This window comes from Plecotus auritus, assembly GCF_963455305.1.
Source record: "Plecotus auritus genome assembly, chromosome: 9".
Taxonomy (NCBI): domain Eukaryota; kingdom Metazoa; phylum Chordata; class Mammalia; order Chiroptera; family Vespertilionidae; genus Plecotus; species Plecotus auritus.
Genome location: NC_137783.1, coordinates 93,483,784 through 94,637,216, shown reverse-complemented (window position 1 = coordinate 94,637,216; position 1,153,433 = coordinate 93,483,784). Strand labels below are relative to the sequence as shown.

Sequence of the window (1,153,433 nt, the reverse complement as noted above, 5' to 3'; positions counted from 1 at the left end):
AGCTTCACAGATAACAAAAACTAAAGGAGTTCATCACCACCAAACCAATATTATATGAAATGCTGAAAGGTATTCTTTAAGAAGAGAAAGAAGAAAAAGGTAAAGATAAAAATTATGAACAACAAATACATATCTATCAACAAGTGAATCTAAAAATCAAATGAATAAAAAAATCTGAGGAACAGAATAAACTGGTGAATATAATAGAATCAGGGGCATAGAAAGGGAGTAGACTGACAATTCTCAAGGGGAAAGGGGTGTGGGGGGTGCGGGAAGAGACTGGACAAAAATTGTACACCTATGGATGAGGACAGTGGGGGCGTAAGGGCAGAGGGTGGGGTGGGAACTGGGTGGAGGGGAGCTATGGGGGGAAAAAGAGAAACAATTGTAATAATCTGAACAATAAAGATTTATTTTTTTTAAAAAAGTAAAATACATAGAAATAAATTTAACCAAGAAGATAAAAGGGCTGTACAGGAAAAATTGTAAGACCTTGAAGAAACTGAGTAAGATACAAATAAATGGAAGCATATACCATGTTCATGGAAAGGAAGAACTAACGTCATTAAAATGCCTATACTACCCAAAGCAGTCTATAGATTCAATGCAATCCCTATCAAAATGCCAATGGGATTTTTTTCATAAAACTGGAACCAATAATCCTAAAATTTATATGGAACCAGAAAATACACTAAATAGACTCAGCAATCTTTAGAAGAAGAACAAAGTTGGAGGTATCAAATTACCTGATATCAAAATATACTACAAGGCTGCCCTGGCCAGGTATTTCAGTTGATTGGAGCATATACCAAAAGGTTGTGGGTTTGATTCCCAGTCAGGGCACTTACCTAGGTTGCGGGTTCAATTCACAGTTGCGGTTCATACAGAAGGCAACCAACTGATGCTTCTCATATCAATGTTTCTCCTTCCCTCCCTCTTTCTTCCTTTCTCTCTCTAAAATCAATAAACATATCCTTCGATGATGAATAGAAAAATACTACAAAGCTATAGTAATCAAAACAGCATGGTACTGGCATAAAAACAGACATATTTATCAATGAAACAAAAATAGAGATCCCAGAAATAAACCCACATCTATATGGTCAATGAATGTATCACAAAAGAAACAAGAACATACATTGGGATACAGACAGTTTATTCAATAAATGGTATTGAGAAAAACTGGACAGATAAATGTAAAAAAATGAAACTAGACCACTTTCTTACACATACACAAGAATAAACTAAAAATGAGTTAAAGACTGAAATGAAGACCTGAAACCATAAAATTCCTAGCAGAAAATATATGCAGTAAACTCTCTGAGATTGCTCTTAGTAATATTGTTTTTGGATATATCACTTTGGGCAAGGAAAACAAAAGAAAAAAATTAACAAATGAGATTACATCAAATGAAAAAGTTTTTTGCACACCAAAGAAAGCCATCAACAAAACAAACAAACAACAACAAAAAAACCTGATTGGGAGAAGACATTCTCCAATGATAAATATGAAAAGCGGTTAATATCCAAAATTTATAAAGAACTTGTATATAATAACACCCTCCCCCCAAAAAAATCCAATTAAAAAATGAGCAGAGGACCTGAAGAGTGATTTCTCCAAAGAGGGCATACAGGTATAATCAGTAGACATATGAAAAGATACTCAATGTACCTTCAGAGAAATGCAATTTAAAACCACAATAAGATATAACCTCACACCTGTCAAAATGCGTACCATCGATAAATCAACACAACGGTGAGGATGTGGAAAAAAGGGAACCATTGTGAACTACTGGTAGGATTGCGGATTGGTGCAGCCACTGTGGGAAACAGTGAAGGTTTCTCAAAACATTAAAAATAAAACTACATTATGACCTAGCAATTCCACTTCTGGGTATTTATCCAAAGAAATCCAAAACACTAATTCAAAAAGATAGATGCATCCCTATTTTCATTGCAGTATTACTTATAATAGTCAAGATATGGAAGCAACCTAAGTATCCATCAGTAGATGATAGATAAAAAAGTGGTGGTACATATATACAATGGAATATTTTATATATATATATATATATATATATATATATATATATATATATATATATATATATATAATGAAATTTTACCATGATGAACCTGGAGGGTATTATGGTCAGTGAAATAAGTCAAACAGAGAAAGACAAATACCATATGATTTCATTTATATGTGAAATATAAACAACAAAATAAATGAACAAACAAAACAGAGACAGACTCATACATACAAAGAATCTATGGTTGCCAGATGGGAGAGGGATTGGAGAGCTGGAGGGTAAAGGTCAAGAGATTAAGAAATACAAATTGGTAGTTACAAAATAGTCACAGGGATGTAAAGTACAGCACAGGAAATCCTATCTAATAAAGAGGGAATATGCAGTTGACCATCACACCATAACAAGATGGCTGCGCCCACAGCGGAGGCAGGGAATCTGTAAAACAAGATGGTTGTGCCCACAGTGGAGGCCAAGTTCCCGTAACGAGCCTTAATGAGCAATCAGCAGGGACTTGAGGTTGCGTGGTGCCGGGCCGGGGCAGGGGACCTGAGGCTGCGACCCCTGCCTGGTGGGGCATGACAGAGGACCTCAGGCTGCACCCCCAGCTCCGGCGCTAGGCCAGGGGACCTCAGGACGCACCCCATCCCCGGCACCAGGTAAGGGGACCTGAGGACGCACCCCCCTGACTGGTGTGGCTTGATAAGGGACCTCAGGCCATGCCCCCCACTCAGTGGGACTTGATGGGGGACCTCAGGGCACACCCCCTGCCCCACAGGGCTTGACAGGGGACCTCAGGCAGTGCCCCCCACCCTGGTGTTGGGCTGGGGGATCTCAGGCCGCGCCCCCCACCCTGGTGCCAGGCTGGAGGACCTGAGGCTGTGCCCCCGACCCCGGCGCCAGGCAGGGGGACCTGAGGCTGCACCCCCTGCCTGGCAGGGCTTGATGGGGGTGGGGCTGGCTGGGTCTGGATCTAGCCCAACGGGGTTGTGGCCAGCCAGGTCTGGATCTCGCGTGATTTCGAGGCGCACATGGGTGGGAGGGGACTTGACTCTGGTTCCCGTGGCGTGCCCCAGACTCTGACAGGAGGAAGATTTTCATATACATTTTACTAATTTTCTTTCATCTCTGACACTTCTATTATAAAGGGCAAATAGCAATATTAAAATATTTCCTCTAATTAATTCCCTTTTAATGTGCATGAATTTCGTACACCAGGTCACTAGTATAGTTAATAATATTGTAATAATTATTTATAGTGCCAGGTGGGTACTAGATTTATCCAGAGGATCATTTTATAAATTATATAAATGTCTATCCACCAAGTTTTACACCTGAAGCCAATATAAAATAATATTGAATATTAACTTTAATTGAAAATAAAACATAAAATAAAAGGAATATAGAAAATCCAGAATTTCCAGAATTTGCAGAGTGAGAAGATAGAATTGATTCTTCTTTCCAATCAATGAATGATAAAATTGAGAAGACCTAACCAGCCAGCGTCATTCAGTGATTGAGCGTCAACCTATGAACCAGGAGGTCATGGATTCATCAGGGGTCCTCAAACTTTTTAAACAGGGGGCCAGTTCACTGTCCCTCAGACCCGTTGGAGGGCCAGACTATAGTTTAAAAACAAAACTATGAACAAATTCCTATGCGCACTGCGGGCCCGGGACGAGTCGACTGCTAAGCAGGACAGGCAGCGGCACCCGGCAGGCCGGATAAATGTCCTCGGCGGGCCGCATGTGGCCTGCGGGCCGTAGTTTGAGGACCCCTGATTCAATTCCTGGTCAGAGCACATGCCCGGGTTGTGAGCTCCATCTCCAGTGTGGGTGTGTGCAGAAGGCAGCAGATCAATGATTCTCTTTCATCACTGATGTTTATATCTCTCTCTCCCTCTCCCTTCCTCTATGAAATCAATAAAAATATTGTTTTAAAAAAATTGAGAAGACTTTCAGCAATAAAGGGTGATTAAGATTGAGCCTCTACCAGGGGTCCTCAAACTACGGCCCGCAGGCCACATGCGGCTCGCCGAGGCCATTTATCCGGCCCGCCGGGTGCCACTGCCTGTCCTGCTTAGCAGCCGACTCGTCCCAGGCCCACATTGCGCATAGGAATTTGTTCATAGTTTTTTTTTTTTTAAACTATAGTCCAGCCCTCAACGGTCTGAGGGACAGTGAACTGGCCCCTGTTTAAAAAGTTTGAGGACCCCTGGGAGTCTACACCAGGACCAAACCAATCTTTTGGCTGTAAATTGGCTTTATCTGTGATTGTCATATTGTTATATCAGAGCTCTTCTCATTATTAAAATGTCTTACTTTTAAAAGAAAAATCTCAAAATGACTTATGTTAGACCACAGCCATATTCACTGTGCCTAACATATTGTTAGGTGTGTAATACACATTAAGTGGAGAATTGTTAACTGGCTGGCTCCTTCATGAGCTAGTAGGATGTTTTCAAATGAAAGATCTCTTCCACAATATTGCCCTGGCTTTCTTATACCAAGGGTTTCTACTAACAGTGTAATCACCATGCTGTAAAGTGTGTTCCTGGGAATACTTATTTTGTGAAATGTTAACATGTCAGGTAAAAATAGATTCTGTGGTGAAATTAGTTTAGAAAGCACTTAGTTAAAGTTAAACAGTTTTCTTTAGTGTAGGACTTCTTAGAGGCTTAAAAATGCCAAAGCACATGGTAAACCTCCAAGGGGAGACATGCTCTGCAGTATTTGCTCAACTTATTTGACTACAGAACATTTTGTTCCCTAAAGCATCTCACAGATTCATATTCTATGGAAAACAAATAGAACTTAATATTTTATGGAAAAACTATTCCAACACTGTTGGAAACATTAAACATATATTAACATCTTTGCTTTAGGCCAACTTTACTTCCTTTTCTCTGTGCTTGTGTGGTTCCTCTCATGATACTAAGAAGTGGTAAGGAAAAACAATAACAAATCTTAAGTTTTGCTTCCAGTCTTTTCCTATGCATACGTATATGCCATAAGGACTCCAATAATCAATAGATCCTTTGTTCCTCCACTGTGCCATGTTAACAGCTCAATTACAGCACTTCTCTCCAGCCGAGAAACTGCCTTTTGTTGTCCTTAGTTCAGCAACATGTGGCCCAGGTTCAATGGGAAAGAAGCCAATCATGTCTAGTTACTGGCCTGATGCCTGGCACACCCATTGAAAGCTATACTGGTATATGAGCAGGTAGCTCTAAAAAAAGAGACCTGAAAAATATGTTGAAATATTGCTCATCTTTTTGCCTTTCTGTCTCCTTTCTGTGCCTTTCCCTTCTTTTCTGTTTCTGTCCCTGATCCAATACCTTCAATTTATATTATTGTCTATTATTCAATCAATCATTACTCTCCTTTGCTCCCTGTTACCTAATCTCCTCAATCTTCTCAGGATATGCTCCCTGGCTTGCAAGGCTTCCTGCTTCTGCTCTTGTTGCTCCTTCCTCCCAAATGTCCCTTATCCCTCCATAATCTCCTTATTCTTCAAGTTCCGGTTCAGATGCTATCTCCTTTGTTGCACTAACTTTATTATTTATTTTTTTTTTTTTGCATTTGGTTGTTATTTATTGAAATCTTTTTTTAATTTTTTAAATTTCTTTATTGATTAAGGTATTACATATGTGTCCTTATTCCCCCATTACCCCCCACCTCCCATTCATGCCCCCACCCCCCTGTTGTCTGTGTCCATTGATTAGGCTTATATGCATGCATAGAAGTCCTTTGGTTGATCTCTCCCTCTTACCACCACCTTCCCATACCTTCCCTGAGGTTTGATGTTCTGATTGATGTTTCTCTGTCTCTGGGTCTATTTTTGTTCATCAGTTTATGTTATTCATTATATTCCACAAATGAGTGAGATCATGTGATATTTATCTTTCTCTGCCTGGCTTATTTCACTTAACATAATGCTCTCCATCTCCATCCATGTTGTTGCAAATGGTAAGAACTCCTTCTTTTTTTACTGCAGCGTAGTATTCCATTGTGTAGATGTACCACAGTTTTTTAATCCACTCATCTGCTGATGGGCACTTAGGCTGTTTCCAAATCTTAGCTATAGTGAATTGTGCTGATATGAACATAGGGGTGCATATATCCTTTCTGATTCGTGATTCTAGTTTCTTGGGATATATTCCTAGAAGTGGGATCACTGGGTCAAATGGGAATTCCATTTTTTAGTTTTTTGAGGAAACTCCATACTGTTCTCCACAGTGTCTGCACCAGTCTGCATTCCCACCAGCAGTGCACAAGGGTTCCTTTTTCTCCGCATCCTCACCAGCACTTGTCACTTTTGGATTTGTTGATAATAGCCATTCGGACAGGTGTGAGATGGTACTAAATTGTTGTTTTGATTTGTATCTCTCTGATGACTAGAGAGTTTGAGCAGGTTTTCATATGTCTCTTGGCCTTCCTTCTGTCTTCTTTCGAAATGTGTCTATTTGGATCAGTTGCCCATTTTTTGATTGGGTTGTTTATCTTCTTTTTGTTAAGCTGCATGAGTTCCCTGTAAATGTTGGAGATTAAAACCTTATCGTTGATATCATTGGCAAATATGTTCTCCCATGCAGTGGGCTTTCTTGTTGTTTTATTGATGGTCTCCTTTGCTGTGCAAAAGCTTTTTATTTTGATGTAGTCCCATTTGTTTATTTTCTCTTTAGTTTCCATTGCCCTAGGAGCAGTATCAGTGAAGAAATTGCTTTGGCATATGTCAGAGATTTTTCTGGCTGTGGATTCCTCTAGTATTTTTATGGTTTCCCGTCATATGTTTAAGTCCTTGATCCATTTTGAGTTTATTTTTGTGTGTGGTGTAAGTTGGTGGTCTAGTTTCATTTTTTTGCATGTATCTGTCCAATTTTCCCAACACCATTTATTGAAGAGACTGTCTTGACTCCATTGTATGTTCATGCTTCCTTTGTCAAATATTAATTGAGCAGAGTGGTTTGGGTCAATTTCTGGGTTCTCTATTCTGTTCCATTGATCTATATGTCTGTTCTTGTGACAGTACCAGGCAGTTTTGAGAACAGTGGCTTTGTAATACAGCTTGAAATCTGGTATTGAGATCCCACCTACTTTGTTCTTCTTTCTTAGGATTGCTGTGGCTATTCAGGGTCTTTTTTATTCCAGATGAATTTTTGGAGAGTTCTTTCTAGGTCTGTGAAATATGCCATTGGTGTTTTAATAGGGAGTGCATTGAATCTATAGATTGTTTTGGGTAGTATAGACATTTTAATGATGTTGATTCTCCAAATCCATGAACATGGTATGTTCTTTCATCTGTTTACATCTTCCTCTATCTCTTTTCTCAGTGTCATGTAGTTTTCTACATATAGGTCTTTTACCTCCTTGGTTAGGTTTATTCCTAAGTATCTTAATTTTTTTGGTGCAATGGTAAATGGGATTGCTTTTTTAGTCTCTCTTTCTGTAAGTTCACTATTGGTGTATAGAAATGCCATAGATTTCTTGGCATTAATTTTGTATCCTGCTACATTGCCGAATTCATTTATTAAGTCTATTAGTTTTTTGATGGAGTCTTTCGGGTTTTTTATGTACAATATCATGTCATCTACAAATAAGGACAGCTTTACTTCTTCTTTTCCAATTTGGATGCCTTTTATTTCTTCTTCTTGTCTAATTGCAATGGTTAATACTTCCAGTACTATGTCAAACAGGAGTGGTGAGAGTGGGCATCCCTGTCTTGTTCCTGTTCTTAGGGGAAATGGTTTTAGTTTTTGCCCATTGAGTATGATGATAGCTTTTATTATGTTGAGGTATGATCCTTCTATTCCCACCTTGTTGAGAGTTTTTATCAAGAAAGGGTGTTGAATTTTGTCAAATGCATTTTCTGCATCAATTGATTTGACTACGTAATTTTTATCTCTCAATTTGTTTATGTGATGTATCACATTTATTGATTCTTTGGATATTGTACCATCCTTGAATTCCTGGGATAAATGCTATTTGGTCATGGTGTATGATCTTTTTGATGTACTGCTGGATCCGATTTGCTAGAATTTTGTTGAGGATTTTGGCATCTATGTTCATGAGGGATATTGGCCTGTAATTCTCCTTCATTGTGTTGTCTTTATCTGGTTTTGGTATTAGGGTGATGCTGGCTTCATAGAATGAGCTTGAAAGTGTTTCTCCCTCTTGAATTTTTTGGAATAGTCTGAGGAGGATAGGTTTTAGTTCTTTCTTGAATGTTTGGTAAAACTCTCCTGTGAAGCCGTCTGGCCCCGGGCTTTTGTTTGCCGGAAGCTTTTTGATGACTGCTTCAATTTCTTCCATAGTTATTGGCCTATTGAGCTGTTTAGATTCTTCCTGATTGTGTTTTGGAAGGTTATATTTTTCTAGGAATCTGTCCATTTTGTTGGAATAGAGTTGTTCATAGTATTTTTTAACAATCCTTTGTATTTCTGTGGGGTCTATTGTTATTTCACCTCTTTCATTTCTGATTTTGTTTATTTGGGTTCTCTCTCTTTGCTTCTTGGTGAGCCTGGCTAGAGTTTCATCAATCTTGGTTATCCTATCAAAGAACCAGCTCTTGGTTTTGTTGATCTTTTGTATTGTTTTTTTTTTTTTTGGTCGCAATGTCGTTTATCTCCGCTCTGATCTTTATTATTTCCTTCCTTCTGCTTTCACTGGGCTTTTCCTGTTGCACTCTTTCTAACTCTTTGAGTTTTAGGGTTAGGTAATTTATTACCATTGTTTCTTGTTTTTTTGCAATAGGCTTGTAGAGCTATGAACTTCCCTCTCAAGACTGCTTTTACTGTGTCCCATAGATTTTGGATTGTTGTGTTTTCATTGTCATTTGTTGCCATGATGTTTTTTATTTCTTCCTTGATCTCTCTAGTAACCCAGTCATTGTTTAATAGCATGCTGTTTAGTCTCCATGTGTTTGATTTCTTTGGATTGTTCTTATTGTAGTTGATTTCCAGTTTTATGCCACTGTGGTCTGAGAAGATGCTTGATATGATTTCTATCTTCTTGAATTAGAAGAGACTTTGCCTATGACACAACATATGGTCTATCTTTGGAAATGACCCATGTGCACTTGAGAATAATGTATATTCTGTGGCTTTGGGGTGAAATATTCTGAAGATGTCAATTAATTCCATCTGGTCTAATGAGTCATTTAGTATTGATGTTTCTTTGCTGATTTTTTTTTTTTAGAAGATTTGTCCTATGGTGATAGTGGGGTATTAAAGTCTCCTACTATGATTGTATTGCTGTCAATCTCTCCTTTGATATCCACCAAAAGTTTTTTTATGTATCTGTGTGCTCCTGTATTGGGTGCGTATATGTTTACCAGAGTTATTTCTTCTTGTTGGATTGCTCCCTTTAGTATTATGAAGTGGCCTTCCTTATCTCTTGTTATATCCTTCAGTTTGAGATCTAATTTGTCCGATATAAGTATTGCTATCCCAGCTTTTTTTTTCATTTCCATTCTCCTGGAAAACCTTTTCAAATCCCTTCACCCTCAGTCTGTGTGTGTCTTTTTTTCTGAGATGGGTTTCTTGTAGACAGCAGATATATGGGTTGTGTTTTCTTATCCAATCCATTACTTTATGTCTTTTGATTGGGGCATTTAATCCATTTACATTTAAAGTTATTATTGATAGGTACTTATTTGTCACCATTTTTATTCTTTACCCCTGTGTTCCTTCTTCACTTCCTATTTCTTTTTTTTTTTTTTTTACAGCAGACCCTTTAGCATTTCTTGCATTGCTGGTTTGGTGGCAATAAATTCCCTTAGTCCTTTTTTGTCTGTGAAGCTCCTGATTTCACCTTCAATTTTGATTGATAGCCTTGCTGGGTACAGTATTCTTGGATTCAGACCCTTCCTTTGCATGACTTTGTATATTTCATTCCATTCCCTTCTGGCCTGATGAGTTTCTGTTGAGAAATCAGTTGCTAGTCTGATGGGGGTTCCTTTGTAGGTAACTTTCTGTCTCTCTCTTGCTGCTTTTAAGATTCTTACTTTGTCGTTGGTGTTTGCCAATTTAATTATAATGTGCCTTGGCGTCGGTCTTTTGGGGTTCATTTTGCTTGGGACTCTGTGAGCTTCTTGGATATGTGTGGGTTTTTTCTTCCCTATATCAGGGAAATTTTCTGTCATTATTTCTTCAAACAGGTTTTCTATTCCTTGCTCAGTTTCCTCTCCTTCTGGAACCCCTATTATGCGGATGTTGTTTTGTTTTGTGTTGTCCCAAAGTTCCCTTAGGCTCTCCTCCTGCTTTTTAATTTTTTTTTCTAGAAGCTGCTCTACTTGGTATTTTTTCCTACCTTGTCTTCTAGCTCACTGATACGGTCCTCTGCTTCTTCTAGTCTACTCTTGATGCTTTCTATTGTGTTCTTTACAGCAGCAATGTCATTTTTCATTGCTTCTTGGTTCTTCTTCATTTCCTCTTGGTTCTTACTCATATTGTCGAATTTGTCTTCCATTCTTTTCAGCTACCTTATGACCATTTCTCTGAATTCTTTTTCTGGAAGGTTGCTTGCCTCCATTTCGTTTACTTCCTTTTCTGGTGATGCCTGCTTTTTCTTTCATATGTGGGCTGTTTCTTTGTCTCCCCATGTTCTCTTCTCCGGGTGTCTGGTTATGTAGTTTTCTCTCTCCTTATCCCAGACGAAATCTGACCTTTCCCTGGTGGAGTGCAGAGTTCCTCTGAATCCGCGTGTTTGTGCCAATTGTGGACCGGTGCTCTGGGGTTCGCAGCTGTTCAGTGGATGCTGAAGTTGTAGATTTTTAGGCTTCCGATAACATTCACTTTCCCCTTCAAGATCGCGCGGTCTCCACATCCGAGCCGGTGGCTCCGGGAGGTAACCCAGCAGCAGTGGGGGCTGCCTGGCCAGGGGAACCCCATCCAGCAGTCCCCCACCTTCTCCTGGAGTATAGTTGTCCCTTAACTCACCAACAGACACTCCCCGTGAGACCCTCAGCTGTTCTTTCTATCTGCTGCGGGACAAGGCTCGCGTCACGTCTGTCTATTCTGCTGCCAATTTTTTTTGTTACCCTAACTTTAAGCAAGCTCTCTCTCTTTTGAATACCCACAACACTTTATACTCTAGTTTTTGACACAAAGCATTTTCTTTCATGTAGTACAGTTATCTATGTGCACATGTCTCTCTTCCATCTGACTGTAAGTTCCATGAAAATAAAAATATATTCTGTAGTGAAATTAGTTGAGAAAGCACTTAGTTAAAGCTTGGTCATCTTTGCCTCACCCAATCTACACATTTTCCTTGCTTAGCATATGTTTCAGAAAATACTGATATATATAAGAGATTTCCAATAATAGTATAACCATAATCCACCTTGACTGGCTCTGTCTTGGTTGAGCAATCATTAGTACATAAACTCAGTATTTCTTTAACTTCCCCAGAAGGATTCTATTTGCAACAAATATGTGAGTAATCAATATAGATTTTTGAAGGTTTCGCAAAAAAGATTTATATGACAAGCTCCATAACAAATTTTATATGTGATACACATCACTTCCATGTTCTTCTTGTAGCCATGAGAGCTCTTCCTCATTCCCACCCTCAAAACTAAACAAAATAACCCTTGTCCTTTTTATTCCAAGCCTTTCCTCCCAAGCCTTGAAATATGTTGCTCACTTTTTATACAGAGCAAGTTATCTTTATATCTTCTAAATCATAAATCTTTGAAAAAGTTGTGTATAATCCCTGTTTTCAAGGCTTCACCTTCCATCCTCTCTTATAGACTCCAAATAGACTTTTGCTACCACTATTTTACCAAAATCTACTTTCAAGGGGGATTCAAATGACTTTCAAATAGCTAAACCCTTTGGCCAACTTTGAGAGAAGTACAGTATTTGTCTGGTAATCAGCCCCTCCTCCTTAATATACTTTCACCCAGCTTCCCAAACAGTAAATTTTTGTGGTTTTCCTCCTACTTAACTCTCGGTATTGCTTCCTCTCAGTCTCACTTGGTGGTTTTACTACTTCTCCTTGGCTTCTAATGTTGCAGCCCCTAAGAATATCATTGGATATTTTCTCTTCACTGTCTACATTTTTTCCATAGTGACCTCATCCAGGGCCAGAGCTTAAATATCATATGTATGCTAACTACTCCTGAATTTATAGCCCAACCCAAATTTTTCTCTTTGGTTAACAGACATCTATAACCTAACAAGTTGTTGTTTTTTAACAAGTTTTTAAATAAAGTTTTTAAAAAGTAACATGTTTTTAAATAGTTTACAGATAATATTAATTAGTAATTTAAAGAATAAATTACTTCCAAAATCATTGTTTTTATTGAGTTATAATTTATAGACAATAAAATGCAACAAAAAGTGTTCTCTTTTATAATATTTAATTATTATAAACATCAAAGCAATCCACCATCCAAAAGAAGAGGAGGACTTAGCTCTATCACAAAAGAAAGTTCCTGCATGCCACCATTCTGTCAACTGTCCTCCATCAGCCCATAGGAGGCAATCATTTTCCTGATTTCTATTGATTTATTTTGCCTGTTTACAAACTTCATTTAATGGAATTATATAACACAGAGGCCCCGTGCACAGGTGGGGCCCCTCAGCCTGGCCTGCACCCTTTCACAATTGAGGACCCCCTCGGGGGATGTCGGGCTTCTGATTTCGGCCCAATCCCTGCAGGCCAGACAGTCTGACATCCCCCAGAGGGATTAGCAGTGCTGAAGTGGCAGGCGGCTGGGGAGGAGCCCCAGCTGGGGTCGGGTGTAGCTCCGCTCTTGCTCATCCCGGCCCTGCTGTGCCCGCTGCCACCGCCACCCAATAGTGCTGTCGTAGAGGCAGGAGAGGCTCCTCCACTGCAGCCACACTCGCCAGCCTTGAGCCCGGCTTCTGGCTGAGCGGCGCTCCCACTGTGGGAGCACACTGACCACCAGAGTTCAGCTCCTACGTTGAGCATCTGCCTCCTGGTGGTCAGTGCACATCATAGCGACTGGTCAACCAGTCGTTCTGGTTGTTCGGTCCTAATGGTCGCTTAGGCTTTTATATATATAGATAATTTTCTTAATCTTGGTATTTTTACTCAATGTAATAAAGGTTTTAGATTCATCCTTTTTGTTAGATGTATCAGTAGTTTGCTCTTTTTTTTATTTGCTAAGTACAGTCTGTTGTGCAATATGCCACAATATGTTTATCTACTCTCCTTTTGATGGAGAACTATAGCTTGTTTGGGATTAAAAATAACAATGTTATACACATTCCTATACAATTGCTTTCATAGACAAATCTTTTCATTTCTCTGAGTAAAAAATAAAAAGTGGAATTTTTGTGCTGTATAATAGTTGTTAATTCTTATAAGATATTGTTAAAGAGTTTTCCAAAGTGGTTGTACCAGTTCCATTCTTGTGAAAAATACAAGAATTTAATTTGCTGCATATCCTAACCCATAATTGGTATTGTCAGTCTTTTTTTTATTTTAGCCATCCTAGTAAGTGTGAAACGGTATTTTATTGTGATTTCAATTCACATTTCTCTGATGACTTATGATGTCAACTTTTCATACATACACTTTTGAGTCATTCAGATGTTATCTGATATGGAGAGCCCAAGACTTGTCCATTTTCATTGGGTTGCTTACCCTTTGATATTTGATTTATGGAAATTCTTTATATAGTCTCACTGTGAGTCATGCATATATGTAATATTTTTCCAGGCTAATTTGCCCACTTATTTCCTTAATGGCATATTTTTGATGAGAAAATATTTATCACTTTGATGTTACCTAATTTATATTTTTTGCTTTTATAATTAGCACTTTTTGTGAAGAGCTAAATATATTGGGAGATATACCATCTTTATGAGTTGAAAGACTGAATACTGTTAAGATGTCAGTTGATTATAGTATTTGTTCTATAGATTCAATGTAATTCCAGTACACAATACAGCAGTGGTTTGTGAAAAATTTGACATGCTAATTCAAAATTTTATAAGAAAATGTTACATACCTATAAGTGTAGCTTGATATTTTAAAAAAGAGAACTAGTTTAAATTATACTACCTTATTTTTCTACAAAATCACAGTAATAAAATCAATATTATATTTATATGAGAATAGAAAATAGATCATGAGACATCATAAAAATGCCATATTTAGTCCCACATAAATATGGTCAATTATTTTCATTAAGATTTCCAGTCAAGTAAATGGGGAAAGAAAAAGGATTTTGAATAAACAGTGCTAGAAATATGAGATGTACCTAAGGGAAGAAAAAGAAAGAAAAGAAACAACTGTGATCATACTCCATTCCCAAGAAGTGATTTAGGATAGATATTAAGCTACATGGAACAATAAAGTTTCTCTAAGAAAACATGGGAGAAAATCTTCATGGCCTTGAAGTAGACAAAGATTTCTTAGACAAACACCTCACTCTACTTTTTAAAATTCTTCCCAGTTTATTTATCAAATACAATTTCATTAATTCATCTGAGCTCATTTGTTAATGGTGAACAAAAGGTGTAGTAGAATGTGTCCTCTCAGAAAACACCAGACTAGTTGAATAAATTCAACCTTAGGAGGAATTTAGTACATAAGGTTGGGAGGAAAATATTTTTGAGAAGATACCACCTCAGGTGCCTCTGTAATAAAAAGACAATCCTCTTATTTGTCATTTGTATCTTGTATAAATATTTATCCTGTGGTGACTACTGAACTGTGGAGATCTGCAAGGACTGGTCTACATCCTTATGGTCAGATTACTGGGAAGGAGAGGTAATTTCCTGGTGTCAATCAACTGATAAGAGGTGGGCCATTGGATAGGAAACAGAAACCATGAGGAATGGTAAATTTTCTGCTTCTCTTGGTCTGGATATAGACCAATACTTTTTTTAAATATCAAGCACCAGGCACATGGTCCCTTGTTTAAATTTTTGCAGCCTTTGGAAGACAAAATTCACCTATCATGCACTCTTTTCCCCTGTGTTCACAAATGGATTTAAAAAATTTTATTCCCTACAATGACTCAAACAACTACCACCTAATTAATTTAGATGTGGCGTATAAGGAAACAAGGGGCATTCCTGGTCTAAGTGTTTAGAAGAGGTATCCTAAATGCTATTTTAGGATGGTATTTGTTAAGTGAAGCAAAGCTGGGACTAGGAAGAGAGAGACATAGAGATTTCATTTCCTTCTAGGGTTCCACACATTGGTGCAGAGAATTCAAGCTCATGATGACAAGTCATAATATGAAATGCTATGTTTCCCAGATTTCTGACACTCTGTATTTACTGCCTTTTGGTTATCGCATAGATTTTTTTAAAATGTGTTATGATCATGCCTATGCAATATCCATTTCCCAGAACCCTTCTGACTTGCTTAAAAACAAACAAACAAAAAACCTGATTATGATCCATAACCTAACTTATTATGACCCTGCCTTGTGCCTCAGGGGTCTCAGGAGTGAGTCTAGATTGGTTCAAGAAATTAGGCAGAGCCCCATTTTTGTTACCAGTAATTAGTGCATATACAGGCATGTGATTTGATGTGGTGCTGGCCAATGAGACACAAGGTGAAGAAAGTCTGAAGGCTTTTAGGAAAGACTCCCTTTATCTTTAAAAGGAACACATGAAAACGTAGCCTTTCCTTCCTCTGAACGTCTTCATGCCTGAAGATGACTCCTGAAATTGCTACAGTGATCTGTGACTCTAAGTAGCACTAACCTTAAGAAGATGGTAGGCTTAGCCAGTTTGGCTCAGTGGATAGAGCATCAGCCTGCAGACTGAAGGGTCCCAGGTTCGATTCTGGCCAAGGGCACATGCCTGGGTTTTGGGCTCAGTCCCCAGTGGGGGGCATGCAGGAGGCAGCCAATCAATGGTTCTCTCTCATCCTTGCTGTTTCTGTCTCTCTCTCTCTCTTCCTTCCTCTCTGAAATAAAGAAATATTAAAAAAAAAAAGATGGTAAAACAAAGACATCCAAACCTGATAGCATCATTGAATCTCTGATCTTATGATACTGGGGCTCTGCCTGCCTCTGGACTTCTGATATAGTCCCATAAATTTGTCAATTTGTATAGACAGTTTCCATTCCTTGCTACTAAAGGCATCTGTAGACAGTGCCTGGGAAGGCACATGGGCATTCCTTAATTATTGTCAGCTGAACCCAGTGGCATCGGCAAAAGGCAAAGCCACGCCCTAGGAACACACCTTGCCAAAAGGGCAAAGGTGTTGTCAGCTTGACCTACATTTCAGCCCATGGTGTGGGGAAGTGGTTTTGATATCTAAATCCAGCCTAGCACCAGGAATGCTCAGGGCCTACTCAAGAATGCAAATAATCTCCTTTTGTCTTGACCTTTTGGTGAAACTTCCTGGTATTTAGGATATAAAATAAACTCACTGGATTGGTTCTGGGTCCCTGTCACTGTCTCTCCATCAGAAGAGGGCAGTGGTCCACCCGGCCCCAGCTTTTCTTTCTATCTCTGTGTCTTGTCTCTTTCTTTTATTTCTCAATCCCCAGCTGCCTCTACTCAGGAATTGGACCCACTCTCTAGCCGCGCTGGACACAGAAAAGAGAGAAAATAGTTACAGGCATCCTAATATGCTTCTTTTCATTAAAACAAAGTTCTCAGCCCTTCTCCCACCTTAATAGTTAGGCTATGGAAAAATATGAAAAAAGGTTTGGTTCATGTTTGATCTGAATTAAAACTGGAGTAGAACTGTCTATGCCCCGCTATCCCCATTCTCATGTTGCCAGGAGAGAGTGCCATCTTTGGAGAGTTTGAGTTTTATTTAAATTAAGAAAGATGTTATATCTACCCAGACCTTCATATCACACTAATGAGAACATTCTGTGGCAGCCCAGCACAATCAATCCACATGGAGCCATTCTGCTCAGTGACACTTCGGGGAGGGCTATTTAGATGCCTGCTGGCTCAGTGGGACCTCATCCAGGGAAAGGAGGCAGCTTCTCTGAACAATGATTACCAGATTCCAAGATGCCACTCCTGTATTTGCTTTCCTTTCCGTTTTAGAAGTTAGAACATGTTCAGGAGGCAAGATGGTTTCGATTTTAAATGTTCTTTTTTGATGCTAATCACTTAATGACATTTTTCTCCTTCTGGGTTGAGGTTTTCCACATTTGGCCTCTGTATTCTTTTTGGCTTAATTAATTGGAGCCAAACCTTTTTTCATATTCCCATCTGCCCTGTATTAACCACTGATTTTCAGAGCAATCTCACAGAAGTGGAACAAAAACAAGAATGTGGTTCTTAGATGATGGTGATGTAGCAGCCAAGGCACTGGAAATGAGGTGGCAGGCGATACAGCTGGGTAGGAACCACATCATGAACATGTGTAGGGCTCCAATGGACTCCCCACACTACTGTTACCTTATGAAACTCTGGTTTGTCACAGTAAATGAAATGGATACAATCAACATGTTTACACACCCTAAGGTTAATCCTCTCACAAACTATATCCATTGTTCATATTGGCCCTTTAGTACCTTTAAATCAGCATTTCACTTACAATAATGGCTCTCATCTTTGAACACTGTTACCTGCTTTGCAGATGACAAATCTTATTCAATCCTCACAGCTATCTTGTGTAACAGAGATTATGTTTGTTTTATACATGAAGAAATTAAGCAATGGAGAATAATCTGCCCAGAGCCCCATAGTATGTAAATGACACAGCATAGATTTCATACTAGTCCTAAAGCAATTCTCTTAAGCACTAAACTCATGTATCTTTTTGTTTGGCATCCCTCTCCCAAATATACATTCTTTGAGGCTACATACCCAACAATAAGCTCAGACCAGGTATAAATACAAGTGTTCAATAAGCAGCTGATGTTATTAGTGTGGAATAATGTGAATAACATAGACAAAAGCAATTGTATTGATCCAGAAATAAATCCAAGCTGAGTGATTCACCAATGAAGACATTATCCTAAGTATGGCATTTAGCTCAGTTATTTAAAAATCATTCTTACAATGGGAATGCAAACTGGTGGAGCCATTATGGAAAGCAGCATGGGGTTTCCTCAGAAAAGTAAATGTGGAACTACCATTTTACCCAGTGATCTCACTTGGAGAAATATATCCTCAAAATACCAATCAAAAAGAATATATGCACCCCCTATGCTCATAACAGTGCAATTTATAATAGCTAAGATTTGAAAAAGCCCAGTGCTCATCAGTAAATGATTAGACAAAAGAGCTGTGGCATGCTTACATCATTGAATACTATGCAGCAGTTTAAAAGGATCTCTTTCCCTTTGAGACAGCATGGAGGGACCTGGAAAGTATTACACTAAGCAAAATAAGCCAGTCAGGGGAAGACAAGTATTTCATGATCTCACTCATATGTGGAATCAAATGAACAAAATAAACTGATGAACAAAATAGATCCAGAGACATAAAAGCATGGAACAGTCTACTGAATCTCAGAGTGAAGGTGGAGGTGAGTGGATGGGTGGGAAGAGATCAACCAAGAAATTGTAGGGATATATGCATAACCCATGGACACAGACAATAGGGTGGTGAGGTTTGGGGTGGGAGCGGCAGGGGAGCTAGAAGCAGTTAATGGGGTAAAAATGGGACATATGTAATACTTTCAAAAATAAAGATTTTTAAAAATAAAAGTGAAAAATAAATAACATGCAATCAGTCAAGCTACATCTAAGATTTGGTGGCTATAACAGATATTTAGCCAAACTGCCCTGGTACCAGGCTAATTCTCTGATCTGGACTTCGGGCTGTAGGAAAGAACGTGAACTGACCAGTTGAAATCCACCACCCTATTATAGTGTTTTTTGTTTTTTTTTAAAGGAAAACCTTTTAGACTCTACTGTTGGCAATTCAGTCACACAGTTATTAGTGTATATCAACAACTGGATTCTAAGGTTCTTATCTTTATCTTAAACTATGAGATTACCAACATAATGAGCCTTTTGGTGGCAAGAACTGTGTCTGATTTATCTCCATTCCTCCAAGAATTGACACACTAGCTGGCACATAGAAAATATTCAATACATATGTGCTAAATTGAATTAAAATACAGTATATAAATGGAAAGAAGATACATTTAGTTCTATAGGAAAATAAATTTAAATTATTAAGGGGACTTTAACCAGATCTCTATTTCAAATATATTTTGTGAGCCTGACATTAAAACAGAGGCTGGAAAATCAAATGGACATTGCTCAAATCCCACATCTTTATTAAGAATTATATTTCTCTGGATAAAATACCTAACTTTCTAATCCTCAATTTCTATGAAATAAAAAGTAATACTGCCCTAACCGGTTTGGCTCAGTGGATACAGCATCGGCTTGCAGACTGAAAGGTCCCAGGTTCAATTCCAGTCAAGGGCATGTACCTGGGTTGCGGGCACATCCCCAGTAGGAGGTGTGCAGGAGGCAGCTGATCGATGTTTCTCTCTCATCGATGTTTCTAACTCTCTGTCCCTCTCCCTTCCTCTCTGTAAAAAAGCAATAAAATATATTTTTAAAAAAGTAATACTCATTATAGGTGATGATTAGGACTATATATATATATATATATCTGTATATATATATATATATATATATATATATACACTATAGTATGGATGTATATAACAATATATACCTACATATATATGCATAAACCATGTGTATATAATATGTACAGCATATAACATAGCACAGTTTGATCTAGCTATTGCTTTTGCTGCAGTAACAATTCTAAAATTTGAATGGCTTATAAAAACAAACATTTATTTCTTGCTCACCTTACATGAGGGCTGCAAGAAGTGGGCTGCAGTTCTGCTCTGAATGCAGACAGACACAGACCTGTTCCCTATGTCTTCCCATGTAAAACCCAGGGTGAAGGACCTGCAGGAGCATGGAATAGGGCAGAGACACAAGAGTGAAATCTACATGTCTCTAAAAGCCTCTGGCATTCAACTGTTCAAAGCTAGTTGAAGTGGGGCAGGAAGCATACTCACCCACAGGGAAAGAGGGAGTGAATAATTGTGAATAAGAAATACTGCCATGAAGACATATTTTAAAACATACTTTCCTTTTCTATTAAAAAACTAACAAAAAACAAACCAAGCATCTAACAAATGTTAGCTATATTCCAGATATTGGGCTAGCAGCTTTAAAAATAAAAGGTTTAGATTCTGCTCTAAGGGGCACAAAATATCATGAAATGTTTCCTAATTTTCAGATTCTTATCAGTACGGTCTTGCTGTGTCCCAAGTATGTAAAGTGTCAAACAAAAACAGAATTTTCTATAGCTAATGCCTACTAGAAAGCATATTTTTACTTACTTTTCTAAGTTTAAAATATTTGCTTAAGTTACCTAAAATGAAAACATATTGTTAAAAACTACCCAATATTAAAGACAGGCAGCACCAAAGTTAAGAACTAAATAATCTGCCCTGACTGGTTTGGCTCAGTGGATAGAGTGTCAGCCTGCGGACTGAAAGGTCCCAGGTTCGATTCCGGTCAAGGGCATGTACCTTGGTTGCAGGCATATCACCAGTAGGAGGTATACAGGAGGCAGCTGATTGATGTTTCTCTCTCATCGATGTTTCTGATTCTCTGTCCCTCAACCTTCCTCTCTGTAAAAAAGCAATAAAATATGTTTTTTAAAAAAAGACCTGAGTAATCCCATCAGCTAGTGTAATTTTTATATACTCCGTATTTTCAATTACTATCTTATTAAAAGCTTTTGGGGTGTATATATTAAATATGGTCATACTAAAATTGACATGAAAGACATTATATTCCCTTATTTACTGTTTATAACTTTTAGTCTCAGTATTACTCATATTATAGGTTTTCTTATTTAATTTCCTAATGAAAATATATTGTTTAAAAAGCCAGAGAGCTGACAGACCCCTGCTGTTAACCCTGGAAATGTGGTCAGGGTTTTAGTGAAGCTACTGTCTAAAAGTGCACATGTATTTACACACACATGCAAAACTTTTAGAAAAAAAACACAAAAAAAGTTTTTGCATCAAATTACCCTATTTTACAGGTTGCTGTGGAAACAGATTAGCCCTCTGGAAGTGCAAAACCATGTTTGAGTCTAATGCAAAGAACAATCCATAGCATGAAAGAGAAGAACAGCTGGGGGGCTGAGGTAGTGAAAGCTAACATGTCAGACAGTAGCCAGACAAAGCAAGCTAGGCACTGTCTGGAAAAAAAAAAAATGGGAGGTTGGGGGCTCAGAAAAGCAATTGAGCACTGGCACCAGAGTCAACAAAATGAACCAGCTGTTCATTCTCATCATAACAAGAAAATATGCAGAATTTCAGGGATAAGGATTAAAATTTCAGGGATAAGGAGCATAGATGTATGCTCTCATGTAGATGTTTCCCTCTTCTCCCTCTCCCACTTCCTTCTTCTCTTCCTGAAAATCAATAAACTATCCTTTTAAAAAAATGAATGAACAGAATTCACCAAAGCAGCCACTCAGAAGTTCTGGACTAGAAAGTGCAAAGCAGGTATTTAGGTTCTGGACACAATGCATTCGCTGTTGACTCGTTGGGGATGTAAAAGCTGACAGGAATTTCTCTCTCTTTCTGGGGTATCACACCTCTTGCTTTGTGTCTATTTGGGAAATTGGCTTGCAAAAGAGTCACAATGCAGCACTTCTGTCTTGCACTGTCCTGAACAGGAGGGGCAATGCCCAGACTGCAATGGACGAAGGGGTCATCTCATGAGCATGAGTAGCATAACTTAGAATTTTGGGGAGAAGGGAGGTCTGGAGTTATCTAAGTCCCTCTCTCTGAGCTGCAGTTTCTTTGTTAAGCAAAGATAGGGCTGGCAGCATTTGTCAAATGTGCTAGTGTCAAAAAAATAATATAAAATTGGGGGATCAAATGCATTGAAACTCTCTTGTGTTAAATCTTAAAGATTCACAATCACCTCCTGTGTACTAAATATTCCAAGAAATCTCCAAGAAGGGAAAGAGCTGTCCAATCATGTTTAATTCAATGTTTTCCTCATTATTTGGCCACAAAAGCCTTTTATCATTTAACACCTATTATGATCCTGCAGTAATGTTGTGCCTCAGAGTCCCTGCTGGGAAACACTGAAGCAAATGTTCCCAAGGAAATTTTCAACTATAAAACTCTGCATTTTATTCTATAGTTTTCAACCTTTCTGTAGGCATGGGTCAATGCTAGCGCCTGGGCGGAAAAGGTTCGGTGTTGTTGAAATGGTCGCTAAAACCCAGAAGATGGCTTTGATTTCATGTGTAGAGTGTGGCCAAGGAAGTAAGTACAGGCAGGTTAAGAGAGGTATTCAGTGTTGTTCCAGCCTCCAGAGTGTGAATAAAATGCAAGTCAAGCTCTTATTCCCAGGCAATAACAGGATAATGTAGTTTAAAAACAGCACATGGAGCAAATGCTCTACAGCCCCACCACTTAAAACTCAGATTTATTACGAATGAACTGTGTGACTTTAGGCAAGTTACTTAACCTCCCCAAATCTCAATCCCTTTTTCTGTAAAATACAAAATTACTACAGTGTTCACCAGCACAACACCTGACACCAAATAAGTGCTCCATAGAAGTTAAAAACCAAATTTCAATTAAAAAAATTAGGATGGACCTCAGAAAAACCAGGCAACTGACCTTAAAAAAAAAAAAAAAAAAAAAAAAAAAAAGCCTGAGTCAGGCATTTTGATGACATTCCTATCAGTCTGAATTAAAGAGAAATGACATCTGAAGTTAACAACCAATATTACAGCCACAAAATTGCTTTCTTTCGCTTTTAAAAATATATATTTTTATTGATTTCAGAGAGGAAGGGAGAGGGAGAGAGATAGAAACATCAGTGATGAGAGAGAATCATTGATTGGCTGTCTTCTGCATGCCCCCTACTGGGGATCAAGCCCACAACCCAGATGACCTGCCCTTTACCAGAATCAAACCTGGGACCCTTCAGTCTGCTGCCAATGCTCTGTCCACTGAGCCAAACTGGCTAGGGCTTGCTTTCTTTCTTTAGTTTTACCAGCCCTTACCCCAAATTTATTCTCTCAGCCATAACTCTTTCCAAAATATAAATATAATCCTGTTATTTGCATATTTGAAAGTCATGCAATGTCTCATTATTGTCTGAAAGGTGAAAAGTGAATGCCGGACACACAAGCCCTTGCTTTCCCAGTGACTGACCATCTGTGCATGTCCCATCCCCACTCCTCCATGTGCAGGTCATACCTGACTACTTGGGATACCATAACTGTACCTGCTGTGTGCTGTGTTGATGGTTTTTAACGCTTGCTGCTCCCTTTGCTGGAAACATCCTTGTCCTTACTTGCCTATTTGTTTTTTCATTCCAGACTCAGCTCCTTTCCTCTCCTCTATCACTGTTGTGAGTGTCCTCCCACCCCAGTCCACCAAAGAGGAGACTCTGTCCTTCAGGTGTCTTCACTGAACTCTACTCTCTCCCAGCAGCACTGCCCCAGGTTGTGTTGACATGATCTCCTTGCACATCAACTCCTGGGTTCCATGTGCTTCCTCCGGTGACTCCGCTCGAGTCTGTGTCCCCAGAATCTCACAGACAAGGCCCTGGACAAACACCGCCAAATAAAGGCAGAGGGAAACGGGGAAATGTTTCCAGAAATTGGTTTACCCAACAAATGCCTTTGTGGCCTGGAAGAATGTTTCCCTCCTTTTTTTTAATCAAGTAAATTACTTACCTCCTTTTCCATGGGGTTTTCTTTTCTGGGGACTTTTCTCGTACCTTCCTTTGAGAGATATTCTCCTGTCTTTTCATTTTGTTTGGCTTTCTCAGTCTGTTTATGTGACAGACAGAAGAGCTGTCTCCCCAGTCTTAAAAATTGACCTGATGGGGAAGCAAGCTCTGTAGGCTGTGTGCTGAGTGGTGTTGGCAGGCTGCTAGGAGCTAAGCGGGGCTTGCAGCATCCTGGCATTGGCCTACCCTGCCAAAGGGCCCCAGGTGGGGAGGCCAGGTGTGCACAGTAATGCTCTGTTGATCCCGCTTGCTCCCTTTGTGTGGGGCGGAAATGGGCTCACTCAGGCCTGTGTCTGAGAACACACTGAAAGATCTGCTGGGCCAGAGCACCCAGGATAGGGCCCCCAACCAATCCACAGAGGCTGTGGGGGACATACACAAGGATGCTCTCCAGCCCTTCTGACCCTGCAGAACTCCTGCAGCCTCCCAGCCTTCTCCATACATCCCCTCCTGTCTGTTGTACTGCAAGTAGTCCCTGTGGGAGAGACCTCTGCTTGGGCTCTAGGTGCTGGTAGTCTGGGGAAGCCTGTTGGAGCCCAGCAGGAGCTTAGGGTGCCTGGGGCACTTGGTGGCACCCCATTGTTACTGCTTGCTCCCTTTGTTATGAGGCAAAAGGCTCAGGGCAATGCAGCTGGAACCCAAACAGACCTCCCACCCGCCCTCTCCCAGTGGAGGGGAACTTATACAATGGCGCGCACCTCTCCTCCAGCCTGGTTCCTGCAGCTCCTGGAGCGGCTCCTGTGGCCTCGCAGCCTTCTCTACCCCATCTCTTTCTCTTGTTTGTTGTTCAAAAGCTATTCATTCAGCCCTCAGTTGTCTTGCAGGTGTAATTCCTGGCTATATGCCCAGGTATTGGAGATTTCTCCTGGAAGAGGACAAGCTCAGCGTCCTCCTTCACGCCCTTGGACCTTGGCCCTCCACCCAAGGCTTCTATTGTAATAATGTTCCAGGCAGAGCTTGAGGCTCTGGGGGTGCTGAGGTTTAAATCCAGGTTCCCCTTCTTTCCCGCTTTGAAATTTTGAGCACATTTATCCCCCTCTCTGAGCCTGTTTTGGTGGTAGGCAGTGAGAGAGACGTGAGCAGAGCAAGGATGATGGGCCCGAGTGCCCCGCTAAGGACAACTGTAGGGAGGGACCTTGTGCTCAGGGTGACCTTTCCACCCCTAGCTGGTCATGCAGTTTGGACCCCCTAACCTTTCCTCCCTAGAGATAGCATCTAGGCCTCAGCTGTATTTTAGCTCCTGGTCCAGAAAAACAACAAAACTGGATAAGCAACCCCAACCCCAAGGCTGACGCCAGGACCAGCTGCACTGGATAATGACCCCCCTGGCACAGACCAATCAATCAGTGGAGACCCAGGCACTGAAAGGACACACCTGGAAAGCTGCTGAATATTCTATTGTGATTTTTCCCTGGGGACCTCCCTTAAAATCTCCACCCTTAAGCCCCTTAGGACAGAGGACCCAGTGCGCTCTCCCTCCAGGAGCACACCAGAACCTTTCCCTTCTCCCTTCCCCTCCCCATCCTCATCCCCCCAGGCTTGTTCCTTACCATTACCTCATTCCCTAGGTCCAAGGGCCTTTCCTTTACCTCTGTAATTTATTTCCTAAGTCCATTTCTTATGTGAATTACTGCTTCTAACTCTGATTTTCCAAGTGTGTTAGGATTTAAGTCTTGACACTGAATTCTTTCTTAGCCAGAACTCAAGTACAGTGTTGCTGAACCAGGGTCCAGTCTGACCCCACTGGTCTAGTGCCTGGTGTGGTTCTCGAGCTGCTAATATTTCCATTATTTCCATTTCTCTAAAATAATCATGCCCATTCAAGTCCTTAGTATGGGTCCAAGCTTATAGTAACTGCTTAATTGTAGTTGTGCTGTTTTTACTATTACTTGTAGCATTACAATTTTTGTTGCTATAAGATCAAAAGATTAAACATGACCATCTCAATGGGAAAGTTTTGTAAACTGTAAAGAGCCATTGCTGAACTGTTAGTTATTAGTATTGTTTATCTCACTTAAACTTAATAAAAAAACTCAGTCATGCCTGAACCAACCTCTAAGTGTGGTAGTTTGTTTTGGGGGTGTTAGTAATATAAATGGTATGGACTACTTAGAAATTAAGAAAGTAAAAGAATTTCTAAAGTATTTCACCAACCCAAATATTCAGTGTTGGGAGCCCTCACTAGTTCTGTGGCCTCAAAAACTGCCATGTCTTTCCCCAAGTGGCATCCCAGACCTATCCAAAGCATTGTAAACTCCATCCTCCTGAGAGGATGGGTAACTGAGTGAAGATCCTGCCTGTCTGCTGGATGCATGTTCACTCATCATTCTCAGTAATTCCGGAATTTGACAGGAAGCTGAAGCCCACTGAAGAAGCAAGTACTAAAACTTCATTCCCTTAGCAAACAGCTGTGACCTTGGGAGAATAGCAAGTGGAAGCCCTTATGTTAACAGGCTCTTTTGGGTTTGTTTGTTTTTATTGTCTCTTTTAGTTAATGGCACGGCTCTGGAGAGATTCTCTTAGGGGAGAATCTGCCTAAGTGGCTAGCAGCATGATTGATTAACAAGATGTTTTGTTTCCATTGTCTCACAGACAAGCATAACTATTCTGTCCTCTAAAAAACTGCTAACTCCTACAACAATACAGTATCTTATAAATCATGAATGAACATAAAACCCACAGAGATGAAAAATGAAAATTTCTTTCAGAGAACACAATTAAGGGATTGATTTTATTATTTACAATGAATGATAAGTACAAGTATTTCCTCTCTTCAACTGTATCCACAGAGAACATTTTATTTTAAATTTATCTTTATTGTTGAGAGTATTACAGATGCCCCCCCTTTTTTCCCCATTGATGTCCTTTACCCTGCACCCACCCCTCCCAAGCCTTCACCACATATTGTCTGTGTACATGAGCTATGCTTATCCTATATAATAAAAGGCTAATATGCAAATCAACCGAACAGCAGAATGACCAGTTGCTATGACATGCACTGACCACCAGGGGGCAGATGCTCAATGCAGGAGCTGCCCCCTGGTGGTCAGTGTGCTCCCACAGGGGGAGCACTGCTCAGCCAAAAGCCCTGAGTTGGGCTCATTGGCTGCCGAGTGCAGTGCTAAGGATGTCTAACTGACAGTCCAGGAGCGGCCTAAGCCGTCAATCAGACATCCCTAGAGGGCTCCTGGACTGCAAGAGGGCACAGGTGGGCTAAGGAAACCCCACCCCACCCTCCAGTGCACAATTTTTGATTTTCATGCACCAGGCCTCTAGTATGCATATAAATTCCCAGGTTAATCTCTCCCCACCCTCCCACCCCATACCTTCCCTCTGAGATTTGTCAGTTTGTTCCATGCTTCTATGTCTCTGGATCTATTTTATTCATCAGTTTATTTTGTTCATTGGATTTCACATATGAGTGAGATAATGGGATTCCTGTCTTTCTGACTGGTTTATTTTGCTTAGCATAATACTCTTCAGGTCTCTTCATGTTGTCTCAAAGGGTAAGAGATCCGTCTTTCTTATTGCTGCACAGTATTCCATGGTATAAATGTACCACAGTTTTTTTATCCACTCCTCTACTGCTGGGCCCTTGGCCTGTATCCCTATCTGAGCTACTGTAAATTCTTCTTCTATGAACATAGGGGTGCATATATTCTTTCTGATTGGTATTTCCGGTTTCTTAGGATATAGTCCTAGAAGTGAGATCACTGGGTCGAATGGCCGTTCCATTTATAATTTTTTTAGGAAACCCTATACTGTTTTCCATAGTGGCTGCACCAGTCTGCATTCCCACCAGCAGTGTACTAGGGTTCCCTTTTCTCCATATCCTTGCCAGCAATTGTCATCAACAAAATTAAAAGGGAACCCACTGCATGGGAGAACATATTTGCCAATGACAGATCTGATAAGGGGTTAATTTCCAAAACTTATAAGGAATTCATACAATGTAACAAAAGGAAGACAAATAATCCAATTTAAAAAATTAGCAAAGAACCTAAACAGACACTTCTCCAAAGTAGACATACAGAAGGCCAAGAGACATAAAAAAATATGCTCAGTCACAATGATCAGAAAGATATAAATTAAAAGGACAATGAGGTATCACCTCACACCTGTCAGAATGACTACCATCACAGAGAACATTTTGAATTAGGATTCTTTTTGGTCTTCTGAACAGCCCAGATGACCAACTAGCAAGAAAGTGAGATGAGCCTACGGCTGGAGTTCTAGGCTGTGCTCCAGGTTCAAGCTCCCTGCAGAAGTCAGCAGAGAAGCCTGGGCAGCATTTATATTTTGAGATCCCTGACCCTTAGATATTTCCTCTGATCTTAGATTTAGGTCGTCAAGGTGAGTGGCTATCAGTTACAATTAGGAATGCCAGGCTAAATACAGGATGTCTAGTCAAATATGAATTTCAGATAAACAATGGATAATCTTTTAGAATAATTTGAGATATACTTATACTAAAACTTTGGGATATAGTAAAAAACATATTCATTTTTTGCCCTAACCGGTTTGGCTCAGTGGATAGAGCATTGGCCTGCGGACTGAAGGGTCCCAGGTTCGATTCCGGTCAAGGGCATGTACCTTGGTTGTGGGCACAGCTGATCAATGTTTCTCTCTCATTGATGTTTCTAACTCTCTCCCTTCCTCTCTGTAAAAATCAATAAAATGTATTTTTTTAAAAAGTATTCATTTTTAATCTAAAATTCAAATTTAACTGGGTCTTTTGTATTTTTATTTGCTACATTTGACAGCCCTTATTATAACCAACTTATAAGGCTTTACCCATTACCTTATATAAATTTTCCACTAAAGAGAAAATGAAAAGTGAGTCCTAGTCACTGGCCCCAATTACCACACCCTCTACTATATCCTACTTCCATGTCCAGAAATAAGTAGTTCCTTTAATGTTAATAGATACCAGTTACTTCGGTGGTCGGCAAATTGCGGCTTGCGAGCCACATGCGGCTCTTTGTCCCCTTGAGTGTGGCTCTTCCACAAAATACCATGTGCGGGTGCGCACGTACAGTGCGATTGAAATTCGTGGCCCATGCGCAGAAGTTGGTTTTCGGCTCTCAAAAGAAATTTCAATCGTTGTACTGTTGATATTTGGCTCTGTTGACTAATGAGTTTGCCGACCACTGAGTTACTTCATTGGCCTAACTGAACTTTTCTTTTGTCTTTTCCTTAGAAGGAGAAAAGGAGAAGGTTAGTGAGTGTTTTCAGCCAATGCCAACATGTACAAAGTGCAAAGCAAATACTTGTAAACAGAGTTCATAAATTTCCTTCTTTTTATGATTAATTTATTTTGGCAGATAGTGGAAGACACTTCCATCTATTATAGGCTATTTCTGAATCAAGTTGCTGCAAAGGAAAGAACAAGAGTATGAGAATCATACAAAGTATTTTTAAATCCCACCTCCGGGATGTACAAGTTGGATGACCTGTTTCTCAGCATTTTGATTTATAATGGGCCAATAATTCAGTACCAGCTTTACAGGATTATTGTGTGGGTTAGGTGGCATGATGGAGGAAAAGACTAAAAATGTTGGTCTTTGGGTTCTCCTCCGTTACACCTCTGAATTCCTAAGATGCTTCATCTTTCAAAATATAAGCATAGTCAAGGCACTGTTTCTCCCCCTCCTACAGGGCTTCCACCTTGTGGACCTGTTTGTGGCCCAGGATTATCTGCTCAGACATCCTCTCTACTCCCTAGCTCTAATCACCCTCATCTTCATATAGGTCTGCCCTATAATCCCAATATTTAGGATAGGAATCTTTATAATTCCAAATCTGTAGATATTAAAATAGTCTGCTTTATCTATTCCTAAATACTTTTTGGAAGAGAATACCTAAAATTGTTAGCAGTTGCTCTCTGATTTCAGAAGTAATGGTAATGTTCACTCAATGTTACCAAGTTGTGAAGTTTTGCAAATTTTGAACTGTAAGTATGCATTAAATGTAATATAAAGTTATTTTTAACAGAGTACCAGAAAGATTTATGAATTACTAAAATCTCATAGCCAATAGGAGGCAGAAATGGACCTTGAATCTCCTAACTCAAAATGTTGGGCTTATTCCCCTCCAACTTACTTTCTGGTTTGTTCCGTACTTACCAAGTAGCTAGCAAATGTGTGTTGACTGAATGATTTCCTACTAATGATAATTTTCCATTGTACTATCTTAACTTAGAAATAAACCTATTTCATCAAAAAATGTGAAACCATTCATTTCCTCTGCTTTTCTATCAGCATGTTTCCATACAGAAGATTTTGGTCTTTGTTACTGACACTGCCTCAGTACTAACATCCCCTTCCACCAAAGCTAAATGCCACTTACACATGCATAATATCCTCATGTGGACACTCATAAAGGAGTGTTGCCTTGGAGATCATTTATCCTGCACCCTGCCTAAAGCAGGTATGCCTTTAGAATAGATGATCACCCAACTTCCACCTAAAAAGATTAGTGCCAAGGAGTTGCTTTTTGGCAGTTATTTGGAATACAGCAAATGATTAAAATGTGTTCATTATATTAGGCTGAGCCCAGCCTCTCTAACTTCCACCTATTGTTCATAGGGAAGCCCTCTGGACTCAAATTCTCATCCCTTCTACTTTAAGGCTGCTTTTCAAATGTTTTTAGACATATCAGTATCTCCTAAAAGTTTCTCTTCCCTTCTTTTAGCTCAACATTGTAAAAAATTAAGCCTCCTTCTCAACTTCCTTATTCACCTAACTTTTAATTTCATATCTTGTAATTGGTAATCTGAAAGTAACGTGAATGTGTTAGTCAGAGTAACACCAACTGCTATAACAAATAGATCTAAAATTATACAATGTTTCAAATACAACAGGAATTTATTTCTTACGCCTGCAAGAGTCCAAGGTGGGTGTTCGTGGCTGGCAGGTAGCTTTTCTTGACTTAATGTTATGGAAGCCCAGCATCTTCACATTACTTGGCTCTCTAATCAAATAGGACTTCATATCATTGTTTTCATCCAACCGATAAAAGGAACAAGAGGATCTGAAAAAGATATACCCATGTCTTCAAAACTCTTTCCTAGATGAGATAGTCATCATTTCTGCTCATATTCTAAAGGGAAAAAGAATCACATGATCTCCCCTGAATGCAAGGAGGAGATGGAGGTGGCAGTGGGAGGTATGATCTCCTCCTGGGTTGTTACTTCCCCACAACCTATATTATTGAAATTTAGAGAACATTTTAGTTGGTAGTAACCATCTCTGCTGTAGTGTGAGAGTAAATCAGATTTGTCAACAGAATAACAAAGTGCTATCACCATCAGTGACAAGAATTTCTCCTTTATTGGCTTTCTCTTGGTTCTTGCATCCATCTGTTTTCCTACTACCTTCTTCCAGGGTTTTCTACTCTGTTCCATTGAAAAACTCACCCATTGTCATATGTTCTCCTTGAAAAGGAAAAATGCTACTTATTCTGACATAGTGCTTTAATGGCACAATGACCATTCCATATCCCAATTTTTGAGATTTTAAAATTTGGAAAAATGCCCTGTCCAGGCAGCTCAGTTGGATTGAGTGTTATCCTGATCCGCCAAGGTTGCAGGTTCAATACCTGATCAGGGCATATACAAGAATCAACCAATGAATTCTCTCTCATTCTCTCTCTCTTTCTTTCTCTCTCTCATTCTCTCTCTCTCTCTTTCTCTCTCTCTCTCTCTCTCTCTCTTCCTTCTTCTTTCTAAATTTAATAAAATAAATAAATAAAATTTGGAAAAATGTATTTTAGAATCACATGTAGTATGGTATCTGCTATCACACACACACACACACACACACACACACACACATGCAGAAACATGTCTGGCTTTGTTGTTGTTTTTATTTGTTTTTACTAATTTAGAAATTCTATATATTGTTCCTTTTATTCAACAATCCTATAGCCCATAGGGAATTGTTTTCATCAATTTGGGAATTTTCCAATGACAGGACATTTATCTTATCGATCCACTCTGCCAGCCCTGTGTTATAAGGAGTATGACTTGAGACTGGAATTTAGAGTGTTTAAGTTTCATCACCTTGTCACAGGAGAGTTAGCCATATTGAGCTAAGCAATGGTAGTGAGTATGGCCAATGAAAGTAGCCTGACAGTTTGAAAGATGGGCTCACATTTATAAATAATGAGAGTCTAGTCACCATCTGTATGAATAATATTTCATTTTATGTTTAGTTCATTAAAGTCAAATATCCCAAGCAGCCATGTCATTGGTTTTAACTGATGATAAAGTTTGGGGTGAATTCCACAAAATAGGACAATACTTTGGCAGAAAATGAGTTAGAAAATTTCTTTCTGCTAAGTTTTGAAGACTATGGAAAGGCCTCTTCAGGCCTCAAATGTATTCTTCTGGTGGTCCCTCATGAGCCAGAAAGGTCTCATAATAAATCACTCCATGATACTGAGGCATGGAAGAATCCAATAAAGTAAAAATGTATTATCTTTGAGTAGTAAGTTCCTAAAAACAAATTTTGTTACCAGCCAAGTCATTAAATACTTACTGAGGAAGGCCTAGTAAAAAGGCATTCTTTGTCTGTGTTGTTTTGAATAATGGAAGGTGAGAGTTTTAGAGCTAAGAATGCTATAAGGGTAAGGCCAGGCTGAAGAAGGGCTCTCTGGACAGTCAATCAGATATGGTAGCTCCTGTGCACCCAGACAAACAGTGGAATTTAATCCATGTTGTGGTAATATATAGAAATGTTTAAAAATGCTTTAAAAATGTCTAAAATGCTAAAAAGGTTTTGAAATGTTTGAGTTAACTTTCTTGAAACTTAAAGTGTGATATTAAGGACACATTCCCAACTGCCCTGAAGTGTGTGTACCCCATAGATAAGAATTTGAACTTCAGTTACTAACTCAGAGTGACTTGCTAAGATAACCATATGTGTGAGTGATGTATTCTCCCTAGATAATCACATGTAGCCCCTCGCCTTGTTTGAGATTAACATGTGTGCACTGTCATAATTCATTGATAGCCACCTGAACTGCTGTGGGTATGAAACAGGCTTTAAAAATAGGTTCTGGCCAGCTAAAAGTGCTCGCCTGTCGAGACAGCCACAATCTGGCAAGCGACACTGCTCAACGCTCCTCTCCCTGCCAGACCACAGAAGAACAACTAGTACCTCCCGATCGAGATGTGACCGAGCTCTCGGGTGAGGAACACTGGCCCCCTGCATCCGGACCGAACCAGCCCAGCTGCCGGACCCCAGAGGACAGCACCACCGGGATCCCGTTTAAGTCTGTACCCACAGCATCAGGAACTTGTGTAATAAAGTGCTATGTGATTTGCAACTGCATATGTTTCATGTGGTGTAATTCCTCCAGCAGTTAATTGAATTATTTTGCGTACACTTAAAATTGAAATTAAAGCTCCTGGTCTTTTCGGTCCTAAGTCTGCCCTTGGTCCTGCTTGCGTAGAATAGCCTCTTCGCTAGCAACTACTTGAATGTCCCAACTCCTGCATGGTTAGTTTATCAAAAGGGATGCCTTAGATAAAACACCCCAGATCCTTTCCTGGGATCTACTTGGGACAACCCAGCATGAACTACACTATTACCACAGGGCCAAGAACTTAAAATAGCCAGGTTTCCAAATTTCCTTTTAATTAGGTTAAACAATTTGTAGATACCAAAGCAACCGGAGATTCATTAGCAAAAGCCTATGGTGCAAGGTAGGTCATACATTCAAGCAAAGGTAGAAAGCTGCAGGGCAACATGAACAATGTAAAAGCTGTGTCTGAATCAGCAGAGAAACATGAAGAAGAGAGGAGAAAATTCATAGACACTTACTATACTCAGTATACACTGATGGTAACAAAACTGAAAATAAAAACTGTTTGTTTTAATTATCCACATTTCCCAACTTCATGGATATGGGCTGACCCTGAAAACTGGAAAATCCTCTTCCATTTCTCTTACCAAGCCACCATTTACTAGTATTTGTTCAGACACCTATATATTAGCAAAGCTTACTCTTTGCAGTGAAGGCCAAAGGCTTCCAAATGGTTTTTGCAAACAGCTGTACAGCCATGACAAGTTACCAGAACCCATTGCTTCTGTGGACCCCAGGAAGAGAGATTCATTTGTTGTGATGCCTAAGAAAGAATTTACCTGCTGAGATGGACTCCCCAGGGTCAAACGAGAGCATACATTTCTTGAAGAATCTAGTGGTTATCTGCTGTCAGGGGCTTCTAGCATATTCTGTACACCTGGGAGAATTTTTTACTAAACTACTGGTTTCCTGCACTGTCTCCTGCTCCTTCAAACCCACTGAGTCAAGTACTACAAAGGAGTTCCTGGTTTCATCTTACCACAAATGCACTGAGACCTGCCCCATTCAATCAGAACTGCTCCATAACAACCAATCAGGATGCATAATACCGACCAATCAGAACTGTGTGAACGATTCAGACCAATCAGAACCATAGTAATTTGGGTCCAATGGACCTAATTAGAAACCTGAGTGTCAACTTTCTGTATATAAAAAGAATGGCCTTGCCCTGGCCTGTGGCTTGGTTGCTTGGAGCTGTGTTGGGTACACCAAAGAGTTGCTGGTTTGAGTCCCGGTCAGGGCACATACCTAGGCTGCAGGTTCCATTCCAGGTTGGGGCAACAGATGGATCTTTTTCACTCACATTGTTCTCTCTCTCTCTCTCTCTCTCTCCTCTCCACCCTGTCCTCCTTCCACAACTCTCTAAAATCAATAAAAACATATCCTCAGAGGAGAATCTTTCCCTTTTTGCCAGAGGTGGTGCCACCCCAGTTTGAAAACTATTTACCTGAGTAAAGTCTCTCCTTTTTCCTTCCATACCTTTGGGATTTGTTTGCATTTCTAACAGAAAAACAACTCAGAAAATCTCTGCCCCTGGGCCTTTTGGAAAGTCATACTTCCAATGGCCCTAGGGGTGCATTGCTGAGGGAGCAGATGAGAGCTCAAGAAATTTGTGGAACTTGAGCCCTCGCTTTTGAAGTTACTTTTTCCTGTGGACTGATTTTTTCAGTTTGATTTTACATTTAAGAGAGGAAATATGGAGCCAGGCTCCACTCACACTTTAACTCATTTACCAGAAGAAAGTCAAATCACAGAGCAACAGAGTTGCCCCAAAGGCCCTGGTGTGGGAATGGGGTGAGGGATTTAGGAGAAAGAGGTCGGGGAGGGGAGGAGGAGAAGGAAAGAGAAGACTGAAATTCCATTCTGCAAGAAGAGCCTCAAGTTTAATCCCTAAAGTACTGCAAAGTGATTAAACTCACCTAGTTCACACCTGCCTTAAAAAGAATACAGATATATGGAAGAAGAGAAAATTTGGAAATTCATAAAATGGTTCTTTGGACATCATAAAACATTCATTTGGGATTCAGAGGGCTGATCCCACTTAGCATGTTAAACTTATATGGATTCTGGCTGCAAAATTGGAGGAGAAAGGTCTGAGCAGTTATAAAGCAGAACCCTGTCTCCTGTTTTTCCGGAGGGAGTGAACTAAGAACCATCCAGTATAGTGGATGGTTTCTGAAAGGACAGTCTACAAAAGGAGCATAAAGGGTATTCCTTGGGGTGGCCGAGGATTTTCTTGGATCCTATGCTGCTAAAACATCCTCAAGGCAGACATAACAGATGTGTGGGGAGGTTCTTGAAGCATTTCCTACAAATGTTGGTTTCAGAGAGGGTTTTTCCACCCATTTCAATGTCATTTATGAGGGCTGGATTAAAAAGGTTAACATAAGGGCCTGTGTGACTTTTATCAGACCACTTATACAGCATCAAGAGAGGGAAGTTATTTGCATTTGCTTGTTTTTTATAAAGGTTTCAGTTTGTCCTCTAACAATTTCAATATGCACTTCCAAAAATTTGAAAATGCCACTCAATACAATCTTATCACTCTTTTTTACTTTGAAAACTTTTCTCTTTATTTTTCAAGTGCTAGCATAGTTAATGCAATTGTTTCCGTAGATAATTAAACACAGAGTACAATAAGCATCTGGAAACTCAGTACATCAGTGACAAAAGAATATGATGAAGAAAAACAAACAATTGTCTAGCCAATAGAAATATGCAGTAAAATTAGGATTATTAAATGGTCTTCTGCAAGAATAAGAATATGAAGACTTTGCATTTCTATAGCATCATTATCATCATTAAGATTTTTATTATTGGCTCTCATCCTATGAGAGCAAAAGAAAATAAACTACTATCTGGGAGTAATTTGTTCCCCCATATGATGTGAATTAAGTTTTCTTGAAAAACAGGGTTCTATTCTGAGCACTGGGGACAGATTCTCACTAGGGAGTCCATCCTGATGTGAGTGCAGCAGCATAGGAGGCAGCCAGGAAAGCAGGAAATTGTGAGGCCAACCCTTAACCAAAAGGAGTCCTCCCAGGCTCCCACAGCTAGCTGATAGTCCTTCTGACTCCCAGCACTTTCCCAAGCTATTGCAATTTCTTCAGGCCTCCCAAACTGAGCACACCGCAGGGAAGGGGAAGCACGTTTCTTTCCTTTATTCCAGCCAGACTTTTTTCTTCTCTTCTCCTAGGAAGGTCTCAGAACCTTCTCTGCCCAATAAAAGTCTTATACTGGCTCACTAAGTCAACTTGGTCACATCATCACCCTATCACTGACATAAACACCTTCAACTCATGACTGAGGTAGTTCAAAGGTCAAGAGCAGAGGATATCTCATGAAACCCACTCTACTACCCATCAGCTCTATCACCTTGGGCAGTCTCAATGCTTCCATTTTCACTTCTATTAATGGAGTGATGCTGCATTTTTATTAAGTAGCACCAAAAAGAGCATATGACCCAATGCAGAACCCCAATAAATGGTAGCTTTTAGTATTATTTAATATTGTATTAAGGAATGACATGTAAAGGCTTTAGCTCAGGTAAATTACCTCATTGGACAAAATCTTTTCAATGCCTGAGATATGTACTTTAAATTTGACATATTTAAAAGGCTCATTGCTTTATCAAAGGATCTTTTGTTCCCATGCACTAACTAAAACTAACTTGGTCTAGCTTCAGCAAAAAAAAAAAAAAATAATAATAATAAAAAAAATGAGGTTATGGGGGGATTTAGAGGTAGCATTATTTCTCAGAATCAAAGAAGCTGAATCTCTAAAGCAACTCTGTCCAATAGAAAATTAATTTTACACTTAAAATGTTCTAACAGAGTAAAAGGAAATAGGTGAAATTAACTTTTATTTTTTTATTTTTATTTATTTATTTTTTAAAATTTAATAAATCTTTATTGTTCAGATTATTACAATTGTTTCTCCTTTTTCCCCCATAGCTCCCCTCCACCCGGTTCCCACCCCACCCTTTGCCCTTACCTCCCCCCACACTGTCTTCATCCATAGGTGTACGATTTTTGTCCATTCTCTTCCTGCACCCCCACACCCCTTCCCCCCTGAGAATTATCAGTTCACTCCCTTTCTATGCCCCTGATTCTATTATATTCACCAGTTTATTCTGTTCCTCAGATTTTTAATTCACTTGATTTTTAGAATCACTTGTTGATAGATATGTATTTGTTGTTCATAATTTTTCTCTTTACATTTTTCTTCTTCCTCTTCTTAAAGAATACCTTTCAGCATTTCATATAATACTGATTTGGTGGTGATGAACTCCTTTAGCTTTTTCTTATCTGTGAAGCTCTTTATCTGACCTTCCATTCTGAATAATAGCTTTGCTGGGTAGAGTAGTCTTGGTTGTAGGTTCTTGCTATTCATCACTTTGAATATTTCTTGTCACTCCCGTCTGGCCTGCATAGTTTCTGTTGAGAAATCAGGTGACAATGGTATGGGTGCTCCCTTGTAGGTAATTAACTGTTTTTTCTCTTGCTGCTTTTAATATTCTCTCTTCGTCTTTTGTTCTTGGCATTTTAATTATGATGTGTCTTGGTGTGGTCCTCTTTGGATTTCTTTTGTTTGGGGTTCTGTGTGCTTCCTGGACTTGTAAGTCTATTTCTTTCACCAGGTTGGGGAAGTTTTCAGTCATTATTTCTTCAAATAGGTTTTCAGTATCTTGCTCTCTCTCTTCTTCTGGCACCCCCATAATTCTGATGTTGGTACGCTTGAAGTTGTCCCAGAGGCTTCTTACACTATCTTAAACTTTTTGGATTCTTTTTTCTTTTTTTTGCTTTTCCAGTTGGGTGTTTTTTGCTTCTTTGTATTTCAAATCTTTAACTTGATTCTTGCGTTCCTCTAATCTGCTGTTGGGTCTCTGTATAATATTTTTTATTTCAGTCAGTGTATGTTTAATTTCTAGTTGGTCCTTTTTCATATCTTCGAGGGTCTCGTTATATTTATCGGCCTTTTCTAGGATATTCTTGAAAAGCCTTATAACCGTGGTTTTGAATTCTATATCCAGTCATTTGTTTTCCTCCATTTCTTTCGTTTGTGATCTGTTTCTTCGTCTCCCCATTTTTCACTGCTTCCCTGAGTTGTAGGGTAGCTTTGTGTGCTAGGTTTCCTATATGGCCCAGTGGGTCAGCCTCCCCAGTTAACCTGAGGTGGACACTCTTGGTGCACCCCTTTGTGGACTGTGTGTACAGCCTTGTTGTAGTTAAGTCTTGATTGTTGTTGGTATCACTAGGAGGAATAGACCTCCAGGCCAGTTGTCTATGAGGATCAGCTGTGTCTACACTCCGTACCTCAGCTCTTTGCCGCTCCTTCTCCCTGAGCTTTCCTCTTTCCTTTTAGTTGTAGAATTTCCACTCAGCCAGCTTTCCTGTGGTTCTGGATGGTGTCCGTTCTTTTAGCTGTAGTTTTGAAATTGTTGTGCGGGGCATCAGTTTAGGTGCTTACCTATGCCGCCATCTTGGTTTCTCCCCGGTGAAATTAACTTTAATCCAATATACCCAAAATACTATGATTTCAGTATTGAATAAGTATAAAATATTGAGATATTTTACATTATTTTTTCATACTAAGTTTTTGGAATCTTGTGTATTTTACTTGTACAGTACAACTCAATTTGGACTAGCCACATTTTCAAGGGCTCAAGAGCTACAGGTTGTGAGTGGCTACCCTACTGGAGAGCAGCAGCATCGCCTCCTGAAAGTAAGACTAGAGATCTGTGGATAACCACATACAGTCTCTCTGCTGGACTGTTTTCTGCCCTCTGCTTATATTCTTCTCCCTTTGGGACTAACTTTTTCTGACCTCTCTGTGCATGTTTACAATGGCTGGTCCATAGAGCAAGAGTATCAAACTGTGCCTAAAATCTACCCACACTCAGATGCTACCTATAATTCAAATATTTAGTCCATTAAAAAGATTAATCTGATTGACATAACTTGGCACATGTCCACTCCAGTTCCTAGCAAGTATGGGGAAGTGAGGGCAGAAAGAAGTATTACCATCATGGTTACCTGAGTTTGGAATAAAGCCCTGATGGATCATTCTCTGGGGTTCCTTCCAGAGTTAACATTTTCTGTAGACAATGGCACCTCTTCTTCAACAATAATGCTTAAATTAAGTTCACACTTGATTTGTTTTTTAATTGAGGATATTAGGTAAAAGTCTGTGCAATTAATATCTTTTTTTTTAATATATTTTATTGATATTTTACAGAGAGAAAGGGAGAGGGACAGAGAGCTAGAAACATCGATGAGAGAGAAACATCGATCAGCTGCCTCCTGCACACCCCCCACTGGGGATGTGCCCGCAACCAAGGTACATGCCCTTGACCGGAATCGAACCCGGGACCCTTCAGTCCGCAGGCCGACGCTCTATCCACTGAGCCAAACCGGTTTCGGCTGCAATTAATATCTTAAATCAGGTATCTTAAATCAATGTCAAGCACCAACTTAATTTTGTAAGCTATTTGTTTTTTGTTTGTGCAAGCCAGATACTAAATATTTTTAATAGATTTTTATTGATTCTAGAGAGCAGGGGAGGAGAGAGAGAGAGAGAGAGAGAGAGAGAGAGAGAGAGAGAGAGAGAGAGAGAAACATCAATGATGAGAGAGAATCATTGACCGCTCCTTCCTGCATGCCCCCTACTGGAGATAGAGCCCGAAACTTGGGCATGTGCTCTGACCAGGAATGGAACCATGACCTCCTGGTTCATGGGTTGGTGCTCAACCACTGAGCAACACCAGCTGGGACAGATAGTAAATATTTTAGGCTTTATGTGTCGAGAAACAAAAATTGAGGATATTATATAGTTACTTATGTAAGCATGTAAAAATGTTAAAACCATTCTTAGCTCAAAGGTAATGCAATAATAGGTGACAGAGCAGATTTGCTGCATGAGGTATAATGTGTAGACCCTGTCCTACATAATTCTGTCCCTCTCATATTGTGTATTAAATAATGATCCCTGGGCTTAAGTCTGGTTCTTTCATTTCCCCATGAAAAACTATAACAGCCCCTAATGTTAGGAGCATGCTGGAGTTCAGCTTTATTATTCAGAAATTAAAAAGAAAGAGACTGTGCTCAGAAGAAGCCAAGGGATCACCATCATTAAGTGAGCCAGGTTCCCTCCTGCTGCTTTCAGGTTCCTGAAGCCTGGGCCTTAGAGGGAGCATTTGTCTTATGTACACACAGAAGGTACAGTTATTGAAGAAACTCATCTCCTAAGAGGGCACACCTGGTCACACAGATCCTGGCTCACCCCCAGGTGAGCTATTGCTATAATTTTCTCACTGGCAATTATTCTCAGTAGCAATGAATCAAGCTACTATCCTGGACAGTTGGAGCACAAAAGCATATTCCATCTTTAGTCCCTTTGGGAAGGGAGGGCATATAACCTGATTTTAAAAAATTGGAGTTGTGATGTCTATCTCACAGGGTGGCTGTAATGACTAAAAAAAAATTATCACTTAGCAGCATGCTTGACATAAATTAAATCGCTGAATATAAGGTGATAGTGATGATGCAATGATGATGATGATGGTGGTGATATGGTGATGGTGCTGATGGTGGAAATGATTATATTTCAGAGGATCAAACCGAAGAGTTCCTCCTAGTAACATATGAATTCACCTTCAGAGGATCTAAGTTCCAAGTGCCTCTGCCCTGTCAGTAGGCATGCTAATATTTGATCCTTACTAATATTATTCAGATTTGGAATTTCCACATTAGTCTCCACATATTTCCTATCACTCCCATTTCAGTAATTTTAATGAGGGGCAGCAGTTACTTGTAACATGTTCCTTAAAAATTTAGATTATAAGGTAGATGTTACACACACACACACACACACACACACACACTCACACCATACCTACACAACTTTTATGGACAAACAAGTTTGGCAATTATTGAGCTAAATAAGGTTAAACATGTTTACTAAAGCAGAATTTTAAAATGCTTTTCCTATGACAACATACATTGTGATTCTCTATGAAGGAACTAAAGAAAGTATTATTTTATTTCCCAAACTGACTTGACAGAAATACTCTTGTTTTTACTGAGGTACTTTAGTGCCAGCTTTCCATGAAATGCATTTTCAAAATGGTGATAATGGCCTGGCCGGTGTGGCTCAGTGGTTGATCACTGACCTATGAACGAGGAGGTCACAATTCAATTCCTAGTCAGGGCACATGCCCAGGTTGCAAGCTCAATCCCCAGTAGGGGGTGTGCAGGAGGCAGCCAATCTACGGGTATGTCTCTCTCACATCGATGTTTCTATCTCTCTGTCCCTCTCCCTTCCGCTCTGAAATAAATAAAAAACATATTAGAATTTTTTTAAATGGTGATAATGATAACAAGCATTGACATCAACTAATACATGCCATACAATCTGCTAAGAACTATTTTATTTTACTCTCCAAATAATCATATAAGGCATTATTATTACTATATTCTATTACTATTTACTATTTTTGGAATAATTCACTAAAGAGGAAATCTTTGAGGCAATTTATGTTCCCCAAACTCAGATTATAGAACCTTGATTTGAACTAGTAACCCAAGTCCAGAGACTAGGCTAGGGATCTACATTAAATATCAAAACATTGAAAACCTGGCATATCATGTTCTGTTGGCCAGATTAGGAGCTACATGAAGCCAAATCAGAGAGTGAAAGTAGATGCTTTGCATTCATAACAATAACTTCCAAACCTTCCTTCTCTTCCTTTTAAATGACAAGATTCCTCAAAGTTTTTTTTGTTTTGTTTTGTTTTGTTTTGCCAGTTTGAGGCTCATCCCACTTTTGTCCTGAGTCACTAGGTTAAACAAATATTGGACTCATATTCTCAAAGTAAATGGCTTCTATTGTTATTGCTGGCTGTCTGGTGGAATGCTTATGCTATAAGATCATATAATTAAAGGCATACACCCGCCGTGCCTTCAGGTAGGTACTGGCTCTACCACTTGAGAGCTGAGAGAACTTGAGCAAATTACAGAACTTCACAGACTATAAACTGAATTAATAATAATTTTGAGGATTGAATGAGTATATGCATGTAAATATCCATGGCATTTAATAAATTAATATTTGTATATAAGCATTAGCTAAACAAAAATAAAATAAATACATAAAGTTTATAAAAGCATGTAGTACCCATTATTGTTAGATAATATTATATTACAAAAAATTCATAAGATTATCTTGTTTATAGATAATCAGGGAATTTATAATTGCCTTTATTCACAGAGAGTACCTGTACCCTCAATCTTTTGTAACTTGGTTCTTTATATACCAGGAAATCATTTTTCCCCTGGAAATGTCAATAATTATTAGAGCAGTTGAGATTCAGGAAACAAAGAAAAGAAACCCCTAAATCCTGATATAACTGCTCAAGTCCCTAGTGCTGAAAGTTTAGTGTTTTGTAATACAGAATATTCTCTTCATTTATACCCAAGATTAAATGTCTTGGTCACTTGACTTCTCATAGCTCAGCAGATTAGAAGCAGCAAATAAGAGGGCAGACAGCTGTATGAAGCAAGCACAGCAACTCTGGAAGTGGCAGTTGACAACTATACAATGAAGAAGAGAAAAACAAAATACCCAATTAGAACTTAATGCAATTACTAATTGCCATAATGTTCATTTTGCATCATTGGAAAATTTCACATTATAATCTATACTTTTAAGAAAGCAGGAAGTTAAATGATATATACAAAGTTTTCTTCCAAAGCAGTTGAAAAAGTTTGGTTAAATGGTAAAATTTTAGTTACTTAGAAACTGTGCCTTTATTACTCCCAACTGCCATAGAATAAGGTGTAACTGTATTTGAGTTAAGTGATTAACTCTTATGACTTTGAGGACATAGGTGTACAGTATAAATTGAAATTTATTTGCTTATTAAATAAAGTATTGGGTGTTGCATATGTATAAAATTTTATTTGGGCATGATCTGAAAAATGTAAGACTTTTGTAAGCATAAACCAAATGTTTGGAAAAGGTACACTTATAGAAACTAGTTTCATAAAAAGGGTGAGTCAAACATACTCCTAGCAATGCCCATTCATTGCCAATTTCAATTTTACCTTTTTAACAGGTTTCTAACAGGCTCAAATGACACTGGATTACATTGTTCTATCAATATCAAACTGTTGTGCAATAATGCAATAGAACTTTAAAGTTGTTCAATAATTATTAAAGAAAATGATGTAGGTAATACAAACATATTTTATGTGATACTTCATGAAGCAGGCTCTCCTTTCAGAGAACTACAAATTGGGGCTGAAGCGGGGCGGGGGGGGGGGGTGGCTTTTATAGAATAAAGAATAAAGAACAAGGAAGAGAAAATATAAAATACCTGACTAACTGAGGCGACTTAGTCAAGCTTGTTTAGAGTGAGAGGGCCTGGGCTTTGGGGCTTAGGGATTGGCTGACTGGATATATGCTATTCCTGATTAAGCCGAGCATTTACAGGGACAAGGAAGTTACCTATGTTTTAGTTTGCTGACATGACACTCTGGGCAGCGGTGTCTCCATCTTGAGTCTAGAAAGTTATTTCAACAGAGTTTACATGACACTTTTTAGCCATTATTGCATTTCGTGTTTAGGTAATAAAAATTATAAAATTAAGATTAACAGCAACAAAAAATGGCTATGTTTGGAATGCTATCCTAAATTTTTTGTGGATTATCTCATTCAATAATTCCAAAAATCCTAAAGGTAAGTATTGTTTTACCTAAGAAGAAACTAAGGTTGAGAGAGGATAGGAAACTAGCACACAACTAATTATTTACAAAGAATAAATGATTCCAACATAAGCACCATGTTCTATTGATTCCAAAAACTCTAAGCACTGGAATTTTTTATGTTGACCAATTATAAGAAAATTAATCTCAGAGAAGTTAAGTAATTTCTAAGATTATTAGTCAGCAAGCAAGTCCAGGATCAAATTCAGGCTTTTTTACTACCATAATGCACCATCCTTTTTACCTTCCTAATTCCAGGAACCATATTTTGGTTCAAAATTCTTAACTTAAAATCCCCGACACAAATGAATCCCCACAGTATACCTTCAAAGTGCCAAGCAAAGTGACCTCTAGGGTTTATGGATGAGAACCTCCTGAAAAAAAAAAAAAATGGGGAAGTGACTTGGTCAATGCATCAGGGGTTCTCTAGCTAGAAAGACTGACTAGTCCTAGCTGGTTTCTTTCAGTGGTTAGCGCACTGGCCCGTGGATTGAAGAGCCTCGTGTTTGATTCTGGTCAAGGGTGCATACCTTGGTAGCAGGCTTAATCCTCAGCATTGGTTTTTTTTGGGGGGGAGATGGGAGGCAATCAATTGATGTGTCTCCCACATCAATTCTTCTCTCTCTCTCTCTCTCTCTCTCTCTCTCTCTCTCTCTCTCTCTCTCCCCCCCCACCCCCATTCCACTCTCTCTAAAAATCTATGGAAAAAAGAATATATATATATATATATTAGTGACAATTAACAACAACAAAAGAGAGCTTGACCAAATACTTCGAGACTGCTCTCACTCTAGAAACACACTCTTTTCTATCCCTGATGCCAATCTTCTTTCCTGAGCAGACAGTTACCATCAAAGTATCCTTTGCAAATGAAGGAGGGAGTATTAGTGCTTATTAGTTTTGGCCTGTTTCTCCAGCTGCAAACATGTAAAAAGGAATGCTACTCTCTGGAAGGAACGTTACAGTCTGAGGATCTTGTTTGAAAGTCATAATAAAAAACTCCTAACATAATAGAAAACATATTCTCCTCTTTCCATTTGTAGAGACAGATGCTCCGAACCACCGGTTGACTTCCCGGGTGAATGAGATGGATGCAGCCCCTGGTGGTCATTACAGCTTTGCAAAGATTCATAGCCCATACTCCACTCGCTCAAAGACCCTCATTAGACAGCCAAAACAACAGGGTCACAAAGTCAAGGTGGATGGGAAACATGTTTCCATTTCTGAAGAAGTATTTCCGCTCCATTCTATGAAATTAAAACACAAAACTAGATTGTTCATTGAAAAGCCCATTGTGATACTTTTCAATGTTTAATTATGACATTCATCGCCATTTGCCTTGGGCTAACAGAAATCCTCTCATATTTCTGGAGGCAATTGAATCCCAGGGCTACCTTAAGCAATGCTTCCGAACTCGCGAAAAACAGCATGCACTCTGGCTGGGTCAGTTTCCTTACAAGAGCTCTTCCTGCAGCTCAGCAGCAGGAGTGTGTGGCTGTGGCATTAGCAGCGTGATGTGCAGCCATCACCTGCTCGCAGCTGAGTGTGTGCAGGATGGAGAAATAAATAGGGATCTTTTTCTGCTAAAGCCGGGAAGGAAATGAAAGAGGCTTTCAAATGTACAGTTCTCTCGCACTTTCCTCTATTCAGCTCCTTACAGGGGCAGGTGGGGAGAGGAAGACACACAATTACATTTTCCAAATATAATAATTGTCCTGAAAATTAACTTGTTTTTAAGAGAAGTTTTTGATCATTCACGGAAAGAGTAAAGTAAATCCAATATTTGTAGTATCATTTTTATCTTACTAGAACTACATACTGTAAATTCACCCAAGTTGCCTTATTTAACTCTTCTTAATTCATTATTATATCGCTTGTTTTGATTTTTTAATAAAGAATTCTCACGTGAAAGTTATCCTTTAAATTGTAATTATCCCTCTTAAAATAAGTTTTGAAGCTAATAACATTTTTTTTTAATCTTCCAAAGCACTTAAGGCGATCCTGTGTTCTGTGCACTCAGATTTGCAAACTTGGAGTTACACTCTGGTTACATTGAGAGTGTAATTCCCTAAGTATTGGGGCATTCCTTCAGTTCACTTAATAATGTTTCCAAAAAGCATTAGGTATAGACAGCTTTTTAAAGGAAAATGAAGTCGTTACGCAACATCTCAACCTTAGATTATAAACTCAGTGGTGGTTAGGGATCAGTTTATTTAGTTATTTTTGTGTAGTATTTAGCCAAACACAAATATGTTGTGTGTTTAGTATGTATTTTTTAAATACCTAGGATAAGTTGGTGGTCTGTTTCCTCCTAAAAACGAAACATATATATCTGTATCAAATACTTGTTTTACTAATCAAAAGGTAGACAATCTTAAATTTAAGATAAGTTTAAGATAAGTAATGTTTTGCAAAAAGAAAAAAAAAAGGTTATCACCCTATAATCAACATTGCTTGAGACGGATGGATTTATAAAAACACTGAATGAGGGCAGAAGATCTTGTCTAATTTCCATACTGATGTATCACAAGTCCCTAGAACAGTGGTTGGCAAACTCATTAGTCAACAGAGCCAAATATCAATGGTACCATTGAAATTTCTTTTGAGAGCCAAATTTTTTAAACTTAAACTTCTTCTAATGCCACTTCTTCAAAATAGACTCGCCCAGGCCGTGGTATTTTGTGGAAGAGCCACACTCAAGGGGCCAAAGAGCCGCATGTGGCTCGCGAGCCACAGTTTGCTGACCACGGCCCTAGAACAATCCCTGGCATAAAGTTGGCACTCAATTAAATGTAAATTGAATTGAAATTTTTATCATTTGTTCTCAATCCAGATACAAATGCGTTGATTTTTGAGGTCGCATCCAAACAGTTGTAATTTTTCAACCAAAGGGACCCCTTGAACAGCCCTAGACCCTGCCCTTTCTGACACATATAGTTTTTTAGCCTTTTCTTTATTTGTCAACTACTTTCATATCCCTCCAATGACAACATTGTTGCTTAAATCAGCCAGAATTGGTATCTGTAGCTTGCCGTAAGGCATCCAATGGAAATATTAGCTTTATTTTAAACTATCAGTCTCATAACTTCATCGAATAAATGAAATGAAACACGACATTGTTGAAGGGCGGTGTGTGTGTGTGTGTGTGTGTGTGTGTGTGTGTGTGTGTGTGTGGTGTACGAATGCGCTCCCATGCTTTAGGAAATGTGGTTGCTTATGTTTTGTTGTTTCTAAAGCTATCCAAATGGGATTCTATTACTTACACCACCTGGATGTGAAGTGAGCAGCCTTACAAAATAATATCCAGTTATTGGTTACACTTAGACATGTGCCATCTGGCTGCTCATTAATTGCTCATAATGATGCTTTAAGTACAAATAATTAAAGTAACTGGGCCTTGGAGCTCCATTAATTTACCTTCCAATCACTCCAGCCATTCTCCCTGGTTTCTCTCCACACATATCCCACACTCCCTCCCTCAGCCCATTCCTTCTAGCCAGAATTTTAGCCAGGCAAGGGAGGAAGGAAGCAGTGGCCCAAACAACTTCCATTTTCCTGCTTATTCCTTTGTAAGGTGGCTAGCCATCCCACTCCTGAGAGGTCAGTCTACAGAAGGTCTCTGAAGTGAGAATACTTAAAAGGCCAGTAGCTTTCTATGAGCACAAAGCCCAGGAACAATAGCCACATGGGCTAAACTCTGTGCTCTGGCACCGTGTTCCGCCCAGAAATCATCAAAGGTGTTTTATACTAGGAAAGTAACTACAGAACCTGCTGTTTGTACAGAGGCTGGATTTTCCTTGAGTAATTGGATATCAGTACAAGGACTTTTCAACAGAGGGTCATGACCCGTGGGGACTTACAATCAATTTAGTGGACTAAAGCCAGCATTTTGTTAAATGTTACTTAAATTTTTAGAATTAGATTCAATTACTCTGGGGGGCAAATGCTCATGTCATTGAAACTTCAAAAAAGTAGGCAAACCTAAAACCAGTTACATAGGTGTTTTAAGCAAACAACACACACAAAATGTGCCATGAAGTCAAGTTTGTAACTGATGATATGGTTCTCAGATATGTGCTAATAATACTGTGTGTTTTCCAGTAGCACCTTATTCTTGGAATAATCCTGGATGACTAGGTGATGAACTCAGTTGACCTTATGTGCTGTGGAAAGAGTGAACTTTATGTGCTGTGAACATGTAAATCTGACATTCAATTGTTAATCTTTGTATATCATTATTTACATTTTTGTGCCCTGTGATAAATACTGAATTGCCCTTTCTAGGTATGGGTCTGGAGGTGAGTACTGTACTAGGGTTACCTTTATCTTACAAAGGAGGAAATGGAGGATCAAGTGGTTGGATAACTTGGCCAAGGTCACACAACTAATAAGTGGAGAGACTTTGCATGGCATGGCTGCACTGCTGCCTCGAGAACCTGTGAGGTGGCCAAGTCTGGGAGCTCGAGGCAGAGCATGCTGCTCTCCCCAACTGTGCAAAACTGCTCCATTAGTGCACCCCGAGCCAATGCTCTCAGCGCAAGAGCAAAGTGGACGAGGGAGTGTGATTCCCAGACATTACTTTGCTCAGAGTCTCTTCATCCTAAGCTGATTATTTTGTCAACTTCAAAAGTTGTGTAGGTAAGCATAATTTAATTGAGAAAGTTTTGCTGAAACTCTATCACCTTTCCTTATTCCTTTGAGTAGTCTTCATGAGTTCTAGCTCGATTGAATGTCCCAGCATCTTTTGTGTTTTAACTTCTCCAGTGAATGCAAACTACTTCATTCCTGCTTTCAGGCACAGTTGTCACTTATTAAATCTTCTATTCTTAATTTGCCTACTTAAGGCATTTGTCTATAACAGCTTGAAAAAATGCCATGACTTAATGATACCTAATAGACTGAGAAAAGAATTAAATCTAAACTATTGAAAACAGCTTTTAAAAAATATATATCATAAAATTACTCTCTGAGAAAGCCCTGGAGAGCAAATTAGATACATGGCTGGAGTTCAATAAAAACAACTTGGAAACGTATTGGGACTGGGTTATTATATGCTTCTGCTGCTTACAGCCAGCATATTTCCTCTTTATTGTAAATCGTAAGTTCAAGCTACAAATACTTCCTATTGACCTGAACTTAGTTGCACTTCAGGGTCCTTCTGTCTTGAATGCCAGCCGCCTATAATATTTGTTATAGGGAATTTGGTGAGGTTTTATGATGACAGATTTTTTCCCACCTAAGCCATGTTTTACATTGGACAAGTGTATTTTATTTTATTATGCTATTAAGATCCCAGAGTAGTAAGAAAACAAAAAACACAAGCAGAAAGGTGACATGGCACAAAGATATTCAATTGGGTCAGAAAAGTAAAGACATCAGGTTTAGACTTTTGTTTCTTGCTACAACCATGTTACTTCCCACCTGGCCCCAGATTCCCCCACCCCTTTGACTTGTGTGGCCTATTCTCTTTTTCCTTCACTACAGTCTTCTATATATTTCCTTTCCTTTCTTCCCCATTTTCAACATTAAGGTTGAAATTAAATTTCAGAGGTGAATAGTCCAATTGGGCAGAATCGCACAAATGAGCCAGAAGCTCGTTGGAGTCCCCATTTCAAGATAAAGGTCCATTTGTCATTTAGACCTTCCCAGCTATGAGACTGGACAGATTGCCAGCCACCTGTGTTATGCTTCACAATGTGGGGCCATCTGTATGAGAGGCAACATAGCACTGTAGGTAAGAGCTCCAAGGTTGGAATCAGATGACTGGGTTCAGATCATAATTTCATTAATTACTAACTGTGAGTTCAGACAGGTTACTTAACTTCTCTAAACCTCATTTACAAAATAAGGAAAACAATCGTATTTACTTCATATGGTTGTATGAAAATTAAATAAGGTGATAGATGTAAAACGTTTAATGAATGGCACACTGTGAGCACTCAATATATTGTAGGTTACTGGAGCATTATATTACCACTACGTCAAGTCCAAGTTGAAAGGCAGGAAGAGGGTTAAGCTGGGTAGAGTTGACCAGCAGACTGTTTGCTGCTGAGAGGCAAGATAGAGGCAATTATGGAAAACTCAGAGAATGGTGGTGCTCAGAGAGTACACATGTATGTGGGCTGTGGGTCAGATGTAGGTGGCATGAGAGAACATTTGTATGAATGGGACTTAGAGAAATAGCCCTGGACTCTCGTTCCAGGTCACACATCAGCTGGTAATATGGCCATGGCAGGTCACAGGCTCTCTGCCTCTCGTTCAGCTCAGCAGATACAAAATTAAAGGATTGTCTTAATACATCCAGAATCCCTTCTAGTTTTCAGATATTGTGCACACACTTGAGAGTTAAACTTGGTGAAGGATTGGAGAGTCCAGAATCAGAGGAAGAATGACCAGTGCAAGATGGAGAGATTAGGGAGAAGAGGCAAAGTTCAGTGCAGGATGGGAGAGATGAGTCTTAGAGACCCAGAGGAAAAGTAAATAACAATGAGTGCAATTTCCCCCACTGTCTTATATCCCAGATCACTTGTAGAAGGAATCATCCCACGTGGGAAGACAGAGGGTATTTTCTCAAACACCTGACAATGCATAGGAAGCTTCCCTCATACTACTAACCATCTCAATAAAACATAAGTTCTGTGGCTTTATATATGGTATCACCCAGTGGTCTTAGGCTAAGCCACAGACATACACACACACACATATGCACACAGACACAAACACACACAGACATACCCGCAAATACACACATGCAGACACGCACTGACACATACACGCAGACACACACACATTTCTGGGAAATATATTATCTCTACCCCCAATCAGCCATCCACATCTAATAATATTATACTTAACTAGAGGCCTGGTGCATGAAATTCGTGCACAGGGGGTGTGTCCTTCAACCTAGCCTGCACCCTCTCCAATCTGGGACCCCTCGAGGGATGTCTGACTGCCCTACCAGGATCGGGCCTAAACGGGCAGTTGGACATCCCTCTCACAATCCAGGACTGCCGGCTCCCAACTGCTCACCTGCCTGCCTTCCTGACTGCCCCTAACCACTTCTGCCTGCCAGCCTGATCACACCCTAACCACTCCCCTGCCAGCCTGATTGATGCCTAACTGCTCCCCTGCCAGCCTGATTGCCCCTAACTGCCCTCCCCTGCAGGCCTGGTCACCCCTAACTGCCCTCCCCTGCAGGCCTGGTCTCCCCAACTACCCTCCCCTGCAGGCCTGGGTCCCCCCCAACTGCTCTCCCTTGCAGGCCTGGGTCCCCCCAACTGCCCTTCCCTGCAGGCCTGGTCACCCCCAATTTCCCTCCTCTGCCGACCTGGTCACCCCTAACTGCTCTCCTCTGCAGGCTTGATCACCTCCAACTGCCCTCTCTTGCAGGCCTGGTCCCTGACAGCTGCCCTCCCCTGCTGGCCTGATCGCCCACAACTTCCCTCCCTTGCAGGCCTGGTCCCTCCCAACTGCCCTCACCTGCTGACCATCGTGTGGCGGCCATCTTGTGTCCACATGGGGGCAGCCATCTTGTGTGTTGGAGTGACAGTCAGTTTGCATATTACTCTTTTATTAGATAAGCTAGAGGCCTGGTGCATGGGTGGGGGCCGGCTGGTTTGCCCTGAAGGGTGTCCCGGATCAGGGTGGGGGTTCCTTGATGGTGTGAGATGGCCTGGGCAAGGGGCCTGTGGTGTTTTGCAGGCCAGCCATGCCCCCTGGCAACCCAAGCGGAGGCCCTGGTATCTGGGATTTACTTATCTTCTATAATTGAACTTTGTAGCCTTGAGCGAAGGCCAGGGCAGGCCAGGAAGCTTGGCTTCCTCCATCACCGGGGAAACCCAAGCCTCCTGCTCACTCCGTGGCTGCTGCCATTTTTGTTGAGATTTATTTATCTTCTATAATTGAAACTTTGTAGCCTTGAGCAGAGGCCAGGGCCAGCCAGAGTGGGCTGGAAGCTTGGCTTCCTCCATTGCCAGGGAAACCCAAACCTCCTACTCACTCTGTGGCTGCAGCCATCTTGGTTGGGTTAATTTGTATACTCTCTCCTGTTTGGCTGGTGGGCGTGGCTTGTGGGCATAGCACAGGTACGGTCAATTTGCATGTTTCTCTTTTATTAGTGTAGATTACTTAAATTGAAATTGTTAAAACTAGTTATTTAAATATTCTATATAAATAGAAATAGGATTTAATACTTCCCAGCTAGCTGGTTCTAAGTAAGAGTTTCTAGAACAGTATTTTAAATATTATTCCACAAAAATAATCCTGAATAGCTTTTTATTCCTGTAGCATCCTGTAGAAAACTGTCTTCCTGGAGCAGTCTAGTTGAAGTATTAAAACATCAATGCACCCAACAATTTCTCTTTTCCCCCTTTTACTTGTTCTTCTCACACAAGTAAAAAAGCACTAGGAACATCTTAAAGTTTTCTTTTCTTAGCTTGTATTATATTTTCTTATAATTGTATATATGTATATATGGAAACACTTACTATATGTGTATGTGTATGTGTGAGGGTGTGTACTAGTATTTTTAAGCCACTCAACATTCATGCACTCTTCATCTGGTATCAGATATTTGCAGAAAAAACCCTTCTTAAATTTACAATGTGGAACACAAACTAAATCAAAGTGGGACACGAAGCAGGCTTAGGAAAATCAGCACAACATAGTACCTCTGGCCACTTAGATGGGTTCATTAACATGTACCTAATCCAAACAGAACCACTGAAATCCAATGAGACTTTTGCTTGGATATTTGAACTTGAATGAAAGGCTGGGGCCACCTGTAATCATCTTACATCCAAGAAAAATAGGCTAACCCAGAGGCAGTAGGCCGCAGAGGTGGATCAAGACATTAACTGAATCCTGTTTCCACCATGTGAGCCCTTACATTAAGCTTGCATAAAGCCAGTCTTACCTCTTGGACTTTCAACACACTTGCCTTTTGCTGAAAAAAACACATTATTTTAAGTGATTAATTCTATATAGACATATTCAGTACAAGTTAGATAAAATGGAGACATTAACCTTTGCTATAAAGTAAAATTATTATTTTCTAATAGGAAGATATACTGAAATCTGACATTAAGTCTGTGCACACACACAAAGTGGGCTGACTTTGAAGTTGAAAAGTTCTGTGATATTTTTTACTTCAAGTGTCAGTGACATTTTATTCTTCCTTCCTAAAGCCTTGAAGTTGTCTATTCTTTTCAAATTAGTTTTTTAATAGCTATTCCATTTTCTCAGCTTACCAGTGAAAATTACAGTATTCTGAGAAAAAGAATGTCACTTCCAGCACAGAAAGGCCTTAGATCTGGGAACCCAAATGTTCAGTTCATCTTTTTTATGCAATAAGAAGTTTATCTTGCCAGTTATGAAAGTTCATCCTCTAAAAGAAAAAAAACCCAGCTCAGACTTTATGTCTATCTAATTTTCTAAGCTAAATATTTTCCAGGTGATTAACAGGAATACAAAGCCGCAGGTGGCAAAATTATTCATTTTCAGAATGATCATGGGGACAATTTTCATTTACAGATGATTTTCTATCCACAATTTAGTATCTACCTAAATGACGTTTCTCTGGTGAATAACCCCACTTGATATGTCCAAGTATATCTGTGAGCAAACGTGCACATTTATTGAGATCTGTGGGGTCCCCAGGCTCTCATCCTTGGCCTTCTTTCTCTTACTTGATGCCTCTCCTTGCAGAATTTCCTTTATTCTGTTGGCTTCAACTACCACCCAAATGCTGATGACTTGCAAATACATTATATGCAGCTCACTGCTATCTTCCAAATTCAGTTCTGAAATTTCTGGGCTGTCCCAGAGGACACAGGATAAGTCAATTCAAAGCTGAATTTATATTTATCACCTTTCCAATTAAACCTCTCCCTGTGGGTCCAGGAATGCATTAGTTTGCGAGGGTTGTCAAAATAGTACCACAGACTTGGTGGTTTAAACAACAGAAATCTGTTTCCTCATAGTTCTGAAGACTAAAAGTTCAATATTAGGATATCGGCAAGTTTAGTTTCTTCTGAGCTTCTCTCCTTGGATGCAGATGGCTGTCTTCTGGCATCCTCACATTGTCGTGTGTGTGTGTGTGTGTGTGTGTGTGTGTGTGTGTGTGTGTCCCTAATCTCTTTTTATAGGGATACAACTCATATCGGGTCGTGGTCTACACCAATGACCTCCTTTTAACTTAATTACCTCTTTAAAGATCTAGCTCCCAGTCCTAGCCGGTTTGGCTCAGTGGATAGATCCTCAGCCTGTGGACTGAAGGGTCCCATGTTTGATTACAGTCAGGGGCACATGCCCAGGTTTCAGGCTTGATCCCCAGTAGGGGGCATGCAGGAGGCAGCCGATCAATGATTCTCTCTCATCATTGATATTTCTATCGCTCTCATGCTCTCCCTGCCTCTCTGAAATCAATAAAATTATATTTAAAAAGATTTTAGTTCTAAATACAGCCATGTTCTGAAGTAGTTAGTGTTAGGACTTCAGTATATGAAGTATATTAAGGGAATGCAATTAGTCCCTAACAGGTAACATAAACAGAATCCTTCTTTTTTTGTTGTTAAATACCTGACAATAGTGGTGGACCAAGGGCAAGTAGTCTAGTCAGAACAACCCATCCCAGATAGTCACTTAAGGGTGCATTATTTACAGAGAATTTAAGTATAATTTCTGACAAAAACAGATCTATTATTATTATTGCTGTTATTGTTGTTACCATGTTCTGGCAAGTCTAAACAACGTCAGTGATAAAATCTCCCTCCCAGCAAAATTAATGTAAGTTCTAAATAATTTCTATGGTTACTCTAAAATTTTAATAATATAGATGAAAGTTTCAAATTAGCCCACAGTATGACATGTTATAATAAACATTATATTCTTAATGGAAGTTAATTCAAAGAACCTCTAGTTAAACAGTTGACCCCCAACATATGTAGACTCAGATATATCTGTTTCTTTCAAAAGTAACTTTGAAATAGTTCAGAGGTGTTCAAGCTCACGTCAGGCACAGTGTGTATCTTCAGTTCCTATGAGAATACATATCCCTGCATGAAACAGTAGGATAGAAATAAACAATCCCAACACAGCCATTGTTAAGACCAAGAAAGAACCAGTGCTTCTGTTTTTTCATTCTATGTAACACTTGGAGATTTCATTTGTGTTGAAAGTTAAAAACATTGAAACAAATGTGAACTATGAGGTATAGTTTTGTTTGGAAAGCACAAACAAAAAACCTTTAGTAAAATATAAAATATACTTTACTGAATTTCAGTAGTGACTTTTAAAATTTAAATGCAGTTTTCTATGTGTTAATTATTTTTAAATTACAAATCAGGAAAATAATGACATCACATTTACATGATTATTACTGAATATGATTTCATCACATAGGAAACAAAGAGTTTAAAAATTGTCACCTCCTTATGTCAAGAACATATTTATATCTAAATATGTCACAGCCTAAGAGACCTTCATTATCCATTCCTCATTATCCTCTCTCCCACCATTTAGAGGGTTATACATTCCTTTAGAGTCTGCCTTAAAACCCATCTGATACATATGCCTTCCTCACTGTCCTCACTCCATGGCCTTATTTCAAACCCCTATGATTCTTTGCTCAGATAAATGCAATGTTCTGTTTGGTCTTCTGATCTCAAGTTTTGCCATATATGCCACTGAAGAGAAGTGGCATAATGATTTTTTTGCATTTTAAGGTTACTTGAGCAATTGCTTGGAGGGCTGTGAAAATAGATATTGGCAACTATTTAAGAAACAATAGTAATAGTTTGAGAAAAAGATGATGTTTCTATGGACCAAGGGGAGCTGGAGATAGGGATAGTTGAAGAACTTTGTAGAAGATTAGTTTCCTAAGGCTTCCATAACAAAGTGCCACAGACTTGGGGGTTTACACAACACAAACATATTTTCTCATGGTTCTGGAGACTAGAAGTCTAAAACCAAGATATCAGCAGGGTTGGTTTCTTTTGAGGGTCTCTCTCCTTGGTTTGTGGATGGCCTGTGTCTTCGTGTGATCTTTCCTCTATGCATATCTAGGTCCAAATTTCCTCATTTACTTATCTAAAACAGATATTTTTGAGGTGAGATGTGCTACATAATCTTATAGACTATGGGAAGTTAAATTGTCACAGACATTAGCCTTTCTCAAACTCAGAATTTAAAGCCTTAAGGTATGGGAATAAAACACCCCCAAATTATTGACATTTTCACATAACCTCATGTTTGTATTTTTGCTAAGACTTTGATCCTCAACTCTTGTTTCTAAGCACCAAGAGTTAATAGGAGCCCTGCATGGCCATTAGCGAATGGGCTCACTTATATGAATAATGCAACAGAAGAGGCACTGCGGCCTTCATCTCCCTCTCCCACTAAGCCAGCTGCTGGCTTTACCTGTCATTTCCGAGGACCACAAGATCAGCGAGGATTATGTACTCGGGACTTCCTGACTAATAGCACTAAGAATCAATAAAAAATGATTGGCCATTTAGCATAATATACCTTGGAATAATAGAGAATTTCCCACCTGGTAACAGCTCGATTTTGAAGCTCTGCATTCTCACGCAGCTTGTTGAGATGTATCTCAGGAGTCCTCTCCTGGATGAGTGACTATGTCAGGGGTCAGAGCAGAGGATTTATTTTCATATCACAGACACTTGCTGCTTTGGAGATACGGCTCATAATGAACAGCTGTTCGCAGCAGCGCTACTTGCAGGCCTCACGGGCCCTTCTTCGGATTTCAGAGTCCTTGCTAAGTGGGTGTTGATGAATATAGATTTTGAAATACAAGACTTTCTTCTTGCCTTTAAAACTTTTCAAAAAATAATTTATTCCTCATCCTCACAAGACAGTGGGCTCACAAATGAAGGGTGCTGATTTGTTTTTGAACAAGTACGACAGAGATGGGTAGACATTTTCCCAACATTCCTGAACTAGGAGAAACTCACTATTCCCTAAATCGACTGCACCAGATTTTCCCAGTCGCTACTCCATTCCCAGCCTGCATGTATAGGGAAGTCCTTAGAGAGACCAAGTGGTGAAATCCAAAGAGCAAAGGCTCTGGAATAAGAAGCAGCTCAGATTGGATTCTGGCTCTGTGACTTACTACCTGCTGAGCTCAGCTCCCTCATATAAAGGAATACACAGTACTACTGCCTCGCTAAAGAGTTCTAAGACGGTGCATATTAAGAGTGGTTGTCACATCACAGTCTCTCTAGTACAGATTATTGTTGTTTTATTAAAGGGTTGTAACTTGAAGATCCCACCCTTTGTAAGGCAGTTCAGGTCCCAGGAATCAAGGCAGCATTCCTTTGGGCCCGTGGTCGGCAAACTGCGGCTCACGAGCCACATGCGGCTCTTTGGCCCCTTGAGTGTGGTTCTTCCACAAAATACCACGGCCTGGGCGAGTCTATTTTGAAGAATTGGCATTAGAAGAAGTTTAAGTTTAAAAAATTTGGCTCTCAAAAGAAATTTCAATCGTTGTACAGTTGATATTTGGCTCTGCGGACTAATGAGTTTGCCGACCACTGCTTTGGGCAGAGCATCCCTCTTTGTCTTAGTCAATTAGGTGAAGACACAACAAACAGACTCCAGAAGCATCATTCCATTTTCTCTAAGTAACCAGTTTAGTGATATTAAATGAGAAAGTGCCGTTCTTATTCACAAATTTTAACAGAATATGTTATTTAACAGAATGTTATTTTCCTTAAAGAGATTCTACTAAATTCAATTCAACAACTATTCCTGCAGTGCTATCTTGTTTGACACCCTTGTGTTAATTGGTGAACAAGACAGACATAATCCTTGCCATTATGAATCCTCAGTTTCATAGGGTTTAACTAAAAATAAGCAGGCAATTAAAAATAATGTGAAACATGCTAGCTTAGAGAATATGCAAAATGCTATAGAAACAAAACCTCTCATCTAGGCAGGAGTAAAGGCTAGTAAAGAGTTAAGCAGGGGAATGTGATGCATGGTGCTGGGATGGGGGTGGAGGAGCATTATTCCAGAAAGAAAGAACAGCAAAGGTGGGCTGAGTGGCAAAAAAAAAAAAAAAAAAAATGATGAACAGAAGAGCCTGCAGGGTCCAGCTGTGAGGAGGTCCTGTGGGGTGCACTGCTTCAAGTGTTTGAAGTTTATCCTAAGCACAAAGGGAAGCCATCAGAGCGCTTCAATTAGGGCAGGCAGGTCAGATCTGTATTTTAGAGAGATAGCCATGACCTGGGATGGAGAATGGATTCAAGGCAGCAAGACTGAAGGCAGCAAGACTGCCAGGAGGCTGCTGCAGTAGCCAGGGGAGAGAGGGTGTTTTACTGGCGAAGTAGCCATGGGATCTTGGAATAGAAAGGGCTTTCTGGGTCACAACCATCCCACATTGTGCACAAATCTTGGCAAATTTTACCAAACACTTGGACATTTCAATTAATTGCAAGCATACTTTGTGAGTTTCATTTTTAACTGGCAAAGCATTCTCACATAAATAGGCTCTAGCCAGGGAATTATTTATTCCAAAAAGCTCTGAGAACTGGCAGACACAAAGCACTCCAGACTTACAAGGCTGAAACTGCCAGTCGGTCAGGTAGGGCCACTGTGACAAATAGAAAAACAGCTGGAACAGACAGTAAATGTTTGCTCTGCTATAAGAAAAAGTTCTCAACAGATATTGGTCAAATAAATGAAAGGACACATGAGTCAAAGATGTTGGCTTATCTTAGACCTTCAAGGATGGAGATGGGAGGGAAGATCTGTATTGAAGAGACTCTGTGAATGAAGGTAGGAAAGTGGAGAATGAGAGAGAGAGTTCTGCTTAGGAAAATGTAAGCTGTGAGCACATACACGGGTGATATAGTAAAGAATAACACAAAATGTAGATGACAGTTGGAATGCAGGAAGCTTGGAGGATGAAGATTTCGAAATTCTTTTTTAAAAGAGGGATACATTGGAGATTTCTGGGTTTGAAAGTAGGTAAATCAGAGTTAGACCCATCACCTTAATGGGTCAATTTCTTCTTTTTTCTCTCTTCTTTCCATTTATGTTCTGCTCTGCTGGTTTGCACTCATGTGTGTGCATGTTGCAGAGGGTTATCAGGTTCATAATACAAACGTTCCTTTTAGGGATTTGCTGCCCTCCACGCAAATCTTTATTATAACTTTCTTTCAACTTTGCCCTCTTTCCTGTCTTTTCCTTTTTCACGAATGCTTCACTTCCATACTTTTCCTCATGTTGTGTAGTTGTGACTCTCTGCGAGGGGGCACAGGCTGGCATGGTCTCTGCAGGGCGTGTTCTCCATCAGTGCTGCTTCTGACCACAGCCCTCTCCACGGACCAGCACTTCCCAGTGCAGGCTGCAAACTCTGACATCCAGAGTGAAAGCTGATTCCTCAGTAGGAGTGGCGTCTATGGTTCTGTCCTAACCGGGAGTGGTAAGGACCGGAAATCTACTCCTTGGGAAACCCCAGCTTTGAAGCAAACAAGACAGGCTTTTTAACATTTCCATGAGGAGAGCATCCTCCCAAGAGGCAAAACAACTATGACACCTATGGTGGTTTTTAGTTTCCTTCCAAGCTCAAAGGATCTTTGAGCAGGATTGCCGTGGATCCTTCTTCCATGGGATCAACACAGTGGCAGAGGGAATTCAGACCACTGAGCCAATAGTGCTGAGTGGACACACAGGATTGGGTGTAGAGTAACTCTTCCATGTGGAGACTATCAGACTGCACCGACACCCCACTCCCACTCATATCAAATATTTCCTCCATATCCTCTTGTGACATGGAGATGAGCTACAAGCAGGTCCTAATGTTACCCGACCCCATTCAAATTAAGAGATACACAGTGAAGCTTTCTGGTCCATGTACTATATCCTATTATAGAGCTTCGCAAGTGTCATGGTTTAGCAAAAACGTATTTGTAATTCACTATGTGCCAGGCCTGGAGAATTACTGGCAATCCAAAAAGATATTGTCTCTTCTCTCACAGACCTTATAGTCTAGTAGGAGAAACAGGCACATAAAACCAAATGGCAAAGCATTGTGATCGTAAGCGCTCTGATAGATGCGTGTGGGGTGCAGCAGGAGCAGAGGAAGAAGTTCCCTTCATGATAAGGAGCGCAGATAGTATAGAGGTTTAGAGCAGGAGCAGACAGATGGGGTCAGCATTCCAGCTCAAAGCTTCATAATTTTGTGACCTTGGGCATAATATTTAACCCCTCTATGCCTCAATTTCTTTTCTGTATATGGAGATGAGGAAACGCCTGTCTCATGGGGTGTCTGTGCAAATTAAATGAGATGCTACATGGAGAATGCTTTAGCACACATGGCACATAGACAGTGCTCAATAAATGTTGGCAGGGTTATGTTTATTTGAGTTCCCGGCACATTTATTATTTATCCAACCATGCCAACCTGCTTCCTGGATCCCCACACCATGCTCTCTCCATGCATCTGTTCACACTGTTCCCTCCACTTTAGTTTCCCCTTTTCTCCAACTGCATATATTAAAATCCTCCCCATTTCTATTGGTTTCCTATAGCTGCTATAGCAAATTAATATAAGCTAGTTGGTTTGAAACAATAGAAATTTATCCTATCATAGTCCTGAAGGCCAGAAACCTAAAAGCAAGTGTCAGCAGGGCTGCACTCCCTCTGGAGGCTGCAGGGAGCGGCTTCCAGCCTCTGTGGCTGTCCCAATCCTTGGTTTGTGTCCACATCACTTCAATCTCTGCCTCCACGGTCACATTGCCTCTTCCTCTTCTGTCTGTCAGATCTCTCTCTGCCTCTTAATTGTGTACTTGCCCTTGGATTGAGTAGGACCCATCCAGATAATCCAGGGTAAGCTCCTTCTCTCAGAATTTTTTACTTACTCACATATTTTGCCATGTAAGGTAATGTTTACTCTTGTAACATTTAAGGTCATAGTCAAAGGTTCTAGGGACTAGCACATGGGCACATCGTTTGGGGGCCCCATTCAGCCCACTAGATGATCTCTTAAGAACCAAATAAAAGCTACTTCCAGCATGAAGCCTTCCCTGATAGCCTCCAGCTCACGTAGTATTTCCACAACCTGAGAATTTATAGTTCTCCATTTTTACATTTCTTAATACCTTATTATTCTTTAGCTTTTAAAAGTAGTTATTTTCTGCAAATAAATTTTTTCCTACCAGACATTTTTAAAGAAAGCTACACCAAAGGAATTTAAATTTCCTTATAAATGGAAGAGTATATTTCTTTTTTAAAAAAATTACACTTTATATTCAGTATTATTTTGTATTAGAAAGACATATATAACTTAAAGTTCCTTGACTTTAGAGACCATAGCATTTCAACTTGATGTTGACTACTAAATTTTTTAGCATAAAATAGACTGAAGTTGATCTTTGTTACAGGGATGGATCACTGGATAGACAGGTATATAGATTGTTGATTTTTTTTCAGCTTTTGTAAATAGTTTTGTTTCAGAAGCAAGTATGTTTAACCAAATTTTGGAAAGGGTAGCCCTGTGAAGATGCTGTCAAGTAGAACAGCTTTCTGACATTAGGCTGTGATCTTTGGATTCTAAGTGATTTCTCCACATATCCTCCAGAACAGGAGATAATTCCCTGATAACACATGTTCTCTTCAAGTCATGGAAAATGGAAAATGCATGTCTCTTTCATAGTGGCTGGAGACTTCTTAACTTCTTGGGCAATGCCAGTTAACATGCTAGGTGTTGGCTTAGAGTTAGAGAGGTCAACTTAGCAGTTAGCAGGACACATAGCCAAATCACAGGATCTCAAACACTGCCCCGCTAGCTTCTAATTATCTATGGTCACGTTGAAGTCTGTAAGGTAGTCACAAAGTATGGTAATAAAGATGTCTTTTGTTGGACAGTCAGTCTGTAAAGTGTAAGCAATGATTGATCTGACAGGCTAATCCACAGGCCATCTGCAGTCTGTCTAAAGGATGTGTCCAGCTCAACCATCAGACTCAGGCTCTTTCCAACTTGACCTTTTGCCTGAGCTGTGGGGAGGAACATTGGCTTATGGTGCTGTGGTCCAGCTGCATTTTCACTCATAAGCTCCTCTGTATGCTGGTCTACATTCCTCTCTGCTAACAAGTTCCCAGCAGTTGAAGGACTATCTGATAGCTGGCCAGTCTTCAGTTTCATCATTTAGGTGTGTTAACATCTCAATATGGAATGTGGAAACACCAGTGAGGGAGGTGTCACTCGAATTTTAGGAGGAGCTCCATATTGACCTATAAGGGCTCAGAGCTGAGGATCAGACCATCACTCTCAGGAAGGGAGCAGTAACAGACAACTCTCCCCCCCATAAAAGTCAAATAGTTTGGATCTCTTCTGGGCACATGTGCGCATGTGCCTGACTGCTGGGAAGGGCAGAGTTCAAGCACAGTTCCTGGACTCAGTCCATCACTTTGGATATAATTCTCCACCCCCTCTCACTTTGTTTTGTGATTACAGATATTGTTTTTCAGTATCTGTTAAGTGGTGGTCAATACTTCATTTTATGGTTTTTTTAATGAAACAATTCTTTTGGAAGTAGGGGTTGTTTAGGAAATGAATAAATAGGAATAGTAATAAATTAAAATAACACAAACCTTTTCCCAAAAGTTAAAATGTGAACAAATGGCAGAAGGAAGGAAGGAAGGAAGGAAGAAAGGAAGGAAGGAAAGAAGGAAGGAAGGAAGGAAGGAAGGAAGATTAGCCTGCTAGAAAAAGAAATACTCTTGGTTTGAAAGAGGTGAAATACAGTTCAGCCTTGTCCCTGACTGAGTCCTTAAATAAGTCATTTATTTTCCCTGTGATTCTGTTTTCTTCTGCCAAATAACAAACATATTCAAGCATCTGCTAAGTACTAAGACCTGTGCTAGAAAACAAAAAAGCTAACATTTTATGGAGATATCCCCATGTACAAGGCATGATACCCAGCCTTCTATGAGCATTACATCATCTGATGGCACATCCACTCAATAAAGTCAGTGCTATCTTGAGCCCATTTTACAGAGGGGAAAACTATAGTATTTTTATGATGGCAAGCTGTGAAGCTATTATTAAAAACCAGCCTTTGGACTCCAAAACCCTGACCTAACACAATAGATTTCCTTCAAGAAACCTGGGACAGGCAATTGGCAGCTCATTTGGGCAATAAATAGATGGAGAAAACATGGGGGGGGGGGGGGGCACAGACAAAATAAACAGACTTTGAAAGCATGTTTTGGTAACTTGGAAAAAGAAAAGATTAGTAAAAAAAAAAAAGTGTGAAAATGAAGAGGAAATAAAACTTGTAGAGATGGTACTGTCTGAAGAGTTCATTATAATTCCACCCTAGGATGCTAAATGTTCCTCTCATCTATACTAATAAAAGAATAATAATATGCTAATTAGACCAGGAGACCTTCCGGACGTCCTTTTGGACAAAGCCATGGTGGTGGGGCCGAGGCAGAGGCAGTTAGGGGTGATCAGGCTGGCAGGGGAGGGCAGTTGGTGGTGATCAGGCCTGCGGGGGAGGGGGGGGGAACGTTGGGGGTGAGCAGGCTGGCAGGGGGGCAGTTGGGGGCAATCAGGCAGGCAGGCAAGTGAGCAGTTAGGAGCCAGTGGTCCCAGGTTGCAAGAGGGATGTCCGCCTACAGGTTTAGGCCAGATGCCACAGGGGTCCCAGGTTGGAGAGGGTGCAGGCAGGCTGAGGGACACCCTCACCCCCCCATCCCCCGTGCACGAATTTCATGCATCAGGCCACTAGTATATGTAATAATTTCCCATTAATTAGTTTGGTCTACGCACAAACTTCTCTAGTGCCAGCGGGAAATCTTCTAAAATATTCCTGATTATACCATGGCCCTGAATGAGTAACATAGTTACACGAACACATTGCTAAAAATGTACTCTGGCCTCCAGAAGAGAAGACGTTTGACAGCTCTGCTTTAACTATGTGACAGTTCTCTATTCAAGGTTTGCATCAGAATATTTGTACTCTTCATTGGTAACAGATGGACTCTCAGTTTAGCCATGAAAATGAACCCAGGCATAGCAGCCAACAGTACAGAGAAGAAAGCAGGAGGTGATGGGCATTAGAGCTAAGAGAACCTGCATACATTCAACATTTTTCTCCATCCCCCCCATTTGTTTGTTTGTTTGTTTGTTTGTTGAGAACTTAAAGCTAATATACAAGGCAGAAGAGCTCATATCCACACTGCTGCCTTCTCTGCCTAAGGAACTGATTAGCTCCCTGGTGCTTTGTAAATTCTATTAAAAAGTTCTATCAATTTTTATGCTTAATTATACATTTACAATCTGCCTTCTTGAATGGATTATGAGCCTCTGATGCATGCATGCTATAATGAAAAGAATATGGATGTTAAAGTCAGAAAGAATCATCCAAGGTCAAAGTTTGAAAGAGGTAGAGGCAAGCTAGTTAACCTTTTGAGCTTCCTTTTCCTCATCTGCCAATTGGAGTGAGGATAATATCTGCTTATTAGAGTTCATGTGAGGAGGAATTAAGAGAATATATGGGAAATGTTAGCACAGTTCTAGTCACTCAACAAAGCATAATTACTTTTTTATTATTCTTGGGTCGCTAATACCAAGTGCCACAAAATATGCATGCCTCCAAAAATGCTGGTTATTAACTAAATGAATACATGTTTCCTATGGCTAATAATTAATCAATGTAATAAAACTACAAAGGAACCATTGGAAATAACCAATTATTGGTGAAGAACAATTTGAGGATTGATGAAATATATCCTGAGAGGTTTCCCAGGTCTTGGTGGTCCTGTTGTGTGTGTCAAGGTTACTGAAGTGACATATGAGTCCAGGCCCCCTCTCCCCAGGCATCCAATGCATTAATAATATTCTTCTTTATTCCCAAATTAAGGTAATCACTCACTGCCCTGGGGTAGCCCTAGGACCTTAAGCAAATTGTTGTTTCCACATCTTTAAAGGAGCAATAATAAATCTGTTTCATAAGAACCTAATAGGGTTTACATTTGAAAATATGAATAGTGTAACTGCACACAAGACTATTAATGTAAACTTTTTTCCCTCCTTCCCACCTTTCTCACCCTTTGATAGGCTTATGGTGCTAAAAAGAAAAGATTGAAATGACAGACTCAGCCACATCAAGGTGTCGCTGACTAATGACCAGTTGCTCAAAGTTTTCCTCTCCTGGTCCCAGCCTCTTTGGTTCATCTTTCCTGACAGCTGGGATCACTTAATCCCCACATGCACATCAGACCTGCTCCTGCTCCTACAGCAAGTGCCCTGTTTTCCTGCCAGAGGGATTTAAACACCTCTTTCAAATGTGGGGTGGGGGAGAGGAGGGAAATAAATCATTCACAGACCCACCCATCCATCCACGCCTGCCATCATTCAGTAAACATGTAAGCAATAGATATCATGTGCCAGGCCCTGAGCTAAGTACTAGAGACATGAAGACAAAAAGTAATAATAGTAATAATACATGGACCATGCCCTCCAGTTGCTCACCATTTAGCGAGGGAGACAGAAATATAAACAGATTGCTGCAATACAGCATGATGAGTGCAATGTAAGAGGCAGGAGCAAGGTACAGTGGGGGATGCTTCAACTGTGTCATAAAGAAAAAGCCTCAGCCTGGCCAGTGTGAGTGCTGGCCCATGAACCAAAAGGTCACCAGTTCGATTCCCAGTCAGGGTACATGCTGGGGGTTGTGGGCTCCATCCCCAGTAGGGGGCAAGCAAGAGGCAGGCAATTGATGCTTCTCTCTCATCCATGTTTCGGTCTCTTTCTCCCATCCCCTTCCTCTCTCTAAAGTCAATGAAAACATATTTAAAAAGAAAAAGAAAAAGCCTCAGCTCATCCATTCCCTACCTTAAGTACTAGTTCTCATTTCTGAAATGTCTTAGTAGCCTTCCTGGCAGCCCCGTGCCTCTAGGACAAAAGTTCTACTTTGCTCTAGTCAATGCATATCCCAGAGGCCCAAGCCTTTCCCTCATTTCCAATCCCACGAATAGGGCCCACAGCATGTTACTAGGCCACCCTGATGTTTCACTCCTGCCTGGATTATGAGACTGCCTCTGCAGAATGGCCCATGATCCCATCCGCCTTCTGGCTGGCTCTGCAACTTTGTTCAAGCTACTCTAGAGTGAATGGGAGCCCTTGTGCCAGACCAGGATTTACTCGGTGCCTACAGTTGTCTCCTCCATCCTCACCATCACCTCCAGTAGAATCCCAACAGTTTTCCCAGAGGATCTTTCTGTGCTCTGAGTCTGAGAACCACCCACCCAGAAGGCAAGTACCACACCCCCCTATAGCTGGGAAACAAAGGCTCTTTGATATTCTTCCCCATAACTCTTCTTTCACCCTGTCTGGGGATAGAAAGCATTCAAGATCAATACTTTCTGAGTGTTTGCTATGTACCTGAAACATAGGGTAGGGGGATATTGAGGAGGTAGTGGTGAGTGACTGCACAGCCCCTGGGTCTCCCTGAAGTCCCATCTGTGATCCACACACTGGCACAGCTCTTCCCAGAATGTAAGCAGTGGTAGGCAAGGAAGTGGTAGCTGTCTCCAGTGTTCCATGACTCAAAAAAAAAAAAAAAAAAAAAGCTATTTTTGTAGAGATCCTATAATTGAAAGTAACAAAATTAAACAAAGACCAATAGTTGGGCAGATTTCTTTCCCATCTAACTCACTCTGATTCTCACAACCTCTTAGGAGAGATATATGTATATTAATCATAATTATACTTTTAAAAACTTTCAAGAACAGCTATGACAAGTGCTAAAATTAAAATTATCTGCTATATGCCAGGCATTGTGCTACTTACAAAGCCAAGGCAAGGTGAATTAGAGACCATTTCTACCCTATGCCACTCACAGTATAGAAAAAAAATACAAAATAAAATTACTATAAATTATAAAATGCACTATATTTAAGTGATCAACTCTGCTTCAGGATGGCATGTGGCAGAAGACTTTTCATAGGCCCAGAATCCAACCTGAAAATATGACTTCCACATTTTATACAATGTTGTTGTGAAATCCTAGACACCTAGTTACCTCGACCTATATATCAGAGCCGTGACATTTGGGGCATATCTCAATGGGGAAGCATTTTTAAAGAAAAATGTATTTCAAGACCTTCACATGCCTGTTGGAAAAGAGAGGACTATGCAGCTATGTAAAAATAGCTTCAATTTATTGGTGCTAACATTATGCTGAGCTTCATGCAAAGACTCATACATAGTACTGTAAGCAATTCTCACAACTGCCCTCTAATGTTGGTATTGTTATTATTCCTAGTTTTCAAATGAAGGAACTAAGCTTCAGCTACAATTCTGAACTTGCTGGGATTTGAGGTCTCTCTCACTCCAGCATCCCCCATAATTCCCGCTATAATTTGCCACCTTGAATAACCTTCTTCATTCCTTCTGAGCTTTGTCTTTTCTTTAGTTTAGTATTTTATTGGTAGGATTTTTCTGGGTCCTTTAGATTCACGTTAATGCATATTGACTGATGCCAGGTGCTCTGCCGGGCATACCGAAGAAAAGAAATCCTTTACCTCAAGAAGAATTTAATCTTTTAAACCATTCTCACCCTCTTGTGATTAGAAAGCATGGTCCTATTACTTCTCAGGTGCTCCAGAGCCTGTCTGTCATTTAATAAATAAAATAATAAGGGACATATACTTGCATTAGGCACAGGGCACACAGATTCAATAAGAAGTGGTCTCCAGGGGCTCCCAGTCTAGCAGTGGGAAAAAAGACTTTAAACAAACAGAATTATTGATGCAGTGGCAGAAACAGGAAGGAAGTGCTGTGCAAACTCGGAGAAGGGGAGAGGGAGCAAATAGGACTTCTTGGAAAAGGGTGCACCTGCACAGAGTCCAAAAGGTTGAGTAGAAACAGGGCCAACTTGGGGATGGGTTGTAAGAACATTCACGGCAGAAAGACAGCAACGTGTGAAGGCCCTGAGAAGAAAGTTTCTGCCTAAAACAGAAGAAGCACACCTAGATAGACATTGATTATTCTAAAGCAATATACAAGCTCTGAGCACAAGGTTAACAACACAAGGTTAAGGCTTTAGCATTAGGCAGATGTGATCTCAAAACTGGCACTCTCTGAACCTTGAGTGCCTCATCTCTAAAATGGGCTAATACCTATTGTGAGGAATGAATGAAATCATGCCTAGCCATAGTTTAACAATGGTGAGCATTACTCATGTTCTTATTGGCACTTCTCTAGTATAGGATGACAGAGTAGACCATTACCGTCAGATTAGGGGCTTATATTATGCACTGTTTCAAGCCATAAAATACTACTGCAGAATCCCCTTCATAGTCTCAGAGGGAGGATATGGATCAGTGCTGTTTATGGTAGGAGAGCCATAATTCTCCTGTGATCAGGCCAGGCACATCTATGAACAACACATACAGGAGAAAGCTATAATTGACATCCAGGTTTGCTTTCTTTTCTAAGAATGGTAATAGCCTCAGCTTCGTTCCTTCCTCTCAGTGAGCTTGAGCAGAACAAAAGCAGAATGTATTTCATTGCACTGCCAACACCTCATTTCATTTCTCTGGAATAATTCTCTGGGTGTATCCTTGGCTGTTTCTTATTTATCAGTCCTTTCCCAGTGCAGTTTAGGAGATCTTAAAGGACAGATGCTGAATCAATATCTGAGCTTTATGTGGGCCCTGGAAGGGACCCGAGTACATAGTGAGGGCCCAAGGCTGCCCTGAATGCAACCCTGTCCCACTGAGTTAGCTCCTGACCTGGAAGAGGTAGGCTGCAAAGACTTCTTTCTTATGGTTTCCCCAGACCCCAGAAGGGCCCAAGATGCCTGACTTTCAGAGATTATAAAATTGTTGTCTCATGTGTGGAGCGCGGCTACAGTGCTTGGACAGGTTCAAGCCTTGGACTGATGAGAGGGCGCAGTCCTCTCGTGGCCACGTGCAAGTCCCAACTTGGATGGCAGAGCCTCCCAGCACAATTATAGCCAACAGCTATAGCTGTAAGCTTGAACCTTTGGTCCCAACACGTGGCCCCATATGCCTAATGCCTAAGTGATATAGGCTGCAAGTAAACAAAGTTTGATCAGGTGCATGTAATTGAGTGGGACTGAAACCCACGAGAATGTTGTAAACATCTTGATCATGCCCTTACTTTGTCTCGTGGCATCTGGCTATAAAATAAAGACACAGCTTGTAGTCTGTGGCGCTGCTGGGACCCCATCAGGGAAGCAGCGTGTCCCACCGAGTCCCAGTTTTCATTCTCTTCTCTTTTCTAATCTTTCACCGCCCCAACTCAGGGTCACTGAACCTGGCTGAGCTGGCAAGGCACATAAGCGCCCTGGGGCTATGCCTTGGCCATGCCAGCTCCCCACACTCATGTCCACCACCGCCACCACACCCCACTGAGACCTGGAGTTGCCCTTTCACTGGCTCTGAAATAGGAGTCAGCTGTCCTGAGTTCTAGTCTTAGCTCTGTTGTGTGACCTTCAGGAAATCACTGACTCCTCTGGTCTGTTTTCTTTCTTGAAAATTGGCTGATTGGGATAGTGAGTTTCCAAAGTTACTTCTAGTTCTGTTCTATTTAGAAAAATGAGCATGCTCTTGTTCGGCATTTTAACAGCCGTGTACTCACTCATTCCATTAGTCATTCTTTCATTCATTCCAGAAACATTTATTGCATACTTACTCATGCCAGGCACTCTGCTGGGGACACTGCTGAAAACAAAAGTTTTGTGGTTTTGCCACTTTTGCTGTCTTGCAGGTGATAGGGACACCAACACAAGAAACTAATTACAAATGCTATGAGTTAATAAAAGGGGGAGGAGGGTAAGGGATAACTCCTTTCTACCCTTCTCAGTACAAAACAGGCTGAGACTTGCAAAGAGAGTTGAGCACTGCATGTAAAGTCTCATGAAGACAATGTGAGCCCTAGCTGGTTTGGCTCAGTGGATAGAGTATCAGCCTGCTGACTAAAGTTCAATTCTGGGTCAAGAGTCAAGGGCACCTTCCTTGGTTGCAGGCTCCTCCCCAGCCCCAGCCCTGGTTGGGCTCCTGCAGGAGGCAACCAATCAATGTGTTTCTCTCGCATTGATGTTTCTCTCTGTCTTTCCCTCTTTCTTCCACTCTCTCTAAAAATCAATGGAAAAATATCCTCGGGTAAGGATTAACAACAACAAAAAGACGAAGTGAGATATGTTTAGACATGAGCAACCTGAGAAGAGTAATTGAAATACTAAGGAGATTTGAAACTGGGCCACATAAAGAACCAAGTTCGATGGGTAGCTCAGTTGGTTGGAGTGTTGTCCCATACACCAAAAGGTTGGGGATTTGATTCCTAATCAGGTTTCATTCCTATGTTGTGGGTTCTATCCCCAGTTGGGGCGGGTATGGGAGGCAACCCATTGATGTTTCTCTTTTTCCTCCCCCCTTCTCTCTCTATCTAAAATCAATAAATATATATCTTCAGGTGAGGATTTTTTTAAAAAAAAGGAACCAAGAAAGGGAAGAGTTGGTAGAGGTAAATGGAAATTTACAACAACAAAAAAGTTTCTAAATTCATTGAAATACTGTCATGTGGTAGAAAGATTAAACTTTGATCATTATTCTAGATGGTCTCATGAGATAAAATTATGACCAATGACTAGAAATTGGAGGGCAATAGGTTTTGTCTCAACATACAAAATCTCACAAACTAAATATACAGCAGAATAGGCTGCTTCAGGAGGCAATGAATCCCTGTCACTGAAAGTGTTGAACTGAGGCTGGAAGGAAGACAGTACAGGCAGAGCACATAAACTGTGGTGAATATCAAGATAAAGAACAGGCAATCGATCCACAATAAGTGAATGAAGGAATGACTAAAGGAATCAATATAATCAGGGACCCAACACATACTGAAGCTTTAGGGGCTGAAAAATATTACCTGTAAAATTCCTCTCATTCTGAGAAGCTAGAACTCTATAGATATATGATTTTAATAGAACTTTGTTGGCTAAAGAGTTATTTGAGGAATATAAAGGACATCCCCATCATAAAAATATTTTCTCATCTTGAAATTTCAAACGACCTTGATTTTTTAATCTATAAAATGGGAACATTAATATTTATATCATGAGGTATGTTCTTTAAAGATTAAAAGAGAAGTACTATTACCTTGGGCTTAAATAAATAAACTCATGCAAAGCATGTAGAGTAGTAGCCGGTAGATAGTCATTGTACCTTTGGGAAATAGGATTTGTTCCTTTTACACTCTAAAGACCTCTTCACTGGAGTGGCACATTAACATGATCATTACACAAACCATAGGGGACAGGGTTGTTTGGAGAAGGAGCAAAAGCTTGAATTCTTGAACTGATTGGACTTGAGCCATCTGAACACTCCCAGATAAGAGACACATCCATAACATAGGAACAAATGAAAATGCCAGGGGCTCGGGCATGGATGAGGAAAAATAGGAAAGAAAAAAAAAAAAAAAAGGTAGATCACCAAAGCAACATCTAGTGAGTGGACTGAGCTAATAAATACATTTTTGACTGTGCCTCAAAAATGTCTCTCAAATCTTGCTCCTCTCTCTATTTGCAGAGCCATTGCCCTCAGGACAGAGAGAAATAACATGGGTCAAACCAATGAAGCAGGAACCAGTGAGAGCAGGCAGGATCAAGACTAAAGATGGGAACCTGAATCAGTGTCCTGAGGGGTAGAGTGTGTGTGGCTGCAGAGGTGTTGCTCATGAGGAAGGAAAAGAGAAGGGTGTTAAGCTGGTTCAAACTATTGTAAAATCTTCCATGCGGTGCCACCTGCCTGCTTCAGCCCATCCTCCATGCTGCTTAGCAGAATGGTATTGCAAGAAAACAAAGCTGATTCTGAATGCTTAAAAACGACAATGAGATTACCATGACCATAAGATATAGTACACATTCCTTAGCCTGGGCCAGCCCAGTCCCACCTTCTTGGCATCATCTCCTCCCTCATTATCACATATCACAGCATGTTATGTGGGCTCATCACCATCCCCAGCACTGCTGAACCCTCTCTGATCACACTGCCTTACACATACCATTCTCTCCACCCTGACCCATGTTTCTGCCCCACAGCTCTCCCTCCCTGTCTGGGCCCTGCACAAATCCATCCTCTTCTTTACATTCTTCTCTCCTTAAGATCTCACTGTGCTACTCGGAAAACTTTCTCCAAATACCTCCAGCGCCTGAGCCCAATCCCCAGCCTCAACGGGCTTCGTTTTTACCCAGAATGCTTTTCTTCACATCTCCACAGTTTATAGAGTGAAGTCAGAGTCTCACTGCCCAATAGGTAGTGATCTTTTCAAAGACAGGGATTATATCATTATATACCAAGTGCCAAGTTAGTGACTAGGACTTGGTAGTTATACTATAAATATTTGTTAAATAAATGACTGATCAAACATTCAGCTTGAACTCCTTGGAAGTAAGACTCTTACCCAACAAAATGCGATTGCCTGCATATCTGCTATAACTCCTAATCTTTCTTGTCCTTGTCCCTTCACCATTCTCCCTTGTTATGTCCTTTATACATCTGTACAGCTATTTCAGCCTCACCAGACACTTAGTCATATCTTTTTATTTAATTTCTCTCTCCATAGATCGGCTGTGTGTAGATGTCTCGGCTGCAGGGCCTCACATTCGTAAACATCTGCTGGATGGTTTTACTGTTCAGATGCCTTCAACATTTTAATGGGAAATGTTTAGGAAGCCCACTCAATAAGCTGCATCATTTGCTCACACTCAAATGGGACTGAGATGTGTCCATCAATAACAATCCACACTGCATTAAAATATAAATTAAAACACATAAAAGTAAAATAAACTTCATTTAGACTTAATAAAATTTAATGCATCTTTCAAGAGTGCAAAATATGTTCAAAGGTAGACACTTTCAGAAAGAGCTTCCCTGACAGGAAAATGTCCCTCTGGAGGTTTGCTATGGGGATTCTGGATTGTTAGTAGCTTTGTTCCCATCATTTCACGATTTAATGTGCTTTCACTGACAGCTTTATTTCTGGAGTTTTGAAAAGGGCAGCAGCGTTTCCTCAAAGGGAGGAAAAGGCACCAACATCCTAGGCCTGAAGAAACACTTGAGAGCACTGTGTCTTAATTGTGAGCTTATGTTAATGATAGAAGCAGGGCAAGCTGGTGGAAAACAGGGGTGATTGCATACCTCCCAGACCTAGCTCACTCTCCTCTAATGAAAAGCAGAGCTGGATCTGGCTTCCCTTAGCATACAGCCTGGATGAGCTGACATGCGGATTCCCTGTTGCTGTCCATGACTTCTGTGATTTAAGAGAGGAGCTGACTATGTTTTTCACCACATTAAGCGCAGTGAAACCTGTGATGAAGTGCCATGCTCTTTTCCAGGGCCCAGGATGGAGAGCCCTGATGACTGAGGTGTTACTCACACAGCATCTCTCTCCCCACTAGACAGTAAGTATCACGTGCCCAGCAGCTCTCTGCCTGCTTGGGACCCAATCACCATCATGACCACAGTGGTGACTGGGCAGAGAGGTAAGTGCAGGCTTCACAAGCCGCTGGGTGGATTTTCCCGGAAGACATGAGACTTTTGGAATTCCCAGCCTCACTGACCTTTCTTTCTTAGTGTTAGGCTGCACAGGAAGCTTCTTCAAATCATTCCGAAGGCATTAGAAGAATGATGGCAGTTCTGAGAGGAACCCGAGGCCTCTAGTAGCATCTGTCAGTAGTATGCTCAGGCATAACCGCATCAGTCCAGTGGAAAAAGAAAGGGAAAGAGACAGAGAGATTGATTACATGTATTCTCTGTTGTTTTCTCACACTTTCTCTTGTTTCTAGTGTATAATAAATAACTCCTTGTGACTATGGGAGGTTGCATTGAGTAAGCCCTGTATGAGGTCTTTATGGTGTCCTTTTTTTCCTTAAAGACGTGGACATCTATGTATATTTGTGTGTGTGTGTGTGTGTGTGTGTGTGTGAATGCACATGCATGTACTCGAACATGTGCAAATCTTTATCAGTGGCAGAAAGTCAAGGATCTTTTTAAACAGCTGTATCACTTCCCTCAGCCTATTTCTGTGGGTTGGGATCACACTGTAGCATTATCTTTTTCAGTGACCACAGCCTGGGTCCAATCACGAGAAACAACTCAGACATTTACCCTGTATCACCCACAGACAACTCCACTGCTCTGCCATGCTTGTTGCTGTAAAACCTGAATAAAGAGAGGTGGAGTTCCACATGATGGGAAAGATCAGGAGGAAGTTTCCAGGAAAGGCAGGTGTGTTAGTTTCCTAGGGCTACTATAACAGAATAGTACAGAAGGGGTGACATAAAGGACAGAAATTTATTTTCTCACAGTCTGGAGGCTGCACGTCCAAGATCAAGGTATTTGTAGGTTTGGTTTCTCCTGAGGCCTCCTCTCCCCACCTGGAACATGGCCACCTTCTCGCTGTGTTCCTGCATGGCTTTTTCTCAGTGGTGAGCAGCCCTGGTCTCTCCACCTCTCCATTAGGACCCCAGTCTTATGGGGATTATAAGGCCTCACACTAAAGACCTCATTGTAACTTAATCACCTTCTTAAAGACCTGCTCTCCAAATACGGTTACTTTCTGAGGTATGGAAGGTTGGGAATGCCACATATGAATTTTGAGAGAACACAATTCAGGCCATAACAGTAGGCCTCTTCAATGGACATCACCACAAATATCATCATCAAAGTTGTATTCAACATGGACTATTGGCTTTCGGAGCTCTGCATTTTGGCCATGATACGCATTCTGTCGATACCCAGTTTAGAGCAATAGCCACTGTCTCTTGTTCCTAAACAAAGCAAAACAAAAGACCTGATTTTAAGCTTAACTCACTTTATGTTTTGTAAGGAGACTATGGCAAGTGGCATCTTTGTTAATGAGGCCATTTGCAAAGCACTGCTTGTGACTAAAATAATAATTTGAGATGAAATGCAGACCATTCCTACTATAAAACTGGAGAAGCTCTTCAGAGCTGCACTTTTCTGACTCATTGAAATTTTTCTGACTCGTTTATTATCCTGTCTGCTTCTTTACTCCCAACTCACCTGTGGTACTGTAAAAAGTAAAAAAAAAGTTTTAAATCATTTTGTCATTTTCCAAAGTCTCCCTGAGACATTCAAGGTTAGATATATGCAAGATTTTTAAATAAATTACAAAAAATACTTCTTGGAATATGCCATAACAGTAAGATGTTTTCCTCCTCTGTGCTGCCTCAATCATAGTATTAATTATCATTATTATGATAAAAACAAAAGCAACTCTGCTATTGTTGAGTTACAGGCACTTTCTAAGAGCTTTATATTTATTATCCCAATTAATTTTCACAACAGCCCTATGAAATATGTACTATTAAAAGTATGAGAAAACTCAAGCTCTATTCACAGCCAAATTCTTGACTCCCTGTTTTCTCCTTGGTCCTGAATCTGTCCAACTCCTGATGGTCCAGCTAATCAGTCCTCCATCCCACCTGACTGGGTAGTTCTGGTGCTGATCCTCAACATGGCCCAGGTCATGTATGCTCAAAATCTCTGACTCTATTAGCCCAGTCAAGCGCAAAGTCCTGGGTGGTCCGCTGAGTTGGCATCTTGTTAACCTTTGCCATCTTCACACTCAGAGATGTCTGAAGGTTTGAGACTTATTAGGGTCCTTTTTCAAAAACCTTGCACGAGCTAAATTCAGAAGGAATATTGACAAATCAAGATATTTTCCACCATTTAGATGTTGACAATGTTTGCTATTTTAAAAATCTTGAGCAAGAGCTTATCAAGTGATTAAATTTTACATATTTCTCCTTTTTCAAAAGCTTCCAATTGGACTTACCCAAATAGAGCAGATTCTCACATTAATGCCCCAGTTAAAAAAAAAATAGACCAGAATTTCTTTTAGGGGCACATTATCAAAGGTAAAATAAAGTCATCATCTACAATATTAAGAGGCCACCAGGGACTTAGTCTAAAACTTTCCCAGAAGGAATTGTAGCTGGTGTCCAAACCCCCAACAACTGAGATATTGTCTTTCTTTGAGACATTACCACTCTGCTGTTTAATCAGGCTAAGGCAGCCCCTACTGAGCAGTAATATTCCTCTCTTTTAGGACAATCTGTTTGACACTGAACTTCTGGTGGTTTTCTCTCTTTTTTTTTTTTCTTTATTCATTTTTTTCCATCATTCATTCTGGATCGGTCCCTCCAATGAGGATGAAGAGTCAGGTTATGTTAATTACATGGAGGTACACAGAGAGGCTCATTGTCAATCAGCATTTCCTGTTTCCTGTTTGCACTGTCCACTCCAAACGAACCTGCTGAAAAATGTGTGGGAATTCATAGAATAACTGAGTAAATTCCAAAGCTGAAAGACTTTGTGTTTGCTGGTTGGCTTTATTCAGTGCCATCATCTCAATGTTGACCAAAGGTGAAGGGAGAGAAGAAATAAGTATTATAAATAAATATGTACTTATTAAAACACTGGGAGGAGGAAAATGGCATTTCTGTCAGGTAGAAACACTTCAGATGTTACATATAGCACTATGTAAATTTGCATAAATTTATAAAAATGACTTAACAGAATGTAATACAACATGAGGTTTAGGCAAACTCAGTCAACACCAGGTGCATGGCATATGGGAGAATATTCCATAGTGCAAATAAATTCAAGTGCATGCTCCTATTGGAAAAAGTAAAATGCAGACCTCATTATTATTAATAGAATAACTTTGTGGCTCACATCAAAATATATATTCTTTTTGCATTATCTCAGAGCTGATAACCATAGCATGCACATTTGGTTTCATTGCAATAGATTCTGTTGTCATCTCCCACATCTATGAAATGTCCACTCAGAGTATAATTATTAAAATGCATTTGTCAGTACTCCAGTGGTAAAAATCAATGCTGGGCACCTCAAACAGATATATTTTTGGTTCAGGGCATGCTGCTTGCATCTTTCCCTGCACACAGCAGGGAGAGAAAAAATACTAGAAAAAAGTAGGCTATAATTCCAGCTGGTTAGAAATATTCCCCACACTAGAAAACCATTACACTGTCATTGTCCCAGACACCTTTCTAGGTGCTTATGTTATTTCACTTAGTCTTTCCAACAAGAGAGGAGATGTTATTATACCATGTTACAGATGAAGAAACCAAAGCACAGAGAGAATCCATAACTTACCAAGGTCACCTCTAATGATTGGTGGAGCTGGGGCTGAGCCAGGACAATCTGTCTTCAGAGCTGGTGCATTTGCCACCCCCATCCTATAGAAATGGCTCACGGCCCACTCACTACTTATCTACCTGGGGAGCTGCACACTCAGCACAGCATGAGAGAACTGTTCTCACATCATAGCACTTAAGTCCTGTTCCCAAATCTATCACCAATTCAATGCAGGACCCTGCAAAAAGCCTTTCAAACTCTCTGCCCAATAGTGTTGTTATAAGAGCACACAGTAGATGTGAAACATTTTTGAGCAGCTTTAAATACTATAAAGGCACAAAGGATCATGCTTGGTATGGATGTTGATAAAAACCTGGAGGTATGGAAAACATTTACTCTACCTTTTCCTAAACTTCATTTATTTATATAGCATTATTTTACTTTTAATAATATATACCTAAAGACCCACTCAGGACCCCTCATGAAAAATAAAGTTATCTAATAATCATTAAAATAAAGATGTAAGTAAATAAAAAGTAAGCATCCATATGCCACCTAAAATCATCTCATTCACCACCATAGGGGAAAATCAGATCTTCCTGGGAGTCTACATATATAGACATATTTTATTTTCTTTATTTTTATTTTCTTTCTATTTCTTACCCTCCTTTCTTTTTCCATTCCTGCCTTTTTCCCTTTGCTTCAAAAATGCCTAATGAGTGCATAATATGTGCCAAGCAGCATTCTAGGAAACTAGAGCGAATCCAAAGTAAAGTCCCTATTTCCATAAAGCTTCCTTCCTACCACAAAAATAATCAACAAACAAAGGTTCCCATCAAGCATAAAGTCAGAGGCTCTAAAAATAAAATAAGGTAAAGAGATAGAAAATAACATGGGAGAGGGGAAATTTCCTCCAAGTCCAATTAAACCCTTTTCACATGCTTCTACTCTGGTTCTGCCAACAGGAGATCCTGGCAGGAGATGGAAGAGTGGAAGAAGAGGGAATTTGGGGGATCTATCTTCCCCACTCCCTCCCTGCAAGTCTTTGGGTAGGGTAGCGGGCCCATGCACTCAACTCCCTTTACATTTTGGTAACTAGGACCATAATTATAAATGGGATACAATTGTAGACAGTGTGGCCAGAGAAGTCCTCTCTGAGGCACTGACATTCTTTTTTTATTTTTCAAGCTAAAAAAAAAAAAAAAAACAACAACATAAAAAGTTAGAAATTAAAATAAACACAGATTTCTGATAACCCACAATCCAAAACAGATTTTTTTTTTTCCCATTCTAAATCCCTTGGATACAAAAAACAAAACAAAACAAAACAACAACAACAAAAAAAAAAACCACACACACAAAAAAAACAATGAAAAAAAAAAGAGAGAGAGAAGCCATCAGGGACAGTGAGCCCTGCATATGTGGATGAAAAGCAAAAGCAAGAGAAGGGACATTGGAGATGGGAGAGATGGTCAGAGAGAAAAACAGCTCAAGATAGAGGAAGAGCCCCATCCGGTTTGGCTCATGTGGATAAAATGTTGGTCACAATCTGAAAGTTTCCTGATTCAATTCCGGTCAAGGGCACATACCTTGGTTGCAGGCTTGATCCCAGGCCCTGGTCAGGGGGCACGCAGAAGGCAACCAATCCATGTGTCTCTCTCACATCTATGTTTTTCTCTTTCTTTCCGTCTCTCCCCCTTTCTTCCAAGCTCTCTGAAAATCAATGAGAAAAATATCTTTGGGTGAGGAACAACAACAACAACAACAAAGAGATAGGGGAAGAATGCAGAAAAGGAAGGAGCTGTTTGGCCGGGGGGATTGGGGGTGGGGGGGTGGCGGGGTGCCATAAGCCATCCTTTCTGTGGACCAGGTCTAAATGCTCAACCAAATTCATGAAGACCAAAGATTCCCAATATTTGATGATCTGGTTTATCTGCAATATAACTACAATTTTTTTTAAATCTTCACATTAAGCTATAGTTTAATTTTCACATTTCCAGATATGCTACTTAAAACTAAAAAAATATATATTTTTTAAATATTTTTAGCTGAATGTATTCTACTTTCCATTCCCTTTGCTTTAGTTTCTCTTTTTTCTTTAAAATTTTATGGCTGGATTAATATAATTAGTTCAACACTGTCACTTAGAGAGACATTTTCCAGGCCTGCTAGGCATATTGTAGACATTTATTCAAATTGGGCCTCGGGAATAGAATCTCAAGTAAATAATTTATTATATTTGATATTAATTCATCTAGATTGGTTTACTTTTCTAAAAAACACATACTAATGTTCTTAAACAGTGTGAAATATTTGTAGCATCTGATATATTTGGAATGTTTTTATCATCCCTCAACTCTGTTCAGACAAACTCAAATTGGAGTTCATCATCTCAGTGTATTACTCTGAAAATTTGCTCATTTGGCAAGATTTTTAAAGCCTTCTAAACTTTACCCAGAGAACAGTAAATTGAACCATCTAGAATGAGAGAAAAATATATTTTTCATATTGCTGTTATCAGAAACCTGCCTTTTGGGGAGCCCTTCACTCTAAAATTGGTCCTCATTCATTTGACCAATCTTCTATGGTTAGTCTGAAATTTTTAAACATATGTTTTGCTGAATTTTGATATGGCAAGGGATCTTTATTTCTCTTAAATAACCACTTTAAGAATAAGCATGCAATTTAAAAACTAGTACTTATTATTTCAGAGCTTTCTAGTAGATGACTCATAGGTTGAGGGCTTACCACTCACGCACTTTTGGCTAGTGTGAACATTACCTCCTGAAATTCTACAAAAATGTTTAGACATGCTCTGTTAACTGTGGGCTCTTCTGAGGACTAACTGAAAATTAAATAATTTATGCCTTTTTCTTTTGAGACTGAATTCCTATAAATTAAAGCCAAAATAGAAATTGTATTTTCAGAGCAAATTAGAGTTTACTTTAAGAATTGTACAACAACAAAAAACTCTTTGCCACATTTCACAATAAATAAAATATTGTTAACAAATGTGCCAGTGTTTCTCTGGGCAGTTTATATTTTATGTGGGAGTTTTCATATAAGTAAATAATCATAAAAAATGTGGCTTTGTTTAGTTCAGACTTTGGAGCTGGAATGGGCCTTAAAAAATATTTCTGTATTTCATTTCATTTAAAAGAATACCCAGAGCTTAAAAAGATAAATGAGTTGGCCAAGAATGGCTTAATTCTTATGAATTTATAGAAAGGCACCCAGGAGGTTCTCTTCGCCCTCCCTGAACCTTTGATGAGGATAACTGAAGTGGGTCCAGCCAGGGAGAACCACTGGCAGAAAACAATGAAGACCCTCAGTGACCAGCAAAGGAAAATAAATTATCCAGGATAATATTCTAGGAATCAAGACCCAGTAGTTACAGCTGTCCATGGTCCCACCTAATCTTAACAGGGCCCCATACCGGCAGTCATGTCCTACAGTGAATCAGATTCTCTGCCTAGTACTTGGATTCATATACCAGGGTGTGGTTAGCCCTTTACAAGGCTTTCTGTACAACTGTGTTAAATGGTCACTACACAAGAGTGTCCACCACAGGGGCAGAACTTGACATCCCCATCCCCCACTCACCAAGCCAGACTCTTTGGCACAGGGACATGTGGAACCAATCAATGAAAACACCAAGTTACATAACTCCCCAAAGGGGGACCCTAATTCACCTACAGAAATCATATGAGCTGACGAAGTCCTGGATCATTTACCATTTTGAATACCTTTTGGGAAATCTACTTTTCAAATGGTTAACTTGACTAAATAACCTTCATTATCAAAAACTGACTTTTTTACTTATAGGAGTGAAAGGACAGACACATATCCCTTCTCCTTTAATTCTTCATAAATTCTTCATAAAATTTCTAAAGGAAGACTTGGCTGGTTGGTAGTATGTACAGGACCCCCCAGTGACATTATACACACTCACCCTTGCATTTGTAACCAGGGATCATTTTTCATATTCCAACTATAATTAGTTCTATGAGATACATATACTGTGGCACTTTCTTAAAGAAGGCACTTTTACAAACCCATGCCCTTGGATATGTTTTAATGTTTCCGTTATGTTTTGACATTTTCATATCTTCATTAGTGAATTCCTACAAATCTATTCTCCTTGAAGCCATTGCCTGCCCCACTCCCAACCCCCACTCCACCTCTCTCAGAGAGCCATTTGCTCACTGAAAGATTAGGACAATTTTTATTACTCCCAACAATAAAATAATGAGATGTCTTTCTTTGTCTGCACTATGAAGGCATCCATTATTCTTATGTATCCTCCCATCATGTAGAAGATTCAAGTTGGTTCAATTTAATTCAATCCACTGAATCACAGAGTGTTAACCACCTGGAGCAGTAAGTATTTGTAAAGTGCCAAGGACACAGATAGGCCATTGTGCCCTCCTCCATGGCCACCATGTACTTTCCCAATGTTTCTTCCTCTCCCCTCTGCTGAGGACTGTGTCTGACAGTCAGCAGATACTTCAAAAATATCTATGGAATGACAGAATGAATGCATAAAATAATTACTTTTTTGAAAAGTAAAATAATTTTAAAAATCAATGGCACCTTTAAGAGTACCAACGTAAAACTGCTCCATGAGCACTTGGCCCGATAAAACACAGCAGGGCAATGGGAAAGACCAAAACGAATTCTTAAGAGACACATTCAGGTTGCTCTCAAGCTTCTGAACCTCACATCAGACTGCATACTGTTTCCCACAAATGGACTAGGGAGCCTGTGGAGTGGTTGTTGTGAATGTCTGCCACTAATTCTAGGTATCCCAAACTCTCCTTTTCCTCTACCATTTTCCCCTTCCCCACAATCTAACAAGCCTCATGAGTCGTCATTAATACCTGACCTCAATCTTGCTTGCTTCTATTTTTACCTCTACCAAGGCCTCCAAAATCCTTATAATCCAGGCTCTATTTACTACACTATATTGGAAGATAATACACTAATGAGCTAATACACAGATCTCAAGTAGGTGAGTAAGGATGCTGGGAAATAATGAGGCTGGGAAATAGAAAATAATAAGATAAAGTTAATTACAGATTACTATCTAGGGTCCTTTGAAATGAATGTGAAATTATGTAACACTAGAGGTCTGACTCATTTTTTTACCAGAGCTACAAAAAGTACTCTCTGTTGGCCTAACAGAGTTGGTGCAGCTGCCACACCCACCATCAGGAGCAGTTTAGACTTTCTGAGTGACTAGCCAGCTCAACCAATCTTATTAGTGATTACGACGGCTACCTACACTTAATTCCCCACATGCCTATATATGATTTTTAAGGGCGTCTGTGGGGAAACAATTCTACAATGTTCTTTGATAATCCCTTCTTCTGGCCATGTAACCAATGGAGTCAGGGAGCTTTTTCCAATGTCTGAGATAAATCTGCCTGTTGCAGGCTCAGCCCCTTCCCAGAGAGTGTACCCTGAGTGGAAATAAAGACCACATGTGGCCCTACATCCTCCATTCTTTCTCTTCCACATTCACGTAATAATCTAATTTATTACACTTTCATTTTCATAAGGGTATCTGGGCCTCTGAGCAGGCCAGTATAATTAATGATCCTTTTCCCCAACCTGAGCTCTGAACAAATGGAGAAATGAAGTGAAAGATGGGGGTCAATATATCCCCTTATAACAAATAACAGCTAAGGTAGTAGATGCAATCTATGTAACCTTATATGAGAACTAAACAGGCCTTTTAATACTAACCCTAAGAATAAATCAGATTTATTGCTCTTTATACGCCAGGCCAAGTCCCAGACCCACGGAATTTTTACAGAATGGAGGGACAATGGAGAACCCCTTCTCCCCGTGGGCACTTGTTCCCAAGAGGAGTTGAAGAGCTGAGCTTTATTCTTCACAAATTTACTAATCAGATTAGCCATGGGCCTTTCTCAGGGTGCTGATTGAATAAAAGGGTGGAGATTAACCAGAAGTATTTAGGGAAAATCCTTTCTAATGTAAACTACAGGTTGGGAAGAGGCAAACTTTGCTTTAAAAACTGACCAGTGGCCAACCCTACAGAAAGAAATTGAATCTCTTTCTAACTTTAAATTCTCATCTAGAATGACTGGCTACCATTTTTGGTCTCCTCATCCATTCCAGGAGCAATTTCTACAGTTTGGGGGGTAGGATCAACCATGGGTAACGCTTTTATTTCTCCTTCAATAAAGTTAACCTCTGAACATTCTAGCTAATTACACCACTTGGTCAACCAAATCTGGCAGGCCAAATCCCCACAGGAGCCACAGCAGGAACTGCCCAGAGACTACTCACTTCAGTAGCCTGAAAGTTGATCCCCAGTCATGGCTCAGTCCAGCCCCTCTGGCTTAGGGCACTGAACCCTGCTCTGGCTGAAGCAGTTAATGCACTCAGACCCAAGTCATTGCCGGAAGTGCCACATTGGCACCAGTTCCATTCCTCAACTGAGAAAGCCAGTGCTTGGTACCTAAGTCGGCACACCTCACACTCCATTGTCTTTCAAAAAGACAACTTGATAGATGGCAGGGACAGAGTGTTAATTTCTAAGAATGAAAGTAGGATGAATAAAAGTTAGGCTGACATCCTGATGAACATGACCAGTCTGTGTCAGGCGAACACACAGTGACACCTATAGATGTGTTGTTAGTAATCATAGCTATTTGTGTATTAGATAATGTTACTCATTTCCTGAGGGCAGGGAGGGGCATCACTTCTCCACAGTTTCCTTTCTGCGACTTGAATGTTCTTATAAGAAAGAATAGTGTGCCCTGGAAGGAACATGGGCTGTAAAGCTTGATGAGCTTAGTGATGGGATTCAGCATGCTCAGTGGTTTTGGAGCACATCGCTCCACCTCTCTGAGCTTCACTTTCTCATCTATAAAATGAACACATAAAAACTACCCCATGTGTTCATGGTGAGGATGGAATGATATTACTTATGTAAAGTACTTAGCACTCTACCTGGGGACACAGTGGCATAAACGTTGAGTGAAAAAAATAAATTATTATTACGAAAATTTCCCACACAATGGAAAATGTAGCCCCTGGATACACACTTTTTGTGTTTTATGAGGAAAAAATTTTGATCAAGGAACTTACCCATCAAAGAACAGACTTGACTTTAAATGCCAGAGTTATAATTCATTATTTTCCTTTGTTCCTTAGTCTTGACCCTCTTTTGAGGGCACTAGTCTAGAACGGTGCCATTTTACAATGGAAGCAGAAATGGAACCCATGTCAAGATGAGATTTCTAGGACAGAATAAAAGAGGACAGAATTGCATATCTTAAGATCCAGACAGGTGTTCACATCCACCCAATTAAGAAGTAGCAGAGCTGTAATTTGAACCGTGATCTAACCCTTCCAAAGCATTTACTCTTTCCAATGAACCATTTGCCAGGCTAGTCAGTAGGTGTCTGTCAGGTAAACAAACGTGGTGGAGAACTCCTAAGCTAATGGTAAGGCTAAGTATACTGAACAATACGTTTTTACTTCATTGATTTTTCTGTAGGTGGTAAATAGGGGGTATATTGGGAAATTTAACTGACTATAAATAAATCTGACTTCTTTTATTACTACCTCCTCAATATTTATTCTAACATCCTTCTTGACTTATCTGTCTGCCTCTAAATAATACCCTTTTAAAGCCTCTAACTATTGAATACTACTGTGCTTTGATACATAGTAAGTGCTAAGTAAGTACTTACAGGATGAAAAAAAATCTACCTATTGCTTGTAGCCAGCATATTCTAAATGAAATTCTTGCCTTTTCTCTCTCCTTACAACACTTTTTGTTTGTTTGTTTTTGTTAATCCTCACCTAAGGATATTTTCTATTGATTTTTAGAGATAGTGGAAGGGAGAGAGAGAGAGAGAGAGAGAAATGTGAGAGAGACACATAGATTGGTTGCCTCCTGCATGCCCTGACCAGGGCCGGGGATCAACCTTGTAACTGAGTTACATGCACTTGACTGGAATCAAACCCAGGACCCTTCAGTCTGCAGGCTGACCCTCTATCCACTGAACCAAACTGGCTAGGGCAACAGTTTAATATCTGCTCATTGCCTTTAGTTTGGCGCAACGCAAAGATATAATATACAAGAGCTTTCATGATCTGGCCTTCATTTCTCTCTACATCCTCACCTACAATTACACTTTGTTCAAATCATATTGAACTATTTGCCCATCCCCAAATGTGCTCTTCCTCAAGATCTTTGCACATGCTTGTTCCCGGGATACTCTGCCTATGTTCCCTTTGCTGCCTATTCACTTATTTTTCAGGTCTTAATAAAGAAAGAAGCCCCTTAATTCTTATAAAACAAAGATAAGTATTTTCGTTGTGCTTCTTTGTTAACCTCTCTGGTGGTATTTATCAACCCCTATCCTATCATTATCCACCTACCTCCACTAAACTATAAGCACTTTGAGAGCATTCTTTCTGTTATACTCACTTTGTATCTTAGGGCCTACAACTGTATTGAAGCTCCATAAGGATTTATTGAACAAATAAATCAACCAATCAATGAGCAGGATCACAGACATAAATTTTCAAGTGGTTGGGGGAATTCAGAAGGAGAGTATATGAGCAACAGAATCCATAATCCTGAGAGGGTTTACCTTCATAGTGCTCTGAAAGGTCTTCACCAATTCACACATGCATCTCCCAGGGAACTTTTAGACCATTTCTGTCAACAAGAAGCAAATGCAACCAGTATGAAAAGAAAAGGTATCAAATTAAATTAGAATTGAACATGTATGAGACAACATTTCTAAGTTATGGAGTTTATATTCAACTGAAGAAGAGACAAATCTGAGGCGTAAAGAATTAGTAAGACTTTGCACACAGTTGAAAATCTTGTCTTAAGGTTCTCAATCCTGTTTTTAATTCCTCCAATAATAAGTATTTTTTCCATAAATGAGAATCTTAACAGCTAGTCAATCTCATCAGAAGAAAGTGAAATATAAAGATACAAAAAGTAAGTCTCCTACCTCTATTAAGGATTATTTGTGTATTCGAATGTTCCAAGAACAGAATTTTAAAGCATTTCAATAAAATATGTAATTACCTGGAAGTCTGGATATATTTTAAAATTTAATTTTTTAATGGCTCACGTATCAAAGGGAGATTATCCATCTAATTAATTTCATGGCACTCATCACAGGTATCTTTCTGCTTTGACAAATATATTCACTTTTAGGCAAAACATGTGTGCCAAGAAAATTACATGTCTGTCAAGCATGGAGGAAGCTAGAATACACACTTTGCTATGGAAATCATGGAATGTGGAGTTCTAAGAATGTGGCCACTGTCCCAAGCTGGAATTGTAGTTCCTCATGGGAATTCTTTTAAAAGGACTCTTTTTAACCTGGCATTTGCTGGTATTAAAAAGCAAATAGGTACCAAGCCAAAGAAGGTTCCTCATGCCATGTTGCTCCCTGTCTTACTCTTAATGTAAGGATTACTATAACAGTATTTGTATCCCAGGAACAAGCCTTTCTGCTGCTACAGCACAAACTTCTTTCATTTTCAACAAGAATGGAAACAGTTATGATACAAACAGGTCTCCTTTTTCCAGTAAAACTGCCCAAGAGCTAGACTTATGAAGCTCTGTAGGTCTTAATTAGCCTTCAGTATCTTCACCCTTTCCCTGGGATCTCCACCTCCTCACATTCTAAAGTTTGTTCTATTGCTTTTTTATTCTTATGATGTAAACTTATTATAAATTCACAGCAAATAAACTATCGAGAGATTAATATCAATGGCAACAATGTAACAACAGCAGACATAAAACATACAGCTAGAATCCACCATAAACTGGCAAAACTGAGCTCTAAAGAATGCTTCACTCTTCAGTTCCTAAAAAGCTGAGTGCTGTCAGCCCAGCCACAGGAGGACAATGAAACTGGCTTTCCTGGACAGGCTCGGCAACTCATTGATCAGCTCTGTCACTTCGGACAGAGTTAGCAAAGCAAAATAGATCTCTCTCCTTCCACTCTGCTGGTGGGAAACCAGGGAGGCAGGCAAAGAGCAGGGAGGAGGGCATGATGCGTAAATGTTAAGGCAAGCAGCCAGGCTTGGGAAATGGATGGGGGGATCTCAGGGAGAGTACTCTGGGATACTCAGCATAATCCATCACTCATTACGGGGAGCTATGCAGCACCTCTGAAGCCTGTTTAAGAGGCGGCCAAGTGATGCAGCTTAGAGACCACGATAGTGAGGACCATATGTTAAAGTCGAGAACCAAACATAAAATATACTTATGGAAAAATTGGGAAACTTACTGAAATAGGACTGTCTCAGAAAATCTAGATACTATGACCAGCAATCCCATGAGATACCAGTTGTTTTTCAGTCAAACCAATTCCATCATGTTTAAACTTTGCTGATTGTCAATATTCATTTATTTCACTCATGGATTTATTTCATTCCTTTACTTAGTAACATACATGCATATGTTATGTGCTATGCCTTTTGCTAGATACTAAGATTTAGGCTTCACACAAAGTAGAATGAAAATGGAGCAAAACAGAGATGCCTAATGTGTTCTGGAATTAGTTCAGGGGAGAAGCCTGGGGGACTGTAGGAAGAGAAGGCATTTAGGCTGGATCTTAAAGACTAAGTAAGATGTCGATAGGCAAAGTAGAGGCCAGCAGGATGCTTCAGAAGAAGCAGCACAAAGAATGGCACAATGGTGTGAATGTGTATGTGAGTAAGAGTAGACCAAGAAGGTTGGAGCTGGGGATGTGGAAGGAGGCAGTGGAAGGTAAAACAGAAAAGCAGGGTGCCAAGTTAGACCTTTGCAATTTACCCTCTAGGCAGTGGAAGAAGTTGAAAGTTTGCACAAGATGAATGATATGTTCTAGGATAATAAGTACACATCAGTATGAAGGACAGAGACTGAGGCAGTAAGGTCACTTAGGAGGTTATTGTGATATTCCTAATAGAGGGATTAAAAAGATAAAATAGATTAAATTAGTTATCCATTGAGTATGGAGTTTGAGAAAGAAGAACATTTTAGATCTGTGCTTCTCAATCTTTGATGTGCTTATGAATCACTAGTAGCCCTGCGCACGAATCTGTGTGCCAGCTCACCAGTAGTTCACCAGTAGCTCGCTGCCGCCCTCCAGTAGCTCTCTGCCTGCTACCCCGCCTTCCTGTAGCTCCCCCCATCCCTCCTCCCCCCACTCCCCCCTCATAGCTTGCTGCCCTGTCCCCTCCTGTAGCTCTCTGCTGCCAGCTTGTAGCCAGTAGCTCGCTGCCACCCTCCTGTAGCTCTCCGCCTGCTGCCCCACCCTCCTGTAGCTCCCTCCACCCCCCGCCCCCCCCCCCCCCCATAGCTTGCTGCCCTGCTCCCTCCTGTAGCTCTCCGCCGCCCACTTGTAGCTCGCTGCCCCACCCTCCTGCTGATCTGTGATCTGGTCCTTACATGGTTGGTTGGTCTTTACGCTTCACAGCGTAACGACCATTTGCATATTACATCTTTATCATATAGGATTGGTCTTGTTAAAATGCAGACTTGGATTCAGTAGGTCTGATTGGGACTAAGATTCTATGTTTCTAACACACTGCTGGCCCATGAATCATACAGTGAGTAGCAAGAGTTGGGACAACTCCAAGTGTACCATCTTTGTGAGGCTGTTTCATTAAGTGAGGTATGTTTGGATCGGGGCAGATACTGACTCCATCACGGGACATATTCAGTGTGAGCGACCTCTGCCAAGAATAAGAAATTGGATTTTTCTTTTATAAGTGAGACTAAAGCTTGACTTAAAGAATTGAAAATCATTGGAGGAAAAAGAAGAAAAAAAAAGTAAGTAGCTAAGATTTCCCAGGGAGAAAGAATGGTTTTAAAACAATGTCAAAAACAGTATATTACAGGAAATCTGGAACACCTAATACTTAATTGTTGATGGAACTAATGAATGTGCCTATATTTAAAAAGCAAATGGGGAGGGAAGAGGAGAAAGAATCACAGCAGAGGCTGAGATGGGCCAGTCAAGAAGATCAAAACAAGGCTGGGTCACAGAAGACAAAAGAGAGAAGCTGAATAAGGAATGGTCAGCAGTGCCAATGGAGTTTGTAAGTTCCCATAAGATGTTGCAGTGGATGATGAGGTGTGCTGCCAAGTCCTCTTCAGGACTGATGCACGCATTCTCCCAGCTGCTGGAAAGGTTGGCTGTGATGACCCTCAGCTAAGTCCTTTCCCACGAATGACCTTCTTCTGAAAAGAGCACCTCACCCAAGTTTATCCTCCCTCTCCAGATACTGCTCAAGTACAATAACTGACCCACATGGGGATAGAAAGGCTCAGACCCTTGCCTCACAGCACTCCTCTGCAGGGGCACCGGCTCAGGAGGACCCCAGGGGAAACCCCTGAGATCCTTGTTGAAACTGCAGGACAGTTGCACTCCCCCTTCTGCCCGATCCGCTGCCTTCACTCCCTCACAGGTGTTGTTTCTGAGAGCGCTCCCAGGAAAATTCCATCTCATAGTCTATTTCCCAGAAACCTGACCCAAGACAGATGTGGAGCTTATTCCTAGAGATTAAATTGCAAAAAGCATTCATCTTGGAGGCTACATCTCCCTAGACCCTTTTCTGAACTGACATCTCACTTCTCCACCTCAGTCACCCTTTGCATTTCTGCCGCTGAAATGGTACTGGTAGGTGCTGCCACACCATATGTGCAGAACAGCCTGGCGAGTTGGGTACAAGCAAGGTCACAGTCCCAGCTGTTTCGTCACGTCTTCCACATCTTCTTTGACCCCCCCGCTCCTTATTTTGCAGAGAGCTGTTTACAACCTCCCTCTTTCCTGGTTTCTATGATGCACCTGCTGTTACAGAGAACTGCCATTACCTTGTGCACACTTTAAAGGAGAAGGACATGTCTCTCACTAATTAAATCTGCAGATCAAGCTGAAATGAAAGGCATAACAAAACCACTGAGGACAGGAAGGAACATAAAGGCCTCACAGCTTCGAAACACGAGCAGGAAATTACCAAATGAGCCTCAGTGTGGAGACCTGAAAGCTAATGCAGGTGGAGAAAAGGAACCTGAAACAGCTATTTAAATTTCCAGGGAGAAACCCGGAAAGCAACAGGACAAGCAAGAAAAAGAAAAGGGGGGGAAAAGGACAAGCAGGTGAGGTTAGACACTCCAACACAAGCATATGGTGTGGTAAAGCAGAATAAAAAATGGTGCATTTCTGGGCTGCATTTTTTATGTTGTTGTTTTTTTGTTTTGTTACTTCTCACAAGACATTATATTTTTCCATTGACTTTTAGAGAAAGTGGAAGGAAGGGGGAGAGACAGAGAAAGAGAAACAGATGTGAGAGAGATACATCCAATTGTTGCCTCCGACCAGGGATGGGGATGGGATTGAGCCTGCAACCAAGGCATGTGACCTTGACCGGAATCAACCCCAGGACACTTCAGTCTGCTGACGGATGCTCTATCCACTGAGCCAAACCTGCCAGGGCTGGGCAGTGTTTTAAGTCCCATTTACACACATGGCTGCAAGGTGATCCTCATCTGCTACTTCCACATGGTAGAACTAGTTTGGTTTTCAGGTGTGTGGGTGACAGAGTGAAATAGATAAACGGAGCAATGGAAAGACAGCAGCGGAGAAAATCAATGGAGGGAGTGACTGAGTTACAAGGAGATGGGATTGATGTAGGTAATCTCACCTACTGTCAGGGGAGAGTGAAGCTGAGCAAGGAACCGACATGCTCCAAGGAGGAAAAGCCTGTGCTGGGACTGAGGCTGGAAAAAGAAAAGGCAGTTTTGAAACGTTGGCAGTACTTCCAAATGAGCAGCAACCGCGTCGCTGTCAACCAGCCGGAGCTGTGCAAGAGGCAGCGGCGCAGACTGAGGCTGGACTGTGAGAACAGCCCTTCGGCAGGTGAGTCTGAACCTGCCACCAGCTTCGACGTCCTGACAAGATTGCATCATCCATCCAGGCACAGAGTTGTCAGTGTCAGTTTACACAACATCTGGTCTGTTTTCTCATTTATAACTGATTCAAGACAAATGGTTGAACAAGTAGAATGTGTGTCCAGGAGTTTCACTTGCCTAAAAGCTCATCTGTATCCCAAGTGTCGAATGCAACAGAGAGGCTTAGTGAATGTTTTCCGAATTAATTAATGATAGAAAATTAGGGGGAAAATATTCCTGCAGTGCAGTTCCCCACCACGTGTCTGGCAGTCAGCAGGCACAGCACTTGTAGGCTCTGTGGGAACAACGTTCAGAGGGTTTGTATTCAGGAGAGACCTGCACTTCTCTGCCTGTCCTGGGTTCCGTGTAGCCTTCCTCAGGGATAGAAATCCCCTCGGTATAGAATTGGACAGGCTTCCACAGTTAAAAATTAGATAGCTTCCTTCTTTCTAAAGCCCAAGTGTGAAACGGAAGAAGCTAACAGGAAGTATTGGCTAATTTATTGAACAAATGTTAGATGCTATGTAGTTTAGCAGTTAAGAGCATAGGCTTAAGAGCCAGATGGCCAGATTTCAAAATCTGACTCTGGTACTTCCTAACTGGATATGTCTTTTGGCAAGTTATCTAACTTCCCTGTGTTTCAGTTTCTTTATTTGTAACACAGGGATAACAATAGTTCCTGACAAATGAATATGTTTTGAGGATTAAATTAAACAATACATGTAAAACATTAGAAGAGTGCTGGTAAGTAAATATTGTGTGTGTGTGTGTTGAGCACTTACCATGGGTGAGGCCCTCCTATACACTGGTGAGATAGTGGTAAACAAGACAGGTAAGCTTTTAGATCTCAACTTTTCATTGGAGAGAGCCAGAATCTAAGCAAGAAAGGAAGTAAATAAAGATTATAATACCAGCTGGAGGTGAGTTCTATATAAATATAGGCCTTGCCAGGTTTGCTCAGAGGTTGAGCTTCAACCTGTGAACCAAGAGGTCACTGGTTCGATTCCCAGGCAGGGTATATGCCCTGATTGAGGGCTCGATCCCCAGTATAGGGCATGCAGGAGGCAGAGGATGAATGATGTTTCTCTCTCATTGATGTTTCTATCTCTCTGTCCCTCTCCCTTCCCCTCTGTCTCTAAAAATCAATAAAAACGTATTTTTTAAAAATAAAATGACACGAAGTGCTAGAGAATGACTTGAGGAGGACCAAGGTGTTATAGTGGAGTGGCCACAGAAAAACTCTATGAGAAAGTCTGAGCTGAGCTCTGAAGGACCAGAAGGAGCCAACCATGGGAAGGTCTGGGGCAGAAGGGACACCACGTGCAGATACTGCCTTAGGTGGAGCACATTTTTCATGTTCAAGGAAGACAGAGTAACAAAGGCCTGGTGATAAGAGAGAGCAGAGGTAGATGAACTCTGGGAGGTTGGCAAGTGCCAAATCATGTAGAGATTTGTTGTTCAAGATAACTTTGGATTTTGTTTTAATGAAAACTTTGAGCAGAGTAACATGATCTGACTTTGAATTTTTAAAGGTTCTCTCTGACTTCTGTGCAAAGAGTAAACTATATGGTCCTAAAAAAGAAGCAAAGGGGCCAGTTGGAGGCTATTGGCTATTGCTGAATCCCACTGAGATTTAACCCACTTGGACTGGGTATAGCATTGGAGACAGAAAGAATGTGATGGGTTATATTATGCTTCAAAGTAGAACTAACTGGGCTTTTTGATGGATCGAATGTGACAGGAAGTTGAAAATAGAGCTCCCACAGAATGCCACACAGAGATGAATGGAGGGATAATCTATACAGACATGAACAAAGTTAAAGGAACCAGCAAGAAGGATGGAGAACCTAGAAATTAACAGGAGTGAGAAGCCACTGCTACCCCATGCATTTGAAAAGGCAAGGGTAAGAAATAAGGTCCATTGACACCTGGAGACAGGAACAGGCTAGCCCCAGAGGGACAGTCATTCCTACAAGATGTGGCCTAGAACACAAAGGATGTGGAAGCATAGAAGTAGGGAGTAAACGCTTTGGTTTCTCTCTCTTCTCATCCTCTGGCCTCTAGCTACTGCCTCCCATAACCCAAACCCACCTGGAATCCAGACAGCAAGAGGGCTCTGCGTGGTAATCTGAAGTGTCAGCCTCCCTGGGGTACAGAGTAGGACACAGAAAACTAGAGGCTAGATCTGGGTGTGCTGAGACCGTGGGGCAAAGGGAAAATTAAAGCATACACACATATAATACAATCTTTAAAGGAAAAAGAAAATATCACCTGGAACCAAGTATAGTACCAGCTTCAGGGTTTCACACAGGCTCAGCCCAGAGCCAGTGTCCAGCGCAAACCCTTTCATGCAAAATAAAATCTGATTTCCCTTCTTCTCAAAGTAGCCACTAGCCACCATTCTACCCCTTTTCCCCTCAAGGTGGGGAAAGCCACCTCTACAGAGGGTGATTTAATGTATTTGTTGCCTCTGAGGCAAAATGTACACATCTTCTTCATTTTAAGGGATTTAATGTCAATGACTATGGGGAAACATACAAGATTTTACACAAAATAATGAGCATAGGGAAGTTATGAAACTCATAATCTTCACTGCCATGGCCCTGGGCCCAAGATGCCGAAGTCCTTCTGACACTTGTAAGTCCACTGACATGTCTTTTGTTATTGTTCTCTATCCCCATCTCTCTGATTCGATCTCATATCAGCTAAGTAACCCCCTCCCTTTCATCCTAGAAAACATACACTTTTGTGCTTTAATAGAACAATTTGACGAAGAGACACCCCCTTCACCTGACCAAAGAGCTGCAGAAATCACTAGGTCAGGCTTCCATATCACTGCTGGCGGGAGGGTTGTCATGACTCCCCTTTCTCACCACCCTTCTCTGAATCCACATTTCACCCAACCTCCCACCGCTCAGCAGCTGTGCAAGATGGGATCACCGTCTCTGAGGAGCTCCTGGTTCCCCAGGGAATGTGATTTGCTTCGTCATCTTGCAGCCTGCCTCCACTTTGCTTTCCTAACACAGCGGAGGCTCAGGATGCCTGTGTGCACAAGAAATCAATGTCATTTTAAGCTGTCCCTGTGGCTTCAGTCACTGTGCATCTTGGTGCAGCTTGTTGTATTGATCATATTTATGACGTAACCTAAATTCTTAATGCTCGTCTCAGTACAAAGGAATGGATTGATTTTTTTCATGAAAATGTAACTTTTAGTTTAGTGCACCAGACAAGTGCCCACATGCCTTGAAATCCTATTAGAGTCTAGGGCCTGGACTATAAACTCACTGAAGTCACAGATCATGTCTGCCCTGAACATTACTGTATTCCCTAGAGCTGAACCTATCATCATCCCTGGCATATAGTTAGTGCTTAATAAATAAATATCTGTTAAATACTTACTAGCAAGTTGTTTTGCAAGTGGCATTTTCTAAGCACCTCTTCTGCCTTTGCTGCCCTACGCATACGTAAGCACTCTTTCTCTATATTTGTATCTCTAAGATATTCTTGATACTACTTCAGGCCATGCTAACTCAAGGCGCCAAGAGATTTATTACTGTGAGAAAGCAGAGAACATCTCTTTAGGACATGACAGCAAAGCTTTTTGTTGGTGATGGTCCCAAGAACGGTCCAGCCCTCACCCCTCTCCAGCTCTGTCTCTGCCAGTCCAGAGAATCTGTGTTCTGAGAGCTCTTGACTATGTGCTTCTGCTCCATAATTAAAGAAGACATTCATTTCAGTCTCTTCTTTCACAACTACCTTTGCTTCAACACATTTGCAATGGAAAGGGCTTCTCCTCCCAAGGGGGTTTACTGAATATTCCACAGTAAATGTCTGCATATCACTGTTCCAACTGCATGTCCCTCTAAAGCCTTTCCTGTACCTCATTCCCAACCCCACACCAACGCCCACTTTGTATTTCTTCAACCTACCTCCACCCCTGGCCCCACACTCTCCCTGTGCACAGTACATATGACTTCTATGTAGTCATTATTCTTTTGCCATGTTTCATTGCATGTGTGTTTCATAACAACTCTACACTTATTGAGGAAATGTCCCAGTCTTTCCATCTTTATATTCCTTCACACATATGGTCTTTGCTTTGGTCCCAGAGCTGCTGTTTCTCTCCAGCTTTGATCTGACAAAATAATTGTTATTTGGAAGAAGAATCTAAAACAAAATAGTGAGGTTGAGCCCATGGAAGTAAAATGCTCCCTGAGAAATGAACATTCGGAACTCTAGGTTAAATGCTACTAGAATCCTATGAGCTGGAATTACTCCAGGGGCCCTTCCCCAGCTTCCTCGGGCATTGGCCAGTCTTGGCTCAACACCTCTGGTTTGCAAAAGCAGCATAGTGCCTGTCTGCAAGCAGCACAGGCATGCCAGGTGAGTGGATGGGCAGAGATGGCAAAAATATATTAACAGAGCCCTCATGTTGTAGCCCATGAATATACAATTGTATTACTGAGTGGTGAAGATGTTTGATAATATTTGGAAAATAAAGAAAGAATAGAAAAGACAAATCTTGTGTGATTAAATTGCTTTATATCTAAGAGTGTTAGAGACCCACTCTTAAAGCTGATCTTCGCAATAGCTCTGTGACGCAGGCTGGTTAGTCATTATCCCCCATTTTACAGATGGGGACACTGAGGATCGATATTTTAATTACCTGCCTAAGGTCACATAGCTATAAATGATAGAGTCAAGTTTCAAAACTAGGCCTCCTGATTCCTGGATTGAAAACTACCCACACAAATTTCAAAACGTTAGGGAAGATTTGAGGGACGAAATAAGATTTTTGTAAAAAATTCTACCTCACAAGTAATGCAGTGGGCAAGGAGAGTGGATATCACAGAAGTGCCTTCCAGGGGAGAGAAGACTGAGACACTTCTTACCATGAATTTCAAGGCCAGGCCTCTAAGATCCATGGTTGGCTTGCAGTGCTGCTTAAAACCAGAAGCATTTCCACCTGATTACTTCCAAATCTCACCTGAACAGGAACTACTCTTGATAAACAAAAGCTGACCTTGAACAATGGAAGGCTGCTCGCAGCATTAACTAAAGTGCAGGTGCCCACAGGAGAGAAGCCCTATTTTATCCCAGACCTCAGCCACCACCCTTATCTTTAATGCTCTAGTGCCATCATTCTCCTGCTTCTACAAAGCAACTGATAATTTATGCAGTTTCCTTAAGAAAGACCTTAAAGAATGCCCAAAGTAAACCTGCACATTTTCAGGCTCTGCTACTTAGAAATATAAATAACTTACTTGCTTGACTTTGATATGTTATTATTATACCTTGTTAGCAACACTTGGTATTTCCTATAAGAGAAAACTGTACATCTTTCCTATGAAGATAAATTTTAATAAAGCATAAACATTTTCAACAATCCATTATTTAGAGTTGTATAGAGAATACTTAAGATTCTGCTCACGAGAAAGGATCTATGCAGCAATGTTTGCATGTATTTTGTTGCCCAGTGTAATAGCACATACAGGCTCAGATCTGCATAGCCTGAGTGGTTTCTAGGTCTGAGATGTTAACCCTCTTCTTCAAATCATCTAAAACTTCCAGAATTTAGACATAGTTGTTATGTGCATGGATCTAATATGAAGATGACAAAAGTCCTCATGTCAGAAGGATGATATTTATTCATCTGTAGGGCAAAACAACTTGAGGTTGCTTGGATAGAATTCACATTCATTTGGGTGATAAATTATGAAAGGGAAGGAAAGAAGAGACTTTGAATTCAAAAAATTATAGAGAAAAATGGTAGAGGTTTGGGTGCTTGACTAGGACACCTTAAATTAATATTTAAACTGATTTCTGAATACCAGCAGGCCCATAAGAGAACCTACCAAAATTCTATAGTCTAAGGATGTACAGCAGCCTAGGACTTGACATAGACCATCTTGTGATTTGTCTCCCTTCACTCACTGACTGATAAGCATTAGGTGAGCTCTATGGAGAAGAGACAGAATAAACAACTCCCTGGGTGTAGGAAAACCCGGAACAAGCATGCCCCCAAATACACTGTTACATTTGAGTATCGGGTTGAGTATCTGGAGGGAGTTGTGAGAGGCAAGGCTGGAAAGACTGGTGGGGACTGTGCCAGGGATCCCAGAGGCACCTTTCAGTTCAGTGGTTTGCCAGAAGGACTAGCAAAACTCAGAAGAGTTGTTATACTCATGGTTTTAGTCTATTACCACAAACAAAGGTTACAGATTAAAATCAGCAAAGGTATCAAGTGCATGGAGCGGAGTCCAGGAGAGACAGGTGCAATCTTCCAGTTGCCCTCTCCCAGTGGAGGCGTAGGGACAGCACTTTATTCTCCCAGAAACAGTGTGTGTCATGATGTATGGCGTATTGCCAAGCAGGGAAGCTCACGCAAGCCTTGCTGTCCATGATTTTTATGGGGGTCAGTCACATAGGCCTGGAGAACCTGTATGACTGAACTTACTCTGTTGGCAGCCCCTCTAGAGGTCAGACTGATATAGCATGGCCCAAGGCACCCACCATAAATCACATGGTTAGCATAGACCAGTGGTCGGCAAACTCATTAGTCAACAGAGCGGCAAACCACGGCTCGCGAGCTGCATGTGGCTCGCAAGCCACATGTGGCTCGCAAGCCGCAGTTTGCCGACCACTGGCTTGTGGCCCAAGGCCCCCAGGCAGGGTATTCCAAGGGCTTAGAGGCTATCTCCAAGACACTGGCAAGGACCAATCCTGTCTTTAGAATGTACAGGGTTTGAGCACCTCAGACCTGCTTAGTTAACCCTTTACTGCACATGAACTAAACCATCAAGTGCTTCATGGGAAGGCTGAAATGCCAGACAGGAAACAGACAGCTTTCCCTGACAGCAGAGTTTACAGGAGAAAAGGGTGGAGACAGGGACCAATTCCAATTTGTTGTACTCATCCAAATAAGATCTCCTGAAAAGGCAGGAGGACAAAGAGGCATTTTTAAGCAGAGGAATGTAGTTGAGGTCTAAGGAAAGTGGCACCCCAGCCAACACAGCGCAGCAAACTCCTGTCCTAGCCCATTACCCAAGTGGAGAGGTGATCCTGATTCCTGGTGAGAGGCTGTAATAGTTGATTTCTTGTAATGATTTACAAGTCTACTTGTCTAAAATGATCTCCGATTAAAAATAAATGTTGTGGTCATATGAAATTTTTGAACTAACACTATTTTTCCTGATTTTTTTTCTTTTTTTTTGTATCCCCATTAGGTCCTTATCCCCACTCCAGTAGTCAAGCTTTCTATCCTCAAGAACTGAAGGAATTGATATGGGTGTCCAAAGAAAAGACAGAAAGAGAAGGAGGGAGCGAGGGAGAGAGAGAGAAAAAAAAAAAGAGAGAGAGAGAGAAAGCGACTGTTGATTTTTATGCATCAAGAGCTTAGGCATTTGGGACCATACAAAGGGCATACAGCTAAGACAACAAATTAGACGAAAAGATAAGTAAGTAAGAACAAGTCAGCCCGGCTTAGTCTTCACTCTCAAGGATATTTTACTGAAGGGAAAGAGAAGGCAAAACTGAAAAGGCGGTCACAGCGGTGACTGTGAGTGTCCCAAGGGGAGGAGCCCAGGATGAGCTGGGAGGTGGCATGTGCTGCGGAAGAGCACTGAGCCCCCCTCCGGGGCTGATCTGCAGGAAGGAAGCATGATGCATGGTGCTTACATAGGTCCCGACGGGACTGAGAGAACCTCACAGCCCTACCTACCCCCATACATGGTGCAGAAGAATGACATGCATGTCCTCAAGAGTGGCCGGAGCCCTGACCGGTTTGGCTCAGTGGATAGAGCAGCGGCCTGAGGACTGGAGGGTCCTAGGTTCGATTCGGGTCAAGGGTATGTACCTTGGTTGTGGGCACATCTCCAGTGGGGGGCGTGCAGGAGCAGCTGATCGATGTTTCTCTCTCATTGATGTTTCAAACTCTCTGTCCCTCTCCCTTCCTCTCTGTAAAAAATCAATAAAATATATTTTAAAAAAAGAAGAGTGGCTGGAATGTGGCAAAGCTAGTGACCAGACCTCCTTCAGGTTGGTGTAAACAAGTGATGTCTCCAGGACTCTTCTATGTACCTCTGACCAAACACTGGATGGAACCAAAGGGGTTTTGGAGATGCCTGCTTAATTAATTGATAAAGAGGAACCAATAGGCCCCATCTTCTAATGATGCTTTGATACAATATAAACTACCTGGAATGTAATGAAATTCAGAGAAAAGTTAGGGTATGATCCCCAGATGGACTGAAATTTATTTTCCATTGCCCTCCAATAAGTGTCACATAAAGAAAGCTGTCAAGTTATAGAAAAACATATGCTATGCTTCTCACAAATATTGTGGTTCCATACCTATACCAATTATGTTATTTATTTCCAACATATAAGGTGTATTTCAGCGAGTTTGAAGTATGCTCCCCTAGCATCCTGTGCCTAGGGACCTTCATTGTATACAATAATTGTGCATCTGTTTGTCCCACTGAGATGAACTTCCCAAGACAGAATTAGGTCTTATGTTCTTCCACTGTGCCTAGCACAGTGACTGGAATACCCAAATGCCTTAGTAAATTTGAAAGATGAATACATGCTATCTCAGAAACATGTCGAGTATGGGAAACTGAAGTTGGTGGAAATAAAACTACAATGCTGCAAAGTTATCCAATCAGGTTTCTGCCAAATTACCAGCCAGAATTCTTTTAATGCAACTTGACAGATTTGGCCAGCGAATATATGAATCAATGAGTTGTTGTAGATTTGTGTGGACACAGGCAGAGAGTCATTGATACAGTAAACCTGACAGAGGAGGACTTTTTATTTTTATGAGGTGGGAAATACATGCTAGGAAGAAAAGACCCCTTTGCCAGTAGAGTGTATGGAAAATATCCTCTAGGTTGCCAGGAGTTACACTTCTGCAGTGAAATATTTCCATCTTTCTCTCCCACATATGTTAGCCTCCCATAGGTTTCTAGTCTGAAAGACTTCAAACACACACATACACACATTTCGTCACAGCCAGGTATTCAGATAGCGGCCTGACAGTATTCATATGAATCAAAGGAGAAGCATGGCAGAGCCCAAAGGAAGGAAGTAAATGACCCAAATCTATCAAAACAAAGCAGTGTTCAACCTACAACCCCCATCTGAGGAGTAACACTCCCTGAAAAGGAAATGATGCAATCAAGGCTCCTTGGCCATTTTGCAGATTGCTGAAGGGCAAATGTATCCTTCTGGAGTTAAATATTACTCTTTTCTCCCCTTTGAGTCTACGTTTAACTTTAATTTCTGATCACACTGTCTGTGGAATGACGAAAATTCATTATTATGTGAAAAGCATTTCTTTTGGTGACATGTACCTGGGAGAGGGAAAGAAAGTCACATGAAAACCACAGGCTCAGGTTCATGGTTGTTCGCTGTGCACTTCACAGAGGGCTGTGATTTATTAATATATGCAACATGCCTACATAATTGGTTAGATGGATATTTCGTTGAAAATATTAAATACTGCCACAGAGTGCCTTTTAGGGAATGATCGAACCAGTTCTGATCGAGTAAGAATTGATGTGTGCACTTCCCAGAATTTTAAACAAAGCTTAAATTAGGCATTCTCAACCTTCCTCCTGTGACACAGTTTAACCCCATCTGAGAGCAGCCCTTTCATGCCTGCATCCGGAGCTCCCTGGGGGGGACAGGACTTCTCCCATCATTGCCAAAGCTCTTGGGCTCTGGACCCCTGATACGGAGACAGTTTCTCCAGACCAAGGGAAGAAGGTGTAGTTGAAAAGCCCATCATCATGATATTATAGTGTTGGAAGTGGCATGAAAAATAAGTTAATCCAACCTCCTATATGATACAAATCTTTTCTATATTATTTTTAATTAAATGTATTAGGGTGACAATTATTAATAAAATTATATAAGTCTGAAGTGTACAATTTTAAAATACATCATCTGTATATTGCATTGTGTGTTCACCACCCCAAGTCTAATCTTCTGTCACCATATACTTGACCTCCTTTACGTGCCACTACCCTCCACCCCACTTCCCTCTGGTAACAACCATACTATTGTCTGTGTCTGTGAGTTTTTGTTTGTTTTGCTTGTTACTGCCAAATAATCAGGCAGCTTCTTTACTGCTAAATCAACTCTCAGCTGATCAACTAGCCCACTCCACCTTTAAACAGGACCACTTTTACTAATACTTAATTTATGACATAAACATCCACTTCACAGATTGTTGTATTTAGGAGAAATCAACTTCTAAGTACATTACAACAGCAATAACCCTAATATTAATGTTAATGCTTTTGATATGCCAGGCTCAATGCTTTTACAAATCCATAATTAGGTACAAAGTAACTATTTATCTCATTTATAATGTTAATATTTATTCAAAATGCAATAAGAAATCACAATAAATTACAAATTTTTCAAAATTTGTAAGTACCAAAGATTTGACAAAACCCTGAAAACATAATATTTTTCTTAAATACCTTCATCACACATCTCCATAATAATTTTCTCCTTCATTTTTTGGCTCCATACTCTTAAATCACCTATTCAAGTGACAACAATTTTGTGATATTACTTTTTTTTTAAATATATTTTATTGATTTTTTACAGAGAGGAAGGAAGAGGGATAGAGAGTGAGAAACATCGATGAGAGAGTAACATCGATCAGCTGCCTCTTGCACACCCCCTACTGGGGATGTGCCCGCAACCAAGTTACGTGCCCTTGACCGGAATCGAACCTGGGACCTTTCAGTCCACAGGCCGATGCTCTATCCACTGAGCCAAACCTGTTTTGGCTGTGATATTACTTTTTGATGGTGAAGATAAGGTGATAATTTAGTCATTCCTCTAGCACGGTTGATTAGAATTTGTTTATTATTGTTCATTTAGAAAACCTTTCTTTTCAGCTCCACAACCTGTTAATGGTAATGTCCCAGTTAAGATTTGGGAAAACCTGGATCAATTTCCTTTCATGATAAGCTGTAAGGTTCCAGTCAGACTTTGGCTCCATACATATCAAACACTGCTTAGCCCGCACCCCCCCCCCCGCCCTTCCCCCACCCCGCTTCCCACAAAGACATAGAACCTTGTATATACTTACACTGTGAAAGTTCTTCCTAAGCCTTGGGAGGAACCCTTATAAATGAACTTAATTAGCTTCTCTGTAAACCTCACAGCCTATGAGGTTTCAGATGAGAAAAGCAAGGTTTAGCAAAGTTAAATGTTGTATAAAGCCAAATGTTAATGCTTATTTGGGGAACCCAGAGACTGAATTCTTAACCTCTGTGGTATAAGCTACTTACACATAATTTCCCAAAAACTCAAGCTCTCACATGACTTTGCTGCCAGCCCTCCTGTATCCTGAACTCTTCCTTCCCATCCACTTCCTTCCCCCAAATTTCTCCAACACACACACACACACACACACACACACACACACACACACACACATGCACGCACACACACAGATGCAAAAACATGCTCGTGAGCGCGCGTGCACACATTTCTTTACCTAGAAAACTCTCCTAGTTATTTTTCAGTTCTTAGCTTAAATATTTCCTGTACTCTGAAGATTTTCCTATTTCATCTATTGGGAATGGATATGGGATTTTATCAAATGCTTTTCCTGACTTTATTGAGATTTTTATGACATTTCTCTTTTGTTCTCTTAAAATGAGAATCAATTTGTTACTAATCGATATCAACATTGCTTTCTGGAATAAATTCAAATTAGTCTGAGGCATCCTCTTTGCATACGGCCGGATTCAGTTTGCGTATTGCTATGGTCTGAATGTTTGTGTTCCCCAAAAATTCATGTTGAAACTCTAATGCCCAATGTGATGGTAGTAGGTGGGGCTTTTGGGAAACGACTAGGGAGAGTAAAACCCTTATAGGAGACTTCGGAGAGCTCCCTCAGCCATGTGAAGCCACAGTGAGAAGCCTGCACCCAGAAGAGGACCCTCACCTACCCATTCTGGTACCTTGATCCTGGAATTTCAGTCTCCAGAAATGTGAAAAATAAATTTCTCTTGTTTATTTACTATCCAGTTTGTGTTATTTTGTTATAGCAGCTCAAATGGACAAAGGCAGGTATCAAAATTATGCTAAGCTTTGTAAAACCAGTTGGAATGTTTCATTTCTGTTCTGTGGAAAAGTTTGGTACGTGTGTGTGTGTGTGTGTGTGTGTGTGTGTGTGTGTGTGTGTTTGTGTTTCCTATTTGCTAGAATTCACCAGTAAAACTGCGGACATGGAATTCTTTGTAAAAAAGATTTAAATTATGAATTCAACTTATTTGATAATCATTCAATTATTCAAGTTATCTGTTTCTTCTTTTGTAAGTTGATAAAGATATGTTTTCCTAATAATTTATCAATTTTATCCATAGCTTCAAAATTTTTGACATAACTTGTTCATAATAACCTCTTATGATATAAGTCTATAATGTCTTTAATTAATGATATTTGATTATTTGGGCCTTTTCTTTATTCCTTGATAAGTCTTGCCAATAGTTTACCAATTTCACTAGCTTTTTCAAAGAATCAAAGTCTGGCTTGTTGATCCTGTTTATCATATCATTATTTTCTATTTTACTAGGTATAATTTTTGTTCATATTTTCATTTCTGCCTTTCTTCCACTTAATGATTAAATCTTGCCATCTTTTCCTTAAAACGTTTTCCTGAGATGGTATGCCCATCTTTTTTTAAATTATCCCATATTAGTTGCTATTGTTGTTATTTCAATTTGGGCTTTTTTAGTTTTAATAGCACATTTATGAAAATTTTTTGGCTTATAGTATTCAAGCTTTTTCCTGATTTTTATATTTTCCTGATGTATACCCTTCATTATGTTCTTTGAATATAGTGTTCACTGAGTGGTATATTTATATCTGAAAATATCATTATTTCTCCCTTTATTCCTTTGCTTGTGCATAGAATCCAGATTGAGAGTTGTTCTTCCATCAGGACCATAATGATCTTATTCCAGGATCTTAAAAAAATACATTTTGCTGCTGGATGTCTGGTCTAAGCATAATTGTCATTACTTTGTTACTTAACAGTCTTTTCTCCTTGAATGCTTAACCGATATTCTTTTCATTTTGCTGCTCTACAGTTTTACTGCCTTGTTTTATTTATTTGCATAAAGCCTTTGTATGCTTCTTTAGTCTGAGGATTAATATTTCTGCTTACACTGGAAAATTCTTAGACAAAATCTTTCCTCATTCTGTCTATCCCTCCTTCTAGAACCACAGTTAGATTTATATTAGACACATGTTCATCCCACCCTCTCTTTGTCCAACATCTATATCAACTCTGTAGGCAAATTTTGGTTTTACCTTAAAAATATATCCAAAATCTGGTTATTTACCTATACTTTTGCTGCTCGCCCAGTTCAAAGCATCACCATCTCTCTCCTTACTTTTTGCAATAGCTCCCTCATTGATCTCTCTATTTCCCCATTTTCTCCCTACAGTTTATTCTACAAAAACATTTTTTCAGATAATGTAACACCTACTCAAATCCCTCCGAAGTCTTGCCATTTTAGTCTAAGTAAAACTGGAAGTCCTCATGGCCCTATGAGATCCTAAAACGCCCTCCCCACTCCACCCCTAGCTACTTCCATTGTTTCTTGCCTCACTGCTCTGACCCACAGTCCACTGGAACTCACTAACTTCCTTCTTGTTCTGACAACGATCCCCTTCGAGCCTTTCCCTTTACCTAAAAACCTCTCTAGCTAGGTCTCTTCATTGCTCACTTCTCTCCTCAGGTGTTTGCTGCAATGTCAGTTCTCAGTGAAGACCTTCTCGACCACACTACTAAAATACACCATCACGCTGGTGCCCCATTCAAACTTGCTACCATATCTTCCCCCGTTCCTGCCTACCCAGGATGGTTACCGCTGTCTGAAATACCATGTTTTAGTTACCAACATTCTTTATCATCTCTTTCATTTCCCCCATAAAATGTGTACTCCAAGGAGGGCAAGTATGTTTTTGTTTCCCCCTCGGGTTATATTTCCCAGTGTACAGAAAAATGCTGTATATATAGTAGGTGCTCAGTCATGCTTTTTGCACAATAACAAATACATTCTCCATGTTTTGAACCTCCCATATTTTTTCTTTTCTCGGCTACATTCTTAATTTCTTCTTATAAATCTCATATTTTATTGACCATCTTCAGTTGTGTCTAATATGCTGTTTAAACCATTCAGTGTTATTTTTCAATTTTGTTCCTCTACATTTTTAATAAGTGCTTTATTGATAAATAATTCACATAGCATAATATTTATCTATGCATTTTTATTTGATCAAGTTTTATCATTTTTCCATTCCATCTGAAGTTTTTCATAGCAACCTGTTTTTTATTATGATTTGTATTCTTTTAAAAATTATTTTAAACATTATAAGCTTTTATAGATTTCATAATTTCCTATTATCTGAAGTTCTTGGGTTACTAATCCTCCAGGCCATTGTGTGGCCTGTGGTCAGCGATTTTTATTGTGAGCTTATCTACACTGCTGGGTCCTGCATTGTGTACAGTCCATTTGGTCTGTGTCCTGGGAGAATCCCTACAAAGGGCTTTGTGTGTGCATCTGCCAGGAGCGGCAAGGCCTTCTCTGGTTCAGTTCCGGACTTACATTAATTTCACAACACCAGCACTGCAAACATTGGATTCTGCATGCACAGATGAGGGAGCCTTGAATTTAGGATTGCTCATGACTAACCATTGCTTATTTTTCATGTTCAGAGCAAAAAAGTCACACTCTCAACTTTGGCTGGAAGGAAGTGTTTTTCTTGTCATCTTTCTAACCAGGGCAGCCTTTCCAGGGCCTCAATTTTATCCTGTGCAAGGCTCCCCCAGAATCTCCACACCAGCTTTAGTATTTGTCTGGTTTTAAATTCCCTCTTTGTTTCTAACATGTGAGAATTTCTACTTCTTTCTTTTGAGCTCAGATACTTTTTTGCCATGTTGTATTCAGCTTTTCTATATATTTTTAGTAGGGTAGTTTCTGTTAGCTCATTCCAACATATTGGAATTAAAAGGTACTCATTTACAGTTTTTTTTAATTAATGCAAATTATTAAAAATAAACTAACAGATTTTTAAAACAAAACTTATCATATTGAAATATGGTATCAATTTAAAATATAGGTTCTGGAGCTAGACTACCTGGTATTGAATCCCAGCTATTCTCCTACTTGTCTACTCAATGTGAGTAAATTACTTAACTATCCATACCTCCGTTTCATTAAATATAAAATAAGGGTATTAATAGCAATGACACTTTCAGAAATTTTTGAGCATTAATTATTCTGATACACTTGGAGGACTTAGAATAGCATAAGTCAAGTAATACATATTAAGTGCTTGATGAGATTTATTTGATATCATCCTCTTTATCTTATGGCGTGCATCCCATAAATTTTCGTTAACCACTTATAGTCGTGATGTCATATTCTTTTTGCATTTTCAGAATCTACAATAACATCTTGCAAATAAAGTATTTCTAAAACATTTGTTGATTAGTTTATTTTTGGAAAGCATTTTAATATATAAAAATGATAGCATGTTTTTGAAATGCAAAAACTATCTTGTAGTAAAAACCAAGATATTGGGGACTTTTTAAAAGTCATACTATACTAGTTCCTAGGCTTAATCATTCTAAGATGATACCTTCCTCAATAAATTACTCAGAGAAGTTCTATAGCAAACCAGAAGAAGAATCTAATTTAAAAAATAAATAACAGAGTTATTATGGGAACAAAGAATTAGTGGCAAGAATTTAAATTAATTAAATATAACAAGAATATACATTTGATATAAATATGTTTACAAATAGAATATAGATGAAAAATTGAAAAATGTATCACATACAAATAATATATTAGTAATAATTGCCATATCTAAAATCCCATGTTATTCTATCTAATAAAAGAGTAATATGCAAATTGACCATACCTCTGCTGTGTCCATAAGCCACACCCACCAGCCAATCAGGAGCAAGTATGCAAATTAACTCAACCAAGATGGCTGCAGCCACTGAGAGAGCAGGAGGCTTGGGTTTCCCCAGCAATGGAGGAAGCCACACTTTCCGCCTGCCCTGGCCTGCCTGGCCTGTGCTCAAGGCTACAAAGTTTCAATTATAGAAGAAAAATAAATCCCAACAAAAATGTCTGCGGCCACAGAGAGAACAGGAGGCTTGTGTTTCCCCGGTGACGGAGGAAGCCTAACTTCCTGACCTGTCCTGGCCTGCGCTCAAGGCTACGAAGTTTGAATTACAGAAGATAGGTAAATCCCAGATACCAGGGCCTCCGCTTGGGTCGCCAGGGGGCGTGGCCGGCCTGCAAACCATCACAGGCCCCTCACCCAGGCCACCCCATGCCCCAAGGGAACCCCAACCCTGATCCGGGACACCTTTTACGGCAAACCAGCCAGTCCCCACCCATGCACCAGGCCTCTATCCTATCTAATAAAAGAGTAATATGCAAATAGACTCTCACTCCAACACACAAAGATGGCTGCCCCCATGTGGACACAAGATGGCCGCCACAAGATGGCCAGCAGGTGAGGGCAGTTGGGAGGGACCAGGCCTGCAAGGGAGGGCAGTTAGGGGCAATCAAGCCTACAGGGGAGGGCAGTTAGGGGTGACCAGGCTGGCCTAGGAGGGAAGTTGGGGGCAACCAGGCCTGCAGGGAAGGGCAGTAGGGGGGACCCAGGCTTGCAGAGGAGTGTAGTTGGGGGTGACCAGGCCTGCAGGGGAGGGCAGTTAGGGGCAATCAGGCTGGCAGAGGAGCAGTTAGGCATCAATCATGCTGGCAGGGGAGTGGTTAGGGGGTGATCAGGCTGGCAGGCCGAAGCGGTTTGGGGCAATCAGGAAGGCAGGCAGGTGAGCAGTTGGGAGCCAGCAGTCCTGGATTGTGAGAGGGATGTCCGACTATCCGTTTAGGCCCGATCCCAGTAGGTTTCCCCGGTGATGGAGGATCGGGCCTAAACGGGCAGTCAGACATCCCTCTAGGGGTCCCAGATTGGAGAGGGTGCAGGCTGGGCTGAGGGACACACACCCCCATGCACGAATTTCGTGCACCGGGCCTCTAGTTATTAATAAAAATTAGGAAGTGGGTAGGAAGATGGTGACAAGAATAAGATAACGTCCTCATTTCATATACAGAAAACTTAAATAGATCAGACCAATGTTTTTCAAATTGTTATTTCTGTAACACACAGTGTCATAAACATTCTCATTATGATCCAGTACAAACATATGCATCTTTCTTATCCAACATCTTAATATATGTATAAGTATGAGATAAAATGAGTTTTTATGTGGACCATGGCTAAAAAGTCTTAAGACACACTTCACTAAATTGGTTTCATGACCCACTTTAACTTCAGTAGATAATTCTGAATGTCACTAAGGTCCAGCAATCTTAAAACTTCTTGTTCTACTCTAGAGAACTTCTTACAACAGAGGACACGTCCAAGAATGTTTTTAGCCACATAATTTGTAAAAAAATAAAAGAAAGAAAGGAGACAAATAAAAATAAGATAATAGGCATTTGTTTAGTTATCTCTGTGTATTGAACTCATTGACTTGGTAATTTTCTTTTTATAGTTATTTCTAAATTTATTATTACGAGTTATATCAGAGACAAATAAAAGTACAATGGCTCATACAATATGAGCTAAGAAATAAGTTGAATAAAATGGAGAAAGAGCTAGAAATAAGTGTTTCATATGAACACTTTTAGATACAATGTAGAGAATATTATTATTCTCCAGCTTTCTGATCATATGTTGAAATGTAACAAAAAAAAGAACAAGTTTAAATCCAACTTAATACTGTTTGGATGGCTACAGTGACCTGGTTAAATGTCAGTTCTAGGTATTAAAAGGGAAAAATAAAAATGAAGTTTTGTGATGACCCTGGACCTTATGATGAGGTTGATACTAAATAATGAAATCTTTCCCAGAAGATATAACATTTCCATATCCTACAGTTCAAACAGGCTACTTTGACTCAGACTTCCTGGAATCTAGAATACATACAGCCATTATTCCCAAAATAATTGTCATGGCTGCCATGAGGAACTAGAATAGATGGGAAACAGTGAGCTGGGTGAAATAATTTCTGTATTCTTCTTCCCTTCTAAGCAACCTCAATTCCCAGGCTTTCTTTCACACTCTCTGCCCAAGCCCACCTTTCCCTGGTAAAGAACCCATGGAGATTCACCCAACACAGTCTTTCTGATTTGACTGGCTGTGTCTTGGTCACATCTGATGCTCTTGGCATATACCCAGCAACTCTAGGGCTAAAATCAGGCCTTGGGTATGGTTTGGTGGTAGAGCAAGTCTAGCTCCATACTTCTTTTGGTCACTGCAGTTCACCTCCAAGACAGGAAGTATTTACCCCTTTTGTAGGATGATGGGCCTTCTCTACTACTGGATGTAGGGAACCTTCAAGTTCCATTTTCTTACAACATCTCTAGGATATAATACTTGTTTTTGATACACTCTTCAAAATAAGTAAGTTTGGAGTCTAACAATGGATATAAATGATACAGCCCACAGTTACAGTACATTGTGATGAACATTTAAAATAGCTAACACTTCTAGAGCATGTGTTCCAGTCATTGTTACAAGGGCTTTAGATATATTAATTCAGGTAAGCTATACAAAAATGCATCATTTTATAGATGAGAAAACTGAGGTGTAGAAAGGCCTAATCTCGGAGTCTCTGCTCTTATATACCACCTCATATTGCTATGAGTGCTGTGGAAGAACAAAGGAGGTGCATTAACTCATTGCTGAACTTCCTTCAGGAAGAAAAAATATATAAGCAACAGAATTTGAACAGCATCTTTCACTCCATAAAACACCAGGGTATATTCAGCTCTTCTGATTGGAGACCCCTCTCTTCTCAATCATTATAAATTAGTACTCTATAAATGGTGCCCTCTCAAAAAAAGAATATTCCCTTGGATAAAAAAGGTTGTTCTTATATCACAAAGGTGGAATAACCTGGCAGACCCTCCATATTAGCCCTCATTGTCCATTTATAGAAAAATGGGAATAGGAAGCTCTTAATAGAGATATATCATACATGGTAACAGCTCAAATACCTCAGTCTCAACCAATCCTTCCATTGTACCTGGACATATCTCACTCTCCATCTTGAACATTACCTAGTTACCTATAAGAGTATCAAGAAAAACACATCAACAACATCAATAATTACATTCCTCACATACTGAGCACTTATAGAGTGTGCCAAGTACCAAGCACTTCACATGAATGATGTTTATAAATGCTCAGAACAATACAATAAAGAGAGTTTGGCTATTAGCATTTTACAGATGAAGAATCTTAAATAACAAAATAAGGGATTTGCTTTAAATCACATATACAGTAAATGGCAGAGCTACTATGTAACACGAGGCACATCTCCAAAGCCTGTGCTCATAACCATTTAATGTACTCCCTCCCTTTTCCCTTTCTACCAACTCCAGCATTCCTTGTTTGAGAACTTCACGCCTGGGGCCCAGGCTCCCACTGCAAGGAAACCCTTCATTCTTGCACACCTGAGTCCTGAGAGCTTCGTGACAGCCAATTCTTATGAACTCAAATCTCAAGAGAAGGCACAAATTTACTTTGCACAAAACTGGTTCCCAAGTAGATGGTCCTACTTGGGAATGCATGTGGCTTTTTCACATGGAGTTTTTCCAGTTTTCTAGAACTAACACAAATTACTCAACTAAATAAATAGTTCAAAGAAAAAAAGAGCTAAATACTCTTCAAAAAATACATTGCAAACACTTGTAATAGAAAGGTTTATATTATAGCTCTGCACGTCTATAAACCAATACCTAAAGTCCTCAGCATCCAGGCTCTCATCTCCAACTCCACTTTCCCATTCATGCTCATGTTCTGGGAACACTGACATGGTCCCTGCTCACCTCAAATATAGTGGGCACTTTCCTTCTTCCACACATTTTCTCGCTGTGCTCTCTATTTGGAGTATCTTTCTCCCTTTTCAGAAATTTTCTGTCTGCCTGAACCAACTCATTTCTAAGGCCCAGTTTAAGTGCATCCTTCTCTACATGCCTATCCCAACAGTCCCATTTCAGAACTGATTACTTTCTACTTCACAAAACCATTGCACTTGGGGTAAGTTTATTTTCCCCCTTGTAATACTGTGGTACTATTTTAGATATATTTATAAATATGCCTATCTCTCTTACTAGATTTTAATCTCCTGATATAAATTTCCATCTGTGTGTGGGGGGGGGGGGGGCGGGAGGGGGTATGTGTGTTTATGGATGCTTTTACACCAGGGACTTTCCCATACACAGTTTCTAGCCCATAGTAGAGAACTGAAATAGATTTTCTGAATGAAAAAAAAAAGAATGAACAAAATTTTATGCATCTCAAATACATATTTTTAAATAATAATAAAAATATACAGAGATAAAAATACATGTATATGTTTTTTAAGTCAGATAATAACTAATACATAATATTAACACATACCAGGCACTCTTCTTATAATGTATGAATATATATAAATAATTTTCATATATTAACTCATTTTAATCTTTATAAAACCCTAAGAGATAGATACTATTATAACAGGTTCAAAGAAGTAATTTGTTCAAGAGCTCAGAGCTAGAAAATGGAGTGAGCTGAGGATACGAAAAAGGGGAGCACTGCATGCACGTGCTCCCCAGGCTTACAGCCAGTGTGGAGCCACAGAACACTCAGTGGATAAGCATTAGGTGAGTGTACTAATGAACAGGAGAGAAACACCATTTACAGTACCTTGGATTTTCCATACTTGTCCCAGGAGACCCCCTTGCATTCCCTGGATCTTCTGCCAATCTCTGTCATTCCCCACCACCCCAAATAAAATACTTTCAGGGAATCATTATAATACTCTAACAGGAAAATAAAAGCAGAGTTGATAGGCTACTTCAAGACACCTGCAGGCAAAACAGATTTTTGGACTGGCCTTAGACCCCACCATGTACGATTCATCTTCAACAGAGTATGGTTATAGTTACTCTAGTCAGAGGTCCTCAAACTATGGCCCGTGGGCCACATGCGGCCCGCCAAGGACATTTATCCGGCCGGCCGGGTGCCGCTGCCTGTCCTGCTTAGCAGCCGACTCGTCCCGGGCCCGCAGTGCGCATAGGAATTTGTTCATAGTTTTTTATTTAAACTATAGTCCGGCCCTCCAACGGTCTGAAGGACAGTGAACTGGCCCCCTGTTTAAAAAGTTTGAGGACCCCTGCTAGATATTTGTTTGAATGTAATCATTCTACTTTTTCAGGTTGAAGGGAGTTCTTAAGAAACTATTAGGGAAGGAACCCTTGTGCACTGCTGGTGGGCATGCAGACTGGTGCAGCCACTGTGGAGAACAGTATGGAGTTTCCCCAAAAAACTAAAAATGGAACTCCCATTTGACCCAGTGATCCCACTTCTAGGAATATATCCCAAGAAACTACAAACACCAATCAGAAAGGATATAATGCACCCCTATGTTCATAGCAGCACAATTTACAATAGCTAAGATGTGGAAATAGCCTAAGTGCCCATCAGCAGATGAGTGGATTAAAAAACTGTGGTTCATCTACACAATGGAATACTACGCTGCTATAAAAAAGAAGGAATTCTTACCATTTGCAACAGCATGGATGGAACTGGAGAGCATTATGCTAAGTGAAATAAGCCAGTCAGAGAAAGATAAATATCACATGATCTCACTCATTTGTGTAATATAATGAACAACATAAACTGATGAACAAAAACAGGTCCAAAGACAGAGAAGCATTGATCAGACCTTCAAACCTCAGAGGGAAGGTAGGAGAGGGTGGGGGTAAGGGGGAGAGATCAACCAAAGGACTTGTATGCATGAATATAAGCCTAACTAATGGACAAAGACAACAGGGGGGTGAGGGCATGATTGGGGGGGTTGGGGTGGTAATGGGGGGATAAGGACACATATGTAATACCGTAATCAATCAAGAAATTTTTTAAAAAAACAGAAAAAAAGCAACCAGCCAAAAAAAAAAAAAACTATTAGGCTTTCCTCTTGGATATTTTTTCTTTTCTTTTTTAAAATTAAGTTTATTGGGGTGACAGTGGTTGATAAGAATAGGTAGGTTTCAAGTGTAATAGTAGTTGGATGAGATACCTCTTGGATATTATTTTAAAACTTTCTTTTCAGGTCAAAAAAAAAACTAATGATTTAGGTCATGACCTTAGCTACCCGAAGAGAACCAGGAATTTTTAATTAAATGTTAAACCTAGAACAAAAGATTATGAAGGTTCCACTGCATCAGTATTTATGAGGAGTGTCTCTTTTTTTTATTTCTCAGCATTCTTTGAGTCCCTCTTTATCAGTATCATGCACAATAGCCCTCTGGCTTCTTTTCAGTGATTTGAGCTTTGGGGTATTTTGCTTTAAGAGCATTCTGAATATACTATACAAAATAGGTTCTCACTTTTACCAGATGTGGTAGCCTATCTTGAAGATAGTATGCTTCCTGCCTCCTACTATTCATGCTCTTATGTAGCCATTCTCCTCCACATTGAACAGGGCTGACTTTTGTAAACAATAGGATACCACAGAAATGGTGGCATATGGCTTCCAAGGCTAGGTCATAAAAGGCATTGTAGTTAACATCTTTCTCCCTTTTATCTTTTTAAAAATAAATCTTTATTGTTCAGATTATTACAGTTGTTCCTCTTTTTTCCCCCCATAGCTCCCCTCCACCCAGTTCCCACCCCACCCTCTACCCTTACCCCTCCTCACTGTCCTCATCCATAGGTGTATGATTTTTGTCCAGTCTCTTCCCGCACCCTCTACACCCTCTTCCCTCCGAGAATTGTCAGTCCACTCCCTTTCTATGCCCCTGATTCTATTATATTCACAAGTTTATTCTGTTCATCAGATTTTTTATTCACTTGATTTTTAGATTCACTTATTGATAGATATGTATTTGTTGTTCATAATTTTTATCTTTACCTTTTTCTTCTTTTTCCTCTTCTTAAAGAATATCCTTCAGCATTTCATATAATACTGGTTTGGCGATGATGAACTCCTTTAGCTTTTTCTTATCTGTGAAGCTCTTTATCTGACCTTCAATTCTGAATGATAGCTTTGCTAATCTTGGTTGTAGGTTCTTGCTATTCATCACTTTGAATATTTCTTGCCACGCCCGTCTGGCCTGCATAGTTTCTATTGAGAAATCAACTGACATTCATATGGTTACTCCCTTGTGGGTAACTAACTGTTTTTCTCTTGCTGCTTTTAATATTCTCTCTTTGTCTTTTGCTCTTGGCATTTTAATTATGATGTGTCTTGGTGTGGTCCTCTTTGGATTCCTTTTGTTTGGGGTTCTCTGAACTTCCTGGACTTGTGAGTCTATTTCTTTTACCAGGTAGGGGAAGTTTTCTGTCATTATTTCTTCAAATAGGTTTTCAATATCTTGTTCTCTCTCTTCTTCTGGCACCCCCATAATTCGAATGTTGTTATGCTTGAAGTGGTCCCAGAGGCTTCTTACACTATCTTCATATTTTTGGATTCTTTTTTCTTTTCTGGTTGGGTGTTTTTTGCTTCTTCGTATTTCAAATCTTTGACTTGATTCTTGCGATCCTCTAGTCTGCTGTTGGATCTCTGTATATTATTCTTTATTTCAGTCAGTGTATGCTTGATTTCTGATTGGTCCTTTTTCATATCCTCGAGGGACTCACTAAATTTATTGGCGGTTTCTAGGAAATTCTTGAAAAACCTTATAACCGTGGTTTTGAATTCTATATCCAGTAGTTTGCTTTCCTCCATTTCTGTCATTTGTGATCTGTTTCTTTGTCTCTGCATTTTTGCTGCTTCCTTGTGTTGATAGAGTGGCTTTGTGTGCTTGGTGTCCTATAGGGCCTAGTGGCTCAGCCTACCCAATTACCTGAGGTGGACACTCATGGTGCACCCCTATGTGAGCTGTGTGCACAGTCTTGTTGTAGTTAAGCCTTGATTGTTGTTGGTATCCTTGGGAGGAATTGACCTCCAGGCCAATTAGATGTGAGGATCAGTTGTGTCTACGATGGGAGAACTTCTGTGCTGGAGACACTCTTATGGGGCAGGACTTGCTTCAGTGGGGCTTTGGTGCTCATTGAATCTTCCCCCTGAGTGTGTCCCTTATGGATCTGAGGAGTTGTAATCTGGATGGTCCCACTCTGACCACTGGGTACACTGGCTCTTGGATCTCTAAGGAGGTGTAAATTTAGCTCTGCCTGAGGCCACCCAGCAGGAGATATGGAGAGACCTGCAGATTCCTCTTCTTTGTTTAGGGTTTGGAGGTGCCAGATGAGGCCCAGCTGTGAAGCAATGCAAGCTGCTGTGGGGCCTTGGGCCTTCTTTTGGAAGTTCTTGTGCTCTCTGACCCAGCTGCAGTTTGTTAGGTAATTTTAGATTTCAAACAGCCAGGCCATTCATATGCAAAAGCCTCTGTGCACAGCTGGGGTGGGGTTGTAAATTGGGTGGGGCACGATCTCAGGGAATCACCAGGGCGGAGCAAACAGCAATGGCTGACCTTCAGCCCTGCCCTAAGAGGCCCTGGGGTCTCAGTGTCCCTTGGTAATCACTGCAAGCCCCTCTGAGAAAAAGCTGCCCACGTGTTCCAGCCTGATGCCAGACAGTTGCGTTTCCCCCCTCATCCCCCACGTATGAGTCTGGGTCCCCAGAGTCTCACCCAGAACTGGAGTTCAGAGCAGTTGGGAGCTTGTGTCTCCCTCCCGATTGAAAAAGACAGCTGCGTACTCAGTTGCCAGCCCTTTCCGCGTGCCTCCGTACCTCCGCACTTTACTTCCATACCTCCTCTGAGTCTCAGTGTGCTTTTCTCTTCCCTTCTAGTTGTAGAATTTCCACTCAGCCAGCCTTCCTGTGGCTCTGGATGATGTCCGTTTTGTCTTTTAGTTGTAGTTTTGAAGTGGTTATGCAAGGCAGCAAGTTCAGGTGTTTACCTATGCCGCCATCTTGGTTTCTCCCTCTTTCTCCATTTGGATCACTTGCTCTGGCAGAAGCCAGGTGAGATGAGAACACTCAAGAGATCTCATAGAGAGGTCCATGTGGCAAGAAACTGAGAACTCCTGCCAATTGCCAGCAAGGCCTCATGTCAACAGCCATGTGAGTAAGCCATCTTGGAACTGGATATTCCAGTCCCAGGCAATAATTCAGATGCCCACAGCCCTAGCCAACATCTAAGCAGAACCACCCAGATAAGCTGTTCCCAAATTCCTTATCTACAGATATAATGCAATAGTAAATGTTCATTGTTTTAAGCTACTCAATTTTGAGATAGTATGTTACACAGCAGTAGATAACTAATATACAATTTTAGTACTGGTGGTTAATTTTGCCAATGCCTTTTTACCCAGTATCACATGTTGTCCCCTCAAAAAGTCTTGATGAAGGTACTATAATAGTATGCTAAGGCTAAAGAGTAATCACATAGTTATGAAGTACCTGAATTGGCCTTGAACCCAGAGCTGTCTGCTTCCAAGTCCAGTTTCTTAACCATTATACTGAACCATCTCATGCCCTATTTTGTTAAATTACCAAAGTAACTCTGCCAGAACAGATGTTTTTCAATCCAGCTTTAGTTTACAAGGGTTTCCCATACCAGAACATAGAACTTCTCAGGCAACGTGTTCAGTGTTTCAATGATTGCCTATGTTTTTCACTAGCTTATTTACTACTGGGGGGGGTGGGGGTGGGGGAGCGGGTATTTAATACAGCCAACATAAAATTCATATGGTCTGTATTATGTGGTAGGTTACCCAATAACTTTTTCTCTCTATAGTCACTATAGGGCTGTTATTTGAGGAAGTCATTATTCCAATACTATGCATTAAATTAGACTAGACTTATGAGTTGAAATTCAGCTGCCAATAGAAAGGTTCTTTTTATCACCACAGTTTCTCTTATTATGGCAAAAGCAGCACCAACAGGTAGTCTTCATAATCAGGATAATATCATCCCAGGTGAGAAAGCTGATTACCCAGCAGGATAGCAAGACTTCCAAAAAGGACAGTTTTTTAGATTTTGCATTTCTAGTTCACTGCCATCTGTCTATAGAATTGTGAAGTCCCAGAAAGGCCGATCGATAGAGGAGAAACATGTAAAATATCACATGAGATGAAATAAAGAGGGTTTTTAAATAATAATATTAATAATAAGTAACCCTATAAAGCCCTTTTAAGTTTATAAAATATCTTTATATATATTCACTTTCATGATATGTAGAATTCTATAAGAAACAATAACGATGACAATATCAATAATTACTATACTTATTTTACTGATGAGGAAACTGAAGTTCAGAAAAATTAAGTAATTCACTCAAAGTCATGAAGCTTACAAAAGGACCGGAAACTCAAATCCTCGGCTTGATTTCATACCTAAAGCTCTTCCCAGAACCTAACTTATGTGTCAATCACCATTGGACATGTCACTCAGGAGACACACTGCCTTGCCTATAGTAGACTTTCCATGTATTTTAGTTCCAATGAAAATAACATGGACCTTGTACTGTAAGTGGAGGAGGAAGGGGAAAATGGACTTTTCAGGGAGCTTTTTTGATGTTTACTTTCAATTCTTCCTTTCGTGAATACTGAGCAAGCAAAAAAAAAAAAAAGAAGAAGCAAATGAACCATCATGGAACTAGATTCCAGAATGATACCCCAAATAGAGACACATTTTCTTATCTTCCTTTTCATTCTTCCTCCTTTGCGGAGAATATTATGCATTCACTGAATAATTTATTATAGGCACAGGGGTCATCGCGATACCCCTCCCCATCTTGCCTCCCTGCGAATTATCATTTAAATAATCAGAGTGAAAGGTGCGCTATGGCAGCATGGATTCCTCAAGAAATCCCTGGCTGGACCTTTCCTTTCTGATCATTGTTGTTTCAGTGCAGCACAGATTAGGTAATAAACAGCTCACAAATGTGGTTGCTTTCATTCAATTCAGCTACATCCAGTCCCATTAATTAAAGCCAGATTCACAGATAATCTCATGATACTTATGTAAGGAGGAGGTCAGTATTCATTCTATTTTAAGAGACAAATTGCAATTTAAATGAAGGTGTTAGTTCCTTCTTATTCTGCCCTCCCTTATCCTTCTACCTCCCTTTCCCTTTCTCTCCCAATAGCACAGACATTGTTAATAAAACCATCTCATCCAGGATGCTTGCTCTGTGCTTTTCTTGTCAATCTGTTTACCATGAGTAAAGGCTTTAAGAAGAGTTAATAAACACTTTAAAGAAAAGAGAACTAAAAGCACAGACAGTCTCAAGAGTTGTGTGTGTGTGTGTATGTGCACATGTGTGTGTGCATGCCTGTGTGTGTTCCTTTGGGACTGCACCAAATTTTGCATCTATGTAGTTAAAAAGGTTACTTACAGAGTGTTGTATCGTTTTATTCTTTTTTACTTAGAAGGTACTATTTAAATACATGCTTTTTCTAAAAAACACACATTGTGAAAGAGACCTTTGATTTACATTATGTTGTGTGGATGAAAACATATGCTGATAAAGAAAAACAAAACACTAAACTACATTTCTATGAATATATAAGCCTAGAAGCTGGGCTCAGTTGCCCAGCATTATATTTTTTCTAATCTTATTGATCAGTGTGCCTACATTTCCTTTTTGTTTCATTTCTTTTTTCTTCATAGAGTTACCTTATTTACACTAAAAAAATAACAAAACAAAACACAAATTATGCCTTTTCTCCATGGTATTTAGAATTTTAGAACTATGCGTTCAAACTATTAATATCCAAAGGACTCCTGGTGAATTCTCAACAGGCAGCTCTGATATAAATTATACTCTCCATGTAAAAATACAGTCTTCAGCTAGTAAGTACAATGGATGTGGTTTCTGAGTGCATGTCTAAAATGATTTAAATGCCTCATAACATATGACTGAACCTAAATGAGTACATTTAAAATACTGAAAGAACAATCATTAATTAGAATAACCTTTAAACTTCTATTGTTAACTGGAACCCCATTTTGAAATTTGGACTGAATTTTCTGTGGTTTATTATAGTCATTATAGTGTATCCCTGGGTTTTGTGATATGTTGGAGTCCAGGAGCACATACAAATCGTACAGCCCTAATTTTCTCAAGGAGGACCAGCTTCCCTTAGTATTTTCATATATTTATATATAGCTATTAGGAAAGCATAGAATTATACTAAATTTGACAAGTGGTTACTTTTTAACTATAGACTCTAAGAAATGAGCTCCATTTGCAGACACTAGCCCAGATTTGCCCTGGTGGTAAAGGGTGTTAGACAATTACTACCAAAGTTAACTGGCATTTGTCATTGCAACCAAATGATATCATAACTTGAGAATTCTCCCATTAAAAATGCTATCTTCCTGAATTTGCATAGTGTATCAACAAATGGGTATTTGAAGAGATTCTTACAGAATTAGAATTGATCTGAGGGATCAGTAGAAAATGGGACTAGAATCTATGGCAGTCTCAACTGGCTTTGTGACCTCAAACTAAACTGTAAAAGCAAAATTCACAAAGATAAATTATTTAGGGCTTTGAAACAATATATCAAAAGATTAGAAATCATTTATTTGTAATACTTCACTTGAATTGACTGACTCAAAATCAATATGATTGTTTTATAAAAATTGTCTTTTTAAATCCTTGTATTATGTGTTTAGAAAGAGTAAGACAACTCTATAACTTTAATAAATTGAGTATCATTAAAACATTCAATGGGGATATTGATTGCTTAGTTACTAGCCATCTAGGCTTTGGAGTTAGCCAGACCTGGCTCATACTAGATCTCTTCTGAGTAGTAAATTTGGAGCAATCTGTTTATTTTTCTGAAGCCTTCATTTCTTCAGTGAAATAAGGATACAGGAAACTTCATAGAGTTGTTGTGAGGCTTAAATGAAGTATGGCATAGAAAGTCTCTAAATAGATTTTTTAGCACGTAGTAATATAAAAAATAATAAAAATTGTTAGAATGGCAGGGAGTGTACCTACTGATTTATCAGTGACACAATCATTAACACATTTAAATATGGACATTTGAATTTTATTTCATAAATATCATTACTTCAAATATCACATGATCTATCAGAACTGCGTGCCTCTATGACAAATGATGTCTGACTCCTTGAGTAGTTATCCAAAATATAAAACTAAGAAATCTCATTCTTAGTGCACTATATCACACACACACACATACACACACGCATATGCATGACCTTCTGCAAGTAATAATTCCTAACTTCCTGTAAATGTACAATGAGTCCCAGAAAAAAATCTTAAGGGTCTACAATCATGTCTTGGTAATAGGGCTAAAAATTGTAGATTCTCTCTCCTCTGCTAATTCATGTTTCTTACCCATTAAAAATGCAGTTCAGCTGACATAGCCCAATGAAAACAGATTCCCACTATTCTAAAGTACCCCAGAACTTAAGAGGGCTGTTTGAGGTTATTTCTTATTGTTAAATATGATGGTCTTCTGAGTCTGCTCTGAATTCTAATTTCAGTTCCCACACTAGCTTGATTTGTGAATTGGACTACTAATTTAAATAATCAGAACCTCTATTTTTTCATTTATAAAATTATAATAATATTCCAAGGATTAATATGAGGGTTGTGTAAAAAACAGCTTATTTAAATATGTGCCCCAGTTCTAGTCACAGTAAATTATAGCGTTATTTTTTTTAATACCTGCAATGGCTTTGTGCTGTATCAACTTGACTAAGCTTAACTATATTCCCCAGATCACCCTTCTAGTATGTTCCCAGATAGACTGAGCTATAAGAGATCTTTTTTTTTTTTCCAGAAGAGTTGGAGTATGGAAGGGAAGTAAAAGCTCTTATGTAACAAAAACATACCTCTCCAGGAATTGAATCAAACTCTAGGTATTGCTGTGAAGGTATTTTATTGATATAATTAAAGTTCCTAATCAGTTGACTTTAAATCAGAGAGATTATCATGGTGAGCCTGACTTAGTTGGAAGCCCTTTAAAAGATAACTTAACTGGAGACAGAGAGAGAGAGAGAGAGGCCCCCTATGAAAAAACAAACTTTAGTTTGTGCCCATGGAGTTCCAGTCTACTCATGATCTTCCCTTCTCAACTGCCCTGTGGACTTTGGGCTTCACAGTCAGTACCCAAAATTACTTGCCTAAGTCAATGGCCAATGTATTGGCAGATGATAGATAGATGACAGATAGATAGATAAATGATAGATAGACTGACCATTGGTTCTGTTTCTATGGTTGAACTTTGCCTGATATAATATCTGATTTTATGACTATGCTTTTCATTTTATTTAGATATCATTACTATTCCAAGGATAGAGGGGCAGTGCTCAATAGAAGAAAAAAACACAATAAAATTAATTTCAAGATAAGAGAATGTCCCAAGTGCATCACCTTTAGCAGTGTGGAAACACAGCCAATAATTTAATCTCACATGTGCAAATGTGAATGAAATTGTCACCACATTATTTACTGCATCATAAAGACTGGGTAAATGTTACGCCTCGTTCCTTCTCTCCCTCCAAATCACAAGATTTAAGAGGAATAAAATGAACTATGGTGTGCCTTTCATTTTATTAATTTAAGAACTACTTCTTTAGAGCTTACTATGTGCCAGTACTATTAAAAATGATTTACAAACATTAACTCATTTAATCCAGATAACAATCCTATGAAGTAGATGATTTCATAATCATCTCCATTTTACAGATGAAGAAACTGCCTTAGGTCACACAGGCAGTAGGTTAGAACCCAGGAGGTCTGGCTTTGGAGTCAATACTTTTGGCCACTATACTATATTATGTATGTGAAAACAACATCAAATTCATAAAAGGCTAAGTGCAATAAAATTGAAAATATTACTATATCAGTTGCTAGGGCTTTCATAACAAAATAGTATACACTGGGTGGCTTAAACAACAGAAAGTTATTTTCTCACAGTTTTAGAGGCTACAAGACCAAGATCAAGGTGTCAGCAGGTACAGATTCTCCTGAGGCCTCTCTCCTTGGATTACAGATGGCCACCTTTTCACTATGCCCTCATATGATCATTCTTCTGTGTGTATGCACTACTTATACCTCTTTGTGTGCCCATTTTTTCTCTTCTTTTGAGGATAATGGTCAGATTGGTTTAGGGCCCACACTGACATCCTTGTTTTAATTTAATTACCTCTTTAAAGGTGATAGCATCTCTAAATAATCACTTTTTGAAGGACTGAGGGTTAGGCCTTTAACATGTGAATTTTGGAGAAACAATCCTTCCCGCAACAGTTATTATTGCTAGCATTCGTATTACTGTTAGAATAATAACCTGCTTACATTATGTACTGAGTGCACAGTGAGCAATTTAGAAAATAAATAAATGTGGAATAGCTCATCTTGAGCTTTGCTGGGGCATCCAATCATTTTTTGGTTCTGAATTGTTGAGAACTGTAGATCATTCTGTTATTTCTTACCTAATCAATATCATATCTTATGTGGTAAAGATTTAGGAAAGTGCAAAACTGGTTATTTACTGATTTGACTTTAAATTCTGCTGCGTTAATAGCCAAAGTGTTTTTTTTAGCCCCAAGAAAATGTGCTCTACATGAACTATAAGTTTCAAAGTTGTCATAAGAGAAATCAGTGCCTTGAGGATCCTTAGAAATTTTCTCATAAGCAAGTGAGAAGTAAGGCAATGATTAACAAGAAGAAAGCACCCAGAAGGATTTTTCAAAATGTGTTTGAAGCTGGGACAATAGCTTGTGGGTAGTCAGGGTAGCTTACAACTTCAATAACTAGGAGACCATATGGATTTATAACTGCTCTACGGAAAGGAGACTCTCCTTCAGCCTTGGAGTTCCTGAGCCTAATATTCAAAGGAAAGTGCCAGCTACAGTCAGCAAATGACCCTCTGTATTGCAGGTGAAAGCACAGGTGTAAGGACTATTTACTCCCATATTATAAGAGTTTTTTTGCTTAACATGTGTGTGCTGAGCAGAGGATCTTTTGCTGAATTGTAGTTGGGCAACTTGTTCTAACTTTGAAGGGAGATGGAAAGGAGTCTTCTCATTCTGCCATGCTGCTGATGTCCCTGTTTTACTTAACATTCAGAAGAGAACCATGTAGAGTTACTTTAATACCCAATGAAAGAGGGGGGAAAAAGAATCTTCTATTTACCTAGTCACTGTGTTTTTCACAGATTTTCTCTCATCACTATAAGAAGCTTATAAAGCGGGTGCTATTATAATACTCAATTTATGGATGAGAAAAGGATTTTAGGGGAATAAAGTATATTGACCAGAGTATAACCAGGATTTGGGCCCATGGAATATAAATCTAGAACCCCTGTGCTTAATTACCTAAAGACAGATATCACCATTACCTCACAGGATCTCTCAACAGGATGGATAGCTATTACCCCAACAAAACAATGAAGAAACTAAAATCAAGAAAGACTGGATAATATTGCCTTATGTCACACAGCTACCAAATCACAGAGCCAGATGGAATTCCAGATCTTTGTAACTCCAAAATATTTTCCAGAGATGACCATGTTGCCTTTCTCTCTGGTTCTCTCAGGATGGTAGAGGAAGATAACAACCATATTAAAGCATTACCTCATTCTGTGGCTATGTATCCTAAATAAATGGGTATTCTGACTAGAATATTTATAAAGGTTAACAAGAAACAAAATAAACTGAAAACCAGCTGGGAAATATTCCTCACTGTAAATGCTAAATTTATACATTTCTAATTATGTAAGAAAATACCCCAAGCCAAAAGTCAAAAAATTTGTCAGATTCAGCTGAACAACAATTTCACCATTTTCTATCTCTTTATTTTGAGATTACAATTGATGGAACATTGTAAATATCATTCTACTCAATAGAATGTGGCTGGATTATGATAGAGGGGCTCAAAAGGGGAATTGAAGGCTCAAATCCTAGATAAGAAACTTCTTACAAAATCAAAGAAGATATATTGTGATTTCCCCCATCTTTCTCCATTGAAATTATAAGAGTGTATTTTTTATCAGAAGGTGGACAAGTGGTAAAAGAGAAGGAGCAGATTGTGCCTTTTTTTAAAAAACAGAAATAGGTTTTGGAAAGCTGACAACATACATCTGATAGAGGTCCTTTTCAGCTCCAGTATTAATGATTCATGAGGCGCAGGCCCCAGTGGCTTCTATGAGCATCAACTTGGGCAGCCTTGATGATCACAGTAACAGCAAATTTCTAATTTGGGTGAAAGACCACAATCAAATAACAAGATTAATCCAAAATGAGTAGAGAATCCAGGGCAAATTCCCTTGGCCCACAAGAAACCTCTCAACAAGTTCCAAATCACTTTATACCTGCCACGGATTGCATCAATCTATTAAGCTAGCTTCTACTAAAACCAGTTCTCTCTTATACTGACAAGGAAAATGAAAACCAGAGGGGGTCAGATAATAACTTGCCCTGGGTCACAGAGCTAGCAACTAACTGAATTCCTTGTCTGTCAGGCTAATGGCAACTCTTTGTTGTCCATATCTGCCCTTATTACAACTACCTGCTTACTAGACCCAAGAGACTCCACAGTGTGCAAAATACCTAAAAACACTGACATCCATTGTCACCTTCTTTCTCCCCTTGCCTCCCTATGGCATTCATCACCTGCCTTCCCTATTTCTGTCAATGTCATCAACTTTTTTCCCAAATCATGCAGGCACAGAATCCTAGAGTCATGTTCAATTCCCCTCCTCGTCAAGTCCTGCTAATTCTGCTTTCACAACATCTCTAAAAGTTGTTCCATTCTAAGCATCCCAGATGCCAACATTAAGTAGAGCACTCCATCACTACCTCTCATAGACACTATAACAATGGCTTCCTAATCTCTCTTTTTCCAGTCACATTGCATTCTAACCCATCCTTCCTAAATCTATCTTTATGCCACATCCAAATTAAGCATCCTAACCTGTCATCATGTGACTCCCCTGATCAAAAACATTGTATCCCAAATTATCTTAAGTGATTTCTAGCATATCTCACCTCCTTTTAGAAGCCGTTTATCAAGTCTTCCATAAATGTAGTCCATGTCATATAAGTTGAGTGTGATCCTTTAAATTCATTAGTGTTTGTAAATTTTAGGTGGTACATGTTATTTCTTTTAATTTTCTTATCCCTACCCTACTTCTATACTTATTTCAGCTGGGTCCAACCTAACCAAATAGGCTGTAATTAAATTCTCAAGGCCTGCCTAGTGCTAACCTCTCAAGTTTAAGTGAAAGAAAACAAATCTGTAAGAAGACTAACACACTACATATTATTGCACATCTATTAACTGCTAGGCACTGAGTTAGTGCTTAGGAAGAAGAGAGAGAGACCACACATATGAATCCTGCTCTCAGCAGTATCCACTCGGTGGGGAAATGTGTGAGGAGATGACTATTTGACAAGGTAGAAATGGTAAGTCATACTCTAGAGAGAAATCCAAGATGGACCAGAAAAGAGAGATAAATCAATGCACTGAGAAGAGCAATCTGACTTTCTTTGAGCCAGATCTCTGATAACATCCCTCCTATTATTTTTTAAGGACCTGGGAATAAATAGTTTTCTATCTAATATTTACTATTTAATATCCTATAATATTTAGATCTAATACACAGCCTATATCTTCCCCCATTAGTTTTCTTCATAGGAACAATATTTAAAAAATGGTATTCCCACTATCATTCTAAGCAAGATGTCTTCATCACACAGGCCTTTACTAGCAAAAATCCCCGGGTGGGAGTGACAATTTTCTATTGTAGGGAATCTTACCTTTCACATTTTAATACAGTGAGAGCTTGTGCATAAAGGATAAGAAAGGGAGCACATTACAAAGGCTACAATACTGCAAGTAATCCAAATAGTTGTGTTAAAATGGGAATCACATAAATATTAAACATGTGCTTTTCCGGTTCAGGCTCCTCGGCAGACCAAATTGCCAAAAGGAATGAATTTTAATGACTAGTTTATAACCTCTGAGATGCTTGAAAACCTAACACAGTTGTGGTTAAAATGTAATAGTATTAAAGCATCAGTGCAATTAACGATTCTGCAGGGAACATTCCCTGCTGGAACATTCACATTGGGAAACTAAGCTATTTCTGACCATTTAAGATGGACTGTGTCTAATTTATTGATCGGTAAATGTTACCAAAATATTTCATCCAAATATTGAATCGCATTACTAAACAATTCCATCTCTCCATGGAATAAATGTAAATATCAACATAAAAACTGACATTTATGCTGGTTTACAGTTTTCCGTTTTTATGAACGCAGTCATTTCTTTTTAAATCACTTGGGTCTTGAAGGCACAGTTAGGAAAACATTACAGACCCAAAATGCAGGTGCCAATGGAAGCGTTAGGTCACGGAACGGCTGCTTTGCAGCTAAGTATAGCTTCATTTTCCACGTTCTAATGTGTTGCAGTGAGCTCCCTCGGCAGCAGCTCCATTAAAAAGTATGGTTTGGGTAATGGTTTTCTTATTATGAGGTGAGCAACTCCTGATATTATGAAGACTTATAAAGAGTTAGTCACGGCCGCTCTTAACTTTCACTGAGATAAAATACTATAGCTCATAAACCCTTCGACAATAGGGAATGAAAAGAAAATGACATTTAAATCCATACCTCAAAATATTCTTTCTATTTTTTAGAGAACACAAAATCAATGCTTTGTATAAAATCAAATCAAAATTTATCCCTCAGACCCAGGGCCAACCACACAAAGGAAGCACACTGAGATATATGTGTATATATATAATTGAAGTCCCAAATTCCCACCATTCAGGTTATTCCTTGGTTAAAGCAGTATGTCTTCAAAAGGTCTCTTTTTTAAAAAAAAAAAAATTGTATTTTCACTGGCAAGTCACCTTTCTGTACATTAACATATACATTTTGATTTGTTTCTAGTGACTGTCGTAGGAGACAGAGAAGGGTTCTGAGAGATAGTCACAGAATAGGTAAATCTTATTTCAGGGTAAAGAGGGAAAAAAATGAGCTGGAACATGGCATAGGAGTAGGCCAAGAGCTTAAAATTTAAAGATTGGATTAGAACCATTAACAATGTAAGTCTTGAACTTGGGGAGTTGCTTAAGGAATAAAATGATTTCCACAGGAAGATGGGGTACCCAAAATGTACCTATTTGTAATACTGCCTGGAAACAACCCTGCTAAAGTCTCCATGAAACCTTAAGAAGCCGTGAGGAGTACAATATACATAAAAGATTAGTTATAAAGCGATCTACCAGTAAAAAAAAAAAAAAAAAAAAAAAAAGCCCAATTAATGTGTTTGACATTGTTCCTAGAACCCAGTGTTGGGAGAGGAAATCTGCCATGAGCCTGGAGCTCGGAGCCCTGAGGCCTGAGCTCTGAACCCTGAGCCTGGAGCCCTGCGCCCTGCACTTATTGCTGGGTATACCACGAATGCAAAACCCGAATGCTCTTCACACAAGCATCTCTCAGAGTTCTATTGGCAGAGGGCAACCATGAAGGATGAAGGAATGTCCCCTCTAGTTCTAAGAGCATACTTGTTCACGTTTAGCCACAAAATGGTGAGTCCCCCAAATGTGATGTTCCTTAGCTGCAATGAAATCTAAGTGCTCAGCATCGATGGTGGCCCTTATCACGTTGCCCCCACATTAAGCATTTGTGTGTGGCAGGAGGACAAGAACTGCCACATGCTGATGCTCATGACGCTTGCTGTCCTTTTCCTCTGAGCCAGCAATCTTGTTTGTGTCTTCTCAGCATCCATAAACAAAGTTATCAGCTACAAGTAGTGTTAAATCCAAGAAATGACACCTAGGAATTAATTGCTCAACAAAAGTAGCCATTAGTATGAATAAAAAGTATGCAGTTCAACAGCTATATCAGGAGAAGACAATATGGAAGAACTAGTGATGCATTCCAAGATTTGAAATCATGGGTGAAGGTTTTCAAACACAATGATGACACTACAGTATAGTACAATGCAATCAAGCAATCAATGACTAAACATAATTCCTTCCTCTGATCAGTCTAAAAAGACAAAAGGAAGTTTACCTTCAGAATAAGTTTCATGGATAACCCTTAAACAATTCAGGACTCTAAAATTTTACTTCTTTTATTAGCATCGATAGGATTTCTTGCCATTCTTAGAAATAATAACAAAAACAAACACTAGTATGGTGCTCAATACTTCTAAGCACCGTGTAAATATTAAGAATTTAATCCGTACAATAATTCTATTTTACTGACAAAAAAACTGAGGTACAAAGAGGTTAAATAACTCGCTCCAATGTAGCTAGTTGGGAAACAGCAGAGCAAGGATTTGAACTCAGGTAGTTTAGCTCCCAAGACTGTGCTCTTAACTAGTAAATTAGAAGTCTTTCTAGAAACCAATAGTTAATAATGGGATGAAAAAAGGAAAGTTAACATTTTTTAGCATCTCTGTTGATACGACATTCTTGTAAAATTCTCCCATATAATTTTCTCCTTAAAGGGAAAATATTGCCACCATTTTTTACAGAATAGGAAACTGGGGCTCAAAGAAGATATATAATTCTGAACAAGATCTCACAAATAGGAAGATGGAGAAACCAGAATTTGAATTCAGGTTTGATTTATTCCAAATGCTAATTTTCTATTACATGATTGTTCCTTCAAGACAGTTAAAGAAAAGGTTATGGGAAAAAGACAAACTTTTCCAAATGAATAATTTTGTCTATAAGTCCATTTTGACTTTAATGGATAGAAATAAATAGAACATGTTCAAGTGACAAGGTAATCCTGTCACTAGATGCTTCTGGTATTATTTGAAGGTGTTTATTTATTTGTGTGTTTACTATGCCTAATTTTCTATAGAAGAACTCCTTTCCCTGAGTATTTGACAATCAACTTAGCACTGGAGTGGATTTTATGACTACTAAATATCTAAATTGCATTCGTACTTTAACCTGTCTGGGATTCACTTAAAATGCCAGAATGGTGGAACTTGAAGAGTTCCTGATGCAACTTAATCTCCCTTCTTGGAAGAAGGAAGTCAAGTCCCAGAGAGGCAGCTGATCTGTCCAAGATCAAGGGTAAGACTGAGGCTAGGTCACTAAAACAGCTATCTCTAAGGTCTCATGAGCCCTACATTTCTGTACTTTTGTGAACCTGTGATTTACTTTTACACTGTTTATCAAAGGTGATCGATTCCAAGTACTGTAGTTCTGAAGCAAAAGTAAAAATCAGTATTACAAAAACATTTTGGAAATTTTTATAGCCTCAGGACCCACAATCCTCACATTTTGGGGAATCATATCTATCCTTTCAGGTCTCCCTGACCTACCTAGCCTTACCACATCATTCTCCTGTTAATGACCTTCCTAAAGGGTAGGGCCAAAAGTAGAACACTCTCTCAGATATTCCTGAAATCACCAACTAAACAATTAGGTATTTCAATTATCTCCAGGTGCCCATAGCAGAGTTATCCATATATTTATTTGCCAATGACCTTTTATGTCAATTATGGATTTTACCCTTTGATATATATGTAGTATTTCCTGAGCTAATCCCCAGTGACCACTAAACTGGCATTTTTCACAATCACTATAAAGCATGTCCAGACATCTCTTGCAGTTTCCCCATCACACCCTCTGATGGAGACACACTGCAATTCCTTTCACTGCAGAGGTCCTGGCATCCCTGAGCCCTTGCACACGCTGTTCTCTGCACCTGAAAGTCCTTCCTCTCCTTTCTTTAACTGGTTGCCTCCTCTTCCTCTTTCCAGTCCTAGTTTCTCTACCACTTTCTCGTGAAAGACCCCCTAGACCAGAGGTTGGCAAATTGTGGCTCGCGAGCCACATGCGGCTCGTGAACTGCGGTTTGCCGCTCTGTTGACTAATGAGTTTGCCGACCACTGACCTAGACTCTCGATTCCAATAATTACAGGCTGTTGTTGTTCCTTGTGATTAAGCCCCGATCCCAGTGGTCGGCAAACTCATTAGTCAAGAGAGCGGCAAACCGCGGCTCACGAGCCGCAGTTTGCCGACCACTGCGCCTAGACTAACCCAAGAATGCCTTAACTTCCTCTCCCTGTTCTCCAGTGTTCCATGCCCCTGTGTTCCCTTCTGTCATAACATCCTTTATCCTGTGTTGTAACCATCTATCTACAATTCTGGCTCTAGCACTAGACTGTGAGCCTTCGAGGCCTGGTAAAGACTGTGCCTACTTTAATCATGTACTTCTCTATGGCCAGCACAGTACATAGCACAGAATAAAGCTCAGGGAATTTGTGTTACATGAAAGAATGAATAAATTTGAATTATTTTTTGCTCTAATTAGAAGTACTATTAGTCCCTTTGGAATGCCTGACCTCTTATTTTATAAATTTAGAATTCCTATAATTAATTCATAAATTTGGTTTTCTTTAAATGCTTCCATATTTTCCCTGCCTTCTTAGTTTTCCTTAATTCTCTTATTCAGGAAGGAGGCTAGATATTAATTTAAGCCAATTTATTTTTAATCATCTGCAAACTACAAATTTTCCACAGTGCCATAATGCCACTCTAGGGAAGAGAGGCTCCTAACAAGCACAGCCTCTGAGGCGCCCAGAAAGAGGCAAGGAAATGGCTGCTAATCATTTCACACAACCTCGCTGTTCCTCAGCTAACTTGGCGAAGAATGCCCCACGCTGACTACTCCTCCTGGGAGGTCACACATGCCCTCTCTATTCTCTGAGCATCTGAGTGCTTGCGTGTCTTTGGGGGAAGCCGACACAGGTCCTAATGAATCAATTTGAGTGAGCGAGGTCTGGCTCCCATCATTTGACTTCAGCCACACTTCATCTTTCATGTATCACAAGTGAGCTGCGCCAGGCTTCTTTTCTTTCTTTTCCAAAGGAATAAAATGCCTTTAACCATTCTGAACAAATCGTTCTCACCAGGCTCCAAAGTGCTCAACATTCAACTCATTTCTCATAATCCATAATTAAACCCAAGATTTACTTGGAATGATAAGGAATGGTATTTGTACATGCTCAGCCACATTAGTGTGGAAAGAGTACACAGGGAAAATGGATAAGGCAAACTCAGCTTCTCAAGGTGAATAAACATATGGAACAATTTTTTTCTGGCCAAGCTATTAGAGCCAAGAGCAGTTAAAAAAACACTCTGGTGACATTTGTCTGGTTTCAAGAAACACTAAAGTGTGAATTAGATGGTCTAAATAAAAATCACATTTAAGAATAAGTAAATTAGACCCAGCTAATGGCTTCTCCACCATGTGTTACTCCAGGTATATTTTCTCAGGATGGGTTTCATTAAATAACTGGTGATAGTCATCATCCATTTCAACTAACATTTTTTTGGTGACTTCCAAGTGCCAGGCACTATGCCAGTAGTTGTTATTAGCATTTTATCCATTTACCAATGAAGGAACAAGTTCAGAAAGATAATTGACTTGCCCCTGATTAAAACCATGTATTATAAGATGATGTCTAACCAAAGCTGATCCAATAACTTGCAGGTAGTTTATCAATTTTGGTTAGCAATAATCTTATAATTTCTAAGGAAAACAGAGAATCTTTCAGGATGGGCAGACACCAAAACAAGAGAGAGAATCCCTGCTGGATATCAACACCTGAATGCATTAATCCATAGAAAGCTGGATGGTTCCCAAGCATCTACCAACACCTATAAACTGATCTTTACCTGCCCCCAGCCAAATCTCTAGCTGAGTTCTAACTGCTCATAAAACATCTCTGCTTGCTTGTTTGTTTATTGCCTGGAGTTTGACCTCCTCCACCAGTTGAACTTCTTGATCTCCTCACCCTGGAGAAATAGGTAATCTGTGTGTAAAGGATTAATCCATGAACTAGGGTCAGATGAAGAAAAAAAGCGGATGGGAGACAGGTATTTAAGATGTAAGACCTACTTTTCTGGGCTGGAGAAGTGCCTCTTCAAACCTGCCCTGTTTCTACCATGTATCTGGAAAAAATGACAAGTTTCTTATATTTCCCCACTCTGACCTCAAGTGCTTCTGACCTCAGAACTGACTGTTCTTTTGTGTGTTCTAACTATTTCAATCTGCAGTGTCTACATCTACCCTAACACAATGACCTGGGCATGGGTCCTGATGGTTTGCTACCCAGAGAGTTTGTTTTGAAGTTCTTCACTTGGACTTCGCCTAACTCCAATTAAACCCATTAGGGTATAAATAAATTATTGCTCTTAAGAGTGTCTTATCTGCCAGTCATGCTAAAATATTCATATGTATTATATACTATACACATTTTATAGGTAATGAAATCAAGATACCAATATGGCCCTGCTGGCATGATTCAGTGATTGAGCATGGACCTATGAACCAGGAGGTCATGGTTCGATTCATAGTCAGGGCCCATGCCCGGGTTATGGGCTCGATTCCCAGTGCGGGTATGCAGGAGGCAGCTGGTCAAAGACTCTCTCATCATTGATGCTTCTATCTCTCTCACTCTCCCTTCCTCTCTGAAGTCAATAAAAGTATATTTTTTAAAAATGATACCAATATGTCAAGTAATTTGCCCAATGTAAACATAAGTGATAAATCCAAAATTTGAACCTCCTCACACATTCTGCTGCTACAGCTCATGGTCTTAACCACTACACCATAATATCTCCATTGAGATTAAGTGAAAGGCACCAAATCTCCCCCCCCCCCCGCCTCCCTGAAAATTGAAGGCTAGTATAAAATCATTCTTCTACTTTCCCAGGCTAGAACTCTGAGAGATATATCTTTGAATCACTTCTCTTCTGTATCCTTTATAGACATTTGTCACCCAGTACTATCAATTCTTCCATCCAAAACTTCATTTTCTTCCTATTTCTCTCTTACCATCATTATTGCAATAGCATTCCAACCAGTCTCCCCAATTTTAGTTTTTTCTTCCTGCTCTAATCCATCCTACATATGTTTGCCAAATAAATCTTCTTAATATATTGTATTCATCAGAAAATATTGAAGCGTTAAGATATGTAGCCTTTAAGGAGAAGTTTTAAGGGGGATGTGATAGATACTTTCAAGCACTTGAAGGACTTCCACCTGAAAAAAAGGATTAAGTTTACTTTGTGTTTCTAAGAACAAAATCATATGGTCCACATAGGATGGGAAGGTAGAATTTTAAATATAATTTTAATATTAAGAAGTAATTTTATCAATTTGACCATTCAGTAATGGAACCCTTTTATGCATGTTACATTGTGATTCCCCACTAATGCATTCAAACGTAGATTAAATGACCGCTTGCCAAGATATTGGGATGCCAAGATGTTGGACTCGGCTCAAATATTTCTTAAAACTTTTGTGTGTGTTTCTTTTAATTCTGTAATGAGTTCCCAATCAAAGGCCAATAATGACTCTCAAATTCCTATCTTACTAACCATCTAACTGCATCTCATAATTCCCAGCATTGATCTCCATTCCAGGTTAGTAAATTAGTAGCCACACACCAAGCTTATTCCCCAAGCCAGAATCCCTGTTTCCAAACCCAATCAAATCTTTTTTTTGCTTTATCAGTGTAATACTTCTCTAGGATTTCACCAAAAATACATAGAGTGGAGCAAAAGTAGGTTTACAGTTGTAAGTACATGAAACCAAGTTTATTCTTATATTATTATTTATTAATCATTGTATTATTTTTCCATACGAACAACTGTAGACATACTTTTGCCCCACCCTGTATATTATCTCATTTTGTGTTCTCTCACTTTCTCTTCATTTGGGTACTAATTCATCTACACAGCCTACCTTGGAGAAAGTATGTTATATTGAAATATATTTTATCTAATCATCTATTGCATGAAGTCATAACCTTTAAGAGTTTCCCTGAAATCATATTCAAATTTTTATGTGTAAATGTTCACGTGCTATTATAGTGGATATAATTATCCATATATTTGATTAGTGCCTCAAGATAGCTTTGTACCTAAAATGGTTACAAAAAGTTTTGTTTCCATTTTTAGTTATTACTTCACTATTCACTTTGATATTTTTTTCACTCGTATTCTCTCCCAGATTGTAAATCTCTTGAAGATAGAGACCATTTATTTTGCTTATTTACCATAGGCTGTGATTTCATTTATAAAGGGATAACATTATGTCTTTATCCCAAGTATCTGATACCTAGTAGATACTTTAGAAATGTTTGTGAATAAAATAATCAATATCACATCCCATTCTACAGCAACTTTCAATTTTGTCTGGTATTTCTCAGAATATTTTAAATTAGACCTGGAGATCAATAAATATAATGTTGTGTCAAATTTTACAATATACCTGAGACATATAAATAGCTTATAATGTTTTGTCAAATATGTCTGTCCTTTTTTGAGACTTTTTTGCCATGCTAGAGGTAACTGCAACCACTTAATTTCCTGTTTCAAGAAAACATCATTGATCTACTGCTGATCATTACGTCTGTCCCTCTCCCATTCTGCTATGAGAGGTCAGCTATGAAAGTGTACAAAGACACTACAAAATTATTTGCCATGATCACCCATCAAGACCACAGAAAGAATGTCCTATAATGACAGTCCTAGAAGAATATCATCTTACCACACAATGTCTGATAGGACTAGGATGGCCTTACTTTTACCCTGGATCTGTTCCACCACACTCTAGTTTCCTGGTTTAAACAATAATAATGAAAAGTAATGTTGCTCTCTATTCTTCCATATGTGCTCAATGGCAGATCAATTACTAGGCTTGCCCTCACAGCACCTGCGAGATTTCCTTAGCACCTATTAATTTCATTTGTAATGGGGACAATAAACTGAATGGAAATGGGCTCCTTAATATTATCAACGTAGCTCTGGGCTAAGTACACCATCCAATGTTTTAACATGTGCTTCCTCTTTAGAGAACATTTGAGGCAGTTGAACTCATTTTGAGTAGCAATTCTTTAATAATGGTATCTGTTTCTTAACAAGGAGAGAGAATGGCTGACATTCATTAAATGACTTTTTTCCTTGCCATAGGAGTTCCTCTGTTTTAAGTATCTAATACTGACATTTACTGAGCAACAACAGAGAGCTAGAAATTGAATTGCATATAAACACATTCTCCTTCTAGGATTCTGCACTACATTGGTCAACAATGGAATAATTAAGCAAGTGGCTGACTTGCAAACTAAATTAAATAAAAGACACAGACCTGGTTAAGCTTGGAAATACATAAGAAAAAGCAAATTGTCTAGCATCAAAATGCACATATCTGAGCATTGAACCAATGCCTGGAAAAATCCTGGGATTGTCCTTCCTTTCTTCCTCCCTCCCTCCCTCCCTCCCTCCCTCCCTTCCTCCCTTCCTTCCTTCCTTCCTCTCTCTCCTCTCTCTCTCTCTCCTCTCTCTCTCTCTCTCTCTCTCTCTCTCTCTCTCTCTCTCTCTCTCTCTCTTTTCCATCTGATTTTCAGTAATTGGTACTGACTTTGTAGGGATTAGATATTTCAATGCAATATATGCTTGTTGACGAATTCAAGTCTTGCCTGTTATTTCAGAATGGCAACAAAAACAACTATTATTACCATGAATAAACAACATTATGGTTTTCTATGTATTGTGTTATTTAAACCTCCCAATTCTCATTTGAACTAGGAATTGTTACAGATGAGGAATCTTAGGTTCATTAGAAGTGACTTACTGGGACCACAGAAAGGCAGAGATGAAAATTCAATGTGGGTCTTATGAGTTCAATTCCTACCCACCTTCTACAACTTTGAGGAGCCTCATGAAGCATATATATGTTGTGAGTCTTGTATGAGCTAGTCACCGATCTTGTTGTTGGGAACAGAAAAGCTTAAAATTGGATAACAATAAATAATGGCTCCTCTCAAGAACCTTAGAATTTAGTAGGCGTGGTAAGAGAAATAAGGCATGGCCATAAATATCTATGACAGTAGTCAGTATAGAATAAATGACACATGAGCTATTAGAACCAGGTGTCATGTGGATTCAGGAGAAGGTAATGCTTGGCAAAGCCTTCCTGGAGAAGATGCTGGATAAACTAAACAATGTTCAATAAATGAATAAACAAACAGGATGGAAGTATAAAACCAATAAAGTAGTAGAAATCTCAGAAGAATTAAAACATTTTGCCAGCTACTATGGAACGATGAAAGAAACACATAAAAGTATAATCCCTGTGCTCAGGGACCTTACAATTACATTGAGTAGAAAAGAACTACACATTCAAAATAATGCAAGAACAATCTGGAGCATTGCATATAGAAACTGAATGGTGAATTGTGTGACAGGGACAACAGAGTACAGATGTTCCTCAGAGAACAGGTTTTTCAGGTCTTACATCAAGTTTGTCCACCAAGAGAAAAGGCATGAAACAAATATTACCAAAGGCAAAGAGAAGAGAGCATGAGAATAAGGACTAAAATGCCTTGGGGTTATTTGTTTGAATATTTATTGAGTTTCAGGGTACTCAAAGAATACAGGGCTAGGTATACATTTAGATGTCTCAGAGATGGTCACAAAACTGTAACTAAAGAAAAAACAGTTAGGAAACCATGATGACTGCTATGCCTAGAAAAAGGAGCCCACACATTTAAGCTGAGTGGGAAAGCCCTGAAATGGAGGTAGAACTCTACCACTAGTTGATGGCCTTGAGTAACTCATGTAATCTCTGGTTCTCAGTCTTATTGTCTATCAAATGCAGCTAATAATGCCTTCAATATCAAGTTTGTAGTGAGAATTTCATAAAACCTATTAATGCCATCAACCCAGTGTCGAAAAAGCACTGCCTACATTGCAAATGCAATGCCAAATGCTGGGTGGAAATGAAGTGATAAATGCACAGACATCCCAATACATCAGTCATGAATTCAACTAATATTTTGTGAGAATCCACTAGATTCTAGACATACTTCTTAACAGAGAATTTAAGTCAAAAGAGACAAAGTTAGAATAAAACATAGGTTTAAGTCTTCATGACCTTGGATTGGCAATGGTTTCTTAGATATAACACCTAAAGTACAAGCATAAGGTATCTATAATAATAAAAGGGTAATATGCTAAGGGGCAAAGCCGGAGCCGGAGGGAAGCCAGTGCAGCCGGGGGAAGGAAGGCCTACTCTTGCACGAATTTTGTGCATCAGGCCTCTAAAATATATATATATATATAACAAAATAAATGTGGACTGCATTGAAAAAATGTTTGTTTCTCAAAATAACTCATCATAAAAATGAAAAGACAACACAAAGTATAAAAGAAAATATTTGCAAATCATATACCTGATAAGACCTAATATTTAAGTATATAATAAACTAATACAACTCAAGAATAAAATGACATTTTATCCAATTAAAATGAGCAAATTATTTGAATAGACATTTCTCTGTAGCAGATATAAAAATGGCAATAGCACATGATAAAATTCTCAACGTTATTAGTCATCACACAGATGCAGGTCAAAACCTCAATGAGATAACACTTCATTCCCACTAAGATGACTATGGTAAAAGAGATGGACAGTAAAAATTGTTGGCAAGGATGTAGAGAAGTTAGAACCTTTATACATTGATGGTGGGAATGTAAAGTGGCAGAGCCATTTTGGAAAACTGTTTAGTAGTTCCTCAAAAAGTTAAACAGAGTTATTATAAGGCCCAGCAATTCTATTCCTGGGTATACACCCAATTGAATGGAAAACATATATTCACATATAAACATGTACTTGAATGCTCTTAGTAGCATTATTTATAATAGCCAAAAAGTGAGGAAAAAGTAAATGTCCACTAATTGTTGAATAAACAAAATGTAGATTATATAGCCATTAAAGGGAATAAAATACTGATACATGTTGCAATGAGTGAACTTTGAAATATTTTTCAAAGTGACAGAAGACTGTCTATCACAACTGGTCACATATTGTATACTTCAAATTATATGAAAAATCCAAAATAGTCAAATTCATAGACACAGAATGTAGATTTGTGGTTTCCAGGGGCTGGAAGGAGGGGCAGATGCAAAATGACTATTAATAGATATGAGTTCCTTTTTGGGTTGGTGAAAATGTTCTGGAATTATATATATTAGTGGTAGTTGCATAACATTATAAAAATGTTAAAAGCCACCAAAGTGTACACATTAAAAAGATAAATTATAGTTCATGCCTAAAGTCCCCATCCAACACCCTGCCCAAATGATCTTTGTGCCCAGCCTATGTTGCATACTTCCCAAAAGAGGAAACTCAGTATTGACCCAAACAATTTATTCCATCTTCGAATGGCAATGGCTATTTTGAAAGGTCTTCCTTGCATTATGATTGCATGCTTCTTAAAGGAAAAAGCTTTCTATTGGTCAGGTTGCCTGCAAGCAGAGCCCGAGATGGGGGTTTAGGTAGATGTGATTTATTGACAGAGTGCCTTAAGAATGAACCTGTAAGAGAGGAAAGAGAATGGAATACGGATGTAGAAATATCCCAGCAGGGATGTGGTCACTGTCAAGTATAATCTTGGCCCTATATACAGGGTGAGGCTCTTTAGATCATAAACCACAGCACAGAGTTGCCCACCTTGAAGCATGAGCCTCAGTGGTGAGGAGGGAAGAGTAACCATGGGTAAGACAGCCAAGGAAGGGGACTGGGCAAATGCAAGCCATTAGCAGCTAACACATCAGTTAGGAGTTAGGGTGTACAGGTCTGTTAAAGGGGCTCTGTGTGGGCACCAGAGTATCTACTCCCTCCCAGATTACCTAGCAAAGGGGTCAAACACAGTAGTAGAGGGCAGGGGGCACAGAGGTAAGCCAGTTTTAAAACCTAAAGGAACTCTTAACCCTCTGTTGCCTACCACCTACTAGCTGTGTGACCTAAGCCCAGTCCCTTTTCACCTCTAAGCCTGGTTCTTTAGCTGTAAAATGGGCATAGGGATGTAATGATAACCAAGAGAAATGATAAACAACGTGCATTTAGCACTATACTAAGCACGTAATTAGTGCTCAAGCAGATATTACCATAGCAAGTATACATTAATTATTTGTTGATATAAAAATTTTGACCATTTCCTTCCAGAGTGAGGTGAAGGAAGTTGAACTACTTATTTAACTCCCATTAATTTCAAGACTTACAATTTCTAGCCCCTATGATATAATGCCTTAGCATTTTCTCATCATAGTTAGAATTCACAAAGAGAAAATTTGAATTTTGCCCCCAAATCCTCCTGCTATTCACTGAAGCCATGACCTCCAGAGGAACACTCACTCTCCCAGTTTTGCCTTGTTGTCCTATCTGAATTATGTTTTCATCCAGGACTGTCATAAATCGATCAGGGTCTGACTTTTTCCTTTGTGGTGGTGCATACCAAAGTCTGACTAGGAATTCATGTCCTGCTGTAATATTTCAAAGACATTCCAGCTTCGAGGGTTATCCCCGTTAAAGGCGTTTTTAGAAGAATCTGGTATTTTGCCAGGAAAAGGCCTGTGGTCCAGCTGCCAAAACACATGACAACAAGCATCTGACAGAAGTCCAGTGATGGATCTGCTGGCTGACAGACTGGCAGCTCCGTCAGTGACGGCGGGACTGGACAGACTGGAACTTGACCCTGGGCTGGGTAGAAAGAACTGTTGATATATCATGATTAGTACAGAACACACTAAAGAAAGCCTTCTCATTGACTAAGTGTAGAAAGGTTCTTACCAAAGAGGAGGTAGCTGAGTGTGCACAGTATTGGGGATACATACGTACCACCCTCAAAAGCTGCACTCAGTAACTCTACAGAGATGATGTGTAGGTCTTTAACTCAAAACATGTCCCGCACTCCAAGACACATTTGACTCTCCTCTCATTTCCAGCATCACTCCACTACATACATATGCCAAGGAGTATATTCTTCACCCTTGCTCTCCCTATGGAGGCCGGTCATGTTCTTTTGTTCATGCATTCATTCATTCATGTATTCATTCAGTGAATATTCATTGAGTGCTTAGTGAGCACTAGGTATATATACCAGGTAGAAGATGAACACAGGATAAAAGAGACCAAAGGTAGGTGACTGAGTTTAATTCCTGCACACCATAAACTGCCCCAACTCTGTAACATGACGATTTAAAAGAAAAATTCTGTCAAAACACACGTCAATTGTTTCCATGTCTAGGCCACTGTGAATAATGCTGCAATGAACATAGGGGTAGATATATCTTTACAAATAAAAGTTTTCAAACTTTTTTAGATAGACACCCAGAAGGGGGGTTGCTGGGTCATATGGTAACTCTATTCTTAATTTTTTGAGGAATCTCCATACTGCTTTCCATAGCAGCTGTACCAGTTCACATTCCCACCAGCAGAGTATGAAGTGTCTGTCCTTCCATAGATGACTGGATAAAGAAAGTGTGGCACATAGTGTATACAATGGAATACTACTCAGCTACAAGAAAAGATGAAATACTGCCATTTGTGACAACATGGGTGGATCTTGAGAATATCATGCTAAGCAAAATAAGTTAGACAGAGAGTCAAGAATCATATGATTTTACTCATATGTTGGATATAAAACTGTAAGCAACAAATGAACAAAACCTCATAGACACAGCCAACAGTATGGTGGTTACCAGAAGGAAAGGGAGGGTGAAGGAGGTAGTAAAGGGTCAAGAGGGTCAAATATATGGTGACTGAAGGAGAGCTGACTTTGGGTGGCAAACACACAGTGCAATATACAGATGATGTGTTATAGAATTGTATATTTGAAACCTATATAATTGTATTAGCCAATGTAATCCCAATAAATCTAATATTTTTTTTAAAAAATAAAAATAAATAAAATAAAGAAGAAATTCTGGGAAAAAGCTCCCACTTCAAATACTAATTTAATAATGGTGGAAAATAAACACTTGTATAACTAGACATTCAGGGCCGTCCTGACCCTTCTCAAATTATGCCAGGAAAGCAGCTTGCTATTGCACAACATAGAAAGCAGCTTGAAATCTCAGTGCATTGAATGAACCTTTAGTACCTCTCATCTACATCCAATTTACCCCAGGGAGCCAGTGTCCTGTGAGTCCATCCCCACTCTGTGAAATGGGGATGCTGTCACATCAAGGCTGGCAGACACCTGGACAGCGGGAAACACTGCTATTTGCATACCTAATGGCTTTGCTTCACACTGTTAATTTTTCTTGTACATTTGCAGTACCCAGGCAATAATAATGAGATGGGATGTGACAACTAAAACTCTCCAGTTTAGCAAGATTCATTTTGCAAAATCATCACAGAGCATCTGAATCACTGCCTAGCAGAGTAGAACAACATCTGGCAAACAAGAAGTGATGTATTATAATGTTTTAGCACCATATGGCAATGTCTTCAAAGTCACCTGCAGGTTGAAGTGAAAACCCATTTTGTAACTACCTCAGAAAATGGGGAAGGGGGGAGGAATCAAGGGGGTACATAGGAAAAAATAATGTATGTGCACCAAAAGAACATGCTACTACATATTAAAATAAATATTGAAATAGCAACACATTTTTAAGAAGTTAAAATAACCAGTTGTTCTAAGATTATAATTGTCATAAAGTGTAACAAAACAGACTCATGTATTGAGCCACATTAGTATTACCCAAACTCCATTAAAAGTAATCAACAGTTATTGTGGTCAACCTTAATTAGGATTCTTGCCCTTTGATATGAGAAATGAAATGGAGAAGCCAGTGTCAAATAGAACCTTAAAAGTTAGATGATTATTTTTTAAATTTTTGTTAGGGAAATAGAGTAATTTAACATGTTCTTCCTTTTGATAAAGAACTGTCTCCACCTCCTCTGGGATGGACAGCACAGCCTCAAGTATCTGGGATCCATCTGCTAGCACATTCCCCTGCATCTTACTATCTTCCTACTCATTGTTCTAATTCTCTTTGTCCCAATGTGACCAATGTTACCCTACATCACACCAGTTTGGGTGTGAGCGGGGAGGTGCAGAGGAAAAGGGGGCACAAAACAATAAATAGTATCTCAATGCCTCCTGCCCAAAATTCCTCAAATTCCTCCCTAAAGTTCCCAAAAGTCCCCAGAAAAATGACTTGCCTATGTTCTCAAGTTCTCTCCTAAGCAACCCACCGCCATCCACCACTTTCCTCCCCTTCTCCTCTGGATCACTGAAGTGATGCTGCTGTAGGAGCCACCTATGTCCATGAAAAAGGAGCCATATCATCATGTCACTAGAGGCCCAGTGCACGAAATTCGTGCACAGGTAGGGTCCCTAGGCCTGGCTGGCAATCAGGGCCAATCTGGGCCTCTGGCTGCTGGTCAGGGCCTTCCTTCGAGCTGCTGGGTGGGGCCTCCCTTCCCTGGCTACTGGCTGGGGTCTCCCTTCCCCAGCTGCCAGCTGCTGGCCAGGGCCTTCCTTTGTTCTGTGCAGCCCCCTGGTGGTCAGCGCACGTCATAGCAAGCTATAGAACTCCTGGTCAAACTCATGCAGGGACACTTTGCATATGAGCCTTTTATAGATAGATAGATGATAGATAGATAGATAGATAGATAGATAGATAGATAGATAGATGATAGATAGATGATAGATAGATAGATAGATAGATAGATAGATAGATAGATAGATAGATATCCCTGTTCCAATGTGGCACAGGTGATGAGTGGCTCTGACAATTGGGCTCCATACTTAAAGGGCCGCAATGGCCTTCATCTCCAAATGTCCCATCTGTCTGTCCCTGGACCACAATGTTGTGCTCCCCACATATCATGAATTCACTCTTCTAATTTTTATCCATTGTACTCTTGTTACATCTCTCCCAGGTCTCAGGCATGACTCTGTATTGTTGTAATACATACCAGAAAAACACATCTAACCAATAGCTCTGCACCCTGACCCTGGTCCACTGCTTTTAAACCAAGAATACAAATTGTGATAATAATAAAATAATTAATAAAAATGATAAAATAATAATAATACAGTTGCAATTTTTTTATCTTGTTTGTGTCTTTTGCTAGGCACTCTATAAAGCACTTTACATACATTATGTCAATTATTGTCTCAATCACTTAGAGAAGGTGCATAGCTTATGAGGGCTAAAAAGTCAAGATTCAATTCCAGGATTCCAGGTCTGACCTTGAAGTTTGTTTTCTTATCTATTACACATACTGACTTTTATTCCTCAGAGCTTTCTTTTCCACATAAATGTTTACATATTCATGGAAATATATTCTAGAATTCTAATGTGGCAAGAAATGCATGACTGCCCTAGCTAGTTTAGCTTAGTGGATAGAGCGTCAGCCTGTCGACTGAAGGGTCCCAGGTTCGATTCCGGTCAATGGCACATGCCCAGGTTATGGGCTCAATCCCCAGTAGAGGGTATATAGGAGTTAGCCAATCAATGATTCTCATTATTGATGTTTCTATCTCTCTCTCCCTCTCCCTTCCTCTCTAAAATCAATAAAAATATAAAAAAATAAAAAAGAAATGAATGAGTGAATTGTAGGTGAGCTGCATGGCTTAGTTTTTCAAGTTAGGACCCTCACTACCATGGAATAATGGTTTTTATGTATGTGTTTCTTCATACTTTACACAGCCTTACATCACTGGATCCTCACACCAGCTCTCAGTTCTGTGAGGAACAAAATAATTATCCCGAACATGCTGAGGGGCGAACCAAACTGCTGAAGCAGAACCTGAGCCCAGGTCTTCTGGGTCCCAGCACTTCACTCTTTTCAAGTTCTACATTTTATCCCCATGCCTGTTGGTCAGCAAGTTCATCCAGTGTAGGTCCCAGACCTCAGTTCTCAGGATTTATTCCTGCCAGTTCCCTACACATATCCTCTGTTACAACCAAAGTAGACACCACCTTCCCTTGTCTCCATACCTTCCCACCTCTGAGCCCATGCTCCTGCTATTCCTTCTTCCCAGAATTCTCCCTGCTCCACTGCAGATCCCAAATCTCACTTGTCATGAATGAAGTCTCTCCCTGACCCTGTACTATGTAAGGTTCCTACTTCTATATACATTGTGTGTATCCCTCAGATGATAATCCCAATGTTCTGGTTATTGTGGTGGTTTGAATATTTCTCTTATCCTACCCCCTGCTTTAGATTGTAAGTCCCTTGAGGGAAGGACTTGACCTTACACCAATACCTCTTGTTGTACCTAAGACAGGGTTCCATTCCCAGACTGGGCACTTAATGGGCATTTGTTGAATTAAAATAACTTTAATTTGATTAACAAATTATATTTATGATCAATGACTACACATTCCATTTCCACTTGGGAGTCTCCATATTTTGCTCAGAAACAAGGGCACTTTGAAGTCATTCTGAACTTTTAATTTAATTTTCCCTTAATGGAGTTTGCCTCCCAGGTGGTTCAATATAGTCTCTAGATGTCCATTTCCTTATGGACTTATAGCCTTAAAAACTTTTTTTTCTACCTTAACAATCTCCTGGATTATTTATTGGAGCTGATTCCTATCTAGTATATTTTATATTGTTTTCTTATCAAAAGGGAATATCCTATTACATTTCAAACACAATATCTTCATTTTCTTCGAACACCAAGTGATTTATGGTGTATAATGTATATTTGGGAAAAATTAAAGTTTTTCTAGATCAAATATATTGGGCATGACTATTTCATAAGCCCTGCATGTCAGGTTTTTTCTGCCTAGTTTCCGTTTTCTATGCTGTGTCCAGCAACAGCAGACTGTGGTTCACAGCTAGGATGGCCGTGTGAGCCAAACGGCAAACACCTGCTTCTGCACGGATACCTACCTAAGCCTTACATGGATCCATTGCTTACTCTGTTGAGAGCTCTAGGTTTGCCACAGAAAGAGTTTAGAGAAAGACTGTATTGGGGAAAAGTACAGCCTTTCAAAATCGCATTGGCAGAGTTATGTCTTAATGTGTTTTGCTTTTCTTTACAAGTTAATGCATACACAAGGTAATTACTTGCACCAGAGGTGTAGGAGTACATGTGCTCCCCTCCCACCTAGCTCCCAGTCCTAGACCCCAGGAACAACCACTCTTAGTGTTCTTGGCACATTCTAAGCCAGAGGCTTAAATAGAAAGCAGGGAAATTACATCGGACCCAAGGACAGTCGATCGATAGCTATGCACTGAGCACCTGCCAGGCTGCAGGCACTGTTCTGGGTGCTGCCCACAGTCCCTTCCTGCTTCACAAGGTTTGTATCTATGAGCAGTACATTATGTAGGGACTTAGCACACCGTGTCATCAGGGCTACAATTACAGAAGTGTCAGGTGCTAAGGGAATGGTAAAAACACATACACACACACACAGATAAAACAAACAAACAAACAAACAACCCAAAAGTGGTAAACACACACACACACACACACACACACACACACACACACACACACACACACTATGGAACAGCTCCAGCAGGGAGAATTTTGTCAGGCACAGAGAATAACCTGTGCAAAACCAGGAGGTCTGAGAAAATGCATGTGAAGTTTGTCCATCTGAAGGAAGATGAACACAAAAAGAGCCTAGAAAGAAAAAAGTAACCCAGGGGCCACTGACCACCTTTCCACTGGTCTTGCTATCATATTGCAGAAAGAATGCTGCCTGCCAATGAAATAATAATAATACCTAGCTTCAAATACTTGCTGATGACCTGAGCACCCCAGTTCCCTCATGAGTAATGAAGAGAAACCAAAGCCACAGGGTGACTGAGAGAATTAAATCAATTATATAATTCATGCACAGGTACCTAGCGTAGTGCCAGACAGATACAAACAGTGCAACCCAACAAATGTTAAAGGCACAGAAAGGAATTATCCTAGGGCATGACATTTCTTCTGGTACAGGTTCATCTGGCAAAGCCTCAAATACAATGTTTTGAACTGACAGGATACTAATCCAGAGGGAGACTGGCATCCTACATCATGGGAAGTCCTAGACACATTTATCTCCTACCTCCATCTCGGTTCCACCTTGAAGTCTGGGCCACTTTCCAAAGTGTATTTTAAGACAACACATTACCTGGCTCCTAAAGCCTGATATTACTGACTGAACAAATGCATACACTAATACACTTAGGGGGTAGAAAACAACTCTCTATTGCTTGGGAGACCAATTAACATCTTATTTATGTGAATCTCCTACTTTTCAGGCTAAAATGATAAAAATGGCAAAGGAGTTACCTTTTAAAAGATTGCTTGCAGTCTTGCTTACTGGCTTGCTTTTGTGGCCATGGGTAAACAGATGTCCTGGCAAAAAGGTTATTTTAAGTGCATTATTATCAGAGGGACAAAACTTAAGTTCTTTCAATAGTGATGCTTGGTTTGGCATCTTCACTGAGAATGTCTATGCAGCAATGGTTTGTGCAGAAGACTGAAGAATCACGTAGTTGTGTATTTTAACCCCTAATTACTATTCAATTTGCATTTCGGTGCTTGCAAAATGAATGTAAAAATGAATATAAAGTAATAATTGAAGAATAAGAGACACAACTCTATGATTTCTGACATCCAGCACAGAGTCTCAATAGTAAGGGCAAAATAACTATGACAGCTCAGACATCTGCCCACTTTGGGCCTGGAGCTAGAGCACTGGAAATGCCAGGAGCCATATTTTGAAAGAGTTGAAGAGATCCGGCTTGACAATGGGGTATATGCACCTATGGTCTAGTCCATGGGCTTCCACTGGTAGAACCCTATAGAACTCCTTTAGACAATTTTATAGACATTGAAGGAAAATGTAGACCTCTCTCTAATGTCGTGTATGACCTCTAGCATGCTAACAGTCACTTAGTAATCAATCTTGACCATGCTAAAGATGACAATCCATTCATTATTCAGTGAATTTGTAAATATTTCTTGAGCTCCTACTAAAAATCAGGCAAAATACTAGACAATGGAGATTCAAAGATATATTAAAACATGGTTTCTGACTTCAAGGAACTCATAGTGTAGTATACCAAGTACCATAAAAAATAATAATCATTACAGAATGTAATTTTTTTTGCATAGAAGAGGAGATGGTTAAAAATTGATCTGCTATTAGACAAGAAGAAGAAATAAAAGGAGGAAGTAAAACTCCAGTTATTTGCAAATGCCCATGGTATTGTAAATAGAAAACCCTAAAGACTCCACCAAAAAACTACTAGATTTAATAAATGAATATGGCAAAGTAGCAGGATACAAAATCAATATCCAAAAATTGATGTCTTTTTTATACACTAATAATGAATTTTCAGAGTGAGAAACTAAACAAGCAATCCCATTTACCATTGCAACAAAAAAATAAAATACTTGGGAATAAACTTAACAAAGGAGGCAAAAGACCTGTCATCAGAAAACTACAGGACATTGAAAAAAGAGATAGAAGAAGATATAAACAAGTGGAAGACTGTACCATGTTCATGGATTAGTAGAATCAACATAATTAAACTGTCCATACTACCCAAGGCAATCTACAGATTCAATGCAACCCCTATTAAAATACCAACAGTATATTTCACAGATCTAGGACAAATACTCCAAAAATTTATGTGGAGCCAAAGAAGACCCCAAAAACCTGCAGCAATCTTGAGGAAGAAGAACAAAGTCGGAGTAATCACAATACCATTTCAAACTATACTACAAAGCCACCGCAATCAAAACAGCCTGGTGCTGGCACAAGAACAGTCATATAGATCCATGGAACAGAACAGAGACCTCAGAAATTGATAGAAGCCATTACGCTCAATTAATATTTGACAAAGGAGGCAAGAGCATACAATGGAGTCAAGACAGTCTATTTAATAAATGGTGCTGAGAAAATTGGACAGGTACATGCAAAAAAAATGAAACTAAACCACCAAATTACACCATACACAAGAATAACCTCAAAATGGATAAAGGACTTAAACATAAGACAGGAAACCATAAAAATCTAAGAAGAATCCATAGGCAGCAAAATCTCATAGCAATATGTTTATGGAAATATCTCCTAGGCAAAGGAAACTGAGGAGAAAATAAACAAATGGGACTACATCAAAATAAAAAGCTTCAGCACAGCAAAAGAAACCATCAACAAAACAACAAGAGAGCCCACTGCATGGGAGAACGTATTTGCCAATGTTATCATGGATAAGGATTTAATCTCCAACATTTACAGGGAACTCATACAACTTAACAAAAGAAAGATGAACAACACAATCAAAAAATTGGCAAAGGACCTAAATAGACACTTCTCCAAAGTGGACATACAGATGGACAAGAGACATGGAAAAATTCTCAAAGTCACTGACCATCAGAGAGATGCAAATTAAAACAACAATGAGGTATCACCTCAAACCTGTCAAAAAGGCTATCATCAACAAATTAACAAATGACAAGTGCTGGTGAGGATGTGGAGAAAAAGGAACCCTAGTACACTGCTGGTGGGAATGCAGACTGGTGCAGGCACTATGGAAAACAGTATGGAGTTTCCTCAAAAACTTAAATATGGGTTTGCCATTTGACCCAGTGATCCCACTTCTAGGAATATATCCTAAGAAACCCAAAGTACCAATCAGAAAGAATGCATGCAGCCCTATGTTCATAGCAGCACAATTTACAATAGCTAAGATCTGGAAACAGCCCAAGTGCCCATCAGTAGATGAGTGGATGAAAAAGCTGTGGTACATTTATACCATGGAATACTATGCTGCAGTAAAAAAGAAGGATCTCTTACCCTCTGAGACAGCATAGAGGGACCTGGAGAGTATCATGCTAAGTGAAATAAGTCAGTCAGAGAAATATAAATATCACATGATCGCACTCATGTGTGAAATCTAACAAAATAAACTGATGAACAAAGTGGATCCAGCGACATGGAAGCATAGAACAGAGTGCAGAATCTCGGAGGGAATGTGGGGGAGGGTGGGTGGTTGGGAGGTAATCAACCAAGGACCTTGTATGCATATATGCATGGCCCATGGACACAGACAATGGGACGGTGAGAGCCTATCGTGGGGGATGGGGATGGGGACGGGCTGATAGGGGTCAATGTGGGAAAAAGGGGGACATATGTAATGCTTTCAACAATAAAGAATTATTTTAAAAATTCAGTGTCAAATACTTTAGATACACTGCTGGTAGCATTATAAAAGTAAATAAGTAATTGCAACTGCAACCCCTAAAATAAATACGTAGTTACTATAATTTTTACCCATTTAATTTAAAAAAATCAAGGCTGTTTCCCATCTAAGTTGACCAATAGCAAAGAAACAGTTGATTTAGGTGTATTAGTGACTGTTGCAAGTTCAATAACAGCCAACCTTAACTGATCAAGGCAAAACTGTATTTATCCTTTAGGAGACAGTGTTTGGTGTTTAGGATCCAGTATTCAGCTCTACAAAATTGCTTCAACTGCAACCCTTTGATCTCTATAACCCAAGGCTGAGTCTTCTATACATATGGCCTTTGCTGAGGGAGGAGGCTGCTGATATTCAAAAGCTGAGATGAAAGGAGATGGAGAACACCTGTGCTGAATAAACAGTCATTTGTTTTTGTTTTTGTTTTGTTTTGTTTTGTCTTAATGTCAATATGATTGCAAATGCATGTTATCATTTTTTACCCAGGCTACTTACCTGTGATCTTTCTTTGGAATCAGAAAAATGTCTCAGGTCCCCAGTAAAAATTTCATAATCTGGCAAAACACTAAATTATACTCTGCAAAGCAGTACATCTTCTCTTAGGTTAATACACACACACACACACACACACACACACAATCAAAAATTTTCTGACTTATTTTTGTTTAATTTTCTTAGCATAGTTTAAATTCCAAAAATACCTTTAAGTACTTTAAGAGTCTCTGAAAGCTCTTTTTCCCACTTTGAATCAGAATACATCTTTTCCCAAGTTGGGAGAAAAATTCCTATTTCAAATAGATTTGAAGGTCCAGACCTCACCCTCCTTCTAGAGCACAGGCCTGATTATAGGGATGTATACATGGTATGCATTAACCACACATACTCATGAAGTAATCTAGAGACTTGAAGTTGCAACAAATTATTTTATTAACCCTTTGTTACATCCTTCCTTTGTAAAATCTCCTAAGGTGAGGCTTGGAGTTTAATAAATGTTCATTTATTATGTATCTATAGATGTATAGTGATATGAAGACAAAAAAAGGAACTGGGGCACAAAATATAATTTTCATAAAGAAACTACAATGTAATTGGAAAAGTGAAATATATACATATGATACATGAAAGAGTCAAAAACATTAGTGGCATATAGATAGCCTTTCAATAGGAAGGCATCTTGATATTGTACATATGACTCGTTTTAAAAATAAGAAAATTTAAACCAAGGCGGGGGAAAAATCAGTAATTTGCCCAGGGCCACACATTTAGTTCATAGAAAAGCTAAAATTAGAACTGGGTCTTCTGGCTCCTTTCCAAAACACTTTCCCCTATATTTCACATACTTAAAGAACAATGATGGTTAGGAATGATCTATTTCAAAGCAACCTCTAAATGACCATGCAGTGTTAAAAACCACACACTAGAAAGAAATTTAAGGATAAGATCATTAAGGATCAGCATAATGAAACAAGATTATATAGGAAGATTGTCTGTGATTAACTTTAAGAGAACTATAAGGTATGTACTAGTAAAGGGGTGGGGGGGGGGAGAGTGTCCTATCTAATAAGAGTAATATGCAAATTAACCATCACTTTGCTACACCCACAAGCCAAGCACACCAGCCACGCCCACCAGCCAATCAGGAGCAAATATGCAAATAAACCCAACCAAGATGGCTATGTTCACAGAGGCTTGGGTTTCCCTGGTGATGGAGGAAGCCAAGTTTTCTGCCTGCCCTTGCTGGCCTAGGCCTCCACTCAAGGCTACAAAGTTTCAATGATAGAAGATACATAAACCCAAACAGAAATGGCGGCAGCCACGGAGCTGGAAAGAGCAGGAGGCTAGGGTTGCCCCGGTGATGGAGGAAGCCAAGCTTTCTGCACACCCTGGCCGGCACAGGCCTCGCTTAAGGCTACAAAGTTTCAATTATAGAAGATACATAAATCCTAACAGAAATGGCTGCTGCCATGGAGCAAGCAGAAGGCTTGGCTCCACTCCAGGCTACAAAGTTTCAATTGTAGAAGATAAATAAACCCCAGATACCAGGGCCTCCGCTTGGGTCGCCTGGGGCGTGGCTGGCCTGCAAACCACCACAGGCCCCTCGCCCAGGCCGCCCCATGCCCCAAGGGAACCCCCACCCTGATCCGGGACACCCTTCAGGGCAAACCAGCTGGCCCCCACCTGTGCACCAGGCCTCTATCCTATCTAATAAAATAGTAATATGCAGATTGACCATCACTCCAACACACAAGATGGCTGCCCCCATGTGGTCAAAGATCCTGCCCCCATGTGGACACAAGATGGCCACCACAAGATGGCCAGCAGGGGAGGGCAGTTGGGAGGGACCAGGCCTGCAAGGGAAGGCAGTTGTGGGTGACCAGGCCAGCAGGGAAAGGCAATTGGGAGGGACCCAGGCCTGCAGGGGAGGGCAGTTAGGGGTGACCCAGGCCTGCAGGGGAGAGCAGTTGGGGGGGACAAGGCCTGAAGGGGAGGGCAGTTGGGGGGGACAAGGCCTGCAGGGGAGGACAGTTGGGGGGGACCCAGGCCTGCAGGGGAGAGCAGTTGGGGGGGACAAGGCCTGCAGGGGAGGGCAGTTAGGGGCAATCAGGCTGGCAGGGGAGCAGTTAGGCATCAATCAGGCTGGCAGGGGAGTGATTAAGGGGTGATCAGGCTGGCAGGCAGAAGGGGTTAGGGGCAATCAGGAAGGCAGGCAGGCGAGCAGTTGGGAGCCAGCAGTCCTGGATTGTGAGAGGGATGTCCGACTGCCCACTGGGATCGGGCCTAAATGGGCAGTCGGACATCACTTGAGGGGTCCCAGATTGGAGAGGGTGCAGGCTGGGCTGAGGGACACACCCCTGTGCACAAATTTCATGCACCGGGCCTCTAGTTCTAAATAAGAACAATTCAATTCCATTCAGCAAACATTTTTTTTAGTGCTCTTTTTAAAATATTTATTGACTTGAGAGAGAGATTTGTTGCTCTACTTATTTATGAATCATTGGTTGCTTCTTATATGTGTTCTGACCAAAGATCAAACCGACAACCTTGGTGTACCAGGGTGATGCTCTAATCAACTGAACTACCGGGCCAGGGCCCTGAGTGTTCTTATATGCCAGGTAATATGCTACAAACTGGAAATGCATAGTCAATTAAGATAAGATCTCTACCTTCAAATTATCTAGCAAGAGATCAAAATTTTATTGGGAAACAATGGGATGGGAGACAATTCAGGCTATTCTGGAACCACAGAACAGGAATAGGTAAACCAGTTACAGAATGAGAAAAGATTTCCTAGAGGTGGTGACGTTTGAACTAATATTTGAAAAACAAATGGTATTTACCTGGACTAAGGTGGCAAGAAGGGAATTCCAGCAGAAGGACACCAAGCATGAAGACACAAAGGTGTGAGAAAGCTACACTTTACTGGGGAACCCCAAGAACCTTTGTGAGACTAGAACTGAATGCACTGGGAGATGGGGGAGTGGGGTTGGAGAGAGACTACAAACGTGGCAATTCATCAGGGAGGCAGACAGGAGCTCCAGGAGCAAATGGCTATTTGTTTGCAAATCTCTACCTACAATTTTTCTATTTCCTCAGATTCTTAGATGAGTTCAAGACCTAAACATAGTTAAGACCCAGTGGAAGCAGGATTTGTGGGGTCAGATCATCCTGAGACTTCTGTGCTAAGTTTAAACAAATCTGAAAAGCAGGAGTGGTACTGAAGCATTTGAAGCAGAGAAATGGCATAATGAGATGTGTGTGTTAAAAACAGCAGTTTGACAAAAGAGTGGAAGATGTAATGTCAGGAAAGCAGACTGGAAATGGAATCTAATCAGTAAACTGTGACAATAATCCAAGATATCAGCGATTTAGACAGAAAGGAAAGCAGCAGCAATGATAATGCTGCCGAGATTCGAGAGATAGATGCTGTAGGACTGGATGGCTAAGGAAGCATGGAATGTGCAGGGAAGGACGAGGCAGGAGGGGAGAATACACCTTGTCTAACTTCCACTGGGAGGAAAGTGTGCTATCACTGGGGAGTGAGAAGCAAGATTGTATATACATACAATCTATATCATCGCATGGATGGAGTTAATGGCACAGGAGTGGATGGGATCTTCCAAGGACTATTTTGAGTGAGAAGATTGCTGAGTGAGGTGCCCTTAGGAACCAGCTTTAAGAGACAGGATGAGGCTGTGAAGGGAGCTGAAGAAAAGAGTTGGGAGGAAAACTAAAAACAAACTACAGAAAACATAAAGGTAGGTGTAAGCAAAATGTGATGCAAGAATAGCTTAGTTGGAGCAGAGTCCAGGTAAGGCATCTATAATGATACAAGTGTAATATGAAAATCGACTGAACGGCCAAACAGTGGAACGACTGTCCAGATAACCATGCTATGACACCCACTTGCACTAGGCCAGCCAAGGTGGGTGCGATTTGATTGGTTGGGGCGCCCCCGCCATCACCCCATGATCGCCCTGCAGAGGGAGGCCCAAGCCCCTGGCCAGCGGGGCAATCAATCAGGGGCTCCGTGATTGCCCCAAAGAAGGAGGCCCAGGCCACCGATTGGCAGGCTATGGCAGGTGGGCGGGGCCTCCCTCTGCAGGGGTGATCCATCATGGAGCCCAGGCCTGGTGGGCAGGGCCTATCTCTTTGGGGCGATAGATCACGGTGCTGGCCAGGGCTCTGTGATGGATTGCCCCTGCAAAGGGAGGCCCCGCCCATCCGCCACAGGGCTGCTGCCGGGTAGTCTGGGCCTCCCTCTTGGGGGCAACCGATCGTGGGGCTCCAGGACGATGAGAGGGCGCAGGCTGGGCTGAGCCCCCCGCCCCCTCGAGTGCACTAATTTCATGCACTGGGCCTCTAGTTTGTAATAGTGTCTCATAGAGTCTGGTCAAGAGAATGACTTGGAAGCCTGGGTGAGCAGTTGGTGTTTGCTATAGAGAGCATTGTGGGGCTAGCTAGTTGGTCAGTGGATTTCATTTGCAGCAGTGATAATAATGTCTTTCTCTTGTGCTTTACACTATGTTCAAAGTTCTTTCACATTCATTAATGTTCTCATTTACTACTCATCTCTTTGAGGGAGATAGGGCAGGACTAATTATCCTATTTTACAGATAAGGAAACCAACTCCCAGAAAAGGCTGAGTGATTAGACCTCACTTACATAGCAATTAAAGGCAGAGCTAGAACTGGAATCCTGATTTCTGGTTCCTACATCAAAGACTCTCTCTAATTTGCAAACTTGCCCAGCCTCAGGCCTTTTCAAGCTCCGCATACGACTGTCTTGGGACCCAAGGACAGGCACTTCCCCCCTGAGAGTCCCCTGACTCCTCCTTGGGATTATGTGAAGCCATAACCCCCAGTCGGCATCTTGAGAGAAATCCAAGGAAACCACCACCCTCACTCTGTGCTCCCTCCAGCTGCTCTGGAGCCCCTCCTCAGAAGGGTTGAGCTAGCAGCCACTGCTGCTGGTTTTCACACCCTGCCTTAGGAATAGCAAAAGCCACTAGACCAGACCTGTGGTGAGCAGGTCTGTTTTAAAGATCACTTCAGGCCAACCCACCATTCTGCCTAGTCCAATTAACAAGGTGAGAACAAAGCTTGGTTCTGGGTTCTTTGACACAATCCTGCTTGTGCCAGTTATCACAGCTCTGCCCTGAGGCCACAGTCTCAAGCCAACTCCTAGTCACTCAAATGCACACCCTTGGTAAGAAAGGTTGATGTACCCATGGAAATCCATTCCCACTCATGTAAAAGAAAAGTGGGTAACTCTTTGAAAGTGTCAGAACTTTTGGAAGGAATCCAGAGCTCACTGCAGTCCACTGTTTGACTTAGGAGCTAAAAGCCCTGAACTCTGACTTCCCTGTGTTAAACCACAATGAGGTAACTCAGAATCTGGCCGAGAGCATTCCAACGTTCCGAATTCTGCTGCCTGTGATTCAGGGGCTAATAAATCTGGAGAAACAAATGGATTCCATTCCTGACTCTCCAATTAAACCTTTTAATGGCATAAAACTACATGCACTGAGTCCAAGTCAATTTTAAAAAATAACCCATAAAATACAACTGAAGCTTTGGCTGCAAAGTAAGTGAAATATATACAAAAATATTAGCTGGAAATACAGATGATCTTCATCTATGTCCTGCTTAACCAGAATTGGCCAGATAAGAAAAAGGTAGACTTTGGAAAGTAGGCCCACTGGGCAGGACTCCCGCAGGTCTGTTTTGAGATCCAGGAACAATCAGGGGAATAAAACTCAGAGTAACAGCTGAGGCCTGAAAGCAAAAAAGTATGGGGCAGGGTCTGGTTAAGGGAGTGAGTCCCGTGCAGGTGCCTTAGGAGCCCAATGGAACAGGGCAGCTGACTTCTTCATCTTTCTCAAAAACCAAGGCTGTCTACTACCTGTAGCCCTGTAGTGTTGGTCCCACTGGGTTCCTGGACCAAAGTTAACTAGAAAAACAGCATTTTAGCAGCATTAACCTTCCAGACAGGGGGTCAGAAATTGATCTTACAATCATAGACTCACTATCATAATTCAGTTTGCCTGAGGGTAAAACCTGAGTACAAAATCACTAACCAATTCACAGCATTCACCAGTTATTACTGAATTGGTCCAGTCTATATAATGGCTTCTAATTCAATTTCCTGCTTAATTTCCAGCTTCCTGTAAGAGTAGGAGTTTGCAAACTATGACTCTTGGGACAAATCCCGTCCTCAACCTATAGTTGTAAATAAGGTTTATAGAAACCCAGTCATAATTATTTGATTTTGTATTGTCTGTGGCTGCTTTTGAGCTATGATGGGAGTTGAGTAGTTGTGATGAAGACATATGGCCTGTAAAATCTAAATTTACTATCTGGCCCTTTGCAGAAAAAGTTTGCCAGGCCTTGCCATAGTGACTAAAACTCTGTCCTAAATCCCAGAACACAGAACAAATGTCCTAACCCACCATGGATTCTCTTCTACACACTCTCTGCCATAATCTGCCTCCCTTTCCTATTACATATCTAAGTCACTCCATGCACCTTGGTCCATTCAATGAAGGGAAAGCTGGACAGTTTATAGAAGAGGTAATACCAATTACAGGTAGGTGTGTTTTTGAATGTGAAATTCTTAGTGAATAAATACACAAAGCCTTTGGAATTCAATATGCAACAATCTATACTAATAAAAGGGTAGTATGCTAATTAGACCAGATAGACGGATGTCTTCCGGACGTCCTTTCTGACAAAGCCAAGACCCGGGCGAAGCTGGCCCAGGGTCCCATGTGCCTGCAGCCAGCCAGAGGAGGGAAACCTGGGTCCCGGGTGCAGGGGCTGAGGCAGAAGTGGTTAGGGGTGATCAGGCAGGCAGGCAGAGAGTGGTCAGGGGCGATCAGACAGGCAGGTAGACAAGCAGTTAGGAGCCAGCGGTCCAGGATTGTGAGAGAGTGCAGGCCGGGCTGAGGGACACCCTCCACCCCGCCCCCCTCCTAGTGAATGAATCTCGTGCACCAGACCTCTAGTTAACTTAATAATGCATTTTTCTTCATCCTCATCAGATTTAAAAAACAATCAGAAACAATTTTCCTTCTTATGGCAAAGATAACAGTATCTGCTTACTATCTTACCTCAGGGCTATGTCAGCTTTCCAGTTCTCCATTATGTAGGTTGAAAGGAACTTTATTATCTTATTAAGTCACAGAACATCAAGCAGGTCAATCACATCAATAATATTTTGTGGAAATTACTATGCTTCCTGAGAGCCTCTCAGAGATTTCTACCAAAAGCCGAAATACCGTAGACTCTGATCCAGTAGTCCTAATTCTAGGACTTTATCTTAGAATCTGTGCTAATGTAATAATCAACCACATACAATGAGATAGGTAACCAAAAATGTTTACTGTATCATGGCTCATAAGTGTGAAGCATTGAAAAAATCTTAATATTATAAAAGAGAAAATTGTTTAAATAAACTGTGGTAGAATCATATTCTGGAATTCTATACAGACTTGATAGATAGTATAAATATATATTTATTGACCTGGAAATGACTTCTCAATATATCAAATGAAAAAATATGTTATAAAATAGTGTCTATATTATAATAATAATTTGTCATAAACTGTTTATTTTTTAAAAGTCTATCTCTATATGGAAAGATATATATACTAAAATGTTAAAGGCCATTTTAAGGTGGATTATGGGCGATTTTACTTTATACTTTACATCTTCTGTTTTATCTGAATATTTTATGTTAACTGTATTTGACATTTACAATAATTTAAAAAATACCAATTACAATTTAGAAAAACAAAACAGCCACTTTCCAGAACTGAAGTCAACATCTGAGAAAGATGTGCATCAAAACTGAGCATGCTGAAGCTCTGGGGAATTTTACTGAGCTTTATATAACCTTCCTAACAAAAGATGTAGGCCAACAACTAGGGCTGGACGGAACCTGCAGGTGATGACAAAGTGGATCCATCCAGGATCATTGGAGGCATGTAGGGGCAGGGAGGGAGGGAGGCCACTGTAAGTCCTCTCTTTAGAACACTTAAGGTGTTTACATAAGCCAGTGCACCAGTAAGGTAAACAGAACCACGAGGAACTGGAAACTCTAAAAGAAATTAAGGAACAAAGATGTGCATCCCCGATTTAATGGCTCATAGTCTCCAAAGAAAAAAATATATAAAGCAATTTTAACCTATGTACGTACCTCATTAAGAATAATTTCATTCTATTATGTGCCAGGCACTATACTAGATACCAAATATAAAAAGATAAACATGATGGAAAGAAAGAACCAGTCCTTTTCTCCATAAAGTTTGTAACCTGGAGGAGGACAATCAGGCAAAAAGGAAATTACAATGCACTTTGACATAAAGGGGAAATGAGATGGTTATGAGAGGCATACACACGCAACATTGTGTTGGACTGAGTAATAGGAAAAGGGTTCCAGAGAGAGATAGCATTTAGAATGAGATCAGAGGAATAAGTAGGAGTAATTAGCTGAGAGGAGAAAAGGTATACAAAGTGATGTTGGGAAGGAAGAAGCAGTGAGTCTTCAAAGCAGAGGAAATTTAGAGTAATCTAGTTAAGGTCTTTTTCTGTTATATTAAGCTTCCTGTAAGTGCTTATGCTTGAACATTTTCAGTCCCAGGGAATCACTTCTTCCCAAGTTGGTTCCATTTTGGACAACTCTGCTTTAAATAGCGCCCCCACACTGCCTTTCTATAAATTCCATTCATTGATGTATTTCTGCACTTAGAAATTGTACAGAATAAGTCAAATCATTCTTCCACAAAATATTTCTTCCAGTATTTGAAGACCATTATCAAATCCTTTGCTGGCTTCTCCTCTAATAGTTCTTTTCTCTTATTTTTCATGATCTAATTTAAAATTCCTTAACATCCTAGTCATTCTCCTTTAGACATCCTATAAGATGCCAAGGTACCTTGTAAATGTTAAGATATAATAATCCATTCAACAAACACCTACTGATTATGTTCTACACGACAGGCAATTTTCTAGATTCAGGCAAAAGCCAGAGAATTAAATGGAGAGGACTCTTGACTTTGTGGGACTTATATTCTAGTGGGGGGAAAGGAGAGAGAGAGAGAGAGGAGGAGGGAGATATAGACATCCTATATAATAAAACCCTAATAAGCAAATCAACCAAACGGTGGAACGACCAGTCACTATGACATGCACTGACCACCACGGGGCAGACACTCAATGCAGGAGCTGCCCCCTGGTGGTCAGTGTGCTCCCACAGGGGGAGCACTGCTCAGCCAGAAGCCAGGTCTGTGGCTCCTTAGCACTGCTGCGGAGGCGGGAGAGGCTCCTGCCACCACCGCACAGCCAGAAGCTGGGCTCAGCTCACAACTGGCGAGCGCAGCGGTGGTGGCAGGAGCCTCTCCCGCCTCTGCTACAGGCAGGCAGTAAGGAGCCAGGGGTCCTGGACTGCAAGAGTCCCGGACTGGGAGAGGGATGTCTGACTGCAGGCTTAGGCCCGATCCCTGGGGAGGGTCGGGCTTAAGCTGGCAGAGGGACATCCCTCAAGAGGTCCCAGACTGCAAGAGGGTACAGGCGGCTAGGCAGCTGAGGAACACCCACCCCCCAGTGCACACTTTCGTGCACCAGGCCTCTAGTATATTATAGATGAGATAGAGAGAGATAGAGATAGAGATAGAGATAGAGATAGAGATAGAGATAATCTTAGGATAGATTCCTAAAAACAAATTAGTGGGTCAAACAATAAGCAGGTTTTTAAATACATACATTGAAAGCTTTCAATACATGTTGCCAAATTGCCTTCCAGAATATTTTTTCCCCAATTTCATTTCATTCTGCACCAGTAATGTGTGAAATTTCTAATTCCCAGTACCTCAGCCTCCTATTATTTTAAAATATTTCCAATTTGGTTAGTGAATAATTATACCTCATTTTAATTTGCAGTTTTTATTACTAGTGAGCCTAAACATTTTTGCGAACTGCTTATTTATATTCTTTGACCATTTTTCTGAAAGTGGTTTTCTTTAGGTCATATACTTGTAAATACTTCATCATGTAATAAGGATATTAGTCTTTAATGTTTCCTACATGGTAAGAAAAGTCTGCCATCATTTTATAATTTCCTTAATGATATAGTTTTGTCAAAGAGGTGTTTTTAAGCTTTAGGCTTTTTTAATAGTCAAATCTATTCAACATTTTCTTCCTGTTTTCTGGTTCTGGCTTTGATGTAGTTCTTTAGAAACTGGAAAATTCTTTCATACTGTGTCATATAAATCTTCATATATAATGACTTCTGGTCTTTATATGAATTTTAAAACCTAATAATATTTAGATATCTATAATTAAATTTTGGTGAGTGGAGTAAGCTAGGGATCTTTACTGGTTTCTTTTATAAAAATCCAGTCATCTCAATAACAATATAGCCTTATTCATTTTCAAATGGCACTGATCCTTTACCTGCCATTTTATCTGAACAGATCACATATTAGTTCATATTTTTTAAAGCATGGGGGACTGGACTCTTATTCCTCCATGGCTCTGAGTAGTGGCTGCTCTATCAGAGGAAGCATACGCTCTCTAATATGCTAAGTCCATACCTCCAGTTACCATTCTGGGTCCTTGTAGAAATAGGAGTTTTGAATTTTGCCCTAGGATATTCTCCTATTTGTCAAGGCTCATAACTCTATTACCTGTTCCATTAGTGCTCCCCACTTCCCTGATACCTCTGTTTTCTAATAATCTTACTGATGTTAGTAAGAATGACTAAACCTCTAGCAACAGCAGCAACAACATCTGTAAATTCAGGGAAGAATACTTCAGGTCTCAGGTCCCACAGCTTGCTTTCATACAGAAGTGGATGCCCAATGTTTAAGAGACTTCTGAACCAAAGACAAAGTGTCTTGTTTGGGTCAACATAACAAAATGTAGAGAATTGCAATAAGAATTGCAAGTTGGCAATGCTTTCCTTGATTTGTTCATATATTCCCTCTAAGTGTGCATCTTGAGGCTGCTGCTGTGATGGATTTTTTAACAACCCAGTCACAGAAGAGGCATGCTTGATGCAGGCAAACATTTCCAAGTCCTAGGGAAACTCAGAGAGAAATCAAATAAAGTTAGATTGTGGCCTACACAGTAATAATAAGCTACCAGTTATGGGTGTTGAGGAAATAAATGAGGAAGCAAATGGAAAACCACCCTCTATCTTCAGAATCAATGACCTAGGTACTTCATGTATTTGCTGAGCTAATAGAGTTATGTGAACTAGGCACTGGCCTATACACATCCTCTTTAAGAATAAAATTAACTGCACCCTTAGACTATAGGGAGGGGTTTTTAGAAAAAAAATTTACTCAAAAATCCCATTTCTTGATTTGTCAAAAGGTCAACTATCAAAGCATTAGAAATACATTATCCAGGAAAATTTAGTAAGAAGATATGATAATTAATTTTGAATCAACTTTGCACGGTAGCATTTGAATTAGTAAATTTTGAGTAAGCAGATTGTTCTCCATAATGTAAAGAACAATCAGTTGAAGGCCTGAGTAGAAGAAAAAGGTTCCCTGAGTAAGATGGAATTCTCCAGCAGACAGCCTTTAGCCATCATCTCCACCGTCAGCTCTCCTGAGTCTACCTGGCATCCTGAAGACAGGAACTGCACCGTTGGCTTTTCTGAGTCTCCAGGCTACCAGGCCACCTTGCAGATTTGGACTTACCAAGCTCCAAACCACATGAGCCAATGCCATATACATATATTTGTTTCTGTTTCTCTAAAGAACCATTATCAATATAAAGGGAAAATTATACTAGGAAAATAAGAAAAGTAATCAGGTCTGTAGGTTCTGAAAGAAAGTAATGGTAAACAAAATAAATAAGTTTTATGGAGAAGACAAAAAAAAAGCAATAAAATAAAACTGTTATGCACCTAGTACAGATATCTGAACATCTAAAGGGCATCAGGGAACTGATGGGCATGGTCAATGAAAGGGAAGAGGTGAATGAAAACAAAGACAATGAAGGTATACAATTTTGTGTTGTTTGTCCAAAAGCAAGTACTAAAGGTGGTAAATAAGAATCTGAAATGCCTCAGAGGCAAGTGCTGCTGGACTGTGCCAGGGTCCAATGATAAGTGTTATGTGAATCACAGACCAGAAACTTCATAGATGTTTGGTCTGTGTTAGAGGGAGACCACTGGACAAGAACAGGATTGCTAAAGAAACTGGGAGAGTGCTCAGTTGTTATGAAATCTTATTTTTTAAGAAATAGAAAAGGAAAAGTAAGAAAAAGAAATACTGGGCTCTTTGGTGGAAAGAAATGCACTGCAATTAGGGTAAAAACATGGTTTTGTCATTTGCTATCAGTGTGACCGTGAGCAAATTTCTTCTCTCATCTATATATGACAACAGGAAAATAATTCCTCCTCAGATAAATAAATACTATGAATATATCTAACATTATAGACTTTAAATAAGCATCAAATTCCTCCTTTTGGGTCCTGATATTAAATAGATATCATGGTATTTTCTCCTTGACTAATTTTGAACTCATTTTCTCTTAGCCTAGGAACAAGTTCATTTTGAGTCCTTCAGTAATGGAAGGATTGGCCACATTATGCCCTTCCTGGAATGAGCAGTTTGGCATATCTCCAACTCCCACCAACTCAAGGGCACCAACACGACTAGCTAGTAGAAATCAGTTTATAAATATAAATCACTGTTATCTTTCCAGTCCCCTAGGTATAAAAGCCCAAGAAGGTTAAGGGCAACTACTCCTACTTGTCACCCATATTTTGTTAGTTAAGTCCTCCATTACCTCCACTATGTATCCCACATGGGACCCTCTCCCCTTTACATCATTTCCAAATTAATTTAGGACTTTATTATCATTTTTTATTGATCTCAGAGAGGAAGGGAGAGGGAGAGATATCATCATTGATTGGCTGCCTCCTGCACACCCACCGACCCCCATTGGGGATCAAACCCGCAACCTGGGCATGTACCCTGACTGGGAATCAAACCGTGACCTGCTGGTTCATAGGTCAATGCTCAACTGCTGAGCCATGCCGGTTGGGCCAGGCCTTCATTATCTTTTGTCTTGACTATGACTTGACACTTGGGCTCCCAAATAAATCTCTGTAAAGCACAGGTGAGAGAATGTCACTTTACTGCTCAGTCTCCTACTCTGTAAAGTGGAGATAATATTGATGCCAAACTCATGGGCTTTGGGGGAGGATTAGTTAAGATAATACATATAAAAGTTCTTAAATTACCACCTTAATTAGGACTCATGAACAACTAGCTCTAATTATTATGGGTATCATCATCATCACCATTGTGACTGTTATTATGAAGCAGAGAGTAAAATAATGTAGCCTGTTACTTGAGGCCTGAAAAGGCTAGTCTCAGCCTATCTTCTCACCCATGAAACTGGAGCAAAGGACCTTCCCCACACCCACCCCTCGGACCAAGTACCCTAGAGAATCATGCCAAACAGTGTCAGGTGTCAGGTAGACCAGAAAGGAGGATGCATAAGTGTCAAAATTTCAGCGCTCAGACATGAAATATCTGCTTATTTCTGAATTCAAATTATTAGTCCAGTAAAATGGGGGTGCTGGTGCTATTCTGATGATGTTCTATAATTCAATCAGAAGAGGAGGTAGGGCAGCCTTCAGAGAACCTGAACTCCCTTTTTTATTTTTATCTTGAATTATTTAATACCATCACCTTCTGCTTATCTGCACACGAAGGTAGTAAAGACAGGTACACATAAGCAGCTTTACAGCCAAACTGCCTAGTTTTGAATCTGACTTTTGGAGCTCAATAATATGGGCTTGGACAATCAACCTCACTATGACTTAATTTCATCGTTTCTACAGTAACAATACAAACTGCCTCATAGAGTTTGTGAAAAATAAATTGCTCAGTACCAGTATAGAGCATAAAGTAGTACCTGGCACATAGCTAAAAAAAAAAAAAATAGTAGGTATATTACTAGAAAGATGGTAAATATCTAGAAGTGATACTGTGGGATCCAATAACATGTGTATTCAACTTTTGATATGTGCTACTAAATTGATGCCCCAGAATAATTGTCCCAATTTACATAAACAATGGGCATATGTGTATCATTCCTCGGACTCTTGTTAGTATTAAATTATATCAATTTTAAAAATTTTTATAAACCTGTTAAAAATGTAACATTGTTTTAGTCATTCACTTAAGTCTAGGCATTTTTGTGTTTATAAATGTTTCTTTGTGTGTGTGTGAATTGACTGCTGGAGTTATTTTTTTATTTACCAAATTTTTTGTTGGTTGTGCTTGCCTTCACTCTGTAAAGGTGGACTCGGTTCCTGCCCCTCTTCTCCTGCCCTTTCCCATCACTGCAGGCTGAGGAAAGTGATGAATGGACACTCAGAGCATGGGTTCAGATTACTTGTGTGCTGATGGGACGAGAGAACTCCCCTGGCCAGGCTACCTAGGCTTGAGGCTGAACTCCAGCTACCAAGAGAGCATTTGCCAGACCTGAGCACAAGAACCAAACAAGGCAGCAAGACAGTGACTGGAACCAGCCAAGAAGGCTAGATCCTCGCCATAATCCGCTCTTCAAAAACACCTAAAAAATGTAGGGTACATGTACTTAAGCAATGAATACTGAAGAAATAAATTGAGTTTACATGCTTATTCAACCAGTTACCTACTGATTGGTTTATTGAGCAAGCTTTTTCCAGCTATATACTGAAATAACATAGTACAGTGTTTGGGATCATTCAAGAAATGAAGGATGTAAATACAGTACCTACTCTCAGAGGAGATTATAATAGCAACACAGAATGAAACAGCCAGAATATGGGTCTCACTATTACATCCCAGGACAGTGACCACTGTAGATCCAAGCCCTTGAATATAACTAAACTTCAGGTCATGTGTGACAATGTTGTTTCATGATGTTCTGCCGAAGCCTTTGTAAAGGACATGAACTCTATGGAAAGAGTTATTCTGAAGGAAATGAAGAAAAAAATAGCACCAATAGTTGGCTCATGGTCAGGAGACAATAAAAAGCCAGACTTGTGAAAGTTCTCTTTTCTCTTAATCCCCTGCTAGGATTATCACCTATCATTTGACATTTCCTCTTGGATGTCTCAAATATGTTTCAGACTAACATGTTCAAAATCAGATCATTAGCAGGTCCCACCCTGCTCCCAACCTTGGCTGCTGGTCACAGTTTATTGCCTCAAAGGATAGTACCATCACCCTGTCAGTCATTATACAAACCAAACAGTACTCATCTTTGATTCTTCTCTCCTTCAGCCCACATCCACTCCATCATCCAAATCAATTCTTGTATTACAGTCATCTAGGATTTTCTTTGCCAATCTCCACCTCCATCACCCTGTGTTTTAAGCTAACCTCCTCTCCCACACTTCTGCTTCTCTTATTGTTAGAACATTCCAATTTGTATCTCTGCATACATTCAGAACTTTTTTTAATGTGTCTTCCACAAGAGAGTGAGAATTACCTTTTTAAAAGCCAAATCGTTCATTGATATTCCTGGAAGCATGGAAAGCTTCCCACTGCTCTTAAGAGAGATTAAGGCCAAACTTAGAATGCACTTCAAGACCCTGCATCATCCATCACCCACACCTACCTCTGGAACCATACTCTGTATAACAGCTCTCTCACTTGCTGCACTCTATCCACAGAAGCCCTCCCTGGACCCTTCATGCCCCCTGGGTTCCTCCTTCCAAGGGCCCTCTACAGTGCTGCTCCCCGCCTTGCTCCTCCTAATTCTCTCTGTGGCTCTCTTGTATACACTTGCCACAGCTGCAATTTTTAATTTCTATGTGCAATTATAGGGTTGTCCATCTCCCCAAGTAGACTGAACTTCATTAAGGCAGGAACCTACTTTCCCCCTAACTTTATTGAGATATAATCGACCTATAACATTGTGTAAGTTTAAGGTGTACAATGTGTTATACTTAGATATTGCAGAATTACTACCACCACAGGGTTAGCTAACGCCTCCTAATTATCTCTCATAATTATTATTTCTTTTTTTGTGTGATGAGAATATTTAAGATCTACTCTCTTAGCAACTTCCAAGAATATAATATGGCATTATTAAGGATAATCTAAGCTGTACATTAGAGCCCCAGAAGGGAACATACTTCTTTTGTTCACTATTGTATACTCAGTGCCTGACCCATAGTAGGTGCTCAGAAAATATTGCTAGAAAAACAGATAAACAAATAAATGAGCAAATCATAAAAGTGAGATAATTCTAAAATGTGCTGGACCCTTTCTATTATTTTTAAAATTATAATATGCTTATATAATTTTTCCTCAATGCTTTTCTTAGAAAATACATATAATTTCTTGAAAATTTTTTATTTTTGAAATTTTATTCCACATTAACAGATAAATTATGTCTTTGTTATAAAAGAATGAAGATGAATATAAAAATGTAAAAGCCAACTCCAACCCAGTACTCCAAGATTATTAGTAATATTTTGATATACTATATTATTGTGTGTTTTAAGGAAAAACTAAGACATACTGGTAATTTTTTTAATCTGTTTTTTCAACTTATCAGGAATATTTTTCCATATCAATAAACACTTTCTACATTATATTAAATTACTACCTTGTATTATTGTACTTGGCTAGGTCATAATTTGCTTTTAGAATATTAGAATTTTTTTTGCAACTAAAAATTCTCTGGTGACAATCACTGACGCTATATCCTTATGCTATGAATTTGTCAAATCAACATTTGTTAAATGGAGAAAGTGGCGGATGGTAAGCCATGGTTCAACAAAAAACACAAGAGACATTGAAATAGAAAAGTGCATTACTCACAGGGCTTGGTGGAGGAACATAACATGCCTCCGGGGCCACATGGGGAAGTCAAGGCAGGGTGCAGGCACAGAAAGACAGTCAGGGCCTGGGTACAGACCTTTGTTAGGGTCTAGGGATGGAGTACTTTGAGGTTCCCAAGCTAAGGACAGATTGGTTCATTCAAACCAAAAAAGCAGGGCTTTGATAAGCTCCACAGTGGTCCTAAGAGGTACACAAGGGGATGTCCCTGGGAAATGGGGGAGACTATCGCAAGAGCTGGTGGGGAAGGCATATCAGGAACAACATTTGCTTCTGACCCCAGAGCTGTCATCTAGGGCATGTGTTTGCATGAGGAGGCTGGTGTCAGTTTGAGGCCCCTGAAGGCCACTTGACCAAACAAAATGGATTCCCAGGCAGCAGTACTATGAAGCAGCTTTGCTAAACTCTTGACAACTTATGAACACACAATAAACACACAGCATTGTCCTTGGAATAAAGTTTTATATTTAGAAATGCTCGGTCAAAAGGCATACAAAAATTGTAAGCTTTTTTCTTAAAGTGCCCACTAGAAAGGTAGCAATTTATGTCTCTGTCAATATAGCTGAGAACTGCTGTGCCTTATTCGTTCTACAGTGGTAGATGTCATCTGTTTTTTTTTTTTTTTTTTTTAAAAAAACTTTGGCAATTTGACAGATAAATATTGCTTTGTGTTTGATTTGCATTTCTTTGATTATTTGTGGCTAAACATTTTTAAATTTGTTTCTTGACCATTGGCAATTCTTCTTTTGGGAATTAAATTGACTCTGTTCTTGATGATACAAGGTTGGGTTAAGAATGTGGACTATTTCCTGGTGAGGTCTTTGGAGGTGAAAGGGACATGGAGGTTTCTTTCTCTGAATTCTCAATAGTTTATCATTGGCTTTCAGCCTTTCTGTGTTTGCTCATTTTGACCTCTCCTAATTTTGTACCAGCTATCACTTCTTGCTACTCTTATATAACTCTAGCTGTTGCACTGTACTTATTTTTTTCATATATTCTAATCTTCCATGAATACAAACAAACAAATTGGGGGGGGAGGGGAGAAAGACAATCAAACTTGTTAGAACTTTGCTAAACAAAATGTAAAATTAACTCTGAAAGTTGCCCCGGGCACCCACTGGGCTGCTCAGAGAACTGTGTTCTGCAGATAATGGCTATTCCCAGGTAAATTCATCTAAGAAACTTCTGCATTTGTACTTTATTGTTTTTCCTTTCCAATGGGAACTATCTGAGCTCTTATGCACAAGACTCTGGGAAGTTTTGAGTCAGCAGTGGTAGGGAAACAGGCCTGCTAGAGCCACGAAGTCCTGGGAATCCCCTGATAGCCTGTCCATGAGAGCCATCTGGTCAAACCAGGAAAAATCAAAATAAGTCCTCCCCGCTTCATTCTGGGCCCAACTTAGCAAAGAAGAACAATCTCTTCCCCAGGAGGATTTACCTCTAAATTTAGTCACTGACTTTCAGACACCTCGCTGCATAAATAGGCTAAGACAGATTGTTCCGAGAGCTTCCGAAAACGTCAGATAAACTGGAACAAGTTTGGAAAGGAGCCAAAATAATTAATAGAAATGGTTCCATTGCTGTCTTGTTTCTCTCCCTAATTAATATTTATGCACACACATTCCAGAGACATCGCTGCTTGCTTAAGAATACACTACTGCAATATTGTCGGCTACAGCTGTTTTTGCAGTAAGAGTTCATCGCAGGAGCCTAAAATTGACAGAGTAATACCTCGGTAATTAGATTTCCTAAATGGGAGGAGCTATTTATCTCTTCCTAAAAAACGACACAACATGGATAGTATCAACTACAGGTGGAGAAGATCCTAAAATGGCAAAAGGAGTCTTGGAAATCAGAAAGTGTGTTAAGGTTCCCTCTTCAAAGAGCTGTTGCAGATGAAGAATTACCGGACTGTGAGGTCTTTTCCTAGGAGAAGGTGGGGCAGGTGTCTATGGAAAAGCAGAGACTTTTGCAGGAGGCAGTGCTTCTATTGGTAGTAAATGCTGGATGTCTTTACAGTGACTTTGCTATGACAGCTCTACCCTGATAAATCACAACCTGAGCAGCCCCTAATCAGGAAGTTTCATTCATGCCAATGAGTCATGTGACCTTGTCCCTGCAGCAGGCCTATTCTAATGCAGTGGCAAGGAGTCCAGAGGAGTCAAGAGCATGCCCTGGAGTCCAACACCCTAATTACAGCACAGTTAAACAGCACCAGTGCGTCCTCAACATCACCCCCAGCTACACGCATGGGGAATCCACTGTGGTTTACAGTGAGGGTCTTGTCACTCCAGACTCCTCTTCTTTAAAACAAACAAAAAAAAAAAATAGCGTTCCCAGCTTTCCACTGGCAGGCTCAATTTGGCTGCAATCCTGAACGAAATTCTAGTACTTTTGTTATTTAGCACATATATAAAACTTACGACCTTCCAAGTGCTTTGCAATCATTGATTAGTTATTAGCCAACTCATGATGGATGAGTGTGCAGTTCCTAAATTATACTCTGCCCCAAAGCAAGCAGTATCTGTCTCTTTCCCTCCCTCCCTAGCTCCCTTCCTCCCAGGTCCACCCTCATCAATCTGGCCAGTGTCCAAGGGGAAGCTCTCCCTCCTGCCAGGCTGGAGCTCCTAAAACCTCTGACCACCTCCCTTCAGCGGCTCCCTGATGCTACACAATAAACTCCCTTTTCATCACCAGGTCTGTCAGTCACACTAAACTGGTAAATCATTTCTCTTGTTGGAGGTTTCAGTTTGCCGCCCCCCCTGCCCTCCCATACCCTTCGAGTTGGGAACAAATAGTACTCTAACCTGTTTATTAATAAAACATTTGCCTCCCCTAACTCAAGCAGTAAGTAATTTGAAGTGACATTGCTGTTATGTTCACAGTTATTTTTCAGTACCTCTGAGAAATGCATATATTTATCCCTGTTTTGGGAAGCCCAAATTTGCACCTTCAGTTTTTTGTTAAAGGCACATCTTACTTTGTAGCTTGCCTGCTTTTTTCAGCTGCCTTATTTTATTTTATTTTAGTTTTAGTTTTTGTAACGTCTATAGGTTCCTATTGCTGGGGAGACTCTAGGGAAGTGAAAGAGAAACACTGGGCATTTTTGAAATCCTGCCAAAAGCACTGTGCCATCTTTCACACTCTATTCGAATGGATTGCTTAATTGCATAAAGATGCCAAATCCTAGTCAAGGTGTTATTTTGTTTATACCCCGAATGATACTTGACCTAATTTTGCTCTTTGTCTAAAATTGTTTTAGTACAGACTGCAGTGCTTGTAGCAATACCAAGAAAGCCTATTGGCTCCAACCTGGTCCTCCAGTATCAGCATCCAGACTGGTCTCAGCACTGTGTCAGGAAGCTGACCTTGTTCAGTCCTTTCCTCATCCATGTTCCCTGCCCACTCCCAGCCCAACTAGGCCTAATACCAGAAACAATTACTGTTTACCAAAGAGCCAGACTTTAATCTCCCCCCCCCACCACCACCACACACACACACACACACACAGCCTTTGCTAGATAACACCAGGAGTTTAATTCAGAGTAGCATTCCTACAGTATTCCCACTGCCTCTAATTAATGTGCATCCAGAAAGGTCTTACTTTTTGGCATCCTGATTAATTGCTTATACCCAGTCTCCACTTGGAGCCAGGCCAAAAATATAAAAGGAAAAAAAAAAGAAAGAAAGAAAAAGGAAGTCCTCTTCATAAGGGAAACTTCATCAATGCTTTGTGTTTGAATCTTTGAGCATACTTGAGGCTTCTAAATGCTCTTTTCCCAGAAGGATTCTAGACCAAAGCAGAGACTAGTTGCATCCATAAGATTCCCAATAACACATGCATTAACAATGCTGAAAACTAATTAGCCAGGGCTGTACAGCAAGACCCATATCTTGTTGCTTCAACTGCACACAGAATAAGCATCTCTGCTCCTGGGAGAAAACTGATTAACCTTTATCTGCCAATTTAAGAGTCTAGAATGATGTTACAAACAATTACCCCTAGAATCAATCATTATTAGTGCATTTATGTGCAGCAAAGCAATCACTTCCAAATTCTGGTATTTCTGTATATTTACTAATTTGCTAAAAAATATTTGAGTCAGAGATGGTTTAAAGGCTAGAACTATCACCAATACATCAAGCAAGGCTACTATGTGCTCTAGAGCTATAGGTTTATGGCCATTGAATCAAATAGAAAATGTTGACAGGATAATAACTCCCCATAATTATATGCTCTAATTCCAAGAACCTGTGAATACGTTTTCCTACATGGCAAAAAGAATTTTACTGATGTGATTAAGTTATGATTCTTGAGATGTAGAGATTCTCCTGGGTCCAATCTACTTACATGGGTCCTTAAACTGAGAACCGTTCTCAGTTATGGAGAGAGACGTGATCATGGAAGCAGGGTCAGAGAGATGCTGTGTTGCTGGCTTTGAAGATGGAGAAGGGAAGCCACAAGTCAAGGAATGCAGATGGTCTCTGGAAGCTGGGAAAGGCAAGAAAAACCACTGAGCCTCCATGGAGCCTCCACAAACGAGGGAAGCTCTGTGGGTACATTGATTTTAGACCGGTGGGACCCAAGTTGCATTTCTGAACTATCTATATATATAAAAGCCCAGCGACCTGAACCGTGGAACAACCAGAATGACCAGTGGCTATGATGCACGCCAACCAGCCAGATCTGGGCCCCAAATAGCCCCCATGCCTGGCTGGCCCATCCCCCAATCAGCCCCCAACACCTTGATCAGGGGTGGGACCAGCTGGCCAACCGCCTGCGACCCCTCACCCCCGCCAGCCCAGCCTAATGGGCCCCAATCAGGGCAGGCTGGCCAGACCCCACCCCTGCACGAATTCATGTACCGGGCCTCTAGTAATATTATAAGATAATAAACTTCATAGTTTTAAGCCACTAAGTTTGTGTAATTTGTTATGGTAGTGCTAGAAACCAACATAGGAGTTTGTGTTAAAGTAAAATTGTGACACTTATTAGCTGTGTGATTTAACCTTGTTGCATAACCTTCTCAGTGCCTCAGTCTCTTTATCTGCAAATTAACTATAAAAATACCACTTTACAGGGTAGTGATGAGAAAAACACGCAGGTGAAGCCTCTGGCACCATGGGTGTTGAGTGAATAGCTGTTGAATATACTGTTGACACACAACTCTGAGAGTCATCTCTACCAAGTCATCAAGGGGTTGAATATAACATCCTGCTGGTAGTTTGAGCACCCCACCAGGTCCAAGTAGGCAGTGGAGAAGTGGAGATAATACAGGATGGGAGAAGAGGACCCTATCATGAGCTCATTGGAGATTATACTTCAACATCCCGCCTGATTAAAACTTGTAGTTTTCCTCATTTTATGAAGGTCCTGGAGTGTTCTCTTTAGCAAGGAGCACCATTCTTCATCAGAGCTTTCTGTTCACATTTAGCTGCATCCCTGAGCACTAAATATAGGTAAAGCACATATCTAGCTACATTGTGGTTGCCAGTTTCTCTCCATTCACATTAATTCTGACCAACCGTGAAGATGCAATTGAGGTAACATTCCAAATAGAGAATCCCACGGTATAGAAAGAGCTCTGGGTCTCTTGATAGCCCATAAAGATCTCCCAGCATTGGTTGATCAGATTACATAGCAAAAGCAGAGAACTATTGACATAAAAAATTGAGCCCTACCTGGTTATGCTCAGTGGTTAGAGTGTCAGCCCATGAACTGAAGGGTTTCAGGTTCAATTCTGGTCAAGGGCACATGCCTCGTTTGAAGGCTTAATCTCTAGCCCCAGTCAGGGCACATGCGTGGGGCAACTAGTCAGTGTGTTTCTCTCACATCCATGTTTCTCCCCCTCCCTTCCACTCTCTCTAAAAGTCAATGGAAAAAAATATCCTCGGGTAAGGATTAACAAAGAAAATAATAAAAGAAATTTATAAAAAAAAAATGAGCATGCTCACAAACTACAGGCTTCCAACTAACCAGAGAGTGTTTGAACTGGCAAAGACCTTAGAGGTCACTGGGCTTAACCTCCCATGAAAAATCAGGGAGGTTCATAGTTGTTTGCAGGACACTGGAGATTCTCTAAAGGCACAGATAATGGTAAGGTTTATTAGGGCCTTTTCTGTAGGTAATTTAAAGATTAATAGCAAAACAGAAAGTTCATTAATTTTGGGTGCCTAGGAAAGTCAAATTTTACTAGAGTTTTTTTTCAAATGGAATATATTACTTACAAGGAATAAGAAGTGGTACACTAAAGTGGAAGAAACATTAGAAATAATGCAGAATGCCCTGGTCAGTTTTGCTCAGTGGCTAGAGTGTCCCAAGGACCCAAGGGTCAAGGGTTCCATTCCCAATCAAGGGCACCTATCAATATTGCAGGTTCAATCCCCTGCCCAGTTGGGGCATGTGCAGGAGGCAAACAATTGGTGTGTCGCTCCCAGGTTGATGTTTCTTTCTCTCTCCCACCTACTTCCTCCCTTCTACTCTCTCTAAAAATCAATGGAAAAAATATCCTTGGGTAAGGATTAACAAAATATTAATAATAATAATAATAAAAAGAAATAATGCAGAAAAGATTCCTGAATGGTTAAGAGGATCAAAGAAGATGATATCTATGGTAACTTCCAAACCTAGTGCTATGTTGCCTTTAATATATCTTCAGCCATTTACAGTTCTTTACCTAGAAGAAAGCTAATATAAATAAAATATTTAACATAGTGAGATATTTTCTTAAGACACAATATAAAACTTCAAGTAGTCTTTGTAATTCTCTGCTGGTTTAATGTTAAACCCTAAAAGTAAAAGGTGAGTAAAATCCTAATGCTTTGGTGCATTCAAGAGCCCCATCAAAAAAATGTTTATTTCAAGCTCTGTTGCAAATAGAGGAAAATAATCAATATTGGCCAAATAAAACAGTACCTCCTTGCTGGAGAAATATCATCACAGAGGCTGGAAAATGTTTAAGGGAGAATAAATAAGTTTTGCTTGCTGTAATGACATTAATTAGGCAGGTCCAATGCTTCAAGTATATACCTTCTCTTTAGATCAAACATATTTACAAACTGTTTCAGTGACCTTTACAAAAGAGCGGCTCTGAAATCTTTCCTCCCAACAGTGCCCTTGCTCCCTGCCTAGACATAAAAGTCTTGTCATGCATTTTTTCAGTTCCTTCTCCTCACTCCAACCTTTTATTTAATTTCACAACCTACAAAATCATTTATTTTTTTCTGGTGACAAGGTATTACAAATCTTATGACATTGCTTAAAATACTTCATATCTAAGATTAAAATAAAAATAGCTATAACTGGATTGAGTTTTTCTTAATTCTCTCTTTAAATGTTAAAATGTTAATTCAAAACAGCCTATGAGTATATTAGATTTAGTCCATGTGTAATTCAAGTTCCAAAAACTAACAGCTCCCATTGCCTTCCTTGCTGGTAATTAGACCCATCTTAAGAATAATTTCCCTGTGTTCTTTTGACTCAACTTCTCTTCCCTTCTTAATGGACCACCATTGATTGGCTTTGCAGCCAACAACCACTGAGGGCTCTCTGCTTTGATGTACATAGCTATCCTTGCTGGTTACCATACCTGTGACTATCATTATAGGTTCAGAAGAGATGATAGAGCTATTTTATTTATTTTTTAAAAATTTGTTTTTATTGATATTTAGGGAGGAAGGGGAAAAGGATGGAAAGACAGAAATATCAATGAGAAACATCTTCCACGTGCTGCCTCTTGCAGTCCCCTCCTCCCCACCCTCCCACCCCCACCCCACGGGGGATGGAGCCTATAACATGGGCATGTGCCCTGACTAGGGAATTGAACCTGTGACCTCTTGGTTCCTGGGCCAACTCTCAACTGCTGAGCCACACCAGCCAGGCTATTTATATTTTATATTGTTCCAAGTATAGAACATGCACTTCCACTTAATCTTTCTCAAAATAGAAAAGTTTATTCTATTACTCTGGATGAGGGTTAACAGATGGCCCAGGGATAATGGAAGGGCAACAAGGAAGACACCGAATGATTTACAACGAATTGTGTGAACCCAGACAACTCCCAGTGTCCCTTAAAGAGCCATCTCCCTTCCCCACCATGGCTGCCTCCCTGTAGCCAAGGGCAGATGCCCATCCTCCTTGTCAGAAATGCTTGGGTCATCTCTATGACTCAGTATCTAGACAAAACTGTCTCAGCCTCAGGGGAAGGGAACGCTTTTATTTCATCACAAAACGTGTATCCTAAGTCCTCATTTCTCATGTTGAAATTTACTTTCTTGTAGAATTATTAACAATGTAGTTTTTTCCTTTGGGACACCAAAGATAGCCAAATAATCATCTCAAATCTGTACATTTACCAAGGTATTAATCATCATGTTTTAAATAATGAAGTTGTTTTCATTCTCTCCTTATTACTGGTTTATAGACTTGGGATCCCTGACTCATACACGGTATACAGGGTTATCTTAATTATTATTTTTATTATTATTATTTTTAATCCTCACCCAAGGATATTTTTTCCATTGATTTCTAGAAAGAGTGGAAGGGAGGCAGGAGGGGAGATAGAGAGGGAAACATCAATGTGAGAGAGACACATCCATTGGTTGCCTCCTGCATGAGCCCCTACTGGGCTGGGGAACCTGCAACTAAAGTACTTGCCCTTAACCAGAAATTAAACCCATGGCCCTTTGGTCCGCAGGCTGGTGCTCTAACCACTGAGAAAACTAGCCAGGGCACACAGGGTTATTTTGACACATGAGTAAAGATGTAAGTATGACATGGGTTATCCTGGTTTGTGAGTGGAGAAATCATACTGGGCTTCACAAGTCTGCCAAAGAAAGTATTCCTTTTAATAATATGGAGAGAAGTGCCAAATGGTTTAAAATTATTCTATCTGTACAATGCCAATCACAGATTTGTTTTCATTCTAAAACTTTTAAATTGAGGCTTAGAAATAATACGACTTGTCAGACCAACACCAGTGGGCAAAATATAAGGCAAACTTTTTTGGTCATAAAACTGAATAAGTTGGCTTCTAATATCCAGCAGGTTTTTAGTCATTACTCAGCAGCATGTACCGGAGGTAGAATGGAGAAGTAGAAAGGGAGTTAATATTTGATGACAGTGAAGGGTGAACATTTTTACATGGGCTATCTCATTTAATCATGACAAACACCCTGAAAGGCAGGGGTTGTTATTTGCATTTAATGAATAAATAAGATAAGATTCATACTTGAGCAATGTCATGCAGCTGGTAAGTAGAAACATTGGAATTTTTATTCAGTTCTCTTTGGCTGCATGTCTGTGATCTATCTTTTAAAATGACTTAAATAAAGCCTAGTAAGACACATGAACTTTAAATGATATCTACAGTAGAGGATAACAAATTTAAACTTTTGCAAAACAAACATTTCTTTCTTTAAGACGTATCATTGTCAGGCTATGCACAGATAACTTATGACTTGGTCAATATGAGATAGCCGATTGGCTTCGGCTGCCTGAAGGTTGGGCTCTCTCCTCTAGACAAACTGAGTTAATTGCAAGAAACATTTTTTTTTTGTTTGTTAATCATTTCATGAATCAACTCTGGTGAGAAAAAAAAAAGAACCCATTACATCCAGGTTTCCCGAACTGGAAGTAAAGAATTACAAATTCTGTATGCTTGCTAAGAGATCCTACCTTAGCTTATACAGCCTGCAAGCTAGCCACCTGTGAGAAACATATGAATGATATCTATGATTTGACTTTTACAGGTGAGAAATCTGTGTCTTAGAGAGGTTACACAGCTTGCAAGCAACGAAGCCAAAAATCAAATCCAGGTTTATCTGATTCCGAGTTCGGTACACTTTCCACTGTATCTTACAGAATCAGAAATTTCAGACAGCGTGTAAAATGTGTTCTGCTGCACACAGTCTGTATAAATGTGTGTCTGAGAGTTCAGTGGTGAAGCTGAGTGACCAGCGGTGCTGTGCTGAGTCAGTGTAGAGGAACAGATTTCTCAGGAGCATGTCTGACGGAAAGGTTTGCTGGTGGGTCAGTTGATGGACTCTAGGGTCATTTATCTTCTTGGAAAGCGGTGGGAAATGTTTGATGGATAAGAAAGAGATTAAAAGATTTCCATTAAAAATGAAAAATAAAATCAGAAATTCATAACTTTTGTTTCTAAATTCCTCTTTGCCAAGAAACTTATGGGCAAATATATAAAGCATTATAATATGAAACAATAAGTACAAAATTCAAAAAGAGCAATATTCTCTATAAATTTCCTAAAGGAACAGCAAATAAGTGCACTGTTCTATGCCTTGAAAGTGAACTGTATAGTTAAGAAGTGTTTGACTTAATATTTTAAAATAAACAGGCATTCTCCTTTTTTCAGACATGCCTAACTTGGAGACTTAAATAGACCCTTCAAATAACTTGTCAGTAGGAAGAACATTTGACAGTTGATTTAGAAACGAATTTAGATTTTTTCAAATTTCTTTAGTTACATCCCTGATCTAGTGGTAAAAGTAGAATAAAGTATATAAAGAAAAAATAAATAAAGCAAATTTTATACCAGTGTACATTCAATAATTCCATATTAAAGACAGATAAAAATTACACACACAAAGAAGAAAAGACTTAAAGGAAAGAGCCAGAGGTGGGTAAGAAAAGGATTAGTTCATACAGGTTGGCAGTTTTTAAAAGTTTAAAACATTTCTCTTTTCGCTTTTATTTCTGTCCTTAACCAATCACAGTGAACAAAATAAAATATTTTTTCCTGTAGCAGGTGACAACACATCCTTTTCTGCCTTGTCCTTGAATTGCTCATGTGCAGATCTCTGTCAGAGAGTGTGGAAATAAAAGAGAAATGATCTGAATTAGAAAACAAAATTCATATAAACTATCAAAAAACTCAGTCAGTCACAGTTATTTTGGGGTACTGACTATGTGCCATAGACCTACGTCTTTGAACTAACATTGAATTTGCTACCTTGAAACTCAAGGCTCACATATAACAAAGTGACACATTAAGTGATTTTAATAATGTTTATTGCTATCATAAAAAAATACTACTTACTTGAAGGATTTCCCCTTCCTTCTATGTAGGAATAACTAGTATCAGACTTGACTCACTGCCATAAATAAACAAAAATTAGACTGAATATATAAGGCTACTATTCTCAGACATTGGATAATGGACAATAGTACTGCAGTTCTTGAGAGAATTGAAACAGAAGAGGTAAGCCCTGTGATCTACCCTGTTCTCTGCCAGGGTAGATACCATTTCCCAAAGACAGCAAGAGAAGTACAACCCAAACATAGCCCAGTGGTCCCTTGGAGCTGAGGAGGCAAAAATCAGAGAGCAGGGCTCCTGGAAGGAACCCTGGAAGTTGTAGCCCAGATGAGCTGTTCAGTAGGAGGCAACAGAATCCCATGGATGCATGAATGGGGGACAGAAAATTCCTACAGAGCCCTGGACAAGGCCTGGGCTGCACATGCTCAGTAAAGACCTACAAGGTTAATAATTGCATGGAGATATTTTAGGAGAGTTTGAAATACTGGCCCAGTCAGAGTGAAAAGACACTGTTCACACCCTGAGCATGGAGTTGAAACATTAGAATGGCCACATTCCCACAGTAAGAATGTCTTAGTGCAAAACTACTCTAGACCTGCCCTTACAAATACTAAACAAAGCTTCAACAGGATGGAAACCTTCCAATAATCAATTGCTTGCCAGAAAAAAGCTCAATGATCTTTTAAGGAAGACAACATAGTCCAAATTTTGCATAATATATTATCCACAATGCCCTGCATAAAATTTTTAAAAATTCTATATATGCAAAGATGCAAGCAGATATGATTCATAATTGAAAAAAATATCAATCAAAGGAAAAACACTGTTAAATTCCCTCAGATATTATAATTATCAGACAATTATTTGAAAGCAGCTATTAAATAGGTATGAAGGATTTAAACAAAACAAAAAAATGAACTCAAGTCCTGATTAAGAATCTCAGCCAAGAAATGAAAATAATTTTTAAAACCCAATAGAAAAGCTAACTCTGAAAATTATAATACCTAAAATTTTAAAATATTCACAGCTTGGCATTAAAATAAGATTAGAAACAGCAATAGGAAGAGTCAATAAGCTTAAAGATATATCCATAGAAATTAACCACTCTTACTGAAAAACAGAGAAACAGAATTGAAAAATAGTCTTATGGAAGATATATATGTAATTAATCTCATAATAAGAGAAGAGAGAAAATGGGGCCAAAAAATATTTAGAAAATGTTCCCCAAATTTGGTAAAAAATACAAATGTACAGATCCAAAAGGTTTACCTAGGATAAACAACAATGAAATCAAACTTGTCACATCACAGTAATACTGCTGAAAATCAAAAATAAAGAAAAAGCCCTGGCCGATTTGGCTCATTGGATAGAGGGTCAGTCTGCAGACTAAAGGGTCCCAGGTTTGATTCTGAGAATAGTAGCCTTATATATTCAGTCTAATTTTTGTTTATTTCTGGCAGGGAGTCAAACATGCCTGGGTTGCAGGCTCAATCCCTAATGGGGGAAGTGGGGGACGTGCAGGAAGCAGTTGATCAATGATTCTCATTATTGATGTTTCTATCTTTCTCTCTTTCTCTTCCTGTCTCAAATCAATAAACATATATTTAAAAATAAATATGTAAATAAATAAAATAAAAACAATCTTTAAAGGCCCCACAGGAAAATGTTACATTATATTCAAGAAAACACAATAGTGACAACTGACTCCTCATTAGAAATAATGGAGACCAGAAGACAAAGAAATAATATATTTAAAGAACGGGAATTTGGAGATGGGGAGTGGACACAGGAAGTGATTGTCTACACAGAAGTCAATGTCTAGTGAACACATACACAAAAGTGAGAATAAAATACATTTTCAGAGGAATGAAAGCTGAGAGAATGTGTTGTCAACATATCTGTACCATAGAAATGCTAAAGGAATTTTCCCAAGCTGATAGAAAATGATACAGAATAGAAACCAATCTACAGAAAGCAAAAAAAGAGCTCAGAAAAGAGTAATTCATGCCTAAATAAATTTTTAAAAGAGTAGCACTGGCCAGTGTTGTCCCATGAACCAAAAGGTTGCAGGTTCAATTCTAGGTCAGGGGACATGCCCAGATTGTAGGCTCGTTCCTCAGTGGGGGGAGTGCAGGAGGCAGCTGATCAATGCTTCTCTCTCTTCCTCTCTCTTCCTCTCTCTGTAAAATCAATAAAAACATATTTTCAAAGAGTCGCATTTTTATTTTAATATCTTTAAAAGGCAAATGACTATTTGAAACAATAATAATAGCATTGTAATATGTGTCTATAATGTATAAAGAATTAAAATATATGAAAAATATCATAAAGGATGAGGTAAATAGAATTAAACTATTAGATCTATATATTCATGAAATATAATTCTTGAACAGTGAAGTATAAAGTATTTCAATATAATTTTCTAAGAATACTGTGATAATTTTATATTTTATATTGGGATCTCTAAAGAAACTAACTAAAGATGAATTTTAAAAGCTCAAACAATCCAAATAGCTTTTGATAGGTGGACAGATTTAAAAAAAACAACTATGTTATATTCAAATAATTGAATTCTAGTTAAAAATAAATAAATTTCTGGTACACAAAACAACATGGATAAATTTTCTAGACATTATTTTGGCCCAAAGAAGCCAAACATAAAATCTGTAATGTCTATGATGATAGAAATCAGATCAGTCTTAGCTTGGGGCAGACGGAATGTTTTGACTCCAAAGGGACACAAATGAATATTACCAGTTATTTATAGGAGTGATGTTTGCATGGGTTTAAACCTTTGTCAAAATCGACTGAACTATGTACCTAAAATCTCTGCATTTCATTGTATGTAAAATGTATCTCAATAAAGTTCATTTTGAAAATAACATTTTTTAAATGTAGAAGAAACTAAGAAAATCACAAAGAAAAAAAAATTACTCATAAACCCATTACCCATATATATTGATTTAAGTTTTGATGTATCTGTACATATATTTTTTACTTTTCTTTCTACAAATTTTTCACACTATAAATAACGTTCTGTGGCCTTCTTTTCATTTTAAACTTTAGCAGTGGTAAAAACATTTCATATCAATAAACATAGTTTCGGTATTTTTTAAATTATTACATAGTGTAAATGTAGCTAGATTAAAGGTTTATAGAGATGTACAAAAATATTAAATATAGCAGTAAATATATTTTTAAAAAACTTATTTTTCATTGCAAATTTATTTGTATTATTGAGCTCTCATTTCCACTGAGGATTAAATTTGCCAAGTGAATGAATTGGTATCTTCTTACTTAAAACACTCAATTGAAGGTAATTCCTTTGTCTCTCAGGGTTTCTCCCCACATTTCTTGGATTCCCTTTCCCAAGAAGCTATCTCAGGGCAATGATGGCATCTTGGTAGCATTACATGAGGGGAATCTGGGCTCCAGAATGTTTGTTTTGTTTGTTTGTTTGTGTGTGTGTGTGTGTTTTTTTTTTTTTGGGGGGGGGGGGGGTGGTCCCTGTAGTATTCACTAGAGTGCAGCTGAGCTGAACTGGTCACTAGTTGTCCTCCACTAGTATCTGTTTGGCTGTGGCTGCTGTTGTCTTGCCTTTGGGAATCCTGCTGGTGACTGTGGACCTTGGCCTTAGCTCCACTCTCAGCAACATCGTGTGCCTTCTAGTCATGAATCCCAAATTCTTCAATTCCATTGGTCCTGTTAGAATATCTGTATCTTGCTTAGGGAGCCTGATAATTCTCAGCCGTACATTCTACTTTATGCTGGCGTGTTCAAGACACTGAAATTTCCTCAGCCCCACCTGTCAAGGTTCCTCCATAGCCACTATGTTTTATCATTGTAAGCACTAGTTGAAAAAGGACTATATTGAATTGAAAATGCTTCTGAGAAGCTTACATCCTCCCCAGACTATGCCTGTATATTCTTTGAATTCTACAAATCTACTAGTGTTTCTTCTTCCACTACCAAGACTCAACTAAGAAAAAAGGAGCCATGACATTTTCTTCTCTATTTTTGACCTTCCCTTCTTCTCTCTCTTGCTTTTATCCTGCCCATCCCCAATTCCAGATGGAATTTTACTTTAACAATCGGCAAAATTTTCATTTGTAGCCCATTGTCCTCTTGGTTATTCTTTAATTTTCTCTGTAGCCAACCCTCTATGCATTGGTTCTCAACTTATAAAATCCTACCTATATAAGTTGAAAGTCTACCTACTAATTTTAAAATAGAATTGTTTGAAACTCAAAGCAATGACATCTTATGTCTCTACTAGAGGCCCGGTGCATGAAATTCGTGCACGGGGAGGGTGTGTCCCTCAGCTCAGCCTGTATCCTCTCCAATCTGGGACCCCTCGAGGGATGTCTGACTGCCCGTTTAGGTCCAATCCAGGTAGAATTGGGCCTAAACAGGCAGTCAGACATCCCGCTCACAATCCAGGACTTCTGGCTCCCAACTGCTCGCCTGCCTGCCTTCCTGATTGCCCCTAACTGCTTCTGCCTGCCAGCCTGATCACCCCTTAACCACACCCCTGCCAGCCTAATTGATGCCTAACTGCTCCCTTTCCAGCCTGTTTGCCCCTAACTGCCCTCCCCTGTAGGCCTGTTCACCCCTAACTGCCCTCCCCTGCAAGCCTGGTCACCCCTAATTGCCCTCCTCTACAGGCCTGGTCACCCCTAACTGCCCTTCCCTGTAGGCCCAGTCGCCCCCAACTCCCCTCCTCTGCTGGCCTGGTAACCCCTAACTGCCCTCCCCTGCAGGCTTGATCGCCCCCAACTGCCCTCCCTTGCAGGCCTGGTCCCTCCCAACTGCCCTCCCCTGCTGGCCATCTTGTGGCAGCCATCTTGTATCCACCTGGGGGCAATCATCTTTGACCACATGGGGGCAGCCATCTTGTGTGTTGGAGTGATGGTCAATTTGCATATTACTCTTTTATTAGATAGGATAGAGGCCTGGTGCATGGGTGGGGGCCAGCTGGTTTGCCCTGAAGGGTGTCCTGGATCAGGGTGGAGGTTTCCTTGGGGCATGGGGTGGCCTGGGCGAGGGGCCTGTGGTGGTTTTCAGGCCGGCCATGCCCCCCGGTGACCCAAGCAGAGGCCCTGGTATCTGGGGTATATTTATTTTCTATAATTGAAACTTTGTAGCCTTGAGCAGAGGCCTGGGCCTGTCAGGGTGTGTGGAAAGCTTGGCTTCCTACATCGCTGGGGGCAACTCAAGCCTCCTGCTCTCTCCAGCTCCGTGGCTGCCACCATTTTTGTTGGGATTTATTTATTGGGATTTATTTATCTTCTATAATTGAAACTTTGTCACCTTAAGCGGAGGCCAAGGTAGGCCAGGACAGGCAGAAAGCTTGGCTTCCACCATTGCCGGGGAAACCCAAGCCTCCTGCTCTCTCTGTGGCTGCAGCCATCTTGGTTGGGTTAATTGGCATACTCGCTCCTTATTGGCTTGTGGGTGTAGGGGAGGTATGGTCAATTTGCATATTACTCTTTGATTAGATAGAATTTTCTTTCCAGGGATCATAAGCTCAGCCTGAAGGCCTAGTAGTAAAGGAAAAAGGGAGGAGCAGAAACCACCAAGAAGAGAAAATGCATTCTGTCATATGTCAAACAGCATCTGTTTTCAATAGTATCCCATTGTATGCATGCACCAAAATGTTGAAAATGTAGGTTTCTATTCATTTTTCATTGTTGTTTTTTAAGTTGAAAAAGAGAATTTTAAGAGGGCTAGAAACCAGGCCTTACAGGGAAATGATACAAAGATATGGGAAGAAAAGCTGGTGCCACTGCTCAGCCCCTTTTCTCCTCCCGATCACTCGCTGTTCTTACTGCTGGAGCCTTGATCTGCTGCACAATGAAGAATTCAGAATAGAAGTGTGTTCATCTGGATCCCATTAGAACCTCCTCTAATGAGCTCATCAGTGCTCCTTGTGTATGTGCTTGCTTCCTCAGATACAATGCCTGAAATATCTTGGCGGCTTAAGCCAGCAGTTTCCTATCTAGGAGAAACAAATAGATTTTTCCATCCATGTTGACTTACTATTTATAATAAACTAAATGTCAAGCATGAAACCAATAGGCATTTTTGAAGGAATTTCAATCATTTACACTTCTTTTATTGAAAACCCAATTTCTATTGAACAAGCTCTTCCCCTAATCACCACATCTAATCAATCACCAAGTCCTGTAAGTTCTACTTTCAAAATCCTTCTCAAATCTTGTCCACTGCTCCTTATATCCAGTTCCATAATGCGAATGCACATCTGCTTCTTTTCTGAACTTTTTAGAAGCCTAATGACAGCTTTTATTCTTACCCCCTACAACCTTTCACATAGCAGCCAATTATCTTTTAACACCTAAAGTAGATGACATCCCTCTTCTCTCAAATCCATTGTACTCTGAATAAAATCTAAACAACTTGAGTCATAAGACAGTAGGTGATCTGGCTCCTACCTATCTCATTTCATATATTTTTTGCACATACTATCCTCGAGCCAAAGAGTTTTTCCTATTCCTTGAACAAGCCAGACTCTTCCCATCCTTGGAGACTTTTACTTGCTTTTCCCTCTGCCTTTTTTCAATGTTCTCAACATAGTAGACTCCTTGAATCCTCAGGTCTCAAATCAAATACCATCTACTTAAGAGATGCTTTACCTCAGTCTAATTAAAGACTCCTCAAGAAATTCTCTATCTTATCCCCTCATATTTCTTATCACCTGAAGTTATTTTTGTTGGTTTTATTTACTTATTGTTTTACATCTGTTGCCAACAGAGATTTTTAAGGTCTCTGAGGAAATAAACTTTGACTTATTCACTTCTGTATATCTAATGCTTATTGAGAACTTGATATATAAAGATACTTTATAAATATATTAAATGAATATATGAATCATTTTGTTGTGAATCTCAAACTGCCATGATTCTTACAGGGGGTCCCTTGACCAGTATCATCACCATTGCCTGAGAACATATTAGAACCTTACTGAGACCTACTAAATCCAAAATTCTGGTGTGACCTAGACATTTGTGTTTTAACAAAACTTCCACTCACAGTTAACCTTTTTATCTCCAATTTTACAGATGAAGAAACTAGACATGTTGAGAAATTTCTCCAAGTTAATAAGGGATAGATCTAGGTGCTAACTCTAAAGTCCTAAATGTAACCAATGAACCATGCTTCCCTAGAATCCAGAAATTTAACTATCAATTGAATGTAGTTTTTGCCTTCAGCGTCAATACAATGAGCCAAATAATTATAGAATCAACAATTGTAAAATTTTGTAAAAATGGCTCTTATTTGAATTATGTAACAAGGTTCTAAAGGAACACATAAGCAAGACACTATAACGATGCTTGGAGTGATAAGGGAAAGCTTGTAAAGCAAGTGTCATTTCAGGTGTGCTTTTGCTTATAGGTGGGAGAATGAGCCACACATAAAAGAAATAACATGGTTGAATTCAGTTCCCTAGAAGTGAGTTTTGGGGTCAATGGTGACAAGATAAGTTTTAAAGACTACAGAGTTAGCCAGATCCCAATGGTCCTAATCTACATTAATCAACTCAGGCTGCCCTACAAAGTATCATAGGCTTGTGGCTTAAACAACAAACATTTATTTTCTCACAGTTGTGGAGGCTAGAAGTCTAAGATTAGGGTGTCACTATGATTAGGTTCTGATGAGGGCTCTCTCTGGCTTACAGATGGCCACCTTCTCATTGTGTACTCATATGACCTTTCCATATGTGCAAGCATGGACATAAGGAGAGAGAGAGAGAACAAATCCTGGTCTCTCTTCCTCTTCTTATAAGAACAATATTTCTATCAGGTCAGAGATCCACGCATTGGGGCTTATGGCTTTAACATGAATTTGTGTTGAATATAATTCAGCCCATAGCATTTCCACCCAGCACCCAAAATTCATGTCCTATTGCATGTAAAATACATTCATCTTATCTCAGCAGCCCCCAAAGTCTTAAATCATTCCACTAGTCTAAAGTCCAAAGTCTTATCTAAATATCCTTCTAAATCAGGTATGGGTGAGACTGGATGTACAAAGCAAAATTCTCCATATGTGAACCCATGAAACCAGACAAATTATGTGCTTCCAAAATACAATGATGGAACAGGCATAGGATAAACATTCCCATTCCAACAGAGAGAAATGGGAAAGATAAAGTGGTAATGAGTCCCAAGAAAGTCCAAAGCCTAGCAAGCAAATTCCATTAAATCTTAAGGTTCAAGAATAATCCTCACCCTAACCGGTTTGGCTCAGGGGATAGAGCATCAGCCTGTAGACTGAAGGGTCCCAGGTTTGATTCCGGTCAAGGGCATGTACGTTGGTTGCGGGCGCATCCCCAGTGGGGAGTGTGCAGGAGGCAGCTGAATTGATGTTTCTCTCATCGATGTTTCTAACTCTCTATCCCTCTCCCTTCCTCTCTGGAAAAAAAAAAAAAAATCAATAAAAAGAATAATCCTCTTTGGCTCAATGTCCCTCATTCCATGCCCACTGGGGTGGCAGCATCACTACCTGCAGCTCTCTGAGGTGGCCCCGTCCTCTGAAACCAAGAAGGAAATGGCCTTGTTGCATGGGCCTGTGGTGGGAGTGGCAGCCCTGGTGATATTTGAATCAAATTCTTTGCTTTCCTTGAAGAATACTGCAGGTTACAGCAGAATAGGTCTATGATCTGGTCCTGTGCAACCCAGGAAGTCTGACAGCTCTCCATTCTCTTCCACTTTTGCTCTCCCCTTTAGTCTAAACTGACCGTGTCTCTCCTGGGATAATGCCATTTTTTTAAATATACTTTATTGATTTTTTACAGAGAGGAAGGGAGAGGAATAGAGAGGTAGAAACATTGATGAGAGAGAAACATCGATCAGCTGCTTCCTGCACACCTCCCACTGGGGATGTGCCCGCAACCAAGGTACATGCCCTTGACTGGAATTGAACCTGGGACCTTTCAGTCTGCAGGCCGACACTCTATCCACTGAGCCAAACTGGTTAGGGCATTTTTATCCCTGGCTTCTGCTGAGATGTTTGATTAACATCATGGAAACTTCTTTAAGGAAGGATTATCCAGTCACATCCTTAGTGTTCTCTACAAAACAAGCTTTTTTTGTTTTGTTTTGTTTTATATTAGGATATGTGGATAATTTTTCAAATTTTTGAATTCTTTCTTTCGTTTTCTTTGTGCTTAACAATTACCTCTTTGATTCATCTCTCTCCTCTTACATTTTACTCTAAGCTATCAGAAGCTAACAAGCCACTCTTTCAACACTTGGTTCATCTAAATATTTGATTTCATTGCTTGCAAGTTCTACCTTCCACAAAACATTAGAACACAATTCAGCCAAATTCTTTGGCACTTTATAACAAGAATTTCTTTTCCTCCAGTTTCCAATAACTTGTTCCTCATTTCCATATGTGATCTCACCAGAATGGCCTTTAAGATCCACATTTAATAAAAAGCTTTTGCACAGCAAAAGAAGCCATCAACAAAACAACAAGAAACCCCACTGTATGGGAGAACATATTTGCAAATGTTATCACTGATAAAGGTTTAATCTCCAACATTTACAGGGTACTCATACAACTTAATAAAAGGAAGATAAATGATCCAACAAAAAAATGGGCAACGGACCTAAATAGAAACTTTTTGAAAGAAGGCAGAGGAAGGCCAAGAGACATATGAATACATGTTCAAAGTCACTAATTATTCGAGAGATGCAAATCAAAACGACAATGCAGTACCATCTCACACCTGTCAGAATGGCTATCATCAACAAATCAACAAACGACAAGTGCTGGCGAGGATGCAGAGAAAAAGGAACCCTCATGCACTGCTGGTGGGAATGCAGACTGGCTGCAGCCACTGTGGAGAACAGTATGGAGTTTCCTCAAAAAACTAAAAATGGAACTCCCATTTGACCCAGTAATCCCACTTCTAGGAATATATCCCAAGAAACTAGAAACACCAATCAGAAAGGATACATGCACCCCTATGTTTATAGCAGCACAATTTACTATAGCTAAGATTTGGAAACAGCCTAAGTGCCCATCAGCAGATGAGTAGATTAGAAAACTATGGTACATCTACACAATGGAATACTACGCTGCTATAAAAAAGAAGGAATTCCTACCATTTGCAGCAGCATGGATGGACCTGGAGAGCATTATGCTAAGTGAAATAAGCCAGGCAATGAAAGAAAAATACCACATGATCTCACTCATTTATGGAAAATAAAGAACATTATAACCTGATGAACAAAAAGATAGATACAGAGGAAGTAAAGCACCGAACAGACTGTCAAATTACAGTGGGAAGGCTGGGGAGTGTTGGGGAGGAAAGAGATCAACCGAAGGACTTGTATGCATGAATATAAGCACAACCAATGGACACAAGACACTGGGGGGGGGGGTTTGAGGGCATGCGACAGGGGGGTAGGGGAGGCTGGGGGAAGGTCAATGGGGAAAAAGGAGATATATGTACTAATATATGTAATACTTTAAACAATAAAATTGAATTAAGAAAAAAAAATCCACATTTATACAAATATTCTGTTCATAGCAATATATGTCAAAAACTTCTCCAAGCTCTACCAATCATGCAGTTCCAAAACCCTTTCTACATTTTTAGTTATTTGTTACAGCAGCACCCCACTTCTTGATACCAAAATCTGTCTTATATGGCTAAGATTGTCACAACAAAATACCACAGACTGGGTGGCTTAAACAAATATAATTTATGTCTCACAGTCCTGGAGGCTGGAAAATGTAAGATCAAAGTGTTGGCCAAATAGGATTCATTTTGAGCAAGCTCGTGTCTCTTCTTATAAAGACAGCAATCTTACTATATTAGGGTCCCACCTATGACTTCATTTAATTTTAATTACACTCTGAAAATCCTGTCTCCAAATGCATTCACACTTAGAATTCAAGATATGCTGAGTGGGAATATAATTTGTTCCATAGCAACTTGCTACAGAGTGTTAATGTAAAAAAAAAAAAAAAAAAAAAAAAAAAAATCAAACCTGTAAAGAATTTTTGTGAGTTTATTTGAGCCAAACTGTGGACAATTGCAGGGAAACAGAATCTCAGTGTATTGGGACAATGCTCTGGAGAATGGCATTTTTTTTTACCTTGTTTTTATAAATTACCGTCGAAAGAGGAGACTTAAGTGGGTTACATGAAATCCATTGGTGATAGATTAGGGAGGTGGGAGAAAGCAAAGCCAGGAAACCTCCTGGCATGTTTCTTTTACATAGGTGGGTGCAGGAGAGCTAACAGTCCACAATTAACACAATAATGATAACAATGAGGGAATTGTGATTTCCACCCTGGTGCCATTTGTTGAGTCCTGAGGGGTCCTGAAAAAGGGAAGTTACAAGTTACTCAGACATTTCACAGGTATGTTATCTTAGATGCAGAAAGATAATAGGCTCAGTAAACACTGAAGTTGATCTTTGTCAGGAAAAATTCTGGCCTAGGAAATGACTATCTACTATAAACTGCTTTTAGTTAAATTTTTAATTTCAGATGATCCTTTTTAGGTCTTTTAAGCTTGCAAAACTGCCATGCAGGCCTTCCCTGAGCTAGTCAGATTAGCATGTGGCCTTTTTTTTTTTCGTCCCCAAGAGTTTGCCTTTTATTCTAAGGAAAATAAGAAATTGTTGAAAGATTTTAATATAAGGGCAATGACTGACAATTCTCTTCTTATTCCTTCCCACCAAGGATATAACATTACATATTTTAAAGAGGGTTTCAGTTTAATACCAGAGAAAAGATAGGATTCATTTTGAGCAAGAAAAGATAAGTCAGCAATGCAATTGAGGTCCCTGTTACCCAACTGGAGTGTGAAGTGAAGTTCCCTCCATGGCACCTGTCAGCAGCGCCTTCAGTCACTTGGATTCGGCTTTGGCTCCTCTATAAATATTTTATTGTACCCTCCTCCTAATTGGAATCTGTGTGGTACTTGAGCATTCATCTTGAATTAAATATCATTTCACAAAAAAACTGACAACTGATAATAAAGGGAAAGCTACCATTATAAATCACCTGACAATTGTATAGTAAGGCAGATACTGGGAGTTGATTTTTCCAAATGGGTTGAGTACAAGATTCAGAATTCTTGCCTTGCAGCCACGGAATGATAGTGTGAAATGTGTATACATAAAAAATGATATGTCTTCTGTAAATAATTTGACATATAATTGAGCTTGTACATATAGAAAAACCTTTAAGTGTCTATTCTTAGTTCTTAATATTCAGTCTATGTAAGAAGTATACAATTAGCATATGTTTTATGCTCTACAAATTAAAGAAATATCACATTATCAAGAGAATAGCATGAAAAGAATCTTGAAAAAATCTATATACACAAAGGTTATTAATATCAGGCATTCCCATAGTCAACATAGCCTTCATAGATCACAGTTCTCTTTGATGCACCATGATTATAGGTTGGTGCTAGTTGAGAAAAGAAATCACATCATTGGACAGGATTATGAACATCTAATTTATGGAAATTCAATTCAGTTGTAAAGAGGAAGCAATGAAAGACATTAATGAGCTCTAGTTCTCAGGACTACATTGCAAACTAGAACACAACCACGGAACTACAGAAAAAAAATCAAACACGTTTAACCTCAAAATGTTGCAAAATATGTGCTTCATCAAAGCCCATTCTCTTCCAAGAAGAAGTTCTTGAGGAGCAAAGTGAGTTTCAATAAGACATGCTCCCAAACTGAACCAATCTGCCTGTGGGTGATCTTGGAGATTTCTGTGAAAAAATTATTAGTCTCTTGCACTGTTTTTCATGCCAACTACACAACTTAGTACATCGAACAAATATATATTTGTTGAAAGAGATTGTATATGCAAAGAGTTGATTTTCAAATGTGCACACATAATTAAACAGGGATGTATATACTGCCTTGTCCACCCTAAAGTTAAAATGAATGCAGCATTGGTTTAAAGAAAAAGAAAATCTGCTGAGACAGGCCTGAAGGGCTCTAACTATACCCAATGAAGGAGATAAGAACAGTACAAGTTCAAGAACAAGCAGACCTGCCTTTGTTTTCCTGTCATGGTCTTTACATCAGCTAAATCATCTTCTTCTCCTCCTCCTCCTCCTTCTCCTCCTCCTTCTTCTCCTTCTCCTTCTCCTTCTCCTTCTCCTTCTCCTTCTCCTTCTCCTTCTCCTTCTCCTTCTTCTTTCAATCACCTTGCCTTAACCTTTTCTATTTTTGTCTCTGTAAGTTTCTAAGAATAAGAGTCACAATATAAGTACTGCCATTAAAATTGAATGAAAACTTGCTATGTGACAACTCTGTGTTAAGGTCATTTAATCCTTAAGACAACACTAACAAGTTGGTGCTAATATTATGGCATTTAACTGAATCTAAGATACCATCTTAAATTAATCTATGCGACTCCATATGAACCCAGTTGTATTCATCAGGTTGACTGAGTCTCATCTGCTTCCCAAGCCTGGGCTGCTTGTCTTGCTTCCAGTTCCAGTGACATCACAGCAGTTCCCTGGTTATAAAGACATGGCAACCGGAGCCTGGTGCAGCAGGCAGACCAGAAAGTGGATTGGCTTCTGATGTGCAAACATCTAGCTTCAGTGTGAGCTCCATGGTGTCCACTGAGGTGTGGGCCTCCAGGGTTCCAGCACGCAAGTCCAATACAACCAGATCTTCACAGGCTCCCTCATCCCCAGGGGCAAGGTCAGATAACATACACTAGAAGTGGGGAGAATTAAATCAAACTCTGACCAATGAGTGACAATAAAAGGGAAGGATACTGTCCACCATTCCCCCACACACATCAAAATGTTCTGATGCACAGTGATTTCATATGGCTTTTCCAGACACATACATCCTTTCTGACCTAGAACTGGCTAGGTTTTGGGGGGAAGCTATGGCCAGCTTGGTAACACATTTCCTATTTTTGCTTTTGCTTCTCTCCTTTCCCTGACTCACTTCCCCTTTTCTATCACTCTCTAAGACTACAATCTCCACCTCACACCCCTCCCCACTCAAAAAGATCACGAGTATATAATCTTGTCCTCTTCCTCTGTTTTCTAAGATATTCCAGCTAATAGAGGTGGATCTGCAATTGATTGTGAGGTGCACGCTGAGCTCAGAAACATTAACATGTGCTAATGCTTATGTAGCTAATGCCAGGCACTGTTCTGAGCACTCTGCATAACATTAATTGTTTTATTCCTCACAGTTTCTTTTTGAGGTAGGTACCATCATCCCACTTTATAGGACAGGCAACTGATGCTCAGAATTTATGTAAGTTTCCTAAGATCAGTCAGTAATTGATCGAGCAAGACAGAAATCCAGTGTTTTCCTGAGTCCAGAGCAAAAGTCTTTAGTCTCCACATGGCCCTCTCAAAGCTGCATGGGTTCAGCTATGGGAGACAGTGTCAGTGTCTAGACTTTTGTTTTAAGGATCTTTTCAAAAAACGTATTGATGGTGAGTTCATCCTTCTCTTTTTATTTATTTTATTTTATTTATTTATTTATTTTTTAATTTTTTTTTATTAAGGTATTATATGTGTACATATCTTACCATTGCTCCCAACACCCCACTCCCATACATGCCTCACACCCCAATGTTTTGCATCCGTTGGTTACTCTTATATACATGCATATAAGTCCTTCAGTTGATCTCTTATTTCCCCCACCTCTCCCTAACCTTACCACTGTAATTTGACAGTCTGTTTGATGCTTTACTGCTTCTGTATCTATCTTTTTGTTCATCAGTTTATAATGTTTTTCATTATCCCCAAATGAGTGAGATCATGTGGTATTTTTCTTTCATTGACTGGCTTATTTCACTTAGCATGATGTTCTCTAATTCCATCCAGGTGCCTACAAATGGTAGTAATTCCTTCTTTTTTATGGCAGCATAGTATTCCATTGTGTAGATGTACCATTGTTTTCTGATCCAGTCATCTGCTGATGGACACTTAGGCTGTTTCCAAATCTTAGCTATGGTAAATTGTGCTGCTATGAACATAGGGGTGCATATATCCTTTCTGATTGGTGTTTCTAGTTTCTTAGGATATATTCCCAGGAGTGGGATTACTGGGTCAAATGGGAGTTCCATTTTCAGTTTTTTGAGGAAACTCCATACTGTTCTCCACAGTGGCTGCACCAGTCTGCATTCCCACCAGCAGTGCACGAGGGTTCCTTTTTCTCCGCATCCTCGCCAACACTTGTTGTTTGTTGATTTGTTGATGATAGCCATTCTGACAGGTGTGAGATGGTACCGCATTGTCGTTTTGATTTGCATCTCTCGGATAATTAGTGACTTTGAGCATGTTTTCATGTGTCTCTTGGCCCTCCTTCTATCTTCTTTCGAAAGGTATCTATTTAGGTCTGTTGCCCATTTTTTTATTGGATCATTTATCTTCCTTTTATTAAGTTGTATAAGCTGCCTGTAGATGTTGGAGATTAAACCTTTATCAGTGATAACATTTGCAAATATGTTCTCCCATACAGTGGGGTTTCTTGTTGTTTTGTTGATGGTTTCTTTTGCTGTGAAAAAGCTTTTTATTTTGATGTAGTCCCATTTGTTTATTTTCTCTTTGGCTTCCATTGCCCTAGGGGCAGTATCAGTGAAAAAGTTCTTTTCGCATATGTCTGAGATTTTGCTGCCTGTGGATTCCTCCAGTATTTTTATGGTTTCCCGTCTTATATTTAAGTCCTGTACCCATTTTGAGTTTATTTTTGTGTATGGTGTAAGTTGGTGATCTAGTTTCATTTTTTTGCATGTATCTGTCCAATTTTCCCAACACCATTTATTAAAGAGACTGTCTTGACTCCATTGTATGCTCATGCCTCCTTTGTCAAATATTAAATGCGCATATTGGTTTGGGTCAATATCTGGATTCTCTATTCTGTTCCATTGATCTATATGTCTGTTCTTGTGCCAGTACCAGGCTGCTTTGAGGACAGTGGCTTTGTAATACAGCTTGAAATCTGGTATTGAGATCCCTCCTACTTTATTCTTCTTTCTCAGGATTGCTATGGCTATTCGGGGTCTTTTTTTATTTCAGATGAATTTTTGGAGAGTTCTTTCTAGGTCTGTGAAATACGCCGTTGGTATTTTAATGGGGAGTGCATTGAATCTATAGATTGCTTTGGGTAGTATGGACATTTTAATGATGTTGATTCTACCAATCCATGAACATGGTATGTTCTTCCATCTGTTTACATCTTCCTCTATCTCTTTTTTCAGTGTCCTGTAGTTTTCCGCATATAGGTCTTTTACCTCCTTGGTTAGGTTTATTCCTAAGTATCTTAATTTTTTTGGTGCGATGGAAAATGGGATTGCTTTTTTAGTCTCTTTCTGTAAGTTCACTGTTGGTGTATAGAAATGCCATAGATTTCTTGGTGTTAATTTTGTATCCTGCTACATTGCCGAATTCATTTATTAAGTCTGTTAGTTTTTTGATGGAGTCTTTCGGGTTTTTTATGTACAATATCATGTCATCTGCAAATAAGGACAGCTTTACTTCTTCTTTTCCAATTTGGATGCCTTTTATTTCTTCTTCTTGTCTAATTGCAATGGCTAATACTTCCAGTACTATGTCAAACAGGAGTGGTGAGAGTGGGCATCCTTGTCTTGTTCCTGTTCTTAGGGGAAATGGTTTTAGTTTTTGCCCATTGAGTATGATGTTAGCTGTGGGTTTATCATATATAGCTTTTATTATATTGAGGTATGATCCTTCTATTCCCACCTTGTTGAGAGTTTTTATCAAGAAAGGGTGTTGGATTTTGTCCAATGCTTTTTCTGCATCAATTGATATGACTACGTGATTTTATCTCTCAATTTGTTTATGTGATGTATCATGTTTATTGATTTGTGGATATTGAACCATCCTTGCATTCCTGGGATAAACCCTACTTGGTCATGGTGTATGATCTTTCTGATGTACTGCTGGATCCGATTTGCTAGAATTTTGTTGAGGATTTTGGCATCTACATTCATGAGGGATATTGGCCTGTAATTCTCCTTCATTGTGTTGTCTTTATCTGGTTTTGGTATTAGGGTGATGCTGGCTTCATAGAAGGAGCTTGGAAGTGTTCCTTGCTCTTGAATTTTTTGGAATAGTCTGAGGAGGATAGGTTTTAGTTCTTCCTTGAATGTTTGGTAGAACTCTCCTGTGAAGCCGTCTGGCCCCGGGCTTTTGTTTGCCGGAAGCTCTTTGATGACTGCTTCAATTTCTTCCATAGTTACTGGCATGTTGAGCTGTTTAGATTCTTCCTGATTGAGTTTTGGAAGGTTATATTTTTCTAGGAATATGTCCATTTCCTCCAGGTTGTCCAGTTTGTTGGAATAGAGTTGTTCGTAGTATTTTTTAACAATCCTTTGTATTTCGGTGGGATCTGTTGTTATTTCACCTCTTTCATTTCTGATCTTGTTTATTTGGGTCCTCTCTCTTTGCTTCTTGGTGAGCCTGGCTAGAGGTTCATCAATCTTGTTTATCCTTTCAAAGAACCAGCTCTTGGTTTTTTTGATCTTTTGTATTGTTTCTTTGGTCTCTATGTCATTTATCTGTGCTCTGATCTTTATTATTTCCTTCCTTCTGCTTACACTGGGCTTTTCTTGTTGCTCTTTTTCTAACTCTTTGAGTTGTTGGGTTAGGTAATTTATTACCCCTGTTTCTTGTTTTTTGCAGTAGGCTTGTAGAGCTATGAACTTCCCTCTCAAGACTGCTTTCGCTGTGTCCCATAGATTTTGGATTGTAGTGTTTTCATTGTCATTTGTTTTCATGATGTTTTTTATTTCTTCTTTGATCTCTCTGGTAACCCAGTCATGGTTTAATAGCATGCAGTTTAGTCTCCATGTGTTTGATTTCTTTGGGTTGTTTTTATTGTAGTTGATTTCCAGTTTTATGCCACTGTGGTCTGAGAAGATGCTTGATATGATTTCTATCTTCTTGAATTTGAAGAGACTTTGCCTATGTCCCAACATATGGTCTATCTTTGAAAATGACCCATGTGCACTTGAGAAGAATGTATATTCTGTGGCTTTGGGGTGAAATGTTCTGAAGATGTCAATTAATTCCATCTGGTCTAGTGAGTCATTTAGGATTGATGTTTCTTTGCTGATGTTTTGTTTAGAGGATTTGTCCAATGGTGATAGTGGCGTATTAAAGTCTCCTACTATGATTGTATTGCTGTCAATCTCTCCCTTGATATCCTCCAGGAGTTTTTTTATGTATTTGGGTGCTCCTGTATTGGGTGCATATATGTTTACCAGAGTTATTTCTTCTTGTTGAATTGCTCCCTTTAGTATTATGAAATGGCCTTCCTTATCTCTTGTTATGTCCTTCAGTTTGAGATCTAATTTGTCAGAAATAAGTATTGCTACCCCAGCTTTTTTTTCAGTTCCATTTGCCTGGAAAACCTTTTTCCATCCCTTCACCCTCAGTCTGTGTGCGTCTTTTTTTCTCAGGTGGGTTTCTTGTAGACAGCAGATATATGGGTCGTGATTTCTTATCCAATCCGTTACCCTATGTCTTTTGATTGGGGCATTTAATCCATTTACATTTAAAGTTATTATTGATAGGTACTTATTTGTCGCCATTCCTATTCTTTATCCCTGTGTTACTTCTTCGCTTCCTGTTTCTTTCTTTCTTTCTTTTTTTTTTTTTTTTACAGCAGACCCTTTAGCATTTCTTGCATTGCTGGTTTGGTGGTAATAAATTCCCTTAGTCCTTTTTTGTCTGTGAAGCTCCTGATTTCACCTTCAATTTTGATTGACAGCCTTGCTGGGTACAGTATTCTTGGATTCAGCCCCTTCCTTTGCATGACTTTGTATATTTCATTCCATTCCCTTCTGGCCTGATGAGTTTCTGTTGAGAAATCAGTTGCTAGTCTGCTGGGGGTTCCTTTGTATGTAACTTTCTGTCTCTCTCTTGCTGCTTTTAAGATTCTTACTTTGTCGTTGGTGTTTGCCAATTTAATTATAATGTGCCTTGGCGTCGGTCTTTTGGGGTTCATTTTGCTTGGGACTCTGTGAGCTTCTTGGATTTGTGTGGGGTTTTTCTTCCCTATATCAGGGAAATTTTCTGTCATTATTTCTTCAAAGAGGTTTTCTATTCCTTGCTCAGCTTCCTTTCCTTCTGGAACCCCTATTATGCGGATGTTGTTTTGTTTCGTGTTGTCCCAAAGTTCCCTTAGACTCTCCTCCTGCCTTTTAATTTTTTTTTCTAGAAGTTGCTCTACTTGGGTATTTTTTTCCATCTTGTCTTCTAGCTCACTGATGCGGTCCTCTGCTTCTTCTAGTCTACTCTTGATGCTTTCTATTGAGTTCTTTACAGCAGCGATGTCATTTTTCATTTCTTCTTGGTTCTTCTTCATTTCCTCTTGGTTCTTGCTCATATTGTCGAATTTGTCTTCCATTCTTTTCAGCCACCTTATGACCATTTCTCTGAATTCTTTTTCTGGAAGGTTGCTTGCCTCCATTTCGTTTACTTCCTTTTCTGGTGATGCCTGCTTTTCTTTCATATGCGGGCTGCTTCTTTGTCTCCCCATGGTCTCTCTTCTCTGGGTGTCTGGTTATGTAGTTCTCTCTCTCCTGGGTTGATTTAAAGGCACAAACTACAGCACTACCAGGTACAACTCATAAGGCACTGAACAGGAATGTATTCACGATATTAATAACCTCCAATATAGGTGACCACCAGAGAAAGGCAAATTAGGTGATAGGAGAGAAAGAAGAAGAGGAAGAAAGAAAGAAAGAAAGAAAGAAAGAAAGAAAGAAAGAAAGAAAGAAAGAAAGAAAGAAAGAAAAAAGGAGTGTGAAAATGACATTGGGAAAAGGGAAAGTAAAGAAAAAAAAATAAGAGAGACAAGAAAGTGACTAAGAGAGAAAGGGGAACAGACTATATATATTGGGGATAAAACTCCAATAGAACAATCACTAATCCCAGCAAATGCCAGCAACAAGTGCCTGGGGAATAGTACAAACTACAACACCAACTAATATGGAGTGAGGCAACGGAAAGCTGAAGCACAAAACAAACAAAAAAATAAATAAAAAAAGAATAAGCAGAACAATCTCACAAAAAAGCATAAAAATTCGATATAATCTACATTCAAGCAAACAACAACAAAAGGACAGAGAGAAGGACAAGTTTATGGATAGCTCAGACAGCGAAGGGAGAGGTGTATGTGGACTTGGAGCAGGGGATTGGAGATTACATATTTAAGTAGGGTGAAATTTTAACAAGGGGTAAACAGAAAGAATAGGGAAAATCTAAAGCAGTAAAAGGGTAAGATAAACAGGACACTGAAAAGGGGGAGGTTAGGAAGAGAGTGATGGCCTAAAGGTAGAGTTGAGATAGAGTAAAACGATGCTAAAGGAAAGATAAAAATAGAATGTAGAACCCTAATCCCAAAATAAAATGAAGAGAAAATAAAATGACACTTTAAAAAAAAAAAAAAAGATAAAATAGCAGTAGTAATAATACGGATTGAAAATAAAAATGTAATAATTAAAAAGGTAAAATCAAGTGATGAAAAAAGAAAAAAAGTTTCTTGATTAAAAGATGCAAAAAATGAAAATAAAATAAATAAAAAAAATAAAAAAATAAAAGGTAAAAATAAGATGTGAAGTAGTGAAGGTCATTCACTTCCTCTGTTTTTCTGTTTGGCACGCCTGTTTCTCAGTCCAGACAGTATTGCAGTTCCCTGTGATCCACTGCTCTTCAGTGTTGTAAGCCAGTCCTGATTTTAAGCAGGCGGTGTGTCTTAATTTCTCGTATTCCTTTATTTTTGATTACACAAGAGTCAATTTGTGATTCAGCCCCTGGGTGGCAGTGTTTCTGGATTGACTTCCGGGTCTATCTATGGCCTCTCTAGGCAGTGTTAGAGCCTTCTTTCCCTGTGGCACTCACTACCGGTTTGTGGGAGTGGGCTGCCTCAGAGCTGACTCTCCGATGGTCACTCCCTGCTCCGATCCCCAGGTTCCAGAAAAACAACTTTCCCCTGCAGTCTCCCAGGGTGTCCCCAACTGGGTGATCCTATGTATTGGGCTTAGTAATCAGAAGCAAGAATTTCAAGAGGAAAAAGCCCAGTTGTGCGAACTCCGGGACTGCGCGTAAGCCCAGGCACCCAGGGAACGCAGGGGCTGCGCGTAAGTCTGGACTGCCTGAAATTCTTAGGGTGTCCCTGCACGTCAGATCAAAATGGGTTGCTTTTTAGAGTGCCCTTCTCTTAGCAGCTCTGAGGACCCCTTTCCACAATCACAGATCACGCCAGCCCCTACAGCCACGGATTTTTCTAGGCACAGACTTCCCTGGTCCTCCAGCTCCCTCAAAACGCGCGTTCCTCTCTCCCGCCGGGACCAGAGAGCTCACCTTATCCCAGGCGAAATCTGACCTTTCCTTGGTGGAGTGTAGAGCTCCTCTGAACCTGTGTGTTTGCGCCAATTGGGGAGCGTTGTTCTGGGGCTCGCAGTCGTTCCTTGGGTGCCGCAGTTGTGGATTCTCAGGCTTCCGATAAGCTCCACTTTCCGGTTCCAGATGGTGCAGACTCCGCGTCCAAGCCCGCAGCTCCGGGAGGGGACCCAGCCGCAGTTGGTGCTGCCAGGTCAGGGGAACCCTGTTTAGCAGTCCCCCACCTCCTTCTGGAATTCAGCTGTCTCCCAACCAGCCAACAAACACTCCTTGTGCGACCCTCAGCTGTTCTTTCTTTCTGCTCCGGGACAAGGCTCGGAACACGTCTGTCTATTCCGCCGCCATTATTCCCTCCTCCCATCCTTCTCTTTTTAAAGTCCCATATCTATAGCAAAGCTATTCTACTTCACTACACACAAACCTTCCCCTTTTGCACACTTTAAACAATTACCACATAATGTCATACACTGTCATTTAAAAAGAACATATTTTAAATTTATGGAGTGCTTATTAGGTATTAGGGACTGTCTGAGCATATAGACACATCATTAAATTAATTCTAACAAAAATCCCATTTGGCAGACACTACTATTCCATTTACGGATGAAATAACTGAATCTTGGAGAGGTTAAATAACTTGCTAGGGTCAGAGTGTTAATAAACACCAGCAGTTTCCACTGGCCAGAACATCAATTTATCACTCTTTCTGTCTTCTTGTAGAGTATAAAAATGGGTTTTATATTTGTCTGTATCCGCAATAGTGTCCAGTGCAACATTGCGTATGTGAAAGACCCTCAACAGATGGAGTGATAGATGACCGTGATGTAGTGTGCCATAAACCACAGTAGTGAAGGAGAAGAAAAGTTATTTTACTACAGTGGTGATCCTTCTACTCACATGTTTTTCTGGGGCTTTATTTCTTTTAAATCATCTAAAACTTGATCCCTGTGGTCACTTTTCTTGAATAGATAGAAATCCTTGGACAGATTCAGTAGATAGCTGTTTTCATTATCTTTTAGCCTCTTCTGGAAACTGCTCAAAATTCTCACGCTTAAATGTATGTCAGTCCTTCAGACTCTGGAAAATGATTTCTACATTTATTATTGTACACATGTATACCAGAAAAGGCGCACAAAAGAAGTGTTTATAAGTAACCAATTATCAAAAGCAGTCTATGGATGTCAGGGTACAGCTGACAAATGAATTACCCAGATTTTTTTAGTCAAATCAAAATTGGGGCTCTCAACTTTTTAAATCCTTAAATCCAGTCATCAATTCTTTAAGACAGGCAAGAGCACTAGATCAACCATTTTCAGACCCTTGGGTCTTGGCCACATACACAAAATCCTAAATATACTTTAACCACCAACTGGCATTCAGATGTATATGCGACGCTGGTGGGCTCACATTTTTTCTCCTACAGAAAATGATCTTTTCTTACCCAGAATAAGGTTATGTTCACATTTATTCAGTAGGGGAATAAAAATTACTTACTCCAGAAAAGATGAATCTGCTTTCTTTTCTGTCATTTTTGCTAACCGTTAAGTCATTTCTGTCTTATTAAAAGATTTATGTAGCTGTGAAATGAGATGTCCCAAAACAAAACCCCACAGAGTCTGCAAACCTGTCTCCCACCAACTTAACCATTTTAACACTACAGAAAAATCTAGGAAAGGTGGGCTGTTAAATTGGAGAAAGAGGAATAGTAAGATTAGAATGATAGTTGTTTTTTTAAAGAAAAATACTAGCTTTATATATCAAATAATGTGGTACTTGACTTAGTCTTCATAGCCAAAAAAATAGCATTAGCTTATTTTGCTTGCCCATTACAAATCCAAATCTGTTTTATTATCTGGTAGCAAGACTCCAAGGTCTTTTCCACCATCAGTGCTTTCCAGGTTTTTCTAATCCATTTAATATCTGCATTTCACACTATTGTGCCCCGTATGTAGCAAGTTGCATTTGCCAAAACTGAATCCCAGTCTATTAGTTCCTACTTCTGTTATTGCCTTTTTCCGGTTCCTTCTTATGACTTTCCCTGATAAAGCGCTCCCTGCACTTCAGCATGCAGCCCCTATATTTTGTCCTTTTGGATACACTGCAATGTGTTTGTTGAACAGTAACCCTATATAACAGTAAGTATAATGGTCATTCAGCTTCCATACACACTGGAAATAATTCAGGTCCCTGGGCACACATCACATTCAGAAATTCATGCCAGGCAATTTCCTTCTGAAGGCATTCATGGCTTTGCACCCTGGAGTGAATTCTCTGCCAAACGAGAGGGATTGTCAGACATTGCAATGCTCAGCAACAATTACTGACATTGCAGACACATTCAGCTGAAAAAATATAAATAACTTTATTATAAGTTTCCAAATCCTAAAATTAAATATTCTATAAACAATCCAATTCAGTTCTAAAGTATCAGTCAAAGTTTGGGTGTAAATAAGCATTGACTTAAATATTTTCTTCCTAACCAAATATTAACTATCTAACCCCCACATAAACCAAATGATATAATGACTATGATCATTTGTAAGCATAATAGAATGATGCAGGCGATCTGATAGACTGGTACTCTGAGTATCCTGAACACAGCAATTGATGCTGAATTTTTATTGACATTACATAGAGGATATTTCATGATTAGGAGGCCCCTTGCTGGAGAGAGACTAGAGACCATCATTTAGAGGAAAAAGAACACTAGTAGGATTTAGGAAGTGCAGTCCACATTCCCTCCTCTACTATCTTGAACCTACTATCTTGCAGAGCATGTGAACACTTATTTTACAGAGTGGGGCTAGATCATCCTTAAAATAGACAATAGTGTGGCATTCTGCAATGTATTCTCAATCTACTGATTTCTATAATAACTCGGGAATACTGAATAATTAATTGTTAGTATAAGTGACCAATGAGAAGCAAAAGCAACTTCGGAAATAGTCTATTATCCTTTAAAAAAAAAAAAAAGAAGAAGAAGAAGAAGAAATGTAGGTCCACTTTCCTCTTTTAAAAGCTTTTTGGCTTTTTTGGTAATCAAATTTTATAATGGTAAATAATATCAATCTTATAACTAGAAGGTAATAAGCTCTTGTGATATAGAAATAAATTTTCTTTTAAAACTCTTACTACAGTTGACCTTATGGGCAGCATGGTAAACAAGAACCAATAACTGTGTGTCTTATTTGTTTTAGTTAATGACAAAAATACTCTACTATCTGTGAATTGAATAAAGTAAGTCAATTAGCCTGTAAGATTCATAGTGTGTTCTGCAGCTTTAAAGTATTATACTAAAAATTGTTACATATCATATTTTGAATTGAGCCATTGCATAGTCCTTAATAGAACAATACTAAAAAGGATAAAAAGATATTTTGTACACAAATGCGGCCTTTGGCAGGGGAATGTCCCCAAAATGGAGAGAGTCAGGGGCATAAATACCCTGGCTTCTATATCCTTCCATTCTCTGCTCTTTTTCAGGGCTCCCATTGAATACAATCAGAAGCCTGGCATCAGGGGAGCTGGGTAGATACAGTCCATTTTATGGATGTACCAAAATTTATCCATTCGCCTATTGAAGGATATTTTCATTGCTTGCAAGTCTTGAAGATTATAAATAAAGCTTCAATAAGCATCTTTCTGCAGGTTTTTGTGTGGATGTAGTCTGTTATCCTTTTTAGTTAAGGAGTTAAAGGCTCAGAGATGGTAAGTGATTTGTCTAAGACCACCTGGGTAATAGTAGGAGCAGAATCAGTACTCACAGTTAACTCCTAGGCTTCTACTCAAATAACCACCCACTATCAGCTATAATCTCTTGTTAGCTGCATGATCATAGGGAAAGGGCACCAAATACTCTATAATGCTCACCTGATTCCATCCTGCAGGGCTTAGTCCAGAACTTAACAAGAAGAACAGATTCTGAATTAAATCCAAGCATCAGGCCGAAACCGGTTTGGCTCAGTGGATAGAGCGTCCGCCTGCGGACTGAAGGGTCCCGGGTTCGATTCCGGTCAAGGGCATGTACCTTGGTTGCGGGCACATCCCCAGTGGGGGGTGTGCAGGAGGCAGCTGATCGATGTTTCTCTCTCATCGATGTTTCTGGCTCTCTATCTCTCTCCCTTCCTCTCTGTAAAATATCAATAAAATATATTTTTTAAAATAAATAAATAAATAAATCCAAGCATCAGGCCAACAAACTAGCCTAAAAAGCATAGGGCCCTAGTGTAGCCTGAAGTGCATTGATTGAAATTTAGAGTCTCTGTATTAGAATTTCAGTTCCATCATATAATACTGTAGCCCCCTGAACCCCTTGATCTGCTCACCTGTAACATGAGAATATTGTGAAAAGCTCCAAGCATATGATTGGTCTTAAATAGAATTTAACTTTATTCTAGCATTAATTGTTATCCCAATACAATCTGCACTAGATCAAATGTTATGGGCTAATAATATGTTTTAATAGTAGTTCTCATCCTTGGCCACACAGATTAGAATCATCAAGGGGTTTTAAAAATGTACTGATACACAACACCAGAGATTCAGATTTGATTGGTTTGGGTAGTGGCCTGGGCACTGGGATTTTTAAAACTCCCCAAGTTATTCTAACATGCAGCCAATGTAGAGACTGTAGGATGTTAAAATCTAGTATCAGTGAACACTTGTGGATGCTAAGCATTGCCACATGGTGAAGCATTTAATCCTCACAACTCTTCTTGGCAAGAACTATTATTTTATTTATGAAGAAATTGAGACTCAAAGAGATAAGTAACTTTTCCAAAGTCATACAGCTATAGAATGGGAACACAGAGATTTGAATTTGGGTTTCTGTCTTAGCCACCAGCTAATCCCACAGGCACACAGGCTCTGCAGGCCTTTTTACTACACTGTACGGTGCTTCCTTGCTCCTCTCAGAATCACATCCTCTGCCTCTTTGAACTTTTAGCATCACAGTCATACTGCAGTTTCAACAGTCATTTCACTTTGTTTATAAAAGATGCTAAACCAGATAACAGAGATCAAAATCCCAGGCCAGCTAAGAGTTGGAGGTAGCCAAAGGCTCAGCTATTTCACTAGTAGAGAGCCGAACAGAGCAGATTCCCTCCCAGTCTTCTCAAACTCATTTGCTGATCACCTTTGCCCACTACCTCATTCTTCCTTCAACCACATTGCCAAGTGGATCAATGAAAAATTACCATTTGGAATCACTCAGTGTCACTCCAAATGTATTTGTAGGAGGAAGGACAGAGGGAAAGGAATTGGTGGCAAATGAAATTGAATGACAGACCAGCCTTATCAGAGAGATCAGAATCAGGAGGTGATTGATTAATGTCCAACCTTGGCAAGAAGCTGAGGGTAGACGATGCATTGCCTGACAGTGTGCAATAGGTCCCCATTATTTCCATCACCTGCCATTACGCATCTGAATTTCCCGCAGGTTCACTCTAGTTCCTGATTGTTGTCTAAAAAATATACAGTCGGGGAAAATTTTTAAAGGACTCAGCCACAATTCAAATAATTTCTCTTTGAGCTTTATCTCATAAGGTTCTCCCAAAATTTCTGTATGGTCCCCATATTAAGACTAAATTAAAAACTTGCTAAGACAAGGGCTAGATCAGAAAACCTGAATCAGTCAGGCAGAAGATTAAGCCCAGGCTTCCTTCTCATTAAGACTTGTTGTCATCAATGGGAGGGAGAAGGAAGACCTAATCCATCAGAGTACTGAATCCATTGGCAGACTGATACTCTTTAGCAACTTTTATTGGAGAGAGAGGTACAATTTCGTGAAACAATCTTCATCTTTGTCATCAGAAAATAGTGGTGTGCATTCCAGCTGACTATTTGTTAATCCTGTGATCTTGGGCAAGTCACTCAAACTTTCTGAGCCTCAGCTTCCTCATATGAATAGAGAATAAAGCAATTTCCTTAGTTATTGGGAGGAGCAAATGAACTAATGCACAGGAAGTTCCTTGAAAAGCACTTGCCATCACAGAAATTAGCTGGCTGTCTCCTGTGGCTGGAAAGAATAATTACCTGTAGTTAAATAGAACATCCCTGCTGCTCGTCACCCTGAAGCAGGCAGCACAGATGCCCAGTTGAGAGGCAGCCTTGATGCAAATCAATGCTGACTCTTTAAAGCACCTACCCCATGATTTCCACTTTGTTTAAAGGCACTCTATGTTTTCTTGTGCATATGCCATGTCTCTCTGGGTCCAAAGTCCCATGGGTTCTTCATTGTTCCTCAGTGTCAGCCACTCCAGAGATTGACTCTTTGAGTTTCTCCCTGGGACTTTTTCCAAAAATAAATCTTGCACATGCCACATTTTTTTTTTTTTAATTTTTACATCATGCAATTCTAAACATATCAAAAAATGGTAAAAAACCTATCCAGCTGTTTCTTACTGTGCTGTGGAAATTGTCAAAGATAGAAACAAATTAATTTCAATGATGTAGGCATCCAGTTCATTTTAATAAACTTTAATTCTCTATTCTCTATCAGACATTGTGATATGTGTAGGAAAATAATGGTATAGTTTCTCTCCTCAGGGGCTCCCAATGTATTGAGTGAAACGTACACAAAAAAGTAATTTCATGCACTGTGGTATAGTTTAGATTGATATTTATCCAGGGTGAAATAGGAACACTTGCCCGGCTGGTGTGACTCAGTGGTTGAGTGTCCACCTATGAACCACAAGGACACAGTTACACTACAATTCAGAGTACATGCCCAGGTTTCAGGCTCGATCCCCAGGAGGGGACATGCAGGGAGCAGTCGATCAATGATTCTCTCTCATCATTGATGTTTCTATCTCTCTCTCCCTCTCCCTTCCTTTCTAAAATCAATAAAACTATATTTTTTAAAAAAGAAGAAAGGGAAACACTGGTGGGTGGAAAACATTGGGACAGTCACGGAGCCAGCCTGAATTAATAAGTTTAACTGCCCTATTTTTGAATTCTAGAATGAATCTAAATACATAGTACAAATAGGTGGGTCTACCTAGATTTTGAGGAAGTCATCCCCTTACAAAATGTCAAGCATTTCTCTGCTATTTGATTGATTCATTTAATAAGTAATATTCAATATCCACTAGATATTGTGCACTATACTAAGACATGAAGATAAAGAGAAATAAGACCCTTTCCTTGTCCTCAAGGAGCTTACTGTCAAAGCACAGAGTCTAACATGTCATGTAATAACTGAAAGACAGAATGATGAAAGAAATAATAGAGAATTTACAAACTCACAGGTAGTCCAAAGAATTTTAAGGTTAGTCGGAAAAGGCATTCCTGAGAAACAAATGTTTCAATTGATTCTCCCAAGGCCTGAGGTAAGGTGGGGTAGAGGAAAAGGGCAGGAGACATAGGGAACAGCATGTGCAAGGCACAGAAACAAAGTCACACAGGATTTCCCAGAAAATGAGAGCCCTACTCCAACAAGGGAATTTTCTTTCACTCACCTCACATGTGCCTAGTACTTTCCACTTCTCTCCATGTTTAACAGTAGATTCTCCCACAAAGTCCAGAAAACCATAGCAGCACTCAAACATGTGAGATTGTGTCCCTGCTTTGACCTGGTCGGCCATGTGGCATACATAAGTCTCTTTCTCCTTTCATCCCTCTGTGGTTAACGATCCCTGAGACACCCCCCAACTTCTAAAGTTTTAAAATAAATTTCATTTTTTAATAGATTTGACAATGAAACCCAGAGATAACTAAGAACACAGATAGCTAGTGACTAGAATCCAAGTCTCCTGACTTTTAGCCAATAATCTTTCACCATCCTGAAGGGGCCAAACTGAAGTACAAATATGCTGGACAATGTTCTCCCCGCTCCCTCCTGCTCTGTTCTGCCTTCTCCGGGGAGGTTGATTTCTGTGGAATGTATTCATCAGGCTCCCCTGATGCCAAGCTTTTGATTGGATTCAATGGGAGCCTTGAAAAAGAGCAGAGGTTGGAAAGAGACAGAGAAGCCAGGATAGTTATACCCCTGGCTCTCTCCATTTTGGGGACATTCCCCTGCCAAAGGCTGCATGTCAGTGGCCCTCTCTTAAGGCTACAACTAGAAGGGCAGTTACAGCTCTGTCCAAGTGCTGGAAGCCACTCCCTCCCCTGACACTTCAGACCAAATGGTGCTAATGGCCCCATATGATTGCTAGCACAAAGGTGGCTGTATTACTTTTCTTGTGGTTGCTCCAATAATTACCAGAAAATTGGGTGACTTAAAACAACAGAAAGTTATTCTCTCACTGTTTCAGAGGCCAGAGTTGAAATCAAGGTGTCAACAGGATTACAAACCAGAGGCTCTGGGAGAAAATTCATTCTTTGCCTTTTTGAGCTTTTAGGGGCTATCTACTAGTACATTCCTTGGCTTGAGTCCTCATCACTCCAATCTCTGCATCCATCTTCACATTACCTCATCTTAAGTAAGCATTACCTTCTTTTGCCTTTCTTTTTTTTCGGTAAGAACAGTTGTTAAGGCATTTAGGTCCTCCCTGAATAATCCCAGATAATATCCTCATCTCAATATCCTTAACATAAACACATCTGTTACCTTATAATGTATTATTCATTCTTTTGTTATATAAGAGAATATTCATAGTTCCACAGATTAGGATGTGGGCATGTTTTGGGGAGGTTTCCATTCAACCCTCTACAATGCCTCACCATTCTATATTGGTTTCCTTAACTCTGCCCATCCCCATTTAAAATAATTCCTTCATTGGACTCTTCTCAATTACTCTACTTGTCTGTATCCAACCTAATCCAAATGCCCTTTGGACACCCTTGCAGCATACACAGGAATATGGGTATAAGAAGCCATGAGACAAAAATAATACATAGAATTTACTTAATAGAAAATAATTTAGAATATTACTTTTGCATTTAAGAAAGCATAGAAATAATGTGGAAGAGAATACAAAATTCACATGAATTTTATAGACAAAACATGACTTGAAGGAAGATTATTTTAAAGGTCATTTTTAGCTGCACTCCCTGGTTTTTATCATCAAGCCACTGGGACAAGTTGACTCTTCACTGCTGCAAGATGTGGACGTTTTAGAAACACTCACTACCATCCGATAGCTCACTTTAATTTTAAAAATGGATTTCTGGTTTTAGTGATTAGCCTCTAGGCTTGAAGAATATTATCCCTGAAAAGCAGAGGTTTTGTGTTGCTTTGACCCTATTCCCTTGGGGGCTAGAAAACTTATTTCACCTCTTTCTCCAGTTTACCAGCTGTGCAGTGGTAAGATGATAGGTAGTGGAATGACGTTATGTTGGCCAGGTTAATGAGATTTGCAGTATTGGACCATGCATATGCCTTCATTAAAGGAACTCTTAAAGAGTACTCACTCTGATGTTAGAGTCATAGCTCTGGGTGACAAGTGAAAGGCGAATGTGAAGGACTTACCTAGCAGATTAGTGACAAACAAGTGCCCTATCTTGTCGAACCTGACAACTTGGATTGGCCTCCATGCCAAGAAAGCATGACAAAAGAATCAGGGACAATGTGTCAGGCACTGCCTCAGAGAAGCCTAATGCCTGATTCTGCCATTCTTGATGCTTTCCTTTTTATCATTTCCTCATGCAATTCATCAGTAATCCTGCTACCTCTACATAAAAAATGTACATATCCAGAATCTAGCCACTTCTCACCAATACTTTGAGCTACAGCCACCTGGCTGATTGCAAAGCCTGATGACACAGCTTCTGCTTCTGCCCTTTCTCACGATGAAAATAGCCTGTGTTCAACACAGGTCTGCTCTAAAACATGAGTCAGATCATATCACCCCTCTGATGAAAATCTAGTAGCTTTCCACATCTCTCCCTAATAAATGCCAAAACCCTTAACATGGCTCTTAAGGCTTTCAAGTCAGTGTTTCTCAGTAGAGATGGTGACAACAAAGCAACATTTTGTAATTTCTGCAGGGGTTGGAAGGAAGTTGTTGTTACCAGGAGTGGTACTCTCGCCCACCGTCCAGCCAGCGAGCAGGGCAGGGCTGCTGATGTTCTGCAACGCATGGAAAGGCCACACAGTGAAAAATCCCCTTGCCACCTGCATGACTTCCTGGTGTCCTCTCTGGACATTACACATGACTTCATTTGGAACTTTATCAAGAATTGTTCTTTTCACAAAGTCATGTCATCCATGACAATGTCACTGACGATCTTTGAGTCACCGTTATATCAATCTACATTTTTTTATGTCATGTTTATGGTGACTCTGTCTAAAGGTGAAGCATTTGATGATTTCATTGTCTTCTGGTATAATAATACACTGGGGTTTACATCTACTTTAGAAATTTCTCAAATATTTTACTATTAGGGAATTGATGAATTTTTTGAAATCATGTGTATAAGTAGGTTATATTATATGTGAGTTTTGTATAAGTAGGTTATATTGTATGTAAAGTACAGGAGGCATTACAAAACAATTGTTATGGGTCATTGGGTCTGATAAGCACACATATGATGTAGCCTATGTCACCTCTGAGGTCCCCAAGGCCCCATCACTTCCATCTCTACCAGCCTTCTTGTCTAGCAATCCAAGTACAGTCTCTTCTTAGGGCCTTAGCATTGGATTTCCTTCTGCCTGAAATGCAATCCCTTCTGATATCCACATCGCTCTTCATCTGAGTTCCTTCAGGTCTCTGCATAAATGTCACCTAAGCAGTGAGGACTTCCCTGATACCTTTATAAAAGAGCACCACTTCCTCCCTCACTTATCTTCTTCTCCAAAGCACTTATCATCCAGCTGATAGCTTCTGTTTTACTTGTATATGCATTTGCTTAGCTTCTATGTCTGCCCATTTGGAATGTAAGCTACCAGAAGGCAAGGCTTTTCATTTCATTAATGCCTAGCCCAGTGCCTAGCACATAGTAAGCATTCAATGTGTTTGTTGAGTAAATGAATGGCTCTTCATTTTTTTAAATGTTAATTTAAAGCCTAAAACATTTAAATTTCAGTCCTTGTTTACTAAATGGTCTTTTTTTTTTTTTTACAGTATTATGTTCTTATTTCATGAATGCAATATATTTTCATGACTTTTCAAATATATTAGTGATAATTTTTGTTTTTTAAATATTTCATCCTTCCTCATTTTCTGTTACTCCAAATCTCCCTCTCACTTATCTATCTACTACTTACTATCTTAATCTCATTATTTCCTTAGAGGTTTCCTCAAATGCTAATGAGCCTTGTTAGTCAAGATGTTTCTGAGTGGGACACAAAAATGCTGACTGGAAATTTTGGGAGGAGATGAAGCAAGGAATGCCAACTGGTGTGTGTCCATGTGAGGTGGCGTGGTGGCCAGCTGCACTCCTCTATTGGGATGGCCAAAAATCAGTACATGCTAGTGTTCTCTCCGTGGTGGTGCCATTTTACAGGGAGGGATCCTCTTGACTCTTTCCTGAGAGGTATCAGCCTGGCTGCTAAGTTCTGGAACAGGGACTGCTGAATAAGACTTATACTTAGTCCATGATTTGCTGTCCCAGGCCTCAGCTCCTCATTTCCCCATGCCTGCCATCCCCTCTAGCCTCTCTGGTTCCAGTCCACCTGAGTCACAACTAACTTATTTTGGGGAAGTGAACATCTAGAATTATAATTGCTCCTTAAAAAGACGTTAAAGCAAATTCCCTATGTTCAATAAGTCTCCCCAACACACACACACACACACACACACACACACACACACACACACACACTTTAGCCTTAACTTGTGCTTGGTGCCTCCATTCCAGGGCCCTACTGAAGTTTATGGGGTAAAAAAAAGAGTATTTCTCATTGGCGCCGCCACAATCTATTGGCATTTATCTTTAATTTTCCTCTGTGCTATACATTTGTTTACCATTCTTCCATTTGTCATAGAGTTTCATTGAAGATGGTATTTGTGTTTTGCCTTTAGTGATTGTTTTGAGGGTGATTTATGAGTAGAGATAAAAAGTGAAAAGGTCTTTATTTCACCATTTAAAAGTAATTTATCTTCTATAGTAATTTATAATGGCACAAAAAGTTTTAATTTTTATCTAATTGAATATCTAGTTTCCCTGATTTATGTCTCTTGGTATAATTGTTTCTGAGTGCCCAATTTGTGTCAAGCAATGGTTAGATACTAGGGCAATGGCAGTAAGTCAGATAGGCATGGGCTCTGCTCTCACGTAAGCTTTAGTGCAATGAGGAGACAGACACTAACTTGTAACACCTGTGAGGATGTTATGAAAGGAAAAGTTCGGATGCTGTGTCATCATACTAATAAAGTATTTAATGTCTTGTAAAATTTAAGAAATAATGGTTAAGTTAGCTTAATAAGTAAAGTTTAGGGGTTTGCAGAGTGGGTGAGTATAAAGAGGAGAAATGGACCATCCAGACAAACTAATAACAAAGTCAAGTCCAGCAGACAGGACAGAGCACATCATATTTAAGGAGACAACTTCCCTAGAGAAGGAATGCAGAGTGGGTGGGAAGTGGGAGAGGATTCTGGATAAGAATGAAGAATTAGGCAAAACCCAGAAAGTCCCTCAAGCGGTATTAAAAATTTTAGATTTTGGTCTAAGGGCAATAGGAGTCATCTCTCTAACCAAAGACTAGGTTTGGGGTCATGTGTGTTATATTGTGTATGTGTTGAATATTTAAATATTAATGCACAGGTATGGCACTTTTATGTAGACTTTGAAAAGGAGTTGATTTTCCTTTTCAAAATATCAAATTCCCCAACACAATTTAATATACAGTATAGTCCATTCTTTTTTTTAAAAATATATTTTGTTGATTTTTTTTACAGAGAGGAAGGGAGATGAATAGAGAGTTAGAAACATTAATGAGAGAGCAACATCGATCAGCTGCCTCCTGCACACCCCCAAACGGGGATGTGCTTGCAACCAAGGTACATGCCCTTGACCAGAATCGAACCTGGGACCCTTCAGTCCGCAGGCCGACGCTCTATCCACTGAGCCAAACTGGTTAGGGCTATATAGTCCATTCTCTTTTTTTAAATATATTTTTATTGATTTCAGAAAGGAAGGAAGAGGGAGAGAGAGATAGAAACATCCATGATGAGAGAGAATCATGGATAGGCTGCCTCCTGCAAGTCCCTCACTGGGGATCGAGCCCACAACCCAGGCATGTGCCCTTGACCGGAATCGAACCTGGGACCTTTCAGTTTGCAGACTCTATCCACTGAGCCAAACCAGCTAGGACTATAGTCCATTCTTTATTAATTTGTGATTCCTCCTATATTATATATAAAGTTGTATAACCTACAGTTGCCTCTGCATTATCTATTTTGTCCATTGATCTAACTATTCTTCCACCAATATCACAAGGTTTAAATTGTTTTGGCTTTATTTTTTTTAAAAAAAATATATTTTATTGATTCTTTACAGAGAGGAAGGGAGAGGGATAGAGAGTTAGAAACATCGATGAGAGAGAAACATTGATCAGCTGCCTCCTGCACACCTCCCACTGGGGATGGGCCCGCAACCAAAGTACATGCCCTTGACCGGAATCGAATCTGGGACCCTTTAGTCCACAGGCCGACGCTCTATCCACTGAGCCAAACCAGTCAGGGCTAAATTGTTTTGGCTTTAAAAGAACTCTTCATATTGACAGAGCAAGTTTTCCCTGGATTAGTGACAGAGAAAGTTCCCCTTAGTTACTGTCCCAAACAACCTGGAATTGAATTAGAAAATACTGATTTGAAGAATATATTTCATGCCGTCAACCGGAAGACCTTGAATCTAACTATAAAATGACATTCTATCACAGTCTGTTCAATTTTAGGAGTGTAGGGACCAATACAATCCAAAGAGTCACCTTATGTTTAGATAATAACAGCAATAGCAAACACTTAGTCAACACTTACTGCTCTGCCAAGAGCTCTCTATGCATCGACTTATGTATCCAGTCCCCTTGCTGCTTGACAATCCTTCAAATGGTCCCAGTCAACTTCACCCACAGATACAGGTAGCTTAATTATCCCCATTTTGTTACTGAAGAAACCAAGGCTTAGAAAGATCAATTTACCTGTTTATGGTTACCTGGCCAAGAAGAGGGAGAGCCAGATGATTTTTCTCTTTTAACATGTATCTAATATATAACAACTGTTAATTGTCCTTACTCTCATAAAAAATCTGTACAAACTTCTACAACTGTCCTTACATCACTCTCTTACAATTGTATGTCTGTCCATCTCTTCTGCCAAACATGAGAGGACAGGTCTCTTCTTAATTTATGTGCCCCAGTTTCTAACACAGTGATATGAACATTGGTGGTATCAGCAAACACTTGTTGATTGAACTAACTGTTTACCTTTGCTTAAGCTGTACCAGAAGGTGAGAGGATGGGAATGGGAGTCAATTCAGGCATAATGGACAACAAGAACAAATAAAATAACATATTCTATACAATCTTACCATAAGTAGGCTTGATTGGGTAACACCAGCAATTCTGACCCCAGCCCCAACTCCGCATTATCTGAGGGAAGTTAAGAAATGAACATTAGTCCCAGGAAGAAAGAAGCTTCTGGAAACCAATACAGATGTGCCCCTAAGGGCCAAACCCCAGGAGTGAAAGGAGACCTCATGTTGTGACAGCTTTGCTTTGCTCTGACCAGTACTGGGAATGTTCCATGATTGGCAGCTACAGACATGGAGTTTAAATCTGAGTAATGATATATACCAGTGGTTGGCAAACCGTGGCTCACGAGCCACGTGCGGCTCTTTGGCCCCTTGAGTGTGGCTCTTCCACAAAATACCACGTGCGGGCGCGCACGTACAGTGTGATTGAAACTTCATGGCCCATGCGCAGAAGTCAGTTTTCGGCCTGGGCGAGTCTATTTTGAAGAAGTGGCATTAGAACACTCAAGGGGGCAAAGAGCCGCATGTGGCTCACGAGCTGCGGTTTGCCGACCACTGATATATACCCTTCATGAATTAGCTGATGCCCTACACAGCCATGAGCCACAATGAAAAAAGAACATATTTCAGTTTAGATGTGTCGGTTATATTAGTATAAGTGACTTTACAAAATTTTCATCACTTAGCAATCATAGACACTTCATCCTCACGTCAGGGCTGATAACTGTCCTATTAAAACCAATTATGAGCTTTAATATCTTGGGAAATCTTCATTAAATCAATAAATGTTTGAGAGGAAAGCTGACTTCATATTTATTTCTAAGAACAATTCAGATCAGAAAAACAATCTGACAAGTTTTCTTTTGGAAGAGAACTCAACCTCTCATGCTACAATAAAAAAGTATTTGTTCACTTCTTATGTATTAAAAATGTTCTGAGCACTTACTATATGCCAGGTAATCTGTGATCAAAAGGAATGATACCTAGATAAATAGACACTGCCCCTTATGTGGAGGCCTATAATCTACAGAATAATTAAAAAACAAAAATACTTAAATTTGTAAATGAATTGAGTTTTGTGAGAGAACAGAGGAAGAAGAGATTCATATGGACTTGACTGGATGGGATGAAGGCCACGTGGGGAAGATCCTCTAGGAGTTGTGCATAAATGATGATTAAAAGTTTTGCTAGCAGACATGAGGGGAAAATATCTACTGAATATGTTCATCTTAACACAGTAATAGCTAATTTTTATTGAAGAGATTCCATGTGCCATACACTATGCTAAGGGCTTTATGTGCATTATCTCATTCAATCCTCAGACAGCCCCATATGAAAAATATTTTTATTCATTTAACAAATGTCTTATTTTGAAATATATTTTTATTGATTTCAGAGAGGAAGGGAGAGAGAGAGAGAGAGAAAGAATCGAGCCTGCACCCGGGCATGTGCCCTGTCTGGGAATCAAACCATGACCTCCTGGTTCATAGGTCGACACTCAACCCTTGAGCCGTGCCAACCCTTGAGCCATGCCAAATGTCTTTTGTACATATACCATGTGTGAGGTATTGTTCTTATTAGCATAGTAATATTACTCTAGAGCAGTGGTTCTCAAACTTTCTAATGCCGCGACCCCTGTTATGAATCGTAATGTAAACATCTGTGTTTTCCGACGGTCTTAGGCGACGGTCATGACCCCCAGGTTGAGAACTGCTGCTGTAGAGCCTAAGACCGTCGGAAAACACAGATGTTTACATTACGATTCATAACAGTAGCAAAATTACAGTTATGAAGTAGCAACGAAAATAATTTTATGGTTGGGGGTCACCACAACATGAGGAACTGTATTAAAGGGTCGCGACATTAGAAAGGTTGAGAACCACTGCTCTAGAAGATGAAGAAGTTGAGGCTTAGAAAATCAATAGAGCTGGGACTTGAACCCACACAGTCTGCTGTCAAAAGAGAGCACTATGTGACCTCTCATGGTCAAAAGTGTTTTAGAGTCAGGCTGTCCAATATGGTAGCCACTAGCCACAGAGGCTATTGAGCACTTGAAATCTGGTTTGTCTAAGTAGAAATATTCCAAAAATGGAAAATACCTATAAAATGTTGACAACTATATTTTTAAATGTAAAATAACTAATCATTACTTATATCAGAAATATATTACAATGATAATAATTTGGATATATTGGCTTAATGAATATATTATTAAGATTAATTTCATCTGTTTTTCTGTTTTTCTTTCCATTAATGTGGCTACTAGAGAATTATAAATTACAAATGTGGCTGACAGAGCTAGATTGGACTGTTCTGGAGATTACAAAGATGAGTACAGAGACGTCCTCAGGGTGACTGCTCTGCAGTCTAGTGAGGGGGATGGAACTGTGTACAAGCAAGGCAGGTGACAATGCCAATGGGGACATGCAAACCCTATTATTTAAGAGTTCATAGGAGATAGAAATTTCTTCTGACTAGGATAATTGGATATCTCTACTGGTTTGATTACAATTAAATTTTCACAAAATACCAAATCCAAATATTTTCTCTAACCCAAGGGCTATCAGGGAAATATGAAGAACCCCTGAAGCCCAAAGGAAAACCTCTAATTATGACTTCTGATGACTCAATCATCTACCTACATAGCGAGAATAAAATGGATTAACAAAATTCATCGCAACTCCAGAACCCAATTAGTTCAAATTCTTAATAAGTAGCATATTTCCTTCACCTAGCAAACAATTCTTTAATTCCTACCCAAGGCCGAAATAAGATACACCATTAGATTACACGAATCATTAACTGCCTGGGTCCCTTTTGCCTTGTCTACCCACACATTACAGAAGACAGTGTAACTGAGAGAACTGAACCAAAATGCAGACAATTGGGTGTGAGAGGGAAAGCAAGGGCCCTGGAAAATCCACAAATTAATCGGTAGCCTCTGAATAAGGAGAATTAATTATATCATCATAGCTCCATCGGGACTCTACTGGTTTTTCATTTTTGATTAATTTTTAAAATCTCAATCTAATTTGTGAGCCAGCAGGATGTTTTGAAGGATAAACAAAGCTGTCTGCAATTTGAATTTCTCCTGACTTTGTCCAGCTCTGATTTCACATTTACCTCATTCTCTCGATTGTTATGGACTACTTACTCTTTGACAACTCAAAGAACCAGATGTGCTTTAAACCAAGAGGCCAAATTCTTCTGCTGAGAATTCTGCTCCATGGGAATTTATGTAAAAAGAGCTATAAAAAGTGACTCTCCCTGGCAGCATTTTGAAGGTGAGCTCTTTTGCTCCAAGTGGCATCAGGTTACCTGCATTTACGGTTCTGGAGCTGTAACTTTCAAATGCAAATGTAATACAAGCAAGACTACTTGAGACATAAGAACATATTGAGATGTCATTGTAATTACATGGGATGCAGACCTCGCCGGCAAGCCAGAACTGTGAATGTGCAAGGGTGGTTTGTTTCAAGCCAGTTCCTCTCTCTCCTCAACTCCCTGAGGCCCAGTCAAAAATAGAGACAAACCAAAATGGTGTGAGCACCTTTCTGGAATTGTAAACACTGACAACAAATTCTCTAGCATTGAGTCTACCATAGGCAGGCACGCTATTGACTTCAGTTCTCACAATAGTGCTAATTAGAAATTATCCATTCCCATTTTAAAAATTAGGAAACTGAGCTACATAATGATTCACAACTAGGATGAAAGCCAGAGAGTTGTCACTTGCCCACAGTGGAACAAGGATTCAAAGACAGGCTTATCCGAACCCATGTCCATGATCCTGACTCCATGGCACACTTCCTAGTTCAGTGTCTTTTAACAACGTGCAAATGCATCCTCTTCATCACTCTGCCAAGTACTAATAAAGAGCTAATATGCTAATGGTCGATATGCCATAAGGGGTAACGACCAGGTCATTAGCATATTAGCTGGGGCACTGCTCCAAAGACGGAGCAGAAGTGGGAAGGCGCCGGAGGAGGCGGGACCATCCCGTGCTGGGGAGGGCAGGGGTGAGAGCCCATAGCACCTCCTCACCAGTCCTTCACCACCCACCACTCGCACTTTGAGTGCCCCGTGGCCAACCTACCAGGGGAAGGAGCACAGCACAGCAGGCAGGAGGCTTCCACACTCTCCTCCAGCGCCATTTTGGGGTGGAGCCACCGCATTGCTCCTGAGACCGGGAGGAAGTGGGGAGGCGCCCAGAGAAGGCGGGACCAGCCGGAGGCTACTCGAGGGACTGAGGGCGGGACTTGAAGCGGCCAGAGAAGGCCAGAGGGTTTGGGGCCTGGGCCAGGTGCTCTGGAGCTGTGCGTGGACAGCTTTGGGTGTCAAGGCAGGGCTGCAGGTGGGTGGGGGACACCATGTGATTTTGTGTGCTGGGCTCCTAGTTTTATATAATTGAGCAAATCAAGACATGACTATCAGCTAGGTTTTCTCATCTGTAAAATGGGTAAATGGTAACAGTCTCATCATAACATCTAGTTTTAAGAGGTGGTATTTCTTTGCATATGTTTCATTTTGCCTAATTACTCCCCATTTTATTTCACAGAGGATTTGAAATGGCTTGATAAATTACCTAGCTGCTCTAGGTCTCCATTGTCCATCTATAAACCGGGATAATAATACCAGCCATGTGCTGAGTCATGAGGTAGCTGGAATGAAATAATGGAGCTGAAAACATGTCTTTATTGCTAGATGCTCTACCATAATGACTTTGCAAGTGAACATTGCAGCTGAAGAAGACTTTTAAGAATTGAGAACTTTATCTTTCCTCTTTACTCATAAGAGGGTATAGAGAAGGCATGTAAAACACTTCATTCCCTTGTTTCTAACTTTTGGAAACCCACAAACTCGGGATGTGCTTCTTTTAATCAATTCATCATGTTCCTAGTGCTCACAGTTTCAAGAATCCAAGAAAAGATGGCAGAAGACTTCATTTCAGAACTTTCTAACATTTCTGGAAAGATGGGTGAATACTAAGTCGTCAGCTTTGGGGAGACCTAATAGCAATCCCCAAGGTGTCATTTCCTGGACAGCCCCTTTCTGTGAATAAGGTCAGAGAGAAGAGTGAAGCCTTCACAGGTAAATATTGAACCAGGTGTTAAAACACCACCAGACACTCTACATAAATAGCAGCTGCTGGAAGGAATGTAGAGACCTCATCACCTGGCAACAGCTCTGATTAAGGCTTCCTCATGAGAGATGGTGGAAGGACAGAGAAGGAAAATCAAACATCCATGGTGTGTGGCCAGACATCCATGTCTGCACACATCAAACTTTTCCCCCAAATGGAAAAGGATTACTCAGAAAATAGAAAGAACAGGAAAAAGGATAGTGTGGTTCTTCTGGAACAGGAAGTGGGGATAGAGTCAGTCTAGGTTCTTCTCTGCAATTCTGATCTTCCTGTAATTATCTGATGGTTCAGAGATATCATTTGCAGAACTGTACTGAAATAGCTCAGGTTTTTATTTTGCAAGTTTGTGCCTCGTCACATATATAGGAGAAAGGAGGGGGGAAATAGCACTGGTTGAGTCCCAAGCATATTCTGTGTCATGTGCCAGGTGGTAAGTTCCCATTATCTCATTTCATTCTTACAAGAAGCTGACAATGATTCCCAATTTACAGAGGGAAAACTGAGACTCAGAATTATGCTCAGTTTATATGACTAGTGATTTATCAATCAGGATTCAGGTATCTGTTATTCCAAAACCCACATTCTTTCTACTTTACCACAATCCAGCACTGTCTCAGCAATAGTCATTCCTAATTTAATTATCCCCATTCCCACTCATTTACCATGAAGCACATGACACTCCTACTAAACTTGGCTAGTTCCAACCCAATTAAACCATGAACTTGGCTCCCTAAAGATTTTCTTAAGCGCTGCTCAGCTTCTCTCTCTCTTCACATGAATATATATATATATATATATATATATATATATATATATATATATTTATAATTTTAAGTGAAAGTTCTTATACATAAGTTTTGTGTGAACACAGAGTGCTTAAAAGGGTTACTGAAAGCAAATAGTCTAAATTCTCTAATTTTACAGAGTCAAAAACTGAGTCACTGAAGGGTTAAGAGTATTTGTTTAAGGTCAGGCGGTTAGTAGTATACTGAAATCTAAGAGCCATAGAAACAAATATTATATACACTGAGTGGCCAGATTATTATGATCTCTGAACACATAATAACCTAGCCACTCAGTGTATATCCTATATAATAAAAGGCTAATATGCAAATTGTCCCCTTGACCAGGAGTTCGACCATCAGGCAGGCCGGACAACCACCCATGTCCCCTCCCCCTGGCCAGGCTGGCTGGACCCCACCCATGCACGAATTCATGCACTGGGCCTCTAATATATATACTGAGTGGCCAGATTATTATGCATTCAGAGATCATAATAATCTGGCCACTCAGTGTTTTTGTATATATATATATATATATATATATATATATATATATATATATATGTATATATATAGTATATATACACTAGAAAGATAGATAGATAGATAGATAGAAAATCTCAATCAGATGATGTTACATTTATTACACCTCGCCATCTAATGGGGTGACAAGCCCTGGCCAGTGTTGCTCAGTTGGTTGAGCATCATCCCATACACCAAGAGATCACTGCTTTGATTCACAGTGACCTATATTAATTCAGTGACCTGCTGAGTTCTCTGGACTGGAGCTCCTGAAGATCCACCCAGTAGCCCCAAGAGGGTAGGCACATGTGATGCAGAGCTAGCGAACAAACCAATTAAGGTCCTGCAATAGTAAGGAAAGAATGAAGTTTGACATATTATTTCACTCCAGAACCTATTTCTTTAACCAAATACTGTAGTGTTTCCCTTATTCTTGCCTTTCATTCACTCAGAATCTAGCTCTGTATGGAGGTAAGAACATAACACTGGAACATGACAATTTAGGCTGCAAACCCTGTTACATTAGAAGAGGGAAAAACAACTCATTCTTTCTGGAAAGACTGTAGATGGCTTTATTTTCATGTGTCTAGAAAGAAGAGGAGGAGGAAGTGTGAGGATGAGCTTTCAGGAAAATGGAAATGTGTGAATGGCCAGTAGTAGCTTATATTTAGAATTAAGATGTTAAGTAGGAATGTGGCAATAGAAGAAGCTAAAAGGTTAATGGAAACATTTCTATTCAAAGTGATAAGTTAGGAGGACATTGTCCCCGGACAAAAATGCTTTCAATAAAAATTACCTTTGCCCAAAGTTTGGAGAATGAATGAGAGCAGAGAGAAATCAGAAGTAAAGAGGCTATCATAGTCCAAACTGAGATGATGGGGCCTGATCCAGGTCTGTTGTGGCAGGTGGAAGCCAGACAATTTGGAGGTAGGATTTAAAGTTCTGTAATTAGTGGACAATTGGATTATGAATTGAAGAGTAAAGAATTAGTTGAAGATTCTAGTTTAGGCAATAGCTCCAGAAAGCTCACTAACCTCAATCTTAGGGATCCATCTAGAAGCACTAAAAATAAAAATTAGAACAATGGGAGAAGGACTAAGTCACATGTTATACTTACAAAATACGTAAAATCATGAGCAGGTAGACTAAAATACTGCTTCTCAAATTTTAATGCACATACACATCACTTGGGAATTTTATTTAAAAGGGGGTTTCTGGTTGAATAGTTCTGGTGTGAGGGCAAGTATCCTGTATTTTTTACAAGCTCTCAGTGATGCTGATGCTGGCCCACAGACAACTCTTAAAGCAGCAAAGGTGAAAAATTCAAAAATATCTTCAAAATGCTTTTAGACAGATGGCAACTATTTAACAAATCAGTAAAGAAAAACTGGCAATGGAGAACTTGGGGGGTATGAGGGTGGGGAGAAAGATAGAGAGGGATAGAATGTGTCTTATCTTTTGAAAGTACTTAGTAAAAGCCAGCCAGGCCTTCCGCAAGGTAGCCTGAGTGTTGCTGCTGAGGCTACGTGGACCTTGGATGTCTTGGCAGCTCTTCCTGGGAGGTCTTTTCAGTGTGTGAGATGGAAAGAATGAGTCCCAGGTAACTGCAGCGTTCCATCCATCACAGCCAAGAATGCTCACCTTCTGTAAAGGTCACCTTGGCTTCTTCCTTTGCCAAAACTCAAGATGGGATGGAGATGGAGATGACATTTAGTGATCAACTCCCTTAAAGAATGTTGAAAATATACACCAGGGATCTTCCTTCGAAAGTAAATAATTATTGTTTGGCAAGTCGTTAGAACAATGGATGAAACAATACCGAAATCCTGTTCCTCCTCACCAACAACTGCCTCTCTGCTTTAACTTGCAGGTGAGCTGTTGCTTGTTTCTGTTTTAGTCTGGTATCATAATGAAGTTATTCAATAAAATTACTTTTTAAAAAATGCATGCTAACTGCCAACCCCTAAATATACTGCTGATTCTATAACAATCGAGATTCCAAGTAATGTATTCAAAGGAACCTTAAAAGTCAGTTGAGACTACCAGTGATTCTAACCTGAATAATCAACTGCACTCTGCTTGAACACCTCCAGTGCTGGTCAGCTCACCACTATACAGATATTTCAGTACACTTTCAAAAAATCTCTGTTGGAAAATTCTAACTTATGTTATTCCAAGTTGATTTCATGACTTTCACTTATTAGTCCTAGTTCCACTCTATGGAGTCACAACAAAAAATGTAACCCATCTCTCAAATAATAATTTTTCAAATGCTGAAGACAGCCACCAGTTGTGTAGGACAAAAACCTTTAGTTCTGTGGGCTGTTCTTCATATCAAATGAAATCAAATCTCTTCCTCGATTATCTGGAGTACTCAAAAAGTACTCCAACTTTTCTCTTGCATGAGATGTATGAGATGTAAAGAATGAGCCCAGGTGTCCTCAATTAAAAACAAAACAAAACAAGAGCCTGGCATGGGACTCTGCATAGCTTAGATTAAAATGGACCAGTTACATCCTTTATATTGGTTATTTTTCCACCTTAATTCATTCTATGACCACATTAACAAGGCAGAAAAAGACATGGGTCTGGAGAAAGAAGAATCTTAGATCAGTCATCTGAGCTTAAAAATTCTATTATAAAATAGTAAAAATAAATTTAAAAAATTAAGATGTACATAATATTTATAGATAAATATATGCAAATATCCTAACAATACCGGAACATAGTAGGCATTCAATAAACTATAACTATTATCATTAATTTTGTTTTTTTGGCAAGATATGTCAATGATTAATTTATATTCTACTTACAATCACCTTACAGTTCTTAATTTCTTTTACATATAATATTTCACTGGTATAACTATTTTATTGTGAAACCAGTTACATAAATTTACTTTTAGCTTTTACCTTTATTTCTTTCAAATGTTCATCTATTATTTGAGTCACTTGAATTATTTATGGACAACAATTCTAGTATCAAATATTTTAACTACTCTTCTCACCTTTGAACCATATAAAATTCTGATCAGTATGACAGTTAAAATATGCTTGAACAGCAAGTCATTGTTTCAAATTTTTTTTAAAAATGTAAAAAGTTTAAAAAATATATCATTGTTTAAAAGTGAAAAACTAAACAATCAGAAACTACACACAAACATACACACAGTCAAAGAAAGAGTCCCATGACTCTAGAAATAACACCATTCAGAAAACTATGGGGCCTCCTATGAATTATTCTTATTACAATAAATCTTCCTATTCAGAAAGATGTCATGGGATCATGTTGAAATCCAAGTACAGAAATTCCTCAATGTCCTCAATAGATTCTGTAACTTTAAGCAAAACTAGGTATAATGAAAACCAATTTTACCATAGACTAATTAATACAAAGAAGAGCTAAGGTCCTACTGCATTTCATTAACATTATAATAAAACAACATTGAATGAAACAACATTCTGAGAAGAACAGCTATATGTATTGTATATACATAATCCACCAAAGAAGGAAATGATTCTATCATGGATGGCTTATTCTTGATGAGCCCATTAAGTCTAATAATGAATATTGCTTCATTTTCTAAATACTTACATTTCTCTTTTTTTAAGATTTTAGTTTTTATTAAGCAATTTTAGGTTCACAGCAAAATTAAGAGGAAATGCAGATATTTCCCATATACCCTTGCCCCCACACATACTTAGCCTCCTCCATTATTAATATCTTCCACCAGAGAGGTACATTTTTTGCCACCTACATTTACACATTATGATCAGCCAGAGTCCATAGTTTACCTCAGGGTTCACTCTTTTTATTGTACATTCTATGGTTTAAACAAATGCATAACTGCCATAATTTTTTTTCTGTTTACCAGTTATTCATTCCTTTCCCTTTCCCAGGCTTTGGCAACCACTGATCTGTTTAATCTCTCAACAATTTTGACTTTTGTCTGGCTGATGTGGCTCAGGGGTTGACCGTTGACCTATGAACCAGGAGGTCATGGTTCAATTCCTGCTCATGGGCATGCCCAAGATGCAAGCTCAATCCCCAGTGTGGGTGGTGCAGGAGACAGCAGATCGATGATTCTCTCTCATCATTGATGATTCTGTCTCTCTCTCTTCCACTACCTTCCTCTCTGAAATAAAAAAAAAAGATTTGACTTTTCCAGAATGTCATATAGTTATCATTATACATACACTAGAGGCCCAGTGCACGAATTCATGCACTGGTGGGGTCCAGCCAGTCAGCCCTGATGGGAGCCATTGGGGGTGGGCCGGCCAGAGCGAGGGGCCGCAGGTGTTCCGGTTGTTCCACAGTTCAGTCGATTTGCATGTTATCCATTTATCATATAGGATAATTTTCTCAGATGAACTACTTTCACTTAGTAATATGCATTTAAGTTTCCTCCACATCTTTTCATGGTTTGATGGCTCATTTTTTTTAGCACTAAAATAATTTTTTTCTTCATTCCTTTTCTTAAAAAAATATTTTCAATTACTCTTTTACACTCAATATTATTTTGTATTAGCTTCAGGTGTACAGCATAGTGGTTAGATAATCATATACTTTAAGAAGTGTTCCCCCTGATATTTTCCATATTCACCTGGCACCATACAGAGATATTACAATATTCTTAACTATCTTTCCTGTGCTTCAAATCCCCGTTTACTATTTTGTACCTACCAATCTGTACTTCTCAAGCCCTTCATGTTTTTCACCCAGTCCCCTAAACTGCCCCCTCTGACAACCATCAGTCTGTTCTCTGTATCTATGAGTCTGTTCTGTTTTTTTTTTTTTGTTGTTGTTGTTGTTGTTCATTGTATATTGTTCTTTAGATTCCATATATAAGTGAAAACATATGGTATTTGTCTTTCTGTAACTGACTTATTTCACTAAGCATAATACCCTCTAGGTCCATCCATGTTGCAACAAATGGTAATTTTTCATTCTTTTTTTATGGCTGAGTAATATTGTATATATGTACCACTGCTTTTTAAAATTTTAATCCTCACCTGAGGATATGGTTTCATTGATTTTAGAGAGAAAGGAAGGGTAGGAGGGAGGGAGTGAGGGAGAGAGAGAGGGACATCGATTAGTTGCATCTCATTCACACCCTAACTGGACATTGAACCCAAGACCTGGGTATGTGCCCTGACCTGGAATCAAACCCATGATCCTTTGGTGTATGGGTGGATATTCCATCCAACTGAACCACACTGGCCAGAGCTGTACTGCCACATTTTTATCCACTTCTTTTTTGGGCTGCTTCCATAGCTTGGCTATTGTAAATATGCTGCAATGAACATAGGGTGCATATATTCTTTCAAATTACTGTTTTCAGTTTCTTTGGATATATTCACAGAAGTGAAATTGCTAGGTCAGAAGGCAGTTCCATTTTTATTTTTTGAAGAACCTCCATACAGTTTCCCACAGTGGCTGCACCAATCTTCATTCCCACCAACAGGGTACAAGGGTCCCTTTCTCCACCTCCTTGCTACCACTTGTTTTTTATTGTTTTATTGATGACAGCCATTATGGCAGGTATGACATAATATCTCATTGTGGTTTTAATTTTCATTTATCTGATAATTAGTGACACTGAGCATCTTTTTATATGTCAGAGGCCCAGTGCACGAAATTTGTGCATGGGGGGGTCCCCTCAGCCCAGCCTGCACCCTTTCCAATCCAGAACCCCTCAGGGGATGTCCGACTGCAGTTTAGGCCCAATCCCCAGCAGTCAGACATCCCTCTCACAATCCTGGACTGCTGGCTCATAACTGCTCATCTGCCTGCCTGCCTGATCATCCCTAACTTCCCCCCCCCCACCCTCCGCCGGCCTGGATGTCCCTTATTGCCCCCACTGCTGATCTGGTCACCCCCAACTGCCCCCCCCACTGGCCTGGTCACCCCTTACTGCCCCCCCTGCTGGCCTGGTCACCCCCAACTGCCCCCCTCTGCCAGCCTGGTTGCCCCCCCTGCTGGTCTGGCCACCCCTCACTGCCCCCTCTGCTGGCCTGGTCACCCACAACTGCCCCCCTGCCAGCCTGGTCGCCCCCAACTGCCCCCCCCACTGGCCTGGTCGCCCCCAACTGCCCCCCCACTGGCCTGGTGGCCCCCAACTGTCCCCCCCCCCCCATGTCAGCCTGGTCGCCCCACGCAGCCTGCTGTCCGGTCATCCATCTGGTTGTTTAGGTCATGACGGCCCCTGGCTTTTTATATATTAGGATTGGCCATCTGTATGTCAGTTTTGTCTTTTGTTGTTGTTGTTGTTAATCATCACCCAAGGATATTTTTCCATTGATTTTTAGGGAGCGGGAAAGAGAGGGAAAGACAGAGAGAAACATCGATGTGAGAGAAACACATTGATTGATTGCCTCCTGCACAAGCCCAGATCAGGGCCTGAGCTTGGAAGGAGCTGTAACCAAGGTACAGGCCCTTGACTGGAATTGAACCCAGGACCCTTTGGTCCATAGGCCAACGCTCTATCCACTGAGCCAAACCGGCTATGACTGTATGTCTTTTGGAAAAGAAATGTATATTCAGATCCTTTGCACATTTTTAAGTTGGGTTGTTTGTTTTTTGGTGGTGAGTTGTATGAGTTTTTTATAAATTTTAGATATTAACCTCTTATCAGATGTATCATTGGTGAATATGTTTTCCCATTCAGTGGGTTGTCTTTTCATTTTGTTGATGATTTCTTTTGTGCTTACAACATTTCTTAATAATCTATTTTATATTCTTGACCAGTATTTTAAAAAAGTCTCTCTGTCACTAATGTAAAACTACTGTGGGATGATGAGAAAAATTATTTCACATACCACTTTAACAGAATATTTAGTTAAAACAGGGGTGTAATTTTCAAATATGACACAGAGAAAACTATTCCAGGAACATATTACATTTCAAAGTTTGTGAATAACTAAAAATATGAGAATGTCTTACAAATTTTAAATAGCTTAATAAAGAATTGAAGAATTCTTACCAAAATTTTTTAATTTGTTGAAATTGAAAGTTTCTCAATATATTTGTTCACAAATTTATTTCTTATGGGTCATACATGGAAACATCCTACAGAAATACTTGAAATCTCTTTTTAAATCAAATGTGTTGAGGAATAAACCTCCCTCATACAATAAAAGTAGGCCTTTTAATATATACAGTTTGAGGCTTCTAGTCCAGATGACAGTATAGGTAAATGTGGTGCTGGCATCCTCCCACAACCACATCAAAATTGCAACTAAACTACAGAACAGTCATTAGTCAGAACTTCCTGAAATCTAGCTGAACATAAGCCCTATAACTAGGATGCACAGAAGAAGCCACATAGAGACTGATAGGATGGGCGGAGATGTGTGGCCATTAAAATTTGGTATGATACCTCAGTTGCAGAGGTTCCCCTAAGAAGTGAGGGGTACTAGCCCCACATCAGGTCCCCCAACCAGGGTTCCGGTGCTGGGAAGAGAAGTTTCCATTAATTCTGGCTGTTAAAAATAGCTAGTATTGTGGCTGAATGGGATAGAAGGTTGCCGGCGTCCCAGGCTTTCCTCTTAAAGGGCCAGTGGACAGACTTACTCCAATTTGTTTGCTCTGAGCTCTAGCACTGGGACAATAGCTCTAAAGGCACCAGGGACGTATGGGGAAGAACTGAACTGTCTGACATGAGGGTAGGGCTGGAGGGGCAGCGTTCTGTCAGACAGAAATGCTGGCAGAGTCCATTGCTCTTTTGTTGAGCCCTCTCTCCACAGGGCAGGCAGGTGGGTGCCATATCTGAGTCTCCATCAAGCTGGCTAACACTATTCACCTGGCCCTGGGGATTTAAAGATATCACCTCACCCATCTTTTATGCCCACCCAAGCTATTTCCAGTGGTTTTTCCATACAAAAGGCCTGTCTGGGCTGATGCTGGTGACTTTCCTAAAATCTTCAAACGAGCATCATCTGACCTCAGCATGCCCCATACTGCTTGCTAAGTGACCGCAGAGCCAGTACTCAAGATAGCAGGCCTTGGTTTGCTTCTTGGCCTCTCCCAGGCACCTCCTAACCCAGCACAAGTAGCAGCCATCTGTAAATTGCTTTGTAGCTCATTCCAGATGGTCCTAGACAGGGCACAGGTGGCTGCTCACTTTGGCTGGCACTGGATTGTATACCTGAAACTAATATAATATTGTATATGAATTTTACTTAAAATAAATAACTATTAAAAGTAGAGTATAGAGTTTAATTAGTTCTGACAAATACATACACTCATGTGTAACCACCACCATAAAAAGAGAGAATATTTGCATCACCTCAAAAAGTTGTGCCCCTTTATTTTCAATCCATAAAGATCCACAACTCTAAAAATTTGATCAGATTTCCCTTTTCTGGAATTTCATACAGTATACTCTTGTTTCTGGTATCTTTTACTCAGCATATTGTTTTTGAGATTCATTTATTATTTTACATATATAATATCTCATTTATGACATTATATATTACATATTTTATATAATAAAATGTTATTGCTCATACCTTCCTGTATTACTGAATGGTACTTCATTGTATGGACATAAAATTATTTGTTTATTCATTCACCTCTTGACAGACATTTGTGTGGTTTCCAGTTTGGAATTATTATTAATAAAGCTTTTCTGTGTAGTTGTGTATAAAAGCTTTTTATAGACATATGTTTTTACTTTCTTGAGCAAATACTGGAGAGTAGCATTGCTGCATCATATAGCAGATGTGTGTAAATTTATAAGAAATCGTCCGATTGTTTTCCAGAATGGGTTAAAACATTTTATGCTCCTTTACATTTTATATGCATGAATGTTCCAGTTGTTCTCCATCTTCACCAACAGTTGGCTTAGAAAATCTTTTTTTTTAAATTCATATTTATGTGTTGTTTAGTCTCTAAGTATTTAGAGTTTTTCATGCATTGCTCTATTATTGATTTCTAATTTAATTCTATTTTGGTGAGAAAGCAGACTCTAAGATCTTAAAGCTTTTAAATTACTTGAGATTTGTTTTATGGACCAGCATATAGTTTATCTTGGTGATTATTCTTTAACAATTGCCAAGAATATGTTTTCTGTTCACAATGGGTGGAGTACTCCATAAATGTCAAGTTGATTAATAGTTCATGTCTTCTATACTCTTCTTGATTTTTTTATACTTTTTAATTTATTAATTACTGAAAAGGACTTTGAAATACTTAAATATGTTAGCTTTAATTTATTCTGTTTTCAGTTCTGACAATTTTTGAATCATGTATTTTGAAGCTGTTGTTAAATGCATTAAAGTGTGTTAGGTCTTCATGATGATTTAACTACTTAATCATTGGAAAAATTTGCTCATCATGAGCAATATTCCCTATTTTGGAGAACACTTGGTTTGATACTTATATAGCTATTCCTGCTTTTTTTTTTGACTCATGTTTTCTTTTACATTAATATAGTTTTAACTCATCTAGGGATTCATATTTAATTGGTTGTTATTGAGTATATAATTTTCCCCAGTCTGATAATGTCTGCTTTTTTTTTTTTTTTTTTCAAATTTTTATTAAGGTATTATATGTGTACATATCTTACCATTGCCCCCCACCCCCACCCCACTCCCATACATGCCCTCACCCCCCAATGTTTTGCATCCGTTGGTTACTCTTATATACATGCATATAAGTCCTTCAGTTGATCTCTTATTTCCCCCACCTCTCCCTAACCTTACCACTGTAATTTGACAGTCTGTTTGATGCTTTACTGCCTCTGTAACTATCATTTTGTTCATCAGTTTATAATGTTTTTCATTATCCCCAAATTAGTGGGATCATGTGGTATTTTTCTTTCATTGACTGGCTTATTTCACTTAGCATAATGTTCTCTAATTCCATCCAAGTGCCTACAAATGGTAGTAATTCCTTCTTTTTTACGGCAGCATAGTATTCCATTGTGTAGATGTACCATAGTTTTCTGATCCAGTCATCTGCTGATGGGCATTTAGGCTGTTTCCAAATCTTAGCTATTGTAAATTGTGCTGCTATGAACATAGGGGTGCATATATCCTTTCTGATTGGTGTTTCTGGTTTCTTAGGATATATTCCTAGGAGTGGGATTACTGGGTCAAATGGGAGTTCCATTTTCAGTTTTTTGAGGAAACTCCATACTGTTCTCCACAGTGGCTGCACCAGTCTGCATTCCCACCAGCAGTGCACGAGGGTTCCTTTTTCTCCGCATCCTCGCCAACACTTGTCGTTTGTTGATTTGTTGATGATAGCCATTCTGACAGGTGTGAGATGGTATCGCATTGTTGTTTTGATTTGCATCTCTCGGATAATTAGTGACTTTGAGCATGTTTTCATGTGTCTCTTGGCCTTCCTTCTGTCTTCTTTCGAAAAGCTTCTATTTAGGTCCGTTGCCCATTTTTTTATTGGATCATTTATCTTCCTTTTATTAAGTTGTATAAGCTGCCTGTAGATGTTGGAAATTAAACCTTTATCAGTGATACCATTTGCAAATATGTTCTCCCATACAGTGGGGTTTCTTGTTGTTTTGTTGATGGTTTCTTTTGCTGTGCAAAAGCTTTTTATTTTGATGTAGTCCCATTTGTTTATTTTCTGTTTGGCTTCCATTGCCCTAGGGGCAGTATCACTGAAAAAGTTCTTTTGGCATATGTCTGAGATTTTGCTGCCTGTGGATTCCTCTAGTATTTTTATGGTTTCCCGTCTTATATTTAAGTCCTGTACCCATTTTGAGTTTATTTTTGTGTATGGTGTAAGTTGGTGATCTAGTTTCATTTTTTTGCATGTATCTGTCCAATTTTCCCAACACCATTTATTAAAGAGACTGTCTTGACTCCATTGTATGCTCATGCCTCCTTTGTCAAATATTAAATGTGCATATTGGTTTGGGTCGATATCTGGATTCTCTATTCTGTTCCATTGATCTATATGTCTGTTCTTGTGCCAGTACCAGGCTGTTTTGATGACAGTGGCTTTGTAATACAGCTTGAAATCTGGTATTGAGATCCCTCCTACTTTATTCTTCTTTCTCAGGATTGCTGTGGCTATTCGGGGTCTTTTTTTATTCCAGATGAATTTTTGGAGAGTTCTTTCTAGGTCTGTGAAATACGCCGTTGGTATTTTAATGGGGAGTGCATTGAATCTATAGATTGCTTTGGGTAGTATGGACATTTTAATGATGTTGATTCTACCAATCCATGAACATGGTATGTTCTTCCATCTGTTTACATCTTCCTCTATCTCTTTTTTCAGTGTCCTGTAGTTTTCCGCATATAGGTCTTTTACCTCCTTGGTTAGGTTTATTCCTAAGTATCTTAATTTTTTTGGTGCGATGGAAAATGGGATTGCTTTTTTAGTCTCTCTTTCTGTAAGTTCATTGTTGGTGTATAGAAATGCCATAGATTTCTTGGTGTTAATTTTGTATCCTGCTACATTGCCGAATTCATTTATTAAGTCTGTTAGTTTTTTGATGGAGTCTTTCGGGTTTTTTATGTACAATATCATGTCATCTGCAAATAAGGACAGCTTTACTTCTTCTTTTCCAATTTGGATGCCTTTTATTTCTTCTTCTTGTCTAATTGCAATGGCTAATACTTCCAGTACTATGTCAAACAGGAGTGGTGAGAGTGGGCATCCCTGTCTTGTTCCTGTTCTTAGGGGAAATGGTTTTAGTTTTTGCCCATTGAGTATGATGTTAGCTGTGGGTTTATCATATATAGCTTTTATGATGTTGAGGTATGATCCTTCTATTCCCACCTTGTTGAGAGTTTTTATCAAGAAAGGGTGTTGGATTTTGTCAAATGCTTTTTCTGCATCAATTGATATGACTATGTGATTTTTATCTCTCAATTTGTTTATGTGATGTATCACATTTATTGATTTGCGGATATTGAACCATCCTTGCATTCCTGGGATAAATCCTACTTGGTCATGGTGTATGATCTTTCTGATGTACTGCAGGATCCTATTTGCTAGAATTTTATTGAGGATTTTGGCATCTACGTTCATGAGGGATATTGGCCTGTAATTCTCCTTCATTGTGTTGTCTTTATCTGGTTTTGGTATTAGGGTGATGCTGGCTTCATAGAAGGAGCTGGGAAGTGTTCCTTCCTCTTGAATTTTTTGGAATAGTCTGAGGAGGATAGGTTTTAGTTCTTCCTTGAATGTTTGGTAGAACTCTCCTGTGAAGCCGTCTGGCCCCGGGCTTTTGTTTGCCGGAAGCTCTTTGATGACTGCTTCAATTTCTTCCATAGTTACTGGCATGTTGAGCTGTTTAGATTCTTCCTGATTGAGTTTTGGAAGGTTATATTTTTCTAGGAATATGTCATTTCCTCCAGGTTGTCCAGTTTGTTGGAATAGAGTTGTTCGTAGTATTTTTTAACAATCCTTTGTATTTCGGTGGGATCTGTTGTTATTTCACCTCTTTCATTTCTGATCTTGTTTATTTGGGTCCTCTCCCTTTGCTTCTTGGTGAGCCTGGCTAGAGGTTCATCAATCTTGTTTATCCTTTCAAAGAACCAGCTCTTGGTTTTGTTGATCTTTTGTATTGTTTCTTTGGTCTCTATGTCGTTTATCTGTGCTCTGATCTTTATTATTTCCTTCCTTCTGCTTACACTGGGCTTTTCTTGTTGCTCTTTTTCTAACTCTTTGAGTTGTTGGGTTAGGTAATTTATTAACCCTGTTTCTTGTTTTTTGCAGTAGGCTTGTAGAGCTATGAACTTCCCTCTCAAGACTGCTTTCGCTGTGTCCCATAGATTTTGGATTGTAGTGTTTTCATTGTCATTTGTTGTCATGATGTTTTTTATTTCTTCTTTGATCTCTCTGGTAACCCAGTCATGGTTTAATAGCATGCTGTTTAGTCTCCATGTGTTTGATTTCTTTGGGTTGTTTTTATTGTAGTTGATTTCCAGTTTTATGCCACTGTGGTCTGAGAAGATGCTTGATATGATTTCTATCTTCTTGAATTTGAAGAGACTTTGCCTATGTCCCAACATATGGTCTATCTTTGAAAATGACCCATGTGCGCTTGAGAAGAATGTATATTCTGTGGCTTTGGGGTGAAATGTTCTGAAGATGTCAATTAATTCCATCTGGTCTAGTGAGTCATTTAGGATTGATGTTTCTTTGCTGATGTTTTGTTTAGAGGATTTGTCCAATGGTGATAGTGGGGTATTAAAGTCTCCTACTATGATTGTATTGCTGTCAATCTCTCCCTTGATATCCTCCAGGAGTTTTTTTATGTATTTGGGTGCTCCTGTATTGGGTGCATATATGTTTACCAGAGTTATTTCTTCTTGTTGGATTGCTCCCTTTAGTATTATGAAATGGCCTTCCTTATCTCTTGTTATGTCCTTCAGTTTGAGATCTAATTTGTCAGAAATAAGTATTGCTACCCCAGCTTTTTTTTCAGTTCCATTTGCCTGGAAAACCTTTTTCCATCCCTTCACCCTCAGTCTGTGTGCGTCTTTTTTTCTGAGGTGGGTTTCTTGTAGACAGCAGATATATGGGTCGTGTTTTCTTATCCAATCTGTTACCCTATGTCTTTTGATTGGGGCATTTAATCCATTTACATTTAAAGTTATTATTGATAGGTACTTATTTGTCGCCATTCCTATTCTTTACCCCTGTGTTACTTCTTCGCTTCCTGTTTCTTTCTTTCTTTCTTTCTTTCTTTCTTTCTTTCTTTCTTTCTTTCTTTCTTTCTTTCTTTTTTTTTTTTACAGTACACCCTTTAGCATTTCTTGCATTGCTGGTTTGGTGGTAATAAATTCCCTTAGTCCTTTTTTGTCTGTGAAGCTCCTGATTTCACCTTCAATTTTGATTGACAGCCTTGCTGGGTACAGTATTCTTGGATTCAGCCCCTTCCTTTGCATGACTTTGTATATTTCATTCCATTCTCTTCTGGCCTGATGAGTTTCTGTTGAGAAATCAGTTGCTAGTCTGATGGGGGTTCCTTTGTATGTAACTTTCTGTCTCTCTCTTGCTGCTTTTAAGATTCTTACTTTGTCGTTGGTGTTTGCCAATTTAATTATAATGTGCCTTGGCGTCGGTCTTTTGGGGTTCATTTTGCTTGGGACTCTGTGAGCTTCTTGGATTTGTGTGGGTTTTTTCTTCCCTATATCTGGGAAATTTTCTGTCATTATTTCTTCAAAGAGGTTTTCTATTCCTTGCTCAGCTTCCTTTCCTTCTGGAACCCCTATTATGCGGATGTTGTTTTGTTTCGTGTTGTCCCAAAGTTCCCTTAGACTCTCCTCCTGCCTTTTAATTTTTTTTTCTAGAAGTTGCTCTACTTGGGTATTTTTTTCCATCTTGTCTTCTAGCTCACTGATGCGGTCCTCTGCTTCTTCTAGTCTACTCTTGATGCTTTCTATTGAGTTCTTTACAGCAGCGATGTCATTTTTCATTTCTTCTTGGTTCTTCTTCATTTCCTCTTGGTTCTTGCTCATATTGTCGAATTTGTCTTCCATTCTTTTCAGCCACCTTATGACCATTTCTCTGAATTCTTTTTCTGGAAGGTTGCTTGCCTCCATTTCGTTTACTTCCTTTTCTGGTGATGCCTGCTTTTCTTTCATATGTGGGCTGCTTCTTTGTCTCCCCATGGTCTCTCTTCTCTGGGTGTCTGGTTATGTAGTTCTCTCTCTCCTGGGTTGATTTAAAGGCACAAAATACAGCACTACCAGGTACAACTCACAAGGCACTGAACAGGAATGTATTCACGATATTAATAACCTCCAATAAAGGTGACCACCAGAGAAAGGCAAATTAGGTGATAGGAGAGAAAGAAGAAGAGGAAAAAAGAAAGAAAGAAAGAAAAAAAGAAAAGAGTGTGAAAATGAAATTGGGAAAAGGGAAAGTAAGGAGAAAAAAAAAAAGTAAGAGAGACAAGAAAGTGACTAAGAGAGAAAGGGGAACAGACTATATATATTGGGGATAAAACTCCAATAGAACAATCACTAATCCCAGCAAATGCCAGCAACAAGTGCCTGGGGAATAGTACAAACTACAACACCAACTAATATGGAGTGAGGCAAGGGAAAGCTGAAGCACAAAACAAACAAAAAAATAAACAAAAGAAGAATAAGCAAAACAATCTCACAAAAAAGCATAAAAATTGGATATAATCTACATTCAAGCAAACAACAACAAAAGGACAGAGAGAAGGACAAGTTTATGGATAGCTCAGACAGTGAAGGGAGAGGTGTATGTGGACTTGGAGCAGGGGATTGGAGATTAGATATGTAAGTAGGGTGAAATTTTAACAAGGGGTAAACAGAAAGAATAGGGAAAATCTAAAGCAGTAAAAGGGTAAGACAAACAGGACACTGAAAAGGGGGAGGTTAGGAAGAGAGTGATGGCCTAAAGGTAGAGTTGAGATAGAGTAAAACGATGCTAAAGGAAAGATAAAAAATAGAATGTAGAACCCTAATCCCAAAATAAAATGAAGAGAAAATAAAATGACACTTTAAAAAAAAAAGATAAAATAGCAGTAGTGATAATACGGATTGAAAATAAAAATGTAATCATTAAAAAGGTAAAATCAAGTGATGAAAAAAGAGAAAAAAAAGTTTCTTGATTAAAAGATGCAAAAAATGAAAATAAAAAAATAAAAGGTAAAAATAAAATGTGAAGTAGTGAAGGTCATTCACTTCCTCTGTTTTTCTGTTTGGCACGCCTGTTTCTCAGTCCAGACAGTATTGCAGTTCCCTGCGATCCACTGCTCTTCGGTGTTGTAAGCCAGTCCTGATTTTAAGCAGGCGGTGTGTCTTAATTTCTCGTATTCCTTTATTTTTGATTACACAAGAGTCAATTTGTGATTCAGCCCCTGGGTGGCAGTGTTTCTGGATTGACTTCCGGGTCTATCTATGGCCTCTCTAGGCAGTGTTAGAGCCTTCTTTCCCTGTGGCACTCGCCACCAGCCTGTGGGAGTTGGCTGCCTCAGAGCTGACTCTCTGATGGTCACTCCCCGCTCCGATCCCCAGGTTCCAGAAAAACAACCTTCCCCTGCAGTCTCCCAGGGTGTCCCCAACTGGGTGATCCTATGTATTGGGCTTAGTAATCAGAAGCAAGGATTTGAAGAGGAAAAAGCCCAAGTGTGCGAACTCCAGGACTGCGAGTAAGCCCAGGCACCCAGGGAGCGCACGGGCTGCGCGTAAGTCTGGACTGCCTGAAATTCTTAGGGTGTCCCTGCACTTCAGATCAAAATGGGTTGCTTTTTAGAGTGCCCTTCTCTTAGCAGCTCTGAGGACCCCTTTCCACAATCACAGATCACGCCAGCCCCTACAGCCACGGATTTTTCTAGGCACAGACTTCCCTGGTCCTCCAGCTCCCGCAAAACGCGCGTTCCTCTCTCCCGCCCGGACCAGAGACCTCACCTTATCCCAGGCGAAATCTGACCTTTCCGTGGTGGAGTGTAGAGCTCCTCTGAACCCGTGTGCTTGCGCCAGTTGGGGAGCGTTGTTCTGGGGCTCGCAGCTGTTCCTGGGGTGCCGCAGTTGTGGATTCTCAGGCTTCAGATAAGCTCCACTTTCCAGATCAAGATGGCGCAGACTCCGCGTCCAAGCCCGCAGCTCCGGGAGGGGACCCAGCCGCAGTTGGTGCTGCCAGGTCAGGGGAACCCCGTTCAGCAGTCCCCCACCTCCTTCTGGAATTCAGCTGTCTCCCAACCAGCCAACAAACACTCCTTGTGCGACCCTCAGCTGTTCTTTCTTTCTGCTCCGGGACAAGGCTCGGAACACGTCTGTCTATTCCGCCGCCATTATTCCCTCCAGGATATCTAATGTCTGCTTTTAAATGTTATGTTTAGACCATAATATATAGTTAATGTAATTATTGACATGCTTGATTTTTACTATAATCTGGTTATTTGCTTTTCATTATCCTTTATATTTTTATTATTTTTAATGTTATCTATCTTCTTTTGGATAGGTAAACTTTTTATTAGCCATGAGTCCTTTTTATTTTAAAGCAGATGTTATAGGGTTTACATTTTTATTCTAAACTTATCAAATATTATGCCACTTCACAAATATAATATAAAAATGTTAATTTCCCCCTCCTCCTGCCCTTTGTATTGTTACTGTCACATAACTTGTTTCACTTATGTTATAAATCCTCTGGTATATAATTCTTATTTTGCAGTAAACAGTGAATTATCTTTTTAAAAATAAGGAAAAAAATCCCCAGTATTTATCATTTATAGTTCTTTTTAATTTTTTTTATAGATTTATGCTTCGGTCTGGTATGTTGTTTTCCATCTGTCTGAAGAACTTCCTTTAACTTTTTTTTTAGTTTATATATGGTTTCCCTTTTTAATTGCTCTTAGAAATTCTTAAAACAATAGATTTTAACAGAGAATATAATAACTTTTAAACACTACACATTTCTTGCAACATCTCCTAAGATTTATCTGTTTTCTTATTGAAATACTTTAAACTGTTCCCAGTGTGGGTGTTTGGCAAAGTGTCAGAGGCTTTGTATGATGACGAATACCATGTAAATTCTCTCTGCTTTGGTTATCAAAAAATTTTTTATTTTGCCTTCCTTTTTGAAATATAATTTCACTGGATATAGATTTTTAGGTTGAACATTTTTGTTGTTGCTAATTGCCTTTAAAATGTCTTTCTATTTTTTCTGGCTTCTATTGTTTTTGATGGCAAGGCTGAAGACAATTTTATCTTATTTGTCCTCTATGTCATTTGCCTTTGTTTGATTTTTCTGGAATATATCCTGCTTGGATGTCACTGAAATTGTTGGGATTTTTTGTTTGTTTGTTTGTTTATAGTTTTCTTCAAATATGAAAAATTTTTCAACTATTTTTAATATGTTTTTTTCTGTTCCCCTCCTCCTTAGATTTGAATTACACAGTGGCAAAATTAAACTCTTTGATATTGTCCACTAGGGGCTCTTTTAAAATGTTTTCATTCTTTTTCCCTCTTTGCTGCATTTTGGATGTTTTTCATTGCTAAGATTTCCAGTCTAGCACTCTTCTCTTCTGTAAAATCTAAATAAAATTTCATTTCACATCTCAGCAAGACACAATAGCCTGCTTGATTTTCCCTCCCTGTGTCATGGCCCATAATGTGCTCCAGGCAGAGAGCCAAAGCAATCCTAGGATACCTCATGTGCCCCCCTTCTCTCAGAGGTCACACAGCCTATCCAGCCTCTCTCTAGTCCAATGCCTGAACACAGTTGTTACATGGATGGTGCCCAATGTGCTAGTTGTTCACAATGGGATAAGGCCCATATCAGTTTCTCCTTCATGGGCTACAGCAAAAATCTCATCCTTACTTTCTAATAATTAAGCAGAATGATAATTAATTCATAGAGATTTAAAAAATGATAAGTCTCTAACTCAAATTGCTGTTTAATAGCCAGAAGACAAATTGCATGCATATCATTTGAGGAGGAAAAGCTTCAATTAAGTCAAAATATTTTAAGTATAGTTAATACAGGACACACAATGAGTAATATGTTGTGTTTAATTTATCAGAAATTCTTACTTGGATGTTAAAAAAATGGTTCTTGCCTAGTTTCCCAATTAAAACATTAAAATCAGGCATCAAAAAGATCATCCAGTGTTAGCACTGGAAGGAAAGTATATATCACCATTTCTGACATTCATATTTATAGCTTTGGAAAGAAGCATCAGAGAATGTAAGTAACTTTTCATTTATGCAAGGCAACATAGTTTGTTATTGGAAGAGCTGATGTAACCTGATTCCCAGTCTTGTGTGCAATAGATTTTCTATTTCCTCCTCCCTCAGAATTCAGAGTATACTGAAATATACAAAGCTGTATACAATATAAACAATAGGATGTTATCTTTCTAAAAGATATTTTTTTCAATTATCCTCATGTTGTATTATCTTTGAACTGTTAATTAAGCAATACTAGATCAAGTTATACATATCATCCTTTATAGTCAATTATTACTTCTATATAAAGCAAACAGCCAAATTATGGTATACAGGAAGTGGGGGGGAATACACCTTTTTTTTTTAATACCATTTGTTTCACCTGTCTATTCTTTAACACTCTACAGTATTATACTAAGATAGAGTCTTAGAAAATAGTAATTATTTGAGCCCATGGAGATTTTGTAAAGAATTACATTCTTTATCAAGAATCTTAAGTCCTAAAAAAATAAACTTAAATTCTTATAAAATATCTGATTCCCTCAAGAGTTCCCTTAAGGTTTTATTTTTACAATCTTACTTAGCAGGCATTTAAGCAAATAAATCACCTAAGTTGTCTACTTAGTTGAATTGAATCTTCAGCAAGCTTGTGTTAGAGAGATTACATAGTGACCTGAATGATGTTCAAACAATCCAGAATTAGTTATCCCAAAAGAAGCTTATAATACCCTTCACTCATTATTAATACCATATTACATCACCTGCTTAAAAAGTAGACCTTGAGTTCAAAGAAAGGAGATGATGCTGTAGTGAGAGCTAAAATGTGACGCAAAGCTTCTGAGCCCCAAAGAGGTCCCCACTAGCTTTGCCAATGCTGCATTTCAGTGACTCCTTTTGGTCCAGCATTAATAAAAAAAACTTTTATCAAAATGCATGCTTGAGACAAAACACATTCGCTTAAGTGAATTAGCAGTTGGAAAAAGGAGAGTGTTTAATTCGGATGAAATGAGTTTCCAGATATGCATTTATATATTTTAATCAGCAGATAATCACTGAGTGCCTACCACATCGTAGATATTGTACTAGGGAATACAATAATGTATGAGCCATAGTTATGATTAGTAATCTGTATGATCTTGTCCATTTGTCTAGTTAGTTGTTGCTTGCTTTTCCCACCCACCAGCACCAGCAAACATGGGATGCAAACTCTGCACGTCTTGTTCATCATTCTATTACTAGCCACTAGATTGGCTGCTGCCTCATAGTAGTCACTCACTCAATATTTGTTGCTTAAATTAATGGTTCTTCCCTACCCTCATGACACTCTGATGTTAGGGAAATGGTTAGGAAAGTTGACAGCAAAAAAACACATTTCAAATGAGGGAGTAGTTGGACATTTTCAGAATGTTTTCATGGAGATTTATCAGTATTTTATGATTCTAAATTTTCTGGTTCATCAGGTTAGCATTAAAAAAGAATCAGCTCTGTCCTACCTGGTCTGGCTCAGTGGATAGAGCATCGACCTGCAGACCAAGGTGTCCCGGGTTCAATTCCGATCAAGGGCAAGTACACCTTGGTTGCAGGCCCCTTCCAGGCCCAGGCCATGGTCGGGGCATGTGCAGGAGGCAACCAATTGATGTGCTTCTCTCCCATTGATGTTTCTCTCTGTCTTTCCCTCTCTTTTCAACTCTCTCTAAAAGAGTAATGGAAAAATATCCTCAAGTAAGGATTAAAAAAAAATCAGCCCGTCTGGCATGTCTCAGTGGTTGAACCTCGACCTATGAACCAAGCAGTCATGGTTCAATTCCCGGTCAGGGCACATGCCTGGGTTGCAGGCTCCCCAGTGTGGGTTGTGCAGGAGGAAGCCGATCGATGATTCTCTCTCATCATTTATGTTTCTCCCTCTCCCTCTCTCTTCCTCTCTCAAATAAATAAAAATACATTTTTTAAAAAAGAATCATTTACTTATATGTATGTTTAATAATACATATTTTAGTGGCTTTCTCCATCTATTTACTTCATTTCATTTTCATAGTGGTACATATGACAGAACAGATATTAGAACATCAGAACTCAAGAATTAGAAGAAGGAAGAATTTAGTGGTATCTGGGCAATCTCTCTTCTTAATTTAAGTCTACCATGAAAATTTTTCTGCTTGGTAGGCAATTTTTTATTCAAAATGTGAGCTGAGACAAAGAAAAAAAATATATATATATATATATAAGCCTAATATGCAAATTGTCCCCACAGGAGGTCAACTGGGAGACCAATCGCTCACTATGACATGCGCTGACCAGCAGGGGGTGGTGCGGAATGAAGGGAGGCCCTGGCCGGCAGCCCACAGCTGGGGAAGGGAGGTCCTAGCCGGCAGCAGGAAGGGAGGTCCTAGCCAGCAGCAGGAAGGAAGGCCCTGGCCAGCAGCCGGAAGGAAGGCCCTGACCATCAGTCAGAAGGCCCCAATTGGCCCTGATCTCTGGCCAGGCCTAGGGACCCTACCCATGCATGAATTCATGCACCGGGCCTCTAGTATACTAATAAAGCACATCACTGGCAATATAGATACAGATACTACTCATCACAAGGCTCTCTAGCTCCATATTCTATGGTTCCCTAATTCATTTGTCTTTCCAGAGCTTCTGTTTCAGAGCAACTTCCTATCTTCTATTATACTTGTTATTGACTTGTTTAATATTTTCTTTAGTGAAGATTTCATGTTTTACTTGTTCCTAGCATGGTATTCTGTGAATAGGTATTAATCATCATTGAAAGAACAAGTGGTAATTTAACTTTGTTCCAGGTTCACTATTAATGTTTGCTTCTCAAAAGTAAGTTGTAATACTCTATTCCTAAAAGTAGTGGAGGCTGCTATTTTCCTTGTTAAGAAGTACAAAGAAATAAAAAAATGAGAAACATAGCTCGAGGACCTAGATGATAAGGGAAATCATCTCTAAAATTTATACAATATAGATTCTACATGCTGACAAGGTTAGTCACTGGGAGCTGGTTCCCATTCTGTCGTGTATTTTGTACAGTGCCTAGGTCCATAGGAATTTGTGGTGAACAAATAGAGGGTAAAAGCAATGTGTCTGATAGATACAATGAGGAATGAGATTCTTATCATTTGTTTTCAGCTCTAGCATTACATAGATAGTCTTTGGCTTCTAACATGGAGGTTTGAGAGTCAAATTCTCCATCCTCAAAATCAGAAATACTAACTGCACATATAGGTGGTTTAAAAAGGGTTTTACTTAGGGTAATGGCTACAAAAGAACTAGTATTACTCTTCACTGTGCAAAATAAATCAATAGCCCAGCATTCCAGAAAGGATTGTATGAATATGACAAAAATGCATTCTTTCCATTCTCCTACATTCTTTCCTTCCAAATAGTTGTATTTCTTTTCCTCCTTAATTAGAGCTACTGGGTTTTCATAGTTGCTTAATTAAATTGGGGCAATATCAATTCTGTGATGCCTTTAGGAAAGTAATTCCAATTATAGGGCCAATCTGTCAGTGAAAGTTAAGAGGCCAAAACATTTTAATAGCAAAGTTACAGGGAACAAAGGATGAATATAATAAGTAGGAGATATATTTAATAATTAGTCTTGCTATTACCTAAGTTTTATAGAAATTGCTCATAGTCTTTGACTTAAAAACCTTGGATGCAGGGTATGAGTATGTACTTCAGCACTCTGAGCTCAGATGGCTTGAGTGGCTATGTGGTCTCCTTTATGGACAATACCATATGGAAGGTTCAGCATTGCCTGGCTGGCATTACCTGGATGAGTCATCTTATCCACCTAATTTTGTTAATTCTTCTTTTATGTATTCTCTCTATATTAGTTATTGATTGCTGCATTACAAATTGCCTGAAAACTTTGCAATTTAAAACAATACACATTTATTATTTTAGCTTCTGTAGGTTAGGTATCTAGGCACTGCTTATGAGCGTCCTCAACTTCAAGTATCCCATAGAGCTACCACAGGTATAAGGCTGGGAGCTCATCTAAAGGCTCAGCTGGGGCAGGATCTGCTTCTAAGTGGTTATTGGCAGGACTTAGTTCCTTGATGTTGTTGGTTAGAGATTGCCTTCAATTCCTTGCTACATGGGCCTCCCCTCTGTGGTTGTTTACTTCATCAAAGTCAGTAAGGTAGAAAGAAGGAGAGGAACTGCTAGCAGGATGGAATTAACTATCTTATGTGATATAATCTGGAAGTGGCATTGTATCATCTTTGACACAATATATTGGCCAGATGTCATAGCTAGTATAGCCCACAATGAACAGCGGGAGATATAGTAAGTAGTATAGTCTACGATGAAGAGCAGGAGATGTAGCAGGCAGAATAGCCCACAATAAACAGCAGAAAGATGTAATCAGTAGCATAGCCCACAATGAACAGCAGGAGATGTAGTAAGTGGTAGAGCCCAAAATGAAGAGCAGGAGATTACCAGGGCATGATTAACAGGAGACAGGGACCACTGAGAGTCTGTCTGCCACCATCTCCTATGGGTACTGTCCTGAAACTCAAAAGATCCACACTTAATGTTCCCACTCTTCTAGATCTTCCCACTCGCCTCTTTCCCAGACCTGCATGACTCCTATTTTCCAATATCTGAGTTCCCTCTAATCTTTTGACAAACCAGCGGAGCCATTGGCCACTTCCCAGGAATACGTATATCATTAACTTTACCTCTGACCACCTTACACAGAAAGCTGATGACCAGGAACTCAGTAAACCTCTGCTCACTAGGAGGATTTCCCTTCACCATTGCCTTTTGCCTCTCAATGGAGTTGTAGAGCAGAACATTAACTCATACTACCAAATTATGCTAATCTAGTCATGAACCATGCCAATGTTTTATTTTGTTTTGTTTTTAGCTTTAAAAGTATATTTATTGCTTTAGTTTTGATTACAAATAATATGTCAATTGTAAAATATGGAAAATAAGTTTTAAAAAAGGAAGTTATTACTTGTGATATGGCCATCCAATCTGTTTATAAACATACTAGGGGCCCAGTGCACGAATTGGTGCACCTTAAAAGGAACTGTGGGCCACGAGGCTGTGGTGGGCACAAGGGCGGGTCTCGGTGCATCTTCCATGACCCCACCCAGCCCCTCCAACCTTGGCCCTCAGACCCCTGTCTGCCAGAAGCCCTGCTCCCGCCACTGCAGCTCCCATGCGCTGATGGCGCCGGCCCCATTTGCACCCACTGATGGCGCAGAGCGATTGGGGCTGGTACCAGCAGCAGGTGCAAGTGGGGACGGTGCTGTCAGTGGGTGTGAGCAGCAGCTGCTGTCCTGATCGCCCCTCAGGAGCAGGGGGAGGTGCAGAAGCCCTGAGGGGCGATCAGGGTCAGCAGCCACCACTCACACCCACTGATGGCACCTAGCGATCGGAGCTGGTGCTGGGAACCGGCAGCTGGTGCAAGCGGCGGCTCCAGTGCCAGCAGCAGTTGTGAGTAGGGTGGGTGCCAGCAGCAGCTGCAAGCACTGGGCAGGACCGTGGCGCATGAGAGCAAAGAATTTTCAGTAACCTCCAGAGGCTCAACCCAGTGACAGCGACCAGCACCCCGCCTTGGTCTGGCACCCCCGCTCACCAGCTCCACCGATGCCCGCCATGTTCCGCGCTCTGCCACCTGCTGCCGACTCCCATTATGTTCCACGTGCATGCCCTGGTTGTCAGCTCACGTCATAGTGACCGGTTATTCAGTTATTCCAACATTTGGTCTATTTGCATATTAGCCTTTTATTATATAGGATACAAATATATTAATACATATTACACATATATGCAAGTTCTGAATGCACATATATACATTATATATATGTTGGATCTGGTATTTGATTTGACCACTGCTGCTGTTTCATATATATAGGCAGAAGATATGAAACTCCTAGACCAGAGACAAAGAACTTTATTATCCAAGACACAGCAAGAAGTATGAGGATCAATGTAGTTACAGCAGTTCCCCTGTCCTTAAGTCCCAGAGTAATAATGTAGAAAACCCATGTTTTATATTTTTCATCATGCAATAGAAAGCCTATCACCAGGCTAGAGGTGTGAGCTGAGGGAGAGATGTCAGAGCAATAAATGTTGGTAATTTGGGATTCTGCGCTACCTACTCAGGTAAATTATCATGCCCTCCAGTCCCACTCAGTCCTGATTCCTAATTACCATTTCCATTAGGTAATAGATTACTATTCTGCCTTTCCAAACTTATGACTTATTGGGTCTGAAAATACTCTTAACAGGCAACTCCAGCTACATAGTCACTTAATGTCCCATGGTCAAGCACTTAGTCTCCATCCACACACGAGAGCACAACAAGAACGACCTTATGAACAGTGATTAGCTCTTGCCATAGATGATATGGCCTTGCTTTACAATATTATTAGGCTGTGCAGTGATTTTCTACTCAGGCCTTGCAGAGATTCCACTCATCTTTCTTATCTAAGGCAGATGCCTTTAGCTCCACTGGATCTACTACATCTTACGGTCTAAAAGGCAGAGCTCCTCTTATCATAGCCTTACCCTACAGTAAAGCCATCTCTTGCTCTGGGACTCACTCAAACTGTAAGCCTTCTGATGAACTTTAAAAATAGGTTGGAACAGTATTTTTAAATGTGGTATGCATTTTTTTCTCTAAAATCAAAAAATGCTATAAGCTTCTATACTTCATTCCTAATGATTGAAGGTACAGGATCAATACTTCTTATTTAGCATCCAAATATCAAATATTTTAAAATTTTATTTTCAAATTAGAGTTGTCATAACATATTAGCTTCAGGTGTACAACACAGTGATTAGACATATACATACCTTATGAAATAATCACCCTAGTAAGTCTAGTAACCATCTGACACCATACATAGTTATTATAATATTATTGACTATATTCCTTATGCTGCACTTTATGTCCCCAAGACTATTTTTATAACTGACAAATTATAATTTTTAACCCCTTTCATCTTTTTCACCCATACCCCCAGCCTACCTCCCATTTGGTGACCAAAAATTTCTTCTCTGTATCTATGAGTTTGTTTCTGTTTTGTTCAGTTATTTTGTTTTTTTAGATTAAACATATAAGTGAAATCAGAATGTATTTGTCTCTCTGTGTCAGACTTATTTCACTTAGCATAGTGCACTCTAGGAGCAGGATGAATATACTGTCTTGAAAATGATGTCTGATTTACCTCAGACCACTTCATCACTGTGCAGGCCCCTGAAACATTATTAGGTATCATCCACATTCTGTGCCTTACATGGGAATTCATACTGATTGCTACTTCCTACTTACCAAGTTATATCAAATTTATGTCATCAATATAGTAGACCAGCATGATGATGGGATAGTGAGCAAGGATAGTAAGTACCAAAGGGATATTCTCTCTAATCCTAAGCTACTTTAATGTGGGAGAAAATAAATATAAAAATCAAATAACAATAAGAAATTTCAAGTAGTACTTACCAACTTGATTATATGAGCAAAAATGGTATAACAGTTTAGAGAAAGGCAAGAGCATTGTAAACCAGATAGTTTCTATAAGCCAACACATAAACCCAACATTGTACATGGGCTAAGACAGAAATGAATATATTTATTATTCATGTATACTGTGTATACAGTCATAAAAGTTTCTAGATCCGTTAGAGGACTCTTTACCATATAGCCACTTAAAAATCCAGGCACATAGATAATAATTTGCCACCTTCTACTATATACTACTACACTCTTTCCTAGCTCATCTCAAACTTTGATATGCCAGTTGTGGAAAAAGTTTCATGTATACAATAGTGTAATGAATCTGGAAATGACACACATCATATATATTAGCTAGAACTCAGTAGCATACTTATACCTAACTACAACCAAGATTGAGAAATGCATTCTAGCCACAGGACTGATTAATTAATGAACAGGACCCAATTAAAAATGAAAATGTAGGGACCCTTGTCCAAGCAGGACAAAAGTACTGTTGAAACTAAAATAGAAAGATTTTACCTTTCTTCTAAGATTTCTCTCTCAATTTGTCATGGTGTGTTTTTGGGTTTTTTTTTATGACTTTCTAAATTAAAAATTTAAATTATTTGCATGAATTTTGCCATTCATTATTACTTATATAATGCCAGCTTTTGATACAGATATGAGTAATTTGTATGTGGAATCACTAAAATTCACAAGTTGTTTTTTGTTGTATATGTATGCATATTTGTTCTCACCAGAAGACTGGAAACATTGCCCAAAATGAACTCAACTATTTTAATTTTCCTTCTGGTTACATTCTTCTAACATTCTCTTCCATTAGCTTACTGTTGAGCAAGGAAGGCTGAAAGGAAAAGAAACTATGGTTTATCCTATTTTTTGCTTTCCTTCTATGCCATCAATTTCAGTGTATATGGTTGGCTAACGTGGGACAGTAACATGAGTAAGATAGGCTAGGATAGCGTTTCTTAGCCATTTGTATTTTTTAGAACATGATTGCCTCTGCCTTCAAAGCAAGTTCAAGGGGACTCTGAAGACTGTAAGTGACATCATTTATTTAGTCATAGGTATGACACAATGGCCTTGTACTCACTTTGAGTCTCACCAAACACACCACACATGATGGTTGCACCAGAATTCTGTGCTCTAGACGTATTGCAAACACTGCATGCAAATAAGCCAGCAAGAAACAGTGGCCCTGCGTATTGTGTGAAGCTCCCCTGCTAATGTGCATGCTCTATTGTCCCACTGGACTTCACTTATAAAAATTAGGTCAAAAATAAAATTACTTAAAAAATTTAGGTCAGTGACAGCAGAGCATTAAACCAAGCACCGGGCGCTCTGAGCGTGGTGTCCAGTGAAACTGCACAGGTCGCACACTCACTAAACCAGCCCTGTCTAACTGGGCACCCAGGAAGAAGTTAAGTGGAATTTGGTTTTGTGAAAGAGTTAATGCTTGAGAAAATCGAAGTGCGTAAACAATATGGTTTCTTTCCATGGTTTATTATTTGTCATGTATAATTATGGTGGTCATATACCAATATTATGCCTAATATATGGCAAGTATCAGACTTTGTAGGAATTACTCTGCAAGAGGTAATTATTATAATTCCCAACTTATTGATGAGAAAGTGAGGGTCATAGAGGTTAAGTGCTTTCACAGAACCATGAAGGCAATGTCCATTTTAGTCCAAAATTCTTGATCTTATTCTGATTTACCCACTCTACTCCATATAAATTACCAGTGATCAAATTTAAAAATATTTCTTTTACTATCTACAACATATTCATTATCCATATCAATTTTCCCCTAATCTGTATGCAACAAGTCAAAGTTAACCTCAATAAAGCTTATGGGGAGAGACCGCTGGTCTACTTAAACCTAATTCTAGATATGAAGCATGTCTCCTTTCTATAACATAACTAAGTGGCTATCTATCCATTGTTTAACTATTCCAAGTGTTGGAGAGCTCATTTATTCTCAGGTAGTCATTCCATTTGCAGAAAGTCCTCAGCAAAGCAAATGTGAATCAAATCAAGTGCTATAAAAATGTTAAGACTGCACATTTTCAAAGCATAAAGCCCTATTCCAAAATCAAATTAGAGTAAGGAAATGCTATATTTTAGTAAACATCTATGCAATAATATTGTTTGGGAGTATGAAAAAATAATTTCCTTCCACCATTATTACTGATATACAGCTTAATAATTTCTCAATGAGAAAATAGCCTGGCTAGCAGGCATCTGGGGAGCAGGTGAAAGAGTCTGCGAAGACTGCAATCTCTGGCATGCCATGTCTTGCATTTTGATGGGCTAGTGACTACCAAGTGAGAAATAGAAAAAGAACAAAAGGCAGAGTTTTTTTTTTTTTTAAATTTGAATTCAAATCTTAGCTCCACAACTTGTGCCAGGTCTCTCTAGCGATGTGAAGTTAAAACAGAAACTTAACTGAGTCTCTGTTTCCTCCTCTGGAAACTGAGATGATAGTAAAACTTCACAGGATTGTTAAGAGAATCACATTAATCCAATGAGCTGATGTAGTTAAATGCTCTTTATAAATACAAGGTTCTGCACAAATATAGATGGCATTACACTCTCCAGTACTTAAAGTGCATGAATGAATGTAAAAATAAGCTGACCAGGAGATAGGAATTGACCAAAAGCAAAGCAAGATATAAGGGGAATAAAGAAAAAGGTGAATGTGAGGAAAACAGGCGCTGGAACAAAACTGATCAGACCTCTGCTTTTATGAAGAGAACATCTTTATATATAACTAGAGGCCCAGTGCATGAAAATTCATGTACTGGAGGGGAAGTCCCTCAGCCTGGCCTGCCCCCTCTCACAGTCCAGGAGCCCTCAGGGACGGGAGGTGACCCGGTGATCAGGGGAAGGCAATGCCCCATCACAGCTCTGCTGCTGCCACTGCTGGTAGCACAAGCCTCAGCTGGCCTTGGTTACCTGAGCATTAGGTGGCCCTGGGCGACTGGGCAGCTGCCATTCAAGGCTTGCCTGCACCTCGGGCCAGCCCTGGGCGGCTGGGGAGCTGAGGGTACTGGGGGACTCCGAAGGCAGGCCTGGGGGTGGGCCCAGCCATGCTGTGCACCTGCCACCCCAGCGGAGCTGAGGGGACTGAGCACCGCCACCTTGTGGCTGTGGGCACTGCCATCTTTGAGGGTGTGGCAGTCAATTAGCATATTCCCTCCTTATTGGCTGTGGGTGCCACCATCCTTGCGATGGCGTGAGGGTCCATTAGCATATTCCCTCTTTATTATATAGGATATTGTGCTCAATGTTATCAGAAATTTAAACATAATAAGGAAGGTATAAAAAGATTATCTTCACTTCAAGTGCTTCCTGTATTACAATTTGGAGGCAGAAGGCCCAGCCTTACTGTAACTTGACTTGCTCTATGATCTGGGTTAAAGATATAGCCAATTTGAGTCTCATTTTCCTCATCTGTAAAATGGGAATAATAAATATCTTCCAAGATTGCTAATGAGAATTAGTTGAGAAAGCATCTGTGAAGATATACTATGAACATGTGAGCTACTAGTGTGAGTCTGTTCATAAGCACAGATGGGTGGGTACAAATATTATAGGCTCTGCAAGGGGCTGAAAAGCTGTGCTACTATCTAATGATATTTGAAGCATGAGCCAGGGAGCAACAGAGCAATAATCAGGATAAAGAATCTTGGGGAAATCACATGTATTTTCCTATAGAAACTACAATGAAGACTTTAGCTGAAGAAGAGAGTGAGATCTGGTGCCATCAGGGGACGTTCCAGCATCTCAGATTCTTAAAACACACTTGGTATTCATCATTTCTATTTGACAAATATGGCCATAAACCTGAAACAGGGCAGTCAAACATAATTAAAGACCAAATGACTGCTCTGTAATGAGAAACAAGTTTCCCTTTTTTTAACTCCAACAGCTTGGAGTGTTGCAGTTTGGCCCAGGGAGATTAACATAAGAATGCAATTCAGGTAGAGAAATGGTGACCTCAGTAGTAGTTTTTCCACTCCTTAGGTTCCTTTTGAATTTAGTTCTTCGACTTCATTTTCCCACAAGGAATGGATGATAACTGCAAACTCACAGTATGTGGAATTTTGGGATTGTTTGTTTGTTTGCTATACAGCACACTTTCTTTCTCTGGAAAGAACACCCCTACTTCCTTTGGTAGAATTGACTCTTTAATTTTGTGCAGTCTTGGTCGATCCTAAATAAAGGTATTATTTCTTTCTTGAAGGGAAGGCTGGGGTGGGTGTTCATGATTCAAACTTAGTCAAAAAGACATTAAATGTAAAGACAAAGGACTTGAAAAGAAGCCTGGCACTCAATCTGCAGCGTTATCTGATGAAACTATAATTAATTCTTGCTACCTGATTTCCCAAGAGGTCCCTTGCTTCCAAATCTTTCTGACTGTGGTTCTTCAAATGTTCCTTTAGTTCTGAGTCAACTCATACACCTTCATTAAACAACCTCTTTTTTTTAAATTAGCCAGAATATCAACTTTTTAAAGTTTGCAGAAACCTAAATCATAACAATCCAAAACAACCAAAAAACAAAAATGCTATGATTTCCCCAACCTAATAGTGCTGAGAGGGGATAGTGCCATTAACATAGGAGGAAATCTGTAAGGAAATCATCCTTACAGGGCATAAACCCCAGCTGTTCTTCAGTCTCTCGTATGAAAGAGCACCGCTTGTGGCATTTAGACCTGCTACAAATATAAATTTTGCTGTAGTCCAATGCATTTATATTTTTTATTGCCTGTGCTTTTGAGGTCACATCCAAGAAATCACTGCCAAATCCCAGAAAGCTTTTCCCATTTTCTTCTAAGACTTTTGTAGTTTTAGGTCTTACGTTTAGGTCTTTGAACCATTTTCAGTTAATTTTTGTATATGATGTAAGATCACAAATAGAAAGTTAAACATTGTTATCCAAGAAATCCTGACATCACTTTGTGGAAGTTCTAACAAAGGTAGTTTATTAAGTTAGGATCCCTGAGTGAGAGGGGATATTGGCAATTCAGGCAGTTTTTCAGTGTAAGGAAAATCGTGGGTCTGGTAAAGTGTGGTTTTGGTACTTTCCCACTTCCTTTATAAGGACCCTTTTGCCCTTCCAGCACTCAAATCAAAATATCCTTCAAGACCCTACTCACTTCCAGCTTCACAAATCAACACCAAGGTCGGTGCTAGGAACAAGAGCTGACCTCTGTGGAGCACCTGCTGAGTGCCAGAAACTTTGCTATATTATCTCATTTCACATTATCAGAAGAAAGTTTTGCTCAAGATATGACTTCACCTGCACTTACTCATTTATTTTTAACTAGAGGCCTGGTGTATGAAAATTCATCCACTGGAGAGAGGGGTCCCTCAGCCCGGCCTGCCCCCTTTCACAGTCCGGGAGCCCTCAGGGGTGGGAGGTGACCCAGAGATCAGGGGAATGTGTTGCCCCATCACACCTCTGTGTGCTGCCACTGCCGGCAGCACAAGCCTCGGCCAGCCCTGGTTACCTGAGCTTCGGGCGGCCCGGGACAGGTGGCCAGCCACCGTCTTGTGGCTGTGGGCACCACCATCTTTGAGAGCAGGGCAGTCAATTAGCATATTCCCTCCTTATTGGCTGTGGGCGCCATCATCTTTGCAATGGCATGAGGGTCAATTAGCATATTCTCTCTTTATTAGATAGGATTCTCACCCTATGATATGTTTACTGATTTGAGAGAGAGGAAGGGAGACAGAGAGAGAGGGAGAGAGAGAAACATTACTGTAAGAGAAATATCAATTGGTTGCCTTCCGTATGTGCCCTGACCAGGGATCAAACCCAAAACCTAGGTATGTGCCCTGAAGAGAACCTGCAACAAACTTAGCCACCCAGCCGAGGCTCCACCTGCATTTAAATGATACATTTATAGACTAAAATCCTTTCAAATCCATTTATTCCTTCATTCATTTGTTTATGTATTCTTGTTTTTCAATAAATAACTATTGAGCACCAACTATGCATTGGGCACCATGCCAAGATCTAGAAATACAGCTATTAACAAGCCAACAAAAAACTTAATATCTAAGGTGGAAGACAGAGATAATGCAAGTGATTTATTAAATAATTCCAAAGAAATCATTGAGAATGGTAGGTTCCCAATTTGGTATTTGAGAGCAAGCAACTCCTTGGCCAGAACATCTTGGTTCCATACCTCATACGATCCTAGCATGAAGTCAGCCCACATTCTGCTTAGATCATTTATAACAGATATAATCAGATCTGAAGCCAACAGTATTTGGAATTTGATTAGATAGTAGACCAGATGGTATAAGAATAGGCAGAAGGCATGACACCATATCATTCCCTGTGCTATCTAGTGAAAATTCAGTCGTATCTCATTCTCACCCTCTCTCCCTCAACAAAAGATGACTGCCCATTAAAACCCAATAAAAACAAACATAGAATTCCCTTCCTTTGCTAACTCCAAACAGATATTATTTGCATGAGTGACTAATAAATTGTTGATTTCCCACAATTTTGCCACTCTTTGTCCACACTCTTTTTAGTTTCGATCCCAGACATTATAAGAGTCTATCCTGATCCCCATAGTTTAAAGCAGATGTAAATTAACAGTGTAGATTGCATATGGTTTCAGGAAGATTTTTGCCTGAGATAAAGGATGAAAAGTGCCCCTTATAAATATTTTAATTTTCCTTTAAATTGGGATTTGCTTTTGTTCTTGTTTTTCTTTTTGTTGTGGTGAGTTTTTGGTTTTGATTTGCTAAGGGTGTAGTTATTTTTCTGAGAAGTATCACAATTCAACTCCAGAGGGTGGTGCCTTCTGCATGCCCCAAACACCAATCTTACAGATGACTGTCAACTTAGAAAAAAACAGAAAATTAAAACTGAACCAGGTGACTCCTTTTTATCAGAAAATGAGCTACACTTCAAGCCCAACTACTCTGCAACTCAGCTGAGAAGGGGAAGGTAAAAGGTCTGTGATGAAAGGTTTCTCAGAGACAATGAAAAGATATCTAAAGTGGATAAACAGGACAAACGCACCCAGACCTCGTGTTTTCTGACACGATCAGACACTTAGTAGTACAATAGTTTGTATTCACAAGATGTCAGGCTATTGAAAGCTTTCTTCAGACTTTTTGAAATATCTCTCTAATGAGAAATTAAAGCTAAAAGAGTGATAGTATCAGAGAGATTCCCCCCTGCCACTTTCTTTAGATTGAGAAACAAAATCCCTGAATGCTCTTTTGTGACTGGACTTACTGACTATTTCTGGAGGCTTGGAGGAATTTCTTTATGGGGCTATTTAGAAGACTCAATTCAGGTGGGGAAAGTTGGGACCTGTCAGCTAACCCATCCTCCCTTGGGGAGAGTTCAAAAGGAAGAAGAGAGTGAACACTGATACGCAGCTCTTAGGAAGCACCATTCACCTGGGTTCAGGGGTCACTTTAACTTGACAATGTCCTATTTTCATTTATTAAGCAACTGCACTCTACTAGGCACCTGATCAAGCATTGACACCACTGAGATTTCAGCTCCTAAATCATAAATAGGTGACAGAAAGCAAAGGCAGAGAAAGATGAGAACTTGAGAGAATTCAATCTACCTAATCACCCAGGAATCCTGGGAAAGCCATGGAGACCCAGGCTTTTGTTCCCTACCAAAGAAGCAAGAAGCATCAATGGTCCAGTGTGGAAACACAATGATTCAAAATTTGAATTACTTTTCTTCCAAGTAGATAAGCTGACTACCATGCAGTAGTCTGATTTGCACATTAAAACTCAAATTTATGTATGCTTTCAGAATACATTTAAGATTCTGAGGTGTCTTGTCTTTGAATCAGCGGTATGACCTAGTGTCTGGGCCTCCTTTGTGACCGGCAGAGATCCTGACTGTCTCATTAATCGTTGTGTTTCCATACCTGGCTCAGTGCCGACAACACAGTAGACCCTTAACAGATATGTGATGAATGAAGAAAAGAAAAATAAGATATATTAAACCCCAAATTATTACCAAAATATACTTTATGTCACTATGTCTATCTAATAAGGATTCTGGTCATTTCCTCCTGTTTTGACTTCCCATTTTGTCTAATATCATAGACTAGAAGTTCAGCTAGAGTTTTTTCTCCGTGTTCATTTTTAGATTAAGGCTGAGGGCAGACATTGTGAATTTTTTCCCTCTTACTGTTAGTCTCCAGCAGGACTAGGGGTATCTCTCTATTCCTCTGCCCACATCATCTCCTCTCTCTGCCCCAAAAATGTGGACAGTCCACATGAACCAGCTTCTATTGGGCAAATACCTCCATGAGCCAAAGCAGTTACAGAATTGTAAGGGATGTTCTGGCCAGCTCTCTTTCCCTAGCTTCTGGACTGGAGGACTCTACTACTCTGATATCCCAGGAGAATAAGGCAAGTACCAGATCTCTATTGCTTACATCCTGTAAGTTCATAAGCCCATTCAGATCTAAGCATGAATGAAGTAAATAGCTAATCTCAAGATGAAATTTTGATTCCTTAAACCTCTACTTCACAAAAAGCTCTGCCCATCAGGCTGCCGTGAAAGCATGCTCTCCTCCTAACTAGTTCAATATTCTATCATCTTTCACTGAAGCAACAATGGAGAAAATCATTATCAAAGGGGACACTATCTGTGATGGAAGGGTGGACTACTTATCAGATTGGTTCCTTGTCAAACAGTATAGTACAGTGATTAACAGCATGGACTATAAAGTCAGACTACCTGAGTTTGAACTCCAGGTCTTTATTTGTTAGCATTAAGATGCTGAGCATGTTACTTTTCTTTGTTTCTCAGTTTCATCATCAGTAAAATGGAGATAACTATAATGCGTATCTCATAGAGTGGTTGTGATTATCAAATGAGCATAGATAGATGATAGATAGATAGATAGATAGATAGATAGATAGATAGATAGATTAAAAAAAAAAAAACAACAAGCCCACTGCATGGGAGAACATATTTGCCAATGTTATCACCGATAAGGGCTTAATCTCCAACATTTACAGGGAACTCATACAACTTAACAAAAGGAAGATAAACAACCCAATCAAAAAATGGGCAACGGACCTAAATAGATACTTTTCAAAAGAAGATAGAAGGAAGGCTAAGAGGCAAATGAAAACATGCTCAAAGTCACTAATCATCCGAGAGATGCAAATCAAAACAACAATGAGGTACCATCTCGCACCTGTCCAAATTGCTATCATCAACAAATCAACAAAGGACAAGTGCTGGTGAGGATGCGGAGAAAAAGGAACCCTTGTGCACTGCTGGTGGGAATGCAGACTGGTGCAGCCACTGTGGAGAACAGTATGGAGTTTCCTCAAAAACCTAAAAGTGGAACTCCCATTTGACCCAGTGATCCCACTTATAGGAATATATCCCAAGAAACTAGAAACACCAGTTAGAAAGGATATATGCACCCCTATGTTCATAGCAGCACAATTTACAATAGCTAAGATTTAGAAACAGCCTAAGTGCCCATCAGCAGATGAGTGGATTAAAAAACTGTGGTACATCTACACAATGGAATACTATGCTGCAGAAAAAAAGAAGGAGTTCTTACCATTTGCAACAGCATGGATAGAACTGGAGAGCATTATGCTAAGTGAAATAAGCCAGTCGGAGAAAGATAAATATCACATGATCTCACTCATTTATGGAATATAATGAACAACATAAACTGATGAACAAAAATAGATCCAGAGACAGAGAAACATCGATCAGACCATTAAACCTCAGAGGGAAGGTAGGAGAGGGTGGGGGCAAGGGAGAGAGATCAACCAAAGGACTTGTATGCATGCATATAAGCCTAACCAATAGACACAGACAACAGGGGGTGAGGTCATGAGGGGGTGGGTAGGAGGGGTAATGGGGGAATAAGGACACATATGTAACACCGTAATCAATAAAGAAGTAAAAAATAATAATTTAAAAAACACACAACAACAGTTCTTAACATTTGAAAGCTGGCCTGGCACTCATAGGTATGTCATGTTATTCTCTTGTTGGACATAAATAGAATGCCAACTTCAGGAACAGTTTACTCTGGAAACATGATAAAGTAAGACAAAGTGAAGCCATTTTATAATTTTGTCTAAGAATAGACAAAAGCTAGGTCACTGTGCTGCTCAAAAATGCCAAACAATCCCCCTGTCTTGGCTAACATGAGTGACTGCTACTACTTTATACTACTTTAGCCATGACAGCTTTATTCTGGCTCTAATCTTCCCACCCCATAAGATAATATTTAATGAGATCATAAAATTGCCCCTGCTTTTTGAAAACATCCAATTTAGAAGAAATCCCTGCTTCCTTAGACCTTCCCCCAAATCCCTCAATTAGATCCTAAATCCTAAATCCATGATTAAGTTATATCTAATACCTTATTATTGACCCACAGTTTCCTTCTCATGCTCTTGGTGTTCTCCCACTTGTCAATTAGTAATAAACTCAGGTCTTTGGATGAAGGGTATTGATGATAGATATGTAATTGGGAAGAGGATGAGAGAGGAAAGAGGAAAAAGGAGAGAGAGAGAGAGAAAGAGAGAGAGAGAGGGAGAGAGAGAGAGAGAATGACTGCTGGCACATAGTGTTTGAAAAGTCTTTCCTACCATGATTACTATACATACCTTGAGAGTATTAAGTACAAGACAGGGAAATCATGTGAGATAACAGAACCAAGAAGGAAATCCAGAAGGTCAAGCTTATCAATCAAATAATCAGAATAAAGCATGTGTCGATGACAGAAAATCAGTCCCTAGACAATGAGACAACTGGATAAGGGCTACCAAGTTCAGAGGGATTTGTAGTCAGTAAATAAGGTATACCAAAAGCACTAACACATTACCTGGTGCATAGAAAGCATGTAAAAATGTAGCTTTTTTTCATCATCGTAATCAAGTGCTCAGGAAATCACTTGGGTATAAGATGACGTTAGCTCTCTGTTTATACAATATGAATCCATGAAGGACAAGAATACTCCTTTTACACTGAAAGAGCATATGACAAATTACTCAGAGGTTCTACTTTCAGAAAGTAGTTAGCATTCTTATCTGTAACTGGAAAGCACAAATATGTTTTGCATAGCAATCATATCACCATCATTTGGCATTCTGTGGTACATTCCTGTGACAGGCATTTGCAGTGTAAATTCAAGTCACATCTGGCAATTTCACTATCACTCTTACTGTAAAGTCACCTTGCAGGTTTTGTCTACAAGGCTGTGATTATTTTTCAACTATATAACTGAACTGATTTGTTTTCCATTTGCTTATTGATGAATTTTGCTGTTAACCAGAAATATTTGTTCAGTGGCTAGTAGCAAGCCCAGAGAATTGTTACAGGACAAACCTTCCAAGCTGATAGGAATAGCAGGTAAAACTAATGTGGATCCAGCTCACATCGTTCATTTCACAGCCTGTGTTCCAGGCACTTATCAATTTAGTCCACTGATAAGAATGGCAAACTCACAATAAAGTCATGGAGGGTGAAAAACAATTTATCTGTGTCCATTACTTATTCATGCCCAAGTCACACAGATGAAAAATACTAACCATTAACACCAGAACAACAATCTTTTATGATAATTGGGTCTTTGCTTTGTTTACCATTCACCCCAGTAGTGTGCTACATGCAGCAAACAGAGGATGATTTGGTAATTAGACCAGAGCAAATAGTTTCTGACTCCTTATGTCCAAATTGATGGGGTCAAGTACACACAGAGTGGAACTCAGTTCAAACTAGTTGCCAGGGTTAATAGCGCAGGTTTTTAAAGCTTATTTATCATTCTAATGTGATATTACCATATTGAAGAAATATTTAAAATAGAAAAACATTAAATATTTCTCTTGTTTTATGTCTCTACAAAGAATACTCATTATTAATATTTAATGTGTTTTAAGGTTTTGATTTGGGAGAGAGCGAAAGGAAGAGGGAGAGAAGGAGAGAAGCATCAGTATGAGAAACATCCATCAGCTGTTGCCTGCATGCCTCCTACTGGGAACTGAGCCTGCAACACAGGCATGTGCACTGACCAGAGACCTTTTGGCAATGCTCAACCAACTGAGCCACACCAACCAGGGCTGATTTAAGATTTTTTTTAATGCTTATGGTTTGTTTTATACATGTACACTTATATATACAGCCATCCTTCTGTATCCGTGGGTTTCACATCATAGATTCAATCAACTATGGATAGTAAATATTCAGAACAAAATAATTCCAGAAATTTCCAGAAATCAAAACTTGAATTCGCCATGCACCTAACAGTATACTGAATCCATACAAATGAAGTGACAGGTGGGCACATTCTGCTGTAGCCTATAGGCAAATGTTAAATCATCCTATATAATAAAAGGATAATATGCAAATCGACCAAACAGCAGAACAACCGGTCGCTATGATGCACACTGACCACCAGGGGGCAAACGCTCAATGCAGGAGCTGCCCCCTGGTGGTCAGTGGGCTCCCACATGGGGAGGCACCGCTCAGCCAGAAGCCAGGCTCACGCCTGGCAAGTGCAGCAGTGGTGGCAGAAGCCTTTCCCGCTTTTGCAGCAGCACTAAGGATGTCTGACTGACTGCTTAGGCCTGCTCCCCACTGAGGAACCCCCCCAAGTGCACAAATTCCATGCACTGGGAGTCTAGTCCTAAAAAGCTTAATATGCTAAGTGTCCGGTTGTCTGGTCAGCCGTTCAACCAATCAAAGCATAGTATGCTAATGATATGCTAAGGCTGCTCAACTGCTTGCTATGACATGCACTGACCACCAGGGGGCAGACACTCTGACTGATAGGTTAGTTTGCTACTGGGGTCTGGCTGATCAGAACTGAGCGAGGTGGGCCGGACACGCCATGGTGCCCTCCCGCGGTCCCTCCCCAGCTGGCCAACCTTCTGTGTTTCTCCCTGACCCCGATCCTGCACCGGTGGGGTCCCTTGGCCTGGCCTGTGCCCTCTTACCATCCAGGACCCCTTGGGGGATGTCAGAGAGCTGGTTTCGGCCCAATCCCACAGGCCAGGCCAAGGGACCCCACTGGTGCACGAATTTGTGCACCAGGCCTCTAGTTTTTATGTAAGAAACTTGATCATCAGCAGATTTAGGTATCCCAGGGGTTCCTGGAAACAATACCCTTTGGATACTGAGGGATGACTGTACATGTGTGTACATGTGTGCATGTAGTTGTATTTATATCATACATACCATTTTAAGAAAAGTATTGTTCTCTATTCTCCATCTAGCATATCCTGTTCATATTTGTCACGTGTTTGACTGAAGAATTGGGGAATATCCTTGTTCTACCTATATTAAATTTTTTTCTATTTCTTATGTTTATTCTTCTTATTATATAGATGCTGCAATAGAATTTTAATATTACATTATATCCCCCAAACACATGTAGTTTTATTTTTTTAAAGTAGATATCATCCTCAAATCAGTTATATATCCAGTTTCTCAAAGGCATTATTTAACAGCATTGGGGGAAATCATTCACATAATTGCTTACACAGCAGTGGAAATTTCAATGCTGAGCTTTTGCACTTCTGTGTGCCATTGTGTAAGGCAGGAGGGTGCTGACTAAAGCTCTGCATGGGCAGGCATTTCCAAGGCCCAGGAGCTCCTGTAAGGGACATGTGGAGAATCTCTTGTATCAATAATGCAGAGATCACAGTGGGAGATAATGCACAAAGGACAGGGGGAGCTCAAAGGAAAAAGGTAGAACTGAAGAATAATTCCTCAAAAAGAAATTAAGCAACCCAAAGGAGCACTATAGCTTGTTACACAAGTTCCCATGACTGGGAGGGATTAGAAAAGTTTCTGTATAATGAGGGGGCAATTAGAGCCAGTATAAGGCAGTCTTGTTAATTATGATTAAGCAAGGTCAACATGATAAATCTCTTCCATTATTTATAAGTTTCTCGGTAATTACTATAAATTCTAGGTGTTTCATATGTTATAATAGAACTCATGGTAATGTTATTTTAGGTCCTCATGATGTGTGCATCTGTTTCCCCCAAAATTTTAGTCATTTGACCAAAAATACACACAGTACGCTCTGACATTAATCAAGAGAAAGAGCAAAATAATTTTTGGCATACTGAATTTTGTTTTTAAAGAGCATAGAATAATGAGAGCATAATTACTTTTATACTCCATCCTTTGCATATGTAAAACAATTTTTAAAAGCAGTTTACATCACACTCTTGGCTTGAATCTTTTTCTGAAATGCCTCTTTTGGTGACTACTAAAAATTAAACACACAACTCTTATGAGTAACGTCAGTGTTTGTGGTAAAATGAGTCTATTGATAAATCAGCTATAGCACTGTGAGGTGGGCATGAACAATGCGGGGAGAACTGTCTTCTAAATTTGTATGACTAACATTTCCAGTTTGATGAGGGAGTTAGCTTATAGCATCTGTTTCAGACACATGAACATTCAATTAAACTATCAGTTATCAGAATTACCGTGAAGCACACATCAACATAGGAAACCATGACCTAATTATATTATAAATTTAAACCGGAGATAAAAGCTACATTCCAAGTTAGTCACATTGACTGACTCATTTCCCAGAAAGCTAACAAATATTTTAAAAATAAGATATTCTGGAAATATATGGAAAGCAGAATCTTGTATTTATTACTAGTCTTTATCAGATCCTTCTAAAATACAATTTAATAATAGAAATAGACATTTTAGTAAAAGAAGAGCAGACTTCAGAGTAAAACACAGGAGGTTAAATTGGAAGATAGAGCAAAAGTTTCTATACTAGTAGTTCTGCCCTGGGAAATATGGAGGACAATGAATCAAAACTTTCACAACTTGGAACTCTATTCCCACTTGCACTCTGACTACAAAGGAGAGGAGATATGCTATGTGAAGTGTGAAGGACATAGCCAGGTCATAGAAACAGTAGGTTGTAACATGAGGGAAACTACCCAAGCAGAGCTAAAGCTAGAGAGTCAGTGGGAAGTCCTGCTACCATATTGGGAGCTTCTCCCATTGGAACCGAGCTCAGAATATAAAAAGAGGTCATCTGTCAGTCTTCCTACTTAAAATATTCATGTATTCATGGTCACAGAGTCATGGAACAACACTGGGAGGTGGAAGTCTAATAGCAAGATAGAGGCCAGCTGCCATCCTCACTGAATACACGAAGTCTGATTTCACCTCCAAGTCCCAAGCATGGTGTCCTCTTATCCTCCCTGATCTGTGGTACTTATGAATTCTATCTCCTGTACTGATTGATGCTCTAAATTGATTTGTTTCTTACTATACAAATGACTAAAATAGTTAACTGAAGACAAAAGATTTTATGAAGTGACAGCATGTCTCAGCCAGATATAAGTCTTACTACTATTAATTTAGCAATAAGACCATGAGCCTCACTGCTCTGCACATTCACCCTATACATCCAATACTCAAGCCATAAGCTTATCTCCACCTGCAAACCTTTGCTCACTCTGGCTGTGAGTCCTATAGCCAGATGTGCCTCTGTATCTCCTGTCCACATGGTCAACTCCTAGGCTCACTTCAATATCTAGTTCAATTGTTTAACAGCAGATTGTTACCTCCCATGCCCCCGGAGCATTTTCACACACAAACTGTCACAGCCCTTAGCATACTATGTTCTGATTTATGTATGTATTCCTGTGCTATTTTGATTATGAACTCCATGACAAAAGAGACCTATATACAAAGATAAATCAACTCATGTAATAAGGTCCACCACAGAAGTATCTTTAACTACTCTGAACTTCAATCAGAATAGGCACACCTGGCGAAAGAAAAATTCTTTAGAATAGGCAGGCCAAGCTTCCATTCTAGCACAGGATGGGAGTGAGTACCAGGATAGTCTACTAAACAGACTGGACACACATGGGGGAGAGACCACAGTTAATACCCATAGAGACACGCATGGTTTAGTTTACTTCCTAGGAGCCCATACAGTGAAAACAAGTGCTATAGCCTAATTCCAGACCATTCACTCTGGGCAGCTAATTAAAGCAATCTAAGATAGGGATTGATACCTATAGCAATAATCTAGGCATAACTTCCCATTCCTGGGTCAAACAGAATCTTTAAACTTGGTGATCATGACAAAACTAGCTAATCAAAATGTGTGCCTATTATAGAACTGCTACACAGTGAATTAAAATTCACAGCATTTTTCTATTTTTTAATAGCCCATACTGTCTTCACTAAGCCCAATAAACAAAGAGCCTTGTGGGGGAGGGTAATGTATAAGGCATTAAAAGAGCTGAACTGACACAGAACAAAGCAGCTAGTTACCAGAATTCAAGGGAAATAGACTAGGGGAAGTAATAGTCTTACATCTTCAGGACGACACTTGATATTTTCTCTGCCTATATGCTCATGGAAAATCCCATCCTATATAATAAAAGAGAAACATGTAAATTGACCTCTGCTATGCTCACCAGCCAATCAGGAGTAAGTATGCAAATTAACCCAACAAAGATGGTGGGTTAATTTGCATACACAGGTGCTGGATGGAGAGCAGAGTGGGAGAGCCAGTGGAGAGTGGAGTGGCTTGGGGAACTTGGCTCCCCAAGCCACCAGACGGAGAGCAGAGAGGGAGAGCTGGTGGTTTGGAGGACTTGGAGGACTTGGCAGAGTGGGAGGCCATGGGATGGAGACAGAGCAGGAAGGGAAAACCCAGAGTGCAGGGAGCACCAGGAATGCTGGGAATCGTAGTTCTGGTGGCAGACGGATCTCCTAGACCAGCCATGGGCAAACTATGGCCCGTGGGCCGGATCCAGCTGTTCTATCCGGTTCTCTTGCTCTCCCCTCCGCTCCTTTACTTTGAATTTATATTAGTTCACACAAACACTCCATCCATGCTTTTGTTCCGGCCCTCCGGTCCAGTTTAAGAACCCATTGTGGCCCTCGAGTCAAAAAGTTTGCCCACCCCTGCTCTAGTGTCTAGGACAGGGGTGGGCAAACTTTTTGACTCGAGGGCCACAATGGGTTCTTAAACTGGACCGGAGGGCCGGAACAAAAGCATGGATGGAGTGTTTGTGTGAACTAATATAAATTCAAAGTAAAGAAGCGGAGGGGAGAGCAAGAGAACCCTCCGCTCTTTCGGCTCCGCGGGCCGGATAGAACAGCCAAACGGGCCGGATCCGGCCCGCGGGCTGTAGTTTGCCCACGGCTGCACTAGAGCAAAGTGAGCCTGGAGCAAGTTACTGTTGGGGGATGGAGGGAAAGCAAAGGTGAGAGACATAAGTAAAATCAGAGTGTCTATGAAAAATTAAAGGGAAGATATCCTAAAACTTCCAGGAACTCTCCACCAATGAAAAAAAAAAAAAATGCCTCTATTATTCTGTGAGCAACAAACCAAACTGGGTTGGGGGTCTCAGACAATTCGCTCATATGATTGCAAAGACAGATAAAAACTCCTGGATTGGAGAGGGCTCCCCTGAGGGCTCCCAGATTGGAGAGGGTGCAGGTCAGGCTGAGGGACCCAACCCCTGTGCATGAATCTTCATGCACCGGGCCCCTAGTTTAAAATAAGAATCCTGTAACTAGCAAGCTTATCAGTGAGTTGTAGTATTTTTACCAATCATTAAAGTCCATATGCTTCCTCGCTACTGCTCATATACAGTGTATTTTTATTATTAGCGGATTTTTTTTTTCATTGAAGGAAAAGTTACTCTGGTTCTACAGATTTTTTAACATGTAAAAACCCAGAAAAGGTTCACTCATAATTGGTTCAAAAATTCTTTTAAATATACAATATATAGATTACAGAAAGTTGTCTATACTTGTAGTTGACAATTACTTTCCTTTCAATCTCAAACTCACTACAGTGAGAACCTTGTTCTGGCCTCCCCCATTCTTCTCAAAGTCACCAATGTCCATCATGTTGCTATAACAAATGATCAATTCTCAGTTCTCATCTTATGGATCTGCCAACAGTAGAAAGCACAGCTGATCACTGTCTCCTCCTTGCTGTACTTTCTTCACTTGGTTTCCTGGACACCACACTCTCCTGGTGCTCCTTCTCCCTCTCTGGCCCTCTCCTTCTCCTTTTCTCTTGCTTCTCCCCTTCTTCCCCATCCCTTATCACCTGAGTGTCCCAGGCTTCTCTTCCCTGCTCTACCTACACTCCCTCCATTGGTGATCTTATCTAGTGTTAGACCTTTAAGATGTAAAAGACCTGTACTCGAAAAATTATAAGGCCCTGAAGAAACCTAAGAAAATACAAATAACTGGAAGCATATACTGTGTTCATGGATAGAAAGAATTAACATCAATAAGATGTCCATGCTACCCAAAGCAATCTATAAATTCAATACAATTCCTATCAAGATGCCAATGGCATATTTCATAGAACTAGACCAAATATTCCAAAAATTTACATAGAAATCCAAAAGACTCCAAATAGCCACAGCAATCTAGAGATAAAAGAACAAAGTTGGAGGAATCACACTAACTGATATCAAACTATGCTACAAGGCCATAGAAATCAAAACAGCATGATACTGGCCTAAAAACAGACATAGAAACCACTGGAACAGAATAGAAAGCCCAGAAATAAACTACATTTTTACAGTAAATTAATACTTTTTAAAGGAGGCAAAAACATACATTGGAGTAAAGGTAGTTTATTCAATAAATGGTGTTGGTGAGAATTGGATATGTGCAAAAAATAAAACTAGACCACCTTCTTACACTATACACAAGAATAAATCCAAAATGGATTAATAAAGACTTAAACCTTAGACTTGAAACCATAAAAATCCTAGAAGAAAACATAGGTAGTAAAATCTTGGACCTTTCTCTTAGCCATATTTTTTCTAATATATCACCTTGGGCAAGGGAAACAAAAGAGAAACAAATGGGACTCCATCAAACTAAAAAGTTTTTGCACAGCAAAGGAAACCATCAACAAAATAAAAAGACATTACACTAAATGGGAGAACATATTTGCCACTACATCTAATAAAGGCTTCATATCCATAATATACAAGGAACTTATAAAACTCAAAATAAAAAAAAAACCCACCAAATAATCCATTTAAGAGATGGGCAAACCTGAATAGACTCTTCTCTAAAGAGGACATAGAGATGGCCAATAAACATATAAAAGGATGCTCACTGTCACTAATCATCAAAGAAGTGCAAATTAAAACGACAATGAAATATTACCTCACACCTGTCAGAAAGGCTATCATCAATGAATCAACAAGCAACATGTGTTGGTGAGGATGTGGAGAAAAGGGAACCATTGTGTGCTGTTGGTGGGAATGCTGATTGGTGCAGCCACTGTGGAAAGCAGTATGTAGTTTCCTCCAAAAATTAAAAATGGAACTGCTTTATGACCCAGTGATTCCACTTCTGGGAATATATCCAAAGAAACCTGAAACACTAATTTGAAAGAATTTATGCACCCCTATGTTCACTGCAGTGTTATTTAAAGTAGCCAAGATTTGGAAGCAGCCCAAGTGCCCATCAGTAGATGAATGGATAAAAAAGTTGTAGTGCCCTGGCCCATTTGGCTCAGTGGATAGAGTGTCAGCCTGCAGACTGAAGGGTCCCTGGTTCAGTTCCGGTCAAGGGTACATGCCTGGGTTTCAGGCTGGATCCCCAGTGGGGGGCGTGCAGGAGGCAGCCAATCAATGATTCTCTCTCATCATTGACATTTCTATCACTCTCTCCCTCTCCTTTCCTCTCTGAAAGCAATAAAAATAAAATAAATAAAATAAAAGTTGTAGTAACCCTGGCTGGTATGGCTCAGTTTGGTTGGGTGTCATCCCATGTACCAAGAGTTTGTTGGTTCAGTTCCAGGTCTAGGGCACATACCTGGGTTTCCAGCCCAGTCTCTAGCAGGAAGAGTAGAGGAGTCAGACGATCCATGTTCCATCTCACATCAATGTTTCTCTTTCTCCCTCTCTTTCTAAAAATCACTAAAAAAATATCTAAAAATTGTTTTTTTAAAAGCTGTGGTACATTTACACAGTAGAATACTACTTAGCTGTAAAAAAGGAGGAAATTCAGCATGGCTGGGCGTGAAGAGTATTATGCTAAGTAAAATAGTCCAGCTAGAGAAAGACAAGTACCACTTGATTTCACGTATATGTGGAATCTAATGAACAAAATAAACTGACAAAGTGGAGACATACTCATGGATACAGAGAACAGACTGATAGCTATCAGAGGAGAGGGGTTTGGAGGCTGGGTGAGAAGGGTAAAGAGAGTAAGCAAAGAAAGAAAAAGAAAGACTCATGGACATAAACAACAGTATTGTGATTCCCAGAGGGAAGGGGGTTGGGGTGAAGTAGAAGAGGGTAAAGGGGGCATAAGTGGTCATGAAAGGAGACTTGACTTGGGGTGGTAAACACACTCTACAATATATCGATGATGTGTTGTAGAATTGTATGCCTGAAACTTATATAATTTTATTTAACAATGTCAGCCCAATAAATTCACCAAAAAATAAACCACTGGATAAAAATAAAGTAGTATCTGCATGCCAATGAGTCTCAAACACTTACACCGGTAGACACTGTATTTCCAATACAGCATTTTTCCCAAAGTCCAGACCTAGCTATCCCTTGCCTATTCAACATCTCCACTTGCCTAGATCTGATAAAAATGTCAAACTTAACATGTCTGCAGGTGAATTTCTGATATTCTCCTCCAAATCTGTTATCTTCAGCCTTTGCTCTCCCTGTTGTTAGCAATGGTATCTGTCTATTTGCTCAGATCAGAAAATACAAGCATCTTTGACCGTTTCTTTCTGTGACACCACATCCAATTAATCAGCCAACCCTTTTTGTTCTACCTTCAAAATATTAATCCAGTGAACCAATCATTCAAGAAATATCTATGAGAAGAAACACAACTCACTATACTGAAATATAATTTAAGCATTACTTCATGCCCATCCTCATATGGGTTTCCAGGCCATATAATGAACCTCAAAACAACCTGCATATGCCATCTGAAACTATTGTTTTGAGTTTCTTTTTCTGAACATACTAAACAAAAGAAAATTAAGGTTTGGCTTAATCTCTGCCTTTTTATTAATATCTTTCTCCACAGATGCTAATGTCCTACAAGCTAGTTCATTATTAGAAAGTGACTATTTCCCCCCAAAAGAGCATAATACTGTTCATTTCGCACTCCAGAGAGCCTATTAATACAATTTAAGGTATGAAAGGATAATCAAAGACATACCATTTTTAGCTTAGTATGCTTGCATGGTAATTAGTAAGAAAAAAACAATTTACTTGTTAATCTCTTAATACTTACATATTTCTCTTTGTTCTCTATTAAGTGATAAGATGCGTATTTATTCTCTAGAGTAAACATATTATCCTATTTTCTCTGTACATATGAAACACATTTTACATCTGATGGGGTACAAATTGAAACCATGCAGAGTAACAAATTTGCCTCCATGTTCAATAGAAAATGAGTGAAAGAACTTAAACAAAATCCTTTCCTGTATTTCATTTATTAATCCTTTTAACAAACATAATTGGTGAAACACTTTGCTAGGAACAAGTGATTCAACAGCTCAAGACAGATGTAATTTCTATACCTCATTATAACTTGCAGTCTAGGGACAATCACAGACAGAAATGGGCTATTACACTACAATGTAAAACCTGCTAAGATGGGTAAGAAAAAGATTATCACAGAAGACTAAATTTAGAATATCAGCAAAAGCCTCTTAGAGAAAGTAACTTGCAAATTATAATCTAAAGAATGAGTAGGAAGAGCCAGCTTGTCAAGGAGAATAGACTAGTGGTTTAAGCAGTGGGAGTGTCATTTGCAAAGACCCAGAGGTGAAAGAACATCTAGAAAACTCACAGGGGTGGGCAAACTTTTTGACTCGAGGGCCACAATGGGTTCTTAAACTGGACTGGAGGGCCAGAACAAAAGCATGGATGGAGTGTTTGTGTGAACTAATATAAATTCAAAGTAAAGGAGCGGAGGGGAGAGCAAGAGAACCCTCTGCTCTTTCGGCTCCGTGGGCCGGATAGAACAGCCGAACGGGCTGGATCTGGCCCGCGGGCCGTAGTTTGCCCACGGCTGCTCTAGAATTTCAAAGTGCTCAAAGGAAAGGATTGGTCACAAAATAAAGCTTAAAAAGTGAACTAGAGCTGATTCTAACCCATGGCAAAGAAACTGTACTTTGTAGTAAGGACAACAGAGAAACTGTCTTAGTCTGCTTGAGGTGCTATAACAAAAATATCATAGACCAGGTGGCCTAAACAACAAACATTTACTTCTCACAGTTCTAGAGCCTGGGAAGTGCAAGATTAGGTGTTGGTGAGGACCTGCTTCCTTTTTCATAGATGGCCATCTTCTCATTGTGCCTTCACATGGCAGAAGGGGCGAGGGTTCTTTCTGGGGTGCCTGCTTTTTTGAGGGTATTTCAAACATCATTTTAATTTTTTTCAATTACAGTTGATATTCAATATTACTTTAAATAGCTTCAGGTATAGCACACAGTGGTTAGACATTTATATAATTGAAGGAGTGATCCCCCTAATAAGTCTTACACCCACCTGGGGCCATAGTTAGTTATTACAATACTAGAGGCCCGGTGCATGAAAATTCATGCACTGGAGAGGGGGGGTCCCTCAGCCCAGCCTGCCCTCTCTCACAGTCCAGGAGCCCTCAGGGCTGAGAGGTGACCCGGCGATCAGGGGAAGGCGACGCCCCCATCACACCTCTGCTGCTGCCACTACCGGCAGCACAAGCCTCGGCCGGCCCTGATTACCTGAGCCTTGGGAGGCCCTGGGCAGATGGACAGCTGCCATCTGAGGCTTGCCTGCACCTTAGGCCCACCCTGGGTGGCTGGGTAGCCGACATCTGAGGCTTGCCTGTGCCTCAGGCCGGCCCTAGGCGGCTGGGCAGCCGCCATCCGAGGCTTGCCTACGCCTTGGGCCGGCCTTGGGCGGCTGGGAAGCCACCATTCCAGGCTTGCCTGTGCCTCAGGGCAGGCCCTGGGCAGCTGGGGGTATGAGGAGACTGGGGGACTCCAGAAGCAGGCACGTGGAGCGGCCAGACCTGCCTGGGGGCAGGCCTGGCTGTGCCACGCACCTGCCGCCCAGGCGGGCTGAGGGGACTGGGCGCCACCATCTTGTGGCTGTGGGTGCCGCCATCTTTGAGGGCATGGCAGTCAATTAGCATATTCCCTCCTTATTGGCTGTGGGCACAGCCATCTTTGTGAGGGCATGATGGTCAATTAGCATATTCACTCTTTATTAGATAGGATTAAGTAAAAATTGGTAGTTAGAAAATAGTCACAGCCCTGACCGGTTTGGCTCAGTGGTAGAGCGTCAGCCTGCGGACTGGATGGTCCCAGGTTCGATTCCAGTCAAGGGCATGTACCTTGGTTGCAGGCACATCCCCAGTAGGGGGTGTGCAGGAGGCAACTGATCAATGTTTCTCTCTCATCGATGTTTCTAACTCTCTATCACTCTCCCTTCCTCTCTGTAAAAAATCAATAAAATATATTTAAAAAAAAAAAGAAAATAGTCACAGAGATGTAAAGTACAGCATCTGGGATCCCTGTTATAAGGGCATTAATTCCATTCATGAGGGTTCCTCCCTGATGACCTAATCACATCCTGAAGGCCCTACTTCCAAATACCATTGCATTGGGGTTGGGATTTTAATATATGAATTGAAGGGAAAACAAACATTCAACCTATGGCAGAAATCTTAAGCATGAAAGTGAACAATCAAATGTGTGCTTCAGAAAGATCTCTCTCATTGCCTTGTAAAGGAGATACTAACAGAGGAGCAGGTTCAGAAGTAGGAAAACAGGCAATAGTTGACCTAATCTTAGAGAGAAAGGATTGTGGTCTGAACTAAAAGAATGAGAACAGGAATTAGAGAAAACAGACAAAAGAGATTCTATCAGTTTGAGTCATTGCCAGATAGAATTTTGGATGCATGGGGATCTTAAATTCTAACACATTTACTCAACAGTATTGTCTGCGAATCTATTATCAAAGCATGCAATCATAATCTGGAATCTAAGATTCAAAGAAATTAATTAAGGTCACAGAGATAATTACTAACATGACTAAGTCCAAAACAGATCTTCCAGTGCAATGTTTTATACATAAGAATGCTCCAGATATCACAATAAGATTAATTTATATCCATCCAGATAAAAATGTTACAAAAAAATAAGGTTATGAACTATAATGTTTAGAATGAGCTTCATTCTGATCCTTACAACTCACATTTTAGAAATGTAATTTTGTTGGCCACCTTCCCTCATATAGTTTAAGTCCCTTTGAATTAATATTTTCATATGACTGCATCTCAAAACAAGAGACTAATATTGCTTGCCAGAGACTACCTACAGCCATGCCAGGCCATTGTTAGAGCCATTAGCAAACAAATGTATCATGTACATTAACTTGCTGCCTTGAATGGAAGGTTACTGAAGTAATGACTTGCAGTATGAAAATCATGAATAAAATATTGGAATCTGCATTGCGACTTACGAAGTTCTCTTATCGAGTCTGAAGACTAACTGTGCTCTCAAAGGTAATGCTCCCACCTTGGGTGACATAGATAAATGATGATGCTGATTAAAAAGGAGAGAACAGATTAGCACCTTAGGTTTCTGTTGGCCTTGTTATCAGTTGGCTCCAAATAAAATGTGTTAATTTTTCTGTGTTTTCTCAGAGTTCAGCTGTGAAAATTGAGGTGTTTTGTGGAGCAAAGATTAAAAGGTGAAGATAAAATGCGTCCTTTCAAATGGCAAATGAAAAGAGAGCATATTTTTGTTAAAATCAAATTCTTCAATATATATTTTAGTTCACTCAGGGAGAGAAAGGCATGGAAAGTATGAGGTAATCTGCTGGGATTAAGTATGGTGGGTGCAGGAAAAAGTGGAGTAGTGCCCTATAAAAAGGGGGATATTGGTGTCAAGTTTAACATATAGGCTATATGTTTACACTCCTGGGTTGAATTATCTAGGTAAGTCTTGATGAAGCCATAAATATTTTTGAGCAGTTCTGCCAAATCTCTCCAAATTCAGTCATAATTTAAACATGACAGTGAAGCTGGAAATTTCAAAAGGCTTCAAGTCTTACTGAAAGGGTTCAAGGTCCACAGATACTGACTGACCCTTGCCAAGTACTGCACCAAGCAGGTTTCATACACAAGAAGATCCACTGGAGATCAACCTGACCTCAGGGGCACATTTTAGGGTCTGTGGTGCTTCATCTGGGAATCACTTTTTTTTGTTTGCAAGTAAATTCTAGGTAGATTTGTATTCACACAGGAAGCAAAGATTTGGCAATGCTATTTTTATTTTGCAAGTGTGATTATTCATCTATGAATTGGTATCTTTGTACTTAGTAAAGAAATGAATCATGCAGGTAAGATAACCATGTGCAGGGAAGAATTTTTGTATTTCTTTAGAGAACTAAGTGCTTGCAAGCCCCTTAAAAGCACCCATTAACATAAGAGTATCAAGATCTTCAGAGTCAACTCAAAGAGGAATGTCCAGTCTTATTCCTCATTAGATTCTTAACAATAGACAGTGAAAACACACTTGCTCTTTCTGGTAATCCTCACCAGAGGATATTTTTCCACTGATTTTTTTAGGGAGATTGTAAAAGAGAAGGAAAGACAGAGAAAAACATCTATGTGAGAGAAACACATTGATTGGTTGCCTCCTGCACAACCTCTGACCGGGGCCTGGGTCAGGGAGAAATCTGCAACCAAGGTACACGCCCAGAATCAAACCTGGGACCCTTTGGTCCACAGGCCGATGTTCTATCCACTGAGCCAAACCGGCTAGGGCAGTGGTCGGCAAACTGTGGCTCGCAAGCCACATGCAGCTCTTTGGCCCCTTGAGTGTGTCTCTTCCTCAAAATACCACGTGTGGGTGCGCATGTACAGTGCGATTGAAACTTTGGGGCCCATGCACAGAAGTCGGTTTTCGGCTCCCAATGAAATTTCAGTCGTTGTACTGTTGATATTTGGCTCTGTTGACTAATGAGTTTGCCGACCACTGGGCTAGGACAACCCTTGCTCTTTCTGACATCTACTTCAAAGGTTATGAATTAAGAAAAAATTAGTCCTAACTCCTCTTTCCTTCAGAAAGAGTTTATTTCAGCCCTTTACAAGTCTTATTAGACTTTAATCTACAGCTGGTCATTTAACTATTTCATTTAATTTTTACAACAACCCTAAGAAATGGGTCTTAACTATCCTCAGTCTGAAAAACAAGATATTTTCATTGAAAATTTATTTATTCAACAACTATGTATTTGTCTGGAGGTCACACAATGAGAAATTGTGGCACTGAAATTGTTGCCAGATATGGTATTAAATTTTTTGAGTCACACAGTCTTATGTTTGAATCTCCATGGTTTACTAAATTGGGAAAATTTTCTAAATTCTTTGAGAAGCAGTATAAAATGAGTCTAATATTAGTACTCTCTCCATTCCTGGTAAGAAAATGTAAATGGTTATAGTGTGGCCTCCAAGGGGAATTCTATGAGACCTTCCCTTTACTGCATCCCAAGAGGAAGGAAACCCACTCTGGCTAGATTAGGCTTTCAAATTTTTTGGCACTATACCATTATGTGGAGTCACTTACTAAAATTAAATACTCCTTGTTCCTAGTTTGACCTCATTATCTTTTTTAATTTCTTTATTGTATCTGAGTGGGAAGAATACCCAAGGTTCAATTTATTCTCTCTCCCTCTCTCCTCACCCCCGTCCCCCAATCTCTGTTCCACCACCAGCACCACCTAGGTTCTCTTGAATGCATGGCAAGGGCAAGGGAATGGGCCTAGGCTAGTTCAGCTCCAGGTCCTGTGGAAGACACTTTTCTCGATGTGTCCCCAGCACCACTTCTTAATTTTTTTTGGATGCCCTTCTCTCCAATGAATGAGAAAGACAGAAAACTCCAGTGTGAGATTGGAAAAAATAGGAAGAATAGGCCTTACATTTATTTCTTTCCAGGATATTTGATCTGAATAGTTTAGGAAAGAAACTATCCTCCTTAGGACCCAGCTTAACTTATGGGATCAAAGTTATCACATAAGGGTCAATGTTCTCTGCTTTGACTTTTCCTGCACTGGCTGTCCTTGGACTTCACACCAAGAAGCAAGGCTGGACTATGGCTGAAGTCAGGCAATCCTTGGTGCTTGGCCTCAGGCCACAATAACCTTCCATTATGATTTTAATATCTGTTATAATTATTAATCAACTAATTTTCCTCTATTCTTAATCTCTGTAATATGGAGGGAAACTCAGAAGTTTATCATATCTACATATTTTATGATTTTAGTGACTGCTCTCACTTATAGAATCAATATTACATAAAAAGAAATTAGTTTTCAATCACTCTTCCTTACTATAAAATAATATATAATGTAGAACATAATAAGGAAGCATTTTTTTCTGTATAATGTTATGCCATTGAAAATAATAATGCAGTATTTTCATAATACATATTCAGACTTTTCAGTAATTTACATGGGCCTTTCCCCTATTTAACCCTAAATGGTATTGCATTGATTCATGGGCTTTTTGTTGACCTATCCTTATTTTCATCTCAGTCTCAGTTTTCTTATCCCTAAAGTAGAAATAATGTAACAATGTTTACTTCTTAGCACTTGGAATTCACTAAATTTTTGTAAATGCTGTGTTTGAATAAGATGCTTTACAATAAGGGTTTAGTGTGACTGAATGAAACATGAAGAAGCAGTCGCACACTTAGACCCTGAGTAACCAAAATAATGCAGATATTCAGTTAAAATTACCTTCTCACTAAAGAAACTCTGCTGACACAGCTCTGTTCCAATTCTAGCAAACCTGATTTTATAACCAAGTATGAGCCTTATGGGTTTTCCCAGCAAGCTGCAAGACTTCATACTATCACTTTTAGCCATATAATCAAATGGCTGTAATTCAAGACAGCCAAGTGGCTTTAAAAGGTATTCTTAATACAAAGTCTTTCTAAATTATTATTTTTTTTAAAGTTAACAGCTCAGGAAATGAAAGAGACTCAGGAGAGAAGATCTAATCTGATGGTGAAGAGAATAAATGTCATCATAAAATAAAGTCATGGAGGTGCTTGGCATATAGCAGTGGTGTTCTGAGATTGAGACATCTTTAATTTAACAAGCATTATTAAATGCCTACAGCATGGCAGACCAGAACTGAGCTAGACTCCAGAGATACAAGAACAAATTGGCTGTGGTTCCAGCCCTCAAGAATCCCCACTCTGGTGGACAGAGTTAGGTCTGTAGAATACATTGGGATTGCGTGTGCATGCAATTCACTGTATATGCATCAGTCTGGAGAGGAAACTGGGCCCAGTTCAGAGGGACTTTTATTCAGCAAGTCACATATTTCCAAACATGCTTTGGTAGTAAAAGAACTGATGTGAAACTGAGTAACTGCTTGAGGTGTGGGGAATGAACATTTATATGATGTATCGCACGTAATTGTTCCAGCAGACCTCAGAGGCAGTTATTGCTATCCCCTTCTATAGAGGAAGTAATGAGGCTCTGTCCCTCATCACCTGCTAATATGTGGCAGGCCCAGGATGCAGAAACATCTGATTTCAGAGTTTGGTTCCTCCTTCTGTCACATCACATGGCCTCCCATTAAGGGCGTGACTACCAAGCTGTGAGTGAACAGTGTTTGATTTCTGGGAAGGGGAACTCTGATTCCTGCTTCAGACGATAGCCATGGTAAGTTGATCAAATTGGCTCAAGCGATAAAGACAGCTGAGTGGCTTTGAGTGGTCAGACACTTACTATAGGACCCTGCACTACAAGGTGTATTAAGGAGATTGGCTGATAACAGATGGTCCATATGTACTAATTTGCCATCCCTCCTTGCCCAGAGTGTTGTAACACACTAGCATAACTCTACTAGTAATTAGGCAAAGGGGTAAAATAACAGTTATACATAAGGTTGTCCATCACCTGAGTCACAACAGATTAAAAGATAATAAAACAGTGCATCTCAACTGTTAGCTCTGTATACAAGCCCTGGGTCTGTGACTGGTTCACTGGTGTAAGCTTAGCACCTCACACAGTGTCTTCACACAATAGACTTTCAATACTTCCTGGAGAAATGAATGAGTGATTAAGTGAATGACAGCGGTACACAAAAATCCACATACCTCAATGCAAATTACAAGCCAGGTTTTTCTTTCTTGGTCTAATGATCTGAGGCCAGAATGTAGGCCTGAGAGCGAGCCCTGGAATCTAAAGGAGAAGCTCCTATTTACCTTCTGGGGACACCTACAGTCTTCGGGGTGAACTCAATGTCTTCATGTGATTTCCCCAGGGCTCAGCTGCAGCACCTGTTCAGGGACCTGAGTATGCTCTGCAAGCTCATCTGGTGTCATTACAAGGACTCACTACTTTCTCTCTGTGCATATCTAGTCCACAGATCAGTGGAGATGAATAAATAACCCAGTGCCTTAGTGCAGTGGTTTGGAATCTCCATCAGTGCATGTTGTCTCTACAGCCTCATAAATCCCTAAGAATAAATCTAATCATCAAGTGCAGTAGCAGAGGACTCATCATAGGACCCACTGGAGGTGAAAGAGAGTGGGGGAGGAGGAGGCAGTAAGGGAGTGTGTGTGTTTGTGGGGAGAGATGTGTGTAAGTGCATCGGGGAGTGTTGCTAGTCTCCGTGTGGTTAAGAGATGTAAAAAGATAAAATTAACATATCAGGAAGGTAGTGTTATATAGGAAGAGCATGGACCTTAGTGACTAACAGATTTAAGTTAAACCTTACCTCAAACCTTTACTTTGTCACTTCTCTGGGTGCACGTGAAGGTATCCATGAAACAACAACTGCATGCATGCATCTTCATGGGCTATGGTAAGATTTAACTGAGAGAACTATGCAAGTCAAATGGCAAAATACTTGGCATATAGCTGGCACTTCACACACATTAGTGTCTTTCCTTTTTCTCCTTTCTGAAGGGGAAAGCCATCCTTGCTACTATGCTTCTTAATTTGGGAGCCTTCGTCTCCCCATTCATCCAGAGGCAAGTTTTGAACAACACAGGTTTCAACTGTGTGTGTTCACTTATATGCGGATGTTTTTCAGTAAATATACAGTGGTCCTCTGAATTCCCAGATTTCACATTCATAAATTTTTTAAAAAGTGGACTGAAAACAACATTTTTCAATTCATGTTGGGAATCCTTGGATACAGAAAGCCAAATGTATGCATTGTTCTATGCCATGTTTTACATAAGGGACTTAAGCACTCTTGGATTTTGGTATCCACTGGGGGCAGGTTCCTAGGACCAACCCCCACAGATACTGAGGGTTGACTGTAGTTAGGTTTGGGGGAGTCAAAAGTTACTTGCAAATTTTCAACTGCGAGCAAAACCCTTAACCCATGTTACTCCAGGGTCAACTGCAATTGGGAATATGCATTTTGGAGTCAGAACCCCCATTAAATTTCACTGTATCATGTTCTAACTATATGACTCTGGGCATTTATTTTACCTCTTTAAGCTTTGGTAATAATATCTACTAGAGGCCCGGTGCACAAAATTCGTGCACAGGGGAGGGGGGTGTCCCTCAGCCCAGCCTGCAACCTCTCCAATCTGGGACCCCTTGAGGGATGTCAAACTGCCCATTTAAGGCCGATCCCGGTGTGATTGTGCCTAAACTGGCAGTCGGACATCCCTCTTACAATCCAGGACTGCTGGCTCCCAACTGCTCGCCTGACTGCCTTCCTGATTGCCCCTAACTGCTTCTGCCTGCCAGCCTGATCACCCCATAACCACTCCCCTACCAGCCTGATTGATGCCTAACTGCTCCCCTGCCAGCCCCATTGCCCCTAACTGCCCTCCCCTGCAGGCCTGGTCACCCCTAACTGCCCTCCCTTGCAGGCCTGGTCCCCCCCAACTGCTCTCCCCTGCAGGCCTCAGTCCCCCCCACCAACTGCCCTTTCCTGTAGGCCTGGTCACCCCTAACTGCCCTCCCTACAGGCCTGGTCCCCCCAACTGCTCTCCACTGCAGGCCTGGGTCCCTCCCAACTGCCCTTCCCTGCAGGCCTGGTCACCCCCAACTGCTCTCCCCTGCAGGCCTTGGTTCCCCCCAACTGCCCTCTCCTGCAGGCCTGGTCACCCCTAACTGCCCTCCCTTGCAGGCCTGGTTCCTCCCAACTGCCCTCCCTTGCTTGCCATCTTGTGGCGGCCATCTTGTGTCCACATGGGGGCAGGATCTTTGACCACATGGGGGCAGCCATCTTGTGTGTTGGAGTGATGGTCAGTTTGCATATTACTCTTTTATTAGATAGGATAGAGATCTGGTGCATGGGTGGGGCCAGCTGGTTTGCCCTGAAGGGTGTCCTGGATCAGGGTAGGGGTTCCCTTGGAGCGTGGGGCGGCCTGGGCGAGGGGCCTGTGGAGGTTTGCAGGCTGGCCACGGCCCCTGGTGACCCAAGCAGAGGCCTTGGGATCTGGGGTTTATTTATCTTCTACAATTGAAACTTTGTAGCCTGGAGGAGCCAAGCCTTCTGCTTGCTCCAAGGCAGCAGCCATTTTTGGGGGGATTTATGTATCTTCTATAATTGAAACTTTGTAGCCTTAAGCGGAGGCCTGGGCCGGCCAGGGTGTGCGGAAAGCTTGGCTTCCTCCATCGCCGGGGAAACCCAAGCCTCCCTCCTGCTCTCTGTGGCCATAGCCATCTTGGTTGAGTTTATTTGCATATTTGTTCCTGATTGGTTGGTGGGCGTGGATGGTGGGTGTGGCTGATGGGTGTAGCGGAGTGATGGTTAATTTGCATATTACTCTTTTATTAGATAGGATAATATGGGAATAAAGATAGTATCAAATTGTTAGGGTTTTTCTTAAGATTAAATGACATATTATATAAGACAGCAGTTAGAGTCATACCTGGCCCATGTCAGCCTCAACATTTGTTAATTTTTATCATCATACAGCTGATGCTATGGAGAGTTTTTAAATTGAATCTTTTCAGCCCAGTGCAGTTGAGGCAACTGAAGTTCAGAGCAGTTTAGGAATTTTACTAGGTTCCTACATTACCTTAATTTCTTTTTTGATTGTACCTCCCTCCATAAGGTAATTTCTTCAAACCTGCCTAGAGCAGGGAGGCCCCTGCTGAGGGGAGAGTGAGCTAGATTAGGAGGTGTCAGAGAAAGCTGAAGCAGTGGTTATTCCACTTTTTAACCACACACAGGGGCAGTTCACTCCACTGCTGTGTAAATGAGAAGGCTTCACAAGGTGTTTGCTAAGGTCGCTCCTGGCTCTGACACACCGATTCTGTGTGAGGGGCTTGGAGACTTAGAGAAGCGCATATCTCATGGGACCTCAGTGGGCCTAATCGATGCTGATGACATTACTCGGGTCATCATCCTGCTTCCTTCACTTTCCCACTCACAGGGATGGCCCTGTCATCCCTCTTCCCACAGGGAACTGAATGAGGTTCTCATTATAATTCAACTTCCTCATCTGGAAAAGTATATTCCCAAACACCAATCATGTTTCCATATGCAGTACAAAGAACAATTCATTTCCTCTTTTTGTTTCCTTTTATTTGTCATCTCCAGTCTGGGTTGTCACAAGATCCACTTCCTTGGATATTTTTAGGCCAGATCCACTAAAAATGATCACAAGTGTCAGGGACTGTAAATATTGACAGTTTAAATGTCATTTTGAATCCCAGTTCTAAGGACAGACTTGGATTGCAATAATTCTGGTCAGGGTTCCCACTTTTATACTGAAATAACATATGTAAAAGCACTGTTAGTGAAATGTGTTTAAATTAAAATGCTGACCATCTCATCACACTGGCACAACAATATTTGTTGCCTTGCAATATTTAATGTGTACTGATCTCATTCTATGTCTCAGGCACTGTGCTCAGAACTTCATAGAGCCTATCATTTAATCCTTAAAGCACTCTGAGAATTGCTAGCACTATAATTAATTCCATTTTACAAATGGAGAAACAGGCATAGAATGATTAAGAAAAAAAAATCCCTAAGATCACACAGAGATAAATTGGGCCAAGTATTTAACCTGGGCCTGTCAGATTCTAAAGTCCAAGATATAAGGTGGTTAAGCTATTCTGCCTTCATTTGTAGTCATTCCTATTTTTATAGAATTTCAACAATAGTAAACATCTTCCTCTGCTGTTTCTGCTTAATATTTTCATAAACATTCTCTGGAATCACTTGAATTAATATTTAAAGATTAAAATAACAATGAAAATCAACATTGCCAGGCACTGTTCTAAGTCCTTTACCATCACTTTTTAATTTGACCTTAAAATAGTCCTATAGGTAAGGAATTATGGATGTCTCCATTTTACAGATAAAGAAATAAGTGCAGGAAGTCACACAGCTTGCCATGGGCACAAAGCTTAGACAAGGCAGAGCCACAGTTTAAACTCAGATCTACCTGACTATGGAGCCCAAACGCAAAGTAATATAGTGAATAACATCCTGATAAAATGAAAGCATTCTCTGCTTTCTAAAAGGTGCAGAGTCAGCAAGATGTAGCAAGACTCCCTTTAGAGGCAGTGTTTCTTTCCACTGTTACCTGCCATTATTCAGGGACTCTGGGCTTTCAATAAAGACTCGGGACCTCTGCAAAACCATTGTCAACATGATAAGCAGCGCTGGTTGATAAGGGGCTTGTGATGACACCACCCACAGCACTGCTCCAAACACTGATGAGGCCAGCAATGACCATTCACATGGAAACCAAGAGGAGGCAGAGAAATGTGTGATGCCTTCCTGTGGATCCTCGATGACATCATCTACCACTAGGCAAGCCAGCAGCCGTTCCCCATACGATCTTGCCATATATACCATTTCTATTGGCATAAATGGCCTTCTGATCATTTTATCTAGTGAGAAAAAAGTCAACACATACCCATTGATAAAGTCTTGAGCCACAGAGAAAATATTCATGAAGGAAATTGTAAGAAAAACTCATGAAGTTATAGAGGTGGGCTTCAATTTGTACTTCTTAGGTATGTCACTTCACCCTTTGAATATCATCTATAAATCTGGGTACTAATGCCCCTCTCAAGACTCTGCAGGGATTAACTGAGATAATCTACACAAGTCAGCTGAAACACTCTTCACCCATAATACACAAAAACATAAATTCTGGGTCCTGGTGCAATGCCCACCCTTCCTCAGGGATACCCAGCCCCTGGAAATCAGAAGACCTTTTAATCCAAAAAGCTGACTCACAGCCTTGAAAGCTGCTGAGCTATCCAGTGGTACTGTACAGTCTACATGATTTCATGGCAAGAAGCACAGCCATATTCTTTGTAAAATCATTGGTTTAGAGCCTCTTGTCCACCTCCTATTAATTTCCTTGCACAGACGATAAAACTTAACAGAAGAGAGCTCGGTAGTGCCAAGGCTTCAGACAGCAAAAGCTGAAAGGCAAAGTCCCTCTCAGCTGAATTCACTTACACACAGATTATGCTTAAACACTGGCCATTACGCAGGCCTAGATAAGATTTCCAGATGTGCACATTTGGGAGACCGATCCTGTGTGTGAGAAGACAAGTGAGTTGTGTTTTCACTGATGATGAATGATCTCTTCACCCACAGAATAACTCCCGGGAAGATAGGGATGAGTATGTCTGGTCACCAAAAGGCTAATCCCCAGTTTTTAGGCACATGTGAGGCTCCTATCCTGGCTAAGGCAAGACCCTCATCCATCAATGGAGGGAAAGCTGAGTTCTTTAATACCTGAAGTTACTTCTGAGGAGTGGAATGCAGGATGGTGGAGTGGCTGGAATTCGGCATCAGACCCTAGTATTCCCTCTCTTTGCAGACTCTGAATCATTCAAGGAACAAATCACTACCCTTTATCTCCTCTGCTAGTTTTTATCCCACTAGGAAAACTGGAGTTGTAATAATGATACCTGTGTCTAATTCCAGCAAGGGAAAGGATTGTGGAGTACTGTTCAGCCAGGATGGTAAAAGCACTTTTCAAAGTACAGTTCAGCCACCCTCCCAAGCATCTGCCATTTTCATAAGCACATTCCTGAGTGCTAAAATTATTTTAAGAGGCTCAGAGCATGGTGCATTAATAAATGATCAAAGGCTGTGCATTTTCTAACGTCCCTTTGCCTTGGTAAAGAAACTGGCAAATATTCCATTAACCACAAGCCATGAAGTCATTTTTAAACTTAAAATACACTTCCCCATCTCATGCTGGTGTTGGGTCACCAGGATCGGTTACTTTATGCCCTTGAAAATTGGATCCTTAAAGAAAAAGGTTGAGATGGATTATTTATAAACATGTGTAAATTATGTAGTGATTTCACTGAGATTTCTGGGATTTCTATGAAGTTAGAATGTCCCCTGTGGTGGCCATGTCTCACTTAATCCACACATTTCATCTTTTCCTACACTTCAGAGACTTCCCATATTTCAAAGTTCACTTTGAAACAATAGCTCATTTTTAAATGTAATTTAGCAATATGCTCGTTATGTGTTTCTGTATAACACAGAGTATTGCTTTATAAGAAAGAAATCCACACAAAAAGGAAAACGTACCCAAGAGCCATCATTAATTCATGATTAGATGGGTGGGGGGATTAATGGTACCAAACAAAATCACAATAAGGAAGATCAATGAGAAACTAGTGACCATGAAAACTATATGTGCTTCCCTCTTCTCGGTGCTTTAATACAGCCCCTGCCTTCCACAAAGGATGGGGCAAACAGTATTAGTTTCATCTTCCACTGCATTACACATCCTACCAACCCTACATAAATGAGTCACTTGCAAATTAGCACCAGAAGTCTACAAAGCAATAATATTTTTATCTCAGCTCCAAAATTGAAAGACATGAATCACTATGGCCCTTCTTTTGTCAGTGTTCCGAGAGACACATCCACAAAAACAAGAGAACATTCTAAAATGTATTCGTATGGTAAACTATATACTTACATATGTATGTAAGCACCCCATTATGCAAATAATATCTAAATAGATAATATAGCAAAGAGATGTGCATACATTTTTCATTACACCTTTTGTAAACAATTTTAATATTTCTTTTTTATTGATTTATTTCACAGAGAGAAGAAAGGGGAGATAGAGAGAGAGATCAATCTGTTGTTCTACTTATTTATGCACTCATTGGTTGATTCTTGAATGTACCCTGCCCAGGGATTGAACCAGCAGCCTTAATATATCAGGGCGACACTCTAACCAGTAGAGCTACCCAGCCAGAGCAGTAAACAATTTTAATGTTTAGATAATAAGAGATTACACCCACATAATAAAACACCAAGAAGAAATTAGAAATGACATTAGAGGGAAATCTTTACTGATATGGAAAAATGTTTTTTCTTATATTGCTAAGAGAAAAATAAAACAGATTTCAAAAGTGTACTTGAATGGTAGCATTTTTGCAAAGAAAAACTATGGAAAATCCTGGCAGATCATGCACCAAATTATAACAGTAATTATCTTTAGTGGTAGAATTATAGCTAATTTCTGTTTTCTTTCTCTGTAAATTCCTATGCTTTCTAATATTACTATATTGAGCTTAACTACAGTTGTAATTAAGAAACATTGCAAACCCTCGTTTTTAAGTAAAATAAAAAAAATTCTATAAGAGGCCACACCCAGTAGTACTTACTGATTAAATGAATATATGGTTTCTGAGGACTCTATTTTAGAACCTATCAAATTCTATACCAGGTTAAACGTATAATTTGATGCCTTGATCGTCAAGTTAAAAATAGAAAGATCGGTATCTGAAAAAGTCTTCTCCTTAATTTTCAAAATATACATGGGCTATAACATGAATAAAACTTAATGTGGATTTATCTACAGTTTTGTAAGTTAAAACAGGTGGGTTCTGAAACATATGAGGAGACACAGCATAAGGTTTTGAGGTTGTCTAAGCTGAATGTCTAATGTCTAAGCTAAATGAACAGTTTAGTTTAACCAATATTTATTGAATGCACACTATACACCAGGCACTTTGCCGGGTGGAAAGAAAACGAAGATGAATAAGACATAGTCCTTGGAACTCACACAGTCCAGTGTGGAAGGCTGTATGGAATATAGGACCGCATAGAACACTGTGTTAAATCCAAGAACAGGCATCAAAATCACACTAAGGATTGAGAGGAAGGAGAAGATGCTGAACTGAGTGTAAAGAAGCAACAGAAAATGAAGCAGATAAGGAAAGAAAGAAAGATCACTAGAGGCATAGAGGACTCCACAAGAGAAAGAGAAAAGAGACAGAAAAAAAAAGACTCAAATATCTGAGTCCTGCTAGAACAAAGCACACGATGCAGGGAATGGTGGGTGTGAGAGCTGGACAAGCAGGCAGAGGCCAGATCTTGTAGTTATTTGGTTGTGGAGGAGAAGGTGGGAATTGCCGCAAATGATGAGATGTGTGATGACTTTCAATATTTTGGATTGGGTGCCTGGTTCAGTGATATCACAAAGTGAGATAAGAATAGCAATAATGGCAAATATTTCTTGAAATCTAAATTTTGCCAGGCCCTGTGCTAAACATGTTCACATATTGACTGCCTTAACCCTCACAATAAGCCTATGAGCCAGAGAAGTTACGAGATGGTGGATAGAGGAAGGGGGACAGGCTGCGTGGGAGGAGCAGATTGAGATAAACTTTAAACATGTTGAATTCAAGAGCCTCCAGATGAAGAGGTTCTTCATCGGGAAGAAGCTGGATTCACATGTCAAGAGGAGACATTAGGGGCAAAGATGTAGATTTGAGAATAATCTGAATTTAAGAAGAATTCCTTAAAAAAACATTCTCAAGTTGTTGCTAGTTCAGACAAAATATGTTGTGTAAAAAAAGTTGGGTTACAGACAGAGCCTTGGGGCATGGGGCAACAACACCAGATAGAAGCAGAAGGTATTTTTGAAGGACACTGAGAAGGAAGAGTCAACATATTTGGGGAGAGAAGGTACCAGACAAAAAAAAAAAAAAAAAAAAAGAAGAAGAAGAAAAAAAAAGACAATAAGAGTTCTAAGAAAATTAGGACAAAGTGCCAATGCTAACAGGAGTTCAAATAAAGTAAGGACCAAAATATGCCCATTAAATTTGACAATACCAAGTTATTGTTAACTACGTTGTCAGTGCGGGTAAGAATGGAAGAAGCCAAATTGTTGATGACCAATGATTCAAATGGAAAGGAGAAATTGAAAACCATAGGCATAGAGACACTGCTAAGATGTTTGCATAAGAAATAGGTGAATGAGATAAACCAGGAAAGAGGATAGTCGTCACAGGGGTTACTATCATAAATACAAGAGAGCAGGGTTTGCTGGTTGGTTTTACTGGGCTGTCAGAAAACGGGGGTTCTAGCTGGAAAGAAGGAGGTAGTATAGAGGCAGAGGGTAGAGGCTGAAAGAAGGAAATGATTTTTAAGATGATTTTTCGAGCAGTTTAGCAATATTGAGCAGAAGGTACAGAGACTTACTACATACTTTCATTCCCACATATACAGAGCCTTCCTCACTATCAAATCCTGAACCAGAGTGGTACATGGTTACAACTGATGTAACATTGGCACATCATTATCACCCAAAGTCTACAGTTTATATTAGGGTTCACTTTTTGTGCTGTACATTTATGGGTTTTGAAAAATGTATAATGACATGTATCCATCATTATAATATCAATAATAGTAGTTTCGCTGCCTTAAAAATCTGTACTCTCTTTATTCATCACTCACTCCCCAACAACACCTGGCAACCACTGATCCCTTTACTGTCTCCATAGCTTTACTTTTCCCAGAATGTCATATAGTTGGATTCATAAAGTACATAGCTTTTTCAAATTGGCTTATTTTGCTTAGTAATATGTATTTAAGGTTCTTCCATGTCTTTTCATGAGTTGATAACTCATTTCTTTCTAGTGGTGAGTAATATTCCATTGTCTGACTGTATCACAGTTTATTTATCCAATGACCTTCTGTAGCATAGCTTGGTTACTTCCAAGTTTTGGTAATTATGAATAAAACTGCAATTAACATTCATGTGCCAATTTTTGTATGGACATAAGTTTTCAACTCACTTAAGTAGAGGAATGTGATTGCTGGATCAGAAGGTAAGAATATGTTTTGTTGTATACTCATGGAGGGACATGAGTACTTTTTAGGCTGAGAGTAAATCAGGTTGAAGAAACAGGAAGGAGGAGTAACTGCTGAATTGAGTCTCAGGGGGAAATAGGTGCCAGCGCACAGACAGTGGGGTTAACCTCCACCTATGCAGCCTCCTCTAATCTACCAGGATGAGAATGAGATAGAGAAAGGGGAGGAAGCAGGTAAGTTTCTTCCTCCACTACACAAGTTAATTGCCTCTAAATGCTTTGTGAATTATGCTATACTATTCACTGGACCCTGTGGGTTTAAAGATTACATTACAAAAAAGAGAAAGACCTTGGCATTATGGTCTTTTGAAACCTCTAACACGTTTAAATAAATTTGTTAAATTATTTCCTCACCACCACATATTATTCTAATTGCTAAGTTTAAGGAAAGAATCAACAAGTCAACAAGTCAATTTTTTCAACTCTCTTATGAACCCTGATGATTTTTAAAAAACAGATATTTTCTGAGGCCAAAACAATAATTAAAATCATGTATGTTTTGCTACATCAAGTCTAACAACCGGAAAATGCAAACTCATTAAGTATATTTTAATCATCTCATTACTTCTGTGGTATGGGTGGATATAAATAATTTTAATTGTTCTACAGTTTAAGTAAAGCATTTGAAAAGATGAGTTGGCTTCTGTGTCTCTTCTTCCCTAAGGCAAAGCAAAACTTGCAGAAACTGGGTTACTTCCTTCGGGATAAACCTTTCAACAAGAAAGTGGATATGGAAAGGCATATGGATCTAGTGACATTTTGGTTTAATTATCGAGACCACTGTACAAACAAGTGTTATGAATAACAAAACAAGTCAAATTCCAGGTTGCTGTAAACAGAGAAATGAAAAATCGCATCCACAGATGATACCTCTAATACACGATGCTGAAAGCGACCTTCTCAGGTTTCCAGTTAAATCAGTTAATGGTGATTCGCTTACTTTATCTTCACCTCACAGACTTACAAGCCTCCGGGAAAGGGGTGGGAAATACACCCATTTGTCGAAACTGCGACATGCTGCGTGATGTTGCCCCAATGGCCTCTAGCCTAGTGCAATGAGATATATTTTCGGAGGTGGTGGGCAGTAGCAATACTGAGAACAAGGCCTTGCTTCATATTCCCCAGAGAAACAAGCAAGACTCTTCTCTTCAGTGAACCCAAAGATGTCACAGCCACAGATCAGCAGAACTCTACTCCCGGCAATCTCTTCATAGGAGATGAGTGGTTAATATTTCACTGTGCACATTGCAAGCCCAGATAAAGGCTGCTTGTTTTCACATATTAACAGTAACAACTACAAAAGCCAGTTTTCTCAGCAATCCAAGGACTATTTAACAAATATGCCCACTTAAATTTGCTTTTTATAGGCTTAGAGAATAAATTCTATGTATATTAAAAACACATTTGTCCATTGTGTGTCCACCCCACCCTACTGATCATGCCTATTACTAATAAGCTGAAAGAAACATAGAGGTGAACCTAATTCCTGACCAGACCAGGGGAAGTTGTTTTTCATAGAAAAAAAAAATGTTCAGAATTAATAATCACTGTTTCCTAAGGCAAAAAACAAAACAAGTGAAGAAGGATTTTAGCTTCAAATGATGAGAGAGAGAGAGAGAATGAAAATGTGTCAGATGTGGAGCAAAGGATTGATTTTTATTCCATAGTTAAAGTCACTGAAAGGCCTTGTGGTAAAGATGATAGTTCTGTTCAAATATGCTTTTAGGACCAACTTTAGGAGAAGGTCAGGCCCTATGGTCCATCCCCTCCCTGGGCTATTTCTCCCTCACTCCTATAATCAGAGGACACTCACTCAACCACCTTAGACGACCTGCCTAGCAGGTGCTAAAACAGGTTAGAGTCACCCTCAGCTCAACAGGAAACCTAAACAGGGCCTAACTCTGGTTCACTCATTCAGTCAGCCAGTCAGCAGACACTTATGGCACTGTTGTGAGAAAACATGGACACAACACCACCCTGATAAGGCTTACAGTTCAGTGGAATCAACAGGTAGATACTGATGTAATAAATAAGCCACAGGTTTTGCCTCCCAAGTCTGTGGGTTCTGCTTTAATCTGGGATGAAGTGGATTTGGGAGGTGGCTAGCAAATTTAGCTCTTAATAAACTAAATTTGAGCTGAGATCTCAACAAGGAATACGTGTGAACAGAGGGAAGAACTGACTAAGTGGCTGGAGAGCAGAGAGGCAGAAAGGAATCCAGCATAGACACTCAGAACATATTTCCAACAAACACATAATGGATGAGTGAACACATGAATGAATAGATGTCCAGTTACACAATCACCTAACATTCCAGCTGTCCATTCACACAGGATATTCAGTACAATCCCAGTTGTTCATCCTTTTTGCCTTCTCCCAGTTTACCTTTTTAAAATTCAAGTTTAATGAAAGTGAAAAGAAAATTAGAGAAAAAAAATAGAGCGACAGAACCATCCTCTCCAATATCTTCAAACTGAGATCCAAACCTTCTTGAATTGCCCCATCACAGGATAGAAGTGTGCCAGGCACTTTGTTAGGAGATTCTATACACATTATGTGATTGAATCTAAACAACAATCCTCTAAGTTAGTTATTGTTATTCCCAGTTTTGAAGGCAAGGAAAAGATTCAGGTAGCTTGTGAATGTCCCAGCAGCACTATTCAAATAGCCAATTAGTTCGTGGGGGAAAGTCCATCAATTGGCGAATGGATTAAAAATGTGATATATTTACACAATGAAAGAGTTTTCAGCTATATAAACAGAAAATATGCCATATATGCTACAACATTGATAAACCTTGAAAACATTATGCTAATTGGAAAAAAAACAAACACAAAAGGTCATATATATCATATGATCCCGTTTATATGGAATATCCAGAATGGGTAGATCCACAAAGAGAGAAAGTAGATTCCTGGTCACTAGGGGCTGGGGGCAGCGGAAGGGGGCAGTGACTGCTTATGGACATGTGTTTCTTTTGGGAGTGAGGAAAGTGCTCTAAAATTAGTGCTGCTGGTTGCACAACTTTGTAAATACACCAAAACCCACTTAAAGGGGTGAATTTTATGGTATGTGAATTATACCTCAATGAAATTGTAAAAAAAGACATTTAAAGTATTTTATTTCCTTCAGTGATGGGAACTTTATTATCCACATAATTCCTGTTACTGTATCTCAAAAGTATTATTATTTATCTTTGAATAGGTGATTACAAATTCATTTAGAGATTTCATGACTAAAATACAGTTTCTGAAAGTGGCTGAGCCTGCCCCCTTAAGATTGCAGGTCCTTCAAGATCTCCCGCTTCTGTTTATAGAATTAAGCATTCATTTGCTTTCCTCCAGAGTCCACATCTTCAGTGGTATCAGCCATTATGAACTGGCCTGGGAGCACACAGGCTAAGATAAGATGGAACTGAAAGTTTAAAATGGAGGTCTTATGTCGTTTGATAAAATATCTTTAACTTTTTACTTACAGCAGTTTTGTGTTTGTTTTTAAAAATATACTTTTATTAATTTCAGAGAGGAAGGAAGAGGGGAGAGAGAGATCACCTCAATGATGAGAGAGCATCATTGATCGGCTGCCTCCTGCACACCCTCTACCAGGGATCAAGCCCACAACCCAAGCATGTGTCCTCACCAGGAATCAAACCATGACCTCCTGGTTCATAGGTCAATGCTCAACCACTGGGCCACACCAGCTGGGCTGCTTACAGTGTTTTAAATCATTTGCTTACTGTGAGAGTACCTGTTTTAGCTTGTTGTGACATCAATGCTCAAATCCTTTAAGGATTACCAGAAAAGTTACATCTAGTCTCAATTTCAAATGAACTCTACTACGTTGGTGTTTCCATCCTAATGGGGAGAGCTTTAAAGGTTAAAATGTAAAGGACTTTAGGATTCTTCTAACCTCCGCTCTATCTCAGGAACCAGAGCCTTCCCTTCAGACTTTACCTCACACCCTTATCAGCCAAAACCTGCTAGGCAGGGGAGAAAGAAGGAATAGATTATTTAGTTTTCCCCAAGGTCTTCTTCTAGGCCAAAATGTTCAGTCCTTTCACCATTCAACAGAAAAAGGAAAAAATTAGCACAGAGAAGATAAGTTATGAGATACTTCTAATGGCTGCAGGTAGGCAATGGGCAATGGATTCTGCAGACCCTTAGGCAGCTCCATGATGCTATCTGAAGCTCCAGGATCCTTATCATACATGTGGGCTCAGTGATGACTGGACATGTAAGAGGTTCACGGGACAGGAGATCATCATTTCATAAAAATGCAGAATCTCATAGTTGAGAAAACACGAAGTTTCATGCCCCTCCTGAACGTGAAGTTTCATGCCTCTCCTCCAACAGTAATTATCTAGTCCTCATTTTGCATACAGCTATTAATGAGACACTCACTACATGGAAATAATGGCTTGAATGTCAAGATTGATGCAACCAAAATGTAGAGCATGTTTTGGTCTAGATTTTAATTGCAGATTTATCTCTTACCAATTATGTCATTAATATTATCATTGTCAGTTTTCCCCATTCTCCCTTTCTATCATAATCCCATCCTCCTCAGCAAAGAGTCACAGACCAGACAGAGGAGATAGCAATGCTGCCTTAGACTCTCTTCCCACCTCAAGTCCTGGACTGAAGTGCCCAAGCAGAGCAGGGGAGCAGATTATTAAACACTGCAGAGCACCACACCTCTTTCAGACAACCAACCAGGAGCTTGCTCCCATCTAACACTTACCCAAGAAAGAATAGGCACCACGCTGTGATTGCCTGATGGTTTGAGTGCCACTATTTAGGAGCATCCAGCCATTGCCCTTGAGAAAGCGGCCCTGGTGGCTATGGAGCAGGGCGTGCGTGAGCACAGAGTGAAGACCCAGGTGACAGCACCAACACATCGTACTGTGTTCCAAGATTTCATGCAGTTTGGGGACATTATTTATTTAATTATATGCTATATTAAAAGGTCCTAAACTGGTTGAGTGAAGGGAAATAAAATAGAAAACAATCTTATTTTTACTGAGAAACTACCATATGCCAGGCCTGGTGCCAATCTGCCCTCATAAAGGTTATGACTAATCCTACAGGGGAAAACTAAAGCCTGGGCATTGAGCCCAAACCCAAGAATCTACTTAGTTACTGCCCTCCAGTGCCCATTGTTCCCAGAGGGACCAGTCAGACAAACTGCTGTCAGCCACCCCAGGGCTCCCTCAAGGTCTCTGTTTTAAAGCCCATTGCAAGAGCCTTAATTTTGAGATGAAGAAATCCAAGAGGAAATCCTTCTGTAATCAGTGGTTCTCAACCTTTCTAATGCCGCGATCCTTTAATACAGTTCCTCATGTTGTGGTGACCCCCGACCATAAAATTATTTTCGTTGCTACTTGATAACTGTAATTTTGCTACTGTTATGAATCATAATGTAAATATCTGTGTTTTCTGACGGTCTTAGGCGACTCTGCTAGCGGTTCTCAACCTGTGGGTCACGTCCCACAGGTTGAGAACCGCTGCTGTAGAGCCTAAGACGATCGGAAAACACAGATATTTACATTACGATTCACTAACAGTAGCAAAATTACAGTTATGAAGTAGCAATGAAAATAATTTTATGGTCGGGGGTCACCACAACATGAGGAACTGTATTAAAGGGTCGCGGCATTAGAAAGGTTGAGAACCACTGTTCTATATGCTTATGACACCAAAATAAAGCACAGAACTTCACTCCTTGAATCCGGCAAAATGGGCACCACATTGAGAGTCACTATTCCGTCCCTGGGACTGTCTGTATACTCTATGCCATTCAGTTAACATTTATTGAGTTATACCTTGTGTCAGACAGTGTGATACAAATGATAAATAAAAATTAGTCTGTAGAATAAGGAATTCATACCCTTTTAAGCAAGGTAGAAACATGAGGCATGCTCTGTGGGTTGAGATGTAGGTAAGTGCTGCATTAGAATGTAAGTGGAGTGGTAAGGCAACCTAAAGGTTGGAGAAATTAATTCCTACTGAAGCAACCCAGGAAGGCTCAAATCTGGCCACTAAAAAGGCCAAAGATTTTAAAGCACTGTAAGACATTTCATGCAGAGAACATAGCATAAGAAAGACACAACAGTACATAGTATATTTGTGAAATCATGCAGATAACTGACTTGATTATAAAAGACATGTCATGCTAAAATGTTTGAATTTGATTCATCAGGGATTTAAAAGCCAACAAAGCATCTTAACATGATAAATATTATATTCAAAGAAAGGTAATAAGCCAGGAGAACTAGGCAGGGCTTAACAGAGGAGGTGACATTTCAGCTGGGTCTTAAACGCTATTTCAGAAAATAAGAATGAAAGCAAAGATAAGTAAAGCCATAAGAGTCCACTTCAACAACAGCAGAACCCATGTCAATAACATCATGGAATCTGGTTTATCAAGAAATTAGACAGTATATATGATAGGAAGGTCAGAAGCAGATTGTGAAACGCCTTAAATACAAAAAAAAAGGCATTTATTTAGAACTTCTCAAAAGATGCTGAAAAGCTACCAAAGTTTGTGCTTAAATTTTGCTGATTAAAATTTTACATAATGAGATTGAAACTAACATACAGAGATAGGAGAGTTTAGAGAAAGATGATAGAAGAGAGGAAATAAAAGGAATGTTATAATCACAACAGTTAACTTTTATCGAGCACGTAATTACTTTTATGTGCATTATTTCACTCAATATTCACCTATAAGGTAAAAGATTATTTTAACTAAATTGAGGAAATTTAGCATTTGAGGGATTAAAGAACTTTTACTACAGCTCACAACTAGGAAATAGCTGAGAAGGGACACAATCCCATTGTATCTGACACTATATTTCCCGTACTTAGCTAGCTCCTGGCATATGGTATCTAATGAAAAAATGGTGGAACTATTATTGTGAAACTATCTTTTATAAAAAAATTGATTGGTTGACTGATGAGAGAGAGAGAAACATCGATTTTTTGTTCCACCCATTAATGCACCACTGGTTGATTCCTGTATGTGCCCTGACCTGGGACCAAACCCGCAACCTTGGCACATCAGGACGATGCTCCAACCAAACTATCTTAACTTTGAATACCACCTATTCAAAGAATATTTTCTGATGTTTTCAGATCAAAATTGATATATTTTTCTGCATCCTAAATTTTACTGGTTATATGCATTTGGGAGTGCATCATCCTTCAAGTTTATGGCGGGGGAGGCAGAAAATACATCTTGCTCACTCATGTAGTTCTTACAAGATGTTCAGCACAGTGTCTACCACAGAAGAAACTTGATAAATATGGGATGACAAATGGATGGATGAATAATGAATAGCTTTGCTAAGTGGTCTCTTCTCCATCTCAGCACAGGTAAATTTCAATGACTTCTCATGAAACATCCAAAGCATAGAATTGACTCAGCGTTCAGAATCAGGTAATTCCTTCCACTTCCTTTTCTGATGAGAATCTTTATTGGCTGTGATTTAATCGCTGCATTCATATTCTCCCCACCCTGTTTTATTCAATGTATCGGGGCGACACCGGTTAACAAAATTATATAGCTTTCAGGTGTACAATTTTACAATACATCATCTGTACACTGTACTGTGTGTTCACCACCCCACGTCAAACCTCTGCCCATCACCATTTACTCCCCTACACCCTCCTCAATCTCACCCCACCCTCTTGCCCCCAGCATCATATCCTCTCTATAGAAGCCCAGGGGCTCTGAGGTGATGGGTTCTGCTTAAATTTAATCAAGTAATAATGATCTTTAATTTCCTAAAATCAAGATCACTAAGCATATGAGAAGCATTATTTAATGCAATTTTATGACGATGTTCTTATTTCTCTGTTAACAGAGATGTGGGTAGACTCAGTGTCCTTACTGTGAGAATTATTAGACTAAAAAGTTTCCTTACCTAAAAATATTTCTCACAGCTGCCTGCCCCACTCTCTAAAATTCCATCATCTATATTTTCATTGGGCCAACAGGTACCCCTTTTAAAATGAAAGTCAGAGAACACAAAACATTGAGTCATCACATCCCTTTTATCTTTTTGTTGTGCAGGGAAAAGCAAACCAACATTTATTGAACAACATCTACAGACCAGGAATTGTACTAAGCACTTTAAACACATTATATCATTTAATAGTCACAAGTCTGTGAAGTATTTATTTATAGACAAGAAACCCAAAACTCAAAGGAGATAATTAACTTGACAAAATCAAACAGGAACAGTTGAGCTGGGACCCTAGGTTGGTTTCTCTGATTCAGTAGCTCTTTGTATTTTTTTATGCTGCCTGTCTTTGAGAAAATGGAGTTGTGAGAGGAGGAGGGGTATATAGCATTGGAATGCTGGAATAACATGGCATGCCTTAGTGTGTGTCTGGAACTATGTTGGGAGATTCTGAACTGCCTGTGGGAAACTGGGGATTGAGAAAGGGGAATGGTTACAGGATTTATTGGCCATAGAATTTTCTAGTCCAACTGACTTTATTAGATGGCTGATGGATACTTAATTTCAAAGAAAACACTTGCTGACAAATGCCATTTCCTATTAAATCAGAAATTGGATAATACATATAGAAGGTACTAGTTTCTTTCTACTTAACTTTTGTTTTAAAACCATATATTGCGAGATTTTCCAAAACTGTGAACATGTTTGCACACCATCCATTATGAAGTAAGTGTTTATAGGGAAAACACCTTAGAGTTCTGCATGTGTTAGAACTGAGAACTCTCCAGCCATCTAAATATTCGCCCGCCTTTGACCTGATTCGGAACCATGGACCTCTTACCCTATTTCTGAATGATATGTGACATTTGGTTAGGGTCTTATAGAACATGCCCCCAAAATACTGGCCTGGGTGAAACACCCATGATGTTGTAGCTATGTGTTCAATTTTAATGCCTTTATAGCGATGAGTTAAATAAGTTTGCATTTCTGCCAACTGCAGGTTTTTGGCGGCTTTTCACTTTTAATTTTAGAAAAAGTCACTTTAGGAAAAACTGTGATGTTACATTTTTCAGTGTAAATTAATTCTCCACTCCTAATTTTTAGGCTCACCAATAACTGTTGCAGGATTTTGTAAGTGGGGGGCGGGAGGGGAGTTGTCAAGAGACCAGTAAAATCAGCAAATTAAAGTGAAAGGAGAACCTAAATAAAACGAGTATACTTCCATCTTTGACTTACATTTTACATTTGAATGGATTGCCTCAACCCAATTCCCTCTACAACCTACCCCCTGAGTTGGAGATGGCTCTGCTGAAACACATACATCTTTTTGTGGCAAAGGCGCTGTGTGTTGTTGCTTATAGAGACACCACAGAATCAATAGTGCGGGGCACCCCAGCGTACTGTATTTTGCTGACATCCTGCTGGCTAGACTCAGATTTCCATTTAATTGTGTTCTTATTTAAAATGTCTGCTGCACCTGCAGTCAACTTGATCAGTATTAGCTATTTGCTTAGTGTCATGTACACTTATGAACAATGAAACTTTAGAAAAAAAATGTCAGCGGAGATGCATAGATCATAAATCACAAGATGATAACATCTCACATGAAAAGAAAGTCTCTGAGAAAACAGCTCCGGTGATGTAAATATTGAATTTACCAGCGCTGCCATATCACTATGGAGGCCGGACAATAGGCCATTTCTTAAATGGCAAGAGGGATGAGCTCTCTCCTTTATCTGTATTCACTTTTCCTTTTATTTTATTCCTGGGAAAGAGAAATGCCAGAGGAGAAGCTTAAGACAGATTAGACTGCGAGTACTGGATATAGGCTATTACATCATAACTGTCTTTGAAAACTCTCAAACAGCTGACCTGTTTATATTACAAGACGGGGTCAATTTCCATTCTAGTGACTCTTTTGATGTTTGTGAATGCTAATGCTCTCCCCAGAATGCTGGCTTTAGAGTAACGGCAATTGAACCATTCAGCCTTCTCTGATGCAATCTTTCTGCAGCCAGATAGGATTCTATACATGGATTTCATTGAAGCACACAGCTTGGCATGATCAAAAGCTTTGCTGGAGCCATGAGTAAATGATGTTTCAAATAATAGAACCATGTTGATGCTGAACGTTTCTGCTTTAGTCACTGAGGCTGTATGCATGAGTGTGTGCGTGTATGTGTAACACAAAACCACAGTTTTGCTTCCGTTGGAACTCAGAATGATTAAACATCAAAATGAAACAACAGGGTTGTTTTCAGGCAAATGTCTGAGAAAATAAGAAAGGCCTCAACAGCCATGTTGTGTACTAAAGAACCTGTTGTGGCTTTGGTGTGACCAAGACATGGATTTCACTTCCATTTCCCCATCTCTCCAACGATGGGAACTAAAGCAATTTATTTGACCTAGGCCAGTGGTCGGCAAACTCATTAGTCAACAGAGCAGGAAACCGCGGCTCACGAGCCACATGTGGCTCGCGAGTCGCAGTTTGCCGACCACTGACCTAGGCCTCTGATGCCTCCTTTCTAAGATGAGAATGACATCATCAGTCTCACAAGGTTATAAGGCAGAATAAATGTACATACAACAACAATAATGCTTGACACTTATTGGGAAAATATTCTGTGCAAGGCACTCAACACTTTAAGTGCATCATCTCAAACCAATCTTCACAACAGCCACATGAAGTAGGCACCATATTCATTCCATTCTACATATGAAAAACCTGAGACTTAGAAATAAGATTGTATAAATTTGTAAAGGGTCTTTAGTGCATGCTAATTCCCCTTAAGACAAATTAAGTGAGCAAATCATGGTTTTCTGCTTAAACAGATTCATGCTGGAGCATATTTTTAATAGGAAGAGTTCCAACCAACATTTTATATTTGAATATTAGCAATAAAGAGACCTTAAATCGTGTGCAGTCTAACACTGCATGTCCCAAAGTAGGAATTAAGACATCAGCATCCCCAGTCACCATTCTGAACACTGCCTTCAGCACCAAGGAGCCCTGCTCCACACACCAGCCTGCTCCATGAATGGGCAGTGCTCTTTGTTCAAAGGATTTTAATCTGCTTCCCTTTATATTCCACCTCTGGAGCTAAACATCTACCCTTCAGATAGAAAAACAGTTTTCTTTTTCCCCTAAGCCTGCATCAGGCTGAGCACCCACAGCTCCTCAACTGTCCCTCTTACAACAGTGTCTTCACAGTGCTGAAATTTGCTCTGGTTCATCGATATCACCCTAAAAAGATGGTAACCAAATTCTAGTCTCAATTCAATCTATGTTCTCTGTGCATTTTAACTTTAAAGTAGTTTATAAGAGTAGTTAGTTGAGAGATTTATAGAGGAAAGACATCAACTCCCTTTGTCAGCCACAACCTACATACAAAATTAGATTCTGGATAGTCTTCCCTCCATGATTCAGTCTTCTGTTGAAGACTTCACTGCTTGTTCTTCCTCTTGCACTTGAGAGCCCTTGCTATTCAGAGAGAGGCAAAGTGTGAATTATTTAAATTTTATTGAAATACCTTTCTGGAGTCTAATCTTATTCTTCAGCCAGCTGGGCAGTACATGCTTGATAGCTTTAGCTTTTGGTGGCAGGTGAATCAGACACAGAGTCTTCCAAATGGAAATGCCAACTCTAAAAGCTTAATCTCTGAAATTATAATTGCTCCCTTTAGGGAAGAAAAGTGATCTGAATTCAAGACATTTCTTCCTGCAATGTAAGGAATTTTTATGGCAATGGTTTCAGGGTTCAAATGGATTAAAATGTTATAGTATTTTTTTCTTCTACTTTCACATAGTGAAGAACGCCCCAGCTCTATTGTTACCTGACTGTATTACTTTGGTCACCTCTGTGTGTCTATTCCTAATCTGCAAAATGGATATAATACTTACTTAACCATGTGTGCTTTAATAATTAAACAAAGTATATGAGAGCACAAACATTTTAGTATATTTACTACTGACTTTGTGAAAAGTCATGAAGTTCACATCTTACTTAGCAATAAAATTGTATTTGTATAGTTGTTTTGCTTTTTACCTACAGTTCTCATTGAATAACAAAATAACCCTGTGATATATGTAGGGTAACAACCATTGTTACCACACTTGACACATAGGAAAGAGAGATTGAGGGAGGATGGGTATCAAGCTTCCAAGATCACTCAATGCAATGAGACAAAGTTGGACCAAGAAGGTTTTCTGACTCCAGAAAGAATCAATGCTGCAGAGTAGAAAGAGCAAGATCTGTCTATAGACCTGGTCTGCCCATGCCAGCTCTGTGTCCTCAGATCATTTACTTGCTAACCTTGTTTATTTTCCATAAAATCCTTACAATTACTACCTTTTCCAGTCAGGGTCCTCCAGAGAAACACAACCAATAGGATAATAGTGTGTGTGTGTGTGTGTGTGTGTGTGTGTGTGTGTGTGTGTATTTTGAGAGGGAGAAAGAGAGAGAGAGAGATTTGAATTAGCTCACAGGACTATGGGGGCCTATAAATCCTAATCTCCAGAGCAGGTCAGTGAGCTGGAAACTCAGGCAGGATTTCTATGTTACACTGTTGAGGCAGAATTCCTTCATCTCCAGGCAACTTCAGTTTTGCTCTTAAAGTATTCAACTGTTTGAATGAGGTCCACTCACATTATTTCCTTTACCTAAACTCACTGGTTATAGATGTTAATCACATCTACAAAATACTTTCTCAGCAACATCTCAACTAGTATTTGACCCACCAACCATATCCTAGTTGACACATAAAATTGACATTCATGCTATCTCATCTATAATAATAAAAGCATAATATGCTAATTAGACCGGATGTCCTTCCTTCCAGACAAAGCCTTGGCGGGCGGGGGCTGAGGCAGAGGCAGTGGGGTGGTGGGGAGCGCAAGGGGCCCTTGCACAAATTTTGTGCATCGGGCCTCTAGTATTCTTATAAGTTTTAAAAGAAAAACTATGTATTGGTTCAAAGTGGTGATCTCTAGAGATCAGCACAGGATGATTTGGGAATTAAAGGGGTGCTTAACTCAGGCTTCAGGTATCAGGACAGAATTCCCAAAAGAAGACATGCTTCAATGTCCAGTCAGGAGTAGACCCAGGTATATGAGCCTGTAGCTTCTATAGTTTGCTGCCCTTTTTTAATAAAAAGTATTTAAAAATTAGGTAGAAATATGAATATTTATTTACAATGAGAAAAATTTAAAGAAAATGAGAAGTTACACACAATTTGGTCAACATGGAAGCTGACCTTCTTTGTTGTCTTATATTTACTTATTAAAGAATTAAGAAAAATCAAATTAAAAGTTAATGAAATATGAAAGAAAAAGCAAATAAGATAAGCACTGGAATCAATAGAAACTGTTTTGACATGGAGACTATCAAAAAATATAAAAATAATCTGTTCAGCTCATACCCAAGGCAGTAAATTATTAAGAGGCAGAGATGAATATTGAATAGCACTGATAATTAGACTTCTAAGTTGCTTGATAATCCAATTAATGGAGAAGAGTGAATAATATAACCACATTGGCAAAAGATTTTACTTTCTTGCTGAGTTGATACTTAAATAATAAAAGTATCATGCTCCTTTTTCTGGATTTTGCAGTGTTTGAGCTATTTATCAGCTTCAGTAATTTGTATTTAAAACTGTACACACTGCCCAGCCAGTGTGGCTCAATTGATTGAGCATAGTCATGTGCAATAAAAGGTTGCTGGTTCAATTCCCTGTCTGGGAACATGCCTGGGTTGCAGGTTCGATGGCTGGTCAGGTCACATACAGAGGCAACTGATGGATGTTTCTCTTGCACATGGATGTTTCTCCCTGTCTCTCTCTCTCTGTGTGTCTGCATGTCCTCAGGTGAGGATTAAAAAATTAATAATAAAATAAAAATGAATACACTACATTACTAGATGTTTCCTGTTAGGGGAGGACTTATCTTTTGGCAAGTGTCAATGAGAACTGCATCCTTTGCTTACCATTTCATGTCTCAAGTTTAGAAGAATTTTCCACAGCAGCGTCTGACTCCTTATATATTGAACCGCACTCCCGGTGGTGGGGCTGGCTATACAGTGTTTTTATCACAAGATAAGTTCTGGTTCTGACCCTCTGTGTCATGACACCTGATCAGTCAGCACAGTAGGCAGCAGTATTCCACATCCCACACCAGAGTGACTGGCAATAACTTAACTTTAGAGAATTAACTGAGACCCACATAGGTAAGACCCACTACATTCAAACCTAAATTACCCTCAATTTAACCTGCTGTTAGCCATTATCAAAAATGTCATGGCCTCTCCAACCCCACCCGATAGGAGGAGAACAATGGAAGAAAAGGCAGAGTAGGAAGAGATACAAACAGGTTGCAAATGCTTTTTAGTTACAATACCCTATTTTTGCAAATTACACAAAAATATATGTAATATATACCTATAAATATATAAAACCTGGTGATTGCAGAGAGGAAGTTGAAAAGACTTATTACAAAATTGAAGGGCTCTGAAGCCTGGACTTCATTAGTTAATGTAAATCAGCCTAGGCCTAGTGCAAAAATGTTTTTCATTTCCCCAAAAGGAGACATAGAAGAGCTTTGAAAGAGTGTGAGGTTCTCTGCATCACGTGCTGGCTGGCATCTTCTTCTCCCCTCCCAACTGGGCTCTAAGCTCCTGGATGACAGCCACTCATGCTGTCACTCTGCACCCCTTGCAACCAGCACAGTGTGGGCAATGTGTAGGCACTCAATACGTATTTGATTATTAACGAAATGGTTAATACATAGGGCTAGACATTTTAAATAAAATAAAAGGAAAAGGAACACTTTTTAAACAGCTGTAGTGACAGCCTTCTAATCAAAGCACCTGGGGCATCACAGGTGTTCCAGCTTATATAATGCAAACCAATTACCCCAAACTTAGCAACTGAAAATAGCAATAATTATTGATTTCTCACTCACAGTTTCTCTGGCCTGGGAACTGGGTGCTGCTCAGCTGTGTGGTTCTGTTCATTCACATGGTGCAGTCATGTGGTGGCTGGGGCTGGCATCACCTCAATACTTCTTCACTCCTGTGTCTGGTGACTGGTTTGGAAGACACCAACGCCTGAGGCTGAAACAGATGCAGCAACTCATATCTCTCTTTCTCTCGCTCTTCTCTCACTTGCTCTCGCTCTCGCTCTTCTCTCTCTGTAGTTTGTTTCTCTATATAATCTCTCCAGCAAGCAGCTTCTGGGGAGCTGGATTTTAAATGTTAACTCAGGGTCTCCAGAGGCCTGTCCCAAGAGAAAGAACCAGCGGGGGAGCGATTTCCCCTTTTATGATCCAGTCTTAGAAAGCACACAGTATCACTTCCTGCACATTCTATGGGTTGAGGTAGTTACAACGTTCTCCCCAGTTTTGAGGGTTGGAAACCTAGCCTTCACCTCCATGGATAGGAGTATCAGTGCCACGCAGTAAGCAAATTATCTGAGATAGGGTACATATTGGTGTGACCATTTTAGGAAAATATTATCTGCAGTATGAGAGACAGCAGCTTCTAAATTTATGAGCATTTTTAAGCGATAGGTTTGTTGCTGTTTTATGCTCTTGCTACTAGCTACTAGCTACTGTTCTTTTTCTGCCAGACTACCAGGTGTTCTGTAACTGCTAACTCCTCCCACCACTGCTAAGGGAATAAAGCATTGCACATGAACTTGCAAAGACCTCGCCTTCAGTGCACACGTTGGTAGATGATGTTATTTCTAAGAATATCTGCTACGTGCGGTCTGTTGTGGTTTTCAAAGTGCCTTCAAGAGTTCCTGGCAGCAGTGTCATCTCCCTGTTGCCACCACTATTCAATATAGAGTGGGCAAAATCTAGTAACTAATATTAGTGCAGCCAAGCTATAAGCATAGGTTTATATCTTCCCCAAATGCACATGTTGAAATCCAGTGCCCAGTGTGATGACATTAGCAGGTGCGGGCATTGGGAGGTGATTAGGTGATGAGGGTAGAGCCTTCATAAATGGGGTAAATGCCCATTTAGAGACACCAGAGAGCTCCTTTCTCTCTTCTACCATGTGCACACACAGTGAGGAGATGGCCATCTGTTACCTTGAAAATGGGCCCTTACCAAACACAGAATCTACTGTGGCCTTGATCTTGACTTCTCTGCCTCCAGAACTGTGAAAAATAAGTTTGTGCTGTTTATAAGCCACCCACTCTATTCGTATCCTATTACAGCAGCCTGAGCTAAGACAACTCCTATATCCTAGTTCACCATCTGTGGGTACAACAGGCACATCTTATGGACCTCCTGGGATTCCTGGACCCCTTGGCTACTTGGTCAAAGTTTGGCACTGCCATAAGGAAACAAAAAAACAAAACCAGCAGATCTGAGAGGTTCTGCTTCCACGAGCTAACTTGACTAATTTCTGTAGTTGCTAACTCCTTCCAGCATATCTACTTCCAGATTGCAAAAAACTTCCATGAAACAGGATATAGGATCTGACTTTCTGAGCAGCTGCCAAAGTTAATTCCTCTGAGGAAAAAATTGTGACCAATTGTAGACAGGATTCAGAAGGAAGCCAGCAGATGAATTCCCTCTCCCTTCCTCGTACTGATGCTCAGTCTGGAAGCACAGCATCATTTGTCTGGAAATACCCTATAAGGCCACCTGCCAAGTGACTGACGGTGTCTCTGTAAATCATGCTACAGTGGCCTGTAAAGTATTGTATCTTGTTACATAATACCCCTTTCTTTCCTGCTTCACTTCCTTTTTCATTCTCAGTGCATGGGAAGGCATCTCCCAAATAAAGCACTGGGAATTCATCTTTTACTTGGGCTTTGTATTTTAGAGAACCTAGGCTAAGACCCAAACCAGTGATATCACCATTGTCTTCATTTTAAACATGAGGAAATCAGGATGCATAGAGTTTCCCAACATCTCATAGCTTAGTAAAAAACTTAAGATTTAAATAAGAATTTTTTCTTAGCTACAATATTTTTCCTTCTCCACCGCGCTACTTTCTCAAGTAGTCTAGGACCAAGGAAAGCTGGAAAAGAGGGCTGTGCTTGTGACCACACCAGCAGATTAAATAAATATAGGAAGTTATGTTACATAATGGTATTAATACTTATTAAATAACTAGAGGCCCAGTGCACAAAATTCGTGCATGGGGGGGTCCCCTCAGCCCAACCTGCACCCTATCCAATCTGGGACCCCTCGTGGGATGTCCGACTGCCGGTTTAGGCCCGAAACTGGCAGTCAGACATCCCTGGACTGCTGGCTCCTAATCACTCACCTGCCTGCCTCCCTTGTCACCCCTAACTGCCCCCTGCTGCCAGCCAGGTTGCCCCCAACTGCTCCCTCCTGACGGCCTGGTCATCCCCAACTGCCCCCCCCTGCTGACCTGGTTGCCCCCAACTGCCCTCCTTGCCAGCCTGGTCACCTCCAACTGCACCCCCCTGCCAGCCTGGTTGCCCCATGCAGCCTGCTGTTCAGTGTTTGGTTGTCCCTCACTAACCCCCTGCCGACCTGGTCACCCCATGCAGCCTGCTTGTTCAGTCGTTTGGTCGTCCCTCACTAACCCCCCTGCCAGCCTGGTCATAGGCAGCCATCTTGTGAGGGTGTGAGGGTCAATTTGCATATTACCTCTTTATTATATAGGATAATAGCTAAGATTGTTTGAGACCTTACAATGTGCCAGACTCTGTTCAAAATAATTTATATGTGATTTCTTTAATTACATAAATTTCCTTATGATTCAAATGGTATTATCATTACTTTATAGATGAGGAAACTGAAGCACGGGTTTACTACCAAACATTACATAGATACTAAGTTGTAGTGTCTTTGTATGGCTCAGTTTCCTTGTCTGTTAAATGTGGGCATAACCCCTCTCATGCCTATCTCACAGCATTCTCATAAAGTTTGATAATGACATAAACATGCTTGGAAAAGTGCAAATATGAAACTTCTTTAATATTAGAGCTGTTCTTCTGGTAAATGGAGTGGAAGACAGACCAATTCACATGTAGGTCCTAAAGTGTGAGCCTCACTCAGCCAATGATGGACTCTACCACATAGGGCCACACCCCCAAGTAGGCATGGGCCAGGTGTCCATGCTCATGGACAACAGAATTCATGAGCCTTTTGTTCCTTCTTTGGGTTCAGCATATCCATTTTCTGCTGATTTCTACCTATTCTAAAGAGTGCATTATATCAATAAAGGTCACTTAGAAGGAACCACAAATCACCCTCAATCCCACCACCCCAGGAGATTAGCTATTTTCACAGGCCCAATTTTCCTTTCTGCCTTTGTTCTTATGTATGAATGTTTTTACATAGGTGTAACTATATTGGAGAAAAAAAAGCACTGTTTTATTTTATTTAATATAGGATAAATTTTAATGTATTTCTAAAGAATCACTATTGCCAATTGATCAGTTATTAGAAGAGAATTCCATCATTAAATATAATCAATTTTCACTATGAACTTGGAAACAAACAAAATCAAGGCAATGGGTAATCCTTTACCAATCCCTTTTCTAACTCCTCTTAATCTGACCTCACCATTACCCTATTACCCAACCCCACAAATTCATCACTGCCTAATCAACCTCACCTTAATTTCTTTGAGGGGAGGGACCTTATCTGTCTTATCCATCTATGTTTCAATAAATCAAATGAAAGTGTCTGACACTCAAAAGATCCCTTCCCTTAATTTTAGAAATAGCTCAAAATCCCATTACACCACATTGTACATGAAATTTCCCTATCAGCCACATCACTCGAGGCCACATATACAAAGCTAAATATACATTAGAAATAAAGATTGTGAAGTGATTATATTTCAAAAGAGATTAACTGTTAAATTATTGCTTAATTGTGTCTCTAAACCCATTGAAATTGAAGATGTAACATTCAATAACAATGAGTTAACATGAGTTAGCGCTCTTAAACAGGACAAAGACTATTTTCTGCTGAAGGTCTAATTTATCTGATATTAGCACCACTTTTTTAAAATCAGTGTTTGCATGGTGTAACTTTAGCTATTCTTTCACTTTCAACCCGCCTATGTAACCATTCTTCAAAGAGAGGTTTTCTCACAACAAATCCTTTTTGTTTTTATTCATCTGAAAATGTCTTTCTTTCCCCTTTATTCCTGAAGGATATTTCACTGAACAAAGAACTCATGCATGACAGTTCCTTTCTTTTAGCACTCAAAGGCTGTTATAGCACTTCCTCTGGCCTCCATGGTTCCGGGTGAGGAACCAACCCGCTGCCATTCTACTGGGTGTTCCCTGGTCAGTGATGCATCATTCCTCTATGACTGATTTCCATTTTTTCTTTAACTTCACGAGTTAATTATAATATGCCTTTGCATGGATTTATTTGGATTTATCCTATTTGAGGTTTGTTCACCTGGAATCTATAGATGTTTGTCTTTTGTCAAACTTGGGACATTTTTGTCTTTTTTTTTTTTTTTTAATATATTTTATTGATTTTTTTTACAGAGAGGAAGGGAGAGGGAAAGAGAGCCAGAAACATTGATGAGAGAGAAACATCAATCAGCTGCCTCCTGCACACTCCCTACTGGGGATGTGCCCGCAACCAAGGTACATGCCCTTGACCGGAATCGAACCTGGGACCCTTGAGTCCACAGGCTGACACTCTATCCACTGAGTCAAACCGGCTAGGGCTGTCTTTTTTATTTTTTTTTAACTACTTCTTTAGTACCACTCTTTTTTCCCCCTGGTAGCTATAATTTCTTTGGTTTTAAAAAAATATTTATTGTTGAAAGTATTACATATGTTCCTTTTTTTCCCCAATGACCTCTCTCTCAGACCCCACCACAGGCCTTCACCACCCTATTGTCTGTGTCCATGGGTTATGCATATATGCATATGAGTTCATTGGTTGATCTCTTTGCACTCACCCACCCACCTTCTGCTGCCTTCCCTCTGAGGTTTGACAGTCTTTTTGATACTTCTATGTCTCTGGGTCTATTTTTGTTCATTGATTTATGTTCATTAGATTCCACATAAGAGTGAGATCACGTGATACTTATCTTTCTCTGACTGGCTTATTTTCCTTGGTATAATGCTCTCCAGGTCCATCCATGCTGTTGCAAATGATTAAGAGTTCTTTCTTTTTTACAGCTGGGTAGTATTCCATGTACCATAGTTTTTTAAACCACTCATTTGCTGGTGGGCACTTAGTTTGTTTCCAAATCTTAGCTTAGTAAATTGTGCTACTATGAACATAGGGGTGCATATATTCTTTCTGATTGGTGTTTCTGATTTCTTAGCACATATTCCTAGAAGTGGGATTACTGGGTCAAATAGGAGTTCCATTTTTTAATTTTTTGAGAAAACTCCATACTGTTTCCCACAGAAGCTGCACCAGTCTGCATTCCCACCAAGAGTGTATGAGGGTTCCTTTTTCTCCACATCCTCACCAACACTTGTCATTTGTTGATTTGTTGTTGATATCCATTCTGACAGGTGTGAGGTGGTACTTCATGGTCATTTTGATTTACATCTCTCAGATGATTGATGACTTTGAGCATTTTTTTATATGCCTTTTGTATGTCTACTTTGGAGAACTGTCTATTTAGGTCCTTTTTTTAAAATCTTCCTTTTGTTAAGTTGTATGAGTTCCCTATAAATTTTGGAAGTTAACCCCTTATTAGATGTCTCATTGGCAATTATGTTCTTCCATGCAGTGGGCTCTCTTATTATTTTGTTGACAGTTTCTTTTGCTGTGCAGAGCTTTTTATCTTGATGTAGTCCCATTTGTTCATTTTCTCCTTAGTTTCCATTGTCCTAGAAATGTATCCATAAACATATTGCTATGAGAGAAGTCTGAGATTTTGCTGCCAATCGTTCTTCTAGGATTTTTATGGTTTCACGCCTTACATTTAAGTTCTTTCTCCATTTTGAGTTTAGTTTTGGTATGGTGTAAGTTGGTTTAGTACCAGTCTTTCCTCTCTTTCTGAAACTCCAATGATATAAATGTTTGCAGTCTTTTTTTTTTTAATTTATTGTCCCACAGGTATAAATATTTCTCCCTTTTCTGCATCCAGCGCGGCTAGAGAGCAGTCCCGTTCCTGAGTAGAAGCAGCTGGGGATTGAGAAAATGAGAGACAGACACAGAGATAGAAGGAAAAAGCTGGAGCTGGGTGGGACAGCTATCCTCTGATGGAGAAACAGTGACCCAGAGCCAATACAGAGAGTTTATTTTATACAGCAAAATACCAGGAAGTTTTACTAAAGCCCAAGACAAAGGAGATTACGTTCATTCTTGTGGCTTCTTTGTTATTGTCACTTCTGGGTGGGCCCAGATAATCCTGTTTGTTCCTGGTGGTTGGCTGGATTTTGATAATGAAACCCATGCCCTGGCGCCTGAGCTGAAGGTCAGGCTAACAACACACTTGCCTCTGGCAAGGTATGTTTCCAGGGCATGGCTCTGCCAGGCACCACTGGATTCAGATGACAATCAGCTCAAGAGCCTTTCCAAGGGGCTCTCTACACAAGTACCTGAGATTGTTCTTTTTGTTGTTGATGATGTTGTTGTTTAGCCCATTTTCTCTCATATTTGGATTTGGTAGATTCTATTGATCTAAAAATCAAATTCACTAATTCTATCCTCTGTCATCTCCATTCAACTTTTTGAGACCATACAATAAAGGTTTTTATTTTTTAACTTCTAATAGTTGTATATATCAGTTCTCTAATTTCCACTTTGTTCTTTTTATAACTTTTATTTCATTGCTGAAATTTTCTATATTTTTATTCTGTTCCAGGATCATTGTTCAAGCATTTTTATGATGGTTGCTTTAAACTCTGTGTCAGATAATTCTGACATCTAATTCATCTCAGGCGTAGTTTCTGTTGATTGTCTTTTCTCATTCATGCTGTGATATTCCTGGTTCTTGGTATGACAAGTGATTTTCTATTGTATCCTAGACATATTAGATATTATATTATGAGACTCTGGAATTGATTTAATCTTTTTCTTCTAGAAGTTGGTCCCTCTGTTGAGGTGTAACACATGGGCAGACAGACCCCCACCAACATCATCTGGCATAAGAGTGGCACTGAGTTGCACTGTCCCATTACAGATTGGTGGGGCAGATTTTCCACTCCCTGCTTTGCTCTGCTGATTCCTTTCTTTAAAAATGAGGCACCAATGGTCACACTATATTGCCTTGTTGTCTCCAAGCAGGAGTCAATACCAGGCCCTGACTCTGGGCCCATTACCACCAGGTAGGGGTAAGCAGAGGGCTGATTCATAAGACTTTGTTGCTATAGAGAGGGGGTGAGATCCACTAGCATGGGTGTGTGGAAAATGAAATGCTTACTACCCCCAACTTATACCACCTGTTCAGTCTCATTGATGCCAGGTAGAGGTGGAGGCTCATCTTGCCTGTGGACCCCAGTGATGCTGAGCTGGTGGGGATACCAGAGTATTGCCTGGTTCTACTGTGTGGGAGATGAGAAACCAGCTACTCACTCAGCTCACTAATACCATCTGGTAGTTGAGTTGGAGTGTTGCCACCTACTCTGCCAAGCAGAAAATAGAAGAGGTCCCTGCTCTGCTCAGCTGACATCAGCTAGTGGGAAATTTGTGCAAAATATCTGCTAGCACAGGGCATAGGCCAGGTGGTGGAATTAACTGTGGAGAGGGGATGGTATGATTTTTCTGTTGGTGTTTAACTGGATTAAGGTGCATATTGCCACAAACATTTTCTGATATTAGGACACCCTTTTCATAGTCCTTGACTAAGGGGAACAGATTGGAGACTTTTGTCTGCATCTGTTGGCAGTTCTGGGATGGAGGCTTTTGCAGGACTCTGTTGGGAACATTTGGAGGCAATAAAGAAACCCAGGGAACTTATCACCATGCTGTTCCTGAAGTCCCAACATCACTGGAGAGTCCACCTTCTTTTCATCTTTCAGACATTCTGGCCTGGTTTGTTGTGTTATGACCAGGGTTTTTTAGTTGTAAGAGGGAAGACAAGGAGGAATGGGACTACACCATCTTGACAGAACATCAAAGACTTCCTTGTTCTGTGTGCTATGAAAGTGCCTGACACACAGTAGAGAATTCAAATAAATATTTAGCCTATGAATGAAGGAGTTTACTGTCAACTGATGGTAATTGGTGCCAATTCAATACTAACAGGAATCCCCGATTTGGGGTGCAGTGGAGAAGGAAACTTTATTTGGCACAAACTGCTCAACAGTAAAACAGATGGCTGTGAAAATGGCACCGCTGTGTGGCTGTCCTGAGGTCATGCGACCCTGAGACCACACCTGCCTTCAGCTAGGCAGCTGTGTTCCACAATGGTCTACTCAACTCCTGGGAGGCATCATTAAGGAGGCATCATCAGTGTTTCAGCTCTAGCTGGAGAGAGGAGGACTTGGGTCTTCAGTCTTCGGTGGAAAATGCACTCTGTAGCCAGAGGGGAGATAGCTTATATGAACAAAAGTCCCACTACCTTGTTCCTGATTGGTCCATCCTCATGCAAATGAGGACTCCAAATCCTCACTGTTTGATGTGTTGGAAAGGCACTGCCCTGATTGGTCAGAATAGAGCCATTCTGATTGGTCAGAGCTGCACAGCTCTAATTGGATGGGGAAAGTTCAGTCCTATTGGTTGAAATAGGACTCCAGGAACTCCTTTATAAGTGCTGGCTCAGATGGCAGAAACGTAGTGCAGGCAGGCACTTCAGTGGAGAGGATTCAGTGCAGTTTGCAGGAGAGGCTCCTGTGCAGAAATGGCTGCTAGCCTCTGCTTTCTTATTTAAGCCCTGTTAGCCACCAGGAGCCTTCTTATTAGGTGCCTTTTTTTTTTTTTCCTTTAAAGGTTCACATTGCTAAAGATGAAAATAGTACAGGCCCTCCCTGCAGTACTTTAGATCTGAATTCTCTCAGCCTAAACTCCCATCCTAGATGTGCTACTTAACAGCTTGAGCAAGGTCTTAAAAATCTTTAAGATTAAGTATCTCTAAAATGGGTAATCATTCCTATAGGGAGTAGCTGGTCTTCCCAATCCTGATAATTCTTTCCATGTCAACACAATTCCATTAATTTGTCAGTCCTGGCTTCTCTACCCAACTTCTTTTATTTTACCCTAGTCAAATGGGGTGACCCCTGATTGGTGAGTGAGGAAGGAGAAACTGAATATGTATACTGAACTTCTCAATTGTTCTAACTTACCCATGCAGGTGACATAATTACTTCTACCCCTCCTAATTCACTGTAAGCTTCCGGAAACTAGCAAAGAAAAACCCCATATATACTTCTTCAGTGCAACCAAGGGCCAGATATTTTGTTGCTAAACAAAGATGAATGACTCAAAGTCCCTGCCCTCAAGTAGCAATTGGGAAATTGGAAATATCCTATCTAATAAAAGAGTAATATGCAAATTGACCATACCACCACTACACCCACAAGCCACGCCCACCAGTCAATCAGGAGTGAGTATAGAAATTAACCCAACTAAGATAGGTGCAGCCACGGAGAGAGCAGGAGGCTTGGGTTTCCCGGCAATGGAAGAAGCCAAGCTTCCCGCCTCCCCTGGCCTGCCCTGGCCTCCACTTAAGGCTACAAAGTTTCAATTATAGAAGATAAATAAATCCCAGATACCAGGGCCTCTGCTTGGGTCGCCAGGGGCATGGCTGGCCTGCAAACCACCACAGGCCCCTCACCCAGGCCACCCCGTGCCCCAAGGGAACACCCAACCTGATCTGGGACACCTTTCATGGCAAACCAGCCAGCCCCCACCCATGCACCAGGCCTCTATCCTATCTAATAAAAGAATAATATGCAAATTGACCATCATTCCAACACACAAGATGGCTGCCCCCATGTGGTCAAAGATGACTGTCCCCATGTGGACACAAGATGGCCAGCAGGGGAGGGCAGTTGGGAGGGACCAGGCCTACAAGGGAGGGCAGTTGGTGGTGACCAGGCCAGCAGAGGAGGGAAGTTGGGGGTGACCAGGCCTGCAGGGAAGGGCAGTTGTGGGGGACCAGGCCTGCAGGGTAGGGCCTTTAGCAGTGACCAGGCCTGCAGAGGAGGGCACTTAGGGGCAAATAGGCTGGTAGGGGAGTGGTTAGGGGGTGATCAGGCTGGCAGGCAGAAGCAGTTAGGGGCAATCAGGAAGGCAGGCAGGCGAGCAGTTGGGAGCCAGCAGTCCTGAATTGTGAGAGGGATCCCATATTGGAGAGGGTGCAGGCTGGGCTGAGGGACACACACACCCCTGTGCAGGATTTTTGTGCACCAGGCCTCTAGTAAATAATAACATGTAAATAACCTCAAAAGTGCTATAACGGAAATATGAAAAATATCGTGAATTGAAACAAAAGTGTGGGGCATAGGTAAGCTTTCTAAAACATTACCTAGTTAAACATACCTGTAAAAAGCCCTGGTAAGTTAATCAGATTAATAACGACAATAGTATAAACCAGTGGTCGGCAAACTGCGGCTTGCAAGCCACATGCGACTCTTTGGCACCTTGAGTGTGGCTCTTCCACAAAATACCATGGCCTGGTCAAGTTTATTTTGAAGAAGTGGCGTTAGAAGAAGTTTAAGTTTAAAAAATTTGGCTCTCAAAAGAAATTTCAATCGTTGTACTCTTGATATTTGGCTCTGTTGACTAATGAGTTTGCCGACCACTGGTATAGACTAATATTTACTGATCATATTCCATGACAAAGTGCTGAGAGCTTTATATGCATTATCTACGTAATTTTCACTGTAACCCTTTAAAGTACACACTTTCCTACTCTCATTTTATGGTAAAAGAAACTAAAGCATAAAGGTGTGACTAGCTTTCTCAGGATGGCATAAGTAGTTAAGGATGACACATCCACCTACTCCAAAGCATCTGATCCTAACCATTAGGAAAAACTGCCCGTTGTGTAAATGAAGAGATTGAAGCTTAATTGTTTTTATTTTTGCATCCCCAGCATGGCAAACACTGAGCAGCCAATAACTACTATGGAATAAATAAAGGTAGGAGACAAGACAGGAAAGATAGGAGGGGAAGGAGGCTCTTAGAAAAAAAATAATCCACCAGAACAGCAGAATGATATATTCATGTACTTTGTGCTGGTGATAGGTCTGTTGTCACAGGAAGCAGTCATTGAAGGGCAATATATTTGTAAATATTTAGAGTTCTGACTTATCTTGAATAGGGCAGGCTGAATACACAGCTGTCGTCACTCTTGGATATTTGTTTGGTCTATAAATAATAACAATGTGGTGACAGTCCAGAAGCTATGCACAGAAACCACTCCTGGGTTACTTATCTCACCCCAAACATCCCAGGCTTGTAAGACCGCAAAGCAAGGGCTTCCCATTCTAGCTGACCCTGTAGAGACAACACAGACACTTGGCAGAGGAATGATCAAAGAGTTGAAAAATAGAAACAGTGGTCAATGTTTTATTATCATTTTTTTAAAGTGTATTAAATCTATGGAGTCGTATTTTATATTTCACGAAGACCATACTGAATTTGAATTGTTCATAGCCATTGGAATTAATGTTATCTCTCAAACATGTAATAATACTTTTGTTATTTTTCATGGCCAATCTACTATATAAAATTATTCTGATGTTTTCCTATCTCATGTTCTGAATATACACACTCTATGGGCAAAGGCTGAGCTGTTATTTTATTTATTTCTTCATCCCCACTTCCTGGCATGTTGAGGCTATAAAATTATATATTAAAGCTCTCAGTAAATGACTAAGGGATAGATAAGTCATTTTAAAAATCTTCAGTTTTTCCTCATGCTATCAGATCTGGAGTATTCACACACTGAGTGTGTTAGAACAGAAACAGGGTTTAACCTGTTTTCAGCTTCTACCTTAACCCATCTTATCTACTTCTCCATCTACTTCCTGTTCATCTGCTCAAAAGCAGGATATTGGGCTGCCTAATTTCTAAGTGGCAACTTAGTAAACTCTAGTTACAGATTTCTATTTAAATTTAAACTAGTTAACATTAAATTAAAAATCCAACACCTCATTTCCACTGGCCACATTTCAAGTGCCCAATCTCCACATGTGGCCAGTGGCTACTATACTGGACAGCACCAATAAAGAGCATTTCTACCCTCAAAGAACGAGCTCTTGGACAGTGCTGTTTGAAAAAACTCCTTCTGCCTCCACCTCTTAAGGCAACCACTTTATCGAGAGTCTGATCCAAGCTTCCCTGGCTACACTATGTTTTAGAATGCACAAACACGATTGTTGCAGTTTTTCAGAATAGTCGGGAGATAGGCACAGAGCTGGTGGGAAAGGACTGGAGGAACTATTATTGAAGGGGTGGACTGATGAGAGAGTCTGGAATGTGACTGTACTCCACATGAGAATCAGCTCTCTAGGACCTGTCTATTTGAGCAATTACATGTCCGGGGTGAGATAATTTGCATTCTGATGGAATTGAGGGAGCAGGTCACCATTCTTCTACTATGGAAGGGATTGTGTGGGAAGCATTTATATACTCTCCATAAATATTCATAGAAGAGTGTCTGTCTATATGTATAGATATATGTGCATGTTTACTCTATGCAGATGATTAAAATGTGGCTACATGAGATTTGGAAGACCTAATATTTACTATGCTAGGACAACCGTTATGTGACTAGAAATTACTGTGAAGGAAGGGGAGCAGGGAGGATACCTTTGCTGAGAAGGAGTGGCCAGAGCTGGGCAGCTTGTGAACAATAAATATGCCTTCTCCCCAGTCATTTATTTCATCCTGCCACTGCTGATGTAGAGACATATTACTGACATTGTGAGTCTGGCTATCTACTCCATCAGGGGATCTCTCTGATTATCAGGCTGCCCCCTCACACCCATTCCCACTGTGGGAACGAACCATTCCACTTGTATTTACCCATTCATTTACATACCAGTATAAAGAGAAAAAAATCTTGGTTAAAATTAGTTGATTTTCAACATGATCTTATCTGTTTCAAATTGAAACCTGGCTTCATTATTATTAGTTTATGGAATGATTACTATATGCTAGACTCACTATATCCACTAGCTCAGTGGTCAGCAAACTCATTAGTCAACAGAGCCAAATATCAACTGTACAACGATTGAAATTTCTTTTGAGAGCCAAATTTTTTAAACTTAAATTTCTTCTAACACCACTTCTTCAAAATAGACTCGCCCAGGCCATGGTATTTTGTGGAAGAGCCACACTCAAGGGGCCAAAGAGCCGCATGTGGCTCACAAGTCGCAGTTTGCCGACTATGGCACTAGCTTATTTAATCATGACAGTACTCTATGCAGTAATGCCAGTAATATAGCCATTTTAGAGATGAAGATACTGAAGCTGAGAGAAGTTAATGCCATTCTTAGGATCACACAGCAGTTTCAAGACTGATTCAAACGGAAGCACATGATTTCAAAGATGAGAAAGTGAATGAATTAGGATGGAGGGAAGACGATCGAATGTTGTATATATTGTTGATTTATGTTTGCAACAAAACTGCACTGTCCAGGGACACCTTCCTAATGTGGAAAGGCCACTCATGCCCTAAACGTGACACTCACTCGGTGTGTGCTCTCCCGCTGTCTTATTTCCCTGTGGACATGTTCATTTTCCCACCACAGTCTTCCTTCTCAGCTCTAAAGCTGGGGCTGTGCACAGCAGCTAAGAAGGACACTAGGTTTTTAGATTAGTGAATTCCCTGTATGCTGTCCTTAATTTCCTCAGCTTTCATTTTCACACCCTTAGAAAGAGGCACTGACAGATACCCAGACAGAGCAACCAAACACAGGACTAGCTCTGGTTTCAGATAAGATTATTCACGAAGACAAAAGCCTGGGACATTTAGCAAATGCAAGTGCTAGCAGCCAGTTCAGCCTACCAGGGGCAGGGAAAATAGATTGCAGTGTCAACTTAATCAATGGTTCATCGCTGTACTTTTTCAGTGCTTGAACCTTATTAGGATTGAGGCTGCATTGCTTGGCTGAAAATCAATCCGGAATTTTTCAAACAGCTGCAAACTGCAGAAATGCAATTGAAAATAATTGACGATTTTTCCAAGTGCCTTGGGAAAATCCATGCAGAGCTAAGTGGGCTGGTACATGGATGTGCCTCTGGCTGGGGCTCAGGGGCAGGAACAGATGAGGCAGCCCCAGGATACATGGTGGAGTTCCAAATCCAGGGCAAATTGACTAAACTAGTGTCTTAGGTCAGCTTTGAAAATGCAGTGACTGAACACAGAAGTATGAGGGTTAGGCTAGCTAGATACAGAAACTGACTTCAGGCTAAGGCTGAAATAAGAAAGCCTACAGAAGAGTCATTGAGTTTCTCCTTGGGACCTGACCTCACATCTAAAAATCACTTCAAGGATAGTATGGATTACCAGGACAAGGGGAAAGATGAAACAGGGTGTAACAGATGAGATGTGCTAAAGAAAGGGTGAAGGAGAGTTTTAGAGAACCTAACCAGGAAAGAGCGTGTATAGATCTATGTGTCTACTTCAGTTAGGTAGTGGTTGGATATATGATAGGACATGCTCAATGCAGACGTTAGGAAAATAGTTCTAAAGTTTTAAGACATAGGAAATCTGAAAGTGATTAATAAGCTCATGGGTAAAACATAAATATTTCTATCGTGGTTAAGAACATCAACCTTCTTATCAGTGATATCTGAGTAAAATCCTGGCTCCACCATTTAGTAAAGCTGCTGATGGGAGATATTTAACCTCCTTGAGTCTCAATTTCACAACTGTTAACAATATTAACACTTCCCACTTCTCAGGCTTGTTAAGAAGATAAAATGAAATAATTAAATATCTAGCACCATGACTGGCATGTAACGCATGGCCCCAAATAGTATAGGTTGATGCTATTATTGTGAAGAAGGTAAAAATAAGATTTTGAACTAGGTCATTGCATGAGTTGAATTGTGTCCTCCCAAAAATACTAGTATATGTTGAAGTCCTAACCCCTGATATTTGTGTGGTCTTCTTTGCAAATAGTCTTTGCATATATAATTAAGTTAACACGAGTTCATTAGAGTGAGCCCTAATTCAAAATCTGAAGTCCTTGTAAGGAGAGGAGAAGAAACACAGAGACAGACATGCACAGAGGCAAGATGACATAGAGACACAGAGGAAGAGGTTGGCCATGTGAAACTGGCAGCAGAGACTGGAGATAGGACATCCTGGGGAGGCCATAAGGTGGAATAGGCAAAGAAGAATCATCTCATAGAGGCTTCAGAGGGAGTACAGTCCAGCTAATACCTTAACTTTGGACTTCCGGCCTCTACAATTGTGAGAGAATAAATTGCTGTTATTTTAAGTCACCTAGTTTATGTTACTTTGTTACAACAGCCACAAGAAACTAAACTAAGACCCCATGATTTTTGCTCAAGGGGTCTCTCTATTTAGCTAGCATTTCATTAACTGCCAGTCTTACCCAACTAGAGATGCTTTGGTTCTCTAGAAGAGTTTACAAAAATCCAGAAAGACTACAAAGTTTTGAATGTTATAATTTTGTGAAAGACGTTTTTATTTTCAGTATAGTTATAATGTGAAAAGTATTGCATGGTATCTTGTATTTACCTAACAAAATACCATAGATTGGGTTGCTTAAACAACAGAAATTTATTTTCTCACACTTCTGGAAGCTGTACGTTTGACATCAATGTGCCAATATGGCTAGGTTCTGGTGAAGACTTTGTCCCTGGCTTGAAAGTGGCTGCCTTGTTGTGTCCTCATGTGGCCTTATGGCCTTTCCTTAGTGTGTGTGTGGGGGGGGGGAGGGAAGGAGAGAGAGAGAGAGAGAGAGAGAGAGAGAGAGAGAGAGAGAGAGAGAGAGAGATAGAGATCGCTCTTTGGTATCTCTTCTTATAAGGATTAATCTCATAAGACCAGGGCTTCATTCTCTTGGCCTCATCTAATCCTAATTGTCTCCCAAAGGCCCCATTTTCACAAACCATGAATTGGGAGTTACGGCTTCAATTTATGAATTTGGGAGAGATACATTTAGTCCATGACATATGTCTTAAACTGAAAAGCAATTTATTATCTTTCTTTCCCAAATATACCATAAGATCAGGTTAATGCAGTTCAAATAATTTTGGGGGTTAGAGGGGTCAGGCTATGCCCAATGATTAGTAACATATATTCTCTGTCCCCAAGCATCTTACAGACTAATGGAAGAGACTGATTGTTAATAGGACATTCTGTATAATATGGTGCTGGAGGTAAGCTTGAGGGGCATCAGAAGAGGTTCAGAGAAATACTCCTGCAGGACACTCCTGACTTAAGGGAAGGGATTGTGTCTCATTCCTTTTTGTCTATGAGAGAGCATAGCATATTGCAACATATATGCCTGGTGTTTAATAAATACTTATTGGAGAAATAAGTGAATGAATAAATGAACCATATTGCCATTAACCAGAACACCCAAATTCCTGACCATATTCAAGGATGCTCTATATCAGAAGTTTATTATAAAAGTCTAATATGTAAGCTGAGGTATTGTGTAGCAAACAAACAAACAAACATTGAACTAAGAATATAAAGAACAGGTTTTATTCATAACTGTCTTTAGCCTGAGACCTTGGGTAAGAGGCTGAGAAAAAACACACCTGAGAGTGAAGAGGTTTGTTGAGCTCCTGTCATTTCTATGATTCTAAAATTCCCACCTTGCATTACATCTCAGGAACATTATTAATAATATTTGGAGTGCTAAAAGTAACTCATTACTCTCTGTAAGGGGATAACTTGAAAAGGGATCCAAATATTAGCCATAATATAAACATTTGTTGAATCCAAGGGTAAGTAGTCTAATATAGAGGCTCTGGTGGATTTTATTTATTCATTCAAAAGTGTTTATTCAACTACTATTAAATGTCAGGGTAGGGGACAGGTAATGATGTAGTCATATAATTCATATATAGCTAAAGCACCAGGGGGCTGAGGGCATGAGTGGGGGGTGGGGTGAGGGCAATGGGGGGATAAGGACATATGTGTAATACCTTAATCAATAAAAAAAGAAATATATATGTGTTTCTCTCTATATATATGTAAATTTTAAACATTAATATCTATTTCTCCCAAGCAGCTCTCTAAAAGGCTCTTTATATTTTTCAGCCTGAGTGCTCTGTTGCCATAATCTCATGTTAGCAATGCTTTCAGGAAAGGAATTCCCTTTAATGCTTTTAGTGCTTGGCTCATGTATCTGCACCATGTGGTTGTAGTTGACAAAAGCCAAAATTAGCCCTAGCCATGTAGTTCAGTAGGTGGGAGTGCTGTCCCAATATACCAAGTTTGTAGGTTCCATCCCCAGTCAGGGCACATATAAGAATCAACCAATAAATGCATAAATAAGTGGAACAACAAATTGATTTCTCTCTCTCTCTCTCTCTCTCTCTCTCTCTCTCTCTCTCTCTCTCTCTCTCATAAAAAAATAAGTTAAAAAAGCCAAAAATAGCTTTAGAAAATACACCCTATTTATTCACCTTAGAATTTGGAAAGTCTTAACAAAGTTTATACTTCTATTCCAGTTATTTTGGGAAATACATATATTTTGCTTTTCTTCCTAAATCCAAGTCTACCTCTGTATCATTCCTGGATTCCTTCCCAGCCTTTCCTACATACTAAAGTGATATTGGAGTTTAAATGTATAAAGGAAATATCAATCTAAGTCTTGTCTCCTTTCTGCCCTAGGCTTATTTTCCAAAGAATCATAGAATATTAGTGGTAAATGACCCTAGGGCTGATTTAATTCAACTTTTTTATTTTGCACATAAAGAAGCACGCCTAGAGGAATGAAGGTATTACCCAAGGTCATTCAGCTAACTGCTAGTAAGGTTGAGACTATTACCCAAGTTTCTTGACTTTCAGTTGACAATTTCTCTAACTAAACCAACTGCTCTGTTTCTTTTCTGTTCTTCATGTACAGATGGTGGCATTCTGAGATTTCTGTCATACATCCAACTGGGTCATATTTGGGTAAATCAGGGTCCAGAAAACATTTTCTATAAAGGTCCAGATAGCAAGTACTTTAGGCTTTGAGGTCCACTTGTTCTCTGTGGCAGCTACTCAACTGTCACTATAGTACAAAAGCAGCTATAGATAATATGTAACAAATAAGAGTGTCAGTGTTTCAATAAAACTTTATTTACAAAAATAGGCAGTGGGCTGGATTTAGCCAGTGTGCCATAGTTTGCCAAATGCTGGTCTAGATTTCTCTTCACTACTCATCATCCCAGAAGCTGATTTTTTTTTTTTTTTATCATGAGGTCTAAGAATGAGAGATGCCATTCTTCTTTCCTTATTGTAATAAGATCTATTAATTTTATGCATACATTCAAGAGAAATCTATTTAATACCCACTTTATAAAAAAGGAACAATGAGTAAAATCCTATATAATAAAGAGGTAATATGCAAATTGACCCTCTGGTCCTCGCACAAGATGGCCGCCCCCATATGGTCAAAGATGGTTGCCACAGATGGCCAGCAGGGGAGGGTAGTTGTGGGTAATCAGGCCAGCAGGAGAGGTCAGTTAGGGGCGACCGGGCCAGCAGGGGAGGGCAGTTGCGGGGACCCAGGCCTGCAGGGGAGGGCAGTTAGGGGCGACCAGGCCTGCAGGGGAGGGCAGTTAGGGGTGACCGGGCCAGCAGGGGAGGGTAGTTACGGGGGCCCAGGCCTGCAGGGGAGGGCAGTTAGGGGTGACCAGGCCTGCAGGGGAGGGCAGTAGGGGGTGATCAGGTCGGCAGGGGAAGAAAGTTGAGGGCAATCAGGCTGGCAGGGGAGCAGTTAAGCATCAATCAGGATGGCAGGGGAGTGGTTAGGGCAGCCATGGGCAAACTACGGCCTGCAGGCCGTATCCAGCCCATTCGGCTGTTCTATCCGGCCCGCGGAGCCGAAAGAGTGGAGGGTTCTCTTGCTCTCCGCTCCGCTCCTTTACTTTGAATTTATATTAGTTCACACAAACACTCCATCCATGCTTTTGTTCCGGCCCTCCGGTCCAGTTTAAGAACCCATTGTGGCCCTCGAGTCAAAAAGTTTGCCCATCCCTGGGTTAGGGGGTGATCATGCTGGCAGGCAGGTGAGCAGTTGAGAGCCAGCAATCCTGAATTGTGAGAGGGATGTTCGACTGCCGGTTTAGGCCTGATCCCTAAACTGGCAGTTGGACATCCCCTGAGGGGTTCCAGATTGGAGAGGGTGCAGGCTGGGCTGAGGGACACCCGCACCCCACCAGTGCAAGAATTTTGTGCACTGGGCCTCTATTAAGCTGTAATAATAAGAAGATATGCTATCTATTGAGTGTTTACTATGTCTCAGTTATCAGACAAAATACTTTTATTTACTTGCTTCTCATTGTTCTTACAAAAGCACACTTTACTGCTAAGAAAGATAAGGCCCAGCAGAAGTAGTAAATTCCCTCAAGGGCACACAGCTAGAATGTCCTGGAAGTAGGATTTGAATTCAGATCTGCATAGGTATTCCTGAAGTCCTGAGATCATGAGGGGATGGTTTCTTGTAAAACAATCATTGCTCTAGCCCTGGGTCCATGTTGTCCTCAGTTAGTGCTAGGGGTTTCTCCATTCATTCCTCTACCTCTTGTCTGGCAATAATTTGTGTGCAAAGGGACACATTATGAATGGTGTGAGTTGCTGAACCAAAGAACAACATGAAATTACAGTGAAATATTAGTCTTGGTTTCTAAAGGAGATTAAAAACCAAACTATAGATTTAAAATAAATAATATATAGATGTATATAGATATAGATAGATGATAGATAGATAATAGATAGGTAGATAGATGGTAGATAGATAGATATGGGTATATATATTTCAGCCTTCCAGTCTTTCAGTGTGTGTACTTTACCCACTCATTCTGACCAGCACAATGCCAGGCATTACTGCTCACATAAGAGAAGATTTTCAGAGGGCCCTGAGGTTGAGGGCTAACTGCATCTACCTAGCTGAGAGAACTTGTGCAAATACCTCATGCTGTATTCCTCATTCACCTCCAATAAAATGCGAGTTAATGCCTCATGCTATAGTCCTCATTCCCCTCCAATAAAATGAGAGTTTTATTTAACACTCACCAAAATCCCTTATACTCAGATGTTCTAGTTAATGAGTCTACAAGGACGGTAAAGTGCCAAGGGGCAGCACCCCTGGGGTTTGAGAGTTGTTTAAAGAACTACCACTGCTCCATAAATTCTTATAAAAGGTGCTTGTAGGGACCAAAATATAAGAAGGAGCACCTGACTTTGATACAAAGATGTGCAACTGCACATGTGTGAGCACTACAGTGTGCTGATTAATTATCATACCCTCTGACTTACTTCTCAGTAGGTTGTCCATTACATGATTCCTAACAGAACAGAGCTGGAATGGCACTCATAATAACAGCAATAATAATAACTGTGGTACAGATTGTCTATTGATACTTAACCCATCCCTACATTTCTTCTTTTAAAAATTTATTAGAGTGACATTGGATCATATAGGTTTAAGGTATGCATTTCTATGTTACAAGATCTGTATATTGCACTGTGTGCCCACCACCCAAAGTCAAATCATCTTCTTTTACCATATATTAGGTGTCCTCTGCCACCCCCTTCACTGCCCCTCCCCTCTCCCCCCATACTGCTGTTTGTGTCCATGAGTGTCAGTTTTATTTTATTTTTTAAAATAAATCTTTATAGTTCAGATTATTACAGATGTTCCTCTTTTTTTCCCCCCATAGCTCCCCTCCACCTGATTCCCCACCCCACCCCACGCCCTTAACCCCGCCACTGTCTTCATCCATAGGTGTAAGATTTTTGTCCAAACTCTTCCCGCACCCCTCACACCCCCTTCCCCCTGAGAATTGTCAGTCCACTCCCTTTCTATGCCCCTGATTCTATTATATTCACCAGTTTATTCTGTTCATCAGATTTTTTATCCACTTGATTTTTAGATTCACTTGTTGACAGGCATGTATTTGTTGTCATTTTGTTGTTCATAATTTTTATCTTTACCTTTTTCTTCTTCTTCCTCTTCTTAAAGAATACCCTTCAGCATTTCATATAATCCTGGTTTGGTGGTGATGAACTCTTTTAGCTTTTTCTTGTCTGTGAAGCTCTTTATCTGACCTTCAATTCTAAATGATAGCTTTGCTGGGTAGAGTAATCTTGGTTGTAGGTTCTTGCTGTTCATCACTTTAAATATTTCTTGCCACTCCCTTCTGGCCTGCATAGTTTCTGTTGAGAAATCAGTGAGAGTCATATGGGTACTCCCTTGTAGGTAACTGTTTTTCTCTTGCTGCTTTTAATATTCTCTCTTTGTCTTTTGCCCTTGGCATTTTAATTATGATGTGTCTTGGTGTGGTCCTCTTTGGATTCCTCTTGTTTGGGGTTCTCTGTGCTTTCTGGACTTGTAAGTCTATTTCTTTTACCAGGTAGGGAAAGTTTTCTGTCATTATTTCTTCTAATAGGTTTTCAATATTTTGCTCTCTCTCTTCTTCTGGCACCCCCATAATTCGGATGTTGGTACACTTAAAGTTGTCCCAGAGGCTCCTTACACTAGCTTCATATTTTTGCATTCTTTTTTCTTTTTGTTTTTCTGGTTGGGTGTTTTTTGTTTCCTCATATTTCAAATCTTTGGTTTGATTCTTGGGGTCCTTTGGTCTACTGTTGAATTTCTGTATATTCTTTATTTCAGACAGTGTATGCTTAATTTCTAACTGGTCCTTTTCCATTTTTTTTTTTTTTGGCATTTTCATTGAGATCCTTAAAGGTCTCACTAAGTTCCTCAGAGGTGTTTAGAAGATTCTTGCATAACCTTATAAATGTGGTTTTGAACTCTATGTCCAGTAGTTTGCTTTCCTCCATTTCTTTCATTCGTGACATGTTTCTTTGTTTCTGCATTTTGGCTGCTTCCCTGTGTTGATGGGGTGGTTTTCTAAGGTAGGTGACCTATAGGGCCCAGTGGTCCAGCCTCCCCTATCACCTGAGGTGGACACTCTTGGTGCACCCCTTTGTGGGCTGAGTGCAAAGTCTTGTTGTAGTTAATCCTTGATTGCTGTTGGTACACTGGGTGGACACTCTTGGTGCACCCTTTTGTGGGCTGAGTGCAAAGTCTTGTTGTAGTTAATCCTTGATTGCTGTTGGTACACCAGGCCAATTGGCTGTGTCTATAATGGAAGAACTGCTGTGCTGGAGACACCCTTATGGAGCAGGACTTGTTTCAGTGGGGCTTTGGTGCCCCCTGAGTCTGCGTCTTGAATGTGTCACTTATGGATGTGAGGAGTTGAAATCTGGTGTCGTCTCACACTGACCACAAGGTACACTGGCTTCTGGATCTCCAATGGGGTGTAGGTCAGCTACTTTCTTAGGCCACCCAGCAGGAGCTACAGCGAGATCTGCAGATTTCTCCTCTTTGCTTGGGGTTTGGAGGTTTTGGATCTGTCTGACCAGAGCTGCAGTTTGTTAGGTTAAGCTGCGATAGGGCAGGCCATTTATATGCAAAAACCGCTGCGCAGAGCTTGGGTGGGTTTGTAAATTGTGCAGGGCGGGGTCTCAGGAAATCACTAGGCTAGGGCGTGGCAAACAGTGATGGCTGCCAGTCAGCTGTCTCTGCATCTCCGAGTTTCCGCATCCCCGCGTCCCGTGCCCCAGCGCAGTAAACAATGATTCCTGCGCGCACCTCTGCAAGAAAGCCACTCTCACTTTCCGACCCAATGGCAGACAGTCCAGCTTCTCCCCATAGGAATCTGGGTCCCCAGAGTCTTGCCGGAAACTGGAGTTCAGAGTAATCAGGAGCTTGTGTCTTCCTTTGGGTTGAAAAAAATAGCACACCCAGTCGCCAGCCGCCAGCTGCCAGCCCAATTCGCGCGCCTCTGTACCTCAGCTTTTCCGCGCTTGTGCATGTCTCAATGCTCTTTTCTCTTTCCTTCTAGTTGTAGAACTTCTACTCATCCAGCTTTCCCATGGTTCTGGGTGATAGACGTTTTGTCTTTTAGTTGTAGTTTTGGTGTGGTTGTGAGAGGCAGCACGTACAGGTGTATACCGTATGCTGCCATCTTGGTTCTTTGAGTGTCAGTTTTATATCCCACGTATTAGTGAAATCATACGGTTCTTAGCTTTGCCTAGATACAAAACCACATGTATATGGGCAGATAATTTTTGACAAAGGAGGCAGAAACACACAATGGAGTAAAGAAAGCCTCTTCAGTAAACGGTGATGGGAAATCTGGAAAACCATATGCAAAAGAATGAAACTAGATTACAGTTTGTTCCCAGGCACAAAAATTAATTCAATATGGATCAAAGACCTAAATATAAGATCTGAAACAACAAATTACATAGAATAAAACAGAGGTACTAAACTTACGGACTTGGTCGTAGAGAACATTTTATGAAATTGACCCCAAAGGCAAGGAAAGTAAAGGCAAAAATAAATCAAAGGGACTATATCAAACTAAAAAGCTTCTGTGCTGCAAAAGGAACATCCCTACATTTCTGATCTCTCCCCTCTACTGCAAGACGGAAAGTCTAGAACTTGAATTTTCAATGCTGTACTTTCTCCACAATTTATACTTAACCAGTAAAGTATTTGCACAAGACCTATAAAACATAAATGAAAAGGGAAGCCACTATTTTCAGCTATGTACAGGTAAACGGGCATTGACAGGTAGAGGTTTTTCCATAGCTTTGTGGCAGACAGCTGGTAATCACCCACTTCCATGATGCTGGCAGCTGAGACCAAAGTCAGTGCTTCCCTGTTATTCCTGCACATCAGTGTGTGTGAAATCCTATAGTGGCCTTCCTAATCTTCCAGCTGCAGGTCCTTCCCAGATGTGTAAGCCTCTCCCCATGTTCAATTCCTTCCTGCCTGAAATTCCTAAAATTCTTATCCCTAGGGTTTCTGTTTTCCTGACAAGTCTGCGTGGTAGACTGTAATAGCTAACTCACAAAAACTCACTCATTAAACAGTATTATTTTCCAGGCACTCATCTAAATGCTTTATGAGTATTTTCTTCTTTAACCCTTATTAGAAATTATTAGGTCTATTTATTAGATGAGGAAATTTGGAATAGATATATTAAATCACTTCCACAAAGTCACATATAAACTGAGGGAAGCAAAGGATTTCTGAAATCTAAGCAGAGCCAGTTAAGATGAGCCATCCCTTGCAGAAAGTACCTGGAGGAGGTCCAAGAAGGCAGGTATGACACAGGATCCAAAAAATTATGATGCAGTTTTGGATGATCCAGTAAGAGGTACAAGGACTATTTTCAGATGAGGTGAAACGGAAGTGCTGGATAGATAAACAAGTAGTTAGCAACAGTGAAGTTGAGCAGCATGAAGCAAGACACGAACTGCTCAAATAGGATTAAGGGCCAGGACTACATATCTTAGCAAGGCTCATCTAAACTATGACAAGTCTCTTTTTGAGGGAACTTAAGTACATGACAGGATGGCAAAGCTAAAAGTCAAGTGCGGGCAACAAGACTGGGATGGAGTGATTTTCTACTTACCTACTGGAAAGTAGAAAGCCCTCCAAATATGAAATGAATCACCTTAGCAGGTTCTCAGTAGTACTCTTTAAAGCAACCCTGAAATTAAACCAGGATTATTCTCAGAGACCATTGAGGAAATGAGCTTGGAGGTGGTTAGCATGAGACCTCAATTTTGGTGTTTGTAAAAGTGAAAAGACAGAACTTAGACAATTTAGCATTACTATATCATTCTTTATTCATTTCCCTTACCTATTTTTTCATTTTTAAATCTCTTTTTTATTGTTTATAATACTATAGATATCCCCTATTCTTCCCCTTTACCCTCTTATCCCAGCTTCTACTCACCCCCCCCCCCCCAACCAGTTCTTCACTACCCTATTGCCCATGTCTATGGGCAATGCATATCCTATCTAATAAAAGAGTAATATGCAAATTGGCCATCACTCCAACACACGAGATGGCTGCCCCCATGTGGTCAAAGATGGCTGCTCCCATGTGGACACAAGATGGCCGCCACAAGATGGCCAGCAGGGGAGGGCAGTGGGAGGGACCAGGCCTGCAAGGGAGGGCAGTTGGGGGGACCCAGGCCTGCAGGGGAGGGCAGTTGGGGGGGGGGACCAGGCCTGCAGTGGAGGGCAGTTAGGGGCAAACAGGCTGGCAGGGGAGCAGTTAGGCATCAATCAGTCTGGCAGGGGAGTGGTTAGGGGTGATCAGGCTGGCAGGCAGAAGTGGTTAGGGGCAATCAGGAAGGCAGGCAGGCGAGCAGTTGGGAGCCAGCAGTCCTGGATTGTGAGAGGGATGTCCGACTGCCCGTTTAGTCCCGATCCTACCAGGATGGGGACTAAACGGGCAGTCGGACATCCCTTGAGGGGTCCCAGATTGGAGAGGGTGTAGGCTGGGCTGAGGGACACACACCCCTCGTGCACATATTTTGTGCACCGGGCCTCTAGTAAGTACATAAGTTCTTTGGTTTAAATCTTCTCGTCCCCCCAAACCCACATCAAGGTATGTCAGTCTGTTCCATGCCTCCCTGCTTTGGGTCTTATTTTGTTGGTCAATTAATTTTGTTCATTAGGTTCCACAAATAAGTGAGATTATATGATATTTGTCTTTCTCAGTTTGGCTTAGTTCACTCAGCATAATATTTTCCAGATCTATGAATGCAGTCCCAAAGGGTAAGAGAACCCCGTTGTTGTTTTTTTTTACAGCTGCATAATATTCCATGGTATAAATGTCCCACAGTTTTTTTATCCATTCATCTACTGATGGGAACTTGGGCTATTTCCAGATCTTAGCTACTCTAAATATATGCTTCTATAGGGATGCATATATTCTTTCTGATTTTTTTTTTTTTTTTTTTTTTTTTTTTTTTAGTTTTAGTTTTTAGGATATATTCCCAGAAGTGGGATCACTGTGTCAAACAGAAGTTCCATTTTAAATTTTTTGAGGAAACTCCATACTGTTTTCCATAGTGGCTGCACCAATCTGCATTCCCACCAGCAGTGAACTAGTATTCCCTTTCCTCCATATCCTCGCCAGTACTTGTTGTTTGCTGATTTTTTGATGATAGCCAATCTGATAGGTGTGAGGTGATATCTCATTGTGGTTTTAATTTGCATTTCTCTGATGATTAGTGACTTTGCACATTTTTTCATGTGTCTCTTGGCCATTTATATGTCCTCTTTGGAGAAATGTCTATTCAGGTCTTCTGCCCATTTTTTTATTGGATTTTTGTCTTCTTAACCAGTGCATTTTATAAAGAGCCATGGCTACAAAAGAACTAAGGAGTGAAAGCTATAGAATGTGTTAAACCATTTATTCAAATGGTTTAGTTATAAGGATGAAGGGAGTGAGTGACATGGGATAAGCAAGGGGAAAAAAACAAATGGTCTCATCTAGAGACTAGCTTTGTTCTGATGTCTCAGGGGAGAACAATTTGCACCACGAAGTTAGTACCATCTTCAGACAAGTGACCTGGCCTTTCATATGACTATGTTTGTGAGTCTTTTGCCCCCAAAACAGGGATATCCTCTAAGGTGAGGTGCTCCTTTTTAGTCTAAGGCAATTCTCTAAAGAAGGAAAAATCTGTGAAGTATTCTCAACCAACACTCTTAGCAGGTGGGTTAGGGGCTCACTGATTAAAAAATATCTGTGCAAGGCACCAACAGCACCCACTACACCACTTAGTCTACCCCTTGCACCACTTAGATCCATTTGACTCTTACATTAAGTTCATTCCCTCTGTGGGTAGGTTCTCAGGATTCTCATTGGTTTCAATTTATTGGAGAACTCACAGGAGTATGGTTAACTGGAATGAACTACACCCACTGCTGCTGCTGCTACAGTAGCATAATCAATATTTATCTCCATAGTTTCAAATATCCATGCTAGCTTTCTCTCTCCCTGGGCCAGCAGGCACTACTACTAGTCTAGGTGTCTTGTTTTAAGATTTGCCATAAATTCTTATCCCTAGGGCAGTGGTCAGCAAACTGCGGCTCGCGAGCCACATGCAGCTCGCGAGCTGTTGTTTGCCGCTCTGTTGACTAATGAGTTTACCGACCACTGACCTAGACTCTCGATTCCAATAATTACAGGCTGTTGTTGTTCCTTGTGATTAAGCTTCTATCCCAGTGGTCAGCAAACTCATTAATCAACAGAGCAGCAAACCGCGGCTCGTGAGCCGCATGTGGCTTGTGAGCCACAGTTTGCCAACCACTGCCCTAGGGTGTCTGCAACCGTGGTTTCTAAGTTCTTATTGACTACTAGAGGCCCAGTGCATGAATTTGTGCACCTTGAAAGGAACTGTGGGTTGCAAGGCTGCAGTGGGCACAGGGGCAGGTCTCAGCCCATCCTCCACACCCCTGCCTGGCCCCTCCCACTGTGGCCCCTAATCCCCTGTCTGCCAGCAGCCCCACTTCCACCACAGCCACTGCTCCCATGTGCTGACAGCGCCGGCCCCACTTGCACCTGCTGACGGCGTGGAGCGATTGGGGCCGGTGCCAGCAGTGGGTGTGAGTGGGGCTGGCACTATCAGTGGGTGCGAGCAGTGGCTGCTGCCCTGAATGCCCCTCAGGAGCAGGGGAAGGTGGAGAAGCCCTCAGGGGTAATTGGGTTTAGCAGCTGCCGCTCACACCCACTGACGGCGCCCAGTGATTGGGACCAGCACCAGGTGCCGGCAATGGGTGTGAGCGGCAGCTCTGGCACCAGCTATGGTTGTGAGTGGGGCTGGCACCAGCAGTGGATGTGAGTGGTGGCTCCAGTGCCAGCAGCGGGTGCAAGTGGGGCCATCACCAGCAGCGGGTGCAAGATGCGGCTGCTGACCCTGATCGCCCCTCAGGAGCAGGGGGAGGTGGAGAAGCCGAGCATTTGGGGCATCAGCAGCAGGTGTAAGCACCAGGCGGGACCGTGGTGCATGGGAGCAAAGAATTTTCAGTAACCACCAGAGGCTCGCCCCAATGACAGTGACCGGTGCCCCACCTTGGTCTGGCACCCCGCTCACCTGCTCCACCATCTTGCTGCAGCCGATGCCTGCCATGTTCCTTGTGCACACCCTGGTGGTCAGCACATGTCAGAGCGACCAGTTGTTCAGTTGTTCCGCCATTTGGTCTATTTGCATATTAGCCTTTTATTTATATAGGATGGCTGCTCTTTTTTGTGAATCTGAAATAATAACTGGGCATGAAAGTACCAAGAGACACCTATGTGGATTATCTCTATGTTAGACATATCCCTCCTTGCCTTCATTATGTATAAGCAAGCCTACGACCTCATGATAATCAGAGTTAAATACCTCTGCTGCTATGCTAGATTCTTTCTTTGGCTGATAGTCAGCTACCTTGAGGATCCCAAAGGACTAAATGGCAGCTGTAACTTTAGATTAATAGTAATCTTACTGTGTCCCTCTGGGCCCTAAGATCTCTAAAGCCACAGAACCAAAATTTACAGAAAAGGCTTGTAAAAATTTCATAAATGGGTAACAAGGAGTCAAAATCATTGTGCTACTTCTACTGCCACTCCTTGGTTCTCAGACCCATATATTTTACCTATTGGGAACATAATATCATATAATGATTAATGGCTTAAGGTATATACTTACAGGGCTCAATTTTTGCATACTGTCTTTTCAAAGCTGGTGCTTCAGCTGTGGCATCAAGAGTTTACTTTCATTGCTCTACTAGGCTATAGCTTCTGGATGGTATGTGATGAGTAAGGATCAGTGGATGCCACAGCTATATGTTCAAAGACCCTTCTCCTTTACTATAAAGTGGATCCAAGCAATGTGATATGGAAATTCATGTTGGTAGATCAGATACTCTGTGAAGTCTTGGATTCTGGTACTGACCAAGGCACTACAGACAGGCAAAGGCAAATCTCTGAGTAGATTCTGTGTCAACCCCAGTAAACATAGCTTACTGGTCTTTCCAAAATGGAAGAGGTCCCATCTGTCAACTTGTCACTTCTTGGGCTCTTAAGGATGACACAGATTCAAGGTCTCTGTTGCTGGCAGGTAGAATATTCAGCAGTAGTATTAGCTAGATCAGTCTTGGGGAACCCATGCATAGCCTCTACCCTACCACAATGACTAATCTGTTTACTGAGGTGGCTGATGACCAAGGCTTGTTTACATCTACTGGCTATATTACATTAGCATGACCATTGGGATGTTTAAATATTTTCTACCATGCATGTTTTCTGATGGACAATGACATATGGCATATGATGTTCATACATTTTTCCTACTTCCATGGGAACATCCACATGGCTCTTTCCTAGGACTCCTTGTCCCCAGGTATCCAATATTACTCCTTCCAAAGTTTCTCTCTGAACAGCTAACAAAGCTATTCACTACTGCTCATAATTCTATGTATACCCTTACTCCAAACCACTTCTTTCTCCATACAACATGAATGACCAGATTCAGTGCCCAAAGCTCTGTCCATTGTCCCTGCAGAACAATAATACTATTATTGCATATGAAGGCAATGTAAAGCAACTGGGAGGTTTGTCTAAATTTTCAGTAACATTTAAGGATTTTTATGTATTTTTTTCTTATTCCCCTTCCTTTTCCCTCTCTCTCACTTCTTTCAACTATAATGAATTAGTAAATTGGAACAATTTCCACACACCTCTGTCTTTTAGGGGCACTCCTGAGTGAGACTGTAGTGTAACAGCAGTCCATGTATGGCTTGTACCTATACAAAGCCAGGCCATTCATGAGCCAAACTCAGTGTTTTCTTTCATCAGCTGGTCATGTGGAATACCCACAATGAGGGCCTAGGTGTGAGCTGAGGAAAAGGCAAGAGTACAAGAAGTGACATTTGGGTCTGGGCTTCCTGCTCTATAGCTTATTGGATCCCTCTGGGCCTTCTCAATCTTGAGCCTAGATGGGCTACTTCTATTTAATGATGACTTTCTGCTGGGCTTACTTATCCTTATACCTTGGTGGGTTTTACAGAACATCACTTGATCTATATTTCTGGCCACATGATCACTTAATAACCCATAGTCAGAGATCAATTTCAATTAGAGCCCAAAAGCATGTCAGGAGAGATTTTAGAATGGTGTGTAAGTGCTCTGCTGCAAATGGTAAGACCGTGTTCCAGAACTACCAGATTCTGCTCCATGACTCTCCATTGGGTCTTGCCAGAGGCCCCACGTGGTCTTTCTCAACTTTACTCCCACCAAAGCTAGAAGCTTTACATATTGCCTAAAAAATGGGTTGTAAGAGCATCATGTGTGGAAAATGCTGGTTTCTAAATCCAAAAAGTACTATTCAGTGCTGTAATTCTTTCTTAGTGGTAGAAAGAGCAAGGTGAAGTAATTTGTTCTTTACTTTGTAAGTGATGGCCCGGTATATCCCAGACCACTAGGTCCCTAAAATCTCCATTGTCACAGGCCTTGAGTTTTATAAGATCTATCATTCATTTTCTGCAGTGCATGTAGGTCTTTCCAAAGCATCCAAAGTACTTGCTATTTAATGTCTACCAGGGCAAATTAAAATGACATCATCAATTTTGTAGACTAACCTGATGTTCTGAATTGTCCAGATAGTCCAGGCCCATTTGGAATATATTATGACAGAGAACATGAGAATTCATAGCACTGGCACTAGACCAGGAAGGTGTATTGTCACTTGTCTCTTGTGATGCTAACTGCTTTTAATCATCCTTCTTAAGGATTACAGAAATCAACAAATCTGCTGTATTAATAGATCAGACCATGCACCCAAATCTGTGTGATAATATGCTCTAATAAAGCCACCACATCAGTATACAGCTGCAATTGGTACTAATATTTGATTACTAGTATGTTTGGGTGGTCCACTATCGCCCAGGAGGATTTATTTGGATTTTGCAGGGTTTAACTGGTGAAGCAAATGGGAATATGATAGGGATCACTAAACCTGAGGGTGGCATTTCTTGCTGACATTCCAGAATGCGTTATTTTTATTTAGTTGAGGGGGTGGTTTGGGGAGATTCAACTTGGCCTATCTTACAATAGTTCTTAATGTACAGAACTAAGAACTAATGTGAGGATTCTATTGACTGCCAAATATGTCTATTGCAATTACACACTTGGGAACCTGGAAAATGATGTTAGGGCTGTGGCCCCAACGGACTTATTTGTTTTCCAATAACCACTACATCCCTATTCTATCAGAGACCACAGCAGCAGATATTACTGTTAACTCAGATTCTCTATCCAAAGTTCTCAAAAGATCTAGGTGTTCCCCTTCCTCAGTGTATACATACTCAAGTAAGTAGCTTTTGTGAAAGGACTATAGTAGTTATTACTATGTGCCCTTGTCATGATGCTTCAGAGTTCTCCAATTGATGTCCTCTGAGTCTGAGAACTATATCAGACATAGAAACTGACTAAGATATCATGACTTTCCATTAAGGCACCTGCCCTCAGCCTTTTTTTTTAAATATATATATTTTATTGATTTTTTTACAGAGAGGAAGGGAGAGGGATAGAGAGCCAGAAACATCGATGAGAGAGAAACATCGACCAGCTGCCTCCTGCACAACCCCCACTGGGGATGTGCCCGCAACCAGGGTACATGCCCTTGACTGGAATCGAACCCGGGACCCTTCAGTCCACAGGCCGACGCTCTATCCACTGAGCCAAACCGGTTAGGGCTGCCCTCAGCCTTTTGTTCGTTTATGTGTGATCTCTTACACACACACACACACACACACACACACACACACACACACACACACATATATATATATATATATATATATATTAATACATTTTTTGGCTGCCCTTCTATCATGCCTTTAGGAACACTGTGTTCTATAACCATCTCCACATATGCCTCTGAGAGTCAGTCTCCCTGGCTGCCATTCTGCTTCATGGTAATTACACCTACATCACTTCTGATTGTAATGTGCTGTCACCTGTCCTCTGTTTTACCATGATCCTCTCATCTCTATTATTACTGGGAGCCCAGTTTACAACAGGATCTTCTACTGTGAGTCCCATTCTACAGAGACATACAATAGGAGATTATCAGTGATACTGGTGCCCCCTTCACCAACACATTCCTTACCACCTGAAAAGTAGCGTCCCCTAGGTTTTTGTTAGTAATATGATCAGCTGGTAGGTTTTCCAGTCTTCTGCAATCATCCCATTCTAGCATATCTGCTTATCCGAGCATTTTTATTCCTCCTTCTACAGTTTTCCACAGCACTTCTGACATCTGTATTTTGTCTAATGTTAGGCCACTGCTTATATCCAAGCTTTTGAGAGCCATCACAGCACTCAGGGTCCTTGCCTAGGTGCTAAACCCTACGTAACAGGAGATTACCTTCTTATCTAGCTTGATATTATCTGTCCCTTGATATAGCATCATTAGGATTCACTCACAGGTATACTATCCAATTCAGCCAATACATGCTAGCCCAGTCCTGCAGATACTTCAGCATATATCCCGTCTTATTTTAGCAGGGTTCCTAGGTTATATTGCAATTTGACCTTAATTATGCATATGTGGACCAGAGAAGGTAGGACAAATCCTGAGGTGTCTTGTAAGGTTCATACCTCATTTGAAGCCCCTCATAGTCTTCAAGCAAAAGGTCAAGGTGGCAGTACTCTATCTCCAACAAAGTGAAGGAGGCTACATCGTCCTCCCTGAAGTTCCAGGGAATTTGGAATTTCAAGTTTCTCAATGCATCTACCAGCATTCTCCATCTCAAGTCTCAGAGTCTCACTCACTCCCTGTGAGGGCCTTGATTTTGGCATAGACGACTTGCTGATATTTTAGACTTCTCTGAAGTTTTGCCTCCTTCTGAAGTAAGTCCTGTTCCTGACCCTCAGATGTGCTTCCCCTCTAGCTGGAGGAGATGTAGGCTCTTTAAAAAGAAACAAACTTTCAAGTAAGTTCTCTGTCTCTCACTTCGCTTTAAATTGTTGATAGCTCGATCTGAAAATGTCATATTTTCTCTTGAATGAATGGGTGGTACTTAGAATAAGTACATAATTCCATAGTCCTTGGAGTTGCTATTTTCCCACACATCTCAAACAAATGCCCAAGACTCTGCACTAGCTAGTGCATCCCTTCCACATGTAACCATCCCATCTCACCTCAGATGGAACAGCTTAGCAATTGCATTGCTACTGCATGCCAGAGACTATCAAGACTCCACCTTCTACCAGTGACTCATTGCCATCTATCTAGTGAGTGATCCAACTCCAGAATTTCACCCCAGGACCATGTGTAATATCAACTGCCTTAGGTCTAGAAGCAGAGCCCAAGGCGGGAAATGGGAGTGCTCATGAGAAGGAAAACAAAGGTCACAAGGTCAGGGATAGGATACATGCTAAGCAAGACTGTGACCTCAACTGAAGACAAGCTTAGATCTGATCCCACAGGCATACTTTCAGACTTAAACCACACCACGAAGTGTCACTGTCTGAAATCTGCAGTAGGTGAGGAGTGGGGCACATGGCAACTTGCAGCTTACATTCAGCCAGTGGTAATTCTCTATGGAAAGAATAGCTGTGAATTGTAATCATCCAACCCACATGGCAGCTGGGGGACAGATGTGCCAACAGGTAAAGGGGATACGGGCCCAACAGCATCCACTATACAACAGATAGTAGGATTCTGCTCAACAAAATTTAAAAGCTTCTAGTAATATCATTTAGTTAGTAATTAATTAATTTTTAAAATTTAATGAGCAATCATCAGTGTGGGGTAAATTGCTTTTAACTGGCGAGGTGCGGCTTATGCTGTGGCCATTTGGACCAGACAAAGAATAGGTCCACTGGGCTTTGAGGTCCCTTCCACATCCAAAGGGCTACTACTGTACTTCAGTGGAGAGAAAAGAATTAGGAAAATGAGTACAAAAAGGGGTTGAGAGAAAATAAAAGGAATCAAAGCCCTAGAGAGGAGTGTATTTACTAACTGGAGTCTTGACTGTGGGCAGGTTTGGGAGTGCATATGAACCCCTGAAATTGTATGCAAAACTTTGTGTGACAGAAAATATGCTTTTTGCTAGAAAAGTAGTCCATAGCTTTCTTCATATTCTCAAATGGGTTTATGATATACAGAGAGTTAAGTGGGAGTCAGGGGGCCCTTGTTAAAGAAGGAGAAATTCCTCACTGGGGACTCCCTTTCCCCCCCACATATGTCATGACTGGACTTTCCTATACTGTTTCGAAAATGTGTTGATTGAATTTTTATAAGAGGAGATTGACATTGAAATGTCAGAGAATAGAGACTGTACCTAATACTCTTCTGTATAGCTTCTGAGTTTTAGGCTGAAATTTTGCAGGGCTAGTCCTGCAAAATAGAGAATAGGAGACCAAAGCCACTGATGAGACTTCATTTGTGTTAAATCTAAAATGAGGGCATGCCTGGTGACTATCACAACCCCTGCAATCCCTTTGCCACATACATTTTAACTCTGCAGTGAAGTTCAAATTTGGGAAGAAAATTACCAGGATAACAAAGAGGAATTGCCTCAGAAAACAAGAAAGTCCTGCTGTATAGATAGCATATTTCTCTGCAGCTCCATGTCAACAGCTCACGGAAAGAGGAAAAGGCACACACAGTCCTTGTGACTCACCCAACTTCATGAGTCAGCGGCCAGTGTGGGTCTGACCTGCAGGGCATGCCCTTTTGTGGTTTTTATTATGACAACATTGATTTGCTCTATTGGATAGACTCATGGAAGGGATTTTATGGTTTATCTAAATGACTGGCTCATTTTATCAATTAACAAGCTGAGGCCCAGAGCAGAGAAATGTGGCAGAGGTGAGCCGACCCCTGGGGAATATTGTGCTGACCTGAAAACAAAGATTGCCTGGGGCCATATCCTGAGTCTTGATGCTTGCTTGTTGACCTGCAGCAATCCAGGTAGCCTCACAGTTTACTCGCATGTAAAATGGGGATAATATTATGGCAGATGTAACTGAGATAGTGCTTGGAATTGCTTAACACAGGTCTGGTATGTGGTGATGTCTCAGTTAGTATGAGCTCTATTATTGTAATCTGGACAAAAGCCACCTGACTCCAAGTCCAGTATATTGTTCTGTAAAGAACACAGGGTTCAAATTCTGAAACTTCCATCAACTAGATAGGACACTTTGATTTAAGCTTTTATGGGCTCATTTTCCCATCCAGAAGGTGAAGATAATAGTACCTACTTCATAGAACCATGTGAGGAGAAGACAAATAATAAGTGTAAAACACCTCAGTTTAAGAAACATCTCACCTTCCATGATCCTGTCCCTAAAGGTTTTTGATTTAGAACTTCCGATTGTGAGAGAAGAGTGTAAGTGGTAGAGAACACACAGGAAATGAATAATTGTATTTTTATGTAGTGTGTGTACTTTACCTATATCATCTCCATTATCCTCAGTTCAAAACTATGTTTACTTTTAGTCCCATCTTACAGACGAAGAAAAGTGGGTCAGGAAGATTAAGGAACTTACTGGAGTTTGCATTGTGAACATGTGCCAGAGTCTTGAGTCTCACCAACATGCCACTTGCTCCTCTGCTTGGATAGTGGGGAGCTAACCTCACATTCTAAGGTCCCTCCCGGATGTAATGTTCTGTGCCAGGCTCTATGGGTGTGAGAGTAAACAAGTCATCTTATATGTCAAAGAATAGTTTAGACAACTGCCATGCTGGCCGCATGACTGACTTGCAGCTCCCCTGGGGGCCACCATCTTGAAATGGCAAAGGCTAACCACTCCTTTTGAGTTAGCCAATCGCGAAAGACTGTGCGCCTGAGCTCCAATCAAGAGTAAGGGACAGGTCATATGCATCAGGGATTATAAAGCCAAGCACACTGCCTGCTCGGTGTGTGCATGCTTCCAAACCATGTGCGTGTGCACCCTTCTAAGTAGAAGTAAAGATATTTGCCTTGCTGCCTGGCTCCCGGGTATGTTTTGTGTTCTACCAGGATCCCTGACTTTGGGGGATCGCCTTATTTCTTACATGGGGAATACCGACAACAGAAATGGATTGAGGACTATCATGTACTGGGTGTGCCACATTCAGGCTTTACCTATGTGATCACATTAGGAAGACATGGCATCCGTGAGCCTGAAAACCAGCTTGGAGAAGACAGTACGTGTCCTATTGTCTTTCAAGTCACCACTGTCTGACTTTTTTTTTTAATACCAAGGTAAGCAACACTGGTGAAGGGGCTCCCAAGTCTGTCTACACAGCTATTTACTCAGACACCCTTCCTCAAATAATTGTATTAAGTGAACTTCGAGTTGAGGAATGAACAGCCAAAATCAATTGCAGTTACAGAGTCCATATGCATTATCTGCACAAATATTAAAACACTTTGCATGAATTTAGAATTACTTCTAATCCAGTATAGCGTGGTGTCCAGAATTCATTGGCTGCTGGTCCAGAAGCCATGAGTTGGAAGCACAAGCACCAACAGAGACCTAGCTGTGGACAATTTGGATTTAGGAAGCCAACTTATCTGAGCTGTGGGAATGATGCTAATTTAGCCAATTCTTAAAGAAACCTCAATTGACAGACTCCTAGTGAGCTCTTGTCATGCCTCTGTCTACATATTGCCAAACAGCATTTTAAAAAGTAAAAAAGTATATATACTCAGATAATTGGTTATTATTTTAGCTACACGCATCCATATAACTGACTTTTACCAAATTAATAATAATTAGTACCTGCTTGTTATTTTTACAAAGGACATTCAAATGTCATTTATCATCCTTGTCTGAAAATATGTTTATTGATTCCGGAGAAAGGGAAAGGGAGAGAGAAAGAAACACTGATGTGAGAGAGAACATTGATTGGTTGCCTTCCATACCCACAACCTAGATATATAGATATGTGACCTGACTGGGAATCAAACCCACAACCTTTCAGTCTACAGAATGACACTCCAACCAACCTAGCCACACTGGCCAGGGCCATTCAAATGTCTTATTTTATCCTCAAAACTCTGAGAAGTGGGCTTGAATTAGTATTCCCAATTTATAGATGAGAAAATGAGAATACAGAAAAATTCAGTGATTTTATCCAAGCTTACACAGCTGAAAAGTCAGACATACTTAAGAGAGTCTGAGTGTTTTCACCAGAAAGCTAGTTGCCTTGCTAAGAAGCCAGATGCTGGGGTCACATGAAACTGAGTCCAACTCTAGCTCCCATGTAAAAGCTGTGTTCCTTTGAGTACAGTACTTAACATGTTTAAATATCAGTTTTATCATCTGTAGAATGGGGAATAATATTACCTACCTCATTATATTGGGAGGATTAAATGAGCTCATTCTTGTAAATCATTTAGAGCAGTGCCTGGTACATTGTAACAACTCACTAAATTTTAAAAGTATTATTAATATTTCATAGATATAGCAGAGTACTAAAAAGCACCAAGGTTTAAGCCCAAACCTAATACTTTCTAACTGAATGAATTTGGTTAAGTCTATAAATATAATATGTCAAATGGGAATAGGTTATTCTTGCCCTTCCAACCTCACAGGATACATGACATAATGTAAGTGAAAATGCTTTGAAATTTGCAAAGCCTATGAAAATATCGTAAGTTATTACGTCAATGTAATACTGACTTTTCAGGCAGCAGAAATAATACTAGTTAACATAGTATTGACTCCTTATACACATGGCATACAGTGTGCTCAGTACTTTACATGCTGAACTTCATGTCATTCTCACAGAGACCTGAGGGGCAGCTATTAACATCCCCGTTCTATGAATGGATACACTAAGGCTCAAAGCAATGAAGTAATTTGCCCAAAGTCACTCAACTAATAAATAATGGGACCCCAAATGAAATTCAGGTCCTGAGTGTAAGCTCTTAAACACTCTATTATAAATATGAAGTATAAACTTTATAATGGTGAAGAAAGGACCAAGAATAAAAAATAGCATACTTTTATATGTGAAAGGTTCCTTTATAACATATGAATGAAACAGTGTAGATAGGCTTTGCTTGGACATGCAGGAATTACCAGAGATAATAAACTACTGTTTGCTTATTGTTTTGTCATCTTCACATATGGATATTGTTTGGCAGATTTATGCGGAAACCCAAAGTAATGTCTAATCAAATCTACCCAAGTATTCTTACCTCTTTCAACTAGAACCCACCACTTGAAGAGGGAGGGAGGGAGGGAGGAAGGGAGGGAGGGAGGGAGGGAGGGAGGGAGGGAGGGAGGGAGGGAGGGAGAGAGCGCGCCAGAAAGCATCTAAAGAAAGTGACCCTCCCCCCAGGGTATTCTAGGGAAGGAAATTAAAAATGCCATTTCAATGGCAAAAAATTTGAATTTATAATCTTGGATATTTCAATCTGTTCTTTCGAAGTTTGGCAGTATTACAAATTTAGTGGCATTTTTTTTTAAGGAAGATACTGTGGGAAGTCTGAATGGATTTATTTTTATACATCCATGCCCCTACTGACCCTATTTAGAAGAGGCCAATCTTGTGGAATATATATTTTTATACTTAAAAATAAATCAGAAAAATGTTTCCTTCTTTTTCCCAAAAAAGTTTTTCAATGAATTTTAATAAGGCTCAAACTGCCACCCAGTGTGCCTTCCCTCAAGTTATCCATTTTTAATTGTCTTCAGACCTTGGCATCTTGATGCCATGGAGAGGGACTGTGGCTCTATTCTGCCAGTCTCCCCACCCCTTCCTTGGATGCTCACTGAAATAGGCTTAGCAGCCATCTGCACCTCCGGGTGGAGGCAGGCTGAATGTCAGCCCTCCTGTGGGCTCCACACAGAAGAGAGCTCCAGAAAACCTGCTGCTCTCCCACCCAAACTGTCGTGGGCCCTTGCCTTACTGGTGGCTTTTTTTTCCTATTAATATTTCAGCACTTGAGGAGGCCCTTTTGTCTCAGCAGGGAGCAGAAGACAAGCTTCAGAGTCCTTTTTTCTGCAGACAGTTTGAGGACTAATATTTAGATCTAACTAAAGAGCACAGTCTCTTGTTTGTTTGTTTGTTTGTTTGTTTGTTTGTTTAGGGGGGTAGGCTAGAGGGACCTGATGTTCCTGTTAAACTTTAAGAAAGTCAGAGGAGAAAGTATAGGTTGGGCTGAATGTTGAGTACAAGGGAAGAGTAGAAAAGAAAGAAAGGAGATGAGCGAGACTAAAGGGGAGACTACTGAGAAAGAAGGAAGCAGTTGAAGAAAGAATGGGGGTCGTGTGCTTAGCCTTGAGGTTGCAATGATAGTTAAAGCTACAGTAGGAAGGAGGGGGTGAGAAGAGAGATGGAGGAAGAAAGGCACAAGGATATCTGTAATGCCTACTCTGTACCAGGCATGGGTTTGTGGTTGTGTTATCCACTCCCTTATTTGATTTCCACCACAGTCCTATATGGTAGACACAGAGAAAGTTAAGCTCTGAGTGATTTTGAAAGTTGCCTAAATTGCAAAGCTAATAGCAGAATCCAGTCCCCAGTGGACATTACATCATCAAGTAAACATCTGCTGAGTACCTTATGGAGAGGTGCTGTGCCAGTTGTTCCAGTAAGTGAGATACAGTCTCTGCTCTCCAGAACCTCAGAGAAAACTGTAACAGATGTACTTGACAATGGGTGGGAGTCTGTCCTCAGGGTGACTTGGCAGGAATTGAGTTTCAGAATCAAATTAGGAACTAGAGTTCAATCTAGGTTGGCTGGAATGGCTCTCAACTCTTTAGAAAGTTGATGGAAGTGGCTCAGATGTAGGGTTGATGTGTTACTCAGTTTTCCCTCACATTGGAGGGATTTTCCTGAGGTGAATACTTTCCACATATAGAAGGTTCAATCTTGAAAGGAACTATGGCAGATGTCAACAAGATAGTGGGCAAGAAGGTCCCATGCTTCTCTTCCTAACTAAAACAACAAAATCAATAAATAAACAAGTCCAATGTTGATGAAAATTTCTCTGTGAAAGCTCTTGAGTATAATGAAGAATAACCAAACAGTTTGCTGAGCTTCAAAACTGCAATGACCTCATAGAAAAGCACAGGAAACAAGGTGTTTGCATTACCCTAGTCCTCAGTCTAGAGCACCTCAGCACCAAGTTGGAACCCCAAACCCCACAGGGAAAAGGAGAACAGGAGAACTCCAGCAAGCATCATCACCACTGTGGTCTTTAGTATTTTTTGCTACTGAGGATCCCCTTCCCCCCAGTCTTCACCAGCACTGAACCCAGCTGATGGAGCTGTCAGAATCCCCATCACCATGTCTTCTCCCTGGCTCTGGAGCTGTAGACCAGGCAAGGGAGCAGAGAGCTCACAAATAAACAGTAAAAAGAGATGGAAGGGGAGCTGAGAAATACAATCTAAGAGATGACTCTCCTCTCCTGAAAGAAGTTTCAGATGAGACCTGCTAAACTCCCTTTGGGGAACCTGTTTCTACTATGCAACATAGCATTTCATTCCAAAGATATTTACTGAGTACCTATCATGTCAATCCTCAGTGCTGTGCAGTGTGAGCTATAAGCAAGGAATGGAAGTTTGTCCTTTCTGCACTAAACTCTGTGGTTTCCTTAATGGGCATACACTTACATACAATGCAAAGATGAAAACTTGCAGGTACTAGAGGGCTTTAATCATGCCTTCAATATCCATTCAACAATTACCTTTTTTAACCTCAAGCCCTGAGTGCTTATCTGGAGTTCAGTAGAAAGGAAGTTGTTTTCCTCCTGTCTTTGATGTAAAAAAAAAAAAAAAAAGTGCAATTTAAACTCTGATGACATTGTAGTTGTTGGCATGAGTGAGATAATGGATTCCTCCTTTCCTACTGTTCTATTGATAGAAGCAGAATATAGCTAACACCCACAACTTACAGGAAGAAGGGGTATTACGTAGGCCAATTTCATATACTCCCAGCTCTAAACACATATACCATCCCTAGCATTGTCCATTTTGCTTGGAGCTAAGACTACTGGGATGAATAAGACAAATTCCCTGTCTTTTAAAGGCTGGACAAAATCCAAAGAGCACAGAGAAACATGTAGTCCCAGCAAATATCAATCCAAAATTATGTGAATCCACCCATATTTCTCCTGTTTTCTGAGAGAATTGTTCACTAGCATTTAAGCATTATTGTGGCATGAAGATTTCTTATTCTCACTTTTTCATACCTCCTTTCTTCTCCACTGCCAGAACTGTTGATATATTTTAAAATATCATTTCCTTGAACAAGCTGACAATACAAGAGTGGTAATTACAGTCCTAGCCTACATTGAGATCCAACTCCATAAATATGCCTGGTTTCTAGGTCACCTCTGTTTATGCATGATTTCTAAGTATGTGCAGCTCTCTATACCTTTGTCCATTTCAGGACACAGGTAGCCTCGAGGCACTCTTACGGGACTGGGTGTTTCATTGCAGTGAGATGTGTGGGCATCATTAGATGAACAGATGAGTCCAATGTCTAGTTAGTAGAATTCTTTTGGGGGGAAAATGACCCAACATTGATCAAAACTGGAACATGAAGGCTCTTTCATGCCACAATCATCCTGGAGTGCCACTAGCTGCCCCCACTTCAGGACTCAGGTTTACATTACACAGCTGCTCAATGTTGGCACCTGTTTTTGTTTCCCAGGGCTGCTGTACAAAGGACCACAAACTGGGTGACTTACACAACAGACATTTATTGTCTCAAAGTTCTGGAGGCCAGATGCCTCAAATCAAGCTGTTGACAGACTTGATTCCTTCTGAGGGCTGTGAGGAAGAATCAGGTCAATGCCTCTCCCCTAGTTTCTAGAAGCTTCAACTATGCCCTGGCTTATATTATAGATGGTGTTCTCCCTGTATCTGTACACTGTCTTCCATCTACACATGTCAGCTTTGGTGTCCAAATGTCCCTCTTTTTATAAGGATGCAGTTATACTGAATTAGGACCTAGTCTAATGGGTTCCTCTTAACTTGATCATCTACAAAGACCCTATTTCCAAATAAGGTCACATATTATCTAATAAGGGGGAATATGCAAATTGACTGTCACACCATCACAAAGATGGCAGCGCCATAGCCACAAGATGGCGGCGGCCAGTCCCCTCAGCCCCGCCACAGTCCCCTAGTCCAGTGGTCAGCAAACTCATTAGTCAACAGAGCCAAATATCAACAGTGCAACGATTGAAATTTCTTTTGAGAGCCAAATTTTTTAAACTTAAACTTCTTCTAACGCCACTTCTTCAAAATAGACTCGCCCAGGCCGTGGTATTTTGTGGAAGAGCCACACTAAAGGGGCCAAAGAGCCACATGTGGCTCACGAGCCACAGTTTGCCGACCACGGCCCTAGTCCTTTCAGCCCTACCTGGGGGGTGGAAGGAATGCAGTGCAGCCAGACCTGCCCTCAGCCCCCCAGCTGCCCAGGGCCAGCCCAAGGCGCAGGCAAGCCTTGGATGGCAGCTGCCCAGCCACCCAGGGCCGTCCGAGGCTCAGGTAACCAGGGCCGGCTGAGGCTTGTGCCACCAGCAGTGGCAGCAGCAGAAGTGTGATGGTGGCATGGCCTTCCCCTGATCGCCGGGTCGCCTCCCACCCCTGATGGCTCCCGGACTGTGAGACGGGACAGGCTGGGCTGAGGGACCCCCCACTCCAGTGCATGAATTTTTATGCACTGGGCCTCTAGTTCACAGATAATGGGGGTTAGGATTCCAACATCTTGAGAGCTCATGGCTAAAACCCCACTTGAGGTTGCCCTCAGCTGAAGAGAGCCACCTCTCCCAAATCATGTCCATTTCTCTATATCAACCCACATCCTGTGACTGACCAGTGAAGGTACTGTGTGGGTCTGGATCCCTGGTCCCAATTCAGGATAACTCTCCAGGGTTATCCAGCCCCAAAACTTCCTGCAGTGTTGGCAAAAAGTTCTGCTTGGTCCTTCTTCCTTCATCTCCATACAGGTGTTAGACTGAGAAATATACCACTATAAACTTCCTGCATGCAAATAGCCAATTCAGAGTCTGCTTCCCATGTCGTATTACCTATAGCAGGGCTTCTCCACTGCCTTGTGCCAGATGCTGTGGAATCAAAGGTAACAAAACCTATCTGTGCCACCCAGACTTCTTCAATGTCAGAAACATCAGAAAGTATAGAAAGAAAAGCTTACCTCAAATACGACTTGCCTATTGGATCTCCTTTTTTTATTTTGTGATTTGTCTCCATTATCTTCTCTTCCCCAAAATCTCAACCAAAGATCACTCTTTTTTTTCCCTTAGAAGAAAAAATAAAGAGAAGAGATTATTGCTTAGTAAGGAGCAGAATTGTGCCCCGCCAGTGTCACTCAGTGGTTGAGTGTAGACCCATGAACCAGGAGCTCGCAGTTTGATTCCTGGTCATGGCACATGTCCAGGTGCAGGCTTGAAACACAGTAGGGGACATGTAGGAGGTGGCTGACCAATGATTCTCTCTCACCATTGATGTTTATCTCTCTCTCTCCCTTCTTCCTTCCTCTCTCTGAAATAAAAAATATTTTTTAAAAAGTAGTAGAAATGTGAGCTAGACATTTTGCATGTGATCACATTAAATTATTTCAGCAACACTACTGCCTTTACATTACAAATAGAGAAACTGAGATTCTAAGAGGACTAATAGGGTCCCAGCTCATCTGGCTTGCAGCAGATCAAGCAAGAAAGGAAATTTAGAGGCTTCTGATTTCAAAGCCTCTAACACATCAGTGGTTCCCAGATTTATAGTACACAGGCTAGTAAATTAAAAAAAAAAAACACATAAAAATGGCAAACAGAAATAGAGATAGCAACTTTGGTTAGTTCCAACAACATTAACAAGTAAAAACTTCGGTCTACTATTACCACCATTTCATAATATAAAGGGACATATCAACACAGAACATTTTGAAAAGAATGAACCACAAAATAAAGGAGCAGCACTTACAGGTGAATTAATTTTTAGTGTCGTGAAAAATATGCCAATTTGCCCTTCATTTTCCCACAAAATTGTGAAAATTTTGTCAAGAACTGGTACAAATCTTGGGATGGGGGAGAAAACTTGGAATCAGTTCTAATAAATCTGGGTCTTATTCACACTAAAGTATAAATGACCTCTCTAGGTTATTCAGCAAAATATTTTGAGTGTTTCACAAGATGTATGTCAGTTAGCTTTGATGTGATCAAACATCACTACGGACGACATGGGAATGTTACATTTGAAGAAACAAAGTGAAAGCAAAAGGAAATCATATTTTATAACTTGGCTATTTTTCCCGAGGTCTCAGATCTCTCTCAGGACTCAAGAGCTGGCAAGGGTCCAACTTCCAATCCGATTTTGCTTTGGCCTATCTATTCACATTTGAAAATTGAAGCTGCATTTAACAATTTTTATTCAGTGATCAGTTACCTCTGACAGGGAACAATAGTTAAAACTCACATATTAATAACAAAAAGCTTATAAAATGTCAGTGCAGGGTTTGAAATGTATGATTCTACAATGTTTGCTGAACGTGCTTTTTAATTATTATGAAGAAGTATAATGAGCTAATATATTTAGTAATGGCAACAAAGGTTCTTCCTCCCAAGTGCCCCAGCCCCTCTGTACAGTGCAGACAGCTCAGAGGCAAAAGCCCTTGTGTCTGAGGTTTCGCAGGACAGGGACACACTGCAGCATTACACTGGATGAGGCTCTGATTCCCCAAGTAGTGAAGGTTTAGAAGTGGCTGGGGTATTTCATTTGAAGAACAAATATTTTAAGAAGGCTGAGTACAATTTTAAAGTGGCAATCCTTATAGCCAGCTTGTCATCATTGAAAGAAGGAAACCAGGGGAATTGGTCAGAGTTAAGTTTGAATCCCAGTTCTACTGCTTACCCAGCTGGGTGACCTTGAATACAGCCTGGTTCCTCTTTGGAAAAGTGGGGATGATAAGGATACTTTCCCACATGCTTGTAGTACAAATTCAACGAAAGAATGCACCCAATATATGATAGTTACTGTCATTACTTCATATGTAAAAATGGAAGTATTCTGAATCTCAGTATTGTGAAAATAAAAATAATAATTTAAAAAATAAAATAAAGTACATTTAGTGAGAAGTTACTATGTACTCAGTGCTTTGCATGTATTATTTCACTCAATGCTCACAATTGTGGGCCCCAAGGAAAATTTGATGTGATCCTAGAGAATGTCCCACCTGCTGAGATGGACTCCCTGTGGTCAAGTGAGGGCTCAAATTTTATAAATAATGAGAGTCTAGCAGCCCTCTGCTGGCTGGGGCTTCTCACACACTCTGAATACTGGGAAACATGGCGGGCTGAACTCTCGGCCTCTCACACTAGGCCATGGTCGTTCATGCTGTCTGAGTCAACTATTATAAAGGAGACTCTGGTTTTCTCTTTTGACCAATGGACTGAGGTCTGCCCCATCTCATCAGAATTGCTCCATAACCAATCAGAGGTATGCAACTGGGACCAACCAGTTAATAACTGACAGATGATACCCACATTGGTAGTGTTTAAATGTATACTAGGAACTGAATAGAATTTAGTTGATCTCTTAGAGAATGACTTGGGATGCCCATCTCATCTCTCTACACCTACTTACCCCTCTGGCAAATTATTCAGAATGGACTCAAAGTGAAAGCATGCACAGTACTCTTAGTTTACCCTGCCCTAGGATAACTGTGTCAGTTCCATTAAATGCACCAAACCATTAGGAGCTCCTGTAGAGGGTAAAGGGTGTTCTAGATGCTGCGCATACAAATATTTTTGGGATACAGGTCCAGTTTTGTCTCATAACAAGGCCATGATTATAGCTAACTAACAAACAAGTTAGACTGTGATAAGAACTATGCAAATGTGAGCAAAATGTTGTGGATACAGAGAAAAAAGTAATTCTACCTGGGAGAAGAGGGCGATCTACAGAGTGGAAGGGCACTTGACTGAGCCTCAGAGCCTAAGCCAGCCCTGGGCAAACTACGGCCCGCGGGCCGGATCCGGCCCGTTCGGCTGTTCTATCCGGCACGCGGAGCCGAAAGAGCGGAGGATTCTCTTGCTCTCCCCTCCGCTCCTTTACTTTGAATTTATATTAGTTCACACAAACACTCCATCCATGCTTTTGTTCCGGCCCTCCGGTCCAGGTTAAGAACCCATTGTGGCCCTCGAGTCAAAAAGTTTGCCCACCCCTGTAAGCCATCTCTGATGGGATGTCAGTCCTTTGGGCTGAGCAGTACCCTCTCCTGAATGCAAACACCACTTCTGGGAAGAGGACAGTATTAATATCTCTTACACAGTCATTTGTTTAGGTCACTTTTTAAAAATATTTTTATTGGTTTCAGAGAGGGAGGAAGAGAGAGATAGAAATGTCAATGATGAGAGAGAATCATTGATTGGCTGCTTCCTGCATGCCGCCTAATGGGGAATGAGCCCACAACCTAGGCATGTGCCCTGACCAGGAATCGAACTGTGACCTCCTGGTTCATAGGTCAATGCTCAACCACTGAGCCACACCAGTGGCTGGGTCATTTTCAGCTTCGTCTGGCCAGCTCTGGAAATGTCAGCACACTGCGCCCTCAGAAAAGAGAAGCAGGTGAACGGGAAGAAACAGGAAACCACACATTGGGTGAGAAACACAGAGAACAACCTCCAACCTCTTTAGCTGAATAGTGCAGGGCTATTAACCTGGAGCAGCTGAGCGAGCAGCAGGAGCACAATGCCCTTTCCAAAAGTAATGGGCTGGAATATGAGAAGCAGGGCTACACTTTAGGTACCTGACAGGACATTTCCAAAAGCATGTACATTTTCCGTTCCAGAGTCAGTTGACAGGAATTTAACTGGAACTTTTGATTTCTGCACAGGATGCAAGAGATGGATGCAATGCATTGTTTGGGGTCTTCTCAGCTCTCCTTAGCATCCTACTGAATGAAGGCTGTCTCCAAGAAATATACTTCAATTTCAGAGGAAGACCAGCATTTCCAGAGGAAGGAAGATAGTTTTTTATTTAAAAAATCACTATGAAGCTGTAATGATGTCATAGAAAATATGAGTTTGGGAGCTAAATGATGTGACAGTCTGCTTCCCTCTGCTGATCCTCACAAAATTCCTAGCAGTCATTTCTGACCCAGGTAGCCTTTGGCCACTCTAGTGAGAAACGCTGCCCTTGCCAAAACCGGTTTGGCTCAGTGGATAGAGCGTCGGCCTGTGGACTGAAGGGTCCCAGGTTCGATTCCGGTCAAGGGCATGTACCTTGGCTGCGGGCACATCCCCAGTGGGGGGTGTGCAGGAGGCAGCTGATCGATGTTTCTCTCTCATCGATGTTTCTAGCTTTCTATCCCTCTCCCTTCCTCTCTGCAAAAATATCAATAAAATATATTTAAAAAAAAAAAAAAAAAAGAGAAACGCTGCCCTAGACAAAGACAGTCGCAAGGAAAAGTCAGCAGTTCAGGAACAAACCTGGGGAGGCTGAATTCAGAAACCTCAGGGGTAAGGAAGGGAGTAGCTCTTTTCTTTGAAATCGTGCCACTCTAAAGAACAGTGTTAACATGTTGTTGTTATCATCATGCTACTCCTGCTAAATATTACAAATAGCTCCCCACTGCCAGGGAGATCATTTTAGCAAGGTTCCATAATCTGTTTCCCACTTACTTTGCCAGTGTGCTCTTTCCTCATGCATTAGTCATTCATTTCAAGCAGAAGGACCTACGCATTATTCCAAGTACACCATAAACTTCATCTCGACATCTATGGCGGAATGAAAATACCTCCATGACTTGGAGTAATCTAACACTTACAATTTCTTCAAATACCAGGACTAATGGCACCTCAGGCTTCTGGACAGCGCCTGCAAGCCTGCTCTGTAAGCCTCCAAAGCTTGTGTCCCCCAGGCCTCCAAGCCAGACTCTCAAGATTTCCTGGCAAGCCTGTGAGTTTCTAAAAATCTTCAAATAAATCCTCTTTTGCCCAAGTTATCCAGAGCAATACTGTTGATTTGAATTAAAGAATGTTAATTCATACTCATTCTTCCTTTTCACCTTCACCCTCCCTACATTTCACTGGGCACTTTACATATCCTGCCTTATCCCATTATTTATCATACAGTTCTGAATTTTTCCACAACTAAATGCAACCTCTTTTAAAACAGAGCCCATGGCTTATAACTCTATATGTGCCGCTTTAAAGGTCTAGCTGTTGTCTTGAATAAAACATCTGGACTTTGGTCGGATAATTGACTCCCCCCAGAGATTCAAAGTCACCTTTCTGACCCCAGCATAAAGTACTTGTAACATCCTGACATCAAACTAGTTCTGGAATTTTCCAAATCATTACTAATCCTTTGCCAAACCAGTCTAAACTGTGATGGACAGGATGCATTCCTGTCTGTAACATTTCCCTGGTGCTGGTGTTTAATAAAGATTGCAGCCCTGTGATCATCCGCTTAAAAACAAAAACAGAATTCCTCCAGAAGAACTTGATTCTCCAGAGCATCAGGGAGCCCCACACACTGTCATTACAGAATGCAACCTCCTCTCTCCCCTCCATTCTGGAAGGTGCCGGGTGGGCTTTGAGTCACGCACCTCCCAGCAGCTCACCAGGTTCAGGACCCTGGCCTATTTCTTTCTGATTGTCCAGTCTATGTACTCCTCCTACCAAGGTTGCTTTTCATGAGTGAAAGAACATTGCTAAGTCAAATACATTTACTGTGGATGTTGCCTTTCATATTTCTACATGGAAAATGCACACATACACACAAAAACACAATTTAACTAAAATATTATTAATTTGCCCTTTAAAATAAACCCGTATATTATTTTAAAAAGTAATTTCATATATACTTAAAGAGGATCTATTCATTAAAATAAATTGATATCTGAGAAGGAAGTGGTAAAAGAATGTGAATTTATACAGTTGTTTTTGGATCCTGTCTGTATAGGTAACAACCTATGACCTTTCTTTGCAGAGACTCAGAACATATCAATCATGTACACACAGATTGTTAGTGCACTCTTAGAAAATGCTATCAAATATTCTTAGTATTTTTTAGTGTAAGAATAATCTCCTTTCCCCCCCCTTCTAGTCACTTTACCCATTAGTCCCTGGGAAACAGACAAAATAGGGAATATATATATATATATATATATATATATATATATATATATATGCATATACTGATAACCTTCAAGATTGGACTTAATTTTTTGACAAGAAAAATTGTGCTCAAGCCTGAAGCAATCTCAGGGATATTTTCTACTTACAAGTGACATTTCTTCTAGATAACCTAAGAGAAATGAGCCTGAGGTTACATTGAGAATAAACAAATTACCTTCCAAAGTTCTTAATGCTGAAACTCAGACAGTGAGTGACAATTTAGACTTCATGTGAAGTCTGTCTCCATCAAGAATTCCTTAGACAACCAAGCACTGCATTTAGAACACTTATTCTCTCGTACACAATTGAAAGTGTCACATGCATAAGCCAAAGTTTTTTTAAAATTCTAACAAAACAATGTGACACTGTCTTCCCTTTGACTTCTTCAGCTGAATCCTTCACTGCTTATTACTATTATTATTGATAATAAGCATTTTTGTGCTACTAAAATATTCACAGGACTCCTTACAGGCATCCTATATGTAAGCATCCTACTTCTCAACCCCTCCATGCGGTGAATCAGTTATATTCTGATTTTATAAAGAGTAAAACAAAGACCGCAAACAAAAAAGTAAACTGCTCTTTCCAAAATTCTTTTGCTTAACAGAAATTAGAATTCATCATTTTTATCACACATCAACATTCTGCAGATTAAAGTACAAAATAAGTCCACCAATTATTTGGATAACAATTTTCCTGCAAGTATCCTCGAAGTACAACCATATATTCTTGGTAATTTTATCAAAGGAAAAAAAAATATTAACCTTATACCCAGACTTAATTTAACCTCCTCCAAGCAACTGCCAGAAACTTCCTTGGAAATGCTGGTTCTTGTTCTAGGAATTATGACACCTGAAGTCATGTATGACAGAGGCCTTGTTTTTACCAAGAGCAAGGGAGCAGTCTAGCTATGAATCCACCTGTCCTGCCCATACATCACCACAACACAGCCACCGGCCACAGGTATTTCTCTGGCAGGTCAGTAACACATCAGTGCAGTTTTCAAACTAGGTTATTTATCAACTGCACTTTCATGATGAAGCCCCTACTGCTAAGAGCAGAACTACTGGTTTACTTTTCCCCTTTTAAATGTCAACCCCCTCGCTCCTTTAAACACAAAATGTTGAGAGAAGGAAACAAGGACAGCAGCTTTGTTGTGGATGCCTCTTGCAATGATGGTGAGGAAGCTGCAGCTTCTAACATGATGTGTGGTTTATAGATAGCGCTAAATAATTTATAATTTAAAATAAAGATGAAAAGTCATTGACCCCCTCCTCTGACTGGCATTTGGCTAATGAAAGTGAGATCAGCATTTATTCTTCTTGCCCTATAAATGGTTATTTCCAGTAGGATCACAGAAAAGCTACTGTACCAAATTGAGTTATTTACAATCTCTTTCCGTTACCTCTAAATGTACGTGTTTCAAACAGTGTTAGCAATGCATCAAGCATATTTTTAAAAACGGAAAATAAGTTTACTATTTGCAATGGAAAACAAAGAGAGGAGTCGCACTAGCTCCCGGGTCCCCATGTTCCCGGCCTTACTCCAGAATAGAGATCAGGCCCCTCCTCAGCCACACTGCTCATTGCACCATTCCAGGGAACCCTCCAATGACCAGCCTTGCCACAGGCTAACCCTATAAATATTTTCCTATCAAGCATGAAGCCCTCAGGGTAGGTGTGGGTATAGCTGGTTCAGCTTGGATGACTCCTCTGGACTAGGAACCAGCCAAGCTGTCTGGCTTTTCCTGTCCTGATGACAAATGAAGATATAGTGTTGGGTCTCGAGGGATCATTTGAATGAATGTTATGACAACCGTAGATGTCAGTCCCATGCTGAAATAGGACTTGGAGCTTCATAGAGAGCTCAGTGACCATCTCCTGCCCCACCTCCTGACTTAGCTGGTCCCTCTCCATCAGGGCTATTACCTGTCATGAGGGCTTTCCCTTACTGTCATCTCCTCTGAAACCCAGGGCAAAGGGTTAGGGTTTTACTACTATCGGCTCACTGATGTCTTACTTAACAAGAGAAATAGAGCAAGCTAAAACATTTTTTGTCTGGGTCATATTGACCAATATGAATGAATCAAGTTATTTTTGTTTTTGTTCAAGTCAAGATATACTCACTATCTGAACACTAAATATAGTCCTTATAACTTCTGTTCATCTTAGTTTCCCAGGGAACATCATAAGAATACTTTATAAGAAAGTTCCCAATATACAGATAGGTACCTAATTGCTTTTTTTCATCTTCCAAGTTTAAATACTTATAAATAGTATTTTTTAAAATAGCTGTAAAACATTTTATGTAAGACTATACAGGAAACATATGCTTATTCAATAAATAATGAACATTTTTTCTAAGTGCGAGGGAAATAATGATAACTAAGACAGACACAGCCATTTGCCTTGAAGAGTCTTCTCCAGGATCTTGAAAGAATTAAGATTTTGCCAACCCCAATGCCTTCTATAAAGAAAACCCATACCAACCATGTTAATCCTAGAGTGGGAGCTCAGTAGTAGTTCAAGATGATGAAGGATGATCAGTCCCTACTGAAACTGATTCGGTTCTCCAGGTATGTCACTATTTAAATGCGGCCTACATTTTCCCATCTCTTTTGATCAAAGTGAATCTTTGTTTCAGCACATGGGCTGCAAGGTGCATACAGGTACCTTGCTGACAGTGCAAACATTCACTACTCAGTATACTAAGGATGCAGATGCTGACATTTGTTTTGCCTCGCCTTTTAGGGTGGCATTACAATCCCATAAACAAGGAGAAACAAAGAAGTCTGGGTTGTACTGAAGACACACATTGGCCTAAGAGGCATGAGCAATTGATCATCTATCGACTACTTTAATCCCAGGACTTGAAGTTGCTGAAGTAAAACCTGGGGGACTCCTGTGGTCACAGATGTTTTAGACCCAGATGTCTATTATACTTTAAGATATTGATCAATAAGTTATAACCTTATGTACTGGAAATTTCCTTAGGACTTCCAATAGGGCGATGGAAGTTGAAATTGGTCGAAACCTAACTGTTCAATTAAGTCCACCTATGATGGGCTTTTCTCTATGGCCAAATACTCTGTTTCAATAGCACTTGTCTTCTCCATATAGCATTCCCTCTTGTACTTTAGGAAACAATTGGGTTAACCAAACAGCAACCCATTGCCACCACCATGAATACACACACACACACACACACACACACACACACACACTTTTCTTCACATGGAAAATTCTTTTTTTAAAAAATATATTTTATTGATTTTTTACAGAGAGGAAGAGAAAGGGATAGAGAGTTAGAAACATCGATGAGAGACATCGATCAGCTGCCTCCTGCACGGCCCCTACTGGGGATGTGCCCGCAACCCAGGTACATGCCCTTGACCGGAATCGAACCCGGGACCCTTCAGTCTGCAGGCTGACGCTCTATCCACTGAGCCAAACCGGTTAGGGCCACATGGAAAATTCTTAATTATCCTTAAACGCTCAGACCAAATATTCTTTTCTCAGTTTCCTAGAAGCAGGGTTCATAATTCTATTTTAAAGTTAATACTCTATATTTTAAATCATGCATTTACATACAGGTTCCCTAACTAATCAATGAATTCATCAGGATGGGGATTGACCTTTATCTTTATCCACAAGCCTCACAGTATACTTAGAACACAGTAAGTGCTTAATACTGCACATTTAAAAATACCTCGTGAAACAGCAGTCAATATATTTATGAACATTTTCTTTTGTGATCAACCATTAAGTTGTTGAGACTAAACATTAATCAATTTTTTTCAAAGAGGATGCACCTCAAAGTGTTTATTTGGGTTACACCCCCCAAAAAAATAGTATTGGTGTCAGAGTAAGCTCTGTATTTCACTTTGAACAATTCAGAACTTAGACTTTCTATTTTGTAATTAAAAAATACAATAAAGCTGGAGGCTACAACTGACAAATTTTAACTTTATGATGAGACCCAGGAGAACATGATGTATTTCCCATGTCTGGGAACTTTTCTCTTACAAAAGACAGATAATGATAAAGAGATACTACGTTAACTATGAGACCAGGTGCAACAATGGATTGAAAAGTATGCTCATGTGTTATTGTCACAATCCCCCTTTGCTATGGGTGTCAGAAGCATATAGCATATGTAAACAGCAACATCATCAGTAAAGGAATCTTTAAAATAAGTGAGCATATATTACACAACCATCAGTCTCTTTTCAAACATATGCCACCTGCACTAACATACTCCATTTATGAGTCAAATATTTGAATAGGGTGGCTGCTGTAGGGAGCAGTTATAGGGTTAAGCCTCGGACTGACCTGTTGGCAAAGCCAAAAACAAGTCCCAGCTTGGAGGGCACAGCCCTCTAAGCATAATTAAGCTTGATCTTGTGACTGCTCCCTAGATCTTTCCTGGGTAGCTAATGGGCTGTGGGAGGGGCAGCAAGTGCTGCCAAAACAAGTGAAACTTACAAGAACATTGTAAATTACCTTGTTTACATCTGACTATAAAATAAAGGCTCAGCTTGCAGTCTGGATCTGTTCTGTGGTCTCAGCCAGGCACAGAAGATCCACCTAGACCCAGCTTGTTCTCTTTGTCTATCTTTTCTTCATCCTTCACTGGCCCTCCCTCAGGCTCGCCGAACCCTTGGTTATGCTGGCGCCACGCAGGTTGCCTTAAATTTTCAAAGCTCATTCTGTTCTTCAAATCTTAGAATTACGACTTCTTATAAAAAGAATAATGAAAATATTTGCAAGAGCTACATAAATAATGTGAAATAGATTTTTAAAAATCAGGTACATTTTGTATTACTGAGCCAAGGTCCTTGAAAGCAGGGGTGGGTGGGTGGGTGGTTGGGAAGAGATTAAAAATGTCTATGCACATATGCATAACCATGGACACAGACAATAGTGTGGTGAAGGCCTGGGGTGAGGGGCAGGTGTGGGCCAAAAGGGGTCACGGGGAAATGGGGACCTCTGTAATACTTTCAACAATAAAGATAAAAAATATTTTTAAAAAACAAGCATATATTGACATCAGAGCAAGCAGCTGAGTCTGAAAGATCTCTTCTTTGGAAACACACATCCAAAGCAGGATTTTATGACATGAAACAAGATTACTTACCATTTCATCTGAAATGGATTGAACCAGAAGGAAAGGCAGAAGCAATATGCTAAAGTAGAATCGTGCTTGGGTTGTTTTAGCAGCTTAGGCCATGCAACTATTTACTGTAAACCACTCTGGTCAGGGAATCAGAGAATGAATGTTCTAGGCAGTATGTTGCAGATTGCAGCATAAGGAGACACCTCACGTCTGTAATGTGAAGATGATGCTCGTCCTTTGTGTGTTACAAGGGACAGAACTTGAGGATTGCAACCAAGGATTTCTTGCAAGCACTTGAAAAGGGAAATAGCAACTTTACAAATACCACTATTGCCCCAAGCCTCTACTGAAATGGGTTGGCCCTCTGAGTTGGCAAAAATATAAGTAAAGGCCAGAACTTTCCTAACATAATGAAAACTCTGCCTCCCTCTTTCTAGTGTGTAAAGCATGTGGCATTCACACTAGCCAGCAGCATGGAAGAGCTGCACCATGGGTAGTTGTTTGAGTTTAATCGTTAATTATCTGTGAGCCAGCACCTGCAAAGGGCTGGCTTAAGACATCTGATATTTGAAAAAGACAGTCTAATGGACCTGCCAAATACTCCTTCTCTTCGATTCTCTAAGCTTGGTACATTTTAAGTTAGATCATCAAAAAGCAATGTACTTGCACCAAATTATCTCAATTCTCCATAGAAATGCCTTCACTGATTGATGACACAAAGTTTTGCCCTGAGCAAAACTGAGGGTCGATATGGAAACTGTCTCATCAGTGTTTCTATTGTTTTTGTAAAGCTGTAGCCAGGCAGTATCCCCTAAGATTGCAAATATCAGTTTTAAAAAGGCCCACAGAAATTCACTTCACTTACCGTGATTCCAAGTAAAGGTTTATTTGTGTGTGTGATATGCAAGCTTTCTTTTGTCTGTAGTGAACATCAGGTAACTGATGAAGTTTCCTTTTAGATGTTTGGAAACTCATAGCTGAATCCATACATCCCTTAACAATTAACTCACCTAGACTTAATGGCACTATTTTGGGGTAGATTCTTTTTAGATAGCATTATTTCTATTGTAGTCATCAACTACCCATTTTACACGATGCACTTAGAAGCTGCTTTAAATCTTTTGAAAATTTTAGAGGCATACATCTGAGAGTGAATAGCAAAGGAAACAAAATTCACTGACTATTTTCTTTGTTCCAAGTAGTTTACATATATAACCATAGGTGTTACTCAATAACACATTCTCCTGTTTTAAAGATGAGGTTTAGGTATGTCAAATAACATAATCTATACTACAAAGGTAGTAAGGGTCAGAGCTTATATTTGAATCCAATATTTTCTGGTTTTGTCCAAAACACATACTCCTATCTATGGCTCCACTATCTATCTATTAAACATTAATTTTTATTTTACTTTTTCTGTACAGGCTCATCATGTAATAGACTTTTTTACTTCTTAAGGAGAATTCATTTAGCCATTGATTATACATAGCCTTTCTCAATCCTCTTTTCTTTCCACTTAAGAAACTGGAACACATCATGATGAGCATGATAATGCCAAAACAAAATTGCTGGTTCATCATCTAGAGAACAAACACACACTTAATTGCTTGACACTTTATTGAACACAAAGCAAGATTAAGCATCACTGCCTCCATGGTACAGAGCTGAAGCAGGAACCCAGGTAGAGGGAGACAGCACAGCTTTCCTTCATGGAGAAAATGTGCCCCTCATAGTCCTGTCTTGTTGTGGGAAGACTAACCCATGTTCTGTCGGTTGCCGTAGCCCCTAGGATGGGTGTCCTTCCAGTCATCCCACTCCTGAGCTTGGTCGTGTGTTTGCTCATCATCCACTTCCTCCTTTTGTTTCTGATCTTCCTTTCCCCGAGTTACTCTTTTGACCTCGCATGTTGTCTCAGGTATTCCCTGATCTGGTAATGTTCCACACTTCCCATACTGGTCATACCAGTCGCTCACCGTCATAGATGCCAGACTCGGATAACCAGCTCCAAATACTTTGGCTTGGGTCACATTCCGAGCGAGAATGAAGGGTCTCCCTGTAGGCCTGTCCGGAAGGGATGAGGGTGAAGTTGATGCCTCTGATGAAGAGCCTCTTCCTCTCAGGATTGTTATCTCCTGGTCGATGCTCTCAATCTCTTCTAAGCTGATAACAATCCACCTTCGGAGGTGGAGGAGGTAATATTCACGAACATTCTCATCATCGACTTGGCCGCTTTCCACGGCAGATTTCATTGCAGACAACCTCTGCTCCACCTCCTTCCTCTGCTTGTATCTCTCTATTTTAGTCTGTCTTTTAGTCGCCATAGCAAGGAGACTAGGATGGGCCACGGATGAAATAGCAGTGTTGTTATTTTCAGTCGGGCTGTTGTTGGTTTGGGGCAACTCGAACTCTGCCACGTGATAGAACTGGCACTGAGTTAAGTAGTTTACGAAGTGTTCCCGAGCCCACTGCAAATGATCTAGACGCTTTTGGGGGTTGACTTGTTTCATGGCCAGCGCTCCTTGAAGTGCTGGCACCAGCAGGTACTTCAGGTCTGTGGAAGCAATCTCTTCCAAATCTTCGTTTCGGCTGAACAAGTCGAGTTGCGATAACATTTCGGCTGCCTTCTCAAGTTGCGTTAGCCCCTCCGATACCTTCTTTTGGATTATCTTGGAAGTGCTGGGTTCAGCTGTCTCTTCCACTTCATCCAGAAGTTGCTTGCTAGTTTCGAACAGCTCTGGGAGCCGCGGCAGCAGTGATTCTTCTTCCTCCGCTGTTGACATCTTGGGAAAGGGATAAACATTAATTTTTATATTAAGTTTATATTGAGCTTGATTAAGTTAATTAATTAAGTAAATACTTATTCCCCTTTGCAGCACTGTTATGCGGTTAAAATCAAGTCATGAATGTACTTTGAGAGAATTTTTAAATGATATACAAATGTGATGTTTTATTACCTATTACTCTATTATATTGATCATTGCAAGATTTGAATTACTGTATTAAAATCTAATGGTTGTATGTGAGCATGTAATTATAAATCTGGAGTGCTCCACTATTCACTCTATTAGTGCTCAACAATGATTTTTAATCAACTGAAAAGCTGAAAAGGGCTTTGATAAAAGCCCCTCGAATGTGAAATACTTTACTGAAGTTCAACAACAAATGACATTCTAAATTAAACTTCAGTTCATAAAATTCCTATTCTGATGAAGAAATCATTCTACTACCACACATATAGTAGCTTCTTACAAGCCATATGAAAGCATGCATTTGAAAATCCTACAGTGGTCCTCTGACCTGCAAACAGGTATTTCTAAGACGGATAGAAAAACTATCCCTTTTCTGTGTACTGAGGAATAGCCACAGATTTTATAAAATGATCCATGGTCTCTAAACACAGACAAGAACAGTCCCTTCTCTCTTCATCCCAGCCTGAATCTTCAGCCAATATTAAAGTGCAACCTCATTATGCTTGATCCTATTTCATTAATGTCTCTCTCTCTCTCTTTCTCATTCCAGCTCTTTATCCTTCCAGAAAATGACTTTTGCTATTTCAACTCTGACGTTAATTATATTGTTCACCTTGTGTGTTAGCCCTACTTCCTTTGTCTTATAAGAAAATATTTTAAAAACATGCTGCATTAGAAACCATGAATATTTTTCTAAGCATCAACTGCAAGTATCACACAATGAAAACATCACCATAATGAAAAAAAATCTGGTGCTGCTTCATTAAGAAGGTATACAACTTAGGATGGACATTGCAGGCCTGGGTGCTACTTAAAGCTTAATTCTTTTGATAGGACATTTAGCAAACTGTAGACAAAAATATGTTATATATTTGATTTTTAACTTAATGAGCTGCAATAATATCTTAGCTCAAACCCTGCCCACAGTTTACCATCACTAGTGGTTGGGATGAGTATTTATTTTACTTTTCATTGTATTTCCAGAGGTCCTTGGCCATTGGCCAAATCAGATATCATATGGTAAGAAATTTCATGGAAGCTCCTGGTAATCTATAAATATAAATACAAATAAAATAATATGTGAGCCTTAAACCATGGTAGTAAAGACAGTTCCAAGCAGTCACTGATATTCTATTAGAGAAGTTTTAGAAAGAAAAGTTGGGGTTGCAAAGATGATAAACACCATCCCTTTCTTAGAGGAGTATCTCTGATCCAAAAGACCAATAAGAAGGGAACTGCCTACTGAGCAAGTTGAGCATGTCTGGGAAACTTCACAGCCCCCTTAAAGCCAATGCAAAAACAGAAAAATAAAGAGGCATGTGTGTATATTTGTCAAGTTTCATTGTCAGGAAGCAGAGCCTGAGGCAAAGACTTGGATGCAATCTGTAAGAGAGAGAAGGAAGCAGAATGGAGAGGAAGAGAGAGCCAAGCCAGGATGTGGTGTCAAGTGAAGTCTAGTGTTGGTCTGATTGGTTGGGAATAGGCAAGACTCTAGAATATGAGTCAACAGTTTTTGTTTTCTGTTTTTCTGTAAAGGGCCAGATTGTCTTTCCTGCAACTACTCAGCCTTGCCATTGTAGATGTAAACAGCCACAGCCAATAAAATAAATGAGCCTAGTTTGTTCTAATAAAAAGTTATCTACAAAAAAAGTCAGTAAGACAGATTTGGAGGAGGAACCATAGTTTGCTGACTGCTTCTCTGGAGTATAAATCATACCACAGAGTAGTGTGCCCCACCCCAGAGGCAAGGAGTTTGGCATTTTGTAATGTGTATCAATCAGTCATCATCTCTGGAGCTAAGGTGGGGGTGGTGCCCAGGCTCCAAGACAAGGTGGTTCCCATCAACCAGGACAGTCATTCTTAAGCTTCACTGTGAACCAGAATCACTTGGTGCTCTACGAAGGACAGATTTGTGGGCCCCACCCTAGAGTGTCTGATTCAGTAGTTCTGGAGTAGGTTCTGAATCTGTAGTAGTAGCAAGTTTCCAGGTGAAATTAATGTTACCTTTTTGGGAGCCACTCCTTTTGATCAGATGATTCTCCGGAGGAGGGGCAGCTGTTGAGCATTTTGCAGCCAACACAACAGCTAGAGGCCTGATGAACTTGTCAAGAGTATTTCAGCAGGGCACCAACAGCGTCCAGTGTAATACTTCAAGTGTGCAGTATGGAAAGATATATTTTGAAAAAATAAACCTCTGAATAAGGAAATGTTTATTCATGCCACATTCTCCTTTTGATGAGGCTGCTCAGTCTTGAAATATTGCCTAGCCCAGTGGTCGGCAAACTCATTAGTCAACAGAGCCAAATATCAACAGTACAACGATTGAAATTTCTTTTGAGAGCCAAATTTTTTAAACTTAAACTTCTTCTAACGCCACTTCTTCAAAATAGACTTGCCCAGCCCATGGTATTTTGTGGAAGAGCCACACTCAAGGGACCAAAGAGCCGCATGTGGCTCACGAGCTGCTGTTTGCCAACCACTGGCCTAGCCTATTCTGATCCAACTATTTCTTAACACTGAGTTATAGCCTTCTTAGCATCTTTACTTATTCATATTTGTTTCCATGTGTTTATTGATGCATCCATTGGTACTGGTTAGCATATGAATCTTTGTTAAATTTGTTAAATTCTAATCTCCTTGAGAGCACAGATCATGTTTTCTCCTAATTTTATAACTATCAAGGGAAGAGAATTCTATCTCTTCATAGCTGTTTTGAATCAATATTTCCCAGGGAAAATGAAAACTATAGTATATGGAAAATAAGAGTTTTTTTTTAGTACCTCCAATAAATTCTACCTTGTTCTTTACCTATATTTCTGTTACTATAAAACATATTCCCAGACAACTGACATTAGTAGCATAAACAGTGAATCTCACTAAATTTGTCCTCATATGCATTATGCCCCAAGTAGTAATGCCTTCCCAGGAGTGCTCTAATTCTGGTTCATAGATTCACTGCAAGGAGACCGAAGCAGGAAAAAAATCTTAATTTGTGCATTATGAAGCCAGTTCTCTGAGCTGCCTATAGTATGAGGGGGAAAATATAGATTACTTTGTCCTGAACTGTGTATCTAAATCTTGATTTATCATTCTTAATATCCTCAAAGACAAAGCAGAGAAATGTGGCTTGGGGTTGTGACTACTTGACTATTTAAACCAGTTTCTAGAGTGAAATTAATTCTGGCTAAAGGACAGGGATTAAGAAAATTATTTCAAACTCAAGTGTTCAGATAATCACACACACACATACACACACACACACACACACACACACACACACACACACACACATACACACAGTAAAACAAGGAGTAAGTAGCCAGGAGGGTGGCTTAATTAGTCAGAGCTGATGGAGATTGAAGGGCTGAATAAAATGAAAAATTATCTACACTAATAAAAGAGAAACATGCAAATTGACCATACCTCTGCTATGCCCACCAGCCATGCCCACCAGCCAATCAGGAGCAAGTATGCAAATTAACCCAACCAAGATGGCTGTGGCCATGGAGCGAGCAGGATGCTTGGGTTTCCCCGGCAATGGAGAAAGCCAAGCTTCTGCAGCCCTGGACTCCCCTGGCCTCCGCTCAAGGCTACAAAGTTTCAATTATAGAAGATAAATAAATCCCAGATACCAGGGCCTCCTCTTGGGTCACTGGGGAGCGTGGTCAGCCTAAAAACCACCACAGGCCCCTTGCCCAGGCCGCCCCACACCCCAAGGGAACCCCCACCCTGATCCGGGACACCCTTCAGGGCAAACCAGCCGGCCCACCCGTGCACCAGGCCTCTATCCTATGTAATAAAAGAGTAATATGCAAATTGACCGTCACTCCAACACACAAGATGGCTGCCCCATGTGGTCAAAGATAGCTGCCCCCATGTGGACACAAGATGGCCGCCAAAAGATGGCCAGCAGGGGAGGGCAGTTGGGAGGGACCAGGCCTGCAAGGGAGGGCATTTGGGAGGGGGGGCGATCAGGCCTTCAGAGGAGAGCAGTTAGGGGTGACCAGGCCTGCAGGGGAGAGCAGTTAGGGGTGACCAGGCCTGCAGGGGAGGGCAGTTAGGGGCAATCAGGCTGGCAGGGGAGCAGTTAGGCATCGATCAGGTTGGCAGGGGAGTGGTTAGGGGGTGATCAGGCTGGCAGGCAGAAGCGGTTAGGGGCAATCAGGAAGGCAGGCAGGCGAGCAATTGGGAGCCAGCAGTCCTGGATTGTAAGAGGGATGTCCGACTGCCCGTTTAGGCCCGATCCCAGTAGAACATCCCTCGAGGGGTCCCAGATTGGAGAGGGTGCAGGCTGGGCTGAGGGACACCCCCACATGCATGAATTTCGTGCACTGGGCCTCTAGTCATATTATATAGATCAACACAATGTAAGCTAACATAGTGAGTTCCAACCAGAATATTTTAAGAAGCACTGGTAAAGAGTCAAATACCAAGCAAATTAATACCAGCAAGACAAGAGCTGAATCATAAGCCACAGGTAAAGCTAAGATCCAATTAAAAAAAACAAACAAACGAAACAGGAGGAATTAGTATTCAAGAGGTCATAAAAAGAAAAAAAAAAGGATACAGGTAATGACAAAAAGGAAAGAGAGTAAATATAGGTGGTGTGTGCAGTTTTTATTCCTCAGAATATGTAGAGGCATAAATTAAAAATCAAAGGTATTATTTTGTAAGGATGAACTTCGGCATACATAATTTACAATCAAACTAAACCCCTCTTAGATATATGAGCTAGAGGAACTTACAAATGTACACCAACAGATATGACTAAGAGTGTTCAAAGCAGTGTCATTCATAAAAGTAAAAAACTAGAAATAACCCCCATACCTATTTACAGGAGAATGGATATATTGTGTTATATACACATAATAGAATATTATACATCAGGGGAAATAAATGAACTGTAATTACATGTAATAACACAAATGAATCTTAAAAATATAATGCTGAGTGAAGAAAATGAGCCATATAAATCCTGCTTCCACTTAAGCTATAGAAAGCTGCAAGAATGCTGTTCCCATCCTAATGACAACAAAAACCAGATGATATACAAGATCATAACTTCTACTGAACCCACCAGGGAGCTGAGGTCATCATAAGACAACCATAAGAACTGAATTTCCACTCGAGGCAATCCCCTCCAAGGAGAGAAAAGACATAGACATATTTTTCCCTTTGCTAGAGTGCAAGAAAAACAGGGGGCCACTTCAGAAGAAGGTAAGTAATCAGGTACATGTAATAGAATCAGGGGCATAGAAAGGGAGTGGACTGAGAATTCTTGGGGGAAAGGGGTATGGGAAGTGTGGGAAGAGACTGGACAAAAAGTGTACACCTATGGATGAGGACAGTGCGGGGGGAGGTTAGGGCAGAGGGTGGGGTGGGAACCGGGTGGAGGGGAGCTATGGGGGGAAAAAAGAGGAACAACTGTAATAATCTGAACAATAAAGATTTATTAAATAAAAATAAATAAAATCTTAAAGGCCAACTGTAAGCTAGTATGTAAACTAAGAATAACCAGGAGCCCTAGACATGGGGTGGTTCATACTCACACACCTGCTCTTCTCCACTGTGCTCCCAGAGTGCTCTAAGGAAAGGTTAGGGGCAGAACAGGAGACCAGAGAGCTCTCCCTTCAGTGGTACAGGCACACAGAAGGTGAATAGCTTCTGCTTGGATTCAGGTACAAAACACCTTGCACTTCCCTGGACCATCTCTCACAAAAAGCAAAAACCTCAGCCACTCGGGGAAGGGCACAGGAAAAGAGATAAAAGTAAAATCCACCTACCTCTGAAGAAAGACTATGACACTCCCCTTCCTGCCACTGCTAACTTTCCCAGGGCATGGTCTTCCCCAGGCCAGAGAAATGAAAATCTTCATGTCCCAGGGTGCTGCATCAATACAAAGCAGAAGTCTGCTACCCTAGGGGAGGGTCAGGAAATGCTTCTGCCTAGCACCCGCCACAGATACAAGGTAGAGTTTGCTTGATACAAGTAGAATTGGCAGAAACACTGAGACTGTCCTATAGACACGGCCCAGGTGCATAGGTCCTGGCTAAAGTTAAGACTGACCCAGAAGAACCAAAATATCTCCTGGTCCCACAACAAACTTAGTAGCCAGTAACAAGCAATAACAGTCTACTCCTGAGGAAGGGAAAAAGAGTGTGGAGAGAGACCCTTGCAACATAGTCATACTGGGACTCCTGAAAGCTGAGGATAGAGCAGGCGCTCAGAGAACAAGTGTCCAGTACTCCAGACCCCACTGGGAAATCAAGGTAACAGCTGTTCACTGATGGAGGAACTTGAAACCTGTGGTACACCGAGAGTAACTATAGCAACAACAAAACAATAACTCAGTTGAACTAGTGACTAGATTGATTCAAACCCCCATATTAACAGTCTGAGCAAAGAGAAATATCCATTTCCAGACAAATGCTATCTTCTCCATTCTGTCCTGTCTACAAATAATGTCCCATAGTCAATAAAAAAATATGAGACAGACAAAAAACCCAAATGATTTCCAAGGGATAAAGCAATAATTAGAATCAGATTCAGAGATAATTCAGGTGTTAGTTCTATCAGATAGAGACTTTAAAATAATTATGATTAATATGCTAAAGGATCTAATGGAAAAGTTTTATGACATATGTAAAAAGATGAGGCATTTTAGCAGGGAGATGGAAACTATTAAAAATGTCAAATAGAAAAGTTATAAATAATAACTTGATATCAGAGATAATTCTTTCAACAGACATATCAGTAGACTGTATATAGCTAAGGGAAGAATCCATGAACTTTGGGATAGTTCAATCAAAATTATCGCAACTTAAGAACAATGAAGAGAAGGAGAGAGGGACGGGGCGGGGGGGAGGGGGTGGGAGAAAGAGAGAGAGATGAACCAGAATAGAGTATCCAAAGCTGTGGTACAATATCAAATAATCTAACATATGTAGTTGGAGTTCAAGAAAAAGAAGAACAGACTTCTTGTTAGAAATTTTGTGAGTTAGAAGGTGATGAAACATCGTAATTAAAGTGCTCAAAGGAAAAATACTGTCAACCCAGAATTCTATATTTAGCAAACTCATACATCATAAAGGAAGGCAAAACAAAAACTATTTTCAGATGAACAAAAGCTAAGACAACCTAATGCCAGCAGATCTGAACTGCAATAAATTTTAAACTAAGTTCTTAGGCAGAAAAAGGATGGGATCATATGGAAATTTAGAAGTGCATGAAGAAGTATAAAGCATCAGAAATGGTAAAAATTAGAGTAAATATAAAGTTTTTAATTATTTTTTCTTACTAACTTTAAAAAAGAATATATAGCAAAAATGTATTACAGGGCTTATAACATAGAAGTAAACTATATGACAATAGTAAAATAGTTGGGAGGGAAGAAATGAAAGTGTTCTGTTATAAGGTTCATATACTCCATGTGAAGTGATATAATGTAATGTGAAGATACACTATAATGACTTAAAGACATATTGTACATCTTAGTGCAATCACCAAAAAAATTATAAAAGAGATTTAACTAAAAATACAAGTGGTGGTGAAATAGAATAAAAAAATGTTCAATTAATCAAGAAAAAAATGTCAGAAAAAGCAGAAAAGTGAACAAAAAACAGATAAGACAAAAACAAAGTAAGATGGTATATTTAAATTGAACCAGAAATAATTTCAAAAAATGTAAATTATCTGAATTCTCAAATTTAAATGATAATTCACAGAAACTGAACCATAACATAATAGCATTTTTATAAGCCTCAAAAATGATTTAAACTAAACAATATCCTTTCTAAGAATGTTATGTCTACATAATTATGTAACTATTTAAATTCTAAATGCAAAAAGTCACAATGCATATAACTTCTGGAAAGAGAGAGGCAGCACAGTAGCTGTGGTGAATTGGTGATATTCTGGTTCTTGAATTGGCTATTGAGTGTACTAGTATACCGCATTAATATGTTTTGACATTCTCAAATATATTACTTGTATTTTATCATATGTATTAAAGAAAATGCTTTTAAAAAGAAGACTGTTTAAATAACTAAATATAGAAAAGTACCTCAAAGTAAGCTAGACTGATTTTCAAAAGCAAAGGGAGAAAAGGTTTCTAAACTACGCTAAAGTGAGAGATTCCATAAAAATTTATTTCAACAAAAATGTCTTTTTAAAAAATATATATTTTTATTGATTTTTTACAGAGAGGAAGAGAGAGGGATAGAGAGTTAGAAACATCGATGAGAGAGAAACATGGATCAGCTGCCTCCTGCACACCTCCTATTAGGGATGTGCTCGCATCCAAGGTACATGCCCTTGACCAGAATCGAACCTGGGACCTTTCAGTTCGCAGGCCAATGCTCTATCCACTGAGCCAAACTGGTTAGGGCTCAACAAAACTGTCTTCATTATATGTTCTATGTGCAAGATGCTGAGCTATTCATTGGATATAAAATTAAGAATAAGGCACCATTCCCAACTTGGACAGTTTACAACATAGTGGAGGAGTTCACTGTCAAGTCTCTATGTAGGCACAAAGAGAGAATCAGTGAAGTACAGATGAAACAAGATTGTCCATATGTTGATAACTTCTGAAACTCTGATGGGTGCAATGTGTTCATTATATTATTTTTCCACATCTATATATATTTGAAATTTCTCCTAATGAGAAGTGCGTTTGCTTGTTTTATTTTTTTTTACAAAATTATCTGGTTCAGTACTTTTAATACAAAATAGGCTGAGATATGGTGAACTATTGATAAGCAGTGAAAAAAACTAGGTGATAATTTCATGATTCCAAAGTTCCTGACAGGCTAGAACAATGGGCTAAATAAGAAAGTAAAAATATAATAAAGATGCAAGAAAAAGAAGTAAAAAGCATACACATTGGAAATGAAGAAACTGTCTCTATTTGCAAATGACATGATTGTATATACAGGAAATCTCTCAAAGAAGCTTCAAATAAACTATTAAAACCAATTAGTGAGTGCCCTGGCTGAGTAACACAGTTGGTTAGAGCATCATCCTGATACAACAGGTTGTGGATTCAACCTCCCACCAGGGCACATACAAGAAGCAATCAATGAATGCATAAATAAGTGGAACATCAAACCAATGCTTCTCATTTCTCCTCCTCCTCCCTCCCTCCCCCCTCTCACTGTAAAGAGCAACAAACTAATCGGTGAGTATCAAGGTTGAAGAATACAATGTCAATCTAAATATTTAATCATATTTCTATATATTAATAGTGAATAATCACAAATTTAAATTTTTGAGTTACCATTTTCAATAGCACCCAAAAAAGGAATATCTGTAAAATCTTACAAATGAATGAGTGCAAAATCTGTATACTAAAAACTACAAAACACTGATGAAAGAAATAAAAAGGGATCTAAATAAATGGAATGATCTAACAGTTCACAGATTAGAAGGTTCAAACTGTTAATATACCAATTATCCCCAAAATGATATATAGATTCAATATAATCCCAGGATATATTTTTAGAAATCAACAAACTCACTCTAAAATTCATACAGCTAGGCAAATAAAATAGAATAGTCAAAACATTTTGAAAAAAAGAGAACAAAGTTGGAAGTTTCACAATTACCTGATTTCCAAACTTACTATAAAACTACAGTCTGATGTGGGAAAGCAGGCAGACATAAAAATAAATGGAACACAACAGAATCTCTAGAATTAGATGCACACATATAATATCAATTTTTCATGAAGGGGCAAAAGTAATTCAGTGGAGAAAGGAAAGTCATTTCCATAAATGTTCCTGAGATGATTATGCATATAACAAGGATAAAAATATTTGTACATGAAACTCAATCCATACCTCTCACCCCATACAAAAATTAACTGAAAATCAATCATTGAAGCCTAAAACTATGCACTTTTAAATATGTAAGAGAAAAATCTTGTGTTGAGTTAAACAGTAATTTCTTAGATACAACAGCCAAAGCATAGTCCATTAAAGATAACAGTTGAAAAATTACACTTCATCAAAATTAAGAGCATCTACTCTTCAAAAGACAATAGCTAGGTGTTAGAGAGGTTGTGGAGACAAAGGAACCCTCATACACTACTAGTGGGAATGTAAACTGGGATAGCCACTATGGAAAACAGTATGGAAGTCCCTGAAAAAAATGAGGAATAGAGTTACCATATGACCCAGCAATCACTCTTCTGGATATCTACTAGAAAATTTTGAAAACATTTATTCATGAAGATATATGTACTCCAATGCTTAGTGCAACATTATGCCCAGTGGCTAAGACATGGAAACAACTGTAGTGTCCTTCAATAGATGATTGGATAAAGAAGATGTGGTAGATATACAGAATGGAATACTACTCAGACATAAGAAAAGATGAAATACTGCCATTTGTGATAATATGGATGGATCTCGAGAATATCATGCTAAGCAAAGTAAGTCAGACAGAAAAGTAAAAAACCATATGATTTCACTCACAAGTGGGGTATAAACCTGAAAGCAACAAACAAACAAGACAAACAAAAACTAACAGACAACAGTGAGGTGGTTACCAGAGGAAAAAGGGGGTGGGGGTAGTAAAAGGTAAAGGGGGTGAAATGTATGGTGACAGGAGATTTGACTTTAAGGGCTGAACACACAGTACGATATACAGATGCTGTGTTATAGAAGTGTACACTTGAAACCTATATAATTTTATTACCAATGTCACCCCAATAAATTTAATAAAAGTTTAAAAAGACAATGTAAAAAAAAGAAGACAATGTCAGTAGACTGAAAAGACTAGCCAAAGACAGGGAGAAAATATTTTCAAATCACATTTCTAAAAGCAGGTTAAGAGTCTCTCAACTGGGAAATGGATAAAACTGATTGTAGTATTTGTGCACGATGGAATACTACTCAGCAGTAAAAAGGAACAAACACTTGATAAACGCAACAATATAACTGAATCTTCAATGCATTGTACTAAATGAAACAAGCCATAGTCAAAAGCCTACATATTGCATGATTTCTTTAAATGACATTCTTGCAAAGGCAAAATTATATGAATAGAAAATACATCAGTGGTTGCCAGACGTGGGAACAGGAGACTGGTTGACTACAAAACTACACTAGGAAATATTTTTGAGCAATAAAAGTATCATCAAGATTGCCGTAGTGGTCACATGATACGTAAATTTGTCAAAACTAGCAGAACTGTACAGTTAATATGCAAATTTTACTGAATGCAAATTATACCCTTTTTTAATTTTAGGAGGCTTTAAAATATAATAGCAGTTACTTTAAAATATTTTATTTCTTTTACAAAATAAATAAATACAAAATGAGAAAGATATGGTTCAATATGCATCCATGCAGAAAAAAATTTATAAATTCAATATGAGTAAACTCCTTGGCATGGCTGTCCAAAAAAATAAATTCACTTAATATATATATAGAACTCCAAGTAAGGCAAAATACCCTGTTATTCTGTATTATGGAGGTCACATGTTGGGCAGTATTTTGGACTGTGTCCAGGAGGTAGGAGGAATATGAACCATGTACCACTATTTACAAATGGAAGAGCTTTTTCCCAACCAGTGTGAATTCACCATCACTGAAGTTGTTCAAGCAGAGAATACTGAGATCAATTTTGAAGTGACTTAATAAGTCAGAACTTTAGGAATTGCTTTCTTCCAAAAAAAATATCAATAAAGCAACTACTCTGGGTCACTAAATACAGAGACATGGGAATATGATAGTGAACACGTACATGTTTTTCCAGCCTAGCAATGACCTGGTTAAAGTTATAAAACTACCTACTCTTTTTTCCCAAACTACAAAACTTGTAGTTGAGAAAGTAGAAATGCAGAGAGAAATACTTCCTGATTTATTTTAATTATGTCCAGGAAACCCTCAGATAGCCATGAATATGAGAAGTCAGCCAAATTCTAATTGACTGCCTATGCTTAGAATTCAGGTCTGTTCTGTTCTGTTTTTGTAACTTTGATACTATATCTGGACTTTCTCAGCATGGTTGCTTATTACCTTATCCTAAATCTTTCTCCAATTAGTATCTGAAATGATTTGAGTACAAAGACCAGAGATTAGCAGTTTATCACCTGCCTGTTTCAGAACCTCATATGTACTTGATGGTTTATACAACACAAAGCTGATGATGGCCTTTCCTATAGCTTTACACTCTAAGTGGGAGATTTTTCCAACTTATGACACATTTGTTATATTGATATATTTTGTATATCAAGACATGATTTTCTTTTTTGCACATATGAATGCTCTCCTTCAGTAATTTCTTAATCATTCGCAATTCATTCCTTCATTTATTAACTAATCACTTGCACATATAGCAAGTGTTTACTTAAGTGTCGCTCAAGTGTTAGAGGTACAAAAATGATGATTATTTCACTACAATTTCATTTAATTTTACTTTTAAAACTATTTCTGACTATAGAAAAAATGAATTGTGGATTTCTTTCTCATGCGACTAGCTTTTGTTAGTGTAACACACACAAACACACATACATCCAAATAAAATGACTTGATCTTCATATTTTCTTGTCACCCCCTTCATGAAAGTTTCTCTAATTTTTAGCCCATAATGATCTCCCCCTTTTGTATTCCCTAAATATATTTCACCATTTGTCTTTCACGTATAACACTTTATAATATCATCTCTTACATTTCTTTGTATGTACCTTCTGAATATTTTTATTTTATTAGTGTAAGATAATATAACCATGTGATAATCCTGTCTAATAAAAGAGTAATATGCAAATTAACCATCACTCCGCTACACTCACAAGCCACGCCACTAGCCAATCAGGATTGGGCATGCAAATTAACCCAAGATGGCTGCAGCCATGGAGCAAACAGGAGGCTTGGGTTGCCTGCGGCAATGGAGGAAGCCAAGCTTTCCGCACACTCTGGCCAGCCCAGGCCTCCACTCAAGGCTATGAAGTTTCAATTATAGAAGATAAATAAATCCCAGATACCAGGGCCTCTGCTTGGGTCGCCGGGGGGCGTGGCCGGCCTGAAAACCACCATACGCCCCTCGCCCAGGCTGCCCCATGCCCCAAGGGGACCCCCACCCTGATCTGGGACACCCTTCAGGCAAACCAGCTGGCCCTCACCTGTGCACCAGGCCTCTATCCTATCTGATAAAAGAGTAATATGCAAATTGACCATCACTCCAACACACAAGATGGCTGCCCCATGTGGTCAAAGATGGCTGCCCCCATGTGGACACAAGAGGGCCGCCACAAGATGGTCAGCAGGGAAGGGCAGTTGGGAGGGACCAGGCCTGCAAGGGAGGGCAGTTAGGAGTGACCAGGCCTGCAGGGGAGGGCAGTTAGGGGTAACCAGGCCTGCAGGGGAGGGCAGTTAGGGGCAATCAGGCTGGCAGGGGAGGGCAGTTGGGAGGGACCCAGGCCTGCAAGGGAGGGCAGTTAGGAGTGACCAGGCCTGCAGGGGAGGGCAGTTAGGGGTAACCAGGCCTGCAGGGGAGGGCAGTTAGGGGCAATCAGGCTGGCAGGGGAGCAGTTAGGCAACAATCAGGCTGGCAGGGGAGTGGTTAGGGGGTGATCAGGCTGGCAGGCAGAAGCGGTTAGGGGCAATCAGGAAGGCAGGCAGGTGAGCAGTTGGGAGCCAGCAGTCCTGGATTGTGAGAGGGATGTCCGACTGCCCGTTTAGGCCTGATCCTACCGGGGTCCCAGATTGGAGAGGGTGCAGGCTGGGCTAAGGGACACACCCCCCCATGCACGAATTTCGTGCACCGGGCCTCTAGTAAGTATATAATAATGATAAAATATATCATACAGAAGTCATTGTCATGGAAAGCAACAGTCTCTGTCCCCCATTATCTTGCTAGGCACTCCCCAACAAATTGTCCTAGTCTCTAAAGGTAACTGCTTTTTAAAATTTGTAGATACTAGCACTTCTAGATATTAGCTGTTTTACTTCATGTTATAAACTTAATGTATTATATTTTGATTCTTGATATGAAAGAATAAATTTCAACTTATTTCACCCTGTTTTCTGCATTCTTAGTCCCCACCCAATTTTTTTAAATTATTATTATTATTATTATTATTATTATTATTATTATTTTGCTGTTCTTCTTTCCTCAGCTTTGGAAAGTACACCTTGACTCTCAATTATGTACAATGAAGATATTACTGCTCTTACCTTTAATTCCACCTCTCCTCCCTCCCAAGGAGAATGCTGCTATTATCAAAATCAAATTGATTCACTAGTCTTTTACTCCATATTTTGTTAATTCATTCAATACCTTTATTCCCTTCACCTTTAGACTATGACTTTTCATAAAACTTCATTTAATTTTCCCAGAAGTTTCTAATTGCTTTTCTTCTTGACAAAATATTATCTACTAGAGGCCTGATGCACAAATTTGTGCATGGGTGGGGTTCCTCAGCCTGGCTGGTGATCAAGGCCTATTGGGGGGCCAGCGGGCAGGGGGAGAAACCCCAGGAGGTTGGCCGGCTGGCCACCCAATTAGGGCCCGGGGGAAGGGATTGCGGAGGATGGCTGTGGGAGTGCACTGTCCACCAGGGGGCAGCTCCTGCATTGAGCATCTGTCCCCTGGTGGTCAGTGCATGTCATAGCGACTAGTCAACCAGTCGTTCTCGTCGTTTGGTTGTAACAGTCACTTAGGCTTTTATATATATGGATTTAATATTGCCAATTTTCAGCCTTCTGACTATTCCTTCTCCTGCTTATAATCTACTTCCTTTTTATTTTTGAATGAGGAGTATCTTTATAAAGCCTTCTTTTGCAATTTACAATGGTTGTTTTTAGACCTCTGCATAAATTGTCGTAACATGGTATGTTTTAATCATACTCTTTAGTGTATTTTTAAAAATTCTTTATCTTTTTCTTGGTTTTCACCAAAATTTCACTAGAGATGCATTATTAAGAAAGGTTGCATAGATCTGTGGTAACAAGGCTATAATCCTTGAATGTATGAAATGTTTTATTTTTTCCCTCAAGATAACTTGGCTGGGAATGGAATTATAGATTCAAGGTAATTTTTCTTTAGAATATTAAAGCCATCATTCTGATGTCATCTGTCAGCAAGTGTTGCTGAAGCGAATTTCTGCTAATTTGGCTCTCATTCCTTGTTGCTATTGTTTTCTTTTCCTCTCCAGTAGCTTTAAGGTGTTTCTCTTTTTCTTGGATATTTTGAAATTTCATGATGATTTCTCTCAGTGTCTCCATCAGGGCCCCCATAAGAATCGATGGCTGTCAATGTTCAAACTCAGGAGTTGTCCAGGAAAACTCTTTAACTGCTCGCCCCCCCCCCAACCCCCCCCCCCCCCACACACACACAAAGGGCAGAGACTGAAGAAAGAGACAGGGTACTCTAGATTGGTAGGTGGTAGGTTCAATAAGCAAAAGAACTTACATACAAGGTGTGGCTTGGGAGGCTGAAATGAGTTGCTCTCTGAACCTGGTTACCATATCTTACAAGTTTATATGGAGGCCTTAACTGGGTTCAGCCATGTATAGTGTCCAGAGAGTCTCAACAACACGTGGCTCTCACAAGACTATGCTGTTGAAAGTGGCTCTGGCTGTGGAACAATGAGCAAAATGTACATTACAAGGAAGGTTTGCAGGGTGAAGGTAAGGGGCCTCCAACTGCCAAGGTCCACTAGTTTGTGGATCAACTGGTGGTCACATCCTCTTCAGGGGTCCTCAAACTACGGCCCGCGGGCCACATGCGGCCCACCAAGGACATTTATCCGGCCCGCCGGGTGCCGCTGCCTGTCCTGCTTAGCAGTCGACTCGTCCCGGGCCCGCAGTGCGCATAGGAATTTGTTCATAGTTTTTTTTTAAACTATAGTCCGGCCCTCCAACGGTCTGAGGGACAGTGAACTGGCCCCCTGTTTAAAAAGTTTGAGGACCCCTGCATGACATTCAAATTAACGAAAGTGTTGAGGAGGACTTAATATGGAATATATCTAAAAAGGTGTTGGGGGTGCAACCATTATGGAAAACAATATGGAGTTTCCTCAAAAATTAAATATGGGACTGCCATTTGATCCAGTGATCCCACTTCTAGGAACATATCCTAAGAAACCCCAAAACACCATTCAGAATAAATGTATGCACCCCTATGTTCATAGAAGCACAATTTATAAGAGCTAAGAACTGGAAATAGCCCAAGTGCTTATCAGTAGATGAGTGGATAAAAAAAACCTGTGGTACATTTATACCATGGAATACTATGCAGCTGTAAAAAAGGATATGTTACCCTTTGAGACAGCATGAGGGACCTATAGAGTATCATGCTAAGTGAAATGTCAGTTAGAGAAAGATAAGTATCACATGCTCTCAACTCACATGTGGAATCTAATTAACAAAATAAATTGATGAACAGAGTGGATCCAGAGACATGGAAGCATGGAACAGAGTGCGGGATTTTGGAGGGAAGGCCGGGGAGGGTGGGTGGTTGGGAGGTAGTCAAGCAAAGACCTTGTATGCATATATGCATAGCCCACGGACATAGATAATAGGGTGGTGAAGGCCTGGGGTGGGGACAGGGGTGAGCTGGAGGGAGTCAATGGGGGAAAAGGGGACATAGTAATGCTTTCAACAATAAAGATTTAAAAATTAAAAAGAAATTTTAAAAAAAGGTGTTGGGGTTAGGAGGTGTAAGAGAACCACAAGGGATAATGCTACGAATCAGGATTAGTAATTGCAGAGCTATTACCATTCCTAAGCTCTAAGGGACAGGTGAAAAATAGGATCACCAGAGTGTGCCGCGCCGGCACGGCCAAGAGTGAACCTGAGTGGGGGCGGCTGAAAGGCTTAGAAAAGACAGACAAGAGAATGAAGGCTGGGTCTCGGTGGGACGCTGCTTCCTGAGAGACAGCGCTGCACCCCACAAGCCGTGTCTTTATTTCATAGATTTCCACGAGGCATAGTAAGGGCGTGATCAAGATGTTTACAACATTCACACGTGGGGCCACGTGTTCGGACCATAGCTTCAAGCTTACAACTATAGCTGTTGGCTATAATTGTGCCGGGAGGGCTCTGCCCTCCAGGCTGGGACTTGCACGTGGCCACGAGAGGACTGTGCCCCCTCATCAGTCCAAGGCTTGAACTTGTCCAAATACTGTAGTCGCGCCCCACACCAGAGTCACATACAGATTATTTCGGGAACAGCTGTGACGTGTTTGAGACGCAAAATCAGCCTGAAGGACCAGGCTCCCTCCCACCTCTAACTAGGTCTCCCATTGCCAAAACGCACCCAAAGGCTCAGGAAATTGGCACCAGTTGACATCATTCATCATGTTAGAAAGCGGTAAATAGTGGTAATAGAATGTAGAGGGACAAAAAGAAGGTAGTGACTGCAATTTTACTTTGATTGCTACACTGATACAATCTATACCACACAGAAAAAATAAAAATACCAGGGGATTTTGTTAAATTTTTGAATTAGGGTGAGAAATGAATGTATGGTGTACTTATTCACTTAAAATGCACAGAAAATTTAAAAATTTAGCTCTTAAATAAAGAGATAATAAACAAATAGTAATGACCAACAAATTATTGAATTTACACTTAATATGAAATAAATTAGAACTTTAAAAATGACCCTACTGGGATTCTGTGTTATAATTTAAGGTAACATGATGCGTATATAGAATCCTTTATCATTACTTTTTGCTGTTGTATAAAATCTTGAGGTCTTTTTTTTTTTTTTAATGCCAAGAGATGTTTAGATAGAAATCAAGTTTAGTCTGTCAGAGGAGAGTGCATCAGCAGAGTCATATACAGAAGTCATATAAATCCCCATACTCCTTAGAGTTATGGAGACCAACTCCAATCCAAGAACTGTATTCTCTAACTCCACCACCACCAGCTACTTGAATTTAGTTAGGCAGGCACACTACTCCTGAACTTCACATTGCTCATTTACAAAACAATATACTAGATTATTATAACTGAGATAATTCTGAAAATACCATACTGTCAGTCACACCAGGAAGACCTATTCTCACACATTTACAGCCTGTTGAAGAAGATAGACAATTAATTAAACAGAATTATTTAAACTAAAAAAAAAAATATGTAGAAAGTGCTAGATTGGAGAATATCAGGGATCTATGGGACAGAAAGTAAGGAAATGTTATTTTGAAAGAGGGCACTCCCTCTTAGATGGTATGTACATACAAACATACATACGCATACATAATGAATATGAGATGTAGAATAGGTCGAGAAAATTGTGCTGAAACATAATGTGCCTGGCATGTGACTAGTGCTCAAAAAATGTTAGCAATTATTACTCAATACAGTGCCAGGTACAAATGTATCCAGGTTCACTAAATGGGACTCAATGGGGCAATGAAAGAGCCCCCTGTACTCCAACTGGGCATTCAAACCCATTCTGTGGGGTTTGTTCTCTCCTGCTATTAGATGAAATCTCAGGCAGTCTCCTTAGCATGCTCACTCCCTCTTAGATGTTATGTACATACCTACACACACAAATATATACATATACTGTTACTGTCAGTCCCCAAAATAGTCTTGTTTCAGGAATTAATATGCCTATTTCAGTATGATAACATTATTTAAAATTAAAACCTCTCTCCTCCTCCACCAGAAAGATGGGTGTTGGTTTACAACCTTGGGAGTTGCTGGCAAGAATTTCAAACTGGCTCTTATATGAAGCGCAAGGAACAGCCTGAAAAGGAGGCAGACCAGTCCACACGGGGGGTAGGTGGCAGGTTTAGTCAAGAGGCTTGTCTTCTGTGCCTGCAAGATTAGTAATCTAGGCATCTGCCCATGAAAACCTTAAAAGTATATTTATCTCAGATTTCTTGTTATTTTAATAGAGTAACATTTTTACAAAGTTATTTTAATTAAGTAACATTTTTTAAAAGAAAACAAAAGAGTATATATAGAGGCCAGTGGTATATACCATCCACATAGTCTCAGCAATATCTTACTCTCTCAGGCTGCATCCTTGAAAATGGCTCCAGCTATGGGAACAGAGGCTGGAACATATATTCCAGGGACAGGGGAGGGAGTAAGAAGCCTCTGATTGCCTGGGTCCAGCTCTCAGGTTAATTGGCCTTCACAGGCCTTCTCAATGTCCTCTTTCAACAATGGGGTAGCTATTTCTTACGTTCTCACCTCATTTTTACCAGCCTTGGGCTGTACAGGCTCTTTCAGGATAGAAGCTAAGAGTGAGACAAGAGGTAATTGTTACTTACCTGATATTAGCAATCTACCCTTGGTTTCCTCTGGACTTGTTGCAGGTTTAAATGTCAGCAACAGGTGTCTGCCACTAATTTAAGGACAACAGGAGTCCCCAGTCTGGGGTGTAATAGAAGGAGAAACTTGATTCAGGTAAACAGTTTGCAAACCAGAGAAATGCAGCCTCCTGAGGAAACTGAAAGTGCTCTCATGGAGACAGAGGGCAGACCTCTTTTTATAGAGAGAGAGTACCTGCCCTAATCCCTGATTGGTCCATTTTTATGTAAATGAGGACTCCCAAGTTTGCACAGTCTGATTGGTCCATTTAGCACTGTCCTGACTGGTCAGAATCATAGATGCTGATTGGTTGTTAGGGAGCCATTCTGATTGGTCAGTAAAGATGCAAATGAGGATATAGCTGCACTGTTCTGATTGGACAGGGAAGGTCTCAGCCCATTGGTCAAAATATCATGCAGGAACTACTTTATAAGGGTCAGCTCAGACTGCAAGAACACAGTACAGCAGGCTGGCCGCTCAGTCTGCAGCTTTTCTGTGTGAGGCCTCTGTTAGCAATGACTGCTAGACTCCAATTAGAAATTTTTGCCCAGTTAATCACAAAGAGTCCTTCTTGGCAGGCATATTCCTTCTTAAGGACCACAAAAACTAAGTCTCTTTGGGACTGACAGAAGTTTAGACTCTTTTTCCTGGGTTCTTCGTAGACAACATCATTACTAGGATCTTTCATCTGAATTCCCATAACAGAAGCAATGCCTCATCTGCCCGGTCCCATAAAATCCCCACATTTGAGTGACCTACTCTGCACAAACTCTCCCTTTTGAGAGCCCATCACTCTTACTTCTTGGAGAAAGCTATTTTAAAATATCTCCGGGCATATTTTGTCTCTCATTGTCCCATATCTGCTTCTCAGGCGAACCTCATCCATCTGCTCAGACAGACTCTAACCCTACCACCTATCCTCACTTGCTATATGTACATCTAACCAGCCATAGCCTCGTAACTTTAGGCATTTCTAGGCTTGACCTGTGGCTACAGAAAACACAGGTCAATCTCTACGAGTGTTTTCCTTAAAGTAACTCTCACTCAATTTGGGGTGAGTGTGAATAGAGCAGGAAGGATGATGTAAGAGAAAATGCTTCAATAACTTTTCCACATGCATTCTCTAATTCCCACTTTATAATTCTTTTAATGATGGGTGTTGATTGATAGGTTACAAAACTGGAGTTTGAAAACTGTTTTGAAAATCCTGCATAGGCTGCCTGGTACCTCAGTCCATTATGGAACAGCACTTGCACCTGCTGATTTGAGGCCTCACTTTTAAACATCCTTTAACCCAGAGTAGAGACTCAATAAATGATTGCCTGGTTGCAATTTGTGTGGAAGAAAGTCCCAATACAAGATAAGCAGACACTAAACAATAGAGTGACAAAAAGGTAAAAGTCTATTAAAGGCACATAAAATAATGATTTCAACAAGCCCCTATTGGGGAAGACTTGAGATAAAAAACAAAATGATAATACTGATCTTAGTAAATAAAATAATAATACTTACTCATTATTAAGGGTTTACTCTATGCCAAGCACAGTGAGAAACACTTTATAAACAGGACCTCTTTTAATCCTATTTATATGGATCAATCCTTAATCTATGTATTAAGTATTATTGTCCCTATAATTCACTTAAGGAAAATAAGACTAAGAAAAGCTAAGCACCTTTTCTGTGTAGTTACGGGTAGTCTGCTGAATACCTACATATTTAGGCATATGTACTGATCTACTCCTGAGATTCTCCATAAATAATATTTTAAGGTATTGTTAAAAGGAAGACTGAATTTGGGGACCTCAATGACAATCACAGCAAAGGAACAAAGGTCTGAAGCCCAGATTGCACAGGTCAGGTTAGAAGCACCAGTAACCAGACAGCAACTAAATCATGTCTATCCATATTTGTGGTGTCACATGGAAAAAGGACTTCTATTTTTAGAAAAAAATCTAAAAGTATTTTTGCAACTTATTCAGAAGCCTCATAACTCAGATCACCTAAGATATAAATTCAATATAAACTAAGTCATCTATAACTAGTTTTTCCCCCATTTATGACATTATTTAACTCATAGCCTCTTATGTGGCTTAAGCAAAAGCCATTTTTAATAAGTAGGGGGAAATCACATATATGAAATTTATGAGCTTACAATCATTTTATGCCAATAACTAGCTAGTCTGAAGAATTTCATAATGTGGTACGAAATTTCCAATGGTTCTTTATGATTTGAAAGAAACTCGTTTACATCTTCCTTCTTTCTTCCCTCTAATAGTTCCCTGTCAGATGCGTTCTTTAATTTGCTCTTTGAGGCCTTAAACTTAATCTTTATGTTAGTCACCAGAAAAGAAAATAAGCAGAGAGATTAACCTTATCTTACCACACTTTGAAGTACTATATTTAAATTTAAAAAACAAACAAACAAAACACAAAATACTGTGAAATCTTGACCCTTCACTGTCAAGCACCAATCCCAGAAGCCTGCTGCTCCTCTCTGAACTATGAATGTCTCCATCCACCTCGTTGCTCAAACCCCTCCATTCAATCGCCTCCACATTCTGTAATTCTGACACCAAAGGGCATTTCAGATATCTCCACTGAACTCTACCATCACAGAAACCACACTGGTCCTACCCACCAGCATCTTCTCAACCTTCAAAATCACCTATTCACTTCTGCCCCAATCCCAATCCATTCTCCAAATAAAAGCCACAAAGAGTTATTAAAATGTAAACCTCATTCCATGTACCCCATGTAAAACCTTCCAAGACTTCTATCACACTCAGAATAAAATATAACCTTTTTTTCTAAAATGTATTAACTGATTTTTAGAGACAGAGGAAAAGAGAGAAAGAGAGAGAGAGAGAGAGATGAAAGAGCAACATTGATCAGCTGCCTCCTGCACACGACCCTATGGGATCAAACCTGCAACCTAGGTATGAGCTCTGACTGGGAATTGGGACAACACTTCAACCTACTGAGCCACACCAGCCAGGGTAAATCTAATCTTCTTAAAAGGCTGACAGGAGCTATATAGTCCCTCCAAGCATATGCTGACTTTTCCACCCAGCTTTTATCCCAGTTTGTAAGTATTTGTGTGTTCAGTGTAATGTTCCTCTCCCCCACCAGAGTGTCAGCTATGTGAAGGAGGACCACAGTGGTTTTATGCATCATCCATCATCGGCCTGTATGAAAACATCTGGCTTCTAGGTTCTCCTTAAGTTTTTGTTAAATGAATAAATGAACTTAAGTAAAAATTACTATAATCAGTAGGAAATATTCTATGTCATATGCAGTCAGTAAAATGGAAATTACAAACATAATAGGGAAATGTTTATAGTATATTATGTGTGGGAAGCAAAATAAGAAACATTATATAAAATATAACTGTGCATAGTATTTACAATATGTTTAACATAACATTTACAATATGTATATACATTACATATACATAACATTTACAATACTACCAAGTCCATTAGGACATAGAGTAGACTTACATAATTTTTTAAACCAATCCTGGTTATAGAGAGAGAGCTATTTAAAAAGCTATAAGCAGGGTCTGTTTTCTGAGGTGGAAACGAGAGTTTGCCTCTGGAGCACATGAGTCCTTTGTCTGGAATGGAATGTTCTGATGGACCTTTTGGTTACCCAGTGAAGCAAAATGCCTTCTCTGAAATAGGAGGACACGTGGAGCTTAATTGTTCTGTGTAATAATGAGTTTGTCTTCAGGTTAAGCAGAGGTGCACCTCTGCTGATTGTCTTTTTTTTTTTGAGAAACCTCTTGAACCCACCCTTCCATCCTCCGCTGTGAATAGCAATGGTGGGGAGGGTCTGGCTAAGAGGCTGGAACTAGAATTCTGTGTAGAAACACAGGCTGGGAAATAGCATTTTGAAAGCAGCTCATGACAGAAATTTTGTGAGATCACTGTTAAAAGCAGACTTTATTACAATTCATTGTATAGTCTTACAATTAAATAAATGTTATTAAAATTAAAGGTAACAAATACTCAAAGCTCATTACTTCCTAAGTATCCTATATAATAAAGAGGTAATATGGAAATTAACCCTCACACCATCACAAGATGGCTGCACCCACAGTGGAGGCAGGGGTTCCTGTAACACAAGATGGCTGCACCCACAGTGGAGGTGGGGTTCCCATAACAAGTGATCAGCAGGGACCTGAGGCTGCATGGCACCGGGCCACAGCGGGGGACCTCAGGTCATGCCCCCCACCCAGCAGGACTTGACAGGGACCTCAAGGCATGCCCCCCGCCTCTGTGCTAGGCCGGGGGACCTCAGGCCACTCCCCCACCCCAGCGCCAGGCCAGGGGACCTAAGGGTGTACCGGAGGACCTGAGGCTGCGTCCCCCGCCTGGCATGCACCAGGGGACCTGAGGCTGCACCCCCCACCCGGCGGGGCTTGACAGGGTGGGGCCGGCCGGGTCTGGGTCTCACATGATTTCAAGGTGCGTGCGGGTGGGCGGGCACTTGACTCTGGGTCCCGTGGTGTGCCCCAGACTCTGACAAGATGAAGGTTTACATATACTGTTTACTAATTTTCTTTCATCCCTGACACTTCTATTATAGACAAAGGGCAAATAGCAATATTAAAATATTTCCTCTAATTAATTCCCTTTTAATGTGCCTGAATTTTGTGCACTGGGCCACTTGTTTTATTATATTTGACAATCACCTATGCTGCTGAAGTTACTTCTATCTCCTTTATCTGTCTGGTGAAAATGCTGTATAATGGAATGTTACTGCCCAGCTCTTCCCAACTCCGTGACTCATGGTGTCATAGTGACAACTTGAAATCAGCCATGGTGGCTGTATTGACTGGAAATCAACAACTGCTACAAAACAGGGGTGGACTTATTGTTGACTTTCTAGACTAAGAAAGTGATACAGAAAATGTTAAAAATCTAGTTAATCTGGATTGTGAATAGCACAAAAATTTACCCAAAATCTAATGAGTAAAGCTCTGACATATGTTGTCATTGTTTAACATCTGCTGTATTCCTTAATACAAGTGAAAATATCAACCTGCAATTATGTCAGAACCACACCTGTTTGTCAATTGCAACCATATATTGTCTATGGACACAAAAGTTCTGCAAAAAATAAAAAATGAAATCATTCTGTGAGAATCCATTGCTATATGGAATTTGCTATAAAAAGTATTGCATATCTTATTACTGTTGTAAATTGTGTTATACAGCCTTTCTAACAAACACATTAACCATAAACTTATGTACACATATAAAGGCACACATTTTTCTGGGTCTAGGCCATTTCTGTAGAATATCATTTGGGGGGGGGGGCACGTATAATTTTTTTGGGAAGGGAACTTAATAACATATTGTCCTTCTTACAACAGAGTAGGAAGAAGACTCCAACTACTGGTATTTGGGAATTTAAAGTGAGAGTAATTCCTGAATCCTGGGTCTGTCAGATATACCTGTGTTATATATACATAAAATATGTATACATGTAGACACAGACTCGGGAGTGATAATATCATGAACTATAGAATGGTATTTTGTGACTCCATTTTCCTTTATTTTAAAGATTTTTTTTTATTATCTTGAAAATGTATAAATCATAATAAACATGATTTCAAAGAGAATCAGTTGGCTCAAAGAACTGAGAACTATGCAAATTCAGATTTAAAGTCTAGCTCTCAACTTCTAACTAGTGTGAGTTAAATATTTTCACCTAGTTGATTCTGTTTCTCATCTCCAGGTAGCCATGAGGAATTGGCAATATAGTAGCTGGTCACCAGAGTTTTTAAAAAGAGTGATAGATGGAGCAAAACCACTGGACATGACAGATATACTAGAGATAAAGCTCAATGGTATTTAAACATATTATATTTCCATGGTAGTCATCTTGATATCCTTTATCAAATCTGATGCTTTGAAATATCTAGGATTTATCTCTGGACAATCCTTTATCCCCCTAAGTGCCATCTCTGTCATTAGCTTGAAAAAGTAAGAGATACATTCTAATGAGTGTTAATATAGAAAGCGGTTTATTTCCTAACTTGACAACATTATAAATCCAACATTTTGTACTCCACAGCAGCAGCGATGCAAAGTTGTTCATTTTACAAAGCCAAAAGTAACAAGCAAAACTTCCAGAAATGCCACCAGGTGAGGTGGGTGCTAAGACTGCCCCTAAGAATATGGGAGATTTCTTCTACTGTAGTGACACTTGACTTCTCCCAAACAATTTTACATAAAATAAATCAATGATAAGGTTTAACGATAATTGCTGTGCTAGATGAAGACAGGGTCAAACTGACATTCCTATAGGTAAAAGAGGGTTGAAATTCGCTAGGGGAAAAGTTATTTATTTTAATAAGTGGCCTTTTACCCTCTCATTATTTTTGTTACCTCTAATTGGTGTCAGAATGTAATCAATATCATATCTTTACCTCATAGGACTCTTGTGAGGATTAAATGATATATAGAGTGCTTAACATAGGCACGCCATACACACTACAGACATGCTGCTATATTATTATTACTATTATACTTTGGCTAAGAAAATATGATGTCAGCTCTGTACCTGCCTGGCGGTGTATTCCTGATGCACATTTTCATTGTCTGTCTCCTAACTGTCTGCCAGGCTTCTCCTTAGCCATGTTCACTTCTCTGACTTCCTTCTGGTTGCTTCATTCAGACTTCTCAGGATTCTCTGGCCACTTGATAGAAATTAGAGAGAGACATTTAGCACACTAGAAGTATCCAGGTAGCAGGGCTCCTAGGATTTTTGGCATTTTGATGTGTATAAAGCCCAGTAAATAGAATGTGATGGTTTCTCACGTTCTTATTTCATGGTCACCTAGAGAATGTTACTCCTGATGATTTACCTTTCCTTATTTTGTTTTTTTAGTCATGCTTTTTCGTTTGTTTGCTTTTAATTGATTTTTAGAGAGAGAGGCACGAAAGAAAGAAACATCGATGTGAGAGCAAAACATCGATTGGCTGTGAGATCACTGGTAAGAAGTCAAAGCTCCCACTGAAAGTTGTATATAGCATTGCAAAGCTTCCATTATGCATCTCTTGCATCTCTCCACCACTTCACATTAATTATACTCAAGTAATGGGCACCTTGGTATTGTTGCTGTTTTTGTCTATCTACTCTCCTCACCATAGGAGTGGTCAAGTGACACAGGTAGGTCAAAGTATCCCATCACTCTGGACACGCTCATGGTCTGAGGGTAGATATGTGACCAATACTGTGACCCCTGTTCTTTGAAGATTGATGGGGTCACCCTCTTGTTTATGGGATCATTACTCACATGGAGAAAGTCTTGCCAGAGAATTCAGCAATTTGTAATTAAATGGAGTATAATTATCATTTGTCATATATGCCAGGAACTGTCCCTGTTACTTCAAACATATTCTCTTATTCAATCTTTCTAACCATTTTTTGAGGTGGATATTATCTCCCCATTTGTGGATGAGAAAGTTGAGGCTCAGATAAGTTAAGTTGCCCAAGTCACATCTCCAGTAACTGGCAAAGCAAATTAAAAAACAACAACTTTCTATCACATCTTGTGATGACAATTTCCACAGAAGTGAAACACTCTAGTGGTTGGAGCAACCTACTCCCCCCAACAAAGAGGCGAGGCATTCCTGCAGAGAGAGCTGAGTGGGGAAGAGGCCTCGTCTAGCGCTGTTGCTCCCTAGAAGAGACACACTAGTGTTCTGAAATGGGCGCACACCATGGCTGTGTCTAATTGCTAGGCTGTGTCAGCAGATCCACATGCAGGGGGAAGAGAGCTTGAATGTTCACATAAGTGATTTAAAGCAAATCCAGGCTGAGTATTCCCTGTGCCATTCAGCCTGCCCCCTCTGGAGGCTGCCAATCCAGTAGACAAGACAGTCTTGTAGATAAAAAGCAGTCACACAGGAGACCGAGACAGGTGCTGTGATTGAGTGACAGCATGCCCTGGCTTTCCTCCTGAAGCTGAGAAGAGCTCGGTCTCCTATTCTGCTTTCTAGTGTTATTCTCTCCAGTTAATTTTTCCTGACATAAAATGACTTCTCTTCCACTTATTTCTTCAAAATATAGAAACAAAACATCCTCCCCTCTAAACACACACACACACACACACACCACTATTACCACCAACAACCTCCACCACAACTTTATTTCTCCCGCCTTTTGTTCCTTTCTTCTCTCAGTGATAGCAATTCTTCCCCGACATTGGTTGTCTAAGACTCTACCTAATGTCCCCCTGCCCTCCTCAGAGCCTTGTTGGTGACATGCAACTAAACCAGGGGAAATCTTTGTCCTATCCCTGTCCGGAGCCCCCAGCACACCATTTACTCAAGGTTTTCTCCCTCTCAAACACGAGGTCATTTCATTTTCCCTTCTCAGAGTGCGCCTTTTAAAAGAATTTCCATTGAGAGTTTCTCTAAGCTTTTTCTGACCTCCTTCACTTCTTTGTCCCAACCCAGTGGTCGGCAAACTCATTAGTCAACAGAGCGGCAAACCACGGCTCGCGAGCCGCATGTGGCTCGTGAGCCGCAGTTTGCCGACCACTGTCCTATGCCAACAGGACTCCTTCTAAAGGTCTCCTCCTTCCCTCTCATTTTCATGTGCAAGCGAAACGTGTCTTCCCCCACTGCAGGCTGCCCCTGCTGGCTCTGTGCTGGCCCCTGTACTAATCTTTCCAGAAGCCTGACCACCAACAGCAACCACTGAGCGTCCACTGCGGGCCATCTCGCATGACCCTCAAAGTGCCCCCATTGCCTAGAGATTATCTAGGCCCTAGGCATTATCATCATCATTTGCTGATTAGGTCATCCGTGGTTACAAAGGAGATGGAACTTAGCAAGGTCACAGAGCAAATGCCATTGCCTGCACTCAAACTTCTCACCTTATCTGATTCCAAAGCCTGTGATTTCTTTTTCTTTCCTTGTTTAACCCATACAATGTATTGCTTACCAAGGGAAATACAGTAAATCCGACATTACAAGGCCTGATTTAAAACCTTGCTTCACCTGTATGACGCAGTAAATGTACGGGGCAGTAAATGAGGAAATAAGAAAAATGCCCTGGCCCTTCGTGGGGGACAGAACCGCTGCCCTCCCCAGAACATTCTGCTCCCACTCTACAGTCTCAGGGTCCTGCCGAGAATCCACGGCACTAATATGATAGCCTGATTTATTTTTGTTTTTAGATTAAAAAAATAACAGTTATAAATGAGCTTCCTGAATATATTGGATGCTTGCCCAACCTGAGGGTACTTGCACCAACTTCAGAGGGCCACTGGGCAGGGTCCTGGAGCACAAGGACTAAACCTTCTTCATTTTTTTTGTTTTAATCCAGCCAGGAAGGCTCTCTTTTAATAATAATGAACAACCAAGTATTATTTTGTTTACCCTTATCACTTAATCCTTACAAAAAATTACTAGGTGAGTATTATTATTACCCCCAATTTATAAATGAAAGACCTGAGAATACTGAGAGGTAAATTAGCCTAATTCAGGCCACACAGTTAACAAGTGGTAGAACTGGATTCGAACCCAGGTACTAGGGCTTCTGATCCCATATTACTCTTTTTTTAAAAAATATATTTTATTGATTTTTTACAGAGAGGAAGGGAGAGGGATAGAGAGTCAGAAACATCGATCAGCTGCCTCCTGCACACTCCCTCCTGGAGATGTGCCCACAACCAAGGTACATGCCCTTGACCGGAATCGAACTAGGACCCTTCAGTCAGCAGGCCAACACTCCATCCACCGAGCCAAACCGGCCAGGGCCCCCTATTACTCTTAATAATGTTATTGACCTCCTTTGTGCAATATTTTTGTGTACTGCTGCATACCTTTTCTCCTAGTTCATGGTTTGCCTTTTTATTTTTTAAATGCTGTCTTTGCATTTTAAAAATAAGTTTTTAATTCTAATATATTTTTTTCAAATCTTATTTTGCTGGCTTCTCTCTCCAATATAATGTTGGAGAGAATTCATGAGAGTGAGAATTCTTTTCCTATTTTATGTTTATAAATGATGCCTTTATATTTTACCATAAAATATTCTTCTAATTTTTTTCATAGCCATTATTTTTGTTTTATATCTATCTTGTTTTTTAAAAAAATCTTCCTGATCTTTTCTTTCTAATGGATATATACTAGTATAGTCTTTATTTAAATTCTCCTCTTAATTTTATTAATTCTGTGCTAAATTCCTCCCCCATTGGTGGTCTTCTTGGATTTCCTTGTTATTAGTTTCTGTTATGTTAAATGTATTTTAGATGGTTGGATAGCAGATTTACTTTGATAGAGGTTTCTGTTATTCTCCCTCTCCTTCTTCCACTCCCTTTCTTTTCCCCTCTCTCTTCTCCTCTTCCTCCTCTCTTCCCATCCATCCTTTCAATTCGCTTTCACCCAACCTTTTGCACAACTGGTAGCCAGCATGGCTCTGTTCTTGGTTGTGGGGCCGAGACGAAGTCCTCCAGCTTCCATCACTCTTATGGCTACACGTAAACCCCAGCCTCGAAAGCAGTTGCAATGCCTTTCCTACATCCTCTCACCAGTGGGAGAAGCATCCCTGCCACTGGTTCCAGCAAGGAGCCTGGCTCAGGCCCCGCCTCACAGACAAGCGCTGTCAGTCCAACCGTCATGTATAAAGGGGACTCCTGGCTGCCTGTGTAGCTGAACAGGAGGCCAGGGGACCAGCAGCACACCTTCTCAGCTTTGCTCCCACTTTGCATCTCTATTTTATTTCTGGTCCATGAGATCTTGTCTTGTTTTAAAGCCCAAGAATCTCTTTTTGAATTTCTCACTGAATATTTTTTTTTCTATCTGCGGGGAGAGGATGGTATCTAACGGGACAATTTACAACATTATCTCAATATAAGGTCCCTTATCTTTGTACTCCCAGGAAGGAGCATGGCTTATCCACAAACGACTGATGCATCAGTGAAGACACGCAGAACTCCGTTCCAAGAGAAAATAACGCCTACCTTCCAGGACTGTTTTGAGGCTCGCTAAAGTAGTCGGGTCTGACTCTTGCCTTTGGTTTTGTATTTTTCAGCTAGTTTTATGCCATATGAGATGGTACCTGGAGGAATATCTGCCGGTTAGACAGGAGTTTGTGGGAGGAAAAAGATTGCACAAAGCGCTGCTAATCTGAGCTGGCTTCTGCCTGAGGGGCACATTTTGGGACAGGAGTCAAGTGACTTTATAATTGGAAAGGAAGTATGAGCACCAGACATCTGAGGAAAGCCACTTAGCTCTGGGATGGGAGAAGGCAATGTGGGAAGGCTAAAGCCATTTGGGGCTAGAATCACATAAGATGCACTGTATGAAAGAATTCAAAAAAGTATAACCTTAAACCCGCAAATGGTGTTTAGCGATCTAGAGACTTACTTCATCTCCTTATGGTCCGAGCTCCCCAAACACAAACCAGTGGAAATGAATTCTGTGCTTTGCACAACCCGTAGAATGTGTTACAGGTTGGCTAAGGGTATCGGCACAGCCCTTCCAGCTTGCTGAAGGGAAAGGGGGCAGCACTGCGTATATTAATTTAAGTGTTTCCACATTAATAATATTAATAAAAGCTTCCAAATATTACTTTTACAAGCTCTTCTGATTTGGAGGTGTTTATTATACAATCTTTATAATTTGGTTATTTATATTGCCTTTCTTTAATTTTATTTTTCTCATATGCAATTTAAAGAATTTAATAGAACTTGCTTAGAAAAGGCACTAAAACTCACATTCTCTTTTTCGCACACCATAAAACTGAAACCTCCGGGGGTAAATATATTTTAAAGGTATTTGTATTCACCGTAAGGCTAAGCTCTGTTTGTCTCTGCCCCCTCTTTGAGTCTGAAAGGAATCCCCATCTCAGAGGTGCCTTTGGGGGGCCCTCCTGAGTGGAGGCTGCCCCAAGGCTGTGAAGGACAGCTGTGTCCAGTATCTGGCATACCTGCCAACCTGTTGCTGAATCTGTACGTGGCTGCCAGGATGTCTCTTCTAATAAATAAAAATGAACGCATCCATGAAGGAACCAGATGCTGTGGAAATAATTTTGCTCAGTTCGAAGATGGTTTTTATGAACTGCAATTTCCAAGAACAAAAATGTGCCTCTGAACAGGCCTTAATAATAGAAATGGAAACAGTTCTAAAGACCAAAGGAAGGTTGGTGTGTTTGCATACCCACAGAGAGATGTATTTCCTAATGTGAGGTGACAGGTATGAAATGAGATCACAAAATTGTTGGCATTTATAAATATATTATTTATATTCTTTCCTGTATCCAGGTACCACAGTGTGATTTGTATCCAACAGTTAAAGCTGTGAGCCCTCATAAAATTTAACCAAGAGTTATTGTACTTGTAGCATTACAAAAGGAGACCCCTGTTTACTGCTAGAGTTAAAAGTCTATTTTCATTTTAACCCTCATTTCTGGGAGTTTTTCATCTATTAAACTGTATAAAAGGCTGAAGTTGACATACATTCTTCAGAGTTATAGGGACTGCACTGATGTTTTCTGTCCTTTAATCAGGTTTATACATTCTACAGTGATTACTGCAGGATAAATCAGTGTGACCTGAAGATCAGAATGTTTTAATCAGTTGCTCATGTTGCAACAGAGGCAATGTTTTTATTCTGGGTTACATTATTAGTTGATTAGGCACAAAGCGTGGAAGCTTGTATTTAAGAACACCTATTATGTTCCAATCTCTTTCAGAGAGTGTGCATCCTTTGATCCTTACAGCAGCCTTACGAATCAGAAAGAGTCATTTCTATTTTTTCAGATGAGGAATCAAAGGCTCAGAGAGGTAAAGGAACTTGCCTAAGGTCACACAGTAAAGAAGTGGTACAAGGACAATTCTAGCACAAGCCTTCCTGACTTCAAAGCCCCTGCTTGTAACACATTATTCTACAAGATCTTCAAGCTCTAACACAAGGGTGCCAAGTTGGGTGGATAGAAAGAGGATTTCAGCTCTTTGTCTTTTCCTTCCAATTAGGAAATTCCAAAGATGCAAAAGCAGATGCTGAGTGTGTGGACTAGAACCAGAAATGCACTTTAACTCGCATCTTTGCTGTGGGGAGAGTTGAACCTTCCCCGGACAGAGAGCTTAAGTAGCCACACTCACCCTCCTTTCAGTCCACCTCACCAGCCCTAGGGAATGCCCTTCCTCCCCCGACAGACACCAATGCTCTTTGCCACCATCCAGGCGTCCTTGGGTCACCTTTCAAGCTTTTATTCCCAAAGAAAGCCTCATTCTTTAATCCTCTATGGTCAGTTAGCAAGTATTTCTGAAGGACCTATATGAGCCAGAAATTGTAGTAGAAATGCAAGATGCAAAGAGAGGGATATAATACACAGTTCCTGCCCTACAGCAGTGGTCGGCAAACTCATTAGTCAACAGAGCCAAATATCAACAGTACAATGATTGAAATTTCTTTTGAGAGCCAAATATTTTAAACTTAAACTTCTTCTAACGCCACTTCTTCAAAATAGACTCGCCCAGGCCGTGGTATTTTGTGGAAGAGCCACACTCAAGGGGCCAAAGAGCCGCATGTGGCTCATGAGCCGCAGTTTGCTGACCACTGCCCTACAGCACTGCAGGGGGGAAAAGGCATCCAAATAGGTAATCTATATATATAAAAGGCTAATAGACTAAGTGTCCCTCTGCCTGTCTGACCTGTCACTAGGGGGCAGAGGCTCAACTCAGGAGCTGCTGAGCTGCAGTGACTTGGCAGCAGGGTCTCCAGTGACACACCCTGGAACCAGAGAGGAGGGGGCCTGGTTCCTTGCAGGACTGCGCGATTCCACCTTAGGCCATGGGCTATGTTGTTGCTGGGCACTGTCGGCCTGAATCTGGTTTACTGCACACTTGTGTTTGCGTTCCACACCCTGTACGACAGCAACTTTGCAGAGTTCCCTCTTGCACTCCGGGACCCCTCAGGGGATGTCTGAGAGCTGGTATCGGCCTGATCCCCACAGGCCAGGCCAAGGGACCCACATGCTGGAGGGACCCTGCTCACTCCACAGACTCTGGGGAGGGACCCCAGGAGGTTGGTTCCAGGTGTGTCTGGCCATTCTCACCCAATCCCACCCCTCCAACCACCTTCTAATTAATTGCCTTTCAAAGTGCATGAATCTGTGCGCTGGGTCACTAATTAACTATAAATGTGAAAAATACTATAGGGCAGTTCAGAAGCAAGCAAAATAAGAACACAGTAGAGTGAAATGAACTCCCCCTGTAGAACCTGGATTGGCTTCCCAGAGGAGGTGAGCTTTCTGTTGGGTTTTGAAAGTTGAATAGGAAGTGAAGAGAAAGAGGAGGGTGGGGGAAGAATTTCAAAAAAGAGAAATTATGTGTTTAAGGGCAGAGAGGAATAAATGGGCATGGGGGTGGTTTGACATGACTGAGGTAGACAGCATTGGTGTGATTGTTTTTCAGTGGCTGCTGTCACAAAATCTGGGTGGCTTGAAATAACAGAAATGTGTTATCTCATAGTTCTGGAGGCTAGAAGTATGATATCAAGGTATTGGCAGGGCCAAACTCTCTCTGGCAGCTCTAGGAGAGAATCTCTCCTTGGGTTCTCCTAGTTTCTAACGGTTTCTGCCAATCTTAGGAATTCCTTGGCTTGTAGATACATCAATCCAGTCACATGGCCCTCTTTCCCCTGTGTCTTCACTTCATCTCCCCTGTGTCTGTCACTGTGTCCAAATATCCCTTTTATAAAAGTGTCAGTCATACTGGGTTAGGGTCCATCCTAATGGTCTTATTTCAACTTGGTTACTACTCTAAAGGCACTATTTCCAAATAAGTTTACATTCTGATGTACTGGGTTTTAGAACTTCAACATATTTTTTTGGGGGGACCCGATTTAACCCATAACAAAATTAAGGCTGAAAATGTAGGTTGGGTGCTACTGCAAAGAATCAGTCATTCAACAAACATTATCAATCAATTATTATGTGCCAAAGACTATGCTGGAGAAAAAAATGGGTCCTGCCCACAGGATGCTCTAACATTTCTGAGCTATGATACAATGAATTTAGGCTAGAACCAGAAAGAGCACTGTATCATCATCTATTGCTCTTAATTAATTGCTCCAAACTTGGTGGCATAAAACAGCAATCATTAATTACCGATTATGCATTTGTGGGTCAGCTCGGGGCCCAGCTGATCTAGTGTGCACGTATCTGAGGATGCTCTTCTTCAAGGATCCCTCAGACTCCTTGGATCAGTGGGCCATCTGGGCATGTTCTTCTCATGACAATGTCAGAAGAGCAGGAGGACATCAAGTGGAAATAAGTGAGGACTGTCACTTCTGTTCATACATCATTGGTCAAAGCAAGATTTATGGTTGAGCTCAAAGTTTAGAAGGAGCAACTGTGAAGTTGGGAAGCATATGGAGGAAGGGTAAAAAAATGGAAGAAGTCTACGATATAGATTTTGCAGTCAAATTGGACTTTGCAGACAAATAGGCCTGAGGTTATGTGAGATAGATAGATGATAGATGACAGATAGATAAAAAATTAATTTTTTGGTCAGACATAGCCCCTTGGCTCTCTTTACAGTAGGCAATACCTTGTTGCTGTAGAGTGTCTGAAGTCAAACTCCTTTTTATACTTCTTGTCCTTTTAATCTGTTCTTAATTTGTTGCCACAGACAAGAAATCTGATATTCAATATAAAATGATAAGAACTGATAATGGTCTAATATATTATCTTGCCAGGAATACGCAGAAGGACTCTGCCTAACCTAGTGGTGGATACTGCTTAATCCATCATGGTGAGGTAATAATGGTGGAATTTCAGGCATCTATGACAAACTTTGAGGTTAGGCACCATCTTCTCACTGCCCACATAGCCAGCCACCTACTCTCTGTACCTATCTCTCCTTATCCATCATCACCCATTGAAGGTGATGCTAAGGGCTGTCAGGATGCCTCACGACCCACAGGTTGAGAACCGCTAGCAGGGTCGCCTAAGACCATCGGAAAACACAGATATTTACATTACAATTCATAACAGTAGCAAAATTACAGTTATGAAGTAGCAATGAAAATAATTTTATGGTTGGGGGTCACCACAACACGAGGAACTGTATTAAAGGGTCGCGGCATTAGAAAGGTTGAGAACCACTGATTTAGGGGAATGTAGATTAAATCTAGACTTTGGGACTCTGTCCATCTGCGTGCTCTGACAACATCTCTATGCTGTCAGTACTGACTCTGTGCTCTTCCCCATCATTATTGTCATGGATACCATCCTCCCACCAGTAAATGTGTCCTTAGTCCCTCTGTAGTGGCAGCTTCACACACCTGAAATGTGAAGCCATCTCTGGGCTTCCATTGGCAACTGAATTACAGCATAAACCATAGCAGCTCTTGATGTGTGACAAGCAGGAGGATATGAAATGCCACTGTGCTTCACCAAGCAGAAACACCCATTTGCTTTTATGAAGGAAAACTCAAAATAAAGAATAAGGGACTCTTTCAAAGAGAGAATAAGTGACTTTTTAGGTTCACTTCTAATAACTAGAATTTTTTCTCTAACTTTAAAGTAGAGCATGGTTATAGGCAATAGGGAAAATTATATAAAAGCAAGATAAATGAAGCCCATCCCTAATATCACCACCCAGAGATAATCATGGTTACCTGAAGAACTGATGTTAAGCCTGGGACTCTGGATTAAGAGAGATGTAGTTTCACCTTTGTTTTTTTCTCTAGCAGTAATGGGGTGGGTGGGGAGGGGTGCATTCCCAGCCTCACATTGCTCATGTATTATAGAAGAATAGTGATAATATGAACTTCATTGGTTTGCCTTGAGAATAATACACATAAAGCACTTAGTGCATTGTGATGTACTTAGTGATTCAATAAATTTAACTGTTTTTATACCATTCTGATTTGACAGTTACTTTAAGTGCATAGGTAGCATCCCATGCCACAGCCAGGACTAGAATCTGCCTTGTTTTCTGCCTCTCAGTCTAGTGGTATTTCCACTGAGGTATGACTGTGAGGAGCATGGTTGCAAGCTGCACTCTCTCAGCCCTTACATCTAGCCCCACAGTCCGCGTGTAATGGAGAGTCAGTAGATACTGCTGAATAACTAAGAAGCAGCAGGCTCCAAGTCAAATTACAAAGTTGCTAATGTGTATAATATATAAAAAAAGTGTTTCTGAGATTTGCTTGGTATGGCTTTGGAAAATATTAAAGATATCAAGCATCGTTTGTTCTTTTGGCCAACCATCTTGTGATAAAAGAATTTAGGTGCTCAGATCATGAACAAATCCTTCAAGGATACATTCTGCTTTAGCTAAGTTGACCTGAGCACAGAGATGTTGAGGAGCTAATTCCAGTTCTCACTGTCCTGGCAGGAGGAAAGGAAGGGTGATTGGACTGGCCGAGGGGAGGGAAGGCTTCTTGCTCCCTACTGAGGAGAGGCTGGGGCAGACTCCATGGCCTTGGCATCTGAGAAGGGAGCCTGACTCAGTGGCTCTAGGACAAGCCCACGTTGGCATGAGAAGTTTAAGTTGCTGAAGTCTGGCCGAATTGGAACAAAAAGGCAGAGACTTCCTTGAGAAAGAGCCAGTGGAATGACATCCATGTCCTGAAATGTACAGCTGAGCTTCTTCTCCAGCAAGTGAAGATTCTGGAAAAGAATATTGCTGCGAGTTTTTCTATATCATTTTCTGAGTTTATTACTACAATGGACTCTCTAGTCACCATTTTTTGAGTATCTGCTGTGTGCCATGAACTGTATATACATTACCTCATTTAATCCTCCCAATTTTCCCATCTCCACGAAGAACAGCAACCCAGGGTAGCTAATTTGTTCATTTTAGCACCACTATACCCCCAGTGCCTACAACAGTGTCTGGCAGAGTAGATTCTCAGTAGTTTTTGCTGAATGTATGAAGAGGACGGACACTAGCATCCAAACCCGGAATTCAGAAGGGTAAATGATGTGCACAGATTTGGAAATGGAGAGGTTAAGTCTGGAACCCAGATCTATGGAATCCCCAGCCCTGCCCTCTCAGCCACTGCCCTCCTCATTCTTACTGGTTGCCCTGCCTGTCGGCTCTTTCCTGTTCAAAGCAGATCACACATCCCCACCATTAGTGGCCTAAAAGCCTGCATCTTGTCGTTTCTCAACTGAAAATGCTCCATGTCTCTCAGCGGTGTTAAGATGACGTTCAGACGCCCTTACCTAGCATTCCAAAACCTTTTAAATCTGGTCCTCACATTATTATTTTCCTCTAAAACTCCCACAGATGAGCTCTAGCCCAGCACTCTGCCTTTCCCCGGAAGAGCTCTAATGCACTTCTGCCCTACATCTCTCTCCCTTTGTCTATGTCATTTGAAATTACCAATTCATTCTGCCCATCTCTCTGAATTCCTCCCCATCCTTTAGGATTCAGCCCAAGTTGCACCTCTTCAATGAAACTTTTCTGAATATCTCAGAATGAAATCATTTCTCCTTTCCTAGGAATTGCAAATCTCTCTAGGCAGTTCCATAATGTTCCTATGATTACTGGTCTTTGTTCAGAGTATAACACAAATCTCTAAAACTAGAGAGTGTACGGATATTGAGAGCAATGAACATGGCTAAAAGCAAACACAACAAATATTATATCTAGTCTATAAGAGTTATCCACTGAATGGTTAGGGAAACTGAGTATGTTAGGTTAAGCTAGCCTGATGACATATACTAAATGTATTTATACTAAAGTACTGATTTAGAATAAAAAAGGGCTAACTCTCATATCTTTATACTGTAAAATGGCCCTTCCCTTTCTTCTTTCTTTGCCTCTTCACCCTTTTCTGTTGGGAGGGTCCTTGTGTGTCTCTGTGCCAGGACAGAGACTAAGGGAAGACAGTCCACTGTGAGACAAATGCAGGTTACAAGAGCCTTGAGGCTGGGCTTGAGTTCAAAGATCCTGGCCAAGATTTCAAACTGGCTCCATTCAAGAGCAATGGACTCCTGAGTGGCAAATTTAGCTCTGATATTACTGCTGATGCAGTTTCTCGGTGACTTCAACAGGGACATGATGGAATACCACCCAACCTACCAGGCCAAGTCAGGGCTTGGCAGGGTGAAAAGAGAAAATCAGGAAAGACTGTAATTTATCAGCACTTGTTAATGCAAAATCACAATGATACACTTCTCATACTTAGGATGGAAGGATTATTCAGACTGAATTTTATCGTTCCTTCCAAGTTAATCAATTCTTATGGAAATGCTAATGAATGTGATTACATTTGCCCTGTTAGAGAGGAGGTGAGGAGGCACCGTCTCATCCATGCACTGGCACATGCCATCACAATAAATGAAAAGCTTGCTGAGGGCCGAAACCGGTTTGGCTCAGTGGATAGAGCGTCGGCCTGCGGACTGGAAGGTCCCAGGTTCGATTCCGGTCAAGGGCATGTACCTTGGTTGCGGGCACATCCCCAGTGGGGGGTGTGCGGGAGGCAGCTGATCGATGTTTCTCTCTCATCGATGTTTCTAACTCTCTATCCCTCTCCCTTCCTCTCTGTAAAAAATCAATAAAATATATTTTTTTAAAAAAAAAAGCTTGCTGAGGTTTGTTCTCAAGGGTGGTTTCTGGTCCTTTTTGGGTAGGAGAATAATTGGTGTTGAGCCATCTCCCATCAATTGCTGTTCCTATTCCCAGAAGAATCCAGTTGTTCCAAGGAAAAAAAACTACTACTGGAAACAATCTGCTGAAAACTGTCCAGGAACCAGACTGAAGTCTCTACACAATGTGAAGTGGACACACACAACTGAGATCTTAGTAGCTGCTCTGGAAATATTTTTCAAGTAGTTATCCATTTAAAAAGATAATGGCTTCCTTTGTTCTGTATAATAAAGGCAAGTTGGGGACTTAGAGAAAAGGACAGCCAGGCTGGAAAGGAAGCAGGTGTAAGTATTACACCGTGTTCTAGGCTAGGGTGTTGTAAAGGCGAGTAGGTACAACTAGAGGCGGATGCAAGATCCTTGAGGCAGGAACTATGTCATGTTAACCTGTAGGCCCTCGGCTTCTGGAAGGTAACAGACACTCAGAAGTGTTCACGGAATGCATTTGTGCTTGCACACGTAAATAAGTGGGCTAATAAATGAATACAAGTACTGGTCTTTTTTCTATTTTGGCTCTTACTGAGTACATTAATTCAAGGTTATCAGAATCTACACTAATAAAAGAGAAAGATGCAAATTGATCGTACCTTCACGATGCCCACCAGCCAATCAGGAGTGAGTATGCAAATTAACCAACAAAGATGGAAGGTTAATTTGCATACGCAGGCACCGAGCTGTTGGGAGCAGGGCAGAATGCTTGTGTTGTCACCATGGCGATGATGCAGGCATTCCACACCACCCCAGCTGCTCCGTGCCTCTGGGTAGCGTGGGAAGGCGGAAAGGTGGCTTTGGGCTAGAGCAGAAAGGCGGCTCCGACCAGAGCAAAGGTGGTGCCTGCAGCCAGGGGAAGGAAGGCCCATTTTTGTGCGAATCTTCGTGCATCGGGCCTTTAGTATTGTTATAAACCCTCTACTGTAAGTAACACTCGAATTTATGGGAATTAAAACCTGATGTTTCCTGAATTCTCTATAGCTTCCAAATATTCTAACCATAATGAACTAAAGCATGTATGTTTACTCAGAGTTTGGGGGAAAAAAATCCCTCTGCCCCCACTCAAACAACTAAACAAAAAATGATTATGTGGTCTCTAAATGTTACTTGTCAATATCAGGACTGGGCCAGCTTCCTTGATGGTGACCACTAATAAGGACACTCTGTGAGACCTTCAAGAGCTGGGGATGCTCAACAGATTTGCAGGTTTTCACCCCGCTCTGGCCTCTCACTAGCTTCCTGGAGCAGCACGGCAATGCCTTGTAATGCCATTACTGCCTCTCCCAAACAAGCTCAGAAATATGTTCTGAGAAATGAAATTTTCTTTCGACATTTCTTCACCTAAGCCTTCCAACTCCGAAAGATAGAAGGCTCTATCAAGCAAATCAATTTTGTCTTAAGGGGAAATAAAAAGTTATTGGCATCTGGTTTCAAATATCTCTGGGAAAGTAATTCTTGCAGCATGTCAAAAACAAAAAAAAATACTAATTTTAGGTGCATACTTTCCATAGTAACTCCTTAAGCATTCTTTCATATTTCTAGGTGCCTAATCTGTGTAAGTAATCTGATTATTTCTTACAGTCAACAAGAATTCCTTGCAGTTCATTATTTGCATGAAAATTCCCTTCTCAAGATTTCAGAACTTGTGTTCTCATGGGACTATGATGACTTAAATTCCAGTTCACATACAAGCAAAATTGCACTTACTGTTGGAGGGAAAACTAAAGCTGTTGAGGCAAAGGCAAGAGAACTTTTCCCATTCTAATCCACTTCTCCTATGATGAATCTGACGATGGGGGCGATGCACCCTAAGTGTACTTGATGGTGTACGGAAAACACTTCTATCACTTAAGTGCCAGACCTTGGTAGCATAAAATCCTTTGAACTGGGTATAAATGAGAGAAATTTGTGAACAGGGATGAAGAGATACAGACACTGGCTCTGTTCTCTCCTGAGCTGGTTAATTTCCCCTCCCTGGCAGGTCTCTGGTTGACTTCAACCTTGAGGGAAGAAGCTAGAACACCTTGAGGACACTGTGGATGGTTTTACCACCAGCTGTGTCTAAGAAAGCACTATGAATTGGTTAATTGAAGCAATTACCTGGCAATTCAAACACAAACCCTTCCCTAGGAAAACAAAGAGGTAGGGTAATTTGGAGTTTTTGCCAAATCAGACTAAATGACTACATCCTGTGCACGGATTTAAAGTTTGATTTAAAGGGGTGCGGGGCTTCTGTCCTTGAGGACACAAGAGCAGGTTTTAAGTGGGTGTACTCTGAACTGTGGGTATAAATGTGTACATTAAGAGTAGGAAGACCTAGGCTAATGGTTTTCAAATTGTAACAAACATGAGAATCACCTGGGTGGTTTGTTAAAACCCAGCTTACTGGGCTCCACTTCCCACGTTTCTGATTCTCACTAGGTGGGGTGTAGCCCCTGGGGTGTGCATTTCTAACACCGTTCCCAGTTGATGGGAATGCTACTGGTCTGGGAACCACATTTTCAGAACCACTGATTTAGGCCCAGGAAAAATGAAACCAGTGTGAGGCTTCCTATGGGCAACTCCATAGTCTCCCATCCTCTAAAAAACAAAACAAACGAACAAAAAAACCCCACAAACAAATAAACTAGGCGAGTGTAGTCATTCAACAACAAGCAAACGTTTTGTTGAGCAGCTGTTTGTTATGGGATGCCCACCTTGGTGATAAGAAGACCAGCCTTTATCCTCAGGAGGCTCCTAGTCTGGTAGAGAGGCAGACATAAAACGAGATGAAGATGAGGCTAAGACAGTGTGAGAAGTATTGTCATAGAGGTGCCACTAGGAACACAGAAACTTCACCAGGGACTGGAGGTCACCAGGAAAAGCCCCCAGGGTTGGTGCAGTAGCCAAGAACTGAAAATAAAGGTATCAAGGTTAAGAATTCTGTTTATATTCATATGAGGCAATGTGACTGAGTCTAGAGCAGGGGTGGGCAAACTTTTTGACTCGAGGGCCACAATGGGTTCTTAAACTGGACCGGAGGGCCGGAACAAAAGCATGGATGGAGTGTTTGTGTGAACTAATATAAATTCAAAGTAAACATCATTACATAAAAGGGTACGGTCTTTTTTTTTATTTCAATAGTTTTATTCATTTCAAACATTTTAACAAGAAGAATGTAAACACTAATTATTATAATTTGAAACTTCAAAAAATGGAGGAATCATAGCACAATAACATACCTTATACTGAAGATGGCAAAGGCAAAATAAAATTGCCTAACAAAGGAAAGGTACAAAAGCCTTTCAAATTAAACTTAAATATAATAAAATAATTTAAAAGTAAAACAAATAGGAAAGAACAAAATGTGTAAACAGTAAATTAAACATTTTCTTTAGTGCAACTTCCAAATTATGCCCGGGACGTAGATGTAGATGGCAATGTAGACTGGGTTGAAAGGTTTTTGGTCTTTAAAACATCAACTTCAGTGGGAACAGTGTTGTTGGTCTCCTTTTTAGCTAATGCTCTGATACTGTGCTCTCCAGGGGCGTGTCTCCCTACATCACCACGATAACGTGTCTACGCATTTCCAGGGTGATGTCCGGGGGACGCGTCCGCAGGCATTACAAGGAGCCTCTGGAAGATTGAGAGGTTGTTCCTTCTACTGAATGGGCGGATATAAATCCACCCACTCAGAAGAAGGAGCTGCGGCCGTGTTTCCCGACGTTGCCATGTTAACACTGCTGCTGGTGAAGGAGCAGAGGGGAGAGCAAGAGAACCCTCCGCTCTTTCCGCTCCGCGGGCCGGATAGAACAGCCGAATGGACCGGATCCGGCCCGCGGGCCGTAGTTTGCCCAAGGCTGGTCTAGAGGCAGCGCTAGATTTTGGTGGTTATCATGGGTAAGCTTCCTTTTATCAGGGACCATTTATGCTGCAAAGATTTCCAACATCTAGCCGGACCAGAATGGCTCAGTGGTTGAGCATCCACCTGTGAAACTGGAGGTCAGGGTTCGATTCCAGGTCCTGGCACATGCCCGGGTTTCCGGCTCAATTCCCCAATGGGGGTGTGTGTGCAGGAGGCAGCCAATCAATGATTCTCTCTCATCATTGATGTTTCTAACTCTCTCTCCCTTCCTCTCTAAAACCAGTAAAAAAATTTAAAAAAAAAGATCTCCAACATCTGCCCCTCTGCACATAGTAGGTTTTCAGTGTATGGATGAATTGTTGTCAATGTGTCATAAATACTTACTGTATAATGAGCTGATCTGCCCAATGGAAAATGTACTGAGGGAAGTGACTTGTTTCAAACTGAGTCCTGTGTCAGAGCCAGAGGAAAAGAACTTTTTAATCACCACAAATCTGGTTTGCATTTGGAGTGGCAGATTTTGAAATGAAAAATAAAAAACTGAATCCTATCATCAACTCCTTGAACCTGCTAATTCTTCATAGTCAGTAGTTTTTTTTTTGTTGTTGTTTGTTTGTTTTTAACTTTACTGAAAATCAACTGCATTTGGTAAGGGTCAGTTATTTTCCGGTGGACAAAATTGTCAGATAAGAAAATAGATGATGTTCAGCTAGCTTCCAACAGCCACAGGCTGCAAGGTACTGGTTCATAGTGACATTTTTGTTATGCAAATCGTTTAATGCAGTTCACTTTTGAAAAATTACACTGACATTCATGGCTAACATTTGGCCTGGTGAAATGAAGTAGGTATTAACTCATTTAGTTAAAGTATTCAAAAAATAAAGGTAAATAGACCCTTTTTAGGAATTCAAAATGAAAAGGGGGTTTTATATTCATTAATTTAAGGCAATATGCCTGCATTTATTTTTAATAATACTTCACTGATTCAATTAAGATCTGGTTTTTAAAAAATCAATTGCTATGATTTCTTCACCAAATTCTTGGAAAGGGTTTTTCCTTTCCTTTGGTTTTGGAGCTGCTTGGTTTAGATGGATTTCTTTTTAACTTTCCTTTCTGCATTCATCTATGTATAAGGTAGAAAAGACACCAATTTCCTCCTTTTAGCAAGTAGACAAAAGTCTTCATCCCGTGTCTAGACTACTTTTTGGAGGCGCACTAGAGAAGCAAGTTAAGACTGAAGGAATCAGCAGCTAAGACATGTGGGCAAAGGTAAGGACAGTGAGGGATATAAACTCTAACTACTTTTCTAACTCTTAAGATTTTATAGAACTTACAAGAAATGATTACCTCATTTTTATATTATATAGTAATTCTTTGGTAAAAGAATGTCCTGATTTACAAACAAGTCATGTTCCAAAAGTCTGTAAGCCAGTTGTGTTTTAAACTTGGAATGCCTTTCCCACAGAAAGATGTTATAAATTGTGGTCTAACTAGATTAGCCCACGTAAGCATATTTCATTCTGAATATAACTATATTGAAATATAGGGGCAGATAATAAGTATCCATAATTTATAAATAATTAAAAGCAGCGATTTTAAATGAAAAACTAAAATTTAATCTCAGAATACTTGAGGAAAAGACGGTTTAACTAGAGGTCAATGGGGTAGTTGAAAACTTTTGGTGAAGATGTTGAAGTGGGATCCTGAAACTATTAATACTTTAGTATTTGATGACATTTGTCATTTATAACATTGTGTCAAAACATATACCACGGGTAGCACTAAATGTCCTATTTGCTTATCAGCCCTGGTTAGTGTTGAACTTTATTAATAAAGTAGGGAGATAATTAAAAATTTCTCCTCTCTGGAGTGGTGGTGTTCGTTAAACAAACAGCCTGAGGCATTCATTTGTAGCCCTTTCCACTGTTATGTTTCTTTTTTTAAAAAATATATTTTATTGATTTTTTACAGAGAGAGGAAGGGAGAGGGATAGTCAGAAACATTGATGAGAGAGAAACATCAATCAGCTGCCTCCTGCACACCCCTTACTGGGGATGTGCCCACAACCAAGGTACATGCCCTAGACTGGAATTGAACCTGGGACACTGAGCCAAACCGGTCAGGGCTGTTATGTTTCTTTACATGATCGTTTGGGGTAGGCAGTTAGACAGACATGAGCAGACCAAGAACAGTGGGCCAGGTACAGAAGGTCACCAGCGTGGAAAGCTCCGGGTGCCTAGCAACTGGGCAAAACCAGACAAACAGGGTAATCTTTCCTCCTTTTGTATATGGCTGGTCATGTGGTTTAAACCCCCTGACTTTTCCTATCTCTGGTCATTTGGTTCAGACCCTCCCCTGACCTTTCCTCCCCTGGATGTCAATAATCAGGCAGTAGACCCCCGTGGAGGAGGAACAAGGGGCCAAAGAGTGGCCTCATGCTACTCCTATGCAGGCCCTTGCATGTCCACACCCTTAAGCATTAGCCCCCAGGGAGAACATCTAGGCCTCAGTTGTGTTTCAGCTCCAGGCCCAGAAGAGCAGCAAAACAAGACAAGTGATGCCATGGCTGACATCAGGACCAGCTGCACGGACTAATGACCCACTACCCTGTTGCTGACCAATCAGTGGAGACCAGGATCCTGAGGTGACACACCTGGAAAGCTGATGAATATTCTATTGAGATCTTCCCCTGGGACTTTCCCTAAAATCCCTGCCCTTTAAAGCCTGTAGGAAGGAGGACCTGGCTGTGATCCCTCCCAGGAACATGCCCTAGTCTTTCCTCTCCCTCTCTTCTACTGCCCTGACCCCACTACCTTTCCCTTTCCCTCTCCTTCCTTTGTGTATGTAATTTGTTTCCTGAGTCCATTTCTTCTACCACTCATTTCTTCTACCTCTGTGACTAAATAAACTTTCTCTTATAGTTTGAGTCTTGGCTCTGAATTCTTTCCTAGCCAGAACTCAAGTACCAAGGTAGCTGAACCGAGTCCAGCTTTACTCTACTGGTCTAACACCTGGTGCTGTTTTGGTTGTCGCCAGGAACAGTTTGATAAACGATGACTTCTCTCTCCTCTGGCCTAAAGAGCCAAAAATGCAGATATCTTAGAAGTTTTTGCTAACCATTATATCCCCAGCACTTAGTAGAGAATGAAGTATATAGCTGCTCAAAAGCACTTTTTGAATGAATGAATGAATGAATGAATGAATAAGAGAGTAAGAAAAAGAGGAATGGTTTAAAGAACATAGAATTGTAGATGTGTTAAGAATAAAATTACATTTATTATTAGTCCGTGTGTAACCAAAGAGGGGGGAGTCATAGCCAAGGAGGAGTATACAATATAGGATTTTTTTTTAAGGACAAGAACAGTCAGCAAGACAATTTACTTGGTAAAGGCCAAGTAGTTAGATCTGTCCAAGTTTCATCTGTTGTTTTTAAATAAGGAGGATTGGCTTGATCAGCCTTAGGATAGCTAAGTGGCAACGAAGGTCCTAACCAGTGGTGGGTACACCAGTAGGAGGGGCCTGCACAATGTGCAGGTAATGGATTGTGTGGAAGCATTATCTGTAGAGAATTTAAAAAGGGGAGGTGGGGAAGGGGGTTAGAGAGCAACCAAAGAACTTGTGTGCATGCATATTAGCATCACCAATAGACACAGACACTGGGGCAGTGGGGGCTTGCCTGGGGTGGGAATGGTTGGGGGGCGTCAATTGGGGAAAAAGGAGACATATGTAAAACTTCAGGTAATAAAAAAAAAAAAAAGTCAGTTTGCTTTATAGTATTGTTGTATGCCTGCAATTTTGAGAAACATCAGTGATAAAACATTCCTCTGTAATACGATATTTTTGGTTTAATTTCTAAAAAATTTCTGCAGTCACTTTTGTCTTAATTAGGTACTGTTGAGTTTTAATTTGGAGCTTGTATATCCCAAATTAGCACTTTTTAATTACTTATCTCTTAATAAGCTTTGTAGTCTAAGTAGAAGTTAATTCAGAGAATGTCTAGTTGTATAGTGGGTCCCAACATAGGTGGCCTTGGCTACACATTTGTTTTAAAAAACATTTTAAAAATGTTTGATTTCAGAGAGGAAGGAAGATGAAGAGAGAGATAGAAACATCAATGATGAGAGAAAATCACTGATCAGCTGCTTTCTGCACACTCCACACTGGAGATCAAACCCGAGACCTGGGCATGTGCCCTGACCGGGAATTGAACTGTGACCTCCTGGTTCACGGGTCAAAGCTCAACCACTGAGCCATGCTGGCCGGGCTACACGTTTGTTTTAAGAGTAAGTTCTCAAGAGTTTGGAATGATCCAAGTTCATTTCAGGTATGGTTTGTACCTCCACCATCCCCTGAGGTACTACATATTCCTTCCTTTTTTAACAGTAAATTCAAAAAAGCAATGCTAGCACAGTAACTAAAAACCTGAAGAAACGGAAATAGAGTTCTGGACTATATTTTTTCATGTACAACATTTTCCCTAATCTGTGCTCTATGGAGGGAATTTAGAGGCAATGAAAATACTGAAGTAGAATGCAAAAAATATGGGTGTATATATGTGTATTTTTAAAAAGAAGTTCCATAAGTTTAATCAAAGAGGTTTGTGAAGCAAAAAAGATAAAGAGCCACTGGGATAAAGTGTATATAAGGTCTCTTCTATGTTCTACAACATTGTATAATGCATAGAGTTAAATGAAACATTTTTCTGTAAAATATTTGCGTTAAAATTAGTCATATAAGAAATATATGATGTGTGTCATTCTTAATTTAAAAAATGTAGTTTTACAAAAGGTGAATTTGAAAACAAAGGGGCTTTATTTATTAGCGAAGAACAAAAAGGATATAAATAAATGTTCCCATCCACAACTGAGCCTTTTTATATTACATATAAATTTTATGAATATCTGGAACATAATTTTGCTGTACTTGAATAAAAGTTTGGCCTGTAAGAGCTATGTGGATAACAAGATGTCATTCCAGATAGGAGTTGGAATCAGAATTTTAGCATGGAAGATGATAGTAGTGTTAGAGGCAGAAAAACAGCACCAGGCATTAGCGATGAGTTAGGTGGCCCTCAGTTCAGCAACCTGGGTACTTGAGTTCTGGCTAAGAGAAGAATTCAGAGCCCAGGAACTCGAATTATAAGGGAAAGTTTATTTAGAATATTGCAGAGGTAGTAGAAGGGCCCTTGGGGCTTAGGAGTAAGAGGGAGAGAGAGAGATAAGTGGCTTTAAGTAACTAAGGAGGGAGGATAGGTGCCTGGTGAACAAGTACTTCAGGAAAGAAAGAGGGGGAGGGGGAGGGAAAGGGGGAGGAGGAGGGGGGAGCAGCGAGGGGGAGAGGGGGAGGGGGAGGGAGAGGAAGAAACTTCCTGGGAAAAGAAGCATTAACCCCTGGATGGGGAAAGGCAAGGGTCATCTTCCATAGAGAGCCCCACGGGGTCTTCCATCTTGAGGGCTTTTATCTGGAGTCTCAGAAGAGGACCTCAATAGAACATTCACCAGCTTTCCAGGTGTGCCCCTTCCTGGTCTCTACTGATTGGGGGTCATTAGTGGATACAGCTGGCCCTTCACTCTGCCTAGTTTTTCTGCTTTTATGGGTCTGCAGCTGAAATACAGCTGAGGCCGATATGTCATCTCCAGGGGTTAATGCTTAAGGGAGTGGTGGAGCGAGGGCTTGTAGTTTTTCCCATTGCTAGGCACCTGGGACCCTGACCCTGGTGACCCTCTGTATCTGGCCCATCCTTCCTGCTCTGCTCATGCCTATCTAACTGCCTACTACAGTAGGAGAGTCTGAACTTTGTTCTGGCTTCTGGCATTGACTTTAAGCTCAGGTGAAATGAAATAATTGCTTCATAATTGGCCTCCAAAATAATAACAGCTAAAATTTGTTGGGTGCTTATTATATGTTGAGCACATGTTTTTATGAATTACTTCATTTACTCTTAAAATAATCTTATAAGATAGATACTATCATAGGTCCTATATTACATATGAAGCAACTAAGACCTAGGGAAATTAGAAAACGTATCCAAGATCTTACAGCTTGAGAGTGGAAAGTGAGGATTCTAACTTAGTCAGTTTGCCTGCTTCTGGGGCCTGCTCACTTAACCACCAACCTCAACTGACTCTCTGACATAATACAGCTTGATTTTATCTGTTTCCAAGAAAAATCCTATTACCATAGTTTCTTGACAGATCCACTCCCATCCCAAGTTGATAAACATCTATCCATTGATTCAGTACTTCCAGGGAAGGAAATTCTACCACTCTCCTCAATAGCTCATTGTGGTAACAAATTCTTCCATTATTGAATGCTTTATGGACAGCTTAACAATAAGATAGGCACTGACTCAAATGTCACTCTACACACATGCCTTCCTGATTTATAAAACACAAACTGAACGGGATTAATAAGAACAGATCTGGGTGGAGTGTAATTGATCACAAAGAGGAACCTGTGTGTGTGTGTGTGTGTGTGTGTGTGTGTGTGTGTGTATACATATGTATATGCTATAGAGCACTTTGAAAAATCATTTGACTATCCAGGGGTCCTCAAACTTTTTAAACAGGGGGCCAGTTCACTGTCCCTCAGACCGTTGGAGGGCCGGACTATAGTTTAAAAAAACAAACTATGAACAAATTCCAATGTGCACTGTGGGCCCAGGATAAGTCGGCTGCTAAGCAGGACAGGCAGCGGCACCCGGCGGGCCAGATAAATGTCCTTGGCGGGCTGCATGTGGCCCACGGGCCGTAGTTTGAGGACGCCTGGACTATTCCTTGATGTAAATATTTAGGATAAATGGTGGGTATTTAGCCTGGAATTGTCAGAAAATACAGCCTGCAGTAAGGACTCGTGGAAAGTACATTTTTGGGGAGTGTAATCCTAGGGAGCCTGTGAGGGACACCGGGAGGGGCCCAGCAGAGGAAGGAGAGCCAGTACCTGAATGTGTTATCAAGCTGGCCCCTGCTTCTGGCTACTGGCTGCTTAATTCAGTAAGACCACCTGAGGAGCACTATGTAACACTTTTCAGCATCCTTTGTTGGAGGCCTGAAAGGGGAGCATTTATTATTGGACTCTCATCTCCCATTGATCAAAGATTTACCACAGGGTGTTTAATCTCTCATGCTTCTTTCTGGATTTTAGTCTACCCTGAAACTTTAACCAAGAAGTGTGTGGGTGGGAGGAGAGATGTAAGAGAGGCCTAAAGCAAGGCACTGTCAGACTGCACCTGTGTGAAGCTGGCCGGAGCCACTTAGAACTGGTTATCCCAGCAGAGGCTAAAAGACACAGGTGAGGCTCAGAGGAGTTCAAGTGGTGCATGGGATGCTGAGGGAAAAGAGTGCTGGCAAGGAAATTGGTGCATGTAACATAGCAAGTAACATTATATTCTTATAGGTTCACAATCTTTCATTTTTGGGCCTCCTTTCCTATAAGAACTTCTACCTCAAGCTTTCATTATCTGTATATTCTTTGAATATGTATTGAGCAGTGACTAATATTCACTTAGTGTGCCAAGCCCTAGGTAGGGAACTGTGGATAGAAATGTAAACATTTTGTGTGGCAAAAGTAGGTTTACAGTTGCGAGTACGGGAAAGTGTTTATTCTTGTACTGTTATTTATTAATCATTATATTATTTTCTATGCAAACTGTAAACCTGCTTTTTTGCCACCCTGTCTGAGAAACAGACTCTCTGATGTCATAAAGCTTAGTGTGTCATCGACTCTGTGCTTACCACAGTACTAGCACACAATAGGCACTTTTAAATACAATAAAGTGGTCTTCTAATACAACCAGTATTAAATGATGATTAAGTGCTATGCAAACCTTAAAGGACCAGAAGGGTGTTCTGTTAGATAAACCACTCTAGCATCCTTGCAGGAAGTCTCTTACCCATGGGCTATAATGGCTTGTGCCTGCCCTTTGAGTAAAGACCGTTTACTTTATTCTCTACTTACTGCCTAGGGCAGTGGTCTGCAAACTCATTTAGTCAACAGAGCCAAATATCAACAGTACTACGATTGAAATTTCTTTTGAGAGCCTAATTTTTTAAACTTAAACTTCTTCTAACGCCACTTCTTCAAAATAGACTCGCCCAGGCTGTGGTATTTTGTGGAAGAGCCACACTCAAGGGGCCAAAGAGCCGCATGTGGCTCTCAAGCCGCAGTTTGCCGACCACGGGCCTAGGGAAATAGGAGGCTGAGATTTAGAGAGATTTTTTTTGTACTTATTTGTACGGTACCTTTGAGGCATAACAGAACATTCTAGGAGCAGGAATCAGAGCATCACCAGCAGTAGCAGCAGCAACGGCCATACCTACACTCCCTGTCAGTCTTCCCAGGCAAAAGGTGGAAGATGCCCAATTTCCTTGCCAGCACTCCTTCTCTGAGCATCCCGTTGGCCAAAAAACCACCAGATGACTCTACCCAAAGTACTTGGTTTCTGGAACCAACTTATTTCAGTACTTCCACAGAAACACTCAGGTGGGAAATATATTGGTTCATTAAAATCTTTGATGCAGTTAGCTGTATTCCATTGGTCACAAGAAAAATGCCATGCTAGGGACATATTTATATGGTAATAAACTTTGCAATGCCCTAGAAAGCTGCTGATACAAAGATGAAAATAAAACTATTCACATTAAAACATTTTGGAAGGCAAGTAAGTCTTCCTAGCCCTGTTGGTGGCTTCCCTCATTCCAGACCCATCCTCTGGCCTATGTGACAATGCAGCCCTAGGTAACACGCTGATTATCTCTGAACTAGCTGATGTATGGGGAGCTGTCGCTCTCCTTTAGTATTCACATTAAACTCTCACGGTGACCAGAGCATGTCATGTTTTATGGAGCAGTCAAGGCGGCAAAGATGCTAGAGACTTTCAAGGGAAACTTTCCACCTGTGAAGAGTGGTGGGCCATTGTGTAGCTGTGACAAGGAGGCCCCAGACTGGGACCTGGAAGGACAGAAACATAAACTGAACCGGCTCTTCAAAGGGCTCCTTCTAGTGGCTGAGATTAAAGTCTCCTAATAGCACCCCCTACCTAGCTCCCCAAAGAGAATTTCATGGTTCAAAAAAAGTAAAAATTTCTTCTGGAGAATAGATCTGCAGGCCCTGTGCGCCCATGTAACAAAGGTTGAGCTGGGGAGAAACAGCCTAGGAGACAGCATCCCAGGCAATGGGCACGTTTTTTTAGGTTGGCTTTAGGGAGATCTGTGCATTGCTCTGTGTGGGGGGCGCTGGGAGTGGGGATGGAAACTGGGGTGGGGGTGGGGGTGTAAGCCTGCCTCTGCTTTGAGGGGAAGAAAAAAAAGTGGAAGAGTGAGGGTACACAGAGAGGGGCTGGGAGGGGGAGACAAATGTAGCCTCTGTTGCAGGTGTGTGTGTGTGTTGGTAGTGGTGGGTGCAGAAGGTACTGGAACAGGCCTACTGGCAGGTTGAGTTGCAAATCATTAAGCCCCAAATCAATCACTCATTCTCTTCAGAGTGCCTCCAGTTCCAGAAAAAAATGTTTGAAACTATTGTGGGGGAGGGGGGCAGGAAAGGAGGGAAGAGAATGGGCCACGTTACCTTTTAGTTTATACTCCTCCCTTCTCCTAAGGTTGTCAAATGGACAAAGTAGCAGGAGCCCTGTCTGTGTAGCACATTTGGAATCAAGGCACACATTTGAAGGTTTTATCTCCACACTACAGACTAACCTTAGGATCTTAGAGAAGCCATTTTCACCTTGATGTGCCTCAGTTTCTTCGCTGTCCTAGGAGAGTAACACGTGCTGGACCTCTGCGCAGGGCTGCGGTGCGGCTGGGACTGCAAGGACTGCAAGCGGCGTGTGCCTGCGCTCTCTGAAGCCGGCACTTCACTTTACGCGCCGCAGAAAAGCACGTTGGTGTGATCCTCGCGCCCCGAGAGAGACTGGTGGAGGAAGACTAGAGCTCTAAAATTAGTCCAGCTCGGCAGGCCCGGCGCCGGGAGCGCCCTCCGGCTCAGCGTGCCTCCCCCACTAACCACCTCTCCCCGCCCGCCCCCTCTCCCGTGCGCCGCGCTCAGAGATCGCCAGTCAGCCGGGACGCAGAAGCTTCTCTCCCCCTCGCCCCTTTCTCTCGCGGTTTGGGAGGAGGAGACAGCGAGAGAGAAGCGAGAGGGGGAGAGGAGAGAGAGGGGCTTGGCCGTGCGTCGGCGTCGGCTGTGATGGGGAGCTGGGAGCAGCGAGGCGGCGAGCAGTAGCGGCGGCGGCAGCTCGGAGCCAGCCCGAGAGTAGGCGCTCCTCCCGGCAGGCTGCGCTGTGATCTGGGCTGCATATTGGGATCTCGCGCCCCCGTCCCCCTCCGCCCGCTGCTGTTCTCCTCCTCCTGGCTACCCTCCTCTGTCTGCGAGTCCCTGTGGCGGTGGCGGCGGGCGGTCGGCGTCCAGAGCGCAGAGCACCTAGCCTCCGCTTGTGGCTCTAGTACCGGCGAGCGCGCGGTGAGCTCGGCGGCGGCGGCGGCCCGGTGGCCAGCTTGCCCTGGGCTGGAGCGCCGGGAGAGGAAGACCACGGGGGAAGCGCCTGGTGGAGCCGTGGATCGCCGGCGGAGGCAAGGGTGCGTGGGGTTTATAACGTGATTTTTTGGCTGCGCTTTGCACCGGCTGGAGCGCGCTACCTAACCACAGGCGCAAAAGGGCTGCTAGGTGGGCTCGGGGAGGCGAGAGCCGGCGGAGCGCGTGGGGGGAAACTTTTCACCTTGTAAAGTTCCTGTCTCGGCATGGCTCCAAGCCACCTTCGCCGCCGCCGCAAGAAGGGGAGAAAGAGGTTCTGTCCTGCGGTGGTAGCCGGGAGGTTGGCATGGTGAGTTGGCCAAGTTTGGGACCGAGGACTAGCTTAGGGAGGAAGCGAGAGGGGCTTGCGGATAGGTGCACTTCTCCCCGCCCCCTCCCAGTACCGGCCGCTGGTGCAGGTGGATAAGAGGGTCCAGGCAGCGTGCTTGCCTGGTAGCCCGTGCCCATGAGCGCAGTAGGGATGTTCAGATGCGGTTGAATGCACTGGAGGGGCCGGGAGGCACAAGTTGAGTCTCAGCTTGGCTAGCGTCGGACGGAGCAGGGAGCCTAGATGCATTTTGACCAGGGAGGGGAAGGAGTTACCGGTCTGTGGGTCGGCTCCACGCTCGATTTCGGCTTGCGGGTTCATGAGCAGGGTGAGATTTACTGATTTGCAGCGGGTCTCGAACTGGAGCGACAGCCTTTTAAGGACTGGCTGGAGGAGGTTCTTTTCCTCCTGTCTTGACAGGGAATGGGAAACCGAGTGCCCCGGAAGAGTGCATGATTTTTGGCGGGCGAGAGTGAAGGTTGCTTCTCTTTGACAAGCTAGCGGGCCTGACTGTCCTAGGGGTGCATTGCAGCCATCTTTGGGTCGGGGGCTGGGAACGAGAGGACGTGCCAGTTCCGCACTATGAGCCCCTTCACTGGAGGTTCTGGATGGACCCCTTCGCCCGGACCAGTGTGAGTGCGGGGCCGAGGTGGGGGTGTGAGGGGCGCGGGCAAGGAGGCAGCCGTCGCGGCCCGGACTGTATGCACTGCGTGCGGTGCGCGCCAGGATTCCGCCAGTGGGGGTCGCTGAGCTAAAGTGCATCTGGCCCCCGGGCTGGCGCGAGGTGGCGAGCACGGGTATTTTTAGCAGTACTGTGGGCTGTATTCCTTCCTCCCCTGCCCCACTGACTTTTGTCGCGTGTACTTTCAGAGATGGTTAAACATTGACCAGCATTAGGCTTTGCGGAAAACAACTTTTATTGTTCACTTTTCCCTTCCCCACTTTCGTGGGCTGGCGTGCGCTTGGAGCAAGGATGTGGCGGGAGTTTGGCTGTGAGCTAAGGGAGCCTCTTGAGTAGCCTACTACGAAAGGGTGGCGCTCCCGGGATGTGTGCGTGTGTGGGGTGGTGGTGGTGGCAGCATCCTGCAGCTGCAGCTCCGTGTAAATAATGTGGGCAAACTAGGCAGTGGAAGCGGTCCCTGGAAGAATGTGAGGCTGGAGGGAGGATGCAGAGGTGGCCATGGGGCGGGGGGGGGGGGGATGAGGGGGGGAGGAGAAGAGAGGTTCCTGAGAGGGAGAGGCGCCTGCGTCCAGGAGCGTGGGCGGTCGGTGGCAGAGCTGGAGGCTTCTGGCTGACTCCCGGGTCTTGGCCGGAGCTTCCTCTCGCCACCGCCGCGCGCCCTCTGAGTCTCCGCTTCTGGTTTCCGCGAACCTGCTGCAGCCTAGGCGGGAGGGCAGACCACGCTACTGTTGGAAGGGTCTTTTCTCCTCCTCTCTTCTCCTCCCCCTTTCTCCCCGCCCCAGACTCCAGCGCGTTTGTTTTCCAAGTTGGATCCCACTTCCATTTACAAGTGTCAGACAAACCCGCGCAAACCTCCCCCACTCACGCGGGCCCCTGCCAGACGGGAGAGGGGGCGGGGGAGAGTTGTCTGGTCGGCGCTTAGGGCTGTGCGACTCATCCTAGGGGGCTTGTCTACCTTGGGTTCATGCTTGCGGGTCCTTGATGCTTAAAAAATACACAAACAAAACAAGGAAATCCAAACCACCCCTGGCCACTTGTATTCCACCGCTTTTCTCCTCCTGGCCTCGGACGTATTAATTTTCTGGCCCCACTGCTTAGTTGGAGGCCGTGGGAGGAAGGGGGCGGGGGAGCAGGCCAACCAGTTCATCTCGGTGGATTTGTGCTCCTGGCTTTGTTGCTAGGATTAGATTCTCTGATTGTACCCGGGGTCGAGTTAAAATAGATGCAGAGGGACTGGGAACCGACCAGAAAAACTGCAGACGACTTTGCCTCTGATTCAGAAGGCAAGTCCAGGTGGTGAAGAGGAGAAGCCTGCCATCTAGGAATTGAGGATTGAGGTGCCCACTTTTCATTATCGATCCCAGATTTCGCTTCCACCACAAGGCACTGAACTTCTCTTAACGTTTATCGAACGCTTGAACGACGTTTTGGACTGTGACTTGGAGATTTGAATCTGACAAAGAAACGAAAGAAGGAGATAAAGAGAAAGAGGGAAAAGCCATCAGGAGATTGGGATTCTGCAGAATCCTGGAAAATGCACAAAGCCAACTGCTCCTGCTTTTTTTTTTTTTAGTTTTTATTCCTAAATTGGAGCCTTTGAGCAGTGAGAGACTAAAGAACAGCCAAGAAAACCAGGGCGCCAAGAGACAAAGACAAAAAAAAAAAAATGCATAATAACTTTAGCGCTTTGATGTGCTTTTTTTTTCCCTCTAGTAGGATTGGAGTGGGGGAAGGGTTTTTAACATTTTATAAGGAGAAAAGTTGTCTCTTAGAATGAATGTCTCTTAGAAAACCAATGCCAACATTTAACCATGAATCCTAGTTGTTGCCTTTTTGGAACTTGGACAATAAAGGGTGCTGAGGCCAATTTCTATGCACTGTGCGCTGGGATGAAAAAGTTCCCAGAACTGTCCAGTTATAATGTCTTCATATCTGAACCACACAGAGAACTCCACATGAAAGGCAGCTGGCTCAGAGATCAGAAATCGGTCAGCTGCTGGGCTGGCTCCATCTCTTGTAGCTGCAGGATTTTCACAGCCAGTGTTTGTTGCCCAGTGACTGGCTATCAAGCTCCCACCCCACTCCACCCTTTTGCTTTTTTTCCAAATTTTATTTATTCTGGTTCCTGGCACAGTAATTTTGGGGGATTTTTAAAAATAGTCAGGATCCAGGCTATCTCTTAACTAGCAATTACAGTTGTGCTGAGCTACTCAAAAATGAAATGAGTAGCAATAAACAGAGTGTGTGCCCACTGACCTGTACGCGATATGGTTATTTTGCCAGCTCATAGCGTTTTGTAAAGCAGCAGCTCTTCAGGCAGCTCACATAAGAACATTTTGATGTGTCAGGTTATGTTATCCTTGCTTTCTTCACTCGCTGCAGGATGACCTGCTCTAATCTGGCTGATGAATTATGTCAAATAGAAAGAAGTAGGCAATTACCAGAGAAGAGGATATTTAGTTATTACCAGCTTGTCTGAGGAGTGCTCCCTATGGCTGCAGTGTGCTGTTTTAATAGCTCATCCTGCAAATAGGACTAAGGGGACTTTACCATTTGTGGAGTTGGTGTGTGGCATTCTATGCTACCTACCCTACTGTCCAGTGGCTGGTGGGTTGGGTTATTCCTCTGGGGCAAGAGGCAAAGGATACTACTGGGGATGTTTGTTCGTTTTTTTATTTTCTTCCCCTCCCCCCCCCCCCCCCCCCATTATGGGCCATTCCTAGGTTTTTCCCTTCTGCAGGAGCATTGAGGGGATCATCTGATGGGATCAGGTGGGCCAGTTCATTCCCATTGACTGCTGAGGAAGGATTGTTGATGAACAATTGTCTTTGCTGATTGTGACAAACACCAGGGAGGAAGGAAAATTTAAAAGGGGGGGCTCTAACAGACCCAGAGGAAAGGAAGCATCTCCTGACCCATTTCTTCTGCAAATAAGGCAGCCCTGACTTCACAGATATTCATAGTCTTAAAAAATTGAAGGAAGAAACACAACTCCTCTGTATATTGCTTTGCTTATTGATAAAATTTTCTGAAATACTTTTCAGTCTCTAATTGTTGACTATGTCATCATGAACATTTTTCTACCCACTAGGGAGGGTTGGGTCTATGTTTTATAGTCTGTCCTTTTGAGGACAACCATAGTGCCTAAGGCCTGATAGGCACAAAATAAATACTGGCTGGTTAGGTGACTTCCTCTGGGAAGACCCTGAGGATAAATATCTTTTCTGTGTTTTTGGTCTGTTTGTTTCTACAGTCTTTTCTCAGACTTACGATTTTTCTGTCAATTGAAGAGTATCTTTTTTTAAAAAAATAAGATTTTTCCTTTTTTGTTTACCAGTTCCTTTCTAAAAATAATTCTAAGAAAGCTTGCCTTCCCTTAAAGAAAAAAATAAAATAAATATTCAGCTTAATGCCACCGATTGAATTTATTGAGGACATATTTGGCACTTGTCTGGTCTACCAGAATAGGTTATCAGTTATGTGTAACACTGACAAATGACCCATTCTAGTAGTTCTGAGGTGGAATGGCACTCCCAGGTTAGTCTTAGTTTTAGCCTATCCTAGGATTGAGGTGTTTTGTTTAAAGCAGAAGGGATGACAATTTGCGAATGAATTTACTGGCATGATGATGTTCAGAGAGAAATGGAGACCAGATTGTAAAACTTAATGATCAAGCTCTTCATATCATCAGAGGTGTTTCTTCCTTTACTGGGTAGATATGTCTGAATGTGGAGGCTCAGGTGGAGTTATGGGGAGGGTTATGTGACTCATCTTCCTTAGACATTGCTTTATGAGAGCATTCCTTGGCCTGGACAGAATGTTGTACAGGACTCCTTGAGCAGATTTTAGTATTTCACCTTTCTGATCTTTCAGGGATCCAGGACTATGGGTTATAGCCTCTATTTAATTAAGGAAATTTGTTTAATTAACTCTTACCCTTGTATGTCTTAAATTTACCCCTTTGTTTTTATTCTGTAAAGTCACACAGAGTTTAAAGGCACTTATTTTATTTTTCTTTCTTAAAAAAAAAGCTTTACTTTTATATTTCCCTATATTTTTCTTTGTTTCTTTTTATCTCTTTACAAAATTCATTTCTTTTAAATTTATTTTTAGTAATGTTTACTAACCTACCTTCCGGTAAACCATTGGGCAAGATTCACATATATCCTTTGTAAAAGTAAAATCTGTTCTTTGCTTCTGTGTGCTTCTGTTTTGTGGGGGAAGATGGGAGATGCCAATGTGTGCAAACTAGAAATCAGCACATGGCCATATTTGTTAGTTGACAAAGAGTTTCACTGAACAGCGTCCTAGAGGGAGAGGGAGAGATATTATGAGCTGAATCAAACTTTTAGGACGAGTATAAAGTAAATAGAATCCATTGTCATAATTCTTAGTGAAACCCTAATGTGGGCAAACACCATAAAACTAATTAATTCTTTCATTTCTGTAGGTCAGGGCTTCTTTTTGGAAGAACATACTCATGGAACAGGCCACATGGGTTGTTGGAATGTCAGTCCATATTTTAGAAAGACACCAGAATTTATTCAGGCCCTTTTCTCCATTATCCTTTGTTGGACTCCTCTAACTTCAAAGAGGGCATTTACGTGTTTTAAATGTGTCTGCATGACCCCACTTCCTCCCAAGCATAGCACACACACTGTGGCATCCTGGTGGTTACATCACTAATTCTGGGTTTTGTAGTTGACTGTTGGTAGTAACGAAAAAGTATCAGTGCACATAAGCTGCATTTTAGGGAGTCATCGTTTTTGCTCTTATCATAGAATGTAATAGGTTGTCTGTTGGCACTACCTATTATTCTTCAACAGTTAACTCTGTGGGGCTTCTCACACTACCTAAAGCTCTCAAAAGAGGTTCTAAAGCAGGAGTTTTCGACCTTGACTGCACTTTAGGATCACCCAAATGCTTTTAAAACAACTGATGCACAAGTGATATTCAGACCATTTACATCAGAATCTCTGAGGGTGGAACCCAGGAATCAGCGTTTCTTAAAGCCCTGCAGATTTTATTGGCGTGAGGAACACTGCTGCAAAGGTTGTGCATCAGATCTTCATTCCTGTCTAAAGCTCCTAGAACTCAGGGAATCTGAGTGAAAATCAAGACCGTGTACATCAAGCATGTTGAACTCAAAGGCTAATGGGCCAAATAAACAAGGTTTAAGTTTATGTGGGCTGCAAAAAAAACAAAAGCTTCAATTTTCTTTTTTTTTTAATATTTTATTAATTTTTTTACAGAGAGGAAGAGAGAGGAGAGGGATAGAGAGCTAGAAACATTGATGAGAGAGAAACATCGATCAGCTGCCTCCTGCACACCCCCTACTGGGGATGTGCCCGCAACCAAGGTACGTGCCCTTGACCGGAATCGAACCTGGGACCTTTCAGTCTGCAGGCCGACGCTCTATCCACTGAGCCAAACCGGTTTCGGCAAAAGCTTCAATTTTCATAGAAACGTAGGTTTATTTCAATAGAGACATCCTGAATACAAAAGGCAGAAATAAATGAGTAATCATTAACATAAAATAATAGAACATTTTAATAAAAATTAGTATTTTTTCTTGAACATTAACTTACCAGACACTGAATAACTGCACAAATTAATAAGCGTTTCACAAATTAACCTATTTTTCTTTTTCTCAGAAAGCTAAATATTTCCTGTTGTGCACACCAAACAAGTCAGTCCAAGACTAATGACGTGGCAATCAGCTGCTAAAATATTCGCTGCTAGTATTAGTGGAGAGAAATGGTGCGAATGGCATGTAAGGGAAATGAATGCAACACAATTATAGTGATCAGTCATTAGTGAACGTCGTAGTGCGTTATTAATAATTATGTATAACAGGATGTTGTAAAAATTAAGTTACAAAATTTTTATTAAAACATTTCTTACATACCGTTATATTGGCTGGGCTGCAAAAATATTCATGTGGGCCGCATGTGGCCCATGGGCCTTGAGTTTGACATGCTTGCTCTATATGCTCTTCCATCTCCTGCTGGGAATGGAACTCCTGGGACTCTGTACTGTGTTGAGGTTGTGCTGGACTGACCCTGAAGAGGGTGGTTAGGAAGCTTCATGGGTTCCTTCCTCCCGCATTGTTTGGTTCTCAGTTTTGCTAGTGGTTTACATTCCTTCTGTTGCCTAATGTGGACCTATCCTCAGTTTCACTCTAGTTTGCCTTAGTTCCTCTCCAGATCATCATCAGAGCATGGTCCAGGAGCTGGTCAATGAAATTTGGAAGGTTTCAGACATCTCCAGGAATGCCTCCTCTTTTCATATTGGACTCTGGCTCTGGAGTCTATTTGATATGAAATTCTGAATTCAGGGAGTCAATTCAAAGTAATTCATCAATATTTGCTCAGTTCTCTTTTTATTGGAAGGGATTACAAGAGCTGTGTTGTGCCTAAAAAAATGACTCATGTCCTGAGGGAGCTTGCAGTCCAGTTGTGGCTAAGGCTGTGTACACTTCGGGAAAAATTCACAGCACTGTTGAATGTTGGAGGTGGAAGGAACCTACTAAGTTTGGCAGGCATGCTTCTGGCAGGTGCTAGGAAGAAACTTCATTCCTTCAGAATGAGATACTTGGCATATTCGGAGTTCCCTGTTTTCCTGTGTTTGAGGCATAATTATAAATTTCAAGAGTTTGCTTTGGCACAGAGAACTCTGAGGTATTCTGTCCTTTAGGAATTCAGCATTCAGGTCTGTTGCCTGCATTTTAACATTTAAAAATAACAGTCAAGTAAATGACATGCTTAGTAACACTAGCTTGTAGAATGTGGGTGGAAAGGCTAGAACCTGGACATGCTACCTTGGCTTGCTGATACTTGTACTGTGCAAAGCAGTTACAAACAATATTTGTTATTTTTATTTCTATTTTGAATCGTCAGAGATAAGCCCAGCTATTGAAGGAGAAGCAGATATGAAAGTTTAACTGGAGGTTTAGTTGTAACTTCAGGACTTCAACTAAATTAAGTCCCAAACAATCTGAAAAAAATTATACCCTTTTCAGTACCATGGAAGGTTAAAAACTGAGCATGCTGGAGCAGCTATCATATTTCACATTTTAAAATAAACCCCGAATTATTAATGCTTCTAAATATCATTGAATGTTATTTAAACACTTGTAAACATCTGAAATCATGCCAGATAATACAGATTCAATCTAGTGACAAATGTGCTTAATGACAGTATTAATGTCATCTTTTTTTTTCTATTGGATAAACTGTGTGTGTGTGTGTGTGTGTTCGTGTGTGTGTTCGTTCTTCAAAGGCAGAATGAGGGCATATCTTGGGAGGAGGGGTATCTGATCTTTTATGAAACCTAGAGCATTTATTACAAATGGCATTTTGTCAATTTTAAAAAAAGTCTAAGTATGTGATTAATATAAGCGCATCTGAAGTCTGTTTTTAAGGCTTGGTTTGAAATTCTCTGTTAGGCTCTAAGTAATGGCTGAATGATGGCAGTTGATGCTGTGATTGGTTGAGCAGTGTGTTGTGTGACTCATATAGCAAGGTCCCATTGCCAGGTTACAATTCCATCAGATTGGTCTGGCTGTAGAGAGCCTCACTATAAAGAACTGTACACAATCGAGCCTGGCCAGTATGGGCCAAAGGTTGGAGCATTGGCCCGTGCATCAAAGGATTTCAGGTTCGATTCCTGGTCAGGGGCAGGTACCTGGGTTGCAGGTTCATCTCCACATGGTTTGGGCACATGCTGGAGGCAACCAATTGATGAGTCTCTCTCTTTGATGTTTCTCGTTCCCTCCCTCTATTTCTTTCTCTCTCCCCCTCCCTCTCTTCCACTTGCTCTAAAAATCGTGGAAGAAAGATCCTCTTGTGAGGATTAACAAAACAAAAATAAGAAATACACACATCAAAGTGTGTGCAGATGACTTGACATTGTTGGAGTTATGGAGAAAGTGGGGTGTGAATCTTAACCCACATTTCCAAAAAAAGTTTCATAATAACAATTTCAATCACGAGTAAAAATTCAGATGTGTATAGCAATATCCCTTGAGAGTTTGGTACCTATCTGTAAAGGAATTTCAGAATGGAAAAATATGCAAGGGATTGAATATAATTAAGAAATAAAAAAAAAGAAATATTTAAGTCTAGTGTCTACATATTCAGATACTGTATTAAAAGGTTTAATTAGTGAACCAGGATTTGGATTTATTGATGGAGGGTCTCTTTCTCATGGCATGTTTCACTCATTAAAAACTTATAATGTCTTGGATCTTTATAACTGTTGGGACTTGACCGCTTACCATTTTGAGCTTCTTGACTTCAGTGATTTGTTGTTGTTTTTTTAACTTTGCAACTCATTATGATGGTGGTACAGCTCCCAATGGACTGAGCATGTGATATTTTCTAACATCATGAAGTGTCACCAAAACATCAGGCAGGGCTTTGAATCCCTGAAAACAAGGTTTGGGGAGTAACACTATTAATTGTGGAATTTTTGCTCTAGCATTTTAAAAGTAATTTGTGAGATTAATGTCTTCTGTAAAACTTTCTATTGTATTTACCTAACAGCAGCATTTACATTTAAATTTGCATTTCTCCTTGTCCTTTTATGTTTTAGTAGATGTTTTATGGTATAAATCCTTCTTCCTCTAGACTGTAGGTGTGGAAAAGTTTTCAGTCATACAGGAGACTTGGAAATTCTCTTTTAAAATCCTTGTTGTGAGATATATGTCTTTTTTTAAAAAAAATATATTTTTATTGACTTCAGAGAGGAAGGGAAAGGGAGAGAGAGAGAGAGAAACATCAAGGATGAGTATCATCAATTGGGTGCCTCCTGCACACCCCTTGCTGGGAATCGAGCCCACAACCCGGGCATGTGCCCTGACTGGGAATCAAACTGTGACCTCCTGGTTCATAGGTCTATGCTCAACCACTGAGCCACGCAGGTCAGGCTAGATATATGTCTTTTTGAACTGCATTTGATGATTATAAATGCTTGGAAGTACTGCCATTAGTGTAAAGAAGTAGCTTGGAAATGTTGACAACGAGTGAGGGAGAGAGAAACATGGTTCACGGGTCCTTGATCCTTGAGGATTTGTCACTACCTGTTTTACAATTTAAATTTTAGCTGCCTCCTGTATTGGCGTTAGTGTGAATAGCTACTTTTATAAGATTTCTTAATTCCTCATTTTCATAGGTATGTCGTCTAATTAGGAGCTGTTTAAAATAATCTAGCATTCTATCTTTCCTATAGACAGAACAGATCATTCACAGTACAGTCTTGGTGAACTAAGTGCACATTTTGTTGTTAGTCTGTCTGATGGCCTGTGTTGGATTCTTCAAATCCATGTCCTTGTTGGCAAAAATGTATTGAGTGCTCTTATCACCTTGGCCTGATTTTGCATGGAGCATATTAAACAAAGGTGGTGTCTGACCCTTCAAAAGTTAGCTTTCTCCCTTCAATAATGCTTACTTAGGTAGGCCTAAGGCACGCATGACCGCAAGTCAGAAAGATGGCACCAGCGTCTTTTATTTGAGTTGAAGAGACATCAACTGCTTGGAAGTTCCTACGTTAATAATGGGACCACAATGCCTTTCATTTATATTCAGGAGATAACTACCACAAGGAGGAAACTATGAAAGCTACACAATTGATTAGGAGCTGTAAGACAAAGACTTACTGTATTGCCAAATCAGTTTCCTAGATCTCTGAATTTTCCAATAATTAGAAAATCTTCTTTTACTTAGGAAGTGTAGATTTTGTGTGTAATTATTTGCGTTAATCACTTTATTACCAAATTGTATTCAGCAATGCATACTGTCTGTTTAATCTATACTCTATATTTCTGTTAAATAGGTAGGATTAATAACATACCTCCTCTCCAAAGAGAGAGAGGGAGTTACAGGTGTTTTATGAGGTTTGCCACTTTTATATAGCTCATCAGTGCTTGTTATAATAATCAAAGTAAATAAGCCTAGATTGCCTTTTTACAATCAATATGTTTTTAAACGTGAGTGTAAATTACATTTTTCAAAGCAAATCCCATTTTAAATGCATTCAATTTGGAAATAATCACTATTGAAGCAGATTCTGTAGCACATTCTTTTGTAAAGTAAAGACTATTTTGTTTTTCCTTAATTTATCTTTTTTAACTTTAAAGTTTTGTATATCAAATTTCTTAGAGAGGCAAGAGTGTATACATCTGGGAAATGTTCTGCTTTGAGAAGCATTAGAGGGGATACTAAAGAGAAGACAGAATGGGGCTGCAGTTAGGATGAGAAATGTCCACCTTATTTATGGAGACCTAGGGGAAATGTTAAAGCTTAAGGATTTGGGGGCAGTAAGTTCAGGCCAATCCCACTCAGAGTTATTCCTCTGAGGGCATCAGCTCTTTTGTGAATATACTGAGTAAGCTCACCCTGTTTCCAGACTTTGGAACATCCAGAGAGGTTTCCCTTTATCACTCAGGGTTTCTCACCTGCTGCAGTCCCTCCCCACTCCTACATTTTGCTCTCTTGGTTGCCAGTTAGCCCCTTTAGATTTCCCCAACTCTTCCCAACTCCTGCAGTCACTGCTTGGAGCCCTATGCCATCCAAAAGGTTTGGTTAAAGCTCACCTCCTATATTTCTCTTTCACATTTCTGCTTTCAGGTCCCCCCTACAGTTTGTATTACTGTTATGCCACCTAATACCATCTGCCTTGTAATGGAACTACCTGTGCTGTCTTCCCCCGTTACACACCATTATTCCCAGGCCTCAGCAGCATAGCATTCATCTTTGATACTCCCTCTTACTATTGCTGGGTCTTACCAGTGTTGAATTTTAAAAATGGAAGACCATATTTGTTTGCGTTCAACTTGAATAGTGTATCATTAGCTTTCACAATGGGACATCTATGACCATATATTGAAAAATATCCCTGAGGTATTAGGACTACATTGGGATTCTGATACTGATGCAGGGGTGGGCAAACTTTTTGACTCGAGGGCCACAATGGGTTCTTAAACTGGTCCGGAGGGCCGGAACAAAAGCATGGATGGAGTGTTTGTGTGAACTAATATAAATTCAAAGTAAAGGAGCGGAGGGGAGAGCAAGAGAACCGGATAGAACAGCTGGATCCGGCCCGTGGGCCGTAGTTTGCCCACGGCTTGGATAAGGTATATTTGAGGCCCACATTTTCTACATGAAGGGAAGATCCTCCAGACATATGCATCCAGCTTCTTGATCGTTCTTTCAGTCCACGTTCTGATACCCAGGTTCTGTCAGAGCTGCGGGTCTTTCCTGTAAGCTGGCAGTGAGTGTGATGAAGACACCAAGAAGACATGTTGTAGGCATCCAGATGTGTGGTTACCTTCCAGTAGCACCGCTTTTTTGAGGAGGTCCTGCCAGAGGAATGGTATGCCTCATGGTACATCACCATGGAGGCTGATATGCACGAGAGGTGGGAATCATCTCTGAGTCTTTTCTGTCTCAGGAAAGCTTAGAATGTGTACATAAGAATGTTATTTGGAGGATCCCTGGAGTCTTTCTAATTTATATCTAAAAATTAATATTTTCACATACACCCTGTGCTGTCACCATTGCTACCCTAAGTCACAATCATTACACCATTCCAGTGTATACTGAGTCATGGAGGTGCACAGGGGTACTGCTCACCATTGTGGGCAAGAGACCCTTGCTTTAAGGGTCAAATTTATAGTGTCTGACACATAGCAAAGTTTCTCTGTGTACAAATGAATGAATGTAATTACCTGGCAGGTAGTAATAGACTAGGTTAAAATGTAAGAATTGTAAAATACCAAATATCATGTGTGTGTGTTTTCAGTTGCACTGCCCTAAAGCATTAGTTGAGAGGCAGGCATGTGTACCATCAATATGTAAACGGGTGTGTGACTTGGGACTGGTAAATTATAAAATTGTTCAGTAACTATTCGTTGAATGAATGGAAGTTGGAAATGGCTGCGTCTGTCTTTTAGACACTTTGTCATTCTGTGAGCTTAACAAACAAAATCTCATTAATACCAAATCCATGGGAGCATGAGAAATGTGTAATGCTCTTAATTTCTTATTAAATGATTTGTGTTTATTGAAAATTGGCTTGAAGGTACACTGAACATAGTTCATAATACTGGATTTAGGTGAGTGTGGATACCTGAGTCTTTTCTGTATGTAAAATGCACTCACCGTTCATTGTTGGAATAGATGGTGGGAAAAGTGATGTCTTAATTTCTGGAAGGATTTGCTGAAAAGAGGAGATGATGAGTAGGACGTTGGAGATCTTTCTCTTATGCGCCTGTGCCTTTTAGGTTTGTGAGATTGTTCCAGGCTTTTATTTATCCAGGCACGCGTGTACGTGTCTACAAGCAGATGAGAGAGAGCAAGGGCACTGAGGGGCTGGGGGAGGCAAATGTGAATCCCGTTTTTTCCTTATTAACTCATGAGGCCTGCTGGGTAGCAGCAGGCATTACCAGACATTTAATTGTGTGCTAGGTAAGGCTGGCACAACTCCAGCACCATGGAGGAGCAAGAATTACACTAATCAGCTGGGAGATACTGCATATATTGATTAGAGTTGGATTTTGTTATGCAAAAAATAAAATCCTTCTAAATAGTGGGAAGGTAATTGAGAGTAATTAAATGGGCAGAGAGTTCCTGCACAGTTTTATAGATGAAAGGGCACTTGGCCCCTTTGCTCCATGTATTTTTTCCGGCAATGCTGGGGCAGTCTGGGAGTGCTGGGTCTAAATGGTGTGATCTCCGTCACCACTGAACTAGAAAGAGGGTAAATGGGCAGGCTGTGTAGATGAGGCACTAATGATCAACTTCCAGCAGTTTCTTCTTGGTGGCTCTTTGCTGCTGGAAACCTTTTTCTTTGTTTGGTTCTGGGGGCTTTTCATTTCTTTCTTGTGGCCTCCCTTATAGCTTTGGGTTATTTTTAAAATCCCCGATGAGAAGTGAATTGGAACCCCAGTATCTTCGTGAACACCGGTGAGAACATTAAACTACACAGGAATTATCTGGAATTCCAGCATGTTTTGTCATTGCTTCCTGTTCCCCCCCCCCCCCCCACCTTGAGAAAGCTTTGTAGTCATTGGATGTCACAGAAAATACTTCATCTGTGAAATGATGACCTGGAAGAGTATATTTGCATATCCTTTCTGGCCTCCTGGGCCCTTTCACTCCTAGGCAGTGTCTGCCACAAAATAGATGCTCAATGAGTATTTGCCAAGTGGATGAATGAATGAGCTGCTACGTAGGTACTGGATGCTGGAATGATTTCACATCTGTAGAAGTTATAGATGCTATTTGATGGAGTTCAAGCATCTTTATGATCTGAGATCCTGCATCATTATGATCTGAGATCCTGAATAACAAGTAGGAAAAGGGGAATGGGGTTAGGGAGAAGAAAATGGCTAAGATTTATTTAGCATATGTTGTATTAGGCTCTTTGCATATGTAGTCTTGTTCTGGTATCAACTGCGTTCTAAGAGGGAGATGTTAGCATCATCATTTCTCAGATAAAGATATGGGTAGGAATTGAACCAAGGTCATAGACCTTAATTGGCTGGACTGGGATTCAGACTCACAGCTCTTGCCAACAACCAGGGCTTTTCAAATATAGCCACACAAATACCCACGCAGGAGTGGGATGGCCTTGTACTTTCAGAGCTTGGTGGTGGAACCTAAATATGGGGCATGAGCATCATTCAGATTTCTTTGCTGGCTGAGTATTTTGCTCCAAAAATTTTTGTGAATTTTATAATTTGTTCTATAATGTGTTTATGTAAACATGACATATTTAAAAAAAAAATTATCCGAGTACTTAATCCCTACCCCCCAAGAATATTTGATTAAAAATGGACCAATCTAAAGGTTGTTCCCTGTATGTCCTCTGGGACATCTCTGGAATTTCCATATAGAGAGAATCAGAGATGGTGATTGGTAGGAAGAGAGATTGGGGAGTCTATCTTGAAATTTTGTTTCCATGGCTAGTGTAGTTTTACTTAGATTGCATGCTTATTTTCAGGGGCCTGGAGCTCTCAGAGATAGGAAAGGTGCACCATGATTTCATTCTTGTTTATCCAGGAGCTTTAAGCACCAATAATAAACTGATGTTAATTGAGTTTGAGAAGCAGGCTCAGAATTGTACCTCCCTGCATTATTTGAATAATAACAATAATAATGCTAGCAAGGACAAATGCTAGGCATATAGTTAATTTACAAAGGGCTGTTTTGTTATGCTAGTTTTATTATCCTACTGTATGGATGATAAAGTTAATGGAAGAAACGAGAAAAGGAGAATATGGATTAAGAATCCCGAAAAACAGAACACTCCCAAACTTCCTTATGTCAGCACGCATTGAATTGATAGGATACTGTTAAAAGGAATTCTTAAAAAGATTGAGTTGGGCACACTGTACTGAACTTGTATTTGTTTCTAGAACTTTGCCATTTACAACTTTCTCATTCATTTTGGTATTTACTAACAAACTGGACAAGAGGTTTACATATATTATCTCAATTATCCCCCAAATCTTTGAGGCAGGTACTATTTATTATCTCTACTTCATGGTGAAGAAATGGAGGCACAGAGCTGAGTAACTTGCCCAAGGTGACGTGGTTCAGGAGGTGCCAGTTAGGGTTCTAACTCGGCTTTATGTAACTTTACAACCTTTGTTCACTACCCCTCTTCTGGGCCAACAGGTGTTTCTCTCCTTAGTGGAGTTCTGAGTTCCTGGCCTGTCCCATGGGCCTTTTTCATAGTTCGAGTGACTCTAAAGTGATCCTGTGAAAGCATCCGGAATCCCTGAGAACACCTGCCAGTACAGTCCTGGCAAACCTGGCCCGATTCTCTCAAACTTGCACCCAGGTCAGCAGGAAGCAGATGGAGTGCCTCCAGAGAGTCCTGGCAGCAACGCACAGCTCCTTCTTGGTTACCAGACTAGTCTGATAACCAAAGGAAATGGAAAAGTGAACCAATGCCCCCAAAATGTGGGGTATAGCCCCTGCCCGAGCCATTCGCCGCTCTCTGGAACTGACTTCAGAATTGTTGGGATGTTCTGAGTTCCTGTCATGTTACTAGTACTTCTGGGATTAAGAGTGACTGGCATGCATTTTCCACCACGGTGCATGCCCCAAACAGGTTGGATCCAGAAGCTGAAGATCTACTATTTTCTGATTTGGGCTTCATAGCTGAATGTAAATAAAAAGATGGAAGCTAGAATGTGGAAAACGGCATTAGCTTATTAGGGGTCTCATTTACTTAAACAAGTCTTTGAATTGCAATTACCCTCTGTCTTTGCAAGTGCTTTTTTGCTTTTTCTATCCTCAGGTCCAAGATCATTATTTAAAGGCTTTCTGTTTCACGGAAGAAGACTTACAGAGATATTAATTTCATTGCCTGAAGTACATTCATATGGTCTGGTGAAAACCTGAAGTTCTGTCAAAATCACAAAGTAATAGAGTTATTTTTTATGCTTTTGGAAAGGTGATTCAGGAATTTGAGTAATAGGCAGCTAAAACTTTACTCTCATTTTGCCTGTCTTTATGACATAAATGAGTAAAAAATCTTTATGTTTTTTGGTAATTACTGTAGTGAACAACCATAACTGAAATATTCACAGAATCATGGGGAAGGTTTTTTGGTTGGGTTTTGTTTTCCTTTAATTGCACTGTGTCTGGGTTTGAATTTGATGCATAAGACTCTGGGAGAGAAATGAACTTGTGGCATTTGAAGCTTGGAACTGTTCTTCTTTTTTTAAAAATATAGGTAGAGCTGGAGCATTCAGGATTTTGTTGAATGCCTTTTCAGTTTGTCACTGCTGGAACACAAAAGCTTGACTTCAGTGCTGCTTTTTCCTTGTTCTTCTGCAGCCTTGTCTGGAAGTGTAATTTAATCCAGTGCATTAAAAAGAAGTTTCATTCCTCAAGGGTAGAGGAAAAGTCCTCCATCCCTCTTAGTAGTAGCTAATGATGATAATACTTGCAAGCACAATTTCTTACAACAAAATAAGACAGAACAAAAACAAGCCCCAAGCTTTAAAGGAAGGTTTTTGCATCATTACAGGCAACAGCCTCAGGCAGTAACAGATATTTTGAGAGAATTGGGCTCATTTTATTGACATATTGTTTTGTCTGTTGTGAGTAGACATGAATTATTCTTGGACCAAGTAACATATATCAGTTGACAAAAGCCAGTAACTTACCTGGTCTCACTTTGGAAATAGCCTTCAAAGTTATTACTTGATTATGCTTTTCAGCTGGTTTTGCTCACAGAGTGACTCAGTAGCTCTTTGCCTGGCTGTTTTCCAGTCTATTTTATAACCCATACTTGTGCCCCTTGCTCACAACCTCCCAGCCCCACATTGCTGGAATCAGTTCTGTTTTACTTTAAAAAGCAGTTTGCTTAATGTCACAACAAAATAAAGCATGGATTAGAAACAGCATTGTATTTTCAGACTTAATGCCTTTGTGACATCTCATTGCTATGCAAATGAGATGCAAGAAGGTCATCCCTTTAGCAGTTGCTCTAGCCCTGGTATCTACTTGATATTCCTTGGCCAAACTTGCTAAGCATCATTACTGGGCTAGTCTAGGTGTTTAACTCTTTGTGGGCTTTGAACTTGCTATCTTGCTATTCTAGGCTGCTGAGCTTAACCACCTTTTTTAGTGGATGTTTTCATTTCGGGGACTTCTTTGTAGCTCTCCTCAGCTTCTCAGCTCGAGCTATCTCAGGAAACCCAGTACTCACATTTGCAAGGTGCACTTGTTTGTATGCCCAGGCAGTATTGGGAAAGCTCATTTGTGATGTGTTTCTTTTGGCATCTCAAGTATTTTTATCATTACTAAATACTGCATTTTTAGATAGGTGTTCTATTCACTTGCGTCTATGATGAGTTCTTGCAAATACTTCATAGAACAATGTATCTATGCTGGTAAATGTTCATGTAATATTTCAAAGTTGTCTGCATTTCAAATTTCATTTCATCTGATTTAGCAGATGTGTTAATAGTAGTTACTGATGGTAGTGGAATCTGATTTTAATTCAGTAAGGACCAGCTACCTTTAATTTTGTATTTATTGATTGATTTTAGAAAGAGAGAGAAAGGGAGGGTGAGAGAGAATGAGAAACATCAATTTGTTGTTCTATTCATTTATGCATTCATTGGTTGCTTCTTGTATGTGTCCTGAGCCAGGATCAAACCTGTAACCTTGGCATATCGGGACCACACTTTAACCACCTGAGCTACCTGGCCAGGGTACCGGGTTTTTGCTGGTGTTTCATTTGCTTGGTTAAAGGGTGTTTTTAATTCACTAGTAAGATACTTTTTTTAAAAAATAATTATAAAAGTACTAGAAGCGCAGTGCACAAATTTGTGCATGGGTGGGGTCCCTCGGGCTGGCTAGCGATCGGGGCCACAGGAGGTTGGCTGGGGCAGAGGGGCCGTGGGAGGTTGGCTGGGGGAGTGCACTGACCACCAGGGAGCAGCTCCTGCATTGAGTGTCTGCCCTCTGGTGGTCAGTGTGTGACATAGCGACCGGTTGGGTTGACTGTAGTTAGGTGTGGGGTAGTGGAAAGTTTTTTGCAAATTTTCAACTGCGAACAGCATCCCTAACCCCTGTGTTACTCAAGGGTCAACTGCAATTGGGAATGTGCATTTTGAAGTCAGAACCCCCATTAAATTTCACTGTATCACATTCTAACTACACTGAGTGGCCAGATTATTATAATCTCTGAACGCATAATAATCTGGCCACTCAGTGTGTATGTGTGTGTGTGTGTGTGTGTGTGTGTGTGTGTATTAGAGGCCCAGTGCATGAATTTGTGCATGGGTGGGGTCCAGCCAGCCTGGCCAGGGGGAGGGGACATGAGCAGTTGGCTGGCCTGCCTGCTGGTCGAACTCCTGGTCAAAGGGACAATTTGCATATTAGCCTTTTATTATATAGGATATACACTGAGTGGCCAGATTATTATGCGTTCAGAGATCATAATAATCTGGCCACTCAGTGTGTGTGTGTGTGTGTGTGTATCTCCTATATAGTAAAAGCATAACATGCAAATCGACCGAATGGTGGAACAACTGGTTGGCATGGGGTGGGGCTGGTGAGCAGGCGGCACCAGGCCAGCCAAGCCGTGTGCCAGCAGGCAGAGGGAGGGGACGGTGATGGGGGGGGAGGGGCAGCGACCAGTGGTGGCAGAGGGGCGATCGGGGTGGGGGGGTGGTAGGGCTGGCTGGCCGTCCCCTGATCGGCCCACTGGGTTGCCTCCCGCAGAGGGAGGCCACCAGTGGTGGCGGTGTTGGCAACGGGGTGTGGGCCTGGCCACTTGCTGGCCAGCACCATCCCCTGATCGGCCTGCCCAATCACCTCCCACAGAGGGAGGCCAGACGGACATCCCCTGAGGGCTCCCAGACTGCAAGAGGGCACAGGCCAGAATGAGGGACCCTGCCCTCCCCACCCCCCCGAGTGCACAAATTTTCGTGCACTGGGCCTCTAGTGTGTGTGTGTGTGTGTGTGTGTTTGTGTGTGTGTATTTTTCTTTCAATTCCAGTTTTGAATGAACCTTTTGCAGTTTGCACAACTGGCCATATTTTAAATGGCTAACTTATTAAGTAATTATTCCAGTGGGATTTTCTTTACACACACTCAGATAACAAGCTACCTAAACACTGAGTTTGCTCTGAGATTTTGGCAAAAAGAACTGCTTACTCAAAGAAAGTGTACCTTACACTTGGTATAAGAAGGCTTGGGAACTGTGGAGAAAACATTCATCTTTCACCACCATCTCCTACATATTAAGAATTAGAATTGATTGGAGGGGTGATTTGAACAACTTTGTGTTTAACTTGAGATTTCCAGAATGAGGATTTGACTCTTTCAAGGATTAAGAAGGCATCTCTGGATTAAGGTATTGAATGAAATACAAATTCTTTTAAAAATGGTACTTTGCCCTCTTATAAACCAGTACCTTTCTGAAAGTGTCTTATCTGATTACGGGCTGGCATGAAGAACTGCTCAGACATCTAATAATGACAGGTTATCCTTAAATCTGCTGAGAGAGGCATTATGCCTTCATGATTTTTATCAAGGACCGTAGGAAACTACTAGTAGTTAAAATAGTGGAACGATATTTGAAAGGCCAGTTAAGTGCAACTTCAAAATGGAAGCTTAGAACCACCTATCCTGTAGTTCCCCAATTCTTATCCTGTTCTTTACTGGTTCATAAATATTCATGGAGCTCTGTGATACTGTGGCATCTTGCTGGATGCTGGAAGGATGGAGGAGATAAAAACAATACTGTTCTTGACCTAAAGGAACTTAAGGTATGGGATGAGATAGGGCTGCCAGGTCCTATTCCAGGGAATAGAAAGTGGTATTGCCCCAGTGGTTGTGTCCTGCTGGTTCTGACATGAAAGGGTCCTCTCTGAACTCACCAGGGAATGGGTTTCCCACCTGGACCCCGTGGTCACCTCTAAACAGGACTCGCCTTTCCATGCTGGTTCAAACTGATACAGTAGCTTAGGGTGGCTTATGACCTAATAATTACCCCTGGAAGAGTCAGGTTTCTCAACTTGATGCTCCTGATCTTTTCTGGCATTTTAAAAGATTTATTCAAGGAAGGATTAGAAGAAAACCTTATTTATTAGGTCTGTTCTAGGAGACAGAATGAGCAATCTTTGGCGGTATGTTTTGTTTTTTCTTTCTTAAATGGTGGTGAAATCTTTTCACTTGAAGAAGCCCCACACGTTATTCTTTTGTAAAGAAACACATATAATTTATGAGTTGTGAATTTGGATTTACTAATACAATGTTAGGCATTTAAAGTCAGGGAATAGTTGTATTAAATTTACAGAAATATCCTGATGCCTGGCAGCTGCCTCTTCTCCATTGCCTTCCTATTTCCAGCTAAACCAGATGTTGCGTGCCAGACCTGTTGAATTGAAATCGACCAATATTGATTAAAATGAGAAGCGCCGAAAAAGGTAAAGACTATGTATTAGCTAAAATGAGATAAAGTCTGCATTTCATTGGTCTCTGCTGTCATTGTTTCCATTACCCCAGATGATTCAGTGCAGAGTGTTCAGGCGTGGGTGAATTATAGTAGCAATAAGTTTTCTTTGGGGGCTTGTGGGCAAAGTTTTAAAAATGAGTTTGTTCAGAGTTAGATGGAAATGTATTTTGCTGGAAGCCTTGTTTTTTTTTTTGTTTGTTTCTTTTAAGGCCTTGGTCTATGTTTTAGGAAATTGCCTATTTTTTTCCTAAATAGAAAACTGTCAGAAAATTTAAAAAAATTATTTGTTTAAATATTTGTAATGTTACATTGCTTTATTTTTACATTTTTTATTTTATTTTTGTGGGGTAACATTTGTCTACATGCACATATAGGTTACATGTGTGGATTACTAATTTATATAATCTGTATATAGGACCATGTGCCCACATCAAATTACCTATTGTTTTAGAAATCTACCTTCTTGTTACAAGGATGCTAGTTAATAAAATGCTGTATACTCACTGTTGTCATCATCAGTGTTTGCAAACACAGTGTTAAAGACTTCTACCTGGATCCCCGGCCTGCTCATAGGGTTAAATGCTACCAGATGAGCCACAGCACTTTGGCTTGTGGTCTGGAGTCTGAACCATAAGCCAAGATTCCAAGCCATGAGCTTTTCACTGGATATCATTTTTAAACAATGGAAGCAATCTTTATTAAAATATCTTAAAATAGTAAGCTCCAGCTATGTTACTGCTCATTATCTGTAATGACTGATAAAGATCAAAGCTGAAAGAAGTGAATGTCCAAGTATTTTTAATGTCTTTCTTATGAATTCATTATGATTCATAGCACAACCCTTTTCTTAGGCACACACTTGATTAAAATGCTCCTCTCTGCCTTACCGTTTTGCCTCAACTCCAGGGTCAGAAGCCCTTTTTTGGGTATTTAGAAGAGGCCTTTGAAGTAGCTTCACCCAATAAGACCTTGCAGTTAGCTAGTTATTCACTGACTTAGGAAGAAGGGAGGGAGGTTTTTCAAATGTGAGATTTTGCGGTTATCCTATTGTTTTGTATTATGTTTAGATCATTGGCTACCTGATTGAACTCCATGCTACTTTGGGGTAAGAACCCTTTCATGTTCACTTTGTAGCTGTGCATAGGATTGCTAGATCGAGTAAAAAAAAATACAGCTTTCCAGTTAAATTTGAATTTCAGATAAGCAACAAACAGTTGTTTAGTAAAGTATGTCACACATGTTGCATGAAATATATTTTTATTAGCAACCGGACTCCTGCACAGATCACGGCTTATCCTATGTAAAGTGTTGAGAGAGGGTTTGTTGAATGACTCAGTGAGCCTGTAGGTGGAAATGTCTGATAGTCGAAAATGCTAACTTAGAGCACAATAGAACTTGATTCAAGAGTCACCGTCACATGCATGGGGGTGCTTGAAGCTCTGGAGATTGGCCAGGGTCATTGTGTAGACCAGTGATTCTCAACTGGAATGAGTCTCAGAATCATGTGGGAGGGTGTCGTAAAACATGGATTTCTGTGCCCCATCCATAATGTCTGATTTGGTAAGGTTTGGAGTGGGGCTCAAGGACTGCATTTCTTACAAGTTCCCAGGGAATGTCAGTTCTGCTGGTGTGAGACCAGACATTGGGAGCCACTATGTAGTAGGTATTCTAGAGGGGATCGGCAAATGTTTTCTGTAAAGGGCCAGACAGTAAATATTTTGGGCTTCATAATGTTTCTGATATAGTTACTCAACTCTGCCTTTGTAGCTTGAGAGCAGCCATAGATGATAAGATGATATGTAAACGAGAGAACATGGCTGTGTTTCAGTAAAACGTTTATTTACAAAGGCAGGTGACTGGCCCTATTTGGCCCATGGAAGCTCCCATAGTTTGCAAGCCCTGCTCTAGAGTGACAAATGAGCATTAAGGATATCCAGGTTTAAGAACTGGGCAGAGAAACAAGAACCAGAGAAAGAACAATCTGAGCGATGGTGGGAGATGCAAGCGAGGAGAGTGTCCCCAAAGCCAAGGAATCAGAGACTTTGAAGAATGAAAGCAGTAGTCACTCTCATCCACTGTTGCAGGGCAATTAAGGATGCAGGAGTGGATGAATGCTGAAAGAAGCCCTTGCATTTGGCAGTTAGGATGTAATAACTAACTGTTGACTGAGCAGTTTGAATAGCGTGGTAGGGAGGGATGCCTGCCAGATCGCAATGGGCTGAAGTAAAGGAAGAGGTGGAGGCAGTGAATTTTGAATACTCTTTCAAGAAGTTTGGCAGGGAAGGAATGAAGGGAGTTGGGGCTGAAGCTTAAGGAGAAAGTTGGGTTCAGGAAGTTTTTTTGTTGTTGTTATTGTTTTTGTTAATGAGGATAAGAGGAAAACAAGTATGTTTATAGGCAAAAGGAAAGGACCAGTAGAAACAGGAGCCTGGGCTGCAAACACATTGTTTTCTAAGAAAATTGTACCCCCAAGTTGTGCGGCATTGACTGAAAAGGGAGCAAATGAAAATACAGGAGAGGAGAGAGGATTAATGGAGAAAAGTTCTCAAAAGACCCAGGATGGAGAGGGATTAAGAGAGCCTGCAGGGACTCCTGCAGGGACTTCCAAGGAAGGCAAGTCAGGGCATTCCCAACTGATTGTTTCCTTGGAAAAGCTGGAAGCTAGGCTAGAGTGGGGAGAGTGTGGGAAACACTGGGGATTTGAAGGAAATTGGTGAAGGTTTGGAGTGGACAATGAGGTAGAGAATACACCAAAGGTGAGTAACCAAGTTTACCAGGCAGCATTGAGGATTCTGCTGGAGTTGGTTTGGAGCTCATGTATTAGTGCATAGGTATCACCCTGTTGTATGGGACTTTTTGCTGTTGTTCTTAGCAGCCTGGGGGCTGTAAAAAATAAAGCAGATGGAGGAGATACTCAGAATTGCAGCTTGTTAAGAGATTTGAGTCAGAAAGACATCAAGTCATGGATCGTCAGATGCCCGTGAATGAGGATATTAAGGAAAACTAAATGGAGAAGGGAATGAAACCAAGTGAAGTCTTGGTGAAGGTGAAGAACAGGTTTAGAGGGAGACAGAAGGAAATTGGAGAGGATTGGAATTTCTTAGTGATTTCAGAGCTGTGGCAATTCCAAGGCATGGCAGAGGCCTGGGGTGTGGTGTGGAATTAGGCTCCAAAGTCCCGTTAGGAGGAGTGTTGTCAGAAATTGAGGTAAGTGTGTTGCGAAAGTTAGCAGGGTAGACCTTGAAGTCACACAAGATGATAGCAGGAGAGGAGAAAGCTCTTGCCACAGCAGGGAGACCCGGTCCTCCACTTGCCTCACCCTCTGTGCCTGGCTGAGGTTTGAAACCCAGTCTCTTCTTTTGATTTGTGTAGGTTCCCCCAGTCCTTGCTCATGTTTGCTTCTGCCCATGCCAGGTATGGCTTACCCCTTCTCTGTCCACTCAAGTAATTCACCACACATGTTTACTCCCACTTTGCTCGTTTTTCCACCCAGCAGAAGCACGAAGAAAGATTACAGATACATAGAGTGCTTCTGTGTTGGTCACTTGAACTCTGTGACCATCCTTTCCAAAATAGACTGAAGTCATGTTCCAGTTTCCTCTATAGAAGAGAGGTGAAGTCTTCCTCCCTACCAAGCATTACTAGGTTCCTGGTTGTTAGGCATTGCTGAACATTTGCTGGGGACTTCAAGTCTGTATCGCAGCTGACTTCTTTGAGGAAGCCTGTCTGTTGTAAAATATTTGGGCTCATTTGTCTTTCATAGTCAAGTTTCTGATTTAAGATCATCTAAAAATAAGCTGGATCTCTTTCTATTGAAAAATACAAACTCATGCTCAGTTGGTTAGAACATCATCCCGGTAGGCCAAGGTTGTGGGTTCATTCTCGGTCAGGGCCCATACCGGAATCAACCAGTGAACCAATGAATGCATAAGTAAGTGCAACAACAAATCGATTCCTCCCTCCCCCCTCCCCTTTCTTCTCTCTAAATTAAAAACAAACAAACTCATGTACATAACAAATCAAGAATAACATTTAAATGAAATTTTAAGAAGGGTTTAAAACAGTTGGTTAAAACTGTTTCACTACAGAGGACCCATGCTTCAGTAGAAATATCTCCTCATTGCCCCAATCCTTCCTTTTTCTTTTTCTCTTCCTCTTATGATACAATCATGTTCTTTCATCTCCAGAAAAGAGGACTATGTTTTACATTTATTTTTGTCTTTGAAACTTTTTTAAAATATGGGAATGGCTTGATTTCTATCTCATACTCTCATGTTATTAATTGAAAAGTCAGAGAAAATGAATTGGAACTAGTATCATTTTTTTAAGTTTTGGAATCAACACATCTCACACTAGATTTCACAGCTCATACTATGGCATTACCCTCTGCACATTTCCCTCCAGTTAGGAATCACCAAAGGTGTAAATATGAAAGGTAATTAATGCACGTTGGAGGAAGATTGTTAGAATAGCCATCTTGTGAATACCTTATCTGTTTTGCTGGAATGTGTAAAAGTTTACCCTTAGACTAAATCTGTGCTGAAAAGTTTACCCTATACTTGACATTCATCAGTTTATTGAGAACTAAAACATTAAAAACAAATGTAAAGCCCTGCTGGCCTGGCTCAGTGGTTGATCATCGACCTATGAACCAGGAGGTTACAGTTCGATTCCCGGTCAGGGCACATTGCCTAGGTTGTGGGCTCCATTCCCGATAGGGGGCGTGCAGGAGGCAGCTGATCAATGATTCTCTCTCATCATTGATGTTTCTATCTCTCCCTCTCCCTTCCTCTCTGAAATCAATAAAATTAAAAAAAAAAGAAAAAAATTCTTTAAAACTCTATCCCAACTTAGTTTATGTATATTGTTGTTGCAGAAAATAATAGGTATTGGACAAAGAGAAATAACTGATGGGACTAGAACTTGGGTATCAAACATAGGATCTCAGAATTTACCACATAGCAATGATATTTCTTGGTACATTTTGGATAGGCATATAGTATGGTATTTCAATAGCCTGTACATAAATTAGATAATCCCTAAGGGCAGAATAAATTCCAACAACATAGCTACATTAATGATCCTGAAAGGATGTAAGAGTCATGGACAGTTAGGACTGGAAGAAAATTTAGAGTGAATCTGATTTACTTTTTTTTTTTTTTTTACGGATGAATTGAGATTCATAGAGGGCTACTGAATTGCCCAGGATCACATAACTAATTAGGGACCTGCTGAAATCCTGTGTGCCTTCACGAATTGGCCATCTACTTTTAAGCACTTGCGTTTTCAGCACTTAAGGCTCAATTTTAAAGTTGTAGTGGGCATATTATATACTTATTTGTGGTTTACAAGTAAGTTAATGTACTACCTGCATTTTGCTCACAAAACATGGGAACATTTTGACAGCTACTTCACTCTGGAAACAAACATTATCACCTCAAAGTGAACTTGCAGGAAGCAATTGAGATGAAAATGATGATCCTAAGGAGGGATGGGAGATTGTAACAAGGCAGCCTGTGTTTGTGGGTATAGACCAGCCTTGGGCAAACTACTGCCCGTGGGCCGGATCCAGCTGTTCTATCCGGTTCTCTTGCTCTCCCCTCCGCTCCTTTACTTTGAATTTATATTCACACAAACACTCCATCCATGCTTTTGTTCCGGCCCTCCGGTCCAGTTTAAGAACCCATTGTGGCCCTCGAGTCAAAAAGTTTGCCCACCCCTGGTATAGACCCACCACCTGTTGACTTAGGAGAAGTGAAAATGCAGGGGGACAAGCACTCTGAAATGTGTCTCTCTCTCATCAATCAGTGTTTATCAGAATTGGAGGTCTTAGTAAGTGAACTGAATGCTTTCAATCCAGGCAGGCCAGTAATTGCCATCGACCAGGAGTTCTGTCACACCTGCCTGCTTTTCTTTCTTTTTCTCTTTACTTCATTACATATTGATTGACTTCTTGGGTTTTACAAGTTCATAAATCACCTTCTTTTGAGAGGTTTCTTGCCTTTTGTGTGTGTTGAATGAGTACTGGAAAAGATTGATACTCGAATCATAGCAACAAAGAACTTCATCTTCTTTCAGGTTCATATGCAAGAGTGAAGCATCAAAAGATAGTATCATTATGATGAAACAAATTTAAAAGCAGTGCAAACACCATATAAAAACCTGTGGCACTATTAGCCAGCCCTCCTCAGTTGGATGGAACCTCTTGCCTTGCACACATGGAAGTCATCAGAGAGAGTGGGAGAGACTTTACAATCAAGAAGAGAGTTTAATATTAATTACATGATGTGATGCCACCCTTGTAAATAATGACAGACATTATTACCCGATTGCAAATCTGTAATCTTGGTGCAGGATAGAATAGAGTTTCATCAGTTTTGAAGGGTTATATTTTATATTGCATACGATAGAGTAATAGATGAGTTGATACCTATGATCTTTTCTGCTCCTAAAATTTTCTGAATTAATAAGTCTTAGGAATCGAAGTTTTGTTACATTTTTATGAAAAAAGTGTCCATTATTCTTTCTGCTGTGGACATTTTAAAATTCCTGTTTTATGGATGAATCCTAAAATATTCATTTTTATAGTTTCTAGATAGACACTGATACATAAACAATTTTTTTTTTTGCTCTTTTTAGCATCTCAGTGTTCTTGATTGTAAGTTAAGCAGTTATCTGACATTTGAAATTCTTGTTTTATAGATGAGTTTTATAACATTTTTTTCCTGTTTACAAACCGGTATATAAACACCGAAGGGGATAGTTTTCTATATTTTAGTGTCTGTGTGTGTTTTTTTTTAATTTTTATTTTTTTTATTTTTTACAGAGAGGAAGGGAGAGGGATAGAGAGTTAGAAACATCGATGAGAGAGAAGCATTGATCAGCTGCCTCCTGCACACCCCCTACTGGGGATGTGCCTGCAACCAAGGTACAGGCCCTTGACCAGAATTGAACCTGGGACCCTTCAGTCCTCAGGCCGACGCTCTATCCAGTGAGCCAACCGGCTAAGGCAGTATCTGTGTGTTTTTAATATAATATAAACCACTTATATGGGACTTTTAATGGAAAGGCATGTGCAGTTGTACAGTATTAATGCCTATTGTTTTCTTAAATAGCAAGTCAGTCAACTCTGTAAGCCAGTAATCCAGTATTGGCAACAACAAAAAATCATAGTCCAGGCAGTCTTTAACAACTGATTTAATTTGGAGATATTCAGTCATTCCTGTCTGAATTAATTTAATTTCTGACGGCCAGTTTAATACATCAAAAGGGAAAAAGAAAGCCAAAGTGAATTTGAGAATGTTTGTAATTAATAGAGCTGACTTCTGAAGAACTGCAGACTGCTAAACCCTTACATGCGAGAAGTGGCTTTTTCTGAAGAGACCGTGCTTAGAAAGAGCAAAAGAAATGAGGCTTGAGAAGAGGGTCTCTGCACCAATTTCCACTTTAGTGACTCAGAGCCATGGCTAATATTTTCTCCATGAGGATGAGGCAGGAGGACAGGAAATGTTCTGGGAATAGCTGTCATTTCTTAACACAGTTTGCAAACAGAATTCACAGGCATAAGTGTGTCTTTTGCCTTAGTTTAGAGAAATGACATTAGCTCTCACAGTGTTGCTTCAGAAAGGCAAATCAATGAAGTGATGTGATAAAGATTGCCATGTTTACTGTGGGTCAGTCCATTTCTACAGTACGTGTGGCCTTTTCCTGAGACAATTTCAGTAAACATACAGATTCAGAGACATTCCCTTTAAACCCAAATCCAAAAAAAACCTCAATGGAATAAATTTCAAGTGCCTTAGTAATAAAAAGCATCACTATTAATTGAAAGCCAATACTGTGCTGCTTACTGTATAGATCGTCTATATAAGTTTCACTGCTTTTGAGGTAGGCACTGCCTTTCAGCTTTTTATGAGGAACCTGAGCCTGAGGGAGGGTAACTTGTTGATGGTTCCACACATGATAACTAATGGAACCCAAGTATGTTGGAGATCATAGTTTTTCTTTAAAGGCTGTGGCACATATCATATACTAATTGAATTCATCTAATCACTTGTCTTAATTTCTTTAGAAACATTTACAATATTATATTTGGGCAAAAAAGCAGGTGCATAACTTAAAACAATGGAAAATAACTGATGAAGTTATTGAGTAAAGTTACCTCATGATTATTGTAGATTTTCCACAACTAGGATATTTTTCCTGTCCTAGTTTCCTTACCTCTCATTTCTTCAGAAATGTGCTTAAGGAGTTCATACATTTTTAACTATTCATTGAAATCTAATTTAAAAAAGATAAGTCTGCGGAGTAAAGGCCCACAAATTACATTTCATAATTACCAATGATTTTTCCATTAGTTCATTGAAAAAAAATCAGAAATTTGAGTGCTTACTTTGTGTCAGCTTTCTGAAGCCACTGGTGATACATCGGCGACAGGACAGGTCCTGCCTTCCTAAAATGTATGGTTTTCTGAGGAGAGACAGATAATAAATAAGATGTGACTTGCTTTTATCCACTTTTCAATTGTCTGTGACCTAGAAAGACGCAGTGAACATGTGCATGTGTTGAAAGTGCTGTTAGTGTACTTGGCAAACTGTTTCTTCCCTTCTGTTTTGCGTTAACAGACCAGACAGTTCCACACACATAACTCACTGGCTACTTTTGAAAATGTGATTACGTCACCTAGGGTTGTATATTACTCCATTTTCAACAGTTTATGAAATACCAAGGCTCCGAGGGCCTTGAGCTGGTCAGCAATGTGTAAAGGGATCAGAAGCCACTTGGCTGGGGGACCTTCTGGAGAGGCTCCAGGGCGTCAAGGACCACATGTCTGAGGGGAGGCATGAAGCGCCAGAGAGAAGAATGCAGAAAATAAATGCAGCGGCTTTGCCGAAGACGAGCTTTTTACACAATCCTTGGAATTGAGAGCTCTTTCTAGGAAGTTAGGTATCTGGGTCAGTGAAATGGAATCCAATGAAGTCCTTTAGCCTCATCTGCCCTCTGTGACCATCTCAGCCACTAGCCATCAGCATTGCCCCAAAGTGACATGGTTAAACAGCTGCAGAGCTGGGACTGGACCTTTTGACCCTTTCTTAGGAATCCTGTGCTTATGGTTCTTTGAGGTGACATTAAGGAGAGAACAGCCTTCCTAACTAAATCATGTCAACTGAGAACCTCAAAGAATTTACTTGGCTGCAAACTGTGCACTGGATCCATGCATCATTTCCTTTCCTTTCTACTGACGTTTGTTTCTCTAACAGTCACATGCTAGTGTGAATGCTTTTTGCTAAGCTGTGGTCCCAAAACCTGGCGGAGCATCAGAATCAAGGAGGTTCTAAAACACAGATCCCCAGGATCCACAGACTGTGGCTCATAATTGGCAAAGCATAAGCAAGTAAGAGCTGGTAAACCTTCCTCCAATAGCAACATTCTTTCTATGCACGTCACCAGCGAAACTGCTGGCCAGGCATTTCTTCATCAGCTCCCCTCCTCTCCTCCTGCCTGTAGAACTTTGGAGTGAGTTGCAAATATCCCATGATGCTTTTCCCAGGGGGCTTGACTTGCACTTTGAGTTCAGCAGTCAAGCCTAAGTTCTTCGTGCTCCTTCTAACCTTGTTGTCACACTTTACTACTACCCCTGCCTTTTTGCCTGAATCAAGCAGTGTTTTGTAGGAGTTGGTGCACATCAAGTGGACTCACTCACCTCTTCCCCGTTGCCTGGGGAGCAGCCTTGTGGCTTATCTTTTATTCCCTTTGAACAGTGGTGGGAGGCCCTGGGCAGGAACTATGCAAGTTTGGCCACGTTTCCTGCTGTGATGCTGAAGCCGTTCTCCCTATCCCATGTCCTGAGTGGATTAGGGTAATGTGTCCACTCAGAGGGAGCAACATTTGTCCATCACACTAAAATAGGGATGTCTACCCCTTTTTCCAGCCCCCATCTTCTGGAAGGCTTCAGTTTCCCTTCCTCTACCCAGTGCTTTCAGATTTGGTCCCACCTCTTTTGGGGGGACTCTCTCTTCAGTCGATCTGCTTTTCCTTGGTATAAAGGGTGGGGCAAAAGTAGTTTTACAGTTCAGTACACGAAACCCACTTTATTCTTGTATTATTTAATTATTGTATTATTTTTCATATGAACAACTGTAAACCTCCTTTTGCCCCACCTTGTACTTTAACATGTCAACACTAAATTCACAGTTAATAATTGCCCTTCTTTGTTATTCATTCTTTCTGCTTATTTCCTTGGTTTCTGTTCTGAGTTTTCCCTCCAAGGAATGGGACTTTGTGCCTTCCTTTGCCAAGAGCACCTAGGACATATTTATTGGCTCTTTGAAAAGGAAACCAACTGGAAATCAGCCTAAGGGTGATTACTGAGTACTTGGGATTTATAGAGAGCATTTCTTCACAGAAACTCAGGTTTCTTTTAATGTGAAGTAATACCCTTCTTAGACAAAATTGTCACTGTGATTTAGCCATCCTCTTTCTTCTCAGTACTTTTTTAATAGGCAGGTTTTAAGAAAGTCAGCCTTTGCGAGGAATTTGCTTACTTCAGAAACATCCAAAGCTGAGCGGTTCCTGACAGCAGATTCATTAATGTATAGAACCTCAGATGGGAAGAGATTTAGAAAAGATTTCCAGTCTACCGTTTGTGAATTCTGGAATGAAAAGATCACATGGCAAATTCCTAGATCACTCTGATATTTAATTCATTTGGGTTTGGAACTAATTCAAATCAGGTATCAGTAGTTCCCTGACCCTTTAAAGAAGTGGCATCCTTTTTTGACATTGAAATCCTTCACTGAAGCTCCAGATTGAACTAGATAAAATTGAAGTTCCTCTGGTTTCAGGGATAGAGAAGTCTGTACTTTGATGGGCTCTGGGTGAAGGGTTCTTACATTATCCCTTTCTTCTTTCTACCTGTATGTGTGCTTCTTTCTGAGAGATGGAAGGTGGAGGCAAAGCAGAAACCCAGCATCTCGGCTTTTTCTCTGTGGTCTATGAAAACCATACTGCCTCTTCCACACCAAGGGCCCTGTTCTCCACATCCAAATATGGTCAGTGTGTCAAGATTTAAGAAATGTTGATATCTTGAGAAATCTCACAGAAGGATCCAAGATCCTGTCTTACTAGAGATCAGTTTTATTTTTTATTCACCAGAATGTTATTGAGCTGAAAACTTGCACTAATGCATTTTAGAAAGATTTTAAAGGACAAAGTATAAAAAAGAAGTTTGAAATAATTAAGATCTTGCTGGCTAGAACTATTGATTTTTTTTTCCCAATAAGAATTTGAGAAAAAAAAATGGCATTGCTGTATATTAAAACTTTTCTATATTAAAACTTTCAAATCATTAGGCAGGGAGGAAGCTTAGGTTAACTCCAAGGGAATGTTGGATGCCAGGCTAGAGGATTCTGAACAACTTGAGATTTTAGGACTGGGGAAAGCATATTATGACATGTTACCCTATTGAACCTGTAAACTGATCTAATTCCTAGGAGTAACATAGACAACCAAGGAGGGACGGAAGGAAGGTTGGTATTTTGAAACTTTATTGGCAGCTATCTTGTATTGTTTTTGAAATTCAACAATTGACTAAACAATTCCAAATGGGTAAGAATCAGGAATCCAAATGTTAAAGAAATAAACTGAGTGGTCATTGCCTTTGTAGATGCTGTGGCTAAAGTTAATCCTAGCTAGTGGCTCCATCAGCAGCATCAGAAATCTGGTTCCCAGCTTTTCCAGACCCGAATGGGTCCTCTGTTATATCCTGTCACAGGGTCCTCGCTGTCTTATAGCAATGATCCTGACTTTATTTAATGAATCATTTGCATGATTTTTCATTGTAGTGTTTTTTGTTAGTTGGTAAATTTTATTTAAGTATTTGGATCATTTTTTCATGTTAGGATTTAAAAAATAAAATTGTCTTATTTGTTTATACTCTCCTTGTGGGCAGACACAGTGTTTGTCTTCTTCATTACTGGTTCCTCACTACCCAGCATAGTCCCTGCAATGTCCTAGAGACTTGATAACAAAACATATTTGGAGAATGGCTGAATGACTATGGAAACAGTCAGCTTCTACATTTTCCTCAGTGAAGAGGACTTGTGGTGGATGCTTTGGATATCAGTGGAGTAGTTAGGAACATGTTGCTTTGGACCAAGCCTGGTTCTGCTACTCCTTAGGCTCTTAGGAATTTACTTTCTGTGCTTTAATGTCCTTCTCTATAAATAGATAATAATAATGACACCTACCTTATAGAATTCTATTATTATGAATCTGGGATCTGGCACATAATAAATGCTCATCAACTGAGGAGTGGTGTACGTATAGAGGAACCTGCTCGTTAAGATGAAATACAGGAGTAATTCCACTATATACTTTTGAGACTGTCACTAATTAGAAACAGGGCCATTGCTATGACAAAGATGTCAGGAGTGGGTGAAACCAGAGAAGGCATTGCCCAAGTAATTGATAAGTGGAGGTGACATCTGTCCCATTACAACAGAGAAAATCAGGTAAAACTAGATGCCGAGTCTGTTGCAAATACCCTTAAATTTTGTGAAAAACTAATCTACAAAATTAAAAAAATCTCTCTTACCTGGATATTGCAGTGTGACAATGGATAATAGATTAGTGTTCTTGAGCCTAGATGACACTATTTTGGGCTGTTTTGTTTCACCTTTCCCCTCTTCCACTTTGAAAGGATTTGGCATCCATCTGTTGGCACAGAAGTAGATCACCTATGGAGCAGGGCATGTTGCTCCAGCAGGAAGATGGGCGTTTGGTGGAGACCACCCTTGGAAGAGTGCACGCTTAGTTCACGTACACTGTTGAGATGCTCATGGTCTCCCTCGGCGACAGAGGAATGCTTTAAGTGTTTGGAATTTATAGTCGGGGAGTTTCCAAGTGCGCAAGATTATGTATGACTCATTTGTAAAGCTTATAAAATACTGTAAATCATAGATAGAAGACGTCCTCCCAATTTAATATTGTTAATATTATAAACAAGGTTATAAATAAGTAAAAAGGAGGTACAGAATTATAAAAACCAAAGTACAAAACCAGAAAGAGAAAAAACAACCCAGGCATCATTTGGCATGTGTGAATCAAACTTTTCTAAATGCAAGGTGCTGTGGTTCTATTAAGTTTAAAAGCAAATGAAGTGCTTTTTATTACATTATAATTTACTATGGATTTACTCTGGCATACAGGATGTTTTGTGCTAAGCATTTGATTATGTGTTGTGTCAAGATCATCTATCTCAGTTGTATGAGGTAGGCATTATGCCCAATTTATTGTTGAAAAACAGAGGTTTAGAGACATCACTTAATTTGTCTGAGATTATATAGCTAATAACTTGTGGAGCCAGGATTGGAATCCAGATCTGCCCTCATCCCCACACTGTATTGTTGACCACAGTTAGGCTATAAATCATACTATCTCAGCACTTGGGAAACTTGCATCCTGTAACATTAACAAGCAGGTCCTAGGCTGGTGAGAAAACCTTGCTCCTCTCACTAATGTTTTGAATGTTCTAGAAGTTGGTAGCCTGCTTTTGAGCATTCTGGCATTGAAAAAAACAACAACACCCAAAATAAAAACATGTGACCTAGCTCAGAAGTTGTCATTTTTTCTGAGAATGACAGCACCAAAAAATCCCCAGAGGAGTGAGACTTGCTGGGAAGAACAACTATGGTAATACGGTTAACTTAGAAATGCATAAAAGCATGATGTGTTCTTTTTCATTTGTGCTTAGAATTGTTTTTGCTTCTTTGCAAAAAGCAGAGATCCTGGTTTTCGGCTGTTTGCAATTTCAGCTCAGGTCTTATTATAAAGTTTACATTTAAAGCTTTGCAGTGGTACCAGGTTCCGGCTGAATTTGAAAGTAACTGTTGGGGAGACAACTTTAACATTTCCCTGGGGAAGTGGACTGGAACATTGCTAGAGAGTGAACTATAGGGAACAACCTTGAATTGGGCTCTTGGGTTATATATAATTACGTAATGGATTTTCCATCTCAGAATTTTAGGAAAGAAAAAAACACCTTTCAAAAGTTAACAAAAAAGTGAAACTGGTAACCCCTTCCATTTTTCTTCAGGACTGTGAACTCCTGTTCTCCTGGCCAGCCTTTGAAGAATGGGTGGGTACTGGAATAGAGACAAGCAACGGAGAGAAATCAGATTGATGATTTCTCTCCGAAAACAGAAATTACCTAGTCCCTTTCCCCTTCAAAATCATTGCGAGTGCTGAGATTCAGCTCCATTCAAGATGGCTTTGGGTGCAGCTGGAACTGTATTTTAATTAACAATATAAACTAATTATAATTAAGCATTTTATTTTTCCGTAGACTCTAAAGGTATTCATTGAGTGGCTTAGCTGTTTGCATACCAAGGTTTCTTGGTCACAATGTCCTAGTATGTAATCAGTTTTCACCCAGAACACTTCCCATACTCCACCCCCATCTTGCTTGGAAATTGTATCTGGAATCAGGAACTTAAAGGGAGTTTTTCCCCCTCTGGATATATCCCAATACCTTTTCTATTTTAATGTGTTTTATGATTATTCATGTTGTCCCTGAATGACACTGTATCTGCTCTTACTACCTTTCCTACTTGTCTAAATTTAATTATTGGCTGATGCATGTAAGACTGTGCTTGGCTTTGGGACTAACTATGCTCCTTTAGAGGGAGCCGTCCAGATATATTCATCGGAACAGTAAGTGAGAGTTCTTCCTGTGTGCTTAATACTGTATTACTGCCGAGGTCGACCCACAAAGGAAACAAACATCAGATCACCGCTTTCTGCATTGAGAGAAGTAAGTCATTTACAGAAGAAATGGAAATACCTGGTATATATGGAGCAAGTTATAAGGGATCAAAGTGCTATGAAGTTCAGATAGGGTGATTTCATCTTGGCTTGAGGGGTCATGGGAGAGATCATCTGATTTAGCTAGTGTTGACTGTGCCAAGATGGGACATTCCAGCTAGGTACAGCAACATGAGTGAAGGCCCAGGATTGGGCAGTGCAGAGTATTGTTTGTGTGGAGGGTGGTAGTGGGAGAGACAATTGGAGCCAGATTTCGAATAGTCCTGGGTGTCAGGGAGGAAACTTGGACCTTACCAATGAGAAAGTGGGGCTCCGCTGAAAAAAATAAGAGCATCTTGGCATTATTCTGAGAACCAGGGTTAGTGTAGAGTTATATGGAGGCTGTGTAGTGTGCACAGTGAATTGGAAGGACATGGGGGGGGGGGGGAGAGAGAGAGGGGAGAGAGAGAGAGAGAGAGAGAGAGAGAGAGAGAGAGAGAGAGAGAGAGAGAACGAGAACTGACTAAAGAGGCAGGTGAGTTAGGATGAATGGTAATAAGGGATGCATGTAGAGTGGATACGATATACGATGGAGATGGGGACCAGAGACCAAGACTATGGTGGAAGGAGAACCAACAGGTGGACCACTGATTCAGTATGAGGACGAAGCTGAAGGACTAGAGGTTGGATGACAAAGGGAAAGATGGTGATGGTAACAGAATTAGGTGAGGAAGGAGGATATATCTTTCAGAGCGTGATCTGACATTTTCTTAGCCCTGTAATCTTGGGCAAGTACTTTACCCCCCTGAGCATGTTTCTGCACTTGGGAAATACATATTCAATTCTTATGATTCAATATTTCAAATATTATTTTTTTAAGAAAAATAGAGAATGAAATGGTTTGAACAGTTTTCAGAAAGCGAGAAAAGGAAAGAGCAGGAAATAGAATATGGAAATTTTCTGAACTTCCTGCCACTGCATAAGATTTAGACTATTGACATTTAAAGCAGAAAAATGCAATTTGAATGAATAACGGAAGGGTATGTTAGTGAAGAAGTTTTTCCCTTTGACACTTAAGATGACAGTAATGTGGGGCAGCACCTACACTGGCCACATTTATAGTCAAGGCTAATTGTGTAATGTGTAATAAATAGGAAATAGGTTGAAATTTACTAAGAGACCACACTAGTGAAGATATAATGAATATTGTAAGCTTAAAAAATGGTACCTTCAAGTTTCTGTCCTACCTTTATAGGTGGTTGATGATACAAGAATATTTCCACCTTGCACTGGTGGTATCAGTGTATTTAGTGCTCAAACTCAATATTCAGAAAGAACTCAACTGTTTTTCTACATCTGACAACTTGTAAATAAACTTAGGGCTTCTAAGTTACTTGACGTTTTGTTGAGTAGAAATGAACTGGAAAGGAATCAGACCTGTCATTGAAAACTAATGGATTGAGCTTTCTTCAATGCTGGAGGGAACCTAAATGACCTCCCCAGTTTTTAAAGGAGAAAGTTTTCAACCTGCTTTCATCTCCTCTTCCTTTGGGTATTTTTCACATAGGGGATGGAGAGCAGAAGATGTGGTTGGGGTGTTTTTAAGATTGGACTGAAGTTTGCCCTTAAGTCTTCCAAGGATAAGACTGGTTTATGTATCAGGGATAGGATCTGTTACAGCCTGAACAGCTGCTATTTTTGAGGCAGTGAAGTGAAGTTGAAGAGCTTTGCACAGCTGTCATGCAGAATTCTAAACACCCATTTGATAAAACCTGTTGGTGTGACCTGGCTTCTTGGGCAGATGCAACCTTTGACTGTACCCTCTTTCCTCTCTAGCCCTCTTCTTTCATCAGGTTTGTTTTTGTTTCCTATTAGGAATGTTCCAGATTTAGCAGCTTAGAAGTAGTGTATGTGTATATGTGTGAATGTGTGTGTGTTTTAAGAGTATTCATTGGTGTGATTGAACTCTGACTCCTATTTGTCTTCTAGGCATCAAAAGAAAAAAAAAATGACTCAGGGCACTGGAAATGTTGCCCTGTAGGGAAAAAGAAGAACAGAAATCCTTATCAGCTTTCTTATTTGGTAATAAAAGTGGTAAGGCATGAAATTGGAACAGATGGCATAAAAATAGCTGGACTTTTTGCCTCTAGTTGAATTTTGCTGACAAGTTTTTTAAAATCTTTGTAAACTTACATGTTTAATAGTTCTCTAAGGGCTTTCAAGGCCTTATGGGTAAATGTATCAGTGTAACCCGGTCTCAGCCAGGTATATTACAGGAAATAGGCCATAAGAGAATTCAGAACTCAGGATCTAGACCAGGAAGGCTATAGGAAGTGTCTGTAACAAAGTTAGGATCTCACCTGGTCCATTATCTGTCCTGAAGGTGAGAAGCTGTAGTTGCCATCTCAGTGGGTGTGAGCAGTAGATGGCCTATGTTTGATAAGTTGAAGCGGACCTTAGAACATTAATAGAAGAATTGAGAAGATTTTGAGAATTGTAAGCTGACTGAGTAGGCTGACTTGCAGGACATCAGATAGACAGCAAAATAACTTAAGTAGTGGGTATCTGATTCCCTTTTTGTCTGCAGATATTAAGCAGTTTGAATAGCTGGGGGAAAATGTTATATCATTATCTGTGGATAGCGTGGTGATAGTTTATTATAGGGCAGAGTTACTGAAGGAGAAGGAGATGTATCATTATTCATATTAAAAAATGCTGTGACAATGAACTCCTTCAGATGACTGTTGTTCCATAAATCATCCCAAATCCCTATACTCAGGGGATTTTTTTTTTTTTACAAAATAGTATTTTCAGAGGCAAAATTATTTTAATTTCTTCATGGGAGGAATTTTAGAATGTAGGAAAGACTTCATCCAAGCCAGAAAGCCATTTACTGAGTTCATATCTTTAAATAGGAAAGGTGAGGAGGACTATGCCCAATGTAAAGATATCTTAAAGCAATATACATATTTAATTTTTTCTTTTCTTTATATTTTATTGCTTAAATCCCTAGAAGAGTAAATGGACTCAGGCATTTTTTTTCCTTGTTACCTAGAAACAGTTGCACAAAGGCTACCATGTTAGAATACCTTTTGCTTACCAGAGACATCTGCAAAGGTGGAATAGTGATAAGAACCTCTTAAGAAGGAACATTTACTTAGAAATTCTATGGAACAGCTAACAAAATATGAGGAGACCTTTTTAGCTGCCCTTGACTGGTAATAACTGTTCATAAGTAGTTTTTTGTTTAATTCTAGTCTATTGTTTTTATTTTTTAAATTCTTTATTGTTTAAAGTATTACATATGTCTCCTTTTCCTCCACTGACCTCTCCCCAGCCATTCCCACCCCCCAGCACATGCCCTCACTCCCCAATTGTCTGTGTCTATGAGTTATGCATATGTACATGCATACATGTCCGTTGGTTGATCTCCACCCCTCCACCCCACTGTCTTCCCTCTGATGTTGGACAGTCTGTTTGATGCTTCTATGTCTCTGGATCTATTTTTGTTCATCAGATTTTGTTGTTCATTATATTCCACAAATGAGTGAGATCATGTGATGTTTATCTTTCTCCGACTGGCTTATTTTATAAGCTTAGCATAATGTTCTCTAGGTCCAGCTGTTGCAAATGGTAAGAGTTCCTTCTCTTTTACACCAGTGTAATATTCCACAGTTTTTTAATCCATTCATCTGCTGATGGGCACTTAAGCTGTTACCAAATCTTAGTTATTGTAAATTGTGCTGCTATGAACATAGAGGTGCATATATCCTTTTTGATTGGTGTTTCTGATTCCTTGCGATATATTCCTAGAAGTGGGTCAAATGGGAGTTCCATTTTTAATTTTTGGAGGAAACTCCATACTGTTTTCCACAGTGGCTGCACCAGTCTGCATCTCCACCAGCAGTGCATGAGGGTTCTTTTTTCTCTACATTTCTCTACAGCTCTTGTCCTTTGTTGATTTGTTGATGATAGCCATTCTGACAGGTGTGAGATGCTATTTCATTGTCGTTTTGATTTGCATCTCTCTGATGATTAGTGACTTTGAGTATGTTTTCAATGCAATCCACATTAAAATACCAATGACATGTTTCACAGACCTAGAACAAACTTTCCAAAAATTCGTATGGAATAAAAAAAGACCTTGAATAGCCACAGCAATCCTGAGAAAGAAGAACAAAGTAGGAGGGATCACAATACCAGATGTCAAGCTATATTACAAAGCCACTGTTCTCAAAACTGCCTGGTAGTGGCACAGGAACAGACATACAGACCAATGGAACAAAACAGAGAACCTAGAAATCAACCTCAGCCTTTATGTTTAATTAATATTTTACAAAGGAGGCAAGAGCATACAGTGGAGTCAAGACAGTCTCTTCAATAAATGGTGTTAGGAAAATTGGACAGATACATGCAAAAAAAATGAAAGTAGACCACCAACTTACACCATACACAAAAATAAACTCAAAATAGATAAAGGACTTAAACATAAGATGGGAATACATAAAAATCTTAGAAGAATCTATAGGCAGCAAAATATCAGACATAGGTCGTAGCAATATCTTTACTGATACAACTCCTAGGACAATGGAAACTAAGGAGAAAATAAACAAATGGGACCACATCAAAATAAAAACCTTCTGCACAGCAAAAGAAACCATCAACAGAACAACAAGAGAGACACTTATAGAGGACTCATACAGCTTAAAAAAAGGGAGATAAACAACCCAATAAAAAAAATGGGCAAAGGACCTAAATAGACACTTTTCAAAAGAGGACATACAGAAGGCCAAGAGACATGTGAAAACATGTTTATAGTTAGTTTTTTAAAAACTTCAGAATTCCTGATCTTTCCTTTTCCTATATTTCCTTGTAAGTAGTTGTCTCTTTCCAAAGTAGTTTCAATGAATCATTTAAGTACTGTGTAGAGCCCTAGCTGTTTTGGTTCAGTGGATAGAGCATCAGCCCTTGGACTGATCAAGGGCATGTACCTCAGATGCAGGCTTGATTCCCAGCCCTGGTCGGAGTGTGTGTGGGAAGCAATCAATGGATGTGTCGTCTCTCACATCAGTGTTTCTCGCTGTCTCTCCCCTTCTCTGAAAATATCTAAAAATCAATGGAAAAATATCCAAGCATATGCCAACTTTTACTGAATTCAGAGGAGTCACTTGATATATCAAGCTCTTTCTATCAACTGAGGAATCCTTAGCTCAGAATTTGGAGAATCTAAACCCTGAACTGTTAGGAGATACCTTTCAGGGATCCTTGGCCTGATGCTTCTTGTCAGAACTCAGAAGAGATCATCAGATCCTTTAATGATACATTAAGAATCTACGGGATTTAGACAAACCCCTTTCCCCATCCAGTGGAATTTTTGCTGACTAGGGCAGAGCATGATATATTTTAAATAATTTAATGAAAGAATTGAAACAAGTTTTATGTTGATAATTATTTGGGAATCCAATCCATACCCTTCTGGAGAAAATGAGAAGATTTCCATATGGGACTGTGATAAGACCGGGGTTGGAAATCTTCACAGGAAACGTGGGTGGGTGGCAATACCAGTATTCATGCTTCTGAATCTACAGCACTTGGCCAAAGTGCAAGTGATTGTCGCTGCTTCTGAAGGATGATTGCTAGTTCTGTCCCATACAGAACAGAATATAGAAGCACAGAGAAAGAAATAATTTGCTCTGGTCAAGGAGGTACCAAAATTAACCTGGTTTCCTCAGGGATCCGTGTCATATCACAGTCTAGAATTATGTATATATTATAGTTTGCCATTCTATGTCACATTAGGCAGTGGTTAAATAGGCAATTGATTTTTTGAAGAAGATTTTACATCATCAAAACTGTGGGAATAATAACCATATCACTGGCTTTGCAAATATTTTAAAGGTTTGTAAAAAACTGTTTATCCTTCCTCTAAAATTTCCTTCCTCTTGTCTGCAGAAGGTTTGAAGATTAGCATTGGAACTTGTAGGTAAATTCCATTTGATTAAGTGTGGTATTTGAATGTAAATGTAGATGCGCGCTATAACTTTAATTTTAAATTCTAAATGCTTAAAAATGAACAAATGGTGAAGCATTTCCCCAGTGTTTCATCTGTCAGCATTGATCATATCTGACTTTGTATTGCTTCTCATCTTCTTTCTCCTTTTCTGTCCTGACTTTTGCAGTTACATTTCTAAGGCCCCAAGAGCAGGGCTCTGCATTTGATATTAGCTCTTAAGATGAAAGAAAGCTGACACACTGAGCAACCCCGGTGCTCTAGGCATTGAGCTAGACAGGTGGTGCTCAGAGAAGTGCTGCAAGGTAGGTGTCATTACCTCTGTCTTACGGGTTGAGAAACTGAGCTGCAGAGTAGTCAAGAACTGTAGGTACATAGTTAGTTTTGAGCTGCTGACCAATCACTGCAAAGCCATGAGTCTCATTATGACTCCATCATTATAACTCTTCTCCTTGTGCATTCGAGGCATCATTTTGTTCACTTTGTCTAATTCAATCATAGAAATGATAAATCACATGAGTATAACATGACATTTTCCTTTTCTCATGACAAACCAAGGGACATGAACACTCATGCTTGTGTTTACTTCTGATTCGAATATGGAACACTTTGAGACTCAAATTTTGAGCCTTGTTTTGCTGTACTTGTTTCGGGATAGTGGGACTTAGTGCTTTGTTTCCCACATCGGAAGAACAGAACATGAAAATGGTTATATTTAGTGTAAGGGATCTGCGTATTGAAATGGTTAAATTGCAGAAACCAAAGTTGTTTTAAGGACATTAAAGGCATCTCTGCCCCTGGCCCTGTAGAACAAACTACGCATTTAGAGGGAGCTTAACCAGTAATTCAGAATGACCACTATCACATAGCATACACTTACTGTGGGCGAAGTCAGGTTGCTATGACGATGGAAATATTTTCATTTTCTTTTTTTTAGAGTAAAAACACATGGAACTTGAATATTGCTGATGTCTGCATTTCGTATTTATCCTTTCTGACTTGATGTTACAAGGGGAAAAAAGTGAGGAAGACACTCGCCATGCCCCTTCTGAGTTATGCAATGGTTTCTTTCCTTCAGTGACGGTCCAGGAACTCAGCATGGCTGGCATTAGACACACTGACAGTCTCTCCTTAGGGCGCTTATGCCAAGAGATCAGACATCTTTCCTTACTATCATCATTCAAAGATATGTATTTATTTCAGCTGGGATTTGAAATCTAAATCTCCTTGGGTACAGAGGATTTGGAGTCAGTGATATTCCATGCAACACCTTTCTAAATTGTAAGGACTTAATTCTGGGAAGCTTCTCTGGGTGTTTTCTTGGCATTCAGTATAGAGGGGGGAAAAAGTAGAAGAAAGGAGAAGAGAAAAAAACCACAACAATTGCTAAGCCAAGAGTCTAGAAATTACCACTCACTCCCTGGAGCTTTTTGTGTTGGGAGCCTTCCTTTGGGACCCACCGTGTGAGTTCAGAGGATCATGAAAGAGTCAGATAGCTGTAGGTGATGGTTCAGCAATTTTTGAGTTATCCAGAAGCTAAAGCCTGTATTTATTGGAAAGGTCAACAGCGTATTGCCTTTTGATCACTAGGCTAAGGACAGAAACTGTTGAGTTGATTTAAAAGAAACAACTTCTCACCTTGTCCTTTCATTCACCCTCCCCTCCACTGCGCTCCTTTCTCTTTCCTCGCCATCCTCCAGTAGTGAGTGAGTGCCAGGCACTGTGTTGGGAGCTGCAGATAAATGGTGAATGGGCAGATCTCCTTGGATCTTCACAGAGGCCCACTCTCATGGGGAAGAAAGACAGAGGAGTAAACAGGAAATTACAAAAGGCAAGGGGAACCCCAAGGCCTCCAGTGCTGGGAAGACTCCCCAGAGAATGGCTAAGGCTGAGGCAGGGGCAGGAGGCTTCAGGCTTCTTTTTCTTTCTCCCCTCCCTCTTTCTTCCTCTTTTCCGCCTATATTTTGGTATTAATTTTCGCATTTGTCTCAACTCAGATTATGATTTTAATAACTACCCTTTATTATTAAACATAAGACACAATTGGTGATGTTTCCCCCCAAGTCTTTAACTTGGAAGGAGATTTATCTCAGGTTCTAAGTGCCTCTTTTAAAGAAATGCCACCTCGTTTTTTATTAAGAGAAAGGGATAATAAATAGGCTACATTTCTTTTCAAAAATTCGTCAAAGTAGCTCTCGGAGCAATTCATGCTGTTTATTTCCTTTTCTAGTTTGAGAACCTGGCCTCACAATGAAAAATTATGTCCAAATACCCTTGAAATGGGATGTTCTGTTTAGTATGGGCAGGAGTGAAAGAAGTGTCTTCAGGACCAAAATGCTATTTATTCCCTGTTTGACACGTACAAATCCTCCTTAATGAAGTGTCATTAGGGAAGCATAGTGAGCTGTGTGGCCTCGGTTGATAGGTACTTTTCAGCTTTTATCACTCTCTGTGTCAGAAAATTAAGCGTAATCTAGAGTGCTTTCATTTCTTTGTTAACTTGAGTGGGTATACTTTACATTAGGGAATTTAGTACACCATTTTGCCTTGGACAAATGCATGTCCATTTCCACTCTTAACAGCCTCAGCCTGCTTCGTCTGGCTTGGTAGTGGCTGAGGAAGACTTTTTGTTCAACCTCTGCTCAAAAGCCCTCTGCCCAGGGGCAGCAGGAATTGCTCTGAGACTCACTGCATTTGTAGTTCTGTTGTGCAGAGAGAGTGTCTTCTCTTTCGAGGGTGACTATTTGCCAGAGTTTTATGGAAACACCATCTGAAAATGTGGGCATGCTTTTTGGGTGCCTCTCCCCTATTTTACCTAATGATTTTCCTTTTCTGTGATTCACTCTCCATACCTCTCAGTTAACTCTGACACATCACTCACAGAGTTAAATCTATGAGCAAGTGGCCCATGGGCATGTGTGCGTGCTGCCCTGTGCGGATACCAACCTTCTGGGAGCGGTTTGGACTTTGCTGCTCCTCCACTGTGGTGTGGAATGGCATTGAATGGCTGCCTGCCTGCCACAAGCCATTGTTCCCTAAATTCCCACCAGCTCATTTATTGAAAACTTGTACTGGAAAAGAAAGCTACTTGGTATTCATGAGTTTATCCTATTACTTGTTCTTCAGGACAGGAGACATGGGACAGAAAACAAAATCTTTGTATGCTCCTACACTTCGCAAAGATGGAAACAGTGTACAGGTTCCTCAGCGTAGGAGCATTCTTCCGTGTTTGCAGAGAATTTCTAAGTAAATGCTGAAACCTCCCACCAGAAATCTAACTAGTTAATTAGAAGAAATTAAACCTTAAGTATAAGAAGAAATCGTGGAGATTTTGACTGGGGACTGGGGAACAAGAAGACAGAAGCCAGAGGTCCTCTCCGCAGCTTGGAAGGTGCACAGAGTTTGGGGAGGGTCCTTGGGCCAAGAGTGGCACCTTAGGAACAATTGCTTTTAGGAAGGAACAGCTAATGGGATTGGAAATGCGGAAAAAAGCAGTAATGGTGATGGGAAATGATCCCCCCAAAATAGATCTACCAATTAGACCTCTGACCTTCTGTCGATTTTTTTATATTCTCTGATTAAGTGGCTAAAATGTAGTTTTACCCAGAAGTGTATTAAAAGAAAATAAAGAAGGGATGTTTAATTCTGACAGTTCTGACAGTTCTCAACAGAAGCCATTGGTTGACATTATTTGGAGATATTCCATATGGAGGCTAACACTTTGAAAATTTTCAGTAATCTGAATCTGTGAAAATCATTTATGTAAATTGTAAGGAACACTTTGCAGAATGATATATATGAGCACGTATTTTTTAGGATCTGGGAGGGGCTGGTTCTTCAGATCGAACGAGGTGACACTTCCTCATGAAAGTGCCTAGATTACTGAAAATTTAGCTGCTTCTTTCTTCAGTGTACAACTCTAACATTAGAGGCTTTTCGAGTATAAAGAAAATTTAGTTGTCTCTTGAAGTTCCTCAGGCAGGAGAACAAATCCTGGTGCCAGCTTGTGCTGATCACTTTCAAATCATTGTCTTATTTAATCTTAGCCCTGACTGATTGCCATTATCACCTGGCAATGTACTCAGAGAGGTTAAGGAGCTTGCCCAAGGACACACAGCAGAGACAGAGATGAGTTTTTAAGTTGAGATCTGTCTACTGTCAGAGCTCATGCCCTTTCTACTACCCAAAGTTAGAGCCTTTCAACTAGTTAGTGATAAAGAAATGGACTAGAAACTAAACAGTAATGTTCCCAATATATTATACTACTTAACTTGGAAAAATTTAAACATGTATGCAAATTCTAAAAGAGATTAGTATAGAATTTTCTTTCTTAATTTTTAAAAAAATAAAAATAACTTTCCTTGAGACTGTAATTTCACAATCCCCCCTCCCTTTTTTGTGTGTTAAAGTTTGATTCTTTGCATAGAGTTCTCAGATGCATCACTAACTTAATTTTAATATACAGTCACTCTTCTGTATGTATTTTTTTCCATTTGGAGGATAGTTTGCAATTGTGGTTACCCTGATTAATGTTGTACATATTTCCCCAGGCATTCATAGAGAATTGACTAAAATATAAGTTATCCCTGGCTTCAGAAATCTCCTGGCATTTACAAACATGCACAAAATATACCCCTTGGTAAGCAGTGTTCCAACTTACAATTTTCTTCCTTTTAAGGGGGAGGTAAGAGGAGACATTTTCAAGGGAGATTTTGGTTACAGTAAAGAGAGACTATGGTTTGAAACCATTATTTTTACCATTTCAGCTTTTTTTTATCCTTTATAGAAAAAATTTAAAAAATGGATGTATTCAGGTGTTTTTAACATGATGAGCTGGAATGAAATGCAGAATCAGCTCTTTTCTTAATCTCAGAGCAAAAATATCACCATATTTTAAATTGCCTTGGGTCAGAACACTGTTTGTTGAATTATTCAACAGTTTGAACTGGTAGAATTAGAGGATTCATTATACTGAAGGTCAAAAGTTAAGTTAAAAGCGTTTCCTTATAGTTACGATATGACTCACAATGTTGACAGATTCCAGAAAGGCCGCAGGAGTTGAGAGATGTGTGGTCTTAATGAGTTAGAAACACTCACTTTTCCCTGGCCATTTAGTCCCCCAACCACAAGTGTCCTGAATTCAAATCATTTAGGTCTGTTCTCAGACCTGGAAGCAAGTATGTACTAGGTAAGACTCCCACTGGTACTTTTCACAAAATATTTTGATGAGAGTTAAAAATAGCCTGTTGATTTATATTTATTTTTTCTGACTTTGTCCACATCCCATGAAAATTATGAATCTGGGTTATACTCTTTGAACAGACAACTTTTTGCTCTATAATTCATCTTTAAGTTATTTGTTGGAAGGGCCTATGGTTTGAAGTCATAGGATGGATCTATATTAAGATGATTTCTCATTAGAAGTTATGGAAAAAGAAAGGATGGAAGCAATAATGTACATGAGTCCAGAGTACCAAGTGCTCTTGGGCAATAAAATAATGACCTTCTTCCTAACGTATTTTTATATAGAAAACTAGAGGCCCAGTGCATGAAATTCATGAACGGGTAGGGTCCCTAGGCCTGGCCTCTGATCAGGGCCGATTGGGGCCTTCCAGCTGCAGGCCAGGGCCTCCCTTCCCCGGCTGCCAGCTGCTGGCTGGGGCCTTCCTTTGTTCTGCACCGCCCCATGGTGGTCAGCGCACATCATAGCAAGTGATCGAACTCCCGGTCTCCCGGTCGAACTCCTGAGGGGACACTGTGCATATTAGCCTTTTAGATAGGTAGATACTTAGTGTTGAGTATTACCGTTTTAGAGATGGAGTAGATGAGTTTCAGAATAAAATCCAAGTACATGATTCACTTGACACCTGTCTACCCACTTGCCCCACATCCCCTTCCTATTTGACAGCCCACTAGAAAGCTGGGCTTTGCGAAGTGTTCCCCATACATTCTCTAATGCCACTGAAAAACCATTTCCTTGCTGTCTGTTGAAGCTCACTTCTTTGAACATGCATTAAGTTATTAGTTGGATACTTCAGAAATAATTGATGGTGAAGCCATCTGAGGAAAGAAGTTGTTCACTTCCTACTTTGGCTGTGGCCACTCTCCTCTCCATTAAGGCACTTTCTTGCTCTGTGATTAATACCATCTTGTTGATCTGTATTTTAGGATTCTAAGCTGTCAGAGGAGGTGATATTTCTCAGCAGCATTTGGCACAGATAACCACTCTCTTCATCTTGAAACATTTTCATTTCCGGTCTTCAGTTATATTGCCCTGTCCTGGTTCTCCTTCCACATCACCTCACTGGCCATTCCTTCTTGGTCTCCTTTATTGAACCTCCAGCCAACCTCTGAATATTGACAGAGTCTCCGGGCTTGAACTTGGATCCTCCTTTTCCTTTATCTCTTCTCCTTCCTTACCTTGAGTGATATCATTTATCCATTGCTATTAATACCATATCAAGGTTAATTACTCTTAAATTTATGTATTCAATTGGACTTCTACTTGGATGTTTGAAGGATAGCATGTACATGCATGGCTAAAGAGAACTAATGTTCTCTCCATCCCCATCCTGAAACTTGTGTTTATCCAGACTTTCCTGTCACCATACATGGCTCTGCCATCACCCAGTTTCTCAGACTCAAAAACCTAGGAGTCATCATTGATTTTTTTCTTTCTGTCATTTCCCACATCTATTCCATTAGCAAATCCTGTCTCTTTTACTAACAAAATATATCCCAAAGGCAACCACTTCTCACCATCTCCGTTTTATAACACTTATTTAATCCATTAGTGTCTTTCCCCAGGACTGTTGCAGTAGTTCTTGTCTGGGACAGACTCCCTGCCTCCAGTCTTGTATTGTTAAAGTCCTTCATCCACACTGAGCCAAACTATTTATCAGGCCCTATTACTATCTTGCTAAAGCCTTCCAGTGTGTACTCTTAGTGAGCATATACTAGTAGTAGCTGCTCGATAAACATTGGTTGACTATATTTTTCTCTTTGTTTCTGTAGCTCTTTTGATTTATCTTTTAAGGAAAGAGGTAACAATTCCCTTTGATATGCTGGACTGAGTAAATTGGATTTGCCACATTCATCTGAATAAACTATCTCCCCAGATCCCATTCATCTTTTTAATGTAGCTTTGCATTTTCTGTTTTTCTCTAGGTATCCAGTTTTGGAAGTGGATTTATTTTATGTTGCAAAACTCTTGTCCCATTTTTTAACCTGTGCATGACAACTCTTGGAAGAAAATTATACTGATTTCTTTCACTTCTCTCTTGGGTTGGGAGTGGTTTACCCTGAGATTGCATCTTTGTCATTATTGGCTGTATGAGAACTGAGATCAATTCTCCCAAGGAGTCCTTGCCCTCCACCTCACTTCTCCGGGGTTGCAGACGGAAAAAGATCTGGGTTATTCATCAAAGAGAGCTCATTTATTGATGTTGTTATAAATTCTTACACACATTTTATATAGAGGTGGGAAGTGATGATAGGAGGGAGCAGTGAAGCCACTGGAAGGCAAAAGAAGGGAAATTAAGGAGTGGGTTTCCACTGTTCATTGTAACCTGCTTCCATGGGAATCCCACCTGGTTGCAGATTGCTAAGCTAGAAAGAAATCCAGCACGTAAGGCTGAATGGACTACACCAACTTTCTGGGTAAGGATTCTCTATTCTTTGTATTCCCATGGCACAATAGAACTACTTTCTTAGTTCCTAATAAATTATTTATTAGGAATAGTGGTGGTAAGCGTGAATGGGAAGGTGAATGAGGCGTGGATCATGTGTTCAAAAAGATCTTCATGAATAAATATGAAAATTACCAGCATAATAGACAGAATATGATTTGAGCCAGAAGAAAGAAAGAAGCAAAATGTGAGAGTGTTTAAAGGGGGAGAGTCACAGGTAGGTTGGAAGAAGCATCGGAGAGAATGAAGAGGGAAAGGAGAGAATAAAGAGGGAAAGCTGCATGGAAGGGGTGCCATTTGAGGAGCGCATGTGGTATGGGGTGGAGCAATCTTCGGGCCTCCTTCATTTTGCTATTGTCAATGACCTTGGACAACCTTGTTAAGGAAAGGATTGGCAAGGAACACTGCTAGATATTTTGCAGAAGTAAGTTCTTTTGAGCCAAATAAACTATTTATCTGCAGACCTGCTGTCCAGCTGTCAGATCTGACCCTAAACCTTGTCCAGTATTGTGTCTGTTAGCGGTGAACCTGGGGGAAATCTATCCCACCCTCTTAGAGGTCCAGTTTTCCCCGTAAATCAGGTTTTCATACATCACCTTCTACAGACGTGCCATTGCTGGTTATGACTCTTTACCTCATAATTTTCTTTAAATCTATCCTCTATTTTACTTAAATAAATTGAATCGCATCCTAAACGATAGTGTCTGTGAAATCATGAGTCTGTTATAAGTTTTCCTAAATTGTATACCTCCTGTATTCATCTCATGTATTTTATACAAGTGAAGCCAAGGCTGTTTATAGAGAACTTGCATCTTCGGCTTTTAAAATCATTTCAGCTTTGGAGAAAAAGAAAATGACTTCTTCAACATCTTCCTAGCAGTCCTATTAAGTCCTTCTCTTTCATCTCCCTCTCCCCTCCTGTCACCCCCCACCCCCACTTTTCCAGTTTCTGTCACATTCTGAGCCTGCAGGGGTTGTAGAGGACATAATAAAAAAGATCTTTGGTATTTTAGGATTTGAAGTGCAATGAAAGGAAATTACTGACACAGTGAATCGCCATTTAATGGGCGATGGTGATGTCGATCTGATAATGTTTCCTGTGGTCCTAGTTGTAATAACTGTATAATATCATGCATTTTATCAAAATAATTTAAAAGCCGGCGAATGAAGTTGTTTTGGTGCCTCTGTGTAAAATGAAATGGAAGTCAGAGGGTCTAGAAGATGGTGACAGCGGAAAAACAGCAAGACCCCTAGGACTAAATTAGGGGAAGATTATAAAGCTCTGTAGCCAGAATAGATTTCTGAGGATTAAGTTAATATCTGCGTGGGGGGCTCTGAGTCTCTTGGAGCCTGTTATTCTATAGAGAGTAAAAAATGAGGTCTTCATCCACCCATTTGCTTTAACCATTCTTCTTCTGAGCTGACCTTAAGTTAGCACACAAGATTGCTTGATTTGTAGAATATGATTATGTTCATTAGGACATCCTATCTAATAAAAGAGCAATATGCAAATTAACCATCACTCCGCTACACCCACAAGCCACGCCCACCAGCCAATCAAGAGCGAGTATGCAAATTAACCCAACCAAGATGGCTGCGCCGCAGAGAGAGCAGGAGGGAGGCTTGGGTTTCCCCAGCAATGGAGGAAGCCAAGCTTTCTGCACACTCTGGCTGGCCCAGGCCTCCGCTTAAGGCTACAAAGTTTCAATTATATAGAAGATAAATAAGTCCCAACAAAAATGGCGGCAGCCACAGAGCTATAGAGAGCAGGAGGCTAGGGTTGTCCCCGGCGATGGAGGAAGCCAAGCTTTCCGCACACCCTGGCCGGCCTAGGCCTCCGCTTAAGGCTACAAAGTTTCAAAAATAAAAGATAAATAAATCCCAACAGAAATGGCTGCCGCCATGGAGCAAGCAGAAGGCTTGGCTCCGCTGCAGGCTACAAAGTTTCAATTGTAGAAGATAAATAAACCCCAGATACCAGGGCCTCCGCTTGGGTTGTTGCGGGGTGTGGCCGGCCTGGAAACCACCACAGGCCCCTCGCCCAGGCCGCCCCACGCCCCAAGGGAACCCGCACCCTGATCTGGGACACCCTTCAGGGCAAACCAGCTGGCCCCCACCCATGCACCAGGCCTCTATCCTATCTAATAAAAGAGTAATATGCAGATTGACCATCACTCCAACACACAAGATGGCTGCCCCCATGTGCTCAAAGATCCTGCCCCCATGTGGACACAAGATGGCCACCACAAGATGGCCAGCAAGGGAGGGCAGTTGGGAGGGACCAGGCCTGCAAGGGAGGGCAGTTGGGTGCGATCAAGCCTGCAGGGGAGGACAGTTAGGGGTGACCAGGCCGGCAGAGGAGGGAAGTTGGGGGCAAAGAGGCTGGCAGGGGAGCAGTTTGACATCAATCAGGCTGGCAGGGGAGTGGTTAGGGGGTGATCAGGCTGGCAGGCAGAAGCGGTTAGGGGCAATCAGGAAGGCAGGCAGGCGAGCAGTTGGGAGCCAGCAGTCCTGGATTGTGAGAGAGACGTCCGACTGCCCAGGGACATCTAAACGGGCAGTTGGACATCCTTCGAGGGGTCCCAGATTGGAGAATGTGCAGGCTGGGCTGAGGGACACACACCCCCGTGCACGAATTTCGTGCACCGGGCCTCTAGTTTCTGGTATAATAAACCAACTGTATGAAGGGTCTGCTATCTGCAGGTTGCAAGTTTAGTGCATAGCTCAACACTTTGGTTTTAATGGCCCATAATGAAATGTCTGCTGTTATCAAAAGTTTAATGAAAATTATGATGATATTTCTTAGCTTCCTTATTAAAAATCAGGTCTCAATATTTCTAAAACTTTCATTATTACTTTAATCAGTTTGTACTCTCATTATCTTTCTCAGGCACAAAAGTTCTTGAAATTTCCTTCAGCAAGAATTTACATGATTATAGAATAACTAGAGGCCCAGTGCATGAAATTCGTGCATGGGGGAGCGGTGTGTGTCCCTCAGCCCAGCCTGCAACCTCTCCAATCTGGGATCCCTCTCACAATCCAGGACTGCTGGCTCCCAACCGCTTGCCTACCTGCCTGCCTGATCACCCCCTAACCACTCTCCTGCCAGCCTGATTGATACCTAACTGCTCCCCTGCCAGCCCGATTACCCCTAACTGCCCTCCCCTGCAGGCCCAGTCGCCCCCAACTGCCCTCCCCTACTGGCCTAGTTGCCCCTAACTGACCTCCCCTGCTGGCCTGGAAACCTCTAACTTCCCTCCCTTGCCAGCCTGGTCGCCCCCAACTGCCCTACCCTGCCGGCCTGATTGTCCCTAACTGCCCTCTCCTGCTGGCCTGGTCACCCCAACTGCCCTCCCCTGCAGGCCTGATCACCCACAACTGCCCTTCCCTGCCGGCGGCCATCTTGTGTCCATATCAGGGCAGCCATATTGTGTGTTAAAGTGACAGTCAATTTGCATATTATATCTTTATTATATAGGATTATACAGGACTAGTGACCCGGTGCACGAAATTTGTGCATTTGGGGGGTTCCCTCAGCCCAGCCTGCCCCCTCTCACAGACTGGGAGCCCTCAGGAGTTGTCCTACTGACGGCTGAGGCTCGCTTCCCATGGGGAGCGGGCCTCAGCCGCAGTCTGGCCACCCTCTGTGGGAGGTGACCGGGCTGATCAAGGGAAGGCGCCAGCCCCATTTACCCACTGCTGCAGCCACTGCCAGCCATTGCAGCTGCCAACGTCTTTTCATCAACACGGACTCTAGTCCCTTCACTGTGAAAAAATGACAACTTTCTTTAGGCATTTTCAAGATGTGTCTTCCATAGGATATGACATTTTTTTTTTTTTTTTATCCTCACTTGAGGATATGTTTCTATTGATTTTTAAAGAGTGTGGAAGAGAGAGGGAGAGACAGAGAGAAACATCAATGTGAGAGGGACACTTTGATTGGTTGCCTCCTGCATGAGCCCTGACCTGGGCCCCAGCCAGGGAGGAGCCTGTAACCTAGGTACATGCCCTTGATCAGAATCAAACCCAGACCCTGCGGTCAGTAGACCGAGGCTCTATCCACTGAGCCAAACCAGCTAGGGCAGGATATGACAGTTCTTAGCCCCTCTAGCAGTGGACCTTCATTTTTTCCTCCAGGTATGAGGTGGAAAAACCCTAGAACACCTTCTTGGATTCTTATAACCCAAGTTACCAAGAACTCTGCAAGTGGTGGCGTACAGGAGCTTAGCCAATGAGCGGTCAGAAAAGGTGTTTACACTGGAACTGGTTTGGCTCAGTGGATAGACCGTGGGCCTGCAGACTGAAGGGTCCCAGGTTTGATTCCTGTTAAGGGCATGTACCTTGGTTGGAGGCACATCCCCAGTGGGGAGTGTGCAGGAGGCAGCTAATCGATGTTTCTCATTGATGTTTCCAACTGTCTATCCCTCTCCCCTCTTCTGTATAAAAGAATCAATAAAATATATTTTTTTAAAAAATGTTGTTTCCTCTGCAGCTCATGCGGCCCCTGCGTTGTATCTACTGGGCTAGGAGGGTGTCCCTGCCACCCGGTGGTGGCCACCGGGATCTCCGCACACCCCAGAGACTGGCAGCCAGCCCCCCCTACCCCCCGTTGTGGGCGCTGGGCTGGGGAGCATGCAGGGACCCGTGGGCCACACACATTGGCGGCCGCCAGGGTCTCCGCATGCTCCAGAGACCAGCAGCCAGCTCCCTGCTGGGCTGGGAGCGTGGACCCGAACCACCACTTGGTGCTGGAGCACTTGCAAAGCCGCTGGGGGCGGGGCAGGAACATCCCTGCCCCGCCCCCAGCCTCTTGGCTGCTGCACCCATAGTCTTGGAGTAGCCAGGTGTGTTCTGGGAACCCTGCCACTCAGGGCCTAAGTGTGGGCCTACAGGCTAAGAGCGGCCTGGGTCCTGAGGATGTTCCTGGGACCCAGGCCGCTTGGCGCCTGCGTATGCAAATTAACCTCCATCTTTGTTTGGTTAATTTGCATACTTTCTCCTGATTGGATGGTGTGCGTGGCTTGTGGGTGTAGTGGAGGTACGGTCAATTTGCATGTTTCTCTTTTATTAGATAGGATGGTTGAGCATAATTAAGGGAGATGTGCCTTTGTTTTTTTTGGAAAAATAAGTATAAGTTGGGAAAACACACTCCTATGAGTTTTCCTTCCGGCTCACATGACTGTTGCACACCACTTTGCTTCTGACACCAATCACGTGTGTGGGTTTTACCCGCATCACGGAATCCTGTGACACCAGCTGGGTGTCCTACAATTCATTTCAGTTCTGACACCCTGTCTGAAGTTAGCCTCAGATGACATCGGTTAAAGGTTCAGTCCCATATGACTTCTTCCACTTTAGACACCAATCTCAAGTCTCGAGTTGTCACTTGTACTTCCAAAAACTGGCACAGAATCAGGGTTCTCATGACCCTCTCCTTGGGTTTGATAACGGCTCACAGAACTGAGGGAAACATTTACAGGATGCAGATGTACATCAAGATGGAAGAGGTACATAAGGCAAGGCATGTGGGGAGGGGGAGGGCTCTCCAGGTGAGCCACTGTACCAGCACCTCCAGAAGTTCACCAGCTGGGAAGCTCTCTGAGCCCTGTACTTCTGGGATTTCTAAGGCAGTGTCATCAGGAAGGTATAATCACTCATTAACTCCGTTTCCCGCCCATCTCCCTTTGCCATAGGATGGGGGCGTGGCTGAAAAGTCTCAAGCTTCTAGCATGGTTTGGTCTTTCTGGTGATCAGCCTTCATCCTGTAGCTATACAGGGGCCCACCAAGAATCACCTCTAGAAGGAAAGACACCCTTATCACCCAGGAAATTCCAATGGATTTAGGAGGTTTGTGTCAGGAATTAGGCTCAAAGGCCAAATAGAATAAAAGATGCTCTTAGTGCTGTTATCACTTAGAAATGACAAGGGTTTTAGAAACTCTGACAGGGACCCAGGGCAGAGAATAATATATATGTTTTCTATTCACAAAGCAGCTGTTCTGTTATTACTGTAATTCTGTAAAGCCTTGATTTGGTGTTCAATATTTCTAATAGCTTGGAGGGTCACTAATATTTGGTTTTGAGTTGATAAAAAGAGTGTTTTCTAAGAAATTATGTAGTGTATTTCATTTAGATAAATACATTGCAAATGTTAGGTTTAAATTTAGAGACCCAGATTTTTGAACACTTGAGAAGCATCAATTTACATGTGCATTAATTTACTCGACCACTCAGGTTTATTTCCAAATCTCTTCTTCTGTGAATGTGACATGTCAGTTACAAAGTTTTCTTAAATAATTAAAGAATATGGGACCTCTTCCTACAGAAGATATTTTGGCCAAGAGTATACATATATTTTTAAACCTTTAAAAATACTTTATACTTAATGAAACCTTTATATTATTTCACTATATTCCTGTGATTTTTTTTTTTACCAGTTTAGGGACAAAACTATAGCATAGGGATCTTAATATCATCTTAATAGTCTCATTTTACCCATTTTTAAACCCAGAAGAAAATAAGACACTGAATTCTTGACCTTTTTATGCATCTGTGCGGCACCCACATCTGTCTATATGTTTCTTATATGTTTATTTTGCTGTGTTGTTTGCTTTTATGCATGTTAGTATAAAGAGCTTTGCACAGCTGTTGGAATCCCTTAGATCTATATGAAAGAACAGTGACTTTGTAGATGGGGATCGTTACGATATATTTTTCAAACAAGGACCCATTTACACATACACATAATTGTTACTTCCATATTTTAGTTGTATATGTCAGGCATTTAGCGCAATGTGAGTACACATAGCAACAGTAAGAGGGAATGTCTGCTGTAGGGTGAGCCATGAATTCTAAGCCCTGGATCCTCCAGGCTTCCCAGGCACCACACTGGAACCAGGAGCCTCTCTGTCTCTCCATGAGGGGTATTGTAATCCTAGCCAAACCCTAGCAGCCAATCCTTCCATGTGACTTTCCATTTTCAGCCACTTCCAACATTTAAGTTCCTCACCATCTCAAATCCAAACTCTGTGTCTTAATGTCAAATGCTGCCATAATTGGCCTCAATCTCTATATTCAAACTTATTTTTCTCTGTCAACAGCACCCCCCCCCCCCGTCCCATTCATCTCGGGTTCCGTTGATTGGCAGACACAATGTGCTCCTTATTTCCATGACTTCAGTTATGACAACCCCCTCCCTCTTCTGAACTGTATTTCCTCGCATTTTTTTTTTCATTTTCATCAAAACCTGTCTACCCTCCAAAGCCCAGTTTGATTCTTACCTTCATCATGTGCCCCAAATCACTACTCTTTCTCACTTCCAAAGAGAGCACTTAAGTCTCTACCAGCGATGTAACACTTAACTACCAGTTGATTGGTTTACTTTTCAGGAGGATATATGCTTTGTAAAACAAGAACCACCTCTAAATATTCATTTTGATGATAATGATTCTCTCATTTGAGACCTGTATACATTTATGCTTCTTAAACGCAACATTTATATCCAATAATTCCAGTTTCCCAGCAACTTTCCTAACCTATAAAATGAAGGAGTTGGATTAGGTGTCTCATCTCAAGAATATTTTCACCATTAAAATTTGAATCAAATTTAAGAGTACATAGATAACGTATGTTTATGATATCATACATGTGTGATACATACAAAGTGACAGTATTTTTTTAAAAGGACACTAATTAAATCAAATATTGGATGTGAAAAGGAGGGCGCTTCGCTGTCCTATGATGAAATATATTCTCTGATAAATTGCAGCTCTCTGTGTTCAACTCTGCATGGGCAACTAGCCCTAACAAAAATGTGTCTTCATCCCAAACTGTTTGACAAAATAATGTCAAAACCCTAATTTTTTCTATTTCCATTAACATTGCTAGTCAGTCTAGCAATACATTTTTATAAAGTAGTTGTAAAATTGTAGCATAATAGAATGCTGAAAGTAACTTTGAAAATCAATCTTAACCAGAATTTTCATATGTTCGAGACCCCAAGTAAGCATTTTACTTTGGTCTATGTGGTGGGTTAGACCAGTGGTCGGCAAACCGTGGCTCGTGAGCCACATGCGGCTCTTTGGCCCCTTGAGTGTGGCTCTTGCACAAAATACCATGGCCTGGGTGAGTCTATTTTGAAGAAGTGGCGTTAGAAGAAGTTTAAGTTTAAAAAATTTGGCTCTCAAAAGAAATTTCAATCGTTGTACTGTTGATATTTGACTCTGTTGACTAATGAGTTTGCCGACCACTGGGTTAGACTATTGGTGAAAATATTCACTCCTCTCATCTCCATAGGAGAAGTGTATTTTCTCACTCTGGGATCTTGGACTTGGCCAAGATGAGTCTTGGTTTCTGCTACCTGTCCCTTGATGACTGGTGTGGTCATATTGCTCATATTGGACTAATAGAATACTAGCATTCATGACACAGGAGGAGGATTGAAAATTATTCTGTGCTTTGTAATTGCCATGATCAGAACTTCCCCTGGGTAGCTGCTGCTCTTTCAGCTTGGGTACCTGGATGCCCAATGTACCAATGCCCAATGAGGAACCAAGCTCTTGTAACCCAACCTTGAAGCAAAGGTGCTGACCTGACCATATCATAGCTGACTCGGGGACCTATGAGCATGAGAACAAATTGCTTATTATTACATGTCATTGCCTTGGGGCTACTTGGTTATGTAGCATTATTGCTGCAATTTCTTATTGATATAATCTCAGAGGACAACCGTATTTGTTATTAAAGAATTTTCATTTCTGGTAGAAACTTTTCTAACTAACCCATGTCCGTTCCTTTCTGGGTTCACAGCCTCTCCCTTCCCACTCTGACACAGTCTGCCTGCTCCCGGTGTCTCATTGATGGTGTGTAGCTTACTCTTCAGTGTGTGCACATGCTTCTGCTCTCAGTGGCTGTTAGGTGCCCATAAGAGTAATAAGCTTTAGTGGTGCTCAAACTGATACCAGTTGTACTTACATATTTTAATTCAACATAATGTAAAATACTGAAATATGTCTGTGTAAAGATAGTTGCTTCTGGGAAACAGGTTAAATGCTGAGAGAAAGCTAGTTTCCAACAAGTTTCTGTCAAATTAGGCAGGTTAGATAACTGTATGAAAATGGAAAATTTGTAACGTCCAGAAGCTTCTTTGTAAATATCCCTAAGTGACTACTTTGAGAATGCCTGACGTGAAATCACAGGCAGTGACCTAGGTATGCCTTTTACAAGATGGTTCTGAAAGAGGGCTTGGTCCTCCCAGACAATTGGAGAATGAACTTGTATTTATGTATTTTATGTTAAAATTCATGTGTAAAGCATGATTTACCACTTTAATCACCTTTTTAGATTAACTGACCAACCATTGGATTAGAGAACAGCTTAGTAAAGGGTATTTCATTGGAGTTTATTCCTGGTTGGGATATTCATGAAAAATTTCAACTATTGGAATGAACATTACCTTACGTTTGTGCTTCACTGTAATGGTTCTTCGTATAGATAGGCATATATTTGGATGTTCTACATATTTGGAATTGGTTAAGCCTCTTTGGATTTTCCATGTGTAATGTTAAAGGTCATATTTTTGGGGGTTCTTAAATGTAGGAATATTCTTAAATAACATATAACAATGGAAGCTGAAAGCTGTGGTGGTTGGAGTAATATCTGTGTGTGTGTGTGTGTGTGTGTGTGTGTGTGTGTTTTACAAAGTACATAGTATATATACACAAATATATACATTTTGTAAATTTTATATACACACTATTCCTAGAGAAGCAAATTGTAAGCAACTGTTAAAATACCTGGAGGAATAAAAGCAAGTTGTGATTCAGCTCTTTAGTTTTGAATTCTATTCGTACAAAGTTACTTTGCAACATGCAGTGATTCATGCCAGGTCCCCTTGCCTCGGGTGCCAATTAGAAAAGATTTGGTGATAGAGTGAGGGATGTTTTTTCTGGAGACCAGCCCATCTCTGGAGATGGTCTATCTCAAGAGTGATAAATACAGTGCTTGTTGATTAAGTGTGCCCTGTTTACTCCTTCCTGTCCTCTGTGGTGGGCACAGCTGGGTTCTAAGGACCACAGATATGCCCAGGGAAGAGGAAAGGAAAACAAAAGCTCTGAACTAGAAAATACCAGTACCAAAAGGATGACATCCTCGCATCTGGAGTGTCAAGGTCGGTCCAAAGAAAAGTAACATAATTTAAAGTCACATTACTGTTCCTTTGGGTAAGACTTCATAAACCCTGTGTACTGTGTACAAGGTGACCTTACAGTATGCAGGTTTGTCTAAAACCCCATCAGGGCCCACCTATTTTCCATCTTTGGTGTGATCTGCCCATGTGTGGCCCCACCTCTCCCTTCATTGACTGCTGCTGGGGTCATGGTCTCCTCCATAGGTACAAAGGGTAAGTGAAGGTCACTTTGGAGACAAAGCTCTAAGGTATTAAGTACACATCATCTGTCAGGAGTCAGCAGGAACACTGAATATACGTTGACATGCGAAGGTTTTGGAGAGAACCTCAGCAGCATATTTGACATGAGAACTATGTAGATTACCTGTAGAATTCTCCTCCATCCAAGTCAGTTACCAAACTTTGTAGATTCCAGCAGCTTAGTATCCTTCCTTTGTCTCCCTTTTTGTACATCGCTGTTTCCTTGATTCAGGCCATTCGTGGTATTCTCCTGGACTATTACAGTAGCCCTCAAGGGTCTTTTCTGCTTCAGTATTTCTCCCCATCTGTCATTGCCCCAAGTGCAGCCTCTCTAAATCACAAATATCATCATGTTCCTCTTTTCCCAAAAATATTTCAGTTTCTCATGACTAACTCTATGATGGAGTTAAATCTCTATAACTCAGCTCTCAAGACTATTTATGTTTATGGTTTGGTCCTTGTTCATCTCTCCAGTTTCATCTCCGTTCAGCCACTCCCTCACCCCAACACACACACCCCCTTGATATAGCCTTGCCAAATTACTTGAAGTTCCTGGAAGTTGTCAGGCTGTTTCATGACCCTGTAGCTTCATAAATATTATTTCTTGTGCTAATACTGCCCTTGCATTTCCTATTACTTTGCTTCAGTTGTTCTTCAAAACTCAAGCCTATTTAAATTATGTATGTTCTCTATGACTTAATAATTCCACTTCTTTGTAACCAATATTTATATGCAAATGTTTATTGCACCATTTATAATAGCAAAAATACTGCATTTGAAGCAACTTAAACATCTAATATTAGGGAAATGGTTTAATAAATGGTATGCAGTATTACATAGCCATTAGGTTTGTATTGTCATAAATTTTTGATAACTTTAGAAAAGGTCTATAAGATAAAAAGTGTGAAACACAAACACATGTGTATGTATTCCCATGTATATGTTTGAGTGTCTGTTGCTATCTTTAGTGAGGAGGGGAAGAGAGAGGTTGCAAATATCACTGGAAGGAAATAGCTTAAAATTGGTAGAAGCTTTTTGGGTGGTAGAATTAAGGTGGTTTTTATTTTTTTTAAATATTCTAATTTATTAGGTTTTCCAAGTTTCTGCAAGTATAAGTGTGTTCTATAATTAAGACAGCATTCTAATTAAACACATGCAAATGAGCTCAAGGATGCACCTGCCTGAGAAGCCTTCCACGAACTCCCCTACTGATCAGGATGCCTCTCCTGCATTTCTGCTGGCCTCGTGCTTAACTTTATTTGTGCATTTGTGGCACTGAATGCCAATCACTGATTTATTCATGTCTCCCCAATCCTAGACTGTGATATTTTTAAGGGCAGCTTTGAGTCTTAAATGACTTGTCCGCAGATCCTGGCACAGTAACTGCCCTATCATGAGTGCTCCATTGAAGGTAATGAATCAATAAACTAGAAATGAAGATTATTCTAGGCCCTAGAAGAATCTAGGGTAAGGCAGCCACCTAATCTAGGGTAAGGCAGTCACCTAATCACTCCCTAGTCCATTGGTGGTAACAGTAGACCTGAGAGCATTGAGACCTGGAAGAAATGATTGTATGTTTGGGTGACTCCTTCTCCTAGAACTTAAGCCAGTCCTCATATTCAAGGGTCTTACTGTTCAAGTCCCCATCTGCACCATATGACCTGTACAAATTGTGCTCCTTCTTTCAGGTCAGTTTCAGATACTTCCAGCTCTTTGAAGCTCTTCCTGATGTCTCTAGTCGGGTCAGTGATTTTTTTCCCATTTTATTGAATTTATTGGGGTGACACTGATTAACAAAATTATGGGTTTCAGGTGCACGATTCAACAACACATCCTCCACAGTAATGCTCATGTCTTTCAGTAAAATCCCAAACAATGTCCAACACCATTTATCCCCCCTATCCCCTCTTCCACCTACCTCCACCCTTTCCTTCCCCTGGAAGTCACTACACCGTTGTTCGTGATCAGAGATTTTTAAGTCTCTTTATTAGGACTCCTTGTCTTCTGTCTCATATTAGTTATTTTTGGTCTGTATCTTATTCTGCTATCAGGCTTTGAGGATCCTCAAGGGTCTGAGCATGTCTGGTTTAGGTTGCAGTCTTTAATAGTGCAGTTTCTAAGGATATTTTTGTACATAGTTCGTAGTCTGTAAATGATATTTTTCCATATATCATCAGTTCTGCTTTATGATTTTTTTCTCATTTGTGTCTTCCCTGACCAGTCAAGTTAAAACTGAAACCTTTTTGTTTGTTTGTTTGTTTGTTTGTTTTGTTTTGTTTTGCTCAGGAACTTTATATGTCTCTGATCTGGTTTTTGTTTTATTTTACTCTATGGTAATCATCACCATCAAACATACTAAGTGGTTTACTCATTTATCTATAACCTCAAATAGATCAGTAGAGATGAAAGTTCGTTTTGTTCACACCTGTATTCCCACAGCCTGTAACTGTGCCTAGCGCATGGAAGGGGCTCAGTAAATACTTGTGGAATAAACAGTGAAGGCTGAATAAATTCAATTTCATTCACTTCAACAAGCTGGTACTAAATGCTTATTATTTGTAAAGCACTATGAAAAGAACTACAGATACATTAAAGATGACAGAATATGGCTGCTTGTCCACAGAATTCTCAGCCTCAACTAAGAGACACTACATTTAGACATGGTACAGGGCAAGTGCAATGAGAAAAATACTGGCAGTGTGCAGGGGGAGTGTGAAGATGGAAGACTTGATTCCCACTAGGTGTATATACAGAGGCTTCTCAGAGGAGGTAAAATATGAGCTGAGTCTTGAAACATGGGTAAGCTGGAGATTTAGTAGAGGAAATAGTAGACCGTGGGGTGGCCAGTGTGAAAAACAAAAGTGGGAGAAGACAACATGAATTTCAAGGACATAAATCGGTCACAAGTCTTAGTTTAAAAGAAGGGGGGTGGAGAGAATGGGAAAGGACATTGGAATTTTACTTAAAGCATGAGCAGCCCTGTGGATGATGGGTAAGGCAATGGGAAAGGAGAAGTGTAGTGAGGAAGAACTGGAGTTGGGGGCAGGAGGAGGTATGGGAAGCAGAGAGGTCAGTTGGGAATCTGTTGAAATCCACCTGATAGGAACTGATAAATGTCTGGATTTGGGTGACAGTGGGAATCGTATGTATGGAGCCTGAGGGTTTACAAAATAACATGGTACAAAGTGACAATTTGGATGTAAAATCATTAGAACCCAGCTTCCTCTGTTTCTTCATTTGTAGAACAAGAATATAATTCTGTGTGGCCCACTGTAATTAGGCTGTCAAGAAAACATAAATTAGTCTGTATTCCACATTAACATTTGCTATGAACGCAGATAAGCTCAGCATTGGATAGGCCTTCAGTAATTATCAGCTCTATTTTTTATCCATTGCATTTACCTGAAATGTATAATCCGATTTAACTTTAAAAATAAGCCTTTGAGGTACGCATGCTTATCCTTGACTTATGGATGAAAAAAGTAAGGTATAGAGGTTGGCTGATTTCTCCAGAGCCATATAACAATTAAGTTATGGGGCTGGTACTGGAACATGAGCTTCAGAATCCTACTCCTGTGCAAATCCTAGTTCAGTGCTCTTGTCTGCAACTCAGACCGATTCTCTGGAAACTATTTTTCCATCATCTTGCTCTTTCCTCCCCAGAAACTCTTATACTGCTAACCATTTTATTCCCCTTAAAGCAAAATAAAATCTGAGACTCAATGGTGTCAAGCTTTGCCCCTCAGTTGAGAGGCATTCAAGTTCTTTATTTGACAAGTAGGTTGGAGTATAATAAAGTTCATCAGTCAAAAATGTTGACAGCAAACAGCTACCTTAAGAATTAAACCTTAAATCATTTTCTGAAGCGGCCTAGGTGCTGTGACAGTCAGGTAAGCCTGGTTCTGTCAGGACACTGCTTCTGCAACACCTCCTAGGTTTTCTACTGATTAGTTCTAATAGTTTGGGTTTCAGAGACTTTTAAGCTAGCAGTTCGGCAAATGCCCCAAAGAGCTGAATCCAGTTTTCTTTTACAGCTTTTACAGTTAATGGTGGCCTATTCACTTGAATACGTTTCTGGTCTCCCCTTCAATTCAGGAACAGCTAAGTGATATAATTCCCCTATGCCTTCTCAGTGAGATTGGAACCCTGGTGCTTTTTGGAAATATTTGTTAAAATGGACTTGCATAGAGTGAAAGCCACAGGGTGAGTTTGATATGTCATTCATTCATCCATGCATTTATTCCTTTCTTTTACCGACTATTTATTGGGTTGGTGTACCTTGAGAGTTGCAAACCAGACATTGGCCTTGCTCTAAAATAGATTAAAGTCCAAAAGGGGTGATGAGACCCCTTCCTTGAAGCTTTCCTGAGCTACCGAAGCAGATGCTATTCTTTCTTTTGGGTCTGGGGACACAAACATTTTCTTGGGAATTGATTACATCTCTTATCCTATTATGTTGCATTTCTATATATACATGTCTCTAAATTTCCTGAGGGCTTGGAGCAACTTTTATTCATTCATCTCTGCCTCCCTGGTACCAAACAAAGCATAGAAAAGGTTTTTAGTAAATGTGTGGTGAATGAATAAACAAATGGAGAGTTAGGCACAGCATCAAGTAGACTTCCATTGGGAGGATGGTCGAGGAGGTGGCATTTGAGCTGGCTTTAAAGGATGGACATGTAGCAAAGGGAGGGAAGGCTCTATAGCAAAGGTTGCAGCATATCTGAGATATGAAAATGGGAAATCATGAAGTCAATACCATCTCTTACGTATTAAGGAAACGAAAGCAGTTCAGAATGGGGTCAGAATGGGAATATCGTGTTATGAGGATTAGAGCCTGGAAAATCCTTCCCGGAGCTCAGGACTGAGTAGGACTGGGGTTGGGAAGGCAGCCAGGGCTCTTGGAATGGGCCCATCAACCCTAGGGTGCTTTTTGTTTTCCTTTGTGGACCTTGGGGCATGCTGTATTTGAACAGACGTGTGTTAGATTTTTTAAGACAAACTTTGCAGAGGCTGAGTGCTAGGTGGACTTTATCGATCTGCCCCTAGCTCTTTGTACATGCTCCCAGCATAATACCTGAAATATTGCCCTAGAGTGCTTTCAGGTCAGTTCTCCACTGCTGGCTGCTGCTGGCTCATGCTTCTTTGTTTCTCCAGATCGAGTGAAGTGCTGGAACATGGCAGATCCTCTATAAATATCATCTGAGTGGAATTGAATTGCTGAATTATAGCCAAGGAAGGTATTACCTTGGGGACAGAAGGAACAGGGTTTTCATCTAGATTGAAGTTAGATGCTCATAGCTCATTGGTGATAGAATTTTTCTGTTAGGAAAATGACATTGCAGGTATTATTTTCCTGGTTTCTTTATGGAATGTGAATGGGAGGGACCTGTAACAGAGGAGGGCAGCTGACTGTCGTGAAATTAGTAGTTATCTCTGTGATATGAACTGGGGAGTGTTCAGGAAAGTTGGGGTTGCATGATGAAGCCAGAGACTGATGTCTTCCATTTTTAATAGGGGAGGAGTGAGGGAACAGAGTATCTAAGATGACTTTGCGAGAGTCTGCTTATGAGTTGTGTGTGCACAGCTAAGAATGCAACTTCTGAAAACCTATCCAGTCTATTTGTTTTTCCAATTAGAAACACATTTGTATATACATCTAGTTCGTACTAAGGACAAGCTGTTATCTATTAACATGGTATCATTATTATTTATTTTTTTAAAACATCAAACTGTGTTCATTGGTTATCAACTACAATGCTCTTTTTTTATTTTTCTAAAGGTTTTTATTGATTTTTAGAAAGACAGGAAGGGAGGAGAGAGAGAGAAACATTTATGCAAGAGGGTATCATCCATTGGCTACCTTCTGCATGCCCCCCACTGGGGACTGAGTTTACAGTCTGGGCATGTGCCCCTAATGGGAATCGAACCTACAACGCTTTGTTGCCCAGAACACAGGATGATGCCCAACCGACTGGGTCACACTGGCAAGGGCTTATTAATTTTTATTAATGCTACTAGAGGCCCAATGCACAGAATTCGTGCAAAAGTAGGCCTTCCTTCCTCCGGCTGCCGGCACTGGCTTCCTTCTGGCACCCGGGACCTGGGCTTCCCTTGCAACCCTGGCTTCGTCTGGAAATACGTCTGGTCTAATTAGCATATTATGCTTTTATTATTATAGATTACTATTGTTTTGCCAAATAGTTAGGCTTTCTAGAACGAAGGTGAATTGACTGCTTGCCCAGTATTTATGTGTATAGAGATGTGAAGGAGTTAGGATGCTGGCAGAAGTAATACATAGTACAGATTGTGAAGTGCTGAGCATGTTCTATTCAGAGCCTCATCCCCTTCTTATAGCTCATTTGAGGAGTCCCCTCAAGTGGACATTTGATCATCTGTGTGACATCTGGGGACAGGCAGTTAGGGCTCCTCTGTTTTTATTGAAACAATCTTATCTCAGCCAAATTTGAAATTCTTTTCTTTATACTTAGGGAAAAGCAGTCATCTTGGCAGAAGAGTCTTATATCTGGTTCTGTTGTGCATGTCAGTGTTTAGTCTCCTAAGATGAAGCATTCATATATTTTTAATTCAGTGCCAAAATTAAGAAAAGTTCTCTTTCGTCACTTAGGTACTTACGTTTTGTGTGTTTCATTGAGGCGGTGGCGGGGGGTGGGGGGTATTGCCATGTCGCTCATTTGGGGGATTCTGTTTTGTTTTCTAGAGTGTCCCGCCTTGCTTCCCTGCCCCTCCTTGGAGGATAATGGGTGGGCAGGATGGCAGGCAGTGGGGAAGCAGCTTGGCAGATCTCTTGAGTAGCCCTGCCGATGCTCTTCCCAAGATGAGAGTGTTGGCAGAAGCTGCTGCCCAACAACAGCGTGACTCCGCTCCTCTCCTTGGAGACTGCCTGCCTCCCTTTGCTGTTGGCCCCAGGCTTTCGATCAGAGAGGGATCCTAGTGGGAAACTCTCCCCAGTTCTGGCAGCGGGGATACACAGTGCTAGTGACGCTTTGTCATTCCAGCAGCTGATGTATTGCAGGGAGTCGGTGAGCCATGTCTGTGCCTTGGAACAATTCAGGGTTCCAGTCTGCTTTTAGACTGTGAGACAGGTAATCGCTGCCAGTGACAGGGTCCGTCCAGGGTTGTTGATTATTCCAAATTTGGAGTTGCAGAAGCCTGGATAATCTAGGGTGAGTAATGGATGGGAATGCCCAGATTCTGGAAATCGCTTTGAGAAACCTCCCCTCAGACAGTGCGGGGACTCACTCCATTTGTGCATCTAGTCCTTGACATAATCAGCACTCGGTCACTCGGTCACTGGCGTGGGATGGGTCCTATTATTCAAGTACAGAGCGTGATTCTGATGTTGCTGTTTTTCTGAATGACCACACTTGAATTAGCAAGAAGTCTCTAATAACTAGTTCATTTTGGAAGGCCTCACACTCCCCTTGTTTTAATAATACATAAAACACTTAGGACCCAGTTAGGAGCATTTTATTACAGTGATAGCATGAGAGAGAAAACTCTAGCTGTTGCTAGTCGTGTTTTGGTTATACACTAAGCGCTAATTTACCTTTGGCTATTAAGGCTGTGGCATCTGCTAGAGAAAAGGTGCTCCAGGTGATTTGGACTGAATTAGGGGTGTGGCCTGAATGTCATGAATTGAACTGTGACTGCAGGTTGGCTCATTACTCCCTCTTGAGCAAAAGACAATATGTGAAGGATTCTGATTACAGCTCAGATGTTCGGTTCTAAGAAGTCGCCCTTTGAGCTTGCTCTGTAAATACTGATTAGTTGCAAACCTTCAATTTTGTTCCTTCACCACCCAGAATGGTGCCTGGGACTGAAGAAAAGTGCTTTTCCCACTGCTGGGGTGCTTTCAACAGCAGATTCTTCTGCAGGGAGATGAAAATAGGTTTCCCATTGTTTGAATGGGTGTTTTAAGTGCTTTGCAGGTGTATCTTAAAGAATGGAGTATTTATTTTTAATGAGAAGGACTGAAGAACAAAAACAATCCCAGCCTTGGAGAATTGCAGATCAAAGCTTTTTTTATTTTATTTTTTTTTTTCATTATGAAACAAATGAAGGCCTCCATCCTAGGAGCTGGGAAATTCATTAATTTTTAATAGAGGAATAGGCTATACATGGTAATTTAATTCCTTGGGGAGAAGATCGTTTAAGTGGTGTTTAAAAATCTACATACTTGGGTGGTTTGCAGTGAAAACCTGCTGTGATAGCTGGGGTAATAAATGTACAGTGCAGTTGAGAAACTTGTTTAGAAGCACTGTGGGCCCTTTATAACTGGTCTGTTTCTACCCAGTGTACCTAGAATATTTTGTAGTAGCACCATATTTAGCTCTTATATGGTGCCTGGCTCCTCCCATCTTACTGTTTCAATCAGAAATACCACTGTCAGGAGGTGGACTTGTGTGCAGAAATAATAAGCAAATCTCAGACCTTCCAGATCTTCTGTTTCACATTTTTCCTCCTTGGTTAAGATCTCCCCCCACCCTTCCAAAGACTTGTGTTCTTCTCTAAGTGATCTCATGGTATCGTTCTTTTCACCTTCAACTACCAGCCAGGAGATTGATGTAAGAAGCAAGTTTTGCTGTCCATGAGTTGCTGTGTCAAGCTGGAATTTTAAGCCGCTGGTTTTTGTGATCCTGGCCCTGCCCTCCTACCCTCTTCAACATTGTGGTGCTGGCTTGGAAAGAGCCAGTCTGCTCAGAAGGGCCACCTGTGCCAGGGGCAGCTCTTCTGTTGATTTTTATGTGTCTGCTGTGAACCATGTTGGCATAGCCCGGGAACTAGGGACTGTGGCATTAAAGTGACCTGAGTTTGGAGCCACCTGGCAGGCACAGAAACGTCGCCGAGTAAATGAGTTGTCTGTGACGTGGTTGTATGCATGGAGAATGCATTTATAAAAACGGAAGTCACAGATGGGCTGAGAAATAGCTTTGTGGAAGTAAGATGAGTTGGGAGGTCAAAAATGGGTTGAAGTAAAGGAGGCCCTGAGGTCATGTGGTCTGTCCCCTGCATTAGAGATGAGGACGCTGTGGCTGAGAGCGATTAAGGAGCGATTAAGGGATCTCCCTGAAGCCTTGGAGTCTGTCAGTAACTGAATTATATTCCGGCATCTCCTATCCTTCTGCCCTGATGCTTGCTGGCTTATTTATGCTTTTTTTTTTTTCATCTTAAATCTTTCCCAGAATAAGACAATACATAAATAAGTGAATGAATTTCCGCCTCCTGTGTTTTAACATGTTTATTCGTATCAGTCTGTTTATCTGTATTATAAATCTGCACATGTTTGCCTATCTTGCTTACTTTCTCTCTCCCACCCCCTCAAATTTGGAGTTGCATAAAGAGAAGGACTGTGTTTACAATGAAACAAACCTACATCATCTAACATTTCCTCATGTGCCTATGAGTATCTGAGCAATGTTGCTAGGGAATGAGCAGAATAAATCAAATATTTGCATTTTTTTAATCTGCTAGGTTTGCCGGATGACACTTGGCTAAGTTCTTTGGTGAAAGGTAGTTAAACCTGATCTGGAAGAATAAAGGTTTCCCATGGCATTGCCTCTCTATTCCAAGTGAATGTGCTGACAATTCTGGCTCCCAGCTGCTGGAGCCTGAACAGGAATGATTTGCTGTGAGCTCAGGCCCTGCTTGCAGACTCAGGAGTCAGAGGGCGAGGTCAGGCCTCAGGCAGAGAGGGGCAGGGCTGTGAAAACAATCACAGATAACCCTTTGAGATTCACCCACAAGCACTGAGCACTTGTTCTCTAAATCACTGCATTTGCTGGCTGGCAGTTTGGAAACGCCCAGCGTTTGAAGGGTTAAGCCCAGGTCCCACTCCAATGCTTGTCTGTTCAGGGGCAGTCAATTTTCCTTGCCTCTTACCTGTGTTTTCCTCCAGGTTCAGGGTTGGGTCCTTGATTCTGAACGGAAAGTTCTGTTGTATGGTTTTCCTGCATCTTCTCTGCTGCCTATTACTTCCCAATGGCACACATGTCTATTGTAACCCCTCGCATCTCAAAAGAAAACTCCTTTATTTGATTTCACATGTCTGAAGGCCTAAGTTCCTCCTTTTAGTAAAACTCCTTAAAGTGTTACTTATTCTTATTTCTTTCACTTCCTTTCCACCCATACTATCTTAGCTCCAACCCAGTCAGATTTTTGTCCTCATCACTGCACTGAAACACTTCCTTTCAGCACCACAGTGACCCAGGTTGCTGTATCCAGTGGTCAGCACTCAATCTCTTGTATTTTTAATCCTCACTTAAGGACATGCTTTTTTATTGATTTTATTTTTTATTTTTTAGAGAGAGGAAAGGAGAGGGAGAGAAAGAAACGTCAGTATGATAGAGAAACACGCACCCCAACTAGGGATTGCACCCACAACCTGGGTATGTACTCTGACTAGGAATCTAACCTGCCACCTTTCAGTGTATGGGACAATGCTCCAACCAGCTGAGCCACACCAGCCAAGGTGGCTCTCAGCCCTATTATTTGACACATCAGCAGCTTTGGACACAAGCTATCATTCCATCACTCTAGCTTAAGACAGATTCTTCATCCAAGGACACACTGGCTCTCCTCCCACCTCTCTGCCTGCTCCTCCTCAGCTCCTTTTCTGGTCAGTCCTGGTCTCCCTTATCTCCAAACACTGGAGTACCCTGGGATCAGTCCTCAGACCTCTCCTCTTTTGAAATGAAATTCACTCTCTTAGTGATCCCCTCCAGCCTCCTGGCTTTTAATGCCTTCTGTACATCCCAAACATAGAGCTTCGGCCTTAATGCTCGCTTAAAGTCCAGGTTCGAATGTGTTCCTTAAAGGGCTCTAGAACTTAACATGTCCAATCGGAATCTTCACATCTTAATCCCACATGTTTGCTTCTTTCTGCATCTGCCTTGTCTCACCTCCATAATGGCAGCTTCATCCTACTCTGGCTTATTATGATTAATAATATATATTATAAATTGTAATATAAATTACATTTATATATTGCATATTTATAAAATTATGAATTATATAAGGTATATTTATACTAGTAGGTATAAATATTTTCAGAGTCTGACTACTTTCCATTGCCACCACCGCAACACCTCAGCTCAATAATATGGCTAACATCAATCTGATCATCTCTCTCTGCTCAAAACACTAAGGGCTTCCTCTCTAACCCGGGGTAAACTGGCCAAAGACTCTGTGGAATCTAGTCCCTTGATTCTCTCCGAGGTCGTCATTACCATTCTCTAGCTCACTGACTGGCCACACTGCTCTCAATCCTGTTCTGGCGCGCAGCAGGCCTGCTCCCATTCGGGCGCCTTTACTGTGCTGCACCTGCAGCCTGGAGTGCCCCTGACCACCTGTCTGCGTGTTTATTCAAGTGTCATCCTACCTGAGGGCCCTGTTGAAACTCTAACCTGCCCACAGTGCTGCGGGTCTCCTTTCCTGCTTCTTTCTGTTCACAGTCCTTATCATATATACTTCATTTCTTTTCAGTCTCCCTCCACTGGAATGTAAACCCCTTTGGGGCAAAGATTATCATCTTTTTCCATTTTTTTTTTTCTGGGCCTGAATCACTAGCTCCTTAATGGGGCCTGACCCATAATAAGCCATTAGTACCTGGAATAACTGAATGAAAGCTTTCTGGTGAAATCTGCCTTTTCCTGGCTCAAAGCTTCTGTTTTCTGTGATGCCAGTATGTTTTATTCCAAGCCCACCAGCAGAAGGAATGGGTTTAGTTTATATGGCTTCTGTCAGCTACACACCAGCCGCCTTAGAACTCCAAGTGATTCTCTTGTCTAACTAATCAGGAAATTTTCACATATTTATAATCGTGATGTTATAAATACTAACTTGAAAGGCAAGGACTTGCAAAGGTACCTGGGAAGCCAGAATATCTAAATATCTGACACTCTTTGAGCCTTTATCTGGGTTATACCCTGATAAATGCTTTGGAATCTCTCTCTCTCCCTGTAAGGTAGGTGGGTATTTTTCCCATTCTGCAAATGAGGACCAGAAGGTTTTAAAGAGCTTAAGTAACTTGTCAAGTTCAAAGATTAGTAGGTGGTCATGTCAGGAGGTGTCTAACCACTCTGCTCTGCTGCTCTGTTGGAGGGATTGACTCCTCACTCCTCAGGTGTTCACTAAGATCCTTCATTTTTATCTTTGGCGGGAGCTGACCCTTGCACTCATAAATTCAGGCCCAGCCGGGGAACAGAGAGAAGACAGAGTGAGAATAGTGTATGCCCCTTCCTCAAGAATCAGGACAGTTCCCAATCCCTACCCTCAGCTCTGTGCTTCTGTTAGGGAGGAGAGGAGCATTAGGAAATGAAAAACACAGTTGGGAAGAGGAGCCCAGAGTCTCTCACATTGCTGGACACAACGTGGACCTCTTACCTCTCTCTGGACAAAGAACTTTGGTCTAAATATACACTGAGTGGCCAGATTATTATGATCTCTGAACACATAATAATCTGGCCACTCAGTGTGTGTGCATGTGTGTGTGTGTGTATTAGAGGCCCAGTGTATGAATTCGTGCATGGGTGGGGTCCGGCCAGTCTGGCTAGGGGGAGGGGACATGGGCAGTTGGCCAGCCTGCCTGCTGGTCGAACTCCTGGTCGAGGGGACAATTTGCATATTAGCCTTTTATTATACAGGATATACACTGAGTGGCCAGATTATTATGCGTTCAGAGATCATAATATCCCAATGTTCTCTGATGACCAACATCAGAGCATTGATTTCGGAGCTGAAGTGGATTTGGGAGCTTGTGCTGCACGACTTCTCTGTCCTTGAGTGCCCACCAGTGGTTCTCTGCCTCACCCTGGACTTTGCATGCTCTGCTCCCGCTCCTGTGAAACTTCCCTTCCATGCTCCTCTGGTGAGCTCTATCTACTTGTACTTTAAGATTCAGTCTAAGAACGAAAATGCATTTGAAAATTTGCAGTTATTTTTCCAGAGAATAGTAAGTACAGTTAGCAAGTATCATGATTTGCTTTTCTGTTTGTGGTTTATTCATAGAAAAAAATATTAATTTGTGTAAGTAATGTTATGTGTGGATGCTAGCATATGAAATTTTGGTCACTCTTTTAATCCCTCTTTTCTGTTGCAAGGCAAAATATAGCAATAGATGTGAAACCCAAACAAGTGTATTTATTAACAGATATTGATCCGTTAATCAAGACATAGCCCGATGGTTAAACATATTCTTAGGTTAATGATAAGCAGAAGAATTTTTAAAATATGCTCAATGTGTGTCTTTAGCATAAGTGTGTGACTACATTAAGTATGGGTTTTATCATTATCATCCTTAGGGAGAGAAGAAGCTAGGTTATTTTTAATGATTCCAGATGTCCAGAACTGTATTTTTCCTTAAGTTTACATGTACCTCCAGCAGTAGTTTGAAAGTTAGAGCTGTTGAACATGATCGTGGGGAAGGTAAGTGAGGTGAGACAGCTGCTTTTGTCTATGAGGAAACTTAATTTGTGTGACACTCGCCTTCTGTCTTCCAGGAAATTAGCGTGTGTAGTTTTAAAGCACAGAATGGAGATGCTAGAGTTTATTAAGCAAATTCCTTTTATGTCTCTGCATATCTGTATGATTGTACAAAAGCTTTAGACAGTACTGCATATGGCTAATTCTGCCCACCTGAAGTGACACTTTTATTTAAAAGGGGGTCTAAGTGTAGGAAGGAGGGAACTGACATTTATGGAGAGCCTTCTTAGTGCCTGGCAGTGGTCTAGATCTGTGCTTTGTGCACAAGCTGGCATTTCTTACCGAACTCGGAAATTAGAGGTACTTTATTTATTTATTTTTAAAGATTTTTTAAAATTGATTTGTAGAGAGAGAGGAAGGAACAGGGAGAGAGACAGAGAGAAACATCAATGTGAGAGTGAAACATAGATTGGCTGACTCCTTGCATGCCCCCTGCCAGGGATGGAGCCCGAAATGCCGGCATGTGCCCAGACCGGGAATCCAACTGGCAACCTTTTGGTGCACCCGTCAATGCCCAGCTGACTGTGCCACACCAGCCCGGGTCTGACATTAGAGGTATTTTAAGAAGGCAGAGTGGTGATAGATTGGATCACCCTGAACACTTTGAAATAAAATCAGTTCTCAGTGACCTGAACTGATGGAGGAGAAGAGCATTTGGGGAACTCCCAGGACATTTTTGGTTTTGTGTGAGGGAGCAGGAGTGGAAAGCGGAGATGCAGGTGAGGCCATGGAGGAAGGGTGAGGTCTTGTTCTTGCAGAGAGTGGCGGTTATGAGGTTGCTGAGTAGGATGTTAGTCTTTTCTTTAGTCTTTATCATGTGTGTTTTTCTCTTGCTCTTCATTCAAAATTAACTCAATTGTCTCTTGACAATTTAGAGAATACACTTGAATATAAAGAAGAAAATTACAACCATGTCATAACTACCTGAATCTGATATAAGCAGATATATTTTTGAAGTGGAGCCTCAAATAGCAGATAAGATTTTTCTTACCTAATTTGAATATACAAACTATGCCCTTATACTAAATACATTAACCATCGGGTTTCTTAATTGAGCAATTAGGAAATAATAGCCTTGTGGGAAGAGAGAGGCCTCAAGAGGAGGATCCAAGGGCTTATAGCATGCAGGCCACCGGAGACTGATTGTCGGAGTACATAGGGAAGGACCCAGCTTTGTTTATAATAATAATTATTTATTCAGCGCTTCTGTGATTCTTATAGTGTCACTATGGCTAGATAAAGGAGGTTTTATCTTGTCCATATTAGAGATGAGGAAATGAAATTTTGGACTTAAGTTGCTTTCTTATGAATACATATTGGAGAGAGAATTTTCTAATGAAGTGGCTTTTCCACTACGTTATTAAGTTCATCAATTTCTTGTTGCCTTAGTCAACTGGAGCTGCTATAACAGAGGAACATGGACTAGGTGGTTTAAATCATAGTTGCTTATTTTTAAAGAAATTTGTTTCTTACAATTCTGGAGACTAGACAGCCAAGATAAAGTCTTCAGCTGATTCGGTTTCCAGTGCGGGCCATCTTCCTGGCGTGTACATAGTTGTCTTCTAGCTTTGTCCTCACAGGGCCTTACCTTGGTGAATGATCTCCAGTGGGAAGGGGAGAGAGGGAGATAGAGACAGAGACAGAGACCGAGATAGCAAGAGAGAGAGAGAGAGAGAGAGAGAGAGAGAGATATCTCCAGAATTCTCTGGTGTCTCTTCTTATAAGGGCACTAATTCTACCAGAGGATGGAGGATCAGGGCTTTGTCTTTAATTACTTTCTTAGAGGTCACATCTACAAAGATAGCCACAAACTGAGGGTTAGGGCTTCAGCATATGAATTTGAGGGGATACAATATTTAGTTCATCACACTTGTCCAACGAACAGTATTAGGTGCCTGTTGCTGTTGTACTGTTAAGGAGCCCTAGGTATGGAGACATTTCCATAAGCAATTGCCATATCATGCAGGAATGGAATTCAGTGTGCACACTAATAGGACTAAAAGTTAGAGAGGTCATCCATTGGGAAGTGACATGTGAGTTACACCTTTAGAGATAAGTAGATGTCAGGTAGCAGAGGAGATGGCAAGCAGGGTTGACTCTATTGCTGTCTACCTCTGGCACAAAGAAATAGAACATTTTTGTGTTTTCTTTCTTACTTTATTCTATTTGACATCATCTTGCTGGATTATATGAAATCTTGTAAGCTATGCAAATCCTCTACCTTATCCACCCCTTTTTAAAAATCTGGAATATCTGTATATATAAAAGCCGAAGCTACTGGAGGACTGATCGACCAGTCGCTATGACATGCACTGGCCACCAGGGGGAAGACGCTCAACACAGGAGCTGCCCCTGGTGGTCAGTACACTCCCACAGTGGGAGTGCCGCTCAGCTGACCAACGGGTGCCAGACGCAGGGCTCACAGCTGGCTGCCACAGCCCGGAGACTGCAGCGGAGCCACAGCGAGCCTACCACGTGGTGGCGGCGGCAGGCGCAGTGGGGCTGAGATGAACAGGAGCAGCAGGCAGAAGCGGCAGGCGGCATTGGACTGCTGGTTTTGGTCCTATCCCCGCAGGCTACGCCGAGGGACCCCACCAGTGCACGAATCCATGCACCGGGCCTCTAGTGAATAAATAAAATAAAATGTAGAGCCTGGAGTCAGGCAATTGTCATGATACTAATTCCAGACATGTACTTCTCTCTGTTTCCCTCTAAGTTTTGTCTTTTTAATGAGATAGTTGAAAGATTTAGTAGAGCTGTGTAATCTCTATCAATCCCTATTGATCTCTCCTAGTGCATGTGCTCACTTTATTCAGTGGCCATAGGCATGGTTTCTTCTCTCAAGGTCTTTCTAATCACCTCATCACGAGCAAACCTGAAATCTCAATTTGCTAAGAAAAGGAGGTCAGAGAGCTGGAGGTTCCTTGTCAAATGCATTTTTCATCTTGCTGTCTTACTTATTCAATTCATACTTACAAAGTATTTACTACTTGCCTTAAACCCTTCTGGGTGAAAACTAGTGGGTACAAAGCAGAATGAGAGAATTACCTGGAGATGCGAGTAGACTAGCACAGGGATAGAAAATACTGTTAAACTCATACACAAACTGCATATTTGCCATCTTGAGCTTTGTGATGTCTAAATATAATTATCTCACTGAATTGTGGATACAAGGTCAAAAATAAAAAGAATCTTCTTAGTTGGAAAAAATAGTCTCCCATTATATTATGATCAGTTACTTTATATTTAAATTGTGGTTAGAAATGCATTTTACTCTTTCGAGAAGTTTCTCCTCTGTTGCTTTTCTTCCTGGTCCTCCTTAAATTTTAGGTTACAGTTGGGACATTGTTCTCTTCTGGAGAGAGCAATCTGTGATCGGCAGGGAGATAGTAACGTGCTTTCAAAAAGCATGAGATGAAGCCAGCTGCTCTGCTGACGTGAAAGGAAGAGCCTCAAACCCGTGACATTTTCCCCTTAACATAGTAATTCTCATTCTTGGATGCACAATAGAATCATCTTGGATATTTAAAAAACAACAACAACAAAAAAAAAAACAGGTTTCACCCAGGTCAGAAGAATCTCAGGCAGGGGGGCACCCAGGCATGAGGTCCTAATGTGCAGCCAAAGTTGAGAACCCCCATGTCACCAGATCAAGTTCAGTCTCCACCCAGGTTTGGTTGGTTGGATGGTTGGTCTGGTACTGTTAGTTGCTCCAGGTAAGCAGAAGGGATAAGACATGAGGAGCAGAGGGAGGAGGCCACGGTAGTGGTTTCTTTTGGTCAGTGGTCATGGCCAAAGGCAGAGTGCATGAATATATTGAGATGTTTTTGTTCAGCATTAGACGCACATCCTTGACAGTTTATCCTGGGTGAAACACTCAGAATCCCACCTCTAATTCCCAGGCAGTCTCAGGGAAGCAGTACAGAATTGTGGCTAAGAGCGCATGGTTAAGACCATAGGCTTTGGAGTTGGAAAGAACTGAATTCAAATCCTGGCTTTTCCACTTACCAGGTATGTGGCCTTAAGGATATTGTTTAATGTTATCTTCACTTAGTTTCTACCTCTAGAAAATGGTGGGATAATACATACATCTAAGGGTTGTTTCATGGTTAAATGAGACTGTTCCTAAAACACTTCCATGGACCGAGTACAAAGGGAGGGCCCACCACATTTTGGCTGTCATGGTAGCTGCTTATTGAGTGTGAGGGTCAACGACAGATCTTGGGCCACGAGTACCATCGCAGCACTAACAATGCAGGGGACTACCCTCCAATGCCAGAGGAGTGGAAAGCAAGTTCAGGAAGTTGCTGGTGGCTGAGTGCACATCAGGTCCAACTTGTCAGGCCCCATCTGTTTCATGCGTTTTTGACAATTGGGGGAATAAATGGATGAAATGTTTAACAGACATCTCAAAGCCCTGGGTGAACTGGAGCTGATCTCAGTGGTTAGTCTGACTTTCCCACCTCATCACGGCAGTTTATCGGGATGGTGCATGAAGGGAGGATCCCATTGCTCATGGCAGGGCCAGTGCCATGGCCTTCTCCAGGCTCAGAACGTGGAAAGAAGGACTGACTACTTTTCTGGATTTGAATATGCTTTTCATGCTATTTATACTTCTCAGTAACTCAGAGCAGTGAATAGTAAGTGATCCCTACATTTCATTGTATAAATTAAATAAGACTATATTCATCAAAATTATCCAAACTTCATATTAAAAAAAATGGGAGCTTGAGTTTCCATTACCTTGCTTCTACCTGTCCTCTAGAAACAAGCAAAGTAGGACAGGAGGAAGAGGAACAACCAAAGAATTAGAAGGTCCACAGGTAAAGCCTTCCTTCATGATGCTCTCCTTGAATTCCTGTCCTCCTCCAGCCAGATGCAAGATCTTGTCGCCTCGGAATTCACATAATGTTCCACAGACATTTTGATGCCAAATTTTGTTTTGCTAATATTATTTATGCATATACTTCTACAACCTTCTTACACGGGCTTGTGGTATTAGTTATTTTTTTAAAAATCTCCCTGAAGATTTAACACAGAGCCTTTAACATAGTAGGTGCTCAATATTTGTCAGCTGAAGAGATATATGTTTTGGGCACAATCACCAGAAATGAATCCGTGCCTTTAAGAATTACCAACAAAATCCTAACCATTGAATGACAACTGTTATTTATTTTTCAAGTATCTAATTGTAATACTGATAGTCAGACCTTTTAAACTACTTTTAATAGTCTTTGATGTCTTAATTTTTAAATGTTCACGCTCCAGATAAAACCCATGTCCAAGAGCAGTGGAGAGTTTCCAGCATTATTTTCCTCCAAGATTACAACTAGTATATCAGCATGCATTTGCAGACATACTTTTTTCTGTGTTCTGCTGGTGTCTGAGTGTAGTTATCATTTAGAATTCTCCCACCTGCTTCCAGATGTCAAAGGGGGAGGTGGATTGCTCTTGAGAGCTCATCATTTCTGCTTCAGTGGACGCTGGGAAGATGCATGATGTAAATTCTCTTTTGAAATCTTAAATTGCCCACAATTTGTGGCAACCCTTGGTTTATTTGAATATGTTGGGATGCTGGGATGGCAGTAATTTGAGTGAGAAATTCTGTCCAGCAGAAACTGGACATAAAAACTAGCATTTGCCTGCCTGGTGTTAAGCTCTTTTTGGAAGAATAAGCTTGTTTCTGAGTACACAAGGAAGTGGGGGTGGTGAAGACATCCAGGATAAGACAAGTGGTGATTGACAGCCCAGCTGGTAGAGATGGGTAATTGGAAATTCATGGCACATAAATCTCCTAGTACTTATCTTGAAGCACAGGAAGAGAGGAGATCTGAGCATGGGAACATTTAACTCTTTCAAAGGGATCTAATAATGTAGTAAATTGTTAAGTTCTTCATTTTAACTTAAATTAAATTACGGTTTTCTGTCTTGGAGAGATAAATGCATTATGCTTAAGGAAATAACTCTGTGCATAGTAAATGGGAATCTGCAGAACTGTTGGAGAAGTTCTTCATTTGTTAGTTTACTTAGGGTATGTAGTCCTCCCCCAGGGGTCCCATTCCTCCTATTCCTTTAGAGAGCCATTTTTCTCTCTCTCTCGATGGATTTTTCCTTTTACTTGTATAGGGAGTCTTCTTCATGTGTCTCAGCTTTCTAATTTCCAAGCTAGTGTTTTATAAAATGGAGGCGGTATTAGATTATTAGCAAGTCACAGGAATTAAAAGTAGTAACATATTGGAAGAGACATTTGTCATGCTTGTTGAAGTCTCTTGCTGATGATTTGATTTTGGTTCAATGTCTTTGTGCTGGTCAACTACTTTTCATTGTTTTCCTCATGATAACTCTTCATACTATTAAAGACATTCATTATGTTTCTTGTAATATTTTTTCTCTAAGGGGGACAACCCCATATAGCATAAAGAACTAAAAATTTTAAATCCCAATGAAATTGAATATTTAGAACTTGTCAGGGTATGAGCGAGATTGGGAACCTTCGAGTGTCCAGTTTGCATCTGAACCTGACTCTTGGAGTTGCCTGCTTCCTTTCTGTAAGTGGGATGGGTCTCTGAAAGGAATGGATCTCTTATCAGCTGGGCTGCATTTTTGTTGAAATTATCACAGTTATCTAATCTTAGTGCTTGTGTACCTGAACATGTGTGGCCACGTCTGTGTTATTTCTGGTTGGCAAATTGTCGCATCTGTTTCAATGCCCGAGTTCCTGCTGGTGAACAGAGCTACACCACAGAGGGCCAGCTCTCTATACCTTCCATGAACAAATGCTCTGACATTTTGCTGAGGACTGAAAAGAGAGTGGAGATTGGAGAGGGCCACTGAGGCACAAAGACAGAAATGAGAGTAGTTATAATGGTGGTACAGGAAGGAGTAATTTATCGGAGGCAATGCATAGAGCTTTGGAAGTGCCAAACACTTTTGTTGGTCGTTCCTGGAGGAACCCAAGATGAACAAAGTGTGGTTCCTGATGACCTGAAGCCAGGAAACACACTCTATATCTGGCTCTTCCAGGAGCCAGCCTAGCCACCTGGGTTGAAAATGAGATGAAAGGGCTGCACTGGATAATAAAATATAGTAGGAACAAAAATGCCCTTGGCCATTAAGGATACTTTATTATTCTGAAGTGTGAAGGATATGTTATCTCACACAGTACTCCTTGCTGTCCACAGAGGAGGAAGACAATAAATACACATGGGTTGGCTGATTCAATATGGAGCAAGGTAATGGCAGGGAAGTGGGTCACAGGGAATGGGTGAAGACTCATATTTGACAATCGCAGCAGGAAACCTTTAGTAGAAGTGATTATCAAGCTTTTAAAACCATGTTTCATGTCTTAAAAAGCACTGCAATTAATATATGTCTCTTCCGTGAAGGAAACAAAAAGCCACATCTTCATTTAAACAACATCAGCTGCAGCTGTCAGCACCACCAATATAGGCTTTATAAAGGAAGGCTTCCGGGTTCAGTGGTAGGTTAAGCTCATTTTCGTCATTCATAAGGTTGTAAATTATAAAGCCTTTGATAGCCCCCATACCTACAGAAAGAAGTCCAACTTATACCGCCGGGCACATTCCAACCTTCACAAGGTACCACTAATCTGTCTCTTTACTCCTCATCCCATATATTCGACAGACATTCACGGACTCCATGTGCCAGGCATTGTGCAAGAAACTCAAGGTTCAAAATGAGTAAGTTCCCTTTTGTCAGAGAATGTACATTCCAGCAGTGGAGGAAAACATGAAACAAATTCATGCAATTAAGTGCTGAAATGGCATAAGAATAATGTACAGGGTATAAATGTGGCTCATTGACATGTCATGCCTTAGCTCATTCTATTTCCTGTGCCCAGAATGTTATTTTAAACAGGTCTGGAGCACAATCCAACTCTTCAGTCAAGTTCATGCTTCCAGGTAACTTCTTGGAAATGGTCACGGACTCTTCCCATTGGTATTCGTGTGGCTGCTTGGGTGTTTACTTATCATGTCACTCCACAATGGGACTTCAGAGGCAGGGCATTTGTCTTGTTCACTTTCGTGACAAATAGGAGCTTCATGAAAGTTTATAGGAATGCAGGCAGACTGGGAAGGCAGGGACTCTGCACTTGCTGTTCCCTCTGTGGAGAGTACCTTTCCCCCAGACTTCTGAATTGATGACTCAGTCTCAGAGAGCCTTACCTGCAACCTTATCTAAAATAGACCCTTCTCTCCATCCAGGTTTCTCTTTTTCTCTTCGCATGTTGTCTTCAGAGCATACACCACTCTGTGAAATTATTTCTTAGTCGCCTTCTCCATTGCTGCTAAATGTTAGTTCTCTAAGAATGGAGATATTTGTCTTATTCACCTAGAACAGTTTCTGCCCCATGGAAAGCCTTCAGTCCATGTTCATCTAATACATGAAAGACATTTGGTTCCCTTTTACCTTGTTTTTGTTTCTGGTCTAACAAACCTTTTATTATTAAAAAAAATAAGGTCTTCACAATGTTTTCTTCTCTCTCTGGGCTTGAGATCCCCCCCTGGTAAGATAATGGCAGCGGGATGGCATTTTTTTCTTTTGCCACATTTAGCTCTATGCCACTAACCTTTTGTGGAGCTTTGCTCAGCAGATGCTGCACAGAAAATGAGCTCTTTCTGGATCACAGAGACCCAAACCCTCTTCTCCTGTGCTTTTGGTGACTGACAGCATGGGATCAGGGGTTGTCTCCTGACCTCCCTTGTCTTTCTCAGCTGCTTGTCTCCATCAAGTCAGCTGGACAACCCTGTATGTGACTAACATTTGAGAGGTAAGAAAACAAGTTGTTTTCCCCCCTTCTTTCCTTAGTCACTGCTGACTGTTGCATAGGGAATAAGGGCACAGAGTTGAAGGAAGAGGATAGATAGATGACAAAGGAGGGTACTATAGTGGATAAGTTGTGACTGGGAAATCCTGGAGTTCCAACCACGTGAGAGTCCTGAGTGCAGAAGGCCCTGCTCACTGCCTGGAAGTGACTGGGTGAGCACCTCTCTCCCTCTCTCTGTAGAGTCAGCTCCACCTCCATGGAGTGAGAGTGGAACAGGCACAGACCTCTCCATCCTGGGCCCACAGCTCTAGCCAACAGTCATCCTTAGGGTGACCGCCTCTGCTCTGAGTCTAGAGGTGGTTGATGGGGTGAGGCTGCAGAACTCGCTTTGCTGGATGGGCAGCCCAGCCCCACTCTTCAGTTGGACAGTTATTCCTACTATTCTCAGCCTTGGGACCCAGAATAGCCAGTTAAGCTGTTTTACTGTTTTTCTGTCTCAACTGAGCTTATTGTTTATTTTACAGTTATTCCAGGGGAGCAGGGGAATCACGATTGTGGAAATGTTAGATGACATAACTGGATCATCTTTGTAAGCCTCATTTGAGGTCTAGACTCGGAATGTGTGTGCATGTGCATGTGTATATGCGTGCACATGTGCGTGTGTGCACATGCATCTGTTTTAGGTTAAACTGTAAGCACAAGAATTCACACAATTCCCCACCTTTTTCCAAAGGGCCCAGGGAATCATTCAGTATCCAGCCTAACTCTGCTGAACCTGCTGGAGTTCCACTGACACAACCTCATGTAACGTCAGGGTGTTAACCCATCTAGTTTCCGCTTTGGGGAGGGTAGTGCATGCGCCCTGCACACACATGTACATGCCATAACCCTCTCCACCATAAGATCATATGATTGCCTTGTTTTTTTATTGATTATTAGCCAAAGTGGTAGAAACTGCCTAACAAAAGATGAGAATATGTCTCTGTGAAGTTTTAAAATACTGTTGGATAATATTCAAATCTCCTGGTGGTTTTTACCTCAGGGAAACTGAAATTCTAAAGAGAAAATGGCCTTTGTCGCATGGTTACATAATGAACTAGAGTAGCATTTAGTCAGCTTAAAAAATCTGGCAGTTGATTGTGTAAATGTAAATGGTAATTATCTGCCTAACCTTTTCTCATGTTAAGCATATTACTGGAAAGGTTGTTTTATTTCCTAAGCTTTTTTTTCTCCTTTCAGGCGTGGCACCATTTATGTGTATATTAGGCTTAATTTAGGGAAAGAAAGAAAAAAAAATGCTAAAAAGTATTGATAGAAAGCACCCTTTGGGGAATATTATCTAACCTCTTAAGTAGCATGGAAGGTGCTGCCTTTACAGTCTCTACATTTGCAAACATTTTTTTTTCCCGTGCTGGCAGGAAAACCCAAATGGAACACGTAGACCTGTTTTGAATGAGAAATGGTCTCAAGTTGGAATTTATTATTATAATCACTGTTTGTATAAACCATTTCACAATTGTATGGTGTTGGTGAACTTTCTGGCAGTGCTGTGTAAATACGGTTCCAAAGAAGGGAAAGAAGTCCTGTCATGTACCTGGGTTTCCTTTAATTTTACTCACCAAAATGGTATTTACTTCATAACGACTATGGAAATAAGCACAGAGCCAGGCATTGTCATCTTGTATTTTAGTGCATAGCTAATGAGCAGAGCAAGTGTTTGTGGAAAAATAGGTTGTAGAGCTATTCAGGGTATGAGTCAAGGGGGTGGGCATGGACATCAGGAGAGTGTAGTTTGGATGAAAGATGCTTAGTCTCTACCATAGTATGATGTGTCTATGGATGCTTGATCCATGTGAATTAATGGGGGGGATTGAGAGCCCGTGTATAATTTTAAATTTGTGCTGATTCACAATGTACAGTGGAGGAAACCCCTTTAAGTAGAAATCAGTTTTTCAAAAAATGTATATATAAATTTGGAGGTAAAATTTTGTTGTAGAACTAGAGGCCTGTTGCACCAAGATTCGTGCAATAGGCCTTCCTTCCCCTGGCTGCTAGCATCGGTTTTCTTCCAGCTCCCAGGACCCAGGCCTTCGCTCTGGCTGCCGCCTTCCATCTTCGCTCCTGCCCAGAGCCTTCAGTCTTCGTTCCAGCTTTAGCACCGCTCCTGTAGCTCCCTCTGCCCCCCCGCCCCCCTCCTCACAGCAGGCTTCCCGCCCCGCCCGGCCACTCCGCGCCTGCATGCATGCTGCCCAGAGGCCCAGAGTGGCTGGGGGTGGGGCCACTGCCATCTTTGTCAGGTTAATTTTCATACTCACTCCTGATTGGCTGGTGGGCGTTGTGAAGTGATGGTCAATTTGCATATTTCTCTTTTATTTGTGTAAATTAGGATTGGTCTGTTGGTGCTAGTTTTTAAGTTCTTTTGCATTATTTCCTTTTCCATTTTCCCTCTCTTTATTGAATGGTGATAGGCATTCTTTACCCATTTGTCAGAATGGAGAGCTTCATCTCTTATGTCAGCCCTTGTGGTTGTATCTCGTGAATATCTTTCAAAGATTTACATCTGTTTAGTTTTCTGACTCATAAACGTACCACCTGGATAGTTAACAGTTGGAGGGACTAATAGTTTTGATTACCCTGGGATTTGAAGTATTGAGCCATATACTTTAAACCAAGGGGAAGACAGTGCTTCAGCATTTTGTTCTTATAGAGTCTAAAAGGTCTTTGGAATTATGACCATACAAATTAATTTAAGAGCAATACGTCTATTGTTTAGCTCAGAGTTCCAGTAGCAGCTTAGGTGCTGAAGTAGCTTTTTCATTTTTTTTCCTTTATGAAATATTTCCTTCTTGGGATGGGCAGTCATGGAAACAATGGTATCCTAACAGGGAGTGGATTGGATTCACCTTATTACATCATCATTAATTTTGGATGTTAGCACCTGGTGTTGCAAATCTTGAGAAAGTGTTAACAGCCTATTAAAATGCAATTTAAAAGGTTTTACGTAGATACCAATAATAAATAATCAATACAGAGCCCTGTTTTAGCAATTGTGTGGTTGTATACAGATTTTGATTGAAAGCCTGTGGGATTTGGAGATTATTCTGTTTTAGTGATTTTAAAGGGTATTTGTGGGGTATATACGTAGGAAGTAAGGGAAACATGTAATGTGGTTTCCAAGTAACTCTGTAACCTTTCCTCCTAAGACTTTTTCCCACCCTCATCCTTACTAGGTGATTCCCCGAGGCTTGCCTGCTTGAGGAGTGTGCCCAAGTACACCTCTCTATGGCGCCTCAGAGGGGTCTAGGTAGCTCCTGTGCCTTCCTCCTGCACAGTGCATCAGGGTTCCCCCTGGGAGATTTCTCTGGGATGTTAATGATCCAGTGTTCTGCTTCTCAGTTCTGTCCTTGCTCTTTCTGGCAGTGTCTGATATAGGCCCAAACCCCAGGGCAGGTTCCTCTACTTTACAGATTCCTGAGGAAGAATTGGTGAGGAGTTGTACCTTGGGCAAGTGTGTGCCTCAATCACGGTAACAATGTGCTCCTCTCTTTCTGGAATGAATATCTGCCTTTGCTCTCACCGAGTTTCCTCTTGACTGAGTTTATTTTTATTTGTGTGAGTTTGCATGACTGGAATTGTAGTCTAATAGCCAGTACGTTCAGCCAGCTTGTGGTTCTCTCAGGTGTTTGTAGATGTGCAGGGACAAAAGACTGTTAGTATCTGGGTCTTATCTTTGATCAGGACCCACTAGTGTGGGAAAGATGAGGTCTGTGCTGTTTCTACCTGGGAGGGCATTATTTGAAGGATGAAAGTTAAGGAGACAGCTTCAGTCTAGAACTAGATCTTTCATTAACTTGGAGCAGGCAAGTGGAGGCAGGGCTCAGAGGAAGCACAGACAAGGCGATCAGGTTGGACTGGGAGTTGGTGGTGAGCAGATGTGCAGTGTGGAATGTTGGCCATTCATTGCCTTTTGCAGGGCAGGTATATCATGCTGGGCAGGTGTGATCCTTTACATGAGCCAGAGCAACCCAGGCCTGACAACAGAATGAGGTGTGAGTTGCTGAATTCAATTCTGGACCAGAAAAATGACATACATTGGATGTATTGGCTAAGTTTGCTTCCTAGACATTTGTAAGAAAAGTTATCCATTTGTTACAAACCTTTCTCATTATAAGCCATAGTGGCTAGTGGGAAACTGATGGCATTTCTTGGTCCTCGCATCGCCTCTGCCCTCTGCTTTGCTGCTGTGGAGCTGCCGAAGAAGCTTGAAAGCTGCAGAGGGTTGAAAGGGCAGGTTTCGGAATGTTCATACCATCACTGTCTGGGTGGCACAGAGGTGCTATTTTATGGATAAACCAACCATGTTGGGTTAGGGATAATTCAGTTTTTATAATATTTCTCTTGTAAAGGTCCCTATTCTAGAAGGGGCAGCTCTTTCTTACAGTAGAATTCTAATTAATAAATGGAGAAGGAATAATGGAAATATAAAATTATTTTTTGGCAAACAACACAGCAATAATTGTTGCAGGTGAGAAAAGCATCAACGTGTGTTAAAATTAGTGGGTGGAAGTATAAACAGGATATCTGTATGGTCCCAAAGTATCTCACCATAAGAAATATATACGTTAAAAGGGGACAATAATAATTTTACAGTGGAGAAACCTAGCAACCATGACCTTAACCAAATGATCAAAGTATCACCAGTAATGAGACAAATCAATGTCATGTACCTCTTCATGTGATGCAGAAGAAAGGAGAACATCATTTCTATGATAGTCTTTCCCAAAAGGCATGCCTTAAATTAATCATGAAGATATATCAGATAAACCTAAGTTGAAAGACAATCTACAAAATAACTAGCCAATGCTCTTCAAAGGTCAAGGTCATGCAAGACAAAGAAAGATTGAGGAAATGTCACAGATACTAGAGACTAAGGAGACTTGATAATTAGATGCAGTGTGGGTTCCTGAATTGGATTCTGAACCAGCAAAGGGACATACCCATGACAGTTGGCAAAAACTGAATCGTCTGTTGATTAGCTCATAGTATAGCATCAATATTAGTTTCCTATAATTGTTATAATGTTATATAATCTGGGAAAGCTGAGTGACAGGTAAGTGGGAAAGTTATACTAGCTTTTCAACTTTTTTTGTAAATTTGAAATTCAGAAAAAGAAGGGAGAACTCTCTTTTCTTTAGGAGACACTAAGCTTCAGTGAACTAGTGGATCCACTAACTCTCTTATATCCTATCTCTGAACAGACCTAGTCATCTAAGAAAATAAAAGCACATGGAGACTTTGGTGTTATCATTTTACTTGAATATGCAGAATAAATTTTTTAGCTTCTCAAGGCTCCTCTCTCCTCTTATCACCAATAAGAAAAGATACTCATACTTCTACTGAGGAGGAAGTTCCAGCTCTCCTTAGTACCTGGGCCTTCCTATCCTTGAGGTGCTCTTTAAAAAAAAAAAAAAAAAAAAATATATATATATATATATATATATATATATATATATATATATATTGATTTCAAAGAGGAAGGGAGAGATAGATAGAAACATCAATGATGAAAGAGAATCTTCTCACTGGGGATGGAGTCTGCAACCCTGGCATATGCCCTGACTGGGAATTGAACTGTGACCTCCTGGTTCATAGTTTGATGCTCAACCATTGAGCCACCCTGGCTGGGCCCCTTGAGGCACTCTTGAGAGAGGTCCCATTGATAGTAGAATCATATATAGAGTGTCCCAAAAATGTATGCACACTTTCACAGCTGATAACTCACTTAATTTTCACTCCTTTTTAAGTTGAACTGATTTGTAATAATGGGTGAAGTCAGACTAAACTTTGAACAAAGGAAATTTATCCTAAAGTGCCACTAGACCTTTTTTTTTAATGGGGATACATCAAAGATGAAATTTACGGTACAAAACTGGTAATAGTGGATGAATTGAGGGTGCACAATATGGAAGGAAATGATTCCTGATGTTTGAGATTCCTTTGCTTCATGTTATCAGCAGTGCCTGGATTAGAAAGGTTATCAGTTTAAAAATAGGCATTGACCAAAAAAAAAAAAAAAAAAAAGGTATTCTTTTCTGTAGACTCTTAACTTTTGAAAATTAACTGTAATGTTAATAAACACTGACTTTATAATCATCCGAAGTGCTTATGCATTTTTGGGACACTCTGTATACTGTGAATGTATTGAAGCTTAAGCTTCAGACCCCTTCACTTTCATGGGCCCTTTCCAACACCTTCTGCTTAATTTTCAATTCCTAATTTTATACACTTTACTTAAAGAGGATCCTCCTGTGCTTTGCTTCAGGCCCCACAATACCTGGAATGCTCCCACTTAATAGGAATATTTTGCCTGAGGCAGCCCCCATGCATGACAATACAGCCCATTTACATTCTGGCTCTCATATTTCAAAACAGCAGAGACAAAAACAACATCAAGTTGAAGCTGGAATATAGCATTTTGAAAGTCTTCTTCCTTTGATTTGATTCATGACCTGGCTAGGCAAAATGACAATCAAATGAAACAAAAGTAAATGCAAATAAAAAGCGTCCTTTTTGTTTGGTGAGAAGCTCAGCTTTGCCACATCCAAAAGATCACTGCTCGGAGGAGCACACTTTGGACCTTTAGCTGCAACATTACCTGGACTATGACTTGCAGTTGCAGCTGTAAACACCAGCGAATACTTGTAAGTCTCCAGCCCCAGCCCAGCCACCAGCTAATCCAACGTCATTTTATCTCTCAGATTAAGCCACAGCCCAAGTTTCTTCAAACTTAGATTTTAAAGAACCAGACCTCCCAAGAAGAGGCCCATTATTCCCCTGTAGAAGTCTGTGTTATATGAAATACAAGATCAAGCCAAGGAGCATGAACTTTGGAGTTGGTGTTGACAGCCCCTCTTTCCTGTCACTTATTTTATTTTCCTCCTCAGTTTGTGTCATTGCCTAAAAATGATTTAAACACAGGTTTTCATATTCCGTGATTGAACTGGTAAGGCTTTTGTAACACATGGGAATTAAGGATCTTTTTCTCCATGAACATTTTATCTTGAGCTTATTCTTATGGAAATTTGATGTTTAGGTGATTTTGTTTGTTTGTTTGTGTGTGTGTGTGTGTGTGTGTGTGTTTTGCTATAGCTGAGAACCTAGCTATTCTAGCCTTGAATTTACCATGGACATTTTTTTTTCTGGTTCCATACTTTTGAAATCTAAATATTAGAATTACAACACAAGAAACATGGCACTCATTCTGAAATTGACTCTGTGTGTGTGTGTTTGTGTGTGTGTTTGGAAAGTTTTGCTGCCATCTCTTATTTCACAGGTTGTTTGAATATCTGCATTTCCAGAGTAAGCAGAATGTAGAAATGCTTTGCACTATTATATCACACTCATTGCACTAGAAATAAAGTATTATTAAATAAAAGCTACTGGGATGGAAGTCCCATTTGAGAATCATTCCTTTTTTATTTTTATTTTTTAATGAAATACTTATATCTAGCAATGTTATTTTTGATGTTGTTTTATCTCTGGGCTTTGAAAAAAAAAAATCAGTTGTTTGACAGTGAAATAGAATCAGAACCAGAGAGGATACCACTTGTAAGGAAAGCTTTGTGAAGGTTACTGGGGGAACCGTGCAAGGTTTACCAGTTAAGTGTTTCTGAGATGTGTATGAATGCATCCTTTGCCAAAAGACAGAATTATGTTACGCAGAACACAGCAATCATTAGAGTCCCAGTGAGTTTAAGCTCAAACGCCTCACATGTGAAACGCTGCTGACAGCCCACAGCCTCAGGATGCAGGAGCTGATTTCATTGACTTCACAACTCTATCAGATTTAAGATGCTTCAGTATGTCCAACCCCATCATCGTGCCCTTTCTATCCTCTCTTAATGTTTCATATGTGTGTGGCTCCCCTGCCCCTCAGCGCTCATTGGCTGTTACACTACAGAGGAAATAAAAAAGCAGCAGCTCCAGTTTGGGGGCTCTTTTATTTTATGGAGATGCTAAAAGGCAGCTTATTTCATATTGATCAGACCAGGGAGCTAGCCAAGTGTGGTGTTAATTGGGTCCTCTGGAATTCTAGACCCCAGGGACCAAAAGCGTTCCAGTGAGGAAGGAAAAAGCCTACAGGCTGCATGGAAATGAACTCCAGGAGCCCACAGTGTCCCAGTTGCTGGTGATTTGGTCAGCTCCTTTTGTGTCCAGTTGCTTATTTCAATTAGCTTGTTTTTGTATTATGTTTCCCTACCCCCCCCCCCCCCCCCACACACACACTTTCCTGCAAAGCTGTGAAGCCTTGTTTTGAAAACTGCTGCCCCAGAGTGCACTGGTTTGGCTGTCCTGGCCCCATTGTTCTAATGCTCATTCCATATGTGGGTCACATCCTAGCACTCTCCCCCACCCCTCCACTGGCCTCCGTTCCTTCAGCCATCCCCAGTCCCTTCCCTGTCTATACATTGGCTCTCTCTCTCAGACACACACACACACACACACACACACACACACACACACACACACACACGGACTTTTCTCCCCTCAAGTGGCAGAAGTAGGGGCTTTAGGAGCTTGCAAGCAGAGCCATTCAAACTTAAAAAGCTGGTCGCTGTGCATTTAGTTTATGGCAAACACCACTTCACCTTCCTGAAAGTAATTATTCTGTTCTTCTCCTCCTTTCCCTCTCCCCACCCCTTGCTCTTTTCTCCTCTCTTTTCCCAGGACAAAGGTTTTTAAGAAACTAAGATTGCTGCTTCATTCGGCCCTTTCTTGTTACCCTGGTAGCGGGTATCTCAGACAGTGAAGGATGGAGCAGGCAGGCTGGGGTTTTTATGCACAGTGCTTTGGGGCTGTAGAGGGAGTCCACTGAGAAATGTTCATTGCAGGCATGTCTGTTGAGTTTATTATGCTAGTTATCTGTCACTTTTTCTGACTAAAAGGTAAGGGCTTCTGTAATTTGCTGCTGCAAAGAATTGGGGCATTGTTCTATTTCTAAGGCCTTCAACTAATTGGCTCTTGATGGAAGATTGGATTGGGAGTTTTTGCTTAACTTCTGTAGCTTATCCTATTAGATCTGTCTGATTTTTTTGGTATATAAAAGAAAAATAATCTTGGCAATCTTGTGGCTATTGATGTAAAGTCTATTTACATGTATTCAAGGGAAAAAAACACACAACAAGGCTGATTCCATGATGTTTCATTTAAAATCTGTCACTTACCAATGAAGACATGTGGTGCATGAATAGTCAACATTCTCAATGATTTCTGTAAACTTTGGGAATAGGAGTTGTGGTCCTTTCCCAAGATAAGAATATTTTAATTTAGCAGATTACATTTTATCAATGAAAAATTACAGTGCATTTGAGTAATCAGAGTGAAGAAAGTTAGAGATTATTTAAATGAATAGTAACACATAGGTTATTTACTTTAGGATGGATAAATACATGCATGATAAACATAGATCACCCATATTTCCTTTTTTAATGTATGTTTAGAATAAATTTTCTGTGTTCAGAATTCAGGTATAAAATAAAGCACAGGCAAAAGAATCTTAATAACTCTTATAGAAATACTAGTGGCCCGGTGCACGAAATTCGTGCACATTAAAAGGGGATTAATTAGAGGAAATATTTTAATATTGCTATTTTCCCTTTCTCTATAATAGAAGTGTCAGAGATGAAAGAAAATTAGTAAAATGTATATGAAAATCTTCCTCCTGTCAGAGTCCGGGGCACACCATGGGACCGAGAGTCAAGTCCCCGCTCACGCACGTGTGCCTCAAAATCGTGTGAGACCCAGACCAGGTTGCTCCCCACCCCCCATTGGGCTAGATCCAGACCCGGCTGGTCCCACCCTTGTCAAGCCCTGCCAGGAGAGGGGCGCAGCCTCAGGTCCCCTGGATGGTGCAGGGGTGGGGGGCGTGGCCTGAGGTCCCCCAGCCCGGGCCGGGAGGGGGCGTGCATTGAGGTCCCCTGTCAAGCCCCTCCGGGCAGGGGGGCACCCCTTGAGGTCCCCCGTCAAGCCCTGCCGGGTGGGGGATGCGGCAAGAGATTCCCTGTCAAGCCCTGCTGGGCAGGGGGGCACGCCTTGAGGTTTCCCGTCAATCCCCGTTGGGCGGAGGGCGCAGCCTCAGGTCCCCCAGCCTGGTGCTGGGAGAGGGGTGCAGCCTCAGGTCCCCCATCAAGCCTCACTGGAAGGGGAGCGCAGTCTCAGGTTCTTTGTCAAGCAAGGCTGGGCGGGGGATGTGGCCTGAGGTCCCCCGGCCTGGGGCGAGGGGAGTAGCCTGAGGTCCCCCCGGCCCAGCACTGGGGTGGGGGGGCGCACCTTGAGGTCCCCTGTCAAGCCCTGCCAGTCAGGGGGCGTGGCCTGAGGTCCCCGGGCCCAGCACCAGGGTGGGGGCATGGCCTCAGGTCCCCTGGCTTGGCATTGGGGCAGGGGGAGCAGCCTCAGGTCCCCTGGCCCAGTGCCAGGATGGGGGACTTGGCCTGAGGTCCCCCATCAAGCCCTGCCATGTGGGGGGCGTGGCCTGGGGTCCCTGATGATTGCTCGTTAAGGCTCGTTATAGAAACTCAGCCTCTGCTGTGGGTGCAATCATCTTGTGTTATGGAAAACCACCCCCCCCCACCTCCACTGTGGGTGCCACCATCTTTGTGGCAGAGTGACGGCAATTTGCATATTCCCTCTTTATTATATAGGATAGACCATGCGGTTATGTTTTTAAACTTTCTACTTAAAGTAATTAAAACTAGAATATCAATTGCCTGTTATCTCTCAAAAAAAAACAACCCCATACCTTTGGTTAAGAAACATAATTCCAAAAACATTGCACATCACTATGGAATTTATACAGTTTGAAGCCAACTGAGCTTTACTGGAAAAAAAATGAATATGCCTTATTTTCTTAAGTGTTGGTGATTGATGAAGTCTCTTTGCTAGTAATGTAGGTTTTATTTTATTGGAGATGGAGATCCCTTTAACGATATTTTCTTTTACAGTTGTTACTCAGGGCATGTGATGTGGGTTGGAGTCTTAGCTCTGTTCATCAATTTGTCTCAGCCACGAATGAAGGAAAGGTGTATGTTTGGATACCCGATTTAAGTCAACTCATTTTATATATTACTTTAAAAATTTGGTCCAAAGAGCATGTGGGAAGTGCTCCCTCCAAAAGGGCGTATTGATGCATCTACTTACACAACCTAGTGATAGTAGCAAAACAAACTTGATCCTTTAGTGGTTAGCCTTTGAGAAGAGACTTGCAGTACTGCAGATATTGAAGGGGAGATGCTCTCTGTAAAGGGGAAAAGTTTTATTTCCTTGACTCTGGCTCAGAGGTTCCCACTGGGACCACTGGAGGTTGAGTAGGGATAGTAAGGCCCAGACTTCAGAGCCTGGTTCTCTCCCTCGGCCATCTTGCACCCCCATTTCCCATAGTGTATGTAGTGTCTCTGTCACCAAGTTTTCTGATTTCCTTAATGTGTCAGCAGGGATGGGTGACCTTCCATTCAGAATCAATAGGGCCCCTAGCCAATTTGGCTCAGTGGATAGAGTGTCGGCCTGCGGACTGAAGGGTCCCAGGTTCAATTCCAGATTCCAGATTCCAGTAAAAGGCAGGGACCTGGGTTGCAGACTCCTGGCTTTGGTCAGGGGTATTTGGGAGGCAACCAATTGATGTATCTCTCTCACATCAGTGCTTCTCTCTTTCTCTCCCTCTCCCTTCCACTCTCTCTCTAAAAATCAATGGATGGAAAACATATCCTTGGGTGAGGAGAAAAAAAATCAATAGGAATGGCTCAGATCAGCACATTCTCCTGAAGACCTTAAGTTTCCCCTCCAATGTTGTATCCCAAACACCTCCTTCTTAATACAAAGACGAAATAAATAAGGAAAATAACTCCAGATACTTCTTGATATGCAATTTTTCTTAAGTTCCAAGTTTTTAAGCTTTATTTTCTGGAATTTCAACTGGCTTTATCCCTTACATAAACTGTGCTACCTTTTCATGTACTTAATTGGTGGCTCTCAACCTGGGGATGGTCATAAGGCTCACCTGTGCGGTGTTTGAATAATGCAGGCTCCAGCTGCCACCATCAGGGAGTTTGTTCTGAAAGTTGGCATCTGTCCTGGTACATGGTAGGTGTTCAGTAACATTCACTGAATGTGAAATATCTAAATGTTTTTGAAGTAGATTCTAACAGGCCATATTGCTTAACAGTCACTGCAAAATCTTTTCCTTTTCCTCTTTAGGTGAACTTGGAGAATTCTACGTTTCTTACATGCATATTGGGGAAAACAGGGCTGCTTTTGAAAGGACAGGCTTCTTTTGCACATATTTTCAAACCTGTGAACGTAGGTGAATAGGGTCCTCAAGTCATTTTCCACCACATGAAACAATACAAAAGTAGGGGTGGGCAAAAGTAGGTTTACAGTTGTATGTGAAACAGACTTTTTTCTTGTATTATTTATTCATTATTGTATTATTTATTTGTATTACAACTCTGAAGCCACTTTTGCCCTCCCCTGTAGTTACTTCTGTAGCAGTGATGTAGTGACAGTCCTCTTAGAAATTACTGTGTACCCCAGTTCTCTGACTTTTCATGAACCTCAAAATATATGATGGAGAGAACCCAACAAATAGATAACGTTCTCTTTTCACATCTGTTTTTGGGTTTTATGTATCTTTTCACTTGAACCAGTAGGAATGTGCTTGTGGGATAATTATATATTTTCCAAACAACTATTAAGGCACCTTGGTAGGTGTTACATATCAGATGAGGTACCATATCCATGGACATGACCTAAGCGTTTGTTTTTCTTCTTAAAGTTTCTCTCCTTCAGTATTTTCTCTGCTTCAGACTGAGTCTTAAAAATTATGAGAGGTCCCTAAGGGAGAGAGGCAAAACCCTTAATAGAAAATAAAGTTCAAAGGTACTAATATCTTAATATTACCTGTGATATAATATCTTAAATGATCCTGAAATCATTCCCAACTTTCTAATCTCTGAATTTGAGCCTTTATTTATTTTTTTTAAGTTTAATCAATTCTCAGTAGAATCAGTTCTGTTAAAACACTTCTTTTGAAAAATGAGGATTTGTTCCAAAGCATCTATAATAATAAAAGCGTAATATGCTAATTAGACTGGACAGCCAAACGACCTTCCAAACGAGGCAGGCAGAGGAGTTAGGGGTAATCAAGCAGGCAGGCAAGTGGTTAAGGGGCGATCAGGCAGGCAGGAGAGTGGTTAGGGGTGGTCAGGCAGTCAGGCAGGCAGAGTGGTTAGGGGTGGTCAGGCAGGCAGGCCAGCAGTTAGGGGCAACCAGGCAGGCAGGCAAACAGTTACAGGCGATCCAGCAGGCAGGTGAGTGGTTAGGGGTGATCAGGCAGGCAGGCAGGCGAGTGGTTAGGAGCCAGTGGTCCTGGATTGTGAGAGGGATGTCCAACTGCCAGTTTAGGCAGATCCTAGTGGGATTGGGCCTAAACTGGCAGTCCAACATCCTCCGAGGGGTCCCGGGTTGCAAGAGGGTGCAGGCCGGGCTGAGAGACCCCTCCCCCCATGCACGATTTTCATGACCAGGCCTCTAGTTTGATATGTTAGGGAACAGACATAACACAAATGTTTTTCATTTGTGTATGTCCCGTTTCCTCCTGGAGAAACAGTAGGTGAATGCAGGGAACTACAAATTACAGCCAGCTGAACGATAATTAAACGCATGCACATACACATCTGGTCATCTACAGCCTCAGTTTACCCATGTGTTACGAGCCCCACCCAACCACATTTGGTGTTACAGCTTTCCAATTAATGTCATCTCACCCTTCTTCCATGCTGCAGGACAACTCACAAGATGCATTCTTTCCCACACCCAATTCTAGGCAAACTCTAGGCTTTTTATGGGGTAAAGTGCCATTAATATTGTAGCATTTATGGATTTCTTAACCATTTTACATATGTAGAACTGTGCTACCATTTTTATTAAGCTTCTGATTTTGATTTAATGTTACTGATATCCTTTTTCAGTGTTATACTGCTGATCCCATGTTCTCTATAAGCCCTCTCTGGTTTTTATGGCCCCACTTGCATAGCATAGGTACTTTTAAGAACACATGTTTTGTTGCAGCAGAACTTACTGTAATGGATTCTGGTGTGTTAAAATTTTAAGAGGCTAAACATTGAGGGCATTTTGTATGTTCTAGCATTATCTTCTGTGAATGTGGTCAACTTGACGTGCTTTTTCCTACTTTGCATCCCCCTCGCCCCCCGTGGCTCTTTAGGATTGCCTCAGAATAATCATTGCTTAAACCTCCAAATATCAAGGAAAGTTGTGTGGGATTCTCAAAAGTGAAGACCACTGGAAAATGATTAGAGTCTTGGTCCAATCCTAGAAATAAGAAGAGTTTTGTGGTTTTAGGTATTAACAATTAAGGTCATTGGATTATGTATCTTTTAACAGATTCTAATTTTCAGGTTTACACATGGAGATAGTATCATACTTTTGGTATAAAACTTTATCAAATGAATCCAAATTTGCTCATTTTTTGTGTTTACTAAAAATTACTGAGCTCTTCATTGTATGAAACAAGAGCGCCTGTCTGGTTTGGTAGAAAAGAAAGGGTGTTTTACTCTTCAGAAGTGATGGAGTGGTAGTATGCACTGCAGGCTTGTTGGTTTGTTTTTAATGTCTTCATATTGTGGGCCTGGGAATTGGAGTTTGGGCTTTTGTTTCTGTTTCTGCTCATGCTTCTGACTTTTGGCCACTAAGTAATTACAGCCTGATGGTGCTCTGAGTACCATCGGGCCACTTCCTGCTGGGTTAATGTTTGCTTCACCAGCAAACTTGCCTGGTAGAACATTGCAGAACTTCTCTGTGGAAGTGAACAAGACTGGGTCAGAGTGTGGAGCTGTAGATGGGGCCCTTGAGTTGTCCTAGAGACCCTGGTTCCTAACTCTGTTCTCTGTCAGGCCTATGGCCAGCCTCCTTTGTCTTCAGCTGTAAAATGGAGCTCCTCTCCAGCTCCTTCCCTCGAACTTCTTCTTTTAAAGTGTAACCGTTTGAAAGCTTCCTGAGCAAACCTGTGGTAGTTAGAGAAGGTAAGATGACCATGCTCAGAACTTAGTCACTTACCTAGAGCGACTAAGGTTGGAGCCTTGAGCATTATTATACTTATTGCATCTGTACTCTTAACCATACTGTTATGGACTGGATATTCCTGTCAACCCCAAACTCATATGTTGAAGCCCTAACCCTCAGTTGATTCCGAGATAGGGCCTGTGAGGAGGTGATAAAGGTTAAATGAGGTAATAAGGGCGGGGCCCTAATCCAACAAGGCAAGTGTCCTTGTAAAAAGAGGAAGAAAAACCAGAGACCTTTCTCCTCCGAGTGAGGACACAGTGAAAAGGTGGCTACAGTCTGCAGGCCAGGAAGAGAGTCCTTACCAGGAATTGAAACAGCTGGTGCTTTGAACTTGGACTTCCCATCCTCCAGAACTGTGAGAATTAGTATTTTGCTATTTAAGCCACCCAGCTTTCCATGTTTTTTTTTATTGCAGCCCAAGCAGATTAATACACATTAATTTAGAACCTTATGAACTTTTTGTTTAAAAAGAAGAAACATAAGAAACTTTGATGTTGACATACAAATAAGTTAACAAGCATAGAAATTAAAATCCTGCTAATAACCTTGAGATTGTCCTGAGCATATCAAAGATGAATTGATCGGAGTTCTTATATAGCATAACAGATGCTAAAATATAAAATACAATGTCTATTTCATCCACTTTGGCTCTTCATTTGCTAAGGTTAAAAATTATTTATACCCACTCTACCATTATTTGTTGAGAGGTGCATGCAAATCAAAACCTGAAAACATGAAAATTATTAAAAAGTTGTGCAGGTATATGATACAAATACTTAATCATCACTTCCAAAATGTATTTATTTATGAAACAATATTGAATATTTAAAACTCAATTTACATTTTAATATGTGCTTGATCCCTAAAATAAAATCTGATATGATGATATTTAAAATTTTAATGGTAGACAAATCATTATTTTTCTTATAAATTTAAAGTAAATTAAGCAGCATATATTACTTATTAAATGGGGAAAGGTTGAGATTGTCTTCATACATAATGAAACTTATTAAAATTGTTTTAAATGAACTTTATGATAAAATCTTTAATAATGTATTGATCTCAAGTGAAATGCTTTATTTTAAATCCCTTATCATATACTCGGCAAAAAGAGGATGAAATGATTAAAAGATTTCCTAAGGGGTTTCCAGTGATTACACATTATGGTGAAGAAAGGGTTCCCAAGTAAAAAATGAATAGACGATGCTAGGCTGAAAGATCCCCAAAGGGAGAGTCTACAGTTCTCTGATATGCCTGGAACAAAGCAGAATGAGGCATACAAAATGGATAGGAAGAAGCGATTACCTAGGAAGCATAAAGAAGATACTCCACTTGGAGCTCAGCAGGTACAGGTCTCATTTAGCTGAAAAGTGTGAGGTTTCAGTTCTCAGACACAGTCTGTGCTCTAAGATAACATGCTCGTTGGCAGCGGTATATTGGTCTTTGAAGAAATAAACACAAAATACATATTTATTAGTTGCTTTGGTTTAAAAAACTAATCTAAATGTCTGTTTTTCTATTCACAAAGGTCCTCTTAATATCATGCCAGAAATATGCCCCCAGCTGGCCAGGCTTTAGAAGTTGAATTGGAGATGATTTACTTCTTGAGCACTGCACAATTAACTGCTTGGGTTAGCCTTGGCAAATCACACAACCAAATTGTAGGTCCGTTTTGTAAAGTCTCTGCAAAATTAGGCAGAGAAATGCATACAAAGTAAATTGTGGCTGAAATTGCATGGTGCCCAACTTTTATGTTGAGGGAAATACACTTTGGAATCATTGTATTTCAATCAACTTTTTGATCATGGGTCTAGGTTAGGGAAGGTCTGTGGGACCTCTGTGCTGCTGTGCTAAGTGGAGTCAACTATTTAATAGCCTTATTAGCTTTCAGGCAATGATTTCCTACATTCCAATCTTTTACCATTCTGGGGCCAAAGAATGAATAAACCATTCACCTTCCCAATTAATCCTTGCATATATAGAACATATTGGCTGCGCCAACAAGGAGGTAGCAGATGAGGAATTGAGATTTGAGTACTGATGATTCTGAAGGTAGATAGGTTAGTCCCAATGAAGGAAGGAAGGAAAGAAGGATGGTGGGAGGGAGGGAAGAAGGGCTGGAGAGAAGGAAGGTCAGAATCATGCATATTTGAAAAAGTGCATGTGCTGAATGTGGAATTCATTAATTTCCTCATCTATTCACAACTATTTTTGGAGCCAGCATGCCTGGCACTCTCCTAGAACCATCAGTGAACAAAACAAACGTCCTCCTTTCTTGAGATCTTCAATCCAATGGAAGAGCTTTGATCATTTGCTTATATGAAATGATCAGTCTGAAAATGATACACTCCAAAATGATTATTACACACCTCTCTGAAAGTCATAGGGTAAAGAAAACAGGATCCCCGCCCCTGTGTAATTCATATTGTCACAAATAGGAGGTGGAAAAGGTAAAAGCCTTCCTTTGGGTTATAGTTTTCCATCCTTGCTCAAATAGATTGGGGTATCATTGATTGATAGTCTGGAATGAGTCAAGCTGACAAGTAGTGAACAATATGTGTTCAACAGGTGACATGAAAAGATTGGCCAAATGCAAAGTGTTAGACTTCAAACAAACATTGTTTGATTTTCTGAGATATTAGGCAATGATAAACTATTTTTGCTTCAATTCATGATATTAAAAAGACTTTATAAACTCTTCTTGTGTTTAGTCAATATAATAATGTAAACCTTCATTTTAAGAGCTCCCATAACAAACGTTGACTCATTTAATACCCTGTGTGAAATGTTGCTGATACAGAAGTGAGTAAGAAATGATTCCCACCCTTAAGGTCTTATACATCAGTGAAAGACTATGGAAATCTGCTTCTGAAAGTCATTTTCTCTTTTATAGTTCTGTAGTTTTATTGTAGGAGATAGGGAAACTGAGCTCTGAATAGGAACCACTCAGGGAGTCCTTTTGTAATAAATTCCTAATATGAGCATTCCTGTATATTTACCATTTCTGATCTAGTGTGTATAAAAGTGAGATTCTAAGAATATGAGGGTTATGAAAATAATGGACTTGCTTATGTTAGTATTTTCCAAACTTTATTTGATGGAAAAATGTTAATAGTTATGGGAGAGGGCTGGAGAGGAGAAGGACAGAAGGAGTTCCCATGGCCAAAAGATTTTGGCAAACATTGGACTAAAGGAAGTAAGCAGGTTTTGCTTATTTATGCTTTTCATAACCTTGAATTTGCTGATGAGCATTGTGAATCTCCAACATGGGTTATAGCAGTAGTCCTGAGATCTGGCATCATAATGATAAATCACTCTCCATTGACTTATGGAATCATAATCGTGGAAGCTGACAACACATTTGGAGACTACATTTAGGCAGTGTGTTAGTCTGCTTCAGCACTGATCCTAGGCACCATTGACATGCAGAATGCAGCCCCTCCCCCACTTACTTTACAGCAAAAATTCGTTTATGGAACTAATAGTTTAGAAAATGCTGGCTCACACATTCTCTTAATGTAAAAGGCTTACTGTAAAAATGATCCTTAGCAAGTTTATTGGTTGGGACCTTTCTTTGAGTTGTATGTTTTGGGTGTAGTGGTAGTTCAGGTAGCAGTAAAGATCTAACTCATACTTTGAGACCATATTGATGTGTTATTCTTTAAAGTGATACTCATTTCATTGATATTATCCTTGGATATTTGTTTTTCTTCTTTGCAGAGGTCATTCCCCTCAGAGATTGAATGTAATAAGAAGTGAACTTTGTTTTATACTCACACTTTGCTAAGGAATAATGCTTAAGCTTGTTTGGTATAAAACCCAAATCCTTTGGGATAGGAAATTTTGTAATTAAATCAAATTTGATAAGGTCTTGGCATGAAATAGATAAGTCTTCAAAGAGAGGAGAGAATGAAAGATCTTACTAAAAAACTTCTCCATTTTTTAGAAGTGGTTTTTAGATTATTAATTTATTGTGCTGAGGGAGGGTTACAAAGGCGTAATTAAGGTGATATAATTAAACAAATATAATGCAAAAAATACTGCTTCTGAGATTATTATTCTGAGCAAAGAGAGTGAAAAACCCTGCCAAGAGGCTTAACTTTCTCTAAAGAAACACTGTGACTCCGAATTGCAGAGCCAAGCTGTGGATCTGAGTCAGTTCCGATGTGGAGGTACTATGTAGGTGCAGATGTATCTTGAGTGGAGATAGTAAGCTCTTATGGTGACCCCTGTCATGGTCGTTAGCATCAGATCAATTCTAAATACAATCTTCTTTTTATTTTGAATATTCTTCTGTGTGGGAAACTTTCGTAAACTCCCACTTGAGTGTCTGCTCACTTCACTCAAGACAGTGTAAATCTAGTCACCAGTTTTATTCAAGCGACTGTACCTTTAAGATGATAGGTATAGATGTAAGGGCTTTGAAAATGTTCATACAGTCGTCATCAAAAACCTTAATTGCTGAAATGCAGACCCGGGCTAAACGTAGGCCTTGTCTTACAGTCCAAGGAGATCAAGTGAATGTAAGATAACAAAGCAAAACAGTACATGAATGGTGGCCTTAACCCATTTCCTGACAATTATACTTGATCTGAAGATGCTTGGAAGAAAATACCAATTATCTCTGATGTTCCTCCCCACTGGAACTCTTTGTAGTTCCTCACTGAGTCCTGCCACACCAGAATTGGAAGATGAGTCTTGCAGTGATATTCTTGGAACCAGGACCTTTCATCTGATAACATTCAAAATCTATTTCCAGCGCGTTAGGTAAATTCTGTCAAGGCTCTGGGGAGAGACCTCCGGGATCTGAATATTCTCTGGGGATCTTTGCGTGACATTTGGAGCAGGTGAGAGTCCTACAGCTTGTAAAGTCATTAAGGTGCAATTATGACAAGCTTAACTTGGTGCTGTCGGATTTGTCTGCCAGCCCTGACAGCTCCAAACAGTTGGTAGGGACCTGGGGATGCTTCTTCTCTGATTTCTTATAGTACAAACAGTGAAAAATTTTGCTCTCTGTGCCTGAGGTGCATGAAAGAATGTTTTGCTGAGAAAGGTAGAAGGCCCTCAGGTTGATGGTTGCTATGAAGTTAGAAACCTTGGTCCCGTTATTGGTGACTGTCTAGTTGTACAGAATGAGTATCCTCCTCCTCCTCCCCCTCCTCCACCTCCTCCTCCTCTTCCTCCTCCTCCTCCTCCTCCTCCTCCTCCTCCTCTCATTTTTACTTGAGCTGTAATTGAAGACAGACATTTTCTCATTCTGACAATAACTCCTTACCTTAGGTCTCACTTGACATGTGGCTACAATGGTGTCTGTGCTTTTGGAAGGCAGGGCTGGGGCATGTCTGCAGCAGCTTGAGTGACATATTTTAGGGGCCATTCTTTATTTGTGAGGATGTGTGCATTCCTTTCATGCATGCCTAAGCCCTGATAACTTAGGGTCTTGCTCCCAAGCCATATTCATGTTGGTCAAATAGTTTAAAACCAGCAGTGTTTCTTGAGTAGGCAACATAACATTACTAAGAACGCTGAGCACTGAGTTCCCACAGGCTTCATCATATACTCACTAGTTTCTAAACCCAGTTTCTCCATCTGAAAAAAAGTGCCTAATTAATCCTACCTCATAGCATTGTCTTAAGGTAAAATGAGAGTATATTTAAAACTCCAGCGTCAAGGTACACAGTAAGCGCTTTATAAATGATACTGTCATTATTGTTGGGAGTCACTCCACTAACATAAAATAGCTATATCTGTTATCTTCTTGGAGAACAGGGGTTTTCTTTGACAGTCTTAAGTGATAAATGATACTGATATGAATGTGGAATGGAATTTCTGAATTAATGCATCTCTGCTCTCAGGAAACTGTCTTATGTTAGTGGCTGTGATTGAAAATAGGATAAAGAGATTGGCACTTGTCACATCAGCAAGCTTAAGATTACTTTGGTGTTCCTTAACTTTTCTTTTTTATTTTGGCTATTTTTAAAGTCCACCCCCCCCTTAGTTATATCTAAATATATTTTATCTAATTTCGTAACAAGGTAGAAAATTTGTATTGTTTAAAAATGCATTTGGCAGCAAGTAATAGAAAACCTGACTACAACAGCTTAAACAGGGATGGGTGGTTGCTAGCTTTGGTTTAGGGCCTCAGCAATATTGGGTCCATTGTTTCTGTGATTCTCATAGATTTCTTTCATCTTTTTTTCCCTATGTGTTTGCAAAATGGCTACTGAATTCTAGACATCACATCTCCATTCAGGAAAGAAGAAGGAAAGGCCCTGCTGCCTGTCATTTATGCTAATCTCATTGGCCTAACCCAGTGGTCGGCAAACTCATTAGTCAACAGAGCCAAATATCAACAGTACAATTGAAATTTCTTTTGAGAGCCAAATTTTTTAAACTTAAACTTCTTCTAACGCCACTTCTTCAAAATAGACTCGCCCAGGCCATGGTATTTTGTGGAAGAGCCACACTCAAGGGGCCAAAGAGCCGCATGTGGCTCGCGAGCCACAGTTTGCCGACCACTGGCCCTAACCTGAGTCACATTTTAGCTGCAAAGAAGATCAGCTATGACAGTCACCTGGATTTGGGCATATTGGCTCTACAATTAAATAAAGTGTTATTTAAGCAACAGCAGGATGATGACTATTGGGAGGACAAAAGTCATCTCCCACAATATTGTAGACCTCAGCTTAGTCTTTGTGAAAGCTGCCTTCTTAATTAGAAGAATTAAATACCAGGGAGAAACAGTTGATGCTGATCCTTCTCATCCCTCTTCATGTGAATTGAACATGCTTAATGTAGTACTGCTTATTAGGTGCAGTGGACAAATAGGGGAGCATTTGAACCAGCCGGTTAGTTGCCTGCCCCAGTCTCCATTCTTTACTTCATGACAGCTTTTCTTCCCTTGATTACATCCATCAAGATGGTTGTAGTTTATGGTGGATATAATGGAGATGATGTTGGACCATGTTTACCATGGTGGGTGCTGGCCTAAAGGCATCCAAACAAGCATGGAGCCTGTTACTCCTAATACACACTCTCAGGACCAGGCAAAGCCAACTGGTATGTTCTCCTGACACAGTCTACATTCATCAAGGCAGGAGCCCATCCCTCCCCACTCTTATCCCTACTTCATCCAAACTGAGGGCTTATTTCCTATCTGCTTATTTACTCCCAAGACTCACTTAGAAATAGGGCCCTATATTGATTCCATTATTACCTAGATTAGTGAGTCACAATTGAATAATTCTGTAAAAAATTTGGAGACTAAATCTCTCCTGGAATCAACATTCACAGGCCCCGGTATGAAGTAGCTGCTTCCTTATTCTACTACTAGAGGCCTGGTGCACAAAATTCGTGCATGGGTTGGGTCCCTAGGCCTGGTCGGTGATCAGGGCCAATCGGGGGCCTTCCAGCTGCCGGTCGGGGCCTTCCTTCCCCGGCTGCCAGCTGCCAGCTGAGGCCTTCCTTCGTTCCGCACCACCCTCTGGTGGTCAGTGCACATCATAGCGAGCAATTGAACTCCCAATCTCCCAGTCAAACTCCTGAGGGAACAATTTGCATATTAGGCTTATATATGTGTAGATTACCTTTGAAACAGAAACTTAGAAGTTCCCTCTCCTTTACCCAGTCATTTTTCAATGTGAAATAGGCATAACCATAACTTGAAGATATTTTTATGCAGTGTAGATAGCTTTTCAGTCATATTTATAAAAAGATATGGAGTTGCTTCTGCTTATCATGCAACTTGTTACTGACTTTTTCTTTCCTGAATAAAAAGGAAAAAAAAATCTGTAGGCTTCCTATTAAAAGGCAGCATAGGCAGAATGGTAGATTTCATTTTATTATTATTTTTTCTACTTTGCAAATCCAGGAGTCAGAAACATGGAATCAGATAATTAAAATTTCTTTATAGTTCAAGCAGAGTGAAGCAGGGAATGGACAGCACTAGGTCACATTGTATTTGAAAGACCAGGACAATGTGGAATTCCTTGGCATGTTCAACTCTGATAGGTTCTTATTTTAGAGCAGAGTGCTTCAGAAGAGTCAGAAGCCAAGATTTATAGTGGATGGAGACCTGTAAAACATTTAAAAAACACTGGTCTGCGTGGTTTCTTTTATCCTAGTAAAAGGAAATTATTTGGCAATTTAAAAAAAATCATTTGTCATGAAAAGACAGATGGCTTTCACCAAGGTTCTTACAAGGTGGGTTAAAAGTTTCTCTCCTGCCGAAACCGGTTTGGCTCAGTGGATAGAGCGTCGGCCTGTGGACTGAAGGGTCCCGGGTTCGATTCCGGTCAAGGGCATGTACCTTGGTTGCAGGCACATCCCCAGTGGGAGGTGTGCAGGAGGCAGCTGATCGATGATTCTCTCTCATCGATGTTTCTAGCTCTCTATCCCTCTCCCTTCTTCTCTGTAAAAATATCAATAAAATATATTTAAAAAAAAAAAGTTTCTCTCCTGCTGCATATAGCCTTTGACTTGTCTCAGAGATCACCAGTTCCCCATTGTGTGTGGGTGATGGAGATAAAAGCAGTCCCCTAAGCTGAGAACCATGGGTCCTAGCACCGGTTTGGCCAGTAACTAGCCATTTAGCATTGACTTTGAGGAAATCACTTAACCTGAGAGAGCTCTCACTAATAAAACAATGGGGCTATTTGGCTTCTTCAGCTTCTAAAATCAGGGTGTTGCTCTCACTTCGAACTGTGCAGTTTTAAGGCAATCTAGAAATTCTTGGATTACTTTTCTGAGTCTAAGCAGATATTAACTATGGGCAAAGGAGAGGTCGAAGCTTCCATGAGCCACCTTTCTTTTCCTCTTCCTCACAAGAGGACAGGGCAGTGCCTAGAAAGACTGTGGTTTTTAATGTACAGACCAGCTCTTTGGGTTGGGTGGGCTCTAGCTCCTGCCTGGTTCTTGCTGACCCTCCATCTGGGATTTGAGGACATTGCCCTCTACCTTTCTTTGTTGTTCTGCCCAGAAATTAAGTGCTTTGGACTCTCCTACCCCACCAGACTGGCCCTCCTGCTTCAAAATGCAGTCCCCACTCCTGTCAGCTTCTTCACTCTCTGAACACAGAAACCAAACTCAACTAGTTGCCAGATTATTTTATTACAGTGATGGACATGAGGTTGTCAAATGATGCTGAACTTTAGCAGGAGTATTTGCACTTTGAAAGAGCATCATGTCCCCCTGAAAAGGATCTCCAGTCAGTGGACTATGTGGAGGAAATAGAAATAACACCCTATAAAATGCTTTGTCCTCTGCAGAAGGCTTTCACAGTAAGCATCCCATTTACTGTCCTCCTCATACCAGACACATGAACTACTTAGTGCTCTTTCGCTGGAATTTTCTGTGTTCCATTGTAACAGCTGAGACTCAGAGAGGTGGAGCAGATATTGCTCAAGGTCATCTGTCTAAAAAGTGAAAAACCAAGAACTCGCACCCAAGTCTTCCCATCAGTGCTCTGGCTTCCGTGAGAACCACCTCTTCACAAGTTCCACCCGGTGGTCCTCATCTGCTTTCTCCCCGTTGACTCAAGTGCACTGGGGCATGTTTAAGGGTCATGCTGACTTAGAAGATGACCACTAAGTGAGACGGAGCACAGCTGTATGGAGGCTGGCTGGCTTGCTTGCTTATTTATTTATTTATTTATTTATTTATTTATTTAGCAGCTGTAAAACATTTACTACCAGCTGCTTTTTGGCTTTCTCCATCTTCTGAAAGTGGGCTCAGCAAAGACAGGTGTTTGATTGAGTGGCACAGAGGAGTGGGGATATTTTATACCATGACTTGTCACATTAAGTACGGTCCACCTGGTGACAGTACTTAATGTGGCATAGTCAGGACAGTTCATTGGGGTGGTACAGAGCCACCATCTGGTTTGATGTGTTAGAAGATTGTACTTAAATCACCAAATAATAAATAACAAGTCTTTGTTCTTCAAAGAATATTCTTCAGGCACTAAAGGACACGATAAAATAAAATGTAAAATCTTCTCCATTTTAATCTCTTTTTGGACTAGTTTTGAGTGTGCAGTCTTCCAGACCATGTTGTGTACCATATAAATATAAGTATATGTGTCCACACACACAGATATACATAAGTATCTTTTATGTTATAAAAATAATATATCTATATCATATTCATAAATATATGTTAAATGAATCATAGTTGATGTTAAAAAAAATCTTCTTTTGTTAATAAAAAGAGACTTACTTGATTCTTCTTAATGGGTGTCTGAAATTCTACAGAATTGACTCACCAGAAATATTCACCCTTTTCTTACTGAAGGGCACTTAGATTGCCCTCAGTTCATCACTATTTTAAACAATCTTGCAAAAAGTATTATGACAGTATTTCTGTAGGCAGTTTCAAAGATGAAATTGCAGTCTAAGAATGTGTGCCATTAAAATTTTAATAAGGGCTGCCCTATTGTCCTGTGAAACTGTCACCCCAAATTACTCTTCTGCTAGCAGTGTTGGAGTGGGTCCAGTTCCCCATACATTCAGCATTGGGGAATGAAGTCTGATTTTGCCAATTTTATAAACAAAAAAGGACTCTCATTTGAATTTATATTTCCCTGGTCATGTGAAGGTTGTACATCTTTTTTTAAATTTTTTTATTTTTTTTATTTTTTGGTAGTTGTATGTCCTCTGATGTGAAGGGCTAGTTCATATCTTTGTTCCAAATTTCTTTTGAAGTATTTATTTTTTTCTTAGTGGTAAGTAAGATCTTTTTCTGGTCTGTTTTAGTCTTTTAATTTTCTCTCTAGCATTTTTGTTTTGTTGTTATTGTTGCTCATATGTTTTTAATTTATGTGGTCCAATCCATTAGCCTTTTTTCTTATGGCTTGCAAACATTGTGTCATATTTAAGGAAGACCTCTCCCTGCCAAGATTTTAGAAATATTATAAAATATTTCTTAGTACTTTTAAAGTTTCATGTGGTTTTTTTGTTTGTGTTTGTTTGTTTGTTTTCTTTTGTTTGGTTGTTTAGAGTATAGATGCCTGATTCATGTATGATTTTTTACTATGAAGTCCTAAAAACTGAAAATTATTTTAGGAACGAAAATAAGATATAAAGTTATACCAGAAAACAAAATGGGCACTTTCCCTTTCCACCAAAAACTGAACTGCATCTCCCTGGCTGAGCTGATACACTGAGGATGTCTCTCCAGAGCACAGCCCACCAGTGCGCGTAAAGCAGCCTGCATGCTGCGAGCAGAGCAGAGCTGTGCAGCCAGAGAGGGGCTGGTCCCAGGGCAGCCGCACAGCCTTGCTCCCAGTTTCCCCTGTTATGAATATGTTACAGCCTCACTGCATCACAGCAGAGCTGTTCTCACAGCTGAGCTTATCATAATTGAGCTGTTTTTACTGAGTAAAGTTTTCTTCTTCACAGCACCCTAAATTAGGGATTCCTGTTGGCTTTGAATCTGCGCCAAGACCAGATTCCAAGCCAGCAGAGAATCTGGAAAAGTATGGATTTCAGTTAATAATGAGTCACCGATATTGTAACAAATGAGCGATATTAATGTTACATATTCTTCACAGGGGAAACTAGGAGTAGGATTTAGGGGAACTCTGTACTAACTTTGCAATTTCATAAATTTGTATTTAAAAAAAATTCTTTTTAAATAAACAACAAAATATTGACCATAAAAAAAAAAGAAGAAAAGCTGATCTTTCCAAGACACAGAGATGGCCCATGAGCATATGAGAAATGTTCAACATCAGGAGCCATTAGGAAAATGCAAGTCAAACCACATGAAAAACGACTCTACCACTCACCCCCATTAGGATGGGTATTGCAAAAGTAATGTAAAATACGAAAAAGTAAAATAATAAGTGTTGGTGAGGAGGCAGAGAAATTGGAACCTGGTGCATTATTGGTAAAAATGGTGCAGCTGCAGGGGAAACCAGTGTGGATTTTCCTTAAAATAAAAAAATAAAAAAAGAGAGAAAAAAGAAAACAAAATGAACTCTTAGTGGGACTAGGATCTGAAGAAGCATTTAGGGTGCAATGGGCGATCAGCATCACCCATGAGGTGCTGGGTCTCTTAAAGCAAGTTTCCCACCAAGATCTTAGGGGTTATAAACTATCACATGCTCCTATTTTAAATCCATCAAGGCATGTTTCAGAACTAATCCACCAGGACTTAGTGACTAATGAGAGAAAACAAGTCATTTGAATCGGTTCCTTAGTAGACAGTGCAAAAGACCAGGCTTGATGTCCAACAAGATACTTGCTAGAGCAAACATCTTGAGATGGAGGACAGCATAGACCCATATTTATGCTGCGTTGCAGAATTTATGCCTTTTTTCATTTGTAAGAGAATCCTGCCAGTACCAGTAAGCAGATGCATTGTGGGTGATGCAGAATGGAAAGCCAGGAGCATTCGTGGAAAGTGTGTTTAAATGATACAGAGTGCTCACATGGCTTAGGGAACATGCATAGATAATTGGCTTAGAGGATTGCTTATATAAGTCATGAAGCCAGGAAAAAAATGCATGCAGAAGGAATTTATTCTTAGTACGTGTTTCTTAGAAATATAGAAAGCACATCTTGGTATCATTGAGATCACTGTGAGCCAAGACCCTGGGATGTTAGTCCCTGCTCTGGATCCTATCAGTGGATTGATTTTCTAAATGCAGTTAACCTCTCTGAGCCCAGGCCTCCCCACCTGTAAAATGAGAGATGATGACTGCTTTCAAGGGTTGCTATGAAGAAAAAGCTAGTACACTTAAAAAATACCTGAATGAGTAGGGAAACCCTGGGCAGATGGAGAGATTATAAAATGTGCTGTGATTGTGAGCATTTCTTGTTCTTCATTCTGATATAAGTCAAGTTTCTTTTGATATCAGTAAAATGTTTATCTTGACTTAATTTGCCCTGAAACATTATAGATACATTTAAAAATTTATTTTTTATTTAATTTATTGCGGTGACATTGGTTCACAAAATCATACAGGTTTCAAGTGTACAACTCAACAAAACAGCCTCTGAACACTGCGTTGTGCACCCATTGCCCAAAATAAAGTCTTTTTCTGTCCCTATTTATTTTATCCCCTTTTTGCCCACCTCCACTTGCCCCATCCCCTTTCACTCTAGCTGTCACTGCACTATTGTCTGTGTCTCTGTGTTGTGTGTGTGTGTGTGTGTGTGTGTGTGTGTGTTTTGCTTAGAAGGGAAGTTTGAATTGTATTTTCACATTATAAAGAAGTGTGTGGTGTGGTGGTGTGTTAAGCTTTCTAGGGCTAAGATCACATTGTCTAGTTTTGTTTATCCTCCAGTGTCTAGCTCTCAAAGTGCTATGCACGTAGAAGACACTACATAGAAGTTTGGTGCTTATCATAGATTGTCACTGAGCTAAGCTCCAGATTTCCCTGCAATGTGGAGAGTTGAGGTATCCGTGTCCAGTCAGAATCTCATAAAGCTTCTGTATTGCTTCAGTACCAGCTCAAATTAAAATGCTGTACTTCCAGATGGATTGTCAAAAAGTCCCCCTGCCTCTCATTTTGGGGAGATGAAAGGTGGTTTAGAGACAGGCGCTAAGCATCCATCAGCCTTTGGCTGTGTTCTCACCTACCTGCCACAGAGACCTGTGACTAGTCATATGCTCCAGAGCTCACATTCCCAAAAGCAAGACCTTGTAGAACTCTATGGGAAGGGGATCTTGGCAAGCAATTTCTGAATAGGCACTCGTCTTTCTAGCTTTCAATCATCCTTAGGAGATGTTTGCATCTAACTCAACCTTGACAGTTAAAATCTTCAGCCAATCTTCAGGATGCAAGGAATTGCTGGGGAGAAACTGCCTGTTGGGTAACTTGTTTTAACTTCAGCTTCTGAAAGTTGGGGGCCAAGTTAAATTCTTCCTGCGGAGCTTCCGTTGCTGGGCACCTATCTTTCTTTGTTTCTTGTCTCAGACAGTAAACAGAGGTTAATGGTTGCACAAGCATCCAGTTCTTTTGTGATAGCCTGGCAGCTTCATGCAAGGCATTCTGAACAGGTTGCATAAAGGACTGTTGAATGCAAAACAAGGAACAAAAATACCCCTCTGCAGTTCGAGTTGGTTAGCTTTTTTCCAAGTGTTTGTGAGCCTTGCCTATCAATATGAATCTTGACAGTTTCTTCAGTAATTGACTGTTGGGTAGGTTTGAAATTTGCACACTTGATGACAACTTAGGAAGTTCTTACCTGTGCTTAAAACTTCAGCCTCATTTGAACAGATTTTTCAGTTAATAGAAATGGGGGCATATTCTTAAAGTCAAACATTAAACTGCCTTTGCACATTTCATGTTTTTCAAGTGAAGGTTGCAAAGCCATAGCATGAGAAGACGACTAAGAGACAAGCCTAATAGCAGTTACGGCGTAGTGAGAAAACTGAAGGATAAAGTAGAAGACCTAGTTTTTCGCCTAGAGACCATTTAAGACCTTCCTTTGCCCTCCACATGGAAAGATTATGATGTCCATTCCATAGGTAAATCAAAATAAAGTGCTATTTTTTAAAAAAGTCGTAAGACTCCATGTATGTTGAAATTAAAATATTGTATTTCTTTTGGCTATGAAATGGCAACAGGGCATTACCAGTGACTAGACCTCGGTTCAGCAACTTAGGAGAAAGAAAGCAAAGGAACACAGTTAAAGGAAGAAGGCAGTTTTGGCTCTAGAGAGAGCAAGCATGTTGGGTCCTCCTCCTGAGGATTTTCAGGGAGGGGATTTTATGGGAGGTCCTAGGAGAGGCCCTCAGTAGAACATACATCAGCTTTCCATGTGTGTCCTTTCTCCACTGATTGGCTGGCATGAGGCTAGAAGATCATTAGCTGCCAAAGCGGGTCATGATGGCAGCCATGGTGCCACCCTGACTGGCCTTGCTGCTTTTCTGGGCCTGGAGCTGAAACACAACTGAGGTCTAGATCAATAGTCACCAACGTTTTGGACCTCATGTTCTCTCTAGTTTGACCAAAACTCTGTCTCTGTGGTCAACAGACCCGAGGCTTTGTTCTAAAGATTATTTGATACGGGTCAAAACCTCCTTGTCCTAAGGGCTTAATGCTTAAGGGAGTGGTCCTGCAAGGGCTTGTATAGAAGTCTGATGAGGCTATTCTCTGGCCCCCTTGTTTCTCCTCTAAGGGGGTCTAACACATGAATAGCTACATACACAGGGAGGAAAGGTCAGGGGAGGGCCTGAGCTGCATGACCAGTGATCTGAAAGGTCAAGGGCTCTAAACCGGATGACCAGCGATATGCTAGGGGAGGAAAGGTCACCCTGGGGGCAGGTCCTTGTTTTCCCCTTGCTAGGTACGTACGGTCCTTCTGTATCTGGCCTATTGTCCTTCCTCCGCTCATGCCCCTATGCCTATTACATTTCTAGATCGGATGATTGCAGAATTTGGCATGAAGTCACGGAAGCTGCCCTCCCCTCCATTCTCCTTTTCGAAATCTTAACAATTGTTAGTCTGCCTATTGGGGAACCTAGCACAGCTGGCTTGTCTTCCTTGCCCTCTGTCTTTGACTCTGGGCCAGATATTTTCTCTCTCCTTGGTCTCTTCATCAGTACAATGAGAGGCATTTCTGCATTAAATTTCAAGGCACTTCCAAATTCATAACTCCAGGAGTTAAGTAAGGAGGGAGGAAGAGAGTTGAAATGTTTTGCCCAGGGTCTCAAGGCAAGCAGGAGTGCAACTCAAAATGTTCACTTTCCGAATCCAATTTCTTTTGGCTCCACTGCGTGGCTGAGGTTTAAAATCAGCAATTTTTAATCGGTGTTCTGCAAGAATTTTTAAAACATGCAATACCTGACGCTTTAGTCAGGGGCACTGACCTCTTTTCCCTTAGATTGTCAAATAAAAAAAAATGACAACAGCCAACAAAACAATAGCTGTCTGGTGTGAATGAATCAAAATTATATTTTCTTTTTGTCAGATTGGCAACAAATATAAATTTTTTGTGTGCCACATCATTTAATAATTAGTCTATGTGTGCTGTGAGATGAAAAAAGTTGAAAATTTCTGTTATAAACTGTAAGGACATGACCTTGGGCAATGGGCAAAAATATGCAATTACATAGAGTACTTTATTGCTTCATTGTTATTTATTTGAGTAAATATTCATTTGAATGTTGCCATTATGCCTTCAAAATGTGTAATTGCTTTATTATTGAAACATTAGCACTTTGAAAAAAAAGCTTTAAATATCTGATAAACATAGTAAATATTGAATAATATGAAGTATTTTAATGAATTTTCATTGACTTTAGTTTGCAAATTATGGTAATGAGGTAAAGGAAGGGATTGCTTGTGAAACTGACAGGATGTGGGTGTGTGTGTAAAATATCTATAACTGCATTTACAGCTTTTCAAATGTTGTTATCAAATGCTAGACACAGTTGTGTAAATAAATGTTAAGAAAATAAAACCTGTAATAAAATACTTTATCATGTCAAATAAAATGTATACTTAGCCGTGCTGTTGGAACTAAGATTTCTGCCTATCTCTAGAGGTAGTAGATCAAGAGTAATTTAAAAATATTTAGCACTCCTATGGCACAGTTCAACATTATCTGTGTGTGGTGAATGGTTAATGTAATGCAGTGCACATAAGGTATGTTTTCCTTCTTCCTTTTTTTTTTTTTTTTTGTAAATGAGAGTTCCATCTAAACCTCTCTAAGATATTAAAAGTCCTTCTCTGATCTGAATAAATATTTTCTCTTCAGGCAGGTCATATATCATAGTTTGTTTAACAAAATAAAGGCTTGTGGCAAAGGCACTTGAAGTGCACATAATGGTAAAAGAGCACTGGACGTAGCCTCCCAGGGCAGGTGCTGGTGTTATTTCAGCAGTAAACCCTCCTTATTAAAGTCGCTGTCCCAGGGCTTCAGGAGCAGCTGATGTTCTTTTGAACCAAAGTGGCTGTAAAACCCCATTCCCACCTCTTTGCCTTGATCTCGGACTGAGGTACTCCAGGAGCGAGATACTCACTCTCTTGTCTTTGGCTTTGTGAAATCTATAATACAATGATAGCTAACATGAATCAAAAACTGAATTTGAACTTTGCTTTAAAAATATGGAGTTTTTAAATATAATTTTTGTTACTCGATCACTATTTGTTGAATAAAGATAGTATTGACATGTAATAAAATTATGCATTAAACAATAAAGTGTATATATAAGATACTAAAGCTGAGATGAATTAACCTAAGGGCCATTATGTATTCTTAAGATAGCCTTTTCCTAGCTTAGTGTTCCTTATCAGACCTCCCTGCCTCTTATCTGTTCCCTCCATTATATCCCACACATGTTAGCTACAGAGCTGTAATTCCTGAAGCAGCTCTTGGAGGTGGGGGCAGGTCCAGAATCTCCTCTATGTTCAAGTTCATGGTCTTCAGTTTGATATTTAAGGCTTGGTGGCCCCCCTCTTTAGCTTTATTTACCTTTTTCTCCATCTTGTCTCTTGCTTCCCCCAGTCCAGCTAAACTGGGTCACTGGTTCCTTCAGTGGCCTTGCACTTTTTATTTCCTTTGCTTCCTCTGGAGTTGGGACCCAAAAGATTTCACTTAATCATTAGCATTCTTTCTGCCCTCTGTGACCCACCTCAGAGAAGAGTATAATGCTTGGCTGGGTGAAAGCCTGGGCATTGAAGACAAACACACCCAACTTGAAATTGTAGCTCTGTCATATATGCATGAGAACATGGGCAAGAACCTCTCAGCCTCCAAACTCAGTTCATCATCTGTAAAATGGACATAATGACACCTCATGAATTTACTGTGAGAATTACATATGTGAGGCATATATGATCAAAATTCCTGGCATTCAGTAGGTACTTGGTAAAATATTATGAAAGCCCTCCTGAGCCGTGGATGGTCTCTGTTTTCGTGCCCCACCCAGCAATTAGCCTCCCCTCTCATAACCCTTTGGATCTTTACCTGATGGTATTGCCATATTCTGTCAGCATTTCCATTTCCTTAAGCTCCTTGAAGTTTATCTCTGCTAGGTGTTTTTCACAAATGTTGGTTGCATTGAGTTGCTGAACTAGTGTACTTAGTAGAGTTTAAATGGATTTCACCATAAAATAAATGGGACTTTTAGATAACAATGGTTTCTAGGTCATGCCTAAAGCCCAAGCATCATATTTTTATAGTGTAATAAATGAAATCGAGCTGAAAACGAGCAGAGTTGAAGGCCAGATCCTTCAATTGTAAATAGCTGGGAGGACAGAAGAGGTCAAAGAGCTGAGTGAAGGTCATTCGACATGGAAACATGTCCAGGGTATTTGGATTTAGGCACCACTGGTTTCATCTGCACCCTTTGTATAGTTACAAGTATTTATTGAACTAGTGATTTCTCTGTGTTTTAGATTCTCATTAAATTAGCAATGCTAACTTGCTAGTACTCATAGCAACTGACTTACTCAAATCACTGAAATTATAGAATAGGAGACAAGCTCCTATTCCAGTAAAGCAGCAGACATTGGTGGCCTGTGACCAGGAGGGAGGAGGAGTGCATGCTCTGTGTTTGGCAGTCACTCTGCACATCTCCTCCTCCTCTTCTCTATAAACAGTGTGGGGCAAAAGTAGGTTTGCAGTTGTTCATATGGAAAATAGTATGATAGTTAATAAATAATAATATAAGAATAATATAAATAATAATATAAAAATGTGCCTTTTATGTACTCAAAATTGTAAGCCTACTTTTGCCCCACCCTATATGTGTGTTTTCTCTCTGAATGCCCTTATCTGGTGAGGATTTTGGAGTACCAAGTCCTGGAACCTAATCAGAATTCTCTAGATTCTCATCTTGAAGCATCAGAGATAGGAAAAACCAGGAAAGTTTCTTTCAACCTTTAATCATGTTTAAATTATCATCCTCCCTATATATTACAAATATCTTTTGATTTAAACTTATTTTATTTCTCCATTAAGGTAGCAACAAGACTTATAGAGCTTTAATACCCTCCCTAGAGCAATCTCTTTAATCAAGACCTCCCTTCACTCTCCTACCTGCCCTCTGAAAGAGCTTTTTTTCATTTTGTTTCCAGTTAAGTAGATTACAATTGGTAAGGGACTGAAGGTGAATATTTAATTAGGAAACAAAGAAATTAATCAGTATTTTTCTATATTTACATATTGCATTTCTTCTCATTTATAGTGATGTCATAAAGAATGGAAGTAAAAGCCCTGGCCAGGTAGCTCAGTTGGTTAGAACATCATCCCATATGCCTAGGTAGTGGGTTTGATCCCTGGTCATAGCACGTAGAAGAGTCAACCAATGAATGCATAAATAAGTGGAGCAACAAATTGATGTGTGTGTGTTTTTTTGTTTTTTTCCCTCTCTCTCAAATCAACCAATACAAGATATTTCTTAAAAGGAGAAAGGAGTTCAATAACTGAAAGGGAGTAACACCATTACATTTGGTAAATTTTGAAAAATATCTTACTAATACCTTATGGCTTTTGTCAGGATCCACTTTACTCAGGATTTATTTTACACCCCCACATACAAGGCTAATCTGTGGTCTATGATTTTCTTTCTGTCTTCATTTTTTAACTTCAATCATCCATATAGAGGGATTCCAGAGAGTGCCATTGATAAAGGAGTGATTCTTTCTATGAGTCAGGAGGGTACACCCTCCGTGCCAATAATGCCATTCATATCTAGCTTAGAATTCTTTCCCTGGTAGTGTATGAAAACATCACCTTGAGGAGCAAAGATAGCTGCTTCAATTATGGGAAGACTTTGAAACAGCCTCAGGCCAGCATTTGTGAAACCTGTTCAGAGCGCCTCTCTTCTGTGTGAAGAGCTGACTCAGATAAGAATGGTTCACAATTAAATTAGGCTTATGTGTGGGAATTGACAAACTGGAGGCACTGCCCTGTGTGTTCGACATTGATTAGACCTGTGGAAATCCTTATCCTGATGGGGCTGTGTGCCAGGATCTTGATGAACTCTGCATATATTAGAAAGGAGAAGGGATCACCCGTTAAGAGATGATGCCACAGCGGGAACATTAGAGACAGAGTCATCTCTGTCATCTGACTACTTTGAATATGCCTAGGAGTTCCCTTTGCCCATTCCCTCCCATCCTGTGCATTGGACCCATCTTTTGTTGATCTACATGGGAAACCTATTTGCGTATTTTGCTAAAAATTGGAATAATTCCTCCAAATGTCTCCCTGTCTCCCCACTCAGACACTGAACATATGCAAAACTCCCAAATGACTTGAAATGGAAGGTTTTCCTCCTTTGACTTTTTAATTTAGGTTAAGTGGTTGATTAAGGTTTCATTGACAGGCCGAGGAGTTTTGCAATCCATGGGATGATGGACAGAAGCTGATGTGTTAGAGTTATTGTGTCCTCCCTTGGGTTTGAGTGAGGGGATTGTTTGCAATTACATAGTCTGCAGTAGCAACTCCCTCCCACACCCCTTCCAAAAAACGTCTGACTGCTGAAAAATCTCAGATGTTCTGCATTGTATGTCAGCATATAAATCTCATGTAAAAACATAAAAGCACTGGCCTTGAAGGAATATTTTAAACTTTTAAAATGGTGATTAAAAACATGTAACATAAGATTTATCATTTCATCTATATTTAAGTGTATAGTTCAGTAGTATTAAATATATTTGCATTATTTTCCAACTGTAAGCTAATGGTTTTGAGGCGGTCCTGGGGAAAATCAAGTGGACACAGTTTTCAAGTGGGACTTTAAAATAAATTGTGAACATGTAAAAAAATTGGGACTTACATTAAAGTGGAATCAATGGAGAAGGAGAAGAATGTAAAGCATAAAGGTCATTCCAAAATCCCCCACAACCCCCTAGTCAGATAGACACTGTAAAGTCCAATGTTTCAAAAGTAGATTGCTATGTTTTGAATCATCTGGGCATATATTCTATATAATCTGTATATGAACTGTGAAGGGCAAAATTATACAAATAATGTATTCATCTCTTTAACTTTTACTTAGTGGAGAGATCAGCATTATAATGCTCTAGCACAACTGAATTTTTAAAAAAATCAAATAACCAGTAACTATTTGATTGCAAAACCAAGCAATCTTAAACTATCAAATAATGGTTTTTTACTATCTCTTAAGACATGTTAAATTCAAGTGTGGGAGAGATTGGGTCATGAAGTCCATGGCTTTCATCTGAGATTCTGCGAGAGGATGGTCAATAAGTATTCTCTTTGTACTTCTAGAATATTATTTTAAAATATACTAGTAGTATAACTGTGTGTTTTTAGTCTGTAGTTTCGGTTTTCATCCTGGCCCTGACATCAGCAAGCCTGTGTGACGACTGCTGAATTTCTGGCACTATCATTTCAACTCCAGGGCAAAGATGCTGAACTAAAATCCTCAGAAATTTCTTCCCCTTAACCTCCCTAATTCCGGAATCACCAACCTTCAAGTTATCTTAGACAACAGAGCAATGCACAAGGTCAGGCAACGTGGTCAGTGCTCATTCTGTATTAGCTGTTATTATCATTCCGCAATTCAGCTAACATTTATAAACAACTAGTTGATTTTGAAGAATATATGTGAGACAAAGGGTAGCTGCTGGCAATAATTCTGGGTTATGATGTTTAATCAGTAACTTTTCACTAATCAAACTATTTTTTTCTTTCACCTAAAAACACATAAGTATTGGCAGGATGGTATTGTTACCCATGTGAGGTTGAGAACTAACATCTTTCTTTTTGATGTGGAAGATAAAAGTTATTGAAAACAGTCATGTAACCTATTGGAATTTTGAAGCTCAGAACATGAGCTACTTGGTATATAGACATTGCTCTTGCTAAATTCTTTATTAGTAATATTTACTCTTGTCTGTTAGCATTTACTGATGAGACATGGACATGGAAAAGCAAGCTTCTGGGCTTACATTTGTAATGGTGTAATGAAATTTGCTCATCAGGGTCAAATCACTAAGCCTTCTTTCTTTAGTTATTGAGAGAGAGAGGAAGAGAGAGAGAGAGAAAACTAACACAACAATAGAAATCTGTTCTAAAGGAAAATTCAGATCTGAGCCACCTATGTGGAATGGTGTGGTAAAGGTTAAACAAACCTTCTCTCTCTCCAGTGGGACTTTAAAATAAATTTCATCTAAATTCTCATCAGCTTCCCTCTACAGCTGTCCCTAAACATCTGCTGGGGATGCTCAGAAGTGCTGCTCTCCCCCTTCACAGTTTACATATGCTTGTGTAAACTATTTATTTGTAGTACATAATTAGTGGCAAAGTGTATAGTACTTGGTTTTTAACTACATGTACTCAGGGGTGGACTAGAAGAAAACTCAATTTAACTACATGGAATGAGTGTCCTTGCTTTAAGTCTTGTCAGAGTAACAACCCATTTACTTTCCGGCAGCTGTTGCTATTAAAGAGTGTTTGAAAATCTGTTTCTATTCTTGTAGCTTGAGGTAGGATTGTGGGAGGAGTTGTGCTTGGTCTCTCAATCCAGGGCAGTGTTTGGTGGTCCTGTTTTTAATACTGTTCTGCAGAGTAAAATGATTCCCTAAAACCATGGAAAAGTGAGGCCACTCAAATGCTTAGGAGGCTGTGATCTTAGTCATGCAGAGAAAATGATGTAAACTTTCAGAGAGGTGGCCCTCTATTGACCTAGAAATATCAATCTTTCAGGGTCTTGATTGTGTTGGCAGAATAATAGCTTCTGTAAAGAGTGAGATCCCAGTCAGGTTGGTGCAGAACTGGAGAACATCAGTCCTTGGGAACAAATGGAGATTCTGGCTGTCAGGATGACTGATGGCCTTGCCACACGTGAATTCTTCCTGGAGAAGCCAGGCCAAATGGTTCTTCCCCTGAGAGGTGACAGTACCTTCATTCTCTGTGTGGACAGGGAGCTGAGAACCCAGCCAGGTTTATTCTTGGAGAGTAGAAGTCCAGAGGAGGGGAGCTCAGTTCTTAGCACCAAGGACCCAGAGCTGATCTCCAAGAAGCGTTATCCTTAGAACATCTCCGTGGCACTGGAAGAGTTCCATGCAGTGTATCCACGATGAACTGTTCTTGGGAATTGTGTGTTTTTTCTGTATACTTGGATCTATCCTTCTCAATATGATTGCCCTAGTTCCACTAAGCCAGTTGTGACGTCCACAGTATTGGCATTTTATATAAGATACTGCTTTGTTTAGGAGGCTGTACCGTGCCTTGGAGGACACTTAGCAGCATCACTAGCCAGTACCCAATAGACCCCAGTAGCACTTCTCTCATTGTGACATTAAACAATGTCTGTAGGCACTGCCAAATGTCATCTGGGGACAAAATAGTCTCTAGTTGAGAACCACTACTCTAATCCTGTATTTTCTTGAGGTTTTATAAGTCATTTGGATTTTATCCAATAGCAAATATTTATTGAGCACTTACTATGTGCTAAGCAGTATGTTTAGTATGGGCAGCAATGGTGGCCAATAGAGACAGTATCTTCCTTCATATAATTTACAGTCAAGTTGGGATAACATATACCAATCAAAGAGTCTGACTGAAATATCACTAAAATGGTAATAAATGTCATGAAGGAAATGCTCTGGGTTTTCTGAGAACACATAATGAGGGCCCACAGGCGGTGTTGTGTTTCTGTGATGGGGAATAAGGAATGAGAAGAGAGTTGAACTCAAGGGCAGCAGCATATGCAAAGCACCTGAAGCAAGAGGTGATCTGCCAAGAACCAGAAAGAAAAAAAGACCACCGTGGCTGGAACTCACAGTGGTTAGGGATGAGTCCAGAAAAGAAGTCAGGGCCAGATTTGGCCGGACTATCTCAGCAATGTTGGCAATTTGGGTCTCTCTTATCCTGGAAGTATAGGGAAAGTTTTGAAGTGTTTTAGCAGGAGCAGGATTTGCTCAGGTTTTACTTTTGTGACTGGCTGGTGTAGCAGGAATGCTATGGAGAGGGTGAGGGTGATGTGTCAGGCTGGTCAGGGGTTGAGCTGTAGGGTACAAGAGCCAAGAGCTGTCCTCTTTTACACAAGGGGCCAGCACTTGGCTCTTAGTGGCACCCTCATTTTTTTCATCAGCAGTGTGTGAATTTGATTTCTTCTTTCTCCAAAGCCTAGGGTGTGTACTCATTGAACTCCCATGCTTTCATTTGCTTTTTGAGCCTACTACATTTAAGTGTTTTCTCACTTCTGGCTTTGAGTTTCAGAAATGATGCCAGCCAGGGTCCCAAGAAGGAGGGTGAGGGAGAGTCCCAGGGAGCCACTCACTAAGCACACTACCACCTGGGCCCTAATTCCTCCAAGGTTGCCATGTGCAGTAGGATTCACAGAGATGCAGTGAGATCTTCTCCGAATGAGCTCAAGTGACCAGCCCTATCCAGGTGTGCTTAATAATCACTCTCCAAAGACAGGATCTGCCCTGGGCCTTTGGCCTCCACGTTGTGGCAGTGCCTCTGGGGGCAGAATTCTTGTCAGGTCATCGCCGAGGTGCTGAGTGTTTTCACTCCTGTTCCATTTCTGGTGGCTTTTGGATAGTAACCCTGTCCTGGACCTAGTATGTTAGGCTAAGGTTGTTTATGTTGAAAATTGCTAATACTTGCTTGGTAGTTCTTTGACAGTTCCTTCAGCTTGGGTCTATAGAAATGTTTAAAAATGTCTTGCCCCTCTAAGAAGATATACTGCCTTAAGTGAACACAAGGACCCCACTGACGGATGGTTCTGTAGCCTTGAGCATTTTAGTTGAGATGGAGTGTGGCTGGTGCTCACATGTCCTCATTGATCTGTCTTAGGAAGACTGTGTGGGTGGTCCCATGTGGGCACAGAACCTGTGACCCTGTCTCATTAGAACTGAGCACTAACCCAGGTGACGTGGGCATAAACCCATCAATCAATAATAAGTAATCTTACTGGGGAGTACGGGAGAACTGAAGGAACCAAGTTTGCATTTTTGCCTTGTTTGCTGAGACACAGTTGTCAGTGACGGCAATGCCAGGGGAGGTGACTGACAGGTTTTCTGGATTGTCAGCAAACTTCTAGACTGCATTTGTTGACCCACATGCAAGCTGTTTTAAATCCTGGCAACTTTTATCTTTCCTATTCCTAAATAATCTTTGTCTCCTTCTATAAGTTTAACCTTTCTCCATAATATATTCATCTTCCACATGGGAGCTGTTTTGTCATCCCTTCTCCTTTCGGAGTTTATTGTGATTGTTGACTGAGGCACCTTTTAGAATCTCACCGATTTCCTGACATACCATTTCTTTATTTCTTGCACAAGTATTCTTTTTCCCCCACCGGTATTTACCAGTTCCCCATCCTTCATGAGGTGAACATAGAGTATTACTCTGTTGTGTTGAGTGTGTAACTCCTTCCTCATTAGATTTACTCAGCAATTCTAGACTGGGCATCTAACATGTGCAGGCTCAGTGCTGCTGTCTCACACTCTAGGGTAACATTTGGTGAAAGAGACAGGCAGTGGCAGGACTGCCCTATGGAGCCAGTGTTCTGCTTTATCCACAGTAAGACCTGGTCCCAGGAGTTACCTGGGAAAAATTGGGGATTGAATCCTCTTCTCCCAGAAGTCCTCTACAACCTTTAGGATGTTTTCTCATTTCTCACATTTTTTTTGGTGGTTCAGTTCTTTCAGAAAAGGGAAACCTGATATGTTCTTCATCTCCTTTAGGTCCTAGAGCTCTGTGTTCCCCTGAGCCCTCCCTTTGGATGCGCACTTTCCTCTTGCCCTAACATTGCCATCGCTTATCACAGCAGGAAAGGGGTGCACTGTGGGAAGCTCCACTAATTTGCTTTCCTGATACCTGGTTTTACCATGCAGAATACTCCTTTTCTTGAAGGAGGCTCCTTTATAAAGGAGAAGGACAATCATAATGGCTAAAAGGATGTTAACTTTTGGAATCCGGACAGAGTGCAGGGACCTAACCCAGCAGTAAATGTGGATTCTGTCGGAATGCAGCAAGCAGAAAGCTCGAGAGCACTGTCCCCCTCAACCGTATTATGCCCCTAACTATTGGAATGAACACCATTGAAGACATTGGTTCTATTTGAAACTATTTGGGTTCTTTTTTAATCTTTTTCAGGAAGTTATATCACAGTAAATACAGTTACTTGGAAATGATTTTTCTTGTTTTGTTTTTTAAATCTTGAGCGTAAGCGAATACTAGTGTATTTACCCTTTGGTTTCTGTCAGTGAGGCCACCAGAGAAAAATTGGAATCATGCGTTTCTTTGGAACATTTTCTCAGACAGCCGAGCATAAGAGCAAATTATGTCCTCTCCATACATTTTTTTTCTCACCTCATGATGAATTTGTTCCTCCAGAGAGAGAAGTGATTTTTAAATGCTTGAACAACATGCTAATCTTTCCTTCTGATAGCCCCTGGTTGAATTAGCCCTGAATTCAAAGCATTTGCTGATGAAATGATACTTGACATTAACCAGTGTTGTATGGAAATATTTCTAGCACCTGGGGAGAAAGTAAAGGAGGGTACTCATAACATTGCCGCTGTGTGGCTGGTTCTTCCATTGAACCTACTTGAATTACACTTGCTTTATGCTGACTGACTTTTATCCTGAGAGACCACTTTTGAACAACAGAAAGATCTGCACCACTGGACAAAGTTAGAATTTACAGGGTTATTGCCATGAAAAGGGGTGGGGTCGCGTAAAGGCCCACTTGGCTGGTTGGAATTCTTTTTCCTCCTTCGGAGTGACAAGAGTTGATATCATACCCTTGTAAATGAAATACTCTTCTTACTTTGAAAGGCCTGCTTAGACTTGGGGCTCAAGGAGATAAGCTGAATTTTCCAGAGAAGAGTGAAATCTGAACTTGGTTTTAGGTTTTGCATCTCAGAGTATGGTTGACTTGGCCCCCTGATTTTGCCTTGACTATATAAAAATAGATTAAAACACTATGAGGATATATGGATAATTATTCAACATTAATATGTTTCTTCCTCTCATGCCAGTCTTTGTAGCACATGGAAGTGTGCCAGTTCTTGCTTGTTTTTATGTGAGAAGAAAATAGCACAGCAAACTATGGAGCAGTCATCTCATTCTTCAGTTGGGGCATGGAGATGTGTTTATATGACAAGTATTGAGGCAATTTCTTCATGAATTACTCTCAGCTTAGTTGAAATGAGAATTTATACCCTGTGATATGGTGTAGGAGGAAGAATAATGAACTAGTCTCAAGAATCCTGGATTACACTCACATCTAAAGCTTTTCAGGCAACTGTGTGAACTGTCTGAGGCACAGTATTTCCCAACTGTATTTCACAAAATATGCTGTCTTCCCTTGCAAGTAAGTGGCTGTGTATGCTGGGGGTGTGAGGAGTGGGGAGAGAGATTCATGATCAAATAGGTTTTAGAAATTGTGCACATTATATCCCTTGGAATCACAGTGCACTTAGTGTGTTTGTACATGGAACAAGTGTTTACTGAGTCCTAGGTCCCAGGAAACTTTACTGCTATCAGTGGAAATAGACAATAAATATAGACTGTGCTTTCATTAGGAGATACCAAAGTAGGGTAAATGGTTAGCGATGACTAAGGATAAGAAATGGGGAACATTTATTTTGAAGCATGCTAAAGTCTCCAAGAAATTATAAATTATGTAACCTGTTTATGTTTGTTTAACCAATGTTTCCTAAAATGTTGCTATTTTAATTGTATACCTATTCACATCCTCATAAAATAATGTACCATGGAACTGGCAAATCATGTGTTAAGGGAAATGGTTGACTATTTCCTCAGGGTTTCTAAGTCTTTCACTTATAATTCCTGATTTGTCTGAGGCTCACTTTCATCTTCTCTCTAAATCGTGTTGTGGAATTTAGGTCTACGCTGATTAGGCAAGTTTTACTCAATAAAAATTGATTGAGTTTTGGCCTTTCAAGGGTACTATAAGAAGACATAAGGGGACTTACTAATTACAATATGTAATTTAAAAGCACACATAATGAACTTCAATACAAGTAAGAAAGTGCTGTCAGAGAGGTACATGTAGGTAAAAGCCAAACAAAGATTTAAGCCAGGGTTCTGAGGATGCTCCTTCCAGGACCAGCATCCCTTGGGGACTTGTCGCAATTGTAAATTTTTGACCCCATCCCAGACCATCAGATCCAGAAACTGTGGGGTGGAGCCCAGCAGTGTGAAGCCCACCAAGAATCTGATTCTTGGGAACATTTGAGAATCAGAGTTAGAAGTGGAGTTCACACTTGGATGGGGAATCTCAGGGATTGTTTCATAGAATAGGTGGCATTTTTAATCTTAGAAGATGAGTAAAACTTGCGAACAGTAGAACAGTAGAACTGTATTCATTTTTTGTTGTTGTTAATCCTCACCCTAGGATATTTTTTTCCACTGATTTTTAGAGAGAGTGGAAGGGAGGGAGGCAGGAAGGGTGGGAAGAGAGAATCAGAGAGAGAAACATCAATGGGAGAGAGATCCATCAATTGGTTGCTTCCTGCATGAACCCTGATCAAGACTGGAGATGAAACTTGCAACCCAGGTACGTGCCCTTGATTGGGAATGGAACCTATGACCCTTCGGTATGCGGTCTGACGCTCTAACCACTTAGCAACACCAGCCTGGGTTAGACCTATATTCTTACAGGAGGCAATAGCAATATGAGTCAAAATCACAATAGAGATCTGAGGGCCAACACTAGCTTTTTTTTTTTTTTTTTACTAGCAAGCTATGTGACTTTGTCCAAATCACTTAACCTCTCTCAATCTGTTTCCTTAACTTTAAAACTAGAGTGTTGGGCTAGACAATTTTATGATCCTTTTGACTGTAAAACTCAATTAGTTTACGTGGCTCTGGTACTAGCTGAGTAACGGCATGACATGAATTATTTGTGACCCAAGTGCCTAGTATATTATCCTGTACACGCTCAAGCTACAATGGTTTGTATTAAGAAAAACGACACAGTAAACATTTTTCCTTCTTTTCATGCGGCCATTAGCATCAGCCAGAGAGTAAAACTTGATTCCCTAGAGTGTCATACAGACAGTGCATAACTGATTTCAGGAGCAAGGGCCCAGAACATAAAGCAGTGTCGTGAGGATGGTAATTTGAGCAGCATCGGAGCAAGCTGCTCTGGGAAATGGGGCTTTGCAGTATCTGGCTGTTCTGGGACTCATCATTGCAAGGAGAAATGCTGCTGGAACTCCCCTGGAATTAAATGCAGATCTGCGGAGTAGCTCCTAATGCAGCTATAGTTTCCTAACTTTGAAAGTGTACATGTGGGAGTTGGAATAGGTTGCAGAGCTGTGGCAGTAGCCCTTGGCCCATGTCACCATGTGCAGATGCCTCCCTGGCGCTGACCCTGACCCATGGCATGGGGCCTGGGGAAGGGGAATGGCTACCCTGTGGATCGTCTCATTCATGACCCTTTACCCTTAACCCATTTTTTCACTTGCTTTCCATATTGCATCCCTTCTTCTGAACACCTTCATAATGAAATACCATGTAATATTTATGGAACATGTACTGTGTGCCAGTCACGATTCCAACCCTGTTACATGGCAGTGGGAATTCTTATAGTCACCATTTTAAAGATAAGGAAACTGAGACTTAAAAAGCCTTAAGTATTACCCCAAGGTCACCCAACCAGAAAGTGACAAAAAGCCTAGATTTGAGTCAGGGTTCTCTAACTTTTGGGTATAATATAGTAAGCCGTGGCCTTTAGTAAAGAAAAGACATCCTCTCCTTTACCTTTGATGTGGTTTGTCCTGATGAAAAAGAAAATGTCAGAGTAGGTTGTAAATTTCCTTCCCCATCGTGTGGCTCACAGATTTTGTTTTTTCTAAGTTTAACTTAATAGCTAGCAGTTGTATACATACCACATGCCAGGAACTGTTTTAAGGGCTTCATTTTTATTAAGTCAAATCCTGGTTGGTAGGATCGATTTTTCTCATTTGATAGAAGAAGCAGCTGAGGCACAGAGAGGTTAAATAATGTACTCAAGGTTACACAAGTAAACGGCAGAGCTGGGGCTCAAACCGAGGCAGTCAGACATCAAAACTTGTATTCTGGACCCCGTGCACTCACAGCCTGTGTGTAGGTGTAGGACTCACCTGATTGGCAGCTGATTTTCATTTGCAGTTCTAAAACAAGCCGTCTTCATTAAGGATGTCTTGCAAAACCAAGGCCTTCGTATATTGACTTTTTTTCTTTATGGTGCAGCCTAACAGCACATTTCCTCAGTACCATGTCTCTGTGGCTAACAAAATCCTTTCAAAATATATAAGCTAGGAAGGGATGGAGTGAAAATGGATGTTTTCTTAAGATGCCTTTTTTACTCTTCAGGAATCTCAGCTATTTAAGGAGGCTAGTTTAATGATGGCAGAAAAGAGCTTTACTGGGTTACCAAAGCAAGCAGAGGCACCCTGCTGGGTCAATGCGTGCCCAAGAGAGAGGTGGCCTTTGTGAGAGCTGGTCCCTGCCCTTGAGGTCTCTGCTATTTATTCACCCCTGGAGAGGAAAATCGGCCTGCCCTTCTGAGTCCCATGCTCAGATCCACTCCAAGTGGGTAGGGCAGGATGGGGAGGCACGTTGGGCTGCCTCTGAAAAATGTCTTCAAGTTTGATTGATGTCTTGAAGAGCTCTTTGGAAATTTTATCAAAAAATAATGATTATGTTACTAAGTCATAGAAAATAGGCTCTGAGGTTGGGAACTAAGTGCTTTCTTTAAAATAACCCAGGAGCAGTAGAATAAATCAATATGTAGAACATCCAAAACACTGTAACCATTATGTTGGTTTTAGTGTGGAAAAAGCAGTACTATTTTTTTTTTTCCAAAGAGCATCTTAACAGTTGTATGGGCATTGTAAAAAAAATAAATAAATAAGGAAGCCAGAAATCTTTATCGTAGTATTTACTTTGAAAATTTTATGGAAATCCTAACTTCTAACACTCACTAATTTTCTAAATCAATGAAAAAAAACCTGCAAGCCTTTTAAATTAATCTGTGCCAGATAGGGATTTTTTTTTCTCTTTTCCCCCCCAAAATAAGGAAACAAAAACCTTATAAGATGTTTTAGTTTTAATAACTGAGGCCAACAAGTTTAATCCTGCTCAGTTTTTGGTATTAAATCCAAATTTCAGTACACAATAATACTATTCCATGACAGTTTGGTTTGGAGACATTTCTATTTGCATTTAAGATAATTGATTCTGCTTTATAAGAAAAGAATTTCCAGCAGTGTATCTTGCTGGAATAATAAAAAAAAAACACTTAGCATGCAGCATACCAATTTTAGAACAGTTAAATTGAATGATGTTTTTTTCACATTATGACAGTATTCTGTGCTTTGAAGGATTTACCAGAAAGGTTTGTAAAAGTAACTGTCCCCTTTGGGCACTTAAATATTTACTTAGAAACAGTTAACTACTTAGTGGGGAGAGTAGGACCAGGGAGAGTAATAAGGCATCAAAAAATGATGATCGCTGCCAAATGATGATAAAACCACATTGCTCAAATTGTTAAGTAACTCAAAGAAAAAGTAATTCAATTAACACATGTTTCCATGTGGCATCAGCTCTGTCTGTACCTGGGAGATCTGAGACCTGATATTAGGAAAATCACTTCATCTCTGTGGGCCTCAGTTTCCTCATCTGTAAACTCAGGAGATTGGACCAGCCAGTCTTTAAGGCTCTTTTGAGTCTGAATAATTTCTTGGTTCTGTTTCCTGAAGTAAATGTGCTTATTTTGGGCGGATTTGGAAACTAAATATAGTAAAGGCTTCTGGGTAACTCTGGACCTTAATGCTTTGTTCAAACCAGTATGTGTGCCTCCTACATGGCACCTGCTGTGTTAGGTGCTGTGAATAGGATGAGGTACAATTGCTGCCCCTCCCTTCATGTTTTCTTTAGTCTGGGTTTAGGGTGGTAATGGGGTGGGGGGGCAGTGGACAGACTGAAAACAAGTTCAGTTGAACTGAATTTGCCCCTGGAGCTTTCTTCCCTGATGACCACAGAGTCCAGACTCTTTGAGGAAAGTGTCAGCAAAACTGCTCCCACCGGCAGTGAGTGGGAAATGAGGCAGAAACGGTATTGGTGTTTCCCTGGGGATGCTAAGGAGTGACCTCCGCTTTGTACTTGGAGAGAGTATGCATGGCCTTTGGTCATTCCCTTATGAGAGCCATGTCTCATTCTATTACAGTCATAGTGGACCTAAAAATACCTCCCTGTCCTGGAGCATTCTCAGATGATGAAATAAGAGTCTGTTGAGGCATAGGGAGTATTACTAAAGCCTCTTCTGGTTTACATCCCTGATCCATAAAAGGGCTCTCCTGCTTCCATGTTTCACTGTGTGCTCCACAGAGAGGCACCTCCGGTTGCACTGGTCCCACTGGAACCTACTACATCCAAGCTACTGCTTCACACACTAAGCACCTTAGGCGTTTCCTAAGGACAGACAGCAGAGAAATTGCATGTGAAATTAACTTCCCATTATAAAAAGGCATCTCGTATTTCTGCTTTTCATTTTTACTGTCTGTTCTGCTTCTGAAATTCCTATATTAAGCTGTACTCTTTCTACCTACCTACTCAGTGTTTCCTAGCTATTAAAGCAGAAGAGAATAGCAAGGCATATTTCACCCCAGCTGGAACCAAGCAATGCATGTCTGGAATTGTGCTTTATGAGGGTCTCCTGGAGGGCAGAATTTGGCAGAAAAATAGAGAGAGAGAGAGCCTTTTCGATGTGGAGAGAGCCCGAACACCGGCCTCTGCTACCAGGAAAATGAGGTTTGCTGGGCTCATCTATAGAAAGGGTATAATAGCATGTGCCCTGCCGACCCAGGATGTGAAGGCGTTTTATACAGTTGCGCCCCTCTCATCCGTGGTTTCACTTTCCAAGGTTTTAGTTACCCACAGTCTACCTCAGTTCAAAAATATTAAATGGAAAATTCCAGAAATAAACAATGTATAATTTTAAATTGGGCACTATTCTGAATAGCATGACGAAACCTCATGCCATTCTGCCCTGGATGTAAATCATCTCTTTGTCCAGCGTGTCTAAGCCCTTTACGCTCAGGAGCGGTGGTGACATAGTAGCCACCATCTCGATGAACTAAGCCACTGCCATGGTATCTCAGTGTTCAGGTAACCCTTATTTTATTTAATAACTAGAGGCCCAGTGCACAGATTCTTGCACTGGTGGGGTCCCTCAGCCTGGACTGCTCCCTCTCACAATCCAGGACCCCTCTCGTGATGTCAGACTGCCACTTTCGGCCCGGTCCCTACAGGCCAGGCTGAGGGAACCCCACCGATGCACATCTTCACTGGGCCTCTAGTATGCATATAAGATCTTTGGTTAATCTCTTCCCGCCCTCCCCCGCTTACTCCTTCCCTCTGAGATTCATCAGTCTGTTCCATGTTTCCATGCCTGTGTACTGAGTGTCTGCCCCCTGGTGGTCAGTGTGCATCAGAGCTACTGGTCGAATGGTCACTTAGGCTTTTATATATATAGATGGCTCCAAAGTGTTAGAGTAGTGATCCTAGCAATTTGGATACGTCAAAGACAAGCCATCAAGTGCTTTCTTTAATTGAAAAATCATGTATGTATAGGAAAAACATTAGATAGATATAGATATAGATATAGATATAGATATAGATATAGATAAATGGTTCAGCACTATTTGTGGTTTTAGGCATTCACTGGGAAGTCTTGGAAAGTATCCCCCTTGGGTAAGGGGAGACTACTACAAACTACAAAATAATTTATAATATTTTTAAGTGTTAAAATTCTGTAGGGTATTTTTCAGTTTACAGCCAGTAATTGGAACTAGTTTAAACCCAGAAAGGAGATAACCAAATAGAGAAGGTGGGTGGGTTTTACGCTTCCCCATCAATGATACATGTTTCCTAGATTAATGGAATTAAATTATGATATAAATGCTTTTAGGGGGCTTTAATTATTTCATTCTTCTTACAAATAATTTATAGAGAAAGATGGTGTGATGGGGAAAAGCATGGCTTTTACAATAAGAGAGACCAGGGTTTGAGATCCCGCTTTACGACTTACTATGGGAAGACCGAGACCTCTGCTGATTGGGACAGTAATCCAGCCAAATAGGTTAACTTCTCTTTCAGTTTTCTAACATAATTTGGTAGTAGCTTAGGGTTGTTATAAGGATTAGTATAACAAAGTGGGAAAATCCCTGACACAATGCCCAACTCACAGTGTGCAAAACATTTAATTTCCCATGTCTGATTTTCTCCACATTCCCCATAGAGGAGAAAGGGAATGTGAGGTCCTGCAGCCTGTGCCTTAGTGGAAAAATCATAAACTGGGGGATTGTAAAAATCTAAGCCATCAGGGTGTAAATAGAATTAGCTGTTTCTTGTTAAATAGCCCCTTCCTCCCCACCTTCTGTTTTAAATACTTGACAGATCTCAAAATGGGAAAATATTTTTATCTTTTTATCTGCATATTCATAGAACTGTAGTGAATATGGCAATTGAATAGACTGATAAAAATAATTGGACATCATTCCTTAAATTACTCTTAAGAAAATAAATTTCTTACAATCCTTTAGTTTTTTGCGTTTTTGTTTTTTTGCACAAAATCTTACTGTTCTTGTTCTGAGTAGCACAGTCCACTCACGGATATCACGGTGGTGCAGCTTCTTAGGGGTGGTTCTCTCTGCTTTGTTTGTTATGTGATGTTTTGTTCATTCTCATTGTGTTGGATTATGCATAAATCTCGATCAATTTAAAAGTCAACACAACAAAAGATAGTAATATCTTGGATGCATTTCTTTAAAAGATAATAATTATGAAGTAATTATGTAACCATTAATGAGTAATATTAATTGAAGAAATGTTAAAAATGAACATAAATCACACTACACAGATAATCCTTTCTAAATATAAAAATGTAGCTGTACATTAGATGTTTAAATAATAATAGAATTATAGCTCACAAACTATTTTATGATCTTGTTTTTTTCTTAGCATTATATCTTATGACATCTGAAAATACATGTCTTTTTATTTAAAAATATTTTTACTGGCTGCATAATATTTCACTTTATGAATATGCCAAAATTATTTGATTCTCTATTGATAAGCAGTTAGTACTTTTTCAATTTTTTTTTGTATTTTAAACTGAGCTATAAATAAATGTATACTTGTATAATTATTTCCATAGGATAAATGCTTAGAAGATAATTCCAAATCAAAGGTAAATGCAATTTTTAATTCTTCCAGTATATATTTCTTAATTGGCCTTCAGAATGCAAGAAATCTTTCACAAAGGAATTATTCCATCAGTAGTGTATAAGTGTCAATTTTTTAAAAAATCAAACAAGTTGAGATTAAATCCTAGTGAGTTTGAATTCTTGTCATTGTGTAGTAGAAAGGTTTCTACTTTTTTATTGTATTTATGTTTTAGTAAAAAGAATTTTTAAATTAAATTTATTGGGGTGCCATTGGTTAATAGGATACTATCAGTTTCAAGTGTACATTTCTATGATATGTTCATTACATATGGTAAAAAGGTTTTATAATAAAAGTATTAATAGCACTGTTTCATAACAGTTATTTCCTAGGTCTTCTCCCACTTTCCTCTAAGTTAACTTATTTTTTCTCTCTCTCTTTTTCCCCCCTCCAGGATGGAAGTATGATGTGATGGATATAACTATGGGATACTGTGTGGGTACACGGCCTCCTCCTTCTTGCCTCATCCTCCTGCTTCTCAAGCTCTTGGCCACTGTCTCGCAGGGGCTGCCGGGGACCGGGCCCCTGGGCTTCCACTTCACACATTCCGTTTACAATGCTACAGTATATGAGAACTCAGCAGCAAGGACCTACATCAACAGTCAGAGTAGAATGGGCATCACCTTAATTGATCTGTCCTGGGATATCAAATACAGAATAGTATCTGGAGATGAGGAAGGCTTTTTCAAAGCAGAGGAAGTCATCATTGCAGATTTCTGTTTTCTCAGAATAAGAACTAAAGGTGGGAATTCTGCCATATTGAATAGGGAGATTCAGGACAATTATTTATTGATAATAAAAGGTTCTGTCAGAGGGGAGGATTTGGAAGCATGGACCAAAGTGAATATCCAGGTTTTAGATATGAATGATCTTAGACCTTTGTTTTCACCCACCACATACTCTGTTACAATAGCAGAAAGCACACCTCTAAGGACTAGTGTCGCCCAGGTGACAGCAACAGACGCGGATATTGGTTCCAATGGGGAATTCTACTACTACTTTAAAAACAAAGTTGATCTCTTTTCAGTTCACCCCACGAGTGGTGTCATCTCTTTAAGCGGACGATTAAATTATGATGAAAAGAACAGGTATGATCTGGAAATTTTGGCTGTGGACCGAGGGATGAAACTCTATGGAAACAACGGAGTGAGCAGTACTGCAAAGCTTTATGTTCACATTGAACGAATAAATGAACACGCCCCAACTCTCCACGTAGTCACTCATGTTCCTTTCTCACTGGACAAAGAGCCAACATATGCGGTGGTGACAGTTGATGACCTAGATGAGGGGGCCAATGGAGAGATTGAGTCTGTTTCCATTGTGGCTGGCGATCCTTTAGATCAGTTCTTCCTGGCTAAGGAAGGAAAGTGGATACACGAATATAAGATTAAGGAGAGAAAACAGGTCGACTGGGAGAGCTTTCCCTATGGCTGCAATCTCACTCTTCAAGCAAAAGACAAGGGTTCGCCTCAGAAATTCTCTGCCATAAAGATAGTCCACATTGCCAACCCCAGCAGAGACACAGTCCCAATTAGATTTGAAAAAGAAATGTACGATGTGAGCATTAGTGAATTTTCCCCTCCTGGTGTTGTGGTTGCTATAGTAAAATTAAGTCCCGAACCGCTGGATGTGGAATACAAATTGTCTGCCGGGGAGGATGCACAGTACTTCAAAATTAATCCTCGGTCAGGTCTAATTGTCACAGCACAGCCGCTGAATACCATTAAGAAGGAGGTTTATAAACTGGTGGTGACCAACAAGGAAGGGGATTTAAAAGCACAAGTCACCATCGGCATAGAAGACGCGAACGACCACACCCCAGAATTTCAGCAACCACTGTATGATGCTTTTGTGAATGAAAGTGTTCCAGTGGGAACAAGCGTTCTGATGGTTTCAGCTTCTGATAAGGATAAAGGAGAAAATGGGTACATCACCTACAGTATTGCCAGCCTGAATATGTTGCCATTTGCCATTAACCAGTTTACAGGGGTTATTAGCACAACTGAAGAGCTGGATTTTGAATCCTCTCCAGAAACTTACAGGTTCATAGTCAGAGCCTCTGACTGGGGTTCCCCATACCGCCATGAAAGTGAGGTAAATGTGACTATTCAAATAGGAAACGTCAATGACAACACCCCTCTCTTTGAGAAAGTGGCTTGCCAGGGAGTTCTTTCATATGATTTCCCAGTTGGGGGTCACATCACAGCTGTCTCAGCTATCGATATTGATGAACTTGAACTTGTAAAGTACAAAATCATCTCTGGAAATGAACTTGGTTTCTTTTATTTAAACCCCGACTCTGGTGTTTTACAGCTTAAAAAGTCACTGATGAATTCTGGCATTAAAAATGGTCAGTTTGCCCTCAGGATTACAGCGACCGATGGAGAGAATTTTGCGGACCCAATGTCTGTAAACATTTCAGTCCTACATGGGAAGGTGTCTTCAAAGAGCTTCAGTTGCAGAGAAACTCGTGTGGCTCAAAAGCTGGCAGAGAAACTACTCATTAAGGCAAAAGCAAATGGGAAACTGAATCTGGAGGATGGATTTTTTGATTTTCATTCAATTAATAGGCAAGGACCACATTTTGACAAGTCATTTCCCTCTGATGTGGCTGTGAAGGAGAATCTGCCAGTTGGTGCTAACATCCTGAAGATTAAAGCCTATGATGCCGACTCTGGCTTCAATGGGAAGGTGCTATTTACAATATCTGATGGCAATACAGATAGTTGCTTTAATATTGATATGGAGACTGGGCAACTTAAAGTCCTTATGCCCATGGATCGAGAGCACACAGACCTCTATCTCCTTAATATCACCATCTATGACTTAGGAAATCCACAGAAATCTTCATGGAGGTTGCTGACCATCAATGTGGAGGATGCTAATGACAATAGCCCAATTTTTCTTCAAGACAGTTACACAGTTAACATTCTTGAAAGTTCAAGTATTGGCACTGAGATTATACAAGTGGAAGCCAGAGACAAAGACCTGGGTTCTAACGGTGAAGTGACTTACTCAGTCTTGACAGACACACAGCAATTTGCCATCAACAGCTCAACTGGAATCGTTTATGTAGCTGATCAATTAGACCGGGAATCCAAAGCAAATTACTCATTAAAAATAGAAGCCAGAGACAAGGCAGAAAGTGGCCAGCAGCTCTTTTCCTTTGTCACTCTTAAGGTGTTTTTGGATGATGTCAACGACTGCTCCCCAGCCTTCATTCCCAGCAGCTATAGCGTGAAGGTTCTTGAAGATCTCCCCGTGGGCACTGTCATCGCTTGGCTGGAGACCCACGATCCAGATCTTGGACTGGGGGGTCAAGTGCGCTATTCTTTGGTCAATGACTATAATGGGAGATTTGAAATCGATAAAGCAAGTGGCGCCATTCGCTTGAGCAAAGAGCTGGATTATGAAAAGCAGCAGTTCTACAATCTCACGGTTCGGGCTAAAGACAAAGGGCGGCCTGTCTCTCTGTCATCGGTTTCCTTTGTTGAGGTGGAGGTGGTGGATGTCAATGAAAACCTCCATACCCCCTATTTCCCAGACTTTGCTGTTGTTGGATCTGTAAAAGAAAACTCACGTATTGGAGCAAGTGTGCTGCAGGTGACTGCCCGAGATGAGGACTCTGGGAGGGATGGAGAGATCCAGTACTCCATCAGGGATGGCAGTGGTCTTGGAAGGTTCAATATAGATGACGAAAGTGGTAAGTTTAATATTTTGTGTCGGAAGTGTAGTTTTGCCTCTCACAAATGGTCAACAATGGAAAAGTAAATGGATATTCTCACACACAAAAAGAGAATGACAAATGAGGTTGTAATTGGTGTGGAGGTGACACAGTAAAAGCTTTTTCTTAGAATGTGTTGGTTTATAAGACCTGCTTATACAGTAATGGTCATTATTGTCAGTAGAGATGTCCTTGTTTTTGTTCTTAGTTAGCACTATTTCTAGATTATCTTTTGATAAGCATAAGTAATTTTCACCTTTGTTGATTGCACTTTTGACTTTCACTAAATTAAGGGCCTTGACAAAGTAAATTACATTTGAATTGGCTTTACATTAGAAGTGTGAAATAGATTTTCAAATGGATCTTGTGTACTAATCTTTCCCTTTACAATAATGCTTTGCTGAAGTGATATCAGTAGCTTGGTCTTCATGTTTCACGGGCACATCTGGCCCCTTGAACAACAGCATTTGCACCGTGTATGCTCCATTAACATATGGAGACCTGCTTTTACAGATGTTTTCGTGATAGACTAGAGCAGGCATGTTGTGGATTTTATTTAGTAAATAAATTTATTTGAAGATTTTATTTTTAAGAATTATTTTTTTATATTTTAAAATATGGGGCAAAATTTACCCAATATTATTATTGTCCCCTACCTATTTACTTATCCTCCGTCATACATACAGATATTCTTATATTCTTCTATTTTTTGTTATTCTTATTATGTGTCCTTTAAGTGTACATGTGCCTGGGCATGTACATATATGTATATGTTCCTTGATTAGCACTGTGCATTTTTCTAGTCTACTTTGGATTGCAGACATCTCAAGACAGGGCTGTGTCTTCTTTATTCTTGTGTAAGTGGTTAATATTAGCACTTTACAGTCTTCAGGACACACGTTTCTATATTAAATCATTTTCAATAACACTCACAGGGCGCTTTGTTCCCAGTAATGATGATGATAATTAAAACAGGGAGTGGGAAGGTCCATTATAGGGATACTAACTGTACATCAATCACACCAGAAAAAGGATTTGATGCATTCTATGAAATATTGGATAGGAGTTACAACATGTGTACCTTCACAAATTTAAACTGTAATTTTTGTATATACATGGGCTCTGATTATGGCTGGTGTTAATTGATAAAATTTGTCTTCATAGCTATAATAAAGGAAAAGGTAAATGTCAAGAAAATTGGGTTCTGATTCAGCCACCTACTCTATTTTATTATATATAACTTGCTATATGATTTGGAATATATTTTCACCTTTGACGTACAAAATGAGCAAGGCTGGGAAGTAATCTTTACTGAGTGTCTACTCTGTGCTAATACTTTATTACTACTACTACTAATGATTTCTTTGAATACTTATAGTGGGCAGTAAAATGTTTGAAGGGCTTTATAATCGTGTCTTATTTATTTCTCCCAATAGCCCCATGAGTAGAACTAATAATGAACTCCTGAACTGACATTCAGAGAAGGTATATAACTGGAGCCAAGTTTCAAACTTAGCTCTGAGTGCTGCAGTATATTATGCTGTCTGCCATCTAAAGCCAATATAGACTTCCTTGCATGTTCCTACGCATATTAGAATTTGGTATTGATCTAAAATCTGTAAGACAATAAAGTGTTAAGCAGATTTTAAAGTCCTTAAACCCTGGGCTCATTGGCTGCTGACACACGTCATTAATCACCTAGATCTTCCTTAGAGTCCCATTGTTTGTGTGGCTTTCCTCTTAGAGAAGCTTACCTTTGGGACTCAGGTGGATGTAGGCAGGTAGGTCAGCAGGAAGGCGTTGGACTGAATCATTAACTACTGCTAGCTAGATGACTACATTAAGCCACGTTGAGCTGTTTTATTAGGAAGTTTCATCTTGGTGTAGCCCGATGCGGGGAAGAACAGGAACAATTTGGTGAAAGTGGCCTAGATTTCCCCCGTTTGTACCATGTTATTTTGTTCTCATCTTGGGTGTCATTTCAGAAAAATGTGTGTATCGTTTCCTCTGATGATATAGCTTCCCTTATAATTCTTGACTTCAGGAGTTTGATGTCCTTTGCCTCTGTTGAGAAAACAACTCACTGCTCTGCATTTGTTCTGTTAGATTCTAAAATACATAAAATACACTTTTCCACAGATGATAATAATGCCCTGTACATTTTGACATTGCTGCATGACTTAAAAGCTCGTTCTTGGAAACATTCACTCCTTTGGGTTAAAGAGAAGCTATGGGAGTCATGTCTGGTCACATGCCCACAAGAGGACACAGATGGATCTCTCCTAATACAGTGCTCTTTTTGGGGGCATTCATTACGTATGTTTCTGATTTACTTTCCTAGAAGATTTTTTAATATTTAAAACTATAGTGGCATTGTCCTTTTCCACTTTTCATTTTGATTCCTTCTCTTAGAAAGTAAAACTATGTGTTTCTCTATATGATAGAAAAAAATGTTTGGGCTTAATGTTAAAGTTTTAACGAAGGTTAGAATTTCCATATAATAATGTTCTTAATCATCTTACTTCCTCCCCCCTCACCTCTTATAGATTTTAATAGCTGAGCCCAAGACATTGATGTGGAATGATTGCCTGGGCTTGTGTTAGGGAGATGCTAGGGCTAAGAAGTTTGGCAAATGTACGCCCAACAAGAGAAGTCATCACCATGGTGCTGTTGGGTTTGCACTACTGTTGAATGATCCATCAGCTCTTGGTTTCCCAGTGTTAAAAATCATGGCTTGAGCTGCTGGCAGAGTGAACAGCTATTTAGCCCTGCAGCTGTTACTGAGACTGAAGTTCAGACTCTGTTGTCTCCATTTGACCCTTGGGCATAGAATGGCCTAAACTTGTTTGGATTTTTGTCTTTCAAGAACCTTTCAGTCAGCTGCCAAAGTTTACTTAATAGCTCACATTGTCTAGTGGTTCTCAAATTTAGGAGTGCACATGAATCAGCTACAGAGTTTGTTAACAATGCAGATTCCCAGGGCCAAGTCGCAAAGATTCTGATTCAGTAGGTCTGGGCTAGGCGCCCAGGATTCTTCATTCAAGCACTCCAAGCATTCCCTTTGCGTGTGGTTCGGAAACACTACCCTAAATTTACTTGGCCTCTTCAGAGAGTGTCTACCAGGTTACGTCTTTTCCGTAGAGTCCTTTTCCTTATTCTTTTGAAAACAGGGAATTGAGCTCATATTTTAGATAAATTTCTTTATTAGTCGAGTGTTACAATCCAGATACATCTTCTATTATTTATTAGCAATGATAGTTTTCTAAATGCCTTCCCAGTGGATCAGAAATCTATTTCTGTGCCTCAGTAATTGCATGCTCCTGTTTTGTGAAACTGCATGTGCTGGGATTAGTTGATCTATTTAGTAATTTTATGTTCTCGACGTTTCTGGAACTCAGTGAACAAAATCATACCTTTGCAATTCTTTACCAATCACAGACATTTAATAAATGTTTAATAATATTCACAATAAATGGATTAACTGTGGGGCCCAATCACCGTGGATTTGATCACAATTTAAATTACTAGTCTGGAAGATTCAATGTAATCATTGTTTCTTTCACGAAGAATGCATTCTTATTCTTTGACACAACAGGAATTCATATTATTTAATGTTTAGGTTTTAGATGGCTTAGAAAGCACACATTGTCTATTTTAAACTGTTACTTTCTATTAGATTCTTTTGCAAGCTGTAAACTTAAGCAATGATTTCACCATTTTATTTACTTGAAATTAAAGAAATGCTTAATTGTGATAAATAATTTCTAGTTTAAGACATTAATCATTTATAATTGGGAAGATATTTTTGCCATCCATTATTGCTAATTATATATATTTTTTCATTTATCAAGTATCTATTATATTTCATGCACTGTGCTAGGTGCTTTATGGACACTGTTTATAATTGTCATAGTAGTTCAGCAAGGTCGAGTTTAATGATACTTGTCCACCTGGAAGTTATCAGAGCTGGGATTGGAACTCCAGAGAAATGGGCGCCAAATGTCATTTTAGTCACTCTCCACTCCAGCATGCCGTAATAACCTTTATAAACATGTATTGGTCACATTTTTCTGTATCATGATGGCTGCATAACAAACAGTCACAAAATTTCAGTGGCTTATCAGAACAGACTTTTTCCTTGCTCTTGAGACTGGGGAACAGTTGAAGCAGCACTGTTGCAGGCTGTGAATTGAGTGTATGTTCCACATGTCTTCCCATTGCAGGATGAAGGCTGAAGGTGTGCACAACTATCTGGGATGTGATGTTCTCAAAAGGGAGGTCAGACATGTAATAGGGCTGCTGAAACCTGCAGTGCTTCTTAAAGCCTCTGCTCAGAACTGGCCTACATCCTATTAGCCAGAGCAGGTCCTGGGGGGTAAGCTCAGTGTTGAGGTGGGGCAGGGAAGAATATTTCTACAGAGGGAGGGAGAAAGAGGAATGAATACTTATCCTATCTAATAAAAGAGTAATATGCAAATTGACCATTACTCCAACACACAAGATGGCTGCCCCCATGTGGTCAAAGATCCTGCCCCCATGTGGACACAAGATGGCTGCCACAAGATGGCCAGCAGGGGAGGGCAGTTGGGAGTGACCAGGCCTGCAAGGGAAGGCAGTTGTGGGCGATCAGGCCAGCAGGGGAGGGCAGTTGGGGGCGATCAAGCTGGCAGGGGAGCAGTTAGGCATCAATCAGGCTGGCAGGGGAGTGGTTAGGGGGTGATCAGGCTGGCAGGCAGAAGCAGTTAGGGGCAATCGGGAAGGCAGGCAGGCAAGCAGTTGGGAGCCAGCAGTCCTGGATTTTGAGAGGGATGTCCGACTGCCCGTTTAGGCCCGATCCTACTAAACGGGCAGTCGGACATCCCTTGAGGGGTCCCAGATTGGAGAGGGTGCAGGCTGGGCTGAAGGACACACACCCCCGTGCACGAATTTCGTGCACCGGGCCTCTAGTTGAATAATAATATAGCCTGACATAGCCTACGACAACCCTCATTATGGTCTTTATAACCTAAAATTAATGGGTGCTGCCTATGTGTAAGGCTCTGGACCAAGCACTAGAGACACATACAGGTGGAATGCCTGGGCCTTGCAGAGCAGGGAGTTTCCCAGTCTGTCTGAGAGGTCAGAATGCAGCTGCAGGTGATGATGCTGGTGGCAGTGGCAGCAGTAGTTAACAGTGACAAGTTCTGTGCAAATGCTTTATACAGATGGTCTCATTCAATTGTCCCATAAGGTAGGGACAGTTGTGTTCTTATTTTTACACATCTGGTATTTTAAAAGGAAAAACATGCACTCATATTGACCTTTCTTTATATTGAGGTTCTAGCCAGCATTTCCCCAGCTTATGTGAGCCTAGAATGCTTTCTTTATTGCCAATGTTTTGATAGAATCAGCAGAGGCTTAAGTCTAATGTGCACTTTGGTTCAAATAGACACCTGTAATAAGTTTCTCACAGTCATTAAGCACTGTAAAACTAAAGACTTCTTTTGTGTACAGACTATTTCAACAATAACGGTAACTGTATGGTTGTGTTTAGTATCTGTGCTAGCTTTCTCCCATTTGCCACCCCAGATTCACTTTCCACCCTCCTTTCTGCTTCATGTCCAGGAGCCTGAGCTCCTCGGCCTGTGGGCTCCTTTGCTCCCTGACATCTGTTGGTTCTGCCGGTGGGAACATGGAGAGGATGAAAGAGAGTTCGTTCAGGTTATTTCTCCCTTTGACTCATTCCACACTGGTTACTGTGGACTGGCTGCACCCCTCTATTGATGGGTAGAAAGAGCTCCCTACTGTTATCAACTCTTGGAGCACAGCATCTGTTTTTTAATTATGATTACTTTTTTTCTACACCCTGCCCACACCTTTGTAAACAGTCTATTTGTTCAATGCTTCTCAATTACCCAGTCTGAGTGTACCATCTGTTTTCTGACAGGACCCTGACTGATAAAATACGTTTCTTATGTAAATATCCTAAAACAAGTTTTAAGTTTAAAAGCATTTCTAAAGCTGATGTGGTCTAGCAATTCCTGCTAATTCCAATCTCTATGATGCTGCTCTGTGTGTTAGTTAGCACATTCCACTGGAGACCTGGAGAAACAACAGAAGAAGACTTATTTAGTACTTTCATTTCACAAAGAAAGAAGGTGAACCAGAGCAGAGGGCTTTGTTTCCCCACCTAGTTTATGCGTTCCCCATCTTTTCTACCTTGAAAAGAAAATGCTTTGCTGAAGATTCTGATCCACCAGACACAGGAAAAGGTGGAGCAACTGGATGGATGGTGTGGTATCAGGATCTCTCAGGCTCCCAAATGTTGAGATGCAGTGCTTTGATCTGCTACAGAGAGAAGATTCATTTCAACTGGTGGCCAGGGAGAAATTCAGACGTAAAACTGAGCAGCTTTTATTTAGTTAGTTTAACTGAAGCCCTGGTTTCTGGGTGCCAGTGCTGAGTCTAATTCTCGGTCTGTAGTCTGTAGTCATCAGCTAGTTAAGAGTGAGTGAATGAAAAACAAGGAAGGGAAAATGTGAATTAGAAATATGAGGAGCTTTTCGTCATAGCAGGAACCTTTAGTCCCAGCCCAGACATTGAAAGTGTTGGGTAATTCCCATAGTAACATGATCTTGCATAATATAATAATAATAAGCATCCTTTTCCTTCTGTTCAGAGGCACTGGAAGTCATATTTTATCTTATGGTGATTGTTCATCTTTCCAGCTTCTTTTCCTCCAACTTGCTTATTAACGTCTCCTTGACAAGTAAAGCAGGTGTTATTTGGTGGCTTTGGTGCAATTCATGACAATCCCAGAGTAAATGCATTCCCCATCCTCATTCTTTGTTTGAGATGATATTCTTACTTCTACCCATCTAAGTCAAAAGAGATTCAATGAAGTTTGTCCCACACTTACCCTTAAATTTTGCCCTTAGGACCAGAGCAAGCAAAGGAGAGAAATGAAGTTATGGTCAACTGACATGAGAAACATTTCTTGGATCTGGATTTTTAACCTAAGGTCTAGACTTTTTGAACATAATTATTTGAGAGAAAAATAATGTGTCCCAGCAGAGCCTTGAACATTCCACAACATTCAGATGAACTTAGTGGTTATCATGTAAGCCAGGTGGGATAAAGGATTAGAAGCTTCTGGAAAGTAATGAACAGCATGTTTTTATTACTCTTTCAGCAGGTGCCTTCTTCTTGACCTTTCCTTAACTGTTGGCTGAAGGCAATTTAGGTTTTAATAGAGGACTGATGGTTCAAATCTGTAATTATGTCTGCATCATGTTGTAAGTGAGCTGCTATTGTCCCTGTGTAACTAGTAAGTGATAAAAATAATGACCACCATAAAGAGGAAATTCAAATAGGGTGGCAAACCAACAAGCTGGAAACTCCTGTGGTCTTTTCTCTGAAATTGGGCTTTCTTTTATGAATGTAATGGAAACTTTTAATGGTTTACCTGGCCCTTCACGTCATGGCCGTTATTTCTTCAGTGCCAAGTGAAACTGGATTGTTTTTATTTCTTCGGTTAACGAGAATGAAATTCAGGGGTCTAATAAGCAGAGGGTACAAAATCTACCAACTGATTACTTCACATATTAGTGGTTCTTTAGAAGGTGTGGGATAAATATGTTGACTCTGGATAGCTCGCATCTCATTTCAGTCTTCTGAAAATATTTTTTGCAAGTGTTTTGAAGATACTTTTATTTGTCATTACATTTGGAAGAATTATAGAGCTCAATAAATATTTCTGTGGTGCCACTACATTCACAATGTCTCATTGAAAAGAAAATGAAATGAAAATTAAAATGGGCTGTAGTCTGTATTTTTAGCTTGCCATTTTTTATGAAAGCACATCTTATCAACAGACAGAATCTACACAGAGTTGTGTATAGCATTCAATTCAATTTATATTAAATTCTGGGTACCGGTCTATGAATTATTGAATATAATAGGGCTCTCCAGATTTTCCCATTGGACATGGGAGGATTTAGTGGCTCCTCTAAGGCCAGTCTTTGTGATTAAACTCACAGATTTTCATTTGCATAACATAGGTAATATTCTAGTTGCTTTTAGAAAGCAGTATGCTGGTGAGAATAATAGTGAGTTAGAAAAACATTGAATATGAAATGTCTTGGGTCAAAAAGTGAATCAAAGTTGAAGGAATTAAGCTAAAAATTTGAGGTACACACACACACACACACACACGCACACACACACACACAAGATACTGTGGTAAAAACATAAAGGCGTTGTGCTTTACCACAAAATATATAAAATAGAGCTTCTACCATTTTTATAGGTTTTTCTTCTCCTGATTCTATTAAAGTCTCCCTCCCTCCCTCCCTCCTTTCTACTCTTTCTGAATAGCAATGGGAAAAAGTATTCTTGGGTGAGGATTAACCAAAAAACACAGAAAAATAAAATTTAAAAATAGAAAGTACAGAAAGATTATTTTGTTTTCCTGCAGTGTTGTTGATTGAAATTTGTATTTTACTATTGGTAGTTTAGAAATGTTATTCTCTCGTCGCAACTTGTTATTGATAATGTAACTAAATTTTCTATATTGGTGTCATTAAAAAAAACCTCTATCCAATATCTTATATAAGCTATAACAAATATATTTACTGTTAATACTGCTACAGGGCTGTGCAGGAAAAAGTATTAGAGAGGTATGTCAGGCATTTAATCAACAAATTCTCTTTAATTCTTATTTAAGAGAATCTAATGAACAAAATAAAAAAATTATGGCACATTTATTATTTGTATGCTGAATTCCAATAGAGAACTTTCATTTGGACTCTGTAGGCAAGAACCAAATTTTCCAGTCACAAGTTTACAACGATTGGGGCATTTTCCTCAGACCAGCTTCTGGCTCTGTACATTCTGAGCCTACTCTCTCCTCCCCTACCATTGCAACTCCAGCGCTGGTCATCACAGGAGGCGTTCCTATGGTGACACAAGTACTAGTCCTTCGTTTCCATGGTATAGTGGTATGTGTCTCAGTGTAGTATGTAGTAGGAGTGTTTTTGGAATCCATTTCTACATTGGGATGACTTAACAACAATTTGACTATTCATGGAATTGATGGTGAACCACGTAAACATATGCCACTAACTTTAAACTAAATGTATCCTCAACTCAATTCTCCCTTGAACAGATGGCCCAAATGCCTGCAGCCACTCTACCTGATGATGCGAAATGTCATTGGAGGGGAAAAAGGAAAAAAAGTTTTAAGTTACTGTTGCTAAAATATGCTACTTTTGCAAAAGTGTTTAACCATTAGATCTATTGCCAGGGTCCTCCATAGGGATTAAAAGCTTCAACTTTGACACTTCCTGTTAAATCTGCATCTGCCTAGCAGTGTCAGCACATGAACACTTTTCGAAAGAAGTCAAGTCTTCAAGATCATCACAGAAGAGTGACTGCTGGGCCAGGCCACAAAGACTGGTCCTGATTTGAAAATCTGTAACACCTAGACCAGATTTAAGGTTTCTGTCACTCTCATATATTATTAAACCAGCAGACAAACCTGTGCAAAGGACATAAATTCAAGGTTACATGTGAGTGGATCTGGCCCCCAGGTGTCTCCAAGGAGATGTCCTGGAAATTCTGTTGCCAACTGTACCGGAAGTGTGAGAAAATCTGTAAATTCAAGAAATAAAGTCATGAGCTCTGTCCTTTCAGAGCAGATGGCTGGTGAGAGGATGACGTTGTTCAGTGGGCCCACTCTTTTTGATGACACCTACTTGGCAGGTCACTAGCATGAATACACCTGGATCGGGAAGCAAATACAGAGGGCCTTTGAGAGGTGTCTTAATAATGGTCACAGAGTTCTTTCCCTTAGACTCATCATCTGTATCCTAAAACATGACTCGGGGTTTTTCCCATAAATCACACGGGTTTCACGGAACCATAATTTCCATATCACTATCAAACTTTATTATAGATAATCTAATTTATTACTATTATAATGTACATATCAGTATCACATCTTACAATCAGTAATTTTAATATCCTTGGGATGCTGGCATTGGTAGAATGTTTCTGATTTCATTGACTACCTTTGTTAAAACCCTGTGGTTACTAAAAATAAACATTGACTTTCAGTCAGCTTCCATATGGAATTATATACTTGGGATATCATATCATACTTGAACCAGTATGAGGCCCTGAGATCCTGAATGAAGCATGGTGATGGAGAGTAAGTTAGTCTTAAGTATATGGATGCCCTGCCCTTGTACATGATATTGCCCATCTTTCCCCAAACCTGGCTGGAGTTATAGATTTCTCACACCATGAGGATATTTCTAAAGGAATATTTGCTACATGGTTAAACTGAATGAGCCTTAAAATGAAAATAGTAGTTAAGTTATGGATACAAATTTCATAAAGCATTGTTCTAGTTGCTGAAAGTACAGGTGTAGTCCTTTTTTGGTCTGTCGGGTAGTTTTATCCTAGAAAGCAAAACTCAGAATCGTACTAGGTGAGAGTTCCCTTTATGGTCCCTAAATTTCTGTGTTTCAATCAAGGGTGTTGATACTAAGTCAGAATTCTATATTCCACAGTCACAGAGCATGATTAAAAAATGTGTAGTAATAAGTTAATTGAGAACTTGATAATTTGGTAGGATGAGCTCAAGAACCAGGATGTAAGCAAAAATTGCTGTCGGGGAGTCTTCTAAATAGCCTTGAAAAGAATTTTAGAAATCTCAAAGCAGAGATATGTCTATAGGTAGATATACTAACATCAGTTGGAAATAACTGTTAACTAGGCAGCAAGATTAATTAATAGCTACCCCCCATTGCATGATTATTATGTGTCAGGCATTAAAAAGTATTAACTCTTTTGCTTTTCACGAGGATTCTATGAGGTAGGTACTTATTATCCACATCTCACTGATGAGGAAACAAAATCTTGATTTTACATGGCGGGTCCAAGGTTTCACAGCTTGTGGTAGAGCTGCAATTTGAATGAATCAGTCCAGCACCAGAGTCTGAGCTCTAGTCACTACTCTTCAGACACTCTCTGGATAACTAGCCCTAAGTATCTCCTTAAGGCCAGAACCTATAGGGAGCCCATCACTTCATCACCACACAGTGTAGTAGCTGATCGTTATAATGAAAACTCCCACCACTTGTAGAGGCTCTCGTTCCCTGGAAGACAGAGCCTGAGGCAAAAGTTACAATACATGTTAATGTTTTATTAAGGCTGCAGATTCCAGCAGAGCAAGAGTGAGGGGAAAAAGGAAGCCAGATTGGAAAGAAGGGAGGCAAACATAAAGTGGAGTGTTATCAAATTGCTCATAGCTTCAACGTTTTTCTCAGTCACTAATGTCTCTGGGGAGGCTGAATTAGGCCTGGATTTGAAGAGGAGGGCAAGCAATTTTCCTCTTAACTCTTTCCCATTTTTGATCCTTTATGGGTGAGATCTGCCACCCAGGACATTAACTTCCCAGCTCTTCTGGATTGTATTGCTGTGCCTGGGCAACTGGTGTGGAAACCAGGACCTTGTGGTTAATGTACAGTCTGGCCATTGTTCATTCATTACACTGTCTCCCATCAGCTGTGGGGGGGAAGCTCCTTTTTCTGTTGTAGCAGCAAGAGCTCCTGTTAGGAAGCTGGTGAATAGTTGAGGCCTGGGAGGTAGTGGAGCAGGTTGGGATGAGTGGATGTTGATTGTGCAAACTGACCTGGGCAAAGACTTGCAGTGTATTGGGGAAATATTTTTCATCAAAACAAAGGAAATATGACCCATAAAATTGTGATGCCAACCTGGGCAGATGCTCAACTACTTTTTTAGAAAACTCAACTACACAAAACAACACATTTTATAAAGGCTCTTATTGGTCAAGGTGGTATGATTCCTGTTTCTTTGGACCCTGTAGCTTAGTACTTACTACGAGGGAAGCAATGTCAGCTGTGACCGATGTGAGCAAAGTCACATCATTGTACCTCTCCATTCTTAGGAGCATCTGACACAGTACTATTTTATCAAATGTGTGAGTACAAATGTATGGGCTAGAAATGCAGAGGGCCTAGAGTTGAGGATTTTGTGAGAGTTTTGTCTATTGAACTTACTGTCCCATCTTCATTTCTTGTCACTGTATCCTCATTGTCATTGTCTGCGTCGTCAGCACCATCACCAGTATCATGTAGGAAGATGAGACTTCTTGAGATGAAGTGGCTTTTCCACAGATTCCATGGCCATTGGTACACCTGAGCTTTGAACCCAGGACATGTAAGCATGGGCACTGTTTTGCTCCGAGATGTCTTGATGATTCAAAACATGCTTTTTTAAAAATGCCTCAGGTCGTAATTAACTGTTTATTACTGAGATGAGTTACTGACTTGGCTGTAAGCAGGTATCACCCTTGACTAGAATGGCTGATGCCTGAGTTGACGGTGGTGCACTTAATGAAGTTTTTTAGTGGTCCTACCCTTTAAGCTATTTTGCTACTTAGTATTTCACATTCTGTTCTTTACTGACCTGAAAACATCCCGCATAACATTTGAAGCATAGATGAAAGCACATTTTGTTAATCACAAGCCCTCAGATTTTAGTCGCAGAACTCTTTAAGTTAAATCATGAGCATATGCAAACATTCCTTTTCCCAAAGTGGTTTTCTGTTCTGTAATTATTATGTTGTTTTGGGAAAGACAAATAAAACCAACATTAAGACACCAGACATTAAACCAAGAATCAGTATTATCCTATATAATAAAGAGCTAATATGCTAATTAGTCTGGACAGTGGAACGACCTTCTGGAACAACATTCCGGCACAATCAGTGGGCAGGGGGTGGGGTCAACGAGCCTGTACCACCAGGCCAGCCATGGCAGTCCCATTGTCCCCCCTTCCGCAGAGGCAGCCACAGAGGAGGCATGAGAGGGGGCTGCATGGTCCCAGTGCCTCCGCAGAGGCAAGGCAGGATGGGGCGCGACCTTGGCGCCTCAACCTCCCACAACCCCTCCCCCAGCTGGCCCGGCCCTGGATCTGCCCCCCCCCCCCACCAGTGGGCAGGGGGCGGGGCCAGCACTAAGGAACAGCGAGCCCAGCTTCTGGTTGAGCAGCACCCCCCTAACCCCCCTTGGCATGGTGGTAGGGATCGGGCCTAAGCTGGCAGGCGGACATCCCCTAAGGGGTCCCAGACTGCGAGAGGGTGCAAGCCAGGCTGAGGGGACCCCCCCCCCCCCAGTCCACGGATTTTGTGTACCGGGCCTCTAGTTGTTAATATAAAATATTAGGGAGCTAGGAAAAACACGATCCCTCCCCTGTGACTCCTGGCAGTGCCTGTTGTACAAAGTGATGTTCCTGTTATTCCAGCTTCCCTGGGTGTATACTGGAGCGTTGACAATTCTCAGCTGGGATTAGACCACGTATTTTAGCTAGGGTTAGGTGGGAAAGAGGCTCTGCATTCTTTTGTTCTGATCAAACCAATGCAGTTTCTCCAGCTTGTAAAGTGAAATTTCCAGCTCTTTGGTAAAATTAAATTGTCTGCTTTGTCTGATACCAGTTCTAGTTTCAGGCAGACAGAGCTGCAGTGGGAAAGCAACCCATGTGGGGAACAGGAATGTGCAGTTGGCTCGCAGGCAAATAATTAATCATTCTGGGGGCCTCCAATGCTCACTTAACATGAAGAGCTCCATACCCAGGTTTGTGTAGATGGCTTGTCACTCTCAAGATTACTCTCTCTTGCAGGGGAATATTTCCTAGTAGGTGCATGGGATTATTAATGAAGATGTTGGAAACAGCAAACCTGCTGTGTTTTGACTTCTAACCAGAAGTTGAATAAAGATCAGATGTCCTCTGTCGCCCTTAAATGGATCCTAGAATGTCTCACTTTAGGTAATGAGTGTGTTTTTCTTCCCTTGGGTGTTTGTTGTTATTGTTTTTTGTCTTTTAGTGTTTTTGAGTTGCTCTGATTTGGGAAATCTTGAACAGTCATATGAACCTTAAATATTGTACTGAGAAATACAGAAAATATTGAGCAAGAGGCTATAAGTAAGCAAATATATCCTAAGAGCTCACAGGTGAAAATTGCTTTTTATTTAATGAGTCATTTTTATTGGAAGGTAATGATCATGTCCAGGCAATAAATACATTGTCAATTCCCTAAGTAGATATTAAGAAGATGACTTTCAATTGGAAGTAGCTTCAAAGCTTCAGAATATTGAGGTACAAATTTCAAACTGTGCATCCTGTACGTATATGAATATGAAGAAATGAGTGAAACCCATCAAGAACTCATGTGTAGGAACAAATGTTTATGACCATCATCTGTACATAATTGCATATAGCAACATAGACAATATATAACAGTATATTGGTAAAAAGTTTGATAGTATTGCTGCATTTGTCTTTTTTGTTAATCCTCACCCATGGGTATTTTTTTCCATTGAGTGGAAGGAAGGGAGGGTGGGGAGGGAGAGAAAAAGAGTCAGTCATTGTGTAAATGAGACACATGATTAGTTGCCTCCCCAGTGCACCCCAGGGGCTATGGGATCAAACCTGCAACCCAAGTACATGCCCTTGACGAGGAATTGAACCTGTGACCCATCAGTGCTTGGGCTGACACTCTCACCAGTGAGCAACACTGGACAGGGCTTCATTTGTCATTTTATTGTTATAGGTAATCTGTGAGTTATCTACCCTCTTTCAACTCTACAAGTAAGAAGAATGAGACACAGGAAGGTTTGGTGACTTGTCCAAATACTTCATCTTTCCAACATATCATTGTCTCTTCTTGTGTTTATGAATGTGTAATTTTTATGATTAACAATTTGAACAATCTGTCTTCAAAGATTGATTACATTTTTTCTTCCAGCAACACTCAACCAGGGACAGGAGTTATTGCCGATGGTTGAACTTAAATGTTTTGACAGAATACTTAAAAAATAATATTCAACAGTGCTGCACGTGTCCCTAGGAAATGAAATAAAAACTGTTGTCCAGTTATTTTAAATCACATTTAGACTAAGTGTTCTATAATCTGTGTGCATTAAGATTCTGCTCAGCTGCCCAGAGACCAAGTGATAAAACTTTTCTAACTGATCGCCATACTGTCAAAGAGTCTTTCCACCTAGTGCTGTGAGATCAGCTAGTTTGGTTGGAATTGATGAGCATGCCCAAGGTTCGGATATACAGGCCCAGCTGAATTCACAGCCAGTGGCCACACTTCATCATATTTCAGCATCAGTTGTGTATTTGTCTTATTACCTCTGCTTGATGGTAAGTTCCTTGAAGGCAGGATTTAGTTCTAACGCACCATTGTGTCCTGTGTCATGGCAGGTCAGAGCTCTGCATATGATTACTGCTCAGTAGGTAATTTTGCAAAGAAAGGAAGAGAAGGAAGGGCTGCCTGTGCATATATATCTGACAGCAGCCCTGTGTCTCTGTCACATTCCTTTTCCAAGGGAGAATTAGATAGAGAGATGTTTTTGCCCATCAGCTTCACCTCTGGACATGCTGGGGATTTGTTCTAGTACCTTCTTTGCTCTTTTGTGGTTCAAAACTTTGAATAATGTATGTGTAGACCAAGAACACTGAGACATGGATGATCTATGAAGAGCTTAACTGTAAATATTCCCATATTTACAGTGGCTTATTTTTTCACCAGCCATTTAAGGTAGTGACAAAAGTAATGTTAATAACTTACATTGAAGAAAACATTTGACTTTTCAATAATTTTCAGTCCATTTTATTGACCCCAGTAGGGTTTTTAGCTTATATTTATGGCTTCTTTCTCCCTGCCCTAACAGAGCCAAGAAAGTGTCTACAAACCTAACCATCACTTTCTCACAAATGCAGTCATCTCAGATTCCCCAAGCTTTCTTGTCACCTGGCTTGTTCTAATCTTATAATGTATTTAATGCTCACTTGGTCAATTCTTGGAGTGACACTTTATATTTCTTTTATCTGGAGGCCTTTATCGTCAACATAATTCTTTTGTCTTCTCTCCTCTCTATCTTTCAGTAAGGCCCCATAAACCTATTATTGGGAACTTAGCTAACCAAGTCCCTCTGTACCCCCACCTCCCTTGGGCAGCTGCTGCCTCTCATACCCAGGTTAGAACTTTGGATTTATTTTAGGCAGCAATTATATAAGACATTCTATATCATTTCTACTGTGCCAAAGACCTCGGATTTTACCACTCTCTTAAAGAGTTTTTTAATATCTCATTCTCAAGTCCCTCAATTTCTATTTTATATGCATGGTCCTTGTTTGGTATTTTTTTAGAAAAGTACTTTAGTGTTTTTCTAAGTTAGGTCTTTGGCCTTATCACTCTCCCTTCCATCCATATGCTTTCTGCAGGCAAAACTTTCCTTTAAAAAGACTCTAGCTTCTCCTTTATTCCATCTTAAGTAGGAAACCATCTTTCTCCTTGGAGAGCATAGTTTTAAGCTTGCTCCACAACCAGTTTTGTATTAGATACTAAATGAGTTATTGTATATGCAGCATAGAGCACCATGTCTGTATTCCTTATGTATTTATTTTAGCCTTTCTCATTCCAAAAGGAGTGTAATGGGCATTACTTGTGCTCAGTAGCACCTGCCTCTATACAGTCAGACATGCAAATTTGAGACATAAAAAGCATTCAGTTATCAAACATGTCTGCCTTTACCAAGCCATGACTTCATTTTTTGCTTCTGTCAGGTAACATACACTACTTTTGATAGAGTTACTCTGGTTGATGGGCCAGAAAAACAGTCCTCGTGAACAGAAAATCATCTCTTTTGTACATTCTAGGTTGTTCCAAGGCTGTTTGGTGGTAACTCAGACCCAGGCAGGTTATTCTGTCTTTGCTTCTTCCAAAATCACTTTGCAGGACTGTAGATTAGAATAAAACCTGAAATTTGGAACTGGGACAGTTCATTTTCTGACAGCTGGGAGGCTCTTATGAACAAATGAAAAAAAAAGGTTTGTGGGTCAGCCCTTGGCTTGGACTTCCTCATCTGTTCATTTTCAGAACCAGAACCTTCACAGATGCAATTAAAAACATACTAAGTATTAGAAAAAACTCAGACTTTCAATAGGGTTTGTATTTTGTTTGTCATTCTTTTGGAATTACTAAAATGGCCAGAATAGGGTCTTTGGAGTAGAAGAATATGGACTTCTTAGTTCTAACCATATATGGAAGGAAGAAGGTCAATTAGGAATCAGACCAGTTCTTAGAAGACTGATGTCCCAGAATGGGGCTGTGAGGTTAGGTGAGGTTAGAGGGCAGCTTAAATGTGCTGGTGAGATCATTAACTGGAAGAACATTTGGAGGCAGTAACCATGAGGGACAAAATGGACTGTGCTCTTTTTTGATGATGTTTTTGGGTTGGAATGGTATCTTGTATCAGATTCTTGTGTGTGTGTTTGGGGGAGGGGAGAAGGTGTATGTTAAAGGAAGCTAGGAACAAAATGTTAAGGTAGGTTCTGTTGTGAAGATAATTGTTGTTAAATTTAATAACAGGGATTATGTGTGGGAAAGGTCTATTTTGAAAACTAATGAGAATGCACCTGTTAGTCACATAGAGTGTCTCTTATCTTCACAATTCCCATTTGTGGTTAATTTTTGACACCGTGTCTCTTGCTCATACCTGGAGTGGACAGTTTGGACCTGGTATGTAAATATTCAACTTGCTCTGTGGCCCTCAGGGTTTGTGGTCCTTAATGGGTTCTGCATGCACCCTCCATCCTCTTCCAGCCAGACTTGGCTGTCTGGTTGGTTGTTCAACTGTAGTTTACAAAGCTGTTTCTTCTTTTTTAAAAAAATACATTTTTTATTGATTTCAGAAAGGAAGGGAGAGGGAGAGATAGATATATAAACATCAGTGATGAGAGAGAATCATTGATTGGCTGCCTCTGCACTCCCCATACTGGGGATGGAGTCCACAACCCAGGCATGTGCCCTGACTGGGAATGGAACTATGACTTCCTGGTTCATAGGTTGATGCTTAACCAGTGAGCCATACCAGCTGGGCTGTTTCTTCTTTTTTGAAGACCCCAAAATAAACGATGTTGACTGTGGTCCCTCATGTGAGGTGTTGCCCACATGACCTTCTCAGCCACCCTAAGAGGTATAATTATCCACACGTCAGGGATAAGAGTACACAGATAGCATAATTTAGCTCTTCAGAGAGCTGAGGCAAAACCCAGATCCCTTCAGACCAGCTCTTTTTGAGAGGTAACCTATTGGTGATACTTTGATTTTTTGCTTAGCAGCTACATTTCTTTTACAGGCTGAGAAAGGTGAGATCACATTTCCATGAGTGGGTGCTAGAATATAGACTCCCACTCAATGCCCTTAGAATCCCATTGACCTCTCTCTGTCTGTCAGCTGTTGATGGGATGATATCCTTAGGGAAACCATGGACTTTCCCTGTTTTTATTTTATTGAGATGAAGGACCCATAATATAAAAGTAACCATTTTCAGAGTTCACTTTAGGGCAGTTAGGGCATTCACAGTATTGTACAAGTATCACCTCTATCTGGTTCTGAACCTCCTACCCATCTCCCTTCCTCCCGAGCACCTGGCCACCACCAGTATGTTTTCTGTCTCCTGTTTTTGTGGTGTGTTTTTTTTTTTTTTTAAATATATTTTATTGATTTTTTTACAGAGAGGAAGGAAGAAGGATAGATAGTCAGAAACATCGATGAGAGAGAAACATCGATCAGCTGCCTCTTGCACACCTCCTACTGGGGATGTGCCCGCAACCAAGTTACATGCCCTTGACCGGAATCGAACCTGGGACCTTTCAGTCCGCAGGCTGACGCTCTATCCACTGAGCCAAACCGTTTTCGGCTGTGGTGTGTTTTTTTTATAAGCATAGACAATAGCCATATGGGATGCAACATGATTCAATTACCCCGATGTTAAAAGAGAAGATGGGATCTTAGGGACTGGCATTTCTTTTATGTTATCATAAATCCAGGAGGTGAGTATCAAGAATAAAGCCACATCTTGCTTTATCTACCCTTTAGTAATAAAAGAAAGATGTTAATTTTTTAAAGCATCTTTGATCTGACTCTCAAGAAGTAAACTCATATATTTTTGTTCAAGAAGATAGGCAGCTAGCTGAAAAGTTATTAATTGATGATTTTTTTTTTCCATTTTAAAATTGTGCTTTTTACCAGCAAATTCCAGTAACAGTCTGGGAAATTTATGGATTAATCTCTCTTTTAAGTACCCCATTCCATTTTTTTTCTTAAAGGGAAATATTTTTGAAACATTGAACATTCATTCTGAGATGATTGTACAAGGAGTTTAAAAGAGAACAAAGGAAACATGAGATGCTGTCTTTTCCTCCATTTGTGTTCATTCAGTAGGATTTTTGCTTCATGAGGTTTTGTGGCGTCTTCATTGCAGTATTAGTTACTTTCAGTGGGCCAAATCTCATAAAATGGCAGAATATCAAGGAGAAAATTGAACTTTTGGGCTCAAATCAATTGCACATTATAGTAGGAGACAGCAGGCATATGTTAAGGGGCAAGACCTGGGTTTTCCTTTGATTTCAGATTTTAATATCGACTTCCAGTATTTAATAGTAAAAAGACATGGCTTCACATGTATTTTTAATTTGCTCAAGTTTGAAAGTTGCATGAGTCTTAAAGTGGCCTTTAAAAGTGGATTTCAGAGTTGTTATTTAAAATATAAAAATAACAGGCATGGGGATAAGTTGGAATGTCCTTTTCAGGAACAAGCAATATTTACATTGTCCTTTGTTCAATATTTTCTTCCATTTTCCTTTGGTAAATCTGGTTGTTATTAAAGTGACAAAGCTAATGGAATTTACCTGCTGAGGTGCTTACTCCTAGGAAAGCACCTGGAACAAAAGCTTTCATTTACTGAGGGGAGAGCATGAGGGTCCTGTCTCACAAGAAGGACCCCCTAAGGGTTGAACTGGAACATTTCTCTTTTCTACCTGAGTGTAATTTAGATTTAATTCTTATGCCACCACTTAGATGCCTATCAGCCTCCAGCTTGAAATCATTTTAAAATAAACTCCTTGTTTTTTTTTGTTTTTTTTGAATTAAAAAACAAAACCCAAACTTTCTAGAGATTCCTTTCCCCTTCCAGTTTTGCTAATCTTGAAGTAGCAAGCATTTGAAGGGCTTTTTCATGTATGCATCAGAAAGGATGTTCACAGTCACATGAAATTACAGGTCAGGATCTACTGTTTCAGGTGATGGTAGTTGCCATGAGTCAGCAGATCTGGTGTGGGCTAGGCATCTGCATTTTAAACCAAATGATTTATTTTATTTTTCTTTATTTATTTTAAACATAGTTTATTGAGTTTTCGAGAAAAAGGAAGGGAGAAAAGAGAAACATTTATGTGAGAGCACAAGAGTGCAACATTGATCTTCTGCCTCCTGCATGCCCCCCACCAGGTAATGAGCCCAGGCATATGCCCTGACCAGAAATTGAACCAGCAACCTTTTGATACATAGAAGGATGCCCAACCAACTGAGTCACACAGGCCGGGGCCAGATGATTAACCTTACATCGTCTGATATAAATCAGATGATTCTTATATAGGTGATATGCAGATATACTTTGAGAAACACCTTCCTAGTCTGTGGAAGTCATTTGGGGCCTTGCTTTGTCATCCAGTATATTTGTTGTCCGGTCTGGTTTTAAGTTATGTAAAAATTTGGTGAGATGTCCAGAACCTAATCCCAGTCATTAGGAAAAATGTTGTCAGACACAAGACTGAATTCAGAGCCCTGAGGCAAGCCACTGGAGACTTCCCTCCAGGTTGACACTGCCTTGTGTGTTCTGAAATTCAATCCCCCTTAAACCCCATTCCCTGGCTTGTCATTCGGCCCACATTTTCCCTGTCTTGCCCTTTGGGATCTCAGGAGAGATTTTATCAAATGCCTTGCTGACATCCAGCTATGCTAGATGTGCAGAAATTCCCTGGTCCATCAATTTAGCAAACACATTTTTTTTTAAAAAAAAAGGAAAGAAGAAAAAAGAAGGGAAAGTTAAATTTAAACAAAGGAAGACAAAAGTGGGATTAATTTGGCATGCTATTCACTTTCCTGCTGATCCAAAGATATAAATTTGAATCAACAAATTTCTTTGGTTATTTCATCTGGAACGTGCAGATTGTAAGATATACTTCCCAGGAGTCACTCTATCCTAACAAAGAAATCCACATGCATTTTACAGAAAGCCTTCCCCTCCCCACAGCAACGTGTGCAGACTAAAATCTTCAATACCAACTTCCCTCATTGTGTGATGGGAAGGTGGGGATGGCGGGGAAGGGGGGGGGCATCTATTAACCCTGAAGCAATGATTTTTGGGAAAGGTTCAGAGATGGGCATTTTCCTGTAAAAATCTCCAAAGGCTTTATACTGATCATCCCCCACTTTCTCATCTGCATGCCCCTACTCCCATTATTGCTAAGTGGCCTTGATACCTTCATCTGTTTCTTTTGTGTATCAGGGAAGAAAAAGGTGTAGGATTGCTGCCTGAAACAGAAAGGAGAATTCCTGTAGCACATTTGAATGACAAAACTATATTTTTAAGAGGGTATATTTCTAGAAAAAGGAAAGTAGTAGGAATATGCGTGCCTCATAATTCTGACTATGAAATGACAGAAAAGAAATTTGATTCACCCCTTATTTAAGCTAATTCCTCCCCCAGTGTCCCCACACCATTGTGAAAACCCTAAGCAAACTGAATTGAAGCTGACACAGAAACTGGGTACCAGGCCCCTGGGAGATCACACATTGCTGTCACCCCACGAAAATTGGTGGTTCAAAAGTGCTGCCCTTCTGATGAACAGAATTTAAGAGTGGGGAATGCATATTAATGATATTCAAAAGGAATTTAAACTAGTCTAATCAGTGCAGTGGAAGAAACCAGGAGCAGTTTACAGATGTGCCAATGTAGAAAAATTAGTATTGGCCTTTTTTCTGGAAGGAATGGTGTTATTCTTCCCTAGCTATTTAAATTTAGTTAATCATAAAGCTTGCTTCCACAGAGCCCTTTTTTTTCTAATAGGATGGGAAGGTTGGGTTTCTGTAAATGTGGGTCAGCCATGTGATTGAGTGACCCAGATTTCTGCAGATACCCAGAAGACAGAGTAGAGAAAGGATCCCTGGGCTCCAGGCTGAACAGCACAGTGTGGGGTGACTCAGCACTTTGAACTACAAGGTTTTCACTTGGAAATCACTCACTGGTATTTCCCCCTAAGAAAATAGCACCAACAACCAAGTCTTCTTGTTTATTCTTGATCGCATCTCTTTCTGAATTCGTGAAGAGATCTTTTAAGCATTTAAATTACAGTAGCTTTTTCATTGACTTTGACCATAGCTGGTTGACTGACAGTGCAGGAAGCAGACTGGTGTCCCAGACTGTCAATCAGTGGAGAGTCTGGTAGTGAACTCCCACTGACTTTATTTTTTTTTATATATTTTTAATTTCTTTATTGATTAAGGTATCCCACTGACTTTAGACAGCTCATCCCATTAGCATCTTATTATCTCTCTGCTCATTTTCTCTCTAATGTAGCAATTGTTTTCACTGCACAGTCAGCTCTTTTTTTCTGTTATAAATTATGTTCAAGATTACATGGTTCAATGTAGAAAAATTAGAACACATGGATGAGCAAAAGAAGAAAGGAAATTTAGGAGATGATAAAAGAGAATTCACTCATTTTTACAGATAACCATTCTTGTTATTTTTGAAACAATCAGCAAGACTTGGTCTTGTTTAGTGGATAAAATGGGGGGGCTCTGAAACTAGCTACCTGGATTGAAATTCAAGCTCTGCCACTTCTCATCTGTGGGGTTAGGGGAAAATAATAGATATCTTGCTATCCGGTTTCTTCTTTGATAAAAGAAGGATGCCTACCTCAAGAAAATGACTTGATACACTTAAAAGGCTTTGGACATAGTGAGTGTTCAATAAATGTTGATTGGAAAAGACATTGAATGCTTAGGTGGAATGTTTCCCATGTGGTATGAAGTTGTTTGTATGTCTGGTGTCTAGTCCATTGCCTACACCAACACTAAAAACATAATGGAGCTTGCTTAACCCAGCATGGCACAGTAAGTGCTGTATAAGCATTAGTTATTACTATTGCCTGACACATTATTACTGTTTGTCAGATATTTGTTGAATGAATGGATGTCAGTCACTGCCTTTGGGTAGTTTTAACTTGAGAGAGAAGACACGAGAAGATGCATGAAACAGTAAGTAAGTGGTGAGCCACTTGGTACCCAACTTGAATGGAGAGCTCCAAGGGGCTGTTTTACTTGGGAGGTTTCCTGGGCGTGTTCAGTTGTTTAAACTGCTCCCATTACAGTCTGACTGTTATGGGTAATAAATCTGGGGCAAGATCATCTCATCACAGAACGGGAAGCCTTAATTTATTTACCTTTTTCATTTTCTTTCCCAGTAAGTATTTCCTGAGTGCTTAGTGAGTGGCAGGAATTATGTCTAATTCTGGAGATCCAAAGACATTTGCAGAGGTCACAGTCTTGTTAGAGAGATTTGTGATGCAAAGAAGAATTAATTATATTGTGCTGTGATATATGCTGTGAGCCAACAATGGCCAGGGCTGTGGGAGCCAGTGTGCATGTGCCAGTGTGTTGGAGAGAGGTGGTGTCAAAGCATCCTTTATCAAAGGAGGTCCAGTTGGAGCCAAGTCCCAATAAGGTAAGGGCCTAGTATTAGCCTCCCATGGTAGGTGGAGATTATTATACACTGAAGACACAAGAGAAGCATTTACAAAGTTTGGGGAGAGTGAGAAAGCCATGGCGGTGAGTAATCATCCTTAGTTTAGCATGCCTACAGGTCTAGGGTGAATGCTGGATAGGGTGCATTGCCATTGAATGGATTTAAGCAGAGAATGACATGATCAGAGCTGCATTTTGGAAAGCTAGCCAGAAGCGATGTTTATGGTGTCTAGCGATAGACTGCAGCCAGGAAGACTCATTGTAGGAAATCCAGAAATAAGGAGCTGGAGTAAGGGTAGGGCAGCAGGGATGAAGTAAAGGAACTGATTCAAGTTATTAAGGAGGGAGAATTCACTGAATTTGGCAACCAATGGATGTGTCTGTGCTGGGGAGAAGGGTGGTGGTGGGGTGAGTAAGATGGAGTTGATGTTTCTCAAGTTTCTGGCTTGTCATGGTGTGCATGGAATGGTGAGGTCTTTTATATAGATTAAAAATACAGGAGAAAGAATAAAGTGGGGATGGGGAGAATAATGTACCCATGGGTTTTTAAAAATATGTTTTTATTGATTTCAGAGAGAATAAGGGAGAGGGAGAGAGAGATAGAAACATCGGTGATGGAAGCAAATCATTGATGGCTCCCCTCTGGGGATTGAGCCCTCAACCTCAGGCATGTGCCCTGACCTGGAATAAAACCTTGACCTGCTGGTTCATGGGTCGACACTCAACCACCAAGTCACACTGTGGATTTTGATGAGCCTCTGCCATATCAGATGGGGCTTCTGAATAGGAGTGGCACAGAGTAGGAACTGCTGTGGAGCTGATGCCAGAAAGCATGAACTTCTTCATGCAGATTATCTTCTTCTAGTTGGGTTAATATATGTCTCTAGATTTTTCCTTATGAAGTAGCTTTGGGTGTTATTAGCTTATATTAAGTTCTGTCTTCTTAGAGTAATTCTCGAGTCAGTAAAGAACCATGGGATGCTGTCCTTGTTTTCAGTACAGTACAAGGGTATTTTCTGGTGAAGGGAATTAATCTGAATAACGAATGTTCATGTGGGGACTATTTGAGGTACTGCTCAGAAGCAGAGAGAAGTAGATTAGCCCTGACTATAGTTTTGATGTCTTGGCTCCAAGCAGATAAAGGAATGAAATGTTTATGATTTCAGCATGGTGTTGTGCATATGTCACAACTCTTTATCTGTGTTCTTTGTTTGTTTGTTTGTTTATTTAATTTAAATTCTTTATTGTTTAAAGTATTATATAAGTCTCCTTTTTCCCCCCATTGACCTCTTCCCGGCCTCCCCCACCCCACAGCATGTACCCTCACCACCCCCCCATCTGTGCCCATTGATTTTGCTTGTATGCATGCATACAAGTCCTTTGGTTGATCTCTTACCCCCGCACCCCCACCTTCCCTCATAGGTTGGACAGTCTGTTCAATGCTTCTATGACCCTGGTTCTATTTTGGTTCCTCAGTTTATGTTGTTTATTATATTCCACAAATGAGTGAGATGATGTGATATTTTTCTTCCTCTGGCTTATTTGGAAACAGCCTAAGTGCCCATCAGCAGATGAGTTGATTAGAAAACCTTGGTACATCTACACAGTGGACTATGATGCTTAAAAAAAAAGAGAAGGAATTCTTACCATTTGCAACAGCATGGGATGGAACTGGAGAGCATTATGCTAAGTGAAAGATTTGTCTGTTTTTTGAAAGGGAAGGAAATGCCAGTTCTTAGAAGAACTGCACTCTCCCTGTGGCTGAGCCTGGTTATGCTGGTTCCCTTTCCCCCCTCAATACTCAATCAGTTCATTTAAACATATTCTTCAGAGGAGGTTCCTACTCATCTCCTGACCCTCACCGAGGGGGTAGAATATAATAACTTATCACCCATTTGTTTACTCATTTTATGGTGCTCAGTGCCTGATGTCAAGGTATTTCCTGGAAGAGAAATAGTGGGGAAGCAATAGTCAAAAAACTGAAGATGTTGCCATAATTTATTTCTTAATCTTTCTAAAGTTAGACATGGCACCCTAGCTGGTTTGCTCAATGGTTAGAGTGTCAGCCCATGGACTTAAGGCTTTGATTCCCAGTCAAGGGCATGTACCTCGGTTGCAGGCTTGATCCCCATCCTGGGTCAGGGCCTGTGCAGGAGATAACCAATCGATGTGTCTCTCTCACATCAATGTTTCTCTCTCTCTGTCTCTCCTCTTCCTCTCACTCTCTCTGAAAATCAACAGGGGAAAAAATCCTCGGATGAGGATTAACAAAAAAATAATAATAAAGTTAAATGTGACAACATAGAAAATTGGGTTATGTTTCAACAGCATTTATTTAGGACTTAATATTGTGTACCAGATATTGTGGTTCGTCTCCTCATGGGGAGATGACCGGGTTTCCTATATAAAACAAGTGGGCCTAGTAGTCATGACCTGGAGAAGCTTATTAACTTCCAGGGGAAGGGGGTTCCCAAACAAATGCAAAGCAGTGAGGGAAAAGTAGTGTAAAAGAAGTGTATCCACAATGGTATGGGGGTTCAGAGCATAACCGCCTGGAGAACTGTGAGGAATTCTTTGCAGAGGGAGTGCTATTTTGCAGTCTCAGACCTGCTTTCCTTGTTTGAACTAGATGGCAACTTTGTTGAAGGTCACGTCCCTTTCCCTGAGCTGGGCTCTCTTTATGTTTTATCTGTGCTTCTTCAAATGCATCTGCTGCTTTGGCTTTGTGCTGCGGTTTCTTAGCAGGAGTCCCTTCTCCTACACTCCCCTGGAGCACCTTCAGGGCACGACCCCTGTCTGTGCAACTTCCTGCTCCCTGCCAGGCTCTGCAAGTGCCATAGTAGAGCATGAAATTTCTCATTTTATTCTCTGAATAGCAACCTGGCACAGATGTTGCTATCAGTCCCATTTTTACAGATAAGAAAGCTAAAAGTCAGAGCATTGAAAACTTTCTCAAGGGGTCTTAGTTCAGGCAGCTTTAAGAAAATACCATAGACTGGGTGGCTTAAAGAGCAGGGATTCATTTTCTCACAGTTCTGGAAGCTGGGAGTCTGAGAATGGCCAGGTTTGGGTGAGGATCCTCTTCCTAGTTGGTTGAGGGCTGTCTTCTCTCTGTGTCCTCATGTGGCTGGTGGGGGAGAGGGAGAAAGAAGCCAGTTTTCTCCTGTCTCTTATAAGAGAACGTAATTCCTTCTGGAGGGCTCTACCTGCAGGACCTCATTGATTACCTCCCAAAGACCCCATCTCCAGATACCATCACATTGGGGACTAGGGCATTTTGGGTGACACAGACATTCAGTCTATAGCACAGAGTTACACAGTTATTTGAAGGAAAACCATGAACAAATTTAGATTTTCTGACTTTAACTCTTAGACTCTTTTGACTAAACCACCTGGTTCATTAGCATCACCATATTGGAAATAAGTATAGGACTGCATCCCTGTGGAAGCTCAGTGAGCAATGAAACAATGTACATGGGTGCTCCTACTATCTTTCTAAAAATTTTTCAATTACAGTTTACTTCCAATATTATCTTGTGTTGGTTTCAGCAATACAGCATAGTTCAGCGATTTTTAACTGGTGTGCCACAAGAATTTTTAAAACATGCAATACCTGACTGTTTAGTCAGGGGAACCAACCTCTTTTCCCTTAGGTTGTCAAATAAAAAAGGACAACAGCCAACACAACAATAGCCTCATTGTGAATGCCCTGTCTTGAACCATAATATATAGTTCATATAATAGAGTTGCATCTTATCAGTTACATCACATAATAAGGTTGCATCTGATTGGTTAATTTTTAGTACTAGAAATCCTTACTGGTAGATACAAACATAGGCACCTGCTGTTTTAAAAAATCATTTTGGAGCAAAAAGGGTAGGTAATTACTATCACTACTTTTTTTTGGAGAGCATTATGCTAAGTGAAATAAGCCAGCCTGAGAAAGGTAAGTATCACATGATCTCACTCATTTGTGGAATAAAATGAACAACATAAAATGATGATCAAAAATAGATTCAGAGATATAGAGGTATTCAACAGACTGTCAAACCTCAGAGGGAAGGCACGGGAGGGTGGGATGGGGGCGGTAAGAAATCAACCAAAGGACTTGTATGCATATAAGCATAACCAATGGACACAGAGAGTAGGGAGATGAGGGCCTGTGCTGGGGGCTGGAGCAGGCTGAGAGAGGTCAATGGGGAAAAAAGGCAACATATATAATACTTTCAACAACAAAGAATTTTTAAAAAGTCACTTTGGAGCAAAAAGGGTAGGTAATTACTATTACTATTTTTTCTGGTAAATCAATTAAAATTATACCTTTTTAAAAATCAGATTGCAAAAATATATATTTTGGTTTACCACAGAATTTTAAGAATTTCAAGTTTATATGTGCTCTGAAATGAAAAGGCTGAAAATCGCTGATGGTGGTTAGACAGTCATATACTTTACAAAGTGCCCCCCCTCACCCCCCTGCCCCTGATATTTCCAGTCCCCATTGGCACCGTACATGGTTATCACATGTTATTGACTATATTCCCTATGCTGAACTTTACATCCCCGTGATTATTTTGTAACTTCCAGTTTGTGCTTCTTAATCCCTCCACCTCTTTCACTCAGTTCCCCAACCACCCTTCCCTCTGGCAACCACCAGTCTGCTCACTGTGTCTATGGTTCTGTTTCAGTTTTGTTTGTCCATTTATTTTGTTCTTTAGAGTCACATATAAGTGAACTCATAAGGCATTTGTCTTCCTCTGCCTGACTTATTTCATTTAGCATAATACCCTCTAGTCACAAATGGTAAGATTTAATTCTTTTTTATGGCTGAGTAGCATTCCATTATACTAGTATACTTTGGGAAGCTTATGGTGAACATGCTCCATCTCAAGATACTTGTAAACGCTGGTTCAAACACATTAAAAGGGATGATTTCGATGTGAAAGACAACATCCAGGTCAACCAAAAAAGTTTGAAGACCAACAATTACAAGCATTATTGGATGAAGTTGTGTGTCAAAAACAGCTTGCAGAAAGATTAAACGTTGATCAGCAAACCATTTCCGATCATTTACAAGCAATGGGAAAGATCTTAAAGGAAGGAAAATGGGTGCCACATCAACTGAACAAAAGACAAATGGAAAACGAAAAGTCATCAGTAAAAATGTTGCTTCAATGGCATGAAAGAAAGTCTTTTTTTTTTACATCGAATTGTGACTGGCAATGAAAAGAGGATTTATTTTGAGAATCCCAAATGCACAAAATCATGGGTTGATCCAGGTCAACCATCAACATTGACTGCAAGGCCAAATAGCTTCGGAAAGAAGACAATGCTCTGCATTTGGTGAGATCAGGAAGGTGTGGTGTATTAGGAGCTTCTAAAACCAGGTGAAACCGTTAATACTGATCACTACCAACAACAAATGATAAATTTGAACCACGCTTTGATTGTGAAACGACCAGAATGGGCCAGAAGACAGGGCAATGTAATTTTGCTTCATGGTAACGCATCATCACACACTTCAAAACCAGTTAAAGACACGTTAAAGATCTTGCCTGGGAAATATTAACCCACCCACTATATTCACCAGACCTTGCTCCTTCAGATTACCACTTGTTCCAATCAATGGCACATGTACTATCTGAGCAGCACTTCAAAGCGTACAAAGAAGTGGAAAATTGGGTCTCTGAATGGTTTGCCTCAAAACAAGAAAAGTTCTATTGGGACGGTATCCACAAATTACCTGAAAGATGGGAGAAATGTGTAGCTAGTGATAGACATTACTTTGAATAAAGCACTTTTGATGTTTCTATTGAAATTATCATGTTTTCTTTTATTACAAAATCCACCATTATTAACTGGTACACCTAGTATACTAGTATATGTACCAGTGTTTCTATCCACTCGTCTATTGATGGGCATGTGCTACTACTATCATAGCTCGGGGTTCCCAGAATTTGAATTTAGGGAGATTGTTTGGGGGTAAGCAGAGAGTGCTGCTGATTAGGGACATGTTATTAGTCATTTACCACATTGAATACCTGGGACTGATTCTGAGGAGAAACTCTGGGAAATGGTATAAAATACATTTCAGAATGATTCTGTTTAAGGGGTGAGGGAGCTAAGGTATTAAAGTGCCATGTGCATTCAGTCATTGCTTGGGGGCTGCTGAGGGGTTGGGGGGGGGATTAATTTCCTGGCACTCAGCCTACTATGAGGTGGGCAGAATGGCTCTAGCTCCAGAAAAAAAGCCAATCCTCAGACCCAGAGATGCTGTGGGTCTGAAATGGCAGAGTCCCTGGGTATCGGCAGGGCACTGACATTGTCTCCTATGCCACCTGCCTTTCTTGCATGCATCCAAGCTCAGAGATGAGTTTTTTGGGTACTTAGTTTTTGCCCATATGGGATATAACAATAATGACTACTGTTCTCTGTCCTAGAGTCAAACTAAGAACTATTAATGCTTACAACCCCTATTAATGCTTGTAATTTTGCAAGGCAAATTATTCTTTTTCCCCTTTTACAGTTGAGAAAATAATGAATGAACTTTAAGATCCAGCTAGGGAGAGAAGGCTTACATGCATGGAAAGTGAAATAAAAATAGATTTAAATAATAAAGACTAATGATATTAGACATACTGTAAGGCCAGAACCGACTCAGTTGTCAAATGCCTGGTGCATAATGAAACTACACTTCTGTTGAGTGGTATGGATGGGACATAATCTGGGTGAAGCACTTTATATAATTTATAATATAACTTCACCGTAGCAGTTAGAAATGAGTACTGTTACTTTTCTCTTTTATTGATGATGAAATCAGCACATGCAAGTTGATTGCCTGCCATCACATATGTATTAGTGTCAGAGTAAATGTGAGGTCTGTTTGTTTCCGGTGCTTATTCTCTTAAATACTATGGTGTTTGAGAAGTGTAACACCATGAGATGTTAAACTTTGAGGTTTTCTTCTCCACACTGCCTTACGTCTGGCTTGCTAGTCAGTTGGTAGTCTTCACGTTTCCTTATGCAGAATGAGGGATATTCTAGGCAGAGAGAACACTAAGCAGGAGGCATGTCCACAGAAAAGCGAAGAAATAAAAGGGGCTAACTTTTTTTTTTTAACTTCCAAAATAGGCTTTTGAAATTTACATTTGACAGTTTTAAAAGCGAAGTTTTTTTTTTTTATCTTAAGAGCTAACTTTTGTTAGAAGAAAAGGCTCCTGAGAATAAAAAGTGGTCTCTGGTGTAGCTGGGCAGGGTTTATGCCATATTAATAAATCAGAAAGGGACTAGAGGAAGATGTAGAAACATTCTTCCTCAGACCTAGAGTTTCCAAGGGTAGCTGAGGATCCTTGGGCTAGGAGAGAGGAAGTGTCAGTTAGGACATGAGCAGGGAGGAGGGGTCTTGGGCCTGCAGTGATGGGGCGGGACCTGGGCTAACCCTCACATCAGAGGAGCAAAGCCAAGTGTGGAGAACATGCCAAGCACCATCCATGGCCATCGGTGGGAGCTCAGCCCAAACCTACTCTCCTTCACCTTTGGAATGGGCATCAGATGTCACCTGTGTCAAGGAACCACAGGGGTTGCTCATCACTGCTTGCGGGCCTTCACTGATGGCTGTGAGTGCTGCTAGAACCAAAGCTTCCTCCTGTGCCCTGAGATTCTGCAGAGCCTTGGTGTGAACCACCTGGGTAGGACTAACTACATTTCAAAAGAAGAAGTGAAGAGTACTTTAAGATGGCTTGCAGGAGCAGGTGGGGCCAACGCAGGACCTTGAGGAATGGGAAGGTACTGGGAGGACAGATGAGGTGGGAAAGCCTCCCAGGAGGGGAGCAGAATGAGCAGTGGCATGGCCATGGAAAGCCTAGTGAGTGTTGTGGAAATACTTAAATCCTATAGCTTCAAGTCAGGGCTAGACCCTGGCACAGAGTGTCTTGAATGAGAAATTATCCTTTAGAGCAGTGGTCGCCAACCTTTCCGACCTCACAGACCACTGGTTGGTGACCGCTGCTTTAGAGTTCAGTCTGTGGTCAACGGGGAGCCATTGAAACCATTTTTTGTTTGTTTGTTTGTTTGTTGATCTTTATAACGGCTCCATGAAATCCTCTACTATGCATTTAACACAGACATATGACTCACTTAATATTCAAAAACAACACCAGAGAGCTAAGTAATTGAAATAAGTCTACATAACTGAGAAGAGGTAGAACTCAGCAGATTTGAATTCTAGGTTTGTCTGTGTGAGACAGAGGCTTGTCTTCTTTCCAGCTCTACCAAGCTGCCCCTGAGCTCCTCCTCCACCTTGATCAGTTCTTGACTCAAAAGTAGTCAGACTCCACACTGTCCCTCCAGGGGGACAGTGTGTTCCTGCAGCCGTGCAAATGAGTATAAATCCCTAACAACCCTGTCCCCCAAAAGTTTTTCTAGCCCAGTTATTCCAAGGTTGTGTGGGCCCTCATTCTTTTAATTTCTGTTTAGACTGAAAAGTGGAACCAGAGAGAATTGCCCACCAGCTTTGGCCAACTCCAAGGCTGTTGGAAGATAGTTACTTTGAAATCTTCGTTCCTGGATCCGTGCTTTGTAAAAGATCCAAGTGTGTAATTTCTCCTCCTCACTCCTTCAGAGTAACTTAGTTCATGTGCCCTGGGAAGACAATTTGTATGCTTTACTGTGAGTTCCTATTATGTATATGTGGTTTAGATCTGTATTCTGTCAGCTCATTAATTTGTCTACCTTTCCTTCAGTGAATGACGAATGTGGACTTTGCAAATGTTTGACACCTCAGAACAGACGCCTTGGCAGTTTTGTGCTTTTAGATCAGTTACTCCAACTTGGAGATTTATCTAAATTAGTATGACAGTGGCTCTTTTTCCTCATACTTGTACCTGTCCTTTCTGAGTTTTACTTGGCACCTGAGAGTTCAGAATGGGATCCATTAACGGCAACAATTCTTTGAGATAGACAGGACCAGTATTTTCATGCTCTTGTCATAGATGAGGAATCCACAATATACAGAAGTTATATTCCTATCCACTGGAGTGATGACAGTTGATTGGACTCAGTTGTGTCTGTTCATTAGCATTCAACATCATGCTCAAGGTGGAAGTAACTCAGACATCTACCATCAGATGATCCCCTTTCAGCCTCCCTTCCTTCCTCCCTCCCTTCTTTCCTTCCTTCTTTCCTTCCTTCCTTCCTTCCTTCCTTCCTTCCTTCCTTCCTTCCTTCCTCCCTCCCTCCCTCCCTCCCTCCCTCCCTTCCTTCCTTCCTTCCTTCCTCTCTTTTCCTCTCTTTTCCTCTCTCTCTTTCTCTCTGTCTTGCTTTCTCTCTCTCTCTCTCTCTCTCTCTCTCTCTCTCTCTCTCTCTCTCTCTCTCTCTCTCACACACACACACACACACACACATACACAAAATACACATTATATTCCAACCAAATTGAGCCAGGTTAATTTTCCAGAATGTTCTATGTTTTCTTATCTCCAAGCATCTGTAGATGTTTCTGTCAATGGTAATAACAACAAAAACAACAACAACAACAATAGTAATGATGGCTATCAGTTTTTGAGTTGTAAGTTATTTACGCACATTTTCTCATTTAATATTACTATTTTCCCTTTTACCAGCTGAAGAGCTAATGTTTGGAGCATTTGACTACCCGGAACAAATTTCTGTCTGACACTAAGTCTGCTTCCTTTGCCTTGGCTGCACTCCTCCCTAACCCCTGGCTAACTCCAATTAGTCTTGGGGACTCAGTATGCTGCCCCCTTACTCCCAGGGCCTCTAAACCAGCCCATCATTTATTGTAGCATAAACACACTGCATTCACTAGTTTGTCCTGCTGACTCCTTTGCTAGAGTCAGGCACCATGTCTGTCTTGTTTCCAGATGTCACTGTTTGTGAAAGATGTACTGTCCAGATGTACTGTGTTTCCAGATGTCACTGTTCAGTAAAGGTGGAATGAATGACTGAACGTGACCTGGTAGGTAGGGGAAGAGAATGCTCCCCAGCATCCAACCTCTCATCTCTTTTGAGGTTGTGGCTCTTGAAGCCCCTCCCCTCCTGATCCATAGCAGGCGATCAGTAAATATTTGCTGACCACCTGAATGAGTCTGATGAAGATAGATCTGAGCAATTTGTGACAGGAGCTTTCAGGATCTGTAAGTGCCACAGGCCGGTAGAGAGACCAGGGTACACTGAACCTATCTCTAAGTTGCCAACAGGCCATCTTTTCTTTGATTATGAGTTTGGTGAAAGACTGGTGGCGACTTCCTGTTTTCTGATTGAAACCTAAGGATCCATTTTGTAAGCAAAGAACAAAATAGTTCTCCAGTTGCTGTTCCCTTTCCAGCTGGCTTTACACCATTGGAGAGAGAGGAAGGACATGTGGAAGGCAGTCCTCACCTAATTTTGTGTGTACCTGTGTGCATGCACATGCACACTTGCCTCTGTGTGTGTGTGCACATGCACACACACATGCACGCTCCTATGTGTCTGTCTGTGGGAATTAGGAAGGGATTCTGTTGTGCCACCAGCCTCTCGGGAAAGGCATTGCTGTCATCACAGTGAAACATGTGGTGTCAAAGCAGCAGCGGCAATTATGCCACCATTTGGATGTCTGTGCGATGGCAGCATCTGCTGATGCTTTGAGACTCTTCTGCCAGGATTTTGCCTGCCAAACCACCCAAACCATATGTTCTCATCAGCAGTAATACCCGCATCCCAGTCTTTCAAGGGTGAGGCATCATAGATCAATGGCTGACATCTCTTTGGGGATAAGCACAGCTTGTGCTTGGCTTTGATAACAGGGGAGAGCATGGGATGTTTGGCAGTTTTGATTTCTGAAACAATCGGTATTGAAAATAATGTTGAAATTGCTTCTTTCATAATAATTGACAGTGTAATTAATGGATTAATTAATTACAAAGAGTGGTATTTTTCTATTGCCTAATCAACTGACTCGTTGTTAGTGAGAAGCATCATTAAACAGAATGGCATGAAGGGCTTCACTTGAAAGAGGTATTTTCTTAAGAGGCAGAAGAAATTTTCTTTATTATTTTTTAAAATTGATTTTTAGAGAAAGAGGAAGGGAGAGGAGAGAGAAAGAAAAACATCCACATGAGAGTGGAACACTGAATCCCTGCCTCCTGTACAAACCCTACAGGGGATGGGGCCTGCAACCTGGGCATGTGCCCTGACCAGGGATCGAACTCAGCCAACTGAGCCACAGCATCCAGGGCTGAGAAAAGTTACTTAACTTCTGGTGGGGAGTTTTCCACTTGCCATTGTCACTAACACATGAATTTTACATGCTACTGACTCATTATCTTGCAATATCTCAAGAATTGCTCTGGAATGCTTCCCAGTTGTTTCAGATGTATATGTTTTATTCATCCCCTCATCGTCATGAGAAGTGATAAACCTGTTAAGGGTAGGGGTCCACCTTCTATTCCTTTCCATCCCTAGGCACGCACTAGCATTGCACACTTAGGAGTTGCTCAATAAATCGCCTAATGAAAAAATAACATCGACAAATAAGGTTTATTTAGGAGACATTAGAGTATAATTAAGTCACCAACAGATTATAAAAGTTTATAAGTTTAAAAGTTTAAACTTTTATCAAGTGATCTACATATGCCCGAGCTGATTTGGCTCAGTGAATAGGGCGTCAGCCTGTGGACTGAAGGGTCCGGGGATCGATTCCGGTCAAGGGCACAAGCCTGGGTTGTGGGCTTGATCCCTAGTTGGAGGCGTGCAGGAGGCAGCCTATCAGTGATTATTTGTCATTATGGGTATTTCTCTCTTTCTCTCCTCCCTCTTACAATCAATCCCTCCCTTTTTTTCTCCCTCCCTCCCTTTCTCTCTGAATCAATAAAAAAAATATTTTTAAAAAGGTTATCTACATATAACAAGAATTAGAGCAGAAAACTCATTTTTAAATTATATGTACAATCTTTCCAGAGTTTGACAGTCCACAATTAATAGAAAACAATAATTTATTTACCTTAATATATGTGCCATAGAGTATTTGTACATACTTACACAGATGAAGGCTTTTGTAATCTTTTAAAGGGGTAAGAGTTTTGCTACTTTTGTCTAACTTTTAAATTAAATAAATATTAACTATGCTCCTAGAATTCAGCTCCCAGTAAGGCGGCAATGTTTGTCTGTTTTATTTTTTGCCATGCCCATTGACTAGAACAGCGGTCGCCAACCTTTTGGACCTCACGACCGCTGGACTAGAAGAAGTCTGACACACAATATTCAACAGGTGTTGAATATTGGCTAATGAATGAATGAATGAATGAACCCCACATCCTTTCTAATTTCATTGAGAGTGGTATACATAATATTTTTTACAATTTAATACTATCAGTTAAAATATTTTCAGGAGGACTAAATATTTTTTCTACAATTTCCCTCAATGTATTCTTTTCATCCTTTACCAGTTTCTTGTTTTGTCTTTCTGTGAAACTGAAAGAATTAGAGTTTAAATACACTTGACTTGTTTGATGATATTGACATTGTTTAGCACTTGGAGCTGCACCTATCACACAGTGGGTGCTCCATAAATATTTTATTTGTGGAAACATGGCTGCCCGTCTTATTGACTGTCAGTTCCCTTCTGTACATGGGTACCTTTTTGCTCATACGAATTTCTAAAACAAGACTGTATGCAATTTGTCCCAGGTCTTTCACAGCATATTTATCTTTGACCTTTACCCAGAGTCCTGAATTTTAGCCTCACTACATTTTACCATGTTTCTTGCTTTCTACCAAGATGTTATATCTCCCCAGCCCCCCATGCCCTTTTCTCTCCCCTACTTTGCATCCTTATGGCCCATATTCTGTGTCACCTCCTTGGGTATTCTTGACTCCTTGTTTCTCCTTCTGTGGACATATTGAACCCATTTTATTGTAGTGTACACTCATCTGGGTGCCTCATGTTTCTCCTTTTAGGGATTGAGCCTGTCCAATTTTGGGAAACTAGCTCTTTTACCCTTGTGGCCTTCCCTGTCTCCCTCCCTCACACCACCCCCCCCCCTGGCACCCACTCAGTCCCCAGCATGTTTTGGACACTATACATGTTAATGGAAGGAGTGGCTGACAGCTTCCCTCAGGTACAAGTGCAGGTTGAAATCTGAGGGGAATGGAGCACACCTGTGAGCCAGGCATTTCAGTTACCATCTATCTCCTTAAATCCTCAGAAACTCATTGAAATGAGTCTGATCATTAACCCACTCTATTCCTGAGGAACCAGAGGCATGGAGCTACTGCATGTTAAAGTTTGATTTGCTTATCGAAAATGTCATCTCCTTCCTTGCTCTGCTGCCTTACTGTCTTCCATCCTGACCTATGGTGTGAGCTAGAGGGACAGAATTTAAAAGTCCATCTGCTTGCTCATCTGAGCTGGAAATGGGAGATCCAGTGTATGTGTAGGTAGCACCAGGGAATAGTTTCTTGCCAGTGGGTGTTGGGTATTTAAGTGTGTTGTGAATCAGCTGTCTCTTCTAGCTCGGTGTGAATAGCCAGGGGACCACATGGGAAGTCCTGTGATTACATGAGACTTCTGAGGAAATCATGCCAGGCTTCTCCATCTCCCCATTTTGTTCTCAGTAACAGAATAAGCCATTAGGTTTCATCTTTGACACTTTCATTGGCTACACACTTTATAAATAAATGAGATACGGTAATAATGCAGTTTCTCTCAGTCAATGTTAGTATGAGCCTACATTATAGAAATTTTGTGCCAATTAACTGTATCACAATGTGCATGACAAGAGCAAGGCTAAAATTGTCTACAAAATGCTTTTTGGTTTGGCATATGTAAAAAAAACAAAACAAAACACAAAAAACACAACAAAAAACACAAAACTGGGGTTTTTGGGATTTGAGCATTAAGCAATACATTTGCCCAGATGTTAAAAGTTAATTTCTAAGGAATACAGAGATCTTGTTTATGGTATGTGAAGGAAGCTTACAGGGAATTAGTTTAATTGTGTAAGAATATTAAGCAGTCTTCCGCCGTCTGTTGTCAATAGTGCATGGGTCCCTTAAGGTCTGCTTTTCCATTACTCTGATTTTCTCCCTGTCTGGATGGAGTGCCCAATATCATTAACACGCCTCATATAGCTTCTTTTGAAGCTTTGGCTAGGTTAAATCGTTTCTACTTATGCAAAGTGGATTGGCTAAAACCTTTCCCCAAAGACCTGCCAAAAATGACTATTTTTGTTTCCTTTTGCAAGAGACACATGGTTATTCTCACACAGTATATTACCCAGTTGCCAGCTACTCTATTTAATCATGCTTCTCTTTCTACCCATCTTCTCAGGAAATTCCATCCCCCACCCCAAACACTACACCTCTCTCCTTTTTCCAGAGTGGCTTGTGTGAGTGGTTTTTTTTTCTTTTTCTTTTTTGCCTGCCTTCTGTGTTAGGGGATTGTCCAGATAGATTTCAGTAACTGATTTGCCTGGGTTATGGAATACTGTTTTACAAACCTTTTGACCACAATCAATAGTAGGAATTAAATTTACATTGTGACCCAGAATATACACCCACACCCACTCCCACTCCATAGAAGCTTTCACAAAACAGCATTGTATTTGGTTCCTAGGGCGGCAGCAACACTTTACCAAAAACAGGTTGACTTAAAACTATAGACGTTTATTGCCTCACAGTTCTGGAGGCCAGAAGGCTGAAATCAAGGTCAGCTTGGGCTGTGCTCTCTCTGATGAGTCTAGGGGAGAATTCTTCCCTGCCTCTTCCTAGCTTCCGGCGTTTCGTGGCAGCCTCTGGTGTTCTGTGGCAGCCTCTGGTGATCTGTGGCAGCCTCTGGTGATCTGTGGCAGCCTCTGGTGTTCTGTGGCAGGCTCTGGTGATCCATGGCAGGTGCTGGTGTTCTGTGGCAGCCTCTGGTGATCTGTGGCAGCCTCTTGTGATCTGTGGCAGCCTCTGGTGATCCATGGCAGGTGCTGGTGTTCTGTGGCAGGCTCTGGTGATCCATGGCAGGTGCTGGTGTTCTGTGGCAGGCTCTGGTGATCTGTGGCAGCCTCTGGTGATCTGTGGCAGCCTCTGGTGTTCTGTGGCAGGCTCTGGTGATCCATGGCAGGTGCTGGTGTTCTGTGGCAGCCTCTGGTGTTCTGTGGCAGCCTCTGGTGATCTGTGGCAGCCTCTGGTGTTCTGTGGCAGCCTCTGGTGTTCTGTGGCAGGCTCTGGTGATCCATGGCAGGTGCTGGTGTTCTGTGGCAGGCTCTGGTAATCCATGGCTTGTATATGCATCACTCCAGTCACATGGCTATCTTTTCCCTGTCTCCCTATGTCTTCACATCGCCTCCCTCTGTGCATATCTGTCCCTGTGTCTGATTCGCATCTTTTATAAGGACACCAGTCACATTGGATTAGGGCTCACCTTAATAACTTCATTTCAACTTGACTGCCTCTGTAGTGACATTACATTCTAGTAAGATCACATTCTCTGAGGTCCTGGAGTGAGGGATATCCCCAATTAGGAAATCACTGTATCTTTTGGGGGGTACAAATTCAACCAGTAAGAAAAACTAACCCTTAAATAATGCCTTAATGTCTATTCTACTCTCTCATTGAAAAATGGGCCTTGCTTCTTACTAAAGTGATTTTACATTAATTGGAAAATATTGTTTAGGGCAATGATTCTGCATTTGAACCCTGGCTTCTTTGATTTTCAGTTTCCTCCTTTAAATATGAAAATATAATCTCTACAAGTCTGTGGTGAGAATTAATAAGAAAATACGAGAAGGTTCTTGATAAGTTAAATATAATGAAAAGAAGTAAAAATGAATGGGAAATTGTGAGCAGTACCTTTTAATCTGCTCAGGGAAACTACATAGAATCCTTTATATCCTTTATGTCTGGTATGACCAGAATCTGTTAATCAAAAAATTCAATGAAACATGGGACTATTAACAATTTTATACACACACACACACCCACCATTGTACAAGATATAATTATTTGTTTATTCTCTAGTCTTTTAATGTTGGATCAAGAGTTTTGTTTGTTGATGTTATTTTAAGAGTCCCATGGTTTATATCTCACTGCATTTTTCTTGCATAAAGCTCATTATCACTTATGGTTTCCTCTTAGAGGTTTTTTAAATTAATGTAATGGAGTGAATTAAAAACACAAAGTAATCTGAGTGTAGAATTCTCAGTAGAGCTTTCTCTGCTGATGTAAAAAAGTAGTTAACTGCTTTCCTGGAAAGTGTCACAGTTGTCTTGTTCACATCTAATGTGATGGCTGGTTTTTAAAATTGGATTTTCATTCAACTTAATTTTCTTTTTGTTCACACTCATCTTTTCAGCTTCTGAATATTTAATTAAATGATAAAATGTTGCTAACAAGTAAAGCTGGCCTACACAGTTTAGGGAGGAACTCAATGAGGATATGGCTCAGTTAGAGAGGGCAGAAATGGAGGTAACATGCAGAAATATCTATTGGCCAAGACGCTTCAGTCTGACATGGGCATTGGCTTCTATTTTATAGAGGAAATCTAGAGCAATGGTTGATTTGGTGAGCTGGTTTAGTGGTGGCGGATTAAGGGAGTTTCTGTTTTAACAACTACTTATGTGAATCGGTTCTCAGCGATTTTTCAACCAGTGTGCCTGCAGTGGCCACACTGGTGTGCCCCAATAATTTTTGAAATATACAATACCTGACTATTTAGTCGGGGCACTGACCTCTTTTCTCTTAGATTGTCAAATGAAAAATAAAAATGACAACAGCCAACACAACAATAGCTGTCTAGCGTAAATGCAACACAATTATACCTATTTTTTTTGTCAGATCAACAAAAATATATATTTTTTGGTGTGCCACAGAATTTTAATCATTAGCTTACTTGTGCCATGAGATGAAAAAGGTTGAAAATCGCTGGTTTACGGGACTCTTGTCTAAACCTTCTGCAGTCCCTCCGACTTGCACATTGACTACTGATTTAGGACTTAGATTATGATTTGGAAGGCAGATCCTGCCAACATTAGGAGTGGAACTATATGGAGAAAGAAGTGAACTTTCATAGGTAATTTTTTGGTGTGTGCTGTGCTTCGAGTGTGCTTCTGGAGTGGACTTGGGGTATATTCTCTCTCCAGCTTCCTGGCTCTTCTCTAGCACCTTCGTGATTGTTTGGAAGAGAACCCACATCTCACAGTGGAAGAGCTGATGCAGGTGACTTTTTGACTGTGTCATTATTTTTGATAGCAAAAAATAGCAAAATAGGGTTAAGCTGAATTTTGAAAAAAGCAGATGTTTATCTTCACTGGGTCTTTATTGGGAAATGCCAAGTGGTGTTTCATTAACTTTGTAAGTTAATGCCAAAGAAATTTATAGGAGTTCTGCAGCCTGGCTTGAAACAATTGAAAGACATTTTTTTTTTTTTGTAACTGTCTTAGCCTTGGATCACTTTTACATGAAAGGAATATGCTTTGACTTAGCTTTTAAGTGTTCTCTCAGCAGACCACACTCCTCAATAAACTGGCCTAGTGCTTAGAGGGTAAGTTGGTGAGAAATGGCTAGTATAGTGCATGAGCTTGATTATAAAACGAAGGTGTCTGATATGAAAAGTATTGTGAGTTGGCAATAAATAGCCACATCATCTCCTATTTGTGCATTACTTATACGTTATCAGAAGTGCATTTTCTTATAAACAGCTCTGTGAGAAAGGTATTGTCTATGCAGTTTTCTTCCCAAAGAAATGTGAGACTAAGACATTTAAATATTAGGTAAATAACAATAAGCTAAGTAAACAGAGAGAAGATAAAAGTAGAAATTAAGTATAACACATAATAAAATAATGAAAAAATCTATTGACAAATGAGAGAAAACACAGATCAGTAATATTCAAAACATACATACTTTTAACTTTAGTAGAAATAAAAAGATTTATATGAATACATGCACACACAAAGAAAATGCTATGAACAACTGTGTGCCAATAATTTTGAAAACTAAATTAAATGAACGATAGTCTGTAAAATACATAAATTACTAAAACTGACCCAGGAAGAAATAGAAAAACTGAAAAGTTTAAAACCATAAAAAGGAGATACTTAGCTTAGCTCTCGCATGTAAAGAGACTGGAAGCTGTTACTCCTGATATTACCACCACAACAAAAATACTGGACAAATTTACATTTCTTGAGATTTTTGTTACCTGGAGCTGAAAACACTAGGTCCCATAAACTGGTAAGAATATTTTAATACCAATATTGATGAATTGCTGGAGGCAGAATGCGGAGAATTGGGAGACTGAAAAGCTCCTGGGGTCTATAGTCTAAGTGGGTCCCCACACTTGACAAGCTTTACGCTTTGGAATCCTACTAGGTACCCAGGGGGAGGATTCGAGAAAGCTCCTCTCATAACCCTGAGAAAGGGAGTAGGGTAGAGTAGCCATCCTGAAACCTAACAAAGGCCTAGTCTCCAGAGGGAAGGACTTTTCCACAGGGCAATTCTAAATCCTTATCCCAGCTGAGGGAAGGAAACTTGGCCCTGCCCTGCTCCGGCTGCCTATATCCTTCCTCTCTCACCTAAAGGGGAAAATAAATAAATAAAATCCATAGTCAACAGAGGAGAGAGCAGACAGTGTGTCAAGGAAATAGACTGTGAATGTTACAGCCAGGGATGCAAATAGGGGACAGGATAGAAATAAAGTTCTACTCCTGGAGAAGGATCAAACCCTTCTGAAAGCCATTCCCCCAAGACATGCTCACTAAGACTAAAGTTAATTAAAATATATGAGAATATCTTTTTCCCCTAAACCCTACTGCTACACTACCAAGCCTCCAGTAATAACAGCAATGGAGTACAGCTGAAGAAACTGAAAAACACAGACTGTCTTTGAGAAGCAGTAAAGAGGGAAACTTCAAAGCCAAAAGGAAGTAACAAAGGAATTTGAAGCCCCAGGTACCAATAGCTACAACACACATTAAACATAGCCACCTCCTAGAAAGGTTAATATAAATTCACACACTGAGCTGAAACCGGTTTGGCTCAGTGGAAAGAGCGTCGGCCTGCGGACTGAAGGGTCCCGGGTTCGATTCCGGTCAAGGGCATGTACCTTGGTTGCGGGCACATCTCCAGTGGGAGGTGTGCAGGAGGCAGCTGATCGATGTTTCTCTCTCATCGATGTTTCTGGCTCTCTATCCCTCTCCCTTTCTCTCTGTAAAATATCAATAAAATATATTAAATAAATAAATAAATAAATAAATAAATAAATTCACACACTGAAGGCCTATTCATGTCAATGCCTATTATCCTATACAGATTTCCTGTCCTACTTTCAATAAAAAATTCCCAAGACATGGCAAAAGGCAAAAAAATCCACACATGTGCACACATAATCTGAAGAGACAAAACAGTCATCAGAACCAGACCCAAATACGATACAGCTTTTGCAATTATCAGAGAATTTAAAGTAATTATAGTTACTATGTTAAAGGATTTAATGAAAAATGTAGAGAATGTGCAAACCCTCATGGGTATTGTAAACAGAAAGCATCATAAGGAAATGATAGAAATAAAAAATACAGTAAAAGAAATAAAAAATAACTTTGATATGCTGTTAGGTAGATTTAACATAGCCCCCCCCCCCCCCCAAAAAAAAATAATAGTAAAACTTCTGAAACTAAAATAACAAAGATTAAACAAAAATGGGGAAAGACAGACAAAACCTCCAAGAACTTGAGGACAGTATAAAATCTATAACGTATCTTTATGAGAAAACAGGGCAGAAGAAATATCTGAAGTTATAATGGTGGAGAAATTGCCAAAATTAATGTCAGACTCAAAAACCATGGAACCAAGAAGCTCACATGATGCCAAGCAGGGTAAATACCCAACAACAACAAAAAAAACAACAACAAAAATCAATACCTACACATGTTACATTTCAAAGTGCAGGAAACTAAAGACAAAGAGAAAAAAGGCAGTGCCAGGGGAACATGACAAAGTGGAATCAGAAGCCAAAACTCTCCCACCCTTCTTTTCTAGCTCCACCTAACCTTGCCTTCCTCTCTAATAAGATAACCAATACATAAGCTCTATAACCAAATTTAACTAACTTTAATCTCTACTTTATAAAAAAAAATTTCCAGGAATTTTTTTTTAATGGAGATGGGGAATGAGCGAAATTACATGAATTGTTTTATATGTCTTACCTCCTTACCAAAACTGGACAAGTACAGAATAAGAAAAGTCTAGACAGTTGCTATTTACATATGTAAATATGAAAATCCCTAAATAAAATATTAGCAACTGAATCCAATACTAAATCTAAAAAATACATTATGCCCAAGTAGTATTTCTCCTAGGACAGTGGTCGGCAAACCGCGGCTCGCGAGCCACATGTGGCTCTTTGGCCCCTTGAGTGTGGCTCTTCCACAAAATACCACGTGCGGATGCACATGTACAGTGCGATTGAAACTTCGTGGCCCATGCACAGAAGTCGGTTTTGGGCTCTCAAAAGAAATTTTAATTGTTGTACTGTTGATATTTGGCTTTGTTGACTAATGAGTTTGCCGACCACTGTTCTAGGAGATAGTTTAACATTAAGAAATTTGTCAATTAAAAAGGCTGATTAACACATTAAAAATGTTTAGCTAAGTAATTTGCTTAGTCATATAGCTATTGATTGATGGTACTATGATTTCACCTTGCATAGTCCAGAGTCAAAGATTTTATCAACTACTAGGGGCCCAGTGCACAAATTCATGCACCTTGCAAGGAACTGTGGGTTGCGAGGCTGCAGTGGGCACAAGGATGGGTCTCGGCCCATCCTCTGCGTCCCCACCCGGCCCCTTCCGCCTCAGCCCCCAGACCCCTGTCTGCTGGCAGTCCCGCTCCCGCCGCCACCACTCCCACATCCTGATGGTGCTGGCCCTGCTCGCACCCGCTGACAGCACCAAGTGATCGGGACCGGTGCCGGGCACCAGCTGCAGGTGTGAGCAGGGCCAGCGCCAGTAGTGGGTGTGAGCAGCAGCTCCGGCGCCAGCAGCAGGTGCAAGTGGGGCCGGTGCTGGCAGCAGGTGCGAGTGCCGGGCGGGACCGCAACGTGTGGGAGCAAAGAATTTCCAGTAACCACCATAGGCTCGCCCCAATGACAGCTACCGGTGCCCTGCCTTGGTCTGGTGCCCCCACTCACCTGCTCCACCATCCCGCTGCGGCCGTCGCCCGCCATGTTCCATGCTGTGCCGCCTGCTGTTGATGCCCGCCATGTTCCATGCACGACCCCTGGTGGTCAGCACACATCATAGTGACCGGTTGTTTAATTATTTGGTTGTTCTGCTGTTCAATCTATTTGCATATTAGGGTTTATATATATATATATATATATATATATATATATATATATATATATATATATAGATTCTGTCTCTGAAGAAAGCCAAAAAGCACTGACCAGTGTGACTCATTTGGTTGGAGTATCGCTGCCATACACGGAAAAGTTGCAGGATTGATTCCGGGTTAGAGCCCATGCCTGGGTTGCGGGTTCAATCCCTGGTCAGGGTGTGTGTGGGGCAACCGATTGATGTTTCACTCTCACCTCATGTTTCTCTCTCTCTCCCTCTCTCTCTTCTTCTCTCTCTAAAATCAATTAAAAATACATTTTAAAAGAAAGATGTATGCATAACCCATGGACAGACAATAGTGCGGTGGGCATCTGTAATACATTCAACAATAAAGATAAATCTAAAAAAATAAAGACAAAGAAAAGTGAGGATGGGGGCCAAACAAAGTTGTGATAGCAACAAATAGAAAAAGATTGTGGTAGCTGAGCAGGATGTCTCATTACATTGACCTTTTATTTGGGTTTCTGTTTCTTCTTTATTTTACCCAGTCTTCTAAGTTCCCACCCTTGGCATCATCTTAAAGTGTTTCATTCCTGGGTTTCTCGTTAACTAGCTGTACTTCTCTTAGACATTCTTACTCCCTCTTATTTCCTAAAAAAGGTTTGCTCTTTGGAACACAAAGAAGGCTCCCAGAAAAAGTAAGTTAAATACAAATATTTTCAACATATGATTAAGTAGCATGTGGATATTTCAGAACACAAGTACAGTAGGCATCTATACTAATAAAAGGGTAATATGCTAATTAGACCGGGTCGTCCTGACATTGTCCGGTCATCCGGTTCTCCTTCCAGACAAAGCCATGGTGGCGGAGACTGAGGCAGAGGCAGTTAGGGGCGATCAGGCCAGCAGGGGAGCAGTTAGGGGCAATTAGGCCGGCAGGGGAGAGCAGTTAGGGTCAATCAGGCTGGCAGGGGAGGGTGGTTAGGGGCGATCATGCAGGTAGGCAGGTGAGTGATTAGGAGCCAGCGGTCCCAGATTGCAAGAGGGATGTCTGGCTGCTGGTTTAGTGATGGGGCCTAAACCGGCTGTCAGACATCCCCTGCGGGGGGAGTTCTCAGATTGGAGAGGGTGCAGGCTGGGCTGAGGAACGCCCTCCCTCCCCTGCCCCGCCGTGCATGAATTTTATGCACCGGACCTCTAGTTTAGAGATGAAAGCTGTGGACATGGTCCAGGAAGACAAAATAAAAAGGAATTAGAGTTGAAGTAGGTCTTGGAATTTTGGATTGCCATTTGCAGATTTACAAGGGTGTTGAGAGCCAGGGCAACAGCACTGTCAGATGCCGAGAGGTGGGAACCTGAAGGTCAATGTCCTGCTCCCTCTGCTCCAGGTGGAGGGAAAAGTTTGTATTGAGGAGTTATGGGAAATAAGTATGGAAAAAGTTTGTTTTGGGATGCTATACTATAATGAAAAAACAGATAAAGATTTTGGGTTTTGGAACTTTCATCTGTGAATTATTTATTTGTTCCCCCATTCAACAAATATTGAGTCTCTATGCTACCATCCAGAGTGCAAGTATTAAAAGGACATGATTTCTGCTTTCAAGGAGCTTTGCAACTAAAAAGATAGATGTGTCTATAACTGAAAGAAACTGCGACAGATGCTCTATTGGTGGAATGTACGAGTGGGTATGGGAGGCCCAGAAGAAGGAGTGATTAATTTTGTCAGGCAGGGGGAAGAATAACAAATCACTGGGAGGATGTAATCTCAAGTAAACTACCCTAGACGACTTAGCGTACATGATCCATCTTTGTCAGGTCCTCAGCACTATTTCTCTCTGAGCAGTCGGTGGACGTTGGAGGTCCTCCATCTGTGTTTGGTCACAGCCTGACCCCATGTGTGTGTGGGTCATGGCTTCAGAGCCTAGTGTGGCAGGTGTATGAAGCTGCCTTGCTGGCAGTTGCTCCAAAACACCTGTTATTTACTGACTCTTCCTGTGTTCTCCGTGGCCATTTCTCTCTGAGCAGAGCTGTCTTGTCTGACAGATACTTTACTTCCCGGGGTGGAGGTTGCTTCTACTTTCCCCAAGTGTATATAAATCACTCTGCTCAGGGAGGATGCCTTCCTGATGCCTTCCCATGATGCTCTAGAGAAGCAAAGGGATCATGGAAAGAAGCAAAGGGATCACCTGGGAGCATCGTTAGAACAGTACCTGCTGAAATGTGAAATTCACTGTGGCACAGCCTTTCTCAAGCCTGGTCCAAATGAGAAAGTTTTGTTATTTGTCAAGAACTTGCTCTATAACATGATCTCATCAAACACTCTTTTGAGTGGCATCTAAACATGGTTTTTATATAGTAAGGTCCATTAATCAATTGGAGAACTTTTAGAAAAGTATGTATTTGAGGGGTACAGAAAGAGGGGAGGAGTGGGAGTGACTAGAAATGTTCTATTCTTAGGCAACTTGCAAAGAAATTTAAAATTCTTTATCACCAGTGATATTTTGCATTTTTTAAGAAAGATTGTTTTGTTTTGGAATTCTCCCAGTTTCCTAGTTAAACCCATGAACATTTTGAAACTTTGAATATTTCAGGATGTATTCCTGAAATTTGAAGTATGCTTTATTATTGTAAAAGCTAAAAAAAAAAAAGCTTCATTCCTTAGTTTATTAGTACATGTTGCTTGATTTATATAGTGCTGCTTATAAATCCTTTTTAGTCTCCACTAAGAGTTCCATTTTTGGTCTTCAGCCTGGCAGCAGTAAAATTTTAAGTGGGATTCCTTTTTACCAGTTGAGCCATACATTCTATGACTTTGTCTCAGTGTTTCTATGGAGATTGTCTTGTCTGTGAGAAGTGAACTGTTTTAGGAGTTAGTAGTGTAAAAAACTGAGCTTTTTTATTTCTGGTTCCTTGTGTTTACCCCAATCCCTGACATAAACCCTATTTTAGTAGCAGTTTATACACTTCCTTTCTAATTGTATTTTTAGCTCGTGAGGGATCCTTAAAAGTTCCTTCTTGCCCTGGCTGGTTTTGCTCAGTGGATAGAGCATTGGCCTGCGGACTGAAGGGGGTCCCAGGTTCGATTCCGGTCAGGGGCACATGCCTGGGTTGCGGGCTCGATCCCCAGTGGGGGACGTGCAGGAGGCAGCCGATCAATGATTCTCTCTCATCATGAATGTTTCTATCTCTCTCTCCCTCTCCTTTCCTCTCTGAAATCAATAAAAATATTAAAACAAAAAAGTTCCTTCTTAACTAACTGTTCCCTTTCTTAAATAAATACCTAGTGGCTCCTAAATTAGAGTATCCCAGGGAACCAAATCTCATTTCCCCAAACATAATCTGATTTCCTTGCTTCATGAACATGATTAATTTGCTGGCCTGAACGCTGTACAGATCACAGTGGAATTCCAGAATTTTCCCTTTTTAAAAATGTGGAGTCATTTTGGTCATATGCCCCATGTGAGCCTGGTTGGAGGGACACTGACTTCCACCCCTTCCCGGGAGCCAAAAACAGCACATGGAAGAGGCTCCCCAGTGTGTGGGCTCAGGTGCCTGTGGGATCCAGCTGACTGAGGTTGCCAACCTGGATTGATAGACACATCCTTACAGGCAACAGCAGACTTCTCCAGGCCTGTGCCTTTTTCCTGATCAATGAATCCACCCTGCGGAGCCTCGAGAGGCCTCTGTTTCTTCATCACACCGTCAAGTCACCGGTTTTTTTAACTTTATTTATATTGTTGACACTGTGACAGATGTCCCCACCCCCTCTTTTCCCACCTCCACCCAGTCCATGCCCCCACCCCCCACACCCTTCCGTCTGACCATCACCTTGCTGCTGTCTGTGTCTATGGGTTATACATATATGTTCTCTGGCTATATGTAATAAATAATACATATATGTTCTCTTCACCTTCTTCCATCCAGTGTCCCCTCTCCTCCTCCCCTTTGACAGCTGTCAGTCTGTTCCATGTAGCCATGCCTCTGGTTCTGTTTTGTTCATCACTTTATTTAGTTCATTACATCCCACATATTAGTGAGGTCATATGGTATTTGTCTTTCTCTGACTGCCTTATTTCACTTAGCATAACAATCCCAGATCCATCCATGCTGCCACAAAAGGTAGAGTTCCTTCATTTTTATGGCCACGTAGTATTTCATTGTGTAAATGTATCACAGCATTTTTATCCATTCATCTACTAATGGGCACTTGGGCTGTTTCCAGATCTTGGCTATTGTAAATTGTGCTGTTATGAACATAGGGGTGCATACATTCTTTCTGACTTGTGTCTCAGGATTCTTAGGATATATTCCCAGAAGTGGAATTGCTGGGTCAAAAGGCAGTTCCATTTTAAATTTTTTGAGGTTATTCTATATTGTTTTCCACAGTGGCTATACCAGTCTGCATTCCCACCAGCACTCATTTGTTAATTTATTGGTGGTAGCCATTCTGATAGATGTAAAGTTATATCTCATTGTGGTTTTAATTTTCTCTGATGATCAGTGACCTTGAGCATTTTTTCATATGTTTATTGACCATCTGTATGTCCTCTTTGGAGAAGTGTCTATTCAAGTCCTTTGCCCATTTTTTAAATTAGATTGTTTGTTTTCCTGTTGTTGAGTTGTGTAAGTTCTTTATATATTTTGGAAATGACCCCCTTATCAGATGTATCATTGACAAATATGTTCTCCCACACAGTGGGTTCCATTTTCATTTTGTTGATGGTTTCTTTTGCCGTGCAGAAGTTCTTTAGTTTGATGTAATCCCATTTGTTTATTTTTTTTCCTTTGTTTCCCTTGTCTTAGGATATATATCGGCAAAAATATTGGTATGAGAGATGTCTGTGATTTTACTGCCTCTGTTTTCTTCTAGGATTGCTAGGGTTTCAAAACTTACATTTAAGTTTTATCTATTTTGAGTTTATTGATTTTTAAAAGTTTCCTTTAATATTCTAAAAGGACAGAGCAAGGGGCTGTGGAGGGCTAAACTTTTTTGAAATTGAAAATCATTTTAGCTGCTAGAGACCTTCCTCATGAGTATTAGCTCTACTCAGTCTGAAACAGGTGATTTATTTGATAGAAAAAATTATTTAGGCGATATTTGAAATAGTAGGAGGGGCAGACTGTGTTCAAGAGACAGAAAGGGAGATTGAGTTTCAACACTTAAGGATTATTTTTTGAGAAAATGTGTTCTTTCCCCATTGATAATAGAACAGATATTAAGTGCTAGGTGCCATACTAAGAGCTAGGGATACAGTAGTGAGAAAAAAGACAGGTACAGTTATCAAAGAGCTAATTAGAGTTGTCCTCATACATTATTGATTCCTATATCTCCAAAATAGCTAGAGCACTGCTTAGCACATAGTAGGTACTCAATAATATTTGTTGAGGGAAAATATGAATCAATATTATGAGTGAATTTCTGTGAAATCACCAATGTATTATTCTCAAAGTTTTTCAGCTCTTGTACCTCAGCTTCTGCTCATGCATTTAGTGTAGTTTGCCTATGAAACTCTGGTTGATTTGAGAGGAAATGCCCTTGATTACAGACGTGTAACTAGTCAGGACTGATCAGATTGAAATCTAATGTAGACTCCTAATTTAATGAGGAGAGAAAAAATTACCCAAACAAGAGCATGTGTAATTATGCTAAATTTCATGACTTCGGGGTCACAAATGGCTTTTTCTTGATGTTCATTTGACACGAATTAATTCTAGCTGTTGCTGACTGTTAAGCAGCGGCTTGTAGGGCCCTTTATAATAAGAGGACGTTAATTCCTGTTAAATTATGATGAGCCTCCTGCAGAATCACACATTTCATTCATATGGATGCAGCTAACAAGGAGACAATGAAAGACCAGGAGGATCAGAAGGAAGCATTTGCTGCAGAAATTGAGGGTGGGTGAACTTTCCCATCCCATGAGGCAAAGTGACAGGGAAGAGCTTTAGAGTGGGTGTCTTAGTCAGCTCGGGCTGCCATAGTAAAATACCACAGACTGGGGGCCTTCAACAATAGCAATTTATTTTCTCACTATGCTGGAGGCTGAGCAGTCTAAGATCACAGTTCCAGGATGATTCAGTTCTGGTGAGAGCTCTTTTCTTGGCTTGTGGATGGTTGCTCTGTCCTCACAGGGCCCTTCCTCTGAGAAAGTGCAGAGAGAGAGAGAGAGGTAGAGGGAAGGAGAAGGTGGGAGGGAGAGAAAAAGACAGGGAGGGAATGAGAAACTTCTAAGGTCACCAGTCCTATCAGAGCACGGCCCTACCCTTCTGACGTCATTTAATCTTAATTTCCTCCTTATAGGCCCCATTTCCAAATATAGTTGTATTGTGAGTTAGGGCTTCAATATGTGAATTTGGGGGACACATTTCAGTTCATATAGAGGGGTAGCTTCAGGTTTGAACTCCAGTTTTTTCTCTGCTTAGCTGTTTTGTTTGTGGCCAGTTGGGTGGGCTCACTGACTACATAGATCATGCAAGTAATAATCAGAGCCTGAGTCGAGAGATTGCAGTGGATTGAATAAGTGTATGAAAGAACTCGCCCACGGCAGGGCACACAGGGGCTGTACCAAATGCCAGCCCTCTACTTTCTTCCTTACCACATTATGGTCACTTGGATTCTGCCCTTCTTTGCCTGGGCAGGCCGGGCCCCAGGTTTGCAGGCACATTTTTGGTATTGACGCCTCTCTCAGTGATTAGTGGAGGTAATTCCAGGAGGGCATAAAAAATCTTCAGAAGCCTGGATCAAATATGGGACATGTGATTATCTGAAAAAATGGTGATGTTGAGAAAATGAGAGGATTAGCAAGTGCATTAACTTCGATGGAAATTATGGAATAGCGATGCTAAGGAAGACATTTTTATGATTGGAGAAAATGAGAGAGTGACCTAATTCTATTCTTCCAAACTATGGGATTAGGCTAAGGGCTTTCTTTCATGAGAAAATGAAATGGAATAATTTTTAGCAGAATTTCATTTGAAAATTAAGGCCATCTTTAAATATTTTTCTTTAATAATTCTGTCAACTGTTAAGGAATTAAACGTTATGTATAGAAGTGTTGTTTTTCGTTTCTGCACTGCAAATAAGTCTCATGAGAAAATATTTTTTCATCTTCCCTGGGCTTTATTCTCATGGTATTTCAAATTAAACTAACCTGGCCAAGCGTTATATAAAATTCTTATTCATGATTTTAGCACAAATGCTAATAAAAGAAATGCCACCACAGTGTATATGCTCTTTATTATCCCAAATTAATGAAGTTTTCATTATTATATATGTATATACATATAATATATATATAAAATACATTAGTACAACCTAATCGTTGGTACTTTCAAAGAGATAAGCATATTTTTTATCTCTTCCTTTGTACTGTAAAAAAATCATGGTATGTTCTTCCAGCTGCATTTCAATACCTTTGTAGATTTTCGTTAACTATGCTGTTTGTGCCTATGTATTAAGCCCTCTAAGGAGCTAATATCATTTCTCCACCACAGTGTGTCTGTGGCATTTCCTCAGCTCAGCAAATGCATCTTCTTTCATTCATTCAGCCTGTGAGGTAGTTGTCAGTTGGTGCTATTTAGTGTGACAGGAGGGAGGAAAATGAACTGTGTTTTAAAGTGCTGTCAAATTATTATCTTTTTTTTCTTCCAGTCCCAGTTCTTATATTTGATATTCAAAAGACACCCTTTATTTTAGGGCATTGAGTGCAACATTAGATCAGTTCTATAAGATAATGACCGTACTTCACAGCTCTGAGCCCGTGTGATTGCAGGGTAGTGCTTACCACATCGAGTCGCTCTGAGATGAAGTGTACTTGTATTTTTTATTTTCTTTTGTGTTACACTAGCCTCGGACAGTGTTTCTCCTGGCAGTTTAATGTTCCCAAATAGAGTGCAGCGGAATGGACATCGCCTTTCTGACTGCTAAATTGTGCTGGTGCATTGGTTTATCTACTCATTTGTAAGAAGAGGTAACAAAGAGCAGGCATTGTTTGATGCTAGGAAAGGAAAAAAATGCACGGAATAAACGAGGGTCGGAACATAAGGAATAAAAAAGTGCACTTTTTAGATTTCTTTTACCTGAGGATCTTTTTAGGCTTATCATTATAGCTGCTCTGTGTAAGGTGGCCTGTGATTTTCTTTTCCTGTTTGTCATCAGGTGTATTGCAGCTATGGGATTCCACAAACCCAGAAATCTTTGTACTGTTTTCTGCCCAGCTTCCTTCCATGCATGCTAATTGTACTATGTGGTCATTTAAAAGTTCATTTTGTGTGTGTGTGCGTGTGTGTGTGTGTGTGTGTATGTGTGTGAATAATCACTCTGGGGCTAATATGTGGGGATAGTGGAGCTTAACCTATGCTTTAGAAACATCTGAGAGATTATGATATGATGCCCTAGTGCTGGGCATACAATCTGACAAATAGCTTTGTTAAGTGAACTTGAGTTAACTTGAAGCCCAAGAGACATTTCTCCAATTTTTCTATTAGGGGGTCCTGGTTTTGGATGTTGTATAAATTCTTGTGGCAGTATTGGCTTTTAGTTCTTAGTGAATAAGTTAGCTTGGTAGTTGAATGGAAGGAGGGGGTAGTTTACTGAATAATTTTCCTGATCAGTTTCTGGCCCAGGCTTCCGCTACAATCAGCATGCTTTCAGACGTGCCAGGTCCTTATTTACTCATTGACCTCCCTGGCCTCCCTGCCAGAAACCAGGCAAAATAAACAATAAATAAAAAAGTGGCTCCTTTCCTGCCATTTTCTTGGACTATAGTCTTGGAAGCATAAGCCAAAACTCTGCTCTAATGAGGAAAAATAAACCTTATGAGAAGGAAGTTTTCATATATCACACTGGATTTTATTTTCTTAATTTTGAACGTTAGATCTGGTTGGCACGTGTGACAATTTCACATGCAACGACTGGAATGTCTTAAAGCTGTGGAGTCACTTAGACCAGCAAACAGGATAAAGAAATACATGAAAAATACGAAAGCCAGCCGAAACCGGTTTGGCTCAGTGGATAGAGCGTCGGCCTACGGACTGAAGGGTCCCGGGTTCGATTCCGGTCAAGGGCATGTACCTTGGTTGCGGGCACATCCCCAGTGGGGGGTGTGCAGGAGGCAGCTGATCGATGTTTCTCTCTCATCGATGTTTCTAGCTCTCTATCCCTCTCCCTTCCTCTCTGTAAAATGTCAATAAAATATATAAAAAAAAAAAAAAAAAAAGAAAAAGAAAAATACGAAAGCCAGAGAAAACTCTAGGATGGCAATTTAGGATGGCCCACTTTTAAGGGAACAAGCTAAGGGGGTGTTGGCACCGTAGAAGTGTCAAAGTCGGATCAAACCAAAGTCTAGTAGGAAAGCACATAGCATGCTATGGTATAAGAACAATGACAAGTGCCCAGAGAAGTACAGATGTGTTTTTAGGAGAGGCAAAGTAGGGAAAGGTTGCATCTAGTTCCTTGCTTCTCTAAAAGTGTGTCTGCAGATTAGCTGCTCTTGGAAATGTCATTTCATGGGCCCCACCTGAACCTATTCTGGGACATGGGTTCCAGGCATCTGTATTTTGACAGTGATGCTCACTACAATTTCAGAAATACTGGCTTTGTTCATTACATAAAGAGAATTCTGGGGCCCTCGCGGGACATGGTGTTTAAATTGGTCAGGAGGAGCTTACAGAATATGAGTAGGCGCTGCAGGAAAGCAAACTTCGCAAAGTCCTTAGGCTGCCACCTATTTTAGTGCCTCCATCTCTTAGAATGAAAGATTTATTCTACATTTAATCTCCATTTGTCATGCTTTTCCATGAGGCTGTTTCCTCTGCTTCCATTCTCAGTGGAATTGTGAATCACGGTGATTATATTTTGTGTAATAGCCTTTGCTATATTTCAAGGCAAATAGTAAGTTCCCCACCGTCTTTTCTTCCCCAGGCTAATTAATCCTCATTCGTCAGCCTTTTCTCTTACCTTCCAACGCTTTCATCATTTTCATTGCTCTTGTCTGGACTTTCCCCTAATTTTTCATATTTCTCCAAAGTTACAAAAACCCAAACTAACCCTGGTGCTGAGGCCTTAGCCTTTGTAGGCGGAGTGGATTAATATCTTAGCCCCCACATGTTAGTTTTCTTTATGAGAATTTACCTAGAGAAGAAGCAGAGTGTAGAGTAGGGTATGTAATGTGTTCTCTCTGGACTCTCTGGGAACTGGAGTTATGCTCCTATGGGATTCTTAGACTCACGTAGGTACCAGCCGTTGTCCAGAGACTCAGTAACTATCATGATTTCCACATAAAAGCATTTTATCTTTTTTTCTGATGTATTTAGCTGAAATAGGGATTAGTAAAATTTTAACTCTGTTATTTTTATCCTCTTGTGTTTTCTTAGAGTAAAAGTCTATCATGTGGGAAATCTGCAGTTATTAATGTCAACAAAGGAACCCTGCTGTATTTGAAAACACATTTACTGGGACAACAGGCCAGACATTGGACATGATGGCCTGTCCTCATCTATACAAGAGGGAGAAAACTATCCATCTATCGTGATACTGATTGTGACGATAAAGTGGTTACAGTCTGTAGAAGAACATAGTAGTTGTTTAGATCATATCTGTAAAATGGGGCCATAGTTTCTTCAGCTACACCCCTGTGTTCTTATTGCTTTCTTCTTGTTAAGTTTCTGTGGGGATGGGGTGGAGGAAAGCTTCCATTTTGAGTTTCCTATGTCAGAGTTGGCCTTCTCTGTTGTGTATTTTCCCCTTCATACTCTACTGGTTGTCTAGAATTTGGGCTTGAACTAAAAGCAATAAAAGAGGACGTAGTATGGAGTAGGTTTGCTGAATAGCACCACATGGAAAATTTAAGACAGTTTTCTGTATAATCATTTACATTTTCACCAAGAACATCATTTCTATATACACACGAGAAGAACATTTCTGATCCCAGGAGTCTGCAGGGTGTTGAAGATTAAGTAAATGTTCTTAGCAGAGCTGAGATGAAGGTGTGGCTGGTCTCAATGGGGCCTCTCCTGAAGGAGGTACAGTTTTCTTGGCCCAAGTCTCCCTCTAACTCTGTGACCTATGGTGTTTGTTGGCGATGTTGCCATAGGTTGCCCTTTTAGTTGTTCCTACAGAAACAGATGACACCACACCTACCCTCTGTGTCTGTTCTGCATTTTACGTGAGTGGGGTTTGAGAATGTCCTTGTATGAGTGCTTTTTTGACATCTCACTGCTGAGTTCATATGATTTCTTCTTGTTCTGCCAGCTGGAATATCATTTCCTGCCTTTGTCATTTCTATTTGTCTTCTATCCTTAGGCTTTGCTTTGAGTTATCTTGCTTACAACAAAATTCACCTATCTGAAAACAAGCTGGGAAAGATCCTCACACCCTATGGCCCCAATTCATAAGCATAGGAGCTCTTGAGAAATTAGCGAACAAGTGAGAGTCCCATGTTTAAAGAGAGGGCCAGAAAAAGGCTTCATGGATTTGGTGGCCTGGTCAATGCAGCATATTTGAAATCCATTAGAAAATTAGACGTCCTAGATGATTTCCCTTTTGTCAGATTCTGGCACTGATGGCTTTCCATTGCAAAACAAAATGTAGTTACTTTCACAAAATTTAATTTTAAATTTAGCCTGTCTTTTCTTATTTTACCTTTTTAAAGCATTGCACCAATTTTGTATTTCTCTGCTACTTCTTGGCCTAGAAGAAATACAACACATGGGGTTGGACGATTTTCTTTCTTGGAAACATGCTTGACAAAGCTGTATGTAATAAAAGCATAATTTTCTCAGCAGGAGAACAAAACACACTGCCCTCTCACAACTGGGCTTTAAAAAATCTAAAGAATACACTCACTTAGATACATTTGGCTTGTATTTTAATATTTTTGCAGTGACATCTCTGCTTTAGGACATTCCCAGTTGAAAACTACAAGACATTCTTTTCCTGTTGTGCTGGGGGAAAATAGATTCTCCTGCCAATTTCAGCATGAATAACCATGGTGCCTGTTTCACTTGTTCTCTTTGTAAGTTACAAGCCTAGAATAATCCTGCCATTTCACAACTTCAAATGCGTTCTCATTTGATCTAATTTATGCAGCAGTGAGTGCTGATGGCCGTCCACAGACTGATCAGCCTCTCAGTTTGTTACATGCCTTGGGTACTGCATGCCTTGATGTTAGTGTATTCCTGGCCTTTCTGAATCAGAGTGGGCATGGAATCAGAACCCTGGGAGTGGGGACAGATGCCTCAGGCCTCTGATCTGTCCTCCTGCATCACTGGAGCAGCAAAATTGCATTTTTTCACCTAATGTTGGCCCCCGTTTCAGAAACAAGAAGCCTCCTTAGACCATCCTCTGCCTCCATGCTTCACATCCCAGAGGCGGTGATTAGGGAAGATGCTAGGTTGTCCTGGTTGAAAAAAGAACACCTGTAGTGCCTGAAAGGAACAGAAATACTGATAGGCACAAATCCATGTGCCTTCAGATGGTTCAAAGCTGCTGAAGTCTAGGACTAACTTTGGGGGTTTCCCTGGTAGTGTGGGCTTTGCAAGGTCCAAATTGGCTCCTCAAACATGCTTCGTTATAGCCTCTATCACTTCGACGGTAAGAAGGGGTGTAAACCACCGTACTGGGAAATCTGTCCATCTTTCAGAATGAGAATATTTGCTTTGTTTTGATCCCTATTCCTTATAATTCAGAGCAAGACATCTTCACACATTAGATAGGCCTCATTGAAGCCTTTTTAAGAAAACATTTCTCATATCAACATTAATGATAACATGAGACTCGACCTAGTGTATTTTATACATTTTTCTGTAATTGGGGAGAAGGATATGCTGTGTTCTCTGAAGAGTAAGTAGGAAGCCACTGGCAGAGCAGATTATTTCTAAACTCTACCAGTGCTTTATCTCTTGTACAACGGCAATGTGGCTTGAGACCTAAACAGTTCACATAAAATGTTGTTCCTTGAAAGCATTTCACATCTTAGCAGCCCACCCCAGAAACCTTGCCCGATGGATGAGATTTTAGTGGGGCGTGAGGTCATCTGTGAGATGCCCTTCTTTATTAGGTCCCAGTTCAGAGGGCAAACACACGGAGAAACTGACCAGTGCCCCTCTTGATGGCTCCTCTAGTGTTCTTCACAGATGCACATCTGTCCACCTCCCGCTGAGAAAGATTGATGTGTCTCACCTTTGGTTAGAGCAGAGGATGGTACCATGACAGATGCTGGAGGTTAGGCAGTGTCCCAGGGAATCTGGCCAAGGTAACTTGGATGCGTGCCTTAGAGAAAACCAGCCATGCAGAACAATCTTGGGGCTGTAACAAGGGAATGGACAATAAATAGGGTATTGAGTCAACTGTCTGATATTATGAGCTCTTTTGGGGGAGTTAAAAATGAACTTCTAGTCATCATTGTTTTTACATAACCTGCTCTTTTGATAGTTCTTAAGAAGTCATGGTGAAATTTTGTTATTTAATTTCTACTTTAAAAATTACGTTATGCAAGTTATTTCTAAATCACAGCTATAGGGAACACTTCACTCTCAGCTGGTAACAGAGTATGTTCCTCATTAGATAATTAAACCCTTCAATTTTGAATTGCACACTCAAATTAGCATAAAATATATTGGGTACCTCTGAGGTGCTGGATTCTGAGATACCAAAAATGAGAAGAAATAGACTCTGTTCTCCTAGAACTTACCCTATCATAGGAAGACATATATGCAGATCAATTACTATAGTGTGATGAGTGAGGGTAGCCACAGAAATGCATAAGGAAAAAAATTAGCATGGAACAGGCCATGGCTAACTCTCCTGGAGAGGGTGTGTGAAGCAGGGCTGTCTTCCGAGGGGGAGTGGTATCTGAAGCAATTTGACATGTGGGTCGGAATTCACCAGAAAGGAAAAAGATATATGATGGAAAACTGGACAGGGTCACAGCATGGTGAAGTTACATAGATGGGGTTTTTATGTGCCTTAAACCCCTCTTGATGGGAAAGAATTAACTTACGGAATATTAAAAATTAAAATAAAAAACAATTAAGTAATAGACTCCGGCTGTACTAATGATAACACAGCATGCTGGTGCTTCCTGTGGAGCTTTAAGAGAAAGCTGTCGGTAAACATAGGCAAGATCCATCTTCTGGCCTGACCTGGTAGCTCAGTTGGTTAGAACATCAACCTGATATGCAATGGTTGCAGGTTCGATCCCTGGGCAGGGCAGATACAGACCCTAAAGAAGCTAGCTTTTACTAGGTTAGAGGAGAAATTACTTTAAAAAATACTATTTAGGAGTACTCATAACAACAACAAACTTTAGTGAGTTGAATAGCTTCCTTCATCCCCCAAAAGAGAAAATAAATGTTTCCATCCTAACACCACCAAGCGTCTCAGACCCTGTGCCTTGCTGCAGTTTTCATCATCACCCTCCCAGTGTGATCCTGTGTACCCCGTCATCCCAAGGCCATGAGCACCCGGCAAAGAGACTACTGAGAGCAAGTCTGCCTCACTGTGCCTAAAGGACCCCAGGGCCCAACAGAAGTGTTTATTGACCCTGCTGCTCCGGGAGCCCCTCCAGCCAAGAGTGTGCATCCCTGTCTGCAGTGACAGATGCATAATGCTTAGGGAATTTGTTTGGATTCTTTTTGAATCAAAGTTCTGTTTCAAAAAGCTGTGGTGTTGTTGTTTTTTTGTTTTGTTTTGTTTTGTTTTAATTTGACTTAACTGCTGGGAATTGGCTCAGTGGTATAGGTGACTAGCAACGTTTAGGTCCCTACCTTCACAGGGCTTCCAAGCTTTGCAAGACAAAGATGCGCCCATTGTAGCTTTTAGGAAATCACTGGGCCAGAAGAGAAAAACATTTTTATAATATCCAGACCTCTGGGCCAAACATTTCTCCAGTTTAAAAAAAACAACAACAACCAACAAAGCAAAGGAGTTTTCAGACTCTTCTCCACCCAGGCCCCCAAGCCCCTGACTTCAATTCACTGAAAGCCCTTGAGTGCAGGCTTCTTGCTCCCTAATTCCAATTAATATTCTACCTTAAAGTATTAGTGCTCTCTATGGAACCTCCTTTAGAGACCACAACCATTATGATGACCTCTGATTTTTTTTTAATGTAAACTTATAAGACAGCTTAATGTTTCTGTTGCTGTGTTTCATGCTGGTGTGCTCAGATGCTGTTTCATCTCTATGTGGCATTCTTAAAGTGTTTTAAGGCACTTCCATGTTTCTAAATAGACTGGACTTCCAGGGAAACCTTGTAATAAGTTGCTCATTGACCTACAAAGATCTAGGAAACTCACGGGGCCCCCTTTTTGTTCATCTTATTATACGGATGCCTGAAGCAGAACATTTGGGGCTTGGAAAAAGCTGAAGATCTCATGTGGATTAATTATACGATATAAAGTAAAGGTTGGATGAGTATAGTACATTTCCTTTAGACCTCAGATTTCGTTAATCCCTAGGTGTGTTGGGATAGTTCTTATCTTCAGGATTGGATTAGCAAGGTAAGGGTGGAATTTTGAATTTCCATGTTCTGCCGTTTCAGTACTCTATTTAGTTGTGTATCTGTTCATCTTCAGCTATATACCTGTCACTAAAGCCAGGCCCTCTACCAGTCTTAAGTGGGAGAGGTGACAATCTGGAGCTAGTGAGTCCATTTCATTTACACTTCTTAAAATTTATTTGAAAGGCTTTGTGCCTCCCTCTGGCTAAATGACAAAATCACACATTGGCTCAAGGGATACTTGATCATATTCCAGGATAACCACTTAGAATCTTTAAGAAAAAATGTGAAATATTTTATATGAAAAATCATTTCCTTGAGGATGGCCAAGGCAGGAGAAAACATGGGAAGTTCATTGACATTTTAAGCCCGTCCTGATTTCTATAGTTGATTGTAAAAGCATTGGCCAGCAAAGTCTCACCTGTACACTGGCTGCCTGCTTTTGTAAATAAAGTTTTAATGGGATACAGCTTTTGGCATACAAAGGGCAGAGTTGAGTACTTGCCCAACTACCTGAATCATAAAACCTTAATTTGACCCTTTCCACAGAGAAAGTTTGCCAAACCCTGCCTTAAAGTATTACTGGTGCTTAATATTTATTAGGACAATCTAGCTAACAATTTTAAGTTGTAAAAAGCAGGGGTCTTATTGAGAAATCCATACATTATGGTTGCTGCTTTCCTAAAAGTGTTAGAACTTTTTTTTTTTTTTTTTTTGACCACTCAAAAAGAACATAGTGGTAGGAAAGGCGGAACCAAGGTTGTGTGTAGATAGTGATGGCCAGTTTAGGGAGACATCCTAGGGATGCTGTTCTCATCTACCCCCAGTTTCATAATGAGTGGGATCTCATATTCAGGCTCTTAGTCTGGGAGGATTCAACAGTTCCAGAAGATGTGGCTAGAACACTCCCTGGCCAGCCATGTAATTCTTTGACGGAGCCTGGGGAGCAGAGAGAACTATCTTAACTAAATGCTTACTAATAATTTAAATTCCACAAATTCCAGGACTTTCCAGCTTGACTCAAGGAAGGACAGACTCTTTCCTGTCCTTCCCTTTTTAAACAGGAAAAAAAATACCCAAGCAGATTAAAATGCTCTTACCAACCCATCTAGCTTGTTTTTAAGCTCCCAAAGGAGCACTTGATTCTCAGTTACACTGTTTTTCCCTTTTATCAAATTGCTAAGAAACAGTAACTCAATTGATTTAAATGATTTCTATCACACATAGCCTTTAAGACAAGTAATCGGCTTATTATGCTCAGTCATAACCATGGTATTTTGCTTCTATCAATTGTATTTTCAGCGGTGCTCATAAAATACCCAGTTTGACTTCATTTATTAACTTTCTAATTTTCCATTAGTCGATGTTTTCCTGTCTCAGATAATTCTCCTGCCTGTTGATACTGTGTAGCTCAACAGAAATGCGTCTTTCAAATGCACTAACAGAACATTCTTTGAAGTTTGGTTAAGATGAATATATCTGAATAAATCTCAAAGAATAATTTTTGTTTTTGTCAAATTTTGCTTCTAATGTTATAACTTGAATATCACTTTGCATCACTTTGAATTTAACTGTTTTAATTTTGTGGTTTGCTATTTAGTAGTTTCTTATTGCTGAGAGCCTGCTGAACATTTTATAAAACATTTATTTTCTATTTTTAGATAAAAAGATATGCTTCAGATTCTATTTATTCAGCTCCTGTTGTCTGCAAAAGTAATTAGAAAATATATCTGGTCCTAGATTAATGTGTCAGTGTGGTGTTTAATTCTCTGTTGAGTCTCAGTCTGTTGCTGAAGGAATCTAAGCCTGCATAAGGCATCTGAATTAATTTTTTTTAGCTTCCTCTTGTTTTATTGGCAAGTGACCATGTGTATGGTAATTGAGCAATTGTGTGTTTACATGGGTTTATGAAATTTGTATGAGCAATTTTTGGAGATCTTAAATTTTTGTATCTAAACAGACTTGAAGAGGAAGCTTTCTGAAATACTGTCTTTTAGTTAAAAATACATTTTGCATTTTTATTGAATGACAATCTACCTCAAAACATTGAAGATGTATTTCCTTTTACTCTTGACTGTGTAAAGAGTAAAAGGAAATACTTGTGTTTTTGTTCTCTTGAAGACTGAGGCAAGTTTCTGTTTGTGAGGGGAGCCAGTGAAATGTAAGAAGAAGGGGGAAAAGTTTACTGAGCCCCACCCCCCACCCACTCCAGATGGAGTATCTTAAGCTAGCTAAGCCTTCATGGGCATCATCATAGCTTTCCTTGCCTATAAGTTGCTCTTTTTCCTCCGGGTTTGACTAATGAAAATACTGAGATCTAGAGGGTGAGGTGCCCTTTGTCTGAGTCACCCAGCAAGTGACAGAAAGAAGCTTTCAATGCAGATCGGACAGGCACTAAAGACCACGGGCTACTTCTTGTGCCCTTTGCCCACCTGTAGCAAACCTTATGTCACCCTTTCCTTAGGCTCTCAGGTCAAATTTAATTGACTGCCCCATCAAGAGAGACACCCAATTCTCTTTCTCTGTCGTAGCCTCTACCCATGACCCCATTTCCTCTTTGTTTGAGTTCTGACCCATTCATTCCTGAATTGGACTGTGCTGTTGCCTACCATGTCCAGTTCTCTTCCTGACTTCGTCTCTTACTTGTGCTTCTCTGACCCTCCTTCACTTTTTCAGTTCCTAAGGACAACTCTTGATGGGAAGAAGTGCTTGTGTTAAACTTGAGCTCCTCATGCTTGAGCCAGATCCTTTCTTAAAGCAGTGGGACCTGTTCATTCACTGGCAGCATCTGGAATGCCCCATGAAAGGGATGCAGTTTGAAGGGGGCTTTGAAGAGGAGCAGCCTTGCAGGACACATGGAGTAGAGGAATGTGTATATGTGGATAGGATGCTTACATTGGGCATGGAAGGGTGAGAGAGACAAAGGCTGAAAAGTCCGTTGAAGCTGGGGTATGGGGCCTGGAATACAAACATAGGGCTTGGAGTCTATTCTGTTGGCAGCTGAGAGCTCTTGGAACTTAGTGACAGGAGAAACTGTGCCTTGCCCTGTGCCTAGCACTGGCAGTCAGTGATGATTTATTGAATGGCCAATGATTGCATCTGGACTTTATGGGTTCTCCTGTAAGGGGAATTAATTGGACTGGAGTAGAGTGAAGCTAGAGGCCGTGTAACCCGTTGGGATGCTCGTGTTATTCATTCTCCCTCTTCTCTGTGTGTAGTATTCATGGGAAACTAGAGATGCACTGAAGGAAAAATGATCTGGAATCATGTTTCTGGATGATATATTTACGTTCACTATCGCTTCATTTATATTTAGGAGAAATATACCCCACACCAAAGGCTATGTGGAGTATAGACAAAGTAAAATCTCTGATACATGTGCCTGTCTCTCCCCCCCCCCAACATTGTCACCAGTGTGTCTTGAGGTAGAGTAATCAACACTGAATGCCAGTCAGCCCTGTATTCCTCTAAGTCAGCTTTTCAAACTGAGTTATGATCCCATCCACAGATCATGCAATGAAGTTAGTGGGTTGCAGAAAGCATTTGAAATGACACATATTATAAAACATAAAACAGCCTATTGCATTGCACATCATAAGGGTCAGTTCTGTTTTGTGGCAGAAGATATATATCTTACTGTGGGTCACCAAGAAGACTGAAAAACAACATCGTAAGTGAAAAGAGCTCATTACTTAGGAATACCATAAATCTTCAGCCCTGCATGTAAAGAGATCATATAATTTATTATCCCAACCAGGACACACTTCAGAGGGAAAGGGGTGGCTCTTAATTACACCACAGCAAACGGCATAAATAGGGACTGCCTCAAGCTAATTAAGAAATAGAGTCACTCTGCTCTGCCTGCATTAGAATTCTCCAGAGAAACTCAACCAATGGGAGAACTATCTATCTACACACATCTATATATGGAGCTACATATAAATCTATCTACACATATATATACACACACACACCTATATATAGATCTACATCTAGATCTGTCTATCTATCTATCTATCTATCTATCTATCTATCTATCTATGAGACAGAGAGATTTTAAGGAATTGGATTACATGATTGTGGGGACTGGCATGTCTGAAATACAAATCTGTAAGTCAGGCCAGAAGCAGACGAGAGATTCAGGCCAGAGTTGAAGTTGCAGTCTTGAATCTGATTTGTGCTGCAGGACAGCAGTCTGGAAATGCAGACAGGTTTTCTTTGATGCAGATTTGAGGACAATTATTTCTTTCTTAGACAACTTCTGTTTTTGCTTTTAAGGCCTTTGACTGATTGGACGAGACCACTGAGATTATGGAGGGTAATCTGCTCTATTCAAAGTCCACTGATTTAACTATGTATCACATATAAAAAATACCTTCACCACAACATCTAGACTGCTGTTTAACCAAACAAGTGGGCACCATAGCCTAGCCAAGTTGTAACAGTGGGGAATTATAACTCACCCCACCATTCTTTTGACATTATTTCTGTAAATGCTGACTCTGACCACTAGCGTGTTTATATAAGAATCCTAGGAACTAACTTCAGAAGATCCAGACTCCAACATTCAGTCATCCCAGTTCTGGGAGATTTGCTGACCTTCAGCCATAAAACCAGATGATGATGACCAGGATGACATACACTAGACCAGTGATCGGCAAACTGTGGCTTGCGAGCCACATGCGGCTCGCGAGCTGCAGTTTGCTGCTCTGTTGACTAATGCGTTTGCCAACCACTGCACTAGACCATCACTTGACAGTTTCAAGATCCTTATGAGAATGGACTGTGTTGATTTACATGTAAAGAACTTTTCAACCCTTTCCCCTTGATTTCTTTATTCTGCTTTCCCTCTCCCTTCTTATAAAAACCTCTGCTTGCACTGAGATGTTGAGATGGGCTTTGTGACAAGAGTCTCCCATATTCTCAGGTTACTGGCACTTGAATAAACCACTTTTCCTTTTTCATCAGCGTCTGTTTGGCTTTTGTGGTGATAGCTGAACCTTTGTTCCGGTTACATTGTCATATAAAAGTAACCAGCATGCTATTTATTTAAGGAATACAAATAGTGGGATAAACACAGCAATGAAATTTCCTTTAGTGTCCCATGGCTATGCTGAAGCTGGGCAATTTGTTAAAATTTTTGTGCTGTTTATTTTCTTTCATAGTTATTAGCAAAGAACTTACTGAATATTGCCATTTTGAACTTATGTCTTAAAATAAGTTTTTTAAAAAGTTTAACTTCTCATTTTAACTATGTGTAACTATTTATATTTAAAGGTCTTTAAATATTATATGAAATATTTCATGAAATGTTTGGAGAAGAATGTTCCTGATTAGCATGTCTTCTTGGACACACTATTTATCCTATAAAAATTGCCACAAAAATGTCTTCATAATTATTCAGCAACTTGCATGTCTCTTGCTCCAGATTAAACAGTGAAGGCTCTAAAGTGCTCCAAGAATCCGTGAAAGCTTTGATTCTCACAAAGTGGCAGGAACTAACTATTAGGTACCTTTACCCTTTAGTAGACTTCAACAGAGGTGCTGGTCAATCTCCAGCAGAAACATGGCCTTGCTAGGATGTTTGAAGCGGGAGAAGGAATTCTGCAAAGTTTCATCCTGAAAAATGTTAAAGTGAAATTCTCATCAGTTTATCTTTGCTGAACTGATAGTCAACCTAAAGCTGAATTCCTTTTTTATTTTCTTCAACTTTAGAAGGAGTGCTTATAGAAAAATTTGGAAGTTATTGAAGAAGTATGAAGAAAGAGAAGAAATAAAAAATGATAGCTCTGATCATATTATAGCATAATCATTAACTTATGAATATTTCCATTCTATTTATTTTCTGGGAACTTTTAAAAATTAACATTTCATTGGTTATATACTTCAATATATAAACATATTGGTTATATACTTGTGTTTTGTCAGGTGACTTAAAAAGAGAACCTTTCCGCCCTAGCTGGTTTGACTCAGTGGATAGAGCATTGGCCTGTGGACTCAAGGGGTCCTGGGTTCGATTCCGGTCAAGGGCAAATGCCTGGGTTGTGGGCTCAATACCCAATAGGGGGTGTGCAGGAGGTAGCCAAATAATGATTCTCTCTCATCATTGATGTTTCTATCTCTCTCTCCCTCTCCTTTCCTCTCTGATATCAATAAAAATATTTTTTTTTAAAAAAAAGAACCTTTTCCAATGATAATAAGTACTCTTTACAAGTGTTAGGTTTATAATCCATATACAGTTTCATCATGTGAGTATGTCACATTTAAGTTGTTTAGAGTTCTTCCCTTCTGGACCTTCAAGTTGTTTTCCAATTCTTTTCCATTGTTTCCAATTCTTTTCCATTCTTTTCCAAGTAATGTACAGCTTTATGAATGAAGCTTTCCTGTGGTTTTGTGTGTGTGTGTTTTTAAAGATATTTTCTTGGCTGATTTTGAATATTAGGATTATAGCATTCCTATCGGGCCCTGTCTAGGATTATAGCATCCCTTTGGGTCCTGAGGTTAGCTGGACAGGACCCAAACCTCAGCATTTGTGGAGACCTTCATGGAGGGCTGAACTGCTTGGTAAGTAGCAACAAAAAGCTACTTCTTCAGAGGAGCCGTTAACTTAGATTCAGGGATGGTGAGATTCAGGGACGCTGATCAGGGAAGAGGCACTATCAGTCTTAGCTACCTCACCTCACTGTGGGTTCATGGAGGCTGGTGAGTCAGGCACTCAAAGAACTTGTAGTCCAGGAAAGGGAGGTGGTAGTGCAATGGAAGTTGCCTTGCTGGGGATGCTCATGTGTCTCACTGGCAGTGCAACACCAGTAGATTTTTAGCAAGGAGGATGGAGGGGGACTCTAGTGCTATTAGAATCTCATGATCAGTTCTATTTACATCATTTGTACTGACATCTAAAGCACAGTAAGGACTCATGTCTTCAGTAGTTCTTTTACTCTTAAAACAAATCAGCGGTGAATGTAATCTTCGTCAGAGGAGTCTGAAGAACCTTCTGATTGCCTTTTTATGTGGTCAGGAAAGCTTGTGCTCACCCAGGAGAGCCATCACCACTCTTGATCATGATGCAATGTGGGGAGAACCCAAGTAGTAGGTAGGGACTAGGAATCTCTCCTGCCTCTGCCATTCTAGAGCCCTGATTCTAGTTCATAGCACTGGTTCTAGAGCCAGGCAGATCTCAGCTCAAAAATCAGTCTCCTCTACTGATTCGCTGTGTACCTCAGCTGCTTAACCTTCTGTGCCTCTCTTTGCTCTCCGTAGCATGGATATCTAGCATCTACTGCTCAGAGTTGCTTTCAGGGTTGGATAAACTACTTCTAGCAATTCATGCATGACTTGGTATATGACAAGTACACATTAAACGAAGCCGGTTTTATTTGTATTAATGGATTTCCCTAATGATATCTACATCAGTGTCCCCCGACATGAAATTTCCGTACACTGGTGGGCGGCTCTTCCTCGGCATCTACACTGTGACTGGTCCTCACTGGCATTAGTGCATTACCAAGAAATAACCCAAGGTGATGACACATCTCTTAAGGACTTTATTCTTTAGTACTTTTCTCTCCCTTCTCATTTCCTCTTTATTCCCATTACTAGTACTATAAGTGCTGAAGGTTTTAAGTGAATAAAACAGCCTTTCACTATTTGTGGCCTCATGTTAGCTCTGTGGTTCAGTAGTTCCCAGATTATGAATATATAAATGTATGAATTAAAGTACATCTAATTATGCATATCATTTGCCTATGACACAGCCTAATGATTCACAGGCCTGAAGGCCTTTATTCTCCCTTTAGCTTGATACCCCAAATTACCTATGTTCAGATAAGAATCCCTTCTTGAGAGAACAGGTTCCATCTTCCAGAGTTCTGACACTGCCTGTCAGCTTAGCATGGTGTCAAGGACCAGGCTCTTCTTAGCCCAGTTCCTAGTCCCTTCAGGAGCTGGGCTGGCAGTAGGCTACTGCTCTTCCTGGGAACAAAGATGAATATCTGCTTCCTCATCCTAGAGATGGGGCCCATCAAGACTAACCTCTGGCTGCAATGCCCTGGGTCTGTTTTGAGGCCCGTCTGTCCCATTTTCTCTCTGAGTTTCCAATCCTGACAGGTCCTGGCTATTCTGGTTCCTATTCTGTATTGTGTTGTTTCCTGAGCATAGACCAGGATGATATAGTATGTGTGGCACGGCTGCCCTCAAATAAAGTAATCAAGAGAAGGTGCATGTTTGTCCTTGCCATGGAAGCCTCAAAATTTCAATCTTGCATGAACAGTAGTTTTATGACACTAGTTTTCCAATGCTATCTTGAGCCAGGTCATTGCATTTTTGGAAAATATTTATGCTGCCATTGTTGGGAATGGATTGGTCATTAAGAGTAGCAATAGCAATGACATGTCTGCACTTCTTTATTCCTGTCTCCAGTGAACTTAGAGGACAACATCTTATTTACCTAAGGAATGTTCTGAGTAGGCAGCAAACAAACCTCCATGATATTTTGAAGGATGCAAAGGACATAAAATATTTAAGAAACTCTTGAAATCTCATAGCATATCAGAGTTGAAAATACTTTCATGGCTATTTAATCTACCGTCTCTTATGTTAAAATTGGAGAACTTAAAGCCAAGTTAAAAGTTTTGCCCAGTGGTACTTAATGTAGTGATTAATTCAAGGCAGAGGAAGTGGGTTTGAATTCAGCTCTCACTCTTTTTAACTGTGTGATCTTGGGCAAGTTATTTAAGGTCTTTAAGCTTCAGTATCCTCATCTATGTGACAGGAGGTAATTATCTCCATCAAGCTTACAGACCTGTTATAAATTAAATGAGATAAGCTTGCCACTGGTTAGTGCACTTCAGTAAATAGCAGCTATTATGATGGAGGACAGGGAAGGGCAGGAACAAATGTGCTCTCAGATGGACTGCAAAAAAAGGGAGACATTTTCAACAGGTGTCAGTGGTGGGTGAGGATGTTCCAGGAAGGTAGGACACAGAGGCAGGGGATTGAGGGTCATAATGGTTTCATTGAGAGTAATCCAGCTTGGCTCTGTCCTGGATGCATGAGTGCAAGAAGGGGGAGGCAAACTCTGAAAAAGTAGTTGAAACCTGATCATGGACGGTCTTGAATGCCAGGACATGGAATTTAAACTTCAATTATTAGTCTGAGAGGGGGAGAGAGGCCAATAGATAGATAGTGTGTGTGTGTGTGTGTGTGTGTGTGTGTGTGTGTGTGTGTGTGAAAGAGAGAGACAGAGCCCTAACCGGTTTGGCTCAGTGGATAGAGCATCGGCCTGCGGACTCAAGGGTCCCAGGTTCGATTCCGGTCAAGGGCATGTACCTTGGTTGCGGGCACATCCCTGGTGGGGAGTGTGCAGGAGGCAGCTGATTGATGTTTCTCTCTCATCAATGTTTCTGACTCTCTGTCCCTCTCCCTTCCTTCCTGTAAAAAAAATTAATAAAATACATATTTAAAAAAAGAAAGAAAGAGAGAGACAGAGAGCTGGACTAACAGAGCATATCTGGCTGATGATGTAGAGAAAGAGGAGGCCCTCTTTCTAAAAAGTGGAAGTATGGGATGTCATTGGCAATGTATGTACAATGTGCCTCTCTCCATCCTGGCAATTCTGAATACAAAAGTATTCAGAAACAATGGTTTAAAACTAACAAACTTCAAATTAGATCACCAAGATAGTGCTAAAATGATTTTTAAAGTATAAAATATTATGTCAGTGTGATCTCATTTTTTAAAACATTCATGTATGAAAGCATATGTCTTCATTCATAAAAGTTCAGAAAGAATTTAAACCAACATGTTAACAATGGTTATCTTGGTGAAGTTGTGTCACAGGTGATTATTTATTGTAGTAAAATGTACATAACTTAAATTTTACCATTGGAACCATTTTTTAAGTGTTCACATCTGTGTTATTAAGTACATTTCTCATTGTTGTGCAGCCATCACCATTATCCATATCTAGAACATACGTAATTTTTAAAATAATTGCTGTGATGCGGGAAATTATATCCTGTGTCAAGATCAGGACAGTTGGAATGAAAAGGAAGAACAGGAACTGACAGAAGGCCAAGTTGTCTAATATTTTTATTTACAGTTTTTTATCCCCTTGGATTAGAGGTTCTTTTTCCTGAGATAAATTTGGCATGACAAGTTGATGGCAACTAGACTTCAGACGTGGGACCTGTAGGCTTCTGGTGGGCACCAGTTGATTATAGTGAAATGGAAATTGTGGCTGAACCACCAGATCCCTGAATGAGCTGGCATTTACATGGTCGTACCACCTTCAGGAAACCAAGAGTCTCAAATCTGGTTAAGGTTACATATCTGAGAAAAACACAGATAGAGGCAGAAATCCTTGTAGTAGCATATGGCTGACTGGGAGAGCCTTGCTTTGTTTTAGCATTAAGAAGCTCAACCTCAGCCCCAACCAGTTTGGCTCAGTGGATAGAGCATCAGCCTGATGACTGAAAGGTCCCAGGTTCAATTCCGGTTAAGGGCATGTACCTTGGTTGTGGGCACATCCCCAGTAGGGGGTGTGCAGGAGGCAGCTGAATGATGTTTTTCTCTCATCCATGTTTCTAACTCTCTATCCCTCTCCCTTCCTCTCTGTAAAAAATCAATAAAATATTTTAAAATAAGAAGCTCAACCTCAATTTTATGCTGAATATATTTGGATTCTCTGATATCTAAATTCCTTAACTTATAGGAGCATTTGTTGCAAAACATTAACCAAAGGTCTCAAAGTAATAAAATAAACTTTTTTTTTCATTATCTGCAAAATACTCTCAATTATCTGTAGACCCCAGTGCCTCAGATCTAAAACAGAATTTGAGAGTATTTTAGCATTTTTCCCTCTCATATTTTCTGTCTTATTAGGTATATTTATTCCATAATGTGAATGCCAGATCTTCCCGTGAGATAAGAAAGGAAAACCCTCCATTAGGAAGCATCCTTCAATAAGAAACACATGGTTTTATTTAGGGACATTTCTAAGGTTCACCTCCTTTCAGCGGGCATTTAATGAATGCCTACCACAGGAAAGCACAGTTGCTCCTGTGGAGGCAAGAATTAATATGACGGGGTGTCTGCCCTCCAGGAGCTCATAATTTAGTCCTTGGATTGTAGAAGTAAATACACATGTATACGTCCTCATACAAGGCCTGCTGAAGTGTGCTATTGCGACGTACACAGTTCGCGGATGGGTGGAGTTCTTCGTGGGCGAATGGCTAAGGAGCATCAGTAGGGATGAAGATGGCCTTGGACCTTGGAGGGGGGGTGACCTTGATAAGGTGACTCTGCACAAAAGGGGTGTTTTCAATTGAAAGAATAGCTCGAGTCAAAGTGCGGAATTAGAGATGTACAGCATGGTGTTTGATAATGTCTTATTGGATCCTCCCAAAAGCAGAATTGGAGTCATTTACTGGGCGATGATCCCAGGAAACATTAGTAGGGGGGTAAATAAGGGAGGTGGGAAGGGAAAGAAATCAGTAAATGGTATATAGGAAGCCCATGAGGGTCCACTGAGGAGCTCTGAGAAACTGTGTAACACACCTCAACTGAATTACCCCAACTGAAGGCCGAGGAAGCCCCGTCTACAGCTCTCAGACTATCTCTGGATGAGGACTGCTTTCGGGGGTACTGATGCTGGCCCTTTCAGCTTGCCATGCACAGGTGCAGTGTGCTTCTGTTGCTAGAATAAAATCTCAGGCAGTAGTTTAAGTGCTGTTTGTAGTGCGAGACTTCAGCATGAACAAAAGGAAGAGAATAGAATGTTGTGGTACCTCCATTAAATGAGTGGTCCCTGGTGGTGTCAATGGATGAAACAGAAAGAGAAGACAGAGATAAAGTAGAATGTCATGCAGTGTCTTGGGAGTCGGTGAGAGGGAGAGTTTCAATAAGAAGGGAAAAGAATACGTTGCTAAAAGGATAGTAATAATTGTGCTTTCAAGCCCCAAACCATCCTAATATGCGTTGGCCGGAGAGGTGTAATGGACAGGCTTGCTCTGTAAATTGGTTCTGGTTCTGGTCCTGTTACTAGCTAATTGTGTGACCTCAGATACCTGTCTTACCCTTTCAGGGCCTCAGGCCCCTGTGTGTACAATGAGGTTGTTGTTTCAATCTCTCCCAGCATTAAAATGCAATTGGTATGGATCCAAAGATGTGGGTCTGACTCCTACCTCACTCACTACTTACTGTTTATTAAGCTCATAAGTGTATGGCATGTTAAACAGGGAAGTAATCTAATTCCACACTTAAATAAAGAGCTAATTTAAATTACTTTTGAAATTAAATGTCCATGGAATAAATTTGGTGGGTCTAATAAATGAACTCTCCATCATTCCTCCCTTCCCCCACCCATCCTCTGAACCTGCCCCTTTGTATGTTCTCTGTCAGCTGGTGTTCTTCCATCTCATCTTGGACTCAAGAACTGGAGGACTGTTTTTATTTGTGTTGGTTTATTTTTATCTATGGCTGTTTTGGAGCAGGAATTATAATATATTCGTTTGCCTGACAGAGAATTTTACATGGAGCATGTGTTTGAAAGATTACTATAAGCAGTTGCTTCCGAAACAATTTAATCTTGCTTTCCATAGTAATGAAAAATGAATAATCAAAAGCAGTAAATTGTGTCTGGAAGGTAATAAATACTTCTGAAAGCATTTTAGCACTGGCTGTGAATTATAGCTGACCCCTGAATGGGAGGCACGAGTATGACCAATTGGAACTCCACAGTGGGTGCCAGCCTTTAGACGCTAGATTCACTTCATTGCTCCCTATCAGAACGTGGAGAATCTGCTGTCCGTCTCAGTGATTTAAAACTAAAAAATGACCTCTCATTCCAATTAGAGAAACCTGTGTTTAAAATGCCATAAAACAGTCCTTGTCCCCTTCTGTCCCTTGACCAACACACAGATGGAAATGGGCCTTGGTTAGGAAATATAAATAATAACAATCAAATTATTCTAGATCCAGCCACTATGGATGGGGGAACTCCTAAGGATGTATTTTATCCATAAAGAACCCCAGTAATTTCCTGGGTATGGATCCTATATAAATAAACTCTACAAAGATCTCTTAGAAATTTATTATTTCCTTCAGTTACCTACCTTCTGCAGGTACATTCATGACCTAGGGGTTATTCTATAAATGATGTTTTGAAATGTAGTGCACCTCTTTAATCAGGCATTTGGTGCAGTATTGAAGTCCTGAAATAGTCTCTTTTTTTAATGCAAAATTTAGGACATATATTTGTGTACATGTGATATTCAGATTGCTATGTGTCGTGCCACCAAAAAATAAATACATAAAACCAATACATTTATAGTCTCTCTGTCTTGAAGAAGCTGAAAAATTTACTTGACAAATGAAGACTTAATGCACTTTACAAAATAGCCGTCAGGCACAGACACCTGCAAGGCTGCTGGCAAAAGGCATCGAGACATGACACTGCTCCAGCTCCTTCGCTGCGTGCATTTGTTGCATTTAATGTGTTTTAATGTGTTTCTGTCTGTTTGCTGCTCTGGCGCCCAGGGAGGCCATATTTTCACATTACTGAACCAAAAGCAGGATGTGTCTTCCTTCTCTGATGAAGCTTGACAGGGAATTGTCCCTGTCTTGTGTAGTAAGGAGAACCCCAAGCTACCCCTTTAAAGACATTTGAGTTTTTTGTAGGTGACCTATTAGCTGAGGTGCTTGACCTCACTGAACCTCAGCATCCTCTAAAATTCAGATAACATTCCCCTTTTCTGTTTTAAAAAAATGTTTCTAATAACAAATGTAAAATATATAGAGAGAGCCTTTGAAAACTCAACAGTAGTTAAAAAAACAAAAACAAAAACAAAAACAAAAACAAAAAACAAAACTACCAGTAAGGAACTGTCTATTTATCGATCTGTCAAAAAGTTGATTCCTCTTTTATGTCTGTTTTGATTCTCTAATTAATTGTAAACATATCCATGTGAAAGCTTTAGACAAGTAAATGTCTATGTCTTGTACATTGGCACCGTTTGTGTTTTCAAACCCAGAGATGTAATTCTGCAATCTCCTAAATCAGTGAAAGCAAAACCAAGTCAGCAAACCAGTCTTCTGAGAGGCTCTTCCTAGTTTATTGTTTCTAAAAATAATCTTGCTTAATTTGGCACAGCTGTTGGGGAGCCAGGATGGGATGTCAGTAGCTGAAAGTCCCCGAGTGCCCTGTATTGTCAAAGGCTTGCAGAGCTACTGAGAAAATTCCTGGCATGTGTGTTCAGTTCTAACAACTTAGCTTTTTTTCTTTTAATTTTGTTTTTATAAAACGTTCAGATTCTCCTGGATTCTTTTGAACTGTTGCCAGCGGGAGATGTAAGTTCTCAACTTGGCCCGGAGACCAGAAGTTGAAAACTAGAGATGGATAGCCATGTGGCCCCTTACCCATGAGCATTGTCCAGTGTATACTGCAAGTCACCAGGGCCAGTCCAGCAGGAAGCATGTATTTTATTTTTATTCTGAAACATTATATTTTGAGATATTTTCTGAAGGGCTTTGCAAGAAACCAATCCATTGTATGTGGGAAGAGGGCTATTTCCCAATGAGCTCTTTACTTTTATAATTTCTTGTTCGAAAGTGTCATGCTCATGGCGGTGGTAGGAGGAGGAGGAGGAAAGGGAGAAAAAGGAGGAAGAAGGGAGAGGAGGAAGAGGAAGAGCTCATAATGATATCCTTCAAATTGTTTATTCTTTTATAATTTGCAAAGTGATTTTCTGTGTTTGTATCTAATTTAACATTTGATGTCACAAGTGAAGAAATAGGTTTTCTTTGGAGGATGGGGAGAAGTAGAAACAGTGTTTTAAAGGTATCATTTCCTATGTGTGGTATATCTTTAAAAAATGACAGGGCTAGAGCTTGAACTTGTGATTCAAAGTCTGATATTCTGATACATTTTTCTGCCAAACAATTTATCCCATATCTGCATTCATAGCTCTACATGTACAATGTGGAGTTTACAATGTGACCTAGTAGGTTTGTAAAAGGCTTGAACCCCAGGGTCCTGCCAGAATGAGTGCTATATTGAAATTTGATAAATAAAAATTTAATTATGGGAAGAAAAAATTAAACATAGATAATTATTAGAGTTCATCTCTGACATAGTTGGAAAATGTCCACTGATTTCCTGAGAAGAAAAAGACTAATGATATTCATGAATATTATGGGGATAAAGTAATGCAAAATATAGTTGACATTATTTTCTTAGAAGCACACAGATTTTTAAGAATGGATGATTCAGCTTTACAGAAGTCAGATAAGAATGTTCAGTACATCCGATTGTGGCAGCTGTCAGCGCACAAGCCACGTCTCAATAGGAAATTAGCAGAAACTGCATAATTGAAATGTAATGACTATACCCTTTCAGTGGCATGTGTCTTAGAAGGAAAACGTTCTGTCATTTTGATGGAACATAATAAAATCCAATAGCCAAAAACTCTTACAGGCCAATTTGTGTGTTCCACCCCTCTCCCCAAATTCATGTATTGAAGTCCTAACCTCCTGTAATTTCAGAACGTGACTATTTGGAGATAGGGTCTTTAGAGCTAATTAAATGGAAACCAGGCCATTAGGTTTGGCCCTAATGCAATATGACAGGTATCTTTATAAAAAGGGGGGAGATTTAGACACAGATGCATACAGAGCGACAATAATGTGGAGACACAGGGAGAAGACCAACCAAGGACAGAGGCCTCAGAAGAAACCAACTTTGTTGACACCTTGATCTTGGACTTCCCAGCCTCCAGAACTGGGAGAAAATAAAACCTGTGGTTGTTTTTAAGCCATCTAGTCTGTGGGACTTTGTTACAGCAGCCCTAGCAAACTACACTGTTTTAAGTCAGTAGCTTTCAAATCTGGCTGCATTTTAGAATCATTTTGGATTTTTTGTTTCTTTTCAATAATATCAATGCTCAGGTTCTATCCCAGAACAGTGGCATCAGAATTGCTGCGGACAGAGCCTAGATGGCTGTTTTTCAAAAATTTCCAGGAGATCTTGGTACAGTTTCAGTTGAGAATTACTGATGTACATTGTCTTTCAGAAGATTTCCCAATCAGTTCCTTTCAAGGAAGGAAAAGAAATCTTCCACCCACTGGGTTGTTGAGGCTCATTAGTCACAGAGCAAAGGAAGACATGCCAATGGGTCAGGAATGCTCCAACGTGGAGGATCCTTCGAATCATTTGAGCATCTATTTAAAAATGCAGATTCAGCCCAGCTGGTGTAGCTCAGTCATTTAGTGTAGACCTATGAACCAGGAGGTCACGGGTTCGATTCCCAGTCAGGGCACATGCCAGGGTTGTGGGCTCGATCCCATGTGGGGCATGCAGGAAGCAGCCAATCAATGATTCTCTCATCATTGATGTTTCTATCTCTCTCTCCCTCTCCCTCTTTGAAAACAATAAAAAATCTTTTTTAAAAAAATGCAAATTCATAGACATTCTGATTGTATCTTTGGAGCTCTGGGATGGGGCAGGAGTTTATATGTTTAAGACAGTCTATAAGTGATTCTGATGATATTTTAGATTCAGAATGGCCTATTGTTTGTTTTTATGTGTATATATGTATGTATGTAGGTGTATGTTATGTTTGTGTATGTAGTCTTCAACAAGCAAGGAGCTTATTTATATTTATAATCCTAAAACAACTCTGTGATGATGCTAGTATCCCCATTTTACAGATGAAAAAATTGAGGCCAGGGCAGAGCTGTCAAGTAGCTCATCTAAAATCCTGGAGCTAAGAAGTTGTAGAGGCAGTTTGATTCCAGAGCCCTTGCTCTTAACAGTTATTAGTCTCTTCCAACCCTAAACTTACCCATCAACTCCCCCATAAGCCCTTTTCTCAGTTTCTTTTCTTCTCTTGTAGACCTAATTCAAGCAAACTTGGCTTTTAGGTTTCCTAATCAATATCAGGTTAGAGCAGGTTTCCCAATCAAAAAATCAAGGTCAAAATTTATGAAATGGATATTTTAGGGTTATTGTCCCATTTACACAATTCTTTTATTTTCACTTATAAAAAAGTAATTTAGTATGATTTTCTTGAATGTAGTGGGTTTCTGTAATAATCTTCTCATATAGTAAATTATAAAAATATCCATATGTCCATAGCCTGTACCTATAAGCCCATCTTAATACAAAAACTATTTCCATTTTGCCTACTATATTCTCATCTTCAACCTTCTGGTATTTTCCTGTCATTGCAAATGGAGCATATATATTTTTATATGCAGTGTTTCACCTATGCAAAGACATTTTCTGTAGTTCTACGTGGGTCCAGATAGTCATCAGAGTAAATATCTACAAATGGTTCTTTAAGTTGATATGTCTGGATATGCAGGCACATATGTCTTAGCATTTTATCTCTTAAAATCATCTAGGTTGTAGGTTTTTGAGGTCTGACAATTCTCTCTAACTCATCCCTAAATCTTTAGAGCTTGGCAAACTGCAGAACAAATGAGGTAGTCAATAAATGTTGATTGAATGTAGCATAATAATTGTTATTAACATATTCTCTAACTGGAAATGCTGTATACACATACAATGCATGTAATATATATGTATATGGATATGTACTAGTATATGTTGTGGTTTCAAGCACATGTTTCAGAGTTAAGCTGACTTATACTAAAGTCCTTACTGCAATATTCACTCCCTAAGTCACTTTGGCGACGTTAATGGACCTCTCCTAGTCTCTCTCTTATTTTTCTATATAGTGAAGACAATAATATCAACTAGCAAGCGTAGATTAAATGACAGAATAAAGGAGGAATTCTTGAAGATGTGCCAGTATGGCCCAATAAATGCCCAATAACAGCTAAGCAATATTACAATTAAAATTAAATTACCTCAGTCTGAAATATGGTAATGTACAAAGCAAGGTAACATGTACACTGAGTGGCCAGATTATTATTTATTATGATCTCTGAATGCATAATAATCTGGCCACTCTGTGTGTGTGTGTGTGTGTGTGTGTGTGTGTGTGTGTGTGTGTATGTACACTGAGTGGCCAGATTATTATATATATATATTAGAGGCCTGGTGCACGAATTCATGCATGGGTGGGGTCCAGCCAGCCTGGCCAGGGGGAGGGGACATGGGCGGTTGGCCGGCCTGCCTGCTGGTCGAACTCCTGGTTGAGGGGACAATTTGCATATTAGCCTTTTATTATATAGGATATATATTGAGTGGCCAGATTATTATGCATTCAGAGATCATAATAATCTGGGCACTCAGTGTATATGCAGGTACAATGAGGATGAGACACAGTGAATTTCACCTAGTCTTTTTTGGAAATAGACAAAACCACACTTCTTTTGCTGAATCTGGACGAGGGTTTCCTGTGTAAATTGCCAGAACAAGTGTCTTCAGGTAAGCAAGTCCATCTGCCACAGTGAGCCAGGACCAGGAGTCAGGAACGTAGAAACATTTCTGGAAGGAGAGTGGAAAGAAAAGAACCAGAAAGTCTTCTTTTAGTCAAAGCTAATCCTGTGAACAGCGGGAAAAGGGAGCATAGGCCTGCCTAGAGCGCTTATACCTTTGAAGAGGGTGGATGCTGAGTAAAATCTGTAAACACAGGGACAGGTAGGCAAGATCCAGAATGAAGTTCAAATTGACTTGGAGTTTTAAAGGCTCATTTCAGAGCTAGGGGGAGAGCTTATGGGAGATGGCCAAATGAAGTCACTTCAGGGGACAATGGCCTGGGCTCAGCTCTTGGCTTAGTCACTAGTTGTATGACCTTGGGCAAGTCTTTTTGCTTTTCTGTGGTTAGTTCCCTTAATTATACAGTGGGGATAAAATAGCACTTAGCTTCTAGGGTTATTGTGGAGATTGAGGAAATTAATTTATGAAAGTGCTTGGAACAATATATGGCAAAAGTATGCATTCAGTAAATGTTAGCTATCATAATCTACCTAACTCCAGAGGTCTGAATGGGCACTTTTTCTCTTGCTAAGGTTTCCAACCCCTCTTTTTTCATGATTGTACCTGGATTTATCTGCTTTTCCATTTAAAAGATGACTCTGAAGGTTTCTGGTTTTCTGGGGGCAGTTACATATATGGCATTATGAATTCTAAGTCCTGAGCCTGTTCTGTTATAAAAGTCATGGCAATAGTTGATTTTTATATTAATAATTGTTTATCATCTTTATTAATCTGTAAAATGCAAAATCTGCATTCAGATAGGCATGAGTAGTATAGAATACATTTTCCAGGCAGAACAAAATGTCTATAAACGGCCCACATATTTCTGAAGTTAGCACATGGTCTAGTTTTTAGCAAAGGTGTTTGTTTAGGATTCAAATTGTGTGTCTTGTTCTCTGTGCTAAATTCCTTTAACCACAGCTGGAGTTTTTGGTAGGTCTGGACTCCCTCCCATGCTCACTAATTTATTGTCCTTGTTGCCTGGGGAAAGTGTGCTGGGAAAACAGAACTCTGCTTTCCCGCCTCCTTCTCCCTGCTCCTTTGCATTCAGAGTCTCTGGGATTTCACTTGTCACTAAGCCCAGTTTATCGCCACTGATCTCTGGATTCTGCTAAGATGTTCATGCTGTTACTGCAAAATGTACTACAAGGCTCACAGATGTTTCTACCCAGGTAGTTCCCCAGGGCAGCATGTGGCTGCTCAGGTGACAGCCCCTGTCTTAAGTCTGGAGATGTGTGTGGCTGGCTGGCACACTATGGCACTGGCCCCACTCCGGTCAACAGTTCGTAGCGGGTATGTAATTTCAAGTTGGCCAGCAGTTAGTGAAATCTTTCAATGGACTGGGCTCCATACTAGGAGGCTTCAGATAAGTCCTCATACCCCTCACAACATCCTGATGTCTACTTTGCAGATTCTTGGGAATGCCCGAGTGGGTCACTCCTCTCAGCCTGAGTTCTGAACAATTTGAGAAATAAAGCAAAAGAGCAAAGATGGAGGCCAGAATTCGTCTTTATTGTAGATATGCTAAGTTGGCGGTCATAGGCTGTTGTCATAGCCAAATGAGCTTGCAAAGACTTAATCCCAGAATTAGGCAGATGTGCACACCAGTTACTATAGTATAACAGCAATGGAAGCTTCCTTAACTGGACCCTGGATCCCAGCAGCATCTGAGCCCTGGAAGGCAGTGGAATTGGGCTTCTCTGAGGGTAGTTCAGTCCCCAGAGGAAACAGTGTAGAACTGAGGGAGTATACCTCGTTGTTCTTCCCAAATGTACAAAACCAAGGAGCCACCCCTCCTAGGGATGAACGGAATGCATTAAGTGTTGGAGAGAGGCAGAAGTTGGTTTAGGGAAAATACATCCTCCTAAAAGCAGTGGAGGGTCAAGTTCAGATGAGGAAACGGAGGTACAGAGAAACAACATGCAGAGACTTCACCATCTCCTTAGCTGTGGAGCTAAACTTTGAATACAGTCTTTCTACTCTTCCATCTTAGGCTGAGTTAGAGCTTTTCTCCAAATTGAAACACTGGTATTTTGACATAGGAAAGATCTATGAAAGGTCATTCATCCTCTGGAATCCGAAATAAGGTTTTTCATAAACTAAACCAAGTGGTGACACAGGTATTTCCTCCCTTAGGTTGGCTAACTTTTGCTCTTACCAGTCTGTTGAAAGTGCTAGAGACCTTATCGTTCACGATACAGGTCACTACCTTCTCATGACGTTATCCTGGCCAGTGGACTTTTTCCTCTCAAAACTGCCTCTGACCTGGTACATGAAAGCCACGCCAGGGAAACTTGCGTTTAGACCACACACTACTTGGAAACCAGCTTTCTTCCCAATGTCTTGTCTTCCTAGCCTCAATCACCTCCTTAGCCAGAGGGGAATGCAGCCCCAGCACCAGTAGACTGTGACAATCATCTCCTCACCACTTACCTGACCTGCTGTTCCCAGCGTTGGCAGATCAGTGGATGGCCCATTATCTGTCTTATGGCCTTGTTTTTAAAACAGTCTCCTTCTTTCAAATATGATTATTATGATGTTTAATATTTAAACGTTTTAATTGCAATCTTTAAACTTTTGCCATTGGATGGGACCCTGCTATCCAACTGTATCATGTTCAGAACTTGGCTTCCTTATGGCTGTGTATATGGAGGGATTTATGGGTGCAATTCCCATAGGAGGCTTCCTGGAAGATTCCTATGAATGAGCTAGATAAAGAGCCAAAAGGAGACACAGTATCACAGTCTGGTTCCCATGAGACCTTATGAACCACATATGGCTGGAAATAATTAGCAGCAGCAAGATTTGGGAAGTAGGAAGAAAAAAGTTAATCTTGTACTCAGAGTTAGACGCAGGAATTTAGAATTGTATCTCTTTCGTGTGAATTAGAAGTTATAGTTCAGAAGCCATGAAATCCCAAAGTCTACTTATTTCCAAAATAGCAATTTTAGGAACCAAAATATCCTTTGCCTTTGTGACTCTGCTAAACTGATAATATGGTCAATTAATACATTGGGCTCCCTCAAAATATTATTCACTGTATAGATTTGCATTGTTTTGGTAATAAATAGTCTTTCAGTATGGCCAGTTGTAGTTAAAATATGAAAATGCTGTAAACTTGGGCTTCCAGACATGGGTTCCACAAGAAATTTAGACATAGAATCCTGATCCTTGCTGGCCAGACTCTTGAAATATATCCTGGAGATATTTTTTCCTAAAAATTGTAGAACAGATTTTATTTAAAGCTAGAGGTCCAGTGCACAAAATTCATGCAAGGGTAGGGTCTCTAGTGGTGGGCAGCTGCCAGCCAGGGCCTTCCTTTGTTCCACGCCTCCGCCTGGTGGTCAGCGCACATCATAGCGAGCTATCGAACTCCCAGTTGGTCCAACTCCCGAGGGGACATTTTGTATATTAGGCTTTTATATATATATAGACTAGTGGCCTGATGCATGAAATTCAAGCAAGGGTAGGCCTTTGCAGCCCCAGCTGCCTCTCGGCCTCACCCCCCACCTGCACCCGCCTTGGCCTGGCCACTGCCTGCTTTAGCCCCACTTCCATGGAGCCCCCCGATTGATCGGCCTGCAGAGTGGCCTGGGCCTCCCTCTTTGGGGTGATTGTGGAGGCCCCCCCCCAGCCCCCATTGATCAGTCCCCTGGCCCATGGCTTGGGCCTTCTTCTGCAGGGCAATGGAACAAGGGCCCCTCCTCCCCCCATTGATCACCCTGCAGAAGGTAGCCTGGGCCTCCCTCTGCGGGGCAGTCGTGGGGCAATGGCGGTCCCCCGACCAATAGCATCGCACCTGCCTTGGCTGGCCTGGCGCCAGTGCGTGTGTAATAGCATGGTAGTCTGGAAGGTCTTCTGGATGGTCGTTCTGCTGTTTGGTTGTTTGGTCAATTTGCATTGCGCTTTTATTATTATAGATTATACAAAGCACTTTTTTTCTTTTCCTTCTTTATGTTGCCCTGGCTGAAACCTTGGTGGGTGAGCAGGAAGTTTAAGTGGTTTTGCAAAGTGAATCCACAAGCACCTGCCTGTCTGCAAGAGGCAATAGCTTTGAGGGACCCTGGAAAGAGAATCACCCTCCCCTCTTGTGTTTCCTCTTTACGGCCAGGTCATTGGGCGGTCACTCTGGGGGAGTTTATCCTAAGCAATTTAATTTGGGTTGTGAAACTAGTGACCCTTCAGCAGCGCTCCATGAATGAGGTTGTAACCAGCCTTCCATAACAAGCCCTGTCTCGGTTTCCCTTGAGTTAGCATTATTCTTCGGACTGTCAAACCTGCACCTTTGGATGTTTCTGTGACCTTGAAAATTAGAATAATTATGTTTCCTCTGGCACAGTGGGACTCAATATGCGTAATTAACAGCAGCAACATTCCCTGGAGATCAAATTTATGGAAGACATTAAAGGAGGAAAGAAGAAAACCTTTTTGAATGAGAGGAAGTGAACATTAGTTATGTGAGCATGGCCATTTTTGGATGTTTCTTATCATAGGTATGTAGATATTCCTCTGAAATTTAATACTGCATTTTCCCTTTATTTTTCTTGGTAACACCAGCCACATGAAACAGCGGGAAGTGAATAGTGGCAACTCAATTAATGAACAGGGACGAGAACTAAAAAACACCTTTATAAGAGAGATAAAAGTTAGTTTCAGGCTACATTAAGTTTTCTGCTGCAAAAAGAACTTAAGACCACAATATTGTGTATGTTCATTTTATGTTCCTAATCTGTGACAGTGCCTAGCATAGGTTGGTCACAAGTAGAAGCCTAAAGAATGTGCAACATATGATTTTGAGTGCATGTCTTCTTAACACTTCTCCAAACAACTCTGATGCTTTTTAGCATTTTTTTCTCTGAAATTTTCTTTAAGTGCATATAGATACATAGACTGATAGACAGATGAGAGAGTGAGAGCAAGAGTGAAAGAGGCCGAGAAAGAGAGAAAATAGAACAGTCCCCTTAGGAAACAGTTCTATCTATCTATTGATTGCTCTGAGTTTGGGTGTATGCTTTCAGCCAGTGGGAGCTTAAAGAGCAGGCAGTAGATACACTCTCAACCAATGAGCATTAGCATTCTATCTGGAAATGTTGTCTGCTAGTGAGCTCTTGTAATGGCATGTTTGTCCTCTGGCCTAATCTGGCCTTTATTTCATGTTGTTAGAATTACTGCCATAAGATATGCAAATGATAGTGTGTCTGATTGCCCCCAAAGATAAAGAAAGAGTATCAATCTAGCTGTAAACACATGGACTTTACAGTGACTTCAGACAGATACCTTCAAGGAAATGATTTAGGCAGGTAGTAGAGACCAACAGATGATTGTAGATAAATGGAAGTCCTTTGTCCTTATGAAGAGCATTATAAGCATCTTTGCCACTGAGGAGGTTGATCAATAACCTATTTGGTAAAGAATGTGGCAGAGAAGAGGTTTTCTGAAAGGCTCTGGATTGCCAAAGTAGGGTTGGTGTTATAATGACCTGAATAGTGTGATTTAGTTAGTGCTCAATGGAACAACAAGCATATATTCCTTCCTTGATAGAAATTACTACAAAGAGGGCAGGGTGATTAACTGCTAAACATCCATCATGACAATTCTAAGTTGATATCTCTATTTTTTTTACTGGTCTTTACCCATTACCGCTCACATTATTGGCCATTAGCTTCTCTTGTCTTCCACAGTAAGTCAGTCTTTAGAGGATCTGAATGTTGAGAAGTTAACCAAAAGATGTTCTTAGGGCTTGGATTCAGGGTCATAGTAAGACAGATTATTGCTCAAATGCTGCTTTTCATACTGTTCATTAATAAAACCAAATGCCATAAGTTAAATACTCATCATGTACTATAAGATACTACGTCCTCTATATTTTAGGCCAGACCGAATGGTCTATTTCTCTTTCTTAGGGTCTTTAGGTTGGGCTAGTCACACTCCAAAATCTCTGGTCCAAGTAGAAGACATCTTTTTGTACTGCTCCAGATTTTTAAGACGAGAGCCATTTCCCAAAACTTTTTTTTGTGGAAAAATCAGTTCTATATGGTCCTCAAAAAACAATAAAAAGAATGCAATTATTGTGTCATCAAATAAATCTGAGAAACACTGGCCTCTTAGCTTCTTTGAGAATCAGATTCCAGATAAATATAGAGTAGAATTCTGAGGAGTCCTGGACCAAACATTTTGCTTTATTTAAACTTAAGCTTTAACTAACTGTATTCAACATGATAATAACTATTCTAAATAGCTAACATTATTGAGGAACTCTTTTGTCCTGGGTGTAATTTTATTGCCTATCCTGCTTTTGTTTCATTATAACACCTTGTGTGGTGAAGGCCTGGGGAAGGGAATGGCATTAATAGGGGGAGGGTGGAAAGGGACATCTGTAATACTTTCAACAATAAAGATAAATTAAAATATATATGACATGTGAAACCATCAAATAAATAGGTACTTAAGGACAACGAATGATATACATCCATGTATGATTTGAGGACCTCATGGTCTACAGTAGCACTGTTCAATAGGCATATTGCCAACAGCATATGTAATTTTAAATTGTCTAGTAAAAAGGGTAAGAAAAAGGTGAAAATAGTTTTAATAGTATATTCTGTGAACTCACTACATCCAAAATATAAAAGTTAGTAATAACACATTTTACATCTTTTTTCTACTAAGTCTTTGAAATCCCAGGCATAATTTATACTTGCAACACATCTCAATTCACACTAGCTTTATTTCAAGAACTCGGTAGCCACATGTGACTAGTGACTCATATTCTGGATAGTGCAGGTCCATCCCAAGACGACCTCCTGGGAGAATCTCCCCTGCCCTTCCTTCCAGAAGTGTGGTGCACCCAGTTCTCATTTGTCCCCAACATCATCCTTCGCCCCTGTGAGTTCGTTAGTAAAAGGTATTTAGTCGTATGTTTATGTTTCTTTGATGTTTGCTTCATTCAGCTCCAGTTTCATTCAGGTTTACTCAATGGAGAGGGAACACAGTTGATGAAAGTCTTTATGAATTACTGAAATTCAACAGGAAGGTATATAGAAACATTTTTTAACCTTGTCAGGATAAAATTTAATTTTGTTTAGGATAGGTTCTTGAGTTGACCTGGTGCATATTGAAACCCTGATAGGAATGTGGATGTAGTAGAAGAATGGTGTTGAGACCCATTAGTTAGAACACTGGGCTAGTCTTTGAGGACAAGAGACATTTTAATAGAGTGTAAGTTGAATAGATATGGGTGCATGTGTTTATTAGGAAGTAGATAATAAGACTAATACTTAACATACCCTTAGTGTTTTCCATGTACCAAGCCCTATTTAATATGCATCATCTCCTTTAATCCTTACCATTCTGTGTATTGCCTCCTTATATAGGGGAGGAAAAGAAGGCTTAGGCAGTTTAGAAAAATTTGACTAAGGTTCCACATTGTCAGTTCTGCTCAATGCCGGAGCCCATGCTGTAATAGAACGTGGGATTCCCATGTGCTCTTCATCTGAGAATCCTCTCCTTCTGGATTCAGTCAAGATTGGACACAGTCAGGGTGGGTGGCTATAGACTAACCACTGCACATGTATATGTCCTTTGGGAGAAGAGCACTGAATATCCATAACACCTGGTGTCCAAATACTTCCTTCAGTTCTGTGAGTGTGCAGATCATAGCATTTCTATTTTAAACCTTGGGGGATAGTTTGAACATAGTCCTGGAGACTCAAGATTGTTCTCTGGGCCTTGGCTGGGTGGTTCAGTTGGTTGGAGCATTGTCCCATACACAAAACGGTTGTGGGTACAATTCCCGGTCAGGGCACATACATAGGTTGCAGGTTTGCAAGTTTGATTCCTGATCGGGGCACATACCAGAGGCAATGGATAGATGTTTCTCACATGGATGTTTCTCTCTCTCCCTCCCTCCCTCTATTTCTCTCTCCTTTCCTCTCTCTATAGTCAATAAACATATCCTCGGGCGAGGATTAAAAAAAAAAAAAAGATCTTCGTTCTCTGAGTATAGCTTCAATTTACCCACACCTTGCAATTTCAACATGATGACTCTCTCTGCTCCCAGAAATTGAGGCTCTGACAAGCTCCTGCTGCAGTCACTTCATTAATCTTACTCTGCCAGGACACCTGTTCACTACTGTGCGGTGTCTGCTGATATCATATGGTAATTATGTTGTTAATTCATGGGCTGATGTTTTCCAAGCTGAAGCATGGCTTCCTGTAGGTAGTGATCTGGGAAATCAAATCAAGAAGGCAAGGAAAACATTGACAATTGTCTGCTTCTACTAGCTTGGTTATATGATATCATTTTGGGTGGAAAGAATGTCATTTGATAAATATAGTCTTTTTCATTGGGCTGCTACTCAGCAGAAATTCCATTCATTGAAGGTGGGATAAAACCTAAACTCTTGAGTGATATTAACTGGACCTAAACCCTAGTTCCACTCCTTACTTTGAGATCTTAAAGTTACTTAACCTTTTAGAGTCCTCATCTACATGATGGAATAATAATGGAGCCAGTATTAAAAAACACAAACTCTTAGCCCAATAAAAAACACTCAATATACAGTATGTTAACTTTTTTAGCAAATATATATATATATATATATATATATATATATATATATTGTTAACTTACTAGTAGCAACATGGAAAAGCTCCTTAAAATAGTACTCTAGGTATTTTTTGGTAATAAGAGTAAATAAATAAGTGGAAAGAAGATAGAGGGATGTTACAGGTGGGGGAGCAAGCTGCATATATGGCTTGAATCCTTGAACTCTGAGAATTTGCAAACGTGATTTTTGCTTTCAGTTCCATGTAATGATTTCAGAAGGACTTGGGCTAGAATCTTGGCTCTACTACTTTTTAACTCAGTGACCCTGGCAGATTCCTCAACCACTTGGTTTCTTCATCTATAAAGATGCAGATAAAAATAGTACTTACATCATAGGGTCACAGTGGGAATTAAATAAGTAAAACATATGAAATGCCTAAAAGAGTGCCTGGCTCATGGTACATACTCAGGAGAAATTAGTTCTTGTTCACAATAATGAACAATATTCTGGAGTGTATAGGTTACTTGGAGAGGCAGACTTTGCACATGAAATAATTAGTAAACTCTGATTCATTGCCACATGTGTGGTATAACCTGTAGTCAAGAACAGTGATTTCCAATCTCCTCATCTACAAGTACCTCCTCATCATTCCCTACTCAAATGACTTAAAAGAAAAAGCAAAATAGCAACACAAATACTTCTATTTATATTTTCTTGTTGTAAAAGCAATGTATGGACATTGTAGGCAAATTATAAAATATAGATAAGCAAGTTGAAGGGGGAAATGAAACCCATAATCACACCACTCAGAGATAAATATGCTCAATACCTTGATGTATTTTATATAACTTTTCATCTTTGTCCCAATGTATGTATATACAAACGTTCTAAAAATAGAATTATGCTATCCATACTGTTTGCAACTATTTTTGGACTTCTTCGTGAATATTGTTACCCGTTAATAAATGTTTCTCAACAATAATTTCTAAATGACTAAACACTATTCTGTTGTATGGTTATGCTATAATTCACTCAGCCAATCCCTGGTGCTGGACATTTAGGAGCTGTCCTTTGTGGGTGTGTGCGCCATGGCAAACATCACTCTGATGGGACTACCTTGTACTGACATGGTTGGCGTGCAGCCTGGGAAAGTGTTTTGCTTGATCTTAACTTCTGAGTAAAGAAGATAGGAGGTAAGGGCAGAGGTGGACTTGCTGTCCACTTACTGGGCGGAGGGAGGTACAGGAGTGAAGCAGTCCCAGGCAGCAAACCTTAGAGTGGAGGGAAAATGCGGTAGAATTCAGGTAAAGGAGAGGACAGGTAAGGCGAGCAAAGCCGAGCCCACAGGCCTTGCAGAGGAAGTCTGGGAAGAACCCTGTTAACAGGTCTCTGCAGAGCTGGCCCCCTGAGCCCATTTCCCTTTGGGTCTGTGAACCTCTATCCTAAGAGGTCAAAGAAGTGCCAAAAGCTCTGTGAGCTGGGCTACCTGGAAAACCTTGAAACCGATGTTTTTGGATAATAAGTAAAAATAAACAGGTTGGTGCCCTGGCTGGGTGGCCCAGTTGGTTGGAACATCCCATGCACCAAAAGGTTGCAGGTTCAATTCCCGATCAGGACACATACCTAAGCTATGGGTTTGATCCCTGGTTGGGGCTCATACAAGAGGCAACCGTTCGATGTTTCTCTCTATCTCCCTCTTCCTCTCTCTAAAAATCAATACAAACATCTCCTCGGTTGAAGATTAATTAAAACAAAACAAAACAGAAAAAGACAGATAGAGAGGAAATGCAAGAGTGCCTGAAAAGGGCAAGTAGCATGTGTGGTCAGGTGAGGCTTGGTCCCATGCGCTCTGAGAAGCTAGCAGTACAGTGTCATGGTTGGGATCACTCTGGAGAGCCTGTGGTAACTGCCTGCGAGTTGCCTTGCAAAGAGGACCCTGTCCCACTTTAGTTGCTCAGAGAAACAGAGAAGAAAAGCTGATCAGTGAACATCAATGGATATCCTTACCTTAAAATATAATCCATGGAAAATGACTTATCCAAATCAGCCTAACTTCAAAGAATAAGATTGTATTGAATATAATTACACATTAAAATAAACTGAAACTTCTTAGACCTCTGGGTCAAAATTAAGCCAGTAGTCTCTCTGCCTCTCACCTGTCTAGTGGCTGAAAACAAAGCATCACCGTTCTCATCAAAGCCTGCTACTTATAACCAGATGAAAATCTCTCGTTTTCTCTAACGTATCACTTATTTTTGGGTGGTTTCTGATTTTCCTTTTCCTTCTGTTGTAAACAGTGCTATCAGGAGACTGTGGTATTCCAGCTTGGTTATTTTAAATATTTTAACTAATGGAGTTTTATTATATTTTTGCCTTGGGGACTTGCAGCGCTGTGCAGAACTATACTGGGCTAACTGATGAATAATAAATGCCATAATGTCCATTAATCTATATTTGGAAGCAGTGTTCCCTTGCTTTTTGCAGGTTCTGGTATGTGCTTGTACTCTGTGCCCCTGTGTATGTAGGTTAGGTAGCTGCACTTTGCATAGATTCATTTTCTTTACATTTTCAGAACCGGTAACATACGTTTTTCTCCACCACTTGCTCAGTAGGGAAGGGTGTTCATATTACTAGTGAGATCCAGCTTGTTTTCTGTAAGTTGCCATGAAACTGGGAAAACCAGTGCTGTTATCTGCACCCCCTTATTTCTGCCATTCCCCTTTTCAGCTATAGCAGTGACCTTCCTTTATGACCATTACCTGCTCAATTTCCAAAATGGTGTGGGCCATTTTGACTGTCATTTTTAGGTTAAATGACCTTCTATTGGCTTCTCCAGAGATGTGTCTCTGTTGGCCTTTTTAGCTTGTGGTACACCAGGGAGAGAAATGACAAGAGGCAGCACCATTCTGCGTGGTCTTGGGTCTGGGCAGGCTGACATCAGTCCTTCAGAGAGCACCGGAGTCCTTGCTCTGATCCCATCAGAGTTTGGCACATTGCCTTCATACAACAAGATTCATTCACCAACACTGTACGTGCCCTCCAGGGGCCAAGCCCAGGCACTTCATAACTTGCTAAATTTGAATTTAGGCAACTTTGTGACTGTTTCCTATAATGTGTTAACACAGTTGATTATATTTCCCCACATCAGAAAGGCATCTGCTGACAACTGAAATGCAGACAGCCCTGTGTTTCAGTCTTGTGACCATTCCTGCTGAGGTGCGATCGGCCCACCTGTCTGAAGACCTGTTAGAGCACAATTCCCGAAGCCCCGGTGGCTGAATGAGGCGGCATTGGTGCGTGTGTGTGCAGTAGGATGGGTGCTCAACCTTCAGAGACTGTGGCTTCAGAACCATTGCTGGCACAATGGAGGGTTTGGTGCATCCCCTCACCCTTGGCTCTGAAAGCTGCCCCCTTGGTGTTCTGGAGCCAAAAGACAATGAAGAGAATGAACAGTGGAAGGAAGGAGCAGCTTTGGGTGCCTGGTTCTGCTCCTTGCCACTTTTGTAGCTTGGGTAAATCCCAACCTGTCTCACTTAGAGTTCTTTTCTATAATACAGTAATAACATCCCATGTGTGCCTACCTTCTTTTTTGTTGTTGTTTGTTTGTTTGTTAATACTCACCTGAGGATATTTTTCCATTGATTTTTAGAGAGCGTGTAAGGGAGGGGGAGAGACAGATAGAGAGAAACATCAATGTGACATTCATCGATTGGTTGCCTTTCGCACATGCCCCAACCAAGGCTGGGGATCAAGCCTACAACCGAGGTAGAGGTAAGGTGCCCTGAAATGGAATCAAACCTGGGACACTTCAGTCCACCGGCTAGGCTGTACCTATCTTCTAGGCTGTTGTCAGGTTCCGTTAAATAAGCTCCTCACATTCTTTTAAACTCTCTCTAACTTCACTGTCTGTGCCCCGAGCAGAGGAAGTGCTGGGAAGTATTGGATGATAGGATGAATGTAAAGTTCTACATGGATAATTTTGGTCAAAACTTTTCCAATCTGAGCAGATGGGACCTCATTCACTTCCTGCTTATTTGAAAGTACAGCAATTGCCTCACTTGGCTAATTGGGGGAACAGCCAAAAGTGGTTTGGTGTCATCTATCTGCCAAACATCAAACCCATGTTTTCCTTGGGATCACGAACGGGAATCTAGCTGTTGTAGGACATGATGTGTTCTTGCCATTGGTTCAGATGCTAGTTAATCTTTAACTTTGCCTGCCTGTCTACATGCCTGTCTATATTCGAAATGTAATATCAAGGGACAGGAGCTATGGTTAGTGCAAAACAAAGAAAAAATACATTTTCTTTTTTTTTTTTTTTGTCTTTAGCCCAGGGTGTGTTGTTGCCAGAGACCTATTTCTTAGCCAGTTTTACAAAGCAGCTGTTCTGTCTTCTTTTTTACCTCCAATGATTCCTTCCTCTGACATTTGGGCACAGCTTAACTTGAGCAATGCTTTGTAAAGCGAGTCTTGGGAAATGGATTTTGTATCTCTTTCAGAGGTAAGAGGAATGGAGGCATAAATATTGAATTCACATATTAAAAAGCGGGTGGATAATTAAGTTCTTGTCTGGTCTCCGGACACTTGTTGACGTGTTTGTTTTATCTGGTGAATGAGTGATGTTTTTCCAAGGGAGGCGCCATATGGGAAATCAGATCTCTACTGAAGCGTAGCCCTGATCCCCGCGTGGTCGTGTTCTGCACGGGTCCAGCTCTAACCCACGGGCGTGCAGCAGGGCTGGACTGATTACGCAGCTGTCAGAATCACACAAATGAACAGGCTGGGAGTGCTGCTTTCGTATCTGTGACCATGTGTGTTAGTTTGGATTTCACTTATGTAAGAGTGGTGTTTTAGCAGGCCAGAGAACATTCATATGAGATTAGAAACTCTCTGAAAACAGTAGGGGAAATTATGATTCCATATTGTGGCCCAGTGACCAATAGCTTGCTACCAGTGCAAAGCCACCATTGCTTATAGAACAAATAGATGAAATTTAGAACCACACTGCAAGGCAGTGTCCTTTATGCTCTGCAGAAACATGCTCATTCGCACACAAAACACACGTACCCGGTATCTCTACTCTCATTAGATGTATGTTATCGGTGTCCTATAGGTAAAGTATAATTATGTTGTAGACATAAAATGGGAAGCTTTATGATACCAGGATCTTTCTCTGTGAGTAGGGGAGGGGACTCCTCTCCACATGAAGCATTCATTACTGCCCTTTTGACTTTACAGATGAGTTGGAAAGTCATTCAGAAACTAAAGAGGTCCTTTTGTGTTGAGCTGTACAAAGCAGGTAGATGTTTGCAGGGATATGCATGCCTAGCCATATTGGAGCATGCCAATAAAGGAAAAATCAGTCATGCTGCCCTTGTTTGTATTTAAAATTTTGATTTTTTTTTTATCATGGATAACATTAACTTATTTTTTTAAATGTTACATTAGGATTTTATCTATCGAGATTATGGAAGTTCCAAATGTGAGATAGGTATCTTACATGTGTCACTCTGGTCCCAGGGGGTCCTCTGCATTTCTCTTTGACAGGAGAGGTCAGAGACAGGAGCTTTACTCATGCTGTCCCTGCTGCCCGGTACCCTCTCCTGGTTAAGTGATAATAATTGAATCAGACACAGTGGTCACATTCATCAAATTAATGGTCTGGAAGTAATAATAGACAAAATCAGATTAAACACATTTATAAAATCAGAGTAAACACACTTTTAAAAATTAGAATAAACACAATTTTTTTAACAAAATGCAAAGCACTAGTATTTATTTATTTATTTATTTATTTATTTATTTACTAGGGGCCCAGTGCATGAATTCATGCACCTTGAAAGGAACTGTGGGCCACGAGCCTACAGTAGGCACAGGGGCGGGTCTCGGCCCATCCTCTGTGCCCCTGCCTGGCCCCTCCCCCCATGGACCATGGTTCCCTGTCTGCAGGCAGGCCCACTCCTGCCACCTCCACTCCCAGTAGCTAAAGGCGCAGCCTGCTTGAACCCGCTGACAGTGCGGAGTTATTGGGTCCGGTGCCAGCAGCGTGTGTGAGTGGAGGCTACTGCCCTGATCGCCCCTCAGTATCAGGGGTAGGTGGAGAAGCCCTCAGGGGCATTCGGGGCCAGCAGCCGCCGCTCATACCCACTGATAGCGCCAAGCAATCAGGGGATGGCACCGGGCCCTGGCAGTGGGTGCGAGCGGCAGCACTGGCAGCAGGTTCAGGTGGGGCTGGTGCTGGTAGCAAGTGCAAGCGCCAGGTGGGACCACAACACGTGGAAGCAAAGAATTTTCATAACTACCAGAGGCTCTCCCCGATGACAGTGACCGGCGCCCTGCCTTGGTCTGGTGCCCCCACTCACCTGCTCCACCATGCCACTGTGGCTGACGCCCGCCATGTTCCCTGCTCTGCCTTCTACTGCAGATGCCTGCCATGTTCTGTACATGCCCCCTGGTGGTCAGTGCACATCAGAGCGACCAGTTGTTCAGTTGTTCCACCATTCAGTCTATTTGCATATTAGCCTTCTATTATATAGGATTTATTTATTTATTTATCTATCTATTTAACCCTCACAGGAGGATATGTTTATTGATTTAGAGAGAGGAAGGGAGAGACAGAGAAACATTGATCAGTTGCCTCCTGCATGCATCCAGACCCCATCCAGGGTAGTTAGAAACAGCCACATGGAAAAACTATGGACACCTGATGAGAAGTGTCAGTGCACTAGGTGAGATGGGGAGAGAATGCCATGCAGAGGATGCAGTGTGGTGAAGAGCCAAGTTATTACAAAAAGGGAGTGGCAAATTGCACAGGCAGGTGGTAGAGGAGGGGAGGCACCCAAGGGGCTGGAATAGGAGGCAGGGGCCGGAATAGGATGGCCTCTGAAGGTTAAGGTCAGAAGTCTAAATAGGGGTGATGGAGTTGAGAAGTCATCTCCTCTAAGAGACTTTCTCTCTCTCCACCCTGATGCACCCACAGCTTCACACTACTAGTATAGTAAGTGCTTGGTTACATTTTTTGAAATCCCTTTTAGCCTGAAAACTCCACAAGGGTAAGGAATGTGTCTTGACTGTTCATTTGTATTCCTTGTGTCTAGCATGGTGGTTTATTGTGACATAAACTAACCCTTAGTGTCCAAGAAGACATGCTGGTAGCAGACATCAACCTGGTTGAGAAAAGCATGGAGTACCTTGATGATATTACCCCTTTGGGAATGAGAGTAGCAATGTGCCCTAAAATATAATTTATGACTCCAGAAAGCTCTTTGCTGTATCCTCTGGGAGTCTAAGGACCAGAATCCCATACTCTGAACACATGTTTTTATATTATTTACTAGCGGCCTGGTACATGAATTCATGCACAGGTGGGGTCCCTCTGGGTGGCCTGCAGGAATCGGGCCAAAACCTGCAGTCCAATGCTGCCTGCAGCTCCTACATGCCACTCCCGCTCATTCCGGCCCCACTGTGCCTGCCGTGGGCTTTGCCCAATTAGTCCCAATTGGGAGAGGCTTGTGCTGCTGCAGCAGTGCTCACCAGCCATGCGCCCTGCATCTGGCGCTCTCCCAAAGGGAGTGGCCTGTGGGATCTGGCTGAAATCGGCTCTCCGACATCCCCCGAGGGGTCCCAATTGCGAGAGGGCACTGGCCAGGCTGAGGGACCCCACCAATGCACAATCGGGCCAGGGAGGCACCACAGGAGGGCTCTAGGGTGTGTCCGGCCCATCTCGCTCCGTCCTGATAAGCCGGACCCCAGCAGCAAGCTAACCTACCAGTTGGAGCATCTGCCCTCTAGTGGTCAGTGCACATCATAGAGAGTGGTTGAGCAGGCTTAGCATATCATTAGCATATTACACTTTGATTGGTTGTTCTGCCATTCGGTCTATTTGCATATCACTCTTTTATTATATAGGATGTTTCTTTTAGTTCATTCTCTTTCCCTTGGTTTATAAAGAAAATACTTGCTCATCTTATTGTTAGGATTTTATCTGCAGGGTTAAGGTGCAGTCATCATCCTCCTGTGTTTAGAAATAGCTGAGGAAGGCAGAAACAAAGTGAGCAAACACCGAAGGAAAGAGAGAAGCCAGGCAAAGTGGAGGACCACTTAGAGAACTTCCACAAAGCGCTGTCTTCTCCCTGCTTATTCTCTGAGAAAACCTGGGAGGCTTTGTGCATGTATTACCCAGAGTCATTTCTTTGCTCCATGCTGGTGAGTTCAAAATCTAAATTATTAATTAGCTTTCAGGTTTTAACACCCTGATGCAATGGCTGATTATTTTTGTCCAAGCTTTTCATTAAGACTTGTGTTTTATAGCCAAGATGCAGAAATAACTCAAGTGTCTATTAATGATGGACAAATAACAATGGATGAAGAAAATGTGATATATATAAATATATATATAAAAAATATATAAAATATATATATATCCATCCTGTAATGGAATATTGTTCATCTATAAAAAATGAATGAAACCCTGCCATTTATAAAAATATGGATGAATCTTAAGGACATTATGCTAAGTGAAATGACTCAGACAGAGAAGGAAAAAAACTGTATGATCTCATTTATATATCGAATCTAAAAATGTCCAAACTCATAGACACATAGAGTAGATTGGTGGTTTCCAGAGTTCTGGGGTGTGGGGGAAATGGGGAGATGTTGATCAAAGGATACAAACTTCTAGTTATAAAATTAATAAGTTATGGGGATCTTATATACAGCATGGTGACCATAGTTAACAATACTGTGTACTGGAAACTTGCTAAGTTCTCACCACACACATAACTATGTAAAGTGATGACCATTTTGACTAAACTTATGGTAATCACTTCACAATATATACGTATATCAAATCATCATGTTATACACCTTAAACTTACACGTTATATGTCAATTATACCTCAGCAAAGCTAGGAGAAAAATTAATTGTTTTAGGAATTGGAATTCCAACAAAACGTAAGAGGTTAAAAGAGTGTTAGTCTTATTCGCTGGCCAAACAGAACTTCCAACACCTTATTATCTCTTTTGTCTCAAAAAAAAAAACAACCATTTTTCGGCAGCCAAATTTGTTGACCACTTGGCACCTACTCTGCCCTTTATTTTTGCCTTCCACAAGCACAGGTTGCTGGCTGCTATGGGCTAGGAACTGTGCTAAGCACCAAGATCCTCAAGTCCATGGCTAGCATCCAGTGGCTTTGTTCTCGCTGGTTTGTTGGTGACAGAAGGTGGTTTGCTGTACTTTGGAAGCACAGTAGAATGAGAAGTTTATTTTTCATGCATATTCTGCGAAGCTTCCTAGAGGAGCCAATATCTGTGCCAGCACTTAAAAGATGCCTACCAAATGTGTAAGACTAACCACATTTATCTATCTTGTGGTAAGTATAGTCTCTGGAAGGCTCTCAGTTTATAGCAGCCTTTTCTGAGCAAGTGAGTGGCGATATTCTTTTGAAAATTATCGCATCATTGGTATGTTTATTGGGAGATAATGTAGCACAATGGTTAAGAGGACTGGTTTCAGAACCAAACAACCTATGTACAAATTCCAGCTCCGCTAGCCAACACATGTGTAACCTTGGGGAGGGCTCTGAATGCCTCCAAAGTTATAAAATGGAGATACTATTAGAAGTACCTTATAGAGTTACTGTGAAAAGCAATGAAATGGTCCATGTAAAGCACTTCATGTAGTAATTGGCAATTAATAAGTGTTCAATAAATGGCAGCTATTTTTATTAGCGTCAAAATTGACTTGGGGAGTTTGTTGGTTCCCGCTGAGACTTACTCAATCAGCTTTTCCAGGTAATTTCCAGAATCTGTGTTTTTCACAGGCACCCTTGTTTCTTCTTCTTTTTTTCTTTTTTTATTTTTATTTTTTAATAAGTCTTTATTGTTCAGAGATTATTACAGGTGTTCCTCTTTTTTTTCCCCCCATAGCTCCCCTCCACCTGATTCCCCACCCCACCCCATGCCCTTACCCCCTGCCACTGTCTTCATCCATAGGTGTAAGATTTTTGTTCAATCTCTTCCCGCACCCCTCACACCCCCTTCCCCCTGAGAATTGTCAGTCCACTCTCTTTCTAGGTCCCTGATTCTATTATATTCACCAGTCCATTCTGTTCTTCAGATTTTTTTTTAAATATATATTTTATTGATTTTTTACAGAGAGGATGAGAGAGTGATAGAGAGTTAGAAACATCGATGAGAGAGAAACATCGATCAGCTGCCTCCTGCACACCTCCTATTGGGGATGTGCCCGCAACCAAGGTACATGCCCTTGACTGGAATCGAACCTGGGACCTTTCAGTCTGCAGGCCGACGCTCTATCCACTGAGCCAAACCAGTTAGGGCTTCAGATTTTTAATTCACTTGATTTTTAGAGTCACTTGTTGGTAGGTATGTATTTGATGTCATTTTGTTGTTCATAATTTTTATCTTTACCTTTTTCTTCTTCTTCCTCTTCTTAAAGAATACCCTTCAGCATTTCATGTAATCCTGGTTTGGTGGTGATGAACTCCTTTAGCTTTTTCTTGTCTGTGAAGTTCTTTATCTGACCTTCAACTCTGAATGATAGCTTTGCTGGATAGAGTAATCTTGGTTGTAGGTTCTTGCTGTTCATCACTTTGAATATTTCTTGCCACTCCCTTCTGGCCTGCATAGTTTCTGCCGAGAGAAATCACCTGACAGTTGTATGGGTGCTCCCTTGTAGGTAACTAACCGTTTTTCTCTTGCTGCTTTCAAGATTCTCTCTTTGTCTTTTGCCCTTGGCATTTTAATTATGATGTGTCTTGGTGTGGTCCTCTTTGGATTCCTCTTATATGGGGTTCTGTGTACTTCCTGAACTTGTAAGTCTATTTCTTTCACCAGGTAGGGAAAGTTTTCTGTCATTATTTCTTCTAATAGGTTTTCAATATTTTGCTCTCTCTCTTCTTCTGGCACCCCAAAAATTCGGATGTTGGTATGCTTAAAGTTGTCCCAGAGGCTCCTTACACTATCTTCATATTTTTGGATTTTTTTCTTTTTGTTTTTTTGTTTGGGTGTTTTTTGTTTCCTCATATTTCAGATCTTTGGTTTTATTCTTGGGGTACATTGATCTACAGTTGAGTTTCTGTATATTCTTTATTTCAGACAGTGTATGCTTAATTTCTGACTGGTCCTTTTCCATTTTTTTTGGCATTCTCATTAAGATCCTTAAATGTCTCACTAAGTTCCTCAGTGGTTTTTAGAAGTTTCTTGAGTAACCTTATAAATGTGGTTCTGAACTCTATGTCGTCCAGTAGTTTGCTTTCCTCCATTTCTTTCATTCGTGACATGTTTCTTTGTCTCTGCATTTTGCTGCTTCCTTGTGTTGATGGAGTGGCTTTGTGTGGTAGGTGACCTATAGAGGCCAGTAGCTCAGCCTCCCCAATCACCTGAGGTGGACGCCTTTGGTACACCCCTTTGTGGGCTGAGTGCAAAATCTTGGTGTAGTTAAGCCTTGATTGCTGTTGGTACACTGGGAGGAACTGACCTCCAGGCCAACTGGCTGTGAGGACCCGCTGTGTCTATAATGGAAGAACTGCTGCGCTGGAGACACGCTTATGGTGTAGGACTTGTTTCAGTGGGGCTTTGGTGCTCACTGAGTCTGCCTCTTGAATGTGTCACTTACGGATGTCTGCCTCTTGAATGTGTCACTTATGGATGTGAGGAGTTGAAATCTGGTGTCTCACACTGACCACTAGGTACACTGGCTTCTGGATCTCCAATGGGGTGCAGGTCAGCTACTGTCTGAGGCTACCCAGCATGCGCTACAGCGAGAACTACAGTTTTCTCCTCTTTGCTTGGGGTTTGGAGGTTTTGGAGCTGTCTGAGGAGGGCTGCAAGTTTGCTAGGTTAAGCTGCGATAGGGCAGGTCATTCATATGCTAAAGCCACTGCTTGGAGCTTGGGTGGGTTTGTAGATTGTGAGGGGCGGGGTCTCAGGGCTTCACTAGGCTAGGGCGTGACAAACAGCGATGGCTGCCAGTTAGCTGGCTCTGCATCTCTGACCGCGTCCCCGCGTCCAGTGCCCCAGCACATTAAACAATTATTCCTGCGCGCAGCCCTGCAAGCAAGCCTCCCTCACTTTCCGACCCCACAGCAGACAGTCCAGCTTCTCCCCGTAGGAGTTTGGGTCCTCTGCGTCTCCCCAGAAACTGGAGTTTGGAGTAATTGGGAGCTTGTCTCCCTTTGGGTTGAAAAAAGCAGCGCTCCCAGTCGCCCATCGCCAGCCCAATACACGCGTCTCGGTACCTCAGCTTTTCAGCGCTTGTACACCCCTCAATGCTCTTTGCTCTTTCCTTCTAGTTGTAGAACTTCCACTCAGCCAGCTTTCCCGTGGTTCTGGGTGATAGACGTTTTATCTTTTAGTTGTAGTTTTGAAATTGTTGTGCGAGGCAGCAGTTTAGGTGTTTACCTACGCTGCCATCTTGGATCCTCTCCTCTTCTTTTTTTTAATTGATTTTTTTACAGAGAGGAAGGGAGAGGGAGAAGGATAGAGAGTTAGAAACATCAATGAGAGAGAAACATCGATTCAGCTGCCTCCTTGCACACTCCCTACTGGGGATGTGCCCACAACCAAGGTACATGCCCTTGACCGGAATCCAACCTGGGACTCTTCAGTCCACAGGCTGACCCTCTAGCCACTGAGCCAAACTGGTTAGGGCATCCCCATTTATTCTTACACAGGTACTCTGGCACCCATGTCTTTCTTTACTGGGGCTTGTCAACTGCAGAACAGCAAAGGGTAAATGACTGGACATTACAGGTAGAAAAACATGCCTCTGGATTTCAGTTCTCAGCCCATTCCTGTCTCTTTAACTTTGGGTAATTCCCTAAACACACTAGCCCTCTGTTTCCTAACTTGTACAATAGAAATAAAACCATCTAAGGTTTTGGTTAAACTACATGAATGTGGTGAACCGTAAATGCCTAATACTTGGTGCTTAGCACATAGTAAGTGCTTAAAGCTTGGCTGCTGGTCCCATGAATGTGTGCTACCCACTGTGTTAGAAGCTGGGGATATGAAGACAGTATTCATCTTCAAGTTTGCAGTGTTTTAATGAAGGATGGCACCCAGCACAGCAATTTGAAGGGCCCAATAATTGGAAAGGCATTTAAAGATCAACTAGAATCATCGGATGAATTTATTATCACTCCTTTACCATTCCCTGCAGGTGGCGATCATCTAAATGATACACAACTCTGTCACAAGTGCTCTCTGGTGTAGCAATCCAATTGTGCATTATAATTATTTGTCCTTGCCATCTAGACCCCTCTGGGTTTCTGCAAAGTAAGTCTCATCCTTTATTGAAGTTGCCATCTTGAAATATCTGAAGGCAGATGTCATATTCTCCCTTGCTTTAATTTTCCACGTCAGCATACCCAACTCTTCAGTTCTTTCTCATATAGGAATTGCAGGGCTTCCCCCATTCCTACGTTCTGCTCCCGTTAGCAGGGTTACCTTCGACCATAAGAGAAACTGAGGGAACAGCTATCATGACATGGATGCCTCAGCAGAAGAGCACGTAGAGCCTTTTAAAAGGCCTATATGGCAACTGTTTCTCATTTGAAATAATACCATTGCAACTGACAATCATGGCTGGACCTGTAATGCTGATGTGGATGGATTCGGTCATTGTGGAAGAACATTGAAAAGCTGAATAGGAAAAATAAGTGTTTCTGAATAGTTCTTAGAATACCCCTGAGCTGTAATCTAAGGCTTCAATTTCTGTTTAAAATTATTTATTTGGGATGTTGAAACTATCTCTGGCATATAAAGGTCGTCTGACTTCGCTGTGCTCCTAACAAATAAAAATGCTCCGGGACCTGTTTGAGAGGACAATGTCATTTAAACCCTGAGAGCTAATGAGAAGGCCAAAGCATACATGTGATAAGCTTTGTCATCTTTTTTGTCTGCAGATCGTAGACCTTGCATTTTAATTTACTATACATAATGCTTTCTTAATGAGTTCCAGTGGATGGCCATTGAAACATGCTGGAGCAGCTGCCAACGTGATTATGGGGGGAGAAAATAGGGGGGAACATTTATTTGATTTAGGTGATATGCAGTTAGGGTGACTAATATTTGCAGCCAGGGTACAATAACGGCAAGGGAAAAAAATCTTCAGTATTACTGTGGACAGGAGAAAGGTGCTAAATCAATTTATTTTTCCTGTACGTGTGAAAACTACTAATTGCAAGCTAATGGAATTGCATTTTAAATGTTGAGTGCCTTGCTAGGCTCCAGTTTTGCTTTATGCCAGAAAGTTCATATTAAGCCAATGCAATTATCAGGATTATTTTTAAAGTGAAAATTGAATTGAGGCTTCCTAGTACTGATTTTGACTGTGTTATAAAAGCACTACTTTAAAAAAATAAATTGTTGGTGGAGGAGGGAGAAAAGATTGGAGATAATTCCTAAGGGTAAAACGTGAACATCACAGATTTAATCTTCACCATAATCACAGACACTAGGTACAGGGCTATAGAGTTAATAAGCATTGAAAAGCACTTTCATGTATATCGCATCATTTAATTCTTTTTTTAAAATATATTTTATTGATTTTTTACAGAGAGGAAGGGAGAGAGATAGAGAGTTAGAAACATTGATGAGAGAGAAACATCGATCAGCTGCCCCCTGCACACCCCCTACTGGGGATGTGCCTGCAACCAAGATACATGCTCTTGACCGGAATTGAACCTGGGACCCTTTTGTCCGCAGGCTGACGCTCTATCCACTGAGCCAAACCAGTCAGGGCGCATCATTTAATTCTGTTAAAAATTTTGTATAGGAGTTATTAATTTTCTTGTCTTTCATATGAAAACACTGAGGATTTAATAGCTTAATCAATTTATCCAAAGTAGGAATGATCAAATCAATAGGGATTTGAACTCTGACTCTGACTCTTACTTCATTTTTAGGGATAATAATACCTGTCCTTGAAACACTGTTGTCTCAATCAAGTCATGTTATGAAAATGTTTATTAAATTGTAAAGTACTATCTCTATGGATATACAGGGTAATTGTTACTATTATTAATTATACAGTGAAATCAGAGGTTGGGAAAGGAAAATGGAAAGCAAGCAATTAAAAACCTAAAATTGAGTTATGTAGATAAGAAGAAAATGGTTCCCAGATGTTGGATTCATAGAGTTTTATCTCTTGGTTCTGAAACCATGATTTAGTCTATCTCTTCTGCACTCAGCATCTTCGATGTGTCCCCATTGCTCCTGTTCACTTGGCCTGCCAAGGTGCCACATCTTTGCCTCATTTGCTGATGTCTTTTGACATGTAATTTTCCTCTACACACACACACACACACACACACACACACACACACACACACACACACTCCCATACTCATTAGGTGCCACCTTTGAGTTACTGTTTTGCTTCTTCTATTAAAACTTCCTTTCCTTGGGTTAATCAGGAAGAGTCACGATCCCAGCTTCAATTCTTACTATGTAAAGATCTAGACTTATCATGACCTCACTCTCCAGTCCTCAATGCCTCTACCTCTTGCCCTCTGTATAATTTGGTTCATCATGTCTGTGTTTGTCCAGGGCTCACTTGAGTCCAGCATTTTTTCCTTGGTGTTGATCTGTTGCCCATTGCCAGTTCCTTCAGGCTGTGCTTGCATCAGGTGCCCAGAATGAACCACTCATTTGAATAATGGTGTCATTGAGGGCCGACCTTACCACAGTGCCCTCTAATCTGGAGGCAACAGTATTATCATATTTTTAAAATTCTTGCCTGAAATTTCACTGTTTCTCTAACCTAGGACTGCAGCACTAACTTCTTTGCCTGTTGAAGAAAGGAAAATACAAATGTTAACACAAGTCCATTGTCCCGCATCAAAACCCGTGGGGCCAGATGTGTTTCAGAATTTAGAATTCTCTAGGATTTTTGAAAGGCAATAGAGAGGGGGCATATACTATAACATATGCATAGCATCCTCAGCAGGGTCTAGGGCAATAGCTTGTAATCAAATACTTTAGTATTTCAGTGGCAAAACATATGGAGAGTCACACTGGTGGGCTGAGTATAATAGCCTCACTTTGAGCCAGGTTGGGTGTAATCATTAAATTATTTCTGGTTACATCAGGTTTTGCAGTTAAACAAGTTTTCAAGGCTTTGGGGATTTTAGAGCTGTGGATAGATCAGGAATTGGAGCCCTGGAATAACACAAGGATCACTGTATAAAGTAACTGTGTGCCACATGCCTTGTTATAGAAATTCAACTCTCCATTCTCTGATTAGACAACAGTACATATTTTCTTATAATAAGATGCACCGAATTTGAATATTGTTGGCTTAACATGGTGTTTTATAAACTTGACAGAAGCCTTAGAGAGCTCTGTCATGTAATTTTCCTCTTCTCTTTTGTGAAAACACACACACACACACACACACACACACACACACACACACACAAACACACCCTCACATGTCCATGCTCATTAAGTTCCCTTAAGTTACTGTCTTGCTTCTTCTATGAAAACTTCCCTTCCTTAAATATATACCCTTTCTTAAAGCATTCATAGTGCACTGGCTCACTATTTTCAGAAGGGAGGTGTAGCATAATTTCTCCCTTTTTCCCTCTGGGAAACTGAGGTGGGTCATTGTAAAGACAAACATTTGAAAGGTGTGTGTGTGTGTATGTGTGTGTGTATGTGTGTGTGTTGGGGGTGGTGATTAGAGGCTTTCTGGCAATCTTTACAAGTAATTTTTCCTGCTGATCATTTCTTCTTCTTGGATGTGAGAAATGGCCAAATCACCAAGGTGTCTTGTTATCCCCAGGTCATTTTCAAATGTATGCTGAGTTTTAAAGCTGAATAGTAATTTTTCACCATGGTTTCATTGCCTATGAGGGTCATAGCTTAACGAACCATAGGGCTGATCAAGGTCATTGTATATGTTAGTGATGATTAAAAGAGAAAAGGCAGACATGTGGGATCTTGATTGTTTCATTCAAAAACCCAAAATTGTTCAGGAACTCATAAATTAGCCCTGTTTAATGTTTATGAATATAATTAGGGAAAGATTGCTTCAAAGTAATAACTGTTATAAAAATGAGACCCTTTTAGAACCCTGATTTATAAAGCACTTATTTGCCTTCAAGAATTTTGGGGGCTGATTTATAAGCTGATTCGCCATCTGTCTCTTCTTGGCAAGACAAAGGAGAAATGGTTGGATACTATTTTAGGAGCTAGATTAAAATATTAATTGTATATTTTACATGGGCAAGAAGCAGGGAGAGCTAGCATTTTGCCTTTGTGGGTTACTCCTTTTCTATAAAGTATCTTTTAAATCATTCTAATTTGTGATTGTTTAAGATGAACAAATATACTTAAATGGAAAAAATATAGCTTGAAACCAAATTGTGTTGCTAGTAAGCTTCTAATCAAAGCTTTTAGAGTTTTATGTAATTTACATAGTGTAGCAGTTAAATATCTGGGATATGTTATCCAATGACGCTCTAATTCCAAGTACAGAAAAAAAAACACACTGTATTCCTGAGATTAATGTTTTTCATTTATTGAGTGCCTCCAACATGCCACATGTAGTGTTTATTTTCATTATCTCTAAAGGTCTAATAACCATGCAAGGTTGATACTCTGATATTATTCCCATTCTTACGATGAGGATATTAAGGCTGAAGAGGTTGAAAATGTGCCCAAGGTTTCACCCGGGTATAACTGAAGGATGCTCTCTGTCTTCTGTTCCAATATGTGCCCTTGATTCTTTCAAAATTCTGGATAATTATAACCAAATGTTTCATCAAGTGAAGTCACTTATACCAATAGTTCAGACCATTCAATGTTGGGGTCAAAGTGTTTTCAAATCTGTCTTCTCATTCTGAGTTGATGTCTTCTACTATCAACTACATTAAATCTACTTATTTTACAACCCTCAGAATCTAGTTCTAGCTACGTTTTCTACTTAGATCTGGCTTGACTCTCCCTAAACTGTCCTGAAATGTAAGCATAGACACAGAAACCATATGCCCACTCCATGACTGGGGTACAAATTGCCTTTCTCATCCCTTGTCTGTTTGTCTTAATTGTCTCATCCATCTTACTTAGAATGGGAGTCCTTTGGGAAACACCCAACCCTGCTGTATATGGAACCCACAGAACTTTGGGGGCTATTATTTTCCATTAGGTGAGACAGCAGTGATCCAAGGGTGATCATCTTCTGTGGGCTTGGCTGAAATACCTGGCCGTGGGAATGGAAATCCTGCGTACATTCACACACGGGTCTTATTTGTACCTTTTAATGTTCTTTGCAATCTGGTGCTGTTCAAAATTCTCTTTTAGATTAATTTTCCTCCATATAGTCCAGTTCTGAAAGAGTCTCCTCTTTATATTTATATAAATAAACTTTTAAAGTGTTTAATATCCTTTATAGAAATTTTAGAAAAGCATAGGAATAAAAAGAAGAAAATAAACTTCAGTTAACTACCAGTAATTGGTGTCATATTTTTCTTTGAGAGGATTTTGTAATCTGCTTTTTCCAGTTAATATATTTTTGATATTTTTTGTATACATTAAGCATTCTTCTATAAATGTTAGTTTTAATGTCTATATAGCAGTCCATTTTCTGGATATGCCAAGTTTTTTGTTGTTGTTGTTGTTGTTGGGAAATTTAATATTTTTTCATTTTGTGGATATTAGTTAAGTATATTGGTTGTAATATTTGTTATTATAAACAATGCTTTGATGAGCAGCTTTGGAACCTAAATCTTTTTTGGGGGGCAGGGTGGTAAAGGTTGACTTTTTTTTAATTGTTTAAAGTATTACATATGTCTCCTTTTTTCCCTATTGATCTCCCCCCGGCCACCCCCACCCCCTGGCACATGCCTTAACCCCCCCTCCAGTGTCTGTGTCCATTGGTTATGCTTATATGCATGCATATAAGTCCTTTGGTTGATCTCTTACCCCCTCCCGCACCCTCCCCTACCTTCCCTCTGAGGTTAGACAGTCTGTTCAATGCTTCTCTGTCTCTGTATCTACTTTTGTTCATCAGTTTATGTTATTCATTATATTCCACAAATGAGTGAGATCATGTGATATTTGTCTTTCTCTAACTGCCTTATTTTGCTTAGCATAATGCTCTCCAGGTCCATCCATGCTGTTGCAAATGGTGAGTTCTTTGTTTTTTACAGCAGAATAGTATTCCATTGTGTAGATGTACCACAGTTTATTAATCCACTCATCAGCTGATGGTCACTTAGGTTGTTTCCAAATTTAGCTATTGTAAATTGTGCTGCTATGAGCATAGGGGTGCATATGTCCTTTCTGATTTCTTGGAATATAGTCCTAGAAGTGGGATCACTGGGTCAAATGGGAGTTCCATTTTTAATTTTTTGAGGAAACTCCATACTGTTTTCCACAGTGGCTGCACCATTCTCCATTCCCACCAGCAGTGCATGAGGGAACCTAAATCTTTTAACCCACTTTTATTGCTTTCTTATTTTTATTTCATTGAAGAATAGTTATTGAGTGAAAGAGTCTGAACACTTTTAAAGGCCTTAACACATAGCAATAATATGTTGTTTATAAAGTATTAAAACAAAGGATTAGTATCGACATGTAAAAAGAAATCATACCAATAAAATAGTCCCATAGAAAAATGGGTACATGTTCTTGACTAAGCATTTTACCAAAGAGTCCCCAAAGTGGTCAGTAAACATGAAAAGATGTTCACCTTCACTAGCAATCAGGGAAACAAATTAAAATAGCAGGAACCATTTCACACTCATCATTTGGCAAAAATTAAATTTGTCTCCAACCAAGTGATTTTGAGGCTGTGAACCAATAGAAACGCATGCACTGCTGGGAGGGTGTAAATTGTTTCAACACCTCGGTAGAACAATTCAACCATATTTAATAAAGGAGAGGTGAAAATGCACTTAGGATAATCATTACCAGAGAAAATTCTTCTACAAGTGCACAAAAGTTTGTTACACTTTTAGGGAACAGCCTAAAAGCCTGTCTCTGGAAGAATGGGTAACACACTGCAGTCTATTCATGCATTTGAATACTGTGTATCTGTGAAACAAATAAACAAGAGCACATTTGTCAGTAGAAATGAATTTTTTAAAAATAGGCTGCTGAAGGGAAATGGAGGCTTCAAAAAAGCCTGCCTTTTGTATATATGTCTGTCATTTAAAGAATATTTAAAACACAGAACATTGCTATATATTATTTTTGGAGATATTCACATGGAGCAAATATATTAAAAAGCATGCACGAAAATGAGAAATTTGTGGTAGTGATATATGGAGGGGAAAGTCTATACAGGGTTTCAATTATATTTGTAAAGTTTTAGCTCTTAAGCTAAATAGAGCAGTACATAGTGAATATTATATTTCTCCTCTACGCTTTTTAGTGTTCTGAAATCTAAAAGAACAAATTTTACTTCAACCGGCACTGTGTTATCCATTCTTCCTACCTTTTCCAACCCTGACCACCCCATTTCTGATGGCAGTTCAATAACAGTGTCTCCACAGCTTAATTTTGAGTATTTTTTTTCTATCAACCCTGATGGATTTGACCTGCCTGATACATCCACACGCTCTAGTTTAGTTTTCCTGTGAAAACCAAAAAGCATTTGGAAGATTGGCAAGAGTCAAAGTTATTTTCCAAGCAGTGAAACAGATTTTTCTTTGTAGCAAACTACCTGACCCTTTTAGACTCCCACGTTGTTTCCAGCTAAGCTAATCACTCAAGTCAGTGCATGGTTTTGAGTATCTAATGCAAAATGCAGTGTTTTGAGCCCTCAGTGCAACTAGATTTTCTACGTAAAAACTGGAGTACTGACCTGGCACCCTTTCAGATTCTGAAGCTGTTCTACAGTGTGACTGGCGTGGCCTCCAGACTGCCTTCCAACCCCAGTTTGCTTCCCTTTATCCACTGGCCAGCAGAGTCTTTGTTAAACCGGCCAGAGGGGTCATTATAAAGTTCTTCTACACCACTGCCAATGCTGCTCCAGTTAAACCTTTCCGAACATGCCAGAGGATGTTTAGCTCCTTAGCTGAGCATTTGAGGCCTCCTCACCTAAGCTCTCCCACTTCCCACACTCTACAGGCCAAATTGTGGTTCTTAGAAGGCTGCTTGTTCTTCCATTCACCTTTGACTTCTAGGTTGTTCTTATGCATTTTTAGAATTTTCTTATCCTTTATTTGCTTGGCAAACCTCCCTTTCCTTTAAGACTTAGCGTACATGTAAATTCCCGCAGAAAGTCTTCCCTGAGCTTTTCAGTCTCTCCCGTGGGCCCCTGAGTCCCTGTGCATATCGATATCAGCACACGTTGGCCCTGACTGTGGCTCTTAGTGTGTGTATCTATCTCCCTAATTAGGCTTATAAGCTTCTTACAGCCAGACTATGTTCTTCCCGTTTATATACTTAATTGGCACAGTACTAGCACAGGTACTCAGTAAATGTTTGTGAACTTAATTGGAATTAGAAATAATCTCTGTTTGTATGGGAGAATGAGGAGGACATGCAGCCCTCCCCCGACACGAGGGGGAGAGAGAGAGGGGATGAATATGAATGTCAGCCACTGTCTTGTTATATTTTCACTCCTATCTTTTGCATTTAATTTTTTCCTTACAATTTTGAAATTGAAATTATATCCATTTATTTGTACTATTGGAACACCTGCCAATTTAACGTCACCTCACATTTAGGAAGCACAGCTTTGATTATTTTGTCTTTGGTATCAATACTTACAGAAATAAGTTGCATTTTAGGGCTTATTCCTGTGAAAAACATGGTGAATTTCTCCAAGGGTTTCTATGACATTTGCTTTCTTCAGGTTTGCATTGAAGTTAAATATTAATTTCTAAAGCTGGGGTCCCAGTAATCATGAGTATTATACCTATATCGGAAATAAGCGGACTTGGGTCAGCAAGTCCTCTCACAGAGAAAATACCGTGGGAACGTAGGGACTGGCAAGAAACACGGAATGTTTTTTTTTTCCCATCGATAAAACAAAATGCCTTTCCTGCAGTCCTAGTCTGGAATGATTGGAGATCTTCGTGGGCCTTATGTGTAGAAACACTACTAACCAAGTGACCTGCTCAGGCACCCATGGGAATGTTGGGGTCCACTGTTACTTAAGCCTGTGGTCAGGACAATCTGCTGCCAGCATGCTTAGGGGCCTGGTCATCACAAACATCGCGTGGATGTCTTGTCGTTAGGTAAAGTGAAATTGACCTGGAGAATGGAACTTTCGATGGTCAAAAGATAAATGAGCAGCCTTGTTTTTTCTTCGGGATGAGAGTTTTTCCTGGACAGTCCCAAAGGTCTCTTACGAACCTTGTAAGGAGGCTCACTCCTGTGGTTGTTCCCAACACAAGTGTGGTGGCATTTTGCATAATGGGGATCTCCTAGGCCTGCTAATAGGCTACAGTAACTTCTTTGCTAATGACGAGTGGTTGTGCCAATGAAACGTTTCTTTATCGGAAATTTAAGACCAGGAAGAGATACGGAAAAGGAGATATACAAATATGTTCCCCCAAAATAGCATGAACAATAGATTTGAACTCCTATAAAACCTTGAGCCACTACAGCAAATTGAATTATGGGCTTGGGAATGATAGGGTCAGCACAGAATCTACCTTTACTGGTAAGAATACATGTATTGAATGTGTTCTATGTGCTGGGAATAAGAGGGATGGATCCTATAGATGTCATCGCTGCCCTCCAGGTTCTTTTTTTTTTTTTAATATATTTTATTGATATTTTACAGAGAGGAAGGGAGAGGGATAGAGAGCTAGAAACATCGATGAGAGAGAAACATCGATTAGCTGCTTCCTGCACACTCCCCACTGGGGATGTGCCCGCAACCAAGGTACATGCCCTTGACCGGAATCGAACCCGGGACCCTTCAGTCCGCAGGCCGACGCTCTATCCACTGAGCCAAACCGGTTTCGGCTGCCCTCCAGGTTCTTAAGGTGCAGTGTGGCAGGGGAAAGAGGCCTGAGACAATGAACCAGAGGGTGATGAGGGTCTCAGTGAGAAGAGGAGACTCTGGGATCCCACAACAGGATGACTATTATAAACTAGGGGCCTAAGGAAGGCCTTCGGTGACAGAAAGCAAAGCAAAGCCTGAAGTTTGAGTATGAGTTATCAAGGGAAGAGAGAGTGTTTCTTTCCATTTAAATAGTGCCAAGGTAAAGACTGATACAACATTACTCCGAGGCTAGTGATAGAATTAAGAAGCTGGGAGGTGGGGAAAAGACTGGAGATGACAAAGCACGTGTTTTGCTTTCTTTATAGTTTGTCATCCCTCACTGATTCTATTTACTGTCCGCTGTATTTAGAAAAATATAAGCAGTGATGTTATCGTGATGAACTGCATGGGGAAGGCCAAAGGGGAACATTGCCTTTCCTTAGTGTTTACTGGTCTTAGATAATTCCATTCTCCATATCCTGCTTGATGTGGATGGGTGTTTTTATCACCATCGGTCTTGATTAAATGCTATTTTTGTTCATGTATGTCTCCCATTTTCATGGCAAGGCTGTGGAATGTGGAGGTTGTGTCTCCTGTAGTTTTGGTGACACCACTCTTCCTTAGTTCTCCTGTCTCCTCAGAGATTCTGTGATTCTCTGCATTTTTTTTTATTATGCTGTTTTTAGTGACTGTTTTCAAGTCATTTTGCTCATTCTCTGGCAGAGAACTCCATAGATCAGTAGCACTGTGCTGGCTCTTTTGTTCAAACTGTCTATGTTTTGTCCTTGGGTCACTGATGAAGAAAAGACATGGACATAGGATGTTGCTCCGTTGTTATTCATTGTGGGGAGCCCAGGGTCAGGGTGAAGGTGAACAGTTCAGAAAGGACCTACATATACATGTGAAAAGCTGGTTATATGCCCCCTTCCCCGGCTCCTCAAAAACACAAATCTTATAATTCTCACTCTAATGGGTGTAAGTTTTCAGTCCTAACTTTACAAAATGCTAACATTATTTGTTGAAGGCAAAACAAAGAAACAAACCAAAAAACCCTTAGCAGAACAAAATGTAGGAGAATATACCAAAATTTTAAAAGAGTAGAATCATCATAGTCAAATATGAATTTATTTTTAGGGATTCATCTCCAGACGAATCTTTATTGAGAGAGCAGATCATGAAATCAAGTGAAAAGGAAGAAACTAAAGACCAAAGGTTAATAAAGAGCAAAGGAGAAAGGTTAAGTGATTTATGAGATAACCCAAGCAAGAGAGTGACTCCCTTTCAAAGTTCACATGTCTAATGGCAGCACCAGTCTGGCCAGCAATGAGTTAGTGTGAGTGTGTATGTGTTTGTGAGCATATATGGGGATTGGACAGGGTTTCAAAATGTGCATTAAGGGGTGTCTATAAAACACTGAAAAGAAGACGCATATCAAGTGGGTAGCCTTTAACTCAAGCAGGTCAAACTCGAAGGCTAACATGGGCCAAATAAACAAGGTTTAAGTTTATGTGGGCCTCAAAAAAACAAAAGCTTCAATTTTCATAGAAATGTAGGTTTATTTCAATAAAGACATGCTGAATACAAAGGGCTGAAATAAATGAGTAATTGTTAACATAAAATAATAGAACATTTTAATAAAAATTAATATTTTTTCTTGAATATTAACTTACCAGACACTGAATAACTGCACAAATTAATAAGTGCAATGCAAATAAACCTATTTTTCTTGTTCTCTGAAAGCGAAATATTTCCTGTTGCACACACCAAACAAGTCAGTACAAGACTAATGATGTGGCAATCGGCTGCTTAAAATATTCGCTGCTAGTATTAGTGAAGGAAATGGTGCACCTGTGCATAAGGTAAGGGACATGAATGCAACACGATTATAGTAATCAGTAATTAGCCAACGTTGTAATTTGTTATTAATAATTGTGTATATCAGGATATTGTAAAAATTAAGTTAAGAAATTTTTATTAAAACGTTTCTTATTTACTGTTATATTGGCTGGGCTGCAAAAATATTTATTGTGGGCCGCGAGTTTGACATGCTTGCTTTAACTTGTTTTGGCTTTGGCTAGATCACTATCTTTTTGTTGAACCTCCCTGACAAGGTCAACTGAAATCAAGCTGACCAGTTGGAAATGTCCAATTGATGATATCTCTCATTTGTGTAATCCAGTTTTAACACTATTCATAGAAGCCATCTAATAAGTACATTTGGGTCATTAAAAAATTATATCAAAGTCAAGTTTGCTTCTTTCCTCCATAGGCTACAGTCTTACTGTGGAGGTAGAAAGAGGGTTTGGAATGTTATGGGACTTTTCAGCAGAGCAGCACACACACCACACAGTCCATACATATATGCATGCAGAAATGCACAAAACCAGAAAATAACATGAAATGCTAAAGAAAGTAGAGAGCAAATGATTTAGCAGTTCACATGTAGTGGCAGAGAGAGAGAGAGAGAGAGATGGGTTGCCTCCTATACACACTCCTACTGGGAATTAAACCTGCAACCTGGGTATGTGCGCTGACCAGGAATTGAACAGGTAACCCTTCAGTGCATGAGACATCATTCTACCAACTGAGCCACACTGGCCAGGCCAGCATAAAAGACATTTATATGCACTAACTCTATCAAAACACAGTAAGTAGTGAGCCCTGGGAGAATGTAAAGCTAACAACTGCTCTTATGGAGCCCATAAGCTTTAAATAATAGGACACCTGAAGAGCTTGGCATGGTGGGAAACACAGGTGGAAAAAGGAAGCAAAATGACATTTACTAAAATGATCCATGTATGAGTACACTGCGTTGGAGGACCAGGAAAGGGTAAACATGAATTAAATGTGTTCTAGAAAATTGTAGGAAATTGCTCATATCAAGTATATTTGCTGTGACTTTCTCCTCTACTTGTTTATTTCTTCTGCTACCTTGACCACCATGTGAGGCCTAGTTTTGTGTAACAAGTTATTTAATTCTGTTCAGACTACCAGCAGCCAAAGGTGGTAATATAAAATGTAAATGGTGTGCTTTAATTGCATTGAAAATTCCTCCATATGCCACCTTTTTGGTTTCTGAATACCTGATGGTGAAAGTTCATTGATGAACTTTATTAGTGAATCCAGAGGGACCACAATTGCTCTTTCATTTATTATTTTCAAATGAGACTGACGTCTTTATTTAAAATACTTTCCCACAGAAGAGAGTGGGGCTGTCTGTGGTAACGTGAGACTATTTGTTCTTTATAACAGATGACAATGTAGATTTCACTACTTGGGGGTTTGTGATGTGAAGTGAATTTTTGTCCACAGCCCCATGCTTACGTAGGTTGCAAATGCAGCATTCTAAAAATACAAACTGACAGGCTTCTAGTTTAGGGAATTGAATAAATAGGTACAAAATGAGGTATACAACCTAATCTCCCAAACTGAGTGTGCCTCTTCCCTCTTCTGAGTAAATTCTTATACCTATCCTTTTGTAAAGCCTTGTTCTTATGGACATGTCTATACTTCAAATGTTCTACTGTGGTGTTCTTTCCCTAACATTATTTATTCTCTCACTGAAAATCAGCAGCTCTCTCACCCTTTATGTCTACATCTCCTCTGGTACTTAATGTGTGTTAGAGTACTTAGTGTTTGTCTTATGTTCAGGCTTGGCTGTGAGCTTTCTAAAGGCAGAAAATGTGTTATTCGTCTTTGGAGCTCTTACACTTAACACAGCTGGTGTCTGACCCCGAGCAGATGCCCACTCAATGTATAGGGTTAAATTTGTTCAAGGTTCATGGAATTTTCCTATGTCTCTGTTAGAATATGAGATCAGATACTGGTAGACAGCTCAGGGTATGCAAGTCATATTCAGCCTTGACCTTGGGTAACTTACAAGAGCATGCTCTGGGAGGTCTGTCAAAATGGCAGCATGGCTTGGGTCTGTGAGACGATGGGGCTCCTTAGAAGTCAGTAATACTGTCCATGGTAATAGCCTTCAGTGTAGAAGTCAGAAGGCCTTGTACATCTACGAGTAAGCCAGCAAGGCACATTACATTTCTTAAGTGTCCTTGAAGGAAATTACTGTATAGAGAAGTTATTTTAAGGTAGCTAGCTATAGGCTATGTGAGGCCAGGCAAACATTTTCAAAACAAAATGTTTTCCTAGTCCTGGAAAATACTAATGTCAGTATTCAAGATACATATTTCAAAGAAAACCTCTTGATGTGGTGACTGCATTCATCACCCTAACTCTCTTCATCTAGTTTTGATTCTAAAAACAGCATCATTTTCCCAGTCACCCAGAATAGACATACTGGATTCTCCTTTTTTCCCCCTCCATCTCTTTTTAAAAAATTGCTTCCCCGTTCCAGTCAAAATTCTGGCATATGTAAATATAGTACTCCCTTCTTCCGACAGCCGCATTAAAATTACAACTAAATTACAGAATAACCATCATTCAGAACCACCTTCAGTGTAGCTGAACAGAAATCCTATAACTAAAGATATACAGAAGAAGCCACATTGAGACTGGTAGGAGGCTCAGCGATGTGGAATGGACTGGTGCCTCACATACCTACAAGTGGTGGTTAAAAATTGAACCTAGATAGTCCTAGACTATGGAGGTCCCCCTTGAGGAGTCAGGGGTCCAAGCCCCACACCAGCCCCTAGCCCAGGGTTCCATTGCCAGGAACATAAGTTCCATAACTTGGCTGGGAAAACCAGCAAGGACGGTAGCTGAGTGAGAAGGAGGGCTACTGGAGCCCTAGCCATTCCTCTTAAAAGACCTACACACAACTCACTTGTTCTTAGCTGGGCCTTTCTTGAGCACCTCCAAGCCAAGCACAAGTAGCAGTTATCTGCAGATCACTCTTTAGCTCATACTGGGTGGCCCTGGGCAAGGCACAGGCTGCGGCTGACCTTGACCTGCACCTCTCTGATGATTAGTGACATTGAGCATCTTTTCATATGTGTATTGGCCATTTGTGATTATCCTCTTTGGAAAAAGGTCTGTTCAGGTCCTTTGCCATTTTTTAATTTGATTCTTTGTTTATCCGGTGTTGAGTTTTATAAGCTCTTTATCAATTTTGGATATTAACCCCTTATCAGATGTATCACTGGCAAATATGTTCTCCCATTCAGTGAATTGTCTTTTCATTTTGTTGATGGTTTCCTTTGCTGTGCAAGCTCTTTTTAGTTTGATGTATTCCTATTTGTTTATTTTTTCTTTTGTTTCCCTTGGCCAAGGAGACATATCAGAAAAAAATATTGCTATAAGAAATCTCTGAGATTTCACTGCCTATGTTTTCTTCTAGGATTTTTATGGTATTGAGTCTAACATTTAAGTTTTTAATCCATTTTGAGTTTATTCTTGTGTGCAGTGTAAGAAGGTAGTCTAGTTCCTTTCTTTTTTTTACATTTATCTGTCCAATTTTCCCAATACCATTTATTGAATAGTCTGTCTTTACCCCATTGTATGTTTTGCCTCCCTTGTCAAATATGAATCGATGATAAAGGCTTGGGTTTATTTCTGGGCTCTCTATTCTTTTCCAATAATCTCTATGTCTGTTTTTATGCTAGTACCATGAATCTTGGATTAATATGGCCTCTTAGTATAGTTTGATATCAGGTAGCATGATTCCTCCAACTTTGTTCTTCTTTCTCAAGATTGCTGTTGCTATTCGGGATCTTTTGTGGTTTCATATGAAATTTTGGATTATTAGTTTTAGTTCTGTGAAACATGCCATTGGTATCTTGATAGGAATTGATTGAATCCGTAGATTGCTTTGGGCGGTATGGACATTTTAATGATGTTAATTCTTCCTATCCGTGAACATGATATACACTTCCCCTTATTTGTATCTTCTGCAATAAAATACCTAGAAATAAATTTAACCAAGGATATAACACACCTGCACTCAGAAAATTATAAAACACTGAGTAACTAGTGTTTTTTAGACTTTTCTGGTTGTCTAAATTCCTTTTTTATTGTAAAAGAATGATGAAAATTTACCTCTTGCTGTGTGGGGGATTTCTATGTCTGTTCTGATAGAACCCAGCTCTGGCACTGCAAAAGAAAGGCTTGAGCTTTATGATCTACTAGGTGAGATCAAGACTTCTCACTCTGCAATACAGATACCACAATGGCTGTATGGCTTGCACAAGGGGAGGCAGCATGGAGGAGGGAAGAGAGGACTCTCCTCACAATTGAATGGGGAGGTGAAAGTCATAATAATTTTGCCCTTTTAATTGTGTGGAGTGCTTAGAACTTCTAAGTATGCTTGAATAGAGAATATTGTAACCAAAATGCAGGTTCAGCTGACTGCCCCAAGAAAAGCCAAACTCATGAGACAAGTTCTGATGCAAAAGGAAAGAACTTTATTTAGGTGCCCTGACCTGGGAGAATAGTGGACTCCTCTCTCAGACACCATCCTGCTTCCTGCTTGAGCCCAGGGTTCTTATAGGAATAAGGAAGGGGTGGTGTGTTTTTTGTTTGTTTGTTTGTTTGTTTTGTTTTATTTTTTGTCTTGTTTTTAAGAAAATCAAAAAAGGAACAGTAATATAAAGTTTATTCCAGCTATAATGTGGCCCCCCCGGCTGCTGCTCACCCTGCCAGCTGCCCGAGTTCCAATTGACTGTCTCTGGTAACATGATCACATTCTATTCATTTATTTCTCCCACAAACATTTGTTAAGCATTTATTTTGTGCCAGGCATTCAGAGATATGCATCAAACAAAGAGTTTCAACCTGCTGTGTAGTAGAAACTCAGGCTGCTCTGAAAGCACATAAAGAGATATCTTACTTTCTGTTGTTCATGCATGAAGGACTGTGGAACCATCTATTGAAAGGCCCATGTGCCTGGAATATGAGGGAGATGGGTTTAAGGTGAGTGACAGGTAGTTTTGTGGAGGGCCTTTTAGACCTTTTGAGTGATTGGGGAACTACTCCACATTTGTTAATGATTTTCTCCCCTCATACAACCTCCTGAGACCAATAGAAAAGATATTACAATCCCCACATTATAAATGGCTGACATTCAGCTAAGATGTTCAGTGTCTTGCTCAAGGTCAGGGCATACCTCAAAGTTTTAGAATTCTCCCACTTTCACCACATTCATTTATTCACTCATTTGTTGAACTATATGTATGAGTATTTACTAGTGTAAGGCCTAAAATCAAGGCTCGGTATTACATGCTACCCTAACATCTGGTAAAATCAGGAAGTCCTTGAATGACCTAACTGCATGTTTTCCTCCCCACTCTAGTCCTGCAGATAAGATCCCCTGGTCAAATACCCGCCCCCCCCCTCCCTTATCAATGGTACCAGGCACAGATCCCGCTTATTCCTGCCAGCCTGCAAAATTACTCAAACAAAGCAATCACATCATCCCAGGAGAGCCAGGGGTCACTTTTCCCCTTTAGTACCACAAAGCCTGCCTCCCACAGCCTCTAGTTGTTCACTTTGTTCCCAAGTACAGCCCTCTTGTGACCCTGCATGACATGCATTATTCTCCTCTCCTGCATTGCGAGTACATGTGACTAATAAACTGCTCTTGCTCTCATCTGCCCAGTGTTGAGTGGCCTGTGCTCTGCCATTCCCATGACCCTGTGCTGGGAACCCTTCCCTCAACAATAAGGTTAACAGGGGGCTATTAAAACAGTGCCAGAAACGCACATTTCAAATGGAGTAAATGCAAGGAATTGATATGTTTGGAGATGACTGCCTCTGTCTACCTTGAGTTATGGAGCAAACTGACAGCAGAACTTTTGCTCTGGAATTAAGGAAAGTGTTTTCATCAAAGGGCTCTCAATGCCCAAACTGCACTGGTGAGTGTTTTTGGGGAATGCTACCCAGGGGGTGAAAGGCAAGAGGAATGACTAACTTTATGTTCTGCTTCCCTGGTAAGTGCCCATGAAACAGATTTTCTAATTTCTGCTAAGATTACCTGAAAAAGGTACCTAATCCTCCATATGTTTCCTTTCAGTAACTTTATATGATGCATGAGAATTTTCCTGGGAGATCAGAAAGGCTCCAGTCATAAAGGAAGTAATGCTTATTTTATTGTGACTATAAGAGAAGTAAATACTGAGTTATAGCACAAGGGGAGTCCAATTTTGACTTCAATAAAATATTTTCATTGAATGCTGCATAACCAAAACCTATGAATAAATAAATTATGTAAAGTGAAATTATGACTTTATGCAAGAAGCTGTAAGAGAAGATATTAGAAGAATTCCTGGCAAACATTTGTTGTGTGAATGAAGCTTAAAAAAGCTACTAAACCACTCTGTCCGGTCCCTGTTATTCATTTTTATAAGTGACAAAACATTGTTGCAAATTTAGGAGTTAGAATGCTTCACTTATGAGAAACGGAACCGTTGATCAGGAAGGAAGACTTGTACTGTCAATATAATCATTGCTTCATTTCAGCATTTGTTGAGTTGTGAGTATGCATTACAAGGACAATACTAAATTATTCTAATCAGTTAAATGGAATCCTACTGTTTCCACTCCTTGGTCATCTAAATAAAAGTATCTGGGCAATGGTATTTAAATTTTTATGTGTACTTTGAAGTATTATGTTTGTGTGGAATATTTATCTCTTCATATTATATATTAGGATCCTAGTGATGTTTTTAGCTTTGCATTATCACTTCCTAAATCTAATCCCAAAATATTTTTTGAAGAAAAAAATAAAGCAATTAAAGCATAAGTGCTGAGGTTATACGAAACTAACAAATTCAAGGAAATAGTATATTACCTATTACAGTGTATTTGTGCATTAATCCAGTTTATTTTGTTTAGAAATTTTTTGAAGAGCTTCTAATTGAAGGTAGATTTGGATTTGTTGGTATTATTCAAGGAAAATTATAATGTTTATTTGTCCTAATAATTTCTCAGAAGCAAATTAACTAAAGAAGTGAATTAAGGGTCAACAGCTACAGTATAAGAGCTTTGTGCTTGCAGCTCTGTCCTCTCAATTACTGCACCTTTTTATTTCTTTCTGTTGTGAGATTGCAGAGCAGAGAGATTTAAATTGCTGATGATGAAGTGGAAAAACACCAGATACTTAAATTCTAGTGACCAGTGGACACCAGGTAGCAAATGGTCTATTAAGAAAAGGCTCAGCCATCTTAATACCTGCTACTTGAAAATAATTGTTAACATTATTACAAAATGGATACATATTTGCTAAAACACACAAACATGCAAAATATAATTTAAAAAATTAACGTCTTCTTTCATGATGTTCTTCAATAGAGATAACCATTTTAATAACTTGATGCTTCCACTTTACAGATTTTAAAATATTCATTTTATTTACTTGGAGAAATGGTATTGTTGAACTTTTTTACTTAATTATACATTTGGGCGTCTGCATGTCAGTTCACAGAGATATATATCTCACTTATTTTAATATAGTAGAAATGTACTATGACATAAGCCCTGTTTTTGTTAGTGAACATTTGGATTGTCTTTCATTTTTTCTCATTTCCAACATTATTACAGTGAATAGACATCTTCACTTACATATTTCTGTGAATTAATATTCTTATGTGGATATTATAGATTGGATAATAATAGTGGTAGCCATTGGTAACTTTTTGGTCCTCACTATGTGCCAGATGTTCTGCTAAGAAAGTGCAGTATTCCCTTCTAATCCTTACTATAACCCTATTAGGCAGGTTCTTTTATGTTTCCTTCTTTTATAGCTGAGGAAATTAGGTCTTAAAGAGATCAAATAATTACCCAAAGTCACCTAGCAAATAAGAAACAGAATCTGAACTTAAACCTCTGATTTTATAGGCCATCGATGTCCTCTTGCCACCATCGCCATGCCTACATCTCCATTGGACTTTTTCCACCCAAACACATTTTCTCTTCTCAGCTTGAATTTCTGCTCCAGATTCCTTTCCCCTTTGCTGTCCTGGCAGCCAAGTATAAACCCCCAACCTCTCCTTTGACCGTTATATCTGGAGACAGGCCTGAACTTCCAGTCCCGCCTTTGTTGTGCCCGGACCCTTCCTCAAGCCCGTGTTGGCCTCCCTTGCTTAGGCTACATCCCTGGTAGATGTGGAAGCCTACCTAAGTCTGAGAGTGGGAGAGAATGGGAAAGTTCTCTCTAGGTTTTCTGGATTTATAATGCCTTTGCTGTCAGCCAACAGATTCCAGCTGACCAGCAGTCTCAGAATCAGTCACAAAGAGCAGCTGTCCTCATAAATCGGGGGTTGGTGGGGGAATGGAAAGAAAAATTACTGCATGTCCAAAATGGAAAGTCATAATGCTCTTCGGTGCTTTGAATCATACTGGCACAACCAAGTATTGGGAGCAGCCAAATAAATGAACTGGAAGATGTTGGCATGTCTTTCGGTAAAACTCATATTGCAAAAATAATCACCATCCAGTGCTGATGCTTAGACAAGCTATGTGAACTACAGTGTACAGACTGTACAGTATTTGAATGACCTCTGGGTACTGTGTAGGAGGAGGCTGGCATGGGGGGAAATTTTATGTCTGTCCATCGTAACTCAACTTTTTTTCTAAATCTTATCCTAGTTTCCCCTTCAAACACTTATTTTTCTACTTTTTATTTTCTTTTGTTATTTCTAAACAAAGTTGTTTTCAACATTTGTTTATGTGGCTCTCTGTCTTTCAGACTGTGAGATCTGTGTGGGTGTGGATCCTATCTCATTTATCTTTCATTCTCACCATATTTTCCTCTACCTTTTTTTGCTTCCTTTCTCCCATCCAAGTTTATTAACAACCTCTTCTCTGCCAGGCACTACGAGACACATCATATCCCTAGAGGTAGATGATGTGTGTGAAAGATGCAGACTATTTTATTATCAGGCTTATAATCTAACTAGTGGCCCAGTGCACAAAATTCGTGCACAGGAGGGGGGTGTTCCTCAGCCCGGCCTGCACCCTCTCCAATCTGGGACCCCTCGAAGGATGTCCTACTGCCGGTTTACAGGGATCAGGCCTAAACTGGCAGTCGGACATCCCTCTCACAATCTGTGACTGCTGGCTCCAGCCACTCACCCGCCTGCCTGCCTGCCTGATTGCCCCTAACCACTCTGCCTGCTGGTCTGCTCGCGCCCAACTGCCCCCTGCTGCTGGCCTGCTCGCCCCCAAATAACCCCCCTCGCCAGCCTCATCACCCCCAACTGCCCCCCATGCCAGCCTGCTCACCCCCAACTCCCCCCCCCCCGCCGGCCTGCTCACCCCCACCTTCCCTCCCCACTGGCCTGTTCGCCCCCAACTGCACCCCTGCTGGCCTGCTCACTCCAAACTGCCCCTACTGCTGTCCTGATCACCTCCAACTGACCCCCACTGATGGCCTGCTCACCCCCAACTGGCCCCCCTGCTGGTCTACTTACCCCCAACGGCCCCGCCCCCCACCAGCCTGATCACCCAACTGCCGTCCCATCCTGGCCTGATCACTCCCCAGCAACCCAAGCTCCAAGCCCCTCCTTTTTTTCTTTTTCTTTTTTTTTTTTTAGTGCCTCCTTGAGCAGAGGCCAGGGCTGGCTGGAAGCAGGTATCTGGGATTTATTTATCTTCTATAATTGAAACTTTGTAGCCTTGAGCAGAGGCCAGGGCCGGCCAGGGTGGGTGGGAAGCTTGGCTTTCTCCATCACCGGGGCAGCCCAAGCCTCCTGCTCCCTCCAGGTCTGTGGCCGCAGCCACCTTGGTTGGGTTAATTTGCATACTTGCTCCTGATTGGCTGGTGGGCGTTGCTTGTGGGTGTAGCAGAGGTACGGTCAATTTGCATGTTTCTCTTTTATTAGTGTAGATAGAAAGTGCAGGCAAACCTAGACTCTCGCATAGTATCTGACACAGAGAAGATACTCAATAAATGCATTTATTACATTTATTTGTTAAATTCTTACAGATATAGAAACTGATTCTCAGGGTTATTGACTGACTTGTCTGCTCATTCATTCAGCTCAAGTTGTGAATGCCTGCTGCCATGATACAATTCCCATCTTCTCTGCCCAGTTAGTGTACTGTATTTTTCCGTGTATAAGACGCCCCACTCTTACAACCCAAAGTTAAGAAATCAATATTTTAAACATTTTGCTGGTTTTCCTCTTAAGGCCTTCTTCTTTTTTGGCATCTTAAGGAGTTGTTCTTCCTCTTTTCTCCACTGTCTCATCATACACTCAGGGGGAGGAGGTCCAAATTATCTCCCTGCAGCTCTTTTGCATAGCTGATTACATTCAGTTTGAATTTCGCAGAGTAAGACAATCACTTACCATATTTACTTTTTGTTTTTTGACATCTTTATGGGCTCAGAACTCTCCGGTCCCTGTTGCATCTGTGCACTCTCCACCTCCAATTAGGGCATCAGCTGATGTCAGTAACAATTGGAGGAAGCTTGTTTGACAAGGTACAAGCAGCTATGCACCCACGCTGCTCCCTACTTGGCTGTCTTCTGTGTATAAGACACTCCTCGATTTTCAGTCTAATGATTTTAGAAAAAATAGTGTCTTATACATGGGAAAATATGGTAGTTATTTTTATCATAATACACTAAGATGAGGGTGATTTGTCAGGGCTCATTATCAGTGTTAATTTTCTAAGAATTGGCATGTGAGAAGGACAGGTGGTCAAGGGTTATACTCCTTTTACTTTTTCAATGTGATTATTTGCATAAATTTTCTAAAAGATCATTTATTGTTCCAAAGTGTGTCTTTGGCATAGGAACGCGCCCCTCCCCCCCCCCCCCAATTGACCCTATGTCTATGCTATGTAAGTTATAAAAATAAATTCTTGTTGCCCTGGCCAGGTGGCTCAGTTGGTTTGGGTGTTGTCCTGTGAACCAAAAGATTTCCATTTTGATCCCCTGTCAGGGCACATACCTGGGTTGCAGGTTTGATTCCCCATTGAGGCATGTTCAGGAGGCAACCAATTGATGTTTCTTTCACATCGATGTTTCTCTCTCTCTTATCTCCCCCTCCCCCTATCTCTAAAAAAGTAGTTAGGAAAAAAAATCCTTGGGTGAAAATTAAAAATAAATTAATAAAATAAATTATTTTAACTCACAGGTTCTGTTGTGCTATTTTCCCCCTTAGTAGTTTTATTTTTCTTTTGTATTTTATTTACTTTTTTTAATGCCAAAACTATTACCATACTATATATTGTCAATTTGGGAAAATTTTACCCATGTGTAGAATTTTCACTAGTGTTTGACTAATATAAGAAAAAGAGAGCCCTGGCCAGGTAGCTCACTTGGTTTGCGGGAAGCATTGTTCTGATGCACCCTGTTGAGGCATGTACAGGAGCAGGAGTCAACCCATGAGTGCATGGGTTAGTGGAGCAACAGACTGATGTCTCTCTCTCCTCCCTCACCCCCTCCCCCGCTCTCCCTTCTGCCTCTTACTCTCTAAAATCAATAAATAAATAAAAAAAGAAAGAAACTTTTGGAAGTTGCTGCTTAAAGAATCCTATATAATAAAGACATAATATGCAAATTGACCATCAGTCCAACACACAAGATGGTCGCCCCCATGTGGTCAAAGATGGCCACCCCAATGTGGATACAAGATGGCCCCACAGGATGGCCCCAGAAGATGGCCAGCAGGGGAGGGCAGTTGTGGGCAATCAGGCCAGCAGGGGAGGGCAGTTGGGAGGGACCAGGCCGGCAGGGGAGGGCAGTTAGGGGCAACAAGGCTGGCAAGGGAGGGCAGTTGGGAGCGACCAGGCCTGCAAAGGAGGACAGTTAGGGGAGACCAGGTCTATAGGAGAGGACAGTTAGGGGCAACCAGGCCAGCAGGGGAGAGCAGTTAGGGGTGACCAGGTTGGCAGGGGAGGGCAATTAGGGGCAATTGGGCCAGCAGGGGAGCAGTTAGTTGTCGATCAGGCTGGCAGGGAAGTGGTTAGGGGTAATCAGGCAAGCAGGCAGGCAGGCAAGCGGTTGGGAGCCAGCAGTCCTGGATTATGAGAGGGATGTCTGACTGCCCGTTTAGGCCCTATCCCAGTGAGATCTGGCTTAAACGGGCAGTCAGACATCCTTCAAGGGGTCCCAGATTGGAGAGGGTGCAGGCTGGGCTGAGGGACACACATCTCCCATGCACGAATTTCATGCACCGGGCCTCTAATGTTGTTAATAAGGGTGTCTATTTTCATTGGGTGGGTAGGTATAGGAATAGCATGCAACTCAATGTACTATACCTGAAAATGAGAAAATGAAAATTATTTTAGAGCAATGGCATATCTCCTTCATTAGGCCTCCTCAGAGAAGGGAAAAGAAAGATTTAAAATATTGGATGATGGAAGCTGATAATAACAAAGCATCAGTTGTATCTTACGTAAATTATTGGACTACAGAAAAAAATCTAATCATTTCATCTGAAACCCACAGTGTATTGTATGTAAGTTAAGTTAGAAGGACTGAGTCATTCTTGCTCTTCTCCACAGAGCAGTAACTATAAATTTCACCCTATATGTTCACTTCTACATTGCATCTTCAGCTAATAACCGTCATTAATAATATTCTGAAATCAGACACCCAGTTGCTAGACTGTAAAGTGTAGCTTATCTATAGATGAACAGGATTTATTTGTTCATAAAGAAGTTAATTGGACAAGTAATTTTTGAAAAATGCCTTTGAAAATATGCGTGTGGTGAAAATGTGTGTTCATGTATATATTTATACAACCTAACTTTACAGAGTATACCATTTTTGGAAAACAAAATTTGCAGGGTAAAGAATATAGGAAGAACTAAGCTTACAAGAGGGCTCCTCTGTGGGAAAAAACAGGTCATTTTAAATGTCAGTTGACTTCAAATAAAATAATAATTCAAATTCGAAAAGCTTCCATACATCATAGTAATATAATGAAAGCATGACATTTTAACTCCTTGGAATTCTAGTGTTGGGTTATACCCTAGTGTCCACTACTTACTATCTGGAAACTGTGACTCATCATAGGTATTAAATAAACGTTGAAGACTGGAGAAATTCTTCTACCCTCCACTCATCTACTCATTGACTGATTTCTTTTGGAAGGCAAAGAGGAGAGTGGAGTGTCCAAAGTTTTCTGAGAAAGGTCCAGAAAAGTGATCTCCAAAATCGTTCTTCTATAGAGACAGAAAAGGACCAGGCTAAAGCTGTGTTTAGACAATTGAAATAATTGGACCACATATTGATAGACTGGCTTATTTTAATTATCTTAATGAAGGTACCAAATCCAATAGATTGCGGAGAAATGAAAGGGCCTAAGCACCAAATTAGCGTCTGAAGAGCTAATTCTATGGTCCTGTATATATTATGTGAATGAAAGCTTTTGTCTCTGTCCCGCCACCCCACACACATAAACACACAAATGTATTTGTACTAAACAACCACACATCCCGTGGGAGTTCTCGTCAGCTGCTGGACTAACCAAAAACACATGGAAACAGTCCTCAATCACAAAGAATAAAATACTAGCTTTTAGTAAGTCTAAGAATTGTACTGTTTAAAAATAATTATTAATGATTTGATGAAAGGACTTCTGATTGGTTAACTGGCTAATTGCAACCTTATCAAAACTCTGTTCCTAGATGAATACTCATGAATAGTTAATTCTGAAAATATTCTGTGTGCAGGGAATAGAAAAGGGCTGAGCCCACATTTCATACAGTGTAGCTGCCCTGGAACAAAGGGATTTTAGGCGGGCACTGTACGCTGTAAGTAGGAGATAGGGGAAAGATAGCAATAATTTCCATGAATTCCTCTAAGGACTCATATGGGAAATAGAGGAGAGCCTGCCTTTTTTTTTTATTTATTTTTTTGTAGACTCATCTTTGTTTTGTTTTAATTTGCTCTCAGAATAAAACACTCCAGAATTGTCCTTTGGGGGGCTGTTACCATGGATTGGTTAGTTACTTTATTGACTGTGTATTAACATTCTCAGAACTGCATGTTCTGCCTGTTTCTACACTAAATTATACTTCCCAATGTAGGCAGATGGTGGTGCCTGTTTTGGAGGGACATGTTGCTGTGTGTGTGTGTGTGTGTGTTTTTTTCTCACACATGCTATTTGTTTGGACATTGTCCATCTCTTATCTCAGTGGTCAGTAATGGGAGGTCAATTGCAATGTACAGAAAAAGATTATAGGATTTTATTTCATTTATTCTCTATTTTATAAGCATTGAGCACTTACTTTGCTCTAGATCAGTGGTTCTCAACCTTTCTAATGCCGCGACCCTTTAATACAGTTCTTCATGTTGTGGTGACCCCCAACCATAAAATTATTTTCTTTGCTACTTCATAACTGTAATTTTGCTACTGTTATGAATCGTAATGTAAATATCTGTGTTTTCCGATGGTCTTAGGCTCTACAGCAGCGTTTCTCAACCTGTGCGTCGCGACAGGTTGAGACCTGTGGGTCGCGGCAGGGTCGCCTAAGACCATCAGAAAATACAGATATTTACATTACTATTCATAACAGTAGCAAAATTACAGTTATGAAGTGGCAACGAAAATAATTTTATGGTTGGGGGTCACCACAACATGAGGAACTATATTAAAGGGTCGCGGCATTAGAAAGGTTGAGAACCACTGCTCTAGATAATGTGATCAAGTGCAATTTTAAAAACTCCTAGTATTTCTATCTTTCCTCTTTGATCAACCCAAATAACACGACCCAGAACTCCACAACCAATAGCTGCAAGTTTGGTATTCTCCAGATGTTTCCTCATGTCTTCCTCTCTTGTATCCTCATCTCTATTCTCTAAGTCTTTGTTTTACCTTTGCAAGGATAAAAGTGCATTCAAGTGACTTTTCTAAACAAAACATCTTACAAAGAGGAACTCTCATCTTTACCTTTATGGCACAGAGAACTAGAGGAGGGTTTGAAGTTAGTTGTCCATTATTTCTACCAAGAACTTTCCCTAGTGTCCATTATTTCTACCAAGAACTTTCCCTTCAGACCCTACTAGCAGACATTCTCTTAAGTGAAAATCTTTCCCCAAAATTGGGAAGTTAATTGTGATTGGAAAAGAGAATGAGGACCTCAAAGAACAGGGGAAAGAGAAGGTTGGGGTATAAAAGAGTCATCTCCACTTTCCAGAAGTAGCTTTTCCTCCCCCTTATCCAGGAAGGTAAGACATGGCTCCTGCCTCCAAGGAGGTTTCAGTCTAGTGAGGGAGATAGAAAAGTCAGCCCACAATTATAGTATTGTGTGGTAAGTGCCAAAGGCAAGCGTTTCCGTAGAATGGGCTCCCCACAGGATCATTGTTTAGCTACTTCCTTGAGGGTGTTGGTATAACTTTGTGTGATCTGTTTCATATTATTTCTTTCAAAGGAGGTAAGTTTAGGAACTGGGTCCCTGGAGGTATACAAAGCATTCAGAAGGTCTACGTAGAAGACGTTTCTCTAGCAAACAGAGGGGAGCTGCTGGTGGCTTACTTTCCGTTACACAGGAGTTTAAAAAATCAAACCAAAACAAACCTCATCCTCTGGGGGTTGCTATTCTTATTATAGGTAGCAGAGAAAAAATACACCTTTCTCAAAAGTAAGATTTTTCATCTATAATATATTTGAAATCTAGAAGGAGGAGCATTACATCTTACACATTCTAATCTCATTTTATGGAAGAAACTGAACCCCACATACGTTAGCAACAGTAGCCTACATGTATTGAGCATGGTCTTTGTTTCAGACCCAGATATAGTTTACATTGATGATCATTTAAGTCTCATGACAACCCTAAACTCTAAGAAACAGATTCCATGGGAAGGCCATCTTATAGATAAAGAAGCTAAAGCCACCCAAGGTTAAGGAACTTGCCCAAGTTCACACCATTTAGAAGGTGGTAGAGACTTGAACCTACATATTAATGGCTCCAAAGCCCATGCTCATGACCACAGTGCTAAACTATGTAATCTAACAGAACTACTATAATCGTTCCATCTTTTGATCAAGAAGGCAAGGTTTAAAGAATTTGCCTTCTAAATGTCTCTCAAATCTATTGTCTGGGTAGTCGTTCTTAAACTTATATGTATTCCAATTTTAGTACAAGTGCTGTGAGCACTAATAGTTCTTAAACTTGAGCATGCATCACTGTTATCTAGAAAACGTGCTAAAACCCAGAGCACAGGATCTGGGGTGGACAGATACTAAGGTGGTCTTCTATAATCCCTACCTCCTGGTGTTCCTGTCTTGGTACAATCCACTCTTTTTGTGCAAGGGATTTACAACTTGCTTCTCACCAGTAGATTATAGAAAAGGTGATGGCTGTCACTTTCATGATTATGATATTATAACTGGACAACCAAGGGGTCTGGGCTGCAGGTCACTACTTCCTCCAATTAAGCAGAGATGGGGTTGAATCGTATATGAGTGTTTATTGCAATAATGCTGGCATTATGGGAGAGAAGCAGGTCATCCACAAAAATCTGCTCTCCACCCCACCATGAGCCAGCTGCTTATATTGGGTAGATTCTTCTGGTATAAGGACAAATATTACATGGGAAAGTAGGAATTGCAGGCATGGGGAAATGGGCACGGGATAATTGTTACAGGTTACAAATCATGCGGGCTGGGGAGAGGGCGTGATACAGAGAGCAGGTGCCTCCTGGTGCCCAGGGACCACATTACAGGTGATAGGGGCTGGAGGTTGGAAAGAGCAGGTGCCTCCTTGACTAGATTGTTTTGGCCACAAACAATCTTTGTAAATCTTTCCATAACGATAGGCAGTTCTCCAAAGGAGGATGGACTGCATTCTGATGTTAGCTACAGTGTCCCAGGGTGTATAACTCCCAGCCAGTTTAGGATGTCCTTACTCTAATCAAAACAGAACCATCATGGTTAACAGAGCATGATTAATATTTCTTATAATTGTAGCTGGTCCCCAATATTCTATTTCTATCCCTAACAGTATGTTTTATAAAGACTCTATTGCTAACAGATTTGCTGTAGAGACAATGCTGGCTTGCTGAAGTCTGTAGACATCTGAGCAAGCTCATGTGGCAAGGAACTGCTGGCAGCCTCCATGGCCCAAGAGTAGCCTCCCTCAGATGATAGCTAACAAGAACCTGGTGCCCTTAGTTCCACAATCACAAGTAAATTAATGCTGCCAATAATTGGAATAATCTTGGAAGCAGATATTCCCCATTCAAGCCTCCGGATGAGAACACAGCCTGGCTGACATTGTGATTGCAAGCTCCTAAGACCCTGAGCAGAGGACCCACCTAAGCAGTGCTCAGACTCCTGTCCCATGGGAACTAGGAAATAATAAATATGAGCTGTTCTAAGCTGCTAAGTTTGTGGTACCTTTTTCACAGCAGTAGATAACTAATACATCCCAAGAGTTTCTGATTCAGTGGATCTGGAGCTGGGTCCCAAGAATTTGAATTTATCAGAATGTCTCTGGGGGTAGTAATACTGCTGGTCCAGAGACCTAATTTTGAGAATCACTGGCCTAGAACCCAGACAACTGCATTATATCCTCCTTGTTCTCTTCATACACTCTCTTAACCTCTCTCTCCCATTTCTCATACTGTAGCCAGAGAACTTCTTAAGATGCAAATCATACTACTGTTTCCTAAAAACCTTTCAGCACCTTCTCCCAAGGGTGCACGCTCTGGTGCTGCAGCCCTGCTCCCTTGCTGTCTCTTCCTTTTCCCTCCCTACACAGGTCCTCCTTTCCATTCCCCGGTTCCCTCCTCTGCCTAGAACCACACTGTCCACCCAGATAACTTCTGATCTCTCTTTGGATGAATGTTGACTCACCTTCTAGCAAAAGTGGTAACCCCCTTAGCAAAGCCTTCTCTGACCTCTGCCAGGATGAGGAGTTCTTGTTGTAGATTAACTTGGGGATGAATTATATGGGCTTATGAAACTCATCTGTCTGGGTTCTCAGCTCCACCATTTTACTAGCTATGGAAACTTGGACAAATTAACCTTTATGTGTCTCCATTTCCTCAATACTAAAGTGATATGCTTAGTTACTTCATATTAGGAAAATTAACATCTCCCACATTAAAATAGGATTGATTGGCTGATGGTACTAGGTTATTTTATTAAAATAAAAAAATCAAATGAGTTAAATGCATGGAAACATGCCTGGCACTTGGTATGCTCTCAATAAATGGTGATGGTGCCTACTTTCTGTGTTGTTATTACTCTTGTGATCTACCATAGACACATCTTCCCTTATTTCAGTGCTTTTGTAATTTTCTATGTGTGAATGTCCATCTCCCCTTCTAGATTATAAGCACTATGGCCAATCTTGCTTCTGTTCTTAGCTCCTGTGCTTGGAGCAGTACCTGGCACAACATGGACAGTCAAAAGATCCAGAGCATATTTGATGAATGAACAGTAACACAACCCCAGTCCAGGAGGCCTATTCCTTGATCAATATGTTTTTTTTTTTTCCAGTTGGGTGGAATGCAGTTTCCTCTATATTTCAGTTCCTAGTTGTAACAGTCCCTGAGCTCTACCCTTCATCCACTGGGTTGTGATGAGTCTGTTAGGTTGTTCTTGATCTTGGGTTCCAGTGGACTCCATTCCATCACCTACAATTTGGTTTTGCCATGTAATATGGAGGAGATGTATTCTTCAATAATTGTACCTAAGCCCTGGCTGGGTGGCTCAGTTGGTTGTGAGCATTGTCCCAAACACCAAAAAAGTTGCAGGGTTGATCCCCAGTTGGGGAACTTATGAAAGGCAGCTGATCAATATTTCTGTCTCACAGTGATGCCTCTCTCTCTCTCTCTCTCTCTCTCTCTCTCTCTCTCTCTCTCTCTCTCTCTGTCTCTCTCTCTCTCTCTCTCTCTGTCTCTCTCTCTCACCAATAAAAACACATCCTCAGGTAAGGATTAAAAATCAACAACACAATAGCCCAGCTAGTGTTCTAGTGTTGCTCAGTGGTTGATTACTGACCTATGAACCAAGAGGTCACAGTTCAATTCCCAGTTGGGGCACATCCCCGAGTTGTGGGTTCGATCCCCAGGAGGGGGCATTGCAAGATGCCAATAGGACATCATTGCTCTAAACCAAAATATGTTTCTCTGAGATCAAGTCCAGAACTCAGCTACTTTTCTTCAGGGCTGGTCAGAGTGCTGCACAAGAGATGATGACACAGCTCTCTTTGTACTGGGCTGGCGGGTGGCTCAGTTTCATTTTTGATTGCTAAAATAGAAATTCATTCTGTAGATTTTTTTTTTACTTTATCCCGAGAGCTGACTTATAAAACTACAGTCTGCAAGATTCCCTAGAGATGTTCTCCTCTCTACCCTAATTTAGTGACCTTTCTTCTGAAACTACTTTTGAATGTCTGGGTTTAATTAAGAGTTTTTGCATGCAATTATAGAAGTTGCCCATTTCCCCCCTTTGTTATTCCTTCATCTGATTTGGGTTGAACATATATTTTTTGATAATTATAATTGCTTTGGACAATTATACAATATTAGCTCTTTCTTAGGTCTGCAAATCCTTAATGCTGGCTTATATGCAACTAATGATGATAGCCATTGACATAATCAGTTCTAATGATCTCTACTGTCTACCTAGTTTTGCATATAGGATATAATTCAAATTTTTGGAAGGTTGGACAGAATGGCTCTTGGTTCTATGTTTAAAGTATTACTGCAGTGTTCACTGGAAACAGGTCCATTATTGCAAACTGGATTTGTGTCTCTACTTTGCAACTCTGAACTGTGGGGAGATTCTCTAGTTCTCTTTGGCTATGTCCTCACTTTTCCACTAATACTGTCTTGACAATCAAGACCATAAAAGATATCATGTGGCCCTGGCCAGGTTGTTCAGTTGGTTGGAATGGCCTTCTATACACCAAAAGGTTGTGTTACTCGTGGAATTGGGGCTATTGGGAGTACTGCTGGTATTAATAACTAGCTAATTACAATTGTACCAGGTGTGGGTTCGATCCCCATTCAGGGTGTATATGGGAGGCAACCGATTGATGTTTCTCTCTCTCCCTCTCTCCCTTACTATCTCCTTCCCTCTGTCCCTCTCTCCTTCCCTCCCCATCTCTCTAAAAAGTAAATGGACATATCCTCAGATGAGAATATATAATAAAAAGGTATCATGTGTAATTAAAGGACTTAATAAACTATGTCTTCTTTACCTGTAAGTGATTATTATTTCTAATTCATATCATCCTGAAGTGATTTTGCAAAGTTTGTTTGAATACTACATTCAGAAAAGAAAGCTAGATTTCATTACCGATTATTTTTAAAAGTCAGATAATAGCAACTTATAACTGTTTAGCACTTACAATTTATAAAACAGTTTCTCACATATTAACCCATTCCTTACCTGGTGAAAGGGGAAAGTTGATCTTGCTAGGCAGCTTGATGTATATATTTCACTTAACCCAGAAACCTTGTGAAGAAGCTAAAATTAGCTCCATTTTTTAGATAAGAAATTTAGGATCACGGTTTAAGGTGATACAGCTTGAAGGTCTTTATAATTCATAGTTCTCTTGTCCTCAGTGGCATAGTTCTTTTCTGTGAAGAAAATTGGAAATAATACAGAAAGGGACCTTGAGTTTGCTAGAGTGGATCACTGTGCTCTCCTCTTTGACTACTAACCTTCACTTACTTTAGTGGAGAAACATGGAACTAGAAGGGGCCTTCAGTCTCCTGAGATCTAAGTGTAACCAAGGTATAGATCTAGCACTAAAATACTCTAGTGGTGACATTGCCCTTGCCCCCACCCCACCCCCACCCCCACAGTTGACTATATCTGGAGACATCTTTTATTGTTGCAGCTGGCAGATGCTCTTGACATCTAAGTTGTTGGAGAGCAGGGATGCTGCTAAACATCCTACAGCGTGCAGGACAGCCATACCTCTCACAGCAAAGAATTATGTGGCCCAAAAGGTCAATAGTGCCAAGGTTGAGCAACGTTTCTTTAGCTGGAGGAGTTAGGGAAGGCTTGAAGGAGGCAACACAGAACTGGGGTTGAAAATATAATTTAAAAATTCTTCAAGCAGGCTATAGAGAAGCAAAGGGTATATTGCAGGTAAAGAGTGAGGCATTTGCCAAAGTAGAGAGGCCTGAAATTGTGCCTCCCCTGTAGGAATGTTTGAGCTCTTTGGCGCTGTTTTAGCATTTCTGGGAGGAGAAGTAGTGGATGACACTGAAGCAATGTGTTAAGTTCCCTTTTTCTAGAAGTAATTCACAATATGAGTTGGATTATAAACTCATTTTGTCTTTGATGATCATTCTTTTTGCTGGACACCTGTGAACATCCCACCAGTTCTTAAGTTCACGGAGAGACAACTCTCCAGAAATGAGGCGGGCAGGTAGTCAAGGCCAACCTCAAGTCCCCACAGACCTGTGCTCGCCTCCTCTCAGTGGGTGTCTGCAAGGACTGAATCACATGTAGGCGAGCACTTGAACACCTGCACTGAATATGTCTTTCCTAGCTTTTGTATCCACGGACCCTGGTACAATGTCTCCTGCGTGGTTTCGGCTCTAGAGAAGTGAGATGAGGCAGCATGCACAGTGGTACTCAGGGCGCTCTTATGCAGTAATACAGGATCTCCAGCCAAGGCAGTTTGCTAGCCTTCCATGCTATTGAATCAATTATGTAGAATGATTCCCTCCTCTATTATACCACAGCTTCAATTTGGTTACAATCAATTCTATCCAATGTATCTTTCAACCCTTATATGTGTGTGTGCTGGCAAACCTGGGTTGGAATTCTGGCTTTGGCTTTTGCTTACTATGGGACTTCTGCCAGATGCCTTCCTCTCTAAAATGGACATCATAACACTTAGCAAGGTTGTATTCAGGATTAGAAATGGTATGCAAAGAATCTGAAACTGTGATAATAAGTATTCTAAACAAATATTAGCTTTATTATTACTGCTATTATGGCAGTGCTGATGATAGTGCTGATGATAGTGGAGGATATGAAGGGTGATAAGGTGCATTCTTATGTTTTTGGAGCTCCGCTTAAAAGAGCACCCACTCTCTAGCAATGGCATTGTACTGCTTAGTCCCACCACCTCAACGTGGTGCCAGTCCTGCACCAGCAGCTGTGATCCTGAGCTTTGTGACCTTGGGTAGTTTATTTAACTTCCCTGAGCATCACCGGGTGATTTGCAAGAACCAAATGAAATAAAACATTTGAAAGTCTTGGCACGAAGTAGACACTGAGCAAATGCTGATTCTGTTCTCCCTGAGGCAGTCATCGTCAAGATGTTTTGTGGATTTCACTGCTGGCAAAAACAAACGAGGTTAAATCAAAGTCAAGGGTGAAAAGAAGGGGAATCACAATTTTTGTTTGGTTTGGCTTTGTTTTCTTTAAGTTTTACGAAATATGCAGAGATTCTTCTCTCCCTCAAACTTGAGTGGATTTCAAATGACCTGTCATTCTCCAAGGTGAAAGGTGAAAAGTATTTTTCTGATTTGATCACGAGACATCTCCGGACATTTCTCATAGATGGTTTTGACCTTGGATAGAGATAGCTCAACCCTGTCAGCACAGTCTCCTGGTTATACCCTTTCCATTCCCAGTTTGAATTCCCAGAATTTCTTCTCTGGCTCAGTCACTTCTGCCCTGGCTTCTGGGGGTCTGCTTGGACTAGACCCCCCCCCACCACCACCACCTCAGGAGACATTTTTCCTGTTTACTCCCAGAGCTCCTGCCCTTTGGCTCGAGGCCTTACTCCAAGCTGCAGATAGTACCCAAGGCACTTTACTGATGGTGTGTACTTCCCTGCCTTAGGCCCTTCAGGTTTCTCTGGCCCAGACTGAGCTCCAAGTGGAGTTCAAGTAGCTCTCCCCCACTCTTCAGTTATTTCTTCTGATACCTTACAGTGCTTGCTGGTTCTTGAATATGCTAATGCACATTCTTCTGATTGAATTGCCCTTCCATCCTCAGGGATGAGGGTGACTGTCACTTCCAGTCCTCAACCCATACTACCTTGCTACCTCCTAAGCACATAGCATTTGTGATGATCATATTATAATACTTATTTGCATTGTTAGTTTCCTAGGTTGATTTCTTAGGGCACAGGTACTATAAAAAGTGAATCTTTATTGGATCCACAGTCCCTGGTACAATATAAGCATAGAGTAAATGTACCCTAATGTATATAACTAAGGAGACAGGGAGAGAAGTAAAAACGACCTGCAGACATGCTGAAGGAAAATAGCAGGAATGGGACTATGAGTAGATCCTTCAGATTTAATTCTGTCGGTGCCACTGTGAACTAAGCATTTGGAAAGTGAAGATACCAGGAGTATCAGAAACTGAGCCACAATTAGTAGTGAGCTGGGAGAATGACCTGGCAGATGAGCAGGACTCAGAGGTGGGAGGGCAAATCTTCATTCCATCACTTAGTAGCTCTACGACCTCATTCAAATTCAGTTCTCTGATGCTACCGTTCACTTTCGGTAAAACTATGGTTAGTAGCACCTACTTAGAGCTGATACATTTGGCCCATGGTAGGCACTCAATGAAATGCCCTATTATTAACTTCAGTACTGAAGATGATATATACTCAAAGTGTTCCCTGCATATATTTTTTGCAATGTCTGAGTATACAGCATCTACCCTATTATTCCCATCGTCATGGATCATTAATAAACATTTAGTGTGCCAAGCACGGTGGTGGGCACTTTCTATACATTTTCTCATTTACTTCCCCCACCCCCAGTAATCCTGTGTGATATATACTGAGTGGCCAGATTATGATGATCTCTGAACGCATAATAATCTGGCCACTCAGTGTGTGTGTGTGTGTGTGTGTGTGTGTGTGTGTGTGTGTGTATTTTAGAGGCCTGGTGCATGAATTCGTGCATTGGTGGGGTCCTGCCAGCCTGGCCAGGGGGAGGGGACATGGGCGGTTGGCCGGCCTGCCTGCTGGTTGAACTCCTGGTCGAGGGGACAATTTGCAGATTAGCCTTTTATTACATAGGATATACACTGAGTGGCCAGATTATTATGTGTTCAGAGATCATAATAATGTGGCCACTCAGTGTATATTACACAGATGAGGAAACTGGGGATTAGAGAATGTAGGTGGCTTGCCCAATATCTCCCATAATAAGTAATTTAAGCCAACCTGTCCTGCTGAAATCTCTACACTCCTCACCACTATCCCTTACAGGATTGTTGGAAAACACCCATGTGAAGCTATCCTGAGTGTGTCTATAGGAGCCTTAACAGGACATGTGGAAATGCAATTCCTGCCTTTAAAACACACATGAAACACTGTATTTCAAGGCACAGATTTACCCAGAAATGGACCAAAGGACCAGATAATCCTAATACATAAATTTTGTACTGAAATGATGAGACCACTGAGCATCATTTAGAGCAGCATGAAAACTGGTTTAGGAGATGAATTTTTGATGTCTTCCTTTAAAGTTCTCAGATTAACAGATATATATGCTGATTTTATCATGAAAAAAGAAATCTATAATGTGTGTGTTTGTTTTTTCCTTTCTACCTCCTCAAGGATAGGTAGAATTTTCTGCTTAATGATAAATCATTGTATTTGTCTAGCAAATTACACTTTCCTAAGTGCTTTTGTAAACCTGTCTCATTTGATCCTCATAGCACCAGGAGAGGTAGTCCAGGCAAAGGACATTCTTCTTTATGAATAGATGAGGTGGCTGGGGCTCTTAGGGAGGGTGTTATCCAAGGTCACACAAGTAATTAGTAACAGCCTGGCTGGAATCCAGGTCTCTTGGCTCAGCGTGCATCTTCCCCCAAATGCTTGTTGCATTGGTATCTGAAGGCTGCAACAAAGGTGTACACAATGAAATCTTCAACAAATGTTGACTGGCTGATTTGGCTCAAAATAATTGAAGACATTTTCTCGGTGATTTCCATTGTGTCTGTAAAGGAGTTTAGGAGCACATTATCTCCAGTGTGCTGGTGTGCAGGAAAGAGACAGAAAGCAAACCATGGAACCATTTTGGAAGTTTGTTTCCTCCAAAGCCTGAACTGACTTCCGAGCAGGGAAGTTTGCCGTTTCAGTCAGTGGTTAACGTAGACTCTCCTCTCTTCAGTCATGACTGGGAATAATCTGCCTGCAGCTTGTAAAATGGAGCTCAGCTTCATGGTAGAGAGGACACCCATCCAACGACTGTGAATTCTGGGACATAATATCCACTAGGAGGTCCTGAGAGAGTAATAAAACTGTGTACACCATGTAGTATTTTTTCAGATCGTCGATAGAGTGTTTTAAAGGAGTTCTTTGTAGTGCGATGGGGATGATTTTGGGCATTAACGCTTAGCTATTTGAACCCAAATCACCTGGTTTACATCAGCGTTGAAGAGACATTTCCAAGTTTTAGCTATTTATCTTGGTAATCTGTAAAATCTTCATTGGACGTGCATTTGCTCTGGTGTGGATCCATGCAAAAGATGAGCGCTGAGAATTTTCATTGCAAAATTCGGGGACTGTTGATTGCTTAAATCTGTTGTGCAGAGGATGAGGGAAGGCTCGGATTAGGATCCCTCTTCCAGCACATAACCACCCTGTCGCTGCCCCACCTATAGAATGGGCACTTAACAAAGGCCAAGGGATTTTACAGCATATGGAGCCTTTTGCTTAAATAACTTGAGGCCCAGTGCACAAATTCGTGCACGGGTGGGGTCCCTCCACCTGGCTGGTGATCGCCCAGTCCAGATCGAAGCTGATGGGGGCTGGCTGGCCAGGGAGGGACCACAGGAGGGCTCCAGGGCATGTCCAGCCCTCTCGCCCAGTCCCAATCGCCAGACCCCAGCAGCAAACTAACCTACCAGTCAGAGCGTCTGCTCCATGGTGGTCAGTGCGTGTCATAGCGACTGGTCAAGCGGTCGGCCAAAAGTTCGACCCATCAGTCAGACATTTAGCATATTATGCTTTTATTATATAGGATATTTTGTCTGCATTGAGATTTTGCTCATGATTCTGTCTCTGGTGCCTGACACATAGTAGTCAGTAAATATTTGTTGCATGAGTGCAGCGTAGTGTCTTGGACCTTTGCCATCTTTACCCCTTGACTCTCCTCCATTCACCTCTGCTCCCCTGTCTTCCACACACACACACACTTCTAACCCTGGTGCCCTCCATTACAAGCACACCATACTTTCTGTTGCTTCTTGGAAAAATCTCTTCTCCCATAGCCCATCTCCTGCCTGGCGATCTTACTCACTTTATGAAGCCAGATCATATTTTCTTCCTCTGTGGGACCTTGTGACATCGGCCTCAGAGTTCATAGCGTGCCTGTTTTGTGCTTCACTTTTCCTTGCACACGCTTCCATGGCTATATTTGACAACCTTCATTGTCACGAATGGTAGGAGCTCTAAGTTCACTGAGGCAACAACAATGAGTGCAGAGCCTCTTTTATTCACAGGTCATGGTGGGCACACAGTGGACACTTGCTAATTCCTTGTTGGGTTGAAGGAAGGAAGGGATGCTAAGTGTAGCTCAAAGGTTATTATTAGACTTGCAAACCACAATACTAGGAAGAAGGGAATTAAGTTTTGAATTCTGAGATCCTTCTGTGTGGTTGGAGAGAGCCATAGAGAGCAGGGAAGTAACACTCCGAAGTGGGGAAGGGCTAAAAATTCAGCCTAGCCCTCGCGGTGATGATTGTAAAAATGATTCACACACACTCCCTACTGCACTCTCTTCACAGTGATTACTTTATTGTGCCACCCAAGTGCCACACACTAGCCTTTGGTTAGCTTTCCCACTTGGGTTGAGTATGTTTTGCACTGAACCTGACTTTGGTCATGGAGTTTACCTGGAATTCCTTAGCTTAGTTTGTCTCTCTCTGCTACTCTTTCCAAAGGTTCCCTGGGCTTCCCCTTCTCTAATGAATTAAGTGTGTAGCCTCATAAGCCAGTGGTCGGCAAACTCATTAGTCAACAGAGCCAAATATCAACAGTACAACGATTGAAATTTCTTTTGAGAGCCAAATTTTTTAAACTTAAACTTCTTCTAACGCCACTTCTTCAAAATAGACTTGCCCAGGCCGTGGTATTTTGTGGAAGAGCTACACTCAAGGGGCCAAAGAGCCGCATGGGGCTCACGAGCCGCAGTTTGCGGACTATGGTCATAAGCCATGCACTTTGTCACAGTGGGGTGCTCAGTCTCTGTCTCCCTCTTAGTTTTTTCACTGCAGTAGAAAAGGGACCATGGCTGGGTCCCTGCTGCCTGGCATTTAAGGTTTGAGCGCATTTTTGTTAGATAATTGAATCTGCATCAGGAAGATTATTTTTACAGAGAGGATTCAAATCAGTCAATGTGCATTTTAAATACTGCCAGTTGGTGCTTAACACAGAGCTTCTAGTTGGAAACGTATTATTTTAGTATAGACCATTTTATACAAATAACTCCTCAAGTCAGTGGCAGCTCCCATGTACATTTCTCTCTTCACTCCCCTGTGAGGTGGGTGTCACTCTCATCGTGATTTTATGACGGAGGAAATCAAGGCTCTTGAGCAATGTAATTCTTGGCTGGAGGTCACATGGGTAGTTAATGACAGAGTCAGACCTTGAACCAAGTCTGTCTCCAGATTTTATAACATGACATCATCTGGTAATTATGGAGGTGACACAGCTTAAGATGGTCCGAAACCATCAATCAATAGGACAAGGATACTATATAAAGGAATCTAGTCTGTGGTCATTTTTGTGAGGTCTTTCTTAAAAGCAAATGTGGACTAAATGGCTTTTCCAAGGTTCTTCTCTCCCTACTGGTCTGTAATTCGATGATGCAATTGCATGATGTGTAGTCTTTTTTAAAAAAATGTTTTTAATTTAATTTAATTTAATGTTGACATTTTTGCAGATGTCCCCTTCCCCCGCCCTCTTTTGCCCACCTCTACCCACCCCTACCTCCCAATCCCTTGGCCTTCACCAAACTATGGTCCGTGTCCATGGAGTATGCATCTATGTTCTTTATCTCTAATGCAGATAGTGTACTTATAAAGGAGATTGTTCTACAGATAAAACGCACAAAAATAAGAGAGTCTGGTTTTGAGATCCCTTATAATACTTCTCATTTTGTCCCCCAGCTGTTTATGGAGAGTTTGGCTGTGCCAGACTCAGTGTGAAGCTCTGGGAGGACCGCTATGCCTCGGGGGAAAAGCAGACCTGCTCTTGCCTTCAAAGAACTTACCCTCCAGCACTCTGCTTATTATACCAAAATATCGTGGTCCTAAAAATAACTCTAAACTTCTCATGTTCACACAGTAGCCACCTGTGCGTTCCTTTTATATTTATAGTGTATTTTTCTGTTGTGTGGCATTGTGGTGTCATTCATATAGCAAATATTTCTTGAGGACCTACTGTCTTCTTGATACAGAGGTGTTTACTACATGTGACCGTATCTTTCTGTGACCTCGAATATGTATGTTCAAAAGGAAAATGATTCTAGCATGGGGATCATTTATTATTATTATTATTTGTATTGATTTCAGGGAAGGGAGTGTGAGAGAGAGATAGAAACATTAATGATAAGAGAGGATCATTGGTTGGCTGCCTCCTGCACACCCCACACTGGGGATCAAGACCATAACCCAGGCATGTGCCCTTACCAGGAATCGAACCATGACCTCCTGGTTCATAGGTCCCTGCTCAACCATTGAGCAATTCTGGCCAGGTGAGAATCCAGTTTTAAACACCTGGCCTGGGCTGCTTCATGGAAGCAAAGCATTTGCAGAGTGAGTGGTCCTAGCTGACTTCCCAGTGGTCACATCTGAACTTGGCTTTGTTGTTCTCGTGCCATGTAGAATCATCTTGTATATGAGCAAGACTTTGATTGCTTTGTTGGAAAGGAGCATCATTTGAAATATTAAACCTTGAAAAACATAGAAAGTTAGTCAGTTAACTTGTGTTGGAAAAGGATGCACAAGAAATGTGGCATTTCTCAGAAAAGCAGTAGTCAGATAGATGTAGAAATTTTTGATGTTCAGTCTGGGACTATACTGAGACCTAAGCAATATGCTAGAATAGCAAGGGTAAGTAATGCTGTACAATTCAGAATGCTTTTAAGCTTCCTTGGGATTTCACATTCCACACTATATCCACAGACTGTGGAAATGTCTACAAATATGGTAGATGCTTAGTAAATATTTGTTGACTGGATTTTAAAAGGCTCATTAACATGAAAATGCTAAGATTCATCACAGACACATATATTTATTTTTTTCCTTTAAGGATCAATTTCCACAGATCTGTATTGGGTCCTACAGTATTACTTTAAACTAAGTTATAAAATTTAGTTTAATTTTAGATATCTTATTATCTATGAGGTATTTTTTTTCTTCTCAGAACAGATTTGTGTTCAAGGTTAAAACTAACTGAACCTATTAAGGTAGCATTGATCGTCTCAAATGTTGGCAAACATGATTAAGCTGGTTGTAAAAGAAATGTGAAGGAAGAAAATAAGATGAACTGTTTCAGATAATGATCCCTATTAACTCACATTCATGGCCTTATGTGCATTTTTCCTTTATGTTTCTCTCTCTCTCCCTGGAAACATATTCTTCCTGTGAGTTTTCCCCCTTATCAGAAGAACAAAGTTAGTAAGAGGTAATTTTTTTTTCAAGCCAAATGTGACAGAACACACATCAGCTTTCAGGAATGAGGTTTTAGCAATAGGTAGTAGTGCAATTGGTTTTGCCAGCAGCAGAATGTACAATCCTATTAGAGATGGGAAAAAGGAAAAGTATCACCTTAATTTACCTCCAGGCGATAGAGCAATAACTTGGGCTGCCTAGGGCTGCCTGTGTAAAGATACTTTAATCATACAGTAAAAACATTTTTAGTGTGCTGCCTCCTTTAGATGAGCGAAGGCTCGCCTATGTTAATAAATTAAATTCATCCAGCACACAGTCTGGCAATGATGATATGCTATTCTTAATCTTTGTCAGCATTAAATCTGTTGAAGAAATGTAGCAGACTACAATGAGATCAGCCCCCTTCCCCCCGCCATCCCCCTATATTCCCTGTGTTCACTGCAGAAAAATTGGACTGCGGCCTTTGGTTGGGGCTGCACAAGGAGGAATTGCTCTGGAATTAAGGGAAGTCAGAGTTTCATTGCACACCCTTCAAATGGAAATGCTTTCTGTTGTCTTGAACCTTTGGGATTGAAGTCATTATAGTCACCATCAAACAAGAAAGTCTTCAGCTGGGGTATTCCTCGTGTTTGCTCTCTAGCTGTATGGGGAATGTGAACTTTAATTAGTTCAGATTGTAAAATATTGCTGAGAATTTCCCAGGCACCACTTTGCTTTGTCGTCTAGGTCAGCAAATGCAACCCTGTCTTAATTGTGGCTGAGCTATTGTCTTGGACTGGTATTCCTAGAGTGCCTTTTACCAATTAATGATCATATACCACTGGGAAATCATGTTGCCTTGTGGAAGCTCAAAAATAGCAATGCCCTAATAGACTGCCTATTAATAGTAATACAAAGCCAAGGACCTAATGCCGTTTGGTGGTGCTATTCATGTGTGAAAGCCATCTAGTAACTACCTTAAGGTATTTCAGCCATCAGTGGAGTGTGTGTGTGTCTGTGTGTGTGTGCATGTGCACACGTGTGCTTTCTTTTTGTCCCTTTCCCTCCTCTTTGTCTTTCTGCTTGGCTCTTTTCTAGTATGAATTTCCATTTTCTGTCAACTCTATGATTGAGTGGGTTCAGGGAAGCAACATGTGCCAGTCGTTGCCTTTGAACCTGCACTTCAGATGTGTGGCGTTTTATTTTCTCTCCTGCCTCTTGGCTCATCATCAATTCTAGCAGTGAATTTTGACATGTGCAAATTAATAATCATTCAGTCAAAATGAATATGCTGACCTCTGTGCCCACAATGTACTAAAAGAGCCATGCAGTGCTCATGTGCTCGAGGAGTTTAGAATTTAACGAGGGAATCCAAAATGTAGTAGGCTTTTGTGTGTGTATGTGAATTTCCATCTGTCTCTAATAGTCTATCAACTTATTATAGTTTAATGTAACCCCATGATTTTTACATCTGCATGTGATCTACTACCAAGAATAATAGTTAAATTTATGAAAGACAGAATTAAGCATTGAAATGACCTCTCTAGGCTGGAAAGCTGGGTCAAAGCAAGGCAAGGAAGCACTACAGGGATAAAAATAAAACTTAAATTGAGGTTCAGAAATGAGGTTGTAGAACTGTAGGGTGGACAGATGGCCCAGCAGTTCATTTGAAAAATACCTTGATGTTTTGGTTTTGGGTTTTTTTTGTTTGTTTGTTTGTTGTGGGTTTTTTTTTTTCATCATTACTCCAGAATCAAAGTGAATTAGCTGTTTTTCACCTTTTTTGGCCATGGACCCTCAATAAGAAATACATTTAAATATTATCCATGATGGGAAAGATATAAAAGGCACCTAAGTGTCCATTGGTAAAGTAATGAATAAAGACACAGTGGTACATATATACAATAGAATATTACTCAGCCATAAAAAATGAAATTTTACCGTTTGCAACAGCATGGATGGACCTACAGGGTACTATGCTAAGTGAAATAAGTCAGACATAGGAAGACAGACACCATATGATTTTACTTATATGTTGAATCTAATAAGCAAAACATATGGACAAACAAAAAAGAACCAAACTCATAGACACAGAGAACAAATTGATGGTTGTCAGATGGGAGGAGGGTTGTGGAAATGGGTGAGAAAGGTGAAGGGATGAAAAAGTACAAATTTCCAGTTATAGAAATAATCATGGGGATGTAAATTACATCATAGGGAATATGGTCAATAATATTTCAATAGCCCAACTGGTGTGGTTCAGTGGTTGAGCGTTGACCTGTGAACCAGGAGGTCATAATTCAATTTCCAGTCAGGGTTCATGCCAGGGTTTTGTGCTCAATTCCCAGTGGGGGGCATGCAGGAAGCAGCTGGACAATGATTCTCTCTCATCATTGATGTTTATATCCCTCTCCTAATAAATACATATTTTAAAATTGCAATAACTGTATGGTGTCAGATGGGTACTATTCTTAATGGGATGATTACTTCCTAAGGTACATAAATGTTTAATCACTTTGTAGTACATCTGAAACTAATATAAGATCACATGTCAGCTATAATTGCAAACAAACAAAAAAAGAATTGATGGAACATTTTGCAGTAAATAACGTTTTGTTGTAGAGGGTGGGGGAAAGAAATACATTTATCCATTGTAGCTGCAAAGGCTCTCTCGCTCTTGCTCTCTCTCTCTTTCTCTCATTTTCTCCCCTCCCTCTCTCCCTCCCTCCCTTCTCCTCCTGTTTTATTCTCACACACATATTTTACAAAGCACTATTTATCCTTACTCCATACATCATATTCTGATTTTTTCATCATATTGTATTTCATTTTAAAAAATACACAGGCCAAACATATTAAGTGATCTTACTAAGTAATCATAACTAATTACAATTTTAAAAATAATGCAGACTTGTTCTATCTCTTCCTATAGGACTAACAATTGTATACATTGGATGAATTATAGTACTCATGTATGTAAAAGGATTTGCTTCTTCCTCTTTTGAGATGGTCCCATGAAACAGTGTCATTTCCTAACAGCAGAGGTTATGGTGAAGGAGAAGCACATTATATGAATCATGTTGTCCAAATGAATTACTGGTGTCATCTGAATTAAAACAGATACATTGTTCCAAATCAGAGTCCTAAGTGACTTGAACATTTCCATCAGAGATTGTGAATTATTATGTAATGGAAACTAACTAGTTGTAGTTTTTCATTTTTGAACAGCCATATCTGTCAGGTCCCAGATCATACATAAAAGCCAAGTTGTGCCATAAAAAATACAATGTGGGAACCAGGAGACAGCAGAGTCTGTGAAGGAGCCAGGCTGCTTGGGAGGTCAATGATTAGACCAGGGTGTGGAGGGAGCAGGTCCAATTTATTTTGGTGGTTTTTTTCCACCTCATCTTCTCTTGGATGCTTCCCAGTGACTATGCCTATTTGTTTAAGGGCCATTTGAAACCTCTCTGTTCTCTGCTTGGGGCTCAGGTTTAATAGCAGAAACTGAAGTAAGATATTCCAAAGGTCCCCTGGTTATTAGGAGTTTAATATTGGTTCTCTGCAGGAAGTCATGCAAATGGCTGATAAGCTCTATCCACTAAAAATGAGGCAATTTTATAGCTAATTTTAAAAGTCCTATGTTGGAGATATCTTGGAAGGATTGCTTTAACTGGTTATGAATTAGTATATTGCACTTTTGACTCCCCTTCCTTGTTTTAATTTTTCTTTCTACAAGAACAGTTATCCTGGCGAACTTTACAATCTTCCTCACAAGATTTACCTGTTGTCATGTTCCCTGGCAGGGCATTTCTGCAAATGCCTTTAGTTCAGGAACGTTTCCCTTTCACCCAACACACATTTGTTGAGAGCTTATATGTGCCAGGGACAGAGAGTACAGAAGATGAATAAGACATTGGCCCCCTTTAAGACACTCATCAAAGTATCAGATATGAAGAAAATTTCAAAATAGTGTGCCAAGTACTGTCCTAGTGGTAGATGTAAATATAGTGTGAAATAAGTGGCCAGGACTGTTTTGGGGGTTAGTGACATCACAGAGGAGGAAGTGTTCAGGAAAGGGTGGTTATTCCAGGATGAGGGAACAACATGAAGCAATTCTGGGGTGTCTGGACTATGTGGGTGGATGGAACAGGGGGTGGAAGTCGAAGAGGCTGGAGAAAGGAGTGGAAAGATCATTTCGATGGCCATGTGTGCCTACTGGAGATTGTCTCGGTGCACTCGCTACCTCCTTTGGACCTGCTCTGGATGCTGGTTCGCCCATGTGATCATGTACAGTCTCTCAGAGGAGAATGGTTCCCTCTGGCACTCCCTTGGCAATTATTCTTGGACTTGCTGAGACTTTTCACTGGAGACTGAACAACATCACACTTGATTCATGACGTTGGGTGTCTGCTTACATCTCTGGTCCCGGCTCCTAGTTGTGCAGCAGATGCACTGTGAGGAGCCAAGGCTGCAGTGCCAGCCAGAGTGCTGCTGGCGTCCATCAGTGCCCGCCCCGGGCTGTCTGCTGGAACAAGGTTGCAGAGCTACATCTGCGACAGCTTTGCTCGGGTTATGTGAAGACTTTGCCCACTGGTGAGAAGCTTAGATTTTCTCAACTGGGCCTCCTGCTATTTTAATTAAACTTTGTTTTTAGCAGCTCTTCCTGTTTCCACTCTCCTGGGGCTAACTAGGTGTATTTGTGTATTTCATTTTGCTTTTCAACTCATTGCCGGATGGTTGACACTGTGAATGGATGTAAAAAGTTATAATAATCCTCGGCTGGTCTCTTCTGTACAATCATCAAAGCAACATTGGAAGGAGATACCATTCATTATTCAACCAATATTTATTGTTCAGATACTATGTGCAATAACTGTCGGGTTCTCTGTAGGTGCTGGGGTCTGGGTTGAGTAAGACACACAGGATCCTCTCCGCTCTGGGGGATATTATAGTCTATTGGGAGAGATGAACATTAACCTTACAATTAAAGTCATATGTGATGGAACCCACTTCTGAGAAAGGCAGGACAATGCATCGTTGGCTATAGAACATGCCAAATAGTTTTTTAGATTTTTATTTATATTGATTTCAGAGAGGAAGGGAGAGATAGAAACATCAATGATGAGAGAAAATCATTGATTGGCTGCCTCCTGCATGCACCACCATCATTTGTGGGGATGGAGCCCACAACCTGGGCATATGCCCTGACAAGGAATCGAACTGTGACCTCCTGGTTCATTGGTCCATGCTCAACCACTGAGCCACGCTAGCTCATTTTGAGCAGGCAGCTGGTCAGAACTGACCCCCAAACCAAAAACTTACCCATGCAACCTACAGTCCAGAATGATCTGCAATTCCATTTTTATTCTCTTTTCACACCACAGTTCCCGTGTTTTCCTATCTGTTGCAAACTTCCACAAGTACCTAAGATTTTAGCTCTATCGGACTCTGAAGTGTAGATGAGTGAAAGGAGGGAGTGAGGATGTGGTGATGGCCAAGGTATCCAAGAGGCCCTCCTTTTTGAACATATAGTCCCTTTTTTTCCCCTTGAATCCTAAGGTTGTCCCTCTTGTCTGACCAAGAAACTCGTAAGTTTATCCTAGAGCTGCCTATGTCGAGTGATAGCTCCAACATACCACTCTCATACATTTTTATTTCATGAACCAGTTTTCCTTTGGAGATTGGATATGTATCAGTAATGTACATACATTGTACTGAGCATCAGAATCGCTCACTTGCACCAAGAAAGCACTTTTTTAATAGTCTGTTAATATAAGATTGGAAAATTTTTCATATCATCTTGAATTTTCACAGTATCTTTTTTTTGTTTCTAAAATAATTATTTCTTATCTATGCATATTGCTTGCTTTACATTATGGGCAGGTTCTAAATTAATATTCTTACAAAGGGGAGAAAAATCAACATGATATCTCATCTCTGTCTTAAGGAAAGTGCATAGTAATTTGTTCACAAATCTCAGTAATTTGTTCTAAAACTAACATTTACCTGTATTACTGTTTACACCATTTAGAATCCCTAAGCACATTTAAATAGAAATTTTGAAAGAGCCATCCTATCTGCAGCATAAAAGCAGCATGGTAACCACACATGGGTCTTCTAACAGCATCCCCCCTTCTTTTTCCTTCTCTGTACAAGTCAACAGCTATGTATTTAGCAAAAATGCAAGCCTTGTGCATATGCATGCTGATTTTCATGACTGTAACTAGATGAAGATCCTTGTTTTGTTTTCTTGTCTCTTGTCTTGTTGGAGCCTGATCTAACAGAGTGAGTTAGTACTTATTTGTGTATTGTCGATGCTTCTGGTACTGCCCAGAGCAAATGGGCACATTTCATCTCAATTACGAATAGAAGATGAACACAGGGTGATGAGCCTGAGTCAGAGGTTAGAAGCATTTAATGGGATGAAATGCGAATGAAAATTGGAAAACAATCCCAGGCCTCTGTAGAAGATGAGAACAGGAGAAACTCAATTAGAGAAAACCATACACTTTCCTCCTTCTGGGCTGGGCTTTCTTTGCACTATTGTAGTTGCTTATTTGGTTTTAAATAGGAAAGCAAAGAGTTTATTGTTTCCATTGTGAAGAAAGGTGAGGTGGTCTCCCAAGATGTCATTCATGTTCTCCAGTGCTTATGTAGAGTCCCTATAACCTAATCAACCTAACTTAATTACCTAAGCATGGCATGGTCTGAGATTTCCAGCATGCTGGCCAAAGGGAAAAGAAGTTTAGGAGGATTTAACCTGAAAGGATGAAAGAAAACAGAAGTTCTGTAGGGAGCTTTTCCCATGGTAAGCTATTCTAAACTTGTCAAAATAAAGATAATTCAAAGTTTTTAGGTCACAAATAAGGAAAAGCAACAACACTAAACGTAGACCCCATCCATCTTCCTTTGTTTGGTCTCTGTTTGGTTCCCATCACCTAGAATGTGTTTTTTTGCCAAGGGACCGAGTTCAGCTATTTTGCTTACTCAGTAAGCGTCCAATCATCTGTGAAGGCAGAGCCCATTCGCTTAAGAGAAGAATAAGTGAGCTGCATGTTTCGTTATTTTATTAGAACATCACTGAAGGCTGTTGTTCTGGGTGGACGGGTGGGTAGGAGATTTGTATCTGGATGGATGTGGCTTTACTTACAGTTTTCCTATTCTGACATGGGGAGAAATCAAAGAAAGAAAATAGGGTTCCCTCAACTTTCCAAAACCACAAAATGTCAGCATAAAAAGGGAGAAGTTCCAGTGGGTCTGTCTCAGAGTCAGGATTGGGCATCATACCATCCAGCATCGCTTGCAGAGTAAATGCATGTGCTTTTGTGAATGGACACTTGTGTACACACTGCAAAGCATTTGCCCCAGTCATTTCGCTTTAGAGAATCTTTCTTCAAGGCTAACATCTACAGCCTAAAAAGGCTTTTCTAAGCAAACCTCAAAGTCCCAGTCCACATGAAGACTTGTGTATAGATCGTCTGCTCAGAGGCCCCAGATACTTCTTGTGCTGAGTTAGAGTTGGTTGCTAGTAAGTCTAAATATTGGATTAAAGTATGACTAATGCTGACCGCCTGTCCACATGAACATGTTCTTACTTGAAGAGCTAAAGGCTATGTTCTGACATTTTATTTAAAATTCCCACAGCACTTTTCAAGGTTGAAGAGTTTTCCGAACAAATTTTAATTTAATGCAAGTTGTGCCTCCTGTGAAGTTTTTCTTCTCAACATTTTCAGCACCATGTCTCTTGTCAGCAAAGTTTCGTCCCAGTTGTTAGTTGCTTAGTCAAATGGTGGAAATACAGTGAGGAGTGGTTTAAAGATTTTTATTTATGAGGTCAACTATTATAGATGGTAAGTTGTATTTTTTTATTTTTGTTTTTTCCCCAACAATAATACAAATCTTACAAAGATTTATTCAAAAATGTGATCAGAAACTGCTGATAAGTGATAATTGGTGCAACTTTTCTATAAGGCAGACAATTCAAATGCTTTTAAAGATGTACATACCCTTTGACCTATTAATTCTACTTCTAGGAATTTATTCTGAAGAATAATTGGAAAGTGATATAGATACAAGGTAATTCATCTGATCATGAGTTATAATAGGGAAAAATAAAAATACGACCTAATGAATGACCTAGCAAGAGAGGCTTCATTAAATGATAAATATCATATGAGTATATCACATGCTTACTGAGCACCTAGTGCGTACTAGCCATTCTTCTAGGGCAGTGGTCGGCAAACTGCGGCTCGCGAGCCACATGCGGCTCTTTGGCCCCTTGAGTGTGGCTCTTCCACAAAATTCCACGTGTGGGCGCACACATACAGTACGATTGAAACTTTGTGGCCCATGCGCAGAAGTCGGTTTTCAGCTCTCAAAAGAAATTTCAATCATTGCACTGTTGATATTTGGCTCTGTTGACTAATGAGTTTGCCAACCACTGTTCTAGGGTACACAACAATGATGCAACAGAGAAAATTCTTTCACATCAGAAGCTTACATTTGATTGTGTTGGTGGGCTAGTGGGAAAGTGAGCGTTACTCCACAGTTATTAAAAGTGAATTATATAGAACTATAGTTACTGATGTGGAGAAATATTCAGTATGCGATGGTGAGGTTCTACAATTACTGAGAAAAACGCTGTTTTGAGGTGAAAATAATATAGACTAAAGCAATACACCAAAGAGAGTAACAGTTATTATCTCTGGGTCATGAGATAATGAGGTTTTGTGAGTGAAATTTTTTTTTTTACTTATTTATGTTGCATATTTTTCTATAATGAAGTCTTCATTTATTTAAAATACAAAGACTAACCTAGTAACCAGTTTGATTGCTGCAAAAAATTCCTGCCCTCCTCTCCCCACTCAGTTTCCCCCTTTCCTCTCCCCTCTCATCTATCTATCTCATCTATCATCTGTGCCTGAAACACAGGAATACAAAAAAGCTTCCCTATTCCTTTGTCTACCATTGCTATCAGACTCTATGTCTAGATACCCAACCAAACTCCTGTGTGCTCCAGTTTGTGCTCATTTCTTCTTCTAAAGAAATAGAATCTAGCTAATTAGTGCCCTTCATGTAAAAACCTCCGTGCTTTCAGACACTTAACAAAACCACTTCTGGACTTTATTTCCTATATTGTCTGAAAGCATTTTTTCCCATTGAGATTTCAGCCTCCCTTTCCATTTGTCTGTGTGGATTCATACCATTGTATTGGGTATGGTAGATATGCAAATTAGCACAGACCACAGAAAAGATTTGAGCCTGGGTTACAGGAAAGAAAAGGATCAAAACTGAATGCAAGCTGGGTGTGTTGCTCCCTGCCTGTTACTCCCTGTCTGCTTCCTCTTTTCAGGCTGTTGGTGCTCGGTGCCAGCTACTCACCAACAGCCTGAACACTAGACTTACTGTGGAGTGAGAACAGGTATACATGTTGAGTTCATTAAAAACCAGTACCTAAAAGTTTGTGGGTTGTTGTTTTGTTTTTGTTTTTAATCTAACCCCAAATGTATGTTTACTGAGCCTACACATCTACACCACCAGGGAGGCTTAGTAAGAGCAGGCAGCACAGATTAGATTTCCTAGGTCCTACACACACAAGGAGAGCTGTCCATTTTCATTAACTCCCAATAAAAGCTTGAATTCAGCCAGCAGCCCTTTGTCTTCATCTTCTGCGCAGCTCTCCAGCTTTGAGCTTTGTGGAATAACAGAATGAAGGTGGCTTGCATTCCAGCACATAATTGTTCCCCACCACTGCGTTGTGGGTTTTTCTTCTCCTTCTGCCAAGATGAAAGATATTTAATCAATAGGAGTAGGCATGAAGAGGAGGGATCAGAGTAGAACTAAAGTGTCACAGGGTGGATGTGAACCAGTGAATGAGAGCCCGCAGAGAGAAAGAGCCCTGCTGGTGCTTTATCTGGGGGCCTGAGGCATTGATTCTGACTACCTGGGGAGTGTACCTTTTCTCCTTTAAGTGCAGGAGAAAATCAACCAGTGTCTCTATGAGGCTACAACTTGACGTTAAGCTCAGAGGATGTTACCATGACACCATCTGCTTTCTAGGTAGCAAAGGGATAACCCAAAGGTGGACGTGATTTTTAAGAAAACTGTCTTATCGAATAGGATAATTCACAAATAGTTAAATTTCAGAGCCAGTGAACTATCAATTCTGCATATGCATTACAGAAGACTGAACTAGATGACAAGTTCAGCCCATCATTTCATTTTTCCCAGTGATTCCAGGATAGCAAAATATCTAGTTGACTCAAATACAGCTAGTTACCCCCAGTGCAGTTATTGGTCAGACACCCCAACTTGCTTGAATTTACCAAGTGTCATAATGTTATTCTTCACTTATTTATTCAACATTTACAGTGTTCCAGATTCCTAGCCACCATCCTAGGATAGAGAAAAATAAGCAAGGTTCCTTCCCATAGGAAGCTCTTAGTCCAGTGCCACAGGGACAATAATAAAGTGCTAAGATAAAGACAGAAGGGATAAGCCCCAAATCTGCCTGGCTGGGTGAGGGACCTTCTCTAAATCTGAAACCTTGAAACTTGAACACAGAGGCAGTTTGGGAGGCAGGACCAAAGCAGCATGTGCAGTATCCTGTATAATAAAGAGGTAATATGCAAATTAACCCTCACACCCTCAGAAGATGGCTGCCTACGACCAGGCTGGCAGGGGGGTTAGTGAGGGATGACCAAACGACTGAACAAGCAGGCTGCGTGGGGCGACCAGGCCGGCAGGGGGGTTAGCGAGAGACAACCAAACGACTGAACAGCAAGCTGTGTGGGGCAACCAGGCCGGCAGGGGGGTTAGTGAGAGACAACCAAACGACTGAACAGCAAGCTGCGTGGGGCGACCAGGCCGGCAAGGGAGTTAGTGAGGGACCACCAAATGACTGAACAAGCAGGCTGCGTGGGGTGACTAGGCCAGCGGAGGGCAGTTGGGGGCAACCAGATCAGCAGGGGTGGCAGTTGGGAGTGACCAGGCTGGCGGGGGGGTGCCATTTGGGGGCAACCTGGCCAGCAGTGGGGGGCAGTTAGGGGCAACCTGGCCAGTAGGGGCGGCAGTTAGGGGTGATCAGGCCAGCATGAGAGGCAGTGAGGGGCGATCAGGCTGGCAGGGGCGGGCAGTTAGGGGTGACCAGGCAGGCAGGCAGGTGAGCAATTAGGAGCCAGTGGTCCACGATTGTGAGAGGGATGTCCGACTGCTGGTTAATGGGGCCTAAACCGGCAGTTGGATATCCCCCAAGGGGGTGCAGGCTGTTCTGAGGGGACATGCCTCCCCCCCTTCCCCCTGCACCCCCCTCCCCTGTGCATGAATTTTGTGCATCGGGCCTCTAGTTCTTTTATAAAAGCAAAGGAGTGATGGATATTTAAGGAAGGTTCGGTCCACCAATTCATCTGGTCTCAAACCAACTCACCATCTGAGAATCTTCTGAGAAGATATAAAAGTGGATTCAGAATGATACCTTTTTTAGAAATGGAGGAAGGGAATAAAACTGTTGAGTTTCCTATTACCAAAGAGCTGATACCAACCCACTGTGAGGAGCTCAAGGGCAAGGAATTGCCTTCTTTTTCATGATAATGGAGACATGTGAATAGATCTGCAGGCAACTCCTGTAATGAAAAGAGTCTGTGACTCCTATTCACTGCTCCAGATTCCAGGCTTGAATTTGTCACTTGATGAGCTGGGCGATTCGCTTAAAATTGCCAATTAAAAAAAGTACATTAAAGTATATATTTAAATACACTGTGTATCAGATATGTGATATATAAAAAAATATGCACATTATAATATGTATATACTAACATTTATTTGAATGATTTTAAATATCTAAGATCATCTTCACCCACAGTTTCTCTACTCATCTTGGCTCATCCCATTTCAGCTCATTTCAGTTATGTCATTTCAAATTGGCAGCAGTTACAGATGTAACAATAGGACTGCGTGGGTTTATAAGGATGAAAAAAAAGCCCCATTCTTTCTTAATTATGACCATCTGTTCACAACAGTGATCACTGTTAAGGCATTAAGAGCCTAATGCAAGTCCAGGGATTAATAGGCAAAGAAAGAAAAATGGTATCTGTGTGATCCTGCTGAAGGCAAGCAAGGGTTGGCTAAAAGTGGTTACAGAGCTCCTGAAGAAATTCAAGGTGCTCTCAACAATTTAAAAGTGCACTTAGATGTTAACATCTGGGAATGCTGGGTGAAGGGTGCATGGGAACTCTCAGTACATTTCTTTGCACCTTCCTGCGAATTTATAATGTTTTCAAAATAAAGAAGTTAACAAATATTTTAAATGCACTGAGAATTAGGAGTTAATGTTTTGACTGACTAAAAATAAGAATTAGCACAAATGAATATACTTGATTAAAAGCATCTACAAAGAAAACGCCATCAGGGTGTTTTTGATATTGTTGTTTAGTCTTTTTTTTTAACTGTCTCAGAATCCTTAATACTTTTCTCTACAGGGTGATTTTCATTATGTTGTAAGCACATGACCCCAGAGGATTTCCTGAACTATTTGTTGACATGCTGTGTTAGCACTGTTGTGGGTGTTCGGGTGTCATTCTTTTGGGGCAAGATGTCATTGAGACCTGGGATATGGCATATGGGATATGATTGGAAAATAAAGTGAAAACCCCAGCATATAATAGTCATCTGATTGTGAACAGCTCCATACATTTTTCCCTTTCAGCTCAAATACGTAGAGCCTGTTTGATGAGAACAATGTACACATCCTTTTCTAATACTTGTTTTTTTGTTGTTGTTTTTTTAATACTTGTTTTTGAATGAAGAAGAACAATTATAGTTTACATGTGCTTCATGCTGGGATCAACTAATCCCATTTGAAGCTGTTCACAGTTCTTATAAATGCATCATACATACATACATACATACATATTGTTTGTGTATCTGCTTTGCTTATACAATTAAATATTAAGATGCCAAAAAGAATTCTGGTCTGCTATTGTCTTTCTTATACAGCAAATAAAGACGAAACAGGAAAAGAAAAATTTTATGATCACAAACAGATCTCAAAAAAATAAAGAGTATAAAAACTCAAACATATTTCCAAAGAATTTTTAAATGACATTTTCCTATCCGCATAAAATTCGAGCATCTCAATTGAATCCTCTTTGAGCATTTCTGTGATAGATGAAAATGTGAAGGGTAGGAGTCCACATCTGGATATCCCACCTGAATTTTTTCACTGAGCAGCACTCCCTGGAACATGCTACAAACTCACTGTGAATGGTTTATTGTTTAATAAGATATATTACCCATGTCCACTGCCGCTTAATACACATGTGTGGATGGACAGAGGTCAGACCCTGCTGATTCAGACAGAGATGAGGAGGAGAAAGAACTAGAAGCCTACATAACACATGAGGGCGGGATTCTTGGAGTGGAGAAGAAAAGCCCTGGAAAGAGAAAGACATCTGCTATTTAAAGAGCTGTCACAGAAAACAGTGGATGCAGACTCGTTCTGTTTTATTCTGTGATATGAGGGGTGGTGCAGGTAGAAATAGCATTCGAAATTGGAGAGACCAACATTTTGCCTCAGTGTAAAGAACTTCACTTTAGCTGAAACACCCTAGTAAATAGAGAGGATCCTGTCACCAGACTAAGAACCAGCTTGGGTGCCTGGTCAAGGATGTTGTGGGAAGGATGCTTTCATTAGAGGGTCAGTTATAGTCAGTGATCTTTGAAGTCTCTTCCAGGTCTTATTTGAGTGAGGTTAACTTATCTCATCACTGATATAAGTTAACTTACTGCTGATTCAGTATCAAGACTTCCTTTATTCATGAACACGGTTTACTGAGTGTCAGCTATATGCCAGGCACCATTGTGGGCAGTGAGACTATAATATATTAAAGCAAACAGACAGAGATTCTCCCCACGGAGCCTACTTTCTGTAACAGGCTTATGGAAGGAAACTCCTTTCTGGAGATCAACACTCCAGCACTGTGTTGGGTAATGGACCAAGAATATGTCCAAAATATTATATTCTGCATATTTTTCTAAATCAAAACAGACTCTCTTTGCAGAGGATCAGTACCGTTTTATTTATTTATTTTTTTAATATTCTAGAATGATATACCAAAAAGTACCTTATGATGATTTCTACAGTCAATCTGGAGAACTAATATAGAAAAATATTAACTCAATAATATTTGCCCAATTAATGACACTTCTCTATCAAAGGAGAAAAAAATTATTTGGGCACAAAATATTATGCAAGTTTGATATCTCTGTGGATTCATAGTGTTTTAGTTAACAACTGGTCTTAAGTTTGGCAGACCAGGTTTTGAGAACTACATCTTCTATGTATTGTTTACTTAACCTAATCTCTGTTTTCTTATCATTAACATAGGGATAAAAACAGTAATTACCTCATGAGTGCTTGGCATTAATAAATATTTCTGAATAAGTGAGGGATTTAGAAAATATAATGAAGAATGCATTTATCACATGTCCATAGTATCAGGCCCTTAATGAATGGGTGTGGAGATGATGGTAGTGATGATAGTAGTTGTAAAACTGTCCTTATTTGTAGATAATATGGTCATCTGCATAGAAAGCTCTATGGGATTTGTAAAATTCTGTTACAACTAAGATGTGAGTTTAACAAGGTTACAGGATATAAGATCAACATAAAAAATGACTTTTTATATATTTACAACTAACAACTGAAAATAAAATAATAATGCCGTTGCCTAGCATGAGAAACATGAAACGTTTAGGAATGAATTTGACAAAAGTTGTGCAAGATCTGTATAATAGAAATATACAGCATTGTTTAGAGAAAACATAAATAAATAGAGAGATTTAAGCATCAACAGAATCAAAGTTGCTAAAATGGCAATTCTGACCAAAATGTTTTGCAGGGGTGGGCAAACTTTTTGACTCGAGGGCCACAATGGGTTCTTAAACTGGACCGGAGGGCCGGAACAAAAGCATGGATGGAATGTTTGTGTGAACTAATATAAATTCAAAGTAAAGGTGCGGAGGGGAGAGCAAGAGAACCCTCCGCTCTTTCGGCTCCAGGGGCCGGATAGAACAGCTGAATGGGCCGGATCCGGCCCGCGGGCCATAGTTTGCCCACGGCTGGTTTAGAGTCAAAATCATAGTTGAGTTTTCGAAATTTTATATGGATTCTAAAGCTGATTCTATAATTTTTTATTAAAACACAGACGATCTGGAATAGCTCACACAACTTTGAAAAAGAAGAGCATAATAACAAGAGTTGCACCTCCTGATTTCAATACTTACTATGAAGCTACCTTAACATAGTGTGATATCAGTGTGAAGATAGAAAGAATAGATCAATGAAACAGAATGGAGAGTTTAGAAATAGACTCAGATGTTTATGTTCAATTGATTTTTGACAAAATTCAATGGTAATTCAGTGGACAAAAAAGAGTTTTTTCACCTGGCTGGGCTGGAAGAATGGACATCTACATATTAAAAAAAAAAAAAATGAACTTAGGCCAATACCTTGAGCCATATACAAACTTTAGTCAAACTTGATCCTAGACATGACCATAAAACCTAAAATTATTAAATTCTAGAAGAAAATGTAGGAGAAAAATATTTGTTCTTGAATTAGGCAAAGATAGGTAGTATATACCAAAAGCATGATTTACAAAAGAAAAATCGATAATTTGGATATCATCAAAATTAAAAGTTTCTGCTCTTCCAGAGATATTTATTATTAAGAGAATGAAAAGACAAGCCACATACTGGAAGAAAATATTTCAAAATAAATTATCTGATAAAGAAGTTCTACCCACACCTATAAAGATCTCCCAAATTTTAGTAAGAAAACAACCCAATTTTAAAAATTGATAATTTGAACATTTATCCAAACAAGATATGCAGATGGTAGTAAGCATTTTTAAATATGCTCAACATTATCAGGAAGGTGAAAATTAAAACTTCAAGATGCTACTGCATACCCAACTGACAGTGCCAAAAGAGGATATGGAGCACCTGGAATGCTCCACACTTACTGCTGGTGGAATAGAAAATGGTGCAGACACAGACCTGTCATATGCTATAGCCATTCTACTCCTAGGTTATTACTCAGGAGTAATGAAAATACTCCCATACAAAACTTGTATGTGAATGTTCTTAGCAGCTTTATTTGTAACATCCAAAAACTGAAAGCAACCTAAAGGTCCCTCAACATGTCAATAATTTTTTTTTTAACTGTGGTATATCCGTACAATGGAATACTACTTAGAAATAAAAGGGAAAGGGGATGATATATTGTTATACAGGGTGGGGCAGAAGTAGGTTTTCAGTTGTGAATACTCAAAACACAGGTTTTATTCTTGCATTATTATTTACTAGAGGCCCAATGCACGAAATTTGTGCACGGGTGTGTGTGTGTCTGTCCCTCAGCCTAGCCTGAACCCTCTCCAATCTGGGACACTCAAGGGATGTCCGACTGCCCGTTTAGGCCCGATCCCGGTTGGGCAGTCAGACATCCCTCTCACAATCCAGGACTGCTGGCTCCAAACCGCTTGCCTGCCTGCCTTCCTGATTGCCCCTAACTGCCCTCCCCTGCAGGCCTGGTCACCCCTACCTGCCCTCCCCTGCTGGCCTGGCTGCCCCTAACTGTCCTCCTCTGCAGGCCTAGTCACCCATAACTGTCCTCCCCTTCAGGCCTGGTCAGCCCCAACTGTCCTCCCCTGCCGGCCTGGTCGCCCCTAACTGCCCTCCCTTGCCGGCCTGGTCACCCCTAACTGATCTCCCCTGCAGGCCTAGTCCCCCCGCAACTGCCCTCCCCTGCAGGCCTGGTCCCTCCCAATTGCCCTCCCCTGCAGGCCTGATTGCCCCCAACTGCCCTCCTCTGCCAGCCTGGTCACCCCTAACTGCCCTTCCCTGCAGGCCATCTTGTGGCAGCCATCTTGTGTTCACATGGGGGCAGCCATCTTTGACCACATGGGGGTGGCCATCTTGTGTGTTGGAGTGACGGTCAATTTGCATATTACTCATTTATTAGATAGGATTGCATTATTTTCCATAGGCTACCTTTGCCCCACACTGCATATACAACAGGAGTGAATCTCAAAAAAGTTAATCTAACTGAAAGAAGACAAATAATAAGAGTACATCTGTATGACTCATTTCTATAAAATTGAAGAAAATACCAATTAATCTAGTGACAGAAAGGTAATCTGATGCCTGGCAATAGGGAGAAATAGGAACATTTATAATTGAGATTAAAAATGAGGCGGAGGATACTTTTAGGGCTAGTGGTTATGTTTGTTAGCTTGTTTTAATGGTTTCAGGATATCAGAACTTGCCAAATTGTTTAAACATGCGTAGTTCATTATATGTCAGTTATGTCTCAATTTTAAAAAGTAATAAAGAATGCATGGCGGTTGTCACAAAACTAAGGGCTCATGACATGATTTGGGCAACCTTGAGGGTGAGTTTTTGCTTGATGGTAAATCATGTGGATTTACATTTTCAGTTGTGACCATGCAGATCATCATTAGCTGTGAGGGCATAGAAGAAAGTGAGGAAATGCTATCGCTGGATATTGGTAGTAGTCATATGGCTAATATGGAGCTTGAGATGAATCTTACAATCACTGTTAACACATTTCAGTCACTCTTTTAAATCTGTCCTCAAATTTTTGGATCATGAGATGGATGCCAGAACACTGTGTTCCATGATACTCATTCACACTTTTAGTTAATGAGTAAATATAGCCATGGACATGATTTTATCTTAATAAGAGAGTGAATTCTGATTTCTAGATGACATTTCTATCCTTCCTTTAAAAATACAGTAAAATCCAACCATATGATTTAATTCGCATTAGTGGATGCCTTTCATCAAGGACTTCTCCAAGTCATTTAATGTCTAAAGTCTCTGATAGACCATCTTCCTGTCTGACAGTTGAAAGGAAAGAGAATTAAGTAACTTCCAGGAATCACAGAGCAATTCTGTGAAGGCAAATCTGGGTGCATGTGAGTGCACATGAGGGCATGAGTTGTGAGTGCACATGAGGGCATGAGTTGTGGGTGGTCAGGCAAGGTACAAACCACACCAACTTCTTTCATGTTGTTGCTTATTGAGACATTTTTTTTTCTTTTTAGTGGCCTTACTTTTCTGTTTTCCAAGCAGGCCAGGTATTTTTATGAAAGGGTATGTCATTGGCAAGTCACAAAAACTGCAAGAATGCCCCATGACCAGAGAAGAAATAAATATCTCACAAGATAGTATATCCCCAACTTCTCTCCCTTCAAGATTGTCCCTTTCTTTGGGGTGTGGTTACTATTTACCAGGCTTTTGGTATTGCTTTTGACTCACATTGATTTATCTTATACTCAGCATCTACTATGTTGCAAGCATTTGGCCAAAGTCTTAGGATACATTTAATTCCATGATCTGATCACTACAACTGAAATATGGGTAATAAAATTAGTCTTATTTAGTTTAAATACCTTGTCCAGGTCAAACAGGTAGTAAGTAATAGAGTCTGGATTTGAAACTAGAGCATTCTAGGAAGACAGACTGGGTTTTTATACAAATAGTTGTGGGACCTTGGGTAAGTTACTTACTTGAGTTTGAGACCTAATGTCCTCATCTATAAGAAAGAATTATAATATTTACATTATAGGGAAGTTGTGTTGCAAGTCTCATAGAACATCATAGATGCTCAGTAAACGCTATTCCACTTGCCTCCCAACCTCTTCTGGTTCCAGATCCTTTGCCTTCCCAGTCTGTCAGTCTCAAGCACATGAGACCGAGTCCAGCTGTTGGCTGTGCAGTTATCCACTCGGTGCAGCTCTCCTTGTTCAAGATCTGTCTACTCAGAAAGATTCTGAGTATCTTGAAGACAAAGACTCTCTCTCACTTATCTTTGTCCCTCCAGTGCCCAGCACAGAGTCCAGTAGATGTTTATGAATTAAATTAGAGGCCTGGTGCACACAATTTGTGCACTTGGGGGAGGGGGGGTCTCTCAGCCCAGCCTGCGCCCTCTCACAGTCCGGGAGCTGTCAGGGGTTGTCCGACTGCTGGCTTAGGCCTGCTCCCCAGGGGTATCGGGCCTAAGCCGGCAGTCAGACATCCTTAGCACTCCCGCAGAGGCAGGAGAGGCTCCCGCCACCGCTGCTGCACTCGCCAGCTGTGAGCCCAGCTTCTGGCTGAGGGGGCGCTCCCCTTTGGGAGAGCACTGACCACCAGGGGGCAGCTCCAGCACTGTGCATCTTCCCCCTGGTGGTCAGTGTGCATCATAGCAACCGGTTATTCTGCTGTTCGGTCGATTTGCATATTAGCCTTTTAGCATATAGGATTGACAGGCGTCTTCAAGAGGTGTTTCCAGCGCTTTTAGAGAATTTTTTGCAACCAATGTCCCACATCCCAGATTCTCCCTGTCTACTCTTTGTCTTCATTCCAGAGACCACTTCATCTCCATCACTTGAACATCCTCTGATTGGAAGAGCTCCAGTTCCCCTGGGTGGTAGCACAACCCAGGTCTGTGTGGTGGCACATGGGTTGGGACTGCTTCAAGTGTTCCACTAAGCTGGCCATGGTTTTGTGATGGGCATGTGCCCTGTACTCATAGATCTTCTCACACCTGACCAGGTCTCCTTCTCTCAAAGCCTTCCCTGGACCTTAATGTCATATTGACATTCTACCTCTCAACCCAGCTGATAAGGTTGCCTGTTATTCATTCATTCAATGGACACATAGCCTCATGTTTGCAATCACTATTTTTTAATTCATTGGTTGCCTCCCTCTGCGCCTAGACTGGGGATTAAACTCGAAACCTGGGTATGTGCCCTGACCAGGAATCAAATAGGAAACCTTGTGGTATATAGGATGAACTTCCAACCAACTGAGCCACACTGGCCAGGGCAATCATTATATTTTTTTCCCCTGTTTTTCTTCTTAACCTCGTATCTAGTATTTAATCTTCTAATGCCATATTAGCATTTCTGACTTTCAGGAATCATCCATGAATCTACAGGAACCCTTGTGCTTTACATATTCCCATTGAGAATATTTAAGCTTATCTTTTGTCAGATGGCTAACATTGTGCAGGGTTCTTCAGTGGCTAACTTTGGAGTTGAAAGGTCAGCATCAGTTGGGTTAACTCCTTTGAAGAGGTTAGCAGTTCTGAGATTTAGGCAACTGAGTATATCATCCTAATTGTTTCTGGACAGATGCCCTCCTCCCTCTCAGTTGCTATACTTGTCAGTCTGCTTATGCAGGGTCTGTATGTGCCTAATATGGTCTGCCCAGAGTTTGACAGAAATACAGAAGATAGAGTTTTCAGATCAGAATTGAAAGACTATTTTTGACTGGGGTATAACATGAATTCCATGCCTTCCATGAGTATCCTAACTGCTTAGAGTTTTTGTAACTGAGCCCCAGAGTTTCTTCCCCACCACAGTGGAAATGCGTGCGGTCCTGTCCCTATCCTGTTTCTGAGCCAGTTGATTTGGGTGAGGGCTGTAAAGACACTGAATAGCACTGTATCTGGCTTTTCTGGCAGATGCCTCACTTCCTGTTGGCACTTGTTTCATCCATGAAATGAGAAGAGGTGGGAGGGAGAAGATTGGGCATTTATCTGGTCCTAATTTTGAATAATCGTCCATGAGCATCTCTCAGAGTGGCTCAGAGTTTATTTATGGCTTCCCATCGTGTTCTTCGGGGGCCCAGAGCTCATTCAGACAGTGTGTTGGTATGGTGTCTTCACGGATTGTTTGGAATAACTGTGACATTAGAGTTTCAGGGAAATGGTATGAAAAAAGGCTAACATATTTGCATGCAAATAATTTGTATCCTAATTGGCAAAAGAGTATTTGAAAGGGTTTTTTTTTTCATTTTTGTGAATGAGCACATAAAATAATTTGCCCTGAGAGAGCTTTTGTTGCATAGGAAATCATTGCAATATCAGCTCACATGGAGACATTAACCTGATATTGTTCTAATTCCTCAGGCAACATGGGAAGTATTTTGACCTCTGCCCCACTCTCTTCCCATTGCTTCCAACTGTGTTTTCTGTGTTGTGCGCACATGTAGTGAGAGTCTGCCTATACCCAAAATGCAAATAAAGCATTTGTGAATGTATTTATAATCCTCAAATGGTAGAAGTACTCATTAATATGGTTTTGCAGGAAGTAGTGTAAGAACACTAGTGTAAGGCGGAAACATCTTAATGTAATCCTGTATTATGGGTTTCTTTTTATATGCCAACATTACTTAGCACAGCCCTCGTGAATTAGGGATGATTTACTGAATGTCCTTCAATTTCATGGTAGCAATCATGCTCTCTGTTTCCTGCTAGGAGTCATCTCTACTGCAGACATCCTGGATCGAGAGACAACAGGGTCCTACTGGCTGACAGTGTATGCCACAGACCGGGGCGTGGTTCCACTCTATTCCACTATTGAGGTCTACATTGAAATTGAGGATGTGAATGACAATGCCCCGCTGACCTCGGAACCTATTTATTATCCTGTCGTCATGGAAAACTCTCCCAAGGATGTATCTGTCATTCAGATCCAGGCTGAGGATCCTGACTCTAGTTCCAATGAAAAACTGACATACAGGATTACAAGTGGGAATCCTCAGAATTTTTTTGCCATCAATATCAAAACAGGTAAGGGCATGCTCATATGACTTTAAAATTGGTAGTCCAGCTTTTAAATACATCAGCCTGACGCTTGCTTACTTATATTATTTCATTTATCCCCTTATTTATTTATTTTGTGTGGAGGACAGCATCCTCCTTTCAAAGGAGGAGTTTCTGAAAAGCTAAGCATTCTACTATCTATGGTATATTTACATTTCAACTGATACCAAGGTGAAGTGATCTAATAAAAATTAGAGGCTTTTATAGAAAGCCTTGTATTTGCTTTATTCAAAAGGAAAAAAAAAATGGCCCAACTGGTGTGACTCAGTGGTTGCCGGTCGACCTATGAACCAGGAGGTCACGGTTCAATTTCTGATCAGGGCACATGCCTAGATTGCAGGCTCTATCCCCAGTGTGGGGCGTGTAGGAGGCAGCCGATCAGTGATTCTCTGTCATTATTGATCTTTCTATCTCTCTCTCTCCCTCTCCCTTCCTCAAATATATGTATATACTAGTGACCCAGTGCACGAAATTCGTGCACATTAAAAGGGGATTAATTAGAGGAAATAATTTAATATTGATATTTGCCCTTTCTCTATAATGGAAGTGTCAGAGATGAAAGAAAATTAGTAAAATGTATATGAAAACCTTTCTCCTGTCAGAGTCTGGCACTCACCACAGGACCCAGAGTCAAGTCCCCACCCACCCACATGCACCTCAAAATCACGGGAGACCCAGACCCGGCTGGCCCACCCCCATTGGGCTAGATCCAGACCCAGCCAGTCCCACGCTTGCCAGGACGGGGTGGGGGGGGGGAGGGTGGCCTGAGGTCCTTCAGCCCAGACCGGGGTGGGGGGCATGCCTTGAGGTCCTCCGTCAAGCCCCACCATGTGGGGGTCATGGCCTGAGATCCCCTGTCAAGCCCCACTGGATGTGGGGCATGGCCTGAGGTCCCCTGTCAAGCCCTGCCAGGCACGGGGGCACAGCCTCCGGTCCCCTGTCAAGCCCCACCGGCAGGGGGGTGCAGCTTCAGGACCCCGTCAAGCCCCGCTAGGTGGGGGTGTGGCCTGAGTTCCCCCGACCCAGCACTGGGGGTGCACCTTGAGGTCCCCATCAAGCCCCACTGGGTGGGAGGCATGGCCTGAGGTCCCCTGTCAAGCCCAGCAATGCAGGGGGGTGCAGCCTCAGGTCCCTTGGCCTGGTGCTGGGGCAGGGGGCACAGTCTGAGGTCCCCTGCCTGTCAAGCCCCACGGGGCCGGGGGAGGGTGTAGCCTCAGGTCCCTGCTGTGATTGCTTGTTAAGGCTCCTTAAGGGAACTTGGCCTCAACTGTGGGTGCAGCCATCTTTGTGATGGAGTGATGGTCAATTAGCATATTCCCTCTTTATTAGATACGCTATTTGAAAAAAAAAAAAAAAGAGAAAAAAATGGTTCCAGAATACTCAGAGGGCCAACTACTGACTTTCTGTTTCTGTTTCTTGGGAGAGAGTAAGGTGGCTATGAGTGAGCTATCTGTGACACCCCTCCTTCTCAGAACTTCCTTCTTGCTTATCCTCAGTCCAGCTTGCTGTAAGATCTCCTTAAAGTCTTAACTTTAAGCCTGTAGTTTCTTGTGATTCCTGTACCTACCCATCAATGAAGTGTCAGTGTTTGGAAGAACTTCTGGTGTCTCAATCTCTACACAAAGTAGACAAACATTTAATTTTCTGGTCTTTTGCTCAAAACATTTCTAGAGAGTGTAATGAAAAAAAATTTTTTTGAATAAGGATCATAAAGGGCCAGAGTGGAATTTGTTTGAATGCATTCTGAGACAAGTACATAGACTGGAAAATGCTCTGTAGAGTGAATCTCAGTTTGTTGCTTTCTTGTGATTTGCCTCTTCTGGATCTTAACTCAGGAAGTAAAACACTCAGTGAGAGTTGTGATGGATAAAGTTTTAATTAATTGAAATTTAGAAGAATGTAAAAAATAGATACTATTGCTATCTCACCCTGGAAAAGTGAAAAGTTAGGGTAGGTTGGTATTTGTTGTGGACATGGTTAGGTTTCCAAACAAACAGCTGATCGTGTTGGTAGTTATTTCTCCTGCCTGTGTTTGTTAAAGTAGAAACACACAGCATTTTATAAATGTGAAGTTCCCATTAACATAATTTGAAGAGAATACCAAGTATTTTGGAAACTATTGATTTTCTCTAATTATGAGTGAGTCACTCATTTTGTTAAGCAGAGTTTAGCATTCTAACGTGTTAAATCAGTATTTGAATTGTGTTTCATTACAAAAAAGAGTGGTCTTCATCTGTCAATGAGTGAGGCCTACTTGACCCTGAAGAAGTCTCAGAGATTTGGAGCCTGGCCCAACTTTTCAGAGCCCCATTAAGTAGGGAAAACTGCTAGTGCACTTGAAGAACGCCTGAGCTGTGCTGGGAAGTCCCTCCTGATTTGCTTTCTTGCTATAACAAAGAGCCCCGTGTAATACAGTGACAGAGAAATGAATTTTGATACTTTAGAAAGTTCAGAGAGAGAGAATAGTGGCAAAAAAAAGTCCCAGTAAAGAGGTTGAGGACACAAACATCTTTACATTTCATAGCGCCTGTGGAATATGAGATACCAAGTCGGATTCTGCACCTTCCACCTTGATTTCATTAGCCCTTGATCATTAACAGTGAGCCCAGCGTGCTCCTTATGATAAAAGACACTGCAGAAGGGCACTTTCAACTGAAAATAAAGGAAGTGTGAATGTCACAGTGAAGAACTGGGGTTGGATGTGAAGAATGTAGGCTGTACATTATGTGCAGAGAATCTGTAGACTCGTCTAACTAAAGCTGTCTTTTTTATAGCTTTTTAAAAAGTGTGCACATGAATGTTAAGAAAATACTGTATTCTTACAATTTGGTCTATCTTACTTAATAAGAGTCTTAATCATATTTCTAATTTCTATGTTTTTGCGATAGATTTTTAAAAGCATTTGTGCTAGGAATGTCATTTTAGAGTAACTTTTTAAATTGCCTACGATAAATATATAGCATATTTTGTAATTCTCAGGCACATGGTAAGAAAACACTGGATATTGTTTATTCATTTGATCTCTCACCAAGTATATGTTGTGCCCAGCAGTTTACAAATAAGATCTAATAAATAAGATGTGTTCCAATTTTTTCAGGGACCCAAGGAAAAATGAAAATTAAAATTATACACACACATACATATATATGTATGTATATACTGGAAGCCTAGCGCATGAAATCGTGCACGGGTAGGGTCCCTAGGCCTAGCCTGCAATCAGGGCCATCTTCCGCCCTTGCCAGTCCCCAGTCCCGCCCTGCCGCCATCCACCACAGGTCTCCATGGTTCCCCGTTCACCATCCAGCAATCAGAGCCTGTGGGCCAGGGGGAGGGAACAAGAGGTCTGCCTTCCACCTGCTTGCCAGTCCCCAGCCCCACCCCGCCACCACCTACCCCGGTTCCCCATGGTTCCTCGTTGGCCATCCAGCAATCGGAGTCTGCGGGCAGGGGGTGGGAGAGGGACCTAGAGGTGGTCAATGCACCTCATAGCAACTGGTTGATCAGTTGTTCTGGTCATTACCCCATTATGGTTGCTGGCCTTTTATGATATAGGATATATACACACACACACATATATATATAATACAATAAAAGAGTACAATAATTGATTATGGTAGAGAAGTTTCACTCATTATGAGGTTAGTGAGATTGATGGTCAAGGAGTGCTTCATGGAGGAGGTGACATTTGAGATTAGAAGTCTTATATTTCAAATCCTTTTGCTGCACTTCCTGAGAAACAGGAAAACATAGACTACATCAGACAGCTTCACCAGCTTCGTGAACTTGGGAAAGTTATTGAACTCTCTGACCTTCAGTGTTCAGGGAACAGGGATTATTGCAAAAACTACCGAAACCTCCTGTGAAATACTTTGCATGGTGCCTGGCACAGTGACGCTCTGCAGTGCAGGCTGAGAGCACATCCTGAGGGCTTTCCCTCTGATTACAGGCAAGCCATCTAATCTCCTTGCACTTCAGATTCTTAGCTGGAGAGTGAGAATGACCTTACTTACTACACAGGGGTCGCTCATGAGACTGAATGCCATGCTGTGTTTGAAGGCTGTAGGTAAACTACAAAGCTCTGTAAGAATCGTGTTTTTACTATGTGCATTTCTATTGGGATTCGCAGAACCACAGGCCTGGTGTAATTTTGTTAAGCGTGTTGCCCTGAGTACCACAGTGCCTGTGGAGAAATGCTCAGCCAGCTCAACCAACTTCCCAAAGAGTCAGTTTCATTTTTGGCATTCCTTCCTGTCTCTCTAAAGTCATTTGCCTGAAACAGTTATGTTAATGTGACATTTTTTTAGTAATGAATCTGGAGATGTACCTACCCAGTATATTTAGGAAAGATTTGTGCTTTAGATTTTCTCAAGTAAAAATTGGATGTAGACTCATTTAAACTGACCTTTCATTCCTTCCTCTGGGTTAGAGCTGAAATTTATAGAGTTTTGTTTTGTTTTGGCAAAGTGCTACATAATAAATAGAGATTAAAATGATTAATGCAAAGTCAAATACTATCAATAATTATTATCCACAGCTTGCAGCAGATAACAGATGTCCTGGACCCAGGGAGGGAGAGAGGTTTCTGTATTGAACGCTCTGTTCTCTCTCCAAAGAACTGTTTGTTTTTTTTCTACCAGATTTGAAATCACGTAGAATCAGTAGTCTATGGACCTTCTTCAGTAATTCCTGTGGCTTAAGAAGAAAAACAAAAGCTGTAATGGTGTGAGGTCCTTTCTGGCCTGTACAGAAACATTTGATTAATTCCAGGCTGAGCAGTTGAATTCAATCAAATGCAGCCCCCTCACATGTGCATGCCTTTGCTAGTCAGTAACTAGAGCCCTGCCCGTGTGTTCTGAACAGCAGACACCCAGCAGACTGGTGTTCGCTTGCTTTTTGGGTGAGCAGGACTCAGCACTTGTAAGGAAATCCAGGCTGGCCACTGATTGGTCATCCAGGCTGAATTGGGGAACAGGTGTAGGAAGTTCCTCTAGGGATTCAGAATATTTATTTCAGTCCTGTCTACAAGCATGGAATCCACTTAGCACAGTGCCAACACTTAATAAAACACTCGGCGAACGTTAGTTGTTGTTATTGTCAGCCATCCTGTATTCCTCACTGGGATAAAGTTTGTGTAAGTTGCAAGCATACACCTCCACTGTCTTGAGGAAGGCATACTTGAAAGACCGCCATGTCTCTTCTTACCAGTTAGTATGTAGCATTGAAACCTTCCATTCAGTTTTGTAAAGTATATTGTGCACGACTTTGTGCTGCTGCTGTTCTAGACCCCAGGTGTTGGCAGGCTGGATGATATTACAAAGTATAAAATGGTTTATGCACTCAGGGAATTTAGCGTCGTGGGGAAAAATAGGAATCACATGAGGCAATTTGTAAAGACATGGTCATCCTCTGGGGCATGTAAGCTGTGAACAAGGTCACATGTCAGATTAGGGAAGGTTGGTGCCAGCTGGAGTAGAGGGGCTGGAGCAAGGACTCCACAGACCTGAAGTGGGTCCCGAAGCGTGAGTCCATCTGCACAGAGAAAAGCCAGAGGGCTACCCAGGGAAGAGAAACAAGTTACACTGACCTCAAAACCCATCTGTTGCTACTAGAACTAGTTTGAGAGGCACTATATGTTTAGAAAAGGAATATTAAAAGACTCATAATTGCCTGGAGTATTGCAAGATATTAGGAGTAGCAAATAGGCACACCTCCTTGGTTTTTTTTAGTTTAATGATATCTTTCATTGTGTATTTTTTAAATATATTAAAATCTGTATTTTTATAACTTCCTTCAGAGAGGCCTACTTGAAATAAACGTAAGTCTAAGATCAGCGTGGGCTGTGTTGAGGGCCTTTGTCTCTGAAAGCAGACCTTGCTCACTCCAGATCTTCCCATGATTGGATATCTAAGGCATGGGCTTTCTCAAGTCCTTCCTGCACTGGCAGTATCTCCCTATGGACCCATCCCTGGCATTGTCACCTGTATTTGAGTGGAGGTGAAGCTCAGCTTTCTTTTACTTTCTGTGAACAAACCCTGACCAAAGTTTGTTTGACTTATAGGCAGACCAGCTGGCCTCTGACCAGGTGAGTTGAGAGGAAGAGATCCCCTCCCAAAGTGTGTCAGCTGCAGGAAAACCTCAAATCCTTCTCTTAACCACCGATTCCCTTGGGGTTTGACATTTTTCCTATTAAAACAAGAGAGTGCCTTGTTAAAATATTGAATGTCCTTATTTCTAAAATCAACTCTAACATCAGCTCATCTTTGGTCTATGGTATAAGACATAGTGGGTATTAATGGAAGAGGCAACAGAAAGAGACATCTAGACGACCACCCTTCAGCATGACGATAATCACAGGGCAGGCTTGTTAGAATACAGAAACCTGGGGTAGAGCCCAGTGATTTGCTTTTCTAACAAGTTCCCAGATGATGCTGATGTTGCTCCCCTGAGAGCCTGGTTAGTAAGACTCTGGACTTTAGCATCCAAAGAGAAAGAAAAGAGGGAGGTCACACGGTGCTCAGAGATGCACCTGAGGACAAAGTAGCCCACTTTATAATTCATCCACTGACAGTCCTTGGAGTTTTGAGATTTGACTATAAATTTAAAGTGCTCTCTCTACCATCACCCCCAATCAACTTGCTTATATTTCCTGTTTTATGAAGTGAAAAAAAGAAAATTCTGTTTTTCTAATTGTCCATGAGCAAAACATCAGAACTAGATTCTTAGTTGATAAAAAATGATGGGCTATATAATATTTAGAAACCCTTGTATTATTTTCATATTTGTAGAATAAAACAAATTGTTACTAAAGTGGAACTCAGACCTAGCTACGTGGATAAATAAATAAGCATTTGATTTTAGTATATCTCTATAAAAAAAAGTGTTAGTTCTTAAGACAGTCATGCTCAAAAATAATTTTGTATCTTAAATAAGCTAAGTCTTAGATTTATGCACAGTCTGTTTGGTGACAATCAGCTTAGAAAACCACCTTTTCCTGGAAAACAGTAGGATAAATTACTATGTATAAAATCAGAGATTACAAAGAAAATCAGAGTATGAGGGACAAGGGTACATATGAATACTGATGCTTTTTCTTCATAGTGAACATTGTAGAAACCTCCTGCTGCCTTCTTATTCCTTATTCCTGCCTAATGAAAGCTCACTTCTGAATGAGCAGAAATGGCCGCTGGATGATGCGTTGATATTCATAAGTCCGGGCACAAAGTGGATAATGTAGCAAATGAGTATGTATGAAACTGTAAATCACCCTCGCTCCTTCCTTCAGCCATGAAAGGAGACCTTGTCCTATAGAACATTCAATTGTGTTCATTTAATCCAACAAGTCCCCTCGAACAAATGGGGCTCATGCAGATTTATCACAGGAGGTTATTTAAATTCAGCGGTGACCTTTGCCTCCCTTGTGCATGTGCTCCCTGTGAACAAGGACAAAGGGAACAGTCGTGCCCCATCATTATGTCCCTAAGGAGGCTGTGTGTTTCCCCATTTGATCAACTCTTAACTGGGAGCTAGGGGATGGGGTAGGGAGTCTCAGGGGTGCAGAAGGCTTGGTCAAGGTGGCCATCTTTTCTCCTAGTGGGGACTTTGGCTCTGCCTTTCTGTGGTGTGATTTTGTTCAAATGCTGCTTGTGAATGTAAGTACCAGTTTCAGAGTTTTTCCATCTCAGGATTGCTAACAGTTTGGACTGGAGCAGTCTTTGTTGTAGGGGACTGTCTCGTGCATTATAAGATGTTTAGCAGCATCTCTGGCCTCTACTAGATGCCAGTAATACCACTCCCCCTCTTTGTGACAGCCAGAATATCTCCAGACATTGTCTCCAGGAGTAAAATTGACCCGTTGAGAGTCATGAGGTAATGCAGAATAATCTATAGGCCTCTGTTACATATGACCCTGAGCAAAGCACCCTCTACAAAATGATATACTGGTGTGATGGTATTGATAACTAAAAAAAATGTGTATGTGCATATATCTCTATATATGGGTACATATGTATCATCTACACTAATAAAAGAGATATATGCAAATTGACCGCACCGCCGCGACTCCCACCAACCAACCAGGAATGAGTATGCAAATTAACCCAACAAAGATGGCGTGATAATTTGCATACACAGGCACAGATCGAAGACTGAAGGCTCTGGCCCGAGCGAAGACTAAAGACTGAAGAGGTTTGGCTTCTCTGCTGCAGCTGAAGCAAAGGCCTGGGTCCCGGGTGCCAGAGTAAAACCGGTGCCGGCAGCCAGGGGAAGGAAGGCCTATTGCACGAATCTTCGTGCAACGGGCCTCTAGTCTATATATATATATAAAAGGCTAATATGCTAAGTGTCCCTCCTACCATCTGACTGGTCACTATGATGTGCACTGACCACCATGGGGCAGACGCTCAACGCAGGAGCTGCCAAGCTGCAGTGACTTGGCAGCTGCAGTTCTCAGGTGACACACCCCGAAACTAGAGAGGAGGGAGCCTGATTCCTTGCAGGACCACGTGATTCTGCCTTCGGCCATGAGTTATGTTGTTGCTGGGGCACTGTCAGCCCTGAATCTGTTTTACTGCACACTTGCGTTCCGCACCCTGTACAACAGCAACTTGGCAGAGTGCCCTCTTGCACTCGGGGATCCCTCAGGGGATGTCAGTAAGCCAGGCTGAGGGACCCCACCTGCCGGAGGGACCCTTCTCACTCTGCAGGCTCCAGGGAGGAACCATGTGGGAAGTTGGCTGCAGGGCATGTCTGGCCCATCTTGCCCAGTCCCATCTCACCAACCACCTTCTAATTAATTTCCTTTCAATGTGCATGAATCCGTGCACCAGGTCACTAGTTAATAATAAAATGACAAAATACAAAGGGGAAGAAATTCAAAGCTGCCTCTCACTCCATTGTAACTCCAGGATCTTCATATTTTGAAGGCCCTATGAATACTTGAAATCAAATCTATTAAGAAAAAAATAACAAATCTACAAACAATGAATATGGATGAAGTTATCATTTTCTCAAATCTTAGTATTTGGAGAGGATTTCCCTGGTAACTAAATTCTCACCAGAGTCAGTTTTGAATAGCATTCTCCAAAGACAGCACGCAGAGATTATTTTGAGGATTGAAGGGTTTATTCCCTTGAAATGCTTAAGCACCTCCAAGTCCTGTTCCTGCTTAATGTCAGCCTCTGACAGATACATATGTAGACTGTTTCTTCCCTGGAATAAAAGTGATGAAAAAGAAAAAAAATCACTTGTCCCTTGACCTTGGTTGGGAATTGTGCAGCCATGTCGCTAGATAAGGCTCTGAGCTCTTGGTCATACCTGGTAGCCGTGCAGCACTCACTTAGGAGCCCCAGGAAGTGGTAGATTCCTGGGAAGTTAAACCAGTGTCCCAGATCGCCCTCTTGGCTAAGTCTTAGGATTGGAAAGACCAGCTGAGTGGGACCTGGTGCCACCCTCAGTAATAAGAAGGAAACCTTTTCCCCAAAATTAAGTCCAGTTTTGATGGGCCTGGCCACTAGTTAGGCAGCATCATGTTTTTTTTTCCCATTAATGAGATTCAGATCTTTGAGTTAATATGACTGCGATTGGAAAAAGGATTTTCAGGAGCTGATTTTATAAAACTGAACTACAGGCAGGGATGGTAACTTGGGTAAAAGTGAGCAAAGACTGAGCTAGCACAAGTTGGAGAGAGGAGAAATGAGGCTGCTGCTCGTCTAGGAACCTACCCTGGGCTTGTGGGTGACTCAGAGGCACTCCTGGAGGGGCAGGGTGCCAGCCACTCTGTGTGACCAGTGGTGTTGCCTGTCTTCCAAGCTGGTCCTGTGTCCTGCTCACCCACCTGGGGGCTGGGGAGGAGGGACAGCCTTCCTAGACATCCAGCCTAGCCCTGGAGCTCAGCTGCTAGCATAGCTGCTGCTGGAAATTACTGAGAATTATTTGGGAGGTGATTGAGTCATGTAAATAGAGAAGATGATGATGATGATGATGATGATGATGATGATGATGATGATGTGTGAGAGAGAGAGTGAGAGAGAGAGAGAAATTGATTGATTGATTGATTGATTAAGGTTATACATTCCTCTTCTATTTCTTCTATCTGGCTATTTATTCCACTGCAGTAATTTACTACATCAGTTTATTACTTTCTTCTGTTCTGAGAGAAACAGTGAATTTTAATTGAAACCATTGTCTGTCTCCCTTCATTCTTCCAGGTCATTGTTAGGGAGACTCCTGGAACTCTCTGAGTTTGTGCCCCCTCCCTCCCAGCTATGACAGGAGGGTGGGAGGAGGACTCCTAACCCAGAACAGAGGTCTGCTCGGTGCCCTGAGCCATGGTGGTGTTTTCATATATGAACTGCTTTGGCTCTCACCACAATCCTGGAAGAAGCTTGGATTCTGGGAACCTGGGCGACTGGCCCCAGGTAGCCCAGCTAGTGGGCGCAGAGCTAGGGTTGTTCTGATGAATGGTCCATAATGCTATTCAATTTGAAAAATGTGAGCAAACTCAATAAACACATTACTGATCCTAGAACTTTGGAGTGCCCGGAAATCTTTCAGATGATTGTATGCACACTCTCTGTTTTACAGGAGTATTATGGGTTGAATTGACATGCTTGAAGTCCCTTATTTGGAAAGAAGGTCTTTGTAGAAGTAATTACGTTAAAGTGAGGTCATATTGGATTGAGGTGTACCCTAATTCAGTGACTGGCGTCCTTATTAGAAAAGGGAAATTCGGACACAGAGATAGAGGTTACAGGGCATGGAGCTAGGCTACCATAAACCAAGGAATGCTGGGGATTACCAGCAACCTCCAGAAGCTAGGAAAACACAACGGACTCTCCCCATCAACTCTTCAAATAAAGTGTGGCCCAGCTGACACCTGATTTCAGACTTCCAGCCTCTAGAACTCTATGAGAATAAATACGTTGTTTTAAAAAATCATTTATTGATTGATTTGAGAGAGAGAGAAACATTGATTTGCTGTTCAATCTGTTGATGCATTCATTGATTGCTTCTTGTATGTGCCCTGACCTGGGGATCAAACCCACAATTGTTTTGAAAATCTATAAGTTTTATTCACATTGAAGTAGATTATTTTAGGAACACATTCTTGGCGTATGGGGACTGCATTCGAACCACCTGAACAACCCATCCAGGACTACATTTCTGCTATTTTAAGTGACCACGTTTGTGGTACTGTTATAGCAGCCTTAGGAAACAGGTGCAAACTCAGGCTACAGTTGAGAAGGTTGAGCTCACCTAAGGGAGTGAATGAAGCTAGTTGGCAGAACTAAGGGCCACCTACTCCTAGTCAATGTTCTTTTTACTAGACTAAATGTTAAGAGTTTAAGCAGGTTTGTTTTTTTTAACCATAGTCAAGCCTGGCCTTAGTTAGGTTTCTGTTTGTTTTGCAGTACGTTTGACCTAGTTGAGTTTAATTATTTCATAGTTCTAAAAGCGATAGGGCTTTGAAGAGAGCATCATGTGGCATTGAATCACTATAACTATTCCAGGACTTCTGAGAGATCATCCATGGATGGTCCTCTCATCTTACATAGGGCTGATTGTGGGGGTGTTTTATGTAAAGCAGGTAGTCTCCTAGAAATTACTGTTGACTGGCATTCGATGTGCTTCATAAATCAGATCCCATCAGAGTCTCATTTATTCGGTCATTTCTCAGTCTTTTAAGGTAGATTCTCTGGAAGTACTTTTCTGTTAAATCACTGAAAGTTTCTACCTGAAAAGTTATTCCAGGATGGAACGTAGTTTCAACATCGACCTTGAGAACTTGAAGTTCAGCTTTAGTATTGTTACCACTGCATATCCTCCTCTTGTCATTGTCTGCCATCTTCGAATGACTTTGGTTCTAGCTTCTTGACATTCTTATGAAAATGCCCAATTGTTTTGAAAATATATTAATTTTATTCACAGTGAGGTAGATTATTGTAGGAAAGCATATGAAAATCTAACAGTGAAATGATAAAACCAACATGTGGTGAGTTATGGGTAGCAACCTCAACTTTATAGCAAAAATGACAAATGTTTGTTTAGAGCTTTGCCATGCAAAGTCATAACTTTGGAAGGGGGAAGAGCTGCTTGGAGTAGTGTTCAAGAACTTGGATACTAGAACCAGATGTCTTTGCATGAATTTGAGCTCTATGATGTCTTAGCTGTGTGATGTTGGGCACATTACTTAACTTCTCTGAGCTTCAGCTTCATCCTCTGCGGAAATGGGGAAAATTATAGTAACTAATGAATTGGCTTACCACCAAGGACTAAAGGAGTTAATATATGTAAAGTACTTTCAAAAGTACTTGGCATGTAGTAAACTCCCAATGCATATAAAATGCGATTGTGTTCCCATGCACAGTTTGTTTTAGTTAATTTGCATCCACATTATGCAATTAAGTTCGTAGGCAGTTGGTGTTTCCAAGCTACCAATAACACTTTGCTTGTAGGTTCCTTAAGTATCATCTTATAAGACTGTCCATCTGCCATGCTCACTTCCCTGTGTGATCATTTAAATTAAGTTGTAGCTGAAAGTGGACTATGATGGCACAAAGAGCCCTCTCTAGGGCTCCTGGAAACCCCTCTCCCTGTTTTAGATCTACTTCACAAGAGTAAAATATAAGATGCCTTGGAAAGAGCACTAGCAGTAATAATTGGGTTATCCAGACCCTGCCCTTAGCTACTCTTGTTACCATGGACACGTTTGCCTCATTCCCGTGGCCTCGGAATCCTCACCTATAAATCAATGAGTCTGAACAAGAATCAAATACATCAGTACCTGATGGGTGCCGCCCCTGCTTCCTGCTCCCATGGTAGACATCATTAATCACTTGTAGCAGCCTTTCATATTGTGCCCATGCTTGGCACCAGGTCAGCCTAACACTGATGGGGAGCTGCTGGGACAAGTTGCATTTATTTTCCACTGAAGGCCCTGAGATCATTTCTACCTCTGATAGCCTTTGAGTCTATAAATGACGGTGGCATTGAAGGGAAGGAAAGAGAGGAACTGAGGGTAGAGAGGTGGTGGAAATACAGTTACCCGGGGACTTGTTGACACTGAGAATAGGTGAACATGAGAAGTGAAGACTGTCTGAAGGGTGTAGGGAAAAAGGGGTACCAGGCTTGAAATCTCACAGAGGAGACATCTTGTTGTAAATAAGTGGACATATTTGGTCCAGCCCACAACATCCCTTTTCTCAGAGTACCCCCTCCTTGCCCCAGCCAGTTAGAGGGGGATAGACACTGAGGCCGAGATTCTGCCTTCTGGGATTTGTTAGTGGGATTCAGAGGTGATCTCTGGCTGTGGTGGGATTGAGAAGTTGTAAGCCTTAGAACTATAAGTGAGTATTTGTGTCCCGCCCTAAAATTCATATGTTGAAACCAAAGCCCCAGTATGATGGTATTTGAAGGTGGGGCCTTTGGGAAGTAACTGTGTCATGAAGGCAGAGCCCTCGTTAATAAGAGTAAGGTCCTTATTAAAGAGACACCAGAGAGACCTGATTCCCCTGCCACCATGTGAAGACTCAGCTAGGAGACTCAACCTGTCAGCTAGGCAGTGGGCCTTCACCAGATGCCGAAAGCAGCTGCCAGCATCTTGACCTTGGACTTGTAGCCTCCAGAACTGTGAGAAAGAAAGTCCTGTTGTTCATAAGCCACCCAGTGTAAGGTCTGTTGTGACGGCGCCCAGAACATACTTAGGTAGTGGCTGTGTGCATGAAAGCAGCCTAGAGACATGGACAGATGGGCTCTGAGAGGCTTGATCCTAGACCTTTCAGTGGCTGCCCCGATGTGAGTGAGACTCAGCTCTACTCTTTGCCCTTAGATTGTCTAATAATATATAACTTTGCCAAAGTTTGAAATAGGTTTCTCGTTATGTGAGGACCATCAAAGGCTGCTGCTGTAGAAAGCAAGTCAGGAGTGAGGCTCCAGAAAGAAGAAATGTGTTTTCTCGTGTTGCTGCTGCAAAGAGGTTAAAGACCACAAGAAACCTATAGACTGGGTAAAGGGGAGAGATCAGTGGGAGGCATTTGTCTTTATAGGTTGCATTATGGCTGGGTGTCTCATCTACATTAGCCTGAATGCTGACCGCCACTTTTTATCTGCCATTCCTGAAATTCTGTGGGTCATGACCTAGAATCTGTGTGGTCTCCAGCATGTGCTTGGATTAAGCTCTGTCTCTCTTTATGAAGAGTTCGTAGATGGATGTTTACTGGTTTAAATTTTATCTGTAGCATTCCATAGGAAAATCTGCCAACAAGTATCCTATTTTAGACAGCTCTGCTTATCCTTAACCGATGGAACAAGATGTGCACAGTGACCACCTGTCGTTTAGGAATTTCAGCCTGGAAAATTCGCCCAGCGCATCCTTGGGAAGTCTGGATCCTTTCTCGATTGGAGCCCCATCTCAGTCACATGGCAGAGGACAACTTCTTAGGCTCAGGTTCCCCATCTGTAAAGTGGGGATACCACATGAGTTGTTGGGAGGGCAAAAGGGCTAACGTATTTTATAAAACACGTAGCTTAGCCTTGTACACATGAAGTGCTCAGTAAATATTAACTAATATACAGTACTTATTAAATGCATTCAACTTCCTTGCCTTTCAACAGAACTTGCTAATAAAAAGAATCCTTTCTTGAAATTTGAGGAAGAATCAGCCTGATTAAATACATTAAAAATATAAGATGTATAACACATATTCATGTTGTATGCACGCCTACTGTATACCAGGTACTGTGCTAGGCATAGAGGGTCTTGGGATGGTAAAACAAGAACTCTATCCTTAAATATCTCATAAGCCAGAATGATTTCACTGTAAACCGTCATCAATTGCTACTGTCACACATCTTTAAAATGAAAATAATACTCAGGCTTTTTATGGGACTTTATTTTCTGACAATAATAAATGGTTATAATATATATTGGTTGTATTAGGAAGGTAAACATCTTGAGACATTGAGTGAGGATATGTCAAATAAATCCATCACATTTGACTATTCTAGGCAGAAAATGCTAAGCCTTTGCCAGTGCACCATTTTAAAATATGTTGCCATTGCAGATACTTTAGTTAAGGAAGACAAATCCAATTTTACCTCCTACCACTTAAGTTAATTTCTCTTCTCTGTAAAATTTCCTGTTTTATAAAGACATACTTCATCTTGGCTATGTACATACTAAATTGTTCATTTTTTACTTAGTTAAATTGTTTCCTGTCACAGTGAGAAATGCTTTCCTCTGAAGAAATGATGTTCATGCATGGGAAATAGGGATATTTATTAAAATGGTTATTACAAAACGAGATGTAGAAGTATTTCTATAATTTGAGTATTTAAGTATTTTAGTGCCCAATGAAATGACTTTCAGTGTGAAGTGGACTTTGATCATCGGTCTCCAATCAAATACACTTGGTGGATTTGTGTTTACTTGCAAACGTGTAGAAATATTAGAGGTGTTTTCGTAGATTTCCAACAATGCTTTGCCGAGTTGTAATGACTAGTAAATGACATCAATTATTTCATGCTTTTATCTTTCTCCGATTTAATAAGTCTTTATGGATTTGGATTCTGAGCATGGGCAAGGGAGGAATACAAAGAAATAGGAAATTTCTCAGTCCTAAGAAGCAAACCGGCTGTTCACAAGACAAAAACACTTGGCTATAAAGGGAAAGCCTGTGTTTAGGGTGAATCCTGAGCTATTACAGAAGTTGCATGTTGGAATTTTAGTGATATCTAGTATCTTCAGAAAGACATACGTGGGTTTCCCAGGTGACCGAAGTTTAACTCTTTAGGTGCCAAAACAAACAAATAAACGTTTATATTTCTGAACTGCTTTCCAAAGGGCATGAAATGTGCCTTTTCATTTTCAAGCATAGTATACTGAGTATAACGGTACAAGCAGGTCTGGCTTCATGGACTTGCAACCTATGCAGTCATGAGGGGCCCCTTCTCAGAAGGGCCACATGCTTGTTTTACTGCTCTGCTGTCATTGTCTGGAAATTCTTCATAATTTTTAAACAAGGGGCTGGGCATTTCCATTTTGTACTGGGCCCTGCAAATTATGTAGCCCATCATGGATACAAGGTTTCCATTTGGACTGGTAATTATTGTCTGGAGCCATCAAGTGCAGTCCTGTCCCATTTCCTCAGTGGAGCTCAGCCTGCCAGCACTCACTTCTGTTATCAGCATGCCTCTCTCTTCCAGGTCCCTGCCTCCTAATTTGCTGCTTCTCATCTGCTGAGACACCATATAAATAAGGTATTAGAATAGTCAGTAGGCTGAGAATCACCAGGCTCTGAAGGGTGACCTTGAAGACTCCTCCCTCCGAGTGAAAGCACCGCAGCATCAGCAGCGAGCCTCTGCAACATGTGCTCAGTGATGGAAGGCGGGTTTTGTGCCTCTCCTGGGCCGATCACAGGGGGGAGGAGGCCGTTTCTGTACTAACACCAGGTGGGACCGTGCAGCGCTGGCCCATTTCCATTAAAGGGAAAATGTTGTAAATAATCTATTTTAAAAGCCCCATTATTGCAAGAGTAGTATGGATGATTAGAAGGCAAGTGAGATTTCTTTTTATGAGACCACTGTTACCTAAATCTTATAAACAACGAAGGTTTCACTGTTGACCGTAAGAGAACTGTTTGGATGCCAGTCATTTCTGTCCCTCCAGATTGTCCACGTTACTACAGTAAACCATGGCATACCTTCTGCCACAGGCCACAGTTGCTAGGTTTGCCTGCCTTTATGCAACTTCCTTTGTCATTTGTCTACTTAGGCTCTTATCAGCTAAATCAAGTAGAAGTGTTCTCTCTGCAGTGATTTCTAGTTTCCTTCTGGTGTATTTTGCTGGTTTCCAACATCCAAACTGTCTGCAGCAAAAGCAAGCAAAAACCAAGGAAATACGTTGTCGTTATTTTTAGGTCATTCGTAATATAGGAAATGTATTACAAGATGGTAAGTTTTTCACAATGGGGAAACGGTTGTTACTTAGTCCTTTATTATTCAACATTCAGTGTTCTTTATTGAGCACCTACTGTGAGCTAGGCACTGTGGTATTACCAGGGTGCAATGGGGAATAACACAGTAGTTATCCATCCTAAGGACAGTGCTTTATACACAGTAGGTGTGTTCTAAGGAAATGCCAAATAAGTGAATGACTGAGTAGGTGAATGAATGCTTTGAATAATATGTATCATGTATTAATATTGCACAGAGATTTCTGAATTCCTTTTGTAGCAAGAAGTACTTAAACCTTTCTGAAATATATCCATGGCTGAAATTCTTCTAATTGTTTTGTTTAAACTTCCACTTGACATTTGAACTATTTTCAAAATGCCATCTCTGGATTCACTTGCCTCTGAGGAATTAAGGGAAGTTTTATATTGACATGGTTTACAAGTCTTCAGAATGCACACAGTACTAGAAATTTCATAAGTGTTCATAAAGGAAAATTAAGGGGTCCTTAGTTGCTTTGTACATCAGTTTATTCTAGGTTGTAAAAGCTCTTTGAGAATTGCAGCATCAATTTTGTGCCAGGTCTTAACACTGATATTCTACCTCTGTGATACTATCATTCTATTGTTTGATTTTAATGGTATTTAAATATGTGGGGGGGAGAAAGCAGGTAATTATTTGAGAAATGCCTTCTACTTTCACAAACAAGAAAAATATGGGAGTTGGTCTCCTCTAATAGATACCCTAATTTCTATCATAATTGTAAATTATATGATGCTTCACAATATTAAAACGCTTACCTATTTTATCTATGGTAGGTTAAGGTTAAGAATAACCTCTTTTACAAGATAAAGGTCTATCTAGGGAATCTATAGGAAAGTTCTCTAGAATTATAATTTTATGCCTTAGAATCAAAAGCAACAGACAAATCTAGGTTGCCAAACCACACTGATTAGCTCCTTCACTTTTGAGGTAGGTCAGCCATTGCATTGATAGTTAAAATAAAGGGAGAGGTGTCCTGGCTTAGTTAGTTGAGTGTCATCCTGTGCACCAGAGGGTCACCAGTTTGATTCCTCATCAGAGCACATGCCATGGTTGTGGGCTGGATCCCCAGTAGGGGGTGTGCATGAGGCAGCAGATTGATATTTCTCATATCATTGTTTCTCTCTCACACCCTCTCCTTTCCTCTCTCTTTAAAAAAAAAAATGCTATGAAACAGAAAAATCTACCTACCGATATATATATATATATATATATATATATATATATATATAGAGAGAGAGAGAGAGAGAGAGAGAGAGAGAGAGAGAGAGAGAGGTGATATGCAAATTAGCCAGGACGCCGTAATGTCATAACCACTCAGGAGGAGGCTGCGTGCACAGGTGGGTGGGAGGGGACTGCATGCACAGTGAGGCAAGCCATGGATGGCACAAGGGCATGTACCTAGGTTGCAGGCTCCTCCCTGGCCAGGGCCCAGGTCAGGGCTCATGCAGGAGGCAAGCAATCAAAGTGTCTCTCTCACATTGATGTTTCTCTCTTCCATGCTCTCTAAAAATCAATGGAAAAATGTCCTCAGGTGAGGATAAAAAGAAAGAAAGAAATGTCATATCCCATGAAAGAGACATCTGGAAAATGCCTAAAGAAAATTGTCATTTTTTCATGGTGAAGGGACTGGAGTCCGTGTTGATGAAAACACCTTGGCAGCTGTGGTGGCTGACAGTGGCAGTGGCATAGGGGTGATGGGGATGGCACCTTCCCTTGAACAGCAGGGAGAGGGCCTAAGCCATCAGTAGGACATCCCCTGAGGGATCCCAGATTGGAGAGGTTGCAGGTCGGGCTGAGGGACCCCCGTCTCGTGCATGAATTTCGTGCACTGGGCCTCTAGTAAATAAATAAAGGGGGAGGAGGTGATAAAAGTAGGGCCAGCCCCAGCTGTTTGACTCAGTGGATAGAGTGTTGGCCTAGTCTGCAGACTGAAGGGTCCTTGGTTTGATTACAGTTAAGGGAAGGTACCTAGGTTGCAGGCTCGATACCCAGTCCTGGTTGGGGCACATGCTAGAGGCAACCAATCCATGTGTCTCTCTCACAGCCATGTTTCTCTATATTTATATCTCTCCTCCTCCCTTTTACTGTCTCTAAAAATCAATGGGAACATATCCTCAGGTAAGGATTAATCCCAAAAATAAATTAATTAAATAAAAGAAAAGTAGGGGCACCTGTCTATAAACCTTATTTATAACAAAATATTAAAAGTAGTAGATGGTGTGCTTATGGCTTTGGCCTCTTTCATAAAGTCATTCTGAATAAATTAAACATTCTCTGGCTTTAATGAACTCATTATAATATTTTGATTGACTTATGCATTAATTATGAATTAATTAATTCAACAAACATATATGAAACACCTGTTCTGTGTCAGGCCCTGTGCTAGGCCCTAAGAGAACAAAAGGAGAAACAAGTCATCCTTCCAGGCCCGCAGGGTCTGTCTGTCATGGCCCACTTCCCTTGGACTTTGGTTCCAAATTTCGCAGTACTTCATTTCATTTTTATTGATCCCTGCTGAACAACTGGCTTCTTACCCTTTATAGCTTTAAGTTCCCCTGCATCCTAGGTTCTTTGCCAAGTCAAGAGTGATCATAAACCAGCACTTCACTGTGCTAGGGGAGCTCTCCTGTGTGTGAACCCTATCGTCAGCCCTTTCTACAGAGAAAAATCTCAGATGGTTCTGCTTCGAGGCATACACTTCCCAGCTAAGCATTAAAACGTACACATGTCTGAAAGAATGTTGGCAGGGAGTAGCTGGTTTCTTTAAAAAGTAATTGTAGACCCACCAATCTGTTATAACCACCAATCAAACATGACAAGGACAGTCTGTGTCTGTCAGCACCTGACCTGCCTCCACGCACCGAGGAAGAAAATCACACTGTGAAAGAAAGCTGGACCTTTAACAGGGTCATCCTTCAGAGAGGTGCCAGAGCTCTGTCCCCAACCAGGAAAGCTCTGAGAATTCACAAAGACTCTCGGTGCTTCCAGGGTGCAGTGCCCTCCTCGGGTGACAGGAAGGACTAACAGTCCACTTCCACCTCAGGGCACTCCAGGTCTAGATGGACAGACATTCATGTGGTTAGGCGGTAAAGCAGTGCAAGTATAATGCTCTCCTAGAGAGTTTTGAGACTGATGTGTGCCAGACACTGTGCCAGGGTCTTATTGAAGCTGCATCACTTTTGGAGGCACACACTGTGATTAATGTTCACTGTTCTACAGATGTTCAGAGAAATTTGTCCCACTGCATCAAAGCTCAGGTTGTTCCGTTGGCTGCTAAGGTCAGGTCTGATCTGCCCCATCTCTGCCCCCTCCTCACCTCACTCCCCACTTCCCTCCTTATGTCACCTGAGACTCAAGACACACTCTTGACTGTGGCACTGCTGGTCCTGCTGCCTGGAATGCTCTTCCCCTTGGCCCCCAAATGACTGGCTCATTTCCCTTTGGGGCATTCCTTGTGGGTCATCCTCCAACCGGGCCTTCCTTGGTCACCCATCTAATGATGCAATTCCTGCTTCTTTCTTTGACCCTTTCTGCTTTACTTCTCTCTTGAGCACTCATCACTATCTAACAAGGGTCATATGTAACCTATTTATTTTGCTTATTCTTTATCCCCCACACACACTAGAATGGAATCTCCATAAAGACAGGGCTTTTATCTGTTTGTGAACCATTTCATATTCTGCCTTGAACATTGACTAGCAAGCTGTAGGTATTTATTAGATATTAGTTGAATGAATGGATGAATTTGTAAAAGAACACATTTGCCAGAATTCTCCCTCTGAGAGATTACACATAGTAAGGCCCACATTTGTACTCATTCTATCTAGAGGCCATGCCTTAATCTTCCAAACCAAGAGGCCACGGAGTAGGTAAGATGGAAACCTGATCTTTAAAAATGTGTAGATGTTGGCAAGTTGGTCAAGGAGAGAAAAGACATGAAGGTGTGCAAACAGAGGCAGCCAGCCACATCCTCTCTCTACTGGCCTGGGTTTGTTTGGGAATTTGCTTGCCAAGCCTCTAAGGATAGCATCTCTCCCTCTTCAGTCATGGGTGTGTCATGCTGCACACCAAAGCCATTTCAGAGCCACCTCTGGACGTGTTGGTGCTTAGCGAATAACCTTTCCACCTTGAGATTACAACTGATCAGTGAATGTGACCAGGCATTTCTGAAATTAAGCTTCCGATCCCAGAAACATTCACAACTCTCCTTAGAGAAGTTGTCATTTTTCTCCCCACTCCTCTCTCCACACGTGCTTGTTAGATTTCTCCATACGTTGTTTATAATAACTTCTCCCTGCGGTTGAAGATAACAGATTTTTGCTCTTAATTCAAGAAATGTCGTCTTCTGTAATGTTTTACAACATGTTACTTTCCAAGTTTCCGAGAGGGAGTGTGTTGCCTGACTGTGTTTTTGCATGTGGGACTGTGGAAATGGTGGTAATACCCTGGAACCTTGGTGTGCAGATCATCTGCCTTCTATCCCTTGTCTGTGTGCTTAAGTGAATGTAAAGGATTTTTTTTTTTGTCATTGTAATTTAAATTCAGAAGGAGTCTATTTGTATGGTAATCACAAGCTAAGGAAAACAGTGTTTCATTTCTCCCTGGGATTTGTTTTCTGACATTTTCACATTCCCTAGTACTTTACCCTGGCAACAGCATATTAACCGCCATTCATACTCCTTATTTTAACATGTAGAACAGTACCCAGAAGATTAATACGTGATGAGGAGAAAGAGCTAAGGAGGGATGTTGAGGCCATAATTAATTTTGCTTCCATACACCATATGCTGTTATTTCCTGATCTTAACTGAAATTAGACTCACCGTAGTGTTTTCAATTTTAGGGAGGAAAAAATTATTGTACACAGTGAAGCACAAATAACATTATCCTTCTTATTAAAGATGAAGGTTCCAATATAAAGATACAAATGATATTCTCATTGTTTGGATTTATTATTTTCCCAAAAGGTTTTTTAAGGGGGAATTTTTTTTTTTTTTTTTTCAGTCAGGAAAGATGCCCTTAACTAACTGCTTTTCGGGTCTGCCTTGAACTGAAGAAGTCAAGTTAGTTAAGAGAGACTTCTCTCCCAGTGCAAGTGATTCCTGCATGTTCTTGCCTTAAGTGAGAGTCACAAGGCCTGGAATTATATCTTTAATTACACTAAATGGCACTGATATGCTCATGAAACAAGCTCAATTCGATTAATTTCCCTGGGTTATCCTCTTAGGTATGGCGATTCAGCTAATGTCTCAGGGTTTCTTCAGACCCAGGGCCTTGTGCTCAGATGCTGACCTAGGAAGACAGGTAATGGAAGTGAGCCCGGCCTGGTCAAAGGTCTCCATGGAGAGGGGAGCATTGGTTATGCAGTCCAGCCCAAAGCTTTACCCTGCATCTCTGACGGGGACCAAGTGGTTGTGCCACCCTGTCTAAAAGGGAGCTGCTGCGAATCCCAAAGGATGATTGAATCCACAGTGTTGCCCTGGAATGGCCAGAGGTCTTCCTTCACAAGGGGCTACCAGTTGCTGTTTTCATGTCAAATCCCCTGATTACTATAGAGTGTTAGCTCAAATCTAAAAGAAGCAGTCCTTCCTGCCAGCCTAACAAAACATCCTGTGGCCTTAACCTTTTCACAGGTCCAAGATAAAAAAGAGAACAAGCAGAGGCCCGCAGACCACAAGTGTAAATATTTACAAGCAATAAATCAAACTATTAATTATTAAAGAAATCGATTCCATCCTCTGACTCTGACAAACATTCAAGTCTGAAAGGCCAGATTTGAAACTAGAGTTCTCTAAGTCTTACGAGAGTGGGGAGCACAGGCCCTGCCTACCCTCCGCTCTGCCCAGCTGCTCTTCTCACCCCAGCTCTGTCCCATGCACAGGTGTGTGGATACCTCAGGCCACATGTTCCAGCTCTGATCTCCTACCCTCACCTCACCACCCCCTATAAACAGCTTCCTCTTCAGCAATCCTCAATCCTGGGCACTGGGGAGGCCTGTCCTGTCCTGGGGAGACTGGATCCAGCAAAGACACCCACCCTGGCCCTGGAAATAGCCTCGGGGGTCATCTGGGCAGAGAACGCCCACGTGCCTAGAACCAGAGCTTGGTTTGGAACCTAGACTTGAGAATGTGTGGGGAAGAACACATGCACAGACACCACATGGGTATATCTCCTTGGCTACTCCACCCCTGGCCTTGCAGGAAGAGGCATGGCTGGGAGGGCCGGGAGTGCCTTCTGCATTGTAGGGGCAGAGGCCTCCATGGCTGGGATATAAAAGGCAGTTTTTAATAGCCCTTGATTTATGGACTATTTCTTCCCAATGAGATGTTAAAGATCCCCTTATGAGTCCCGAGGTCTCAGTTTACAAAGGAGGATCAGCTTAGGTGAGGCAGTGCATCTTCCTGTAGAATCGCAGGTTTTTGGTCAGACCCATGGGAATACCTGAACCTAAATCCCTCATCCAAACACTCGCTAGGTCAGTGGCATGTGACTTAACTTCCTTGAGGCTGCTATGCTCCTCTGGAAAATGGCAAAGTCCATTTTATTCTGGCACATCAAGGGCTTTTCTGACCAAGTGTGGTTGAGACCTTTGGATTCTGGTTCATCCTAACAGAACATCCACCCTTGGCAATGTGCTATCCCATGTAACTCTCTCAGCTTAGGCAGTTCTGGTTAAATACAAGGACAGTCTTAGCCTACCTTGCCAGTCCTTGACTTATCTTTCACTTTTTTATGTAGAGAACAACAACAGAGAAAGGAAGTTAGCAAGATGATGTTGTTTAAACATGAAAAAGTTCATCTTTTCTCTGAATCTGATGGTGATATTTTTTCATTTTTCTGGTCTGTATAACTGTTTTCAAAGCTATACATAATTTTAAAATTAATTTGTTCACAAGACTCGGTGCAGGGATTCTGGCCTACATTTTCCTGGAAAGTTATACCTGAGTAACTTTGAGGAATGGGCTCAGTAGGAGGTCTTTGCAAAGACAGCCTTCAGTTTTTGTTTTAGGAAGGAAGGAGTGAAGAGAGGGAGAGAGGGTTTCCTTACTGAGAGGGAAATATCTTAAATACAGTATAACCAAAACCTCTCTTAAATTATAAGACTGGCTATTTGGTGTGGAATTTAGAACTTAATATTGAATTGAGGAAATTGCACTTACAGTTTTTATTGGCCAATAATGATAGCCTTTGAATGTTGACATCAAGCTTATATTCTCTTTTATTTAGAATATTAAGTGAGTTGTTTAAAAAAGAAAGTCTGGCTAATTAGTCTGCCGAGAAAATAATGATCACTGTCTAGTTGTAAGGCTGTATAAACCCATCATAGAATACTTCTTCTATGTGCAGGATAGTTCCAAATGCCTAAAAAATACCATTAGGGCTTCTTCTTAGATATAATAAGTATTATTGAACACTCACTTTCTTACAGACTCATTGACATTTTTCTTATCTTAGGTATTGTCCCTACTAAGTGGATTTTTTCATTTAGGACAAGCAATAAGTCATATTTTGGTACACGCATAAGATCTAGTTGCATATAAGAATATTTCAGTCCTAGGCCATTCAAAATGTTTTCTGCTGCTTTAATAACAAATGAGCCATTAGTTTTATTATGTTGTGGATTAAGGTTTTCTTTTTCATTCACCATCAGCCTGTCATTGAAGTACCTTTTTTTCCTCTTCTCTTACATGGCCCGAATGAGTTGGACAATGGACTATTTGTGGATCTCAGATAACGGTAGAAGATATATGCGAATGTTATTATGATTTTGGCACTTAGTGAAGGTACAGATTGATGATGATGGTGCTGATGAGCTTATACATTGATATGTCTTTGCCAAAAATATTTACAGCCGTGATTTTTATTTTTTTTAATAGTTTATTGATTTTTAGAGAGAAAGGAAAGAAGACGGAGAGAGAGAGAAAGAAACATCCATGGGAGAGCACAACATTGATTGGCTGCCTCTTGCACATCTCCCACCAGGTATTGAGCCTGCAACCCGGGCATGTGCCCTGACCAAGAATTGAACATACAACCTTTCCATACACAGGACGATGTCTAAGTGAGCCATACAGGCCAGGGCCAGCTGTGATTTTATACTCACAATAATACACCGAAGTCTGTGGTATTAGAATGATCATTCCCAATTTATCATTGAAAAAAAATGAAGTGTAGGAATCTAACTTGCCAGAGTCGCTCAATTAGTAAATAGCAAGGTCAAGACTCAAGGCCAGACTCACTTACATGAGAGCCTGTGTTTCTGTTCAGTACTCCATGCATAGAGAGATTAATGTTAGGCAACAGTTTTCAGAAATAGGAAGTGCATTACACATATGCTCTCATTTCATTCCAACAAGCCAGAGGAGGGTATTATGATTAGCTGCATTTTATAGCCAAGGGCACTGAAGCTCCAAGAGTTTATAATTGTGCCCAATTGACACAGCTGGGAAATACAGGAGTTAGGATTTACTCTGGAGCCTCAGGAGTGCTGCATTGACTTTGGACAAGAAAGGGGAAAAACCTTCAAGAATTAAAAGCCAATTTTTGTTTTAAAAATCACTTTCTTTTTTTTAATTTATTTTTTATCTTTATTGATTAAGGTATTACATATGTGTCCTTATCCCCCCATTGTCCCCCTACTCTCCCCCCTACTCATGCCCTCCCCCTCCCCCCTGGGTGGCTGTGTCCATTGGTTAGGCTTATATGCATACATACAAGTCCTTCGTTTGATAAAAATCACGTTCTATGACATTTAACAGATAATTTTAGAGAATTAAGCCATTAAAGAGATACCAAAGTGTCTATATTTGGTTCACCAAACAAAAATTTCCCAATGAGTCCTTTTATCTGGCTGTGTGGTGTATTACCACCCAGCATAATGAACAAACCGCCAGCCAATCCAGAGAGCCAGCAGGCTGCAAAGTGTGGTTTTGTAAATGTTCAGTGATTTAGAGTGGATTATTATCAGTATTATTTTATAATTTATTTTGCAGAGGACATATCCATTTGTATATATGTGTGATTACATACGTTATCATCTTTATATAATTATAAAATTTCCCTGCAAAATGTCCTGGATATATTAAATAATGTTTTTCAGGGATATTTTCATAGGTGTCCTCTTTCTCAAGTTGTTTCTAGTGACTTCTCTGCATTAGGCAGAGATGACCCCTGGGAGGACTGGCTAAATCTCTTTTCCTGCTAACCTGAGTAGCCTCTTTGCAGAGCCCCTGCTGAGATAGAAATTCACAAACAATAGGTGGCCATTGCCAGCAATTTGAGCACAGCAGTCCTGGTCTTTGGCAGCAGTAACCAGCAATTGGCAAGCTATTACCCAAATCCCCTGCCAAGAGAAAGCTAGGACTTTTGAAATTACCTTGTTCCTTTCACCTGGTTGCCTCATTTTTCTCTTAAAAAATACAGGATTTGTGTGTGCAAGTATGTTACTTCACAGCTTTTTTGTTAAAACTGTCCTTGGCATGAGCGTATTTGGTCTTTACCGGTGCTTAGAAAAATGAATGACCTTCCATTTTAAAATGCAGTTCTTTAGAGTCCTCTGCTTCTTGACATCTTATTGGCACCTTATCTGAAAATTGTAAGAGGGTAGATTATATGTGCGAGTGTGTGCTGTATGTCAGAGTGTTGAGTGGTAAGTCATCCCAATTTTTCCTTTCAATACAAGCATAGACTCAAAGGCACTCAGCGTTTATGTAACCTCGCCTCCCCATTATACAGAAACAGAAACTGAGATACTCAAATTTTAATTGATTCCCCAAAGATCATTAATCTAATTTTTATTCATTGGACATTTCATCGACCTACGTGTGAAGGGTGTGACACTGAGGTAATAAAAAATTAAAATATATTTTGTGGGGGATACCTATAAACATGCAGGAATTAAACAAGCGTAATTCTGTGTGTCATTAAGAAATAAATATTATCACTGGTAATAGTCACTTCAGTGAGAAAAGAAGAGAGTGTAGGGTAGGGGAAAGCCATGTGCCAGACACTTCCCAGGTGTGTCTGCTCTGATGCTCACTGCCATGTTAAGTGGTCCAAGGTCACACAGCCAGCAGATGGAGGAATAGAACTCTAGATCTGTACTAAGTCAGGTTGTGCTCTTAAGAAGCTACGTATTGGAAAATGATTTTAGTTAACACTTAAAACGTGGCTGCTTATTATGATATTGTGTCTTTGGACAATGGACCCTTGAGGTATTAAGGATAACTCAGGAGACACTGTCCTTGGGCCCCCACTGGAGAGTGCCTTTGGCCTGCTGGCAGCTCATTGCTGGTCTCCGTGTATCTGGCAGGCCTCTTGCTCAACCCTCTGACCTCCCCCAGCAGCATCCTGAAACCAAAATGTGGGGTTTGAGTCCGAGTTCGTTGTCTGGCAAAAGTGAAGAATGGAGTCACAGACAAAAACGGTTAAAGGAAGCAAAGTTTATTGAGAGAAGCCAGTCCTGGGAAAGGTGCAGCTGGGGTTCCAGGAGCAGGCCAGTGTCCAGAGTTTCCTTTCCATGTTACAGTCGGGTGTTAAAGTCTATTAGTCCATGTGTAGAGCCCCACATGGCCATAAGCCAAGTGGGTGGAGGAGATGTGCTCCCCTGCCACAGGAATTTCAGGAACCCATTGTGCAAAAGGGGAAAGGAACACATGCTTTTTTGTATACATGCTTGCTAGTTTTTGATTGGTTCTTTCAAATAATTCTGCCTTAGTAACAACATTGGGATTGGTTTATATGCCTCACTGCCTTGTGATTGGTTATCTGCACGCTAACTGTCTTAGCAATACCCATACATGTTAAAGGTCATGCTTTTCCCGCTCGCCTTTCCTTTCCTGTCCAGTTGGGGTGCCTTAGTAACTCCGCCCAGCTGGGTTCCTGGGCCTACTTCCTTCCCGCCCCCAACCCTCTTCCTCTATGGTGCCAAGTCCTGACTGCCTAGCTTCCTTCTGTCTCCTCAATCCCAGCTACACTCCTTCTTTGGCTGTGAGGTCTCCACCCATCCTTGCTATTGCTTGTCACCTGCTCCATGAACGAGCACTTGTGTTCTGCACTTCTCTGACCCCTGAGCTACCAGTTGATCTGCAATTGTGCATGTAATTCCTTCCCAGGAATTGCACCAGCCTCAGCCTTTGAGCATGCCCCAGTCTCCAGATTCCGTACTTCTTTGTTCTGGATGAGGCTGAACCTCAAAGTGCTTTTACCTGTGCCGCCATCCTCCTCTATCTGTGTCTATGATCAGATCCCTCTTTAGCAGAGCTGGGCCCCACATGGTTACTACACACTAATAGCAAATAACCTCAACTTAACAGATGTCTTGGTCCAGTATGGGGGTCACCCTCTGAAAGAACATGCAGTGGAAATACAAGGTTCAAAGTTGCAGTCCTTGGGACTTCCCAAATCTCTCCACTCTAGGAAAATGATTCAGTCAATGCAACCCTCTTATCTAGCTTTAAAGCATGGGATGGAATTCTCCCTGACTTCCATATTTAAAACAGGGAGACCTGTCCCTTCAGTTTCCTCCCGCCAGACCTGAGCTGTTTTATAATTGCAACTCGGGCATAGGTGTGGTTTCTCTCTCTCTCTCTCTCTCTCTCTCTCTCTCTCTCTCTCTCTCTCTCTCTCTCTCTCTCGTTCTCAATAACAAACAAACTTCCCCTCAACCTGTTTTCTAAATTTTGGATTAAAAACATTTTTCACAGACCCTACAAGTCTTTCTCTCTCTCTTTTTATTTTTTACAATTCTGTATTATTAGAATACTCAAGGAAACTATTTCTTCCTGAAACTGCTACACTTGGCCATGTTTTTACAGGGACACGTTATGGGCTTATTGTTTTGTCAGTGAAACATCTTTAAACTAAAAATTTATAGTATTCATCCAGCTAAGGTTTGTTGCTATTCAGTACTTCTCAGGTATTACTTGTTTCCAATTTTAGGAAGTTTTTTTTTTTTTTTTTTTAAACTGTTATCAAGTAAGAATAGACTGTGACAAACTCAGCGAGGTATAAGATAAGCTGTCTTCCTGCTTCTCCAGGCAAGTCGTATTTTGTCTTAGTGCAGCCTCCCTGCCTTTGGTATGCTCAAAGAAATTAATTTGACTGTTTACGATGTTATTTAATTTTCAATAATTATTCAAGCATATATAACCACAGACATCTATGTAGTAGGCAGATGGATCAGCAATTGTGCATGTAATTAGAAATAACCCTTGAAATACAAAAGTAGATTTTAATATTCAGCACCCAAAGAAATGCTAACATTACAGATTGCTGGTACCCTAGGGTTGCAGCCAGTGATGTAAAATGTTAACTATAAGAATTGAAATGAAAATTTCAGCCTCCTCAAGACTAGGCAGTTATTGAATGACAGTAGAAAATCATGGCAGAATTACTTAAAGGGATACTTTATCCTCCTTTAACATAAAAATATCGTGATGTGTTTGTGACTAAATATAACTTGAATAATTACACTTTAAGTAATTTAGATATTAGTGTCTCTCTTTATAACATACATACTTAAATGGAAAAAGTCAAATTTCAGTATATTGGTAAATACCAACTCATTTTAAAATATTTGCAGAGAGAAAAATACTGTTTTCTGTTTTGTTTTTTTTAAATGAAGCATATGACTCTTATTTACTGTTATCAATAAATATAAGGAATTTATTTCATTTCCTGCTGAGAGGGAGGGAGAGGCACAAACATGTGGTGCAATGAGTTCTGGTTTTAGATTAATGAGCTCTGGGTTCAAGTTCATGGTCTGCTATTTACAAGATAAATAAATAGCTTAAAGCAATTCCTTAATCTTAAAGTCTCAGGATTTGATGGTATGTTTGCTATAGTGGCTACTATTTTCTCTTAACTGTATCTAACATGGTCCCTAATACCCTGCTAACATCTTTTATTATTATTATTATTATTTTTAATCCTCACCCAAGGATATTTTTTCCATTGATTTTTTTAGAGAGAATGGAAGGGATGGGGAGAGATAGAGAAACATCGATGAGAGACAGACATATCAACTGATTGCTTCCTGTATGCCCCCCACCCCTACTGGAGCTGGGGATCTAGCTTGCAACCGAGGTATATGCCCTTGACCAGAATCGAACCCGCGACCCTTCAGTCCATAGGCTGACACTGGAACCACTGAGGCAAATCGGCTAATATGCCAGGTGTAGTTTTACAAGTGTAAGCATCACCTCTTTATATTTTGTTCAAAGGTTAGATCTTACCCATATACCAGGTATTTCCCCCTTCTCTTTTTAAATTAATAATAATGTTTGTGGTGTTCCTTTTTGTGCCAAGAACTTTGTGAGATATAAAGTTGAATGAGGAACAAGCACTGGCTCCAAGGAAGTTAGCATTTAGAGAGGTTATTTCTTCCAGAAAAAAAGGAATTCACGGCAGGAATACTCCGTCACTGGAGTTACCAGGCATCTGTTCAGCTGTAGAATGGGGGAAGGCTGATATTACACAGGAAAACCAGAGCTGCATGTGCAAAATTGGAACGAAGTTGGGCTTTTTGCCACACCAGGAGCAGATCTAATCCCCAGAGGGGCACTGATGGGAAATTGAAGACATATGTTCTAGAACCCGCTATGGTTTATCGTTGTGAGAGGCAGGGTGGGGTAGGATTTGCTTTGGGAAAGAAAGAAAATGTAGGACTTGGCAGCATTCATTGTTTATTTCAAACCCATAACTAGAGGAGGCACAGTAGAAAGAAGTGGCCACTGGTTTAGTGGATGAGATCAATGCTTATGACATCTACAATCGAACTCTAATCCCAATCTTTCATCCACTTCCTTTAAACATAATATAAAAGTCAAGAAGTATGTCCTCCTAGGCCCCTTTCTTTGTGCCAGCCCTTATATTTCCTATGGTCGTTGCACACTGCTTATAGAGCAAAGTAGTCCCCTCTCCTTAAGGGAGAACAGCTGCTGTATGTGGCATGGTGTGTTGGTGCCAGTGTCTTTGCTGGCCCTGTGCACTTCCATGGCTGTCACTGGAGAAAGTGTGAAACATCTTCGCCTCGGCTTCCGATTCTAACATGTGTGCTGCAGAGCTCATAATTTGGGAGAATGATGACACTGAGGATTAGAGAGCTGGTCGCACCGTTTTATTCATTGGTGTTACTGGGCTAATTCACTCATATCTCAGAAAGATAATATCTCATGTTACAGAGGCATGCTTTTAAATCCTATGGTCAGAACAAAAGCTCCGAGACAAAAAGAATTCTAGTGGGGTTTTTTTTTTTCCCCATGATACCTAGAATTAGTTGGTGCTTTAGATGGAAAAATTGCAGAGATACCACAAACCCAGATACATTTCTCTTCCTGGAAGACAAGATGACTTGCTGAGGTGATTCTCAGATTCTGATTGTCACTACCATGATGTAATAGCAATTGTACCGCAGAATTAACAATTTAAATAGCTAAGTGCAAAATGAAAAAAAAAAATGTTCCCTTTGGTTAAGGTTAGGAATAATATTCTTTCTTATGCAACTTTACATTGGAAATAACTTGAACTGTGTGCCCTAAAATTACTTTTAAATGGAAATGGGAAGCTGTGGTTGTTTGAAGATGTTTTCCTTTTTTATTAAGCCAAGTGCCCTCTGGGATAACAACAGTTTGTATACCTTTAACTCCCGGGACAAATTTGGTTTTTCATTAAAGCTTGTATTGAGTGGAGAGATTGCTCCCTGGTTACTGCCCCTTTGTGCCTTGTGTGTGAACAGAAGGGAGAGCAGTGAGTGGCCTGTGGTTATTAATCCTGCCAGGCACATGCCTCCTCAAGGCTGGGCCAGAGCAAGACTCAGCTCAGCCATTGGTAGAATCAACAGTATTCATGGATTCATTTTGAGAAGTTTATGTAGTTTTATATTTTTAATAAAAAACAACACACAAAAATCACCACACTTATTCCCAAACCCTACTTTTTTGTCATCCATTCTGTAGCCTATTAGTTAAAAGTGTGCACTGTGTGTTTACATCCTAGTTCTACTGGCTTTTGACCAGACAAGTTAAACATAAACCCTTAAGGCATCAATCTGCTAATTTTAAAAATGAAACTAATAACAGTACTGGCTTAGGGGAGGATTAAGTGGGATAATGCATGTACAGTGATTAATTCAGCACCCAGGATGTAAGTGTTCAACAAACGTTAGCTATGATTATTATAGTTTTTATGAGTTTACCCTTAGCCAGTTCAGCTTACTATAGAGAACTTCACTTTTCTGGAAACTGTATCAAGTAAAGGAGAATATAATATAGGAATCACGGTAATGTATATCTAGTCTCTTGCCCTAAATTCACCTTCTCCTTTTAGCTGTTATCTGCTAGCCTCCCAGATGGCTTCTCACAAGTCATGTGCTCCACACCTCATCTACCATCATCTACTCCATCCTTCCCCTCACTGTCATCCTACAGCACCTTCATGGGCGATTCCCAAAAGTGCCTTATTTGAACCAAAATCATTTTCTCTACTCTTCAGCTCATTTACATGGCAAAGCTACTGTGTTTCCATTAAGCCTTGTTCCTGAAACTGAATTCCCACAATTCCTTAGTTTTCTGTATCTGTTCATAGCCTTCCTATTTACTAAAGAGCCATGGTAATTTATTACTTTAATTCATGTACTCCTAATTTCAAATGCTTTTACTGAGGCCTCAGGCTGACCCAGGTACTCTCCAAGGTGCTGAAACACTTGTAGAAGCAATAGTGTTTCATAAGCACAATGTCTCCACGTATAATTTATTAACTCATAATTCTAGGTCACTGGAGTCACTGGTTGTATCTGCTATTTTTAGACTGCTAAGTCCCACTAGATGAAGGGAAAACATATAGGAATTGCTAATTATCTCCACTACAGATTATTTATAAACGCCTGTTCCTTTGCACATCGCAGCACTCATCAGGCACTGAGTTGTAACTTTCTGTTTATGTAACTGTCTCCTAACTAAACTCACAGATCCATACACTGTTTCATATGTCTCTGTACCCCTGATTCAAACCTGGCTTAAAGTACAGATTCAATTTGTTTGTGTTGAATTTATGTCAGTTAATGTGTTTCTCATTTTCAAATTTGTAACTAGTCTGATTGTTGATTGGCAAATCCACTATTCATATTTTTTTAATCTTTCTTTTCCTCTCTATAACAGTCCTCTCAGCTTCTCTTTCAAACTTTTCTGCACCCTTCACTCCATCTTCACTTTCTACAGAAGAATTTGGCTCATGTTTTACCAAAGGTGTTCATACCTTTTTATGTGAGTTTCCTTGAGTTCCCTTTAACTTGCTTTGACGGTCACTGTCCCTCACTACGCCCACCATTATGGGAAGCAGTGGGAGATTCCCTCTTCCTCCCAGATGCTCCTCCATCTGTGCTTTCTACTGGGCCCTAGGTCAGTCACCTGCAATATAGCACAAGCTAAAAAGAAGTTTATTGAATTTAATTGTCAGGTGTCCCCCCCACCAAGAGTCTTCCCAGAGGACTGACCTTAAACCAACTAAAGTCCTCCTTGGCTCTGTGGATCCATACTTTTTATCTCTGTGCCTTCATTACCTGCCTTTGGCCTTGTGGGATGTTCCAGCCCTCAAGCCAGAAGTCGTCTCTTAGTTCACTCCTGTTTAACCCTAGTCCTCTTATCTGCGCAGCCCTGACCTTGCCAATAAGGATTGGTCCATTCTTGATAAACTCTGGGGTCAATGGCAGGCCTACCCTGAATCCAGCCATGGTGTACTGCCAGTCTACAGCTCTCTGCCCCATTGAGACTGGAGGGGAGCCTTCTAAATTCCTGAGCGGTGGAGGGAAGATAAAACCTGTGCTTCAGTAAGGTTGTCCTGGTTTGGAAGCAAGGAAAATAGATTCATATGATGACTTAAAAATGCCTTAAAATCTTGGCCTCCGGTGTGCTAGAACTCCAGAAATGTCTGAATATAATAAGGAAAATAAAAGAGCTCATCCCATGTTCCTGAGGGATGACTTGTTTGGGGGTGAAGATTCGCCACAATTGTTTTTGACAAAATGTGAAACTTTCATAGGCCTGAAGGCACTTGCCAGGTATTTTATGGGCCTTACTTTGGAGTGCCTTCTTTTATTTGGCCAGGGTAGGTGTCTCATGCTATCATATCAGGCATTTACTGCCGGCCTCCAGTGTGTGGGAAATGCTTGGAGATGTGAAGGATCCCAGGAATGCCATAGTCCTCCTTGATGGGCCCACGCTTGCTGGGCATGCAGTCTTGGCTCTCTGGAAGACACAGGGATACTGTTTGTTCTCTCAGATACATTTGTCAGGATGCTTATTCCATGGAGCAAAATTACTAAACATGGGTAGGAATTTATTTTAATAATTCCATAAAATGTCTGTTTAGGTAAGAGGACATTTTTTTCCTGAAGATGAGCTCTTGCCTAACCAGCTTAGATTACATTTCAAATGATCTCTCAGAAGCTAAAGTATGAGTGTAGAGTGTGATCTGTTTGTGTATGCCAGTGGTGTGGTGTGTGTGTGTGTGCGCAAGCAAGCTGCTGGGTGCTTCAACCTGCTTTTGTATTTTGAGGGTTATTTCTAATAGGAGATGAGCCTGCCCAATTTATCTCTGGCACGGAGCGAACCCTATTTGTCTCTGGCATGAAACAGGCTTAGCTCATCTGGTGCCGTGTCTGGTTATCATGCTACTCAGCAGGGGTAATTTGTTTTGTTTTATTTCTGTCCTGAAAGGTAATTAATAATATAGGGGCAAAATTGTTTGTGTAGTGTTTTTATATTTTTGGTTACCTGAAGAAGAAATTTTCAGGAGCCTTTGCAAATAGCTGCTTTGCACCTGGGTGGAAAGCTGTTCTCCTTGATGACAAAGAGCTGACTCTTGAAAAACTTCCAGGGTTCTATTCCTTCACCTTCACATACCTCCAACCCCCACTTATTGTGGGTCAAGGGGGACTTCAGAGAGTATTAGAACACATATCGGTGACTAGTCTTAGGTGCATATTAAAACTGAGCCAGAGCCCTCATTTTCTAACACTATGTTCTGACTTCCACCAGTGATTTAAAGAAAACCTTCCAAGTGCTGTTATAGGCCAGGTATTGTGCTCAGTTATTTATTTCTTTTTGGCCTTCCTAACAACCAATGAGGTCACTGCTGTTGTTCCCCATTCCAGAGGTGAGCAAATGGATATGTAGTAACATAGTATTTAAACCTACTTTTGCATTTTAAGAGTGATTTCTCCCAACCCTACGATCTTAATCATTATTCCAGGAGTGGCAAACTCAGTGGTCCACAGGGCCTAGACCTATCGGTTGGGGTTGCAGCTGATTGATGAGCACCTGCTGTTAGTATTCTATGTTTGTTGTTGGTTGCCAAGGGACAATGTGGGCCACTGACATCAGATAATTCTTAGTTTTCAATACAAATTTGAATCCTTAGGTTTCAAAACAAATTGGTGCTCTTCATTATAATTCTATGCTTGGTAAAATCATTACTTCCTTTTTATAGAAGAGGCAAACTGAGGCTTAAAGAGAATGCATAACTTTCCTCAAACCATTCAGTTAATAAGTATTATGATTGGAATTCAACCTATGTTTGTCAACCTCAAAATCCCATTGTGTGCTATTGTGTCTTCCTTTCTGTGGCACCAAGTATGTTTTCACTCTCACTTGCAGCCACTAGCAACTTCCAACTTACCTTTTTAAAAAAAATAAAAATAAGACCTTTATTGAGATATGATTCACATACCATACAATTCACCTATTTAAAGTACACAATCACTATTTTTTTAAATATATATTTTATTGATTTTTTAAAGAGAGGAAGGGAGAGGGATAGAGAGTTAGATACATCGATGAGAGAGAAACATCAATCAGCTGCCTCCTGCACACCTCCTACTGGGGATGTGCCCGCAACCAAGGTACATGCCCTTGACCGAAATCGAATCTGGGACCTTTCAGTCAGCAGACCGATGCTCTAGCCACTGAGCCAAACCAGTTAGGGCATTATTTTTGGTTATATTCAAAGAACTGTGCCTCAGTCCTAAGGAACAACAAACCTACTTTCTATCCCTATATATTTTCCTTTCCTGGACATTTCATATAAGTTAAATGATATCAGATGTGGTCTTTTGTGACTGACTTCTTCCCGTGAGCATGTTTTCAATATTCATTCATGTTGCTATATGTCTAAGTGCTTCATTTATTTTTATGACTGAATATTATATGCATATACTACATTTTGTTTATCCATCAGCTGATGGACATTTGTGATGTTTTGGTTATTAAGAACAGTGCTACTATGATTATTTGTGTATAAGTTTTGGGTGGATATATATTTTCACTCCCTTAGGAATATATGTAGGAGTAGAATCTGTAGGTCACATGGTTATTCTGTTAAACTTTGTAAGGAATGTCCTAGTGTTTGCCAAAATGGCTGAACCATTTTACATTCTTGCCAGAAGTATGTGAAGGTTTCAATTTCTCCACATCTCCCAACACTTGTTATTATCTTGCTTTTTGTTTTTTGCAACCCACTGGGTGTTGAGTGGTATCTCACTGTGGTTTTGAGTTACATTTCCTTCATTGCTAATGATGTTGAGCATCTTTTCCTATGCTTTTTGCCTATTTGTATATCTTCTCTGGAATTTTTAATTGTGTTATTTTTATTTTTATTACTGAGTTGTAAGGGTTATTTACATATTCTGGATACAAGTTCCTTATCAGTTATATCATGTGCAAATAGTTTCTCCTACTCTATGGATTGTCCTTAGATTCCTTAATAGTGTCCTTTGAAGAAGGACTGTTGCTAATTTTGATGAAGTCCAAGTTTATTTTTTTCTTTTGTTTCTTGTGATTTTTTTGTGTGTCATATCTGAGAACCAACTGGGATAACCAATGTCACAAAAACTTGCCCCTATATTTTTCTAATTATTTTTATTGTTCTCAAGTATATTTTTCTTCTTATGTGTATATTCCCTAGGTCTAAAATCCTGAGATTTGTTGAAAAACCCTGTTTCTGATATGTATAATCATAGAGATTTCTGTCATCCAATTGGTGGGTTATTTAAAGGTTCCTTTCCCCCCCCATCAGACATCATTTTGGTACATTGTAAGTGCTGGGCAACCTTTGGTTGGTGCTTTGCTGTTGTTTATTGGTCACTGTGTGAACTACATATTTCAGCTCCTGTGTTTTATCTGATGCTTATGTTTTTTGCTATTTTCTATTGTTCTCCCAGATTGGCCTTATAAACACTTTTATAGAAATACTGTAGTATTTACTGCAAAAACTTAAAAAATTTGAAAGAAGCTTTTAAAAATTGAAAGAATACCTGTCAATGCACTACCCTCTTATGTTATCAACTTTTTTGACAGAATATTTAACAGGTGATTTAAGCCTGGTTAGGCAGCACTTATCAGCAGGAAAGAAAATTTCTCTCAGTTAGTTAATAGCCTATCTGAAGCATATGAAAGGAAATTCTCCAAATTTCAGAGATGTTTTTGTCACTACAGTACCCTAGTGTATACAGCATGCCTGACACTTTCATAGCCCTTCTCTTTAGCATTGACAGTCTTTCAGAGCCTTCTGCTTCATGTGTGTGTTTACCCAAAAATAGTTCCATTATGACACTTTTATCTGCCTTATACATTAGTAATGTTACCTGATTTATGTATTAATAATGCTCTTTGAATGAAAGTATGGCCTTTATACAAAGAAAAGCCAATTATTTATTTGTTTAATATTCATAAAGTTTCCACCCAAATCCATGCACTCAAAATACCTTAGAGTGTTGAAATACATTTCTTTAAGTAAAGTAGGACTGTGGTTCATTAGTTTTTACCACTTTTTTTTTTGCTTTGTTTGTTTCCTCAGAAGCAATAATACATTTCTTTCTAATTGGCATCAACCATTTGAAATTTTAAACAATAAATAGAAATGTCTCTTGCTTATTAAGGAGGAGGATTTGGGGGTGTTGATTTAATTAGTGTTGGCATCCTTTCACTAAATTGGGTAATTAATACCCTACAAAGGGCAGTTGTTCCCTTCCATCCTCCGTCCTGTTACCTGCATGCTTTCAGCTCCATGGCAGTATTAACTGACCCTTCCCTGCCTTGCTGAACTCTGTCACTCTTCAGCCTTCCACCAGTTGAAGATTTTACACATAGGAGTCACTGAGATATTTATATTCATATGTGATGTATATATGTGGCTGCCTCCTAAAGGTGGTACAAAAAAAGGTAATTCCTTATGAAATTATCCATTCTCATTAATTCTCTTTCGCCCCTGCATTCACATAATTTACTATTTTAATAAATCACTAAATATGCTGAGCTTCAGTTATCTCATCTAGAAAATAGATGTAATATCTAATAGTGCTATAGTGGGTATGAATTTAGATCATGTTTATGAACAGCTTTGGTTTTGGGGATGCATTTCAGAAGAGCTGGAGAGTGGGCTTCTGCCTCTGGCTTCTCTGTGTCTTCTCCCCAAGATGCTTCTGCTCCAAACCCATTGTCATCTGGAGAGTAATTGCTCAGAAATTGTTTTCTAATTGGTCTCTGGGTAGCTGCTTAATTCTTTGAATAGTGAAGGGATTCTCTGTATATAATACAGATTATATAGAAGTGATAGAAAAATGTGAGGAAGAAGGAGGGGCTGTAAGTAATTATGGTGATTTAGTAACTAACACAGTGGTCTCCCAACTTTTTGATCAGGTACAACTTTCAGTAAAACACCTCAATATTTTGTGATTCATTGAAGAACAGACTTATGTCAACATCATAAATTAAATGGTTCTCCAAATATATTATTATTAGTAGTAGTAGTAATAAAAAATCTCAGAGTTCTTTAAGTCTTGGCCAAGAAATATGAACAAGGATAGGCATCTTGATAAATTACTAATTTTAGCTGAGAAATTGAAGAAATTTGTGACTGACTTTCTCTCCATCTGAACCCCATTCAAAATTCACCCTATTCAGTCAGCACAAAATAGAATTGAATGTCTACTCAGCCATCTGGCACTATTCTAGGCTCTGAAAATGCAGCAAGGTACAAATAAACACAGCCTCTGTCTTTGTCCTTACGCAAATCTACCTGCCAAGGGGAGGCAAGCAAAATGCATTTTGGAATTTGTAAATACATTTATTTTAACCTCCCCCAAGACCAGAAGAATTTACTTTTTACTGGTATTTAATATACAGATTCACATTGACACCACCCCTTATCCATGAGTTAGGTGGTGACCTGCCAGGTGTGGTAGTTTCAGTATCCCGAGGGCATCACTCATCAGAACCTGAGGAAGTGGACTAGTAAGCAAGTTTTTATATTTTGTATCTGCTTTAGAGTGAGCCAAAAATATGTATGTGATGACGCTTCATTGTGATTAATGCCAGCAATGCAAAGAACAGAAAAAGTGTCCCTGTTATATCTACATATACAAAACTGGAACAAAACCTGAGGCAGCGGTTAGATCTTGGTGACTAGACTGATTAAAGAATCCTGCTTTAAACCCTTGACTAGTTCTCTATCATAATAGGGTAGAGTCCACCCTCCTTGACCTGGCCTACAGACATCTTCGCTCTCCGGCTCCTGCCTGCTTTCTAGTCCTGTCAGTTCTGTTTCTCACATTTGCACATGCCTTGACTGTCATCCTCATCCGTTTACCTGTTTCTAACTCGTCCTTCAAAACTCGGCTGGAAGATCTTCCCCTCTGTGAAGTCATCCTGGGTATTTCCAGAGGGTTATTACTCACTGTGTTCTCACCTCCGGGGGCACCTCTGCCTGGATGCCTGTCAACCCTGAGGTCTCTGTTATTTTAATGATCTTTACTTTCTCTTTCTTTGCTAAACTGTGAACACGTGCCACCCTTCCCTGTCCTCATGAAAGCTAAAGTAGTTTTGTTTTGGGAGGCATTCAGGGTAAAACTTGATTTTCAGGGGTTAAAAAGTCTTCTTTTCCCCCAGTGTGTCTGCCCCATCTGCTTTCACATCACTGAACTTGAAGGAGCAGAGATCCAAGCCCTCTGTTTGCAAATAGAATAAAAGCTTCTAACAGATACGGTATGGCCCAGTGGCCAAACGTGGGTTTCAGTTCACTAGGACACAATCCCTGCTCTATCATATGCCTAGCTCTATAGTCTTATATTATTTAACTCCATGTGTCTTAGTTTCCTTTTCTATAAAATGAAGATAACTAGCATACCTATTTTATAACCTTGGTATGAGGTAGGAGGAATATGATACTAAAGGCAAAGCTCTCAGAACATTTAATAAATGTAGCTACTGCTGTTAAAATGTGAAGTCTATGGCCGAAACCGGTTTGGCTCAGTGGATAGAGCATCGGCCTGCGGACTGAAGGGTCCCAGGTTCGATTCTGGTCAAGGGCACGTACCTTGGTTGCGGGCACATCCCCAGTGGGAGGTGTGCAGGAGGCAGCTGATCGATGTTTCTCTCTCATCGATGTTTCTAACTCTCTATCCCTCTCCCTTCCTCTCTGTGAAATATCAATAAAATATATTTTTAAAAAAATGTGAAGTCTATGCAAGTACACATATGTATGCATAGCCTTCAAAGTGTAAATGATGTATTTATGTCATTATGTTCTTGCGTGTTCTGAATAAGTTTGATATGGTGGATAGAGGGAGGAATGTGACCACAGGAAGAAGAGTAAAGAAAGATGAGACTGGGACACCAAAAATACTGTTGCCCCCGTTTTCCCAAGAGAAATTCTAAGTTTGAAAGATTTCCTGTTGTACTGGTGGGGAATTTAGCAGAAACACTGCTGCCCCTGTAATTTTTGTAGTTGTTCTTGTTTACCCAAGAGAGAAATGGTTAACTATGCTATATATCCCATTGTCTTCAAGGTAAATTTAGTGGACACATCCCTACTTAATTAAAGCCCCATCCCTTTAATTAGATCACTTTGCATATTTAATAAAGCTAGAATGCTTGCCGCCTCATTAGGAGCCCAGTGAATGCTGTGGGACTTGCAGGTCTTTACCATCTCAGTGGCTCATCACCGTAATTGGTTGGAAAAGTGATTTCCAGCAGCTCATGTTATCTGGAGCTCCAAGTGAATGTTTCATCTCACCACAGGCCTCCTTGTCAGTCTGTGATGTGTTATTTCTCTCTTTTGTCTGACTATGTAAGTTCCTTTAATGTCTCTGCCAGCAAGTACCTGAAATTCGCAACTTCAGTTGGTGATGAGTATTGTTATGAGTGTGTCCTTAATGGCTATACGGCCCCATGTAATAAAATTGGGTTTGGGCTGTGAAAAAAAAACAAGGATAGAGTGAATATGCAACAGTTGGTTAGAATGAAAAACTACAATTGGTTTAAGTTGAATTTACTCTTTAGCTCTATGTTCACTGTCAGCGCTTTCCAGCCTCTGCCATCCTATATAATAAAAGCCCAGCGACTGAACCGTGGAACGACCAGAACGACTGGTCAACCAGTCACTATGACATGCACTGACCACCAGGGGGCAGACACTTAATGCAGGAGCTGCCCCCTGGTGGTCAGTGCACTCCCACAGTAGGAGCGCTGCTTGGCTGACCGGGATGAGTGGCAATCCCACAGCAGGCCGATCCCCGCAGGCCACGCCCTCCACCAGTGCACGAATCCCATGCACTGGGCCTCTAGTGTTATAACAGTAGATGCACATGTGGTATCACCTCTAGACTGTAAGCTCCCTTAAGACAGGCCCAGTCCTTGGTCTCCTAATGCTTGCATATAAAGCTGTTTCAGTACATATGACTCTTCAGTCATTGCCAGATGAGGAAGACTCTCTGCATGAGGGAGACTCTAACATCGTGTTGGATAATCATTAGTGATGTTACCTTGGCATAGTTTCATAAAGTTTTGATTATGAAGATCCATAAGTGTACACAAAAGGGAAAGAGAATAGTATAAGGAACCCCTGTATAGCTATCATCTAGCTTCAACAGCTGTTAACTCTTGGCAAACCTTGTCTCATCTCTAACCCTAGCATTCCTTTCGCCACCAGACTATTTTGAAGAAAACATATAAAAAAGGTTTTGACATGTGTGTGCAGATAATGCAGTAAATTAAATAAACACAGGACTTATTTTGCGTTGTCAGCCTTCACAAGATACTTGCTGACAGCAAGCTCTCTGTGGTGTTTTAATGCTGCTGATGGAAAGAGGCACATTCCCTGTCTATTTGGACCCTGTTTTGACCACACAGAACCGCCTTTTCCAGGGTTTCTCAAGATTCTCATTCTTTAATAGCTAGTGGAACTAAACTACCGACAGGTATAATTTCAGTGTCAGAGCTGGGAGCTTGTTCATTCATTCATTCATTCACTCTCGGAGGATGAAATGCCTGTCCTCTACTGAATAGTGTTTAATAAAGGCCATAAATTCCCTATTCATTCAGACCGTGTTGGCTGAGTGTCTGCTGTGTCACTGGCATGAAGAAGACATAGCCCCTGCCCACGTGGCGCTCACCACCCAGTGTTTCTTATGGTGAGAAACTGTCCCCCTAAAAGACATCATTTATTATACAATTTAAACATGATTATCTTATTGAAGGTCTGCAATGTTAAATATATTATTTACTTAAGATACTTACTATATCATTCTACCAAAAAAATTGCATTGGTAATTTTTATGCTCAAAAGCTGATAGATTCTGAAGAGATTCATCCTGAAGCCAGTCAGGATGGAATGGTACCTGAGAATCTGACAATGAAAATAAAATGGAATAAGCACTACAGATAGTTCAGTGTTCTCTCCTCCACGCACTGAATGCCAAGGGCTATTTTAAAGAGTGCTGCTCTCTGTGCTACCTGAGCAGTGTAATAATATCTGACCATGCTTTTAAAAAAGCTGTCAATATTGCAACCTTAATAGTACAGCAAAAAGAAAGATAGCACGTGGCAATACATCATTACAACCACTGGCATGTTAGGCGAGGAATAAAGATTAAGAATTTTACAGGAGCCCTGGCTGGTTTGGCTCGGTGGATAGAGCATCGGCCTGCGGGCTGAAGGGTCCCAGGTTCGATTCCAGTCAAGGGCATGTGCCTTGGTTGCGGGCACATCCCCATTGGGGGGTATGCAGGAGGCAGCTGATCGATGTTTCTCTCTCATCGATGTTTCTAACTCTATCCCTCTCCCTTCCTCTCTGTAAAAAATCAATAAAATATATTTAATAAAAAAAAGAATCTTACAGGAAAAAAAAGAATTAAAATGTCTATGTACATTGAGTTGCTTTTAACTAGTTAACCAATAATTGAAGTAGCTAATTGCTGAATGGGTGGGTTGTCCTGATTCCGCCTGTACTGTTGCCTTGACAATAGGACCTTTCATCTTCCTTAATATACATTGAATTTTCAGTACTTATAATTTAAGCATCTGATTTCCTCATGACTTAACTGATAAGCATGCAGAATCTTGCTAACCTAATTAAGAAACTGGTGCCATGTGAAGATGGTGCCTAGAATACAAGTGAAAAAGAGAAGGCATATTGTTAGAAGTAGATTCATGTTAAAATTGAGAAATCCCAGGGTTTGATTTAGGCAGCAATAATGAGTTGTGCAAAACTAAAGCTCTTTTATTTTCTCTCGTAGTCCAGTTCCTTTCATTGTCCCCTACCTTACCTATAGCTCGCCTGTTTTAATTATTATGTTCTGGGACCTATGCAGGTGCTAAAAGTACAAATATGAAAAGGTTGTCCCTGTTTCTCATCAGCCAACAGATTAGTGGGGAAGCATCAGCTAAATTACTATCTTGGGTCATAAATGCATAAATAAAGGTGCTGTGACGGGGGACCCTAAAGGAGTGGCTAACTCTGCCTTCCCTCCCTGGCCCCCTAGGGGTGTCCGTGCTGGTAGGGAATAGAAGTTTCCCAAATAGATCACCTCTATGCTTTCTATTTTGGGGGAAGTGAACACAAACCACAATCATTACTGGTTGTAGTGGGTTGCTTAGTAGCCTCCAAAATATATGTCCACGTCCTAACCTCAGAACCTGTGAATGTGACTATATTTGGAAATAGGGTTTTTGTAGATGTCTCTAAATCAAGGATCTCAAAATGAGATCACTGTCATTTTGGGAAGGCTCTATGTGCAATGGTGAGTCTTCTTATAAGAGACAGACACCCAGAGAGAAGAGAGGCATGTGAAAGTAGAAGCAAAGATTGGCGTAAATGCAGCTCCAAGCCAATGAATGTCCAGGGCTGCCCGTAGCCCTCAGAAGCTATGGGAGAAGCAGTAGAATTAATTCTTTCTCAGAGAAGGGAGGCCAGTCCTGCCCACACCTTGATTTTGGCATGCTAACCTCCAGGAATGTGAGAGAATAAGTTTCTGTTTAGTTAAGCCTTCAAGTCTCTGGTAATTTGTTATAGCAGACCTGGGAAGTGAACACACTGGTCAATTAAAAGAAAGAAAAAAAAAAACCTAATAAAGAAAATTGAAATCACCTACAATGAAAGTTCTCCGTTCAGCCACCACATAAACCTGGCACATTCCTCTCAAGACAAGTTTAATAAAAGAGCAAATGTTTATTTTCCCAAGGCCGACATGCCTTGAAACATCCCCAGGGCTTTCAGGGGAAAGAGAAATTGGATTTATTCCCCAGGCTGGTTGAAAATAGTGTCGCAGCGGGTGAGGCGGGCTGTCACAGAGGCATGCCACACACCTGCTTAGAAGTGTTGTGGTCCTGGGTGGCCGAAGTTAAACACAAATGTTTGAGATGATACTGTATCAGCAAAGCAACAGGAAACAAAAATCCCACCCCAGACTCCCAGTCCTTGCATCAGATTTAGAAGAGACTTTGAAACGTGTTCATGGTGCACGTCAGAGATGACAGACGTATCTGCTCCCAGGATGGCTTCCCCAGCAGTCTCTCTGCAGAGCCCAGATGCCTTCACCTGGCAAAGGGCTCAAGTGGAATGAGCCCTGTGTCCTGCCCAGCCTCTGACTCATGCCCCTGAACCTGGCCTTTACCTTTGCAGGCCTTCATTTCTTTGATAGAATGGGGGGAATGCTGCCCACCACGGGAAACACTGCCCACCAGCCTCCTTACATGCAGGGAAAAGCAGCTATACTCCTCACTGGTTCATTTTGCTCTCCTCTAAAACAACCTGTACATCTTCAAGCAGATCTTTTCCCCTTTTACGTTAATGGGTTTGAGATGGAGCCAAATCCTGGTGAGCTTCCAGCAAATGGACTGGGCTTTTGGCACACCTCTTGTGAACTATGTATTGTGTGTTGCCCTTAGTATTGGTGGATAATGTTTGTGGAGCATTGCTTCAATTAAGGCACTGTGCTAAGTATTTCGTACTAGAGGCACAATGCACAAAAATTCATGCAAGAGTAGGCCTTCCTTCCCCCAGCTGCCAGCACTGGCTTCCCTCTGGCACCCAGGACCCGGGCTTCCCTCCCCCGGCTGCCAGCAGGCACTCGGGACCCGGGCTGGCTTCCCCCGGGCCATCCACAGGCACCAGGCACCCGGCTGGCTTCCCTCCGGCCCTGGCTTCTTCGTCAGGAAGGATGTCTGGAATGATGTCTTGTCTAATTAGCATATTACCCTTTTATTATTATAGATATTGTCTTAATTGCATATCTTATAGTAACCAGGAATGGGGGTAGTGAGGCTCTCAGCAGCTCCCCTGCAGAAAAGGGAACTGAGGCTTTGAGTGTTTCTTTCCTTAACTCGAGGTTCCACCTCTGTGAAGGGATGGAATTGCCAGCTTCATTTGGATTCAGACCTGGTGGCTTCAGAGCCCAAGCTTCCGAGTACACAAAACATTAGTATTATACCGGGCCTTGCTTTTATAAAATGGTTGCACCTTTCCCCTGATTTCTCACTTATTAGTCATTTGTGATATTATTTTCCATGTTTATCTTTTAGCTACTTTATGGACTTTGAGGGACAGTATATAAAACTAATACATGTGATGTAAGGATTACTTGCGGTAACAGGTAAACTCCAGCTCCATTTCTGGCGCATTAAAGGCATGCACTTAATAAAGTCCCTTTGGCTTCCCAGTCAGTGCCCACCACCACCACCTCCCCCTGTCCAGTTTCTTCTACTTTCTACTTCTCAGCCAACACAATAAGTCGATTGCAAATGATACAGCAGAAACAATAATAATAACACATTGTGAGTCTGTAATGAGATATCCTAAAATGAAGGTAGGGGACGAAATCATTTCTGTATTTTGTCTCTCCTACTTTCAACTTAATAATCTAAATATTAAGTAACTAAGGCCCTTCTAAAAACCTTGTAAAAGAATTTGAGGGTGAGGAGGATAGGTGGAGGGGTTCTTTCTTTGACAATATTAACATTTACCTTCCGTTTTATGCCTCAATTTCCTCATCTGTAAAATGGGGTTGATAACAGTTACTTCACATGCTTGTCATAATAATTTAGTGATAAGAGGATATGCTAATTTCATATTTGGCACTTTTAAATGGTACAGTTTCATAAATAACATGAATAAATGTTATCTGCCTCTTTCTGTCTTCCTCTCTCTCTTTTTCCCTGAGAATATCTTATTGTTATTTCAAAATTATTTTTAATCCAAATGAGTTAATAGGCAGAGGGAAGAAGGCTTTTCTTCAGGACTATATTTACGTTTTTGTTTTTTGTTTTTTGTTTTTTGAGACTAGAAATAAATAATGAAAGACACTTAAAAGTATCAGATATCTTGCCCTGTAGGTTGTACTAAAATGTGCCATTCTTAATTTGAGTTTTACATGCTAATTACTTTCATAATTAGCTGTCATAAAGTGAATTATAAATTAGAAGTTTGAACATGTGCGCTGATCCTGAGTACCAGCTCCGCCCGTGCAGGTAAGTGCTGAGACCTGGGACCAGCTTTGCGGCCCAGGCAGATTATCGGAGTGGCTTCAAAGGGAAGGACTTCGGTCCTGACAGGTCTGAGGCCGAAGGGAAGCAGCAGTCTCCAGAGGGGCCAGCTTCATCACAGAGCTGCAGTGATGAGGGGCCTCCCCAAAGTGAATTCCCAGAGGATATTTAATTACCTGGTTTGGTTTCAGTTGCCTGTTGGTCTGAACCTTAACAGGACCTTGCCTGTGTCATTAAATAGCATCTTGTGGTGAGGTCTTTGGGACATTTTAACCAACAGGTGGATTATATCCCAAGTAAACTTATAAACCTTCAGACTGAGGGAGGAGTTCATATTTCTGTGTTATAGATCTTGTGCTCATTTCCAGGCAGGATGTGTACACTGTTCTTACTTCACCAGGTACAGTCTGTGAAACCCTGTTAGGCCTTTGGGATACTCCATTTAAATTCTAGCCTCGGTGCAAATGCTTAATATTGTAGATTTGGGCAAAGCACACAAAGTTTGCATACTCTCTAAGGAATACCTGCGCTGAAAGTTGGCAGCAACTTTGAGGCAAAAGTTACAATCAGTGGAGGGAGCAGGATAGGAAGAACTACTACATTTTTACCACTCCTTGTGGCGAAAAACCAGCTTTCTTTAAGAACAACAACTTTCTAATCTAACTTAGATTTTGCTTTGATAATGATCAAGAAGAGAAGGAAGCAGTACATGCATTATAATAAAGTTTTAATTTCCTCAAGAAAGAAGACATGCTTTAACAAAAACTAGTAGCCTGGCACTGAGACCCTGTAGGCAGGCTGCCTCGAGCAGCTCAGCAAAGGCATTCCAGGGCATCAGAAATAAACTAGTCATTTCCAAACAAAAAATGTAGGTCTATTTGTGATGCACAATTATTTTTCTTTTTTGATATACATTTTTGACTGTTTTATTTCCTTCACCTGTGTCTTGTGGGGCACCAGTGGGCAGGGGGGTGGGGAGGGGTAGAGATTTAAAGAGAGAATGAGAAGAGATAAACAGAGAGAAAACACTGAACTAGAGAACATGTACAATGAAAAGAAAATCAATTGAAAGTAATCAAAATATTAGAAATAAGCCAATAGATATCCGTGGTATAGTTATGGTTTGTACAGTATGATGGGATACATCGCTAGTATGTAAAATAAAGTGCAGGCTCTGCCAAATTATTTAAGAGTTTTCATCACAAGGGAAAATTTTTTTTATTTTTTATTTTTTTGCTTTCTCTTTTTATAGCTATCGAGATGATAGATGCTAACTAAACTTATAATGGTAATTATTTCACAGTATATGTTAATCAAGCCATTATGCCATTCACCTTAAACTTATACAGTGATATATATCAGTTATATCTTAATAAAACTTGAACAAAAAGACATTAAAATTATTTGCAGGCTAATAAATGATTGACTCAAAGAGATACTGAAATAGTTGCCAAAAAATCACTCTTTGAGTATTAAATGTTAAGGATAAGAAAAACTAGCATTTTGACCAATACTAACAGGTAGTATTCAGAAGATTACTCAGCCAACACTGACTAGTAGGATAATTTGGTTGTCCTCATTAACAAGTTGTACATGTGCTAAGTAATCTATACTAAAAGGCTAAGTGACCGACTGTCCATCCATACATCCATCTGACCAACCGACCAGCAGGTACATATGACGTGCACTGGCAATTTTAAAATAAATGTTGACTCACACATGTGAGATACTTATAAAGCTCTTGCTAGCACCAGTAGCATGTGTGTGTTTCCATCTGTCATTGTCGATCGTGAATTTGGTTGACACTTCTATTATAGAAAAAGGGTGAATAGTCATATTAAAATATTTCTTCTAATTAATTTCCTTTCAATGTGCACGAATCTGTGCACCGGGCCACTAGTCTTAAATAATTATATGTTGCATTAAAAATTCACAGGGTCTCCTGACCAGGTGGCTGAGCTGGTTAAAGTGTCATCCCATGAACCAAAAAGTTGTGAGTTCGATCCCTAGCCAAGTGTGGAGACAACTGATCAATGTTTCTCTCTTCTCTTCTCTTCTCTTCTCTTCTCTTCTCTTCTCTTCTCTTCTCTTCTCTTCTCTCTTTTCTCTCTCTCTCTCTCTCTCTCTCTCTCTCTCTCTCTCTCATTCCCATCTCACTAAAATCAATAAATGTAATCTCGTGTGAGGATTAAACTAAAAAATTAAATAAAGAAATGAAATAAAAATCCAGGGGTTTATCATGGTGGTCACTTCTGTACCCCGTTTGGAAGCACTGTGTGTCCTCCAGTATTTATCCTGTGGGCCACATTGTTTTCAAGACCATTTCACAAAACAAAAACCCAGAGAGCTTAAGTGCTCTGCTGGAAGGCACGCATCTAAGAAGTGGTGACCTGGTATCTTCACATTGCAGACCCTGTCGGTTTTCCACCAAGCCATGTCGCCTGCCCAGAGTCACACTGTGTTGGCCAGACACATTTCCTATTTTGATACTGGACTGCAGATTTGAGAGTTATTACACAGAGCTATCTCCTGGCTGCATTAGGCAGCAGAGTGCCTGGGAAATGCAGCCGCACGTTCGCCCCTATTTTCCGTCTGTAAAACCTCAATCATATAATCTTCCCAGGCCTCACTTCCCTGTTTATAAGATAAGAAGTAATAAAACCTTCCATCTCTCAGGGATGAGTGTTTTAAGGACACATTAGATCACTTATGAGAAAAGCTTTATGTTCTTTAGAAGATAAGTACATGGCAAAGTAACATTTTTCACCATAATCGTCTAATGTGTCATAAAAACCAATGTTAGAAAGGTAATTAAGTATGTGGCTTTGACAGAGGAGTTGAAAGGAATGAAAATAAAAATAGTTATCGTTGTGACTGGAATTGTATTACCTTATAAGGGCATTCCTGAGCCCATGGTTCACCAAGACAATTCTTTATTAAAAACCAGAGGAGTATCTGTAGCTCCATAATTGTGTTGTTAGCTAAAAGCCAGGCTAGTATGGGAGTAAAATTTGTAACCTAAAGATCAATGATCTGTTCTTATTAAATCGCTATGTCAAGAACCTACATCAAATGAAATATTTGGAGGAGGTCAGTAATGGATCAGTGAAAATGATTCAAGAATTGGGAAGCAGAACCTATTAGGGAATGGTTGGAGGGAAGGAATAAAAGACAAGGCTGAAGGATGAGAGAAATATGAGAGGTGGATGGTGACTGGAGGACAGAATGGAAAGAAATGGGTTTAAATTATGACCAGAGGACTATAGGTGGCGCCCAAGGGAGAGCCTGATGCACCTGAAGCTTGTGAGCTACTGAAATGTACTATTGATCTAATTTATGGAATCTCCTTTTTTCTGGAGATATCTTTAATAATAGGCCACCTTTCCATTTCAGCAGGTTGCTAGAGGCTGGGGATAAAAGGGCGCCTTCTATCATGCAGTGGTTATGCCCTAAGATAATGAAATCTGGGGGCAGAGTACTTCTGTGTTTGGTGTATCCCTGGAAGAGCTGCAGTATTTCAGCACCCCAATCAAATGCTACTCAGCCTATTAAGTAAAGACCTATATTCTGAATTAAAGAAAACACAGTCACAGAATTCTGACTACCTTAGCAATGGCATCAGAAAAGTCTCCCCATAATCAAGTTATGGGACTAGCCACACTGTATCACCTTATGAAACACCTTCTTTTTTTTTTTTAATATATTTTATTGATTGTTTACACTCACAGAGAGGAAGGGCGAGAGATAGTTAGAAACATCAATGAGAGAGAAACATCGATCAGCTGCCTCCTGCACACTCCCTACTGGGGATGTGCCCGCCTCCAAGGTACATGCCCTTGACCGAAATCGAACCTGGGACCCTTCAGTCCACAGGCCGACGCTCTATCCACTGAGCCAAAGCGGTCAGGGCATGAAACACCTTCTTGATATTGCTGATGGCAAACTGTGCCGGATGCCCGCTTTGAAAATAATAAAAGGTTTATAAAAAGAAGTAATTATATAATCTCTGAATATTTCATTATAATTAATAAACTTTAAACACACCAGTACTTAGCGTAAACAAATTATTGGGCATAAACTAGAATATTACATAAGCCTAGTTATTCAGAGTACATTATATGCCTCATAGGTGCTTGAATTGCTTAAGGCACATAAAATTGCCTTGCTTTTATTCTTGTTTTTATTATTTTCAAGTTAGCATGGAAAAAAATTAAAAATGTAAGCTTTTTGCTGTTGTTACAAAAAAGATTAGGTCAGGATGAATAATGACTCCTATCTTCTATTGAGGATCTTACTTTTCTCCTTAACTCTAATTTCGTTTTTCCAGCCAATTCCACAGCAGTCTTACCTAGATGCCTCAATATACCCTGGGCCCAATGGGCCAATTAATCCAGTGATACTACCATCATATATACATATATATATTGTTACTCCTAACCAAAGGATATTTTCTCCATTGAGAGTGGAAGGAAGGGGAAGAGCGAGAGAGCGAAAGAGCACGAGAGAGAGAGAGAGAGAGAGAGAGAGAGAGAGAGAGAGAGAGAGAGGAAGAAAAAGAGAGAGAGAGAGAGAGAAAAAAAAACATCGATGTAAGAGAGTCACATCTTGGTTGCTTTCTGCAGGCGCCCCAACTGGAGCCAGAGAGCAATCCAGCGACCCTTTGGTTCACAGGCCTACACTGTAATCATTTAGCCGTACTGGCCGGGGCCTACCATGATTTTTTATGTTACCTTTGTTTGAAATGTCCCCAGCACTAGCTGCACCTGTTAAAACCTTACCAATTCTTTAAGATCCAACTCAACAAAACTTTCTTCAATTCCTTCCTCACCCCTAATTTGGTAAGAGTTCCCTGCCTTAAGCACAGTACCTAGCTCATGCCTTCACTTGCCCTGCATCAGAATCTGACTGTTGATTGTCCTCTATCTTATCCTCAATATTTGTCCTTTTGGTCAGGAGCATTTTAAAGGAATTGATGTCTTACTTACCCTCATCTTCTTTGCAAAGCTTACAATGTTATCTTGCACATATTGGATGCTTACTAAATATCTGTTGAATCTATTCCCCTTCCTATGTCCTGTTTGCCCACTGTTTCTATGGTTCCATTCTTTCTGCCTTCAAACAGAGTGTCTTCTGGCTATTTTCACTTCAGTGATCATGGCCTGGGCATTTCTCGGTGATTTATAGCTGAATTCCTGTCCCGCCTACCACCTCTGAGCATGTTTGGATTTCCTGGCAGTCTCCTCCTCACCTGCCAAGCGTTGGGAGCCCATCAGAACCCCACAGCTACAATTTAATTGCTCAGGGATCTTTTCCAACAACTACCTTCATCATGTCATTCCATTTCATCTTCCCATGTTTGCTTTGAGGTCCCTAGTTTCTAACTTGTTTCCACATGCTTGTGTTTGGCCTCTCTGGCTAATTCCATTATATCACTGCCCTCCTTAGACAGCTCTTGGCTTTGCTTTCCACTTCAGTTTTGTCCAGGAACTAGCCCTTGGCTCTACTTTCTCTTCAAGTTTTCCCCACCCAGGGCAAGTCACCGTTCAGCATTCCCCAGATCCTACCAGGGGCCAGAGATATGCTATTCTCCTTTAAAGAAGGGGAATTATGGCCTCTGTGAAACCAGCAAGCCAGATTCTTGTGCCAGCATCGACAACTCTGTCTAATCTACCCTCAGACAACCCCTCCTCTAGGCCAGGCTGATCTTGGTGATGCTTTAGGATGACAGGCTCATCCCCCTTGGGGTATTTCCTTACAGAGAGTGGACCCTCACCTACTAGCAGAACACCTTTCTCTTTACTCATTTTTTCCTTACAATTCCTTTAGGACCCAATTTAAGGTCTACTCTGTCTATGATTTTTTTAATCCAATAATTCAGGCCATCTCATTTTTTCCCTATCCTTACCCCCACATTGTGTTTATGATTTTGGCCTTGAATGAATTGTTATCCTATGATTGTTCCAGGAATGGGTAGCTCATCTTACCAGCTAGCTTATAAAGGATCCCAAGGGCTAGATGATGCCAGAAACTTCTTATTTGCCATTAAACCTTCCTCAGAAAATATGATTGTAATTATGTGTTTGTGTGTGTGTGTGTGTGTGTGTGTGTGTATGTGTGTACCAGGCATGATACTAGATACTCTACATGAATTATTTAACTTAATTTACACAATTAGGCCAGATAAAATATAGGGTGCAAATATTGAAACCTGTATTATAATAAATATATAATTACTCTAAATATTAATTGTTGTCTCTCTGATATTCAGATTTAACTGAGTATCCTGTCTTTTAATTTGCTAAACCTAGCAACCCTTTACACAAAATACCTAAGAGCGAAGTGTTTATTACATCTGTTATTTTAGAAATGAGGAAACTGAGCCTCAGTGACATTCAGTAATTTGTCTAGAGCTAGATTTCAGATTAAACCGTTTGGATGCAAAAGTATGTGTTCCTTAAACACTATTCTTTTTTTTTTTTTTTTTAACTCTTCACCCAAGGATATGTTCATTGATTTTTTTTTTTTTTTGAGAGAGAAAGAGGTCATGTGAGAGAGAATCATCCATCTGTTGCTTCCCACATGCTACCTGATTAGGATAGAACCTTCAACCATTTGGTGTAAGGGACTGTGTTCCAACCAACTGAGCCACCCAGCCAGGGCTAAACACTATTCTGAACTTAGTAAATGTGAAATATCTACACTAATAAAAGAGAAACATGCAAATTAACCTTCACTCCACTACACCCACAAGCCACACCCACCAGCCAATCAGGAGTGAGCATGCAAATTAACCCAACCAAGATGGCAGCCAGCCACGGAGCCAGCAGGAGGCTTGGGTTTCCCTGGCGATGGAGGAAGCCAAGCTTTCTGCCCACTCTGGCCAGCCCTGGCCTCCTTTCAAGGCTACAAAGTTTCAATTATAGAAGATAAACAAATCCCAACAAAAATGGCTGCAGCCACAGAGCGAGCAGGAGGCTTGGGTTTCCCTGGCAATGGAGGAAGCCAAACTTCCTGGCCTGCCCTGGCCTCCACTCAAGGCTACAAAGTTTCAATTATAGAAGATAAATAAATCCCACATCCCAGGGCCTCCGCTTGGGTTGCCAGGGGGTGTGGCCAGCCTGCAAACCACCATAGGCCCCTCGTCCAGGCCACCCCATGCCCCAAGGGAACCCCCACCCTGATCCGGGACACCCTTCAGGGCAAACCAGCCAGCCCTCACCTGTGCACCAGGCCTCTATCCTATCTAATCAAATAGTAATATGCAAATTGACCATCACTCCAACATACAAGATGGTTGCCCCTATGTGGTCAAAGATCCTGCCCCCATGTGGACACAAGATGGCCAGCAAGGGAGGGCAGTTGGGAGGGACCAGGCCTGCAGGGGAGGGCAGTTAGGGGCAATCAGGCTGGCAGGGGAGTGGTTAGGGGGTGATCAGGCTGGAAGGCAGAAGTGGTTAGGGTCTATCAGGAAGGCAGGCAGGCGAGCAGTTGGGAGCCAGCAGTCCTGGATTGTGAGAGGGATGTCCGACTACCTGTTTAGGCCCAATCCCAGATTGGAGAGGGTGCAGGCTGGGCTGAGGGACACCCCCCCCCCCATGCACGAATTTCATGCACCGGGCCTCTAGTATATTATCAAGATATAAGGTCTATTCAGTAGTTGGAAAATATATTCCTCTACATATTATTTTAATGTAGGAATGGACTTCTTCTAAGCATGAAAGCAAAACGTACATCCAAACTTAGCCACAATAGGTGCAGTAGAGAGCAGTGGAAATAAAATAAGTTGTATGAGGCGCCTTTTAAATACTCTTTAATAATCTTGTGTTTCACTTAATATACTTCTCAGTAAATATTGGTTTCCTTTATTAGACTGTTATTACAGTGAAATCACATTAGCACTTTGCAGAATTTTTTTTTAAACCACCCATCTCCTACAATTACATTAAATTAAATTTAATTCAGGCTTCCTTGTCTAAAAGGAAATATCTTTGCATTTACTGGATCTAATTAGCATTATACAGAACTTTCCTATTAAGGGAGGGGGCTTGGTATATTCCCCTGGAATAGAAAAACTCTTTTCTGTATTAAGGAGGAAGAACAGGGGAAAAGTCTAGGGAGCATTTCCTTCCTTTGTTTTTCCTTTCTTTCTGTTGGGTGAAGGCCAGTTTTGAATCTCCATAGATAATAGCTATTATTGCCCTATGGGTGTGGCCCAGTGATTGAACATCAACCTATGAATCAAGAGGTCACTGTTTGATTCCTGGTCAGGGCACATGCCCAGGTTGCAGGCTCGATCCCCAGTGTGGGGTGTATAGGAGGCAGCTGATCAATGATTCTCTCTGATCATTGATGTTTCTGTCTCTCCCTCTCCCTTCCGCTCTGAAATCAATAAAAATATGTTTTTTTTTTAAATATCTATTGTTGCCAGTGAGATTAATGGGTCAGACTTCTGAAACACGAGTGGGAATGAGGCTCCTGAAATAAGAATTTTCAGAAGCCCCCATGGGACGATGGTACGTGGAAACAGGGAGTTATTTATTTGAATGGAGTTACATTTCTCTGATGCCAATGTCCCATTTCCCCCAAGCCAGTCCTGGAAAAGGTGCAGCTGGGAGTTCAGAAAAGCCAGAAACAAGGCCAGTGTCCAGAGTTTTCGTTCCATGTTGCAGGGGGTGTGCCTCAGCAATCAGGCCAGGTTAAAGTCCATCAGCCCATGTGTGGAGCCCAACATGGCCATGCTCCATGTGGGCAGAGGGCCCTAGAGCCTACAGAGTGGAGCTCTTCTGTTTATATACATTTCAATTTCTCTTGCTTGCAGTGGCCACACCCATCCTGGCCAACTGTCTGTTTTCAAGTGTGATTGACAGGCAGTTAGCCTCCCAGGTCACTCAGACCTTACTGGGCATGTGTCTAAACCGCCTTTGTCTAGTCCAGTGGTCGGCAAACTGCGGCTCGGGAGCCACATGCAGCTTTTTGGCCCCTTGAGTGTGGCTCTTCTACAAAATACCACGGCCTGGGGGAGTCTATTTTGAAGAAGTGGTGTTAGAAGAAGTTTAAGTTTAAAAAATTTGGCTCTCAAAAGAAATTTCAATCGTTGTACTGTTGATATTTGGTTCTGTTGACTAATGAGTTTGCCAACCACTGGTCTAGTCCCTTCCCCATCAATGAGCAGTGGGAAGCAGACTTGGACAGTGTAAAATGTAGCTTTTTGGCAAAGCTTATAAATGGCATGTCCATATTCAGTCTTCCCTTTTACTCCTTTCCTGTTAAATGATAACCAGTTATTACAACGGTATCAATATTTGTTGTATATGGTAGTTGGGATCAGGTGTCCCAGTCCCTTCAGCAGTCCTTTGCCCTCAGCTTCATCCACTCCCTCCTAGGGCACAATGACTTTCCTTTCACAGTGACATCAGTGATCATACTGGTCCTCGGATTCCTCCAAGACCAAATCTTTGTGTTTTCAGTCATTTAAAAAATTGATTTACCTGTAATTCATGTAGTTTATTGAAGTGTATTTTGGGTATAGAAAGCTTTTTTTTATGTTTGACATTTAGTTAAGTCTGATCCTGAAGACTAAGTAACTCATTTGGAGAAATTCTTTTACCTTATCATCCTACTATCCAGATGCACCTGTCTTAGTCCGTAAAGGCTGCTATATCAAAGTATCACAGACTGGGCGACTTACAAACAACAGATATTTATTTCTCACAGCTTAAAGAAAATAAATATGGGAAGTCCAAGAGCCTGGTGCTGGCAGATACGGTGTCTGGTGAGGGCCCACTTTCTTATAGGTAGATGTCTTCTCTGTAACCTCACATGGTGGAGTGGGTGAGGGAACTCTCTCAAGTTTCTTCTTATTAAGTCACTAATTCCATTCATACATTCTTTATATTGTGGATTAGGTTTCAACACGTGAATTTGGGGGACATAAATATTCAGTCAGTAGCAGCCCCTGCACCTGTTTGTAGACCCAAAGGTGAGAGTATATGCTGAGTTAGCGTTTCACTTTGTGGCCATGTTAGTGTCATTGATTTGTGAAACAGTTGTGTCCAGGAATATGAAATAGAAGTTGAAATGGGTCTTCATAGGGTACTGATGCAGTGGCAAGTGTTACAAAACATACAAAAGTGTGGAATGCATACATTTTAATTTTTTGATAGCCTGTGATCTTCACAGAGGTGTGTGTGGTATATAAATTAGAATATAAATTAGAGACCACAATATATAAATTAGAATATTTCTTTAGAGACCACTTCATTTTATAAATGTGCTGAGGATCATTTTCAGTAGATTAAAAAATAAAGACTCATTAGGAAATTAAGTCATTATCTCAGCTGGAGGATAGTATTTTGCCTTGAGCTGTGTTTTGAAAAGCCTGTGGAATTTACTTAGATTATTTGAGCTGGAGATTTGTAATTTAAAGTAGTACCCCTTTGTTATTTATGTAGGTGCTTTCATTCTAGGAATGCTAACTGCTGAAGAAATATCTTAATATCCTGTGGGAAGAAAAATGATAGAAATGATAATGGCAGTCATTGGCAATGAAGTTACTGGGAGAGTAATTAATATTTGCAAATCTTTGAATACCAAGAAAACCTAGACTGTTCTTATGATGGAGACATTCTGTAGAAATGAGGAATTGGGGAATAGGAATGAGTCTGGGCTGGATATGATAATGAGTAGCATTTTCAGTGTTTCTAACTCTGGTGACTATGAATTTAATTTTGCACTGTCTTTCTGTATCATCAGCATTCCTGCCAGGACAGCTTAAGGTAAAAATCTTGGTTGGACTCATTTGTGTCTTAAAATGGTTGTCTCACAGTGACATCTTTTATAGTACTATCTAAGGAGAGAAATTATGCACTTCTATACATAAAGTAATAAAAGAGTTGGCATTCAGTTGCTCTTACAATGTACCAGGTGCTATTCCAAATGCTTTACATATATGCTATGAACACATTTGTCTAATAAGATAGGCACATGATTTCTGTATTAAAGATGGTGAAAAGCACAGGCATAAGACAGTAAATTAAATTGCCCAAATTTTCACAGCTAGTAAGTAGCAGATTGAAGATTCAAACCCAAGAAGTTGGGTTCCAGAGAGCATGTTCTTAGACCATTATTCTCTGCTGACTCTTTTCTCTTTCTCCTTTTCCTCCTCTCTCCCCGCCCTCCTCCCCCTTTTTCCTTGTTAAATGCTCCTTACCTGTTGCTACAATGTTCTTTCTTCCATCCTTTTTTTCCTCCTTTCTATTTCAGTTAAAAAAAAAAAAAAGCAGGCCCAGGTGAAGAGGAGTGACAAAGTGGGTTGGTGCCTCAGGATGGTGCCTGAGCAGGGTGACACACTGGAGTCAGAGATGGAGGGAGGGAGGTTCTGGGAAGAGCAGAGGCTGATTGTGTCAGTAGATGAGATTGGTGACATATGGGGGTATTGAGCAAATATGGAAACCAGTTTTTGTTGTGTTTTTTTTTTTGTTTTTTTGTTTTTTTTTTACTATCAGAGGAGAGGGTGTCGCAAATAGGAAAAGTGGAAGACGAGACCCAATCTGTGATGATGGATTGGAATTAGAAGTATTGGTACATTTTCAAGGTATTGGTACATTTTCACAGTATATTGTTAGCAATAGAAGTAAATGTTGATGCAAGGGTGTATCTATGTGTATTTACTAGTACATACAAATATTTCTGAGTGTTGTCCTCAAAAAATGCCTGGAAGTAGGGACACCTTGGTAGTTTTAAGCATACCTGAGCCCAGCCTGTGTTGTCCACAAGGATAAGGTCACGAAGGTCAAGAAGGACTAAAGAAATGTCTTCCTGATTGAAGAAGACTAAAGCTTCATGACCTCTAAGTGCCACATGTGATCCTGGATTGGATTCTCTTACTATAAAGGAAATTATTCTGACCACTAGTCAAATTTGAACGGGGTCTCTAAGTGAAGGATTTATGAGAGTTCTTTGTACTCCTCTTGCAGCTTTTCTGTAAATTTAAAATTATTTTGAAATAAATAAATAAATAAATAAATAAATAAATAAAGGTCTGGAAATGAGTTGTCTTGTTACTTTCTAGTTCTTTTTGTCAGTAAATTTAAAATTTTGCAATTTAACCAAGACCCCAGAATCTGGGATTATTAAATTCCACTAATCGTGGATTAAAATAAGTTTCTGTTAATTGCAGTTAATGAGTCTGAATAATGGCAATAGTTTTGTATACTTTCTTTAGGGAACACATTTTGGTTCACTGATATACCATGGTTTTAAGTAATGGGCTGCATTTCAGCAACTACTTTCTCTGAATTGCTTTTGTAAAATCATGTTTCTGAATGATATTAACTGGAGAGTTTTAGAAGATCAATTCCAGGTAATTAAGGGAAAGGTGTTTTCCTTGTCTTGGAATAATTTCAAATCTAAGAAGCATGGCAGAAATGACATGTATAAAGCTCTGCAACTGATTTCCTATTAGTAAATGTTTACCTGCATTAGTAGCGATGAGAATCTCCTGATAGCTGTTTGTTTTTTTTCTCTTTACTTCACTTTCTTCCAGAGATGGGAAAATATCAATATGACTTTTCTAGGGGTATTTTTTATTTCATTGTAAATTGTGCCCACTTTTACAGTCTTCTTAAATACAAATAAATTCATTAAAATATATGTAGGATCCTCAAGACAAGGACCTTGATCTATAGAAAGTGGGATATTAGTAAAATTTCATCACAGCAGATCACATTTACCATCTTTTCTCTTGTCTCCAATAGCCACGGTGGGGCTGTTTTTAAAATTTTACTGATATTAAAAAGATAATGTGATCAACATCTTTGTAAACTAATCTGTTTTTATTTTCCCCTTAGAGTAAATTCCCAGAAGCAGACTTCCATGTCAAAGCAATGCACATTTTTCAGGTTTTTTATAAATGTTGCCAAATCATTTGTAGTCTCACAAACTAAAATGGCCCCCTTGTTTTATGTACATGAGGTACTTTTAATATTAAAAATGCTCAAGTATATCATATTTAACTTAGCAAAATAAAGCCTTGATTTAGAATGTTCCATTGTGTTCTTAGAATAGTCTGTAGACTTAGACCACACATGATGCTAGAGAACATAGATGTTCTTTTTCCTTGGGAGGCTTCAGGGCAGGTGGGATTGTAAGCTCTGACCTCTGAAGAGTGTACTGGAGGGCTAATGTGGAATTGGATCCTCCTTCAAGGAACACAATTGCAATTCTTTACAATTCTTTGTCTTTTTTTTTTGGCTGGGGTGTGGGGGGATATGTTAACATAAAAATATTCAAACCTGTAAAGAATTTTTGTGAGTTTATTTGAGCCAAACTGTAGACAATTGCCAGGAAGCAGAACCTCAACGAACTGAGGTAATGCACTGGAGAATGGCGGGTTACATCTGTATTTATACATTGCAATCAAAGGAAGGGACGTAGGTGGGTTACATGAAATCCATTGGTGATAGACTAGAGAGGCGGGAGAAAGAAAAGTGGGGAAACCCCTGGGTTTGGATAAAAAGTAAAATGATAGACACATACTTAAATGGGTGCAGGAACAATCTATAATAATAAAAGTGTAATATGCAAATTGACCGAACAGCCAAACAGCAGAACAACCATCCAGACGACCTTTCAGATGAAGCCAGGGCTGTGAGGACCAAGGCAGCTGGCCTGTGAAGGCCTACTCTAGCACGAATTTCATGTATCAGGCCTCTAGTCTATATATACTAATACATAAAAGCCTAAGCGACCAAATGACCAGTTGACTGGTTGCTATGATGCGCACTGACCACCAGGGGGCAGACAACGCAGGAGCTGCCTCCTGGTGGTCAGTGCACTCCTATAGCCAACCTCCCGCAGCTGGCTGGCCAACCTCCCACAGTCCATCCCCCTGGCCCACCAGCCCCCGCTGATCAGCCCCAAGGGCAGGATGGGGGAGCAGCCGGCCAACCTCCCATCATCCCTCCCCCTGGCTGGCCAGTCCCCCCAATCAGCCCTGATTGCCAGCCAGGCCGAGGGACCCCACCTGTGCAACAATTCGTGTACCACTGGGCCTCCAGTTAACATGATAACAATGAAGGAATTTGTGGTATTGGTCCTGATGCCCAGGCACATTAGGTTGTGCCCCAAGGGTCTGGAAAAGGAAGTTACAAGTTACCCAGACATTTCAAGGGTATGCTCTTATAGATGCAAAAGGACAGATGGGCAGTGTTAAGGTAAAGGTTGACCTTGTCAGTGAAGATACCAGCCTAGGATGTAGCTATCCACCATAACTGCTTTTAGTCAAAGTTTAATTTCAGACCATCCTTTGTGGTTCAGGTGTCCTCAAACTATGGCCCGCAGGCCACATGCGGCCCGCCGAGGACATTTATACGGCCCACTGGGTGCTGCTGCTTGTCCTGCTTACCAGCCAACTTGTCCCGGCCCCGCAGTGCGCATAGGAATTTGTTCATAGTTTTTTTTTTAAACTATAGTCTGACCCTCCAACTGTCTGAGGGACAGTGAACTGGCCCCCTGTTTTAAAAGTTTGAGGACCCCTGCTTAGATCTCTGAATTTGCAGGACCGCCATGCAGGCCTTCCCTGAGCTTGTCAGGTTGGCATGTGGCCCCTTTCGTCCACAGATGGAACTAAAATAAGAGGCAAAGCTAGCCCTTACCTAGCTTTATCTGAAGCCAAATCTCATCAAAGAACAAATTCATTCATTTTTTTCCTCCACAGTGGAATTGGAGAAAAGTTGACTGGCAGTACTGAATAACAACCCTCCATTTACTCAAAGTCTGTTGTAAAATCTCATCACTTTTCTGAGCTACCTGAAGACTTCCAAGACTTTAGGCATTTGGCCCCCCACTTTGCTTCACCCTCAAGAGGATGACCATACAGGTGTAAAGATCTCCATGTGCTGACATTTTCCAATAGATTTATGCTTGAGACTTAGAAAACATGTATACTAGTATTTTGTTTTCAACAGCAGTATCCTTTTATCACCATTTACCTTGGTGCATTTTTAGAACAATAGTGTTTTTAACAATAGCCTCTGTTATTATTCCTTTTTTGATGCCATTTTGGCATGGCTCACTGATTTTTCATCTGCTTGTTGCAATAAGATGCCATTCCAGGGCAGAGATGGAATGCTTCCCCCCCCCCCAACTCCCCCCACCCCCCCCCAGTAACTTGCTAGTGTAGTACATCCATTAAATCCAGTTATACATGTAACAGAATGTACTATTGTTATTGACAGTGGCCTCATTGATTAATTACAGGCTGACCCTCTTGACAACTTCCTACTGATTTTGCTTCTTGAGTGATTAGTTTCAACATTGTTTATGCAGTTGGATTAAAGGAGGCTAAAAATAATAGTTCTGCTTTGGAACAGCCTCTGTTCTACCGACATTAATTAATGAAACACTCCATAGAGGAAAATGGGTATTTATTCTATCACAGATGGAAAAGGGTTAAGAAACTTGTCCAGACCATTCAGCAAGTCACTGGTACTCTCAGACAGGGTGAGAAATAAATCAGCCATTCTTTTTTAGACACCAGATGAGTGTGGGTGGAGTGAAGGTACACAAAGTATGTGGCACATTTCCCACAAAATATGATCATCATATCAGAGTCCCCCTTCTGAATCAAGATGGAAAGTCTAAATGCAACCACCTTCCAATAGTTCTGGGAGATGTATAGTAGGGAATTAATGAATAATTATATTGAATAAGATAAAAATTAAGTTACAACAAGGACACTCTCAAAGTCCAGCATTTATTTCTCTTTAACAGATATGAAGTGACAGTCTAGGGAGGGGCATTGGTTCTAGTCCATGGAATGAGTCACAGGCTAGGAATTTTCTACTCCATCTCCTTGGGCATTATCTTTATATCTATGGTTGAAGCTGAGTCATAGGCACATTCATATTCCAACTCTCAGAAAAAGGAAAGAAAGGAACTCCAAGGTATATAACTTGACTTTGACCTTGGAGATGACCTGGAAGTTGCATTCCATTGGCCTGAACTAGCCATATCCAGCTAAAAGGAGGCTGAAACATGTATGTGGTTTCCTCCTAGTGGCCATGGTTTCCCATTACTGTGTAAGAAGAGAATATTTAGTGGTGGACAAGTGGCAGTCTCTACTGCAGATTCATTTGCCATAGCGCTTTTCCCTTACTATTGAAAGTTTTGTCAAATGGCATATCACTAGCACTTGTAGGTACTCAATAGATATTTATTAAATGAGTTGATTTAGGTATGAAGAGGTATGGCAAGTTCCAACCTCTAGATACCAATTCCTGACCTTCTCCTCATGGGTAAACACACACTATCTAAGCACAGTTTTCTCCTTCTAATTTAATTGTGCTGCCCACATAAGTCTACACTTGCTCACTTGCTCAGCAAAGTGGCTCTATCATATTTGCTTTACTTGAGTAAGCTTATCTTTTTAAATGACTTTGGATGGTCTTTCTCTCTCTGGCCATATAAACAGAATTCTGTCCCCTCAGATCTCAATAACAGAGATGTGACACATGTAACTGAGGCCTAATTGAGCCTATTCATATTGTGAGGCTGCTGTCTACTTCTGTATCAAGCACCATTTGTCATAAAAGGATGCTTAAATACAGGAAATCAATCTTATACATCAGGGAGCACATGGAATACCAGCTTGCTACATTAGACCAATATAAATGGATGCCTAGGTGCTCATGTTTATCGCAAATTAAATTTCAGTAGATTTTTAAGTTGAAACAAACTTCTCTCCCTGTAGAACCTTTTTCCCCATTTTTTTTTTTTTTTTTTGGTGGGGGACGATGTTATTTAATATAATTTCAATAAATATCCTTGAAGCAGCTTCTATGATTGAAGTGCTATACACAGTTCAGATGCTTAGTATGTGAAGGCTGACACAGAGAATTCCTTTTTAAGTTCAGGGAACTTGTAAGTGGTATAATCAATATATAAACAATATACTGGATGAGTATGGGAGAGGGACAAATGAATTCAAAATGAGAAAGTCTGACAAAGTCTCCTTGAGAAGATTTGAACTTGGCTGCTAAACCTAAGAAGGACATACATGGCAGGAAGGCTTTGAATCTAAGGAAGGAGAGCTGAGTTTCAGAGATGACAAAGTTCAGAATGAGAGTGCACTTCTCTGTTTGGAGGGGGCTGGAGAGTAAATGAGAAAAACTGCGTAAGTAGATAGAGGCCAAATTGTGGATGGCTAAGTAACTGATAATGTATGTGACAGAAAGTGGTCAGGGTCACCAAAGTACAATTTCTCATAATAAAATCAAACACTTATTTTGGCTAGTTATCACTACTTCTGTTATGCCCTAAACATTGCTGACTTTATATCAAACTAGAAGCCCAGTGCACGAAATTCGTGCACTCAGGGGAGTCCCTCAGCCCTGCCTGTGCCCTCTCATAGTCCAGGAGCCCTCAAGGGGTGTCTGACTGCCGCAGAGGCGGGAAAGGCTCCCGCCACCACTGCTGCGCTCACTAGTTGTGAGCCGGCTTCTGGCTGAGCAGCGCTCCCCCTGTGGGAGTGCACTGACCAACAGGGGGCAGCTCCTGCATTGAGCATCTGCCCCCTGGTGGTCAGTGTGTGTCATAGTGATCAGTCATTTCACCGTTCAGTCAATTTGCATATTACCCTTTTATTATATAGGATGGTTAAAGAAAAGGGAGCTTGAAAACTAATGTTTCTTTATCCAAAAATAGTCCTGTATGTTGTATAGTTATCTTCTAGTTTGGTCAAGTGCAAATACTTCAAAGCCTTTGCTTACTGAACATTCACTGTAATAATAGTTTATTAGCATTCACTGTATTCTGGGCTTGGAGAGTATGCTGATATAGAAGTAAAAAAAAAGTAAAGGTGATATTTTTTTTATCTTCATCTTTTGAAAGCATTCTCTCTCTCTATCTCTGTTAATGTGGTCAGAGGAGCTAGGATTTTGACACAGAACCAAAGCTGTGCTAAGTTGGTTACCAGGGAAAATGGACTAGAAATTGGGAAGGAGTCAACAGAACCCATTTCCACTGCTGGACTGATAATTCAACCACAAGCCCAACTAGGCTGACTTCTGTGTATGTTGGCCTGGGCAGTTTATGGTAGAGTCTCCAAAAGGCTAATACAAATTTAGGACCCTTGGGAAGAATTCTATTACCAAGCCAAATATAAATTTACCTGCCACAGGAACAAAACGGTAAAACCCACTGAAAGTACTTATAATGGCCTCTGGCTTTGAAAATGAGGCTTTAGTGACTTCAGCCTCTTAGGCCAAAGTTTAATAATCCTCATCGCTGCAGTAAGTGCCAGAATAGCTCATGGTTCCTAATGGGCCTTTGTACTTGCACACATGGGCTTCTGGGAGGTGTTAGTTTCCACAGTGCAGGCCTTATATATATGAAGCATTATAAAAGAGGAACATTCTAGGAGAGGTGATTTTGCAAGTATTCAACATCACCATGGAATATATTCATATATTTCTATCAGTTCAAAGGATGCATTATCTATATAATAAAAGCCTATGCAACCATTACAGTGGGACGACCAGAACATCCGGTTGCTATGAGGTACACTGACCACCAGGGGCACACACTCAATGCAGGAGCTTCCCCCTGGTAGTCAGTGCACTCCCACAGTGAAGCGCCACTCAGCCAGAAGCTGGGCTCACGGCTGGCGAGAACAGCGGCGGTGGCGGGAGCCTCTCCCTCCTCCGCTGAGGAGCAGCAAGCAGATGGGCACTAAAGAACGAGGAGTCCAGGACTTAGAGAGGGTGCAGGCTGGGCAGAGGGACCCCCCGCCACTCCAATGCACAAATTTTCGTGCACTGGGCCTCTAGTTTTATCATAAACAACCACATCACAGCAACAAAAGCATTACAACTAGGACATTCAGTGTGTTAATTACATCACTCTTAACCTTATTTCTCCTATAGGGTTATCTTCTCAGAGTTTTCATGTCTAATTCAGTTTCACTATTGTAGACGCTAAGTAGGAATACCAAGTCAATTTTTTCTGAATTATAAGCATACAAGCTGTTTTTAAAAACTCACAAGGGAGGTTTAAAATATATTACTCCTAAAAAGGCATAGCATGTTATCATTTTAGCTGCAGGTAGAATAACAAGCATATGGCTTCTGACATATGAATTGTTGCAAAGGAAATGAACATTTTCTATCTATGTTTCTTTGGACCTGTTCTGTTTCAAAAGTAGTTAAACTGAAAGAGTGTGGTCTCTGGCCATTTATTCAGTATTTGTTCTTAGACATTAGGGATATAGAATAAATCAGACAGACCCTGCCCTCAAGTCATTTTTAGTCTTATGGTCATGCAACAGGTATCATGTATAAACTTGTCTAGTCACTAACTCTTTCATAGACCACAATATTGCCCAACAATAGATCAGAAATCCTTTAATTCTTCTTTAAAGAGAATGAACCATATTTAGTACTGGTTGAAACAAGCTATAGTTAAAAGATGTTTATGGGACAATTGGCCATTTGACTATTGATGGGTATTTGATCATTTTAAGGAAGTATATTTATTTAGGTATTATGAATATTATGTTTGTTGCTATGGACTTTGTTGTTGTGGTTTTTTTTTTAATATATTTTATTGATTTTTTACAGAGAGGAAGGGAGAGGGAAAGAGAGTTAGAAACATCGATGAGAGAGAAACATTAACCAGACGTCTCCTGCACACCCCCCACTGGGGATGTGCCCGCAACCAAGGTACATGCCTTGACCAGAATCGAACCTGGGACTCTTGAGTCCGCAGGCCGACGCTCTATCCACTGAGCAAAACCGGTTAGGGCTGGACTTTGTTTTTTTTTTATTTGTGGCAAAATACAATAACATAAGTGTTACCATCATAACCCCTTTTAAGTGTACAGTTCAGTAGTGTTAAATACATTCAATTGTTTGGCAGCCAATCTCCAAAACTCCTTTCATTTTGAAAAACTGGAACTCTATACCCATTAAACAACTCCCCAATTCCTCTCCCGACAGACCCTTGGTATTCTATGTTCTATCTCTATGAATTTGGCTACTCTAGGCACCTCACATAAGTAGAATCATATAGTATTTGTCTTTTTGTGACTGGCTTATTTCACATGGCATAACGTCCTCAACATTTATCCATGTAGTAGCATCTGTCAGAATTTCCTTTTCTTTGCAAGGCTGAGTAATAGTCCATTGTAAACTGTAAACATCACAGTTTATTTATTCACTCATCGGTGGGCTACCTCTTTCTTTTGTCTATTGTGAATAATGCTGCTGTGAACATGAGTACAACTATCTTTTCAAGACTTTGCTTTCACAGATTTTAGGTATATTCCATGAAGTGGGTCTGCAAGATCACATGATAAGTCTATTTTCAATTTTTTGCGGGCCCACCACCCTGTTTGCTATAGCAGCTCTACCATTTTACATTTCCACTAGCAGTCCACAAGGATTGCAGTTTCTCCACACACTCACCAACATTTATTTTGTTGTTTTTTTATAGTAACCATTATAATGGGTGTGAGGTGCTCTGATTTGGTTTTGATTAGCCATTAAGCACATGTTTATGGAGCCCCTACTGGGTAGAAGACTCTAGGCTAGGTTGTGCAAGCTCTGGGAGTGTTTTCCTTCTAATCAATTGGCTGATCCGCAGTTACCTAGTGGCATCAGCCAACTATTAGCTGCATCTGTACCTTCTACATTCTAGGAATGTGGAGCACATGCCATTGAACACATGCCATTATGACATAGGATTGGATTCCCTGGCTGGGCTAGGAGAGCCTATGAAGCAAAAAATGATACCAGGTATGATAGTTTTTTGTTATAAAGCATTATTTCAGTCACACATGTTCCCAAGATCCCCGCTCTTCGGAGTATGCATATCCTGAACAAAATAGGAGGGGCAGGGACCCCTTCCCCAGCCCTCTTTTCCCCATTTATAGGCAGTGGCATATGTCACAGTGAGGGCTCAGCACTAGAGCCAGGATGAATCTAGAGGCAGTATTCGAGGAGCTGGGGGTAGGAGTACACGGCAGAAACTTTTGAATACCAATCATTTAACTTGCACATGTGCATAAGGGAATGATTTAATACAGTCTTCCTGGTTCGCTAGGTGTTCAGAACCATGAAACCAAGGCCATTTTTCACCTCTATATACAAATTCCCCCTGTACCTTACTTAGCCTTCACTTAGTGGGCCAAACTGCACTGAACACATTTCGGTACTTGGTGTGGGTCAGCTGGGCACAGGGGATAAGGTGGAGAGAAGCATAACTTAGTCTCTGAACTTAATGTCTGTTGATTTTTATGGATTATTCATAAGGCAGAGGTTCTTAGTCGAAAGACTGCTATATATTTTGCAATAGTATCCCATATGGCTTTACCATAAAACCCAGCTCCCGCTTCCCCTCCCTTTATATTTGCTGCCAAAATCCACATTATGCTTCAAATTGCTTTCTATTTTGATGGTGCTTCTAAATGGCTGTGAGGTGGATTGGCTAGAGGAAAAAATTATGTATAGTAGGGTTCACTTAAAATAAAACATAGTGTTATAAAAAACATGAATAATAAAGCATTCGCGCATACGCATATATGTGTGTGTGTATATATATATATATGCATATACACTGAGTGGCCAGATTATTATGCTCTCTGAATGCATAATAATCTGGCCACTCAGTATATCTGTGTGTGTGTGTATGTGTGTGTGTGTGTGTGTGTATATATATATATAGAGAGAGAGAGAGAGAGAGAGAGAGAGAGAGAGGGAGAGAGAGGGAGAGAGAGGGGGGGGGGGCGGTGCATGAATCCATGCATGGGTGGGGTCCGGCCAGCCTGGCCAGGGGGAGGGGATGTGGGCGGTTGTCCGGTCTGCCTGCTGGTCGAATTCCTGGTCGAGGGGACAATTTGCATATTAGCCTTTTATTATATAGGATATACACTGAGTGGCCAGATTATTATGCGTTCAGAGATCATAATAATCTGGCCACTCAGTGTATAATTCCTTTGGAGCTGGGAATAAGAGCCATCTTGATGTCTACATGTACCCCTCATAAACCTTGTAGGCTCTTTAATGACACTCCCCTTTTTCTAAGATGAATGCTTCTCTTTGCCACAAAGGATGAGACTGGCAGGGATGTGAATCTGAATTTAACAGCATGTGCTTTTAGAAGAGGGTGGCGGAGGCAGAGTCTCTGGTGAAGCCAGTGTCCCTGGGAGCCAGAGTCCCTACTGAACAAAGCTCCAGGGGACACTCCCACCCCCCAGCCTGTGTGTCCTCCTTGGCTTGACCTTAGATGACATTTCTGAGCAGGCTACAGTCGGTTTAATTGAGTACATGAATGTGGGCAACTGCACGAAAAGTGTTTTATTTATTTCCTGACAGGCTTTTAAAAGGCTCTGCTTACAGTGGGAGAGAAATGCATTCTGTCCACAGCACAAATTGCTTTTCATCCCGAACATTATGGTGGTACTTCCTGGCCCAGGATTTCCATGTTTGTTGAATTTGTTCTCTCTTTTGTTGGTTTTTGACCTAAGAAAGAAAAGAATCAGACCTTTGTAACCCAAATAAAGAAGTAATAAGTTCTTTCTAAAGGCAGGCTTATTCCCACATCTTATTCCCAGGTACAAAACACATGCTTTCTCCTTAGGAAACATTTTAAGTACTCATGGCAGTGGACTGGACTGTAGACAGAATACATAAATATGACCATACTCCTATTCAGCTGCACCCTGAGACTGACCCTGTGTGCACATACAGACATGTTCTCAGGTGCTGTTAATGTCACCCAGCCGCAGGGCTGGTCAGACTCCCCAGAGCAGCTTCCCATCCCCCTTTCCCTGTTCGTGTTCTCATGCTTGAGATCCAGGTGTGGGTCCTGGAAGGGTAATCAGCACTCACTTGTTACTGATTAGCTTAGGATAAGAGAGAACATCAGGCAATGCTTGTGTGTATGGCCCAGAAAAGATTGGGGTATCGGGTGGTGGAGAACTCATTGGTGTGAGAGTGATGTTTCCCAGGTCATCTTTATCCATACATAAGTCCCACCGCAACCACTTTTGTTTATTAGAAAAATACTACACGTTGATGTATGTTCTTCTAAAAATTCCTGGGGAGAGTTCTCGGTCGTTGGCAGCCCCTTTGACCATGTCTCAAGCAATGCTTCCTTAGGTGCTCATTTGCATGCAGAATAGGAATAAAGGTTTGACATATTTCTTTCCTCCCGGGGAGCTTGCTGAAAATGTGGACTCACAGTATATTCTGAGAAATGTAGGCATTTCTTCTGAAGTAGCTCCTGTTATATCTAATTGATAACAGGATACAAAACTGAATGACCCAGAGATGAATGATGAGTCCAAAGTTTATAACAAAGTTCAGCATGCCAGACCCATATGAATCAAAAGAGGAAAAGAGCTTTGGGGAAATGTGTGAACTATTCAAGAAAAAGAAATGCATCAGTAACCCATGGGAATACAAATGGCCTCACTCATTTAAAAGGTCTGCATTTTATTTGAAGTTTCCTAAGAGAACAATCTTAGCAGGAGAACAACTTAGAAATCCATTGAAGAATCTGATTGAGAGGTGGGGAGAATAATCAAACATGTGAACTCCTAGTGTAAAGGCTAGATAGCATTTTCTTAAATGGATTTCTTGGGTTTGAGAAAAACATGTTTCCTGTTCTTGTGGTTGTTCACATAGAAATAATCAGATATATTATATAGAGTTTACTTTTGTATCCCACATAAAAGTTTCTGCAGAGATTTAAGGGAGTCACTTGAGCTTCATGCAGCTCTGTGAGGGACAGAGTGTGGATGTATACATTCCCATTTTATAGATGAGAAAACTGAGGCCAGAAACTTAGGTGATTTATAAGATATCCAACTAGAAAGTGCAAGGCACAGTAGAAACTGGACCTTGTGCCCTAGCTGGTGTTGCTCAGTGGATAGAGTGTTGGCCTGTGGACTGAAGGGTCCCGGGTTTGATTCTGGTCAAGGGCACATGCCCGGGTTGCAGGCTCAATCTCCAGTAGGGGTCATGCAGGAGGCAGCTGATTAATGATTCTCTCTCATCATTGATGTTTCTATCTCTCCCTCTACCTTCCTCTTTGAAATCAATAAAAATATTTTTTTAAAAAGAAACTGGACCTTGTGAGGTAATGTGGTGTAAATGATAAGTTGAAAGACCTTAGAATTACAGGGTCTGGAGTTGAGGCCTGGCTCCTCTATGTATCAGCTGGTGAACCTTAGGTGCTAAGCTCTGTGTTCCTTAGTTTCTTCTTCCATGTGATAACGATGATGATCATAGAAAAGACCTAATACAACTATTCTTAGGATTAAATAATGGTCAAAAGTACTCAGCACAGTTTTTAGCACAAAATAAATACTCAATAAATGGCAGCTCCTCTTGCAATGGTGTTGACTCCTAGCCTGTGCTCCTTACTCCATGCCATCCTGCACCTGATGGCCTGGAAGACGCTTTCAAGAAGACATCTCCGGACCACTTCAGGCCTGGAGATGAGAACAGTCCTCTGCTGCTTCTCACCTCTCTGCTTTGTGTTACTCTCTAGGAAGTAGTTGCCCATGGGAACGATCTCCACATTTCAGGAAGAAACATTAATAGAAAGTTTAGGGGTTCTAATCACCCAGCCCCTCCACTAACCCAGCCAATATCAGTTAACACCATTACCACTTAGCAACATGAATTAGCAATTGCAGAGACTAAGTTTCACATCCTAGGCTGGTTCCCCAAGAAATAATGCCATCGCTAAAAACTGTGTGCCATCCCTGTGTGAGCCTGCAACAAGAATGCCTTATGTATTTGAACTCACCAGGCAAGACATGCTCCACACAAAGGGGACAAACCTAGACAACTGAAAACTATACCTTTAAGTGCTTATACCTCCAGGAACTTACTTTGATTGTAAACTTTCCTAAGATACATAATACTTTCCCGTGTCTTTAAAAATGGATAGTGATCATTAAGCACATCTGTGATCACACTGTGCCATAAGGAGGTTGCTTTCATGACACCTTATTGGCTGAGGTAAGTAGGGGGTTGGCTCTCACTGTGAAATGCCATCCCCCCTACATACAGGTGTGCCTTTTGACTTCTTATACCTGTGTAAGACCCTTAGTGAGGCCCCAGCAGCCTCTCCCCCAAATTAAGTGCATGAACTTCTGATGACTTCTGATTTACACTGCATTTGCGATAGATAGTTGAGGTCACTGCTCTAAAGGAAGTGGAAGCCAGTTGGAGAGAGGAGACTTACACTTTTACAGATGAAATAGAACAATTATGTTTATAAGAAACTGCTCAGTCTTGATAGTAAGTGCATCAGGAGTTCAGATTAGGGGAAGCCATCAGAAAGAGCTTCATAGGATAAGAGCAACTAGACCTCCAAGAACTACTTAGAGGTGATATTCACTCCCTCACTCATGCATTTGTTCTGAGAATACTTATGCAGTGCCTAGTATGGACAAGGTTGTGTTATAGGTGCACAAGATAAACTAAATAAGCCAAAAAAGGTTTCTATTCTCATAGGACAGATATGTGAGAGTAGAAAGACATAGGCAAGTAAACAAAACAGAAATAAGAGTATATCAAAGGATAAAATTGCCACCAGAAAAGACATGCCCCACAAAAAGAGGAGAAACCTAGACAACTGAAAACTAGACCACAGTTTCTCATTCCAAATAAAATAGAAAAATAGGAAAGTGAATGGTAGAGACTTTGGGTGAGGGCTTCAGGGACTGCTTTTGGGAAGGTGGCTGAAAAGGCCATAGTAGAGGTGAGGTGTTAGCTGAAACTTGAATGATGAGAAGGATCTGGACCGGGGAAGAGCAGGGAAAGAGAATTCCAGTAAGGGTAACAGGAATGCAAAGGCCTCGAGGCTGGAGCAAACTTAGTAACATCAAGGACCAGAGAACAAGTTGCTGAGGCTGGAGCCAGGAGGAGAGGGGGAAATGACCTCATAGAGGGAGGAAGGGCAGGAGCACACGAGAGTTTAGGTTTTACTGTAAGTGCAAGGAGAAGCAAGAGAAGATTTGAAGGGGAGAGTGATGTGAACCAAATGTTCTTTTTAAAAGTTGCCAGTATGCTGTGAGGAGCAGGTGGAGACGGCAGCAGGAGTGGAGATGATTGTAAAGATAGACAAAGCCATTCCAAGCAGGCATCTTCAAAGGGAAAAAAAAAAAAGCATAGAATGCAAGGGTGTGTGTGTGTGTGAGTGTGTGTGCACGCTCACGCACATAAGAGAGAATGAGAGAGACAGACACACAGAGTTTAAAGGAGGACATAACTGTATGCAATCTATTGCATACAGAACAAATTTTGTATTTGATAAGGCTACATTTCTGTTTATCTTTCTGCAAAACAACTTGAGGTTGGTATTCATGCCATTAGTTCCAGTTGATCATCTGAAAGTTTCCATAAAAGAAATGACACCACAGTTTCTCATTCCAAAATAGGTAATCCTTAAATGTTGCTGACATGTGCCCTAAGTGAATCTGGGGCTTTGGAAGGTGAATGTGGAGTGATTCCAGCAGGTACTCAGAACACCCTGGATTCCGCTTCTCCCTCAGTAAGAATATTAATAGCTGACATTTACTGAGTTCATACTGTGTGCAAGGCCCAGTCCTAAGTGCTTATGAGTATTACCTTATTTAATGTTCACATCCGTTTTTATCCTAATTTTGTTGATGTGGAGACAGGCACAGTCAGCCAATGCGCATGTTCCAGGTGACAGAATGAGAAGAGGTGTCTGGATTTGAACCCAGTCAACTTGACTTCTGAGTCCAGGCTATTCACCAGTGTACCTCCCTCAGGCCTCAGGGGCTGATGCCATGTTCCTGTAAGAATGCTTAGAGATACAAGTGTGGATGAAGCATGAGGCAAACCAGAGAGGCTCAGATGAGCCGCCACTCAGTGCTCCAGGAAGGGCTTACTATTCGCTCCACCCCCATCTGCTCTATTTCTTTGTTAAATAGCTACAATAATCAACCCCAGACCCCTTTGATAGAAGGATGGTAGGTGTTTATTGTTGGGTTTATTAGAAATTTAATAATAATAATAATAATAATAATAATAAAGGCTCTGAGCCCTTGAACAAAAGATTTAGTGGACTCAGCTTTGGTGAATTTTCTTTCATTTACTTGTTGGCTCTGCTAGGTATCAGTCACAAAAAATTAAAGGCATTATCCTAGCAGCTTCTACATGCTTTTCAACGAAGATTTAATAGCCTGCACTATAAGGGAGGTTCATTTGACAAAGACTTCATTACTTTTAGTATGCATTCTGTGAGATAGGGTGATAAAACATTTAACCCAAACTTCACTAATCAGAATAGATGTACATAAGTTACTTGTGATGGCTGCTGTTTTCTCAGTCATTCCTGAAGTTTGCAAGCTTCCCAGGACTTCCAAGGCATCAGTGAGAATTGCAGGTGCTCCAGTGCCCTGCTGCTGCCCTTCTACCTCTGTGGCAGCTGCTGTCCAGGAAAAGCATTTCCAGGGTCATGTAATTTCATAGTAACTTCCACTTCCTCCTGTGCCGGACATTGGGTCCCTTTTAACGCTGGTAAGTCTTGATCCAGCATCTAAAAGGGTTCTGGAATCTGGAGAAAGGGCTGTGTGTAGATTAAATAAGAGCCCAGAGACGAAACATAATTTTAAAAGGCATTTTGGGCCAGAGGAGCTTTAGCTAAGTTCCCCTTGTCTCAGGACCCCTTGCTTTTTATTAACACAATTTGTCCCAAGGCAAGGTGAAGATATACACTTCAAAGGGTAGGGTTTCGTATAGAAGCATTGTCAGGTTGGGGAATAGCCTAAGGCTGTTCAGGTGTTTGGCCAGAAGGAGGCAATAACTTGTTGATTAAGATGCCCTGAGCTGTCTGGCAGCAAACAATCAATTTAATGCATCCTTTTCAGGTTTGGGGAAATGCCTTCAGCCATTCCCAACAGGCAATAACATATGTGACTCAGCCCTTGTTGAGTCCCCAAGTTCCATCAACCTTTTGATGAAACTCTTGCAATTATGACATGCTGGAACTGGCTTCCGGCAATCCTGAATGACTAGGTTGTGTATGAATGAGTTAGGCCAAAAGCTCAGAGCTCACCATTCTAAATGGTGGGAGAACAATGAACTGTGTTTGTTCATCTGTAATTCTCAAGGCTAATCGCTTGGTCATTTCAGTAAAATGGATTTGCTTTTTATGAGAGCCCCACTAATTAAAACTGTACCTCGATTTCAACAAGGAGTTAGAATTTCAGAAGTCCCACCTTCCTCATAAAGGTATAGATTCAGGTTAAGTCATTTGATATTTGGTTTGAGTGCATTTTATTTTTCCCTTGCGCCCTCACCAGGGTGTGCTTCTGTCCCATTGTTTTCTGTGGTCCCTGGGTCTTGCTTCATCTTGGGGTTTTCTCACCACCTAACACCAAGCTTTGTACATAGCTCATGCCTATAACAGGTTTGTGAAATTGAACAGCTCTGAGCAGTTCACCAGGTTGCACATAAATAACTAGCATCAGAAATAACCAAAAAGAAGCACAACATTACATTTTTCTTCCTTTTAGTTATTCCAAGATCTCTGTTCTTACATGGACTTAAACTCTGCATCCTGAAAACAAACCCAGATACATATTTTATTTTGCCCTTAATGTTCAGTTGAAAATACCATCTTAACCACTTATATTTAAAATTCTGTGCTGTGCATCAGAACTTCCCTCTGTGGAGGGGGCCAACACAGTTTCCTTTACAATGAGATGGATGTCACACACAGATTTCCTTGTGGTCTCTTCAGTGTTTGCATGTGTCCAAGGGTCCTGTTTGTCCTATGAGTGTGCCCACCAGCCGTGCTGATGACTTTCTAATATTCCCTCCCAGAGGGGAGCTCCTTGGAGGCCTACATCCCACCCTAACACTGAACAGACAGCAAAATGTTCCAAAAATGCTTTGTAAAAAAGCAGATGTTAATATATATGGACCAATTTTCTGGGGAAGGATTATATTTTTTTTATTATGGATTTGTGCTTGAGAAGTGAGAAATATTATAAACTTAATTATATTTAATTATACTTCAATATCTTCTACATCTACAGTACTAGGCCAGGAATGGTGAAGGGAAAAAAATGGCACAAGTATTGTCCTTCTTGTAGGTAATTAATTTATAATTTTTCCTGGGTGGTCTCCAGTCCCACAGTCTTTCCCTGGAGCCAAACCGTGCTATACCTCAGGACCACAATCTATTCCAAGAAGAGGATTTTCTTGCACTACTCAAACTCATGGGGGCTTTCACAGTCACTGCTCTGCAGTACTTGACCCCAATGTGCATATCCTCCTACATCATCTTACTCTGCTCCCAGCAGCAGTACTGGGCCCAGGAGGGCTATCCCCACTCCCCTGTCCTCCTCACAGGCATGACACCGCCCTCTTCAGAGGAGCCCAGGAAGAGGTAATGTTCAGTAATGGTTGGAGCAGAGGATTCAGGATCAGCAAGGCCTGGGTTCAAATATGGGTTCTGGCATCTACTTGCTGAGCACTTCTGAGCAAGTTATTTAAATATTTTGAACTTGGTTTTCCTCATCTGGAAATATAGTGCCTCTGTTTATAAAGGTGGACATGAGGTAAGAATGCAGAGTGTTGAACAGTGCTTGGCGCAGGTAGGTGCTTGCTGGATGCACAAACCCGCTACAGGGCCCATCCTATGAAGGTTTTCCAGTGCCTCCAGTATCATTCAGAGTCTCCCCTCCTCTCACATCCCCTCCCCGCAAGCTGCCTCCTTGCACTTGGAATCAAAGTCCCGGACTTCCTGTGAGGCAAAACCTTAAATTCTGTCTTCTGAATACCCACATGCCACCTGGTTGGACAGAGAAGAGAGGCTTGACAAATATCTACTGACTCTTGGCTGCCTGATGAAAGCAGTCTTGCCTCCTCCTGCTGAGGGTATAAGTCAGCAGCATGTGTATGAAAGGAGGCGATCCTGGACCTACGGCACGCTTCCAGGGTGGGCTGGGCTGTGCTGGGTCAGGGGGCCCTCGTCCCCCAGTATTTCCCAGGTGCTGACTTTTACCAGCTGTGTACATAGCCCTGCAGATCTCTGCCCTCAGACAGGTTACCATCCGGGGAAAAGGTGCTTCAGTAAACACACACTAGTATATATTGAAGAGAAGAGGACGCAGAGAAAATAAGTGGAGAGGGTGCTAATATGTGTGGAAAATTCAGAGAAATCTGAATGGTACAAGTGGCAAAATAATAATTGAAATGATGCACAGTTTACTTTGTGTATTCTATACACATCATAAAAATTAAGTCTCCAAAAATTAAACTTCAAATAATGCAATAAAATAGCCACTATTATTACCCCCCCCCCCCCCCCCCCCCGCTTTGCAAATGGGAAAACGGAAACTCAGGGAGAGTCATTCTTACCCAAATCAACCCCAATGACCTGGCAGAGCCTGGACTGCCTCCAGGAGTAGCCACAGTGCAGGGTGCTTAGTTCAGTGATCAGTTTATCAGCCTCCCTGCCAGGGCTCCTTCGCCAGGTCTCCTGGGACATCAGTTTTCATAAGAGTGACCAGCCAGGGAAGCGGCTGGAGCAGAGCAGATGGCAACTTCAGTGAACATGGAGGAATGTTATCCTTTAACCAGAAACCCCTGTTCCCTCCTCATTTACAAGCTGAGTGAGTCGGTCCTGTGATACAGCGTCTGCTTTCCCCTCATTAGGCCGTCAACAACCGGTGACTGATTCCCAGGCCTCAGCTGCCTCCTGTTTTCCACCTACTTCTGTGAAGTCAAGAAAGCATCGCCGTGTTCTCTCAGTCAAAAGAGTTAGGAAATGTCTATTACTGCAGTGTTGGTACCTCGTTATTCTGTCCCAGGAGTTGCCTGGGATATTGAGAAATCTTTGTTGGTGATCGGTGAAAGTTCTTGCTGTTTTTTGTTTGTTTTTTTAATTGCTAAGCAAAAAATTCTATTCTCTTTTGGGTGGAAGCCACGCCATCCCTTCCAGCTTCATCCAGTTTGCAGTCATCCCTCTTCCTGCCAGGACAGGGGTGCCACCTGCATGTCCTTGCCTAGAAGATGAAAACATCTCTAGGCCAGGGACCGGGTGCTCCGAGGACCCAGTACCTGCGCATTGCCCAGAAGATGAAAACATCTCTAGGCCAGGGACCGGGTGCTCCGAGGACCCAGTACCTGCGCATTGCCCAGAGCTCCGGTGTGTTTTTGCCGTCCCATCTCTGTATTCCACTCACAGATGAGCAGACACTTCCACTTGCTGAAAGTGATAATAGCAATAATGAAAGCACTTTAATTTGTGGAGTGTGAGCTCTGTGCCAGCATCCCACTAAATGCTTTATACACGTGGTCATGGTTTAATTGAATCCTCACCATGATTTTCTGAGGTCGCTATTATGAAATCACATTTAGGGCTGAGTTAACTAAGACTCAAGATGGTCAACTGATTTGCTCAGAGCTCAAACCTGGTTCTGTTTGAATCCCAAACCTGATTCTTTTCTTTTTTAATTTATTGATTTGAGAGAGAGAGAGAGAGGAGGTGGGAGTGGGGAAGGAAAGAGGAGGCAGGGGAGAGAAATGATTTGTTGTTCCACTTATTTATGCATGCAATGGTTGCTTCTTTTTTAAATATATATATATATATATATATATATATATATATATATATATATATATATATATTTAATGCTGGTAGTATTACAGGTGTCTCCAGTTCCCCCCCCCTCCTCTTTGGTTGCTTCTTGTATTGTCCTGATTCAGAGAACCAACCTTCAACCTTGGTGTATCAGGATGACACTCTGACCAACCAAGTTACCGGGCCAGGGCCCCAAACCTGGTTCTTAATGAGTTCCTGTGGGTTTTGGAGCAGATGGGGGTGGGAAGTATCCCATCTCATTTCAATTTATGATCATTTGGTTCACTGCAGGTATCCCTTCACAACCAAGACAATGCAGTGGGGGAAATGGAAGGTGTTAAGTGACACTAGCATTTTGTTACATTACAGAACAGCTTTAGCAACTTCCTTCATCTTCATCCTTTCTGTTCCAAGCCACCCCATCATTAGCAATGAACAAGTGTAACATAACCATCACATCCTGTTGAGGTCCTTACTGAGTAGTCTATGGTAATGTGTGTATTTCTTGGTTGAAAGATTTTAGCTGGGAGCACAATTACTATTTTTGGTAGATGTGAATTTTCTGTGATGCTGAGAAATTTTTGTTGGTGATCAGTGACGTTCTCACTGGGATTTACCCCATAATGTTTTCCATCATTTCTCTGCACTCTCTCACATCTTCATGCACTGCCATGGTAAGCAGGGTAGGGCGCCTGCTGACAGAGGAGACTAAGAAAGAGAGGGAAAATGACTTGTCCCTAGTCACGCACCTAGCTGACTTATCTATCATCCATTTGATCAAAGAAGCAGGGCAGTAATTACATCCATCTTTAAAATTTACTTCTAGAGAAATTTTAATATAATATTTGGTTAATAACAGAATGTTTTTGTTGTGGAGCAAATGCGAGTGAACAACCACTGGAGTCCAGACCAAATTAAAATTTAGGGAGCCTTTATTAGCTGGCCAGCCAGCTGGCAACTGCTCTGCCTTTCTCCACGCAGGGAGTCCAGAGAGCAGCCCGACCCTTTGTGCAGGACCACTTTTAAGCACATTAATCACATCCTGTTTTTGCAGAGCAAGCAACCCAAGACAAAACAGTTTTTCTCAAGCAACGTCAGAGTCATGCCATTGACAACCATGTTATTCACAGGGTCATCCTGTTCTTCCGAAAGCTGACAGTGTTCTGTGAAAGAAGGCCTACGTGCTGGGAAGGGGCCATGAGACCGTATCTCAAGGCCTGGCCTGGTGTCAGCACTGACAACTCTATCTGGGGCATAGTCCACGGCCTCTCTGGAATGGTAGTAGTAAGCATGCTCAAAAATTCCTACTCTCTAACATTCCCCACTGGTTTTATGTACATGAGTCAAATCATTGACTCTTTTGGGTCATTGTTGGCGAGGGAGTTATATTGACCCATGAGGACTATAAGCTTGATAGAATTAATTCTCTGCTGAATAAAGTCAGTGGGCCTGTTTATAAGATAAGGGCCTGGAATGAGGGCCAGGACTAATCTTTAGAGGCTCCGAAGAGTCCTGGACTCTCTATTTTGCCTGGGCTGTCTTAAACCAGGTGTGATGAAGCCACTTCAGGATCCCATCAACCTTGACTGCTGTGGAGGTGGTCCTTTCCAGGTAGGAGTCAGTCCTTGTGTGGCAAATTTCTTTATCCAAACAGTCACCAGGGTGGAAGAATGGACCAGATCAGACATGCTTCTGGACTGCTTTCTGGGTAGACTGTAAAGCCCACAAGAACTTGAGTAAAGATTGGTTATGGATTTCAGCTTTTCTAGATTGGGTTTCCATGTAAGCTGGTGAGGTGGATAGGTCAGGGTTTGGAAGAGTCACTATAATCTGTAGAGGCCCCACTGGTTTTAGGGCAGCCTCCCGGGCTGCTTCATCTGTAGCCTCATTCCCTCTTGCTTCTGGGGAGTCCCCTTGTCTCACATAGGTAGAGATGAAAAGACTTAATTACATCTGGTGGTGCTAGTTGGCCCATCGTCCTTGCTCTGCTCATATCTGTCTAACTGCCTAACATATTACCTTAAGGATCCTGGCTCTGAATTCTTTTAGGGAAAATGGACATCGGTGGGCTCTTCTAGCTACTTCCTGCTGAGGCAGGTCAGAAGTTTCTCTCAGAGCCAAGAGATCCTTGCTGTCTGTCAGAGGGACAATGAGGCCTGGGCACAGAAGGAGGTGGGCTTGTGACCTGGTGGAGACAAACTGTAACAAATGGTCTGGAAAGAAAACCTTTCAGTTTTAATAACTTATATTGAAATAGAATTTTTCTCCTCAAAATTACCCCCATGTTTATCAAAAGAGCCAAATCAAGACTGATTTATCTGTTGTATTTAATTTGGCCAGATTGTTTGCATAAACATAACAAGAATGGTAACTGACTACCTTTGCCGGAATTTCATGATTGAATCTTAATGTGCCCCGTAGGGCCAGGAAGCCAAGCCATCCAGCTGCTGTCAGGCCTGCCTGTAATATCTGCTGAGTTAGGTGAAGTCCTCACCTGTAGTGGCTCTACCCGGGCCCATGCCCTAGGCTTCAAGGCCCATCTCATCCCTCCTACTCATCGCAGCTCAGAGTGTGTGGGGGTCCCACAGGGACGCAGAGGCGCCCTTATTGCTCTCCTTGTACTCTGACCAACTGCCAGTGATGGTAGGGGATGGGCCTGATGCTCCAGCACCAGGTATTTTCAGGGCTACCAAGGAGGACACCAGACTTTCTCCATGGCACTCTTATTGGCTTCAAGTCTTCAGAGTTCAGGCAGGCCTCTTTAAAACATGATACTCCAGTAAAAGTTTCTGGTTAATAAAACTACGATTGGAAACCAGTCTTATTGAATTTATGCAAAGAAATGTATTGCCATGATTTATTTATTAAGTATTGCCAAATTTCGGAGGAATTGTATAAGGAGAAAAATATACTGACCTGCTTTAAGATAGGATTTTCCTTGCCAGTCCTTTTTATGGACTTTCCAAAGTAATATTTTCTGAATGTATTATAACAAACAGTAACTGTTAGATTTCTTTTATCAGTCCCTCCCTAAGTACTTTTGCATAAGCTATTTACCCTCTGTTTAGGGAGGCAGAATGCAAATTATTTACTCTTCCTGGCTTACTGGCCTGTATTATTTGATTTTCTTTCAACATTTCTCTTCTCCTTCTTATCTCATACACAACCTTTATATAAATTTTACACTTCTAAATTAGCCTTCAAGCCTTCTTTCTATGTCCTTTAAAAATGCATAACCATGCCTCAGACCTTCTACTCAGTATTCCTTATTCTTTGAAACCTCAATCCTTTAACGAATCCTAAAAAGTAAACAGACAATTTCTTAGATTAACATTTATGACTTAGACCTTCTGTGATAAAACTAAGAGTAGGTAAAAATAATTCTTTTTGAGAGACAGAGATTTTTAAAACTTAAACTAGTTGTAACATTAAAGATATTATATCTTAAAGTTCCTTTGCTTAATATTCCACCACCTTCCAAGAAGTACCCAGTAACCCCTCCCTGCCAGGCTCGGACAATGAGATTTTCTTTATGTGTATTGGAAGGGTTAAAAAGAAGATCCACTGTGTTTTGTAGAAATCCTTGAGTCTAGCATAGTTCAGATAACTAAGAAACCAAGGACGCCAGCAGAGCGGGTTGTATCTCTCCCTGCTCTCCCCGCCAACCCCCCCCCCCCTTTCTGCATTAACCATTTACTCTGTCCTTAGCAGGGGAAATAAGGCAAGCGGTCTGAGATCCTGTATAACGAGGCTTTTTACACTTAAGGAACAGCTGCTCTCCCAGATTTTCCTTCTTTACTCCAAGGCCCCAGAAGATCTCAGCCTTCTGATATCTCCAACCATCCCCTGTCCCCCAGCCTAGGGCTTCTCTATCTCAGCAGGTTGAGAGTGAATTCCACTGCCTCTACCCTTTCTCACACCTGTTCCAGAGCAGTTTTCGGCTCTCTTCCTCCCCCAGAGAGAGACCCACTGTAAATCTATCAGGAAGGGCAGGCAGGTCGCATTTCTCAGGACCACATGATTCTCTGTTTGCTAGCAGGGCTGAAAAGGCAGCCTACAAAGCAGTTAATTATGACTAATCTCAACCCAACAAGCCTTTGTTTAAACTTCTCTGGATTGGCAACCTTCACAAATTAACCCTAGAATTCCAAAATTTTAAACTAACACAGCAAAATTATAAATCAAGGAAAAGCAATGAAAAGTTCTCTACTGTCTTCCCTCTAAAGCAGGGAGGTGCACTGTCTTGAAACAAATTAAACAACAGAAAGAGATAACAAATACTCTTATGTGTTCAGCCGGATGGCACAAAGTAGCTTTCACTTCACACAGACCCTCACACTTACATTTATACACCAGATAGTCTGAGTTGTTGACTTACACGGTGGCGCTCCTGCACCAACACTTCCCTGTTCCCATCCCACGCCTCTGTCCTCTCGCTCTCCCCTTCCCGCTCACAAAATTTCTGTAAATCAAAAGCATTAACGGAGGCTCCGTAATCATCCACTCGCCACTTGAATTCCTGAAAATTTTTCAAACAACATTGCAAGGCAGTACAGACAGAAGAACATGAATCAGACTGACCCATTCTAATGATAGAGACAATTAGACCACAATAACACAGAATAATAAAGGCAATGACAACCAACTGAGGATCACCGGGCACCGTTGTGCACTGGGATCTGGTCTCGGAAGTAGCGCTGTGTCCAGCCTTCCAGAGACCCCAGATGTCCACAGAACCAGAAATAAGTTTCTTACCAATAAGAACCAGATCCAGGCGGCTCCGATCAGAGTCAATCAGGAAATTTAGCAGACAGGGTCTCCGACCTCTACCAGTCCCGGGGCTGAGGAACGTCTCTCAGAGATCTCCCCCTGGGTCGGAGAGTCCGGGGACCCTGGTGGGCTCCGTTCACAGGACCAGTCAAAGGCTGGTGATCTCGCTGGGGCCTCCAAATGTTGTGGAGCGAACGCAAGTGAATGACCACTGGAGTCCAGACCAAATTAAAATTTAGGGAGCCTTTATTAGCTGGCCGGCCAGCAACTGCTCTGCCTTTCTCCACACAGGGAGTCCAAAGAGCAGCCCCGACCCTTTGTGCAGGACCACTTTTAAGCACTTTTAAGCACATTAACCACATCCTGTTTTTGCAGAGCAAGCAACCCAAGACAAAACAGTTTTTCCAAGCAATGTCAGAGTCATGCCATTGACAACCATGATATTCACAGGGTCATCCTGTTCTTCCAAAAGCTGACAGTGTTCTATGAAAGAAGGCCTACGTGCTGGGAAGGGGCCATGAGACCGTATCTCAAGGCCTGGCCTGGTGTCAGCACTGACAACTCTATCTGGGGCATAGTCCATGGCCTCTCTGGAATGGTAGTAGTAAGCATGCTCAAAAATTCCCACTCTCTAACGGTTTTGTCTCCTTAAAGAACTTCATCTGTTTCCCCCCCACACACACTTTTTTTCAAGCTGCCTTTAAAAAAAAAATGTTGAGGAATTTCTTGCATATATGAAGGCATAATTATTGTTTTGCTCTTCAGTCTTGAAACAAATTAACCAAACAGAACTATATTTTAAACGTGTATTTAACTATAAGATAAACAGTTCAAATGTTAAGGATCCTCTTAAATACTACATTATTAAAATTGTCCCCATATTTTATGTACTATTTATTATTATAACCTTTTCTTTAAACAGGAGTCACATTTTTGGTTAAAAAATGTATTACCAATTTCTCATTTACATTTAAAATTGAAAAGGCAACAACTTTCCTTGCTGATCCATTTTTCAGGCAGTTGTTCTATACAGCTGTGAGTAGATACAAACATGGGTTTGGACACTCTTAATAATACTGGTTTCCACTTTCCATAGCCCTGTCCAATTTCCTTTCCCTAAGAAAACATTGGGCCAACATCTCTCACGTCTACCTACATTCCCTTAGAAATGGTCAAATCAACAGAATGCCTTCTGTTTTTGCACATTTGTGTGTTTTTTTCACCTTAAAATGAAATACCACAGCATCTAACATTGTGCTTGAAGTTTTAAGCATGTTCAGGAAATTAAAAGCTAGAATCCCTGCAGGAACCGCAAGATAATGATACACGGATGATAAGTGTAACAAATTTCACATATCTGAAAGCTGAGCCATTGCTGCCTTTTTGCTGTGAACAAATACCAATTCCCTGACCTTAACATCTTCAAACGTTAAGTTAATGCATTTTATTTCCATATCCAGTGAGTTGTTTGAGGCAGTATTACACACATGAGTTCTGATGGCTTTTATATTACCCGGATATTGAAACTTGCCAACACTCAGTTAATTTACTTTTCATTTTCAACTTCTTGTGGAATGATATGCTGTTAGTTGTTACTTTTCAATCTTGTGTTCACACTTTCATATTGCAATTACTCAACTTTTAATAGAAAACTAAATGGAAAAATCCTACTTGGGTGTGAAATATGTGAATCTGCAGGTTACATATTTTCGGCTTGTTTCTCCTTCTTGCATCATACCTCAAAACTTCTCCAACTATCCCCTCTACCCTGACAATATAATGAAATAGGATATAGCTTTTAGAATGGGCTAGCTGATTGTATAGTAGTATTCTTTGGTAATTATGCACATAAGAATCAGGGATTTAAAATGAATCTGATAGTGAGGTAATGTTCTGCATGAAAATACAGTCCTGACTTCAGCAGTAAAAACAAAAAAACACAACTTATATCCAAGGAGGTGGTTTTAGCACAGCAATCAATGCCTAGGGAATAGCCCCTCCACCAGGTGGGGTGGAAGTAACCTTGGAGTAATCTATGAGCCAGCCAGTCAGAGAACACTCTGAGAACCTACCCTTTGCAGGAACCTGCTGGAAAGATGGAAAGCAAACTCTTGCCTTGGCCCAGGCTTCCTGAGGCTACAGCTTCATGGCACATAGCAAGGAAGGGAGAGAATGAAGATAAATGGGGGCCTTTTCTAGAGACACTTCCTAATTTTTAATTTTTGTGGCTGCGGTTTTTGAATACTGCTGTTTATGAACACATATGTTTTGTTTTGCGTACATTTTAAGAGTGATGTATCCTTGAGCACTTATGAACAAAGAGGCCCTCTCTTTCCCACTGATATTTATTCTTGATTGCTGAATAACTTACCATGGGTCCTTCAGTTCTCAGAACTCTAATGCGCTGTGTAAACCTCTTGCTCCTTGGTGTCTCTCTGCTGCTTCCAACGCAAAAATGAACTTTTAAGCAATTCCTTGATGATAGCAAAGCACTTACAGAAGCACAGAATGGGGGTGGGAGAGTTTCTAGTTAATAATTCGTGTAAATGTAGGTTAAAACCTCTTGGGAATTTGCAGGTAGCAATATGTGTTTGCTTTGTGCTTGTGAGAGTGTGTCTGTTAGGTGTGATGCACATAAGTTTGCATGTTACCCTGTGTTTAAATGTGTACAAATCTCTGAAGGATTCTGAATTTAGTTTCACTTTATGAATTTATAAGAAACAAATGTACAAAAGCTCATTCATTATAAATCAGGTACTGTCTAACCCAACTTAAGTGGCTGGCAAGAAAATATACTTTTGTATCAAAGATTGTTTGGGGACTTCAATAAAAACTAGAGAACAGATACACAAGTGAAAACCAGTAATTATCAAGGGCTGAAAATTAAAGATTGTCCACTGTGAATAAAAGAACATACCGGAAAGATTTTTTTTTTTTGTGTGTGTGTGTGTGTGTGTGTGTGTGTGTGTGTGTGTCTACAATTTGATCCTATTATTTCCTATTGATACCATTTCACTTGCACTCTCCAAAAAGGCCTGGGAGCTGTATCATTTATTATTAATTTATGGGTTCAGATATTGAATAATTGAAACTGAGCTACTTAAAATTGGCAGTCTAAAGTTGTATTTTCTTATTAATAAGTGAAATGAAGAGTTACTTACAAACTTTGAAACTTTGTCAATAATATTAAAAATAAATTCCCATTCGAGATTCTCATTTTTTCATATTAATAATTCACAAAGCATTTTAAGCAGATTCCTTTTGTATTTTTCTTCACTTAATATCCGTTTTAGTAAGTTGAAAATTTGAGGTAATTTAATTTTTGTAGAGCTGACATTTACTGTTGCACTGGTATTAAGGATTGCTAACTATATTAAATTATTATACTAAATTAGTAGTAAAAACCATATTAGAAGGGTTATTTCAGTCACCCTTTCAGGAAGTATTTATTGAACATTTCTAACTTATTGTCAGGAAGATTCTTCTTAAGGACATTATCTTTGTAATTTTTAAAAGATATTAATGGGACACTGTAGAATAAGTCTGGTCCTTAATACAAGTTCATGTTACCTTTGAAAACATTGTTATAACATTTACTTATGTTACAATATATGTTTGAATAGTATCAAGCTACACCCCTTTAAAATTTATTATTTTTTTAATCCTCACCTGATTTTTTAGAGTGAGGAAGAGAGAGAGAGAGAAAGAGAGAGAGAGAGAGAGAGAGAGAGAGAGAGAGAGAGAGAGAGAGAGAGACAAAGAGAGATAGATACAGAGAGAAACACCGATGTTGAAAGAGAAACATTGATCTGTCACCTCCTCTATGTGGCCAGACCCGGGATGGAACCTGAAACCTAGGTATGTTCCCTGATGGGGAACTGAACCCACAACCCATTGATTTACAGGGTGGCACTACAACCAACTGAACCACCTTACCAGGGCAGGCTACACTCCTTTGAAAATATTCTAAAGTTCCATCATTCCCCTATTTGGGGGCAATGCAGTGGATTAAATCACCAGTATTTAGGCCCAACTTTTCTTTTTTCAGACATTTTAGTATCTTTTCCATTTTTGAGCTTCCTCTTTATACCTATGGAATCTAGGTTTAAGTATCTTGTCCTCAAGGACGGTCTTTGGCATCTTAGAACAGGTTGAGTTCACCTCCTTATGATCTCAAAGCATCCTACGTTTCTTTATAGCCCTTATCATAATTGAAATTACATAATTAAAGGTATTTCTTAGTGCTTCTCTCCCCTCTATCCTAAAAGCTTCACAGGATAAAGACCATGTTTATCCTGTTCACAGACAGGGCCTGGCACATGGCTGGTACTTAGAGATATTTGTGGAGGGACTCAGTGAATGTGCAAAGACTGCAACAGGCTTCAGTCCTCTGCCTCCTTCACATGAGAGGTTATGCTTTTGTTTTCATTGACCTCAAAGTATTTGTAATTTCCCTGTGATTTCTGCATTGACCCTTTGGGTATTTAGGACCACCGCGTTCTTTAATTTCCACATGTATGAATAGTCCCAAAATTTCCTTCTATTGTTTTCTAATTTCATCCCATTTGGGTCAGATAATACCTTTTGCATGATTTAATATTTTAAATGCATTGAATCTTATTCTGTGACCTATTCTGAAGATTTCCATGTGGTTTTGAGAAGAATATATAATCTCTTTTGCATGTTATACAGATGTCTCATTAGCCTAGTTGGTTTTTAGTGGTGTTCAAGTCTTCTATTTTTTTAAATATATTTTTATTGATTTCAAAGAGGAAGAGAGAGCGAGAGAGGTAGAAACATCAATAATGAGAGAGAATCATTGACAGGCTGCCTCCTGCATGCCTCCTACTAGAGATCAAGCCTGCAACCCAGGCATGTGCCCTGACGGGGTTTGAACCGTGACCTCCTGGTTTATAGGTTTATGCTCAACCAGTGAGCTATACCAGCCAGGCAAGTCTTCTATTTCTTTGTTGATCTTTTGCCAAGTTATTCCACAATCTATGTGCTTTGACATAGAAATTTCCATAGTATAGATTTTTATATTGACTTAAGCCCATGTTTTAAAAAATTTCACCTTTCTCTCCAGTATTTTCCTATAGCAAATATATTTTTAAAAAAACAAACAAGTTTCCATCCCCTAAACTAATTAGAAAAAAATTTTTAAATGGTTTCTTTTATTTACTCCACCTTCATATACCTTTATCCTCCCGCTATTTAACACAGTCCATTTTGCAGTTTATATTTGTAATTGAAGATTGAGTTAACTGGTTTATTTGATTCAAAATCTCTTTTGTTTGATGTTATTTCCTTTGTTGTTCCCTCCATCACTGCCTTGGTCATTTTAGGCTGCTATAACAGAATACCATAAACTGGAAAATTGAAACAACATTTATCTGTCATAGTCTGGAGGCTGAAAGTTCAAGATCAAGGTGGTAAGAGGACAAGTGTGTGGTGAGAGCCCAGCTCTAGGTTTGCAGCCATCTTCTCACTGTGTCCTCGCAGGTTGGAGAGCAGAGAGAGAGCAAGCAGCTCTCTGTCTCTTTTCAGAAGGCCACTCGCATCATGAGTGTTCATCCTCATGACTTAATTGCCTCCCAAAGTTCCCATCTCCACACATATCATATCAGGCATTAGGTTTCAATAGACGTGTTTAGTGGAATACAAACATGCAGTTCCTACCGTCCTATGTCACAGCCTGATTGTGAAAACTGCCTCCTGATTTGACTTCAAACTTTAATTCTGACTTTTATTCCTATCAGAACATCTTCTTCCCAGTCAGCCAGGTAATGCATTTACATATGCTTGAAGTTCATCAGGGAATCAAAAGTATCCAAACAAAGAGAGATTAGAGGAAGCAGGAAATTTCTTTGTCTTGTCTAAGAAGTCAGGAAGAAAGAAAAATTAGTTTTAAGATCTTTGGGAAGCAACTACTTCCCAGTGGATTAAATCACCAGCACTTTTTGCTTATATTTCACTAGAGGCTCAGTGCACAAAATTCGTGCACAGGTAGGGTCCCTAGGTCTGGCTGGCAATCAGGGCTGATTGGGGCCTTCCTTCCCCTGGCTGTCAACTGCTGACCGGAGCCTTCCTTCATTCGACACCTCCCCATGGTGGTCAGCACATGTCATAGCGAGCGGTCAAACTCCCGGTTGGTCGAACTCCTGAGGGGACAATTTGCATATTAGCCTCTTATTATATAAGATTCCTAAATCCTCCTCCCTGAGATGTTGAAGTCCATGCAACCAGATCAATTCTTTGGGGGCAATGGAGAGAGTCAAGTGTCTCACAAAGACACTTGCCTAAGCTTCACTGTGTGAGGAGGCTCACTCTTCCAGACACCACTGCAGCACCATTAGTTTCCACAGCACAGGTAGCTCATGACCATCCTTTGCCATTAATGATCAGGATTGTTCTTCTCCCTGTTCTTTTACTTTATCCTAGTAACCCATGCTGTTCTTTGAATGTGTGTGATTCCTAAAGTTTTTTCTTTGAGTTGCTTGAGTTTCTAATAGTAAGAATGGCATTAAAGGTGTCTGAGTTTATATTAAAAGCCAACCTGAATGACTAATCACACTGTTGTTTCTCATTGTTTGATCAGCAGAACTGCTGTATCAAATGCCTGGGACACTTGTTTGGAAATCATATCTTGGCCCAGTAGCTCTGGTTATGGCCCAGGAATCTATATTTTAACAATCCCCAATATTCTAATGTACTGAAGTTTTAGATTCACTGATGCAGAGGCTTGTTGAATTCTCCATTGTACGTAAGAATTCTGCCCTGTTAGCCCTTAGTTAGTTTTCCCCCAGTACCTTAAAAAAGCTGGTAGAACATAATTATGAAAGAGTTCCAGAGATCAGACTCTCTTATTAATGCAGTCATTTTATGTAGTAAATATTACTTATTGATCACAGACAGTATTCCCAATAATCCCTTGCTGAGCAATTCTCTGGAGGCAGTAGAATACATACAATAGCAAGTGTTTGCAGCAGCAGATGGGTAGGGAGACAGAGGGCAAGGTCATTTCCGAGTGAGTTTGCTTGTGAATCCATCCTTGCTGCTTCCTCAGCTTTGACTCCTGGGGAGCATTTGAGGTTTCCCCTTGTGATAGATTAAAAAAAAAAAGTGTATGCTGTGGGCATTTATATCAACCTTCAAGTGAAATTGTCTCACGTCAGAAGTCACGCATGACCTGTTTTCATGGGATTTTAGGAAGCAGTGGAAAATTTGCTAAAAGGAGAAGAAGGATGCTTCTCAAGTGCAGGGTCACGTAGAGTTCTCATTTGAGCTCTACTAGTTTCATCGTTAAGCCACAGAGGTTAATAAAAAGGAGTTTAAATCTTCTCCCTGAAATGATGTTCTTCTTCCCCGAGACGCCCTATAAGAGACTTGGCTATAAAAGCAACCTCATGTCTGCCTCCACTGTGTGAACAAGCTTCCCCTTAAAGAATTACGGCCGAGCTCCTGGGTGGTTCCATGACATATTGTCAGTCACTGACTGAGAGCTCTCCCAGAGTGGCCTCCCAGCATGTAGGACTCAAGGCTCCTCCGATACTGAGGCTGACCCAGGGATGACTTGGAGTGTCTTTCACTCTTCCCTCTTGAAAGCCTTGGTGTTCATCCCTGACATCATCTTAAAAACTTAAAAAAGAATTTGAATACAAAATATTTCTGTAATGTTGATCCTTTATAGCTATATGGAGTAAGCTAATTAAACATTGCAGAGAAGGAGATATGCTTCCCCCAATGATCTTGGAGCTTACTGAATAGATGGACCTTATAATTCATGTTGGTATTTTCAGTCTTCCCCATGCCACCTGCCTTCCTCACCCATGTGCCCTCCAATGCCCTACTAAATATGCAACATATAGAAATCACAGTACACATGCACTTGTTAGAATAGCATTGGCTTGACTTAAAGCAGATTGGTCTTATTTAGTCTTAAATCAGATGGATTAGCAAAGGATTTGTGAACTCATATTTTTGTTATGTAGACCTAAAAGCGAATAGGAATATGCCATGTCAATGTTTAAGGGCAAGCTAATTCATTACTTACTTATTGCTTTAGAAAGAATACTAAATTGTGTATGGTGGGGGGAGAGATACTGTGATTGTTTTTAAATGATAACATTTAGAATGTTGTAGAATTAGTATCACCTTTTTTTAAATATTAAAACTTTATATTCCATGCAACAGATATGTATGTATCTCTTACTACATGCCCAGCACTTTGCTAGATACAAAAGCAAGGATAGAAAGTGAAAGAAGATATGGCCCCTACGCCCAAGTTGCTCACAGGCAAGAAGCTATGACAGTGCAATATAGGACAGCAATTCCCCTTATCCAAGGGGGATACATTCCAAGACCCCTGTTCCAAAACCCTCATTGGATGCCTGAAACCAAGGATAGTACCGAACCCTATGTATACTATGTTTTTTCCTATATATCCATACCTATGATAAAGTTTAATTTATAAATTAGGCACAGTAAGATATTAACAATAATCTTACCTAATAATAGATAAACGTATATTGACCGTACCTCCGCTATGCCACCAGCCAATCAGGAGTTATATGCAAATTAACCCAACAAAGATGGCGGTTAATTTGCATACACAGGCGCCAAGTGACGGGTGCCCCACCCCTGGTCTCTCAGGGCCTCTGGGCAGCATGGGAAGGTGGGGCCGGAGTGGAAAGAGGCAGCTCCGGGGCCTGAGCGGAAAGGGGCTGGGCTGGAGTGGAAAGGTGGTGCCGGCAGCCAGGGAAAGGAAAGCCCATTCTAGCACGAATCTTTGTGCATCGGGCTTCTAGTAACTAATAATATAAGACTATAACAATATAATGTAATAAAGGTTATGTGGATGTGTTCTCTCTCTCAAAATATCTTGTTGTTATACCATACTCACCCTTCTTGGGATGATGTGAAATGATGCAGTGGCTATGTGATGAGATGAAGTGAGATGAAGGAGACAATGTAAAGTAAAATAAGGGTTACTTGAACACAAGCACTGTGATACTGTGACAGTTGTTCTGACATCATAGACGGCTACTAAGTGACTAGCCAGCATGGAGCATCCACAGTGTGGAGAAGCTGTACGAATGGATGATTCACAACCTGGGCAGCATGGAGTAGAATGGCATGAGATTTCATTGCATGACTCAGAACAGCAAGCAAATTAAAATCTATGCATTATTTAGTTCTGGCATTTTCTATTTAATACTTTTGGACCATGATTAACTAGGAATAACTTTGACTACAGGTAAGGGGGATTTCTATAAGTCTTTTGACAGAGTATGTGCAGGTACTATGGGAGCAATTCAGGACAGGAATTAAGCCCAACTGGGGTCAGAGAAAGCATCCCAGAGAAGCCGCTGGAAGTGATGACACCTGGCTGTGGTTGGGCAGTATTCTGCCAGGTGACGTGTAAAGGGGAGGCTATTCCCAGCAGAGAGAGTAACATAAACACAAACTCATGAGGCTAAGTGAGCCTGGCAGGTTTAGGAAACCAGGTAAGGCTAGAGCCATGAATTTGAGGGAGGGGACATTAACAAGATAAAAGTCTGGGAGAATTTAGCTGAGTAAGATCCCCAAGGGTCTGGTATGTACGGGCTAAGCACACTTCCCCTACACTGATGTCAGGAGATATGCATTGAAGGTTTAGGAACAGGTTTGCATTGTAGAAAGACTACTTTGGCAACAGTGAGAATTGGAAGATGACAAGATTTGAGGCAAGCTGACCAGCTAAAGCCTCAGGTGGTGATCCACGTGAAAGATGATGGTGGTCTGAACTAAAGTCTAACAGTAGGGTTGAGAAAAGTGAATGGTTTCTAAACACATTAAGCAGATATAGTTAGTGAGACCAAAGATTACTCTTGGCTATAGATCAAGAGAGAGGGAGAGAAATGGAATGTCAATGTCTGCCTTGGCGGCTGTTTTAGTTGCTAGGGCTGCTATAAAAAGTATAACAAACTGGATGACATGAAGAGAAATTTACTGTCTGGTAGTTCTGAGGGCTGCAAGTCTGAAATTAAGGAGTCAGCAAGAGGGCTGTTAGGGAAGGACCTGTGCAAGGCCTCTCTCTTCGGTGTGTAGATCTCCATCTTCTCCCTTTATCGCTTCACATCGTCTTTCCTTTATATAGGTCTGAGCCTGAATCCAAATCCCCCATCCTTTTAAGGACATCATTCTCAGATTGAGACCCACCGTAAATGACTTCATTTTAACTTGATAACCTCTATGAAGACCCTATCTCAAAATAAGATCACATTCTGAAGTACCTGGGATTAGAACCCCAACATATCTTTGGAGGGACACAATTCAGTCCCTAACAGTAGGTGTGGGGCACTCACTGAAAACGCAGGGGGAGATTCGGCGGATGCAGGGCTGATAGGATGATTTTGTCTTACGATATGTTGCCCATGCCACATTTTGCTTAAATATGGTATTACAGTCACACAGCTGCATGCTTTTGTGACGTATTTTGTGCCTATTCAGCACCTTTGTTTCTGTGTTTATCTGGATTTATTGGTTCAGTCCTCTGACAGTGCCTGAGGGAATGCTGCTGTGGAGAAAGCCTGGGCTGTCCAGTTTATTATACATGGGCTGTCAGATTGAATAGCATTTCAGATATTCTCTGTGGACACCGTTAAGCCATGTTTCAACTCCCCCCTTCTCAAGACAGTTGCTGTCATCGCCAGGAATGACACCTGCGGCCAGCAAAACCAGCTTGTAGGAGCTCTCCACAATCATACTGTCAGTTGGAGCCCCCAGCAAAGCCCAGACCAGTAGCCCAGAGAGCAAAGATGTTGCTGTCTAATTTAGCGGCTAAATAAACTCAGACACCACACTGACTCTTTCTTTTCCCCCAAGTTGTCATTGGCTATGGTCACTTGATGCTCTATGAGGTGAGGTGAGGTGGGGTGGGTAAATGGTCAACCACTAAGTCAGTAAACCAAGTATCTGTCCTTTAATTTTTTTAAAGCAGGATAGTCAGTATTGCCAAAATCCGGAAACATATTTAGCTAACCCTCAAGTCTGAGAGTCTTCTCTTTTGTCACTTTGAAGCATTGGGTCCTGTTGAAGGCAGAGATGAATGGTGACTCAGGAGATTCACATCAGAAAGAGGGGCTTCCTGGGTTTAATTAAAGTACCCAAATTGATGAGCATTGTAAGTGACTTGCCAAATTGCCTGAGACAGTGATTTCCACAGATAACTCTTTGTTTTCAAAAAATGCAAGAACATGGCCAGGGTTTTGAAGTGAACCAAACAAATGACATCCTAATGGAGGATTAGCTGGAAGATGCCTGAGGTTTGGAAAACGACGAAGTATTACTGTGGAAAACACCTTTTCTTATAGCCCCTGGAGCGGCCCCAAAGCCTAACTTTGGGTTTATCCAAGGCTGTTTTTCTCCTCAACTGAAGAAAGGCATTATATTTGCCCAAATTATTTTTGCTGAGAGTTCATTTCAAAGAAAGACAATTGAGATAACAGTTTCAGAAGTTGGGATTTAACTTGGTGGCCTGATTTAATAACATCCGGGGACTAACATTCGGGGAATTTTTATATTACAATGGTCCAAAAAAAATTCATATGTATCATTTTGTTGGCTAAGCAAAAAAAAAAAAAAAGGAAAAAAAATTGGATCAAGAAAAAAGAATTTGACCTTGACATGGCATAATCCATTTTTTTGTTGTTCAAAAATAGAACCTCTTACTTTCCTTAATGAGTTAATTTGTCAAATTACTTGATAGTTTCTGTTTCTAGTATTTGTTGTTGACCTGAGAAAGAAAAAAAAATACTAAGAAGGGCTCCTGGTGGCTTATTGGGCTGAAAACCAACCAACAAACAAAAGCACAGCCTAGCAGCCAGCGCTGAACAGAGGCCTCTCATGCAAGCCATGCTTCAGGGAGAAGCAGGCATTGAACTGCCTGCCACCTGCCCTGCACTGCCTGCCTGCACTGTGTTCCTACCATCTGAGCCAACCCTTATAAAGGAGTGTATTTCAACCAATAGGAATGAGACTTACCCTGTTCATTAGGAGCTGTGCATCTATAGCCTCATTAGCATCTTTATTGACCAATCAGAGCAGCACCATTCTGACCAATCAGGACAATGCTTTTTGTACCAAACTCTGAGGATTTGGAGTCCTTATTTGCATTAAGATAGACCAATCAGAGACCAGAGACAGGGAATTCTCTCTATATAAGTCGGCTCCCCTCTGGTTCAAGGCGTACACTTTCCCTTTCCATCGAAGAGTGTTTCCCTGGCTGGAAATGTAACATGGAAGCTGTCTTGCCAGACCAGAGTGGAATGGAGCCATGCTGCCGCAGAGGGGCTAAGCTCCAACACCAGGCCAGAGCAGTTGTCTTGCTGATGGGGAGCTGAGAGGAGTTGCAGACTAGGGCCACCTAGCCCCCGTACCTACCTCATAGCCGTGTGCTGTATCGTAATTGAGCTGTAACACTATTGAGCTGTCTCACAGTTCTGCTGCTCCACAGCTTTGCGGTATCACAGGTGAACTGATTACACTGAATGAAGTATCCCCAGTCACCACCCCAAACTGGGGATTCCTGTTGGTGTTGAATTAGTGCCAATGACCATCAATTGACATGGCATAGGTCCTTTTTTGGGCCAGTTACTGTAACCCAGAAGACACTGAAGTTTCTTAGATGTGCTAGCTCCAGAATGAATGGGGAGCAGTTCTGGAACTTCGCTTTGATGGAGAAATGAAGTGCGTTTTCACAAGGAACTGGGTGACTGTGAAGAGGTTTGGATTTTCTCCTCAACCCTACAAAGAGTTAAGGAGAATATGGAGTAAATGGGATCATTGTCACAGGGCTGCCATAGGAGGTATCCTCTGCTCAATGGTGCTGCCAGAAGTTGCTTATTTCATTTTGTAGGAACTACGCATGATGCTTGTGCTGGTATAGAAGGAGCCCATCATTAATGCTCTTCATCTCAGTAAGAGCCATTCGGCGCGACACTTTTAATTTACCCAGTGACATACACTTAAGAAAAAAATGAGTGAATTTTACCAGTGAAGCTGCAACATTGTTGGAGTAGACTTCCTCGTCCTGTGAATTCTAATCAGCCTGCAAATCCCCATTTATTAGTGAAGGGTAATCTACAGAGGTCTTACTTTTTAATGGCCTTCAGAGAAAATTGAATTGTTGTTGAATCATCAGGGTCTTCTTTGGTATGCCTGTAAGTCATGTTAACATTAATCAGTGATCGTCACAGATTAATGAGAGAGAACTTTTCATATAAAGGTTAGTAAGGGAGACACAGGCAGTGATTTGATTGGCCCTCCATGAGCAAATAAGGTCGATGGCTTGATGCGTAGGTGAATGTTCCGTTACATCAGAAAAGATAAATGCAATCTAAGGAAGTACGATTTTATGATGGGCTGGGGAGGGATGGAAAGAGGCAGCCTAGGACAGTCTCCTTTATAACAGTTAACAGAGTGGGAGGAAGCCCTTTGTGAAACTGGTCCCTGGGATTTAAACTTTTATCATATAAAACGGCTCCTAAGTATCCAGGAATTTACAGTTGCCAGGGGCAAAGGGAGGGAAAGGAAGAAGAGATAGAGACGACCTCTGAGGAAAATAACTTATCAATAATAAATAACAAGGATTAGATCATGGGTGTATGGGGTGGTGAGGAGCTGTGGTTCCAGAACCAGGAGAGACTATGATTCAACTCTCACATCTGCGGAAGGAATTTGTCTTTGCACATTGGTTTTCTCAGCATTAACATGAGATGCTTGGTCATTTTTTCTTGAAGTCTCCCCTTCCTCTAACAGGTAATGATTATAATGTAGAGAGCAAAATGTGCATGCCACTGAAAAAATAGGGCGATGGCACTGTGAGGCTGAGTTGACATCAATCATGAAAGGTTTTCAGGGAAAGGTAAGGTATGAACAACTTTGTGAGCAAAAGACCAGCAAACAGAGTGAGGGGCTTTGGAGTTGGGAAACAGGTCTGAATCAGAGCTCAACATCTACTGTGTTAACGGGGAGATGTTTACCCCCACAGGTACCATTGCCTCATTTAACACAGGATGATAGTCTTCCTCACTGGGATATTGAATAAGATAGTTCAGTTATTAGTTACCCAGAGTGTAGCAACGTGTCTGCAGATAGGGGGCCATCAGCAATGGGGCCTTGAATTTTGAGTAATGCATATGTGCACTCTCTCATTGGCATGTTTGGCAAATGTTCCCTTATTTGTTTTTTTAAAATAACTCTTAGAATACAAATTTTATCCTATATTCACTAAGCGGACTTGCTATTCCAAAGGAGTCCAGCTTGAATCTCTTCACAAAGGGATTTTAGTAATGTTAATTTGCTACTTATAATTTATATGGCTTATGAAGTTGGCTTCTTTTCTGTGGTGTTTTCTTAAAGTGGAGCAAACCTAAAAGCTTACCAAGAATTTGCTCCATTCACATTTGCCCTCCTTTGTGAGCAGCTGTGATGATACGTGGTGACTGACTCACGACAATGCCTCTGCCCTCCTCTCCTGCAACATTAAACTGGGGGAAACGTTTCTCCCAGCGATCGTTCTCATAGGTGGAATGGTCTTTAAATTGCAATTGACAGAGCGCTTAGTGAAATCCTGTATTTAGGGACTATTGTGTACCTTTGTCTATTATCTGTGTTTCCTTTCTTTTCCACAAGGCGGTGTTTCCATGGAAAAGGCGCATTTGTTGCTTAGGAGATTGTCTACTCTTGTCTTCTTGCTTATCTTTCCCATTTAGTCACAGACAGGTTTGTAATATCATTCACAGTTGCTGTGGAGACTATTATGATGTCATGTGTGTGGAGCTATTATTTAAGTTGGTGACTTGGCAGCTGGATCTTCTAAAACAAGAAGGATATGTACACTCAATCTCATTCTCTCTCCCAATCTCTCCCTCCCTGCCTCCCTTCCTCCCTCCCTCCCACGCTGCACTGCAGGAATTGTTTCTTAAAATAATCCTATCACAGGCATTTTTAAGGGAAAAATGCATCCTCTTTTTTTTTTTTTTTTTCCTAACTTAGTTGAACTTATATTCTGCTCTGCTCTCAGACAGCCTGGATTCTCAGTCATTCAGGATTAAAATACTGACAAGAGAAAGAAGATGTACAGCTTCTCTTCCATAAGATACTACCTACAACTGCAGCAATCTGGGGCACAGCTACTTAATGTGTAGTGTGCACCCAAATCGTTCCCTACAAGCTGGTCATTCTTTGTTAACCAGTGTGACTGGAACTGAATCAGTATATAGTAGCAATGAGAGAATTCACATACTCATAACAATGCTAGAAATTTTATTCTGCTAAAGGGAAAAATGAAAGGAGAGAAGACTAACATTTTATTGAGAACTTACTATGTGATAAGCAGTTTACTCCCCTGAATCCTCTGCCTCTTCTCTCCTGGCACTATGACCTCTCTTACTCCTCTCTCCCTGACATCAACTGATAAATATGCTGGTCTCTCACATTTGGCCCCCACTCCCATCTGAATCCGACTCCTGCCCATCTCTCTCTCCAAAAATAGTCTGTGCCCAACCAACCTCTACATCAGAATCACCAGGGGAGCCTGATAAAATACAGATTCCTGGGTTCAGTTATCTGTACTTTTCAGCAAGCTCCATGGATGATTCTGGTGTGCTGTGGGTACTAGAACACTAATCTATACTGATCGCCTCTTATTTCTTCTCTTCCTATTCACTCTATTAGTCCTGCTCAGTCTGGCTTTTATCACTCTCATGCCAGTGAAAATGCATTTGCTGAGGTCACTGTGTCCTTCCTCATCATTAAATGCAGTGGCATGATGGCCCACTTAGAATGCTGAACATGGTGTGACATCCCCACTTTGAAACTCTTTCCCCATTTGGTGCCTGTGATTCTGTGCTCTCCCAGTCATCCCTCTAGCCCCTTGGACAATTCCTTCTTGGCATCCTTTGTGGATTCTAATTCCTCATCATATCCTTACAATGTTGGTTTCCTCCCCTCCCCCCACAAATACCATGCTCAGCCTTCTAATCTTATTTCCCTAAAGATGTTGAGCGATTTCATCCATCCTTAAGGCTAACTACCACAGATAAGTTGATGACACTCCACATGTATTGACATTCCTGACCATCTCTTACCTAAGCTTCACATTCATAGGTATCTTCATGTACTAGGTACATGTGGCAATGCCCTGTAAGCTCCTTAGGCTCATTGTGTCCAAAACTGAACCCATTGTCTTCCTCACTAAACCACTCAAGGCATGTTTTCTCCCAGGAGAGATCCCAGAGTCAAACAAGCCAAACATGTGCAGTCACCTTTTAATTTTTCTGACTTCCAACATTAAACATTACCAAAACCTTCCAATTTTTGTCCTACATATTTCTTTTCATGTTTTCTCCTCTCCCAGCTTCAGACCTTCATTACCCTTCGTGACAGTCTTCTAACAGGTTCCTCCAGGCATCTAGCAGCTATTTATGTTCTCACTACCCCTCTAGGATGGTTAGGTCCATTAAGTTGGAAAATATGGCTTCTTCATGCTGTATTCTCAGCATCTAGCTGAATGTCTGGCAGGTGATCAATAGTGTTAGATGAATGAAAGTGTGAGCCATCTAGCACACAGCTTCTTGGGAAATTCTTACTTACAGATCAAACATTCAAAGCAATGAGCTTGAGGGCTAGAGTGTTTAAAACCTGAATTGCCAGCAACCAGTTTGGCATTGGCGGTAAGCTGAGAAGTTTGCAATTTATTTCCCTCCCTTAGGTCCTCAGCGCCTAACTAGGTCAGCTTGGACTGTTTCCTCACACTGAGAGAGGACAGCTATTTCGTTTAAAAGTGACCTTTTTCTGGTTTCACTGCCATGAATCTCAACTTTACAATGAGTTACTCAAACTTGTATTCTCTCCTGACCTACTTAGATTAGCCGTGAATTACAGGCATGGTCAGTGTGGATGGGGTCTCCTCTGTCACAAAGGGTCACTATAGCAGTCTCCTCACCGCATCTCTGATTTCTCTGTTGGGTATTTCACAGCGTGGGAATACTTGCTGCAATAAAATATCACTGAAAAATTAAAACTCTATACACCATGTACAAGGCAGCAAGCACTCGCCCAGTAAGCTGATTACCTGGGAGAATTGAGAGTTCCCGTCTTCTTTGACATTGAGTAAGCCACTGAGCTTCCCTCTGACGCTCCTGTCTCCCTCTGCAAAACCTGCTGGCTTTTCTGGCCCAACACTGGATAACTGCATTATGTAATATGTATAAAGAGCATCTGTAGTTTCTTAGAGGAAATACATCAAGTTCAATAAGTAGTTATTCATGTAGCCATGGGCAATAGGTGACATTTAAAAGCCCATGTTTACAGTGACTGTTTTTAGGATTATATTTCCTTTTTTTTTTTTTTTTTTTTTTACTTCAGCCACTGGAAAGATCATCAACACAGAACATATGTGAGGACTTGAAGGGCAGTTTGCTGCATAACCTGTCATGTAGTAAATATAGCCATTCTAGCAAGGCCTTGACTAGCCATGCTAATGAGGACTGGACATGGTATGGATAATTTAAATCTACAAATAATAAAAAAATATCTCGAGTCACTCAGCATTATCTATCTTTTTTTGCTGTCACGCGGGCTGTCATTTGAATTTCACATCCTCTTCGTCCCCCCTTCCCCCCGCCCCCTACACTTTCATGAAAGGCACTAATGAGAGGCAAAATGGCCAAGAGGCAGGCGGGTTACCGGAGAAGGAGCTGTAGCTCGGGGATGAGCCGAGGCAACAACTGGATAATCAGCTCCTGAAAATCAGCTTCAAAAGGCATTATTCAACTCGTTTTGACTGCTCCTGAGGCTAGGCAGTCACTTCTGTTCTACAGGCATTCACTGAGGCCTCCTCTCAGCCAGGTTCTGTTCAGGGGGATGCGAGAGAAGTTGAACAGGTAAACAAGACATGGTTGTACACAATTTCCTGTAATAGAATCCAGCCCCTGATCAGTGTCAGAGGAAAAGTCCCGTGTGCTGCGGGCTCAGAGGGAGGAGGCCGAGAAGCACTGATGGAGTTCACCTTCTGGCCTGTAGTTTAATTCTTCCACATTTCACTGCGTATGTATAATCAGAGGTTAATTCCTATTTCGGGGCTGAGGTCAGGAAGGAAGTGCCTCTCTTTATTCCTCAGTCTTTGGAGAAACATGTGCCTTGAGCACATGGGAGCAGTGGGCTGGGAAGTACATAGTTATTTTACTGCCTCTGAAAAAGTGTCTCATGTTATCGGGGACAGTACTACCTATGCTTATCCTCCACACATTTTTCTCTCTTTTTCCCCACTACCTGTATTGAAGATTAACGGAAATGATTGTTTTACTAGTAAAATTTACTTTGCTTATTCAATAAGCTAGCTGTGTATTCCTGGTTCTTTTTCTTCATTCTCTAATACTTTATGACATATTAGTGGCTTGACTACTTTCATGAATTCTGTTTATGCATAAGTAGCTTCACAAACAAAAGGAGCTTTTCACTCACAGAAGGACTACAAAGAAGGGAGTTTTAATACCTCGTGGGTTAATGGTGTTTAATATAAAAGAGACAGCTTTCCCAGGTTTGATATCAGGAAGTCCTGGCTCCTATGGCCTCAGACAGTCATTTCTTATCTGATGGGTGTTCCTAGATAAGAATAAATTTGCTGCCCTAGCCTGTTCTGCTCAATGTATAGAGCCTCGGCCCTCAGACTGAAGGGTCTCAAGTTTGATTCCAGTCAAGGGAACGTACTTCAGTTGCATTCTCAATCCCCAGCCCTGGTTGGGGTGCATGTAGGAGACAACTGGTCAATGTGTCTCTCTCACATTGGTGTTCCCCTTTTCTGTATCTCCCCATTCCTTCCACTCTCTCTAAAAATCAATAGAAGAATGTCCTCCAGGGAGGATCCACAACAACAACAAAAAGAGTAAATTTGCTGGTTACATTTTCCAAGGCAAAATAAGCCAAATATGTTGTCAGAGAGTGGCTTTAACAAGCATCCTTTGCTTGCCAACAACCTAAAAATCAGGATCTTGCCCCTGTGAACTCTGTGAATGTCATTGACTGACTGGGAGGTCAGTGTAGTCAGTAGACTGTTGAATAATTCCACAGTCTGTCATTCACTTTCTGTGTCCTCAGATTCAGCAAACTGGTATGTGCAAGGGAGAACAAACATTCAGGCCTACAATGAAAGGCAGTGAACTTCCCCTTTCAAACATACATTGGTCAGCAAACCATGTACATGACCAATCCATGGTCAGCAAACCATGTCAGACTCTTGCTCATCCTGCTACTTATTAGCTTAAGAGATAAAGGAAGGACATATATCACTTGATAAGTATGAGTCTGGTCACTGTTGGTCTCCTTTCCAATGATGGTTTTCCAAAGAGATCTTCAGTGGGTGAGGTTGAAGATAAAGTAAAATTGAACATGTCCAGGATCAGTGGGTTCATCATCTGTCTGTAGGTGTTAAAATTTTCACTTCAGAAAGGAAGGATTTACTTATCCTTGCCTATATGTCCTGAGTACTGTGCTAAGTATTATGAATATAGGCATTAAATGAATGCAACTTCTCTCAGGGAGCTTGGCCTAAAGCAGAGACAGGTACATGAGCATGTAACGATGATGGCATACCCATAACTTTTGATTTCCTATGCCAAGGAATTGAGATTCCAACGGTGAAATCTTAAATTTCAAACACAGCAGAGCCCTGCACAAGGACTGTTGTGACAGACTCGGTGCTTTATTTCTGACCTTTCATTGTATATTTCCACCATTTGGGACCCTTGCCTATTTCTTACAGCTCCTGGGAGCCCAGGTTTCCCCACTGTAATCCAGTTTCCTATATCTCAGTTGTCATGATCAGGCAACAAACTTGTGCTGTCAAGATTTCTAGCCATTAGATCTCATTTAAATCTCTCCAGTGTTGTAACTTAATCCTGTTTTCTCCTGACTGGCTCCCAGTAGCAATAGAGAACAGCTGGTCAGAAATCTATGCATAATACCTCCTCCTATATTGAAGATGTTAAGTCACCTCCATCTTCTCACAGCTATACAATCCCTGTTCCTTTGACCTTTCCTCATGAAGTTTATTTTCTTGAATCAGGGGCTGATCATTTGCTCCAAGGAGGAGAGCACACGGCTTCTTGTAGGGCCTCAGTATAGGGAGGCGGTAAGATCTTTTCCCGGCTTTTCTGGGGCCCATCACGCACACTCTGAGGACCTGGCACCTCCTATAGAACAGGGATGAGATGAAAAGTGTTACAGTCTACATGCTTGTGTCCCCTTAAAATCCAAATGTTGAATCCATGATCTCCAGTGTGACTGTTTTTAGAGATGGGGCCTCTAAGTAGGTAACTTAAAAAGGTCATACGGGTAGGGCCCTGAACTGGTAGTATTAATGTTCTTCTAAGAACTGACACCAGCCCTAACTGTTTTTGCTCAGTGGTTAGAGAGTCAGTCTGCAGACTGAAGTGTCATGGGTTCGATTCCAATTAAGGGCACATACCTGGGTTGCAGGCTCAATCCCGCCTCCTCCTCTTCCCATTGGGATGTATGCAGGAAGCAACCAATCAATGTGTCTCTCGCAACACATCAATGTTTCTCTCTCTCTCTCTTTGTGTGTGTTTCTCTACCTTCCTTCCACTCTCTCTCTAAAAAAAAAAAAAAGAAAGAAAAAAGAAGGAAAAAAAGAAAAAGGAAAATCAATGGGAAAAGTATACTCGGAGAGCTTGCTCTCTCTCTCTCTCTCTCTCTCTACTCCTGTGGACTGAGGAAAGGCACATGAAGAGAGACCTCACTAGAAACCAACCATGCCGAAACTGATCTGGGATTTCCAGGTTCCAGAACTGTGAGAAAATAAATTTCGGTTGCTTAAGCCCCCCAGTCTGTGTTTTGTTGTGGCAACCTGAGTATACCAATACACACAGTTCTTGGGCAATCCTTACACAGCTCCTCTGTGCCTCAGTCCTCACAATATTTGTTCCTGCAGAACCTACTATGATGTGCATGTTTTGTGCCCCCCATCCCCCGGTCATGTTATTTTCATATTTTCCAAGAAAAGCTGGGAAAAGATCATAACAGGATATTTTCATGTTACTGACATTGAGGAATCCATTGCATGGAAGAGTTTGTTGAACAGGTGTTTACTGTATGCTGCCATTCCTTTTCCATTGGAATTGACTTAATCTGTAGTGCATTCAAATATCTCTATATATAAAGAGCCAGGGTCATAAAATCCACAATGACCCACAGGGATCGAGCCTAAACTGACAATCGGACATCCCCCAAGAGGTCCCAGATTGGAGAGGGTGCAGGCCAGGCTGAGGAACCCCCCTCCATGCACCAATTTCGTGCACCGGGACTCTAGTATTTAATAATCAGACATATCATGAGGGCATTCTACTTTATTATTAAAATATCAGGGATCACTGTCTGATGAGGTCTTCAGCATTATGTTTTAATTACATAGAGAGAAAAGGAGTTCTGAGGACTCAAGTCAGGGTCTAATTTTTTTAAAAATATATTTTAATGATATTTTACAGAGAGGAAGGGAGAGGGATAGAGAGCTAGAAACATTGACGAGAGAGAAACATCGATCAGCTGCCTCCTGCACACCTCCCACTGGGGATGTGCCCGCAACCAAGGTACATGCCCTTGACTGGCATCGAACCCAGGACCCTTCAGTCCGCAGGCCGACGCTCTATCCACTGAGCCAAACCGGTTTCGGCCAGGGTCTAATTTTTTTAAAATTGTTTAAATTGACTTTGAAACACCTCCCAGCCATTTGTTCAATAGTTGAATTCCCCAGAATGCCTGCTGTTTTCTCTCTAATTTTTGACATTATTATCTTTCTGGAAACAGAGCTGCTATTTAACTCGGCTAGTACTGAACAGAAACTGATTATTCTCTTTTAATGTAACTGGAGTGACTTAAATACTTACAGTCCTTTGTGCTAAGGGAAGATTAAAGCATAGGAGAAAAGTGTTCTGTCTCACAATTCAAAATAAATATTACAATATGAAGTGGCTATAATATCTTTAGGAAAAGCATACTCGGTCACTGGGCAGCAATTCAGTAACAAAGCTTTAGAGATAGATGTAAGCCATTCCTATAGGGCTCTATTATTTTTAAAAAATATTTTTTATTGATTTCAGAGAGGAAGGGAGAGGGGAGAGAGAGAGAGATGATGAGACTCATTTGATTGGTTGCCTCCTGCACGCCCCCTACCAAGGATCAAGCCCCCAACCTGGGGCCTATGCCCTGACCGGGAATCAAACCATAACCTCCTGGTTCATTGGTCAATGCTCAACTTCCGAGCCACACCAGCCAGGCAGGGCTCTATTCTTAAAAGTCACAAAGGTGTCCTTCAAACTTGGTTATGATCCATGATTGGGCAAAAGAAAGTGAGGCTAAGTTATACCAAGGACTCATCTTTCCATAAATCAGAGACTTGTCATTACCTTATCCATAATCTACATTCCTGTCAGAATTCTTCAGAAATTACAGTTCCTTTCAGTCATTACATCTTCTTAAAGGACTTAGACTGCAGCAGGGACAAGTAGGGCTTGAGAGGTTTAAGTAGAATTTAGACCAGGGGTGGGCAAACTTTTTGACTCGAGGGCCACAATGGGTTCTTAAACTGGACCGGAGGACCGGAACAAAAGCATGGATGGAGTGTTTGTGTGAATTAATATAAATTCAAAGTAAAGGAGCGGAGGGGAGAGCAAGAGAACCCTCCGCTCTTTCGGCTCCATGGCCCGGATAGAACAGCCGAACGGGCCGGATCCGGCCCGTGGGCCGTAGTTTGCCCACTGCTGATTTAGACCATCTTAGCTGTTGGACAGGAAGTTTTAGCAACTCCCAAAAACATCCTTGGGCGTTGAGTAGTCTCTGAGAAACAAATATTCAACTTAGTAAAGGAGAAATCAGTGTGTTATAAGAAAGTAAAACCAGCATGATTCACAATAGCTATTGGGCTTTCTGTGGGTGGTAATCGAATTTACTGAAGACTAGGCTTGAACTTGACTCAGGCTTCAGAACCTTCCCTTTGTTTAGGTGAAGGGTGCAGACTAGATAGTGTGTTTCTGTCAAATAACCATGGTGACAACCCAGCTGTATATTTTTCATGACTTAATGGCCAACCTTTGTAAACTTAAGTCATCTTGGCTAAAAATATCAGTGCAGGTCCTGTATATCCTCTCTACTTGGACATCTGGCTGTCACCGCAAACTCAACATGTGCCAAACTATTCACAGTCTTTTCATACTATTTTCTCCACCCTCCTCCAACCTGCCCATTTCTGTCAACATTCAAAGGACCCCTCATTCAATGATAGCAAACCTTTACTGAGGAAAATTCAGGGCTAGGTGCTATGTTGAGAGAGTCAGGACCCAAGTGAGAAAGGGAGGTACAAAGTTACATGAAAAGGAAAAGGCAGCCCCTACGCTTATAAAGATGACAGTTTGTTGAGGAGGTGGTGTCAGGGATGGAATGTTTGAAAAGACAATGTTCCACTGAACATGGGTTTAGGAAAAAGTACCCAACTTCTTGCTTATCCCTTCTTCTCAAAGCCCCATTCATATCTATTGTCTGTCTGTTTGTTTTCAGAGAAAATGGCTAACGAGATCAAGAAGGGTGGGTTCTATTTTTATATCGTTTATTTCATTAGCAACAAAATTAAGAGAATGTAACCTGCCTCCCATCTTGCTGAAAAGATTGTTAATTTCTATCACTTTTGCAATGAATCATGACAGAGAATAATAAGAACCAAAGGAAACCTTCCTCATTAATGGCACTGAAGTCAGAAATGTTTTCCTCACAGCAGGGCTTAACAAATAGCCACACACTGAATAGCCATGTGAGTTATGGTCTGGCATCAGCGTGTGATGTTAAGAGATGTGAGCACTGTAGCCACTTCATCAGTGTTCACCTCCATGTGCTTATGAAAATCTCCCAAGAAAACCAGAGGAAGGTAATTGTGAATAATGGGGTTTATCTTACCTTCCTGGGCTTCAGAATATTGTCTGTACTGTGAAAATAATTCTGACTCTATCGTATGTCTAGATAATGATACATGGGGCTTTTGTTTTTAAAGTAAATGAGATAACGCGTCAGACATAGGAAGCTCCTGAAAATAAATTTGACTCTCCGTAAAAGCTGCCTGTTGTGTGAATATTACCTTTTTTACCTTACTATGTTACACATTCCTCCTATTGAGATTTGGGAAGCCCACATACTTCTTGTTATGTTTGGCGCTTCCACTGGCATGGGTCATGGTCATGTGGAAATGTTGAATCTCGTCACATGGATTTTATTCACTTCAATTTTCAATAAGTAGATCTCAGTAAAATGCCTTTCAGAAAGGTTGACAGGAACTCATTGGACTGGGTGATAGGGTGACTATTTGCATATTAAATTTAAGCTACATTAAATCACATGGACAGCAAATAAGTATGTGTATGCAAGTATATACATAACCCTGAACTCCTTTGTCTTTTCATGATCTATTGAATGTGATTTTGAACCAAATTCTAGAAAGTAGTCACAGTTCTACTTTAGGACTTTTTTTTTTTCCTTAGGCATTTTCCGCTCTTGCTTTTATGTCAGTTTGCCTTAGCTGAGATTTCAAGTGTATCCCATCATGACTGTCAGCCTTGGAAGCCGCTCTGTGATTCTCCCTTTACCTCTAAGTGAACTGAGTAAGCTATGCTAGATCATTAATTTGGACTTTATGGAGTCCAGATTTTATAAATGGAGAAAGAAATGTTTGGCACTGTGGTATTTAAATTTCAGTGAAATGAGTTCTGAAATATGGGTCCTTCCCCTCCATTCTACACATTTGGACCCATTGTGTATTCTGCAATTGAATTGGAAACTTATTAGCATGCATCATAGCAAATGTCAGTGTCAGTAAATTTTAGATGTCATGAAGACATTCCGCTGTGAATTTTGCTTTTCTGGATCGTATTCATCAAGGAGTAAGTGAAACTTGGCCAATTGTATGCAGCAATGCTGATTTCCAATACTCATTAATCCCTTTATCCAAAAGTTCAACCTGATGCAATAAAGGAACTTGATGATGATTAGTCTGGTAGTGATATTAGGCATGTTTCAGACTATAATGGTACTTGTTCATTGATCTATTATTAACCTCTTAGTACCCCTACTAGTCTTACATAAGCCATGTCTGAGAAGGCGCAGATCCCATACCCCCAAGCACAATCAGCATAGTTCATTCCCCATGAACCCATATTTCTCTGGATTAATACATTAATTAGTAATTATAATATGATAAGTATATTGGTGCTAATAGCCTGAAGCACAAACACAGATAATTAAGCCAGACTGCCTTCCAGACTTAGTTCCCTCTTGTACTAGAATCAACCCTCTGGCCCGTCCCTAGTATGTGTATCAGCATATGCATGTGTCGGGGGAGAAATAATAACAAGAAGCCTTGGTAGGACCTTGGAGGCTCCAGGTTTAGTATCTGCCACTCCAGAGGAAGATTCTCTGACACAGTCTTTAATGTGTTCCCTATTCTCCTTATGTTGGGGAGCAACTGAGCCAGATTTCTCTAGTCTAATAAATTATACTCTAAGGATCATGACTATCCACTGGGCCAGATGCCTCTCCTGTAGTTCTCAGCAAATTGCACTGCAGTGTGGTTGTAAAGAAATCAGTCTCTCTCTCTCTCCCCCTCTCCCTCCATCCCTCCCCTCTTCCCTTTCTCTCTCTCTCTCTCTCTCTCTCTCTCTCTCTCTCTCTCTCTCTCTCTCTCTCTCTCTTCCCCCCTTACCTCACCTGGCCCACTCTGCTGGGAGCCATTTAAAGTCTGAGGATGATACTTGACAACATACCTAAGTTTAGAAATACGCCTGCAGCAGAAACATCTGAGTTGTGTGAATCTACTCTGCCCGCGAGGAGCCTGAGTCTGAGGGCCTCTGTGGGCCTTCCTCTTCTGAAGGTATTGTACTCCTCACTCCTTTACCAGCCAGCCGTGGTATTTATTTACAGGTAGGCTCTGTTGCTGCTGAGAATTACCACTTTGTCTTATGAACTACATGGATTTTGCTCACACTTAACCACTTTACAAGTATCTTCTCTGGAGTGGAAATTTATTAATCACCTTACAGCAGCTATTTTCATCTCATGGTGCAGCAAAAACATATATTTTGTACCGATATAACAAAAGAAATGAATATGATTTTTATTCATTCACACCAGAAGGCCATTGTTGTGTTGGCTATTGTCATGTTTTTATTTAACCACCTAAGGGAAAAGAGGTCAGTGCCCCTGACTAAATAGTCAGGTATTGCATGTTTTAAGAATTCTTGCAGCACACCAGTTGAAAATCACCACCTTACAAGAAAAGGACTGGGCTACACTCAGTCTCATGTGCTTGGCATTGGAGGCTCCCATGGTCTGTGCCAGGCCAGATTTTCAAATGTGCCTGCACTTTCCACCTCCATATCTCCTCCTTGGAGGGCCCATTTTCCCAGCTCTCCCTGTCCAAACCCAACTCAGCTTTTTAATACCTCCCAGTTTCTCCAAGTCTTCATTTTAGTATTATGACTTTTTTTCCCCTTTTCTGTCTTCAAACAAATAGGGGCAGGGACTTTGGAGAGGTCACATCGGTATCCTGTTACTGATGACTAGTAAATGAGAGATCACACAGCAGGTTTTAGGTCATACCTGCCCTAGGCCTGCTCTGTACTTGTTAGGGTCAGGACTCTGGACCCCAAGAGCTGTGGTTGGAGACCTGTCCCTCCTGCCTGTTCTAACAACCACCAGCATGGGCCAGTCACCTCATCCTGATAAGCATGACATTTGCTTCTTTACCTGAAAAACAGATACAATGATATATTCTTCAGGGAAATTCTATCTGGACTTTTAAAACAAGATAATATACATTAAGTGGTTTAGCCTGGTGCCTGAATTATACTATGTGTTATTAATTATTAATTATAGCCATCATGACTGTTATTTTATGGTTATTATAGAACAGGTTAGAAACATATAAAAAAGTTTTTCGCAAAATGAATACATATAAAAATAAGGATATCAAATTACAATAGTTTACACAAACCATTACTCTGTGTTTCATACCATATGTCCTTTGAATATTTATTGAGCATACTACACATTTGTACTTCAGTGTATATTCTCTTAATGCAGGTAGCTTGATTTCTGTGAGGTAGCCTAACTTGACCTAGTATTCAATGATTCTTTCTGAGTAAAACATAACCTTGTATTGTGTTTTATTTTCAACTCAGTTCCCAATTTATAGGCTCCAGAGCCATTACTTTTCCCCACATAAGAATTGTCGAATGTGGTTGGTCAATGGGTCACAACCTCTTTTATTTTGTGTCCCATCATGCAACCTGGGATGATGAATTTATATTTCCTGTGATGAAACAATACATTCACCATATAATACACAAACACTAGATGGATGGATAGATAGATGATAAGTAGAGACATAGACATGTATTAAACATATACATGTTATAAATATACTGTATTAGTTTCCAAGGGTTAATGTGAGGAATTACTGTACCATAAACTTGGTGGCTTAAAATATCATAAATTATTCTCTACAGTTATAACAGGCCAGAAGTTCAAAGTCAAAGTATGCAGGGCCCTGTTCTCTCTGAAGGCTCTCAGGGACAGTCTGTCCTTGCTTCCTCCAGTTTCTGGTGGCTCCAGGCATTCCTTAGCTCTTGGCTGCATAACTCCAATTTCTGCCTCCTTCACAAGGCTTTCCTCTCTGTGTTTCACCTCTCCCTCTGCCTTTCTTATAAGGACACTTGCCATTGGATTTAGGCTCCACCCAGATAATCCAGGATGATCTCATCTCAAGATCCTTAACTTAATTACATCTGCAAATATCCCTTTTTCCCAAATAAGGTCAGATGGACAAATTCTGAGGGTTAGATCTGAAGCTGTCTTTGAGGGAGCCACCATTAAACCCACTCCATACACATTACAACCCTTGTGCATACCTGTTATAACCATTATGTAACTCTATCATTTATGGTAAGTTTGGAAATGAAGTTTATTACTACAACTTTAAAGCACAAACAAAAATAATAGCTGTTAGGTTAACTGAAAACTTATTTCAACACACTGACTACCATAAAATGCTGAGATCCATAGAACATGGTTGAAGGAGATCACAAAGCACATTGTAAGAGTCTTTTGAGGAAGATTGAGTTCTTCTGAAAGCCATTGGTCCAATCTGGACCACCTGTCCATTCCCCCAAATGGGAGCAGCTGTGATAAACCATGAGATGCATATATCAGGAACAGGGGCCTGTGAATCTTGCCTTGTGATTCGCCTTTGTGAAACCCAAGGAACAGATCCAAGACAGCCCTGGATGCAGGTAGAGGAAAGGTTCCTGGCAGATCTGCCTTGGCCTTAAGGCCCATCCTCTTTCCCATCTTTACCCTGCCCCATGGTTACCTTTGAGTCCCTGAGTAGCATGACACAAAGATGCCCTCATACAAAAGAATGGCCAACCTGCGCCGTTAGTTGTCATCAGCAGAGCCCAGCAAGTTGACAGGGTGAATCATGATCAGGACACAGAGCTGATGCAATGTGATACTTTAACCTCCGGTGCAAAACTGGACTGTCATCTCAATTATTGTCCGGGCTTCATGCAACCATTTGACTGGCAGGAAGCCCACTCAGCTAAGTGAATGTTAGAAGGTTATTTGGATTTCATCCTAACCAGAGAACTGAGGTTATATTTAAATCAGCAAGGAATGCTTATAGTATTACAGACACAATTGCTATTATTTTCTCTTTAACTCACATTCTTGTTTAAAAAAATTGATTGATTGATTTTAGAGAGATAGGAAGAGAGAGCGAAACGTTGATTTGTTGTTCTATTTATTTATGCATTCATTGATTGATTCTTGTATATGTGCCCTGACCAGGAATCAAACCCGCAACTTTGACATATCAGGACTGTGCACCGACCAAGTTACCTGGCCAGGGCCTAACTCACATTCTTAAACAAGGGCACACACCAAAGCACTACTGCCTATTGAAGGATTTGCTGAGCACATCTGGATAGCACTGGGGCACAGCTTCCCTCCCTCACTCCTTGAGAGACAGCAGAGTATGTCATGTTGGGACTTCCCTCTGATTTCTTTCTTGACCTTTAGCCACAACAAGGCCTTCTCTAGATGGACAATCTCTTGCTTTACAAAAAGTTCTGGGCCAGCCTCATGATGGAAACTTAAGAACACTTCCCCTTCCCCCCATTACAGAGTAGAACGAAACCCACAGGGGAGTCTGACAGAGGGAGGAGCAGAGCTAACCCTTACTTCTTGCCAGGCTTTGCATGTGCGTATTAGCCACATCGTCTCATCCCATCCTTATAGTGACCCTGAGAGGTGGTGTGAATGAGTAAAGGGAGTTGAATACATCATGTCAACCTCAAGATGCTACGATTTACTATCCATTGCTGCATACCCACCGGTCACCTATACCTGTGAGGAAGCCAAGTCTCAAAGAAGTTAAGTTACTTGATGATGCTCATCCGGGCCTGGCTGGGACTTGATCCTATGCTTGCCAACTGAACATTTTAGCTCTTTCTACTATATCAGATTGCAAGTTAACTGATGCAGGTACCTTGGTCCTGTCCTGATTCAGATGCCTCTGGGCTTTTACCTGCAACCTCAGAAGCAAGAGGGACATTTGAGATGTCAAGCAGCCTAACAGGCTGAGACAGCCCTGCAGCAAGGTGCCCTGGCACCCAAACTTCTGTTCAGTGGCTTCAGCAAGAGTGTCCGTCAGACAGCGCTGTGTCTGGGAAGTCTTGAGTTTGCAGTGAGAAGACGTGGTGTGAGTTCTGCTAGGCTTCTTACTTGCTTTCTAGCTTTGGGCAAGTCCCTTCATGCCTCTGATCTGTCTTGTGCATCCGTAAAATTAGAATAATGCCACCTGTCATGTCAGGCTTCCAACAAGGGAGAATGATGATGGTAAGTAAAGATACATTATAAAAAATAGCTGTACAAATGTTAAGGGGCTCATACAGGAGATGTGTGAACTCTTAGCAGTCCCTTGCATTACAAATCTCCAGCCATGATCACAGCTGTGAACACGCCAGGCTGGCACAAAAGCCCAAGACACAAAGACGACCCCACTGCTTGTGCTTACACCCTCCAGGCCATCAGCGCTGTGCTATGCATGTGGACTCGGGCTCAGTGTTGGGCTGAGGCTCTAACACCTTTGATGATGGAACCTGACTGTGATATTTGTACGGCCAGTGTGTCATTGACACACCAACTTGCATAAATTGCCTCACACAGAGAAAGCACTAAGTAGATGCCTAGTAAATATTTGCTGAGTGGATGGAAGAAGGAATGCATGCCTTCAAGATTCTTTTCAGTGGGCTGTGAGGTTACTGCCATCAACTCGGGGAGGATAAGTGCTGACCTTGCAGCCCTCCTTGTCAGTGCCTGGCACCTGAACTGCTGCCTGCCAGGGCCGCCCAGGGCGGTCTCTGGGGCGGAGGGCCCAGAAGCACCTTCAGTCAGGCAAGCCAGGGGTCCATCTGAAGCTGCGCTGACAGATAGCATCTTCTTTAGCAGAAATGCCTCCCCTGTCAAGCACTCCCTTCAGTTTCAGTTCATCATCTGCATTTTTCCCTCTGTCAACTATTTTCAGATTGTGCCCTCTGGACCAATAACCATGATACTAAATTTTGAGATATCTCCCAGACATTCTGAATATTCTTGACCGTCCTCAGTGAGAGCTATTGCAGAAGAGATGGCTTCTGATACCTGTCATTGTCCATGTTTCATCCTGTCGGGGAAGAGCCACGTGTCCCCTGATAACCTCTGGCCTTGGCCTTGCGCCAGAAATAAAATGATTGCTTCCTCACACCCCTTCTCTCACACTTCTCGCTGGAGATAGATTTTGATGAATTCGTATCGTGAGTCACTGGCGCACATGATTACATCTCCTTTGCCTCGCAGTCCGGAGATGTTGTTGCCATGTGACTTGACTGTCCTGAGGCCAAAAATCCAATAAAGATGACATGCCCGCCTTGTTACGTGTACCGCCGCTTGCTTCTCCACAGCTCACCGCCAGCCCAGGTGCAGCACTTTGGGGGCAGAGTCAGAAGTTAATTGAAGTGGCTGCCACATTGCATCTCGCGGAGAATCCTTTCTCTAACATGCGTGACTGGTTATGTCTCCGTGTAGAAAGTCTTCTCTTTTGCTGTGCAAAGCAGAAGTGGGAATACGAAGCCTCAGAGAGCAGGGGCTGTATTCTTGATTGGAGTGTAAATGTGACAGAAACAGGACTCACGGTGAGAAAGTGCTTCACTCATTGTCAGCACTTGCTCTCACAGAGTGATTCGTTGTTTTTGTGTGTGTGTGTTTTAAGGGTGTTTTATAACCCTCCTGCGCCTTACTTACTCCAGTCCATGGGAAAAAGTTTTCAGAGGATGGCAAAGAACAATTCTTAAAATGTGTGAATACCAAATGTAAATGAAAAAACATAATTGCAGTTTAGACTTCAGATTTATTTGAAAAGGGGATAATGATAGTAATTACCCAGTTTGAGTTTTGTAGAAGGCTAATTAGATCCCCAAAGCATTTGTATGCACAAGGAAAACCATAAATACAAAAGACCATCTGGTCCTTATCAGCTTACCACACTAACACTATCTGTAATTATTTTTTTCTATATTGTTTTGATGTTGACATTTTATGGAGCCTTACGTTCCGCCCTGGTTAGGTAATAACCTACATTTCTGAAAACCTGGGTGTTTACCCCCTTTTTCCTAATAAGAGTTGTAGGAGTCCACAGGCAAACGCTGCTTTAGAGAAACAGGTAACCATCCTTTCATTATACCCATTGTTCCAGAAATGGGTTGTTTATAAACTTCTCTGGCTTATCTAACATGTCTTATTAGTAACTTAGTCTTCCAAATACTTGGATTCAGTTACTTTTTTTTTTTTTTTTAGGTTAAATTGAGAATGACAGATTTAGCTGTGTTATATTGCAGAGAAGTGCAGCATTCATTAGCCACTTTTTGTAGTTAGCACTGTGCCTGGCAATTTGAATATTACAGAAGTAGCACTATTTGTTTTCATGTTCATTATCTGACTCCCCACCTAAAACATCAGCTTTAAAAGGGTAGAGATTTTGCCCGGCTGGTGTGGCTCAGTGGTTGAGCATCAAACCGCAAACCAAGAGGTCACCAGTTCGATTCCCCATCAGGGCACATTCCCCGGGTTGAGGACTCAATCCCCAGAAGGGGACCTGCAGGAGGCAGCAGATCAATATTTATCTCTCATCAGTGTTTCTTTCTCTCTATTATTCTCCCTTCCTCTCTCTCTAAAATAAATAAAAACCTATTTTTTAAATAAGGCAGAGATTTTTGCCTTATTCATTTTATGCTCCTACAGTAGTTCCTTATATGTGGTGGATACTCTGATTACATGATTTCAGCCTCAGAATGCTTTTGATTTGTTACAAATTGTTCCATACCACCCCCAAAATTAAGTGGCTTAAAATAACTAACATTGCCCTGGCCACTGTGGCTAAGTTGGTTGAAGCACCATCTGTGCACCAAAGGGGGTGGAATCAATTTCTGGTCGGGGCCGACATGTGGGAGGCTATGATCAATGTTTCTCTCACACATGGATGTTTTTCTCTTTCCTCTCTCTCTACCTCTTCCTCTCTCTGAAATCAATAAAATAAAAAATAACTATCATTGCAGTAGATCTCAAGATTTTGTTGTCGAGGAATTTGGGCAGGATTCAACTAAGAATTCTTTCCTTCTGCTCGCTGTTGATGGTTACTTGGTGCTCAGCTGGCAGATGAACTGGTACGAAGGGTCCACAACAGCTTCATCACATGCCTAGTCCTTGATGGGGATGGATGGAAGGACGGGCTGAACTGGGGCTGTTGATCAGAGGACCACGGGGCTTAGGCTTCCCACAGCATGGCCCTCTGGGTTCCAAGGGGAAGACAGCAGTTGCCAGTTGTCTGAGAGGACAGGCCTGGAATAGGCCTAATATCACCTCTACCATTTTTGGAAAGGCACTGTAGGAAACAATATATACAGTCTCCAACTGCATTTTCTGTGAAATGCTGATTGCATTCTCCTTAGAGAATCCCTTGAGATTTATCTTCCGGAATCATGCCAAGAATAGGCTTTGTGAAACCTGTCCTGCTTTCTTCTTTCTGACAAGAACTGGGACAGTTCCTGTTTGCTTTATCCTGTTGGTTTCTGGGAGGCTCAGACCCAAATTGAGGCTCAGGCAATTATGCTGAGCCTTCCATCTGGAATTTTTGCAGCATCTCCTTTTCTTCTGTCCAAATATCCCAAATCTCTTTCTGTTTTGCTAGTTTATTGTATGAACTTTTTGCTTTAATCTACCTCAAAAACTGCCCACAAAATGATTTAAGCAAGCTATACTGATTATGCTAATCCTTAAAGTTAAAAACCGGTATAGAAATAATTATGAACAAATAACATAAAATCCTTATTTAAAAAAGAATATATAGTTTAACTTAGGATTCCTGAACAGAAGAATTAGTGAGCAGGCTGCAACTGTCAGGGAGGTGAGGGGGGTGGCTGTTGGGTAGAGGTGGATGGAGAGATTGAGCACAAAAGAAAAAAAGAGAGAGAGAAAATCTCATGGACACAGACAATAGTGTGATGATTGCTGGGGAAGAGGGCTTCGAGGAGGTGGAAGAGGGTATAGGGGGATATAAATGGTGATAGATGGGGGTGATAAGCACATAATACAGTGTACAAATAATGTGTTATAGAATTGTGCACCTGAAACCTGTATAAACATTTCCATAACCAGTGTCACCGCAATAAATTCAATGAAAAGGAAAATTTTATATATATATATACATATATATATACATATATATATATACATATATATATACATATATATATACATATATATATATATACTATCTAATAAAGAGGGAATATGCTAATTGACACTCATGCCATCACAAATATGGAAGCGTCCAAGCCAATAAGGAGGGAATATGCTAATTGACTGCTACACCCTCAAAGATGGTGGTGCCCTGTCCCCTCAGCCCCGCTGCTCCGCATTCCTGCCTCCAGAGTCCCCCAGTGCCCTCAGCTTCCCAGAAACCCAGGGCCAGCCCGAGGCACAGGCAAGCCTCAGATGGCGACTGCCCAGCCACCCAGGGTTGCCCCAGGCTCAGGTAACCAGGGCCAGCTGAGGCTTGCACTGCCGGCAGTGGCAGCAGCAGAGGTGTGATGGGGCGTCACCTTCCCCTGATTACCGGGTCGCCTCCCGCCCCTGAAGGCTCCCAGACTATGAGAGGGGGCAGGCTGGGCTGAGGGACCCCCCTCCAGTGCATGAATTTTCATGCACCGTGCCTCTGGTGTGTGTGTGTGTGTGTGTGTGTGTGTGTGTGTGTGTGTGTGTATTTTTTTTTTTAAAAGAACAAGGACAGATATGTGGAATGGACTTCAAATGTGATAATTGATAGAAATAAGATGAATAAGGTGAGCTGTGGTCACCTAACTAGTTCTTGAACGCCAGAATAAAGGGCCATCTTAACTGTAAAATTGGGAAAGTCTGACATCAATATGACAAAGTATTTCAGAGTGATACAACATATCCTTGTCTTAAGGATTTGCATTTTTTCAAGGATATTTCTTTCTATCCTTTTTCCTCATTAAGAGAGTCAGTCAGAATTCTTTTAACATTTTTCAGTTCATCATTATTGAGGGCCCGGCATGAACAGCAAGCTCTGCTAGGGGTCTGGGAAATGTCAGGACTGGTATAATGCATTTTGCACTTCCAGGAAGCTCATAATAGAGTTGGGGAGACAACACTTTGGTTTATTAGCAGCCAGCAGCCTAGCAGATAAGCTGTACTTCCCCTGTCAGATTTTCCTGATCTTAATTCCTCTGGCTTTCTGAACAAGGGACACAGGAAATAGTAGACTTTGGGGGAAATACACTGCTCCTCATGACCAGGGTTTTAATAAATGTTAAATGTACAGACACAGGAAGTAACTAAATGAAATGATAATGTGCTTGTTTCCTGTGATGTACATTCACCCTGTGAAAAACTATGCCCAGTCTTATTTCACTGGCAGACCTGGATTTCAGGAGGTTGTCTTCACCTCTGTGGGACAGAATGACCTGAATGGAGGTTTCAGTAGAAATTCACCTGGCCATGTCCCAGGAAGCGATCAGTGGGGGACATTGGAGGTAGAGAAGGTGTTTTTATCTTCATTCTGATCATTTGATCTGTCAGATTCTGTTCTAACAAGTGACTGTGGTGATGAATAAGGTAGAGAAAATGGTGAAGTTCTTTCTGGGTTATAAATAGCAGATGAATCAAGTTGTGATATTTTAGTTTGGAGGAATGAGTCTTTATGCACAGAAGGTACATGTGGATGGTCACTTGAAGGATAACTACAGTGTGGTCATTGACACTACTGAAAACCAGACAAGGCGCTATAATAGCTTTGTATGTGAGCAGCACTTTTTTTTTAAACTTCACCAGAGGATATGTATTTTACAGAGAAGAGAAAGGGAGGGAGGAAAGGAGGGGAAGAGAGAGAGAAACATTGATGTGAGAGATAAACATAAATCAGTTGCCTCCTTCCCGTGCCCCAACTGGAAATTGAACCCACAACCTAGGTATGTTCCCTGACCTGAAATCGCACCTACAATTTTTTGGTGTACGGGACAATGCTCCAACCAACTGAGCCACCCGGCTGGGGCATGAGCAGCACGTTCGACCACTCTAGACTATGGCATGAAGTAGATGCTGTGGTGTGCTATCTGACCCCTCCAGAGTGGAGACACCATTCCTCCTGCTTCTGGGAGTGCTGGCAGCTGATGCTCAGAGTTGCTTCCATCTCTGAGAATAGTTCAGCTGAAGAGAGCCACCCCGTCCTCCCCGGGGCCGGTCCACAGCCAGGAGTATGCAAAGGCCTGCCTTTCTCCAGGTAGAACAACTCTGCAAGGTCACGCGAGCTCCAGCGCTCTCCCTGGATCAGCTGAGGCCTTTCTTGCATTTCGGTTCCTCCATTTGCCTCATCCTACTCCTGTCACAGGCCCAGGACTGTTGGTCCCATGATCTCCCAGCACACTTCCTGCACGCTAATCTTTGTCTAGGTCTGCTTCCTGGGGAACCTGAGCCCAACATATATCCTGTCTTCAAAATTGTGTCCCAATACATAACTAACTAACAATTGTCACGCCCATACTTTTTTGCCGGGGACTCACGACAGGCATTTGAATAAGGCCTATGGCAACCCAAAGTCTGAGGCTGTCAAGAAACAACAGGGATGGCCCGAGAATGCTGCCAGCATTTTGGTTCCTCCAGGACTGAGCATGGCTCTTCTTCCCTGCTGTTTCCCATCCCTGTTTGCCTCAGTCCTGTTCCGAGTTCATCCATGTTTGTCTTTATGATTCAGCTTCAGGTCCCTGCCCAGTGAGGCATAAATGCTGATACTGCTCTTTCATTTCCAGTGTGTGGAACAGCAGTCTGGGCCCATGATGAAACAGGCCTCACCCTGGATTATGATGAAGACCAGCATTTCTCACTAATTATAAAGAATATAGGGTCACCGGATCTATTGATTTCCATTAACTTGTGTGGAGTTATGAATCTTTAAATGGAAGTCCACAGCTGTAGATACCTTAGGATCGTGTTTTATAGAAAGCAGGACTCTGTAGACAGTGCCATAAAAATCAGCAATGGATGCTCGTCTGAGGGTTTATGACTTAAAAGATTGCTTGTGCTTTGTCTGCAAATGTCTCCCTGCCCTTCTTTGTAGTACTGGCCTGATTGAGGCACGGGCTACTATGGAGTTCAGTGCAGAGCTCTAGAACTCCTCTAAAAGTGGCTGTTTTCTGTCTTCATTTCCCTTTTCTTCTGCCCCTTGTTGAGAAGGACTTATCTCCTTGTCCTATTGCCAGAAGGTGGCTGTTCTGGACATCCATTGCCCACTTTTTGGAAATGTCCTTTTTAAAGCGACAGAGCAGGCATTCACACCTTGGCTAAGTGCTTGGATACCCAGCCCTTCATCTCAGAAGGCTGCATGGAGTACCCCTTAATGCAGGGATGCAAATGAAGGAGCATGTGCCTATGTTCCAGTGAAGCCAGGTTGGTCTGTCTGCCTTCTATGTGTGCAATGACAGAGATCTAGATATTAGATGGTTAGAGATCAAAATGAAATCGTAAGTGAGTTCTCCGTTCTTCATTAGCTTTTGTCATTTATTCAGCAAGCATTCACTGAACACCCACTTTATTTATGTACTTCCTTTCCCTTTCTTTTCCTTTTCTTTCTCCCTATGCACTTTATTTCTGCGGCAAATACATGAAGAGGAAGTCCGGCCCTTCCAAGGAGACTACTGGGTCCTTGTTGTGTACAGAGACGATTGGCTTCATCAGTCCACCTAGGAGGGATCAAACATTAGAGAACTATCAGGTCCACAGAGAGCTGATAGCAATGTCATTTTCCGTCATTACAATTGAGAGTATACCTTTCTAATGAGCACACTGCTGGTGTCTGCTCCTCCTCCAGGTATCAGAAGGCAGCTAGGAATCAGAGAAGGGACACTGGATGATCTGGAGAGAGATTTTTCCTATTCCTTGTTATTCCTTCCTACTGTGAACCTAGCAAATTACATCTCATCATTGTGGCTGCCTAAGTATGGCCTAATTAACATTAATTCTTCCATGTATTTTCAATATACCCACTTTTCTTTTTTCTTTTTCACTAAAATAGATTATTAGTGCTGCCTCTAAACCAAGGCTTCTCCATGCTTCTAGAAAAACAACTCCTATGCATATTGCCCACCATTTTTCAAAGCTCTCCATAAATCTTGACATATTGCATATTTCTAAGCCTGTGATATTTTGTTTTAAATCTTGCTTGTAAGTTACTAAATCACCCCATTCTAAGCCCACATTCCTTTCTTATTCTGTGGCATATTTTTAAATTACTTTGAATATCTTTCTTTGCCAGTGATGCCAGAAATGCACTTTCTTGAGGGACTTTAGATATTGCACACTCTGCAGCATTCAAGAGATAAATTGATCAGAGACAAATTTATTACACATTTCCTTCAGAATGCCAACCCACTGGGAGGGCAGCACCTGTGCCAGTTTTGTAAAGCTCTGTGTCTCCGCCACATAGAACAATTTCTGACACTTTGTAGACAATTAGTAAGTATAGGATAAATGAATAGCGGGCTGAAAAAATGAAGGAATACTAGCTCTATTACTTTGTGTCCATAGACGTATTGCTTAATTCTTCTGCACTTGTTTCTTTATCTGTAAATGAGATTTGTCATCAGGACCAACTATAATAGTTATACAATCCTCTGAGTAAAATAGGCAATTGTCAGTGTTTGTTATCATTATTGTTATTTCCCTATACATTTCTACCTCATCCCTTCATCGGTCTGCTCCCAGATCCTTCAGGCTTAGCTCTCGGGGAAGGTGTTCCACCAGCCTTCCGTGGAGGTGGTGGGATGTGCCCTCTCCTGACTCTGACCTCCCAGAGTGTTTGCCTTGAACACGGCATTCACAACCTCTCTGCCTTGTGTTCAGCTAGTCAACATTCTTGTGGTGCCCACAAGGTACCAGGTGTTCTGCTGGGTATAAACATATTTACTTTTGTCGATTATTACTGGTTTATTTTGGAAGCTTGACTGGAAGCTCCTGAAGAGTAGGTCTCTGTCTAATTCCACTTTGTAACTTCATATTGTCTAGCCAGGATTACACCTTGCATACAATCCTCATTTCATAGCTATTCAATGAATGAGTAATTGGTTGAGTGAATAACCCTTACTAAATCTTAAGCTACTAGATGTATTAAATCTATTCCACCCTGTATTTCTTGTGGACACAGGAGGGACTGAGCTGTGAGATCTTTGAAATCTTGGCCCACACACTGGTAAAAGCCCAAAGACCTCTGAATTTGAGAATTATGAGCACCTGGAATTGGGTTGCTTAACCTCACATTTGATTCAAGCCATTGACTCTGCTCCCTGTGACAAATGATCACCAGATCATCTTGGTAATATAAACAAAATAATATAATGTTTAGTGGCATGAAGATGGGGCTTGGTTGTTAAATTTCCCTTTGTTTCAACTGTAGAATACAGATTAGTAACTGCTAATGCATTTGCTTTGTCCTATTAAAATCCACCCCAGTGCTGGTGTAGTCAACTGGGCACACAGTGGTGATTCTTTGTCCTGGGCAAGGTCCATCGGCCTCCAGCATATAGGTGTCTTCTTTTCTACTTCAATTTTGCACCTGCATGCATGCATTTTTTTCTACATATTTGTTTTTATAACCCAAGCCACCTGCTCATTGTATATAACCCATCTTCTTGATATAATGACACAACCAAACCACTAGACAGTGATATAAAATCCTCACTATGATGGCTTATACCACATTAGTTCTGCTTATTTTACCATCCTGATAATGGATTCTCAAGTTAAAATTTACTTTCTAATTCAAAGCGACCTTAGTTTCGCTAATTACTTAAATGGTTTCTGTGGTAAAAATACTTAGCAGTAATGACATTCTTTGGGTTTTTAAAAGTGAATCATGGTCATTAGCCAATTAATGAAGCCTCCCTGGGTGGAAGACTTTGTTATGCTGGACTCCATTTTGTAGAGGGAGCAACAGAAACAGGTCGACTCTGACTTGGCCTTAGAGCTCTGTCTTTTTCATTTAGTTCTCTGCCTCCTCCTCTACTGTTCATTTTACCACGTTTCCTCCCCAGAAGCAAAACATTACAGATTGTTCTGGGTGGGGAGAAGTCTGTGATAGCTATAGCACACAAAATACCTTGGTGACTACCACCAAAAATTGAGCTAAAGAAGACCTTGTCCTAGAAGAGAAAAGGGTTGGGGTGAAACCAGAGCGAATATTTCCACCTGGAAGTTACATTGTTAAATGTTTTTCTTATCTGTTGCAAGGCATGACCATGTTTCAGTGGCATCACCAAAGATCCACCCTACTGCCCACCCAGAATAGGGATCAAGCTGATCCCCCATTACTCTGAGTGGTTGGCCATCCCCCAAATACATCTACAGTAGTGCATCCAGTAGTGTTCCCAATAAATTTAGAGTAAGCAAATTTTGCTGAATAAAAATAATCACTAAAATCTGAATATATTCATTTAATATTTCTTGGGGAATGCTATTGATGGCAGATGTTCAGTAGGCAGCATTTCATTATTATTTTCACTCTGGACACCCAGAAAGGAAGTAGTGGTTGCAGCCCTGGACTTTTAGGTAGCCAGGCTTATGGTGAGGACTATGCAATCAACATGTAGCGTATAGAAGAACCCCTTTGATAGGACTGAGAGGGGACGTCTTAATGGTTACAAATGATGTCAGGAAGTTGGAGTGTACTGTGGAATTCATACATCTTTGAAGCCTTCTCAGATGAATTCCACAGCATTTTATCATTTGACCAAATAGTGGAAGGCATATTTATCAAATTTTCAGAGGACATAAAGATAAAAGGGAAAGCAAAGGCTTTTGAATATTGCATCACAGTCCAGGGAGAACTCAGACAGCAATAGCAAGCTGATGATATCTAAATTGGTAGAGGCTAGATTCAGATTCCGCTGTTGGCTCCAATGTCTGTGCCCTGTGAGACCTGGCAAACCCATTACAAAGGATATGATATTCCCAGCACATTGTTAGTGGTCAGACAATATCTGAAATTGTATGTCTATCTCTGGAGTGTATAGACCAGTGCTGTCCAATAAATATATAATTTGAGCCATATAAGTAATTTAAAATGTTCTACTACCCACATTAAAAGCTTAAAAAATAGAGGCAAAATAAATTTTCATAATATACTTTATTTAACTTAATATCCACAAAATATAATTTTGATATGTAATTATTATACAAATATTAGTGGCATATTTACATTCTTTTTCATACAAAGTCTTCAAAATCCAATGTGTACTTTACACTAATTGCACATCTCAATTTGAATACTGTTTTCACCAGAAATATCTGTATTTAGATTTCCTAAGATTTATGGTAGAAAAAAATTGATTCACAAATCCAAGTTGTTCCAAATACAATTAAAAGTTTTCAAAATGAAATCAAGTATCAGGTTTTAAATGTAAATTTGAACTACTTAAAATTAAGTGAAATTTCAAAGCTAGCTCCTCAGTTGCACTGACCACATTTCATGTGCTCAGTAGCCACATGAGGTTGGTGGCTAGTGTATTGGACAGTGCAGGGGTAGATTCAGAATCATACCCATTGTGGGCCTCAGGATGAGGTAGCGTCTCTATCAAGAATAGGGGGCAAATGTGAAGGAGTTGTTTGTCATCCATCAGGGACGCAGTGGAAGGAAGCCAGACTGAATGACCTCTAGTTTGATCTCAGTTCATTCAGTTTTGCTGAGCCCCAGTCCAGTGACTGCCATTTGCCTTGCTGTTTCCCCAGAGGCTGTTGACTCAGTGCTGACAAGGCCTGAACATTTTTAGTCTTCATATAGTTACAATGTCACCTGTTTTCTGAAGTTCTCTAAAAGAAGACATGTTTATAGCTCCTCAAGGACCCATTAGATAACCTCTCTTTGGAGAGACAGCTGGCTCAGCCTGCTTCACCAGCTTAGCCTCATTATGAGTTTTAAGTGCCTTATGGGTCAAGTGTCAAAAAGTAGTTGCCCTCATGGTCTTGGCCATTGTCATCATCAGTGTGGTCATCTTCCCTTTCTCCCTTTAGATCCCCAAAATCTCATTATGTAACTAAAGCTCCTATTTGGGGATAAGAGAAACTAGGTCCTCATACCATGTATCCAACTATGGAGTTTATGGAAAAGAGAAAAAACAATAATATGCTAGGCATTCAATCTTACATAACCCTCACAGTACAGAATACAGAAATTCACAGATTTTACACAGCTTGCCCAAGATCTCATGGCAGAGCTCAGATGCAAATCCAGGGGGACCTTATTCCCACATCCATGCTATTTATTCTTATTGGAGGAAATGTCATAATGCTGCAAATCCTCATTGTTACACAAGTATGTTGTATGTTGAGTTTGTACTCCCAAATAAGTTGATGGGCAGACTGCCTTCTTCCCTGTTTGTTATAAAGTCATACCCATGAGTATCAAATGAGGATTCTACTATCACCTTCTCTTTCTAAGAATGCTCAAAAATATTATCATATGACTTTCCTCACAAATTCCTCCTAATTATCCTGATTTTGCCAATGAAAAATTCAGGAAGTCTCTGAGAGGAAAAATAGTCAAGTGTTAGTGAAGGAACATTGGTTTCTGGGGAAATAATATCTCAGGGAGGGCTGCTGCCTAGGTTCAGACTCCCTATTGTAAAGTCAGGAGCACAGCAGGAAGAAGAAGAAGAAGAAAAAAAAAAAAGGAAGTGTGAAGCTGTTGGAAGAAGATGGCATTGTTCCCAAAGCACGAGTGACTGACGAGTGATGACTGACAGTGATGAAGACACATTACAGGGAGTATCCAAGTGGGAGAGACGATGGAGAGCCTGCCAAGTGCATCTCAGGGAATTCAGACTGGACCTCCTGTGTGTGGACACCAAGCCTGTGCACATGCTGCTTAATGCGGGAACTCTTTGAGGAACGCGGGAACTCTTTGAGGAACACTGGAAAGGTACTAGGGAGAAATGGGAGCCAAGATTTATAGTTCTTTCTTGGGGCTCTTACTTAGCCACATGTTGAGATTATGGTTGGACTTTCCAGGTGACATGTAGAAAAATCATGAAAGGAAAATTAGGAAAGACTTGATGTAGCCATGTTATGCATCACTTAGGACTTTGTTTTGTTTTTCTTGGTCTGATAAACTGTAGGGATGTCCACATAAGTGTAAGAATAATACAATAAAATCCAAATAACTCTTTGGATTTCTACTGGTATTATTTTATTCTTTTACTTATTTATTGCAGTCTTTTAGCATCTATTTTAAGAGTGAATTCCATTTGAAATACATGAACATTTGTGCAGGGGTTGGGGTGAGGACAGGGTTTATAAAAATGTTTTTAAATCCATGAGAGAGATGAGTTCCTAAATTAACATTCAGAGTTCCGACTGAATAAAGATATCAAGAGCATTTCATTTTCATTGAGATCTTACCAAGTGGTGGGGGCTGGAGCCAGGACAGGGGTAGCAGAGGCTAGCAGAGGCTGGGTGATGAGATAAGCAGGCATTACCCTTTTGAGGGTCAGAGCAGTCTGTCCACTAAGATGTATAAAATCAATAAACAGTCCTACACCAGTAGTGCTTGCCCCTACTGCATCCCACTTACTAATGAAATCTTGTTTTAAGCTTGATGAAGAGGTGTCTCATGGTGGTCACTTTTGGGGAGCAATGGTAATTGTTATGAGGGGTAGTGTTACCCTGAGAGGAGAACAGGGAATGAAAAGTCTGTGTCTCTCATGCAGTGATTTAAATTGTGGTCTTCAACTGTGGACTTAGCCTTTTCTCGCTCTGAATTTCATGGCTTTGAGACAAAGGTAAACAACAGAGTCAGCCTGTCACTGACCTCATGGGAAAGACTTTCATCATATAGCTTTCACCTACAATTTTCTCCAAAATCATAGGCACATAAACACATCTTATTCTAGATTTTGTCTTAAACATCAACAGCTGTCTTCACAGTGGGGATTCTTCAACTTTTAGGAGCTGTGGGATTGAGGCAAAATAATGCTTTTAGTGGTATTGGAAATGATTCAGAACCCAAGAGGAGCCCGGGAAGTTGGGACAGGAGGCAGGGGTGACTATGTGATAAGCAATTCAGGCACGGATTGTCTGAGTTCACATCCAATACATAATTCCATCTCAGTCAAGGGTGCACAGAAATATTCATGGAATACACTTGATAAAATGTGGTCACATGGAGCAGACAGAAAGGTGTGTGGTCTTTTGAACCCTGGCCGTGATCCATGAGGTGTCCAGAACTGCCCCCCCCCCCGCCCCCGCAACTACCACCATCTCAGAGGGGAGATTCTGTTACCATATGTGAAGACTTGAAATTAATTCAACTTCAAGATCCACATCCTGCCTCCAAGGACCCCCTGGAGTCACGAAAACAGTTCGTACATGGATTCCAAGGCATAATGGATGGGCATTAAAGTGTGTGCTTGGCAGTGCTCCTATGATGCACTGGTGTCTTTTTTGCATTTTTCTTTTTTTAGAGCATGTTGACACATATCCACTCAAATATATAACTGTTTCCATCTCCACTATCTGTTTGGAAGCATCAAGACATTCATATGTGGAGAAACGGATTTGTCTTCAGAAATTTAAAAAGCGAACATTTCAGAAAGAACTGGAGAGAGGTGACAAGCATTTTACAAATGATCAATAAATCAGCATCTAATTTTTTTCCTAAAATAAGCACTGGCTATTTATATAGTCCAGGCAGAGATGGGAAGAAAGGAATTATAAGATGGAGCAATACAAAGAATCTTTGTTTTTTGTTTGACAGCCAGGGGATCTCCCAGCAGATGTAAGAGGCATGCCTTACACATCTGTGAATGGGAGTGATTATTAAACAGAAAAGTGACTCTCTTGGTAGCCAAGAAGATGCTCTGTTTCTTCTACCTCTGTATTAATATTATTACTGCTGTTACCATAATTATTAGGATAACATTAACAAACCTGACCAGTACAAATAGAGAAGGAGCTCTATTTTATGAACAGAATCTAAGGATATGTGCATTCATGTTGGCACTTGGAATCCAAGTTGCCCGTGTCTTTTCAGCTAATGTGGAGTGAGAACAGGCCATCAGGTGCCAGGAGCCATTATCAGAAGCAGACACAGTGTGCTGTCAACCTTTCAACAATAGTGGGGGATGAGGAGCATCTTCTACTTGTCTCTGCATCCCTCACTCTTGGGTGATGAGAGAGTTTATAAGGAAAGAGAGGCTGCCTCTCTACTCTGAGGTCCACCCCTCATTAGCCTAATTCCTTTCTAGATTAATCCCTTTATAATTAGAGGCCGAGTTACGTTGTTTTCCTGGAAAGATATTAACTGTTGACAGCGAAGGTCACACACAGCCTACATTTATCCATAGTCTGTGTCACAGATGCTTGTGTTTTCACGTAAGCAGCAATAATTGTTTTTAAAAATCTAATGAGTACATAAACATGAAAACCTCACTATTAAATTGCCAAAGAAGTCCAATGTCCCCTCTTCTTGTGCTCTGCATGCAGAAGTTCTGACGCTCGGGCTTGGCAAGAAGGGTCATGTCAAGTAGAGAAGCCAGATGAGCACCAGGAAAGAAGGAAGGGCTAATCTTTGCAATTTTGTCAGTTCACTGAGTCATTTGTCATGTTTCATCACATCATCCTGAGTCCTTTCTTCCCACTGGGGCCCAAGTGATCAGCCCTGAAGCTTTTAACTTCCAATGTGATAGCAAGACTGTTCCCAAGAGCAGAGCAATGGAGGTTACATGCTTTATGCCCAAGGAGCCGTTTCTGTTCAGCACTCCTTGATTTAGCTTGTCCTAGGGCCGTGGTCGGCAAACTGCAGCTCGCAAGCCACATGCAGCTCTTTGGCCCCTTGAGTGTGGCTCTTCCACAAAATACCACAGCCTGGGAGAGTCTATTTTGAAGAAGTGGCATTAGAAGAAGTTTAAGTTTAAAAAATTTGTCTCTCAAAAGAAATCTCAATTGTTGTACTGTTGATATTTGGCTCTGTTGACTAATGAGTTTGCCGACCACTGTCCTAGGGGAACTGCCCTGCTCCAGATAAACTCCCAGTCGAATGCAGGAGGGTGACTCACGGAGACAACCGTGGGCCAGGCTGGAGGAAGTAAGACCTTGCATCAGAGGTGTGAACTGCGTGTTCTGGGAGTCCAGTCAAGAAGAGAGGTTGATTATCATTGAGAGGTACCATTGGGGGAACACTTGAAGGTCAAGATGGGATCTGGAATGAAACCTGAAATGAGTCTAATTTCAATCAGTGGAGTGAATGTGCAGGACAGGAATGCAAAGCCGAGGTAACAGCACAGATACCTAAGGCCTGTTCAGGAAGTGACAGTGGTTTCTTTGGCTTGAGCGTCCAGGTTAAGAGGAATAAGTCTGAGAAGAGGGTGGAGACTAGCTCACAGTGGTTTTTGAATGTCTAGATAAGGAGCCTGCACCTGGTTCTAAGGGCAGCAGAGGAGCTAAAGGGAGACCCTGCACCAGAGTGACAGACCTGCAGTTCAGGAAGAGCACACTGCTGATTGTCTCCCAGATATGCCACCACCACGCCTTGCCTTCTCTCCCGAGCTTCAGACTTAAGTATCTAACTGCCGCCTGAGTAGCTCTATCTGGATTTCTCATGTGAAATCTTGAATCCAGCATGTTCAAAAGTTCTACCAATCTAAACTCACTCTTACTTTTTGAGAAAAATGCACATCCACCCATTCAAACTTTTAAAAAATATATAGTATTATTCTTAAGTGTGCTCTCTCCCACTTCCCACCTCAAACCAGTCTTCACATCTGATAGGCTATCACTCCTACTTTATGAATCTGTTTATTTTCTATTACTTATTTCTGACCACTCTTTTAAAACAGTCCTACATCAGCCAATCCAGTTCTATGTTGGTTTTTTTTTCCCCTTCCAAGTCCAGGCTTCGTGTGGCTGCTGCTCATTGTTTGAAAACAGATAAACTCATGTAACTTGCAAATTATAAAATCAACATTGGCTCTCCATGACCAAAGGAAGAACCCATGCTTTTCTTAGAATACCACAATTTTGCTGCTTCTCCCTGTTCTCCTTTCAATCCTGAAACTGTTACCCCACCCCACTCCACACTAACATGTCTGGGCTTGTGTTTTGCAAGTGCACATGCTTGTTCTTATCTCCCTGGTTTTATACATAATGCATGCTCAGCATGTCATGTCTTTTTCCTGCTTGACAAACTCCTAATCTTCCTTCAAAACCCAACTAGATTATTTCCTTTGTTCCCTCTTCACAATGATCAGTTCACCACTCTATGCTCCAATAGTGCCTAGTGCAGAGTGAATAGTTTAGCCTTTTTAATCGGTTGCATTTTAACAAGCTATTTTCCCATATCTGCCTCTCTCACTGAACTGTGAACTTCTTGAAGATAGTGACTTGGTTTGATTGATATTAATTCTCCCTCTATTACCTGATAAACAGGAAACAGGAATCCATGTCCAGAGATGACTGCATTCAGAATCTTGGTGATAAATTGATTATCAGTGTCCCATTTCTTAACCACATTCTCAAATAGCATTTAAATTTACTTTTTATAAAGATAAAACATCTAACACAAGTATGTCAAACTCGCGACCCACAGGCCACATGCAACCCACAATGAATATTTTTGTGGCCCAGTCACTATAATGGTATGTAAAAAACGTTTTAATAAAAATTTTGTAACTTAATTTTTACAATATCTTGTTATACATAACTAGAGGCCCGGTGCATGAAATTCGTGCACAGGGAGGGGGAGTCCCCTCAGCCCAGCCTGTACCCTCTCCTCTAGGACCCCTCGGGGGATGTCCGACTACCAGTTTAGGCCCAATTCCTGGACCACTGGCTCCTAATTGCTCACCTGCCTGCCTACCTGGTTGCCCCTAACTGCCCCCCTGCCAGCCTGATCACCCCTCACTGCCTCTGCGTGCTAGCCGGATCACTCCTAACTGCCCCCCCCCACCTGCCTGGTTGCCCCTAACTGCCCCCCGCTGCCGACCAGGTCGCCCCCAACTGCTCCCTCCTTGCTGCCTGGTCACTACTAACTGCCTTCCCCCTGCCAGCCTGTCACCCTTTACTGCCCCCCCTGCCAACCTGGTTGCCCTCAACTACCCACCCCTGCCAGCCTGGTCACCCCACACAGCCTGCTTGTTCAGTCATTTGGTCATCCCTTACTAAATCCCCTGCCGACCTGGTCGTAGGCAGCCATCTTGTGAGGGCGTGAGTCAATTTGCATATTACCTCTTTATTATATATAGGGTTATTAATAACAAACTACAAGGTTCGCTAATTCTATGGTTGTGTTGCATTCATTTCCCTTATGTGCCTTACGCATAGGCATACCATTTATCTCCACTAATACTAGCAGGAAATATTTTAGCAGCCAATTGCCAAGTCATTAGTCTTAGACTGACTTGTTTGGTGTGTGCAACAGGAAATATTTCGCTTTTGGAGGACAAGAAAAATAGGTTTATTTGTGTCACACTTATTAATTTGTGCAGTTATTCAGTGTCTGGTAAGTTAATGTTCAAGAAAAAATATTAATTTTTATTAAAATGTTCTATTATTTTATGTTAACTATTACTCATTTCTTTTAGCCCTTTGTATTCAGTATGTCTCTATTGAAATAAACCTACGTTTCTATGAAAATTGAAGCTTTTGGTTTTTTTTGCAGCCCACATAAACTTAAACCTTGTTTATTTGGCCCATGTTAGCTTTTGAGTTTGATATGCTTGATCTATCATATTGTTTGCACTTGACAAATGTGTTATCCTACTAGCATAAGCATGTACTTTTAAAGAAATAATTTATATCTTTTTAGATAATAATTATCAGTGTAACTTACAAAATATAATGTGAAATACATAATATATTTGATATATGCTTTCATTCCAGAGTGTTTTCTCAGTTATATTGAAAAATAATTGACATACATCACTATATAAGTTTGAGTTGTATGGCATGATGGTTTAATTTACATATATTGAGAAATAGGTTCAGCTAACATCTATCTTCTCATATAGATTCAAGGAAAAGAAAAAAAGGAAAAAATATGATCAGAACTATTAGGATTAACTCTCGTAACAATTTTCTTTTGTGTCATATAACAATGTTAGCTATAGTCATCATGTTGTACATTATATCCCTATTTATTTTATACCAGAGGCCCGATGCACAAAAATTCATACAAGAATGGGCCTTCCTTCCCCTGGCTGCCAGCACCACCTTTGCTCTGGCCAGAGCCGCCTTTCTGCCTTCCCATGCTGCCCAGAGGCCCAGAGTGGCTGGGGTGGTGCGGAACGCAAGTGTCCCACCCCCGGCCTCTCGGCGTCTGTGTATGCAAATTAACCCGCCATCTTTGTTGGGTTAATTTGCATACTCACTCCTGTTTAGCTTGTGGATGTTGTGAAGGTACAGTCAATTAGCATGTTACTCTTTTATTAGGTAGATTATAAACTAGAGGCCCAGTGCACAAATTTTTGCACCAGTGGGGTCCCTCGGCCTGGCCTGCGGGATCAGGCCAAAACCGGCTTTCCAACATCCCCCAAGGGGTCCTGGATTGTAAGAGGGCACAGGCCAGGCCGAGGGACCCCACTGTTGCATGATCAGGGCCAGGGAGGGACACAGGAGGTTGGCCAGCTATGGAGGGACCTTGGAAGGCCTCCAGGGCATGTTTGGCCTGTCTCGCTCAGTCCCGATTGGCTGGACCCCAGCAACAAGCTAACCTACCAGTTGGAGTGTCTGCCCCCTGGTGGTCAGTGCACATCATAGTGACTGGTTGACCAGTCGACTGTCTGCCCCCTGGTGGTCAGCGCACGTCATAGCGCATGGTTGAGTGACCTTAAGATATCATTAGCATATTACGCTTTGATTGGTTGAACAGACGACCAGACACCTACCATATTAGGCTTTTATTATATAGGATGGAAGTTTGTACCTTTTGACCATCTTTATCTAATCCCCCTTCTCCCATCCTCTGACTCTTGTAGCCACACATCTGATCACTCTTTCTATGAGTTTGTTTTTGTTTTGTTTTGTTTAGACTCTCTGTATAAGGAGATCATATAGTATTTGTCTTATCTAATTTACTTACTTAGCATAATGCCTTTCACGTTTCATCCATGTTGTTAGAAATGGTAGGATTTCCTCATTTTTTATGTCTGAGTAACATTCTATTGTATCACAGCATTTTAATCTATTAATTCATCCATGGACACTTAGATTGTTTCCATGTCTTGACTATTATAAATAACTAGAGGCCCAGTGCATGAAATTTGTGTATGTGTAGGGTCCCTAGGCCTAGCCGGCAATCAGGTTCCCCACCCCCACACCACCTCCTCCTTCCCTCACCACCTGCACGCCACCACCTCCTTGTTTCCCCCTGCCTCCCGCCTCCTCCTTCCCTTGTTCCCTCAGTGCCCCGCCACCGCTGCTGGTCACCCACCATGTTCTGCGCCACCCCCTGGTGGTCAGTGCATGTCATAGCGAGCGATCAAACAACCAGTCTCCTGGTCAAACTCCCGAGGGGACACTTTGCATATTAGCCTTTTATATATATGTGTATATATAGATGCTTCTATTAACTTGCAGATGCAGATTTTTTTTAAGTTAGCATTTTTATTACCTTTGACTATATTCCCAAAAGTGGAATTACTGGGTCATATGGTAGTTCTATTTTTAATTTTTTTAGGAAACTCCATACTGTCTTTTATAGTGGCTACATCAATTTACAGTCCCACCAGAAGTGTACAAGGCTTTCCTTTTCCCCAAATTCACACCAGCATTTGTTATCTCTTGTCTTTTTGATGATGGCATCCTAATAGGCAAGAGGTGGTATCTTGTGATTTTAATTTGCATTTTCCTAATGACTAGTGATGTTAAGCATCTTTTCATATACCTGTTGGCCTTTCATATATGTGTTTTTGGAAAAATGTCTACCCAGGTCCTTTGCCCATTTTTTAATTGGGTTATTTGGTTTTTGACCATCAAGTTGTATGAGTTCTTTATATATTTTGGATAGTAGCCCCTTATCATGTATGTGGTTTGCAATATTTGTCCCATTCCGTAGATTGTTTTTTTTCACTTTGTTGTTGTTCTTTTGCTATGCAGTTTGATGTAGGCCTCCTGGTATATATTTTTTATTTTGTTTCCTGTATTTTAGATGTCAAAGAGCTTTATTCCTATGTTTAGTTCTATGAGTTTCACAGTTTCAGGGTCTGTTATGGTTTCATATAAGTTTAGGTGTTTCATTTTTTTCTGCTTCTGTAAAAAAAATGCCATTAGAATCTTAAGAGGGAGTGCATTGGATCTATAGATGGCTTTTGGCAATATTGACATTTTAACAATATTCTTTCAATCCATTTATTTGTGTCTTCTTTGATTTCTTTTATCAATATCTTACATTTTTTCAGAGTAGAGATCTTTACCATCTTAGTTAAATTTATTCCTAAATATTTTATCGTTTTTGATGCTATTGTAAATTGGATTTATATCCTTATTTCTGTCTCATAAAATTCACACAAAGCATTACTGTCTTTTGTATGTTAATTTCATATCCTGCACTTTTACTGAATTCATTGATTAGAACTAACAGTTTTTTTTTAACTGTATTTAGGATTTTTTTTTTAACATGTAAAACCAGGTCATGGGCAAATAAAGACAATTTTACTTCTTTCTGTCCAATTCTGATACCTTTTATTTGTTTTTCTTGTCTGATTACTCTAGCTAGGACTTATAGTACTATCTTGAATAGGAGTGGTGAGAATGGGCATGCTAGTCTTGTTCCTGACCTTAGAGGAAGAGCTTTCAAACTTTTACCATTGAGTATGTTAGCTGTGGGCTTGTCATATGTGGCCTTTATTATGTGGAGATATGTTCCTTCTATGCCTAATTTGTTAAAAGTTTTTATCATGAATGTATGTTGAATTTTATTCAGTGCTTTTTCTGTATCTATTGAGATGACCATATGATTCTTTTCTTCATTCCATTAATGTGATGTATCATATTGATTGATTTGCATGCCAGGGATAACTTTCACTTGATCATGGTGAAAGATCTTTCAATGCACTTGTGAATTTGGTTTGCTAGTATTTTATTGAGAATTTTTGCATCTATATTCATCAGAGATGTTGGCCTGTAGTTTTTGTTTCTACTGCTGTCCTTTTCTGGGTCTGGTATCAAGATAACGCTGGCCTCATAAAATGAGTTTGGGAATGTTCCCTTATCTTTGATTTCTTTTGGAAGAGTTTGCGAGTGATTGGTGTTCTTTTTAAAATGTTTGATAAAATTCACCAGTGAAGTCCTTGTACCAGAATTTTAAACATTAGATTAACTTCTGATCCTTCAGGGAAATATTTTTCTCATATACAGTATTCAAATATTATATTATTTATGTTTGCTATTTGAAGTAGATACTTTTATGAATTCCTCTGCTCTATTTAGTCTTTCCTCCTCATCACATCAGCCCCATCCTTTATCCCCCAAAATGGTGGATTGGTTATTTGTTTTGCATTTTATTTGATTTAATGACTAAGAAACAGTTTTGATTTGGTCATGTTTGTTCTGAAATTTCTACCCTAAAAATCCTAAGCATGGAATCTTCTTGTCTTATTTGTCATCTATGATAGTTGCCATGCCAGTTCATGCTCAAACTCTTCTAAGAGCTTGTTAGGACATTTTTAATCCAATTATGTTCTACAGCCAAAATTACTTTAATAATATAATAAAGGAAGATTTGAAGAGTCTCTGTTTGCCTAATAAATAAATTAAGATTCCTCAAGGACCTCCCACAAATGCATGTTGACATTGTTTGAATGCCATGTCCCCACTGTACTGACCTTGCATCATCTCTGTTGTGCTCTCACCAGAGATGAGTGGTTGACCAATGCATCTCACAACATGATGCTGTCAAGTATAAAAGAATGACTCCAGTAAAAATAACATATTTTTTAAAATGTAATAAGTACCAACTGTAGTATGTTCATCCAGTTCTACTGACAGCAGGTTTCTTTTTCTAAATTAATAAAAGGAGAAGAAATAAAAATACTCAAAACGGGCAACACATGATAGCAATAGATACATTTCTCAATGAACCCCCAAGAGAGTTTTTCTAAACTTGTAACTTCCATGAACTGAATAAAGCAAGTTGTGCCACTCAGTTGCTAATCACTGAAACCTTAATTAAAGAATGACCAGAGACCAGTGAAGCATCAATTCAGTCTTCATTCCTTAGCTCTAAGCTTAGTGGAAAACGGGTTATGTGTACATAAGTTTCCTTTTTGACTAGATATGGCTTTCCCCTTCTCTGTTCTCTACCAGGCTGCCTTGAAACCATTCTGTTCATACTGTTGTATAGCCATGCTCTCACAGGATTGTGACATTTTCTGTGTTGGAGAGATGCAAGTCGCTCTGAGTCTTCCTTTTGTTCTACTTTCAAATTTCTTGCACTTCAAGATTTTTCTATTGGACACTTGTCAACAAAAGTTTTCTGCCACCAATCTAATGCCAGCAGGAGTCTAATCTGGGGTGCAATAAAAGGAAAAACTTGATTCAGGTAAACTATTTATAAACCAGGGAGACACAGCCTCTGGTGGAAACCAAAAGTGTGCTCTGCAGAGACAAAGGACAGCCCACGGTTTATAGAGAAAGTCTCTGCCTTAGTCCCTGTCTATTTTCATGAAAATGTGGGATCCAAAGTTGTACAGCTTGATTGGTCCAAATACTGTAGCACTCTGATGATTTGTCAGAATCATGCATCCTGATTGGTCATAAGGAGCAGTTCTGATTGATCAGTAAAGATGCCAACGAGGATATAGCAGTGTAGTTTTGATTGGACAGGGAGGTCTCAACCCATTGGTGGAAAGACAATACCAGGAACTTCTCTGGGGTTGGCTTAGATAGCAGGAACACAGTTCAGAAGGCTGGCAGCTCAGCCTGTAGTTTTCCCTGAAATGCAGTACTTGTGAGAGGCCTCTATCAGCAATGGCTGCTAGACTCCGGTTATGAATTTTAGCCCAGTTAACCATGAGAAGTCTTTCTTGACAGATGTACTCTTTCTTAGGATCCACATACTCTATTCTGAAACACCTTTTCTGCCTCATTTGGTGCAAATTTTATGATACTGCCTGTTAGCAACTTGCTGCTAAAAAAAGAGGCTCACAAAAGGGTTGAGTTATGAAAGTAGTAACTAGGAACATCAAGGTAGAGAGGTGTCTGAGGAAACATCTGTTTGACAATGTAATTGATAAAGACATTAATTTGGCAAGGGAACAGAAAATACTTAATAGATTAATTTATCTCGATTTCATTTCTAATGCATAATTAAAGATGAATTGGAAAGGCATTTAAATTATATCCTGAAGGGTAGGTTGCTGGTGTCAATTGTTCTGCTATGGTGAGAGATAGCAGCATGAACCAGGCACTACTCCACGGACCAAGACGGGGGGAGGGGCAGATAGGAGAGCTGAGCTACAGTCCAGCTTTATCAGTGACTGCAGTAAGCCAGCAGAAGGGACAGAGCATAAAACCAGGGCATGGAAAGTTATCCTGGGCCTAAAAGTGACATGCTTCTCATCTCCTCAAGTCAGCCACATGGCCACACCCAGCTACCTGCAAGGGAAGCTGGGAATTCTAGTCCAGTGGTTTGCACAGAAAGAAGAAACGAGCTACAGTGAGCAGCTAGCTATTGCCAATAGAGAACTAGGGACAAGACTCTGTCTCTGGGACTCAGTTTACTCACCTGCAAGATGAAGAGGTGATGCCTAAGATTTTGCTTTTAACTAACATCTGTGATTCCAACTCCTTAACAGATCTGATTATGCTACACCATTTGCAGTTAATTCTTAGATGGTTTTTTTTTTCAACATTAAAAAGAAGAAGAAGAATGAGAAGTGGGCTACAGCACTTGTGTTAGAAGGAAGTACTCTGTCTGCCCTCTTTCCTGTTCTGCTCACATGGGATCGGGTGGGTTTCTGCTTGATCTTCTCCCCTTCTCCCCTCCCCCTTCTCCTACTTAACCCCAGCAAGCTTGTAAACACACACAATAGTAACAAAGAAAGAGAATATCACCACACCACCAGCACCCCTCCCCTCAAAGGTAATTTTGAATGCAGGCCAACTTTCTTTCGGACGGAGGCCAGGCATTTTGGCAGATCCCTTTGGAAGCTTGAAGCCGGAGTGCTGACAGTTGAGATCTTAGTGAACGGGCCTGCAGAGAAGCCAGTGCTGATTAACGACATACACACAAGCTGCTCTTGCTGGGGTGGTGATGTCATCCCTAGCAACAGGTGGCAGCCTCTTTCTCTGAGCCCTCCTCCAGGAGGTCCTGGTGTTCCCAGCCATGAATGAAGAACAATAGGGCCACCACAGGGTTAACTGCCATTTTCCCTAGCTCTTTTGTGGCATCGGGGCCTTTCCCATAGAGATGTCATTGGCTCTAATGGATTTCTTTTTTTCTGCTGCCCAAATGTCAGACTCTCATATCAAAGTGGATTGTGAGCCACTTTTGCCACGAAGGCCTTTTCGATATCAGCATAGTGGTGTGTATGCTTTCCTTGTGCAAATAGAAGTGAACCTGCTTTAGGGGAGGGTGGTGGGACGGGATCCTGCCTTGCGCTCCCCACTAGGCAAGATGCAGCAGAACAGCATGAAGCCTGTATGGACTGTTGGGTTGATATTTTGCCTTTTTGTCTCTTCTGGATTGGGAGCCCAGCATGCCTTCATGACTGATGACAGGACAACAAAGTTAAAAGACCTCACTAAGAATTCTTACCAAATGTCGACATGCATTTGTGTGAGGTTCTTGAGGAATCTCCCCCTAGTAACATGTATCAGGATTAGGGTTGGCTGACTATGCCCTCAACCAAAGCTCCCAATCCTGTTACACCATTCAGGGAGTCTTTTCCAAATGCATAGCCTCAGTAACATCCATGTACCCAGCGCATGAAATGGAAAATACAGAAAAGAAATGACCCCTGCCCCTGGGAAATGTGGTACGTCAGGGCAGCCTTGAATTTCTGTTTTCATAGTGACCCAGGTGGTTCTGTTTCACACTGGCCTGAGGCAGTAATTAGGGCTTCCAACGTAGAAACAGAGATTGCAGTAGGGATGGAGCAATAACATGAGCTTTGGACTCACGCAATGTGGTTTAGAAACTGGATTCTGCTGCCTGCAAGTGGTGTCACCTTGGTGCAATCATTTAGCTTTTCTAAACCTGGCTTTCCAATAGCTGTAAAACAAGGAAAACTGTATCCTCCTGTAGGATCTTTGTGAGTTTAAAATAAATCCTTGTGAGGTTAGCTCCTAGCACAGTGATTTTCAACAGATGTGCTGCAAGAATTTTTAGAACATGCAATACCTGCCTATTTAGTCAGGGACACTGACCTGTTTTCCCTTAGATTGTCAAATATTAAAAAAAAATAAAATAACAACCAGCACAATAGACATTCGGTGTAAATGAAACAAAATCATACCTATATCTTGACAGATTAGCAAAAAATATAACATTTTTGGTATGCCACAGAATTTTAATAATTATTTATGTATGCCATGAGATGGAAAAGATTGAAAATCACTTTCCTAGCACCATGCCTGACATAGTGTAAATTGTTTAGTAAAAGGGTCTGTTTTTACACTACGCCTGTCTCTTCAGTCTCATATCTGTAAAACAAGGGGGTTGGACCAGATAACTTCTAAGCACCTTCTAAGCTTTAAGATTCCTAGGTGCTACTCAGGCATTGGGGTCAACTTTCAGAGTGGGTTGTGTCCAACAGCATGAAAAATTCCCCGGCTGGAGGATTCCTCGACCAGGGAGTAACATGGAAGTTGTGGACCAAGCAAGGTACTGAGATAACAGCAATAAGGACTGCCTGTGTGAGGAAATTTCTGTCTTCAATTATTTTAATTACAGCATTACCAGGGGTTCTGTAAAACATGCCTGGCTTTCCAAGACACCTTTACAGTACCAAGAACCATTTTATTTATCTAGATCCTGTTCCACCTTTTTTAGGGTTTCACCCTATCCTGTGCCCTGGAATAAAGAATCTAAATTGACTCTCATCATCTCAAGTAATTGTAGAACGTGTAGAACTCATTATTGCACCCTGCAGAGACTGGGCTTGGTTTCAGATGGACAGATCCGAGTGCCAAAAGTTTCTAGCTTTGTGATTTTACCCAGTCACTCAATGCGCCTGAGCTTCTAGAATAGGGACCACAAAATCAATAGTACTGTAGAGCTATTGTGCAAAATAAATGAAATGACTCATGCCCTGACTTCTACAAGCATATTGTTGTGGGAGGCTTGAAGAGGGGGGACTCAATGCACAAGAGTCACCTTTTGAGTCTCACAGGCAAGCCCATGTTCACTGGGTCCATGCCTTTGTGAATATACAGATTTTTTAAAATATATTTTTATTGATTTTGGAGAAAAAGGGAGAGGGAGAGAGAGATAGAAACCTCAACGATGAGAAAGAATCATTGTTGGGCTGCCTCCTGCAAACCCCCCACTGGGGACTGAGCTCGCCCACCCGGAACTGAACCTGGGAGCCTTTACTCCACAGGCCAATGCTCTATCCACTGAGCCAAACCTGCTTGGGCGTGAATATACAGATTTTGACCATATCCCTTCTTGTGCCTACTGCCCCCACACCCAGTCTGTCCTACACAGAATTTTCACTTTGGGCACATCGATTGCCAGTTCCTCAGTACTTTGCCTGTCTTTGTAATATCCTCTGAGCAAACAGCACCTTTGTCCATTCCGGGTAGGATAAGATGGTGAGCCTTCTTATCCAGGAGCTGGGTGGCAATGACAGTGTTGAGAGCATGTACGTTAGGGACAGGTAACCTTGGCTTTCAATTCCAGCTCCATCACTTACTGGCTACAGGCCCTGGGGGCAAATCATTTAATGTCTGAGCCTCTGTTCCTGATTTATAAAATGGAGATAATCAAGCCAACCACCCAGTGTGATTGTGGAGATTACACGAGAGCGTGTAAATGAATGGAAAGGCAGCTTAGTGCTATGGTCATAAAGAGGCAGCATGAGCCACTCACAGAAAATGGTGCAGAAGCCAAAGACCCAGTTCTACCAACTAGTTACATGACTACCGAGGAGCCAGTTAACCCTCCCTGGCTGTATTTCCTTAGGTTGTCAAAAGCACTAGTAATTCTTCTCATGTGGATACCACAGCGTTTTTTTCTGGCTTAAAAGAGATAACATAAAAGTGGTGTCCTTCTTATTTTGATTAATGCTTTAATCAGTCATTGTGGTGATGTCCAGAGATGGCTTTCATTTTGATGGCTTGGCATCAGATTTATAGACATACTTTTGAGGCACGGGCAATTTCTAATTGATCTTCAATGAATATGCTTGTGATAGGGACATTTCATTTCTTTGGTCGAAATAGCTGCTTTCTATGCTGGAGCATTCCTTCAAAGCAGACTTCCCATTTACAAACTTCAGTTGACTCATTGCTGATCAGTTTCTCTCCTGCCCAATTAGACAAAACCACTGTGCAGCCATTTCTAGATACGGATCTGCAGCCGCATTGCATGTTTCTTTATTAATGAAACATAGCAGCAAATCGCATCCTTTTAGATTCTCAAATTACCCCCGGGGATGAAGTACTTTGCTAATGAGCCGAACTGCCTTGTTTAGCAGGATGAGTTGTGTTGACATATCAGGTATCCTTTTGAGCCAAGGTGCCTGGGAATTGGGGCCAGACAGTGTTTTATGACACAAGTTTCCTGAATTCCATTGCCTGAAATTTTCTGTAGCAAAGCGTGTGCTAGATTATTTACACGGTGATAACATCTGCAGGAGAAATGGCTTGAATTTCAAAAGAGAAAAAGGCATTTTATAAATGGGTACCACCTGTGGCGGGGAAGCGAGACAGGTTAAGGTGGACAAATTGTCTGGACACGGAACACTCCAAGTCTAGCCGGAGCTTAATCATAGGACAAGAAGAAGGCTCAGGAAGCCTCTAGATCCCATGCTGATAATCAATCATGTCACTCCCTTTCTCAGAACTCTTAAGTAGCTTTCCAGTGCTGTAAAAATAATTTTCAAAAAATTCCTAAACCCAACACACAAAGCCCTTGCCTCATCCCACCCCATCACTCCCGACTCCTTCTTCTGAATCGCACTGGCCTTCTTTCACTGAGCTCTTCCCTCCCACCCAGATTGTTTCCACATGCTGGTCACTGCCTAGGATGGTCCCCTATTCAGACTGACTGAATTGTGCCCATCCTGAGGGCTCACCTGTAAGGTTTCCTGCTTAAACTGGCCTTCCCTGTAAACTCCAATCTAAATTTGGTCCCTTTTATCCATTTTATTGTATTCACTGGTTTTCCTTCAAGGCAGTTCCTATAATTCCCAATCCTATAGTTATGTGTTTATTTGCTTAATGTGTGTCCTTCCTACTAGACTGTAAATTCCATGAGGGTGGGGATTGAATCTACTTTGCTCTTTGTTATATACCCTTTTTATATCTAGTAAAGATCTTAGACAATAATAGAGGCTTGTGAAATAAATTCTAGAATGGATTAATGCATGAATGAGGTCTCTGGCAGGGATAGGAAATGGCTAAGCAAACAGGACAAAATATATAGTGGATACCTCTCATCCCCATACTCATCCATCCATCCAATCCTGGTTCTCTTCGCCTGGCACCCTGACATCTTTATCACATCGAAAGACTGTTAGAGTCAGGCTCTCCGAAGCCTGCTCATCGTTGGATGGGCAGGGAAATCTAACAGACGCAACTTTAGAGCAGAAATGGATTTTGCAGTGTTTCCAAACATCTGAAACCTTGGAGTAAATGTTGCCATTGATTCTGCCTGTTATTTTAAATTGTTGCAATTTATGATGGAAAGTCTCTGGCAGTCATATTGCTGTTTATTCTCCGCTGACAGACATGGTTTAATCAGGACATGTCTCAGCATCTAGAATCACCCCAAACATTACCAGCCAGCCCTGTTGTTTCCACTTCTTTGTGATCTAGATATACAGATCGGGGAGCTGGTTTAGAGGCAGATGACCATGATGGGACAGGATCTGAAATCCTTGAATCTTGAATTGGAATGGGGAACTGGGACATAAAGATTATCCTTAAAGACAAAAGGGAAATTCGATGTTTTTCATTAATATCCAGAGTGTGTAGAACAGGAGTAGAGTCTTCTGTGTTTTACTGGAGGACATACTAGGTAGATAGGGACACCCATTTCAATCACTACAAGAAGGAATTTATGATCTCTTTTTGGATTCAGAAGTGAAGGATGACTTGTCATGAAGCTGTGAGAAGAATCCAGATAGAGGTTGGTTGACCATGTGTTAGGGATATTGCTAAAAGCATTCGTATTGATTCTCCGATGAACTACAGAGCTCATTCCACACTAGGCATTAGTCATTCTAATTCTGTTTGGGATTATTATTAAACTCCATTTATTGGTTTGACTTGAATTTGGATTTAGGCTGCTTGACTTCAGGCCTCAGGATCTGAAGGTCAGGCTGATTTTCTAAATTGATTTAAAAGGGAAATTAAATTGAAATTAGATTATTTTCTCAATTTTTCATGACCAACACATACTCATTGGTCTGCAACGAAGTCATAAACTAAAAAACTTTTTCCAAGTGTCATTTTTGTTTCTATTTTTTTTTACTATTAAGTATACAATTATGTTCGATTCAATAAATACTATTGAACACTTGTGTTGTGCATTCGTGCAACAAATCTTTATTGCCTATTTACTGTGGGCCAGGCTGTATTAGACACGGAGAACATAGACCTTGTAATTAGGGAGCTCACGGGCACGGTCAGGCAAGTCCATCAGCAGTAACAGTGTTGGTGGTGAGTGTGTGGTGAGGGACATTAGTATATGGCACTAGGTGAGTGTAAAGAAGACTACATATGTCATACTCAGTGAGAATAAGTGGTTAAGGAGGCTTCCAGGGGGAGGTCAGCTGCTGCACACCCAGATGCAAAGAAGGATGAGACATGTTTCCTCTCCTCCAAGAGTTTGCAATTAAATTGGTATTTTCCCATCGTAAGATAACCTACACATTCACAAGGTGCTATGTTAGTTTGTTATACGTTGGACATTAACTGTGATATGAATTCTGTATATTACTTTTCAGTCCAGTCTGACCTTTAATCTTGCAGTAAAAATGTTTTAGTAACATAGTAGAAATGGTTCAAAAATGGTATGAAACCAGGTGAGTGAGTATTTCTCCTTGACTTTCCTGAATTTACCAGGAGAAACGCTTGTGGGCCAGGCAAGATGCTGAGTGTAATGTGGGAAGCAATGAGGAATTTGGAGAAGTAGAGGGCAGAGCACTGTGACATTAGTGTTTCCAAGGACTGTGAGCTCCTGAGGTTTAGGACAAGGAGAGAAAGGGGGAGATTTACAGGTGTGCACTGTGGTGCACAGAGAAGCAAAAACATGGAGAACCTGGGGGCAATACATTATGACTCCCTCTTTCTCATCCACCCACCCCAGTTCTGACTTTTACTTCTAAATTGTGTTACTTAACCCCACATCTTAAAGGAGCAGAAGGCAGGCCAAAACCAAGGGACCCCACTGGTGCACAAATCCATGTACCAGGCCTCCAGTATGCATATAAGATCTTTGGTTAATCTCTTCCCGCCCTCCCCCTTCCCTCTGACATTCATTAGTCTGTCCCATGTTTCCATGCCTGTGCGTTGAGCGTCAGCCCCCTGGTGGTCAGTGCGCATCATAGCTACCAGTCGAACAGTCACTTAGGCTTTTATATATATAGATATATCCCTTGACTATTTGGCTCAGTGGATAGAGCATCAGCCTGTGGACTGAAAGGTCCTGGGTTCGATTCCAGTCAAGGGCACATGCCTGGGTTATGGGCTTGATCCCCAATAGGGGGTGTGCAGGAGGCAGCCAATCAATGATTATCTCTCATCATTGATGTTTCTATCTCTCCCTGTCCCTTCCTCTCTGAAATCAATAAAAATATGTTTAAAAAAATATATATGTATATGTGTATATATATATATGTATGTATACATATATATACATATACATATATATATGGTTTTGGAACAAACAAAATAAGTAAGTAATGTTCATTAAGGTATTTTTATCATTAGCACCACCTCTGAGAATTAAATCTGCTAGGTTGCATTCCTTATTCCTCCTCTGAAATTGATCTTCCTCTGACTGTTTTCTTAGCATTTTAATGGGATAAGAATCCTTGTTGCCGTCACTACTTAAAGAGGTATCCTGAGACTTCATTTCCTACAAATTGAGTAGTTGAGAACTATAATTCTCAAAGAGGAAGCATGAAAGTTGTTACTCCCCTTGTGATCCTTGAGAAACATTTATCGTCTGTGTCTCTACTGAGAAGCCAAATGAGCAGTGAGGAAAAAAATGCATCTTCTTAGGTAGGTTCAGAGAGAATCTCTTCTGTGCAATTTAGAGGAAGAAAACAGTTCCTAAATGGGCACCTAGGTCATGTAAGAACCTGCTCTTTATGTTTGATAGTGGTGAGCTTCTCTGGATAGCAATAGGACTTAAAGTTCATCTCAACAGCACTTAAACTTAGAACTCAATGCGTAGCAATTAGGAGAAATTTAAAGCATACCCAGGAGGCTCCAAAAGTAAATATTTCTCTGGGCAGATGTGTTATAGCTGAATTAACTGGGTGTTTGTGCAACTGCAATGAATCGGAGAGATAACAGTCTTTATTGCCTGTAGATGTAGCCTCTGATTTCAAAATACAAGGGTTGTTAAATGTTCCCAGTAGAGGTTCCAGTAGTTTGCTGAGCAAACCATTGCTGCTGCCAGGTTATAATCTTACTGCCTTAGGTTATTTGTCCAATTCTAAGTAATGAGGTTCCCATCACCCTCCATTTGAGGTGTGTTTATCTTAAGAGAACTTGGGTCAAATTGACCTTAAATTTCACCTGATCTTATTCTCCTCTAAGGATCATTCCTAGAGGAGTGAAACACATGATCCCTGCCTTTCACACTACTCCTCGTTTAAAGTTTTCACAGAAGAAAAACAAATGGTCTTCCCTTTTAGGTTGATTATGTCATTTAGGGTGGTGCCCCCAGCTTCTCAGTTTCAAAGGTGAGAAAGCTGTAAAGAGGATGCTGCTGTCTGCAAGCTCTGTTCGGTTCTCTTTTCTTCCAGAGACCACATGACAGGGGCAGCCTTTGTGAGACTCCCTTCCCAGATAGAGAAACACAAGAGGGGGACAATGAGTGTAGAGGTTGAGGCCACAGGGCCCAGGAAAAAGAACCAGGGAATCCCTGGGAAGCAGTAAGCAGCAAATATCTGTCTGGCTTCCCACAATTGTTGTTACCCTTGCATTTCACCAAGTTAAAAACTTTAATATCAATCGGAATGATTCAGCTAAGACCAGGGTAAGGCTGGGGTCTGATCACCAAAGACCCTGAACATCAGATTGAGTCAGGATTCAATAGGCTACGAAGATGTGGTTGTAGGGAAGTCATGAATGATGGTGATGCCGTCAGCATAAGGAAGGTATTTACATGGGCTCATCACTTACTCTGCTCCAACCCTCATGCTACATGCTTTTATATATATGATCATAATTCATATTTTTAGTAAGCACATAATCTTGCTATTATTTCCCACCTAACAGACGAGCAAAGTAAATAAAGAACAAAGCTTGGGCTAGAGTCCCATCTGTTTTAAATATGTTTTTACTGATTTTTAGTGGGAGAGGGATAAAGAGATAGAAACATTGATGAAAGAGGAACATCATCAATTGGCTACCTCCTATCTGTCCCCCAATGGGGAATGAGCCCACAACCTGGGCGTGTGCCCTGACCAGGTATCGGACCTTGGACCTCTTGGTTCCTGAGTCAACACTCAGCTGCTGAGCCACATTGACCAAAGTCCCAATCTGTTTTATTCTGGTCATCTTAACTTAGAATGGCTGACGTCAGCATGATTGCCGCAAAGGCATTTCACCCACAGGCAAATGAGATGGCAGGCATTGTCCCCAAAGGATCATACATGAAAAATTCCTGAAGGAGGTAAGTATCCTGGTGCCTAGCCTGAAAGCATTGAATACACTCTTGTTGAGTGAATCAATAAAAGGGATGACATTGAAACTGGGTTTTCAAATAGGTATGGTTAGGAAGAAGTTAGTCAAAGCATGATGATTTAATTGTGGAATGGCTGGAGGGTTTGTCATTTCACATCCTTTTTTTATTCACATATCTATACTGAGGCATAAAATATGAAAGATTTTAACTACTGTCCTGTTTTGTTAAAGTAACACTTTTTATTTGAAATAGCTCTTTTAACGTTGTCTTACTTGTATCCTCTCATTTTCATTCATTCTCTCAATTGGCATTTACTAAAGCACTATGTCTAGGCACAGTGCACAGGAGGCTGAGGGCTAGAAAAAGGCTGGGCTCTGATCACAAAGTCCCTTAACATCAGGTTGAGTCGGAACTTGACTCAATAGGCTACTGAGATGTGGTGGTCAGAAAGTGATGGGTGATGATAAATGGATAAGCTATGTCATAAGAATAGTTCTTATTATCCCTGTTATAAGTGTGTTCGGTGTGGACTAAACCTAGGGTCACATAAACAGAGTGGTTATGTGACCTGCATAATACCATAGACTATCTATCTAGAAACGTGTGATTATGTGAGGAAGACAAAAGGAAGTACTAAAGCAGTTCTGAATGTTTTTGAGCCTGCGCATCAACTTATCGGAGCTAAGGATTGTGGAGTCTGACGAAGTGCTGCTCCTAGCTAGGCCTCAGTTTCCCCATCTGCAAATAGAAGTGGATGCCAGGGCAAGATAGTAAGAGCTCTCACTCACAGGCACCCAGCCTTGAAAACCTACTCTTTGACAACTTAGTCACAGAGATCTGGCGTTCGGTGTGGCCTAATCCTAGGGAGCCCAAACGTCCTGGTTGGTCCAAGGCTGAGAGGTGTCTTGGGATATAGAATTGCCATTTTCAGTGCTAAAACCATGATAGTCTTGGGCAAACTGGAGGGTTGCTCCCAAGGGAGGCAAAGGGAATGAGTGGGAGGGAGCTCTATTTAAATGGTATTTGGTGGGCGTTCTCCTATTATCCTGTATGTGTCACTTTGTTAGGGTCAGGTCTTGGCTAGTAATGTGGTCTTGGTTCCCTTTATTTTGAGTGTGACAGGAAAGGAAGGAGAACTTTTCCCATAGTCACCCACAATGCTGTTTCATGATGTGCAAAAATGTAAAAATTCCTCGTTGTTAAAAGTTAAGAGCTGACTGTCTGAGTGCTCCCAAGGAGAAAGTATTATTTTCCTTCTGTTCCCAACCATAAATATTAAAAATGTAAAGATTTACTTCAAGGTCTCTTGAAGGGACTTTGGGACAGGCCCAGGGGTACTTCTTGCCTGTGTGTCTTTCCTGTCCCATCAGAATATGGTGAAAGTTCCTCTCCTCCTTGTCTACCTGACAAACATCTACTCACTCCAACCAGGGGACCCCATTCTGAAAAGCATGTCCTTGCACCCCCAAGTGGGGTTCATGGCTGACCCCTCTGTGCCCTCGTGTTTCTTTCTTTGCATAATTCCTCCTTTAACAGCTGGGCTATAATTTTTTATTCACTGCTACTCCCCATCCTCTCAGAGATCTCTGAAGGTAAGCACCCCAGTGCCATGTCAGTGGTGGGTCAGAAACTCTAGCGTGTGCTATATTAGAAACCCAGAGCCGAGAATGGCTGCTGAAGCATCCTGCCCTCTGTCCTGTCTGCTGGCTGGCTTATTAAACCTTCCAACACTCTCCTTTTCCATGGGAAAAATGAAACCCATTAACATAATTTTAGACCTTAGTCTGTTGAGCTTGAGTCCCAGGTTTTCTAGTGCCAGGGCACCTGTGTGACACGAAAGCATTAAAATTGCAGCAAAATGAAATAATCGTGTTGAATGGATGCTAAGCCAGGCGGTAGCATTGACATGCACAAATACTAATCAGCCACTAATTACAACCAGAGAAGAACTGAGCTCATTTTCACTGAGAATGAAGGACTGACACTGTGTTATGAGTGGTTTTAAAATCCACACTCATCCCTGGAAGTGTAGCTTAGTTGGTAAGAGCATCATCCCCAAAACTTAAGGTTGCAGGTTTGATCTCTGGTCAGGGCACATACAAGAAGCAACCAATGAATGAATAAATAAGTGGGACAACAAATAAGATGTTTCTCTCTCTCTCTCTCTCTCTCTCTCTCTCTCTCTCTCTCTCTCTCTCTCTCTCTCTCCTTCCTTCTCTCTCTCTAACATCTGTAAAAATGCACGCTCAGTCTCTGTATGCACAGCCATTTGTTCAGTAGGTATTGAGCACCAACAAAGATGACATTTTCTTTTAACATGGGTGGCATGTTTATTTGGCTGGTTGGTTTTGAAATGGGTATCTCTTGTGTAAACTGTTGGTCGCAAAGAGGGGATGCTAAACTGCTGACAATGCAGAAGAAACATTTTGCAGCCCTGCTTCTGGCGCCTTGGCTGGATTGCATGGGGGAAGGGATGGAGGTTAACCTTGGGATGCAAGAGAAGGAGTAAGAGAGACAAGAAACCTGAACACGTGTGCCCCGCAGACCCACCTTTAGCTGCAGCCTTTCATGTGGGATTTGCCAGGAACCGTGCCCGCATTTCAGGTCTGCTGTCAGTATTCTCATCACTGAAACAGGAGAAGGCCCTAAACAAGCTCTTGCCACTTCTACCAAGAGAACCAATAGAGAGAAACCAAGAAAAACAATTACAGTATGCTAGCTGAGGGCACAAATTTATAAGTCACACAGAGGAACTCTCAATAAATATGGATTTATGTTGCCTTTGTGGATAAGTATGCAATAAACAAGAACTAGAGGCAGAAGCCATGGTGGGCTTCGAGGCTGCCCAACTCCACGCACCAGCCCCGATCTCACAGAACCAGCATTTGCTGCTCTCTGACTTCCCCTCACCTTTACTCTTTCAATGAGTCTCTCACTTTCTTGCCAGTTTTTTGTTTTCATTTTCTAAGCAGAAACTAAAATGCCACCTTTGTTACCCTTTTGATATTACATGACTGAGGTACCTCTTAGCACACTCCTTTCTAGATTATTGGTTGCATTTTGGATGGATGAATTCATTTGGCTCAGCCAGGAGTGTGATCCTACAAGGCCCTTTGACTCCTCTTCCATTGCGATGTTCACCATGGCATGCTTGGTGGACCAGGGAAGTCAGAGGCTGGCTGCTTTGCAACCCTCCCCATTGTCTTTCGCTCCCCCAGGCCCACTGCTGTGGGAAATGAAACAAGGGCTGAACCCTCTCTGACAGGTTAGCAATCCCTACTTATGAGACAGATTCTTGGATAAATAACAATTTAGTTAAACTGAAAGTAAAGGCAAAAGAGAAATAAAATACATATTATAAAGAGTCAAGAAAAACATTAACATTGGCAATTTGCCATTTCCTCCCATTAACCTCAATTAACCACACAGACGGAGACTCTGACATACATTACAAAAACAAAAAAAAAGAAAGAAAATCAAACACATGGCTTTATGAACGTGTAATTTTTTTTGTTAAAAATCAAAAATAGTAATTATTAGAGCACATAATTCTATTTTGAATTTATTTGGGAGCCTTTCCCAAAATGCTAGGTGATCATTCTCACATAGATGGATCATTACCTGCTATGGATGGTGTATATGTACATGCATTCACACATACTTCCATACATATTTTCAATAGTATAGCTATTCATCCAGCAAACTAATATGAACTGATCACAATCCATATGCCAGGCACTGTGCTAAGCATTGAAGATACAAAGATTAGCCTAGGCTCTTAAAAGGTACTCCTGTAATGCACATCCTAATATATAAAAACCCTGGGTCTGTCACGACCGGAGGCTCGACCAACCAGAAGTCAGTCTTGCAGTTAGCACTGGGCTGCCGTGGCGACCCAGCACTGACTGCTGAGGGGGCTGCGAATAAGGCCTGAAGAGAGAAGCAGGGTCTGATCTGTAGCCTCTATGGCAGCTGTTGATCAGCACTTTCCTCTCTCTTTCTCTCTGGGCCTGGCCAGCAGCTGCACCTCCATTTCTCTCCAGACCTCCACCGAGGCTGCTGATCAGCCCCACCTTTTGAATCAGGCCCCGTTGATAGGCCTAGAGACGCTGACTGGAATAGAAACTGACCAATCAGAACCAAATCTGGGTGAAGTGTGAGGAGCCAATGGCTGCCTAGGAGGCAGAGTTTTTGACGCTGACTGGCATAGAAAGCGATCAATCAGAACTAAATTGGCTGGCAGAGGAGGGCAGTTGGGGACAAGATCAGGCCAGCAGGGGAGGGCAGTTAGGGGTGATCAGGCAGGCAGAGGCAGTTAGGGGCGATTAGGCTGGCAGGGAAGGGCAGTTGGGGGCAACCAGGCCTGCAGGGGAGGGCAGTTGGGGGCCATCAGGCCCACAGGGAGGGCACTTGGGGGCCATCAGGCCTGCAGGGGAGGGCAGTTGGGGTCAAGATCAGGCCAGCAGGAGAGGGCAATTGGGGGTGAGATCAGGCCGGCAGGGGAGGGCAGTTGGGGTGATTGGGCCAGCAAGGGAGCAATTAGGTATTAATCAGGCCAGCAGGTGAGCAGTTAGGGGGTGATCAGGCTGGCAGGCAGAAGCAGTTAGGGGCAATCAGGCAGGCAGGCAGGTGAGCAGTTAGGAGCCAGCAGTCCCGGATTGTGAGAGGGATGTCCAACTGCCTGTTTAGGCCCGATCCCACAGGAATCCCCTGAGGGGTCCCAGATTGGAGAGGGTGCAGGCTGGGCTGAGGGGCACCCCCCCCCCCAGTGCATGAATTTCATGCACCAGGCCTCTAGTTAAGTGAATAAAAACATGGTTGCCCTGGACAGGCCACAGTCTATTGAAGGAAACAAACATGCAGACAGAATACAGTGTGGTAAAGCTATAACAGAATTTTTATAATCCTCTTTACACGATAGCAGAAGGAGCCGAAACCGGTTTGGCTCAGTGGATAGAGCGTCGGCCTGCGGACTGAAAGGTCCTGGTTCGATTCCGGTCAAGGGCATGTACCTTGGTTGCGGGCACATCCCCAGTGGGAGGTGTGCAGGAGGCAGCTGATTGATGTTTCTCTCTCGTCGATGTTTCTAGCTCTCTATCCCTCTCCCTTCCTCTCTGTGAAATACCAATAAAATATGTTTAAAAAAAAAAAAAGATAGCAGAAGGAGTATACACCTTTTCCCAGAATGGACAGCATTTTCCCCTAATAAAGTGTTTAGGATTCTAGCTCCTGCTTCATTTCTACTTATAAAGAAAAAAGAAAAGTGGATGCTCCCCCGATCGAGGAAGAGATTTAATTGCTCCCCCATTAAATCATTGCTATGTTTCAAAGGAAGAAATTGAGGCACACAACAATTTTAAAGACTTGCACAAAATCGCTGCACTGATAAATGATTAAGCATAAATTTCATTATTCTTGCAATTGATGGCCCTTCTTCCCAAAGAAGAGAAATACCATAAAATTTCATTAATTTGGACTCTCATTGTGGAGGATTTTATAGCAGTTGAAAAGGTGAGTTTGGTCCTGGTTCGATAGCTCAAGTTGGTTCGAGTGTTGTCCCAATATGCCAAGGTTGCAGGTTCAATCCCTTGTCAGGACACCTATAAGAAGCAACCAATAAATGCATACTTAAGTGGAACAACAAATCAATGTTTCTCTCTCTCTCTCAAATCAATAAAAAGAATTTAAACAAAAGAAAAGGTGGGAACACATGTTTACTAATTTCATAAGGTTAATGTTACTATTAAGAGTGTGGCCTAGCAGAAGACCTGCTTGGACAGTCTCTAATGAATAGTTACACAGTTTGTTTGCAATTAAAACATCAAAACGCTGCTTGTTAAAATTAAAATGTTTTGCAAATGGTTTGTTTCCAGTACATTAAATACTCCTCTGAGACTTTTCCACCCTATTAATTTACCTCGGTAGTACAAAGGTAAACTGCAACCAGCCACATAACTATTACAAATGTCCAGATAGGTGGAATGGAAAATGAGATTTTACAGTACTAGTAAATATGTAAAATTTAGAACAGAAAGAAAGCATTGAAGTATGTGAAAATTAACTTGAAAATGTGTGATATTTTTTTTAAAGTGTTGTCAGTCTTCTGATAACATTCAAAGCTCTCCATAACAAGTGATATTTTTCCCAAGAATATTTTAAATTAGGTTTTAAAACATTGCTCCTACCTAAGACCTTGTATCAATCATGGAGCAAAGACATTCTTAATGACCTGGGTACCTACAAAGCACACACGTGTTCTCAAGCCTTGGCACATCCTCCTCTGAGTCATTTGCACTTCATCCATCCTCCTGATTTCATCTGTCATGTGAAAACAGATGTAGAAACAAATCATTTCCAGTGAAATCATTTCTAAGGGGAGTGCAGTGGTGGTTTTCACACCTCCAGGGTGTGCAGGAATTAAACAACTTTACAGTGTTCATTCAAGTAAACAGAAGGAAACAAACTTTCAGTTGCCTGGTTATTAAATGTTCAGACATTGTCAGAGGTGACCAATCTGGAGACAATAAGGTTTCCCTTTTGAATGTAATCAGAAATAGCATCCCAGTGCTTTTAGGGTTTTTACCAAACATAAAAGATAACACACTGTTTTTTATGGGTGCTGTGTCTGTTTAGTGCAAGCTCTCTGCCAAGCACGTCATCTGTATTGTTTTGGTACCAAAAGCCTTTGAGGGAGAACTACTATCCCCATTTCATAGATGGCAAGACTGAGGTCAGAGAAGTTATGTAACTTGTCTCTGCTCACACAGCTAAGAAATAGCAGAGCCTGAATTTAAACTCCCATTTACCTTTTTATGTTAGTCTTCTGTCTCCTTATTCTCTGCTACAGATTAGGTATTACAACTTTTTCCAACTTCTCTATGGGAATCTTATTCGCCATTTAAGGCCTAGTAAAAATACAACTTATTCTCTTATCTTTTCCAGTCACACAACTCAGCATTATCTTTCCTTCTTCAGGGCACCCTGAGTTGTCAAGGACATGTATTAGATCATACCTTGGATCACAGTTACTTGCCTGTGTGTCTGTCTACCTCAGGGGGTTGTTGGTTGCATGAGGCAAACGTGGGGACTTGTATCCTCGTGCGTCACCACTGTGCCTTCTGTCCAGTGTGATTCTGCGGGGAATGTGTAGCATTACCTCTTCTCCAAGAATGCTTTACCTCTGCTCCAAGAATCCTGGGGGCAGGTGGAGCTGGGAGAGGTGTAAACCTCAGGCAGTACAGGAAAGTATGCTGGAAGGAACAAGCCAGACTGTAACTGACACAAGCCAGTGTTTTAGGGGATGACACAAAGCATGTGTCAGATCTAAAAGAACAAACCTGGTAAACACGTAATGGACTCCTTTGCTGGGAGGATTTAGATAGAGCTTTGTGGAATTCAGTGAGGACAGGCAGGGGACTGTGCCATTGTGTTGGCCTTAAAGTTCTTTTGGATTATAAAACTGAGTGATTTTCATTGTGGAAAAACTAGATAAGTCAAAAATTAATCATTGCAACCCCATCACCCAAGGAGGATTACAACTGTTAGACAGTGATTCTCACCCTCAGCTGGATATTAGAGTCACCTGGAGCTGTTTAGAAATCCCTGTGCCTAGGCCTCCCCCCATACCTAATCATTCAGAGCCTCTGGATGTGGGGCCTTGGCATCTGCCTATGCTAAAGCTCCCCAGGTAATTCCCACACGCAGTCAAGTTTGAAAACCAACAATGGTCTAAGGCAGTGGTCGGCAAACTGCGGCTCGCGAGCCACATGAGGCTCGCGAGCCGCGGTTTGCCGCTCTGTTGACTAATGAGTTTGCCGACCACTGGGATAGGGGCTTAATCACAAGGAACAACAACAGCCTGTAATTATTGGAATCAAGAGTCTAGGTCAGTGGTCGGCAAACTCATTAGTCAACAGAGCGGCAAACCGCGGCTCGTGAGGCTCATGTGGCTCATGAGCCAAAGTTTGCCAACCACTGGTCTAGACACCTTTAAGGGAACCTCAGAATGGAAACGAGCAAGATTAGACACTTAAACACATATGATACTCCAGGCATCATCTTTGGAGCTTATAATAAGAGTAACATCCTGTGAGCATTTAATACGTGCCAGGAACCAAGCTAAGTGTTTTAAATCGGTTATTTAATTTAATAAGCCTCCTTTTACAGAGGAGGAGGCTGGTATTTAGAAAACTAAGTAACTTGCCGAAGCACAGGCAGTCTCCTAGGGGTGGGGCTGGGATGTGAAGCCAGGCAATCTGATGCCAGAGCCTGAGATTGGTTGGCATACTGTTCACCAGTAAACCAGGATGCTTCTCAGACTAGATCATCTCTAAGACCCATCCAGACAGTGTAATTCAGATTGCAGGACACATTTTCTTTCTTATTTTGATCAACCAGTATTTAGAATTATGCAAAAAAAAAATCTTGGCAGAGAGAGAAGGGGGGAGATGTGCACCATATTGCACATCTGAGCACACACGTCAGTGGCATGTTCATGGCACCTAAAGGTGGCATCATTTCATACTCCATCCTTAATATTGGTTCACCATCTGTAGCTGAACTCCTCTGAAGAAATCCATATGGCATTCAAGGTTTAGCTAAAATCGCCTTGAGACTTATTCAGGTGCGTAAATACTTCTCCATCTTGGCCAAATCAAAAGGCAGAGCCGCAGGGCTGTGTGAGATTTGCAGGAGAGCCATGAGGATTGGTGATATGGGGAGGAATTGAGGGGAGGACATACGGAACTAGTGAAGTATTCTGGCAAAATTAAACTCACAGCATCTCTGGTCCTAAGCAGAGGTGTGTGTGTGTGTGTGTGTGTGTGTGTGTGTGTGTGTGTGTGTTGTGTGTCAGGACCAGAGAGAATTATTCAGAGGAAAGGCCTTTGGAAAGATTCTCCACCAATCTTCTTCATTACTTATTACTCCGCCTTTGTTCACCACTATCTTATCCTTTCCCCTGATGGCAGTTGCCTTGACCCAGTTGTCCCTCATTGAACTAGTCTACAATGAGTGGTACAATGAGGGACCAGAGCTCGCCTGCACCTCAGAACTCTCTCTCCAGCTGTGGGCAACGCCATCTGCTAACTGGACCCCAAGGGACAGTGCCAGGTGTGCCAGCATCAGCACTTTTCCTTCACAAGCTGGCTTTTCCCGGTAGCAGCTACCGAATCCTGTGTCCAAAAGGGAAAGTGTTTCTGGCTGAAGAAATGCCGCCTATGATTTCCCTGCTGCGAAGGCAGGACGTACCGTCTGTGGGCTCGCAGAAAAAGAACATGAAACGTGCCTGTTACAGGAAAGCAACAGCGACGCAGCACATTTGACCCACAGGGTTTTCAGACTTTGGCTTAAGATGCTCCCTCCCTTACACAGTTTTAAAGCTTCTGTGAGCATCTTGGAAGTAACTATTTATAAAGAAAGTTTGAGTTGCAGGCGTAAGCTCCCTCGGTGATTTCCCCTGTCAGGTTTTCTTAAGTAAACTTAATAGCGGCGCTGCGTGCTCAGTCGAGCAGCTCCAAATCTTTACACTTGCTGAAACAGCCCTTACTTAAGAAGCATGTCTTCTGGGGCCAATTTCTAGAATCCTGTTTTTAACCCCCTCACAACTGATGTTGTAAGTCTTTAATATTTTTTTCTTTCGTATTATTCTTTTCAAACGAGCATCCTATAGTCTGATACCACCCATTACTTAGTATTTTTAAAAATAAGCATAATGCATGTGTTCACTCCAACTGTAATTTTTTCTACCATCCTGAATTTGCATTTACTGTGGCCCTTTTATTCTCTGTCTCAATTCATTGTACAGCCTTATGTCCATGTGTACATACTGCAGGGAACTTTTAAGGCTTCCTGATGGGCTAAAATGAGCGGTGGAAACAGGTTCTAGAAGTTATCATCTTAGTGAAGAGACAGTGAATTCATGGGAATGACTAAGGATTTTATTTTCCTCGTGAAAAACATGCACTCAGGGTTAAATGACATTTTTACTTTTTCTCTCTTACGAAGTATCCACGTGGGTGTTCAATATTGATTTTGTGGGTAAACAAAAGCTAGACGACAGCCCCTCTTCCTGCCCAGTGACCTAGCACAGCTGGACTCCAGTCCGTCAAGAAGAAAGTGGTGAGAGTAGGAAGAAGAATCATGTCCTTTTCATGTTCTGATAGTTACACTTTTTACACTGAAGAAATTTTAGGGCATTCCTAGGAGAGGAAACAAGGGCCTCAAGAAAAGATGTGATTGCTGTAATCACATAGCCAGTTACTGACAGAGTTGAGACTGGGACCCAGGTCTCCTGGCTCCTAAGTGGGTGGCTTTGCCATCACTCTGCGTGCTCGCCTGCCAGGGAAAGAGGCAAGATGCTTCAGAGTTTCTGCGTTTGAATCCTTGCTCAGTCATTGGAGACGATGTGCAAGTTATTTACCTCAGTTTCTTCCTATAAATGGAGTCAGAACAGTTCCCATTTATCTGAACTCTTGTGAGATTAAATGAGAACATATGTAAACCATTTAGTATAGTGCCTGGCACATAGTACTCAAAGGTTGGACACTACTATATTAGTATTTGCCCACCTTTCCCTGTAAATTAGATAGATGTGGGAGAATGGTGGAATGGCCCTGTGCATGACATTAAAGAATAAAAATTTTAATCAGCAGCTGAAAAAAATTTTAAAGGCTCTCAGGAATTATCCTAATGACCTCCAACTATCAGCATGGAAGAGGCTATCCAAAAAGGGGGAAAATATTAAAATCATTTAGAGAATGGAAGAGAGCATTCAGATAACGTTAAGTCCCATGGTTTGGGACCATTATGGCCTCTTTATAAAACAATATTGAGAATTCTGGGAGACTGCATCCATGTCACCATCATTCAAACATGTTTTGCTTGATACCTACAATGTGTCTGGTTCTATGTTAAATACCAAGAACATGAGATGAATAAGATCTAGTCACTACCCTCTTGTCTATATACTATCTGGAAAGATTGACTCTTCAACAAATAACTAGAGCCAGCTCTTGGGTGATATGACTGCAGTATTTATATATTCCACAAATGTGATAGGCACTGATCCATGCTCCTGAGCTCAACTGGGGAACTACCCAGTCTCTGCCTTGCTGAAATCATGATGGGGATTGCGACAATAGCAGAGTCACATGCAACATGCTAGAGGAGAGAAGGAGACCATTGAACTGTCTGGAAGGAGGGTGAAGGGATTACTGCATAGTTGGGGGTAGGCGTGGAGAAATGGGATATGAAAAAGACAGAGTAAAAGCACTAATTTTGGTTCACAGGGCTGATAATTCTAGTTTTATTTTTAGGACAAACCCAGCTTCCATGGGTCTTGGAAAATCATGCTGAAACAGCTAAGAACTATACTGCTTCAAGTAGCACTTAAAGAAAATGTGAATGTCACGGCAGTAGATTACACAGCTGCGACCCAGGACACCCATGGGGAGAAGGAGCAGGGGAAAGATGTCATCCTCCAAGTATCACTCCTCTGACCGTAACTGCTGAGCACAGCCTGAGTCCCCTTTGAACAGGCAGCCACATGTTCATGCTCAGGCTGTTTCTCAGAGCGACTGTTAGACTCCTCCGTCTCCACAACAGAAAATCAAAAGTGGCCATTTTTAAAGTAATTGCACGGTCCCAGCCATGTGCCCTCCTGCCTTCTTTACCGAGTATCATTCACTGGGGACTGGACTCACCCCGCTTCCTGAACTGGAGGTTTGCATATGTAATTATATCAAATGATGTGTTTGTTTCTATCTCCGAACCACATCCAAAAGCTTGCCCATGATTTATCTTTGAAATTCAATTTCGTCATGTCAGTCCCCAATTTACTATGCCCAATGGGTCTGCAGCTATATGTGTGATGTAGATGCCTGTCTCCTGCAGAGATTGCGAGGAGGTTGCCTTCCACAGTGATGAATCACAGTAGTTGAAGAGGGAGGTTGCTCTCCTTCATCCTTTTTCCTTTTCTAAAGCCCAACTGCATTCTGCTACAACAAAGTTGTTAAAAATGAAGATGCAGCTTTGGCGATTTCTACTAATTCCTCTGGACTGTGAGGGATGGCTCACTGCATTCCTTTCTGACAGTAAAATACACAGTGCTGCTGAAGCATCATAGCTCATCCTAAGTGTGTTCCTTTAGTCCAGCGATTTTCAACCGGTGTGCTGCAAGAATGTTTAAAACATACAATACCTATTTAGTCAGGGGCACTGACCTCTTTTCCCCTAGATTGTCAAATAAAAGAAATGGCACCAGTCAACACAACATTAACCATTAGTGTGAATGCCCTGTCTTGGACCATAAATATATAGGTCATATAATAGAGTTGCATCTTATTGGTCATGCTGCATAAGAAGGTTGCATCTCATTGGTTAATTCTTGGTACCAGAAATCCTTATGTACATCTATAGGCACCTGACTTTTTTTAAAAGTTACTTTGGAGCCAAAAGGGGAAGTAATATCATTTTTATTATTGTTGTTACTATTATCATTTGTAAATCAATCAAATTACACCTTTTTGACAGGTTGGCAAAACATGTTTTGTGTGTTTTTTTGGTATGCCACGGAATTTTAGTTTATGTGTGCCATGAGATGAAAAAGTTTGAAAATCACTGCTTTAGAAGGAAGAAAGCTTTTGCTCCTTTTTGGCTTAGCTGGCCCTGGCTTAATGAGGATTATTTGTATCAGTGCAAAGAACTACCAATTGCAGCTTTAACCCAAAATGTTTTATTCATTACTTTTATGCTCCAGAGCCCCATGGACAAACCTGATCTCTCTTCCTTCCAGCCTCTCTTCACGCCTGACTCCTAAATAACTCACTCAGCCCATCATCCATTCATCAAGTATTCTGAAATGTCTGTCTTCTCCAACTAGAAAGACTTGTTAAAATCTAAAAGACAGAGTTATGGTTCTTTACTGATATATAATTACATAAAATATCACTCACTCGTTTAAAGTATAAATTCAGTGTTTTTTAGAATACGTATGGAACGGTGCAACCATCACCGTAATCTGTAATTTTAGAGTATTTTCATTACCACCTGCCCCCCCAAAGAAACATTGTGCCCATTAGTCATCAATCCCTGTCCCCAAGCCGACCTCAACTGATTTCCTACCAATTAGACACTTTTTTCTTATTTCTGTGAAAATAAAGGCAATACAAACCTAGAGACCTGAAGCCTACAGAAGCAGGCCTGCCTTTCTTCTAGGAGCAGGCATTGCTTGCCTTCCTCACAGCCCCAGGTTCACTGTTGTGTATGCTGTTTCAGATTTTTCAGGAAGCCTGTAGCTTCCTCTGTTGGCTGATAAATATGTGAAAAACACATCTTGGTGAAGGTATACAGATGGGAGGGGAGTCACTGCTCTCTCAGTTGCACATGCACTTTGTTAAAATGTATGACTCTCCTAAAAAATTACCCTAAGAATGATCAGGGGAGGAAGCTGGCCTCTTCCCTGGGCCCAGTTACACCGCTGTGGGCCGTGAACCCCGTCGAGTAGGACCTGAAATGACACGAGTGTCCTCAGGGGAACAGAGGGCAAAGGGCTTCTGGAAGAGCAGCAGGCAGACAGCAGAGTGGGAGTGACAGCCCTGCACCCATTCAGAGCCTCAATATAATGAGTATTTCTCATTCCCACTGTGACCTCTCACTGAGGATGCTACCGGAAGAGGTGAAAGCCCCCTGCCCCGTTTTGAGAAGACAGTTACTTCTCACTTGGAAAGAGCCTCTGTGACATAGGACCTTATAGAACAGAATAGCCTGAAAATTAAGGCATCGTATTGGTGTGTTAGATGTCCACTGGTGTGACCACATCGACCCATAGTCAACATGAATCAGGGAGCTGTGCTCCCTTTTATTCCTATTTTATCACCCCACCCTCTAGTGCACTCACACACCATCTCTATCTCCCCCTTGCTCACCCCCAGGCACACACTGAGCCCAGTCCTCTGCTCCAGATGCTAAAGCAGCTCAGTGTACTCCCATCCTGCATGTGGCTGAGCAGAAAAACGAATATCAATAAAAAGTCATAGTGAGATTCAGCAAAGGATCGTGGGATGACGTAAACCTTCTCTTAAAATCAGTGGGCCTTCTCAGGCATCACCCCAAGAGATTCAGATGCAGTAAATGGGGGATGGAGTGGAACACAGAATCTAATTTTTGAGTTTCCCTTGAAGTTCTGATGGGGAGCTAGAAAAGAGAAGTTACTGATTCTCTCCCTTACAATTCCTGATAACAGTTCTCTCTCCATAACCTTGAACAGTTGCTCATCTTTGTAGCTGAGAGTGAGGAGCATGTCACCATTCACAGAGAGGACCTCAGTCAATGGCTTCCAATAAATGCTAAAGGCATCTACCCTCTGACCAGCATCATATACTTTCCTTACACACTAAGCAGTACCCTCCCAAGCAAACATTCTAAGTCTGTAGTTAAACTGAAGATTAAAATATAAATAATATCTCTCTTCCACAGCAATTTTTGTCAACTGAGCATTTATAAAGTTCCCATTCTTTGTTTTAGGCCAGGAGCTAGGTGGGCTTATGAATGAAAAGGCAGGCCCTTCCCATGAAGGAACTCTGTGTCAACTTGTCTATTGGGGAAATGGACATATGAGCAAAGGATGATTATAGAGGGCAAAGAACAATGGTGGTGAAGGATACCAGTTCTGTTAGGACACATCACATGGGTACTTACCCTGACTAACACCTGAGCTAACAGCTGACCTACATTTGAAAAGTCAGTGGGTGAAGTAATGAAGTGGGGCACATTCCAGAAAGAATTCACAGAAAGGCAGGCTGTTTGTGCAATGGGAACGTAGATTTGCCTTCATAGGAGTGTAGACAGATGAGAGTGGAGGGGAGGGGAGTGGCTTGTAAAGAGCCCTGCTACTCACAATCGGATTTCATTTTGAAGGCCATTTATCTCCTGGGGCCTCTTCCTGGCTTTCTCTAAAGCCTACCACGCACTCCCACCCACCACTTCTGTGTAAAATAAAAGCTGGAGGTCATGAGATCCTCATCCAACCTCAGTAGGAGAGCTTTTCCTTATGGCACCTACTTTGCCAACCTTGGGAGTGAGCTTTTCAAGGGATTTTACTCTCGGTGGCGATTTCCTGTCAATCAGCATATGTAATGAAAACAGCCCAATCCATAAATCTCTTGTCTTTAGGGACATTGTAGACTCAAGAAATGGAATGTAAGTTTGATCTCCTAATTGCCATTTGACAATAATAATAATAAAACCTACAAGAGACAAATTGGTGCAATAAGCTGGGTGGCTGAAGGTTTTGTCTTCTCATTCCCTTTTCTTTGTTTTTATACTCAAATGGGCGATTCGTTTATGAGAAACCCCATTCAAAGGCAAGATAGATATTTCCCAGGTGGGACTTATTTTGTGTGAAGATTTAAACACATAATAAAAGATAAAATTACAGTATGAAATCTTAGGTATGTGAGTTATTAAATTTGCAATAATTTTGTGTACAATAGTTATTACAGAAATAACCTTCTTTGTCAAGTTTAACAAAAAAACAACCATTATAAGCATAAAAAAGTTAAATAAGAAAGTGCTGTTTCATAGCCTGAATCTAATCTGCATCAACAACATATTAATTGTTCAAGAACTCTAAACTCTTTAATGAGGTTCCTACTGTATAATTTTAATCATATGCAAATAAATCATTGAAATTCCTTCTTATCAGAAAAACAATGGTTCTTCAGTGAATTTTTATATCCCCAAAGTGATTACATTACCTGAGGTAAGCAAAACTCCAACACAGTTTTCAGGTTTTCTTTGTAAATGTTATTTTGCTTTAAAAATAAGTCTGCCCTGGCTGGTGTTACTCAGTGGTTAGAGCGTCAGCCCTCACACTGAAGGATCATGGGTTCGATTCCTGGTCAAGGGCAGGTACCTGGGTTGCAGGTTCAATCCTCGGCCCCTGCTCAGGGTGTATGCGGGAGACAACCCATACACATATGTCTCTCTCTCACCTCCTTCCTCCATCCCTTCTACTCTCTCTAAAAATCGATGGCAAAAATATCCTCTGGTGAGGATTAACCTAAAAATAACAAAATAATTCTGAAGATTCCTGAATTGCTTATTTGGAAATAAAACAAGGAAGAATTCTGAGACTATCGTGTTGCCACTGGGACTGGAAAGTTACAGTTCCTCATCACTTTTGCTTTTGCTTTAACTGGACTTGTTTCCCACACTCCATGCCCCAGATATTTAAAAGTCAAATATTCTCATTTCTACACAGGTCTGATTACAACAACTTCAAGGAAACTGGATCGAGAACAACAGGCAGAACATTTTCTGGAGGTAAGCACATAGAGGGAACTGGCATTCATTAAAACTGACTTTCACTAAACTTCTTTATCCATCCACATAAACTATAACTTTACTATCTTTGATCACTGGCCTACACAGTGAAGGTGTTTATCTGGGGCTGAGTGGTTCTGAATTTGGAGATTTCTCACGCATAGCTCTGTACGCACGCCTGCCTGCCCAGCAAGGGAGGCAGAGCAGCCTTTGCATTCTGCTGAAAACAAACAGATGCATGGACCTCTCTTCCTTGACTTCAGGCTCCTTGGTCAACTATCGGAAAAGAAAGTTCAGGAACAGAGCCCTTTGAGCCTCAGCTGCAGAGTGAGAAGGAGCAGAGTGCTACCCTGAGAAGTGCATCATTGTGAAGTGCCTGGCTTTGTTCCTCTTTTTCTTTTTTCCTTTTTTCTGGGAGAGGTTTGAGGAAGGGAAGGCTGTGAGTTGATTCACTGCCCGAGATGACTTTTCTGAAACTATAAAATGCACTCCTTTAATTCATTAAGACAGAAACAGCAGAATTATAAACTATAAGAACATTATTTCTGGATGGGAAAAAGAAACACCAGAAGGCAAAAGATAGAAAAATAGGCATGAAAGAGCTTTGTGGAACAGTCTTTCTGTACATATCTCAAGTATGTTTATTGGGAAGCCTGAAGTCTGAGTAGGATGTGCGACATTGTGATTTAAGTATGATTGTCTGGTATGGAACAGATGACAATGCTTAGAAGTTAGGGGTTTGTTGAGGTGTTGCAATGTGTATATGCTTTTAAGATGATCTGTTAGGCTTTAAGAAACACGAATTCACAGGTCCTCTTGGCATACACACATGCACATGCACACAGACACACACACACACACACACACACACACACACACACGCCCCTCAAATCCCTGCTGTTCTCCTTTAAATCAGTTCACCTGTAATGACATTTAAAGAACAGCGGACTAGGAATCAGTGCCCTTGGGTCCCAGAACTGCACTGCCATGATTATCGTGAAGTCTCAGAAGCTGTTTCATTGCCCTGGACCTCAGTGTCCCCTACTGTGAAATGTGACAAATAATTACTACTCCGTATACCTCAAAGCATCGCTATTAGGATCAAATCTTACATTTTCATATCACAGTATGTTTAAAACTCCTAAAACATAATGTACATAATAAAGAATCATTATTATGATGATGCAGCATCCTGATAACCCTTTTAAAACATTGTTATCATCTTATAAAGATGAAAGACTCCAGGCTGCCAAAAAATAATAATTCTAATATTTTTTTTCAAAATTACACTAATGGGCTACAGTATATACCTGGTCCAGAATTAGAGAACATTTGCCAGAACAGTAACACTGTATATTATCTTATGCTCCTTGCCTTTGCAGCAGAGTCCAAAATTCCTCTGGAGTCTGTGTTCTCAAATAGTAGGACCCATTACCTTCCTGCAGGGAAATGGGAGGGGGTCTCATTAGCTGGGGAATCTGCCTGAGATCACTTACTGGCTTGTCCCTGCAAAGGTGGTATATTCAGGGTATGTGGTGCAAAGTGTGACTATAGACAAAAACACAAGAGTGTTTTCCAAGCACGTGAATATACATCCTTTACAGACTTGCCTCAATACTGACGAAACATTCTGGTTCTTTAGACAGACCATGATGCATCTGGCCCATCATGTCTTAGTGTCTGGTATCATCTGCCTAACGAAGTAGTGTAGTAGAGCAGTTAACAACCTCAAAGGGCTGTTGGGAGAATCAAATATGAAATCTGTGTAACAATGATAAGAGAGAATCATTGATTGGCTGCCTCCAGCAGGCCCTTTACTTGGGATCAAGCCTGCAACCCAGGTATATGCCCTGACCAGAAATCTAACCAGTGACCTCTAGGTGCATAGGATGATGCTCAACCAACTGAGCCACACCGGCCAGGGCCTTTTACTTTTTCTGAATGGATCATGGAAAGAATATCAGTTTAATTCAGCCCTGCAAAATACATACATACATACATACATACATACATACATACATACATACATAATATATATCTCCTATATAATAAAAGCCTAATATGCTAAGTGTCTGGTCATCCAGTCGGCCATTCAGCCAATCAAAGCATAATATGCTGATGATATGCTAAGGCTGCTCAACTGCTCACTATGACATGCATTGACCACCAGGGGCAGATGCTCCAACCAGTAGGTTAGCTTGCTGCTGGGGTCCAGCTAATTGGGACTGAGCGAGACAGGCCGGACACTCCCTGGAGCCCTCCCACGGTCCCTCCCTGGCTGGCCAACCTCCCATATCCCTCCCCAGCCCCGATTGTGTACCAGTGGGGTCCCTCGGCCTGGCCTGCGCCCTCTCGCAATCTAGGCTGAGGGATCCCTCGCCTGAGTGCACGAATTTCGTGCACCAGGCCTCTAATGTCTGTGTGTGTGTGAGTGTGTGTGTGTGTCTCATCCAGATTAGTGTTCTGCACTGTACACACGTTTTTGTATCTGCTGATACATGTGTCATTTGTAAGTGCTATGCGGGGGTGATTAACCTCCTGGAGAGCCTTTAATTGCTAAGATAACCTTTTGTTCCTTTTAAACTCCTATTAACCTCTGGCTCTATTTTATATTTCTCCGTCCCAATAAAATTAAATTTCTCTTCTTGAAAGGACCCATTTAGAAGCTGACCTGGCAGGTGCTCTTATGAATAAGTAACCAGGAGGACATTAATGATTTGTTTGTAGTTTGCAATCCTCATGATAGCAGGCACTTTGTACACTGCTGGGCGTCTGCCTGTACATTGATTTAAGATATTTAGTTTGACCACGTATGGGCTGTAAGGGTTTTTGTGCCTGTAAGTGTTCACCTTAAATCTGTGAGTATAGGAGGAAAGTTATTAACAAAATCCAAGGGACTTGCAGAAAAAGTAAGAACAACAAAGAACTGTAGAAAAATTCACAAGTATAGCTTATACTTCTTAGGTGAATTCTGAGCTTTAAACTCTTGCCTAACTTGTAATTCTGTTTTGTGAAAATATTAGTCTAATCTTCTCTCCCTCCCATAAAATGCAAAAATGTGGAATTTTCAGCTCACTTATTCAAAGTCATATACATAACTTTATAGCCAATTATGATGATAGTGGAGGTAGACGCCTAATTCCAGCAAATAGATGCAGGAAGTTGATAATGGATGCATAAACTAAATAGTGGGTTAACATTTCAGCTTAGTGGTTGTGACTTCAGCCCTGATTACCTCGTTATCAGAGATGGCAGCTGTGAAATAAAGGCACTAATGTTTTCTTATAATCACTTGTACAGATTGTTTCCTCACCTAAATTTAAACTCCTTGTGGGATTGAAACTTGATTTATCAAGCTAGTAAATGGACGTGGTGTGGGAAGGCCTGGATGTTAAATTCAGGCAGGCCTGAGATGCTATTTTGGAACTACTCACAGGCTTAGGTAGGCCACTGGACCTCTCTGAACCCCCTTTTCCTCATCTGTAACAATGCCTAACATAGGGTTGATATAAAGAGTATATGAAATGACAGGTAAAAAGTGCTCAGGATGCTGCCTGTTAGACAGTAAGTGTTCCATGAATGGTGGTGGTTGATGTCAGCACCAAATAAATGTCTTTCTCATTGCTGTATTCAGAGCAGCCAGACCCATACCTGAAAAATGGGAGGCACTCAATAAATGTCCTGTGATTGAATGATTAACCTAAGAGACCTTTATTTTACCCCTAGATGAGATCATGCATGGGTATTAGCATACTGTAAAGTGCATGAGCTCAGAGACAGAAGGAGTGGAAGGCACTGCCTCTTTGCATTTGCTTGGATCCTCCATTTCCTCATCTGTAAAATGGAGTTAATAATCCAGACCTCATGGATGAACTGCACAAAGGGCCTGGCCCACAGAGACACTACTAAGCCATCCTCTGTCCCTCCCTCTTTTCTACCTCCTCTCTTTTTCCCTTGTCCTCAGCAAACATCTTGTCAGCTCCCTTTCTTTTTTCAGTACTGACCCCAGTAGTATGAATAGCTTATAGCAGTTTGACTATTCTTAAAAGATATGTCCACTTAAATAACTCTATACTGCTGGCTTAATTATGTGTGAATCTTTATCTTGCTTGCTGAAAGAGTATTAGTTTGCCTCCCTTTTGATCTTGAAATGTTTCTCTGTTCAGGGCTGGATGGTTCTGATAAGAGAACAGAGAGATTATTTTCTTTGCAAATCAAAAAGGATGACAAGACCCAGTAACCCGTATAAAGACAGAGGATGAGAAATGATGTTGTGTGTGCATATAACGTGAAGTAGCCAAGATATTTTGTGGTGATGTTTTATAGCGCAGTTGGTATAAATAGCAAAACACATTACAGAGGAGTACACTAGATCTATAGGGATGCAAGTTATCTAGTCTCTATCCCTTTAGCATACTCATCCATAACCATTGTTCTGGGTAAGGGGCACCTCATGTGACTGTTTTCTCTTCCTGTCTGAAATTTTCATCCCTTTTTACAGTTTATTTTCTGAGGAAAAATATACTGCCCTTTGCTAAGTTTTTATAACATTTCTCTCTCTCTTCTCTTTCCCTCTCTCCCTCCCTCTCTCTCCCTCTCTCAAATCAATTTTAAAATTTTGTTTAAAAGTAATTAAATTAAAATCAGGTCTTTCGGGTGGGCCCTAATCCAATAGGAGTGGTGTCCTTTTAGGAAAAGGTAATGTGGACCAGACACATATAGAAGGAAGACCATGTGAAGACAGAGGGAGAAGACAGCCATCTACAAGACAGGGAGAGGGGCCACATAAGAAACCTACCCTGTCTACACCTTGATCTCAGGCTTCTAGCCTCCAGAATGAAAAAATGAATTTCTGTCATGTAAGCCACCCAGTCTTTACCTTCTGTTACGGCAACCCAAAGCAAACTCCTACAGCAAGCCAGACTTCATTTCCTGGCCTGGCCTGCCCCTCCCTTCTCCGCAACCATCTCACAGGCTTCCTGAGGGACTGAGGCAACCACAATTACAGTCCAGGGGGATAAAACCACCATCTAAATATGGTTATTTCCATGTTCCAGGCTCCATGCTACCAGTTAAAATCTTCACGGAAGTCCCCCTCAGGGCCTACCTTGGCTTCTAACTGGTCCGAGGGCCTGCTTTTCTGAGCGCTGCCTCCTCCACAGTCCTCACTGAAGGTTTCCCACCCATCCTTCCAAGAAACCCTCCAGCTTTACCCATGGGACTTGTTCTAGCTTGGGAATGAAGCTCTTCTCAAAAGCACATTTTTCTTAAGTCTGGGATCATGCCCGGAGAGGGTGTCCACAGAGCAGTTAGGAGTAGCCTGTGGCATTCCTTGCCCAGTTAAACAAGAGGAGTGGTGGTGGCAGTAGTTGTGTTGACAGTGGTGTGTGCACACACACATATGCACGCACATTCTCAGGAGGTTGTCATTCCAATTTCGGCACAACAGTTCAGGTTGGTGCGGGCCCTGAAGAGCGATCCTTTGTGAGATCCTCCCAGCAGTGTGAACTGCAGCTGTATTTCCCAATTGGCCAAAGAGTAAATATTGAATCAGACACACAAACGAATTTTTCAAATCAAATTATTAATTCTCAAAGGTACTTTGTTCAAAACAGAGAGTGTGAGATGCCCACAGGGAATTCAGAGGAGCAGCATGTGTGTGTGGTGGGGATAGAGGGGGAGCATGGTGGGTCTCACCTGCCCTTCTAAACAGGCTCAGCCAGGGGCAGGTGTGGAAACAAGTGGGCCCAGTTTCATCAGACAAATAACAAAGTCGGATTTACATGTCAGATCTCCTTATACTAAATGTTGACACCTCCATTTTAAAAAATGAGCCTCTGATTTGCAACATACGATATAAAGGAAGACTTCTTTGCTGCTTCATAATGTGTAATCCTCTCACAATAAAAAAATTCACAGAATACAGTTTGTTTCTTGGCACCTCTTTAACCCACATTTTTTCACACTGTGCCCCTTGGACTCAGGGAAATGTTAGAAATGAGCCCAGAGGTTGGAAATAGCAGCCTGTGAGGACTTGGTTCAGATCTCAGCTGAGGGTGTCTTCCCACCCCCTATGCTATGAACCAGGGAAGGGAGCGGGCCGGGGCTGGGGGGGGGGGGGGGTGGCGGGTGGTGTGCTGTGGGTCCTTGGATTACATAGAGTTTCCTGGGCCTCCTGTCTGCTTTGTCTCCCCCTGGCAGTTCTTCAGTCCTAACCTTGCTTGTCTGTGTTCCCGGTTAGCCCCCAAGTTAAACATCTGCAGCCAAACACATACAGTAGGAGAATTAACTGGAATAAATCCTTGATGCCATAAATAACCACCTCTGATTTACCTGGTAGTGCAAGGTTGCATTTGTTTTGCTCCCCCTTGAGTCTGAATCCTAATTAGTAGAGCAACAGTAAATGAAACCCCATTCCCTTGGACCTGGGAGGGTCCTGCCATTCCCTGGCTCAGCATGGAAATGGAAATGAGCTGGCTTTTGCACTGGGCCAGTGATAATTGCTCCAGGCGGGTCACTGCTTGTTGAGCTGGGCACCAAGGCTGTGCTTTTGTGTCCACTGCTGAAAGGTTCCCGAATGGGGTGCTATGCTGCTCCTTCCTGGGCTCATGCTGTGGGGGCCTGTGGGGAGGAAAGGAGTGGAGGAGAACCTCTTACCCTGCAGGTCTGGTCACATAAATGGCTTATCCCTGAACTCTCTATTGCAAATCTCACATCCTGGAAGCCAGGCTGGCTCTCCCCTGAGTGCAGCGATGCTAAACTGACCCTCTGCCCTGCGCTTCTGACGCTCCTCTTCCCACTTCCGCCATCGTGTTGCTTCCCTTGTTTATTTTGTGCAGCACACTCTCTGAGCAGCGAGGTGATCTGTCCGGTTCGATTTCATTTGGGCCCTTCAGAAACCATCCAAGCCTGTGCTGAACACCAGGTGTGAATGACCCAGTTGAGCACTGTAAGTGTGCCTGTGGGAAAATAAAAATGTAACGGCAGCAGGAGCGGGACAGGAGATGCCAACTCAAGTGCCTCTACTAATGAAAAGGAAAAGCTACTTTGGCTTGCCTCCTGCGCGCTGCAGACAGCTTTGAGCAAATGAGCTGTTGTTTCAGGACCTTTCAAGTGACTTGCTTTGGTGGCAAATTCGGGGCTACCAGCCTCATCTATTTGGTGGCAAGACTGGTTCAGTGAGATGCTGAGAGGGTTGTCAGTGAGACACAGATCACTGAATGGAAGATAAGTTAGGAGAGTCCCAATGTCAGAGCCAAGGAAAATAGGTCGGTATATCAGGGCAAAACTATCAGTCCTTTTAAAACTGAGAAAACCCGTGGTAAATTTGCTTATTGCATTGTTTCTATTGTAGCCCTATATGGATTTTACACAGTTATTTAGTCTGACTTAGTAAGAAATAAAACATCTCATAAAATAATGTCCTGATTATAGTAGTTCTTTTAAAATTCACATCAATCTAAAATTTATACCAGTCTAATCTTGTGCTGCAAATGTAGACAGAGATGGTTACAGCATAGGTTTTGAAGACAGACAGGCAGACTTCACAACTCACTAGCTTTGTAATCTTTCTTCATCCAGCTCAGTTTCCGCTTCTGTACATTAGGATGATGATGATGATAATAATAATAATAATAATAATAATAATAATAATAATAGCTTCTTTATAGGATTTTGTGAGGATTGGCAGGTTGCATGTACATTGCACATTAAAGTGTTATAATTCCTGGCATGCTGCAATACACTTTTAAATATGCTGATAAATCTTAAAATGGGATATGGGGTTAAGCTCTGTGCTAATGTATACTTTGCTATTATGTAATTGAGATAAAATATACTTTTAGGATACTACTTTCAAATAAAATAGAAAGAGCTCAATATTTTGAAAGATATTTGAGTACTTATTAATCGCCCCCTTAAGAAGCTTCATGCAGACACTTTAAATTAGGCAGCTAGTACCTGCGGAGCAGGGGCTTCTGACCAATGACACCATGTTCTGAAAAAGCAGGATGTCTTCCAACTTTCTTCCTGTAAAGAGGGACTTAATTTGCTCCTTTTTGTTGTTGCTGTTGACACTATTACAGGTGTCCTCCTTCACAGCCCCTCTTTGCCCACCTCCACCCAGCCCCTGACCCCGCTCCCCGGGCCTTCACCACACTGATGCCTGTGTCCATGGGTTATGCATACATGTTCTTTGGCTAATCCCTCCACCATCTTTCATCCAGGCTCCTCTCTCCCCTCCCCTCTGAGATCTCTCAGTCTGTTTCACATATCCATGCCTCTTGTCTTATTTTTAAGTTGAATGCTGTGAAAACAACTTCTGGTATCCTATAGGTTACAAGATTGCTTCATTTTTCTCTTCATTGCTTGGGGACAGCCTCTTTGCCACATGAGAATGAATTTGGCCAAGTCTTATGGTTACATGTTCCATCACTACCGTCAAAGGCCTTGGACCGCTGCTCAATAGGTGGAGAAGAAGTCAGGATGTCAGCAGTTCATTTTAAAGCGGCATTATAGCCCTGCCAGCAGGGAGTCAGGGCTGCAATAGATCCTCGTGGAAGGCAGGAATTGGAGATGGGCTTGTTTGGTTTCAGCTAGAGAATACGGTGGGGTTTTCTTTAGCATTTTACAACAGTGGATGTCATTCCATCTCTATCAGCAGTAGCCAGAACATGCTTGCTCCACCTCGCAATAAAGAATGACAAATCTCTCTGTGCAGGGCTGTGACAGACCTATGATGTGTGCTTTGATAACATGCACAAAACCTTTTCCCATCTTCAAAAATGATGCTTCCAGGAGCAACTCATTTAAAAGTTCCTGTCATATCACAAGGACATCAATATGTTAGGAAGAGTGAACTCAATTTCTAACAGTTTGAAGCACCTCCCTGAAAGAGGGAAAATTAGAGTCTCTTTCAAAACTCTTCTTCTAGAAAGTACGTAGTGCTTAGGGTAGGAATTTTGAAACTGTTTATTTCTAATTATAGGGTAACTAGTGGCCCGGTGCACGAAATTCGTGTACATTAAAAGGGGATTAATTAGAGGAAATAATTTAATATTGCTATTTGCCCTTTCTCTATAATAGAAGTGTCAGAGATGAAAGAAAATTAGTAAAATGTATATGAAAACCTTCCTCCTGTCAGAGTCTGGGGCACACCACGGGACCCAGAGTCAAGTCCCTGCCCACCCACATGTGCCTCAAAATCGTGTGAGACCCAGACCGGGCCGCCCGCCCCCTCGCCCCCCTCATTGGGATAGATCCAGACTTGGCTAGTCCCACCCTTGTCAAGCCCCGCCAGGCAGGGACCGTAGCCTCAGGTCCCCTGGCCCAGCGCCAGGATGGGGGGCATGGCCAGAGGTCCCCCAGCCCAGACCAGGATGGAGGGGCGTGCCTTGAGGTCCCCCATCAAGCCCCGCCAGGTGTGGGACATGGCCTGAGATCCCCTGTCAAGCCCCGCTGGGTGGGGGGCATGGCCTGAGGTCCCCCGTCAAACCCCACCAGGCGGGGGAGGGGGGCGCGCAGCCTCAGGTCCCCCAGCCCGGCACCAGGAGGGGGGAACAGCCTCAGGTTCCCTGTCAAGCCCCATTGGCAGAGGGGTGCAGCCTCAGGTCCCTCCTGGGCAGGGGGCTCATCCTGAGTTCCCCCGACCCAGCACTGGGGTGCACCTTGAGTTCCCCTGTCAAGCCCCATCAGCAGGGGGGTGCAGACTCAGGTCCCCCCTGGGTGGGGGGCTCATCCTGAGTTCCCCCGACCCAGCATTGGGGCTGCACCTTGAGTTCCCCTGTCAAGCCCCACCAGGCAGGGGGGCGCAGCCTCAGGTCCCCTGGCTCGGTGCTGGGGCAGGGGGGTGCAGCCTGAGGTTCCCTGGCCTGGTGCTGGGGTGGGGGGGCGTGGCCTGAAGTCCCCTGTCAAGCCCCACCTGGTGGGGGGCGTGCCTGAGGTCCCCCGGCCTGGTGCTGGGGCCAGGGGAGCAGCCTGAGGTCCCGACCTAGCCCAGCACCAGGACGGGAAGCACACCTTGAGGTCCCTTGTCAAACCCCGCCAGGTGGGGAACAAGGCCTGAGATCTCCTGTCAAGCCCCACAGGGGCGGGGGAGGGCGTAGCCTCAGGTCCCTGCTGATTGCTTGTTAAGGCTCCTTATGAGAACTTGGCCTCAGCTGTGGGTGCAGCCATCTTTGTGATGGAGTGATGGTTAATTAGCATATTCCCTCTTTATTAGATAGGATTAGAAATGGGTAACTATGATGTACCAGAAATATGTACTATAGAATACATGTTCATTGTAAAAAAAAAAAAAAAGGAGAGAGAGAGATAAGCAATTTTTTTTCTGTTTCTGAAAAAATGTAACACTCATAATTTCCCATGTAATAATGATCAATTTTTACATTTTGGAATATAAACTTTCAAAACTTCATTTTGCATTTGTGTATATATAAGCTCACACATTACTTATGATTCTGCATAAAATTTGTCAAAAAGATTGAAATAATGCTCTGCATATTGTTTCATAACCCCTTCTTTTGCATTTATCAATTTATTTTGTGGCGTTTTTTATATTAGCCAATTCACATTCAGTTTGTTCGTTTTTCAGTTGCATGAGAGTGCATGTGGTAGGTTTTTTAATAATGATCTTAAGTGATGGGCGGTCTGTCACTTATTCTGGAAGATTGCGTCCCCTGTTCGCACTCGGTGGTGGGTTCGGTGCCCACTTTACTTTCCCTCTCTTCTGCCTGTGGGTCAGCTGGAAGAAAGACCCTGGACATGGTAGGATGTCATCTAACAGGTTGTATCAGGCACTTGACCAGACTGCACACAGATATGAGTGAATTCCTTCGTTTGGCTAGGATTGTGAAGACTACCTTATATGATTCACTAACTGAAAGAAAAAATATAGAGCAAGGACATTTTTACATCAACATCTCTGAAACACTTGGGGGAAAAGACTCCTGCATATTATATTATAGCATGTCATTTGGAAAATTATATCAGAAACCTGAACATGTAAAACCTAAATATGGAAACATAGACAGCTGAAGGTTTTACACACAAAGTGAACTACTCCCCTCTCTTCCACTGTAGAATATGACAGCATTGGGCAGCTATTAATATTCTACCTTATAACATTTTCTCATTGAAGGCAAAATGATTCATTGTAAGCTTCTGTTCACAAAAGTGCAAAAGAACCCCAGAGAATCATAAAATTTCAGCACTAAACAGTGCCGTAGAAATCATCTATTAGATGATAGACTATTAAATCCCAAATTAAAGATCTGGGTAAATATTTGCCAAATGTGGGCATGCAAGCGGCATTCACATTTGGCATCGCTGTCTGCATTCTGTACTGGTGACAAATTATGGTGTAAAAAGAGGGACAAGATCCAAACCAAACTGTAGCTGAGGCTTGATGTGTCTTTGAGAGGGCACATATGCCGTCCATGTTTAAAAGCAAAATCCCACAGATGATGCAAGTAGAAGGAGCAGGAAGAAGGGCAGCCCCTGCGTGTGCCCATCAGTTTCAGCTTGGAGCTGTGAAGTACAAGGGCCTCTAGAGAGGCTAGCATGTACGCCAAGAATAAGTCATCTCTGCACTCAGAGTGACTCCACTTGCAGACAACCTTGAAACACTTTTTTTAGTCAGGAAGGGCAAGAAAAATAACATACTTCCATGGAATATCCTTTTTTGAGGGTAAAAATGTAAAGAAATATATAATTCATGAATATGTGTCTATTGTGAGGCCGCAGATTACAAGGTCCTTAATGACTTTTTGTTTTCCTCCTGGCACTGAGGTTATACTTACTAGACTCAAAGTGGATTGGATGGAAAAAAAAAATGTTTTCCCCTCCTCCCTGTTGCGGTCCAGGGGTGGGCAAACTTTTTGACTCGAGGGCCACAATGGGTTCTTAAACTGGACCGGAAGGCCGGAACAAAAGCATGGATGGAGTGTTTATGTGAACTAATATAAATTCAAAGTAAAGGAGCGGAGGGGAGAGCAAGAGAACCGGATAGAACAGCCGGATCCGGCCCGCGGGCCGTAGTTTTCCCACGGCTGGGTTAGACTCAGGAAGGAAAAAATGGATCTTAACTCAGTTACGATTAGTTCTTATCTGGGAGGAGGGTCAGCTATGTAGGCCTGTGCCCAGATATTTCTAACAACATCACATATAATGTTAGACACCTGCCAAATGACAAAACCAGTCCACAAACCATAGAAGGCAGCACCATCCATGAGGCTGCTAGTTGGTAAGACAAATCTAACTGGTTCATTTGTCTCTACAGTTAAACTTCATTATGTCATCCACAAGGATCACTTGTTCTCAGAAGAATAGAATGTCTCTGTGGTTGCCTAATAAACGGTATTTTCTGGAGATGCCTATATTTCCAAAGGCCAGACGCAGAATTTGAGGTTGAAATCAGCACTCTGACCAGTTTACATGTGACATTGCACGCTGCTTACCACTACACACAGGTGTTCGGGCATGAGGTCTGACAGCAGATTAGGAAGACAAGCCAGTGGAAAGTACAGCTGCTGGAAGCAATAAGTAGGCCCAGAGATGGACTCATATGATCAGGAATGATGGGTGAATCTTAGCAAAGGGAGTTGCCCTGGACTGCCACAACCCAGGTTTGGAGTCAGAGTTCAAAACCACAAAGAATTATAATCAAAGGGAAAGTATTGTTCCCACTGCTTTTCTGTTCTCTTCTTGATTGTCATACATTTCAATGGCATCCAGATGTTCCATTATTTTAGCTACCAACTTGGGAAATTACATTACAGCTACTTTCAAAGTTGTCAGAACACTAAACTCAACAATGACAGTTTATAACCCATTTTCTCTAAAGTGCTTGATTTTTTTTTCTTATAACCCTGATGGGCTGGCATTTAAATAAAGAAAGTCAGGATTCTGAAATTCAATTAGTTTTTGTATATGCAAAATTATTCTTTGTGCTCAACCACATGCATATTGGTTCTTATACATACATATTGGATGTATTGTACTTTAACTTTTCCTCTGCTGGTGTCTAGAGTTGTTAAAAATAGGACATTTGATTCATGGTTTTTATCTGTGAATATTTGCACTTCAATTTTAGACTGAACTATAAGTTATTTTGGCTTTCAAATGTATGCTTTTTTTTTCAGAAAATTGAAGGCTAGTATAAAAAGGCAATGTTATTAATTCTGAAAACATTTATTTTGTTAGTTGACTAAAAAAACATAATGGTATGTATATCATATTTTACAACTGATTTATTTAAGATGGCCCAGAAAACCCCATTCATAATTTCCAGTTGCAAGGGGATGAAGTTCTTCAGTGTAAGCCTGCAGCATTCTTACGGTCATTTTGAAATTAGGAGACGTGGCCACATTCATACGTGATAACTAGAAAATCGGCCACTTTTAAATTAAACAAAAAGGCATAGACAGCCTTGAGCATACTTTTGAAAAGAGACTATTTCTAACAATTTTAGTTACGGTGTCTGTTCCTAGAGCAAATGAATGGGCGAGTCCTTATAAGACCATTGCTGTTGCTTTTTTGTGTGGAATCTGCTTGTATTATCTGTCTATATGGTACTTAGCACCCTATTGAACTCGATAAATGTGCAGTAGTGATAATATTATTGCTCAGAACTCATTTAGCACTTTCGCATCTTTTGACTGTCATGATGTGCTGCCTACAAGGTGCAGGGAATTTTAATTTAATGCTCATTCTGGGGCTTAGAGCTTGGAAGTGTAATGACCCATGTAAGATAATCCTCCACTCCAGCAGGACATTTTTGGAGCAAAGCCATGCGGTTGACCAAGAATTCATTAAAAAGCAAAGAAACTTTACTTCCCACACTAAAATTCAGGAGCTCAGTGTACTGGCTTTTCCAATCTCTGTCCTCTAAGCCATCCACATCATAATCCCCCAACCCAAAGAAAGAGTAATAGAGAAAAACTGAGTAGGTCTATGGTAATTAAATAGTTCTGACCAACCTCAATCGAACTGTGTCTGCCCATGGTAGAGGTCGAAATAGAAATGGAACAGGGCTGGAACAAGGTTGTGTGTGTGTGTGTGTGTGTGTGTGTGTGTGTGTGTGTGTGTGTGTTTTAAATCAGGAAAACCAAATTTGTCCCTCAGCCTAATTCGGCTATCAGTAGACTTTGGAATATCTGTCAGTTTGCATATATATATTTCTCTTATAAAACTCAATTTCCCTTTTGGCTTAATACAAACTATCCACAGAGAGTTTTGATACCAATAATGTTCTTGATACCTGCCACAGTACCTGGCATCTCATAGGCAGTCTAGAAATATTTAACTGAATGAATGAATGAATGATTCATGAAGGAAAATCCACAGCTATTATAAAAACCAAGGTCTTGGTTATTTTATTGCTTTTTTAAAAAAGAGAAAAGTGTTGGAGTTACCTGACAAAATCCTTAACTTTTCCTTGTATCTCATTTGGGATTATAGGGCAATGAGCCTACATTTTAAAAATCTAATTTATCAATAATGTAATAAAATGCTGTGGGAATATTTAATTTTATATTAAATTTATGTAAATAGTTATTTGTGAGAATAGGCAAATATTTGGTATGAGATTTGGTTAACAGACCATAGCTAATACAATCTCTATATATAAAATCCTAATATGCAAATAGACTGAATGGTGGAACAACCGAACAACTGGTTGCTATGATGTGCACTGACCAGGGGTTGCGCATGGAACATGGCGGGCGTCAGCAGCAGGCGGCAGAGTGCGGGATGTGGTGGGCATCGGCTGCGGTGGGATGGTGGAGCAGGTGAACGGGAGCGCCAGACCAAGGTGGTACGCCGGTCACTGTCATTAGGACAAGCCTCTGGTGGTTAATAAAAATTCTTTGCTCCCATGTCCCATGCTCCCGCCGAGCACTTGCACCTGCTGCCAGTGCCAGAGCCGCTGCTCTGGCACCAGCTCCTATTGCTCGGCACCATCAGCATGTGCGAGTGGTGGCTGCCAGCCCCGATCTCCCTTCAGGGCTTCTCCACCTCCCCCTGCTCCTGAGGGGTAATCGGGGCAGCAGCAGCCACTTGCACCCACTGACGGCACTGGCCCCGCTTGCACCCGATGCTGGCACCAGTCCCAGTTGCTCTGCGTGCTGTCAGCGGGTGTGAGCGGGGCCAGCCCCGTCAGTATGTGGGAGTGGCAGCGGTGGGAGGGGGGCTGCCAGCAGACAGGAGACCGAGGGGCCGTGGCAGGAGGGGCTGAGCGGGGGTGCAGAGGATGGGCCGAGACCTGGCCCTGTGCCCACTGCTGCCTCGTGGCCCACAGTTCCTTTCAAGGTGCACAGATTCGTGCACTGGGCCCCTAGTAAATAACTACAGATACATATATGCACACACACACACTTACATACACATGCTTACTTCTAACACATAAAACATAGTGGTTATACTCAAGGTTATTCTTAAACAGTTGGGACACCAGAATAGCACAATTAATGCCATAATTCACTGTAGGACCGAATGTAATCACATTATGTGTCCAATTGTGAGAAACAATGTGTATGTCCTGTAAGAATTAAGGGCTGAGCTTACCAAAGGGGACTTCATGGAAGATTAGAGACTTGATCTGGCCTTAGATAAGAAGAGGATCCCTGTAAAATGAGAGGATATGTATGATCCAAGTGTGCAGGGATGGATATGGCACCCTTGGGAGACTGTGACTAGAGTGGCCTAAATGCCAAGGGAGATAGGATTTGGAGATAAGTGTGGGGGTGGAGAGAATGAGGTAGTAGTTTTGACCATAGGAAATATAGAACAGTGAAAGGTTTTTGAGCAGAATGGTGACATGATGGAAGTTGTATATAAAGATAATTTATCTAGTGAAAGGGGGCTTTGGAGTAAGAAAAGGGACTGAGAGCAAGCCAGCCAGTTAAGAAAGGGCAGCTCCAGGTATGAGGGGATTGCTACCCAATCACACACTAGTGGGGATATCAGTAAGATGAAAGAAACGTGGGAAAATATGCAAAACTTGGGGCTTGAATGAGAGACTCACAGGAGGCACAAGGGTAGTTATTTCCCACAGTTGCCAGAAGCTAATTTTCAGCAGCCGACCTATAAAGACCTCGTAAGTGTGCTTGGCTTCATCTGTGATTCTTCCTAAATGAAATGATGTGCTCATCATGCCGATTCTGTTTAAGTATCCCTTTTTCATTCACCATCAGAATATGACCCCAGGATTGGTCTACTCTTGTCTTCTGCAAAAAAGAAGCCCTTATACATCTTTTTTGGGGGGGTGGATAGAAAGAAAAATGTTCCTTCTTTGTTGTAAATATACATGTATTTTAGTTTTACTCATTTCCATAAAGTTCTTGACTCTGCATGTTGCAACAACTCTGGAAACTGCAGTGTTTCTCACACGGGTGAGTTTGACTTAGAGTCCATGTATTTTAATTTTCTTCTTCACTGAATGTGTACTTGGGATGTGACCATGAGGAGGAAGCAGTTCACTCGCCAGGGCCTCTTTGTCTTATAATTCCATCATCCCAAGTGAATCACAATGGTGTAGAGATGGACTCTAGAGAGATTCTTTAGGGAAAGGAGGGAGGTTTCCCTTTTATGACTGTAGCAGAGGTCTAATGTCCTCTAAGAGAATGGAAACCAATGGAACATTTGTAAGGCTGGGAGAAACCCATTGTTACAGGCTGCAAAATGCCTGGGTCTTGGTTCAAGCTGACCAAGGTGTTTTGAATCAAGATTCTGCCATTTATTTGTTGAATGATAATACAGCAAATTTGTTATCTATGATAGTTTTCAGTATCCTCATCTGATAAATGGGGAAGATAATAGCACCTCATTAGGTGGTTTTAACTGCTGTGTGGAGAGCATATGTAGAGAGACTAGCAAAATGCTTTGCCAATAGCAATATATCAACTATTGTTAATGTCCTTCTTCAAGGCAAAAACAAGGCATGTTTCATTGTCCCCAATACCTAGCACAGTCCTAGCATAGTCAGTGAATATTTTGCTCAATGGATGCAAAAGCCAAAGGGCATTTTAAGGACTAGGGAAAGCAGCAGTATCTATAAATATACCTGTTTGCTTACACTGGAGGCATCTTTTCAGCACTTCAGCTAACATAACTTGTACATCCTTGCTGACATGCAAGTGTGTGTATTGCCCTTGTACTTCTGAAGGTGAGCCCTTTTATTCCCTCTCACAGGTCTGTCAGGAGGCTCAGATGACTCAGCCTCCTACAGATCAGGTGGCCAATTACGTTATTAGAAAGTAGAACTATCTGGAATGGCTTTGTCAGACAGCAGACCTAGGTTTGATACTGCTGTGTTTAAAATGACTGAAGAATGTGGATGATAGGAGATGATGTATGAACATATATGGAAGAGTTTTTTTAAAAACGTTTTATGAAAGACGTTATTTTTACTCTTATGGTTTAGCTATTACATTGCTCTTCATTTAAAATTGATTTTAGTTCATTTCCACAACCATTCCTTCAGTGCCTAGGATATGCAGGTTCTGTGTTCAGCGTGATAGGGACATTATAATGGAAAGGGTGAACTGGATGATGCCAAACTGGATTCAGATAGATAACCAAGATGAATTGTAACAATGGCCACACATTTTTGTAGTTTCTCCCATCAAGAGGTAGAGCCTTAGCTTGGTGACTTGCTGTGATCAAGCATCAATAGCATCCAGCGAAAAAAAAAAACATGTGGAATTTCTGAGCTGGAGCCCCCAAATAAATTGCTTCTGTTCCTACTGTGCTTATTAATCCTGTGACTTTGCCCTCTTTTCATGATGTGGTCACTCCTCAGAGGTGAGATGGACCCTCCTACCAAATTTTGGGTTGAATCTCTAGACAAGATGCCACACGTTCACCAAGAGGTTATGAAGGGTTCATTACTGGAATAATTCACTTTCTGGGGAAAGCAGACTAAACCCTCAAGCTGGTCCAAAAATGGCTTGAGAAAGTAGGGAAAGGAGACTGGCGTGGGGTTGCATGTGCTTGGGGCTGGGGCTGAAGTGAGTGTTCCTGCTGTGGAGCTGCTGCTGAAGTGGTTGGCACTTCTTACCAGCATGAAGGCGGGAGTACCTGAGCTTTCTCATCTACTTGCCCAGATGTGGGGCAAAGAGAGAAGAGCATGTGGTGGAGCCTGAAAGCTGTTAGCAGCCAGAAAAAATGGAGTCAGACTCTTTCTTAATCTTTATTGCAAGTGTCTTCGTAGCACTTAGCATCTAAAGGTATATTTTAAAATTTTTTACCTATTTTTTATTAATTTCTCTACCCTCTCTACAGATTATAAACTGCGTAATGGTTGAGACCAAATCTATATTGTTCTCCACTGAATCTCCAGCCTCTAGATTAGTACTTGACACCCAGTAAGTGCTCAGTAAATATTTGCGTATCAATGAACTTCTACTAGTGAACATTAGTTTCTCTGTACTCAATCCTAATGCAGAGCAAACCCATCAGAGAACAGGTGCTCTGAAGGTAAATTGTAATGATCTTAAGATTGAGTGGCTTGCTCTGCATCTCCTATAAGTTGAAACTCCCAAAGGAATGGCTGCGGAATGTTAGCCTTTGGTTCTCTATGCTTTATCTTTCGTATCAAGTCAGATTGCCAGAAAACCATGTACATGGATCAAGTTACACTGGCTTCCTATGGAAATATTTTTACAGCATTATGTTCTTGATTTTTTATTGACATTATTGTACTACACAGATATGTCCACCTGTCTCTGAATATTTTGTAAAGGTGCTGCTCAGAACAATGTCTTTTAGGTCATTCACTAGGAAAGAAAATGCAGCAGGATCTCCAAGTTTAGAGCTGGGGCTTGGGGCAATTTCCTCCTTTATTACATTAGCCATCTATTATAGAGCAGCATTGTGCTAAACACTAGTAGCTTCCCTTAGCTTTGATTTTCTCATATTGTTATCCCTACCACACTCACACCCCTAGCTCTTGCCATTTTTCCCATATACATAATAAAATTATATATATACTAGGGGCCCAGTGCACAAATTCATGCACCTTGAAAGGAACTACGGGCTGCTAGGCTGTGGTGGGCACAGGGGTGGGGTGGGCCTTGGCCCATCCTCTACACCCCCACCTGGCCCCTCCCACCGCACCCCCTCCATACCCCCCCACCCCGGTCCCCTGTATGCTAGCAGCCCCACTCCCACCACCACCACTGCTCCCACACGCTGATGGCACCAGCACCGCTCGCACCCACTGACAGCACGGAGCGATTGGGACTGGCGACAGCAGCGGGTGTAAACAGGGCTGGCGCCATCAGGGGTTGCAAGCAGCAACTGCTGCCCAGATCACCCCGCAGGAGCAGGGGGAGGTGGAGAAGTCCTCAGGGCGATCGGGGCCAGCAGCCGCTGCTCATACCTGCTGATGGTGCCGGCAGCAGGTGTGGGCGGCAGCTCTGGCGCCGGCTGTGGGTGTGAGTGGGGCCAGCACTGGCAGTGGGTGCGAGCAGTGGCTCCAGCACCCGCTGGCTCCAGCACTGGCAGCGGGTGCAAGAGCCAGGCGGGATCGTGGCATGCAGGAGCAAAGAAATTTCAGTAACCACCAGAGGCTCGCTCCGATGACAGTGATTGGTGCCCCACCTTGGTCTGGCGCCCCTGCTCACCTGCTCCACCATCTTGCTGTGTCCGACGCCCGCCATGTTCCTCCTCACGTGCCCTCTGGTGGTCAGCACATGGCATAGTGACCGGTGGTTTGGTTGTTCCACCATTCAGTCTATTTGCATATTAAGGTTTTATATATAGAGATAATTTTAATGACATACGTCTCTACACACACACTTTTTCTAGTAAGTCTCCTCAAACCTTCTTTGTAGTATTAGTAATTAATAAATGGACCTTCTTCCTAAGACACACTGGAAAAAGTCCAAGTGAGATGGAACTTTCCATTGTCCTTCCTCTGTTTAAGGGAAATGTGGTGGAAAGCTGAGAGTGATGCTGTGAGCTTACTCCTTCAGAGGTAGAGCATTATTCACCCTTAAGTCTCCCTTAGCACAATAAAAGTTTGTTGCATTACTCTTCCTTGAGTTTTTTTTTTTAATACCATAGGGGTTTAATTAGTGTTATTTATGACTGGAACTTGTAGAATATAAGGGTCTGGAATTTGAAACATGTCCACTTTCCAGAGATATCCCAGAGGATATCTTTAAAGTCGAAAAAGAGGTTGATTTTCATCTGTATCCTCTCACTGCTTAACACAGTGCCTACGGCTGAGGCCCCAAAAATTGTTGTGGAATATTTACTGATTGATCTCCAGGAGCACTTTAACATCTTCGAAAATATGGGATTGATTATCTTCTTTTATCTAGACCCTGATACACTGAAAATGAAACAAGAAGCCACTGCCAATATAGTTGCTTTAACCTATAATTTAAAATGCTTTAAAATATAATCAAATTAACTTTTCTTTAAGAAATAGGTATACACAAGGTGAGCTATAGAGTTTGTTTCTATAAAGTGAATCTATTCTCCAGCTACTTTTTGCCATACGATTAGAAATACATTTTTATTTAAAACATGTCATGAGATATTAAACTGTGAAGCATTTAGTGAGGAAGGACTTTTAATCTGACAGTATTGTATACTGGGTGAGAGAGTGTTAAAAGCATTTCCTAATACTTTGAGAAGTCTCAACTCTATCCAGTTTTCCCATTTTCTTCATCTCCATTTCTAGATTGATTCAATGCTCCAGCTTCTGGAACTTAACTAACTCTTCTCCATCTTATTAATGATAATTTGAAGTATCTTAATAGCCATCTAAATTCACGTAAAATGTTTTCATTTAAAAAATGAATTATTATTCACCTACACCAGGACTTCAAACTCAAAACCTATTGAACAGCTCCTTTAATGCAAATAATATTTGAACTCAGCATTTGCTATCCTCTGAGGATTTACTTATGTGTGATAGTCCTGGATTCTAAATGCCATAGCATATCTTTAGTTAACAAGCACACACTGCATATAGTACAATAAGGGCTACCTGAGCAAATGCAGGAAATATGTTATTACAAGTTAAATGGGATAGTAAAGGGTCTTATCAGCTATTGAATAGTAAAGTGTCTTATCAGCTATTGTTCGAAAAATATGAAGTAAAAAGCTGTGTCCCTTTTGGGGGTGATGAAAATTGGATTTTGGTGATTGCACAACTCTATAAACATACTAAAAACCATTTAAGACTGCTTTGGGAAGGGGTCGAAAGAAGAAAGCATGAATCTGAGGCAGCAGTCTCCAGAGAAGCTCACACTACTGATGAGACACAGCCCTGAGCAAGTTATAAGAGGATGTGCAGGTGCCCCCAGGGCATCCTTAGAGGTGCGTCCCCCTCCTCCCCCTCTACCACCTGGCCTTACGGGATTACCTTTGGGCAGTACAAGCCCATCTACGAGAGAAACTGGGGTGAGGGAGCCATGTTCTTCTTAAAGTCCCATTCTCAACACTTTCAGAATTCCTCTTCTGGGACTCAAACTCTGTGTGTGAGTGTATGAGTGTACACTAAAAGTACACCCCATGATTCTCTTCCTCCGCTGCCTTTTCTGTCACTTTCTACGTGCTTTATGGACCAGAGTAGTCCTTGAGCCACTGTAGCTCGGTGGGCACTTCCAGCATTGGGGAAGTGGGTTTGAAAGGGTGCTGCGAGAAAGAGAGAGGCTGCAGCAGGTGGTGTAAGACGTAGAAGGAGCATGTGTTGCACTGTCAGTTCTCTGCGTGGTACACACTGTGTTCCTAAGCCTTCCCGTCAAGAGTGTCTTTTTTCCTCTCCCTCCGAATGTGAAGGATTATTTATTCCATGAGGGAACTCTGGTGGTCTGAGCAAGAGAAGCTCCTCCAACAGCTTCTCAGTCGGGTGGGGATGATGAGGCAGAAGAAAGGCAGTGGTTGGATGAGGAAAACAGTCACACGTAAGCACCCGAATTTCCTGAGTTCCCCACTAGACTCCAAGAAGCTATTGATGCCCTGGGGGCAGTGTATTTCCTAAGCTTACCTGGAGTACCCCAAGGGATGAGTACTGGATAGCAATGAATCATTTTCTGAAATCTAAAACCCATAGCGACATCTTTCTACTGCTCAGGAGTTCTGCTATCATCACTTGTGACTTCATTCAGCCAGTTGTCCATTGCACTGATGATTCCGCAGATGCTGGTATGGAATCTGAGCTTTGAAAATGGTGTGAATTAATTACTGGGGCTGAGTGCCAATATTTTCTCAAGAAAAAACAAGCTTATTGGTATTTCTCAGAGGGACTGCACACAATGCTGTGATCATATTTCTAAACAAAGGGATGAGATTTTCAGATGTATACAAGACTTCCTGAAGAAACACAGATAGTATAAATTCTTAGATGAAGACTTTGTATTGGATATATATCAAGACAGTAGGGAGGAGGTGCGTCTAATCAATTTTAATCCATTGGGTGAAGTAACAGATTCACTGCTGTTTACTTGGGAAGAACTAATATCTGGAAGAAAATTAAAAGGTGATTTTAGGGAAGGAGGGGCTCTGGAGCAGGATTCTACAGCTTCCAGGGGTCCTCAAACTAAGGCCCGTGGGCCACATGCGGCCCACTGAAGACATTTATCTGGCCCGCCGGGTGCCGCTGCCTGTCCTGCTTAGCAGCCGACTCGTCCCAGGCCCGCAGTGCTCATAGGAATTTGTTCATAGTTGTTTTTTTTTAAACTATAGTCCGGCCCTCCAACGGTCTGAGGGACAGTGAACTGGCCCCCTGTTTAAAAAGTTTGAGGACCCCTGGAAACAGTGAAGTTACAGTTCAACCCAGGCTCTGAGTTATCGACTGCCCCAGGACTTTGTGGCTCTCTACACAGGAAGATGCTCACAAACTCATCAATTTTCTTAAACTGAAAAGAAATCAGCAAGAGGATGACTGACTAGGGTGCTAGAGTTCAAGACTAAGTTAAGGAGGAAACCACAGCTACTTCAGGAGTCTGTTTATGGTTCACAACTTCCTATTAACCCAGTTGGATGAGGGTGGGGTGAGCAATGTGGAAATCAATAGTTTTTTATATTCATGTATATTAACCGGGGAAGGGGGGGAACAGAGGGACTTTGTTACTTGTAAATATGGTATAATAAATAGATCTTAAACATTAAAAAACATCAACATTTAATTGCACATTTTAAACAAGTGAACTTTATGGCATCTAAATTATATCTCAGTAAAGCTGATTTTTTTAAAAAAAACTTTGTCCTGGCCCTAGCTGATTTAGCTCAGTGGATAGAGCATTGACCTGTGGACTGAAAGGTCCATGGCTCGATTCTGGTAAAGGGCACATACCTGGGTTGCCGGCTTGATCCCCAGTAGGGGCTGTGCAGGAGGCAGCCAATTAATTATTCTCTCACATCATTGATGTTTCTATCTCTCCTTCCTCTCCCTTTCTCTCTGAAATCAATAAAATTCTGTTTAAAAACAAAAAATAAATAAAAACTGTGTCCTGGTGAAGGAATGAAAGAATGGCTTAATTTACATGTACTATGAAAAGCTTCAGTAATCCTAACAAACTTTCAGTTGAAACAAATATTAATTGCAACATTAATGGTGTAAACATCAACTGCCCAAGGAATTTTTTTAAAGGTTTGTCTTGTCTGTAGCTATGGCTCCATCTTATGACATAGAAATGTAGCATCTTTGATGATCCTGCCAATTGTGAGGTATTTATTGAGTTCAATTTTGATAGGGACTGCTCCTGAAGAGGCAAAGGTATCTATATATATAAAAGTGTAATATGCAAATCAACCCGACTGCAGAAGAAGGTCGGCTATAATGCGTACTGACCACCAAGGGGCAGATGCTCAATGCAGGAGCTGCTCCCAGCCCACAGGCTCTGATCGCCCGTTGGGGAATGGGGAACTGGGGATGGGTGGCGGCAGATGCAGGTGGCCCTAGGGCCCCAATCGCCCTGGCAATAGCCCCACACACAGAGGGCGACCAGTGACCACAGGTGGTGGGGGTGGGGTGAGCTGCTGGCAGTTGGGGAAGATTGGCCCTGATCACAGGCCAGGCCTAGGGAACCTACCTGTGCACGAATTTCGTGCACCAGGCTTTTAGTAAAATATAAAACACAATTGCATCAGTCACTTATTGTCGTGTAACAAAACTTTGTGGCTTAAAGCAACAGCCATTTTATTTATCTCACAAAGTTGTGGATTGCTCAGTTGCTGTTATCTTCCCTGGCTGGGCTGATGTCTGCTGGGCTTTTCAGGAGATTATGGTCAGCTGGTGAGAAGACTGGTTGATCTAGGACAGAGTCACTTGTATGTCTGGCTGTGGGCAGGCTGGCATCTGAGGTGCTTTGTTCTCCTCCACTGGCCTCTTATTTTCTAACTAGGTCACATAGTGATCTCAGAGTTTAAAGGGTAGCATGAGCAGAAACCACGAAGGTTGTTGAGGCTTAGAATTAGAACGCATACAGCATCACTTCCACTGCATTTTATTAGTCAAAGCAAGTCACCAAATGTCTTAGCGTAGGTTGCTATAACAGAGTTCCACAGACTGATTATAAAGTCCAAGATCAGGGTGCCAGCATGGTTGGGGTCTAGTGAGAGCCTTCTTCTGGGTTGAAAATTGCCAACTTCTCATTATATCCTCACACACACACACACAAAAATAGACCCAACTAGCTCTCTGGTCTTTTTTTATAAGGGCACTCATCCCATTTATAAGGGTTCCTTCCATCCATATGACCTAATGATCTCTAAAGGCCCCATCCTTTAATATCATTACATTGGAGATTATATTTCAACTTATGAATTGGAGGGACACACACAAACATTCAGTCCAGAACACCAAGCCAGACCTGATTCAAAAGCCAGGGAAATAGAAATAGAATTCACTTCTTGATACAGGAAGCTATGAAATTGCGTGGCCATTTTTGCAATTCACCATGATATACTATCTATGTGAATTTGGTTTGGTGTTGTATACCACTTTCATTTTAATTAGAGTAAGTCTCATAATGAAGATGATTTGACCCTAGGTGTTATTAAATACACAGTCATGATGTTACATATGTATTAAATTTTGGATTAATTGCCTCATTGGAAGTGGCAGGGATAACAGCAACTATTACAAAAATTGTTTAAATTTTGCTTTTGAGTTTTGCCAGAGATTTATCTAACATAAGTATTTCTTTGTGCTCCTAATTTTTATACCATTAAGTAGGAGGATCATGGGGAACCCATGATGGGATTAAAACTATGCTGTAGTTAGTACACATTGGTTATTGAGAATCAACAACATCATGATTTCTGTTCTAATTCTGGTCATTTGCTATCTAGAACTTTTCTCACAGCAATGGGAAAAGTTGGGGAGTAGACTGAAACATTCACATGAATACAAGAAGAAACACAACAAGACAAGAGTAAGAAATAACACCCTAAATCCTATTGACTAATGTTAGAAAAGAAATTATAAAAATACACACTTGGTTAAGCTACCCACCAAAAGGAAAATCATCCACAGGAAGTGGAAAATTGCCAAATATGATCTCACATCTTTGTTAAAACTATGAGATCATCATTCCCTTGCCAACTGTCCCTAAGAGAGAGGTCTCCCCCCTTTTAGGTGGAGAGCAGAATGCCCAGGTCTAGCTAGAAAAACCACTCAAGTCTGGACATTTGACATTAGCCATGTCAGACCCAAAGACCTTTGTCCACAGCCATTAAAAATTTTACAGTCCAACTTTGAAAAAACCTCTTCAGGTTCAACCTTGGGTCTCAAACAGAAAAATTCACGCCCCAACTACTTTATCAAAGTGTACTGTTCAGTTTAATTTCCTATCCCTAGGCATCCATTTTCTATAAACACAGCTCCCAATGTGATGGTATCAAAATAAATTCCTGCTTCCAAGTTATCTGATAGAAGGAGGAGGAGGAGGAGGAGGAGGAGGAGGAGGAGAGGAGGAAAAGAAGGGAGGAACTTGCTACTTGAGAGGTTTTTTTTAACTGATTATACAGTTATAGAAGTCTAACATCTTAAAGGGTATCTTAAATGACTCTTTTCTTCTATAATCTGTTGCCCTCAGATACAGTTGAGATTTTTTTAAATAAAAGTACTAAGGCAGTTTCTTAGTAGCATGTAAATTGAAGATTATAAAGAGCTTTTTTAAAGCAGAGATTTCTTTTCTTTGCTATAATCTTCAGGTTGATACATTTATATAGAGACTCCTTTCCACCATTTCTGTCCACTGAGTGAAGAGGGGAACAGTGGCGAAAGCCTCGCCAGGTGCTAACACTGGGGAGACTTTCCATCTCTCCAGTATTGCTCTACAAATAGGTAATATTTTTTAAATTTCTAAAAATTTCTAATTTTCAAAATTTTTTGATTATTCAGTCTCCAAAATAACTCTCTCTAGATCTCTAAGGCACTTTACCAAATTTACTAAAATACCGACTCTGAAGTCTGCAGGACTTCACATTGAATGGAATTGTCAATTTCTAGGAAATTCTGGTTCAGGGTTTTTCTTTTTCTTTTCTATATCCAGCATTTTAAGTATATTTAATTTTTCAAGAACTAAGAGTCACTTTTGGCTTAATTTTCTTATCAATATGTTTATTATTCAGAAATGTATATTTCATAATCAACAACCACAATTGAGGATGACACTAATTTCCCATATCTTCATCATACATACGAATTTGCTGAGGAAAGATGCAGAGTAACCATATCAATAGCAAATGGTGAATTTTGTTGTTAGAAATGCAAGTTTAAGCTGATAAACCCTTTGAGTCATTGATAAAAGAATGATAAAATGCCTAAAATTTGAAATATTTTTAATGACAGAGGATGGAAGACACTCAGATGCCTAAAACATCTTCACACTTGATATAATAAAATTTAACGAGTGAATTGCCAGAAGCCAAATTAAGGCTAAGTCACTCTGATTGAAAATATAAAAATTGTTAAACTCTAAAATAATAGAAAATGACATTCAAAAACAACTAAAGAAATCTAGAATGTCTAAAACCATTCCATCTCAAATGATTAGCTCATTTGTTATTCCCTAGCAACTGGGGTATCTATAAATGGAATATGTCAAGTTGGTAGCAATGGGCAGGCTACTGAAAAGTGAAAACTGTCTAATACGATAGAAAAGAAATAGGATGGGATTACTCAAAAGATCAAATTTATCATCAAGTTGAATCTATTCAGAAGTCTAAGTCACTCAGTTCTTAACTCTCAACAAAATGAACATTCACTAAAATGCTGCTCTTAAGACAAAATGGAAAAGTGTCACTTCCCTAAAACCCTTAGAAACTATTAAAACCACCTAATTAAAACCATGTAAATGAATTTTCATTAAACCTATAAACAGTTACAAGAAAAAAATGTTTTGGTGAATTTAACACATTGATTTTTAGCACATTGGCTTTGCATTGTTTATTTCAGCAAATTGATCTTTGGCAGTTCTGCTTTCTTCTGATATTTGGTCCCCTCAGAGAGAGAACAAACTGGATAATCAAAGATTCATTTATAAAATAAATAAATATCGAAACTCACTGGCCAAAACTCACCGGCTAGGAAATTGGGTATCCAGTGGTTACTAAGACAAACATTGCCCCTAAACTTATGGGAATTACAGTATACCAACAGACACAAACATTAAATAAAAGTTACATAAATAGTTATTTAGCTAGAGTCAAAGTAGCGCTTTTTTAAAAAGCCATGATGTAACAGTGCTTAAAAAGAAAAAGAAAAAGAAAAAGAAAAGAAAAGAAAAAGTAGGCATGGTGTGAAATAAGAGGAGGGTCTGATAGCTGTAACTTCCTATTTTTAATTGGTTTGCAATTAAACATTTTATAAAACAGCAAGTGCAGTGCCTGCCTGCCAAAACATTAGAGGAATAGAGGTGCTATCCCCACAGCAGGTGTTGCAGATAATGTGGTTGCTCAACAGGGGCAGAGGCATGCAGACCAAGGGCAAAGAAGGTCCTGGTGGAGGAGCAGGGGCTGGCTTTCTTTAAAGTCTCCAGTGTTCATCTTTGTAGGGGCCCTTCCTGTTGTTTTCACATGCGCTGCAGATTACCACATTCCCATGCCTTTTTGTCTTTTGTCTCACCAGTAGGCTCCTAGCTTCTCACTGCCTACTGCTGCTGTTCTGTGAATGCTCTCCAGGGCCCCCATTAAGGCTGGTCTCCCAGTTCTTTTCCTTTTCTTCTCTGGATTTTTATTTTTGCAGTTCCCTGTCACCTGCTGTACATCTTAAGGTGCTAGTAGGACTATGAGAGAACATGCTGGCCAGCCATGGCATCCCAGGATGATTGAACACCTCAGATTCATTAGATGTAGCCTGTGGGTCCCTGCCACTATCAGGAAGTGTCTGTATGTTGCTGCACTGTTCCCAAGCTTTAACTCCACATAGTCTTTTTTTTTAGAAATCTAAGGATTATCAAAGTTTAGACTTGAGATCACCAATGTTTTATTTTAACCAATACCAGAAGACAAGTTATCCATATTATTAACAAAAGTTATAAATATGTCGAATTTGTTTTAAAAAAAGATAAATGAAAGACCAGAGATGAAATTGTGTGATTAAGACATAAGAAATTTGTAAATAGCTATGTTAAAAAAAACAAAAAAAAACCTCTAGTAAAAATCATTAAGAGAGGAAATATTTTTTTTTATTTTTCAATTACAGTTGACATTCAATATTATTTTATACTAGAGGCCCAATGCACAAAGATTCATGCAAAAATGGGCCTTCCTTCCCCCGGCTGCTGGCACTGCCTTTGCTCCGGCCGTAGCCGCCTTCTACCTTTGCTCCAGCCCAGAGCCGCCTTTCTGCCTTCCCATGCTGCCCAGAGGCCCAGAGTGTATGCAAATTAACCTTCCATCTTTGTTGGGTTAATTTTCATACTCACTCCTGATTGGCTGGTGGGTGTCACGAAGGTATGGTCAATTTGCATCTTTTTCTTTTATTAGTGTAGACTAGAGGCCCAGTGCATGAAATTCATACATGGGTGGGGTCCATAGGCCTGGCCGGTGATCAGGGCCTATTGGGGATGTCTCACCCAGTCCTGATTGGGGCCAGCTGCTAGACAGGGCCTGCCAAACAGGGCCTGCCAGATTGGGGGAGGGACTGCAGGAGGTTGGCTGGCTGTGGGAGGTTGGCTGTGGCAGTGCACTGACCACCAGGGGGCAGCTCTTGCATTGAGCATCTGCCCCCTGGTGGTCAGGGCACATCGTAGTGACTGGTTGACCATTCCTTTTGGTCGTTCCGGTCGTTCATTCGTAACAGTCGCTTAACCTTTTATATATATAGATATAACCTTTTATATATCTACTAGTGGCCTGATGCATGAATGAAGATTTGTGCAAGAATGAGCCTTCATTCTCCTGACTGCCGGCACCGCCTTCGCTCTGGCTGGAGCAGCCTTTCTGCCTTCCCATGCTGCCCAGAGGCTGGGAGCGGCTGGGGTGGTGCAGAACACCTGCATTGTCGCCATGGCGACGACGCAAGCGTCCCACCCTGTGCTCAGCACCTGCATATGCATATTAACCCGACAGCTTTGTTGGGTCAATTTGCATACTCACTCCTGATTAGCTGGTGGGCGTCCTGAAGGTACGGTCAATTAGCATGTTACTCTTTTATTAGGTAGATACTAATAAAAGGGTAATATGCTAATTAGACCGGGAGACCGGACATCTTCCTACCATCTGACTTCTTCTGGACAAAGCCATGGTGGTGGGGGCCGAGGCAGAGGTGATTAGGGGTGATTAGGCCAGGAGGGGAGGGCAATTGGGGGCCATGAGGCCGACAGGGGAGGGCAGTTGGGGGCCATGAGGCTGGCCAGGAGGGCAGTTGGGTGCCATCAGGCCAGCAGGGGAGCAGTTAGGCGGTGATTAAGCCGGTAGGCAGGCAAGTGGTTAGGAGCCAGCAGTCCCGGATTATGAGAGGGATATCTGACTGCTGGTTTAGGCCCCATTCCTGGGATGGGGCCTAAACTGGCAATTGGACATCCCCCAAGGGGTCCCGCATTGGAGAGGGTGCAGGCCGGGCTGAGGGACAAACCCTCCCCCCCCCATGCACGAATTTCATGCACCGGGTCTCTGGTATATATATATATATATATATGCAGGTGTACAGCATAGTGGTTAGACATTTTTATTGAATATGGAAATGTGTGTGAGAAAACTAATTGATGGTTTGAATTCCACTTATTCTTAAACCAGAAATGCTTTCAAAGCATGACATACCTGACTGGTTTTCAACTAGGGGCAATTTTGCACCCTGGGGACATTTGGTAATGTCTGGAGATACTTTTTGGTTGTCACAATAGTGAGGGGTGGAGGGAGCCCGGTGGGGATGGGCATCTAGTGCGTAGAGGCCAGGAATGGTGCTAAACCTCTGCAGATGCACAGGATATTCCCCCACAATGATGAATTACATGACCCCAAATGCCAGTACTGCCCATGGTAAGAAACGCTGGCACAGATCAACAGCGTTGATCTTTTGTCTCCATCTTTCAGATGTTCCCAGCTCTTTCCCACTGAAGAATAGAGCTGCGGGCTTTACGAGATGTGCATTTAAACCAGCAGGTCCACCAACATTCCAGGGATCCAGACTCGCTCTTGGTTCTTCTTGGTAACCTTGCATAGCAAATGGCTTTCTTCTCACCTCAGATCTAGGGTAATGAAGGAGGCTTGCCCTCTGGTGGCTTAAGGATCCTGTGAGGCCTTAGCTTCATTCTTTTAGTGGGGAAAAAACATTTAGGCTAGTAAGAAGACACCCATGAGTAAAGGAGTGCAGTTGGTTACTCCTTCATCTCTATCCTCTCTTTACATCTCTAGCAGAATAGGGTTTGTTTGGTTTTTGTTTGTTACAATTTAAGGATATTGTTTTGGTCTCCTTAGTAAATTAAATTAGGGCATAATGCCAGTACCTAGCATAATGGCAACACACAAAAAAAATTAAGTGATAAATGTTTGTTGAATGAATTACTTTAATTGTATTGTTTACAGTTTCATATTCAAGTTATAGATCATATATTCCAGTTGCTTATATTTCTCTGCCACCTTCCTCAGAATCACAATGCTTTCTGGAATCAAAGCATGTTTACTTTTATTTCAGTTTACTTTTCCCCTTGGTTTTATGTTTGTCATCTGGAGCTCTATTTTTTACACAGTTAATTCATCAATTTAGTAATTGTTCCTTATGATAGGTGTAGCATTTCCAGAGAAGTATAAGGGGTCCCCTCTTTCAGGAATGAAGAAGCAAGACTTGAGTAAAGGCAATATCTAATTTAATTACAATCATATAATGGCTGGAAGCTATAGGAATCTATTCATTGAAAGATAGAAATATAATTTTAATTGTAGAGGAGAAGCTATGCTCCTGAAAGTAAGATGGGATTTAAACAGTTATATTTTTATTCATCACTCATTTATTCATTCAGGAAGCAATTTTGAGTGTCTACTAGAGATACAAAGATGAATAAAATACTGTTTCTTCCTCAAAGAGCTCATGATTTGGGAAGGGAAAATGAACAGTAAACAAATCTTCTGGGATAGTTTGATAAATTCCATCCAGGGGATCATAGAACAGGTTCACTTGACTTGGAAGGTGGAGAGGTGAAGAAAAACAGCTTTCCTGGGAAGAAAAGCCACCAATTTAATGTTAAAAATGATTGGAACTTAGTCTTTGGAAGAAACTGATCCCAGTGTTCCAGACATAAAAACAAAACAGCAGATTGTTGATGGGTAGGTAGTTGACTAGAACCTAGAGGAAGATGAGACATGGGTGCTGAAAGGGACAAGGACAGTAGGAACACAAGAAATTGAGAAGCAAAGCTGGATGCCAGCAGGCTTGTGTGCATTAGTAGAGTATGGATACAAGTGGGAGCCACTGGAAGAAACAGAGTACTTGCTCACTACTTAATAGATGAATAAAATAATCCTGTATTTCAGAAAGTTGGAAGTGAAAATTCAAGTGAATTTGGCATATTCTGGAGTTACTAGCCCAAGGATCATGTTTGACCATCTAGGATGCTAGTGTAAGTAGAATGAGGCAAGACTATGATAGAATTTGGTAGTCTTGGTGGTCAATTATCTGCAAAGGGACGAGTGTTTTAGCACAAGACTTGAGGCTTACATACCAGATAATGTGATTATTATTTAGTTATCAAACTATAGACCTGGATAGGGGAGAGCAGTTGAAACAGCAATGAAGAGAGGGGCCCCAGCCTTCTGGAAGGAAGAACCAGCAGGATGAAAAGGAGAGGAGAGAGCCTACAACTAAGTATAAGCTTAGGTAAATGAGAGCGTGGTGGTTCCTGGATGAAATAGACAGATGTGTTTTGAGAGACAGATGGTGAGCTGAGTTTGGTTACATTATGTTTTAGATGCAAGAGAGCCAAAGAAATGAAACTTTCCATTTGGATCCTGGATATATCTGGGGAAGGCTTGTGCAAGAAATTGAATCTGAAGGTACAGATTTGGGAATAATGAAAATATAGATTTATTTTTAAGAAAAAGCAAATGCTTCTTCATGTTCTTAATGTCAGTTTTTGAAAGTTTTTCTGGTGTTAAATAGTTGTTTTTGTAAGACATTTGATTAACAGAGCAGCACTTGTAAATACACTTTCTTTTCTGGAAACATCTGTTTAATATGTGCTACTACCTAATAAGCCAGCGTATTCTTTAACTCCCTCGTGATAAATTGACACCTTTAGAAGCAGTGTGAAAATTTCCAGCCTCCCAAGCACTCTATGAGCATCTGACATTGTAATACATAGGGGGACATCACTAGTTTAATTATGAGAGTTCTTAATAACCAGATGCCATGCATGGGCGTTTACCTGCTTCTTCTAGAAAAGAGAGTCTCTGGTGGGGAGAGAGAAGCAAGCTTAGGTTCAGTTTGATGTCACTTATGTCAATGGGACCCCAACATATTTGAGTGCCTAATATGTATCAGGCGCTGGATTAAATACTAAGGATACAACAAGTTCTTATTGCGGCAAGTCAAGAAAAGAATCACAATGAGTATGGATAAGGCCTAAAAAGAGAGCTGTACAAAAGTTATAAAAGCACTAGAGGAAGCAGAGGCTGACCTTGCCCAGGGAAGTAGGGCAGAAAAGCCAGTGATTTAAAGCATACCCTAAAGGCTAAGTCACATTGAACATTTGCTTTAGCAGTTAAATGCGATAATGTTAGCTGGCACCAAATGTATATATTGAGCAACCAGTCTGTGCCAGGCACTGAGGGTGTAGCAGAGAGGAGGCAGTCACAGTGCCTGTCTTCATACAGCCTATATTAAAGTGGAATTAGGTAGACAACAAACATGTTAAGAATTAGCCCTAGCTGGTTTGGTTCAGTGGGTAGAGTGTCAGCCTGCAGACTGAAGGGTCCCAGGTTCGATTCCGGTCAGGGGCACATGCCCAGGTTTCGGGCTCCATCCCCAGTAGGGAGTGTGCGGGAGGCAGCCGATTGATGATTCTCTCTCATCATTGATGTTTCTATCTCTCTCCCCCTCTCCCTTCCTCTCTGAAATCAATAAAATATATATATTTTTTAAAAGAAGTAGAATAATGGAGTGACTAAGGAAGTTGCTTCAGTAAATGGTCTCTATGAGGGGGTCCTATTTGATTTAAAACCTAAATGAAAAGAAGAGGACAGGTGGGGGATAAGATTTATAAGCTGAAGCAACACCAAGTACAAAGGCCCCAAACAGGAATGAATCTGGTATGTTTCAGGGGCAAAAAGAAAGCCATTGTGAGTGGCTGGAACCTAGTAAATGGGTAAAAGCAATAAGTGATAGAGTTGTGGACATAGTTTGAGGACTGATAGTTATGTAGGTGCCTTACAAGACACGGTTAAGAAAAACTCTATGTTGAAAAACACACACACTTTATTTTACTCCAGATGTAAGGGGAAGGCTTTAAAGGATTTACACTGGGAATTGGAGCTCTAAGGAAAGATCCCAGGTTGGAGATCTAAAGCTGGGAGCCATCATCATATGGATAGTCTTTGAGGCCATGAGAAAGAAAATGTAGATAGAAAGAGAGGAAAGGGCTAAGGGCTAAGGGCTTTGGGCTGTCCACTATCTTGCTAACACTGGAAAAGTGGAGGTACTGAAGGCAGGAGGAAAGCATATAGGCAATGGTGCCTTGGACTCAGAGAAGATAAGATTTCAAAATAGCTATGGTTGGAGGTATCAGAAGTAGTGAGAAGCCAAGTAAGATGAAGACAGGATGGAACATTGGCTTTGGCTAGCACACATCATTGACAATGTTGGTAAGATCTGTTTCAGTGGAATAGTGGAGGCAAAAGCTCAGCTGAATGCGAGTAGGAAGTTAGGACGTAGAGTTAGCCAGTAGTGCCAACTCTTTGAGGTTTTTGGCTACAAAGGATAGTAAAGAAAAGAGGCAATAACAACTGATTCGAGTTAAGGAAGGATTTTCTTTTGTTGGTTGTTTTTTAAGGTGACTACTATTGAAGGAGTGAAAAGTGGTGATCCAGGAGAAAGAAATGAAATTGCATGAGCAAAGCACTTGAGTAGGTTAGAGGGGAATCCAAGATGAGTAAAGAGGGAGATGAATAAGGGGCATAGTGGATAGTGAACATGTGGAAAATCCAGTGGATATGGGATCTTGTAACTGTGCTGTTTGAGCAGGAATACTGAAGGAGGGAGGCTGGAAGGGTAGGAGAGGATGACCACAGAGGGTAATGTTTGAAACTGAGATTCAGGGCTGCTGCTTTTATTAGTGATGTCAAATCTAAGGTACATCTATTATAAGTAATACCGAGGTCATATTAAGTTTATGTCATAAACTTGTTTATCTAACTTAGTTGAGAATTATGATTAACAAAATATTCATTAAGCATATAATGGTAGTTGCATTGCATGTAGATTTCTGAAAATCACAGTAATCATACAGGTCTTCTAGTTCAAGAACATCAATCAACACTTGGTATAAGAGCGTTCTGAGGGTATTACAAAGGGAAAACACCTGAATTTGAAAAATGAGGAGATAACCCAAAGTTAACAAGGAGATACACAAACACACTGATCATACCAAAAATCCAAAACACAAATAACTGTGTTTGTGGGTGAGGATTTGGAGCAATAGGAACTCTCATCATTGCTCATGGGAATGCAGAAATGGTACAGACACTTTGGAAGACAGTGTGGAAAATGCTTACAAAATCAAACATGGGACTTAGCAGTCATGCTTCTTAGTATTTACCCAAATGATTTGAAAATGTATGTCCACACAAAAACTGCACATGGATGTTTATAGCTGCTTTACTCATAATTGCCAAAATTTTGAAGCAATCACTGTGTCCTTCATTAGGTGATAAATGAACTGGGGTACATCCAGAGAGTGGAATATTACTCAATAATAAAAAGAAAGAACTATCAACCCACCAAAAGACATGCAAGAATGGTTAAAGTACACTGGTTAATGAAAGAAGCCAATCTAAAAAGGCTGCATACTGTATGATTTCATCAATATGATATTTTAGAAAAGGCAGAACTTTGGAGGCAATAAAAAGTTTAGTGGTTGCCCAGCCAGCATGGCTCAGTGGTTGAGCATCTACCTATGTACCGGGAGGTTATGGATTGATTCCCAGTTGGGGCATATGCCTGGTTGCAGGCTTGATCCACAGTGTGTGGTATGCAGGAGGTAGCCGATCAATGATTCTCTCTCATCATTGATGTTCCCATCTCTCTCTCCCTCTTTCTTCCTCTCTGAAATCAAGATAGATAGATAGATAGATAGATAGATAGATAGATAGATAGATAGATAGACAGATAAGTAAATAAATAAAAAACTATTCAGTGGTTGCCAGGATTTTGCAGGGGAAGAAAGGAGTATGAATAGGTAGAGCACAGGGGACTTTTAAGGCAGTAGAACTGTACAATAAATACTGTAATGGTAGACACATTCATCATTCTTTTATCAACCCATAGCATGTACAACACAAAGATTGAACTGTGATATAAACTAGGTACTTTCGTTAATAATAATATACCGTTATCAGTTCATCAGTTGTAACATATGCACCACACTAATACAAGATATAAATAATTGGGAAAACTGGGAAGTCTATTACTTTTTTAAAAAAGCAACATCCTTATTTCCTTGGAACAGGAAAAGAATTCAAAAATGAAAAAAAAATCTTTGTTACATAGGTAAGGAGATTAAAGATAAGGTGTGTTTATTCCAGAAGGAAGGAATAAGGTATGTGTCCAAAAACACAGAGAATGGAAGAGTGGGCATGGCGTGCAGGTTTGTTGGGAGATCATGCTGAAAATGTTAGTGAGTAAACAATCACATTTGCTTTACAAAACGATACCTGAGCCTGCAGTGGGAAGCCTGGATTACAGTCGGAGCAAAACCAGATCCAAAGAGACAAGCCAGGAGGTTCTTGCCCAGGTCTAGAGGAGAATAAATGGGATCTGAACTAAGGTAGGGAGGGAAGCAAGGTGGACCTTAGATAGGTTTGGATGGTGGAATTGACAGAACTTGGTGACTGATCAAATGTGTGAATAAACAGGCAAGGATGCTGGAATGCAACCATTTAGGGACTCCCGGTGGAGTCTGAGCAAGTCACCTCTGCCTGGGAGCATGCCTGTCTGACCCACCTGTGCTGACGGATGAGCCTGATCTTTCCAGCACCTATGCTCTTCTGCTTGATTGTGTGCTTGACACTTAGGGAAGTGGCACTAACACTTTCAGGTCACTAGGGGGCTAATTGTAGCCATTTCCACAATTGTACACTGAATTACAGTTCTGAGAGCATAATCACTGCAGGTCACACAGGAAGAAGATTTTGCTATCTTAGGACAAAGTCATTTGCATAAGACCAGGGTCATGAAAATCACTACTTAGGTAGCTTTTGCTCTCAAAATCCTAGCTACCACGGAAGCACACTCAGTATTAAATACTTTGAATATTAAACCAGGTGTGTGTGTGTGTGTGTGTGTGTGTGTGTGTGTGTGTCTGTTAAACTGATGGATGCAGACTGTACATGAATGAATGATAGTAAGATGGATGGATAGACATAGATAAATAGACAAATTAATAGAAATTAATATTAGAGGATGCTCTGTTTCCATGAACATGTTAATTTTGAAATAATAAATTCTTAAAACAAATTTTAAATTGTTTTTTAATCTTAAAGAAAAATGACTTAGTAACAAGAGAACTTATATTTATTAAAACAGCTAGATTCAAGGCACTGTTTAGATCACTTACATACACTAATAGGCTCAAAGCTCTTGGCTGCATCAGTTTACATTCCCACCAACAGTTCACAAGGGTTTCCTCCACATCCTCGCCCACACTTACCTCTTGTCTTTTTGAAGGGAGCCATTTCATCAGGCGGAAGATGATAGCTCGTGTGGTTTTGATTTGCATTTCCCTGATGATCAGTGAGCACCTTTTCATTTACTTGTTGGCCATGTGTATGTCTTTTTGGGAAATACTGTATTATATACTTGAAAGTTGCTAAGAGAGTACATCTTAAATGTTCTCACCACAAAAAAAGAAGTGGGAATTATGTGGCATGGTGGCGGTGTTCAGCTAGGGGGACAATCCCTTTGCAATGGGGAAAAAAACTGCTCTTGGAAGACAGAGGTGGAGGGTCCCGTCCCGTTGCATCCTCAGTGCTTACCTGGCAGGTAGTTGGGGTTCTAAAAATGTTTGCTCAGTAATGAACATAACATTGTATTTAATTCTAGTAATATATTTGTGAGAAAGATACCACTATTTTCATATAACAGACATGGACAATGAGGCATAATTTAAATAACTTGCCCCAAAGATGGTACAGCTCAGAAGCAGGGAGAACTGGAAATGGAACACAAGCTTATGTGACCCAGGAGCATTGTTTTTCTCTCCCTCCCCACTGCCATGGAGATGGCTCTTTGAAGGTATTGTGTGATGTGATCCTACCTGAGCTTCTATACAGTTCCCTGGTTATGCTTTCAGGTCATAGAGAAGTGTCGTCATTATTAGCGGCCCACTTGTTTGTGCTGATGCAGACATTTCATATCTGCACTCAAGAAACCCCTGCCAAGAGCCCGAGCTGAAGCAGCCCCAGCCCCCCAGCTTCATGAAATGAACCAGATAATGACTTTCAGGATCCCAGTGGTGCAAGATGCTCCCCAAGCCCAGATGTGCACCCTCCACAGAGCACACTGTGATTCCTCACCCACAGGCCACCAGGCTAAGTTCAGAGAACCATGAAGATGATTACCATTGATTCAGTGGAACCCGATTACACTGCAAACGAGTGAAATGGAGTAAAAGAATGGCATTTGGCGGCAGAATTGTTAAGTAATAAAAAGTAAATAATTCCAATTGACTCCTTAGGTGCTCGGTCAGACCCACATAAGACTGTTTGCTACAAGAACACACACATTTTAAGAGACCTTCTCCCTGAATGCCTGCCACCAGAGGCCATTAGCATTGTCCTACCAAATTCTCCAGCAAGTCCCCAAGCCCCATTCAGCTACTGATATTACAGAAATTTCGTCTTTATGAAGAAATTCATAAATATAGCAACACCTATACCCTTTTGGAAATGAAAGATTCCTAGTAGTTGAGCTATAAATTCAGACTCTGATCTGTTCATTTAAAAGATCTGTTGCTCAGATGCAATTTCAGTCACTTCTAGGGTGGTCTTTTCTTTTCCCCCCTTTCATATGTGTAAAACGGAGGTAGGATCCTCCTGCCTGTCCCATCTTGCTGATGTCTTTAGAAAGCTGGAACCAGACTCCAATTACAGACATTTGTTGCCATAAAGAGACAACAGATTGTGGTTAAGGAAGAAGAAAGAGCCCTAACTATGAATTCTTTTCCTCTGATGGCTAATTTTTTTTCCACTTACACCTTTCCAAAAAGGTGGCAAGGTGACAGCTACTTAGAGTGTATTTAATTGCAACTTTCAAAAGACTAAAGCTGTAATGCCTCCTAGAATCCTCAGTCACAATTCAAAATGTTTGGAAAAGCAGAAGAGAAAGCATACTGTCAGCAGAGGGGGGGACACTGGAATTTCGAGTAATCTGCCTGGCCTACTGATTACACTCTGTAACAAAGAGAATGTACCAGCCCTTGATTTTAGTCTCTGATTTCCATTCATCTGGGGTCCTTTCATTATGAGAGGGTTTCTCTCTGGGTAGCCAGGTACTTATGATCTAAAGAATAGCAAAGAGCATTTTGTTCTATTATAATATGGTGATGTCAGATACAAGTAATGGGAGCCTAATCCCCTACCTACAGCAATCCAAAGACACACTAAAGACCTCACCCAGAGCATCTTCCTAAATTACAGTTAAATGGTGTGTGTGTGTGTGTGTGTGTGTGTGTGTGTGTGTGAAAGTTTATTCATAAAGGATCACATGATAAAGTCATGTGAATAATAAAAACGGAATACCAGCCATTAGATAAAAATTTGACCTGGTTAATGTATTTTTACATATGATTACTAAAAATGAGCAGTCAGAATTCTCAGTATATTTTTAGCAGCATTTATTTTTTTAAATTTTTAAAATTGATTTTTAGGGAGAGAGGAAGGGAGACAGAGAGAGCAAGAGAGAGAGATGGAGAGAGAGAGAGAGAGAGAGATGGAGAGAGAGAAACATCAGTGTGAGAGAAACATCGATCAGTTGCTTTGATCAGGGATCAAACCCACAACCTGGGTATGTGCTCTGACTGGGAATCAAATGATGTACAGGATGATTCACCAACCAACTGAGCCATACCAGCCAGGGCTAGCCAGCTTTTTAAAATTCAGTAGAATTCGTTCCTGAAACTTGGGTAGAATAAACTGTATCAGAAAATGCATTACTCCTGTAACAGGAGCCCAGCAGCCATGCATGGTAGGAATTGCTCCACTGTGTGACAAAGTAAGAAACCTAGTTCTTCTGCCCTGCTGTCCTGTCAGGTCATCCAGATGCTGGCATCCCTCGTAGTTCTAAGATTGCCCCCAGAAACAACGAGAACTATTTATTTCCTTATTCACATTGGCATAGGGGTGGGGGTAGGGAAAGGGTTGCCAAGAGTCATGGCAAATAAACTTGATGCCCTATAAATCCATAAGTAAGATGTGTAAAACCTATCACCTTTTGTTCTGTAGCATTTTGTGAGAAGTACGGGTCTAAGGATAAGCAGGACCTTGAGAAACCCTCTGGGCAGCCCTCCAAAACAGCACAACTGTATCACTCCCGATAGATTTCAGAACACCCCATCTCATGAGGAAGAATTCTATAATCACCTTATAAAAAGAGAAATAAATAATACAGATTTCTTTTCCAGGACTTTGATTTTCCAAAAGTAAAGGGAATTTCCTAAAAACACCAGTCTCCCCAGGACACTAGGGTGGCATTTAAAATAGCACCATAACATTAACAATGCCACTAGGAATCTTTAGAGTGACAGCTTTCCTACACAGCCCACTTGCAGAGCTTTATCCCCCTTCCATCATCCCTTCCTTATTCATCAACATGCCCATTTCCTCTTCTGGATGCAAGCTCCTGCAGGAGCAGAGACCATGTTTTCATTCATCTTGCTGTGTCACTCCCCAAGAGTACCTTTCATTGCAGGTCCCCAAGAAAAGATTGCTGAACCTGCAGTACATATTTCAGATGGAGTTGTGAATTCATCGCATTCTGACATAAACAATACAATACTTGCATATATGAAGACATGCTACCCCTTCCCCACATTTAGTTGGTTTTCCTAGGAGTAAATGTGAACTTGGGCTGCTGCCCTATGAGTCTGTGAGGGTGTCATACCATCAGTCTGCATTTCACAAAGTGCTGTGTCGCTGCTGCCCTATGAGTCTGTGAGGGTGTCATACCATCAGTCTGCATTTCACAAAGTGCTGTGTCGCAGGATCATGTTGTCACCCAGGAGCTGAGTGACTTTACCCAAAGCTTTCGACCTTGCAGGGTCTTTCATCTGCTATCTAATGGGATTAATATTCCTGAACCAATTTTCCTAGTTAATTTGTTGGGAGGAATTGAATGAGGTCACAGGTAAGAAAGAGTGGCATAAGTGAGGTGGCCTCAATATTATTACTGTAATGGGTTAGGGACCCAGAAAATGAAGGGTCCCTGTTATCCTGTGACTTTCAGTAATAAAGCACCGTGCCAGCAGACCCACCAACCTCAAAAGCACCAAGGAAAAGCCCTAAGACTTGAGCTGCTTGAGGATGTAATGTGTGTCTGGGGAGCAGCTACGAGAGCTCAGGCCATCTCACACTCAGCCGGCCCTGGACCACACAGATGTGTCCTGTCCCATGACCACCAAAACTGAGAGGACCAGCATCTGAGTAACAGCCAGTTAGCTTTCAGCTGCTGCTGACACACTGTCCTGATGCCCCCTGTGATCTTTTCGTTTGTATAATTTCTGGCGTTTTCCAGGGAAGGCTGTGAGCTGATATGTTATGGTATTGGACCTATTCATGGGAGCCTGGAAACTGATAATTCTTTAAGATCAATAGATATCCCCATTACCATGAAGTCTGTCCAAGAATTATTTTTCTCGTAAGCTTTCTGCTGAGTTTTTTATTCTAGTAAAATCTAATCAGTTTGGGAACTTCAGAAGCTGGTTCCTCATCCTGTCATAGTGCAAAGCTTCCTAGGACATCCTCCATACGTTTTAGTGAATTATTTTTTCTTGCATTGGTTGAATATTGGAATCCCTGACATACTCCTTTGACAAAGCCAGAAGGAAAAGAAAGATGCTCATTCACAAAGACACATGTTTAAGTCTAGGACGAGATTTTTCATGACCACTGGAGCAAATAACTGAACCTTCCGTGAGCGTGCACTCTGGTGTTAAATCTCTCCAAATGCTTGGCAGTCTCCGCTGCCTCTCACACATTCGGAAATGTGATTTGGGAATATTTCTCCCAGAGTACTTTTGCCATAAAGTAAAAATAGTTTCCGCTGCCTGCTAAATAGAGTTCTTACAAAGAGACATTCATTATCCATTACTCACTTTTCTCTAGTGCTGCCTACCAGGGATCTCAGAAGTTTTCACACATAGCTAATTGTGGGCAAGGTCTTCTGAGAAAAAAATTGAGATAAAGTAAAGTAGTCAAACTGTCCTGGTAATGTTATGCCCTGGTTCACAAAATGAATGGGGAGAGGCTGTCCTTTACTTACAGGGATGTGTGAAGATAGCACGTAGTAGGGTGTCATATATAATTATCATAATAACACTCTGAGGAAAAAATTCAGGAATGTGAAGTATCATTATCATCTGTGAAAACTACTGAATCATATTTCCACCCAGCAGAGAAATTGAGTATATATTGGAAGTTTTTTGTTTCAGGTGGCTTTTCATTATTTTCTGCTGGGCAAAAAATTATTTCTAGAGTTTACAGGTGCACGACTGAGTTATACATTTTTTTTATTGACTCCTTGGACTCATTTCTCTTCCACGATTTAACAGTTAATCTGTTTTGCTTTTGACTGGGCAGAAAGTTCACAGCCTCTGTTTTGACATTACTTAGGTCTGATGATAAGATGAGATAATGATGAGAATGTTCATACTTAGCCCTCTGCCTCCACTGTTGAAAAAGGGAAAAGCAAAGAATCATTTGTGGTTTTTTAATGGAATTTAAACAGTTACTGGGAGCAGAGTGGAAGCTTTAAGCTTTTTTTTAAAAAAAATTTATTATTTCTGATAATTATGCACTCTCTTAAGTTATTGGATTTCTGAATCTATTTGATTTCATGACCAAAGTTAATTTGGCTTTTTCCCTCCTTATCTCTGGGAGAAAGAATTTTAAAAACCACTGTTTATACTTAAAAAGAAAACTGTTGCATTCTTGACTTTGCAACAGATGTTCAAATTTTCAAGAACTTTTAACAAAAGAGGTGGTCTTAAAGGACATATGTGTTTTCTTGTTTTACATTCTTTACTAAAATATTAAAATTTCCAGGATTTTCGTTTGATAGATGAGTTTTATATTTTATATTTGTGATTTGTTTTATTTTCTGTATATAGTGGAATTATTTTATCATCAACAATTTTCATGTCTGAGTTTTTATATCTTTAGCAGTTTACTTTTTTATGCATTGCTTTCATTCATTCTATCCTAAGTACTGAGAATGGGAAGATGAAAGACACACTTTCTGCCTTCAAGGCACTCAGAGACAAACAGTTTCAATGTAGGCTTATAGGTGGATTGATAGAAATAAACATAAATTCTAAAGGAAGCCAGAAGAAGAACATAGTTTAGACCTGGGCCTGGGTGTGTGTGTCTTACATTCTCAAGTAAGGCAAGAACTGGATGAATATAAATACACCTCTAATAAATTTGCTGACTATAGATACATGATAAATACTTCATAAATATTGCATATTGATTATAATGTTCACCCTGGAATGTATCTTTCTGAATCTATTAAGTCTACTGATGATCTTTATTTAAAACTTACATCTATTCCCTTTTGTCTTGTGATAGTAATTAAGATACTTTAAATATCTAAGATGAACCATTTTTCTCTTTTAGTAGCTGTATCCGGAGACATGTTTCCCCAGGGTTTTTAATTTCATTATGTGTAGAGAACAAATCCTACCTGTTGGATAATGAATACACGAGTACACAGGATTTTTAATAGCTCTGTTAATGAGATAATGAATGATGATTGTTTCTAACCAACAGGACATCTACCTAATTTATCCTAAATTATAACAATCTAAGATGCTTGCTATGACTCAAAATTAAAAGTAGGAAAACAAAGCAAGATAAATAATTCCTTCAGCAATGCCGGGCCTTATTCATGATCCCTTTTATGGAAACCAAAGAGAATTGATATTAGTGTAACAGAACATTGTGCTGGATGCTGCCAATATAGTAATTGATGTGGCATTGTCTTCACCCCCCAGGAGCTTACAAGCTAGTTCAATGCAAAGGTGTTAAAAAGGACAGACATAATGATTTTATATGTGATAAGTAATGTGTTAGTATATGAATAAAGTCAAGTGAGGCATAAAAAGGAGTAATCTACCTGGGTGTGGTCTCTGAGGAGGCATTAGAAGGAACAGACATTTGGATTGAGCCTTGGAGGTTTTTTTAAGAACTACAAGAATAAAGTGTCTAAAACTCTGCACATTGTGAGTTGAAGTAAGTGATGTGATTGTGTGTGATTAAAACTTTAGGTATAGAGTGGATAGAAACTCAAGGCTGAGAATAGCCCCATGGACAGGCTCTCTCGCTACTAAAGAATCTTGTAGGCAAGTACTAAGTGTGTGGACTTTATCCAAAGTATGTTCCTTAAAATGTCAACTCTTAAGGACATTAATACGCATCACTCAAAAAAAGGGTTCTGTTGTCAAATAAGTTTGGGAAATACTGGTTTATTTGTTTGGACTTTCTTTGAGCCTTTACTCTGAATACGTGCATTGTAAAGCTAAAGAAAAGTTTGTTCTTCAAAATTCTAGGGTCCTGGACCATCTCTTTTAAGCCAGGCACCTTGCAAGATGGGTGTTCTCCATGACACATTTTATGAAATCTACTCAAAGCAATGGGGAGGACTTAAAGACCTTCCAGCAGGAAATTGTATCATTTTAAAAGATTATCTGCTCTTCTGAAGAATGAACTGAGATGAGGCAAGACCAGAGGCAAGGAGAGCAGGTTAAAGACAGGTGCAACAGCTTAGGCAGGAGATAATGAGAGCTTGACCCCAAGAATCCAGAACAAAGAACCAAGAATTACAACTGACATTTCAGAAATAGAACTTGTCAGGGCTGTCATTAGAGGTATACAAGTTGTGCCCTGCTCAGGGACACCCGACCAAGTAGGTCACAGGGAACTGAATCTGGTCCCCACTCTTTGTGAGTAAACTGCACATCGAGAGGCTTGGCTGCATTCATCCTCAGGAAGGCCTCCTAGTTCTAATCCACAGCTAGCAGTGTCTTTGGTTAATGTCTGATGAGATGTGGAAGGAAAGCAAGAGAAGCTTTCATCATGACTCTTATTTCATATTGAAATGATCATATGGCTAAAGAGGCCTTAATTTTTTTCCAAAAAAAGTTCTTCTAAAGTAATAATATCTGAAGGGATAATGAATGTGTAAGTTCTACTGTTCTGAACAGTCCCTTTCAAAAGCTATGGATGCCTGGCTGGTGTGGCTCAGTGGTTGAGCATCAACCTATGAACCAGTAGGTCGCAATTCGATTCCCGGTCAGGGCATGGGCCCAGGATGCGGGCTCGATCCCCAGTGGATGGCATGCAGGAGACAGCCGATCAATGATTCTTTCTCATCATTGATGTTTCTGTCTCTCTCTCCCTCTCCCTTCATCTCTGAAATCAATAAAAATATATATATTTCAAAAGCTATGGTTTATCTCCAACACGCATTAAAATATACATCCTACCATCACACAGAAATTTTACAAAGACCTTGAACCAAGGGTTACAAACTCAAATGTGTACACAGCCCACTCAGGCATCATATAAGAGTGAAGTGTATAGCAGGCTGAGTGTTCATACATTAAATTTACAGGAAGGTACTTCACTTACAAAAAGAAATATGCTCTCTTTCATTTGCCTTTGAATATGCAGTCTTCTCTATCTATCCTATATAATAAAAGCCTAATATGCTAAGTATCTGGTTGTCCGGTCAGCCATTCAACCAATCAAAGCGTAATATGCTAATGTTATGATAAGGCCACTCAACCACTCACTATGATGTGCACTGACCACAAGGGGGCAGACAGTTGACTAATTGCTATGATGTGCACTGACCACCAGGGGGCAGACGCTCCAACCAGTAGGTTAGCTTGCTGCTGGGGTCCAGCCTATCAGAACTAAGCCAGACACGCCCTGGAACCCTTCTGCGGTCCCTCCCCAGCTGGCCACACTCCTGTGTCCCTCTCTGGCCCCGATCATGCACCGGTGGGGTCCCTCGGCCTGGCCTGCACCCTCTCGCAATCCGGGCTGAGGGATTCCCCCCGCCTCCCGATTGCACAAATTTTGTGCACCAGGCCTCTAGTTTTTCATAACCAGTTTAGATAGGAATATGGATCATGAGAAATAGTTCTCAGTTCCAAGAAAATTTTCCTGACAGTATTGGTGATGAATGACAACTCATAAGGTTGCAGTATTAGGAACACAATAGAGAGTGGTGGCCTGGGTATTCTGATTTTTCAGGAGAAGCTGGTGATTTGAATTTTGTATGTGAAATTTCTGTAGTTTGAAATGTTGGCAGAAATTTCACAATACACTGTATAGGCCAAAACAAAATAAAAGCATATCTCTGGGCCACCGGTTGATGATTTCTACCTACCTCAGTCCATATGGGCCTAATTTTTTTAAGTTGATAGATTTAAAATTCATATTTTTTTAGGAAGACAAGGTGTTAAATGACCTGCTAAATTGCTCTGCAAACTCATGTTGAGTTGTTGAGTAAGAGGAGAAAAGCCATGTTTCCTGAGCTAATAATTAGAATGTGTTTTTATTTTTGCATGAAGTCTTTACTATGGGAAGAAAGACCAAAAACCTGATGCCTAGTGGAAGGGAAGTGCTTAACTCAAATAGCACAATCAGCAGAGGTAAGGCCTGAGGGTCTTCCAGGATAAAAGTTCCATAAAGTGTGAGGTCCAATGCTATAAAATGGGGGATGCCAGGAATCTACACTTTGCATTGTAATTCATACCTGGTGGATTCTATTTCACGGGGAGGGGAATGTGGAGTAGCATATTGACTAAGGCCTTGATGTCAGGGAAATTGGGAAATAGTAAGGCGGATTTAGTCCTGGGGCTAATATGATGTCACATCTTGGTTCATGGCAGAACTTTTCTAATGGTTCACATGTGAGCCCAGAGATTGGACCCATGTGTTTGGAAAGAGGAGTTAGCACATGTGTGGTAATCGCCATCATTCTAAAGAAACTTTGAGGAGGTGTTTAGTTCCTGCTGATAGGGAAGATTAGAATCAAGCACATTTTATGAATAGAAAATGATGAGCAGATGAGCCTGCAAGGAAATGGAAATGTGATGAGATTAGTAGCTGATGTATACCTCTCTGCAGGGAAAAAAAAGCTTTAAGAGACGTCAGGCTGGGAAATACTTTATTTCCTGAAGTGCAAAGAGATTTGGACAAAGCTGTAATCCTAGCAGCCTCTGCCAAAGTGAATTGGTCAAGGATCTTTCTGAAAAGCTGCCATTTAGCAGTTTCTGGGTCTAACCATGGCAAGGAAAAGATGCCTTCATTGTCCTGAGATGCAATGTTCATATATGCAATGTTCATATGTTCAACCAACAAATATTTATTGAGGACCAGCTACATGCCCAGGCTGTGCTAGGCCCTGGAGTAGCTGGCAAACCTATGGGAATCGACACTCTGCATGAGACAGACCACAGAAAGGGTCTCTGGGTTGATTGTGATTAGATTTTGTCCTGGGGCTCCACACTATTGTGGCATCTTTGGGCAAAGAGAAAGATACAAAAATGAATGGTGTGGCCCCCAACATCTAGGTTCCATGGTTCCACAGATCATAGAGTGCCTCTAGTTTGTGCCTTTCAAAAAACGATTTAGGAAAAATGGACTTTCTGAAAGACACTTCAGAGTAAACTCTCCTCTGATTGATCTATCTTATTCCAATGGATTCTCTTGATTCCTCTTTAAAGGGCCTTCCCTGTAAGAAGGGAATGCACCCCTTTCTCTTGAGAAAGCTTCTCTGTGCCTCCCAGATTCACCTCTTCCCAAAAGGTTAGCTGCCCACCTTCCTTGTTTCCTTCCTCCCTTTCTTTTCTTCCCTTTACTCCATACTTCGTTTTTTCTTCCTCCTTTCCTTTTTCCTCTCTTTCTCTTTCTCCTTTTCTCCTTCTTTCCTTTTAAATCCCACTTCTTTTCCTTCCTTCCTCTCTTTCTCCTTTCCTTTTAAATCTCACTTCTTATTATTATTTCAGATGAAGACTTTTCCCTTACAAAATAAACCATTTGATAAATTTATTCAACCTAGTAAGTAGATATCTCCTGAAATACCTGACTTACTGAAACTGGAAATAGCAGGGACACGAGTATTTCACAGTCCAGAGAATATGTCCCTCAACCGTACCTTATAGATAACAACACAGGGCAGAGAAGACAGGAGGGTAAGTGACTGGAGCACCTACCCATCTCCGTAGAATTAATTCTTAATGCCAAATTAGAGGTCACATGAATCACATGTAATAAAACCTGAGCAGATGGTTGAAGGCTGGCTTGTTTCTTTTCCTCCATGGAAAATGTGGGTCACAGTACAGGTTAATTTTAGCTCATTGCTTTCAGAAAGTTTATCTTCAAGAGCCGTTCCTCCTTAGAGACCTACTCTTTAATTTACTCTTTGCACATAGTTTTCTTTCCGGAAAAAGGCTGAAAACACTTGTCTTCCCAACTATGCAGTGGCCTGAGCCCATAGGCAGACAGGTCTGCACTCCAGCTCCGCCCTTGCTATCAGCCCCTGAGTCGTGGAGAAGGTCATTTCTGTTTCTCCACTTTTGAAAAGGAGATAAAGTTGTTTTCAACCTCTCGGCTCTCTTGGGAGGATTAATGTTATTTAATGTTTGTGAAACATTTTAAAGATTACAAATAAACACATTTCTTTTTTTAAGAGTTTAATATTCTGAAAAATACCTTAATCAAAACCTCTGCAGTATTGAGATCCCCTAGGTGAGAATTAATTTATAATGATGAGAATTATGAATGCAGTGCAGAAAGGGGCAGTTTGGAAGTATGGAACCCATGTCTTGGAAGACTGAGGTTATTGCTAGTAGTATGATGCTGGGCTCTGAAGCTCATCTGTCTAAACCTGTTTTTTCATCTGTAAAACTAGTGGATTGAACTGGAATGATGTCTAAACTCTCACTTACTCTTGAGTTCTCTTAATGCCTAGTGACTCTGTGCTTTCCTGTGTACAAAAGAGGTAAGGAAAGGCAGTTTCCCTTTGTTCTGAAGTTCTTCAGTACATGTGAACACATGACAGAGGGTCCCGTCATCTGTTGGCTTACCTGTGCGGTGACCAAGGATAGAGACACCCAAACACACACAATTGGTAAAAGCTGTGCTATCCACAACTGGTCTTGTAAAAAACTAATGAAAATAGATAGGCTTCCTCACCAGAATTAATTTCCCATAGTCACAGCATCTAAAATCCTACCCTTAAAAAGTGTGTGTGTCCTTTGGATACAGTGGTCTCTCCAGACATATTATTTTAAAATGGAATAAAATCTAAGAGAAGGGTAACATATTATTAGTAATTTATTACAGAGCGTCCTAATCTTTTTCCAGTTATGATGCACATAAGCTATGATAATATTCGTACCGTGTCTTTAGGTAAAGAGAAAGGCTAACCCCAGCCAGAGGTGACTAGCCCCAGGGCCCAGCTATTGAGGTTAGACTCATCTACCCAAGCATTAGGAGGATCAATGTTGCTGCATATCTGTAATCTACTTGGCGCTTGTAGTTGGAAGCTATGCCTCAGTTGAAATAGTTTTATCTTTAGATTTCTTCCTTGCATAAAATCTATTAGCTGAACCCTGAGACTTTTGATAGTGAGAGGGAAGAGGGGGAAATAAATTTCTTTTGATCTTTGTCTTCTGCTTTAGCAGAATATCATGTGCTAAAGTAGCTTAGAGCAACCAGGAGTCTCAGGCTAAGGGCACAAAGTATTGGGGAAGAAGAAGGAGAATTGCCAGGATAGGGAGAAGGAAGGCAGCAGCCAAGTATGCGTGCAGAGACACTTGGTATCTGGGGGTGTTCAGCCTGGACAATGGCAGCTGCATTAGCAGTAAAAATGCTCTGGGATCTCCATCGGGGGTGCTGAGAATATCTCCCACCTACAGTGTGAAGAGTAAGCTACCTCAGGGTGCAGCTGGCAGAATGGAGTGGGCACAGCGCACATGCCATCCTCACAAAAACCACGGTGCTGAGGCCAATGGAACTGTTCCAAGGATGGAAAGTGTGGCCACACTATTTGGGGCAAGCATTTAGGTGAGAAGGTAGTGGTTAGGTGCATAGACCCCGGACCAGGTTGAATCCACTTCATTGTTCAGTGCTGGTTTCTAATCTGAAGCATAGGGGCAATCATTCCCACTTCTCCCAGAACTGACCAGAGGACCCAGAAGTTGATATTTGTGAAGGCCTTAGAAGAAGGTCTGCACAGAGTAAACACCAGGTGCCTGATAAATAAAAGAGAATGAAAACTGGGGACCACCCAGCCCTTCCTTCCTTCTACTTCCTTCATCGGGGAGAAGGGTAAAGCAGATTTTGAGAGAGGGAGCTGAAGATGTAGAAGTGTAACAAGATAGCAGAAGATGTAAATAAATTTGGGTCTCAAGACTTGGAGAACTAGAAGTTGCCATTGTGCGCCACGCCTGGGGGCGGTGTGTAAGCAATTGAGGAAAACAGGTGTGCAAAGACTGGAGACAGCCAAGGATGGTCCCGATTATCAAAAGAGGGAAAAGCTTGATTCTAGAAGCACAGCTATGAGCTTGATTTTGATCCAGAGCCACACTGGGGAGGGGATTTTCAACAGATGGTTACCAGATGCTTCTACATAAGCTGTACAGGGGAGGGGAAAGAGCATGAGCTCTGACGCCAAACTGACTTGGGTGCAGCGTCTTGTCACTTACTGGCTGAGTGGCCCTGGAAGAGTTACTTAACTCCGGAGTCTCATTGTCTGCAGCGGAAGAATAGAAATGGCAGTGCCTACAGGGTTCCTGTGAAAAAATAGTGACAATGTAAGTGATCATGCCATGCACTGAGCAAAGCACGTATGAAATAAGTGATACCAGTATAACAAAAGAGGCAGCAGAAACAGGGTTTAGGACAGAGATCAGCAAATTCTTCTGTAAAAGGCCAAATATTTTAGGCTCTGTGGCCCTTACAATCTCTGCTTCAACCACTCAGTTATGCCTTTACAGCATAGCAAAGCAGCCATAGATAATATGTACATAGATCATATGAATGGGCATGGCTATATCCCAATAAGACTTTATTTACAAAAACAAGTGGCCAGATTTGGTTTTAGTTTGTGGACCCCTGGTTCAAAGCCAAATTGCCAGCATTAAAACAAGGCTTTGCCACGTATGAGCAGTGTGACCTCAGACAAGTTTGTAAATTCAATTACTTTATCTATGAAATGTGTGTAATAATAATAGTAGCTATCTCATGAGATTGTTTTAACAAATATAGGAATTAAAGGGACAATTGAAGGAGCATGAGCTGGCCTCTCACAGTGAGTCCTTGATAGTAGGTTTTTGACACCTGGTACCTGTCAACATTATGGTTATCCCAACAATCTAGAGTAGAGAGTCAAAATCTCCAGTAAGATGAAATTTGGTAAGGACAAATGGAAAAGCCTGCAGTTTGGCTCCCAAAAGAAAACCACAAACTTATAATTTATTGCTTTTCACAGGAAAAAGACCCAAGTGGTTTAATTCATTCATATCACAGAGCTGTGTGACAGGGCTGCCATCCAAAATAAGTAGTCATGGACTGAATACATACACATGAGATTGTCTCTAAGACATCAGAGTTATTGAGCATAGATCTGAGTAAGTTTAACATGGTATTGTTTTGTCCTGGCCATTGTATTCTAAGAAGAAAGCTGTTATATAAGAAAATACTTGGAAGAAGTAACCAGTATAATGAATAACCAATTCATTATAAATAATGAATGACCTGAGTGATGATTATATGAATTAGTTTTTCAGCCTTGAGTGAGGATCTCAAATATACTTCAGGATTTTATGAGTATGACAATTTTAAAATATGACCCCCTAAATTACTTAACTCTCCTCTCATAGAGGTGGGGTTTATGACCCCCGCTCCTTGAATCTGAACTCTGAGACTGTTACTGAGTAGCATATGGATTAAGTGATGCTGTGCCAGTTTCTGAGCTCAGCCTTATGAAATTGGCAACTGCTGCTTTCTGGACTCTCAGCCTTTTGCCCTTAGCACCCAGCCACTGTGCTGTGAGAAAGCACAGGCCACACAAAGAGGCCACTTGTAAGTATTGGGGCTGTTGATCTCAGTTCCACCTGAGGTCCCAGCCAGTGGCCACCATCAACTAATAGGCATATTCAATGACTACATGCCCAGTTACTTATGACTGTGATTGCGTGAGAGACTCCAAGTAAGAACTGCCTCTAGGACCATGAGAGACAAGAAAAGGATCATGGTTATTTTAAGCCACCTAATTTTGGGTTACACTGCATTAAATAACTGAGACAATGTGGAAGAGGAATTTGACTTTTTTGTAAAGTTACAAGGAGTAAAAGTAGTCTATCCAGCCATAGGCAATCTAGGCTAAATATAGGCTGGTAGATTCAGGCTCAATATTAAGAAGAGCTTTCTAAAAATTAAATCTATCAATAAGTGGGCCGTTTCATAAGACATTGGGCTGTTATTGAAAATATCTAGACTGTAGCCAGTTTGGAATATTATAGAAGATTTGAGACATGAGGGAGGAATAAATTTGATAGGAATCTATGTATACTTGTTTGTTGGTTTATTTCCCAATTTGCCTCGAAAAGAATTTTGTAACTAGATGGCAATGGATGAAAATTTCATTAATTCATTTAACAAATATTTATTGAATGCTTACTACATCCACTGTTATAGGTGCTATCAATACATCTGTGAACAAAACAGATGAAAATCTATGCTTTATGGAACTCATATTCTAATAGAGGCAGACATGCAATAAGCATAAAAGTAAAATAAATATATATAAGTTAAATCACATAAATATAAAGGGTCTAGGACATATAAAAAGCAGTGGAGGAGATATGTAAACCTGAAGAAAGGTTTACAACTTTAAATATAGTGTCTGGTAAATAGCCACTTTTGATAAACTAATGGTTGAGGAGAATGGCAGAATTGAACTCTCCATATTAAAAATAATTGAATATATTCTCAGACACTCTTATAATCAATCACTGGGCACAAGGCAGTGGGCAAGACACAAAGTCTCGGTTCTAAGACTGTTTACACATTATATTCAACTGCAGGGAGAGAGACAACAAAATAAATGTGTCAGGCAGTTTCAGTGAATGAGAAGTATGGCCTTCCACCAGATGCTATAACTTTAGAATTCTCAATGTCCATCCATTTTTGGCCCTACACAGCTTTTGCATCTTTCAGGGAGAGACTTGAAATCATGTTCCCCTCTGTAATTTTGTCATAATCTATTGGGGCATGTGGATAACCTTCTCAGTCCACCTGATATTCACAGACCACAAGAGTATGATAAACAATTGAAAGCGATTGTGATATTCTTTCAGTGGTACTGAACTATTTGTGGTTCCTTTTATTACCTGTAAACATAGAAAGATATTAATCTTCCGGGCTTTTGATTAATTCCCAAACCACTGATTATTGACCAATGATGAGAATAGAAAATCTAAGTTAGAATAGCTTGGTATTTTCTTGTCAGGTTGTGGCAGAGCAAGAAGACAATGGGTAGTTTCTACGCAATGGATAATTTCTTGCATTGTTAATGAAAAATGATACAGAGGACGAGATAATGGGGACTTATCTCAGTTAGTTTTGCTTCAGTCCCCAGTGCTGCTACTTTTCCCATATAAGCTAATTCCTCACGATGGGCTGAGGCCAATGGCAGTATTAAATATAAAGTCTAAGAATCTGATGGAAACATCAATGATTAATATTCCAGGTACAAACATGGCTAGACACATGCATGATTCTAGAAAAATGTTGACCTTAAACAAATAGGCTGCCAGGCAGTTCTCCAGCAAAATGGGTTTATTTGAAAACAAGGAAGAATTGTAATTTGGGGCAGGTGACCTAAAGGTGAACCAAACAAGACCAAAGAAATGAAGGGGAAAAAGGGGATGGAATGCTCTTTTATGGACTTAGAGGTGGTGAGGTAAACAAAGACTCCATTGGAGGAAACTGAAAGTTCAAAGTATATATATATGTGTGTTTTCATTGGCTGAGTTATAGCAGTTTCCCTTTGGCTGAGCTGTTACTGGGCAAGGAGGAATCTTTTCTTTCTCCTGCTGAGGTAGTAATGTGGTATCACTTCCTGTTGGCGATATAGGGTACATATCTCTTTCTATTGGGGTCAGTAGTATGCGTGGAGTGACATATGTGTGAGAGTTATCTCTTTCTAGACTCTCAACTCCATTTTAAATGAGCTTTGTGTTTATTAATTTTCACAGAAATAATAATGAAAATTAAGACTTTGAGGTTAGCAATGATGTAGTTCAGTTCAGCCAACATTATTAAGAGTACACTGAGTTCCAGGAAAGAGATGCAAAAGACAAGGTCCCTGCCTTTGAATAGCTCACAGTGAATTGAAGGAGCCAAACACATGAATAAATCATTTCAGTAGATTGTAGATAAGTGGCCAGCTCAGTTTTGGAATTGGCTAGAAATCATTATGAGTAATCATAGGATTACTAGTGTTCTCAGTGACGTATAAACCCTAGAGTGCATGGCTGAAATTTTGTCTATCTCTACCTGACCCCCATTCATAGAATCATAGAGTGAGAAGCACTTGGAAGATAATGTATTATTAACCTCTTTATTTGTTACAGATGAAGAAACAGAGACAGAACGTTTAGTATCTGAATGTGCACTCCATTTATTATCATAGGGAAGAGTTTTGGGTAAATTAAGTCTTAATTTTATTCAACAACACTTCATTGGCACTTAGAGCTCTGCCAGCTGCCAGAACATAATGATGAGTAAGAGACAGGCCCTGATCTCAAGTTGCTCCTGGTCTGAAATGATTGAGTGAAGACCAACCAGCAAATCTATAATAATAAAAGCATAATATGCTAATTAGACTGGACGTCCTTCCAGATGACCTTCCGGACAAAGCCAGGGCTGTGAGGGAAGCCCGGGTCCCGGGTGCCAGAGAGAAGCCAGTGCTGGCTCGGGGAGGAATTTCATGCATCGGGCCTCTAGTAGATACATAAAAATGCAAGATGATAATTAGTGTCCTGGATCTATGCACACAGTAGAGTGGGAATATGGTGATGGTGCGGGACACAGGAATGGTTTTGTAGAAGGGGTGTTTGAATAGATGCTTCTAGAATGAGTCATGTGTATTCTCAACAGAAGGCATTCCATGGAGACAAACAGCTGTGCAATGGGATGGAGATGCAAGAGCATGGCATACTGAGGACCTCCCAGGCTCACAGTGTAACTGAGCATAGAGAGAGGGAAAGGAGCAGATAGTGATAATCTGGTGACAGTCAAGGCCAGTTCCTTGTCCTCAAGGAGCCCCTGAAGAATGACTTACAGGTCAGATTTTTGAGGAAGAAATAACACTTTATAACAAAGGTGAAGGCCAGAGGCAGGGAGACCAGGAGACTAATGTGGTCATCCAAGCAAGATGCAAATGAGGCTTGTCCATAGGGCAATGAGGCAGATGAGATTGACATAGGGGCTGCACATGAGAGATACCTGAAGGCTTCCAAGTTTGGTTGGATGTTGATAGTTAGACAGAGCAGGGACTCTAGATGGATGTCGAAGATTCTCTAGATGGATGGACCAGTATGTGAGTAGATGGTGGTATCATTCATTGAAACAATGAAAACAGGAGAAGGAAGAGGTTTGAGGATAATGATTTCAGTCTGTTATTTGGGGGTAATGGGGCGCATGTGAGAGGGACAGAGAGTACATTCCTAGTAAATAGTTGAACATGTTGGTTTGGAGATGGGGAATGAGGCTTAGGCACAAGTGTACACACTGGGGAATTATCAGCATATAGGTGGTGATTGGAGCCATGGATAGGAAGATGGAAGGGTTATGGGCTAAAGGCAGGAAAGACAGCTTGTAGTGATGTTATAAAGGGCCTTGAATGACCTATGAAGGTTTTACAAGGTGAGACTGTCTTAGCTAAAGAGATTGTCCAAGTAGGAGTTGAATTAAAGTCGAACTCATTAAGTAAGCATGTTCTTTGTGGCTTGACATGGATGAGGGCGGTGAACAAAAAAAGGCAAACTCTGTTTTGCCCTTATGCAGCCTATCAGCTTAGGTTGGAGAATCATGTATGTAGTTAATTTCCACAACAATAAGTACTACAAAAGAAAAGTACTTAGGGCACTTTAACAGTACATAATTCAGGTGGGGAATAGAGGAGGGGGCTGGCACTTGGTCTGTGGGGTCAGAGGAGGAATCCTTGAGGAAGTGACATTTCAGCTGGACCTAAAGCATACACAAGACCCAGGTGAAGGGATGGGGAAAACACTCCAGAGAGAGAAGACGGCATATGCAAAAGCCCTGAGATGGTAGAGTGTGTTCAAGGGCCTGAAAGATGCCTGTGTAGCCTGAGGGAATGAGAGGTGGGTACTTGAGGTGAGGTGGTCATGTAGGTAACCCATCTCTCCATAACACACCTGGGAGCTGCTTCATGAGCCCATGCAACTGCTACTCTTCCTGCTTGCACACACCTTGAGGACCTGGGTTTGTCAGTCCAAGTTTATTCCATAGGAAAACATTTTTACAACAGCAGGATCCTTAAGTGAGCAGTGAGCCACAGCCAGGAGAGTCGCTCTTTTCCCTTGGCAGCCACCTGGACCTGAATCGGCACCAGAGTTCCATCTTGGAGCTGACTATGGGCATTTATTGACAAGCAATGAGGAGGTGAAGACTGTGAGAGTTGTCTGGATTTGGAGAGAGGCTGTTCAAGCAAAAAAGAAAGGCAGAGGAATTGAAAAGCCAAGAAATTAATGTGTTTTGGTCAACACAGTTCGCCTGGGAGTATAACATTTTAGTTTGGCAGCAGCAGAACATGCCTTTTTGGAACTCAGCATGTCCAGAAATTAGCTCAAAAGTCAAAATCCAGCCTTGGAACATATTGGTCTTGATGTGTTTCTTTTGTGAATCCTAACAAATCAATGGGGAAAATAACTTTGGAAGGAAACTTAATTGATTTTTCAAAGAAAGCAAGAACTCTGAAAATTTACCTTAAATCTATTAAAGCCATCCTCCTAGGCACCTTGTAAGAGAAACTAAATTAGATTGCAGTTCTGTTTTGCAAAAAGTCTTTAATTTGTTTTACCAAATATGGGGACTTCTTTTCCCATTATTCCTGTCAGTTTGGATTATTAGGTGAAAAACTGGATGGCCAGGTTCTATAATTCACTGGGTTTTTTTTTTCCTCCTATTGATAACAAATGCTTCTTCATGTTCCCTCCAGTCTCCAAATACATATTTTGAAGTAATAAGCTGTTGTATTCAAGGCAGTTATTTAAAGTTTAAATATAGGGCCCTAGCTGGTTTTGCTCAGTGGATAGAGTGTCGGCCTGCAGACCAAAGGGTACCAGGTTTGATTCCGGTCAAAGGCATGTACTTGGTTGCAGTGTCCTCCCTGGCCCGGGCCCTGGTAGGGGCTCGTGCAGGAGGCAACCAATTGATGTGTTTCTCTCACATCGATGTTTCTCTCTGTCTTTCCCTCTCTCCCACTCTCCCTAAAAGTCAATGGAAAAATATCCTCAGGTGAGGATTAAAAAGAAAAAAAGATTAAATATAGGTTCTTCCAGATTTTGTGGTAAAGCGGAATTGCCAAAAATTCAATACTTGGGCTTTAGTGCTTAGTAACAATGGGGCCTCTGTGCCTCTATTTTCTCATCTATGAAATGGAAATAAATAAACCTGTTCACTTACTAAAGAGGGCATTTTGGAAAGTGAATGAAATAATGCAAGGAAGAGTGCTTTATATACTGTGCCACCATCCACATGTTAAGTATTAATCTGTTAATAATTCTCATCACTATGACCAAGAAGATCATTCACAGTAAGACTCAAAGACTTTTTATATCTGCCGTGCAAATTTTTATATGTATGCTGTTCATTTATCTCCTCTCTCTCAATGTTTACAAATATACATAAGAATCGCATCTCAGAAATATGGGAAGGGGTATCCATTCCCCTCCTATTTTCCAGAGAGGAAAAAATAAAGTTATTTTGTGACTGACCGAAACATATTTTAACTGTCAAGTGTACCAACAGAATTGTAAAGTATATATCACAGTTTCCCTTTTGTCCACTAGATAGAAGAGAAAGAAAAGAAAATGAATAGTGAAAAAATTTTAATTGTGATAGCATTGTCCAAGGATTAGAAGAAACATTCATGGGTTAACATATACTAATTGTCATATTGTTTATTGTGACTGTTGAGGAGAGCATAGGATAGGTCCAATAGGTCTGCATAAGCTGGCACATTTTGTAAAGCAGTCCTATTTCTTCTCCCTCTTCACTCCATACCATGAGAGCCTTGCCTTTCTCCTAGCCTTTCCTCAATGGTTTCCACTACTGGATTTAAGGCTTCCCCTCTCTCTGTGGATGAACTATGAAGAGCAATGCCTTGGGCGTGAACTACAGGAATAGGAAAAGTTGAGATGTTCTCGAGTACAGAATAGACCTTTTGTGGGATGGCAGGAGGACGAGTGGCAAGAACAGATTTTCTCCTTTCTGATTGTAAAATGCTTTCTCTTTCAAATCTCAGGTGACAGTGACAGATGGCGGTTCCTCTCCGAAACAGTCAACCATTTGGGTGGTGGTTCAGGTTTTGGATGAAAATGACAACAAGCCCCAGTTCCCCGAGAAGGTCTACCAGATCAAGCTACCGGAACGTGACCGGAAGAAGAGGGGAGAACCCATTTACAGAGCTTTTGCATTTGATAGAGATGAGGGCCCCAACGCCGAAATCTCCTACAGTATAGTGGATGGGAATGATGATGGAAAGTTCTTTATTGACCCTAAAACTGGCATGGTTTCTTCCAGAAAGCAATTTACAGCTGGGAGTTATGACATCCTAACGGTAAGATTTTTCTGAACCTCAATAACATTAATAGGGGGAGGGAGTCACTTTCACATTCATGTATATTTATTTGAACAATAAATCTTTAGAGTAAAAAGTAGTGGAAGGCTACCTCTGTTTCAATGATAGTCTTAAAATAATGATACCATTTTCTTTGGTTGTGTCCTATCAGCAAATCTCCTTCATTCCCAGTCTACATCCTGCTCCACCACACACTCAGCACATTCCCTGTGACCCTAAATTGTTTCAAGATACTGTGCATAGATGTAAACTAGAGGGTAGGGGAATAACAGAGTGACACATCCCACCTGCTACTCAACATCCCTCAATGTGTCTCCAAGAATTTCCAAAGAAAACAACTCTTATAATTGTTGACAGTGTGATAGAACATGAACTGTGAATTGTGAGACACAAATCACAGTTATGCTTATTCTCTAAAAAGTGGGGGGAAAAAACCTTAAGTAAAAAGTGACTAAATTTTTCAGTGTTAGAAAATTAAAAACAGACATGAGCACCATCTCAAATAGAGACTTAAACTCCCATGTCTAAGATGCCAGCCTGCTCCCCCAACCCCGAACCACGTTAGACATATAATACTTATGCCAGAAAGGGAACTGGTCATCCTACAAATGATGGGCATTTTCTAGGGACCCAACAAATGGCATGAGTTAGCACCATCTGCCATCTTTCTATTAGTCCTCAACCTTCTCTGCTGTATACAGTCCATTCTTTATTGTTTTAAACGATGCCCTTCGTCCCTTAATTTACCTTTTCACTTCTATGGTCTGGACTTGGGTTCTTTCCCTGCTCAGTAATGCATCCAGAACAGTGGGCAGAGAAGAGAAGATAATAAAAAAAACTAGCCCTGTTTGTACCGTGAGAAGCTCTGATGTAGTAAGTGCTTTTGCAGGTGTGTGAGACTTGCCAATGGGAATCTGTGAGGATGGCATGGACTGCAGTGGATGCCATTGGTGCCCACCCACATTCCCTTTACTAGGCTGGTGCAGCTATCCCCAAACTGATGTGACTGGATGTTGGCTGCTAAGGGCTCAGAGCTGCCCTCTTCTCCAGAGAGTCATCCTTGACTGAACTTCTTGGTTCCACATTCCCACCCCACCCCAGCAGGCCACAACCAATGACTGACCAACACCTGATACAAAGCTCCAACCCCCCTAGCCTCCAGGTGGATCCTGTTTAGTGGTGCAGTTAATGATTCCAAGGTCCCTATGGGATAAGGCTGAGATTAGACTTTAATTGAGACCACATCCTTGCTTAACATCTTCCCCCTGTCCATCTTCCTTTCTTCACTTCCTTTCTCCTGAGAATACTTCTCCTCCACCCAAAAATAATTTGTACTCAAATCCCTGTCTCGGGCTCTGCTCCTAGGGAACCAGGGCAAAGTGATCATCCATGAACACAGAGCACTAGGGAGCTATGAGTGCCACTGTGTTTAAAGGCTGTAACTATTACCCATGCATCTATAAATGTTCATTTCAATCTGATATTTTTAAAATCCTTTGTTTTTCTTTTCTCTCAGTGGTGTCTGCTTGTTAGACTTACCTGCCCCCCCCCCCCCCGCCCACACACACACACACACACAATTTAAGTCTAGGATACCATAGCAGTTAACCCTGCACATATGGGTGAGGAGACATGCTTTCCTTGGCTTTTACATCAGACCATACAGAAGAATCATTAACACCCTCTCTTCCACTCCACTGCCCATGCTTCCATCAAGAGAGTTCTTCACCATCAGTCAGTTGGCATAACTGAAGGGCCTCTGAGGCAGTTAGAGCAAGGCTGCTACCTTTCCCACACCTACTCCACTCGTCCTGGACTGTGGGAGTGGAATCCTCCTCCAGAATAAAGCAGAAGCAGAAGGAGGGAGCTGCAAAACATAACCATTCTCTCTCTCTCTCTCACACACACACACACACACTTCTGTGTACACACTTTATTCACACTTAATCAGAGATTCACAATGTACTTTATCCCTTTCAAGCATCACCCTCAGAGGTATAAAGAATCAAATGAGCTATTTCTACTCATGTAACTATCACTCATGACCATAAAAAGCTAAGAATTGTAAGTGCAACATTTGTTTTTCAAGTTTTCCACATGTATAAGGTTGACTGTGGTCCAAATCACCTTCTGGTGAATGTGGCATGGGACCCCCATGTGACCAAGTTGAAGCTGTTTCCCTTCCAGTTCCTGAGCTCATTCTTCCCAAATCTCCACTCTCTTCTTCCCTTTGCTGACACTGATGAGTACGTACATTCTGCTCAACAATGTATGAGTGACAGATCCAAACGTCTGCGAGGATCCGAGCTCTAAGACATCTTTCTGTTTTCTCTCCGTGTGTGAGTAGATAAAGGCAGTGGACAATGGGCGCCCACAGAAATCCTCAACGGCCCGTCTCCACATTGAATGGATTAAAAAACCACCCCCTTCGCCTATACCACTAACCTTCGATGAGCCATTTTATAACTTCACAGTCATGGAGAGCGATAGAGTCACCGAGATTGTGGGGGTTGTGTCTGTGCAGCCAGCTAACACCCCTCTGTGGTTTGACATAGTTGGTAAGTTTGAGTCCTCCAGAGCTGTATGGGGCAATGTGATCATTGACTGTTTGGAGCAACTAGCAAAAAACAAACAAACAAAAAAACAAACAAAAAAAAACAAATTAAGAAAAAAACACTAATAACCAGTGCTAAGATTGAAACATGTATAGTGCTGGAATGCAAAAGAGCCAGTAAAATGAGTAATAGACATGTGCTTTCGTTCCGACTCTATAGCTAAGCTGAACAGAAAGTGCTCTCTGGCTGGATTTTCCATAGTCCGTTATTTACTGCAATTTTAATGTCTTTCTGTGTGTCATTTAAATTCTATTGTCACACTTGGCTAATCTCATTTCTAAATGTATTGATGGGACTAGACTTGCTGTCCTTCATTTCTCTCTTTTTCTTCACCTTTTTTCTGCATTCTGTTCTTTTTTTTTTTCTGCTCCCGACTGCCCTGCTTCAAGGTGGCAAGCATGCTCGAGAGATGTTCTATATTCTACAGACAGCTTGTGGGCAGAACTGTTCAACAGAAGGTACCCTTAGTGCAAACACATTTGCTAAAATACAACTATCCAATCTGCCTTTTACAGTTTTTTAAGCGAATTAAATGACATCTTTCATAACCGCCTGTGACAGGCTGAAGTGCAGCCCACAGACCTCATACCGGCCTCTAACAGCGATTGTATTACTCATATCCAGTGACTCTTTTGTTTGAGGTTGAATGGGGTTTGGGTTTCCAGTGGGGGTTGTTTTGATTTATTTTTCATTGTTTTTGAGGTATCCTGGGCTTTTTGTTGTTTTGTTTTCATCTTTTTTTGTAGGTTGGTTTATTTAACTGGGCCTTTTCCAATTGAGAAGTAAAGTAAAATATATCCCAACTCGTCTGTTATGCAGCAGTAATGCCATTCCTAGCCCCAAAAACCCCACCAGGAAGAGTTTCCTGGCTGCTCTCCACAAAAGGAAGGGCAGGAAATGGAACCAGGATATATAGCCAGTGAGAGCTTCCCTCAAGAGCTGAATAGAGAAAGCAGATGGAAGCACGCAGGATAGACCTTGGGAGCCAACCTTTGAATTCCTTGAAAGCAAGCAAGCAAGCACACAGGCTGCAAAAGGAGAGGGTGAAACAGCACTGCTGCCCTCAACAAACCCGCAGGGAGAGAGGTGGAGAGGAAATAAGTGCTGAGGACCAGGAAACCTAGGCTATTTCTGAGAGAAGAGAGGGGAGAGTGTCTGCCAGCCCTGGATCTGACTCGGCTGAGCTCGAGCTGACTTCCCACGGTTCTCTGTGGGAGGCGGGGAATCCAGATTGCTGGTCTGGGGGGAGTCATTTCCTTCCAAATGTCACTGCCTGGAAAGGATGGGCAGGAACCTGCCTCTCTTTCCCAGGAATGATTGGATCTGGGAAAAGCATTTAGAACATTCCACGTCTGTTTTAATGAGGCACAGAAAAAGCATGCCTCATGACCCCCAACCAGACCTCAGTAGAGGGTCCTCTGAACTCCAAGCAAGAAAGGGCTTGTTTTCTACATATTTCATCTTCTGAAATGATGGTAGAACGTCTCTGTTTTACTTAATTGGCATTAATCACAGCATTCCTATACATGGCCATCCTCATTCCAAGCTTTCAACTCCTTCTTCATCTCTGCTTAATGCATTTGAAATGGAACCTCCTCTGATCCATGAAAGATGTCTCTGCTTCTGTATCTTCTCAGTAATTTTCAGCTCATTGAGTTATTATCTGATGCAGCTTTCTCTTTCTTGGTAAAACAAAGGGTTGCCTCTATGCATCTCCTGGTTGTCTGTGCTCTCTGCTTTGGTGATTCCTTTGCCACCACCCCCAGGTGGAATCTCAGAAAGTGCATTTCAATGTCAACATGTGTCCTTGGTGCCAGGCCTCCAGGGGCATGTGTGATAGTGACTTCTTTTAAGTAACCCAAAGGAATATAGTCCAAACCCAATATGCAACGGGCCTCCTGGGGTGCTGCCCCCAGTTGTGGGAGGAGCTGCCCTCTCTCATCAGCTACCAGTTTATTTCCCTCCTTCCCTGACAGTACAGTTTGCAAGCACCTGGACAGCCTGACAACATTGCTTCTGTCCCTTGTGTGATCTGTGCATGCAACCTCCTGACCCTCAGCATGACCCACCACCTTCCCTGCCCACCCTCTTCAAAAGCACTGCAAGCACACCTTTCTTTGATGCTCATTCTGACCAGCCATCTGACCCCAGTTAGCCAAGTCAAGTTTGCAATTCTTCAGCATTCCTGCGTGTGTGTGTGTGTGTGTGTGTGTGTGTGTATGGTTACGTACAGCTAAGCATGCCTAGTAGTACTGCATATTACCTTACTTGCATGTTTTATATCAGTATTATTAGTGCTATTATATGTTTTCATTCATGTTTCTCCTACCTCCATTCATAAACCTTAAGGTCAAGACCTTTGTCTCCTCATTCCTTCCTTCTGCCAATGCTTCTGTTGTGGTCCACTGAGGGTGCGTGGGATAAACAATGGTGATCGATAGAGATGGCCCAGGTAGACAATGCATTAACCCTGTGATGCCACCTGAGACCAGCTGAGTGAATGTGACCTTCCATTGCATTCCCAGCCATATCCACCACCGCACTGAGAGGGGCAGTTTGCAAATGAGAGCACTCCCTAGGAAGAGTCCCTTTAGGCTGCTCCAAATGTATATCTGGGAATCACTGTCAAAACCATGGCATCAGTTTTCTGCTTCTCCCTCTTTGTGTTTCTAAGTGCTGTACTCTTCCTATAGAATCCTCTCAGGTTCAGTGTCCTCAGTAGCTCCTTTAATGAAGACCACAGGGTTGTCCCTCTGGTTTGTGATGCTTCCATCACAGAGATTTCACCGGTAACCTCTAGCCAAGCTTCTCCTACAAACAGAACTTACTTAGCTGGAGGCTCAAACAGAACATGATTTTATTTCCACCCCCACATCTACCCAACTTCTTGAAACACCAACTCTCTATTTCACTGCAAAAATAAAATATTTTCCCCAAGTGCTGGTTGCTTTTAATCTAGATATGGTCCCTCTTCCACAAAATCCCCCTTTGAAAATCTTTTCTAATCTAATAATCTTTTTTTTCCAATCTGCAGACAACAGCCTGTTGTTTTCTTTATTATATTCAAACGTTTCATTCTCACTTTTAAGATTCCTTGCTTATTTATCCTTAGCCATTGAAACTTTCCTCTCTCTTCCCTTTCTCCTTACTAAGCATCTTTCCTGGCCAAGCTAACAATAGAGGCAAGAGGGAACAGTACTTCCAATGGTTAAGAAACTTAGCAGTGCACTATAATTGAATGCTAAGAATAGACACAAGACATACAGTGTCAGCATAGATCTGAAACAGGGTCTCAGGTTAAAGTAGGTCTTGCCCAGGTAAATACTCTATGACTCTTCCAAGGGGAGTCAAGGCAGGCTTCCATTATAAACCTAGTGCATTCAGACACCTATACTGACACTCAGTGTAACAGAGAATATAACATCCTGGTCTAGCACTTATAGCTTACAACTGCTGTAAGGGATGAATTCTCATTAAGTGAGCACAGTGTTTCAGCATGCTTTTCCCCCTGAGAGTAGTCTCCTCATTTCCATAGTTATACATCTACTCGATTCTTGTTTAATTGCATTTCTTTCCTCCCACCAAAATATGATTTCACAAAAACTGTATGGCCAGCATGATTTTGTTCCCAAGCATGGACTCTCTGCCCCAAGGATCTGCCAGTCACTTTCCTGTGTCTCCAAAGAGACCACTGCTCACAAGATGTTATACAGCTATACTCTGCTTAGCTTCCAGAAACAGAAGCCCAACTTATAACTTAGTTAAGAAAGGTGTTATTAAAAGGAAACATAATAAAGTTCAGCTGTTCTGTGTTTAAACAGGCCAATGCACAGCATGTTCCTTCTGTGTGTTAAAAAGGGGGGGGGGAGATGAAGGGAACAAATTAACCCATAATCCTTTGTGGCTTTATCACATATCTTCACACTTCTCAGGAGACTCTAATTTCAACTCAGTAGCTCCGTGATTTACATACTCGCAAATGTGCACACACTGAGGTTCGCCATTCAGTCCCCATATCTTTATCCCAATGGCAAATATTTGTATTGTAAAGACCACCGTCATTGCCTACCTCAAGTAATTCGCCCACAGATTGATGGGGGGTGTTGCCACCCACTTTTGTAGTTTCAGACCTGACTTAGGCTAAAAAAGTTTTCCTTGTAGATAGTAAACAATGACAATATCTTTGTGCATTTGCCTCACCCAAACGGAGAGGAGCCAGGCTATTCCTTGAAATACTTCTCTGATGGTGTGAGCTAGCACACAGGACCAACTTGGGCGGAAATACCTTTCTGTGTTGCAGGTGGATAGGGACTGCCTGGCCCCTCATTGTCATCGGTTTCTGCACACTCTGGGTTCTCGGATGCTTCTGTCTCATAAGCTTAACACCTGTCCCTCTTGAACCTTGTCCCCAATGGAGCCCTCCCTTTTTAGGGTTGGATCACGTGGACAAGTTAAACTCTTTGGTAGCACTAGCAACAGCCTTGTTCTCTGGCCAGAGCTTGGACGTGTCTGGGTCTTCTCTGACCAAATGGTCGCATGTCTTTATCACAACACTCTTACCCACCCTCCTGAAAGAAACCATGTCTGTGCACCATTTCTAACATAGCTGTCTCTCCATCCAGGTGACGTTTGCTCAATTGATGTTCAGTTGACATCAAACACTTCATTTCTCCTATTCTGCACTCTGCACCTAATTTGATCCCAAATAGGCACCTCTTTTCTCCATAGCAACAATACAGGCCATGGGAGCACACCCAGAGAGATGTTAGGAAAATAGTAAAAAGCCTAAGCAGTACTTTCTATGTTCATTGTTTTAAGAAAGCAAATTTTAAATCAGATTCTTGAAGGCATTTTCCTTCCTACCACTGTTTCCTGACCTCCGCATCTCCTACCCTCCATGTAAATGCCCTTTTCAGCCCCGTGCTGTGCTTGCTTCACTCCAAGGAAGAAAATTATTCACGATCAAATGTTTAGCATTTTTCCCCTTAAGTTCAGTGTACACGCAGAACTTGAATGAACAGCTTGTGAACGACTCCCTTAATTCATTGAGATTCAGCAGCTCAGTGGTTTGGAAGTTTCTCAAATAACACATCCCCCTTGGTGACTACTAGGTTTGGGTTGATATTTTTACAATTGCACAGAGAGTGGAATGGAATCATATGCTAGGGGAGGGGCCCGGAAGCTTCTCTGAGAGGGAAGCGGCGTGATACTCACCACTGGGTCTCACCGTGGGGAGATGGTGATGCTTCGCGCCCTTCCTAGAGAAAAACGACCACATTGTGGCCCAACACCCTGCTGCCTAGCACATTCAAGCAGTAGCTGCTGGCTCATAGGATTTTCATTCTTGTCCCATTTTTTTAAAGTTTTTTAGGACATTCCGTCTTGCTGTATTTAATTTTAGAACCCAGTAGATATCTAAGATGCCTCGTCTGCTCTTTGTTGACCCTATTACACCTGTCTTGACGGAAAACAGTCACAGAGGAATGTCCCCAACGTGACTTATCTGTTATGTGGGCTGTTCACAACCTCGCTTTAACCATCTCTGCCGCACACCCCTGCAGCAACGCCCGCGCTGTGACTTTTCCGATTCCCCACTTTGTTGAAACTCCGACCCGCTGGGGTGCCCTTTCTTTTTCCCCCTTTTGTTGAGCTAAGGCTGCCGCAGCAGCACACTCTGGCTTTGCATGTTGTGTTACTGGCTCTGAGGAAGCACAGCTTGGTTAAAGGGAATGTTGCTAGTGGAAATGGACTCCTTCCATCTGAGATCTCACCCCAGATGAATTGCTATGAAATCAAATCACCTTTCAGGCTAAAAGGGAGCCTGAAAAATGAGCCCGGGGGTTGGGGGGTGGGGGCGGAGAGACGGAGTTGTTTATGAGATGGGATGCTTAAGTGGTAGGTTATTAAATTGTGTGAGGGTTGATGGTGAACTGCTGGTCTAGGTTCTGTGTCCCCTGTCAGAAATTCATTTTAAAACACAAGGCAAGATTTTGGGAACCTTGTTTTACATGAAATCTTCGTTTAACTGGGAGCAAACACCCTGGAGGCAATGAGCAGCGGCTCTTAGCCATGCTGATGGACTGGGAGCGACCTCACAGGCTCTCTCAGGCGCTCCTTGGTCTGCTTTTTGTCTGTCTCCCCGACCCCTTTAAAGGTTTCTATTCTAGAGTATTTTGAAACAGTAAAGGTTAATGAAGGAGACACACACACATACAGAGAAAGAGAGAGAACTACAAAAATTTACAGCCCTAAACGTAGCCAGAAATATTATTTGATAGGAAAAATAACGAATAATAAAGCTCACAATCTACTAGGTATATGCCATATATAAAAATAAGTCCATTTTATGCCACTAAGCACATGAAATGATCATGTATGTCTGCATAGGACCCCAAGGAAAATGTGAGACTTGAGCAGGTGAGGGAGAACATATAGGATTGCCCCATTTAGACAATAACTGAAACCGGACATCTTTGCTTGCATGTTCACTAATCCAAAGTTCTATAATTTGCATAAATTCTATTTTGTCTTAATCTATAAATTTTCTTTTCTTTTTTTTTTTAAATATTTTATTGATTTTTTACAGAGGAAGAGAGAGGGATAGAGAGTTAGAAACATCGATGAGAGAGAAACATCGATCAGCTGCCTCCTGCACACCTCCTACTGGGGATGTGCCCACAACCAAGGTACATGCCCTTGACCGGAATCGAACCTGGGACCTTTCAGTCCGCAGGCCGACGCTCTATCCACTGAGCCAAACCGGTTAGGGCTTAATCTATAAATTTTCATCTTATAAAATAATTGATGTTGAAAGGTGACCTCTTTTTCCACCCTCGCCCTCAAAAACAATCAGTGTCCTCAGATTTAAGAAAATATAGTATAGTTTCCCTTATCCTCAGAAGATATGTCTAAGACCCCCAGTGGATGCCTGAAATAGTGGGTAGCACCCTACCCTATATGTACTGGGGTTTTTTTTCCTGTACATACATACCTATGACAAAGTTTAATTTATAAATTAGGCACAGTATGAGATTCACAATGAAAATTAATAATAAAATAGAAGAATTGTAACAATGTATTGTAATAAAAGTTATGTGAATGTGGTCTTTCTCTCTCCAATAGTTTTTATTTTTCAGTCTAAACCTTGACTTGACTCTGTGTAACCTGCCCTTACTTGCAATAAATGGCTTGGTGTCACTTGTTTCAGGGGTCCCTTGCTGACATCCTTCCTGGCACAAAACGAAGCCATCAGTTGGAGCCCATTTTCTGTTCATGTCTTCTACCCACAGTTGAATGCCTTTTCCATCCTAACAAAGCACTTACTATGTATTGTGACGGTGACTTTTGCAGTTTGAGGTGCAACAGCAAAACTAACACACATGTCTGTTTCCTTCTTCACAATTTCACAAATAGAAAATTCACTCTTATCACAGATCTTAGCAGGCTCAGCACAAGATTTGTTCTCTTTCCAAGTTGAGAACTTTGACCTTTTCACTTAAATGAAGCACCTTCCGCCTTCTCTTTGGCATATCTGACTTGCCAGCATCAACAGTCTTGTGCTTTAGGGCCATTAATTAAGTCAAATACGGTTATTTGAATGCAAGTTAGAGATAACCGAGGGAGGCGTAAACAGCATAGATACTCTGGATAAAGAGATGACTCATGGCCGGGGCAGATAGAGCTGGACAGTTCAGGATTTAATCACACTAAGAACAAGCAATTTACGAATTGTTTATTTCTGAAATTTTCCACTTAATGTTTTCGGACCGCAGTTGAAAGTTAAACCAGAGCTACTGTAATACTTAGTTAAGAAAACATTCTAAAACTGATTTGAAATGTGATTTAAGAAATGTCTTAAGAAGTTGCATTCTTATCTTTTTTTTTTTCTACACAGGTCTGAGGAGATTTGAAAGTTTCCTTGGCAAAGTTTTTTTCAGAAGGTACCACTCGATAGCAAATGATTTTCCTTTGCTCATTAAGATCTTTATTCCAGACCTTTGAATCAGCCTTACATTTTATTTCACGTGGTAATCCACATGAGCCATCCCCCTTGGAGAAGACATGGTGGCCCGAGGGCTTGCTTCCCTCTTCAGCCTAGATTTCCTCCCCTTTCTCCATATCCTGTTCTTCAAAATACTTTTTTAAATTTATAATTAACATTTAGTTCTCAGTAAACCAGTTAAAGACATTAATTGGAAGATGTCTCTTTTTTAGATGAAATTTTTGAAAAATGTACCTTCTCCAAGCAATTCGGTGGTACCCCTGTATCTCCATAACTTTAATGAAATGTCAAGGGCAATTATGCTCTCTCTGGCAATTAAATAATCTTAAGTGTATATGACAGCTGCAAGCACTAAGCATTTGAGATATGTGTGACCAGGTTTTTTTTAATTAAGCGTGGTACAGCAGTGCCCCCTTATCCATGATTTCCCTTTCTCCGGTCTCAGTTACCTGCAGTCAACTTGGTTCTGAAAATATCTATGTCATTCACCTCACTTAGGCATTGTACCGTTTCACATCATCACAAGAGGAAGGGTGAGTGCAGTAGGTGGTATTTTGAGAGGGACTACATTCACATAACCTGTATTACAAAATATGTATTGTTAAAATGGTTCTATTTTATTGTTAGTTAATGTTGTTAATCTCTTACTGAGCCTAATTTACAAATTAAACTTTACTATAGGTAAGTGTGTGTCGGAAAAGTCATAGTGTATTCAGAGTTCAGTACTATCCTTGGTTTCTGGCATTTAGATAAGGAGTCTCCCCTTATTCCCTGTGGATAAGGGGGGCAGCTACTGTATTTATTTTGTGTCACTGTATATCAAATTCTAGTAATTCAAGTAAAATTCTCCTTTCCCCGAACTCACCTGCTCATTGATAACATCATGAAAATTGTATATAGTATTGTTCATTGATCAGCAAAATGAAAGGAAAAGAATGCTGACTGTAAAAGAACTCAAGATTTCTTTTCTAAAATAGGAAATTCAGTAAATGCATTGCCCTGTGAGCTGTAGCTAAATAAAATTACTGTCTAAGAGCAAAATTCACATCATGAAATTTCAGACAAAAATAAATAGAGCTTGCAAACATATACTGATATTTAATTAAAATTGTTCTAGCCTATAAATGGTATAAACCATTATCTTCTCTTTCCCCTAAAAATAAATCTTTCATTTTAGAACAGTCATAAACCATACTGTGGTTCACAGGAATGGAAAACATCTACAATAATTTTGCAAGGCCTGTATTGTCTTCAGTGCCTCATTCACAGATTGTAGATTATACCTGGTCCAGGAGGGACAAGTAAAGTTTTCTAAATTTTTTTAGTTAATTGTTTTATAACTTGATGTACATAAGCTAATCTTTTCCTCAACTTCTTCCCAGATTTCATTTTGTAAGTCTCCCATAGACTTTCTACTTTGGAGGGAGAAAAATAATTCACGTTGTCAAAATAGCATAAAAATATTTCTATAAATATCCCAACTTGCAGATATAAAATTTTTTATATGAAATTGCTCTCTTTTTTTGCTTTTTCTTTTTTTCCAGTATTTATAATTTTATTTTTGACATGTAATGGGGGGACTCTGAATTCTAGCAACCAAATGTTTACCATCAATCCTGGAATAGATTTATGAGTGTCTACTCATTTTTGTTCATCATAACTGGACTGTTTATTTAGAATTTAACCTACTTTGGAAAAGCCAAAAGTTATACAAATTCCTAGCCCAGGATCTATGAGGGGTTGATGGGTCTTTAGTTTTCTTAATATTTTATGGAGTCAGTTTATGCTTCACTACTCTTAACATTAGTGCTGAGGTCTTCTTTACAATACATTATTTTGGGGTGACATTTGTTATGTATTGTAGCAGCTGTGTTTTACAATATGAATTAAGTTAGATATAAAGAGCTCCCATTTATTATGTACAAAATTAAAACATAAGGATGCCTGTCAAAAATGTTATTATATAAGAGCTCACTTTAAAGCAATGTGCTTCAACCCATGTAATAAATTCTCAGATATGCTAATTTGATGTTATTTTTGTGAAATCATCAGGGGGGAATTTTGACAGCTCTTTTGACGCAGAGAAGGGTGTCGGGACCATTGTCATTGCCAAACCTCTGGATGCAGAGCAGAGATCCATTTATAATATGACTGTGGAAGTCACAGACGGGACAAACGTCGCTGTCACTCAGGTAAGACATCAAGTTGCTAAATAGTGGGCTTGCTGAAAGGTCTGCTAAAGTCAGAGTTGTAAACAATTGCAAAATGCATTGGACATAGTAAATTAGGTCCATGGATCTCTAGTGTTTAAAAAAAAATCATTTGAGAGCACAACCAAAAAAAGGATCCTATTACAGGTATTGTATAACTGAGCTGCTTCTTTCCAGAAATCGTGATTGTTCATGTATGGGAGAGTGAGATGTGTTTGTTCCCTGACCATATGCTGTAGATTTATCTCTTTGACAACATCAGCTTTCCTTGAATTTACAAAGAGGAGAACATCTACATTGTCTGAGTTAACACACTGTGATATTATCCACCTCATTTGTTAGTCACAGTAAGTTAGAGCTAGAGAGTACCTAAGGGTCCAACTTCATTTTACAAACTGCGATCAGATAACTGATATACCTAAGGTCGCACGCATTAATAAAGGCAAAGACTGGGATCTAGGTGCCCGGACTCCCACCTCCCGTTTTAGCCTGGATTGGTGGAGGGACCTAAGGGTTGTTAAAACCACTGAAGCCTGGGCTCCACCCCCAGAGATCCGACAGGATTCTAACAGGCAGCCACAGTCGAGGACCACTCCTTCAACACTGCTACTTGAGTGCTATGAAAGGGCATGGAATCAAGGAGGAGAAAATCTCTAGGTGAGACTAACACAATGTTAACTATAAGTATGAGGTAGATTTACCCTAAATACAAGAAAAGGTTTTTTTGTTTGTTTTTATTTTAGTATCAGATACCTTAGGCCAATTCTGACAGGGGATAGGCACGCACACACACACACACACACACACACACACACACACACACACACACGTCCTATAACCTTTCCCACTTCCCTCTCCCATTCCCATGACACCAGAGGCCATCACTATTGATCAAGATCCTTTTCCCCACTGAGCCCAGGTGTCCTCAGAAATCCTCCTCAACACAGTCCTTCAGGTAGTGAAGATGAAATGTTTGCCAGCCCTGAAGTAAGCAAGTGTTGATGTGTTTAAAATATGATGTAAGCCTTTGTAACTATGTAGTTTTGAAAAGGGGATAAGAGGAGGAGTGTTTCATGTGCTTGTCTATGCAGCTGCCTCTTAATTTGAAGAGATTTCAAAAATATGGTGAGACCCCTTTGACTCTATTCATAATCATAGAATGCTGGGATTCCTAGGAAACAATAAGGATTATTATAGTACAACCCTTTTACTTCATCCAAATAAACAGAAACCTAGAAAGGGAGGGACATGCACAGGTTAAAGCACCAGGAAAGGACACTGTGGTTAACATCATACAGGAATCACACCAGCCTAATCTATATATATAAAAGCCTAATATGCAAATTGTCCCATCAGGAGTTTGATCACTCTCTATGACATGCACTGACCACCAGGGGGCAGCATGGAATGAAGAAAGGCCCCAGCTGGCTGCCGGAAGCCCCAATCAGCCCTGATTGCTGGCCAGGCCTAGGGACCCTACCTGTGCATGCATTTCATGCACTGGGCCTCTAGTATAAAATAACCCACTTGCAGTACTGCTAAGTCTTCAGTGCTAATTCACTTTAAGTGGAAATTTAAATCAGGCTTTTTAAATTAGACATGTGTTAGCATATTCAACCTCAACTTTTTAGCACCACTGAAAAACATAAGATATATTTGAGTAAAATACAAATAAAGCATGGAACCCTATTCATTTCCATACTTTTCTCCAGGGTTTTAGAATAATTGAATTAAATGTTAATTCAATATGCCCAGGATGTTCTAGAGATATATTAAGTATTTTTAGAATAAGTAAATGATAGCAGACACTACATATTCAACAGGACCTATATGGCAGGGATGCTGGATCCAAAGCACAGAACCAATTCATGTAAACCAAAAAAATTATCAATGAAACTTGCATTTTAGAATTTCATTAGGACCCAACGAGAAAGCAGTTAACAGCATCTATTTCACAACTATTTCTTTATGAATACCATGTGTTAGGAGCTGTACTAGATGCCTGAGGTCACTGTGATTCAGATTTTAAAAATAGATCACTAATGTGTACCTAGTTTTTTCAAATTAATATGGAATTTATTTCAGACTAATGATTGCCAGGGCAGTTGGGAAGGAGTTAGAGAATTGGGGTGAACGTGGAGCCTCCCGTTGGTAAGGCCAAGCTAAGCTAAGTGGATTAATAAAGGGTATCAAGAGATTTTCTTGTCAAAAGCTTCCAAGTTACTCTGTGTCCCCATGGCCATGACCCTCTCAAGAAATGAGAACTAACAGTTTCCAAAGTATAAGCTTGTATGTCATCATTATTACCATCAAAAAGCCATCACTCTGTCTACCGGGCTGTGTTGGGCCTAGATACCCCACCAGCCTCTGCCAATCAGCCTCTGCTCACACGTGCCACAACCCCTCTGGCAGTGGTGACAGCAACTGTTCTCCGAGTCAGTCAAAGCCCTCCGTGTCAAGGACATTTTTACAAGAGGATGTCTGGGGAAAGAAAAGCATCCTAGGTTTCTTTTAGAAACCACTAAAGCATGCTCCAACCCTGACTGTAATGATTCCACCATCAAACAGATACCCTTCACCGTATAACTGAATAAATGCCCTGGAGCCCCCAAGCACCTGTTCAGTTTCCCTTTGGGAACTTTTCTCTACTTTGTTCATCTGGAATCATAAAACATGGTATGACACAAGTTTCAATCGGCCATAAACAACATGTGGAAGTCTACTTGGCGAATGTCAAATAAATCTGAGCCTCGAGGCTCTCTGTCTGCATGAAAATGCTTCCTTCATCTTCGGTTTGGCCTGTTCTCCCAACTCACAGGATTCTCATGCCTCAGAGCTACACTATCTGGTGATGAATAAACATCCTTTTCCTTACTAACATTCCCCAACGTGAGCGCAGACTGTAAAACGGTTCTGTGGAGGTCAAGTTGCAAAGATGCCGATGTACTAAATGGAAGAACAGAGCCTCCCAACATATGCAGAAACCTCCTGATGAGATGGACAAGGGCCTCTGCATAAAATAGTTGTTGATTTTATGAAGGATGTTATTGTATTTTATGTAATACAGCAGAGTATTTGACAGCACGGGCTCGGTAGCAATAAATCCGTGTTCTAATCCCAGCTCTTCCACGTAGTAGCTGAATTCCCTCCAGCAGGTGCAGGTCGATAAATTTCTCTGCACTCTAGTCCTTGCATCTATAAAATGGGCAGACTCACACCTGCATCATTAGAGTTGCTGTGGGTTGCATGCATTTATCGATACAGAGTATTAGCATCAGGTCTAAACACAGTAAGTTCTTAATAAATATTAGCTACCGCTGCTAGTATTACTGTCATCACTTAGCCTAGGAGACCATCTGTATCATGGAGACTGCCACCCAGGTGGTTGTGAGTCATGAATGAGAGCCTGAGCCAGCGCTCTGGGGAAGGGGGTGACTCAGCGCTGCATCCCAGGCTTTTCATGGAGGACTGTTCTGGACACTTGCTGACTTGTCCTGGGATGGAAGTGCAAGATGATCCCTGAAGGTATCCTCAATGCAGATCAAACCAGACAGAACTTGTCAAGGACTCAGAGCGCACCAGAGGTGCATGCCTGGCTTTTCCTAGTTCCTGAGGCTCCCTCCCAGGGTGGCCACTTTTGATGGCTCTTTGACACAGTCTTCTCTTTGCCTAAAACCATCCAACATTGTTGAGTGCTTTCTGTGTTCCAAGAATTACCCCAAAGGTTTTAAAAACTTACTCCCAGTTTCTACATGTATAATGTCATGGAATGGGAACAAATAGTTCATGACTTGGCACCAGAAATAACATTACTCTAGGGCAGAGGTCGGCAAACTCATTAGTCAACAGAGCCAAATATCAACAGTACAACGATTGAAATTTCTTTTGAGAGCCAAATTTTTTAAACTTAATCTTCTTCTAACGCCACTTCTTCAAAATAGACTCGCCCAGGCCGTGGTATTTTGTGGAAGAGCCATACTCAAGGGGCCAAAGAGCCGCATGTGGCTTGCGAGCCGCAGTTTGCCGACCACTGTCCTAGATTATCCAGGTGGGCCAGTCTCATCACATGGGCCCCTCAGCAGATGACTTTTTCCAGCTGAAGTAAGAAAAGATGCAGCAAAAGGGGCAGAAATTCCAACTGTGAGAAGATCTGAAACACCACCACTGGTTTGAGTGTGGAGACAGCAACATGACAAGGAACACAAACAGCCTTGAGGAGCTAAGAGCGGTTTCTGCTGACAGCCAGCAAGGACAAAGGGGCCTCAGGCCTATAACCTCAAGGAACTGGATTCAGCCAAAAGCTGATTCATGCCCAGAGCTTCCAGAAATGAACACATCCCTGCTTTCAGCTTTGTGAGACGCTAGCAGAGAACCCAGATGAGCCTTACCATACTCAAACTTCTGATCTACAGAACTAGGAGATGATAAACGAGTGTTGTTTTAAACTGTTACGTCTGGTCATTTGAAATAGGAAACTGTCCACCTAAGAAACATCCAAACCTGCAGGGAATTTTCATAAGCTTATTTGAGCCACACTATTGACATAGGCCAGGGAGCAAGACCTCAAATGCTCTGGAGAATGGCAGCTATTTCATACATTAAAATCAAAGAAGATGGAAAGAAGGTGCATGAAATCCATTGGTGGTAGCTTAAGGAGGCAGGAGAAAGCAAAGCAGGGAATTCTCTAGGTTTGGGTAAAAAGCAGAATGGAAACACATACATGATTGTTAATAGTTAACAATTACAGCACACAGAGATGGTATGCAGGGAATAGGATAGTTACGTCTTGTGTTCTGGTGCCTGCTGTTGTGCCTTCCAGGGGTCTAGAAAAGAACATTACTCTGGGATGTTGAAGGTATGTGATCCTACATGCATGAGAACAATGGACAGAGCTCACTTTAAAGTAAAGATTGATCTTTGCTAAGGAAACCACAGGCCTGAGACATGACTACCTGCTGTGACCTGCCCAATTAGGAATTTGTGATCAGACCAACCGGTGTGGTTCCTTTTGGTCACTGAGCTTGTCAGACCTGCCATCTGGCTCCCCTGAACTTGTCAAGCCCCTTTGAATTCACAAACTAATCCCCTGTTGTCGTGCCCATTTTACAGATACGGAAATTAAGGCAAAGCAAGGTTCAGTAACTTGAGTAGATCAGGGCTCAGACACAGTCAGTTGGATTCCAGAGCCTTATCTCTGAACCACACACTGTGCTGCCTCTCAAATGCACAACTGAATTCTAAGGCAGGAAGAGCAACTTCCCTAGCCCTACTACCGTGTTTCCCCGAAAATAAGACAGTGTCTTATGTTAATTTTTGCCCCCAAAGACACGCTAGGTCTTATTTTCAGGGGATGTCTTATTTTTCCATAAGAAGAATACGGTACACATTTATTGTTAAATGAAAATAAAGGAAATTTATTACCTGTATACGGTATGGTAGTACGGTAGTTGTCAACACAAACCAGACAAACTGTGAATCCTACAGTATCAAGAATTTACTCATTTATTCAATGACAATCATGTCATCATCTTCTGGAACATCATCATAACAATCCAATTCCTGAATTTCCTGGTGAATTTCTTGTGACTCCATTTCTTTCAGAATCAGTGGACCAAATCTCTCATGTTTAGCAATAGCACTGTCTTTAAATGAGTACTTCTTGTCAAGGTAGCCTGCTCGCAGTGCATTTGCAATGCAACTGTCAGTGATTTTCTCCCATGAATTCTTCACCCAAGTCACAACTTCTTGCAGTTTAGGTTTCACAAAGTTTCCACGCTGATTTCTCTCCATTCTATTTTCAGTGTAGTCATTAATTTCCATGCGCAAATTGTCTTTGAATGGCTTGTTTATTGCAATATCAAGAGTCTGGAGATAGGCCGTCATTCCTGTGGGAATCATTATCTGATCTATTTTTCTTTCGTGAAGAAATGTCTTCATGTCTTTAGCGCGGTGAGTGCTCGCTGCATCCCAGACTAGCAGACCTCTTTGGCTCCCTCGCATAACAAGCGGCAGCATTAAATCGACCCCCTTCCTTATAACTGCTTGTGTGGCCCAGGCTTTTTCAGTTTCAGGAATAAAAACGCCCAAAACACGTTCAATCTTTTCCTTCTTGCCCTTAGAAATGATTAAAGGTGGGATTTTAGTGCCATCCAGACGAATTGCCAAAATACAGGAAGCACGTGCACTTTCGTAAGCAGTGGAGGGAATGTACGCTAAGGAGGCACCCCGCTGTTCAATTGTTGTTTGAGATGATTGGCCCATAAACACTGCAGTTTCATCCATAGCAATCATGTTGGAAAGATTGTATTTAGAGAAGTCAGCATCATCAATAAAGGACTTGAATGCAAGTGCTCGCTTAATAACTTGAGTATCTTCCAACCTAAACAATGTTGTAGATCTTCTTAAAGACAGTTCACTTCGCTGAAGGAAATTATCCAGCCAGTGCTGTGATGCTTTGAAGTCTTCGGGGGATATGTCAAACTGTGGTGCCATTGCAAGGGCAAATTCTTGAATCTGAGCCCTATTCACAACCAAAGCCTTTGCTCTCCTGTCAACAACCCATTCACAGATCAGGTCTTCCAGCTCGGAAAATAATGGTTGCCGACCTGATCCACACTTGCGCTTTTTAGCATTTCCCTTGTCCACTTGTTCAATGAGGTTACCATACTCTGCTTGCCATTTTCAGACCAATCGGATACTCAACATCTTCTCTTTGCAGAAAGCAGTAAGATTTTGGCCCCAAGAGTCTTCCACGATTCCTTTCTTATACTCCACGGAGTAGCTTTTTCTTTTTGTGCTCATTTCTAGGGGTAAAAAAAAAAGAATTGGGGTATCAAGGTGGGGGGAGGGGGATCACTCAAAATGACACAGGGGGGGGTAGAGGGGGGAATAAAAATGGCACAGGAGAATCAGAGGGGGGATTACCATTTTAGTAACCCCTTTTGATCCTCCTGTGTCATTTTGATTGTCCCCTCTGATCCTCCTGTGTCATTTTGATTGTCCCCTCTGATCCTCCTGTGTCATTTTGATTGCCCCCTCTGATCCTCCTGTGTCATTTTAAGTGATCCCCCTCCCCCCACCCCTGTGCCACTGAACACCTTCACCAGACATCCCCCCTACCCCTTTATCAGACATTTACCCCCTGGGGCCTGCCTGGGGACTGTCACTGGGCTTGCTGGGGCCTGGATCTGGGCTGGAGCAGGGTCTGCCACTGACTGAGAATCTTCAGTCATCATGAAGGCGGCCGCGAGCATCAGGTAGTGTCACCAGAGACAGACCAGCACTCACCACCTTCGCTGCATCCCGTCCGCTCTAATCCTCCTGTTCTTCTACACGCATCTGCGAAAGTCTCCTCCTCTCTCCTGCCCCGCGCTCACCACTCACTCCGACCTCCGCTCCGCCTCCACACAGCAGTGACGTCAGGACTTCGTGTAATGTCACTGGTTGCTAGACGCCAGTCTGGGCAGCCCTAGCGACCAGTTTACGGTAAATTAATTTTCATTCTGAGACAGAGCCTGGGGCCTTATTTTCGGGGGATGCCTTATATTTCACTCAGAAGGAAACCTGTAAGTAGGTCTTATTTTCGGAGGATGTTTTATTTTCGGGGAACATGGTAGTTACCAGGGGGACACTTTTGAAGGTGGCTGCCTTGGGAACATGGCACCCCCTGTGGCCATTAGAATAGAATGCCTCATAGCCAGCCATACATAATATCCCATCCTCCTCACTGCCCTCTCTTCAACCCACCGAGCTTACGGGCGACAAAGACACGCATTTCCAAGGATGAGAAATTATGAATTTTAACAACTTTCCTCAAACATCTGCCAGACCAGTCTGAGCTACTGCATCTTCACAGCAAATTTAATCAAATCTAGAGTATGACTCTTTCAAAGGGTCAATGGACGGAAATACATAGTAATATAAAACTCTTCATATTTGCATAATAAGATTTAGCAAGTCTTATTCTTAAGTTTCATTTTCCTGTCACCCTATTACCATTACACTCATTTTTCTGGTGAGAAACAGGGGCACAGACTGGTTAGGTGGCCACCCTAGGTAAACACAGGTAAAGAGATACAAACCCACTTCTTCCTTCTCAAACTCAGAAACACCTCAGGAACTTTCCCCTGCACACCTATACATACAAAGTATACACTTTAATACATTAGGGGAAGCATTTGGCATAGTGGAAGGAGCACTGACCCTGAATCAGGTGATTCAAGTTCAAGTCAGCACTTAACCAATTCCTGTCTGTGTTACCACAGAAGGTAGCTCCATCTCGATGAGACTCAGTTCCTTCTGTATAATGGGGCTAAGGCTTACATGCCTTATGGGTTGTTGTAAGAATAAAATATTATGAGAAGCTCCTTGAAATTTCATGATGTGTTGGACACTTGCAGGTTTTATTGTTACAGCCCCCCTTTCAACTTAAAATTGGAATAATACACCTGATAACTATACAGTATTATGCATGTGAGGCTTTTATTGTTACTTATGAATAATGTCATGGAATGGGAACAAATAGTTCATGACTTGGCACCAGAAATAACATTACTCTAGGGCAGAGGTCGGCAAACTCATTAGTCAACAGAGCCAAATATCAACAGTACAACGATTGAAATTTCTTTTGAGAGCCAAATAGATAACTGAGATATCTATGCCCAAATAATAATCTAAAAGTTACACTAGTTCAATTCGGGGACTCATGGCATGTGTTTTTGTGATCTTAATATACTTTTCTTATTCAAGTCCTGATTCGGTTTATAAAGATATGAAAATCAGCCTGTATTTGTATGCTCCACAGCCAAACGTGAGATTAAAAACCTCTTTCACATAATCTTCAAAATTCTTAATGCCCCCAAGGCCAGTTCACTGAGATGGGCCACCAAGGCTTTCAGCCAAAGAAAGGGTCTGTGTTTACTGGGGCTGGCAGGTCTGGAACCTGCATCCCTAAAGTTAGCCTTGTCCTCCACAGCCATGGGGATTCCATTCCTCTTCTGTCTCTTAGTGACATGCTGAGAGTTCCTTACTAACTTCCTTTCTTTAAAAGCAATCTTTACCTTGAAAATTTGAACTTGGAATTATCCTTTCTCTCCACCCTGCACCTGCTTAAAAGGTGGGTGCTAAGGGGAAGGATAGAAAAAAAACCCACTGTTGCCAAAGCTGCTCCATAATTCCCCAGATCAAGGGACTCCCAAGGGACATGGCCCTCATCAAAGGTTTTCTTTCATCTCTTGTAGTGTCGTGGCACACATAGCAGGTAAAAAGGGCAGTGGCCCAAAACTTCCTTGTATACTTAAGTTAGGGAAATGCTGAGACAAGTGCAGTTACATAGAGAAAAAAAATAAGGCAGCAACCAACTCTAATGTGAGACTTTCTGTTAAAAAAATAAAAATAATGACAAAATGTCACTGCCTCTAATAGGTCTGTGCCTGACAGTTTATGTGTAAATCAGTTTTTGAAAATGAATTCCAATTTTAAGGGCAGCAGGGAACTTTCTGTTTAGAATAATCCTATGATTGATGTTCCTAAAGAAAAAGCTGTCATGTCAGTTATCTATTTTGTAAATTCGGAACTCTGTATAGCAAAGTCCATAATATTTGCACCCATATTTGTTCACATGTGTTTTACAATTAATGTGTATGGAGTGTAAGTGCACATGGAATGGGATGATGGAATGAAAGGTATGAATTCACAATGTGGCTCCATAAGACTCAGGTTCAAGCCTGGCCCTGCCATTGTCACATTGGGCACATTCCTCAAATTCTCTGATTCTCACAACACTGGTAAACTAGAGGTAACAAAGATTAAGAAACAAAGATGATACGGGTTTGTACATTGTAAAACAAACTCAAAACTGACATGATTTTTATGTTTATACATTAAAAAACAAAATTTGTTAGCGTGGGGAAAATACAAGGGGCGTGACCCTTGAAATCACAACGGTAGAATGTTTTAAATATGGTTTTAAAATACCAACAGAGGCAGAACAGAATTTCAGTAATTTAGCACTTAATTGGTTCTAGTAAAAGGCAGGCTTTTCCCTGCAACTCACCCCATGGGCTTCCCACCATGAGCCTTTGTAAAGCCGGGCTTGGCATTCACCCAGACTTAGTTGAGAGGAGCCTGCAAAACCCAGACTGTTTGTGGTGGGCAGCATTGAAACCAGCCCTGAAGAGACTTCCTACATTCAGGTCTCCTCCTGCTTTGAGTCCATTGTACTTCCTTAGGCCTTTCAATGACCATTTTGAACACAGCATCTTTGAGAGTTACTTTGCTTTGTTTGTTAGTCCAGGAGCTCACAAATGGCCCCAACTGTGGGAAATAAAAAGCAAATGAGGAAAAGGAAGTCTTTTACAGAGAAACACTTGTTCTGACTGTAGATTAGGCTCAGGACAAAGCAAGCAGAAAGAGGCCAGCTTTTCAAGAGCACATCGACTTTGGAACTTCCTAAAGGTCAGGGCAGGCTTGCTGCTGTAAAGGCTTCTGTACCCTCATTGCTGTAACTGCTTCTGTGAACACAAATATTTTAGCATCTTGACTAAGTTAACTTGAACTTTTTAAAGGAAAGAATTGACATTCAGAGAATGTAGTAGACTTTCCAAGGACAGTGGAGATAAAAACAATACCAAAAACTCTATAGGCACACTTCTCACTCCTTTTTCTGCCTTAAACCACAGGCAAAGCTTGTGCCCACGTCAGGGTCACACCCATGGGCAAGTGGTCCTGGCACAGAGGTGAGAACCAGGACCTACTTCTCTCACTCAAAAAAGCACGTCTAGCCCTAACCAGTTTGGCTCAGTGGATAGAGCGTCGGCCTGCTGACTGAAAGGTCCCAGATTCGATTCCGGTGAAGGGCATGTACCTTGGTTGCGGGCACATCCCCAGTAGGAGGTGTGCAGGAGGCAACTGATCGATGTTTCTCTCTCATTGATGTTTCTAACTCTCTATCCCTCTCCCTTCCTCTCTGTAAAAAAATCAATAAAATATATATTTTTTAAAAAGGCATGTCTGGGCCAACATGCAGTTATGAAGATAACCATGCTAAGTTTATGTTTAAAAGTAAACAATTTTCTGGAATGCATCCAAATGCCTGCCTATCATTTAATGGCGATCACAAAAGGCATGCCCATTAGTCAGGAATAAGACAAGAATGTCACTATTTCCACTGCTGTCTAAGTAGTGCCTTACGTATTAGTCCATGCAATTTGCGTTATAGGAACTATAAAGAAAAAGGTAACATGATACCTATTGCATGTAGCATAATTATGTGTCAGAAAGGCTCAAAAGAGTGAATGGAAAAACTACTGGAAGTGATAAGAAAATTTAGTAAAGTGACAAGTTATAAATTTAACTTACAAAACTCAATAGCCTACGTTTATAGCAAAAAAAAAAAAAATAGTAAAAAGATAGTGCAATGGAAAAGAAGACTATTTAAGATAGCACATGCATAAATTGTAAAAAATGTTCAAAACCTATTTGAGAAAAATTAAATCACCTCTGAAAAACAAAACAGTATATTTGAGCAAATGAAAAAAGACAAACTATGTTTTTGGGTAGGAAGACTCCATCCTAAAGAAACCATTTCTCCTTTAGCATAACCCCAATTTAAAATGCTTCACATTCTGGCAGGTGCTATGCAGGTGGATTATCAAGTTCATTTGGAAGAACAATCAAGAATAGCCAGGAAAACCCTGAAAAAGAACAAAGAGGGGACCTAGCTTTTCCAAATAATTAAAATGTGCTGAAAAGCCTCTGTAATTAAAATACTGGATAGTGATGCTTGAAAAGACTGGTAAACCAATGGAACAAAATAGAAAAGCCTGATGTGCACCATTTGAATGTATAAATTTAGTATACAATAACATGGCTTCTTAAATTTCTGGGAAAGTGTTGTTCTAAAAAGTGGCATTGAAATAAATGGAGAGCCACGTGGGGAGAAAAATAAAACTGGATCCATTCCTCACATAATATACCAGGAAAAATTCCAAATGGATTAGAGATGGAAATGTAAGTAAAGGGAACATGTAAATGTTATTTATAAAAAATGAGTGTGTTCACTCTAGCTTAGAAATGTAGAAAATGTTCTAAACTATGACTTAAGGTCCAGAAACAACAAGGGAAAAGATTGATGTATTCAATTACATGACCACAAAAATAAAAAAAACTTTGCATAGCAAAACATCTCCCTGAGCAAAATAAAGATAAATGACAAAATTGAAAACATTTGCCATTTATATCATCATATTTTCCAAAAATAAAGGCAAAGACCATTTCACTCATAGAAGAATGATCTGATATAATTTTAACAGAAAAAGAAATGGAGTGGTAAAAAAGAAGGAAGTCTTACCATTTGCAATAGCATGGATGGACCTGGAGAGTATTATGCTAAGTGAAATAGGCTAGTCAGAGAAAGACAAGTATCCATGATATCATTCATATATGGAATCTTATGAACAAAATAAACTGATGAACAAAATAGATCCAGAGACATAGGACCATGAAACAGACAGGAATTTCATAGGGAAGGTAGTGGTGGGGGGATGGTAGAGAGATTAATAGGGGAATTTATATGCATACTAGAGGCCTGGTGCATGAATTTGTGCACCAGTGGGGTCCCTCAGCCTGGCCTGAGGGATCAGACCAAAACCGGCTCTCTGACATCCCCGTAGGGGTCCAAGATTGCAAGAGGATGCAGGCCGGGCCAAGGGACCCCACCAGTGCATGATCAGGGGCCGGGATGGGCCACAGGAGGGCTCCAGAGTATGTCCAGCCTGTCTCACTCAGTCCCAATCCGCTGGACCCCAGCAGCAAGCTAACCTACCTGTCAGAGCATCTGCCCCCTGGTGGTCAGTGCACATCATAGCGAGCAGTTGAGTGGCTTTAGCATATCATTAGCATATTATGGTTTGATTGGTTGAATGTATGACTGGACAACTGGACACTTAGCATATTAGGCTTTTATTATATAGGACTAGAGGCCCGGTGCATGAAAATTCATGCACTGGAGGGGGGTCCCTCAGCCCGGCCTGCCCTCTCTCACAGTCCGGGAGCCCTCAGAGGTGGGAGGCGACCTGGTGATCAGGGGAAGGCGACGCCCCATCACACCTCTTCTGCTGCCACTGCCAGCAGCGCAAGCCTTGGCCAGCCCTGGATGGCTGGGTAGCCACCATCCGAGGCTTGCCTGGGCTTCGATCCGGCCCTGGGAAGCTGGGGGCTGAGGGGACTGGGGGACTCAAGAGGCAGGTGCACAAAGTGGCCGGGCCTGCCCCCAGGCCTGCCACCCTGGCAGGGCTGAGGGGACTGGGCGCCACCATCTTGTGGCTGTGGGCACTGCCATCTTTGAGGGTGGGGCAGTCAATTAGCATATTCCCTCCTTATTGGCTGTGGGCACCACCATCTTTGCAATGGCGTGAGGGTCAATTAGCATATTCCCTCTTTATCAGATATGATATGCGTAGCCCATGGACACAGATAATAGTGTGGAAAAGGCTTGGTAGGAGTGGGTGTGGGGTGAAGGGAGTTAGTGGAAAAAAACCAAAGGGGACTTCTGTAATACTTTCAACAATAAAGACAAATTTAAATAAATGAATGAATAGAAAAAAAAGAAAAGAAAATGTAAATGACTCTTAAACATATGAAAAGGAAAAGATACTCAACCCTACTCATAGTAAGAGAAAAGTAATGAAAACCATATTGAAATGCCATTTCTCAACTATCAGGTTAGCAAAAAATCCAAATTTTACTGCATAGGTACTCTGTTGGCAAGGCTGTGGGAAGACAGTCACTCTCATACACAGGGTAGGGCAAACGCAGGTATACAGTTGTTTGTTTGGAAAAATGATACAATAATTGATAAATAATAATAGAATAAACTATTATCTAATGATACTCTGTTTTATGTACTCACAACTGTAAACCTACTTTTGCCCCACCCTGTGTTGCTCTGGGAATGCCGAATGATAACACTTTTGGGTAAGGGGATATGGAATTATCACCCAAAATTGAATGAGCATTTCTCCTTTGATCCAGTAATCCCAAAACTAGGGTTCCAAATACTAATATATACTAGCAAAAGTATGAAAAGACATGGGCACAAGGCTCTTCATTATATACCCTAAGACAAAAGCGGGGAACATTTTAAATGAACATCAGTAGAGGATTGATTGAATTAACTGTGATTTATCTACCCATTGGAAGAATATTTCTAAACTGCTGTGGACTGACCTTCAGGATATAATGAAGTGGCATATTGACATTTTGGGTCAGATAGTTCTTTATTGTGGGGAACTGTCCTCTGCATTGTAGAACACTTAGCACATAGAGAAGAACTAATCTAAGTGATTTTAAAGGTATTAATTTGACTGTATATCCCAGCAGAATAAATCCTGAGGACAAAAACAACTGCAAAATAATACTAAATTGTTTTGAATGGCCATAATTATAAAGTAATTATAATAACAATGTTGGCATTGTTATGCTTAGGTTTTGTTCTTGTGTTTCAAATAAAACAATGAGTAATTATGGTGATGTCATTGAGCATGAGAAATTTCAGCATGGGAAAACAAAGATACAAATATTAAAAAAACATTAATTAAATAAAAATCTTGATGCCCTAATTTTAAATTGGAGGTATCAATATCAACTCATGAAGTAATTATTAGAAACAAAGAACTTTTGCTCTGGCCCTGTGCTCAGTGGTTAGAGTGCCGGCAGCACACCAAAAAGTCGTGGGTTCATTCCAGTGAAGGGCACCTACCTGGGCTGCAGGTTCCATCCTTGGCCCCAGTTGGACCGCATGCTGGTGTCAACCAATCAATGTATCTCTCTTACATCCATGCTTTTCTCTCCCCGTCCCTCCCTTCCCCCCTTCCATTCTCTCTAAAAATCAATGGGAAAAATATCCTTGGGTGAGGATTAACAAAGAAGCAAAAAACTTTGCTGATTATGTCCACTGAATAAAAGCTAGACACAATAGCAGATCTAGCAGCAATGAACATCCCTAGTACCACATCGTCATCTCTAAATGCCCCTTCTAACTGAAAAGTAACCAACACTTTTTGAAGAAATGGATAATTCAGGACTGGGGTTAGAAAATGTACAAGATGACCTTGGAAAAAAATACTGGTGGAAATTATTGGAAAGCAAGTAAGCTATCAAAGACTACAGTAGTTGTGTCAAAATATCATAAGAGTCAATTTGAAGAGGTTCTCACTGACCAAGGAAGGGCCATTTGTGCATCAGTAACTTTAATGGACAGAAACATATCAGATGTGATTAAATTCAGAAGTTCATAATGATGCTTGAAAAAAAAATACTTCACTGATCACTTTGGGAGGAGCTGAAGAACCAGATCATTACTTTTGAAATGATAAATAGAGGAAAAAGAAGTATTTATGCTGCTGTTCCGACAGGAAGCATACATCAGAGTAACCAAAGAGTTCTTTTTAGAGCTCCTCCAGCTAATAAGTGAGAAAGAAATCGTAGAACTAAAACATTACCATTTTGCATTTTAATGAGTTAATGTTATGTATACAATGATCATCAATGGCTGTTAATATCACATAACCAGAGGGAGAACCAGGTATTATGTGTCTCCGTATGGAAGTACACTGTATCACTCATGAAGTATTTTTGTCAAAGAAAAAGGAGGAGGGGGAAATTAAACTTGAATCTTATCAAGCCTCCTATATTAAACTACCAATGTATAAGTAATACCAGGGACAGTGAGACCTATAGAAAAAAAACACAGTGATGGAATGAGTGAAATTCAGACGGTGGAAACCATAAAGATAAAATGGCTCAGTTTGTTCAATGCCAAAGATAACAACATAAAAATTGCAAGGAAATAAAGGGGAAATCTATATATTAAAAGACATCAAGCAAATGCAATGTTTGGATCCTATTTGCATATCCTGATTAAAAGAAACTATGAAATATGTATACATATATATGTATAATACAAATGTACATAGCATTTTAAAAAGCAATTATAGAGAGATGAACACTAACTGAATATTTAATGACAATAAGAAATTAGTTCTCTCTGTGTAGATGCAATAATGGTATTGTGTGTATTTAAGAGTCCTGTCATTTAGAGACACACTGAAATTACATGATGGCTGGGATTTGCTTCAAAATAATATGGGGGTGCAGGTGGGGATGAAACAAGGTTAAGCCATGAATTCCTTATTGTCAAAGCTGAGCAATGAATACATGAGGGTTCATTAAGTGATGACTTTTATAACTGCCTGAACATTTTTATAAGAAAATGACTTATAAAGGAACACAAGTTAGGAACTTCGTATTTCACTGTCATACTCTTTATTCAACATGTCCCTTCTGAAAGAGAGCCGCCATGTGTGGACACTGCAGTTGAGAAGCTCTGCTTGCTCTGAGAAGGCCACCCCTGTGTCCACTCCTCCATCCTCAGTCTCTTCTGTTCCTGTCCTACTTCTGTCCCTGCCTCCACATTAAGTCCACTATGAGGAGCACGTAACAAGAACCTAAGATAATAGGAACGGCCCTGGCTGGTTTAGTTCCATCGATAGAGCATCTGCCTGTGGACTGAAGGGTCCCAGGTTTGATGCTGGTTAAGGGCACAGGCCTGGGTTGCAGGCTCAACCCTCAGTAGGGGGCGAGCAGGAGGCAGCCGATCAGTGATTCTCTCTCATCATTGATGTTTCTATCTCTCTCTCCTCCCTTCCTCTCTGATATATATACACTGAGTGGCCAGATTATTATGATCTCTGAATGCATAATATTCTGGCCACTCAGTGTATATCCTATATAATAAAAGGCTAATATGCAAATTGTCCCCTCGACCAGGAGTTCAACCAGCAGGCAGGCTGGCCAACCGCCCATGTCCCCTCCCCCTGGCCAGGCTGGCTGGACCCCAACCATGCACGAATTCATGCACCCGGCCTCTAATATATATATACTGAGTGGCCAGATTATTATGCATTCAGAGATCATATATATGTATATATGATCAATATATATATATATATATATATATATATATATATATATATATATATATGTACACAATATGGCTTTAAAAGAAAATAGGAATGAAACACACTGAAGTCAAGTCACCTTGTGGTCTCTCACATGGTGCCTCAAGTGACCCTGTGGAGTTGTCATCCCTGGGGGCAAGCTTAGCTATTCAGTTAATAGTGAGAGTATTGATCAGCTGTAGTGTATGTCCCTGCCACTGTGAACTCCTGGTTTACTGTCAACCTCTAATTACAGAGTATTTTCATACAAGAACTTCCTACACGTTGAGATAGCTGCTCCAAGCTGGGATCCAAGGACCGGGCGGGAAGAAAGAGGGCGTTGACATTAGTCCTCACTCTTGTCTTCTTTTAACTATAGGTATTTATCAAAGTGCTGGATAATAATGATAATGGCCCGGAATTCTCTCAGCCGAGTTACGATGTGACAATTTCCGAGGACATGCTCCCGGACACAGAGATACTGCAGATCGAGGCCACAGACCGAGATGAGAAGCACAAGCTGAGCTACACGGTGCACAGCAGCATCGACGCCGCCAGCATGAGAAAATTCCGGATGGACCCCAGCACCGGCGTGCTCTACACTGCCGAGCGGCTGGACCATGAGGCCCAGGACAAGCACATCCTCAACGTCATGGTAGGCCCAAACGCTTAATTGCTCTCCTGGCAGGATCACTGACCCCTCGAGACACACACCTTAGTCTCCAGACGTCCAAGGCCCATCAGTTTTGTAAGCAGTGGGAAACCTGGTCTCTTCACAGCAGGGCTGCCTTCATTTTCGCCTTTTTCTTTCAGTGAGGAATTACTATTGTTAGGCAGCGACTCCATATTTTTTGCCAAACTGAAACTTGAGATGAATTCTACAGACAGTGGCTGCTCAGTAAATGCTGCCGACAGACTGACTTGAGAGGGAGGAACAGGCCGTGTTTCCATAAATTTCCCAGTGTGCATAGTATTGGTTCACATCCAGAAGATTTTGTAGAAAAGTTTAAAAGAAGTTCCTTGAGAAGTTAATCACAATGGTAATCCTTTACTGAACCTATGCCGTGCTCGGGCCTTGGACACATTTAGAGAATTGGTTTATTACCGTTGCTCCGGCATTGACCTTGTAGTAATACCAGTGCACAAAAAAGAACTCAAACTCACTGAAGCCTACAGAGAGCCTTAAACATGCATGTGGGTTCACGAGGCCTCCAAATTATGTAGACGTTGCTTTCATTTTAAAGTGGAGTTTGCCTAGTTCCCATAATTGGGAGGTAAAGACTAACAAGAAGCCTCCTTGGTTCGTTTATGGCCTAAAATCTGTCCCTATAATCCCCCAAGAACCCTAGAGGCAATTGCACAGCCTCTGCCTACAGAGCCCTCCTGGGTTCCTTAAGACCAGGAGTTATAACAGAGGCTTAAACCCGTGTACTGCTGGGCTTTAAAACATGCCAAGACACTACCAATTCCCAAGCCGCTGGAATTCATATTCTTCTAAGTGCTACTCCTCCTTCCCAAGTCCAGAAACCTCTCCGGACCAGAGGAAACCGGAGTGCCGTGCCCTCGGCAATGGTTTCCAGCTGAGACCCCAGGGAACAGAAGAGACACTCGGGAATCGTCAAATCCATCGCTCTGACCACCATTCATCCATTCATTAGATATTTCTCCAGCACCTAGTGTGTACCAAACAATGTCCTAGGCACCAAAGATATAAAGTAGACAAAGTCCCAGCACCCTTGGGCATTCATGTGGAATAGACCTCGATTTCAGTAAGCCCCAAATACAAAGTCCAGCCTTGGGTGTGAGGGCCAGCCTACAGACAGGGAAATCCAGCGCACTCACCAGATTGCTTTTAGGCACCATAATTTGAAAGATGTTCAATTTTAGGCACCATAATTTGAAAGATGTGAAAAATTAGAAAATGTACCGAGAAGAGCACAGGGTAACCAAACTGAATTTTGAGTTACATTGTGACAATTTCTTCAGGGGCAGGAACCTTATGCCGGTGACTAACTCCATTCTTATGATTCTTCAAGTCATTTCTGTTCATTCTTTCCTTAACAAACTCAAAATTCAGTTTGGTTACCCTGTGCTCTTCTCAGTACATTTTCTAATTTTTCACATCTTTCAAATTATGGTGCCTAAAATTGAACAAATGGAAAGGACACATTTGATCATTGCTACATAAAATTGCTTCAGAATCATGTGGTTAGAGTTAAAGAGTTGTTTATTTGCAAGCTTTTGCCATATGCAAAAGAGGGGAAACTTGAAAGCAGTCAGGCAGGCTCCTTGGTGAAGTGAAAATGGGGTCTCACATTTTAGAAGTTAAGATTCAGTTCATCTTCCCAGTGAACAGGGTTCTCTCCCCTTACTGGGTCTCTGTCTATGTTGTTCTTTTTGCCTGAGATACGTGCCCACAACCATCAATACCATTTTACCACTTGTACTTATTTCTGTTACCTCTTCCAAAAAGCTGAATAGAAAGTGAAGTGCCTCTCACTAGTCCCATCCTGGCACTTACCACTGGGCAGAGGGGCTGTCTGTTTAATAGTTTGCGTTCCCCAGTCAACTATAAAGTTCTTGAAGTCAGGGACTGCATCTAATTCACCATTGAACCAGCAGAGTCAATTCTGGAGCTTAACAGATAATAGGTGGCAATAAGTGTTCAATGAATGAATGCATGAGTGAGTGAATGAGTGAATGAATGAATGAATGAATGACAGTGCCTACATTGCATTCATTAATTCCACTTTTTAGTTTCCTCTTTAGAAGAGGCTCCATCCACCATTCGATTAGCAGCTATTTGCACAAATGAGTGGTAGTGGCTGTGTGAGGGGGGCCAGAAGAAACTGCTGTGTTTGTGATATCCAGGCATCAGTTCCATAAACACAGACCAAACATCAGGCATAACACTGAGTAATAAAGAGAATGTGGTCCCTGCTCTCAGTTTATTATCTGACTTGATAATACTACCATTTATTGAGCACCTACTATGTGCCTGGGACTGGGTCAAACACTTTGTGTACATTATGTCATTTTGTTTTCACTACAGACATCGCCATGTGAGTTCTTTGCAACATAAGATTTTAGTCCTACTGCTTCTTGTTATTTTGCCTAAAGGTCAGAGATCAGGAGTTTCCTTATCGAAGAAACTTGGCCCGAGTCATTGTGAATGTGGAAGATGCTAATGATCACAGTCCTTATTTTACCAACCCACTGTATGAAGCATCTGTGTTTGAATCGGCTGCTCTGGGATCAGCTGTTCTGCAAGTGACGGCTCTGGACAAAGACAAAGGGGAAAATGCAGAACTCATATATACCATAGAAGCAGGTGAGAGCTGTTGCACTGATTGCAGCATAATGCATGGCACTGGACCCTCTGGTATTTACAACCTTGTCAAATTCACGTGGTTATGGCTGGAACGTCTCCAACTGATTTTTTTTTTTGCCAAGCAACTGCCCCATTTGCATGATGGTGATGTATAAAGTTCTTGGCATTTCAGTCATACGTTTTCCATCATAGACAGCAAGGAAAGAGTTGCCTTTTATTAGGTTCAATCTCAGATTTTTCTGGAATGGAAAAGAGAGAAGAAATGTGTAGTAAGCTCGGTGTCTTTTACTTATGGGTCAACAAGTCATGGTCACAGACTGAAAAAAACCAAAGCCTCCCATCATCTGAGGGCTGCCAGGCAGCTCTGTGAATGAACCTCACATGTCTTTGTTTACTTGTCAGTGGCTGGGCTGTGGGCTTCAGAGATTCCTATGCCCCCACCTTTGACAAAAATTAACTTCATTGGAAGTGATCTGAGTAGCAGAGTAGTTGTTAGGTACTAAACTGCCTGCTTAACCCAACAGATAAATAAATACAGACTCACCTGCTGGCATGGCTCAGTGCTTGAGCATCAACCTATGAACTAGGCAGTCGCTGTTCGATTCCCATTCAGGGCACACACTGGGTTGCAGGCTCTATCCCCAGTGGGAGGTGTGCAGGAGGCAGCTGGTCAATGATTCTCTCTCATCATTGATGTTTCTATCTTTCTCTCCCTCTCCCTTCCTCTCTGAAACATATATATATATATATATATATATATATATATATATATATATATGTAACTAAAATAGATATATATGTATATATATGTGTATATATATATATAACTCTGTGTGTGTATATATATTTAAAAATAAATAAATACACTCTTGTTTTGTTAAATTTGAGATTTTTAAAAAAAATTGATTTTAACATCTATAAGCAGGACCATAGTTTATTGATGGTTTGAGGATGGACCACTAAAAAAACTGATGACAGAAGACATAAATGTCCTATCAAAGGAGAGGAAAGGATAGAACTGTGAACCTAAAAATTACAAATATCATTTATCTACTCTATTTTCCCTTTTCCTCTCCTTCTTCTTTGGAATATTCAAGCCACATATTTCCAAAATGTTCTGCAACATTATGTCTGTCACGCATCGTGCCAGACGCTGTCTCCTCTCCTGCCAGCACTGCAAAGCTTCTTTCCCTTGATGTAAATGGGGAGCATTTTTGTGATTGGTGGAACAAAAATATGAATGCTAGAATGACAGTTTTGGACTAAAAAATAGTGGAAAATGAAAAGCCAACAACCTTCTTTAAAAATCCCTGCGATCTAAAATTATTGCCTGCATTAGGCATCCACATTTTTCATAAGTCAGTGCTAAACTCTATACAAAAAATAAAAAATAAAATAAAATACGTTGGTTTATAACAGCCAGGTGCCCCCAGTGAATTCACACATTTCTTTTCTAGATTAATAATTTTTGAGATGGTATTTTATATCTCTTAGTTTATTCATTCTTGTTCTTTTGTTCTACAAATAATATATAGAGAAACTTCTTTTTAGAAAAGCAATTTTTCAGTAACATCCTAGAAAATGTCACCTACTCCAATAACTCTTTATATTCTTTCTACAGTTTTCCCCTAACATATATTTTCCCCATATTCATTCATGCATATACATTGCTTCATGTCACTATAATCATTTAGGTATAGGATTTTATGTCTACTTTCCTTACTTTGTCTAAGCATTTGTCTGAGTGCCTACTTGCTATTTATATTTGTCAGGAAGGCTACTATTATACTCCTCTCAGATAGCCAGATCATTTGTAAACCAAATTGGAGGTTCTTGAAGAGTAGTTTAAAAGGAAATTACCATCTAGCTGAAAGGACTGTCTCCCTTATCTTTTAACCTCCACAGAGGACAGCCTGGTTCTGTGCATAGAGAAAGAACTTGGTCATTTCTCTCACAGTTGACTAAAACTAGAGAGAAAAGTTATTTCCTTAAAACACCTTTTATATAGAACACTTGAATTTCCAGAAACCCACAGGGATGATTGGTAACTCAAAAAACAGCCTTTGACTGTATGTGTACAAAGCTAATGAGAATTACAGTGGATACAATAAATCTCAGGTGGTTGCTGGGCCCCTTCATGGACAGACAGATAGATAGACCCACACTGACCTGGACTGGTCCTACCTGGCCAGTTTCTTCCCAGATCATGGTAGGAGAGAGGTGGATCCCGGAGGCTTCAGCATTTTGAAGCAAATGCCAAGTGGTTGTGTGAAGTGTGCATTTTAAGTTCTCTCACAGCCCTCCGATGAGCAAGATTTTACTCTGTTGTCTGGCGGGCCATGCATTCACTCCCCTGCCTAGTTTGTAAGTAACTACTGGAGCTTTTTAGTTTGGCCTGAAGGACTGAGGCAGAATTCTAGTGCAGAGCTTTGGTCCTCTATTTCAGCGGTCGCCAACCGATAGTCCGCGGGCCACCAGTGGTCTGTGAGGTCTGAAAGGTTGGCGACCGCTGCTCTATTTAACTTGGGTTTTATGTCTGGTGCCAACAGTGGCTTGTGTGTGGCTCTGAGACCAGGCAGTACAGGGGAGACCAGAACTAAGGTTTGAGTTAGGATGGGGATGTATTGTATCCCAAGATACATACAGACAGAGAATTAAAAATCTTTTAAAATCTCTCCTCCCAATCAGTCTGAACAAATATTTATCAAGCACCTTCTTTGTGCCAGGTACTGTGCTGTTTACTAGATAAATAATGGTAAGATAAGCACAGCTCTTGCCAGTTGCCAAAAGGCTACAAGAAGCTGTAGACTCCAAAGAAACAAGCAGAGGTTGGTTTCCAAGGATTTAAGTATAGCAGGAGAGAATAAGCAGGAGTGGACTCTAAGAATATAGGACAGTACATTGAAGAGGAAAAGAGCAGAGAGCCCACTTTGGACCTGACATACGAGCAGGAGCATAACGAGCAGCCAGCAACCATGTAACAGCAGGGTTACGAAGGTCTACTCAAGGTCAGAGGCTGGCTCCTCTTTGCCCCTGCCATGGTATCTTGCTGGGCATGTAGAAATATGCTGTGCCTAGGAAGGACTTACCTGGAAACTCCACCGTGGAACACCGTGTGCTCTCTTGCATTCACCATTCAGGGTTGCATGCTGGTACCATTGCTGGAAGGTAACCAGTGCTCAGCTACCTCTATATTTTTCTCCTCTGAGGTGCTGAAGTGAAATGATTGCTGCCTCCTTGTGAGGATCTATGAATCAAAGGTTGGACTCCCACTCAATTGCACAGTTCTGCTTATTGAAAATCTGCAAACTTGCTTATGAGATCATTGAACTTGTCATCACAGGATGGTCATGTTTAGGTGGCAAAGTAAGAGTCATCCCAACATTTGGGGGCTAGAATCAAATTCTTTACCTCTTTGTTAGATTTACTTCCTCTTTAAAAATAAGCAAACATCTTACAGAAAGGATTTATAGGGACATGACTTTTTCATTTTCAGACATGGAAAAGTTTATTTAGTAAGTATGAAGCAAGAAGTATGTATACAGCTGTGCTTGCTATATATTTCAATGGACACATTATATAACTGCCTTCTTTAATGATGACATTTAAACTCTCCATGTGTCTGCCATACTGCAGTACTTCAAAAAGAAAGAATAATCCCAATATAATTGAATAACCAAGATTATTAACTTTGGATTTAAACGAATCTCGACACACAAGCAGCTGTGTTTCTTGAGAAGCATTAGGGAGGCTGATGAGAGAAGCAAAAGCAACTTGGCGAAGGATGCTGCTCCACACCATCCACCATTTTTGAACTACATTCTTTACATTCTTCAAGTTATGTGTTCCCCATTATCTTCTCTTTAATTTTCCTCAACAGTCCCAACCCCACATCCCTGCACGTTTCAGAGACAGAGCTCTAAACTTGCACAGTTTCCAGGTTCCCAGCCCTTCCCATTTCAGAGGTGGCCAAGCGGGCACCAGTTTTTCAGTCTCATAAGGGTTACATCTCCAGTCTTTGGTTTGCATGCTGGTTCCGATGATCAACAGTTTCCTACTTCGCCAGAAACTTCTGAAATATTTGGCGACTAGAATGGTTACAGATTGGAGCAACTGTCTTATCATTATTTGTCTAGTTTTATGTCTGTGTGTGCATGTGTGTGTTTGGGGATGTGGGAAAATAAGAATCGGTTAGTCAGAAAAAATCCTCATGACTTACAAAGCCAACAGTGACTTAGGAAGAATTCTCCCTGCCTGAGCAAAACCCTCTCACCAAAGTAGTGTTTCAGATGAATGCAGTTTTGATAGCATGGAATGATACCAATTCCATGTAGAAAAGCTTACCTTTAAGATAATCTGAAACCAAATGACTGTGTGGTAGTGTTCTAAAATAATTTCTACAGCCCTCCTCCTCGGAACATGGAACATAGAATATGGTTTAGGTGAAAATACCTTTTCACCAGTGGCATTAGCCTGTGCCAGCCCAGTCTGGTCCTCTTCTCACAAGGCTGAGAATAAGAAAGTTTAAACAGAAAAGTCTCTCCCACAAGCTTTTATTCACCAGGTTTAATGTAAACAGTGCTATGTTGTTGTTGTTAACCTGGATTAAGAAGATAGTGATCTGAAATTCACAATTTTATCAGAAAACTCATTTCAGTTGCTTTTGAATACTAAAAGAGAAGTCTCTTGTTTTATTTCAGAATGAGATGGAATGAGTAAGAAAAATTGCTTTTTGCTTGCCACGTTGCAGTCAAATAGCCTTTAGATGAAAAGTTAATGTTCAAAACATGATCCAATTGTAACTCATTTCCCTGTTGATTTCCATATTGTAGGGAACACTGGGAACACATTTAAGATCGAACCAGTCCTGGGCATCATCACCATTTCCAAAGAACCAGACATGACGACTATGGGTCAGTTTGTCTTGTCAGTCAAAGTCACAGACCAGGGTTCCCCCCCCATGTCTGCCACCGCAATTGTGCGCATTTCTGTTACCATGTCTGATAATTCTCACCCCAAGTTCGTTCACAAAGACTACCAAGCAGAAGTAAATGAAAATGTTGATATTGGAACATCGGTCATTCTGATCTCTGCGATTAGTCAATCTACCCTCATTTATGACGTCAAAGATGGAAACATAGATGGGATCTTTACCATAAATCCATACTCTGGAGTCATCACTACCCGGAAGGCACTGGATTATGAGCGAACTTCCTCTTACCAACTCATTGTACAGGCCACGAACATGGCAGGAATGGCTTCCAATGTCTCCGTCAATATTCAGATTGTTGATGAAAATGATAATGCCCCCGTTTTTCTCTTTTCTCAATATTCGGGCAGCCTGAGTGAGGCTGCCCCAGTTAATAGCATTGTCAGGAGCCTAGATAACAGCCCCCTGGTGATTCGGGCCACTGATGCTGACAGCAACCGGAATGCTCTGCTTGTGTATCAGATCGTCGAGTCCACAGCCAAGAAGTTCTTCACGGTGGACTCCAGTACAGGGGCCATCCGAACGATTGCCACCCTGGACCACGAAACCATCTCCCGTTTCCATTTCCACGTGCATGTGAGAGACAGTGGCAGCCCCCAGCTGACTGCAGAGAGTCCCGTTGAAGTCAGCATAGAGGTGACAGATGTGAATGATAACCCGCCTGTTTTCACCCAGGCTGTGTTTGAGACTGTCCTGCTCCTACCTACTTATGTCGGAGTGGAGGTTCTGAAAGTTAGCGCCACAGATCCTGACTCCGAGGTGCCCCCCGAACTGACATACAGCCTGCTGGAAGGCAGCGTGGATCACTTTTTAATGGACTCAAATACTGGAGTGCTCTCCATAAAAAACAACAACCTCTCCAAAGACCACTACGCGCTGATAGTTAAAGTTTCAGACGGGAAGTTCTACAGCACGTCCATGGTTACCATCTTGGTTAAAGAAGCCATGGACAGCGGCCTCCACTTCACACAAAGCTTTTACTCCACCTCAATCTCAGAGAACAACACTAATATAACCAAAGTTGCTATTGTCAATGCCATTGGAAATCGCCTTAATGAGCCCTTAAAATATAGCATCTTAAACCCAGGAAATAAGTTCAAGATAAAATCTACCTCAGGAGTCATCCAGACCACCGGAGTCCCCTTCGACCGTGAGGAACAGGAGTTATACGAGTTGGTAGTAGAAGCCAGCCGTGAGATGGACCATTTGCGCGTGGCCAGGGTGGTGGTCAGAGTCAGCATCGAAGACATAAATGACAATTCTCCAGTCTTTGTGGGCCTCCCTTACTATGCTGCTGTGCAAGTTGATGCTGAGCCTGGGACTCCGATTTACCGGGTGACAGCCATCGACAAAGATAAAGGTGCAAATGGAGAAGTGACCTATGTCCTGCAGGATGATTATGGCCACTTTGAAATTAACCCTAATTCGGGGAATGTTATTTTAAAAGAAGCATTCAACTCCGACTTGTCCAACATCGAGTATGGTGTCACCATCCTAGCCAAAGATGGTGGAAAACCTTCTTTGTCCACATCCATAGAACTTCCCATCACTATTGTCAACAAAGCAATGCCTGTGTTTGATAAACCCTTTTATACAGCATCCATCAACGAAGACATAGGAATGGATACACCTATTCTAAGCATCAATGCCACCAGTCCAGAAGGCCAAGGCATCATATATATCATTATTGATGGGGATCTTTATAAACAATTTAACATAGACTTTGACACTGGGGTCCTGAAAGTCGTTAGCCCTTTGGATTATGAAGTTACATCTGTTTACAAGTTGACAGTAAGAGCCAGTGATGCCCTTACCGGTGCCAGGGCTGAAGTCACCGTTGACTTGCTAGTTAATGATGTAAATGACAACCCCCCTGTTTTTGATCAGCTTACATACAATACAACATTGACAGAAGCATCTCTCATTGGGACACCTGTTTTGCAAGTTGTTTCCACTGACGTGGACTCAGAAAACAATAAAATGGTTCATTATCAGATTGTCCAGGACACTTACAACAGCACCGATTATTTTCACATAGACAGCGCCAGTGGCTTAATCCTGACGGCGAGGATGCTGGACCACGAGTCAGTGCAACACTGCACTTTGAAAGTCAGAGCAACTGATAGTGGTTTCCCATCGCTGAGCAGTGAGGTCCTGGTTCATATCTACATCTCAGACATTAATGACAACCCTCCAGTTTTTAATCAGCTCATTTATGAGTCCTATGTGAGTGAATTAGCCCCCCGGGGCCATTTTGTGACCTGTGTGCAAGCCTCCGATGCAGACAGCTCTGACTTTGACCGGTTGGAATATAACATTTTATCTGGGAATGACCGGACGAGCTTTCTGATGGACAGCAAGAGTGGGGTCATCACACTATCCAACCACCGCAAGCAGCGGATGGAGCCTCTGTACAGTCTCAATGTGTCAGTCTCTGACGGGTTGTTCACTAGCACTGCACAGGTGCATATTAGGGTACTGGGGGCTAACCTGTACAGCCCCACCTTTTCACAAAGCACCTATGTAGCTGAGGTTAGAGAGAACGCGGCTGCTGGGACAAAGGTGATTCATGTTCGAGCCACAGATGGGGACCCAGGGACATACGGGCAAATCAGCTATGCCATCATCAATGACTTTGCTAAAGATCGATTCCTCATAGACAACAATGGACAAGTCATTACAACAGAAAGGCTTGACCGGGAAAACCCTCTGGAAGGCGACATTAGTATTTTTTTGAGGGCCCTTGATGGTGGGGGAAGAACGACTTTCTGCACCGTGAGGGTGATTGTTGTGGATGAAAATGACAATGCTCCCCAGTTCATGACAGTGGAATACAGGGCCAGCGTCAGGGCAGATGTGGGACGGGGCCACTTGGTCACGCAGGTGCAGGCCATGGATCCAGATGATGGAGCCAACTCAAGGATTACTTATTCCCTGTACAGTGAGGCCTCGGTCTCTGTGGCTGACCTGCTGGAAATCGACCCTGACAACGGTTGGATGGTCACAAAGGGCAATTTTAACCAGTTGCGAAACACAGTGCTGTCCTTCTTTGTCAAAGCAGTCGATGGGGGCATTCCAGTAAAGCACTCCCTCATCCCTGTCTACATCCACGTCTTGCCCCCTGAAATGTTGTTGCCTTCATTTACCCAGTCTCAGTATTCTTTTACCATTGCAGAAGATACAGCCATTGGGAGCACGGTGGACACCCTAAGGATTTTGCCCAGTCAGAATGTCCAATTTAGCACAGTTAATGGGGAACGTCCAGAAAATAACAAAGGGGGTGTCTTCGTCATAGAAAAGGACACAGGCACCATCAAGCTCGACAAACGCCTGGACCATGAAGTCAGCCCAGCTTTCCACTTTAAAGTAGCAGCCACTATACCCCTAGACAAGGTAGACATTGTATTTACTGCAGACGTAGACATCAAGGTGTTGGATTTGAATGACAACAAGCCAGTCTTTGAGACGTCAAGCTATGAGACCATGATCATGGAAGGGATGCCTATCGGCACCAAACTCACCCAGGTGAGAGCCATCGATATGGATTGGGGAGCTAATGGGCAGGTCACATACTCCCTGCACTCAGATTCCCAGCCCGAAAAGGTAATGGAAGCGTTCAATATTGACAGCAACACCGGCTGGATCAGTACCTTGAAGGACCTGGATCACGAGACAGACCCCTCATTCACCTTCTCCGTGGTGGCGTCCGACCTTGGGGAGGCCTTCACTCTTTCTGCCACGGCTTTGGTCTCTGTCAGGGTGACAGATATAAATGACAACGCACCCGTCTTTGCCCATGAGGTGTACCAAGGGAATGTGAAGGAGAGCGACCCTCCGGGCGAGGTGGTAGCCGTCCTCAGCACGTGGGACAGAGACACTTCCGACATCAATCGCCAAGTGAGCTACCACATTACAGGTCAGTCTACCACCCTTGGTTTTCACTATGGGCTGTGCCTTCTAGAGATGGAAGGTGGCAGGCAGTGAGAGTAGGAGGGAAAAAGGAAGGCGAGATGAGGGGTTAAGAGTATTGATGCTCTGGGGCTGAGGAAGAGATCTGAGTAGATACGGTTGTTGGTAGTTCCTCACTCAGCCTTAATTTGGCATTGATTGGTTTGCCTGCAACTGATTACCCAGATCGGTACCCAGGCCTTAAGTCACTTTTTATCATTGCAAATGGAGTCCAGCCAAACTTCTCAGCTGAAGAAATGAAAATAACAGCTCTTTTTTGCTGTTATTTTAAAATATATATGAGAGATGTATTTTTAACTATATTCTTTTCCCTACATTTTTAAGGGGAAAAAAGCAAATAGCTTGACCCTTGTAAGCTTCACTTACAAGTTTCCTCTGATAATGAAAACACATATACATTCACATTTACAAATTAGAGAGTCAGGTTTGACCTTCTGCTAAAAAAAAATAAAATAACGTTATAACCCTAAGCCAAAGATATTTCTCCTGACAGCTCGTTTTTCTTGGATCCCTTTCCTGTCTTTCCAAATAGTAAGTAGCAGTTCAATGGGAAAGCCAAGATAGACAAATGAGGTCACCCAGAGGGCACAAAGTATGTCACCATTGCTCTGAGAGCCTGAGGATTTCACGTCAGAGTGAAGAAGGGGTGTCTTGATTAGGGGCAGCTTTCCGGGGGTGATGGGCCTTAAACTACGAAGAGGAGAGGGTTGGTGATGTGGGAGCAGTCTTCCTAAAACTATTTTGGGGTTTTAAAACGAACATTTTGATGTTGTGACATTCAAAGGCAGAACATAAGCAAAGTGCCAAAAGATTTTAAAGAATCCATCAATACTTGTAGTCAGGTGGTTTCCCTTTAGAAAAACTACATTATTCACCGTGAAAAATGAATTAATTAGAATGCCCCCAGGACACAGAATCTACTTAAGTACGTTGATGGGAAAGTTAATTAATCACTGCAGAATAAGATCCATGGGAGGGCATATGCGTCCGTGCTAGTGACTGCCACACTTCTCCACGTTACTCTTCTTCTTCATGGAACTGTTTGCTTGATGTTTTCTGTTTATGCTATTTATGCATTTCATGCTTTAGCTGATGACTTCCTTTTTATTAAAATGTATGTTTCTGCAGTAAAGACATGAGCAATAGTGGTAAAGAGAAATAGGTGAGTAAAGCATCACTTTGATTTTATTTGCATTCAGTTGCAGATAAAAAGCTTCTTAAGCATTCTAAGGGATACTCTTCTATTTGGAAGAACTGTTACTCAGCTTTAATTATTTATACATTGTCTCTGAATGGAAGATTTAAAGGGGCCATCCTATCAACTTTACCAAGGTAATGAGAACAGAGTAGCTTAAAGCTACTGTTACTGTTAGCAGTGCCAACCACCAACTGATTTTAATGAGATTTAACTTTTGCTCTTGATGTAGCACAACTTGGCTGTGCTTCCACAGATTAACGAAGGACCATTAATCATTTTATTTAACAAAAGAACAGTGTGGGCCTGCACCAAAAGCATCTGCTAGATTAAATTTGTGCATGCTGAATATTCAACCATAGTCTAACTGAATCCTAGCCAGTGGTGGAGGAAAGTGATCTCCCAGGGACAACCCTGAGCCTCATGGGAGCAGATTTCGCACCCTGAACCCTTGACATTCTGGGCAGATACGTCTTTGTCATAGGTGGCAGTTCTGTGCCTTGTAGGATGATAAACAGTGTCTCTGGCCTCTACCCAATAGATTCCAGTAGCTCCACCTCACAACCCCTGATGTGACATTCAAAAACGTCTTCAGACATTGACACGTGTCCCCTGAGGGGTGGGGGAGGGAGGCACAGTCACTCCCAGCAAAAGCCCAGGAATGTGCACCCACCCCTTTTCTGCACTGTCTGCCTAGTATAGTCCATTCATCCTGTGTTAGCCCCATACCCTGAGACCCCTGGGCTGATCCCACCCCCCACCATGCCTTATAATCCAGTGCGCAGGCTGGCTTTCAAAATTCCTCCCTTCCCACTCCATCACCATGGCAGGACCAGGAGCTCTGCCCTGGGCTCTTTTAAAGATTCATTGTAAGAAGGCAAGTGGGCTCCACCTTTTCAGTGAAGTAGCAGCCAGGATGCAATATGTTCCTTATTTATTTGTTTACTGTTAGTCTTCCCCACTAGAATGTGAGTTCCACCAGGAGAGATTTGGGTCAGTTTTGTCCACTGCTGTGGCACCACTGCCTGGAGCCGAGTCTGGCCCAGAGCAGGTGATAAATACTTGTTAAATGGCCAAACCAGGGAAACAGTGATGATTTAACTGAATTTCAGGCTCCTTGCCAGTTGTCTAGTTCAGTCTTCCTCCATGTTTGAGTGACATTATTCTCCTCTTTGGGATTGGAAGGTCAAGTAGTTTTCTTCCCTCCTGTTCCCATCTTCTGCAAGCCACTGTTGTCACCATGCAATTCAGTGATGCTGGAAGTAGTATTGCTGGGACCACGGTCAGTGTTTCAGCATCATCAAAAGCTGTTCCATTTCACCACTTCTCCTTTTCTTCTGCTTTCCCCAGCTTTGCTCTGATAAATTTGATCTAATTGTAGTGCTTTGAACTGCACCTTCAATGACCCCCTTATTAGGGCCCGTTAATACTAATAGGTCTTCTTCTGTCATACAAACTTCTCTCCCCCAAACCCCAGTCCTTATAGGGTGAGTACAGCTGTATGATAAATCTTTCATGAAGAGATTCCTTAATAGCAGAAACCCAAAATACTAATTCAAACAAATATATGCACCCCCATGTCCACTGCAGTGTTATTTATAACTAGGGGCCCGGTGCTCAAAATTTGTGCATGGCGGCGGGGGGGGGGGGTCCCCCTCAGCCCAGCCTGCACCCTCTCCAATCCAGGATCCCTCGGGGGATATCTGACTGCTGATTTAGGCCCGACCACCTAAACCAGCAGTTGGACACCCCTCTCACAATCTGGGACCACTGGCTCCTAACTGCTCACCTTCCTGCCTGCCTGATCGCCTCTAACTGCCCCCCCTGCTGCCCTGGTCACTCCCAACTGCCCCCCTGCCAGCCTAGTCACCCCCAACTGCCCCTCCACTGGCCTGTTTCCCCTTACTGCCCCCCTACCATCCTGGTCGCCCCATGGAGCCTGCTGTTCGGTCATTTGGTTGCCCCTCACTAACCCCCCTGCCTGGTCGCCCTACGCAGCCTACTCCTCGGTCATTTGGTCATCCCTCATTAACCCCCCTGCCAGCCTGGTCACCTCACGCAGCCTGCTGCTCAGTTGTTTGGTCGCCCCTCACTAACCCCCTGCTGGCCTAGTCACCCCATGCAGCCTGTTTGGTAGTCCGTTCAGTTGAGATGGTCGCTTAGGCTTTTATATATATAGATAGCCAAGATTTGGAAGCAGCCCAAGTGCCCATCAGGAGATGAGTGGATAAAAAAGCTGTGGTACATTCACACAGTGGGATACTACCCAGCTGTAAAACAAAGAAAAAGAAGAAGCTTATCTTTTGTGACAGCATGGATGGACCTGGAGAGTATTGTGCTATGTGAAATAAGCCAATCAGAGAAAGACAAGTACCATAAGATTTCACTTATATGTGGACTCTAATGCACAAAATTAACAAAGTAGAAACAGACTCATAGATATGGAGAACAGACTGACTGCTGTCAGAGGAGAGGAGAGGGAGGTTGGGGAGCTGTGTGAAAAAGGTGAAGGGCTTAAGAAAAAATTAAACTCATAGACACAGACAATAGTATGGTGATTACTAAAGGGAAAGGCGGGGTGGGGAGGTAGGAGAGGGTGTAGGGAGATAAATGGTGATGGAAGGAGACTTGACTTGGGGTATGAACACACAATACAATATGCAGATGATGTATTATAGAATTGTGCACCTGAAACCTACATAATTTTATTAACCAATGTCACCCCCATAAATTAAAAAAGGTTCTTCTATAGAACTGACTGCCTTTCCTTGATTATCAACAGCAAATGAAATTGTCTTGGTAACAAGAGCTACGGTGTATTACATCCTCTCTTGAGACAAAGTGGAAAGACGGTTGTATCATCCTGAGAAAAGGATTGATTGTTCACAGTTTGAATTTGATTGTCCTTAAGGGGAACTAAACAAGAGCTCACCTTCTGGCTTCTCTAAGTGCATTTTATTCTCTTGAAAGTTATTGTTTTACTTTCCACACAAGCCAAACATATAAATATCAGGCTTTCTTGCACAAGAATCAAAAGGAAGTGAGAATCAATTGTTGTACAGTATCGTAAATGATATAATTTGCAGGGCACCTGGATGACCCTAAACTGGCCTCTCACTGTCACTGCACAGCTTCAAAAACTCTTTTTTTTTTACTGCAGGAGGGAATCCCCGAGGAAGATTTGCCCTGGGGCTGGTGCAGAGTGAGTGGAAAGTCTATGTGAAGAGACCTCTAGACAGGGAAGAACAAGACGCTTACTTCCTCAATATCACAGCCACCGATGGGCTCTTTGTCACACAGGCCATGGTAGAAGTGACTGTCAGCGACGTAAATGACAATAGCCCAGTGTGTGATCAGGTAAGATTTGTGGCTGTAGCAGATATATTGCTCCCTTTTACTCTGCTTCTCTAAAATTAAATCAAAACCCATTTCCCTTCTCTGCTTAAGGCCAAGTTAATTTCTGCTCTGACCTGCTTAGTTAGTGAGCTCCAATTGGATATAAGAGGCTAGGAGTTGGAGTCTGAGATGAAATATTATAAACATGGAAAGAGTAGAGGAGATAGCATGAATCAGGTACATAATTTTACCCACAAAAACAAAAACAAAACCATGAGCCCTAAAATTAAATAATTTTAAAGGAATCATGAAGGGCCTTAAGGGACTATTCTGTCTAAATCATTGATTTCATAAAAGAGAAAGCATAATTTTTTTTAAGTTTACACAGCTGGTCATTGGCCATGTTAGGAATGAACCCAGATCTCTAAGCTCATCATGAGGTAGCTTTTCTATCACGTACCAAACATGACAGTCAGTGCAAGGTGCCAGTACTAGGTTTTGTTTTCTTCTTACTGAAATTAAATCCCTATTCATTTACCTTTCTTCCTTTAATCACCATCTGGACTCAGAGACAATATTGGTGTTCTGTAGCTTAGAAAAATGCAAATAGACTTAATCTCTAATACTAATGCCAAATGCTAGTAGTGGCTTTTTAAAGAGTTGAAGGGTCCCAGAGATTCACTGGTGCTTAACAGAAAGAGGACCGTGATCAATATGAGACCTGCGTCATTGTTGCACAGGGGCAGGGATTTTTGTCTGTTTTACTCAACACTGTACTCCTAGAATCTAAGTAGTACCGAGCACATAGTAGTGCTCAATGAGTATTTGTTGAATGAGTGAGCATGGGAGGGTCAGGGGAAGAGACATACCATGTTTCATCATATATTGTAAGATGGTTCTATGATACAGGAAAAAAAATAGCTGAAGCTAAATTATGTGAATGCATCTAAATTATTTGAATGCATGCTGACTATGGCAGCTGCCCCACAAAGACTAATGATTTAATTACTTTTCTTTACCTTTGACTAGGTTGCATATACAGCTTTATTTCCTGAAGACATTCCCTCAAATAAAATCATCTTGAAGGTCAGTGCCCAGGATGCTGATATTGGATCCAATGGAGATATACGATACTCACTCTATGGATCTGGACACAGTGAATTTTTTCTAGATCCAGAAAGTGGTAAGGTGACATTTATTCTTCGGATAAATACCATTGTTAATCCAGGAGAGAAGTTAAGCTCTCATATGGTCTCATCAATAGTGCCTAACTAATATACAAGAACCTTCATATGATGCCTGGCTATCTTGGGCTCTAAGAAATACTAATTGTACATGCTCTGGTTGGTGTGGCTCAGTATATTGGGCATCATCCTGTGCATCAGGAGGTTGCAGGTTCAATTCCTGGTCAAGGGCACATGCTTGGGTTTTGGGCTCGATCCCTGGTAGGGGACATGCAGGAAGCAGCCTAGCAATGGTGTGCTCTCACATCGATGTTTCTCTGTCTCTCCCTCTCCCTTACTTTCCAAAAATCAATAAATTATTATTTTTAAAAAAAGCCTAATTGTACATGGTATCTGAAGATGGGTGCTCTGGAGCACACAAACTTTATTTGTCTTATAAACTTGCTCTGACTTACTTACATTTATTAGCATCAAGCAAATCAGACAGGTCTACTTGCTTCTCCTGTTTCTCTTAGTCGTTGAGTTAAAGCATCTGCCCTATAAAGAGTTTAAACAGAATTACATCAGAAACACAAGTTGCCATGCAAACCAGACAGCAATGCACAGTAAAGAGAGTTTTCCCCGTTGAAATCCCTTTTGGGTCCCTTCCCGATACTTATTAACATACTGGTCTGGGTTTTATTAAACATTCCTGTCTCCAAAGTTACGAGCCCTCAGATTTGCTTATACATTCAGGTAAAATGTATAAATTTAAAGGTTATGTACGCCATAGCAGATGCCTGCACTGAAGGCCAGGGCTAATGGAAAAGACATTTTCTATGGAGGTAAATTATTTCAGTGTTATGCACTGGATGGTTCATCTACTGGAAATTTGTAAATGAAGTGTACAGATGGAACAACATGCATGTTTCCAATGTTGTCTTGGTCCTATTGAACCACAAAATATTGAGACTCCAAGAGTTCCTCCTTGCTCACTCCCACAGCACCTTTATTCTACTTGGAAGCATTGAGCTACTTAGGAATATACTACCTGTTCATATGTGCCTGGTGTTTATGTATCCAATAGCTAACACTTATTGGGTAGCTAGTCAACATAAAAGGACTTATGGCATATTTGTAGTGGACTCCAAGATGAACAAAACAAACCATGTCAAGTGAGGAAGACAGACCAGTAAGCTAATAATAATAATAATAGACAGAATGAAATGAGTGCCCCAGGAGAGATATCAGGGGAGGTATATCTGGGCTCAGAGGAAGAAGTAGGTAATATTCTACTGAGAGGAAAGAGGAAACTGTTTTAAAGAAGAACTGACATTTGAACGGAGCTAGGATCCCAGTAAGTAAGACAGGACCCTGCAAGGGGCAGCAGGAGCAGAGGGCGAGGCCCATCCAGGGAATGCCACGGACAGCACTGCCACTGGTGAGAGGAGCTGTGGAATGGTTTGTGACCAACGTGCTGGGAAAAATAACTTTCAGCCACATCACAGAGGGTCTTGAATGCCCAACCAAAAAACTGGCTGTTTTGGAATAGGAGAGGGAATTGATCTGACCTGTGTTTGAGAACTGGCTGGTGCAAGGAAGCCATGGGAGGAACTGCTTTATGAGTCAGGCTGGCATGGTCCACATAATGCCTGCTCATTTTATTTAAGCATAATAATACTTCGTGAGTCATACTTGACACCATTTATTCAGGTCCTGATGCTTAACTATTAAATTCTAAATAACAACCACAAAATCTCCAGGGGGTGCTGACACCCAGCACCAGTACAGCTGTTCCAGTGGTTAAAATACCTACCTACCTCCATGTTGGTTGCTAATAGCCACTTCTCTGAGCTCCTCAAATATTTCTCCACCGGAACCCTCCCCACCAACCACGGGCCCTTGCACAGTCCAGCTAGCAGGGTTCACCTGGCATAGTAGGGCTCCTTCAAGTCCTCTTTGTGCTATAACCAGCCTCTGTCGGGAGTGTTTGTTTTCCTCTAAAAGATGGGGCAAAAAGATGTTGAGTAACAGGAAGCAGAGAGACTGCCTGCCCCTTCTGGATCTACAGGTTATTGACATGATTGACTATCAGAGAACTCAGACCCTGGCCCATTCTCTGTGCTTTCTCTGGAGACAGCAGAAACCCAGAGACATAGCTGGTGAGGTCGAAGGAGCTGTGGAGCTTCTCCATGTAGCCAAAAGGAGGAACCCCCGGTGCCAGAGGTTTCACAGTGACATTAATTAATTTGAAGGTCCTGCCATTGGTTTGTTGTTGCATCCAAAAATCAGAACTTTTTCCCTGATGCTTTAAATCGTATTTGTTCTATTTTTCAAAATTATGAGACACTTGAGCCCAATATCATTGGTCCTTCCTCTATTGGGATTCTTTATAGAATAGATCCTCTGCTTTTCAGAGAATTTAGACAATTTTTGAAAAGGCAGGCTATTTCTTTTCACAGGCCAGTTAAAAACTTCGTCGCCGCTGGACCGGGAGAGGGTCCCTGCATACAACCTGATCGCCAGGGCCACAGATGGGGGTGGCAGGTTCTGCCAATCTGACATCCACTTGATCCTGGAAGACGTGAACGATAACCCCCCTGTGTTTTCTTCTGACCACTACCACGCCTGTGTCTATGAGAACACGGCCACAAAGGCTCTGTTGACCAGAGTTCAAGCCGTGGATCCTGACATTGGTAAGTCAGTCGCACCAATGGGATGTCTCCCTGTCCAGGGATTCAACACATTTTCAGGTGCTTTCTTTCCAATAGTCTCATCAGCCCACTCTGGTTCCTTACCAAGAACGTGTGCACTGAACCACATTTCAGCTCTTCCGATACTGTGAGTTCTTTACCTTTTAACCAAGAATTTTGAATTTTTTTTTCTTTTAATCTTTAGAATAAAAGTAACAGCTTCCTTACTTGCTCGTTCCTCCTGAACGTATTTAAAATGCTGTATTGTGTGGCAGGGAGAATTCATTTCCATCTCTGTAAAAAATTGCATCCCATGCTTCAGCTGAGACATGACAATCTCAATTTATGCTAGTGCCCCATAGTGCAAAGACCAATTACAAAATGTGCTGCCTGTCCAGTGCAGACGGTTTTAAACGGCCATTTTCCAGAACATTTTGGTCACATACAAACTGACATTTCCAGGCAGGCTGAGGGTGGGTAAAATAAGAAGAAATTAGAATGAAAGTTGCTAATAAAGTTTATGTTCAAAACCACTTTACATAATGAGATGGTGAGTTAGAAAAGACTGGAGTTAATTGCCAGGTAGTCCTTCTGAGAATGAATAGGTTACTGAGGTGACTGCATGATGGAATATAAATACTAGAGGGCATATAGACAGCCTCTTGGTTAGCATTTTAATAGCTGTAAATCAGAGGAATGATGGGGTGTGTCTGCTGTGCTAAACAGGCCTTTATGTAATTCAGTGTCTTATTGCTTAATTCTGAATTGAAAGAAAAATTACTGGACTAATGGAAAAGTAAATACAGAATAATTAGTTGAAAACAGATGTAAAGTCCAGGGTCTTTGCATATGTCCCCTTAGAGAAATTAGTGGCTACTCTTTAAATTATTGCTCTTACCTCATCAGCATAATTTTCTAGGCTGAGAACCAATCCTTTAAAATCCTCATATTATAAAGCTTGATAAAAAATGATAAATAGGAAAAGACTCTTATTGACTTATAATTATGCAATACCTACAAATGCTTTTTTTTTAAATGAAGATTAGAAAGCATTATCTGTACTCTCATTAGCAGATTTTTTTTGGGGGGGAAGAGGACAGAAATCATTCAAATGAATCTTTTCATTATTTCAATTTGACTTTGACAATGTGTAATTGGGCCATAGATGAAATTTTAAGGTTTAATACATTTGAATTAAAATTCCAATTGTAGGAAATTGGAATTTTTCTACTCCTTTTCTTCATGAAGGAATTGGGGGTGCTGCGCTCGCTCTACTAGAGATTGAGACAGGAGTCTGATTAGTGCACGTGATGTTTCAGACAGAAGGGTGGGGCAATGTTACTGACTCACCATGTGGTACAGTGAAGAATAAGTGATTAGCCCCGCCGCTTCTTACTTCTGCTGAGTCGGCTGTCCTTGTTGGGAATCAGAGAAGAAAGGATGGCTAGACTCTGGGCCTTAAGCAGGGCAGAGATGATAAAGTCTTTAAAGGACCAAAACCAGAACAATGACCTTATCAACACCTCCCTCTGCTCATTTGCACTAAATGTCAAACAGACGTAGAAGTTTTGAGTGCTGCTGACACCAATATATAAATTGCATTCACCGGGCCATGGTATAAACCTCAGGAAAACTCTAGCTTAGGATCATGGCTCATTTTTTAGTTTTTGTAGAACTTATTAAGCTTTTGAAAATAAAAGAACTAAGCTATCTGGAGAAGAACAAATTAACACATCCAAAAAAACACAAACTGAGCACCTCTTCTGTCCTGGGCACCATGCTGAGGAAACCTGTGTGAAGGTTTGGGTCAGAAGCCAGTAGCGGTAGCATGATTCTGAGCTGTAATCAAACCGACAGTCTCCAGAATTTCACTGGTGGCTTATGCCATTTTCAGCAATGGCCAGAGAAGAACTCATACTTTGTTGGGAACATTTCTACTTTTTTTGTAAGGAACCACAGAGGAGCAGGAGCTGCGTACTGAGGCTACCAGGTTGTGAAGTGGGCAATTCATCTAAGGGTCAAAATGAACCTCTGGCCTGAAGCTAATTTTGCACAGGAATCATTAGGCTGAATCCAGCCCTCGCTTATATTTAGTATGGCTTGTATACAGTGTTCAAAAAGTTTGAATTAGTTGTTAATAAAAGTCAGGAAATTTTTACATGAAAACTTTAGTTTCTGGCATTTTATAAAAACAGCAACAGCACTCAGAAGCCTCAGCAATTCCAGGTGTACAGCCCCACAGCGGGAGGAGCCAAATCAAAGCTGCCTCCTTCATCTGGCAGTTCTCAGCCTCCCTACACCCACCCACTTCACCTGCTTATGTTATTGCTGATCTCAGAGGCCTATTCTCTAAAGTGACAAAGAAATATCTGGCTTTTAAAAAAACTTTTCATTTTGAAATAATTATAGGTTCATAGGGAATTGCAAAAAAAAAAAAAAAATGTACAGCACTTTCCCCCAATGATAACATCCTGCATAACTACAGTAAACTATCAGATGTGTGTGTGTGTGTTTCTATGTAGCTTTGTCACCTGTGCAGCTTTGTGTAACCAGCACCACATTCATCCACCACAGGGCTCTAGCTTAGGATACCAGATCGTGGCTCTTCTTTTTTTTTTTTTTTTTTTTTTAGTTTTTGTAGAACTTATTAAGCTTTTAAATATAAAAGTACTAAGCTATCTGGAGAAGAACAAATTAACCCCTTCATAGCCACACCCACCTCCTCCCTGCACTTCCTTTCTAGACCCTGGCAATTGCTTGTCTCCATATCCATGATTTTGTTATTTCAAAGATTGTATTTAAATGGAATCATAGAGTTTGCAACCTTCTGAGATTGGCTTTTTTTTTTTCCATTCAGCATCAGGCTTGAGATCCATCCAGGCTATTCAGTTGGTTTTGATTCTCATAAAGAACATTGGCTGCACTTGTGTAAATGACAGGGCTGTTTGGTCATGAAACTTCTTTTGTTAAGCATATTCCTTTACCTGAAAGTAACTGCCTAGGTCAGGAATAAAATAAAACCAGAGGTGGACAAGATAATTTCAATATTCAGTTTAGGAGTTCTAAGAAATAGCATGGCAATTGTCTAGATTTTAGCATTAAGTTCTTAGTTTTCCTATAAAATGGAAATATCTTCAATCCCATGAACTGATGGCATGATACAACCTAGCATTTATAAAACTCAATCTTTTCCGTAAAGATTAGGAGACGTTTGTTCTTTGGGTTAATATCTTACAATTTAGTCTACCAGGTTCCAATTTTTGAGGGTTTTTTACTCTAGCAAATTCTATATAATAAAAGCCTAATATGCTAAGTGTCCAGTCATCTGGTGACCAGTCAACTGTTCAACCAATCAAAGCATAATATGCTAATGATATGCTAAGGCCACTCAACTGCTCACTATGACATGCACTGACCACCATGGGGCAGACAGTCAACTGGTCAACCAGTTGCTATGACGGGCACTGACCACCAGGGGGCAGATGCTCCAACCAGTAGGTTAGCTTGCTGCTGGGGTCCAGCTGATTGGGACTGAGTGAGATGGGTCAGACATGCCCTGGAGCCCTCCTGCAGTCCCTCCCCAGCCCAATAGTGCACCGGTGGGGTCCCTCAGCCTGGCCTGCACCCTCTCAACAATACGGGACCCCTTGGGGGATGTCAGAGAGCCAGTTTCAGCCTGATCCCACAAACCACTCCCCTCGAGAGGGTGCCAGATGCAGGGCTCATGGCTGGCGAGCACTGCTGTGGCAGCATGAGCCTCTCCCAATCGGGACTGATTGAGTGCAAGCCCGCGACAGACACAGTGAGACCGGGATGAGCGGGAGCAGCAGGTAGGAGCTGAAGACAGCATTGGACTGCGGGTTTCTGCCAGATCCCCACAGGCCACCCAAAGAGACCCCACCCATGCACAAATTTGTGCACCGGGCTCCTAGTGGAATATAAAGCAATAAAGTTCAGAGCTAAAGTCTGTGACCATTTTAGGCAAAATGACATGAAGATAAAATGCAAACTTGCACTGGAATATATGCTATAGACCATGTTTTATTGAGAGTCCAATTTCCAGATATTTGACAATAAGACATGGTTCTCCTCTTATGGATGAGAGACATAAAGCAAAGAAATGTTCCAATGAGCAACTCACTCCTTTCCTGTAAAATGTTTCCTTCAAGGCACAGAACTACTTTCAGGGGCTTCAGAGGAACTTAGAGGCTCATAACACACATTACAGCTATTTTCCATTCAATTTAACAGATATTTAATGAGTAACTAGGTAGTAGGTGCCACAGAAGGAGCTGCAAGATTTGCACAGATGAGGAACAAGCAGCGACAGGCCTCCGGTAATACGCAGTAGAAAAGGGCATGAGTCAGGAATACACATACATTACTAAAAGGCAGAGCTCCCAGGATTTCAATAAGAAGGCATTCAGAAAGACTAAGTCATAAAGCTGAGAATGGTGGACCCAACTAAGTGGAAAGTATCATGTTGTACAGGATGAAAGAGGTAAATGAGGTGAGAAAAAAGTCTGGGGACTGAGGATGGTGCTTCATGAAGGGAATCATGTACTTAAAACAAGGTTGAAAAGAAACCGCTCTGGCCCATGTGGCTCAGTTGGTTGGGCGTCATCCTGTGCATTAAAAGGTTGCTGGTTCAATTTCCAGTGAGGGCACATGCCCTGGTTGTAGGTGCGATCCCCATTGGGGATGCATGCAGGAGGCAGCCAATTGATGTTTCTCTCTCTCCCTCTCCCTTCTTCTCTTTCTAAAAATCAATAAAAATATTTAATGAAAGAAAAGAAAAGACATCATCAACTCTAGGTTTTAGAAATGTGAATCTGATAGAAGCCTCTAAAATGCAGGTAAGAAAAGCTTGTAGGAGGGGGTTGAGGAAGACCACAAGGGCCAAAATTAGAGTAGTGGCTTTGGGATTTAAAAGGAGGAGCAAAATGTTCTCTCTATCTGAGTCATGGGGAGGTAAAGTACAGCATAGGAAAAGCAAAAGGAATATAGTCAATAATCTATACTAATAAAAGGGTAATATGCAAATTGTTTGGGACGCCCTCACACAACAACTGAACAGCAAGCTGCGTAGGGCGAGCAGGCCGGCAGGGGGGGCAGTTGGCGTCAACCAGGCCGGCAGAGGGGGGTAATTGGGGGCGACCAGGCCAGCAGGGGGGGGCAGTTAGGGGTGACCAGGCTGGCAGAGGGGGGCAGTGAGGGGCGACCAGTCTGGCAGAGGGGGACAGTTGGGGGTGACCAGGCAGGCAGAGGGGGGGAGTTGGGTGCGACCAGGTGGGCAGGGGAGGCAGTGAGGGTCAACCAGGCCGACGAGGGAGGCAGTTAGGGGCGTCCAGGCTGGCAGGGGGCAACCAGGCCGTCAGCAGGGGGTAGTTAGGGGTGACCAGGCTAGCAGGGGGGGCAGTGAGGGGCGATCAGGCAGACAGGCAGGTGAGCAGTTAGGAGCCAGCAGTCCTGGATTGTGAGAAGGATGTCTGACTGGCAGTCAGACATCCCCCAAGGGGTCCTGGATTGGAGAGGGTGCAGGCTGGGCTGAGGGAAGTTTCCCCCCGCCTGTGCACAATTTCGTGTACCATGCCTTTAGTATTCTAATAACTATGTATCATGTCAGATGGGCATGAAATTTATCAGGATAATCACTTAGTAAGATATATAATGTCTAATCATTGGGGTATACATCTGGAACTAATATAATACTGATGTCAACTATAATTGAAAATAAAAATAAATTTTTTAAAAAAGACACAATGAGATATTTTAGATGTGAACTCTCTAAGTTGTGGAAAGATAGGCTAGGCAAGATGTCAAGCATGGGCACAAGCTGAAGGTGCTGTATGAACAGAAACAGAATAGGTGGCCTGAAGTAGGACTTGGTGTAGAGAGAAAGAGGAAAAATTGGAGGTAATAAGAAATTAAAGAATACAGTCCTTCAGAAAAAAATGTTAGGATAAGTTTGCAACTTATGACAAACTAGAGAGGTCTTGCCCCCAAGGGGTTTACAGTCATAGCACAAATGAACGTTCAAGGAATAAGGTAATAAATGTTATAATAATAGAGTTGCATTGGCAAAAGTAGGAATTTTCTAAGGATTAATCAGCACATATAAAATGTTAGTACAGGTTCCTTTGGGAACATTGATATGTGAGCAATGAATTTTCAACTGGGGCAACTTAGGAAGGGTCTACTAAGTGTCCCTTTGTAGCATATCAGTTGGGTATTAAAGGATGGGGCTTGAATTTGGATGGGCAAGAACAAGGGAAAAATCCAGTAGTGAGAGAGAGAAAGGGGGTGGGGAGAGAGAGAGAATGAGGACTGTATCAGCCAAGTTGGCTTGGCCACACTGGGATAATTTTTTTTTTAAGTCTCAGGGGCTTAGCACAGCAAAAGTTCAATTCTTTCCCATGTGAAGTACAGGTGACATGGAGATCTGGTCTCTATCTTGTCAACACCACATTCTTGACCTTTGGTTCCCAAGGTCACCACTGCAGGGGAAGAGAGGGAAGGATACACGCCAGCTCTTAGCAGCTTCAGCCAGGGGAGAGGCCCACGTCACCCTGTCACTGTCCATTGCCCAGAATGAATCTGAGTGAGGTAGGAAAGGTAGGGGCAGCCGTGGGATATCTGGTGAGCATTTGTTTCGGCCAGGAAGCAGGAAGGGACACTGCCTCAGCAGGTCCCAAAGATGCAGGAGAGGGTGACATTGCGACTCTGTTAGCCTCAGCAACACAGAGAGAACACTTGACCTTAGAAATGAAAAAGAGAGAAGCAGAAAGATACTCAGAAGATGAAAAGGGGAGAGGCTGAGGATAACCCAATGGGAGGCACACATCTGCCCTGAGATATCTGCATATGGTGAGAGGTTCTGTCATCTCAGGAGACTAATGTGGCAGCAACTGGGCTGGGCCCTCTGAGGAGAATGCAGAGAGTTTGTTTCCGGGGAAAGTGAGAAGGAGTCACCAAGAAATGAGGGAGTGAAATGCCAACCACAAGGCAAGATTGTTGCTTAGTAAAATTTTAAGTGATAATAATGATGTGGCTAATAAGGTTAACGTTTTCAGCTTCTAGGACATACCACACATGTGCCAAGTACTGCATATATGTTATTTCCACCTCTCACAACAACCCTGCAAGCTGCCATACATTTTTGTTGTTCTATTTAACATATGAATAAACTCTGAGGGGTTAACATGGCCTGAGCTACTAGCTAATTAGTGGCAGGGCTAAGGGAGGTTTGGTTAACAGATGTACAGCTACTACTTATGTTTCAGTCAAGGACAACAGTCCTCAAAAAGTATTCCCTGGATCAACAGTATGAGTATCACCTGGAAGCTTGTTGGAAAGGTGAACTCTGAATAAGAGACTCTAGACAAGTGGTTCTCAATGGATGACTGGTGCCCTATGCTATGTGCAAGCCATGTGGAATCACCTAGAGGACTTGTTAAAGTGGGGATTCCTAGAACTCACCCCAGATTCTGATTCAATGGGTCTTGGAGGAGACCGGACCATTTACATTTGAGAGTAATTCCCAGAGAATATTAATGCTGCATTCCCAGGCCCAGGCCTTGAGGGGTCCTTGCTTAGGAACACTTAATCATTTTGTGCCAGGAATACTTTGACAATTTGGGGACAACTACAGATTGCTTCTCAGAATGATATTTTACAATGCATAAAATAAAATACAAAAGGTTAAAAATGAAATAGGTGTGTTCAAATATTTTTAAAGTTGTTATGTGGTAATATGAATTTCTGCTTTACTATATTAAATATGAGACCTATCACAGTAGGTCTAATAACTTCCATAGTTTGGAGTAGTGGTAAGTAGAGGTATGTACAACAACTATAAAATAATATGAAAATAGATATCATTTCTATTGGTTACAAAATCACAGGAACTGCTCATACTACACTGATCTGTTGCCTACATTTATAATTGAATTGGATGCTAAATCAAGTCAAAGGTTAATGAAAATAAATATGTAAATTTTCCCCTTATGTGATAGGCAACCTCTAAAGATGCCTCCAATGACCCCCACCTCTTGGTAGTCACAGATCTCTACTTGAGACTTACTGACTCAATTCTGATTAATAGAATATGGCAAATGATATCACTGCTCACAAAAAGACTGTGGCTTCCATCTTGGACTCTCTGTATTAATCTGCTCAGGCTGTCATAACAAAATACCATAAACTGAGTGGCTTAAACAACAGAAATTAATTTTCTCACAGTTCTGGAATCTGGATGTCCAAGTTCAGGGTGCCAGCATAGTCAGGTTCTGGTAAGATCAAGTTCCTGGCTTGCAGGTGGCCACCTTCTCTCTGTGTGCTCAAATAGTCTTTCCTAGTGTGTGCACATGGAGAGAGAAAAGTCCTCTCTGTTTTTGTCTTCTTATAAGGCCACCAATCTTATTGGATTAGGGCCCCACCCATATGACCTTATTTAACCTCAATTATCTCCTAAAAACCCTGTCTCCAAATATAGTCACATTGGGGGTTAGGGTTTTAACATATGATTTGGAGGAGGGGATACAGTTTGATGCATAGCTCTCTCTCTCTCTCTCTCTCTCTCTCTCTCTCTCTCTCTCTCGTCATCCACCTGGGGGAAAAAGAGCTAAGCTTTTATGAGGCAGCCCTGTAAGTGGCCCCACATGATGAGGGACCAAGGCCTGTGAACAACTACATGAGTGAGCATGAAAGTAGACTACATCCACCTCCATTTGAGCCTTCAGGGGAAACTTCAGCCCTGCCCAACAGCTTGACTGAAACTTCATAACAAACCTTGAGCCACAGACAGCCATCTAAACCATGCCTGGATTCCTGCCCCACAGAAACCATAAGATACTAAATATTTGTTGTTTTATGCTGTGATATTCTGGGGTAGTTTGGCATGGAGCAAAGGCCAGTGAATACACTAATGCAAGGCACAGGCTGTGATTGATCTTGGCCTGCACCTCCCAGGAAGCCCCAGAGCCAGTCCACCCCATATACAGCTTCAGACCACACCTAACCACCACCCGACTATCTCCATGAGCAACACACTCAAGGGGCAGACTCATCAGGGTACCAGAAGCCCATGAAACAAGTTGCCTGATTCATGGTGCCTCCCTCTGAACAGCAGATCCTCCACAGTGGTCTCAGCCAGTCCTTGAAGTTGATCCACCTAGGGGTAAATCTCTTCCATTGATTGCCAATAGCAATCAAGAAGAGTGCACATAGTCCACAAGGTGGCACACCTAGAGAGCCCAGGTTGGGTGAATGGGGTGGCTGTGCCACTGGGCCCTGTAGGGCACCTACTACATAAGGCCACTCTACCAAGACTGGGAGACATAGAAGCTCCACCCTAATACATAGAAACAAACACACAGAGTTGGCCAAAATCAGGAGACGAGGAAACATGGTCCACATGAAAGAACAGAACAAATCTCCAGAAAATGAACTAAACAGCCCTAGCCAGTTTTGCTCAATGGATAGAGCGTCAGCCTGCAGACTGAAGGGTCCCAGCTTGGATTCCAGTCAAGGGCACATGCCTGAGTTGCGGGCTCCATCCCCAGGAGGGGGCGTGCAAGAGGCAGCTGCCGATCAATGATTCTCTGTCATCATTAATGTTTCTATCTCTCCCTCTCCCTTCCTCTCTGAAATCAATAAAAATATATTTTTTAAAAAAAGAACTAGCCCAGCTGGGTGTAGCTCAGCAGTTGAGCATCAACCCAGGAACCAAGAGGTCACTGGTTTGATTCCCGGTCAGGGCATATGCCCAGGTTGTGAGCTCGATCCCCAGTGGGAGGGCATGCAGGAGGCAGCCAATCAATGATGCTCTCTCATCATTGATGTTTCTATCTCTCTCTCCCTCTCCCCTCCTCTCTGAAATCAATAAAAATATATTTTTTAAAAAAAAGAACTAAACAAAATGGAGACAATCTACTAGATGTAGAATTCAAAACACTGATTCTAAGGATACTCAACAGACTTAGGGAAAGAGTAGATAACTTATTGAGAACTTCAACAAAGAGATAGAAAACATAAAAATGGAAATAGTAAACAAAAAAGAATCAGTGGTAAATGAAGAACATAGTAACAGAAATGAAAAATGCATTACAGGGAATCAACAGTAGGTAGGTAAAGCAGAGGATCAAATCAGCAATTTGGAAGATAAAAAAGCATACAACTCCAAATCAGAATAGCAAAAAGGAAAAACAGTCCAAAAAATGTGAATAGTGTAAGGAGCCTCTGGGACAACTTCAAGCATACCATCACTCACATTATGGGGGTGCTGGAAGGAGAAGAGAGAGAGCAATGAATTGAAAACCTATTTGAAAAATTATTGATGGAAAACTTCCCTGGTGAAAGAAATAGACATACATGTCTAGGAAGCATAGAGAGTTCCAAACAAGATGAACTAACACTTTGTGGGTTTCCAGCCATGTGAGGGATTGGGGGATTTAGTGAAAAAGGTGAGGGGATTAAGAAATACTAAATTGGTAGTTTCAGAATAGTCACAGGGATGTCAAGTACAGCATAGAAAATATAGTCAATAAACCTATCTAACAAAAGGGTAATATGCAAATTAACCATCACTCCATCACAAAGATGGCGGTGCCCATAGCCACAAGATGGTGGCGCCCAGTCCTCTCAGCCCTGCCGGAGTCCCCCAGTCCCGGGGGGAGCAGCCGCTGAGAGTGGGCAGCATGAGCAGCCTGGCAGAATGTTTGCTTCATCGCAGCAGCGATGAAGCAAGCGTTCCATGACCAGCCGCGGATGGGCCTCTTGGCCACGGAAAGCCTCTGGGCAGTGGGCGCTGAGCAGCCAGGCCCCACAGAGAGCTACTAGTGCACGGATTCGTGTGCAGGGCTAATAGTATTGTAATAAATATGTATGTTGCCAGGTGGGTACTCGATTTATCAGGGTGATCACTTCATAAGTTATATACATGTCTAATCACTGTGCTGTGCACCTGAAACTAATATAATATTGTTCATCAACTGTAATAAAAAATAAAACATTATTTTAAAAATACTTCTTTTTTCAAATTTTATTTTTCAATTACAGTTGACATTTGATATTATTATATATTAGTTTCAGGTGTACAGCATAGTGGTTAGATAATTATATAATTTACAGTGATTCCCCAGATAATTAAAGTACCCATCTGGCACCATACATAGTTATTACAATACTGTTGCCTGTATTCTCTATGCTGAACTTTACATCCCTGTGACTGCTTTGTAACTGCCAATCTGTACTTCTTAATCCCCTCACCTTTTTCACCCAGTCCCCCCACACCCTCTCACCTCTGGCAACCATCAGTTTGTTCTTTATCTGAAGAGGAAACTGAGGCCCAGGGACAAAGAAATTTACCCAAGATGACTTCGTCAGTGGCAGGACTGGACACACTCAGTCCAGTACTCTCTCCTATATTCTAGTAATTTTACCAGAAAATGTTTCACAAAGGACTCAATTCTGAATTCAGCCCATCTACTCTTAAATATCATATATTCTGTATCTTGCCTAACACCTTAGAAAATGTTACCTCTAAGCTGCATAGGTCAGTAATTTTTTTCTTCCCAAAGCTCTGTTATTCTCTGAAATATTAAATCTTTGAAGACAGTTGAGGGACTATTAAAATGTCTATAAAAATTAAATCATCCCCTTAAAGATGGAGAGATATGGGCCACTCTCTCAAGCACATTGAGGTCAAAGACCTTTGTCTGTTGTAGATATCAAAAAAAAATATCATCTTACATTTGAAGCCTTTCTACAGAGAGCCCCAAACACTTACCACATGTAATCTTACTGTGGCAAGAATAGATCTTGATACTCCCATCGGCAGATGGAAAAACAGAGGTTCAAAAAGTTTAAGTGGTTCTTCGAAGGCATGTTAAATGGAGAGTGGTCCTAAGTAAAGGGCTCTGGGGTCCTCTAAGCCCCTTCTGGAATGCTTTACCTCCCACCAGCATCAGGACACCTTCTGCAGTGCATGCAGCTAAAAGGCGGGGCCATGACACCTCATCACCTCTGTGTCACACTGCCTGTCATTTTGGGAAGCTACCTCATACAGTGGCTTTGGGATGAGTCCTGGTTAAATATCCCAGTTCCATACCTTACTATCTGTCTGACCTTAAATAAGTTCCCAACCCTTCTGAAGTCTACTCCTCTTCTCTGGGAAAATGGAGATATTAATTTTTCTTTTTTTTTCCCACCAGACCATGAGCTCCTGGGAAGCTGGGACACCAGCCAGATAACCTGTGTCACCAGCACTGGCACCAGTTACCCAGTACATGTCTGTTGAACTGCCAAGTTGTTGGGGGAACTGAGTTAGACAGTCCACCTAAATCCCCTAAGGTCCTGTCTAGCACATGTGTTCCAGGGGCTTTCACACCCATGACCTGGGGTCCTTCTTGCAGGAATCCCCAGAAGTTGAGAGTTTTTTTCTCCAGTTCCACTGGAGATAATGTGGAAAGTCTTCTGTCACTCGCAGTTTAATTTGGGAATACAAAGTGACACCCTCCCCATGCACAAGAAAACAAGATCCCTTCGGTTGATTAGGGTCCTACCACTTTATCCCAAATTTCCAGAATCCAACAGCAGATAAAATAATGCACCCAAACCAGGCAAATGGATTATCAGCCCTGGCTATGCATCAGCAGCCCCTTGGAAGCTTTTAAAGTAAAGAGTCAAAAATAAACCAACAGACAAGGGATCCATCTCCAAAATCTGATTCAGAAAGTCTAGGGTAGGGCTCTACATATATATTTTTTCTACTTGACTGTGATGCCTTGCCTGGTTTAGGAATCTTTGCATTTGACACATATATGTTATTATTTCTCTTAAAAATCCAGTGTCTTCCAAGCAGGAAGTAAAAAAAATAAAATAAAATAAAACACTAGTCAAATGAAATAGCTAATTCCTTTCAGAAAAGGACATCTTAGTGAAACATTTTAGCAGTCAATCTTGGGCAGGAATTCTCATGGGAATGGAACAGTTGGTCCATTCCCATGAGCTCACCCATTCACACTGGCCTCATCCATACATGCCACTGGTTGGTAGTGCCTCTGAGCTGCTCAACTGGATCAATCCTGATCCAACATGCAGCAACGCTAATAATGGATTTAAGGGAGTGCTAGGGTGTCTGGGGGAATTTCCACCTCCCCCTGGGCATTTTGTGCAGAATTCAAGGATCCACCACCTTTGGCTCCCTGCCTTTCCAGGGTGTGACGAGGTTCAGTGGAGTGTGCTTATCAGCTTTGCTGCAGGATATACGCTCTCACTTCAACCTGTGAAGCCTCCTTGACAAGCACAATTATATTGTCCATCATCTGCTGGGAGCTCTTTGAATAACTTCCCACATATTAAAAACCGGTTCCCACCCACATACCCTCTCCAACTTGCTCCCTCCAATCTTCATTCTCTCTCTGCAAATGTACCCATTATTGTATGCCCAGGTTTTAGATTACTAGTAGCTATAATGGTTTGTAACAGCGCTGATCATTTGCTGGTGGCTCTGAAAATAGACAGCTTCAGCTCCTGCCATTGCAAACTTCTAATTTAGCAATACTGGCTGAACCCTTGACCCTTCTCTGAGTACACCTTGCAGTTACATCATTTTCACCCTCACATGTGTTCCTATCACCTGAAATGCTCATTCTGTTTGTCTCTTTTCCACTCCAGCACTCCTGACAGCTCCTGTCTTTCTTTTATGATTCAGTTCAGTTCTTCTCTTCTCTGGGAAACTTCCCTTGGCCACCCCTCTCCAAAAATCACCTATATACATGTTTGTCTCCTGAGAAATGAGAGCCATTTGAGGATCGAAGAGTGACCCATCCTTCTTTGCATCCCCAATATCTGCCGTGCGACAAAGCCCTGCGAATCTTTACTGAATGGATGAATGAATGAATCAATACAATGATCATACTAAGTTAAAACCATGCAGGAAACATTTTGAATATTATTGTTAGGTAGCAGTGCAGCGTAGAAGTTCTGTGCATCAATAAAGATGGAGTTTTGAGCACTTAGTTGATGAATTAATTTACTTACACTTAACTCTCCCGGGCCTAGCAAAGTAGAAAGAATTTATACCCAGATGGACTGTCTTTGAGAAATTACAGGAGGTGGTCTCGCTCAGCAATGAGGCCAGCTTTGTGGGTATACAGAGCGCCTTGCTTAGAAGGGCCCCTGCTCGGTTCATTGCTTGGATGAACTCCTTAACATCTTTCACACATTTTTCTGTTTCATGGGACCTCAAAGCGTGTCGCCGATCCTACCCAGCAGAGCTGGTGCCAGCCCATCTGGCAAGTCGCCAGGAGGTTTATGGTATAGTCAGTATCTCCCCTGACTCTCTGACTGGTGCTGCCTTCTGTCTTTTTTTTTTTTTCTTTTGACCATTTAAAGACGCAAGGGACTGCAGACCCCAGAGTTGGTATTTTGCCCATGGGAAAGTGCCAGGGTTAGTCATCACCCAGTGAAAAACTTTTAAAAGGCACTTAAAACAGAAATAGAGAGTCTATTTAAAAGTCATTTCTAACTTGAGAAGTAACTGCAATTCCAGGGACGTCCTCCTGGCAACTTACCGTTTTATTTCATGGCATCTGCAGGCATATTTTAAAGACAGAAATGAGCAGTCACTTTGAGTTCTTCCACTGTAATAGGATTTTACTTGCCTCCCACAGACAATGAAAGGAGAATTTTAGGCCAGCCTAAAAATTCTCTGGCTTGCTTTTAGTTAAAAAACTGTCCAAAAAGTGTATCCCTTGAGATAACTTTATAATGAGACTTTTAACAAAAATGATTTTCTAAGTAAAGCTACTGTCTTTCTGAGCACAAACTAAAATGAGGAATGTAAATACCCAGAAAAAGAATGCTTACACAATATATAAGTATCTTTTTCTACAACTATTCCAGTTGGTATGTGTGGTAAGCATTAAATTAGTCTAGAAGTACCTTGAAATTTAGACTTCTCTCCAAAAATGATATTAAAGAGTTATTTTCCATGTATGTGATGTTTGTAATAGTTATTTTACTTATTACAAACATGATCTGTGTCCACTGTATAAAATCTGGAAGGACAAGCAAAAAGGAAAAACAAGTCTGTTGTAACCACTGTTGGTAAGAAGTACCTTCTGCCTTTTTTACTTTACAAAAAGTGGCTCATAAACTAGATATTATTTTGTAACCTGCTTGCAACATACAGGGGTGAACAAAAGTAGGTTTATACTTGTTTGTAATAAATAACACAGTACTTAATAAATAATAATAGAAGAGTAAACTCACATACTCACAACTATAAACCTCCTTTTGCCCTCCTTTTATTTCAGTGTCATTATATGTTCTTTTATACTTTCATATGATGAGGTAAAGGTATTCTGTGATATGTGTGTATTAGATTTTATTGAACCAGTCCTCATTCTTGGAAAATTGGGTAGTTTCCAGGTGTGTGTGTTTTTTTGTTTTTGTTTTTGTTTTCATAAATGCAGACATCTATTTAACAAAAGCTTATGATATAGCTGTGAAGGTTTTTATGTACATTTTTAATACTAAATATTCCTGGTTTCTCTGTGTTGCACCCTTTTGAGTTTCTTCAGTTCTTTAACCGTGCATTTGCAGTGGTCATGCATGCACATGCCTATCACCTCTATTCAGTGCATCGCCATGCTAGTACACCTGCTTCGGCCCCCTGGTTGTTTCTTCTGCAGTTCAGCATGCTTTTCTTTCTTCCTGTGTGCAAGGCTCTGAGCTTAGTACAGGGTACAAAGACAATAAGACACAGTCCCTCTGCCCAAAAGGTACCTTAATCGAATAGGAGAGAAGACATAAATATAACTAATGATCATGCAAAAATAATGGTAAGGGACCAAAGAAAAGGCAGTAACTGGGGAATTAAGGAAACTGTGCCAGAGGAGACCTTGCAAATACGTAGGGTTTTGACAAAGGAAGGAGGGGAAGCGAACCTTCTGAGCAGAAGGAAGAGCACGGGCCAAGGCCTGAGGAGTAAATGTGGGTCTTCAGGAGCACAGGGAGTAGACAGTTCATGATGAAAGTGGAGCAGAAGGTGACTCCAAAAGAGTGGGCTGGGACCAGGCTCAAGACCTGAAAGCCATTTTCACAAGTTTTTACTTGTGACTGTAAGAAGTGAGAAGTCAGGAACCATCTTGAGCAGCTGAGCAAGACTGGATCCAGTTTTAGGACTTAACTCTGGTTAAGATTGGCCAGGAGAGGGTAGAGTCTGAAGTAGCTTGTAGTCGGGAGTCTTGCAGCAGTCTAGGTGAGAGGGGACGGGAGCCTTACCTGGCTGTGGAACCTGCCTCAAGACAGGTGGTAGATTCGGATTCAATTGGGAGCGGGGAGCTGGGAAGACATGCAGGAAGCTATTAATGTAAGTAATCCCTTGTCACATTGCTGAGCTACTAGGGTTAGGGATGATGTCTTTGGGCTCCACTTCCCCTCAATGCAGTGTCTCATCCTATTAAATGGAAGAGTCAAAGGCAGTGTTTCCTGTGAGGAAGACAGAACCCTTGCACTTCTCAAAAGTAACTACTGTCTTTTAAGGATAAGGCAAAGGAATGCAGTGACATATTCAAGAACCAAAGCCTTGTTTATCATTTTTCTTCTTAAAGATAATCCTTATAGTTTAACTAAGAGCATGCCTTAATCACTATGCCTGGGTCATAAAAGCTATGAAATCTAAATAGACTTGTGAGATTTTAAGCGCTTATGAATAGGCATTCATGAAGGCAAGAGAAAACCTTGGTTCAAAAACAAGCTATTAGGTTGCCTGGGGCATGGAATCAGGGGACTGGCTGCAATGGTACATGAAGAACTTTAAGGATTAAAATGTTCTATATCTCAACGAGGGATGTGGGTTCTTGGGGGTAGGCGTGTAGAATTCATGAGCTGCACACTTAAAACATGTTCATGTTGTTGTATGTAAATTATGACCCCTCAGTGAAGTTCATATAAAAATGATTAGAACCAACATTTAAAGTGTTACTGGAGCCAGTTTATTGCTATTGTTTCAAATTACTTCTTTCCCAGATATATACAGGGTGTCCTCAAAAAAGAATACACACTTTGTCTGTAGATTCTATTACATATTGAAAATGAAATGTATTTTAGTAAACACTGCCTTTATCATTAGTCAAAGTGTGCATACACCCTGTATTCCATATATATTTAAACCTTTTTCTAAAATCCAGTTTATAGCAATTTTGTATGGCCCACATTTTGTGTGTGCTGCATATAGGCCAGACCTGTGCAGTCACAGGAGGGTATAGCAATGAGTGTCACAGACAGGGCCCTGCCCTGACAGAGTCAAAGCAGCTGCCAACATAAGACCTCAAAGTAAGCTCTTGTTGGGTTTCTTAATTTAGGGAGCTTGATCTTTGGAGGAGGGGAGAAAACCTTTTTAAAAGATCAAGTTGAAAAAAATCTCAATGCACTTGCTGTGTTGCCCACTCCTGCCATTTGGTTTTGGTGCTGACTTTAACACCTTTAAAATCTCAAACATAAGGCGGAGTTATTCTGACACTGGATTAGATCCTTGGGGATGATCCTCACCGTGGGTGTTATTTCTCCTTGGGGTGTAAGAGCCTTGCTATGAGCTGTATGTGTGAACTCTGAACATTTAACTGAGTGGTATGAATCTGCTGTGTGGAGTTTCTTTCTATTCATAAAATCCAGTAGCGCATCATGATCAAGGGGTCTATGGACTTGTTCTTTGCCGATATGGCCCACCTTTGCCCAGGTCTAGCAACTTAATGGGCGGTTGGGGGAGAAGGGTAGTCCTTTGGAAATAAAAACCAGTGTCATTAGTTTAACTTGGAAATGAATCATAGTGCTGGAAGATCCTCTTAGACATCACCTGACCTCGGTTCTGTCGTTTTAAAAATGAAGAGATCTGAGACCCAGTGAAGTGAAGTGACTTGTCCAGGTTTACTTGCGTAGTTTCGGCAGATCATGGGCTAGCAGCAAGGTCTCCTGTCTTCCAGGATTAGACCACATTGAGAGTTCCATGTCCAAAACGCCCATCTTCCCATTTGGCCAAGTTGAGAGGAACTTCACCTCCATTTAGAAATCTTTCAAGGGAAGGCATATACAAGCCCATGGCAATCCACCCCAGGATTTCACAGCCTTCCCTGCTGGGAATTTTTATGTGCTATTTTTGTCCTCCAGCCTCACTCTACAGAACGCCACTACCTATTACTTCCTTTGAGCAAATAGGGATTTTAATCATTCTCCTTTTACTTGATGTTAATCCTCTGAAGGCCTGCTGCATTTGCCACAGCTAACGTGCAGAAACTTCACTTGCAATGAAAGTCATACTTCTCTTGGTAGCCTGGCATTTCAGCATTTTAAGAAGCTAAGTAGCTCTGTCCTCATTAAATTAGGCCCAAATTGGAGAACAGAATTACATACTTAAAAACACAGGCACAAAATGATGGATTAATGTTATACCTCAATGTAACACATTGTGACAAGTGGTAAGAGCATTGGACCAATTAGCGAGCGAGTCTTCTGCTCGGGTTCATCTTCTCTGCTGGGTATGTAGCAAAGGGATAGTGATTTGAAGGATGGCATTTATCAAACGCCCTTGGATAGGAAGTTTCTGCTTTAGTGACATGACCTGCATTCGTTTAACAATGACAGCACCCTATTGCCTGGAAACACAGCCCAGAAAGTGCTACACCAAAAGTACAGCCTCCAAATTGGCATTTACACATCTGACTTTATTTCTAGAAATCATTAAAAGCCATCACAATTGTGTCTCAATTGGAGTTAATATGTTTAAAAAATATATATCCTGCTCTTTCCTTGTGAGCCACCAAATCATAAGTGATGCCATTTAGCAGGTTCATTGGTTTGGGATCCCCCCACTCCTCCCACCTTTTGAGGTCTTGCTTCCATATCGGTCTGATTGGTAACAGAAAGGAGAGGTAACCAATAAATCTCCCAGTTCCTCCTGGTGTGAATGCCCAAGATACTGTCAAAAGGAAAACGTATGGGGAGGTGGGGGGAGTTTAGGTCAGCAACTTGGGGGGAGGGGATGGTTTTTCTGCGTGGTAAAGCAGAAAAATCCTGTCATCGAGTTTAAATGAACAGGATCTGCTCGGAGGGGAGTCATGGTCTTTGTGCGGCTGATTAATGTCAGCCTTGTAAGCACAGTGCCCCAGCAACAGGGCTGGCCCGCTGAGCAGACACGGGAGAACACAGCATCTCCTGCTTGGGCATCTGAGCAGAGTCCGGTGCCTCTGAATGGGGCTGGATGAGAAAGCTGAAGACTGGGAACATGGGATATATTTTTGAGATTTCAGCTATCTGTCCCAGTGAAGGGGACATAGGCAGCCATTTAAAAGAGCACCTTCCCTTCAGGCCTTGCTGCCACAGGGAGCAGCACCGTGCAAATCCAGACCCTGTCTCTCCCAACTCAGCTGCTCCCAGCACAGGTAATCCAAAAGGACCTGCTTCCTAAATGATCTTCAGGCCTGAAGAGGAAGTGTGTCCAAGAGCAGAATTTACATCCTTAAAGGGATTGAGCAGGGAGCATTGGGAAAACAGGACTTTGGCCCTGGTGCTTACCTAAAAATGCTAGTGGCACCAGGCAAATCCATCAGCCTTGGTTTATGCATCAGTGGAGTGCACTTTATAGTTGTCAGCAAATGCTCAGAGGAAAGCCCCTGCGTGAATCTCCTGCCCCATCTTATTGTTGGGAAAACCAGTCTTCCATGAGTTGGGGGTGCAAGTCAAATCCACAGGGAATGTGTGTGATTTAAAAACCTGAAAACTATGTGATGCATTTATGTCCATTGCTCATATGTTTCCATAAATTCATTCTTGAGACTTTGAGGGCTGTCCTGTGACCATCCAACTAGTCAAGGCAGCTTCTGGGGCAGGCGATCTGCTCTGACACCCAGGCAGTGTTCCTGTTTTTCAGGTGCAAGCTTGCTCACCTCCACATCCCTAGGAATTTATGCTGAAAAAGTAAATCTTCCAGACACTCTAAAAATAGCCCAAAACCATCCTGAAAACCTCTGCTCTCGGGCCTGATTTCTAGAGGCAGCAAGAGAAGAGGAAAGCCTTTTTTTTTTTTTTAATCTCACCACCAATAAAATCAGAGGTTGGTGTTTATATTATACGGTGGTTGTTGTGAGAAATAAATTAAAGTAAATGACGAAACTTTAGAAAAAATGGACTCTCTGGAATGGAACCAAGAACAAGCTCTTAGTGTTGACCTTTTGGTTAAAGCCACATAATGCAATTTATGTCATCCCCTCTAGATATATTATTTTATTGGTTTGCTGGGAATTTTGGCTTAAGGGAAATTGTACAGTGGAGGAGTTCCTGCCAAATGTCTGTCCCCGTAGTGAGGTGTTACCATAGAAAACAACACAGGCTTCGGCCCTCTAAGTGCTTCTATTCTGCAAGTCCCTAATTCACAAAAGACACTTTCAGATGTCATAACGGAAGTCATGACTGCTGACTGTCCTCATTAGGAGCACTTAGGAACAAAGTGGTGCTTTTTCAGCCTACACAGCTTTTAAAATTTTATTCTTATAAATTTAACAACTGGTGAATTTAGGTTTATAAACCTTTTTGCAGTGCTGAGATCCTCGGATGAAAACAGTTAAACCGGTTTTCAGAACCAGAAGTCAACCCAATCATCAGTCACTAACTTGCTGGTTGTTGATGGATATTTCCTGGTTGATATGTTTCAACTTTCGTATATCTATAATAATAAAAGGGTAATATGCTAATTAGACTGGACGTCATTCTGGACATCCTTCCGGACGAAGCCCGGACTGGAGGGAAGCCTGGGTCCTGGGTGCCAGAGGGAAGCCAGTGCCCGCAGCCGGGGCAAGGAAGGCCTCCCCTTGCACGAATTTCATGCATCAGGCCTCTAGTATTAAGATAAAATTGTATTTTGGCAACTAAGTGCATTTATTTAAATCATAGAGCTGGAGGTCACCCTCTGACTAGATCTCCCCCCTTCTTCAATGGGGTGCCCCGGGATCACTGGCCATTAGGTTTCTTTTACATTCCCTTATGACCTCACCCGTTCTCCTGGCTCAGTGGGCCATCTGAATGCTGAGGACCCTCCAAGCGCCAGCTTGAACCTGTCTATCTCCAGCCCCCTGCACTAACTTCCTACTTGAATCTCTACTTAAATATGAAATGCCCATCCCAAATTTATTTGTCCAAAATGCGGTTCCGGATCCATCCAAATCCTCACCCTCTTTCATCCTCTCCATCCCAGCTGATGGTAACTCCCTCCTTTCACTTGCTCAGGCCAAAACCTAAGAGTCATCCTGGAATCTTCTTTTTCTCCCGCATTCCATAGCTTGCCAGTGCCACAATCAGAAAACAGTCATATCTCACTGTTAAGGGAGAGGAGGGTGCCTCATCTTCCCCTGTTGCTTATGGGTGTGGGCTTCTTGGGCTACCGCTGGAACAAGCATTTCCAGGGGCCCCACAGGAGAATGCTACATAGTAGAAAGTTTTATTTCTGTGGAATTACACCCCTGAGTTTCCAAAGTCCCATTTCCCTTAGTTTAGACATAGAAGAAATGTAGCTGGGGTTTCAGCAGAACTAAAATCAGAGCCAGTGTCCTGAGTTTCCTTTCCATTTCTGTGTAGTCCAGTTATTGCATCGGGCTAGCTTAGCTTGTGTTTCCCGCTGCAGCCCATTAGTCCATTATGTGGGGGTCCTCATGGCTGAGGGCCACAGGGGCCAATGCAAGAGAGTGGGCGCAAAAGAGCCCCACAAGCCAAGAGTCCAGCGCAACAATTAAATGAATTCCTTTGGGGGAATATGTATTCCCAAATGTCCACGCCCTTACAGTGGCCACGCCCATTTTGACCAATCATCTCTGTCCCCAGGTGTGATTGACAGGAAAGTACCTTCCCTATGTCACCCCTCCTTTACTGGGCATGTGTCTATCTTCCCTTTATTGGATCCTTCCCCCAGTGTCTTTTTGTGTGTGTATGTGTGTGTGTGTGTGTGTTATTGTTGTTTTTTGTTTCTCTCTTTTTTTAATTTTATTTTATTGTTTCAGGTATTACAAATAGTAGTACACATGTCTCCCTTTTTTTTCCCCATTGACCTTCTCCCCGGCCTCCCCTACTCCCCGGCACTTGCCCTCACCCCTCCACCCCAGTGTCTTGCATCTGTTGGTTGTGCTTATTTGCATGCATACAAGTCCTTCGGTTGATCTCTCACCCCCCTTCAACCCTCCCCTACCTTCCCGCTGTAGTTTGATAGTCTGTTCGATGCTTCTTTGCCTCTATCTATTTTTATTCAACAGTTTATAATGCTGGGAACATGCTTATAGTGTCTGGCCTTCCCTTTCTTCCTTTCCTGTTATGAATAACTAGTTAATTACAACACTGTCTTCACCACCTACATGTTCAGAGTAGATCTGGAACCAGACCCCTTCTCACTTCTCATCCCTTTCACCACCACCTTGTTCAAGCTGCCATAGCACACACCTGTATTCCTGTGGGAGCCTCCAGCTGGTCTCCCTGCTTCCTCTCTTAACTGCTCTTCAATCATGAGTGAACCTGTTAAAATCTAAGTCACATCACATGACTCCCCCAGCCCTCCAATGGCTTCCCACCTGACCACCCCACCCACAGTATCTGCTCCCTGATCTCATCTTCATTTCTCTCTTCTTGGCTCCAGTCACACTGTCTTCTCCTCGGTGCTCCCAAACACCCAGATGGGCTTCTGCCTCAGGACCTCTACACTGCCTGTTCCTCTGCCTGAAGTGTTCTTCTGCAGACAGCTGCACTGCTCACTTCCTCCTCTCCTAGTGGGTTTTTACTCAAATGTCAAGGCCTTCCCTGACCACCATGTTTAAAATTACCACCCTTCCCTCCATCTCCCAAATACTCTCTCCCCCCAGCACTCCTATGCCCCCTTATGGCTTTATTTTTCTCCCTTTTTACTCCCAAAAATGCCATTTATTTTTATTCTTTGTTGTCAATCTCTTATTTACTCCCACTGGGATGTAAAAATTTCCACAGCAAATGTTTGGCTTTTGCCCATTTCTAGAATCGCTGACATCTAGAATAAATAGTGCCTGGTAGATTCTAGGTAAACATTTATTGAAGTGATTAATTCATTAATTTTGTATTTCTCTTTCTATGGCACTAGAATAAACAGTGCCTGATAGGCTCTAGGAAAACATTTGTTGAAGTGATTAATTAATTGATTAGTACTTCTCTTTCTGTGGCATATCTTTTCACACATGTATTTATTGGCATCTTAGATATTTTCCTTCAACATATGAGGAATATCCAACTATTTCTGATATTTGTTGCCAGTATTTATTTCTTTACTATTTAATTTACTTACATATATATTTACAAACTGAAGTTGACATCTTTGTAGGAGCAAATCTGTGGGTTTCTATTCTATAGTTGCTGTTTTTCTTTGTGTGGTCCTTCAGAGTCAGCACAGCCACAATATTCTCACGCCCAGCATCAGGCTGCATTTTCTTGCACTCACACTCTTGCATCTCCCACAGGCATCAACAGGAAGGTCGTGTACGCCCTGGCCGACTCAGCTGGTGGGTTCTTCTCCATTGACGAGTCGTCAGGCATCATCATCCTGGAGCAGCCGCTGGACCGAGAGCAGCAGCCCTCCTACAACATCAGCGTGCAGGCCACTGACCAGAGCCCTGGGCGGGCCCTGTCCTCTCTCGCCACCGTCACCATCACCGTTCTGGACATCAACGACAACCCCCCTGTGTTTGAAAGGAGGGACTACCTGGTGACAGTGCCTGAAGACACCTCCCCTGGCACCCAAGTCCTTACCGTTTTTGCCACCAGCAAAGATATCGGCACAAATGCTGAGATTACGTATCTCATTCGGTCCGGAAATGAACAAGGGAAATTTAGGATCAACCCAAGGACAGGTGGGTAAACAGCAGCCTATTTAGCATTCAAGGCTTCATTCTGTCCTGCTTCCACTCCGACCCCCTAACCACTTTTCTTGGTGGGCTCTTTCTCCTGCCACTTCCCTGGCAGCAGAAATAAGACTTCTCATAGCAGGGCCTGCTGGCTGATCCCAGAGTGCCCTCTGGCATCCTGCTTCTAAGGATGCCCTCCTCATTTGGAAGCCCCTGCTGTGGGCTCTCTTGGCAGATACTTGACCCCCAGGCTGTCTCCAGGATTTCCCACAGGAAGGTTGGGAGCAGTGATGTGCTTCCTAGCTGGGGAGAGGACGTATTCTTTGCACAGCAAGCACAGGTTTTGTTTATTTCTCTCTCTTTGCTGTTTGTTTCTTGGTTCTCTAACTTGCATCGTGAGTTTTGGAACTGCTCCTGGAGATTAGCATCTACTCACCACCATCCACACTCAGGCTGCCACTCTCTCAGCGGTCACCTGCCAAGGCAGACATTGATAAGTGACCTGCAGTTCCTCCCACCCGCACCCCAGGCAGCTGGAACTGGGACCATATCTGAATCCTGTTCACAACATTGTCATTTCTCACCACACACTTTGAAACCCTGGGGAAGATATGGCATCATCTAGGGCAGCGGTCGCCAACCTTTCGGACCTCATGAACCACCAGTGCTCCAGGAACCACCGGTTGGCGACCACGGATCTAGGGAAAAGGTGCCCAGGAAGAAACAAGAGAAACCCCCAGAGCTTTTGCATCAGAGAGTTAAAACTATTAGGGGTAATTTGGGAAAATAAAGGTGGTAATTTACAATATAAGTTTAGATGTTTTTTGAAGAGTAAACATATTCATCCTTGTATTTTCATACAGTGTTTGTATTAATATTTTCAAAGTAGTCCCATTTTGCAAATAAGAAAGGTGAGTCTTACACTTCCCAGCCACTAGACATAATTCCCTCATTGCTCAAGGACTATGCACTTGTTGAGCAAGTTAGCAAAGGAAGTCCATTTGCATAGTCCAGTAAATATAAACTAGAAGCTAGCATAATTAACATAATTAGCAACACTCACTAACAGCAGATGCACCAGATTCCTATTACATCATTAGTTATTTCTCACGTTTTCCATATAAGGAAAAACAGAGCTTCAGAGAGGTTAAATAATTTTCCCAGGGTCTACTGTAATTAGAGGATCCAGGATTTGAACTCAGATCTTCCTGACTTTGGAATATCTGCTTAATATCTAAATTACACTGCTATGCTATGGAGGGTGCAAAAAATGAAGGAGACAGAGTCCCTGACCTTAAGTATAGGGAGGTGGAAATATTGACGGAAGAATTACATTAGCGTCTTCTCCCAGCAGTAACTCTGTTTATTAAGGTCATTACTTCAAATTAAAAGGTATGGGGCTTTTCCTCATTTAAATATGTGTTAGTCTTAGCTGGTCTAATTATGATATTGTATATGGACACCATAGGGGAATGGTTAAGTACTGTTTACATTTGGCACTGGATAACGAGACATGAAGTGCTAAGGGTGATAACTGCTAAGAAAACTTAATTATGGAGAGAAAAAGGCTCCTGTAATTGGTATGACTTCTGTCTCTCGACTTAAGTGAAGGGCAGCCTTCGCTCCTAGAGAAGTTGGATGTGACATACTCACGTTGGTCCTGCTGGTTGCTTTTCAGGTGGGAAAAAGGGTCAATGCCCTTGAGAGCATTGTAATACAATGTAACCCAATCTTCCTGCAGGTAATACAATGACCAGGAACCACTGGCAGAATGAAGGCAGGATTGGGTTGCCTCACCAGAAAGGGCTAGGATGGGAGGGAAAGAGCTCTCATGGAACTTCTCCCACAGGAGGCACCCAGCAAGCTGCCTTCACCTGTTCTATTTGCTTAATTTAAATGTATCTGTGACACGGGCATGATCTCTGTCCTGTAGTTGTGGACCCTGAGCTCACACTTACTATTTGGCCACTGATTCCCAGGTGTGTTTCCCTTTCTGCTGTGTCATGATCCCTTGGCATTTCTGAGATCCTTGCCCTCTTGTGCCATCCTAGTTTTAGACAAGCACAGAAAGCTGAAGGCCCGGAACATTGGAGCTATTTTTAATGAGATTTCAGCTTTCTGGAAGTATTTACTTGCTGACGAGGGATGGGGTCATACACTCACACCCACACATTTCGGCTCATTCTCAGTCAGCCTGGGTCCACTTGAGGAGTCATTGGGAGACACTTATCGGGGGTGTGGTTCTTGTCCTTACTGCCTAGCTGCATGAGGACGACTAATGCCAGAGGCTTTCAGGCTGCTTGAGAGAGAACTATTGCAGAAACATGCAGAGACTTGATGCCTTCAGCGTTGTGTCTGATGGGTCGCTCTGTTTTAACTGACAGCATTAATCAGACTCTGGGTGCTTTCAGAAGGGCATTCAATAAACAAATTCCTGAATAGCTAATATTCTTGGCTAGAGATGATGTTATAAATACTTCCATGATTGTGGAACTACTTACACTGTTTTTCCCCCAATCAAATCTAAAGCTCCCCATTTCTCTTCAAAGGGGGTATTTTAGTCTCTGAAGTCCTGGACTATGAATTATGCAAAAAGTTTTACCTGGTGGTGGAAGCTAAAGATGGGGGCACCCCAGCTCTCAGCGCCGTGGCCACTGTCAACATCAATCTCACCGATGTGAATGATAATCCTCCCAAGTTCAGCCAAGATGTCTACAGCGCTGTCATAAGTGAAGATGCCTTGGTTGGGGACTCTGTCATTTTGGTAGGTGCCAGTGGGAGGTCCAGATGTCTGGGGCTAATAATCCTCAAGAGAGTGAAAAAGTGAGCCAAGTCTGTCTTGGATTCTCTTCACACTTTCCTTTCAGTGTCCTTTTAACCCCAAGACCCCTAGTGAGGCACCAGTCTTTCAACTGTTCCTTCTCCAGTGTGTCTATTAGAAAGGGTTTGAATAATGCATTTATATGAAGGTGCAAGTGACTGATAATCACTGTCCTCCCAGGAATGTGTATTTTTTGAGAAAATAAGACACACCATAGAATGAAGTTGTAATAATAATAATGGCTCCTATTAGCTTGTGACCTTAGATGGTAAAGTTATTAGGTAGCTAAGGAGAGAATAAAATCCCTCCCAGCCCCTTACAGAGAGAGAGAGAGGTGGGGGGAGAAATTGGAGCAAGTCTAAGATGAATAGTCCACTCTTAGAGAAGCTCTTTCCAGAAGGGTTTTTTCTAATATCAGTAAGAACAAATCATGTGTTTCGAGAACATAGGCTCTCTTGGACTTACACATTACATTTTTAGAAACAATGAATCCCATCCTTTCCATGCTCATCATCCCTAGGTTGGGCAGGTCCCTTCCACTCATCCTTTGCTCTGGCTCTCCCAGCACCGGGCTGTGGGTGTGCATTCTTTACACGTCAGAGGCAGGCTTCCCAGGCCCTCTCTCCTTCCTGAACATTATGAAACTGTTTCCACACATATAAATCCCAGCAACACCAACATGAGCAGCAGACAGCGGGGAATATGTCGGCCAGGTGGGAGAGGGAATTTTCTTGGGCTTCCAAAACATGAAAATGCATAGGTTGAGAACTGGAAAAGAATCACAAGAGTATCCCTAACAGTTAGTTCTGGCTCTATCCTTACTAGCTCAGGGCCTGAGGAAAATTAGGCCTAACTAGCAGCAGGATGTAGGCAAGTAAAAACTAACAGAAATAAAATGGCAGCTCCAGCAATAGTGGCTTCCTTCTTGAGCCAACCCCATCATCTCTTCCTGGGGTTATGCTCTGTTGCTGCTGATCATAGCGCCTACGAAAACCGCCAGAGCTGGGCCCATTTGTGCAGACCTGGAACCCTAAGAATAAACCTTTTGTGTCATGCCTTTCCTTTGTTTTGCTTGTGTCCCATCAAGCTAATAGCAGAAGATGCAGATAGCCAGCCCAATGGACAGATTGGTTTTTCCATTGTGAGTGGCGATCGGGACAATGAATTTGCTGTGGATCCTGTCTTGGGACTTGTGAAGGTTAAGAAGAAATTGGACCGGGAACGGGTAAGCTAGTTTAAGTCAGCTCCCCTCCCACCCACTCCCACCCACACCCATCCCTGCACTGGAATCAGGCACTGGCTCAATGAGTATCAGTAGGAAGATTCTCTGTTCTAAATGCTGAGAGTGAAAAGGGAGGGGCTAAAATGCAGCACTGTGTATTTGCGTTAGAACTTTGAAAGACTTTTCTGCCAATAGATGTTGGCGGTTTCTTACTTACGAATGTTTTAAGGAAAAGCAAATATGTATATTCCTGGATGGTTTGAAGTTGGTCCTTCCTCCAGCAAGGAGACAGAAAAGCATCTTGAGCACTGGGATCCTGTGGTGCAGAAGGATCCCCTGAAGGGATCTAGGTCAAAAAGAATGATTCCAAAAATTCCTCTGTCCAAGGTTGAACTAAGTTTCTAAATATTATCTTTTTTAGCCAAAAAATACTATCTTCAAGGAGAAATTAAATATGAGAAAAAGGTGCTCTGGTAGTGATGCTAACAAGCAGAACAACCTCACTGGGTGATATAAACCCCTAACTCCCGAAGTATCAAAACAAATAAGATAGATCAGTGTTGACAACGATCCTGTCTGAACAAAGGCCAAGAGCTGCAATGCTAACCAGGGATGGTTTGCCCCCCACCCTGGGAACATATGGTCCGCCCCCCCGCCCCACCATATGTTTGGAGGCTGTCAATTTTCAGTTGTCACAAATTGGCAGGAGGTGATACTGCCTTCTAGTAGGTTGAGACCAGAGGTGCTGTTTAGACATTATACAAGCACAGGTCAGCCCCCAACAACAAACAATTACCTGGCCCCAGTGGTGCCAAGGTTGAGAACCCCTGGTTTAGAATCAAAGAGAAGATGGCTGAACTTTAACAAAGCAGAGCAGAGCCTGCAGCACCTCTGAGTTTGTGCAGAAGGAAGGAGACGCCGCACTTCTTCACGGTCAGCTCTTCGTGCTTCGACAGGTGTCCGGATACTCCCTGCTTGTCCAGGCAGCAGACAGTGGCATTCCTGTGATGTCGTCAACTGCCACCGTCAACATTGACATCTCTGATGTGAACGACAACAGCCCAGTCTTCACACCTGCTAACTATACTGCTGTGATTCAGGTGCGTGAATCAGGCCTGTCAGGCACTTGTCTTGACACACTCAGCGTCCTTTTTCTGCTGTTACTCGGCATGGTTTATTACTGTTTTTTACCTAATATCAACTGACCCAGTCACAGGGCTGGTATAAAAAGAGTCTGAATTTTCTCCTGCAACTGATTCACAAACGTTGATAAGTGCAATCACCAGTGGGGTTCTTTCAAGTGTCATGTACTTTCCACACACCGTCTGTCCCCACCCCAACCCCGTGAAGTGTGATGGTGGCTCAGCCCCCACTTTACAGTGAAGGAGCTAAGGATCTGAGGAGTTAAGTAGCTCACCCAAGATCATGCAGCGAAGTCACAGAGTCAGGATTAGAACTCAGATCTGTCTTTGGCAAAAACTGTTTTCTTTCCACGGAGGCTGCCTTTAAGCCACTTTGTACTATCCTGTTGGGGGAGGGAGATTGATTCTAACTGGGTCATCAGTCAAAGGGAGACTGGGCATCAGGATAGAGTCACTACTCACTAAAACCACTTTTCCATAAGTAATTTGTTTAGCACTTCAAATCCACTAGCTGCTAGTGACTAGCTCTTTAAAATTAGATGGAGTATCTTCTGGCATTCTACAATCAGAATGACTCTCTTTCCCATCTGTTTTTCTCTTATTCAAAAGGTATTTAATTAGCGCAGTGCTGGGCCCCGAGCTACCTCCACTTCCCAGTGTTTCTAGAAGCTGGAAACCGACCTCGGGAGGCTCAGGAAATCCAGACCGGGAGTACAGTCGGTGTGGAGGACTTAGCAAAGACAAGATTGATATACATGTCTTGGGGGGACCACAGATAGTCTAGAGCAGTGGTCGGCAAACTCATTAGTCTACAGAGACAAATATTAACAGTACAACGATTGAAATTTCTTTTGAGAGCCAAATTTTTTAAACTTAAACTTCTTCTAATGCCACTTCTTCAAAATAGACACGCCCAGGCCTAGGTATTTTGTGGAAGAGCCACACTCAAGGGGCCAAAGAGCCACACGTGGCTCGCGAGCTGCAGTTTGCCGACCACTGGTCTAGAGACTCAGCTTCTGCTTGATCCAGTTTGGCCTCAGAATCACCTGCCACGGGGCCCAGGGCTTTGTGGGTAGAAGGTAAGATGAGAGTGAGCCAGATCTTGAGGGGCCCTTTTGGAATAACATTCAAGACTTTGCGTCTGGCCATCCATAGCCTGCTCCCCTGCACCCCTGAGCTAGGAATCGGCTGAGATGCACGCATAAAGCCAGCAGCTTGCTGCTTCGTCCCCCACCGCTTTGTCAGAGAAACCGGATCCCTTCACCTGCTGGTCTTTGGGTTTTCCTCTCCTCTCTGATGCTTTTTCCAGCAGCTGTGCATTCTTGTCTCTCTCCTGCTCCCACGGAGCTTCACGCAGGTCTGCACCTTCCTCCAGTCCTCCTCCTCTCGGACTGCTCTTCTCTGAGACTGTCGCCACTGGGCTCTCTCTGCCTCTCCCGCCTCTGTGTGCTCGCCCCTAAACAAAATGGGCTTTGCCTACTCGCCATTCAGTTTTATGACACACATCTATCAGCTTGACAGACTGTTTCACATGCACAACAGGAAGCCGGCAGTGAAAGAACTGAGAACCTCCGCCATGAGCAGTGACCCTGCCTCATAGCTGCAGCGAGGGGCCTGTGTTATATTTCACCCTTCTTTCTCCGATGGCGACCCGGGGGGTCTCTCTCTCCCTCTCCCCCTCTCCCCCTGTCTCTCCTATGGAGGAAATGGCCTTGGTAGACTGAGCAAACAAATCAATAAGTCTGTTTTGTGTGGTGCTGAGTATGCTGTCAGTGTGGAACACGAAATCCACGCTGGGCAGAGGCGGTTCCACGACTGGTTCCAGACGGAGACCATGTCTCCATCTTGATGACCAAAAGGCCACTTGAGGCAAGGGGCAAAGTAAGAGATCTCTGAGGTCCTTCTCTCGTTCTCCTACAAAAGGTGTTTCTCCCTTTTTACAACCCACTGTAGTTTTCTTATTCCAACACCTGGTTTTTATAAGACTAATTCAGCACATAAAACGAATGTACCAGCCCGGTGCATGACTCCCCTCCAAACTGCTGCGTATCGTTGTCTTCATCTCTGCGACCCAAGCTCATGTAACCCCAAATCGATATCATCTGAGGCCTGAACTAATGAGACTGACTTCGGGCCCTAACCGTGGTAATGCCGAAGTCTAAACAGAGTGGGGCAGGGGAACCAGTGCCTGAGCAGCAGAGGAATTTAACTTGGCCTTTTCGAAGCGAGGCTGGCCTTGGAGCCAAGAGAGGATGACAAAGATCCTTTGTGTTTCTGTTTTTGGGGAAAAGGCAGAGAGGTTCCGCAAAATAATGCTCGCATAGTAACTCCGGGGCTTCCAAATATTCTGATGAAGTTGAGAAATATTCCACCCACCCACCCCTCTTCTCTTTCCTCAAGAAACATGGCAAAACTTGAATTCTGAGGTGTTGGGTGTGAAGCCCATTTTCCATCTGGCATAAGCTTTTGTATATTTACTGGGAAGTTGCCAGGATGTCCTTCCTCACCCGCCCCCCCCCCCAAAGTCCAATGTTGTGACATTGTGTCACGGTGTTGGGCCTCAGCATAATCATGTTGTGACATGATTATGTCACATCCCAAAAGGTTGATGTTTTCTTGGTCTGAGAGGAGTGTTGATGTGATCACAAAGGCCAGTGAGCACCGTGTATTTCCAGAGCTGTGCATGAACTCAGTACATCCCCAGCCTAGCCAAGGGCAAGGTGGGGCAATAGGTCTTTGGAACCTATAGACCCGTTCAAGGTGAAGTCCTGTGTTCTCACCTGCAGCTCATTGTCTCAGGAGGCAGCTGTAGGAGGCAGCCGAGGACTGAAGCACCACGCTTTCAGACACCAGCGTATTTTCAGAAGATGAGATACTAACCCAGGGAATCCCTTCCTCTAATGCCCTGTCTCCTAGCACAGCACTCTCAGCCACGCGGTAATGACGGGGCTTCTTAAAATGTGAAGAGAGGTGTAATTTTATCTCCTTTTTTTTTTTTTTATGGACTCTCTTATTCAGGAAAATAAGCCAGTAGGCACCAGCATTTTGCAGCTGGTGGTGACAGACAGAGACTCCTTTCACAACGGGCCTCCCTTCTCGTTCTCTATTTTGTCGGGAAACGAAGAGGAGGAGTTCGTGTTGGACCCGCATGGGACGCTGCGGTCAGCCGTGGTCTTCCGGCACACCGAGTCTCCGGAATACCTGCTGCGGGTCCAGGTGCGCCTCCCCCCGTCCATACCCGGCCCGGCTGCCTCTCTCCCAGGCCCATCCCATCGGGTGGTTTTTCTTTGTGGAGCACGTCAACATAATTCATTACCATGCAGGCATGTTCCCCTTTTAATCTCAAATTCAATTTCACACCAATAAAAGCGGCCTGTGTGTGTGAAATTGAACAGGAAGGAAGGGAAGCGTCGTAGTTCAGCAGGGACATGCCTTGTAGAGTGTGCCAGGCAGCAGTCACAGGGCCTAAATCTGCATTCCGAAAACTCCCGGGGTTCTAATTGACCCCCAAAGTCGAGGCTTGCTGCTTTGTACTGAATAGTGTTTGCCATGTCACCCCACTTGGGGAAGCTGCCAGTCTTGGTCCTAACAGGATGGAGCCAAATCATGGCCTCTGATTTTGAAGAGACCTTTGCTTGGTAAGTTTCTCAGAGAGACAGGAGGGGATCAAGCACTCAGATGGCAGTGGTCCCCCTACATTCCTGCTCCCTCAATGTGTAGAGTGAAATGGGACAAAGAGGCAAAAACAGCCGGGATGGGCAGCATGTGGATAGGAGCAGGAAATGAGAGAGCACCCAAAAGTCCCTATTTGTGAATTTTGACAGAACAAGATTTGGGCCCCATCAGTGAAACTGGGTGACTATTTTTTAAAAATATGTTTTTGTTGATTTTTAGAGAGAGAAGAAGGGAAAGGGAATAGAGAGATAGAAACATCCATGAGAGAGAAGCATGGTCTAGCTGCCTCCTACATGCCCCCTGCTGGGGATCGAGCCCACAACCAGGGCATATGCCCTGACTGGAATTGAACCAGGGACCACTTGCTTCATGGATGGACACTCAACCACTGAGCTACACCGGCCGGGCTGAGTACTATTTTTATACACAATTGGGCAACCTAAAGTCATTGTTAATGGTGGCAATCATAAGCATAGTAATTTTTTTTTGTATTGGTACAGCATTTAATTGTGTACATCATTTCTTTTGATAAGTTATGGCTTACTGTGCTCCATGAAACCTTCCAAATGAATGACTTTGGACTCGGAGCACGTGAATGAACTCTGCAGTTGCCATGCATTCCTCCAACTATATTATGTGGTTTTATATCACAGAATAGATGCTGTAGGGCAAGGAGAGAGTTGTTGTGCCTTCTTGCAGAAGCAAGTATGTTTCTTTGCCTACCTTCTCTGATAATTGGAGAGCAGATTCACATCTCCGACTTCGAAAATACTATAGAAAGCGTTCTCCTCCCAGTTCCTCACATTAAAACATCACCCACCAAGTCCTGCGTTTTTGCCTTCCCAAGGTCCCGGTGTGCATCACTTACATTCCCTTTGCCACCACCCACTTTACTCTAGATGGCCCCCTCCTCATACTACTGCAGAAGCCTCATGGGTGATTCTTCCAGGTTTAGCCACATTCTTTTCAGATCCATCTCTATACCCCTTCTAAATTAATCATTCCACTTTGATTATGTCATTCCTCTACCCCGGGGTCAACACACTATAGCCCCTAGACCACATCATGCCCTCCACCTGTTTGTATCAATAAAGTTTTATAGGAACACAGCCTGGCCCCTTTGTTTACATATGCTGTGTGGCTGCCTCCATGCTGGAATCATAGCTGTGCAGTTGACAGAAGTTGAATAACCCCCAAAGCCTAAACTACTGTTTCTTATCTTGCCCTTTACAAAAAAGGTGTATCAACCCCTGCCCTAAACTAAACCATCTGGGCTTCCCAGTCCCTGAAAATTTGTGACCTGCAGGTTCAATTCTGGCCCAGACTCTTTCAGATTCTGAATTTCAGAGTCTTTAGGAGGACATGACTCTGTAGTCTTCAGGCCACAGCAGCCCACTAGTCTGTCACTTTACACCTAGTGGCTTTATGCTTTTCTGTCATCTTTCTGGCGTCTGACATTTGAGTGGGCAACCTCTGGCTTATAAAGTCCAAACTCATCACTGTCCTTTAAGACCCTCCACAGTTTGACTTCAAATTCAACCTACTTTGCTAAACATATCCTTTCCTCCATGAATTTTCCAGGTCAGCATCTCTGGTTCACAAATTCCATTCCATAAAGCATGTGATGAGAGTAATAAATGTAACTCTCATATACAAAGCACTTCGGTGGGTCAGGCCGTACCTAAGCACTTGGCAATTACAGTGTCTTTTAATCCTTACAATGCAAGACTCCTGTGATGTAAATACTACTATTTTACTCATATTAAAGATACAAGAATTGAAGTTCAGAGAGGATAAGTAACCTAAAGCCAGACATGAGGACCAAGATTTGAACTTAAGTCTGTGGGATGCCCAAACCTCTGCTTTTACGCTGCCTTCCCCTTACAAGGACACACTTCCCCAGATTCCATCCAGCTTGCAAGGTCCACGTCAGCCCTGAATCCTCAGACACCTGCCCTGGGGACCCCGCCTATGGGAACCTGTCCTTCATTGAAGCCCCACAGCTCCGACTACCTCCACGTTGCATGTGGCAGGTGCTCAGTAAAGATCTGTTGTCAGAGTGGTTGTTCCATCAACTGACATAAAGAAAGAAGACAGAAAAGGCTTTAGTTAGGCTCCCTATTTTTCCCTCCCATACACCACTCTTTATTCTAAACCTTAATATTGTCCAAGTCCCACTTAAGTAATGTTGCTTCTTAAGTGTGCAAAGGGGTGCTATCTGGTCCAATCAAAAGGAAAGAATCCAAAGAGAACAGAAAGTTTGTTTCTGCCCTGGCTGGGTAGCTCAGGTGGTTAGAGCATCATCCCAATGTGCCAAGGTTGTGGATTCGATCCCCAGTCAGGGCACATACAAGAATAAACCAGTGAATGCATACATAAGTAGGACAACAAATCTCCCTCTCCCCCTCTCCCTCTCCCCCTCTCCCTCTCCCTTTCTCTCTCTCAAATCAATAAATAAAAAATTTTAAAAAATATATTTTTCTTCCAAGAGGGAACACCAGTTGATGAGGTTCTCTTATGGCTTCTGTCCAGAAGTAAAAGAAGGCCAGCCTATTGTGGGTATGTTGGATCTCATAGCACCCTCTAGCCTCCTTCCCTGCTCACCCCATGTATTGTATTGATACATGTTAGTGTCCATAGCAAAGCGGACATGTGGGAACTAAAGGCGATAGATCGCTCCTCTTAGTTAAGTGCACATCTTCAGCGTTTTGCAGACCAGTGGCAGGGGATGGAGAAAGAAGCGAATGTGGTTAAAGGAGCAGAGGTCTTCTGAGTTTGTGTTTGTTTTTTAATGACTCTGACTTTTTTCCTTCGTTCCTTGCCTTTCTGCCTCCTGGTTGCTTTAGGCGAAAGACTCAGGCAAACCCCAGCAAGTTTCTCACTCCTTCGTCCGCGTGCGGGTCATTGAGGAAAGTATCCACAAGCCCACAGCCATCCCTCTGGAGATTTTCATTGTCACCATGGAGGACGACTTTCCGGGTGGAGTCATTGGGAAGATCCACGCCACAGACCAAGACATGTATGATGTGCTCACGTTTGCCCTGAAATCAGAGCAGAAAAGCTTGTTCAAAGTAAACAGTCATGATGGGAAAATCATCGCCCTGGGAGGCCTGGACAGCGGCAAGTACGTCCTGAACGTGTCGGTGAGTGACGGCCGCTTCCAGGTGCCCATCGATGTGGTCGTGCACGTGGAGCAGCTGGTGCACGAGATGCTGCAGAACACCGTCACCATCCGCTTCGAGAACGTGTCCCCCGAGGACTTCGTGGGGCTGCACATGCACGGGTTCCGGCGCACCCTGCGCAACGCGGTCCTCACCCAGAAGCAGGACAGCCTGCACATCATCAGCATCCAGCCCGTGGCAGGCACCAGCCAGCTGGACATGCTGTTTGCCGTGGAGATGCACAGCAGCGAGTTCTACAAGCCGGCCTACCTCATCCAGAAGCTGTCCAACGCCAGGAGGCATCTGGAGAACGTCATGCGCATCTCGGCCATCCTGGAGAAGAACTGCTCGGGGCTGGACTGCCAGGAGCAGCACTGTGAGCAGGGCCTGTCGCTCGATTCCCACGCACTCATGACCTACAGCACGGCTCGCATCAGCTTTGTGTGTCCACGTTTCTACCGGAACGTGCGCTGCACCTGTAATGGTGAGTGCGGCTTAGAGTCCCTCCCACCTCACCTCCGAGATTTAATTAGACTAGGCTGCCATTCCTGGTAGACATGCATTTGTTCATTCACTCACTTAACAGTATATTTGCTGACCATCTACTATGTGTCTAGCAACCATGAGGGTAACAAGACAGGCCCTACTCTCACATGGCTTATGAGCAGCCCAGACATACAAACAGGCCAGCTTGAGCACCTCCAGTAAGAATTGTTAGGGGAAGTACAGTCCTTCAGGGGGACCCAATCCGGAGGTAAGGTTTCCTAAAGGGAGTATGTGCAGGCTGAGATAAAGGGTGAGTAGGAATTAGGCATGTGAAAACAGGTAGGCGAAGGAGAGCATTCCAGGTGGAGGGTGCTTTGCATGAGGAAGCCCTAAGGGCAAGAGAGGAACCTATACTGAGGGGATTGAAAGAGATTTCCTGTCTCTGGAAGGAGCGGGGAGTGATGACGGATGCGACTTGTGAGCAAGCCTGGGGCCCACGCAGAGCTAGCCAGGATGAAGATTTTAGAAATGATCCCAAGGCAGCGGGGACTGTTGGCTGATTTGAAGTGAAGAAGTGACAGGATCAGCTCCGTCTTTCACAAAGAGCGTGCTGGCTGCAGAGGGGATGGATTAGGCTGGGCCAGGCCAGAGGCAGGGAAACAAGTTAGGAAGCCATTGCAGTGGGCACAGCAGCTAGATTTGCTTTAGTGAAAAACAGAGGCCAGATGTCCGGGAGCTCAGTCAAGGGATGGATTCAGCCCTCGGGGCAGCAGAGATGGACTGCTTCATGTTTGTTGATGTAACTAGAATCACTGAACCTTGACCTTTCCTGGTCAGAGGCCGTAACTGCACAGAGTCACATGCCCACAGCGGTCAGGGAGAAGCATTGCTCCCTCCCTCTTTCCTCTTTCTGACATGTGAAGCCATAAATTCACTGCCCTCTTCTAGGAAAATTGCACCCAGTCTTTCTAGCCAGTGTGAACTTGGCCCAAAGGGACTGTGGCCAGAAGAAAGGCCCTTTGTGAAACATCACCCTTAGGTAATGGGGGACAGGCAGGGCCTTGGCCTCTTCCTGTGTAGAAAGTTTTTGGTTGCAGTTTGGAAAATAAGTTCAACAGAGGAAGACCACAAAGATCATAGCTCCCTTTGAGAGACAATTCCACAGCCTCCCAGCAGCCCAGACGAGTTCCAGCCTCTTACTCTTCAGTACCCAGTGAATTCTGTTTGTGTTTTCATGGCATAGATGCAGTGATGTCTGACCTGTTGGATATGCAAATTAGTTCCAGAAGAACTCAAAGCATGCACGCTAGGTGCAGTGTCTTTCTGGCAGGTGCCACCAACATGCAGGATTTATGAATGCCAGCTGTCCGGGCCTCACCTAGCTTCCTCTGTAGGCAAACTGATTGATGCCCCAGAGCTCTGCCTGGGCCTTGGTGAGACGATTCACAGCAGAGTTCAAAAGGCATTCACCGCAGGATAGGGCAGACCCTTCGGGAGAAACTAAACCAGCTAATTAAGCCTTGTGCTCTGAGAACTGTTTCATTCAGCAAAAATCGGTGGAGGCAGCAGAGTCCTACACACTGAAGATTCAGGAGTGAAAAAAAGGAGCAGTCCCTGCACTCAGGAGCTGGCTATTGTGAAGTCAACTTGCAAGTACCTGTTTGCAATGAAAATGTTGCAGTAAATGCTAGGGAGTAGAAAGGGCAGATTCCCTGTTGTGGCCACAGGAAAGCTTTCAGTGACATTTGTACATGAGAGATCGCCTAGGTACTGGCCCTTGAGGGAGGAGTATGAGTTCATCAAGAAGAGACAGGGCAGACTTAGCAGAATTTCTTTAAAGGGGGGATTTAGTGGGTTGACTTTTATTGGGTGGGGCTTGCTCTGCATTTTGCATGAGACACGAATGCAGTAATTTTGGGGGCGGTGTCCTTGCCCAGGACTTCTGTTCTCTGGTCCCCATTAACCTTTCTACTCCCTTTAAATGCAGAATGTTGGAATGTTTTGTGATTCAGCCCCCAGATATCCCCCGAGCAGCCTTGGTTGGAAAGCAAACATTTCCTCAATGGGAGCTCTGTGTAGATTCAGGTCCACCCAGAGCCTCTTCTCACCTTCAAGTCACTCTTATAATTAAGCTATAAAATAAAATACCAGATTTTAATGGTAAAAGGGCCCCAAAAGGTCATCTTGTCTCAGCAGGTGACATATGATCAGTTCTGTTTTGTAAATATGATGCCTCTGTGCCATGCCTAGGGCCATACAGCTGGTGCAAGGGGCATGCTGATTCAGTGAAGGTTCATTTGGGGCCCCTATTTTATTATCTGCATCGTAAGAACAGAGACTCTTCCATTTTTTTTATGTGAGTCATAACCCCAGTGCTGTGTACCCTGTAGGAATACTCAAATAACCCCATTTTTCCCAGCAGACTAATGCCCAGACTCGCAATACCATCTCAGGATGGCAGTGGGTTTCTCAGCCTGCAGTATGCACAGGGCTTACAAGAAATGCTGGTGGCTGAGCCCCACACTCAGATATATCAGGAGGTTCCGGGTGGAGCCTAGGATCTATATATGCAGCCTGGGTGATTCTAATGCTAGTCGTCAGAAAATCAAACTTTGCAAGATCTCACAGCAAGATAAAACAGAAAGAATTTCCTCCAGGTTCAGGGGGCAAGCTTTTAGTTATAATAGTAATAGCTCTCTTACTTCTTATAAAGCATCCTCTTAAATAAAAATACAGTGAAGAACTATTAAGGAAAACATTAGGCATTTTAGGCATCTCATTTATTGGAAAGGAGACGTAATTAAATTCCATAAATGCCCCCCCAACAGACACACACACACACACACACACACACACACACACACACACACTAGTATTGGCTTGCTTACCCTGGAAAATTGGCAGATTCACTCAATGGACTTTCTAACCACGTGGTGGAATAATCAGGATGATGAGGGCTGCAAAGTAATATTTATACAGATTTGGCCTCAATATTTATCCCTCTCCTCACTTCTTTTTCTCATGCAAATGTTTTGTGTCTAATTAACATCATTAGCATCTTGAACCAAAAGGCCAAGTTGCTTTGAAAAATGAGAGCGAACTTGAATTTTGGTGCCTGATAGGCTCATTGAATTCCAGCCACCATCCAGCATCGTGTTTGAACCGAAGTTCAAGAGATATAAAGTTCTGATGTCATGAGATTGCCCCTGGTAAACTTCAGAAGTCCAATGAACATTGGCACTTCACTGAGAAAACCTGACACCAACTTAAGTGACGAGGGCATTGATAGATGCCCTTGAGCCCCCTCAGGGAAAGCAAGCAGACAGAGCGTCAGGGGCAGTCTATGGAGCTGGGCTGATTGTCTATTTTGGAAATTTTTCACTGATTTTTCAAAAGTCTGACATAAAAATATATCTAAAAGGAGATATCCCTTAGCTCTGTCTCTGCAGATCCTTCATCTACAGCACCCGAGTCCCAAAATGCCAGGAGCGGTTTGGAGGTGTCCAGCTTCTCAGTGTCTGGGTATTCCCTCAGATATTCAGCTCACACATAAAGTTGTCTTTAATGAAACTTCACTTAGCCCTTAGCGAAATCTCCCAGAAAATATGGCTGAGCCAAGAAAACACCCTCACACATGATTCTGTGCTTCTGGGAGAACCCCAAGAGACCGTTTCAAAGCCAGGAGACCTTGGGAGAAGGTGTTTTAAAATGTCATGCCGTCCAGGAATTAAGATGGAAGGTAATTGACTCCTGTGGCATTTGCCAAGACGTGACATCTTGGCATAGCCCATGAATTCAAGGTGTTTACCATTTAGTTACTGGATTCTCAGTATATTGTTTACCATTTGTTATTGGATTCTCTGTGTAATGAGGCAGAAACATGAATCAAGAGGTTGAATCAGCTCAAAGTGGCAGCGATAATAATCACAGCTAGATACTGATGTGCTAGCTGAAGGCATTGACTTCATCCAGAGGGGGCTGTGGGAATGCTGGGGAGATGAAGAGAGGAGAGTCATTAACTATGGTAGCGAGAACCTTCTGAAACCTCAAGAGGATTACCTTTCTCCTCCCTGCCGTTTCCAAAGCTCTGAAGCTGCTGTTTGAGTGAGTTGCATGTTGTTAACTCTGTCGAGAGTGACCTAAATTTCTGTCTGAGCCAAACTTCGGAAGGTGGAAAACCTTCTCTGGGAGAATGGCTACATTGTGTGCATGTTTCTCCTTAGAGCAGTGGTTCTCAACCTTTCTAATGCCGCGACCCTTTAATACAGTTCCTCATGTTGTGGTGACCCCCAACCATAAAATTATTTTCGTTGCTACTTCATAACTGTAATTTTGCTACTGTTGTGAATAATAATGTAAATATCTGTGTTTTCCGATGGTCTTAGGCGGCCCACAGGTTGCGACCCACAGGTTGAGAACCGCTGCTGTAGAACCTAAGACCATCGGAAAACACAGATATTTACATTACGATTCATTAACAGTAACAAAATTACAGTTATGAAGTAGCAACGAAAATAATTTTATGGTTGGGGTCACCACAACATGAGGAACTGTATTGAAGGGTCGCGGCATTAGAAAGGTTGAGAACCACTGCCTTAGAGGGAGACTAGGAAAAGCACACCTCCAAGGTGATGAAGGGGCTCCCACAATGCACATGGCCTGTGACACTGATTCATACAAAGCTCCAGGTCTTACTATTTTGTGTCTCCCATGTACATAGTATTTCACTTTACCTGTCAATTTAGAAATGCTGAATTGGACCCAGAAAGGACAGTAAGGAAAAGATTACACTTGAGTTCAGGTCTCTGCCATGTTGCTGAGGCAAGCTCCTGTCCCTAGTTTGGGGGCCTTGTCGTAATTTGTTTCTACTGTAAGTGTTTTTTTTTTCTTTGCAAGTTGCTTTCTAATACTAGTACATTAGCCCATTTAATTCTTACAACTCTATGAAGAATCATTATCCTCATTGTTCTGAGAAAGAATTGAGACCCAGAGACATCACGGGACTTGTTCAGAGCCATGCACTCAATAAATTGAACAATCAAGTCAGGGCCAAAATCCAGGTCTGCTGCTTGTCAGCGCAGCACCACTGTCGATTACACTACCCCACCTTACAGAGGGGACCTGGGACGGGAACAGAGTTTTCTCTGCCTGCTTTATGTTCTGGCAGTTACTAAAAATGTCTGCTCCTCCTGTCCTGCTCTGACATACAGCAAACGGCGTCAGCTGGTTTGATAAAGTGGGACCCTTCTCCCTTCATGCTCATTCTGGCACCAAATGGATGGGTGCCTGGAGATGCCGAGCATGGAGGTCTAGAGCTCCCACCCCCCAGGCTGTCACTGATCACAGCACAAGTTCATTAAACCTGGATTATTTAATGATAGTTAATAAGATAACTTCCTCCCAGAAGCCAACGGGAGCTGACACTGTTGTTTCTTCACTAGTCCTGGAAAGCTGATCAGGCACTTTCTGCCGCCAGAGAGAGGGTCTGTGAGGCTCTTTATGACGGTAGGTAAAGGGGATGACATAAACATGGCTTCTAAGAACAAGTTAACTCCTCAGCGTCATTAAAAGTATACTGGATTTTATGCTGGTAGAGACTTTAAGCCTTTGCTCAGAAAGATGCTCATTATCCCCAGGAATCTGTCCCCAGGACTCAGACCTGAGCACATTTGAGGTTGAGGGACGCAGGACATTGTTCAGGGTGGACATTCAAAGATCAGGTCCCTCTGACAATATATATTTCTTATCATGGTCCATAGAGAGAGAACTACAACACTGAATATGGGAACTATTTAGCTCCAGGAAACCTATTTTTCAGTAACTAGAAGTATTTATCTACTCAGAATAGATTGCATTTTTAAAATTGATTTGAGAGAGAGAGAGAAAGAGAGACAGAGAGAGAGACATTGATTTGTTGTTTCTCTCATTAATGTATTCATTAGTTGATTCTTGTATGTGTCCTGACTGGAATTGAACCTGAAACCTTGGCATATCCAGATAACACTCTAACCAACTGAGTTACCTATCCAGCCAGGGCCTAGACTGTATTTTATGCACATGCTCACATCTGCCCCCAGCTAAGAAGCCATTGTATTTACACGGACCTCCAGATGCTAACCTGTCTTCATACTTCCTTGAACCACAGGAGAGTGGACAGTAAGCAGAGCGAACAAACAGCTGCAGCTGGGGCCCAGCAGTTTATGGCTCCTCCCATCTCAGCCAGGACTGGGGACGAGGCCCCAGAGGACTTTAAAACATCAGGAGTCGAGTCAGATTGCTTGCCAAGAACAATCCCCATTACCTTAGAAAACCTATTGGAAAAAGAAGAAGGAAGAAAAATAACCTATCAGAGTCAATTGCTAGAATAAATAGAAATGTACATTATTATATATCTAACATATCATTAATTTTAGAATACACATATTATATTTCTATTAATATATTTTTACATATCCTCCACCTAGAATTTTCATAATGGGGACTGTCTCTAACATAATTCATTAATTTACTGGATTTAATTATATGGGTTCTATGGTTAAGACAAAAGGAAAAAGGAAGGAAAAAAAGCTGTGAGTTTGAACTTCAGTTGTGGGTCTAAATGGCCTTGTGCTTTAACCAGCATAAGAGATATGAGTGAGCCTGGCCGGCTTGGCTCAGTGGTTGAGCATCAACCTACAAACCAGGAGGTCGCAGTTCAGTTCCCGGTCGAGGCACATGCCCAGGTTGCAGGCTCGATCCCCAGTGTGGGCGTGCAGGAGGCAGCCAATCAATTATTCTCTCTCATCACTGATGTTTCTGTCTCCCTCTCCCTTTCCCTTTCTCTCTAAAATCAATATATATATATATATATATATTTTTTTTTTTTTTTTTTTTTTAAAGAGAGAGAGATGAGTGATAAAATGAAAAGCCCTGTACTAATTACCAGGTCAGGAGTGACAGTCAAAGAAAAGGTCAAAACATGTGAATAAAAGAGAGAAATACTCAAATGTTATATTTATTCTGAAATACAGTGTTTAGTTTTTAATATGTGCACTTACAATTCTTTTATTTTAAGTTATCATAATTCCTATAGGAGAAAATAGCTTTTCTATCATGGGTCTGAAATTATCTAGCCCTCTTGTCCCCTTTGAAACAGTGGCTTTTAAACTGGATTTTTGATAATGCGAAGTTTCTTAGCAATGTAGCCATTGCATCAGAGCAGAAAAGATTATGAAGATGTGTCTCAGAAATGCAGAAGTATATGGAAAGGACGTCCTTAGGCTGGTTAAAATAGGACAAGGTGCCAAAACCGGTTTGGCTCAGTGGATAGAGCGTCGGCCTGCGGATTGAAGGGTCCCGGGTTCGATTCCGGTCAAGGGCATGTACCTGGGTTGCGGGCACATCCCCAGTGGGAGGTGTGCAGGAGGCAGCTGATCGATGTTTCTCTCTCATCGATGTTTCTAACTCTCTATCCCTCTCCCTTCCTCTCTGTAAAATATCAATAAAATATATTTAAAAAAAAATAGGACAAGGAAAGAGGTGTGTCCATGGAATGGGACGTAACAGATTTCTTCAATCCTAAATTACTCTTTCTGTGTCTAATTGGAAGGAACTATCCAGGTAATCTAGAGTTACAACTATGGCATGTGATACTTTTGTTTTTATTTGTGCACATTGCCCCTCCGTGTAGCAGAGGTTAGCATTGGGCTCCGTGTGCATTTTTTTAGCATATATTCACCCATCAACATCTAGGAGCAGCATGGAAGTAGCAGGCCATCAGAAACTGAAAGGAAGCCACTCATGGAGACAGCAAAGGGTCAGCTGGTAGCGTTGTGAACTTACCATGAATAAACAAACACATGAGTGCAGTTAAGGACTAACTATGGTTGGTTCATTCCCACGAAACACAGTTCCTTATTACTCAAATGATATCATCCTTCAAGCCTGAGTGTAAAATGCTCCCTTTCTGTTGGAGACTGACATTCTCCCGGGAATCACACTTTTCTCTCTCTGGTACTTCCGGTGCACTCACATATCTCTATGAAAGCAGTTTCCTCATTGGGTTGTAATCATGTGTTTGTGGGTTGTTACATAGGTGAGGAAGAGACACAATCATTTCCTTTCATCTTTACATGTCCAGGCCTATCACCTCATTAGCCCTGAAAAATTATTTGTTGAATGAATGCACCAAACGTTATGTAAAAACTGGTTATCAAAAGCCTCTTGAGACAGATCATAAGGTGGTTGAACAGCTTTTTTCAAATTCCATATATATTGATACATATGTGGCAAGAATAAAGATGTTTTTTGAATGAAAATAAGAAGATGTACTTTATGTCTTTTTAGAACCATTTGTAGGGATCCTTCTAAATTTTCAGTTAAAATCCATTCATCATCTAACACTCTGTAAGCTGGACCGTTGCCAAGGAGTATCGTTTTGGGCTGAGCTCTAAACCAGTGGAAAATAGGATTTATGAATTCTAAGTTTGCTGATGCTACTTATATTGCTCCTCTCGTGGATTACAGTGTTCAAAATGTTTATAAGTAGTTAGCATTAAATGTTTGCTTTCACCGCCCTAGCCAATTTGTTCAGTGGATAGAACATCAGCCTGCAGACTGAAGGATCCCGGGTTCAATTCCGGTCAAGGGCACATACCTGGGTTGCAGACTAGGTCTTCAGCTCTGGTCAGGGCACGTGCGGGAGGCAACAATCAATGTGCCTCTCTCACATCGTTGTTTCACTCTCTCTGTCTCTCCCCCTCCCTTCGACTCTCTAAAAATCAAAGGGAGCCCTAACCAGTTTGGCTTGGTGGATAGAGCATTGGCCTGCGGACTGGGGGGGGGGGGGGGGGGGGGGGTCCCAGGTTCAATTCTGGTCAAGGGCATGTACCTTGGTTGCAGGCACATCCCCAGTGGGAGGTGTGCAGGAGGCAGCTAATTGATATTTCTCTCTCATCGATGTTTCTACCTCTCTATCCTTCTCCCTTCCTCTCTGTAAAAAATCAGTAAAATATATTTTAAAAGAATAAAAAAATAAAAATCAAAGGGCAAGTATCCAGGGGTGAAGAAAAAAAAAAAAAAAAAAACAACTTTTGCTTTCTTCCAGACAAAGAACTGACTGTAAAATGGAATAATGTGCTTAACGATGAGGAAAGAGTTTGGATGGAGAGGACTATGATAAAGGCCCAGATCCTGCTGATGCCCAGCCTGTTCTAGGTTCGCAGAGGCACTCCTTTGAGCCTCGGCTAACCTAGTTGTGGCTTATTTTGAATGGCCCCTTTTTTATAGTCCTGGGTACCACTTAAACTCTCACCAGCTGGAAAGTGGCCTAATTGCATGTGAACTAGCCAAGGCCTTTGAAAAGAGGGCTTCCTTCAGTGGACCCGTGTTTGCCATCGCTGCAGTTCTGAAATGACTCACCTGGGCCCTGAATTCTACCTCAATCACTTAATCTGCTTTCCAGGATTTCCGCTGTGAGGGATTAACCTTTCATCTCACTGAGCTGTGAACATCAAACAAGTAGGAAGGAAGCCTGCCTTTGCCAGAGAGAATTCTGCTAGCTGTGAGAGCCGGTAGGGCACGTTTACAGCTAATCAATACAATAGCATGCAGAAGGAGGGATTAGGAAATAACATTAGTTGTGCTTTCACAATTTAGCATTAGTCATGTAGTCATACTTTTCTTTAGAAAAGTCTTCCCTCCATCCCCTCCCCCCGCCCCCCGAGAACAACAGCTGACATCTTCCTATGTCTACCCCTAGTTTTCCAGGGCAAGAGAGGAGTGTAGAAGAACTCTAAACTCAAGTGATGCATAGAAATGGCCACAGGTAAGCAGGAACCCCACTCCAAGAAATACTATCAGAGTCCATGGAGTGAGATTTCTTTTCAGCTGAAGTTGGTCTAGTCACAACCTTAGCATATTTTAGCCTCAGAGGAGGAGTCCCATTTTCTCTTTGCGCCCAACCTACTTGAGTCTCACAGTGAGCTTTTGGCAGATACAGGGACGTTTGATGGGCACCCACACCAGGTGAAGCCCATCCAGGCGCTCCTGCTTCGGGCAGCCTGTGGAGTCCAGCTCTTGAACATTCCTGTACTTCTGGAGTGTAGAGTGATTCCCTTTGTGCTGATCATGCATGTTCCCCCTTTGTCGCAGGAGGACTGTGCCCGGGGTCCAATGATCCTTGCGTGGAGAAGCCGTGTCCAGGGGACATGCAGTGTGTCGGTTACGAAGCCAGCAGGAGACCGTTCCTCTGCCAGTGTCCACCAGGGAAGCTCGGAGAGTGCTCAGGTGCAGAATGGGTTGCAATGACGAGGGTCTAAATTCCCAGCCCTGAAGCCCTTTGCCCTTGAGTAAATGACACTGCCCTAGCCCTTTCAGAAGACATTTCTGCATGCCGGCAATATTGTCCTTGAGAATGGACCAGAGCTGACATCCGCCCTCAAACATACTCGGCGTTTATGGCAGCTGCAGCCTATGTGAAGAACACATGCCGTGACCGTAGACTCCTGACATAATGGGGAGACCACAACATGTGTTTGCAATCATGTTGCATGGATGGTATGGGTGTGAAATTATGGGACATACACGGCTATTGTTGGCAGACTAGTTGGAGTGTCTGTGGCATGACCTTCGATGTTCAGAGGGCTGCACAGACCCATAGTCCCAAAGCAGAGATCAACAGAAGGTAGAGCTGAGCCTGTCCAATTGGCCTCCCATGGGGTAAGCCTAGAGCACCAAGTTAGCATCTCTACTGGAGATGTCTAACTTAACTGCATGTTCCCCAAACTATAGGTGCTCACCTCTGTTTCCTAAAGAAAGGAAAAAAAAACACAGTATTTATATTATTTCAATCCACATGGCCCTCTGTTTCTGATCTTCACTCAATACATTTTTGATTCATGTATTCTCTACCTCTTTTTTCTTCTAAAAAGAATATTGTTCATTTTAGGCACCAATAAAACACTCTCTTTGGTAGAGGATATACTTACAATACAGGTACACTGATGCCAATTTTGGAATCCAAGAACTAGATTGAGTAATGATCAAATAGTAATTATAGTGATAATGGAAAATGATTATGACTATTATGTGCAAGGCACTTTGCTAAGCAGTGGGTTCCAGAAATAAATTTAGCCTTTGCAAAGAGAAGCTCTGTTCTTAGAAATGGAAGCCAAAGCTCTTTCATAGTTGATTTCAAGAACAGAGCTGCCCGTTAAGTGAAGGGATCACCAGTGTATTTGCTTTTGAAGTCATCTAAGGCTTAGACTTGAAAGATATTTGTGCTATCCCCACCCCAGCACACATGCCGTGCACATAGCAGTGGGGACATAGGGTGACAATAAGGCCAAGCCTCGTAACTTCAGATGTCACTTTCTGCCCATCTCCTTTCTCCTCTCTATATAGAAAACTTTTGATTGTTCGCAATTATCATCCATTTGGTGTATTTCCACACTTACCACCTTTCCTCCCAGCAAGACAGCTTTTCAACCATTACTTTGCTTGTTAAAACATAAAGTTGGAGGCAATAAAAAAAAATAAGGCAAGAGAGGTAAACTCAGAATTGGGCAATGTGAAAAGGTCTAAAAATTCTGAGAAGGGGAGCCTTGAAATTAATAGTCAAGGTAGAATTGTGACTGCATGTGACATGAATTCCCTTTCTGTCCGTTACCTTTTCCTAAAGCTAGTGCAAATGTCATAATTTGGCTATTTGGCATTAGGATATGTGGGGAATACGGGTATTCTTTGAAAATGGTTGTGTTTTCCCATAATTCCATGGAATTGAAAGTTCTTAAGTGTCTAAGTGATGGGGATGGGCATGATGGGTTATCTCTTAATAGGGCTAATTTTAGAAAGTGGGAATTGGGAATTTAATGACACTAATAAAATTCCAGTTATAGAATTTACCAAGTTGCCTTTGTCATTAGACAACTAAGATTTTTTTTTTTTTTTGCATCTGGACTAATTAATATTTGTTTTCACTGTGAAATTAGAGTGCGACCTGAAATGGAGGACCAGTTTTTAATCAAAAATGATTTCTCCTCAATGCCTTCACTAACTTCCTGTGGTCTTTCATCACCTTGCTTGGTAGTTGTTGGTGATTTTAGGTGTCCCTGCTCATTTCTGGAAGTTAAAAGCCTATGTGTCTTCTCATTATGATCTTTTCAGGGCACACTTCTCTCAGCTTTGCTGGAAACAGTTACATCAAATACCGGCTTTCTGAGAATAGCAAAGAAGAGGACTTTAAGCTGGGTCTGCGTCTGCGCACACTGCAAAGCAACGGGATTATCATGTACACCAGAGCAAATCCCTGCATAATTCTGAAGGTAATTAAAATGGGTTATCTTTTCCTGCAGTCAGTTCTCATGTTAGTCTTTTGGCTCACGGGTTGGGGGCTGCTGAAATCGTTTTGTCTTTTAAATTCAGAAGACCAGAAGCAGACTTTAGGACAGAGGGAGCAGCAGCAAAACTGGGAAGTGTGCCAGCACCCCGTTTCCTTTTGTATATTCGGCTTCAAAACTGGCTCTTGGCAGACAGGGGATCTCTCTCTAGAGTGGGTTCAAGGGCCGGCCTCCTTGGAGCTGTAATCACTCAACAGCTCATTAGAATGTATCTCATAATCAATTCCATGGCAGGGTTAGTCCTTTAAAAAGGTTGGCTGTGTACTCTTCTATCCCCATTGACCTCTGAGAGTGACTTCTGTCCTTGCTCAGAGAGAAGTTGGACATCTGGACCATGGAAGATTACATATGTCCCATCTGACACAAGTAGCCAAATTTTTTAAAGTAATTTCCAGCCTCAGAAACCCTCCAAAGGCAGCCAGATTTCCTTTAGAGCAGGTCTGCCATTTGTGTTCAGCTCAGAGCTGCCTTCTGTTACCTTCATGACAACAGCAATAGTACTAAAAGCTTTACACATATCATTTGATTTTTATTATAAAATTAAAATAAATTAATAAATTTGTTATATATGATCATCCCCATTTGTTGGAGAAGATAGAGGTTCAAAGAGGTTAATTAAGTTACCTAAGGTTGTACAGCTAATAAGTGGTAAAGCCTTGACCTACACTCCACTCTCTTAATCTCCATGCTTTCCCTAGTTCTCAGTATTGATGCTACAACTTATTTTATCAAAAAATAACATTCTGGCCCTGGCCAGTAGCTCACTTGGTTAGAGCATCATCCCAATATGTCAAGGTTTTGGCTTTAATGTCCGGTCAGAGCACATACAATAATCAACCAATGAATCCTATATAATAAAAGACTAATATGCAAATCGACTGAACGGCAGAACGACCCGTTGCTATGAAATGCACTGACCACCAGGGGGCAGACGCTCAATGCAGGAGCTGCCCCCTGGTGATCAGTGCGCTCCCACAGAGGGAGCACCACTCAGCCAGGAGCTGGGCTCACGGCTGGCGAGTGCCGTGGCAGTGGTGGGAGCCTCTCCCGCCTCTGCAGCAGCACTAAGGACCCCTCAGGGGATATGTCCAACTGCCAGCTTAGGCCCACTCCCCGGCAGTCGGACATCCCCTGAGGGGTCCCAAACTGCAAGAGGGCACAGGCCAGGCTGAGGGATTCCCTCCCCCCACAGTGCACACATGTCTTGCACTGGGCCTCCAGTGCATAAATAAGTGCAAAAACAAGTCTCTCTCTCTCTTCCTCTTTCTCTCTAAAATCAAACAATCAATAAATAAAAATTTAAAAACGCATTCTGGGTGTCTGTAGGACAGATTAAGCCCTCCAGTATTGTGAGGAGAAGAAATAAGAATGAGGAAGACATGCTTAATCTAATGCTTTTCTTACCAGGTTGCTAAACCAGCCCATTGTAAAGGTATTCAGAGATATATAGTCTGTCTAGCAGGAAGTGTCCACCGAGGTGGAAGTGGCTGACAATGTTTCCTTCTTAGGATTCTATCACTAGGTTTAACTGGAGTCATGGTGGACCTTCCTAGCTTCTACCCTTTGATTGTTTATAGGTCACATCCAAGTTGATTAGGTGGCCCAGACTTTAATCCTAGAGGGAGAGAATTGAATGCCAGTGGCTTCCCCTGTCACATAGACTTACCAGGTCTTATTGCCAGGTATTACTTGGTGGCCAAGAGTGAGTGATCGGGGAGTTGGAATTCAAAAGCTGGCTACTTTTATGGGGAATCTCCCACTGTCCTTGCTCATTCAACTCAGAGAATAATTTTAGCTCTGCAAAGGAAAGCAGTATTTTTAAATTTTTATTTATTGATTTGAGAGAGAGAGGAAAGGAGAGAGAGAGAACTCAATTTGTTGTTTCACTTATTATGCATTCATTGGTTGGTTCTTGTTATTTTTTTACCTGAGGGGAGGGAGGGGGAGAGAGAGACAGAGACAGAGACAGAGAGAGAGAAACACTGATGTGAGAGAGATTCATGGATTGGTTGCCTCCCACATGTGCCCTGACTGTGGCAGGGGATCAAACCTGCTACACAGGTATGTGCCCTTGACTGGGTATCAAACCCACGACCCTTTGTTATGCGTGCTGGTGCTCTAACCACTGAGAAACACTAGCCAGGGCTCATTGGTTGATTCTTGTATGTGCCCTGACTGGGGATCAAAAAAGACTCACTCTGACCCTGGCCAGTGTGTTCAGTGGTTAGAACATCAGCCCACACATCCAAGGGTCATGGGTTCAATTCCCAGCTCTGGTCAGGGCTCATGCAGGAGGCAACCAATCCATGTGTCTCTCTCACATCGATGTTTCTCTCTCTCTCTCTCTCTCTCTCTCTCTCTCTCTGCCCCCCCACTCTCTCTCTCTAAAAAAAATCAATGGAAAAAATATCCTTGGGTGAGGATTAACAAAGTAACAACAATAAAAAACTCATTCTGGAAGTGCAATTTCAGAAAACAGTTACTTCAAATCAGATATTCATGGTGGAAGAAGAAAAATTCAAAGACTTAACTCCTGTCTTTATTCTCTCCTGGCCCAAAAGTATACTGCCTACAACCTGTAGATCACGTTATAAACAGCCCTGAGTATGGAAGTTGGTATAATTGCTTGGGAAATGCTCTGTCCTTCGAGGTACCAGCTCCTGGTGGTTCTGTTTAAGTGTTACTGACCTTCCTTTCTCCTCCTTCAAAAGGGCTGGTGGGTACAGAGCATTCTTATGAGGCAAACACTTTCTATTAGCAAATCTCTTAAATTGCATTAAACTTGAGAAGAAGAAAAATATTGGACCTGGATGGCTTGACCCTAAAATGGAGCTTGTCATTTGACACATCACTGGAAAATGTCTAAAATGTGCAGTTCTCTGGGGATGGCAAAGAAGAATTAAACCTTTTAGGCAGCGCTAGCTCCTAGGGTAGATTGTATTTCATGGAACAAGCGTGTTTCTGGAAGTTGTGTAAATTGAATCTCTATAAATGGAACTGTAATAAACTCGGGATGGTTGCCGATTGAGGGGACTCTCCCATTAATCCCTTTGTGATGTGAATAATCACCCCCCAATCTGTCTGTTCTCTATGTTTGCTTTTCATATGTTGGGTTAGCCCAGAGGTCGGCAAACCGTGGCTCGTGAGCCACATGCGGCTCTTTGGCCCCTTGAGTGTGGCTCTTCCACAAAATACCATGGCCTGGGTGAATCTATTTTGAAGAAGTGGCGTTAGAAGAAGTTTAAGTTTAAAAAATTTGGCTCTCAAAAGAAATTTCAATCGTTGTACTGTTGATATTTGGCTCTGTTGACTAATGAGTTTGCCGACCACTGGGCCCAAAGCAGCACCCAGCTGTACTGAACTATTGCAGATATTCTCCTACAGTCGCCAGGAATATTCACTTAGGGGATTTGGATCTGTTTGCTTAACATTTCCAACCTCGTGCAAGATTTAATTTTATTGGCCTTAGGTAGGATGTGTGGCTTGTACTGTGGTTCAATGACTATGCTGAGATGCTTTGTTTAAATTGCACTTTTGGCTGTTTATATTTTCCCAGTTACAGCACATTCTCTAAAAAGTACTTAAGACAGTCAGTGGGGTGGAGGGCGCCCCTTGCAAACAGCGAAGGAAGTACAGGGAGACCTCAAGAAGTGAAAATGCTCGTGGACGGGGAGTGCTGCTATCTCCAGGCAGCAGTAAAGGGGCGCGTTCATCTGTTGACCATGGATACCCTGTTTACTTCCAAAAGAGATTCCAGGCTTACCACAAACACTCAAATGCAATAAAATCGAAACACCATTAAGAAAAACACACACAAAAGAATAAGAGCCAACTGGGGAAGGGCAGAACATCATCTAGGGTTACTACTTCAGTTGAACAGAAACCAAACCATAACTCTGAGTTTCCTGGCAGCCAAAGCAAGAATGAAAATGGTGGGGTAGGTTCTGTGTCTGTCCTTGAACCTGCAATAAAAACATGTCATGTCACCAGGAGAGATCTGCCAGATACAAGTAACTTTTCCCCTATGCCAGCCTTTTAGGTCCAGTGTTAGAGCAAAAGCACCAGTCCTTGGTTATTAATTTAGAGCTGTCACGTTTTTTTCGCTTTTGGAGAAGTTCTAGATGATGCATTGCTTTATGTTGATGATTTTCAAACATGGCTAGCTTAACACCCAGGGTTGAAAGGAAGATGGTCAGGGAAAGCTCCTTTGGTTTTTCAAACTTATTCAGCCACTTGGTGAACCTAGATCTTTCTAACATAGATTAGAAGAGTAAAAAGGAAGCCCCCCACCCAAGATCCCAGTGTTCCAAGGGTCTGCATCAGAGTATCACTAAGAAGGGAGTTAACATATCATAATAATAACATACCTAAAAACATACCCGTGGTGACTACTCTTCTGCCGATGAAGAAACCAAGGCTCAAAGAGATTCAGCAACATACCCAAAGTGAAAGCTAGGGAGTGGTAGGTCTACAATGTTTATAAAAAGAAAATATTTGGAGGGCTGGGATGATAATTTGTTTATTCAAAATGTATTTTTGAGCACTTACTGTGTGCCAGATAGCTATTAATGGCAGCCATGAAAATAGGTTTGTTAAAAGTCCCCTTTTCAAAGAACATGTACTCACCCCCTTGCAAGGTTTATGATAGTGGTGTGCTTCCTAGAAGCACACACTGAAGATCCAAAGCAGTAAGACTCTGTGTCATAATTTAAACTTTTTTGCTCAAAATTCTATACTCCTCCAAGAAGACTTCTTACAACTTGATATGTTGTCTCCCAAGCCTCAAGCCACAGAAGACCTGAGTTAAAGCACATCACTGATTTGAAACAACCCCAAGAGCCTAAATGTTATGTAACATTAGGGCCACACTCTCTGAATTATGCATTTCACTGAAGAAATTGCCTCCTTCCCCCCACCCGGCACATCATTTCAGATCATTGCTATAAACTTTCCTTACAGTTTCATGCACACCCCAAATTCTATTAAAATAGCTTGCCCTCTGATTTGAGAAAGCTTTGTTCTCTTAAAAGAAAGATCCTTTAAACCTGGGTTAACTCTATTCTGAAGACAGAGAAAAATAAATAGGATGAGAGTGTAATTTTCCAGTATGAGAGCATATGAAAGCATTCTTTTCTCTTCCTGGCGGGATATACTTGTGAAATAGCAAAAGATTAACTCTTTTCAAGGCAGCTTTTGGCATCAGCATTCTAGTTTGTCATCTAAACAAGGCTTATAATTCCAAACTCCTAGAATTTTGAAGATACAGATGAGTTTTCTTTTCAAAAAGCTGAGGATCATGTAGGCCTCTGGCTTCCTATTCATTCAGTAGTGCTGCTGCTGTTATTTTTTTTTTTTTTCAACAGGAAAAAAAGGTAAACTTAGCATGCTCAGTGTTAGTCTGGGATAATTTTATGACTCTTAGTTACAGAGCTTCAGTGTATGAATATATCAGAGCCACATCAGTTCTCCTGGGTGAATTTGTAACTTGGTTACTATCCCAGGAGATAGGGGGTCGGGTTGGGGAGGGGAATGGACCAAGTAATATACTAATTGACTACTTCCTTTTACAGAACCTTACATGAATTGTACCCTCACCACCAGATTTTCCTTGATAAACTAGGGACACCACTTTGTAGCCACAGAGCATAACAGCAGATGGACTGTGCAGAAGGTAGTCCCCAAAGTCGCATTTGATCATTTTATGACTCACATTGAAATAAAAATATGGATATTTATCCAGGAGTTGTCACTGAGCAAGTATTCTGGTATGATTTACAATATCCACTCAGTCCATTTTGTTGAACTGAAAAAGTAACAAAGACAACAGCATAGATTACTCATGCAAGCTCTCTGAAAAGAAAAGAAATATTTGTCTGCAGTCTTTTTACATCTATACATTTGCGTTACAGAGCTGAGTGTGTATGTACTAACTGTGCATGATGTGGCTAAACATTCTCCAGGAGACCTAGTCTTCTTGTAAAATAAGCCACCACAGATACCTCTGCTCCACAGATAAGGGGTCAACCAGGTGGCTCTCTCCAGGTGACTTGGGTGATACAGGACAAAGCCCCAGTTAGATCCTCATTCCTAACTTCCCAGGGCTCTGCTGGTTCACAAAGCCTCCCACCGTCTATAGTAGCGTACATGCTTGTGTGGCATGAGCCTATGAAATTTATGAAAAAAAGAGGTGCCAGGGAATCCATGGAGCCACAGAGGTGGAAATGAGAGACCCCAAGAATGAGCGAGTGGAACATACTGAAGCACAGAGATGTAATCTATTTGTGAGAATGAGTGATGCTGTGATAATCCCTCACGGGGCTATCATGAGTCAAACATTTCGGAAAGACTGGCTCCGTCTGTTTCTATGAATTCATGTGCCATTTATGTCTCCTTAGCTCTTAGTGACCTGGAAGGTTTATGTTCCTTCCCTTTCCCCTTCCCTGTTGGAGGACAGAGTGTACCAGAATGTATTGCCTGATGCATATTAAAAAGCGCTTTGGTGTCCTCCCCCACGCAGATCATGGACGGTAAGCTGTGGTTCCAGCTGGACTGTGGCAGTGGCCCCGGACTCTTGGGCATCTCGGGCCGCGCGGTCAACGATGGGAGCTGGCACTCGGTCTTCCTGGAACTCAACCGCAATTTCACCAGCCTGTCCCTGGACGACAGCTACGTGGAGCGGCGCAGGGCACCCCTCTACTTCCAGACACTGAGCGCCGAGAGCACCATCTACTTCGGGGCCCTGGTGCAAGCGGAGAACGTCCGCAGCCTGACCGACACGCGGGTCACGCAGGTGCTGAGCGGCTTCCAGGGCTGCCTGGACTCGGTGGTGCTGAACAACAACGAGCTGCCCCTGCAGAACAAGCGCAGCAGCTTCGCCGAGGTGGTGGGCCTGACGGAGCTGAAGCTGGGCTGCGTGCTCTACCCTGACGCCTGTGAGCGCAGCCCCTGCCAGCACGGGGGCAGCTGCACCGGCCTGCCCTCCGGGGGTGAGTGTGCTGGGTGCGCCCTGGGTACCCTGCAGCAGTGGATAGAGGGGTGGGAGTGATAGGCTTGCAGGGGGCCTTGCTCTCATATGCATAACCATCCTAAGTGCTTGCCCAGAGACGGTATTCATCCAAGTTGCTAGCAAAGCTTCCTAACCCCCTTGCGGGGACTGAGTGGTTGGCAACTACAGGAGTGTCCAGTTTAGCCAGTCCATTTGCCACATCCCATAGGCGGTGTAGTACCCTGACCACAGGAACCTGGAGATACTATCACAGATGCCCCCTCCCTGGCCTGCCCCACACTCCCCCATGCCTCAGCAGCTTAGAGGAATCAGACCCCCTTTTAAAGTTGTTTCTCTCTTGAGTCTCCTGCATGTCGCTGCAGAATAACTGGTAGCAGTCTGAGTAATGAAGACCATATGGCAGCAGGTACACAATCCTTTCACACATAGACATATAACTTTACTAGAAGCTAAAGAGGTGGGGTGGGCGGTGAACCCACTACCCAGGAGTAGAAATATAGTGGAGATGTTTTGGAGCATGCTTTTAGAATGTGTGTATTGAAGATGAGTCTAGTGACAACTCTATAAAGGAGTGAAAAACTCAAGAATAAGGAGAGAGCAATTGACATGAAATCTCCAGACAGATAAACAGTCAATGAGGGTTTTGTGCTTTTCCCCAATAATTTTCCTCCCAAAGATACATTGTGAAGATGAAAGAAAGAGCAACTAGGATGCCTACCCCCCCCCAAAAAAAAAAAAAAAAAACACACACAAAAAGGTGGCAGGACTTAGAGAGGGTTTCTGTTGTTTGAGGGAAATGCCAAGGTTATTGCAGTCCTAGGAGTCTGAAGATACAAGAACCCCTGATATTACCCAGATGCAGTGTGTGTTCATGCAAACTGGGCCAGGCCCTCTCTGGGTTGCAGCCTTTGCCACCTCCCTGTGGCTCAGCCACTGATTCTATGGCAGCCCCTTTTCGGACTCTCTCGGCGGCATTGTGATTAGCAAATTTAAACCTTCCTCACAAATCACTTAGAGATTCTGCTGTGCACATTACCATCTAATGTTCGTGAAGCCCAACTCCAAATTTAGAGTCCATTTTATTATTAGAATGGTATAAACTGTCCGCGGAATGATGCACTGCCAAAATACTGACACAAGCATTATTTAGACTTGCATATGTTACTGCCACAATGAGGGCCGAGTGCCCTGGGGGGAATTTCTGCAGGCTCGATTTAAGAAATCTATTTGCTGTTTTTACTATCTCAGCAGTATATGTAAATAAAGGGTTGTTATGGTGCCATAATTCCCGAATGATGGGCAGTAACTATACTTCAGTGGTTCTATAAACCAGCCCATTATGACAAGTCATGGCCAGTTTTTCACCAGGCAAAACAATTCTGCAAGTGTGAGCCATCTAGGATATATAAAAGGAGCATATAATTAAATTGCGTTGAAATAGAACACCACTCCATGTCAAATGGTAGGTACACAGCCACAAATTGTAACATACTTTTTAACGATGGCAGGACATGGTTTCTTCTGGCAGAGCTATGGGTTTCCATGATGGGTTAGCTTTAAAAATAATAATAATCACTGTATTAAGGAAAAGCCTATGGAATCTTGCTCTTCGGGGTGCGTTTTAATTTTTTTTTTTAATTGCCATGAAATCCTTGAGCTAAGTATTCAGTGCAAGTATGTTCATGAAATGACTGTAACCCACATCAGAAACAGCATTTCCCTGTATTTTTAATCCCCTTTTGGTTTAACCAGATTCCAGCACTGAGGACACGCCTGCCATATACTTTTCACATGGCCCAAAGAACTTGCTTTCCAGGGGCCAACCTTGCCCACAGTGGTCAAGGTCAATCTTGCCTGCTTGCTCTCTTATACTCCTCTTTGTCCCCCTGCTCTCCACTCCCACCAATGATTGGGTCTGGGATTCCACAGCAGGTGCTCTTTCTTCCAAAGTGAGAGAGCCTCTTACCTGTTCAAGTCTCTCCTTTGGACCTGGGGGCTTATGTCTCCCTAAAGCAAAGAAAGTATCCTCACAGCTTACTTCTCTCAAGCCTACTCCTCCGTTTAATGGAGGGGGGCCAGTGGTTCTTATCTCAGCAGCCCCCAGGTCATGGTCCAGGTGGGGCAACCTGGGGCTCTTAGGCATAGCAGTACTGAGCCCAGGGAGACCAAACTCCTGACACTCACCAGGAAATCCAAGAAGAGGGCTTCTGTTGCTTCCTGTGGAATCAAAGGCACAAGATTCCTCTTCTGATGTGTGAGGAGGCACCTACCTGCTTCCTGGCTTTAGGGATACGGCCTCAGCTTCTAAGGAAAGAGGAGAGAGACTCCATTTCCTTGCCCGCATTATCTGTTCATATTAGAGTAATTTTTGCCAGGTCCCTGTATCTTATCTGCATATTCCCTCCATTGGTGCCAAATAGTAGGGAGCGGGGACAAGAACAGAAAGAACCAACAATCTGGCTTTTAACTCAGATTTGTGAAACTATGAAGCTAATTATATGGTTATTTAAAATAAAAAGCATCTTAGTTATGAGTGATAGTTTAAAAAGGACAAGACTGAGTCGTTCATGAAAGAATATTCATGCCTTGAAGGATTTCTTCTGGCTACCAGGAGTGTTTAATGGCAGGGAGAGAGTCTTGCTTCCCCAGATCAAAGACTAGAATGCATGCAGTATTCAAAGAGGAAACTGGGGCTAGAGAGAGTAGAGAGAAGTCATTAACATGTGACTTCATGCGCAGGGGAATGTTGATAGCACAAGTTAACTGTTTGAACATCTCACTGTTGTGGGAACCCTTTGTGACCATGTGTTACTCTTAACATTGCAGGACACGTATTTAGCATAATAATTCTCTCGACCACTGGAGAATGCTGGAATATTGTTGCTCATTGGCTCTCCTGGTGGCCCACACTCACACTGTGGCAATCCTAGCACATTATTGCAGAACACTCAGAGTTCTTACACCAGGCAATCCACAGCAATAAGCATTTTCTGTCAGAGAAAAAGGATTCTGCTCTAACCGCCTCCAAGCACAATCAGACTCTGGCATGAAGGGCACGGAAGCCACGCCTGCTAGCTCGGAATGACATGGTCAGCGGGTTTGACCAGTGTTGTGACTCTGGCTGTCCCAGGAGCAAGCCATGGGGTCCCCGGGGACTCAGAGGCCAGAACACTGACTTGTAATAAGAGTGTAAATATGAGGCTGTAAAGCAACCACAGAAGGAAGGCTCTCTTTTGGTAAAGCCTTCAAATTATATATATTTCATAACATGAACTGGAAATAGCAACCATTGTGGAGAAGAAATGGTCTGGTCCCATTCTGACCCCTGCATTTCCAGACCCAGTGGGTAGGGAGCAGCCCCGCGAGCAACCACAGTCTGAATCGGGAGTCCCCAGTCCTCCGTGCCTTCTCCTGAGCAGCTTAAGCCCATTACCGGAAGATCTAGTTGAGGCTACTCTACGCCAGACAAACTAGTCATTTGGACAGCTTTGCATGAGACTGGAAGTCTAAATCTTAAAATGAAAAGTTAGTAAATTTTTAAATGCTAAGAGCTACCGTTTGTTAAACTCTCACTGTGTGCTTGGTACTGTGCTAGGCGCTTACCTTGCAAGTGCTCACACACTGTGACATAATTCTCGCAACAATATTCTGGGATCCATGCTATTTTTCTCCCCCTACCCGCATTTTACAGATAAAGAAACAAGCCAGAGAGGTTAAGTAACTATCCCAGCATCACACAGCTAATAAAGTTTGTGGAACCACCCAGCCTATGCTTTTACCCCGTCACTCGAAGTGTGTTCCAGGGACCAGGAGCGTTGACATCACTGGGAATAGAGGTGTAGCATCTCAGGTCCCACCCCAAACCTACTGAATCAAAATCTGAATTTTAACAAGATCCCTAGGTGATACACTGATTTCTCTCTCTGTCTCTTAACTGCCCAAAACCTAGGAGAACTAGTTCTTTTTTGTTTGAACATATTACACATAGTGGTTCTCAGACTCTGAGGTGCAAGTGCATCACCGAGGACCTTATTAAGATAAGACTGTGTTATAGAAGAGTCTCTTGATTGTTAAGGGAAAAGGAACATCTGTTTACTTGCCTCCATCATTTGCTGCCCGGGTCAGAGGAACCTTCTGTTAGGTCACTGAATTGTACTTGCATATTTCTGAACTTCCCACCAAGACCAGTTTCTCAGAGCAAAGTCTATGGGGTAAGGGACACTCAAACATACAAGTCAGAATCTCAGATTCTGCACAGGTAGGGATTCCGGAATCTCTGTTTTTAACAAGGCTCCAGGGTACCATGCACATCTGAGTTTGAGGACCCCCTGATACTTGGAAATCTCGGTAAACTCTGTGTTTGCAGAAATGTGGCTCAGTAAATTCCAGAAGAGTTAAGTGGTCAGAGTTAGGAATTGGGTGTCAGATGCTCATCCTGCATTTTTAAAATTGCTTTCACATTAAGATTGAGCTTCATTCCCTAGACAGTCAATAGCCTGGAGTCACCCTGAGCTTCCCTTCAAAGATAAAGGTAACAGTGTCTTCCTAGTCCCTCTCAGCAAGTTGCACAAAACCACAAGTTCTGATGTTACAGATAGTTGGGCTAGAAGTGTTGTCAGCAACAAAGCTCCCGTGCTACTTGGGGTGATGTTTAACTGAGTATTTCATGTCCCTGGCTTGTAAGGGTCTGGATAAATGCAGTTAGTCACACTTTAATTAAGTGCCTGGTTTGTGCTGAGCTTTATGTTAAGTTCTGGGGTCCCATTGCTGTTTCTGTGACCAATGGACTCAACTGTGTGGTCCCTGTCCCCTCGTAGCTGGCTTAAGGGGACTGAACACATTGGTCCACTGAGCACAGAGGGCAGAGAAGGGGAAAGCCAGGCTCCCGTGAATATACTGTGGACATAATTTGACCGAACTTTGCAGCTTATGGGGGAAATTTCTTTTTCTGAGTGGCGTTTAAATAGAGTTAAACTTTTTTTTTCATAATTTTGAAAAACCTCATGGTAGTGGCATAAATAACATCATATCGATACTAATCGAGAAACTCAAAACCCTAAAGCAGTCAGGTTACATGTGGACACGGAGAACATGCTAGCAGGTGAGGATTTACTGTGTGCTTAGTGTTGTTCACACATTAAAGTTTCCAGATCCTCAAAGAGGCTCAACCCAATATACAAGATATGAAACGTGAGCCAGTTCTCCTAGGGGAAGTTACAGGCCAGCCTTCAAAGGTTTTTACTTTACAAGGTCTTAGGTATTGTGTGTACCTTGGCTGGTGAGAGAGAAACATCCGTATGCCTACACATGAAACGGTGAAGTAACGACAGAGGCTGTGATCTGTAGCTGTGCTGGCCCCACTCTAGTTTTTTCATACCGAGATTCACACAGGCTAGAAATTTCAATATTTTCCAATGTCCAGTCTAAAGAGGAAAAACTCCCATTGCTTTCAATTGTTTGGTTTATGAGCAGCACAGAAACTTCAGAATCCATAGTTATTATAATAGTCACAACAATAAAGCATCTCATGTGTGGGTGCTCTATTGTGGTTGACGAATCCAGAAACCTTATTTTCCTCTATGAAATGGGTATTGTTGAGGCTCAATTATCAGATAAAAATAGAGGGGTTCTGAGGTAGAGGTCAGGCAGCTCGGCCATGATCATGCCCAGCTCCTGGATAATGGACAGAACATATACGTACATCCGAGGCCTCACCCCCAAATCACAGCTGCCTCCCCAAACCATGTAAGTTCTCAGAGTTTCTAAATGAAACCCATAATTCAGCGAGCATAGTGGTTGATGCTGGCTCCAGATCCCAAGTGCTCATTGCACATTTGTCATTATTTCTTCCTTTGTGCGGCAGACAGATGTTTCCTTATCAAGGCAGCCAACCCCGATCAGAATGATGTTCACCTAAGCTGGTGAGCAGGGCCGAGGGGTGAGGCCATTACCTGAATGAATCAGGTTGGAAAACGACTAAGAAGTCACAGAAGTAAGATAGGAATTATCTTGATTATTTGCCTACACAGCCCAAATACACTCTATAATTGCTCAAACCACTTCTATTTTTTGCACTTAATAGGTTTTGCCATGTTCTTCTTTGAGCGAGGGAAGGAGGGAGCATTTTACATTCGTCTGGATGCAGATTTCAAAACCATCTGCCTCCACTGTAACTAGAAGGACTGTAAACAAGAGCACAGCTTTGAGGAAAAGCGATGAAATGCACTTTTCATCCTGCCAGATTTGAGAGGAGAGAAGCTCTGACATTGTTTTGAGGTTTTTTTGTTTGTTATGTTTTGTTTTTTTAACATGTATCTCAATATTTGGAGGATGATTGTCTTTTTTTAAATCTGAGAACTGGTATAAAGTGGCACCTGCTACTGAATTGACTGTGTAACTTAGGGCAAGCCAACTGATTTAAGCCACAGTCCCTTCATTTGTAAAATAACTATCATAATAGTATTTATACCATAAGGTTGTTATTAAGAATTAAATGAGAATAATGCATAGGAAGTTCTTAGCATTTTTCCTAGCACCTAATAAGCTGTTGTTCTTGCTAATGGTTTCCTTATTTGACATTCTCCCCCAACCCAGAGGGGGGGAAAATCTGCTCTTTTTAATAAGATTTTGAGATCATCCACTGAATTTTATTTTTCTTTTACATTTACAAAAATGAAAATAATGTGTGATCAAATAATGCCCAGATATCTCTTGAAATTCTGTTCCTTTTATTTGTGTTTTATAATAACATATGGTAATGCTTGGGAAGAGGAGAAACTTTATTATGCCATTATCTTTATTATTTAATGATTATTTGGCTCCCAGAAAGGGTGTCTGATACTGTTCATCTCGGTGTGGCTCATCAGCTCCCTGGAGAGTTGTGGGGAGTAACTCCGAGCCCCTCCTTCTTATTCCTAGCAAGTAATGAGCTCTGGCTCACTGACAAGTCCCAATGCTGATGCAGTCTGGTAGAAAGATTTGAGAATCTGAAAGCCTGGATTCAAGTTCAATCACTTACTAGCTGTATGTCCTTGAACAAGCCACTAACCTATCTAACACCCCATGGAGTTGGGATGTTAATGGGCCTCTTATTTTTCCTTCTTCTGATTATTATTATCCTTCATAGAATGACTGAAAGTGATTTAAAAGCACTAAAGCATTAGATCACTTAGGATCATTATAGCAGACTTACTGATACTATAAAAATTATTAATAATAGTGCCCAGGCTGAGATAATGAGATCATAAATAACACTTTGTGAGAATAAGTTTATTTTGATCAACAAGCCTCTCTCATACAGCCAAACAATAGACCACTCTTCTTTCATTAAAAAAAAAAAAAAAAAAAAAAATCTGACCACTTTTTAAAAAATCCAATTGCATTTCCCTCTCATTGTCTTAACATAAGAACTCCTCCAAATTTAAAGTTCTAAAAATCGAGATTTCTTCCAAAGTGTCTCTCCTTTGTCCCAGGGATCTGAGATCATGAGAACAGATCCGACACAGTTTCCTGTTAGCTAAACAGAGAAATCCAGGTAGAGTGTGTATTGAAGTGTGATTTACGGAAATACGGTTCAAGATCATACTGAACAGTTCAGGCCTCTGATGGCAGATGACTCCCGTTCAAATCCACTCTGGGTCCATGGCTGTGAATAAGTAATCAACTTCTCGTACCCCAGTTTCCTCCTCTATAAAATGGGAATGATAATAGTCCCTTTGTCATAGGCATTTTTGGAGAATTAAATGAGTTAATATATGTAAAGTGCTTAGAATTACTTAGCACATAATAAATGTCATGTGTTAGCTACCGTCATCATCATCATCTTCAAAATGGACAGCAAGTTCTCTCAGATGTAGAACAGAGCTCCCCAGTCATGCGTGTTTCTCCAGCGCAGGCCCAAGGTACCCATTCCGTACTCCCATTGCTCCCTGTGCCTGCTCTCAGGGCAGTTTTGGAGCTATCTGTGTGCTCATGCTGTCTGTAATTTTCCTGTCTTTGTCTTCCCAGGGCCTGCCATGGTCCCTATTCCAGGGGTGTGCTGGTACGCCAGCTCTCTAAAAATAAAAGCACTGATTTGTAGCATTTACTGATTTCTGTGGTGTACATACTCCCACCTTGGCTGATGCCAGGCTACCCGTTGTTTGGTAACTGGCCTGCCAAATTCCCGAATGTTAACAGTCAGCTCTCACGCCCTGCCTGAGCTGGCCCCAACACACCAAGGCCTATTGCTTAAGCACTCAGGCAGTGAATGAGTTAATCACCCAGGCAGGCTGCTGCATCAGGTAGCACTAGAGAGCCCACAAAAGATAATGAAACTGACAAAAAGCAGAAAGAAATGTGTGGGCGTAAAATAGTGCACTAGAGGTAGGGCCTTGTTTTAAAGTCTGATTTTCCAGGGCTCAGAGACATCAAATCAAAGGAATCAAACCCATGACCCTTGTTAGAATCCAGTTTCCATGATAGTGATTCAAATGTCCCTGTTTTCCAGACAGCCCCTCCTTGTCTTTCCCTTGCCACCTACTACCTCGGCTATATTTTATTTGAGCAATTGCCTGAATGGTGCCAAAAAGGAGCTGGAGAGGGAGGAGTGGTACCTGAGCTGACCCCCTTGCCTTAGATTGCTCCTTTGTGACTTCCCTTCTTCCTCACCACCAATGTGCTTTCCAGAATCCTATACTGCAGCTGTCCCACCCCTCCTGTTAGTCTAAAAAAGGAATCTAGTTCATCCTCACAAGTTACTCTACCTCTAAATGGCCAAGGAGTGCTGGTAAGCCAGCTCTCTAAAATTAAAAGGCCCTGATTTGTAGCAGTTAGTGATTTCTTGTGGTGTAAAGGTGACACAAAGAAGCGTTTTTCCCAGTCCCAACTGCTTTCAGCAATCCTCAGTTCCATTTAGGGGAACAACTTTCCAAATTGGAAAAGAATAATCCCACGTCAGCTTTATTTGAAACAAGCATATCTCAGACCACGGCACCTGCCCTCGGACTTCATGCTGGCCATCTGCGGACACAGTTTGCATCAGTAATGGTCTTTCCTTATAAGTTAGTTCCCTGGAATTTCATCGGTATTGCATTTAAGAGTGTGTCTCTCTGAGCCTCTGTCTCTGTGTTTCTTTGTGTCAGCGAGGCTGGGGAGTCCCTCCTTGTTAGAATGTAAAGTGCTCTCTTGCCTCCTGAAGATGAGTCTTCTCTCTGAACTATGAACACTCACACGCAATCATAATGTCCTCCTGTTCTGGAGAGTTCTCTGTAGTGTGGATTCAGGAAAATGATTATGAGAGCATGTGCTGTTTCTATCTAAAGATTATTAACTATCTTATACCTTTAGAGATCAACCTACACAATCCCAACATCAGTCACTGACCACTGGGGGAGCAGAGATTAGCCCAAGAGCCCTTCAAATTAGAGTTAGATGGTTATTTGCAGGGTTTATGGAGTTAGTAAGTATGATGTGCTCAGTGGATGCTGAGACCCACGACCACCCTTCCTCTACCACCACCCAGTCCCCCAGTGTTAAAAACAGGCCTTTGCCCTCCCTCTGGGAAGATGATAAAGGTAATTTGTAGAGAAATTGACCACTTCAAAGGTACTGACACAGTATCATCTTTAACAAGCCTCACTCAAGTGCTTCAACTTGCCCTCAGATTTCTAGTTTTTACCTCTCCACTCTTCAATGTGAGCTGATAAGCCAGGATTACCAGATAAGGAAGAAACTCCTCTAATTTGGAAGACAGAGAATTTTTATTATGGTTCTCCAGAGAAACAGAACCAATTGGATGGATGGATGGATGGATGGATGGATGGATGGATGGATGGATGGACGGATGGACGGACAGACGGACGGACAGGTGGATTTTAAGAAAGTGGCCCACAGGCTTGTGGGGGCTGGCAAGTCTGAAATCTATAGGGTAGGCCAGTAGGCTGGAAATTTATGTACGGGTTGATTTTGCAGTCTTGAATTTGAAATCATCAAAGCTGGAAACCCAGACAAGACTTCTGTATTGTACTCTGAGGCCGAATCCCTTCTTCTAAAGGCCTTCAGCTGAATGGACAAGACTCAGCCACATTAAGGAGAGCAATTTGCTTGCCTTAAAGTTACCTGATTGTAAATGTTAATCACATCCACAGATACCCTCACAGCAACATCTGGAATAGTGTTTGACCAACAACTTGGCTCCATAGCCTAGTCAGTCTGACACATAAAATTTACCATCACAGAGACCAAAACACAGAAGCAGAGAAAAGCAACTTGGAGGAAACTATGCTGGGAGAAAAATTCATAAAAATGTTATTAATATCTTTAGAGATATAAGAGAAAATATTGCAAGCACAAAATAGGAACAAGGTGCAATGTGTTTTTAAAAAAAAAAAAAAAAAAAAAAAAAAAAAAACCTCAGCAAACAAATAAAGAGCCCTTGGAAGATGACAACATAAATGAAAATCTCACAAAAGTTTCCAAAGTTGAGAAACACTTTTAGAAAATAAAGCAAAAACCCACAGGGATGTAATATAAGAGAGACAGACCAAATTCAAGCAAGATCCAAAAGATCTGAGCTGAAAACCATAAAAGTTCTATAAAGACAGAACAGAGAGAACAAAGGAAAGGAAACTGTCAATGTGATAAATAAAATTTCCCAAAGTTAAAGGACAAGAGTTTCCAAATTGCAAGGGCCCACCAAGTACCCAGCACTGATTGAAAGAAACCCACACTGAAGTACATCATTGTGAACTCCCAGAAAACTGGGGACAAGACAACACACGGTATTGGGAAGAGAAACCAGTTCACACATAAACTTGAGGAAACAAAACAACTTCGGATTTCTTGAAAAGTAACATGGAGGTAATTGCTTAGAATTCCATACACAACCTAACTATCAAAGAGGCAGAAGAGTGAAATAAAGATATGTTCAGCTATGCAAGGTCTCACAACATTCACCTTTAATACACAAACCTCTTCTTGGGAAGCTGATGACATGGGCATGGTACCTGTGATAAACTCTTGTCTGGAAGCATCCTGACCTTCACAATAGCAGTGTGGTGGGAGTAGCATCTCCCTCCCCATCCTAGTCTCTCTCTTGGAATCTTGGGTGTTCCTTGGGTGTCTCTTACCATTCTCACGAGCATTCATGTATGTGATTAATGAGGTGAATTTTTGAGGACTAGTGGGATACCCAAACCATTACATGGCATTTTTGTGAAAAGTTGTGTTTCAAGTTCAAAATAACCAATTTACTAATCATCTTTGGAATTTGGGATCTGCCTTTGATTTGGTTTGGAAGGAATTAGGAGGACATGTGATAACCGAGTCCGTGCACTCTGTGTTACCAGCAGCATCTGTGGCTCATGAGGTCCTCTGTTTCCCCAGGCTATCAGTGTTCCTGTCTCTCACAGTTCACCGGGAGAAACTGTGAATCAGAGATCACAGCCTGCTTCCCAAACCCTTGTCGGAACGGAGGCTCCTGCGACCCCATAGGAAATACTTTCATCTGCAGTTGCAAAGCTGGGCTCACTGGAGTCACGTAAGTGAGATTGTTCAAGTCTTTTATGCTGTTTCTTATTGCTAAGAAGACAAAACAGTAAACAACTAACTGAAATGAAATATTGACCAGTGATAGGACAGACAAAGGGTTAATATATATACTAATAAAAGGGTAATATGCTAATTAGACTGGACATCTTCCGGACATCCTTCCAGACAAAGCCACGGTGGCAGGGGCCAAGGCAGAGGCAGTTAGGGGTGATCAGGCCAGCAGGGGAGAGCAGTTAGGGGGCGATCAGGCCAGCAGGGGGGAGCAGTTAGGGGCGATCAGGCCAGCAGGGGAGGGCAGTTAGGGGCGATCAGGCTGGCAGGGGAGGGCAGTTAGGGGTAATCAGGCAGGCAGGCAGGTGAGCAGTTAGGAGCCAGTGGTCCCAGATTGTGAGAGGGGTCCTGGATTGGAGAGGGTGAAGGCTGGGCTGAGGGATCCTCCTCCCCCCCATGCACAAATTTCATGCAATGGGCCTCTAGTCTATAATAATAAAAGTGTAATATGCTAATTAGAATGGACAGCAAAATGACCTTCCAGACGAAGCCACAGTGGTGAGGGGCCAAGGCAGAGGCAGTTAGGGGCAATCAGGCAGGCAGAGTGGTTAGGGGTGATCAGGCAGACAGGCAAGCAGTTAGGGGCAATCAGGCAGGCAGGCAGAGTGGTTAGGGGTGATCAGGCAGGCAGGCAGAGGTGGTTAGGGGCAAAGAGGCAGGCAGGCTAGTGGTTAGAGGTGGTCAGGTAGGCAGGCAATCGGTTAGGGGTGATCAGACAGGCAGGCAGAGTGGTTATAGGCAATCAGGCAGGCAGGCAGAGTGGTTATGGGCAATCAGGCAGGCAGGCAAGTGGTTAGGAGCCAGCGGTTAGGAGCCAGTGGTCCCAGATTGCAAGAGGGATCCCGGATTGCAAGAGGGTGCAGACCGGGCTGAGTCCCCCTCCCCCCCCCCCATGTGCACAAATTTTGTGCACCGGGCCTCTAGTCTTTATATAAAGAGTGCTTACGAGTGACTAATGTTAACAGGGATTATCTCTGGTAATGTGGTTATGGATAATTTATATATTTTACTTTATACTTCTCTGTATTTTCAAATTTTTATATAATTACTATGTGTCCTGTAACCAAGAAAACAGTTCTTCTAAAGAAAGTAATCTCTGACCCCTAATGCTTCCAATATAATTCTGAGGCAGACATACTATCCATTTCCCCAGAAATTATTACCAGGACTCTACTGCTTAGCATTTTATGATCATTCTGAGAAACTAAAGCCTATCTTTCCTTTGCAAATCTTTTCTCTCCCACCCCCAAGAAATAGGGAAATTAAAGTGTTAGTTGAATGAAAAGGAAATATTTTAAATTTTTACTAAAATGCCACCTTCATCCATCCTTGATGGCTTTAAAAGTCTATACATGTAATCTCAAGCAAGTGATAGACTAATTACAGATCAGTCTTATGTATTCATTAAAGCAAATCTCCCAAGGACTTTACCAGGAAATACTTAACCGACTTTGAGTCTTTGGATGCAATTTAAAGTAATAAAGCTGCATTTATTTTTTAAATACTCAGTGATTCTGACTAATTTCCAACTGACCTGCCTTCAATCTGTTCAAATTAGAGATATTTGACTACATTTTAAGAAGTGGGTTACCAAAAGTACAGGTGATGGGGCCTTTTAAATGAATATAGCGAAACAATTGCTGAAATACAGAAAAGGGAAGGAAAAATGGCTCTGTGTTCTCAAATAACTTCAAACTAAGAAATAGTAAGAGTTAAATGTTTGCCTTATAATTACACTCAAAGCAAGTCTTGGATTGTTTTAAAGAGAATAAAAGTAATTTAATTATATTTCATTAGAATGTTTTAGTCATTTTTTCCTAGTCATCTGCATTAGCATTCGCTGTTGTTTTTTTAAATCCTCACCCGAGGATATGTTTTGTTTGTTTGTTTTTAAGGATTTGAGAGAGAGAAACATCAATCGGTTGCCCCAAGTCTGTTTGGTACCAACAACCTAGGCATGTGCCCCATCGGGGAATCAAACCTGCAAACTTTTTGGTGTAAGGGATGATGCTCCAACCAACTGAGCCGCCCAGCTGGGGCTGCAATTGGCATTAGCTTTTAACATGGCATAAAATCTGAAGATTTGTAGATATGTAGCCCTCCATGCACCTACCCACCTATTACCGATCACACCCCATTACCCCAGTTGCACAAAGGCCAAAAATTACTGTAACCATTACAGGAAATTGTCAGAACTAAAGACTTTCTCCTCTCAGGAAACTCCATATAGGGTATGTAGAGTTTCACAGGCCTTTTCCTGTAATTCTATAAAACCCAAAGCTCAGAGAACTGACAGGATTGTGGATAAATTAGTGGCAAACTAATTTGGTGCTCCGGACAGCCAAAGCTACTATAAGACTATTTCTAGTCTTTATTTCTTTCATTTAGTGTAAATACCTATATGTTTTACTGTGGTATATTGATTTTGGGTCCTATGCCTGTTTCTTGGGTGGGGTGGGTATTTTACATAATATAAAAGACATGTACTATATGTCATTTCTAAAATTGCAAAATTTAAATTCCGAAATGTGTCTGGCCCCAAGAATTTGGAAACCAGTACCTCGTCAACAGCATCCATCCTTTCTCTTTTTGCTCCTTCTCTTCTCTCCCAAAACAGCCTTTCCCTTGCCCCCACCAGGGTAGGGTCAGACTACCTGGGAGAGACTGGGGAGAGAAATACCTTAATGCATGCTGATGATGCAGGCCGCCTCCCGCACACACACCATCACACCCTTTTCGTGGTGCGTGCTTTTCTTTTCAAGACATCAGTTTTAATTGGAGCTCCAGGGTAGGAGCCTGCGTGGTCAGGTCCGAGGCTGGAGAGGGGGCTTGTGTGTGTTTGGCCCCGCAGGTGTGAAGAGGACATCAATGAGTGCGAGCGGGAGGAGTGCGAGAACGGCGGCTCCTGCGTCAATGTGTTTGGCACCTTCCTGTGCAACTGCACGCCGGGCTTCGTGGGCCCGCACTGCGGGCTGCGCCCCGTGGTGGTGCCCAACATCCAGGCCGGCCACGCCTACGTGGGCAAGGAGGAGCTCATCGGCATCGCCGTGGTCCTCTTCATCATCTTCATCCTGGTGGTCCTGTTCATCGTCTTCCGCAAGAAGGTCTTCCGCAAGCACTACTCCCGCAACAACATCACGCTGGTGCAGGACCCCGCCACGGCCGCGCTGCTCCACAAGAGCAACGGCATTCCCTTCCGGAACCTGCGGGGCGGTGGGGACGGCCGCAACCTCTACCAGGAGGTGGGGCCCCCGCAGGTGCCTGTGCGCCCCATGGCCTACACCCCCTGCTTCCAGAGCGACTCCAGGAGCAACCTGGACAAGATCGTGGACGGGCTGGGGGGCGAGCACCAGGAGATGACCACCTTCCACCCCGAGTCACCACGCATCCTGACGGCCAGGCGGGGTGTGGTGGTGTGCAGCGTGGCCCCTAACCTGCCCGCCGTGTCACCCTGCCGCTCGGACTGCGATTCCATCCGGAAGAATGGCTGGGATGCGGGGACTGAGAGTGAGTAGGAAGTTATGCGTCATTATCTATTACCTTTTCCACTGGCGGTCACGGGAAGCCGCAGGTGTGTGGGCACTTGAGAAGGAGGTTCGGGGAGGGAGAGAGAACCCGCAGAGACAGGCACTCATTATGACATGTTCTGATATTGTGTTCACAGATCAGCCCTGAAAAACTGCTCTAGTTCCTATCCCCATTTACAGATGGGGGAAATGAGGCTCTGATGTGGCTAGTGAGAGTCTAAAAGCTAATGAGAGGTACTGCAGTGCAGGGCCGCCAAACCCTGAAGCCCATGCTCTTCTCACAGTAGCGCACCATTGGTGCTAAAGCAAGCAGTGTAGCTACAGGAATGATGCCCAGAGAGTGCGCTCTGGAGGGTCTGAGGAAGAGAGTGTTCCGGTCTTACAGAGTGCCAACTTGAGAAGAGCAAAGGCATTTGAGTTGGATCCTGGTGGATTATAGATCTGGAGAAAGGAGGACATTCCACATGACCAGAAGGAAAGCAAGTTGTTCTATTTGACTGGAATGCAGGGTCCATAAACAAGAGAGTGAACCACAGGCGGGAAGAGTGGTCTGGGCCAGATGGTGGTGTTTCCCAGCCCTGTGGCCTCATGCAGCAGTATTCTAGGCAAAGGGAAGAGCCACAGGTTCAAAGGCCTGGGGGTGGGAAAGCCCTGGGCATGTTGAAGACCAGGGAGGAGATCAATGTAACTTGGTTGTAACTTGGTGAGCACCCGGGGGCATGGGTGCATTTGAACAGCGAGCCTCTGGGGTTTTGAAGCAGCTGAGTGCCATAATCTAATTTATATTTTTAAAAGATGGCTCTATTCCTAGGAGAAAAGACTAAATAGGACCAATGAAAGAAGAAAGTAGAGAGACTAATTAGATGGTGATTGTGAACATCTGGGTGAGGGATGGTGATTGTTTCCCCTGCCCTAACATCAGTCAGGATGAAACTAAGACAAGCTCTATTGTAACCTGTGTCTTTTTACTAGGTCAATTAGCTTTCTATTTGAGTAGCAGGGACACCCTGGGTGTACTATGATGTATGTTGGGGTAGAAGGTAGGGAGAGAAGAAGGTTTCAAATGAAGCTAGCGAGCATATGCAGCTGAGGAGACACTGGGTGTCCTCCAGGAGGAAAGGGGCATGCTACTGGTGTTGTTAAGCATGAGTAAGATTTTGGTAGGAAACTATTGGAGGGGGCCTTCCAGAAGCAGAGAACATCTGGACAGTGGAAAGGACACACAAGGGGTGTCAGGAGATAGGTGAGGCTAGAGGTGGACACCTGCATGCAGGATGGTTGAACCTCTAGGAGGGTGAGCTCCCTGGGGGAGCAGGAGCAGAGAGGATCGTTAAACTGGGCCTGCAAAAGAACCATGGAGGTGCCTACATGTAGGAGATGCCTACGTGTCTCAACAAAGAGAGCACGGAAAAAAGGAAGGGGCAGCCATGCAGAAGCCAATGCTATCAATAAGGTCTGCAGGGCTGAGTACAGTAAAACTGTCAAGGAGGACACAGGCTAAAATCTGAATTGCACTCAGCATCTAGAAGATTCTTAATGATCTCAAGAGTGTTTCAGTTAGTTACCAAGACAGAATCCAGAAGGCAAAGGTTCAAGACAAAGAGATTTAGTGAGAAAACAGATGCACCAGATAAACATATAAAGCCATCACTGCAACCCTGGCCAGGTGGCTCAGTTGGTTAGAGCATGGTCCCATACACCAAAAGGTTGTGGGTTTGATTCCTGGTCAGGTCACATACCTAGGTTATAAGTTTGATCCCCATAGGGACACATAGCTGATTGATGTTTCTTTCTCCTCTCTCTCTCCTTCTCTCTCTCTTTCTCTCCCTTAAATCAATAAAAAAATATATATAACCTTGGGTGAGGATTAAAAATTTAAAAAGCATCACTGCAGTGTGGGGATCATCTTAAATCCAAATAACTTGCCTAATGGAAAGTAGCTAGTAAGAGGGGGAGGTGACAATTCAAACCTGAGTTCAGAGCCTGTGGTCTTACCAACACTGCCCTTGGAAGCTATAGCAGGAAGGAGGGAGACAGATGTAAGAGAGAGAGCATCCCTTGATAGAAGCGGGCCTCTGTTCTATTCTAGAGCTGCCCCAACTGTTCTACATCTGCTGACTCTGGTTTTCTAGAGACATATTTATACTTTAAGTTGATGTCTTTGGACTTTTTACCATAAATATATTCTCTCCCAAATCATCTATAAAGTTAAACTTGCCAATCAACTAGATCAAGCATGTCAAACTCAAAGGCTAAAACGGGCCAAATACTAGTAAATGAGGCATGCGGCCCATGGACCATGAGTTTGACATGCTTGCACTAGATAAAGGAAAGACCCATTTTTATTTAACAATGAAAAAGTGGGGTTTGAATAAATGGAGACATGGAGAGAGCAGTTTTATGCACAGCACTATATTCACCAGGATAGATCATTTGTCATTCTTTCCCTTGTGTTCAGGGCTAAGCCTGGTGCCCACTTTGTGCTTTTCAAAGGCACATCTTCATATTGTCTGTGGTGTGGCTGTTGGGAGGTGAATTTCTCCCTGGTGGGCGTCTCTCTCCACTCAGATGAGTTGTTTATCTAGCTCAGAATTTTGCTGTGTCTTCAGCATCTGACAGCAGGTGCCCGGTACTGCCATCACCCTTTGTGGGAGAATCAGGGATTTCCCCAGCCACGAGCAGGAGCAACTTTTCCTTGAGTCACAAGTCTCCAACTCTTCATACCATCATGCCATCATGTTACAGGGTGATTTGAAGCTTTCCTAGTGATCATTTCCCTCCACCCACTTCGTCATGTGACAGCTTTATTTCTAGAATCCACCTCCGGCCAAATCTCACATTTCCCCCCAAAGTATTATTGGGTTTTTATTAAATACATTTCTTTCTTTGTTAAGCAAGGCAGTTAGCTGGCAAGACAATCTCTAGGTGGCTAATTCATTTTTCACTTGACAGTTTCAAAATATAGGTTGTTTTTATTGTTTTCCTTAGTCCATCAAATAAGAAGGTAGCCCTGGAGAGAGAGAGAGAGAGTTCAGTCTGTCTTTGTATGGCAAAGGAGGAAGTGTGTGGATAAGGGCACCTCTACATGGCCCGCTGCCCTCCTACCTGAGTGCAGAACACTGTCATTCCCAAAGCTGATGCGACACTGCCCTCTAGAAGGCAGTTCTGAGAACTCCACTCGCTCCCCAGAGATGGAAGTCAGAATAATGCAAAGGCATTCTTGCCTATAAAATATGTATACCCCTATTTTAAAAGGAATCTCCTTTAACCCGGTGTTGACACCACATGGGTTCATGTAAATGATTTAAATGAACTCTGAATGGCAGAGAGCAGCCCGGCACTTCATCCCAGTTCACTCTTCAGTTAGGCTTCCCTTTGAGGAGGGAGCAGCTACTTTGGGCTGTCAGCTATTTGGAAGCTCATTTACCAAGGGTTAAGGGTTTGAATCCATAATGTAAATCACTTGATTGACAGACGGACCTTTGCCCCCAGTGGCACAATCAATTCTCTGCTGTGGAGCTAAATTATTTTCTCTGAGCAAATGAAAGAGCTCTGAGAAGTGAACTCCGGGGGTGGCTGGGCTGGAAGTACGCACGAGGTAACCAGTGTCATTTCTGCTTGTTCTCTCGCTGTCCACCAAGACAAAGGAGTTGATGACCCGGGAGAAGTGACCTGCTTTGCAGGCAGTAACAAAGGCAGCAACTCTGAAGTGCAGTCCCTGAGCTCCTTCCAGTCGGATTCTGGTGACGACAATGGTAAGCAATCATGGATCTGTCTCCCCGGGGTGGCTTCCGCTTCCTGTGCTGGCATCAGTGGTTGAGAGGAAGGGGATGTGACCAGTTTGGGTTCTTGACCTGATCCTGGGCATTTGCATGTGTTCACCAGCTTTCTGGTTGGCTCCATTGTTGGGCCTCATTGCTGAAGGAGCATCTATTGAGCTGCAACTATGAGTAGGCCCGGGGATCTACATCAGAGGTTGTCAAGGTTACCCTGGGCCTCCAGTAATGTGTCCTCTTTGATTTGGATCATAATGGAACTGCCTCATCCCAAATGACACCCACTAGCAAACAGTGTAATTTATTTGTGTGTGTTTTTAAAATTTTACTAATGATTATCTCTTCACTATACATCCAACCTCCATATTATTAGAAATTAGTTAAGAGGCAAGACCTTCCCATAAAAACTCCTTCCCATAGAAGTGACATCTTTATTCAGTTGAACCCCCTTATGATCACTTGGGGTCAAGGGCCTTCACAGAATCTATTGAATACGATGCATCAGCTCCTTAGAAAAATGCACATACACCCAGATGTTGCATGCAACTCCATGTGGTTCATGGACCTCCTTGACACTCCAAAGCAGCTACCTCTGCCTCTTGTGAACTTACGTTAATGAAGAAGTTGCTGGACTGGGTTTCCAGAGCTGAGGAACTAGCTTTGGAGGATGGGTTGTGCCCCTTGTAGCAGAAATGGTCTTAGTACAGCAAGAGTGGTGAACTGAGAATAATTTCAAATAGTCATCCACAGAGATAGTTAGCCTCACCTATGTCATTTTCTCATTTATAAGCAACTAGAGGCCTGGTGCATGAAATTCATGAACTCAGGAGGGCAGGGCGGGGGGGCACCCTCAGCCCAGCCTGCACCCTCTGGCAATCTGGGAGCCCTCAGGGGATGTCCAACTGATGGCTGGGAGCGGGCCTAGGCCAGCAGTCAGACATCCTTAGAGCTGCTGCAGAGGCGGGAGAGGCTGAGCTCCCACAGGGGGAGCACACTGACCACCAGGGGGCAGCTCCTGCGTTGAGTGTCTGCCCCCTGGTGGTCAGTGCACATCATAGCAACCAGTCGTTCTGCCATTCGGTTGATTTGCATATTAGCCTTTTATTATATAGGATTAGCAAAAGTTGAATATTTATTACTGTATATAATCATTCAACCCATAAACCCTTGTTGAGTTTCTTCTGTGTGCTGAACCCTATGCTGGACATTTTGTGCCCAGAAGTATAAAATGAAAACAACATTGTCTTTGCCCTCCAGGTAAACACAGGAGCAGGTGAGCTTAAAGGCCATAGCAGTCATGGAAATAAAATAGTCCACTTTCACCACCACCACCCCAAAATCACTTCCACCCCAATACCTGGCACCCCTGAGATCCTCTGTTTATCTGGCTGCTGGGATGACACACTGTGTAGCAGCACATTTCTTCAGACCATTTTTAGGAGATCAGGTGCCTGCCTCTAGATCTGTTTGCCTGAGTGCCCACTCCTTTTCTCATCCCCAGCCAGAGGAACAGCTGTCACCGGTTTGTGTTTTGTAGAGAAGCAACCGAGAACAGATAGTTTCCAAACTCCTGGCAGCAGCTCCCGCAATGATGCCAAGTTGACTATTCTCATGGGCTCTGCTCTGTGTGCTCTAAAGTCACACGCTCAGACTTACATGTTTAATATCCTGGATGGGTCCTGACTAGAGCAGGCAGTACTAGGAATTCTCATTAGTTTTAACAAGTTGCTGGTACCCAGTGTTAATGCAACTCCTGTAGCATACAGAAATCTCCTTCCCTGATCCTATTTCAGAGGTCAAATGCTGATGTCTGTCTACACTGTACTGGAGAGAACTGGGCCTTGGGTCATTCTAGGCTACGGTGGCATCGTGTGAGAGTGAAGCCACCAGTCCTGCAAAGGCATCATGGCATTTGGTCGTGGCGGCATGGCTGATCAACAAAGAATTCTCTTTGGGAATAGTGAGGTCTTCTCTAGAGCTTCTGGGAGTTGCTAATGAGAAATTAGCCTGAGCTTGATGAGCCATTGACTTCCTAGATTGATTTCACTGGGCCATGAAGTGTGAATTTATGACCCAGCAATCCCTGCCCATCCTGCCTTTCAGGAGGGATGGCCCCAGATGTGTGCCATTTCCCTTCTGTTTCCAGAATCCTGGGACCCTGGAAAAAAGTGTCCACTGGATCACTGGCTGCTGGATGGACTGTGGGAAGGCTCTGGGTGTTTGCATGCTGCACCTTTGTTGTTGCTATTGCTGTTGTTAAGAAAAATTAACATATGTTTAAAATACATAACTAACCTGAAGCTGTCCTTCCCCTCCCTCATGTCTTCTTTTCCTGGCCACAAGCATCCATAGTGACTGTCATTCAGCTTGTCAACAATGTAGTTGACACTATAGAAAATGAAGGTATTTACTTTTTTTCTTCCATAGCATTTCTTTGTGTAAAGAGTTATACTTTTGGAAATATTGCATCCTTGTTACTTTGAACTAGGGGTGATTTTGATCAGCTAGCAATAGAGCAGGCACAATACAGGTGCTTTCAAGGGAGACACTGGATATTTCTCTAGGAATTGGGATAAATTTTAAAATTTTGAAAAAAAATTCAAGTTTATAATTTTTTCAAATATATGGGATGCTCTTTTTATAAAATTTCTTCCAAGAGAAGAGTACCCAAATACTTGGAATCGAGATTAATGCTAAATTCATTCTGACATGCAACATATATTCATTGAACACCTACTATGAGTGGGAATACTTAAGAAATCATTAAAAGCTATGATATAATGGGAATCAACTTCAATCAGGTAACTTATATTAGTGTCATGATACACTTAGGGCCCGGTGTAGATGGGATTTATCTTTTTATTTCCTAGATAATAGTGGGGAGAAATAGAGGCATGTTTTCAAGACATCTAAAATGTTCTCCTTTGCCCCCTGCACATGGCTTGGATGATCAGTTTTACCTCTCACTTTGTGTTTAAACAGTGTCTGTCATGGATCAAGGACAGAACTACAACCGAGGTGACTCTGCTGTGACCCCAGCATAACATTTTATTTCTGTGTTCTGAATTGCTGAGTTCGTTCTTACCCTGTCCCTCTCCCTCCATTTTTCTTTGATTTGCGTTTTGCATGTTCCAGGTGTCTTGTGAGCTTGGTATTAGAGGTGAAAGCCCTGCCCACATCTCTCCTCCCCCAGCTACTTCTCTGCGTGCGGTTCATCCACTTGCGTGCACACCTCCCTGACTTTTGTGGTCCACAGGACAGCTGACGCCTATCTCTCTGGGAGCACGTTGCCAGCCTGGCTCTGCACTTGGCGTAGGGATAGGAAGAGAGGATGGGGTGGAGGTTCTAGGATCCTCAGCAGGCCCTCGCTGGCCATCTCTATGGCATGGCTGGGTGTAAGGTGCTGCAGCCCCAGCTCTCAGAGCTGCCATTGCCTTGCTCCCCCAGGGCCAGAGCATGGGCTGGCCCCTGATTGAGCCTGAAAGGAGCATGCACGTGACTTGGCTTCTTAGGGTCCCTCGGATGTGAATTGCATGCCAGGTTCCTTATCTGCTCCTTTCCAAACCCTGCCCCAACTCCAGCCTGGAGGAAATTAACTATCAGGGCTTCTTTGCTCACAGCCTATCACTGGGACACCTCTGACTGGATGCCAGCTGCCCGCCTGTCGGACATAGAGGAGGTGCCCAACTATGAGAACCAGGAGGGAGGCTCTGCACACCAGGGCAGCACACGGGAGCTGGAGAGCGACTACTACCTGGGCGGCTATGACATTGACAGCGAGTACCCGCCCCCTCATGAAGAGGAGTTCTTGAGTCAGGACCAGCTGCCCCCTCCCCTGCCGGAGGACTTCCCAGACCAGTACGAGGCCCTGCCACCCTCCCAGCCTGTCTCACTGGCCGGCACCCTGAGCCCAGACTGCAGGAGGAGGCCCCAGTTCCATCCCAGCCAGTACCTCCCACCTCACCCATTCCCCAACGAAGCAGAGCTGGTGGGCCCGCCTGCCGGCTGTGAATTTAGTACTTTTGCTGTCAACATGAACCCGGGCACCGAGACAGCGGGCCCAGCAGACAGTGTGTCTCTATCTTTGCACAACTCCAGAGGCACCTCATCCTCTGATGTGTCGGCCAGCTGTGGCTTCGAGGATGCCGAAGTAGCCATGAGTGACTACGAGAGCGTGGGCGAGCTCAGCCTCGCCAGCCTTCACATCCCCTTTATGGAGACTCAACACCAGACCCAAGTGTAGGGGACGCGCCTCGGTGCTTTGCACTGGTTGGTACGGAAGGAGTCTGGCTGGGCTTGCGTCTCCATGCAGAGCAGTGTGTTGAGCGAGGAGGAAATGCAGGTATTTCCCACTGGGACCTTCTTCACAAGTCAAGCTGTTTCAAGTCAGTTGGGTGAAAAGGAAAAGGCTCAGAAATTGTTTCTGAGAGGGGACTGATCGCCCTTGCAGTATGTACCTGCATTCATGACCAAGAAAGCTCGCCGAGGTTTTAAAGGGGGAATACATTGCACCCCCTAAGTTACACGGTCGGTCTTGTATGGCTTTGTGCAGTATTGTGCCCTGGAAAGTATTCCAGCATCAGCCCTTGCAGTATTAATAACTGGCAACAGTGAGCAAAGAGGCATGTAATTTTCAGCCAATGGTGGGGGAGAGGGAATGAAAATACTAGTTATCATTGTTGGAAAAGTTAGTCACTTAGGCAAAAGAAAAGAAAAACAGGTATTATTAAACAAACAAGAAAATGGGCTGGAGCCTTTTAAAATCAACTTTTTTTTTTATAAGCTGCCCAATTTTCAGCTATAAAATTAGGTTTAGGTAACATGTTTAGTATGCTTAGTTATTTTTGTTTGTGTTAAGCATCCAATATTATATAGTTGGGTTTTGTGATCTTTGAGAAAGGTATAATGAAAAGGAACAAGAGGATATTTGGGTACCACTTTGTGGGCTGGGGAGGTTAACATTGTTCATGCATTAGAAAGAATGTGATTATCTTTTTTCCATGAAACATTCCTGGCTGTAACTACAATTTTAACACTCCTGCAGAAATTGGCATTTCTTCTGAGAATCAGGAATTAAAAGGGGGAAAAAAGTAATATTTTGATACTTTATTCTCTAGAATGAGAGATATTTAGAGGTTTAAGCAGAATTCACAAATTTAGGGGAAAAAATCAAATATAACACTTTCAAAGTGTTCAGCCAGCTAATCACAATTCTTGATAATGTAAATACAATTTGAGTGTTGTTCTAAATTGGTTAGCATCACCACTATAAGTCCAATTGTGTTTGTAGAAAAGTAGATTAGTTTTTGTGTATAAATTATAATAGTGTGTGTGTGTGGGCCTATGTACAAGCACGTGCTTGCACTCAGTAAGGCTGCTCTTGAGGACCGCGAACGTGGACGTCTTAGGCTATGGACTACGTTCAAAATTCTGCCTGTGAGGCAGACCTTCCAGTTTCTCTAATCTCTATGATGTCAGAGAAACACCAAATGCCATACTTTACTCCGGTTCAGTTAACCTTATTTTGGTACTGCCATTTATATTAACTTAAAGCAAAACTGTACTTTTTAAAAAAAAACAAAACAGTATTTTGTTATCATTTTCCGGAACTAAACTCTTGTTTGAAAAATGTGTAATGTTTCATTACACCCTGGGGTTCTCCTCTATCTGACATGTGGACTTTGGCCTTGAGTTTCCAAAATTGACAGGGGAATCATCCCACTGGAAGTACAATAACTCAGCACTCGAAGCTGAACGTTGACACGTTGAGTGACTTTCCTCTTTTGCTTCAATCAGATGATGGCTGCGTGTGTGGTGGCCATGGTAAGTAAATGCATATTTGCACTATCTGCTTCACAAGCAAATCTGTGTCCACAGTTTCTGATGACACATGGCATTGGTGTGTAATTGTGCCATCCCGAGTCTGTTTATCACCCACTCAGACATATTTTTAGTTGTTTCAATTATGTCCAATCCACTTCTTTGTAGGAGTCAGTGTTTCTGAAGTTTGTTGTAAAAAAAAAAAAAAAAAAAATTCCTTTTCATTGTCAAGCTTCCTGAGTCCACAGATACATTTCACAAATGTTTCGGCTTTTCTCCTCTTCCTGTCTCTTACTTAGACCTACTCACGGAAGCATTATCTGCACCGTGGGCTTGAAATGCATGCATTTCAACCACGCTGCTTTGGAGGATAAAAATCTTTGGTATTTTTCTTACAATAAGAAGCACATTTGCCAGAATCATGGAGAAAATGACGAGCTAATGGTCTAGAATGGAATCACTGCTACACTTTTAATGATGCAATGTCATAAATCCCATCAAAGTAAAACCAACAATTCATTTCTCGCCCCCAGGAAATATTAGAAGGACATTAATGCCAGTGAGTCACTATTGCTTACACAGCATCCCCTCCAGGGAGAATGCCTGACTGACACCATAATGAAAGAATAAATAGAACCTAATGCGGTTGTGAAGTCACCCAAGAAAACCGTGCCCTCCCTTGGCGCTGACCTATATAAAATACCGCTTTCATCAGGAGAGCTTCCCTGGTTTGTTGCAGAGTAGTTCTGCAGCTAAATGTATACCAGACAAGCATGGTATGTTTTTATTCATTACCCTGTGAACACGTAGCTTTGCACTTTTTGGAAAATTGGACTTCCCTGTAGATTATGAAATGGTTTTCAGTCAGATGGAACTAGGTGGGATGTCTGCTGATTTGAAGATTTGGAAGGGTCCTTAAAATGTGTCTAACCCTCTATTTTTATAGAAGAGGGAACATGCCCAAAGAGGGGAAGGCACTTGCCCAACCTCACACAGGAGGTTAAGTAGCTGAACATCCATTTGGTCAATATTCTTTCCATGTAACATTGGTCACCGCTACACTGCCTGGGGCATGGCATCTGCTGGACCTTCTGACTTACCACCATTCTTGATTAGAAATCATGGAGATTATTTCTTTAGAAGCCTCATGACCTCATGTTTCCTAGCAGCTCCGCTAGGGAGCATACAGTTACAGAATTCACACATTTCTTTGAAAATGCTGCTTTTACCAAATGAATGTTTTCTAAAATGAGGATGGAATGATAATTACAGAATGGAACCCAGACTAGTTATCAATTCTGGTGACACTCAGTTCATAAGATGATCGACCAGGTGCATTTTGGTTCTTCCTTTTTTTCCTCATACCAGGCCTGGTGTCTGTTCTACTACCGCCACTCTGCTGAACCACATGGAAACGATTGAAGCCAATTAGTGTTTTCCCGTTTTGCTCACATGTATGTGCCGCCCCCTGGAAGCCAATGCCATGGCCTGTTGTAGGCACTTTACTTCTATGGTGCACATTCTGGTTAGACTGGATGTTTGTCACATGGGAAGCAGAGCTCCGGGGCTGTAAAGGGTGAATAAAGTAGGTGTTTACTCAGTTTCTTGTACACGCCTTGTGGCTGCTGAGTTCCATTCCATGCCAGCTTTCCATGTACTCACATCCTGCCCATTCACAAAGCGCCACTGGAGAAGACTTAGCAATATGTGTAGATCAAGTCCATGCAATTGTTTTCCCTATCAGAGAACCAGTGTGAAGGCCTGGAAAGGGAATTTATGCTGCATTCCTAGAACTTCCCTGGGATTCCCTTTAGGAATCACTAGTACAGCCTAGAAAAAAAGCAATTAAGATATATAGTGGTGAGTAAAAGTAGGTTGACAGTTGTTTGTATGGAAAATATATAATTCAAGAATAAATAGTATAAGGATAAATTCTGTTCCACATACTCACAACTATAAACCTACGTTTGCCATATATATATTCAATTATCTCCTATTTACTTCCACCCCCACCCCACCTCCACTGTCCCCATTAATGCTGTGTCTACATAATCAAAGTCAGGAAATTGAGGAAAGATATAGCAAAATAAATCATTTAAGGTCCAGAAAACGCTTTCATATGGGAAAATTCAGGAAGATTTAGTGTTCCTTTTGCAAGGGTCGCCCAGATAATTATCTCTTCTCTTTCCTCTGCTGCCCTTCCAAGACACAGATATTGATAAAGTGATTAGTCTTTTATGTCTTATGTTTTTTAGCTTCAAACCATGAGGTATGGGGATTGGGAAAGGCATTTCTTCAGCGTCATCATTTTGTGTGGTCTGTGAGCAGGTGGTTCTGTGTTTTCCCTGGGTTTTGTACTGCAATGTTCAACTGCACATTATTCTGGTGAAAATCCAGTGTCTTTAAGCTTCTGGTTGTATAATTCTAGGGTTTAAAGTCACCATTGGTGGCTTTGGCATCAGTTACTATTTAGCCAATTGGCTAAGAGATAGGAAAAGAATTAAGATTTTCTTTCCTTATGTAATAAAATGAAAGCAATAATTACAAGTATGTAATATTACACAAAGGCCATAATAAGTCTCTTCCAATGTTTAGGATGCACTAGAGAATCATATAGTCACCTGGAGCGTGTTTGGACCCATTAGTATGTACTATAGTACCCTTCCAGCAAACCAATACCTGAATTGCTACTATTGAACAATTTTATGAGCCCATACTACTGCATTTCGGGAAGTGAGAAATGTGTGGGGAATGGAAGCAGTTCTTTCTAAGCACTGTACTGGAGAGATTGTCTTGTAAATTTACCTGTTGCAAACAGGCTGGTTTGTAAAAGATGTATGTTTTGGTGTTTAAAATGTTTATAAAATTGTATATAATGGTTTCAATTTTCCAAGCTTTTGTAGATAACTGTATTTGATGCCTATCAGGATGCTTTAATTTGGGGGGTCGAATACAATTCTAAGTCATCCATGCTGTTGGTCTGCAACCTTCTGAGGTAACGACACGCAATCACATGAAGGATTTGGGGTTTGAAAATGGTGTTTTTTAGTCATTTCAAAATGTACTGTAAACATTCTTTGGTTCTACTGTTTTCATTCAACTTTCTCTGTTTTCAAGCAAATATTCTTATTGGCATTTTTTAAATGAGTGTGTTTTGCCCAGTTACTCAGTCTCTAATATCTATGCCATTTCAGATTCAGGCTAAAACATATCATTTCTTCACACACATGTGCACTCACCTAAACTTGCACACACCTCACACACCAAACCTTATGCAAAGGGGAAAGCTAACACTTGCAGTAAATCTTGCCCCTGATGGAAGTGGAGTGTTTCTGCATATATTGCTATTGGCAGGATTAGTCTGGTGTTCTTTTTCTAAAAAAAAAAAAAAAAAAAAAAAAAGAAAAGAAAAGAAAAAAACAACAAAAAAGACAGCCAAAAAACAAAAACCCAACAGTGTACAGGTTTATAACTTACAAAATTTGATGGTTAAAACAAGTTTTCAAGTAAAAAGAAAAAAATGAAACTAGCCATTGTGTTGACTCTTCTTAAGTGTCTCCTATTTGTCTTCAGTCATGACGCACATGGCCGGTGGGCAGTCTGTCTCTGCAGGGCGGGTGGGTTTTTTCAGAGACTTGTCACCCCCGGAAGACTTCTGCTGGTTCCGGTGCACATGTGCTGGAACCGCATGCATCTCCTTCCTGGACACATACGCTGTGGGGATTTTCCCCTGATGAAAATGAAAACAGTGCTGGAGACTAGGACAAAGGAGGATCGTGGAGTCCCGCCTCTGCAGAAACCTCTGCTAGACACAACTCCACACCTTCAAGGCAGCCTCCCTTACCTGAAATCCTTGTGCTGGCAGAGTTCGGTGTGCTGCACCCCTCTGATCACCTGGCCACCTCCACTGTGGTATGCAGGTAAATGCTTAACACCAGATGCAAAAGGGCGAGCACCAATTTGTTGCATTTGCCAATTTCTATGATATAAGTACTCCTATCATGGCTGATTTCAAGTTACCAAGGTAATGTGAACCCGCTCGCAATATTTCTAACAGTGGCCCTTACAAGCCAGTGTGACCCACTTTCAGCGTACCACTGCCTGCCCACCAAGACCATAAACTACTTGAGTTGTGTCTTCGCTATCTTTATTTTCCAGGTTCCCAGTACAGTACTGACCCTCATTAAATGCTTTTGATAGAAAAACAAATCAATGATGTCTCCAGCTAAATCCCCTTGACCTCATAAATCCTTCCTCACTTTGGTGAATTTAGAAACTGCAGTGAGAGGGATTTCAAGAGAGGTGAGAGCTAGAAGTCTTCTGCCTTTCCAACCAACACTACAGTGATGTAGTCAGGAATTGAGCACCAGGAACATATTTGTCCATTTACATGGCCACCCTTGGCAGAAAGAAAGCTGGTTTACAGTTCCATTCATGCCTCAGAAATGGCAGAGCAACCCAGAGATGTCAGTTAAGAAAGTGCATTGGGCACTAGCTGGTTTGGTTCTGTGGATTAGAGCATCAGTCTGCAGACTGAAGGGTCCCAGGTTCGATTCTGGTCAAGGGCACATGCCTGGGTTATGGGCTCGATGCCCAGTGTGAGGTGTGCAGGAGGTAGCTGATCAATGATTCTCATCATTGATGTTTCTATCTCTCTCTTCCTCTCCCTTCCTCTCTGAAATCAATGAAAATATAGATTTTAAAAAAATAATTTTTTTTTAATTGCATTGGTACATTGGGGAAAGGGGAAAAGAAAAGACTTTTCATGTCAATCTTCATTCTCTGCTGGTTCCTGAGAAAAATGGCTGGTTCCAAGCTTGGAAATAGGTCTCTGTGGAAAGGTCCCTTTTGTGTGTGTACCTGGGTCAGGGGTCCCCAAGAGCACTCCCAGGTTCGATTCCCTAGGAGGACTCAGGACCCAGCATATAGTTGTGCTCATGACTATTGCTAATCTGGGAAGCTTATTACACTCTCAGCACCGAGAGTTTTATTAGAGCCAGATCGTGTCAGCAGCCGGGGTGTACCAACATTCCAGACTCCCCGGAAGAATGCAGGTGTTCAGCATAAATGATACCAAGGTGGTAGGAACACTCTCAAATTCAAGTTCTCGGACACCAGCCAAGGGCCAACCCGTAAGCAGGCCTTACAGAGGATAGCATTGGGCCTTCCAGTCTCTGCCCAGTCTCTCTGGAATTTCTACCTGAAATTTCTACCTGGAGTGGACACTCCTGTTTGCCCAAACTCTCAATAATTAACAATTTCCATTTTTCATGGACCCTTCCATGTGGCCTGCACAGGACTGCTTCTCAAGTCGTCACCTGCCGTCTGTGTGCCAGCAGAGGAGCCAAGCAACACAATTCTGCCGGAACATCCGGGGTGAATGCAAGCTGGTCAATCAAATGTTACTATTCAGTACTGATTGGAGCAAAAAGTATCATTTTCAGTAACTAGTTCTGGATAACTGCTGGTTTGGGAGGCAGTTTCTAACCTAGATATTTGTCTTAAGCATTTTGGCCCATTTCTCAAAATTCTTACATTTTTGTCTCCATTCTTTTGCTTTTAAATTCTAATTAATTTCCAGCCAATTATGCTTGCTCTGTTCTGTTTTTAATAAAGAAGATTTGGAACAACCTAAGTATCTAACAATAAATGATAACTTGAAACAACCAGCACAAAAATTAAAACAGTCTAACAGGCAGAGCAGGAACAAGTAGGTTAAAGGTAGAAAATTCAAGCCCTGGCCAGTGTTGTTCAATGGTTAGTGCATTGGCCCACACACACCCAAGGGTCCCAGATTCAATTCCTAGTCAAGGGCATGTACCTGGGTTGCAGGTTGGATCTCTCTCTCTCTCTCTCTCTCTCTCTCTCTTTCTCTCTCTCCTCCTCCTCCTCCTTTTTCTCCTCCTCCCTCCCTCCTTTCCACTTATTCTCTCTAAAAAATCAATGGACTAAATATCCTCAAGGGGGAATTTTTTTAAAAAGTAGAAAATTCAACAACATTTTTAAAAAGTGTTCCCTTAATTTTTCTGCTGCTATTTCTCCCCTCCCTCTTTCTTTCTCTTTTTTTCCTTCTTTCCTTCCTCCTTTTCTTTCCCTTCCTTTCTCCCTTTCTTTCTTCCTTTATCTTCCTCCCTCCCTCCCTCTCTCTCTTTTCTTTCTCTCTTTCTCTCTTTCTATCTTTCTCTCTTTCTCTCTCTCTCTCTTTCCTTTCCTTTCTTTCTTTCTTTCTTTCTTTCTTTCTTTCTTTCTTTCTTTCTTTCTTTCTTTCTTTCTTTCTTTCTTTCTTTCTTTCTTTCTTTCTTTCCAAAGCAGCACAAGGTTATTATAAAAATGAGCAAATGAAGACAGGCAAAAGAAGGTCATAAAGAACCCCTGTAGGGTGCCTTCAAAAATGCTCAAATAATGAAGACTCCCCATGTATGTACATAGACACATATGTAGATGGGAGGGAGTTACATAATCAGATCCTATTTTACATATTGTCCTGAAACTTGCTGTGTCCCTTAACAATCTAGCTTAGACACCTTCGCAGGTCAGTGCTGCAATTTTCTTAATTTGCTGCATTGTTTTCCACATTATGGTAATTCCATAATTTACTTAACTGTGCCCTTATTGATGGACTATTTTTAATTTTGGACATTACAGATAATGCTCCCAGGAACAGGTGGGCACATGTGCTAGGGTTTCTGAAGAATAGGTTTCTGGAAGCAGAGTTTTTAGGTTAAAGAGTATGTCCATTTTTTAAGTCAGAGCATTTCTCCCATTTTAATTGCCTTCAAAATGGCATCATCCAAAACTAACCCCACCATCATTCCCACATAGTATGTAGCAACTAGATAGCTCACTCCACTAAGTGCATGGAACTGGCCCATGTTCCAGAAGCCACACTCCATAGATTCCCAGAGACCTTCGGTTGGGGACTGCTCTGGCAGCTTACCTTCACCCTGAGAACTGACCCATTAAGTCTCCACTTCTATAAACACTGTCACCTGTGATGCTCTCTCTGCCTAAGGCAGGGCACACAGAGGAGGGCTGACAGCTGGCTGGCCGAACCACCAGGAACGGATTCTCTCTGACACACTAAATGCCTGGCTCTCCAGTCATATGCTTGGACAAGAGTGTCCAGGCAAGACAGATTTTGCCAAGAAAAACCTGAGCACATTCCACAGAGCTTGAATGCTGAGGTTCTTATAACATCAGGTGTGTCTGAATGCTTGTTATTTCACAACCTTTAACCTTGAGAATGTTCATTTCTGCAGTGTAAAAACAAACAAACAAACCACAAGGAATCCTTAAAACATCTCTTTCCATATGAGCTTTTGTCAGTTGAAAAGGAAAAGGGAACATTAAAAGAAACCATAGTGTATTACTTTAGAGGCTGTTCACAGACCAGCAGCACTGACCTCACCAGGTGCTTGCTAGAAATACAGAATCCCAGACACACTGAGTCCGAATCAGCATGTTAACAGGTCCCCCAGGTGATTCGTATGCCCATGAACATCTGGGAAGCACGCTGGGTTTTTGATGTGGACTCTGATACCTACCAGCCATGTGGACTTGGGTGAGTTACTCACACACTATGTACTTTGGTTGTTTCATTTACAAAATAGGTCAGATCCAAGAAGACAATGATGCTATGCATGCACAGAAATTAGTACAGTGCCTGACAAATAAGCACTCAAATGGTAGCCACATGTCGTTTTTCCTAATTTTCATCCAAGTCCCACTGTGTAAAGGAGCTTTCTCCCTGCCCTCTTTCTTTTCATCATTTCCAGGGGTCCCATCCAGTGTGGCTGCTGGAGAAACAGTTCAGTCATAATGATTCAAAGTACTAAGAAAAGTTCTTTGAATTAAAGCTCAGGTGTTCTCTGGAGTCATGCTGGCTGAGAAAACCCTTTGGGGCCTTATCCAGCGTCGCATTTAAATAAACATGTTTTGCACAGATAGGAGGTTCGGGGCTTTGATGCCTATCGTATGGAGGCTCATCGTCGCTCTCATCCAGTCATTCTCTAATGAAGCTGAGCCCCTGATCAATTTCAGGAGCTACTTCCTGCGGCAGAGCCTTTAATGCTGCATCATTGCTGTGACCCAGAAAGAAACGGCATTTAACTCTGTCACTGAGGAATTTGGTGAAAGGTGACCTGATCTTGGTGTGTGGGAAGGCTACCCATCCGGATGCTTGTTCCAAATGGTAGGAAATTGACTCTAAAAGGAATGAGATTAAAATAACCAAAAGGGCAGCAACTTCAGGGACAAAACTGAAATGCACTGATGAGATGCACTGTGTAAATAACTCACCTCACTCAGAACACGGCTTAGGATGGGCTCTGAGCACAAAGGGATTTTTTCACGTCTCAGAATATAATTAATTAAGAACTCAGGATACAAGGTAATTAGAGAAACCATAACCTGGAGGCATGCCACTGAATTATTCCAATCATTTTAACAATGAGAAAATGTAAGTTTCCCATCTTCTGGCATAGATTTTAAATTTGGATAATGTAAAGAGCAAGGTTCACACGGTGCAGTCAGCAAATTAAATTATTTCTTTTGATTTTGACTTTCCAGTAAAAATAGGGATCAAATAATTCAATTTAAATCATGGAAATGATCATCAGAGTTGAAAAATACTTGAGAGAAAAATGTACAAATTGCAATGGAATCTCATGTCTTCCTTAACACTAAACTGCCGCAGTTGCTCCCTTTGTAAGTGTGTGTGTAGATCTATTTCATTATCTGATGTTATGTGCTGGGGTGAGGGGAATGAATAAATTATTCCTATATATAATGGAGGCGAACTCGAGTTACCAAGAAATTGCACTCACTTTCCTTGACAGGAAGAGACTGTCCATTTTTAGTCTCCAATTAGTACTCATAGAGTTAAAAATTAAGAACTAAATTCATTTTTGATGAACCCAGCATTCACAGAAGATGTGCCGTAATCTACTGTGCTTGAATTACCCACTTTTCACATTATTTCAACAGTGATTATTTAAATATTTTCAGGTGCACTTGTAATGCTTTAATTAAGACAACAGTTATCCAGCCTGTATTTTCAAGACTGTGAGAATGATTATATGGTCTCTGTTGCCTCATGTTGTACCTATACAATCCCTACTTTAATTGTGCGGAGATCTCTCAGGGCCCCACCCAACAGCATAGACTTGGAGTCAGAGAGGCCTGGGTTTGACTCCCTCTGCTGTGGGTTGAATTATGCTCCCTGAGAAGGTATGTTGGCCCTAGCTGGTTTGGCTCAGTGGATAGAGCTGGATTGGCCGGCGGACTGAAGGGTCCCAGGTTCGATTCTGGTCAAGGGTACATACCTGGGTTGCAGGCTCAATCCCTGACCCTGGTCAGGGCATACGTGGAAGGCTACCAATCGATGTGTCTCTCTCACATTGATGTTTCTCTCTGACTCTCCTCCTCTCTCCCCCTCCCTTCCACTCTCTCTAAAAATCTCTGAAAATCAATGGAAAAATATCCTCAGGTGAGGATTTAAAAAAAAAAAAAAAAGTATGTTGAAATATTAGCCCCACCTCCCCCATGCCTGTGAAAGTGACCTTATTTGGAAATGGGGTCATTGCAGTTGTAAGCAAGTTAAAATGAGGTCACATTGGATTGGGGTGACCCCCTAATCCAATATGACTATTGTCCTTATAAGAAGAGGAAAAGAGACACAGATACATACACAAGGGAGAATGCCATGTGAAGATGGAGACAGATTGAAGTGACTTGTCTACAGGCCAAGGAACACCAAGAACTGTCATCTACCAGTAGAAAGTAGGAGAGAGGCAGGGAACAGATTCTCCCTCAGAAACTCCACAAGGAACCAACCTGCTGACTCCTGGATTTCAAGAACTGCTTAACAAATCATATCTACCTCACAGAATCCAGGGTAGTGGTTAAATGAGATCCCGCTGAGAGTTGCAAATACTATAGGTGCTTGGCACATGCTAAGATTCCAGTTTCTAGTTCAAGGAGGCCTAGAGATAAGAAACAAGCCCAATAGAAATAGACAGCCCTGTGCTCCTCAGGCAAAAAGATGTCATCCAGTTTTCCATTTTGACTGACACATGTTCATTAATAAGCAACAACTGCAGTGCTAAATAAGCTTTTTCTTTCTTTTTCCTTTTCTGTTTAAAAAAGAAAACCCCCCTCTAAGTTTCTTTATGCTCTACTTGTTATGTTTCAGAATTATATTGCTCTTGGCCCCTCTAAAAGAAGAGTAAGAGAAAAACACTCCATAAGTACCCCACAATTAACCCCTAAATTCTAAAGGAGGCCCCGCCCCAAGAGAATGTGGCCTGGTACCCAGGCCAGCTGCACATGCCTCTCAGAACTAAATAAGCTTTTATTGGTGGAGAGGAGAACTCAACACACTTCTATCACCCTAACAATTTATTTTTATTTTCTCTTATTACCTCATAGTCTTTCATTCATTTGTATAATTGTTCACAGTTGTAATCACAGTATTGACATTATTTTATATTCTATTTACTCTGTGTAAATAATATTTTTCTTGTTTTTACAAAGTCATCGTACTTAAGTTTTGATGATTTGTCTTCAAACTAAAAGATATTCTGCTGACAGAATTCCCTCCTGCTCTGGGGAGGCCAGTCATTTTTCTATTAAAGGCCTTCAACTGATTAGATGAGACTCATCCATATTATAGAGGACTAGAGGCCTGGTGCACGAAATTCGTGCAGGGGTAGGGTCCCTAGGCCTGTCCAGCAATCAGGGCAGATCAGGGCCTTCCGGTTGCTGGCCGGGGCCTTCCTTCATTCCGTGCTGCCCCCTCATGGTCAGCACCCGTCATAGCAAGCGATCACACTCCCAGTCTCCTGGTCAAACTCCCAAGGGGACACTTTGCATATTAGCTTTTTATATATATAGATAATCTGTTTTATTCACAGTCTACTAATGTAAATATTGATCACACCTAAAAAGCATCTTCACAAAATAATGTTTGGTTAAATACCCGGACACTATAGCCCAACCAAGTTGACTCCTAATGCCAACCATCACAAACCTCCAGGGCAAAAAGTCATGCCTTCTTAGTCATCTCTGAATGTTCAGTGCCCAGGGCTAGGGAGATGATCCATGTTCTTCATATATTTTTAACTGCTGTACACATTTTAAATCAAAATATAAGTAAAGAAGAAAATGAAAGTCTTCCTTATCCCCAACTTACGTCCCAGAGGCTCTCCAAGATAATATTTTGATGTATATCCTTCCAGTCTTTCTTCTATGTATATGTGAAATTTACAAATATGGGATCCAACTGTATACACTATTCTGACACTTGCCTTTTTCATGTCATAGGAGTCTCTGGACATTCCCCTTAATCAGCATATTCTTTTAGCAGCTGCATAATATTCTGATGTGTGGATGCACCCTAATTTTTTAATAGTCCCCTTTTTGATGGACATTTTTCATTGTTTCCAGTTTGGGTCTCTCATATACAACACTGCAATGTATATCATTGAACACATCTTAATAATACTGTGCAAGTACATTGTATGATAAAAACCTAATACTGAAATTGTTCAATCAAAGGGTATGCCCACTTTTAAATACTGCTATATATTGTCAAATTAATAGGTGCTCAAGTAGTATTTGTTGAATTTCTCTGAAAAATAATCACGTTCTAAAGCAAGGACAGTAAAAAAGGAAAGGAGATAGATTAGGAAAGAGGTGGAGAATGTTTTGATACCAATTTGCATTTGGCTCTGCCAGTGTTATAGTTAGTCCATTATACCCGTGTGGGTTATGCAAAATGACTCCTGTGAGGTGAACTCCAAGAAGGCAGGGCTCTGTCTTGTTTTGTTGCTGATACAACGCAAGCTCTTAGAACAGATCCTGATACAAAGGAGATATTGGATAAATATTTGTTGAATAAATGAATGCACGAAAATCAAGACTCATTGGACATTAAATAAATTATGAAAGGTATTTTGCATATCATATTCACTCAGTACCTGGTAGCTGCCTTTATAATAGCAGACACAAAATTATGCTATCAGTAGTACAACAGTTAATAAAACCAAGTTTGCTGCCGAAACTGGTTTGGCTCAGTGGATAGAGCGTCGGCCTGCGGACTGAAGGGTCCCGGGTTCGATTCCGGTCAAGGGCACATACCGTGGTTGCGGGCACATCCCCAGTGGGAGGTGTGCAGGAGGCAGCTAATCGATGTTTCTCTCTCATCGATGTTTCTGACTCTCTATCCCTCTCCCTTCCTCTCTGTAAAATATCAATAAAATATATTTAAAAAAATTAAAAAAAAATAAAACCAAGTTTGCTACCTCCAAAGTAAGTGACTCCCCATGGCCCCACATGGGGTATCCTTGGCTAAGAGACATCATCTAGAAAAAGGGGGATTCAGGTTCTATGCTTGGATTGAAATCCACACAGAAGCAGGGTGGAATTACTGAGAGCAGCACATTTTAGAGGAATCCAGGCAAGGGTGGGGAGAGGGGTCCTGAAGGACTTAGGCATGACCTCGGGCTCCATTTTTCACTTAGGCTCTGGTTACTAGCTGTATGGGGTCTGGGGAAGAGAATACAAATGTTTTCTTCTGTAGAACTTCCTCTGACAATGCGCAGACCTGTTTTCCTTGTGGTGTGAAGAGAAAGTGGCACGAACACTGCATAGGTTCTGCCACATACACTGAAGCCGTGGCAATTACACCAATTTGGATAATTGTCTTGTAATTGCAACCGTGATTTAAAATCTAGTGTTATCCTCCAATTGTTCTGATGTCTTTTCACAAATAATGCAATCGTCCCATGAGCCCTCTGCCAGTTTCTCATTTAGATTGGCCCTGTATTTGAGTTATGCACCATTGTTTCACACACCATCATCTCACAAAACTAATGTGGCAGAGACAATACAGGGAGTCATTAGGACTTGCCTAATTATGGGGATGGGAATGGAAGCGAGTAAGGTATAAAGTTCTTCTCTGGATATTTCCAAACTCCAGTGGGCAAATAAGTAAATTAAACAGGATGGGGGGGCAGATTTTTATTTGAGGATATTAGTCTGCTGTGCTATATGCGTATGCCGGACATGCTCGCTCTGTCTGATGTCATGTGAGTTTTCTTTTCGGAACAGAAGGAAAACAGATTTTCCCATAGGGTGACTTTTCTCAGTTGTATTATGTTGTCATCAGCAAATGCAAACAGCTCTGTAAACATGAGCTGGTGTGTCTCCATCCAAGGCCAAAAAACTAATTGTGTATATGAACAGGCAATGGCATCTTGGATTTCTGTTTCTAGTATCTGGGACTTGGTTTAATGGAACAAGACAAAATCAACTGCATTCAGACAAATGACAGCAGAGTCAATTCAGACTTTCAATTTCGCTTTTACCCCAGGAAGGGATTATCTCAGTCTGGTAGCGTTTGCTCGTTCGTTTCCATGCCAGCTACATGGATGCCCTCCTTACTAGGTCCTCTCTGACCACAGAGCAGTGAATGGAAGTGTCAGGTTTGGTCTATCATCGTGTTCTTTTTACATTAGGGCCCCAGTGAAGTTTCTGAGACAGCTCAAAGCCTGCACTGCTCATTGAGAGGAAAGGTATTCACCTGAGCACTCCATGGCTCCTCATTTCCATCACCACCATGTCCAGACTCCCTAGCTCCGGGGTCAGCAAACTGTGGCTCGCGAGCCACATGCGGCTCTTTGGCCCCTTGAGTGTGGCTCTTCCACAAAATACCACGGCCTGGGCGAGTCTATTTTGAAGAAGTGGCGTTAGAAGAAGATTAAGTTTTAAAAATTTGGCTCTCAAAAGAAATTTCAATCGTTGTACTGTTGATATTTGGCTCTGTTGACTAATGAGTTTGCCGACCACTGATCTAGCTCAACACCAAGGCCTCCAAAGACCTGCCCGTCCTTGACCGTCCCCATCTGCAGGCCAGCCGTACTGCCCTCCTAGGCTGGCTCCCCCTTTGGGCCTTTGGACATGCTCTTTGTAGAGGTCAGTATTTCTAAGCCGTTTTCTCTGATTCCTCAAGCTTTGTGGTTGCCCCTTTTATATTCTTCGACAGCCTCCTGCAGTTAGCCTATCACAGCGTTTCTCGATTCGTGTTATAATTTCCTGGTCACTTGTCCGTCTCCCTTAGAGACAGATATCTGGGTGGGCAGGACTAAGTGTTCAACCCAGCTCAACCACGCTTGTCATCTGTGAATACCTTGAAAGAGGGAAGGAATGCCTGAATGATAGGTAAGTGGCTCCTCTGCTTCCTGGCCTCAGGCAGGTGTGGTAAGAGGGTGTCCACAGTGAGTCTGCAGGATCAAGGGCCACCGCCACAGCCTGGAGTGCTGAGGGGCTGGGCCCTGTGAGCAGTGTGTGTCAGCTCGCTTCACACAGACTACCCAGGGAGGAGGTTGGGAGCTACAGAGCCTCCTGAATTGGCCAGAGATGGCCTTACAGCTGACTGGACAGGAAGCTGCTTTTTTTAGTGTTGTAATCCTCACCCAAGGATATTTTCTTCCCATTGGTTTTCAGAGAGAGTGGAAAGGAGGGTCGGAGGGGGAGAAAGAGAAAAAGAGAAAGAGAGAGAAACATTGATGTGAGAGAGACACATTGATTGGTTGCTTTCCTCATGGGGGCCGGTGCTCTAACCACTGAGCACCACTGGCCAGTGCAGACAGGAAGCTTTTAGGGTGCTAGAATAGGACAGATAGAGGAGAGTGCCCAGAAATCTGGGAGCCAGGGTGCTTTCTTTTGGGTCTGAGACAGTCGGGCCAGCTCTGCCTCCAGGGACTGCCAGAGATAGCTGTGGGTATGGCAGGCTTTCACCTGAGAGGGTGGCTCAGTGGCAGCCCAAAAGCTTCCCCAGCACTGACCCATAACTGGAGGGAAGGCTGCTACCAGGGTAGCCAGTTAGGGTTTCTGGAAAGTGGAAGGGAGACTGGGTTGAGGTTGTGTAATCTCTCAGGAAGGAGTGGGCCCAAGGACTTCATATGGAGTTTGAATGTGACACGTGGTCTGTAGGATAGTTTTATACACAGTGGGGGGTGGTTGTTTAACACCTGGAGACCCGAATTTGGCCTACACACTCTATAGGTGGTTATTTAGCATCTGACTGAGTAATCAGTAGCCCCCACAAGCTTGGACAAGCCTCAACCTTAACTAGCTCCAGTCAGCACCAGAGGGTTGTTGTTTGTCACAATGAATATTAGTAAAGGGTTTTCCCTGGCGAAATGACTACGTTGACATATGAGTTGACTAGAACTATTGTACAGGCACCTTCCTGGATGAACAGGTGAGCCCAGCAGCCTCCACCCTTTGAAGAGGCAGCCAGGGCCTAAGAGATCCACCCTGTGTTGAGCCACTTCCAGGGGATTATCTGCCAATGGAAGGCTAGCTTAAGCCTTCTGCCAGGCGCTGTCCTGTACCTGCATTCGAGATGCTCGTCAGAGACTGAAAGGGAAAATTGCTGAGACTTAATCAAACCCTACAATAGACATAGGACTATTCTATGCTAATGGAAATGTATGTGTGTGTGTGTGTGTGTGTGTGTGTGTGTGTGTGTGTGGTGGTTGTGGTGGAGAATTCAGTCTGAGACTTGTTTCATTGTACCAAATGGTCTCAGGGACAGGCATGGGGAGAGCTAACAGGGAAAGTCAACAAAGAACCTAATAATTGTGACTGCCCAGCATGCCTTAGATCCATTTGCAACATGATGATAAGGACTAAATGAGGGGGCTCTGGGCCAGCAAGCATTACTTCTCAAGTAAAATGCCAGTGCTCTTACATGTCAATATGAACTGTTATAGTCCAAAACCCTGGTCAATTCTTGCAGCTCTTTGCAGAGCTGCAAAGACATGGTCTTGGAATTTCTAATGAGAGGAGCTTACCCCACTTACCAGCAATGTTTGCACTGGACCTCCATCTTACACTATACACTAAAATTAACTCAAAATGGATTAAAGCTTGAATGTAAGACTTGAAATCATAAGTCCTAGAAGAAAACATAGGCAAGTCAACTTTTTGACATTGGTCTTAGTGATGATTTTTAGGTTTGACACCCAAAGCAAAGGCAACAAAAGCAATAATAAACTCATGGGATTACATCAAACTGAAAAGCTTCTGCACAGCAAAAGAAACCATTAACAAAATGATAAGGCAACCTACTGAGTGGGAGAAAATATTTGCAAGACATATGTCTGATAAAAAGTTAATAGGCAAAATATATAAAGAAATTATACAATTTAATAACAAAAATCCTCCAGGCAATCCAATTTAAAAATAGGCAGAAGATATAAATAGACTTTTTTCCTGAAAACAACAACACACAGATGGCCCTCTCCACTCTCTCTAAAAGACAATGGGAAAAATAAGGATTAACAACAACAACAACAACAAAAACCCAATGAGAAACCAGAGCTCTTGTTAGGAATTGCCACTCCCTACCTTAAGGCCAAAGTCTCAGAGGTCTCCCTGGGCTGATTGGATGTTTGGTGGGTGAGGCCCAGTATTAGTTGTTTAATTAAATTGCTGGGAGGTTAGAGTGGTGATGGGGGAAAACTGGAAATTTAAAGGTGAGATGGGGAGAAAATACAGAATAAATTCTTCACAGTGCCAGACTTTGTGCAGGTGACTCTCCAAGACTGAGGTGCAGAGTGGTAGCTAATCATTCATTCATTCACTCCTTCATTCAGCATTTATTGAGAAAAGCAGTGCCCAATGCAGTGAGAGGCTGAGCACCCCAAATTAGGGAGCAGGCCATCCTCGTTTCCTGGAGAGATAGTAGGGTCTGCTGAGGCTTGTCCAGTTTGTAACCTGATTACTGTACTTAGAGGAAGATCTGTTTGGGCTGCACTGAGTCTGGCTGTGGCTGTTGGGAGTTTTCTCTGAGGTCAAGTGACTTATCCTTCCCTAGGAAGTCTTTCGCACAGGTCACACATACAGTAGATGCTCACATTTTTCTCCCACTCTTCTCCCTAACTCATGTCAGTCGTCTGGACTTTCAGGGTTCCTGGTTTCCCTGAGGCCCACCTCCTAGGGCATACTTCTCATTCTTAAGTAGTCATTTTCCACCTTCATCCCTAAGTGTCTGTATCTTTTCCTTATCATGTCACCTTCTAGAAGACACGGTTTATTTAGCCAGTTTATTCCACCTTCATCTGAGAGTGACCACGGCTTGGCTATGCTCTGGGAGCTGTAGATGGAAATATGAGGGGTACAGCCCCTGTCTTTGAGGGGTTCACACTCTGGTAGGGGAGACAGAATACAAATAAACTAAAATTGACCTTTCAATGATGTAGGTTTGAACTTGGTGGGTCCACTTATACCTGGATTTTTTTCAATACATAGTATCAATGTATTTTCTCTTCTTCATGATTTTCTTCATAACATTTTCATTTCTCTAAGCTTCCATTATGGTAAGAATATAGTATATAATACAGATACCATACTGAACCTGTTTTTATTGACTTTTTATGTTATTGATAAGACTTCTGGTTAACAGTAAGCTATTAGTAGTGTTATGCCCAGATTTCATGATCCCCAAAGACCACCAGGGAGCCAAGTCCGATGCAAAAGCAAAGAGCCTTTAATCCAACTAGCTCGAGCTTCCCGTCCACCACACTCGCCGACACATCGGCAGGAGGCAGAGAGAGAGCCCCAGACCCCAAATGCGCTGATTTATAGGGGGCCTGGGAGAGATAGGAGGGGTGAGGTAGTGTGGCCTCTGCTGATTGGTCGGGGTCAGGTTGCACATGGGGGCAGGGCGGGGCTTACTTTCCTCTTGCATTTCTATTGGCTAATTCAAAAGTGTGGGTTGGGCTCTTGGAGAGGTTCTAGGGCAGGAACCTGACTCCACCAGGTGGAGGACATGGAACAAAGGGAACATGGAGTCGGTCTCTCCCCGCCCTTTCAGTAGTTAAGTTTTGAGGGAATCAAAATTAATATGGGGATTTCAACTGTGATTTGAGGGGAAGGGTTGATGCCCCTTACCCTGGCATTGTTCAAGGCTCAACTGTATTTCAATGTATTGAGTGGGTCATGAGCGCTTTGAGTGGGATTATTTTGGGTGTGTGGGAGGCGAGGATAACTTCATAGGAAAATTGCGTTGGGTCTTTAAGACAGTGAGCCTGCCAGGGCCCACAGGAGCAGGAAGGGCGCCTGACAGAAGAGTCAGCTGAGCATTGTCCTGCACTCAATTTGCCTGGAGGGCAGCGAATGGGAGGGAAAAAGTGGTGGCTAAAGAGATTAGGAAGTGGGGGAAGATCATGCTTTAACTCCTCAGAGTTTAATTTTTCTAAACTGTAAATTTAATTATGTAATCACCCTGCTTAAATCTCTTTATCTCTTAATTAGTCTTTATTGCCCTCATGGGACAAATTACTCTATTCATTAAGAGGTGAGAAGCTTGGAGAGAGCGAGAGTGGAGGCAGGGTGCTACTCAGGAGGCCACTGCAGAAGTCCTGGTGGAGGTGACGGGGCCTCAGCCAGGTAGGGCAGGTGATTCATATTTGACACAAGGAGAAAAGAGGGTCAGAGAGAGGAAAGTAGCAAGAGTTTTAATAGGGGTACATGCCATTAGGATGGGGGGGTGCATACATTTTCAACATCTTCTCCTTCATCCCAAAGTCAGTGTCAAGCCCTCGATGCAGCAACTTAAAGACTCTACCATGAACTCTAAAGGGTCAGAGTTTAGACCCCTTCCCGACACTATAGCCCACCCAACTGGTGCATTTGAGCTGGACTGGCCACTTTTTTTTTTTTTTTTTTTTTAGATTTTTTAAAATTGATTTTTAGAGAGGGAGAGATAGAGAAACATCCATGTGACAGCAAAACAAAGATCTGCTGCCTCCTGCATGCCCCCTACTGGGGATCAAGCTCACAACCCAGGCATGTGTCCTAACTGGGAATCGAACCAGCAACCTTTCAGTGCGCCCAACCAACTGAGCAACACCGGCCAGGGCCAGCTGGTCACTTCTTGCTCTGAGTCTGCAATTGCCAATCTGAGCCTAAGACTATATTACCATCTTCGGTATTTCGGCCTCTGAAATAGCAGAAAGGAAAATTAAATATATAAGACAATTTCACCTCAGAGTCATATGGACCTGAGTCTAAATCCTGCCTCTACTACTAACCAGCTATGTGAACTTGGTATCTTTGAGCTTCAGTTTTCTTACCTATGAAATGGAAATAATACTGATTTCTTGCTTAACATGAGGATTAAATGAGATCCTCCTGCACAGTGCCTGGCACGGGGTAAGTGATCAATAACTGCTTTCTGCTAATGAAGAAACAGGACAATACCTCTCTGTCCAATGGTTTTCCAGGCTGCTTCTGAGCCAGACTGTCTCCCCATTAGGAATTATTATTACACTTCTTCTATTTGATCCATTTACATAATATCTCTGTGCTGACTCAGAACTGAAGGAATAATCAGAATTAAGAGGTTTTCTGACATTGAAATAGGCTGAAGGATAAGTGTTCCCGATAGAATGACCTTCCCTGCCTACTGTAATGGGCTGTTGCTAGGGAAATATTCCCAATATTTACCAATTTGAAGGAACTTGGCAACTCACTCTCATTTTATTAGAATGGTATTTACAATTCATAGATGTAAAGTTATCAGAGCTTCTGGGATGGAATGGTTAAGAATTAGAAATGAATCTATAGTGGCTGTGATGCAGACTTCAGGCAGTTAGGATGAAATAAAATCATTTAGAACAGCAAGCACAATGCAATGCGAAGTCACAGAGATAAATGAAGTTACATTAGCAAAGTGTGCTTGTTGGGCAACTGCATCATACAAGGAGAAGCAACTTTCTAGAGAAAACCCAACATTGAGGGTCAATGCCTAAAGGACTAAATGATCTCACTGATATTGGCATATGAATTCAATACATCTATCTATTAATTTATCTCTCTAGATGACTATGAACCAAAGTCCCTTGATCTCTACAGTTAGGGAGCAGAGGTGTAGCCATGAGATTCCCATACTCTGTCCAACTTTCAGGACACAAAACTCATCGTAGACATAGACTGAGTCTGCACAATAATACCAGTTTATTTGAGAAGAAACACACAAAAGGAAGCAAACTGGAGTTCGTAATGGGGAACTTTGATGATGAACATTCCACACCCAATGCCAAGAAATTAGAAGAGCATAGCAGTGTGTTTCTGTTGAGCCAAGCAAATAGCCCTAATTTAGACAGTGATGAAGTTACTGCACTGTAACTTCTGTGTCTCTGGTAGGAATGAAACCATTCTGGTTGGGGCCAGTTTAGGTTAGAATAGGGGTGTCTTCCAGAAGCAGTTAGGTTGAGGTAGACTTGGGGAAGATTCCCCTTTCTAATTCCTCCTAGTAACCAAGCTTCTCTTATCCTAATTTATAAAATGGATTTTTTTCCAGCTAAATAATTGCTCTGAAATAGTTCAGCCCAGTTTCAAAGTGTGTGCATGAGTAGAGAAAGCCAACTCTCCCAGGGCCTGATCTGTTACCTGGATAAGGAGATATCCAGTTTGCAGACCTGCAGAAAAAGAAAACCAAATTCTGAGTAGAAGGAGTCATTTCTTTACAACAAATGCTAAGAGAGCATCTTGCAGGGTGCAGTCTTGGCGCGCATGTACAGACCATGATCCGTGTCCCACTGAGTGAACAGTGGCAGGTGGAAAACAGGGATGGGTCATCTACACTGCACCAGGGAGCTGGAGTGGCAGCATTGGAGCAGACAAATGACTTAATACTTTAGTGACTTTAAATTAGTAATTTTCTGCACAAGTCACCCTTGCTGTGGTGCAGAATGTTCCAAAGCTTGACAACTGTAGGAAAAAAACTGTAGTATGGGTAGTTTGGGTCAAAGCCCATAAAATGGAAAGCAGGCCTGGCCAGTGTGGCTCAGTGGCTGAGCATTGACCCATGCACCGAGAGGTCAGGGTTCTATTCCCTGTCAGGGCACATGCACAGGTTGTGGTCTCGATCCCTGCCGGGAACCGATTCCAACATGTCATAATTACAAGAGTTTCATCAAAAGGTTGGGGGGCTCAACAAGGGCTGAGCCACATATGTAGTTTACCTGTTGGAACACCTGAACGACACTACCCCCAAACCTGAATAGGATTATCTGCTGCCAGACAGCTCAGGGCATCTTAAATCTGCATGTTATTGCCTCCTGTTGGCCAAACACCTAAACAGCTATAGGCTCTTTCCCCACTCTGACAATGCTTCTGTAAACCCTACCCTTTGAAGTGTATGTCTCCACCTTGCCTTAGGATAAATTGTGTTAATAAAAGCAGGGTCCTGAGTCAAGGGGAAGTCTTTAGCTCCTTTAGCTGAAGCTCCTCTGACCCCCAATGGCTTTCAAAATTATCTTTTGTCCTTGGACTCCTTCTTGAATCTATGCACAGCTCCTCTCTCCAGATTGCTGAACCCTTTGTAATGCTGGGACAAGAACCCCGGCATATCCCCAGCGCAGGGTATGCGGGAGGAGTGTTTCTCTCTCATCAACAGACCTTTTATATCTCTCTTCCTCTCCCTTCCTCTCTCTAAAAATCAATAAAAACATATTTTAAAAAACGAAATGGAAAGTAGTTCCTCTGAACTATTTGAACATCATTCACTCAACAAATATTTCCTGAGCTCCTTCGTTAATGTGTCCCCCACCCCCGCCCCAATGCTGTGGATGGACATTTTTTGCCTTCATTTACAGATGGCTCAGAGAAGTAAAATGATCAGTCTAAACCACACACCTAGTACATAGGCAGTGGACCTGGAATTTTAATCAGGACATGTTCTTTTCTAAAAATGACATTCTTCTCCCAGCCAGAACATATTTCATTTTTAGAAGTCCCCCAGGCATCATTCTAGTACAGAACCTTCATCTTAGATATGGAATCTGAGGCTCAGTCAAGTCTGATTCAATCTGAATTGAGTCCATAAACATTTATGTGCTAGGCACTGTGCAAGAAGGATCCATACCTCCAGGAAATCTCAGGCTAACTAGGGTTACACCCTTATCTGCACACACAGCAGGCTATTCTAATACATAGGCAGTGGGATCACACACCCTCCATGGGTCCTGCTGATTGATTTGACTGACCACAGGTGCCTCTACTGAGCATCCATCCAACAAAAGAAGCCCCTGGTAATATTCACGTAATTAACTTTCTTCTCCAGTGCTCTAAAGGCAGCATCTCTTTCTGCCAGGCTGCAGTTCATTTTGAAACTCCCAGCCTCTACTCACTTTGGATCACAGGCCAGATAGGAGTATAAATCCAAAAGTAAGTAGATTCTGAACTTCAGAGGCAGGGCTGGGCACAGCTGGGAGACTGAAATTCTCAAAACTGCCCCACCTCTAGCCCCAGGATCTCCTCAAAGGAGTATCTCAGGAGAAGAATTGGAACAAAGCCGGGCGGGGGGGGGGGGGGGGGGGGTCCTTTCCTCTGTGGTTCAATGGGGATGGAGAAGCAGTCAGGATGAGGTGGTGATAAAATGGGTAGTAACAAGAGAAATGTTAAGGACACAGTTAAATTAAATGTCCCAGGGGCCTTCCTTTAAATACAGCAAGTATTTGAGAAGTCAGTAGAGGATATCAGAGTAGAACTTTCTATTCATTCATTCACTTATTCAATCATTCATGTAGCAATGGAAAAGTACATGTTTTCAATTATAACTTTTTTCATTGTGAAGCATGTGATGTAGGGAAAATGAGATTGTAGATGTCTCATATTTGTGAGCCCCCTCCCCTCCCTGGATTCTAGATGTCTTATATTCAGGTTCCGCCTCTCATTTTTCACTGTAATAAGCTACTGATACTCTCTGAATAGTGAGGTCTTCCCTTGTAGAACAGGTCTGAAACCATCCCTGCCCTGCCCCTCTACTAGTCCTTAAAAGAATGAAGTAATGGGTTGGAAGTGAAACTATAGGCTCACAGAGCAACTATACTCAAAGTGAGCAGAGACTGAGAACTTTAAACTTAATTCTGCAGTGCTGGCGAAAATAGATGTTATTCCCAGAGCACTAGAGGAGAAAAAGGATTATGTCAGTGTTACCAGGTGCTTCCTTTGATGGGTGTTCAGGGATCATGACAGACTCATTCAGTGCTGTTTCACAGTGATTTGCACAGAGTCCATTAATGAAGGACCGAATGAAGTGCTCAGATGTCTATTAAGTGTCCATTTATTAGTTAATACTTAAAGCACCTTATGCAGTTGAATGCAAGCTATCAGTCCATGAGTACATACATGTTTTATGAATACCTTGGTTTTCTTTGGAAATAATTTCATTTGATAGTAAGTCACAGACAAATTTTAGACAGCAAACCAAAGTTCTTCTTCAGGGATGCTCCTAAGGTAGGTGTACCCTGCCCTCCCCCACGCCCCCCCACCACTTAGTTCCCCAGACACACATCTGCCCTTTTTCAGATGCTAATGCTCCAGAGCTGATAGTACATCAGGTGAACCACCAAAATATTATCCCGAGAAGTGTCAGATTCCACTGCATAGTACTTACAATTTAACTGTTATTTAGCATTTATGGATAACACACACACACTTACAAATTGTTTTACAATCATTTTATAGTTGCTGTGTGAGAGATAATTAAAACAAAACCATTTTAAATGAAGCTACTCAAAGGGACAAAGCTGTTGTGCCAATAATGTGCTATATAAATGCAAATTACCAAGATTCGTATTCTAGTGAAAACTGCTTATATCATTTTTCATGAAAGCAACATGTAAATATTATAATAGTTTCCTGATTTATAGAGCACTTGTCTCCCTAAAAGATAACCGTACCTAGTCATGCATTATTAAACGGATCTTCCCAACCCCCAGGGATGAGTAAATTCGTTAATTTATTGATCTTTCAATCAGATCCTACAACAATGTCCAGCTTACAAAGGTCCTCAATGTTTAACAATTGACTGACTGACTGGCAGACTGACTGAATAAGGTAGCATTTTAACAAGGTTCATAGCCCTGACTGGGTAACACAGTTGGTTAAAGCATTGTCCCAATATGCCAAGGTTGCAGATTCTAACCCAGTCAGGGCACATACAAGAAGCAATGCTCTAACCCACTGAGCTACCTGGCCATGGTGAGGAAATCTATATTTCTAATGCTCTGAAAATGAAACTGAAAAAGAAGAAATAATGAGAGAATTTGCTAGTAATTGGTGAGGTTAATGTTCTGGAGAAGTAACCCCAACTGAGCATCAATCTGTACCTTTTAGGTGCCCAAGAAGCCAATAAAAATGTAATCTCGGGGGAACTGTGTCTTCATTAGTATGGATAAAGCAGCAGCCTCATCAGTGGTGTGAACAGAGCAATCTACAGTTTACATTCTAGAATCCCTGTTTCATAGTAAAAACAAAGCTCATCTTAGATTCACCACATATTTAGGGAACTCTGTATTAGAGGCACACTATTAACCACTCGTGGAACTAATGTACTGAGAAATACAGTTTGGAAAATACTGGTTTAGAGCACAGAAAAAGCAGTCCCCATGGTGGTTGCATTTCTCATGAGGAAACAAATCACACTCATGTTTATCTTTGGCACTTAACAATCACAAGAGATTTTGAAACCTTGAATCCCCAGATTTCTGAATATCACCTATAGCATACCATTTTTTTTTTCTATACAACGTAGTATGACTGTATCTGGAGCATTTAAATGACCCCTTTGGCCTTTATTGATTCTGTAGACATGAGAACAAAATCTTTTTAGTAAAGCCATTGCTGCATTTTTTTTTCACATCATTAGAGAGCAGAACAGTGCCCTGTCTCTGACCATTGGATCCATGTGAGCTATGCCTTGGCAGAGCTGTGAGTCCCACACTCCATACAACCACCGTGGCCCTGGATTGGGACGATAATGGGTGCATGCCTCTGACTGATTTTGATGATAGTTGAATCAAGCAAGAGCCTGAGTGTGTAAACTGCAAAGATCATCACTACAGTTGCCACGCCAACTTGCTTCACTATAAAATAACAAAGAGAAAAAAATAGCCTTGACCTTCTGACACAGATTTGAGCACTTTTCATGCATTGCTTCATTTCATCCTCACTACAGCCCTATGAGCTGGGCACCATTACAATCCTTTCCCCACTGAGACTACTGCAATACAGAATCCCTTTGGAATATTGGTTTCCTAGTATAATGCAAATGCCTTCTGCTATTCCCAGATTCTTTTTTAGCTCATTTTTTTTTAATCCTTACCTGAGGATTCCATTGAATTTTAGAGAGAGTGGAAGAGAGAGGGAAAGACAGAGAGAAACATCGATATGAGAGAACCACATTGATTGGTTGCCTCCTTCATGCGCCCCAACCAGGGCCAGGGCCAGGGCCTGGGAGGAGCCTGCAACTGAGGTACATGCCCTTGACCAGAATGGAACCAAACAGTGTGCAGGCTGACACTCTATCCACTGAGCCAAATCAGGTAGTGCTGCTATTCCCAGATCTTTATGGTAAAAGTGTCATTTTACTTTGGCTTTTGAAAGAATGTTGGATATTTTCAACCGTAATAAGTAAGCTGGAATTCTAAGCAAAAGAAGGCTTAAAAGATCTCTTGAGCTTGAAATGAAGGTCACAAGTTCAACTTTCAAAACATCAATAGTCCTCTTCCCTCCAATAACTTAATCAACTTATGGCACAGAATTGATCAAATGATTGTAACTTTCTTTCAAGTCTGGCCTGAATGAAAAGAATGATTTTTACATTTTGAAATGACTGGAAAAAAAATCAAAGGAAGAATGATGGCTTATGTGTGTGAAAATCAAATAAAACTCAAATTTCAGTGTTCATAAGTAAGGTTTAATTGGAACACAGCCACGTTCATTCATTAACATGTGTCAGTGGCTGCTTGGGGGCTATCCCAGCAGACACCAGGTCCATAAAACCTGAAATATCTGGACCTTTATAGGTAAGTTTGCTTGATTTAGAGCATTGTGTTTTTCAGTGTTCATTCATCAAACATTTTTGAGTACCACTCTCTCCAGGCACTAAGGAGACTGAGATCCAGGGAGGTAAGGAAAAAAGGTGACACCAAACATACAGCATCCAAAGTGCTTTAGTAGAGAGATGAACACACAGCTCAGGGGATGTTGGAAGCAGTAACTGGGGTGAGGCAGTGGGAGGGTTCAGCAAAAGTTTCAGGAAGGAGCTAACAGTCCACCAGGTTCTCCAACATAACAGTCACACAATGAGTGATAGGGCAGACCATCCGGAGTCACTATTTTGTAGATGAAGATACAGAAGCTCAGAGAAGCCAATGGCTTGCTGAAGAACAACTGGTAAAGCAGGGTCAGGACAAGGTTAGAACCTACTTCCAGGCTTCTCAAGTCCAGGCCCATGTGACCTACAGAAGGAGGCTGCATGACAACAAGGGAAGAACCATCTGGGCAACAAGGTGGGAGGCCACCCAGAGGGGAAAGGTCAGGTGACTGCCTCAAGGAGTAGATAGATTCAGTCCTGGAGACTAGTAGTGGGAACTGAAAGTGCTTGCTAGTCCTGGACAAATGTGACTTCTGAATGACCATTCAAAAACGTAGGCAGTTTCTTTGAACTGGAAGTTACTGTTACAAGAATTTGGTGCTTGTTTGTATGTTAGGAAAGCTGGTGCCAAAGCCTGGATTTTGTTACCTGCTTTGAAATCATTGGGAATAGTCCAAGTTTTCTGTCTGGCTTATTTCTATCACTCTGGTTGGGACACAGCCATGAAAGCCTGGAAGGGGAGAGTTGTCCTTTTAAGTTTAGCCATTTTCCAAGCATTTTTTATTTGTTTTGTTTTGTTTTAGCAAATGTGTTAAATGTTTGCCATGTGTCAAGAAACTTTTACATTACATCATTTCAATAAATCGTGGTTAGGGTTAAAAGGCAATTGTGCTGAGCATATACATATTTTATCTCATCTCATTCCTGTAATAAGCCTGTGAAATGCAGGTTTGTAAGTCTGGAAGTGGAAGATCAGGACAAGAGTGGGAGAGGAAAAAAGAATTGAGTGCCAGTAATAGAATTCAGAAGGTGTTTCCCATTTTTTGCTATTATGAATAATGGGTCAGAGAATAACATCCTAAAATAACACTGAAATAAAGACATTTTATCAGGCAAAAATATTTATCTAAATTGTTGATTAGCATTGATACTATGTGAGACTACCCTATATTCCTCCAGTGGCTCTGAATGTCCCCAGGGAAGGTCACAGATCAAGCTGATACTGAGCCTGACCTTGGTAATGGCACCCATCTCTCCACCTCCTGCTCCCCATGGGAGAACATGAGCACCTATTGAAAATCTGGGGACATAGTATTCTAATGACTCCTTAATCGTGAGTCCATATCCTCCTTTCTCCTTCTCCCATCTTAGTCCCCACAATCTCCAACTCTGACCTGGCTTAGACTGCACCAGGGGGTCCTTGGAGCTTGATGCTGGCGATCCCATGGCCTGAGAGAAGGAAAGGGATTCTCTACTTTCACTTTGGGATTTGGGCTTTTCCTTTCTAACAATGGAAACTAGAGCATTTGAAGAAAGTCAATATTCTTCCTAATTAAAGTTCACAGCATGTGAAAAATTCACCGTTAGGAGCTATGATTTATTTTCCCATCCAGGCCCCTTGATGTTGTTATTAATAAATGAAAATCCAATAACTGTCTTTACCACGAGATGCTCTTTGTCTTATCTCTGCATTCCTAAGTCTACAAGAGGAGGCTGATTGTAGAAATTAGACATGGGAATATTAGCCAATTCCAGGATTTGATTGATACCTAGGGGGCGCTCAGGAGGACGTGGGCTTCTGCATACACCACAACACAAGGTACAGAGCTCAAGCTGCCTGGGGATGTAACTCTAGTTTGCTACTCACTAGCTGTGTGATGTTGGGCAAGTCATTTAATTTTTCTGAGTCTCGGTTTCTTCATTTGTACAATGAAGATGATACCAGTACTTATATTTAGATACCAGTACCTAGGGTCATGAATATTAAATGAATTAATCTATATAAAGGGCTTAAAGCAGTGCCTGAACATAAGCACCCAGCAGATATAAGCTGTTATGGTTAGTTAAACTTGTCACTGAATTACAGAAAGGAAGCATCAAGTAAGAGCTGCCCTGAAAAGAAACATGTCATCCTTCACAGAGTACTCACTGGGCAAGTGGATCTCCACATCAAATAAGATGTATTCGCCATTGAGGAGATTGATGTGCATGAACCATTCATCTGTATTTTTCATCCAGACACTCCATGTGGCAAATGCTGAGGTCCAGGAATAAGATCTATTCATTCATTTATCAGGCTCTAGGCTAGAGTGCAGAGGTCCACATAGCATGTGTCTAGATATTTATATCAATTATATCAAAGTAGCAAATCGTTACATAAAAAATTTTATCCTACTTTGAGAAATTCACTTTCAAGATGACCTGGAAAGCCAGTCCCACCCCCTCCCCCCCACTACCATAGATCAGTGGTCGGCAAACTGCAGCTCGCGAGCCACATGCGGCTCTTTGGCCCCTTGAGTGTGGCTCTTCCACAAAATACCACGGCCTGGGTGAGTCTATTTTGAAGAAGTGGCGTTAGAAGAAGTTTAAGTTTAAAAAATTTGGCTCTCAAAAGAAATTTCAATTGTTGTACTGTTGATATTTGGCTCGGTTGACTAATGAGTTTGCCGACCACAGCACATAGATTATGCAGTGGAATTCCCACATCTAGGGAAATCGAATATCCAGAGTGCAATGGATAAGCCTCGCCCTGGGAAAAACCACCTTCATGATCATGGTATCTCCCCTGCCAGGTAAGTATTGGAAAGCCAGGTTTGAATTTAGAATTCCTGGAACTCTTTGCGTTCTGTGCCCAAATGTGGCAGACAATACAAGGATTGCCAGCCCTGATACTGCCCCCTTTCCCCCCACCACCACCGCCGCCTAGCCTGGCACCTTCTTTTCCCACGCCAGTTCAGTTCTGCACCCGTGTCCTTGCACACTGGCATGTGGATGCTCTAGCTTGCATGTCCCAGCTCTGTGTACAGCTCACCCACCTCAGGGATTTGAGGCTTCCAGTGGAAGCCCTATACAGCCAGCCCCTACTTCCAGGAGGGCCTGTACGGGTATAGGGAAAAGACTACTGGATCTTTTTTTTTTAACCACCATTTAACACAAAATTTTTGTTGACTGATTTGAGAGAGAGGGAGAATGTGTGTGTGTGTGTGTGTGTGTGTGAGAGAGAGAGAGAGAGAGAGAGAGAGAGAGAGAGAGAGAGAAAGAGAGAGAGAGAGAGAAACATCCATTTGTTGTTCCAGTTATTTATGGATTCATTGGTTGCTTCTTGTACGTGCCCTAACCAGAGGTAGAACCCATAACCTTGGTGTATCAGGACAATGCTCTAATCAACTGAGCTACCAGGCCAGGGCTTAGAGACTACTGGATCTAGAATCCTAATCTGGGTTCAAATTTTCCATCATCTACTTGAGAAAAAGAAGTCATGCTGAAGGAGGGGAACTGCTCTGAGCCTCTGCTTCGCTCCCTGAAAAGACCAGCCAAGTACACAGGGATACCTCCTGGAATTTTTAAATATTCTGTGAGTCAGCCACTATTGTGAGCATGTCTTATATTAACTCGGGTTAGCCTCGGGCCCTCTGAGAGGGCACTATTTTCATCTTGTTTTGACAGATGAGGAAGCTGAGGCACAAAGATGTTAAGTAATTTGCCCAAGGCCACCCAGCTAGTCCGAGCTGAGCCAGTCTGTACAGAGCTGATGTGCTCACCACATCAGGCACCAGGAGACGTCCCACTTACGGAGAATCGCCCACCCTAAATGCTAGGGACAAGATGCAGGTAAGACAGGGGCATTTGTATCTTCTGGCTGTTTTTGTCCTGGTGAATGTGCCTGTTGAGAGGTGAGAAGCATAGGTGCTTTATCTTGTTTGGTGCTTTTGCCCCTGTAGACACTGTTTTGCTTAGTGTAAGTGGAGGCTCTAGTCTGGGGCTTTGGTGAGAGATGCTTCCTTCCTGACTTCACTGCATGTATTTCCCTTCTCTACCACCGGGGGTCACAAGTGCCCACAATAAGGTACCATCTCTTATTAAGAAAGCCAAGTTCTTTTTCCTGAATGAGAGCTGTGCCTGGCTGAAAGAAGCTAGTTTTGCTCCTTTGGTCACGAGAGATAAAAGGAGTAAGGGTGGGGGGACATGGGTAAAGGGATGGGGTGGGGAGAATAAGGAGGCAGAGCTTGGAATCACAGTACGGGGAGGTGTCTCCTCTCAGGGAAGCTGCCACCTCCCTGCTGGTGACCACTTGGGATGGGCATAGTGGGTGTTAATGTAAGTGTGTGGAGTGGCAGTAACTGCCCTGTGTTAACCACACCTCCACCCCCAGGCTGAGTAGCCTTCCTATGTGCTGCTAATTGGGCAGCCAGGGTGAAGAACTAGCTTAGGGTGAGGTTGTATTTCAGAGGAGAATCAACTTAAAGGAAAACATTGAACAAGAAAAGGTTTGGGATGTTCTTGTATATGGCCAATGGGTGAGTGATTGAAGCTTGGGAAATAGTTAGTTTTATTGGCCCTTTCTTTTCCACTAGGCTGGGAACCTGTGTTTTCAGGCTTTGTATTCTGTCAGCTGATGGTTGTTGGCACCAATTCAGCACCAACAGGAATCCCTAATTTGGGATGCGGTGAAGAGGGAAATTTCATTCTGTGCAAACAACTCAATTGTGATACACCATGGCTGTGAGAACAGCATGGCTTGGAACAGGTTGACAGTGTTACAGCTCAATTATGGAGCAGCGTGGCTGTGAGATGGCAGGGCTGCTAGGAGGTGCTGGGGCGAGGTGGCCCTGGGTGAGGAGGCCTGCAGCCAGGCCCCTCTCCAGCTAGGCAGCTCTGCTCCCAGCCTGCCGTCTTCTCTACCCTGCACTGGTCTGCTCTCGTGAGATATCTTTGGTGTTTCAGCTCCAGCAAGAAAACAGTCTTCAGTCTTCCATGAAAAGAGAAAATGAACTCTCTGAGCCAGCAGGAAGCAGAGTTATATAGATAACTAGGGGCCCCGTGCATGAATTCGTGCACCTTGAAAGGAACTGTGGGCCGCGAGGCTGCGGTGAGCACAGGGACAGGTCTCAGCTCATCCTCTGCACCCCTGCCAGGCCCCTCCCACCACGGCCCCTGGTCCCCTCTCTGTGGGCAGCCTCGCTCCTGCCACTGCCACCACTGCCACGCGCTGATGGCATGGTCCTGCTCACACCCACTGATGGCATGGTGCTATTTGGGGCCAGCACCAGCAGTGGTGTGAGTGGGGCTGGTGCCATCAGTGGGTGCGAGTGGCGGCTGCTACCCTGATTGCCCCTCAGGAGCGGGGGGAGGTGGAGAAGCCCTCAGCGGCGATTGGGGCCAGCAGCCACCGCTCACATCTGTTGACAACACCAAGTGATCGGGACAATTGCCAGGCGCCAGCAGTGGGTGCGAGCGGTGGCTCTGGCGCCAGCAGTGGATGGGAGCAAGGCAGGCACCAGCAGCAGGTGGGAGTGCCAGGAGGGACTGCAGTGTGCAGGAGCAAAGAATTTTCAGTAACCACCAGAGGCTCACCCTGATGACAGCGACCAGCGTTCCACCTTGGTCTGATGACCCCGCTCACCTGCTCCACCATCCCGCCGCAGCCTGCCTGCCATGTTCTGCACTCTGCCACCTGCTGCCAATGTCCAGCGCGCCCCTGGTGGTCAGCACACGTCATAGTGACCGGTTGTTCTGTTGTTCAGTCTATTAGCATATTAGGGTTTTATATAGATAGATAGATAGACTAGAGGCCCGGTGCAATTCATGCACGGGGGGGGGAGGGTGTCCCTCAGCCCAGCCTGCACCCTCTCCAATATAGGACCCCTTGAGGGATGTCCAACTACCCGTTTAGGCCTGATCCCAGTAAGTTTGGGCCTAAACGGGCAGTCAGACATCCCTCTCACAATCCAGGACTGCTGGCTCCCAACTACTCGCCTGCTTGCCTTCCTGATTGCCCCTAACCACTTCTGCCTGCCAGCCTGATCACCCCCTAACCACTCCCCTGCCAGCCTGATTGATGCCTAACTGCTCCCCTGCCAGCCTGTTTGCCCCTAACTACCCTCCCCTGCTGGCATGGTCACCTCTAACTGCCTTCCCCTGCAGGCCTGGGTCCCCCCCAACTGCCCTTCCCTGCAGGCCTGGTCGCCCCCAACTTCCCTCCTCTACCAGTCTGGTCACCCTAACTGCCCTCCCCTGCAGGCTTGATCGCCCCCAACTGTTCTTCCTTGCAGACCTGGTCCCTCCCAACTGCGCTCCCCTGCTGGCCTGATCAACCACAACTGCCCTCCCTTGCAGGCCTGGTCCCTCCCAACTGCCCTCCCCTGATGGCCATCTTGTGGCAGCCATCTTGTGTCCACATGGGGGCAGTCATCTTTGACCACATGGGGGCAGCCATCTTGTGTGTTGGAGTGATGGTCAATTTGCATATTACTCTTTTGTTAGATAGGATAGAGGGCTGGTGCATGGGTGGGGGCCAGCTGGTTTGCCCTGAAGGGTGTCCCGGATCAGGGTGGGGGTTCCCTTGGGGTGTGGGGCGGCCTGGGTGAGGGACCTGTGGTGGTTTGCAGGCCGGCCACGCCCCCTGGTGACCCAAGCAGAGGCCCTGGGATCTGGGATTTATTTATCTTCTATAATTGAAACTTTGTAGCCTTCAGCAGAGGCCAAGGCAGGCCAGGGTAGGCGGAAAGCTTGGCTTCCTCCATTGCCGGGGAAACCCAAGCCTCCTGCTCTCTCCATGGCTGCAGCCATCTTGGTTGGGTTAATCTGCATACTCGCTCCTGATTGGCTGGTGGGTGTAGCTTGTGGGCATGGCAGAGGTATGGTCAATTTGCATATTACTCTTTTATTATATAGGATAGTTCCTGCCCTTGGTCCCTGATTGGTTCATCCTTATGCAAATGAGGACTTCAGATCCTCACAGTTTAATCCAAAAGGGACTGTCTTGATTGGTCAGAATTGAGCCCCTTTGATTGTTTGGTGAAGATGTTGATGGGGGGGCGGGTAGAGCTGTGCAACTCTGATTGGATGGGGAAAGTTTCAGTCCTATTGGTTGAAATGGGATTCCAGAAACTCCTTTGTAAGGACTGGCTCAGATGGCAGAAACATAGTGCAGCCAGAAGGTGGCAGGCAGCTTACTGCTTCCTAAAGTGTGATTTGCATAAGAGCCTTGCATAGAAATGGCTGCTAGGCTCTGTTTTTTTTGTTTTTTGTTTGTTGTTGTTGTTTTTTCCAATTTGAGCCCAGTTAGCCACCAGGAGCCCTTCTTAGGGTCTACAATTCCCAGTGCCTGATGTAGCTCCTGGGCCATGGTAGACACACACTAAGTACTAGAAGGAAGCAGTGAGAGAATGAGAAAGGACAGAGAAAGGAAGGCAGAATGAATGGAAGGTATGTGTAGTAGATGGCCACCCGTGTTCTGGTATCCATGTCCCTGAGTAATCTCTTCCCTTCACTTTTAATAAATACAATATTGCAAAAGTGATTCCTTGTGCTGCCTCCAAGATTAGGTTTAAAAAGGCTGTAGCTTCTGTCCTGAGCATACTTTATTGCTCTCTGACTCTTGCTTTGAGGGAAGCTGCCAGGTATAAGCTGCTCATTGGGAACATGAGCTCAGAGGCAGGGGCACAGAGCGTGGGTGGGCACAGCCAGTGAGATGGGAGTCACAGGGAAATGTGCTGGGACACAGGCAGAAGTGAGGGTCAGGCAGGTGCGGGCTGGTGGAAAGAGCACTGGATGCCGTTTTCCTCTTTATACACATGGATTGTCCATACAGATATTATACTGTCACTGAAAGGATTTAATAACCCAAAGAGCTCTGCAACCTCATGGCATTTGCTTCAATGGTGGCATTTGCTCCAAATGTCTTATGAAGCTAATAAAGCCTTGGGGTCTCAATCAGATGCTTGCAGGAGCCAGGCAGGCATGATGGGAAAGTAAACCAGCTTAGGTCGGGCCTGAGGCACAGCCCTTCCTCAGAGGGCAGCTGCCATGCAGGCCACACTGGGAGTCAGGCCATGGGTGTCAGAGCTTCCGATTTTTAAAGAGCAGCCACACAGACCCTGTAAATGTTGGCTCAGAATTTTTTTTACACTTCCAAAAAGATCATAGCTGCCAGCAGCGGATTGGAGAAGGCTTTGGTAAATTCCTTTTTAAAGCATTCAGGATAAAGCGCCAGCGACTGGCTTGAGGTATGGTGTGAGGATATTTGAGGGCGTCCATCAACAGCTGGGTTGGTCCTGCGTGGTGGGCAGCGAGCTGCATTCAGGGGCCTGGTTTCCAGCTGGCTGCCCCTCCCAGGGAGCCCACACCCCCAGGCAACGATGATGCTCACCTACACCCCTTCCTTCCCTGAGGGAAGAGCCCTGCCCTCTAAGAAACATCTGCCACAGCTACTGCCTTGGGGAAGGGCTTCCTCCTCAATTTGAGGGTAATAAATCCTTTCTGTGAGTCTCCCAGACTCAGATGTGCAGGAACTGAAGTGGGAAAAACTGGAGGCAGGGCTGGCCTCTCCCTTCCAGTGTCTGCACGCCACTCAATCTCCCTCCACACGGGGCGGGGGAGCCGTGAGGAAGAGCTGTGAGAGGGGACAGAGCAATGGGGGGTGTTCCAGCCAGTTTCCACTCCAGAAAAAGAGTTTCATTCCTTCAAGGAGCATTTTTAAAAACGCATGTTCGATACCATGTCAGGCACTAATGGGGCTAAAAGAGGAAACAGAAGGCACAGTCCATCCTCAAAGTGTTCTGGTCTAATGAGGGAGAGAGTGTACATTTGTTAGAACCTCGTAGGGAGCCAAACGGGGTCTAAAATAAAGGTGAGGTAGACTGGAGAGAGATGTCGGCATAAATGAGAATGAAATCAATATTCCTCCAAGGACACTCCTTTCCCCAGCCCTAGCATCATCCTTCCACCTCAGCCTCAGGATTCTCTGTCTTTCCCAGGGAGCATCAATTGTATTGGAAAAGGAGCTAAATGGTTTTAACTATCATATTTTCTAAAACAAAAAATCTAGAGAGATAGTAAAACAATAACATTTTTCTCCCTAATTCTTAAAATTATTTATATGAGGAGACTTACAAAGGCACACCAATTAGATCACATCTTATTACTCAACTCACAAACTGTCTGCATTGGAAAAGGTACAGTTAGGTGAACTGAAACAACTGGAATGGATGTCCTGGACTGTCATTTGCTGCTCCGCCAATGCCTTCCCTCTTCCCCCTTGGCGTGACTGCCACAATTTGGCCAATTCTCTTTGCAAAAGGGGGCCTAAGCTGAGTAATTTAAAAGATCCTAAATCAATCTCTAGACTAAATTGACTGATCAAAATCAGCCAATTTAGTCCAGACATTGAGCTGTTGTTTTTTTTCTACTTATACTTGGCTTTTAATAACCCAATAATTGGGAACTGCCATGGTTTATGGATAGAGTGCTGCTAAGACATTTTTAAAATATCTTAGTCATTGGCTTTCATAGTCATTGACATGGCAGAAGATTTGGGATTCACTGGCCTAAAAGGGTGCTCTAAGTTTTGTCGAGTGACTGAAGAGAGGCTACTTCTCCTGGGCCACAGGAGGGAAGAGGGAAGGAGAGTGCAGTAGGGCGGGCATTAAGCTTCTTTGAGGCTTCCTGTGGGATTTATTCCATTCATTCCAGTTCATCCAAATCCTAGGATACCTGCCACATCATCACCAGCACCGAGAAGCTAGGGAAGGAGTGCTCAGTAAAATGGCCTCACAACGGCAAAGGCTTACAGGGAGCTGCCAGGTAAGATCAGTGAACGAGTGGGTAGGTGCAAGGAACACCCAGCACCTTACGTCTTTTATTTACCCATGTTGTAAATATTAGATTTTCTGTTTGCTATAAGGAAATGGTACAAGCATGATGATAGATGACAATTGATTCTACTTTGGTATGAAGAACGCAGTAGTAGTAGTAGTGGGGAGGGGGCTCTGGTACCTTGCAGAGTGCAGGCCCATCGCAGGTAGTTGGGATGGCAGCTTCTATTACCCTTGTCAGGCCAGGCATACCAAATCTCCAATTTTTCAAGAGAAGCCAGATGTCAATATTTTTAGGTGAGATCTTCATATACCCAATCATTGACATCTAATCAAAATATTTATAAAGTGCCTAATGAGCCATAATTTTGTGGTCAAGCAAAACTGATTTCATTCCCTGAAGAAATGGACCCTGTTCTTTATTAAGTTGCCTTATTCCTGGATGGCTAATACATACTAACTTGAGCATGTAATGAGAATGTCTCTGTTATATAATGGGTACTTAACATATACAGTATTCAAACATTGTCCCTTCTTTCCCATTATAAGACAACTAGAGGCCTGCTGCATGAATATGTGCATGGGTAGGGTCTGGCTGGCCTGCCCTGATTGCGGTGTGGGGGGCGGCTAGGGGGACGGGCCACGAGCAGTTGGCCAGCTGGCCCCGCCCCCTGGTTGAACTCCCAAACTCCCGGTGGAGGGGATAATTTGCATATTAGCCTTTTATTATATAGGATATTTGTGGGGTAGGAAAAAATCAATCATAGGTTTCCCATATCTTTGGTATTAATTTCTAAGAAGGGTGAACTTTCTTCCTCCAGGTGAAGAAAGAGAGTGGGCAATAGAAGAATCACTGGAGTGTTCTGCTGGTGAGGATGATGGGTAAGGGGGCTAGCAGAGGGCTACATTTCTCTACTCAATAATGGACTCAACACAGAAAATCTGGAAAGGAAGAGAAAGGCTGGGGCAAAGGAAAAGAAAACAGGAGAAAGAGATTCAGGACAATTGCTGAAGGGAAAGCAACTTTAAGAAAAAGAAGGAGAAGCTTAAAAGGATCTTAAAATCTTTTGTCATGATGCATGTACATAATCTCTTGCCCTGTATACTCAAGACATTAAAAAAAAAGAAATCTACAGTGCTCTTCAATGTGCTTGTAGTCATAGCTGTGTTTGCTCTGAGGTAGAAGGAGACAGCCAGGCTGGGTTACCTTGGTCTGTGCCTGCCACAAGGTAACATGCACTTGAGAGAAGGTAAATTTTAAAAGGCACACACTGATTTTTTTGAAGCCTTTGAGAATTATGGTAAATGAGGAAATCCATTACAAGTCACTTGCTTAAAGTATTTAGTCTTAGCAAATATGCTAATGAAACCAGGAGTAAATCCATTTGACTCATAGAAGACCAAGCCGTACAGAAATTTTTGCCATGATGAATTTGATGGGGTGGGGGTGGGAGAGGGACCTATAATCTAATAGATCAAGCACCTGAATTAAACCGAAAAGTAATCATATTATTTTAAATCTTAGAACACATATACTTATGTGAATAAGGGATTAAGATTATTATATTTGAATAGGGGGTTACGTTTTTCTTAAAGTTTCCTTTTTAAGGCCTGTATGAAGCAATTGAAGAGGAGACTCAGCTGTGAATCCAGCAAGCAGAACCAATAAGCATGGTCAGGCCGACCCACCAGGCATCAAAACATCATCTCAGCAACATCATCTCATTGCCTGGTAACTACAATAGCTGACTTTGTGAACCTCCAGGCCTGCACATAGCTGCATTCCTCACTCCAGCCCCTTCCCCTTTATAATCCTGTCCCCTGCACCTTGCTCGAAGGCAGAATTTTATGCTGATAAGCACCCTGTCTTCTTGGTTGGCTAGCCTTCTCAATAAATGCCTAATATGATTCAACCCTGCCTTCGTTATTGGACACAGCAACAGACAGTCCAAGCCCAACTGGGGGTTTCCGGTAACATATTTAGTAAGTGCTTATCAGGATAATGACTTCACTGAATTTGAAAAGATTCTGAAAACAAATCACAGCAGCAGCATGGATGACCCTTTCATAAGGGCACACATTGAAGAGCTTTTGTGAAACATCAGAACACAAGTGCTCATTAAATTAATTAAGCCTTACACAAGAATACATACTCCTTTCATTCCTAAAGAGATAAGCATAGATATAGCTGATCTGGAGAGTTTGCTGGTGCATTACATATTGGATAACACTTCCTGGCTGAATTCATCAAGTCAACCCACTCCTTGAACTGGATCATCGGAAGAGGGGTGGGGTCCGATATATTGCACTAGGTAAATGGACCAACTAACTAAATTCTCTCAACCAGGCTGTAGTCAATAAAGTGGCTTAACAGAGAACAAGCTTTTACAGACATACTCCAGAAAGCAGAACAGAGATGTCATTCTTACAAGAACTGGGAATGACAAAACTACTGTCTGTGGAAGTGTCTTGAAAATTATTGGAGTTATGATGGCAGAGGTGCTTTTTAAGATCAACTGGTTTGTGTTTTGCTGCTGCATTTATCCCAAGAAAAACAGCCTTACTCTCCAGAATAAAAGCAAAATGCCACAGACTGACACTCTATCCACTGAGCCAAACTGGCGAGGGCTCCTGCCCACTTCTTTAGGCCAGTCTCTAGCTTCTCTTCCCTGAGCTTACTCCTTCTGAGATGTCTTTTCAGTTCCTTGAAGGTAATACCCTCTCTTTTAAACCTGAGCACTCCTCTCCATCACCTCAGATGACCTCATTCCAATCTAGATTTGCTTGAATTTGTCTGCTTCATAGCTGGGTAGATTCTGTTTTGACTGAGGATATATTGCCCCCTGGCAATAACCTTCCTTCTTACTCTGCCACCACCCCCCTCTTAAATAGACTTTATTTTTTAGAGCAGATTTAGGTTCAAAGCAAAATTGAGTACAAATTACAAAGAGTTCCCATACAACCCCTGCCCCTACACATGTATAGCCTCCCACACTATCAACATCCCCCACTAGAGTGGTATATTTATTATAATCAATAACCTACATTGACATATTAGGGTTCACACCTGGTGTTGTAAATTCTATGGGTTTAGACAAATGTCTAATGACATGTATCTATCATTGTAGTATCATACATGGTAGTTTGACTGCCCTTAAACATACTCTGTGCTCCAAATATTCATTTGTTTCCTCTTCCTAATCCCTGGAAAACACTGATCTTTCTATTGTCTCATAGTTTTGTCTTTTCCACAAGGTCACATATTTGGAATCATACAGTATATAGCCACTTATTTGTTTAATACTAGAGGCCCAATGCAAGAAATTCATGCAAGGGTAGGTCTTCCTTCCCCTGGCTGTCAGCACCGGCTTCCCTCTGGCACCTGGGACCATGGCTTCCCTTGCAGCCCCGGCTTCATCTGGAGGGTCATAAGGAAGGATGTCCGGTCTAATTAGCATATTACACTTTTATTATTATAGATTTTATTTATTTTTTAGAGAGCGAGGAAGGGAGAGTGAGAAAGAAACATCGATCAGTTGCCTCCTGCATGCCCCCCACTGGGGACTGAGCCCACAACCCGGGCATGTGCCCTGACCAGGAATCGAAACCCCCAAGCTTATGGTGCACAAGATGATGCCCAATCAACTAAGCCACAATGGTCAGGGTAGTATGTAGCCTTTTTAGATTGGTGTCTTTCACTGAGTAATATGCACTTAAATTTTTTCCAAGTCTTTTCATGGTTTATAGCTCATTTCTTTTTAGCGTTGAACAATATTGCATTGTATCAATGTGCCACAATTTATTGATTCATTCACTTACTGATGGGCATCTTGGTTAATTCAAAGTTTTAGAAATTATGAATAAAGCGACTATAATCATCTGTCTGCAAATTTCTATGTAGACATAAGTTTTCAGCTCTTTTGGGTAAATTCTGTGGACCTCAATGAGTAATATATATCTGTCAAAAAGGACTCCTCGTAGTCAACTGGGCACAAATTCCTAACTAGAGTCTAGAAGCCATTATTAACAGAGACCTCTCACTCATGCTGATATCAGGGAAAAGCTATCCAGCCGTGGGCAAACTACGGCCCGCGGGCCGGATCCGCCCCCTTTGGCTGTTCTATCCGGCCTGCGGAGCTGAAGGAGTGGAGGGTTCTCTCACTCTCCCCTCTGCTCCTTTACTTTGAATTTATATTAGTTCACACAAACACTCCATCCATGTTTTTGTTCCGGCCCTCCGGTCCAGTTTAAGAACCCATTGTGGCCCTCGAGTCAAAAAGTTTGCCCACCCCTGCTATAGACTGAACTTCTAAGCCTTGTGCATTGTGTTCCTATTGTCTGAGCCAAACCTCATAAAGGAGTTCCTTGAATCATATTTCAACCAACGGGCTGAGACCTGCCCTGTCCAATTGCAGTATTACTGACCAATCAGAGCAGCTCCATAATAACCAATCAGGATGCAAGATTTTGATTGATCAGGACAGTGCTATTTGGGCCAATCAAACTGTACAAATTTGTATTCCTGGTCTGCATAAAAATGGACCAATCAGGGATCAGGGCAGACACTTTCTCTATGTAAGCTGGCCTCCTGTTTGTCTCCAGGGGGGATGCAATTTCAGTTTCCTCCAGTGATTGCTATTCCCAGTTTGATAACTTTACCTGAACAAAGTTTCTCCTTTTTCTGCACCCTGGGTTGGGGATTCCTATTAGCATTGGCGGCAGCAACCTTTTGTTGACAATACCAAAAAGTGCAATTACCAGATTGTATGGTAAGAGTGTATTTGTTGTTTTTAAGAAACTGCCAAATTGTCTTCCAAAGTGGCTGCATCATTTCCCTGCCCTTTAAAGGCACAGCTTGGTCATTTCGCTGCCCTTTTAAGGCACAGCATGGTCAACTGTGCCAAGGCACAGCATTGGCTTCTTATGTAGAGAGTACCCCAATTCTCAGTGCCCAAAGGTCTTGAGATACATACACTGTCGTGGATATGGCAAGGTGCACATTCTGGGGCAGTACAGGACAAATTCCTGTCTCATGCTCAATTAATCAAATGTGTGTTATTAGTGTGTCTGAACTGGGGCAACTTATACTGTATTCAAGTTATCTATTGCTATAAGGGTTGTTGAAAGTCAGAGAAGCACAATTACATTTTCATATATTTGTGTGTGTAAGACCCGGAATGTATGGCTATCCCTTCTTCCTGAACACTCACACGTCCAGCTGTGTTCTTCTCCTCTTCCCTGTAGCTCTCCTGCCAACTAGATGGGCATTCCTTCTCATTCATTGGGAATTTGCCTTCTGACTTATAGTTGTTGTTGGTGGTGTTTTAATCTCGTCATCATGAAATCTACCCCCTAACTTAGTTCTGTAACTTCTCATTTCAACAAGCTTTCACTCACCTTTTTCCAGCGCCCCACTCCCATAATCACCATCAGAATCCTCACATCAGTAGAATCTGCACTGCTCAAAAATCTCCATTTCAAACGAGTCACCCTCTAAAATACCACAATCTATTTTTTTCAGATTCACTCACCACAATTCTTTGAATTCAATCCCTCTAATCCCTTGATCCCACATCTTTCTCCTGATCCATCAGCCCCCTTCTGTCTTCTCATTATCCCTCATTTAATGCAAATCCTAGAGTCGATCTTCCTGCCATGTCCTTGCATTTCCTTCTGTTATTTACTCCTGGCTGGATCCTCACTGAAGTTCCCTCTGCCTTCTCTGGGCCTGTCCCGAGCCCCTCCAAGTTGCTGATTAACAACCACCTGACAAAGCTTCATTTAAAGTCTCAATCTCAAGCCAAAGAGCCACTTGTTCTCCTGACATACCTGTCATGCTTTCCTAGGTAACTTCCCCATTTTCTGAAATGACATTTCATACCTTCTTCTGTCTGCACACCTCCCACACTCTCTCCCCCTGAATCCCTGAATCCTGTCTAATGAAGGAGCCTCAAACTCCCTGAGAGAATAGCAGACAGAGAGGAATGGGTTCGTTCATCTCACCCAATCTAGAAACACTTCTGAATTGGCACCTGGCTTCTGCTTCCTTTCTCCTGTAGGGGAGAAAGCTTCTCTCTCCTAACAATAACATTCCTTCTCTGGATGAGCTCATCTCTCAAGGAGTTTGTTCCTTTAATTATCATCTTCTGCATAATCACATCATCAGAGTCCCTCCCTCTGCAAAGCTTCCTTTCTCTTTTTATTTATTCAAATTTTTATTCATTGATTTGAGAGAGAGAGGGATCCATTTAGTGTTCTGCTTATGTATGCATTCATGGTTGCTTCTTGTATGTGCTCTGACCAGGGATCAAACCTGAAACCTTGGTATATCTGGACAACATTAACCAACTGAGCTACCTGGACAAGGCTCATTCTTCCTTTGTGTTTTTGTATTTGTGGTGGGAGATGAGAGAATATAATTTATATTAAGGCCCACATATACAAATAACCTCCCAGAAATTTATTTTGTGTTCTGTTCCAGTCAATCCTCACCCCACAGGCAAACATTGTTCTGGTTTCTATCACTTTAAATTAATGTTTCCTGTTTTTGGACTTTACATAAATAAAATTGTACAGTAGGTACTCTTTTGTATCTTGCTTCTTTTGTTCAATTTAATACTTTGAGATTAATCCATGTGGTTGTGTATATCAGTAGTTTTCTTGCTGAGTAGTATTCCATTGTATGAATATGCCACAATTTGCTTACCCACTCATCTGTTGATAGAAATTTAGGCTGTTCCCAGGTTTGGGCTACTATAAATTAGGCTGCTCTGGATATTCTTGCACAAATCCTTTTGTGGGCATATGTTTCATTTTATGCATTTCATTTTTGATAAGATGGTTTATGCTTAACTCCATAAAAAACCACCAAACAGCTCTTTAAAGGTGGCTGCACCACTTTGCATTCTGAGGAAAGCAGTGTATGAGAGTCCCAGGTGCTTCACCGCCCCGCCAGATTTAGGATTATCAGCCTTTTTATCTTCGTGATTCCAGTGATGCAAGAAGTGCTCAGCACAGTGCCTGGCATAAAGTTCACCCTCCAAAGAGGTTAGCTATTATTATCAGGGTAAATGCTCGGACATTCTAAATAAAGGGCATCTAAGTTTCTTCTCTCTTATAACCATTTTATCCTTGTTTTTGTTGTAAGCCCTCCAAAGCCCACATTACAATAACCTCCAGTGTTGACCATGCATCTGTTTACATATTATGTTTAAAGAGATGCCCATAAGTATCGTCTTGCCTTTATAAAGAAGACAGCGCAGAGACATCACCAATGCCTCCCACGATAAACAGCAAGTGCTCAATAAATGGCACAGCTTCACCTTTCTCCTGCAGCTGCCTAGAGTGTAACTTTCCACCCCACTTCGCTCTGGGCTATGTTCCCATAGCCTGGGGATTACATTCTCTTTAGAGCTGCGCTTTGCTCTTCTGACAACAGCAGGTCTGGACCACCAGCACCTTAACCAGTCTGCAAACCTGGGTGTCCCCCCTCTAAGCACAGCTTCTGGGGGGCGTGGGAGGCCGGGGCGAGAAGGGGCGGATCCTTGCGCTCAGAAACAGAAATCTGAGCGGGACCAGACACGTGCTGGTCTCTGGGTGGCAGAGCAAGCAGCTCCATAGCAGTTGCTCCTGAGCAAGCTGCCAAGAGACCCACTCCTTTTGGCAAAGCCTGCACCCCAAGTCCTCCCCCTGTTCCCACATTTTTCTCCGCCCCCTGCCGGGGCTTAATTATCTCCTTTAGCTCTCACCCCACTGGCCTCCTGCCGGGCAGTACGGAGCGCTCCACTGCGCACTGCACCTCTTGCGGTGGCCAGAGGAGGCGGCGCGGCGGCGGGAGCGCGGCGCACGGGGTCCAAGATGCCTGAGAACGGATCCTTCCGCAACTGCTGCGAGGCGGAGGGGCGGGCCTTGCGCCCAGGCTGGCCCGGAGCGGGAGGCGGGCAGCCGTCGGGGTACCCTCGGCCCCCCTGGGTGGCACCCGCTCTGTTCTCGGTGCTCGTTTTCACCACCGTGGTGGACGTCCTGGGCAACCTGCTGGTCATCCTCTCGGTGCTCAGGAACCGCAAGCTCCGGAACTACGCAGGTGAGCGCCACGCCCGCTTCTGGGTTCAGGTGGTCCCCAGGCCCCAGACTTCGCAATCCGCCGCCCAGTCCCTCCTCCCCGTTCGTTTCTATCTAATCTAGTCCCCAAGTTTGGTCATGAACTCAAAGTTAGGGTGAGTTGCTGCCTTCCCCTCCGACGTGCGGCTCTGACGCTCGCCTCTAGGAGTTGCTGAGGGCGCAATTGGCGCACCAGTGCTGGCATGACTTGGGGAAAATTTTTCTTGCGCCCTTGGTGGCAGGGCGCAGGAGCGGTGGGTACCCACGCGGCTGGACAGCCTCGCCCTCCCTGGAGCTCCAGCTTGTGCCGGTCCAGATTGGGCCCCTCTCTGGCCACAGAGATCTCAGGATCTTGAATACTTCTCACCCTCCCCTCAAGCGCTGTGGCTTTAAGCAATAGGTGCTTAGAAAATATTTGCTAAGACAGTGAGTTAATTAATGGAAGCATTCCGGTGGTTTTGTGTCAGGAACTTATCTCCAGGCCATTTGAAGATCCAATTCCAACCGAGAGAGTGCAAATGCAGAAATCTGCAGGCTCTGCCTGGACCGAGCTGGATTGCTTTGAGATGGAGTGTTTTGGTTGGTTATTCGTTGGTTTTTGTCCTGAGGACAGGGCATTCGTGACATCGATCGAGGATTAAAACAATGATTTTGCCAAATAGTGCTGCAGTCTTGAAAATATTTTCCCCCTTCCAGCCCACTCTTGTTTCTGTTTTCCCATTCTCAGGTCTGCAAGGGGACACAACCAGAGGGAGGGAGTAGTGAACTCTGACCCTGGAGGGTCCTGGGAGTGTGCTGACCATTTCTGCTTGGGAAGAAGCTCAATGATCTGTTTGTCAATTTGTAATTTTCCTGTTTGGGCCTTAGAGGCTACTCATACACTGGCGTGAATTAAAATGAAAAGATAACAGCAGAAAGCCAACTATATAGCTTAACATGTGTTCCTAAGGAGCTAGACTGTGCAGAATGGCCATTTTTAGTCAATGGCTATATGTTTACATTTCGGGTGGCCCTGTGACTTTAGGATTTTTATCTAAAGAACAAACAAACAAACAAAAGTGAGCTTCTGTCCCTACTATGGAAAACAATATCTTAAGAAGAAGTAAGCTTTCTAACTCAGCCCTTTCAGTAGCGGTGGCTAGTATTATTTGGAATATTTTCAAGATATTATTGTGTCCTTTGAGGAAAAGCCTGTATATTAGGAAAGAGCAAGTTATGATTCGAAAGCTGTATTTAATGCTGTCCATCACATCGTCTATTTGCAGCAGCCACAAACATTCATTTCCTTCACAGAGGGACAGGGGCAAGCAGGACCGTGCCCTCCAGGTCCTGACACTGGCCACCTCTCTCCCTGACGGATGGGGTGTTGAGAGCAGGCCTGGTGGGGCTGTGGCCCTGCTCAGTACTGCAGGCTGCCTGCCAGGAGAGAGGTGGTGGCTGAGGGCAGTGTGCCACTTCCCCTCTTCTGCCCTGCTGGCCTTTTCTGCACTCCTAGCAGGGCTCACAGAAATCTTGTGATTTAAGAGCATGGTCGGAGCAGGTCATGCGTGTGTTACATTTCTGGCACATCCTGTGCCTCCTGTTGAGTCTGGACAGCTCAGCACCAGAAAATAAAAATTTAACACTACCTATATGACATTGATTCCTCACACACTGGTGACTGCTCTAGGCATGCAGTTTAACCAATTGCATGGCTTTATTAATGATAGTAATGAAAAATCGTAGTATTAACTTAAAATAATGTTGGCAGAGTGAGATTTCAGAAGGTGCTTAAAAACTTAACTTTGAGCCCGGCTGGTGTGGCTCAGTGGTTGAGTGTCAACCCATGAACCAGAAGGTCATGGTTTGATTCCCACTCAGGGCATATGCCTGAGTTGCAGGCTTGATCCCCACCCAATCGGGGGTGTGCAAGAGGCAGCCAATCAACCATTCTCTCTTAAAGATGTTTCTACCTCTCTCTTCCTCTCCTTTCCTCTTAAAATATTTATATAGTTTAAAAACTGAATTTTGAATAGTTAGCACCATTCATTCCACTGTTAATCAGGTCTTCTCTTATTAAAGAGTTTGGGTTTCCTTTAAGAAACACTTATCTCAGACCTTTCTGTAATTAAGTCTGGTTCCTTAATTCCTTGGTGTTAAGAAGATAGGCATGACAATGAGAACACACATTTCCGATAACCAAGGCACACAGTTCATATTAAGGCCATAGCATTTTTCATAGCGGACATCAGTATCCTTTACTTGACTATTGCAAACCCAGTTTCTCTGTGAGGCAGACCCCTGTCATTCTTAACAGGGGTGTTCCTGATGGCAGGGTAAGTGGTCAGTCATTGTCCTCTTTTTTTTTTTTTTTTTTTCAGGACTGCCCTGTCTGCCACTTCTGTTGCTGCAGGTGTTGGCTGACTTTTTCAGAGGTGGAACTAGAGAAAGGCAGACAGGAGGGATGGGGAGGAGTGGGGAGACAGATGCAGGGAACTGACTGTACTTAGAAGGTCAGGCCAGGCATGTGCTCACTCTGCTGTCTTCTCAGAGCCTCGCACAGCACACTTGGCACAGGGTTGGCATCTCATCCTTCTCAGGGTGTGCTTCCTGGGTACCTGTCACACTTGGGGCTCTCCTGACAGCAGCTGAGGACTTTCCCGTACCTGGCACTGCTACTCTTACCCCAGACTGGACCTCCCCAATGTCAGTCCCTGGATTTTTACTATCTCCTCCTTCCCATGCTGTTCTGGAACCTTCTTCCATCAAAGTCCTTCTCTCTTTTCTGTGTTTTTAATGTCTGCCTCTTTCCCTTTAGCCAACACATACACACACATACAGGGGTCTCCAGTATTTAAAAGAAAAAGAAACTTTCCTTGATTTTTATGTCTCCTTCTACCTTCCTTCCCTTCTCAGCAGACATCTATATATATAAAAGCCTAAGCGACCCAACAACCGAAAGACCGGTCGCTATGATGAACACTGACCACCAGGGGACAGATGCTTAATGCAGGAGCTGCCCCCTGGTGGTCAGTGCGCCCCCACAGGGGGAGCGCTGCTCAGCCAGAAGCCGGGTTCATGGCTGGCAAGAGCACCAGCTGTGGCAGGAGCTTCTCCGCCTCTGCAGCAGGGCTAAGGATGTCCGCCTGGGGAGCGGGCTTGCGGGGAGCGGGCCTAAGCCATCAGGTGGACATCCTCCGAGGGCTCCTGGACTGTGAGAGGGTGCAGGCCAGGCTGAAGGACACTGCCCTGCCCCCCAGAGTGCATGAATGTCATGTACTGGGCCTCTAGTAAGCAAATAAATAGGCTGGCCCTGGACAAAGGCTCTTGAGAGGTGTGGAGGAACTGTTGAGTTGACCCACAGTCCTTGCCCTCCAGGCGTTACAGGGTAAGGAGAGCCTACTTCATCATGGGGCTCTGTCCTGCTGACCTCCCATGGAGATGCCTCTAGGTGACAGGTGTCTTTGGACTGCTGAGTTTGTCCAGTTTGGAATGCTTGTTATCAGAGGAAGACCAAACTGGGCTAACGTGGAGTCCCTCCCTGAGGTTGTCTGAGCTCTCCAACCTCACAATTCAGTTCTGAATTCAGTACCTTATTATCTCTTCCCGAGCAAAAATGAACACATTTTAAATCCCATAACTACATGTGTAGTCAAATAATCATGAAAGCTCATAATCTTCTTTAATTCTTACAGTGTAGCTCTCCATAGCCCAGGGATATGAAGACTTTCAGGTTTGACTGCCTTTTCCCCCACCACAGAAAGTTGGATTCTGTATTAGCATGATACACTGCAAAACTGAGAAGATACTGATGTTGTTCTTACGTCTCACCATTTTACATATTTATTGCTGAAAGAGTAGAAGTTAGGGAGCTGGGAAGTAAATTCCAAATTCTTAGTTCTTAAGGATCTTATAGGCACATCTTATCTTCTTTATCCCCCTCCTCACCACTGCCTTCTCACAGCTTATCTCACAGGCATCCTAGTCTTAACACTCACTCTGCATCCTACTCCATAATAGGATGGACCTCTGTCTTGTTCTTCCTATGCAACTAATCATAATAGAAAAACAACAATCCTAAATAATAGCTGATATTACTATGTGCTTATTATGTATCAGATACAAATCTCATTTGAAAGGAAGAGGGAGAGGAAAAGAACGAAAAAAAACTGCACAATCCCCCATCAAAAGACATACCTTTCTAAGTCCACTCTACTTCTCTCCTTCCCTTGAAGGTGGAACCTACAGCATGAAAGTTTATTCTCCAACGTTCAACAGAATTTGCCCCTGCTTATATCACTGTTGGTCTCCTAACTGCCAAGCTAAATGGGAATTTTTCTGTTCTTCCTCACTTTTGGAGATGACCAGGAAACTACACCATTGCCCTTAATCCACTTGACATTTCTTTTTGTTGGTTTCTCTTCTTCTTCTTTTTTTTATTTTTCACTTTTTCTCTGTGTAGCTATAGGCAATTCACATAATTCATGTGTTGGATTTTTGGTCTAGAAAATGGAAATCATCCTCTGAACATTAAGGGACTCTGTTGAGAAACATGAGTCAATTTATATAAATACACATCATGAACTTTAAGATGCTTTGCCATTTGTTGTTTTGTTACGACATATAATTAAGGTAATAAAATGCTACTCTAAGAGTCTCCAAGTGATCTCTTTTGATGATTCTGGCAGAATGTTTTGTAATAAACAGTTACTTTTTTTTTTTAAATGAATGCTTAAGCTCTTAAACATATTTTCTTCTTTTAAGGAGTTGAAATATCCCCTATCATATTTTTATTTACACTATTAGCTTGCTTTGCCATCCTTTCCTCCATTAATTAAAGTGAAGTTAGATTTCAATTCAGCCCTTATGACCCATCCACATACTCTAGGATTTTCATAAATAATGTGATTTTTGAGGAAAACAATTCCTGCCCTCAAATAACTTGGGAATCGAATTAACAGCTAACATTAACATAAAAGACATTATTTTAGTATTTGTAAAAAAAAAATCAAGTTTTTGATAAATGAACTGTTCACAATGATTTCAAATGCCTATCCTTAGAAAGTAATAAAGATTATCTCACATTCATTTCTTATGCTCTTTCCCATACAAGATCCTGTTTGAGGGGTCCTATTTGTTGGATGAAGGCAGCCTGCTGCAGGGTCTTGGTGGTTTTGTCCAGCTTCTTGAATTACCCTGCACAAGTAGCCCCATCCCCCAACACTACCCCCAGTCCCACGCCAGCTTATTTATTCCCCACTGTTCCCACCATCTCCTTCTGGTCTTCCTCCCAGCTCTCACCACACTGAAGGGCCACTGTTTCTGTGTTTGCTCCCCCAACAGGACAGTTGGCATCTCAGCGGTAAGGGCCGTGTCTTTCATTCGTCACTGTGCCTACCCAAGCATGGTAGGTACTCAATACTGTAAATGTATTACGTATTTGAATGGGTGGAAGATAGAAAAGACCTCAAGGCACCGGAAGTTTAATCCTGTTAGAAATAATAGACCATCTGTTCACTTCCTTATCATAATCCTCACTGCATCTTGTTTTTATTTAAGTACCTCCTCTCTGAGACCCTGAGCTTTGTAAAGGGAGGGAGTGTGCCTGTCTTGCTCTCCACATTTCCCTGATCCCTGGCATAGGCAGAGCCAGTACCTAGCAGGTACTCAGCAATATTTGTTGAGTAAATTAGAAATACACAGTGACGAGTGACAATTTAAATCCAACAAACTCTTCTCCTGGGCATGCAGGGTAGGCACGAGGATGAGAGGTAAGGGCTTAGAGGTAGCTTTGTCTTCCAGAATTCTCCTATCTGATGGAAACTAGGTAGCTCAACACTCGCTGGCTCTTTCCCAGTTTACCAGGTCCTCGACAAGAAATAGGTTTCCCAGAAAGAAGGAGAGAGGAGGGGACAGGAGAGGGAATCGTGATGGTTGATATGTGAAGGGTTGTGCTTTGGGTGTGAATGTGGAAGGGAATTACATATTAGTAAACAGAACCCTGTTGTCTGTGTTTGCTAATACGCCCTGTCTGATGGAGGAAAATGGAAATAAGTCGCACCGGGACTTGTGACATAAATATTCATCAGAAGCCTGTGCACGGGGTGATGACCAGGGCTTTGTGCATCCTGGTTGATTCCTCACCTGTCTGGGGAAGAAATGGATAGAGAACCGGATCTTTCCTTGACTGTCATCCAGATAGGACCTGACTTCTTACAGATGGGAGACAAAACCAGAATTTTATTCGCCTGACTTAGAATGATGTCAAGAAAGCCAGAAGACAGTATGACATCTGGGCAGATAACTGTACAGCATGAACTCGTTGATTTCAGCCTTTTAAGAACAGCCAGAGTAATAGGGGAGAGTAATTGAATCACTTTCCACGTGGAGTTGGGTGTGTTCTCCCCACTATTTACCAGCTGTTTTCCAGCCTCTGGGGCATTGCTAGGGGATCAGCCACATTAACATGACAGAGCTTGACTCACTTTCCTGGGGAAATGGCTGGACGGGCTTACAATGGCTCCCAGCAGCTCTTGACTTTCTCTCCAGGTACTGGCAAGTACCAAAAGCTTGTTTGCTGCTTAGCAGGCCTGGCAGAGACCAATATTCCTGTGCTGGAAAGAAGCAGTTTTCCTCATCAAAACAGCCGTGTGGAGTGTGCATGAGGAGGGGGAAGGAGGCCTTCAAAAGACAAGGAGGAAACCGATGAAGGAATCATCACAGAGAAAGAAGTTCATTAACTCACCCAAGTTCATGTGGGCACAAAGTGGCCGAACTGAGATTATCCCAAGTCACTCCAACCCCCAGCGCCACCTCCAAATGTCAAAGGAACATTTAAAATTCAGCTGAAAACAGGAACTGTGAGAAAGGAAATCCCCCCACTCTTTTGGGACCAAATGAGGTCTGAGTAGGGGAGTCAGAGATAGAGCTTACCAGTGGAGACAGCAAACAAGGCTGGGAATTAAATGGAGAAGAAGGAGACCCCTCCACACCCCAGGAAAATCCTCAGATGTGCATTTCTCGCCTTGCAGAATCAACCAGAAAGAACACGAGGGGGCTTTATCCCATTGAGTAAATAGATTTCCTAAAGTAGTAGCTTAGACGGAATCCTGCAGGTCAATCTGAGGCCGGAATCTCCTTTACCATCAACCTCTATGAGAATGTCTCAAGAAACAGGGACACTCACTACCTCACAAACACTCCAATTGTCCAAATGATCTCTGTCTCTCCTCTATATCCTGTCTCCCTCGGGCCCTAACCTAGTTGTCTGGACTTAGGAGTAGTTAGGTCCTGAGAACTCCCACGGAGCTAACAGATTTCTTTTCTGTTGGTTCTGCGTGGGGTTGACCCCAAACCTCTGAGGCCAAAATAGCCACTTCAGGAAGGCTGCCTGTGGGTCTTCCAGGTTCCCAAGGGCACATGGAGCATGTCCCATGGAAACTTGGTTGAGATGCGGTGAGAATGTGTGTTGGGACAGGGGAGGGCTGAAGAACCTTGTAGGTTCTTAACTGCAAGTTGGAGTCCACCTCACCTAAAGGTCTGACACAGAGGAACCCCCACCTGGGTGGCTCTGAGGCTCCCTTTATCTGAATCCTTTTGAAGCCAGACCACAGCCCGGCCTCTCTGATCTCTGTGCTTTTTGGACTCTTCCCATCTGCCTGACCCTTGGGTCTCTGGGCTGGTCACATCGGCCACTGGAGCGCAGAGCAGATGCACTGTGGCAGTGGGGCATCAGTGTCCTTGCCTCATTGGAGAGTCCCCCCTGCGAATGCATTCCTCCTGCCCCTGTGGTCAGCCACTCTTCACCATGTGGCAAGAGGGCAGAGGATTTGAAACACTGTGTCCAGCACCCACTGCGTCCCCGAGGGCCTCTGCTGGTGGGAGAGTGTCTTTTGAGTTCACGGTAGGGGCTCAGAGAGTATGACACTTGGTGCATAAAACAAATGGCATTAGGAACTTTATGTTGTCCAAACAGTCAGGTTTTTGGTGCTTCATTCATGAGTCAGTGTTTGTTTGGAAACAGAGACTGTGTTCTTTTGGATTAAGTCCTGTCTCCTCACTAGGATGCTGGCCCAGAACATGCCTACAACATACTGATCGATGGTTGTTGAGGTTTACTGAGGCTCTCCCTAGATGGCTGAGTTTGGTGATGCTGGAGAATGTTCTATTCAGAGGAGGGAGGCAGTTCAGGAAGTGAGGGAATGTGCAGGCACAGCTGGGAGGCCCGTGGATGCTGTGAGACAGGGAGCATCCACAGCCCCTCCCCTCCATGGAACTGGACTCTGAGCCACCGTGCCAGGTGTCTGCAACATGGCAACATGGCTTCATTTAGGCCCCAGATAAGGCAGACAGGGGAACACCAGAACTCATCGTTCCCATTCTCAAAACCTTTTTTCCATGCCACTGCAAAATGCAATTCACATTTAGAAAAATGAATTAAAAACTCTGGGAAAGTGCCTGCTAACCAGTGGGGAGAGGATGCAGAAGGAAACTGTCAGAGAGAGATGCGGGAGGTGGGCAGGAAGAGGGGAAGGATGGCAAGTCCATACTCCTGATTCTCAGATTGTTCTCCCCAGAATCCTTGCCAGAGTTAAATGATCAAAACCACGGAACATCTGTGCCTGTCATGAAACCAGTTACCATTCGTGAGCACCCACTGTGTCGCCAAGCATGATGAATCATTATTTAATTCTCACAGCTACAGTATAAAGTAGCATCATTATCCCCAGTTTACAAATGAGAAAAATGAGTCTCGGAGAGTCTGAGCAACTGCTTCAGTCACACAGTGAGCAGAGGTGCAGTTGGAACCCAGAACTCCGTGTCTCTAAAAGCCACGTGGTTTCCACTCCCAATACTAACAGTAGCCCAGTTAGTTACTATGAAGTAACTGAACAAAGAATAGAACATTTTACAGAATAGAAATCGCGAGGTCTCATCCTGCTTCCTGTTTCCTGTTCTAGGTAATTTGTTCTTGGTGAGTCTGGCGTTGGCTGACCTGGTGGTGGCCTTGTACCCCTACCCACTAATCCTCATGGCCATCTTCCATGACGGCTGGGCCCTGGGGGAGGCGCACTGCAAGGCCAGTGCCTTTGTGATGGGCTTGAGCGTCATCTGCTCCGTCTTCAACATTACTGCCATTGCCATTAACCGCTACTGTTACATCTGCCACAGTGTGGCCTACAACCGGATCTACCGGCACTGGCACACCCCGCTCTACATCTGCCTTGTTTGGCTCCTCACCGTGGTGGCCTTGGTGCCCAACTTTTTCGTGGGGTCCCTGGAGTATGACCCACGCATCTACTCCTGCACCTTTATCCAGACGACCAGTACCCAGTACACCGTGGCAGTGGTGGCCATCCACTTCCTCCTCCCCATGGCTGTCGTGTCCTTCTGTTACCTGCGCATCTGGTTGCTGGTGCTCCAGGTCCGCAGGAAGGCCAAGTCTGAAAGGAGGCTGCGCCTGCGGCCCAGTGAAATCCGGAGCTTTCTCACCATGTTCGTGGTGTTTGTCATCTTCGCCATCTGCTGGGCCCCGCTGAACTGCATCGGCCTTGCTGTGGCCATCAGCCCAGAAGAAATGGCTCCTCAGGTGCCGGAAGGGCTCTTTGTCACGAGCTACTTCCTGGCTTACTTCAATAGCTGCCTCAATGCCATCATCTATGGGCTCCTGAACCAGAACTTCCGCAGGGAATATAAGAAGATTGTCTCAGTCCTCTGGAACCCGTGGTTCTGTTTTCAGGACACTTCTAGGGGCAGCCACACTGAGCAGCAACAGGGCCAGGATCTACCTGTTGTTAATGCCCAGCACCCTGACCAGGCAGACGCTCTCTAGCCTGGATCTGAGACACACCGGCTGGGCGGCAAACTCAGCACTGGTAGTAGTGAATCTGCTCCAAGGGTGAGATCAGACACCCTGCTATGCTGTCCTGTTAGCGTGACAGCACATGGCTTGTGGAACTTTATCCTGTGGACAGAAGCCTGTTACCACCCTTGGTTCAGGCTGGTCAATGGACAACTACAGGTACTGGGGGCCATGTCCCACTGAGCATAGGCCTGGACCTGGCAGACACTCTCAGTGGTGCATTCAAGGCTTGACGTCTACAAGGTCTAAAGAAGAGACAGAATAAGAAAGGCCTGGGGCAGAAGAAGCCAATTCTTTCTCATCGGATGCTCTCAATCCCTTAGTCTCCTTGATGCTTTCTCTTTTCCCCCCTGAGGGGTGGCAGGAATGGATATCTTCCAGTTAGCAAGAATGAAAGAGCAGGCTCTACAGAGCTGAAAGGTGGGTAGCTGTGTAGGGGCCTCAGGAGGCTGGGGTGGGTTCAGAGGGCAAGCCGTCTACATTCCCCCCCCCCCGACCTTCCCTACACATGCATGCATGCACCTGCACACACACCATCATATATACATTGTACATGCCACCACATCACACTATAGTAAGCGTAAAAATATCTATGATGTTAACACCTTCAGAAAATTTGACATATGAAGTTTTGAAGCTTGCTGTCAATACAACAAAATAGCATACATATCAAATTGCATATACATCAACATATGTGTAACTCCATCTGTTGAAAAAATCCGCATTATTAACTGGTACACCTAGTATGTGTGATATGTATATATGTACACATCACACTATACATGGACACATACCACAAATGAATTACACATCATTCTTTATGCGCTTGAAACACAAAGTCTGCCTGGTTTCCTTGCCTGATTTCACCAAGTTCAGTTGAGGAACTTGCGACAAGTCCCCTAACCTCAGTATTTCTCAGTTACTCACCTTAAAATGGGATCATCCAGTTCCTCGTAGGATAGTTGTGATGAACTGCTGACGACAATGCCTGACACACGGCTAGCACTGAGTAATCACTAGTTTTTACTATGATTTTACTATTTTACTACAGCCTTGAAGGAGAGAAGCAATCATACACACAAAGGAACAGGAGGAAAGAGAAAGGGAAGATGTGTGTGGAAGGGGGAGAAGGGCAGCTCCATCCGAATTTCTGACAGCTAGTGTGTTTATGGACTTGCTATTTGTAGACATCAGGTCTTCATTTAGCACCAAGACGCTTATCTGCCTTCTTCAAATCCACAAATATTAATCGAGTACCATTCTAGCAGAAGCAACGAAGGGCATGTTGTCTGCCCTCTGAGAAGCCATAGTATGTTAACAAAAAATATCAGCTAACATTTATTGGGTGTTAGCTTTGTATCAGGCATTGTGGTACATGCGTGGTATGTATTATTTCACTTAATCCTTATCAAACTCTTTGAGAGGATATTATTATCCATATTTTTGGTAAGAAACTGAAACTCAAGGAAGTGAGATGATTTCCTGACTTCACAGAGCTGTTGAATTCAAAGCTAAGTGTGGATCCCAAGTCCGTCTGATGGCAGCACCCACTTTGGCCCCCTTCCCCCTATAGAATGTGTGGCAGCAACCAAGTGGAGTGGCGTACGTACCCCAAGTATATAAAATGCCTAGGGGCTCCAAAGAGAGAGAGAAGTTCCTCAGCCAGCCGCTGCTTCCCAGAGGAAGAGCCCAGATGCTGGTCTTTCGGCACTAGGCTGGATGCTCTCCTTCCCACGTAATGGGAGGAATCAGGCCGGGTGTTTTGCTTGGTCACCTTGTTGCCTGGGAGCTTGTTAAACATTAGCAAATGCTCTGGGCTCCACAAACAAGGTTTCCAGCGTGGAAATCTGGGTAAGGCCCTAGGAATCTGATTCAGCCCCTGGAGGTCAGGACCAAACAGTTAGAAGTGTAGGTGTTCCAGCTCTGGTTGCTGGCACTTGGGATCCAGTTGCTGGGTGTGGAGAGTCCTGCCCAAGGAGGCCTCCCAGTTCAGTCCTCAATCTGAGAGACTCATGAGGCCTAAGGCTTTTCCTTGAGCTACGACTACTTTTCCTGCCTCTGGGAAATGAGCTGACCAGGTAAGGCATATATTTGCTCTGCCAAATGCATGGATTTGCCCTTCACTCCTGTCATGGAGGTAACGAGGTGTCCCCTCGTGCTCCCCTTATCCTTAGCTTTGAGCTGAGCGGCTCAATAAATACAGATTGGAGGAACAAAAGCTCTCTTCGGTTTCCTGGTTTGCCAGATCCCAGCACTGGCAATCCACTCACCAGGACCTTTTATGTTTCCACAGGTTTTTGATGATGGCCCAGGAGCTGAGAGAAGCAAGGGGCATGGGGAAAACCTGGGACATTGGGCCATGTACATACTCACATGGAATGGCTGTGACTTAAATAAAGACAATTTTGCTATAATAGTGTGGGAACTCTATCCATCCTCTGATTTCTTGATTCTGGACAGTTTGTTTGAAGGTACCGCCTTGCAACCTTCCTCTCCATCTGTATCAGTTTGCTGGGGCTGCCATAAAAAGTACCACAGAGTGGGTGGCTTAATCAAGAGAAAATCCTGTAGTTCTACCTTCAGAATGTTTGCAGCTAGTATTGAACAGAACCTGACTAAAGTTGCAACAAAGGCTAGTCCCAGGTCAATACAAATTAGACTGAGGCCGACCCCCTACCCCTCTAGAAGCCTGACAGGAGAATGGGCGTGTCCTTTCCTGGGGATTAATGTATTCTACTTCTGTTTTGACTGTTCTTTTCACATTATGAGACATGCACAGAGGAAAGGCAATGTGGCCCAGGAACAAGAGAAGAATCATCAATAGAAGAAGATCCAGAGATGGTGCAAAGGTTGGAATCAGAAGACAAGGACTTTAAGATAACTTTTGACAGATTTGTTAAAAGCTGTGGTGGAAAGGTGGACAACACATGTGATGGCGAATTTTAGTATAGAGATGCAATCTACACCAAAAGGGGTTGTTGAAATGAAAAATATAATATCAGACATGAAAAGTTTATTTGAAGGGCTTAACAGAAAACTGGACAGAGCAGAGAAAATTAAACAAAGCAAAATTAGTAACGACATGGGGAAAATCTGGCTGAAAACAGGTACCGATTTCCAAGAGACCTCTCCTGATGGAGTCACACGGGGAACAGTTATTCTGGCAACAGCATGAAGCGTTATCTGCCAGAGAACCTAGCCTGAGCCTAGATGTCCAGGATTTTTATCTGGAGGTTAGTCACACAGGCACCCTTTGCCTGGCAGACTCCCCAGAGAAAGTTGGTGTTCATCATAAACCGCAATATTTGTATAAATAGTTTATGTTCAATGAGCCGCTCTTATCAGGTGCAGAATGGTGGAAACCCTCTTGAAATCCAATTCCCCGATGCCACCAAAGCCAACCTTACAAGCAGGCCTTTCTAAGGATGCCAGTCGCAGACCTGCTGTGTTAACTCTTCTCTGCACCTTTCTGTATTGCAAATTAAGTACATCTAAATAACCGTGGTCAAAGAAAAAAAATCACAGCGGAATAAAATGGGGGGGGGGCAATGGAAAAGACTATAACTAGTAATAGAGTTCTGTTTCCTCTTTTTGAAAAATCTCAAGCCGACAAATTATCAGATCTGAAGTGCACTCATAGTGCATTGGTGCGGTTTCTTTTATAATAATCAGGTAGAAGCTTGGAGATCAGCAAGCCACCAGGTCAAAATGTGCATGATGGGTGACCCCACCCTGAAGCTAGGCCCACAGAAAGCCTGGTGAAATGAAGCAGTCTGCCACTGACCTGCGTCAGGTAGCCAGTGTGCACAGCCAAATGACAGGCCAGGGATGAGAGGCGGATGGTGGCGCTGATTTGTCACATGCTGAGGTGGCTGCCACACTTGGACTCTTTCACGGACTGCCTCCCTTGTGTCAGCACTGTGTGCGGGGTTTGGCAGGATGGGGACTTCAGATGAGTCACACGTGGTTTCTGCCGACTGAGCAGTTCACAGTCCCATGAGAGGGAGGGACTTCTAATGCAAGGAGAAAACCCTTTTCTAGGCTTTCCTGCTAGAACCCTCACTGTGGGAGAGAAGGGGCAGTGATGTGAGGAGAGGAGCAGAAGTATCACAGCCATAGTTACAAGGCCATTTACCACTGACTGAGTGTCTGCTGTGGGGTGGCCCTACCCAAGCACTTTCTACACATCATTTCCCTGGGTTAGGTGGTGTTATTGCCATTTTATGGAGGAATAAGGGAAGCTCAAGTTAAGTAACTTGCCTAAATGTATACACGGATCCACCTAACTGAGTTCATATGGGAGAGTATGGGGCTCTCTCCAAGCCTCATCTATAAAGCAGAACAATCACATCTGCCCACCACTGTGGGAGTTGGTCTGAGACAAGACTCGTTAGACATGCATCCATTATGAGGTAGCCAGTGTGCACAGCCAAATGACAGGCCAGGGATGAGAGGCGGATGGTGTGACTGCTGAGATAAGGTCTGAATTATAGCCCCATTGTGTAAATATTTCATAACGTGCCTATTCATTTGACAGGCACACTGACACTGGTATCAATTTAGATTGCCTCCCAGCAAGCAATTTTTCCTTCAGAATATTCTCAACTTGGCTTCCTCATTTAATTCGACTATCTCCGAGGGCGTGCTTTCTTTCCAGGAAATCCCTAATCAGGAGTACTTGTTCTTGAATAGCCAAGTAGCTCTACATTTTTCTAATTGCACATAAGAAGTCAAGAAATAGAAACTTATTAACCGTTGATCAAGTTGCAGTTTCCAAATCAGGTTCTGCACCACCATCACCCCGCAGACGGAGCCTGCACACCATTGTGGGTGGCGGATGCATTCTAAGGAAGACTTTACTTAGCAGGGAAATTCATCCTGTGGGGCATGAGAATTCTCTGCCCTCATGTTTCTTTTGACTGTTTGTTTTCCTTAGTACGGATTACAGATCACATTATTTTCTTCTTCATTCTGCGAAGAGAAGGATGAAGTCCATTCTTGGAATGGCACGAACACTAGGTAGGAATGCAGATAGTCACTGTGCATACACACCCAGCATCACTCACGCGAACAAAGCCCCACCTGGGCCAGGAGAAGAAAGCAGGTGATAGGTACATGATGTCAGCCAAGATGCCCGCTGGGAAAGGCTTTCTGAGAGAAGTGTAGTTACAGCTGTAGTGAGCCCTACAGCCTTGCAAAATGTTTACTGTTTCTCCTTAGCTGCAGTAGCAGGTTTAAGTAGGATAATCAAATACTTTGGAAATGAAAGAGGGAACTGTTAATGAGTATGTAAAGACAATAGGTGCAAATCGACCATCCCGGGTACAGTGGGACCTGTGGTTGCCCAAGGTTCAGGGAAAACATTCCTGAAACAAGGGAAAGCTGCAGGAGAACGTCTGAGATGACAGATCTGTCAGAATCAGAAACAGTTATGTTAGTTTCTGTCTGTGAAGTCAAATGCTTGTGAGGAAAAAAATGGAAGAATTCAACCTATTAATGGTTTAAACTAAAATACTTTTGTAAATGCCTCAAAACCCCCTCCCCTGCCCCAGTTCCCAGAAGGCAATGTAATAATGTCTGCAGAGTGCTCAGATGACCCAGAGAAAGTGCTCATAGTGTTAGCAGAGTTTGGGGTGGGGGGGGGGGTAGGCAGCCGAGGGAAGAACAGTATCAGTAGTAGGGTTGGTAGTAGCAGCATTGTGCTGGGAGAGAAGAGGTGTGAGTGGAAAGCCTCTCTGTGGGCTATGGCTGATCAACACGAGCAACCGGGTCACTGGAAAAAGGAGCAGGTGTACGAGAATGAGGAAGGCTGCTATGGAATGGAGATGGATGGAGTTGCCGTGGGTGCCTTTGAAATTTGGGTTTGCAAATTCAGCCTCCAAGATAGCACGATCTAGGGGTCAAACAAATCTGAAATGAAATACCTGTCATGTTCTAGCAATGAGAACCTAGCTTGCTTGTGTGAATTCTCAGCACCCAGGTTCCTTTTCCGTGAAACCTCGAGAATAATAGCCACCTCTTCTGGTCATGGAGTGGGTTGAACGACTCTGTGTAGTCAAGTTCCTGACACTGGGCCTGGCACAAAGTAGTTGTCCCATCCCTAGAACTTCATATGTAATGAGGGAGAAACTGGTAGGCAAGATTGAGGGGAAGCACTTTATTTACACTTTCTTTTTTTTTCTTTTTTTGTTAATCTTCACCAGAGGATATTTTTTTCATATATATATATATTTAGAGTGGAAGGGACCCAGGGAGGAGGGAGGGAGGGAGGGGGAGAGAGAGAGAGAGAGAAATATTGATGTGAGAGAGACACATCAATTGGCTGCCTCCCCCATTCGCCCAGAACAGAATGGGGATCGAACCTGTAACCTAGGTGCACACCCTTGATTGGGAATTGAACCCACAACTCTTCAGTGTGCAGGCCAATGCTCCAACCAGTGAAACACACCAGCCAGGGCTACCCTCTTAAAACCAGGTTTTTGTTTGTTTGTTTTTAGTACACTGAGCACACAGCTTAGAAAGCCACTTTTAAAGAAAATAAAATCTAAAGTCCACTAAAACTTAAGCACCATGCATTGATTTCTATTTGAGTCTTTATCACAGACTTCAGGAGAGTGTGTCTGTAAATCACACCCTTCCTCTTAACTTGGAGACCCCCTCCCACCTCATCCACAGTGTCCTCCCAGCTCCTCAGACGTCAGCGTGAGGTATGAAGGCATGGCAGGTGTTCGTGAACACACAGGATATTGCAGAGGTTGAAAATGAGTGGGAAGGGTCAGGACCTAGCAGAAGGCTTACTCATTAGAGTTCAAGAGCTTAATGATTGGGGGTGGGGGTGGGAGTGGGAGGATGGCAGGGCCCAAGTCATATGTTGGCAATAATACTCTGAGAGCAGGAGGTAGAATGGATGGAAAGGAGAGAGACCAGAGGGTGGGAACCATTTAGAAAACACTAATTCTAGGAAAAAATACAGAGGAAACTTTACCTGGGGTAGTAGTGATGTGAAGAGAAAGCAGATGACCAAAGCTAGCAACATTGCAGTAATAAAGTGTACAGATTTCAAGTAGGTTATTCCAGCTTATTTATTTATTTATTCTGCTACATGGCAGTTAAGTCACCGTGGCTTAGAACAACCCACCCTTCCAGCTTCATCTCCTGTTATCTTCTAACTCATCCTAAGCACTGACCTGGAAATTGAGACTACCTGCAACCTCAGACTTTAACTATGAAACAGAGACTGGAGACCATCTGTGTCAACAAAACCTCACCATTTGTTTCATGAAAATTTTTGCCCAGGAAGATAAGGTTTTATACTCATATCTAATTTCACGGTGTGTTCCAGGAAATCCTTATAAACCGATAGGTTCAGGCAGAGTTTATCTCGGCTAACAGCTCTGCTATAAGGACAATAGATTGTATCCATCTGGGCAAATGGCTTCTTAGTAGACAACAACTTACTTCTCAGGATTTGCTAATCCTAAACTATCCTGTCACAAAACTTGTCCAATCCCAGCTAGTTACCCACTGGAACTCACCTGAAACCACTTAAACCTAGTCCCCCCAAACCTTACAAATACCCTCCCTGACTTGCCTCTTCTGAGATACTAAGACTGTTAATGTGGTGTCCTCCCTTACCCACTCTGCCCAATGAACTTCGCTTTGCTTGGCCAAGAGGCTTTCTGTGGATCTCTGCAGAAGCATGTACTCAAACCTGACAACTCAAGGTCCACAACTACACACGATTCCTCTCAGAGACCAGCGTGATGGTCATGCATGATGTGCTTGCATGATGTCTTACACACTCACACACTCTTGGTGCTACTTACTTTCCCTTGCCTCGTATTACAGCTGTGCATGTATTTGTTTTATTGCTCTTTGCACTGGTACCTATATTTAATGTGAAGATTCCAACATGGAGCCATGCTCATGACCAGGGCAAAACAAGCTTATTCTAAAAGTGATTTTAAAGATTCCCAAAGGCGCACAAGTCAAAGGGAATGTAAAATCCTTGTTTCCCCCACTCCTAAGGCAAAATCCTCAAAGTAAGGTCTCTCTGTTATAATTTAGAGTTGTGTTTGGGTTTACAAAATAGGCTTCTTCCAGTTCTTTTGAAAGTGCTTGATGATTCTTCCTTAGTCTCTTTCGTTCTCGTACACCCACAGGCAATCCACACATCAAGGCACGTCAGCCTAGGTATCCTGGGATTACCCTTTCCTGTTGCTGCAGCTCTCCTTTCTCTTGTGTTTTGTTCACTTGGTTTGGTATTTTGAGATATTTATCTACTCCTTTCTCTTATGTAATCCTATTAGAATCATGTCCCTGGCACTGTGCTGGGTGTTTTATGGATGTCGTGGGGCTCCTGTGTGGTTGGAGCTCAGGTTTGGGTGTGCTGCTGAGGAAAAACATGTGACAGCACACCACAGTCCTTATTTGCACAGCCACCCTACTTTTTTATTTTTATGAATTTTAGAATATATATATATATATAATCTTTATTGTTCAGATTATTACAGTTGTTCCTCTTTTTTCCCCCCATAGCTCCCCTCCACCCGGTTCCCACCCCACCCCACCCCATGCCCTTACCTCCCCCCAATGTCCTCATCCATAAGTGTATGATTTTTGTCCAGTCTCTTCCCACACACCCCACACCTCTCCCCGCCACCAAGGATTGTCAGACCACTCCCTTTCTATGCCTCTGATTCGATTAATTCACCAGTTTATTCTGTTCATCAGATTTTTTATTCACTTGATTTTTAGATTCACTTGTTGATATGTATTTGTTGTTCATAATTTTTATCTTTACCTTTTTCTTCTTCTTCCTCTTCTTTTTATTTTAATTAATAAATCTTTATTGTTCAGATGATTACAGTTGTTCCCCCCTTTTCCCCCATAGTTCCCCTCCACCCGGTTCCCACCCCACCCTCTGCCCTTACCCACCCCCCCCACTGTCCTCATCCATAGGTGTACGATTTTTGTCCAGTCTCTTCCCGCACCCCCAATACCCCTTTCCCCCCGAGAATTGTCAGTCCACTCCCTTTCTATGCCCCTGATTCTATTATATTCACCAGTTTATTCTGATCATCAGATTTTTTTATTCACTTGATTTTTAGATTCACTTGTTGATAGATATGTATTTGTTGTTCATAATATTTATCTTTACTTTTTTCTTCTTCTTCCTCTTCTTAAACAATACCTTTCAGCATTTCATATAATACTGGTTTGGTGGTGATGAACTCCTTTAACTTTTTCTTATCTGTGAAGCTCTTTATTTGACCTTCAATTCTGAATGATAGCTTTGCTGGGTAGAGTAATCTTGGTTGTAGGTTCTTGCTATTCATCACTTTGAATATTTCTTGCCACTCCCTTCTGGCCTGCATAGTTTCTGTTGAGAAATCAGCTGACAGTCATATGGGTGCTCCCTTGTAGGTAACTAACTGTTTTTCTCTTGCTGCTTTTAATATTTTCTCTTTGTCTTTTGCTCTTGGCATTTTAATTATGATGTGTCTTGGTGTGGTCCTCTTTGGATTCCTTTTGTTTGGGGTTCTGTGTGCTTTCTGGACTTATAAGTCTATTTCTTTTACCTAGCGGGGGAAGTTTTCAGTCATTATTTCTTCAAATAGGTTTTCAGTATCTTGCTCTCTCTCTTCTTCTGGCACCCCAATAATTTGGATGTTGGTACGCTTGAAGTTGTCCCAGAGGCTCCTTACACTATCTTCATATTTTTGGATTCTTTTTTCTTTTTGCTTTTCCGGTTGAGTGTTTTTTGCTTCTTTGTATTTCAAATCTTTGACTTGATTCTTGCGATCCTCTAGTCTGCTGTTGGATCTCTGTATATTATTCTTTATTTCAGTCAGTGTATGCTTAATTTCTAGTTGGTCCTTTTTCATATCCTCGAGGGTCTCACTAAATTTATTGGCAGTTTCTAGAAAATTCTTGAAAAACCTTATAACCGTGGTTTTGAACTCTATATCCAGTAGTTTGCTTTCCTCCATTTCTTTCATTTGTGACCTGTTTCTTTGTCTCTGCATTTTGGCTGCTTTCCTGTGTTGACAGAGTGGCTTTGTGTGCTAGGTGTCCTATAGGGCCCAGTGGCTCAGCCTCCCCAGTTACCTAAGGTGGTCACTCTTGGTGCACCCCTTTGTGGACTGTGTGCAGTCTTGTTGTAGTTAAGCCTTGATTGTTGTTGGTATCACTGGGAGGAATTGACCTCTGGGCCAACTGGCTGTGAGGATCAGCTGTGTCTATGCTGGGAGAACTTCTGTGCTGGAGACACCCTTAGGAGGCAAGACTTGCTTCAGTGGGCTTTGGCGCTCACTGAGTCTGCCCCCTGAGTGTGTCCCTTATGGATCTGAGGAGTTGTAATCTGGATGGTCCCACTCTGACCACTGGGAACACTGGCTCTTGGATCTCCAAGGAGGTGAAAATTTAGCCTCTGCCTGAGGTCACCCAGCAGGAGCTACAGAGAGATCTGCAGATTCCTCTTCTTTGTTTGGGGTTTGGAGGTGCCCAGATGAGGCCCAGCTGTGAAGCAATGCAAGCTGTTATGGGGCCTTGGACCTTCTTTTGGATTTTCTGTGTCTCTCTGACTCAGCTGCAGTTTGATAGGTAAGTTTAGATTTCAAAGGACCAGGCCATTCATATGCAAAAACCTCTGTGCACAGCTTGGGTGGGGCAGGGTCTCAGGGCGGAGCAAACAGCAATGGCTAACCGTTGGCCCTGCCCTAAGAGCCCCCCGGGTCTCAGTGTCCTTTGGTAATCGCTGCAAGTACCTCTGAGAGAAAGTCGCCCTCGAGTTCTGCCCGTTTCCAGACAGTCCAGTTTCTCCTCGTATGAGTCTGGGTCCCCAGAGTCTCGCCCGGAACTGGAGTTCAGAGCAGTAGGGAGCTTGTGTCTCCCTCTGGCTAGAGAAAGCCAGCCGCGTACTCAGTTGCCAGCCCTCTCTGCGCGTGCGTGCCTCCGTACCTTTGCCTTCCAGAGCTCCTGTAAGTCTCAGTGTGCTTTTCTCTTTTCTTCTAGTTGTAGAATTTCCACTCAGCCAGTCTTCCTATGGTTCTGGATGATGTCCGTTTTGTCTTTTAGTTGTAGTTTTGAAGTTGTTGTGCGAGGCAGCAAGTTCAGGTGTTTACCTATGCCGCCATCTTGGTTTCTCCGCACCCTGCTTCTAATAAAAGCTTAGGCATAAGCAGACAAAGATTGATGGATTGCCAGAGTGGTGGTGAAGGAAACAGGATAGCGTTAGGAGATGACACTAACCTCAAGAAAAAATAATCAAATATAAGTAAAATGAGTCAGGCACAGTGGGACAGTCCCAGCTGGTGACAGGGAGGACAGGAACCAATCCTAGGTCTTGGCCTCATCATGGCAGCAGGCTATGGAGGTCTTAAGGCTTGCACAAAGTTACCCCAGTCCAAACAAGCATGCCCAAACTCTTTACCTTGTCATATTTTACTTTATTGCCACAGTTTGCCCTCTCTACTCACCCTCCTTCCCATTCTCCTCTATGCTGTCACCACAACAACCATATCCTATGACAAGTGGCAGAGCCTTTATCAGGAAAGATAGAAGCAAACCTGCCCAATGACTCTCCCATTTGATGTAGCCTCCGATTTCCTGTCTAATTCTCTTCCCATGAGCTTTCAGTATCTTGAGATGGATGACACCTGCTGTGAATTGCTGGAAACTTCACTGCACATGTTAGGACCAGATCAGGAGTGGCTCTTGACCCCCCCCCCCCAAATATTAACTGATCAACTTGATATTAAATGAATATAAAATATAACTTCAGATAAAGATAAAGGTTCAAATTTCTAAGACGAAAGGAAATGCATATGTTCGTTTTCAGTTCATAAGGAAATGCAGTGGGTTATATCCTGGGGGAACCGTGGGGAAGAGCTGTTTTCGAAACATATTAGCGTCCAGACCTCTGCTGCTTAAGTGGGGAACACTCCTCCCCCATCTGCTGGGAGCCTCTTTCAAGAATACTTAAAGAGAATTGCTTGCCTCATTAGTTATTCCTATACCAAAGTCAAAGTCATTATTTTTTTAAATATATTTTTATTAATTTCAGAGAGGAAGGGCGAGGGAGAGAGAGAGAAATATCAATGATGAGAGAGAATCATTGATCAACTGCCTCCTGCACATCCCACACTGGGGATCGAGCCTCCTGGTTCATAGGTTGATGTTCAACCACTGAGCCACACCAGCCAGGCCAGAGTCATTGTTTTGAACTAAAGTCATGGTTTAGACCTCAAAATGATGATGTCCCCATCTCAAAATTTCAGTCAGGGAAATTAGGTTGGATGGAATTTATAATGTAGCCTAGGATTAAGTCTCTCTTATTTTTTTATTTCTTTATTGATTAAGGTATTACATATGTGTTCTTATTTCCCCATTACCCCCCTATCCCCCCACTCATGCCTTCACCCCCCTGTTGTCTGTGTCCATTGATTAGGCTTATATGCATGCATACAAGTCCTTCAGTTGATCTCTCCCCTTTATCCCCACCCTCCCCTACCTTCCCTCTGAGGTTTAATGGTCTGATTGATGTTTCTCTGTCTCTGGATCTATTTTTGTTCATCAGTTTATGTTGTTCATTATATTCCATAAATGAGTGAGATAATGTGATATTTATCTTTCTCTGACTGGCTTATTTCACTTAGCATAATGCTCTCCAGTTCCATCCATGCTGTTGCAAATGGTAAGAACTCCTTTTTTACCGCAGTGTAGTATTCCATTGTGTAGATGTACCACAGTTTTTTAATCCACTCATCTGCTGATGGGCACTTAGGCTGTTTCCAAATCTTAGCTATGGTAAATTGTGCTGCTGTGAACACAGGGGTGCATATATCCTTTCTGATTGGTGTTTCAGGGCTCTTAGGATATATTCTTAGAAGTGGGATCAGGAGAAACCAAGATGGCGGCATAGGTAAGCACCTAAACTGCTGCCCCGCACAACAATTTCAAAACTACAACTAAAATACAGAACGGACATCATCCAGAACCACAGGAAAGCTGGCTGAGTGGAAACCACAACTAGAAGGAAAGAGGAAAGCTCACGGAGAAGGAGTGGCAAAGAGCTGAGGTACGGAGACATGCATACGCAGAGAGGAAGGGCGGCGGAGTGCCTGGCTGGCTTTCTCTGGCGGAAGGGGGAAGGAAGCCCCCGACTACTGAACCCCAGTTCCAACTGCACTGAACCTCAGTTCCAGGCGAAACCCTGTGGACCCAGGCTCATACAGGGGGAGTTTGGACTGTCAGGTAGAGAGAAAGGCACACGGAAACTCGGAGACTCAGGGGAGCCACGGCAGCAGGGGTCTGGAGGCGCGAGTGTGCACAAAGACTGACTGCGGAGGTTGCCGCAGGCATTCCCTAGTGGAAGGGAGTCGGAAGCTCCTGACTGCACTGAACCCCAGTTCCAACTGCACTGAACTGCAGTTCCGGGTGAGCCCCTGGGGACCCATGCTCTTACGGGGGAAATCTGGACTGTAAGGCGGAAACCTGGGAACTGCGGAAGGCAGAGGTCTGGAGACTCGCGAGCAAGGGCAGGGCTGATGGGAAGCCAAGGCTGTCTGCTCCGCCCTGAAACTCCACCCCTTCCAAGCTGAGCACAGAGGCCTTTGCAATCTGGCAAGGCTAATCCTATAAGGCTGTCTCCAGCACCGAAAATCTCCCAGTGTAGACACAGCTGATCCTCACAGCCAAATGGCCTGCAGGTCAATTCCTCCCAGTGATACCAACAACAATCAAGACTTAACTACAACAAGGCTGTACACACAGTCCACAAAGGGGTGCACCAAGAGTGTCCACCTCAGGTTAACTAGGGAGGCCGACCCACTGGGCCATATAGGAAACCTAGCACACAAACCTACCCTACCAACTCAGGGAAGCAGTGAAAAATGGGGAGACGAAGAAACAGATCACAAATGAAAGAAATGGAGGAAAACAAACGACTGGATATAGAATTCATAACCACAGTTATAAGGCTTTTCGAGAATATCCTAGAAAAGGCCGATAAATATAACGAGACCCTCGAAGATATGAAAAAGGACCAACTAGAAATTAAACATACACTGACTGAAATAAAAAATATTATACAGAGACCCAACAGCAGACTAGAGGAATGCAAGAATCAAGTCAAAGATTTGAAATACAAAGAAGCAAAAACCACTCAACCAGAAAAGCAAAAAAAAGAAAAAAGAATCCAAAAAGTTGAAGATAGTGTAAGAAGCCTCTGGGACAACTTCAAGCGTACCAACATCTGAATTATGGGGGTGCCAGAAGAAGAGAGAGAGCAAGGTACTGAAAACCTATTTGAAGAAATAATGACTGAAAACTTCCCCCACCTGGTGAAAGAAATAGACTTACAAGTCCAGAAAGCACACAGAACCCCAAACAAAAGGAATCCAAAGAGGACCACACCAAGACACATCATAATTAAAATGCCAAGAGCAAAAGACAAAGAGAGAATATTAAAAGCAGCAAGAGAAAAACAGTTAATTACCTACAAGGGTGCACCCATACGATTGTCAGCTGATTTCTCAACAGAAACTATGCAGGCCAGAAGGGAGTGGCAAGAAATATTCAAAGTGATGAATAGCAAGAACCTACAACCAAGACTACTCTACCCAGCAAAGCTATTATTCAGAATGGAAGGTCAGATAAAGAGCTTCACAGATAAGAAAAAGCTAAAGGAGTTCATCTCCACCAAACCAGAATTATATGAAATGCTGAAAGGTGTTCTTTAAGAAGAGGAAGAAGAAAAAGGTAAAGATAAAAATTATGAACAACAAATACATATCTATCAACAAGTGAACCTAAAAATCAAGTGAATTAAAAATCTGAGGAACAGAATAAACTGGTGAATATAATAGAATCAGGGGCATAGAAAGGGAGTGGACTGATAATTCTCAGGGGGAAAGGGGTATGGGGGGTGCAGGCAAAGACTGGACAAAAATCGTACACCTATGGATGAGGACAGTGTGGGGGGAGGTAAGGGCAAAGGGTGGGGTGGGAACCGGGTGGAGAGGAGCTATGGGGGGAAAAAGGAGAAACAATTGTAATAATCTGAACAATAAAGATTTATTAAATTAAAAAAAAAAGAAGTGGGATCACTGGGTCAAATGGGAGTTCCATTTTTAGTTTTTTGAGGAAACTCCATACTGTTCTCCACAGTGGCTGCACCAATCTGCATTCCACCAGCAGTGCACGAGGGTTCCTTTTTCTCCGCATCCTCTCCAGCACTTGTCGTTTGTTGATTTGTTGATGATAGCCATTCTGACAGGCGTGAGATGGTACCTCATTGTCGTTTTGATTTGCATCTCTCGGATGATTAGTGACTTTGAAGTCTCTCTTATTTTAATGAGACTCAGAAAAATCTTCCCAAGAGTTTATTTGTAGCTAACTTTTATTGACCAGTTTTCTGTTTATGTACATACTCTGTTGTCAAGTTTACCCAATTGCCAATAAAAATCTCTTATTTTTTCTCTTTAAATGATGAATCATTTTTAATGTAGCTTGAAGAAGCGAAAAACAATATGGCTACTTAACCTATCACAGGATCTCTTATCATCTATTTCTATATAGATAAAGTCATAATAGCCTGGTTCTTACAATCCCATGTGTCTCTGTGGCCCTAATATCACTTTCCTCTGATCTAGTTTCCATACTCCAACCAAAGTTATTTTTCCAAAATGTGAAAATGATCACTTCATCTCCCTATGAAAATCACTCTTGCATTTCTTCACATTTATGAAGTTTGAAAGCCCTTTATGATTTTGGTTTTTTTACTTGTCTCTCCTACTTCATCAACAGCATCTTCCGTTTTCCAGCTCCTAGAGGCCCTCACCATTGTTACCTCAGGACTCCAGGCCAGCTGTGGCCTGTGCCTCTGTCTGTGCTGGCTCTGTTGGATGGCCTGGCAGGCCTTCTTCCACCCTGTGAGCTCATATTTAACCCGAAGTACTCAGATATGTTTCTGCTTCTCTTCCGTGAGCTTGTGTATTCCCACTTTGGCCACTGCTGTATCTTGTACTTATCTTTATCAGATCTTTTATAAACAAAACTTGTTTACATTTATATGTTCTCTAAAGAGGCTATAAATTGTTCAGGATCAAGGTCTTTTTCTTAGCTAATTTTGTTCTTTCTGTGTTTAATATAGTATATATAATATATAGCAAGTGCGTAATAAATCTAAACTGAATGAATGAATAAACAGACAAACCCAGAGAATCTTTAGATAGGCTATATGGAATGGATAAAGAATAAAGCTTTTAAATGTCCTCAAGTTATCAGATTCACACAATCTTTCTTTCTTCTGCTCTACTGAAGCTAGTGGAGATCCCAACGGACCAGTGTCAAGGAAAGTCATTTCAAATCCTCTTTAAATTTTTTCACAGAACACTAAAGTTGTATTCACTGGTATGATACAAATATAAATTAAGGCCAACCATTCTCTTAATATAACATGGACCATTTAATCCTGGGCTTACCTGAAGCACACTGCAGTAATATACAAGCAGATCAGTGGAACGGAAACAAGTCCAAAGGCATATATTTATAAAATTTTATATACAAAAACTGTTATTACAAACCAGTGAAGAAAGAACAAAGTGTTTAATAAATTGCACTTGGAACCGTGGTGAGATATTCATTCACTTATAACATGACCACTGACTAGCAGGTGTCCTCAAACTACGGCCCGTGGGCCACATGCGGCCCGCCGAGGACATTTATCCGGCCCGCCGGGTGCCGCTGCCTGTCCTGCTTAGCAGCCGACTTGTCCCTGGCCCGCAGTGCGCATAGGAATTTGTTCATAGTTTTTTTTTTAAACTATAGTCCGGCCCTCCAACGGTCTGAGGGACAGTGAACTGGCCCCCTGTTTTAAAAGTTTGAGGACCCCTGGACTAGTGTATGGGGCAAGGCCAAGATGATATTGGAAGGCCAGGTGTTCTGAGCTCTGGATAAGGAGGCTGTAAGGAGGGGAAACAGGCAGGTGTTGGTGCCATTCAGGGTAACTGGGAAAGTGCTACAGACCTTGGTTTCTGGTTGGCTCTCCAAAGTTCGACAGTTAGAATGTGTTTGGTCAGGATTGCGATTCAAAACAGAAATCACAATACACTCTAAAGAACTACATAGTACTGACTCAAAGTTAAGGCTTTTAGAATTTCTGATAAATATTCCTCATGATAGACTTCTTATTGTGAGGGTCATTAGGAATTGAGAGACTGGTCATGGTTAAGCACACCGCCACATTAGGTCTAAGTCCATCCATCTGGACGATTCTTTCCTGAACTTCCTGAAGCCAGTATCTACTTGTGTTTGATGGAGTAGTAGGCAAAAGGAAGAGACATAAGTGCTGTCTTAGATTTATGGCCTCCTTTTTCACTCAAGGTAAGGACTCTAGAATTCAGAATATAGTTTTTTATTGGATGCATGAGATTAAATTAAATGTTGAACTATGTGATAGATGAAGCTGGGATTAATTAATGTCAGTCCTCATATAAATTGCTTATGATGAGAAAAAATGAAATTTAGGTAAGTAGATGTGATACATCATCATTCCTCTTTAGTTAACCCAGCTGAGAGGTAGGTAGGCGGAAGACACATTCGTATATGAGAAAAATGAGCAGAGTTGGCAATTCACATTAATTTCCTTTTCAAAGTAGCCAGGAGTTGTTGTCATGACCCTAAAATTCATACTTAGTGAATAAGCTAGCTCCATGTCTTTCATTTAAAAGAAGTCTGGTTTGTTTTACCTGGCAATACTACAACCCTTTATTTTAGCAGTGTAAATTTGCAAGGGAAATTCTCAATGGCTAAAATGTTATAGCTACAACACTTTTCTAGTTAAGACTTGGATGGGATGAGTTCCCTTGGAGCCTGGCCCACATGACAGGAATTTTACAACTCTGCTCACATGCATTCAGAACTCAAAGCCAGACCTCACCCAGGAAGTATGGGGTCAGGTCTGATGGTCAGCTCCACAGTTCATTCCTATTAACCATTTTCCTTTTCTCTGCAAGAAATGAATACTCAGTGGCAAATCAGAGAAGGACCCTGACCTAGAGACGGTCCAGTGTGGCAGGTTACCACCCAAGTATGTCCGAGAGGAGACATTACTGCAGACTGCAGAAATCTAGTCTGCTAATTTTGTCACCAAGTGAAATGCAACCAAGGCATTTTAAAAATTTATTAAATGAGCACCTGTCTGGTAGGACGGTGTTGGGTGCTGAGGACACCAAGATTGCTGTCTTAAAAAAATTGATAGGGAGATAGGCACCTAAACAAATAACGTGGAAGGAGCAATAACAGAGGTCTGACCAAGTGCTGTGGGAGCATTTCATATGCTTGTGGGAACTGTAGGTGTCCTCAGGGAGGGAATGTCTCTGGGCAGTGCAGAATCGGTAGAAGATCACCTGCCAGAGGGAGGAGGGTGACTGAAACAGGGAACTGCAAATGCAAAGGTCTGAAGGCCTGAAATGCATAGTGTGATTTTTCCTATGAGTTGGACAGTGATTGGGAAATGAATATGATACTGAGTGGGCAACAGTGTTGGAAACAAGCCCTCTCAGGTGTTGCTGGTTGGAGTATTAGCTGGTGCGAGTTTAGCAGATCTCTCATGATTACGAATGCACTTGCATGTGATGTAGTGATTCCTCTTTTAGGAAGTTGTCCTGCAGATACACTCATCCTTGTGCAAAAGGGACTAGATTGATCATTGCAGCATAGTTTGTCAGAGAAAAAGGTTGGGAACAAGTGTACGTCACCGCATAAACCTCAGCATAGTCCTGCAGTGCAATACCGTGTTGCCATAAAGGAAAGAGAAAGCTCTTCATAATCCGAGGTGGAATAATCTCCAATGTACATGATGAAGAAAACGCACAAGGTGTAGAATGGCAGGTACGGACAACTACTATTTGTGTAAATAGAATGGATCCTGATTTTATTTCCTTTAGATATATACCCACCAGTAACTTTAAAGTATCTAGTTTGTTTGGAGAATCGTCTGCTGTGGCTGGAATTTAGGGTGTATCTGAATGTGTTCGGTGGGAGGGTGAGACCAAAAGGTTGGAGGAGGCATCCTGGTCTGGTGCGTGGCACTGGCTTTGGCAGCAGAGACCTAGCTTTAGAATCCCGCCTGGCTGCCTATTGCCCTGAGCAAGCCGTCAACGTCCTTCAGCCCCTGAGGCAACAGTGCCTGGTTCAGTTCCAGCCACAGTGGGCTCTCAGTAAATCCTTCTCCCTCCCTCCTTCATTTCCCTTTCTTTTTTCCTACTAGACGGGGGCTACTCAGTTCTTGCATTTATATGTATGGATCAGAGAAAGAAAATGTCTAAGCAGGTCATTCTCCATTGACCTAGCTTAGCTGGGTAACAGGGTGTTCCCTGAGGCAGGGAATTTACCTCCATGGTGCTCTCTGCTTCTCCATGTCCTTTTTCTATAGCAGAAAAGGCAGTTAAAAAATAAGACACATCGTTTTAATTATTTGGTTCAACAGGGGACACATTACCATGATTTCATGCAACTCAGAGAGAGGTCTCATGAATCAATATGACACAGAGAAAACGAATTGAAAATGGAATTGAATGTGAGAGGATCATTCTGGACACAGAAGTGCACTCAGATTAGCTCAGGCAATTCCATTTACCATGGCTCTCACCATTAGGAAAATATCATTACTTTCTACTTCACTTCCTTCCTGGAGTGACAAAGTGGTTGGACAAAGCTAAGAAGTCATGCGAGCAGTTTATCATCACAGTAGAGGAAGGGAAAAGTTGGTTTAGAATTCAGTGTGCTTTCCAAGGAACCACGGAGACTGGAGATGTGGACTGTCAGGAGTCAGAGCCCTGTGATGGCAGGTTCTGAGAACAACAGGGACAGGTGCATCTAAAGAGAGGGGATGCACCCTAACCAGTTTGGCTCAGTGGATAGAGCGTCAGCCTGCAGACTGAAAGGTCCCAGGTTCAATTCCGGTCAAGGGCATGTACCTTGGTTGCGGGCACATCCCCAGTAGGAGGTGTGCAGGAGGCAGCTGATCGATGTTTCTCTCTCATCGATGTTTCTAACTCTCTATCCCTCTCCCTTCCTCTCTGTAAAAAATCAACAAAATATATTAAAAATAAAAAAATAAAGAGAGGGGATGCAATTCCTTATCTATTTTGGTGAAAGTTAATCCTACCTAATAAAATAGTAATATGCAAATTAACCATCACTCTGCTATGCCCACAAGCCATGTCTGCCAGCCAATCAGGAGCGAGTATGCAAATTAACCCAACCAAGATGGCTGCAGCCACAGAGCAAGCAGGAGGCTTGGGTTTCCCTGGCAATGGAGGAAGCCAAGCTTTCCACACACCCTGGCTGGCCCAGGCCTCCACTCAAGGCTACAAAGTTTCAACTATAGAAGATAAATAAATCCCAACAAAAATGGTGGCAGCCAGGGAGCTGCAAAGAGCAGGAGGCTTGAGTTGCCCCTGGAGATGGAGGAAGCCAAGCTTCTGCAGCCCTGGCCTGCCTTGGCCTCCACTCAAGGCTACAAAGTTTCAATTATAGAAGATACATAAACCCAAACAGAAATGGCTGTGGCCACGGAGCAAGCAGGAGGCTTGGCTCTGCTCAAGGCTACAAAGTTTCAATTATAGAAGAAAAATAAACCCCAGATACCAGGGCCTCTGCTTGGGTCGCTGGGGGGGGGGGGGGGGTGGCCAGCCGGCAACCACCACAGGCCCCTCGCCCAGGCCGCCCCACGCCCCAAGGGAACCCCCACCCTGATCCGGATACCCTTCAGGGCAAACTAGCCAGCCCCCACCCATGCACCAGGCCTCTATCCTATCTAATAAAAGAGTAATATGCAGATTGACCATCACTCCAACACACAAGATGGCTGCCCCCATGTGGTCAAAGATGGCTGCCCCCATGTGAACACAAGATGGCTGCCACAAGATGGCCAGCAGGGGAGGGCAGTTGGGAGGGGCCAGGCCTGCAGGGAGGGCAGTTGGGGGCGATCAAGCCTGCAGGGGAGGGCAGTTAGGGGTGACCAGGCTGGCAGAGGAGGGAAGTTGGGGGCGACTGGGTCTGCAGGGAAAGGCAGTTGGGGGGGACCCAGGCCTGCAGGAAGGACAGTTAGGGGTGATCGGGCCTGCAGGGGAGGGCAGTTAGGGGTGACCAGGCCTTCAGGGAAGGGCAGTTAGGGGTGACCAGGCCTGCAGGGGAAGGCAGTTAGGGGCAATCGGGCTGGCAGGGGAGCAGTTAGGCATCAACCAGGCTGGCAGGGGAGTGGTTAGGGGGTGATCAGGCTGGCAGGCAATCAGGAAGACAGGCAGGTGAGCATTGGGAGCCAGCAGTCCTGGATTGTGAGAGGGATGTCCGACTGCCTGTTTAGGTCCGATCCCGGTAGAAAACGGGCAGTTGGACATCCCTTGAGGGGTCCTAGATTGGAGAGGGTGTAGGCTGGGCTGAGGGACACCCCCCCCCCCCCGTGCACGAATTTCATGCACTGTGCCTCTATTAGTTTTATAAATTAGAAAGTGTCTCTTCATTTATTGTTTCTTTCCTTTTATGTTTGTTCTTCATTTATCCAACACATATTTATTAAGTGCCTGTTATTTGTTTAACATTGTGAAAGGCAATCAGAATGCAAAGATAAAGCCTTGGCCAGGTAACAATTGGTTAGAGCCGTGGTCGGCAAACTGTGGCTCACAAGCCACATGCAGCTCTTTGGCCCCTTGAGTGTGGCTCTTCCACAAAATACCACGGCCTGGGCGAGTCTATTTTGAAGAAGTGGCGTTAGAAGAAGTTTAAGTTTAAAAAATTTGGCTCTCAAAGGAAATTTCAATCATTGTACTGTTGATATTTGGCTCTGTTGACTAATGAGTTTGCCGACCACTGGGTTAGAGCATTGTGCTGATACGCCAAAGTTGAGGGTTCGGACACACACAAGACTCAACCAATGAGTGCATATGTAAGTGGAACAACAAAAATTTGATGTTTCTCTCTCTCTCTCTCTCTCTCTCTCTCTCTCTCTCTCTCTCTCTCTCTCTCTCTCTTTCTGTCTCCCCTCCACCCTCCTGTCCTATAGTAGATGCTCAATAAATTTTAGTTTTCTCCTCTTAGTTCTTCTGGCTACACTATATAGCTTCTCTTCGTAGAACCATTCCCGCCCCCTCACGCCTGGGGAATAACACTCATTTTGTATGAGATCGGTTAATGACAGAAAAGTTCATCACTGAAATGCAGTCACAGTTTGCGTTCCCAGAGAGCGCTCCTGAATTCTAGTGTGAGCTTACGCACAAGTCACCTGGAAGCCTGGCACAGCTGTGTGGAGTTAGCTGAGCAGCCAACTGTGGGATGCCAGGAGAAGAGGCAAGGCTGGCTTTGAAGCAGGTTCAGGCTTGTCATCCATCAGGCAACATTGGAGGCAAGCAGGAATCCAACAGGTTTTCTATCCCATTCAAGTCCCAGGAACCTGTTAACTCCACCACAGCTAAATCACTGTGCATTTGCATAGATTATTTCCAAGGAATTCAGAGGTACCACCTGCTCTGCACTTGGGAGTTCCAGGGAGTCTGTGAGGAGTCTTCAGCTGTGCTGGCTGTGGGATGTGCAGGTGGATCTGGAGCACCTTGCGAGCGGACAGGTTTCCTCTTTCTCCCTTCCTGGCCGGTGAGGGTCTGGAGGAGGTTGCCTTGCTGGGCTTGCAATGCCCCTTGCCTGTGGGATAGGGTATGGGGTTGAGAGGCGGTCTCTAGAGGCAACTTTCTGTGAGCTTCTGCATCAGAGCCAAGGTGACAGCCTGAGACTAAGCTATCAATCAAGTGAGAATAGATGAGGAGTTAAAAAGCAAGCAGGTGGGAGATTTCAGAGAACTGACTTGTGATGTCACCTTGGGTGGAGGGAAGATGAATTCAGGGGCAAGCAGTAACTTTTTAAAGAAGGGCTGTGGCCTCTGGCATGATAGGAGCCATGACCAGTTAAGAATACCGACAAGAGAGAGTGGTGCCTAAAACACGGTAGCTACTCACCAGATTCTGTTGCCTGAATGGATTCATTTAGTGGGGCCAAAAATAAAGGCCAACTTTAGTTTCTCTTCAGACTTGGAGAAGCGGCTACTGTGGAACAACTCTTGTTCCTTCTAGCCTCTTGAGGCAAAAATGAATACATTCAAGAGATGATCTTTATTATTTTTCTCCATGAATGGGGAGCTGTTGTTAGTCATTCCAGACAAGATAATAATCTAAAATACCTCTGGTCCTCACCAAGAAAAAGTTCTACCTCTGAACTTATTTTAAGGAGGACCCACACTTCCCTGGGATGTGCTTAAAGCTGTGAACAGGTGGATTTAAGAAGAGTAGAATGAGAAAGATGCAACTTAGCAAATGCTTTCCATTGGCTGTACGGGAGCTATAAAGTACTGGGGTAGGATCCACGTGCCTCGCCACTGGAACATTCCACGCAGAGACTGATGGGAGAGCATCACCACAGGTCACGTTGTTGGGGCCGTGCAAGGTCACACAGCTAACACATGGGGAGTTTGCTTTTGGCTAACAACTGGCTTCCGCACACACTCTGCTTTGGCTGACATGTGTATCCAAAGTGAAGCTGTCAGAGTCCGGTACAGTCAGGCTTGCAGAGAGAGAGCTGTTCCCTAGCTTCCCCTCCCTGGACTTTAGCAATTTATTTTCATTGATTTCATTTGTTTTAACCAAATTTGAAATTATAAAACTATCCCATCTTATCTAATTAGCTTCGATTCATCTCTCCAGCCTGCCTAATCTTTTCCGATCCTAATTCTGCAATCAAGTATATTCAACATTTTTTTTTAGTATCTGCTTCATGCCCGCTGCTCTGTAGATAGACTTTAATTTTCACAACAAGCCTGAAGGTGTAATTAACATTCCCATTTTATAGAATATAAAGCTAAAACCAAGGCTCAGCAATGGCTTGCCCAAGATGACATGCTCATATGTGGGCAGAGGTAGAATTTGAAACCAGTATTTTTTTTCACACCAAGCCCATGCCTTGTCCAGATTATGATGGATTTACTGCATCAGAACTTTGATGAGGCCACTCTGGATGAAGATACTGGGCCCACGCACAAGTCCTGCCACCCAGAAGCTTCCTCTGAGTCACCATGGCTTAAAGGCAAACAGGCTGAATCTCCCTGGTGCTTTGCAATCGCTACAGATGTCTTCATGCTCACCAGAAAGGTATCCTGGCATTTCAAAAGGTTCAAGTAACGGAGGTACCTATCCCTCTTACCTTCCTTATCTATTGGTCCAATCTAACCCTTTATTAAAGAAAATTAGATTTTTCCAACATGACTTGCTCCTTAAAGAAACCATACTAAAACCTATGGCAATGGTTTCCTCTTCTGGGTTTACATCCCGTCTTCCTTTCTCTCCCTGCTGTTCTTACCTTGTTTCAGGAAGGACTTGAGGTGTCTTACATGCATGCAATATAGTGGTAAATCATAAATATGCACTATGAAGCAGGACCAAGGAGTTTTAAATCAGAATGGGAATACTGGCCAGGGGCAGAAAATAGAATCCAATTATGCATACTAGGGTTTTTCAGAGTTGATAAGGTTGAGGCTGAAGCTGTTTCCTAGCAGTTTAGAGTAAAATTTGAGGTTGTACATTACATAATTCTTATCAAAATGGTTTTAAAAAAAAGTTCATGCTGCGTATTCAGCAGAAAACTTTGTCTGCTATTTAGTTCTACAGGGAAAACTTCACAGCCTGTTTGATGAAGAGGACTGAAAGCACGTTTATATGTTCACATTCAACGCTTTGCAGAACCTTACTTGAATGCACCTCATCCTTACCTGTTGGAAAGTTGCAAAATCCATTTCTGCCCTTTTATGAAAAGTGGAATTAACTTATATCCGGTGTTTAGTACTTTCAACCGCTTTTACAGATTCCCGGAGAGGCTCCAGAGGATGCTTAAAATCAAGGGGGAAATTTCCTAGAAGAAAGAAAGAGATAGACTTATCTTACCAAAAAGGTTTATATAATTTAGTCAATAAATCTGAGTGCCTAGCATATGTGGAATTAAATGATAAACTCAAACTTTTCAGTTGACAAATTTGAGCACCTGCTATCGGTAGAATTAAATAAACACAAACTTTGAATCAGTCTTGAAAATGTTAAAAGAAACTATGTTACCATGATGTTTCATGGGAAAAATAATTTTGTTGAAGTAAGTATTTGGAGAATCCAAGTGTAAGGCCATTTATTGCCCTTCTCAGAAAAAAGGGGATGAGAAAGTCGGGGAATGTCTACATTCTGGCCATCACAGGAGCACCATGAACGAGGAGCACTTTGAGGAGAGTAGGCAAGTGTGACAAATTTAAAACCCTGTGTGATCTGCTTCTTCTTCGATTGTGAAATACAGCACATACAAAATAGTGCACAAGGCAGGTCTGTATGATCTGTGGTAATTATAAAGCAAATGTCCATGTAACTACCACTCTCGTCAAGAAAGGGACTATTGTCAACACCCCAAAAGCCCCTTTTTCTGCCGCTTCCCATCACAAACCTCTCCACCCACATTGCCACTCTGAGTTGTGGAACAATTGTTTCCTTGCTTTTCCTTAGCATGTTATGACCAATGTATGTAATCTAAATAACATCATTTCGTTTTGCCAGTTTTTGACATTGATCTAAAGGAATCATACTGTGCGTGTGCTTTTATGCCATGAACATCCATGTATCCTGGTGCACATGTGCACGAGTTTTGCTAGAGAATATTGCTAGGAGTGAAACTGTTAGGTGTTGTGCATCTTCAAATTTACCTGATAAATGCCATGTTCTTTTTCAAAGCAGTGGTTCCAATTTATACACCCTCGTCTGGCCATCCTTTGGGAGTGTAAGATGTTTAAATTTGGGAAGCTATGAAACATTATCTCCTTAATGTACATTTCCCTGATGACTAATAAGTTGAATACTTTTTCCTAAGCTTATTGTATATTTGGATCTCCTCTTTTGAGAAGTACCTATTTGGGATTTTTGTCCCTTGTGTTGTTGTCTATCTTTTCTTATTGATTTGTAGGAGTTGTCATAGATTCTGTATATTGTCGGTTTTATGATATAAATATCTTTTCCCTCTCTGCAGCTTGCCTTTTTTATTCTTTTCATGGTGGTTTTTTTTTGCTTGTTTGATGGTTTGTTTGTTTTTTGAGAAACAGAAGTTCTTAATCTAGTGTGGTCTAATTTATCAAAATTTTCTTTTATTATTACTTTTTAAAAACCTTTAAAAAGAATCATCCTCTAGTCTTTCTAATCTTGCCTTCCACATGGAATTGACTTTGCGTATGGGGGAAGGCAGTTGTCTCAGCACCATTTACGGTAAATGTTCCATTAATCTGCTATGCCACTCCCACCATTTATTTCTATCCACATAGTAATAGGTAGGTGTCAGGGCTCTCTACTCTGTTTTATTGATCTACTTACCTATTTGCGCCCTAAACCACATCCGCTTCATTTTTTATTTTTAGCTTTAAAATTAGCCTTGATTTCTGGCAGACCAAAATCTCTAGCCTATTCTTCACCATTTTAGGTTCCTAAAATTTCCATAAAAATCTTAGAATCATCTTGTTGAATCCCACAAAATCTGTGTTAGAATTTTGTTTGGAATTACAAAAATCTCTACATGAATTTGGGGAAATTTTTCATTTTTGCAATATTGAGTCTTTGAAACTATGCTCATATTTATATTTTTGAAGCAGGTAAACCTAGGAAATTCTGCTCTACAGTGTCCTTTGTACCTGGAACAGACATGTGACATTGACTGCACCAACCAGATTCACCCACATGAGATTTGTAATTTACTAGTAGAAGTTAACAACTTGTGGAAGGTGGCCCCATGTGGAGAACATTTTTCTGGTGAGGACTGTGGCAGAATCCTTCAGCTTTGGAGGGTGGCCACAGGTTGAGTTCCAGAGCAGAATCTGCATCATTGATGGAGTAGTGGATGAATTCCTTTCTTTTTCAGGGCAGTTATGCTGCCTGGATTTAACCATTGTTCCTAGAAGCTTAGCATCAATGTGAGCTGCCCGATCTCTGGAGTCAGTTCTGTTTTTTTGCAACAACTCTGATCCTATTGTAAATGGAATATTTTTTTAAATGTCATTTTCTGGGGGTTTTTTGTTGTTGTTTTTTGTGGGTTTTTTGTTGTTGTTGTTGTTAATATATAGAAATGGAACTCACTATTATATATTCACTAGAGGTCCGGTGCACGAATTCATGCACCAGTGGGGTCCCTTGGCCTGGCCTGCAGGATGGGGCTGAAATTGGCTCTCCAACATCCCCCAAGGGGGTCCTGTATTACAAGAGGGCACATGCCAGGTCGAGGGACCCCACCGGTGCACAATTGGGGCTGGGGAGAGACTTGGGAGGTTGGCCAGCCAGGGAGAGATGGTGGGAGGGCTCCATGGCATGTCTGGCCCATCTTGCTCAGTCCCCATCAGCCGGACCCCAGCAGTAAGCTAACGTACCAGTCAGAGCGTCTGCCCCCTGGTGGTCAGTGCACGTCATAGTGAGCGGTTGAGCGGCCTTAGCATATCATTAGCATATTACACTTTGATTGGTTGAATGGACGAACGGACGACTGGACACTTAGCATATTAGGCTTTTATTACACAGGATTATTCTATTTGGCAAACTTTCTAAATTCTTTTATCAATTTCAGTAGGTTTCATTAGGATTTTTAAATGAATATATATGCATTATCTTCAAATAATGAGAATTTTATTTTTTCCTTTCTAACCTTTTACTCTCTCATTTCTCTCCACTCTCTCCTCCTCCTTTCTCTTCCCTTTCTTGTCCCTTTTCTTCTTTTTCTTTAAATATTAGATAAAATTTGCATTGGAATAACTTGAACTTGAGTTTTCTGTGTGGGAAATTTTTGCTACCTTATTCAATTTGCTAAATAATTTTTATTCAATTTAAGTTTTTATTTATTCTTTGTCAGTTTTGATAAATTGCATTTCTCTAGAAATTTGTCTGTTTCATATAAAGATGTAAATGTATTTCTCTAAAATTATTCGTAGTCTTCTTACTATATTTTAATATCTGCACCATCTGTAGTAATATCCCTTTCTATGGTTATTTGTACCTTCTCTCCTTTTATTTAAATTGAGATATAGTTGACATATAACATGATATATTGGCTTATGTGTACAACATAACGGTTCGATATTTGTAAATACTGTGAAATGATCATTACAATAAGTCAACATCTACCTTCACACATAGTAACAATTTTTTTCTTGTGATGAGAACTTATAAAATCTACTCCCTTAGCAACTTTCAAATAAATATAGTTTTATTAACAATAATCACCATGCTGTACGTTACATCCCATGACTTATTTTATAACTGAAAGCTTGTGCCTTTGACACCCTTCACCTCCTTTGCCCATCCTTTTGACTCCTGCCTCTGGTAACCAGCAATCTATTCTCTCTATGAGTTCATGTTTTCTGTTGGTTTTCTTGTTCCAGATTCCACATATAAGTGAGATTGTATGGTATTTACCTTTATCTATTTGGTTTATTTCACTTAGCATAATGCTCTCAAGATCTATCAAAATTTTTGCAAATGGCTTGGCCAGCATGGCTCAGAGGTTGAGCATCGACCTATGAACCAGGAGGTTATGGTTCGATTCCTGGTCAGGTCACATGCCTGGGTTGCAGGCTCAATCCCCAGTATGGGGTGTGCAGGAGGCAGCTGATTAATGAGTCTCTCTTATCATTGATGTTCCTCTCTCTCTCTCTCTCTCTCTCTCTCTCCCTCCCTCCCTCCCTTCCTCCCCCTTCCTCTCTGAAATCAATGAAAATATATTTTTTTAAATTTTTACAAATTGCAAGATTTCCTTCTCTCTCTCTTTTTTTTACTTTATGAATCTTGCTAGGAACTTGTCAGTTTTGTTAGTCTTACAAAGAATCTTTCTGGTATTGTGTGTTTGTTAGACTTTTTCTTGTCTCCTTTTCTTCTTTTAAAATATCTTTGGGTTTATTTTGCTGTTTGAATGCATAGCTCCTTTATTTTTCAAGGTCCCTTCTTTTCTAATGTACACATTGAAAGGATAAATTTTTCTTTGAGTTTGTTCTTTAACTGAATCTCAAGTTTGATAAGTTGTATTTTGTTAATTTTAAGTGAAAAATATTTTCCAATTTCTGTTGTGATTCCTCTTTTGACTCATGAGTTATATAAAGTATTTGCAATTTTAAAAATATAGGGATGTTCTAGTTATATTTTTAGTGTTATTGCATTGTAGTCAGAAAATATGCTCTGAATGAGGGCAGTCCTTTGACATATATTGGTCATATGACAAAACTCTACTTTTGTCAATTTATAAAAGTTTCTATGTAGGTTTAAAAATAATATGTATTCTGTATTTGTCAGGTAGAGAGTTATATACATATTCATTAGGTTAGATTATTAACTTGTATTAATAGAACTCCGTGTATACTTATAAAATGTTTTTCTGTTCCTTCTACCAATTATTAACTAGAGGCCCAGTGTACTAAATTCGTGCACTTGGGGGGGGGGCGTGTCCCTCAGCCCAGCCTGCACCCTCTCGCAGTCCGACATCTTTAGCGCTGCTGCGGAGGCAGGAGAGGCACCCACCATCGCTGCTGCGCTCGCCAGCTATGAGCCCGGCTTCTGGCTGAGCGGCACTCCCCCTGTGGGAGCACACTGACCACCAAGGGGCTACTCCTGCGTTGAGCATCTGCCCCCTGGTAGTCAGTGTACATCATAGCGACCGGGTCGGGCCGAAACTGGCTCTCCAACATCCCCCGAGGGGTCCTGGATTTCAAGATGGTGCAAGCCAGGCTGAGGGACCCCACCAGTGTACCATCGGGGCCGGGGAGGGACGCAGGAGTTTGGCCAGCTGGGGAGGGACCTTGGGAGGGTTCCATGGTGTGTCTGGCCTGTCTAACTCAGTCCCGATCGGCTGGACCCCAGCAGCAAGCTAACCTACCAGTTGGAGCATCTGTTCCCTGTTGGTCAGTGCATATCATAGCGAGCAGTTGAGCAGCCTTAGCATATCATTATCATTTATGCTTTGATTGGTTGAATGGCGACTGGACAACTGGACGCTTAGTATATTAGGCTTTTTGTTATATAGGATTGTATTAAAATTTGTTGCCATGATTTTAATATATTTATCCTTATTTTATAAATTTTTGACTTATACATTTTTAGTCATCTTATTGGATGAAAAAGATTTTAGAATTGTTATTTTTCTTAGTAAATTAATGGTTTATTACTAAAATATGCTATTTCTATCATTAATAAGGCTTTTTGCTATAAGGCTATTTTAGCTAATAGTAATATAGATATATTAGCTTTCTTTTGGTTAATATTTGCATTGTGTATCTTTCTTTTTATTTTCAAACTTTCTCTGTCTTCATATAAGCAAGATTAATCTTCTAATTTCTCAGTTTTTAATTTTTTAGTGAGATATTTAATACATTTACATTTAATATAATTACTGATATATTTGGATTTAAATTAAACAGTATATTTTTGACTTTCTATTTGTTCCACCTTGTTGGAAGCTGCCCGTTGCCTTCACTAGCAGAAAGAGGTGGACAAGGAGTCCGGAAGGCTGGTCAACCTTGAGGCTTTGGCAAGGGTCAGAGCCATGCACCCACTGTCTAGTTGAGACAAAGGGAGCTGAAGCAACTTCCACCTTTTAGTCTCATGTAAATCCTTTCTGATAAGATAGTCTGCCTGTTACTGGAAATTGCCTGCCTAAGGGCTAGGGATGGATCCCAAACCTGAATAAAAGGGATTGCAAGGCCAGAGCAAAGCAGAGTCCTACCTATTGAGCTGGGCTCCCACCTGGCCCCCAATATTTCCAAATTAATATTTTCTTATCTAGTCTCTTTCATTTGCATGTGGCCTCCTCCAGAGCCCGAACCCTGAATCTGAACCCTGAACCCCACAGGGGACGTGGGGAGTACACTCGCAACTGGCAGCCCAAAGTGGGGCACTCACACCACCTATTCTATATTTCCTTTTGCTTCTTTCTTGCCTTCTTTTGGATTGATTCTTTCTGTTGTAATTTCATTTTATTCTATTAGTTTGGGAGTTTCTATTCTTTTAGTGGTCACCCTAGAAATTAAAACATGCATATTTAATGAACTTTTAGAGTTAATCAAAACTATTACCCTCCTTTCAGATCAGATCACATGGAACATTAGAGCACTTTACTTCATTTACAGCACTAATACTTCACACATTATTATGTTTTTTCATCCTATTTTTAAAATCCCACAAATCATTAATGTATTATACAGCCCATGTCCATTTCAAATTGCCCACATATCTACTGTTTCTTAACTCTTTCTTTAATCTTGTACCTCAGACTTTCATCTGTTATGATTTTCTATCTACTTAGAGCACTTCCTTTAAAATTTCATTCTAATCAGAACTAATTTTGGCGAGCTCTCTCTGTGTTGGTTTGCCTGAAAAATATCAATTTATTCTCACTTTTAAATTTTTTTAAATGTGAATGCTACAGGTTTTAGTATAATAGTTGCCATTTATTTTCTCTCAGCACATTGGCAATATCACTTCCCTGTCTCCCGGCTTCTTGAGCGTTCAGGTGGAGTTCCACCTATTGCTCCTTTGAAGGTAAACTATCTTTTTTTTCTACTTTTAAGACTTATTCTTATATGCAAAAACTGTATGTAGTTGTAGTTTCACTAGGGTGTGTCTGATTGGGATTTCTTTTTGTTTATCCTACTTTGGAATCACAATTCCAAATCTGTGAACTGGTTTTTTTCATCAGCTTTGAAAAACTCTCAACCATTGCCTAAACAAATATTGCCTCTGCCCCATCTACTCTACCCCCTTATAGCACCCTGATTAAATGTTTTAGAACTTCTTGCTCTGTCCTTTGTGTCTCTTAATCTTGCTTCCATGTTTTCTATTATTTTATCCCTGTGTTTCATCCTATATAACTTTTTCTGGCCTACCTTCCAACTGTATCTCTTTACCTATGTCTAACTGGCTCTTAAGCCTCTCAGGTTGTGAATACTGATAATTACTTTTTCCATGTTCTATTTGATTCTTTTTGTAATCTTCTAGTTAATGTTTTATAATTTTCCTGTGGTTACTTTCAAGTTTGTTTTTATTTATTTGAACAAAATAAGCCTCTTCTTAAAAAATTGGTCATTTTAATATCTGAAGTCCTCGCGATTCTCTGCTCTTGTTTTTTGCTGGCTCTCGCTAATCGTGCTTTGTTTCCTTGTGTACTTAGTAAAATTTATTTTATTGTCTGTTGATCACTGTTTTGAAATATTACTGTGGTGTTCTTTTAGGTCTGGGATAAGAGATCCTTTCTCTGGAAAGAATTTGGGTTTTCTTGTCTACGTCATCGAAGGAAGCGTTTCCAGGATAGTACCACCAGGTGATGTGCTATGAATTTGTACTGTAAACCCATTAGAGATATGGGTTTTGATTTCAGTTGCACAGGACGAGTTTTGTTGATTTTTTGTTTGTTTGTTTTGAATTCCTTCATGGCTCTACCCAATGCTAAGTTAACTTCCTTTGAAGTTCTCTGGGCTGCAAGTGAGTTTCTTTCTGATTCAGCCTTTCTTTAATGTATAGCCCCTTTAGGATCCCAGCTTAACATAACAGGGGTCTCCTTTGACAGTCATGGACTTTGACCTCTATTCCCAGCACTACAAGAACATCAAAACCAAGTTCAAATTCTTCTGCACCTCTATTCCTGCTTAAGCCCTCTGAGTTCACACTCCCCTTTATAATTTAGTTTCGTTAGATTATAATTCTTATAATCTTAATTCATTAATCACAATATACTAATATATGTATGATACCCCCTAAATTAGTGACTCCTCACAACAGAGATGTATTCTTGATAATATACATCTCCATGTCAAGTTGGCAGGTGGTGTGCTCCACATTTGTCTCACTCAGGGATCCATGCAGCTGACAGAAGCATGGTCATCTGGAAGTGGGAAGGGATATGGTGAATCACACACGGACCTTAATTAGCTCAGCTCCTATTTTATTGTCCAAAGCAAGTCACATGACTGCACTAACTTCAAGATGGTTGGGAAGTACAATGCTACCATTTGCTCAGAAGGAGGAGAACTTGAAATATTGGTAAACATTCCTAATGGCTACCATTCTTACCAACTCTTTCATGTTTTTAAGGTGGTACTTCTTAAATATATTTGCAGTATTTGTAGTTGTTTTTAGTAGGAAAGTTGGCCAAAAGAATCCTTTGTTCATATTATGTTCCCTTTTTTAATGCCTAGTATTAGCCAGTAAGTCTTGGCTACATACCTGTCTCTGTATTAAATCTCTCTCTCTCCCACCAATAGTCTCAGGGTGTTGATAGTTCTCTAAGATACTCAGGGTTATTTCATTTACTTTCACGGGACTGCAAACTTTAACCATACGTTTTTTATAACAGCAAAACTTGTTTAACATTTATTTTAGGAAACTTTATTTGTTCACTTAGACTGTTAAGTATACTTGTTAGAGGAAATTAATTTTGCCTTAAATGCACTCACCAAGTCTTTCAGAGTCTAGTGAAGTTTCTGTTCTCTGCATCCTGCTTTAAATAAATAGCACCTCTGGCAGATTTCAGGTCAAGCACAATATGAAGGTGTTTTTTTTTTCTCCAAGAAGGTCAAGAATGTTTGACCACATGAGAGATATAGAGTGAACAAGACAGGTAAGACTCCTGATCTTAGAGAGCTGACATTCTCAAGCAAAGGTCAGAAAACTGCAGGCTACAAGCCAAATCTATTTTCTCTGCCTTTGTCAGCTGCCTGAGTGTCCATGTCCACAGTGACCTAGGAAGCCACATGTGAAAATGGCATGTCTTGGCCTGGGCCCTGGAGTGACAGAAAGGAGACAGAGACACCCCCACTATGAATGAAAAGCAAAGTTCAGTTGAATTAATGTATTCATGTTTCCATAAAATAAACACACATTCACATGTACACACAACCACTCAGGGTTCTGGATGGTGGGTGATATAAGGATACACTGTGTGGAAGAGGTGCAGAGGAGGAGGAGCAGCAGTAATGAAGGTTTGGGGAGAGAATAATGAACATGTATGAGACACTGGAGCCAGTAGAGAGCTGGAATGGATCTGTCCGGAGCTCAGATGAGAGTTCCTGGCTGGAGAGACTAGATCTGGAGTTGTCATCATTTTAAAGGAATTGAAGCCATTGGCAACTGGGAAGGTGTATATTGCAGTTGAATGTTTCTTTTCTCTCTAGACACAGAGCTTTTGTGCAGAGCCCCAGGGTGGTGTCCCAGGTCTTTAATTGTGAAAGAGATATCTATTCTGAAAATTGCTTTTGTTGTCCTATGAACTGCATTGGAAGGTACACATCTCCTTTGGAAATGGGGAGTGACTCCTCCCTCTCATTACCAGAGCCTGAGCAAACAGGTGGCACAGTGGCCTCTGACTCCAATTCAGACCTAGTGAATACTAATGAGAACAGCTGCTTTGAAGCACTGGAAGTGCATAAACCAGCAACTAGCAATACTGCATGGCCAAGAGAGGGAATCAGGAGTGGGCCAAATTTCTGAAAATGTTCCTCTCCCCAGGAGAGAAATTCTGCTGTTGGGATGAGTGACACTCTTAGTTAAACAATTTTTTTCTGATTAATACAAGGTTAATCTGCACATGGATTTATACCATACTATTAATACTTAAGTATTTCAGGATAAATTACCATATATAAAATATAACACTGTATTTTTAAGAGTATAAAATTCCCACAAAGTCATACTCAAAAGTTCTCACCACTAACCTTTAATGATTCTAGCCATTGCTGGCAATACAAAAATGTACCTCCCTATTCCTATACCACTAAAAAATAAAAGTGTCCAAAAGAAGAAAGAGTATACCTAAAACAAAACAAAACAAAGCATTCCATCAGCATACATATCACAAATTTTAGACACAGTTTGAAGGAAAGGACTTGGATCTATAGATCCTGACATAGCAATCCATCAGCTCTCAAGATTATTGTGCAAAGGGTTAAAATAACTTTCAAGAGACTCATTGCTGCTACTCTAAGTACAATTATTGTCAACTTCTGGGGCAAAAGAGTAGTAATTTTTATTAGTATGTTTTGTCAACAGTATGTAGGGGTACTTTGTCAGTATATGGACATTTGATTAAGAAAACAATGGATGGAGGGGTGAAGGCCTGGGGAGGAGACAGGATTGGGGAGAAGGGGGGCCAATGGGGGGAAAAAGTTGACATCTGTAATACTTTAAACAATAAATATAAATTTAATAAAAATAAAAGAATGGATAAAAGTTTGCCAGCACTGTCATGGATAGAGTAGTTCCAAAACAATGTCGTTTTTTAAAAATCAATTTTTTTTTAAATTTTATTTATTTATTTATTTATTTATTTATTTATTTATTTATTTATTATTTGTTGACACTATTAGAGATGTCCCCCCTTTCCCTCTTTACCCACCTCCACCCAGCCCCTACCCCCCTCCCCTGCAAAAGTATGTCTTATTAACCACTTAATAAGGGAATAAGCTTATTATCACATAAGTTTTGCTAATAGATGACATAATATTGATTTTCTTTGCAATACCTAAGGAAGAGGCTTTCTGATTGGGGTATCTCTGGACCTAAAATATAACTCCAATAATATTCAATTCTCCAGAAAGAAAACTGAAATCCACAGACCTCCTAGGGTAGGTGTGGGGAGTTTATTTGGGGACATTAGAATGAGAGACACTTTGTTGGCTTGAAATGGCTCAACTGCTTCCTTATTCTTCAGGCCATGGTGGAAGAGTCCTTTCCTGATGACCTAGAAAAGATGCACAAAGATATAGATGGTTATTGGAAAGAGATATGCTTCTCAATCTATGCTTTGTGTTCACCTCCATGGGGGGCAGGTATCTGAACCCACTATTTTCCTCTCAGTGTGGAGGCTGTATGCATATCTTTGGCCAATGCCATGTAACTTATAAGAATAAACACCAATGTGATTGCAAACATATTTTTCTATCAGCTGCCCATCATCACAGCAGGAGAACTGGTCTGTGTTGCTTCTTCCTCTCCCTCGGCTCTTGCAGAATGGCACAATGAGAAACAATACCAAAGAGACTAACAATACCACAAAGACACTGAGTGGTCAGAGCTTTTGATGTGTTTCCCCACAGAAATACAAATGTGAGGCTTTGCTGTGGACTAAGCGGAGGGCTATTTGTTGTAAAGGGCAAGTATCTCTCTGGTAGACCCCAAAATACTTTGAATATATACAAAAACCCAGGCTACAAATCTCATGTTAAATTATGAAGCACACATATTAAAAATAAGTTAGAGGGGAAACTTGGGGACCAATTTTAATAATATTTAAACAGA

General features: G+C 41.3%; 3 protein-coding genes, 1 long non-coding RNA gene and 1 pseudogene across 8 annotated transcripts; 3 read left to right on the top strand and 2 right to left on the bottom strand.

Moving 5' to 3' along the window:
* Positions 1–28,613: 28,613 nt before the first annotated feature.
* Positions 28,614–73,557, bottom strand: LOC308234849. The gene is made up of 3 exons (XR_013959142.1): positions 73,510–73,557; positions 30,634–30,788; positions 28,614–28,951 (listed from the first exon to the last, which is right to left on the bottom strand). It is a non-coding gene; the product is annotated as an uncharacterized lncRNA (long non-coding RNA).
* Positions 73,558–355,778: 282,221 nt separating this feature from the next.
* LOC308257847 (immunoglobulin-binding protein 1-like) lies at positions 355,779–376,576 on the bottom strand. Of its 2 annotated transcripts, XM_080687940.1 has the most exons (3): positions 376,384–376,576; positions 359,151–359,294; positions 355,779–356,957 (listed from the first exon to the last, which is right to left on the bottom strand). In XM_080687940.1, exon 3 carries the CDS (start codon positions 356,955–356,957, stop codon positions 355,932–355,934), a length of 1,026 nt encoding a protein of 341 aa, XP_080544066.1. In that variant the 5' UTR covers positions 359,151–359,294; positions 376,384–376,576; the 3' UTR covers positions 355,779–355,931. The 2 variants fall into 2 exon arrangements, with proteins under 2 accessions (XP_080544066.1, XP_080544067.1); XM_080687941.1 differs by lacking the exon at positions 359,151–359,294.
* Positions 376,577–543,328: 166,752 nt separating this feature from the next.
* Positions 543,329–1,066,430, top strand: FAT3 (FAT atypical cadherin 3; the record flags this gene model as incomplete). Of its 3 annotated transcripts, XM_080642977.1 has the most annotated exons (28): positions 543,329–546,635; positions 709,878–710,192; positions 873,472–873,533; positions 931,996–932,310; positions 934,679–934,889; positions 935,336–935,404; positions 945,001–945,140; positions 962,535–962,810; positions 965,276–965,486; positions 970,319–974,392; positions 978,801–978,997; positions 980,006–980,164; positions 982,607–982,835; positions 1,006,358–1,006,747; positions 1,009,291–1,009,505; positions 1,010,650–1,010,787; positions 1,011,741–1,011,884; positions 1,014,945–1,015,142; positions 1,018,448–1,019,246; positions 1,029,380–1,029,514; positions 1,031,393–1,031,550; positions 1,038,143–1,038,611; positions 1,049,996–1,050,149; positions 1,053,063–1,053,718; positions 1,057,380–1,057,493; positions 1,059,858–1,059,917; positions 1,060,497–1,060,532; positions 1,061,135–1,066,430. In XM_080642977.1, the coding sequence occupies 28 exons, from the start codon at positions 543,344–543,346 to the stop codon at positions 1,061,755–1,061,757; spliced, it is 13,839 nt and encodes a 4,612-aa protein (XP_080499103.1). In that variant the 3' UTR covers positions 1,061,758–1,066,430. The 3 variants fall into 3 exon arrangements, with proteins under 3 accessions (XP_080499103.1, XP_080499104.1, XP_080499102.1); XM_080642978.1 differs by lacking the exon at positions 935,336–935,404 and having other exon boundaries at positions 543,332–546,635; XM_080642976.1 differs by lacking the exons at positions 935,336–935,404; positions 1,059,858–1,059,917; positions 1,060,497–1,060,532 and having other exon boundaries at positions 543,344–546,635.
* LOC308257741 (translation initiation factor eIF2 assembly protein-like) lies at positions 894,759–896,117 on the top strand (annotated as a pseudogene). Its single transcript has 2 exons — positions 894,759–894,863; positions 895,225–896,117. The product of its transcript is annotated as a translation initiation factor eIF2 assembly protein-like (transcript).
* A 40,533-nt stretch (positions 1,066,431–1,106,963) lies between the features above and the next one.
* On the top strand, positions 1,106,964–1,117,017 carry MTNR1B (melatonin receptor 1B; the record flags this gene model as incomplete). The annotated part of the gene is made up of 2 exons (XM_080640085.1): positions 1,106,964–1,107,189; positions 1,116,146–1,117,017. 2 exons carry the CDS (start codon positions 1,106,964–1,106,966, stop codon positions 1,117,015–1,117,017), a joined length of 1,098 nt encoding a protein of 365 aa, XP_080496211.1.
* Positions 1,117,018–1,153,433: the final 36,416 nt, after the last annotated feature.

What these genes read in the sequence shown, in the direction of transcription:
- LOC308257847 (XM_080687940.1), bottom strand. Translation starts at nt 356,957, where the DNA reads ATGTCAACAGCGGAGGAAGAAGAATCACTGCTGCCGCGGCTCCCAGAG.